The following is a 912746-nucleotide window of genomic DNA, read 5'->3' as shown; positions in this document are numbered from 1 at the left end:
TCTTTAAGAGACTTAATAATGTACTTCAACACCTATATCAACTATACCTATTGATATAAATACTAGTAAGCAATTAAACATCCCTTTTGAGACTCTTCCCTTTTCTTCTGGGATCACAAAAAATTCTTTGTTAAAAATAATCTCAGCAGGTGAAAAAAAATTAGCAGACAAAGGCCCTACCAAGCAACAGCAGATACATGAAAAATTCTTGCTTTCTTTGCAAGCTATTTATGAAGAGTGTATTAATTTCTACTGCTGTATAATAAATTATCACAAACTTAGTGGCTTAAAGCAATGCAATTTATTATCTTATGGTTTCTATAGGTCAGAAGTCTGAGCACGGTATAGATGGGTTGTCTTCTCAAAGTTTTATAGGGTTGCAATCAAGGATAAAAATAGGTCTCAGTCGTACTTATTCTCATCTAAGGCTCAGTGCTCTCTTCTAAGTTCATAAAGTTGTTGGGAGAATCTGTTCCCTGTAGTCATAGGTGTGTCCCCAATTTCTTAAAACTGTTGACCAAGGAAGACTCCTGGAGACTACCTTCAGTTCCTTACTAGTGTCTGCTTTTTTTTTCCAAGCCAGCGGGAACATTGTCTCTGACTTTGAATCTCTGACTGCTAGACTCAGATCTAAAGGCACATCTGATTAGGTCAGGTCCACCCAATACTTTCTCTACCTTAAAGTCAATTGATTGGGGATTATCATTTGATGGACAAAATCCCGTCCTGGTAGCACCTACAGTTGAACAAGTGGGAGAACTATGGGGACACCAGGGAGCTTCCCGTGCAGGAAGGCTGAGCTGACAATGCAGATGTTTCACCTCACAACAGAAGAGCAAGCTATTGTTGGCTCAGCTCTAGAGTAGTGAAAGGTAAATACCTCCAAAGGGTCCCCCTCCTTTCTATCTGTACGCATATCACTTCATTTTCTCCCCGACAAAAAAAAAGTTACAAAGAATTACCTCCCTAGGCTGGAAAATTAGGATAAAAAAGAGGAAGATAATGAAGAAATAATGACTATGTGTTGAAAGTGAGGAAGAATGCAATTGAGGAGATACAAGAAGAAATGAAAGCAAGCAAGCATCCGTGAGGGAGAGTTGGTGTCAGGGTTTATGGGTTTGAAATAAAGGTAGAAGGAGAGAAGGCATTGTAGGAAAAAGAGGGGTTGGAAAAAGCCAGGTGGGGACAGCAGCTTTGAAAGTAACAATAATGATGGCATTTGTGGCCATAGATTGGCTTTGAACAAGGCACTCTGCTTCTTTTTAGTAAATAATTTCCTGTGGTGAAGGAAGGCTGATGGCAGCACATATTTGTGTATATATCTTGATCTTGTTGACAGTGTTTCTCAGCACTCACTTTGTTATGGTCTGGCTGCTGCTTCGAAGAGCCAGGCAAAGCTGATAATATTACACTTAATAAAAACGTACAAAGGCCAAAAACATAGCTACAAACAAAAGAAATTAAAAATAGCCCAAGGTAGTCTTATAACCTCCTTGCATCAAACCATTTGGACAAGAAAGCGAGAATGTATATAGCTCCGTGTGGTTTTTATTCCCCCTTTTCGCTTTTAATATACTAACAAAGATGAATATAATTTAAAGCAACTTCACAAATCCATTTCCCCCAGAGCACCAGTGGATAAAGAAAGATTGCATCTCGGTACCACGTGGTTCTTAGTTACTAAATCAGAAATGATCAAATAAAGTTAATGACAGGGCTTGGCTAAGCTGAGACTTTCAGTAGCATGTGTGTGTGTGTGTGTGTGTGTGTGTGTGTGCAAAATCAAGTGCAGATGTATTCCAAATAGCTGTCTTTCAAGCAGGCCATATGTATCTTTTAAATAATGTATCTTTAAAAATAAATCACGAAGGACTGCAGAAGTATTTTCTTTTAAAAATAAGGAATATATAATATCGCAAATACAGAAGATATCATTTTGGCTTCTGATTTTTTGATGTTCCTGAGCTTTTAGGTTCTTAGATCTATAAAAGAAGGGTGTAGGCCTTAGTTGTGCATTCCTGTGACACCATCTGTTAGTAGCAAACAAGATGAGCACATATGCTGGCTGCTTCTAATGTTCCTTATAAAGATTCACTTTTCTCTTTGAAGAGACACTGTTGACCATGAGGTTATGCAGTTGACTCATTTTCATTTTCCTGTGGGAATTTGTGAGGGTGCTGCAAAGAAAGGAGGGGAATTGAAAAGACACCCCCCCCCCGCCAAAAAACTTTAGGGCATAGCAGAGAGGTGATTCAGAATCCAACATTCTAGCAAAACTGGTGCCCATTCTGATTAGGTGACTACTTATTTGGACTTTTGTAAGACATCTCCTGTAAGAATGAAAAGGAGTTTTTCTGAGAATAGAGGCAGAGATTTGCAGGAGTCTTGATAATGGCTGCCAAAGCCAGCAATGGCCCCAAGATTACTAGTCTAAAATAAAAGGCATAATTCATGATAATATTTTATTAATTGACTAATTAGCTAAGTCACCTACTTGACCTCCTCGGGTGTGTGCACCTACTTTTTCCCTCTGGCTTCTAGATCTGACTCCTTACATAGGAGTCAGATTATCAGGCATCATTTCCATCACCGGGTCTTCAAATTAAAAAAAAAAATGCTTGTGCTCCAATCCCCATGTCTTTCAATATGAGTGTTTACTAAGCTATCAGAAAGCAGTGACGCTTGTGGGGTAGGCACGGCTTTTCAAAATACAGTTTAGGAAAGCCCCTGGTTTCTGAAGGAGGTAGTGCTATTTTTCATCACAGGACACTCACTCAGTACTCCTAGATTCTTTGGTTCAGGAAAATATGCTGCATCATTTTGTAAGTTATGGCGGCAAAACACTACAAGCAATCTTGTGAAGCTGATGTGTTCCTTCTGTTGTTTGATCTTCATTTTGGTTAGATATAAACCCTAATAGAGATTGGCATGGAGGATTCTGGTCTGAAAAGGTTACAGCTGGGGCACCTAGGTGGCGCAGTTGGTTAAGCATCAGACCCTAGGTGTGGGCTCAGGTCCTTATCTCAGGGTCCTGATCTCAGGGTCCTGAGATGGAGTGCCAGGTCGGACCCCATGCTCAGCTCAGAGTCTGCTTGAGATTCTCTCTCCCTCTCTCTCTGCCTCTCCCACTTGTGCTCTCTCTCTCTCTCTAAAATAAATAAATAAATCTCTTTAAAAAAGATTACAGTTAAACCAAAGTCTATATACATATTTTTATCTTATTATGTCTCTACCACACTGCTGTCATTGAGTTTTCCTGGGAGAAGGTACCAGGAGGACCAAGATCAATGTACCAATTTATTGACATTTATTTATTATAATTATAAACATATATAACTTTTGAGGAAAATAAAGTAATTTAATGCATAATAGTATTCACAAATGCATACATAGGATAAAAATTAGCTATTTCAAAATTATTAAGAAATCAGAGCTTCACTTCAGAGCAATAATTAGTTTATTTTTTAATTTTTTTAAAGGTTTTATTTATTTATTCATAAGAGACACAGAGAGAGAGAGAGGCAGAGACATAGGCAGAAGGAGAAGCAGGGTCCATGCAGGGAGCCTGATGTGGGACTCGATCCCAGGACTCCGGGATCATGCCCTGAACTGAAGGCATATGCTCAACCACTGAGCCACCCAGGTACCCCCAGAGCAATAATTACTTTAAATATAAAATTATAGGGATGCCTGGGTGACTCAGTGGTTGAGCGTCTGCCTGGGATCGAGTCCCACATGAGGTTCCCCACAGGGAGCCTGCTTCTCCCTCTGCCTATGTCTCTGCCTCTCTTTCTGTGTCTCTCATGAATAAATAAATAAATAAATAAATAAATAAATAAATAAATAAATAAAACCTTTAAACATAAAAAATATAAAATTATAATAATGCAATTTTATTCGAAATTTTGTAAATGTGAATGACTTGACCATGTTTCCCGTGAAAATTCTCATGAGTGGCATTTGTGTTTGTTCTGTACCTTCATTTGACAAAAATGCTGCTAAGTCCACATTTATGGGTTAACCTGAGTTTTTTCATTCCATCTGGAATGCAAGAGCAAATGAAGAATTCCTTAATTAATCAGATTAGTTTATTCAAATGCTTCTAGGGTGATTATTATGGTACCTCAGTAATCAGACTCAATCTAAATAAATTAATTCAATAAAATATTAGCCTGATTTGTTCTTTAATGGAATCATTTCATTAATACTGTCAGGAGTGAGCAGAAAAGTTTCCAGACATCTTTAAGAACACCAGCAGGGGAAATGTGATCAACAGATTATGACTGCCAGTGGAATTTACCAAGTTAAGGAAACTGTGTTACTGGGATGGTATAAAGGGGAAGTGATACTACTCCCTAATTTACTGAGAAATTAGAGGGTCCCCACATGCAAATACTCATCTTCCACCTTTTTCCATTTCTAAACTCACTCCTAGCTTCTCCCTCTCTTTTCCATTTTCCTGTCTCTGAGAAAGAAATAATCTTTTTAAATTGAGCCTTGTCCTACTTAATGTTCAAATTCCTCTCATTCTTCCATCTCCTCTAGGGCTTTGATTTATCAAATATGTCCTTTACAATTCTCTATCAATAGATCAATCGATTGATCTGTGGAAGAAGAAATACTATATGCATCAGGTTTTTTTTCTAGATTCATTTGATGGGGATATGAAGAACCCATGATTTTTTTCAAACATAGTTAAAAAGGAAAGTGAATTTATCTACAAGTGATTTAGATCTAGGCATTAAGGGTCTGTAGCTGCTAATGTTACAGAAGGGAAGATGACTAGGTTTTAATTGCCCCATAATGGAACATACGACTATGAAGTAACTTTGTCAAAAAAAGTAATGAAAATAAAAGAAAAACTTGATTTTGAGGAAAACTTTAGTTCAAAGTGCTAATTTAATGGAAACTCAAGATGACTGGTGAGCATGTCAAGTGACACTTCAGGAATACAGTCAGCATCTAGGTTCTTTTTTCCCAATGTTTACATTGCAAATTAGAAAAACAAAATTGAGATGGGGCCTTATATATTAAAAAAGATTTAAACAATGTCTCAGCTAATTGCAATGTGTAGCCCTAATTCCGTTCCTTATTTAAGCAAGCATTAAGAAAACTCACATATAGGGGGCACTTGGAAATTTGAACAGTAAGTAGATATTCAAAGATGTTAAGGAGCTAATGTAAGCTTTTAAGTGATAGCTGGTATTGAGGTTCTGCTTTCATTTCTTTAAAGAGACACGGTGTAGAAATACATACTAATAAATGTATTGATGATGGACTGGTTACCTAGGAAGTTTTGTCCTATTCTATTTTCCATGTTTGAATGCCCCTGATAAACTGCCTCGTGCAATTAATATAAGATTAAAAGAAAGACAGTGGCCCCCTGGATAAGCAATGAAGACTGGCTACCCTTTTAGCTGACTCCCTCTATACTCAATATTTGATACTCAGTTGTCCTGAATCGGTTTAGTTCTACATCAGGACTGCAGTGATGAGGCCTCAGAGTTTAATCATAAGCACCAAAATCACAAAGTGCCTAATCAATGGATTAGAAATAATATCATATTATTATGTGAAAATGGGTTTATTTTTTTAAATAAATTTATTTTTTATTGGTGTTCAATTTACCAACTTACAGAATAACACCCAGTGCTCATCCCGTCAAGTGCCCCCCTCAGTGTCCGTGAAAATGGGTTTAATACAGCCAAGAGATCTAGGATAGACCTAGATCTATTTTTTTTAGATGTGTTTTGTCAATGTATCTTATTCCTACATAAAATAGTAAAATAATTATCAGAGAGTTGTTTTGTTATGTTTTTATCCACTGCATCATACTGCCGATCATTTGCTACAGAAGACATATTTAAGAAAGGAAGAGTTAGATTTGCCAAAGATGGAGTTCAGTTTTCCAAATGCCTGGGAAAGAAAAAAAAGGCAGAGGAAGTTTCCTGTGACCCTTTTCTTCAGCATGTCCTTTCTTTCTTTATTTTTTTTTTAATTTTATTTATTCATGAGAGACACAAAAAGAGAGACAGAGACAAAAGCAGAGGAAGAAGCAGGCTCCATGCAGGGAGCCCGACATGGGACTCAATCCTGGGTCCCCAGGATCACTGCCCTGGGCCGAAGGCAGGCACTAAGCCATTGAGCCACCCAGGGATCACCCAGTGTGTCCTTTTTAACACAAATTATCTCTTTCACTAATGGGCAAACTGAGGAATAGAGTTTATTCAGCCAGTCAAAAAGCAAATAAAAATTGAAAAATGTTTAATAAGCATGGAGTCAAAATAAAGATGATTTTATGGAATGATCTTACCCAGATTGATAACATGCCAACCTTTACCATAGGGATAAGCCTGCTAAGCAGAGCAGAGGACCTGTAAGAGCAGCCCAAAAGCCCATCCCTCTAATAAGGCCAGAATTATACTGAACTACTTTTGTTGCTTGTCTTGTGTTTCAGACCCAAGCAGAACATTTTTGTTATGATATCGTCATGTGTTTGGATGCACAGCGCATAGCTTACTTATCATTGCATCAATGCATCAGCACAATTTTCTAACATATAATAAGCATTTAGTAAATATTGGTTGAATAAATGAATAGATAAATAAATTCATGTGGATTTTACTGTATATTATAATCATTACATTTTAAATGAGCATCTTTCTGCAGGAGGACATGGGGTTGTAAATAGGGAGCCATTAAATACAATAGTTTGTTTCATCATTTTTATATTAGTGACCATTAGCTTCAGTGTCAAGGGGTGTATTTGCTGATATGATCTCCACACTCTGAGGCTGTGGTTTGAAAGGAGCATATAGCATCACGTAGCATCCAGTAAAGAGTGTGGATTTAACCCTCAGTTTAAGATAATCCTCACCACACTGACCATTAGCTCTTCCCCAAGAGTGACAGCTTTCTTTGTCTCCCATGTCTTTGCCCATGTTATTCTTTCTGCTATGAAAGCTCTTTGCCTTATTTGTTTGGCAAGTCCTTACTTCTCCTTGACGACTCAGCTCAGACCATGCTTCTTCCAGGAAGCCTTCTCTAAGCATCCCTGGCCTGGGTGAGATGATGCTCTTCTTTATACTAAGAGACACTCCAGGGGCCCCTCCATAAAGCTTATAATACTGCAACATAATGGTCTATTTCTTTGTCTTTCCCTAAGCCCTGGTTGCTACTCCTACTGCATTTCATCCCACACACAAGCACTGAATAATAAAATATCTAAGAGTAAGAACTATGCCTACATTCTTGATATCTTCAGTGCCTAGAATAATGGGTGGTATACAGCCAATGCTCAATAAATCTTCACAGTTGTTGACAAGGCTTAAAATTAAATAATTGTATAAAGTTGTCATGAAACTTTCATTTCCTATTTCTTTGTCATGAGATAAAACAAACATATACTTCAAAATGATATGACTCCTACTGGTAATGAAAGGAGAGTCACCTTCACGACCAGTTTGACATCACAATTACCTGGGATGATTTAGGGAGCATCAAAAGGACCTAGCCTCCCTACCTGGAAATAACATTCTGGCTGTGACACAATGCCTGAAATCACCATAATTATTAACTACTATGGTTTAGGTAATAAATGCTGCCACTATAGTAAAAAGTTAACTTATAGAGGAAACCTGTTTGATAGTTTGCCAGGAAGCGTGGCATTTAAGTTATGAACATAGGTCAGAGAAGTTTGAGAGAGGAACTGAATTTGAAATACATAAAGAATGGTTCCTTGTTAACCCAACAGCATCACAAGGACACAACTCTAATAAGGAATTCCTAGAATGGGGAAGGTTCTGAAAATAAACTCACCAGTCTCCCCCAGTACCAGTTCTGATTAGAACCTATTTCAATGACAGTGACTAGAGATGCGCCGTCGGTCACTGCAGAATTTCCCGATGTTTAGTTACTCGCACTCCACTTTCCTCATTTTACCACATTTGAGTAGCATCTGTACCATTATTTAATATTTATATTTCAGTTAGATCACTTAAAAATTATATGCCTGGCATAGTCTCAGTCTCAAAATCGTATCTGTGAAACCATGAGTTAAATGTGCTACTTGTCTCTAATACACATTCAGATAATAACAGAGCTACTGAAATAATTGAATTCATCTGGGCATCTTAAGTTGAGAAACACTCAGATCGATCAGAGTTCAATTAGATTGATCAGGGTTCAACTACTGCATCTAAAATTAGCTTGTAATATCTTTAGACAATTTACTTAAACTATCTCGACTTCAATTTATTTATCAGTAAAACAGGATCAATAATAGTGCCTATGTTTTAGAGTTCTGAGGATTAAATACAAGGATGTCTGTAAAGAATTTAGCACGTGTATCTTAAAAATACAGCAGATACTCAGTAAAGGTTAATACTTATTTATAATTTAATTATCGGTAATCGTGTCTCAAATTTTACAACAGCCTTATTCTAAAATAACTCCAGATACATTACTTTCATTGGTATTGCCTAATTTACGCTTGAAACCTTGAAGCAATAGATAATGTTATCTCCATTTTGTTGACTCACATTCTACTGAAATAGAAATGAGCTAACCTAGGATTCCCAATATCGCATGATTAGAATGCTTCTTTGTTAGGTTATTTACATAATTTAAGTTGATTTGAATCATTGTATACCCAAAGATTTAAGGAATTTTTAATTATAAATGGGTTAAATAAACTATCCAAAGTAACAGAATAAATCATTAGAAAGATTTATATTTAGAAAAATTGCAGAATTAAACAAAACTTGACTTTCATAAGAAGCTACTAAACAGGTAGATACATAAAAAGATACATGCATTTATACATATAAATATGGGATTTGGGGATTCCTGGGTGGCTCAGCGGTTAAGTGCCTGCCTTCAGCCCAGGGCATGATCCTGGAGACCCAGGATCAAATCCCACGTCAGGCTCACTGCATGGAGCCTGCTTCTCCCTCTGCCTGTGTCTCTGCCCCCCCCCCCTCCTAAATAAATAAATAAAATCTTTTTTTAAAATATGGGATTTGAAAGAGAAAAAGGTGGAGAAGAAGAAATAGAATTCTCTTTCTGTGTAGGGTCCTACAAGCACAGAGGGAGATAACCATTAGTTAAGCAATATGGATGCTTTTTTTAGCACCAAAGTGCAGGGTAAATTCAGGGAATCTTGAGTGGAGGAGGGAAATGAACCAATATACTCTAGCTATTGAAAAAAGGTGGTTTTCTAAGTTTTAATCATCAGTTTTCGTATTTGTATCAGTTTGTGTCTGGTATCATCTCCATAACCCCCCCCCAAAAAAAGGAAAAAAAAATCAAGAGCATGATCTCAAGTTAAAGTAGGACAAATAAGAACTACTACAAATAAGAACTACTTTAAACTTTATAAAGTTTAAAGTCCACTTAAATCATAATATTTTAATAATATCAATGCTCCCAAATTTAAAATTTCCATGGTTTGTTGAGTCTGGCCTTTGGAGCCCAGTCTCAACAAATGGCATCTGAACATCTGTGACCCTGTTACTCACACGTCACAACTTCATTTGGTATTTCGGTTTTGCAACATGTGGTTCTTGCTTCTTTTCACCTCTGTATCAAATGGCTTGACTGTCATTTTAACTGTTGATCTCTCAGGGTACTTTTGTCACTCAGTAAATACTATTGAAGATGAGAATGATGGTTTTCAAACACCTCTTTGTAGACTATAACATACATTGTTTATTTGGATAAATGTGAAAGCTAATTTTTTTAATGTTCTTTTTGAATTTCTCTTAAAGTGAAAGGAACGTTGAGTTCAGCCATTCTCCATCTTCAACTCTTGTTCTTCTCAGCCTTCCATGCTGCTTGTAATAACCTTTCCTGCTTTGGCTTGGATTTTTCTTTCTTTGTGCCTCACCTTGTACTTTTCTGGATGTCCTCTGTTTGCATATTTTCCAGATGGAATATTTTTCTACTGCAGAGAGTAAATCCCTTTTAAATTGCCAGAGCTTTGCAAGAAATTTTTTTTTACAATTTTTCCATGTAAACATCATCATATTTGTGGGAAAGTTTTAATATAGAAAACTGAGTGGAGCAAATCTGCTGAAAAAGAACTAATAAAACATTAGATTTCTTCAGTTTAGAACATATAGTTTAAACAATGACCTATATTCATTTGATAAGCATTGATTGAGTGTCTCTTGTATTCCTGATCCTGGACAGGATTTTGATACTTACAAGTGAACAAAAGAAAAACCATCCCTGGCCTTATGGAGTTTGCACTCGCGAAAAATTATAGTACTATTTCTGGTCACAGTCCGGTATAAAGGCTTGAAGTGTACGTAATTGGGGACAGAAGTACTTGAGGAAAAAAGAAAACAAAATTAGAAATGCAAAGTTGGATGTATAAATTAAGACTTATTTTGAACTAGAAAAAATTCAAAAAATTTAAAGCTGATACATAGCACAAGCATTATAAAATTCATGAAAATAACATGATACTTTTATTTAAAAACTACCCGACACATTTCCATAAATACATTAGTCCCTAAAACTTTAGCTATACATTTTCTTTTTTTTCTTTTAAAGATTTTATTTATTCATTCATGAGAGACACAGAGAGAGAGAGAGAGAGAGAGGCAGAGACACAGGCAGAGGGAGAAGCAGGCTCCATGCAGGGAGCCCCATGTGGGACTCGATCCTGGGTCTCCAGACTCAGGCCCTGGGCTGAAGGCAGGTGCTAAACCGCTGAGCCACCCGGGGATCTCCGCTATATGTTTTCTTATACCCTCTTCATACATTAATGATTTTATATCATTTTCTGTAGAGGGCATAGAAAAAAATCTCAGTTTTTTTTCTAGAATGATTAAAATAAATGTGTTTTAATTATTGATAGTTTAGAAGTTTCTTTCATTTTCACAAGTCATTGACAAATGTAATGCTATATAAAACAATTTATTATAAAAGAATGCAGTCATAATCTGTGGTACACCTACAGGTTTTTGCCCTGAAGATTGAAGGATTCTGATCATTTGCATTTCATGCAAATTGCAAAAGAAAAATGCTATTTAGTGTGCATTTATAGTAATAGATACTATATTATTGCATGGATGCCCAATAATAAAAAAGAGAACTTTTTCACTGAATAAGTATCGGGGAGGACTCAGTCTTCTAGCGAAATGTTTACATGTCTGATGATTGAGACATGTTTCCACAGATTGTATTCCCAACTTGTTTCTCCTCCATAGCCCACATATTTCCAGTGTTGGATACTTTAGGACTCCTCCGTCTCACAATATGGTTCCTAACCAAGCACAGTCTATGAACACGTGTGCTTTGGCATCATGAGAAGCTAGTGCTAACTTAACTCTTCATGGAAGGAGATGTGGACTACATATCCATATCTCATTAAGCCCAAACAAAATGTATCTTCAGTGCAATTTCCACTGAGCTGTATTTCTCTGTAGTTGTTCAAAGGAAAGTCCAAGTGGAAAAAGGCAGATGTCTTATGCAATTATGGTTAAAATCTTATTTTGCCAATTTTCCTAAAACATATGAGCATTGCTAGAGCTCTTCATGGAGCCTGGGAAGAGGTTTGAGCAAGTAAGAGGCCCTGGGGTTACAGCTATGAGATTTACCATAATCTGTCTCTGTAGTCACAAATGAATTGAACGAAGCTGTTTTATTTCTCTAGAGCTGATATTTCCAGAGATACAGCATTAGTCTTATATATTCAGGGTAAACTCAGTCATATCAGACTTAACATTTAGTATCATTGGGCATTTAGTATCATTCAGTTAACCTAGCATTTTCCTAGGTCAAGCTCTCTAGAAGTGATTATATATGGCTCTGGCATTAGTGGAATGTGGATCCAGAATTATTCTCTGTTCACACTAGCTTATACTGAGGATAAGACCCTTGGTTCTCACTGTTACACGTTTTGCACTACATCCATTATTGGAATACTGAACTTGGTGGCTCACTTTCAGTCATTTGCGAGGCTCTTTCAAATGTTACAGAAACAGTTTAGGTGTTTCCCTTGACCACAGTCGGGTGGTACTGATAATACCATGCTGCCTGTAAGCCCACCCACCACCCTATCTCTCAGCACTTGCAATTCTACTATGTAATCATCTTAATGGAAGAGGAATATGCCTAAGAAGCTCGTAGTCTTTCTAGCTTTGCTCTGAGGCGTTTTCTATGTTCTCAGGTTCCCCTTAACCAATTAAAGTTTTTAATACCTTTGCTCCTTTGGGTCTTAGCTTGGAATTTGGGCACTGGGGCCTTGTCTCAGCTTAGTCTTGCTATTCAGATCAATCTTCTTTCATAGGCAAATCAAACTTATCTTCTTCTATGATAGATCAAAGTCTTAGGAAGCATTCCATATTCTTTTGACTTCTATAATAGCCAAGATTTAAGAAACTAAAAATCAACTTAATGTGGAGCACCTACTTTTGCAATTGAAACTCCTGCTTTTAAGACATATTTCTCTGAGGCTAATTTAAAAAATATCTGTGGGGCAATTTGATGGATTTTTTTTTCCTGGGCATTAACTATTTTCCCTATCAGGCAATGGATAGCACTGGAGCAATTAGTGGGGTGTCTTGGGACCATAAAACAATGTGTCAATAAAAACATATCTATTTAACATTTCTAAGTCTTATTCTGCTGCTGTGCCTAAAGTGATGAAAATGAGCAACGTTACCAATTACTAATATATTGACTATTGTATAAGAAGATATCTTTACAATGTTGAAACAAGGGAAAACCACTGAGATACATTAAAATGCATAAGATAAAATACTACCTCAACTAAATAACATTGGAAAGACTTGTCTTTATCAAATTTAAATAGTTTTGTTCTGATTATAAAATCACTTCATTTTTATTTTTTAAAATATCATACATTATAAAATTACTCATAATCCCATTACCCAAAAATAATGCTAATATTTCATGCTTTTATTCAAAACTTGAAGAATTTATTATTCCACAAACTAATATAGACAAAACATGAAAATAAATTTGAAAGTTCTTACAACAATTTACAGGTGAAAATAATGAATCCATAAATGGAAAATGGAATATATTTCATCATAAATAATAAGTACCGTGACTTCCTATTACACATTCTTTCAATTCCTATTGACAATGTAGTCCTGGGGTGATCCATGATCAATGTAAAATAGTTAATAAACCTCTGAGGTATATGGTGAAATAGATTATTTAAAGGCATCAGAGAGATGACTTTTTCACAGAAAGGGGGGCATTCATTTTATAACTTGAGCTGGAAGTTACCCCAAACTCTATAGTAGTCTATATAACTCTTCTACTATCTCAGGCAAACATAAATGAAGAGAGAAAAAAACATGGGTGCAGTGAATGAGAGAAGAAAGAAAAAATCTTGAGAAATCTGGTAACCATTTTGGGCACATTGGAAAATACATTTTGGAGGACAAACATTTTCATGATTCAGCATTACACAAATCTCTAGAGAAGTAGTAAATTAGGAAAGGCAGTAAGTTGAGCTCTAGCAAAACTAAAAGTCTGACTTTTGAATAGTTAAAAAAAGCTATAATTTTTAAAAAATCTCTCACAGATTCACATAAAAGCCCAGAAACTCAAATGTGCCTACTCCAAAACAGTCTGGAATGACATGTGGAAAAACAAACCAAGTCTTGCTAGGATGATAGTGAGAAGGTCTCAGTCACACAGGAGAGCAGTAATCCTTTTAGTTTCAGCCAGTTTTGAGTGTTATCAGTTCCTTATGTAAGATTAAAATTTGTGTCATGCACTATGAAACATTTATAGATACACAGTGTACAGGGTAATAATGTGATAAATGCATAATGTAGAAAGTAAACCTGAGAGAAAGTTGGGTATGACCTGAAGATTTCGTGGTAAATATCTTGAAGCAAGTATTATTTGAACAGGACCTGAAAGTTGAACAGAACTGATAACTAAAAAAATGCTTCAGCAGGCTCTCAAAACAGAAACAATAAAAATTAAATGAGCATATCATGGTGTGAAATAAGAGATACATGATGACAGATAGTGGGAAAGAAAGGAGGTAGGTAGGATGAGCCAAGTAATTTCTGTATAGGAAAGAAGTAGTATTAGTATTGCATTTAATAGGTCAGAATTTTCCTCTGAGACCTAATTCTAATTCCCTGGTTAATTTTCAGCAAATTTCTTATCTGAATCTCATTTTCTTTCTCCATAAATTATGTTAGATGTGGCCATTCTAGTTCTAAAATATGATGTAAATGATAAAGAACTAAAATGTATAAGCACTTAGTGAGCAGAGCCATGCTTTTAAGTATCCATTTCATACTTGCAATTTTGTCAGATAAATTGTGCTATTATTTCCATTTTAGAGATGGCAAAATTGACTACTGAAAAAATTAGTCAAGCATATTTTGTACTAGTTGACTAGGCAAAAAAATATGATGAAAGCAGAAAATTTTAAGAAAAATGAATCCGGCTACAGTGTATAGGAAACAATATATAGTGTTAGAAATTCTGTAGGGAAGCACACTGGCTAAGAGCATATTTTAGAAATCAACATATGGAATGATGAAAGTATAGACTTAAAAAGAAGTGGTGGTGGGAACACAGAAGAAAGAATTAGCCTAAGAGACATTTCAAGGAGTCTTACTGAAAAATGGTTATGGATATAAAAATGAAGACTAGCAGAATGCAACTCTGGAGTAAGGCATGCCTGAATTTTATAGACAGCTCTGACACTTTCTGTCTGGGTTTTGGACATGTACTTAACTTTCCTGAACCTTAGTTACGTCACCTGTAAAATAAGAGTCAGAATACTTACCACATCTGGTTGCTTGAAGGATGAAATTAAGATACTATGCAAGGTACCAATGCTGTCATTGGAATTTCTTAATCACTAGCTATTACCATCATGCTGATGGTAAGTTTGGCATTTTCCTCATGGAATATTATAAGCTAAGATATTAATGATACCATTTATTGTGTATAATACTAACAAGAAGTATTTATTGAACATCCATTATAAGGAGTTCAGTGTTAGCTACAGGGAAAATACAAAGAAATGTGTGATACCCACAGCTAACATCATACTTAGTTAAGATCAGGAAGAAGATATGGATGGATGCCCACTCTTGCCGCTTTTATGCAGTATTGTATTGGAAGTCCTAATCACAGCAATTAGGCAAGAAAAAGAAATAAATGGCATCCCAATTAGAGAAGAAGAAATAAAACTATCACTATTAGCAGATGACATGGTACTATATATAGAAAATCTTAAAGACTTCACCAAAAAACTATTAGAACTAATATATGAATTCAGTAAAATTGCAGGATACTAAATTAACATATCAAAATCAATTGTGTTTCTATACCCTAGTAACAAAATAAATAAGTCAAAAAATAATAATAAAATAAAATAAATAAGTTATGGGAATGTAATATACACCATAGAGAATATAGTCAATCATATAATAATAACTTTGTGATGGATGGTAACTAGATATCATGGGAATTATTTTATAATGCATACAAATATGGAATAACTATGATACATATCTGAAGCCAATAGGATATTGTATGACAAGTACAGTGAGAATTGAAAAACAAAAAGCTAATTTCTAGCTAACCCCCAGCTGTGGGATGAGGAAAATAAAAACCTTGATCTGGCTCTTAGAAATGAGGAGAATTTCAATATACAGAGTTGGGATCATCTCAGTCATTGAGACTAGATTGAACAAAGACACAGTAGTAGGTCAATATTCTGGTAAAGGATATTCTGGTAAAGATGGTGAGTGTGTACTGAGTTTATATATAGTTTGCAGATGGTTTTGAATGACAAGTCAGTATTGAATTTTATCCTCTAAAAAGGAGAAAGGGAGGTGACTTTTTTTTAAAACAGAATAACATAATGAAATTGAAGATGTAAGATTATCAGAGTAAAAAAAATTGAAATTATAGTAGTGGAGCAGGGCAATACAATAACTGGTGAAGATTAAAAAATAACATTTTTGGAGGGTCTCCTGGGTGACTCAGTTGGTTAAGTGTCCAATTCGACTTCGGCTCAGGTCATGATCTCAGGGTTGTGAGATCCAGCCCCGCCTATGCAGGGGCTCCATGCTGGGTGTGGAGCCTGCTTAAGATTCTCTCTCTCCCTCTCACTCCGTTCCTCTTTCCCCTCCCCCACTGTCTCTTTTTCTCTCTCTCTTTCAAAAAAAAAAAAAAGCCACAAATTTTTTTAACCTATATGTTTTCAAATAAAGATCCTTTGTTGGGGGAAAAATTTACCCCATACACTATATTTTCTCTAACGGTTGATCTATTTTCTCCTTTATGACCAGTTATTTCTAAGGGTAGGCCTAGAGACCCAGAGATATAACTGATACAAAAATTCCCATGAAGTGTTGAGAGGACTACAAAGAAAACTAGTAATCAGTGAAATAGGTACATTTGAATTTGTATGAATAGCATTTTGTTAAGTTAGCATTCTTTTTTTTTTTTTTTTGAAGCTCTTAGGCCTGGATGTCCCCTATTTTTCTAAAAACACATTATTCTGATGCGAAGAGACAAAGAAGGAAGGTCAAGGCATTATAGTATAGTTGTTCCTTTTTAGAAATCCTGGGTTCAAATCCCATCTTGCATTAGTTTTATAATACTAGGCAAGCTGCATGATTCTCTATATTTCAACGTTATCACCTAGAAAATGGGAATACTGATACTTCATGAGGATATTGTGAAGATTGAATGACAGCCTGGATTGAATCAATTTGAAGAATATCTACCACATAGTAAATATTACGTGATGTATATAGCCTCTATCATCTTTAGCACCAATTATTTTTAGGTGGAATCTATTGCAATAATTCAAGCATTGGTCAATGAAAATTCAGATGAGAATATTTTGCAGTACAATTGAAAAAGTTAAGAATATTTTGATAAATAAAAAGTGTAGGGTTAGCAAAAAAATATTGAACAAATGAAAAAGAATAATAACCATAGAGCTCATAGAACTGAGAAAACAATGGGCTGGTCCTAAACATCTATCAGTCTTAAACTCAGCTAAAATAAAAACTTGTCCTTAGGATAAGCATTTGGAGCTTGAGCTACAGACAGGAAGTCATCACCAAAAAAGTTACTATGGGATGCAGCATAGTCAGTTTGCTGTGGATGATGAAATAGAAATAACCTTTGAGGTGGAAGAAAGCCTTGACTAACACCCAAATGTAAATAAAACATTAAGAAAAAGCAGAAAAGATGAGACCAGAAGATTAAATGGAAAACAAAAACATGCTATTTCAAAAGCCCAAGCAAAGAAATAAAATCTCCATGGTGATTTACATTGACTTAGTATTCATTGCTTCAAGTTCAGGGAAATGGGAATTGAAGGAGAAAAAAAAATAACTGAGATTGGAAATTGGTGAGGCTAATAATGTTCTTTAAATACAAAATATCATTAGAGTCATGAGGCATGGAGTCAGATATGGAGGACTATGTGGCCAATGGATAACAAGGAAAAGAGGCCCGGTCATCTTTACCAAAGTGAAATAGGCAGGATGTAATGGTAGTGTTTAAAAGTGTTCCTGTGGAATATTCTGGAAGAAATAAAGGAAACAAAACCAAACTAAAACCTAGGACAGAGCTTACTTGACACTGGATATTGTGAATCTGTGACAGGCAAGATCCCCCATGATTTTCTGTTTTGCAGCCCTGGCCAATAAAAGAGAAAGTTGGGGCAGCCCGGGTGGCTCAGTGGTTTAGCACCGCCTTCGGCCCAGGGCTTGATCCTGGAGACCTGGGATCGAGTCCGTGTTGGGCTCCCTGCATGGAGCCTATTTCTCCCTCTGCCTGTGTCTCAGCCGTTCTCTCTCTCTCTCTCTCACTCTGTGTGTGTCTCTCATGAATAAATAAATAAAATCTTAAAAAAAAAAAAAAAGAAAGTTGATCAAGAGGTAATCCAAAGTTCAGAATAGGTGCCTTCTGAGTTCAGAACAGTGAGGCAGCCTTCGGGAATAGTGAATATGGCATGGCAACTGCTGATCACATGGGCAACTTAACATGCAAATAACATCTAGAACTGGTCTTAGTTCTTTCAAGACAGAACCAAGAAAGATCTCGGCAGCATACATTGCAGTGGTGGAGGCCTGATGTTCAATGAGCATCTTATTTCTTAAAGTTGGCTTTAAACCTGGAAAGAATATGCATTTGGAGTCTAAGGGAGAACCAATAATAGAAGAACGATAGCAATTAAATCCAGGTTCAGCCCTCTGCTAGCCCTCTTAGCTGTGTCAGCCTGACAGTCAGAATTTGGCAAGGTAACTGCTCAGTCTGCTCCACCCTCCTGGCAAAGCAGCCATCTGGCCAGTTGCACCTGTTTGCAACAGCCCTACTTACTCCCTTGGGCCCAATGTTGGTTTAAATGAAGTGGGAGCTAATGGGACATGAATTACATGTGGAATGGGATGGAAATGTGTGAAAAGGGGGGCTAAGCCAAGCCAATTAGCTAACCTGGAATGGATAAGCTAAACTGAGTAATTGGAAAGAATGGCAGAGCAAGGTTAAACAAAATAGCAACCAAGATGATGAATGTACTTTGAAAAAAAGAGGCAGACAAGTTCATGGTCTGAGGGGAAGAAACCAAAACTCCATCTGCCTATTTGAGTGGCTCCAGCTTCTCATTCATATTAAAGATAATTCTGAACTATGCTCTAGCAGCATTGCTGAAACAAATTGCTTCAGGGAACAGGCTCCCTCTCCTAACCCCTGCCTGATGACTTGTGGTATATAATGAGCCCTGTGCTGCTGTCAGAGGAGCAGAGTCTATGCCTAGAAGAAATTAACTCGAAAGAAGGGGAAACCCTCCAAAATAGCCTATCTTTCTTCCCTGCCTAAACAAGGATGATGTTTTATATTTTATTTTTTTAAGATTTTATGTATTGGGAGACACAGAGACAGAGAGGCAGAGACACAGGCAGAGGGAGAGGCAGGCTCCCTGCAGGGAGTCCAATGTGGGACTTGATCCTGGATCTCCAGGATCACACCCTGGGCCGAAGGCAGACGCTCAACCCCTGAGCCAGGTGTCCCAAGGATGATGTTTTGAAGTAAAAATTGCTGAGATGGTCTAGATGTGAATTTATCTTCATTTTAGGTATCATTTTGGATTTTCTCAATCTCATAGCATTGCTTACTGTTTTGGCCGTATTTACCCCCCTACTCCCCTTTATTTGCACAAGTTCATGCTTGCAAAATATGTATCACGGGACTAAAATTTCTTTTTGTTTCTATACTCCTCAGTATACATACAATACTGAGGAATGTATGATGTGGTTGTGCCATATCCATGATAGATACATTACTATGACAGTTTGTGAGATTTCACAAACTTATAATCGCTCCTGCTGTGAAATAATTAACCTGAGATGCCCAGAATATTAAGACAAAAACATTTTGGAATCACTTGCCCCAGAAGCTAATAAATAAACAAATAGTATATTGAAATTCTCTGCATGTGTGCACACGTATCCATATTCAGTTATCTAATCCATTGCCATTTTTTCCTCAGGATTAACAAGTCCCCCCAAAAACCCTACATCTTAAATTTAGATTATTTTTGTTATTAGCATGTGCATGAGCTAAAAATTTCAGGAAAAAAAAAGTGGGAAATAACTCTTTACTATGATTCCAAAGTTATATAACAAATCTACATGTGCCCCTACACTTACTAAGTTTTGCTTCTTCATGCAAGGCCAGAAAGAGTGAATAGATTTCTTTCAGAAGAGCTCAGGTGTGACATTTTCCATTTTCCATATTTTCAAGGAAATTTTCCATTTCCACATGTTTATAACTTATGCAAACATATGGGCACTTATCAAAATCATTTTGGCACAAGGGACAAGTTTTAAAATTTGAAAAGGACAGTGTCAGTGGATGTATGTGTGTGGATGTGAATGTAATGCTGGATATTGTACATAGTGGCTTATGAAGTCGGTGATTTAAGTCAATTTTCACATTCTATTTCTGTACTTCAAGTCTTCAACTCTAAAGGGTTTTTTTTTTTTTTTAGATATCACAGCAACATATGATAAAACTCAAGGAGATTAATAAAAAGACTACATGGTGGTTTTCTCGGGGATAGTTTGAAATATACAGGCTTCATTCTTTTCTTGTCCTTCATATGGACTCCTGGGAAACATTTAATCCATCAGGAAGAAAAAGAGAACAATTAAAGTTTATGAAAACCATTATAATAAAGATAAATGACTTCTTTTGACTTCAAGAATCCTCTATCCAGAGATTATCTTCCCTTTATCTTATCTAGCCTCTCCCTCCCCCCCTCTCTCTCTCACACACACACACAAACACAATTTCTATACTGACATTACTTCTTTCAAATTGGTCTAATGTGTTTCTTTTATCAATGGCTTATAAAAAGAAGGCTTTGATTTAGAAATGATCACAGTCACTTAAGAAAAAATTCATTTATTCATTGTAAATTTCTCAAAATAACTTTCTTCTATCTGAGATGCTCTGTAGAAGTCAATAAGATGAGACTAGCTGGGCTTAATGCCAAGAGAAAGCAATAACGAGACAAGCCCATAAGGGATGCCAAAACTTCTATACTATCAGACAAAAAGTGAAGAGAGAAGCTCAAATGACAACGTGAACACTGAATTCTAATTTTACACTTTTTTTCAAGATTCAAAGATTTCATTTTCGTTAAGGACAATTTAGAGTAACCTACATAATAAAATACTTGTTTAGAAGTCAAGAGGCTTAAATTCGTTACTGAATGAATTTAATGTGGATTTGTAGATTTATCAGGATACTTAAACTTAGAACGGTATGAATTATTTTTTTGTAAATTCATGCTTATTTTCTACCACTTACCTCTTCTCTGTATATTTGAAGCTCTCTCCCTCTCTTTAGCAATTATGAGATGAATTTCATGAGGTTAATGGAAGAATTTATAGAAATGAATTTTTAAAGGATATTATGATTATGATCATCTTTATATTTTAAAAACTGTCTTTAGATACAAATAGGGCCCCAAAATATAAGGAAAATGGAACTGCAAAATGGAAACAAAGCCTTAATTGATTTTCGAATGAATTAGGGAATTGTTTTAGAGAAACAGCTGTGTATCCGTCATCAGATCATGTTATTCCAAACATAGGGTGGACTTTAAGTTAGTATAATGAATTTAAAAATTCAGTAGTGCCAATTCTTTCCTGTGAGAAAGGAGGACAAGGTGGATAAAAAAAAGTCATAATACATGAAATATATATAATAGAGTATATTAAGATATATTTGATAGTTGCATGGAAAACTTTATGGCTTCCATGTCTCCTGATAATTGTGCATCTCTTCTCATTTTTCCAAGCCAATAGAGACTTTACAGACATCTCTTCTATAATTGCAAAAATAATGATGATGATGATGTTGATGCTGTGGAGAGAATAAAGCCACCAGCAGACATAGATGGAGCACAGAGGTTAATAGAGAGCTGTGATATCATGGAACCAAGGCCAGTATTTCGCAAAACATAACTGAAGGTAACAAAACCTATGGTTTGAAAAACTGCAGTCATATAAAAAGCTTAATAACAAGGGTCTAGAAGTATAAGAAGCTGACATCCCAATATAAATGATATAGAACAAGGCAATGTCCTGACAAGAACTATTCCATTATGTACACTAAGGCTTGTTGCCAGTTGTTTGTAACAGAGGAACACAAGACTGAAATCCAAATCCTCTATACAAACTCTTCACTCGTTCTGTATAAGCATTTCTTAATCTCTCTCAACAAAATCTTGTCATCTCCACAGGTCATAATTTAAAGGCCTCTGCTTTCTGTTACCAAACACATACCCGATCTACGAAAACCAATGTTAACTATTATAGTCAAGGTTTTAGTTTCCAGTGTAGGAGACAACAAATGAAGAGTATTCTTTTAAAATTGTCTTTCTAAGCTTATATTCATTAGATAGAAAGCATCACAAAACAACCAGAAGACTTCTAAATGGAAGATTCCAAATACCACAGTCAAGATTGTGATACGGGAGCATATTTTAGAAGCCAATACTGTCAGTTCCCACCTTTGGTCTATCTGGCAACCATGGAGATGTCAAGTCCAGAGGTACCATTTTTTTCATCCCAATTTGCCATTCGGCAATTCTTTAGTAATGCTCTCTAACCATTTCTTTGATGCCACAGGATGAAAAGTATGAATACCAATATTAGATAATACCATCAACTCATACTGCTTCTAACCACTGGGGACAATTTCTTCATTAAATCCCAATCCACCTTTTGGACTAGTTCTTTTTCATAACCAATAAACTGATAAATGAAGCCTCACATTGTTTAGAAAACTATGCTTGTCATGGAGCGTGCATTTGTCAGGCCATCCCCCCGGAGAGTCCCATTCATCAGGCTTTGTCAGGTTGCATTACTCAGCCTCATTAATGCCCCCTCACAGGCTGTAGCACTACATCCCGCCCGCAGCTGCCTGATAGACTGTTTCTCCCTGCACAGACTCCTCAGGGGCTCTTGAGAAATGCTTTATTGAGGACTCTGGTGAAGGAAACCGCACCTTAATGAAAGACATGCGCCGGAGCATAATTAACTACTACCACAGCCCATTGCTGTTGCCATCAGTAATTTCATCGATTTGTCACCTATGAGGATGATGACTAACCTTTTTTTAGCTGAAAATGCAGGTGATAGGAGAAATGCTTCAAGCAAAATTAGAGCTGTTTTAATAGAAAGTGTTTCCTCTTGGCCTAACCAGGACCACCCAGTCTTCATCTCTCTGCCTGTGGGGTTAGATTCAGGGAAACAGCCACAGGAGAACAGAAAACAGAACAAAGGCCAGATATTGTCAAGAAACCCATTTAGCACAAAGAGGTAAATGTTTATTTGAATTGTGACAAATGTTGTTAGTAGAAGATCAAGATGTGTGGTAGCTTTAAGCTCTTTGTCATTGCAAATACTCTAAACACAGAGCTTGAGTGGAGGATCACTTAAGTCATGACAATGCGTCCTGGAATTAAAGGTGACAGGAATGAAAAGCAGAGATTGATGACAAGTGTGTTCTTTTACAAAGCTCTCTCCTATTCTGATTTTCCTAATGTCAGCTTCTTTGAAAGAATTAAAATAAATGAAAAGATTACTTATTTACACCTGCTTTAAAATGCTACACATACGCACACACACACTCCCTATTCAGCCTTATTCCAGAATTATATGCAGCTGCTGCTCTAGTCTAATTGCCTTTGCAGAGCAACAAAAGAACTAAATGACTTTTACTTAAGCTGCAAATCAGATTCCCCTCAGCTATGGTGGCATCTGTGGGCATAGGGCTCCCTTTAGAATGACCGTGTCCAATTACTAACAAACATTGCTGTCCTCCCCAAGGAAAACAGAATTCAGAGGATCTGTGATAGCACATGGCCAAATAATCTGACGGTTTGATTACCTTTTGACATTGCAATGTTTATTTAGTGTTAATAGTGAAAGAATATATTCTTGCCCAGGTGGAATTCACCATTTAAAAGGGCAGGTTTAAAAACCAAGTGCTACATTTGAAGAAAAGCAGTGTCTCTAGTCAAGGTCTCCAAATAAATCTGTAATTACCTGGAAAGCTCTGTTGTCAAGCTTTGCTTTCTTATTTACAGGAGAATATTACTTTCTCTTTTTTTTTAAGATTTTATTTATTTATTCATGAGAGACACAGAAAGAGAAGCAGAGACACAGAAGGAGAAGTAGGCTCCATGCAGGGAGCCCGATGCGGGACTCGATCCCAGGTCTCCAGGATCACACCCCAGGCTGAAGGCAGGTGCTAAACTGCTGAGCCACCCCGGCTGCCTGAATATTATTTTCTATCACTGTTTTCAAGATCTCATATATTTTCCCTGAAAATATATTCCATGGAACATTTATACCTGACCACTGCCCCTTAATCAAAATTTTAAAATCCAAGACCTTAGAATCTTGAAATTTATTTTAATGTAATTGGTGGTAAACTCTGACCTATTTTGACTTTATTTAGCAATGAAACTTCACCCGGAGTTATATAAAGCTTTTCATATTCTTTATCCACTTAGTATGAATATTGATACACTGCATCCCAGTGGGATGATGTACAGAACATGCCCAGTGTTATTCTTGTCAAATTGGAAAAGTGCTAAATTCTGAAATATTTGTCCCCAAGGAATACAGTTAAGTGATTGTGAAACTGTGTTCTATTCTCATTCTACCACCCGACCCCGATTTTTCTTATAATTATAATAAAATTGTTTAGATTGGAAGTTTGAGATAGACATTTATTTATTTATTATTTTGGCTATAAGAAAGATCACTTTCTATTCTTTCGAGATCCAGCCCCTACTAAAGAAGCATCAAACTAACCCTTAGAAGCATTGTATGAGGAGATTTCTAAAAAATTAATTGTAAAAATGTTTAAAGAAGTAGGTTACAATAAATTTAATTTTGTTTAAAATACACATTCATAGACATTTCTATAAAAATGTCTTAGATTGAGTGATCTGATTCACATAATAATATTAATAAGAAAATTTAACATTTGAATTGTCATTAAAATAACAAGTGGTGAATCACACTATGTTTAAATCTATTCCATATGTGCCAACACGTTCTATTAGCATTGGACATACAGGGAGCAGCTTGGAAGATATGCTATTTACTTTATAATAAGAGAAGGAACTAATTGAGAATAAATAACGATTAAGAAAATTCTATTTTTAGACACTTATAAAGTTATAAGGAATATATTCTTATATTAAGGTTTCCATTATGTTTTCCCAGGAGTATTGGATCATAGATTCCTGGAGTGGGTAGAGCCTCTTAAGATCCACTTTTTGCGGGATTCCTGGGTGGCTCAGCAGTAGAGCATCTGCCTTCGGCCCAGGGTGTGATCCTGGAGTCTTGGGATGGAGTCCTGCATCAGGCTCCCTGTGTGGAGCCTGCTTCTCCCTCTGCCTGTGTCTCTGCCTCTCTCTGTGTCTCTCATGAATAAATAAATAAAGTCTTAAAGAAAAATCCACTTTCTGTGACAAGAAGTCTCTGGACATTATCCTACAAGTGATCACCCAATGTTTCTGATATGGACTGAATTGTGTGTCCCAAAATTCACATATTGAAATCCTAAGCCCAATACTTCAGAGTGTGACAGGATATGAAGATAGGGTATTTAAAGAGGCAATTAAGTTAAAATGAGGTCATTAGGGTGGTTCCTAAGTCAATATGAGTAGGGACCTTATAAGAAGAGGAAATTTGAACACAGACATGTACAGGAAGACCATATGGAGACATAGGGAAAAGACTGCCATCTACAAGCCAAGGACCAAGGCCTCAAAAGAATCCAACCCTACTGACACTTGATAGCAGACTTCTAACCTTTAGAATTATAAGAAAATAAAATTCTGTGGTACTTTGTTATGGCAGCACTAGCAAACTAAAACAGTCTCTGCACATTTCTTCCTAAATATGTAGCATTAAAATACATGTGCATATGCACACCACACACACACACACACACACACACACACACATTTATGACCAGATCAGTTTCATTAAGGAAATTGTCATTTAGCTAACATTTTTTTGAATACATCTCATGTGCCAGGAGCTATAAAGGTGAATGACACATGGATTTTGCTATTGAAATGGCCCTAAGTTTGTTTGGGGTTCACAGGAGGAGGGTAGAAATTAAACACAAACATATAAACAGGTCCATATAATGTTGTTTTGGGATATATCCAAAGTTCTGTAGGAACAGCGGTAAGAAAACAATTATTTCTGTTGATTATTTTGAGGAAATATTATTTTTAAAAAGATATTTGAATTTAGTCTTGAAGGATGAAAATGAGTTCTGTAAGCAAATAGTGAGACAGTCCAGAGAGAGTAAACCCAGTCATAAATCATGGTCTGTTCAGGGAACAAGACATAAGGAAGTTTACAAAGAGACACTGCAGACATAATCAATGAAACCAGAGTGGGTGGGGCCTTGAATACTGTGCTTAAAAAGTCCATGATCGAATTTTCTTTAAACATTCATTCAGGAATTCTGATATGGAATTACGGGGAATGAGTCAATGCTAAAAGACCCCTTTTCTACAATTCCCCAATTCCAGGTACAAACTTACATAGATATAGCTTAAGAAATTATCAAAATATTTCCAAGCTCAAAAGATTGATGAAATAACCAGATGCCAGAAACTACAAAAGAATTTATATCTTGTTGTTAGTTTGAGTTGATACTATTGTAATCTGTGAGGGTATTGAATCGGGTAATGATCATAGGGCTTTAATATTTAAACAGCAATAGGAAATATGGTGTTGTACCTGCATGAAATATGGACCTGTATCTGAGATCCTGCATAGAGCCAAGAGCTGCCTGTTTTATAAAAACAGGATTAGTCACATTTCATCTACCAGGTTAAGCAACTACATATAAACATGCTTCCTGCCAGAGGTCAATGGGGGGGAAACAGTCACAGACCAGAAATTTAAACCCAAGCCTGGTCCATTCATAAACAGGTGAAGTTCACATACTATCCATGGTTATTGAATGCCAACCTAAGAAATCAGTATGAATACTGGTCCAAACCACTTACATTGTTTTGTTTTGTTTTTTTTTTATTAATATGTAAAAAGCTACCACAAACTTAGTATCTTAAAACAATACCCATTTATTAACTCCAAGGTCAAAAGACCTAGGAGATCCACCTGGGTTCTCTGCTTAGGGTCATTTGCAAATCAAAGTATCAGCTAGGCTGGGCTGTTATCTGAGGGTTCTGGGGAAGAATCTGCTTCGGGGCTCATTCAGATTGTTGGCAGAACTGAGTTTCTCGTAGCTGTAGGGCTGAGTAATTTATTCCTTTTCCAACTTTAATTACATCTGAAAAATTCCTTTTGCCAATGTGTTAGTGTTCAACCACAGAAACAGAGGAAGAGATGTATATTAAAGGATTTACCACAAGAAGTTGGCTTATGTGAGTACGTGTGGATTGGCTAGGAAAGTCCAAGATTTGTAGGGCAGTCAGCAGTAAGGTTGGCTGGAACTCTAACCTACAGACAGAATTTCTTCTTTTGAGAAGTCTCAGTTCTGTTCCTAAGGCAACTAGTTATATCAAGCCTACTCAGATTATCTAGGATAATCGCCCTTAAATCAGCTAATTAGGGACTCTAATCACATCTATAAGTACCTTCAGGGTAACTCCTAGAATACCCTTTGATTAAATAGCTGGGGACTATAGCCTAGCCAAATTGGCATACACAATTGACCATCACAGCCATATAATATATAACATAATGAAAGGGTAACACCAGGAAACAAAGGTCATGGTGCCATCTAAAATTCTGCCTACCACAGCATTGAAACTCCTGGAGCCACAAAACAAACAAACTACTCTATAGAGATCTTCCATTAAGTCGGAGCACTTCAGATTTCTCAGAATCCAAAGATTCCTACTAAAAATGAATTCAGAGTTAAAAAATTGCATAATAGATAAGGAAATTATCCACAAACGGAGAGCTGGCAGGTACAGCAAAGAGAGGAACTAATACCAAAAACTGGAAATAATATAATATTTTATTATGAAATATGGAAAGGAAATATGAATACCTAACTGGTAAATGATTCAGAGGAAGCTCCCCTCCCCCAAGAAGAGTAGAAATCACAATGAAAATACAAAACTGTGTAAAAAGAGAGTAGGCAAGAGTAAGGTAGGAACAAATTCAACATTAAGAAATAAAATATATAGCCCCTGAAGTTATAAGCAACAACAAAGTAAATACATACATTTTACAGAATGCTAAATGGTAGACTTCATTGAGAAAATAAACCAGGAGAAAGTGAACTTGAACAAATTATATAAAATGTAACTCATAGAGATACAATTATGAGGGACGTAAAAGGAAGTGTTGAGTCATAAAGGTCAGACTTAGTATGTCTAACATGCCTAATACAATTCCATGATAGAGAACAAAAGAGAAAGGAATATTGAACACCATGAAGGGTCAGATTTTCTTGAATTTAAGAAATATAAAACATCAATGTCATAGAAATCTTAAAAATAACTCAGAAACAATTATAAGATACCTACAAAAGTAATACGTTTAAAATAAAAAATGTTTCCAGAGAATGATGAAATAATATCTTGTGCTGGATAAAATGATTGTCACTTTAGAAGTCCACACAGTGCATGGACTAAAGAGAGAAGTTGAATGTTACTTTCAATAAAAGACTGAAAGTTTACTAGTTTCAAAATATACTTTATGAATAAGGAAACATACCAAAACACAAAGGGTCTGTAAGGAACGATGAGCCAAGAAATTGATGAAGATGTATAATCATTGACTAGTACTACTACCAGTATTATTACTATTACTACTACTACTACAACTACTACTACTAGCCAGTTGGGAAGAGGCAATGATTAATAACAAGCTAAAAGTAAAATATTGAAGATAAAAAATAGGGGACATGGGAATGTAAAATACTACACAGCATTTCAAATGAATTTTTTCAACAGGGATACATCTGATAATGTTGAATGAAAAAAAATGTTGAAGTGTTGTGAAGTAACATTAAGTGAAGAAAGCAAGATGCAAAGAATATGTGTGGTATTATACCATGTATTTTACTTAAAAAATAACAACACTATACAAAGTATGCTTTGGATATATACATACATGATATAGTATTTTTTTTTAAGATGAATGGGATGGATACAGAACAATTCAGGGAACTGCATTTATTTGGGAAGGATAGGAAGGAAAGGGAAACAGGGAGAGGTACAAAGGAGTCTTCAGCTGTATCAGTAGTATTTTATTTCTTAAAAAGCAAAAATTCCTAAAGCTAATACAGTAAAATACTAACAATTTTTAAATATGATTCTGTTACATTATACTCTGTGATATCCTTGTGTATTTAGAAGATTTATTTCTTAAAAAGAGAAAAATATATTGAATATCAATAAGTAAGATGAATTGGAAGAACTCTGTAAAGTAAAATCAGAAAACTGTTAAAATTCTACCATAGTAATCCACGCAAGAGATGATCAATGAGAGTGTCTCCAAAAAGGGAAAACAAATGAGACCTTTCAAATGTAAAATCAATTGACTTGATGATCAATTTTGTATGAGTGGCAAAGGAGAATGTCAAATCAAGAATGACTCTGAGTTGGTTGTCTTGGGAAATTAAATAGAAGTTGGTGTTTCCCATTTACTAGGAGACAGAAAGTTGCAAGATCTTGATTGAGTTGTCCAAAGGATTTCTAGAAATACAAATCAGAAATAGACAGTTTGGAATCAAATGAATGGATGAATGGATGGATGGATGGATAGATGGATGGGTAAATCCCTCTATATCTACTTATCCATTCTTCCCTTATTCCTTGAAGCTTTCTGTCTTTACTTTCTAATGACTCAAATTGCCCATCCCATTACCTTCTAAATCATATTTCTTTTTTATATATAACTTTAAATTAAACAGCTCTATTTTTCCTTTGAATTTATTTCTTTCTGCTCCTACAATCTGTTTGCATTTTTCCTGAAGCTTTTAAAAGTTAAAGAAGGAGCTATGAAAGGAGCTATAGATAATTATAAACAGCAAACACAGATTGTATAATATAATCATAAAAGAAACCTCATAACCACAAATAACTAAATATTTCACAATTTGACTCAATCAAGCTTCCTTAAAGCTAGAATTTCAACTTGAAGTTATTATTTTTCCCTTTCTACTGTCTTTAATTGTAGAAAACTTCCACCAGCTTATAATTTAGAGAAATTCGCCCTATCAAGGAAAGTTTATTTACCATATGGTTATTCTACAGATTATAGTTTTTCAATAAGAATTGATATAAATGTTTAAAGAGTAGAGTCCTTGAAAATGGTTGATGTTGAAATTCATTACAAACATTTGAAATGCTCACATTCTCTAAAGTTGTAGGGATCTTGACAAATCAGGCTTTACTTTCCTCTGCAAGTAATTTTATTAACTTCCCTTCCTTTCTTTAGATTGACATTTCCCATATCTTTACCTATTTGACATCTTTGGATCATTCAAATCCTTGTGAGTACATAAACTCATCTGTGATACCTTTCCCAAATTCCCAGGCAAGATTCTACCAAAATCTCCCACAATGCTGAATAGTGAACAGCAAATACCCACACACTTTGAAAAGTGAACTTGATATTTGTCACCATTGACTCTATTAGTTCTTTGAGTAGAAATTGGGGAAATTGGGGAAATGAAATCTCTCTATAGCAATGATGAGATTCTTGTTTTTTTTTTTTTTAAGATTTTGTTAATTTATTCATGAGAGACAAGGGGAAAGAGGCAGAGACACAGGCAGAGGGGGTAGAAGCAGGCCCCATGCAGTAGCCCGAAGTGGGACTCAATCCCAGAACTCTGGGACCATGTCCTGAGCCAAAGGCAGGTGCTCAACCACTGAGTCACCCAAGCATCCCGCAATGGTGAGATTCTTAAAGATGCTGATAACCCAACAATTAAATTTCAAAAGTAACTAGAAATATAATTAAGACATTTGTTTTATGTTAATACAATCTTTTTATAAGTAAAAAAAATAAGTCAAGAGAATCAAATATTTTTCTGGTAGGGATTGCTGAAAGTACTGTAAGAGAGAAAGGAAGAAGAAATTCGTTCTACTGAAAATCTTAGACAATGCTGCTACCTATAAACCTGAGTATTGTTTCTCATTGTAATCTTTCAACCATTCAACACATTGATGGAGCACTTGTTATAGTTAGAACCTATGTCAGACCCAACAGTTTGATGGCAGAAAACTCAGACCCGCGATAATGCAATAGTTGATGGAATGTGTTGAGCGAACTCGTCTTCTCTGTTTCCTCAAATGTTTTTCCAGTATTTTGCAAGGTTATAATCTAGGCACTATATACTTCAAGAAAAAATGTAGTCCTCCTTGCATTCTTTTTGAGATGGTGCAAGCTTCATATGTTGATTGTCTATGTCAGGCATTCCATTTTTAATTACATTTGTGAAAAGTAGCCTCATTTTTCTCCGTTGAATATTTTAATATTATTAGAAACTTCTTACCAGTAGCTAGACTGAAGCAAATGTCCCAGATATGACTTAACTAGCTATCCCTCACAACCTCCGTCTCAGGGATATAGAGACCACTGCTGTTTCGGTCCTCATTCCATTGACTTCCCAGGTATGTCCCAGTAGCAGCTCTGCATCAACCTCTTTTGCTCCTTTTCTTTGGGCTACTAGGGAGTATCAGGGTGAAGGATAGAGAATGGTAGTGGACACCTTAAGCATTTTAGTCAATGGCAGCATTAAGGTTTACGCATTGTCTGCTTCCAATTTTAGCCTTCAAGTCTCACTAAATTACCAGCACCACTGTACACTGTCACCAGAACTCAAATAGGTTTCTCTTCTATGTAACTATCCAAATATGTTGGGTTTGTCTTAGGATATCAATCACCGTTTATAACTGAATATTTCTGTGGCTCTTTGATTAACTCTTTTCATTTCATAAACTATAAGCTCCTTGGGTCCAGGAAATATATCTGTTTGATCACCACTGTATCACCAGAGCTCTTCAAATAGCTGCAAGAAAATATGTTCTCATTTAGGATCTGCTAAATAAGCCCTGATGACTGAATTATCACAGACTATTAATTATTTTGAAAATTTAACAAAGAGGTAACATCACATTTATTTTTCAGTCTCTTACTGTCTCTTATGCAAGTATATTACATAAAATAGGCACTCAATATATTCAAAATTGAAACAAAGGAGAGGTAGCCATGATTAAGTTACCTGCTTGAGAATTTTTTCAGGGTCTCCTCTATAAGATAGAGTCCCAGCCACCAGCAGCTCTGTGATCACATGTTTTATCGCTAATGGTTTAAGGGAAAGAGAGTTTTTCCTATAGTATCCATATAAAGTACCAGAAAAAGACTTTTACCACTTATGTTATAGGATTTTTCCTGAGCCAATTTCTGGGGTCAAGAGGAGGAAGTATTGTGATTGGTGGTTAAATGTACACCCAATAGCAAATGGCAGAACAATTTCATATGATTCCCAATGAAAAAGAGTTGCTATTTGCCAAAGTATATGGAAAGAGGTGCCTAACATCTATCACAGACACCGTAATCGTAACTATCATCATCATCAACAGCAACCAACATTTACTTCAGGGTGTATGGATATACAGTGAAAGGAGAAGTGGAGAGTGTGGTAGAGAGGAGAAGAAATAGGTCCATGAATTATTTATAATCTAAAAGGCCACACTTTATTAGTAAATGAGCTAATGTTCTTAATTTACAAGGGAGAAATTCTTTAAGCAAAATCAGGTTCATAGTTAATGTACAAAGAAAAGACAGAAAATGAGGTTGAGGTTGTCAGGGCCTGAGGTTGGAAATCTAATATGGAAGGTGAAAAGAAACTTGTTTCTGCTTTGGTTTCAAAACATCATTTCACTTTGAAGTCTCAAGAAATATTGAGTTTCCTTCAAAACATCTCCCTCGAATTAAATGATTGTGGGTTTTTTCGAAGGCACTCAAATAAAAGTAGTTTTTTTTTTCTCTTTGCTAAATGGCATCATGAATACATTATGCATGATAATGAATCAGGTTTAGTGATTCTTTTTGGTAGGACTACTCAGGGAATCAGATAAAATAAAAACTGGAAGGTTAGTGTTCTGCAAAATCTAGATGGAAGACCAAGCATCGAAGTTTGGAATTATGCTTGAAATGAATTTCAAATGGATTCAATATTTGCTTAATTGAGGTTCTCCCTCAGTGAACATGAAGCTCCTCGTCTTTCCCCTATTTGCTTCTCCTCTGCTTTAAAAGACAATTTAGTTTTCTTTAATCCTCAAAAATCAAGATTTGCTAATCCTTCCAACTACTGTTCCATTCCCCAATGCACATGAAAGCTTTTGCTGAAAACTGAAACACACTCTGGTCTCCTATTTAATGCATTCAACTTCCTTCTCAAATCCTTGGGGTATTGTTCTTATTTTGCTTTTGTATTTTTTTTATTTAATCTATCAATAGCTCCTTTGGATGGCTGTTATATCTTTCTAACTTTTCAATGATTTGTTTTGAACTGCTATACATATTTATCCTCAGGTTACCCATAATTAGTCTCTCTGGGCGTTACATTATGCAATTATGCCTCAGTTTCCAAAGGGATGCATCCTCAGGTGGCCGGAATTTATTCCTTTTCTTGTCTGCTGCTTGTTGACAACCTCCTTCTGAGAAAATTCAGTGCCCATCTCCTTACTTTCATTTCCTTTCAGATTCTACCTGACGTCTTATTCACGTCTAATTACATCCAGTTCAACGTTTGCATTGCTACAGACCAATTAATTCTTTACTTGCCCCAGAATTAGCACTGTTCAAGGATATCATCATGTGGTTGCTATAGGGTCAAATTCCGAAATAAAATGAAAAGTGTAGAAAAGTCTTTGCTATTTCCATTGGCTTAGTCAAGCAGAGGACTATAGAGTGAGTCTTGGACTACAGCCTCAGTTATGCTAATTAACTATTAATTAGCTGTGTGATGTGCAGCAAGTTCTCTCTCTGTTTTGCATTATAACATGAGGGTGCAGGTAACTGAAGTAATCTATAAATTCTCTTTAAGCCCCAAAAGTCAGGGTATTTAGTCAAGACAATTGACACTAAGTGTCAAATAACAACCCCTTGATTTTAATAGCTTAACCCAAAAGAATTTATTTCTTACTCACATTATAATTCAGTGCAAATTGGGTAACTCTCCTAGATGGGCCTATTTCAAGCAATAACTCAAAGATCCAGGGCCTCCTATCTCATGTCTTTGCCATCCTCTAGGTTTACCCTGGAGGTCTCAGCTGTGTTTTTCACATTTAGTCAGCCAATGAGCAAAGAGATTGTGAGAAGTCTTATAGGATATTTTACAGGCAGATCCCAAAAAGCATAGCTTAATTTGGCCATATTCCACATTCCATTGGTCAGAACTCAGTTTTATAGACTTAAACATATTTTAGGCAGGGTTAGGAGAAGTAGTCTTTCTGTATGCTCAAGAAGGATGAACAAGCTTGGTGAAATTTTAGCCCATCTCCACCACAGACTATTAATTTCCTTCTATATCTCTATCACCCGATTTCCCATTCATTCTGTCTCTGTTACTTTCTTTCCTCAGCATTCCATCCTACCTCCTACTGGAGCCTCATCATTTCCCTTGGCTAAGTTTCTTTTTCACTTAACACCCTGATCCTGGGTCTTGGCATCATTGCCAAGACTTGTAAGAAACGTCATTTTATCCTTTTTATCCATAGAAAAACCTTCAAATTAGAGTGTCAGATCACAGTTTTCCATTTGCTAGTAAATTGCATGACTCCTCTGACCCTCAGTTTCTTCATCTATAATGGCTTATCTGAGAAAAACTATGTAAATTGTCAGAGAGGTAGTAGGTACTCAAAATATTTTTATTTATTTTTTTGTTCTGTTTCCATTGTCCCTGTATATTAGAAAAATTATCCCAACCATTAAACCTCTGCATGCTCTATTGTCTCTCTAAAAATATTAAAAGTATTATCTTAAGTTCCAAAGTCTACCCTGCACACAAATCAATTTTCTCTTTCTTTCTCACTTTCTATTAAATGAAAGCCTTCCTACTATATGATCTTTATATCTGCAATAGTCTACCTTCTCTAATCAGCTAACCATTTTTCAAAAACATTTTAATATGAGCTTTCTAGATATAAACAGGGCTGTTTATCCAATTTGTTGGTGAAGTTAGTTAACATTCTTTCTGTGCAAATGTTTAATATTTCACAGCCCATTACCATCCCTACCAGACAGTGAGAGGAGATTTTCTGAATGGCTTAGACTAACCCATTATTTGAATAACAGCAACTATTGGCTGAAGTGAAATTTGGGGATTGTGTGTGAACAGATGAAAATTTCCAGACATAACCATTAAGCATTATAAAAAGCATCTAAGAGTGAGCCATTGCAAGTTCATATTTCCAAAAAGGTAATTATATCTAAAAGTCAGAACTTTTTATATTGAATGTATGAGATGGGACAAATAATCTCACTGTGTTTAGTTTCAACTATCAAATATTCAGGTTATTTTCTGGGTTTATTCATTACCAAAAAATGGTGCTTTATATTATTTGTGAGATGTTCCTCATATTTTGTAAATATCTCTCTAGTTGTAGCAATATATTTTTTCTTCCTACAAATCATATATACACCTGTAGTGGGCTGAATAATGTCCTCCCAAAACTTATGCCCACCCAGAAACTCAGAATGTGACCTTCTTTGGAAATACGGTCTTTGCAAGTGTAATCAAATTACTCTCATTACATACTGAAACAGACTGGGCCTTAAATCCAATGAATGGTGTCCGTATAAAAAGAGTAGAGGATACACAGAAAAAAAAGTTATGTGAAAACAAATGCAGAGATTGCATGATGCAGCTATAAGCCAAGAAACTTCCAGAATTGTTGAGAGTTACCAAAAGCTAAGGAGAGGCAGAAAAGGATTTTTCTCTGGAAACTTCAGAGAGAGAATGGCTCTGCTGACACCTTGATTTCAAACATCTAGCCTCTAAAACTGAGCAATTTAACTTCTGTTGTGTTAAGCTTTCCAGGCAGTCCTGGAAAATTAATACAATCCTTAAATCACTTTAAACTGTTATAGTTACTCATTTAACTTTTCATCTTCACCATAACTGTAAATTCTCTAAGTGATGCCTTATTTAGTAATATGTGTCCTGTATAACTCAGAGCCTGTTAAACAGAAGTCCATTAATAGTTATTGAAATGAATGAATGAATGACTCAATTCATGCTATCTTGGTACCATTATGTTAAAGATAATTAAAGCTTCCTAATAAAATAAGAAAAAGCCTATTACTTGCTTCTCCCCCTGCCTATGTCTCTACTTCTCTCTCTGTGTCTCTCATGAATAAATAAAATCTTTAATTAAAAAAAGCTTATTATTATTTCCAAACAACACTTCACAAGTTTCATCTTTATAAATCATTTTCCAAAGTCTTATTCATGTGTTAAGACAAGAATGAGAGCTTGTTAAGCATCACATTTTCTTGAATATGGATGCTTGAATTGCTCTTTTGATATCTCCTTCTCTTGCTTTGTCTTCACTGGGCTGAATGCATAAGAGATGCATCTGAAAAAGGCACCTTGGAAGTGAAATTTTATGAACAACATGGACACTGGCACAATGGCTCACATTGGTTCTGCTTCTTAAGTTCTTGCTTTATGTCTGGTGACAAAGCTTATCCAATCACAATGGTTGTTGCATCTCAATGCAAATTCTCACCTATCATTAAAGAGGAAACTATCCAATATGAAGGTTCCATAGTGCATCGTTACTATGGCAGTTATGGAAAACATTCTGAAATAAATTCTCGATATTATATTGTAGGAGGCTGGGAAAGAGTAATAGCTATCGTATTTCCAATAGCTCTTTTGATAAAAATCAAAGTCCTTTGTGGGCTGGGATTTCGGTCAGTTTTGTTCACTGCTGTATCCCCAGAACCATGGGGAAGAGTGCATGGAATGTTTTATATAACCAACAGATATTGTGAACAAAATGTCCCTTCCTTTAATCCACCTTGCTGCTGATAGCTCAGTAACCAGATGCTGCTGCTTTATGTGCATTCTATTTTATAACTAGAGTCAGAACTTGCAACATTTGTAAAAACCACACCAGAGAGTTTTATTGCCAGAGAAGAGTGTGGTTTTATTAGTACCCTCTGTATGCACTCCTCTACCAAATGGCAATTAACACTCCAGGTAGAGGGCATTTCTTTCTCATTATTTCAGTGTTTACCTAATCGGTACCTCTTCATGCTCAGAGTATGCACTATAATAGATTTGGCCATTGCCTTATTTTTCAAGAATAGCTGATTCAGGGAGTAGAGTCATCTGTTAAACGTATCATAATTACAAGAGCTAATTAGGTTAGGTAAGAACAATTTTAAAAAGGTGTGCTTATTCAAGTCTTATTGTAAAGAAAGAAAAAAAAAAAACCAAAGGAATAAAATCGCTTAAAAGTAATCTCAAGCTCTCCTTTCTCCTTTTCTTTCTCTCTGTTGCTTTTAGAACTATTATCTATGACCCACAAATTTCAAGATTTAACACAAAACTATTGCCTGAGCGCTAGATAAAATAAAACCCTTCTTTCCTCAAGTGAAGATGGAAAGGTAAATACAAATAGTTGGAAGGGTTAATACTTGTGATTTAGTTTCAAATCAAAGTCCAAATGTTGACTTCAGCTCTTTTCCTGTTTGGTCTTCATTTATCTCTATCTGGGCTGAGATATAAAGAGGAGTTTCCACTGCCACCCTATATGTCAGAATAACTGCACATCTAGACACTAGAAAGGAAACCCTGGTTGGGCATTCTTCCAGACTTGAGGAGTTGATTAAGGAAGGAGCAGAGGAGCAGGAAAATTCTACACCAAGAGTCAATAGGCTCGGGAAAACTATTCCTCTGTCAGGCTTACGCTGGGGAACTGCATTCCTAGCACAGGTGCTAAAGGAGCAGGCTCTGAACTCTATCCTTTTGTCCCTACTCACGCCTGCCACTTGTTTGTTATGTGAGTTTGAGCAAGTTTCATAGAGTCTGTGTGCTTCAGTTTCCTCCTGTATGAGATGGAGGAAATAGTTGTACTTCCCTCATAAGACTGTTGAAAAGAGTAAATGAGTGAGTATATGTGAAGTGTCTGTACAGTGCCTGACAGTAAACACTAAGTGGTACCTATTATTGCAGAGATGGATGCATTAGGTGATCTTAGCCTGAACCATTAAACATTTATAACATATAAATATCTCTCCTCTCTGAATCAGTATTCACCAAGCCACCTTATAATAACCTGGTTTTCCTAGAGGATATAGCAACCGTAGAAATAGAAAATGTTTTAGTTGGCCATAAACATTCACTCCTCTTGAAGAGTTTTTATTTATCTCTTTAAAAACTATGTACCAGGCACTCACCTGATTTTATGTATAATAGAATCTGATGAATTAAGCTCCATTTTTAATGGATTAGAAAACTGAGGATAACATGGGTAATATAATTTGCTCAAGGCCATTTAACTGTAAATGGAAGACACTGTTCAAACCCAGAATTCTTTTTTTCCCTGTACATCAGGAGGCCCTTCCTAAGCTGCAGCAAAAGGATGTCTTGAGTGGTGGTAGCCAAATGAGGCAACTTCTCTTTTACCATCCATTGGGTTTCAAGTCTAGTTGAAGGTGAGAATCTAGTTAAATTAATCTGTCGTATTTTGGTTAAGATAAAGACTCCTCAGCAAAAGTGGATCAAGGTTGCATCCTCCTGGAGAAGTGGAAAATTAATTCATATATAAAAATATTCACCTTGAGTAGTCCCTACAAGGTGACTTCTCTGTATTTTGTTTTGCTTGTTTTTCAACAAGTGGCTCACAAACTTCAGTCTGCTTCAGTCACCCAGAGAACTTTGGCAAAATACTCATGGTTGAGCCCATCCACTAAGTTCCCAATTCAGGAAACCTAATGTTTCTAACAGGTTTCTGGTGATGATGATGTTGCTGGTACTGGCACCACACTTGGTCTTCATATCAATGGAGTCAATACTCTTAATTTGCTCATGTGCAAACTTTGTAAAGCCTCGCTGATCTGATAAAAATCTTTAACTAAAATCCCTTTTTCTCTTTGTTAAGTACTTCAGGTTTTATTCATTAACCAAAAAGCCCTGGTATGAACCAATTAGACCTTGAGTTACCCAAGGCAGAATTAAAGTTATCTGTATAGCAGCTCACCAGTCTCAGGAGTATAACATATATGACATTTATCTCCTTTTGTGTTTCAGATTAAGTAATTATTAATTTACTAAGTATGTAAATGTTTTTCCTTTTATTGTCTTTAAAAGAGCATTTTATATAAGATACCATATTATAGCATGTCTGATCAAATTTAAAGAACTCAGGACAGAAACTTCATATAGGAATTATTGGGTTTGATTTGTGTTAGTATTTAATGGAATTCACTTTAAGGGCTCATAATTGCAAATTCTGGGGAGAGTACTAAGGGCAGGAAAAACAGTCACAGAAAAGAGTGTTTGGGTTTAAATGGTTGGAGATACTATAAAACACTTATCAGCAAACTGTCCTCAATATGCCGCTATTCCTGTAGTGTTCTATTACATGCAGAATTTAGCGATTACCATATTGTACTTTACTCCACTTCATCCCTCCCCACAGGCACCCACAAAGTATTTCCAGGAAATGTTGAGTGGAAGGGAAAAAAATGCCAGTTCAAATAATTAATAAGAATAATCATGACAGCAGCAACCATGTACATCCTTACAGGCCAGACACCTGTTCAACGTACCCCACAAGCAGTATCCCACTTAATCTTCCCAAAATTTCTACAAAGCAGAGTTTCTCAACGTCAGAACTATTGAGATTTTAGGCTGGATAACTCTGTTGTGAGGACCATCCTACGCATTGTATGAGGTTTCACAGGATCCCTGGTATCTACCCACTAAATGGCAGTGCATCTCCCCCCCAGTTACAACCACCAAAATTGGCCCCAGTTAAGAACCACTGATATAAAGCACATAGTATTATAATCTCTTTTTCTTAGATGTAGTGTTGGAAATTTAATTTCTCCATCTTTTTACAGCTTATTATTAACAGAACAGGAATTGAATTCCAGACCCTCATATTTATCCCTTCTGGATTAGTTGATGAGCAGTGGGAGCCATAAACTTCTGTAGCCCAGGAGAGGGCACAGCATCTGTGATTGAATCCTCATAAATCCACTTTCTTTAAGTGAATTTTGCCATATTAGGCTTAAATTGGAGAGTCTATGTTTTGCCTCAATTTTTATTAGACAAATAAAACTTTGAGTGCAACCCAACATTCATTCCACTGTTCTGGAAGCTTTGGGCCTCTGACTCAAAAGAGCTACTACAAAGCAGAGTTCTAACTGGCATGGCTGTGTGGGTCCTCAGTCTTTGGTCACCAACTGGTTGGGGTGAGATTTATGTTTACACATGCATTTGCTTTGTTGTATATTTCCTCAGTTGGATCTTAGAATATCGTTCATAGCCTTCTCCCCTCCCCCCACATTTTTATAGCAAAGTCCAAATCTGCATTTTCTTCAATGATTTGTCCAAATAAAAATACATAAATGGCAATTGAAATTAAGATATATTGTATTTTATATCTAGATAGATGGATAGGTAGATAGGCAGGCTGATAGAAGTCTACTGGTAAAACATGGGATTTACTTCACTGATAAGAGTCAGTCAGAAGCTCATGATCTGGTCCAAAATGAAAAAAAAAAAAAAACTGGTGATTTTCTAACTCCTTTAGGAAAGAGGACTATTTACCAATAAGGCAATCAAGAGTAGGCAGAAATGGATAATATAGGGACATTTACTCCATAATAGAAGATATTGAAGAGATATAGGATTATAAACTGTCTAAATCAAAGTAATTATAGGTAGGAGAGGTAATGAGCCCATTATTTATATTTAGGCTATGATGTAAAGGAAATGGATATATCTTCTCAGCACAATATGTGCACAATACATGCACACACAAAATCACATATTTGACTTATGCAATAGATTCCATAAAATTTGTTGGGATTGAACAATTGTCATAACATTTACCTATATGCTTCAAATATACTTAGGCAAATATTTTCAAAGGTTTAGGACCTATATAAAGAAACATATAAGATCTCATTAAAGGATTTAAAACAAATTTCTCAGCAAATGGAATGACAAAACAGTTTCTTAGCTAAGAAACAATATAATAAAAATTATTTATGCTTCTAAAACTAACAAGTGGACTTAATTCTATTGCAATCATAATTCTAATAGGGAATTTTTGAGATTGTAGAAAAATATTATCTTAATATATATATGCCAGAATAGATTTTATAGGTCTCATTGCTCTCTCTTCTCTTCGCTTTTTCTCTCTCACACACAAGAATACTGAGATAACATAACCATAGAAAGTTCTATGAAACATGGATACTCAATTATTCTTTTATCAGCATGACATAGGTAAATAAATCCATAGAAGGAAAAGGAAATCTAGCAATTGATTGCAGTATATAATAGAAGATTTTTATATTTGACAAAGGTTGTATTTCATTCCACAGGAAAAAGATGGATCATTAATAATTAGCCCTGGCATGATCAGCTATCCCATTTGCTTCTTATACCAAATTTCAGATGGATTGAAGTCTTATTTGTAAAATGTAAAATAGTAACAGTTTTGTTAAAATCTGGGAGACGACATGTACAATAGTTAGCAGAAGTGTGACCTTCTTAACTAAGGCTGAAAACCCAGAAGCTATGAGAGATAAGGCATATAAATTTGTAGCAAAAGATAACAGAATCCAAAACGTGTAATAGGTTCTGAAAAAAATATGTGCACTGGAGAATACAGACGGGGTTGTTTCTATAATGCACAAAGGACACTGAAAATTTGTCAAGATGAGAATAGAAGCTCAACAGAAAAGAAAAGGATAAAGAATCAATTCACAGAGATCATCTTCAAATGACCAAGTATATGAAAATGGTGTTCAAATGGACTGTTATTCAGATGAATGTAAAATAAAGTAACAAAGAGATATCATATTACCCCCGTGAGGCTGACAATAATCTGAAAGGGTGATAACTTGATGTGCAAGTGTAAAATCTAAAGTACTAATGACATTTTGGAATGCAATGTCTATTAAAATTAAAAATGCATTTACCCCCTGTCATAGAAACAGCTCGTTAGTCCAACCATAAAACAAATCATCAATAGGAAGGATATTTATTGCAGTGCGTTCTTAGTAGTCAAATAGCAAATATGAAGCAATGGCTCTTCAATAAGGAAATGATTGGAAATATGGTAAATTCGTATCACAGACCATTTTGTAACCATTAAAAAAGAATGAATTAAAGCTATGCCAGAGGACAATTGATGTAGAGCTATTTCAGTGATTTGCTGTTTAGCGAAAATAGAAAAATACAGAAAAGTGGAACCTGAAATAATATTTTTGAGTAAAATAAACAATGAAACAGTAACTACGTTTCTGCATTAGTATATGTGTGTGAGTCTGCATGGGTGCATATGTATACATGCTTGGCTATTATCATACGAATATGGAAAAAGCAAAGGGGAGGGTGAGTGAAAATTTGGTTCAATGAGGTAGGAAAGTGGAAGTGAGGAGGGCTGAGAGCGAAAATAAAAGAAAAATTTAAAAATATAATAAAAATGCATGTTTGGTTACTACTGATCAATTTATACAATATTTTAATTGTGAATTAGAATTAAGGTACATTGAAATTATGTGGGATTAGTCTAACTTGAGGCTTTTTTTCCAGACTTTAACAGAGATTGTTCCTTAAGATTTTGAAAATACATATGTAATATGCATTTCCCATAGAAAACAATTAAAAATTGCAGGCAAGCAAAAACAAAAACAAAAGCATCCTAGTCCTTCTAGTTGAGAGGCTCTGTCAATTAGCTACTTTCCCATCCCTTCCCCAGAGTCCTGTTTACTGGCATCTGCCTCCTGTACAGTCTAGCCGAGGCACCACCTCCGAGGAACTACATCCTGCCCTGGCATGCCCTTGGTGACTTGCACATCCTGTCCCCTTGGATGGGGTACGTATCCAGCCTCACAGAGACATTCTCAGCTTCAAGCTAGAACATGTCACAGAAACAGCCTCTGATCCTAGAGAATTGCACAAATTCAAAAACCTAGACTTTAACAGCATGCCCTCGAGAGTTCTACTAGACCTTGTGACAGATATGACAGCATAAGAAGCATAGATCCTTCCCAAAGAAGCTTAAAAACTGGTGGATGATGTGTTTCAGCCCTTGATCCTAGGATTGCCTAGATTAATTGTAGGTTAGAGAATTAAGGAGAAAGATTATTCAGAAGAGCCCATTACACCAAGTAGAGGGGAAGACTGAAAGCCCTTAAGTAATGCACAACCAAGGCTTCTGGCTAGACACATCCTTTCCCCTCAGGTAATTAAAAGGAGGCTCCCACCTCCTTTTAGTAGAAGAAGCCAATGTACAGTCTTCAAAAAGCCAATTCTTGATCTAGACATGTTTCTAAAATAAACCACACGTTCAGGTCTTTTTCACAAAGTACTATTTTCCCTACTTTGGCTAGGGTCCAGATGGAGGTATTAAGTAGACGGAGTTCCTTGCAGATGCCCAGGGCAATTCATGGTTGCTGGAGAAGCCTGATGAAGGGTAGGTGTTGGAGACCCAACTTGAAAGTGAGGGCCACACTCAAAAAGAAGATACACTGGATGCTTAGCTAACAGTAAAACTGCTTTTAAAAAAAAAAAAGACTCTATGAGCATGTGAGAATTATCAAGAAAACCTGGAGAACTCTGGGCTTCTGCTGTGGCAGAAGTAGCCCTAGTCAGCTATCAGCCCGTGTCTCCATGGTAGCTGCTGGGTGGAGAGGATTGCTTCTAAAAGCATGCTTGACTGCTTAAAGTTGTAAGTCAGAAAGATGGAGATAATCCTTGTGTCCTTGGCAGTCACCTGAAACTCCTTTTTTTAAATCTTTCTATATTTTCACCTGTCTTTTATCCAAGGTTGCCCTATAGAATGGGCCACAAGGTTGCCTCTGGATAATCACTGTGATATTTAGCTTCAAGAATTTTACAGTAGGGGTGCCTGGCTGGCTCAGCTGGAAGAGCATGCAACTCCTGATCTCAAGGTTGTGAGTTTGAGTCTCACATTAGGTGTGGAGATTAAATTTAAAAAGCGCATAAAGAAAAAAAAAAAGAATTATACTATAAATCAGAGCAGAAAAATAAAGAATAAAAATACCTAGCAGACAAACACTGCAAAAAATCCCAAAATCTTGCTATGTCCTTAGAGTCATCCTCTTTGTTTTATAGTTCCTAACTTCCTTATAGGATAATAACTGAAAATCCTGGGATTTGGAATCTTCCATTTTATTTCTGAATCCAAATCAGAACAGACCTCTTTACATTATCCTAACCCCTATCTCACCCTAATCACTAGGCTAGATGGTTGTGTGCTTCCGTCTTCAGGGAGTCCCCTCTTCCTAGCAAGTAGGTTCAAGCCCAGTCTCAACAGAATGGAGATAGAAACTATACTTTTCCATCTAGTTTATTCTACCCCCCTGATTCAAAGTCAATTTGCTATAAATGAGATATCTGCATTTCTATGGATTTCCAGTCAGCCTATCACCTCCCACCACACTTCCAACCAAACTTCTGTGTTTGCAGTTGATAGTAAATATTTCTATTTCAATCATTTAAGAAAGGCTAGGTACTAGATTGTGTGCTTAAGAAAAAGTGCTACACTCTTTATCATTGTAGAATATAAAACCTTGAGAGATCAGGATAATGGGTGTGAAATCATTAAAACACGAAACTCATTCATTCCTTCACTCGCATTCATCTTCTTTGAGACTATCAAGTATATAGGCTATAATTAAGGCTTGGAAATACTTAAGACTAAGTTGTGGTGTTTTTTTTTTTTTTTTTTTTTTTTTTAGATTTTATTTATTTATTTGAGAGAGACAGAGAAAAAAAAAACGAGCAGCAGGGGCAGGGGCAGGGGCAGAGAAAGCTGGAGAAGCAGACTCCTTGCTGAGCAGGAAGCCCCACATGGGGCTCCATCATAGGACCCTGGGATTCGGGCCTGAGCTGAAGGCAGCCGCTTAAGTGACTGAGCCACCCAGGTCCCTCTATGACTAAGTATTATAGGTAGTGACAGATAGAAGTCTTCTCAGAGAAGTTGACATGTCAGTATTAAACCAGGAACCATTTTGTCAATTATGTATACTGAGTAGTGTTCAACTGAAATGTGGAAGGCTCACAGATGAACTAATTCTGAGGAATCTTTTTTTTTTTAAAGATGTATTTATTTATTCATGAGAAACACACACACACACAAAGAGAGAGAGAGAGAGAGAGAGGCAGAGACATAGGCAGAGGGAGAAGCAGGCTCCTCACAGGGAGCCTGATGCAGGACTCGATCCCAAGATCACGACCTGAGCCAAAGGCAGACACTCAACCGCTGAGCCACCCAGGAACCCCAATTCTGAGGAATATTGAGGGTGACATTTAAGGTTTCTGCTTGAAGTAAGCCCATTATAATTCACCAACATGCCCCGTCAAGCCTGTAGCTTTAGCCTTGTATTCGTACTTACATTAAATAATATAAGTAATGTAATCACAGACATGATGATATTTAAGACTTTTAAAACTATTATGTTGAGCACACTGGACTTTTCTATAGCATGAAACAACAAGGGCCTTGATCAAACGGGCATTTGCTCAGTAATAGCCCTCATGTTCAGAACTAAGCTATCCAGGTTCCTTAATTTGGAGGTACTTTGATGAGTATTTTTATTCTACATAGGAGAGGTGACATATCATATAGTGATGACAGGGTGGGAGGTAGAAAACAATCATTGGAGCCCAGTGATTTCAAGAACATTCAGTTGAGATAGAATGTAATAGGTTAAAGGATTAGCCGAAACCTGTGGTGGTTTAAAACACCTCCACAAATTTTTTTGACCCTCTTCCCATTGAGAGATGACCTACATCACCTTCCCTTCAATCTGACAGGGTACGTCTCTGTTTAGACAAACTGATAATGGCAGAATTAATGATATGTGGCTCCCACGGATAGGTAAGAAAAAGCCATACAACTTCCATCTGGTTTTCTTGAAATACTCCACGTCAGGAGTCTGAGCTACCATGTAAGACGTCCTGCTACCCTGAGTCTGTCCTGAGAAAAGGGAAGTCATGCTCTGAAGAAAGGGAACTCAGGCCACATGAGGATGTCATGGGTAGATCCATCAGTCATCAGCCTGATAGCTGACATCAACCAGTAGGAAATCTCCTCCAATGATTCCAGACCCCACCAGCCATGTCATTCCATGGAGCCCTAGAGTCCTCCCAGCCTAGATCCCAGACCACATAGATCATAGACATGTCAAATTCCTGACCCACAGATGCTGTTAACAGAATAAAGTGGCTATTTGGAACCCTCAAGTTTGGGATAGTTTGTTATGTAGCAGCAGTAATTGGAGATATCCCCAAGAGCCCTTTCTTTCTAGAAATTTCTTCCAGTGATGGCTAGTAAAAATAAAGATTTGGAAACATGACCCCTGGAAAAATGTTTTGAGTATAGGCAAGTAAAAGGAATGATTCTTCAGATGAAAATGAAGTGGAAGATGGAAACCCAGGCTCATTCTCCATCAATGCTATCCACTCCCTTGTACTGTGCCTCTCATTGCTAACAGTTTGTTTCTCTGTTCTTTCTTTCTTTCTTTCTTTCTTTCTTTCTTTCTTTCTTTCTTTCTTTCTTTCTTCCTGCTTCCTGTCCAACTCTCTACTTGTCATTTTTTCTATCTCTATTGCTTCTGTCTTCTGTATGTTTCAGTCACTCTGTGCCTCTTGTCACACCATTGCTATGTTTCGCTTTACTTTTTTATTGTGTTAATATTATCTCAATAGAGTCTTTCTTATAAAGTAACTTAAGATAACAAAGATTTGCTCTAGACGCTGAAGATCAAAAACAAAGGCAATGCATTCACTCAACAACCTGGAGCTGTTAGCATGAACTTTGAAGGCTTCCAACAGTACAGGTGGAGGTAAAGAAGTTTCCTCGTGCTTTCGGTCTGTCTGACTGGGACAGCCAAACTGAATGAGGAAAAATAGGGATCACTAAAAACATGGGACTGGAGAAGGGTGATTTTTGCAACTCAAAAATAACCTCGTAAACAGAAAAGAGTCTGATTTACTCCAAAATAGAAACTTAAAGTTTGAGTTTATATTTTAAAAAAAGCAAGGGAGATTGTAGCACACTAAGTTAAGGCCAGTGGAATGAGGTGGTGTGGACCCAGAGACAGGGACAGAAACATCACATCTATTAGGTAGACAGATTGCCTAGCATTCACATTTTAGGAGCCCAGAAGATGGTCTAATTTTCTTTAAAATCAGAAGAAAAAGAAGTGGGATATTAGATGGAAGAAAATATTGCAATATATTGATTTCTTTGTGTTTCTATCAGCTCCATAAAAAATATAACCTTGAACTTTTTGATGGTATAGAGTTTCCTGGTACCTGGAACCTATAAATGCCATAATGCAACCCTGCTGAGGGAACTCTGTGGGAGGACTTGGGGGAAATGGGACTGCCCCCGGTGCTGCCATTATATGGGTAGCTTCTGTGCTTGCCAGAAGCAGGTTTTGTTTGTCTCCACCTTAAGCTCTGCCTTTGGAGTTCAGCACAGCACTAATGACACTTTATACAGCCAATTAGTGCAATTCCATACTACGTAGGCTTTATTGTCATATTCCTTCAGACAAATTATCTAAGTTACAACAAGGTCAGGAGTTTGGAAGGAGGAAAGATACAAAAACACAACCTTTCCTGAGTTGCTGCTATCCTCTGGCACCAGTGGATACCTGAGCCGTCACTGGACTCACAAGGGAATGGGAAGCTCCCATTGCCTGGGGAGAAAATACCTTTGGGTAATCCTTATCCAAGACCATCCCTCTTTGCTCACTGTTTCCACATACGATCAAAGTAATGGATTCATTTGGTCAGGTTTGTTTTGTTTTGTTTTGATAAGGTATTTAAGGAATTGTTTTAGGATTTTAAAATCATATTTTATTTCAGAGAGAGAGAGAGAGAGAGAAAGAAAGAGCATAAGCATGAGAAGGGGGAGGGACACAGGAGAAGAAAGCTCCCTGCTAAGTAGGGAGCCCATCACAGGGCATGATCTCAGGATTCCTGAGCTGAAGGCAGACACTTAACTGACTAAGCTACCCAGGGGCTTCACAATCTAGGCTTTTCATCAGTCATGTTTAGTCTATTACAAGAGAGAAACCAATGGAAACTATAAAATTCAAAAAAAAAAACTTTTAAAATCAATATAATTTGAAAGTGTCAAATGTTAATATTGGACATACCTGTGCATAAACCTTAGCAGAACAAACATAAAAGGTCACATATTAAGCATTGTTACTCATATATATATATCATATATGTTTTTTTTCCAAAATCCCCCTAAGGGACCTGACCTCCCCCAAACTACCAGAAGGGGCAGTGTTGCTGCAGCCTCCTTGGAGGTATCTTCCATCTGTAGTTCTCTATGACAGTACATAGCAGGCAGTAGAGGAGAAAAGCTGTTTGGAAGGTCCATTTGATTCACCTACACTTTCCCAGGATCCAACATATGCCTGGCATGTATTAGGCATGCAAAACATATCTGTTGAAACAAGAATAAAAGAATGGATAAATATAGGGTTTCGTTCACTGTCCAGTTCTGCTTCTTGGCTGGTTCTTCTTGGCTGGCTAGAGACGAGCATCTTGGAAGAGCCCTGGATCCTTTTACTTATACATGTGTCCTTCCCATAACTTCACTTTCTTGTTACTGACCCTCTTTTTTCTCTTCCTTCCGACCATCATCCATCTTCTGCTCCAATGCCCCCAACTTCTCATTCCGATTGCTCAGTTCCCTGATTTCAATTCTGCCGTCCTGACTTGATGCACTCATAGATCCACCTGTAATGAATTCTTTTAGTGATGGATGATTCCTGGTCCTTCCTCTCCTGCTGTCCTGCCTCTTAGGTAACCTTCAGTCCATGGGACAATGGAACCCAGGCAGCTAGCTCTTCATACTGAACTCAGGGCTTAAAAAGGCTATTTCTCCCATGTTTCTTCCCTTTCTCAATGTGCTACCTAAAGAAGCTTCCTCCAGAAAGTTATAATTGGCTTGACGCCCAGTTACTGACCCTTCATCTAAAATTGCAGTTCTTATCCAATCAAAGTTTTGATATTTTATATTAACTCTCTGTGATCTTACAGTTTTATATTAAGGAAATAATTCCAGTTACCTCTCAAACCTGAAAGACCTTGGAAAGTTACCTACGGTGATAATACATAATCTAAAACTTGAGAGAGAGAGAGTTCTTTCACTTTCTGCAATGACCTTTGGATATCTTCTCATAGTGATAAAAGGGAAAAATTAGAATCAAGAAGGTTTTTATAAATTAATTCCTTACAAAGGAACATTACACAACCATGTGAACAACATCATAGGGTAAATAGTGCTAAATAAAGCAAATAAATGTGCTGTTTGCACATTTCTGGTTTGAATCTTAGCAAATTTTTAAGTGTTTCACTGATATATTGCTAACCTTCCACATGTACACACACACACACACAAAAACAAATAATCAAGTAAATAAATCTGGGGAGTAGTAGATTTAATGAAATCCTGGTTGTTTTTACTTCCCTGTACACTTTCGGGTTGCATTTATTTGTTACTCTGGGAAACTGAACTGTCAAAGTAAAGCAGATAGGCTTGATTCTTGGAAGGATCTGGGAGGATTCTGATCTCTTTCTGCTAATCACAAAGAGAAAGAAGCAGACTTTCTGCAGGGTATTGAGAACACCGCTTCAGTCTCCTCGCTTCACAACTGAAAACCTGAATGAGTCAAAGAAACAATACCGATGCCCAACTCTACCCTGGCCCAATTAAAACCAAACTTTTGAAGGGGGTGGGGAGGACAGGGGCAAGCAATGTATTTGTCAACACCTCCACGGTGATTCCAATGGGCAGCAACACGTAAGAACTACTGATTCAGAAGATACAACTGTTCTGTTATTTTCTCCTCCTTATGTAGATAATAGCCATTTAGATTATTTTTAGTGATCTTGGAAGAATGAAACAAGTATGCAAAGCAAGTTAGACTTCAGTAGGACCAAGTGAGGCAAGGGATTTCTGTTTTATAACTTGACAGGCTATTGTCAAAATACAAACAGGCTGAGGTTAGGACCCACTTTGAGATCCAAAGAATCTGCAACAAGCTCCCACAGCTGGAAAATAAACACATAGGGTTTCTCCTGGCAACACACTTTTCCTCAACTCCCAAGGACATTGTGCACGTGCTGCTTCCTGAAGATAATGCTGTTTTTCTTATTTGCTGTTTAATGTTAATTACTTTTGTTCTTCAGAATTGCCCACAATACATTTTTGGAATCCAGTGAATACATTAGTCTCTTAGAGTATCCACTTCTTCCAACTTGTCCTTCAATATTACAAAGCTGAAAGCAGCTATAAAACAAATGCTGCTAAATGATTTATTTCTCATCCGCTGAAATATACCTTTTTAACAAACAGGAGGAAATTATTCAAAGAATTTAATGCAGTCAAGCAGAGGATTCTAAATCTATACATAGAATTTCAAGTCCTTGTAAATAGGTCAATGACATTGGCTGAGTACGCAGAGATGCTTAGTACTATAATAGGAACCTAAAGTATATAGTTGAGATTAGACCTGACTTATGCCCTGAGAATTTTATAATCTTTCAAAAGAGATGAGAAAGGTTGGCATTCAATGAATATGAATGCATACAAAGAAATATTCTGACAGAAACTGATAAGGAAGGGATTGTGCAGATCAAAGAATGAGCCGTAGTTAATTGAGGGAAATTTCCCTTGAGACGCTTTCCTGAAATGGGCTCTGAACTTCAATTTAAAGTGAGGGATATGGTTTAGGAGGACAGGAATGTTGAGACTGTTCCTCGTATATGTGATAAATTAAATGAAAGCTCTAAGAACTGGATAGAATGGAATGCAATGGCTGGAAAAAGAAAAAAAAAAAAAAGAAAGAAAGCTCCTAGATGTCTCTAATAGCTGTGAAAAGGGACAGATTACATCTTGTTCGGCATTTTTTTCTTTCAAATTAGCAATTTACTGACAGTTTTCTGAATTAAATGCTTTATGTGAATATTGATCGATGGAAAAACATGTTTCTCTGATGATAAAAATGCTTTTCTCCTATTTTAAAAGTTAAGTAGCCCTTAGGTATGAAATATTCTTATTACACCCCTCTTGTTATACATATTGTTACTCCTTATTGGATTGTTCTAAAATTGGCCCCCTGTAGCAGACGTGTTTGCTTACCCTCATCAAGTAAGTACCCATGTGCTTTTCCATATTTATCAGCCCCCTTGCAGGTAAATGGGGACCATTTGAAGGTTCTAGATGAGTCAGCTGTGTACAGCACTTTCCTGCCGAGGTATGTAAGAGTCAGTGTGTTCCCTGAAGTTCTCTCTCCACCAACTCATCATCTGGGAAGCTGATGACACCAAAGTGGAATGAATCTCTGGGTCACTACTGGGTAAGAGCTGCCTGGAAGTGTCATCACACAGTAGTAAACTTGATTTGGTTCTGCTAACCAAGATTTGGGTTCCTTACCCTGGTGTATCCTAAGCTAATCTCACTAATGTACCCTCCCAGCTTTTTGTCTGAGTAATTTTTTTTTTTTTTTTAAAGAGGGGATGAATTTCAGGAAAGTGGTGGCAACAGGGGAAGAGGGAATAGCAATGTATAATTACAACTGAAGACTCATGTTCCAGCTACACAAGTGCCTGCTTTTTTTAAATACAGCTTAGCTAGAATAAGGCAAGACCTCGCTTTTGGGTCTCTAAAGAAGGTTTTATTCATTCATAATACTGTACTTTGGCAACAGAGTCAACTTACCTCTTTTGCACATTAGCCAAATTGCTCTCAATTCTTCTATTTATTTGTATTAGTCTTCTAATAAATGAAGACTAAGGCCCTTGCCTGTTTGTTGAAATTCAGCTAAGAGTTATCTTTAGCCCAATAACTCAAATATGTTTGGAGACTTGTCCAACTTGTCCTTACTGTTGTTAGAACATTTGTGAGGAAATTGAGTTTCACTAAGAATGAGAGGATATACTTTTACAGGGGCTAATCAGAGTCTAATGTAATTGAAACAAATAAATTAACTTTTAAGTGAAATCAATTTCATTAAGCTACTGCCATTGCGGTCCTTCACCTTGTATGTCTATCCCTGGCCCACATTTGAAAAGCAAAACTGGTGTTGTCATTGTGACTTGGCTCAGTTCCAGGTTCTAAGAGCTTCTTGTTCAGGAGGTAGCAGCCAACAGTCTTCTTTGCATTAATGGCATTTTGTTTTTTAATTTGGGAGAAAGCAAGGCCTTTCTTAACTTTCATTCCATTCTTTCATGATAATAATGGTAGATGCAAAATAGAGTCAGACAAAATTTCACAGTGATCATCCTTATTAAAAAAAAAAATTAAAAAATTAAAAAAACAACCAAATTTCATTAAAAGAGCCTTTGCCTTTTAAAAAAATGTAGCCCATCTGACTCTCACTTTCCCATTTTTGTAATAGATTGACTTTATCATCAAAGATGTTTTAGAAATAAAAATATAATATTTGTATTTTTATAATAAGGGACATTATTTTTAAAGACCATTCCTTTCTTTTTTTTTTTTTTTAAGACCATTCCTAATGAGCGACATGTTGATACTTTGTGTGGGCAGAAACATGTATCTGAAAATATTAATTACAAATCAAAATTTACAAACCAAAGCAAATATACAAGAAAATGGTGAACTATAATCAAATAATCAAAATATTTTCAGTTGAACAGAAGTTTTGATTTTCCCTAAGGTAGAAGTATTTATACTTCTGCATAATCTTCAAAATATGTGTGCTAGACACATAATGAATTTTAGCAATGTATTTTATGGTTTGGCCATACCTGAAGGGTGGTGAATGTATATTTATAAATTCCTACTGCCTGGAATGTAGCTGAGAACTAGGAAATAAGCAAAGTATAAAATAATTTACTCATATTTCCACAGGTTGTCTGGTTTCTCAGACAGCAGATGAAGTGAATTCAAATGGATGGGAGGACACATTTGTAAGGCTTGCAGAACCAGCAAACACATGGCAGTGACTTTGGATCTAGAAAAACCCAAGTTACCCCTTACCAGCTGGGTAAATGTAGTGAAGTCATGTAATCTCTATGATATTCAATTTCTTACTCTGTACAGTGAAAATAATCACATTTAACTTACAGGATATTGTGGAAATTAGATTTAATAATATCCACACTATGTGATATAGAACATCAGACTCATACTGTCTCTAAAAATGGTAGGGTCACCTCATATATTTATTCTCCAGATTTAAATAGAACCAACTCTATGCCAAAAACATGCTCATTCACAGACGGATGAGAGTCTAGGAGCGGATCACTGTGGGACACGTAACTGCTCACTGACACGCAGTCCTCTTTACTTGCATCACTGGGAAAAGTGCTGCCTGAACCCCCTGAAGATCACCTAGCCAATTCTGACTTCTATAGGCATTTCCTTTCATAACAACAAGAAGGGGCAGTAGAGAGAGAGGGGGAAAAAGGAGGGGGGATTCAAAAATTCAAAAACAAAGAAAACCAAGCAATATATTATTCAGTGAAGGGAAAAATATCCTAATGTTTCCCAGCCTCCATGAGACTCTGGCTATATTTGGGGACCAACATAATAATCTTGAATCATCAAAGTGATTAAGAAATAACACAGAGATATTAATAAACTATTACATCATTTAAAAAAAACACATCCTAAAATTTTAGAATATAAAATGTCTAGTAAAGAGTTAAGTTTCAGTTATGCATAATATCATCTTATGTGGAATGACCCCATTTCCCCTTGGTAACAAAGCACATACTTTTATATTTAGCAACATTAGGGACGACTCTATGATAAGGTACTGGGCTAAGTCCTAGAGGAGAGAGAGGTAATGGAGACATTATTGTGTTCTCAAGTCCTTTTAACAAGTTTTCTCTGAAAATGTCATGTATCACCTTAGGAGTCTTTGCATCTTCTTACAATACACCCAACCCCAACCACTTGCTATCTGGCAAGTTAACAAAATGTCCTGATAAGGAAAGGCTACCACTTTCCTTATCAGTACTTTGGGTTCCTTTTAGTAAATAAGGATAAACAGTACTGAGTCTTAAAAAGGTGTAAATTCAGACTCGTCTATCACAGAAGTGACACAGCACAACCTTCTGAGGCAGTTCCAAACACAGCATTGTTCTTTTATTTTGGGGAAAATGCATCAGGTCTCAGTTTATATCATCATTTTTCCATTAGAAGCTAATGAAATCTGGAATTAGAACATCACCAGAGGAGCCTATTATCAACAAAAATAGAAATTATTTTCAATTGGCTGCTACTGGTGTGTTGAGTCTTGCTGTACCTGAAGGGTGAAGCACAAGCTGAGTGTGCTTTTAAAACTTTCTGTAATTTCAAGTAGTGCTATGTTCCTGTTGAAGTTCGCCACACACTGATAGGAAAAAACAATAGATGGAGAATTAAGAGAAAATGTGTAGCTCTAATTTATTATGTTATCTCAGTAATTCCAGGTTGTAGGGCAGACGGACTAATGATTTTCCTCTTTTGAAGGACAGAGATTTCTTTCAAGTCTCTTTCACTTTGTAATGCTGGGCTGAGACAAGTGCAGAAGCTTGAAGGAGGGTTTTTTTTTTTTAATTCACTGAGGAAAAAAGCTGTGTCAGATTCCCTTCCTATCACCCAGTTCCCTCAGGGGCTTCGTATATGGCAAGTTTTCTACAGAATTTCATCCCACCGTTTGCTTTTGTAGACACAGACACTTCATGGAAATTTCTGAATGAGAAAAAACATTGCAGCACAGCAAGATTGGTTAGCCATAAAGGTAAGTCCTTAATTTAATATGCCAACATGGTTAAAGCGGAGGTGTCTCCCATTGAGAAGTGACTGTGCTCATTTCAAAATAAATCTTAAAAAGTGGTAGGTAGTCTAGATCACATGTAGAGAAAATCTTCTGATTTTTAATGAAAGTTCTTTGATATTAATACCAAAGCTTGACAAAAAGATAAAAAAAAAGAATAAAAGAAAAAGCAAGTAAAAAAAATTCCAACTGAAAATCAGCAAACAGAATATAAAAGCAGAGTGAAGAATAATAGACTATTGGCCAAGTATATGTGGAGTGGTTCAATATTAAAACCTCTTGATTTAATTTAAAATATTAATAGAATAAGGAAAACTGATCCTCTACAGATGATGAAAAGTTATTTGATGAAATATGACATCCCTTCTTTATTTAAACTATTAGAAACCTTTCGATTGTGCTAGGTAACAAAATGGCATGGATTTTACCACTCATCCTATTTCACTTGGTTTCCTAATTACTAGGAGCTAAAATTAAGCAAAAGGGGGAAAAGGTGTGAAAATAGGAAAAGTGGATGGGGTCCTGGTTGGCTCAGTTGTGAAGTGTCTGCCTCCCACTCAGGTCATGATCCTGGGGTCCTGGGATCGAGTCCTATGCTGGGCTCCCTGCTCAGTGGGGAGTCTGCTTCTCCTTCTCCCTCTGCCTCTCCCCCTACTTGTGTTCTCTCTCTCTCTCAAGTAAATAAAAACTTTTTAAAAAGTGGAGATAAAATTACTTAGATAAAATTACTTATTTTAGATAATTGTTTACTTAGAAGAAAAAATAATCAATTGTTATTAGTGGTAAAAGAATTAAGTGGTTGGGGAAAAATTAATGTACACGATCAAATAGTTGTAAATACTGAGAAAACCTCTTAAATTATATGTTAAAAGAAAAGATTCATATATAATAACAATAAGAAAGGTGAAATATCTATGACTAAACTTAGAAATGCATGGGATCTATGAAGACAATATTAAGATACAAGTGAAGGACATATGCTATTTTAACACATAGAAATTCATACCATGTTCTAGGATTGGAAACTTAAACAGTATTAAAATGTTAATAACTCCTGAAATAATTTATATATGTCAAGCCAGCCCTCTTCCAGTCAAGGCCTTCTATTTTAAGATAGAAGTGGAAGGCCCCACTTCCTCCAATAAAAATTTAAAAATATGTTTTTTAAGTTACACATACTTTATACTTTACTGAATATAAAAGCAATTATGAAAAAAACTAGATCACACTATAAAGCAGTTAAAATGAAAGCAGAGCAGTACTTGGGTGGAAATAAACAGATCAGTGGAATAAAATAGAAAATACAAAAATAGATTAAATATAGGGGACTACTAGATACCAATCTAGAAAAAAATACATAAAATAAATTCCAGATATATCAGAAATTTAAACATCCAAAAAATGAAACATAACATAAGAGTAATAGAATAAATATTGGAAGGTTTTAGTTTTTTTTATCTGTTTTTAAGATTTTGTTTATTTATTCATGAGAGACACACAGAGAGAGGCAGAGACTTAAGCAGAGGGACAAGCAGTCTCCCTGCAAGGAGCCCCAATGTGGGACTCAATCCCAGGATGCCAGGATCACGCCCTGAGCTCAAGGCAGACGCTCAACCCCTGAGCCACCCAGGTGTCCCAATGTGTAGATATTTTTTAAAAAGCCAAATTCGAGACAAGGCACTGTGTGTGTATATATATTTATTTATTTGCCTACACACACATGCATATATGTCTATATGTATGTATAAATATCCATAAACTATCCTCTGAAATTTAGGGGAACCGGATGGCTGAGGGATCTGGGTGGGAAGAATAGTTGTTTTCCTTGTGCATTCCTTTGCACGTTTTGAATTTTTACCAGATGCATATATTACTTATTCCAAAAAATAGAGGAAAACAAATATGTTATGGTGAAAAGCCATCCTATGACAATTAACAAAGGAATCAAGGAAAATTTTAGTCTTGTTAACTAGCTTTCAGCAGGGACAACAGCTTTTCAACTGCTTTTCTGATTAAAGGTTAAGTTTCTTGAAAAGTAGAACCACGTTACCCACTTTTTCTCTTCTTACCATGGCAGGACCCCAGGTCAGACCCTGCTTCTCCCTCTGCCTGTGTCTCTGCCTCTCTCTCTGTGTGTCTCTCATGAATAAATTTTAAAAATCTTTAAAAAAAAGAGAGAGAGGAGGAATACAAATTTTACTATGCTGTTGAGTATTATTGTTGTTATTATTACTTGGTCCACCTGAGGAAGAAACTCAGCTCTTTTCTTGATTTACAAATAAAGTGAATTCGGAATCAATCTGGTGACAGATAGAAGAAGGTGTTATCTCAAAGGAAAGTGAATGAGTGAAAGTAGTACCTGCTGTCAATTTTTTTTTTTTTTTGTACCTGCTGTTTAGAAGGAAGTAGTATTTATCCCTCTCTGTTCGTCTGACACAAATACTAGTCACTTTTGGCTACCGTCCCCGGGGGGAATGGGGCTTCCTACTTAAATGGCTTGTGAGTTTTCTCAAAGTCAAAACACATGTTTCCCTTTTTTTTTTTTTTTTTTTTTTTAACTTTAATGCCTGGTCCTTGAGTCCTTATGCTGAGCTTTCACTCCCACAGCCACGTTGGAGATGCTCTGGACAGGTGGCTGGCTCTTCCAGACCTTTGGAATAGAAGGGCTTGACTGGAGGAAGACTGGCAGCGGTTCGGCTTTACCACCCTTTGCTTCCTGAGGCTGGGCAGATAAGGAGCTATCAGCGTGGGCACGGGGCTGCAGCAGCAGATCCGATGGAAGCAGAGATTGCAGTAAATTAAGAATTTGTTATCACTTACAGCAGGCTGTCCTCTTTGCAGGGCTTCTGGGCAAAGTCACAAGCTGATTGAGGGCATTTCTTGTTCCAATAATACTGAATATTTATATTTCTGAGGCTAAAAGGACAACTGAAAGATAAGGCATGCGTTGTTTTGCAAAGTTTCCTGGGTGAAATGTGAAACTGGGCCCCCCGCACATGGAGGGCAAGGACATATGGAAGAAGGAGGCGGCCTCTCCAGGTAGCCAGGTGGCAGGTTTAATAAACAAGGGAACTTACCTATGAGGCCTGTCTTGGGCGGTCGAAAAATGAGTGGGCCTCTGCACCCACCTGCCAGAAACTGAAAGTTTATATAGAGAGGCCCTACCTGGGTGAAGTCACATTATAGTCCAGATGATCACAGCCACATATTTGTCTGTCACAGCCATACCCTTGAAAATGGCTCTGGGGGTCCCATCAGTATGTAGAAGGTACATTCCAAGGACGCAGAGGAGGCCAGGAGCCCAGCTTATGGGTAACCTCCAATCCTGTCCTCAATGACCTCCTCCATTTGGAGTAGGTCACCCTCCATGAGAGGGTGACATTTCACCCTCACTTCACCCCTCATGAGACTGGCTCCCATAATCATACAGGCCCCAGGTTTCCTGCAATGTGCCCTGAGCAGCCAGGAAGGGGTTTCATTAGCATGGAGGTGGCTCCTTTGGCAGTATTCTGGTTGTAATGGAAGATACCACAGCAACAGTATGGGCGCCTGCAAGAGAAACAACAGGTAAGGTGATGATTCCCAAAACAAGTAGCAAGTCTTTCAGCCAAGAGCCCCATGATCCAAACCACAGATTTGCATCCCCTCAGGGGAAATGTTTCCTTGTGTCCTCGTGTAGCTTACTAAAGATGATACATTATCTGACTCCAAGTATGAACACATGGCCTTCTGTTTGGATAATAGCAAAGGTGCCCCCTCGTGAGGCAGTCATAATGTCCAAGGCCATTATGTTTCAGAGAACAGTTTTTCTCATTAGAGACATTTCAGTCTTCAGTAAAGACAAGTTTTGCTGGCTATCATTTAATGCTTTGGGGGTGAATTTAGTAAGGGTTTCTTTGTGTGCTAAAAAGTCCTCTGCCAATGGAGGGGACAAAGACAGTGAATGACCAAATGATCCTGCCAGTGGAAAACAGAATGTGCCCATTTGGCTTCAAGGAGAGAGAGGTTGGCAATTTTTTGTTACCATGGGGCACTTCTGGAAGGCAGAGTATGTGGTAATGTTGCTCATTTTCTCTGCCTCCTGCCTGGTAGAGAAATGCCATTTCCTTCCATAACCCATACCCACACTAACCATGCCTGAATGCCTTTTTGCTGGAACTTGGCAGCTATATCAATAATGTCAGTGGAAGCATATGCTCTCACCATGAGCATTTCTACTCCAAATTGGTGGATGGCCGTTTTAATAAGGGAATTTACTTAGAAGGTTTGTCTTGAGCAGCCACAGGATGAATAGATCTCCGCACCGTGGAGAGGGTTGATAGATCCAGCTACATGCCAAGTAGGCAGAGTAAGTGACCATCAAGAGCTGTTCTGATCCACTCATAGGCTAGCCAATGACTCACATTGCCCATTTGGGGGATTTAGTAGATTAAAGCTTTAACCTGTAAAGTATAGATTCTTTTCCCCTATCGGGACAATCCTTAAATTATTCACAGACATTTCCTTATTAGAGTGAGTGTGTTTCAGATTTTTCCTGAGAACCAGTTTTTAAAACTTTAGGGCTCTTAAATATTTTAATATTGTCCTTGCCTCTATCATTCTTCATTGTAAGGTATGTGTTTAATTATTTGTTTTTCCTATTAGACTAAAGCTCCATGAAGGCAGGGACTTTGTTTATCTTCAATAGGACTTTATTCTAGTGCCTAATACAATGTCTGGCACATAATAAAAATCTCAGTATTTGTTATATTGAACTGAATTTCGTTAGATAGAATTGCATAAGAGGTTATTCCTTGTTGAGAATAAATTCCTTTCTTCTTTTAAGGAAGGAAAAAGGCAGAATTGAGAGCTAACCTTATTAAAGACAGGCTTCACTTACTGGAAATCATGAAAAGCTTGACTCACCTTGAACGTTATTTAATGATCCTTCTATTTTTACAGGTAAGCTAACATTCAGGGATTTGACCAAATGTCCACAAATACTAATTGGCAAAACTGGAACAAGGGCCCAGGTCTCCAGCCCAACAGTCAGGCATTTGTTCCACCACAATTTGTCTTTCTTTTGTTTCAAGATGTTGGAAGGGAATATGGAAGCACTAGCAGCATGGCCATGGAGGGGATTCAGCAGGCTTTGGCAGGCACACCTAATCTGGTAAACATTGGCTTATTAGTGACAGGCTTTTATGAACATCTTACCAACAAATGGCCTCTAAACTGCAGCTGTCCTCTATTTACTGGGAAAATTGGTTCCAATGGCTAGACAGAAGGGTGCTGTACTCTTCTATCTATAGAACTGGTGTCAACAAGAAAACTTTTGGGGGATCTCCTTGAAGAATTATGGCATCTCTGACACCTTTTAGGTGGTAGGGTTCTTATTTTCCAACTTTCTTTTCCACCTTTTTGCTTCCTGTTGTTGTTGACATTTCACTGAAACCTGCTGATGATCCCATCAACATGGTAAATTTGCTTAATTTGCTAATTTGAAGTTGGTTGAAATGTATTTATTAATGCCATGCCCTCTTCGCTTTAAAGAGTAGCATGCAGTTCATAGATAAATTGGCAGGAGAGCTTCTTCAAAAATTTTTTTTAATTTTTATTTATTTATGATAGTCACACAGAGAGAGAGAGAGAGGCAGAGACACAGGCAGAGGGAGAAGTAGGCTCCATGCACCGGGAGCCCGACGTGGGATTCGATCCCCGGTCTCCAGGATCGCTGCCCTGGGCCAAAGGCAGGCGCTAAACCGCTGCGCCACCCAGGGATCCCAGCTTCTTCAAAATTTAAATTATCAAGCTGGCAATGTACCACCAACCATGGCAGGGGCACCTGAATGGCTCAGTTATATGTCTGGTTTGGCTCAGGTCATGATACCAGGGCCCAGAGATGGAACACACATCAGGCTCCTTGCTCAGTGGAGAGCCTGTTTCTTCCTCTCCCTTTGCCTGCTGCTCCCCCTGATTGTTCTTTTTTTCTTTTTCTTTTTCTTTTCTTTTTTTTTTAGATTTTATTTATTTATTCATGAGAGACACAGAGAGTGGCAGAGACATAGGCAGAGGGAGAAGCAGGCCCCATCCAGGGAGCCCGATGCAGGACTCGATCCCAGAACTCCAGGATCACGCTCTGAGCTGAAGGCAGACGCTCAACCACTGAGCCACCCAGGTGTCCCTCCCCCTGCTTGTTCTCTCTGTCAAATAAATAAATAAAATCTTAAAAAATAAAAACCGTGGCAATCTGTTACTGCTGAATGTAAGATAAGAGCCATTGGAAAATATGAACTATGTTTTAGTAACCTTGCTTGTTTAAAACAATCCTGCCTGCAAATCTAAAGATAAACTGCACATAAGCACTATATTCTGGTTGATAAAGTTGTTTTCCATAAGGGTAAAAGTAAACAGTTCTAATACTGCTATGCTTGCATACTAGAACTGATCATTTAAGTAAGTGGATACAGATGATAGGAGCCACGTTTGTCATTGCTGAAGTGGCAGTTTACAGAAGGGCAGGGACAGGAGGGTAAAATGATCCATGTGGCAGTGGTTTAGAATTGGAGGTATCAGTGTGGACTTTTGTTTAGTTTAAGGCAGACACATGTATTTACATCTAGGAATGTATATAAATATGCATATATACATGGGATTTTATGCACACATATATCCCTTTGCTCTGTCAGCAGAAAGGGCCTAAAATAAACAACATCCTAGTAGAAATAAGCAGACCCAGCGCCCAGAACCTGACTTCTAATATTATTTTTCGATGAAAAAAAAAATCAAACCCCAAGAAAACAAAAAAACTAGACTCTTTGGGGAAATGTCTGAAATGTCTGATTTTAAGACTAGAGGATTAAATATACAAAATAATCCTGGAGCATTCTATAGTCCAAAAAAGTAAGAAGGTGCTCAAAAACAAACAATAACAATAACTGATGAGCCAACAACATTGATGAAGATACATAGAAGGAACATGAGAGGAAACTGAAAGTGTTTACAATGGTCAAAACTAGAACAATTTGAGCCACAAAATTAATAAAATAGTGTTGAACCGTAACGAAATATAAAATAAGTATTCGTGATCCATACTGATAGAAATATATGGTTGAATAAACGAATACATGGTGGAGAAGGGATGAATTTCTCATTCAGAAGAATCCCAGATATGTTACATAGATAGTCCACTCTAAAGAAGAGAAATTGTAGCTCCCCACTCCTCAAGTAAGGAATGCAGTTAGTGACCTTCTTTCAAAGAAGCAGCATGGAAAGGGAGAAAAATGAGTGACTTCACAGTGGAGAAACTTGACAGATAGTACCTAAGCCAGATGACCAAGGGCAAAATCAATGATGACTTATGTTGATAGTATGTACCTTGGAGTGATGTGATGAAAACAGTACTTTAGTTCTGTGACCTTTCTCCCCAAAACCCATAATACCAGTCTGAACTTGAGAAAAGTATCAGACAAATCCCAGTAGAGGAACATTGTGCAAAATATCCGACAGATACTCCTCCAAACTGTCAAGGACATCAAAATCAAGAAAATTCAACAACTCTCCAGCCAAGAGAAGCCTAAGGGAACATGGCAATTAAATGTAATGTGATATCCTGGATGGGATCCTGGAAAAGCAAAAAAAAATTAGGTAAAAACTAAGGAAATCTAAATAACATATGGATGTTAGTTAATAATAATGTAATAGTATTGGTATGTTAATTGTAATAAATGTATTATACTAATGTAAGTTGTTAATGGTAAGGAAATTGGGTGTGTAATATATCAGGGTATGTAGGGATATTTTGTACTATCTTCTTAGTCACTCTGTAAATCTAAAAATGTTCTAAAAAATCGTTTTTCTAAAAAGCAGATAGTCTTTTTTTACACTTAATGTAAACATGTTTCTGCCAGCATGTGCTGTTTCTCAAGACTTCTCATTTCTGCTATTTATTAAGATTTAACCATGCTATAGCTGCCTTCAAGTATTTGAAAGCCTATCATGTGAAAGAGAAAATAAACATTTTCTGCTTTAGATGGCAGTAGTAAGACCATGTAAAAATCAATAGCAAGGCCATACCAGCTCCCTAATATGGAATATTTTTGCAGTTCCAACAATGGAAAATGCTGACTCATGGAGTAGTAAACTTTCTTTCCGTTCAGGCAGAGACTGTCTGATACCATCCATCAAGTATTCTTTGGTGGAAATCTATTCACTGGGTAGTTAGATTATAAAACCTCAAGGATTCTTCTAGCTCTTTTCTAAATGTCTGAGGACGGTTGCCCAATTCTCCATGGAGTCAAAGCGTAGACAATATACCAATGTGAATCTGGACTCACAGCCAAGAGGTTAAGGCTTTTCTGTCTATTGACCACAATTCTAAGTTTAGCTGATTGCTCAAAACCTACCAGCTGCACTAGTCATCCAATAAAAGGAAAGTAAATTAGCCTCGTAAGCTATGCTCTTTTTGAGCTGTGCCATTTGGTATGTTCCCTCCTTGAAGTCTTAAAGAGTCATATGATCCAACTCAGTGCTTTAGCAGTGTTATGATTACCCTATGACACCAATTCTAGCCTTGCAAATCTAAATGCCACAATCCCACAGTTTGGCTCAAACACTCTGTAGTTAGGATTCCAATGATTGCTAGTGAAGTGAGAGACTTTGCAAATGGGAGTGTGGTGAGATGGGGGTGGATGGGTGTGCAGAACGAGAGTTTTGTATTTCAATCTCATTTTGTGAGGCCAGCTCTCCCTTTTAATGATAGGAGCAGGAAAATTCTTTTGAGGGCAGAGTAAACCAATCCTTTTTTGGTGTCACAGATTCTTTGGGGGAAAAGGGGGAATTCCTATTGAGACAGTTTCCAGAGACAATACTAAAAATCTCTTATTTTCCCCATCCCATCCAAAAACAAAAAAGAAAAAAAAAATCTCTCCTTGATCTAACCAGTGTTTATCAAACTTGTTTAGTTTACAGCATACTTAAAAAATGATTTTTTTTTTTTTGTATCCACACTATAGTAAACATAGAAGGTGCTGGAAAACAAAGGCACAGGCCTGGTTTCTAGTTATTGTATTTAACACAAGTGCTAGGAGATCAATATCTCAGCCTATGTGTTGGGAAGATAATTTCTTTCTTCTTTCTTTCTTTCTTTCTTTCTTTCTTTCTTTCTTTCTTTCTTTCTTCTTTCTTTCTTTTTCTTTCTTTCTTTCTTTCTTTCTTTCTTTCTTTCTTTCTTTCTTTCTTTCTTTCTTTCTTTTTTAAAGATTTTATTTACTTATTCATGAGAGAAAAAATAGGCAGAGACATAGGTAGAGGGAGAAGCCGGCTCCATGCAGAAAGCCCAATGCGGGGCTCAATCGCAGGACCCGGGATCACACCCTGGGCCGAAGACAGATGCTCAACCACTGAGCCACCCAGGTGTCCCAGGAAGATAATTTCTTAAACAAACAACCCAATACTAACTTTTTATTACACAAATAACTCATGCTAATTACAGAAGCTCAATATTGTGAAATGGACATTTGCAGATCACACACGGTTAAATAAAAGAAACTTCTTACGGCCCATCCTCATATAAAGTATGAAATCTCCAGAAATGCACAGAGAAGAAAGTAAAATAAATGTAGTCGAATCCTTGTTACTGAGGAGTCCGATATAGCGTATTGATGCATTACATACACATGCTGAGTTTTTTTCCATTTGCATGTATATAATACTTTACATAATTTAAATCACATCACAGTACATAATTTTTATAATCTGCTATATTTCCTTATTATTTAATGAATATTTCCCCAAATCATTAAGTATTCTACAGCATGATTTGCAATGACTCCTGGTATTTCCTCACACGAATAAACAAATTAATTTAATTTAAGCAATCTTCTGTGGTCAAGTATTTAATTGCCCCAATATTTTGCTATTAAAACTTATGCTTCCACATAAATGTTTATAAGGGGGATTTTTGCACATAGCCCTGATCACGCTCCAAATGTTGCTGAGTCAAAGCACACGCACATTTTCAGACATTAGATACTTTGCCAAATCACCTCCCCGAAGGCTGTATCCACCAGGAGCAGGTAAACGTACATCCTCTCATTAACATTCCACATTATTGTTTTAAATATCACCTAGTCATATATGTCTTATCTGGATTTCTCAGGAGAATTTCAGGGTCCTTGAAGTCCTGTTACGCTTGACATTTCTGGTGAACTTTCCACTAGAATTTTAGGGATAAAATAACTCAGCAGCCTGCTTGGTGTTTCCCCTTCCTTTTTCAAAGATCCCAGCCCACCCCAGAGATAGATTGCTGTGGGCTACAAATGTCACAGAGGACAGCCAAGGAGCTTTGTGCTTGAAATTTCACATCTTGTGTTCAATAATGAAGTGGAGCAGAGGTCCTACCAAGTGAATGATGGTCCCTTCATTATTAGAAAAAAATTCATTGCCTCTTCCCAGCTGCTGCCTCATTCTATCCTTGGTAAGTTAGAACAGATGCCGGGTGGTCCCTGGCTTCAGGTGGGAAGGGGCAGTAGTTAAAAATAGACAAAGGAAAGACTGTTGAAATGTTGAGGAAATAGGTAATCCTTCAAAACAAAACAAAACAAAACAAAACAAACCAAAACAAACCAAAACCAAAACCTACTCAGCTAAAGCATCTGAAGAACCGTGAGTTTTTTCTACTCCAGGGGCCAGTACTTGGCTGATGTGTAAAACACATGGAAGCAGTCTTCAGCTCAACAAGAGGATAAACCTTTTCTTAATTATTAAAGCTATCTAGCAATGAAAAAGGCTGATTCATGAAATAATGATCTTTTTTTTCAAAATGCCTTGGCAAAACTGATCACCCTCTAAACAGTCACATTGCACATACGTTATTAGTACTAATTATAGAAATGTATAATTTGATTTACACGATTCCTTCTATGACTAGACTATGATCTCTTTCTTGCTTATATTTGTTAATATTATAGGGAATGAATAATAGGATTTCAGAGTTCTGAGTTGGTCTCTTATCTGTTAGATATTCTTACCCAATTAGAAGTAGATTCTTTTGATTTAAGATTATAATAGCTCTGGATAATAATAAAGATTCATTTATAATTCACAGTGAATGAGTCCTGAAATCCTTTCTTGAGGGAAGGGGGTAAAATGAAATTGGTGCCTCTGGGCAAGAAACACAGGGAAGGATATAAAAGAAAAAATTGAGTCAGAGTGCTAAAGACAAAATCTGCTGACTATATAAGCTTTTGCTCTTGTTTTTGTTATTGTTGTTGGCTTTTTTTTAAGGGCCCTTTGGGAAGCAACTGACTTGCATGATTTAAAGCTGCTTTTTATTTTTAAAAATCTTGCCTCAGGGCAGTGATATTTTGGGGAAAAGCACCTTTTCTTGCCCTAGAGTCAACATGGTATGAAAGGTCATTCATTGAATCTGCCAAAGTTTCCTGCTTTTAAAAAGTTCAAATGAAACCATTTCAATAAAATAGTGGAAGTGAGAGTGCGGAGGAGGAAGGGATGGAGCGCAGGGTGTGGTTGAGATCCAAATGTTCCTGGCACTGGTAGAGTGAGCTTCTTTGAAATCAAGTATTCAGGCTTGCCAGCTGATCTCAATGCAGTGGCATCCTCTCTTCACTTGCAACTAAGCCTCATCCAATCATTTCACGGAATAAAGATCCAGTGAGTGACCCGTGGTGTGCACACACCCTGCAGGGGGCTCTGGGGATCCAGCAGTGAACCAAAGAGACAAACTTCCTGACTTCAAGAAGTTCACATTAGGCTGCGATCTCCCCTGGTAAAACAATATTCAGCCTCCCAAATGAGTACAATTGTAACAACAAAAAGCAGAGGTTTGTAGTTAAATCCCAAAGCAATTCAAATTTCAGAAATCTCATAACATCTTGTTAGCAATGCAAGTATCCATTTGCTCCAGAATTATTCTTCAGTTTGGAGACCTGTGAGAGAAAGACACTCCCACTAAAGCTTCCCTCCCCTGCAAAAGTGGGTTTCCAGCCTGTAGAGTGGAAAAACGTGCGCTGTCGCTAAATTTAGCCAAAATTAGCATCTTGTAGTCTGAGAGATTTTTCAGCCAAGCAAATTGCATAATCTAAATGCAACCGCTTTTTCTTGCACCCTTTCCTGAGAGCCTTTCCGACATTCACGTTGCCAGTACTTACGCAGCCAACATTGTCAATGCACTTTGCTGTAAGAGATTAAGGGTTGGCTACAAATAATTTCCAATGAATAACTCTAATTAGCCGCTAAAGTTGGCATATTTCCTGCTATCTGAAATTAGATCACAGAGTTGGGTTGAGATGAAAAAAGCCCTATTAACTCTCTAGACTTCCAATTCCTATTTGCTGAGGGAAATTACTGTTTTGAACTTTATCTGCTACCATCTGAAGCAGTCCGGAGTCAGCGGTAATAAAAAGATATGTGGAGTCTGGACTTTCAGTTTGCTTCTGCTCACTACTGGGACTCTCTGAAATAGACTCAGAAGAGCAGGAGTCCTGGGAGATGTTTCAGTGGATTTGTAAGCATAAAAGAAGGAAACCACTTTTTAAAAAGGTTAAAGCACAATACTCTGAAGTTGTCCATGTACACACGACCCTAACAGAGAAATGTAATTTTAATTTAATGCTGTTAATCAACAGATGTATGGATTTTTCTTGAGCCCAGTATGAATCCTTTCCATTAGAGGTTTATCTCAGCGTCTCTACCTTTAAGGGAGGCAAAGAGTCCATGGGCTGCTGGTAGGAGTTTGGGGAGAGCTGCTTAACAATAGGTAGTACCATTCCCCAGCAGCCCAAAGCCCAGCTTTTTCAAGTCAGCATGTGTAGTCTTGAGTCTTGCATCATAAATAAACATCTGAAGTGGGTGCTCCAGTTGTGAGGTCCTATCTGCTGTCATCAGCTGCTGTGTGGCTGGTCTGCTGATAGTTAACATACCACATGTTTGGTGTAGCCACATATACCCCTTGAGCTTCTTCGGGGTACAATTAATCATTCAGCTCCACTGATTCCAATGGAACAATCAGGAAGATACAACAAAGGGAATGGAGCATGGAAACATCAGTGCAAGAGTTTTGAAATACAGAATATATATTGCATTGGAGTAATAAAGTGGTTTCTTTTCAACTGTTAGAATTAATCTGTATTTTACTAAAAGTAATATTCCCTTAATATTGAAAGCACTTTCAATAATCCATGAATAGCTTTTCATCTCTTCCCTGGAAAGTGACTCATAATAAATCTTTCCAGAAGGAACACAATAACTTCAAAAGGATACAGTCCAAGACTGGTATCTGGCCACCAGTGGCTGGCTTTTTAAATTAGATAAAGAAACTATATAGAAATACAGTTTCCACAATGAATTCTCTATGAAATCTTTAAAATATGAAGCCTAAAGAATAATAAAAATTTACCTTATAAATAATGGAATATTTTAGTTTTAGATAGTTAACAAGTTATTAATTAATGATAAAATAATTGACTATTTTTGCTTTCACATTTTTTATGCTTACGACTTTTAAAAAGGATCAGTAGGTATTTGAACCAAAACAAGACTGTTTTCTATGCATCGTTTTACTCGAAATACTTTAGATATTTTAAAATATAAATTCATCTGATGCATAAATTTGACATATTTTATTCCTATTGCACAGAGGATAAAATTGAGGTACCAAATTAAGAGAGGGTAATTCTACTTTAAAACTTAATAATTTCAGACATATTTGTCCTATTTATTTTCTAAATGAAAATATTAATGAAGAAGTTGAATATTTCAAAACTGCCGGCACAGCCTACAATGCAGAAGTGAGCGTCAAGGCTGTGATAGATTCTATATTTTGTTCGGGAGTTTGCAAGAGGATTTCATCACTGAAAACAAAAAGTAAAAAAGTAAATAAATTTAAAAATGAAAAAACTACATATATATATATAATAGCACAGGAAGTTTCAAGTCGAATTTTCTAACAAATATACATGGAAGACTTCCTCATGGATACCATTAAGAGTGTTTAAGGAAAATTAGATTATTTTGATTACAACCAGGTGGAAGGATGTATCAGTCAGGGTTTTCCAGAAAAACAGAATCACATATCACCATACACACGTATAAATAAATACATAAATATATGCAAATAAAAAGATTTCTTTTGAGGAGTTGGCTTATGCAATGGTGAGGGCTGGCAAGTTCAAATCTGTAGCACAGGCTGGAAACTTTCACACAGGAGCTGATGTCCCAGGCTTGAGGAAGAATTTCTTTTTCTTCAAGGAAACTTGTTTTGCTATTAAGATCTCCCAACTAATTAGCTGAGTCACACCCACGTTAGTGAGATTAATCTCCTTTACCTAAGGTCAATTGGTCGTAGATGTTAGCCACAACTACAAAATACCTCGGCGTGTGACAACACCCCGTTAGAGTTTGTTTAAGTAACTAGCTGTGATAGCCTGGCCAAATTGACACATGAAACTGTCACAGAGGCCAAGAAACTTGCCTCTTCTCAGGTGTCCAGATGGGTACTCCCATAGCACAGGGGCCTACAGAGGGAAGGAAACCTCATCTAGTTTTAATGGCCTTAGTGTGACAAGACTTAAAAATAAATATTCTTTTAAAAAGAGTAAATCTTGCATTTTAGAAAACTATTCACTATTGTCATGTCACTCCTTTCAGGTAACAAGCACACTACTCGCATTTTCATGGGAAATTTTTCTGTGGAAATGAGGCAGGGATTATTAGGTTTCTCTGCTGAAGAAAAGCAATCTGCCTCAAAATGATGAGGGCCATGCTCTCACCCAGTGGCACAGCTTAATGGTCAGAACTGGACTTTCTGAATTTGTATGTCACTTTGGACACTTCCTAACTGTGTGATCTCAGTCTGGGAAATGGGGACAGAAGTAATCCTACTGCAGAACTTGTTGTGTAGCATGCCTGTTTCACAGCAAGACCTATGGAGCTGTTAGATAATATTATTTCCAGGGGTGCTGGGAATAGCCCTAGAAATTCTTCAGTTTGTCATCTGAGTGCCACTGAAATAAGGTCAAGTATTGCAATTTACATTCCTGAGCCTGGTAAGCTAAGTCAGTGATACTCAAATTTGGATCTGTGAGCTAATGCTGGTCAGAAAACTGTTGGCAACAGATCACGATGAGATAAATATATAAACTGTTATAGCAATTTGATATTTCTGTGATATTTTTATTATGGCAGTCTATAATTGGATCAGATAAACAAAACAAACAAGTAAACAGATCAGTCCTTGCCACACTAGATATGATTTGGGAAGAGGTAGTCTTAGAAACTCCAACGTATAGGCATTTGCAACTAGATAAAAATTTAAACGCTAATTTCAACAAAATGCAATATGCTACCTCCTCTGAAAAAAATGATAGTTGTGATGCCAATTACTGGTCTTTTGTGTGCTTCCCCATTGTTTTGTCCTTGTTCGGATATATGTCTCCCTAACTGGAGTTTGAGTCTTGGGCATGCTGGGCTCCATTTTGTTTGGGCTCCCAAGAACTAAAACAATGATTGGCACATATCTGGTGCTTATATCTATGTTTTTTTTTTTAAGATTTTATTTATTGATTCATGAGAGAGACACAGAAACAGAGGCAGAAACATAGGCGGAGGGAGCCAGGAGCCTGATGCAGGACTCGATCTCAGGACCACCAGGATCACAACCTGAGCTGAAGACAGATGCTCAACCACTCGGCCATCCAGGTGCCCCAATATCCAGGTTTTAGGTGAATAAAAGCATGAGTAAGTGACACACATAAAACTAGTCAAGGATGGAAAACGATGGGGAACCCTGGGTGGCGCAGTGGTTTGGCACCTGCCTTTGGCCGGGGGCGCGATCCTGGAGACCCGGGATCGAATCCCACATCGGGCTCCCGGTGCATGGAGCCTGCTTCTCCCTCTGCCTGTGTCTCTGCCTCTCTGTCTCTCTCTGTGTGACTATCATGAATAAATAAATAAAATCTTAAAAAAAAATTTAAAAAAAGGATGGAAAACGAAATGAACTTGTTATTTTCTGTTTCATAATAGGTTGAATGAGAAAAGTGTTAGAAATATTAATAGATCTTAAGAGATTGTATTAATAGATCATGAACAAATTTGATTCTTTGAAATGTTATGTATACTGTAACAAGCATACTGCTTTTGAATGTGAGTATGTGTTTATGGGCAGTTTTAAATGAGTGAACTGTGATATAGGTGTAGCCTTGAAAAAGAGAAGGAAAGAACAGGAAATTTGCTTCATACCCCTTGCAAACTAAGTGATCAGAAAGGTGCTCTTTGTCTATAAAGTAGTTTCTTCCAGAACACACCAGGAGTCACAGTTGTTGACATTGTCATTAAAACTTTAGAACAGGAAAACAAACAAAACAAAACAAAATGAACCTTTAGAAAGGAGAGTTTATGTGAATACCTGATTGTATCAGTACTGTAATTCTGGGGGTTTATTTAAGTCCTTCCCCCCAAAACTAAAAAGACAAGGAACACTATATTAGATGTATGTATAAGACTTTGAGCTGACATCTATGGCTCAGTAATGCTTTGCTAGGGTGACATCTTCTCAAATAAGTATGATATTTTCTTCTGGCATGTAAGGTGACACCTGTTTTCCTGAAACTTAAAAAAAAAAAAAAATCTTTCCATGATTGGATAGTTACCTAGCCATCACTCATGAGTCCCCGATGCCATTTCACATCATTTTCATTGTGCTGCACTAACACCTCAGATCGGCTCATCATAGAACACAGACCTGGGGAATGCAAAGAAAGCCAATAACTATTGATCTTTCAGGATGAGTAATTTGTATTAATCCTGGAAAGATCAAAAGAAGTATGTTCAACTAAAACTTACACTCCAAGGAACAGACAAGAATTCTTTGAGGTTTCTGGAGTAGAAAGAATATTATTTCCAGGAGACACAGGAAATCTTAAATCAAAAAATCCCTACTGGTTATGTTACTAAAATGACAGTATACTGTATATGATTCTGTAGCATTTAAGGAACTCATATATATTTATTGGGATCTACTTGTGTGTTCTTTTATCATAATGTCATGATACACTAAAAGGCCATCCGCTTTGTAGTCATGCAGATGTGGATTTTAATTCTAACTCCACAGTTGACTAGCTATGTGACCTGGGTTAATCATTTATATGCTCCAAGCCTCTGTTACTTCATCTCAAATAGAAATTATAATACATACCTTGTAGAATTATTGTAACTATTAAATGTTATTTGAATATAAAGTGACTAGCACTGATACTAACATATGATAGGTCCTCAACAAATGTGGACTCCCTTCTTTGTGCTCTCCTGGTTCCTCCTTTGATGTTACCTCAGTTTGCTTTCAGATTGCTGGCTCTTTAGTCCATTTGTTTGCTACTCAATTGTTGAGTGAAATAGATGAAATACAATGGTGGAATGTATTTTAAATTTGATAGTCTTTTTCCTCCTCAAAAGAAACTATTGAAACATGATTCTTGCCACTCCTTAAATTTGCAGCTCAAGATAGTGTTCCAGGCCAATATTTCACTTTCCATCCAATGCAGGCTGGCTACCCAAATTTAATTTCACTTAAAAAATAATCAGAAACTTTCTGTTTGTTGTGCTCTCTAACTATATTCTTAAAAATAGTAGTGTAAAAGTTGTTCTTTCAATTTTGCTGAATTTCCCTTAACCCATACACAAAAAAGAAAAGGGGAAGTCTACTTGAAATCTTATATCTAATAAGGATGTCTTAGGAAATGGCCTTCTAGATCCCCCCCACTAAATGTCAGTTTCTGGCCTACTTTCCTTGTCTTGTTCTTTTATCTCCTAAAGGACTTTTATTTCCTCAAAGGATGTGTGCTCATTTGGTCAGTCTCCTATGGGAATAGAGAGTTGAGAAACATGTCTTAAATTCATATAGATTATTTTCATTATTATTTCCATTCTAAATGAACAGGAACACTCCAGAGTTTCTTTTACGTAAAATGGGACAAACTTTTCGTAATGGATAGAACTAGAGTTGGGCTGTAAGTCTAAGTCCTTTGTACAAGAAGATGCCATCAGTGGTGAGAAGCTACTGAACCATCCCATTTCTTACTTTACAAATACTAAAGTCTAATTTTGGGGGGTGAGCGGGGTGGGGACATGGAGTTCTTAACCATGTAAAGCTATCTTTCATTTAGATACACAGACAACACTGGTTCAACTTCCCTGGCGTCATGCTCCAAACAGTTAAGCAAACTCTTCTGAAAATCTTAAAATTGTGTATTAACAGTAATAATTTAGACAGTAAGAATGATCCCACTAAGCTACGGGATGTAGCTGAATATTCATAGTTAATATTTGCTTCAGAATGTGCCTTTTCACATGACCATACATACCTCCCGGGAGCTCCTCCCGATAGATATTTAGGAGACAACAAGCAATAGATATTCTGGAACACATCTGACAGAGAAGTTTAATTTCAAAAGTTCATCTTATGTAATACTCAAGGATATGCCACTTTCCAGGCTTATTCGTTCAAACATACCTTTCATCTGAGGCTTTTTCTCATCCAGTTCCAAAATTCTCAAACAAGTATGTTCCAATAATAAATAGAATTTACCCTGAGCATATGGCCTTATAGCTTATAAATACAGGATGACTAGATTAGTAGAATTCAGACTATAGCATGAGTCATTTGTTTAAAATAAAGCTGGGGGCCTGCTTATTGACCAGAAGAATCTCTAAAACATGAGCCCTGTCTGATAAAATCCTTAGCTCACTTTATAAATATCAATAAGAAAATATGTTTGTAGTGTCACTGTCTCAGGACTACACCCAATATGTGACACACCTGAGTCATAGGCTAGATATGTGGAAGTCAAACAGAAGATGAGGAAGCAAGAGCTCAATGTCCAACTTACTGAGATAGATACCTTGAAACTCTGGAAAAGATATTATTTCTTTTCAAAACTCATGAAATATTTAACATTCTATAATTAAATAAGACCTATTTTTAAATCCATTTTCTTTAAAAAAATTTCTTTGTGACCTAGGGCCTGTCCTGTATCTTTCTTTTAGTCATTGCTGTCAAATAGATATGTTATTTTTTTTTTAAATTTAAAGTCTCAAAACTCTCTTTAAACATCTCACATGAATAACAACACTTAATGGTTATCTCTTATTTTGAAGCATAAGCAGTCTTTAAAGTTATAAACCTATAGAGGTTAAATGGAGATAAATGGAAGACTTTGATTCTAAAGAGTATAGCAAACAGCTAATCACCTAATAATTATTGAACATGACGGACTGTTGTGCTTTTTTGCTGCCCTAAGGAGTTTATAATCCTTCAGGGAAGACAAGTCATACATTGAAATTTAGCAATCTATAGCAAGGATCAACAAACTTTTTCTGTAAAAGCTCAGATAATAAGTATGTAGACTTCATAGGCCTAGATGAAAAGCAAAAGATACTATGTAACCAGTTATTTAAGAAGAGGGACTACTCTTGCCCTACGCAGCCATATTGCATTTACTTAGGGTAGACCATTCATGGTTGTGGGCCATTTTGGGGTCAGCTGCAGTCACCAGTATGTATTCTCCAGACCAAGAAAACCAGCCTGAGGTGGAGGGGCCTATGTGGGAGTGTAAGAGGCAGCTGAGGTAGTCAAAGTCACCCTCTGCTCCAGTGACACTCAGACCTCACTCCATTCTTCTCTCTTCTCAGAGACTTATCCCTCTCAAATAAGATGTGACCAGAAGCAAGGAGGCCCATTGAATTGCCAGTTCCCAAGCTGGAATGCTACCAATGGGTAGATTCCACCCCAGGCAGTCGCCCACACCTGAGGTCCCAAAAGGCAGGTAACCCTGACAACAGTGAGGCCCTAGCCAGGTGCTAGTGAGATAAGCATGGGAAGCAGAGAGAGAGGAGGGCAGAGGCAGATTCCCAGGCTTGTTCTCCACTGGCTCATAGCAATGCTTTGCTAAGTCATAGTGTCTGTAGGACCCTGCCAGGTCAGGAAAAATTTCACTAAGAGGATGACCACCGAGCCTAGTGCTAAAGCTTATATAGAAATTGAAGAAAGGGATCCCTGGGTGGCGCAGCGGTTTGGCGCCTGCCTTTGGCCTAGGGCGCAATCCTGGAGACCCGGGATCGAATCCCACATCGGGCTCCCAGTGCATGGAGCCTGCTTCTCCCTCTGCCTGTGTCTCTGCCTCTCTCTCTCTCTCTCTCACTGCGTGCCTATCATAAATAAATTAAAAAAAAAAAGAAATTGAAGAAAGAAAGAGGAGAGAAGAGACCATTCCAGATGAATGAAATGAAATTATAGAAGGAAAATTCTTCAAAAGCTCAAATCATGACTCATAAAATATAAAATAAACATAAAACATGTCAAGGATTTTATTTAGCTAATTTTTGTTCTATTCATTATTTATGAAATCCATAAGATCTTAAAAAACATTTCAAAAGAGAATCAAAGATTAGATAGATATATATAGACTCGAGGAATGTTGAGGTAAATTTGCTAATGGATACTAAACTGGTGCCTTTAACAAGCTAGAAATCAATTTTATCTCTATCATCCAAAATTTATTTGCACTTCTATGAACAGAAAACATTTGCATCACCATCATCTCTTTACAAATTATCTCCAGAGCGTTACAAAATAGTCAAAGAAAATGAAGGGCACATATTCTTATAGACTCAGAAAACTCAATAAGGGTCTCTTACATAATGCTTAATGTTCCATTATAACAGTACCCAGTAATCATTTTTTTCATTTCAAATTCTTTTACCTGACAACATGAACAAAACAACAATGTAGTATGTTGGTTCAGAGATACTTATCTGAGGTGTTCAGTTCATCATTTGAATTTTTTAGAATTGTTCTGTATGTTATACTGTTTTTGCCACGTTGAACCTAAAAGTGTTAAAACTATATTTTAATGCTAACAGTTTTTAGCCCCTTCATAGATGTGTGAGGAAACTTAAGGAATACGATATTGGTGAAGAACAGGAAGCTTTTCTATTCTTTTTTTTTTTTTTTAAGATTTTATTTATCTATTCATGAGAGAGAGGGAGAGAGAGAGAGAGAGAAGCAGAGACACAGGCAGAGGGAGAAGAGCAGGCTCCATGCAGGGAGCCCGAAGTGGGACTCGATCCTGGGTCTCCAGGATCAGGCCCTGGGCTGAGCCACCCGGGCTGCCCAACAGGAGGCTTTTCTATGTTCTTCAAATTACATAAGGCACTCAATTCTATGCATAAGGACAGTCATAAAGAAGTAAGTACAGAAAAGGAAAAAACAAGATAAAGCAAAGCAAGCAAAACATAAAAATCCCAGCAACACCTGGATAACTAAGAAAAAGTCAATTACAAAGCCCAGAAATTTCACTTCGAAGAGAAGAATAGGATCTAACATGTACGGAATTAAAAATCAGAATCCACTGACAAATATGAGATCTTCCCTATGTGAACATGGACATAAGACTAAAAACAGAAAATACACAAACAGCGTGAGAGCAAAGAAGCAGATACAAAAAAATAGCAATTTGAACTTTAAAAATATCCTAACTGCAGTGCTATTAGGGCTCTTGAATAATAAAGTAGCAGTTTGGTAAAATATAGCACAATAAGTGAGGCTCATAGCAATGACTTAGTGTCATGGATAAAAGTGCAAACCATGTTCAGAACACTTTCATTATGAAGACAATTAAATACAGAACATAATTTTTGGAAGACTTCTGCCAAAATTTAGTTGTTACGATTTTGAAATGTGAGTGCTGAGACGGCATATCAGAGTCTTTTCGGGGGGCGGAATGAGGGGAATATCAGACTCTAAGAGAAAAGAAGTTGAGATATTTGTTAGAATTAGGAGGAAGGAGGGAATAGGCAGGGACAATGATCACAGGGTAGGATGGAATGAGTGTAATCAGTCAAATGCTAGTCAACCAAGAAAACCTTTGCAAGTTGTAAATATTTCCCTGAGATGTAAGATCAACAAGGAGTTCCTACTGGTCAAATGGTTCAGAACAGTTTCAAGGAGGAGAGAGCTAACTGACCCGGCTGCCTCGTTCGTGATGCTTCACATGAGCTAAAAGTACCAGCTACCACTTACCGCTTCAACACATCTAAGTCATTAGGGTCAAGGACACTGTTTATATATGTATATATGGTTACCTTGTCTAATTCTCAAAATAAGTATATGAGGAAGATATTATCTCTATTTGACCAAAGAGGAAAAAAGAAGCTAGAGAGGTTAAATTAAGATCATGAAACTATGTGGCAAATTACTACATTCAAGGACCACTTTGAACCCAGATTGTGAGAGTCTATAACTTGGTCTCTTAAGCATTCTGCTCTTTGTTTAATTCCCCAAATATCTACTTGGGGTACTATCCCCAAGTATTATTCCCATTTTGTATATAAGGAAATAGAGGCACAAAGCAGCTAACACAAGTGTATCAGGGAGCGTCCAGTAATTGCTCTTTGCACTGCGACAGGGTGCAGCAGACCGTCTGTCCTGTTCTGCTCAACCCTCCCCCTCAAAGGAGACATCCCACCCCTCAGCCAAAGGGGCAGCTGTGGACAGCTTGTGGCAAACTGGAAAATGCAAATACTGCCTTGAAGACATTCAAATTCAGTTAAAAAAAAAAAAAAGAAAAGAAAAAGAAACAAAAATCCAACATGTGCTGTGTCTGAACAGAAAATTGTCTCCTGGGTTTATTCTGCTCTAGTCTGCCAATTTGTGACCCTGGGAGTGGAGGGTAAGAGGCCAGTTGGGAGAGAATTTAAGAAACAGACAGAAGCTGACTCACAGAGCATAGCTGGGTTGCTCTAATGGCAGGCAATTAGAATAAATATCCATTAATTCCTGTGGCTCTGGTCCCTGGAGCTGTCTTGCATTCTAAAGAACCTTCTGGTTCCAATCTCCATTAAAAAGGTATGGCCTAGTTGTTCAGTTTTTCCAGGACTGCATATGTTACATATATTCAGGATTATGGGAGATATCTATATATAAATATATATAAACTAAACTTTCATTTCATGAGGGGTGCAGTCCCATTCCCTGCAACCCAACGAGCCTAACAAAACCTATCACACTACCATTTGCCTTGAATTTTCCTCATTTATTTTTTCCAACTTTCCGTTCCAAATTGTACGTTGGCTATACTATGCAATGCTCGGGTGATGAATGAAACATGAAAGCTTGTAATGAATAAGTAAATAAATAAACAAATAAACAACAAATAGAAATAAAGTAATGGTTGCTCTTTCTGTTAACAAATATGAGTAAGGTATTCTGTATGGAAATAAATTTTAAAGTACTAAATTGATTCAATTGACTAAAGTACTGTTTAAGAGACCTAAAAGACCAATATTTCAGAAAGCTATATATCTATCCTCTGAACATTGGTAATGACGATGGTATAAACTAATGATACTGATTTTTTAAAAGGTAAAAATCCATGGGATGACCCTTTTAGAGATATTCTTATCAATAAGATGTTGGTGTCACTCTAGGAGTAAAGATAGTCGCCCTTAGAATACTGGACCTGAGAGTGGGCATAAGGAAGAGGGTCATTATTTATTTGTTTAACCTGGATCTGATCAAGAGATTAAAAGACTACAGCAATGAATCTGCTTTTAAAAGAATGAGTAATAAGTCTGGAACCCTGGGAAGCCAGAGCAGGCTCTGAGAGGGCCCAACACCAAGGCAGATGCTCAGTGTCTTGAATAAATTATGGAAGATATCTAAGATCTGTGGTATAACTATAGGGTGGAGGGATTGGGGGGGGGAATATGTCTTTTTAATTTTTCAGATTAATCTCTCTAGTTCCCATCTTGGGTAGGAGTATCTTCTTCTGAAGCTTCTTGTCATTGCCATCACCACCGCTACCAAACTTCCCAAAGACGTTAAGAACAGGGATGGTCCAAATGTCAAGTCTTTTTCCAATTCTCTGTAATATTGGAGATGGCTAATGAAAGTGGGTTTCACGGGATCCCTGGGTGGCGCAGCGGTTTGGCGCCTGCCTTTGGCCCAGGGCGCGATCCTGGAGACTCGGGATCGAATCCCACGTCGGGCTCCCGGTGCATGGAGCCTGCTTCTCCCTCTGCCTGTGTCTCTGCCTCTCTCTCTCTCTCTGTGACTATCATGAATAAATAAATAAAATCTTTAAAAAAAAAAAAAAAAGAAAGTGGGTTTCACGGTGGGGCCAGATTAGGGTGAAACAAGTGAAGTGCCTAGGAAGCACTGCTCCCAGCTTGCTGAAAGTATGGGCTGAGAACTTAACACAAAACTGAGTGTGAGTTTCTCTTAAATTTTATGACCTAAATGCTTCACTCTTATAGATTTCACTCTCAGGTAAGACCTGCTACACAATTTGTAGGGCCCAGGACAAAATGAAAATATAAGCACTTGTTAAAAAATTGTTTAAAATTCCAAGGCAGTGAGAGAGGAACACTGAACCATGTGTGGGGGGTCACTATGAAGGTTGTACATGGCCTCCAAACCCTGCAGGTGCAAGATCAGCTCTTGAACTAACTGCAGAGTGAGCACATCTGAAACTTTGTGCCAGTGAAAGCCTTGCTTCACCCTAAACCCAGCCCTGCTCCATAATTTCATTTATTCATTTTGATGGTTAATTTTATGTGTCAACTTGACTGGGCTAAGAGGTGTCTAGGTAGTTTGTAAAGCATTATTTTTAGGTGTATTTATAACATTGTTGACTCTTTTATTAACTTTTTATAATGTTTAAAAAAATTATTGCTGCTGTTTAAAAAGATTGACTTCATTTTGTTTGTTTTTTTTTGTTTTTTTTGTTTTTTTTTAATTTTTTTTTTTAAATTTTTATTTTTATTTATGATAGTCACACAGAGAGAGAGAGAGAAGCAGAGACATAGGCAGAGGGAGAAGCAGGCTCCATGCACCGGGAGCCCGACGTGGGATTCGATCCCGGGTCTCCAGGATCACGCCCCGGGCCAAAGGCAGGCGCTAAACCGCTGCGCCACCCAGGGATCCCGATTGACTTCATTTTGAAGAGCAGTTTTACATTCACAGCAAAATTGAGTGGAAAGTACAGAGTTCCCAAATACCCTTCACCCCACACATGCCCAGTCTCCTCCACTGTCACTTCACCAGAGGAACTTTTGTTATAATCAGTAAAACTACACTGACACATCATCATCACTCGAAGTCCATAATTTACATCAGGGCTCACTCTTGGTGTTGTAGATTCTATGGATTTTGGTATAATGACATGTATCCATGGTTAGAATAACGTACAGAAGAGTCTCACTGCCACAAAAGTCCTCTGTGCTCTCCCAATTCATTCTTCCTTCCCCTCTGAATCCTGACAACCACCGATCCTTTACTATCTCCATTGTTTGCTTTTTTTGAATGTCATATAGTTAGAATCATATAGTATGTTGCCTTTTCAGGTTGCCTACTTTCACTTATTAACATGCATTTCTTTCATGTCTTTCTATGTTGTAATAACTCATTTCTTTTTAGCCATAAACAATATTCCGTCATCTGGATTTACCGTAGTTTATCCATTCACCTATTGAAGGGCAGTTGCTTCCAAGTTTGGGAATTATGAATAAAGCTGCTATCAATACGTGTGTGCAGGCTTTTGTGTGGACGTAGGTTTTCAGTTAATTTGGGTAAATACCAAGGAGAGTAATTGCTGTATTGTAAGAATTTTCTTCAGTTTTGTAAAAAATCATCAAACTTACAAGGTTTCTGTGCTACTTTGCATTCCCACCAGCAACAAATGAGAGTTTCCGTTGTTCCACATACTCACCAGCAATTGGTGTTGCCAGTGTTTTGGAACTTGGCCATTCAAATAGGTGCATGGCAGTATCTTGATTTTTGTTTGTTTATTTTTTAAGATTTTATTTATTCATTCATAAATAAATATGTCATAGAGAGAGACAGAGACATAGGCAGAGGGAGAAAAAGGCTTCCCCTGGGGAGCCTGATGTGGGACTCATCCCAGGACTATCCCAGGACCACAGGATCATGACCTGAGCCAAAGGCAGCCTCTCAAACACTGAGCCATCCAGGTGCCCCTCTCATTGCTGTTTTAATTTGCAATTCTCTTCTGAGATATATTTAACATCTCTTCATATGCTTATTTACCATTCATCTCTCTTCTTTGGTGAGGTGTCTGTTCAGATTTTAGCTCATTTTTAAATCAGGTTTTTCATTTTATTGTTAAATCTTAAGAGTTCTGTGTGTATTTTCAATAACAGCCCTTACCAAATATGTCTTTTGCAAATGGTCCCCCCCCCCCCAGTTTATGTCTTATCTTCTCATTCTCTTTTGACAGTTCCTTTGGCAGAGAAATTTTTCATTTTCATGATATCCAGCTTATTGGTGATTTTTTTTCCCCTGTGTCATGTCTTCAGTGTTGTGTGAAAAAAGTCATCTCCATACCCAAGGTCATGTAGATTTTCTCCTATATTGTTTTCTGGGAGTTTTATATTTTTGGTTCAATTTGCTCTTTTAAAAGCTCAATCTGAGTTCTATGTAAAGAATTCTAAAAGCAAAAAGGGAGAGGAAGTTACCAGTAAGAGGTTATTGTAATAATACACACCAGGAATAATGATGATTTCACAAGGAAAGTGAGAGTAGAAATGGAGAGAAGTAGATGGACTCAGATTTTCAATATGATTTAGAAATAGAATATTGATAACTTGTAGGAGGTAGGGGGAAAAGTAAAATCAAGAATAACTCCTGGCTGGTTCCCTTCCAGTCTTTAAGGCAGGTTGCTTCATAGGCAGTGGCAACCCAGCTCCTGGGGTTCCTTGATTTGTGTCAGTCACCAGGTTATTTCATGGGATGGACATGGATGTTGCCCGTGGGAGTGAAGAAAAGCTTAAATAGTGAGCCAATTTATCTATAAAACTCCAAAAAATAAATTCCATAAAAGGCCAATTAATTGTTCCCACTTCACAGATCATATTTCCAGCATCCCATATAACTCATGAGTCCCAGTAGTAATGAAATGAATTTTACAGTGGTCTCAAGCCCATACATTGCCAAATGTAAATGTTTATTCATAAAGTAGGGTGGTTGCACTCTCTTTTTGAATGTATGGGAACAGATCTATTTTTTCTTGACTACTTTGCTTTGGATTTGTTAAAGTTTTTCCCTGTAGAGTTTTGTGGAATTAGGAGTCTAACTTTATTTTTTTTTTCAATGCAAATCATTCTATCCTCACATAGTAGTTACATTGTAGATTATTACAGAAAAACATTTGTAGAACTGAATATTACAAATAAAACATCTAGTGAAAACTGATATATCCATTAATATTAAAAACAAACATTTTTGAGTCTCTCTGATTTACCTGAGTGTGAATTTTCTGTTTTTTTTTTTCAGATACTAAAATGTGGTGGTTTGGGGGGGTTGTTTTGTTTTGTCAGTGGGGGGAGTGGAAGGGGCTTGGTGTAATTTTGGTTAAAGTATGTAAGGTAGATGGAATAAAGGTTTTCCAAAGACATTCATGTTCTTACCGCCAGAGCTTGTGAATATGTTACCTTACATGACAGAAGAGACTTTGCAGATGTGATTAGGTATCTTGAGATGGGAAGATAATACTGGATTATCTGGGTGGGCCCAATGTATCGAGTCTTTATAATAGGGAGACAAGAGGATCAGGGAGGGAGTTGATGTGATAGCCAAAATACAGTCAGAGAGAGAATTTAAAGATGTTACACTGGTGGCTTTGAGGATGGAAAAAAAGGACATAAGCCAAGGAATGCAAGTAGCCTCACGAAGTTGGAATACACAAAGAAGCTGATTCTCCCCTAGGGCCTCCAGAAAGAATACAGCCCTGTTAATTCCTTGATTTTAGACCAGTAAGACCCATTTTTAACTTTTGACCTCAGAAATCTAAGATACTGAATTTGAGTTAAGATACTAAGTTTGTGGTACTTTATTACACCACCAACCAAAAAACAAGTACAATGTATTATTCTGAAAATAAGTCTTTTCCTGAGAACTATATAATAAAAGAATATTGCTGTAGATACTTTCATGTGATAGATGGCTGAACAATCCTCTATTCTTTTATATATCTTCCAAAGGCAAGCTATTTCTTATAATTTTTGCTTTAAAAGAAGAAAAAAGAATAATGCCTATAATTTTGGTGTTAATTTTCAACTGGGTGGATGATGATACTACTTAATGAACAAGGAAGATGGGATAAGAGCTGTTGTGGTTTGGTAATTAATTAGCTCCTTTTTGGCTGTATTAACTTTGAGATGTATATTAGATCAAAGCTGCTCCATGAATCATTTATTGATCAGTGACAAGGTAAGCACAGAAATTATGAGTAAGAATTTATAATATTTATATCAACTTGAGAGATCTTATATCCCATGTGGTGAGTAAATTTGTCACATTTAACTGTGTGTTGACCAGTTTTTCTGCTGTCAAATTCATATGATGAGTTGCATGGGGTATCAGCTACATACTGGTTATACACTGTAAGAACACATTACAACATGTGATAATTTAACTTGATAATTGTAACCCAGATATGTGTAAATTTGTTGGTCTTTTTTTTTTTTTTTTGGAAATGTGTAAATTTGAAACCCATTTTTTGTGCCAAAAGAATTTAAATGCTGTTATAACTGCATAGGATGAATTATTGGAATTGCTACTGATGAAAGACTAGAGATGAATTTTCAAGATGGAAAATTTCCCATTTCCATCAGCCTACATTTGTGAGACTGGTTTCTCTATTAGATGTTATTGAGGCAAACAATAGAAACACTTTATGTATATATACATCATCCCCTGAAATAGAATTATAATTGATCCAACATAGACTAAAGAAGAAGCTAACTTAATCATTATGTTAAAAACTTTAAATGTTGGTATACTTGTTTATTCAAAGTCTAGCAGTAGAAAATGTAACATGGGGGATTGCTATTTAACTTTTAATTTTTGTTTAGTGATGATTTAGAATTTAAAAAAATTATTCAAGTTTTGAAGCAACTATTAATCACCTATATGCACACAAAATAAGTCAAAGAAAGACAAATACCATATGAATTCACTCATATGTGGAATTTAAGAAACAAAACAGATGAACAGGGATCCCTGGGTGGCGCAGTGGTTTGGCGCCTGCCTTTGGCCCAGGGCGCGATCCTGGAGACCCGGGATCGAATCCCACGTCGGGCTCCCGGTGCATGGAGCCTGCTTCTCCCTCTGCCTGTGTCTCTGCCTCATTCTCTCTCTCTCTCTGTGACTATCACAAATAAATAAAAATTAAAAAAAAAAAAAAACAGATGAACATATGGGAGGGCGGGAAAAGAGAGAGAGAGAGAGAGAGGGAAACGAGCCATAAGAATACCATAAGAGACTGTTAAAGGCAGAGAACAAACTCAGGGTTGATGGAGGCGTGGGGAGAGATGGAGGATGGACTAGATGGGTCATGTGCATTAAGGAGGGTACTTGTTATGATGAGCTCTGGGTGTTGAATGTAAATGATGAATCCCTTAATTCTTCTCCTGAAACCAACATTTCACTGTATGTTAACTCACTAGAATTTAAATAAGAATTTGTAAAAAAAAAATATATATATATATTGGCATGATCAAGAATTAAATTGTGTATAGGGTCTTAGGACTTGTTAAGATCATCTAGAAATAGATGTGGGTTAAGTGGAAAAGGGAATTCATCATAGACCCTCAGCCAAACCACAAGTAGAAGTCAAATAGAGGAGATGGAAACTCCAGTAAATGAGCATGGAAAGAAGTGATTAGGGATATCTGATGGAAAAGCAGGAATAGGATGTCACTGAAACCAAATACTGAAAGATTCCAAAGTAGAAGGAATAAGGTCAACTCCATATTTTTTTTAAAGAATTCTTTATTATTTTGAGAAAGAGAAAGTGGGAGAGCTGAGGGAGAGAAAGAATCTCAAGCAGACTCTCCACTGAGCTCAGAGCCAGAAGTGGGGCTCAATCTCCCAACCCTGAGATCATGACCTGTACTGAAAACAAGAGTTGGATACTTAACCAACTAAGCCACCCAGGTGCCCTTCAACCCTATAAAATTTGAACATAAGATTAAGATGCAGACAAAAATATGACCATTGGATTTGGTAACATTAAAGTCCTTGGAGATTTTCTCAGATGGTAAAAGTAGAGGCTTTAATGTAGTGATTTGGAGAAAGATATAAAATTAGGAGATGAAATAAGTTTTGTTGTAACAACATATAGAAAAATGGAACCATAATTGGATGGAGACACGGAACCAAGGGTGCGTATGTGTGTGTTGATAGAATATTAATCAAGATATGTGTGTACCCTCATGGAATAATTCTCGTAGTGAGAGATAAATTGATAAGAAAAGAGGTAGTTATAGAAAAAGGAAAAAGGGAATGGAAGTTAGCATACAACTGGTTGTCTTGCCCTTTGATACAAGATGTGATACTGTAATTATAGCGAAAAAAAAAAAAGAAGGTAGAGCGTATGGAATAGGTACTAATAACCAACAATTACAGATAAACATAATAAACAGTGTGACAAGAAATTTATTCAGGCAAAAAAAATAAGAAAGCAAAATAGTTCAAGTATTATTAATAGATAATTCAACTGGGAACAAAAAAAAATACTTTCCATTTCCCTGATTATTAAGCAAGATAATATCCTGCTTCTATCATGCATTTCCAATATAATATCAACAAAAGCATTTCCCATAAATAAATTTCTTTCTATTTCCATAGTTAATATATGGAAAAAAGTCAATGTTCAAATAAAAATCAAATAGTTCCACTACTATCATGTTTTCCCTGAATCATTGCATATGAGTATTTCTACCATGTTGTATTGCCAAAAAAACTAAACCCAAATAGGAAAAGACTCTTTTCATGTTACTGTTTATGGGGTAACTGCTCTACTGTTTGCTTTGACTCATTTTCCACTTCCAAAAATATCAGATAATGTGCCTTTGCCTCTACCTATTGCTTCCAGTGAGAGGTTTTCTGCTCCCTGAGCACCTGTGGACAGGACGCAATTTCATAAGCATATTCCTGACTTTTCTGTCACTGATGAAAAGAGAACACACTCAAAAAGAAAGCGAGAGAGAGAGAATACTTTTTAGAGGTTTTCTTAGCTTGATGTTTTCTTTTATTTATTTTATTGCTAGGGAGGGAAATGCAAAACACGCAGACAGTAAAAAGGCCTCCTGTGTGACTCTTAACTCCTCTATATTTTTCACTTAGGTCTTATACCTACAGTACACAGAGAACCAGACTGAAATCCCTCTACTCAGAGAAAAACCTTATTTAGATCCGTGGGGCATTTTTTTTAAGAAAAGCATTTCAGAGGGAAGGCGGGGAGGAAATGGATGACTTTCAGATGCTGCCTCGGAGTCCTGCATCTGTGGAGCAAGTGGTGGCGAGGTGGAGGGTGGATACTGAGATGCTGACCTCTCCTCTCTCCTCCTTTCCCTCCTGCTGCCAGACCTCACTGCGGATGTCACCTAGAGTGATAATAAGGTATAGGGTTCAGGTTGGAGATGCAAACTGCAACCAGTGGTGGAGGAAGGTGGGAGGAGGCCTTAGCCAGGGTTTGGGCTGTGGCTACACTCAAGAAATGTCTTTAGCCAGAAAGCAGTTGCACCATCCTCTAAAGTATGTCACACTTAGGATACAAGGAGAGCATAATAAAAAATGGTATATTTTTGAACACCGATTTTTATGATCTCTTCAAAAATAGGTATATTGATTCTGTTGTTGTTGTTGTTAATAATATATTTGGATTGAGCACAAGTTTTTTAAAAAATATTTTGTTTAAATTCAATTTGCCGCGACACCTGGGTCGCTTAGCAGTTGAATGTCTGCCTTTGGCTCGAGGTATGATCCTGGGGTCCTGGAATCAAGTCCTGCATTGGGCTTCCCGTGGGGATCCTGCTTCTCCCCCTGCCTGTGTCTCTGCCTCTCTCTGTGTGTCTCTCATGAATAAATAAGTTTTTAAAAATCTTTAATTTCAGTTTGCCAACATGTAGTATCACACCCAGTGCTCATCCCATCAAGTGTCCCCCTTAATGCCCATCACTCAGCTGAGTACTTTTTAAGTACATTTCTCATAGCCCCAGAACACCCCCAGGTTATAAGCAGATCCAGACAAGTAGAGGGACAGGCCCAAACCAAGAATGTAAAAACCAATGATATGTCTGTTCCATAGTTGAGGCATCTGGAATGAAATAAAATACACTTTGGTTATATTGTGTAATAAAAGGGGGTATGCAGAGATCTGTCCCCCTCTCCTTTTCATGTGTCAATCATTCTAAAACTCCACCATGGGAAAATAAATAATTATGTTAATATGTTTTCTTTCACAAAAATGAAACGAAATTATTACTTTGGTATATTCCTTTAGCTTAGTAATATTTTTTGAGGGGCACCTGGGTGGCTCAGTGGTTGAGCATCTGCCTTTGGCTCAGGTCATGATCCTGAAGTCACGGGATCGAGTCCCACATCAGGCTCCCTGCAGGGAGCCTGCTTCTCCTTCTGCCTATGTCTCTGCTTCTCTCTACATATCTCTCATGAATAAAGAAATAAAATCTTTAAAAATAACAATAATAATATTTTTGAAATTTGATAGGGTAAGCTCTCCTTGCATTTTTTAGAATTATATTAGCAATTTTTGGACTATTCTTTAGTATGAATTGCAACAGAGTTTGTCATAATCCATGAAAAATCTAGTTGCCATATTGCTTGTAAGCATATTGAGATTGTAAATTAAGTTTGAGAGAATTGCATTTGTCCCCTCATTGGTCTTTCCATTCACTTGCTCCACTTTTAAGGTCTTTTTTAATATCTTTATTTGAACTTTGGTAATTTTCTTCCTTTTTAGTAAATGAGTGTTTTGTGTTTATATCACTAAAAAAAAAAAAATACTCCGTTAAAACCATGGGGATCCCTGGGTGGTGCAGCGGTTTGGCGCCTGCCTTTGGCCCAGGGCGCGATCCTGGAGACCCGGGATCGAATCCCACGTCGGGCTCCCGGTGCATGGAGCCTGCTTCTCCCTCTGCCTGTGTCTCTGCCTCCCTCTCTCTCTCTCTCTCTGTGACTATCATAAAAAAAAAAACAAAAAAAACAAAAAAAAAAACAGATTTTTGGGATGCCTGGGTGGCTCAGCGGTTGAGCATCTGCCTTTGGCTCAGGGTGTGATCTGGGGTTCCGGGATCGAGTCCCACATCAGGCTCCCTGCGAGGAGCCTGCTTCTCCCTCTGCCTGTGTCTCTGCCTCTCTCTGTGTGTCTCTCATGAATGAATAAATAAAATCTTTAAAAGAAAAAAAATGTGTTTGACTAATACAAGCTACTGATAGGTATTTAATCATTCTTCAATTGATCCTCATGATATTTATATATTTTTTAAAGTATTCCTGTAACATATTTATGTTTCTTTTTGAGCTAGAATGTCTTTGTTCAGTTGAGTCCTCTGTAATTAAAATTACTTTAAGGATGGAAATATTATCTGAGCTAGTCAATTCCTAGGTATTTTAAGTAAACATTTATACATAAATATATTTAAAGCAAAAGTGGAAGCAATCCTACTATATATATTCTTTTGAAACTCATTTTTTCCCTTAGCAGTATACTATGGGCTTTTTTCATTATCTGCACACATTCTATAACATCATTTTAAAGGTTGCATGATATTCCATTGAGTCTTTTGATACTTGGAACATTTTTACTCTTCAAATGTCCTACATTCAAATACAAACACAGGCAGAGAAACATCTTAGATCATTATCAATACACATCTTATATGGAATTAAGTTTTCAGACTCTTTCTGATAATCACAGCAGGCTGAGAGTAATTCCTAGGGAGTGCTACTTAAGGTAGGTGTTTGGACAAAGGCGGGATTTGGGCAGTGGCTACCTCACAGGAATAGAGAGCACAGGCAGAGAAGGTGAAGAGAGGGTGCCAAACAACAGAAGAACCCACTTGATGATTTGAACAAGGACCCACTTTGGAGGGAGAGATCCTAGGTAGAGTGTAGAGCTTAACCTAGAAGCTAAGCAACAGAGCTGAGTGATATTTAGGGCAAAGAGAACACGCTCACTTCTCTTCCTAGGCTTTGTGAAAACTTAATGCTGTTGAATGTCTAAAGTGTTCTGAAACTCTTCTCTGGTCTCTCAGTTGGACAATACGGCTTGACTTCCAGGGTGAGACACATTCTTCCGATTCGCTGCCCTCCTCCTTACACTTTTGTCTGGGAGGAGGATGTGAAGAGACTCAGAGAAGGCATTGCAAACATTGTGATTGTTGACTTCTTAATGGACTTGGTGACTGGTTGATCCAAGTGATAAAGCAAAGAGGAACCAAGAAAATCTTCCAGCTCCTTGCCCATTTTGGTCTGTTCAACCTCACTTTCTGTTAATTCTAATCCCAATCTTATAAACCAACTATACCAGACCACCAGATACACACATCAAAGTGTTTGTCAACCACATTCCCTTCATTTGTTCTGTTCTACCCATCAACTGGGCCCGCTTCCTGCCCCCACGCCATTAACACCCATGGCTTACTCATTCTTCAAGGCCCAGATTAAGCTCTTGCTTCATTAGAAAACTTTCCTGACAACACCTACTTACAAAAAAATCTTCTAAGTTCAAAATTCCATTTTACCTACTAACTGTGTGTTGCCGAATAATAATTATAACAATGTGTAATTCAATATTAACTTCATCTCTAGTGGTTTGTACTACACAACCTGACATTTAATCTGTCACCTAATTATAAATTCTTTTGTTGAATGATACAAAAGAAACAAACTTTCTTGCATTTCCACATGGCCTAGGATGGGTATATATATATATATATCAAGCAGTTACTGCACTGCTACTCTGTTGAGTGTCCAGGCTGAAATTTCAGATTATTCATCAATATCTATTTTTTTTAATTTCCTCTACTTTTTAGGGTCTGGGCACAGAGCTACACTCCATTTCCAAGCTTCTTGCATTTGGGTGGGGCTCTGTGACTAAGTTGTGGCCATGAAAATGATATATGCCATTTCCAGATATGGTTCATAAAAACTTCCCATGCACTCACACACAATCCCTCATTCTCTCCTCTTATTGTAACCAGCTTGGAGGTCACTCATAGGTGATGACATTGAGAACTGGATCCCTAAGTCACCACTTAAAGGAGGCCCACCCTGAAATATTACCCAAGCATCTGCCAACTTAACATCTGTACTGGATTTTTTGTGGGTAAGAAACAAACTAATTTTGCTAAGCTCCTGAGATTTTTGTGTTGTTTGATACAGCTGTTAGCATCTGTTATTTTACTCAGAGATGCTACACAAAAATTATATAAGGTTCTACACTTGAACAGCCCAAAGTCTAAGTATACAGTTGGTTTTTTAAAAGAGAAAACATGTATTTTAAGGTTTCGTGTTACTAAATTCTAATTTGTCATTCTAGTAACCTGAGTAATTCTCAAAAGTAAAAATGGCACAAATCAATAACCTCTTTATATTTGTTGGCAAGAACGCTGTATGGCAATAACTTTGTTTTTGTTTTCTACATGTCAGTCAGAACTATATAATACAGGTAGTGATCAAGGCTTATTAAAATTTCTCAATGGAAATGCTTGCTTTTATTTGGTAAATATGATTCAATTTTGCCTTAAGAAAACCGAGTAATCTTTCCATTGCTAGTCACGTTTGTATAACTCTGTGTGCATAGATAGCATGTTATAAAAATAAATTAGATGATACAGCAGAGCACACATCTTAATGATGTGTTCCTCTTCTGTTAACTGTCTATTTATATTAAGTGGGAAGCAGAGAATGATTTAACATTTAAAAATATTAAATGTTGTTAGTATGAAGCAATGTTCTGAAGTCAAAATTTTTTAGAATATCCTAGGTGCTTTCATCTTTTGAAGGCTTAAAATCCACTTGAAAATGGCTCTTTTATTTCTGTCACCTTAGTGGTAAAGAGGGCAGGGTCCACAAATTAAATTTGTCCTTGAAAATTGGTAAGAAAGTGAAGCAGAGGTGTTTGAGATGCAGCACATACCTGCTATGCGCTAGCACACAGCTGTCGTGGGTCTTTCTCTGGGAAAAAAAGAAAGACCAAGATTATGATCATAACCTTGAATTATCATCACCTGTGGTATTGGTGGCTTATCTACCTGTAAGAACACTTATGAGTTTTAGGTATAAATAATTCTTACATTTATCAAGAATCAGGAAAGCATAATTTTACTTCCTTCTATCAAAGAAGGCTAACATATTCTTTTTTATGTGCTCTTCAAGCATGCAGTGCATTAAGTCTTCATATCATGATAATATTTCCATTTCATAGGTTTAGCTATAGCAGTATAGCTTAATCATTTGTGAGTTTATCATTTTATTTTGTGTCAATTGTCAGCCACATGAATATAAAGTATCTTTTATAATAATTCTGGTTTTAATTGCTGGGGTTTTTTTTATTCATATTTCCTTCCTTGTTTTTTTTCACCTGTCCTTTACTAACCTTGATAGTTTTGTACCTCATTTTCATGTTCTAATATCCTTCAATGTGTTCCACAAGTTCTACAGTTGTAAAACTACTATATGGGTGAATGTGTGCATGTGTATAGATGTATGTATGAATACACACACAGATGTTTGTAAATATAGCACTTTTCATTGCTATGATTTTATTTATCCTACATACCCTTTCATTTCATGAATACTTAATGGATGTCTTCTATTTACCTATTAATATGCCTACTAATCCCCATTAATAATATCCCTTTAATATTGGTTATCCAAAGATGAGCCTTGATTTCATAGGACTTACTGTCCAAAGAGGGAGACAATCATTAAAAAAATAATTGTGCAAATAAATGTAAATGGATTATTTGATGCTCTAGCTGTATCTCAAGGAAGCATTTGATTTGATCTAACCAGAGAGATCAGAGAACAGCTTCCCTGAGGACAAGTGTGAGCTAAGATATTGGAAGAAAGAATCAGAAAGTTGGAAAAAAAAGTGCAAAGGTCCTGTGACCCACAAGATACACTGGAATTGCTGAAAGGAGCCCACTCTGACTGGAGTATAGAGATCAGAAAAGGGAATTGTAATGTGAGTTGATACTGGAAAAATCAGCTGAAACCAGACCAGGTAGGAGACTATAGACTGACTGCATTAGGAAACTTTATCTTAAAAGCACTAGTAAGCCATCCAGTAGTTTTAAGAGAGAAGTGGTATGATCAAGGTTTCATTAGAAATTATCTCTGAGGAGGCTGAAAGGAGAGAGTAGGTATCACCTCCCCTCCATATCACTAGCTCATCTCCTGAAGCGTCAGGCTGTAATCACCTCACAGATACAAATAAAAATCTTTTACTTGGCTCTGGCCTCTCATATCCTCCAGGCATCTCATAAATGAAAACTTAACTGATAATCAGGCCCCAGCTGGTATCTGAGTAATAGGGAGCCATCGCAAGTCTGTAGGGAGCGGCACATCCCATGAACTGAACAATGGCCAGTTTCCCCACAAGAGCTGTGGATCATTGATTGAAAGTTAATGCTGCTAAGCTGCCCTCATGCTTGGGAGCAGCTGCATTAGCAGGACCTCTTTCCTGAGCTTTCTTTGGATGTTTCAGACTCTGCTGAGCTGATGGAAATGAAGTCCATAACTTCAGCTATGGTCATTAACCTCCTGCTTTGAGTTTTTGCTAATCATTAACATGTCATTTGTGTTTCACTTTAAAGATAGGCTTTGAGCCTGGGGAGCCAGGACTTCAGTGCAGTGGGGACCAAGTATGGAAAGGGGAAAAATGAATGGCAATGGCAATGACAAAACTGTCCTGGTCGTCTGAGAGGAAACAAAACATAATCTCCTTCTAAACAATACAGGTGGTACTAGGATTTGTATTATGGAAATGTGAGGACAGGTGCTGTTTCCCAGGAGGAAAAGTGGTTACGATAGCTGAGAACTGTCACCATGTCCCATAGCTATTGAATAATTTAGCCCAAGGAAGAAAAACATGAAAATGTTTAGGAGATCTCTAGCTTCACCTCCCACTTGAGTACAAAATGTGGATTTAGCATGAAATTGTTGACATCAGTTGAGTGCATCAAGCATTTTTAATCAAGCTCTGTATTAATCAATCTCATTCCTCCCAAATGATCTAAGAACCATACCTCTCTCATTGTTTTCTAGTTACTGTCATCAAATCGTCATAATCAGTGCAACCTCATAGTCTACGGTTTGCAGAATTTGTTCCCTATGTGCTCTCCAAAGCTTTCTTCCTATTCTAGACTTTCCATCCTTCCAGCCCCTGGCTAAGTCCACCATCTCCACAAAGACTCCCCTGATGGTAGCTGCCCAAAAAGCATAGCCTCCACTATGAACTCAGTAACCTGTATTCAGTATTTGTGTACTTGTTACAATGCTTTTATTTTTTTTAATGCTTTTATTATTATTTAAGTCCTGTATATTATTTGGTAGCAAATCTCAACCTCCCCAAGTCAATGTAATCTCTTTGGTGTTGCACCCCCTAAGTGGAATCATATATTCACTGTTGTTCAATGAACAAAGTTTAAGCTCTCTGGATCTGAGAGGGATCAGAACAGTCCCTTTGCTCTCATTGGTTTCAAGAGTGGGAATTTCATATCAAATTTCATAATAGGTCTTTGTTAATTTTTACCTTCTTTTTCTTAAGCTGTGTATTTGGGCACTAAATTTAATTTTCTCAAATAAGTGTTGCTAGAAGCTTAGATCTGCTTTGCCCATATTCTTTCATTTGCACAATTTAAGTATGCTCTTCATTATATATGCCTTCATGTATTTTTAAAATTTTATATTTATTTCATTTTTTTAGTAATTATATGGGAAGAATGTGGAATTCTTTATTAAATTTATCTTTGGTTGATAAAGAATCCCACACATTTATCTTGTTAATTAGGCTTTACTGGTGTAAAATAATATGACTTGAAAATAATATGGATTTATCATATAGACTATCTAAAATGAATAGTCATTAATGTCATCCATAAAAGGATGAGGAATGAACAAAAAGAATTAAAAAAGACAAATGTAGCATGATACCTTAATAGTTATAAATACTGAGAACTATTTTTATCTTGATTATGTATGTCATTTTTCAAATAACAAAAGCTCTACTATCTCAGAGTCTTTCATATGAGGCATATATTATTATAAATATTATTTAACTTCACTTAAAAAATTAACAATACAACAAATCAAGCCTCATTTACTCTTAACTTAGCAAAATGAGTTTTCCTTAGGTATAATGTAAAATCCAGACCGTAATAATTTTCCTCCACTACAAAAATAAAAAAAGCTCTTGTGTATACTTTTATATCAGAAAATATATTTGATGGATGATCAACCTCATTTTTAAAATATATTTATTTTTCTACAATGTGCTAAAAATAGTTTCAAAGCTAAAAAGCATGACAAATCACATTTATTTCTTATTTGGAAAAAGGCTCTTGCATTATTGCATTTTTACACAATTGTCATCAGTCAAAACTACTTTTTCTTCTAGCGAACAACACTTGTCTTTATCCATGTGTCGGCTGCTGGCAGAGCTGACATTTTATTTGTTGGCTGATTTCCCATATGCATTACCTTTGTGCACTGTTCCTTCTTTGACTGCTTAATAATCCACTGTATATTTTATTTGTAACCTGACTAAGAGCAGGTATTTATAGCATTGTTATGATACAGAAAATTCCACTGAAAATACCATAAAATGATGCCCTGGAAAACCTATTTTTATCCATGGAACTTAAATCACTTGATATAATAATCTTGTTTTTTCTAAAATAGAGAAGATGATAAAATCTGAACTTTTTTTAATATTAAAAATGTATCATAATAAAAAAAATAGACACCTAAGTTAGCATACTTCTGAGGATAGAGATTTAAAATTAATTCGACTAGTTTTCTGAGAAATGGGATTAAGGTTGGGGGATAATTGTAATTAAAATGGAAGACTCTGCCTCTGAATGCTTACACATAAGATTGTACTCAGCACCTTCAGATGTTTTCTCCTTCTGCTAATGCACATCAGAGGAGGGGATACCTAGCAGCCAGTTAACTACTCTGTCTGAAAGCTGACATTGGATATGGGGTGTACTTGGCAGGGAAGGCTTGCTGTTTCTAAAATTAGCTGTCTGTGAAGTAAAAACTGAACTGTGTTATGTGATAGTAGACTAGGGTGGCATTCTACAGTAATCTCGAATTTCTTTGGGACAAAATAGTATTTCTTGGCCTTGTTCTGTGTTTCTACAGAATGAAAGATTCAGTTTATATTATTCTAAGATCTTCTTAGATATTAAGCCTCTCTTTTGATTCTGTGTTAATTATATTTAGATACAGTAATATATACCATCTATGATTACAGATTATCAACCAAAATTTTCTAGTAGTGTTGAGCAGATTTCTTGACTTTTCTTTGGCTATTTTTGTTGAAGCCCAGGATATTTGCAGAAAGTACAAGGGATCAAGGATATCTCAGATGGATGTAAGCTATCAGGGGCTTGGAGATTAAGCTTTGAAAAATGTACCCGATAGCTGGCTACTGGAGTAGTCATACCCATCTGAAACTTTGACTCAGGCCTTCTATTATCCCTTCTATTCACAGGTGGGAAAGAAAGAGCAAACTAGAGCAACATACTTGTGAATCGTATCTAATAGGTGATAAACTTTAAAAAAAAATCAAAACTATCATCCTTGGTATTCTAACATGAAGAGTTCTTGACAAAGTAACTTCAAATCTCTAGGCCTCAGTCTTGTCTTGTCTTTTCTTTTCTTTTCTTTTCTTTTCTCTTCTTTTTTTTCTTTTCTTTTCTTTTCTTTTCTTTCTTTTCTTTTCTTTTTTTTCTTTTCTTTTCTTTTCTTTTTCTTTTCTTTTCTTTTCTTTTCTTTTCTCTTTTCTTTTCTTTTCTTTTCTTTTCTTTTCTTTTCTTAAGATTTTATTTGTTTATTCATGAGAATACACAGAGAGGAGAGAGAGAGAGGCAGAGACACAGGCAGAGAGAGAAGCAGGCTCCATGCAGGGAGCCTGATGTGGGACTCAATCCCGGGTCTCCAGGATCAGGCCCTGGGCTGAAGACAGCACTAAACCGCTGAGCCACCCGGGCTGCCCTAGGCCTCAGTAGTTTCATGTGTAAAACACTGAATGATACATGTTGAAAAGACACACTAAAATCCCTTCTAACGTTAATACCTTCATTGGCTGGAACACCGACTCTTCTAAGTCTTATAAAGATTAATGACCCTTAGACCTAGGTTTCCACGGGGTATGCATCGCACAGAAAAGAAAGAGGAACATACAGTCCAAGGAGGGAGTCAAAGTATGGGGATTATTACGATTACAATAATATCTACAGCTACATGTATTGGTCTGGTATGTCTGAGTTTTAGTGTTTACATGTATCAGCACATTTGGTCATCCTCTAAACTCTTTAACATAATTACTACAAGTAATACTTCCCTTTTTGCAGAAAAGGAGAGTGAAATTCAGGAAAGCTATTTACTTAGAAAATAATGGCATATTAGAATCAATACACACTTGATTTCTACACAGATCTCACATTTAACATTTATGGAAAATATCTGAATAGCATGCCAAGTTTGCAGATTTCTGGTCTCCACCTCTCGTTTAATAGGTTTACGTGAGGCCCAATATTCTCCACCATTACCTAACTTCTTATGTGATTTTGATGCATACTGTGAAGAATATTGCCCTATACCTTTCATGTGGGCCAAATATCATTTTCTTTTTCTTCTCTTTCAGCCTTAAAAATAGGCTACATTTCATGTGCTGACACCTCATATATATATATGTAGGTAATATACATATATATATATATGTAGTATTTCTGAAAGGCAGTTTATCAGAGGTATGGTATTACTTCCTCTTATTATAATTCTTTTTTAGTTTTTGTGTTATAATACCAAACAAATCATGCTTTACTTGGTTGATAATCTCATAAAAATATATTACATCTCACTGCATAGCAAAAAAGGAAAGAAAGAAAAAAAGAAAGAAAGCTTAGCATCCAAGGCAATCATCAATGCTTTTTCTGACTCTGTTTCTATAATAGCTCCCTCAGATATGGTCATGTGTATTTCAGTGCCCCTCCATTTCATGCTAGTGATGGCATGATGTCACACTGCTTATATTGAGATTATGCACAATAGGACTTTGTTTAATACAGAGTTAACCAAGTGGATCACAGAATAAGGTATAGGCCTCATTGGGTTGTCCAAAACCATTTAACTCCTCTGAACTGAATCAGAAGACAATCCATTTTACCTTAACTGTAAGTCTTGATCTTTTATGGGGAAGGAGTTGGACATTGTTAATAAGCAGATTGTTCTGTTATTCATCAGTATCAAAAGGGCTGGTTATAATTCTGAAAAGATTAGAATCCCCAAAGAATAAATTGGCCTTCCTTCTGAGCATAGTTTGTCAGGTGAATAATACATTGACCTCACACAAATTGAATTCTTCGGGAAGTAGATGGTAAGTGAAAGATAGAATAACTAAAAAAAAAATTTAAAGGCATATCATACACACATGTATAATAACAAAATTCTCTGCACAAATATGCTTATTTTTACATTACTAATGTTTGCATCATGTACACATAAACATTTTAGTACAGGATTAAATATGCTTACTGAACTTACAAAATAATGCCTACTGAACTTTATTGGAAATTAAATGCATTTTCAAGGATAATTTTAACCCTATTTGATTTCTAGTGTTTGCAGTGTCAGAAATTAACCCAAGCTAAAACATGAAATGCCATTGTATGCTGAGTCTTGCTGCTTTGCACTCTTCTCCCCTTCAGTTTGTAATACTTGTGTTCATTGGAAATCCAAGAAATGGAGTTATCCTTCCTGAAAAGAATGCGCCTTGCTATCACCTCAAAAAAAGGTAAAGGAAGGCCAAAAACATTTAAAGGCAACACGTTTCATGTGTTTCTTCGTAACCCTAACATCCTGAGGAAGTCAAGACATGAGAGGGAGACCAAAACCACACACCCCACAGCATGGCAGTTTTCAAGGAATGTTTCAAGATGCCAGGGGGAGGTGAGGGCTGTCTTCATTGTGCATGCATGGAGTCTAGAGTCCAGCCCTAGCATCTTGAAACCCTGCAGAGTATCTGTACCCCCAACAAGCAACAGAAGCAAAGCTAGCAGACATTAAGGGACTAATTACAAGGCTCAGAACAGAAGCTACTCAGAACCAGGGAGAAGAGAAGACTAGAGAGGGCTCCCCAACTGTGCTTTGTGTAAAACTTGGAACCAGAGCCTGAAAATGGTAGAGATGAACAGAAAAGCCTAGTCATGACTAAGGTTGAATTTCCCACCAACCCAGTAGAATTGAGTCATGGAATCCATTTAAATTAACTACATAAAAAAAATAATAATAAAATAAAATAAAAATAAAAAAATAAAAAAAAATAAATTAACTACATAAATAAAAATGGAGAATGTGTTGTTTCTTGCATCTCAGAGTTCACCGATTAAGATTTACTTGTTTTTCCACACAGTGTTCCTTATGCACACTCTTTAATTCGTGATCCATTATAAATTTATATGATGCATTTATAACCAAGAATAAAAACAACTTTAGGCTTTGCAGCAATCAAAATCATCAGAGTGGCCAGTGTTCAGCTGAAGGATAAACCACTGAATGAATTAGTTGTAGTCATGTTATCTGATCTTTAATGACCATTGCACATGCTCATTCATAGTGAAGTAGAATTTTTGCAGGTGGATTCATTTTCAAATGAAAACTATTTTAATAGTTATTTATTTTTAGTAGAAGACATTAAAATTGCAACCATTTTTGAGAACTCCTAAATTTATCATCTATGCTGAATTCTTAATTTTAGAATCCATAGAATTTAAGGTGATATTAGACCTTTAGTTATTTGTTTACACTCTTCCTGTATAGGTATTTCTTTTCTCCGCAATAAGTGCGTTAGTGCCTTAAGGGCATATATAATATCTTCAACTACTGAATCCTTCATAACACCCTTCCAGTAACATTTATTAAATATTTTATAGCGATCTTTGGACTATACTTATGTTTAAAATTAAAACTTCTAAACCTTAATTGAGAGAGATAATTGACTTGTCGCTTTATCTTCTTGGAAAGGCCATTTCAGCTCAGCAGAATGATTTTTAAAATGAAGATAACATTAGGGAGAATTTGCTTCTCTGAAATTAAATGTCTTAGTTATATATGCCCCATCTTTCTCAAATATAAGCAGCGTGAGGTTCCAAGCTACTAAATATTTGCTGTATTTGTTCATCTATTTAGTCATTTTCTGAAAAGTTACCATCCGTTAAAGAAAAAGTGACTCTCATCTTTAAAAACTATGTTGTGTCAATGTCCTAACAATTACACGGTCTCCTTCCACACCCACACCCACCCCCCGTACACTCATCTAAATGTCCATTCTCTTTCTGTCTTTTCTAACTCTCTAGGAACTCCATCTCCAAATGATAACTCACAGAATAAAAAGTGCACCTTCCCCAATGTTAAGTGGTAAAAATAGCCTTTGGTGTAGAGGGTTAGCTGGATCCTTTTGATGTTTTGACTTCCTTGTGAGGCTATACACACTGATACAACTTTAAGTGGTAGCAAGTTTTATTCTGTGTTCCTTTCTTATTGCCACTAATGGACACCTTGGATGTTTGACCTGACTTAGATACTTACAGAGAGCCCTGATGGAAAGCTTATTATATGGTGCTACTCTCTTGGCTTTGATGTTCTGTAAACCATGTGTCCGATTGCTTTTAGGGGAAAAGTTCAAACTCTCTGCACTTTAGACATAAGTGAATTCTCTCTGAGATTCAGATTTTAGTCCTGAATCACAAAGTGTATAAGGGGTATATAGCAACTAAAGATTATTTCTAAATCCTGAAAATGTAGGTTATGTTTATACCTCATATTTAACAGTACATTTTGAGAATTGATGCTCTTAGGATTTCATTGAGAATGTGTCATCCCTCTACCACAGGGTTTTTGTTTGTTTGTTTGTTTTGTTTTGTTTTTCTGTTTCTTTGAGTCCCTTTCAATATAGGGAGAGAATAGGTTTTATTGGTAAATAAACCCATGATAATGTCATCTATTTCACTATCTGTTAACCTCAGATTATGACAGAATTTCTGTTCGGTCACTGAAAGTGCAAGTTAACTCTCTTGAAAAGGAATTTTAAACAATAAGATTATCTCCTTAATAATGTATTTTTAATTCAGTAGTTTAGAGTGAAGGATGCTTTTCTTCTATAGAAACAATGTTGTATATGGTAGTGAGATTTCTAGCCTATCTACAAAAGTTGGCTCAATCATTCATAGTATATCAAAAAGAAGCTTATAAAATGCATTTATCATAATGGATCCTCCTTCCTAGGGATAGTGAAGAAGAGAAATAATAGAGTATGTACCTTTTTACTGGATACCAGGCCAACTTTAGAACACAATTTTTAAAGAGGCAAAGATTAATTTTCCTACAACCATCTCTCTCCTGAATGGCAGATACCTTGTACCCATGTTACTACACCCTAGCTTGTACAAGTGGCAGACACTATTAATAAATCCCCAACTTTTTTTCATGATGAACTCATATTGGTCTTCAGAATCCTCAATATAGTGACCCAAGCTTTGACAATGCATTCATTTGTCGGATTATTAAACAGGATCTCAAAAAAAGATACTCTGGCCTAACAGTAATAATGTTTGAGTTGACAATACATTACAAGAAGTAAGAAGGTACGAACCTAGTGATGGATCACTGAAAATCAATGATAGGAATGGATAAACAGCTTCTAGTATGTTAACCTTTTGGGGATGGATCAATTGTCTCATAATTATATATAATGGATGACACTATACAATTTATTAGTTCTTCTCTTTAAGACAAAGTTAAATCCATCAGTAACACCTAGTTATTTTTAAGTACTAATTAATATGACTAAAAGTGTCATGGAACAATAGAATGTCATCGATTAAATTGTAGGATTTAAAATATAAATAAATAAATAAAAATTGTAGGATTTTTCTTGCTACAGAGCTTGTAAGATGCCTAGCATGGTGCCCGACACAGACTAAGTATTCAATATTTTTCTTCCTTTTTTAACTTGCCTTTTATTCAAATAATCCAATTCAAGTTCACTCTGCGTTTTTTCTTAAAAGATTGATTAAGGATATTACATAGGATGTTTCTGTTAATATAAAAAAATGGATGGCAGAAAAGTAATAGTAAGATATATGTGTGTTTATTAAGTATCCACTTAGAGAGGAGTTGGGCTTCCTGCCCATCTGGCATCCAGAGCAACAGCCAAACCAATACTGTTGTTACTTGAGAGGGTCACAGAGAGTTCAGGTATACAGAGAGCCCATGTCCAAGCCATATGCACAGGGTGGGTTATTCTCAGCATAGCCTTTCATAGAAGATCTTAGTTTATAGCCACTGATAAGAAGGAACTTTATTTTAAGAGGATTAAGGCTAGAATTATTTGTTCATGATGATTGCCAGGATAGCAAAAATTTTCTCCCAGATCCTGATAGATGAATCTGGAAACTCAAATCAAAAGAGCTGACTGCCAGGTTAGTGACCTCAGGGAGATGCTATCACAGACTCAATGCCTGTTGGAAAAACTAGTTCAAAAGATTGGGAGGAGTCATTTGAGAAGGTGGTTGGTGTTGCACTCATTACTGATAAGCAACTATTAATACATGGTTCTATTCTGTGAGTAGTTGCTCATTTCATTATTGTGCTGTGATGGGCCCACAATCATTTGGCTATCCTCTGGGGATCCTTTTAGGAGCCAGAAATGAACCCTGGATCAAGGAAACCAAGGCTTTGTAGGCCTACGTGTACCCCAAGAATAGGGGCAGTTGAGATATTTGTGACCCAGGAAACCTCTTTTAAGTCCAGAGGTCTCTCTACAAGGAGAAGGAGATCTGTTTCATTCATTTCTTGGTTCATTCATTTTATATATTCTTTCAGGGAACCAACTATGTGCTAGGCACAGAGCAATGTGCTATAAATGAATAATAAACATGATCACACATTCTCTGCCCTTATGACTTACAAAGCAGTGGAACAGAAAGACATTAATTGAGTAATCACAAAATATATAATTGCTAACTGTGGTAACTGATGTGAAGGGAAAGCACAATGAACTCTGGTTTCATCACTGTTGGAATCAAGTTTTCAGATGAAAGAAACATAGGGTTGTTTACCATGAAACAAAATATAGAATGCTAGAGCTGAAGGAAGTCTTGGAGTTCATTTAGGCTTTAAAGTTTGTTATTTTGTCAATCTTAAGTCTTGGGCTAAAAAAAGTAAAATGAATGGTCGGGGCTTCATTTTTAATTTTGGTTGGAACTTTCATTTTCAATGATGGAACAGGTTTGGCAATTATACATAGCTCTATGAAGCAAAAATTCCAAATGTTGGTGATCAGCTCCTACACACTTTTTAAACCACATGCCATAGATTATACTATAAAAGTATACTAATAGTTTCTATGCAATACACAAGTATTTGCTTATCGAGAAAATTTTATCTCTGAATATCTATAATGTATTAAATATATGAATTGAAACGGAACCAACAAAATTGTATGGTTATGTATGATTTCTTTGTATTTATGGAAACATTTGAAAACTATTAAATTCCACTTATATTGCTCTAATATTATAAATACCCGGTTGTGCTCATTTGAAATGTCCTACTGGAATAACTCCTAAATAGAAATATCTTAAATAACTTTGCTAATTTACAGTGGAAAAAAAAAAAGAGAGAGAGAGAGAGAGAGAAAGAGGTCAAAGTAGGAGAACACTCTGAAAACATGTTGTCATACTGTTTATAAATGCACCATTAGCATTAAGCTATTGTTAGCAAATATTATCTTCAAATTAAATGAAACTGGTAACTGTGATTAGAAATTTTTTTTTTTTAGTTAATTACACTGGAATTAAAAGAAAAGAAAAGTTGAGGTGCCTGGGTGGCTCAGTCGACTAAGCATCCAACTCTTGATTTGATTTCTGCTCACTGAGGTCATGATCTTGGATGATTCTTTCCTTCTCTCTCCCTTTCCCCCCACCTCGTTCATGGGCTCTATCTCTAAATAAAAAAGAAAAGTTAATTGTTTTTGGATAGTATACTTTATCCTATGATAATGATAATCTTTTCTTAAGTGATCCAGGTTTAAATCTTTAAGTTTAAATCTTTAGCTTTACAGATTTAAATTTGAAGAAGATTGACTTGGTCCTAATAGTCACAATTTGTTTGTCTAAATGAGGTGATATGTATATATGCAAATGTCCCCAGAACTGCATGTTGATTGGTGAAAGAAACAACCTAGGGAGCCCGGGGTCAGAGACAGTTTGCTTCCTGCCCTACTGTTGCTTAAGGTCCATCTATTTACTTTCCAAGCAGGGGACACTTTGTAAAACTACTAGATGCTTAAAAACAAAACAAAAACTCCAGAGAAAGACCCTAAGGAAGAAAACAAAACAAAAAGGCTTTTTTCTTAAGGCTTTAGTAACCTTAGGTTCTGTGATATTTTTGTTTACTTGTTTGTTTTTGGAAGTCATTAGACAGTAGAGAGGAATTTGAGTTGAGAAACCTGAAGAATGCAAATTCAAGTTAAGGTAAGTGCATTTACTTATTACAAGAATTGGGATCCCTGGGTGGCGCAGCGGTTTGGCTCCTGCCTTTGGCCCAGGGCGCGATCCTGGAGACCCGGGATCGAATCCCATATCGGGCTCCCAGTGCATGGAGCCTGCTTCTCCCTCTGCCTGTGTCTCTCTGCCTCTCTCTCTCTCTGTGACTATCATAAATAAAAATTTTAAAAAATTAAAAAAAAACAAGAATAATGTGCACACACTTGCAAACACACTAGAAATATTAAAATATTAATATTTAATATTAAAATATTAAAAATAGCCTTATCTGTGCTCTAAACTATTATACAGACTTCTTGGAAAACCTGTAAAGTTATGTGACGGGTGATCCCTATGAAATGATTACCCTCGTCTATCCCTCTCCCCTCCTCAGAGAACATAAACAGGCAAGCTGGACATGTTCCTTCCCAGTTAGGATGAATAGCCGGGTGAAAGGCATTGGCTTCCACACAGAGAGATCTCTTAACCAGTTAAGAATTCAACCTAATGGTGCCCCCAAATATTTGTGAACAAAGCTCTTCTTGATCTCCTGACCATCCAGTTTCCCTGGCATTTACTGTAAAGTCTCTTCAAACTCCACAGCATACATCAGGCTGTGACACACAGACTTTCATTTTCTGACTAGGTCCTGAACTTCTGGACCCTATGCAACTGCTCCAATTTCGCTTGAATTTACCAATCCTGCTTTTGGTGTTGTTTGTGTGACTGTGCTGGCTCTACCCCTCAGATCTACTTTTATTCTCTTTTCCTAATTTGGAAAACTTGGAAGGAATTAATTTGGTGAGTGTCTTGATTGAAGCCTGTACCTTTGTTTTGACAATGAGACCACAAATGGCCCTGAGTAGAGATAGGATGAGCTTCCCCTGTGCCCTGCCAGTGAGTTTCTGTGATGATGGTTCTATCCCGCCTCCATCCATTTCTACCCCTCTCTGCCCCCACCGCCCTCCCCCCCCCGCCCGGTGCCCTTAGCATTATCCTAGCTCTCTTGCCATCCAGATTCTGATCAGAGTTAGCTAATCAATAGAAAGTGCTGGTTAGTGATTTGAAGAGTTCAAAAAGTGAGAGGTTAAGGAATAGTCTTCCCTGATTGCTCTCCTATACTCTGTGGTTCTGGCAGGGGCTACATCTCTTTCACATGACACTTAGGATGTTATTTTCCCATAGCTCTGACTCCCACTAGGCCCTGGTAATTTCCTTTCCTGCCATTTCCTCTTCAGGTGATTATCATTTCCCTTTGTTTTCCTAGTTCCTAGGTACCTCCTATCACTTTCTGGTTACCCTAATGCTGCCCACACCTTCATTAAATTATCTTGTAGCGGACGTTCTCTTTCCTGCTGGCATCTGGCCTGAAATGACTCTCGAGAGCCCCCGTTGCCATGATCCTCTTTATTCTGGGAAAAGAAGGACCTTAGTTTATAGTAGTTAATATATAGATCAAATACTAAAGACCTGATATAACTTGCCTTTCAAAAATGAAAGACAGATCATCATTTATATTTTAGTGATGGGAAAACTCTTAGGGAATTTATATGAAAGTGGCTGTGAAAGCAAGCAGGTATCAGAAGGGAAGCATATGAAGGGAGTAAGCGAAGAACAATCCCTTTCCATTCTATGGGTCCCCAAAGGATATCATTCATTTTCCTTTCAGAGAGGTAGCAGATGTTGACATTTGCCAGCTCTAGCAGCCACCCCTACCATTAGATGTCTTATTCGTCATTTTATATTTGGGGTCTAGCACAGACCTCAGCACGTAATTGAACTCTTAAAAGTGTGTGTTGTATGAGTGAATAAGAAATGGTAATTAAATCTAAGAAATACTTGCACATGCATGTTCATAACACCATACTTCACAGTAGCCAGATGGTGAAAACTGCCCAAGTGTTTATTAACAAAAATATATAAACAAAGTTTGGAATAGACATTCAACAGAATAGTATTCGCCCACAGTAAGTAATGAAATATTGATACATGCTACAAAATGGATGGACCTTGAAAACATTACATTAAATGAAAAAAGACACAGAAGATCACATACTATATGATGCTATTTAGAGGAAACTTCCAGAATAGGAAAACTCTTAGCAATAAAGTACAAATTGGTGGATGCCAAGCATTGGGGGAAGGGAGGAATGGGCTAACTGCCTAATGGTATGGGATTTCCTTTAAGGATGATGAAAATGTTTTAGAACTAGATAAAGTTCTTGAAACATTGTGAATATACTGGATGCTACTGCACTGCTCACTTTAAAATGGTTAGTTTTATATTATGTGAATTTTATCTCAATTAAGAAAAAGAAAAGAACCTAAGGCAGACAGGATTCTCATTATGGGTAGAACCTGGAATCTCTTTCTGCCCGTGGGAGGGTGGGGGGAGTTAGAAGGGAATCCTAACTCTCTGAGCTTCAGTCCTAACTCTCTGAGCACCCATGCACCCCGTCTTCCTCACCCATGGATACAGAGGCCATACTCCTATGATCATTTCATGCTAACACCGCTATTATGTGTTTGTCTTCATCTTCCTGCATCTTATTTACTAAAGAGTTTTACTTTTGACTTGCACATTCTGAAACACCTCTACTTAAATTTCTTTTCCGATACATCTTAGTTCTAACTATTTGTATTCAATGAATATTCTGAGGAAAAATCAATGTGCTCATTTTTCCCTTTGAAAATCCATTGTAATCTAATCCTTCCTGGGTAGTTATTACTGGGTTGCTAAGAGTAAATCCACAACTACTTCTGGGAAATTTATTACACAAGTTTGCCTGCCAAAGCTAGACCTCTCAACAAAAGCATGTGAATGTGTTTAAAAACAAGCCACATCCTTTAGTTTTCTTATTATTTAAGAATAAGCAAGAATGCTTTGACATTATGAAAAATGAAGTTGAAAACATTATAGTCATTATTCCCCAGGGGCATTCTATAATTTGATCCAAACATCAGTAAAAAGTTAATGTCTATAATGTCTTTTTTTTTTCAGAACTATTTATTCTCTTTGTTAGTTTTTTTTTTTTCTTTTTAAAATTAAGACTCATCAGTAAGCATTGTGCTCTTTTTCTCATGTTGGGCACTCAGCTTTCTTAAATTAAAACCATTGTCCTCTTCGGCATAATCATACAAAGTAGGAATAGTTTATTCAACACCCCTTTTAAGCATCATCTAAGTATCAAAAACAGTCCTTGACATTTTTGGTACTAAAATGAATCTCTGGATCTGGCCTTCTAGGAACTTGTGGCCTAGTGAAAGAGCCAGATATGTAAAGAAATGTACATTATAAAAGGCTCTGTATAGAGGCTTTAATAGAGCAAGGAGAAGGTACAATAGAAATGCCTAACGATGAAGTGAGCAAAGAGGGTGGAAGGTGGTTATAAGGTTTATGAATAGATAAGAGGTTGAGTACAAAAACCGCTTCAAAAAGGTGATTACGTACAAAAAGGTGATTATGTTTAACTGAGGCTTGAATTCCAAATAGTTTACCAGGAAGATAAGAAGAAGAAAGGCATTCTAAATTTAAGGAACTTCATACATAAAGATGCAATGGCATGACAGCACGTCACGTTCCGGGGACTGCATATTGTTCAGTTAGACTAAAGCATAAAGTGTGTGGACTGGGGTTAGAAGCAGGAAAAATTCACAATAGTTTGCCATATGGAGCTTAGACACCATAACAAAGACTTTCGGCTGCATCGTTAGGTAAAGAAAGGCCATCAAAAGATTTTAAACCCAGGAGTCAACAGTTTGTATTTTTGAAAAAAAAAAAAATCAGTCTGCAGAAACGTGAAAAACAGATGGAGGGAAACAGAGATCTTTTGACAAATAAGGAGGCTCTTACAGTGGTGCAGGTTGAGTATGATGAAGGCTGGATGTGATACGCTAGTTGTAGGGATACAGAAGAGAAAACCAAATAATGAATGTAAAGGTAGCAATAGGAGTGGTGACTGATTGGAAAGAGAAACAAGCCTATAGCAGAAGTCATAGAAACTCCCAATTTTTTGACTTAGATAATGCCATCACTACCCTTGAGTTTGCTCCCAATAGTGCTTTTAGAGGTAAGGCATATTTGTATCAAAGACAATGATAAGTTCATTTTTAGAGCTGGAAAGTATGATCCAATGGAATATTTAGGTAGAACAATCTGGTAGGTTATTAGACATATGGGACTTTAGTTCAGGAATAGAGTTTAGAGTTTGTTTTTCCCTTCCCCTACACTCCTGCTCCAAACATGAGTACATCTGAGTCCTTCAGCTTCCCTGGGACCTTAGGGATTTAGAGTGTGTGTTAGGAAGGGGATAGTGTGTGAGAGAAACTCTAACTCTGGAGTATGGAGCTCAGGGTTAGCAAAGGGATTGTGCCTAGGAAGGAACAAATGAAATAAAAATATCAAATTCTAAGCATATAGTCCAACAAATCAAAAATGATCCAACAGATCTCTTAAGTCTGGTACAAACACACTGTGCCAAAGCAACAGGATCTAGAATGGAGATGCAAGTCAAAGAGCCTCTCTGAGCCACTGAAGTATTTGCCAATAGTTCTTTCTAAACATAGTTAACAAGTGGAAACAGAGACTGAGAGAATTAGCCCCTAAGGATCTTAAACAGTAGATATGGGATTTAATGGTATAAAATAATGGTAAAATGAAAGAATAGAGTGAGAGATGTAGTGAACCAATGACAAAATGCTAAAGAATATGAACACATAATTGATTGTATTATTTTGAAATCTCTGTAAAGCAGACACCATATGGGATTAGACATGCTAGAAATATATTGGGGAGGGATGCCTGGGTGCCTCGGCAGTTAAGTGTCTGCCTTCGGCTCAGGGTGTGATCCCGACGTCCAGGGATTGAGTCCCACATCGGGCTCCCTGTGAGGATCCTGCTTCTCCCTCTGCCTATGTCTCTGCCTCTCTCTGTGTGTGTCTCTCACGAATTAATAAATAAAATCAAAAGAAATATATAGGGGAAAATGCCCCTGTAGGATAAAGGTGGGAAGCAGGGTTGTCTAGGAATAGTTTCAGACTAGAGGCTAAGCTGATGGAGATCTCTGAGACAAAGCATAATGCTAGGAGAATAGGTCAAGTTTGGGAGCACAGAGAGGGTGCAAGGGAGTGTGGGCAGAGTGAAAGGGAGTGTGCAGAAGGACTCAGCTGGGGTTGTCAACCAATCATCCACCCCACAGCTGGGAGATATGAGCAGTACATTTTTTTGTGCCTGTGACAATGACAGACCAGAGAATCAAAGATTCTATGAAAGAGTCAGAGAGGGATGCGTGGGTGGCTCAGCACTTGAGCATCTGCCTTTGGCTCAGGGCGTGACCCCAGCATCCCGGGATCGAGTCCCACATCTGGCTCCCTGCATGGAGCCTGCTTCTCCCTCTGCCTATGTCTCTGCCTCTCTCTCTTTCATAAATAAATAAATAAATTCTTTAAAAATAAAAGAGAGAGAAAGAGAGGAAGGGGAGAATAAAGAGAAAGTAATGCACTTGAAAATGTGGGAAGAAGAATTTTAAGGAGAAAGATGTAATCATTTAATCAGGATTTGAAATTCTAGAATGTATTTGATATGTCTTTTTACCCTTTCACCACATATTATATCAGGCAGTATTTCTAATCCATAATGTAAATGTTTACGTTGGTGACATAATATGATTTTAATATAGTTTTGTTTTGCTGCCAATAAAAATCTAACTAGTAAATTTTTTAATATGTTGTTCTAAATAGAAATAACACAATTTTCTCTTCTCTACACCAGATGCCCAAGTCACAGAACACTGGTTTTATAAGGGTTATGTTGCCAAAAATTTTTTTAGGAAGACTTTTCTTTATCCTTCTCTTTTAAATTCATAACATATTAACATATTAGCATATATGGTGGTCATTGGAGTGTGGCCATTTAAATAATCCTTTCAGGAGAACCTGGTAGCAAAGACAATGGACTGAGAGTGTCCAGCTATTAAATCTTCAGATCCATACAGCATTCACACCAGAGGCATACTTCCCCCGGGTCTGTGCCCAGCCAACAGGTGAGCATGGCAAAAATATTAAAGCTGGGCCATTGAGATGCAATGTAAGACTCCTCTGATGGACAGTCTTTGCTCCAGGACTTTCCCCATCGTCTGATCGATTTCTCTGAACTATGCTGCAATCTGAAGCTCTTCCTACCCATCATCCTTCCTCTTTCTCTTTTCACAAGTGACAAACGTCTATTGTTATATGAAGGTTCTTCTCACTTTTATCCTGCTGCCTCCCCTTTTAGTCTGTATGGGGTTTTTTGGTCTTGTTTTGTTTTGTTTTGTACTGAAATTATCTCCTTTGTGCATTTAATCTCATCTTGGTGTCTGCTTCTCAAAAGCCTCAAACTAATACTGCACATTAAAATTTTTGAATCTGACAAGTATTTATAGTTAAGAAAATCACTTTAATTTTTTTTTTTAATCAGCAAAATTTAGATCTTCCTGGCCACCAAACTCTTTTCTCAAAGAATAGCAATTGTCCTATCGTGGAACTCATAGAAAGGTTAAGTTTACCATTCTAATTTACTTAACTCTGTCTTTGGGTTAATTTTATGGGCCCTAATCAACTTTCCTCTCTTAGCTTGTATCTTTATCTCTTGATAGAGCTTTGCAATTATATTATCAAGTCTCTACTCCACACCCTACTGTTTGTTGAACTTAGTGCTGGTAAAATTATTACATAGTTTCTAGGTATCATTAAAAACTCCAATTTAATTTTAGCTGATTTTGTTGTTGTTGTTGAAGAATATCACACCTTTTGATATAAAATAGATAGTAATTTTGCAGGTTAAATTTTAATTTGTGTGTAACCTGTCCCAAGTGTTGGAAATTTGCCTCAGATTTTGCTTTAGTCAAACTGAACACCAATCATGTTTTTATACTTAGATACTGTTCTCAAGCTATGCACTAGTTGCAAGTTATCATTTATATATATGATGGACTGATCTATCTGGGACCAGAATCCTGACTGGCATTAACCAAATAATAAATTCTGAAACATATATGTATATATACTTGAATATATATATTTTTTTCAACAACAAGTCACCAGACACACCACACAATATTATTTGGACAATTTCTATTAATCCTTATAGCAATGGAAATAAAAAATATTTCTGGTCAACACTGAGACGAACCACATAGATCCCTCCTTAAGACCAAAGGATCCATTCCTCCAGTTGCTCAGAGTGCAGTGAGCAAACAGCTCCCAGGCAGCAGTCCCCTCAAGTGCCTTGGCTAGAGTCACGGTCAAGGTGATGTTACCTTCCTAGGGCTGTCCACATCTAATGATTGGCTGACATAGAGGCATAATATCCTTGTCTCTTCATAACATCCTTGATACTCACAAATGCTATTTCAGATTTAAAAACCCATGTGGGGTTAACGAAGACCTTCTCTGAGACTGCATACAGCCTAACTTCTCCCTCAATCCAACCCTGCTGCTTCCCCTTCCCTTCTATAGATGATGAGTCCAAAAGCATACCTTTTTCCTACAGGCTCATTTTTATCTCAACTGACCTCCAAGGGACCCCTCTCAACTGTTACCCTATGACAATTGACATGGGAGATGATGGTGAGATTTTGGAGCTGAATCATCTACCAGCCGTCTGGCAATGAGGATGCTATCACTAATAGTGGGAAGAGCTCAGATAGTTCTTGGCATGGGTAGCCAAGTTAGTCATATGATTATTAAATTTTTTATTAGAGGTACACTGTGATGATAGACCAATGGACATAAATTCACTGGCTAGTGCAATAGTTCAGGTATTTGAAAATATGAAGAACATAGTAACTCTAAGGGCTGTTGCTAACCTCAGTTAACCTTTGGAAAAGGTAACAAAACCCTGAGAGTTTAAGTGTGAAAGTTGCAATGCCTCCTCTAAGGAGCTAAGCAGCTAAGGAGATTCACTTGCTATAACTGGTGGGGAGAGAAAGCTAGGATGAGACCAAGAACTTAAACATAAAAAATATCAGAACTCCAGGGCAAGTCAAATTTGTGACCTAGGCAGTTCTGCTACAATGGTTACAAAAGATGGGAATTTGACACCCGGGATGGATACATCTGGGTTGGTGCCCCAGAAACTTTGGAGACCCTAGATTTCCTCCCAAGAAATCAAACATCTCTTCTCCTTAGAATCTTCCCTCAAACCCCTTCCATTCAGGCCAGCATAACCTGACTGGAGAAGTTAATGGTCTATGTGATAGTTACTTTTATGTGTCAACTTCCTTGGATCACAGGGTCCCCGATATTTGGCTAAACATTATTTCTGGGTAGGTTTGTGAAGGTGTCTCTGGATGAGATTAGCATATAAATTAGTTGAGTGAGTATAAGCAGATTTCCCTTCTCAGTGTGTGTGTGGGCATTATCCATTCTGGTTAGGGCTTGAATAGAACAAAAAAAAGCAGAGGAAAGGAGAATTCTCTCTCTCTCTCTCTCTCTCTCTCTCTCTCTCTCTCTCTCCTTTATACGACACCACCACCACCCTCCATCCACCCTCAATTGATTGAGGTGGAGCATCAGTGTTCTACCCTCTGACCAGAAATTACACCATCAGTTCTCCAGGTTCTCAGCCCTTCTGACTTGGACTATAACTATCCTGACAGCTTTACTGGGTCTCCTGCATGCAGATGGCTGCTCATGGGCCTTTTCAGGCCCCACAACCAAGTGAGCCAATACCTTATAATAAATTTCATTTAAATGTAGACTTGGTTCTGTTTATCTGGAGAACCCTAACTAATGTAGCCTGCTAAGGGAGGAGAGGAACTATAACACTAAATGAGCGGTAGGAGCGAGCCTGCATGTACCAGCAGGAACCAGAAAAGTAAGTAAGGCACTGAATTTCTGCCTTTGTAGAACTTACGGTCTAGAGAAGGGAGGCAGATATCAGAAAGTAAATATAATAATTAGATAAATGATATAGTAAGTTAGATGATAACAACCATTATGGGACAGAAAATGATCAGGGTAAGTGGATGGAGAATGCAGCAGAAAAAATTCCAATTTTAAATAGGGTAGTCAGGAAAAAAAAATAGGGTGGTCAATTTAGGCTCTGTTGAGGTAAGATTTAGACTAAGAGTCCAAGGAGTTAAGGGTTTTAGTACTATGTGACTGTCTGGGTCAAGAACACTCTGATTAAGTGGAAAAGACACTGAAAACGTCCTAAGGTGAGAGAATGCCTGATATGTTAAAGAAAAGCCAACAGGACTGAGAAAGAAGAGCCAGTAAGATAAGAAGAGAGAGAAGATGCTGTTGTGAAGCCAAGAAAAAAAAAAAAAAAACATGTGAAAGAAGTAAGGAATGATCAGCTGTGTCAAATCCCACTGACTGGCCAAGTGAAATGAAGACCAAGAATCAATGCAGATTTAGCAATAATTAAGTTCTTGATGATCTTGCAAGAGCAGTCATGAAGGCAAAAATTTAACTGGAGTGTGTTTAACGAATGGGGAAAAGTATATTAAAACAGCAGAGACAACAAATTCAAAGAATTTTGCTGCAAATGGGAACTGAGAATTAATACAGTACTGGCGGTAGGGGGAGTAGACAAGAGAATTTTAAAATTTTGTTTGTTTAGGGTTTTTTTTTTTAAGATTTATTTATTTGAGAGAGAGTGTGTGTGCGCACACATGTGAGAGCATGGGGTGAGGGCAGAGGGGACAACCTCTCCCCTCAACACACACTGTCTGGATCTCATGACCCTGAGATTAGGACCTGAGCCCAAACCAAAAGTTGGATGCTTAACTGACTTTACCACCCACGCACCCAGGTTGGTTGGTTTGTTAAGATGAAAGAAACACCAGCCAGTTTCTTACCTCATGGAATAATACAATGAAGAAGGAAGAAAATTAGTGATGTAAGAAAGAAAAAGAGAATTGCTGGCACAATAGGTTTGAGTAGGTTATTGAGAGGCAATTAGGCCTAACCCCAAAATAAAGATACTGACTTTAGAAAAGAGCATGGAAAATATGGTAGCCAAATTGAAATAGCCTTGCTTATAACAGAATTTTGTAAAAATAGTTGTTTAATAGTAATGATAATAATTAGAACCATTAAATCCATACTGTAAGGTGGAAACTTAATCATATTTCTATTAATTTCTATATAGTAAAGTGTGAAATTTACTTCTGAGTTAACCTTATTAAGAAAACAATGAAGAATTATTTTAAAAGCCGTGGTAAGAGAACTTCTTTGCAACGTATGGTTTATTCTCCTAAGACTTTTATTCTTGAAATGTCAGGTTCAACTAATCTGTGAGTTTCATGTTATTATTAATTTCATAATTTTAATACAGTGATGGACATATTTTTCTGTGAGTCCTTATATGGTCACAGAAACTCCTCACTCTTTGCTTAACAGTCTTCAATGGATTAATAAACTTTAAGCACAGGATCTGTGCAAATGATATTATAAAAGTCCATTTTTTACTCAGTGGTTTCTAGAATCTCTCTTTTCATGCATGGCTGTTCTCTATCTCACTTTCTTCTGCAGTATGTAATCTACCCCCATTGTAGCTATTAGTTCAATAAATTAATACTAAAATTAATGTTGGTCTCAGTTCTTATACTCAGCCATGCAAGAAATGTAGAAAATATTACTTTCCTCATTTGCATTAAATCTACTTGAATTCAACTCTAAGCTTCCATTCTATTAAACTAGGAGGAGATTCCAATTTCAGTCCTACAAAGAATCTTTTCCTTCCCGGAGGCTTAAATGATATTCTTTCTTTCCTCCTACCCTATTTCTTCCCCTCAAAAAAAAAAAAAAAAAAAAAAAAAACCAAAACAGCCATAATATAGATTCCAATTGTCATCTAGTAATACCGACAGTATTAGGCTCCTCATCCAATTACACAGGGATTTCTTCCAGTAGGAACTTTGCGGATGTGGGAATCCCTGGTGCATAAAGCACACCTATGCATACCACACAACAGCTTTCCCTGAGATCTTGTTATTTCAGTGAGGCACTGCCACAAAGTCCCATCAACAAAAGATTAAGGAAATCAGCTGTTTCCATGTCCAGGAGTCTCCTGTCTTCCAGCACTGACTTCCCTAGGCCTCCAACTTATACTTCCTTCTTTCCTCCTCAGACATTTTTTCTTTTTTTACAAAATGTACAACAATCTTGGCCAATCTTGGTGTTTGTGTAATTTCTCCTTATGGGCTCTATACAATCTCAGAGTTAAGGAGAAAATGAGGTTCCAGTTAGCTTCTTCAAATGAGATATAGAAGAAAGATAAAGACAGAATGACATAAAATTGTATTTCAAAAAAGTATCTGCCACTAATTATGTTTTTCTCCGTGGAAAGATTAACTTTTATATTGAATTTGAACTGAAAATAAATTCATTCTTTTTTTTTTTTTTACATTTTTTAAATTTATTTCTGATAGTCACATAGAGAGAGAGAGAGAGGCAGAGACACTAGGCAGAGGGAGAAGCAGGCTCCATGCACCGGGAGCCCGACGTGGGATTCGATCCCGGGTCTCCAAGATCGCGCCCTGGGCCAAAGGCAGGCGCTAAACCGCTGCGCCACCCAGGGATCCCAAATTCATTCTTTTTAAACAAAAATAATGGACAATATTGTACTTTCAAACAAACATTATTGAATTTTTACTCTTCTTAGAGTATTAGTGAACTAGCATTTTCATATCTGCATCCTCTCTAGCTTATGCTAGAATTATCCTTTATTCAATCATTTCACTACTTAATTTTACTACTTATTTTTAATAGACCCCTACACTCTCCTTAAGAGTTTTTCTTAAACACACTTTTCCTAAATTAATAGACAATAGACACTATTAGCGATTTATTTATTTATATTTAGACCTACTTTATCTAATTAAAAAATAGTCTATGTCCATGAACCCACAGATCTATGCCCACTTTAAGGATCTAAATATTCTGCTCAACATGATCTTTTCATTGATTCAGTAAGACTATTCTTTTAATCCCTCATCCATGTTGACATTTCTGTTGCAAAAAAAATATTTTTATTGTAAAAAATATTATTTATGTTGAGCTGCTGATTATTATTTAAGCATCTTCCAACCAATAAAAAATTGATGAATTTAGCCTCAATCATATCTATATAGCAAAAATTTAAATGTATACACATGAAATCATACCTTTTGCTTCTTATTTTCCTAACTGGCTCTTAACTTCAGTCTGGCAAAGAAATATGTTTGACTAGGTAGATTTGGCTCAATAAAACTATGCTTATGTTCAGAATAATTTGGAATTTAAGGAATACAAATTTTACTTTAAAAAAAGAAATGCAAATTCCAAAATGTTGAGATTAAATAAACATTGAAATAAGTTACGTTACTGTTGGGAAATATTTTGGTATGTGGCAATTAGCCCTATTTACAAATTAAAGTAACCAACAATGTTATACCTAAAAATGCAGCATTCTAATTCAGTTCCCTCAGCTCAATAGAGTTTTGAATGTGCGTTATTTAGATAATTTAATAGCCTAAAATACACTTCCATTTTCTTTACAACTTAATTCTCATATAATGATCCTTTATAATTAAAAAAATAAATACTCAGATTCTATTATTGGTTTTCTATACTGAAAAAGTGAATGAACAAATAAAATTTGGATAATTAGAAAAATGTGCCTCAAATGTATTTTATTTAAGCATTTTAAATCAAGAAATTTAAAGTTTTTTTTAAGAAAAAGATCCCATGTAGAATATAAAGCAAAAAGAAAAAAAGAAGCATTAGGTTTTTGAGTCACTGTTATTTCATCAAGTATATTTTTTCATTATCACTCTTTTAAGTATGTCTTTACTTTTTAAAAATACTCTTCAGTGTGTAGACAAATGGTGAGTCATTGACATAATATTATCATGCTTTTATATGACCTCTATTTTCCAAGTTGCATCGTGGCTTTGGAGTTCTAACTGGAATTAAGCAAACTCTGATCAAAAGAATGGTGAAAAGTTTATTGTTTTAAAGCTCATTTGTTTTAACAAGAAGAAAAGACTCTGCACTTCTTAGAAGTCATTGTATTTTATCATGTTTGTATGCATTTAAGCTGATGTCTTTCAACTAAATTAGGAATATTGTCCTGCACATAAAACCCAATGCATTAAAACTTTCCACATGGCAGTCAGCCATTCCCTCACTTTATTTTTGATTTAGGTCACCCTGTATGATATGTCTTTCTTCTCTATCCCAGCAATTCCCTCGAGGCAGGGATAAGAAACTATGTTTCTTCATATTTTGCAAGCATCTGGCACAGCGACTTCTACATAGCAGGCCCTCAGTAAATATGTATTTAGTGAGTGAGTAAAGTAGCCTAAAGGTCAGAGTTGACTAAAGCTCAGTTTCTCCAGCTTAGCTCTAGTAGTAGTAGTAGTACTAGTAGGAATAGTTTTAGCAGCAGCAACAGCAGCAGTATATGTAAGCTCTTGCAAATTTGAGGGATTCCAAAGTCTACCAAGTCTAGCCTGATGATTATTACTAATAAATGATGTTGTGCAGTGAAATTGAAGTCTCATCTATACACATACATGGCTCTTGACTTAGTTTCTATTGTGCTTGTTTTGGTGCATGTTATAATAAAGACAGAAAAGAGTAAGTGGGAACATGGTGGGAAAAAAGAGAGTATGTGTGTATATAGATAAATTGATATAAGCAATAGGACAGCTTAGATCTAAGGAAATACTTTCCAAAGCAAAGGAGAAAAAAACCATGGTGGTTTTATAAGTGTGTAAACATATAGAAGTCAAATCTCATGCAAATATTTTAAAGTATATTGGATTGTTAATCATAGTATGGCAATAAAATATAGCACAACAGATGTGCTTCTGGCAGATGTTAAAAAAATCTGTTACTATGTAGAATCACATCCTCCCTAGTTATTGGTTAATTATATCTGTGCCTATTGATGGAAATCACAGACTCCAGCTTCCCCAGAGCTTCAATTATGGAGATTAGTTCAATCTATAGACAAGCTGAGCTCACTGCACGTGTGTGTACCCTCAGCACACACATGGGTATACACATGTCATTTTATAATTTGTTTTCATATATGTGTGGAATTACAAATTTATCAAATTTGTAGCAAATTATGAAAATATACAGTTTCCTTCTCATTAATTTAAAAAAATGTTTTCTTCTATTATTTGCCTTTCTTTTACTTTATGTCTTTCCAAATATACTTTTATATTACTCTATGTTATAAAGTTTAGGAAGGAGGATAAGAACAAGTCATAGAGGTCCGAATAACATTACCATTCAGATTTGTGAGGATACCCACCAAATTCTAATAAATATCCTTTTGTACAGATCCATGTATATTTTTAAAATCAAAAGAAACTATTGTCTTATCTTGATTCTTCCTTTTTTGATGTGCCAATACATGTACATACACTTTGAAAATTTTCCATATCATTTTATGCTTCATTTTTTACATCGTGTCTTTTTTAGGGGTGTGAAGTTTAAAATGACATTAGTACATTTTATAGCATGGGCACACAAAATCTCCTTGATCTAGAATTGAAATAAGTTGAGATGGAAATGATGGGACAGGCAGCTATATTTGGGGAACGTGCTTACTGCTTGAAGTGTTTCATAACTATCTCCAGCCTCTACACCAAAGACGATGCCATTTAAGATAGCTTTATGGAAATGCTACTTTCCTCCACAAACTTTTAGTGTTTTACTTCATGTCATCATATATTCATAACAGACTTGTTATTAAAAATAGTCTGGCTCCATATGAGTACCAATCATGGTTTGAATGTTTTACTAAGTCATTTCTTTTTTAATTCCAAGTTTAGCTAAAGTCTAGTTTTAAACTTAGGATGACAGTATCTCTATCTACAGTAGAAACATGTTTGCCCCCCATAAGAAGTAACTTTTATATTCATCACAACATTTGGTACCATTAAATTATGCCAAGTCTGTGCATGACTTTGTAGTCTCTCTGTCTATATATTATTTGTGCAGATACATGAGAAGGAGATGGGAAAATACCAGGTTAAAAGTGTTATGCCAGCATATTGATACCCTTTAGTCCCATACTCAGACTTTCCAATACAAAGAATTTCACAAAAAGATTAAATGTTCACCTAGATAGGTTAAGCATTCTACTCTTGGTTTTGGCTTCGGTCATGATCCCAGGGTTGTGAGATTGAGCCTCGCATGGGGTTCCATGCTCGGTGTGTAGTCTGCCTGAGATGCTCTTCCTCTCTGTCTGTCCCTTCCCCTCACAAGCACATGCTCTCTTTCTCTTTCATATAAAATAAATAAATAAGATCTTTAAAAAAATGAAATAAATGTGGGCCAAGAAGTATTTAAATACTAGAAGATTTCACAGAATATATAAAAATGAGAGACCTAGAAGATATATATATAACCAATGATTTAGAATAACTGTTTTAAGCACTGATGACTACAGAAAATGATTCTAATGGTGGGCAGAGCATTTGATATCCAAAGTATTTTGTTTTAGGGGACCTCCAGAAAAGCAGTTATCTAATCATGCTATTATTTTAAACTCCAAAATTCTATTTCTTTTGGTCATAGGGTAGTGATAAGGACATATATTCTAATATAGAAAACAATTCAAACTGAGAGGCCCATTACCTATTCTCTCTCACACTTATTTGCAGATGGTCACCCTAACTGCCTGATGGGCATCTCTGCTAAGCCAAAGGATCCTAAAGACTAGCATTAGGGCATTCTGTCCAAACCATTATATCTTTGTATTTGACGGAATAATGATCCAAATGAAACCCACCCTTTATTACATTGCTATGGGTATGATAGCTACACTGAGAGACCTCTTAGAAATGGAACATGAGAAAAAAGGAAACTTTAATGAATACTCCAAGAGATATGAAGAGTAAAAAAAAAAAAAAGTAGACAACTTGAAAATCTACAGACATGAGTACATCTGCCTTACCTGAGGCTTTGGCTGAAGATTGGAAGGTCTAAGGAGTAGCTTGCTGTAGATGTTTCCTGGGTGAGACACAAGTATCACCATTTTCCCTAGGGTCTGTTCTTTTATTTATAAAATCTTCATTAAGTTCTGCATTTTTGTAGGAAAAAAAAGATAAAAATTAACATTTACCAAGCACTTACTATATGCCTGAAATTTTACCAAGTGTTTACTTGAATTACCTCATTTAAAGTTTGTAACAATCTATTGTAGTAAGGGCATTGCTATTGTCTCCTCTTTGGAGAAGATAAAATTGAGAAACAATAATAAAGGATTCTATTTAGACTGTCTAAGAATTTTAGACCCATTCTTCATGACTTGGAGGTCCAAGGCAATTATTTTGCTTCTCATATTTCTTTTCCTATTAAATGCTTTCAACTAATAGAGGGACATCTTTGCTGATAAGTTTATGATTCATTTCCATTTAATCATTGAGAATCTTTTAAGTACTCATCAATTACACTTTCTTAGGAAATTAACTGTCAACCTCGTAATTTTAAGAAAGGAAATTTTCTTTATTTTTTTATTTTTGTTTCTCTTGTTCCTCACATCTTAAGAGAAAACTAGATTTAAACATCAATAGATTAGTTTTAGGTTTAAATCTGCTACCTACTCTGTGGATTTGAAGTATATTCAGTTAGCAAAATCTCTCATTTCTTCTTCCCAAGTTTTCTTCAAAACCTAAATTAAAGTATTAACAAAAGGTAGCTTAAAAGTTACCTAAATATAAGAATATATTTTTTACTTTGGTCAAAAGATACAAAGTGTTTTATATTGTTGTACATTTTGAAATAAAATACCTGAGAGTTCAGTCTCCACTTAATTACTTACTGGTAGATAATTTAATTTTTTGAGATTTGGTTTTTTAAATTTGGGCGATTGATGATAATAGTCCTTACTTTCCTTAACGGATGAGGCTTGGCTTAAAAATGTCTTAGACTTCCTTCCAGCATTAAGTCTATTATTCTATAATGTCATAGAGTCTATTTTTTAAAATGGACAAAAAGTAACCCAGTTCTATTGAAAGACAATCTGACTTTAAAACATTACTCCTACCTTATCCCACTCCCATTGTCTCTTGCATTACGCCTTTGGTACTTTTATCTGTGATATCCAGAAAAGAATAAGAAGATGGGAGTGCAAATTTGAGCTGTCATACTTGTTTAGAATGAAACGTGAAGTTATAACATCTATGAATACAGAGTTCTATAACTTTAACACATGAAAAATAGTACTTTCTCAGATGATCATGAAAATGAAGTCTGAGAAAAGGTAACTGCAATGTAAATATAAAGTATTAAGACCTCATTTGAAATGATAACTTGACCCGCCAAGTTACTGAAATTAAGTCCAAATTTAATCTCCACTTTCCTTAGTATGTTTAATATTAAGATGCAGATTCTTTCCAATCATCAGCAGCTTGGAGCAGGGGGCTATTTTGAGCTTAAGTCACTTGACTTGTAATTGTACAGGCACTGACTGTGCAATGGCCAGAGAAGACCACAAAAGCTATAGAGATATTATGTTGTTCATATTTCTTTAAAAGTAATGAAGTTTAAACGTGGGTGATGGAGAAACTGATGCTGTAAAGCCTATCTGCTCTTTGTATTGAATAAGGGCTTTGGAACAATCCAATGTATCAATGAATATTCTTCCTTAGGAGGGACTTATCTATATAAAGTCCTAAAATGTGATCATCCAGTATTTATCAAATGCTCTTTCAAACTATTTACCAGTAAAGATCCAGAATAAGCTGGCTCTAAAGAGAAAGTATCACAATTTTGCTGTAATTATGATCTTCATTCTTCACTCAATATCCTACAAAGAGGTGGTAGAGAAAAAACAAAATACTTCAATGATGAGTACTATATAAAGATTAAAAAAAAAGTCAACATGGAATCTAGACAAAAATAATGCAAGCAAATAAGAGAAAAGGGGGGTAGGGAAAGCCAAGCAAATATGAGAAATTCTTTGTTTGAGAGCAGAGGAAAATGATCAAATGGTTACCTATGAATTTTTAAAGCATTGTGGAACAATATCTTCCATAAAGCAAAAATAAAAATAGAAATGAGAAGTTATTCAACTTAGGATTCATGCTCTCTAACAGAACTTTGTGTACTATGCACTCTAGTTTCTGTAATATTTTTAATCTTTGCCCCAAGTAGGCAGAACTTGGACAAAGGAGGAAAAAAATTAAAATTCTCACTGAAATGAGGAAAATATGGCACAACAGAGAAAAAAACATTATAGAGAGAAAGAGGTAATATCAGAACTAGAGGGTAAAATTGAGAAGAGATAATATAAGAATTTTTAAAAGGCGTAAGGAAAATGAGTAAAATGGAAAGTAAGCTAAAAAGAGTCAATATATGAAAAATTTATATCCCTAAAGAAGTAAACAAAAGTAAGGAGACAGAGAAAAGCAGTAGAGGTATAAATCAAGGAAACTTTCTCAAAATAAAAGAAGAGTTAATCAAGGTATAGAAGGGTTGCACTACAGTCCTGAGAAAACTAACCAGAAATATCAACACAAAGACATATCGTAGGAAAATTACAATACTCAAAAGGCCAATGAAATATTTTGGGAGCAGCTACTATAAAACAAAAAAAAAGCTAGTCACTGGGGGAAAGAAATAGTCTTGGTTCTGATTTCTCCACAGATCCTTTCAATTTGTAGATGCAGTTGAATAAAACCGATAAAATTTTCAAAGAAAAAGGAAGGATTTTATATTCCACTCATCCATTGTTATATATACAGGCAGCAGATAAATAGTTTTGAATGTGCTGAGCTCAGAGTATATTTTTCCCATAAGTCCTCTTCAGTATTCCACCAGAAGACAAACTTCAGCCAACCAAGAGAAAAATTGAATAAACTATAATAAAATAACTGGTGCTGAACATTGACTATATTTATCTTGGGACTAAGATTACAAATAACACAGATATTAAAGTGCTCAACATTATTACAGAATAATAAATTCTCTGATGGTGTAACTAACACAACTTGGGAGAAAAGTTAGGGTGGGGAATGGAGGTAAATTAAATATGCTGATTTCCTTAATTTGAAGAGCTGAAGGAGTGATCAAACATATTATTTACAGACCAAAATAAATTGAGTTTTAAGCATATTTAAGTGTATAAAGGTAAACGAACATTAAGGAAAATAATTCACTAGCACCAAATGGTGGGAGAAAGAGTAGAAGAGAAGAAGAGGGCAGCCCAGGTGGCTCAATGGTTTAGCACCACTTCAGCCCAGGGCGTGATCCTGGAGACCCGGAATCGAGTCCCACGTCGGGCTCCCTGCATGGAGCCTTCTTCTCCCTCTGCCTGTGTCTCTGCCTCTCTCTCTCTCAGTGTCTCTCATGAATAAATAAATAAAATCTTTAAAAAAATTTTTTTAAGATCTTATTTATTAAAAAAAAGAAGAAGAAATATGATAATTTTGTTTGTGCTCATAAAAGGGAATTAATTGTTAATTCTCAAGAAAGAGGAGCTTAAAGATATTTTAAAGAAGATAACGACTGTAGCAAAAAATGCAAATCTTTTTTTTTTAAGATTTTATTTATTTATTTGAGAGAGAGATAGAGAGAGAGCATGAGCAGTGTGAAGGGGTAGAAGGAGAGGGAGAAGCAGACTCCCCCCTGAGCAGGGAGCCTGCATGGAGCTGCATGGGGTTCCCTGGCTCTATCTCGGGACCCCAGAACCATGACCTAAGCCAAAGACAGACCCTTCACTGAGCCACCCAGGAGCCAACAAATCTTCTTTATTAGAAATGCCCTTGAAAGTATGGCCTGCATGTGCTCATGTTCTTAAACATGCATGTGATAACAAAAGAAATAGACTACAGTGTAAAAGAGTTTTATGGACTTAAAAAAAGAAGGCACACACACACACACACATAAATAGAATGGACCTAAGATCAAACATCTCCACTCTATCAATAGCAGTAGATAAGCTAAACTGTTATATTAAAAAAATACTTCCATTTTTTATATCAAAGCAAAATTCAACACTATATATAATATAAGAGTTTCCTCCAAATCAACTGAATCACAGTGGCCAAAAATAAACATTATGATTTAATCAGACAAAAATGGAAGCAGAAGTTATTTAAATTCCTAACAAAGATAAAATAAGCAAAAAGCATTAAATTAAATATAAAATATTTTATATTATAAAAAATATATACATATGACTTTTTATATTATATATTTTTTATAATTTTTCTTATTAGGGTACTATATTATGCTAAAAGACACAATTCACACTAAGGTCATGCACCAAACAATATACAAAATACTCAGTCACACAAGTGAATGATCAAATGCTGAAAATGCCAGATGAAGTTTGAATAAAAATATCCAATATTGATGAGGTACAATTAAAGCAGCATAGTTTTCCATTCCTGGATAAATTAGGAGCTGCATATACTCTATTTGTCAATAGGTTTTTTGTTGCAAGTAACAGAAATTGTACTTAAACCGACAGGCTTACAGCAACATTTGTTAGAAGACAGGTGTAACTGTGGCTGGGCTGCAGTGAAGGTAGGGACGTAACAGATATGCTGCCAGCACTGGCTCCATGAGAGAACATTTGTCAGTGGCCCAGCTTTACCTAGGTGCCTATCTCTGGGCCCCTCTGCCATGACCCACCTTAGTACAGGCCTTAAATAATCACTATGAACAGAGACGTGAAGAGCACCATATTCAACATTGGCTATCTCCACTTGTCCATTTGAGTCTGGCTGTTAGAGCAGGAGGACAGATTCTTAAAAGAAGGTAAGCACTGTTCTGGGCAGACTAAAACACCAGTCTCACTGCAGATCGGTAATGTTTACTATGGCTAAAGATTGAAATAATCGAAAGGTTTAACCAAAAAAAAAAAAGCTTAAAAAATGAGTATATTCAATGTCAGTGACTCGAATAATGCTTATAGAGAGCTCATCATAATAGGAGGAAGTGTTAAGAATTAGTGAAAAAGTTGTCATTCTAACTTCTAAAATTACCAAATTTGTCATATAGGAAAAGAAAATGCATTAAAAATCAGTGGAATGCATTATGTGATTTTTTTTCTTTTTTTATGATTCAATATTTTCTTAACTAAATATGTGATGCTTTTCTTACTGGATAAATAATAAGTTTCTTTTATAGAAAAGGATATTTGCCTTTGCCGATTCTTCCTCTCCTCACATATTGGGGGGGGCGGGGTCCGTAGGCAAAAGTTTTTCACATAAGACTAATCTTAAGAGTCATGTTATCACAGCATATAGGATATATGGAGGTTGAGGGGAATCCTCTTTCCCAATTCATATTTTATGATGTTCTTTATGCAGGATCACAATTATATGTGATTGTGACTCATTATGACTGCAAACTACTTTGTTGAAGAATCCAAATAAGGTCAGAGGGGTGGGGAAGGGCACACAAACCCAGAAAGGTGTAGGATAGATAGAGATTCCTTAAATTCTAAAAAGAAAGTGTCCTAGATAATCTGAAAAGCTTGCATAAGGAGGGAAGAAATAGAAATCGTGATATGCTTGGAAAATGGAGATTTAAGTGCAGTATGAATAGTGTGCAAGTGCCGTGAATTTAAACACTTTTCCTAGTGTGAAATCTCCTTGTTAAGTGATTCCCTGCTGTGACTTGTTTCTTTTACCTTTCTTGTTGCTTATTTAATAAGATAGTCTTGGAAGAGTGCGTGATACCTTTGCAGAATGAATGGCTAAATACAAAAAGCATTTTGCCTGGGTATTTAGTGTGTTTATTGAAGAATTACTGCTAATTCTTGTAATTTTTGTCATCCTCTGGTATAAAACTGTGCAGCTGGCAATTTGCAGCTTACTTTTAATATGTTGCCTCCCCCCCCCCCCCCCCCCCCGTCCTCCTCCTCCTATTCTTCTTCCTCCTTCTCTCCCCTCCTCCTTCTAACTTTCTGAAGCAGCCTTAGCCTGGCACCAGCCCAGGAAGCAGGGAGGTACACAAGAGATCTCAGCACCCAGGACGATGATAATTTGGAGGAAACTCATTGGGTTGCTGCCTTTTTGGGTAATGATGTGAAGCAAGAATTTATCCTAAATTATTCTAGCTAGAACTCCAGCAATGTAAGTCAAATTGTTAAAAGGGGGGAGAAAACAAGCACTAATAAAGAAGAGAATCATAGAACAATGTCTGACCCAGAGAGATAGCTAAAAAATATTCCAGTCATCCTTTTCTGTGTTTTACTCTTGGTAAAATACATAATAATAACAACATAATAAACACAGAGTCTATTCATATACCCACATATTTGCCCATCATCTTGCCATACATGTATTTGTGAGTATGTGTGTGTTATGTGTGTATGTATAAAAGTCCTTCACAGTGAAAAAAAATGGCTAAGTACAAGAATATGTTATTTTATATGCAAAGAAAAATGGGGATAAGTTTCTATTTTCTTAATCCCAAATACATGAGGAAACACTAACAACAAGGAAATAAGCCTTCCCACTCTTAATTCTCTGTTTATATAACAGTAAAAATTAGTCTTCTATCTGCCTCTTTGATAAATGTCTCTGGCCCTGTCCAGTAAGCAAGAATCAATACTCGCTTCCAGAGGTATTTATTTAAAGATTTGAGTAAAAGGAATTGAAAAAGGAATAGAAGGCACCTTTTCATCCACTACCCACATCCTTACTGCAAAAATTTGTCTTCATATTTCTTAAAAAATAACATGCATATTAACTCTTGTGTGAATTCAAGCCCTTACATTTCCACTTACTTCATTTCACTAAGATTTATGCAACCACTATCCTTAAACTAAATGTTTTGCAGGCTTATGAACTACTGATACACTCAATTATAGAATGGAGAAACTTATAATCCAAAGAGTTATAACTTAGCCTCAAGGTCATCTAAATTCCTTTTGGTATTTTATTTTGTGGTCCTTGATATTATGTGGGTCACACAGACACACACATATAAGCCACTTAATTATTTAAAAAAGAAAATACATTTGTTTTACTTTCACAACAATCTGACAAAGGAGAAACCATTCTCCTCTGAGATTTCTACCATTATAAAATGCATGAAACTTATAGAAAAGTTTTAAAAATATATATAGACAACTGTGGCTCTACTGGCCTAAGTCAAATATTCTGAAAGGCCTTGGCAACTGAATTTTACTCTGAAGCCAAAGAGGAAACCTTGAGAAGAAAAATGAAATGGTTAGATTTGCTTTTTTTTTTATTTTAAAAATGTATTTATTCATGAGAGACAGAGAGAGAGAAAGAGAGGCAGAGACAGAGACATAGGCAGAGGGAGAAGCAGGCTCCCTACAGGGAGGAGCCTGATGTGGGACTCAATCCCAGGACCCTGGGATTAAAACCTGAGCCAAAGGTAGCCACTCAACTGCTGAGCCACCAGGTGCCCCCCATCTTTTGTTAAGAGAGGGGCATGGGAGGGGCAGAAAGAGAGGGAGAAAGAGAATCTTAAGCAAGCCACACACCCAGTGCAGAGCCCAATGCAGGGCTTGGTCTCAGAACCCTGAGATTATGACCTGAGCCAAAACCAAGAGTCAGATGCTTAACCAACTGAGCCACCCAGGCACCCCTATTAGATTTGCTTTTAAATATTTGGTCTTCAGTTGAAAAGAATGTTAAAACCACACTGGTTGTAGATTGAAAGAGTAAATACCATTGATGGAGAAAGAAACAAGATGGCCAGGAGGGACATGCAGATGTTTTATCCATTCTTTCTTTCCTTAAGGATTTATTTTCATAAGACACTAGGATAATAGAAATAAATAACACATTACAAATTCAAGCTTACATCCCAGTGAATAGAGACCAAGAGCAAACAAAGAATTATAACCTATGGTAAACTAGATAGTGATAACTCTGTGGAATAAAATTAAGCAGGAGAGTGGTTGGTTTATAATTTGAAAACACATGTCAGGGCCAGCCTCACTGCTACATTGGCATCTGAATGAAGGCCTGAGGTCCTAGAACATGCTGAGTAGATGGTATTAGCATCTAAGGTTAAGAGGTCGGTTGCTAACACTGTAGATGAGGGAATCTGTGTCCTAAGGAGCAACAGAGAAGCTAGTGTCTATGGGGCAAGAGGATAAAGACAAAGAATACAGGATGAGGACAAACATGAAAAGTGAGAAAGAGGAAGTGAATTGAAATCATGATGATCTTAATGGAACATTCATAACTTGTTCGGCTTTTACTCTGAAAGAAAAGGAAAAATATTGGAATGCTTTGAGCAGGATCCATGTGATTTGGTTTACATTTTAAAAAGAGCACTGTTGTATGTAATTAAGAATAGACTATAGGGGTCAACAAGAGAATGAGGTTGCCCAGTTCAGTAGCTAGTACAAGTACCTAGATATGAGAAGATTATACTTGGACCTGAGATGACAACAGTTATGAGGTTCTGGGTATACTTATATTTTTTAAGTTTTTATTTTAATCACCCAGTGTTCAGCAAGATGTACTTCCTTAATCCCCATCACCTATTTCACTGATCCCCCCACCCATTTCCCCTCTAGTAACCATCAGTTTGTTCTCTAGAGTTAAGAGTCTGTTTCTTGGTTTGTCTCTCTTTCTTTTTTTACCTTTGCTTACTTTTTTTTTTTTAAATTAAATTCCATATATGAGTGAAATCAGATGGTATTTCTCTCTCTGACTTATTTTGCTCAGCATAAGAAATCTTGCCACTTGCAACAACTCTCTGGCTTCATCCATGTTGTTGCAAATGGCAAGATTTCCTTTTTTATGGCTGAATGATATTCCCATTTTATATATATTTCATATTATATATATTCCATTTTATATATATATGCAATTATTTCAAAATAAAAAATATATATACCACCTCTACTTTATCCATTCATAGACATTTGGGCTGCTTCCTTATCTTGGCTATTGTAAATAATACTGCCATATACATAGGGGTGTTTGTGTCCCTTTGAATTAGTGATTTTGTATTCTTTGGGTAAACACCAGTAGTGCAATTGCTGGAGTGTAGGATAGTTCTATTTCTAACTTTTGAGGAAGCTTCATACTGTTTTCCAGAGTGACTACAGCAGTTTGTATTCCCACCAACAGTGCAAGAAGGTTCATTTTTCTCTACAACCTTGCCAACACCTGTTGTTTCTGGTACTGATTTTAGTCATTCTTTTTGTTGTCTGATTACTGTGACTAGGACTCCCAGTACTATGCTAAATAAAAGTGGTAAGAATGAACATTCTTATCTTGTTCCCAACTTTAGGGAAAAGGCTCTTGGTTTTCCTTATTTAGGATGGTGTTAGCTGTGGGTTTTTCATACATGGTCTTTATTATGTTGAGATATGTTAGATTCTGGGTGTATTTTGATGATCAGGTAAATAAGATTTTTGACAGTTTTTATGTGGAGTGTGAAAGAAAGAGAATTCAATTATAGCTCAAGTTTTTTGTTTGATTAATTGAAAAAAATGACTCAGGTTTTTAGTCTATTTATTGGAGAAATTAGGTGCTATTACTGAGATTGGGAAAACTGAAGATAGCAATTTTAGGAGTGAGGATGGGGAACATCACAAATTTGGTTTTAAACATGTTAGATCTGAAACATCAGATGGACAGCAAATGGAGACACAGTTTTGGGATTCAGATAAAAGATCTAAGTTGAAGACAGAAATGTTGTTGTGAAGTGTAGATTAAGCAAAAGGAATAGATATAGATAAAGAAAAGAAGAAGTCAGAGGCTTGAAAGCATTAACATCCAAGGTTAAGAACTCAGTGCCACAAGGGATCCAGGGAAGGAGGCTGAGAAGGAATGGCCAGTGAAGGAGAAGTGAATCTAGGAGAATGTGGTGTCACAGAAGCCCAGAGAGGAAAGTTTTGTGGAGAGTGAATGAGTGATCTCCCATGTCCAATGTTGTCGTTAGGTCACACGAGGTAAGAACATAGAACAGACCATGGGATACAGCCACATGCAGATCATCAGTGAGTTTAAGGACTGCAAGTTAGGTGCAGCAATGGAGGCCAATGCTATTAGGATATGTTTAAGAGGGAATGGGACATTCTACAAAATAACTGGCCTACACTCTACAAAAATGGCAAGATCATGAAAGACTAGGATTAATGTAAATTAAAGGAATATGATAAGTATATGCAAAAGGTAATGTTGGACAAGAGTTTTTTTTATTTTCTTTTGCTAAAAGGACAATTGGTGAAATTTGAATAAAGTCCCTAGATTAGGTCATAGTAATTATATCATTGTCATCTTCATGATTTTAATAATTGTAGGGTGGTATGTAAAAGAAGATCATCATTTGTTAGAATTACATGTTGAAGTATTTATGATTAAAAAGGCATCATATCAGCAACTTACTCTTAAGTGGTTCATAGAGAGGGAGAATAAAAGTTAATGTGGTATGTATGAGTAATGAGCATGAGATACCATTTGTCTTCTTTTTAAAACTTATCTGTAGTCCTGCAATTATTTCAAAATAAAAATAAACAGTTAAAATGTTAATAAATAAAAAAGAAAGTGAGAGGAAGAGGATGAGACAGAGGAAACCAGTAGGCTGACATGGGTTTTTTTCATTTTCATAACTTTCTAACAAAACTATTGTCCAATATGTTAAGCATTTCTTACAGCGTTCTAAAAGAAAGTTGAGAAGAGAACACAGGAGAAAATCATCACAGGCAGAAATCAAGAAAATTTCCTAGAACGAATGACATGTGTTCTGCTTAACTACACAGTAAGTTCCAACACAATGAAAGTATTTGTCATTTAAAAACTTCAGAACACTGGTGACAGGAAGAAAATTAAATGGCTTTTTCTAGTGGGGTCAAAAATAGAATTTGTATAAAATTTTCAATAATTTGAACAGAGTTAACTTTGTAACAGTAATGCTAGAAGCAAGGACACATTGCTATTATTCCTTCAAAATTTTGATAGGATCGGGCCCTGAGGGAGACACTTGATGGGATGAGCACTGGGTGACATGCTGTATGTCGGCAAATTGAACTCCAATAAAGAAATAAATTAAAAACGTTTTTGAGAGGAAAATTACTTCAACTTAGAATTCTAATCCCAAATAAATCATCAATTAAGTATGAAGATAAAATATTTTCAGATATATACGCTTGTTTTAAAAAGTACTTTCCATTTGTTTCTCAGGAAGTTACTGGAAGATGTGCTATATCACAACTAAGACAGAGACCAAATAAGGAAGACATCCAGTTCAAGAAATGAGGTCAACAGATTCACAGAAGATAGCTCCCAGCAAAGGTCACACAATCTAAATTGAAACAAGTCAGAGGGATCCTGCAGATGTTTTTTCAAGTGGTGAAAATTGATGTAGTATCTGCTGTATGTGACTATTTTGAGAGAAGATTTAACAACTTGGGGCAAGTGTGAAGCTAAGTTAGTGACTATTACATTAAAACCTAAGAAGAAAAAACATGACAATCTTTAAAAGAAACATAATGTTTCATGGCTTAATTACAGATAGTATTTTATAAACACTAAATACTGACCTAATCCCAAATTATCACGCAACTATATTAGGAGGATTAAAGGTGTATTTCTGTTGTTATGAATGAAATTACACAAACTATCACTTCTGCAGAACTTACCCAATTTCTGCATAAAATATTATCACAACTCTCATTTATCACACAGTTTCTGTGGGTCAGAAGTCCGGGTACAAATGAGCTGGGCCCTTCTGCATGTTACATTCTGATCTGGAGGCTTGGTTGTGGAAGGATCCACATCTAAACTCCTGCAAATTGTTGCTAGAATTCATTTTCCTACATTTGCAGAATTCATGGCAGCTTAGTTCTTCAAATTTAACAACGTGCATAACAGAGACAGAAAGAGAGAGAAATTGAGAGAAAGATGCTTCCAATCATATACCTCTACACCTTCTTTGAAGATTTTCTGATTAGGTAAGACCCACACAGGATAAATTTCCCTTTCAAATAACTTAAAGCCAACTGAATAGGAGGCTTAATTACAAAAACAAAACAAAACAAAAAACCCCTGCACTTTTGCCACATAATGTAACCTAATCACAGGAGTCATGTTCTATAAACTGTGCTATATTCTATTAATTAGAAGTAAATTGTACATCCCATCTAAACACAAGCTCAAAAGAAAGGGAGTCACACAAAAATGTGGACACTAGGAAACAAGAATCATGGATGCCACATTAGAATTTCTCTTTCACAGTAGCAATCCCTAAAATTAAAAAAATCAAGAAATAGTAATGTGTGTTTGTGTGTTTCAATACGGAGGCAAAATCTAAAGAATCGGCTAAAATATATGAAAGAGGTTGCTACTATAGGGGAGTACATGGGACAGGGACAGGTTTTTTTTTTTTAATTATTTAGCTCTTTAAACTATGCATATGTTATTGTATTTTAATTGGATTTTATTTTTATCAAATAATGGTAATATGGCTCTTGTTGTATAGAAGATGCTTAAAGTTTTTCTCAAATAATAAAAGGGAATGGAAGCAGAAAATTTGTGCTAGAAAGCAATTCCTGAGAAAAGATCTGGGAGTTTTTGTTGACTGTAAACTAAAATTAAGTCAATAATGAGGTACTGTTGCTATAAAAAAATCAAAAGCAATTTCAGGCTTCCATTTGTAGAAATATGATGAATAAACAGGAAAAATAATTGCACTACATTATGCTGCATCGAAAGTTCCATATTTGAAGTTGTGTTCATTTCTGGGTTCTTAATTTAATTCTATTTTTCTACTATTACAACATCAATGGTTTATTTTTATTGTAGAATCAATATATGGTCTCTATGGAAAGCTTTAGAAAATAGAAAAAAAGGGGAAAATCTGTAATATCAATACTTGAAAATATATATCATAAACATTTTGGTGCTGACTTTTTTAGCTTTCTTCTCTACTTGTATACATATTAAGTCATGCTGTGTATGCATTTTGGATACTGCTGTTTAACTTAGTAGTATATTGTAGAACACTTTTGTTTTTGGCCAAAGACACAAGGATTAAATAAACCTTTGTTTCTAAAATACCTAAAACCCAGACAATATACATGAGACAACAGTTTTCATGATATTGACATCAGGCAAGAAGGGACAGTGACCCATGAGAGAACGAAAACAAACCATGCAAGCCCTCTAATTGCCTACCTTACTGGCTGGAGAAAGTTCAAACCACAGGGCATGAAAGAGGAACCAAGGCAGAACCTGGCAGCTGTCTGCGTTGAAGTGGTGGTGCTGGGTAGCCAGTGTGACTAGAGTTTTCAGGGCAGCATTCCAGAGAAGCATTGTAAAAAAAAAAAGAGAGAGAGAGAGAGTTGCACAGAAAGAGAACTCCAGTGATTTTCGGAGGGGCTCCCTTTAGAATATTCAGCTGACTACTGACCAGTGCTCGTGTCTCAGAAGGCTATCTGAGGCCAGGGGGGGGGGAAAGGTCTGCAAATAAGTTCTATCTATACGTTAAATGAAATGGACAAATTCCTTGAAAGATAGCAACAATCAAAGCTCATTATATAAGGAATGGATGTCTTAGTAGATAGCTCCTAGATGCATTAAATTTTTGGTTAAAAACCCTGTGGGCCACATTAAGCTCTAGGCCCAGATGGCTTTGTTCATGAATGTTGCCAAGCATTTGAGGAAGTAATAATACGGTCTACAATAATACTTTTTTACACACATCAAAAAAAAAAATCAAGAAAAATTAATATATCCCAACTTATTTTATAAACCAGCATTACCCTAATAAGAAATGAAAACCATAGACAAATATCTCCCATGAACACAGATGCAAAAATATCTTGCAAACTTTCAGTAAATCATGTCCAAAAAATATTAAAAAGGGTAATGCATATTGATCAGAGGAATTAACTCAGAAAAGTGCAGTTTAGCTTTCAAAATAAATCAATGTGACTTACCCTACTAACAAACTTTTGAAAAGAAAGAAGAAAATCCATATATACATTTTAAAAGATTGGGAAAAAAATCTCTTGGCCCTATCCAACATCCATTCCTGATAAAAGTCCCCACCAAACTAGAACTAGAAGGGAGTTCCTCAACCTAATAAAATATATCTATAAAAAATTGACAGCTAAGATCATAATTAATGGTGAAAGATTAAATATCTCCTGAAGGTAAGGAAAAAAACAATTTATGCTTTACCATTTCTATTCAACAGGGTACTAGTGGTTCTAACAATACAATAAGGAAGAAAAAGGAGGAGGATTAAAAGGCATCCAGATTGAAAGGGAAGCAAAACTGTTTTTGTTTTCTGACAATATGATTGTCAATGTATAAAGTCCTATTGAATTTACAATTTTTTTTAAAACCTACTAGAGGGCAGCCCGGGTGGCTCAGCGGTTTAGCACTGCCTTCAGCCCAGGGACTGATCCTGGAGACCCAGGATCGAGTCCCACATCGGGCTCCCGGCCTGGAGCCTGCTTCTCCCTCTGCCTGTGTCTCTGCCTCTCTTTCTCTCTGTGTGTCTCTCATGAATAAATAAATAAAATCTTTAAAAAAAATAAAATAAAAATTAAAACCTACTAGAGAAAATAAGTGAATTCATCTAAGTTGTAGAACACAGGATCAATATGTCAAAACAGCTGCATTTCTATGTATTAACAACAAATATTAAGAAATTAAAATTTGAAAAAGAAAAATATATAAGACCTCCTCATTAAGACAAATTCATGCTTTTGATAACTGAATGTTGTTGATGTCAATTTTTCCCCAATTACTAGAGTCAATGCAATAATGCAATCCCAATCAAAATCCCAACATGTACCTTTTTATTTTTTTGTAGAAATCAATGAGCTGATTTTCAAATTTATATGGAAATTCAAAAGACCTAGAACAGCCAAAGTAACTTTGAAAAAGGACAAATTTTGAGGACTAAACAGTACGTCACTTCTCAGCCTCACACAAGTTCAGGGCTGACATTTACACAGACCTTGAGAGTACTGCTTCCTTCAATTTTGTGTCTTAAATTTAGATGCATTACTTGCTTTTCATAGGCATGGCCCTGATCAAGACAGTGTGGTATTGACATCAACATCAATAAAGAGATAAAGGCAATATAATCATTCATTGAAATCCACAAATATATTAAGAGAACGGAAGCCAGAGTCCGGAAATAACCCCACACATATATGGTCAATTGATTTTCAACAGATGAAGAGACAATTTAAGGTACAATAGTCACTTCTTCAAAGACAAATAACAGCCAAAAAGTGCATGATGAGATAGTCAACATTGTTATCTATCATGGAAGTCAAATCACAATGACAGTATTACTTTACGTCCACTAGGGTAATTATAATCAAAGAAACAAGTTGGTAAAGATACAGAGAATTGGAACCCTCATATACTAATGGTAGAAATGTAACAAAGGCAGCCAGTGTATAAGACAGGCAGTTCCTCAAAAAATTAAATATAGAAATATTCAGATTGGACAAATCCGTAGAGTCAAAAAGTAGAAAGCATTTGCCTATGTCTGGAGCTAAGGGGATTTTGTGGGAAATCTGGAGTGACTCAAAGGGGTATATGGTCTTTTTGGGAGGTGATAAAATTGATTGTATCTATGTTAGTTTGCTAGAGTTGCTATAATAAATTACCATATAGTTGGTGGTGAAAACAAAATTTCTTGTCTCACAGGTCTGGAGACTAAAATCAAGGTGATAGCAGATTCGGTTCCTTCTGTGGGGATGATCTGTTCCAGGTCCCTGTCCTTGTTTGTAGATGGCCATGTTCTCCTTTGAGCTCTTCACATCACCTTCTCCTTATGCATCTCTTTGTGTCCAAAATTCCCCTTCTTATAAGGACATATGTCATATTGGATTAACCACCCCCATTACTTCACTTTAGACCTTATTTCCAAAAAGGTCACATTCTGAGATACTGAGGGTTATGACTTAGACATATGAATTGGGGGTGGGTGAAGCTCAATTCGACCTATCACTGTAGTGATGGTTGTATAACCTTTAATATTTTAAAAACCACCGCCCAATCTTATACTTCAAATGGGTGAATTGTATGGTATGTGAATTATATCTCAATAAATGTTATAGAACAGAAAAAGAAAAAATGTAAAACAAACCTTAAAAAAAAATACAACCAATTTTTTTTTAAAGCCAAAATTTTAACAGGTATCTCACCAAAGACCTAATAATTACACATAAACATGTGAAAAGTTCTCAACATCATTAATCCTTAGGGAAACTCAAATCCATTATGTGATACCACTGTATGTCAAGTAAAACTACTAAATTTAAAAACTGACTGTACCAAGTAATAGCAAAGATAAAGAGCAACTAGAAATCTTATGGACTACTTATCAGAGGTCAAAATTTTTCAGCCACTTTGGAAAAAAGTTTGTCAGTTTCCTATGAAGTGGAACATATAATTTCGTTCCTAGATACTATCCAAAGTTGTGTAATAGAGAATTTGGCTGGAGGCTTCTGGAAAAGAACCTCTACATCCTCAGAATTCCCTGGTAATAGCAGTGCCTGTGTTATTCATGATGGGCTTCTGGGACCACACCCTTTGAGATTATGTTAATGAGCTGAGTCATTCTGGATCCCTAGATGATTTCAGGATGGAGGCTAACCATGCCAGAAAGATTGACTAAGAGATTAGAGTGTTAGAGTTTTAGGTCCATATGATATCAGTCCAAACTGGCAATCTTCAGGGAGTGGAGGGAGGCATAGAATTGATTCCTGTAGCCAATGATTCAACCAGTCATGCCTAAGTAATGAACCTCCACTAAAACCTTTGGACACTTGAAGCTCAGATGAATTTTCCAGATTAGTGAAACACATAGATGTACTGGACTGGTGATGCATCCTGAGGACATGGAAGCTTCACATTTGGGACCCTTCCATACCTGACCTTGTGTGTCTCTTCTTTTGGTTGGTTTTTATTTGCATCCTTTTTCAATAATAGTTATAAGTACAGGAATTTCCCAAGTTCTGTGAGTCATTCTAAAGAATTACCGTGAGAGGTTAGTGGGAACCCTGAATTTGTAGTCAGTTAGTTAAAAGCGTGGGTGGCCTGGAAACCCGGGAACCTGTGAAGTTTGATCTGAGTCTAGGCAGCATCAAAATTGCATTGTATCCAAGAAAATTGAAAACATATCCATGTAACACTGTATGAATGTTCATAGGAGGTATATATAAAATGGCCCCAAATCTAAAATGGCCCCAAATCTAACTTCAATAAAAAATAAATATATTTTTTTAAAAATGGCCCCAAACTGGAAACAAATATCAAACAATGAAAACATATGCAAGTATATAAGTAGTGGTATATCTATTCAATGCAATATTACCAAAAGGCAGAAAGACATAAATTATTGATACATGAAACAAATTAACAAATTTCAAAAGCATTATATTAAATAAAATAAGCCAGATGCATGTAAAAGATTAATATTGTATGACTCCATTCATGTGAATTCTATTGACAGAAAGTAGATCATTAGTAGCCAGGAGCTAAGAATGGAAGAAAGGCATTTGTCTGTAAAGTGGATTGAAGGAAATTTTGGGAGTGATGGAAATGTTTTATATCATGATGGTAGTGGAAGTTACATGATTTTACACAGTATCTTAGCCCCAATGTCACATAAATATGTAATAATCACCTCTAGTAAGATTGTAAATACAAATCTGCCTCAACTTACAATGGGGTCATTCAATATAATTAACTTTCTAAACATCATAGCTTAGCCTAGCCCACCTTAAATATTCCCAGAACAATTACATTAGCCTACAATTTGGCAAAATTATCTAACACAAAGTCTATTTTATAATAAACTGTTGAATATCTCATGTGACTTACTGAATACTGTACTGAAAGTGAAAAGCAGAATGGTTGTATAAATAGAGAATGGTTGTGTTTATCCTTGTGATGGTGGGGCTGATGAGGTTGTAGCTCCCTGTTGCTGCCAATCATCACAAGAGAGCAAAATACCACATATCACTAGCCCAGGAAAAATCAAAATTAAAAATTTGAAGTATAGTTTCTATTGAATGTGTAATCACATTCACACCATTGTAAAATCAAAAAGTGTGAAGTGGAGACTTTCTGTATAACTCTAAATGGTAATATTCAATTCACTGTGTCTTTGGAGGTTATGTGGATGTGTTCAATGTGTGAAAATTGATCAAACTCTACCCTTATAATTTGTCTAATTTGTGGTATATGTATTTTTTATCAGTATTTTGTGTTTTAAAATATTGTTTGCAACTCAATAAGGTTTTAAACTTTACTTTGTATAGTTCTTATACATTTCTTCTTAAGTTTATTTCTAATCATTTATTTTATGGCTTTTACAAATATAGTAATAGAATGTTCTCTCTTTTTAAAAAAAATATTTATTTATTTGAGAGAGAGAAAGTGTGAGCGAGGGGAAAGGCAGAGGAAGAGGGAAAGAATCTCAAGCAGACTCCCCACTCTGTGTGGAGCTTAAAGTGGAGCTCCATCTCAGAACCCTGAGATCATGACCTGAGCCAAAATCAAGAGTTGGACGCTTAACTGACTGAGCCGCCAGGTGTCCTACAAGGTTCTTCATTATATTTTCTAATTTATATTTAGCATTTATGAAAAAACACTGGATTTAAATAAAATAATTTTGTAACCTATTTTCCTGAATTGTTTAACTATTGCTAATCTTATCTACTAGCTTTTTTTCAGTGTTGTCACCCAGACTATTAAACTGATGGTAAATAATAATTTTGTTGGATTTTCCCTAATGTTTGTGATTCTCACCTTTCTTTTTTTGTCAATTGCTACTACCTCAAAGTTGTAGGAATATGATAAATGATAATGGTGATTTCATACATTTTACTCCTTATTTGAATGATAATTTTTTTTCAATATTTAACTCTGAAATATGATGCTGGCTAGTTTAGCATGTATATTTTCAGGTAAAGAATGCTCTTTCCCCCCTATATTACTAAGATTATAAAATCAGAAATGCATAGTGAAATTTTATCCAATGCTTTACGTCATTTATTGTAAAATCTTTTGATTTTCATCTTTCGGTCAAGTATTTGTTCTATTACTTTAATTGATTTCTTATTTATCTTTCTCTACAGTGCTGAATAAATCTCATTTTCTATTATTCTTTCAATTTTCTATAAGATTAAATTTGGCAATTTATTGTTTAGTATTTAAGCATCTTTATTTTGTGGTCTGCTTTTCTGTGAGTTCTTAATCAGGTTCAGGATATAAGACAATTCCTTAGCCATAAAAAGATGTAAGGCTTTTATTTATTCTCAGTGTTCTAGTAACAGACAATATTTGGTCTTTAAGGATTTGAAAGCTTTTCCATGAAAGCTCTAGGACTCAAACTCAATTGATAAGATGAGAGGTTTAGAAATTATGTTTCCTTGGGGAACCATAGAAATTATTTTGCTGGTTCTGGACGACTAGAACCCAGTGGATTAAAATAACCAAGTGTTCCCCTTCACTGGATAAGTTAAGGGAGGTTGAATGATAGAATTATTAATCTTCTTTTTCCTTTATCTCATTCAAATATCTTCCTCAATAACAACTTTACTAGTCATAGGGTTGCAAAGAGCCCCTCTTTCTCAAGGGCTTCATCCACCAGGGCCACAGCAGGACCTGGGTCATTGTCACCACAAGGGTGGTTCACAGACATGGTCCCTAAAGAGAAACCAAAATGCTCAGGGTAGCAAATGTTCCCTTGGCAAGGAGGATACAACCTTGAACCATAGGTCAGTGGAGCCAGATAAAGAACTTATCTGGGTGCCAGGGTTGAAGATATACTACAGCAGATGGGAGATGATAGAAACTGAACAGAGCTTCAATATAGATTCAAAAGGGAAAATATAAAATGCAGAGAGATCAACAAAGTCCCATTCAGATCATATCTTACCAGTATAAAGTGCCTTAAATCGAACTTATTGTACATTTGATTTCCAATAGATCACATTTTGGCCAATAGGCTACGTGCTTGTAAGATAGTAGTTACACCATGTAAGTCCTGAAAAGTATTCAGGAACAATGATAGTAGACCAAAACCACACTAAGAATCTAGAGACTGATAGGACATGCTTCTTTATTTTCTTTTTGCTTTGACAAAAGTCCATTCAACATTGTGTTGGTGGAAAACTGGGAAGTTCTTTCTTACCTCTTCTCCCTCTCACCTTCCTTTTCTCCCTACTTTGCTTGCAGCTTCCAGGCTTCATCCTGTTTCAGCCCCTAATATCCCACATTGTAGAATCTCCTAAAGCCTCTTTGCTTGAGCCCTACAATGATGTGCTCTTCACTCTCTTCCAGGAGGGCTCCATCTTTCAGTGTTGAGAGCATATACAATAAATCTTTATTTTTCTAAATCTAACTGCCTCTCATGGCATAACTGTGTTGTGTTATTATGCAAAAGGATCTTCTCTTCAACAGGGATAAGGATGGACAAACGGAAAGACCGCCTCTTGCTGCAATGATAACATTATAATTCCTTGCTCTACTTTAAACTCTTTGAACTTCCTTTTCTGAAGGCTTGTTACTTTGAATTCTTTTGCATGCAGTGCCTATGAGGCAAATACATTAAATAGAATGACAAAGACAGATAAAAAGAAAAAGAAGACATCGGTACTCACATATCTAGTCAGAGCACACCTTAGAGTAACTTGCCATCCACAACTTCAATAGCACTGAGAATAGGACTATCACCATTTTTACCCACCCCCATGACTGTTGTTAAATAGAGGCCTAAAATGAGAGAGAATATAAGCCATAGCGGTAACATATTTTCTTGGTTAGGCATGAAAAAAATCAGAAACTAAATATTTCGTACATAGAAATAGTTTGAGAGTAATGCCACATACTACTAAGAAACACTTTATTGGGATCATTACTTTGGATTACTTTGGTAGTGGAAGAAACATCAAAACATTCTATTGCTGTAATTTGTCTTTGAGTCTCCAGCATTACATGCTCCTTATGCAGGGACATTTCCTAATCTATCCAATGCTTGCAATCATTGATAAGAAGATAAAAACCACCAAAAACAAGTAAATTTCATGTTAAAAACAGGTCCAGAGTTTGATGGCCTTTCACTTTGTAAATTCTTTTTTCTCAGGCTTACTACTATGTATTAACATGAAGGTAGAAGAGAATCAAATCCGAGTCCATTTCATGGCCAGACTACCAGTACAATATAATTTAATGGCTATTTTTAAAGGTTTGGTAGGAGTCATTTTTAAAAAATATATTTCAATTTATTTTTCAAGCTTATTTCTAAAAGACAGAGAAAAACCCACTCTGTCTCAAAAATCAAAGAAGGTAGTTTAATAGGCAGAGTACTTGTCATTTGACAAAAAAGAAATAATAATAATAAAAAAACTTCAGATTTCTACCAGAGTCAAGATAAAAAAGATCAATTCAGCCTTTTAAAGAAGCAATGATTCAGAAAACCAATCACATCAGGACAGGGCCTGCTGTTTAAACTGCTTAGATTTTACAAGGTGCTATTAGGTATACTTAAAGTTGATTGGCCTATAAATTGGAAAAAAAAATCCTTTTGGTATCTCAACAAAAGGAGAGATTTCTGTGAGTTCTAGAAGGCTCTCCAGGACAAGATAATGAGGAAATTGTACTTCACTTCTATTTCTTCATCTCCTTTTCTACCCCAGGTTTAGTTCTTCTTCATCTCAAGAAAGATAATTAGATTTATCATCACTAATTCTACTTTTTAAGAGACTTATAAAGCAATAATAAGCAGTTTTATTTTGCTGAAGAACATATATGTTTCTTTCACTCAGTGAAATGTTCTCCTTTCCAGATTACATGTGAGAATATAAGACTGAAATCAGGCATTAACTCAGACCATTTGAAGTATGAATATAGTGAAAATGTATATGTACCCCAAGCAAGGGCTCAAAGCAAAGGGAATTTGAATTAAAGAAACAGTATAATGTGTGTTGGGGGCGGGGGGGGGGGGGGCTGGGGAGCAGCCGGAGTTCAAACTTTGAAATCAGAAAGGCTTAGGTTTAGATTTTCATTCTACTATTAGTAGCCTGTTTCTTCATCTGAGAAATACAGATAATAATAAATCAAGCATTATAGGATTGTTGAGAAAAATTGATGAACTAACAAATGTGAAATGCATGGCATACTGCTTGGCACACAGGAGTTTCAGTAAATGTTATTATGGTCCAAGCAAGCTGCTGAGACTAGCATTTCTCTCACACAGATGGGGGCAGATGTCGACTGCTGATGTTTGTCGGGTTCTTTCAAGGCCCATCCCACATCATTTTCAGCATTGAGCAATCCGAGTCTCGCACTCCCTTTTTCACTGGACCTCAGATGTCACCCAGATCTCAACCTGCACAGACCCCATCCCCACAGTGATAGAGGCTGTTTCCACCAGCCTCAGCAGCCATGTGCCAGACCCCAGTCTCTACTGTCCTCAAGCCTTGAACAATGCTCTGCACACCTGCAGCAACAGCGCTTTTCAGCAGTCTTACTGGAAAACCAGCCTCATGTTTCCATAATGTCAGGTCATCACCCAGATGAGTTTTTGTCTGATTAAGATCTCAGTGCCCGAACGAGCTCTTCCATCACAGTGTTCTCACACACAGCTGGCTCTTCATGCCTTTCGCTCTAGTACTCCTTTCCCAGTACTTCCATTGCACAGGCTGAAGACACTTGTATTCCTATTTCCCTTTTCACTACCATTTATAGATTCCTGAACTCTCTTCCATAGTCACTGAAAAATCTTGGCTCATGATCTCTTCCGTATGGTATCATGAGACATGAGTGAAAAGAAAAGAAAAACAAGTAAGCCAGTTCCACCATCCTAAGTACTTTCAATTTCCATGTCAATGACCAATTCGATGAACAACATTTACTACTTCTTGAACTCTTCCACTCCATTCAACCTTACCCATGCCTGCTCACTAACTGGAATCTAAATATTCTCATTACCTTTTCCTATCACTCTTTTTATTATGCAGTGTTGCCTGTCTCCAAAAGTATGATTGATTAACTAAATGAGATCATGCATGCTAAGTAGCTAGTTCTGTGTTTGGTATGTGGGACAGCACCTAATAAAAGGCAGCCACCTGTCCTTCAGTCTCAATGTTAATGGGCAAAGTTATGCAATATTGTTCTTTTTCATTCTCCACACCGCTTTAAAATATATGTTGAAACGACACCACTCAGAGTGTCATAAAACATATAGGAAATTGTAAATTTGCCATTATAAATAGCACACTATACACATAGCAAAACAATTGTTAACTATTTACATGTATAAAGCATATGTCTATGTTGCTTTTTCTTTGTGAAAGAAGCATCCTTATTTTTCAAAATATCTGATTATGCAAAAGTTTCAATAAAAACATTTATAATTCCTTTCAACAATTAGATGTTTATAACAAGAGTCATTCACAGAAAATGGATAAGGTATTTGGATTGTAATTTGTAATTTGTTTGTAAAGAAAACCTTATTTATAGCCTTTATTTCCAGAATCAAAGCTAGAAATATCCTTATAGGTCCTCTAGAACAGCTCTGTGCTCCAAAATGATGACAAGATGGTCTTCAAAACCAAAGGTCTATACCAATAGCAGGAACCTATCTTCCCCAAAAATGTTTTGGCAAAAGACTACAAAAGAAATATAGAGTAGAAACGAAAATACCTAATTTCTATTCTCTGATTTAATATAAAGAGCACAAAGATGACTCTTAATATCACGACAGGAGAGTTCCCATTATGTGTCTCCTGGGAAGATGAATGTCATTTCTACTCACCCCTGAATTATATTATTTTTGACTCCCTTCATTAATCAACACTGAAATACTTATTGATGTGGTGTTATAAAAGAAAACTGGTTAAACTAGGGAAAATATTAGCAAAGTGGAAATTCCTAACACATTACAATATGTTTAAATGCCTCACTAGAGGCTTATCTGAAGTTCGTGTTATTATGATTTGCTTTTATGTGCTTGTTTTCCCTTCATCCCCTATAGACCAATTGACATTTTTCAGTCATTGAAAGGCCTTGCTCCTGCTCATGCTTAAAGCATTAGAAGAAAACAAAAAGCAATTCACCACTCTTCTTGTCTTTCCACCTAATAGAGGTACTTGTTTATTTTTTCCAGAGAACTGGTTTCCACTTGCTAACTTTTTACCTAAATGGCATGTTGTCTTTGATCTCTGCATAGCAAGCTTTATGTTCAGTACGATGAAGAACTGAATGCTCGCAACTGATTTCTAAGGACGTGAAATCAGGAATATTATTATTATTATTATTTAAAGATTTTATTTATTTATTCATGAGAGAGAGAGAGGCAGAGAGAGAAGCAGGCTCCATGCAGGGAGCCTGACGTGGGACTCGATTCCAGGACTCCAGGATCACGCCCTGCCCCAAAGGCCGGCGCTAAACCGCTGAGCCACCCAGGGTCCCCTACTCAGGAATATTATTGATGTTGTCAGATATGCCATACTCCCAATTTCTTTATACTTAGTACAAGTCTTTGACTACCTTCAGTGACCTCCAAAACCTGTTCAAGGGACACCTGAGTGGCTCAGTTGGTTAAGCATCTGCCTTCAGCTCAGGTCATGATCCCAGGGTCCTGGGATTGAGTACTATACCAGGCTCACTCTACTGCTTCCCCTGCTTTTGCCCTCTCTCTGTGTGTCACATGAATAAATAAAAATCTTTTAAAATAAATAAATAATAAATAAATAAATAAATAAATAAATAAATAAATAAATAAAATTCTGTTCTAATGTAGCACATACATGATATCTATATTCTAATACATTTGGTTTGCTTTATGGTTATTGAAATAGTGCATGTTGATAAATCCAACAAAAAATCAAATGGGTGATATTTCTTACCATTTAACAATAATGAAACAAGTAATGACCATTAAAACTTTAATTATGTTACAAACAGTAAGTTATTTTTCTACATTCTACCTAGGCAGTTAACAGCTTGTCAGAAAATATTGAAGTTTCTATCATAATAATTCTTAACTTTTCATATGTATGAATAGTTAAAATATTCAGCAGACACACATACAAACAGAGATCTTGGCTTCTTTTTGCGTTGTTCAACGTCTTCCTGTAGCACTTAAGAAAGTAAGTTAACCTATCTGAATTTAGTTTCTCACAGGTAATGCATGAAGAAAAATTCTACGTCCATTTCAAAAGGATGAAACCAAGATTGGGAAAATATATATAAAGGTTTCTACAATACCTAGAAGTCACTGAGCAAAATTTTCTTATATTTCTTTTCCTTAGCTCAGATTTATCGAAAGAGAACGAGTTGATCAAACCAGGAATTATATAGGAACTACAATAAATATGTAGTGAAAAATAATTATGTAAAAGATATTCTTTTTTATGATGTTAGCTACTATTTAGTCACCATACCTCTGGTATGTATGTATAATCTTTTCACTGACACTCCCACCAGATGGCAATGTTAAGACTTATGTTGCTATTTGATTGATTATAGATAAGCATATATTTTGAGACATGATTGCTGAACCGACTGAAGTATTTGTTAATACGTTTATTTTGGTCTCCCTTTTTCTTTGTTGAATTCACACACCTTTATGTCATCTTTTAAATTGAGTTTGGCATTAACTTCAAAGAACCTGATGGTTGTCATACTATGAAAATCACTATTGTTACTGGTAGTTAGGAAAGCTTCTTTTGAACTAATTCTTAAAGGTATTATGAAGTCCTTTCCATAAAATAAGATTTACTTATTGTCTCATAACAATTAATAAAATCAAAACACAGAAGCTAATTAGACATTGCTCATTAAGAATACTTGAAGCAGGGAAAATATGAAAAGATTATGAGCTTTATATTCTAAGGCTCGAATATTATTGGGAAAGTGGAATAAAAGGGAAAAAGAGAATTATTTATATTACACAAAACAAAAGCCAAGAAAATTTCTCTAAAAAGAAAAGCAGAGAGAATTAGATGTTCAAGTCTTTGCAGTGGCATGCTACCCAAAGTCTATTTCTCTGGTCAAAAGTATCACCCAAATGAAAATAATGTAGTTTTTGTTTCTTTGTTTGTTGTTTTGGGATTTTTGTTGTTGTTACTGCTTGTATTTAGTAAACAACTGTTATCTAGATAGGATTAAGATTTATACCACTCCTTCTCCAAGTGTGGGTCTGCAGACTAAGGTTGCTGTACAAACTATGTTATTAGTGACAAGGCCAGTTAGAAATTTAGAGTAAGCATTCATGGCAATTTGGCAAGGTAATTGTGTTTATTGAATCTGACGGTGAAAAAAACAGGATTTGTGTTTTGTTTTCTCTTTTTTTATTTCATTTTTCTAGTAATTCATTTTTAATGTATTTTATTTAAAAATATGACTCCAAAATGAACTGGAAGGCGGATGTGGGAGGAACTGGCCTTTCTATACAGGAGCTTTATATCTTCCATAGGTATCTTTAAAATGATTCCAGATCTTTACACAGTTATATCTATGAAGCATAAGTTCTTTCTCTTAGATTCCATAACCTTTTTTTTTCCACCCCAATTACAATAACATTGGACAGGAAAGCAGTGGGATTCTATTTTATACTGATGTCAGCTGACAATGAGGCTTTATGTTAGCCTATGCCTTTTTCATTTCCTAGTCACTGAAAATCAAGCTTCCTTGATCTTAAAAGAAAACTAAAGTCACATTGAATTATGATGTGATAAACCTGAGATGTAATCATCTAGTAGGCTTTATTGAGGCTCTACTCAATATTCCACAATGCTCAGTCTTCAAAAGACTTGAAAAGTCTGTTTGGAACAAAGATAAGTCCCCTGGAAACAATTATTAAACAATACAGTTGTCACAGTTAAGTGCTAACTTTTAGGCTGCTGATTCTAAGTGGTGGAGGAATTCAGAAAAGGAAATCAGTTTTCTCACCTGTGTAACCAGGTGATAACCCCTACTACACATGAGCATGAGTTAACGTATATGCCATCCAGCCCAATGGCTACCTCTTAGGTTTCTTTGTTTTATTTTGTTTTTAAAAAGGCACTTTTTGAAAGGATGAAAGGATGAAGGTTTTGAAAAAGGCACTTTTTGAAAGAATTCACATAGAAAAGAAAGGATAATTTTGTATAAGAGCTTTTGCATTGGTAAAATGCAAAATACTTCCTATTGATACTGTGAGAATTCCTGCAGGAAAAACGGAGGAACAAAACCAGCTTTGGAGAGAGCTCCAGAGATGGCATTTTGTTTACTGTGATCCGTAAGCTCTGGTCTCACTACTAAACTCACATCCACCTCCATGATCAAACTCCCAGTAGACACCAGTGCAGGTTTCAATACGCCCCTACATTTGTAACAAAAGGATTTAGCTTGTGACATAGAATAAGATCAAGCAATGATTTTCATCCTCGCTCTCCTTGAATGAGAAAGACTAATGATGTTTTTTTCAAAAATAAGACTACTGATGTAAGTGATGACACAAGTAACCTAATCGCTTGTTTCCTTCCAGTTAGTTTAACCAAAGTGGAAACTATGAAATAGGGCACAAATAGCAATCATTATTTCCTGTCTTTCAGCCTTCCCCCAGCCTTCTGCCTGTAAGTCAGCAAAGTTCTAAGGCTTTCTAAACTTTCATCTTTTTCCTCACTTTGTAACTTGAGCTTGATTGTTCCCTCTCTGCTGTGGGAGAAAACCATATTCTGTAATCTTTAAAAACAGAAGTTCTAAAAGTTCCATTTTATTTTAAAATGATTTGAATAATGAAAAGGTCTAATTTATTTCCATTTCTCCTTCCTTCTCATGTTTTCTCTGTCACAGAGCTCATCTTTGTACCTGAGCTTATTCCCCACAGGTAAGTCAGTCAGGCCTTGGCTCCACGGAAGAGCATTTCCTTTAGAAGCTGTCAGGAGTTGCCCCTACAGAAAGATGTTTATAATTGGATCTCTCTACTTTAGCAATAGTGATTCCAAATGGCTGCTCCTAGAGGAAGATAAAATTTCCAGCTCCAAAATGGTGGGGTAACAGAGCCCTCCCCTCAACTGCTCTTAAGTGAAAGGACTATATGCTTTGAACTTCCTGACTGGTTAGGTATTACGAGAAGACTTCTGGGGTTAGGCAGTTTCCTTTGTGGGACAATTGCACAGTAGCCTCCCCTTATCTGCCGGGGATACATTTTAAGAGTCCCCAGTGGATGCCTGAAACTGTCCATAGTACCATGTCCTATGCTTACTGTTTTTCCTATAGGTACATTCCTATGATAAAGCTTAATTTATAAATTAGGAACTGTAAGAGACTGACAACAATAATAATGACATAGAACAATAATAACAGTATACTGTAATAGAAGTTATGTGATGTGGTCTCTCTCTCTCTCTCTCTCTCTCTCTCTCTCAAAATATCCAATTGTACTCCTTCTTCTTTTTCCTTGTGATGAAGTTGAGATGATAAAATGCCTACATGATGAGATGAAGTGAGGTGGATGGAATAGTCACTGCGACCTAGCATTAGATTATAATTGACTTTCTGACCCTATGATGGAAGGAGGTTTCTGACCCTATGACGGAAGGAGGATCATCTGCTTCCAGACTGGGGTGGACCGCGATTAACTGAAACCATAGAAAGCAAAACCATGGATAAGGGGAGACTCCTGTAGCTGCTGCTCTTGCTCTGTAGAGACCTGCATGAGTGAAATACTGACTGTGCTTTTCTCTCAGCACTATGATGACTGTTAACTATCAGTTTTGTGCATCCATAGCTGACTAAATCAATTCATAAAGTTTGAATCTTAAAGCTTAGCACATGGAACACTGGAGAACATTAGGTGAAGTTATCAAATACACAAACCCATTAAAGCAAAGGCAATATGAAGAGGAGAGCAGAGCTCTGACGTAAACTTGATAACAGTTCTCATTATCACCTAAGCAATTGCATAGAAGATCCTCTTTCCAAAAGAATCTCATTTAAGGTTTGCAAGAAGCCTGTGAAGTTGGAAAAGCCAGTATTGTACCCTTGTTTTATAGCTGAAGAAACTGAGGCTCTAAGAGGTTGGGTGACTGACAAGTGATGGAGCCAGGACATGATGAACATCTATAAATGTCTATTCTGAGCCTCTTTCCTGGACTCAGGCTACCTCACCACATCAGAACCACCACAGGAGGAGCGAGCAGTGATAAAAGGCCTGGTGAGAACAGTGGTGACAAAACAACAATAGTAAAGCCACATTGTTTTCTTTTTGCATTAAATTTGGTGGTCTGAAACTTAGATTCTCTTTGAAAAGACTTATTCCCAAAACCCACCACCTTTATTGTTTATGACCATACTAATTGGTTCTTACAAAACCAAACTCCAAGACAAGGTTTTGTGTGCAAGTGTTTATTTGAGAGGGAAGTCAAGTGAGAGAGCACAGAAATGAGACAGAGAAGGGAAGAGGACCAATAAAGAGCACACTCATGAATGGGGTTATCCACTGTCCATAGGGGGATCCTATGGGGGAGCCCTTGGAAAAAGTATGAAGAACAAAACACAATTGTCTCATGAAGGAAAAGGAAGCTGGGCTATTACACATCGAATATTGTGTCAACTGAGGATTTCTCATTGATGCCCTGGCATTGCTGGGTCTACTCCACTTTGTATGGACCAGGCAGGCTCAGGGCAGAGAGAAAACCTTCATACAGAGAGAGACATAGAAAGCCATAGTGGCTAGGGAGGAAACAGAGAGATGAGTGACTATCAGACGGGATACTAACAGCATCTGCTAGAATGACCTGGAAAGAAGTTGAGATTACAGGGTGTTTTGATGATTGCGCACAGAATAGACTGAGTAGAACAGCGAGGCAGAGAAGGTGAGTTTTTTCCCTTTCGTAAATATCTGTCACTGGAATACACATTTACTCTGTGTGTGTGTGTGTGTGTGTGTGTGTGTGTGTTTGAATATATGAATGTGTGTGGGTCTCTCTGTCTGGGTATGTGTATCACTCCTTCAGTCAGACTTCAACCTACCACATTGATTCAGTGCAGAATTTCTTCATTTATGGGCCAAAATTTAGGTCATGAGAGGTCAAATTTTATTCTATGATCTCAAACTAAAAAACTCAAACGAATTATTGATAACTCCATTAAAAAAATGGACTAATTGCATGAACAGTTCTCACAAAAAGAAATATAAATGGCTAACACATGAAAAAAGATCAATTTAAAAAAAAAAAGAAAAAAAAAAGAAAAAGATCAATTTTATCAATAATCAAAAACATAAAATTAAAAATGGAAACTTATTGAAATATGAAGTGCTTAAAAATATGTTCTCTAAGCTTTTTTTATGTCATAGAGAATTTCTTATGTTCTAATGTTGAATTTTTAAACAGCTTCAAAATTGTAGCAATGTCATATATATATATATACCTGGGCTTGGAAGTGGTTACACTTGAGAGTATTGTTTTTAATTTTCCTTTCTTCTCCGTTCATTTACCACACTTCCATCTTTCTTACAATGATGATATATTCTTTTTACACTTAGAAACAATTTATTAAAAATTAATAATACATTATATATCTCAAACTTTTTACTTTTCAAGAAATTACAAAACTGTCCTTACACTTACATGTATTCCCATCCTGTATCTCCTATTTGAGTAACATCATGCTACTCAAGCTCTATCGCTGAGATTCGGCAAACAATTCCGTATTCATTATGCTTGCCCTGCCCCATTCTTATAAACTTAACCTTTATTTTTTCCAGGAAAAACAAAACCAAACAAAACAAAACATGTGTATGGGTCAGTATTTCTCCTGAAGAAGCTTGTTTTCTTTGTCAGACTTTTTCTAAAGCTATTAGATTGTTTCACAGATTCGTAATCACAGGTAAATATAGAATTACAAGTGTGAGCTCATTAAAGCTTTATAAAATAATTGTTTTGTTTTTGTGTTCATTTGTTGACTTTTTTCCCTTCAATGTAAGAATGAGCTAACCACAATGTAATTTAGTATTATCTTTTCCACAAACCACAAAACATCTTGATTTATTAATTCAATACTTAAAGAAAATCATCCAAAGCAATGGACTAGGATGTTAAGTGTAATGAGCTTAACATTCAGGAACTCAGCTTCCAGTGAAAGCTGCATTAACTCAGGAGAATGGGATCAGTAGATATCTAATAGCTCACCTCTTACCGTAATGCTATACAATGCACTCGACACAAGTGTTTTCCTAAGTGCTTCTAACTTCAAGGGCATCTAAGAGACAAAGTAGAATTTTCCATAAATGATGTAGGTTACAAAGCATGGTAATAACAACCTGCAAAATGCTTAGAACTCATGAAATGCATAAATGCTACTATAATAGACAGGCCGTGACCATGAGAACTCACCATAACCTCAGATTCACTTCTGATAAAAACATCCGTGGACCATTCTTCTACACATAGCTCTCCAAGTTTAATAGCATGTGACACGATCACCAGGGTCTCAACTAAACGGAGTTGAGACCAGTATCTGAGCTCCAGGCAGGCAATTTTAGGTGCTGATGCAAGTCCTACTAAGGTGATGATTAATTAATCAAGACATTACTTCTTTCACAGTTTTTGAATTAGACACACACGAGCACAGCTGGAGGCCTGTGGAAAGCAAAGAAACTGAAAAACACACAAGAGAAAGAGAATATGCAGATGCTCCGAGGCAGTGAAAGCCATGATCAAACAGAAGCTGCGAGACTGAAGGGACAGACACACAAGCAGAGAGAAGCAGAGACAGAGAAAAGCTAAGTGTTCCGAATGCCAGAGCTCTGCAAAGGCTGTCAGGCCTCTAAGGCTGCTGTCATGGCCAGATTCAGATCCAGCCTTTCTCTGAGACCCAAGGACTTAGATGCTGAGATAAGAAATGCTTCTGAGTAATTGATAAACCAAGTCATATCTGAGCAGGTAAACTGAAAGAGCAGCTGTTCCTTGCAATGAAGCTGCTAATCTCACCATAGAGCTGCAGAACTCTTAGAGATGATAAAGGGACAAGACCTAAGCCACAGTAGTTTCATATCATGTGTGAAGAGACACACAAATATATCTCATTTTATTTTTCTAACACAAATACATCCAAGCATGCTAACATTCAAGAAAAGTCCATTTTAATACTGTTTAAACGTAAGAGTGCACTTATTTATAGACCTGAAGCTGGAAATTTGGAGATTTAAGGGGGTGAGGGGCTGACCTCTGATTAAATTCTATTTGGCCATCAGAACAAATAAGTACAAAAGAAGATATGCCTCTGTTTATAGAACGACAACTTAAAAATATGAATTGTATTTTAAAAATTTATAAGACCAAATGGTCTCTAGTTAGTCTGTTTGTAAATTTTTGTTTTGTTTTGTTCTCAATATATGTTCTTTTTCTCAGCATATAGGTGCAGTTTCTGTGCTGTTTTTGGTGTGTGTATTCTGGTTTCCATAGGCACATCTCTTGAGTTTCATTTCTCTCTATACCTACAATTCTTTCATTCTCATTATAGCCTAATCAAATGCTATGTATCTCAATCTCTAGTTTAACTTCTTTCTTTTAGTTTTTTCCTTTTCTTTACATCTCTTAAATTCCTTTATTGTTTTTTGTTTTTGTTTTTACAAATAAAACACTAGGAATCAGAGAGAGAGATTAAACAGAGAGTTATGTTTCGTTCTTAACTTCAACATCAACAAAAAGTCATAGTATTGCTATTGACATATATTTTTTTAAGATTTCATTTATTTATGCATGAGAAGACACAGAGAGAGAGGCAAAGACATAGGCAGAGGGAGAAGCAGGATCCCTGAAGGGAGCCCGATGTGGGACTGGATCCCAGGACCTCAGGATCACACCCTGAGCCTAAAGCAGATGCTCAACCACTGAGCCACTCAGGTGTCCCTGCTACTGACATATTAAGGAGAAATTTAAAGCTTACTTTTGCGTATGTTGAATGGCATGCATATAAAGTCAACTTGAGGTCCTAAACCAAACAGTAACAGAAAATGTCATCTTACTAATGATTGCTTTGCTTTTGAAAGATGGTAAGTACCAAAGAGGAGGTAATGATGGTCTTTTTAAACTTTAGGACACATGTAATACTGTAGAAAGATTTTTATTTTTTTTCCTTTTTCTCCTCACAAATGCTAGGAAATACAGGATATCACTGGCTTAAAATTAGGAAATGAGTTCTGTGAGGTCACTGAGAAAACCAACGGGATGAGCTAGGAATAAAATCACCCAACACCTCACATCTCCTTCCTTCCTCTCCTCCTTCCTTCCTTTATGACTACTAATAGAATATTTTTCTCAATCTCTAAGAGAACCACTGTTTTTGCTATTAAAAAATGAATGCTGACTGAGAGAAGATTGCTCTAACTGTAGCTCTTTATTGTGATGTAAGAAAAAATAGCAGTCTTCTTTGTGTGACAGGAATTAGTTGATCACAGTAGTAACAATACTTTATGATATGAATTTGGAAAATGTCTTTTGGTTGACCTCTATGGAGTGTTGCTTTTAACTTTGATTCATGATCATGGATGAAAGAACCTGTGATCTAACCTATATTCTAATATAGTCATTTTTTTCCCTAATTGTAGGAAAAAAAAAGTATTTTTTTAATTCCTAACACACACCTAACATTTCCTCAAATTATTTCTTATTTAACATCTTACTCATGCTATGATAAATTCATTCTTTTTTCTAATTCTCCAAAAGAACACGTTAGAAAAAATTAAGTTCTCTCACCAGCTTGTGAGATCTCAGGACCTCTCTTCACAGGAGTTTCTACTAGAATATGATACCTTCCTACAAAACTCAGAACACGGAGTCTGTGAATGAACTTTAATTGATAAGTGTTCCAGGCCTACTCTGGCAACTTGGAATCATATACAGACAGCTTAGAACTAAGGCTTCAACAATTGCATTGTTTGGAACATTCAAGAGACATGATTTGAAATGTTTATCATGTTTGTCAAAACTATCTGAAGAACATTTAAAAGTCATCTCTAAAAAAGGGAAAAGGTTTTGCTTATTTTTTTGTGTTTTTTTTGTAAATTAAAGCAATCTATAAAATCTTTATTCTTTTTTTTCCACTTTGACTACAATCTATAAAGTGTTTTAAATATTTAAAACACTGGCTAGATAGTCTGAACATATGAACATCTTCGCATAAGATTATTACACTTATGTCAATCCACTTGACATGGCCTCCCTTATCATTCACTCAAGTCAGAGCCCATGAATTGATAATACTTAAAGCATTTGATAGCAAGTGTAAGAAAAAATGGACTGAGTCAAAACTTTATTTAAAAATAGTTACTTTTATTTATATCCTCAAATCAAAATAAGTCTCATGTGTTTTTACAAGACCTTTGTAAATTTGAGTTGAAGTTTCGCACATTTTTTTCTTTAACCATGTTAGCTTGCATAACCAAGTGCTATTCTTCCAAAGATTTATTTTTTATTATTATGTTTTGTTTGCTTATTGTTTTACACAACTGTTTACAGAACAATAAGGAATAATCAAATCAAAGCCAGAGATGAAGCTTCAGATGCCTTTAATTCTCCTCTTCTTCCCAACTGAAACATGATGTTTTAAGGAAGCAGCCCAGAAACACACAGGTTTTTGAGTAGTTGACTTAGAAACTGATCTTAAGAACAGACGGAGAATTTATACAAGAGTGAAAAAGGAAGGACATGTACCATCACAGGAGATGAGACTCTCATTTTCCTATCTTCTCTAGGCTGCTGTTTGTTTTTGAGTATCTTTTTGAGGTGGACAATCCTCATAATAATTCATCAATATTACCTGAAGTGAGGAATGCACACTCATTAAATCTGTCATCTTGAAAAGTATTTAAAATAAGCAGTGTAAGATTGCTAAAGGTTGATTCTTTCAACAAGATTCAAATCATAATGGATACCTTCTATATGCTAAGTATCATCAAAAAGACACTGGGGATACAATGATGTCTTAGTCTGTTCACGCTGCTATAAGAAAATGCCACAGACTAGTTGGCTTATAAGCAACAGAATTTATTCCTTGCAGTTCTAGACGCCGAAAAGTCCACAATTGTGCTGGCAGATTTGGTGTCTGGTGAAGGCCTTCTTCTGGGTTGCCAATTGCCAACCTCTCCCTGCACCTTCTCTGTGGAAGAGGTGAGTAAGCTCTCTAGATCCTTTTTTATTAGGGCTCCATCCTTATGACCTAATCACGTCCCAAAGATTCACCTCCTAATGCTATCACACTGGGCATCAGGATCTCAACATATAAAATTTGGGGTGACACAAACATTCAGACCATAGCAAATGGTGAGTAAAAACAGAGAATGTCTTTCTTTCACAGACTTTACAACCTAAAAGGATGGGCAAATAACAATACAAATAAATGTAAACATTCAAATGGAGCTAGTGAAACAAAGTAAGGGTATGTGGTATTATGAATTTCTATAAGAAGGAAATTGGCTTATTTAGGAAGATCAAAGAAGGCTTCCATGAATAAAACGGTGTTACACTGAAATTGAAGAAGAGTTAAATAGATAGAAAGAAAGAAAGAAAGAAAAAAGAAAGAAAGAAAGAAAGAAAGAAGAAAGAAAGAAAGAAAGAAAGAAAGAAAGAAAGAAAGAAAGAAAGAAAGAAAGAAAGAAAGAAAGAAGAAAGGAAGAAAGAAAGAAAGAAAGAAAGAAAGAAAGAAAGAAAGAAAGAAAGAAAGAAAGATTCTTGCCACATTGAAGAAAAAAAAATAACCCATGGTGAGAGAGAGCAAAATAAACAAATGGTACAAAAAGAAGTACTGCATGCCTGGAGAACAAAACAAAGGAAGAGTGTGGTGTGAGGTAAGACTAGAAGAGTAGACAGGGCCACCACCATGCAGGACCTTGCAAGCTGTAGGGACAAGTTTTATCTTTATCCTAAAAGCAATGGAAAGCTTTATTTATGTGATGTGATTAAATATACTTTTTTAAAAAGAGATCATTTGGTAAAATCTCAAAACTAAATTAAAGAAGACCTAGGGCAGTAAAAGTCATGCTAGGTGAAAGGTGATGGTAATTGAAGAAGGAGTTCATTACGGTAGCTTTAACTGTAGGAGCTGATGATAGAGATGGAGAGAATATATCAAGAAGGTAATATCTGATGTGACTTGGTGGTAGTTGGATAAGAAATGTGAGGAGAGGGACCTGTTAGGACTGTCAGAATGACTCCTAGTGTCCTGGGTTGTGTAATAGGATGTGTGGTGAAGCCTGTCACTGAGGTAAGGGTCCCTGGAAGAGGAACCAGGGAAATAGAAGATAAGATCAGTGTGAGGTGACTTACAGAAACATTTCAGAGGTTTTAATAGGTGTTAGCTTGGGGCACCTAGGTGGTGCAGTTGGTTGAGTGAAAACAAGAGTTTCAGCTCAGGTCCTGATCTCAAGGTGGTGAGATCAAGCCCCAAGTCAGCCTCCATGCTCAGTGTGAAGTCTGCTTGACATTCTCTCTCTTTTTCCTTCTGCCCCTCATGTTGTGTTCTCACTCTCTCACAAATAAATAAATAAATCTCTAAAAAATACAGACTTTAGCTTTATGAATCTAGAGTTCAGAAGAGGAGTCTTTGATAGAAATATAAAAGTGTAAGTTATCTGAATAGAGATGCTTATTAAGTGTATAGGTGAGAGAGAAACTGTCCAGGGAGCAGAGAGAAGAGGAGCAAATATAATCTTAAAAGGTAACATACATTCAAAAGAATCTGAGTGTGAGAACTGCAGCAACTCACTTCATTCTTTCTTTCCCTTTTAGTTCTATCCTGTTTTGAGCTTTATTTTCCTGATCTGAAAATGAGTATCATAATATCTTCCTAGGGTGGTTGTCAGATTAAGTTAACATGTTAAAGTAGCTTCCACTGTGCCTTGCAAGTAAATAAATTAAAACGGTAAAGTTTAGTAAATAGAATAGAAACGTTGAAGCAGATGATAATGATTGAGGATGGTAATAGTGATTTTATTTCCACTGATCAGATCCAGTAAAGCAACAAGACCTTGCCTAAAATGTAAGTCCTTTGAATTAAAATCTTTCTGATATATTTATAGACATTTCATCATTTTTTTTCTTTGACAATGGAAACTGAAAATAATGTAACCTTTTATTGGTGACTCAGGATCATAATTTGAACATCGGTTATTTTTAATGTGCTCTCATATTTTCAAAGGTCACTTAGGAGTATAAACCTTAACAGTAATTAGGGCCAAATTCCTACACTGATTGACATGTTGTATCTGCTGATTAGCGTGTTCTGACATGATCACCCCTAAGATTTTGCTTTTAGTCTGCTTGAAATCAGATAACCAAGTTTATTAGAATTATGACTAAAATAAATTTAGATAAAGTGCAACCTAATGGATTATGAATAAAGGGTACAGATATTATGACATTTATTGGAATGGATGGGGAATCATAATTGCTTCCCTTCTGATTGCTATCTTTCAAATGGTTGAGATTGCCAGATGGTGTATTTGTTGTAGGCTTGTGTATTAACCAAATTCTCTTTACATGGAATTACATAGGGATACATATTCATATATAGTTATATATTTATTTGATTTACCTCTTTAGTTAATTTTTCATATCCTAGGAGAAATTCAAATCAATTAATTGCACATATTATCTCAGTTCCAAAATCAAGAAGACATGAAGCATTTAATAGAGAAACACAATTATGTCCTTGCATACTTTTCTCAATGAAGTAAATTAAAAATATAGGCAGAGATTGAAAATATAGAATGTGGAGCAGTAGCCATTTCAATATTAAGAACAATTAACTGCTATAATACTGTTTAGAAATATTAAGATTATATGAGAGAAGAGAATGGATATGTGTGTTTTAAGTGGGCAGAAAAAGAAGCCAAAAAATATATATTCATCAAATTGACAATGGTAGCTATCCCAGGGTGATAGAATTTCAGGTACTCTATTAATGTACAATATTTTTATATTTATTCATATTACTTGAGATGGACATATACTGTTTATATCCTCAGAAAAATTGAATTATTAAGCAAAACAAAATTTTAGAAGGTGAAAAATCCTCTAGTCCTTAGTGAGCCAGAGTTGATAGTTTGAAATTAATAATAAAATGCTCATTATTTCTAGTTTATTAAATAAAGTCATTCTTATTCTATGGATTTATTTTTTATTATATAATATTTTTCAGAGTAAAACATACACAAAGTTTTGAATTAAATAGTTTGGAAAAAATGAAAGACAATGTTCCATTGCTTCACTCATAGTAAGAGGCAACTACTTTCAACTCTTTTTATTGTTTATACTGTTAGTTACCTCTAGATCTCTAAATAATATGTTTCTACTATATTGCTATATTGCTTTATTTACCATATAGAGTTCTTTTCAAGATAGATGAGAATTTAATTCATTCAAAGTATTCCACCTTTTTTCTTTCATTTAATCAATACAGTTATTACAATAGCTTTATTTCCCCTGTTTGTTCCTTTTATGAATTTAAGTAATATATTTACATCTTTATTCCTTGCTGTATAAACCTGACTCTTCACATAATTAGTTGCAGTGATGAACACTCTTACTAGCCTTTCTTCTCTCTGTCTCTGTCCTACATCTATCCTATGTCCTCATTTCTTACTTTTACAATGTCACATTTGAAAAGATTTAAATACTGTTGCATGTCCACATTCATTCTTTCTTAAGCTTTTTCTGTAGGCTGACTCTTGAAGACGGAAATTCATGAAAAATGTTTAAGTTATTATGCCATGTATCAGTTACTTTGCTTTATAGCAAATTAGCACAAACTTTGTGGCTTAAAATAATACGCATCTTTTTCTCAGTTTCTGTGCATCAAAAGTGTGGGCCCAGATTAGCTGGATTCTCTGCTTGAGAGTCTTTCAAAATGGCTGGAACCAAAGTATTGGCCAGGGCTATAGTCTTCTATCAAACCTCAGAGAAGAATGAGCTCATATGGTTGTTGGTAGAATTGAATACCTTGCAGGTTGTAAGATGGATCGTCTCAGTTTCTTGCAAGAGTTGCCCAAAGATTGCCCTTAGTTCATCACCATATGGGTCTCTGTGTAGAGCAGCTCGTATCATGGCAGCTTACTTTATCAACACTGAAGAAGGAAGAGAGTTAGCTAACAAGACAAACACTACAATTTCATGCAATGTAATCATGGAAATGGCATCTCATTACTTTTATCATCTTTTATTAGTTAGAAGCAAGTTAGAGTCTTTGCTTTACGGGGATTGGGATTACCCAACATCATTAGTAGCAGGAGGCAAGGAAAATTGAGGGCCTCCTCACAGTCTCTCCATCTCAAGTTATATAATCATTGTTCTTTGCAGAGCCACTAATGAACTCAGTTATGTCCCCCTCCTTTTATAATTTTTCCCAAAGTTTATCATTTTTTTCCTTTTTTTTGTACTATCTTTATCATAGACTCATTCTTCTCCCCAAAATTGGATATCCAATTAGATATACTGAGTTTTGTTTTCACAGATCATCTTCCTGAAGACCACTACCTCCTGTTCCCATTTAGATTACTAAAATCTAATCTCTGAGTTTGCTACAACATACAAAATAAAGAAGTCAAATAGGCTATTCTGCTTATTCTTCAACTTTGCATCATTCTACTGCATTGGCTTTTGCTTGATCAGTAGTGCTGTTGCCTCACGGCTTCTGTTGGGTCCCTCTTAGCTCTCCTACTGTCTTTGATCTTTGTGTGTGCCACAGTCAGACTTCAGATCTAAGAAAAAATAAACCACAAAGGGTAGGTTTGGAATATGGACATTTTCAGCAGTGTCTGAAGTCAGCCTATCCCATAACTGTCCACTTTCTTTCTTCATATTGGGGATATCTGGGGTTATTGGGGATATCTATTATCTTGTCCCCAAGCCCCACCAAAGGGCTTCTGGAGGCCCTATGTCAAAGTGAATTTTCGTGTTTTTTCAGACTGATTTCTTAGATTCTTGCCTGCTCCTGGGCCTGCACTTGTGATGAAGGTTGTAGATGTATGGTGTCTGTATGTTTCTACTAGCAGGTTTCCCACCCTCTTTACATAATCACTACCTTGAATCTCAATCCATTAGAGCAACTGTGGGGTAACTGCCCTGTCACCTTGGGCTATTGTCAGTTTAACCTTTTTCTCTCTCCATTAGCACCTCAAAAAATAGGGAGAGTGAATTTTCCTCTCTAGGAGACTAATGTATTTATAATATCTTGCAATACAAATTGGCCCAGTGAGTGCATGACTGCTGCACTTTAAATAGTTCGTTATTTAAAGGACAAGGAACAATTACCAATAGCTGGCTCCGAAGCAAAGCTTTACATTTGTACATTTAAATTGCTCTCTGTTCCAGCGGGATAAGTAAAATAAAACATCATTTCTTTTCCTGTTTTCTTTCTGGTAAATTTTTACCTTTCATGTTACAATAGTTGGGGAATAAGTGCCCCTAATAAAATGTGCGTAAGTGTGGTAATTCAGCGGAAGCATGCACATTAGTCACTGGAGTCGACTTTTAGTAGTCCCCATTTTTCCTCATGAAAAGAACTGAGTAAAATTATGATAACAGAATGTAACTCATACCACAATCATTTTGCTAAGCTCAGCCTCTGTAGCACAAAAAAAAAAAAAAAAAAAAAAAAAAAGTCTGTGGAATTTTTAAAATCATGCCTAAGCAATGCTGTGTTTATTTTGGGGGTATCTCACCCATGGTTTCTTTTTTTAAAATCTGGGTGATTATAAAGCATTTTTTGCACTCATAAATTCCTCCATCTGTTAGTATTGTATCGTTAAACTTTCACGGCTGCTACTTTAGTCTAAAATAGCACAAGGTGGAAAAAAATGCAACGAATTTTTGTTGATGATAAAATGGCTTTACTAGTTATTAATCCAGCCTTTTGAATTCTCCAGAGCATTGTCTTAAATCAGCATTTCCAAATTCATAGAATTTCAATCATTTTAGACAACATCCTTGACATCATATCAACTCACTAAGAGAACATTACTGCTTGACAGGGGAGAAATTCCGTCACGAGCAAAGCTAAGATCCCAAGGATATAAACCATATTTTCATGTAAATAATTTGATGAGGATAATAGGCAGAATAAAATGGAAGATAGATCCATCTAAATGAAACTGAGGGTTTTGGATTGCTAGATTAATACATGAAAATATCTGTGCTAGTTGAATCCATTGATTAACTCCCCGTGGTAATGCATCAGAAGTTGCTGGTTTAATATTCACATGGGTCACTTAACATTTTGCACAATAGTGAAAAACCGTGTCATGGACACTTCTCTGACTTCAACAAACCATCATATAAGCATGAAAGCATGAGGTGATCGGGCAAAAAAAGTTTGATGCCCCCACACAATTATTTAATTCCAACTATTGGATGACAACTCCGAGTAGTGGTCCCATTCAGAGAGGACAGTAGCCTTTTGTTCCTCTGGAAACATACAGTTAATATTGTTAGAATATCCAAGTTCTGCTGACTACTTACACATAGAAAGCACTTAACTGTCTGTTAAGGAAAGAAATGTCTGATTCTGTGGGCCCACATGAAACAATTATTATACTATTACACAGATACCTGCAGAAATTAAGATAGGCACGAAGGACAGAAACAAAGACAAGGGTCGGGGATGGAAGGAGAAGCCAGAGAAAGCTTTCCAGAATTTCACCTGATTAGTCTTGCACTTGCTCTATTCAAGCAATGTTAAGAAGTCAGATGAAGCCTTCTGGGTAGTGCGGCCAATGTGAGCACAAGCACAGAGCAGTGAGTGCTCTAATATTTTAGAACTGCAGAGTCTTGTTACTAAGAAGGATGAAAACTTTCCTCTCTATTTTACCTCCCATAGTATCCTAAGTACTTCAAATTATTTTCAGGGAAACATGCAGAAAAATAAATATATTTGAAGCTAAAATTACAAATAGTTCTGCCTTTAAAAATCCTTTGGTGTATATCTGTATAGAGATCTATAGTCTGAAAAACGTTTAGTTCTTGATCACTACCCAGGGCTCACCACAACTTCAAATGCATATTTCACAGGATCTTGTGTACCTACGTTTGTCATAACAGAATAAACTTCCTTCTAAAGTTCACCAACCCTTGCTCACACTGCTAGCTAGTTAGGGCAAGGATCGCTTTCTTTTAGATTTAATGGAGCTCATAAAATATCACTCCACCTAAGTGAATTCAACAATTTACCGAGAAAACGTGAGTAACTGGGAAATATTTTAACAGTGCTTAGAGGAAATAGAACTTTGTTCAATTGCATTATTGAAATAAGAACAACAAAGAAAAAAAAAGAACAACAAAGAAATAATAAGTAATGAGAACTGGTAAATGAATTGGAAAAAGCTTGGTGATTAGCAAGGCAAAGATTTTTTTTTTTTTCTAAGTGCAGAAAATGGCTGGTTGAAAGGAAGAAAACAAAGTCCTATCTTTTGGAATGTAATCCTCAGGATGTATATATTTCTGACTTGCAACGCCATCACAAAACTTCGGGAAATATTAGGAAGTGGTCGGTATTATTTTAAGTGTATGAAGTAACCATCTAGCAACACAAATCATGCATGGTCAATCCCGGCTGTGAGATGAAAATGGAAACCAGAATTACATACTCAAATTCACTCTGGAATTTCTTATACTTATTTTTTTCTTACTTCCCCCTCACCTTTTATTTATTTTTAAAAAATTTTCCCCCCTCACCTTTTAAACCAGCACTCACATAACAAGTAAGAAGGGTAGTTTGTTACGAAAGAGCACGTGAATAATTGTGCTTCCTTCTTCACTAATTGTATCTTTTTCTAGTTATATAATTAACATATAATATAGTGTTAGTTAACAATGCGTAGTGTAATGATTTGATATATGTATATAATAGGAAATGATTACCACAAGTTTAGACCATTATCTATTGGACATAGTTATAATTTTTTGTGCATTATGAGAATTTCAAAGGTCTACTCTCTTACCAACTTTCAAGTATACAATACTATAGTCAACTATGCTGTATACTACATCCCCAGAACTTACTTATCTTATAAATGTACCTTATAACTTGTACCTTTTGACTGTTTACAATCATTTCCCCCATATCCTATCCCCTGCCTCTGGCAACCACCAATCTGTTCTGTTTCTGAGTTTCTTTGTTTTAGATTCCACTATAGTTAAGATGAAATGTCTGATTTATTGCACTTAACATGACGTCCTCAAGGTCTATCCACACTGTTGCAAATAATAGGATTTCCTTCTTTTTTATGGCGAAATAGCATTCCATTGTATGTAAATACCATATTTTCTTTATCCATTCATCCATCCATGGACTCTTAAGTTATTTCCATGTCTTGGAAAATAATGCTGCAATGAACAAGGGAGTGCAGATATGTGATGGAGATAGTGATTTTGTTTCCTTCAGGTATTTATCCAGAAGCGGAATTGCTGGATCATCTGGTAGTTCTATTTTCAATTTTTTAAGGATCCACCATATACTGTTTTCCAAGTGGCCGCACCAATATACTGCCACACACAGCGCATAAGGATTCTCTCTTCACCACAATCTTGTCATCACTTATTATCTTTTGTCTTTTCGAAGACAACCATTCTTACAGATGTGAGACAATATCTCATGGTGGTTTTGATTTGCATTTCCTTGATGGTTAGTGATGTTGAACATCTTTTCATGTGTCTGTTGGTCTTTTTTGTATATAGTATAAGATTAGGGTCCCATTTCATTCTTCTGCTTGTGGCTGTGCAGTTCTTCCAACACTATTTACTGAAGAGAGTGTCCTTTCCTGATTGCATGTTCTTTGCTCCTTTGTCATAATTAGTTGGCCATATGCAGGTTTGATTTTTAAGCTCTCTATCCTATTCTATTGATTTACATGTCTTTTTATCCCAAATACATACTGTTTTGATTACTATCACTTTGTAAAATAGTTTAAAATGGGGAAGTGTGATGGCTACAGTTTTATTCTTCTTATAGCTGTATTGCTATCTTGTGTAATTATATAGGAGAATTAGTGAGAATAAATTTGAATTTATGGCTTTTGCTTTTAATACAAGACTTAACACATGCCATCTGAGATTTTTAATTTTCCCTTCAGGAAGGAATAGCCCAATTGAAACAGAGGCTCTTGGATTTGTCAGCATTTTCTATATAGCAGATTTGCTGGAAAATTAAATTAATAATTAGGATATTCTTAGGCAAATGACTGCTGTGGTCCTCTATCATGAGTCTAATTTTTAATATTTGATTTTTTAATATGCCTATTTAAAAATATTATAATTTATATAAAACCATAGTACATTTTAGAAGATGAAAGTTTATGTTTTTCTCATCTTTGAAATTGCCTGATATCTTCTATCATTTATCATATATTACACACATTATCTTATTTGGTTACAATAAGCCTAGAAGTAGGGATGTCTGGGTTGCTCAGTGGTTGAACATCTGCCTTTGGTTCAGCAAGTGATCCTGGGATGCTGAGATCCAGTCCCACGTTGGGCTCCCCACAGGGAGCCTGCTTCTCCCTCTGCCTGTGTCTATGCCTCTCTCTGTGTGTCTCTCATGAATAAATAAAATATTCTTTTTAAATCCTAAAAATATAATCTTACGAGTTAAAACCTTACATTAGATTTTTTTTTAAGTCAATAGAGATTGAGAAACTTGTTAAAAGACACTCAACAGGCTAGTGATTCAAAAACCAGCTATACTTGGAAAAAGATCCCAGTCTTACCCACTACATCACAATACATTTTTAAAAGCCAAAAGCATGATGTGTATATGTTTGGGAATCACACTGTCTTAATGAGAATTTAGTTGGAAAAAATTTACTTAAAATTTTAGTCTGGGGAGTCACAAGAATTTTAAGTCATTCAAATCAATAAATATCAGAAAATAACTCTAGGAAAGGAGAGTGCAGACAACCAAGAGACTGGAAGTTTTAATATTTGACAAAATGGAGGTGTTCCGTGGTCATCTCTTAAAGACTTGGCCTGCGTTTTGTCCCAGTGGTTTCTTTTCTTGCCCAAGCCCTCACATTCCAAAAGTGAAAGTGGTTTTTCCTAGGCATTATCTTTGATTCTGCTATATTTTCTGTATTACTGAGAAGCACATGTAGGGGTGGAAAAACTCTTAGTTTCTGTAATTGAAGATTGCAAATTATGAAAGACCTATAACCAGGAGAAAAGAAATACACTATTTAATTGCACGAGCACAATGAAGGGCTCCACAGAAAACAAATGAAAGCCCACGGAAGGTCAGATTCAAGGGTTTTAGAACATTTTAACAAAGGAAAACAGATTGTGGCAAAGTGACAGGACAAAGGAAAACATTTACTCCTCCCCTAGGGCTTTTGGGGGGAGTAAATTGTGAGGAGGTAAATATAGGGGTAGATAAGAGTTATTCAGTGCAGTCTGTTTATGCAGATGCCTCTTGATACCTTCATTTGTGGTGACAAGGATTGTTCTCTTTGTCATACAGTTGGTAATGAGGGCGAAGACATCTTTACAAGGGAAATTTATGCCCTGATTTTAGGCAGATGGGAGAGGAGAGGGAGCTGCTCCTGTGTCTGTTTTTTCTCAGTTGCCTTCAACTCAGAATAAACCTTATGATAAAGTTGCATGTTAGGCTGGCATATTTTGATCCCTTTTATGCGCAAGTTTCCACGTGAAGTTCAGAAATAGTAATATTTTCTGATAAACTACTTGTCCCATAATATTAAACTTAGACAACATGCTTTATCCAGCTTGACTCTGAAACAATCACTTCCAGGAGCTTTACTGTGTTATTTGGTTTGGGGGTCTTTTAAATCCTGAATTGAAGAGAAGATTTAGATGTGATAATGAATATATAGTCTAAAAGCATTATAATAGAAAGCAAGATTCAGAAAATGTGTTTTAATCTGAGACCTAGTGCAATTTAGTTCTTGAATTTCCTACATGAAATCATTTCTTGGAGCTATAGCATTACATGTTCTTTCTGTGTCCTTTTTGATCCCTACTCTTTTTTTCATTTTCTGTTTTGTTTCCCACCTCCCCATCCTTATGGTCAATTATCGATCCTCTCTAAAACATTCATTTCCGTTAGTGGACTAACTTTGTTTTACTGCTTTATTCTTCTTCTCTAGGGTGTTTTTGTAGGGCCTGTAAGATGAAAATGGTTGTTAAAGACGAGTATTTGCAATCAGTTTGGTGATAAGCCACAATAATTTGAACCTCAATTACACAAAATGTTATCCCCTCATAAAAGAATTCAATTTTCTCAGTAATGGACCCGTATTCCAGAAAGATCATTCCCTTATTATTATTACTATATTTGAATTTTGCCAATAAAATTGTGAAAATTAGTTTTCTTTCTTGTATAAAGTACTTACACAATATCCTTGAAATAGTCTTTTGGACTGGAAAGCCTACAATACTCATATCTGTTCCTTCATAAAACAAAACAAAACAAAACAAAAACAAACAAAAACATTTGCCAACGCCATTTCTAAAAGTTGGATTCACTCAAGAGATGTCTTTTGTTTGGGCTTTGCAATTCAGAATGTTTAAAAACAACAGTAAGGACAAAAACATATATTCATCTCTTTCCTGAACTTCAGCAAAAACTATAATTTGACATGTGTTTTAGCATTAAGATATCTGCGTGCTATATCACATGTGTATGTGAGTGTGTGTGTGTGTGTGTGTGTGTGTGTGTGTCTATTGAACTGGATCTCATTTTAGCTCTTAAACAGATTTCAGACTTAGAAAAGGCAGGTAATTATTCATAAACTTATTCACCAAGAAGGATAACATTTTGCTGTTAATGAAAATGTTGATCCATGAACACTACATAAATAAATGATTACATGAAATGGAGAATTTGAGAGTTAACATTATATCACATGCAAAATACACATATTTAATGATCACGCATACTCTGCTTCAGAATGAAAGTTCTCATTGTTGGTCCCCTAGAGACTCAGGAATTCTCAGTGAAATGCAAGTGAGAACTGCCGAAAAAAGCCCCTGGTGAGGCCTGCCTCAGTCTCTTACCTATTCTATGACCAAAGCAAACTGATTCATCCTGCTGAGTCTCCTTTCCCATGTGGCTTAAAGTGGATGATCTCTGAGGTTTCATCAACTTCTGATAATCTGCAACTAGTACGGTGAGCTCTCCGACCAGCAAGTTGTGTTTCTGGTCATAGATGTTACTATTTAAAGGAATACAAGTCAGATATCCCTTCTGCAAAATACCCGTCTTTCTGACTATTCTTTTTATGAGCTAGACCATATGTTCAGTGCTTTCCAGTATTCTCACTTAATCCACACCATGAAGTGGCTACGGTTGCTCTTTTTTTAGATGAGAAACTGGGCACTGAAGAAGTTAAAAGTGATTCGCCCATAGGCTGAAAACTTGGAGGTGTCAAAGCTGGATTTATTTATTTATTTATTTATTTATTTATTTATTTATTTATTTATTTTCAAAGCTGGAATTTAAATATTACTTTTTTCAAAACCTAAATTACTGACAACTGGACCACATAGTCTCATGTTTTACTGACTGCACCCCTCCCCTCTGAAAATCCTCTTATTTTCTAAATTTGAAGAAATCGTTGAACAGCAAAGCCCTCCAGTTTGTCCTCCCTAACCTTTCAACACTCAGCTAACCCTTTGACGTGAATTAAGAAAGGTAGACAAGCAGGAGGAGTATCAGAAGGGAAAAGCTGTCCTGACAGAGGTAGATGAACACCCAGCAAGGTGAACTTTAGCTGGGTTACTATGTTGCCTGAAATAGACCTAACTTCCTGCTTAAGCTGCAAAATACTATAGACCAGGGGACTTAAACAACAGACATTTATTTGTCACAGTTTTGGAGGCTGGAAGGTCTAAGATCAAGCTGCTGGCAGATTGGATGTCTGGTGATACTCTCAGTTTGCAGATGGGCATCCCATCCTCTCATTATGTTCTCATGTGTACTTGGAGAGACACAGAGAGAGCGCTTTCCTGTCTCTTACTCTTTTTTAAATGTCACTAATCCCATAATGAGGACCCCAGCTACATGACTTAATCATATCCTAATTATCTCCCAAAGGCCCCATCTTCAAATAATGTCATTTTGGGGATTAATGGGGTTTCAATATACAAATTTTGAAGGGACACAAACATTCAGTCCCAAGCACTCTGATTTATAATTTTACTGGAACATCTTTACTAAAAATTCACTTATCCCATGCCCTTTGGAAAGAGCACTCTACCTTGAAAGATCAAAGAGGCACGGAGTTGAACTAGAAAATGTGATTTGGAATCCCATCCAAACATGCAGCAACTGTGTATCCCCAGGTCCTATCCTCAGTGAATTCCATGATTAGTGCAAATGGCTTTTAGTCTTTTTTTTTTTTCCTTTTTAGGTGAAATAAAACCATCAAGTTTATATATTTGATGGCCTCCTACTTTTTAGCTTTCTCCAGAACAAATCAAAGACTATTTATGTGGGTGTGTATATACTTTTGAATTACATTTAAAAAATTTTTCCCACTTTACCTATCTCAGTTAACTCATGAAACTGAAATTGTTCTCTTTTTAGTTCCCAATGAAGTTATGAAGTTTAATGTGCGTAGTGGGGAAGGTGGTAATGAGGGGGGCGGGAAGGAGCCCAGATCCAATGTGATGATACTTATAGTAACCAAATAAAACATATTACAATGAGGGCTCTGTGCCAAAAACACATATATGGATTTATTTTTATATAAATGTAGCTGTCAGTTTACATGAACTTGGTTAAAAAAAAAAAAGTCAGTAAACCATACAATACCCTCTTCTAAAATTTATTTGTTACATCGTCACACAAATCATGAAAATCCTTTTTTTTTTTTCTTAGAGCCTTTGGGTTAATGAAACCCAGCCAGTTACAGCAATCTTACTGTTTTTGTCCTCTCCACTGAGCACAGTTTATTTGAGGCCTTGTTTGAGGCAGAGTTTGCCAACACAACTGAGCAAGTCTAGTGTAAAGAACTTTAATGTGGTTGGACAATATCCAACACCAAACGAGAATCTGTGTCAGGCTCAAAAACTGGTCATATTTTCTTCCTCATAACCTTTTCTTTCTTCTTGGAGTCATTGAGTCTTTGCTTCCTTGAGTTCTTAAGTTGTTAAGGATTTCCAGAAAAGATAAGTGGTTCCTCTGGTTAGGTAACATGCCTGGTGCTAATCCTCAGCCTTTCTTGAATTCAAGTATGTCCTAAGGCAAGACTTTTCACTTGCCTGCCTGTTACCTCATGTGAAACTTGTGGGTTTTCTAACTCTGTGCCAGTTCAATAGCAGGCTGATGATCTGTGTGAGATCAATTATCTTTGTGGGAAGGGAGCTCTACAAATGCCAAGTTGTAATAAATTGGTGAATAACATCAAGCTGCTAGGTCAGGAGTTAAAGAACCCAGTCAAACCTGCCTAATGCATTTGTTGTATATTTTCAGAGCTTGAATCACTCAGGGAAAAAGAAGTCAGATAAATTTAGAAATAATAATAATAATAAACAACTAGGTACTTAACTATTTTCCAGTAACTATGCTAAAGTGCTTTTTATAAATTAGTTTCTTAAATGTCACACTAACATATGAGCATGAGGGAGGTATTGCTGCTATCTTCAGTTAACCCATGAGGTCATTAACAGGCTTAAGAACATCGATGGATAAATGGTTGCATGAAAAGTAGAACCTGGGACTTTCTGGTTCTAGAAAAACTAACTTATATAGTTTAAATTGAGTATGATGTAGTCATTTGACTTCCAATAATAACTTCCTGCTAAGAGCATTTAGAGGTTCAGAGTAAGCTCTGAAGAAAGCCCGCATGGCTCTGCCACTTGCAAGTTGTGCACTGTCGGGCAAGTTACATCACCTCATCTGTGAAATGGGCTCAGTACATGTCCCTTCCATAGGGTTGCTATGAGATTATCCATGTGGAGCATGTAAACTGGAGCTCAGTACTTAGTGAGCATTCAAAATGTTTAGGTACTATTATCACTTACTTAATGACAGTATCTTTTCTAATAATCACAAGGTTACTACCGTCAGCCAGAAAGCATGTGTACAAGTAAACGCTAATTCACACGTCTTCTTTGACCTATTGATTCCCACTTGCTGATACAATCAAAATAAGACAGACAATAAGACCGTATAGCCTCTTACACAGATCTGGCTTGGTTGTAAGATTTAAACATCAGTTCCTACTTCTATCGCAAGTCATTTTGAATGAACTAATCGTTTATTTGTGAGCATTTTAGGAGAAATTATAAAGTAGAATGAAGTGTGGCTCTATGATGCATGTTAAGGATTTGGATTCTGCATGGTCAGTGGGTAGGAAAAACCTGGAATTATTTCAAACCACTCTTGTGTTACATAATTGTGTATCTCTTCCTTCTGTATAAGCAGATAACAACTACCAAAATCTCTAATTAACCAAAGAATAGACATAAGAAAACACGTGTATTCACATTTATTTCCAAATAGTCCATAGAAGCCACAGGCTGTTACATAACCTTGAAGAGAGAATATTGGAAATGTCCTGGGCTGATGTATTTAAAACTAACTCCCCTAAACTCAGGCCCCCTGAGACCACAGGTTCAAATAAGCCCTGAGTTTAGATTCCAGCCCTGCCATCTAACTAAAAGGATAACCCTAGATATGTCCCTCAAGCTTCTATTTCTTTGCTGGAAATGTGTAAGTGATAGTAGTACCTTCCTCGTGAGTAGTTGTGGCCTTTAAGAGAATCCATGTAATTAGATAGATTACATATTATGGCATACTGTGTCCTCAATAAGTTTTAGCAAATGCAGTTTTATGAGTATTCTTATTGCTTCATTCTACTCAGAATATAATAATATTACTGTAATTTTAGCCTATCTTTAGATTCTACATGGTTTTAAAAAGGTTAAAAAGGAAAGTAAACCATGCTCTATGAAAGTTAAACTACTCAAGGAGAGTAAGATCTGTCTGTTATTTGCAAAACTCTTATATTCCCCTAAATTCCAGGTAATAAAGGCTACTTTTTTGTGCTATGTTTTTCAACCATACAAAATCATCAGACCCTCAAGTAATATTTATGAATATTATTAATATTATTAATATTTATATTTATGTCTGCATGGGCAGGGCATCATGCTGGGTGCTTTAGTACAACAATTAATGTTGGTGTAACATATAAGCAGCAATTTTGAAAGTTTAGATGTGGTATAAACTAATTAGTCTCAATCTTTGACTCTTTATTTTTTTTTTTAAATCTTTGACTCTTTTTATAAGAATAAGGGTCTTGAGGTCTAGTTTCAACAGACAGGATTTAAATTACAAGCTAGAAGGCAACTGAATGTTTCAGATAGCCAAGTCCAAGTCCAGATTTTAGTTCATAGTCAGGAATATCAGATATTTTATGTGCCTCTTATCTTAGTTGATGGGTTTAGATGTTGAATGAGAGAATCCACACGGGAAAGGCATTCAAATCCACCTCTTCTTGAAGTTCCTCATGATCATGCCTTTCTTCTTTGAAGACTATCCCTTAACTTATAGAAGCAAATTGCATTTGTCCTCTCTCCCTTGACAATTACAAAGAAACATGGCTCTGAAATGCAAAACACTATACAAATATATTAGAATCCACAATCCTTCCAATTTTCATTTTTCTCTTGCAGGCAGCACAACTTTACAGGAAAGCCTACAAGCCTATCCATCAGCATCGGAGAGATAGATGGGGCTTGAATCCCAAACCCAATGCCTTCAATGGATGTATGGTGTATGCTTCTGGAAACTAGATATGTTTTTTTTTTTTTTTCTTTATCTCTATCCTCTATACTTTGCCTGTTTTCTCTAAAATACAGATAACACTAATGCCAAAGTCATAGGTTTCTTTTTAAGGTTATTATAATAACAGAAATTAAAAACAAAAACTTTTTTGTCAAATGCATTTTCAAACCTACTAGCCATTTTCATTAGAATAAAGAATCTGTATAACCCCACTACATCCAGGAAGCTTTACCAATAGACTGATAGGTATATAGGGCATGTTTCATTCATTGTACACATTGTTTATATTTAGAGTAACTATTTCTGGGATAAGTGATTCTCAAGCTAGACTACATGTCAGAATCACTAGGGAACTTTAAATATACTGGTTTCTGGCCCCATCCCTAAATAATCAAACCGTGATCTCTGGAAATGGGACCCTTGGCAGCCACCAACATTTTCTTACAAGCAAAACAAATCTCTCTTCCATGTTACTCTCTGAATCCTATTTTCTTCTCTTATCTCACTGATCATACCATTCTGAGGTGGAAGGTGTGCTTTTCTTTATTGAATTATTTATAATCACTTAGAAGCTGGATACATTTGGATATGTTACAAAGAAATATAGATGTGATTACATTTGCAAATTTCAACATTTCAAACATGACTTCTAACAGGAAACCTTTACAGAAACCCAAATTTTGTCTCTACCACCTGTCAGTTGTTTTTTTTCTTCTCATCTTTTGGAAAAGTATTGATTTTATCTTATCCTTCTGCTTGTGACCTAAATACCCACCATTCTTAAACCTCTGTTTTCCTTCTGGAAAGCAGAATAACTTAAAATATCTACAGCATTGCCTAACTACAGTTAGATATTCCTGAATTAGCCTAAACAAATATATATTAATGTTATTTTGTACTGTGTCTTATGACTATTTGAGAGTTCCCACTAGTGTTTCTCTAGCTAAAGTATTATTAATTCTTATTTCTGGATTTATCTACTAGTATCTACTACTACTACTATTTTATTTATCTACTATTAATACTTATTTCTGGATTTATTTACCTATCTAGTTCATAGGTAGGAGGGTCAGGATAATTCAGGGAGACACATCCAGACATGGGATGAAACACCATCCAGGAGTCTTAAACTCAGTGGAAGCATCTGTGTTCATGAATGAGATGGCCACTAATAATTTTCTTTCCTGACATTATCTTTAGGGGTTTAGATCATGTTAAGCTAGGTTTGGAATAAATTACCTGTGCTCTCTTAACTATTCTCTAAAAATCTTATGTAAAAATATATTTCTTCACTAAATGAATTTCCCAATGAAAAAAAAGTGCTAAAACATGGAAACTATGAACTTTCTTTTAACTATTCAGGATAAAAGAAGGAAAGACCTTAAGTTCCTCTGCCCCCACCACACCTAGGTGGTGACTGCTCATATAATAGGGTTCTCAATGACACGATTTATTCTGCTTTGAATAGGTGTCTTTACTAATGAAAAGGAATAAAAGCCTATAGGAGTAAAAATGCTAGAGAATAGTATTGTGATTTTGTTGTTTTTATGCAAAAAATCCAGAGAGGAGAAACATATAGGGAAACAGTTAATGTGGAGCTGAGGACACTTCCCCTCATAACAATTCAGACAACCTAGTGTAAGGAATTTGTAGTTTGCTTCCTAAGATGCCAAAATTGCATAGTTTTGAGAGCTCTGAACAGGTTCCATTATATCTGTCATCTACAATCTTTATTTTTTTAATAATGCAATTTACTCATTTTCTTAGGTTAAGCTGTTTTTTCTGGAAGCATTTAAGAAGCAGTGCCTTCATCTGAGAAGAATAAATAAGCTTTATAATGTGAGAAGCCTGAGTCACCCTAAGCAAGTCCTCTTCTTTGTCTCCTATCCCTCTATCTAACTCATCACCAATGTCTGTTTCTAGACAATATAGACACCTCCCATATCTGGTCTATCTACACTTCCATCCACACTACCATCCTGGTCAGGCTATGAATGCTCCTAGACTTGACTGCTGCAAACACTTCTTGAGTGGGCTACTGACATCCATCCTTATCCCGTCTCGTGGATTTTCCTACTACATCTAGAGAGATACATATGCAATCATTTTCAACACAAAACCGATTTTGTCACTCCTTCTTGAATCCCCTTCCATTTCAGCCTTGAAATCCTTTCATCTCCCACCCCGTCTTTCACAATTGTCCTGACCTGTCTCATCTTGCTTACTGATCTCCAGTCCACTCTGCTCCTTGGCTTACTCCCACACCACCATCACTATCCCCAACTGGGATTCAAAGAATAAAACCCTCGTATCTCCTTCCACTCTTAATTTACCCCTATTCATCCTTCGGATTTCAGATTAATCATTACTCCTCTAGGGATGTCTATCCCAACCTCCATAGGTTAATTTCCCTACCACTCTGTCTCAGAGCACTGTATATCTTAGTACTTATCACAATTGGAATTTTACAATGACTGCTAATTATTTGATTAGTATCTCCCCCATTAGACTGTGCTTATTCACTTGTATCTACTTGTATCTTTAGTGCCTTGTGCAAGTTTAGCTCTCAATAAAGCACCCAGTAAAGTAAATATTAATTGAATGAATTAATGAATCAATTGGCTCTATTCCCTTACATATGAAACATTAAAAAGAAATCCCACAATTAGAGTATACTTAAGCCTTATGTATTGCAGTAAATGTTAATGAAAAAATGTCCTACTGACAAGCAACCACTACATGGATTACAGTAATCTATCACTTCCTGTCTAATAGGAAACTGTGGTTCTTATGAAGAAAGCAAACACAATTATGAAGCATGGCATAATGCCAAATAGGTTATAATCCAAAAAGCTCTTAAAGTAATAGAATTCCTAAGTTTCAGGGTCAGCCAAACTAATTTTCAAGCATATATCTTATATTTGAAACAAAATATTTAACACTTGACCCTAAATATGTGTGAAATAATTCAGGAGTCTCATGTATCTAAAGTTAATGATGTACTTTCCCAATTAGGTATCTTTTATGGAAGCCAAACCACTATTAGAACATTAACTTTGAAAATATTTTAAGAAATTAAGATTTTTTAATTTTAATTTTCTAGAGGCTTAGAGGGGTCTCCATACCATTAGCTACTTTCAGAGTGTTTAGCCCTAAACATTATGCCTAAATTCCTAAGAGAGGTATAATTGAAATATCACAGATTCCAAGTTTTTATTTTAACTTAGAATCCTGGTACCTATATTTATATCACAATCATAATTTAGAAAAAGTTATTTTCATATATCCACTCTTCAGGTGCCTCATCAATAAAATGATGTAGGACTAAATTTAATACTGTGCACAAAAGACCTATTATGGTGTGAGGAGTACACTGGGTGCTCAAATAATGCTATTTCTTGTCCTCTTATTTTTCTTCCTTGTTTGTATTGTCTTTTGTATTATTCAAAGCATTTGAAAAGTGTAGAAATCTGTGTGCCAATTTGTATATGCTTAGTTTCTTTTTTTTTTTTTTTTTTTTATGCTTAGTTTCGAATCGTATCACATTTCATCTGTCCAGGACATGGATATAAAAGATCTTGCAACTAAAGATTGGAATGACTTTTTTATTCTGATATGTACATTTAGTTATAGAAATACAGCAATCAAGAGCACACATGAAAACTGACAGACCTTTTGAAAAGGAAGAGGAAGAAGTACATGTAACCTGTATCATTTTCAGATTGAGGTTCTCTGACATGTGGTTTACCTGAAGGAAATAATAAGTGATACCAAAGAATTTAACATAACCTCTTCTATATCTAAGTCTTCTCTCAAGGACCACCTTGGTGTGGAAATCTGAGTCACACACCCAACTTCTCTGGAAAGAGTGATTTTGAAACCAACAGCTAATTTCCTCCAGTCAAGCTAGGGAAGGTTCCCCCTTGGCCGTATAATGTACATTAGAAAGAGCAATTGTTTTCACGCTCTCTCTCTCTCTTTTTATTTTTTTTCTTTCTTCTTCTTTTTTTAGTATCACAGTATTTTTTAAAAAAACATTGTTAAAAATCATTTAAATCTTCTTGCTCAATACTTTTTTTTTTTTTTTTTTGCAAATTGAAGTGAAAATCTGAGGGTTTAAATCTATAAAGAAGGCTTTTCTTGGATGTTTTATCTCAGCCTTCAAACCAAGTTTCTATATTTAGACTTAAATACAATTTTAACATTGAAGTATCCATTATGTTGGTCCCTTTGTAAAACAAAACAAAATAAACAGAAACTTAGATAGCTTGCAAGTAGAAGTACAGCTTTGAAAACAAATCCAAAATAATGACTGAATAAAACCTCTGTTGGAATATAAATTGAATCACTGACATTTGGCAGAGGCATCAGCTAACTCTTAGCCTGAGGTGATGAATAGTGCCTCTCAAAATGAAATACGCTGGCTTAGATCCCATTACAAATAAAAATACAACTCTCTGTAAATAATGACTTTATTCCATAGAAGTGATACTTGCACAAGGAAATAGTTTCATTATTACCATATATTACTCCAATAGTACCCAGTAATATTGCTTAGGAGTAAAGAATATGTACTCTAACTTCTATTTGCCTGAGTTGAAATGCTGGCTCCATCAATTGCAATCCTGTACAAGTTATATGACCTATCTCTGCTTTAGGTTTCTCATCTGCAAGATGGAGACAATAATATCTTTTAGAATGGTTAAAAGTTTAAACAATAAAACATATATATGTAATTTACTAAGAAACGTCAGCTAGAATTTGGTCATGAAGTCTGGAAACATAAATATTTACTATACAAAACCACCATATTAAGTGATAAATTAAATTAACACCTGTGCTCCACAAGCTAAAAGATCACTTAGAGGAGTTGCCATAGGATGGTGTACCACCCTATTATGCTAGAGTGGTGAAGGACTAATTGGATGATAATTTCCAAATCTGCATCTGCTACCATGGTCATGTGAAATGGGTTACACACTCACGAGATTCGAACTCCCTCGATTACTTTTTCTGGGACATGAAAAAAGGCACAGTTTTGTTCAGAATAAATCTAAGAAACAAATCATTATGACAGTTCATCATCATCTGCATAGTGGAGACACTATGGAAAAACACTGTCACTGTTGCAATTCCATGCCCATACCCTTAGGAAAAGGCAGATATTGTGAAGAGGAGCCTTCCCCCAGATGTCTTCTTCTAGGGCAACAGATGGAGTCAATAATAAGCTCCTCCAAAGGTGAGGATACAAAGTTCTTCCTAAGAGTTTAGGTAGAGAGAGATCTTAGAGTCTTCTGTTATAATGTAAATTTATTTCCAAAGTAGGAACCAGTTGAGAGCAGTGTAATACTGATGGTGAAGAAAAGCAGAGATTCAGTGCCCATGATACTGCCTTGGAAAAGTCAGACTGAGATCTTATGAACAAAATTCTGATAGAAGCAGAATTTGAATCCAGATTTATCTACAAAAGTCTTTCCTCTTTCTGCTTCTGGATATATTTTACAGTTCCTGTTATGCCAGAGATCATGCCAGATTTAGCAAATAAAAATACAAGATACCCAGTTAAATCTGAATTTCAGATAAATGATGAATAATTGCTTGATGTAATTATATACCACGCAATATTGGGGACGTATTTATATAAAATAAATTATTTATTGTTTTTCATCATTAATCTGAAATTCAAATTGATTTATCAGATTAAATTTAGTGCATTCAGTTAAATTCAAATTTCAAATGATAAATAATTGTTTAGGGTAGGTATGTCTCATGCAATGGTTGGGACATTTTTATATGAAATAAATTATTCTTTTTCATCATTAACTTGAAATTAAAATTTAATTAGGTGCACTGTATTTCTTCTGGCAACTTTATGTTGCCTTTGTACATTCTCCTTTAATCCAAATTTAAGAAACTTAGAAGAATTTGTCATTCTTTCTAGTTCAAGTAGATAATAAACGATCAACTTTGAATTTAAACAATGGTTTATTTTACTTCAGAGTTTGTGCTGGTGGGGATGGTGGGTTTGGACTGCTGCAGGAGGTGGACTAGGGATACAGAAAGGGAAGGAAGTGACTGCCAGGACAATATCCACCTACTTCACCATTTTGAAACGGACTCTGATCCTGCACTCCAAGTTGTCTCCTTTCTTAAATTCAACATCTCTTTTTGCTCTATCTACTCTACAAGTTTGGTTAAATAGAAGAGAATGGGCAAATATTTCCACTCTTATAAACCCATAAAAAGCATACCAATTTTCTTGAATCAAAATTCAGGCTGTAGACTCTGAAAATCATCTGATACATGAAACGTTGAAAAATAATGATAGTCAGAAAAATCTGACCTGAAGAGTCACTCAACTCAATTCCAATTCCTTTATGAGCACACAAGAAAGTACATTCCTTCATTTGGTGGTACAACTCTATTTTCCTTATATGAATACAACTCACTGGCATTTAATGTAATTTCTTAAATGTTTTTCATGGTTTGCATTTTCTACCTATCAGTATCAGAATCCCTGAACTAGATTAAAAGATTCTCTAAGGAGAGATTTATAAAACATTTAAGAATTATTGATAATAATAAAACACCCCCTACTTTAATTCATTTAAAATATATTTCTATCATTTACCACAAACTAATTCAAATAATTAGCCTAGAGCACTGGAGTTACAGAGAAATCTAAATTGGAGCCTCATGTGATAGTCTTTCTTTTTGCATAATAAACCCTAAGCACCTAGGTTTTTTGTTTTTGTTTTTTTCCTCAGTGGACATGATCTTTTGCACACACCTATCACTCTGTCACCTGACACCTTTCATAACAAATGACCTACCTTGGTTGGATGTTGAATATGGATTGGATGTGGGTTGGATTGTTGGTTGTTGAATATGTGTTACTACAGGAAATGCTATCCATTAATTAATGCAACTCAGCCTAGAATGAGATTTATATATAATAGTATAACTTGAATAGAATAGATACCAAAGTACTACCCAAAATAGACCCCAGTTAATAAATATCTATTTACTAATAAAATTTTTTAAAACTAATGTTCATTTCTGATACCATTGTACTTAGTATTGATACATTTAAAAAAAAAAACCTGCTTAAAAATCAGTGGTTTTGGGGACACTTGGATGGCTCAGCAGTTAAGCATCTGCCTTCAACTCAGGGAGTGATCCTGGAGTCCCAGGATTGAGTCCCACATCCGCTCCTTGCATGGAGCCTGCTTCTCCCTCTGCCTGTTTCTGCCTTTCTCTTTCTCTGTGTCTCTCATGAATAAATAAATAAAATCTTAAAAAAAAAATCTGTGGTTTGGTTTGGTTTGGAAAGTACAGATCGTGACTCATTAGCAAGTAGAGAGAGCCCTTTGGAATAGTAAAGATGAGCATGCCTTGTACAAAAAGTGTCTAAATATCATCTTATACTCTTTAAGTACATGAATCAGAGTCAAAAATATTTAAAATCCACTGTAATTTTTTTTTGCTTGGAAAAAAAAAGTGCTCTTTTGTATAAGTGTCCCCTTAGAATCTTATCTAGAGGGAAACATAAGCCTTACTTATTAGAAAATCTTAGTTATTGATATCTTTAATAATTATTTTTTTAATATTTTATTTATTTATTCATGAGTCACAGAGAAAGAGAGGCAGAGACACAGGCAGAGGGAGAAGCAGGCTCTATGCAGGGAGCCTGACGTGGGACTCGATCCCGGGTCTCCAGGTTCACGCTCTGGGCTGAAGGCGGCACTAAACCGCTGAGCCACCGGGCTGCCCATCTTTAATAATTAAATATCACTTTTATTACCCTTTTATCACTTTCACAGAAGACGAATTTAGACAAGCTATTTATATCCCAACTATGGCTGCCTCAATCTCAAAGATTTTGAGACCCTTTAAAACATGAAATTTGTCCCCCCCCCCAATGCTAATATCTTATCCATTTCTGGAGCTGCAGAATGGCCATATTTTGTCTCTCTTCAGTATCTGCCACGAAGCTCTATTCCAGCATAGGCCTTTACTCTGTAGTCTTTCAATATCACCTCCTAATAAGAGACATCTTCTTTCAGCCTCTTTTAATCTCTCTCTCTCTTTTTCTCCCCCTTCCCCAACTGTCTTTATCATCTGTGAATGCCTAAAGTACTACATAGTGGCTTTTGTCATTTGATTGTTCCAAAGATCTCTAAGGTGGAAGGGGATGATGGAAAGAACTTTGAGTCCATGCCTGCGGTATGCTAAGCACTTGTTGAGATGTTATCGAGCATAATCCTCACAATATGTTTACAAAGAAAGATACAGTTGCTTGCCCATCATAAATGATCACACTGAGGCCCAGAGCAGTCAACGGGGTAGGGGATTGGTAGACCAACTGAGATGCATAGAAGTAAGATCATTTGTACAAGTCATGAGAGAAAAGCAATGGAAACAAGACCTGACTTCCAGTTTGGTGCTTGCTCTCTCCCCCTAAACACTTTCATACTTTTGTTGCTTTTGGAGAAATGATATGAGAGTTAGGTAAAATGGCTATATTATGAGCATTTCCTTCCAGTAGTGCTTTTAACAGCTGCTTTAGCAGCTTAGAAAAGTGAGAGTGATATGTGCTATTTTCCTAATCTAAAAACAGCGATGATAATAATAGGATATCTGGCTTGTTTGTTTCTCATCTTTTTGTGTATTGTTTGTTTTTATTTTAATGAGTGCAGGAGACTGGATAATAGAGCTCTTGGTATTTGAGCCATTTCTGTAGCAACAACAAAAACTGATTTGTCCCATCATTATCCCGAAAGTGCCAAATTTTGAGGTTATAAATTATCCTAATCTCGACAGTATTCAACTTCTAATCGGGTCTGAACTGGAAAAGATTGTCAGATTCTAGGATTTGAGTCACACGCTGCTGTGATAGAGTAAAAAGCATGTAAAATAAGTGATCTGCCCAAAGGATTCACATTTATGATTGACTTATGATTGATTATTGATCTCTTGAAGGGCTTTCTACAAGTAGAGAAGTTTCTTCATGAAACTTTATTCTAGAACATGATCTAAACATCTGCACATACAACTTTAACATGGTAACATAACCTATTTTATTTTATCTTAAAATTTTTTGTTTATTTATTTATTTGAGAGAGGGAGAGTGAGTGAGAGACAGCACAAGCAGGAGGAGCAGCAGAAGGAGGGGGGAGAAGCAGACTCCCCACTGAGCAGAGAGCACAAAGCTGGGCTGGATCCCAAGACCCCAGGATCATGGCCTGAGCCGAAGGCACACCCTTAACCAACTGAGCCACCCAAGTGTCCCAACATTACCTATTTTAAAGACTTGTTTAGGAAGAGGACTCTAGTGTACATTGGCCCTCATTTTGTGTGACTTCCCTGCTGCCTTTGACATTGTTGACAATCTATTCTTCAAATTCTCTTTTGTCCAGGTTTCTGACACTTTATTTTTCTGATACATCTTCTTGCCTTTTTGACAAGTTCTCCCTAATTGGATTTTCTTCCTTCTACCTTTCAACTCTGGGGTAGACCCTGCTCCTCTGTTCATTTTACTTTATTTTCACACTCTGAGAAAATTAACCTCTCTCTATGGCAGTCTTCTCACATTTTTTTTTTCTCTGAATTCCTACTGGCAGCAGCAGTAATTAATGCAGATTCATTCCATCCTGTGTCTTACCTTAAAACTGGTTTTTTTTCTATTTCATAACACTTCACTGCAAATGCACATAACAGGGTTTTTTTTTTTTTTGGAATTGCAAAAGTTTTAAACATTTTCTCCATATTTTGAAATATATTACCAAGGGCTATCTCATTATATCCATGGCTTTATGCAGCCCCTGTCTGTAGCCACGTGCCCTCAGAGCAGAAATACCATCGGAGAGGTTCAGCCTTAAATTATCTCTGTCTCCCTCTCTGACCTGCATCCCAAATCCAGGCAAACTTCCCTCTGGTCAGGATTTTACTTGACAATTCTGGCAAATATCTGACATATAACCTGCTTAAAGCCAAATATATAACTTTCCCTTCCAAACTGAATCTCCTTTCTCTGGAAATGGTATTATGACGCTCTTGGTAACACAAGATTAAGATTTCAGTGTTATTTTCAATTCCTCCTTTAAGTTCCATATACAATAACTACATTGTATTATTATATTCTACTTCTTACTCCTTCATAGTCTAGCATCTTCCATAGTACATGAAACAGCTTTAATCTTCTGGGAGTCATGAACTGCTTTGGTCATCAGAAGCCCATGTATCCCTCCCCAGAGGATCTATATTGTAGTACATCTGTAAAGGGGTTCAAATTCCCCAGCCCAATAAAATGGCTTTACCAGCCACTTTCTTTTTTCTTCAAGACTTCCAAATTGCTGTCAGATTTATCTTCCTTAAATACAGTCTTTATCAAGCTATTAGCCATCTCAACAATTTTGTACCATATAGTGCATAAACCACTTACAGCATAAAATAGAAGAGTTGGTTGAGGTTTTAACATGTAATAAGGGTTTATATGACTCAACAACTTAATACATATTATTATAGTTAAGATTCACAATAAAATTACATGATAAGATCATCTTCTTTTATAAGGAGGAAAAAGTCACATATATGTGTAGGAGAGCTGGACTTAAAAATCCAAGTCTCTCTTACCTCAAACCTTATGATTTTTCTGTTAATTCAAGTTGCCTTCATTTGCCATCTTCTCTAAAACCCAAAAACCTTACTCTGCCTTGAATAAATGTCTTTTCCCCAAAACTTTTTCCAGCTTTGTATTTCATGTCTCTGCTCCAGGCAGAGTTCCCTCATCCTCCCCAAACTTGACATATGCCCATGAGTTTTCATACATTGCCTCCTCACCTAAGAAAAGGAAAAAACAATCAATGGCCCTTGCCCTTCCTATCCAACTCTTTACCCTCTTTCAAGGCCCACTTTAATTTGTGATTTCCTTTTCCATAGCTCCCCCTGTGAATATCCAATCAGTACTTTTAAACATACATACACTTCATTGTCATTTCCTTTAATATTTTTCTCTGCAATCATTTTGTACTATTATTAGCTTAGCACTGTGTGTAACCTCCCAACCCATTAAACTATAGGCAGTTGAGGGAGCCATATAATTTAATTTACAAACAGCGGGGGCTCCCTATATCTGTTGAATGATTACATATGTATGCATAAATGACTCATTTTCCTAGTATACAACCCCGCCACAATTGTCTAATCTTTATTTTTCTCTGAGCTGATTTCTTTGTGATTTCTTTTTGAAGTGCAGTAACAAAGAGTGTTGATTTTTTTCTTTAAAATGTTAGTCAAGTATTCACTTTAACCACACTGGAAACATATATCGATCCCTGAAGGGAGTCCTTCATGTAAAATGGTGAAAAGGGAAATTTCACTCAACTCCGTGGTTCTCAAATAGGCCATTAGGCTTTCCTTCTGTCAATACTTACATCCCTCAATCAGAATAAGAGGTTGTTCCAGCTTGCTTTAAAAAAACAGAGAAATAGAACCTGTTCATTGTTGGAAATCTGTTAAATCACATGTTTAGTGTTAACTGGCTTGGGCATTGATGTAGAATGTTGAGAACTCTGCCCAGCATGCCCATAAATAAATCATCTGCATGATCCTAACTAGAATATTCCTATTAGCTGATCTCTGTGTAGCCAGGGAGTATGTCTAGTGCATTTTGATGGAAGCAAGAAAAATATAAAAATTCTCAGGTAATACATAGTAAATCAAAGACAGGGCCTAATACGGAAAGATTACTTCTTTGCTCCCAATTTAGATACTATAGAATTTGTTCTGACCCTGTGTGTAAAAGAACTGGATACTGGTCAGCCCGGGTGGCTCAGCGGTTTAGCACCACCTTCTGTCCAGGGCCTGATCCTGGAGACCCGGGATCGAGTCCCAGGTCAGGTTCCCTACACGGAACCTGCTTCTCCCTCTGCCTGTGTCTCTGCCTCTGTGTGTGTGTGTGTGTGTGTGTGTGTGTGTGTCTCATGAATAAATAAATAAAAATCTTAAAAATAAATTAAAAAAAAAGAACTGGATACCGAAAAGAGATCTAAAACATGACCATTAATGTTTACTTATTCAGTAGAGTATTTGAACCACATTTTTCAGCAGAAGGAATACATAGGCAATTCACTAATTCTTTCAATAAACAAATACTGACTTACAATACTAGGCTATAATCTCTGCCTTTTCCACCTATTCAGAATTTATCTTTCAGTAAGACATTGGACCTTCCTTTCCAAATTGCATTCACATCTAGAAATCACAGGCAGCTATAGGCTCACCTTTCAGTCAACACTAGAATATGTATTTATTTCAGAAACCCACCAGTATGGTGCATTTTTTTTTAAATTCTATTTGAAGTATAACATATATACAGAAAATGTACCATTCTATTAATTTTCAGGAAGGAAACACATCCATGAAATCATCAAGCAGTTCAGGAAATCAAACAATACCAATACTTTTAATACACTTCTTGCAGCATCACCTAGACTCCACTCTCTTTCTGCAAAGGTATAATTACTATCTTGATTTGTCTGTTTTTTAATTTCACCAAGTTCAGCTCTTGTGCTTACCTGAAACTCACCATCTTCTCATTTGCATCTTCAAACTTATTAATCACATTTCTTTTAGGATCTCTGATTGATAACTGCAATACTAGTTCTCCAATGGGTCTCTCTATTATTTGCTCATTTTATTTTGATCATTTGATTCCAAGTCCTGGTATACCTGATAATTTTTGTTTTGAGTGTCAAATATTAAGTATGAGAAATTAAAGTGGTGTTTTGAAGCTTTGGAAGATGTTACTTTCCTCCAGATTCAATTTCTCTTGCTTCTAGAATTTAATTAGAGACTGAATTTTGATTTTCCTGAGGGCTAGTTTAATTCTGATTTACTGAAATACACATTTCTTCTTATGGCTAGGAATAAAGGTCATTTCTTTCTAAACAGTCAGGTATGCTTTTTTCATTGGATAATAAAAGTTGCATGGACTCAAATTCCATTTGACAAATACCAGGAAACATAGCTTTAAGTGCTCTGTTCTACTGAAATCATTCTACCTCTTTTACCTTCCATTATTACTTGACTTTGCTTTTCTTTATACATTTGTGATTTCATTATGTTGTTACTTCTTATGTAAATTTTTTTATGGAAGGAGATGGGGTAAAAATATCAAATTAATAAACATAGCTATATGGGGTTTGAAAAATGTTTTGCATATATCTCAAGGGTGTACCAACAGATCATTTTAATTTTGTTTTTGTTGGTGGTGTTCATCTGTTTGCTTTGCTTTGCTTAATATTTCTTCTTAGGAATTTTGTAATAGTATCTGCATTATTTGGAAAACTGTCCCTCTCCCATTTCCACAGTTTTGGTGGGTATGTTAGTTTCCAAGGATTGCCATAACAAAGTACCACAGACTGGGTAGCTTAAGACAAGAGAGGTGTTTTTTTTGTTTGTTTTGTGTGTGTGTCATAGTTTAGGAAGACAGAAGTCCAAAATTAATTAATGTCTCAGTATTCGGTCTTTCTTGGGGTCTCACATCAAGAATCTACTCCATGCCTTTCTCCTAGTATCTCATGTTTGTTGGCAAATAGTGGTCTGTAGATGCATCACTCTAATGTCTGCCTCCATTGGCATATGGTGACCTCCTCGTGTTTTCACATGGTTTTCTCTTTGTGTATGTCTGTCTCAGTATCTCTCCTTCTCTTCTCAGGGCACCAGGCATATTGGATTAAGGGTCCACCCTATTCTGATACGATCACATCTTAACTCATTATGTCCATGATGACCCTATTTCCAAAAAAAGCCACATTCTGAATTTCCAGAAAGATATGAATTCTTGGAAGACAATATTCAATCCATTACAGTGGAATGACCAAGGATAGTATTCATCCTTTTGATTACAGCATTAGTCAATCAGATTCCTCCCAGATTTTACATATGAAAACTAGTAAGAGAGGATTTCTCTTTCTTTGTGGATCACCACAGGGAGACAACGTAAGCCTGAAAAACCTTTCTCATCAATGTTTTTTAGAGAATGAGGCTAATATAAAGAGAAAAAACAGAACTGAATGATGGGAGGAAGATGGGGGAGGGATGGGAAAGAGAAGGATCTGGAATTCCTGAAACTCAGAGCAGAAACAAATAAATCCCTTTATTTGTTTATCTATGAGATTGTTTGCTGCAACTGGAAATTATTGTTTGTTTGTTTTAATAGAAAGGATTTTCAATAAAACCAAACACAGGGCGATTTTGCATTCTAGTGAGAGGGCAAGTGAGAGAGAGGGAAATTTGTGTAAATTAAAAAATATATGTGTCAATATACCTATTGACACAATTTTAATCATTGGATCTGTTTCCAGTGTTTTATTCTTCAGTCTAAATATGTACCAATGATGGAATGGTTAAATAAATTAACGTAATTTGCATTTTAAATATTGTGCTGGTATCAAAATTGTGGGGCAGTTATGTGTACTCATATGGAAAAGGCTCCAATATTATGTCAAAAAATAAATCATGGAACAAGGTGTATGTTTTGATACCATTTATGAAAACCATGCTTGGGTGCATATGCACCTATATATACACCACACACTTAGAAATATATACTGGAAGGGTATATACAAACCTACTAATAATAGTTATTGTTAGAAAATGTGGGGATGGAGAATTTGGGGCAAAGAGAAAAGGTTTCTATTTTTATCCTTCATAGATTTATCCTTTCTGCGTATTTCCCCATATATTCCTTTACTACTTGCTTCATTAAAATCAAACAAGTCAACAACACAAAAGGAAATAACTGTGGCAGAGTTATTTGCCTCCTCTGATAGGCTGTATTTTCCTTCATCTCCATGTGTTCCCATAGTTGTCGAGATGGTTGCCCTTTGAAAAAGCATATATGTGTGTCACACACATAAGTACCCGTAGGGAGTAAGTTATCAGCAGTGAATAAAGAATGCTGCTGAGCTGAGACTGAGTGGACAGAACTGTTCCTTAGCCTCGGGCTATTGCTACCATGGGGCCATTATGACCCAGTCTTGTGATCTTTATATATATTTCTGGATGCACATTTTTCCACCTGTCTGGAGGATAAATTCATAGAAGCTGTCCTACTGAATCAAAATAAATGTACATTTTACATTCTGATTGATTGATACAACTAAACAAAAGAAGTCAGCCACTCTTACTGGTTTAGCTTTATTAAATGCCTTCCTCTGATATTTATGTGAAGTACAGAACTATTTAGATCTTGGTGAGCACTCCCTAAATATAATGTGGACTTTTTTAATAGGAAAATAATTTTTAATAAGAAAATTTGCTTTGCTTGTGTTCTCCCAGAGTGCAAATTTGAAATGTTCAGTGTCAAAAAATAAAGAAAAATGGCATTCACTACTCCCTTCTCGTCCCCACCCACATCAAAGCTGGTATAGCTGTCTCTGAAAAGTAGACATCTTTCACTTACAATGAAGCCAACAATAGAGACAGAACCCATCCTCATAGCAACAAATCCGATGCCTCGAGAAGAGCCAAGTGGAACAGCACAAGGCCCTGTGCCAAAAATCTGAAGATGCAGGAAGTGCCTTGGGATGGGCTCCAGCTGCAGCGGAAATGTGAGAAGCCTCAAATGGTTAAAAGGAAATAGTCTGCCAGAGGAGGGACTTGTGTGTCGCAGGATGTGTTGCTACAAAGAATTTCTCTGGCTCTTTGTTGTTAAGTTATCTGATACTGTGCATATCAATATTCTTTTTTACTGAATTTTACTGCATGAAATAGGAAAGGGGCATGGAAGACACATATTGATTTCACCCCTTCTGCTGATGCTGCACCGTCTCGTCTTGCCTGTAACATCCCCATGAAAACACCATTGAAGGGTCAATGAGCTGTAAAATGGTTACTTTTATCCTCCAAAATAATATTTCACTAATATCTATGCTTGGAGATTCATACACTATTTCAAGGACATAGATTTATTATGAAATGTAATCTTTGCTCTTAGGGAAAGCATATACTTTTGTTAAAGAAGAATTTCATCCAAATGGCAAATATAAACAGAGATGAATGGATTCATCAGTTTAAGATCTCTATAATGAGGGAAGGGGCAAATAACATTATTCCTGTTAAAGATTCTGTTTGATAAAATGAGCCCCCGTATGATGTGATCTTCACCAAATATACTCTGTGATGGAATCTGGAATATTCATAACAGAGCTTTTATTTGTGAAGTTTCCTTTTTGTATCAAAACACTTTCACATACTCTAACTTGCAATTTATGCCAATTAGCAATCTTGTGAGTTTTGCAAATAGGTGTTAAATTTGATTCACCCATGTTACCTCAAGTGTCTTTGTAAAACAGGTCATGGTATAAAATTCAATAAGCAATTTCAAGATTAGAAAACTGAGAGGTTAAGTATATTACCCAAGGTCATCCTAGTTAGTAACAGAGTAAGGCCTGCACTTCTGCAGAGCTCAAAGGTACAACCACTGAAGTCCTACTTGCTTTCATCTTCTCTCTTCAGAGAGAACGTGTGCTCTTTCCTGCAAGCTCTTCTCCTGCTCACTCTCTCAATAATGGGCATTATGATCTCAGAGCCATTCTCCACAACAAGAAACTTTTCCTCACACTGCACTACTTACTATACTTATTATCGTGTGGCATTAGTTGTGCAGTTTGGGCTCCATTGAAGGAATATTATTTTCAAATTGAAAAGGATAAAATGCACGTGAAAAGATGCAATCAAGTCCAAATGCAGGTAAAGAGAGAGAATAAAAGAATAGCTATAAGCTTTTAATAAGCTCACATCACTAAGGCCTAGAAACTTTGGCGTGATGGAAAGAGCACACAGGTTGTCTTACACAAGTTGGATTTGAATTTTGGCCCTTACATTTTTTGCTGTATGAAATATAATCAAGAGTCTTTAGCTACTTTGAGCCTTGGATTCTTCAATGATAAAGTAGGCATGGTAATAGCTATGTCATAGGGTATTTCTAAAGTGCTAAAATAATGATTGTACTTCATCGGTACTTAATAAATTGTAGCTATAATTAATGAGGTATGAAATCAACTGACTGAATTGACTCAGAGTGCACGTGATTTCAAGAATATATTCTAATTAATAAATGATTTATCAGAACTTTGGGAGAGATAACTAAGTATGAAGACTTAGCAAGTATTCACTGATACCAAATCATGATCCTTCCAAAGAATGGTGCTTTGGGGTCTACATAGTGGTCACATCTGGCCTGCAGTCTATTGTTTGGCCTGAGACCCAAGAAGGTGTTTATATTTTTAAATGGTCAGGGGGGGATCCCTGGGTGGCTCAGTGGTTTAGCGCCTGCCTTTGGTCCAGGGTGTGATCCTGGAGTCCTGGGATTGAGTCCCACATTGGGCTCCCTGCATGGAGCCTGTTTCTCCCTCTGCCTGTGTCTCTGCCTCTCTCTCTGTCTCTGTCTCTCTCTGTCTATCTGTCTTTCGTGAATAAATGAATAAAATCTCAAAAAAATTTTTTTAAATGGTCAGAAAAAAGAATTTTTAAAGATATTCCATAACCTGTGGAAATGAAATGAAATCTAAATTGCAGTGTGCATAAAGTTTATTGGAACAACAGCTGCATTTGCTGTTCATAATTCATTTGCATTAGGTCTAAGGTAGCTTTCCCTATAGAATGACAGAGCTGATTAGCTGCAGCAGAGATCATGTGACCAAAAAGCTTAAAATATTCACTACCAAACTTTTTACAGGAAAAGTTTACAGGACCCAGAGTAGAACATTAGGTCAGAGAAACACCCCAGACACATTGTATCTGTATTTCACAAAGTGTTTACATCAGCCACCTGTGACAGAGGCAGCTACTGGGGAGCAAACACAAGTGCGTGCTGTCCTTCTATAGTCTTCCTGGGAGGTGCCTGCCCTCTATGATTATATATCCAAAGTGTGGCCACGTGAAAAGCTTAGCCAATGAAATGTGAGCAAAAAGAGTATGTATCATTTCCAGGAGAGATTTTTCAAGAAGCAGGCTCTAGTGGATGACAGAGCCACAAAACCTAAGAGCTATGGCCTGTATTGCATGTCAGTGGTAGCAACTTGCCCACCAGAAACACCTGTTCTTGGACTTTGATTTGAATAAGAAATAAAATATTACTATCTCTCTAACTAATTCACTCTTAAAATGTCCTGAAAAAGATAAGGCAACGTGTCTGAATGAAAATACTTAAATGCATTTATTGATGAACATCGGCACTCAACCTGGGTCACTTAATCAATTGATGCCAACATGGATGGAAGAGGTGTAACACCAGAATTCTTCATCCTTGCTCCCACGTTAATAACCAGTTCTATGAGACCCAACTAGTAATTTTTAATGTGTTAAGCCTGCCTCTAGAAGAGTTCCTTTGGATCTACTTTTTTCTGAAAAGCCCAAGTGAAGAGAGTCACTAGGACAATCATTAGTGAGGCACATTTCAGTTTAACATAAAGACTAATTAAAAATAAAATAGAGAACTGCCCAAACACAGTTACCTTGCAATGTACTGTGCTCTCTATGAAGTGGTGAAGCAACAGATAAAAAAACCATCATTAAGTCTAAAAAAGAATTCTATAATTATACAGGAGGTTGGATTAATAATTCCTCTAATTCCTTCTAACTTGTAGTTCTTTAATTTCATCATTAAATGTTTTCTTGTTTTAATCATGCACTTATTATTTTGTCTCAAGAAATTTAAAGATCAATAAGTTGGAAGGCAATTTTGTCACTTTGGTTATCTATAAACTGATGATATGCCCAGGTCCTAACTATACAATTCAGGGACTTTGGATTAACTTATTCATTTTGCCATACAGTAATAAGGTATCCTGGGGAATAGAAAGATATGAAGGAGGAGGACTGGTGTATTCGTTAGGATATGTCCATCTGCAAGCAAGAAAATACCAATTAACAGTGGCTTAAATAATAGAAATAAAGAGATTTAATAATTTCACATCAAAGAAGTTTGTACTTGGCTGAGCCTGCATCAACTAAGAGATCAAAGTTGCTGTCATATACAGTAAGATCAATTAGTAATTAGGTAGTAAGTCATATTGACATATATCTGATTAGACATACTGAGAAGGGGTTATTGGGGTGCATGCTAGTGGGGGGGGGTAAGGAAGAAGGAAGAAGAGAGAGAGAGAGAGAGAGAGAGAGTCTTAAGCAGGCTCCACCTCCAGTGCAGAGCCCTCTGTGGGGCTCAATCTCACAACTCTGAAATCATGACCTGAGCCAAAATCAAGAGTCAGACACTTAACCAACTGAGCCACCCAGGCATCCTTAAATATTTTTAAAATAATGAACGTATGAATATCAATTTAATGTAAGTCTGGACAAATGCTCTTTAATGGTTATTTTCCCCCTGGGATTTGGGGAGATCTCTTCACATGAAGGAAGCAAGAGAGAATTTGAACAAACTTACTTCATTGCCCGCTGAAGAAGCTGCTCAGAAAAGAGAAAGTCACTGCTTATCAAGAATTCCTTCGATTCTTCTCAGAGTCAACCTGAATGAAGAGTTCCTTAGGCAGCTAGAGACAAGTTTTATGGATACAGTAAATAAATTTTTATTGCTAAGTAAGCCAAAATGTAAGCAGGAATGCTTAATGATACTCTAGATACCCCGGGAGTGAACTTTCGCCATCCTTCATACATTGCTGACATGTCAACTACAGCACTTCACACTTGACTGAGAAGCTATTAAAACAATTACCAGGTCATTAACAAGGGCTTTTAAGACCAGTTTTGAAACCATACTAGTGAGAAAATTTGCTTTGATAGGCATATTAGCCCAGAGGGTGGCCTGGACTTGGACAATTTTCAACTTCAAGGCCCTGTCCTCTGGCCTCTCTTCTCTTTATTCTTCTGATTTCTGGGACACTCCCAAAAGCTTGTAAATTATTATTTTAAATTTCATTAAAACCCCAACCATTTATGCCAGAACAATTGGAAGACTCTTGCTTGAATGCCTGTGGTTCTAAGTATCCAGATTCAGAGCAAGTTTTCTGTAACCAACCTTGTCCTGCTTGCTCCTCTCACAGCTTGAGGCCTTCTCTTACCTCCAACACCCAAGTGCACTGTCTTCATCAGGCCCATAGCTGTCCTAAAACTTCCACAGCAACAGCTCACCCTCCCTGCTCTTCCGGATGCCACCCAGTGCTTCCAAATTCCCCTCTCTCCCCTAGAGTCAACATTTCTACCCCTTCTCTCCTAACTAGGTACAGAGAGGAGCATGTACTCATCCTGGTCATAGTAATTGACAGAGATGATAAGTTTCTGACATGTCTCATGAAATATATGTTTGTATTTCAAAGAGAAGCCTATTGCAAATGGATTAAATGCTGTTTAACGTGTTAGCTCTGAGGAAAATAGTACTGTTTTGTTTTACTGAGGAGAAATTAAAGAACACAATGATAGTCCAGTTAGGAAGGTCTTAATTGTCTCTTAATTCATGATTAAATGAAAAGCTAAGCAATAGCCATTATTACCAGATGTCCTTTTATCTACCTCCCCTCTCCCCCTAAGGTGGGATTCTTTATAAATAGGCCTGACATAGAGATAGAGAGATGAATATGCATGCCAAAGAGATGAGCTCTAATGTAGCTGAAATCTGACAGCTAAACCAGGTGGCCATTCTAAGTGGGTATTCTGACCCTTTCATACTTTCCACAGGACATTCTGTGACAGCTTTATTGTTCATTGGGACACTGAGGAGTAGTGCCTTCTTACTCATTTATGGAAATATTAAATACTCGGCCAATGTGATTTCTAAATAAAGAAATGTTTGCAGCAGAGAATATACAGATATTACATTCTCTCTTATGGCAGATAGCTAGCCTATCTCAGAAAGAAGACAGAAATTTTGGAGAGAATTTCACCTAATACGCAATAGTCAAAATCTGTTACTAACATGGAGACTCAGGCTTCTTTGGGAGCTTCTACATAGACTCTTGCAGAACAGATAACAAGTATACTTTTGATTAGGAATGTCTCCCTCTTTTTTTATATCAATTTTACTGCCAGCACATCTCCTCCCACAGAAAATAAGTGAGTAGAAATCAGATCTTGATATTCTACTCGTAGAATCTGGCTGCAATCAACTGCAACTTTTATGGGAAGTAATGCTGCTGTTGGTTTTGTTTCTTTCATTTCTCAGACTACCGAAGAGACCTATTTCAAAATAGGTCTAAAAAATACAGATTGTTTAAGGTCTTAATACTGTTCAAAGCAAATTACTAATAATAGTAAAATAATGGCTGAACTTTTAATTTCAGCAATTTTTTGCAATAATTAAACAATGAAAAATCTATCATTTTCAGATGCAAGTGTTGCAGTTTGAGAATCCAATATTCTTTTTTTAAACATTTACATAGTTGACGTTGTAAAGCCCTTCTAGTACATATGCTTCTTTGTCATCTTTCAAATTGCATAATTACTTACCACATTTTTTTTTCTCATGTGACAGAAGAGACTGTATTAACTATCTGTTGCTATGAAAAAAAACTACCTCATGATTTAATGCATTAAAACAAGAATAAACAGGGATGCCTGAGTGGTTCAGTGGTTGAGCATCTGCCTTTGGCCCAAGGTGTGATCCTGGAGTCTTGGGATAGAGTCCCACATCATTCTCCCCATAGGGAGCCTGCTTCTTCCTCTGCCTATGTCTCTGCCTCTCTGTGTCTCTCATGAATAAGTAAATAAAATCTTAAAAAGTTTTAAAAAAACAAGAATAAATACTTCTCTCATAGTTTCTCTGGGTTGGGAATCTGAGAGCCACTTAGGTGAGTGATTCTGTCTTAGGGGTCTCTCTTGCAGGGCTGCAATCAGGGTGTTGTGTGGGACTACAGTTATCTGAAGGCTTACTAGACAAGGAAGATATCCCAGGTGTCTGACTCACATAGCTGGCAAGTTGGTGCTGGCTGCAGGAAGACTTAGTTCTTCACCATGTGGATCTTTCCATTGGACACCTTGAGAGTCATATAGCTGTTGCATTTACCCAGAACAAATGGCCCAAAACAGAGTAAGGCAGAAATGACAGTGTGCTTGATCATGTAAGCTTGGAAATCACACACTTTTGCTCTGCTGGATTCTACTGGTCATATAGATAAACTGACACAAGTGGGAAAGACTACACTAGGGCATGAATAGAAGGGAGGCAAAAATCATTGGAATCATCCTGGAGACAGGCTGCCAGATAGCCACAAACTGGAACAATAACTAACACAGAGCAGAAACCCAATAAATTATATATTAGTTGAATGATTTTTCTTTTTAATAAAGCAGAAGAATGAGAAGCAGAAAGTAGAATGCCAAAAGGACTGGCAATGCTTGAATTAAGTGTCATGTGCCCTATTGTCTACCATGTTTTGTCAACAAACAAGAAAGCTTTCCTCTAAGTTATTCATATAGGACATTATTTTTATTTTTGCTTTGTAATAAATATTTTAAAAGTGAACAGTTGGAGAAAAAGCAGTAATTATAAAAAGTCCCTTAAGATATTCAAATATTGGGACACCTGGGTGGCTCAGCAGTTGAGCGTCTGCCTTTAGCTCAGGGCACGATCCCACGGTCCTGGGATTGAGTCCCACCCTGGGCTCCCTGCATGGAGCCTGCTTCTCCCTCTGTCTATGTCTCTGCCTCTCTCCCTCTGTGTCTCATAAATAAATAAATAAATAAAATCTTGGAAAAAAAGATATTCAAATTATAACTTTATAGTTTCCTCATCTGAAAGTGTTTGACCAAATTAAAGCAGGGGACAGCTGAAATTAAACTAGTTTTTAAATGGCTATCATAATTCTTTTTAAAAATTATCTACAAATCAGGTTCTACATTGTTTTAGGACATTTCCATAAGGAGTTCTGTGAAAATAATGTGCATAAAATTAATAATCTTGATTATCCCATGTAGCATTTATAAAGTATCTAATTTCATCTTTTAAAAATAAATAATAAAATGAATAATATTTTTAAAAATCTTAAATGTGACTAAATCCTTTAAATATTTCCCTTCACTTAACCACTCCTTTCCCAAAAGATCAATGGGTTTCCCCACTGGAAGAGGGAAAATGATTTTTGGAACCAACTCTCTGCTTCATCATTTCCTCTTCAAGTCCATTTGTCCTCAGAATTCGTAAAAAAAGTGAAGATCCCCTTAGAAGTCACTGGTGCAAATTAGACTTTGGCTTGAAATTTTTGAAAATTTTCTGAGCAGTAAAAAGTTCTCAAGACACTAAGAACCAACTTTGTTCCTTTGAAAATTAAACATAATTACTTCACTTGGAAGATTATTTCACAATTCAGTGGATTCACTTCCAGGAAAATTGTCTTGGTGTCAAACCTAGTTTAGTTTTTTTTCTTCTTTGTACCAGACTTACAGTAGCTCTCCTTTATTTCATGAGGCACCCTGCAGGGAATAGGAATGCTTTGCAAATTAAACACTATTTGAATAAATTCAACATGGAAATGAAGGCCTTTATTATATTTAGCCTTTGTTATTATATATAATTTTATATAATTATAATTAATTATAAAATAATTGATTTTATAATGTAAAAAGATTAATAATATAATTTTATTATTAATTATAAAATAATTATAATTTATATAATGTAAATTATACTTAGCCTTTGTTATTCTCCTTTGTGTCAATGATGATGGTCAATTTCATCATGGATATTCATATTACTATAAATGTGATGCTAAGAAATCTCTAATATTGCCAGTGTTGGGTGAGAATATTGATGTATATGGATTAGTAGCTAATAGTGTGCTACTATTCTCTTTCATGTTACATTTTTCCTTGTCCTTCTCTTTGTTTCATCAACTTTCTGCAGCAGTCATTTAGTAACTAGACTCTACTCTGCTTTTTTGGGTTCTTTTGTTCTCTCCTAGTAAATCATTCTCCCAAGCCTCTAAAAGACTCTTGTTTTTCATCTGAACTCATTCCAGATTTGTTTATTTCTTTAACATTTATTTTGTTTTGCTTTAAATAATGAGGTGAGCAGCCTTGATTACAGAGCTTCATTGAAAGGGAAACGTATAGTTTTGGCTGCTTGACTGATGGATATAGATACAAATGTAGAGATAGAGAGATAGAGAGATAGATAGATGATAGATAGATAGATAGATAGATAGATAGATAGATAGATATCCAGAGAAGAAGTATTATATAATATAGTAGAAGGAGCAGAGGATTATGAAATAGGAACCCTGGTTCTAGGCCTTGCTATTATACCTGCCTGGCATGATTATTTGAGGAAATCACCTAATCTCTCTTGTCTGCCCTATCTTCATTTACTCATTCATTCCAAAAACACATATTGTGTGCTTAGGGATACAGTCATGTATAAGACAGGCTAGGTTTCCCCTTTTTTGGAACCAAATTGTTGTAAGAATTGACAAATTATAAACAAGTAAGCAGAGAATTTACAATCTTTAGATTTGATGATTGCTTTTAATAAATAAACATGGGAATATGTTAGAAAATGACAAAGGGTAAGGAGGGGGACTGTATTTAGATAGACAGGAAAGCCCTCTCTAAGAAGGCATTATTTGGATAAAAAGGACTCAGATATGGGACGAATCAGGGGACAAGCAAAAAGGGCAAACAAAAACCTGTAATTTTTGGTGTTTTTGTTATTTCAGGTCATAATGTTATTTATATAACTACCTTTCTGTCAAGACCACAGTTTAAAAAAGTTTTGTAGGCAAATCTCATCATCCCACCCCTCCATCTCTGTGGTAAGGGCATAGATAGTATCCACATCTTTAGACGTAAAAAGTTAACTCTGAAATTATTAGAATTTATGTTCCTCTGAAGTGAACTGCTTCACTATCACTGACTAAGAAATACTAGATTCTCCAAAGCGATCATGTAGATTTCTTTGGCATTGCCATGTGGTTTCACTTTTCAACTTCCTGGTGTTGAGGCCATTCCCCCTCCCCCCCCGCCCGCTACATACCATTTCACACTTTTCCAAGTTAAGAGAAGAATACTTCATTACTTCATTAATTTTGACTTGTTGAGGGGAAAGTATATGTTTAAGCTTGAGAAAGAGTTATTAGAAAGTTCAAGATTTGGTTCTGACACCACCGGTAAATAGAACATGGTAAGAACCTGGGTGAGAATTTGGACAAGTTATTTTAATCATTTGGGCCTCAGTTTCTTTCTTTATAGAATGTAAACAATGAACTAGATCAGCCTGTTTGTGAGAAGATTTTAATTCCATTGTCCAAGGAAATCTCTCATGGAATCCCAATGCTTCCATCAGTTATCATTTATTTTGTAAATGACAGAAACTAATCTAAGAAAAAAGCATTTATTATAAGAATATCAGGTGGTGACCTGACTGTGAGAATCATGGCTCATTCTAATAGGGACTAGACATAGATAACAAGTACTATTCCCTCGGTAAATCTGCAACAGAATAATGTTTATACGTTATCACTTGAGAAAGACTTTCATAACACATTACCTGAGAAAATAACATAATATTATTTTCTTCCTTCCCTTTTCCTTTTCTGAGCAAAGACAAGGTAATTCTATTATTGACCAAAGAGCAATGCTCCCTTGTTCTAAACCATGCCCTAACCAAACTTACCAAATGCCTCTGTTCCCCCTACTACCTTGCCACGATTAATTTAATATTATATGTCAAAATTCCAATGAGTTAGCATCGAGTGAAAATCTAATTGCTTGGCGTGGTACATGTGCAAAAAGAATCTGCGGGTGGAAGATGACTAAGTCCCTATTCCTGAAGAGACCTCACGAATACATTAGCACAGTAGGCCAAAAAAAAAAAAAAAAGGACACCACAAAGCGATACCAGCATGTCACTGTTCTGACTAGGAAATTTCCTAAAACACTCCTAGACATGTAATAAATGTATCCTTCTTGAGGATTAAATATTTTTTCAAGCAACCTCTAAGTTTTTAGTCACTCTCCACTGAAATAATATTTGCTTATCATTAGGGAGTCCAGAAGGAGCTGTTCAAAATGCAATTTTCTCCCCGGGGCCATTCTGTTCCATGTTTATTGTTACATCTTATCATGTCCTCCAAAAAATAAAAATAGAAACTGCTTACTGGCAGTCATAACAGATGAATTCACCCTTCCTTGCCAGTAATCATGAAATTCTTTGCACATGGGATTTCTTCAAAGTAGTATCTTTTCTGACTGGGGGATCAAATCTTTAAAGAAAAAAATTTTTTTTTTCTTTTTTTTAAGTCTCACAGAATTACTTTAAGGCCAACCAGTAGCAAATTTTAGCATATTGATTTTTTTTGTATAAATAAGCTGACAGAGGTTAATTGATTTGCCCAGGGCCATACAGTATGCCTGGGACTGAGTTTAGAAACCTAGATTTTTAGCTTCCTGGTGTAAAGCTTTGTATTCAAGAATGAAGATCTTGCACACACATAGTTTAAAAGCAGTACGTAGGTTGCAGAACTATTTCTGACATCTGGCAAGTGTCTAGGAAGTCTCACCAATGTAACTGCTTTTTGGTTTTTGCCTGAGATCCTCAGAGTAGAAATTCTCATAAGTACTGCCCTATCTGTAAAGTCTCAGACTTTGTTCTTCTCAAGAGAGTAGTGTCATGCTGAGGAAATCTAAAAGGGAAGCATATACTTCTTATACGCAGAGAATACTCAGAAATAAAAAAAAAAAATTGCTGCCATTAACTCACAATGATTTCAATAATGACCTTTGTTCCAGAGGATCCAAATGCATATAGAGTGTGATTAGGATAATCAAGCCTTGAGATTATTCTGGGCCCAGGTTCAGTCTGGATGCCTAACACTTTACCTCAAAACAGACCCAAAACCTCAGAGAGGCCACAGGCTAAATCGACTTTCTTCAAGTCTTTCAGGTGAGGGGTAACCTGCTGGCCTTATCCGATTACTCAGATTTACCCTCTGTGTTCAGGCCCTTAGCCCGAAACCAGAAGCCTAGGTATCAAACAAAGTTGGACAGTTTCTGCAGGTAAGGGGTGCGGGTTGCATCTATCCTTTCTTCCTTTCACCCCACAGTCCAGATGTTTTAGGAACTGGTTCTGGTTAATTTGATCACAGTATGTTTTGAAAACGATGCCCTGTTTAGCAATACAGCTGGGGAACTGGTAAATCTGGCTTAGTTTTAATATCTTCAAAATGAACTAATTGCACTAAAGCAATTCTAAAACCCGTATGAGCTCTAAATTCTAAATACTTCAATCCCTCTAGAAGAGCATCTATAATGACAGAAGATGAGGGGTAGAAAAAGCCTTGGAGATTAACCAGCCCAGAAGTTTTTAAACTGTGATCCAAAGAAATCCCTCCAGGGGTCAAGGAAGTGTGGGGAGAATGAAAGATTTAGTGACTTGCATCCCACATGTCCTGACCCATGGAATCCTCCCAGATAAAACTCCTGATTTTATCAGTTGTAGATACTGTGCTTCCTTGCCTTAGAATACAAAGGCTTTAAACAAGTTATCTAATCCAACACCCTACTTACAGATGAGAAAGTAAATAGATCCTAGAAAATCTTAGTAGCTTGCCCAAAATGACATAGAAATGGCATTGGGCCATAGATGGCAGACTCCGGACTTAGATCAAAACTGACAACTCTGTTTTCCTTAGAATTGTGTTAAAAGTGATTTTTAACCTCACTGGGTCAGCTCGCTAAACTCACAAGCTACTGTTCCTTTCCAGGGTGTCCTTGTCTGGTGCTGGATAATCTTAAGAAAAGGATGGGAAAGAGATCTGTACCTCTAAGAGCGTGTACTAGCTTTTCAGAGAGACGAAGTGAAAAATTCATTATTCCAAATTCTAGGGATTAATTTCAAAAAGGTTTTTCAACTGTTCCTTTTAAATCATAGTGTAATTAACAGGTTGTTAGTATTTACTACCGGAGTGGTTCAGAGTTCCTTTATTTCCTACTGCAAATGTGTACTCTTCAGGAAAAATCAGGAAAACTAAGTAAAATGTCACAAACAAGGAAGAAAAACTATACTAAATCCCTATAATATACACTAAATTGGTATTCCTTTCCTTCCTAGTTTAGGAGACTTTGTGAAGACTGTACCTGACTTTGAAAATGACAAATACTGTGCCCAAAACGTTTTATCACTTTATATAGAAGGTCAAGAGAGAAAGCAAAACTCAAGGTTGGTATTTTGTTTGCAAGTGGAAAAAACATAACTGGTTTTCCTGACAGAAACTGTAATTTAACTTTTTAAGAGACTGAACCATTATTTCTACTGAATTCAGGAATATTCTTAAATTTTGTTTTAAAATGTTCACAAACGTGCACACAAAACAGGCTTTGAAATTGTTTGATGCCTCCGACAGATGAAACTAATATTTTATACAAATACCAATGGCCTTCATTGTTCTTTTCTTCTTTATAATCTTTTTGTCCCCCAATTTAAAAATTTTAAGCAAGTAGTAGGACCATCTGGAGCCCTTGTGTTTTTATTAGTGTTCTGACAGTACATCAGAAAAAGTCTGAAAACTCATAAAATGTCTCTAGAAAATATATAAAGTATGTCAGTATCTTAAAGGCAGATTTTTTGCCATGCTAAAAACTTATTTTCTGTATGTTGAAGTAATCATAAAATCAGTTGAATTTAGAAATTTTCTCACAGAAAAATTTTTTAACCTTTTTTTTTAAAAAATGAATTTATGCTCATGATACCCAGTGCTGCCAAACAACCTTTTGTTCTTGGGTTTAGCTTTGGCAAATTCTCTTGGTAGTGCTCTCGTTCCCTAGACAACTAGCTAATGAAAATATATAGATTGAGGTTCATGTGACACAAAAGAGGCGAGCCTAGAAAATGAACTTCCCTTTCTCATTTGTTCAGCTGATATTCCTCTGGGATGGAAGCATCTGGCCCAACTGATTAAAGCTGCTTCTACCTGCCCAGAGGCAGTTTATAATCCAATTTCTAATCTAAATCCAGGAATTTCACTGCTGTGGATAATCATAGACTATCTCGGTGTGAAGAATCAGCTTGTCTCTGCTTGAAAAAAGTTTGCTCTGAGTCTTATAAAATCTTCCTGTTGCCTAAGGAGTCTCAATCGGGGCCCTCTATGCTCTGGGGACTGTGACCTAGTATGGAAGTGGCTTTATGCATTGCAGGCTGGGTACTCTTCTTGAGTTCGCTGAACCAGCAGTTTAAGAAAAATATATTGCTATAAATCCAAATGGATATATTCCTTAGAAGTCTCACTCATACTGGGCAGCCGCTCCTCTTAAACTACACTACATATGTAAAATGTTATACTCCTTGGCCTGGTATTGGGTGCTGGGCTGAAAGTGGATAAACTTGCCTTAAACAAACTATGGGGAATGTCTTTACAAGACTGGATGCTCACCCAGGAGAAAATGGGCCTCAATTAGGGTCAATCTGGCTGCAGCAGGCACTTCCAAAGAAATCTTGGCTGTATCAGATGAGAACGAAGGGGAGGGAAAAAAGAAAAGAAAAGAAAAAAAAAAAAATTTTCCAAGAAGCTATGAGTAATTTTCTTAACATTTTAAGCCAATGAGTATTTTAAAAAGAAAAAGTCTACCCTGGGGCAGACTGAAAAATGAGAAGGACAAAGGTTTGACATTTCCTGGAAATCTTGTCAATTAAGAAAGAAAGAAAAAAAAAAAACCTAAAAAACAGAACTAAAATAGTTATCAATCTCTCACCTACATGAAAATTGCCATCATAATGTAAAAGAAAATTTTAAGAAAAAGTTTTGGTTCAAAATTTGTTAAAAAGTATCCTTAAGGAGGGGAATTGCCCTATTATATCTGAATGTTAAACATGACCTTTAAATTTTTTTTCAGGTAAAATTCTGTCTGAGTCATCAAAGTACAGGAGGCCAATGATATACATTCCTCTTCCCCGCATTTCTTCTGGTTCTTCTGTAACTATTAATGTTTGAATTAAAATCTCAGAAATGGCTTCAATCCTCTGTTAAAAGAGAGCACGAGTCTCTCTGATTTTAGAAGAAAAAAATTACCAAATTAAAGTAAAACAAAAAAATTCTGGGCAATTCTACCCCACATTCTCTTACTACATCAGCCTTAATCCATCTCATTGTATGGATTCATTAAATTTTCAACATTTTGAGAAAATATACTGAAAACTGCTGACATTAAGAAAAAAAGAAAACATGAAATGAAGATTCTTTAGGAATCTTCCTAAAATTCCTTAGGAAATCTTGTACCATCTTAGTAAAGATTCTTACTCCTTCTAAAAAACAGTTTCCTGTCCAACTTCGGTATTTATTGTTCTCATTATTCAAGGGGCAGACACATTGTTTTCTGGGCTTTCTCTACATGCTCCCATTACAACACTTATTAGAATCTAGCACGACGCACTCGGTGAAATCACTGAATTGCAGTAGATGATGCTTGTTAGAATAGACACAGATTAATATAATTTTCTTTTCTGCCACATGACTTATGAAGTTGGAAGAAATGAAAGCTGAGACGGATATAGTGAACTACTGGGTTAAAAAGTAAACAGATTATAAAAGAAACCCTGTCAGAGAAATAAAATATTATCAGAGTTTGGCAAATAGAATGAAATAATATCCTATAACTTCTTCACCATTTTAATCAATCAACCATAATCCTTTGTGTGAATATCTTTGCCATTTCTTCACTTGCATATTTTCAAAATCTGTAATCATAGTACTTGGGTGTATATACGTGTAAGTATGTATTTTAAGTATTCACTTTTCACTTTATGCCATTGAATGAATATGTCACAGTCTATTTAACAAGTTTCCTATTTTTGGACATTCGAGTTGTTTCCACATGCTAATTTTATGAAATAAAATTCTGTAAATTTCATTATCATAAGGTTGCTTAATAAGTAGGATTACTGAGTCAGTGAGTGTGATTACATATATATTTCTTAATACTTGTTTGCCAAACTGCTTTCCAAAGATTGTACTGGTTTTGATACTCAAAATCTTTCTTTTTTCTACCTTACATGTAATCAAACAAATAATATGATGAATATGATTCTATCGCATTCTTTTTCACATTCATGAGTAAGAATTTGTGCTTTGTAACTCCCAGACTATCATTTTTCAGTCACTGTGAGGATAATTTTACTCATTAATGCATTCTTTTATACCTGTATTTATTAATTCAAAAGCCATCTATTGAGACCTTCTGCAGAAAGCCACAATACAGTAGATATAGTAGTATCTATATAATAGAGAAAATATAGTAGATATAGTAGAGAAAGTATAATATAGTAGAGAAATATAGTAGAGATATAGTATAGTAGAGATATAGTAGAGAAAATATAATAGAGAAATATATAGTAGAGAAAATATAATATTGACTATATAGTAGAGATATAGAAAGATATAGAACTGGGGGTATAGTGGTGAATAAAAAAGACCCAGATCAAATTATTAGTGCAAATTCCAGGAAGGGACACAGAAATTAAACAAATTATTACACAATTATTTCAATATAATAGTTTTACAGCAATGAAGCACGCTACTTAGATATGCTGAAAAAATAAAACAAATTAGCCTGAAACTGGTGTGAGTAGACAGTGCAGTTTCTCTGAGAATATGTTATATTTAAAACTTAACTCTAAACAAACTGAGGATTGCTGGAGGGGTGGGAGATGGAGGGATGGGGTAATAGGCTGATGGGCTTTAAAGAGGGCACGTGATGTAATGAGCACTGGATGTTATACGCAACTGATGATTTATTGAACTCTACATCTGAAACTAATGGTGTAATATATGTTGGCTAATTGAATTTTAAATTAAAAAAATTAACCCTAAGGAGTGAGGAGGAATTCATCATGTCATAGGAAAATGGATGGAAGTGAGAGGGTTAAATGTGAGTTTCTGTCCTCATGCAAGAACTTGGAGAGTCAAGCAACAAAAAATTGGTCCCCAAGGGTGAAGCACTAGTGAGAAAGTCAGATATTTTCAGGATATGAGGCCTTCAAGGTCACTAAGAAGAGATCATGCCGGGCTTTAGGACCATAATAAGGATTGTTAGTTTTATACTGAGTCCAATAGAACTGTAATCTAAGGGCCAGAGGGAGCTAAAGAAGAGTTTTAAGAGGCAGAGTGATAAGATTAGTCTTTTTTAAAAAGTTCTTAAATAACTGTAGAATAGATTAATTCTACAGGGAGAAGGAAAGAGAGAGTCTTAAGCAGGCTCCATCTCAGGACCCTGAGATCAATGGCCTGAGCTGAAATCAAGAGTTGGATGCTTAACCGAGTGAGCCACCCAGGTATCCTTAAATATGTAGGTTTAAAAGGAAGATTCCTTCCACAAAAAATATTGAGGAAAAAGGGACCAAAGAGGTAGAAGAAAATCGTGGAGAGTGATTTTCGGAATCAAAGAAATTTTTTTTTAACTGTCAAAATTGTGGCAAATGTTGGTAAGTTGACAAGTGAGACAAAGAATGAGAATTGAAAGACCAGGTGACTTCCAAAGGGCCATTCTGATGGAGTGGGCTAGCTGATTTGACAAGGATAGAGTACATAAAAGAGCAGAGACAACAGAGATTGGTAAATATGGATAGTTCTTTGAGTGATTATTTGAACTGATATTTTTGATGTCCAAATCATCATTATCAAAAACAAAAAAACAAAACAAAACAAAACAAAAAACAGAAGATGTATTTCTAGAGAATTTTCATATTTCCAAAGGACTTTATTAAAATATACACGTTCATCCATGGCCTTCAGAACACTAACCCACTACAAATAGTATTTTTAAATATCTTGTTTCTCCCATTGCAAGCTCAAAGAAATGTTACACCAGTTGAGTTTTTACTGGGGGTGAAGGTAGAAAGCTTGGGATATCCGGCAATGCCAAGAGCTATTTATAAGATTTCTTCAGGGACAGCCTAATGTACCCTGATACAAAATAAGGCTTTGTATTCTCAGCCACTTAAGCATATTTATACATGCAATATATATTATATGTAAGGCATTTACCCATATCTAGATAGGTAAAACGAAACTGTGAAGTCTAACATACCCTGGTCCCCTACTCAAGGGCTCAGTATTCATAATTGTCTTCCTGGCATTTCCTGGCATTTCAGGCTACACATTACTTTCCTAAAAACACCATTCACAGGGTGAATACCATTCACTGAACTGAGGATATGAAAATCTCAGGTTCAGGCTGCATTCAGGTGTTCAATTGTTTGACCTATTAATCAGTTACTTAACTTTAATTCCAATTTAACATTGAAGATACATCTTTGATCCAAATAGAATGGTCTATTTTACTTCCTGGGCTCAGCAGACACTCAGCTATTTTTCCTGTGAGTGTCTTTTTTTTTTTTTTTTTTTTTTTTCTTTTTTTGTGGAGGGATTGTAACTAGCAAGCCTGAGCTCTCATCTACAGAAATCCTTCTTAACCCAGCTCTCTCTTTCCTGGGCTCCTTCTCTTTGCCTGAACAAATTCCTGTCAGTAACTCATTTTCAAGCATTTTCTGGCTCAACTGCTTCTGAGCAACCAATGTTTGTCTTTCAAGATACCCCAGCAGCCCTTCCATATTTATCTACTCCATCTGTTTTCTATTTCAGTTCCTCTAAGCTCCCTTTTACTTGTCAACCCTAATCACTCCCCTGCCACTGTCCCTCCCTAATCTTAGTTTATCTGGGCTTCCCAAGAGACAACTGCCATGTAAGTCATTTGGCAGGATTGTTCCCTTCTCTGAGAAATGGTCACAGCGGTATTTCTGAGCCTATTTTACAATGGATGATTTTTATTTTTTATGTGAAGTGAAAAAAAAAGGTGAAGACACCATCCAAAATATGTATCAAAATAAAGCTTGTTTTCACCACAGCTGGCAACTGGATTTCCTAAGATCGTAGCCAGCACAAACTGCAGATATCTTACCTGTATTTTGGGTTTTTAGCTTTTTAATTTCAGATTATGAGAGTAAGGAAATAATTTTCAATCTCTTCTTAAGGCAAATGACAGATGCCGGGTATTTTCAGAATTGAAATATAAATGTTAAGACATTATGTCACGGTTCAAACTATTTACCAGATGAGTAAAAATAACACATTCTTATGTGGTAAACCACTTAGCTAGAACTGTATAATTCTACATTATTTGCTCGTTTCTTCTTTTTTAAAAGAAAGCCAAACAGCTCTAGAACAAACATTTCCCTGTGTCGATTGGATTTAGAGTGCCAACAAAGTTTTGTTTCTTTTTGTTAAAGCATATTTATTTTTAGACCTTTCAATCCACTATTGCAAACAGATGTGCTCTTTTTTTTTTTCCCCCTCCCATGGAAGAAAATAAATAACCAAGGCTGGAATTCCCTTTAAGTACTTTTTAAAAAAGAAAAGAAAAGAAAGGAAGAGGGAAAAACAATAGGAGTTTTATTTCAAAATTGTGCTCTAATGCCAAGCATCCAATCTGTAAAACATTTTACCCTGTTGGTTTAGGGATGGGGAAAGACATCTGTGTGTGAGGCATCAATCTGTTCTTTTGAAACACAATTCCAGTTCACAGAGCTGTGATCTGTTTAGTGATAAACACAATTTTCTGAAGCTGCTTTTCAAAAGGCAGAAATATTGACAGTGTAAATCCTAACACTTAAAAAACTTTTATCTAAACAAAAACAATACTAATAGCTAATATTTGTGCGGCCTCACACGTGCCAGACTGTGAGCACACTGCTTCATGTACATTATCTCAGTGAATATTTACTTTTGGAGATTGATGCCAATATTAGCTGCAAATTATAGATGAGAAAGTAGGGAAGCAAATGGTACCACAGTTTGTACAAATTACTTGGCTAGTTAGGGTTACAATCATGTACAGGATCCAGTTTTGCCTCTTAGTCCGGCATCTTCTAAAATGAGCTACCTCTTTCGACTAAAGTCAACATTGGAAATAAAAGGATGAATCTAGCTGGGAGTCAGATTAGATTGCAGCAATAAACTTTCTTTTAGGGTCCACTGGGGAATCAAAGAGAGGAAGGGAAAGACTGGAATCCATCTACTGCATCTGTAGGGGTCCGGGCATTACCTTATGTACTTACCTAGAAAAGCTTTTTTATTGAGCAGAAACAATGGTAGAACAGACCTCCTTGGCATCCATTCAATACTCATTGATTATATATAAAGAGAGGTCTTCTTATCTTCCTAGTCCACTGGCATAAAATGCTCTGCAGCCCAACAATTCCTTTCTTCAGGCCTGACTTAAGGCTATGAAAGGTTGTCTTTAATATTCAGGTAATAAGTACTGTCTCACATTTAAATCAAGCTTCTGTGTCTAAGAGCTCTGAGCACTTTATAGGCATTATATCATTTTTCTTCTCAACAACTTCATGCAACGAGGAAATGAACTTCACCCTTCCAGGCCTCACTCAATGCCAGTCAGGAGGTTTGCATTTCACATTCCTATTTCATTTTCCCTGCAGCTTCCTAGAAACTAAAACAAGAATTCCATGATTCTTGGCAACTAAGCTTGGTCGCCTGGGGTTGTCCCTGTCTCTGGCTGGAGTTCCAGCCGGTATGCAATGAGGGTACCAGGCGAGGTAAGCTCCGAGCTGATGGAATATTTGGGGTATTTAGTGAAAGAATTATCATCACATCTCTGAAGAACTAGGGAGTTCTATTTGCCTCTCCCAGTTATTACCGCTGTCATTTGCGTTTTTCTAGTAGCCAGACTGTCACACAGCAAGGTCCTCTGAGGGCATTGGTGGGACTGATGCTTGGGTAGTAAAAACTAGAAAAGAGGAAAAGAAAAATGGGAGGGGTTAAGAAAAGAAGAGTTGCTAGGGAGAGAAGAAGGGCAAAGGAGAGTAAGAAAGAGCAGATAGTAGGGAGGAAGGGAGAGGGAGACAAACAAGAAAATGGCAGGAGGGAAAGAGGAAGAGAAAGGGAGAGATGGAGGAAGGCAGGAAGTAGGAGGATAATCAGAACAATGCCCAATGCTATTTGTATTGTTCCTCTACCATTAGCATTATAATAACATCACTGTTACTAGCAGAGGAGGTTGCACCTAAATAGAAAGAGCATAGGTTTTGCGGTTAGAGTAGGCTTGGATTCCAGTTCTGACTCTTCCCCTGCTGAGCATTACTATGTCTCTAGGAAAGCTACTTAATCTCTCAAAACTTAGTTGATTTTTAATTATAAAACAAGAATAACATCTCCCCTCCAAAATGTCCCTAATTCACAATATAGATCTCCTAGTGCAGAATGAACACATGATATTATTATTTACAAGTGATATGTGGCAATCACCCTCCATTTGGCAGCATCAGGATTCCTTGCACCTAATAAGAAACCCACAAAATACACTATTTATGATTTATGTCTTAGCATGCCACTGGTCCCTTTGTCTTGGTCTGTCTTTCATATGCCAGCCATTAGCTTCTGCTGCAACATGTGTAAGTGCTAGTGGCCATGGACCTTACGTTTTGGGGCCATTGCTCCGGTTTCACTGGTATCACTCCCTACCAGCAGATGAAGTAATATATGCAGACAGCCAAGGATGTCATAGGGATTCTTCTGGCTTTGTCCTCTCTGTTCGGACTTACTATGTCTGTCTCTTCACATACACGAACTATTGAATGCCACAATCTTAAGATAATTTGAAAATTCTATGGCTTATGTATCTACTAACTTCCTCATCTGTGCACGAGTGATTCCCACTTTAATTAACCCCCATGACTGCTCTATATGTTCTGAAAGAAGAAGATATGAATAAGAAAAACAAGCATTTCCCGCCTAGATCTCTAGAGAGGCGGTGAGACTTATTGGAAGATAAATTGTACAGTACAGCTGGCTTCCTAAATGAAGAGTATAAATGATTGCTAAGAGAAGTGATAGACGGGCATCCTGTTCAGAACTAATATGCACAATTTCTTCACATACTGAACCTCTACACTTGCAGGTTTTCTTTTTCCTGGACTTCCTTATTACTCATTCAACTGGCAAAAATTATTGAGCTAAGTGAGAGACTCATCATGTCAGTGGGGAAAAGTAAAGGTTATGGCAACACATGACCTTTGTCCTCAAGAAACTTGTGGTCTGTTTAAAAGCCTTCAAGTGATTTAATTCTTTCATCTATTGTATAACAGTTGACACCACTTAGTTTATAACTATTGGGTCAGTCCTAAGATTCCTTACAAGCCACTTAGTTCATATTACTAAGGTAGATGACAAGGAATAGTCTGGAATAGCACTGCCCAATAGCAATAGAATAGAATAGAAAAGAAAAAAAATTACATATGGAATTTTAAAATTTTCCATAAAAGGTTGAAAAATATAGCCATAAAAAGGTTGAAAAATATAATTAAACAGTTTTATTTATTTAACCCAACATATCTAAAATATTATCTCAACAATGTAATTAAATATAAGATGAACCGAAGAATATTTCCAGTGTGTGTATTTTATACTTAACAGCATATCACATATTGGAGTGGCCACATTTCAAGTACTCAGTAGTCATATGTGAAGAGTGGCTAGTGTATTGACAGCACAGGTCAAACCCTTCCTCCGAGTTGCCAGATAGTTTATTCATTTCATTTATGTATCTATACTCAACCGTTCTCCTTCTGCACTTACCCTAGCCTCACATCTCCATTATTTTATAAGACAGAGAAATATGTATCCGAATGTCCCAATGCCAGAGACAACAATGTAGGACTCAGTTTTCTAGAATTCAGATTCAGTGTTTTAACTTGTAAACCACCATGCTTTGCTATGTCTTACTAACTGTATTCAGAAAAGCTTAACAATCAGGGCCATAATGGCAATATAAAATTATAGTCCCAAACAGGAAATGTCAATGGGTGCTGTAAGCCACTGAAAGAACACCCAGAATTTAGCAAAGCAGAGGATATAATTGTCATGCCCATGGCAGCATTTAGCTGGGTAATGCCCCTCTCATTACCTTGCAGGACCACCAACTGTGGCACTCTCACATTTATATACTGCTTTGATGAGAAGGCGGAACGTGAAACAGTGTCTTCAGTTAAAATATATTACCATAAATGATGAGGAAGCTAGCCACCCATACAATTTTTAATCCTATTTCTTTGGCTAGTCATGGTCTTCCTTAGGTTTCCTTATTAGGCCCACTCCATTTCAATTACTAAGGTGGATGTCCTAGCTAAGAATGGTAGAAATGTAGCATTTGAACACTGATAATGTTACATCTTGTCAAGAACTATGAAAGGTCTGAAATTTTCATCTTTCAAGCTGTTAAGTTAGCTTACCATAGTTTCATAGATACTATCACACAACATGGGACCCCTGGGTCAGGGACAAGGAGACTTACTGTATTTATTACATGTTCTCAACAGTTGCCCTCAGCCCCCACGTTCCATGGAGTGATGCCCAAGTGGATGCTGTGCACACTGTGACTGCACATCTGAGGAATCTCAAGTTAAGGAAATCCCAGTTTTTCAAAACATCTGTTAGTAAACCTGCCCAATCTTTATCCTGGAGGGAGATGTTATCTTTATTATCCTGAACAGCAAACACATTTCTCCTCTGCCCTGGAGGAAGAAGGTACTTGCTCTATCTTCCAAGGCTGTTGCCATACAAACACCCTTAAAAAATAGGAACGAAAGATCTGAATGTCTTTGCTCAGAAAATGTGCAGAAGCAAGAGACTCGTGGAGAAAGTCTTGCCGCACTCTTATGTTAAAACCCCTCACTGGCTCTTTATTATTTACTAGATGATTTCCTCTTTTTCTTATTATTAATTAATATTTATTTATTGCTTTTTATGTGCTAGTAGATTTGAATGATTCTCAGATATTTGCAAAAACTAAGATCTAATAGAAATAAAAGATTCAAAAAGTAGTCTAAGTAAAAATTAAAGAGATGAGTTCCAGTCATTCCCATCATTAAGAACTTTAAGAGAATAATGGGTTTTGTTATGAGATCTTGGTCATGATTATCTCTCAAAATCATAATATCTGGATCTTTCGAGGGCTCAAGCTTTATTATTATTATATTTCCTTACTATGTGCCTTGCTGTGAGGTTTCAAAAAATACGGTTATTAGAAAAATATCTAATCTCTCACTTTCATATTTGTCTCTCTTTCCTTTCTCACAGTGAATGATAAACAGCAACATTAATCTAAAGTGGCTTTTGCTACCAAATATATTTCATCAAACATATCTAGGTTGTATAAACTCACGCTGAAACCTTCATATGTATGGAGGTTATATTTAAACATATAAGCAGCTATTTTATAAACTAGTAGGACTCTTAGAACTCTGTATAGAATCTACAACTTTTGAAACAGCTGCGCAGAACTGTGTAATTTAGGATAGCGGAGGAAGTTGGAAACCACATCCAATTTAAGCTTTTAGGAGAGTCTAGGTCATTAGGAGGTCATTCTCCAAAATGGAAAGGAGTCCTGGAACTCTTGCCCAACCAAGACTGACACTGGAAGACAAGTAAACTTGTGCTACACTCTGTGATTTGTAGAGACCTCAGAGGGGCCCAGGTTTGGCTCACTTTTCAGCTGACCATAAAGAAGACTTGGGAGTAAATGGTCACAGGGAAGAGTCTACCCACTGGATGAATCACGGACCATTTTCTGCAGCCTCTTGATGTTTTTAATGACTTAGTCATCAAAATCCTGACTCTTATGGGAATCTGTTCCCAAAATTCACATAGATGGCACATCAGTGGTATATGGACAATTTCTTGATCTAATCCAGAATAATTAACCAGCATTTTAAAAGTCATTGTTAGAGACCACATGGTATGTATAAAAGAATATTGGATGAAAATCAGTTGGATAGGTTCAAGTCTGTTTTTCCACTGGTTAGGCCGGGCAAGTCACTGAAGTTATCTGATTTCCTCACCTATAGTATGGCCGGAGAGGGAAGGGGGGTTGATGATTCAGTGACCCCCTGACATCCTTTCTCGTCTTGCTTTGTGTATTCTAATTTAAGATCTGGCCTTCTAAATTGGGTACTGGGAAAGAATATATACTGAGATGCCTTTCGGCTTCTGTTGCTGTTGCTACTTTACAAAATAAGTTGTCCTATTCAGAAAGCATCGGGTGCAGAACTAAAAAAAACATATGTGACCATTTGTCAGCACAGTACCTCCTTAGTGACACTTGGCTCACACATCTAGTTTGTCTTTTTTGGGGGTGACTCAAACTCTTAGGGTCATCATCCTGGGTGACAAGTCATGTGGTAATGTAAAGCATGAGGCAGATATTGTCAGTTTAACCAGAAGGTAAAGGAAAAATACAATCATCTTCCAGTCTACTCATTTTGAATCTTCTCACAGCATCAAAGAGAAGCTCAGAGATAGATTTCTTGCAGTCTCCCCCCTGACAGTGTGGGATACCTCAGTCAGATGAATAATACATACACTGGCAAGCAATGCAATTTGAAAAGAATCTGGCATTTACAAAGCAGCTTTACTAGGGGAAAGAGTAAAGGCTTTGAATATTCTGTCGGTTTGAGAAGAGGTTCTGTGTCACCCTATCAGGTCACACAAACATCTGATCAACTGCCACTTGATGAAAGCATTTATTAAAGTCAGAATAGGGAAATATCAGCTTGAGGAATGGAAAAGGCTACAGGATTTATTTTTAAACCTCTGGAAATAGGAAGGAGTGAGAAAATTTCTGTTTCTAGAAGGAAATACAATATGAAATTTGGTTTTGATTGAATGGGGGAAACATAAATCCTAAAACAGTGAAGATTTATTTTTTAAAGTCTTAGGATTTCTGCTTCCAAGAAAATGGAGTGTAGGCACCTTTTCCTATTCCTCCAACTAAGTACAACTAAAAACTCTGGGCATTATATATAAAACAAATATAAGAGATTCTGAAAACTAGAGAAAAGAAAGCTGACCAGCTGACTTCAGGATCCAAAGAACATAGAAGTGAGCTCCTCGGGTTGTCTTTCTTTCTTTCTTTCTTTCTTTCTTTCTTTCTTTCTTTCTTTCTTTCTTAATTCTTTCTTTTTAAGATTTTACTTATTTATTCTAGAGAGAGAGATTGAGAGAGAGAGAGAGGCAGAGACACAGGCAGAGGGAGAAGCAGGCTCCACGCAGGGAGCCCGATGTGGGACTGGATCCCGGGTCTCCAGGATCACACCCTGGGCTGAAGGCAGTGTTAAACCATTGAGCCACCCAGGCTGCCCCTCAGGTTTTCTTTTTTGTCCATATCTTCCAGACCTGAAACTGAAGAAGCTGGCAACCCGGACCACCAATGGATGCAAACAAACAAACAAATAAAAAAGCCCAACAAAAGCCTTTCTGTCTAGCCAAAGGACCAGGAACAGGGCAGACTAACAAAACAGAAAATTCTTTGACAATAACTGCTCTACTCTAGCTAAACAACACAGAAAAAACTGTGGCACTATCCCTAAATATACCAACAATGGTTGACTGGGGAAACCAGACTCCATTCTCCTAGCTGTAGTAAGGTTTCCCCAAAATCCCCAAGAGGGTCATGTCAGAACAGGTCAAGTAGGGACATGGGACTTTCATGACCTTCATCAGTGACAGTGAGGCTAGCCCTTCTCTCAGTGTCAGTGGACACCATACCACCATCCCCTTAGCCAAAAGTAATGAGATATTCCTCCTATTTTTTTAGGGGGTGGACTCCAAGGAAACCTAGTGGAGAGTCAAGACTTTAACTATAAACCATCAGTAATGAGGCCATTCACACTGTGGTATTAGAAAAAAGTACATGGAGAGCTGGAACTGTCATACCATCAAACACTACCTGAGGTTCCCTGCTATCTTTGGTAGAAGCATAGATTGAGTAGAGAACCTGGGCTTTTACTTCTACCTGGCTGTAAAAAGGCAGACAGTGGATCAATGTCAGAGAAATCCACTGAAATAGGTTAAAATAAGATCTAGAGTCATCACATAAAATTAATAAGATCCATTGTATTATAAATTATAATACTGGAGTCTTCTCATTTAACAATTTCAAAAAATTTCCACATTTCAATAAAAAATACCTCATATGAAGAGACAGAAAGTTCTCAGACTGAATGAAAGAAGATAATCAGTACATGCCAGGACTAGGATAACAGAGATGTTAGAATTAAGTAACAAATATTTCATATCAGCCACAATAAAAATGCTTTAACAGAGAATTATGAACATGCTTGAGACAAAAAATAGAGTACAGCAGAGAAGAAATAGAAAATCTCAATAAAGACATAGATGAAATGAAGAACAAAGTGAAAATTTAGAACTGAAAAAGATAACCAAGAAAATACTCAGTTGAAGGGCTCAATATCAGGATGAAGGGGCAGAGGAAAGAATCAGTGAACCAAAATATAGAAGAGTATAAAGTACTCAACCTGAACAAGAAGAAAACAGACTGGGGAAGAAACAAACAAACAGCCTGAGCCTCAGTGATCTATGGAACCATAATAAATGATCTAACATTTGTGTTTTTAGAGTCTTGAAGAGAGAAGAGAAAAATAAAGTGGGCACAAAAAAGTGCTCAGAGAAATAATGGCTGTAACATCAAATTTGATAAGAGATATAAAGCTACATATTTAAAAGCTGAGCAATCAAATAGAATAATTTCAAAAGGATCCACACCAAGATGTATTTATATTAACCTTCCCAAAACTAAAGGTAAAGTGAGAATTGTGAAAGCAGCCAGAGAGAAACACCACCATATTTAAAAGGAAAAACCAATTCCACTGACATCAGATTTGTCATCAAAAACCATGGAGGCCAGAAGGAAGTGTCACAAGAAATATAATCCTGTAATCCTATATCAAGTGAAAATGTCCATCTGGAATAAAGCAGTAATCTCTTACATAAAGGAAAACTGAGGGAATTTGTCACTAACACACCTACACTTTAAAAAAATGACTAAAGGAAATTTTCTTTCTTTTTTTTTTAAGATTTAATTTATTTATTCATGACAGACACAGAAAGAGAGGGAGAGACATAGGCAGAGGGACAAGTAGGCTCCTTACAGGGAGCCCGATGCAGGACTTGATCCCAGACCCAGGATCAAGCCTGTGCCCAAGGCAGACACTCAACTGCTGTGCCACCCAGCTGTCCCTAAAGGAAATTTTCTAAACAAGTTGGAAACAATAGAAGAATGAACTTTCAAGTATTAGGAAAAAAGAACACAATAAGCAAAATATTAGATACAATAGGCCGTCCTTCTGCTCTTGTTTTCTAAATTATAGTTGATGATTGAAGCAAAAATTATAAAACTGTCTAATGTGGTTCTAAATGAATATAGAAGAAATATTTAACAAGTGAAAGAGAGTAAAAGTACATAATGGTAGATAAACTTCCTATACTTCACTAGAATTGGCGAAAGAGACACCAGTAAACTGGAAGTTATGTATATAAATCCTAAAACCAAAGCAAGCATTAGAGAAACCTACACAAAGAGTTACTCTGAAAAGGTATTATTGACAAATCAAAATTGAATTTTAAAATATGTTTTCTGAACTCACAGGAAGATAGTAAAAAGGAAACAGAACAACAACAACAACAAAAAAAACACAGAAAATAAACAGAAAACATGTATAGTAGTGAATTTAAGTAGTAAACTTATATAAACTTAGTCCTATATTTAATGTATCAAATGTAAAGGGTCTAAAATACCAATTAAAAGGCATAGATTGGCACAGTAGATTTCAAAACATGACCCAACTATATGTTTTCCATAAAAAACTCTATTCAAGAAAGCTTGGGTGGCTCAGTTTGTTAAGCATCTGCCTTGGCTCAGGTCATGATCTCAGAGTACTGGATGGAGCCCCGCCTCTGCCTCAGGCTCCCTGCTTAATGGGGAGTCTTCTCCCTCTCCCTCAGCCCCTCTCCCCCCTCATGCTCTCTCATGTGCTTTCTCTCTCTCAAATAAATAAATTACATCTAAAAAAAATCTGTATTCAAATATAACAATATAGGTGAGTTGAAAGAAAAGAAATGGAAAACCAATCAAAAAAGGAAGCAACAAAAAAAAAGGAAGCTACATTATTATCAAATAAAGTAGACTTCAGATCAAAGAAAAATATGACCAACAGAGTAGGATACTATATAATGATTAAAAGATACATTCTGATCCTAAATATGTCTGCACTAAATGAAAGAGCTAAAAAAACATGTGAAGCAAAACTGATAGAACTAAAAGGAGAAAAAAAAAATCCACAACTAGAGTTGGAGACTTAACACTCCTCCCTCAACAACTGATGAAACAACTAAAAAAATAAGCAAAGGTATAGAACTCAACAATAGCATCTATCAATAGGATCTAACTGACATTTATAGAACACTCCATCTAATATCATCACAATGTATATTATTTTCAAATATTCCTGGATCATATACAAAGATAGACCTTATCCTGGCCCATAAATGAAATTTTGAATAATGTAAAAAAACTGAAATCATGCAGATGTGTTAGAACCACAATGGAACCAAGGTAGCAATCAATAATAGAAAGATAACAGGAAAATTTCCAAACACCTGGCAACTAAATAATACACTTTTAAATAATCTATGGGTCAAAGAAGAAATCTTGAGAAAAATCAAAATAGTACATTGAAGTAAATAAAAATGAAAATACAACATCCAAAGTTTTAGGATGCAACTAAAACAATGCTGAGAAAGAAATTTATAGCACATGCAATACATGTATTAGCAAGAGGAAAGATTTTGAATCAATAATCTAAGCTCCATCTGAAGGTCCTAGAGAAGAAAGGCAAAGTAAACCCAGAACAAGCAATGAAAAGAAAATAATAAAAATAAGAGCAAAAATAAACAAAATTGAAAACAGAAAGTAGCATAGAAAAATCAATAAGCAAAGATCTGGTTCTTCAAAAAGATCAAAAAAGAAAATAACAAGCCTCTAGGAAGACTGATAAAGGAAAGAAAGAGAAGACAGAAATCACCAATCAGGAATGAAATAGATTATATGATTATAAGCCCTACAGACATCAAAGAGAAATAAAGGAATACTACAAAAAACTCTACATACACAAGTTTGACAACTTGGATGAAATAAATCATTTCTTCAAAAAAAGATAAACAACAACAAAAAAAAGAAACTCTACTACTACTACAAACTTTATGACTCTACTAAAAAGACAAGCTAAGACTACGTATAAAGCAGTAAACTTAAGTAGTAAACCTAAGTAAACTTAGTCCTACATTGAATGTATCGAATGTAAAGGATCTAAATATACCAATTAAAAGGCAAAGATTGGCTCAGTGGATTTCAAAACATGACCCAAATATATGCTTTCTATAAAAAAACCTTTTCAAGGAGAGCCTGGGTGGCTCAGTTTGTTAAGCATCTGCCTTGGCTCAGGTCATGTTTATGAAAAGACTGGGAGACTTACTACTAAATATTTGTTCTATAATGTTGTAAGGCCCTTTCTCATGGGAAACTGGTTCTTTTTTCAATTAATGGACTTTGAGTGTAGGCTCTGAATGAGATCTGGAAAATGAGTAAGGGATTATGACTGCTCATCCGGTCTTAATGTCTTTTGATGATATATTAAACAATACCCTGCTGGCTGTGCATCTGCCTTTCTCCTATAATGTATGTTATATTGGTCGTTTTTTAATAGATCTTTGTAAGGCAGGTCCCCCTGGCTGCTGTGATGATCCGGTTGCCCATTACGTTAATGATGCTTCCTTGACTTTTGATAGTTAAATGCTGGTCACCTGGTCTCTGCTATTCCAGGATTCTAGCATTCTCATTACTGCCTAGGAAACTTAGATCTGTAATGGCATGCTGTCCTGTAACATCCGACCTACAAAAGACAGCCGTCACTGACCTTCTCAATGATGCCGATTCCCCTCTGCACAGGCACATTCACACACACATTCACCTACACACACAAAATGTATGTCTTATTATGTTTTTAAATAGTATCCTATGGACCCTCCCAACAAAAGTTATCAGAAGAAACTAGTAAGGAAGTAAAGAAATCAGGATAGGGTAGGGGAAGAAGCTAAATCAATATGTGATCCTAGCTCCTGATTCCATGGGGGAGCTCTGGACCATGTTTAGCAACACAAAGTTGTTTCAGATTGATCCATGAAAGCTGAGCTGAGTGGTGTTTGTTGTTTGTTTGTTTTATTCTTGTATCAATCAGCTCTGGCTGTAAAACTCCTCTGGGAAGAGTGCCATAACCTCCTATGTATCTTGGGGTAAGATGGCTCCTATTGGCCAAAGACAATTTTCCAGAGAAGGGTAAAGATGCAAGTCATTACCAGCCAACACTCCCGTAGCTTCAAAATGGGCGCATCAGTTCAGTAGTTCTAGGCAGGGCACTGTCTTTACTACAATTTAGAGAAGGGAAAAAAAAAATCTAAGAGGGCCACATTGGTAAGATAAAACTGCATAATGTCATGGAATTGTCCTTGGATATGAAAAATGGCTAGAGTTAGGTAGTAGCTGGAAATGAAAGTTAATACGTTAAACAAAGGGAGGGCTGATGATGGTCTAGAATAACTGGGAAGATCAGAACTCCAAAATCCAGATATGGCTCATTCAAATAATGTGTCTTCTTTTGTTATCTGCAATTTTAGTTTTCCTTTGAGTATGTCATATACATTCACAAACATTCAAAATTAAAAGTGTACAATGGGGTACGCAATAAAAACAATCACCTTCTCAAACTTATTCATCTGCCATCCAGTTTTTCTAAACAGAGTCAAGCTTATACCGCCTTTCAGAGGTAGTCTGCATGAACACATAACTATTTTATGTCTCTTCATTTCCATAAGCATAAATATATGTGTGAGATTAGTTCATGTTAATACATAAAAGCTTCCTCATTTTTTTTCCTGCAGTTTCGTAGGATTTTTATATGATTGCATCATACTTGACTTAGCCAGTTCGCTACTGATGAACATTTAGGTTGTTTCCAGTCTTTCGTTCTTACACATAATAACAGTAACTGATTATCTATCTATATATCTATTTTATGTATTCATGAATATAAGTAAAGGATGAATTCCAAGAGTTCAAGCCACTGAGTAAAATGCTGTATCCAGCAGCTTAGGTTGAATTACATCATAATAACACATTGATGTCACATTCACAGTAGCTTATAACAATAAAAGTTTCTCTCTCACTCGTGTTACATCTTCACTGCAGGATGCTTTGGCTCTTTTGTACATTATCCTCATTTTCGGACCTAGGCTGAAAAAACAACCTCTTTCCAAAATACTTTATGTTTTTGGTAGAAGGGGAAAAGGACATGGTTAACCATATGGTGACTCTTAAAGCTGCTTAAAAATAATGCATGCCACTTCTACTTAGAGTCCACTGTGAAAGTCATGTGTCCAGGATGTCGAAGGATGTGGATGTATAATTCTCTCCATAGGGGGAGGAAGCAAATATTTAGAATACCAGCGTAGTTCACCAAAATGAGTAAGTATATTTATAAATTTGGTAGATGCCAAACTGTTCTAAAAGTATTACAAATTTAAACTCATAAAAAATATATGAGTGTTTTCCCTATTCTCTCACCAATACATTACTATACCAGATTCTTTGATCTTAGTAATCTGAAAGGTAAAATATATTTTGATGACCTTAATCTGAATTTCTCTTCTCATGAATAAAGTTTAGACTATATTCACATTCACTTCCATATTCATATTCAAATATGTCTTAGCGTAAAAATATCTGGGTGTCTTCTTTTATTAACAGTTGTTTCTTTTATTGGCACACTATGATCAGGTTATGATCATTAATTTTCTGTTATCAAGTCAGCTTGTGTGCCTATAAGGTATCAATTTGTCCTCACTTACTGATAGCTGACAGGATATGTTTCCGTTATTTTGTTTTTTTATAACAGGTTTGTTATATTTTTTTAAAATAAAATACAAATGCAGTATTTTTACATCTTTCTTTTGGATATCATAAGCCCAATATTCAAATCTATTTTGATACTTTTAAAATCTTTTAAAATCTTTTTTTCTTGAGGAACTGAAAAAGGAAGTTGTTTATTGAGGGGAAGAGGATGCAAGCAACATAAAAATCAAAAGCTTATCTGGCTTTCACTGACTTTTCTTTCTCTGCTTCTCAAATGGGGGCTGGATTTTATTTGTACATTTTCTGAAGGTCCCAATCTGCTTATGGAATACTTTATACAGGGGAAAGCTGTGGGACAGATTCCTTAAAAGACCCTTCTGGAAAACTCTCATTAGGCAGGGAGTGTTGCTCAATGTTGCCTACTTCCTTCCCTTCTGTTTCATCTGTATTACAAAATAGTCATTGCATGCGATGGTGAGCCTAGGAATTAGTGAAAAGAAGCTCTGGAAGTCCACTTTGCCATCTTGGCACTGGCCTAGGTCCTTCATTATTTTGTCCATGGCCAGAGGGTCTTTTTGATTTTCTAAAAACCCAGGAAACTCCTTTTCTATGAGTATTCTCAGGTCCTCCTTTGTTAAATAGCCTCTAACCCCAGCAAATTTGTGAAATGTGAACATCATGGTTTCCATGACATGCTCCATTTGAGAGGGCATTTTGGTGAGGTCTGTTGAAACCTTTGTCAGAGGTGAGGTGGGGATGCTTGGCTGACTAGGATGCATAGCCAGTCTAAAATATTTTTTCTTATTAAAAAATGATACATCTAAAATGTATTCAGGCAAGGAAATAAAAATAGCTACCATGGGTGTCATTATTTATTTTGAATATTAATTCTGTCACCTTTCATGTTAGATCACCTGGAAATTCGATAAATAAGCTTTCTACAACTTTATTCATACCATCAAAAAAATTAATAGTGTCAGGCTGGTTTCCAGCTTCTCCTCCTGGCATCTCACTTGGTAATTATCAAGAAAATGGTTAGTGATTAAAATCCAACACACAGGGATCCCTGGGTGACGCAGCGGTTTAGCGCCTGCCTCTGGCCCAGGGCGCGATCCTGGAAACCCGGGATTGAATCCCACGTCAGGCTCCCGGTGCATGGAGCCTGCTTCTCCCTCTGCCTATGTCTCTGCCTCTCTCTCTCTCTCTGTGACTATCATGAATAATAAAAATTAAAAAAAAAAATCCAACACACAGTTTCTACAAACTTTTAATTCTATGGTGGGGTGTCTTTTTCTTTGGAGTTGTGGGAAGTGGCTAAGAACTGCTGTCTGGGCTTGAAGTGGCCCTGAGGAGGTGGAGAAGATTTCATTATTTGGGCAGGCTCTAGGGCAGATTTTTCTCCAGAGACAAAAGAGTAAACCAAACAAAAACCCACTGTATAAAGTCAAGGTCCTCAGACAGAAAAGATCATCTGTGAATCCAAAGTCTAGAACATTAAAGATGAGAATTAAGACTGAATGCAGAGAATTCTTGAGTTTAGAGCTCTGTCAAGAAAAGATTAAGCCAACTATTGTTGAGGGCAAGAAAATTTCAAATTGTGATCAGCTGCCTTAAATATTTAACTTTGACCTGGGAGGATGTGTCTGAGGCACAGAGGATGTCTGGACTGTTCTAAAAGTTCCATGTGTCAGAGTCATCTGACAGCCACCTGTGTCTTCTAGTCCTTAGTGCGATTTTCTGGAATGAGACATGAAAAAACTGCAAGTTTCTTGTTAATTCATGTCTAATAATACTCACTATTTTTTGTGAAGTTCAAGAAATCTCGGTAGCAGAAACTCCAAAAGTGATGTCCTGATGCCTGAATGTTAATGTCTGATATTTGAGTCTGAATAGAAGACTTTTATATATGGGAACCCGTGGAGTTAAGTCTAGAAACAGAGAGATGATTGAAGGACTCCTTCTGATCCCTGAAGCTAGTCATTTTTTGCCTGCCATCTTGATCTTTTTTCTTTTTCAATTGCTCAGTTGCAAATTCTGTGAATAAGTGGTTTGGGTTAAATGCAACCTAGCCATCCAATTTGTTTTCTGTCATGACCCATGACATTGAAAACTATTTTCTTTGTATTTATTTCTAAGCTACTTGTCTTGTAATTTTGACAAATGCCCTATGCCTGTCCTTGTAAGGAAAGAAGACCATGTGGCAGTTTTTCTAATGAGAGTCCCTATTTGTATCATCTTCACAGTTCAGAGGATTATGGCGACAGGTGATTGACAGAAGAGAAATAGAGTATATAAAATGTTTATTTCACAAAATATAACTGTTGATGAGGTCCTGAACTAGGCAATGAATAGGGATAGAAAAGAAAACATTTAGGACTTGAAGAAAAGAAAACCTGACAAGATTTGGGGATTGATTGGCTTTGAAGGATGGGGGAAAGATGCAGGGGAAGGGAGGAGTCAAACATGATTAAAGTATTGAGAAAGGTGAAAAAATGGAAATAATTGCTTATTTGTTTACTGAAACCAGTGAGAGTTTTGAAAGAGGGGCAAAATGTTTTGGTAAACATCCTGTCATAACATGGAAATCACGATACCTGAGCAAACTGGATTCTAAGTTTGCCATGCCAGTCTTATTGAAAATAGTGTGAGAAGAAATCCTACAGTAATTTCTAATAAAAATATTTATATTTGCTGTATGACTAAGCTGACAAGTAGAGGAAGTTGTTCACCAAATTTTCTCCATATGCTTTTAAACAAAGAACCACACCTTAACAGAGGGGTAGCAAAATATCGTCTGTTTACCAAACCTGGTCCACTTCCTGCTTTTGAACAGTTTGTAAGCTAAAACTGATATTTGAATTTTTAAATGATTGAAAAAATTAAAAAGAAGAAAAATGTTTTGTGATGTAAAAATTATAGAAATCTTACATTTTAGTGTTTATAATTAAAGTTTTATTGAAACAGCCATGTGCATTTGTTTATGTCCTTTCCATACCTGCTTTTGTTTATAATGACAGAGTTTAGTATCTTTCACAGAGACCATATGGCCCACAAAGTCTAAAATATTTATTATCTAACTGTTTAAGAAATATTTGCCTACCTCTGCCTTAATATGAACTATATATCTAAAGATACGTTTGGAAAGAATGATAATGTAAATTGAAAGCGTAACTAGAAAAAAACAGGAGTTCAATTTTAGCAGTATTTTTGCTTCATCCATTTACTCAGTAAATATTTGTGGAAAGCCTACTGTCTGTCAGTCACTATCCAAGATGTTACAGACACAGAAATTTGTTAAAACAAACTTAAACATTAGTCCACTTCTTATAGTGAAGTACTCTGAAAATTAGTCCTCCTTTGTTTATTCCTGGCAAGAAAATGGACTGAGTTAGAGAAGAGGCTTTTTTCTAAGACTCACTAATTTTTGCCAGTACTGGGGCACCTGCGTGGCTCAGTGGTTGAGCATCTGCTTTTGGCTCAGGTTGTGATCCCAGGGTCCCAGGACCTAGTCCTGCAGCAAGTTTTCCACAGGGAGCCTGCTCCTCCCTCTGCCTGTGTCTCTGTCTTTCTCTGTGTGTCTCTTATGAATTTAAAAGAAAAAAAAAAGATCTTGTCTTTGTTAGAGTCTTGGAAAACAAGAGGGAGGATATGTAGTGAATCTAACCTCTCCCAAATGTATATATGGTTTTGAATTTATATTCACTAACAACAGGTAGAAGTTTTAAAGAACCTATTGTGTTCCTAGTACTTTTCTAGTATTTATTTCGTTTTTATGTCTAATTCTTTAAATAATTCATGGAATAGGTATTATCTTCATTTTATATATGCGAAAACTGAGATTGGGAGTAAATCAACACATTCAAAAGTATGCACTGTGAATATAATTGACATGTTCTAATACTGAATATCATCTCTTGCATTCTTTTATTAAAAGTATTCAATCCGGGATCCCTGGGTGGCGCAGCGGTTTGGCGCCTGCCTTTGGCCCAGGGCGCGATCCTGGAGACCCGGGATCGAATCCCACATCAGGCTCCGGGTGCAGGGAGCCTGCTTCTCCCTCTGCCTATGTCTCTGCCTCTCTCTCTCTTTCTCTCTCTCTCTGTGACTATCATAAATAAATAAAAATTTAAAAAAAAGATTTAAAAATATTCAATCCAACTTGTACCTATAGATACTGTAGATTTTGTTGGAAATAAGGAAGCATATTACATCACACAAACTTCTTTTAAGTTTTTATTTAAATCCAATTAGCATACAGTGTAATATTAGTTTCAATATTACAATAGATGTGCAATATAGTGATTCAACAATTTGGTACATCCCATCCTCATCACAGGTACAATCCTTAATCCCCATCACCTATTTAACCCATTACCCCACCCACCTCCCCTCTGGTAACCAACAGCTTGTTCTCTATAGTTAAGAATTTATTTCTTCATTTGTCTCTATCTCGCTCTCTCTTTTCCCTTTGCTTGTTTGTTTCTTAAATTCCACATCTGAATGTAATCATATGGCATTTTTCTTTCCCTGACTGACTTATTTAGCTAATCATTAAACTCTCTAGCTCTATCCATGTCATTGCAAATGACAAGATTTCATTCTTTTTTAGGGCTGAGCAATATTCTTTTGTATATATATATATACCACCTCTTCTTTATCCATTCATCAATCACTGGATACTTGGGCTATTTCCATAATTTGGCTATTATAGATAATGCTGCTGTGAACATTGGGGTGCATATATCCCTTTGAATTAATATTCTTGTATTCTTTGGGTAAATAGCTCATAGTATAATTGCTGGATCATAGGGGAGTTCTATTTTTAACTCCTTGAGGAACCTCCATATTGTTTTCCAGAGTGACTACACCAGTTTTCATTCCTACCAGCAGTGCAAGAAGGTTCCCCTTTTCCACATTCTCACCAACACTTGTTTCTTGTATTGTTGATTCTAGCCATTGTGACAGGTGTGAGAACATCACACAAACTTCTTAAAAATTTCTTTTAATTATTTCTCTCTTCCTGAAAGATGCTCACAAGTTTTCACTTAAAACATTTTTTTTGCCAATGTATAGAAAGCCACTGATGGGTGTGTTTATTAATTTTTATTATAGAATATCTTCTATATCAATTATAGAACATCTTATATACAACATAGATACAACATAGATACAACATCTTATATAAAACATAGATATGTTTTATATCAATTATAGATCTTATATATTAACTATAGATACAGAAATATTACAATGGACTAGTTATATTCTCTTTCATTGTTTTATTGAAAATATTAAATCCAACCTATATCTAGAGATACTGTAGATTTCAGATAATATTGTTTTGAAAACCCTGGGAAAATTATTTCTGAGACCCAATTTCCTCATTTGTAAAATGGAGGTGATAGCTATGCTTCTGAATAGCTGTAAAAATTAGAAATAAGTAAACACTGTTTTAAAAAAAAATTTAAAAGATTCGTTAAAGATTTTTTTAATTATTGGAGAGAGCAAGAGAGAGAGAGAGAGAGGATGAGCTGGGTGAGGAACAGAAGAAGAAGCAGACTCCCCACTGAGCAGGGACTCTACTGTGGGGCTTGATCTCAGAACTCTGATATCGTGAGCTGAGCTGAAGGCAAACAACTGACTGAGCCACCCAGGCACCCTATAAATATCATTCTTAATTAATTATGTTAATTAATTTTATACTCTGTTCTATGGAAACTGAGGGTTCAGCAGTGGTAATTTTAAAAGTTTCACAAATATTATAGATATAAAATCATATAGTTCTATAGTCCTATTGAAATAAAAATGTAATGCTCAAACTTCCAGTTAAATAGGACACTTTCTTTGTCCATATATATTTACTTCTGTTACTTTCTAAAGTAGAAAATAACAGTAAAGAGATTTTAAAACATAAACTCAAAAATATGAAAAGTATAAAACAAAAAAGATTAGGAATACTTTTGGGAATACAGAATATACAAGAATAAGTAGTCATTGACTTAAGTCCCACATATGCAAATCCTAATGAAGCAGTAGGGAAAGCCAAGGAACAATCTAATTGTACATCAGTATCCCTAAATCCCCAAGAAATAACAACAGCAAAAATATCTGAAAGTGAGGGTAAAGTTGGGGCTAAAACCTCAGCAGAAGACTAGAGGCTTATCCTCTGGTGAGAGTAAAATGGAAAGCCCCTGATGTTTGAGTAAGCAGAGTAGTAGGAAGAGTACTAAACCCCAAACAGAGGCAATTTAGGCATTCTATCTATTTATATGGATATAAATACAACATTGAAACTGACTGTGTATCTTTTCCCATTCAGTTTCCAGAAGGCTGTGGCCAGACTTGTAACCTGTAACTTTAGGCAAACCTATTCTTCAGATGATCTGACTAGAACTGAAGAAAAGATACCATCATTGGGCAATTCCCATCAAAAGTTTCCAACCAAATCACCACAGTGAAGCCTAAATTCAACACACTTGTAGCTTTTAAGTAACTTTTCATATTTCTTCTAATACATGAATAGACAACAGAGAATCAGTAGACACCACATTCATGCCCAAACATGAACGATAAGACCCAAACATATGAATATACAAACAAGAGGAAAGCACAAAGAGGAAATAGATTATGTAAGGAGAGGAAAAATGCAAATATACACATACTAATAATCCCAGAAAAGTAAAAAGAGATGTTGCATTCGTGAAGCAAGAATAGAAGAAAATTACTTTAAAAAATACTTTAAAAAAAGAGCAAAAAAGAAAATCTCAGTGTAATAGTTGGAAGATAAAGAAATCTCCCAGAAAGTAGAATAAAGTGGCAAAAGATTAATTTAATGGGAAAAAAGTTAGAAAATTAAGGAACTAGCCAGATAAAACTCCCCAAAAACCAAAAAACATTTGAATGATGAGTTCAATGAAGAAAGAACAGTCCAGGAAATCATGAAATAAACAATGAAGAAGATTTCTCTGAGCTAATATTCATGAATTCCAAGTTTGGAAGTGTCAAGTGCCTTGAGTGGATATAAAGAACCTATTCCAGAGCACTTCAGAGTAAAAATTCAAAACTACAGGTTAAAAAAAAAATTCTAAAGCTTCCAGAAAGATAAAACAGGCTATATACAGAGGATCAAAAAACAGGATGGGTTTTGACTACTCAAGAGCACTGCTGGAAGCTGAAAGATGATGAAGACATAACTAGAGCTCTGAAGTAAAAAGAGTTTGACTCTATATTTTATACCTAGACAAATTGACAAATCAAGGGTAATGATAGATATTTTGAACATTCAAGAGCTTCAAATATCCCTCCCCCCTGCATTCTTTTTCGGAAGCTTCTAAAGAAATGCCATACTAAAATGAGGGATTAACCAAGAAAAAGGAAGACATGGGATCCAGAAACTGGAATTTTCTTTCCTTTAAGAAAAAGGCAAAAAATAACTCCAGAAAGAGAATGATGGAATATATCAAGAATGTACCAAGCCACTGGACAGCAAGAGTGAGAATGGAACAGCTTAGAAAGTTCCCAGCAAGATTATCTCTAAGAAAATTAAAATGATACAATCCCTGATGTAACTGGGAGAGTTTGGGCATTTTTCAAGGATTATTACACAGAACATAAAGCCAGCAACAAAGCATTAGCTACAGACAAAACAAAAAGTTGCTTAATGAAGGAAAAGTCATCATTTATATGTAGCTTTTCTGTGAATAGTGCTTGCATAGCCATAATAATGTATCCTGAATCATTTTAATCAAAATTATGACATAATTTTATACAGAAGATAGAAGAGCTGATAAGTATGTATGTTTATTTTGGGGGCCTAGTGAGTGAAAGATAGCTAAGTGCTCATCGTCCACTGTAAGGAGTCAGTAGATACTACCCATCTAAAATGGAAAGAGCAAGAAATAGCAATATTGTTATTTTACTAATACCAGTGGAAGAGAACTATCAAAAGTGACAGCTAAAAAGCTAAAGGAGTTGGAGAATTTTGCCCCTAAGAAAATAGATATGGGAGGAAGGGTTGAGGCATTGCTGGTTTCCTTAAGAATTGTATAGCCCCTTGACTTTTTCACATGGGTGCAAAAATAACTTTGGCAATCAAAAATCAAATAAAAGGAAATGTTTACACTGAAATCTATTCATTTTTAACAATTAGGAACAGAGTCATTGATTTAGGCAGCCAAGGTAATTTATTTTTATAGAAATCCCATAATGCAGCCTCTCTTAACATCTGTCCTTATTATAGAACTTGTTATAGCTTATATAATTAAAAGATTATAGCTTTTATAATACATAAATAAAACTATTATAATATTTTACAATCTTGCACAATACAAAAATATTACACTGTTATAGAAAACACTTATTATCATATTATTAGATTATTATTTTAAATTCAGAACTGCAAATGTCCATTTGCTTAAAATTGTATGAGCACCACCCAGGCATAAATGAGTTTTTCTCCTTAAGTGACAAAAATTAAGCTAATATAAAATTAAGGAAAATTCTGAATGTAGAGAGTAACAAAGGTATGTCACTGTCATTCGCATCTGCAATTATAGGTGTTTATATTATTGAAATAATCTTATAGAACTACAAAAAGCTGGAACTCATTTGGAAATGTGGACATTGAGGCCCCAAAGGAAAAATGGTCTGCCCATAACCTCACAGCTCGGGAAAATACAGGAAAGAGAGACCTGCTGATTCCCTCTCAGCGGTGCTAATATATAATGATTGAACTACACGGGACCAGAAATCACAAGAACCCCCCTGATAGCTCATTTCTAAGACTAGTGCAATTTGAATGGAAGTACAAAAGCTTGTTTTCTGTCATCCTGAGTCGGACACAATGAGCCACAAATGAAGATCTGAGAAATGAATTTGGGAGAGGGCATCATAAACAAGATAAAGTAAAATCAGGCCCAGACTGAGAAAAAAGTGACTTACTACTTCCAGTCTGATTCTTTCTGCCCATCAGAAGGATTTCAGTGCTAACTTCTCCTTCTGAAGATTAAAATCAGCAATAAGAGAACTATTTTTGTTTTGTTTTGAGGGTTGTGTTTGCTTTGTTTTCTTTTTTTTTTTCTTTTTTCTTTTTCCAGGGCACATGTGATAACATAGGATACTTTGTACAATAAGAAATAGTACATGGTAACTGCATCTGTTAGTCATGCTTCTAGCAAAATATCCTTGGTATCACTGAGGTGTTTTTGACTGTAAACAGTATAAACTGATGTTAGCTAATCTAAGCAAAAGAGAGTTTCCTGGAAAGATACCAAGGATGGATACATAGTGGAGGTGGGGAGGCTATAGAATTAGACTTTGGTCTAGTTCTTGGTGAGTGGAAGAGCCAAGAAAGCTTCAGATGACTCTGGAACCAACCATCAGCCGCAGGTGGTCATGGGAATAGGCTGGAACCCACTCTCTCTTTGCATCACTTGCTGAAGATTCAGACTTGATCTCAATTCAGTTCAATTGGTTGAGCTACCGTCGCTTGCTGTCCTCTTGCCTGCCTGAGGTGGCGACTGGAAGGGACGAGCACGTTCAGCTTCTTTGGTAGAGGACCAGCAGGCTGACTTCTCTGCCACTAGACTACACACTGGGGAAAAAGCCAGCAGGAAATGAGGGCACTGTTAGAAATGCCAAAAAGTAGCAACACCTATTATATCCTTCTTGTTAAACATGCCAGAACCATCGAATTTACTCAATGGATACCAAGAGGATTCATACTTGCTAAAAGGCAACTTGTTCAGAGTTGTCTTTTTGGCAAACTGATAGTGAAAATTTATTTTCAAGGTAACATAGGTTTTGACAAGACCTAGTTGCTCTCTTTTCATATGTTGGATTTCATTTATAACAGAGGTAAAACTTCTGGCTTGGATCAAGTGTAGTGTTTCTATGTAGAACACCCAAAAGGAAAATAGGGCATTTACCCAGTGGCCCACGTGGTGACACTGAAGTGTATGGCTCTATGTATATGTGTGTTGGAGGGATAGATGGGACCAGCATGGCTTGGAAATTCTTTATGTATATTGACATCAAAGTAATACACTTGACCTCTATTAAAAGGCTGTCATTTTTTGTTGGTCTCTTAAATTCATTCATCTTTTATTTCATTATTTTTAAAAATTCACTGATCTTTTATAGTGTTTGCTTTATTGTTTCTCATTTCATGATAAAATAACTGGAGTAAGCCATCTCCTTAATCAGAAAACAAAAATGATGATTAGTAGAATTTAATGAGTTGCAATTTTTAGGGAACACCAGGAAGTATATACTAGAGAAGGTAAAGGAAGGGGAAGCATTGGGGAAAACAGGCAAGGCTTTTGCTTCAACTTTTCTACACCAATAACTTGTACAACATTATCTTTTAATAGTTCTGTAATGTTTTCCTGTACTTTAAATTCCAGCAACTTACTGAAACAACAAATCATCTCTCCTACAAACTACGTGTCAGAAAGCTCAGTGAAGTGTTTAGCGATAATAAAGCAAGTAAGGAAAAAAAGAAACCGATAATGAGGTGAGAAGAAAAAATTTTCAAATGAGATTTAAAATCAAGAGAGGAAAATGTGAACTAGATCTTCAAATAAACAAGGAGCAATGGAAGTCATTTCAGGAAACTTGCAGATAAAGGTTTTATATATTTTATAGAAGTGAGTAAAGTGCCAGCGAGTCTCAAGTTTGGTAAACATTGTTTGAAGTCAAATTTTATAGTGGGATGAGAAAATATAATCCCGTAGTCACTTATCGCTCATTTCTCAGTACTGCAAATGAAGGTGGCTGACTTCCTCTCCGTTGCATGCAACATCAGCACATCCTGAGGTCTCTTGCAAAGCTGCAGATGCCTCAGATTGATTTTAACTGGCCTTTGGTATGATGAGAGTTTGGTGAAGCAAAGGGCTTTTTTAAAATGCAAAGCAGTGCAATCCTATGCTAGCTAGACCATAAATAACTTTAGAACATATATTTAATAAAGAAGAAAGCATCTAATTATAAGTAAAACAAGACATTCCCCAAATGTATGTGACAAATTCTGAGATTAATTGACTTTTAGTGTTCGCGGTAATAGGACAGAATGTAACTCAGGTGAACTCAAGTGAAAAGACTATAATAAAACATAACTACCATTAGCTGTTCCTAAGTTTGTAATCTAGTGTTTATGTTCAACCAAAATATATATTCACATGATTTAATGAGTCAAACATTTCCATAAGAATGATGAAATAGGAGTCAGTCACCTGCCCTCCCTGATTCCTGCATTTCCTAGGCTCCAGAGGTCACTTGTTTATGTTTATTTACTTCCAGATTCTCAACATTGTTATACTAGTGTTTTAAAAAAATTTTTTTTGAACATCAATTTATTTATATTCCATTATGGGAAATGTGGACTTAGCGTGTTTTTTTTTTTTTTTTTTTTTTTTTACTCTCTAACCTTTCCTAATGCACAAATTTCTGCATACTTGACAGTTATACCATTACTTTAGTTAAATAGATATTCAGGATTCACATTATTATATTTTTGTAAAGATTAACTGGGCTGTATTTTACATTAGGATTCTTTTTCCTTTCGTGAACAACTTTCTGTGTAGCTTGTTGCTATTAAGGGTACTGGTTTTGCATTGACTTGTTTTCTCTCCCTGAATTATTGCAAAGTTATTAGAATTGTATCAAGTTCTTCTTGGACAAAAGCCTTCAGAGGCTTCTGATCTGCTCCAACTAGATTGGTTGTGCTCTATACTTTGGAAATGTCATGATTTAACTTCAAGTTCAATCTGGGGCGGGGAGGGAAGGATTCCAGTCCATAATAGTTGGGGAGAGGCAACTGTTCAGCTGTATTAGGTGGGAATACGTGGGTCTCACTATTTCTTAAGCTTGTTCTACAAATCTTCTATGTTTTAATTCCATGTTCACCATGACCTTCAGAGTCAGCAAGTGATATCAGTTCCTGAATCTATTAGAGGTTTCATGTAAATCATGTTGCATATTTTTATTCCTCACTGTCAACTTAGAATTAGGCCCTTTCAGAGATACTCAATTAGAACTTTTCTTTCATCTTTCTCAGTCCCCAAATTTTGTTGCTACCACTGGAATGATATAAAAATATTTAATAATTGCTGTGTTATGGGGGCCGATGAATCAAAAGGAATGCCTGACTGATCAGAATGGATTCCAGCCACATGCCATGTAGGTCCTCAGCAACTGAACGCTAGTGCTCTGCTTTCCCCTTTTGGTTTTACTCTTTATGGATATACGCCAATTAAAATAAAATTCTCTTACCTGTCATTTTATTATGGTTTCTAGAGGAAGGACAATTTATATATATATATATATATATATATATATTTTTTTTTTTTTTTTTGAAAAACAGAAGCAGCTTTTACTATAGTTACATCCAACAAAACTTCACAAGGAACAATCCTTACTGCACAGTCAGAGCCCTGGGCAGAGTGGAGGTAACAATGAGGACTGGATGGGGCTCCCTCAGCTCCCTCCTGACTTTCCAGGAGCTACAAACCGCTGAACCACGGTGCCCTATTTCCCTTCTCTCTCATCATCCCCAGGAACCTCATCAGCAAGGGGGCTGTGGCTCCAAAATAAATAACTTTAAATACAAACACTAAGGTAGACAGTGGGGAGCTTCAGGCTACTTCAGCAGTTCCAGGAAAGGAGACCTGTCACCTGGCCTGGCAGGGAATGACATCCCTCCCTCCTACTCAGGGCAAAGGCTCAGCAGCTCTGTCGCTTTCCAGTTGTTTTTTAAAACAAAAACTTAGAAAATGCCCAGGACAGTGCAGATCTGTGGGTGCCCTGGAGGAGAGTCACCGGTGTAATCTGGGGAGGAACAGAGCTGTGCCAACTCCTGCCAGATATCATACTACATCAGTGTAAGCGTACTGGGTAGGCTGGAGATAGGCTTTAAAATATAAAGCCTATATTATAAAAGCCTATAAAGATACACTTTATATATATATATATATATATATATATATACACACACACACACACACACATATATTGTATATATACATATATATGTTGTATATATACACATATAAATTGTGTATACAATTTATACAAAATTAAATTGTGTATACAATTGCGTATATACAATATACATATTGTATATATGTGTATATATACATATAAAAATTGTATATATATATGCTTAATCTCTTATTTTTTGCCAAATTTCTAAATTAAATATGACAGATTACTTTAATTCTGCTTATTCCTGACTAAACATGACTCTTGAGATGTTTAAACACTGTCAGTAGACCAACCTAATTGGATAGGTTTCAGGAAAGAGTTTTAGAAAGGATAAATTAAACATAAGCTCCAGGTGTTACAGTCATTTTGGCTAATCCTCTATGAAATATAAGATTTCTAGATATCTTTTACTGACATATTTTCAATATCCTATCAATGCATGAATTACTTTTGAAAATAATTTCTACCTTCTCTGGTGATCTTGCCTGAGATCCAATATAATACTGATTATTTTCTCACTGATTTCATATATATTTCTATTACTTAATTACTTTTCAATGTGGCACATATTGTTACTTTCCTACCCAGTATTATTCCTAATTCTTTCTTGCTAAGATAATTTGGATTTGGTATGTGAAATATTTGCTTTATAAGGGTCACTTGTAGCTAGATATGGCCGTGTGGTACAGTTGTAGCCAATGAGATATAACTAGCAGTCTGCTGGAATTTCTGTAGATATTCAATGCCTTGGGAATAGATGGGTGAATGAATAAATAAGCATCTCCAACAAATGGTCAGATTCTGCTGAAAAATCCTAAGTTAGAGGCTTACACTTTTAACTCTTGTTAAATGGCTTGTTATTTCTTTAGAATTGAAGGTTCTGAATTTTATAGCTCTACCTCCACCATTTTATATATTTGTGATTAAATCCCTAAGTCAGGGGTTCACAAACCACACTCAGGGCTTATTTTTATAAGTAAAATTTATTGGAACATAGCCACACCTAGTTATTTATGTCTACTGTTGCTTTCACACAATGACAGTTAAATATTGTAATTGAGACCACATGGTTCAAAAAAAAATCTAAAATACTTCTATCTGATCCTTAACAGAGTCTGTAGACTTCTGTTTCTAAATCACCCAGCCCCTCTGAGATTCCTTTTCTTTGCCTTTAAACATTGTAATTTCTGAGCATTTTAACTGGAAGCTATTAAAAAAGTGTTGGGTAACATTACCAGCACTTTTGTCTATTCACATTATAGCCATTCAAATATTTGAAGACCACAAAGCACAATTTCCCTGAGTTATCTCTTCTTTAGGCTAAATCATAGCTGTTCATCTGGTTGTTTCTTATATGACAAAGTGTACTCTATTTTGTAAAGTATTTTATTTCATTTTTCCATGTAACCTCTAAATCATAGAATCCAGAAAAGAATACAATCCACAGTATGATGTGACAGGCACAGAGAACAAATTCTGAAATGGTTAACTTTCTTGTAAAATGAATTCTGATGAGCTTATTTGAAGGTTATGTTTATTGCCTAACTACTATACCTCAATATTCACTTTGCAGGAAGTAAAACTCTTAGAACTTTTTGACTGCCCTATTCATCATTTAAATTGACTTATAGCCCTATTTATTTCTGCCAAAACACAGCTCACTGATTTTAACCTATGTTTTAAATCTAGTGAACTAATTTTAAATATTGACTTTGCCATTCACTGTTGTAGCTATTCCTCTAAACACTGAAGCTTAAAAAAATTAATACAAATGAGTGATAACCTATTGAAAAAGATCTTGCCATAGGGCATAGTTTTGTCATGACTATAACTAGATTAATTTAAGTGTATGTAACAATGCTATATAGTTAACGTATGTTAAGCACATGTAAGTCATGGAAGTTTGTGAGTGTGTATATATGTCAGATTTGCTGATTTTTTTTACTATGTATCAGTTCCACATTAAATCTTTTTATGCATTACCATCTTATATCTTCATGAAAATGAGGATACTCTTAATATCTCAGTTTACACATGAAGAATCTAAGACCCAAAAAAACTAAAATTCAGTCTTACTCTGTAATTGGAACTCTTCCACCAAGATGAATTGCTTCTTCCTAAAGAAATGTTAAAAAAATATTATTTTCAAAGGAAAATCTTTTATAATTTCAAGAGAAAGAGTTAAGGACACAAAGAGGTACAGTCATAAATTGTGGGTATTTGACTTGACTTCAGCTTTTAAAGCATTTCTTCACATATGTTGGGACTCAGTGAAGTCTTGGATACTTGGGAGCAGCACCATACTTGAATAGTGAAGGTTTAGCACAAACTACATAATTCTCTGGGAATTCTCATGGGTTAGCTGTAAGTATTGATCATCTCCTGTATTATTTGTATTGTTTTAAGGCCCTTTTTTCCCCCTACAGTTTTTGCTCTCGTAGTTGTGCTGACAACAATGACTGCATCTTTGGCCTGGCATCTTGTCCTTGCCCACACTGTAACCTCCCTCTGGGATATGTGTTCCAGGCCCCCTGAACATTAATATAGGCTGACTAGAATGTAGGAAGTCTTGCTCTGATCCTCCCTAAAGTGGTGCACAGAAAGCTCCACTTTAGGTAACTAGTACCCATGACTGGGACACAGGTGGTGCCATTTTAGGTAACTAGTAGAAATGACTACACCGGTGGCATCACCTAGATAACTACCCTGTGACCTCACTCCCCCCTGCCCTTCATTTATAAAAGCTATGGCTTGAGGACTGGATGGGGAAAATAGGTGAGTAGTGTCTGGATTGCTTCTCTGTCTAATTCCCCCCTTTGGTAAGTTACCTTGATCAGACTGTGTGAACTGTCTGGAGTGGCTTGCATTTTTTGGTCTTAAAGTGACTTCTCAGTCTGAAAGACACATTTCTGACTCTCCTCCATCTTCTAACAACTCTTCTTGTTTTGTATCTTGAAAGTCCAATTTCATAAACTTTGAGAATTATATCTAAGCATATAATTAGTTAGTGAGCATGATGTTAAGTGTAAGGTATTTGTACTCCAAAAAAGCTAAAGAAACACAGGAGACAGCTACAGATTAAAGTAAATGAGGGAGGAAAACTGCTTAACCACTCCAGTCATTTTATGCAATTTACTGGCATTTAGTGTTTTAGTATAGTAGGAAAGAAAAAGTATTTTCTCTCTGCCTATCTTAGGTTTATTGGCTGGGGCTCTGTAAATTAGATTAACAAATGAAAAACAAGTTGATTAACATGTGCATTGCTCATACACACGGGAACACTCAAAGATGAGTAACTCAAGTGGTGGTTAGAATGGGTTCATGAAGTATCTTCACAAAAGAACAACACATTTTTGAGAAGTGATAGGACAAGGGAAAAGTTTGAGCTCCTAGTGACAGACAAATTGAAGGAAGGCAAACATGTAGGAATGTAATTGCAGATTAGGGCTAGTTTTAATAAGGTTTGTTGTAGGTATTTCTCTGGTGCTCTCTCTGAGCTGATAAGGGTCCAGGGTTGGATCCCTCTATTAACATCTATTTTTCCTGTAAGAGAGGGCATAGAGGACATCTATGTCCTGTTTTTAAACAACTAGGGGAAGGGCAGAGAACTTCTTGTCTTCTGTTCAGAGTAATTCTTATGTCAAAAAGACATGTTTTGGGCTTGTATATTCTGTTACCTTTCATTATACATGGATGTGAGGTCCAGGTCTTAGGAAAGCATAACAACATTTTCTTCTGACTTTAATATTATTTTCTTTATAAACTTCTAAAATGTTGTGTGTAAAGGGGCTGGTCACATAAAATACTCAGAATATACAGAAACTAGTAGAGAAGGGTAGCTTGATTTTAAGAGCTTTTAGAGAAGAATGCCTACCAGAAATAAGTGACTTTGGGTTCTTTTACTTGCTTCCAGGGTATTTAAGTTAGTGGTTCTCACAAAGGCCTCTAGAGAAAAAGAGGAGGTATGATGGTGTCACTGGAGAGACCTCTTTCTTGACTGTCACAGTGTTTGGGGAAAGAGACTGGCAGCTAATATGGAGTCAAATGTTAGGCCAATGAATAAGAACAGTCCTGTCTACAACTGTCTGCAACTCTTCCATCTAACTTTATTTCCTTTAGCCTAATGCCTTTGGGAAACCATATCTTAAGCAGCAGATTTAGCTTTAAAGCTATAATCCTACACTTTGTGAAAGTAAAAAAGCCAATAATAATTTGTTTTCATGAGATTCATTTCCTTTTCTATCATCATGATTGAAGCAGTGGGGGAAATTGCCTGAACTCTAAAATGAGAGCTAAGAACTCTAGCTCTTACTCTTAATTATCCAGTAATATACGGTATGAACTTGAGCTAGTTACTTTGTGTGTAAAAATGAGGATGATGCTAATGTCACTAGAAAAACAACTGAATTCATTAACAATGAGGACCTATATTTGAAAATGTACTGTCATGTTTCACCAGATAAATTTCTATTTAAATAATTTATGTACTACCCAGTAGTACCAATGCTCAACAACCACTAAGATTGCATAACAATGAATAAGCCCAGTTATGTATCAAACATCATGGACTCTTCCACCTTGTAAGAATTTTTCTGACTTAGAAGTATGGAAGTTATGCTTATCGAGCAAGACCATAAATTAAGAATAAATGATGTAATTGTCTGATATGTGTCCTCATTTTTAGCCTGAAGGAGGAATAAGCTTTTAAGCTTTTCTATAACAATGATATTTTTCATTGGGTTAATGATCTACAGACATGTTTGGCAATAAAAACAAAACCAATTGATTTCAAAACAACTCCAGCTTCAATTAACAGGATACTGGCTCCCCTGAGGCTTTGTCAAGGTCTCCATTTTATTAAAGCATTCCAGGACTATCAAAATTCAGGGAGCAAATGGTCAACTTGAGATAAATGTGTATATTTGATAGCAATCGATTGTGACTCAGATGCCCACCATCCTATAAGTCAGGGTCTTGGGTTCTTGTTCCAAATTTATCTCTACTTAGTTTTGTGAATTGGAGCAAGTATTTTAACTTTATTGGGTCTCAGTTTCCACAAATGTATAATTAAAAGTCAAAAGTCAAAAAAGCATTGAATGAGTAATATAATAATAAATATATTGATAACATATATCAAGCTCTAAGTATCTGTAGGCACTAGGCTAAGTGGTCTTGTTGCATTATCTCATTTAATTCTCTCAACTGTATGAGATGGGAAGTAGTATTCTGACGTTTTACTGCAGTAAATGGCAGAGCAATCTCAGCCAGTGTCCTTAGTCACTACTCTAATCACTTCAGAATGTAACTACTAGCCCTGTACTGTATAAATTTAGTCAAATATATGCTCATGCTTTAAGAGTAAAAAGATTTCTACAAACGCAAGTTATTATTTAAGGCACAAAGGCAGTAGTCTGTGAAATGGAGACTGCTAGTTCAAAAAGATTAATGCATTTGATGTAACCAAGTAAGTTGCTAGGTAAAGTTCATGAATTGTTAGTTATTCAATGGTAGAGATATGAGGTAGGAAGAAATGAATAGGACAACTAGAGAAATGCCATTAAGTGAACAGAATGGTCTTTCCTTCAGCTTGAGAAGCAACAGGGCTTTCTGAGAATTAGAGTGCAACGTGACTTGCATTTTCTTTGGGTACCTACAAGTATTTCATCCTATGTGTGATCAAAATTTCTATTAGCATTCTCACCACATCTGTAAATATAGCCCTGCTGGTATTCCACACTCCTACAGATATCATGAAGAGCACTCCAGACCAGAAGGCCAAGAATGAAAGAAGGTAGACCTAAGGTCCAGAAGGTTGTCATAGTACAACTAGTCATCGTCCGCAAAACATTCCCATAGGGTACCAATTCCTAAACCCAAGGTATCTTTCTTTGAAGTCCAATTTAACTATAAAGTACACAAATTTCTAACTAGTAACTAAAAACTTGGTATATGATATTTCTTATGTCAACTCTCTGGCCCTCCAATTTTTGTGAACTGAAAATATACCTGAAGGATCAAATTCCCCAAGTTCATTATAGGATTGTATAGGATTGTCTTTCATGGCTGAGCAGTCTGTATGTGCCATCAGATGTGGAAAGTTTCATGATCTTCTTTGTTTGAGAACTCCATGGACCATTTAAGCTCCATCTCCTACCATACTCAGAGCCATACGCTTGCGAGGCAGTGTCAAACAAAATCCCAGCTCCCATTTATCTGAAGCTCTGTATATAGCACCACCGCCTTAGACCTCAGGCTCAAACCACAGAACAGTAATTCTTTATCTTTCTAAAGTCATAGATACTTTTTAAAACCTATTTGGAAATCCTGAACCATACCCCCTCTCCCAAAATGCACACAAATGTATATACACACGATATGTATATAGTGTGTGTATACACTTTCATTTCATGCTGTGTGGGGACTCACTGAAGCTAATCCAAAGACCTAAATCAAGAAAAACGTGTCTTAGAAGCTCTTAGGTCTTCCCATTCCTAATGTTCTGCTGAGAACCTAGAGACATTATGGACATAAATAATATTCCCTGGAAAATAGAAATAAAATGTTTCTAATATTTTCCACTCTTCAGATATAATCGATTCTCATTATTCATAGTTTTTATGTTGTATAAAGTCACCTTGAACACTGAATAAGCAAATATTGAAAGAAACACAGGATTAGGTTCCTGTGAGCCTCTGGTCACAGTATTTTCACCAACCAGTCATTACATAACCTTGTTTCATGTCTATTTCTGTTTAAAGATAACTTATTTAAGATATATTGTTTATTCATTAACATTAAGATTGAATTCAGTCAACAGTACTCTAACTCCTGCCTGAACAAAGCCTATATATCTATCACTGTTTTATCTATAAGGTACATCTCAGCTTTCTTATACTGAAGAATATACTGAAGAATACTACATAGAACCTCTGCACCACAAAACATGGCCATTTTCAGCAGTGAAATGACTAACAAAAATGAGGGAAATGAGAAAAGTGGGTACCAAATAGGTCATGAAGAGGACACTTTAGAGTATGAGAGTTGAAATCAGAAGGCAGACCATTGCCATATCACCTCAGCTGGGAACCTAAGCGGCAGGCTACTTAAATTTTTCACAGCTCTACACCTGAATGCAAAGGACTGTGACAGTGCCATGAATATATATTCTGAGGTTACAAACAAGTTGTAGCAAACTACAGGAATTCACAAATACAGAATCCACAGTTAATGAGGATTGACTGTACATTCTCCCCACCAGCTTCTTACTATTCTTTTCCTATGGGCCTCTAAACATCCTACCTCCTAATGTTAACATCCGTAATTTCCAACTTTTGAACCTTCCAGTGCACTCTTTTCACACATTCTGAGCTAGTATTTTACCAATAGTCATGCAATAGGCCCCCAAATTTGGCCCAATTGACCCCTATGTCAATGAACCCCGTAACCTAGAGAATGCCAGTCCTGTTCCCTTCAATTGCTTATACTTGGCACCACCAAGCATGATAGTGTATAAATGAGACTGAATTTTTCCAGGACTAAAGCCCATACTTTTATATTTTTACAGAAAAGTTTAAATATCACCTATATAGAAATATTTTAAAGGACTGTGAAAAACTATGAAAGTCAAACTAAGTGGAAAGCTAGTATATAAGACAGAGGCAGACTACATTGTTCAGTTTTACGTGTGTCCCCTCCTTTATTGATAGTGCATTTTTCTACTTAATACTGTTAACAGTATCATGATTGCATGTAAAGAATCTGGGTTTTTCAAAAGAGAAGTAAAATGTATTTTCTTACAGTTTCTATAGTGATATGATTGTGACAATCATAGTCCCCAGTGCGTAAATCTCAGTAAGTAGAAGGAAGCTTTAAAATATAGTTACATTTGCTTGTTTTCCTTTTTCAAAGTAACATCTTATTCTTCCATTCAAATATAGGAAAATCTATGGTCCTAAAAGAAGCCAGTGTTCCTTTGTTTCTTTTGAGCTGCCGGAAAAATTTTGTAATAGGCCCTTGTAGTAGAATAGACTCTTGCAGTAGATCTTTATACTAAAATATCATAGATCACAAAGGATTTGAGCCTTAGCAGAGATGAAAACTCACCATTGTGGCATGTATAGTGACAGTGTGGCAAGATACAACTCAGAATTCCAGGCCACACATTAACAGACAACCTATAGATGCTGATGCTGGCTCTGCTTTTGGCTTCATACCCTGCAAAGTAGAAGGGTAAACCAGAACCTATAGTTATCAAGGAGAAAACCTCATGGCCTTCTTGATGAGCTTTGCAGTAAGATAAAATACTTAGTGCTATGCCAATGAATATAATGATTAGAATATATTCTAGTTTTCTAAGCAATCAAGGTAAGAAACATTTAAATTTATACTGATTTTTTTTTTTTTCTTGGTGGCTACATGCTTGGTTTTGATTTCATGATCACTGATTCTTTTCAGGGTCAATTAACAAGTTTTGAGTAATATGAGCTCCACCTGGGGACTCCTGGGTGGCTCCAGGAGTTCCAGGATGGATTCCATGTGAGGCCTGGAGCCTGCTCCTCCCTCTGCCTGTGTCTCTGCCTCTCTCTGTGTGTCTCTCATGAATAAATAAATACAATCTTTTTTAAAAATACGTAAAAATATGAGCTCTACCTTGTGCAAGAGTTAGTGAGAGATGAAGTCATTTACAAAGACTTCAAAGTATTTGCAGTGTAGAGCTGTGATGTCCAATACAGTACCCTGTACCCATAGATGACTATTTAAGTTTAAATCTAATGAGATTAAAAATTCACCTCCTCTGTTGAACTAATTGCATGTCAGGTGCTCATTAAGCAAATGTCACTAGTTGCTACCATATTGGACTGTGCAGATTTCCAGCATCATAGATATTTCTCATGGACTGTGCTGATCTAGGGTAATGCTCATTCACAACAACTTAAAAGGAAATGATAAATTTAGAATTTGGTTAGGACATAGTAAATAATCCCTAAAATCAACAATATTGCTCTCAGTTAGTGGAATGTGTGGAAAAAAAGGACATGACTTTAAGTCAAACTAGACCTTCCATCTTCCCTTTCTCCCTTCCTTCCTTATGCTCCAAAGAGTTCTCTGGATCCTTTACATGGATGTGTGGGGAAGAGAGAGGGGAGTTTGGAGTCTCTCTATTAGGACAGAATAAAGCTCAATGGGAACTGATTCTAAACACTTTGTTACTCCTAAGAGGTGTTTGGATTCACCTACCTGCACAGACTCTCTGACTGATCCCTCTCTGTTTACCTGACCTAGTGAAATTGGCCTTTTTGATTTTTGAAATGATTTTACACAAAGAGATCCTATCCTTTTCAATTGCTAATTATTCTCTTTCTTGGTTTACAACTTATTTTCTCATACCAGCCTTCAATTTGTATCTGTGCCACACTTCAGGCCTCCCCAGGTATATTAAGCTATTAATTATGCACATAATTAATGTTCAGAAAAATATTTTACCATAGCACCAAGCAGAGTACTCAACACATGGTAGTTCAAAAAGTACTAAATACTCTTACAAAGTGGAATGATAACTGACCGGCCTCAAAGTGTGATTAAAACATCCAACATTACAGGTCTGTTGAAAATACAAAGTGCAATCCAATTTCTTACTATTAAAAGGTAATGGTCTCTCCAGATCAATTTTAAATTATCATGGTGAATTTTGTGCTATAATTTCTGACCGTACAAAACTATCTTTAAAAAAAATGGCATGTAAGAAATATTCATTTTCTGCTTGATAATTATCCTGTCTTTCTTCACAACTACTTTCTTCAGACTCCTCCCCAATTTGTATCATTGACAGGCATTAAGTCTCCTTGTGTGTATGGTAATTGCTCAACTCTGTGGCTTAACAAAAGCTTCAAAGTTATGCCAAATTATATGTATTTTAAATTAAATGCTTGTATTTGTTACTGTTTTGTCTTAATATCTGGGAACTTTTATCATCGTTAAATTTGCCTTGAGTATCTTTAATAATATTAATCTCAGTAACAATTCTTTTATATTTTTTTCCACAAGTCAGACAATAGTATTCATTCACTAAGTATAACTGCCCATTCATTTGGTACAGACATCCTCCAGATTCAGGGATTCAGTTATTCACAGTTCCAGACATTTGCTGTGCCAAGAACTGTCAAATACACAACTTTGTTTTACTGCTTGCTCCTGCTCTGGCAGCTACTACCATCTGTAGTTTATTTTGCCTTCCTGTTAAAAGTAAATGTATAAAGCATTTAAAGGTATTAAAGACAGATAAGCATCCAAAGGAGTCTTTCAGGAAATAAGAGAAAAATTTCAAAATAGATGTACTTTCATACAATGTTGGTGGGAATGGAACTTGCTTTTTTTCCAAGAGCGTTTTTCTCCAAGTGCACTGAAAAACCCATTTTAAAAAGTGTTTGGGATTTTGTTTTTATTTGTTTCATAACAAAAAGGATAGTCATTGAGGAAATACTGCTTTGAATGACTAAATCAAGGACTTCCCCCACTTCATGGGATTTATATCCACTAATTCCAGGTTTAAGAAGCAATACCTATTGATTGGATCATTGTCATACTTTTCTTATGTTCCTAAGATGGTTCACTCTCCTACAATAGAGGATTTGTTTATTCTTAATATCCATCCCCAAGAAATGTATCCTTAAACACTTTACACTATTTGAAAACTGGGAAATAAGGTGGAACACTTGAGTTTCTTTGGCAAAGTCTGCACAAATATCTGCTGAGCATAATGTAATTAGCAATTTCTTTGCATAAACTGGATCCATTGTCTACAATTTGAACCTAGCAGCTGAAGTTGTGGCAATTTAGATCTACTATACCTGAGAAGTTTACCAGCATTATAAATCAAGGATAACCACCTAGTTTTATAGATCCTGGCTGTTCGTATTAGATTCTGTAAGCAGTCCTTCCTAATAACCAAAGCTTGAATAAACCATTCAGGAAGATACCCTACTCATTGATCTGTTCAAAGAGCACTATGATGATGCGCTTTGATGATAGCTCAGATGTTTACCTTTATCATTCCTAGAAAGATAGTCCTTTGTAATTAGTATCATAGTTTCAGATATGACTTTGTTTTTTAAAGCACTCCTCCCCTTTTTAATCTCCCAAATGCTAACAGATTCTTATAAAACATCTGCCCAATAACTGTTTCTTGTTTCATTACATGCTTTAAAAGATTTATCAGATGAGTCTTTTATGTGTAAATTAAGTTGGTTTTGGGCATAGCTATTCCATCATTTAGCCCAAACTTGCAGCAAAATCTGGCTATAATGAAATGATTGTTTAAAAGTTATATTGACCTTCCCTCAGTCTTGGATGTTAACCAACATTGATTAGCAAACAAAACTATACGAACTCAACATAGGCCACTAATCATTACTGCTACTCAAGAACCCTCACTTTTCAGTAGCATCCTACTAATCAGTTGCTGATTTCCAGTAGCGCTGGTTCTGGACCAGCTCCTCTTTACTCACCTTTTAATATTTTACCTTAATTGCTTGATACACACACACACATACGCACCTATATCTTTAAAATGAGAGGAATGAACATCTTCAAGTCCTAACATTTATTTTTTTACCTAGAGGTTTTATTTTCATCGTTCAACTTACTATGAATATTACTTTGGTTGCTCAAAAAGAGAAGAGCAGCTTGGTCATGACACTTAATGGGCTGTGTTCCTAATTATGGTTTCAAATTAATGATACGAAGTTATATTTATTGCTTTGATAAATTGCCCTCAAATATGTTTAATAAACTGTTAAAACTGTTTTATAAACAATAACCCCCTCCTGTTTTCTTAAGAAACAATGAGGGTATTTTTGTCTTATGTTGACTTAATGTAGTTACCTTTTTGTTTGTTTATTGGCCACTGGAAATTTCTACCTAACTTAAAAAAATTATTGCATCTTGTATATTTTAAGACTCAATGTAAGCTGCTTTAAATTATTTAAACAAAGCAAAATATCAAGGAAAACCTAATTTCTTAATTTTTATTTTCATATGCCTATAAGTTATCTTCTCTCTGGCAAGGGTAGAGGGCATGGATAATAACAAAACTCTTGATTATAAGATTATGAACATTAATATTGTACTAAAGTATTTATATTAAAATTATTTTTAACTGCAATGTTCCGGTATAATAGCACGAGCAATCATTTATACATCAATGGAGTGTAAAAAAAAAAAAAAAAAGATAAAATTATAATCCAAGAATGCCACAAAGGCTAGTAGCCCCAAGTTATATAGCAAATTGTAAATAGAAAAATCTTAGAGACAATTACGACATTTTTCATTTTAAATTTATTTCCATGTGCTAATATGTGAAAAAGTATTTCTCCCATATATATAACGATGGAATACAGTCAACTTTGGGTTCATCTTACTGCTGCAGTTGAAGTTACCTGTTGAGAATATAGGAAGTCTAGAGAAGGGAAGATACCCTGCATTAGACACGTAATAGTTCTTCACATAATTACCCTGATGTGTGAAAGTTTGGACTACACATTGGCATAAAACCAATAATTGATATACTCTCAACTCTTTGCAAAGTAAATAGTAATTGGCCCAGACAACTGTGTGCTTACAGATGTCAATATCAATACAACCTCACTGTGCATATAAAGAAAGAAAGGGAATTTGTGTGTATGTATGTTTGTATGAGCTTGTATGTGTGTGCAGTGACTTTTTGAGAAGCAGACAGCTAACATAGGAAAAGCACTGGACAAGGAGTTTGTGTTTTCACGTTTTCTATTTTGAGTTTCATTGACTAGATTTTGTGACCTTGGGTAAATAATTCAATAACCCTGTTTCAGCCCTAATTTTCTTCTCTATCAAGCTTTGTCCATTTCAAGTGGTATTTTGTGAATATAAAATAATGTGTTGAAAAATTTATACAGAGGGGAATTTTTAAATCATTTATCTTCCTTTCAGTATTAAAAATGGAATGTTAGAGATAAACAAAACTTAGGGAAGTACTTATACCATGTGAGCTTATAGAGAGACCCAGAAGTTAAATGACTTGACCAAGGTAAAAATACTCAGTTAAGGAACTCATGGTTTTCAGATCTAGAGCTGTTTTATTTTATTTTATTTTATTTTATTTTATTTTATTTTATTTTATTTTATTTTATTTTATTTTATTTTATTTATTTTATTTTTATTTATGATAGTCACACAGAGAGAGAGGCAGGGACACAGGCAGAGGGAGAAGCAGGCTCCATGCACTGGGAGCCCGACGTGGGATTCAATTCCAGGTCTCCAGGATCGCGCCCTGGGCCAAAGGCAGGCACTAAACCACTGCGCCACCCAGGGATCCTAGAGCTGTTTTAGTATTACAATTCTTACTTTTTTTTTTTTTTTTTTTTTTTTCCCAGTTGAGTGGATCTTTTGCTCAGACCAGAGGAAAAAAAATCCAAAAAAAAAAAAAAAAAAAAAAACCAACAACCAAACAAACAAAACCCAACTAATTACTTCCTCCTATGATTCATAGATCTGTACTAGAAGGAATAGAAATAAATTTCTGCTCATTATGTTATTTGATGCTTTCATCTTTTATTAAGTATCTCATGAAAGCTTATGACAAGAAAAAGAAATATCTGCCTTGTTTCAGCTAATAATTAAGTGATAAAAATGTACCTAGAAGAAGTAAAAAAGGAAAGAAACTCAGATAAACTATAGATTAAACAATGAAATCTCAATCAAGACTTAATTTGTCATGCTCTCTCTTCAAATACCTTAGGAGATAGAGGGTGATTCATAAAATTGGAAGTTGTTCTGTTTTTGAAAATTATTTTTAGGATCTACATCAATCTCAGTAATGACTAAGTAACTCTTATTTTTAAGACTTAATGGCATTTTAAAAATAATTATCTGATTAAAATGATAATATAATCCTTGTAAAATAAATCAGAAGAATCTAAACTGCATCGATTTTCATTAATCTAGCCAAACTCTCTTTAGCACCTGCCGTGTTACATACTGTTATATATTTGGCTACACTTTTTTATGGCTGCAAAGGCAAACCAGAGAGATATCCTATACCCTGGGAACTCATACCTTATTGTGAGAGGGGGGAAAAAGAATATAAGGAGTGACTATCATAAATAAATAAATAAATAAAAAATTAAAAAAAAAAAAGAATATAAGGAGACACACCACAATGTAAAAAGTATTAAATACTTAAGAAACCATCAAACTAGTTTGAAGCCTAGATAGGAGGATCATGCCTGTAGTTGGTACCATAACAAAGGTGCAGTGGCAGGAAAGTCCATATGATGGGATGGAAAACAGAGTATATAAAAAAACAACCTGGAGGAAATAACTATTTTCCAATTTCTTCTGTGGACCTGACCCCCCACATTTACCTTGTTTTTTTTTTTTTAATTTATTTTTTATTGGTGTTCAATTTACTAACATACAGAATAACCCCCAGTGCCCTTCAGCCATTCACTCCACCCCCCGCCCTCCTCCCCTTCTACCACCCCTAGTTCGTTTCCCAGAGTTAGCAGTCTTTACGTTCTGTCTCCCTTTCTGATATTTCCCACACATTTCTTCTCCCTTCCCTTATATTCCCTTTCACTATTATTTATATTCCCCACATGAATGAGAACATATAATGTTTGTCCTTCTCCGACTGACTTATTTCACTCAGCATAATACCCTCCAGTTCCATCCATGTTGAAGCAAATGGTGGGTATTTGTCATTTCTAATAGCTGAGTAATATTCCATTGTATACATAGACCACATCTTCTTTATCCATTCATCTTTCGTTGGACACCGAGGCTCCTTCCACAGTTTGGCTATCGTGGCCATTGCTGCTAGAAACATCGGGGTGCAGGTGTCCCGGCGTTTCATTGCATTTGTATCTTTGGGGTAAATCCCCAACAGTGCAATTGCTGGGTCGTAGGGCAGGTCTATTTTTAACTGTTTGAGGAACCTCCGCACAGTTTTCCAGAGTGGCTGCACCAGTTCACATTCCCACCAACAGTGTAAGAGGGTTCCCTTTTCTCCGCATCCTCTCCAACATTTGTTGTTTCCTGCCTTGTTAATTTGCCCCATTCTCACTGGTGAGAGGTGGTATCTCATTGTGGTTTTGATTTGTATTTCCCTGATGGCAAGTGATGCAGAGCATTTTCTCATATGCATGTTGGCCATGTCTATGTCTTCCTCTGTGAGATTTCTCTTCATGTCTCTTGCCCATTTCATGATTGGATTGTTTGTTTCTTTGGTGTTGAGTTTAAGAAGTTCTTTACAGATCTTGGAAACTAGCCCTTTATCTGATACGTCATTTGCAAATATCTTCTCCCATTCTATAGGTTGTCTTTTAGCTTTGTTGACTGTATCCTTTGCTGTGCAAAAGCTTCTTATTGATGAAGTCCCAATAGTTCATTTTTGCTTTTGTTTCTTTTGCCTTCATGGATGTATCTTGCAAGAAGTTACTATGGCCGAGTTCAAAAAGGGTGTTGCCTGTGTTCTTCTCTAGGATTTTGATGGAATCTTGTCTCACATTTAGATCTTTCATACATTTTGAGTTTATCTTTGTGTATGGTGAAAGAGAGTGGTCTAGTTTCATTCTTCTGCATGTGGATGTCCAATTTTCCCAGCACCATTTATTGAAGAGACTGTCTTTCTTCCAATGGATAGTATTTCCTCCTTTATCGAATATTAGTTGACCATAAAGTTCAGGGTCCACTTCTGGATTCTCTATTCTGTTCCACTGATCTGTGTGTCTGTTTTTGTGCCAGTACCACACTGTCTTGATGACCACAGCTTTGTAGTACAACCTGAAATCTGGCATTGTGATGCCCCCAGATACGGTTTTCTTTTTTAAAATTCCCCTGGCTATTCGGGGTCTTTTCTGATTCCACACAAATCTTAAAATAATTTGTTCTAACTCTCTGAAGAAAATCCATGGTATTTTGATAGGGATTGCATTAAATGTGTATATTGCCCTGGGTAACATTGACATTTTCACAATATTAATTCTGCCAATCCATGAGCATGGAAGATTTTTCCATCTCTTTGTGTCTTCCTCAATTTCTTTCAGAAGTGTTCTATAGTTTTGAAGGTATAGATCCTTTACATCTTTGGTTAGGTTTATTCCTAGGTATCTTATGCTTTTGGGTGCAATTGTAAATGGGATTGACTCCTTAATTTTTCTTTCTTCAGTCTCATTGTTAGTGTATAGAAATGCCACTGATTTCTGGGCATTGATTTTGTATCCTGCCACGCTACCGAATTGCTGTATGAGTTCTAGCAATCTTGGGGTGGAGACTTTTGGGTTTTCTATGTAGAGTATCATGTCATCGGCGAAGAGGGAGAGTTTGACTTCTTCTTTGCCAATTTGAATGCCTTTAATGTCTTTTTGTTGATATTGGCCAATAGGATCCGACAGTACATTAAGAAAATTATTCACCATGACCAAGTAGGATTTATCCCTGGGACACAAGGCTGGTTCCACACCCGTAAAACAATCAATGTGATTCATCATATCAGCAAGAGAAAAACCAAGAACCATATGATCCTCTCATTAGATGCAGAGAAAGCATTTGACAAAATACAGCATCCATTTCTGATCAAAACTCTTCAGAGTGTAGGGATAGAGGGAACATTCCTCAACATCTTAAAAGCCATCTATGAAAAGCCCACAGCAAATATCATTCTCAATGGGGAAGCACTGGGAGCCTTTCCCCTAAGATCAGGAACAAGACAGGGATGTCCACTCTCACCACTGCTATGCAACATAGTACTGGAAGTCCTAGCCTCAGCAATCAGACAACAAAAAGACATTAAAGGCATTCAAATTGGCAGAGAAGAAGTCAAACTCTACCTTGTTTGAATGTTGTTACCTAGTCTCATTCCTTACCATGAGAGCAGCATGAATTGGTTAAATTGGCAAGTAAGAAATTCAATTATCATTTGATTATGTACCAAAAAAAGTATAGAAAATCCTTTTAAACTTTATTAGAATATGTACTTTAGAAACACAGCAACCAAAATTTGTAGAGTTTGATTGCTTAAAGAAGAAGAAGAAGGAAAAAAATGGCAATTTGACCATGGCCAAAACAGGAAAGCAAAGGATAAAGTATGCTTTCTGCACCAATATGCAGTTTTAGCCTTACTTCTCTAACAGTAACTTGTATCTCACAGTAGAGATTAAATAGGTATGGAAAAGAAGACTTAAAAAGTGGCTGTACAAATTGCTAGAATTGAAAAAAACAACATCAGAAATGTTGCAACCCCAGAATGATTTTGTACCTATTTCCTACTTTTGTTATCACTTAATTATTGGCTGAAATAGGTAGGAAATATACCTATTTCTTACATTTGAATCTAGCTAGGATCCAAACCCAGCTATAGTGTAGACTTCTTTCTGAAAAATAAGGCACTTCTGCAGGATAACCAGTGCTGATGCTGCTCTGAGACACATGAAGAAAAGAGATATGAACATATCATTACAGCTCAAACTATTTCACATTTTTCACCTGTGTTTATGCTGGGAAACTTGGGAGACTAGGTTTATTTCCAGTTTCATTTGCCTTTTGTAACAGAACAACATGTTTTTCTGTATTTTAAGTAATAAAAAAATAACGGTAGGGGTGCCTGGGCAGTGCAGTTGGTTAAGGGGCTGACTCTTTGTTTTAGCTCAGGTCATGTCCTCAGGGTCATGGGCTCTGTGCTGAGTCTGCTTAAGACTCTCTCTCTCTCTCTCTCTCTCTCTCTCTCCCCCCCCCTCCCCCCACTATGTGCTCCCTCACATGCTTGATCTCTCTCAAATACATAAACATATCTTAAAAATATAACTATAGCAGTTTTTCACTTAAGTAAGATGTCCCACCTGCCTAGATTGAAACACTGAAAACAAAGTGTGAGCACAAAAGTGTGTAACTCCAAACATCCCCAAAGATTGACTGAGAATGATCTTTAACAAACTAGAAGGGGGTATACTAGGTCCTGATTTCAGTCAGTGGTTCGTTTTTACAAAGTCCTTTGAGGGCAACTGTACCTTGTTTACAGTTACACTCCTTAAGCCCATTATTGTACCTGGAACCCCATCAAACACTTAAATATTTATTGAATGAATGTATGATTAAATGAACAAATAAATGAAATTTAAAATGTGTAATAATTGGTAAACAATGAAGCCATGGAATACTTCTCTCCACTGTCCAGTTCTCCTTCATGTGTCCCATGTTTGGGGGTCTGTATTGACATGTCCATTCCTCCTTTGTGGTTTTATTACCAATCAGAGCATATTATTACCTACCTTCCAAACCTGAGAATGACAATGTAACAATGCAGCTCTGTCTCTCATTCCTATTCCTAAAGCTCTGACTAAGAAATTTCTAAGACAGACGCTAATTTAACCTCCTATATACTTTGGTTTGTAGGAAGGGATTAGCATTCTTTAGCCCTAGCAGGTGCAGTTTCCCCTGCAGTCCAAGGCAATTGAAGATAGGGGTGCTAAAGAGAGATGTGGAAGACAGGGTGATTTTTAGCAGGAAGAGTCTGTTTGACTCCACTTGAATACTTGATAAGAGGTTAGTAAAGGGCGATTGGCAAAAGGAGGATTTAAGGAAACCAACACGGTATGGAGCAGTACTCAGGGGTGAGTAACAGTACAGAGTTGTTACCACCTAGGACTGAAGGAGCATCCTGTGAGGGTAGCTGTAACCGTATATAGCCTGACAGGATCTTGGGGCCTGTGGTAGAGGGACATAGACAACACCCAGTAACCTGAAAAGGAAGGACCTTTTAAAATAAATAACTTCTCTTCCCACCCTCTGATCTTCCATCAATATTGACAAGAAGTCAGAGGGTGAGGAAGCCCTTAATAAGTCCATGGGGTCAGGCTCCCTCTGCAGACTAGGGTGTGGAATTATAGATGATTGATTGATCCAGAAGGGCAAAAGTTGTCTCATTAAATAGTGCTTTCCAAAATCTACCTCTACTCCCAAACTAGAGCCCCAGTAGTAATAAGAGAGAGATTCAGAGAAATATCACTTTTATGATGTGGATAATTCCATGATTTAAGAAAATATGACGTGCCAAATTTTGACTTCCATACGGATCTACTCACACTGTAAGAGAATTCGCATAAAACTCCCTTACAAAGTGGTCCCCTTCATCATTTATAATGAACTTATAAAATGATATAAATGTTTTGGGGGTACATATAAAGTACTGCTCATGCAATTAACAGTCTCATGTGTATCAAAATATCTCCTAGGTTATGACTGTATCACTATCACCTATGTTAGATGCCTTACTCCCAAAATAGTATAGTCTTCCTGCTGTTTTAGCTAAGTGCTTTGTTTATGGAAGTAAGTGTTCAAGCATTTATCCTTTTGTGTGTTGAGTCATATTGAGATGGAAAAGGGGAAATAAGAGAGGTGAATACTTGTCTCCTTGATATTGAGTTGTAGGCTAACTTTCCTACAATGCTAAAAACAAAATGGAAAATGCAGGGCATATGACTGATGTAAACCATCTCTAGGGGTTCAGTGACCTTCCTTCACTGAGAAAAGAGAAATGGAATAAAGGCCCAGGATGAGAGAGAACACTACTCCTTAAAACTTGCACTGCTAAAGGTTAGAGATTCTCAATGGTAAAAATGTTTTCCCTGCCCCTTTGTCATGCCTCCCCTTACAGTAATCCCATTTTGTTTTGAATGGTGCACATCTTTTTCAATTCCTCTTTTGTTTACTTCAAAAAACAGGATATTTCTTCTGAAAAGACAAGTAGACAGAAAGATGCTAAAAATGAGGATGGAGAACAGATGCCAAAACTGGAATTAGTACTCAGAAATTCCTAATGATGCTGTAATTCCCAGAGGGAAATATTTATTTATGTAAGGACATTCAGTTAATTATTTATAGAAGTAAAACTCGGGAAAATTCCACTCTCACTGTTTTGATCTACATACACTGTCCCTAGAGGCCTTGTCCTCTGCCATATGGGTTTCCATTCTCAGAATCCAAAAATCCCTGTTTGCTTCTGAACTTGATATTGCCTTTTTTAAAAATAAAATTTCTAATAATCATAACACTGATTTTTTTTGTGTTTATAATTTTAAAGCCCGCTAATTTAAAGTTGATTATACTTTCTTTTAAAAAATAACTTTTTTCATGAATACAGGAAAGGCGTAAATTTGAAATGTCTTCATAGAATTCAAAAGCCAGGATCAAGCATATGTACTTGCCTGATCAACATCACCAGCTGAGGTGATACCATTCAGTTATCTGTGACTTAATGGCTCTCTTCTTTGGGCAGGCACACGCCCTGCTCCAAAAGAGGCCAAAGAAAGAGCCAGATAACCTCAAGCTTGGCAAATGGGAGTCAGGAGAAGAGGAAGGTTGAAGGCAATCATTTATTTAAAACACAGGAAACTTGGAATTTTCTTCTTGCAATTAAAGAAGAGAGAGGAAGTGTTAAAATGTAGCAGATTTTTGATGGTAAAAGTATTCTAAAAATATCAAGTGTTTTATGGCAATATTTCCCAGAAAATTGCAGAGCTCCCAAGGCAGGAAAAGCACTGCCTGCATGACTAGTTTCCACCTCTGTACACCTCATTTCTTTTTTTCTATGATTCTTTAAATCTCCATTTGAAAAATTATAATTTTATAATAGCCACTCAAGTAAAAAAGTATTAAGAGGAATCATTTAACGCTAATGACAATAATAGTTAAAGGTACAGATCACTCCCACTCATTCTCACATTTTAATTCAAGTGCTTTTATGGATCATACTGAAAATTCTTCATAAAAGAGTATGATTGGTAGTCATTACCTATTCAAGCAAATGTGAAAACATAATGGTCCAAACACTTTATTAAAAGAGATTTAGGCTTGTAACAGAGACAAAACTTTACTGTGCCCTTCATATAACCAATAATCCCTAGTTCAATTTGCTGAAATAATATTTTATTAAAAAGATTTAGGCTTGTATGGAAGATATACACTTTATAGTATCCCTCATAACACCAATAATCCCTAGTTCAATCAACTTCAAGAATTTTCACTTTGAGGAAAATAGCAACAGTTTTTCTTTCTGATGTAGGATAAGAAGCCCATTGCCATCCTTCTATATCTCTATTTTTCTAGTCTGGTGAAGGTTGCATGCAAAATTCGAATAAGAGCTGTATTGTGATTCAAAATCTTGAAGCATCTTGGACAGGGTCCTATACTGACAATGGTCATTTTTATATTTTCTGGAACAATCCAAAGATTGCTCAATTCTGAGGAAAAAATGATAGGCAAAGCAAGCCAAAATTATGGGCTGAATATGGATTATTATCCTTCAGAGCTTGGCCTTTTGTGTGTTACAATTGAATGCCTTGAGGTGTCAAAAGGGAAGAGAAAGATGATTGGCAAATTTGTGGAACTGGCAGCTTGGGAGAAGATAATATGAGAATAATAATAGATGACATTCTTGGAAGAATTGCTTACAGCTATATCGTTCAAAGCTTCACCAATCTTAATATCAGCTATACTTCCTTCTTTTGAAACTCTACTAAGGCATATACAAAACTCTCAAATGGTGGCCAGTTAAATGGATTTGTAACTAAACTCTAAAATCTTATGTTGAAGGACTGATTTCCTCTCTCCCAGTAGAAAAGACTATGTGAATATCAGAAAGATGGTGGCAATTGCCATTGAAAGAGTTCTGAGGATTTAGAAAGAACTTTTGCAGGCAAAATTATTGCAGTTTTGGAATTGGTATAGATCGTCCACAGTAGTGGATGACCTTTGGCAAGAAAAGGGATGATAATTGAAAGAAACAATGATCTGGGGCCAGTGCCAAAAGAGGAAAGAACTGGAGTCCACTGAAGTGAATTCAAAATAAAATTCCTGGGGTTAATATGAGCATGAAAATTCTAGGGAGTGCTGAGAGACTAAGAAGTAAAAGTATAATTAAGCCTCACAAAAACTGCGTGAGAAAAAGTATAAACCACTGGTTCCAGTGATGTTTATTGACTTGAAGGTTGAATTTTTTCAGGAATTTTGAGTCTATGTGAGAATGGTGCAGTTAATTTTTTATAATTTAAATAATATTTTCCTTTAATTAAACAGTTGTGTGGCTAATAATAGATATTCCCAAGAGTACAAGGAATGGGGGATAAAGGAAACATGCTAACCAGCAATATTCATAAAATTATGGGAATTTAAGAAAAACTATGAATATGAGTATTATATATCATTAACAGGAGTTTCAATCCAAGATCGATGGCTTTTGCTACCAGTGTTTTCATATTCATCATCCTCACAAAACAAAGCCCCAAGAATATATATCATTTAACTAAGGTCACACACATTCCGAATGACCCCAGTCAAATTTAAACTTTTGTAATAAGATTCGGGGTCTGGAAGCCTTATGCAATTTACACTGAATTATATTCTAAGATATGGAAAGGGATTTGGATTACCCTGGAAAAGCCATTTACTATAGTATGATGTAGGTTATTTTTTTTTTAATTTATTTTGTTGGTCTCAAAACAATAAATATTCTCCTAATGATAAATTTGATTCTAAATAAAGATTCCAAAAATCTGACATATGTACCTGGAAATATTTAGGTAGAATTTTAAGTACAGGACATATTAATATTTAACAGAAAATGCTGGTGCTTACGAGGAAGCCAAATGGATTCGTTAAAGACCTAATAGTCCTTTCAACAGGTATTTGGAGGTTTCTCCCCTGAAGATAAGCTCGAAGGACATAATCTTTACAAAAATGGTTAACAATAACCCATAGGCCATGTTCTAAAGGGACAGCAAAAGACAGTACTTCACCCTGTTTTATTCCCATAGAAATACATCGATCATAAAGAATCAGAATAATCCTAAGAATCAAGATTCAGGTCAAAACTATCAAGGTAAAATTTGGCCAGGATGGAAACCAAAAATCTGCATGATACTTTAGTAAGTCAATTAAACAGTTCATTTGGAAAAAGTAATCACTTTAGTTAACTAAAGCTCCATATAAGCCAACATATATAATGAGTTGCCGAAAACACTCATAAAATCTTTATACTGAGAAAAGATAAAAGACCATACTTAGATACTGTACTATCTTGGTCAGATCATATGCAGTGTATTATATTTATATATGGCCATTATGTTTTAAAATTTGATAATACTGGGGTGCCTGGGTGGCTTGGTCCATTAAACATCCAACTCAATTTTAGCTCAGGCCTTGATCCCAGGGTCAAGTTCAAGCCCTGTGTTGGGTTTCATGCTGGGTATGGATTTTACAATAAAATAAAACTGTAGAAAATTTCAAGAGTGGTATGTAGACTATAAAAGGGACCTAGCTATACTCTGTAAGAAAAGTTCTGAAGAATCAAGAATGTTAATTCTGGAATTGAAAAATACTTAGTGGAGATGTGAAAGCTGCTCTAAAATATTAGAAGAAAACTCTTACAAAAGCAATAATTGGTAATTGGTAACATTAGAGCATAACTTAATGTATGGAAGTTTAGAAAGAAACCTCATTTCAATTTCAGGGAGCATAGTCTTATATTTAGTAATTATTCAAAATTGAACTTTGTTTCAAGTCCATGAGCTCCCCATCACTGGACGATCGAGTGGAATTAGCAGAAAACGACATGTTGATTATATTAAAAACTACTGCTTTATGGGACGCCTGGGTGGCTCAGTTGGTTAGGCATCCGGCTCTTGATTTTTGACTCAGGTTATGACCTCAGAGTTTTGAGATCTGAGCCTGCCTTGGACTCTGTACTCAGAAGGGCATCTGCTTGAGCGTCTCTCCCTCTGCCCCTCCTCTGCTCACATGCATACCTTCTCGCTCTCTTAAAATTAAATAAATAAAATTAGAGGCTCCTGGGTGGTATAGTCAGATAAGCATCCCACTCTTGGTTTGGGCTCAGGTTGTGATCTCAGGAACATAGAATCTGAGCCCCATATGGGGCTCTGTGCTCAGTGTGGAATTGGCTTCAGACTCTCTCTCCCTCCCCTTCCCTTCCCTCTTTCTAAAATAAATAAATAAAACCTTTTAAAAAATACTGTTTAATATATCTGAAAGCTAAGGAGAGTAAATCTTAAACGTTTTCACCACAAAAAAAGAAATGGTAATTGTGAGACAAGGTGGAGGTGTGAGCTAAACCTTTGGTGGTCATCATTTTACAATATGTGGGTATGAAATCAACACATGGTGCACCTTAAACTTATATGGTTTTATATGTCAATTATATCTCAGTAGAGCTGGGGGAGGAGTTAAAGGCATTTTTATGTGCATTTTGATTCTGCTGTTTTGAATGAGGAGGTGGTTCTTCTAGAGATCTACTTTTCTATTGTTTCTGTACCACTGCAGGGCTGTGTATGGCACCCAGCAGGAGCAGAGGGTACTAATATCGATGCTAGGGAAGTTGCTCAGGGAGCAAATGATCTGAAGAGTCCCAAAGGTTTGAAGGCAAGTCTTTGAAGAGTCCCTCCATAGGGCAAGTCTCAGATCTGATTTGACTGCAACCCTGATTAAGAGGACATTCCTTGAAGTAGGAGGTCTGTAACTTAACTCTTCCTGGGGACTTTTCCCTCTCTCATGGCCTCTTTAATCTCTTTGTGACAATAAAGATAAAACCCAGCTCTGTTTGTTTTAAAGAGAATCACGCTACAACCCTCCCCACATCACCTCCTCATGCACGTAAGTCTATACAATCTATCTGAATGATGCACACTTGAGCAACTTGCAATAAAACTTTCCTCTTTCCATCTGATTCTTCATTCTTGTGTAATCATTAAATATTGTAGGAAAAAAAAAAACCTGAAAACTTCAAATGTTGATGAACCAGTGATATCCCTTTTTAGGACTTCTTTGAGTTTCAATGGTCTGGTGGACCACCTTTGATAGCAACACTTTGTATTACCATGTATAGAGAGCATCATAATGGAAACTGATTTATTAAAACTATCCCAAGCATATTTACCAAAAAAAAAGCTTAATTTTGTAAGAAATGGAGGATATTAGTAGGAATGGTAGGGGTTTCATCTGCCAACAGACCTCGGGGAAAATTTTGCTAAAATTTCAGGGGGGATATCTAAAATATCAAAGCCAAATTCCTCTGCATGTTAGCAAGAAATTATCCTAAGAATAATATTCAAATATATGTCTCTTTTTAAAGAACTGTGCAAAAATGAGGTCTGGAAAATGATTGTAGCATGGTGCCTTTGGGTTATTATCATGCAGAAAATACATTGCTGGTTTAACGATGTCACAATGGCTTCTCCAAAACAAGGAAAACTACTCTCTACACCCTCAGCCTCTTCATCTTTCAGGTATAAGTTTGAGGGTCTTTATTTGTATGATGCATAGAATGGAGAGCTCTCTTCTCTGATCCTATGGGATTGTAAACTGGGTTCTTCTGAGATGGTTTGGGACAATATCAACTGGGGGGTGGGGTAGGGGAGCGATAGGGGCCAGCCAGGTGAGACTCTGTTAATCATGCACAAGCTTTAGGCCTGTTGACATATTAAATATCCCAATTCTAAAGGTAAAGGATAAGTCAAGGCAGTGTGTAACAATAGATTTTTAAATATGCCTAATTAAAAAACCAATTCTAACCTTCATGGTGATCATTTTAACTGCTTATTTTGATTCAATTCAACAAGCATTTGTTAACTTTCCAGTACATATTTTGTTTGTTGCTTAGGGCTGTGCCATTGCTTATGAACCTCCCTCCCCCTCCAGGGCCTCTGAACCCTCTAGCTCTTCATTTCTCAGGCTCACTATCCAAGGAAACTGTGGTAGCATTCTCGTCCTGCTCTTGTGAAAATTCATAAAGAGAAACTTCACTAAAATGGAGTCAGGATGTTGGGCAGGGAGTGCTCAGGCCCTACCCCTCATCATCAGTTACAAATCCAACAGGGAGAGACCAGCCTTGCAGGTGGATACTAGTTTCCTATTCTGGAAAGAGGAAGAAAGGCTTACCTCCTTCCCCAGCAATAGCCAATAAGGGACTCACGACTCCGCAAATGCGAAGCCACTATACTTCCAACTCTGTTTACTCCATTGGACTTTTGGTTTGTAACAGCCTCCACACCTTACCCCATTCCTCTATAAATCAGCATCCCTCCCCTTTAGTCTCTGGGGTGGTCTATGGTTTTTCCACAGGTTGCTTGTCCTGGTTGGAATTATCTGTTCTTCCTGAATAAACCCATTTTCTCAGCAAAATTGTAACCGAGTTCAACCTCGTTCTGCTCATTAAGGCCATTAAGCTGAGAGGCAAGGTGTTGGGGTAAGAAAAGGGACTTTATTTAGAAAGCCAGCAAACCGAGGAGATGGCAGATGGTTGTTCCAAAAAACCATCTCTCCTCAGCATGAAATTTGAGCTTTTTTATGTTAGCAAAAGGGGCAAGTTGAAGGCGGACATCCTCCCTGAGAGGCCATGTAACTTCTTTGTCCTTGGTCAGTTGATCTTTGTGTTACAGAAATCTGGTCATGGCAATCCTGTGAATCTTGAACATAGCCTAGTCATTTGTATAGAATTTCCTTATCTCCCTGGGCGAGGTAGGCTTTGGAAAGAAGCAGTTTTGCCCAATCTTAGCAATAACAGGCCTACCTGCAGGGCTAAGCAGAAGTGTCTAAACTGTATGTCACAGCAGCAAGGGAAATAGGAGCAATATGGAGTCGGACATGTGAAGTTTCTCCCTATTATGAAATAACTGGCAGTTTTAGTTTTTTAAGGTTAACATTTTGAATGCACAGACAGACCACCTCATTACCTGAGCTCACTCTTCTCATTCCTTGGGCTAGAGCTACTGCCCCCAAATGGGGAGATACTTGTTTTTCTTTTCAACCCTTCAGCTCTTTAGGTTTCTAGACTGCTGCCTGAAGTTTTAGTTTTATCATCTTTCTTATCAGGTAATCAAAGGAGTTCTCTAGAAATAAGGTCAAAGAGAATGAAAGGCTACAGCCCAATGTTGCATGTTTTTCTTATAGATCACAAGGCTAGTGTCTCAGGTCAAAAACAGGCTGAAAAATCCCCACACCACTGCAACCTCAGGACGTGCTTTTATGTAATCTTATCACAGTCATTTCTTCTCTCTTGAGTCTTGAAGTGCCTGATTATTTGGGACCAACCCTTTCCCCATGTTCCCAAGAAACCAATGAGGTACTCATGAAAACAGGGCTCCAGAAAACCTGTTATCATCTCTGAATTCCTAAGTGGATGTATCCTACAGCCCTACAACACAATTACAGCCTTCATTTCAGTCCCCTGAACTCTTTGCTGGTTGTATATTTGATCACCCATAAAGATTCAACTGATTCTTCTGATTCCCTCTACACTGCCTTTCGTTTGAACAATAATCCTAATATTACATATCCTTCGAACCAAATTGACAATCACTTTTTATTCATATATTTTCTCAAACACAATTCCATATTTCTGATTCTTTTCATCTTTTCACGCATCTTTCTTATCCCCGATTATGTGAAAACAACATAAGGATTCTGTTAAACTCTGAAATTATCTTTTAATTCCTCAGACTTAAAACCTAAATTTGAAAATAACCAAGAGTCCAACATGACTTTGATAAATGTGGCATTCAATTAAACAAGGCCATTAGAGGGAGGTGACTACATAAGCTGTGGAGGCCTACATAAGCAAACCAAAATCTAAGCCTGTAAATGCCTCAAGGTTATGACACTGAAACCTAAAGACAACCAATCACAGAGTCAATTTGGCTTTAAGTTTCAGCCAAGATACAATTTCTTTGCTTTCTTTCCACCTTTTCTCTATCAAAGTGTCTCTCCAGCTCCAGTCACTCCTGGCTTAGTGCTGCCCAGTTCAGATAGATTTTTGCTCTAGAAAACTCTTAATATTTTTAATGCAGCTCATTTTATCTTTGAACAGTGAAAACTCAGTTATTATTGTTTGCCAGAGTAAAAACCAAGTTAAATCACTTTTATTCCATTAAAGTAGTATAGTCAGCCATTAAGTAATTAGCATCCAAACTTCCCATCCCGCACTCATCTCGAGCTCCTAGAAATACCTTGTTTGGCCATCTGTCTGAGTCAATTTATTTTAATTAAAATAAGCAGTTATTCCAGACAGTAAAATAGAAACACAAACTTTCTGTGGAAAGACATGTAGATACAATGTTGTTTCTGTACAATGTTTGATGATCATAAACCATATTCCAAATGATTATTCGTAATCACTAATTCTCAAGATGAAAATCATTTCATATAATAAAGTTGAACAATTAAAAATGAAAAAAAAAAAGATCTAGTAGAAGCCTTCACTGAAAAAGGATTATTTGTATTTGACATAGTCTTACAGTAGATAGACTATATATGTATTTTAGGTTAGAAACTAGTCACATTTCACATTTCAACTAGAGGAGAAAGTCTGGAAGTAATTAGAAGAGACACCTGCCTTAAACACAAAGGCTACAACCCTGTAGCTCTCTAAAATGCTCCTGATTCCTGGTTCTTCTGAAGATATTCCGAATCCATAAAGAAAAACTTGGGGTGTCAGAGTTTCAGAAACTATTGCCCAAGGGTGGCCAAAAACACAACTTAAAGATCAGTGAGCTGTTTTTTACTGACATCTTTTTCTAATAATCCTTTTTTTTCTAAATCAGAAGCATCAATTTTCCAAAACTCAGAAATAGTTCATAAAAATTCCAGTTGTTTTTATCCAGAACAACTGTATAACTATCCTCAGCAAATGATCATCTCATGTTTTAACTGATTTTAAGTGAAATCCAGTTGCATTAACATTTTCTTCATGAAATTTTTTTCTACATTACTCAAGTGTTTACTAATTTGTCAAATATTGTGATTACTTTGAATATATAGCAACAAATCATATATATATATATATATATATATATATATATATATATATATATATATCACATTTTCTAATGCTCATAGTCACCTGTACAGGCAAGCAAGCATTACTACTCCTATTTTTTATAATTAATAAACTTCATTTCTTAGAGAAGTTTCAGCTTCACAAGCAAAACTGAGCAGAAAGTTGCCATATAACCTGACGCTCACACGATCACAGCCTCCCACTTTGTCAACATCCTTCCCCAGAGTAGTACATTTATTACAATCTATGAACCTATATTGACAAATCATTATCACCCAGTGTCCAAGGTTTTCATTAGGGCTCACTCTGTGTGAGATGTATCCACCATTACAGTATCAAACAGTATTTTTCACTGCTCTAAGGATCTTCTAAACATGTTTTTAGAATTTTAGAACAGTCAAACCCAGCAGATTAGACTCCAATAAAATAATTTCTCCTGGAAGTGCCCGGGTGACTTGGTAAGTTGAATGCCCGACTCTTGAGTTCAGCTCAGGTCGTGATCTCGGTGTCAGGGTGGGGCCCTATGTCAGTCTCCATGCTCAGAGGAGACTCTGTTTGAGATTCTCTCCCTTTCCCTCTGCCTGCCCCCTCTAAAATAAATAAATAAATCTTTATGTGTGTGTGTGTGTATAACTTCTCCTGAAGGCAGTCCTTGTTAAGAACAGAATGCTCTGGTGCATTTCAGAATGGTTCCATTTCCCTTCCTTGTGCCAAAGATGGAGGGGATTTTTCTCACATTTTCCTCATATAGATTTGGTTGAGCTCCTGAAGGTAAAACTCACAAAATTGTGCTCCTCTCCAAAGTGATCGGGTCTCACAGGAGTTTTTAACTCTCAGAGTTGTGCACACTGATCTTCCAGCAATTCATCACTTACAGTGCAGATTTTCCCACCCCAGCAGTGATTCCTATGGTGCATATGGGTTTTTGCTCTAGTAGGTTGTGATTCTTAACAGTTGCCTTGTGCCATCACTTTTCTGACAAATCTAAGAAGAGTTGATTTCTCAGTTTCTTCAGCTTTTTCAAATGCTAGGATGGAGTAGCACCTTCTAAGCTCTTTACATGCTGGAACAGAAATAAGTCACTGTTCCCATTTTAGGATGAGAGAACTAAGAACTGTAGGAGGTAAGTCTTTTCCCCAAGATCACATAAGTATTAGATATAGAGTTGAGACCTGGGCCTACTGACCCCAAGTCTGAATTATTAGCTTGTTTTATAATTGTATAAAAGAAGCCTTAGATTCTTATTTATCCATTCTGGAAAGGAAGTGATTAAATTTGGGATACTGATTCAATTTCTTACATTCAGGAAAGAAGGTCATTAAAAGAGCATTCTATTCCTAAGAATTTATCTTACTTAAAATATGAAAACTTACATATACAAATAGGTTTATTACAGTGTGATTTATAACCGAAAAAAAATTTAAATAGCTGGAATGATTATGATAATTATGCACATCCTTGCAATGCGATATTAAGAAAAGCATGTAATAGTAGAGTTAAATGTTTATGATACTGTATTAAGTGAAGATGACAGACTGTAAAACTGTCTCCATTTAAAATGGACAATAAGGGAAATTTTTTTTTTAAGTAGTAGTTGGGAATATTGAGCTTTAAAAAAATTGAATTATATTGTGATATATGTGTACCAAAAGTAACTTTTTTTTAGAAAAATGCATTAATGGTTTTATATGCAAGTTGGAGACACTGTATTAGTCTTTGGAAAGAAAGGACAGCTTATTTCTTACAAGTTTAGTTTAAAATTTAGAATTGTAAGTATCAGCTTTTGACAGGAATATGTCATTGTTTACATGGAGAACTATGCTAGCATAATGGGTACCAGCCTGTTCCCCTTGCTATATCATGTGCTTAAATGAATGGCTTTTCAGAGGCTTACTAAAATGGCATTGCATGTTAGTTTAAACTAAGTATTTACGGTACAACAATGCAGGGAATAAAAGGAAAGGAACACTGAGCAATTTCTATAGAAAACGGATTTTAGTAATGTGGTTCAGTGCAAGGCACCATCAACAGGCTTGTATTCATCCTCACTCATTCTGCACACAGTAAAAGATGCAAGCACCTAAATCCATGAGAATAGATAAGCCTGACTTGAAATGTGTTTCTCTCTTTGGTAGGATGGTATAATGCTTTTTTTTTTTTTTTCTTTTTCTTTTTCAATAATTCCTTGCGGCTCCAGCTCACACACAATGAATTTCTGGCTTCTTTATTGAAGGGGGGAGGGGAACAAGGGGGGAATACCACTTTTTAAAGCCAATACCACAGAAAATAACTCCTTTTGTGTAGAGAAGGATCGATAGTGGTCTCTGTGTTCTTTCTCTTTCTTGTTTGTATTTTCTATTGATGTGCACAAAAGCTAGTCATTTGGCTCTAAGAGTTGTTTAAAAATTTTTTAACAGAAGGAATAGAGAAGTAAACAGTAATTTTAACCATCATTGACCTACTTTTTTAAAAATTCCATTCTGTTCTTAATACACATACCCCAACAAAAGAAACAATCTTGATGTATACCTATGTGCCAAAACATTTCCTAACTTAAGTTTATTATTTTCTCTATTGTAATGAATGCAATTATAAAAGAGCTCTAATTGGAATTTTAATTTCAGGAATTTTCAATCTTGATAATTATTTGCCTGCAGCCTCCTCTGCCTTTATTATGGGAAGATGATTGTCTCACTTTGAACAAGTGGCTTAGTGATTGGAAAAAGGAATATGGTTCTTTTCCATTACTTGGGCCCTGGTTGGTTTTACACCAAATTAGGAATGGAAACAAGGAAATCCATTAGACTGTCTAGTTTTTTTTTTTTTTTAAAGAGTAATGTGTATCAAAAAGCCATTTTCCTTTGGACATTATAAGCTGAATAGGCATACAAAACAAGAAATTGCTATATACATAGACCAAAGGGTTTGATGAGCTAAGAATCACATTGAGTAATGTCTACCAGAGTATAATTACCTACGGGCCAATTATAGCTACAGTACATAAAGAAATGGCTTACATGATGAAAGCAATCTAGATATTTATCTGATTGGAAACCTGACCTATTTATCATTTGTTCAACAAATATTATTCATTGTACACTGTCAGGCACCATACTAAGGACTATGGATTAAAAAGTATGGAAGAAACTTAATCATTCCTTTCTCAAAACTGAGAGACAATTATAATATAAAGTGATATGCTCAATAGAGAGTTGGAGAGGGAGCTACTGGCATAAATTCATGGATGAAGCTACCTTAGAAATAAAAGTGTATTAGAGTTCTCTATAGAAACGGAACCAATAGGAGATGCTAGATAAAGATGTAGATAAGTAGATACAGATATATGTATAGAGATACAAAAAGAGAGGGAGAGAAAGAGAAATAGGTTTATTATAAGGAATTAGCCCACATGGTTATGGGACTGAGAAGTCCTAAGATCTGCAGTTGGCAAGCTGGAACCCAGGAGAGCCAATAGGGTAGCTCCAGTCTGAGAGCAGAAGACCATTATTTGAGCTCAATGAGTCAGGCCAAAGAATTTCCCCTTTGCCCAGTCTTTTTGTTCTATTCGGGTCTTCAGTTGATTGGGCGATTGGGTGAAGTTCACCCACATTCTGGATGGCAATCTGCTTTACTCTGCTCTACCCATTCAAACGTTAACCTCATCCAGAACATCCACGAGGACACACCCAGGAAAATGTTTAACAAAATCTCTGGGCACCATATGGCCCAGTCAAATTGACACTTAAGATTAACTATAATGGTGACTTAGGTCAAGAAGGATTTTTAGAGGAAGACATAGCTAGCCTGAACACTGAAGGACCCACAGAGGGAGAGGAATTGTGTCCTAAAGTGGATTTTACCCAGAAGTCCACTCATATGTAGTTTAGATGATTCAGATAATAAGATTGGGGTTTTTTAAGATGATGACATTTAGATCAGAATTTAGACTTTGAGTTGATGCTGTAATAGTTTCAGATTTTGGGAGATCTTGGGATGAGGTGAATATATTTTGCCCATCAGGTGGAAATTCAGGCATTTATCCAGATAGCATCTCCAATATTCTTCATTCTTTTCCAAAGTTCCATGTTTTCCACTCTCAATCTTTGTACTTTATCTTGAAGAACTTGCTCTTCCTTTACTATTCCTTGTGGTACAGGTCCACTGCTTCTAGTTTAGTTTTATCTAAAAATGTTTTTATTTCATTTTCATTTTTGAGTGATATAGGATTCTGCATTGACTGTTTTCCTTCTTTCAGCATTTTAAAGATGTTGTTCTGCTTTATTCTGGTCTCCATGGTTCAATGAAAAATTTAACATTTGTTGCCTCTTACGGAATAGTCATTTTTCTCTCACTACTTGTACTTGCTCTTTCTTTCCTTTTTTTCCTTTTTTTTTTTTTTTTTTTGGCTTTTTTTTTTTTAACAGTTTCACTAAGATGTGCCTTAGCTGGGCTTCTTTGTGTTTATCCTGCTCGGTTTTCCTCTAGCATCTTGTAGCTTCAATTTCTGATTCCTTATTTAATTTGGGAAATTTTTACCACATTATTTCTTCCAATATTTTTCCCTTCATTTCCTCTCTTTTGGGAATCAATATATATTTGACCATGAAAGGTCAGTGAACTCTGTAAAGAGCCAGATAATAAATAATGTAGAATTTGCAGGTCACATATCTGTTACATATTTTTCTTTTATAATTTTTTTAAGCAATCTCTACACCCAACATGGGACTGGAACTCACAACCTTGAGATCAAGAGTTGTGAGCTCCTCCAACTGAGCCAGTTGGGTGCCCCCCTTTTGAAATTTTTAATTGTGGTAAAATAAAAATAAAATTTACCACCTGAATCATTTTTTAGTGTCCCGTTCAGTGGTATTAAGTACATCGTTGTACAACCATCACCACCATCCATCTCCAGAACACTTTTGATGTCCTTAAATTTCATCCATGTTGTGACACATATCAGAATCTCCTTTCTCTTTAAGGCTGAATGATATTTTGTTATATGCATATGTCACATTTTTTAAAATCCATTCATCCATTGATGAACACCTGGATTACTTCCACCTATGGCTATTGTGAATAATGCTGCTATCGCATGAATGTTTTGCCTTCTCTTTCAAAAAGATAATACTTTAAAAATGTAACTAACAACCATTCTTAGCTTGCAGGCTGATTTGGCCCATGGGCCATAGTTTGAGAATTTCTGAAATAGGTCTTTGAGACTCTTTTACCTTTTTTTTTTTTAATTTTTTATTTATTTATGATAGTCACAGAGAGCGAGAGAGAGGCAGAGACACAGGCAGAGGGAGAAGCAGGCTCTATGCACCGGGAGCCCGACGTGGGATTCGATCCCAGGTCTCCAGGATCGCGCCCTGGGCCAAAGGCAGGCGCCAAACCGCTGCGCCACCCAGGGATCCCTCTTTTACCTTTTTAAAGGCTTTTTTCTCTTTGTGTTGTTGGTATGTTTTTTTTTTTTTTATAATCTTGAGTGAATGTCTGTTATTCTTTTTTTATTTTTAAAGATTTTTTATTTATTTATTCATGACAGACACATAGAGAGGCAGAGACACAGGCAGAGGGAGAAGCAGGCTCCACGCAGGGAGCCCAAGGTGGGACTCGATCCTGGGACTCCAGGATCATGCCCTGGGCCAAAGGCAGGCGCTAAGCCACTGAGCCACTGGGGCTGCCCCTGTTATTATTTTTTCAAATTCATTTACTCTCTCATCCAATATGTACATTTGGCTGTTAAATTCATTCAGGGATTTTTTTTTTTTTTTTTTTTTTTAGCTTCAGAAAATTCATTCCTTAGTTCTAAAATTTCCATTTCAGGCATTTTCATTCATCGTAAACATGTCTAATTTTTACTTTACTGATGATAATAATAGCCATTTTGAAAACCTTGTCTGTTAGTTCCAACATCTGTTTCATTTTGAGGTTTGGCTTGATCCATTTCTTCTTGAGACTGAATATTCTGGTTTTGCTTAGTTTGGATAATTTTGCATTGTATCCTGGATATTGTCAATGTTATATTTTAGAGATTCTGAATTCTGTTATTTTTTATTGACATGTTGTTTCCTTTGAGTAGTAAATATTCTTGACTTAGCTTGAACTGCCAACTCTATTTCTTGGGCAGAAATTCCCATCTGTTTGGGTATTTTTTACTCAGTGCAAATGCTTACTTCTGTCCCAAACATACGTGCTTCAAGAGTCAAAGAAATGGGTTAAGCAGAACTTGGGAATTCACCATTTGACTCATTCACTTCTGGGATTCCCCTACTCTCTTCAACATGTACAACTTTCAAGCTTCAGAGTTCTGATTCCCCGACCAGAAAGACTTGGTTTCTTCCTTGTGTGCCCAACCCCAGTTCTACTCACCATATATGCACTGAACACCAGACTTAAAGTGAAAGCCATGGAGAGGAATTTACTTTAGATCTCCCTCTTGCCTATGAGCTTGCACTTCCAAGGAGTATTTTTACTTCTTTTCACTCTCTTTCGGATATTGTACCTCAGAGTGTTGCTTTCTGTATTGTCTCGTTCCATGGTTATTTTCTATAGGAATGGCATCAGGTCGAGTCTTGGTCTGTGCCTATTTGTACAGATTTAATCAAAGATTAACAAATATCAGTCATTATAACAGCTGAGAAGCAACTTTTTCTACATTTGGAACTAACCATCCACTCCACCCTACTACATGTATTATTGAAAAATGTATTTTGGTTTTGGTTCCTTGATGCTCAGTAAGAGTTCTTGTGAACTAGAGAGGTAAAAGCATTAATAACAATGCAGTCCTATAAAGAAAAATCCCACAAATAGGAACATTGTTATATTATGATTCATAAGAACATTTTGGTTTTCATCCTTTCTGAAGAGTTTCTACTTAACCTAGATAGTACTAAATTAACGCAAAATGTGAAAAATACCAAATTCACACAAGAAATATAACAATGTTGTATTTCTACACATACTTGGCTAAGAAAATAGTATGGCCCTATGATAAAAGAGAATTTACATTTACATTATTCCACCTCTCTCACTTTTTTTAACATAAAGAAGTGATAATGTTTGAGTGAAAAAATAATCCACTGCTACATTGGAACAGCCATTATAATATTCAATACCTTTATGTTGGCTTTTTTCATGTTGAGAAAGAAATAAAACAGTACTATATTATTCAATAATGTAGCACTCTTGAGTCTAGCAAATCTAAGGAGAAGAGAAAATAATATATCTAAAAATCCAAAGAACTGAAATTATTTGTTCCCATATTAATTCTCAAATTGTTTATGTCTTAGTTGCATTTTACTTTTGTCTCCAAATCAATTCCACCATGGGGAAATATCCAATTCAGCTACCTCAAATAAAGCAGAATTAGTTTTTCTTTTATGAAAAAAAGACAAATGAGAAGCTCAAAGAATTTTCACAATGTGAGCATACCTGTTTAACCAACTACAAACAAAAAATAAAATATTACTAGAGCCCCAGATGACCCTCTGTTTGTCCCCTCACAGTCACCATCTTGTCTCAGAGGTAAGCACTATTTTGATTTCTAACAGCATAAATCTGTTTACTCTGCTTTTGAAATTTGTATAAATGGAATCATTTCAGACTTCTTGCCTTGACATTATGTTTGTAAATATTATATGTATTGTATGTAGCAATAATATATTCATTTTCATCAATGTATTTTGTTATATTAATTGGTACTGTTTTTAAACCTCTTCCACTTGGGACACCTGGGTGGCTCAGCAGTTGAGCGTCTGCCTTAGGCTCAGGGCGTGATCCTGGAGTCCCGGGATCCAGTCCCACATTGGGCTCCCTGCATGGAGCCTGCTTCTCTCTGCCTGTGTCTCTACCTCTCTCTGTGTGTCTCTCTGAATAAATAAATAATCTTAAAAAAAATAATAAAGTTCTTCCACTGAAATGTCTAATTTGTTTCTACTTTGGGGAACTTCAAAAACTATTGTGAAAATTCTTGTATATATCTTTTGGTGCACATTTGTATATATTTTTAGTTGGATATATACCTATTCCTGGGGTTGCTGGATCATGGGAAAAGCATATGTTTAACTATAGATAACTACCATTTTCTAAATAAATCTATCAATTTACACTTTCAGCAGTGTTTCAGAGATCCCATTGCTCCAGATCCATATCAACAATCAGTATTATCTTTTTTTTTATTATTTAGTTTTTCTATTTGGTGTATAACAACAAATTGGGATTTCAGTTTTAATTTCTCTGACAAGTAATGAGGTTGAGTATATCTGTATAGGTTTATTAGACATTTTGGGGAAGTGCCTGCTTATATCTTTTACCCTTTTTTTAAAATATCTTTTACCTTTATTGAATCTTCTTCCTCTTTATTATCTGTAGAAGTTATTTATATATTTTGGTTATAAGTTCTTTGTGGACTATGTATATTTTACATTGTAAATATCTCTTCCCATTCATAGCTTGCCTTTTTACTCTTTTGATGAATATAATAAGTTCTCAGTTTTAATGTAACCCAATATATCTGTTTTTATCTTGAGTTAATGCTTTGTACTCTTTTTAAGAAGTCTTTAAGTTTACGAAGATACATTCCTATTTATCTTCCAGAAGATTTTATTATTATTATTATTTTACCCTTCATACATCTTATTTGTTTTGATAATGTAATAATGTGTTTGGGTCAATTTTTGTAATGTCTAACCTGTTTTATCCGTATTCTGGTTTATTTGTCCTCTTTTGTGCCAATAGCATAATGCATTAATTATTATTGCTTTATAATATATCTTGCTATCTGATAATATAAATCTTTATTAAAAATTATATTAGATAATTTTAGAATCAACTTATCAGTTTCTAAAAAGGCATTGAGATTTTTATTGCAATTGTATTGAATCCATAAATCAACCCAGGGAAAATTGACATCTTTGCAATAGCTTTTCAAACTATGAATATGGTATACCCCTTCATTTATTTTCTGTTGTAAGTTATTTTTCTCTCCTTTTTTTTTTTTTTAAGATTTTATTTACTTATTCATGAGAAGCTCAGAGAGAGAGTGGCAGAGACACAGGCAGGGAGAGAAGCAGGCTTCATGCAGGGATCCCAACATGGGACTCAATCCCAGGACTCCAGGATCACTCACTGGGCTAAACCGCTGAGCCACCCAGGGATCCCTTAAGTTATTTTTCATGTAAAAGTCTTAAACATATTTTTTTCTGGAGATTTTATGTTACTTTTGTCTTTTTACATTTTACATTTTTATTTTCCAATTGCTTATTGATGTTTTATAGAAATAAAATGGAAGAATATTGAAATCGATTGCTCCATTTCTGACATTTGATAACATCTAAAGTAAGTGATTTATTGATTTAAATAATCCTTTCAACCTCACTTTGCATTGCCATAGATAATTTATTAATTCAGATAGCATAATCTCTTCTAGTATATTGCCCTAGTATTTTACCTTAACTAGTCATCAAGGTATTATTCTAGTTTCTGGCTTAATATACCTCTAATCCAACATTATAAAATCCCAAATTAACCATGTCACTCTTGTGATTTAAAAATTTTTCATAACCTAGAGATAAATTTCTTTAATATGTAAGATCATTGATTGACTTAAGTTACCTATGTAAACGGGTTATTCAGCCAAGCATTACTTATAGTTATTTAAATGATCCATACTTTTTAAATCTATGTATTTTACACTGTGCTCTTTCCTCTATTTGTAATGCCCTTTCTTCTCTTCTCTACCTGGTAAAAGCCTCCTCAACCTTCAACACCTAGTTCAGGGGCATCCCTGGTGGCCCAGTGGTTTGGCGCCGCCTTCAGCCCAGGGCGTGACCCTGGAGATCCGGGATCAAGTCCCACATCGGGCTCCCTGAATGGAGCCTGCTTCTCCCTCTGCCTGTGTCTCTGCCTCTCTCTCTGTGCCTCTCATGAATAAATAAGTAAAATCTTTAAAAAAAAAAAAAAAAAGATCTCTTAAAAAAAAAAAAAAAAGACTTAGTTCAAATGGTTATGTTTGAATACCCTTAAAGTCACGAAGCAGATATAATCATTCTCTTCCCACATTTTCTTTATACAATTATAAATGTCTATATCTACAATTTTCTAACATACACCACTTAATATTATCAAATTTACATATAAAGGACAACTTTAAAACATGGAATTGAACAAAAACATGTTTCTTAGGATAAATACTTGAGGCTACGGTGGCTTCAAGGGTCTACAGTATATCAGTAAGTCTTTCAACTTTTTTATTCTGACGTCTTCAGTGTGACTTTCACTGTCAATTTCACCTGTTGGTACAAGAAGGTAGCTGGAGACCTACTTATTATGTCTGTTTTTTTGGTTGCAGAAGAGGTAATGATTGAGAGGTAAAGATGATGATAATTGACATATCTCCCAGCCTTCTATGCAGAGCATCTCAGGTGGTCTTACAAGATATTTTTGCATGCATGTCATTGGCTGAAAAATAATCACATGGCCATGCTTAGCTATAAGTAAGGCCAAAGAGTATAGTCTTTTTTCTCAGTAATTTATTACCCAAATGATTGCTCAATTACTATCAAATAAAGACAAAATGAATACTGGGTTGGCCCCTGGCAGTCTATGCCATTATCCTTTACTATAAGCTTATGGATTGTCTTCCTATTTATCTCTTTGTTTCATGTGGACAACACAGAGCCTGGCACAGTAGGCAATCATTAAAATTTTAATGGAGAATACATTTGATACTGTAAGAGATATGTGAATATATATTGCAGCAATCCCTATTTCAAGAGATTTCTAGCAACCAGCACTTGAAAAGAAAATAGATCTCAACCTCAGTAGTCTAGTTTGTCCTCATTTTTGAAGATTAGTAAAAATTACATCCCTGAAATGTTGAGTATTCTTAGCTAATATTGATTTTATTGATTTGATGTATATTTAAGCATATTTAGTTTCTCAGAGAATTAAAAAAAATACCACGCAGAAGGAAAAAAAAATGAGGAACTTTGGCTATGAACGTATATATAGTCAGTAACTCACTCCAACAGAATTTAGAAACTTTCCCATTTGGGAAGAAGTTGTAGTCACACTTTGAAATATTTCAATTATAAAATACTGTATAATTATGATAAAGCAAGGAGGTATAAATGGACAAAGGGAAAGTTCACAAAATATTAATCTAGCTTGTGGTCCTTTTCCAGCATGAGTGGGTAGATTAAGGGACAAAGGGAAAGTTCACAGAATATTAATCTAGCCTGCAGTCACTTTCTAGCATGTGTGGGTAGATTAACATCACAAGAATTATAATACCAAGAAACTGTTATGGAATGTCAAAATGCTAAAGTTAATTAGTGACCCATTTTTTAAAACTAGTGCTTCATTATCATTCATATTTCTAAACAGAGCTACCTTAAACTTTTTAATGAATCTATATTATATTCTTAAGTTTCCCATTAATTATCAGTAGATTTGAAGAAGGTTTGTTTACCTGTCACATAAGGTAAGAGAGAAAGGAGGTACAAATGCAAATGTAGCTAACTGGCAATGAATATTATTGAAAAGGGAAGTTAAACTGATTTTTTTTTTCCTCACAAAGAATTAATAAGCTTTGATCACACATTCAATACTTTATTGATCACGTATTACACATCAGACCCTGTGCCAGGTAAGTAAAAGAGCCATGCTCCTACTTATACAGAGTTGAGAATCAGGTAGAAGAGACAGAGTTTAATAAAATAATTACAGTTGTGAATGTGTAATTATGAAAATTCATTCAAGTGAATTGAATGAAATGGACATGATGCTATGATAGCATGTTAAAAAAAAAAAAAAAAAGGCTCCGGGCTCAAAAAGAAGAGGGAGGAGGCTTTACATAAGAACTTGACTTTGACACTATTGTTGAGAAACACAAAAATTAACTGTTGTTTAGAAGGTTTTGATTAGTCAGTTGTATTATTTTAATTTGTATAGTAGAAAGTTTAATAAGCAGGATACCTTACAAAGTGTATTACTGAAGCACATTAAATAATTGCAAATACTTAGCACAATATTTCTGCAACAATTTTTGATAGAGAAAATGTCAACAATATAGCTTTATTTTTCATGAGTTAGGTTTATTTTATTTTATTTTTAAGATTTCTGTTTATTCATGAGAGACTGAGAGAGAGAGCAGAGACATAGGCAGGGTCCCCAGGGATCATGCCCTCAGCTGAAGGCAGATGCCTAAACACTGAGCCACCCAAGTACCCCGAGGGTCAGGTTTATAAAGTTTTATCACAATCAGGTTTTCCCACCGATATTAGAGATTTCTCTCATCAACCAGTTGTTGTTTGGCGCATACTGTATGCCGGTAAGAGCAGGAATCAGGCTTTCATCAAAACTGGTCTTGGAATAGGTGACTTTGGGCTATGTTTCTTAGGTTACAAAAGCATCACTTCTGGCAGTTTAGAACTGTTGGTTCCATATGATAGCTACTAGCCAATGATGGCTATTTGCACTTGAATTAGATTTTCACAAAAGTTAAAATTTTCATTCTTCAGACTCACTAACCACATTTCAAGTGTTCAATAGCCACCTGTGGCCAGTGGCTTCTGTATTGAACAGAATATATCCATCATCCACAAAATTTCTATTGGGCATCACTGGTCTAAAGTACCTAAAGTAGAGTGGCTTCTGTGACTTGGAGAAAATGAAACCTTCAATCATTAAATGGTTCTATTGAAATCGATGCTTGTTTGGCAATAGGAAGCAAAAGGACCCCAGTGAACAGCCTTACACTGATCCATTTCATGTGAGACTGTTACTCCATTTTTTATTAAGAAAAACAACAAATAATAAAATGTAATCCCAAGTGAAAAATAAAAGAACGTCCACTAGTAAAAGAAGCAGAGAAAAGATGTTGGCTTGTGGTTCATTAGGCATTGACTGAGCATCATTTTTCTTAAACTGATGACCAAGAATGAAAGGCCCACTGATATATCTTCTTTCACCTTGGAAGTTTCTTATTGGTTTCCTTCTGGTCTCCACAGAATATATTCACAGATATTAATTATTTATCTTCACTCCAGGCTTCCAGAAAATAGAACATGAGACAAAGATTAAGGCACCTATACTTTATTAGTGGGTAAAAGTCTAGCACAAAGTGAAGAAATTAAGAGAGATGAGGCAAGGAAAAATACAAACGATATAATGAGAAGCAGTGCTAAGAAGTGTACCTTATAAGGAGACAATGTAGGACATTCAGCAAGTATTTCACTCAATATGTGGGGCTTTTCTGAAACATTTGAAAGGAGAAAACATAAATTGAAGCAATCCATGAAAGGGAGAGATAAAAGCATATTAATGTGCCTTGTTCTCTTTCATCTCCTTTATCCCACTGGTCAGGTTCATATCATAGGGAGCTGACCCCACAGTTCCAATATGTATTATTAAACAGAGCAGCAATCCCGGAAGGGGAAGCAGTAGGGTACAGATAGGTCATAGTGTATACAGGTGGTGGAGTATGCAGGCCCTGATTTCAGCTTGGACTCCAACCAGATTGGGAGGTTGGCAAGAGCACCAGCAAAGGAGGCAGAGAAGTGTGGCCCGAGAGTAAAGTTGACTTGAATGTGATTAAAATTGCAACATAGATAGTTAAATCTTTAAAGATTGAGGATGACTATAGTAGGAGGAATGGCATCATTTGAGACCATGACCTCTAAAGATGCTGGGAATTTTTAGAAGAATGAAGGTCATGAAGGTCTGGAAAGGTCATGAAGAAGGTGAAAAAAAAATAGAGCAAACAATCGTTACTTGAAAGAGTTGCAGGGAAAGCAGTGGCCTCAAGGGTGAGGCATTTTTGTGTCAAGATAAATAAAGGAAAGAAGAATTTACAAAAGGTTGAACATAAAGGGTAAATTCATGATTACTGACTCAAGTTTCAGGGAACAGAGTAGAAGGGTTGGGCAATTGGGAGAAGTATAACATTGGGTTACAGTAAAGGATATATAGAACTTCATGGGAATGAAGATTCCGACTCCGCTTAGGGAGGATTTGAGAGTCAGGCAAAGGATTCTGGTAGTTTATCTAATCACGTCTTCATGAATAAGAGTATGAAAGCTATAGGCTTAGTCTTTGATAATGGGCGGGGTGTGGGGGGGAGAAACTAATATGGAAATCCCCAAATGATATTATCCTGGGAGTAGAATTTTTAAATAGAAAGATATCTTTAATTTTCTGGAATGAATTCTGTTTTTAAAACAATTCCATTGCTATAGTCACTTCTTACATTACCATAAACAGACAAAAAATGACAAAAATCTTGTGCATTCATTAGAACATCTCTAAATATCATATCAAAATCTGGCATTTCAAAATATTTAGATCAAATCTAGTTGCTAGAAAATGTTCTTTCCCATATTTGCCACTTTTTGACTTTCTAAAAGAATGCTACAAAATAAAGTGTCTTTTTTTTTTTTTTTTCAGAGAGAGAAAGTCATTCCATAGTGCATAGGCTGTTATCTTTACATAAATCTTGACTATTTCCGTTTGTGCTAATCAAAATGCATAGAAACATGAGTAACTATGATCTTAAAAAAAACTGCTAAAGACTGCAACATGAATAGCTATTCTTCATAGATCAGGAAAATACATATATATTTTTTAAGTCTAGGTGACCTTTTTATCCCTTTCGGGTTGCATTAAGACTCTTTTTAGAACTGAATACAAACTCTGTGTACCATAAGTATCCTTACCCACCTTCCTGATTGTGTGGCTATTTTCTTCATTTTATGTGCAACACTTGGGTTCTGTTCAGGCTGACAAAACACCTATTGTCTGAGAGTTAAAGAAAACATGAAATCAATTAGCCATTGTCCTACCATTCCCCCTTGTTAATATAAAATTTCTGATAATAGGCCTGAAAGGAAATATTCTTATGTAGGATAAAAACTTAAAGGCACCTTTAACAATCACAAAAGCAGAGAATAAATGTAGGGAGAGCATATAATGCTCTTCCAAGGCAAGCCACTGGCTCCAAAGAAAGAAAAGCTGAATTATAATCAAGTGAAAAGTAGTAAAGTTTGAGACAAAACAGAAAAAAAAAAAAAAAGAATGTTTAGGGAAAATTCCTCTTTTTCAAAACCAAAGAATCAAAAAAATTTATTTTCCTCTAATAAATAAAATTATTACTCAAGGAAAGCATGAGATCCACCTGAAGAGTCCTCTGGCTGACTACAAAGAGACCATCTTGCAAATACACTGGTAGCTTTGGTTGTTTATTTCATCTTTTGAAAAAAAATTTAGAAGTCAGAAAAGTTAAGAAAACAATACACACATATCCATTACCCAAGGTGACAAATACTTACTCTTTGTCATTTAGCTTCGGGTATGTTTTCATAAAATAAATGCAATCATTATGAATAAAGTTGGCCTCCTTTACTCCTCCATCACTCTACTCTCCTGTTAACTCTCCAGAGGCCACCGCCATCACAGCCTTGTGACTCAGGCACTTGGTGCTTTTCCACTTTGGTCCCAGAAATAGTAGATGCCCTTGTCCGTGGTTTTACTTTCTGTGTTTCAGTTACCCCTGGTCAACCACAGTCCTAACGCAAACGATCCTCATTCTGACACATGGTCAGAAGATCCACAGTAACCTGACACCACATCACAACGCCCACATCATTCATCTCACTTCATCTCATCACAAAGACATTTTGTAATCTCCTATCATCACGAGATGGAGGCTGAGTACAGTACAATAAGTTTTGAGAGACCACGTTCACATAAATTTTATTACAATGTTATAATTGTTCTATTTTATCGTTGTAGTTAATCTCTTACTGTGCCTAATTTATAAATTAAACTTTACCGTAGGTATATAGGGGAAAGCAAAAAAAAAAAAAAAAAAAAAATAGTATACACAGGGCTCAATGCACCCAAGGTTTCACACATCCACTGGGGTTATTATATTTCCCCCATGGATTAGGGAGGACTATTGTATATACTGCCACTATCAAAACATTGTATATTTTAAATTCCCATAAATGTTATCATGGGAGCCTAACATTTGCAACTTGTTTTTCTTTTTAATTCAATATTATTTTTCTGAGGTCTATTCATGTTGGCACATCACTTATAAAAACACTACCACATTTCATTTACTCATTCCCCTTTTGATATTGATTTTTTAGTTTCTGATATTTCACTATCACAAATTACTTCATAGTAAACATCCTTTTTTATATCCTCATGTTGTGCTTGAAATTGTTGGTATGTTCACGTCCGAGGAAAATGGCTAAGGCACAGGTAGGAGCATCTTCAACTTTATGACACACATTGCCAATCTGCAAATCATTCCAGAGACTACATAGTTTCCCCAATATATAAGAGTTTTGATTTACTCACATTCTAAATTATACTTAGAAGGGCCAAGTTTTAAAATCTTTCCATTCTTGTTGGTATAAAGAGCACCCTTTTTTAATCTAAATTATATTTTCTTGATGAGTTATGAAATTGAGCATATCATTAAAATTTTTTTTAAACATTCACATTTGCTCTTCCCCAAATTGCTTCTCATGTATATTGTCTGCTAATTTACTAGACTGGTTATTCTTTTTTCCTATTCACTTTTATGATTTCTTTTTAACATTCCAGTTATCTAATCTTAGTTATATAAGTAAAAGAATTCTCATATCTTTTTGTGTTGAATTTATCTATACTTCCCTCGTGATTTTTTATCTTAAGGAGTTCTTCCCTTCCACATTATAAGAAAAATAATCGCATGCATATTCTAAAAGCTTTCAACTTTTGCTTTTAATCTTTAGATCTTGGATCCAACAGGATTATTTTAGTGGGTAGAGTTTGTGATAGGGACTCTTCTCTTATCTTCTTATCATATGCAAAGCCAGTTGACCTAGCACCAACTACTGCAGAGCTCATCCTTTGATGACCTTTTGTCTTATCTCTGTCACACACTGTGTTCCCATGTGGGTTTGAGTCTCTTCTTTCTAGGCTCTTTTTGCTGACTCTTGTCCAATTAAATATTTAATATTATGCCTTTAAAATATGATAGGGGATAGGGCTCCTGGGTGGCTCAGTCAGTTAAGCATCTGCCTTCAACTCAGGGTCTTGGAATGAAACCCTGCTGGTGCTCTCTCTCTCTCACTCTCTCTCTCAAATAAATAAATAACACCTATAAAAAGATATAACAGGGGATGAATCAAGTTCTTTCTTGTTTTTCCTTCTAAAACATTGACTTAAAATAATTTTTGTCAGAATCTAAGACTTTACCAATTAAAATAACTGTACAGATTAATTAGTTGAATTAAGATATTTTCATATTCATTAACATGGTATACATTCTCCTTTATTCCTTTTTATATTTTATTTTTAATTTTCTAATAAAATAAAATATTGCATATTAGCTTTATTCCAATCATATATTTTATTATTAGTGGGATATTTCATTATATTTTCTACTGGGTATGGCTGATATGTAGAAATACTATTGATTTTAATATCAAGATTCCAATTCACTTAATAAAATATCTTACTTCATTTTAAGAGTTTTTCTGTGAATTTGCTTGAATTTTCTATCAACCCATATTGTGTGCAATTCTAAAATCCAAAATCGACATTAGAAAAATAAATTTCTAAATATTTAAAAGTAAGTATAATGTTTGCAATGGTTTATTTGTCATTATCTGCCATGAAATAAGAATCTACACAAATCTGTTAAGATTTTACAATTTTGAGCATGTGGTAGATTTTATCCACTTTTTTTTTTAATTCTTTAATGGATTATATTGACACGTTGCCCTGAAATGATCCTAATTTATCAGGACAGATCAATATTTATTTAATGCATAGCTCAAGTTTATTTGTTGGTCTTATCCATGTTCATCCATAAGATTGGTAAGTTTTTCTTTTACTTTCATGTCTGATTTTTGTTAGGATTATATTGATCTAAAATGATTTAAGTAGTTTTCAGGGTTTTTTTTTAAATTTTTAAGACAGTTTTCATTAGGTAAAGATTATCTGACAGACTCAACTATTTAATCTTCTGGGCTTGGCATCTTTTGCTTTCCTGTGAGTGAGAAGGGAAAAAAAGAGGGGACGAATCAAATTTTTAATGATATTATTGTCTGCCCATTTTCTGTTTTTTCTTGATTCGTGTTTGTGATATAAATATTTTCAAAACATTCTCCCCTTGGCATTAAGTTGTCTAGTTTTCACTTGTGATTCTTAAATCATCACTATAACTCTAAAAGTAGTCCCTTTTTTCATTTTTTAATTTGACTATTTGGTCCTCTCTGTCTTCTCTTAGATAACGTTGATTGAAAATTTTTTATTTATTTTTCTTTTCAAAGAGCCAGTTTCTGGTTTTCAGGCCTTTTTTATTTCCTTGTTTGCTATCTTATTTTTGTTGTTGTTGTTCTTAGCTTTCCAACTTCTTTCCTTCTATTTATTAAGTATATTTCCTTTATGTTTTACTTTCACCCAACCTTCTGATGAACATAGTTCCTACATTTTAAATTTTCTTCTTTTCTAATGTATGAATGTATGCCAAAAAATGTCCTGCTAATTACTACTCTAACCATATTCCACACATTTTGATAAGCAATTTTTTTGCTTCTATTTACTTATTTATTTAGCTTCTATTCATTTTTAAATACTTTGGACTTTTCATTGTGTTTTCTTTAACCTAAGAGTGATTTATAGCATGTATGTATGTGTTTATTTCCACATTTATGATTGTGTTTGTTTACCATCTCCTTGTCGCTATTCTCTTTGTATTTCTTTGTGGTCAGATAATACAAACTGATTTTTTTTTTTTCATTGAGATTTCCCCTATGGCTTATGCTGATCAATTTTTTTATTGGTTTTATGTGTACTAGAAAGAATGAAACATATATTCCTTAAATGTAGAGTTTGGTAGATAGGTAAGTACATGGAGATGGACAGAAAAACAGGTAGTAATGCTGTTGACTGCATTGCTTATATTTTATAAAGCCTTGATAATATAATATTTTTAACACTTTTTTTAAAATTCAGTATAGTTAACATACAGTACTATATTAGTTTCAGATATACAGTACAATGATCCAACACTTCCATACATTACCTGGGCTCATCACAAATGCACTCCTTAATCCTATCAACTATCTCACCCATCCCCTCACCCATCTCCCCTCTGGTAACCATCAGTTTGTTCTCTGTAGTTAAAAATCTGTTTTTTGCTTTGTCTCTGAGGCTTGATGATATCCTTTTGCTCAATAAGCCTCTTGGAGAATATTTTAAAGCTTCGCATTATGATTGTGGATTTGTTACTTTCTTCTTACAATCCTATCAATTATAACTTTACGTACTTTAATTGCATGTTGTGAGAATATCACAATTTATAATATTTATATGCACTGGTGAATACTATTATGGAGAGTCTCATTCTTGCTAAGGCTTTTGCTTTAACTTCTAGTTAATAATTCCATTATTTAATAATAGTATATCAGCTTTCTTTTGATTAGCATAATACATAAGCATATCATTTTTATTAATATTTCATTTTATGTCCTTTTATTCCAAAGTTCCTGTATTATCTGGCTTTATTTGTGTCTCTTTAAAACAGCATTTTTTTTTTTTTAAGACTTTACTTATTTTCATGAGAGACAGAGAGAGAGAGAGGCAGAGACACAACCAGATAAAGAAGCAGGCTCCATGCAGGGAGTCTGATGTGGGACTCGATCCCAGACCCTGGGATCATGCCCTGAGTCAAAGGCAGACGCTCAACCACTGACCCACCCAGGTGTACCTAAAAAGCATTTCCTACGAATATTTTAAAATACATTTTTCTAGATTCTGTATTTCAAAAATGAATGGGGGACACCTGGGTGGCTCAGTCGATTAAGTGTCTGCTTTTGGGTCAGGACATGATCCCACAGTCCTGGAATCATGGCCTGTGGGGCTATCTGGTAGGCAGGGAACCTACTTCCCCTCTCCTCTGCCTGCCTCTCTGCCTACTTGTGCTCTGTCAAATAAATAGATAAAATCTTAATAAATAAAAGATGAATGGATTACTGATTTCGATCCATATCTGGCATCCTTTTCTCTTTGATTTTCCTAGGTTCTTTTCCTGCTTTTCTTACTTTTCTGTTGGAATGATAAAGTCTTTAAAATTCTTTCTGTATGTTTTATTTGTGTGGATTTAATTGCATTTCCATTATTTTAGTGGTTACATGTTAATTACCATCTAACGATTTTTTAAAAAATTTTTCTAAGCTTACTTTCTTCTTTACTATTAACACCTATTTTTTATTATTTAGTTTGGATAGAGAACAGGGGAAATCAGAGAACTTGAATTGGCCTGTGTCACTAAGCAGCAAGTCAAGCCCATTTCCATCAAATGAACTTCTTGAAATGAAGATAAGCCTATATATTCTAAACTTTAAATTTTTCCAACAAGTTTAAAGCAAGCTTCATACCTCTTTTCCTCCTCTCAACTAAGACCTTATTTATATTACTTCTATCTGGAATGTTAGTTTCACCTTTTTAGAAAAGAATAATAAAAAATTCCACAAAATTACTTACTTTTAATCAAATGTACACACAGTTATAATCTTTCTTCCCCTCACATGGCTTCTGCATCCTATGCCTTCTAACCATGTATGTACACTTTTCTTTTTGTTAAAGTAAATACTTCAGAATTTCTTCAGCCAAGGTCTATGGGTAAAAAATCCCATTACTCTTTTTTTGTGTATTAAAAATGTCTTCCTGGCATTCTTACTCTTGAATGACAATTGAGGGATGTACATAATTATGGTTTAGTGTGTTTTTCTGCAGCACTTTGAAGCTATTACTCTATTGTCTTCCAGCCTCTACTACTTCTCAAGAAATTGCTGCTCTCATTCAAATTATCAGTCTGCTTTTCTCCCAGGGAAGTTTTAAGATTTTCTTTTTAACTATGACAATTTATGGTTTTGTTATGTTTGTCAAGGTAGAGAATTGTTTACTTTTATCTTGCTTATCTGTATTTTCTAAATGAAGATTTGGTCCTTCAGTCTGGCAATTTCAAAATCATTATCTCTTTAAATAGTGACATATCCCTTCTTATGAAAATTTTATGGGGAAATGTAATTTAAATCAGACCATTCTCCAAATCTCTTACAATTTTGATATCACAATTTCCATTTCTTTCTCTCTTACCTGTTCTAGGTCGCCTCCTCAGTACTCTTTCCAATTCATTAATCTCTCCAGTTATTCCAACCTGATGGTCACCCAGTTTATTCAGGGTTTGGGGTTATTGTTGTTTCATTTCAAGGACTACATTTTTCCTTTCTAAGATTTCTCTTCAGTACTTTTCATAGCCACAGGTTTTTTATTCTTGACCCTCTTTTTCGGTACTGAAACCATTTGGTCTTTCCTTCATCAGTGCATTTTAAGATCTTAATGTACAAATGTCTTGTTCAAGTTACTGAAACATAATTACGTGATCAGATCAATATCTGTTTGATGACTACCTTTTATGATTGATTTTTCTCTCCTGTGTGCTTTGAAATGTTAGTGTGTTTTCGCCAATGTACCTTTCCTGTTGTTGCTGTTCAACCCCTCTTCCCTCACCTCTTCACCTTTGACAGTGTTACAGTTGTCTCTACCTGTCTCACTCCTCTATTAGCAGCCAGAGTGTTATAATGCAAGGATATTGCGCAGGCATTTAGGTGAGGTGTAGCCTAGTGGTCCCCCCACCCCCACCCTGCCGAGGTCTACTTGAGCTAGCTCCAGCCCTCAAGGCAATCAGTGAGTCTTCCCCTCTTGCCATGGGTGCCTGAGCCTAGGGTGCTGTCTCACACACTGAATGTGGCTCTATTCTCCCACCCATTTTGATCCTCAGGACCTGAACACCTGGCAGCTTCTGCTTATCTCTTGTCCAAGAATTCAGGAGGGCTGTGAACCAAACCACTATTACTGGGACATGTTTGTATTCTGTTTCTGGCCTTCAGATGTGTTTATGTTGCTTTTGTCTTCACCCATGTTTTGTTTTTGTTTTGTTTTTTTAAAGCATAGAGATACATCATTTATCTTTGTTGTGACTCTTGGAGAAGGAGCATGAGAAATAGTCCAGGTAAATTGCCAGTGCTGCCATAGCTGACTCTTCTGATGAGCGGAGGCCATCAGAAGCGGTTTCAAACCTAAATACAAGCTTCAAATGAAAGAATAACGCATCAGTCCTCTGTCACCATTCCAGTTCTGGATGCCACTTACTATATTGGGAAGGATCACTTAGGTGACACGATTTCAGAGTTCGGATTAGTTCCTCTAACCTACCCGCACCCTGATGGCTGAAATTTCAGGAAGAGTTTCAAGCATTTGACAGAAGATCACAAATAGTTCTTCCCCTGGTGAAATACACATCTCCTTGGGTTGGATACGAATTTAAGCCTTATGAATCATTTATGTACTACCGCCTCATTGCGAATGCATTTGTCAGATTCTTTCCTGAGATGAAGTTTTGATTAGAAGGACAGAGAGAACCGGAGAACATCCGCTGCCTCTTGTGTAGATTTGGATGATAAATTGTGTTGTTTCTGAAAGAATTGCTGGTCTTGGACTTAGTAAGTAGGAGGTGCTGTCACTTAACAGCTGTGTCATCTTGGACAGATTTTTCAGATTTTGGGTTTCCTTAGTTTTTAAAATGGAATTTCTATGAAGATTACATGAAATGATCAATGTAGTAGCACTGTATAAAGAGTAGATGATAAATGTTAGTTGAAAGGTAGAAAATAAAAACTAGACAGGTGAACGTTGGAGCTACGAAGGAGCTTCCAAAGCCATCTGCTTAGTTTTGCCCTTGTCATCTACAGATTTCATGAAGCTAATAATCTAGGTCCTATGACTGCGAAATTAGCCATCTAGTTATTGATTTTAGGGATGTATTTTAGGTGTGAAGATCCTGCAGTCATGGCTTCAAAGGAATGCATTCAAAGTGAATAGGGACAGATTTGCTACTGATTTGTGACAGAAGTCCAAGTTCCTGAATAAATTTGTCGTCATTGCACATTCGTTATTTCTATCACCATTTTTCAGTGGAGACTCTGCGAACTAACACATCTGCAAAGAACAAAACAAATCACTTTGCAGAATGGCTAAGTAGGCAACAAAGAGTAACTGAGTTTGTTGCTCATTAAGGGTGTTTGCTTTTGTTAGGTCTTAGGAGAAATACCGCAGCTCAGGACCTTGCCATTGAACTAAATCTTAAATTACACACACATATATTTTTAAACCCATAAATCCACCATAAATCCCATACTACTCTTATAAAATAATCATAATTGCCACGGTGTCAACACTGAGCCCAAAGGACAGTAGTAACCATATCTTTATATTTTCATTGTTCTGTGCAGTTTCCAAGCCACTTTTATAGGTATTGTCTGACTTGAGCCTCACAATACATTTATAAAGCAGGAACTACTACTGCTAGTACACAGAGGAGGACACTGAGGTTAAGAGAAGTGAAATTATTTCCTCAAGTAATTTGGTACTCTTGCAGCTGGACTGTCATTGGCAGGGCTGATCACGATTTCCAGGGCCCAACACAGTGTCACCTACCCCAGGGGTCTTTAATTTTTTATTACAGGCTCTGAGTAAGATTCTCTAAACCATGTCTAATGGAACATATTCAAAGCAGTATTCTCAAGATTGCTTAAAAGTGTCCTGTGATAGACGACAATCAACATGTGTGCTTTGCAGACAGTAGATTCCACTGATTTTTAAAACTCTGTCTCTTGGGAAATTATTATGTTTTACCCTTTGGATTTCAGAGATCTCCAGCACCTCACAGCTTGTAAATAACTCCCAACTAGTATTGAAAACAATTCGTAAATAGAATTTTGTTTCATACCACAAAAGCAAGCAATGAGAAAGGAAAGCCTCCTCCTGTTAGTTAAATATAACATGTCCTGATATGTCCAAAATTATCTTACGAGACATCAGATACTGAACTCAAATAACTACCCAAAGGATTAAGTTCAGGGCTTGCCTTAACAACAAGTTCAGATTCTTTTTGCTCACACATTGTACTTGCCTGTCAGCATATTTTAAATATAACTTAGTTCCTCTTGAGCACGGGGACTATTGTAATATTTGTAGCAGCACATATTTCTATGACTTTCTATTTCAGCTCTCCAGTGGGTTTTAAAGATTATTTGTATGGTTTTAAATGAGGTGCTGTTCCTCATATCTGAAGAACAGTAAAAATCACTTCTGTCTCTATTACTCTTTCCCTATTTCCTGAATTACTTACCCTGGCCTCATTCACCTGCATTTCTTTCTACTCTCTCCTTTCATATGCCAACATTACAGTGATGATACGTGTCGGCTTCAGCCTGAGAAAAACGTGCCTGGTACACTCTAGCAAGAGCAGTCCACCGCTCCACCTAGCCACCACCGCACCCCACATCTCCCCACCAATTATCAGTCAGAAATGCAACAAAGGAAACCCCTGTTCCCTTTTTCAGCTGACTCATTACATCACCGAGGGAAAATTCTGTTACCTGCAGTCGGGTGTCACATCTTAAGTCAGCTCTGTTATGATTTTCATGGGCCTTCAGTAGTTTTGCCTTCTAGGGCCATGTCACCCATTAAAAAAATATATTGTAAATGCTACTTTATGACTGCATCGGTATAACGATGAATATATTGATATTATATATCTGAAACATGTTTTACCTAAAGATTTATATACTTCTTACAATTTTAAAAGACTGAAACGTTTTTGTGGTCCTTTAAAGGTACTATGGGCCCCAGGCACTGGGCCTGCTCTACTTAATGGGTAAATCAGCCCCTGTTCTTAGGCCAGGTAATTCTCAGGAAATCCTCAGATTAAAAAAAAAAAAGAAGAAGACTTTAAGAAAGATTTCCTAGAAAACTCTTGATATTGATGCCCTTCCTGAAACTCAAGTATCTGAAAAGTATTCGGTTCTCTTTAGTAGGAAGTAGGGATCTCATGCAAGTGAAATGAAAACCAAAGATAATTAATTTGCCTGATCTAACACACACAAAATTAGTCTAACATTAATTGAGAACTTACAATGTGCCGGGGTTATGCTACATGCTATGTATGAATCATCACATTTAATCTCATTACTACCCCAGGAAATAGATATTATTACTTCGTTATACAAATACAGAAATCAAGAGTCAAAAGAAAAAAGTGATTGGTCTAGTGTCCCACAGAATGTAATGGTAGAGGCAGGATCTAAACTGATAGTTGAACCTTAACCACAATGTGTGTCCCAGTTGGTGCTGAATATATCCTTTTTGTGATTATAATGTATCAGCATTTCTTTTACAAGGTAACGTACAAGCTCCTCTCTTAATATTCATTGCTAAAATGGGAATAGGAAAGATAATCTTCTCTCACTGATTTATATCATAAGGAGGAACAAAGAGCTCTAATTATAGCCTGTTTTTAATCCACTCCCCTTCCCACATATACCTTTGTGTTTGTACCTTGCACACCCACACATATCTATGCACACATAATCTTGCCTCTCCTCCCCTGACTTGTCCTGTGTCAGATTCTTCACGAACGTTTAGCCTCTCTTCCTTTTACTTTTAGTTCACCAAATATCTTTAGCTCAATTGTAGACTCTATAGTAGACACAAATAATGTAAATATGAGAAAGACTTCTTGGGGGGAAAAAAAGAATGTTTTTAATGAAAAAGAAATATTTTCTTTCTAATGAAAGAATAAACTTTTTATTATTTTGACTAAGGGGTCATATCAGGTCCCAATTCTGCTGATAGCCACATCCTATTAGCTCCAGGCAACCTTTAGTAGCTAAAAATAATGTGTATAAAAAGGATTGCATATTACTTGCCAAATGAAAAGAGAGGATAACGCAAGTGAGCTGATTAGTAAGCCGGTTGGCTGAAGAGGTGTCACCAACTAATGGCCTGAATTTGCACTATTTTGGACTGGATGGTGCAAACATCCTACCCAGCAGCATCAAAAAGAAGCATGATGGATAGCTTGATACCTAGTGCCCAGGCAACTGTGCCTACATTTCTGTTCTTATCCACAGTCCTTTTGTTGCTTTAATTCTTTGTGCATTGTTTTATTTAGTGGATGTTAACATGTGTAAAGGGTTCTTTGTAATATCATTTAGCTTTGAGAGGGGGAAAAATTATTAGGCTGACCACTTGTCATTTTGCGAAGGTTCACCATATAAATATTTAGCCATTTTTAAGCAGAACAGTGGTAAATTCTGTTTATATATGGTAGGTTACCCAATACAGTTTTAAATACCTGAATATGTACTAAGGGGAGGGTGATGCATTAAAACATTTGAATTGATTTGGGAAGCTATGCTTTACCTCAAGGAAGTCGTCCCAACCAAACATTGCTAGTCGATGGATGTTATTTTCATAGGGTGTGTTAAGGTGACCAAAAAGCAGCACAATGCCAATTGTACTCATTTCCTTTTTCTATTCATGCCCATGCAGGCAGGGGCATCCTGCTTCTGGAGTGAAAGGCAATTCTGGAACAAAAACTCTTCTCATCTAGGAAAGGGAAGTCCTAGGTTTAAATACACACACACACACACACACACACACACAAACTGTATAAAGGCAATTGTAGTATTCTATATAAGAAATAACTAAACATTGTCTAGGTCCTAAAGAATTATTTTCTGTCTGAGCCATGCGCAAAATTTCTTCCCAGATCAGATTTATTTTAAGACTTTAGACATTCCAACTGGACATTGGGGTAAAACTCACATAGGGAATGAACTGGGAAATTAGAGCATGAGACTGCAGTGGTTTTCTACACTGGAAACCCCTGTGTGTTGAGTGTTTGATTGCAGTTCGAGGCCTGGGTTAGAAGAATCTGTGGTTTGCATTTTAAAACAGTCTCATCCAAATCCTGGGACTGCTGACAACTTCCTATAGAAAACGAGGGAGCCAGAAGAGCCACTTTCGAAAGTAGCCTCAGCGCCAGATATACTCTTCAACCGGTCTACCATTCTCTTTAACACTTAATTATTTGGATTCAATCATCTTCATCATTTTTCTGGTTTCTTCTCCTACCTGGCTGGCTACAAAAGCTTATATTTTATAAAACAAAGTATATCAAAATCAGTTGGAACGGAGACGAAACCACAATGTAAGTGAAATATTATTAGATCTGTAGGTGTTTACAAAGGGAAATCAGACATTTAAATGTGGAGGTGTGAGTGGCAGTGAATTTTTAGCTTTTGTGTATTCAATGTGGGAGGCACTATGCCATTAATCCACAATTTTGAGAGAATTGCTTTAAGTTCATATAGCAAGAAAGTGACAGAGCCAGGTCCATTGTTACTACAGAAAAAAGGGGATTGAGGAGAAAACTGGATTTGATGATGTGAATTATAAATGAGGATAAAACAACAAAAACAACAATAACAAATGGGTAAAACCAAAGGGACTGAGTAAAAATAATTATGTAAATTAGTATGGAGAGATAGTACACTTTAAAAGAATTCTAAATCCAAGGAAGCCACCAGACTCCCTTCCCTCTTATTCTTCCTTTTGACTCACGTCCTCAAGTTCCCCTATTTTACCCAATATTTTAGAGGATGATCAGAAATCTCATGACTCTCACAAGGTATTCCAAAAGTCTTTCAGTCATCTTTCTCTCCTCTGTCCTCATACTGTACTTTCTTGTGAAAGCTTTCTTGTGACACAGTGGTTTATATATGTTTCTCCACCACTAGACTGAAGCAGAGGGGCCCAGAATACACCACCAGGGCATGAAACTTATTTTGAGAAGACACTTGAGTTTCTAAAATCTATCCACCTAAAATAAAAGTAGGGCCTCTCCAAAGAACTCAGTTGGCTTAAATCCTCCACCCCCAGGAGCAACCAGGAATGCTTGGTTCTTAGTACCAGAAAGAGAAGTCCTCAGGCCACACCTAAACAAACATTGTCACAAAACTGTCTTCCATCTATTATCCTCCTAAGAGCCCATTTATCTTTCCTAAAAGTCACTTATTTTTCCATAAGTGCCCTTTCCCTCCTCCCCACCCTTCCCCTATTAAGAAGTCATTCATTTTCCCAGAAGAGACTTTCTCCCCTGCCTTTCTGCTATTAAGATGGTATGTAAGCCCTAAATTCTAAACACCTCTTTGAATCACATTTTTCTGTGAACTCTCTTGTGTACTTAGATGAATATAAATCTGTCTTTTCTCTTGTGAATCTATCTTTTGTCAGTTTAATTTGCAGGTACCCAAGACACAAACATAAGAGGGTAAAGGAAAAGATTTTCCTACTCTATAGAGGGCAAAGAGAATCGGTGATCTTGTGGTCCTCAAGTGCCAAGGTCATGGTAGGTATCCAACACAGTTTTGCGGAGTTGAAATCAAATTAAGTGAACCAGGGCAGCCCGGGTGGCTCAGTGGCTTAGCACCTGCCTTCAGCCCAGGGTGTGATCCTGGAGACCTGGGGTCGAGTCCCACATTAGGCTTCCTGCATGGAGCCTGCTTCTCCCTCTGCCTGTGTCTCTGCCACTCTTTCTCTCTGTGTCTCTTATGAATAAATAAATAAAATCTTTGAAAAAAAATTAAGTGAACCAAATTGGTGACCAAGTATTTAGAAACCTGTGAGAATTAAAAAACACAACCTGCAATTAAGAATGAATTAAAGCTGGGTGCCTGAGCAGCTCAGTAGGTAAAGCACCAGTCTCCTGATTTTGGCTCAGTTTGTGATCCCGTTGGGTTGTGAGATCGAGCTCTGTGTCAGGCTCCACACTCAATGTGGAGTCTGCTTATGATTCTCTTTCTCCTTCTCCCTCTGCCCCTTTCCACTTTCATGTGCGCGTGCTCTCTCTCTCTCTCTCTCTCAAAGAAACAAATCTTTAAAATAAAATAAAACAGGAATTGAAGCCAATGACTTTTAGTAAAAGATTTTATACCAGACCTTTAAGAGCTTCATAAGAGCTGAGGTTGAAATAACCATGAATTAAAAAGGGTTGTAAGATAACAAGAGTCTAATTTACAGGTTAACATTTGCCAAACCAGACTAAATTTAGACTGGTCTCGTAACTATGCATTTATATATCCTTTGTATTTTTAATGCTCACACAGTGTGGTAGCTCTGCATGGTGACCAGCTAGGTAAGGCTACTTTACTGAGAGAATGATATGACTAGGATCCAGAGTCATAGTCGTTTGAGAAGAAATCCTTAAAGTACTAGGAAAAATCAGAAACTTATTGTTGAGTGAACTCATCAGGGAAGCACTGAGTCAGACAGCTGGGTTTTTTTTCTCATTATTGGTGCTTTGAGTTCTGTTGTTGATTTTGTGAACTCTTTAAAAATGATTTCTGACCTTGACCACAAATGCTAGATTGACTGAAGTGTGAGCTTTACCCTTCCCTGCACTTCCTGGGTCTCATGCCTAGAGTAAAAGTTCTAAAGACCATCAATACTGAGCTCAGCTCAGAGGTGGAACCATCCCCAAGACTCAGGTACGATTCCTGGAGAGGCTTCCAATCTTCTGCAGAATCAGAAAGAAGTACTGGATAGCCCAGGACAGAACGCGTCTCAGATATGTTCCTTCACAGGAGGTCTGAGCAGAGAGGGGTTACAAGCGCAAACATGCTAATGTACCTTTTAATCCTACAGATGTTAATCTTGCAAATTTTTTTTTAATCTTGCAAATGTTATTACAGCATCTAGCACTGGTGAGATGATAAGAGCACACATAATGGAGAATAACACTTTTTTCCCCAGTGGAACAAAAGCTAAAATGACAAGAAGCAGCATATTGACTCTAATGGGAATGGAGCATGGCATTTGGGAAAAAACCACTTTGAAATAGCAGACAAGTAATTTATCTTAATGATGTCAACAAATATGTTCTTGCTTTTCCTACAAATTTCTCTTCCTTGCATCTCCGGGGTTGCCCCTGGAGAACCCTGAGACTAGAAAGGCTTGCATGCTACACACCTAGCCAGGTAGATACAAGTCTCTATGCCACAGAGCTGTCCTTGGCCCTTCTCATCTAGTTAGCGCTTTCCTATTTATCAATTGTTTTAGGGGGTGAATAATTCTGCTTTATTCCCTCTTCTAATTTATTCCTTTGTGTGCTTCTCTGTTTCCCAGTAAATTCATGCCTTAATAGCAGGAAGTGTCTATACAAAACCTGCAAGTTGTCAATGTGTAATAACACGATTTGAGTAAAAAGAAAAAATTGTCAGTACAAAATCCGATCCATGTACTCAAACTTTTTGTAATTTTTAAAGATTTACATGTTAATTTTTATACAATATGCCCCCAGTGGTTTTTAAAATTATTACAAGGCTATTTACCTTAAGACACCCCCACTTAATACTTGGTAACTGAATGCTGACCTACATAGCGCTACCATTGCTATCATACCTCTCCTGGCTCTACTACTGCTGCCATCCCTCTTAGTACCATCAACGCCACCAAGACCACCACTGGCATTATTGCTAAGACTTGTCCTTCGGGTATCAGCCTTACCTGATGTCCTTGACAGGGTGAGTTCTTAACACCAGAGCTTTCCTACCAGTTGCTACAGCCTAACAGGAGTCGCTGATAAACTCCAGTATTAACCTCCTCCATCCTCCATTAATCTCAGCTGCTAATCATATACCATCATATGCTATCTCACCAAATACTGTGCCTCGACGGAAAAAATGGTGTGAACTCTGCTGTAGCCACTTGCATTGCTTGGTCTGCCTCACAATTATCTCTATGATTCTCTGATGCTAGGCAGGGGGCAGCCCGAAGGCAGTGCCTGACCCCCTTTCACAATAAGGATCACCTGTGCTTAGCAGAGTCTGGCATCTGGTTGTGTCATCAAGACATATTTGTCGACTAAATAGATTGGCCATGTCTACATTTCAGGGCTGCTGTAAGGCCAAAGATGATTATTTGGGGTCCCATCCACCTTTTCTGGAGCCCTTAAATGACAGAACCAAAAAAAAAAAAAAAAAAGTGAGTCCTTGGCTGACTCTCAGAGGGTGGGGAATTTCAGGGAAAGCAGGGTTGCTGAAGAAAGAAAACGAAGTAATACGAGATTAAGCAGAGACTTAAAAACGTCAGGAAGCATGAAATTAAGCACTGGTCACTCACAATTAATGGTCTGCTCAGCCCGTCAGTCATAACAGGTTGGGGAGTGGGATTCTTGTTTGAGTGGGGAGGGAGGAAGGAGGGAGATTTTAAACAAAGGAAAGCAGAAGAGACCAGGAAATGTATAGTAAGTTTCTCAGTACCGCAGTGGAGCTCTAACTTTTTTGTCATGTTTGTTGGATATAATTTACATACTGAAAGAATTCGTCCTCTATAGCGTCCAGTGCTAGGACTTTTGATGAGCGCAAAGAGGTGTAACCACCACAGTCATGATAGAAAACATTTCCATCACCACTGAAACTTCCCTCATTGCCCTGTCCAGTCTCCTCCCTCCATCCTCACTGATCTGCTTGCTGCCACTGCTGTTTTGACTTTTCTAGAATGTCATATGAATGAAATCAAACAGTACATAGACTTTTGAGCCTACTTTACCCAACCTGGCATAATACATTTGAGATTTACCTCTGTTGCTGCATGTATCTCTACTTATGTCTCATCTTATTCTATATTTTATTTTATTTTGCTGAGCACTATGTTATTGTCTGGAAATATGACAGTTTATCTGTTCATCAAATGATGGGCACTTGATTACTTTCAGCTCTTGACTATTATGGTTAAAGCTACTATAAACATCTGTGCCCAGGATTTTTAGTGGACACATGCTTTCATTTGTCTTGAGTAAACACCTAGGAAAGGGATTACTGGGTCATAGGGTGAGTGTATGTTTGTCTTTATAAGAAACTGCCATTCTATTTTCTGAAATTCTGCCTAAATTTTCCTAAATCGCTAGCATCCTACCGTCATGGATAACCTTTGACAAGGCAAAGGTCCTGCAGATGGTGTACAGCAGTTTAAGGAGAAAAGAGGATGTGCAGATTTGATGGGAAGGAAAACCACAGATCACATGTGGAAGTGTACATACCCAGTATTTTCTGATCTGGCCTTACGTTATGTACTTTGAAAACATAGGATGAAATCAAGTGGGACAAGGCCTGCCAGCTACCATTTACACACACCCATCCCCCTACTCAGGACTCTAAGGCTCAGCACTTCTACGCTATACACACATCCTGCTACTCTGCAGCATCCTGACATCCTGACTCTGGATTCTATCAAAGGCACTGAGAGTGTAATTCTAAAAATGTAATGCGTGCCAAGAAAAAATAATCTTGCCTCCCTGTTTGACAGTATTGATAGTGTCCTGGAGGTTCTTTAAGAGATAAGAAAAAGCAAAGAAAGAAAATCTTGCTCATAATACATTATTATTTTTTTTTCTTCTGGCACATTTCCTGAATCCAGCTGGAACTGGAAAAACATGTGCCAAAACGCAATTTGGAAAAGTGTTCATGTTTGTGGGTGTTTCAGCCCTGACTGGAACCAGGAAGTAGCAGGAGTCTTAAATGTGAATGAGTTCCCCCTTGAGCCTTCCAAACCAGTTTTACAGTATTATTTTGCCAAGCATCATTGCCATCGAAAGCTCTAACTCCAAGTCTCCTGAGATATGGTTTCAGGCAGGATGGATCTACTTACATTAAATCAAAGATTAATGAAGATTGGGGTGGAGAATGGCAAATGCTCCTCTGCTTCTGGTTGCTGACACTCTCAGAACTTTGGATGAAATGTATAAGGAAATGCCTTTAGAAGAGGGGGATCGGGTTTAAGGGACAGATGAATCCTGCCCCTGGGGATCCTGGAGCCCTGGATGGGGTCTACCGATCTTCCTGTGACTTGAAGGAGTCAATGAGCTCCTGTCCATGTGTCACTTTAGAATTGGCGGGGGCTACTCAGGGTTCAGATAACTCAGCCATGATGGAGTCCTTTAAAATAACTTTTCACATACTGAAAATATCACTCCTGACGAGTAACTCTTCACAAATACTGAGTGAGAGTCATACTGTAGTCACCGCACATGACCTCCCATTTCTGACTAGAGAGCACAGCTGTTGGTGAGTGATCTCTGATGAGTTGTCTTAGGAGGAGAAGTTGAGCAAGTAAGTTACAGGCTTGTTGCTCATTAATTCCTTTTTCAAACTACGTGAGGGATACAAGAAGCTGCCCCAGAATTTAATAATCATAGAATAGTAGTCCTAGATCTTATGAGAAAAGGATAAGTACAGAGAAATGAAGCCATTTAGAGTCTGTGGAAGAACAGTGAATCTCAAAAACAACTCTCTGTTTCATTAAAAATTTATTTATTCAAGTTTAATGTACTTCGAAATGAATTTGCATTTTATAAAGAACAGAATACATTTTCATAATACTTTATCAAGGAAATACCACCCTGGAAAGGTTACTTATACGTTGTGACAATGTCAAGTGGGTTATGCCCTAAATTTGACATGCTTGAGTATTAAATTCTTGTTTCACAAATTGCTCGTGATAGCATCTTACCTTTATAATATAACGTAGCTCTTGATCAAAGCCACTTTAAAATACACCTTGCACTTCAAGTTCATTTGATCTGAATATACCCATTCTTAATTCCTCTCAAAGAAACAGGTTTATTTTTTTTTAAGATTTTATTTATTTATTAGAGAGAGAGAGAGAGAGACAGAGAGAGAGAGAGGCAGAGACACAGGCAGAGGGAGAAGCAGGCTCCATGCAGGGAGCCCAATGTGGGACTCCATCCTGGGTCTCCAGGATCAGACCCTGGGCCGAAGGCAGGCCTAAACCACTGAACAACCAGGGCTGCCCAAGAAACATGTTTAATACATCTCCTAAAAGTGCATGTAGTTAGAGAGATAAGAGATTGAAATTTTTATATCTAAAACAATCTTAAATGATAAATGATCTGTCATGCAAAATCTTAACTTACAGATTTGTAGTTCTAGCTTTCTGATAAGGAACTTTTGTTATCAAACCAGATGGAAATTTTCTACAATTTTCTAGAATTTTTACTATTTCATCAAAGTGGATTCAATATGTTAGACTATTAGGGGAATTTACATATTATTTAATCCATTGGTCTGCAGACCCATGGGTCAGCCACTTGTTTTTGTAAATAAAATTTTATTAGAACCTAAACACTTCCACTTCTTTAAACAGTGTTTATGGTTGCTTTCCAGTGTTGGTGACAGAATTGATTAGTTGCAATGGAGATCATATGACCCACCAGCTTAAAACGCTATTTAGCCCTTTAAGAAGAGGTTTGCTAAGCTGTGACGTACTATTTATAAAAAAATGAAATGCAGAATGTGTAACATTTTCCATTACCATTTGAGACAGCACCAGGGAAATTGATTATCATATGAAATCTTGAAATTCCAAAAATGTGTTTTGGTTTGCTTTACATTAATACATATGTGGGAAAATTGCCTTTGTCCCTTTGTACTAGAATGAGATTTAATTAGAATGTCTGATGGAAAAAGAACAGTGGCCCTATGGTCTCCCTCAGAAGACCCAGACATAAAAGTCTCAGAGAATCTGTAGCTATTTAGTATCTAATGAATTTAAACATTATATGCGGAATGGAGTTATTGGTCATAGAGGAGTGAAGGACTTTAAACAAGTCAATGCAATGAAGAAACATCTCTCCTTCTGTACTATAAAAATTGCAGGAGAAGATATGAAATAAATCAGCTGCAGAGCTCTTCTTGTAATGCCTCTACATTTTTTCAGTTAAGTAATGACGAAAAAAAGAAACACCAGATATGACAAGAGCAGGTGGAGTGGCCCTCAAGTAACAAGCTGAGAGCTTTCTTGCAAAAGGTCTAGGGCCCGACTTTAAGAAAACCTATACAAGATGGGATGAGCACTGGGTGTTATACTATATGTTAGCAGGTTGAATTTAAATTTTTTAAAAATGTTAAAAAAAAAAAAAGAAAAGAAAACCTATAAAAGCATTTGACTCCAAGTGTGCCCTAAGTTAGGAAATAACAGGAACAATCTTTATCTTAAGGATACTTAGGATTTTTATGACTAAGTAAAATGTGACAAAATTACATTGTAGGGTTTATGAGTGGCACTGCCTGGAGTCGGGCAGTGCACAACCTGTGCAAACATAAGTGACAGTACTGTTTCCAAAGTACTGGCACTAACACTTTTAATGTAGAAGCAAAAAACTTAGTAGGAAAAATGTAAATTTACAAAGTAGAAGTAATTACATATATATAAGAGCTGTTTACTTCACTAAATATTCTGAGTCCTTAAGCATGTGTCTCAACTCATTGAATTTCAGTTGCTGTAGACCTACCTCCTTATTTTCACCAGTTACCACAGTTCTGTCCAGCATTGTGAAAGATTCTATCTAGAATCTTTTCTTGCATACTACAAAATATATTTCTAATTCCAAGTATATAGCATGTTGAATAAACTCAGTTCCCATCCTTACCTTTCTTCATAATCCTAGCGCTTTTCTTCTGCAAGAGTTTTATTGAGGTATAATTTACACATAATGAAACGTATCCGTTTTAAGTAAATAGCTCGATGATCTGACGAGCACATATAAACTTGTGACAACTGTCACAATCAAGCTATAGAACATTCGCATCATTTCAGAAAGGCTACTCTTGTCCCTTTGCAATTACCACTCCAAATCTGTAATTAGTGGTTTGTCTTCAGTTATCACAGATTAGTTCTGACTGTTCTAGAAGTTCACATGAATGAAATAATACTGCACATAATTTTTAACTGCCTTCATTCATTCAGTGTAATATTTTTGAGATTTTTTTTCCATGGTGTTGTCTGTATCTGTATGTTATTTTGTTTTGTTGCTGGTGCTAGTCCATTGTATGGACATACGACAATTTGTTTATCCATTCACCTATATTGAAAGATATTTGATTGTTTCTTGTGGGGCTATTACAAATAATGCAGCTACAAACATTCAGATAAAGTCTTTTTGAGACCATATATTTCATTTCTCTTTCAGAAATAACAAAGAAATTTTAGTTTTAAGTGTTCCTCTGGGGGTTTTAGTGCTTATTCTACTTTTTTCTGCCAGAGAACTCTGTTCTTTATTCTCACTGTTCCTTTATATCTATGTTTCAATTTGCATCAATACTTATTAAGATAAAATAGAATTAAGTATAATGCATATGCCAGTATATGATTAAATTCATGAAATGTGAGATAGTATTTTCAGATTATCTGGTCTTTTCCAGTAAATGTTCACCAAAATAGCTTTGCTAAAGTCCTCAACAAAATTCAAACCTAATAGACACTGATTACATTAATTCATCTTTTTCATGAATTCTTCTTTATTTGGCAGGAATCATGGAACAAAAATGAAACTCAGGGTTATGCAAGCCCTGAACAGAAAAGGTCTGTCCTAGAATGAGAGAAATAAAACACTCCCAGCTTTCTAGAGTCTTGGTGACACATTTTCATGACCTATGTGGTGTGAAACCTTACTTGTTACAGTTCTGGGCAGGGAGAGGAGTGAATGGAACCAAGAGATGTGTGAAAAGATAACATAAAAATCTCTACTATCAAAATGACATGAGCTTAAAGGTCTCATGCCCTAAAAGATGGCCTAATTAATCATGAGTGGTTCATAAAAACCACAGAGATCCTTAAAACTTGAAGCATACATTATGAGTCAATATTAAATAATATACTCAAGAATAAACAACAAATGAGTACTTAGATGTCAAGGCTGAAAAAACTGGGGAGAAAATGAGATTTTACTCTATTTTACTCTATATGTTTACTAACAAATTTTCCTGCCACAGCCTCACGGGTTCTAGCAGAAAACATGAGATTCCTGGGTAAGAGGAAACGACATTGTCACTCACTACAATATTAGTAGCTGGAGTAACAACATTTGTGCTGGCTTCCTGAACCCCAGTTTTCACAGGGAAATGTGAAGAAGGCCAGGTCACACCAGCATATGGCAGTGGATTGCATTCCCAGAGAGAGATTCTGAGCTTAAGCCATCTCAAATTTTTGTAATGCGTAGTCATTCTGCCTTACATTTGCCTTCAAAGGAAATATTATCTTAATTATACTAGACAATAAACAAATCTGTATTTCGTATGAGAGAGAGCGCGCTCTATTTTCCAATGTTCTTTGCCATACAAACAGCCTTGAAAAGATAGTCCAGAACAAAGATACTTGGTGCCTCTGCTTTCAATATGCAGGAATGTGAGAGACTCATGGAGACTTGTCTTTTAACACTTTTAATGTAGAAGCAAAAAATTTAGTAGGAAAAATGTAAATTTACAAAGTAGAAGTAATTACATATATATAAGAGCTGTTTACTTCACTAAATATTCTGAGTCCTTAAGCATGTGTCTCAACTCATTGAATTTCAGTTGCTGTAGACCTACCTCCTTATTTTCACCAGTTACCACAGTTCTGTCCAGCATTGTGAAAGAAAAATACTTTTAACAGTATTTCATTTGATTTTCCCTAGTCAAACATCTGTCTCTAGTAGGTCTCCTATAAAGGTGAACACTGTGGATAGCTCCAGGATTCTAGAGGCCAGCCTTGTGCCCCTTCTGCTAGAGTTTGCCATAATTTCTATGCTGCATCTCATCTTACCATTGACACTTCCAACAGTGTAAGGTCTGTAGGTTGTATAGCCCAAGCTATAGGGTGATTGCATGGCAGCCTGGATCTACTTGTGGCCCCCACAAAGCTAACAGCTGCCGATGCCACCTGGTTTATGGGTTGGATTAATATTCCTAGGTATGGAATATGTTGCTTCCAGAACTCAAAGAAGCCTACCAAGCTATTTTGTAGTAGGGGATACAACATGCAAAAATTTGTCTTTTATTTTAGAAGAGATATCCTAGCATAGCCCTTAAAACTTTCATTGAAGAGGCTGTTCCCTGAATCTATGTAAGATGTATCTCCCATACTCTAGAATGTCTTACCAAGGCCACCAGCATGCTAACCACCTCTTAGTTTACCTGTCCAGTCAGTATGATGTCAATGTAATGTCGTCCTCAAAAACAACATTGTATCCCAAGGTGAGTTTGGGGTTGTGGCAGAGATTGGTATTGCCATTAAAAATGAAAGAAAGCAGGACTGGTGGCCTCAATCATATCTCTATTTAATTTGCTAGTCTGGCCACTGCAGAAAATAGATAGATCCTGGGAGTGACTGAAGACTATCTCTTACTTGAAAATGAAGTAGCCATGACCACAGCTATGTCTTCCACACTATGATAGAATTTATTCCAGAGACCAGGGACTTAATATACTCAGGAACTAGGGAAAGAATTGCAGTAGGCCCACTGTGAGCTGGACTTGAGTCATGATTCTATCACCTGGCTCCCATAGCCTCCCAATCTGAAGGGATACCATGATGATGATTTTAATCCCTGGGTGTCAAAGTCAATTCAGAGTGGTGCCCAATAATCCTCCCCAAAGTAGACAAGCACCCAAGTAAATGGTCACAGGACCCTTTGGGGAGGGATTGGTATACATTTACCATGGTCTTTCAGGATCCTTACCCCCAGAGCCCCAGACATTCCTCAGTCAGTGGGTTCCTGATCTGAAAACTGGCTCAGGTATGGGAACAATGTGAAGAGTCATGACTATTTATTGAGGAGACAATGCTCAGACTCATGCTCCACTGCTGTCAATTTTGATTTATTTGGTTTTGTGTTGATTTTATTTATTTATTTTTTTACTTTTTAAAAAAAGGTTTTATTTATTTATTCATGAGAGAGAGAGGCAGAGACATAGGCAGAGAGAGAAGCAGGCTCCAGGCAGGGAGCCCGATGTGGGACTCAATCCCAGAACTGGATCCTGGGACTCCAGAATCACGCCCTGGGCTGAAGGCAGGCGCTAAGCCATCGAGCCACCCAGGGATCCCCATGTTGATTTTAGCTAATAGATGTTAAGCAACATCCTACCCACACTCTGAATTTGGGCAAAAATTCAAAATGATTCTTTCTCTGCCTAGCTCCCACCTGTCTTGTAATTTGTCCTGCAACTTCAAGACATCTCTGTCTCTAATCTCTGTCTCTACAATTCCACCGGGACACTGTGCTTGGCTTGAGATCGAGACAGAGCCTTCAGACAGAAAGTTTAACTCACATATGTTCCCCTTCTTACAGTGACCAGAGATCTGTTGTCCAATGTCTGAAAACAGATGTTTCATATATTTGGTCATTTTCTAGCTGTTTATGGTGAAAGGTTAAGTCCAAGCCCAACCATTCTATGACAGGAAGAGAAAAGTTCCGCATTTAAACATTGACATTTATTTTTAGCATAATAATAAGTTGATTTCATAATTTAAATGATCGATTTAAAAATTTAACATTTATCCAGTGGATTTATGAAAAGAACATTATGTGTATTTTTCAAATTATTTATAGTACACATTTGCCTTAACTCACTTCTTCTACTTTTCTTAGCTCCTCAGCCAATTCACAGGTCTACAAAGAGCCTACATTCACAAATTTCATGGGTCTTCAAAATACCTGGAATACACTGTAGTCTCTCTCCCCATCTTTTTCTTTCAACAATGTGTATTCAATAACGTTTTATTGAGTCAACCCTTTTCCAGGCACAGTCCTTGGTGCTCTTCAATACAGAAGTGTTGATCTTCCAAATGGACTCTGCTACTGGCACTCTTCTCTAGCCCTCTCACTCCTAGCCTGCTGCCAATTTCCCACATCTTGGTAACAGTCTACAGTTCTTTTCCTTAGTTTTAATTGGTTCATCTGGAACACAATACAAATTCTTCACCAACCTCACCAAAGAGTTAACCTCCACCTTAAATAGCAATGTATTTTGCCAAAATTCTGATATTCCAAAATTCTCACTCTTGTTCTTTCTTTGGACCTCTCTTTTCTGGATCTGAGGCCAGCTTCCCACCTTCTCTGTCCTTAGGACGGACAGCAGAAACAGGTTGCATTTGATTCCTGGCTCTGTCACTTTCTCTTTGCATAAACTTGAGTAGTATATGTGACATGTCTGGGTCTCTGTCCTCTAAAAATTATCTTATTGATACGTACCTCAAAAGACTGTTAGGAGAATTGAGTTTATATATGTATAGCATTTAGAACAGTGTCTAGCATATAGTAAACACGTGATAGATATCAATCTCTATTATTTCTCAGAATCATCAATACTTACCTTCCAATGATCTGATCACATTATTAATTCTAAGCTGTTACATATGCTGTGCTTTAGTCACAAGTTAAGATACCCTCAGTTCTAAGAATTTTGGAAAGAAAATTCAGACTTGAGTCCTTTTAAATTCTTGACCCAGGCTCCTACTGCTCTCTCTTCAGGGTGAATGGCTGCAGCCAGGTCCCTTTACTTTGTCCCTGACACATCCATTTCCAGCTTGCTCTGTACTGGAACTGCTTCTTTCAAGGGACAACCCAATGTGTAGCAATAACACGAGGTCACCATAAGCCAGCCTCTGACTCCTGAAGTGGCTTCTATGGCCCCAAAGTGCCAGCTGTGATTGTATATGTTAGAAAAAGAAAAATGATGAGAACACAGAATGAGTTCAATACACAGACAAAGGCATGTGTATTGGGCCCTAAAAAGAAAAACAAATAAGCAAAAACTTCATCTTGGTCAGAGCTGGTTTTGAGAGAATGTAGTGCAGCAGGCAATGGAGGTTTCCATAAACTAAACTGTAATTACACAATCTGTACCTTAGAGAAGAGACTTGTTGGAGAATCAAAGGGATTTAAAACATGGCTAGAGCTAGAATTTAAAGTCTGTGTACACAAATAAGTAAAATAAATCAGTCTTGTTTTATTTAAAAAACAGATATTTATATCCCAAGTCTAAGGCACTGACTTCTGCCTCAGCCAGAGGAATTATAAGTCAATAATGCATCTTATAAATCAAGTGCATGAACCATTCACCATTTCCTGGGATTATAAATCAGTCATGTTCTCAAAGCAGTTGCATGACTTGGAAACAACTCCTTGGATGAATAAATCAGTCACTTCCAGATATATGAATAAGTGACATGACCCATAAATTGCATGACTACAAACTCGTGCTTCATCAATCAGAAACTTTTATTTATAATTGAAAATTTAAAAACACTTATTGGGAACAATTTACTAAATGCCAGTCCAAATTCCCACAGTATTGTAAGATGATAGGTATAAGAAATGCAAAAGTTTACCTGTACCAAGCTGTGTTTTTCACCAATCAGCAAATTGATATGCTTGCTAGGACTTGTGCTAGTAGTAACACTTCATTGTTCCATTTGGACTATGTGAGCGGGTACAACTAACTCATCTAACAGTCATTCCTTTCAAACGGTGTATTTGAGATAAATCTCTATAAATGTATCAACTGGTAGAAAACAATGTGTTTCTTTTTGGAGAATATTCTTGAAAATAGATAAAACAATTATAATTCAAAGAAAAATAGGAATAAACATCAATTTAGGTAATTAAAATAAAACTACACGTGCTAATGAGACATTAAATTTTCCTGACATAATCATGTTTTAAGTTTGCATAGCATTTTATACATTTATTATTTTCACTTACAATTGTAATACTTATCAACATTTTATGCAGGGAGCAGGTCACATGTCCAGCCAAGTAGAATTCCAATTTCCTATCTTTTGTTCCTATATTCTTTCCGTTTCACCATGTCACCTTCCATACATTTTGCTGCCATTAAAAGTGCATGGATAATTTTTAAACTTTCTATGAATATACAAAATTACTAATTTTGGCTCAAAGTTAATTAATTTCAGTTTAAGGTTTACTAATTTCAGTTTACCTTTACAGGCTTAGAGATGTCACCCACGTTCCAAAGCACTTATTAACTGTTTTTAGTGATGTAATAATCATAAGATATTTATTTGTACATCATAATACATCTGAAATTAGCTGAAGCTTGGATTTTACATTTGTGATAACAAATGCCTCTTTTCTGTGTAGCTTCCTTACAAACCATTCCAGGTTTAATGACTGTTGTCATACAGCTGAGATCACCAGTGAACGGTGAAATTCCGTGTCTTCTAACTATAATTTATCCTATTGCATAATCACAAACTCCTGATAATTTAAAATCTATCCAATTGTGTCCAAACATACTGTCTGACAATCAAACACTCTCCAAGAACTGTCAGGCCATTCACTAAATTTATTTCTATGACTTAATGTGGATAAAGTTTCAAATACTTCTATTTCTCACTGTCATACAGTTACTTTGTGTAGAAATAACTCGGAGTCTAGCATGAGAAACCAAGTTTCTACCTTCGGTCCAACTCCTGGTTTCAATTCAGGTCTTGATCTCAGGGTTGTGAAATCAAGTCCCACATCAGGCTCCCTGCTCAGTAAGGAGTCTGATTGAGGATTCTCTCTCTCCCCCTATCCTTTTTATGTGCAAGCTCACTCTCTCTGTCTCCCTCTCTGAAAACCAAAAATGTACAATATTCAGTGTATACCACTAAAGGCACTAATTGCAAGTTGTTTTTACTTCTTGATTTCAGCATTAGTTTGACTTTAACTTTAGAAGTCAGTTTTATTTTCAGACTTTTTTCATTAGAACTGTTGTTTTAATCAGTTTGCAGACTGTTTTGGCAACTCTTTCCCTTCTCATGTCAGTTATCTTTTGGGAAGCAGAAAGTGAAAATTGTACTACACAATTCACAGTATCAACTCCAAAGTACAGCATTTCAAGTTACACTCTTTTTGAATTGCTGCTTAGTAATTTGCTAAAGAAAGTTAATGACATGTCTGTCACATCTCTGGAGGGACAGATATCACATAGTCATTAAATCTTGCTTGGTTAGCATAATTATATGGAATTCAGCATTATTTCAGTTTATCAACAGAGTGAGTCACTTGAGAACTGTACTGACAATGTGATCTAAGGGAAGATTGCTAGTAGGGAAGACAGACATTGATTCTATTTCACGTTCAAGTGGTGTTCTCATGATCTTGGGCCTGTCATAGTTCTCATGTTGTTTCAGTTTCTCTGTCTTTGATTTGAAGATCAGATGTCCCCCTTCGTGGTTCCTGAGAAAATTGTGAATTAGCATTAATAAAAAGGAAGGATGTGCTTGAGTTCAGTAGATGAGAGATGCTATGTAAGCCTAGAAGTGTGTGATGGAGTCATGACAGGGCTCAGGGCTTCAAGATTCCATCTGGTATACATACTCAGGGAAAAATAACCCGTTTTAACAGTTTGAAATTCATTGCTTTTAAGGTCTCTTGGAAAAATCATGTCATTTGCTTCAAGCCTACCTCATGTTTAGCTTTGCATTCTTCTTTTAATTCCCATTGTTCATTTCTTAATAGTGAAAACATATCTACGCTTTTTCTCTGTTACGCTAACTCAGTAAACATAATTCCTCAATATGTGATCATCTTTGCAGCACTTCTGTGAAATTATTAGATTTGGTGAAGTTTGTGGAGAATTTCTACCTCAAGCTGAAACGTTTGACCATCATGGTGTGCCATATGTGTAACAAACAATAAATACCAGTTAAGCCATCAGTTAGATATAATGTTAAGTTGAAGTCCTTTAAAACAATAATATTTATAGGAAGGTTAATATAAATGAAGTTATATGTAGGTAAAATGTCCTTAATCTATCTTGTACTGTGGTAATCAGGCATTTTGGCATCTATGGCAGGATTGTATTCCTTAGGACTCTGTCCCACCCTCACCCCCAAGAAACAGACTATAAAATAATCCTCATTTACCACCCCATCTGCACAGACCTTCCTGTCCATCTGGATGTCAGATGCAAGCAAAGAGATCCATGGCACTTTGAAATAACTGAGGTGGCCTGGCTAGCATTTTGTAATGCAATATACAAAACCAGGTTCTAATATCCACATCTCCGTTTGAACTATTGCTAAGTGGATAATGGAGGCCACATTTTCCTCCACAGTCACTCTATTACCACATCTTCTAATTCATTATTCTTGAAGTACTTGGAGAGAGCTGAAACAGAATTAAATTTTAAGCAATGCTCTTCATTCTCCAATAAAGAACATTGAAGAAGCCTCTTCTTTAAGCCCTTGACCTTTCCCAACAGAAACATTCCCTTGCCTATTGTGAGTCAGACTGTGCTTTTGCATTGAATTTGTTAGTCTTGGAAATGCCGGACCAAGGCAAAGGGGAAAGGAAAACAGAGAAAAAAAAAGAAAGAAAGAAAGAAAAGAAAATCAAGTAAGGCAGTAAATTCCTAGAAAAGCCTAGTATATAGAAGAAATGAATGTATCAGTCCTCAAAATTTGAAAGCTATCTAATAGATATCTTCCCAGAATAACAATAATGTCTTGATAAAAGTTTGACAGAATTTCTGAATAGATACTTTGGTAGTCAGCAGCACTGTTCTGGTCCTCCTGGCCCCAGATTCATTATACTACTTCCTGTTTATGATTGTCTGGGGCCATGTAACTAGTCTGGCAAATAATGTGTGAGCAAAACTGAAGTATGTCACTTCTGGAGTGCAGTGAAACTCTCCACAGTAGTCTTTTCCCTCTGGCACAATAGGCAATATTCAAAATGTAGACAGTTCAATTTAGCCTGTGTACCTATGTACCTGTGATGAGTACCTGGCAATGTGCAATTGTCAAGTAGCACGAGCAAGAAATAAACCTTGATTATTGCAAGGCATTGAGATATGGGGTTGCACTTTATAGTAGCATAACCCACACTATTCTGACTGTTACAGATCCCAAACTACATTACAAAGAATTACAGGATAGTCCTCAGCAAGCACATTCCCATCCTTCAAGCAATGTTCAACCTCTATTCACTCTAGTTCTTAGACTTTCATTTAATGTTAAATAAAGTGATAACTTACACCCATATAATAATGCTCATTAGATTTTTGAGGAGAATATAAATTATTCTCCTATAGTAATTTATTGAATGTTTTATGGTATTTGATATATGTGTTCAGTATTTCTACCCATTTGTAGAATATGAGTCAATTCTAGGATGAAAAATGTCTGCCACTTATATATAATGAGAAATGTTCACCTGCCCCAGGTGGCTGGTTAATCCCCCTAAAACAGGCTGCTATACTAGGGGCTCATCATTGTTCTCTATTAATGCCATATTTGGCACACTGCAGTGTAAGCACTCAGATAAAACATCTATAAGAGGAAATGTTGAGTCCCTGCCATTATGCTCACTTTGTTCATGAGCCCAATGGGCATGAACTGGAATGGTTGAAGAAAGGCAGTGGAATCCAGAGTGTGAATCGTGGTTTACTTGAATGAAAATAATCAGAATAGGGATTCATTGATGGTGATTTACATGGAAAACAAATGGTCTTCCATCTGGTCCCATTTCAAGTTCTATCCACAATCTCCTCCCTGAAGCTTCTTGCCACCAATATTAAAACCTTCTCTCCAAATCCCTGTCAATCTGGCCCAAGAAATTCTTCCCTGTTCATAAATCACCATAAACCTCTATTTCTGACAATCTATCCAGTTGCAAAGCCTTCCACTTTGACCTTCCTAACATAGATAAATTTTGCTCTTCTCTGGTAATGTAGATCAAGTAAGGAATTAATGGACTGCTCATCTATTTCAGTTCTAGAAATGCCATGTTCAATTAGTTACCACCAAAAATAACCGAAGATCAAAGCACTTTTATTATCACCTTGGCTCTGCTGCCTATTAAAACAACTATTACAATCTTGTCCCTTTTTATTAAGTGCTGCTACTTTGCCTCTGTCACCCAGGAATTCTGTAAACCCACTGAAATCAGAGTCTATTTCAATGTCACCAGTACCTTGTGTGTCCCACAGAGAACAAACACTACAGGGTTTGGGCTAAGGTATTTATCTACACTGATATATTTCTCAATTCTGTGGTGAGGGGAGTATAAACTAGGCTCTCTCCAAAGACATTATTAAAAGATTACTGAGCAGGTTGCCTATAAAAATAATCCATTTCAGCAGTCCTATTTCCCTAGGACTTTGGATTTTTTTTTCTGTTATACTAAGGAATTCTGACATCCCAATTTATTTCATCATAGGCCAATATTGAGTACAGGTTTTAATTAATTCAGTGAGAAAATATTTAGAAGCACTCCCAGCTGCTCAAACTAGAATTCTAAATAAAGTAAATTCTAGTTATATAAACCCATATTAACAATACTAAATCTATCAAAAAAATGACATCCTTCCTATTCTTATCTAGAACCTCAGAGTCCATTTCCATAAATATCCCATTTTTGCTTTATACATTAAAAATATCTTGCAATTATTTTGATGTGGAAGCCTTATTTCTCCTGGCTTCCTTTGTTTTTTGGTTTTGTTTTGTTTTGTTTTCTCTTCTCCTGGTTTACTTAGTAATTGGCTCCCTGGAGCATATTGAAACCCAACTCTGCTTATTGGCCATGAGCAGAGTAGAAGTAGATATATTGAAACGAGAAGAATTGGCATCTCCTTGTAAGATTACTATTTCATGTGAGGTATTTACAGGATTATCATGGAAGAAAGAACTAGACATATGAGCTAGAAAAGGAAAAGTTGCTTCTGCTGGCTTAGGAAGCAGATTAGAATTAAGAGATTCAAGGAATTCCTAGTTATTCAGGTCACCAAATGTTACTGACCAACAATTCAAGTTTGTCTCATTTCCAAGCTACCTTAATTTTTACTGAAGAGATATGGTATGGCTATGAATTCTATCTACAGTGCAGCTCAGCTATCCTGGTATAATGAGCATGAGGGATTTGGGAGCTGATGAAAAGAAACGATAATAAGGTAATAGTAACACACAATGAGCTTTATCAGGATAACACTTTGGCAGATTTGCATGTGGGAGAAGTTCCCCACAGCATGAAACTGTCCAAAGGCTATTGTGTGGGAACCACTATTCAGAAAGATAGGAGGGTAAGAAAATTTCCAAGGGAGAGAGAGATCAGAGGAAGAGGCTTGTGTGTTTAGATAATGTCATTCAACAGTCAAACTGGGAGTCTGGGTCAGAGAGCTTTGAAGGGCAGCAGTAACGTGGCATCATTTACACCTAGAAAACTTATGTATGTCTAGCAGATGTTGGGTGTAGTTTCATGAGGTATGGAAAGCAGACAGGCTTTGTATAGCCAAAAACATATTCACTTGGGCTCTGAATAAAACAGTTAGATGTGTAATAATTTGATATTAGTGATGACAGGCTTTTGAGATAACAGGAATCATTCTCTTGCTAACAAACAAGTAAATAACATAAGGCCAATATACCAAGGCCATCTTTGGCTCATTTTTTGTAACACTGGGAAACCAGGAAGCTTCTGATGTTTTACTACTTCAACTCTGCTGATAAAAAAGATATCATACTATCTTAAAACAGCCATAGAAATTATTTGGTTTCTTGGTGATATTTTAAGGCATTCGAAGCTCTACATTGCAGATAGAGTTAGCCATTCCACTCACACAGTCCTTTTATGCTTGAACCAGCATTAATGGACTATCCAAACAGTCACTCAATCTGAATAACTTTGTCTTCAATAGGACTTCAGGATAGGATCAATATGTGAAATAATTTAAACAGCTGTTTTACCACTGGTTATGGGAATATATCATTAGTCATGGGAATATATCCCATCTTCTAATGATAAACTGGATCCCATAGCCAAGCAGAGTTTTGCATTTTTTGAATATTGATTACCTGCAACCACTTTATGAAGCAATTATTATATCATTTAAATTTCACTAGCAGACAGACAACAGAATTCATTCTAGTCAGTCCAAGCAGGAGGAGTTTAGAATAGGAGATTAGGTTAACACAAAATTGTAAGAAACAGACTTTAGACTAAGTTTTGAAGAATACCTCTCATGTTGTGGAACCCTCTATCACAAGGATACCACTGAAAGAATGTTGAATACTCTCAATTCTGTTGTTGCTACTAAGTATAAAACCATATCACTTCCACCATGATGCAAGTCAGAAAAAAAAGGATGCTCCATCTTCTTCCTCTCTTAACATGACACAGTTCCTAATTAAATTTTTTTGGAGATTGCATCTCATTTATTCATTCATTTATTCTTAAATCATATTAATCATATTCTTAAATCATTCTTAAATCTATATATTTGGTACTCAGGGTGCTGAGGACAGAGCAGTGAACAATATAAGCAAATCTTTTTTATAGCAGCAGGAAATTAGCAAGGAGAAATTTATTTATATACTATGTCATATAGTAATATACCATTTTGAAAAAAAGTAAAGTAGTGTAAAAGAGAAAGGATGGGGAAACCTGGGTGGCTCAGTGGTTGAGCATCTGCCTTTGGCTCAGGGTGTGACCCGGGGGTCTTGGGATCCAGTTCTGCAACAGGCTCCCTGCAGGGAGCCTGCTTTTCCCTCTGCCTATGTTTCTGCCTCTCTCTATCTGACTCTTGTGAATAAATACATAATTTTTTTTAATCTTAAAAAAGTAAAAAGGGAAAGGATAGTATTTAAAAAGGAGAGATTACTATTCTATGTGCCTCTATGAAGGAAAGCTTCAATGATCTACGGTAATTGTGGTAACACTTGAGCAGAGAGACTGAAACAAGGAAGGGGAATAAGCCATAAAGATATCCAGGAGAAGAGAATTCTAGGAAGAGAGAGGAACATGTTCAAAGGTTCTGAGACAGGATCCTGGTATGTTCAAGAACTAGTAACGAAGTCTAGTTGATGACAGTTGGAATGAGCAAGATTGAGTGGAAGAGAATGAGGTTTGAGTGATATGGGTGGTCTGGATTAGTAGTGCATTTTAAACCATTCTAAGAACTTAGGCTGTTTTCCTACATGAACTAGAAAGACATTGGGAGGCTCTAAGTAAAGGAGTGATGTGATATGACAGAGTTTTGACTAATCATTCTGTCTGTTTTATGGATAATATAGTAGTAGGGTCAGCAGAGGGATAGAACAAGTGGATTTTATGTCTCAGCCATATAACATTCTTGCAATTGGAAGAATGGAAGCAGTAAGCTACAAATATAGGAAATAGAGGACAGATAAGGTGTTTGAAATTAAGAACATAGAGTTAGTACTTTTTTGCTGGTGAAACAATCTGGGATATGACCTTAATCATAAGGATGGACTGAGGCAAGGCCAAGGAGAAGATGGTTGGAGAACAGAAGGCCAAGTAATAGAGAAACCAAACATCTGAAAGAAGTATTTATAAGGATATTAAAATCACTATGAGTTGTAAAATGTGTTGTGTTAGAAGGAATGGCAAGATATTCAGAAGCTAAAATCTTGAAGCAATGCCAGTATCATCCTGAGGATGGCTACAAGAAGGAGGGATAGTAGGCAGTATATTTTGGAAAATGGAATTCTAAAACCAGAGATGAAAAGCTTCAAAGGAACCTTCAGAAAATAATTTTAAGTTTTCTAGCCTCTGTACACTGGGCCAGATTTGGAGTAAATGTTGAGTATGCTAATCCAAATATTCACAACAAATCTCATTAAATTCTACGCAAAATTCTTTATACATGTCTACACATTTTTTTAAGAATCCAGGTTTATAGCTTTTTTTTTATAATCTCATTGGGCCCACAATCCAGGAAAGTCTAACCAACATTGATAAATGTTAAACTTAATTAAATATTTATAGGGCCATCTACTTGCCAAGTACTGTTCTTGGAATTGGAACCTAAAAATGTGTAAAATATCATATAATCCAGTTCTTGTGAGGCTAGGGTGAGGGTATATATGGAGAAGAGGAGCCATATTACAAGGCTAACTTGAGTAAGTGCAAAGGGGAGAAGAAGGGATGTGCCATAGGATTGTAAGTGAAAAAGTTATTCTTTGTGACTGGATGGTTTGGAGAAGCCATAAAAGGAACAGTAAACTTGGTTTGGACCTTAAAGAGTAAGGGAGTTTCTATAAATAAAGGAAAGAACAGTAATCCAGGCCTAAGAAATAGCATTCAAAAAGTCATTCCTAGACTTTCATTACCTCTTCCAGGATGACAATAAACTTAATATGATTGAATTCTACAGTTCATGAAAACATGCAGTAGAAGATGAGTTTCCTTTGGGGGCATTTCAGGAAATGTTTGGAATACTGCATGAGAGTGCACAGACTTCTGTAGACAGCAGGAAACCAGTGAATATACTTAAAACCACAAGTGACATATGACATGATCCAATCTGTGATTTAGGGGAAAAAAAAATCCCAAAAGCAATGCAAAGGGTGAATTAGAAAGGTTAAGGATTAGGAACAGGGAGAGACTGTTAGACAACTAATGGAGTAATCTAGACCAAAAAAAAAAAAATGTGAGGTTTAAATTAGTATAATGGTTGTGAGGAGTAGACAACAGGACAGTCTCATAAAGAAATAGAATACAGTAGAATCTTTGGTGCGAGGCTACAGATCCATTTGCTCAGGTGAGAGGAGGTATAGAAGGTTGAAGATGATGGAAGAATGAACCTAATCATTATTACTATGTACAACTGTTGAAACTGGATCCTTGGTAATGCCATTGCCAGAAGAGAGACTCAGCATAGGAGAGATTTCCAGGGGATGCCAAGAGTTAAAGTATTCCACCTATGTGCTAGCAGGAAATTCAGGTTTAGAGCACAAAAAAGAGTCAAATACAGATTTGGAAGTCCTTATCTTTGAAGTGATGTTGAAGTCATTTATCTCATTGGATAATTTAGTTGAGGAAGAAAATGTGAATCACAGAGGGCTAACAGAGTGACCTGGAAATTAATGGTACTAGTAATAATAAAAATAACTCCCTGTCAATCTGATATCCAGCCAACATCACTCAGTAAGTCCATTCCGGTTGTTCACAGGCCAGTGGCTGTTCTCACTGATTGGTGCATCTGCTCTGATTCACCGGGACACATCGTCAGTTGGATATTTATCTTTAGCTACCACAGACTAAAAATATTCTATTTTAGAAGGATCCATTGATGAAGTCTTAGGAAGAACAATCAGCAAAAAGGTAATAGCCAGAGAAGAGCATTTTAAGAAGGTGTCAAACATTAAGTGCAAACATTAGGGGATTCGTGGTAACAGTAAAAGCAGTTTCACTAGAGGCCAGAGGATCAGTATCAGAGGGCATGGTGGTGGGCAAGAGTATGTTTGTGGTAAAATGGTAGCAGAAATGTACATTCATTTTTTCACAAGTTGCCTAGGGGTGGCAAAAGAATAAGATGATATATTGGTCAGGATTTTCTTGGTTACAAGTGAAAAAACTATGATTCAAATTATTTTAAATGGTGACCAGAAAAATTGAGAATGGGGGTGAGGTTTGGTAACTGAACATACCTGGCTTGTAAACACATTTCAGGCAAGGCTAGATCCCGGGTCTTTTAGAGATGTGATCATGTTCCAGTTCTTTTTCTTTCCACATGGTGCGTGGGGATATATCCTTCCTGGTTCCCATGCAGAAGGAGAATCGTTTTCTCAGAATTCTCAGTAAAAAAAAAAAAAATTTTAAATTGGGGACTAGGGTTGAGTCTCATTTCTGTGACTCATGACTTCAGTTCATGGCACATCAACATTGGCCCTTGAAAGGCACCTCGCTTTAAGCATATATTTATCAATGTATTTGTACCAGTGTGTGCCAGTCCCATTCTATTATCCCATGGAAAGCAGCTTTTAAATTTGTTTAATCTATACATTTTTATTTTACTGTGTTTTTGCAAAATGTGTACTATTTTGTGCAATTGTTTTACCTGGATTAAATGGATGTTATATATCCTACTTTTTACTAACCACTATGTTTTTAAGTTCCCATTATGTTACTATCGTGCATGTGCCTGTTTAGTCCATCTGCTATATAATACCCCACATGCACCTCTACCATATTTTCCCTATATTTCTCAGTGACAGACATTCAGGCTACCTTTAAATGACTCTTGCCACAAATAACTTTATTCACAAATATTATGGGCCCTTACAATGCACCAGTTGTTGTTTTAGGCATATGAGACACTCAGTGAATAAAACAGACATTGCTGCAATAAACATCCCTGTAAATGGCCTCTTATAAATATGTAAGAAAAGTTTCCTAGCACCTATAGTTAGGAGTACAATCCAGCAAAATTCCTTATGCATTGGATTTTATTTGGCCATATGCCCCAGGCCTGTACTAATCACTGTGTTGAGGGAATATAATGGATTGATTAACTCAGGTTAGATAATGCTTACCCCTAAACCAGTGGGGAGGGATGGGACGTTATGGAATGTAGCCCAGTCAAAGCAAATGTGGATAGGGGTATCTCACAGAAGGAAATTGGGGAAAGTAGATGGTAAAGGAATGCTGAGTAGCAAATATAATAAATGTCCTCTATATATGGGAAGACAACTTGATGGCGAACTTCCCATCCATGTGCCTCAAAGATTTAAATACATCATGGTGAGGAAAAACATTTTGATATCAAAACAGACCAAAATAGAGTTTCTGATTCACCATACCTGGGTAGCACCAAAGCTTTGCTTTTGTACCAAGCTCTCAAGTGATATTGATGCTGCTGGTATGACCACCACATTCCAAGAACCACTACTCTAATTTAAAAGTAAAATTCACAAAAAAAAAAAAAAAAAAAGGAAAATTCACTAAATGTCATCATCTGCTAGTGCTGGGGTGATCAAGGGAAATAATGCGTGTTACAGCATTTGATAATCATGCCACTTTTAAAATGTTGATTTTACTATTTCATTTGTTATGTGAATATCAAGATAAATACGTTAATTTTTGATGGAATTTCAAGAAAAAATATAAAGAAAGAATGAGAATAATAAGTCTGATTTGTCTAAACGTAAACTTCATTGATTTCAGAAATTTTTCAATGATCACCTAGGTTTTTTGTTTTGTTTTGTTTTGTTTTATCACCTAGGTTTTTTGACAATTATTGAGTCTTACTAGAATTTCCAGAGAGACTGAGCAATCATATATTTAATTTAGTGACAAGGTCAGGTCAGAAAGCTCACTCTTTGAAATATAACCTAATAAAATCAATATAAAATGAATAGGCTCAGCCATCTATAAGATGATATTTGAAAGGGATATTAATGAGACTCAGCAAGCCTTTTGTAAAACCAGCAAGTCATCTCTTGTGTCTAATAAAAACCCAAAGTGCCTCAATCTAATTAAAGTGACCAGAATATATTCTCAAGGCTACAATTTAACCATGAGGGGAGGAGGCTGTGTTGTTACCTGCTTAATATGATGATGAGTTAAAGTAGGGAGGCAGTTCTCATGAAAAAACACAAAAATAAATAATGTATTGATGTATAATCCAACACTGTCCAGAGAGAGGGGTTAATGTATCTGGTAGACATAAAACACTAGAGAGGAATAATTTAATAAATAGCAAAGAGAATCCATGACTGTTTACCTTAGTTTTCAGCAAGTAGCCTGTAGAATCATGAATAAATGGTTTTCTTGAATTAAGCTGTATTCTTGTTCTTTTTTGGCCTCCTCGGTGCTGTCAGAGAGAGAAAAGACAGTACCCTAGACTCTAGGCATTGAGATTCTCTAATATTGCAAATACCTAATTTCTCTCTTTTCTTTTTTGCCATTTAAAAGCTGGATTTCTATTACATTGATTCTGAAGAAGTATGTCAATCATGCAGGCCCTTAAAAATACATTTTAAAGATTCTGGAGGAAGTAAAGAAGATAAAGGGGGTTCTTGGGTTAGAAAATGTATCTTGGAGTAGCAAGGCGTTCAGGAGGGTCTAACCAATCCCGTTATTTTTAGAAACAAATTTTCCTCGACTATAGTCTCTGAACCATACATATATCATTGCACATATTGAGAGTTTGGTTAATGAAAGTACATTTCCAGGTGCTATTCAAATGTATGTTTCTAGTACAGCAAAATTTAGGGCCACTCCCTGTGTCCTGTGCCCTGATGATTATATGAGGTTTATCACCTCCTTAAGAGTCCCCGACTTAGCAGTTCAGTTGACTTCTTTCTTTAACATTTTTTAAAGATGAAGTCATTTAGTGAATTTTCTCTTAAAATTTTTTTAAAAATATATTAGAGTCTTTATACTTCCTAATGTGGTAAACAAAATGTACTTGGATTTTGAAAAGAATAAAAATTACAAAATGAAAGTGAATCTCTGGCTGCAAATAAAGCTGCTCTTTCACATGTAAATATGTTAATGATATTAATTCAGAGCATTATTCAAAATGCATTTTATATTGATGTAGTAATATGCAAAAAAGAAGAATAAATTATATCAAATTTCTTAAACATTAATTATGAGGAATTACTAGGCAAATCATCATGACAAATTTCTGCATTTGGGGGCCATATAGCTGAGCACCCAATTCTTGAGAAATATGTTAGTGTCAAACATAGCTCCATAATTAATTATAAGACTTTTACAGTGTCAGAGTGATTAAACTTATTTTGTTTGGTTCCAGAGGCCAGAGTAAGGGCCACTGAGTAGAATTATAAGCACAATTTTTATTTTATTAGTAAGACATTTCTAAGGAATAGAACCTGTTAAAAATTGAATGGACCTACCCAAAACTAAATATCTTCAAGCAATGATTATATGATCACTGATGGGTGATATTGAGGGCATTTGTAAATTACAGAAGGAATAAACCAAGTGACCTCTGAGATCCAATTACATTTGGCATTTATGATTATGTGAAATTAAGGTCTGAGAGGTTTCTATTTGTTTGATTCTATTTAGTCCTAAAATTCAGAAATCTAAATGAGACTACAAAAAAATATACTCTGAATATAAATTCAGTCCCTGTAATGGTCCCTTTTTCTTCTTTATATTCCCTCATAAGACCATGAGAAACTCCAAGTCACAGCAAATGCCTTGCTTATCTCTGAATTCACAGCACAGTGCCTTATACATTGTTAACACTAAATCACTGCTGTTAAAGGAGTACTGGACAATATTAGAGATATTGACATATAATTTTTTTTCCTAATATGTTTATCTCCTTCCCTTCCTGCCATCATATTGACTCTGAGAAGGTATATGGTACATCTAAACTCTTGGAAAAACATTTTAATGATTATGAAAATAAAAAATAGAGAAAAAATGGGAGATTCTTAAAAATAGAAAATGTGTCTTAGAGAAGCAAGGGGTGGATGGAAGCTTAACCTCTCCCACCGTTCCTAGAAACAAATTCTTTTGGGCGATAGTTCTCTGAAACTCAGGATTTAGTTCAGTGTCCTCACTGTATAATTAGCAGGCAGAATCAACAAGATGGGTAAGCAGATGGGCCCAGTGGCAGCTCTGTCTATGATTCTGTCCTTTTCCCCCCTTACTCTCTGTGTTCCAGACATCTGTTCTCAGCAGGGCTGTAATCCTCCTCTCTCAAGTATTTCAAGAAGGCCATTCACTTAGACTGGATTCTTCGGTCTCTCTCCTTACTTCCTCTCTCCTCTGTGAGTGGAAGTAGCCAAGAATCTCATGCTGTCAGGCAAACAGGAACAGCAACACATGCAGACCAGAAGAATGGACATTGAGTAACCCCCAGTGTGATCTGATGACCTAGAACTGGAGGCAAAGCTTATGGCTTCAAAAACTGGGTTGTGGCCCAACCATGGGGAAGAGCAAGAGCCCCAAGAGGAAATGAGGTTAACATTTCCCAATGGTCCATTGAAATTCAAAGTCAGAAATTAAGTGGCTATAGAAAATAAAGGAATATGTCTTCTGTACCCGAGTTACATACTGAGATTCAATCCAACCACTAGTGAATGAAAAGAACCTATCAAATTAGATCGGCAGTTATTGAAAATTATAAGGCTTATATTCATTCAGTGTTTAACGTTTTCACTGGGCATTTGTGTTATTTCTTTTGTTCTTGCTGACTGAAGCTCCACGGTGTCACACTCTCTGATTCTGGATTCTGTTTTAATTAGTGATGACACAATCTAAATCATATTGTGAAAAAGCTCATAAGACTGTGTTCTATATAGTATGTGTCTTTCCTTAACCATCCTACTGATAATAAAATATAGTCAAAGAATTGTTTTTTTCCCCTTTAAAGACACTCAGAGTCAGTTCAGCATGTAGTGCATTATTATTTAATCTTTCTTAAGGAAAAAATGCCAAGTTTCTGTCTTGAAAATGTAGTAGAACGATGGCTTCTCAATCCTCCAGTGAATACTTGTTTAAATGCTCTTTAAGTTGAAATTTTCTCTGTGCTTGACCTAAATATTCCCTAATGTACCACATGACCATTATATCCTATTCCTTGCCCCTTGTCTGGAAGAAATAATGTCTCCCTGGCCTCTATTTAATATCCCTTTAAGTCATTATATACTGTGTTTTATCTTGCCTCTCTAGGTTGACAGTACTCACATCCCTTAACCTTGACTCCTGCTCTCACTTCCCCACCTTTTCTGCTGTGTAACATGTGAACTCTTCTCCCTGTCATTCATTTTCACCTCGAGTATACATCTATTTCAAGAAGCAGAGGCTGCTGGGATCTTACTAGAGATTAAAACTGAAGGAGAGCTATTAATCCCAGGGTGCACTTCTGAATTTTGAAATCAGTTTGAAATGATCAGCCTTATCAAGTGCTTCATGAGATTTCCAGAGCCGTTTGAATTAAAAGCAACTTGCTTCACAGAAGTCACTGTTGAACTTGAAGATTGCTGAGGGCTATAGAATGACTTGACTTTGATCATGTTACCCCCTTGCCCAAAGTTCTCTTGCTTGCCTAAGAAATAAAGGTGAAAGGTCATACTCTATACTGATGCCTTTGGTTTCAGTATGGCTCTTTAGTTGTATTGTGTAGTACTTCCAGTATGGAAACTTCCACTTTGATCTTTTTGGGCAACTCAGTGTACACTCATTCCAAGTTATATTTGTACATTCATATTTAGTATATAACTTACTCAATATATTGGTTTCATCTTATTTAGTCATATAATTTAGTCATATACTTCTATGTGCTAAATTGGTATATTTGTTACCCTCTCAGTGCTTGAGAATAAAAGGTATCTCACTTGTTGAACTCATTAAAATTGATCATTCTGAAGATATTTTAGGTGATTTTTAAATTGGTACCAAGAAAGGATAAACCAGCTAATGCTGATAGGCATGTTTTCAGCCCAAGTGAATAGCTCTTTTGTACATAAAAATATCTCTTCTTGTTCTGATTAAAACCATTATAGTCAGTATATTGCAAGTGGATTTCTGTAGGGTAATCTGTCTCTGGGCCTACTGGGTAAGAAAAACAAAAGATGTGAGGTCCACTAATAGGAAAAAAGAATGGAGCATGCTCCTACCAATCAATTTACATTTCTGGTCCTGTGAGGACCTTTGTGAAGGATCACCTGACACCCAGCAGGGACATTAACTCTACATTAAATGTCATGCTAATATCAAATAGGTAGACCCTCTGAATATTAGTTCCCGTAGCAAAGAATGTATTTCAATAAACTAATATATTTCATACAAAATCAAGCCAATTATGTTCATTCAGGAGCTATTCCAAACCTGCAGGGCTAGCCTTATGTGAAATATTAGCATGGACCATCTGGGACAAGCATTCCATTTGGATTTTTGTATGAAGTAGGAAACAAGACAGGAGAAACCTCTGCAGTTGGGGAATAATGTTTTTCAGTTGGATAAAGATCAGGGGACTCAGTGGAAAATCTCTAATAATGCACAGAAACATTCCAACCAATTTATAATGGCACCAAATGGGATCATATTTTTTGTTAGTTTTGGAAAGAGTTGATGTAGAGTTGTTTTTAATGTTTAGTGATTTTATGTTTTAGTTTTTAATGTTGAAATTATTATTTTAAACTACTTTTATATACAAACTATCTCTATAGATTTAAAAGATGTTACTTTAAAGACAAAAAAGTCTATATTTTACATTTTAAATAGTCTTTCTTTAAAGATTACTAAGATATCAATATTTATAGTGATCATAGCTGCATGAATAATGATCAGATTATCATACAAGTGATGAGTGAACATCCTCAACTTGATCTTAGAGGAAAAGCTATCAGTTTGATTCTATAATTTCAAAAGTAATTAATTTTCAATATAATTACATGTCTGATCAAATACCTAAGGACTTAAAATTATATTATCAACATCTTTTCTCTTCTTTTTTTTTAAGATTTTATTTATTTATTTATTTATTTATTTATTTGGCAGAGAGAAAGAGAGCACAAGCAGGTGGAGTGGCAGGCAGAGAGGGAGAAAGAGAAGCAGAGGCTCCTTATCAAGCAGAGAGCCCCTTGTGGGGCTTAATCCCAGGACCCCACGATCATGACCCAAGCTGAAGGCAGATGCCCAACTGAGTGAGCTACCTAAGTACCCCTCAACAACTTTTATTTTCAAGCAGTGAATACTAGATCTCCTTAATCATCATAAACGGTACTAAAGTTACAGAAATTATGAGAGGCAAGAACATAAGCTAGTTTTCGGCCACCTTTCAGAAGTTTTTTGGAACTTTTTAAGACTCTTAATAATAATAAGGAAGATAAAATATATCTGAGAATATTTTCAAAAACCAATCTAAACTATGTGTATTAGTGATACACCATAAAAGAAGAAACACTGGTTTATAAATATGTGTTTTCTCATGATCTGTTTTCTATTGATTTCAAGTATTTCTGCAAAAAGGTCTATAATACATAATGCCTGGAGTTTCAAACGACTTCTAAAGTATTATAAATGTATATAATTCACATGTATATCATTGCTATATGCAAGCAGTAAATTTATAGCTAAAACTTCGTAACTCAGGTGTATTGCTGTTTGGTTTTGGTTTGGGTTTTTCAAATGGAAAGGGAGATAAAATGGAGACTAATTGAGGGAACTAAGATTTTCTATGAAAAGATATGTAGACATGAAAAAAATAGACATTTCTAGTGTTTGTATTTAAATTACTGAGTTTATTAGATAAAGGTTTTTTCAGATAAAATGAGATGTACAAGTATATCTCAAATGTCTGCCTAGCTTTGAAATTTCACTTAGTTGTTTTAATAGAGAAATTGTTAAGGACATAAGTCTGTATATTTCTAGTGGCTCCATTTTTTATTTTTGTTGCTTCTTTTCCTACAAAACATTTTCATTATTTAAAGAGCTTTACAATATAGGGGGGCAACACAAAAGAGAAAGGTGCAGAGAGTAAGGAATAGAATGAGAAACTGTCACAGGTATTAAATGAAATCATGGATAATTTGCTATTTAATATTAACGGACATCACTTATTTAAATTGCACAAAACCCAGTGGTAGATGTTAAAGATGTCAAACACAATGTCCCAGTTGTCAAAGAGTTATTCAAGAAGTATCATTATCATTGTGGGTTGGTCATTGTCTAAATGCAAGGCACAACATTAGACTTTGAAGATCTAGGTCTAAAAGGCACTAGACCACTCCCTAGAAGCTTAAAGCTGAAGAGGAAAACAAAACAAAACAAAACAAAACACAGGTAAATAAGTATAAAACAATGAAAGTGACAGGGGCAGAAGTTAGCAGTGTGATATTCTGGTGGCAGAGTCACATCAGAATGTGGGTGCTGTGGCGTGAAGGGAGTACAAGGTCCAGTGAATGCCTCCTCACAGATTGACAGTTGGGCTGAATGTTGAAAGATGGAGTCAATCAGCCAATAATGGTCACAGGAGCATCCAAGCACAGAGAATAGTTGGTGCAAAGGTACCAAGCTTAGAGGAAGCGTGATTTAGTTCAGAACCAGCAAATTTATACATGTGGCTGAGCTTGAATGAGAGGCAGAAACAGCAGCAGATGAGATCTACACATCCATGTATTTATTCATTCATTTAAGAAATGTATATTGAGAAGTGACTGTAGACCAATACTCTTGCTAATGCTGAGGATATTGTGGTGAACCATAGAATCCCTGACTTTATGAAATTTAAAACACATCGCGTCAAATAAAATTTAGATAAATGATTATAGAAATCAATAATTGTTTAGAATTATGATAAATGCAACAAAGGAAAAGCACAAAGTATTTTAAAGGCATCTAATTAAGAGAGGTGGCTCAAGTGGTATGGAACTATTGAAAGAAGTAATTGATTTAGAAAGAGCAGGAGTTAGCTAAGAGAAGAGGAAATAAGTGAGGAAGGATTGAGCATCCCATGCAATCTTATAAATTATATTAAGCTTTGCCATAATTCTAAGAGCACATTGGAAGTCACAGAGGATTTTTAACTAGAGACATGACATGATATAATTTGTAACGTCAGAAAGATCTCTTGGTCACAGTGTGGTGAATAGATTGTAGTTGAGCCAAAGTAGATTGGGCAATATTTAGAAGGCTATGTCACTAAGTAAAATCTTATGCTAGGGAAGTGGCCATAGAATTGGAAATAAGTAAGAGATTTTTAAAAATATTTTGGAAGTTGTATCAGCAATTCTCAATGGTCAATTGAAACTGAATAGTGAGAGAGAAAGAGAGAAGTTTTTAGTGTTAATTTCCAGGTTTGACTCCAGTGAACAAGTCATTCATCCTTTGCTGAAATGTGGAATACTAGAAATAGAGAGGACTTGGAGGAAAAGCAGTGATTTTATGTTGGATGTATTAAGTTGAATTGTGTTTAAGATATTCAGGTAGGAATGTTGAGTAGGCTGCTTGGATAGGTGAGTAGGGAACTCAAAGAAGATTGGATCCTGAAGATTGAGAGTCATTAAAGGATAAATGACAGTAAGGTTATAAAAAGGAATGGATTAGGAGTGCCTGGGTGGCTCAGTTGGTTAAGTGTCTGCCTTTAGCTCTGGTCATACATCATCTCAGGGTCCTGGAATCCAGCCCCACATCAGGCTTACTGCTCACCAAGGAGTCTGCTTCTCCCTCTCCCTCTGCCCCACCTACCACCACTACCCCACCTTTTCTTTCTCTCTCTCTCTCAAATAAATAAATAATTTTTTTAAAAGGAGGGGGAAGGGCTGAATCACCTGGGGGGGAAATATTGGATGAAAAGAGAAGAGGGCCTTGCAAAGAATCTTGAGCATCTTCCAGTCCTCAAGTAAGAAAAGATGAGTTGGGAGATGAAATAGACAAGGAACAACTAGTGAGGTATAGGGAAATTCACGGTAAAGTGTTGTCACGGAGGTGAGAGTCAGATAATATTTCAGAAAGGGTGCAGTGATCCAATGAATCTGATGAGAATGGAAATAAAATCAGAACTGAAAAGCATCTGCTAGATTTGGTAACATGGCAATTATATCTTGTCAAGGGCTGTTTCAGTTGTATCTTAGATATGGAAATCGATTTGGAACAAAGATGTATGAGTGAGAGATGAGAAAGTAAAGACGAAGCAAAAGGAAAATATTTTGAGAAGTTTGATCTGCAAAAGAAGAACAGTGGTACAGCAGTAAGTAGAGGGAATATGGAGTCAAGAAAGATTTGTGGAGAGAAGCAGAGTTCAGGTCATAATGCACTTTGCATGACATGCTAAAAATCATCAACTTTTTAAAAAATATTTTATTTATTTATTCATAGACACAGAGAGAGAGAGGCAGAGACACAGGCAGAGGGAGAAGCAGGCTCCACACAGGGAGCCCAACGTAGGACTCGATCCCAGGTCTCCAGGATCACACACACCCCAGGCTACAGGCGGCACCAAACCGCTGCACTACCAGGGCTGCCCCAAATCATCAACTTTTATCTTGAAATAGAGAGGTAAAAGTGATGGAGACATCAAGCATGTCTCTAAGGTTTCTTGGCTTGCAAAACTAGCTGGACATGTGTACTATTCACTGAAAAAGGGAATAAAGAAGAAAAATAGATTTGGAAAGTATGTGCTCTCACTGAGTTTAAAGTGTCTATGGGACTTCTGAGTGGTGTTGTCCAGTAGCTGATATATTTATATGCTTCCCAAGAGAATTGTCTGGGTGATGTAGTTGGAGAGAGAAAAAAAAAGGCAAATAAATACTGTGTGCAACACTGAGTTGCACGGAGGCTAAGCCTGTAAGGGATTCAAAGGAAAAACCTGTCATTAACCAGAAATGTAAAGCCACTTTCACTAAAGAAGTGGGATTTCAGTCAGTTTTGTAGGGTTGGTAAAATCCGTATGAAGGGAGCTAAAAAAGTGAGAAGAGTTGAGACTATTACAAAAAGTCATAACGACAAGCATAAAGGCATGGAGGAAGAAGTATGCATGGCCGATAAGAAAGAAAGGTCAGGTCAAAATGATTTTTTCCTGAGTCAATTTGAGTTGAAGTCTACTATCAATTTATCAATAAAAACATATAAAGACAGACACACATACACACTAAATTAGGGTTAAAGAATGAAAAATTTATAGGGAGGGGGATGAATGAGACATCTGGGTAGTGTCACATTTTTACCCTGTAATTGCTATAAATGAAGTGAGAAAAAGTGATTTCTGATGAAATTCCTTTCTCTTCTGTCATGATTAACAGCTTTGAAAATGCCTTCATATCTGTTACTTCATTTTGTCCTCTTGTCAACATAGATGTTTAAAGATGCTTAGTGATTGCCTAAGGCTATGAGCTAGTGACTGACCAACTGCTAAGCTCTTCTTTCATCACAAAACCTGTTCACCATATAACTGTGTTGTGGCCTTGTAGGTCTTCCAAATAGTGTAAACATGGAGTTTGTCTAATGACCATTTGCTCATTTAGTTGGGATTTTTTCCTTTATTTTTCTAAAACTAAATGTTTCAATATTAATGGAGATAAAGGTACATGTTTTTCAAAGATAAGTCCTTAGAAACTTGTGTGAAGGAATCCGTGATGATTGTAATATCAAGTAATCTCATTATTGTCTTAAATAAGAGTCATCTCCTTGAAGAGGTAAAGCTATTTTTAAATGTTTCCCAGCACTATGGAGATGTAAAAATCTAAGTGACTACAGATGATAGCCTGTGCTGAGATATACCTGTTGGTAGATTTCTATGGAAATAGAGCAACTTAGCATTTTTTTAAAAATGGACTTATAGAGATATGTGGAAATAATAAAATGATGAGAGGATTCTTAATATAGGTGTGTTTTTCCCCTTGGAAAAAGAGAAGCTCTCTTAACTCTTCAATGAAGAGTAATAATGGCAATGACCCTTTAAAAATAAATCCTCCAATCTGTCAGATAAAAATTATATCTCAGCTTAAGAATTATTCCAAATGTTTACATCATAAATGCTAATTCATTACAGATATTTTTGCAGTCAGAATGTGTTTGATGACTCATAACTTTTAATCAATTTTCATATAGCATTCTTTAGGAATTTTTTTGGATGATTTGTTAACTCCAATTAATAAGAACTTTTATTCTTATGTTCTTTGCATTAATAGGACCCTTAAGAGAGTCATAAAATGGCATGAATTCCTAACAAACACCTGTCAAAAGTTCAGAAATCACAGAATTAAAGCTAGTGACTCACCAAAGTAGTAATTAGTAAATGTTTATTGTGCACACACCAAAAAGACAGTTTGCAAATTGGGAGCACTCAAATCAAAACACGGAATGAGGCTCAGAGATATATTTTATAAAGTGGCTTATATACTGAGAACAAAGTAACTGGTTATAAAATTAGAATTTTCTTAACTGGTAGGGAATTGGTCAATGGTTATCTCTGATCAACCTTGGGAAACAGTTTAAGTTTTGCTTATGATTTTCAGAGGCATAAACAAAAAGTGACCCAGGTCAAATTAGTCTTGCAAAATAAGCTAAATTAATCTTTGTTTGAATGACTAAACTGATTTTGTCTGCTCAGGGGATTTTGAAGGCTGGTCCCTGTTTGTTTTTCATTTTAATATATATATCACTTATTTATTAATCACATTCAACATTTAACCAGGGCTGTTCTTACAGAAGATAGGGCAAAAAAATGCTGTATGTAAATATATATTCATAGAGGACAGTAATAAACTCCAAGAGCCAATTTTTAGGGAATAAAAACTACAGAAAGGTGACCTGAGAGACACTGGAGTGGAACTCTGGGTTCCTTAGCTGATTGTCCGTATAATGTAATGGATAAGAGAGACAGCTTCCAGTTCTAAGATGCTGCTTAAAACCTATATAGTGTATAGACATGAGAATCTTCCAGCCAAGAGAGAATAACAGGGTCTAGGTTTCCTGTCCTACCTGAAACAACCATTAAAACCAAACAAAGTATATGGAAAAAAAATAGTTTTTATGACACAGGGCATCAGGCAAAACAAGGTACATGGGGAACAAATGAGCTTTACTACTGCCCTGTATAGGTAATAAGATGACAAAGGAGATAAAATTAAATCATAAAGAATATTCAATCATGCCAAAAAGAGAAAAAGAAGGAAAAGGAACAAAGTTCAGATGAGACAAATAGGAAAAAAAAAAAAAAAAACCAAGGTCATAGACTTAAACCTAACCATATTAATAATTACATTAAGTATAAATGGTCTAAACACTCCAAGTAACCACAGACATTGTCAGATCAGTCAAAAAAAGGCAAGACTCAATTATATAACACCTACCACATGATCTAGCCATTCCACTTCTAGGTATTTTCCAAAGGAAGTAAAACCATATGTCTACACAAAGACTTGTATAAAAAAATGTTTATACCAGCTTTATTTGTAACAACCCCAAGCTAGAAACAACACAAATGTCCAATAACAGATGAGTGGATACACAAATTATGGTGTATCTCTACAATGGAATGCTACACTGCAATAAAAAAATAAACTATTGATATATAGAATAACAGGAATTAATTTCAAAATATCTTTAGTGATATCTTGAGTGAAAGAAGCCAAACAATATAAAAAAAATAATACATACTATATGATTCCATTTGAAAGAAATTCTAGGAAATGCATACTAATATAGTGACGGAACACAGATTAGTGGTTGCCTGGGGATATGTCAAGGATTGGTGGTCGCAGGGGAATGAAGGAGGGAGGGATTACAAAGGAGCATTAAGGGGATTCTTGGGGTGATATGTTCAGTACATTGATTACACAAGTAGTTTCAGAGACATATATACATTTCAAAACATATTAGATCATATACTTTGGATACATACAGTTTATGTATGTCATTTTACCTTAATGAAGCTGTTTTAAAAATCTATATGACCTTGGACAAGTTGCTAAAACTGGACTTAACTATAAAGAGTCAACTTTATAAGGTTACTGCATGGATTAAATGGGATACTTGTGCGTCAGAAGTTTTACACATTACCTGGCACATGAGAAAACCTCAGTGAGAGTCTCCAGGGTCCTTTGCAGAGTACCAGATGGTTTACATTCTATTTCCTCTACCCCCCATTGACAGTGAATAGCACAAATGTACATGACCATGAACTTTTATCATGCCCCATAAGACAAGTCATCATGATAGCACTTTTGTGAGTTTGTTGGCAAGAAATTAATCTTCTAGCATTGCTGGGCTGTCTAATGCTTGATTGCAGTAAATGAACTCTTGTATGCTATCTCTGCCCTGAAATCTGTCTGTGGGCACCAAACTGCTATTATGCCAAGATTTCTGTTGGACAAAGTGACAGAAGCAGAATGGGGTGGGTGATAGCCAAAACTGGAGTAATTCTGATAGCTATTTGATCCTCCAAAACTGAAGTGTCAAAATTAATCTAAGACCCCAAGTTCATAGCTATTTTTACATAGGTGGAGCAGATTTTGATGATATAAAAAGATGTGGCATTGAAACAGACTATTGTGGGCCGAATTATCCTCCTCCCCCGCACCCCCCGCAAATTCATATGTTGACATTCCAACCCCAATACCTCAGAAGCAACCATGTTTGAATATAGGGTCTTTAAAGAGATAATTTTCTTAAAATGAGATCACTAAAGTGAGCCCTAATCCAGTATGACTGGTGTCCTTTTAAGAGGAGATTAGGACATAGACACACACAGAGGGAAGATGAAGTGAAGGCACAGGAGAAGATGGTCATCTGTAAACCGAGGAGAGAGGACTGAGACAAAATTAACCCTCCAACACCTTAATCATGGACTTCTAGCCTCCTGGACTGGAGAAAATACATATCTGTAGTTTAAACCATCCAATCTGTGATTACAACAGTCCCAGCAAACTAATACACAGGCCATTTTTATTGCTCTTAAAAATCCAACATTTTCTTCTTTCTATTAGTACCCACCATCTTCCCTCAAGCCTAGTGAATTATTTTGCTTGAGAATACTCACTGCATCTCTGTTTTTATGTAGGTATACAAACTGCCCTGAAAATTCCTCCATCTACTGTATATATCTCTGTATTTGTGATTTTTCCTTTGTTAATGCCTTTCTGATTTTGCCTGCTGCTAATTGTTTTTCTTGGAAGTGTCATTTCTTCTTTGGCTTCGTACCACACTCCTATTACAAGCACAGAGTTTTCAGGAATCTCCCTCCTCTTTTCCAACAAGTGATCATTCTGGCTTACAAACGGAAATATTTTCCTCTGACTCATTCAACCTAAGGATGTTAAATTTGTGCAGTAGTTATTTACAAGTCATCCTTGCAAAGCATCAAGCAAATTGAAAGATGACATATATGAGATGCCATTTTTTTTTTGAAAACTGGGAATTTTACCTTTCCCTTAAGTAAACTAAATAATTCAAAGCTATACTTTGGTATCACCTTTGGTTAAATATGTATTGGCACCAAAACTAAATATTTGAAGTGACAATTGAGAATAGTTGAAGTGGTGGCATCTTCTTTGACTACCTCCTAAAGCCTTCTCATATAGTGATAACTTTGAGGAGGCTCTGAAAGAAGAAAGGAAAGAGAAGTGAAGGTTTTAGAGGAGAAGGAAAGAAGCAAGGGACTGAACTTAGTAGTAAAAATTGTTTTCCCCAAAGCTTTTACACTTTTGTTTACACCAAAGTTTTTAATGTTTTTGTCAGCTGCACCTTATTAGTATATGAGGAGCTGGGGCTATTGTTTATGTTCATAATTGTCACCATCCTTTGACATTACAATTACTTTGAGTGACTAGCGCAATGCAAAAATGCAAATTCTTAGGCCCATTTCAGACCCATTGAATCAGAATCTTCAAGAGGATGTGGCTCAAGACTGTGTTTTCACCATCCATAGCATTTTTGGGTCTGGAAACCACTCTTCAGTTCTGTGATGGCAGGGAAGAGGGGATGATGCTAGCACTCCCTAACTATTTAAAGAAAAAGGCAGAAAAGTAGGTAGGGCCCAGGAAAAGTGGCAGCAAATAAAATGGGTAAGTCCCCCGGTGTTCTGTTGATACTATTCTGAACACAGAAAGCCTTGTGAGGTTGGAAACAATTTCTTGTTACAAATAAGAACACTATTTCAGAACATATTGTTAATAGTTCAAAGTTCTCAAAAGATCAATATCTTTATGAACTGAGTTCAATATGTCTACTTATAATTGAGCTTTATGAGATTTATAATGATCCCTGAAAATATATTAGGCTACCATATGGGAGCTGATCTCTTTCTTTTAAATCAAGAATTAAAACACATTAATTGCATAAAGTACTTTAAACAAATAAAAGTGCCAGTTTTCTGGTGTTTTTCCCTCCAAAAAGAGACCTTTTCAGTGTGGACTTTAGAAGCTGCAAAGATATTTTCAGTAAAGAGCACAGGTAGTTAGCCACTAATAATTGCCTCCTCTAAGAATGAGTATCATGTACTAGGCAAGTCATTCAACTTCTGTGATTCTCTGACTCCTGTGTCCACTCTGTAAAAATAAAAAATAAAAAAACCTATTAGGTTTATTGCTTAGTGATTCTTATAATGATTATGATATACCCAGTATCATACAATTTAAGAAGTTTCTTTAAACCATTACCTACCTTGCTCTTCAGGATCCAAGCCTTAATCTCATGTGTTTCCTGATCCAAATTACTGCCCTGACAAATCTTTAGGACCATACCTTATTTGCCAATTTCTTTACCCACAAAAGAGGGGTGTTGGGTATCATACATACTGAAAGACTACACCAACGTTAATTAACTGCCTGGGTTTCTAAAAGCCTCCTGTTTTTGAAATCCCTATGACTGTATCCCAACAGCCTCTCCATAGAACCTTGTCCATCAATCAATAGTTGACCCATGGTCTGCCAGCTTCATTTACCAATTTTTCTTGGATGCCTGTATTAATCTGGGTTTTTCAGAGAAATAGATCCAATATGATAGGATAGATAGATTTCATTAGATGTATTATAAGGAATTGGCTCACATGATTAGGAAGGTTAGTGAGGCCAAACTCTGCAATGTGGGCCAGCAGGCTGGAGACCTAGGAGAGTAGATGATGTAGTTTCCCTCTGAACGCAGTCTGCTGGAAAATTCACTTTTATTCAGGAAGGCCAGTCTTTTTGTTCTCTTTACACCTTCAAGTTTTATGAAGGGCCATCTGCTTACTCACAGCTCACCAATTTAAATGTTAATCCCCTCCAAAAACATCCTTCAAGCTAATATATAAAATTAACTATCACAATGCCCCATGCCCCCTGTCACTATTGTCTGGTCACTTGACTGAATTTCATCCTCCAAACATACACTGAGTTTATTCTCACTCCCAGTATCTGTCTTTTACTAAAAAAAGGTTAGTAACAGCTCCTAACTACACCTGGTCTATCCATTTAGCTCCCGGGAACCTAATTAAGCCAAACTATGTAGCAACTGAAATGTGGTAAAGTGATCAGTTTCTTTTTAATGAATGAATGGCATAAAGAAGTATCACAAAAGATGAAGTCCATGTCTCACATATTCATATCATTTTACAGTTTTTTGAAAACTTTTAACTATATAAGTCAAGAAGACTTATATACCCCCATATAAAAACTCATTTTTTATTCTTAAAAAAAACAGTATGACTTTCCAATTCTGATTTAGCAAAATAATAAGAGCCCAATCTCTCCAGAAACACAGAAAATGAAGAAATGGAGTCTGGCCTTGCGATATGAAATAAAAGAATGACAGGGTGTACCCCTGATTCTCAACCAGGAGATATTTTTTTCCCCTGTTCACAATTGGACAATGTCTGGAAACATTCTTGGTTGTCAAAACTGGGGTTAGCACTGGCATCTGGTGGGTTCAGGCTAGGGGTGCTGTGAAACTTTCTAGAATACACAGGGTAGCCCCCCACAGCAGTGAATTACCTCCAGCCCCAAATGTAAATAGTGCATTGGGGAAAGACTGTCATTTGAGTTGGACCTTAAACAATCGGTAGGATCCAAGTGGCATAGATGGAAAAACTTTATTCCAATCTAAGGATATTCCATAAACAAATAGGGAATAACAAATATGGAGGTCATTTAGAGAACCATAGTCAAATTTGTAAGTGGAGAGGAAATGGAAGATAGTAAATTCAGAAAGGTGGGTTATTAGGGTTTAGAGCAGGGCTTCTGAAATTTTAGCGCATTACAATTACCTGGAACTTTACCAAATCACTGGATCCCATTTTCCAGAAATTCTGATTTTGTACAATTAAAATGAGGCCTGAGAATTTGCATTTCCAGAAAATACCCAAGTGATGCTGATGCTACAGATCTGTGAACCAGATTTTTAAGACTCAGTTTTTAGATAGTCAAATATACCTAAAAAAATATTGGGAATTCAATTTCTAGGCAAGAAGAAGGTTATTAATCAAACAATTATTTAGGAAGATAACTCAAATAACAACATAAGATACTTAGAATTAGGGAGAAAAATCAGTCCAGAGAAATAAACCAATTGAAGGTCATGCCAAGAGTCACTGACCCACTTGAATCCCCTGCATCAGTGACGTGTGAAGCTGGAAGACCTGGGGCAATGTGCCTCTCTATGTAATTCTCTCTTGACCTCAGCTGTGTAATTATGGTTTGCCTGGAGTTTAGTCTTAGCCAGTTATGGTTCTTTGTAATGAATCTCCTGGGACAAACCATAAGTTGAGAGTGTTCAGACAAGGTCTCTGCGCTGCACTTAATAAGTGGGATTGAGGTCACAAAGCTAGGTGACAGGGCAAGGAGAGTATCCCTTAGATAACCAAATCACTTAAAAGTGTGTTTCTTTTCAGGTAAAAAAAGAAAGGGGGCGGGGAGTGCAGAGAATATCGCCTCTGATACCATCTCATCCCATTTTCCAAATTTTGCTTACAGGGTTGGGATAAAATCCATGCATCAGAGAGTCTTTGTGTAATAATGCAAAATTTGAAGAGCCTGTCAAACAATCTGTTCTGGAATCACACATGATACCTGTAGCAATCAGAGGGGCTCAGTTTGAACTGATTAGAATGCTTTCTAAACCCAGTTTTCTCTTTCTGGCTGGAAAGTACTACTCGCTTTATCTAAGGTGGTTGGTACCACTAGCCCTAGAAGAAAGAGAGAAAAAAAGTGTTCCTTTTAAGCAATTGATCAGATCTTCTTGAGGCTTAGGAGCTCTTATCAACAGTCTCTGCATACAAGCCAGCTGGAGGCTCTTGCCTCTACTGAAGGTCCCTCCTGCTTAATAGCTTCTAAACACAAGAACAAAACAAAACAAAACAATCAGATAAATGGAACATATATCAAACATATCTGCTCTATCTTCCCCTTCCAAGCTTTTCACCCTCTTTCCAATAAAGGAACTGCCTGCCTCTTAATTAATGTTGAGACTAGCATCTTCTGAGCAGAAATCCTGCCTGTCTTGATCACATCTTTCTTCCCTCGAGAGATCTTATGATCTGTAACCCCTATTTTATGTGTTTTTCCTTCCTTAGCTGGCTGCTTAGCATTTCTCCACATTCCTGCAATATTCACTTTCTTATGCTGCCCAATTTTGTGAATATGTTAACATACGTATTTTCCTAGTAAAATACATATATAATTTAAAGTCCTGGCTTAGGACTTCAAGCAGGGGAAAAATGGAGGAATAAAGGAAGTAATGAGGAAAGAAAGGGAGGGATGGTGGGAGAAAGACAATTAAAATTGTGATATAGCGAAACACCAATGTGTCCAAAAGTCTTCAGTGGCTCTTGAACTTTGGTGTACATAAATGATGCTAGGGCTAATTGTTATGGCTACTAATTGTAGGGCCCCAGCCCTAGAAATTCTGAGATAGTAGGCCTGAACTAGGTGTCTAGGGACTACATTTCTAATATTCTCTCCAGGTGTTTTTGGTGTTGGTAACCTGGAATAACTAGAAAAAATTTTCAAGCTTAGATTGTCCCTAAAAAACACTGTCAGGGTAAACAGCCTGTCTCCTCAAGGACAGCTGAGAGGAGGGAGGGATGATAAACAGCAGCTGCTTAGATTTGAAATGTCTAGGGAATTAAGCACAGGTGGTAGGAGATTTACCAAACTTCTCTTAAGGCTCCATGCACCAAGATGGCCATCTGCTGTAGGTATCCAGGTATCCCTCACCCAGGCAGGCCACTCCCCTGTGTTCAGCTGTTAGACTACTTTCTCAGACCACTCCCCCACTTTCGTGTGCAAAAGCTTTTTGTTATAGATGGAATTTTGTCCCCTCCCCAAATTCATAGATTGAAACCCTAAGCCCTAATGTGCTATATAGGGCCTATAAAGAAATAATAAAGGTTAAGTGAGGTCATAAGAGTGGTTCTTCGTTATGATAGGATTGGTGTCTTTATAAGAAAAGGAAGAGACATCAGAGATCTTTCTCTTTGTGCAGGAGCACAAAGGAAAGGCTGCATGAGGACACAGTGACAAAGCGGTAATCTGCAACCCAAGGAGAAGGGCATCCCCAGACACCAACCCTGCTGCCACCTTCATCTTGGACTTCTCGCTCCCGAACCTAGTCCATGGTATTTGGTAGGCAGCCCAAGCAGGCTAGTATACCTTTCCTCAAAATTCATTTAGGTATTCTTCAGGCAAAGAGACCCTGCTTCCAGCCCCTAAAACCTTAATAATATTTCACTAGTCAGTAAGTGAACTCAGGTCCCAGAAAAGCTGTGAGATATGACTCAAGAATGCTATGAAAATTGGGGCTGGGGATAGGAGGGTACTTGGAGCTACCACAGTCTTTCAGCTATTACATGGGTTGTAACATGAATTTGGTATCCTGGCTTCAAATCTCATTGCCTTTATTGCATTGTTTCTGTAAGAAAATGCATTCCAAAATCCAGATAACTGAATTTCAGCTAACTTTTCTAAGTCTTGGATTGGTTATTTTTCCTGTAGTTCCCAGGAAAGCTCCCAGGAATACCTGGGAGCTCTGGAATAGTTCTGATGAGAACAATCCATTGCTTTTTTCTTCTATATATCTTTATATTTACCCAAACCAGAACTTAGAGTTGTTTTATCTATAACTATTCGATTTTCTCAACAAATAATCCCTGGGTGCCCATGATGTGATATGTGATGTTCCAGATACAGAACAGCAAAAGTGAGCAAGATAAAGTGAAAAGACAAACAGAAACAAGGAGGTATATATCAATCAGGAGTGATAAATGCTACAAAGAGAAAGCAGCGGAAGGAGGATAGGGAAAGGGTCTTAATTTATAGGGGGTGGCCTGAGAAAGCCTCTCCGATAAAAAATACGAAACACTGAAGCAGAGACACAAAGGAAGTGAGATATTCAGCCACATGTGCCTCCGAGCAAAGATCACTTCACACAAAAGGAACAGCCCAGAAAAAAATTTTTAAAAAGCTTATTTAGCAGGACCATGCATGATATTTTTTCATAACAAGGAAGCCTGTGAAGCTGGAGGGGAGTAAGGAAGAGTTGGATAGATCTGAAGTCATGGAAATGGTAAACAGTTCATCATACAAGCTCTTCCAGGCCATTGTAATGTTGTCTTTACTCTGAGTCAAATGAAAAGCCATCGGAGGGAAGAAAGTAACAGAGCCGTGTGACTTGATTTATGTTTTTAAGTGATCAATTTCTTGTCATGAGGAGGAGTCTGCAAGGGTCAAGAAAGGAAGAGTAAACCAGCTAGAAGGCTACTGTGTTATTGGTAGACGACAGTGATTTAGAACAGGATGTGGGGCAGTATAGGGAATTAGTCTGGTACTAGATATATTCAAAATGTAGAAGCAACAATCTTTGCTAATGACTGGATATATTATGTCAGGGAGAGAGGAGGAAAAATATATTGGAAATTTGGTGAATTTGGTAGAATTAGCTACTTAAATAAATTGACGCATTTATCTGTTATCTGTAATGGTTTACAAATCGAAACATTGACAGTCATCATCTCTAATGATATAATTATAGAAAATATTTGTTGTTATTTCTAACAAAAATATATCACTTGTGTAATTTTTAATAGTTGCAGATACCTGAAAAAATATTCCCTGGTCCTTTGAATTTTATGGGATTCAAGACATGATTTCTATTGCATTTCTGATTTGCAGGATTAAATAGAGCAACCTAAAGTAATTGATTCTATCCCTCTATTTCTCTAATTTGAGATAAAAGACACTAAAACAGTACTATATGTTCAAATGTTTTAGTGATCTTAGTTTTCAAGTGCCATAGAAAGTTTGGGCTGGGGAATGAAATAAAACCATGAGAAAAGAAAAAATAGGAATAGAGTCTGGGAAGCTTTTTGAAGATGCGTTTCTTCTTTTCTTAAATAGCATTGCCTCTGGCAATTCTCTGGATCCTAGAGATAAAATCAAAAGCATGACTCACCCTCACATTCAAAAGTGAATGCAGCACCCTTTAAACTTTGTATTTTGTCTTTGTGTTTTTAAAGGTAATACATATTCACACACATCTATAGTATTTGTATTCATACACACCTGGTTTGTGGTGGTTTTACTAGCATTGATGTAGAAGAAGAAAAGACCAGAATATCAGATATCAAAGATTTGGGACTCTTAATAGACAATGAAAAATACTAATAGACTTGTCTTAGATTCAAATAAAAGCTTTAGTTTGAATACCATGCAATATTTGCAGACATTGCAAATCTTTATGTGTATAATTTCACCAGCAAAAAAAATTCTCTTGAACTGCAGGGCCTTTCTTGTTTTAAGAACTTCCTAGTAAGTTATGTTACTAGTATTAAACAATAATTCAGGTCAAAAAATAGTTACCTACAAAAACATATTCCTTAAAATAGTCCTAACATCTAAAAGTCCATTTTAAATTTATTTTTCCTGCAAAAATAAAGTTATATTAATCCTAGGGAGGTTATATATCAGTGAAGTGATGAATACATAAAGGAAAAATTAAAAAATAATGGTAGGAAAATAACATCAGATGAAAACTTCCAAGTAAAAATGTTTGCTATAGAGCTAAAGGGATTATTAACTAACCCAGTGCCATACCTGAATTATACCTCTAAAAACATTATGTAGTGCTAGGGGCACATCATAAAATGGTTTAAAAATAGGTGTGGCATCAAGCTTCAAAAGGAAAGCATGTAGACAAATTTTAAGAGAGATAAGATATGTTAACTAAAAAATATCAGTAGGTATCATGAGGATAGTATAATCCAAAATAAGCTTTTAGAAAGAAAAAAATATCATATCACAACAAAGTGATTTTTTTTAGAATGCAAAATAAACAAATGAAAAAAGAAATCTAAATCTAAAAGAAATCTAAATATTTCCTCATCTTTTGGGGGCAGAGCAGAAAAGAAAGCAGAGATAAAACACTGATTGTAGTTATTCACAATATCTCTTTACAAAATTAATTTAGCAAGATGACCATATGTTGGCCATAACACAAATTTCAATAAATTTAAAAGGACTCAAGATGTATAAACCATGTTCACTAATCACAATTGAATTAATTTAGAAACTGACAACAGGAAAATATCTGGAAAATCCCCAAATATTTGAAAATGAAGTAACACGCTTCTAAATAAACAAAGTGTCTAAGTGTCTATAAATGAAAAGGGAAATTAGAGCATATTTTTTTAAATTTATTTTTTATTGGTGTTCAATTTGCCAACATATAGAATAACACCCAGTGCTCATCCCATCAAGTGCCCCCCTCAGTGCCCATCACCCAGTCACCCCCAACCCCCGCCCACCTCCCTTTCTACCACCCCTTGTTCGTTTCCCAGAGTTGGAAGTCTCTCATGTAGAACATATTTTTAACTAAATAATGAAAACATGACAAAAATTTGTAGGATGCAGTTGAAAGAGTTATTAAAGAGAAATATATATCAAATTCTCCATATTAGAAAAGAGAAAGTTCACATCAAAATGGACTTAACTTTTACCTTAAGAAACTAGAAAAAGCACACAATGAGATGAGCACTGGGTATTATACTTTATGTTGGCAAATTGAATTTAAATAAATTTTTTTAAAAAATAAACTAGAAAAAGAACAGTCCAAAGAAAGCAGAAAAAAGAAAATAATCAAGATGAAAATGGAAATCAATAAAATAGCAGAAACACAATAAAGAAAATGAGATCAATAAAATAAGTAAATCTCTAGCCAGACCTATACAGAAAGAAAAGGAAGATATATATATATATATATATATATATATATATATATATATATATATTACCATTATCAGGAATCAGAGATGTGACATCACAATAGATTCTACAGATATTATTATTATTTTTTAAAGATTTTATTTATTTATTTGTGAGAGAGGCAGAGACATAGAGGGAGAAGCAGGCACCCTGCAAGGAGCCCAATGTGGGACTCTATCCCAAATCCTGGGATCATGCCCTGAGCTGAAAGCAGACACTCAACTGCTGAGCCACCCAGGCATCCCAATTCTACAGATATAAAAGAGAGTTTTAAAATATCACAAATTAGACCAATAAATTTAAAAATTTATATTAAATGGACAAATGCTTTGAAAGATACAAATTACCAAATTCATCAAGAAAAAAGAAACAAAAAGTAAATAGCCTTATATTTATTGAAGAAATTTAATTTGTAGCTCAAAACATTCCCTATTAAGAAAAGTCCTGTATTGTTTCACAGAGAAATTCCACCCATTATTTAAGGAAGAAATAATAGCAATTCTACATAAATGTCTTCAGATCCTTAAAAAGGAGAGCATATTTACCAAATTATGCATTGAGGTCAGTATTTCTATAACAGCAAACTTAGATAAAGACATTAACAGGAAAGAAAACTGCAAACTAGTATCACCAATGCACATCGATTTAAAAATTAACAAATTTTAATTAATCGAATTAAACGGTATATAAAAATGATAATAGATCATGACTGAGCAAGGTTGGTTTAACAGTTAAAAATCAATCAACAAAATAAATTAATTAATTAATTCATTAATAAAAATCAATCAACATTGTCCATACATCGTTCTTCCCAACTTAACCTAAGGATTCAATGAAATCCCAATAAAAATTCCAGCAAGTTATTTTCTGCATATGAACAAACGGAGTCTAAAGTTTATATAAAGAGGAAAAAGACCCAGAATAGCCAACACAATTCTGAAAGAGAACAAAGTTGGGCATACTGAGACTACCTACTTCAAGACTTACTGTAAGGTAACAGAATAGAATCTAGAAATAGATTCACATCAATATAGTCAACTGGTTGGGACACCTGGGTGGCTCAGCAGTTTGGTGCCTTCCTTCGGCCCAGGGCATGATCCTAGAGATCCAGGATCTAGTCCCACATCAGACTCCCTGCATGGAGCCTGCTTCTCTCTCTCTGCCTCTCTCTCTGCTTGTGCCTCTGCCTCTGTCTCTGTATCTCTCAAGATACATAAATATAAATAAATATATAAAAATATATATATATATATATATATTCAACTGGTTTTTGACAAAATTGCACAAGTAGTACAAAGGAGCAAAAATAGTCATTTCAACAAATGGTGGTGCTGGAACAATTGGATACTCATATGCAAAAAAACAAAAAAATCTAGGTACAGACCTTAAACCCTTCACAAAAATTACCTCAAAATGGATCATAGACCCAAATGTAAAACATAAAAAATGTTTTTTCCTAAAAGAAAACATAGGCGAAAACCTAGATGATCTTGGGTATGGCAATGACTTTTTATTTTTTAAAAAAACTGTTTTAAAGATTTATCTATTTATCTTAGAAAGAGAGTGGACAGGGAAGGGCAGAGGGAGGGGGAAAGAAAGAATCTCCATCAGCCGCTCTGCTGATTGAGGAGCCTGACATGGGGCTCCCCATTCCATGAACCTGAGATCATGATCTGAGCTAAAATCAAGAGTCAGATGTTTAACCAACTGAGCCACCCAGGTGCCTCAGCAATGACTTTTTAGATACGACATGAAAGGCAAGTTCCAGGAAGGGAATAATTGACATCAAAAAGGTCACTGGTTTCCAAGGGTTGGGGAGAGGGAGGGATGAATAGGTTGGACGCAGAGGATACTTAGGGCATAGAAGCTATTCTGTATGATAGTACACTGCTGAATACATGTCATGATGCATTTGTCCAAACCCATGGATTATACAAAGAGGTTACTTGCTTACCTTCATAAAGCTGCTAAAACCATTAACAGGAACAGATAAGGTACCATTCTGAGGACTTGCTGGAGGCTAAGTGTGATGGAGACGAGTCTGAAGGTGAGGTAAGTGTAGAGGCCTCAGTCCTAAGAGGGGACTCAGCACTTCCATGGTCTTTTCCTCCAGAATCCTACCAGGTTCTCATGGTCCAGCTATAAGAACAATCCCTCTTGGCACTAGTCAGGGGAAGGAAAGAGTAACCACTGTGGAACATAGCTAGAGCCTTCTTCATCCTAAAGGCCTATTGGTCAGGGGAAATCATGCTGGAACAGCAGAGCACAATTCTGAAAATGTATCTAGTTGGGGGAAGGGAATTCCTCTATACTCCAGCCTCTCCTACGGCAGAAAAGATCAGTCTTATCATCTCAGGAGAAAAAAAGTCAACAGGAGACATGGCTTCAAAGAAATATATTAGGAATAGAAATTGATATATCAAAAGAAGCATCTATCTTTTTAAAAAATATTAACTGGGGATCCCCGGGTGGCGCAGCGGTTTGGCGCCTGCCTTTGGCCCAGGGCGCGATCCTGGAGACCCGGGATCGAATCCCATGTCGAGCTCCCGGTGCATGGAGCCTGCTTCTCCCTCTGCCTGTGTCTCTGCCTCTCTCTCTGTGACTATCATAAATAAATAAATTTAAAAAAAAATAAAAATAAAAATATTAACTGAAATGGAAGTTCTGATGCAATTATATTTTCATGCAGCTGGTCAAGATTTAGCACCAAGCCTTCATACAAAATCAGGAAGAGAACTGAGAACTCTCAGTTAAATAGAAATGCAGAATATTAAGACTATTTTACTTTTTTCCCTTCATTAGTTCAAAGTAGCCCTGGTACAACCCCAGAGAGAGAATGGAGACAATATATTAAAGAGAAATAGACAACTTTTTATGACACAAAAGATAAAACGAAGACTCGCTTGATAGGAGAAAACAGAAAGACAAAAAGGTAATTACAATCAGATAGTAGGGTCCCACACAACTGAATAATGGAGCAAAAAAGGGAATAATAAATGAAAAAAAGTCCAGCTTCGAATTCTATGACAGGAAGTATCCAAACACTGCATCTCTCTAGAATTCAAAGAGGTGATACTCGTGGCAAGAACACAGCAATGTAAGAATTTTCTTTGCTCAACAGGAAGAGAGCTACTGTAGATAGAAGTAAAGGACTTGATCTTCTGGAAAAATACAGTTTTAATTTGGCTAAAGTTCACATGTGATAAATTCCTAAAGTGTCTTGTAGGCAATTTTGCTTTCCACAAGATGGATGTTTTGAGTTACAAAAGGCACTCCAGACTTAATTCAGATCAACCATGAGAAATCGTTTCATATCCTGGAAGAGATAGAAACCTGGAACAAATAAGATGTTAACTTAGAAGTGGGGGTGGGGGGCACTGAGCATGTAGTAAGTCCTAATTTAGGAAAGCACATTTCACAAAGTTAGAGGCAGATATCATGATCTGATTCAAGAAGAAAAAGTTTTTGCTAACAAATAAAACTATGACTATTAGCTGCAAATGCCCTTTGTGAGAAAAAAAAAAAGAGAGAGATTTAAAGAGGACAGCAAAATAAACTGTAGTGTCTGTAAAGCTATGCAAAGATAGAGGAATTCACCTCAATAAGACCCCTGAGAACAATGTAAGAAAGCTAGCACCAATAATAAGCTACAACTTGTGAAAGATATTTGCTTGGTACGAGAAGAATAAGAAACCACAGATCTATTACTTAAAAGCAGTGATATTAGTTATTACAACTAGAATATAATAGCTCATATATCTTCTGTATCTTCTCTGCATAAACCACACTGCTGAGTTGCCATCCGTGGGCTAGGCATCAGACCAGGTACTTTTAGCAGATTATCTCATTTAAATCTAAACCCAACACCATTATGGGTATGTATTATCATCCCCTTTCTCACAAACGGGGAAATTGAAATTTAAAGAGGTTATGTAACTTGTGTCTAAACACGTAGTTAGTAATTGGCAGAGCCAGGATTTGAACTCAAGTAGCTTAACTCCAGAACTCGTGCTTTTAATCACTGTACTCAATTATCTGTTGCATCAAAAAAGATTATTCTTCGGAATGGAAATGACAGAACAAGCATGAGTATGAAAGTATTAAAGTCCATGAATACCTGAGAGGCATCTAGACACTCTAAATTGAGGTTTAGCCTTCTAGCCAAGATTAATTACCCTTCGGGGAACTGAGATTGCATTTCAATGAGCTCGCTATAGTTCTTGCAATAAGCTATGAAGAATAGTGAAACAGATACCTGGTATCTAAAGATTGGGGTCAGATAAATGATCTTACAAGTTTCCAGAATAATGGGAAATTTGATGTTGCTGTTTATGTTATGACCACCCTAGAAAAAATTGTAGATGGTCTATCGAAAGAGGTTAAGAAAATAATTAGTTGGTTAGTAAAGATTAGCCTGTACTCATTAAGAATGAATCATGACTGATGAAAATGTTTGTATTTTAAAATTTAAAATATATTTTAAAACCAAATACTAGACTAAAATACTAGTGCTTAAAAAAATCCTTTTTGATCAGAGGAAAGCGATAGATAGCATTTATGGAATACAGGAAAGATAAATGAACTAAATCATATACTGCATCAGATTTTTAAGTGGTTGTGAAAGTTTATGAAAAAAGCTTACTAGTAGCACTGTGTCAATTAGAAGAAAAATTTTAAAATAATTCAATGCAGAGATTTCTTCTCAAGCTTTTTTGAATCAATGTTTTTGTCAACAAAAACAAAGACAAAAGTTATTTAACATATCTAGGAATGGTCTGAAGGGGGAAGAGACAGCAAGTGCATAGACCTCCAGGAAGTATTTCCATAGTATCTCAACAGAATAATATGATAGACTGAATGCAACCAGATATAATTTAATCAAGATAACTTCTTAAATTATGCACATTATTAATCAAAGACTTGCCCTGTTGCAGGGTAAAGGAGACATGATATCCCAAAAGCAAGTGCAAAAACATCTTGGGACTTTGAATTGACATGTCAACATGAGTCAGCAGTCTGAACTGGGCATTGCACAAGGAGTAATTGCATTCACTCTCAGGCTCCCACAGGTTAAAAGTGTCCAGAAGAAAGAAATCTGGACAATCTGGGCTTAGGAAAAAGCATGTGGATAAACTATTAAGAGAAAAAAACACTGAGTTTGCGTCACCTGCAAAGTATGTACTCATCAGTTACAATGCCCTTGGGTGTAAGCCATAGCAACTCCAACTGAGATTGACGTAAAAAATAAGAAATTGCATTTCTCACATAACAAGAAGTCTAGAATTAAAACAGCTGTCACATGGTAATGCCAGATCAAGGCATCAAACTCAGAGAATATCTCTTCCTATGGCTCACAACTGAGAAAAAGAGAGAATGAAAGCTTTTCCCAGAGGATTCCGTTTGTGACTGCATTGGTCAGAATTGTGTCTCATGACCATTCGTTGACACATCATTTGCAAAGGGGTAGGCCTATCTAATGGCCTACTCTATCCAGGACACCCCAGAACTAAGAGAGGTTACGTTCCTCTAAGACATAATGACAGATGAGGGAAGGAGTAGATACTCAAGCAAAATCAAGAGTCCTAGTAGAAATAAAGAGGACATCAACCACCAATTAGGTCCACTACACAATGTCCTAGGGAAAACTCGATGGTAGTTTCCAGTTATTTAGGAGTTTCCATATGGAAATATATCCTATGGATTGAAAGAAAGGCATCTGGATTAATATTTGGGAGTTAAAGGTAGAGATACAGCAAGCCAGAAACGAAATGAATGAGTTCCACACTCTACACGGGTCCTCTAGAGAAAATGAACTAGACTAGATTACTTCCATAAAGTCCTTGATCCAAACCCCAGCCCACAATCCTGCAGGTTTTGTCCTGCACAAAAGCACAGGCCAAGTGTGTAAGAACTGAAGTCTGGACCATCTCAATCTGCAAAATAATGCGGAGTTATCTGAATGAGGCACTTAGATCAGACAAAGATGCCATATCTGCCAAGCTATTCCTCCACGATGCTAACATCTACTGGGAGGAGCACCTTTCTAGAATCTGCACAAAGATGCCATGTGTACTAGTTAACATGACAGTGATTCCAAAGCCAGGTTTCTCTGATTGAACTTATTAACTTACTAAAAGAAGTAGGAAAGAATAGAATTGCAGCTTCAAACTAAGAACAACTATTTTGACACTTTACAGTTTGCAAAGCACTTTTCCATCTTTAAAACAGGTATTATAGGGGCACCTGGGTGGCTCAGTTGAGGAAGGGCCGACTCCTGATTTGGGCACAGGTCATGATCAGAGTCCTGGGATTGAGCCCTGTGTGGGGCTCTATGCTCAGCAGGGAGTCTGCTTCAAGATTCTCTCTCTCCCTCTGCCCCACCCAAAATTAATAAATAAATCTTTTCAAAAATTGGTACTATAATTATTCTTATTTTATAGATGAGAATGCTGAGGAACAAGTTAAAATTTCACCAATTAGTAAATAGTGGATTGGGGTCTTCCAAAGCACGTCTTCCTGATTCCAAATAATTGCTATAAAAATAGAAATGCATCTTCTCCCTCCTTCCTCCTTTTCTTTCACTTCCTTTTTCTTCTTCTGCTGGGTTTGCAAGTCTTTCTCCAGGAGAGATAATAAAATGTTTTTATAATAATAAAACATTTCTTAAATTCAAAAAGCTCTTTAAGAACAAAATTCTGCCCTTCTATATTATATTGCTCACTGAGGATTTTTTTTATGATAATGTCAAGTTTAATCTGCCAAATATACAAGCTGGACTTGTGGAGTATATTTTCCCTGGGTGCTGCACAGTAAACAGAGGTTTCTTGAAATGATCAATGGGTAGGGTTAAGAATGGGCCCAAGCTCTGGCCAGAAGGGTGGGGATGGTGTAGGGAAGAGCAGAAGAAATTGGCTGGAGACAAGCCATGACCCTCAGGGACCCAGGAAGGTATTCAAATATCACAATAATGGTCTTTCCCATCATTTAATTTGCATCTGTGTTCCAGTTATGGCTCTGCTTCAAGGAAAATAATAGATTAGATATCAACTCTAGTTTGATATGGATTGAATGGATTTGATATCAGCTCCATTTTTACTCTTAGACAGTCACTTCCATGATAACCCAATATTGAAATAAATTGTATAAAGAATAAGTTTTTATATTAAATTAAAATTTTTGTCAAAGATTCAGTATATCTTACATTTATTACTAATGTATCTGCTGTCACAGAAATAAATCTCTTCAATTTCCTTTTCTTTATGAAAATATTACAATATATCCAAGTAAATCTCACTGCCACTTTACTAAGAATAAAGTTTGAAGGGCAGAGAAATAGTCTTTTTATATGTCAAAGTCCATAGGTCAGGTTTATATTAATAAAGGAAAGGGAAAATAATGAAAAGTGCAGAATGGCAGTAAAAGCTGGGAACTACTGGATATACCTCCAGAGGGAACAGGAGTGTAATGGAGACTTTTCACTGCATTGCTTTTTCTCTTTAAAAATTTATCTAAATCATGAGATGTGGTGAGCAATGGGTATTACTGTTGAATTATTGAACACTATACCTGAAACTAATGATGTACTGTATGTTGGCTAATTGAATTTAAAATAAAAAACTTTTTAAGTAAAAAATAAAACTAATCTAAATCATTAAAAAATGCATTTTCTTGAAGATAAATAAATGAACAAATACATTTTGTTAAAATTTAAACCAAATAATAGTAAGCTGAATAAAAAGTAAGAAAAAAAGAGGAGGGAGGAAGGGGAAGAGGAAAGAAAAATTGTGTTGATATACATTTTGCTTAAGTATTGAGTGATCTTCACAAAGTTACCTAGGAACATTGAAAAGCTATCATGAGTTTCTTGAGAATTCTTAGAACATATTTACAGATGAACCAAGCTTTTATGGATTTAAGACAAAAGCAGAGACAGAAAGTCAAATTTGGAGAAAAGAAGAGAAATAAAGTCGGGATTTGTAAGGATTAGTACCTTAGGCAGAAGACTCCACATTTTTTGTACTTTTGAGAGATGAGAAAAGAAAATGAAAGAATCATTGGCTGAATGTAAACCGACTGATATACTTTAAAGAGGGTAAAACCCTCACTCTGCAAATTCAAAGATGTATAATTGACTCACTGGGACTAGTGGAAAGTTCCCTAGACCAAAATGAAACATGACTCTAGACTGAGTGTAGATTGTATCGCCACAGAGTGACTCCATCTAAAAATGGGACACAGATTCATAGCTTATGTGATTGTTATGAGAATATACTCTGAAGTGCTGTATCAACATCCGTCGTCTGCTCCCCTACAAAATCAAGACACCTCAACAGGAATTCATAGAAGATTATCAGTCATTTGCGGTCGAGCAGTTACAGTAAAAGTGGTTTCAAAGGGAATTTCTGTAAAATCTCTTCTATATAAAATTAGACCTGAGCTTCAAGTAAGAATTCAACATTATAATATTTTAGTACAAAAGCTATTCAGATGGTTAATCCAAGTATGCCTCTTTGTCACTTTCAATGTTTTACATTTTTTTCACCGTAATTTGAGATTCTGAGATATCCTCTTTATTATTATTTTTCCATCTGGAAATTCTATTTTCTTCCCTTTCCCTATTTCTTGGATTCATTTGTATATTACATTTAACATATATGAGATACTTAATGGAGCAGAATAGTAATTTCATTTTCCATCTTAGATGTGGTAACATATTATCATATAATTGGAATCAGCTTTAATATTGAGGATCCCAATTCTGTAAACAACTCTGCTAATAATTCTGCAAGCTAAAAAGTATGTAATATTTTATTAAAAATGAGGAAATCCTATGAACAATAACCTATTTCATGCCCGTTGGAGGCCACATGACATGTATAAGATATACCTCCAGAAGCAGTTCCATTTCATTTATAAAGACCTACAAAGATTAGTTTTATTTCTTGAGATGTAAGGTCCCAAAAATACAGAGGTTAGTAAGATACACTCCTGTCTTTTGTGGAATTTTCAGTCCAGTGGAGGAGACAGATCTGTCATATCTAAGGTCAATACAGAGAGCATTAGCAGTCTCTGTACACATACTTGGTCAGATAAAACGAGTCAAGGCAAGAAGGGATCCCAATTCAATGGGCCTTCCTCAGTGGCTATTCCAGACTCCTTAGACACCTCTGTTCCCAAGGCCCTTGCATTACACTTGGGCCCCCAAATGAGACATACCTTAGCAGATCACAAGCATTTTATCATATGGATCCTGAAACCATGCTCTTGACCTCCCCCTGCAGACTACTGTCCGTTGTTCCTTATTTTTGTCTTCTGTTGGCCCTTCTCTCTAGTTTGATGTATTGATTTATCACTACCTGTTTCCAAACCATCTCTGGTTGCTGATATTTTCTCTCTACCTCAGACTGAGGATTCTCCAGGTTTTGGAGGAGCATACCAATGCCACCCAGGACCAAGTCTAACCTTCTCCTTTCTGTACTATACATGCATCTAAACTATTTTTGCAGCTGTGTGTGGTCAACTCTTTGAGTTCTAGTCAATGGAACATGAATGGGAATCATGTGCCCCAGGTTCAGACATGATCTGTTAAAAACATCTCCTGCACAATCCTCCCTGCTCTTTCATCTTCTGTGGATTGGTGCCAAATAAAAAGGGGGAAATGGTAGGCAAACTGGGAAGATGTAGAATGAATTGGTTTTGAATCTAATAAACTTCTCCTTATCAGACAAAAGAACAATTTATTATTTACATTATGGCAACAAATGTCAACAGGTAGAGGAAATGTTTGCTGCAAGGAGTAGGCAAAATTTGCACTTATATCATGCACTCGCCTTCAGGGTAAAGCCAAATTTTGCACCCTTATTTAAAATTGTTACTGAATAGTCAGAATAATTAAGGGATTTAAATGCCGTTTTTCTCATTTCCTTTCTTGGTTCTATGAGGAATGGAAAAATACAAAATACAAATTTAACTGCCTTTAGAATTTTCATCACCTTGTAATTTAGTTTAACTTTTTTGTGGCCACAAGGCAGTCTTTGTAATAAAACTAAAATGATATGAAGGGGAGCAGTTTCTGGTAATTGATAATTTTTGTCAGGAATGTTTAGGTTGTATTTCTAATTCTACTGCGGTCTAATTACATTACATTATGTTTGGCAAGTTATGGTTTCTTTGTCAGGCAGTTCTGTGGGTGACGTATTAATATTCTTCTAAAATACTTTTTTTTACTATGACAGGGGAACTTCTCTGGTCACTTACAAGATCCCAAATACAAGATTCATGTACCCTTTTCTTTGATATTTGTAGCTGCTGTCTTTCACTCCTTCTGATTCTTCCAGCAACTCTTTGTCCCAGATTTTTTTCCTCCTATGAATGAGTGATAATACTACCCATCTGGCAGTCATTTGCAGTGGATTGAAGAAGTTTGGGAAAATTCTCTGGCAGAGTGACACTTACATTTGTGTCATCTATGACAGAAATGTAATTACTATGTTAACATAAATATATCCCTTCTGAAATGTCAAAATGTTTTCAGGCTTCACCAGTTATTTTAGATATTAGAAATGATAGTGGCTCTTTTCTCACTTGATGTTAGCCAAAAGGCCGAGAAAGCAATTGTGGTATTTCCTCTCTCAAGGGACCTATTATTTTCCAGCTTTCATAAGAGATAGAAAGGGTCCATATTAGCATTTAAATATTTCAAATAATACATGTAGAGGAAAGCACTTCATAAGTTTTTAGCATAATTCTAAAGTAATTAACAAAAAATAAACTCACAACAGAACAGTAGCAGACCCTGCCTTTGTCAAGAGTGATGCCCAGCTTCCTTTTCTTAACTATTAATTAGGCTGCCAAGACCACAACTTCTACTGACTTGTTAATTAGTTGAAGGTTAAATATTTAATTTTAATGATTTACTGGGGGTTTTTTTGCAATTACATTTTACTTTATCATTACATAATACTGCACAATTTCCTTTGAAAAGATCTATAAAAGTAATTAAAGACAAAATACTCAGAGTACATGTTTTTCATAACTGGACTAAGTGATGGGCAAGATCATAAGTAGAGGAAATTGATGAATTGAAGAAGCGAAACAGATGGTAGAGCTGTATACACATGCCAACACACTCTAGCCTGCAGTCTGTTCCAGATTCTGCTAAAGCCAAAAACATAGTGAAAGTGATACCAGGAGCTTAATCCAACAGAAAAGGCCCATAGTCCCCTTGGGTCCTTAAAAGCAAGCTTCCTGGCTCCAAAACAAGTAGCCCTGTGCAAAGCAGTTTTCCACAGAAATGCTATGTTTTCTGACCTTCTGGAAGTTTGTATGTTAAACCATATGGTCTTTTTCAAGGGGAGAGGAGTCCTTTCTAAATAACTGTCAAGGCAATACATGATGCAGATGAATGGATATGCAGAGACAAAATGTTTCTCTCTTTTCTTATACGTGGCTATCATTTTTTGTTTTTATTAATTTTCCTTTTTATTAATATTTCCTATGTTTTTTACTAATGTGGTGGACACCCTACTGATCTCTCACAGCTACATAGATGATTGAAATGATAGTTCTGCTCAGAGATTTATCAGTACTTCAATTTGCTAAGAAAAACTTTGAAAGAACATAAGAGGACATTAAGAACACTGGTAAAATGAATTGAAATAATTAAGTAAATCAAGGTAATTTTCTCTTGGCTTCAAAGTATCTTTTCAGTTGCCGAGTTGGTGGCAAATTCATAATTGGATAAGGGTATCCTCAGCTTTTAACCAAGGTCATTTTCAATTACTGTTTCAATTAGTGCCTTGTGAGTAAACATCACTTAAGCCATCAACAAAATATGGAACAAAAGTCAAATCATAGTGCATTTTAAGTATTTAAATTTTTACTGAACATTAAGAGTGAACTGCTGGATATTCAATTTCTTTCTAAAGATTGGGATTGGTAAAATAAGTCATACTATTTCATTCTATGGAATATTAGGCAGCTAAGGGAGTCATTTTATAGGAATATTAAATAAGATAGGAAAACGTGTATGACATAATATTAAGTGGAAGGAACCCAAATCAATTCACTATAAACTGTTTTGATATTTGCCTATCTTCCTGAATTAAGAACAATAGTAGATTCTGATAATGATTTTGGGTAACTATCATCTCTTAAAATGGATCTTAGGAGGGCAAGGAGCAACAAAATGTGGGCAATGGATTAAGGGGGGAAACAATCTCCTTTTTACGGACAAGTTTTTGAGGGTAGCTAAAGCACAAGTTACATATAAAAGCCCTCACTGAAGAGGAGGGTTACTATTGTAGGGCTATGAGCCATAACTAGTTTGATTAAACAGTACTATAGTCAACTAAGACTTCATGATTTCATGGAACAAGTAATCAATAATTTGGGGATCCAGCAGCAGAAATTATGACAATCCCACAAGGATAATTGATCCAATGCCTGTCACTGACCTTTGCAGTGTGGAGGATAACCAGTTCCTGAAGATACATCCCTACATTGGAACCTCACCCTAACTTCAAGTATGGATGATAAATGGGTTTTCTATCTTTTTACCTGTCTTTTTATAACACCTAAATAAATCATTCTTTTTTTTCTTTGCTGCCTTCCTGGTAGAAAGTATAATTCATGAATTGGCCAAAATAAACAAGTAGTATTGGGAGGTAAATTAGTCCTTAAAATTCTCAGTATAATACAGAAGATTCTTTGCAACCCATACAAACTACTCTAATAAAACTTATAAATTATATATTAAATATGCTTGTTCAAAAATAAATAGGGGTCATTAAGATATATATATATATAAGAAAGAACGTAGACATTAGTGCCAAATAAGGACAACACTAAGCTTTAAATTAGTCATCTCTGGTTACCTTGTCTAGCCAAATCCCAGATAGTATTTTCTTACCCTTCAAAAAATTGGATGTAACAGGGATGAGAATCTCATCTAAGGGATTCATTACCCTATCATGGAGCCATAATAAGGAGAGTTACATGGATAGGTTTTTGTTTGGTAGTGTAGGATCCAAGGGAACAATAATATCTCCCATAAGTCCACTCATCTTTTGATTAGAATATCTTCTTACTGATACACCAAAAGTCATCCATAATTTATACCTCACTGGTAATATCTATACTTTGTTCAGATATTCAGAATAATACCCAGCATAAACATTTGCAAAATGGGGTCTTTACTGGGGAGAGATTGAAGTGAGAAGAAAATGAGAAAGAAGATGGAGGGACATGAGACTTTTCTGAGAAGGGCAAATAGAGTGTAGATACCTCCTCCAAGGATCTTGAATCCCTGAAGGCAACGTGAAGACTGAGAATCAGAGGAGTAGAAGAAAAGTATAGAATGAGAAGCAGAAAGGAAACAAAACCCATTTTACTTTTTAATTTTTTCCCAGAGCCCAAGGCCAGTTTCCACTGAAAATAAATTTTAATCTTTGGAAACCTATTAATACCAGGTGTCAAGTAACCACATTTATTAGAGGTCTGATCACCCTAAGCACTCCGAACAAGCAGGCCTATGCTTTATTCATCTTCTTTAGCCCTAGCATGCAGTAGTAAGATAAGTCAAAGGTAAACACAATTGAATAAGATGCTAGCTTCTTTCATGAAACTTAATGCCAAAAAAAGAATCAATGAAACAAAGCAGCTAAAATGTACAACAGACATATGTTCTGGGTGCAGAGGAAATAGAAAAAGGAGTAGTGAAAGTAGTCAGTGTGCTTGGGGGAAGTAAAATCAAGAGAGGCTTTACAGAGCAGGTGATGTTCGTGTTGATGTTTGATATTCATATGAGGAAGAGAAAGAGCAAAGGGTATTCCAGACAAAAGGAGAAGCAGTAAGCTAAGGTCATGAATCTTACTGAAGTCCAATTGTACCTCCGGCGCTATTTTATTAAAATTCAACTCGTAACTAACATAGTAGTTTGTGAAATTTGTGAAACTATCTCACTCCACATATAATTATTAGACATCTAAAAAAATTATTAGACATCTATTAGCATATCCATAGTGCTTTTTCAGCTCTATATTTGTAAAGTATTTATCTACCAAAATAGGGCTTTCCTCAACAATTCACAAATACAATGAATATTTCTGAGCGCAAGACATGCTGTTTTTTTTTTTTTTTTAAGAGAGGAAAAACTAGAAACAAAATTCCCTTCTCCCAGACTAGAAAATAAGTCTGTGACATCTTGTGGTTCTCAGTGCAAGTCATGTTCCAACTTAGAAAGTTTCTTTACTTTAAATTATAGGTGAGCTCAGTAATAGGTTTACTTTCAGATTCACATTTGTGAACCTTAGTTGAAGGCTGTTATTTCCTGGCTATGAATTGAACTTTATCAACAGTAGTTGTATAACCATGCCAAACAATTTGGCAGGTACTCTACAACACTGATACTTCGAGAAATAGGAGAGCCGTCCTTTTAGCAGAATGAGTCAAATGACTTAACACTAACAGTAACAAACACATTTGGAAAGTATGGAAGCATATATTTGGGATTTTATTCACCTATAGTATGTGAGTACAGACCAAAAAAAGAAAAAAGTCCAGAACAGTCAGTAAAATGACTTCCTTCAAGGAGTGACATATGAAGATAGAGCAGCTGTATGTTGGACTTTCTGAAATAGCTTCTTGTAAAGCAGAAATCTCTTATTCAGTATGCACATATGATAGTGAAGGCAGCTGTTGTGTTGAGTTCTGTGATTCCGTGCCAAACCTAGATGTTGGAGTGATAAGGGTGCTTAGAAAGTTAAATGCTTGCTTTTTTTGAGTACTTGCCCACACATGTTTCTAGTCTCTGCTTTGGGAAATCAGATATGCACTTTTGGTGAAAGGAATGGGTGAAAAGTGAGTAAATGAACCTGGGTCTTTAACTTTCAGACTCATGCCAGCAACTTGATACAGCTAGAGACTGCTAAGTACTGAAATCTTAATTATTTTCTGCAATTCCTACATGAAGATATGATTTTCTTTAATTTTTAATACAGAAATCACCAAAGCCACCCAGTTCAACCACTCATTTAACACCTTGGGAAACTGAAGCCCAAAGACGTAAGGGACAGGTTCACACAGCCAGGACCAGACACAGTTTTCCTGGACTCCTAGGATGCCAAATGTGCCCAGGACAACTGGAGGTCATCTAGCTCAGGTGTTTACCACCAATGGTATTTCTCCATTGAGACCCACCAATGGTATTTCTCCCTTGAGACCCTATGTTTAAAATCACACCTTGACTCCAAAATCTTGCATGTATTATATAATAATTAATAATTCATTGTCCTTTATTCACTCTTTTAACAAATATTTGTCGGGTACTTCTTGTAAGTCATGAGTCTAATTGTAAATGAAAACAATGCGATCCCTGTCTTCATGGAGCTTAAAACACTCTAAAAATTATGTAATGTAATTTCAATATATATTACCATACAATTTCAACTTATCGTAAGTGCAATGATGAAATAGAACAGTGTTCAGTGAAAAGAAATAGTGAGGAACTAATTAGTAATTTATTGTAGACTTGATGGTCAGAAGAGGAGGCTTCCTCGAGAAAGGAACATTTGAACTCAAATTGCAAAGATGAATAGATGTTGGTCACATGGAGATGGATTTGGCATGGGAGTAGGAATTCCTGGTAGAGGAAACCGCAGAGAAGTCTGGACATGTTGGACACATTAAAGGGGGCCTGATGCCCATGGAGAAGGAAAGTCAGGGGTGAACGATAGGAATGAACTTGGAAAAGCAGTCAGGGACCGGATCACATAAGGCCTAAAAGGTTATGCTAAAGAGTTTGAATTTTATTCCAAGGAAAATGGGAAGCTTTTGAAGCCTTTGCCAGGAGGGATGTGAATATGAACCAATTTGCATTGTTAAAATGATTGGCATTTCTGATCAGCATTTGATAATTCTAGAGTTAACATACAGAATAGATATGTGGTGGCTAAAATCACAGAAACTTTAATTTATACTGGCGTGCTACAGGATATTGTACAACTTCTACAAATATGGAAGCCCAGTAACCACAGCAAGCACAACGTCAAAAGTGCAGCCAGACAGATGCTGTGTTTTCACAGAGGAAGCTCCAAAACCCACCATTCCGCCTGTTTGTTCTTTAGGATTCACCCTTACATGCCTGACACTCGGTTACTTCTCTCCTCTTGATCTCTGCATTGTGTCCTGCTCAAGGGACTAAACTTTCCATTTCTTGTCTGACTTTCAATCTCATCTCTCTCATCTTCTGATATTTTTATTACCCTTGTGACTTTGACAGTCCTTAGTTTATACTAGAGCTAATTTTTTTTTTATGTTTGTTGAGGGAACAAATGAATGGATATTATAAATAGCAGCTTGGATTTACTATCAGCAGAGAATACTAATCATTGTACTTATTACTAGTGATGAACCAATAAAAATAAGAACTATATTATTTTTGTTTTGCTGTCTCTGACTAACTAGATGCTTTGAGCAGTGTTTTGAGTTTTGTCTTTCTTTTTACCCAATCGTCTCCTCATTCAATTGAAATTACTGATACTCAATAGCTGGTTGCATAAAACTTAAAAATCAAACAAGAGACACTGTAATATGTCTATATATTGGATATCTTTTTAAAGGGTGCTTTTAGGGTTTGATTTTCTCCTTTGAGACTTTGATTTGACTTATGACCTCCCTGACTCTTTGTCCAACTTTTTTTTTTTCCTGGAATGAAAGAGCTGTCAAGTAGTCATGCCATTAGAAGTGTCATGCAATCTAGCCAAAATAGTCTCCTGCTGTCTCAGAGTGCTTAAAATTGATTAATATTCTCTTTTCTGTTCTCCTGAGGTCATTTATAATGTTATGTATTTGTCATCTCTCTGCTGGGGTTCATTTGACCTTGAGATAACATACATTACTGGAAGAGAACACAACTGACACATCTAAAGCAGGTATGCTTTATTTAAAACAATTTGTTTAAAGCAAGACATTGTAGGGTCCTGTATTTATTTTCTTAAATGATGTCTACGGCAAATTGACAATATCAAATTAAAACCTAGTATTTTCCTAAAGAACTGATGTCTGTCTATGCTCTGAGCAGATAAAACTTGAGAAAACTGTGAATAAGTACAATTTATTATTTGTCGCATTTCTGTGGCTCTCTCAGCATTACCTATTGCTTGCCTTCCCATAGGAAAACCTATAGGGCATCCTTTGTCTTGATCCTTAGGGACTGTACTTTCTGGTATCTGTCACCCCTAGAAATGGTTTGGATCAACAAATTCTCTAAGGTTTTATTGATAATTGACTCAAAGCATAATAGTCTAGGAATATTGATGTTACAAAGGTACTTGAAAGACTTCTAAGTCCTCAAGAAAGACCTGAAGGAATATCTCTTAAATTGTTGGACTGGAGCTTCTCTGGGTCTGAGTAAGCTTTCTTCCTCGTGCCTCTCAAATCTAATCAGCCAAGGCTACCCTGCCGTGTCAGGCCTGGGGAAAAGAATCAAAGCAGATTGTCTCTTTCTTGTAACACTATCATTATTAATGTGGGGAAAGTATGAGATCTGGAATTAGATTCATTGCCAAGTTCTGAACAGTTGGCTTCATCTTCAAAGGGAGTGTCTATGTTGGGGGGTGGGCTTTATTTAATATCATTATTTAATTATAGTTGTGCCATGTATGGTCTACATAATCTCTTTCAGGTTATTGTTTCTTTGTGAGATTTATTTTTCTCATATCTAAAATAGGAATAATAATCTCATCTTCAACTTAACTTGAGTTAATTTAAATAAATATGTACAGCAACTTGTATAGTGCCTGACAATAGAAGGTAGTCAATAAATATTTGATGTCTGCTGAGCAAAAGGTGACTTCATTTATGTACCCTGTCTCTTTGAAGCTAGCATGAACAAAACTTTATTTTTATAAATAAAATAAATAAGTTTATAATTTAATTACAGACTGAGAACAAACACATTTGGTAGACATGTGTGGCATTGTGAATTGATTTCTTATTTTCTTGCTTTAGACAATGCTCACAATATAAAGAAAGAAATTAGCTTCAAAATATTAGAAATATATTACATGTACAAAATATGCCAATTAAAGCTGTAACAGTAACAAATAAATCATCAAGATCCAACCTAATATGGGTATATAAAAATTTTCCATAGGTATACAACATTTTTCTATAGGGATATACACATTCCTACCTTGAAAGTTGCCTTGGACTTTTACAAACCAGATATGGAGTCAGATAAAGAGAAGAGATTATTTTGTGACTAAAGGCTTTAAAGGGAAACACTCTGCTTCCAATCATCCATGACCAAGGCCAGAGATTGCCACATGCATAAAGCAACTGGTCAGATAACCTTCTTGTATGTGTTCTTTTTAATCCACTTCAGGAAAGAGCCATACTATTTCATGCACTCTTTTACAACCTCCTTATCAGTAACCTTCTCTTTTTAGTTCAAACACTTCCAAGTCAAATTTCCTGTCACCTAGAGAAAATGGAAGGTTCTGATGATGAGAAATATCTTGTTTACTGTGTTCAGCATGGCTAGATCTGCTGTGAGTCTAGCAACACATTGGAAACAGAACAGAAAGGTAGAAAGCTGGGGCACAAAAAGGAACCTTGTCTCCCAGCCTGTTGTTTTAAAATATGGCAGAACCAACTCCTTGGGTCCTCTAACCTGGTGGATTTCTCAAACCATATTAGCTACAATGGCCAGCAGACTTCGGGCTTTGCCCCATGAAGAAATAGGAGACATTAGAAGTTTTCACATTTGTCCTTAGTCTGAGTTTGTTATTTTCCCTGTTTTTTGCTGGGTTAGTGGTAAACTGGAGTGAAATAACCTGAAACCTAGTCTAAACCAGCCATTCTCCAAGCTAATTAAGGATTCTAACAAATGTTAAGATGTAAGTGGGCTTTTCAACCTATCTTTTTTTTTATTGAAGTATAATTGACATATAATATCCTATTAGTTTCAAGTGTACATCATATTGATTCAATATGTTTATACATTATGAAATGGTCCCCACAATAAGTCTGGTTACCATCTGTCACTATACGTAGTTATTACAATATTATTGACCCTATTTCCTATGTTGTACATTACATCCCCATGACTTATTTATTTTAGACCTGGAAGTTTGTACTTCTTAATATTCTTTACTATTTAGCCTACCCCCTTAACTAATTCCCCCTTGGTAACCAACAGCATGTTTCCTATATCTAAGAGTCTGTTTCTGTTTTTGTATTGTTTGTTCGCTTGTTTCATTTTTTAGATTCCACATTTAAGTGAAATCATACAGTATTTGTCTTTCTCTGCCTGACTTATTTCACTTAGCATAATACCCTATAGGTCCATCCATGTTGTTGCAAATGTCAAGATTTCATTCTGTTTTATGGCACAATAATATTTCATTGTGTATATATGTGCTACCTCGTCTTTATCTGTTTATCTATTGATGGACACTTTGGTCGCTTCTATATCTTGGTTATTGTAAATAATGTTGCAATAAACATAAGGATGTATATATCTTTTCAAATTGGTATTTGTATTTTCTTCAGATAAATACCTACACATGGAATTACTGGATAGCATGGTAGTTCAATTTTTAATGTTTTGAGGAACGTCTATGCTATATTCCATAATGCCTGCACCAATTTACATCTCTACCAGTAGTGTACAAGAGTTCTTTTTTCTCCACATCCTTGCTATACTTATTTTTTTGTCTTTTTAATAATAGACAATCTGACACGTATGTGGTGATATCTTATTGTGGTTTTTATTTACATTTCTCGTATGGTTAGTGATATTGAGTATCTTCTTGTGCCTGTTGGCCATCTATATATCTTCTTTGGAAAAATGTCTATTCAAGTTCTCTACCCATTTTTAAGCAGTAGATGAAAATTACAAAAGTCAAAAAATGCATTCAAACATTTTTGAACCAGTTGTTATTATCTTTTAAGAGTGTGGGAGAGTGATGGTATTTGGGCCAATATTTATTTCCAACTCTGAATCATGAGGATGGAAATAGACATTTTTGTTTGGGGGTTCATTTCTGTATTCCCAGAAACTGGAGCAATGTTTCTAGCACTTAGTCATTCAATAAGCATTTGTTGGATAACTGACTGTGGAATGAATGAAGAGAAAAGGTAGAGTACATCAGAGAGGAGATACGTGTGAGGGTGTAGAGGATTCTGGTTTTAGAAGCAGTGATAAAACAGGGAGGCCGATGCAAATGATACCTACAGAGTCACATCTCATAAATAAGGACAAAGTATACACATTAGAGTTAAAATAAAGGTGAAGAAACATGTGTTCACATAGAACATAGTAGAAGAGGGGCACCTGGGTGGCACAGTCAGTTAAGCATCCAACTCTTGGTTGTGGCTCAGGTCATGATCTCAGGGTCATGAGGTTGAGCCCCTCAAATCTGCTTGAGATTCTCTCTCCCTCTCCCTCTCATGTCCTCTCTCTCCACTCTAAAATAATTAAATAAATATTTTTAAAAATGTTTTTAAAGAACATAGTAGAAGAGACTCATGGAAAAAAAGGACTGAATTATACACGAATGTGAAAATAGAGAGAAATCATTGAAACACTCCTTGCTTTGCAGAAAAAAGTTGTTATAACTGAGAAGATATACTGGTAGTTAGATGTTAAACTGGAGACTTATGATAGGCACAAGAGAGGAGAGAAGGGAAGGAAAGTATAAGAGCTTAATAGGTCACAATATCCCACGAGTCATGCTCAAGTTTCATCGTTTCTAGGGACTGCAAATTGAAATGCTTACAGGAGACAGGTACTGAGTGATGGGGGCCCAGTTGAAAAATAGAAAGCATGTGTTCCTAAAAGCTGCAGTCATTATAGCTCCTTTGTTTGCCATTCAGAAATAGAGACTCAAACAGAAGCCAATAGTCTGCACTTGTATATAAAGTCTTCTAATTTGTAAATGTTAGGAACAGAGTCAATATTTATAAAAAAATAGTTTAGGCACATAGCAACACAGATTTATAAAATATAAGATTGAGGAAAAAAAGAAAAGGAATGAGATTTATGGCATAGAATCATTGATACAAATTAGAAACACATTTGCATAGAAAAACACAAAATTTTCTAAAAGATTCCATGTCTATTAAATGACATAAACACATTAGAGTCTTGCCTTGGGTATGGGAGACAGAGCTGACTATAAGAAATGAGAGGGAAAGTGAATTAATAAAAATCAAGAGGAGTCCTACATGGACATATGATAATAATACTATAGACTAGGAATATTATCATCCAACTTTCTGTATATAAGATCTAAAAGTAAATGAATACATATAATTAAAGTAAAACACATGGTAAAGACCCCAACAACAAACACATCAAAACTTGTTAGTATTTGAATTTCATTATTGAGCCGTTGGTTTTAAAGTCCTTATTTACATATTGTCCCCCAAGAGCTATTCCTGAGTGTGGCCAGAGAATTGGAGAATTTTGAAGAAAACTGACTAGTGGAAGAGTTTAGAGGCGATGACTTCTAAGCACTTAGTTGCCATTGCTGCTGCTGCTATGTCATCTGCTGCTGCTTCTCTACCGGGTTTTGTGCAGTGGATAAATAAGAGATGAGGTACAAAAGACAAAGAAAATATATGAGACATGGCGCCCAACTATACCCCTGTTGACTCTCATGAAGTAAAAAGACTTCACAATACCCTAGGGACTAAAGATTAAGATAAGCATGCTTCTGTGTGTATTTGTGAAAATAATATTGAAGATAAGTACATGCAGATCCTGCTTCATATGAAAGAGTTTGTGTATGTAGTATAATCTTCCAAGCCCTGCTTTCTAAATTCAACACATGCTACTCATCAGGGTTCCTCTGTAAATTTGAGTCCTCTAAAAGATTGTGGTTTAGGAAAAACAGAAAACTATACATATGTTTTTGTTTTTTATATAATAATGGAGCCAATATATTTCTATAAATTAATTTGTTGTCTGGCTCATGATGAAACCAATTTTTCAAAAGTTTTAATCAGATTAATAATCATGAACAATAGTCACTTTATTTTTTCCTTTAAAGCCTAAATTAACATTTTAAGTTAAGAATTGTGATTATTGCCCAAGGCTTATACTGTTTAAACCAGTAAATGTCCATGAATTATATTTTGCTTTTTAAAAATAAATAAATAAATGAAAACATTTTTTTAAAGTTAGATTTCTAAATGGCCATTCTCTCTGGAGGTGCTTCTGAAAATTAACTTCTATTAAATGGTGAATGGAAAAGATGAAATCCTGGATTGCAAATATAATTACATTAAGTATATAGGAAAACTAACTATAAAATTTTAAGGTTTGAGTTGAACTGTTAAAAGTTTATTCTAGTCCTTCTAGTATAATAAGTCTACTTATTATTCTAGTAAGATTTAATTCATATGTTATTAAAAGATCTAGATAGGGGCATCTGTGTGGCTCAGTGGTTGAGCATCTACCTTTGGCTCAGGGTGTGATCCAAGGTCCTGGAAGTGAGTCCCACATTGGACTCCCCTCAGGGAACATGCTTTTCCCTCTGCTTATGTCTCTGCCTCTCTCTGTCTAGTGAATAAATATTTTTTTTAATCTTTAAAAAAATAAAATAAAAATAAAAGATCTAGATGATAGACTGTATTTAGTACTTTTAGGAGGCGATGTAGAGTAAAGATGTAATAAATATCTTTGGAATACTTGTCAGAAGTGTGCTGTATCCTTTCAAATGAGCATTAGATTTTTAGATGTCACTAATAACAGTAGCTGACATTTATTTTATGGGAGTGTTCTAAGTAGTAATTAATTTCACACAACAACCAGAGAGGTAGGCCCTGTATTTCTCAAAATTTTATGGATGAAGAAACTAAGGCAGGGTTGAGTCACATGTATAGGAATTAGTGTAAGGAAACCCAACCAACTCTACGTTGTCTCTCATTAAAAGTGCAGATTGCTTTGGGTAGTATAGACATTTTAACAATATTTGTTCTTCCAATCCATGAGCATTGACTCTTTCCACTTCTTTCTGTCTTCTTCAATTTTTTATCAGCATTTTATACTTTTTATAATAAAAGACTCACTTCTCTGGTTAGGATTATTCCTAGGTATCTTATTATCCTTGGTGCAATTATAAATGGGATGTTCTCTTAATTTCTCTTTCTGCTGCTTCATTATTTGCTGTATAGAAATGCCATAGATTTCTGCATCTTGATTTTGTATCCTGCAACTTCATTGAATTCATTTACGAGTACAGGCAGTGTTTTGGTGGAGTCTTTTGGGTTTTCTGTATATGTTATCTTGTCATCTGAAAATAGTGAAAGTTTTTTCTTCATTCTTACCATTTTGGATGCCGTTTAATTATTTTTGTTGTCTGTTTTCTGTGGCTAGGACTCCCAGTACTATTTTGAATAAAATTGGTGACAGTGGACACTTTCATCTTTTTCATGACCTTAGTAGAAAAGATCTCAGGTTTTCATCATTTTATAATTTATTTGAAAGAGAGCATGAGAGAGTGAGAGAGAGAGAGAACACTAGCAGAGAGGAAGGGTAGATGGAGAAGCAGATTCCCTGCTGAGCAGGGAGTGAATGTGGGACTCAAATCCAGAACCTAGGGATCATGACTTGAGCTGAAGGCAGATGTGTAACCAACTAAGCTACCCAGGAACCCATCAATTTTTCCCCATTAAGAATGATGTTAGCTGTGAATTTTTCATATATGGGCTACATTATGTTGAGGTTTGTTGCCTAATATGTGATCTATTCTGGAGAATGTTCCATGTGCACTTGAAAATAATGTATACTCTGTTGTTTTAGGATGGAATGTTCTGAATATATCTGTTAAGTCCATCTGTTCCAGTGTGCCATTCAAAGTCATTGTTGATTTTCTGTTTAGATTATCTACACATTGATGTAAGTGAGATGTTAAAGTTGCCTACTCTTATATTATTATAAATTAGTTCCTTTATGTTTATTATTAACTATTTTATGTTTCTGGGTGCTCCTATGTTGGATGCAGAAATATTTATAATTATTATATCTTCTTGTTGGATTGTCCCCTTTATTATTTTATAGAGTCCTTGTCTCGTTGCATTCTTGTTTTAAAGTAAATATTTAATAAATATTGCTACTCTGGCTTTCTTTTCACCTCCATTTGCATAATAGATATTTCTCTATCCTCTCACTTTCAATCTGCAGGTGTTTTCAGGTCTAAAATAAGTCTCTCATAGGCAGCATATAAATTGTTCTTGTTTTTTTGTTGTTGTTGTTGTTCTTGTTTTTTTATCCAATCTGTCACCATATGTGTTTTGATTGGAGGGTTTAGTCCATTTACATTCAAAGTAATTATTGACAGATGTATGTTTATTGGCATTTTATTATTTGTCTTGTGGTTGTTTCTGAAGATTTTCTCTGATTCTATCTTGTCTTTTTCTCTTTCATGGTTTGCTGATTTTCTTTAGTCATATATCTGGATTTTTTTGTTTTTATTCTTTGCATACTTATGAGTGGTTTTTGATATATGGTCACTATTAAGTTTATATGTAACCTCATCTGCATATAGCAGTGTATATTAAGTTGATGGTCATTTAAGTGTGAACCCATTCTTTATTCCTCTCCTCCCTCTATTTTAGGTATATGTTGCTATAGTTCATATCCTATGATTTTGTGAGTTCCTTGACTGATGACTGATTTTCTTACAGAAATATTCATTTTTACTCCTTTTGTGTATCCTACCTTTATATTGTCACTTCTGGTATTTCTTTCCCACACATAGAGTCCCCTTTAATATTTCCTGCAGGGTTGGTTTATTGGTCATGAACTCCTTTAGTTTTTGTTTGTCTGGGAAACTCTTTACCTCTGCTTCTATTCTCAATGGTAGCCTTTCTGGATAGAGTATTCTTGGCTGCAGATTTTTCATATTCAGCACTTTGGATATATCATGCTCTCTTCTGGCTTGGAAAGTTTTTGCTGAAAAAATCCCCTGCTAGCCTTGTAAGTTTCCCCTTCTGTTACTGTCTTCTTTAGTTCTGTTGCTTTAAAATTTTTTTCATAACCATATTTTGCCAATTTAATTACAGTATGTCTTGGTGTGGATCTACTTTTGTTGATTTTGATGGAGTTCTCTGTACCTTCTGGATCTGGATGTTGGTTTCCTTCCCCAGAGAGAGTAGGGACGTTTTCAGCTATTATTTCTTCAAATAAATTTTCTGCCCCCCTTTCTCTCTCTTCTTCTTCTGGGACTCCTTATAATACTAATGCTCTTACATTTGATGGAGTCACTGAGTCCCCATTATTGTTTCACATAATTCTTTTTTCTCTCCTCTACTCAACTTGACTACTTTCTATTACTCTGTCTTCCAGGTCACTAATTTATTTTCTGCTTCTTCCAGCTTACTGTTCCTTCCATCAAGTGTGTTTCTCATATTGTTCATTGAGCCCTTTATCACTGCTATGTTATTCCTTATTTCTGTACTAAGGGTCTCACTCATGTCTTCAACTCTTCTAAGTCCAGTGAGTCTCTTTATGATAATTACTTTAAATTCTCTATCAGGCATGTTACTTAAAACTGTTTCACTTAGATCTCTGTTCATGACCTTGTCCTGTTTTCTTTTGGGGGGGGGGTTAAATTTTCTCTGTCTTCTCATTTCTGTAAGCCTCTATACCTGTTTCTATGTATTAGGTAAGTCTGTGGCATATCTCTTGTTCTTGATGGTAACAAGTTTATGAAGAAGAGGTCCTACAGAGCCCTACTGTGTAGTGTCTTCTGTTCCCCAGGGCACTTCTGGGAGTGTCTCCAATGTGTGCTGTTTGTGCTCTGCTGTTTTATTCTGATCACTTTATCCTTCAGGTCAGTCATCTGCAGAGCCTCCTTTTGCCTGCTGTGGGCGGTGTTTGGTCCCTGGCCTGAATGTGGTGAATTTTAACTAGGTGTGCTCTGGCCTCTTTGTGAAATGAGACCTGTCACCACTACTGATGGAACGGAGGTTCTGTAAAATTCCCAGGTCAGGAGACATGGTGTGGGCAGGAGATTGGGCTGTTCTAAAGGAGGGGGTCCACTGCCCTGGGATTAAGTCAAACAGGACTAGGAATAGCAGCTCCACCAGAACACAGGGGGCAAGGGTTTGTGTAAGCAAGTTAGGTAGCAAATGTCCAAGCTGTGCTGGTTCCAGCAGGTGTTCCTGTGCTTAAGGTAAATGGTGCCTGCCAGTTCCTCTGTTCCCAGAGGGAACTCTCTGTGAATGATGCCTCTCTAGGATATATTCCAAGACAAGCAAATAACCTCCTCACTGTGTGTTACAGGTGCTCTTCAGATTGCTGTTTCCACTCTGTATATCTGTGGGTTGTTTGCCTACCTCCTCTCTGAGAATAGTGCAATATCCTCTGGGCTCTATGGCAGCCAAGCCAGCTGACCTCTGAAACTCTAGGCTTTGAGCCCCACTGGTTGCCAGAAGTCACAAAATCTGGCCCCTCTCACTTCCTAAGCCAGTTGCTATAGGGATTTGTTTTCTGAGTATGTTCCTCTGTGTGCTCGTCTGTCTCTTGCCCTTCTCCAAGACCATGGTTCCCTCCCCACCATAGTGGCCATGATCCATTTCTCTCCCAAATCACATTTCCACACTTTCTACATTCTTTGACATGGCCTCTTCTCTACCTTTAGTTGTGAAGTTCATTCTTCTAGTTCTCAGGTCAATTTCTAGGGGATTTAGAATGACTTGATAGTTATCCAGTTGTATTTATGGTACGAGGTAAGACTAGGGTCCTCTTACTCTGCTGCCAACTTCCAACCTCGAGGGTTGTGTTGTTTTGTTTTGGTTTGGTTTACTAATTAGCCATCTTAATGGCTGGGAGTGGGGAGTGATCATCATATATATGCACAATGACTTTTTAATACACACTACTCTTTATAAAACCAAACAAACTAGAAACTACTTAAATGTCCAGTAAGTTTAAATCCAATTTAAAAATCTTAAAAGAAAACTTAGGAGATTCTATTCATAACTTCAAGACTGAAAAGATCTTCCCAAACCAAGAAAATATTTTTCTGCAAAAATACATTAATATTGGATGATAGACAAACACCACTTTAGAAAAAACTGCAATGTAGATGACATATAAAAGACTAAATAGCTATAATACGTAAAGACAATTCACAGAAGAGCAAATCCAAGTGGCTGATAAACATATGAAACATGCTCCTCTTCACAGGTGTCAAGAAAATATGAATTATGTTAAAAAAAAAAAAAAAAAAGACCAGGATGCCTGGGTGGCTCAGTGGTTAAGTGTCTGCCTTTGGCTCAGGGTATTAAATCTGGGGTCTTGGGATCCAGTCCCTCATCAGTCTCCTCAGGGAGACTGCTTCTCTCTCTGCCTGTGTCTCTGCCTCTGTGTGTGTGTGTGTGTGTGTGTATCTCTCATGAATAAATAAATAAAATCTTTTTTTTTTTTAAGACAAGACCTATATGTCCTTCAAAGGGATATGTTGTCTCCAATACCAACCATACATCCTTCCAAAGTTCAAACAGCAGAACTAGCAGATCCTGGAGGGCCTAGAACTCTGTGACATTCTGTTTAACAAAAACAAAACAAAATAAAACCTTCCTTCCATTCCTTCTGGAAACCAAAATCCAAAGCAACCTCCACTCAATGAACAGACCCAAAAAGAGAAAATGCACAGGTTTTCTCTTGTGCAAGTACCTGCAGTGCCTGGTTCAACCAAAGGGGCTTAATCTCTGGAGTCCCGTCTCTGGATTTTTCCCTCTCCTTTTCTAGTATGTGTTAACCTAGTGGCCAGGAACAATTACTGAACAATTGAGTCACATTCTTGGTGAGATGTCTCTGAAATGGGAGAGAACATGAAAATGAAGGCTGGAAACCTGAAAGACCAATTGCATCCACTTGATGATTTTGCCCAAGGCTATTCCATTTATATTATGGCCTTTCAATAGTTCTTTATTCCTACATCCCTCATATATTTATTTTTTGTATGCACTATGCCAGGCCTAAATGGTGAGCCCATGGAGATGAAGTCCCAACCATCAGAGAGTATATAAGCGAACAAATAAAACTTGTAGGTAAAAGTTTTTGTTTGTTTTCTTTATGATTCAAACCTGCCTGAGGCATAAGGTAGCATGTGAGGTCACACCAACAGGCCAAATAATACTGCTTTCAAGAGACTTATGCATCAGTTGAGGAGTCAAGTAATAAGCCAAAGAAGATTAATTAATAGTACAAGACAATATATGGTAAGTAATAAATGGCCTGGAGTATCAGTAGATTCAGAGAAGTAGAGATTCTTGTTTGTTACTTGTTTTAGAGCTGTAAGAAGATTTGGACATATAAATCGAAATTAATGGTGTTTATAGCTTTAGGTCAGAGATTCAAATTTTAAGAATTTTGTGTAGTACTTAAAAATATAAAATAGCTATAGCAGTAAGAATACCTACTCTGAAATATAAAGCATGGGCTAGACCTGACCTGTACTATATGACTGTACATTTTCTACTGCCTTTTTTTTAATAGAAATTCTATCAAATCAAATATGTCACATTCACTGAATCAAACAATCTCTATAAAACAAGATTTATAATATAACAGATGGTTAAAGTTCCTGTTAGTATCTTTCTCAATAATCTTTTTATATTTTCATATGAGTGTCGAACTTTCGTATCATATGCAACTATTAAGAGCCATCTACTAATTGAAATCACCTTTAAAATTCACTTCATCCTGAATTCAATTGTGTAATTAAATCTTACCTGAGACTGCCAACAACCATCATATTTCCAGAGAAGTTGTCATCACAAATGTTTGAAGGCTTGCTGATCTCCTAGCTTTGAGTGCTTCAATGTAGGGGAAAATTCTAATAGCTTTCTATGTCACAGACTATTTCTAAAGTTAACTGGCACACATTTAAATTCTCCTCTGACTTCCTTTTTCTTCCTCTCAATCTATTAGTAGTCAAAACAAATGAGGACTCACCGTATATTAGCAACATTATCTCCTAAACAACAAATGTTGGAGAGGATGTGGAGAAAGGGGAACCCTCTTGCACTGTTGGTGGGAATGTGAACTGGTGCAGCCACTCTGGAAAACTCTGTGGAGGTTCCTCAAAGAGTTTAAAATAGACCTGCCCTATGACCCAGCAATTGCACTGTTGGGGATTTACCCCAAAGATTCAGATGCAGTGAAACGCTGGGACACCTACACCCCAATGTTTATAGCAGGAATGTCCACAATAGCCAAACTGTGGAAGGAGTCTCGGTGTCCATCGAAAGATGATGGATAAAGAAACTGTGGTCTATGTATACAATGGAATATTCCTCAGCCATTAGAAATGACAAATACCCACCATTTGCTTCAACGTGGATGGAACTGGAGGGTATTATGCTGAGTGAAGTAAGTCAATCGGAGAAGGACAATCATTATATGGTTTCATTCATTCGAGGAATATAAAAATTAGTGAAAGGGATTATAGGGGAAAGGAGAGAAAATGAGTGAGAAATATCAGAGAGGGGGACAAAACATGAGAGACTCCTAAGTCTAGGAAACGAACAAGGGGTAGTGGAAGGGGAGTGGGTGGGGGGTTGGGGTGACTGGGTGACGGGCACTGAAGGGGGCACTTGACAGGATGAGCCCTGGGTGTTATGAGGGTTTTCCTCATAAGGGGAAGAGCTAGGTTTTAAACCCAAGAAGCCTGACCCCAGAGCCTAAGCTTTCACTATTATAAAATACCACAGACATAAAAGCAAAAGACAGACAGCTTGACAGACTCTTTAATAAGATTTCTCTTCATTTGCTACTTTTTTCCCTAGATAAATCTGCAGACATAGAATAACATTTGGCTATCACAGTGCTGTTCCCAGTAATATCTTGGCAACAGTTTAGCTTACAGGAAAAGTACATGTTAATTTATTAGTACATTTTTCAGCTCTCCTACTTTCCCCCTCACTTCTCTGCAATCCAGTAAAGTGAAATTTAATGACAGGGATGCCAGAGAGGTGTGTGTAGAGAAGAGAATGCCCAAGAAGAAAGAGGAAGGTATTAGTAAGTGTAGTGTGAGTTTTGGGGAAAGATGTTTTTGAGTTTGGAGACAGAGAGAGAAGAAAGGTAGTGGAGGATTTTTAAGATATTATGATAGAAGCAGAGGATTCTAGGGTGTTTCAGTCTGGGATATAAAAGAAACCTTCCGGTGTACCTCAACTGTTTTGTTATATTTTGATAGATGTCATGTAAATCACCTTTCTTCCTTCTGTTTTGTTCTTTCTTTCTTTCCCTTTCTCTCTCTCTCTCTCTCTGTCTCTCCCCTCCTTCCTACAAGGACTATTGCTGGGATTTCTTCTGAATATCTCACCAGGTGGAACATGGACATGTTTTATCTGTGCTACTCTTTCAAATCTTCTTTGTTAAGTATGAAGTTCTACCACAATGTTATGTGAAAAAAAACCTGTTTCTCTTGAAGAAAAAATTGTTAAGACTTTATCCAAGTGTTTGAGTAACGCTTTTAACCTAATTTCCCAACAAACATGCTGATATATTTTCCCTTCATCACTAACTCCCCATTATCTTTGGTAAGCCTCTTAACAGCACACACTACCTCAGTCTTCTTAGTTTTAAGATAATTCCTCCTCCTCCTCCTTCTCTTCCTCCTCTTCCTTCTTCTCCTCTTCTCGCTTTAGTAGAACAGAAATTAAGTGAGAAGTAACTAATGTGAACAAAACATCCTAGAGACATGAAGATCATCACCAGTGCTAGATTATAATACAGTCTTGACCAAATTACACCTTAGTCATAGTCTGTTCAATAATTTTCCTTTAGATCTAATCCCTGACCACAACCTCCTATCTTCCTAGGCCATTGCTTCTCTCTTTCCATCTATCCTTATCAATTTTGGTTCTCCTGCTTTATTATTTCCCTCTGTTTTCTTTCAAGATATTAGGCCTCTCCTAAAATTTCTGATTTCTTTACTTGTATCCAACTCTATATCTGATTATCTAAGTGACTCTCAGATCACCCTTAATTTCTTTACATTCTTCTTGCTCTGCCACCTTGGCTCAAAAACAAAAACTTACATTAATGCTAAGTTGTACTTTGTGCTTCTGTACCCTAGGCACAGAGCACCTGTGCAGAAAATGACCAAGCCAAACTGTGATCATCTCTAGCACACGAGTTCTAAATCTCAGCTGCTCCTCTGCACCAGTAGTTCATGTGCGTATTTCTCCTTGGTCAATTCCTTCTTCCATTTCCATCAATGTTTATTCCAGATCCCAATCTCTCTTCCTAAAGCCCTTGATCAACTCCTACCACTTTCTCAGCAGAAAGCCTCGTCTCCAGTTCCACTAATACCACTGAAGCCTTCTGATACGATCTGTCTCTATTTCCAGGCTCCAAATCTACAAATCTGTCCATATACAAATTCAAGCTCATTTCCTTTCCTCAATACCCAAGAATTCAATGGCTTCCCACCTATTTTATTTTTATTTTTTTAATAAATTTATTTTTTATTGGTGTTCAATTTACCAACATACAGAATAACACCCAGTGCTCATCCTGTCAAGTGCCCCCCTCAGTGCCCGTCACCCATTCACCCCCACCCCCCGCCCTCCTCCCCTTCCACCACCCCTAGTTCGTTTCCCAGAGTTAGGAGTCTTTATGTTATGTCTCCCTTTCTGATATTTCCCACACATTATTTTAAACCAAAAAGCCTGTGCCTACTTATTTCTCTGAAAACTTGCTCTGTTAGTCAAGGATTATCTAACCTCTTAACTCTGTACTTTCAACCTCCCTTTCTCAACTTGCTCTTATCTCTGAGCCTCTAAATATGCTCAAGTCTTCCCCACTATAAGCAAACATACTTTTCATTAGTGCAATATTTCTGCCTAAGAACCATTTAATCTTTCTAAGTCTTTTCTTGTCCAAGCCTTGTAGAAGATTAATTTATATTTGTCTCCATTTTGTCATCTGTGCAATCATTCCTAATTCATAGTGATAAGGATTCTTTCCCATCATAACCCTGGACAAGATCATACTAACATACTAGTGACTTCTTTATCACTGTATCGATAGGTAAGTATTATTTCTACTGGTCTGGATTTTACTATTACAAACAAAATTGATAATTGTTCTATATATCTTTCTAGAAACAGATAAAAACACATGAACTTTCTATCTAGTAGACTTTATTGGCACTTTGTTCTCCAATTTAAACTTTCTAATATCTTTGGTCAGTTCTACTCTGTTTCCTTATTGGACATTTCCTTCTCTGACTGCTTAAAACTTTGCAAAAACTGTGTTTTTTGGGTCACTAGTCTTATTTCATACTCTTTCACAGGGAGAGCTCAGCCCACACTTACTATTTTAACCACCAGCTATATGAAAATTATTTCTGAATTGATATTTCTGGTTAAATAATTCCTTGAGCATTGACTGTGTATACACCAATGTTTGCTACCATTTGAATGCACAAATGCCCTCTCTAAAATTTCAGTGTCTCAACATCAGTTCATCCTTTTTCTCTCTCGAATTTTTTAAAAGATTTCATGTATTTATTTATTTTAGGTAGAAAGAGTGAGGGGGTGGGGAAAAACGAGAGGGGAGGGATGAGAATCTGAGCATCTAAAGCAGACTTCTCGCTTGGGCATGGAGTTGGACAAGGGACTCATCCCATGACTGAGAGACCATAACTCAAGAGGAAAACAGGAGTCAGCTACCCAACTGATTGAGCCACTCAAGTGCCCCTAGGATTTTTTAATACAGGTGACAGGCTTCACCATCTATTTAATCACCCACACCATAAATATTTATTCTTAACGATTCCTTTACTGTTATCTTTTCACATTCAATCACTATCCCACTGATATTACCAAAGTATTGCTCAAATATATCTAGTTCTTTTCTTTCCTACTACTACTGCATTATCTTGAAAATAGATTTCCTTAGCAGCCTCCCAGTCAGTTCCAAACTAACCCCCTCAAATTCATTCTCTATATATCTACACCTGCCTATAACCCTTCTCCATGTCTCCATTGCTTGTAAGAAAAAGGACCAAGATTTCAAACATGACATAGAAAGTCTTTCATAATCTGGCTTCTATCCATGCCTCTAGTCATCCATCGCCACTTTTGATCTCCTATTTTATGCTTTAGCAACATCAGTAGAATACTCTAGATACCATCTGTTTTAAGCCTCTCTGACCATGGTTATCTGTGCTGACTCTATTTCTTGCCTCAAAAGCCTACCACTTTCATCCAATAATTCCTGCTCATGAATTAAACCCTGTGTAGGAAGATTCCCCTCCTCTATTCTCCATCACTCTCAATTCAGGTTGGAGTCTCCTCACAAGTACTCAATCACTGTATTCATTGGACCATGTCCTATTTGAGAGTAAGGATCATAGTTTTCTATTACCTAGCGTGATGCAAAATAGACCCTTAAAAATATTTTTAAATGCTTGATAAATATATTCTGCCAAGAACAGTATTGATATACCAAATTTAACCTAAAAACTCCTCCATGAATATCTTACTCTAAATCCAGCTATCACTATGTATTTTTGAGAGAGCTGTCATTATTTCACTTTCTCCTACTAATGATCATAAAGGCTAATTTTAATAAATTAATGTTGAGCCTTTATGCCTTTCTTTCAGGAAAGCACCTGTCACAACATTTGGAAATACAAAATGATGTAATAAAATTTTAAAAATTACAAAAATTTTTATGATGGAAAAATTACAATCGTGACAAAATTTTTTACATGAAATAATCCATATAAAAATCCACAGATAATCTAAGTTTATTAGCCTATTATGGATTCTTTCTGCACCCAACTTCTTATCCAAGAAAAAAGATACGATTTTTATTTTTTTTTAAGATTTTATTTATTTATTCATGAGGGACACAGAGAGAGAGAGGCAGAGACACAGGCAGGGGGAGAAGCAGGCTCCATGCAGGGAGCCCGACGTGGGACTTAATCCCGGGTCTCCAGGATCAGGCCCTAGGCTGAAGGTGGCGTTAAACCGCTGAGCCACCCAGGCTGCCCATGATTTTTATTTTTAATTTCCTTAAGTTTCTCTGCCCTATGGTTTGATAGCATATGAACTATTACAGAGAGAATAAGGAGAAGCAAAGAATCAGAAACACTAAAAGCAATTTCTAAATAATCACTCCAAGATTATATATATTAGATGTGCAAAAAATAAAAATAAAAAAAGATGTACAGTAGGGGAATACCATACTACTAAGATAATAGGTAGAAACTGGAGTTCATTTCGATGACAAAATGTATCTCTTATCCTATAAGTCAAAGGCCTCATTAGCCAAGAAAGGCTCTTTATGAAGCAAATAATGGTTGGTAGGGAATGACCTGAATTTAAAGACAAATGATATGTTTTGATTGATGCTAAGTTAAGAGATGCCAAATCAACAAAACTCCATTACTAAAATTCAGCAGCTGAAATAAGGTCATCCAAACTTTCAATTCCCGTTCCACATGTTGTAAGACTATCTCTAGAAGCACCAGCAAAACAGCACCATTCAATAACAACAGATCCATGTTATTTTAATCTATTAAAATAATGTTTTGTTGAAAGAAATAAAAATTATCTCTTGCAAAAACTGAGATTCCTGTTTAATTTCTGCTTTAAAATGTAAAAACACCCATAAACTCAGTAATGTATGTCAAATATATGAAAATAACAAAAGAAAAGGTAATGAGAGTGAATTAAATGTTATCAAAGCTTCCATCATTAAGCTAACCTGTCACCTATTTGTCAAGACCCAATCAGTTTCTATGCAGTTTTATAATAACACTTTCTGTAACTTGACAGAGTTCAAGGAATAAGTCTAAGATCAAGAGCATTCTAAGATTTAAAGATTATCTTCATCAACTAACCAGGTAACATTTAAAACATCCTGGATCCTTATTCCAGGAGTAGAGATCTTTAAGAGATCGGGGCATTTTAGTACCTTGAACTTTCAGTGGCATTTAGAATCTCTCAGAAGGAAGTGGGGTGGTGACTTTTATGTTTTAATGTTTCCAAAGGCTTTCGTGACATCATATCTTAAGAGCTCAACAAATCTTTCCAGCAATTGGCTTCCTGGCAGTTTGCCTCTGTTTTATAACATTTAAGTACATGAGACTTCAGTCATTAAAGACCCCTCAATATTTATCAACCACTAATTTGCTTTCTATATTTGTCTTTCTGAGTAAATTCCAATATCGCTGAGATGCATATTTCCCTTTTCTGCTCCACAGTGGTGTTCTTCTATCAAGAGTTATTAGTGAGGATTTGGTTTTCATGATGAAAAAAGAACAAGGCAGGCACTATTACTAGGAGGGATCCTAATGATACCATCAAGTCAGATTAATGAACAGAGAGCTTCCTGGTAGATTTCTAAAAGAATCTAAGTAAATAACCATTTACCTAGAAGATGAATTGAACATTTTACTTTATAAATTTACTCTGAATATTGATTGTTTTAAAAATTGTACTTTTCTTCTCCATTTTTGCTAGTTAAGCTAAAAAATAACCATGCCTTTGATTAATCTTAATATAATTAAGATAAAACAATATTAAAAGGATTTAAAAGATGATGAGTTTAAAAAAACACAAATCCAAGAGCTGTATTCTCATAATAGATATTTTAGATTAGAGCCATTTCCAATAACTTGATTTTAGTAGTTTTAATATGACAAATTTACATCCAAAGTTTCCTCACTGAATGATTTCTCAGAGTTTAACCTTCTCTGAAAAAAATCGTGAGGCCTTTAAACTGGGCAGAGGAAAATAAATGTTTTCAGCAAACACTCCTGACCTTATAAGGCTTTGGGAAGTGTGTGGAGGTAAGCTCTTTCCTGAAGTGTCATCGTCTCTAAGGATAGAAAAGGGATCTGGTTGCCAAGTGACGTTCTAATTCTCATGGTTGAGTCTGTTTTCTGGAAAAAAAAGTCATGCTCCATTTAGTAATTCCAATGTTTCTTCCTCTTCCTGTAAATGAAGGGTGCGGGAGTGGGGAACACATTCATTCACAAAAAAGGAATAGAAATATGTATCCCGTGGGAAGGAGCCATTTATAGAGCTGTCTAAAAATATGTATTTGGGCAGGTCAGATGGTATTTTGCAATATTATTGCAATGACTATTGGATTTGTATACTGACTGTAGACATGTGTTCATTTCTGAAGCAAGAGTCATCTTGAAGAACTAAGAAAATGGGTTTGCCAAAGAGATAAATTGTTGTATGGCTAATGTCTTTGTATCCAGTCCAAACCAGCTCCCCCAGGCAGAACTTATAGATATCTGTGAAATTAAAAAAGTAATAGTCTACTTAAGATTTCTTACTGATGGCATTATCTTCATAATATAGTCTTACAAGTTATAGTCTTTTTTAATTTGGTATATAATTTTATGACTTATTAAATAGGTCATAAAAATAACTGGGCAAGGAAAAATTGAGACATTGAAGGAAAAATCCAGGTCATACAGCTCATTGGGCACAGTTGACTAGAAAACTGATCCTTCTTTGACTCTGCTGATTTGAGGCATGGACTGGTTTCCACCACAGCTCATCGAGACCATTTGAGAATAGGCACAGGGTCGTGTGTTAAGGGACACAGATTATAGACAGGAGTCCTGGTTTCTAGGCTTCTCCACAGCCTTCCTCCCCGTCACACACTGGGTGATCTTGGGACAAGATCTTAACTTCTTTAAACCTCAGGTTCAAAACCAGGAATGAGGACGAATAATTCCTAAGCTTTTTCTGTCTCTAAATTCCATGATTGTGTATGTTGTGTTATCATTTGCTTTCTCTCAATTGTGGAGGAAGACCCTGTTGTTGTTGTTGTTGTTTTAATGTTCATTCAAGTCAATATTTCCCCTAGAAATTAACCACAGTTTTATTTTCTAAAATTCATTATTAGCCTTTCTGACTTGCATTGTCTTTTTATCTATGAGACAAACAGGATGCATCATGCCCTGTTTTTCAGAAAAAAAGCTGCATCTAGCTTAAGGATCTAAATGGAAAGGACAGAGGTCACAGTCTTCCTGTGATGACGGCCGCCGTCTGCATGGGAGCCTGCTTTTTTTTTTTTTTAAGATTTTATTTATTTATTCATGAGAAACAGAGAGAAAGAGAGGCAGAGACATAGGCAGAAGGAGAAGCAGGCTCCATGCAAAGAACCTGATGTGGGACTCGATCCTGAGACACCAGGACCATGCCCTAAGCTCAAAGCAGGTGCTCAACTGTTGAGCCACCCTGGCGTCCCAGGGGCCTGCTTCCTATCAGGAGGATTAATCGGGTCATTTTACCTTTCTACAACCTCATCCCTTTACCTCCCCAAGACCATCATGCTACATATGCAACTACAAATGGTTTTCTTTACTGTAGTGTTGCTACAATTTAAGATGATAACTAAACAAAAGAAGAAAAACTAAAGCTTTATGGTAAATAGTATTTTTTCAGTTTCCAAAGTGAAAACACACAGAGTTGAGTTTTTCACAAGGGAGTCTACGCATAGGTACCTTCCCCATACTTTCTAACTTACCTCTCCCTCCTCCCTCCAAACCTGAAAATAACATTAACAGCAATCTCTTCTAGTGTTTCCAAAACTTCTCTTGACTAATCCTCACCAATTTTTTTTTTTTGGGGGGGGGGGGTGCGCCAGGAAACTTTAGCACTTATTACCTGAATATTTTCTTCCACAGTGCATTTTCCCATATCTGAGTTATACCATCTGAGTCCTTGACAGAGAAGGATTTTGATCATGCAATGAAGAGACAGGGACCAACTAACTGCCCATGACCCTTCCTCAGCATGGAGAAAACAAATACCCCTTCTCCAAGTCTTATCTTTGTCCTAAATCAGAAAAGTGAAGTAAACATCATGTTTAGATCAAGAGAGATTATCTTGCCTTTTTCTACTATCCTGATCATTTGGAGGTATCTGGCCTACATAAAGGAAAGAGAGCCTACATGAATGTAGGTCAGGGAAAGAATTGCTCAGTAAAATTCAGCGTTAGCAGTAAAATGAAGGAGCCAGCTGAATGATTATATAAGCAAAAGCCAAGTCCTAATTGCAGTGTCAACCACAGAAAGTAACTTTGCTGGAATGTCTGAGGGGTTTCCAGTGGTCTGGTGGTGAGAGAGAGGAGCTGTGCCTAAATTTCATCAGCTCTGATTTCTGTTTGTTGTTATTTGTTTGTTTGTTTTTAAATAGGTTTCTTCGAACTAGGTGTGGTGGAAGGGGAGGAGGGCGGGGGGTGGGAGTGAATGGGTGACGGGCACTGGGGGTTATTCTGTATGTTGGTAAATTGAACACCAATAAAAAATAAATTTAAAAAAAATAAAAATAAATAAATAAATAGGTTTCTTGAAAGTAGAATCTAATTTTCCTGTCTCCATGGAATATCTCCCACAAGTTTATCAAAGTTTATCAGAGTAACCCCTAGTTGCACTCTGGTTCCAACATTTAGTAGCTCTGCTATCTGGGGAGCCAAAAGATTGCTTTATCACATCTAAATACATGCATTATGAGGTGTTGTTTAGTTTTATGAGTGGTATTCTCACCCCACACAGACAAATTCTATGCCATTTGAAAAATAATCAGTAGGGCCAGATATACATGAAATGTATTGCTAACTTATATCTGATAAAGCTGGATTAGAAAACCTCTTCTCTGCTTGAAACTAAAATGCATTTCTTCACATGTCTAGGCATTAGGACTCATCATTGGAATGAGCAGGAAAGTAGCACACACTCTATTAGCTGCCTCACGTTGAGCTTCAGAGAGATCTCAAGAGGAAAGGTCACACACGTTAGCAACCTTGAGTGTATTGACATTGAACATTAGAAAAAAGAAATGTAAAAAAAAAAAAAAAAAAAAAGGAATGTAGATCAATGTAAGTCATACTCCTACCATCACACTTGTCATATAATTCACTCCTCCTTCCAAGAAAAGGAACAAGTGAGAGGTCAGAGAAAGGTGAATGGTTAAGTTGCAATATTTTTGAGAGAGCGAAAGTTCCTTATTCATGAACAAAGTGGAACATGGGAAGAGAGAATGGATGGTTTCCCTTGCAATGGTAACGAGACTGAAAACTTTTACCAGATTAACTGGAATTTATATTATAAAATGAATTTTTTTTCAAATTAGTGGCTATAAACCCTGAACCCTATCTGATAATGACTAGTGCTGCTTTTTTTTTTTTTTTCTTCAGAGCTTCTGGTAGATTCATTCCTTTATGTACCCAGCAAATAGAGTTCTTGCTTTATGGTAGATACTAAGGATATAGAAGTACCCTTGAAGAAAGCATACGTACCTGATGAGATAAGTGAGTAAGCAGCTTTAACATATGGTGAAAAGTATACAGCAGAAGAGGGATGGGGAAAGCTTCACAGAAACCTGAACGACAAACAGGGGTGAAACTAGCAGGAAGAGAGGGGAAGCATTGTAGGCAGAGAGAGAGTGGCATGCTCAAAAGGAAAGCTCTGCTACCTCCAGGAGCTCCAGGCAATGAGTGTGATTTGCCTGGAACTTAAGGGACATTTGGAAAGGTGGATTTCCTCATCTGCCTCAATTACCTTGGTATCACTTCCTTCCAAAGGACAGCACTTCACACTTTTATGCAAATTACTTATTGGACCCTCTTTCCTCTTCAAGGTCAGGACAATAACAAAAATAGAGCCATATTATTCTTTAATATCTTCTCCCTACTTTCACAAAAAGAAAAGTACATTCTAGCAAGGCCAAGGTTTATTTCTTGGTAATCTTTTCTTTAATATCCATCTTTGAAGGAAAAAAGGTTTTTTTTAAGATTTTATTTATTTATTAATGAGAGACACACACAGAGAGAGAGAGAGAGAGAGAGAGAGAGAGAGAGGCAGAGACACGGGCAGAGGGAGAAGCAGGCTCCCTGCTGGGAGCCCCATGCAAGACTTGATCCTGGGACTCCAGGATCACACCCTGGGCCAATGGCAGATGCTAAACACCGAGCCACCCACAGATCCCAGAAAAAAATTTTTCTTATATTTATACTTTGTTTTCTTTAGAGGGTAAGCCTAGTTTTTCCCACAAGTATTTTTTTTTTATTAATTATTTATTGTTGTGTCTTTTCCCGGGGATATTTGCAGAAATTCTTTCCTAGGACTCTTACTTGCTCAACTGTACTTCCAACTCCATGAAATCATAAGAGAAAATGGTTCGTTCAGGAAAGCAATGGTCATCCGTGTATTGTGCCTGAGAATTCAGAATACATATGGAAAACAGGATAAAATTTGATCATGGAAATTTGGGCATATGTTAGCTGGTGAAGAGTCTTGAACCTTTCACAAAGAAGTTATTTGAAGGAAGCAACACGGTCATATCTGTGTCTTAAGAGAATTTGTGGGAATGGACTTTAACTGAAAAAAAAACTGAAGACAAAGAGATTAATTATTAACCTGCTGCAGTGTTCAGGCAATATTATTGGAACTTTAACTAGGTTGACGTTAACAGGAGACAAGAAAGGAGTGGCTCTCAGAGATGTTGAGGTCAGTTTGACAGGATGAGGTGGAGGAGACAGAGTAAGTGAGAGTAGAGCCCTTTGCTGAGATTAGAAACACAGCAGGAAAGGGAGCTATGGGACAGTTAGTGGAGGAAAATACTGAATTTAATTTTGGACACTGCGAGTTTGAGGCCTCTAGGAGCCAGTCAGATCACAATTCTTTTGGAATATTTTTAAAACTAGCAAAAGGTTCTAAGGTGTGGGTCAGATTTTCTAAAAATGACCTCAGAGGTAGAAATGCTATGTAAAGTGTATTTGGTCTGCAGGATTACAAATTGGTTATATATATGGTTTTCTATAGTCTTACCATAATGTGATTTACTTTTTAGACCAAGCTGAGGCAGCCTGGCAAAGACTAAAGATTCACTAAAGATGGGTATGCTTAGGCAATCAAAAATAATATTTAAAAAAAAATCTAGAGTCAGAAAACTAAGGAAAAAAATTCTTAGTGGAAAGATAGATGATTTCAGTCAAATTCCCTCCCCATCCCACTCATCTGCTTCCTCAGTGCCAGGACATATTTTTGTTCTATCAAAGCTCAGGTAATGTTTCCAATGAAATATCATTTCTTGGCACTTCAGCATATTTTCCACAATGAGACAAAATTTCCTTAGTTAAGATCCATCTCCTATTTGTAGCCTTTAAAATAAGAGACTTAAAAAAAATAAAAAAATAAAATAAAATAAGAGACTTTAAATAATAGAAGAGAAATATATTCTTAAATATATAAGTCCAGAAAAGGGCCAATCTCTTAAGATTTAATGGATAGGCTACTTTCATGGGCTATCACCAAGAATTATCTGAGAATTAGTCAGAATATTAAATTACAATTATCTTTACAATGAATGATAAGGTCTTGAAATGCTATATTTTTCTTCAGAGAACTAAAAACAAGCAAATGAATGTACCCTTTATCTCTCTTGATTCACAAAGCCAATGTCATCAATTGTTTTAAGGAAGCAGCAATTCACATCCAGTACATACTGTACTTCCAAAAGGGATAAAATTGTATCTTACAGTTTTTTGTTTTTTTTTTCAGGTTGCACAATGATGGTATTCCGAGGAGGCCTCTGTTTGGCAACACAGGTGAGAGATGACGTGAAGTTTATCTAAATGCCCAATAGTACAAGAAATGGAAAATAAACAGAGGATGGCTATACCCTAGAGATTTCCTAACAAGGTTTTGAACTCCTAAATGATAATTTCTAAGATCACAGAAACTTTTGTCCTGAAAGGATAGAATTTACTATATTATCCCCTAAAATTGCATTGTAATCTCCCATAGATGCATTTTCTTTAAGTATTGAGTATATTAGAAATGGGAAAACAATAGTCTTAATTTACATGTTCAATGCTAAGTAATTATTTGGATACCTCATAATAAACATATGCTAAAGAAGTAGTTTTAGATTAAAATCTATGCCCTTCCATAAGGTTCATGGACTAATATTTTTAAACTATTTTTAATAAAAATTACACATTTATATACTAAAAATATCCAACAAAGGAAAGGCAATTAAATAAGAATTAAGTCTTCCTCCCCCGCCAGCAACCCAACACCCACATTCTGCATCCTCCCCAACCTTCTCCTCTCCCAACCTACCCACAAGGAGCTACTATTATCAGTTATCAGTTTTTTGTATATTCTGCTGAAAAACCCTCTAGATATACAAGTATATACATTATCCATCTATAGATTTGCCTATCTCCTTTTGAACACAAATATGAGCACATAATAACCTATTATACCACTTAATTTTGTTTTCAATTGATGTATACTGAATATTGTTTCATGTTAATGAATAAAGACCCTTTTTTTGACTTTTTCATACTGCAAGCGTGGTATTCCATTGTATGAATGAACCATGATTTTGGAAATAGCCTTTTCCCAAACATTACATAGGTTTTGGTAGAAACTATGCTGGCACTTGAAAGATCAAGAGCAGATAATTCAGTTTCTCTTCAGATCAGTCTCAATTTCATTTCACTTCTCTGAATAATTGTATAGGTAAATGAAAAGTCCTCACACACACACACAAACACACACACACAGGGTCTCAGATTTTCTACACTGCCTCAGAGAGTTTTACTTTTAAGAATACAGACTCAAAACCCTTAGATCCTTCACACATTAAATTGTAGTCAGTATAATTACAGGGAGATATTTCCTCGCTCTCTACATTTATTCTGAGCCTTCACAATGTTTTATATTAAATATATATTAATGAGACTATTTGTTTTTAGAAACTTAATAATAAAGAACTCTAAGAGGATTGCAAGGTCAGGGAAAATTCGTGGTCAGGGGAAGTCCGTGCATGTGACTGCTCACGAGAATCATAGATACCATGCCTGAGCTTCTGCTGGTTGCTTAATAGACTGGGATTGTTGAGTCAGGAAGTGAATTCCTGAGATAAATAGTCTGTGGGAATTTCTTATGTCCTTCTCAGATTCTTTTTTGAAGCCCTTCAGCAGAAATTATTTACTATAATGGAAGTTAGGGAGAGAATTAATCTCAAAATCTACTCAGTTCCTAAGCTTGTCATGCATTCACAAAGTCAACACCCACTGTCAGAGCTCACCAAGTGTGACTAGCAGCATGTAGAGTCCTGTTCTTCCCCTGTTCCTTCCCAGAGACACCTACCCCATCCCACCCCACCCCTGCTCTTCCAAAGATCCTGGCTTCTACCAGACAACTTGGAATACACCCAGCCCACTCCTCTAATTCAAGAAAACTAGGAGACTCTGTGAAACTGTGTCTCTGATAAGGCTTTCCTAGTTGTTTCCCCTCTTTGCTCTTAAACAGTATATCATTTAACAGCATTTTCCTGAAAATATTACTAAATTTGACAGTTTTCTGTTTTGAAGGATTACAGACAGAGGAAAAACAGCTTGGAGTGTCTGCAAGCATACTCGATTTGGGGAGGAAAGACTATCACTAACCAAGTCCTAGATTCGGTGTAGCTGGTGCTTAAAATGTGTCCCCTTCCCAATCATAGAGCCTTCTGAGCACTGCATGTTGATCCAGGCTATTTGACAAGATTCAGCTTTGGATTCCTCCCCTCAGATTCTATTGTGTGTTAATTTTTCTAGACTCCAGTGCTCTTGTCTTTGGCAGTGAAGCCTATTGAATTCAAAGCCTTTCCCAAGCCTGAATCCTGTCTCCATACTTCCTGTCCTATTCTCCCAGGGATAGAAAGTTCCTAACATCCAGTACCTCATCACAAATACCCCACCCATTAGGCTAAAGCAACTGATATCAAAGAATACATGTTTGTGAGAGCTTCCTATGCTCACTAGGCACGATGCCTTGGGTGGCCTATGCAGGTTCAGAGACGGTCTCTGTAGCTAAATGAATTTGCCAGCTTCTTCCTTAATCTTTGAATGAGCTCGGTTACTCCTTCCTCAACACCTTGCATCATCCCAGTTGTAGAATATATCATTCCTGAATCTACCTGAGTTACTAAATTTATATCTGAGGAAATTCTTCATAACAACTAAATCTTCCTTTTCTGGCCATCAGCCATATCCTGGGCCGGCAGTATTCCGTTGATAAAGCCATGTTCTCAAGAAAGCAATTCTTGATCACCTGAGACCAGGCTGACAGCTTGTACTCTTTCTGCCATAATATCTTCTATTTGTGCCAATTGACACCTATCACATTATATTGTAATTTAGTGTCAAAAATTGTGTCCTATTCATCATAGCCCAGTGTCTAGCACATTGCCTGGCATGTGGAAGGACTCCATAAATATTCTCCAAATGAGTAAATGAATGAAAATTGAAGCCAAAGAAGAAAGAACAAGCATAGGGAAGGCTATGTGAACAATCAGGAATAGAAATGTGGCATAACCACCACAGATAATTTATTTAAAAGTATGTTTGCATTAGAAGTTAGTCTGACACATAACCATGAGTAAACCTTGTGTAAACCTGCCCATATATGGCAAGATAAGTGGTGATGGAGTGACATGGATTCTGAACCAGAGAATCGGGTAATTTTTGAGAGAAAATGTGTTATAAAGAACAGTTGGAGAAATATAAATGCACTTCATCACAGATTGCTTTAAGGCATTAACATGCAAGATGGCAAAATGGTATTTAGAGAGTATATACTCCTATGTGCCTTGTGTGTGTGTTTCTTTTTGAAGTGTAATTTTAATGAAGCAAGTCTGATATAATGTTATCTGGAAAACAATGATGCAAAAATGTGTAAATGATTCAAATACCATTAGCAAGGCAAAAAAATGTGTGTGGTGAAGTAGAGAGGAAACATCTCAAAATATTAGCAAAGTGTGTTTGGTGATAGAATTATGACCAACATCTTTAACACTATTTAGTATTTTCCTAAAATACTATTTGATAAGTATACATTGTCTTAGTCATTTTTAAAGTTTCTTTTTCTTACATAGATTAATTCAGTGAAGCAAAAAAACAAAACAAAACAAAAAAATGTAGTTCCCGCAGCAAGTGAACAGGTTACATATCTCTTTCCCAGACTAACATAATTTAACCATTGACTCTTTTCAACATAACAGGACAGTGAAACTATATTAAAAGAATTATTAATGCCAAAACCAAGCGTATTATTATGCCCTTAAGATGAGCACTAATTATTATTACCAAAAAAAGAAAATAATAATGTTTTAAGATACTTCAAGCAGAGACCTGTAATTCTTCACTTCTCTATAAATAAGTATCTCCAAGAAGATGGGGCACCCAAACATGTTGAGTAAGAGTTCTCATCTATCCTTTTCCACATACAAATGCAAAATCATAATCATGCATATATAGACATAAATGCATAACACAGACCTACTGCCAATGTCATACACACCTGGAGCTCATTTTGAAAAATAAAAAATATATAAAAGGATGTTTAGTTGAGCAAATAAACTATAGAAGCTCCACTCATACTCTGAGTAGTGGTCAGTTGGAAAACTAAATACTGTACCTGTGTGCATATTGATATGGATAGAATGATAGATGGACAGAATAAGATAAATAGATTCCTGTCTTCTAGGATCTAAGTAATATATGATAAAATAAGTCAGAATAAATATTTTTCTACTCTTATTTTAAAAAGTAAGGTCACTGAGATTTTTGGTATTAACAACTTTTTTATACTGTCATCATTTTACTTTTAAGAATTGAGTTATAGAAGCTTTGAAATAAAATTCTAATTATTTATATAAAAGAAATAGCTATTGGCTCTGGTCATAACATCATAATTAAAATCACAGATAGTATCATTTCAGGCAAATGTCAACTGAAAGATGGTCCGACTTATATTAACAGATTTTTGCTCACCAGCAAAATTACTAGAACATCAATTATTAGAACATCCTTCCTTTTAATTGGTTTTTAAATTGTAAATTTCCATTATGACCATTCACTTGCAAAAAAAAAAAAAAAAAAAAAAGGAAAAGAAAAAATCTTGAATTATAATAGCTTCTGTAATGCATTCTCCATCTTCAATAATTAAATTTCAAACCCACAAAAATTAATTGGGTTTTCTAAGGGAACATCATAGAAGTTAATGTTTTTAAAACATATAGAAGAAATAATGTAATGATGTTAAAATTTGTCTTTGAGATTTAATTAGAAAATACATGACTGTCAGGCTATTATAACTAATCCATAGGAAAAAAGTCAGAATTTTACCTTTAGCTTATGTGGTAAATATGAATTTTATTAAATCACTTTCCTAAAACTTTGGACAACTGACTAACAAATATCAACTTAGCTCCCAAATTTTAGTCTCAACACCATAGAAATTTGTTTCTTACTCAAGGAACAGACTCAGTCTAGAGTTCATTGTTTCCACATGCTTGCTTTGTGCCAGACATGTTTGATGTGCTTAAACATATGCCATTTAACAACCCTATGGGGTAGAAATAATCTCCTATCTGTCTTACACATAAGGAAATATGTACAGAGGATGTTCCAGAGTGTTTTTTTCAAGAGATTTTCTTATGATAGAAATTAAATCTTACTTTTATTTTTCATAAGAAATGGGAGACTTCATTTACACACAATATCATCATTAAATGTATATATAAATACAGATTAGAGAATAAAGATTTTATTTAAAAAAGAAATACAGGATGTGTCATGAAGCAACCCCTCCTGCTCTTTTTACAACCAATCTCATTGTTTTAATTTTCATATGTGAAATTATTTGTCGATTAGTAAATGTTCTCAAATGCTGCTTTTAACTAACAGAAATTCTATCACTATGTCATGTTTCTATTGCATAAAGAGATAATTACAAAGAGGGCAGAAAGTCAATTTTCTCTATAGTCCAGTACTTCTGATTTGATCTCTTTAACCTAAGGACTTTGATAATTTTTACCACTCTGCTTTAGATTTGAGCAAACTAGGAAAGAGTTTACCATCTACTTGATGATCGAGTAGCCTGCTTTAACCCATTAAAAAAAAACAAACATTTTTTTGTAATGACTGAAAGTTTGCAAAAATGATGAAATATTTTGTAATAGACTAATTAGAGAATATATAAGAGAACATGCACATATTAAAAGTATGAAATCATGATTTCTCTTTTCCATTTCTGCACATTGTCATTTTTCATTTTGTAATTGATCTGACCCAAATAATTAAACATCACCTCTTATAATGTTTGTGATTCCATAGTGTATGGATCTGTTAGGTTTGCATTTGGCTGCATTCTACAAAGAACACAACTGATAGGGGCTTAATCAGGTTGTTTATTTTTCTCACGCAACAAGGTGTCTGAGGGTAGCAGCCTTGACAATTGAAACAGCTTCACGATGTTGTCAATTCTTCAGGCTCCTACTTTCCTGCTCTTACCATTTTAGACGTATAGTCTTTTATCCTCATGATTACAAGATTGACCTTACCCCTCTAGCCATCGTATCTGTGTTCCAGGCCGTGGAACGTGCAAATGGCAAAAGTGCTGTATCTTACCAAGATTCCGCCTTTTTGTTTGTAAAGGAGTATCTTTCACAGGGTCTTCTCATACATTTTATGGTCTAGTCATGTAGCCACTTCTAGCCTCAAGGAGTCTGTTTTTAGCTGGACATACTATTAACTTAAACAAAAATTTGAGTTTTCTAAGAAAAATGGTTCAACAGGTAGTGGTATATTGTGTTTGTTAAGAACCACAGTTAGCATTTTGATAATTTATTACATTTTACTTTGAAAGTTAAGACAAAAGCATGCAACCAAATCTTCCCTACTGAGAATAACTTATTCTTTTGACATCTTTCAGATATTTACAACTGTAAAGTTGTCCTTTAATTTATTATATGGTTTTCAGAAATAATTGCATTGCCATCTTTTAAACTTTTCTGAAAAAGTCAATTTAACTCAGATAGCACTTGGATTCCATGAACACTTTATCTTGATTTCTGGATATGTTTTTATGTCAGTTTTTTAAAACAAATATATTATTTATTTATTCATGAGAGACACTCAGAGACAGAGAGATAGAGAGGCAGAGACACAGGCAGAGGGAGAAGCAGGCCCACACAGGGAGCACAACATGGGACTTGATCCCGGGTCTCCAGGATCACGCCCTTGGCTGAAGGCAGCGCTAAACCACTGAGCCACCCGGGCTGTCCTTTATGTCAGTTTTGAAGTGGATTTTATTGATTAAATAGTATTTTCAATTTTTAATCAAAACAGGTAGGATATCATAAAAAAAAAAACAGGTAGGATGTTATGTATCTTAAGCTATATGGTTTGAGGAACCTGTAATGTTACGATTGCTGACATTCAGTGTGTACCCAAATGTTTACAGTGTAGTACACTAGTATGCAAAGAGAAAGGATATACATTATTATAATTCCATGTTCCTTGCTTTTCTAAACCCTCTTTCCTGCTTTATTCTAGAAAATAAGAATGAGTTAATCTAACATTTCATGGAAACATCATGGCTAAATTTTCACAAAGATAAAAGTGCACATTTTCCTGTAAAAATGTAGGAAAACAATCCTGATTGAAGGTGTTGCAGAACTATATGTTGAACTTTATAAAGATGCAGTTCTGAGATGATCTCTGAGTTTGGAGTGTATGTCAAGATAGGCTTTGTCATCAGGGTTGATTGAGAACTAACTACACATACAAGCCTGGTCTAATTACTACTTACATGTGGTGGAGAGGTTGGGGTTTCACTTCATGCCCACAATGAACACTTGTTTGGACTTTAGGAAGACTGCCTTGAGCAAATACAAAAAAATAAAAAATAAAGAAAACTAGGAAGAAGAATTGATTTGATCAATAAGAAGTGGTACTTCGTTCTCAATACTTCATACACTGAGAATTCTTTCTTTCTTGAAAATATACAAATTGACATTAACTAGCTCCAGGTAAAGCCTCAGGAAAAAACATTGCCAATTACTTCTGATTCATTTTTGTTTCAAAATCAAATAGTAGGAAAAATATTTTTATTTATTTCTCGAATAGTAGGAAAAATGTGTTTTCAGTGATTAGCAGCCTATCTTCAGTTTTAATTCTTTATAGATACTCTAAAAGATTTTTCCTTGGTTTTGGCTGAATGTTCAATACTGTACATTTTAATAGACTAAAGCGTGTACTTATTAGTTGTGATTAGTTTCCCTACATCTATTTACACGGACACAATAGAAGGAACTGATGCTATCTATTAAGTGTTTTAATCTGTCAAATTATATTTTAAGTAATTCACACAAATTATCTCATGTAATTCTTAAAGCAACTCCATGTAGTATCATTATCACACTCATTCTCCAGATAAAGAAGCCAAGACTAAGAGAATTAAAACAACTTGACCAAAGCCTTGGCTTGCAAGAATCAGAGTCAGGATTTGAACACAAACAGAACACCAGTGAGTTTCCATTTAATCAATCTAATTTATGAATAACATTCACATCAGGTATGGAGAGGTAAATGACAAGAAATACAGCTAATGATTTTGAAATCTTCTCCGTCCTGCTGACATACCAGTTACATTATGAGTTTTTGGCTTAATGTTAAACTGGAATCAGCTCTAAAAAAAAAAGAAAGAAAGACCTAAAGGGAATGATTATGATGAGGAGAATGGTGCTTGGTTTTTAAATCACAAAGACAAGGGAGATGCCATTTTCTTCTTCTTCTTTTTTTATAAATGCAAAGTTATGTTTCATTTTGCTATTCTTTATATTTATTGGGGTGCCTGGGTAGCTTCATTGGTTAAGTGTCTGTTTCTTGGTTTCACCTGGTGTCATTATCTCTCAGTGGAGATACTGAGCCCCAGGTCCTGGAGCTCAAGTGGAAGTCAGCTTGGGATGTTCTGCCTCTCTGTCTCTCCTTCATCCATTCTCTTTCTCTCAAATAAATAAATAAATAAATAAATAAATAAATAAATAAAATTCTTTTTTAAAATTTTATTTATTTACTTAAGTAGTCTTTACATAAATGTGGGGCTCAAACTTAAGACCTAGAGATCAAGAGTCACATGCTGTTAGGACTGAGCCAGCCAGGCACTCAAGAGATGCAAAGTTACCTGGATTCTAAGAAAAATCAGGGAAATGTACATGATAGAAACTGTTCAGTTAGTATGAATGTGTATTAGTGTAGATCTATACCTCTTCCTAATCAGGTGACTTTGGGAATACCCTCTGGATTCTGGAGGACAAGATTCTGGAGGGTCTACAGCAATTTGACAAGCTAAAGGATAGTTGTGTTATTTGCTGTTTCTCAGAAGCCCAGATTGATATCCTACCAAATTCTAAGATGAATTCTAAGAAATAAATCACATCTTGATATAACTTCCAGTCCTACAGTATTACTGAGGTTCGTAAGGGGACAAGGATCTTACCACCAGGTAGGCAGCTTAGACTGGTACCGAGGTATCTCATTTGCCAATAACTTTTGTCACAGACCTTAGCCTGGGGAAATATTTAATTTTGTAAGCCTTTCAATTGTTTTCTCATGTTACTAGAAGAGTGAAAAACCAAAAGCTTCGTGCCTTGGGTTATTTGCCCAGACTAGGAACTGTGACATTAAATTCAATCCCCTTTGACTTAACTGCCTCATCTTTGACCCTTAGTCCTCCCAGTTGGGATTTACTGATCTGTGAATGTCACAACATGACCGGTAAAATACAAAATAGATTTACTGCAGAAAGGTTGGAGATGGAGCTCACGTTTTCTAGATGTTAGAAAAATAAAGGGATAGATTGTCAAGGATGCACAGCAAAATATTTTTCCAACATGATGTAATGTGTATTGTTTTATTTTTAAGCAATTTGAAAAAAAGTTAAATAGAAATAAGGCAACTAGAGAAAAAAACTTAGAGGAAACACTGAGAAGGAAAAGTTTTTGAGTTCTATGTTGGATATGGCTGGGTTACTTTACTTGGAAATTCCAGTTTATATTGAGTAAAAGGATTAACTAATGAGGAATAATTGAATTTATTTGAAATTAAGTTTACTTAGTAATTAAGTTCATCAATTTTTTTTTCATAAAGTTTTCTTAAATACTGCATAGGAGGTCAGGATAATAGAGTTCAATCCTGGTCATGCTGTGTGGTATCAGCCATTAACCACATGTAGCATTTAAATTAGAATTTTCATTAATTAAAATTGAGTAAAATTTAAGACATATTTTCTCAGTAGCATCAGCCACCTTTCAAGTGTTCCAACAGCCACATGTGGCTACATTATTAGAGAGCCAAGAGAGATCATTTCCATTTCCATCCTTGTTGAAAGTCTATTTGGACTGCCATAGTGAAGACAGCATGGGCTCTAAATTTAGACAAATCATGGTTTTTATCTTCAGGTATAACTTGTAAGTACAAGCTAATTGATTTATCTGAGCCACGATTTTAATTTTTAGTGTAGAGATAACATTTTATAGTTCATGTCTTTGTTAGAATTAAACATTGTAACAGTCTTAGATCAGGAAATCTTGTTTAGGGAGTCAATAATGTTGTGAGAGGGTTGGAAGCATGGGTTCTGGAATCAGAATGGTCTAGAGACTGGACCAAGTTATACTAATTGCTAGCTATATGATATGAATAAGTTATTTACTTTTATAAATCTTGGTTTCTTTAAATCAGAATATTAGCACCTACTTCATAAGGCTACTGTAAGAATTAAATAATTCTCTCAAAAAAATACAAGTACAATGCTTTGCATAGTGCATGGTACCCATTCAATATTCAACAAATGTAAGCTAATAAGTGTTCAAAATGATAGTTACCTGTCAAACCCAAGGCAAGTTGTATGCTGCAAAGTAAGTTCCATAAACTGGATAAATCAAAATAAAAAAACTGTAAGATACTGCCAAATATATAACACTAATAATTGTCACTGCTGTTATTAAGGAGTAGGATGTTCCATTAATTCAATTCAGTTGTTACTAAAATATAGTTTTTTTCTCAATGTTTTAATTATGTCCATGTTTTAAATAACACGTTTTATCTCATAAATTTTTTTACCTAAGAATTAATGAATAGATGTTAAATTAATGTTAAAAGAAACTCAATAGAGTAGGGTTTCTTTATTATAATTTTGCTTTTAAGTAAATAAACTTCCTTCTTGCCATATACTAAGGCATCTTAATAGATAATAATCTATTTCCACATTGTATCTCAATTTTGAAACATAACACTCTCAATTTCATAATCACAAGAGTTCAGTTTTAAAGTGGTGCAAAAATTCACTGTTTTATTTTTAGGTGCTTCCACGCATGCACATTCAGTTTACTCCAAAGAAAAGCCTTCAGTGGCTTTAAATTCTTTCTGGAAAAGCTTTGAAACTTAAAAAGAAAGATTTCCATGCATTGGTTGGTTTGTGGTTTTACCACCATGATTTTCATGTGGGAAGGCTCTTTAAAGATTGTATTTAAACTTTATACCATATATTTTCATATTCTCATTTTAATCTATAAATTTTTTATAATATGTATGCACTTTAACTCTACTTAAGGGTGTGTGTTTGTGTGTGTGTGCATATGGCTTAGAGCAATGAATTATATAAAAGACATTTAAGATAAAAAAAATAGGTGAATAACTACTTAATAAAAGAATCTCAGTACTAACATGGTTTATGTCTAAAGACTATTTAAAATGGAAAATAAAATCTGCTTTAAAATATAGTAGAGTCTTACTGGAAAATATGTACAAAGCACTTGGTAGAGTTGTTAAAAAATACATTTTTTTTTTACTTTAGTGTCTCTTCAGAAAAGAAAAAAAAATCTGTGGTGTTAGCAATTCAAAATTACAGTTTCTAGGTTGACTAGCATGGAAATAAATACAATCAATCTATAAGTTTACCTAGCCTAAAGTGTTAAAAACACAGTGGTTAATATCCTCAAGAAACAGTTGAGATATTTCTTGAGATAAAAGGTAACCATTGCAGTGAAAGCCAACTTAAACTTTCCCAGGGCTACTATTTTAGTATTTATAGCGTGTATTATTATTTTAGATAAACCTCATCTTTCTCCAGTCTTTGATCGGTATATGAATTGCATGTCATCCTCGAGTTCAGAAAAGCACAGATTTTTAGCAAGTGTTTGTGCTTGTTGTTTCTAAGCCATAATTTTAAAATCCTGCTCTTATCACTTTGTCAGTTTTGAAAAAAAAAATGAAGCACCCTTAAAAGACAAAGGAGGCAGACTTCATATAATCTTTTGGGGGCTGTCTTCTCAAAAAATGTGGAAAAACTCTGAAAGAAAGATAAAATACATGAGAAAATATTTACCCTTCATAAGCTAATGCTACATAGGAAAAAGAGAAAGGAATGAAGCAATTCATTAAATCTAATAAGCATCATTTGTATCCAAAGCCCCAATGTTAATCACTATAGTGCCTACAAGGCTAAATAAGAAAGAATCCTTGAATATAAGAAAGTAGTCTAGAAAAGGAAAGTTGAATGTGTGCTTGAGGGATAGAAAGTGAAATGGGAAAGGTATTACAGTAAAGTTCTGGAAGTGCTAAAAACAAAGCATGTACAGGGAATATGAGATATTCAGTTTGGTTGGAATATGAGATGTGAAAATAAAAAATGTTTAGATATAATTAAGAAAATGTTCATTAAGTCAAGATTATAGAGAATCTGCCTGCTGGATGCTGTATTGAATAGAAGTCAGGAATCCTAAAATCATTTTGATCATAGAAGCATCATGAGCAATGTTGTTTGAAGACCAAAGGAAGATGGGGACAAGAAAAGATTAGATGCAGAACCCAACTAGATGATTTTGCAATAGCCTAGAGACAGGATGGGACAACTTACCAGGAGAGAGCAATAATGGCAACAAGAGGGTTTTGGGAAATGTGCTCTGGGGGTAGAATCAATGATATTAGCAAACAATTAGGCTTAGGTGGAGAGAGAGAGAGAGAAAAAGAGAGAGAGAGAGAGAGAGAGAAGCTAAGGAGTCTGAAAATTTGGGCCTGGGATCTAGTAGATGATGCAACCATGATAGAATAAGAGAACTCAGAAATAATATGCATTTGGGGATGAACTGATGGGTTGACGTGAGTTTAATTTTTGTGCATACTTCTAGCAAATATTTATTGATATCATATCATATCATTGTTTTTGTTCCAGATATCCTATCATGTTCCAGAAAACAAGCAAAGTGCTAGAGATAAAATGCCGAGCACAAACAGACAGATTATAGTCTATTAAGGAAGACAGCTGGGCTGTTTGATAATACAAACAAATATAAACAGCATAACAGTGTAACAAATGTGACAAGCACCATAAAGGGGAGATGTCTAATTACACTTGAGGCTACAATAAAAAAGTCTTTCCAGTGTTTCTGGAGGGAGGTGCTTCTCCCAATAAAATGACTCTTAATCTGAAATCTGAAGAGTTAGTAGTGAGAGCCAGTAGAAGAAGAGGCCAGCAAAGGTCTTCTAAAACAGAGTCTGAGTGTGTGTGTGTGTGTGAGAGAGAGAGAGAGAGACAGAGAGACAGAGAGAGAGGGAGAAGGAGAGTGAGAGGGAAAGAGAGAGATGTAAAAACAAGCACCATTACTGCTATAGCACCTTGTGGAGAGAAAGGATGATGTGTGTGAGAAACAGAAAGATGGCCATGTCACTGAAGCAGAGTCAAAGAAAGGAAAGCATGATCCTAGGTGAAGGGGGCAAGAAAGAGCTAAACCGCACAGATCCTTGTAGTCCACGTTAAAGGGTCTGTCACCCTAAGAGCAATAGGATGACATCAAAAATGTTTAAACATGAAAGTATCATAATCAGAGGCTGAGGTGGTAACATAGACTAACATGGTGGTAGGAGACAGGAGAGGAGTAAACACATTTAAGAAATATTTCGGAAAAAAAAGAAATATTTTGGAAGGAAAGAGTAGAATTTTATGACGGATTGGAAATTGTACCTTAAGGAGAAAGAAGGATTAGGGTGACTTCCGTATTTTTGCATCACCCAATGAGATGGATGAGATGGGAGTCAGTGCAAAAAAATCCATAATGGGCAGCCCGGGTGGCTCAGCGGTTTAGCACTGCCTTTGGCCCAGGCTGTGATCCTGGAGTCCCAGGATCGAGTCCCACGTCGGGCTCCCAGCATGGAGCCTGCTTCTCCCTCTGCCTGTGTCTCTGCCTCTCTTCTCTCTCTCTCTCTCTCTCTGGGTGTCTCTCATGAATAAAGAAATAAAATCTTTTTTTAAAAAGTCCATATCAAAGGAAGAAACTATGAGCTGAGTTTTGGACTTACGCAATTTAAGGCAACCAACAGGATTTCCAGACAGATGCATCCCTAGCTATTAAAATCAAAGAACAGATATTCCTGAAGTAGGTGAGAAATGGAGAGAAATGGTAAAGGCTTGAAAGTCACTGGCAGGAAAGCAATAGTTGAAGCCGTTAGAGTAGATAAAATCCTAAAATAAATACAGAATTAGAAGAGGGAACCAAAGGCAGAACTTTAAAAAATATTCACATGAGAAAACAAAAGGAAGAGCTCCCTGGGAAGGTGGCAGGGAAGGAATAATCATAGAGATAGGAGTAGAATTTGAATAATGAAACATTGTGGAGGTTCACGAAGACGTAATTATACATTGTTCGTGTATAATCCCTGTTATTTATTTAATGATATGAACAGCATCAACATGTGCGGAACATTGCCTTTGTTTGTCTTCTAGATACACTTTCCCCACCACTCGACACACACACACACACACTCACTCACCTGCTCCCCTGCTGGGTGAGGTAAGTATGAGTAAATGGCTGTGGAAGTTTCTCTTTGTATTCCTAAATAATGGGTCTTTATTTATACCAACAGATTCTTGCTACATTCTATTGAGATCTAAAAAAATCTAAGCAAGTATAATATTATTTCTAGCATCACCTATCAAGAAATTATAGCTATTGTTTGAGCTTAACTTGTTGAAATAATGTGGCATGGGGCCAGTTTAACTCAACAATGGACGGTATCAGCCTGCAACAACAAAGTCCTAGGCTTACATGAAAACTATAAAAGGATACTTGCTGTATTGTTCTTGCCCTTGGAATGCTCCTTCCTTCCTTTCCTGTTTTGTTGCTGCCATAGGATGTCAGCTCAAATTTACTGTCATTGTTGTCATTTGGCCAATGAATATCATGAAATGCAGTAGGCACTTAACCTTGTATGAACAGGCAGGCTGAAGTCTGACTCCTCTAAGGAGGTTATCAGATTGGCTGGATGTTTCTGGCATGCAAATGTGACAGTGAGCTTTGTCTTCTTTTTCCCCAACTGATATGTACCTTTCAGAATTGCTTTGTATCTCATGCAAAACGTACAGATTTTAAGAGATAAAACCGGATTTCTTGCAAATTTTCAAAAGTAGTCTACAGAATCCGAAAGTCCATAAAAACAAAGACCTATTTTCATGGAAAATAAGCATGAGGCGAGATTTCTTGCCCTCAGCACCACTGCACTCTGAGCTAGCTCATTCTTTGTTGTGGGGGTTTGTCCTGTGCATTGTAGGATGTTTAGTGGCATCCCTGGCCTCTGTCCTCTAGATGCCAGTGGTACCCCCTCCTCCCAAGTTGTAAAATCAAATATTTCTCCAAACAATTACAAATGTCCCCGGGGCGGCAAAATCACCCAGGTAGAGAATGACTGGCTTAAGTGAAGGGCCTTAATGTAAAGTAAAAATGAGTAGATTTTGTAAAAGATCAACTGCAGAAGCATAATTTAAATTTTCCTTTGTCTTTCATGATGTGGTATAATTGTATTTAAGGAAGAAATAGAGACATTTAAATAGTAAAATCACCTATTTATACTAATAATTTCCTAATCTTTCTTGTCCTAATGAAAAATCAGGTAAACACTCTGAGATGTTTAGTTTTTCTAGTGTTTTGAATTTTATATACCAGTTTCATCCATCCATCCCTCCAACCGTTTACCAAGCTCCATTTATACTCCAATCGCTAGGTGTTAGGGAAAGCAAGCAATAAAAAGTTGAGGGAGATAATCAAACTTGCTGCTGCTTTCACAGAGTTTATTTTTACTTTTTTATGGTGAAAAATTTATATTTAGATTTAACGAGCTAGACTCAGCTTAGATGATCCCAAGTTTGTTGGCAACATTCAAGCATCATAGTCGAGAACCAGTTTAACATTTACCTTCTTCTCTCCATCGGGCCTGATCAGGGTGTTGACCTTGGCCATATCAATATCATAAAACTTCATCATAGTCTGTTTGATCTGGTGCTTGTTGGCCTTGACACCACAATGAACACAAGTGTGTTTTGTCTTCTTCTTCTTTTTTTTTTTTTCTGTGGCTGACTCGGTGGTGAGGGGGAACTTGATGATAGCATAGTGGTCCAGCTTATTTCTCCTGGGGCGCTCTTTCAAGGATATTTGGGCAGAGTTTACATTTGAATGTGTGAAAACACAGTGCACAAATAAGATGCTGTTAAACAGAGAATTAAGACAGCTTGATGTAATTGAGCAGGCATTGGCAAAATGTTTTTGCAAATAAAGTTTTATTTCTTTACATATCGTCTAGGACTGTTTTCCTGCTGCAACACCAGTCAATTAGTTGTAACATATGGGAGCAAAACCCAAACTATTTGCTATCTGGTCCTTTACAGAAAAAAATAATTTGCAGACTCTTATAAAAGAGTGAGAGTGGTTGGCCATTTTTGAATGAATCATTGGAGAACAATTGTGATGCTGAGATTTATAACAAATATATATTTGGTCTCCACCCTGTCCTTGCACACAGCTCTTAAAAACTCCTGTAATTTCCTAAATGATAAGAGCAAAAGAGGTGTCTTTTGTTATTCATGACACATCCCTTTCAACCACGCAGTATTTATGTTAATAAGGAGAATTTTGGAAAGCTACTGAGTAAGGGGACTGATGGCCAGGGGAATCAACCAAATGATGATTGGAACTTTCAGCCACACCCTTTGGCCCACCCCTTCTTACCTCCAAGACAAGGAGGAGGGCTAGAGATGGACCTGATCACTAATAGCTGATGATTGAATCAATCATACTCATATAATCAAGCTTCCATTAAAAACCCAGAAAGGATGGAGTTTGAAGAGCTTCCAATTTAGAGAACAAGTTTGACATCTCCCCAACTCCACAGGGGCAGAAGCTCCTGTGCTTAGGACATTTCCAGACATGGCCCTATGTTTTCTTCATTAGACTGTTCATTTGTAGCCTTTAAAATCCTTTGTAGTAATAAATAGGTAATCTAGTAAGTGAACTGTTTTTCTGAGTTCTGTGAACTGCTCTAGCAAGTTAATCAAACCCAGAGAGGTGGCTGTGTATCGATGCAAAATGAAGAAACCTTTTAGAATCTCTAAAAAAAAAAAGAAAGTTTTATTGGAGCTCAAGTCTGGACGATTGCCCAGGAAGCATGCTCTTTGCAGGGAAGAAACTGGAAAATGAACAGTTTTTACAGGTTAAATATTTTTTTACATCTTGTAAAAGCTCAGAAGATTATAGATTAACATATAGGCAGGAATCATGAGTTTTAACATCAAGGAATGCAGGGAGTAGTAGGAGCATTGATGGCTATCTTTTCCTCTAGGCTACTCAGTTACAAGGCAGATACACAATGTATGCTTGGTGGGCCATAGATTAGCCCTTTGGTTTAAACAACGTTTACATAAAATCATGCTGACTTAGAAAGAAATCCAAATGGCTTCCCTATGTATCAGGCCTTTAGAGAGTTTTTCTCTCATCACGTGGGAGCCTTTGATTTCTAAGCACTCATTCAGAAGCACAGGTAACCACTTAGACTTTTGACTGGCATCTGAAGTCTGGGTTGGGGTCACCTTATGGGACTGAGCCCCTAATTTGTGTGATCTCATGCTAACTCTGGTGGACAGTGTCAGAACTGAATGAATTTAGAGCACCCACTGGTGTTGGTCAGAATCGGAGAATTGCTTCATGTGGGAAAAACCCATACTCGTTTGGAGTTCAGATGTATTGAGTGAATAGTAGAGAAATAAAAGGAGAGTTTTTCCTGGATGACAACATTCTGCACAGGTGATATTTAGAGCGATAGGTGATTAGAAGGTATCCGTCTTGATAAGAGGAAGACGTAGAGTAGGCAAAAGGAGTGGCTGGTAAGAATGAGCCAATGTGGGTGGGGGACAGGAATGGTCAGATCTAAAAGACATTGGGGGCCAGAGCAAGTACGGCTTAGTAGGTAATATTAGAGATGAAGGTTTTTACTCCAAGTGTGTTGGGAAGGAGAGTGAGATGTGAGAGTTTTGAGTGATATGAGCTAAGGTATATTTTAACAAGAATAGCTGTTTTGCAGAGCATAGGATATAGGAAGGCAAGGTAGATCAATTAGGAGGCTCATAGTCAAGCCAAAGAGGCAAGGGTTTCTAGAGCTGAGATGTTAACAAGTAGAGATAGAAAGAGGATGAATTTGAGTTAAGTTTTGAAAGTCAGAATTTATGTGACTTGCCAATAACATGGATTTGAAGGATGAAGAAACAGCGGCGAGAATAATTCCTAGATTTTTGTCTTCAGTATTTGCATGAATTGCAATGCAATTTATGAACGTGGGGAGCACACAGGAGGGAGGAGGTGGGATTGAGAGCCTGTGATATCAGAAGTCCTCCTTGGGGCTATTAAATGTGCCTGTGGAAATATCAAGTAGATATTTGGGTCTATGAGTCTGGAATCATTGGGAAAGGTCAGAATTAGAGATAGGTATGTAGGATGGACGTAGAAATCTACAGTCATGAGGGAGGATGAGGTCATTTAAAGAGATGTTGCAGCTGGAGAAGGACAAGAGATGGGTATGGGGTAGAGCATTGATCTTTCTCATTCAGAGATCAACTATGGGGGAGAATGCAGCAGAAGACCAGAGGAGGTAGCCGGTGGGGTAGAAGTAGAACTAGGAAACTTGATGTCTTGGCATTGTCATTCCATGAACAGAATCCTCTGTCATCTGGTGAGAACAGCTGTCTATGTTTGTAGCTCCGAGGTAACTGAAGTTAACGTGACTGGGTAACTAGCTACGAGGCAGTAATTAGTAGAGTGAGGACTAAACTCAGAGCTTCTTATTCAGTTTACATATAGAGCTCTCGTAACCATGAGATATGTTAGAGGCCACTTGGTTTTTTTCCAGTGAGCACCAAGACCTCCCCATTCCATTCTCACTCCCACATGGCTGCAGGCAGCCCCCCGAATCAGCATTTCAATCTCCTGGCTCCAGGACCTGGGGGAAGGACTGAGGACACCAACCAAGCTCATCAGAGCCTTCCCTGTTCATTTCCTCAAACTATGGAAAGGAGAGATTCCTTACAGGGGTAATAAGCTGGGTGGATGAGTAAAGATTAAAACTGCCAGTGACTGACTTGCTGCGAAGTAGAACCCATGCAGGGGTGACACAGTGTTTGAACCCCTGGAAACCAGGTTGGGCCTGAGCCAAAAGCACTGTTCCCTACACCCCCTCCCCTCATTGTTCTACTTATACTGGTTTGAGACGGTTTTCACCACTTAGAACTAAAAATTTTCTAGTGCAATGCTTTCTCTTGTTTGGTGTGTGTCCTGGCACACTCCATTCATACATTAAGTAAAATTGAAATGCCAGAGATTGAAGATAAAATATCTTGATTTAAAATTGAGCACCTCGGGGATCCCTGGGTGGCTCAGCGGTTTAGTGCCTGCCTTTGGCCCAGGGTGTGATCCTGGAGTCCCGGGATCGAGTCCCACGTCAGGCCCCCGGCATGGAGCCTGCTTCTCCCTCGCCTGTGTCTCTGCCTCTCTCTCTCTCTCTACTCTATCATGAATAAATGAATATAATCTTTAAAAAAAAGTTAAAAAATTAAAAAAATAAAATTAAGCAGCTCAGCTATTTAACACAGACAAATTGAAGGATTTTTAAAGCTTTTCCTCCCCTTGCTACGCAAACACATTTAGTTTCATGAGAAAAATAGTTTCCACCAAATTGTTGGTCTATGAAAAGCGTCAACACTTTGAGAAAGGAATAACTTAGATGTTTTTGTTCTGTGGTAGTTTTTGTTGTTTTTTAAACTTAAGACCACTCTCTTTTTTCTCCTCCCCTTTATTTTCATAGTTTGATGGGTGGAGAATAAATGTTTCAGGGCAATGTTCTCCTGATGTTTTTATTTGCCTTTTTGTCTGGTCTTTAAAGTGTACACACCACATTTACCTTCTTGCTGCCCCTTGAGGTCTAACTCAATAAATCGATCCTCACCGTGTATTTAATATAATGCCTTTTGTATCCCTAAAGTGCAAATAAACTTTTCAGCTTTTGAAATAAATAATAAACTAAATTTATTATGACTATTGATATATTCAATATAACCATTATTATTAGACCTAGTCGTTCTCCTGAAACTGCTGCTTCTGTAAGCCTGTATTGATTTATTTTGAGTGAAGACATTTAGAAGTACTTGTCTTGCCATTGTGTGAGGAATAGAGTAGGATTTTCTACTATTCCGCATTTCATTGGGATCAGAATAGAAAAATCTGACTTCTTATCCAACTGTGAACATAGCTGCTGTCATTTTGGTGCCATCTTTTTCCCTTGTGAAATTACAGACACTGTTTCTATTTTTATTATCAGATGGAAAGTAATCCACTATTTTCTGGGACTATCTTAAGGATAGAGGTAGTGAAATTATAGCATCCTCTGGCTCTGTATTTGCAAGTCCCCATCTCCAGGGCCTATTAATATTTGGATTTTACCTATGGCAGTCACTATACTTCTGATATCTTGACATTACAAACTATATATAAATCTAGTTTCTGGCCATAAACAGGGTGGATCCTGCTGATGTTCAAGGACCATCAATTTCTACAGTTAATTTTAGCTCATAGCTCATTCCCTTCTCTGCCATATCTTTTTTGTTTCATCAAAAGTTCTTCATTCAAGTTCTATTTGCCCTTTTTCCAGCATAATCTGATCCAGGCTTGTTTTTTTACATGTCAGGTGAGTAATTGAATTTACACTGATATAAAGCAATTTCCTTCGCTCTCAGCACCCCTCCCCAATTGTTTTACTATTTGGACAAGCTAGCATATATTAAATACTTTCACATATTGTGCTTACCTCCTTTTCTATTTTTAATGTGGATTTTTACAATACATGCATCATTAAGACCTCTTTGGAATGAATCCTACCTATTCCATTTCAGACTTCAAGTAAACATTCTTTGTTTCTAGAGTGATAAGCTTCCTTAACTGGTTAAGTATTACTTATTAGTATTAGACTTATTGAGAGTCTCCTCAAATCCTGATTCAGCCCAGCTCTTTAACTATGGATTATATATGAAGTTATTGTAAAGTTTTGTCTTCTCTTAAATTTTGATTTCTTAACGTTTGGGGTGCCTGGGTGGCTCAGACAGTTAAGTGTCTACCTTCAGCTCAGGTCATGATCCTGGGGTCCTGGAATGGATCCCCATGTTGGGCTCCCTGCTCAGCAGGAGCCTGCTACTCCCTTTCCTGCTCTCCTTGCTTGTGCTTTCTCTCTCATTCTGTCAAATAAATAAATAAAATCTTAAAAAAAAAAAAAGCTTAGCCTTTGATGATACCTCAAGAGAAGTGTTGTGGCATTCCTAATAAAAAGGCTTACCCATTTCAGGCAGTAGCTAAATGTCATTTGATGTCTTCTCTCACATAAATGTTGAATTTAGTCCATAAGAGAAATTGCCTAAAGTGGATTTGAAGACTCTTCCTTTGATTCTAGTGTGGAAGTTGTTTAAGGTAAACTTGAAAAACTTTCTTGGATTTGGGCCTGCTGTGTGGTAAATTGTGCTATCCATCCATAGAGTTTGGGTGTGTGTATACATGTGTATACATGTTTTAACTGATGAATAGTGAAAAAGTTTATTTATTCAATTAACAAGATAGGTAAAAAAAAATAGCTGAGTAACATTTTGGATGAAATATACTTGAGCTTGAGCTTAAACTAACAAATGAGCCCATAGACCACAACTAATCATATAGAAGACTGCCTTAATAAGCTTACAGTCTGAGTAATGACTAAGTCCAAATATATTCTATAAGTCCACATATAGCAGTATTCATATTTGAGCATCATACTTTTTAAAGACTTTATTTTCTTAGGACAGTTTTAGGTTCACAACAAAATTGAGAAGGTACAGAGATTTCCTTTTTTGTTTGTTTGTTTGTTTTTAGATTTCCTATGTACCCTCTGCCCCTACACAGGCATAGCCTCTTTCATTATCGATATTGCCCAGCAGAGTGGTACTTTTGATACAACTGATGAACCTGCATTGATGACTCATAATTACCCCAAATTCCATAGTTTACCTTAGGTGAGGATCATAGTCTAAGAGAGAAAAATAAATTGGAGTATGACCCTTTAGGGTTAGAAACCAATGAACTTGATGACTAGTTTAAGAAACTAATTTATCCTAAACAATAGAAGGTTCAGCCCTTGTGCACTGTTGCTGGGAATGTAAATTGGTAGAACCACTATGGAAAATGGTATAGAGGTTCTTCAAAAAACTAAATATAGAAATATTGTTTGATCCAGTAATTCTACTACTGGGAATTTACCCAAAGAAAGTGAAAATACTAATTCAAAAAACTATATGCACCCCTATGTTTATTGCTGCATTTTTAAAAATAGCCAAGTTATGGAATCAACCTAAGTGTCTATTGATAGATGAATGGATAAAAAGATGTAGCATATATTTTAAAATGGAATAGTACTCAACCATTAAAAAGAATGAGATCTTGCCATTTACAAAAACATGGATGGACCTAGAGGATGTTATGCTGAGTGGAATAAGTCAGACAAAGAAAGAGAAATGCTATATGATTTCATTTCTGTGTGGAATCTAAAAGACAAAACAAATGAATAAATAGACAAACAAAAAGCAGAACAGACCCATAAATATAGAGAACAAACTGATGGGTGATTGCCAGAGGGGAGGGAGATGGAGGATGAGCAAAATGGATGAAAGGGAGTGGGAGATACAGGCTTTCAGTGATGGAATGAGTAACTCATGAGAATAAAAGGTACAGAGTAGGGGATATAGCCAACGGTATTGTAATGGCATTGCATGGTGACAGATGGTAGCTACACTAGTTGTGAGCATAGCATTACATATAAACTTTAGAATCATCATGTTTTTACACTTGAAACTAATGTAACATTGTGTGTCAATTATATTTCAGTAAAAAATTAATAAAATTAAAAAAATATGTACTTAAAAAAAAGAATAGAAGGTTCAGGGGGATATATTTTGTCATACTGATATATTGTGAAGAGCTTTCAACCAAAAAGAAGATTGTGCTTTTCTCTATGGTTTCAAGTGGCAAAAATTAGGTCCCTGAAACATCTCTGAGTACATAGATTTGGACTGTCTGTAAGGAAGGGCTGTCTTCTTACAATCGGAATTAGCTAGATGGGAATGGAATCCCATTCTTAACTTTTCTATTTTTATCAAATACATATATGTTCAAGTATGTTATCTTTTTACTTCATTTAATTTTTTAAAAAAGATTTTATTTATTTACCGAAGAGAGATAATGAGAGAGAGAGAGAGAGAGAGAGAGAGAGAGAGAGCCACACACAAATAGAGGCAGTGGCAGAGAGAGAGGGAGAAGCAGGCTCCCCCTGAGCAGGGAGCCCCACGTGGGGCTCCATCCCAAGACCCTGGGGTTATGACCTGAGCCGAATGCAGATGCTTAACCAACTGAACCACCCAGGCGCCCTGTTATTTTTTACTTCATTTAAATTCATATTCAATGAGTGTCAAAGTCATGATCTTTCTTCTACTTTAAAGTGAGTCTAACATTTATCCATCTAATTTCTCCCTACAACCCATGATTCCAGATCCCAAACTGCTGAAACCCTGTGTCAACAGTTTCCTAGCAAGAGCCCTCATTCCTCTTTTCTTTATTTCCATATTTTCTTAGACAGCCTACCATACTAATAACAATGTCCCTCAAATACTGATTTTATTTTCCCCTTACCCTCTTTGGTAACCCCAAAGCTCCCTTTAGACTTACCAGATCAGTACAAACTCTCAATGACATTAGACTCTGAAAAAACACATCCCCATCAATGTCCACAGGTAAGAGGAAATGCTTCCATCAGGTGCATTGTGGCTAAGAGGCAGAGGATAAGCCATCTACACCAGAATTTGGAAAATATTCTTGCTTGAAACCTGGATGAGCCATGGTAGCACCTCAGTTTATTTTTAGTTCTGCCAAGAAATAGCTAATTTCATACAAGAATTACCTTGACCCTGGCCCAGAGTTAAGACTCTCTGGCTATTCTTTATATACATTAATGCAATAGTAGCATTGTTTAATGCTTTAAAAAAAAAAACAAGTAAGGACAAATATGAGAAAAAGGAGAGAGAGACTTTTAGGGTATGAATTAACTTCCTTCCTTCCATCCTTTCGTCCTTCCTTCATCTCTCTCTCCCTCCCTCCCTCCCTCCCTCCTTCTTTCGTTCCTTCCTTCCTTCCTTCCTTCCTTCCTTCGGCAGACTTACTGTAATTGGGGAAAAAATTGTTAAGAGATTTAGCAACTGGGAAGAATCAAGGTGGTTATTTACTCCAAGAATTTTTATAAATATTTTTTTCTAGTGCTTCTTTGGGAAATTGACCAACTTTAGTAGGTGGTAGTTAGGTGTCTTTCTCTCTGCTGTTGATATGAAACTCCTACAATCCCCTCGTTTATTTTTCTATGTACATTAAAAAAAAATCAATGCTCACAATTTTGATTGCTTTCTCAGCAATCTTTTGTGACCTGTGGGAGTAAAATGGAAAACTGAGAGGAGGTCATTTAAAGAGCAGGCATAGGAGAAGAAGAGTAGGAAATTAATTGTATTCATCACCTCAGTCCCTTCCCAGAGGATGCCTTCCAAAATGCCATCTTTTATTTTCAAACCCATTTTTCTTCATATTTAGATGCAACTTTAGCTGGTAAGCAAGCTTTTGATCTATATTTCATAGGTCAGTATTATTTATGTGAATATTCCTTTTCATTACTGTAGAAAATATAAGCTGCTCGTATCCCCTGACTGAGCCTCTCATCCTGGCTTGCTGGTCATAAAATTATATTTTAAAAGTACATCTGTTTTCTCATTAATACCAAAGATTAAATAGCAACATGAAGCCTTCTTGATCTTTCCTTCTAATATTGGAAATAGACACTTTCTTCTGGTTAGCAGGCAAAATGAAAACAAGATGTGACAGAGAAAAAAAATGCATATAAATGGACCAAGTGACTTCCTGCTGGGGAGGTGTTTAATGTGGCGATGGGGTGTTGGGGTGCACAGAACCAAAATCATCAGCCCTACCCAAGCCTGACATTTCATAAAATGCTACTTGATGAAGACATCCTACTATCCTGGGATGACATGTAACTATTTGGAAAATGATAACACATTGAGCTCATGTACCAATCCTGTGAGAATATTTGTCATCATTTTCTAACCAAGCAAGTGGGGGATGGGGACATGGAGAAAGAGCAGGAGGAGAGAGAGAAAACAGGAGCTGCCCTGGAAAAATTGAATACAACCTGAATACCAAGTATACAACGTGGGTACCCTGTGCCATTAAAGAACAGGGACAGATGGGTCCTAGAAATTGGAGATTGGTTAAGTAAAGCAGGTTTAGTTGGATGGGTCACATAAAGGTGTGAGAATGTGTGTGCATGCACACGACGTGTGGAAGGCAATGCCATGAAGTGAGACAGGAACATGTACATCCTTTACTCAGATCAAGAAATTAATATGACATGTAGTAAGGCATGTGGTAGTCCTGAAAGTTGGCTGTGGTGTGTCCCATGTTTCTGTAGGTCACCTTAGAAGGCTCCTTTGTGGGGCACCTGGGTGGCTCAGTGGTTGAGCATCTGCCTTCGGCTCAGGTAATGATCTCAGGGTTCTGGGATCGAGTCCCGCATCGGGCTCCCGGCATGGAGCCTGCTTCTCCCTCTGCCGAAGACTCTGCCTCTCTCTCTCTCTCTATGTCTCGCATGAATAAATAAATAAAATCTTCAAAAAAAAAAATCTGTCCTACTAAAAAAAAAAACAAGGCTACTTTACTTCTCGACAATTACTGTGTCACTCAGTGTGAAAAGGCACAAAGTTAGTGGTTAAAATATGCAAATGGATAAAAAGCCAATAACCCTCTTGATTTTTAAAAATTTCCTTTGTAGTCTGGGGCAACTATTTAAAAATGGTAAAATGAATTTAATATAGTTTTGTTATTAAATGTTTTATTATTTTGTGAAAAATATATTACCATGAACATTTTAATTGATTGATTTTTAAAGATTTATTTTAGAGAAAGAGTGAGAGAGAGAGAGAGCACACACACATACATGCTCACCCGTGTGACTAGAGAGAGGGGCCGCAGGAGAGCAAGAGAGAGAGAATCTCAAGCAGACTGTACATGAAAGTATATCTAATGATATAAAAGGCTACGAAACTGTAAAATTTTATACAAGCACAGGCACGCAGGTTGAGCAAGTAGAATGATTTCTTTTGAGGCTGGATCATTATAACATGGCTTTGATGATGCTGTGATGTGTTAAGACTCTATGTGAAAAAGATAAGCATCTTCTCTTTTCTCTTCCTTCCTGACCCATCTTGAACCTTAGAGCTGATCATCTCAACTATACTATCTCAACAAAAGATTTGATTTTTTTTTTGATTTGTTGATTTCTTTCATTTTTGTATTTCTGCAACAACTGTTCAATCAAAACACAAACCTGTTTTGGGGCTATGATCTTACTTTCCCAGCACTCTGCTGGAGAAATTGAAAAATCCTCCCCCGTTGGTATCACTATCTAATCCACGGTCTCCAAACTCCCCTGCATTCTTAGGGTAGATTCTGTGTCTTTCTCTTGTCCTTTTTCTTTTCTTCAACTCAAAACCTTCACCCTCTTAAATCCTCTTCAATTTGAGAAGTCTAGTTTGTTTATCACTTTATCTAGTAGAGTTAGAAGCCAACAAACATGGCCATCCTCAACCTCTTACCACCTCTAGAAATATATTTATAATAAAAGTATGCAAACTTTTATGGAGATTATTATTTAAATATTTTTCTCTTTCTCCCTTTTCATTCTCAGAGGGTCTCCTAGTCTTCCTTTCTTGTAGGATAACACGCCCTTTAATCTCTTTCTTTCTAATTTATTTCTTGACATGTACACTCATGCTTAAATTTTTTTCATTCCAAAACTTTGCCCTCCCTAACTCCACCCAATTCTGTGTTTATCCATAGATAACATCTAAGTTCTCTTCTCCATCCTTACACAGATTCCTTAAAAGACTAATCTCTACTTTTCTGTTCCTCGTATCCCATTCTTTTCTTTTCTTCTTTTAAGATTTTGTCTATTTATTCATGAGACGCACAGAGAGAGGCAGAGACATAGGCAGAGGGAGAAGCAGGCTCCCTGTGGGGAGCGTGATGCGTGACTCGATCCCAGGACCCCGGGATCACAACTTGAGTCAAAGGCAGATGCTCAACCACTGAGTCACCCAGGTGCCCCTCATTATTTTATTTTTTTAAAGATTTAATTTATTCACTTGAGAGAGAGAGAGAGTATATGAGTAGGGGGAGGAGCAAAGGGACAATCAAACTCCCCACTGAGTGTGGATCCTGAAGCTGGCCCCTGAGATCACGACCCAAACTGAAGTCAGATGCTTAACTGACTGAGCCACACAGGCACCCTCATATCACATTGCTTTCAACTCATTCTTCAATTGACATTGTTCTCATTAAGGTCACAAATGGTCTTTCAATTATTAACTCCAATGGACGTTTTGCATTTTTAATTGTACCCCTCTCCTACGATTGAAATTGTTTTTTGTGGAAACACTAGACTCCCCTGGTTTTCAGGATACCACACCCAACTGGTTTGTGATCCTCCAGCTTTTTGTGATTTCTTCTTTTCTCTGAATTTTTTCTCAATGTTGATCTTTAACGTTCATCTCTCAACTCAATGTTCGACTTATCCCAGATAATCTCCCTTTAGGCAATCACAGCTCTCAGGTATTACTCATTTGTTAATGTTGCCAAATCTATGCTCATGTATTTCTAATCATCTCACTAAAATATCCTTCTGCTTACTTGATAGTTGCCTTAAATTGTTTATTTTTAAAAACCAAATTAATTTTCCTTTCCCCCAAAATAGACTATCCTTTGATATTCTCTGTGATAATTGTTGAGGTTCTCTTTTGCCAAGTCATTAAAATTGGAATATTGATCATCATTCTTGACTCCTCCATTTTATGCACTTTCCATACTCATGTATTTATCAGTGACTACTACAATAATTAAGCAGATTCTCATCCTCAGTTGCTAATTAGGGTCCCCTAGTGAACTTTAAAACCATCCTAGATCAATGAAAGCAGAATGTCTGGGAGGAAGGCTCAGAAATTTGTTATTCTAATAGGCAGAGAAGATTGGAAATCATTTTTTTTTTCAGTATTTCTCAAATATCTCACTTGATTTTGTTTTTGTTTGTTTTTTTACCTCCAGTACCACTGTTTCATTTTAGGTCATCTTCATCACTTATTGCATATGCTCTCCCTGGCCACTCTGGCTTCAATTTTATCCCCCTATTGTCAATCTGACCATTAGGATGAACACTCTGGAATATGAATGTTACAAACTCATATACCTCATTCTTCTAATCCTGTATACTCTCCCCTGGCTTAAAACCCTTCATTGGTTCCCCATCAAAAAAAGATAAAATCCAAGTCATTAATTGGGTACCTGAGGCCTTATTTTAATTTACTTTTCATTTGCCACTTTTTTCCTTTGATTTACCTTTCTCTGCTTCCCACAAAACAGACCCACTTATTCCCCGTGGATACAAAGTTTTTTTCTTTCTTTTATGTCCTTATATGAGGCCTCCTCTGTCTAGTAATGACCTTTTGTGATTAACTGCTAATCCTGTTTATGTTTCAGCTTTGTAACTACTTTTTCCAAGCTGGGCTAGGTGCCTTTCCTCAATTTCTCATAATGATCTCTGCCTTCAGAAATTACTGCTTTTACCACTCGAGTTTATAATGATCTCTGAATATGCCTGCTTTCTCTTTGAGAACAATGACTAGTGCTTAATCATCTTTGTATTCCCTGGTGTCTAGCATAATGCTTGGCATATATTAGATGCTCAAAAAGGTTTGTTGAATAAATGAGTAAATGAACAGTTAGATGTCATAGCTGATAAAATAAAGTTGGATGCCTAAGAGATGCTTTGTCTGAAAACAATCAAGAGATTTAAAATAGAAAAGGATAACTTTTGTCTGTTGATAATTGGGAACTTGGGAACCAGTAGGGAGACATTCTGTAGATTTAGAATATATTAGATCTCTGCTGACATTATTAGAGCTACTCCTGGAGGTAATGTGCTTCTGATTTATACATTCTAGAGCTTTCTGGTTATAATCAGGCTTCATGAGTAGAGAAAGGAATATAGAGCTGGTCTATATTAATACTGGTCCGATTAGCAATTATATTTCTCGCACGACGACGTAGTTTGTATATTACATGTTAATCTCCTGAATTTGAGTGTATTATCTATATTTTTTAGGGTTCAATCACCATGGACAAATTTTCCACTTTCCAGATCTGCCAAACTGAGTGATGTGATCAGCACCCAAATCCCCTTCAGCTTTGAAATTTTGAATTTATATTTTGTTTAATTGAAAAATTAAAATAAAAATTCAATTTTGTATTAATGTGGTATAAATCAAAATGCACAGGGACTGGATAGAAATTATTGTGACACATTCTATCAAATTTTACATTCCTTACGCATACTCTTGAGGGGAAAGAAAATGATCCACATTTTTCTGAATCAAGGCATGGTAGGGGAACATGGAAAATGTACTGTGAAATATGAAGAATGCAATGGACGTATGAAAGAATACAGAGCTGAGGCAAAGCAGTAGGTTTGTTCCAAATTGTGAAGTAGCTATATTTAACACATTAGTATAAGTCCTTTTTATTACAAATAACAACTGTCAAACCATTTTCTGGAAGATAATTGAGATGATTGGCCTGGGAATCAAATGTTCAGGAAAGAGGATCACAAAGAAGTGATTTTTAAGGTGTTTTTTTTTTTTCTCACATAAGTAACTGTCTAATCTGATAAATGCTTTTACAGTAGAAATGTATTAAGGTGGTTGCTTACTTGGTTTTGCCCATTCTACCTCCTGTGATATTGAAATGTTCAGGATCACTGAGCCCTAGTGCTGTAATGAGGATTACATATAATTTATTATGTGTACTTTCATATAATAAACTTTAAGCATATATCTATGTAGTAATAACAGACACTACTTTTTGCTAAGGAACTGATAACTTATTATAATATATATATTTATATATATGTCATATATTATGTATATATTATTATACACATATATGTATATGTTTTGGATTTCAACTGAGTATCTTACATTTTCATTATTCCATACCCCCAGCATTGGAAACTCTAGTTTTTGCTTAGACTGATTTATTAATCATAAGTTTATGATTAAAACTATAGTTTTAATCATAAGTTTAATTCTTAAAATCTTTGTGGTAGGATTTGCCAGTTTCCTCCCAAACACCTATTAACCCCTTTCTCTTTAGAATCCAAACTCTAATTTTAAGTTGGTTATATTGCTTCCTTTTTTTTTTTTTTAAGATTTTATTTATTTATTCATGAGAGACACACAGAGAGAGAGAGAGAGAGAGAGAGAGGCAGAGACACAGGCAGAGGGAGAAGCAGGCTCCATGCAGGGAGCCCGATGTGGGACTCGATCCTCGGTCTCCAGGATCACACCCTGGGCTGAAGGCAGTGCTAAACTGCTGAGCTACCGGGGCTGCCCTATTACTTCCTATTATAAAAAGCACATTGTCTTCCAGACATTTTTGCAGTTAAGTATGGCCATGGGACTGAGTTCTGGTCTTTAAAGAAATATTTGCGGGAGTTCTCTGAAAATTGCTTAAAGGGGATTGACTGAGCTAGAAGTTCAATATAGTCTTTCCTTTTCTTCTTAGCTTGTAGTCTGAAAATCAGTGGGAAGAGCTGGAGCACCCACAGCCACCTTGGGTCCTGGGTGATACAGAAGAAAGATAGGAACCATTCCTATCTGTAATTCCTACTTCCAGACTTCTGTGTGTGAGAGAAAGAAGGTTCTATCTTGTTTGTTATTCTTATTTTTTTGTTGCTGTCACTGTTAAGGAAGAATTCCAGCTGAGCTCAAGCTTGTGCTCAAGAGTCGGGTCTGGTTATGTCTGATGAAACCGTATTTCCACCAACCCTTATTGCCAACTTTTATTATGTGTTGTTAAAAGACAAATGGAAATCTATTCCTCTTAACAAGGAATGACCTGTTAAACCCACATATGACGAGGTAGTAATGTTCTTATTTCTCTCTAGCCTGTGAATTTGTGTCCACTCCAAACAAATCTCTGGAAGACTTAGGTTTTTTTTTTTTGCGTGTGTCTGTGTGTTGTGTCATTTTCTATTTTTGTGTTAGGAGAGGCATTGGAAATCTGCCTTGTAGGAAATGTAACATCTTGCTTAGAATTGTGAATACAGTGGATTCTCCATTGCACAAAAACAGGAGCGGCCTTATATTTCCTACGTGATACCCTTAAACAGTCTATTCATTCATGCAACAAGTATTTTGTTTTTGAGTAGCTATTATGGGTGGAGTAAATTATGGGAAGGCTTTGTTACTAAATAACATGTCTATATCAGCTCATGTCTATTATCACATGAGACACCTGTGAATTTGGAGAAGTTTGGAAAAAAGAAAAAAAAATTGAATTGAATGAAAAAAAGTCTAAAACTTTGTCCCTAAAAGTTGTCTTCCTTTTAAAAGTTTTTCCCTGTGTTCAAAGATAGGACTATAATCTACATTCCCCAGATGGCACCAGCCTGTAATGTTAAATATGAATGCTCAAATTACAAGGGTTCACCAGTTGCCATTACAAAATTTCTCAGTAATCCTGCCACAAAGTCTTCCAGTCTCTTCTGGGAGTCCTAGGGGAAGGGTCTCCCATGTGCTGATGATCAGCCCCTTCATATTTTTCACTTACTGGCTGCTATGCTGCTTGCAAGACTCTTAGGTGGGAGTCTCTTACCATTCTGGCTCAGTTCAGGATCTTCTAGGAGAGCACTCCTCTCCTGGAGAGATGCCATATTCAAGTTCTCTGTAGGTTACAAATCACCACACTGGCAAAGGATGCTGCTTTCATGTTAAACTGCACTGTGTTAGAAATGGATTTGTTCTATGTAGATATGAGAAAAGTATTTCTCCAGTCAGCTCTGCCACCTTGAAGCACCATCGTGTATGCTCCTAAGTCTCCTATGAATGCTTCTCCCCCTCCCCACCCTACACTCCCCTCCCTCCGCTCCTATGTATGTTCCTTCAGTATGCAGCCCTTTCTTATACCCTATCATTTGTGTTTCCATTGGAGGCTCCTGGGATATGAAGCTTTATCCCAATAGGTCCTTATTTTCCCATGTACATCAACTCATGCTAACAGCTTGCAGGAAGGGCTACTGCCCCCACCAATTAATCAGACATAGCACATCATCAGACCCTGAATACCAGTTTGGGCTCAAATGGGAACTCTGCTATGTCAGAACTTGACTTAGACTCTAGATGATTTTGACAAAGTTGAAAATGAAGCGGTAATTTTTTATGTTGTGTTTGTGTATATTATATAGGTGTGTGTATATATATATATATGCATATATGCATTACCATAGCCCATAAAGCTTATAATTTGTATCAATATGATATGCTTGAAACACAGGCAATGCGTTTTCTCATTAAGTCATCTCTTTCAATTACAAAACTAATGGAAGAGGAATGCCACATGCTGTAACATGTATTTTACTTACTCTACACTTATCCAGATGTGAACATGAGTAATGCACTTAGTTATAGTGTTCCCTTAAGCCACTGTTTTCCTACGTGCTGAAAAACCTATACACAGTTTATACACTTTTGAATTTATTTAAGAAGGGGACCTAATAAATGTTTCCCTTTTGCAGCGTTAGCAAATGTAGCTCCTGTTACCACGAGTAGAGGAGATATGGAGAGGTCAGCACTATTGTAGATAAACACAATGTAAAGACAAGGAACTACTCTTTAATTATTGGCATAGAAATATTGGCAAGAAACAAAATTACTTCCTGAACGACGTTCCATCACCTGACTAGTAGCAAAGAGCTCATTTTGCCCGTTTTCGCCAAATGAAAATCCTAACCAACTGAATTTAGGGCTGTAGAGTAAATGGTAACAACTCAGGATCCCTGACAGCGGTCATCACAGCACTGAAATGTTTCTTTAGCTAGAAAGTGGTTAGAACCATTGCGAAATATTTTATCAGGTTAACAGCTTAGGGGAAAAAAAATAGAAATACCTTTTTTTTTTTTTTTTTTTTTTTTTAAAGACACAACATATCACAACATCTGAGAAGCCTAAGGTGTAAAGCGCATCCAGCACTACCAACCACAGTGGAAAGAAAATTCCAAAGCAGGACAACCCAGAGCAATTGTTGGTAGCACCTGTGGTAGGAGAGTGAAGCTAAACAGAAAGAAACAGGGGGCATTTGTTTAATGTATGATCTTGTTGAAAGAAGGGCCCTGGCACAGATTTTTTTTTTTTTTTTCCCCTTTTAAGACTAGCCAGATGTGGTGCTCTCAAAGGGCATAGTGAGGGGACCACAGAGGAGAGCTCACACATGCTGGGTGAGAGTGGCAGATGCAGTAAGGTGGTTCTTCAGGCGGAGTCGGTACAAAGCTGCCTCCAACACAATACAACAGAAAGCGGTTTCCCCTTCAGTCATTTTTGCAGAAACTTGTACTAGATTAAAAGGCGTGATGCACGTGCTGGCGATCGCTGCGGCGCCCGGGCCTGATTAGTGGAGACTCTTTGGTCGGCGCCGTCACCTGTACGGGTTTCATCGGCCTGGTTGGAGCGGACCCTCCCCGGGGCTCACAGTAAGAGGGATTCGCTCAGGAGCTCCGGGATTCCGGCCGGCGATCAGGGTCGAGCCCCGCTTGCTCGGCGCGGGGTGCGCGTCCCGTCCCGGGGGCGCCTGGGGGGCAGCGCGCCGGCCCGCAGCGGCGCCCGAGCCCGGGGGGCGGCCGGGATCCCGCGGCCCCGCCCCCGCCCCCGCCCCCGCCCGGGACGCCCTCGCGGCCACTACTCCGTTGCTATGAAACAAAAGACGGGGAAGGTGCGCGGAGCAGGAAGTCCCGCCCTCCGGCCCCCGGCGGCCCGGCTCGGGTTCCCAAGGCTCACGCCCACCCGCCCACTCCTCATTGGCCAGTTCCCCGGCGCCTGGCATCCTTTCTCCCATTTCCTTGCCCTTCTCCACTTTCGGCCTCGGGTGAGCCCAGGGCGCCCAGGTCGCCCCCCGCCCCCGCGTCCCACCCCCCGAGGCCCTGTCCGTGGGGGACGTGCCGCGAGCCGGCCTCGCTCGGGGGCCATTGTGTACCGTGGGAGACGTGGACCGGGAGCCGGGGCGAGGGGCACGGCCGCCTCCCGCTCATTGGCGCCGCCCGCCGTCGCGCAGTGCGGCGGCGCCCGGGATTGGCCCAGCCGCGCGCGGCCCCGCCCCCGGCCCCGCCCCCGGCCCGCCCCGGCCCCCGTGTGGGAGTGCGCGCGCGCGCGTGTCCCCGCCAGGGGTGGGGTGTCCCGCCAGCGGTCTCCGCCTCCTGGAGCGGCGCTGCGGCGGCCCGCGGCCTCGCCGGGAGTCGGCCGGGCGGGGAGAGCGGCCGTGGATCGCGCTCGACGGTAATGGCAGCGTCTCCCCGGTCCCGGCGGCCTGCGCTCCGGGCTCGGCTCCCTCCTCGGGGACGTGCGCGCTGCGGCGCCGCGGGCTGGCGCGTGGAAAGCAGGGCCCGCGCACACGCGTGTCTGCGGACGGCGGGGCCGGCGGGCGGCCCGGGAGCCTCGGGACCCCGCCCGCCGGGAGCGCAGACCCGGCCGGGGCGGGAGGAGGGGCGGCGGCGGCGGCGGCGGCCGGGCTGCGTCCGCGTGTGCGCGCCTCGCCCCGCGCTGGGCCCGGGCGGGGCGCGGAGGGGCCGACCCCGCTCCCGACCCCGCTCCGGACCCCGCTCCCCCGGGGGGGCCCACGGAGCGGCCAGGCCACGGGACTCTCCTCCTCCCTGCGCCCGCGCTTGTCAGTTTCTCTCCCCTCCTCTTCTTCTTCTTCTTCTTTTTCTTTTTTTTTTTAATGGGTTATTTGTTGGTTTACTCGGCTCCTAACTTGGAGCCAACTCCTGCCCGCGTTGCTTTAGAGAACTGCGTGTGCGTGTGTCCGAGTCCGTGCGTCCCTACTTGTTGGTTCCAGCGGGGACAGTCCAGGTCCTGAGGCTTTGTGGGCAGCACGCCTGCCCCTTGGGCTCCTGCAGAACCATCTTTACGTTTGTAGAACTCGGCGGGTCCGATCGTGCAAGTGAGGCTCCCTGGGAGCTCGGGGTCCAGGGTGCGCTGCGTTGAGATGAAGGCAGGGATGAGGAGGACAGTGTGTCCTTATCTAGTTGGAGGATATCTAGTTGGAAACCTGTGCAAGTTGTGTTTTTTTTTTTTTCTTTTTTTTGTGGTGTGTATGTGTGTGTCTGAGGAGTTGGGTGCTAGTGGAGGCTTTGCTACGTGAAATGTGAGAAGGGTGCATCTGTAACTCTTAGTGCCCCCAAAGCAAGTCTGAGGCTACTTACTGTTTGTCGTGTGTACAGAGGGAGGGTGCAGACTCAGAGGCTCTTGAAAAGTTGAACCTGGGACCCTGGATTTTGTTCTCACGGATGGAGGAGGATGGAGTTGGGTACAAATTAACCTGTTCAGTTTTCTGCTCGGGGAACATTTTCATGACCAACTAACTTTTTTCTTTTTTCTTTTTTTTTTTAAACTGCCTTTCAAAGAACTAAGGTTCCAGATGGCAAATTCTATGAATGGCAGAAACCCTGGTGGTCGAGGAGGAAACCCCCGAAAAGGACGGATTTTGGGTATCATTGATGCTATTCAAGATGCAGTTGGACCTCCGAAGCAAGCAGCAGCAGATCGCAGGACGGTGGAGAAAACTTGGAAACTCATGGACAAAGTGGTAAGTTCCGTACGACTGCGCCTGTGCATTGCCTTATTTGTCCTGGGTATGGTTTCTTCTCCTCTGGTTGTACTTACACCACTCATTAATGTTATTGTTACCGTTAATTCATAATTATTGTTTTGGCAACAGCCTTTTGATTTGGAGTGGCCATTTTTCTTACATCCACTCTGTGTGTTTTAAAAAGTTGGATTCAGAGCAAAGACTTGTTGTTTTACCTTTTGTCCTACTCTTCAAGGTTCAGAGTTCCTCTATATGACTCAGATATGCAAAGTTTTTACTGTTGGCTGCTCTTTGTTGGTACATGGCCGTAGAATACTTTGGAAGTGTTTGCTCTGTCTTTATGAGGTTGTGTTGCTGTTGAATAACAGAAGAGTGCAAACAAGTATTTTTAAGAAAACCCTCTGAGGGACCACTCTTGACAACCACAGTGGGTGACGCTGAAGACAATTACTTAGAGGAAGAACCAGATTAGACCTTAAGTGAGGAAGCAGTATCTGAGAGAGAGTTTCCATTTTCATCTGTGACAATTCATTTTCATTAAGAAACTTTTTGTTTTTGTTAATGGTAGAGTTACAGTTTCTTTCATCTATTCCATTTTGAAACAGGAAACCTTTTCGATTGCACATTGTTTATTGTGAAAGGAAAATTTATGATGGAGGTGGTGGGGCTGAGAGTATCAGAAACCTCTGTGGTTTCTGCATGTTGCTTTCAGATGAATTATAATTTTACAAGAAGAAATCAAGCTGGATGTCAGTACCCTGAGAAGTCTAGGCAAGCTGGATATTCTACAGGAGTCTCCTGAGAAACTAGCTGTCAGTGTCCTATCTTACTAAGGAGGATTATGAAATAAATATGATTTAAGGTGTAGCTTGCTGCTGTGCAGAATTAATAGTTCTTGTTTTTGAAGCAATAGTACTGTCCCCTGTATGTCAGTAAATGTTTGTAGCACCATCTGGTTTCATTTCATAGATATTTGGGGCTAATTATGAATGTAGTTGATGCAAGGCTCCTGATATTTTTGTGACTGCAGAAATAGAGGTTTTTTAAAAAAAAGAAAATCCTTTGTAGGGATGTGCTGAAGCCTCCTTGAAATCATATGGTAGCAGTCGCTTTTACTTTGGCTTGTAACTGTGTACTGATATTTGTCACAAAAAAGCCACTGTCAGCGTGTAATTATCAGCGATACAGGAAGGTAATAAGATTTGCTTTATTTTCATTTATGCTTATGGAAAGTACAGATGGATACATGACTGATAGGCCTGCCATTCTAGAGCCGATGGTGGTATATGCAGAGCCAGAAATCTTTGCCAGATAAATATCCGTAGTTTTGGGCTTCAGTGTGACCTATTTAAGCTTCTGCCAATTTATTCAAATTGTGATTTTAAAATGCTCCAGACAGAGTGATGTCATAGTGTCAGAACATTACAACTTGCTACTTGAGGTCAGGCTTGGATTTTAGCATTGGATACTTAAGAATGAAGAGTATGCAGTGGGAAGAACTGCGTATATTTGGCAGGCACAAGACTAGCTGTCTTTGCTTTTCTAAAGAGGATGCAATTTAAGGTCACTCTCATTGCCTCAATCATTGGTTGGGCATAAGAGAAGGCATTCAAGGTTTTCCCCTAATTCACCAGTTATATGAGTGGCAATACATGGGTCAGATTCTATCAAGGAGCTGCACCTCCCACCTTTCTGTGAGTGGTCAGAATTTGTACATTTGTGAGTGAACATTAGCACGTCAAATAAAAAAAAGTGGTATTAGGAAGTGGTGAGCTATAGTTAACATAAAGCCATTATTATTTCAAACATTAAGAAATGTATTCATAATTTTGGTTTGTAACTGATGGTTAACATAAGTTTTATCCACTTTTAATGATTTCACCATGGGTTAGGGTTAAATAGATGGTTTTTGGGTAGTTAAGCTTCTGCCATTGTTTGTTTTATTAACCCTTTTGTGGGTTTGGGTTTGGTCTTTCCAATTGAGAAAGTTGACTCATAAGGAAAACTGTTATTGAAAGTCTCTACTTAGTGGAATGTGGGTAAGGGTGTTGGCAAAGGTGCACTGGTATGGCCTTCCCTACTTGTCTTCATTATTTGTCAGGAAGGGCAATTATTGTGTTCATTTATGAATGCATCTATGGGCTTTGTGGGGAGGAATCACATAAATAGCTAAAAAAGAGTAGATATCACTATCACACAGTGATAAAAAGGCACTGATAATTCCTAACTGAAAATATATTTTATTTAATTGTGTAATGCAGAAGCATCCCTCACATGTGTTTACCTTTTTTTCCTTGTCAGTGATGAAGGAAGTGGTTCATAATCTCAACATTGTCCTGGTAATCACATCAGGATGCTTATTATTAGTCCAAAAGTTAATCCCTCGACATGTTATCTAACTGTTTTATAAAATAACCGCAATAATCTGAGTTTAGCTTGTGAATAAGAGAAAACAGTAACTTTCAGGTCTAACTGGTAGTTATGTGAAAGGCAGGGTTAGGTGTTTAGTTAGCATTTTTTTTTTTTTTTTTCTTTAGGAAGCTCCTTCCCACAAGGGCAGATCTTAGAAGTATAAATATAAAACGAACTTTAAGTTGGGTACATTTCAGCTACCTACAAAATAAAATAACTTCTTTTACAGGGGATAGGAAGCAGTCTCAGACTGTAGGAGGAATGCCCAGTAAGTGTGTCGTTTTACTGTTCCCTGACCCCTAGAATTTAAAACAGTCAGCTGAGATTCCAGTTCCAATGAATTGTTCTGTTGGCAGAGGACAGACTTTCTATACAAGGTCACTGAGAGTAGGAGGGAGTCATCGCTCAGTTTTGTGTGTGTGTGTGTGTGTGTGTGTGTGTTTTGTTTTGTTTTTGAGAGATGTTAAGTGTTTTGTGACCAAATATCAGTGTACTGAGAAAAAGAATGGTGGCATATCCCAAAGCATCTCCTTTGGACATATTTTCTGGCCTTTGCTCTGCGTCAGTTTAAGTCAATAGCTCACCCCGAACTCTTCCAATCTTTGGATGCCTGGTTGATACAGTGATAGAGCTGTTACTCATGACTACGCATCCAGGTTCAGATATACCTGAAATATGGAATCTGCTCCAAAGCTATTACAGAGATGGGTCTCTTAAACCCTTAAACATTTATTGAGGGCCTACTGTGTTCCTACTAAGTGTTGTCACGAGGGACACAAAGCTAGATACGATGTAGAACTCTGCCTCTGACCTGTGAGGGAACACGCACACCACCAGCAGAGCCAGGCATGTAAATGGTAATGTATTACTTATATTATATTTATCAGGTAATTGCCATGTAGTATGGACGAGGCTGTGATACAGACCTTTGGGAAGTACAGTGGGGGCAAAGTGAAGAAGGACTTCCTTGTTTTTTGGCCACTGTTCAGACAGTTGTCTGTCTGGATTCTGCTGGGCACTAGGACCAAATGCATTATTGTACTCTTGTTGGAAATGCTGAGGTGAGGGTAAGGAAATGATGGCTAATCAGTATGGGAGGAATGATAATTTATTAATGTGAGGTTCCTGAGTATGGTTTTCACAAGCGTCTTAGCCAGGTGACGGAAAATGGAAGAAACAGTTCTCCATCTAATAGATACTAAATGTACTGAGCTTACATGAATGTTCAGGAAATTAGAAAAGAATTAATTGATGCCAAAGAGCAAAGCCAGTTGAGTACCTGCCTACGTTTTGTCTTGCTGTCCTTGTCATTTATTTGAAATTACGTTATTGAAAGAGTTTTAAAAGCATTTAAAAAGTGATGATGCCAAATAGCCTTTTCCTGCCTTTTACCCTCAGTACATTCAGTGCATTTGTCAAGCTTGGAACGTAATTCATTCTCGATCTTTATAATTTTACTGCGACTATATTTTAAAGGTTGTCAATCAAAGGTACTTGGAATACATGCAGCTATTTTGACAAATAATAATAGGTATTCTTTTCTAAGATGAACTCCTCAATCTTCTGAAAAATACTATATGTCAGATAAAACTTAGATTTTGGATGCCTGTTGTTTGTGTTTGTTGGGTTTGAGAGTCCACTGTCATTGGGCCCTTGGAATAGGGAATATCGTTTACTTGAATTATTCTTCATGTACTTCCTTGTTCTCAGCGAGTTTTTCCATGTTAGCAGAATCATGGGCACCACGAGACTTGGGTAGATGATAACATAGTAGGCGTCTGACCAGCGTTTAATACTGAGATTTTGAACTTGTGCTTGGCTAAGTGAAGTGATCCCAGAGTTTGCTCCTTTCTACTTTTAGGGAAAACTTTCGATAAAGTAAAAGGTTTGAAGGAATCCTGTCATGTTACTTTGGTTTATCCTTGTGACATAGGACATTCATTTCACAGAAGCCTTACTCAGTTAGTCGTCTTTTCAGCCCTTACAACAATTCTTCCTTTCTTCAAAGTTGCTTTGTGTGCTATCTGTCGATTTCATCATTCGTTTATCAAATTCCATCTACGGAAAGATCGAGATTTGTAAATACCCATTCCATTCCATTCCATTCCATCCCATCCCATCCCATCCCATCCCATCCCATCCCATCCCATCCCATCCCATTCCATTCCATGTAGTGTGTTCTACATACTGCAGAATGTAGTAAGCGCTGTAATGGGGTATAAATAAAGTGCCGTGCCATAGGGTATGATGGGAGAGAACGTGCTTGCTGGGGGTGAAGAGTCGGTACAGAATGCAGCATGGTAGAAATGTTATCCAGCTACTCTCTCCAGGATGTTTTGGATTGCAGTGAGGTGCAGGACACATCAGGCTGAAGGAATGTGGGTAAAGGGAGATTATTGAGAAGGTAAGTTAGAGAAAGATGGAGAGGCTTGCACTCTTTCAAGGAGTTTGGACTTTATTAGGTAGAAGAGAAGTGTTAAAATCTTTGAGCAGGGTGTGAAAACCAGTCAAGGCTATTCTGTGGTAGATGACTCCCTTGACTCTACAAAGGATGGATGGAGAGAAAAGAAGCTTAAAAGTAGGAATAATGATCAAGAGGAATTAAAAAGATTGGGCAAGAAATAATGAAGGGCTGAGCCAGAGAATTCAAAGTCAATGGAGCAAGTGTAGGTTCAAACGTGGGAGGTATCTTGAAGGTAAAATTTACAGGTCCCTATGACCCTTTAAAGATAGAGGATGAAAGAGAAGGTGAAGTGAAAGTGACTCGAGGTTTTTAGCCTGAAGGCAGCAATGCTCTTAATGAGACAAGGAGCATAGTAAAAAAAAGAGGAAGCTTGGGAACTGGTGCATACGTTTGTTTTTGGCCATGATGAGTTTGACTGCCAGAGTGAAATCCATTTTGAAGTCAGAAAGTTGAATGTGCAGTTAAACAGAGAAATTGAAACTGGAGACATATGTTTGGTAGATATGCCCACAGAAGTAGCATTTTAAGCTGTAGACCAGCAAGAGGTATGCAATGTAGAACAGAAGATGAGAGTCAGAGAAAAAGTCAGAGATTGGCATTTTGGCTCTGTATGGGGTTGTACTTATAATTGGATGGCAGTGAAGGAGAAGAGAAACCTGTGAAAAACAATGATGAGAGAGGTAGGACAAGAATTAGGGCCGACTGATTTCTTGGGTAGAGACAGCTTCAATTAAGGAGATAGTTTCCAATTCTGAGAAAACCAGATTCAAGTCCAAGTGGAGAAAACCAATCAGGATGAAAATTTAAGAAGTCGCTGAATATCATGAGTAGAGATCATTGTTAACCTTTCAGAGTAGTTTCATTTACGCGATGGGGCTAGATTAAAACGAGTGTGTGGATTACTGAACAGTTGTTCTACAAGTATGCCAGCTGGTGAAAAGGAAGAAAGTTCCGATAGACAGCTTGAGAGTTTGAGCCGAGTTTAACTTTGTGTGTGTGCCTGGCACCATGGGAGAGGCTCACAGATTGAGGGGGAGGGATGTCAATAGGAAGCTCTCTAAAATATAAAGGATGAAGAAATCATGAAGTGACCTCTGAGATTACAGTGTGGGAGGGAAAGTCTAAGGACAAGTAGAAGAGTAAACCTTGGTAGGTAACGAACTTCTACTTAGATAAGAGGGAAGAAAGGAAATATACAGAGTTTTGAGAGAACTTGTAAATTTAATGCTGGGTTGTCAGAAAGTGATATAAGGCATAACATTTGTAATGTTTAAACCACGTTTCAAAATTGTGTATTATTGAATAAACAATATATATTTTGACCCGTCTCCTAGCAATTAAGTGGGTAAATAAGTAAAGCATTGAGATAGAAATGAGTTCTTATCCTGTATATTAAGATCATTTTGGAAACATGCTGTGACTTAAGTGATGCCACAACACTACTTTTGTCTCCTCTGCTTGGGCATATGGGTTAGTTTTTGTTGTTTGTTTGTTTGTTTAGTATTTGTAAGCTGCTGCTATTTTCCTAGTAATGAAAGAAACATTTCAAAAATGACCAAATTTTTAGCTCTTTAACATATTAGTGTTTAAATAATTGTTAAGCTCACTCATGCTGTCTTCCAATAGCAATAACAAAAGTAGTTGTGAAAGATTCCTCATCAGCTGAGTACTACCGATGTATTAATTCCATGTCAGGAGTACCGACCCGGGCGTATTACTGTTTGCTGCTTTGCTGCACAAAACGCTGCAGACTTTCACAGGGTTTCAGGTAGTGTAAAGAACTTCAGGAACTTAAAGAACTCCTGATAATCCTCAACAGGGCAGTCAGTGCCCTTGGTATAATTATCATATGTAGGCAAAATCTGCCGAGTTTACCGTGTTGTGGTATAATATAAAATTTGGAAGAAGAGGAAGTACTGAGAAGTACCAAGTGCCAACTATGTGCTAGGTGCTGTGCAGAGTACTTTACATTTCCTCCTCTCAGAATCATAATCCTAAGAGTTTTCTAGAAGAAACCGGCCCAGAGTTGTAAAGCTAATTAATAAATGTTAGCACCAGATCCTACGTGATTGATTTTGGCATCTGTGTTCATGGTATGAAGATTCATGCACACCGTTCCATGGAATAATACAATTCTTCCTTTTCCTGTGAGAAGTGGATCAAAAGGCTCTTTACCCCCTAATATTTGATATGATCCCATTCTTCTCAAAACGTTGTACCCATTTAGACAGGTTTACTCACTATGGTTGTCCTATTTGTTATATTACCTTCTTCTGAGTTCTTTCTTCGTTCCTCTCCTACACCTTCTTTTCCTCCAACAAATATTTATTGTGCGTCTACTATATGCAAGATTCGACATTAGGTGACGGAGACAGACCAGTGAGAGATATGGTCTTCCACCCTTAGGGAAGATCAGTTGTCATTTGGAAGGAAGATAGTGAACAAATGAATGCACGGTTGATATTTTAATTACAGCTAGTCAGTTATTTAATGATGCTTATATTTAAAGAAAGTTTTTAAAGAAAGCTTCATTGAAATGATTTGTCGTTGCCCCCAAGTCCTACTATAATTAAAGTGGGAAGAACTCGAAGAACTCATGGATGCTTTGTATCATAATAATATACTTTTGTGTAATTGCAGTGAGGAACCTCTTAAAACATTTATGTGAGGAGCACAGACTAAGGATTCTTTCAGGGTTTCCATACTGTTGTTAAAAATGGAGTTATTTCCCTTCGTGGGTACATTACTTGATTTAATATAACTGAATCCTCCATGAAGTGAAGTGTGCTTTATAATGAAAGTCTGTTGCAGTAGAGGCACAATTCCTTACTGTGGAAGTTTCCATTTGCTTCAGTAGAATTTCTTTCATACATTTCAGGGACTGGGGTGAACCTGAGAAATATGCTAGCTGACCTAATGCCTCTTTGTTAACTTTTGATTCCAAGTTTTAATTAAGGCACAGTGGGGAAACTCTTTAAATACAGGGGTGCTCCAAGAATAATTAATGGCTTTACAATTCTTGTAGCACTAGCAAATCCTGTGTTTATATTTGTACCTTTGCTTTGATATGGTCAAATATATATTTAATGTATGTGAATACATATTCATACATAACAGTATATATATAGATTAGACATATTTTTATGTATGTGAAACGGTGCAGACATATATAGAGAGGCCCTCGTAAAAATCTCTAAATACATTCAAATAAATACAACAGGCAGTTGCATAGTGTTATAGAGAAAGAGCCTGACTTTCAAGTCTAGACATTAGGGTTTGAGTTATTATTTTTATTTTATTTATTTATTTGACACAGGGAGGGAGGCAGGGTGGGGGGACAGAGAGAGAGAGAGAGAGAGAGAGAAAGCATAAGCAGGGGGAGCAGCAGGCAGAGGGAGAAGCAGTCTCCCCGACCCATGCAGGGCTGACCCATGCAGGGCTGATGCAGAGTGGGGCTGATGGGATGCAGGGTTTCATCCCAGGACCCTGGGATCATGACCTGAGCCGAAGGGAGACGCTTAACTGACTGAGCCACCCAGGTGCCCCTAGACATTAGGGTTTTTAAACTCAGATATGTTCCATTTTTTTGTTTTTTGTATTGTTCCATCAAAAGGAGAGAATTGGTCATTGTGATTTCCAAGGTCCTCTTTAGCTCTAACATCCTCTGACTTGATGACTGTAATGGAATTTGTAGCCTAATTCAATACTAAGTGTTTTGCCTTTTAGTTCAAAAGCAAAGAGTAACATTGCTAATGAACCAATCCTTTTATGCACTACTTGGTGTCCTACAAAGTTGGTCATTGTATAATGCGACTGTAGATTTATTCTTTTTAAAGCTTTTCTGTGTTGGGAACCACTTTCATTCTAGGGAGCAACTTAGATATTTCTAGAAGACATCTAAGTCATTTGAATCTGAACTTGAACTTTGTGGGGAGCTTGATTTTTCTCCTTAACATACTGTTTTTAGAAAAGCAATTTTTCTTTCTCTGACTTTCGCAGTTCCTTGCACATAGCAGGAACTCAATAAATATTTATTGGATTGAATTTGACCTGCTTAGAAGTCATAGTCCTAGCGTAGGGTTATTCATTTTTGGCAGAAGCTGTCATAAATCACAGAGTTTAATACTAATCCAACTGATGAACTGTACATTCAGCAGCATATCATAGGTCAGCATGGTATGTTACACTTTCCCAAATGCAAATTTAGAAAACTGTGTGGCCCACAGGGGCCTTGATGAACAGAATCTATCCTATTTTGAATCTACTTGTGCCACTTACCCTCAGGCTCCCTGTGCCCTCACCTCTTAGAGTGATTGCATGGACTCCTGGCTTTCTGCTCTTCTCTCTGGGTATGCCTCTCAAGCCTTTGCATACCCTTTTGCCTGGAATATTCCTTTTGCAAATCTAGGTATGCCTTTCTTGATACTCTCAGGACAAGATATGAGTGAGCTGCTGCTTTATCCTCCTCCAGCACTTTGTACTTCCCTCCGTTGCAGCACTTAAAGTCTCCTATAATTCTTTTTTAAGCCATCCGTCTTTTCCACTGGAAAACTCCTTGAGGACAGGTCTGTGATTTATTTCATTCTGCCTTCCCCAGGGTCTGAAACAATGCCTGACACGTCGACGTTTGTAGAATTAACAAATGGGCTCCAATGTTCACGGAAATTTGCAAATGGGGTCAAAATAAAAATGTAAATGAGGCTAGCCAGGGATCATTAATTATATGCCTAATTCTAATTAAATTGTGATAAAGTTAGAAAGAAGATCAGCTTGAGATTCAGAAGATGCAGGCTCTTGTGTTGGATTAATGATTTTTTAATAGCCCCTTAATCTTTGTAGTTCTTAGTTTCTTTATCTGAAAATGAATGGATTGGACAGGATCTTTCCAAAGATTCCTTAGAGCAAGAATTACATTGCTCCTAAGTTAATTATAGAGAACTAGGTCTCTTCTGCAAGACTCCTTGAGGCAGGAAGTATGTTCTAGTCGTCTATAATTTCCTGGCAGTAAGCTCAGTACCTGGTATATAGCAGTTATGCAAACAATTGTACTGCATAAAGCAATACATTTCCAGATAGAATTACAATTGAAATAGAGCAAATGAGAAAAAGGTCAGGTAGAGAATAGTAAATTAAAAATCCGTAGCACTTAAAATAATCTGTTAAAGAACATTTACTTGAAACGTCTGAAGAAAATACCTGAGAGAAAATTTTTATCAGTTAAGTGTTCACCAGTAGACAAAATTAATATGAAACTGCCTATTCTCTTAGCTACAGGATAATAATTTATCAATCTGTGACAGGCTGTACCAAGTTCTGGGTTGCTGAGATTAGACTGCGCCTGCTGTAGCATGTGGCTGGCAGTATTTTTGAAATTTGTGGTACTGTCTTGTAGTTTTAAGAATTGAAAAACTATATACTATATATCTTGTTTCAACCAAGATTTGTTAAATCATTGACGTACTTGGGACTTCATCAGTCTTTACGGCACAATGAGCTTGTCTGGTTGTATCAAAGTCACACAAATAAAAAGAGGGTAAAAAGCTTTGTTAACCCCTTTAACTATACTTTTCTCATGATTTGACATTATTTCCTAAATTATATGCATTCTACCTAAGAGATTTTGAGGATCGAAATAATATTCTTATATTTAATCTTTGCTTGTGCCTTTGGGTTATTGATTTGAATACTAGTATATTAAATCATGAAAATAAGGAAGTAATATAATCATACTATTTATGTGTGTGTGTGTGTGTATATATATATATATGTATAATATGTACATACATGAAGTATTTTAGAGACTCAATCAGCCCAGCCATCTATACATCCATTTATTACACCAGTACTATATGCTAGGTACTCTGTTTTAGGTATTGTATAAAACAACAAGGAGGAAGAGTTAAAGTGAGAAGTGGTTGTCTTAAATTAAGGGCTGATGCTTGATAGTTTGAGCCAGATTTTTCTCCCTACCAAAAAAAAAAAAAAAAAAAAAGGTTATTTCTTAAAGCAAGTGTGATAATAAGTGTGAATACTTTTTTTTCATTTGTTTCCTGGATTTATTGTGTTTGTGGTTCTTGAAATTATTACTGTTCAACTTTTTTCTGTTTGACTCAAGCACTTCTGTGAGTACCAGGAGTGAATCCATGTTTTGTAGAACCTGAATTTGGAGGGGTCCTTTTAAAGAAAAATAATACAAAATTGGGTATGAAATTGAGTATGAAAGTGAATTTTTTCTATTGACAAAAGAGACCAAGTTGTAAAATTTTAAAACATTGATAAACCCACAAACATCAGAGAAGTAATCTTGACTCTATACACTTTATACTTCGATTCTCTTCCATTGCCCAAGTATATTTCCAGTCCTGGGTGCCATTGGAGACAGTTAAATGACCGTATCTGAATTGGGTATTCCTCTCCATGCTGTGTGCTGTCCATAGGTGCTTGGAGTATGTCTGAATCCATTGTGGTATTGCTTTGGCTGACAACAGTTGTAACTAGTTCCAGAACTGACTGGGCATCTCACATACCTCCTACAAAGCCACACTAAGTGGATTTCCAACTCAAATCCCCATCACCCCAACTCAAAAAATGTGCCACCTAGCAGGAGGTTAAGTCATACAAGAAAAAGACACCTCAACCAATTGTGTTTAAAGTATCTTGCTCTTAGAAGTGTTACAAAGAATGTGTGATGAAGGCTTTGGAAGAGGGCTAGCTATTGGAGGGACCCTCACGCTTATGGTTCACTGGCTTCTCAGTGAAGCTGCCTCTATGTGTGAGAGTGTACTCCTTTACACTGTGTATGCCCTTGTGCAATAGCCAATGATTTCATTTAAAAATTGTTTCATTGGTGGTTCCTTACACCCTGGTTTGAGGGGTAGGAATAAGATGGGTTAACTTACTTTTAAGTTATTTTCAGTTCTGCAGGCAGCCCTGAATGCCCCAGTGGTTGGGTGGCACCTGATGGAGTGACTGAACCATTATGTAACACATGTTTAGAGGCATGGGATATAATATGGGGAGGTGGAAAAGACTCGTTCTGACCTGACACTCATTTACTACTTAATAACTCAGTTAGTAAAATTGTACCTCTTTGTTTTATTCTTCTCAGGGTTTCAGGAACAATATACCAAAACATTAATTTAGATCTATGAAAGAGCTTTAGTGTGGGGAGTTCGGTGTACTAAAATAATATCTAAATGTGAGACATTAGTTGCCAGCAGAAGGGGCCCATTTCCTAATTTTTATTTTAAAAAAAGAGATTATTGGTGGTGTACAATGATTAGCACACTGGAGTTCTATGAAGCCACGAACAATGGGATATTGTAGAAGAGAGAATGAAAACTTTAGAGGTGGAAAGTAAAGATGTGACTTAGAAAAAAATGAATGGAAGGAGAAAATTGGATTTAATTGTATCAAGAAGGATCCAGATATTCACCAGTTCTTTGTAGATTGGAGATAATAGTTTTAAGATCAAAATGTATATTATGGAAAATGAAGAACCAGTACAGTTTGGTAAATTTCTTAACTTTTCTATGAAAGATATTATTGTGGTTCATATGAAAATATTTTGTTTCTCTTTTTTTAGGTCAGACTGTGTCAAAATCCCAAGCTTCAGTTGAAAAATAGCCCACCATATATACTTGATATCTTACCTGATACATATCAGCATTTACGACTTATACTGAGTAAATATGATGACAACCAGAAACTTGCCCAACTCAGTGAGAATGAGTATTTTAAAATCTACATCGATAGTCTAATGAAAAAGTCAAAGCGGGCAATAAGACTCTTTAAAGAAGGCAAGGAGAGGATGTATGAAGAGCAGTCACAGGACAGGTAAGAGTGTTTCAGCTTTTATTGTTTTTAATGGTAAGGTTATATTTATGTGGCTTTTTGTTCACAGCATAAATATCCCCAAGTATTTGTTTCAGAAGAAATATTGCATTTCTATATTTACTTTTCACATTATTCAAGCCTTGTAGTTTTATTTAAATTTCTTTGTGATAAGAGCTACTTCATGACGCACTGTTGTTGTTTTTTTTTTTTTTAAGACTTTAGTTCTTAGAGCAGTTCTGGGTTTATAGAGAAATTACTCCAAAGTACAGAGTTCCCATTCCACGCCCCCACGCCCCCACCCCCCCACCAACATGCATTTCTTCTGTTATTAATATCTTGCCTAGTGTGGTACATTGATAAACCAATATTGATATAGTATTATGAACTGAAGCTTAAAGTTTATATTAGGATTCACTCTTTGTGTTGCACAGCTCTGTGGTTTTTAACAAATATATAATGTTGGGTATTTACCATTACAGCATCATATAGAATAATTTCACTGCCCCAAAAATGCCCTGTGCGCTGCTTATTCATTGCCTCTCTACTTCCCCACCGCCTCCCCTGCCCCACACTTTCTGAATCCCTGACAACCCCTGGTCTTTTTACTCTCTTTATATTTTTGTCTTTTTTAGAGTGTCATACAGTTGAAATCAAATAATATGTAACTTTTTCAGACTGGCTTCTATCACTTAACTATGTGTTTAAAGTTCCCCCTTGTCTTTTTGTAGCTTGATAGTTCATTCTTTTTTTTATCACTGAATAATACTCCATTGCATTGATGTACCACCATTTGTTTATCTGTTCATCTGTTGAAGGATATCTTGGTTGCTTCTGATTTTTGGCAGTTATGTATAAAGCTGCTATAAATATTTGTACACAGGTTTCTATGTGCACATAAGCTTTCAGTTCATTTGAATAAGTACCTAGGAGCAGGATTTCTGAGTCTAATGGTAATAAGCCTATATTAGCTTTGTAAGAAACTCCCATACTCTCTTCCAAAGTGGCTGTATCGTTTCTGCATTCCTACCAGCAACAAATGAGAATTCCTGTTCCTTCCCATCCACCAGTATTTGATATTGGAGGGAGTGTCTTTAAGACACAGTCTTGATTGGATATGTGCATATGATGGATGTGGGTGGGAGATGACTCTTGATTCTCAGGGTTTGACTGCTGAGTGAGAAACTGAACAGGAGTGGCAAAGACATCAACTGAATCCTCACTTTACAGCCAGGATTCCAGATTTAGAGACTCCCCTTTAAAGTTTGTTGTTTGGCTATTTCAATGTTACATTTCATGATCTATCTTAAATTAAGATATTAAATTAAGTGAAAGAAATTAGTTTTCCATTTCTTGGATATTTTAAATATATCTAGAATATTGACAGATGTCAACAGTATATTTACATTCCCAAATTTGAAAACAAATATTAGTTAAAATATATGATATTTTAATATAGGTAACCTGAATTTTAGTTTAAGACCCTTAATCTCTCTGGATTTTAGTTTCCTGACGTATAAGGAAAACCTCCAAGGAACCTCTAATGTTTCTTTCGGGTCAAAAAAACTAGCCTCATGTAGTCTGATAAAGCATAGGGTTGTATAATAGCAAAGTCACTTATCTAAGTGTGTAGACTCAAAACTTGTCTGTAAATAATGGCCACAAAATACCCAGAATGAATAAAGCCATCAAAATCAGAGAAAAACTCTCTGCCAAAATGTAAAATGGCATAAATGTTTACTTATTTATAATTTTTTCTCTAAATTAGTGATGAACTCTAATGTAATCATGAATGTCTACCCAATTATAACTGTGGGCTCATCGCTTAATATACTTGGATCACAGTGTACACATCTTGAGGGTGGTGAAATCTTGCAGTTGCCTTTTAGTTTTAACCCACTAAGAGTCTCTTCAGGACTGCTAAGAAGAATGTGAATCACCACACAGTATCAGAGTAGAGAAATATGATATTGTTTCAAGAATGTTATCAGAAGTAAAGTAGAGAAATATTATATTCTTTCAGAAATGACCAAGGTTATGGGGAAGCCAGCTGTTTATGTTTAAAACTATGTTTTTACTTTGTAGGTCTACCAGTGATCTAGTAAAATAAAGTTATTTTATAACTGTATTTATACTTCCTGCTCGAATTTAGTAGCCCTGAAATTCTTCATGAATCAGCAAAGGAATCCATTTAATTTCACTTATTAAGATATCAGGTCAATGAGAAGGCTTATAGTTTCTCAGTCTAGGAATTTGCATTGGATGTAGTCATATATGAGGTGGTAAACCTGTACCCCACTTTTATGACTTCTTTGGAAACTGAAACATTTTCTAACCCAGTAGATGTCTTGTAATTACCATTCCATTTATAAATTTTGATATTTCTGGCTTTTTTGGGGGGAGTATCATGGGGAAATCTCTATAAATAATGGTTGCTTGTGGTAGATTTCCACAGATGATGATAGGTTGCATAATGCTGATGGATCATGTTGAGGTGACTGTAAATTCTGTGTATTAAGTGTCTAAGTAAATTTTGTCACTCTCCTAAATTCAACCCTAAGGCAAAGCGTATTAGTTTCTATGCTGGTATAGCATATTCCTAAATGAGTTTTATTCTCATCCCTGTTCCATTTTCTGATAGTGTTCTGTGACCAGCTCTTTTTATGCAGAACTTATATTTGATACATGTTTAATCAAAATTCGTAATAATGGACCATTCTTGGTACACCATACCAAGGACATAGATTTTGATTTATGTTTCTTTTGGTGGTAATCTATTTTTACACATCCACTTCTGGGTTTCCTTGGGGTTTTAAATGCAAACTGGGGCTAAAGTCTGCCATTGTACATGGAACTCTGGGACATTTTGCTCTATAGAAAATAAAAGAATCTTCTTAGAATGTTCTTATGGTTCTTAGGCAACAAGGTATTCTATTTGGTAGAATAGGTGACACCCTGATTACTGGGAATATTCTAAATTCTCTGAAAAATCTTTACTTCTGCAAATAACGTCAGCAGGGACATTGGCATTATTAAGCTAAAAACTGAAGGGGGCAGATATAGGAGAAGTAGTGATTTGGAGCTCACTGACTATACCAGTATTGCCCCAAGTAATTACTCTATTGAAGCAAACTCTGTACGTTGCTGGGTGAGTTCATGAATTAAAAAAGTTTAATGTTCCTGCTATGTCAGAAATAAGGTTCTTTGTGGATTTGTTCTAAACATAAGTGCAAGTGGGAAAATTTCAGATATCAGCTTTGATAAGCTCAGTTTTAATTGATTGCTGAAATGTGAGTAGCCTGATTCTTTTTTTTTTTTACAGCAATTTCACATGATTGTGACAAACACCATAAATAATAAATGAAGCAACATAGCAAACGGCATGCAGTGTATTTTTTGTATAGGTGAGGGGTAGAAATATAAACATTTATTTGCTAGCAAAATAGATATTATGGCTTTTCACTATGTGAAAGCCTCTTTGGGAATGGATGGAATGGTGATTTCTGGGGAGAGGCATGCTACATGCTTTGCTTGACTTTTACAGTAAACCTCTTCTCTAGTATCGCTTCTCCTAAGTTTTTTTTTTTTTCTCTTCTCCTTCCTACAAACAGTTGAACCTCATACCAAGTTAGTGCATCTCCAGCTGAATGTCTAAACCATTCTGAATTAGTGTTATGGGGAAGAGTAGTTCATTGATTTCTGGCACACATAAAGTTTTCGTGTGTATGTGAGGGGTGGAAGTTGGGGATCATGGAGAGAAGGGACAATTTGTAGTTTCAAGCATAGAGGAGAGGTGAAACTTTTATCATCTGGCTTAAATTTTTAATGGCAAAATCAAAAATGAGTATGAAGGTAGTTATAATTAAATGTAGAATTGACAGGAGGGGCCCTTCTTCAGAATGTGGATGCATAGTTTTATCAGTTGGCTGTGTCAGTAGTAAAATTTACTCTTTCATATGAAACATGTGCTGTTCACCTGCTCAGCAAGGCCTGGTTTGGGACTCTGTTTTAGAACACCCAGAGGGGATGGCCTAAGGATTCTCAGATTTTCCATATTTCAGAGCTGCTTCAGTGAGCCAGAGTGCAACAACCAGTTTTCCCCTCCCACACACTGGTTTATAACCACTGAAACAAAACCAAAAGTTAACTGAGGTGGAAAAATAGCTCTGCATTTGATGACCTCTCAGTGAAGAAAAGAAAGGCTTTTAAAAAATTCATGCCAGAGAGTAATACATAGATGTTGTCTTCTTCTTAATGTCATTTCAAAGCCCCTGCACCATTCCTTATGCACATGAATTGTAGAAAATCATAGTGTGCAATAGCTTCTATAAAATAGGCTTTCCAAGAAGATTTTTTTTTTTTTTAAAGTATTTCAACATAGAAAAACTAGTCCTGGAAGATGCTAGCCTTTGTTTAAAATCCTTCAGAAGTATCAGGCAAAACTCTTTTTCTCCACTGACCATTTTAACAAAGAAAAATGTATTAGCTGCTACATTAATAAAGTGCTTTTCCTTATACAGGACTATAAATCACTATGCTCCCTGTTTATACCTGTGCTGTAATTTATGAGATAGTGTATCAAGGACAGTCTGGGACTGATATTTTAAAGATACATGGTTAAGTTAAAAGTTGATTAAAAAAATATCAGCAACAACAATAACAGGAACAATAAAACACAAAGCGGCAAACAAACCTACTTGACTTTCTTCAGACCACTGTATGCTGACATTGCTTTGGCCAAATCATAATGTATCAATTTAAATGTTTAAATTTGTATAAATGCAATTGATTGCGTCCATCATGGAAGTAGTCATGAAATTCCTCCTGGATTTTCAGTTTAACCATATAAAGAGATCTACCTGTATGCATAATTTGGGCTTTATGGAATAGTTTCATGATGATTACTAGAATTTATAGGTTAATGGCCTCGTTTAAAATGCCACATTAAATTCAGCATTTTCTCCCAGGCAGCTCTGTATGTTGCAAGAAAATGAGGAAAGAGTGCTATTGAACAGTCTGATGCCATCTCTTCTCCAAGTGTTCTTTGTAGCCTTGGTTGGTTTCCTGACTCCAATCTTTGTCTTTTCAGTCTTTACATTATTTTCTGGATGGCCACCATATTTTTTGGCTCAATCATATCAACATCATAAAACAAAGATGTAGTTTGTTTCAAACCAAAGGCTACTGTTGCTGTGTCAGTCTACTAAGTAATCTTTCAAATCCAGTAGTAGTTTCTAGTAAAAACACTGTTTTTGTTATTACAGCAATCATTTTCAGGAGAATTAGTCGTAGGGAAGTTATGTCTTTCTTGTATAAATAATTTGTACAGTATTGAATGTATTTCATATGTTTTATGAAATATCTGTTTAATGATAGATGAGAGAGAATGATTTATTCTCTTTTAAAAAAATAATCTAACATTAAAAAAATTAGCCTAGTTTTTCTATTTCTCTCTCTCACTTTTTTTGTTGTTGTTTATTAATGTTGCAAATTGTAGTGCTTTTGCATTTCATGAGGACAATGGGCAAGCTGCAAGTAGAAAAATATGATTTCTAAATCAAAATAGGTTACTAATCTTTTTTGAACGCAAGTGCTTTATAAACATTCAGTTGCTATTTAACTTTTCAACTTTTGCTTTCTGAGCATGTTTTTCTTATCCATGGAGAATAGAGGAACTAAAGGATTAGTTTTTGATATTTTAAAATATGTAACTTGGATTGACAGGACAAATAGTAGTCAACCCTTTTGAATAGCAGTGTCTGCCAGGTAGGAAATGGAATTTTCTTTAGAAAGCTTGGACATCTTCCTTTGATTGAGTTATCATAAACGAATAGAAAGTTTAGTCTTGATAAGAGAATGCTTCCATTCATATTTTTTAAGCGTCTGAGAGATGTGAGTATACTTTTCTAAAGTTTGGAAATGAAGGGGTTATTTCTTAACACACTGTGAAAGGAGAGACCACAAGAAAGTTATTTAGACAAATGTTTTCAAAGTTAAACAAAGGGAGTCTGTTAGAGTGGGCAGGTGAGAGCTTGAAGAATCTTTGACTGTTAAGAACTTTATGACCAACTACATCTAATCTGCTTTTGCTAAGTAGATACAAAGTAATTTTCTTATTGATTTTCATGTAAGTGAAAAGTGAAAGGGGTTTTGCCAACAATTTCTCCTTTGGAGTACATTTTTAAAATCCAAAGAAGTTACTAAGATATAATTTAAAGTTAAACCTGCTGTTTTTTAAAAATTTTAAATGAAATGTTTACATTTAATTCATTTTATTTATTTTATTTACTTTTTTCCTCCCCAGCCCTGTTAATATCAAGCAGCCTCTAACTTCTGATTTATTAGCTTTTAAAAGCTTTATTGCAATTTATTTAAATTCCTTTCAAGTCAAATTATATATTATACACATATGATATTTTGATTTTAAAATTGGAGAATTTTTTTCTCCCCCTAGTTTAGAGCTTATTAAATGTTTACAAATTCCTGAGAACAATAAGCATCATATTCTAAGACAGTAAGCTAGCTCACAAGACTCAAGTGAACTTAGCTTTATGGTTGAATACCTTTTATGTTTTTCAGTCTTAAGGCAGCTTATTAAAATTGATGATTTCCTTTCAGTAAATATCTGGTGACATTCAAATTTGATAATTAAAATCCAAAAGCACTCAAGAAAGAATGCCTGTTTTTAGTTTCATAATAACCATACTCTCAACAAAGAAGGTTGATGAATGATGTCTTTGAAGGAGCAGATTTGTTATTTAGTTAAAGACAGCTCCTTTGGCAGTTTCTTAAAAAACTAAATTGAAGTCTGTTTATAAAACAGACAAGCTGCAGTAATAATCGTATATCCTAAGGAATGCTTGGAAATTTAGCTCAAGAAGCACCTTTTTCTCCCCCCAGTGATTTAACAAAGTGGAGTTTCCCGGAATCCAAACAGATTATCATCCAGCACTAATTGGTTAGGTCATAAAATAGTACTCATGTCTGACTGTTTTTGAAATAAAGGGCTTCAGAAATATTCAGTTTTCTAAATCCATTTTTAATATTAATCTTTAGTCTCTTTAAGTGCACTGTTAGAACATTGAGTTCTTGTTTGAGTTTGCATTTATATATCAATTGTTTACAGATGCGCAGGATACACATATGTGAGGGTATTACAGAAAGTACTCATTTATAGATTCAGGTGATAGAGATTGAGGCTGCTCGGTTTGGTAGGACCATAGAAGAAAAGATAATTTAGGTTTATTATTGAACTGTATTACTTTGAACATCTGATCATATGATTATGTAATTGTATGTAATCAAACATGTGCGTGTATTGGTTTCCTAGGATTGCCCTAAGAAAATGTTATGAGCTGAGTGGCTATAACAACAGTTTATGTTGTTTAAGTTGATTCTCTCACACTAATGGAGCCTGCAGTCTGAAATCAAGGTGTCAGCAAGGCTGTGTTCCTTCCGACTCTAGGGCAGGTGCTTCCAGGACCCTTTCAGTTTCAGTAACTCCAAGCTTTCCTTGGCTTCTAGCAGCATAACTTTAATCTCTGCCTCTGTCATCACAGGGTGTTCTTGTCCCTCTGCATGTATCCCCATTTCCCCCTTTTTACAAGAAAGAATACCAGTCACATTGGATCCGGGCCTTGCCTAATGACCCTATCTTAACTTTATTACATCTACAAATATCCTGTTTCCAAATATGGTCACATTTAAGGTAGGGTTGAGGTTAAGATTTCAATGGTCTTTTTTGTTTGTTTGTTTTAGAGAAAGAGAGAGAGCGAGTTCAGGGGGTGCAAGTGTGGAGAAGGGAGAGAGAGAATCTGAAGTAGACTCTACACCGAGATCAAACTCATTAATTTCTTGGTTAATTTTATGCTTATATTAAAAACATGGTATGATCTACACTTTCATCAATATATATATATCAACATAAATGAATTTATAAGTACCTTGTTACAACAAATGTTCTTACTGATTTCAATGTTATGTCTCTTTAGAAATTATTAATACTATAGATTTGTATGATTAAAGGTTATAATGTTAATAGCCCTGATTATCACTTGATTGAGATACCCTGTTTTACTCTTTTATTTTGTGATAAAAACTCTGAAGGATTAATTAAAATAGTTGATTATGACTTACATCATTATTGTTAAATCTGTTCAGAAAGTTTTCTGTATTGTAAAAAAAAAAAAAAAAAGTGCGAGGTGGGCTCCACATTGGTGGCACATAGAAGGCTATATCTTACATCCACTTGTTCCTTTAATATTAAGATGTAAAGTATTGTAAGTATGGATTTCAAATTAAAATTTTAGGGACTCAATTCAAAGATCTTTGAACAAGAGTAAATAATTGTTTCTAAAGTGGCATGTTGAATAGCTTAAACCAGGGGGTGGCAAACTATATAGAGTTAGATAGTAAATATTTTAGATTTTGCCACATGGTCTCTGGCAACTACTCAGTTGTGCCTTTATAGTAGGAAGGCAGACATAGACCATATGTAAATGAATTGACATGCTGTGTTCTAATAAAACTTTATTTACAAAAGCATGTGGTAGACTAAATTGGCTGTGGGCTGTAGTTTGCCAACTCTTGGCTTAAAGTACTTATCTCATTTTTGGACGCTAAAATTTTGAAAATGTTTCATCAGTACGACCAAGTGTATAAGCTGCATGCATTAAAAATGTGTTTGGCTAAAAGTAGCAGTACCTGACCAACAATAGTTTACGAGTACAGGGATATATAAATTTCTCAATGATGCTGTCAGAGACTCAAGTTCTTTCTGGCTTTGTAGTCCCCTTCCTTGGTTGGGTTTGTCCTCATTCTAGTCACCTTGTGGTTGTAAAGTTTCTGCTGTGGTTTCATCTTTGTTAAGGCTACTAGACAGGAAAGAAGGGCAGGCCGGCACCACATATGTCCGTCCTCTTTTTATCATAGATCAAAAAGCTGCCTGGGAGCTTTCTACCTGACTTGCTCCTTTCAGCAGATTTCTCTGAGGCCTTTTTAGGATGCTGAGTCTCCCCTTGCTGCAAAGGTGGCTGGTCTATTGATAATTTTAAATTTCAGTGTCCCTATTAGTTGAAAGGCAAGGGAAAAGGGAATTGGGAATGGGTATTCAGTCTACAGTGCCTGCCCAAATAGATAACCCAATATGCAGAGACGCAATGAATTTAGAAGTACTTTAGAGTGTAATTTGGCTTTAGGGCTTAGTTTTTTAAAAGTATGTTGTCAAAAAAAAAAAAAAGTGTATTGTCAAGAACTAATTTCAAAGGTATGTTGTCAAAAAAAATATATATAGTCAAGAACTAATTTCAAAGGTAATCAGCCAAACTTCGTAAATACTGACAGAAGACATAAGAATGGTTGGAGAAAGGGGGATCCCTGGGGGGCTCAGCGGTTTGACACCTGCCTTCGGCCCAGCGCATGATCCTGGAGTCCCAGGATCAGGGGACTCTTGTCTATCCAGTGGGTTGCACCAGAGAAGAACCCCGAGCTTAAGGAACCTGCATCTTTTCTAATGGGAGGTAAACTGGCCTGACCTTTGCACTGGAAGGAGACACTGGAGAGTAAATCTTGTTTTTGTTCCAGAAGGAGACACTGTTGCTGTCCTCCAAGGCCGTTTGCTATAGAATGTTTCTGAAAGGACAGTCCCAAACAAAGGGTGTCAGTGTCTGTGTTCATAATGCACGCAGACATGTGATAGACCCATGGAGAATTTTCTCCCGAAAAGTGTATGTTCATTTCTTTCCTAGAAACCAGAATTGTGTCTTACGAAATTTGAATATCACCAAAGAATAAGATATTATGGTAATATTTCATGTTGTTAGTTGGACCAAAATCTTGGGTTCTGCTATATGTAATAAGTTGTGTATTATTAAATATCGAATATATATTTTAAGAATCTCATATGTATGAAATAATTGTGACATCCAGGACAAAGTGAAAACTTTTTTAAGACTTTTCTATTCTTATCGGCTTTATAGGAAAAGTGGTATTTAAAAATAAAACAAGGGGGGCACCTGGGTGGCTCAGTGGTTGAGTATCTTCCTTCGGCTTGGATTGTGATCCTGGGGTCCTGGGATCTAGTCCCGCATCGGACTTCCCGTGGGGATCCTGCTTCTCCCTCTGCCTATGTCTTTGCCTCTCTCTCTGTGTCTCTCATGAATACATAAATAAAATCTTTAGAAAAAATAAAAATAAAAAAATAAAAAAAGGAAATTTACCAAGACAGTTTCATCTCAAACTCATTATCCTATAAAAGAGAAAACATTTTTTTTTCTTTTTTCATTGAGTAATACCTCTTTTAAACCTTGACTACTGTAAACTTAGGTTTAGACACAAATAATTAAAAGCAAATACTTTGTTTCAATGGTAAGGAAGATTGAAATTGTTTTATAAGAAATATGTTTTTTATCTTTGTCATCAATGACTACACCTCATGAATAGTTAGTATTCTAATTCCCTTTTCTATTTGGAGAAGCCAACTTGATTGGAAGTTACATGACTTGACAAGAATTGTATATATTTACATGTGATGTATTTCTCCTCTCTTTTTCTTTCTTTCTTTTTTTTTTTTTTTACATGTGATGTATTTCTAAATGACTCGTTACCAAGTTGGCATGTGTGAGCCTGCAACCATTGGCATCTGAAGGGTATCAGCATTGCAAACCTTTTCACCTTTATTTCAGGAGGACTCCTTTGAACAATTAGCACATTTTACACTTGTGAAAATAAGGTGTTTTCTTATCTTCATTAAATTAGTATTCTGTATGTCAAATGGTCAGTGAATGCAACTTTTGTTTTAATAAGACAGCTTATATTTGTTAGTTAAATTCAGGACTGTTTATTGAAAGCTTCATTTCATATGCCTTTGTGTGTGTGTGTGTGTGTGTGTGTGTGTGAGAGAGAGAGAGAGAGAGGGAGAGGGAGGTGTGAGGGAGGGAGAGAAATGTTGCCTGAGAGAAAGAAAAATACTGCCTGGGACATTTTATGCCTTTAATTTTCTAGATGAGCAGAGTATTTTTTTTTTTTTTTCCTTTAAGGAAGTTGGAAAGTTTAACTGAATTTTTTTTTTCTGAACTTTTTTTTCTTAAAGTAAATTGTTAGCTTATTTTACAGATGCTGCAAACATGTCAGTGATGGTTTTGTAAAGCAGCTGAAGTTTGGAGTTGGCAATTCATCACAGTACTTTTTTAGTACTGATAAAGTACCCACTTTATCAGTATTTGGTAAACTGCAGCCTGTGGGCCAAACCTAGTCTGCTTTTCTTTCTGTAAATAAGATTTCAGGGGCACGTGGACATGCCCATTGTCTGGCTACAGTGGCTGAAGTGGGTAGCTGCCACAGATTATATGGCCCACAAAGCTGAAAAAAATTTGCTATCTGGGCCTGTAGTGACCAAGTTTACCAACCCCTGCACGACTGATCCAATCGCCTCTGGCAGTCTGAGAAACTTGGCATTTTTAAAAGGAAACATTTTCCTCACTTTTCTTTTTTCCCCTGTTTCTGCCCATAATGCTTTATGAATTGTTGGCCATTGTAATCCTTTAGGGGCAATAAACTATTAATGACGGGGGCTGTCCATGACCTAGGGCTGACGTTCTTAGAGACCTCCATTTCCAATCTTGTGGCAGTATTCTGGTGTATATAATTTTAAAGCGCATAACATTTAAACCTTTCTTAATCAGAAAAAAAAAATAAATAAAAACAAACCTTTCTTAGGTTCCTTTTTTTTGTTTTTGTTTTTTTTTTTTTTTTGCACAAGATATGTTACTAGTGTGTTTGGTAGTCATCTATCTGGTGGCTTCACTACAAAGTCCATAGACCAAGGACCAGGTGCTCATTCTCATCTTTTAGAATGTTAGATTGCAGTCCTTGACTTCGTACTGTACCTCTGTCCTTACCAGCTGGCCTCTGAGTTTCCATATTTTTAAAAGTGCCCTGGCTATGTTTGATGTCGTGCTTGTTCTCAGGGCCTCCCTGAGTGAGAGCACCTCACCTTCGGTGTGCGGTTCCCAGGGACTACTGAGAGGGCGGAGGTGGACGAGGATCCTGGGTCTGACTCCTTTTATTACCACTGCAGGGCCCCACTCTCCATTGTGTGACCTCCAATCCAGTTAGCTTCTCTACTCCCAGGTGTACCTCATTTTATTTTATTTTTTTAAAGATTTTATTTATCCATTCATAGAGACACACAGAGAGAGGCAGAGACACAGGCAGAGGGAGAAGCAGGCTCCATGCAGGGAGCCTGACGTGGGACTCGATCCCGGATCTCCAGGGTCATGCCCTGGGCTGCGGGGGGTGCTAAACCGCTGCGTCACCAGAGCTGCCCTTTTCTTTCTTTCTTTTTCTTCTTCTTCTTCTTTTTTTTTTTTTTTAAAGATTGGTGTACCTCATTTTAAAGGATCCCCAGGAAAGATAAGTTTGGTGAGGTCTTTGAAGGAATTTTGCTGGAAAAGAGGGATTGAAATGACCTTTCAAAATTCTTTTGAGAATTTACCTTGGTGTAGCCTTGTATCCTACCATTTTCCCCTCACATCTCCCATTTGTGTGGATCCTTTCTAATTATTAATATAGCTAAAGCCCCCGCTTGGTCCCCACTCTCATCCGCTTCTTCTCATCACTCTTGCCAAAATGCCTCTTCCCCCATTTATCAAGGCCTTTCAGGTAGTGCTTAAATATGCATTGTCAAATAGTCAAATATTGCTGTCTTTTGTTAAAAGGATCATTTTAAATATTTCATTACCTAATCTTGAAAAAGTAAAGTTCTTCTCCTGTGTAATCTTTCACAGTATCGAGGATCGCTTCGTTGGCACTCATAACTCTGTCATTATTTTGGTAGATTTTTTTTTTAAGATTTATTTACTTATTTGAGAGAGTACTTCAGTGATGATAAAGGCCTGAGATCCTAGAAACAGGAGACATTGAAAACATTACCCTGGAAAGTGTCCGGAGGCGTGACTTTTAGAATTTGTAAATGAGCTCTGAATATCAACTTCAGATTTAGCAATGAGTGCTGTTGATTTTAGAGGGAAACAGTGTCAGTAAGCATAGTAGTCACACCATTATTATTTATTGTAGATTACTTCTATTTTAAAACAGTTTTTGAAGTCTATGCGTACATAAAATATCTTTAATGCAGCACATTTTTGGGTAAAGTTAGTGAAATTACTAAGGTTGGGGAGCATTTCTTTAATGGAGTGACCTTGTAGCTACTCCTAGCACCCATACGATAAAGCCCTTAAAACCCACAGCTTTACCATTCAGCCTGTTCCCACAAACTGCACATGGCAACAAGCCATGGCTCTCCTATTGACTTATTAGTTCTCCATCTGAGCTCTTATGAGTGTTTTCACTTCCTCTTATTCTGATTTCAACATTTCTTCAAAGACTGTTTTTGTTTCTGTGCTATATTGTATATATGACTCTGAATACACAAGCCTTTTCAGCAACTGGGGAATCCTCCAAAAATCTATGCTTTCGACATGAATAGTCCAGTTTCGTTTGTTATGTATTTTGCCAAAAGTACTTCATCCTCTTTATAGCTTGCTGTGCGGCAGACGGTAGTTACATCATTTCATGACTCTTCCGAGAGTGCCTAAGTACGTGTGCACCAATTTAAGAAGTCTTATTGTAGGAATCATCTTGAGTTCTTATGGATCGGATTCTCTGATACGAATAAGGATTTTCAAACTTGAAAATCAGTTTTCAGATTTTAGGTAAAATTCTTCTGTATTTATGTAAGGGCCATCTCTTTTGCTTCCCTTTGTTTTACTCTTTTAAAAAAGATTTCTTTGTTATTTTGAGAGCGACTGAGAACATGCAGTGGGGAAGGGTGGAGGGAGAGGGAGAATCTTAAGCAGGCTCTGTGCTGAGTGTAGAGCCTGATTGGGGGTGGGGAGTCAGTCTCCCGACCCATGAGATCATGACCTGCGCCAAAACCAAGGGTCAGATGCTCAACTGACTGAGCCAAAAAGGCAAGTTTGGATGGTTGAATCTGGTATTTCTGCCATATATACTGTCTGGGTTTTTTTGTTTGTTTTTGTTTTTTGCATGAGGGTACTAGCTCTGAGGGACATCTGAGACATTTTGAATTTGTAGACAGGGCTTTTAAAGAAAGGAATTGCTGTTCTCTTACATCAACCATGCAGACTTAGAAGCAGACTTTAAAGGAAAACAGAGGCATGTGTGTTCTCACTGTGTATTATTGTTGCGCCCCCTCACATAGCTGTTAGGATTTGTCAGCAGTTTGTTTTGACTCACTATACCAAGGTGGGGGTGGTTTTGTGTGTTTTTGTAAGTTATCTAGTGTGGGATGTCAGTAATCTCAACTTTACCATTTTGATTGGCTGTGATCCATCCACTTCTTAGCCCATATTTTAGTCCTGAAACTTGCCCTAAAAATATTTGCCAAATAGTTTTTCTCTTCCTATAACAAAACTTGATTCTTAAGATATATGCCCTTTTTTTGTTTCACATTGCCTTTGTGATATATTCATGGTATTTTCCTACACTAATTTGGGAACCTCCTTGAGTTACCCTTTTCAGTTTCTCTTGATAGTTTTTCTTCCATAATAAAATTTAATTTTATTTATTATGTTGAGACTGGGAACACTCCTAAATCCACATCTCATTTCCTGGGAGTTGGTTTTAGACACATATAACCACAATAGATTGTTTTGATCAGGGATGAGGAAGTCTCTGTCTGAAGGAGAAGATAGGGCTCCTGAAATTGATTTAAATGGGTCTTCTGATATCAGGAACCATTTATAAAGAGAAGGTGATCTAGGCAGACATGTCTTGACCCTTTCACTGTGTTCTAAGAGAAATGGCACTCCAGGGAGTAATGACACATGATGGTCCTGGCACATCGTTTACATGACTTTAAGGTTGGGGAGTAAAGCCTTAGATGAGACACAGAAGGCAAAGTGTTTTCCTTTAATCACCCAAAGTAACCATTACATTTAAAGGATAGTGTAAATGTCTTCTTGGGCCCCTGATAACTTTCCATTATGTAACTTTTTATTTTCCTCACTATGTATGTGGCATTATTCCATCAGCAAGTTAAGTTTTTCATTGTATGCATTTACCATAAATTGTCATTTATGTGGGATTAAAATAACTAGAATACTTTTAGCATTTTCAGTACTTGACATTTAGGAGAGAGACAGATGGCAAGTAAAGGTGAGGGCAGGACTTTATTTGCTGTATTGCAATCTCAAACTACTGTAAATAATTTTAATTAGATGTTATTTTAGGAAGTTTCCAATTCACTGCAGGTCACTGAAGCTTGGACTGAAGCAGAATGCACACTGAGTGTTTTAGTAGATCAACACAATCTACTGCATGTGGCTGAAAGTTCGTCTGGATCTAGTAGGTTACATTTTTAAGAGTGTAAAAATTTTACTAGATGGATCCTGGTGTGCCTTAGAGCAAAACTATTTTTCTTCTTAATTTTTAATATTATTTTAAACTTCTAGTTGAAATTCAGAATCAAGTATGTTTGGTTTAAAGATTGAAAAGTTTCTTCTGATATTTTTCCTTTTTAGTAAGCTCATTTTTGTTTTTCTTCATGGTGATTATTTTTAATTTCCCACAGGTCTACCGAGGTTTTCTCACTGCGAGGTAGTAGTTGTTACACGTACTTCAAAATTCAGTTCTTCAGTTTTCAAAAAGAATTTCTGTGAAATAGGACTTCAAAGTTGTTGTTGTTGTGGTGGTGGTTGTTTTCAGATAGAAGCTAGTTTTAGAACTATTCATGGTACAGGAAAATAAATTCACGTGTGAAGCCTTCACCAGTTATTCTTTGTGTATTTCTTTTCATCTATACAAATAATATGAAGATCTTGAAAAAAAAAAAAACAATTGCTTCTCACCATTAAAATAAAAATAAAGAGCCTAGAAATATGACTGGTACCATAGTTCATGGAGGTCAGTAAGTGATATATGCAAAAGGCAGTCTGTTCTTGAATTACAAAATATTGCATAGTCTGTACAGCTTACCAGCTCTGGTAATAGCATGTATTCGTAGTTGAATTAGTGGACAAGAAAACTTCAAATGAAAAGTTCTATAGATGATTCTTTTCTCTCAAGATTACAGTATTTCTGAAGAATAGTCTCTCCTGATACGGCAGTAGTGAAGTTAAAATTGAAAAGCCACTTTCTTTAAATGTTATAAACTTAGAGAAGATAACATTAGAATTTTGAGAAAGACCTGTAGACACTGTGTGTTTTGTTTTGTTTTAACATGAGTCCTTTTTGTTTCTTTTTTCATTTTGGGTTTGTAATCAATTTACATAGTGAATTTTGTGCTAAAATTTGTTATAAATACAGTATGATATCGATATTATGTAGTCCTCTCCCTCCTTAATTTTATTAATCTTCTGGATTGTCTTCAATTGCTAGAAATATATTTGTGTTTCCTTCAGCTCATTTGTTTGTTTAAGTAGCACTTAGCATTGTTTTATAGGAACAATACCACCTGCTGTGTACAAATGTATAAGTAATTTCTTAGATTCTGAGTGAAAGTCCTAGAAATTTACCATCAGGAAGTCTATTATACTATTGTATGTTATAGAATTTTAAGAACTATTCCTCCAGATGATGTCAATAGGGTAAAAGGAGTGCAGAGTCATGACATTCTTATTTGGGCTAGATCTTCCCCATGTAATCTGTCCTCTTATTATCAGAGTTATATCAGTCCCTAACAATTTATTTTTGAATTACTTGGCTCATTTGAATATGCAACTGGGAAATCTTGCTTGATACAGTTCTTAAGGAGGTAGAGTTAATTACGGTTTGCAGTGAAAACCAAACAAAAAAACCAAAACATCAGTAGTAAAACAGAGAGGGGCTATTTAGTGGATGATTTGAGAGGGTCTGTTTATTCTGGACCTGAAAATCTTAAGATGTGGAAAAAGAATAACTTTTAGGTTTTTTTTTTTTTAATTAAAAGTTTTACATAATTATCAAGTTCTAATTCCTTTGGAATACTGGCGTTTAGTAACTGTTCAGCTGTCTTAGAGGAAACTGTTATAGAAAGCTCAGAATTTTCATTTTAAAAATTTTGCTGTTCCAGGATTAAAAATAAAAAAGCTGTGTCTCGAAATTATTCATTATTGTTGTCACTAGATTTAAGAGAGAAGCATATTTGATTTTTGAAATTTCTATGAATAATGAAATTTTTGAATTTTTAAGGAAAATGCCTAAGAATGTGGGCCTTCCTTTTTTTTCACATCAGGATTAAAATTGGACATTTATGAATGCAACACCTCTGGATACCGAAAACAAATCTTAACAGCGTTTCTTATTCAGAAAACGAAAGTGATCATAAGCAGAACGAAAATGTCCTACTGATTGCTTGAAAACCACGAGTTGCAAAAAACGTAAAAGTCAGTGACTTTAGTCTTACATTCAGGTTTAAAAATTTGTCTTTAGTTTAAACTGGTCATGGAAATTAATCAGCCCGTTTGACCCAGAGCAAGGTATTTAGTCTACCTTCATTCTTCTCCTGGAAGGAAGACTCTAGAATGCTGTCCTGCACGGTCATGCCAAATGAGTCATTTTTCTTTGCTAGCCTCAAAAATCGGTTCTCCTCGTCCAGGGCCGATGGTTGAGATGAGGAGACTGCGATGGCTAGAACCCAGTGTCAGAAGGCAACAAACACCACTGTTTATGCACATGAGTGCTTTATCATTCCTGGATCTCCGTTCCCTTTCTTTCCAGCTTCATCTCAAGACAAGCTCCCTCAGATTTTTGCTTCGGCCCCTGTCTTTCAGTTTTTCAGGCTTTTGGGACCTCCACCTCTGCAGCTTCATCTGCCCAGAGGCTTTCGGAGCTATTTCATGCTGATTCCTCCTTCAGGTCATAGCTTCAGTGTCAGACCCTCGGAGGCGCTTTCCTTGACCCATCACCCTAAGCTCTTCTGCGCTTTAGTTTCCCTACAATGCTCTGTTCTCTCCTCTCCAGATCCTGTTGTAGCTTATATAATCTTGCTTTGGCTTACCACTGCCCTCCTGGGGCCTGCTCCAAACCCTACACACAGTAGGTACGCAGTAAACACATCTGCCAGGCACAAGGGATGTCCTCAAATGCCAAGCTGTGTGCTATTTAAGGAGTCTCTCGAAACTTCTAGGCGTTCTTGAACCTATATATAGACAGAAGCTGTTGTTGGTTTGTTTTTGTTTTGTTCATTTTTCTTTATGGGGATGGAAGGAGAAATTTAATAGTTACTAAGCCAGAGAAATCTAATTAAATTGGGTTTACTAATCTTCTATGGTCCAGAGATACTTCTTTTAATCATCTGGGGATTTTATTTTCATGTGACATTGTAGAAAGGATGAAAAGGACCTTGAAGCTGCATGCACGTTTCTTCCTGTTGACCCATAATTAGAACCAGTGTCTAGAATCTGTTTTAGTATAGAACTAAAGAGCACAGAAACATCAGCATTACAAGTGAAAGCGCTTGTCACATATTTGTTGTCTGTCCTTTACTGCTTCAAATGAGCATATTTAAAAGTTTTACTGAGAAATATGAAATTGGAATCCGATGTGTCCATGTCATGTTTTTCTTCATGGAAAGTAAAGTAAAATTTCAAAATCCCTATAGCAAAGCTCATTGGTTAGTTTTAGTTGTAAGTTAATGAACATAATATTATGAATATATTAAATACGGGAGTCCTTTGATACATGGCTCTCATCATGAAGCAGGTGAATAATACTCAGGCATTACTGCCTTCCTAAATGAATTACCATCCTCTGTTTTAATCATTATATCATGCATGATTATTTTTATGACAATTTTTCCAGTTGTATCAGCCTGAACTACTTGAACTAGCTTTTGGCTCTACCCTGCTTTTCTGAACTGTATTCTCTAGCTTCATCTATTACTCAGTATCCCATACTACAGTATGCTCTCCATATAGTTTCATTTATTTAGTTCCCTTAATTTGAAATAATTTTTAAAATTACCATGTTACTCTCTGGCTTTCTCTTGAATAATTAAACTTTGCTTTACTTGTCTAATTCCTGGATTGTGCCAACATCTTTTCCACTTTGTTGCCTTTTCAAATACCTTTCCCTTCCTAAAAAGCTCTTCCCTTCACTTTTCATATTTTTAGAGGTTGAGGCAAAGATCTAAAGTGCACATGTCACCTCCTTTGATGGGTCTTCTTTGACTACCCTGAGATAGGTTGTCCCAATTAGTATTTTGAATGTTTGCTGATGTTTTCTTCTTTTCCCCAATTATGTCACTTTTCTTTCAATATATAATTGAAGTTCTAATTCTTGATACATTTTTCTCAGTTAATTAAATGCTAGAAATTGAGTTTTCTGAGCTTTTGTATTTGTCAAAACACTGTCATTGGTTGTGTGGAAACAGAGTTCAGTCTTGGTTCTTTGGATGTCTGATACCCAGTTGATGAAACTCAGGGTCCTCAGGACTCACAGAGGAGGATACCTGAATCTACCTGGGGGTCAGGGAAGATGTCTGGTGGGGAATTACATATGAGCTGATGCTTGAGGGTTGAATAGCAGGGCAAAGTTATCATGGAAGATCTTTTAAAGAAATGGAGTATACCCGTCTAGCTCAGGAGTATGTGAAAGCATATTGTGTTGGGGTTATGTGGTTTTGGGTACCAGAAGGGTGGGAGTTTGGGGATTAGGGTTTCCTTTTTTAGACTTCTCCTCTTTTGCTCTTCTGACTTTTCCACTATGCATATGATTATGTTTCTGATGTGGGGAGGGAGGTGTGTATTGGGAATAAAAAGAAAGGAGGACACCTTGATAGTATACCATACAATTTCATATTTAAATGACAGTTTTGCATTTTGGATATTTCATGTGTGTGTTATTTTAAAGTTTGGTACTACTGATTTGTAGTTTTGGTGTTTCATTTGTTTTAAATGCTTTGTCCTAGACCATGTGCCATATGCACAATGGGCACTCAGTTAACACCTGAAGGAATTGATCAGTTTTTGAGAAAAGAGTTTGATCTTTAATTTTGGTGACTTTTTTTCGTTGTGCCCGATTGAAGTTGCAGTAGACATTGCACTTCCCACTAGGCTCAGGAGATAAGAGGATGTGTGTTATTTCTATACCCTACAATGGTTTTGTCTTTGAAATTATATAATCAGATATTTTCCTATCATATAATTTCAACTCTAAAATTTAATCTTAAAACTGCAGGTTGTTGTTGTTGTTTTTAACAAACTATTAGTGACAGAGGTGGTTTTTTAAAAGAAAAAAAACATGTAGTTCTCATCTGTCTCCTGTCCCTCACAACAAAATCTGATCTTTCATATCATTATATGATGCTTCACAAAATTGATCCTGAATCAAAGTTACCAACACTTTCCCTAACAGAAGAAAGATATTTAGATTCTTGTATTACTGACTCAGGGGAAAGTATTACACAGAGGAAAAGCCTTTGATAGACAGTGTTGCTTCCTCTAGGAAATGAAGTACAAGGATCTAAATAACTGTCATACAAACAAGGGACAACCTTATTAGGCAATTTTGGACACCTATTGAGGCTTTATTACAAGACTTTTCCCACCATGGTTCTCCAGGATTTATCAAGTGGTTATGACACAGTCTCATAAGTTGTTTTGATGTTGATAGCAATGCATTATGGGGGAGGGATAGGAAGCACAGATTATAACTGTACATTATTGCTTGCTTGCTTGCTTGCTTTCTCTCAAGAGGGAGAGAGAATCTGAAGCAGGCTCCACTCCCAGTGTGGAGCCCCTCTCGGGGCTTGATCTCACAACCCTGAGATCATGGCCTGAGTGGAAATCAAGAGGACATTTACCTGACTGAGCCACCCAGGCACTCCAGCTCTTAATTCTTTATTAACATCTAAAGCGGTAGAATTCCCAAGTAAGTGTTCAGGTGAAAATTGAGTCACATCAAATATGATTGTTGGGGTTCTTGGGTTTACATTTGTGCTAATTACATAGAACATGAGATAATTCTTTAAATTAATACAGTCAGTATTTGAAAACAGCACTTCAAATATTGTTATCAGGACTGTACTGTATTGAGTTCAGTTTTCAGTAGTAATAAATTAATTGCACTTCTCATAATGACTTTCAGTAGCAGGAATTTATCTTGCAGAGAAATTTGTTAGCAATATGAAGAGATGTTTCCAAAATGATAATAATGTATCTTTAAAAAATTGTTTATGATATGCTAGGTGAAGTGATAGGGAATTTTATTTTTTATATTTTTAAAGAATTTTATTTATTTATTTGAAAGAGCATGAGTGAGTGGAGAGGGGCAGAGGGAGAGAATGAGAAGCAGACTCCCCACTGAGCAGGGAGCTCAATGTGGGTATCCATCTGAGGACCCTGACATGTTGACTGGGTGGGAGTCAGGCTCCAGCTGAGCCAGCCAGGCATCCCGTGCATAGGGAATTTTAGATTAAAGGAAATGCTAATTAGCTTTCAAAGGATTTTCTTTTTAGAGTCTTGGTTCATCCTAAAGAGAACTGGGGGAATTGTGGAGTGACTCAGGGCTAGGGATTACTGGAATCAGGTCTCATTCCAACAGAAGTAGAGGAGGACATAGAAACATTTGAATTTAGAAGGAAATCTTCCATCTCATAAAGACTAGGACAGTTTTGTGTATAGGAGTTGATCTTCTGTCTTCACTGGGGGAAAACTATAAACAGTATTCATTACGTTTATTTCACATGTGTGTTTAACACTAGAGTGTTTATTTAGCCATAAACTACAAAACCAGATTGGAACAGTAATCTGTATTTCCTGATGTATACATACTTCATGAGCTTTATAAAAATGATATATTTTTTTAAAAGATTTTTTGTATTTGTTCATGAGACACAGGCAGAGGCAGAAGCAGGCCTCCTGCATCCGGGACCCGGTATCACGCCCTGAGCCAAAGGCAAATGCTCAACCGCTGAGCCACCCAGGCGTCCCTATAAAAATGGTATTTTAAGATATTATTTTATCATTACATTACCGGACATTACAGTGTCTCTTTAGCGGTTATGACATGAGGGGGATAGAAGGTTAAAAAAAAATTGTTATTTAAATTGTTTTTTACTTTCAGAAAGGACTTGTAACTTAAAAATAATTGCAGCAGGTTGGACATGTTAAATGTTCTGGTCTAGAAATGTGGCATAGAATTTCCCTAGAAGCTTCTGTTCCATTGTGGTTGAAATGTTTTCTCACCTTTTTAGACTACTTCATTACTGCTGAGGTAGGTGATACTTTGAGATGTGCCAAGAGAAAGTTGTGTAAAACTTCCTTTGACCTTTTCTATGCTAAAGGCTAAGCGAGATGCCTTAGACCTGCTGATTACTTTAAAAATCAAGTAGATTGTGTTCAGATAAGTAAGTTTACTTATTAAAATACTTCCGAAAATATTTCATATATAATCTTCTCTCTCTTGTAAATTTAAAAAATGGTAGTATTTTGCCCCAAGGTTAGGAGCATTATCATGGAACATTTTGGTGCATATGTATTTGTTTATTATTTATACTCTGTGCTAAAAATATTTGAGACTAAAATGCAAAAATGATTCATTTTAGTGTTTTAAAAAATATTCAGGGTTCCAGAAAATCCTATCTTTAATGTGTCTTAACTTGTATCCTCATATTTTCTCCTTTAAGGAAAGATGATCTGACTTGGCTTAATCCACTCCATGAAACTGCATTTATATCGGGTGGAAGTCATTTTGTAGTCTCCATTGTCATCCGTATTGAAGATTAGTAATTGGCCCCAGATTCCTTTGGCTCCTTTCTGATCATACTATGTTCCTCCAGTGGGATCGGCTCATAGCAAAGAGTGTTTCGGGGGCCCTGGTGGAGCTGATGTAGTCTTGTGAGTAAGTTCTGACTAATGGGATATGAGTAGAAGTGAGGTGCGCAGCTCCTAGATCAGGCCTCTGGAGGGAGGCCACACACCCTCCTACCTCTTTTCCTGCTCCCTTCCTGTTGGCTAGAACGTGAAGATGCTTATGAGTCATGTTGCACCACGTAGAGGGGAGCGGTGACATGGAAGTGGCGCAAGTGCAAGGCAGGAGGAGCCTTGGTCATTGACCATTTTGTAGAGTAAAACTGCTGTACGTGTAGGTGAGAGGGACATCAGCATGCACCACTATTATTCTGTGTCTCTGTCACATATGGGCCAAAACTGTGTGCTAGAACCCATCACTGTGCTGAAAGCACTAACCATTTCTGCTACCATTTTTTTGAGATTTAAGTTTCAAATTGTCTGATAGTCATAAGTGAAGGCATGGTCATAGGAAATAAAACTTTATTAACTATGCCTTTTTTAGCCAAAAGTAAGCACTGAATCCATGCCAATGAAACTCTTTAACATTACATTGTTGTGAATTATATATTACACTTATTCTGTTATTCTATTTTGTGACTATCCCTGTCAGATTTCATGACCCATTGAGAATTTAAGCAGATATTATCTGTTGATGGCCCAGATTTCCTTTATTTGTAGTTTTTGTGTCTGCTCTCCAGTATCTCCCTTAATCTGCATCCCCCACATCTTTCTCCTCCCCTTCTACCTTTGGCCAGGGTCCGAGGTGCTCTGGCACAGCTTTGGCGGGCCAGCTCTCCAGAGCCTTAGGACCTTAATACAGACCAGGTGCCTGGCCTTATTCCTGAATACGCACACTGGTGAAATTCAGTTACTTGCTTAGGGAGATTGTGGGCTTACATTATAATGGATGGAAAAATGTTCTGTGCTTTGCAACCTTTTAGACTTAAGTAATAACACTTACAAGAAATTATGAATGTTAAAGGAACCAAGTTCTGTGTGGGAGAAGAGTACTAGGAAAAAAAAGTTTCATAATGAGTGAGAAATTTTCAGAAAGCATTGTTTAGTTTTCAGTCCAAAAGGCAACTTACATCATCACACTGGGGATGGGATAGAGCTTCACTGAATGATGTGGTTTGCTCCCAAAGTTGTTCAGTTATGTTTCATTATATTGAAATCATCAGCTCCTGCAAAATCATTGTAAATTATGTGTGAAGCTCTAAGTGGGGAAGTTGAAAGAAGGGCAGTGTTAAATTACAAGAACAATGCACATGCTGCTCTTGGTGTCCTTTCTACGTTCTCTATTTGTGGCTGTGCCAAATTCCATCACATTCTGTATGCACAGTATAATTGCGTGCGGACACCAGGCATCTTGCATTTTAAAGAAAGCTAGGGAATGGCCAAGAACTTCCTTGCCTGTGGTTCACCCTCACCTTAAGTTTCATTTGATATGTGCATGGAAAAGGAGAAGGAACATACACCTTCCTTATCAATGTAGAAAACCTTCTAGCAGCAGAGTCTATATTCTGATCCTTGGAGCGATGTTGCAAGTCTCCTGTTTCACTGGAGCCACCTGTGTATCATTACTCTTCTGTTTACTTTCGAAAAATTTTCCTGTCAATACTTCCCCAATCTTCTGACTCCTGTAGCAGGCACAGCCTTACAGATGTCGATATTAGTCTTCATAGTGTTCACCAGCATTTGAAGGGAACTTTTCTGTAGTCTTTTCGCACTCCAGATGTTCTCTTCATTCTAGGCAGCTGTAATTCTTACCTTACTGACTTCATTGTCAGGGACTCTTACCTTTATTCCACTCAGCCCTGTGTTATCCCTGGCCACGTCATGCTACCCTTTGGAATCCTTAATTCCAAAATGTTCTGCAAATGCAGCCTCATTCCTTCTACCCCTCATATTTCCTTATACTCATGAAATCCACTCTTAAATGTCATGGGTATTCCCTGTTATACCCACTCCATTCTTCTGGTCCCTTGATTTTCTTTAGGCTTCACTGATTTCTATACCCAGCTTGGATCCCATTAATCATTTATCAGACAGTTAAGAGTTCAAATTGTAGCTCTCCTAGTTACTACTGTAATTTAAGTAATTTACCTGACTTCTCCACCTCTCAGTGTCTTTACTCTTAAGCAAGCTATTATAATATCCACCTAGTGGCAAGGTTGAGAGTATATAGGAAAACATTGGTTAACCGCCTAATATAGTTCAAGACAATTAGTGGTTATTAAATTACTGTGAACTGTTTTTACCTTTAATATGATTTGAGAGAATGATAAAAGATGATGAAAAGGTGAATCAAGTCGGCGACAAAGTAAGGGAGGGTTAAGGAATGTAGATTTGATTTTATAGAAGCTGAGGAGAGGCATTGTGGGTTCCTCAGAGAAGTGGCACTGTTTAAATAATGCACGTGAAAGGTGATTCAGTTACGCAGTTTATTGATGGTGGTAAATGCTAGAGAACAGAGTAGGAAATTTGTTGGATTATATACTGAAGCTATCGTGTTCCCAGGTTAGCACGTCTCGTTGCTTATTTTATCTCTTTTTAATGTAGATCATGTTTTATATTGTTACATTTCGTACCACATGGTTTTATTACTTCTTTATGAATGACTTAATAGAGAAAATTTTATGTATATAGTAAATGTGAGTTCATTTCTTTGGTCAAGGAGATAATGGATTTCTTTTGAAGTATCTACTATGTTGTTGCCTATTAGAGTCGTGCAGTGAACTTGAATCTGCATAAACAAAATAGGAGACGTGTCATATTGGAACCATTTAGGAATCCAAGATGCTTGGCTTTAAATTTCAAGAGCATTTGGATTTGTTGTTTCGGCACTTAATTAGAACAATATTCTCAAGATTTTAAACCTTATTAAATCGATTTTGCATAATATCTGTGAATTTATATGCTATCACAATACTCTCAAATAGGCCATTCAGATTTCAAATGAAATATGAGTGAAAAAGATTGGGGTTCACTTGATGATATAGTGCATTGTTTACTATACTAGAAAGTGGATGCTTAACATCAGCCTAGGATGTTGCTAGGCTTTTTAAAATGACTGCCTTCATACTTTTGCATCAGGGACAGTCAGTCAGAAGCAGGTAAGAATTTCAACTACTGGTAAACTGCTTTGTACCTTTAAAACAATTTAATGAGGTTAATGTTTTTAACCTGAAAACTGAGGCCTGAAAACTGAGGCAAGAGACACATGGCAGTAAAGTCCGCTATTGTTAGTTTACGTTAGTCTCCAATTTTTATTAATTCATGTATTTATTCACTGGTTCCTTCAATGTGATTTGTTGAGCACTGGCTCTGTCCAGGCCCCGTTTTAGCCACGCAGGGTAATTATCAGTTATTGAACTTGAACCCTCTTTCATGTGTATTAGAGCATGGACAGAAAATATCGGGAAAACTAAACACTGTGTACATTTTACTTTGAATGCTTTTTTTCCTTCTCCTCTTTGTTGTCTTCCTCCCCTTCCCCTTTCTATCCTTGTTACTCCCCCCAGCCCCAGCTCAGCATTCCGGGAGATGAGGAGGTGGGAATTTGGAGTGGAAGATTGGTTAAAGGGAATGGTTTTCCCACCATGGGTTTAAATCATGGCACAGTGTCTCATAGGACATTAGCTGCAAATCCGTGAAAGGGGAGATGGCTGTGACCAGATTGATGCCTTCATGCCATCTATCGGGGGCCCTTGGTGTGCCGGCTGTACTCCAGGCACAGGGGAGCCGGTGGTGAACAAACCAGTTGTAGCTCCAGTCCTTGTGCAGTGTACATTCTAGTGGGGGAGGCAGACCCTGAAAATACCACATACAGAATGCTGTAGTTTCAGTTAGTGTTAAGCTCTCTGAGGGAGAGTGATTCAGGGTAAGAGGATAAAAGAAGAGTGCTTGCTTCTATGGTAATGCCCCAGCCCCCCCCCCCCGTTAGATCTAGTATGGTCTGCCTGGCTCTGTCGTGGTCAAGCCTTTCTCAAGAAGTAGGGGTCGTTCTTTCTGTAGCTGTTCGTCTGAAAGGGAGAAAGTGGAAGAGTGACCTCTCCTTTTCAGCTTATGTGGAGTGGAGTGACTCCTGTGTCAGCTTCCTTCTCCACTTGCACCTCTGGTCTCCCACAGTCCCTGTGCAAATCCTCTCTCAGTTGTTCCAGCCCTAAGCCTGTTGGGAGTAGGAATGGGTTAGGTGATAGGTGACAGGCACCAGGGAGTGGTACGGAGGAGAGAGGGGCCCCAGAGGGGAGGGCGGAATTCACTGAGCACAGCCTGAGTCTGCCTCACAGCCTCCCTGAACCGAGGCCAGGTGTGCGGGCCTCAGCCCCCTCCAGGTGACAGGAGGGCCAAGGCCTTTGGTTTAGGTTCTAGGTACACGTTTGTTAACGAAAGCAGCCTTGCTTGGACAGCATGAAACCGGCCTGTAGTCCCATTTCCCATGTGGGGGTGGGGGGGGGAGTATTTGATTTGAAATGGAGGCTGTGGTAACAGTTTCCATAAATAGTGCCCTCAAGGAGGCCCCTTACGCATCAGGTGCCCTTTAAAGAAAGAAGACTGCAGCTACCTCACATTTCTCCCTGCAGGGAGGTGAGCAGGGCTGCAGGGGACTTTGGATGCCTTTGACGACTAACAACCTGGACTGTGGCGAATTGTGATTGCCTAGGAAGAAAACCCCAGTCGGCCTGTGTCGAAGCTCCTGGTTAACTGTTCACTGCCTGCTCCTAGGAGGGCTGATGGGAGAAGACTTACCAGGAGGGTGGGTCGAGAACCTCTGGGTTCAAAAGGTGACGTAGGACGGGGTGGCCACGTGGGGAGAAATGGGAAGTAGGCGATTTAGAACTAGTAGTAGGGCCGGGGTTTGGTAGAGGTGTTGGGGAAGGAGAGTAACGGAGGGATTATAAGGATGGAAGCTCCAAGGAGCTTGTCACCCTCGGCAGGGAGAATTTCTGAGGGCAGACCTTATGGGGACCTTGGCAAGTTGGAGCTCAGAACAAGAGAGGATAATTTGCAACTTGAAACAAAGGGTAATTGTGAACAAGACAGAAAAGCACCCTCCTTGCCAAAGGTCCAGATTGCTGAGGTGCAGGGCTCAGCCCCTGTTCTGTGGTAGGAAGAGTAACCCAGGAGCCTGGGCATCAGAGGGTGAAGGTGACTGAATCAGGGGTACTTGGGACTGATTGATTGATTTGGAAGTAGGATATAAGCGAATCAAGAAACATCAAATGTCCTATGTGTTTCTTAAACCGATGACTTAGAACTCAAGGTTTTCTTGTAACGCTCAGTGGTTTGTGGATCTGAACAAGTCTGAGTCACTGCTGTGGCCCTGAAGGCCTCTGGTGTAGACCCTTGTGGTTCAGTGTGCAGGGGGAGTTGTTCTCGCCCTTTCTTCTTAGGCGTGGGGATGGAAGGTCTCCAAGAGAAGCAGGGATGAGATCAGGCCAGGGAGTCTTCTGTTCTGTGTGGTTTTGTCTGTCAGTGACTCTGCTCAGAGCCAGAAACAGCTGTTTCAGGGAGGCTCAACCTTGCCATCTATTTTCGGTAGAAGCAGGAAGAATGGCAGAGGTGATGTTTGAATTTTAGGACCTTTTATGAGGGCCTCAGCTCACTCTGTTTAGACCTTCTGTCCTCTGTCATTTCACTTATCAAATTCAAGCACAGTCTTTTAATTTCAACACACTTAACTTCTGGGGATGAATAGGGCATTGAACGGGTTCTATAAACAAGTACTTCTCTGAGCCGTAAACAGGAACACAGCCTCACAATGATACCATGTCAACAAGGCAGGGGACGTGATGAGGGGGGGCGAGGTTGGAGAGCTTTCTCTGCCCCAATCTGGGGAAGCAACTCTGTTATCTTTGAGTTAAGGAACACGGAAGTTATAACTCAAAATGCTCATGTACCTCACTGCCATTATTCAGTTCCCTGGATGGTGCTCCTGGCTGATATGTGAGTAATACTATATGTTGATAAGGTACATGTTGCTTTTTAAAGAAACCATAAGATGAAAGGCAAAACAAAATGGGGTAGAGTCGTTGGGGTCCTAAGGATAGTGGAGGAGACTTTGAAGAAACTTTTCAACCCTCTCACAGAGGCGATTTATTTCCCTGTCCATGTCTGAAGGGGTCCTACTATTATCCTTTCCCCTATTTTAGATTTAATTTATTTGTTTACTTTGGCTCTGAGTGTGCCTGAAGAGATACTAACCCTGCAGCAACTGTAACTGAGTGAGAACATTATTTTAGTTCACTTTCAAAGGGAGGAGATCCCATTCACAGCACTCAAAATAGAGAGTACCAGTTCATTCCAGAATTGACCAGCCATGGAAAAACTTAGAATCTTTGTTAGCATGCTCATCCTAAGAAGAGGATCTGAGCCATTGGGGTTGTTAAAGAATTGACAAGCCTGAGAACTGCTAAAGCTCTTTCTTTCTTTCTTTCTTTCTTTCTTTCTTTCTTTCTTTCTTTCTTTTCTTTCTTTTCTTTCTTTTCTTTCTTTTCTTTCTTTTCTTTCTTTTCTTTCTTTTCTTTCTTTTCTTTCTTTCATATATGCCAGCTTTTCTTGAACAGCTTTCCCATGCCTCTTGTGTTGAGAGGCATTTAACATGATATATACCCCATTCAGAAGTTTGATTTGTTGCTAAATGGGTTAAAGGTTGTCACCGTATGTGTGCATATACCATTGCATTTATATTTATATATTTTATATAAATGTGTAGGGATAAAAATAATTATAAATAGAAATTGTAATTTTCTAAGTGCATAGGAATAAACATAATTATAAATGAAAATCACCATCATAATTTATAGTAGCAAATGACAGAGAAGCAGTTAAGGGAATTCAACATTCATCCAGTGAAATATTTCCATTTATAAAAGTAATGAGTTATATTGATATGTGCTGGTATGGGACCGTTTTCAAGGTTTTACACACACACACACACACACACACACACACAAAAACAAGATGCAGACACGTGTGTTGAGTACAGTCGCACAATGTGAACAGGAATATATGAAGCCACACATATTCACATCTATACTTGCTTATGTTTGCACCATGAGAAAAAATGACAAGGGCTGGTGCCATGACCTTGGAAATGAGCCTCTCTGTTTCTTCCTGAGATAGGAGGAAGAAGAAGTTGGATAAAGATACCGAGAAATACTCAAATGACAAAACGTTAGTTGAGGAAGAAAGGAAGGGAAGTCAGCACAAATCCTGTTTTTTTAAATGCACATGTCAGTACCTGGGAATCTTGAGAAAGTAGCCTCATTAGTTGGGTGATTGTACCATTTCATGTGTTCAGGGAAGAGGTTGCAAATGCACACTTGGCATATAGCACTAGCATGCTAAGGTGCTACTGAAATTTCTAATCGGGTTCTCTTTCTACTTGCCTCCAGAAGTTTTCTTTCTTATGTCTTTCTCCTCCCACTCTTTTTTCTTTCTTTCTTTCTTTCTTTCTTTCTTTCTTTCTTTCTTTCTTTCTTTCTTTCTTTCTTTCTTTCTTTCTTTCTTCTTCTTTCTTTCTTTCTTTTCTTTCTTTCTTTCTTTCTTTCTTTCTTTTGCAGCATTTTATATGAATCTGTACCCTTTTAACATTTTGTGTACATATTGGTTTTTGTGATAGGATGGTGCTACCTATTGGTAGAATTAGAAAGGACTTACTATTTAGATCATGTGCTCTGGCACTTGACTTTCAGGAGGTGAGTATACACCTTTTAACTGTTTGGCATTGAAATATTGATGGGTCTCTTAGACAGATGTTCACCATTTTAATAGTAGGTTGTGCATCTCTGATCTGTAAGGGACAAGGATTGCTGAATAATGTTAGGCACCTAAATTAATTTATGTTTGGATGTAGGGGACAGAATTAGTACCTGGTTCAATTTTCTGAATCCTATAAAAACAAGAAAAATAGAAACAATGGAATATTTGGTTTACTTGGCATTTGCATACAATTTTAAGTGTTGGAGATCATGGAGTGTTATGGCCCCTCACAGCCATCATTTCCTGGCCTACCTTTCAGGAAGTAGGGCACATAATTTCTTTAAACCAGATCTTATGAGTCTCCATTGAAATTGTTGAATTACTGGTTTTTCTAAAATTAGAATTTCACTTTTCCTGGTAAAGAGCAAAATTGAGTGAGGAGTAGCAAAAATGGAAAAAGAAAATTTTGTAGGACTTTTTAAGCTGAATGAATTTTCAGGTTATCGGCTCTGTTGATTTCCTTATATTGAGGCAAGGTCTAGTTTTTTTTGTATTTATTTTCTTGATTTCGTGGTATAAAATTCTTAAAACTTAAAGAATCTCTGTCCTCTTTGAGGTTTCATAGTCTTAATCGTGTGTGCATGTGAAATTCACACAACTTAATTATGGCGACAGGTTTAAAGCAAATGAGTTGATGCCCTCTCTCTAAGCTAAAACAGGTTATTTTCCTTAGTCGCTATAAAAAAAGACAAAGGGATGGGGACATAGAACTGCTAATTGATGAGCATGGACTATGATATCTTGGCCTTGATTCCTAGAATCAAATTAAACGTACCCCTCTCCTCGAATCTTGCTTCTACTACTTTAAACTCTTTCTTCTAGCTTCTTCTTCCTAAATCCTAGTATAGTTAGGATAAGTGGATTTCTTTGTGAAGATAACATTTTCATTTTAGGATTTTTTTCTTCTGTGTAACAATTGGAAAGTAGTGTATCTGTGGAATTTTGGAACTGTTTGATATTCTGCATGTAGAGTGAGTAAAACTGAAAGGAAATCTGGAGTCCATTTAAAGAATTTCACTGTATTATTTATAGTATCCAAGATACAGATTTTTTTTTCAGAGATTTTATTTATTTATTCATGAGAGACACACAGAGAGAGGCAGAGATATAGGCAGAGGGAGAAGCAGGCTCCATGTAGGAAGCCCGATGTGGGACTTGATCCCAGGACTTCAGGATCATGGGCTCCAGTTCTGAGCCAAAGGCAGATGCTCAACCGCTGAGCCACCCAGGCCATCCCCAAGGTAGAGAATTAACCTGAGTGTCCTTTGATAGACAAATAGACACACACACACACACACACACACACACACACACACACACACAGGAATATTATACAGCCATAAAAAGGGATGAGATCATGTCATTTTCAACAACATGGATGGACCTGGAAGCTATTATGCTAAGTGAAATAAGTCAGACTGAGAAGAAGGACAAATACTATATGAATTCACTAATATGTGGAATCTAAAAAGCAATGAAATAAAGAATTTTACTATAATTGCAATTAGTGCACAATTCTGGTGGTACTATGTTTCTAGAAATATGAGTGAGACTTTTCAGGAGCAAGGAAACAAAAACATGAGAATACGACAACATTGCTTGATTACTATTGATTACTCTTGACCAGAAGTTGAATTGTAGAGCCACTCAGTTTCTACACTAAGTTGTTATTACCTACTTTTACCTCATTATATATTTTCATGAATCTATTGATTTGACTTTAAGAGAAACCTAATGCTCCAACTTAAATATTTATAATTATTCCTTTCAAGTACTTTAAACAATGGTTGGGTATATTTGGCTGATATATGAGTCTAGACTTAGTCAAGTTATATCATTTTGCCAACTATGTTTGAAGCATAATGGGGTTATTGTCTACGTATCAGTAGAAGTGGATTTCTGTTTTGCGGATTGACAGGTGCAGTTGTAAAGTTAGGTCAGAGAAGGCTGAGTTGAAACAGACTTTCTTCGCTTTCCTTTTGCTCAGTGACGTAGCAAGTTTTTCTGAAGATTATTTTTCCAAGTCAGTAGCACAGGGCAGATCTGCGTTTTCCTCAATCTAAATCTTTAGGCTTTCATTTTTATTCACTATTCTTAATAAGCTACTAATGCTGATAGAGTAGCTTAAAATGGCTGTGTACTGTATGGTATATATATATATATTTAAGATTTATTTATTTATTCATTCAGAGAGAGCGAAGAGAGAGGCAGAGACAAGGCAGAGGGAGAAGCAGGCTCCATGCAGGAAGCCCGATGTGGGACTCGATCCTGGGTCTCCAGGATCACGGCTGCAGGCAGCACTAAACCGCTGCGCCACCAGGGCTGCCTTGTTTATAATTTTTAAATGAAACTGACCTTCCCAATTATACATTTTTCTAAACTCCTGTGGGCTTTTTATAATGTAATTTATTGGTTAAAGGATTCTTACAATTTTTGTTGTTATTTGGAATTATTTAAACATTTTGCATTAAATTCACTGCTAATATACAGTTGTTTATGGCATGTTTATTATCTAAAGTAATCAAAATCATGCATGAATTTTTGTGCTTATAATTTAATTTTTAGTTTTAATTTGTTGCATTAACTTCAAAAATGTCATTACTGTTTCTCAGCATTGTTAATTGAAGTGAAAACACTCTGTAGTCATTGTGATTTATTTTTAAATTGCTCTTATACTTTCAGTAGGGAATACTAGTAACATGAAGGCATTTCATTACCTTTTTGATGTGTCTCCAGTTTTCCTAGCTACATTGTAAATATCTGGAGATTTTCTTTCTCAGGCCTTCCTTTTTTTTTTTAAAGATTTTATTTATTTATTCATGAGAGACACGGAGAGAGAGAGAGAGGCAGAGACACAGGCAGAGGGAGAAGCAGGCTCCATGCAGGGAGCCCGATGTGGGACTTGATCCCGGGTCTCCAGGATCACACTCTGGGCTGAAGGCGGCGCTAAACCGCTGAGCCACCCGGGCTGCCCTCAGGCCTTCCTTTTATCGGTACAGTAGTATCATCTCAGTACATGTTGATCGTTGATGATGAACTGTTAAAATTAATGGCTTATTTGTTAAGTTGAATTATGAAACGGAGGGTTTTAGTACTAAAGTCTAGAATTTGATTTTATAAGATTATGCCCATAAATATACATTATTATTACCAATTTTATTAATTTCCATTCGTTGGAATAATTACTGTCTAAAGTTTTTTCAGGACAAGCTTTCACTAATTCTGACCAAGTTTGTAGTATTTTTTTTAAGCCACTTTAATAGCATTGTGATATATTTAAATGGAATCACAAGGATTTCTGGAAGCCAGAATATTTAAACAAGAGATAATATAATTAAACCTTTGAAATAGTGATTATTTTTACAAGGCATTTTCATTCCTGGAAACACGTTTCAGCATAATGATTTAAAGTGATAAATTAATAAGACATAAAACTTAATGCAATTTAGATTTTATTGGCTCTGACAGTGTTCATTGCTTTGTGTATAAGTGTATAAGTGTATAAGTGTATAAGTACCTCAGACTCACAATATGCTTATTAAATACCAACTTCTTTCTCACATCAACCTGAAACCTTCATGAGTCACTTTTCTGTCTGTCTTTATTGCCAAACTAGTGGTGTATGCAACTCTCTTATGTCTTGGACTTGGGCATTGGTATATTCCAGTTTTCAGAAATTGCTCTAAGATTTCCCTTGACCTTATTGTTTAACTCTGTGGTTTGGCCTCTGTTGCACTGGCCTCTCCTCCCACTGGTTTTTGAAATATTCGCTTCTCTGGTTTTTAGTAACATCATCTGCCTCAGCTCCTTTCTTACCTCTAAACCATTCCCATATGCATTCGTCTTGTTGGATTCTCTCCCTCCTAATGCCAGTGTTCCCCAAGGCTCAGTCTTTGACCCAAGTCGACAATCTCCTTGGTGATTTTACTTAACTCTCAATTATCATGGTCATGCTTCTGGTTCTCTTGTTTGTAATTCTTTCTGTTCAACTAAGCTCTGGTTCCACGTTGCCTATGAACACATATGCTTGGAACTCATAGCATCATCTCAAAATAATGAACTTGAACTCCACCTCTTTATTCCTTCTGTTAGTGCCATCAAGCTTTATTTAAGTCATCTATGACTACTCATCCTTTTCATCTGTTTCCCCTCTTCATTTAGTCCTGAGTTCTAATAAATCTCCTCTCTCCCAAAAATAAACTTTTCTGCTTCTCCCTGTTCCCTATTTTCTTGCAACTGTGTTGTATTTCAGTCCCCCCCCACTCATGGCTAGATTATAGTTACTGGCTGGCCTTTTAGTATCTTGTTCCTCTGTTGTGCTAAAGCTAGGAAAGTCTTCTTTAACACTTTAATCCCCAGTTAGGGGCATTTGCCTTTCTTGCAAAAGATTGAATGTCTTTTTGTCATCTGGTTTTCTTTACATATTCCATCTCATTTCTTACTGCTCCAGTCTCATCCATTGTTTTTTCATTCCTCAATCCTAGCAACATGTCCTGGTAATTCTTGTCTCTGTGCCTTTGGTCATTATTTGCTCTCCCATCCCTCTGGAAACTTTCCATTCTATCCACCCAGTTCCTTTCCCAGTTCTAATATGAGTCGATAGGGCTTGCTGGTCTGTCCTTTTCCTGAACCTGTTTTTAGCTTTAAAGAGCTGGATGCTCATGTATTCCAAAATATACTTTGTTTTACATTGGTTGCAATTGTGGGAGATTTGCCACTTCAATCGAAATTTAGATTCCTTTGTCAGAATCCTTTATTTTTAGGTGTCCTTTGCAGTAGCCCGGGGCCCATATTTGGTGCTCAGTAAACTTGATAGTTGATGGAGTCGGTCAAAGAGGGGATAATGCATCCCCCGAATAGAGGCAGTGTTTCTTGAAAGCATTTAGCTTGAGGTTAGGTGAACAGCCTATGTACACAAACACGTAGAATAGAGTCTAGGGTATGTATAACTTCTGTCATTATTTCTAAAAAGTACTTTTTGCTTCTTCTTTTGTAGACTACTTTCTGGAATGCTTTTATTTTTTAATTTTTAAAAATGTACTTTTAAGTATAGGGAATAATGATTAGTATTTATTTGTTAGAGTTCCATTAATAAGGAATCTTTAGGTGTACACAAGAGTTTAACATAACAAAATTAAGCTTTTGTGGAAAGAAAAGCTTAAATGCTAAATATGAAAGTCGAGCAAATCTGCTTAGTGTTTAGTTGTCTTAAATGGTTTCGGTGAAATTACTTGACAGGTTGGCTTCAAGTGGCTTTGTGGCCCTCAGCTTGCTCCTATTAATTTTATAGGTTAGCAAAGTAGAAAGCAAGATTAAATCAGATGACATTATGCAATTTATGTATGTTTCAGTGGAACTAATAAAAGTTGTCATTGATATTTCATAGTAATATAAATCCATTAACAGCCTTTCTTACTGTGGTTTTGTTTATCCTCCTTTGAATGGGATGGATTCTTTTATTTGTCTATCCTTCACAATTGCACTCAAAGGGAACAAAGATGTTTTTTATTATTTATTCAATAAAGACATAGGTACCTAGAGGTGTATAAGGCACTCAGATTTAAAGCTTACTTGGCCCTGAAGGAGTTACCAAAGTAGGGAAATAATACAGAAGTCATTATTATTTTGCATAGAAGGCTGATGGAAAATGCTTTGAAAGAAGTGTAAAGAAAGAACTCTGGAAGAGGGAGAGATTTCTCATGCCAGGCTTGCCTGATCATGGAGACTTCTGTGGAGAGCATTTGATTCCAGCTTAAGAAACACATGGGATATGACTGGGGACTTGGTGGGAGATAGAGGCACTGTACTGTGCAAGGCATAGGGGCGGCAGATGCAAGGTGTATGGTGGTGATGGGAGGGGAGGGGTAAAATTGTCAGGCTCTGGAGGTCGGTAATACCAGCTTTTGGATGTACCTGACTCTTAGACTGAGGAATATGTCTCGTATTCAGTAGGCCATGAGGAATAATTGAAGAGCAGTGACACTACCAGAGGTTTGTTTATGAAGATTTGACACCACTTGTGTGGAAAGATAGGATTTTGATGAAGTTGGTGATTGGGATACTTTTATAGAGACTGTTGGTTGGGGCTTTTTTTTTTTTTTTTTTTTTTTTTGAGAAGTAGAGCAAGAGAGGTGGGGGTGGGGGATAGGGGCAGGGCAGAGGGAGAAGGAGAGAGAGAATCAAGAATCTTAAGCAGACTCTACACCCAGAGCAGAGCCTGACTCAGGGCTTGAGCTCACATCCCTGAGATCATGACCTGAGCTGAAATCAAGAGTTGGACACTTCACTGACTAAGCCACCCAGGTCTCCTGAAGCCTAAATTTATGATAGTCACAGTGAGAATGGGAACTAAGGAATGGGCATAAGAGTGATTTCAGAAGAGTCAGTGAAACTTTGTATCACATCCCTTTATGCCTCTATGAATCTATTAAGTGACTTGTTCAGGATATATTATACATTTATACTTTCATCCTCAAATATGGTCAATGATGAAAGATTGAAAAGATTAAAAGATTTTACTTGTAGCAGCAAAGTCTGTTTATTCCTATGACAAATAACCTAGATTTGTTATAAAATTTAATTAAAGTTAAATATACTACTTTGCATAAATGAAAACAACAGGTTTACTTAGCCTCATTAGTTAATTTAGGTATATTGACAGATTCTTATATCTGTATTGTCTCTTGTAAGCTTTATTTTTCATCAAATTATGTTTATCTTATTATCTTTGATGAACATATAGAGTACATAAAAGCTTTGGTTGGGGGAGTTTAATCCTGTCCGAATTCCTATTCAGATTTTGAGTCCTACTCCTTGTTTTCCCCAGTTCCCAGGTATGAATGTTTGAGCATAAAAGCCGGATGACCTTTCTTTTCACTTTCATTAGTGAGAATTTTTTTTTTTTAATCAAAATTACTTAATTGAACTGCATTTCAGGTCAGCTGCATTTGAGTTTCAATGTCATCAATCAATTTTTTCTGCCCCAGGATCTTTCTTCATGGGAGAATCTAACAGGCTTTACAGGCAGCACATAAGACAGATTTTCTTTACTGAATTGCTGCCATTGGTGAGGAGGAGGAGAAAAGCCGATTTCCCAGGAGTGGGGAAGCCAAACAAATAGTCACAGTTTTCTAAGAGTAGATGAGTAATACCCAGCTTGGAGTTCTCACTATTGAATTTTTTTGGTATAGGCTTACCAGTTATCTGCAAATATTGGTTCTGTATGTCTGGTTGCTTTCTTGTGCCTCCGATGTGAGTCTTCCTTCACAGAAATATGTTCTCAAATATTTCTGTGATAAATTATAAGTGCAATATTATTTTTGGCTCTTGGGGACATGATCTTAAAGACCTTGAAAAATGGATTTGTATTTACAATTTGGACTAATATTTTCATGGTAAAAAAATGCCAATCCTTAGAAGAAGGACAGATGATGGATTTTGTAACTTTACTCAGAAAACCTCTAGATAAAGATTATGTTGTAAATACAAAATAGTTAAGGAATACCCATTTTATATTTAGAAGAAATTTAGAATAGCCAGTAGCTACTATCTATAAAGTGGGTTTTATTTTATTCCCATATCTGTCATTGCCAATCTTTTAAAATATTTTCCTCTATGTAACAGGCCAACAGTGATAAACTCCAAGATACCCGTATTGAAGATTTGTTTTGATCTAGTTAATTTGACTTCTTCCTGTTTTATTTTTTACCTGTCATTTAGAAAGAATGTGTTATGATATAGTGAAATATTCTCTAAAGTTTTTTTCTTTTTTTATTTAAAGCATTTATTTATTTATTTATTTATTTATTTATTTATTTATTTATGAGAGAGAGAGAGAGAGAGAGAGAGAAAGAGCATGATCAGGCGGGGAGGGGCGAGACAGAGGAGAAGCAGGCTCCCTGATAGGCAGGGAGCCAGGTGCTGAGCTGGATCTAGGACCTTGGGATTATGACCTGCACTGAAGGCAGCCACTTAACCAACTGAGATACCCAGGGTCACTTGCATTTGCATGATAGTTTGATTCTTGCCTTTCTCACACTGACCTGTAAATTCTGTGATCCACCCTGCCATGCCTAGGTCTGTTCTTATTCACTGTTGGACCTCACAGCGACTGGCGGAGATACATAGGGGTTTGCAGTAAATGTTTGTTGGATGACTGGATGGCTTTGTGAAACCATGTTGACTGAAGTTTCCAGCATAGTCTCTTAACACGTGCAGTCAGCCAGTCATCTTTGTCAGTTTCTGCACCATCCTCTCTTACTCTGTGTGCCACTAATGGCCAAGCAGTGATGTGAATATAACTGGTAGGCTCCAGTTATTGGAGGGTCAGTTAAAACAACAAACAAACGGGCAGCCCGGGTGGCTCAGCGGTTTACCGTTGCCTTCAGCCTGGGGTGGGTCCTGGGGTCCCGGGATCGAGTCCCACGTCGGGCTCCCTGCATGGAGCCTGCTTCTCCCTCTGCCTGTGTCTCTACCTCTCTCTCTCTGTCTCTCATGAATAAATAAATAAAAATGAAAATTAAAAAAGAGACAACAAACAAACAAGTATAGAAAGGGGAAAGAAAAGAAAGGCAAACCAAGTAGAAAAAAAGAGGTGAATTTTCAGTTACAGAGTTTCAGAGCTGAATGCAAGATTGGAATTTATCTAGGCAAGTCTTTTTTTTTTTTTTTCCCAACTTTATATTGGACTTTCACCCAGTCTCCCCTAATATTTGCACCTTTATAATTGAAATGCAATATCAATAGCTAGAAATTGACATTGGCATCATCCACAGAGCTCATTCAGGTTTCTCCAGTTATACGTGCTTTCACTGGAAAAAGAGAGAGAGAGAGTCTGTGTGTGTGTAATCACTTACGATGAGAAAATAGAAGTTTATAGGCTTACTTCAATGACTTGCTTAAGGTCACTAAGCCACTAAATAATTGATTCTTAAATTCCATGTTGCTGTGGAGTTCTGTCATAGAGTTCTAGCAGTCTTGGGATTGTTCATTAACATTAGTGTCAGAATTTGGCTAATCTTCCTGTCTTGAAAGATATTAACTCTGCCTCTTAGCCAACTATGTTCATGCAGATTACAAAAATTTAATTTTATCAACTTGGATCTATGTCAGAAATTGGAATTAAAGCCTAACTGTCGTTTTTGCCCAGCAGGAATCCCCTAATATTCAGGGAAAGGCCTAATTAAGGTTTCCTGAAACTACTCTTTAATCACTTGGATTAGAATAAAAAAGAAATATTTTTAATCACATACGTATCTGCTAATGCTTTTCTTCTGGTTACTAATTGCTTTGATAATAAAAAGTGGTAATAAAAGTAGAGACTTACTGGCTTCTTAAACATGATTTCTGAACTATATATGTTATAGAATATGTATACTTAATGCATGACGCAATATTTTAAACTTATATCTGTGAAGTACTTAAGGTTTATAATTGATCCCTGGGCAACCTGAGTGCTTTCTGGAAATAGCAGGCCTTTATGCCTAACAAAAAGTATGACAAAATTAACATAAGAGTTTGATTTGGCCTTAGAATGTGATCATCAAATTTCTTCTGTGTTGCAAGTCATTCTGTTTAATCTTGTCTATATTTTATGATTGTAGAAAAATGGTTCATAATTATGGAGTATTTTCTCAAACTGTGGAATGTTTTCGATCGGTGTCATTAATAATGTTTTCTAGATTTGACATGACCAGCCCAGTGTTTACCTTTCTTCTGATTTTTAATTTTGAGATTTAGAAATATAATGTTACCAGGATTGGCTATTTCTATCCTAAGTTCAAGTTATACCTAGTTTGTTTTTGTAATTCATTAGGATAGGCTATCTATGGAATATAATTTGTCTTTTTGATGTGATTTTCATGAATTTAGAATAAAATATTAAACTGCTTCAAATAAATCTAATTCACAAAAAGTAATTCTGGGTATCTTAATTGAGTATTTTAATTTTTTACAAGAATTTTTAGAAAGATTTTTGAGCCAAGAAATTTTTATTTTACTAATAAAATAGAGAATCCTGTGCTGAATATACTTAAAATTGTACACCATATCATTAATTTCATTTAGTAAAAATTAGGAAGAAAACATTTCCCAGTAGGAAATATCTTTGAATTGGCACCATTTCCAGGCAGTCATTGATTTTAAATGGGCATAAATCCATAACAAAACCAGTTTCACTTAATTTGTAGAGCTCCTAGCCAGGCTGAAAACGTATTCCTGGGTCTATGCTTTGTGTATTTGGTGGATCATTAGTTTATATATTCTTCTTCTTGAAGTCAATGGAGAGTTTCAAAGTTTCTTTTTTCTTTTTTTTTTCTTTTAATATCTACATACATGTTTCTTTAGGAATTTTAGACTTGTTATTTTTGCTGTACTAGCTGTATTTAGTTATTAGAGTGCTGACTCTGTAAATGTTCCATCTTCATTTTTTATTAAATTTCTTCGTTTCAGAAGATGATAATGAGACATTAAAACCACTGTGTAGTTTACCACTGCTTTATTGTTTTGCTACATACCATTAAACAGTGTCTGTGACCTTTGCCCCATCTGAGCTCTCATCTGTTTGAGAAGGCTGTTAACCAACCAGGATTTGCAAAAGAAAACAATAAGAACAGTGTTTGGCAGTTTGCTTGGTCTGCCTGGGATTTGTACACATTCCTGTCTCCCAGTCCTTGATTTTATGACACTAATAACCGTAAACAAGAGTGAGCATAAAGCAGACTTTTTATTAGATATGTTGGGATTAAAAAAATACAAGACAATGACAAGGTTATTTTATTTTCAATTGTACGTCTTTAGAATTTTAGGTTCACAGCAAAAATGAGAGTAAGGTACAGAGATTTCCCATATACCACTTGCCCTCACTAATAAATAGTTTCTGCCATCACCACTCCCCCCCCCCCCCCCCCCAATCAGAGTGGCACATTTGTTATAGTTGATGAACCTACATTGACACATTCTTTCACCCAAATTCCATAGTTGACATTACGGTTCACTCTTGGTGTTGTACACTTTGTGGATTTGGACAAATGCATGACATATTTTATCATTCTGGTATCATGCAGAGTATTTTACTGCCCTAAAACCTTCTGTTCTCTGTCCATTTTCCCCTCACCCAGCACTCTAGCAAGCACTGATTTTTTTTTAGTGCCCGCATAGTTTTGCCTTAGGTTATTCTTTTGCGTAATGTTAATCTTTACAGACAATGTGTATGCCTAAAAATTAAGTCTGAAGGCGCTGCTTATAGGCTGACCAGTGGTTATATGACAGATCCGTCACAGTGAGTTGGTTGTACCGTGTCCTGTTAATCCCACATCAACTTTTAGAACTTTACATAGCAGTCAGATGATCGATACAGTTTTCTTTTTTTTTTAATATAGCATTAGTGTCTTTTTTAAATTTTTTTTTTTAAATTTATTTGTGATAGTCATACAGAGAAAGAGAGAGAGGCAGAGACATAGGCAGAGGGAGAAGCAGGCTCCATGCACCGGGAGCCCGACGTGGGATTCGATCCCGGGTCTCCAGGATCGCGCCCTGGGCCAAAGGCAGGCGCCAAACCGCTGCACCACCCAGGGATCCCGATCGATACAATTTTCAAGTAATGATCATCCATTTTTATCATTCAGTTAGACTATTTTAATAATCACTTATGATTAAGCTCATGGTGAGTATATTTTTTTCCTGAGCTTTTCTTAGATGCAGTGTGCTGTTTATATACTTTTTCTTTTAACTACTTCTGATTTTGAAAGGGTAGCCCGGGTGGCTCAACAGTTTAGCACTGCCTTTAGCCCAGGGCCTGATCCTGGAGACCTGGGATTGAGTCCCACATCAGGCTCCCTGGTGGGGCCTGCTTCTCCCTTTGCCTTGTGTCTCTGCCTCTCTCTCTCTCTCTTTGTCTCTCATGAATAAATAAATAAAAAGTCTTTAAAAAATATATCTAACTACTTCTGATTTTATTATAACAAAGTAGACTTCAGTGAAACCAAAGTTATTTTTTCAAAATTTGTTTCATTCATACATTTGTCTGTTTTCATCTGACTCTCCATTTGTATATCCAAGAATTTTTTTATACATTCACTACTATATTACTGTTGCCCAGAATTGTGCTTGTTAGATAATTGGGCTCAATATTTGGTGAATAACAGAAGGAACGAATGAATTTGTGTAGATGTTGGGTTACTTTGTGTTTTTTTTTTTTTAATTTATTTTTTTATTCATGAGAGAGAGAGAGAGGCAGAGACACAGGCAGAGAGAGAAGCAGGCTCCATGCAGGGAGCCTGAGTGGGGGGGGACCACTCGATCCCAGGTCTCCAGGATCACGCCCTGGGCTGAAGGCAGTGCTAAACCGCTGAGCCACCCAGGCTGCCCTATTTTGTGTTTTTATTTAAGCAGTTGGCAGAGCACTGATTCTGATTTTAGAATCTAAAAGCCACAACTTATTGTAGCTAAACTATTGCTTAGTTTTCAGGAATTTTTCTTAACTTTCAGTACTCCTCATTTTTTAATATAATTTAGTCTTGAATAACTAAAATGATTTTTTAAATTGTCGTGTGAAAGTGTTCACATGACTAGATGCTAGTTTCTCTAAACAGAGTAAAACAAGCCAAATAAACAAGTAACTTAATTTTTTGAAATATTGGTAATGAGTAATGTCTACTAATGCTATCTTCATGTTTAAAGTACTTTATTTACCGAGGATCCCTGGGTGGCTCAGCGGTTTAGCGCCTGCCTTTGGCCCAGGGCGTGATACTGGAGTCCCGGGTTCGGGTCCTGCATTGGGCTCCCGGCATGGAGCCTGCTTCTCCCTCCTCCTGTGTCTCTGCCTCTCTCTCTCTCTCGCTATGTCTATCATAAATAAATAAATCTTTTTAAAAAATAAAATAAAGTACTTTATTTACCTTGAATGATTGTTATTCTGATGTTGCCAAGAGTGAGATATAAGTCCTATATTCTGTTATTTTGAGCTATGTTATTACATATTTGCTATGTAGAAAGCATGTGGAGCAAAACAAAAGAAATAGAAATTATGGCTCCTGCCTTCCATTACCATAAGAGTATATAGTTGGGTAAATATAGTAGAACAATGTAAGAAAGTCTGTGATATAGCATGAAGCTGAAATGAAGTTTATATTGTGAAAACACAGAGTTAGCCTTAATAGGATCTCTGGTGAATGAATAATTGCTTGAACAGCTTTCCGCTAAAATAGATTGTAAAACAAATCCACATACAGATCCTTAGATAAACAAATATTCCTATAGAATATGGGTCATGGATTGAACTTCATGGCTTGGACTTGATCTAAGGTTGAGGTGGAGAGAATAAAATTAGTAATTTAGTCTTATAGTTTTAATGTTATTCTAAGGGTGTTTAGAATAAATTTTATACAATTCTTAAGTATTTTAAAAAACATCATTTTAGATGAAAAACAATATTTTATAGAAAGATGAAAAATTATTTTTTTCTCTTTAAACTTACATGCAAAATCCTTTTCTTATGGTTTTAGAAGGCTCAGTAGAAGACAAATACTGGCACTAAAACCTAAATAGCCAAGCCAGCCAAACAGACCAAGGATCAGCAATATCTTTTGGGAAAAGTTTTGTAATCACTGATTAACAGAAATCACAGGTTTTCTGATTTTGCTACATAAAGCAAATATGTATTTAATACACACACACAATGATAGTATAATGAATAAGTAGTGAATGAAGTATCTTGAGATTCTGATTCCAGAGATGCCTGAGTGGCTCAGCAGTTGAGTGCCTGCCTTCAGCTCAGGGCGTGATCCTGGAGATCGGGATGGAGTCCCACATCAAGCTCCCTGCATGGGGCCTTCTTCTCCCTCTGCCTGTGTCTCCGCCTCTCTTTCTGTGTCTCTCATGAATAAATAAATAAAATCTTAAAAAAAAAAATTCTGATTCCAGTCCTGGTTCTGCTTCCAGATGTTGTATGATGTGAGGCAAGTTTTTTGGGCTTTTTACCTTATCTCTAAATTCATGGAGTTGTACCTCATAATCTCTAAAGTTCTTTACAACTCTTCAAAAACAGTAATTCTGAATAATCTTTGCACTAACAGCATGATCTTGAGAAGGATCAGTTTCTTGGTTTGTTTTTTGGTTTATAATTTTCTTTTTTCTTTTTTGTTTTTTGGTTTATAATTTTCTTTTTTTATAATTTAGTTATAAATTCTTCTTTGGTATATATGTATTTATAGTATATATTACATTATATAGCTATGTATTTGTTATATATATGTTTTCTCTTAATTGTATGTGTTTCTCTGAATATTGTGGTTATTACTTCACAAGTAAAATTACTATATATTGAACCATTAAAAATGCTTACTGGACACAGCCAGTTCTCAGGATTCTTTACAAAATTACACTGCTGGTGAGTACACTAATTAAATGCTGATAATGACACACATCTTTCTCGTGACTTTTTTGGTGAAAAATAGACTCTTTAGGAAAGTAGGTGATTAATCTTTCTGTAAAATTCTATCTGGTAAAATTCATTTCAGTGAAATTTGGATGTATTAGGAGAAATTTGCTTAGAAAAGTTAGTTTCCCTCTGTATAATGGTATTCTACTAGGTATATGTATTGTCTACTATTCTAATTGACTTAATATTAATTGACTTAATATTTAATATGGTACTTGTTTTAATCAAAACTATCTCATTGCCAGAGTTAGACAGTGAATAAGACTAAGAAAATCTTGATTTGTGTCTTTGAATAGCTCAGCAATGGTAGCTTAGTAATTTCTTTTAAATTTTTTTTTCAATTTTTATTTATTTATGATAGTCACAGAGAGAGAGAGAGAGAGAGAGAGGCAGAGACATAGGCAGAGGGAGAAGCAGGCTCCATGCACCGGGAGCCCGATGTGGGATTCGATCCCGGGTTTCCAGGATCGTGCCCTGGGCCAAAGGCAGGCGCCAAACCGCTGCTCCACCCAGGGATCCCGAGCTTAGTAATTTCTATGGTTCCATTTTTAGCTTTGTAATGAAAATGAATTGCTTTAATTTTTTAAAAAAATTTTGGAAGCAACAATGAATGTTTTATACAAATCTATAGCTAGAATTAGTCCTACTTAAGTTTCTTTGCTTTGGGTAAATTAAAATTTAGTTTCTAAACATTTCTATATTATTGATCTACATTTTAACAGTTTTCCATGTTCTTTTTTTCTATATCTCCTTTTTAGAAATTTCTACTCATTAGTTTTTAACTTAAAAATAAAAATAATGTGGTATAACATGCTGTTTCCTGTGGTATATCTGTTTTCTTTGAGCTGCTTTTCAGCCTTGTATTTGGCAAAGCTTAGCGAGGGGTTAAGGCTCACCATATCTTTGTGACCTTTAAAAAGACTATCCACTTGCTGATAACAGATAGGGATCTCCTACTTACTATCTCTGTTGTTTTTGAGAGGTTTTAAGAGTCAGTTCATTAGACCATATGAACAAATAGTTCTACTTTTGCTTTGAAGTGGAGTTTAGTGAATATTCGAGAATATAGGCAGCTTGGAGGACTGAGTGCTATTGCCCTGAAATTTTGTGTGGTAAATATGGTTTTGTTTGTTGAGACTTTTCCAGGCACAAGGTATCTGAGTGTAAGAAGCTAATTCATTTTTTCATTAACTCAGTACATGTAACATGCAATGCCACATGAAAGTGACAATTAAAAATCTCTTTGAATTTCTGACTTTTTAAAACCAGGACAAATTTCATTCATACTATTCTATATTTAGCAGACATTTTTCCTATGGAGTCCCTGCTATGTGCCGATCCTGAGAATAGTACTGTGGGGACATAGTGCTTAACATGACTTGCTTCCTATCCTTAAGAATCTTTTTTCTGCTCTCCCCCCGCCCTTTTCCCTCTTCCTATCCCTCCCTTTTATTCTTTTTTTTTTTTTTTTTTTAAGAATCGTAGCAGAGGAGACAAATGTGAATATAACTCAAGCGAAGAAAAATATAAATGCTGCACTGTTGATTTGGGCAAAGTGGTATGGGGGCTTCAGAGAGCAGAGTAGTTATTTGCAGCTCAGGGGCTGGTAGGATAGCTTCACTACTTGGAGGAGTGGTATTTGGATAGCAGCCATTTGAAGGAAGGGTCTTACATTCTGAAGCATTATGTAAAAAGATTATGTAAGCAGTATGTAAAAGAGTGTTCTAAATGCACTTGGCATGCCAGGGAATTCCAAGTCATAGTATAAGAAGTTAAGTCAGATGTTCTAAGAAGAGGTCTACTGAAAAAATGTGGTTGGGGATTGTCAGTTCAGGCTAGAGAGCATGAATAGGGTGCTCAGAAATGGAACTTTATTAAAATCAGGATACCATTGACATTTAGTTCAGGAAGTGAATGAAGTCATATAACTTGTGCTTTAGAAAGAGGATGAGTCTGAAAGGGGGTGTCTGAAGTGTATCAGAGGAAATAGATTGGAGGCACGTGAACTGATAGGTGTCCACCACTATTGTTTGGATGAGAGATACTGAGGGTCTGACCTCGGAAAAACAACTATTCTGGTGTTAGATGTGGAAGTTACTGTGCCATGAGGAAAAGAAACTGATGATTATAGTGTTGCTTATTTTCTGAGATAGCTGGTAGTGAAAGGTATGAGATGGAAGTTCTCTCACTTGTGGAGTAAGGATAGAGGAACAGCTACTCTACTATAATGGAATATGTAAGTGGATTCAAGGATCCTTAAGGAGGAGACAAAAGCTAAAGAAAAACAGAAAGAAAGCTATAGATGTAATAATGGGAGCAGATGACCTCTAAAGGCATAAAATTTTAAATTACCTAATGGATATGTAAAAAAATAAAAAGTCGTAAGTGAAGTTAATTTTAATAATATTTTGTTTAGCCTAAAATATCATTTCAACATGTAATCAATATTACAAATTCTTAACATTTTACATTCTTTTTTTTCATGCTTAGTATTTGAAATCCAGTATGTATTTGTACTTACAGCAGATCTTAGTTTAGACTAACTACATTTGAAGTGCTGAACAGCATGCATGCCTAATGACTACTTGTATAGGGCAGTGCGGGCTTGGGAAGTCCTTTTTTTTTTTTTTTTTTTTTACGTTGTCTCTATACATATTAGAAATGTTGGAGTTATGGAGTTTATGCAGAGAGCTAAGTGAAAAATGTTGATTTCTTGAAATAAAGTAGCTTAAGAAAAAAAAAAAAAAACCAAAATGCAGTTTCTTGGCCGAATGGAAGAAACTTCTTTCAGCATTAACCTAAAAAGCACTCCTGTAATTGAATGTCTTGCTAGTTCCAGTAACTGTTGCTAGTTTCCAAGATTTTAAGCCAGCGGTACAGTTTTGAGGGGAAAATGTAACTTAACAAGAACGAGCATAATGAAAAAATAAGCAGCCACCTCAAGGGGTATAACAATAAATTCAAGTTTATTCCATTGTCTTAAATAATATATATACAGCTTGATTAACTCTCATATTGATCAATTTCCAGATGATTTTCTAGGAATGAACTGCTCCCTCACTTCCCTCCAGTAGAATAATAGAACAAATAATTAATTACAACTAGCACCTGAAAGAATTCTGGGACACAGCCGAGAGGGGCAGATGAGCTACACCTCCACTCTGTCCCACCCCAACTTTCAGTTCAAGGAAGATGGAAGGTGGGCACAGAATGCTTTGAGGTGGGCTCCTTTTTACTGAGCTTTGAGAATCGTGAGGAGGTGGCTCACTCAACAAAAAAGTACCCTGAATGTTTTTAATGGTACCCTTGACGCTTTGAAAGGAGATGTATTTAATAATGAGTAGCAGTTACAGTGGGGAATCAGAGACATAGAAACTGCCACACAAAGGTATCTCAGTAGGGGCTCGAGAAATTAACCTCAGACCTCATAAATTCAGGCTCTCTCCTCAAATACTGAGCCTAAAGAAATAAACAGAGGTTCCATAATTATTCCACAAATTGTGTATTCTAAACCTCTTGGGTAATTATCGCAACTAAAAATTACACATTACAATAATCACAACTAGCAAATTACCTGGAATTGCTTGCTCAGTGAATATCTTTCCATAACCAAAATTTGTACATAACATGACTATGCATGAGAGCTATTTATAATGGAGTGTTTGTTAGCATTGGCTGGTGTGAAGACTTCACTGATTTCTCTAATTTTCATCAACGCTACAGGTTTAAATGTTGGCTGCCTCAGTATCTATGTCAAAGAGTTGTCCTATTCTTAGAATAAAGCAGTTAAACTGGTGAAATCAGATAACTATTGCAATATATATAAATATATTTATAAATTCCAAGAAAATACTAACCTCTTCATTTATGTGTTAATTCTCTTGTTAATGTCATAAAAATTTTTCCCCATTATTGAATTCGTGTCTTCTCAAACAAATATAAATATATAATAAATACCAAATTTCAATGTCTTTCAAATGTTTTAGGGGACAGTTAACTTAATAATAGAATCCACTGATAATACTATTAAATATCTGAGCTGCTTCAACTAAGCTATATATCCTGAAATACAGATTGAAGATGTGTCTAGAGGGGGTCAGCTAAACATCTTCCTCTTTTCTGACTTTCTGACTTATTTTTCTTAAAAAATAAGATGCTAGCATTTGTAAGGTAATCATATGGGCAAGCGAATTATTTTTGGGGATAGACTCTCATGGGATTTGAATATTTTTTTCATCTCTCAGTCCTGCCTGTGAGTTTTTTGGAAACTGTGTGACCTGCACTGGTAGTGGCTGTTAGCATCTGAGACTCTAATTTGGTGTTTGGCACACATGCAGTATAGAACTTCCACTTCAGTTTTTAGTTGGCAGCTCTGGAGGGCACTGGTTCCTAACCTCTTGGTTCACAGAGGTGGATTCTTTTTCCCATAAAGATGCACGTAAGCACATGAATACTTTTGCATTAGACTAGGGAGGAATGAATGAGGCTAAGAAGCAAAGTGGGAACTGTTCCAGCTGAGGAGGACTGGATGTGAGAAGGGACACTGATGCCCCAAACAGAAGGACCTGTTTAGATCTACTGCCACTTGCGTGTGTGAAGGTTGCAGTAAGGAATGAAGCTGGAGGCAGGGAGCAAGTCATGAAGGAGGGGAGTCTGACATCCAGAACAATGTGAGTGTGTGTGGGTGTGTGAATGTCTCCTTGAGGGCTTTTCTATTTATGTCCCATTAGTGGCTTGCTTACAGGATTATCCTGAAAATTGTGATTATGATTGAGCTAATTATTTTTTGGCAAATTGATACCCCTTATCACGTCTGATTTAATTATGTATATTTTCCTTTATGTGTTTGAAGAAAGCTGTTTCAACTCCCTTTTACAATCCAGGCAGCTTCCTCATCTTTCCCCAGACATCCCTGGACTCTTTCAGGATTCTGTGCTAGGCTACAGCTCAAAGTGACCCCCTGACAGAGGTGAACCCCTGAGCTGGTCCCCGTTTCTGAAGCATGTTTTTGAGGAAATCCTATTATTCTTAATTTTTACTCCTAAGAATTTTAACAGACTTTTTGTTGACGTTGTTAGTTTAGAGGATCTTGCCCATGCCCAGTACCGACAAAGACAACAAATTGCAGGGGGGGCACCTTCAAGATGGCAGTAGGCCCAGGCCCAGCCTGTTGTAGGAAGTCCCCTCACTTTTCATGGTACCACACTGAGTGAAGGAAGAAGACCATTTCATGTAAATGAATTCAGTGATGTGGTTAAGCACAACAAAGTTCTTTACAAAATGAAAATTAAAATTGTTCAGACCTGTCTTAATGCTTAATAGTTACTTAAAAGGCTAAATGACTAATTGGACTAGCCATTTGTTAGATTACTCATTTTAACCTTTGAGTTCATTATCCTTTAAGTAGCAAAACATATTTTAAATAGTCTATAATAAATTGAAATATTAAAAATATGATATGCTTGCTCATTAAAAATACTATCTTTTTCCACTTTCATAAGTACGGTATTTAACACAGTAATTAAGTATCATTTGAGTTTCCTGTACCTGGGTTTGCAAGCTATTAAAGTTATAGAACATTTATGTGTTAATAATGGCTGCTGGTACTTTTTATGTTATTTTCCTGGGTGCTTTAAAGATTATTTTTATTTCTAAGCCAATATTTCAGTGACAGGGAGAGGGTAAATCCTTTCTAAAATTTGGCTTTCAACCTGCTCTCAAGTCATGAATGATTAAAAAAGTTTTTCTTGAAAACTTATTAGTCGAACATTCAAAAAGAATAAGTGTTTTAAATCCTTTTGCAGGATTTTTTTTTAATATGCTGAAGTAGCATATTCACGTGATTGAATAAGTCAAATGGGTCAACATTCCTTTTTTTTTTTTTAAGATTTTATTTGTTTGACAGAGAGAGCACACAAGCAGTGATGAGAGGGGCAGAGGAAGAGGGAGAAGCAGGCTCCTCACAGAGCAGAGAATCCTACGTGGGGTTGGATCCCAAGACCCTGGGATCATGACCTGAGCCAAAGGCAGATGCTTAACTGAGCCACCGAAGTGCCCCTCAACATTCTTTTTAGTGAAGTATGCATTTGATAATCTTTCAAAATTTGTTTTTATTTTTTTAAAGGATTTTATTTATTCATTCATGAGAGAGACAGAGAGAGGTAGAGACATAGGCAGAGGGAGAAGCAGGTGCCTCACAGGGAGCCTGATGCAGGACTTGATCCTAGGACCCCGGGATCACGCCCTGAGCCGAAGGGAGTCACTCAACCACTGAGCCACCCAGGAACCCCTCACAATTTGTTTTTATGTTTATTTACTAAATTTGATTTATGTCATTTTTTAGTAAAACCCAAATTATGTCTTTATATGTCTTGTTCTTTTTTTTCCTATGTCAATTCTGTACATATAATTTCCCAGTAAATCGGAACATATTAGGGATTTATAGAAAAATTATCAGTAGATGTCCCTGGGATGTTACTTGGCTCACAGTTTTGGATTGAGGTTAATGGTTTTATATAGATTTTGTTTCTCAGAAATTTGTAATTCTGGGTTTTTGTGAACAAACCCATTGTAACTAGTTAAGTGCTTGCCATTTAAAGAATTCTAAAGTTAATTTTTCTGTAAATTAAATGTGAATCCCAATCATGGCGCTGTATCAGAATCACCTGGAGAGTGTTAAAAGTAACACCAGGACCTTGATACTCTGAGGCTCTGATTGACTTTGGCTGGAGTGGGCCATGGCATTGATGGGCTGTGCATGCTCCTCAGGTGATTCTGATGTGCATGCAACCCACCGGTGGAACGGATGAGTGTTGGAAGGTTCCTGGGCACCTCCTTACTCAGTGGTTTTTAACCTTGGCTGCACATTGGAATCACCTGAGGAGCTTAAGCTTCTCTGGTACTGGGTCCCATGCCCCCAGAAGTTTTAATTGTTCTAGGATGTTGCTTGGGCATGGGGATTTTATAGAACAGCCAGGTGATTGTAACACAAAGGCAAAATTGAGAACCACTGCTCACTTTTTTTCAGATGAGGAATTTGAGATGCAGACCAAAGAGATTAAGAGACTTGTCCAAGATCCATAAAGGAGAACTTAGAATTCTAATTTTTGGACTTGTAGTCCAGTGTTTTTTCCCAGGACATCATGTATTTCTTGAAAGTGGAGGTTTGGGCTTGTCATAAGTACCCCCAAAATCATGTTTCTTGGCTGCTTATCCAGAAGATGACAAATGTTTTCTGTTTTAATACTAAAAATGTGAAAGTTCATTGCCAAGATTGAATCATTACCTCTGTTATGACATAAGAGAAGTCATAAGAGCTTTGAAGTGTTCTAGAACTTGTGCACATTATCTGGAAGACAATTAGATAATCAAAGTGAAATGTGTTAGGCTGGGTTAGCTTCATGCCATAACTTCTACAGCAGGAATTATAATGCTTGTGTTTATATTTGGGTCACTCTCTAGGAGAAGGTTGCATAGGCCTATATGGTTGGAGTTAGCAACTATAATGTATAATACAAAGTGTACTTTATCAATGACATTAATAGCAAAGGAAGAAATTAGAGCAGTGGTTTAGAAATATAATGTTCAGAATGTCAGAAAAGGGGAAGTGTTAGAAAATGTTATAGGCTCGCTATATAGTCTCATATATTTGGAAATCAAATGTGTGTTTGGTACTCTTAGGGCAGAAGGAAGGTATAAGGCAGTTTTTACACTTCATCCCACATCTAATTAATTCCCCAAACAAGGTTTTCTCTAGGCCTCCCTCTAGCCTCTGTAACACCTCTATCTTACTTTACTTATTATGCTTGTCTTTCTGTTGTCTTTAGCCGAACATCTTCATGAACATAAGGGTGTGTTGAACGAAGCAGACTGTAAACTTAGGGCAGGGTTTTGCAAAATATGATCTGCAGACCAGCAGAATCAGCAGCGACACCACCTTTGGGAAACTTGTTGGAAAGGCAAATTCTCGGTCTATCCCAGAATTACTGAATTAGTCATAAGATAAAGATTACCATACCTTTTGTATTCAGTGAAGGACCTAAAATAAAAAATAAGATGCTAGCATTTGTAAGGTAATCATAGATGCCAGGTAGTATAGGGCTTTACAGATATTATTACAGTATTTGGCACTTAACATGTTTATCAGTTTGCTTTTGCTGCGTAGTGAACCTAGTGGCTTAAAAGAACAATTATTTGTTATTTCTCTTGATTCTTTGCATTGGCTGGGTGGTTCCTCTGGAGCCAATAGCTTAGCTATTGCTGGACAGCCTAGGATGGCGTCCCTTTGTGTGTCTGCGGCCTCACCTGGGTGGCTGGAGCTTCTCTCCATGTGTTTCATCCTTAGGGAGGATAGCCAGGGCATGTTCACAAGATTGCATAACAGTTCTCAGCTGCAGGAGAAGGGACCAACCATACACAAGGGCTATATAAGCCTCTGCTTCTGTTGCATTTAAGAATGGCTCATTGACGAAATTAAGTCACATGACCAAGCCTTGCTTAAAGCAGTAGAGCGTGAGTTTCCACCTTGATATGGGGGGGGGGGGGGGCAGTCACATTGCAAAGGAATGTGGATCCAGGTATGGAAGAATTTATTGCTGCTATGTAATTTATTCAGTAAGTATTTGTTGTTGAATAGCAACTTGTTTATTCTTCATAGAATATTAATGGCCTAAAGGTGCAAGATAGATATCTTTTGAAAACAAAAGGGACACTTCAAAAAAATTTCCTTTGTGATGATTTGGTCACATCTTACTCTTTTTATAATGGGGAATTGTTTTATTCCTGCTTCTGCAGAAAAAAAAAGGGTCTTTGAGGACCTTATTTGTTACAGAGAAATTGTGGATCTGTAACAGAAATGGATACAATAGATGACAGGTTCAATTTTGAGGTATTTCAGTACAGCATTCTTACTGTTTTTAAAATATGATTAAATGGATGTTTGTTTTGGAGACTTGTGGAGGTCTTCCTGGAAGTAGGTTTATCAGTTGTAAAATAGCCTGGGGACGCCTAGCTGGCTCAGTCCCTACAGTGTGGGACTCTTGATCTCAGGTTCCTGAGTTCAAGCCCCATGTTGGGTATAGAGCCTACTTAAAAAAAAAAAAAAAAAAAAAAGCAATATATGTATCTGATTCTAAGTTGGGTGTTCGTGTATCTGTATAGGAGAGAGGGAATTGGTGTAGACACGTACATAAGGTACATGGTAAACTCCCAATTGCTAGAGAACATTCTTTCATGCTGTTCACCTCATACCTTAAAACTGAATGTTTAAAAGTCTGTTTTATTCTTGTCTGGATTGTAGTGTGAATAAATAGTCATAGAAAATTTGGAAATAATAGAAGTATAAACAAATACCAAAATAACAATCACGTGTGTATAATCTTACCACCCAGAGATGACATAGCCCAAATGTTATTTCTGAATCAAATGCTGAAATGCTTTTTTTCTTTGCTTCTTATGCAAATATTTTAATTATAGATGAGACTAGTCTGTATATATGAGGTACTAAAGCTTTGGGATGCAACTACTGCCTTATCTATTTAACAAATATGTACTAATTATGCCTATTATATGTAGTTAATAAAAATGTAAAGACTGTTAAAAGGTAGCTTTTCCATGCTTGCCTATTTTTTTTATAACTTCTACATTAAGATTCCTGATTGTTTTCCTCTGTTCTCTTTTTCGTTTGTTAATTTGTTTTGTTAATTCTCTCTTTGTGTTTTTCCTTTGTTTTTTTCAATTGCAGCAACTTTTTTCTTCCTTTGCTTTTTCCCATATTTGTCACATGCTCTTTCTTCCACTGCTATTCTTTCCTGCATTTCCATCTTTGTCACTCTGGTCATTTTTATATATTTTATTTTTCAACCTAGGTATGGTATTAGATTCTGAGAGATTAACAACAAATTACCACCCTGGTGATCTCTTTGTATTTTTCACTATTTCTTCTTTTTAGAAGTATTGATGTTTCTTTTAAAGGAATCGGGTCCTTCCTTGCTGCTTAGCCCCACCAGGTACTGTTCTGAGGAGTCCAACTTCATCAGCTTTTTGCTTTCCCTGTCCCTTCCATCCTCAAACAAAACTGAACCATAAGTGTCTCCCTTAATTCCTGACATCCTCACATTCATTCACTAACAGGACATTTTGGCATCTAGGCTGCAACTTTTCATTTGAAACCTTGTGCATTTGCTTAAATTCATGCCACTCAAAATAAGCAGCAAGGGGGAAAAAAGGGTAGTTCTTGGGTTTTAAAAGAGGAAGTTTTCTTACCCACCCTTAATCTCTATCTCTAACATCTGGTTCTGACTACAGATGGGGGAAAAAAACAGACTTAAACCCCCATTCAGCCTGCTTTTTACCCCCAAACAGCTTGATTTCAGATAGCATTTCTATTTTTATTGTGGTCTGTAGGGTCAGATGTTTTGGTTAATGACTTGTAACAGGAGCTCTAAAGGTGGTGCCCGGTGCCTTGTATTTTTCTGAGTTGTCGTAATGCCAAATGCCAGCATTTCAGATTTCTGGATAGGGTTAAATTTAATCATCCTTTAATGAAACTCTGAAAGAAATTATTGTTGAGCCCATGTGTTTCTGTCTTGTTTTAGAAGCAATAAAAAACAGACATATTTAATTCATCTATACACTTAAAACATCTACTTGTTTTAGAAACAAGAAACACGTTTGGTTCATCTACTGTAAAAATAATTCATTTTTATATTTTAACTTTTGGGTAGGTAATGAATTCACATGGGGAGAATTCAAATGGTGCTATTGGATATCTGTGTATTTTTAAAACTACACATTTAAAAAAAATTTAGGGCTTTACATCTCTTTGTTGAACCAACAAGTTTAATGTAGCATTTTGTTTAAAGATTTTATTTATTCATGAGAGACCCAGAGAGAGGCAGAGACCAGGCAGAAGGACAAGCAGGCTCCCAGTGGGGAGCCTGATGCAAGACTTGATCCCTGGACCTTAGGATCATGCCCTGAGCTGAAGGCTCAACCACTGAGCCACCCAGGTGTCCCTTAATGTAGCATTTTTAAAAAAGAAATGTGTCATGATTTCTCAAGATTATTCTGTATGTTACCTTTTCTCTTACAAAATCTGTGGCTTTTTTAAAAAAAATGATTTTATTTTATTTTACTTTTTATTTTATTTTATTTTATTTTATTTTATTTTTTATTTTATTTTATTTATTTTTTTAGAGAGGGAGGGAGAGCAGGTGTGAAAGCAGGGTTTCTGAAGAAGGGTCTAGAGAGGGAAAGGGACAAACCGACTCCTCGCTGAGTGTGGAGCCCGAGGTGGGGCTCGATTCCATGATCCTGAGATCGTGGGCTGAGCTAAAAACAAGAGTCAGACACTTAACTGACTAAGCCACCCAGGTAGGTACCCCACAACATCTGTGTTTTTGATAATGGGTGTCTCCTTAAAATTTGGAATGACCAAAACGAGCTGGTCTGGATCTGCTTTTCACCTGGCACTTGATGTCTGCTCAGTAAGTAGCACTTGCCTCACTTTGTTGTAGTGGATATATCCAGGGAAGACTGCCTTGCTCAAGCTTGAATAGGTTAATGAAAAGGATAGAGCTGCTGCTGCTCAAATTATTCTTTCTGCTTTAGTGTGCAGAATTAGAGGAGATGTCTGAGAGGGAAGGATAATACCCAAGAAAATCAAGCTGTCCTAATGTCTGAATTTATAAATTACAGACTTAAATTGGGCCTAATTTTACTTACATTGTTTTGCATGTTTGTATCAGAAATTCAGGAGTATTTTTTTTTGAAAACTATATTTTTATTGAAATTTGGAGTTTATTATAGGAAGTTAGTTGTTGGATTTTTCAAAGGAAGGAAGATGGATTTAAAAAAAAAAAGCATGATATCCATAATGGCAGGTTGAAAAAATGATGAGACTGCTTTCTTTCTGATATTAGCCTCACTTTGGCAGTTTCACATTTAGCTTTAAGGGTGTTAAAAGATAACCTGAGGTATATCAAAAATTTTAAGAGTTTATTTGAACAAAAATCAATTCAAATCTGAGAGCATCCAATCTAGCGGAAAGAAAGGAACTCTAAGGAGCTTTAGAAAAGGAAAGATTTTTTATAGGCTGAAGGGAGTGGGAATAAGGAAGTTATAATAGGACAGAAAGCAAATTGGTTACTTTAGGGGCTGGCAAGGGTTCCTCAGAACTATCTAACTAGTGCCAGTCAGGTGATTCCTGATTGACTGACTTAAGATTCTATTTCTGGGAGAGCCAAAACATTTGGTGACTTGGTTTGATGACATGGGACTTAGCACAAGTGACTCCATTTGGAGCTTATTGTCTTGTTTTAACAAGGGGTGCAATTGAACTGGAAACTAGCCCATGGGGAGGTCAGTCTCTTGAGGTCATAAGCTTGTATTTCAAGAAGTGAATGTAAGCGGAAGTCTTTTCCTCCTCCTTTACCCAGAGAATGGGGGGAAATGTGTGTGTTGTGTGTGTATAAAATGTACATATTGGAATGTATATCTATCTACATATTCTTGGGTATCTATATCAATAGGTAATATATCCATATATAATTTAAATATTACTAGAGAACTGAAGTGGTATACATTTTTTAAAGATTTATTTATTTAGAGAGAGAGCAAGCATGGGGGAGAGGGGCAGATAGAGAGGGAGAGAGAAAATCTCAAGCAAACGCCCCACTGAGTGTGGAGCTGGACACGAGGCTCGATCTCACAACCCTGAGATCCTGACCTGAGCCAAAATCAAGAGTCAGATGCCTAACTGAGCCACATAAGTGCCAGACGCTAACTGAGCCACATAGGTGCCCCATATGGTATACATTTTTGAGTCTCTTTTACTCAACCTTATGATTGAGAGAATCGTCTTATTGTTGCATGTTATTCTAGTTTGTTAATTTTCATTACTGTTTGGTATTCTATTTTGTGAACATTCATTGTCCATTCTGCAATTGATGGACATTTGAGTAGTTTTGGTTTGAATAATATTGCTGTGAAGGTTCTAGAACATGTTTTTGGTGCACATACGCATGCATTTCTGATATTCTGAAATATGTATATGATTGCTGGGTCATAGGGTATGCATGTATTCCCATTTAGCAGAATATATGTATACATTTGTGACATTTTCATACGTTTATATGCTATCTATTGCTAACTTTCTTGATTATTTAAAAGTGAGTTATAGCTTGATTAATTAGCTAGCACACAAGAAAGTATTGACTATTTATATTAGGGGCTAAATGTATGTGTGGTTTCAGTATAACTAGGAGTTCAAAGACTCAGTTCCGGCCCCTAATTGGTGTGTTATATTGGGCCTGTCTTAGCCCTTTTGAGTTTGCGGTTCCACTTTTATAAATGAAAAGATAGAAATAATTCTATGATTTATAATTATGGTGATTTCATGTCTACAGTTCTGAAATTATTTTGAAATGTCCTAAAAATGTGATCTGAGTTTGCTTTTGTGGTATCTGCTAACTTGAGGAGCAAAACTACCTAGTAAAGTTATGATTTCTGATCATATCCTTTTCACAGTAATTAACTGGTGTTGGAAATGCAGGCATCTACTCGGGCTTTTCAATAAGCAGGCATGATTTTTAATAATAGGCTAATTTGTGTAGGATCCATGTTAAAGTGTTTTTTTTTCCTTTATATGGTAACAGTTTTCAGGAAGTTTAACAGAATATTTGAAATTACAGTACTAAATTTTACTATCTAAATAATTTGATAACCTAGAATTTCATGTTCAAAGAATTCTTTGAATTCTGTGGTAAACTTTAAGTTGAGCTAAATGAATCAAACGGGAACCATTGTGTTGGGTCTTATTTTTAGTGTCTGCTGCGTTTATTTTAATAATCCATTCTTCTTTCCCATGGCATTTTCCCATGTATAATTTGTATTTGCAAGTCAGTTTCAGAGTTGGAGAAAAATGAGCTAATATTTAATAGATGAATAATAATTACTTATTAGCAGGCTGTATTTAGTTCGAAGAAGGTAAGAACCTTCTTTGTCACTTTTTGTTTCATTTCTTTTCAAAGCCTGTAGTGTGTCTCTAGCTCCGTTCTTCACCGTGATTAGGGGCGTGTGGAGGAGCTGCAGGGTGCATCTCCAAGACTCTGCAGGAGTCCTGGACTCTTCCTCATAGACCTGTCCCTGGCCTGGAACTGGAAGTCATGGCAGGCATTTCAGTGAATCTTTCCTGGAGTTCAATTTATTCCACTTAGAAGAATTACATTTTTTTTTTCTTTCTGAAATTCTATCCCTCTTTTTTTTTTTTTTTTTTTGTGGTGTGGAAAATATTATTTAATATCAAATAGATGATGGGTTTCGTGTTAGTGCCCTTTTGGTGAAATAAGTTGGAATCCTTTGTTACTTTCCCCTATTTTTGTTGTGAAACATTTCAAGGTCCTTTAAATAAAAACATCTGGAAGCCAGTGGTTCTTAGAACATCTTCCTCCATCAGCCCTTTATATTGAAAAGGTTAGCTTCTCTGCATCACAGTTTTTTTCAGTGTACCTTAGTTAATTTTACCCCTGATTTATTACTCCAAGCTGGCCTCTCAAAAAGCCACTCTGGGCACACTATATATTCAGTGCCAAGAGAGTCTTTCTCTGCCTTTCACTTTCCTTCTTTCAGGTGCCAGAATGGAGCAGCATCACCCTTAGGATAACGCAGCTGCTCCTTTCAAACCTGGATGCTCCCTGGCCTTGTTCCAGCCTGTGGTGTTGTGTGCATCACTCCCCCACAGGCAGTGCCAAGATCTTTTTCTCTTTGATTAGAGGTTCTCATGATAAAATTAGTTAGCTGGGCTTGATTGACATCTTCTAAGGATATTTATGCTGGTGGATAGGCAGGGAGGCCCTGATTGTGCTTTAATTATTAAGTTACAAGGAGATACATAGCAGTGGGAAAAATCAGTTCTAGGTGGAGAAAGCACCTTAGTGGCATTTGGAGAAGATCTTTTTAATTTTTCAGCTGGCAGAGAAGTTTCTCTAGGCTCCCCACCCCACTCACACCCTTTGTTGTTCCTAAGGATAGAACCAAACATTTTGGTTTCAAATGGTAGTACACCAGGGGCTGAGAGTCTGCCGAACATAGCAGACAGATGGCTGCTTGCCTTTAGGAATCTAAAGGTTAATGGCGACGGAGAAAGGTTATTGAAGGGAGAGCTCATTTGCTCCTTTTTGAAATGAGGCATAGGTGAGCTCCATGTACGCTGAACTAGTGATGTGTGTGGTTGTCTTCTATTTCCTGTGGTGGGAGGAAGCAAGCCTTCTCTCTGACCTCTGGCAATATGTTAACCACTCAGAAGAATTTAGTCCTCTTAGGATAGAGTTGTGGGGGTGAAGTGGGGTGTGGCAGTGAGGTTATTATCAGCCAGATGTTGATATTTATGAGTGTGAAAAGTACAGACTGTCCCAGGACTGGGCCATCCAGGACTCAGGGTGAGCTCTTCAGGGTTATTGAGCAAGAGTGATGACAAATGAAAGCCCATCAGTAGTTGCCCTTGAGTCTGTGCTGAAAGAGCAGCTCAGTCCTTCCAAAACAATGACTTTCCAGCCCTGTGATGACATTAGCTGACTCCCAGCACGTTGGCTGTGTCATGAGAGGGACCAATAGTTACGTGATTTGGAAAACAGAGTGGAATCTTTCACAAATCTTTAATTAGGTACTTATATCTTCAGGCTGATTTAGATGCAGGTTTACTTAGAGGCAGAACACTGAAAACTAAAAGATCTTTTGAGATTCCTGCTAAATAGTACTTTACAGATGTTAAACATGCGCTGGAATCACCTGGGGGTCTTATTAAAGTGCAGATTCTCAATCAGCTGGTTCTGGGCTGGGGTCTGAAATTTCGCATTTTTAATAAACTAAGGTGACGTTTCTGCTGCTCGTCCAAGGACTGAAGTTTGAGTATAATTATTAGACATCTATTTTTGCTCTTGCCCTAGATCTTGAATGCTGAACCAAAATCTAAGGCCCACTAAGTAACTATTATCACCTATCCTTCTTCATGTTTAGTCTTTCTTTATTATTTCTTAACACTTGACTATGAAAATGCTACTCATAATGAAGAAGATATATTTTGTCTTTCCCTGGGGTGTATATATTATAGGTGTATTATGGGAAGAACAGTGACCAATAATAGTAATAGGATCCAAATTAAATCCACCAACCAAAATACTAGAAATTCTTTCTGATTGGAAACCAAATGCTAGGCTACACATTGCTATTTGCAGACATCTCCATGTGGTACCATATTCACATGTGTGTTATACCTAACAGATGTCTGCAAAACAGATTTTTGTGACAGATTTTGACACCGGAAATACATCAGGCTCCATAAAACTTAATGGGAAAATGTATTGCTTAACTGCAGTCCATTTTTAAAGAGCAGATTGCAGTGCATTCAGTGGAATCATTTGGGCCTTATTCTTGAGGGTTTTGGCAGAGGCTCCCTCTGCCAAAAGGGAATCCAGAGAATTCTCTATGAGAATGTCACCTGGTGGCGCGGCACTTGATTGGTTATTGATAATGTTGTGTTTGGGGTTGGCCATATTCCGCTCAGGATTCTATTTTAAATCATGGAAAGAGGACGTATTTCTTCACTAAATTTTTATCTGATGAATCATTTCTGGAAGTAGGGGAATTACTGTGGTATTTTGAAATAGAAACACATCTTTTCAGATGTGCATCAGCAATGTGATCTCTGAGTCTGTTTCAAATGGTAATACACTAGAGGCTGAGAGTCTGCCAAAGTGGAACATCTGCTTCTAAGACATGGGCTTCTGCTGCATTCCTCTCTGTGCACTATTGTTTTCTTTTGTTTCTTTTGTCAATTTGTTAAATCTAGATTATATTCCATCAAGGACACCAGGAAGAAACCCTCAAAATTCAAATCACCATCGAGAAATCTTCAACAAAAGCTTTTAAATTGGGGTAGAGATCTAAGAATTCCTACTTATTAAATTACACCTTGTACTATATTTTATTAAAAGTGGCTTTGCATTTTGTGGGCTTTTTTGGTGTTTTCTTGTTTTGTTTTGTTTTTCAATCCCTCTTTAGATGCTGGTAGAGTCATGGTCGGATATGTAGACCTCTGCATCCTTGAGCAGCCTTTGCTGCTGGTGGGCCTGTGCTAGTACAGTGGGCAGGCCCGGATAGGAAGGCAGTTCCGTAGCTGTAGCAAGGCCTCAGTACCAAGTCAGCCTCTTCCCTGATGACAGATTACTTCTGACTCTGCAGGCTGGCACATTGCCAGGCTCCTCTCCACACACAGGCTGGTCTTACCAAGCTTGGTGCTTTCATCTGGCATGTCCTTCTCCCTTTCCCCTGCCTCTCTTGCTAAGAGGTCCACAGTTGAGTACTTTCTCCCTTTAGCTTCTCTGTTCCTGAAGCATACTGAATGCACCTCAGTTACACAATTATACTGTATTGTAATTGTGTGTTTTTTTTTAATTGTGTGTTTTGATACAGAATTACTCACTTAAATCATAAACTCCCTGAGGGCAGGAGTGTAACTGGTTTTCATCTTATCCCCACTGCCTAGTACTAGTGGCAGATCAGTGTAGAGCCTCAAAAGATATTTCCTGAGTGAATAGCTTTGTTTAAAGTCACTGGAATTCCATATATATATATATATATATATATATATATATCTCCATATATCTGTTATCTCTAGATCCTGATTTCTATGCATATAAAATTATTCTAAAAAACAAGGAGAACTTACATTTGTGCAAACAAGTTAGACTTTTCAAAGAAGCGGGGAGCTGCATCCTGAGTAAGATGTACCAGCAAATGAAAAGATTAACTTGTGCTGCTGTTATAGGCTCATCTTTTTGGATTATTTGTAACTTTTCTTTCTCTCCTAATATTTGATTCCTTAAAAAATACTTGATTTCAAATATTTATGAAATAAGATTTTCATAAGTTAAATCAGTCTCCCATCATTCTGATTTTTAACTGTAATATTAAAAATGGTTTCTCCTTTTTAAATATTTGGATTTTCTTATTTCTATTAAGTTTTTAAATGGTAGGAATCTCCAGGAGAGGAATAATGATTGATTCTCATGCTTAGTATATTAATTAAATTTTGCAAGTTTTGGGTATAGCAGTACATCAGTACCATTTCACTAAAAGCCTTTACATGGTAGACAGGTACAGGAATCTGTTCAGCAGGATTTTTAAATGTCTTCTCAAGTGACATTACAGTGATGGTATGGGTACAGCTGAAAGCCAAAAGAATTATGCTTAAAAAAATCAGTGTATATACTTCAGTGTTGTTAAGTAAGGGATAATTAATAGTGCTTGACTTTCAAGCAGAGACTCCAGTGAATAGAACTAGGTAAGTCAAAATCAGGATGAGTTCTGTAAAGTCATCTTCAGAAAACAAGGAATTTAAATGGCAACTCAATTTAAAAGACCTTCCTAAGCAGTGTATAAACATTTCAGGTCTTTGCTTATATTTTACATACATATAATACTAAGGTGATTTTCTACTTTGAGCATTTAAGACTTGTAGAAGTTAAGTTGTCAGTATAAATCAGTGGATTAGCCTAATGGTATTTTCACAGTTCAGTTCATTGTGGGGTTATGTAGATAAATATGTTTTGTAAATTAACTGTGGTAAGTTTCTTCTGATCCAAATCTGAGTAGGCTGCTTTCCAATTAGTGTAGTCTAGATTTTGTCTTAAAAAAATCTCTCTTGGTTGGTTTGTTTTAGTATCAGAAAATATAGAGGTTGTAAACTTTATAATTTCTAGTATGTCAAAATATTTTTGTTGGGTAGGAATACAACTCTTACATGATGTGATTTTTTTTTTTTTAAATCCATGTTACTTAATCATATTGACAGAGGAGGGTCCAATCCTTTCAACTGCTACTATTGCTAATGATAACAATTATAATAAGTTAGTAACACTTAATAGTACTAGTAATAATGATTAACATTTATCAAATGTTTGCTTTGTCTCAGTTTCCCAAGCCAGTAATTTACCTCCGTGTATCAAACCACTACAAAACTTAGTGGTTTAATATAGCAACAATTGTTCTTTGTTGTGATTTTGTAGGTTGATTTCATATGGTGTTTGCTCAGGTATTGTTGATTCAACTGGAAGGTCCAGTGGCCTCTCTCACATACCTAGCAGGTGTTGTTGCCTCACAGCTGGAGACCTATTTGGCTTTTCTGTGTGACTGCTTGGGCTTCCTCACAGCATGGCAGCTAAATTCCAAGAACATTTTCCAATATGCAAAGGAAAAAACTGCAGGTCCCTTAGGGCCTAACTTCAAAATTTACACAGCATCATTTCTACCACATTCTATTGATCAAGGCCAGGCATAGCCTAACCTAGGTACAAAGGGAGGGGAAGTAGACACTACTAATAGGAGGAGTGGCAAAGAATTTTTGACCATCTGTAATTCTCCACTAATCTATGAGATTAGTACTCTCATAATTTATATTTTAGAGGTGAGGAAACTAAAGCTTAGAGGGCATAGGTTAGTACCTGAGGTCATTCAGCTACTAAATGATTTAAGCTCAAATTGAGGTTAATTTGACTCTGGAGCTGGTGCTTTTAACTAATGTTATATACTGCCCTAATGTCATATTAGTTCCTCAGAATGTAGGTAAGTTAAATCTATTTGTCTTTCTACTCCAAAACCAATATCTGAGGGAGTTTTATTGATGTGGGGGTTATTCCATTTGCAATCAGACTGAAATAGAGGGATTTGATTCATATTACTGATCAGCCATCATGTGGTAAACATGGTTGTCTCCCTAAATGTGGACATTTCTAAACGCTTGGTTGAGATGAAAGTTAAAGTTCTTAGACCCACCATTATCCATTGCTTACTACACATATTAGCACATTTCCTTACCAAGAACAAATAAATAAAATTAAAATTTTAAACTGTAAGTTTCACAGTGGGTGTACTCTATTTTAGCAGTCTACATTTTTCATATGGTTTCAATATCTTAGAGTTTACTATTCATTAACATGAAACACACAGTTTTAAAATTGCCTTTTTTGTTGTTATTTCTGCTGCTTTGTGGTTTTCTTTCCTTTGAAAGCCAATGTTTTTCAAGGATTTTCCTTGTTGAAAAAAGATAAATGTCAGAGATGCCTATTACGGTAAAAAACAGAATAAAAATTAAGGCTTCCAAATAAACTAATGATTTTTTAATGTTTATTATAAGTTCACTTTTCTGTGTTAGAGTTTTCAAATCCTAATTTAAGGATTTCTGCAATCTCCGACTAAAGCATATTAAGGAAAGTCTGTAACTTAAAGAGGTTATATAGCATCTCCTACTTTGTATAACTGCAGGTTATGAAATTGATTCACCATTTTTGTTTAAAACATATGGGCTTTGTAGTACCAGGGCTTTCTAGTCACTTCCTACTGGTTGGAATAAAAGTGATGATAGACTCATAGAATATTGTGAGGTTCCACAATCACCTCATTTTATAGAGGAAAACCTTTTGAATAAGAAGTTTTCAGACCTTTTTCATATCATGGAGCAATGACACCGGTAGAGCTGTGTCTAGAACCCTACACTACCAGTGCCATGCTTTCTTCCACTATATTAGACTATGTCCTTAATGAGGCTTGTTACTGGAAATGTAGAAACCACTTGTCTGAGAAGGTCCCATCACCACCACTCAGCTGCAGGATAAGTTGAATCCAGTTTAACTTTCATCAGTTTAAGAAAATCTTAGACCTAAAAAAACTTTTGTTTTAATGTATCTGTTTTTGCTACGTTCAGAAAGTTTAAGAGGTTTATGGTGGTCCAGAGAGGTCATACTGCTAACAACTATGATTTCCTATGTTTTCCTATGATTGCTGTACCTTTTTGTTTTTCATTTGGAAAGGAAAAAATGTCTCCCTGAACCCCAGTATTTCTCTGAGAGGCTGTAGACCTCTAAACTGGCTTCTTTCTCTTAAATCATTAGCATATGTACATATCATATCATATATTTGGTAAACTGAAGAAAAAAATGTGGATAATTGAATCACTTGGTAATATGTAACTAGAAATTACTTTCCTGCTGTTTGATGACAAAGAGTATATGTGATGTACTCATTCGCCTGTATAGCTATCGAACTATGTTCCTAAAAGTAGCTCAACTTGAATTACGTTTTCTTTTTTTTTTAAAGAGACTATTATAAAGGTAGGAGATAAAATCACCAACGAGATTTAAGGATAATGAGACCTAACAGATTGAGATGACTCCTTATTCTGCTTAGCTGTTATTCAATTGTTGACCTTTGTATTCCCTGCTTAATGTTCTAAAACTGTGAAATTGTAATTGAGGCCTTCTTTTAGAGCGGGATTTTGAAAAATACTGGTGTGCCATTGGCACACCAGTCCTGTGGCCAAAAGGCTAATCCATTTTAGAAAATTGAGAATTAGTGGTCAAGTAGAAGGTGTGGGGGGACTGCACTGTAGAGAGCCAGAGTGGCCTGGATATCAGTGGGGCCTGCCCCAAGATGGGGACATTGCAGTAGGTGTGGAAGTCTGTACATTTTTCTGCATGTATGTTGCACATTTGCCTGAGAACATCAGTAGAAAAGCTCTTCGGTGACATTTTTGTTTCTTGTTGAAAATTGGAAAATTCAAAGAAAAAAATGTCGAGAATACCAGAGATTACTCCAATTTTATCTTTGTGTGTAAATCCTATAATTTTTTCTATTTATCTGTAATGTGGTAGTCAGCTTTTTAATAGAACTAAAGCTGTACTGGGACTACTATTTATTTTCCTTTTTATTTTTCACTTCATTTACTCTATGGTAAACTCATGTACATACACATACAGAGTGTTAGATTGTGGTATCCACATCTGATTATACCAAAAATAAATGAGAGTTGCTTGGAAAAATGGTGTTCATATTTCCCCCAATCATTTGAATGAGGATAATATTAATGACCCGAGGGGAAGAGATAGGGGGGAAAAATCTTGTGATTTTTGCTTTCTTTTGCTGGTAACACACAATATGAGTACCAGAGAGATGAGCTTTATTCTCTTTTTTTCACTTGCTCAGGAGAGCAGGGTTGAAATGGGACAAGGTTATCAATAAGGGAAATTTCCAGAGCTAAAAGAAAGAAGTAACAGTTGTCAGGAGCAGGTAATGTGATGAGAAACTATGTAACGCTTCCTCAGAAAATACTACAAATGTGCTTATTTTACTTGAGGTTCTGGAAACTACCATGGGGGATATAGCACTAATTTCCTTTAGCTTGCTGGTATTATATTTCCATTCATGAGGAAATTAGAGAAAAGGGGAAGAAAGGAATCTTAAAACTCATAGAACAAACATTTTTCTCTAATTTTATAGTCAAGCCCCAGATTTTTAATTCTTAATGCAGTTTTTGGTAAACTTTCTTTTCATCAACATTTGGAGAGTTGATGCTTTACTAAGTGGCATTTCTATTAACTGTTTTTATATACTGCTCCTACCAGCTGTTCATTAGCACTGTTTGGGGTTCAGGAAAAACGTTCTCATTTATAGTTCTCTAAATATTTCCATGATACTTGAGATGAACATTTATTGAATGTCTGTTATGCATAAGAAGCTTTTAAAAGTATAAGACTTTCTGTTATCTAAAAAGGGAGTTTTGGTATGATGGAAGTGAAATGCAGTGTGTATATAAAATAACCACGCCGCTCTTCAGAGAAACCCTTGGCAGGTAATACGAAGTGGTGGAGGTGGTGTCTGATAGATCACATCGAGAAAGTACGAGAAAGGTACCCTGGGAGTACTTTTACAGGAAATTGATGCACGTGAAGGTTCAACAGGCTGTGGCACAGGAGCTTTGTGTCAGAGATGAGGAACAGATGGATCAACCCAAGGTGTGGAGCAGGAAGAGGAGACTGATTAGCTGGAGGAGAGCAAAGAGCAGTGGTGTAAGAAATGGCAGAAAAATAGTTCTGTCCTATGGACAGTAGAAATCCTTGAAGGAAATACCATTTTAGGACAATTTTAAACCTTATTTTATTGAGTAAAAACAAAACAAAAGCCATCCTTGAAGTGTCAAAGGTAATGAAATATAAAAATGGGGAATAGGGAGTGTAACAAGTGAAAGATAATTCAGAAGTTTCCATTAGAAGCAATAAATACCAACATAATTCAGATTACTACTTCAGTATAATTTTTTTTCTTACAGTGGCTTATGGGGAATTGCAAAGAACTAAAAATCCACATTAAGAAAAAGAAAAAGCATTCCTTCAGGGTCAGCTTTGGTTTTGCTTGTTGATGAGACTTATCTTTTATCACATTACCCCAGGTCAGAAGTATAGTTTGAACTTCTAATGTTTCTTTTTCTTTTGGGGTTGGGGGGACCTAACAAAGAAAACAAAGTTCTATGTTCTGATTACTTCTATATGAATCTCATATAGATGACTCATAATGATGACTTTCCACTTAGTTCTTAGAACTTTCATTGTATTTTATCTTAAAAAGAATGTAGGAATGGATTTTTTCTTTTCTCTCTCAAGTAATAGACTGGTCTACATTTTTAAGATTTATTTTACAAAAGGATACTTGTTACAGATTAGGTTTAGTCAAAAGACATCCCATACTAAAGACAAAAGAGTTTTCTTTATTGAAGTGAATATTGTTAAGCTTTTAAACCAACTGAAAGTACTAATAATCATATCATCCTGTAGTAGGTTCTCATAGATTTTCCCTATAAAACTGTTGGAATCACCAAAGAGATGTTGTTAATCCCACTTGGGCATTGCCACAAAGTTAAAATAACTGACATTAAACAAGTTATTTGGGGGGCTTTCTTGAATATATTGAGATAAGGTTGATTGTCCTTTTCTTCATGCAAACTGTCATAGTCATAGGAAATTTCAAGATGCACACAAATGACCCTGTTCAACCTTGGAGTAACTGAATTCCTAGCTTAAGTAGCACTCACCCTACTGTACCTGCCTGTTGCAGGGCCACATTCTGGTCAGTTCTGCATCACCCCAGAAATTGTCAGCTCCTCTACCTCTCTCACTGATTACCACCTTTGTTCTGGTTCTTTCAGAGTTATTCCCACTGCATTGTCCTGTGCCTTTGGAGATGTCTGAGTCCCCTAAATTCATTAAGAGTAGGATTGTGCCATCATCTTTGCATTATCTGTGCCTAAACCAAACTTAGTATCTATAGATACCCAAGATTTGTGGAATAAGTGACTGAATGGATGAATCGAATACTTGTCTATTGTATACTGTGAGACTCTAAAGGGCTACCTTTGACAATTGGTGATCTTAATAAAGTGTGAGAATGATGATTTTCGCCTTAAGATGGCCATCAGCTTAATGGACAATAATGATATGGGAAAAAGATCAATGATAAATACTTATACTTTTAAACAGAGGTGGTAGGTAGAATTAATAACTTTATTAATTGTTTTTAAGAGTTGATGTGGTGGGCTCTTATGGACATGCCTTATTTACGTGTGACAACGCCATAAGAGGCGTTCTTATTTAAAATTTCAGAGGTAAAAAAAAATATATATATATATATATATATATAAAATTTCAGAGGTAAGGAAACTGGTGCAGACAGACTGGTTAAGTAACTTGTTCAAGAGTAGGGATATGAACCTAGTACTATCAAACTTCAGGATAGGATAGTTGACAAATTAAGCAGAATACATGCACAGACACACACACACACATTTATTTATTTATTTATTTTAAATATTTTATTTATTTATTCATGAGAGACACACAGAGAAAGGCAGAGGGATAGACAGAGAGAGAAGCAGGCTTCTTGCAGGAAGCCTGATGTGAGACTCGATCCCTGAACCAGGATCACGCCCTGACCCGAAGGCAGACACTCAACTGCTGAGCCACCCAGGCGGCCCAGCAGAATGTATTTTGAATGTTACCTGGGAACAAAGGATATTCTATTTGAACATAATAGACATAGTTCGTGCTTGAGTTAAGTTTAAGTAAGGCATTTATAAATTGTCCATTTAAAACTGTTTTAGAGAAGAAATACATTTACTAGGGGAGCAGCATCCTTATTTTGAGCAAGCTAGTGTCTTGCTCTTCTTAGTAGACCTTTGCAGGCAACATATTCAAGAGTTTACCACAGAGAGATCAAAGGAAGTCCGGGGTTCATCCTTCCCTGCCACAGTTTTGAGCTTGCCCTTCCCAGCCATGTTAGTGGTAAATGATGTGTCCTTTAACAAAGGAAAAACACCTTCCTTAGTTACCCAATTTAGTGCATTTTTTGGACTGACATAGTTTGCTAACTTCCTTTTTAAGTGAGCAGTTCAGTTCCTAAAAAGTAACACAGAACAACTTGAAAAATCCTTTCCCTTGCTCAGATTACTTTTGGCTCACACTCTTTACTTTTCTTATGACTTGGGGTAGACTCTGAGTTTTTGTTGGTAACTGCCTCTGGCTCCCCTTAGCAATATTGGAAACCTGAAAGCAGTTGGGCAGGGAATGGGTAGGATCTTGTTTTATTTGAGGCTCTTAGGACTCATCTTAATAATAGTCTTTATTCCCATGAGGGAGAAATGAAAGGCAAGGCTTACATCAGCTTAGTCTCCTCACTTTCTTAGGACTCGAAATGTTCCCAAGGTCAAAAACAGTGTGAAGTAACTCTCTAAACCTATCTTGGAGGGCACTACATCAGAAATACAGTGAATGGAAATTGCTCTTTAACTGGACGTGAGTCTCATTTTAAGTGCCACTGTTTATATTCTTTATGTCCTGCCTTTCTTTTTATGTTGAATTTGTTTCACCTTGTAAAGATTAAGAAGAGCATGTTCTACCTTTTAAATGTGAGAATTGAATTATTAATAGTTTTTGAATAAAAAATGGTCTCCTGTTTCTTCTACCAAAGGTAGTACATTCTCACAAACTTTGGACCTTACTGATATAGAGTGTCATTTGAAGTTTTCCACTAATTCAGCATTTAAAACTTTTTATTTCTTCCTTGATTTATGACACAGCTGTTTCTTGAATGGAGAAAATGCAAGGACTACATGCAATCATGATTAGATTACATTCTTTATATGTCTCCCACATTTCGTGGTGGCTACTAATCAAATCCTAATATATTTTTTATTCATTTTTCAAGTTTAATTCATCATCCCATGATGGCTATAATTGGTGTGTTGCCCCCTATAATCTATTCATGTCTTTTTCTCCCATGCGATGTGCTAGTTTATTAAGGGTAGGATTGTGTCATCCCCAGCAGTGTGCACCCCCAGTCTCTGATGATTTTGGCTGTAGCCACCTTAAGCTGCTGAAACTTATCATAAGGAGTGAAACTCCATCATTTCTGGAAGTCATGCTCATTCACTCTGGTTCATCAACCTCACATTCTGTGCAGTAATGTAACTTGACTTTTGGATAAATTGATTCATACCATTTTAAAGAAATACAATAATAGATAGCTGAATCCAGGGTAAAAAGAGGTACCTTGCTTCCTTGCTTTGTAGGCAATATACTTTTCTTTTTTCTTTTCTTTTCTTTTCTTTTCTTTTCTTTTCTTTTCTTTTCTTTTCTTTTTTTTTTTTTTTTTAAGACCATGAAAGTGAGGCAGGGGTGGGGAGGGGCAGAGAGAGAATCTTAAGCAGGCTCCACGCCCAGCACAGAGCCCAACACGGGGCTCAATCTCTTGCCCCTGAGATTATGAAGTGAGCCAAAATCAAGAGTCATATGCTTGACCAACTGAGCCACCTAGGTGCCTCATCATAGGCAATATTCTTGATACAGCTGATGCATTTTATGGTTTTTTAAATAATGTAGCTAGCTTTCCTCCTCCCCCTCTCTCCCTTCCTCTTCTTCAAGTTTCCTGTACTATTTATTTCTTTAATGGTTTACCCAATATTGCCATCTGGAAGCTACTTTTTGATTACCTGATACTTCAAGATACTTCTATTCTGAGGATTATTTCTTAAATAACAAAATTTTATACAAAACTTCACAAAATATTTTTAAAAGATTTTATTTATTCATAAGAGACACAGAGAGAAAAGAGGCAGAGACACAGGCAGAGGGAGAAGCAGGCCCCATGCAGGGAGCCCGATGTGGGACTCGATCCTGGGTCTCCAGGATCATGCCCTGGACTGAAGGCACATGCTAAACTGCTGAGCCATCCCTGGATCCTTTTTTTTTTTTTTTTTTTTTTTAAGATTTTATTTATTTATTCATGAGAGACATAGAAAGAGGGAGAGACAAAACTTCACAAAATTTTAAAAAATAGCTTAGTTTTTTGGGGGGGAATAGACATATGGTAGCAATTAGTAAAATAAAGTATGTCTTATATGTGAAAGTGTTGCAAATTCTTTGTAAAATTAATAAAAGTTATGTGTACAAGATTGTTGAGTGTGGACAAAGTTTTTTACTTCAGTTTGGAGTAGGAGAATTTTAATGATAGAAATGTATTCTTAATTAGTAATTATCAAATCCTTTATTTTGTAGTCATCTTTTTGGTGTTATGGTGAGCAGCAGTGGGCTTAGGGAAAAATTGGCCAAGTATGGAAAATTTCATAATAGGATAAAACATTTCATCCAAAAAGATGTATAGTTGCCTTTCTTCTGTGTCGAGTTGATTAGAGGTGACTATATTCTTGGATTTTGTTTTCAAAATTGGAAGTTATTTTAGAAAGAAGAAGTGAAAAGGGGGATTAAAGCACAATAATATATGGCAAAATAATGGCAAACAAAACCAAACCCCACAACTATATAAAAGACAAACACCATATACTGTGACAATAATTTAAATGACATTGGATAGTACGATTAGGTGTCTTGTCTTTTCATATCTTGTGGATTTCAAGCTTTAAAAACATCGGCCTTTTAAATAGTGAATTTCCAAGGTGATCGTTTGCATGTGTATGGTATTTATATGTGTTTACAAATTAGACATAAAATAAATCTATATTCTGGTCTATTTGAAAATTAAGGTAAACAAAACTGTTGCATTCACATATTTTTAACAACTTAAATTTGAGTTTCTTTAAAGATTAAAGAAACTTTAGTCTTTTATAAAGTGTAAAAGTAAGAAATGTGGTGATCTATTTGGGCAGGGAACCTGATGCCAAGCTTGACCTGAAGACCTAGGGATCATGACCTGAGCCGAAGTCAGGCACCTCTCACACAATTTATAACTAAAAAGAAATTAAATAGGTAGTAGTGATTACTAGAGCTTCTAGACTACAAATTATAAAGATAAAATGTTACTATTTCTGCTTTGAGGTATAGTGTCTTGTAGCCAGTGGATCCTGTAGCTGAGATGGGTAATCACTGGCACTGTTCTCCAGACTTTAGATCTAACAGATAAAAATGAAAAACATTTGGATATGATTATGATTAAAGAACAAAGACATAAGAGGATGGAGAGCAACCATCTCAGACATAAGAAACAGTTGGTTTACTCTAATTATAGCCATCTTGATTTTTCTTTTTTCTCCTGTGTGTATCAATTGGAAGTTTGATGGACAGTTAACCCTTTTGCCTAATTATATAAATAAATTTGTTGCAGATTTTCTAAAAGGACTTTCTGCCCTTCCTTAAACTCAGATTTCAGAAGTCAGTTGCAGTTTATACTGGCCACAGTTCTTCCCTTTGATGTAGTTCAGTAGTTCAGTTTTCATTTCCTACAACTGAATTTCTTGTATCTACCATCCTCGAAATGAGGATGTGCTGACATAAGTGAGAAGATCAAAGATTCAACTAAAGAATTTTCACATTTGGATTAGGCTGAATTGTATGGAAGTGTGGCTGGATCTTAGAAAATAATGGCACATTATGTGTAACCAGAATGATTTTGCAGATTGTTTATTGTTGCCAGTCAAGCATTAAAATATGGCCTAAAATCCTGACTCTTCTTTCTCATAAATCTTCTCGTAGGTTATAATCATTATGGAAATTGGGACATTTTTTGTTTTCCAATACAGATGAATTCATTGAGGTGTAGATTATACTCTTACTTTCCTTTCGTTCCTACTTTTCCCACTTTTTTTCTTGAGTACCCTCATTTATCCTGTATTCACCTTACAATGAGAAGGTATTGGCTTCTTTTCTAAATGTTTTACAAAGAGTGCTACTCATTGACTTTATTGACAGGTGCATATTATATGATCTCCTAGGTACCTAACATGTTTCTGCTTATTATCTGAGGGTCTTTTAACACAGATATGTGAATGAAGAATAGGAGGCAGAGAACCACATCTCTCAGTGTCTAGGCCTATTGAAACACTATGAGGTTTGAAATGCATTGCAGATTTGATGGCTTTCTCTACTAATCATCCCCTGTATTTACTCTAGTCCAAAAGCAATTGCTTCCTCCTCCCATCCTCACATCCTGACCCCTCAACACACCCACAAAAGCAGCTGACACTTCAAAATAGAATGATATTCTATATGTCCCTATTGAGTTCTGGTGATTCTGAGTAAACAGGAATGTAAAGAAGGAAGGTCAGTTCAAAACTGAAAAGTTCTTCAGTGTTTTGTGTTTCAGTTGCTTCTTTGCTGTTTAGCACTAGCAGTTTTGGACTCATTAACATAATGTTGTAAACTTCTTAGGAAATGGCAGGAGGAGAGTGCCAGTGGTAGTAGTGTTTTGAAGTACGAGTCATGTTTTGAATCACGTTTCAAACCCTGTCAGAATTTCTGGAACTTAACCATGGTAATTAGAATGGAGACGACACCTGGCTTTCCCTCCATTCCAAACCATTTGTTTCTTGCCACCGTAAATCTTTCTTTCTAAAACAGATTCAATCATGTGCTCCATTTTGTAAATCCATTTGGGCTCCCCGTTCCTTCTAGCAGTAGCTCTTGACAAGGGGAGTGCATTAGAATTGCTCAAGGAGCTTCTGAATTATGCACATATCTGTAACTCATCACCAGAAACTCTCATTTCTTAATGGGAGTAGAAAGCTTATTTGATGAAGTTTGTTCATTGTTGCAGGGGCCTCTTTATATCCTGTCCCCACCAAAGTTTCTCATCTCGTGTCATGCTGTTTCCTTCGATCACCTTCTGCTCTTCTCCAGCTGTGCTAAACCTGGATATGACACAAATTGTTCTCTTCCGTTCCTCTGTGCTTTTGTATAGAAGCTGTTTTCCGCTCGTCCCCTCTTCCTCCAAGTCTTTCATCTGTCAAACTACTTAAACTTCCGCCATTTTCCTCTAATGACAAGTCTTTCCTTATGCGTCCCCATGTAGAAGTACTCTGCCTTTTGTGTTTAGTGTTTATATTTGATTATGATTTTTTCAGGAGTGCATCTTCCCATTAAACTGTGAGCTCATTGAAATCATGTACTTTATCTTGTTCATGTTTATGTTAAATGAACACATGGGTGAATAATAAAGTTGAAAGCCTCTTAGGAATTTACATGTATAGTTGGTGTGAACATTGTTTTTAGATGCATTATTAAGTTGAGGTTCATGATCAGCCACCAAGACCTATGTTAATACTGTACATAATTTTATTTTTCATAGTATATATTCCCATTAAAAATTGCACATATATTTATTTATTTTTCATCCCCCCCCCCTTGTGTCTACAGACGAAATCTCACAAAACTGTCCCTTATCTTCAGTCACATGCTGGCAGAAATTAAAGCAATCTTTCCCAATGGGCAGTTCCAGGGAGATAACTTTCGTATCACGAAAGCAGATGCTGCTGAATTCTGGAGAAAGTTTTTTGGAGACAAGTAAGTACAGATCATTATAGTCTGCATCCATTTTTGAAGAATGACCTAGTCCTGCCTCCAGTTCTATATGGTATAGATTTTACTCAAATACTTGGAGACTCTACTTGTGGGTTTTTGATGAGTGTTTTGATTGCTAATTTTTCTGTTCAGCCACCAAAAGTATGCTTTAATAACGGAACAGTTTTATGTTATTGCAAAGCAAATATCAGTTATACTATATTTACTTGATAAGCATTCATTGAGTTGTATAGTTTGCTCTAAGAAGCAAAGATACATAAGATGCTGGTAACTCTTTATGACTTACTACACACTTAAGACACATGCACAGTAGAAATCAGAAAGGGATAGGTATTATAAAAATGGCATGAATAAATTGTTCTGACAACTCAGAGAGGGCAGCAGTTGTTTCATGATTGAATGAATCAGGGACAGCTTCTCAGAGGAGGTGATGTGTCAGGTTGATTGAGACCTGAAATAGAAATGAGGATCATGTTATCACAAAATAGCAGATAAAGATGATTTCCTTTAGGTACTGCCTCCCCAGACAGAAACTTTGGTGAGCACCCTCACAATGTCCTTGAACGTAGGCAGAGCCCTGTCTGATGGTTAAGGAGGAACAGTGATTGCTTATACACTGATTACTGTTTTCATCCCCTAGTTAAAAGTCTATATTTATACATTAACTAGTGAAATGAGACCTCTAAAATGTTGGTACACACTTTGATGGTCTTAGTCCTTGACATCAGTGAATTAGCTAGAACAGTGGGTTTCTTTTTTTTTTTTTTTTCTTTATGAAATACTAAGCTTCTCTAAGAGAGTGCTAAGTGCTTAGCTTTATAACTTTTGGTTTTGGGATTATTAAAGCCCTTTCTGTGTTTCTTAAATAAAATGTATTCTGAACGATTGTTTGGCACTAAGGGGAGAAATACTTTGTGTTCCAGAAATCTTGCTATTTATAATGCTCCTGTATCCATTCACAAATGCGAAATTACAAGGAAAGGTTCATCCTCATCTAAATTAGAATAACAGCCAAAAGTACACTAATTAAATATTTGTGGAACATTGAAAGCAGAAAGGCATTGCCCAATTCTGGGAGTCTGAACTGAGAGGGTTTCTTTTTCCCTTTTTTTTTTTTTTTTTCTGAGGGTTTCTTAAAGTCACAGCTCATATATTAACACTTTGAGCCTAATGCAAACAGTGGGTAGCCTTCAAAATCTACTTTAGCTTAAAATTTTAAGAAAACTTATAGGACAAAATGTGGTATTTCTTTTTGAAAACCAAAAAATTCTGGTGAGTTATGAAATTCTTCAGTTGTCAAAAGGTCAGTAAAAAAAATGGAAAGATTGCTCACACACATTTTTTTTTTTTTAAGAGAGGATTTTGTTTTGCTGGCACCTCAAGCCACAAAGAATTATGCATTTGAGACCTCTTTATTTCCCTTTATTTATAGCAATAGACTTTAAGAGACTGATATTTCTGTCGTATGGCAGTCCAACTGCTATATGAGTGAAATCACTATTAAATCAAATGGGATAATTTTGAAATACAGATGAAATACTCTCTTACCTCCCAAACCTTTAAACCTTCCCCCCTGTCTTCACTTACTTGAGAAAGCGGTTTCATTTTTCTTTAACATTTTACTTTTGGGATGAGAGCCAAATTTAAAGCTCCTTCTGGAACTTAGACATATTTCCATAGTCATCAAAATTAATGATTCTTTTATTAGATCATTGGAGAAACCATCTTTATATTCTCTGTGGGTTTTTGCCTTATTTCACAATATTTTATTGAATGAACAAGCAAATGCATGAATGATGAAGCCTTTCAAAAGGTTGAATTCTTTTATCTTCCTTATGCTCTAATACTAGTTTATATTTTTGCATAACTTAGATCTCATAAGGAGGCATTTCTGTCATTTATCTTGCTACACATTGAAGCCACGTGAAAATGCGTTCATTTGATCTAACAGTGCCTGAAACTTGAGAGCAGAATTGTTTCCAAAAACAGAATCATTGAGGAGTTAGTTCCAAAAACAGCCAAACAGGTTATGATTTTTATAAAGCAATTTTTAAACCTAGGGAGTATTGTAATTTTTTTTCAAAGTAACTGTCAGAGCAAGATGTTAAGATTGAATTAAAATTGGGGAAAAAACTAATTTTCAAAAGATTTTGTTAAACTCCTAAAAGCAATTTTGGTACTTAGACCTCATAAAAACAGAAAGAAGGCAAAAATTATTTTATTTTTATTTTTTGAAATAATAATTCCAGTATAATTAATGTAGAATGTTCTATTAGTTTCAGGTTTATAATATACTGATTGCACAATTCTATACATTGCACAATGCTCATTAAGATAAGTGTTCTCTTAATCCCCATCACCTGTCTCACTTAATCTCCCCACTCACATCTTTGATAACCACCAGTTCTCTATGTTAAGAGGTTTTTGTTCCCTTTTCCTTTGTTCATTTGTTTTGTTTCTTAAATTCCACATATGATTAAAATCATATGGTGTTGTCTTTATCTGACTGACTTATGTTTAGCATTAAACCTCTAGATCTATCTATGTTGTTGCAAATGGCAAGGTTTTATTCTTTTTATAGCTAAGTAATATTCCAGTGTATGTACATACCACATCTTCTTTATCCCTTCATCTACTGATGGACCCTTGGGCTGCTTCCATATTTTGGCTCTTATAAATAATGCTGCAATTACATAGGCATGCATATATCTTTTCAAATTAGTGTTTTTGTATTCTTTGGGTAAATACCCAGTAAGGGAATTTCTGAATCATATGGTAATTCTAATTTTAATTTTTTGAGGAACTTCCATACTGTATTCCATAGTGGCTGCACCAGTTTGCATTCCCACCAGTAGGGCAAGAGGACTTCTTTTTCTCCACATCCTCACCAATACTTGTTTCTTGTGTTTTTAATTTTAGCCTTTCTGACAGGTGTGAGGTGATACCTCATTGTGGTTTTGATTTGCATTTCCCTGATGATTAGTGATGTTGAGCATCTCTTTATGTGTCTGTTGGCCATCTGCATGTCTTTGGTGAACTGTCTGTTCATGTCTTCTGGATTTTTAAAGTTGGATTGTTTGGGGGATTTTTGGTGTTATTTACGTTTTTTTAATACATTTTAGATACCCCTATCTTTCTTTTTGGATACTAATCCCTTATCGGATATGTCATTTGCAAATATCTTCTCCCCCTACATAGGTTGTCTTTTTGTTTCCTCTGCAGAAGGTTTTTTGTTTGTTTGTTTGTTTTTGTAAGCTCTGTGCCCAACATGGGGCTTGAGCCCCTGAGATCAGGAGTCTCATGTGGTACTGGCTGAGCCAGTCAGGCTCCCCCAAATCTTTTAATTTACTTTTACTGTAAACCCAATAATTTATTTTTGCTATTGTTCCCCTTACCTCAAGAGACCTATCTAGAAAAAAGGTTGCTATAGTCAATGTCAGAGAAATTACTGCCTGTTTTCTCTTCTAGGATTTTTATGGTTTCAGGTTTCACATTTAGGCCTTTTATCCATTTTGAGTTTATTTTTGTTTATGGTGTAAGCTAGTGGTCCAGTTTCATTCTTCTGCATGTGACTGTCTAGTCTTCCCAGATTTTATTTATTTATTTATTTATTTATTTATTTATTTATTTATTTATTTATTTATTAGACACAGAAAGAGGTAGAGACCTAGGCAGAGGGAGAAGCAGGCTCCATGCAAGAAGCCTGATGTGAGATTCCATCCCAGATCCTGGGATCACGCCCCGAGCCGAAGGCAGACGCCCAACTGCTGAGCCACCCAGGCGTCCCTGTGTGTCTTATTTTTGTAACAATACCATACTATTTTGATTACTTCAGTTTGTAGTCTATCTTGAAATCCAGGATTCTGATACCTCCAGTTTTCTTCTTCTTTTTCAAGATTACTTTGCTATTTCAGGGTCTTTTGTGGTTCCATACGAATTCCAGGATTATTTGTTCTAGTTCTGTGAAAAATGTTGTTGGTATTTTGATACAGATTACATTAAATCTGTAGATTGCTTTGGATAGTATTGACTTTTTAACAACATTTTTTCTCCCAATCCGTGAGCATGGGATGTCTTCCCATTCTTTTGTGTCATCTTCAGTTTCTTTCATCAGCATTTTATAGTTTTCCGAGTCCAGGTCTTTCACTTCCTTGGTTAAGTGTATACTTAGGTGTTTTATTCATTTTAGTGCAGTTATAATTGGGATTGTTTTCTTGATTTCTCTTTCTGCTACGTCATTATCTGTGTATAGAAATGTGACAGATTTCTAAGTATTGATTTCATATCCCAGCAGACAAAAAAATCTTTAGGTGTCATATGCCTAATACTTCATTTCTGTGCTTCTCAACCTTTTCAAAGTCATGGAAGAGTCCACTTCTCTGCTCAGGACTCAAGCCCAGCTGCCAAGAGCTTGTGCCTGACTGGAGTCCCAAGGAGATCAATAACAGTTAGGTGTCCTGGTTAACTGGTTGGGAAAGTCTGCATTTGTTAGGTTTTTATGCAGAGTCATTGAATGTTTCAGTGGTTGAATCCTGATTTTGCTTTCTTAGTCTGTTGACCAGGAGATAGTAGAAATACGTAGAAAAAGAGAAGTGACATTACTGAATAAACGTGTCTAAGTAAATTCTGCAAAATAAGGTCAATACCAAACTGAATCTTTGCACTCTGCAATAGTAGTTTAGAATCCACAAACTTTAAGCATGAGCCTCAAAAAATGGATTACTAACTGTTTAAAACAACAAAAATCCATGGATATGGTTAGACTGTGGGTGACAGTCATTTTTCTAAGCAATTCGGGTAGTAGTTTTTGGGCTACTGGTGCTAAGGACTTCTTACATAGAGAAGGTTTAGACCTATATTTCCAACCAAATTATAATTCAGCAAGAACCAGGAGTTCTTTTTATGAACCTGCATCTTTTTATGTGTCCTCTTCTGTCCATCCTTACTTCAAGTTCTGTTCTTCATGTTCAAGTTCAAGTCCTTCCTTGGACTATAGCAACCGCCTCTAACTGGTCTTTGTATCTTCAGTAACAACCTCTCTTGTTTTTCTTAGACTAGAGATCTCAGTAAAACACAGAGCTAATCATTCTGGTGTTTTATTTTGTTTTGTTTTTGTCTGAAATGCTCCTGTGAATTATTGATTCTAGGTTAAAATGTAAAATCCCATTAATAAGACAAACTTTAGGAACTGTTTTTTTTTTTTTTTTCTGACCTCACCTCTTTGTAGTCTTCTCATCCGCAAAGAAAGAATGTAACTACAAAACAAATAACACGTTATATGTATTTCCCAATGTGCTTTTTTTTTTAATTTATTTTTTATTGGTGTTCAATTTACTAACATACAGAATAACCCCCAGTGCCCGTCACCCATTCACTCCCACCCCCCGCCCTCCTCCCCTTCCACCACCCCTAGTTCGTTTCCCAGAGTTAGCAGTCTTTACGTTCTGTCTCCCTTTCTGATATTTCCCACACATTTCTTCTCCCTTCCCTTATATTCCCTTTCACTATTATTTATATTCCCCAAATGAATGAGAACATATAATGTTTGTCCTTCTCCGACTGACTTACTTCACTCAGCATAATACCCTCCAGTTCCATCCACGTTGAAGCAAATGGTGGGTATTTGTCATTTCTAATAGCTGAGTAATATTCCATTGTATACATAGACCACATCTTCTTTATCCATTCATCTTTCGTTGGACACCGAGGCTCCTTCCACAGTTTGGCTATCGTGGCCATTGCTGCTATAAACATCGGGGTGCAGGTGTCCCGGCATCTGTATCTTTGGGGTAAATCCCCAACAGTACAATTGCTGGGTGGTAGGGCAGGTCTATTTTTAACTGTTTGAGGAACCTCCACACAGTTTTCCAGAGTGGCTGCACCAGTTCACATTCCCACCAACAGTATAAGAGGGTTCCCTTTTCTCCGCATCCTCTCCAACATTTGTTGTTTCCTGCCTTGTTAATTTTCCCCATTCTCACTGGTGTGAGGTGGCATCTCATTGTGGTTTTGATTTGTATTTCCCTGATGGCCAGTGATGCGGAGCATTTTCTCATGTGCATGTTGGCCATGTCTATGTCTTCCTCTGTGAGATTTCTGTTCATGTCTTTTGCCCATTTCATGATTGGATTGTTTGTTTCTTTGGTGTTGAGTTTAAGAAGTTCTTTATAGATCTTGGAAACTAGCCCTTTATCTGATATGTCATTTGCAAATATCTTCTCCCATTCTGTAGGTTGTCTTTGAGTTTTGTTGACTGCTTTTGCACAGCAAAGGACACAGTCAACAAATCCCAATGTGCTTTTTTCCCCTCTCCTCATTCTTCGTGTTTTTGTTTCCCTAGATGGCATCCACTGCTTAGAAAGCCAGTCACCCATGCCACTTTGGAAGCTACTCTAGTCTGAGGTGGATATTTATACTCTTTGCTTCCGAGTGCCTTTGCTCATATATGTCCTATTAGACTGCATTGAACTGCTGACATGATCACATTTCCTAATAGACTAGAGAGGTTTCTTGAAAGCAAGGACCTGCTTTCCTGATTTTTGTTTCTCAGAACCTGGCACATTTCCTGGAATGTGTACACACTAATGTTAACAGACTGTATGAATAATTGGATGGATAGGTGGATGGACAGATGATATTTATTCTCTGCTCAAAATTGTCAAGGACTTTATTATTTACAAATTGATTAAAAAAAAAAAATTCTCAGTTCCTACAGTTCAACTCCCTGGAAGCCTCCCTAGCCTCTTCTTCCGTTTGTTACCATCCCAGGATTCTTCACGTCTGGTTCAGAAGTCCCCTTGTCTGGAGTATTCTAATATACCCCTTCCATATGTTCAACTTTAATTGTTCTATGCATCCTGTCCCTGTTGTGTTTTAGACATGTTTGTGTTTTTGAATGTATGTTTACTTTGTGGGTCTTTCCTGCTTGACTGTGAAGCACCTTGTTGACTTCTTATCTAAAAATTTTCATTCAGGTACATTAGTTATTACATGTCAAACTCTGTGTCCAATGCTTTCGTGTATGCTAACTTCATTTTTAATATAATCTTTAAGCGTATTGAATGAATCCTTTATGTACTGTATGCATAACAGACAGTAATTGTTGGATGAATTCATGCATTTTTCTAGCATTTGCTTCTTTTACTAATGTCCTGGTCTTTAGTCAATTTGGATTATTTGGCTCTTTCCTTTTTTTTTTTTTTTTTTTTTTAATTTTTACTTATTTATGATAGTCACACAGAGAGAGAGAGAGAGAGGCAGAGACACAGGCAGAGGGAGAAGCGGGCTCCATGCACCGGGAGCCCGGCGTGGGACTCGATCCCGGGTCTCCAGGATCGCGCCCTGGGCCAAAGGCAGGTGCTAAACCGCTGCGCCACCCAGGGATCCCTATTTGGCTCTTTCCTGACATATCAGCAATTACAAGTTTCTAGGTCTGTGCTCATATCACTCCTCCCAGTTGAAGGCTTTTATATTCTCTAGCATATATGTTCTTAGCAATCCCTCAAAGTGAATCTTGCTCTTGATTCTGTCCCTATTGTTATTATTAGATCTCTTCTTAAACCCTTCTGAGCTCTTGCTTATCCTTGTCTTAATTATTTTTATTGTTCTCAAATTATTTTTGAGTTATTTTACTTCCCATTAGACTAGAAGCTCCAAGAACTGACATTTATTTCATTCAAATGAGTTGAAGAGTAAATGTGTGTGAATGTGTGCATATGTGAGATATAGACAGGGACACAGTTTGCTTGTTTGATTGATTGGGAGGCAACAGGCTTATAGGCAGGTATGTAAGTAGGCTGTCTACATTCAGGTCTGACTGTAACATTTCCTAGGTTTGTGACTTTGGGCAAGCTACTTGGTTTCTTCATGCATCAGTTTCATTTTCTATAAAATGTTGATAAGAACAACAATATCTCCTATCCAGGGTTGTCATGAAGGCTAAAAGAGCTAAACTCTACTGATAAGGCACATAGAACAGTTTCTGGCACATAATAAGCACTCTATGTTGTGGAATAACAAACCAATTTAAACCTTTTGCCTTGTTCAAAACACCTTTATATTTATTATTAATTCTGCAAATAATACAGTTATTCAACTTTGTATGACAGATATTCCGTAGACCCTAGAAATCTGAAAGCAGAAGCCAAAAATAAATAATAAATTTTCTAAAATTGGGTATAGGACAGAACATAAGAAACTGTCCTGCTTACCATGGAAAAAAATGATCTATTTAAAGCTCAGTTCACTGTCTCTACATTTGATTTCCTGGGGAAGTGGTATGGACCTTCTTTGGTTTCCTGTATTTTCTTTTCACTTTTAATAAGAAACAAAGGACAATAGTTTCTTTACCTTCTCAGTGAGTGAGATATGTGTTTTTCTATCACATTAACTAGATCAGTGTTTCCTCTAGTCAAAGGAAAGGCAACTTAGTCATATTTAATTAAAGAAGGTTGTACACAACAGAAATTAAGGACTTGTACAAGATAACTGGACAGCAGCAGCTCGGAGAGAAAGGACAAAACTGACCTAGAACTCAAGTACTGCTATTTAATATTTCCCTTACTTAGTCAACTTCTATTATTGCCTATTAAAAAAAAATCTAAGGATCTTTATATTAATAAGGAAAACAAACTTACAGGCCTATTTTGTTTAACTCCTTATAACAAGATCTCAGATACAAAAAGCAAATAAGACTCAAATGATAATTTTCTCTCTTTAAGCAGAATGTATTCAATTTGAGGAAGATAGTATATACAGACTTGATAAATATTTAAAACTAGTTATGTGCCATTCGAAAGGTGCCTAAGGAATGTCACAAATACTAAATTATGTATTTGCTGGAGCGGTTGGAGGATCACTCTGGCTCATGGAGGAGCTGGTATTTGGTATGGGTTGCACATATGTTAATTAGGAGTCTAGTAGCCTGTCCAGTGGAAAATGTTGTGTTTGGGACTGAATTGTTACAGTGTCTACTGGAGTTCAAAAGAAAGATACAGCCGACTTCAAGGTTACATAAATGCCTTCATTTTTTTTCCTCTGTTATTTTCATCTTTCTCCTTCTCTCCACTCTGAATCCTTCAGTAAGTGACCTTTACCTAGTGAAATCACCATGATTTAGGTTCTGGTCTCATCCTTGAAACCTGATTTCACAGAACCAAGAGTATGTTTATATAATGGACAGAATTTAACTGAGCTCATAAACTGATCTATAACTCAGAATTTTTTTTTAATTTACAATGATTAATGCCACTGTCAGGCAGATGAGGATATATGTGTCATGGTAGATAAACTATATGTGGAGCCATATCAGAATTCCTTGGCGAACATGGAATCCAAATAAGGGGTAGGTGTGTGATACACTCTAGGTGTTACTCTGCTTCAAGGACCTAAGTGCTCCAATTGTTACTCTCTTTCTCTAGAACTGTGCTTTGAAAGCTCTGTCCTTTTCTGCCCCTTTGTACTTTCTTTTTCTGTATACAAAGTTACATTTTTAAAACTCTGTTCTTTTGGACCCTGAGAACAATGAAACCCATTGATGGGTTTTAGGTAGGGAAATGGTCATACTTGCTTGTTAAAAAGGTGGGTGATTCTTGCTGAAGTATGAAAATGAATTTGAGCAGTTGGCTTCCAAACCCATTTGATTGTATTTATTACTCGCTTATTATTAAATACTTTTTGAGCATATCGTTATTTATCATCTGCATACATACATATATTTTTGTACAAATTATGTGTATTCTCATATATAATACAAATAAAGTACATATAATACAAACTTTAAAAACTACATAAAGGGGATGCCTGAGTGGCCCAGCGGTTGAGTTTCTGCCTTTGGTTCAGGGCGTGATCCTGTAGTCCTGGGATTGAGTCCCATATCAGGCTCCCTGCGAGGAGCCCGCTTCTCCCTCTGCCTGCATCTCTGCCTCTCTCTGTGTGTCCCTCATGAATAAATAAATAAAATCTTTAAAATAAATAAATAATACTACATAAAGTGGACTGGGTGGCTCAGTCATTTCAGTGCCTGACTCTTGGTTTCAGCTCAGGTCAGAAGCTCACTGTCTTGTGATTGAGCCCTGCATCAGGCTCCACACTCAGCTCAGAGTCTGCTTCAGATTATCTCTCCCTAACCCTCTGCTTCTGCCCCGACTCACTCTGTCTCTCTCTCACTAAAATAAAATCTTCAAAAAGAAAAACAAAAACCCTACATAAAAATGCAAGTAAAATTTCAATGTTTTCTTCCCATCTTGAAAAGAATCATCTTGTGTACTCCATGGGGTCTGACTAGCCCCCCTATCCCCACACACTTTAGAAGCTAAAAAAATTAGAAATAGGAGACTAATAGGTAGGAGGCTATTATAGAAAACCAGGTAGCAATTATAATAATATACATAAAATAATATATTGGAATGTAATCAGTACACAAACTAAATTTTACATATATATACATAAAAGCAGTACATGGATTTGAGAATGACATAAAGATAAAAATAACCATACTTGGGACACCTGGGTGGCTCAGTGGTTGAACGTCTGCCTTCGGCTCAGGGCATGACCATGGAGACCCGGGATAGAGTCCCACATTGGGCTCCTGCGAGGAACCTGCTTCTCCCTCTGCCTGTGTCTCTGGTTCTCTCTCTCTCTGTGTCTCTTATGAATGAATAAATAAATAAATCTTTAAAAAATTAACTTACTTGATTATTAAGATATATGAGTTAAAGGAGTCAAAGGTGATGTCTCAATTTCTTATTCAAACACCTGGGTACACTTCATTGAGAAAGAAAAAATAGGAAGAAGAGGGGATTTGGCAACCAGATAAGTTCAGTTGGGTATATGTTTGGTTTTGTGGACCTACATAAATCCATGTGGTGACATACATTAGTAAGTTGAATATACAACCTTGAGGCTACAGAAAGAATATAGAATAAGGAATAGAGATTTTAGAATTGATAGTGTGTTGATGAAAGTTTGAAGATTGAGAGCCTATGGAATATTTTCTTGGCCATATGACATATTTAACTAAAAAATTAATGGTAACTTTTAGAAATGTATTTTCCATAAAATATTGCATTGAATTTCATTGACAAATTGGGAGTGATGGCGCCACTGGATCTGAGTTCTGACATGGCAGCATCAGGCTAGACGTGCGTGCCAGCTGCCCAGTTGACATGTACTCTCCTTTCATTCATTGCAATCCTTACCTGCATCTTTTTACTCATTTCTGTTAACTGCCTGGTTCCCAGATATTTGAATTTATAATCTCTGAAAGCTATGTGAAGCCATTGGACTAACTGATGTAGACCATGGAGAATGAAGAGGATGGGTCCTTAAAGAATTCTGGTAACTGGGGGTGCCTGACTGGTGTGGTCAGTTAAGAGTTAGATTCTTTGTTTTGGCTCAGGTCATATTCTCAGGGTCCTGAGATCAAGCCACGAGTCTGGCTTCACGCTGGGCATGGAGTCGGCTTCAGATTCTCCCTCTGCCCCTCCCACTTGTGTTCGCTCACTCTCTAAAATATTCTGTATGTTGGCAAATTGAACACCAATAAAAAATAAATTTATTATTAAAAAATTATTTAAATAAAAAAATCTTAAAAAAAAAAGGAATTCTGATAAATGAAGAATGCATAGAAGAAATTTGAGGATATTGCCACAAAAGTAGGGGTAGGTGGTATTACAGATATTGAAGGAAGACAGAATTTCAAGAAAAAGGGAGATGAACCAGATAATAGTATTGAAGGATCAAACTAGATACTTAAAAGCTTCCATTATATGTAATAACAGCAAGACAACTTATAACCTGATTTATTTTCTCTTTTAATAACTTCTGTAAGTGTCCTTTATAACCAAAGCTTTAATAGGCTCCATGTGGTTATGCAGTTTCTTGCATGAGTGTTGTAGAAGAGTTGTTAGAAGTTGTATATTTCTTTTGCCTCAGTTTAACTTCGGCAAGAAAACCGAAGTATCTACCAGACTTAGCCTATTGCTTATTAACTTACTTGACCTTTGTAGAGAGATTTATGAGGAATTTTGTTTTATTATTGACTTTGTTGTTTGTAAGACTGGCTGGGCTCTTAATGCTAAAGTGAAGATCATTTTAAAGCCTTACTTAAGGCCCTTTGTTGCAGGACCTTCTAATTTTAGGATCTAAAACTTCCTGATTCTTTTCAATCTGACCTCAGCAGATCAAAGGTATCTTGCTGTGATCATGTATCTTATGTGTCTTACAAACCTAGCAAGTATCACTAACTTTTCAAAGAAAATACACTGAAGAAACTTGAGGAAAGTTGTCCATCAGAAAGAAAAGAATACTCACTGTTTTAAAACCAACATCTTTGTTTTTCTATGGGTAATGGCTACTAAGTGGAAAAATTAAACATGGAACTTTGACATATTTTTATGGATTATATTTACGGTTCCTCTTCCCATCCATTTTTACCAGTAAACTTTATTTCAAAGCCATAAAATGAATGGAATTATGTCCATTTCATGGCTATAGTAAATTTATCATGTTCAAAAGTCTGGTTGTGAGACCAGAAGTTAGAAAGCATCAAATCTATCATATGAATGAGATTACTGAGAAAATCAGGAATAATGTTGAAGCAGCTATTTTTCTTGTTTCTTCAATCTTATAAAAGTGTTTGATTCTAAATTTAACTTTCAGAATATGAAAATGAGAATGATACTTGTCCATTTCACAGAGAAGTAATGCTTGTCTACACTACAAACGTTATGAAAGTTTTTGACGAAATATAATGACAAATACCCAGCATCTGTGTCTTTCTGTATGAGAGTCAAGAATTTTCACAGGAATGGCTAGATCTAATTATGAATATCCTTGATAACCATGGTTACCATCCTGTCCATGATGAGTTGTAAGGTAACTGTCTGACCGGAGTTTTGATCTGTTCTTTGTGTGGGTTGCTGGAAAACATTTGCCTTTCAAAATCAAGCAAAAACATTTGTATTTAGAAACATTTGTGATGGAAAAATAAGAACAGTATAGCCTGATAGCAATCTATTTTCATATCCTTTAACAAATTATGGAAGTAATTACAGAAAAAAGATTAGATTTAGCGAAACTCTGTATATAAAATATCAACAAACTTAGGAGTCACGATACTAATATTTGCATCCACAATAAAAATCAAAACATACTAAATATGTAATGAATGTTTCATTATCTTCTAAACAAAGCTAGCCCTCAATTTAAAGTTATTGATACTAAATATATCTTTGTTGGTCAAAGTGAATCTTTTGACCAAATTCAGATGAAATTAAAAGTAGGAATGGGTTACTATAGATAGAACAGATTTTCATTTAGTTTAAAATCAAAGTGACTGGGACAGCCCGGGTGGCTCAGTGGTTTAGCGCCGCCTTCAGCCCAGGGCGTGATCCTGGAGACCTGGGGTCAAGTCCCACGTCGGGCTCCCTTCATGAAGCCTGCTTCTCCCTCTTCCTGTGTCTCTGCCTCTCTCTGTGTGTGTCTCTCATGAATAAATAAAATCTTTAAAAATAAAATAAAAGTGACATTTTATCTCTTTGAGCTAGAATGAATTTTAAACTACTATCATCACCACCCCTACCACCACAGCAACAAAACCAACAACTAACAAATAAACATTGACTTCCTTGTTTATATTATGGCAGATACTACATCTGTTCCCACATTTTCTTCTCTTCTTCATCGTAGAGGTTTTTTTTTTTTCTTTTTTCTTTTTTTTTTGGTTTTATTTATTTATTCATGAGAGACACAGCGTCTGCCTTCAGCCCAGGGTGTGATCCTTTATCGTAGAGTTTTTATGTAAAAAAACTGAGCCACCCAGGTGTCCCTTCATCGTAGAGTTTTTATGTAAAAAATGTTAAAGTTTTATATATTCAGTTTAATATTCATACAGAAATGTATACAAATCATAACTGTGAGGTGAATTTTCATGAAGTGAACACACCAATGTAAATACCACCCAAATATATAGCCTATTCCTGTAATAAGGAGAACACTGTTTCCCTCCAACCGCTCAGGAAGTTCCATACAGCTACTTGGTATCCTGACTTCCAGTATCATGGAATCATATACAGTTGAAATCATGCAATTAGTTCTTTAAAAAAAAAAACAAAAAACTGGCTCCTTTCATTCTTTATGAAATTCACCCATGTTCTTGAATGTGACAGACTGTTCATTCTTCTTGTTCCAAGGTGCAGCTGTACCTGTTAGTTCTATTGATGAGGCTCATTGGGTTCTTTCTTCTTTGGATTATTATCAGTAGTGCTATTATGAACTTTTCCTTTTATACTTTTAAAAACCTATTTGTGCATTTCGGTTGGATGTAGATCTAGGAATGGGATTGCTGGCTTTCAGTTTCTGCATAATTTTAGCTTTAATAGCTTTTAGTTTTCTAAAGTGGCTTACCAACTGAATTACCTATGAAAAGTGTCTAAAGGTTCCTGTTGTTCCATGTCTTTCCCAGCCCTTTGATATCCTTTGTCTTTTCTTTTTTTTTTTTTATTCATAAGCCATACTAGTCAGGTCAAGTGGAATGTCACTGTGTTTTTAATGTACATTTTTTAATGTACATTTCTCTGATGACCAATGAAGCTGAATATATCTTTGTTTACTGAACATTTTGATTTATTTGTGTATGTGAAAATCATTTGCCCAATTTTGAGTAGTTATTATTAATATTTAGATATGAATCTTTTGTTGATTATATGTTTCTCCCAATGCGTGCTTTCTTTTTCATTTTTCATTTTTCTTTTCATGAACACAGGTTTTAATTTATCTTCCTTTATCCTTTGAACATTTGGGTCCTATTTCAATTTTTTGCCTGCTCCAAAGTAATGAAGATATTATCTACTTTCTTCTTAAAAAAACCTTTAATCTTAGACCTAAATATGAAAGATAAAATGATAATCTAAAATGAATTTTTATATAATATTAGGTAGGGGTCAAGATTCAGTTTCTTCCATATGTATATCCATTTGACCCAGCAGCACAGCATTTATTGAAAACCTCATTCATTCCCCACTGCTGCTAACTGATATTGCATACCCAGCCATGTCTGAGGCAAATAGTGTTATAATTTTTGTTTTTAATTGATTCTTTCTATGATTACATAATATATATTAGTAAATTATATATTAGTATACTAATAAATCTTAGTATATTTATTTCTAATATACTCTAATGGCTTATACAGAAAAAGAAAATAATCACTTAAACTCCCATCATGATTTAGTTCTTATCAGTTAAACTATGTATTGATCTCTTCAGACAGTCTAGATAGTTATTAGCATTCATTCATAGAGATTATATAATTTCAAAAATGGTATTCCCATTTAAGTGTGTCATGGACACTTTTCTATGACAATATTCTTTTGTACTACTGTTAATTGCTGTTAAAATATTATAGTCTTTGAATGTAGTATGTCCTATTATTACCACTGAACATATTTGTTTGCAATTTTTTACTATTATGAACAACACTATATTGAAGAGACTTATGGGTGGATATTCGTTCATTCATTCATTCATTCATTCATTCATTTATTTTTAACGTAACTTTGTTAGGTGAAATCCCTAGAAGTAGGCTTTTGAAGCTTGATGCCAAATTGCCTTCTAGAAGTGCTATATAAATGCTCATTCACACCTGAAGTGTATGACTTTTCAAATGCCCTAACCTTTGTTGAGATTAACACCTTTGTTATGTGGATTTTTTTTCATAGGAGTTAAAAATAAAACTTGTGTCCTTTTATGAACTTGTGGTATCATGAAAATGTTTTGCCTTTCTTTTTTTGGTGACAATCTCCTAACATTTTTTGTCTTCCATTCCTTTTATTGTTTTTTTTTTTTTTAATGCAAGGTATTCAAGTTAGAATATGCAATATACTCTTCCACTTTTACAGAGGAAGAGAAAAGCCTGGAGGATTGGAGTGACTTGTCAGTTGCTGACCTACTGACACCTTTTCAGTTTTGTTTCCCTGTATCTGTTTTTATCTGAAAGTACACTTAGTCTGTTTTCAAGACTTAAAATAAAAAAAAAAGACTTAAAATATAGTTACACTTGGTTTCTTGATAAACATACCATGACTTATCATCTGATAATAAAATAATGTAGCCTTATATTAAGTTCTTATCTCTTCTGACTTTATATGAACAGACTATTACCCTTTCCATCCTCAAAAGATTCTGTAGGGAGAAAACGAGTGGAGCATAAATTTCTAGGCTCCTTCTCCATGTAACACTTCTTGCTTTCCCTAAACACAGTTTAATTTCTGTGTTTACACAGATTTTAGTTGTGCACCTTGTTTGTCTTCAGCAAAGAAGAATAAGATACAATTTCTGTTTTCAAGGAGCTTCATCTCATGGGGTTTCCAAGACACAACCATTTTTTTCTATAATAATTTTTGCACATGGCACAATTTATTTACAAGTCTTTCCACTTAATTTGATTGTGACTTGATTTATATTTCTATTCTGAACCTACCACAATGGCTGGAATATACAAAGTCTTTCCTAGGCAAATTACTTAACCTCTTTTTAAGCCTCAGTTTTCCCATCTGTATCATGAGGATAAATATATTATCTGCCTCATAGTGTTATTGTGATAGACTCCAGTAAGAGATATAAAATACGTGGTGATTGACAGAGAGGGTAGACTGTCAATCAGTCAGTCAGTAAAGCATACATCAATAAATGGCAGCTTGTACCCCTATTGGAAGTCTGTGTCTGGCTAACCATTGGCCTTGTATTCCATTCTTTGTGGATTAACAGCTACTTGTACTTTTTAGTTGATTTTAAATTAACTCAACTTGTAATTAAAGTGACATAATTGTAAGTGGCAAAAAGGACAAATTAAAGTATTTCTGGTTGGTGAGAGCTTGAAGCTTTTATATTCTTTTCCTTCTCTTTTTCTTCCTCTTTTCTATTCCCAGATCTCTGCCAGCACCATGAAGTTTACAAGTGTTTGTAAAGCAATTTGTCATTAATATTTTCTCTGACTCGCTTCATCTCTAGGGAAAGACAGTAGAAACCACACTGCTCTGTGCTGTGGCTACAGTTTAATTAAAGGTGTGAAAAGCCATCCTCTCCGTTTCCCCCTCCCCCCATACACATTAGGAAAGAAGGTGGTGGCAACTTGAAGTCCTCTTTGGAAAGGTTAGATCCTTAGTGCAACAGTCTTAGAACAGTTGTTTTTTGAAGACATCATTGCATGCTATTTCTGTTCCTCACTCATGAAATTCTCCTCCTCCCCACCATTCTCTATGGTGGATGTTTGGCTCAGGTGATCAAAGCAGAGGTACCTGTTGTACAAATCTTGTATATAGTTAGTTTACCAAATAATGCTCTTTCTTCTTAATCCCCGTTACTACCCTTAATCAAGCTTGTTTGGACCTTAGGTTTATCACAAGTGAACTGTGAGCAAGTGTCATTTATACAAGTACTGTGGAAATGTAGCTGCTCCCAAAGTGGTATGTTAGACTACAATTTTAGAAGTTTGCACATTTTTAAATAATTTGCTCTGGGAAGTCATTGGGTATTGAAAGGAGTTATGATCTGCAAGCGCCTTAAATTTTGGAATGAAGATCATTTTTTTTTTTTATATAGTAACAGATACCAAACGTGTCTGGTCAATTGATTTACTTGTATACTTCATACACAAGTTTCTCTTAATACTTCCATGCAAAAGTAAAACACACACTATTCTTAAATCAGTAGTTCCTTGTGTAATTTTTAAAAATTTGAATACTATGGTTCACGTCCCTTTTATGTGTTGAATATTTGAACCTTAATTAGGAAAAAAAGTGTGCTTCTTAAGCACTACTTTCACTGTAACTAATGAAACTGGACACAAGTGCATATTTACACTTTGCCATAAATCAATAGCCTTCTAACATTATCAGAAGTTTTCCTTGTTTTCTTAAAACAGCAGCATTTTGTTAACCTTAATCAGAGCCTGACGTGTGTTTCTTCTAAACGGCGTCTGATGTGGTGGCTCTCTTCGGTTCTCTGCGGTTTCCTGTTTTTTTCATACATAGAGAAAAGCCTTTTGATGTATTCAGTCTCATATTTTTCTTTCTTTTAGTGGTATATCAAACCTAAACTTTTTTTTTTTTTATAAGTACAGCATAGTATCGTAAGCCTGTCCCACCATTCATTTATTCATCTTGCTGCAGACCACTCCTTCTCTGGAATTCCTCCAGGACGTCCTTATATATCCACTCCCACCCCACCCCCAATTTTTTTTTTTTTTTTTTAGCATTACACGTCTTATTTGTACCCTATATGTATGTTCTTCAAGGACAGATAGTATCTCGTATTTTCATGATTGTATTTATCCACAGTGCTGTGCCTTAGCAATTAAGAGATCAGTGACTCTCCAAGTGTTGTCCCCAGACCAGCAGCATCAGCATCACTTGGGAACTTGTTAGAATTCTAAGGTCTTTAGCCCCACCTCAGTCTTAATGAATTAGAATATCATGGGTTGTGGATCAGCAATTTCTGTCTTCATGAGCCCTTCAGCCATCCTGATGAATGCTCAAGTTTGACAACCACTGCAACAGATAATTATTGAATGAATATATAATTGTACATTTATGATAATCCTTCACTGGGGGAATTGGACAGGATAGGGCCAATGTAGGCCTTTCTGCCTGAGTCTTTTATTTCTTAAAAGGTGCTAGTAAAGAAAACTGTAAGAGTTAAATATTTATCATCTTATAAGAGGGTATATATAGCTCTTATGATGCCCTATTATGAAAACTGCAGCTTAATATTTTAAAAACATGAATGATTTCTTCCACCTCTTCAGGAGCAGGCATCTAACATCCCAAAAGGAGGAAAATTAACTAAAGGATGAATAATGAGTGTTACTTATTTTCATGGTGGGGAGGAGGTGGCGAATGTCAGAAACTGGTCAGGTGGGGGACAGACTGGGAGATCTCCCAGGATACCATTTTTTACCCTTCTAAACTTTTAAACAATGTAAATGCTTTTACTTAATTAAAATTTTGATGCATGATGATATTTAAGAAAAATAAGTTTTTAATAAGTAAGTTTCTATATGCTAACTAGTGTGGTTGATTAAAAAATTTTAAGTTTCCTTTTGTATTCATATGAAAGGTTAGATACTGTCCTTTTTTTTATCTGCAGAACACAAGGGAGTAAGAGTTAAATGCCTTCATGACTTTTCACCTGAGCTTTCGCAAAATGGTGGATTTAATTACTCTTTTGGACCTTAAATAAAGAATTCCTACTCTTATATGAGCCCATAGTTTATAGTTGTTTTAAGGAAATAAAGAGAGGGGAAATTTAACTTGATTCAAAGTCTTGTGTATGCAAGAGGTCAGACACACAGGACTTTGACTTACTCCTTTCTTTTGAATGTATTTTTAGAAATATCTTTATAGCCAGGGATTGTTTGAGAGAGAAATTGATTTAGATTTCTGTCACATTCTTATCAAATGGGAAATAATCCATTTAGCAAAACCCATTACAGGGGTTCTAAATTATGAACACCTATTTGTCTTATTTTTTTGGTCAACTCTATCATTTTGGACAAATGCAATTAATTAATGTTATGATTGAACTGTGCTGTTTTGGTGGAAGATAGTCTTAAATGACATTTGATTCAATTACTCCTTTTTTTTTTTTCCCCCTTGCACAGAACTATTGTACCATGGAAAGTATTCAGACAGTGCCTTCATGAGGTTCATCAAATTAGCTCTGGCCTGGAAGCAATGGCTCTGAAATCAACAATTGATTTAACTTGTAATGATTACATTTCAGTTTTTGAATTTGATATTTTTACCAGGCTCTTTCAGGTAAGCTTTTTATTTGGGCTTAATCCTCTCCATTTTTCTAATCTTCCCTGTGTGTGCAGGTGATGTGCATATGTTCATTTGTGTGCACATGTATGTGTACATCTCTCTCTTTCACACACAAGCATGAGAAATAGTCTCATTTTTGGTAGTCTATAATTTCGAAGTTGGTGGTGTTTTTGGTCATTGCTATAAGTTTAGGGCTTAAGTTTGGAGTATCTGGTGCTATGAGGCTGGTGATTGCTTGTTAGCTTTGAAAACAGTCATGCAAAGGAATTTTTAGAATTTCCTATTTAGTTTCTCACTTTACTTTGTCTTTGTAGCCCAGTAACTGACAATTCAAATTTTATGGGTGGGCGTTTGCTGAGGTTGTATCCCAGCTTCTCCCCTCTACCTCCGGCATTCATTTGGTGAGAAAGGAAATAGTAAACTTGGCAATAAATAGTAACTTTATCAGGTTCTGCATAGGAGATTCCAGTGGTTTGCACTGTTTTACTTAGACTTACATTGCTCATTCAACCGTTTGTTACAAATATTTTTTCATGTCAATAAATCTTTTTCATTAATATAATTATTGATTTTCATTTGCTACATAATATTCCATCAAAATAGTATGTCATTAATTTAACCAATTCCTCATTTGGAAAATTTGGGGGTGTTTTTCCCCATTTTCTCACTAATATGTATGACTGTGATATTATCCTTCTTGTCCTATTTATTGTTTTAATTTTTTAATCTGTCCTTTAAAATTATCTTCGCATAGCTTTTCAGAAGCAAGTGTCATTCAGTGATAAAAGCTAGATGCTATCATTTTATTCTTTTGTATATCTTCATGGAATGACCTAAACATGAAAACTTAAAATTTGTGTTTTGAATTTGTCTCCACCACTAAATTGTGTATCATCTATTGCATTCAATTCAAGTAGTCACAAAAATGAAAAAAAAATCCCACTTAAAATCTTTATGATTGTAGTAATTCTATAGTAAGTGAAATAAAATTGATCAGAACACAAGCTTGCTTATGTTCTGATGCAATTTTATATTATTTTAGTCTACAGTAAGATTTACTTTCTTTGAAACATGCTTTCAACAAATGTTGGTATAATATTGGTTTTCATGTTTCCCATGTTATAAGAATTTCCCTTTTCTGATTTACGATTCTGTTTGGCACTAGTTTGCAAGGATCTGGTGACTGATTTATGTAAGAAACTAAAATTGTGTGGGATTAACTTTTAAATTATGAAAGGACCTGTTAATAGGAGGCAAATTAACTCTTGTCAACAATACTTATGGAATACATTTTATTTCATTACAACTTTGAATTTATAATTCTACTTAGATGTATAGGATAAGAAATTAGATAAATGATTACAGAAATTGTGCTTTTGCAAATATTCAGTTTATACTAGTTTCATGATGCAGGTTCAGTTCTAGACCCATACAATAAAGTGAATATCACAAAATAAAGCAAGTCAAAAATTTTTTTTGTTTTCCTAGTGCACATAAAAGTTATATTTACACTATACCATAGAATATTACACGTGTAATAACATCATATCTTTAAAAAGCAATGTATTTACCTTAATTAAAAACTACTTAATTTCTATAAAATGCTAACCATCATCTGAGCTTTTAGTGAGTCATAATCTTTTTGCTGGTGGAAGGTTTTTGCCTCAATGTTGATGACTACTGACCAGGGTGATGAAAGCTGGGGTGGCTGTGGCAGTTTCTTAAAATAAGACAACAATGAAGTTCGCTGCATTGGTTGATTCTTCTTTCACAATTTCTCTGTAGCACACAGTAGGGTTTGAAAGCATTTTACTTGCAGTAGATCTTCTTTCAAAAACTAGAATCCGTCCTCTCAAGCTTTGCCGCTGCTTTATCAACTGATATTTTAAATCTATTGTTGTTTCAACAATTTTCACAGCATCTTTATCAGGAGTAAATTCTATGTCCAGAAACCATGTTCTTCACTCATTCCTAAAGAGCAGTTCCTCATCCATTAAAGTTGTATCATGAGATTGTGGTCATTCAGTCCCATCTTCAGGCTCCACTTCTAATTCTAGTTCTCTTGCTATTTCCACATCTGCAATTACTTCCTCCACAGAAATCTTGAACCCCTCAAAGACATCCACGAGGGTTGGAATCGACCTCTTTCAAACTCCTGTGACTGTTGATATTTTGGCCTCTTCCGATGAATCACAGATATCCTTAATGGAATCTAGAATAGTGAATCCTTTCCAGAAGGTTTTCAATCAACTTTGCCCAGATCCTTCAGAGGACTCACTATCTAGAGCAGCTATAGCCTTACAAAATATCTTTTAAATAAGACTTGAGGGCTCCTGAGTGGCTCAGTTAGTTGAGCATCCTGCTCCTGGTTTTGGCACAGGTCACGATCTCATGGGTTGTGAGATTGAGCCCCACATTGAGCTCCACACTCAGTGGGGAGTCTGCTTGAGGATCTCTCCCTCTACCCATCTAGGGCTCTCTCTCTTTCTATCTCATAAATAAAATCTTTAAAAAAAATTATAGGACTTGAAAGTTGAAATTACTCCCTGACCCGTAGACTGTTGTGTTGGCAAGAATGAAAACAACATTAATCTCATTGTACACCTCCATCAGAGCCCTTGGATGACCAGATGTATCAACAGTCAGCAGTAATATTTTGAAAGGGAACTTTCTGCCTGGAGAATTATGTTTGAAAGGGGGGCTGAAAATGTTCACTACACCATGTTGTAAACAGGTGTGTTTTCATCCACACATCCATTTCTAGAGCACCAGCAGAGTAGATTTAGTATAGTTCTTAAGAGCTGTAGATTTTCAGAACAGTAAATGAGCATGGACTTCATCTTAAGTCACGAGTTGCATTAGCCCCTATCAAGAGTCAGCCTGTCCTTTGAAGCTTTGAAGCCAGGCACTGGCTTTCCCCAACCCCCCCAGCTAAGGAAGTCCTACATGGCATCTTCTTCCACTAGAAGGTCATTTTATCGCCATTGAAATTCTCTTGTTTAGTGTAGCCACCTTCATTAATTGCCTTAGCCAGATCTTCTGGAGAACTTGCTGCAGCTTCTACATCGATCAGCATTTGCTGCTTCACCTGGCAGTTTTATGTTACACAGATGGCTTCTTTCCTTAAACCTCATGAACCAACCTCTGCTGGCTTCATACTTTTCTTCTGTAGCTTCTTCATCTCTCAGCCTTCCTAAGATCGAAGAGTTAGGGTCTTGCTTTGGACTAGGCTTTGCTTAAGGGGGAAGGTTGTGGCTAGCTTGAGTCTGCTCTGCAGACCACTAAAACTTTCTCCATATCAACAATAAGGCTGTTTTACTTTCTTATCAGTCCTGTGTTCACTAGCGTAGCACTTCTCATTTCCTTCAAGAACTTCTCCTTTGCTTTCACAACTTGGCCAGCTGTTTGGTGCAGGAGGCCTAGCTTTCAGCCTGTGCTGTCTTTCAACATACCTTCCTCATTCAGCTTAATAATCTCTAGTTTTTTATTTTAGGGGGAGATAAGTGTGATGTCTTTCTTTCATTTGAACACTTACGGGCCATCATAGTGTTATTAACTGTCCTAATTTCAATATTGTTGTCTCAGGGAATAGGGAGCCTGAGGAGAGGAAGGGAGATGGCAGAACACCTGGTCAATGAAGTAGTCAGAACACACATTTATGGGTTACATTTGACATCTTATATGAGTATGGTTTGTGGTGCCCCTCAAAATGATAGCAGTGGCATCAAAGACCACAGATCACCATAAGAAATATGATGATTTAAATATCTGAAATATTTTAAGAATTACCAGAATACAGGCCATCTTTTTGGCTCAGGTGATGATCTCAGGGTTGCAAAATTGAGCCCCTTTCTCCCCCACATTGAGCTTTGTGCTCCACGGGGTATCTGCTTGCGCTTCTCTCCCCCTCCCCCTCCTTGCTTTCTCTTTCTGAAATAAATCTTTAAAAAAATTACCAAATAATGACAGACTTGAAGTGAAAAAATGCTGTTGGAAAAATGGTGCCATGGTAAAATTGCTCAATATAGGGTTGCCACAAACCTTCAATTCGAAAAACAAAACAAAACAAACAAAACCCCACCAAAACCAACAAAGTGCAGTAAAGCAAAGCACAATAAAATGAGGTATGCCTGTGTAGGCCATTAGCTTATTTTTTTCAATCATTTTTAAATACATTTTGTAAAAAGACTGTGTTACCTAATACTATTTTATGATAGAACCTCTCCTTTCTTTAAAGGTTTCTGATAATTTTACAAATAATTTGTTTCACATAATACAAGGACATTTGAAGTAGTAGAAACCTTGTTTCTTCCCCTTATGAAGGAAGAGAGAAAAACTATTTTCCTACTTTAAACCTAACTGTTCATTCTGGAAAAAGTGTTTTTTGTGGGGAGCCTGAATGACTTCTTAGTGTGGATGTTAAATGCTAGAGTGCCTCAGTTATTTATGAAAGGTATGAGGGTACCTTAATGTTGGTTAAACACTTACCTAAGCTATATTTAATGTGTGCACGTATTTTCTTATAAGCTGTTTCACTTTAAAACAGCATAGGTAATCTTAATTTTTTTATGTCTTATTTATGCTTGCTGGGATGGGAAAGGAAAAGAATCTTTTTAAGTAGACGTACCATGAAAAGTTTTAGGTAAAAAAAAAAACAAAATACACCTGTGGACCCAAAATGCCCAGTCCCTTTTTTTTTAAAAAATTTTATTTATTTATTCATGAGAGACACAGAGAGAGAGGCAGAGACCCAGGCAGAGGGAGAAGCAGGCTCCATGCAAGGGAGACCAACGCGGGACTCGATTGTGGGACTCCGAGATCATGCCCTCGGCCAAAGGTGGACACTCAAACGCTGAGCCACCCGGGCATCCCTGCCTAGTCCCTTTTAAAACACATAATTACAGAAGTAGCTAAAGAACTCTCATTAGCTCCTATATGCTTCTGTGATTCTTCACTTCTTTTGGTTTCATTATTCAGATGCTTTAACTAATACACATGTGCCTTAAAATTAGGGCTATGCATAGAAAAGTAGATTTGTTAGCTTCCACTGATCTTTTGTTTTTATACAGCTTTAAAATTGAGGAATAGGTTTTTTGTAAGTTATAATTATGCATTCTGTATGGAAAATGTATTTTGGGATGCCTGGGTGGCTCGGTGGTTGAGCACCTGCCTTTGGCTCAGAGCATGATCCTGGAGACCTGGGATTGAGTCCCACGCTGGGCTCCCTGCATGGAGCCTGCTTCTCCCTCTGCCTGTGTCTCAGCCTCTCTCTCTCTCTCTCTCTCTCTCTCTCTCTCTCTGTGTGTGTGTCTCATGAATAAAAAAATAAAATCTTAAAAAACATAATAGAAGAGGCTACTTAAAAATATATATATGTTTTGTTCATGGAAGTAACCACATGAACGTATATTCTTCTGTAGTCACAATGGTGGTGATGATTTGGCAGTGAATTCTGATATCTCTAAATTGTTGAGAGTGTGAGGTATTTAGCAGGATGAGATCTGAAAGGAGCTAAGGTAAGTGTTCAAGATTGGGACCAGACACAGAGATCTAGGATAAAAGATTTCAAGAAGTTGTCAATGGAGACGAGGAGATGAGGTTGAGAATTGTCTAGGAAATGTAAGAAGGGAAGAATGTAAAGCTGGCTTCCTAGTTACGTTCTTTTCCTCTCTTCCCTTATCCTCAAATTCTTCCACAACTGGAACAATGCCAGGAAGTCATTGGAACAATCTTGTGGAGCTACCTTCCTCATTTCTTCTTTCTTCTGCCTTTAATTTTGTCTTTCTCCTCTCTGAGTATTTCAGAGATGCTGGGATTGGCAGGTGCAAACGTCCTGGAATGGAAATAGGGATTTTGCTTCCCTCTTCCGTCTCCCTGGGGCTACTGCTCCCCTTCTCCTTCCATTTCCCCACTACTAGAGAAGATAGGGTTGCCGAGAAATGGGGCAATAAACTTGAGGGGTGGCATGATAAGGAATGGGTGAGTTGGGGGAATATATTCATGACTATGGAATATATAGCATCAATGGAATAGGGAACAAAAGAAGAGGAAAGTCATCTGTCATAGCAGGGGATAAGAGTGAATCTGGACAGACCAGTCCCCATCCAGGCTCCTCTTCTAACAGAAGTTAGAAGACAGGGGCAGCCCTGGTGGCTCAGCAGTCTAGCGCCGCCTTCAGCTCAGGGTGTGATCCTAGAGACCTGGGATCGAGTCCCACGTCGGGCTCCTTGCATGGAGCCTGCTTCTCCCTCTACCTGTGTCCGTCTCTCTGTCTCTCTGTCTCTCATGAATAAATAAATAAAATCTTAAAAAAAAAAAAAAAAGAAGTTAGAAGTCAGGAAAAGGCTATTCTTGAAAATAGTAGTATTTTGGAAGAATGGAGGGAATAGCTTCCTTAATTCATTCAATTAGTTTCTGTAGTCATTTAAGAATCTCTAAGTAATTTTGTGTTGGTGAGTATGAAAACATTTCTTTTAACCTAAACAAATTGCAAAAATAATTCTTATTCTCCAAAGCATTTTATGTTGCCTTCTTTAGGCCACTGGTTAGCAAAATACTTAAAACAAACAAACAAACAAAAAAAACGGAACTACCATGTGTTTCTGACTGTGGGTTGCTTTCACAAGGAAAACAGTACACAGACTCTTTCTATTACAAAAATATTTTTGTAGTTAGAAGCTGGCCCTCTGGATTATGTACTAAGAAATGGTTGCTTAATACTGTAGCAGTTGGCTCAAAATTCCAATTTCATTTTTTTTTCACTTGTATTCTGATCTTCATATTGGCTGTCCGTAAAGTTCAGCATCTTTTTTTAACAACTCTTCCATTAATTTTTGTAGACTTTAATGGAAGTGACCCAAATATTTTATATTCTTTCCATCCTTGTCCTTTGCAGATGGGGAAGTAGAACAAAACAAAACCCAGTGCCTAGACTAGCTGTTATTTCTCAGTTTTTTTTGAAAAACATGTGCTGATATTCTTCCAAGTATTGTTTGTGTAATTTTTAGTCATGATTTTAGAAGAAAATTAGAAACATGTTCCCCCCCCCCCAACTGCATAGATAGAACCTCTCCTAATAGTATTCTCCAGGGCTCCTTTTTGCCCAATTAGATATTTTAGTGTGATGGGGGGAATGCCCCAAAGATTTTTCTTGTTATGTCAGAAAAGGTTAAAGAACTCTTCATTTCTAAATCATTCTTTCCCTTGTTATCCTCATCTCAAGAGATACCATCCACCCTGTAAATCTGAAACTTTCTTAACAATAATGAGGAACAAGTCTCAAAACAAAAGCAGGAGCCCCTCTACCAATGAGCATGTCTAGGATGCCCATCTCAACAACTTTCACTTGGAAACATAAAATACCTTTCTCTCCTTTCTGTAGAAGATATGAGTTAATAATCTGGCACATCAGATAGAGTATGATGCCAAGTTCGTGGAATAAATGGAGCTTCAGCCTTAAAAATATGGCAGAGATGATTCATTCACACCCTCAAGCAAAATTGTCTATCACTGTCTTTTTTTCTCTTAGCCATGGTAACTTGAGGGCTAACTAATCACATGAAAGAATGGTACAAACTCTTGTGTGTTCATTTATGTATTTTCATGAAAGATTTTTAATTTACTACTACATCATAAATCCTCTGTAATTGTACAACAATTATGTCACCATGGAAAGAATGGTAGGTTGGGAGTCAAGACTTATCAGACAAGTCATTGTTAGAGGAGCTTCACGACAGTTATGCCTTCCTGATCACTGTGTTCTGATACCACATGATGCTGGTATCCCTTTAGTGAGCAAGACAGGCATGTTCCTTAATCTCATGTAGCTTTTGGTTAATATATCACCTTTGCCAGATCACTTATATTCTATGGTATGGCTTCTTATTCTAGAAAATTAGATACCTTAAAGGTATAGCTTTGAACAAAAACAGACCAAGGGAGATAAGGAATGTGATGAGAACTAATAGTATTAAATAGAGTGGTCCAAGAAGGCTTCATTGAGGAAGTGACATTGGAGAGGAATTGCCTAGATATTTGGAGAACAAATTCTGGTAGAGGAATCCGCAAATATAAAACTTCAGGGGGGAGAGTACCTTTGTTTCAAGCCAACTACAGAGAAGAAGCCAGGGTGCCTGGAGAGGAGGCTGGAAGTGCAAAAGCCACAGCAGATGGAGAGGAAAGGGAACTAGACATCAACCCTAAAGTCCTAGACCTTTTATAAGGACTTTGGCTTTTACTCAAAGTTAGAGAGTTTTGAACAAAAAAGTGATGTATGTATCAAAATGATCACAAATGCCATACTGGGAATAGAATTTGTGAAGAAAGTATGTAGTTTTTCTTTTTTTTTCTTTGTATTCTATCCTGTTTTCTGCCTAAAATTTCTCAAAAAGAGAATAAGGTATGGCATGTTTGCTGTTAGGTGATAAAAGTTGACCCAAGCCACATAAGCTCATATTCACTTAAAAAACATCCGAGAGTTTCAGTAACTATATATTAAATGATGGGTTGGTATATAATTGGTAGTTGATATTACCTAGATAACACCTTTTCATTTATTCATATTTTTAGCCTTGGGGCTCTATTTTACGGAATTGGAATTTCTTAGCTGTAACACATCCAGGTTACATGGCATTTCTCACATACGATGAAGTTAAAGCACGACTGCAGAAATACAGCACCAAACCTGGAAGGTAAGCCTTTTCAGCAGTAATATTATGTGGCATATCTAATGATGAAAAGTCCTCTCTTGTCCTTTTAAGTAAATTGGTAACACCCGTGGCTGGAGGAGGCGGGGTTGTTGGGGAGGAAATGCTAATAGACCACAATGGTACTTATTAATTGAATCCTTTATATTGATTCATTGTACTTATACTGTGTTCATAAAGTGAAAGAGTATATGGTACCATGTAATTTGATAAACTTAGAAATGTATTAAGTCTCAGAGCTCTGATTTTCAAATTGGAGTATTAGCATTGTCTGTTTTCATGACACCTGGGTTTGTGTATAAAATTGTAAGTGTATATTGAATACTTGAATATTATGCTAAAGACAAAATAAATCCATTTCATGTTCATTATTTTAGGGTATTTTTCAAGATATTCAATTTGGTTCTATGCTAAACATAATTACATATAATACATAAAAACAAATATAAGTACATAAAAGCATATGTATATGTACATGATAAACACGCATAAGTATCTAAACATATATAAACCCATTCCAACCAATTTCGTGTTCTTAAAAATTCCTTTCATACTATCTTATTCTTTGTAGTTTCAGAATTCACGTTTTGTTTTTCCAGATGATGAAACTAGGTGAAACTCACAGAAGTTGGCTGTTTGGTCAGCCCCTGTGGCTTTGAAATTGTACCTTATTACAAATCTGGGATCAGAAAATCTCTTTCCTGGTTCATGCATTTACCCCATGTGCCATTAAAAATGCATTAGTTACATGGTAGGTGTTTGTGCTTTGTCAAGCAGTGTGCTGAGTATGGCAGCAATGACAGTGGAGACCTGTCCTCACACACTGACATTTTAGTAGGAGATAACAATCCAACATCCATGAGAACACTGGATGAATGTAGGAATGAGTTTGGCTGTTTTTTTTTAATGGTTACACTTTTCTTTTAATGCCATTTTTTAAATCTGATTTGTAGTGCAAATGGTGTTTGTCCTTTAACAAAGTAGTTTCTAGTACAAGCTAATACTGTCGATTCCTTTTCCTCTGCCATAATTAAAATTCCCATCTTTTTTGTTTCTAAGATTTTATGTGGTATATAAAAAGAAGGTAGTGGGTACAGAGAACAGTTTGGCTCCTATTGAATGAAGTCCTCCGTTTAGATTAGGGAGACTTGGTTCTCATTGAGATGCTGACAGTGGCTTAGATGAGTCATTCTCTTTTGGTCAAGGATCCCTCCTAAACAGATTTTTCCATAACGTCTACTCTATAGATTGGTATCAAAGTATCTTCTTGTTCTTGGCGTATTATTTGAAAGATGTGCTATGTTTGAGATTACACAATCATACAAATTTAACACAGAATTTATTTGGGAAATTAAGAAACCCAAGTCCCTTTTGTATTCTTTTATTCAAGATCATGGAGATAAATAATGTTGGGAGAGAACACTGTTGGGAGCAAAAGCCAGGCCTCATCACTATTGGACTAGTTCTCTTAAGAAAAAGCCAGTGTCCTCCAAAAGGACGTCTTGCTTTTCTTCCTAACTTGCCGTGTAATGGTTTATTCTACTAAGTTTTAGGCAATGATGAAGTGGTCAGTCTGTGGTATAGTTATGTGTAAAGTGTGATGTGGTATTTGAAATGTAAACCTAAGAAAAACTCGGCGAACAGATCAAACAATTTTGATTAATACTTGTTTTACAAAATACCTGTTTGTTCTCTTTGGAAAGTCTTTCTTTTCTTTAGCTTCATGGTACAGAAAATAGTAGGACATTCAAAGGACATTGGAGTCTCTTAGGTTTTGCTTTTTGGGGGGATCCAACTGACAGCCAGAAGTCTGTGTGGAACGGTTTTGCCTGTGATTGTGATTTAAGGGTTCCATTAATTGGCAGGTCGGTATTCTGTTTCCAGGCTCTCTAGGAGAATACGCTTTTGGGCTTTCTTGAAAAGTCCTTTCCAAAGATTCCAAACAAGTGTGAAGTTCTCAGTATTTAAAAGTCACAACTTCTTCCTTTCTTTAAGAACCCAATTTTTGGAGCACTTGGGTGGCCCAGTGGTTGAGCGTCTGCCTTCAGCTCACGTCATGACCCCGGGGTCCCGGGATCAAGTCCTGCATCAGGCTTCCTGCATGGAGCCTGCTTCTCCCTGTGCCTGTGTCTCTGCCTCTCTCTCTGTGTATCTCTCATGAATAAATAAACTCTTTAAAAAAAACCCACAAAACCAATTTTCTTGGTGAAAGAAAGATGAAATCACCTTGCAGTATTAAATATACAATTAAATTGAATGACCATATAACCATTATATATGTTAATTTATCCTGTAAAGTTATTTTTATAGTACTTGGTTCATCAGTAACTAATGTACATTAAGAAATATGAATTTCTGTCACGTATGTATAGCAATCAGGGTACTCAAATACAGCCAACAGATTGTTGACCTACTTTTGAGCTGCTTAAGGGGTTCTAAAATCCAGATCTGGTTGTCATGATGGCAAGACTGAGTGCAGTACACTTAAATAAAGATAAATGATCTAAAATGAAATAAGCAGACAGCTGTATTAATAAATAAATAACAATGAATTTAAGATCGAGTCAGCGTCTCCTTGTCAGTGTCATTAATTTGATTTATATTTTTGAACTATTTTAACTTCCTACTGCAGGACATTGAACTGGACAGGGTTGGGTGGCAGCCATGAGCTTAATCTAGTTTGCCTTCTCATTAGTATAGTTCAGCCCTTTTGATCTTTCATTTAAAGATGAATGGCTGGAACACTTAAAAGAATATTATTTTTAAACAAGTCATTCACTAAAAATGCACAATTTTAAAATGACAAAGTAACATTGAATTCCATGGTAGAAACGGACTCAGTTTCTGTCTGAGGTGAACAAATTAAATTTTTACTTTACTTCCTAAGAATGATTTCTGTCCTGGCTGTTTCATACCATCACACTTTCATACAGAGCACCTGCTGATGGGGATGGCAGTGGATTTTTTGATTTTGAAGTGCATCAACTTCAATTCTTTAGTCCTATAGCCCTGGAAGTATTTAAATGGAATTATTGTCAGTGCTGCTTTTACAGATCAATGAACGGAGAAGGACAACGGTGTAAAAATAAGATAGAGCCTTAGATTCCGTTTATTTCTTGACTTTAAAACAGTCTAACAGATGGTTTAGTAGTTAACATATACTTCGAATGTGACTAAACATAATTTTCTCATGCTTTACAGCTACATTTTCCGGTTAAGCTGCACCAGATTGGGACAGTGGGCCATTGGCTATGTGACAGGGGATGGCAATATCTTACAGACCATACCACATAACAAGCCCTTGTTTCAAGCCCTGATTGATGGCAGCAGGGAAGGATTGTGAGTATGAGAAATGGGAGTGAGGGTGCTTATTATTCACCAATTTGAAAGATAGACACTGCTTTGCGATGGAGAGAAAAGATAGTAAGGCTGATGATCTGGCTGTTTTGGGTTTTTTTCTTATTTCAAGACTCAGAAATGGAGTGCTCCTTAGTTTTTATCGTTCATCTCTTAAAATAGTGATTTTAAGGTAACTGATTTGAATTAAATTGTATATGACAGCCAGTCAATTCCAGCATCAGATTAGAACACGAGTTTGTATCTTTTATGGGAGGAAAAAAAAAAGGTACTTAAAAGTAGTTTCAAATAGATGAAAAAGCTTATTAAGAAGATAATTCTTTAAAATCACAGACTTCTGTTGCTTCATGTAACCCTCCTTTTTATTTGACTAGATTTTCCTTTTTTTTCTTACCCTTTTCTTACCCCTTTCCTTCCTTTTCTCTTTGTATCTTTCTTCTTTTGATCACACTGATATCCAATCCCTATTCCAGAATTATCTGTTATTAGCTGTATTCAGTTTAACTTAAGCTATGCATTTTTAAAATTTTAAAAATAGGTAAGTTCTCCTTTGTCTTTCAGAGTAAGAATGACTTTTTTTCTTCCACACAGTTTAAATAATCTGATAGGTGCCTTCCTGGTAAATATCTCTCATTTGTTTTAGTCATGTGCCATTCCCTTCATCTTTTTGTTCTGTTTCCTGTTCTATTCTATTGTCATATCATCAAGCTTACTTTTCTTGCCCTTTGCCCTTACTGAGTGACTTAGAGACAGACGGCTGTTCCCTTATTTGCTGTGGCACAGATGGTGATAGAAACCTAGCAGGAGAAAGTCCACAAGAGTTAGCAAAGAGAAGAAAAATTACACCTTTTCTAAAATAATTGCAAGAAATAAAATAAAAATGATAGGATATATGTGAAGAAAAATGCATTTCTTATAAGTTGGGAGCTTTCAAGAAATAGTTACGTAAAAATTGTGCGGCAAACTGGTAACAAGTATGTATATCTGTTTCTTTAACTTATCATAAATTTGGTCTCCTCAGTTATTTATACCTTACTTGTAACGCATCTAAAGATTCATCTATGTAGCTTTTGATTCACTGTGATTACAGGATTTTGTTTTTAATCGAATGTGCTGTAAGGTTTTACTTTATAAATCGAGGTTACAAATGTAAATGGGGTAATCGAGGGTACAAATGTAAATTTGTACATGTGGTCATTTTGATACAGTTTATTTATATGTTTATAATGCCTTCCATCTATTCTTGAAAAGCTAATAAAATATTATTGTAATCATTAGTTTGGCCTCTGAACTCCTATGCAAATCAGATGTTAATATTTACATACACACACCCCTTCAGAGGCAATTAATTAGTTGAACTTGAACTTCAGTGATAGATTACATTAAAATAGGTCAGATTAACATTTTAATCTTATTTAAATCTAGGTCATATTTTTAGATTATATTAAAATAGATATTATTACTGTAGACAGGGTTTTTTCCCCCCGCTAAGATCAGTAAAATGCAGGATATTATCGGGCCCGTCTATCATCAGAGTCAGCTGTCTTTTCCTTATAGTTAATGCAATATATTATGACATAGGTAATAAAGAAGTTTACTTCCATAATCAGCTGAGATTCTTTATTCCTTCCCTGCTTTAGAGAGGGACTTCTCAGTAGCATCCTGGTTCACTGAGGAGGACAGTAATCACTGAATTTCCCCTTGCACATTAGATAGACCCTTTTAACCTTTCCTCTACCAACCTTATTATCGTTTTTATAATATTTCAGTTTTGAATTCTTCATAGAATTTCTCTATGTTAAGCATGTGGTGAACAAAAATGTTATATAATAACTTAAAAACTGGCCCTTATTTAGGATATAAAACGAAAGTTACTTATCAACTCTCACTTATCACTCTTCATTTAATATTTGTAGAACTTTACCCCTGTGGAAACACTCTAAATTTGTCATTTCAGATGTGGTCAACCCTTTCCTAAATTGTAAACAACAAAAACAAACAAATAGAAATCTCACTGATTTGTTCCTTACCCCATGAGAATTGTCTGTCCTCTAGGTTCATTTTTATTCTGTATTACTAGGAAAATTTGAACATTCATGAAAATATTTATAGACTATGTAAGGATAAATATTTTTTGTTACTTCACAGAACAGTTTTAGTATAGTTTTGCCCCTTAAAATAATGATCACAGTAGTATTCTATTCTGAATTTTTCATTCAAACTATCTAGAACAGAGAGCTACCAAACAAAACTAACTGTATAACTTAATCGGTCAACATAATCTAGTAGTAATATTATCATTTTTTCAAAATCTAAAGCAGGTATTTACCAACAGAATAAACTTCATTTTTAAATGAATGTCTGAATGAATAAAAGCTTTTAACAAGATGGTCTCCTTACTGTAACTTTGAGTTCTTATTTTAATTCTAACAGTGGAACCTCAGATTTATAAATGATTTTGTGTGTGTAGCTTGATTTGAAGTAAATGAAACATATAATTGTAGCATTTTCTGATTTCTTTAAACGTGTGTGCACATGTCTGTGTATGTGTTGACGTGTGTGTGTGTGTGTGTGTGTGGGTGAATGGAAGGTGAGATGAGAAGACACGATGGGAAGCTGGAAAACAGGAACACTGTGGAGGTGTCTACATAACTTTTGTAGGAAATTTGTGGGCTTTCATTTCGTTTTTCTCTTGTGTTATTAAGCATGGTGGAAAATAATGCACCTAACAGTAACTGTGCTTCACATGAAAGACACAACCATTGCAAGTAGGTGTACATTCAAAGTATTTTGGAATAGAGCATAAATGACAAGAAAAATAAATTTTTAACTTACCTAAAGGACATACAGATAAAGGTATTTAACTAGACATAGTTGCTTAGTGGCCAAGTCCATATTCATTATGTATTTCTCATATGAAAATGATTTCTAAATTTTTAAATGTCTTGAAAGTGACTTATAATATTATGGAAACAGTGGCCACACAGGTTCTTGATATAAGTTACATTAAAAGGAAACTTCAGCATGTGGGTTTGAATATAGAAAAATCTGATTAATGTGAAATGCACTTAAAAATTGTTTTTATGGTAATAAAGTTTCTGTTTATAATCCAGCTATCTTTATCCTGATGGGAGGAGTTATAATCCTGATTTAACTGGATTATGTGAACCCACACCACATGACCATATAAAAGTTACGCAGGTAAGGACAATTTCTGGTAACATATTTATAATTGTTAAGTATCTAATGCTTTTGAAATAAAAAACTTCCTCTTATAGTGTAGCTAAAATTATTAGTACAGATATTTTTTGCAAAAGATACTTTGAGGAATTCTAAAAGTGTTTGAGAAAAATACATTACTTTCTCCATTTTTTTGGATAAAAATTTCTGTTGTTAACATTCTTGCTTCCAATATAATATTGGCACTTATGCAGATATATAGATAAATCCATAGGTAAGTATATAGATATGAAGAGAGAGCCATAGGTTTAGAAAATTCCAAAGAAGATTAGAATAATGATATGCATTAGCTTTTAGAGTCAAATGAGTACTTGAAGCTTATTGAAGATAATAAATATATTCTTATAAATCCATTGTTGGCAGCCTCATAGATTGAATGGGAGTGTAAATTGATAAGCCTTTCTTGAGGGTGATATTCAGTAATTATCCAAATCCAAATAAAAACATTTTTGACTCTGGTTTCTGTATATACCCCTCACATAGATGCAGAAAGATCTGTACATTGGGGTATTCACTTTAGAATTTTTTCTAACATGAAAAGTTAGAAACTATTTAATCATAGGTTAAATAGTGTATTCATATTGCATTATATCGTAGAATCATTAAGAGGAGAAAGGTAGCTCCACATACTCCTACGGGAACTTCGGCATCTTTATTATATAGAAAAGTTCCATTACTGAAAGCTCAATTATGTAACATTTCATTTTGTAAAGTTATATTACATAAGTTCAATTTCTGGAAAGAAAGAAAGGAAGAAAGAAATTACCATATATGAACATATGAATATACTTTTTAAAAATAAAAACTAAGAAATACCAAACTGGTAATAGCACTTAATTAAGGAGGTAGGAGGGTTTGGGGAGTTAGGAAGAAGATGAAAGGGAGAACCTGACTATTTTATTTTACATAGAGTCTAGTTTTAAAGTATTTTATAATTTATATATTTTTGTGCTTTGTATCACAAATAAAAATCTAATAAAAAACAGAAATTATAGATTTTGGGGAAGACAAGAGGTAATTTTAAATTTTATTTTGAATTCTCCAGATTTAGTGGTCTTGGTATTATTGTGTGAAGCATATTTTTTGACATATGTACAGTTGATGGACAGTTTTTAAAGTATACCATATAATTGACATTGTTTTACTCGTGTAGTAATTATGTTCTAATACATGTAAAAGGACACTCACAAAAGACGGTTCCTCTTCATAGAGTCATGGTATAAATATACATATTCTGGAGTAATACTCAATTAAATTTTATAAATATTTGATTAACTTACCACTTAGGTTCCATTGAATTCTGCAGTTGTAATCTTAGCTTACTGTAATTTTTTAATAATTGCAAACCAGTCTTTTGGATGTCATAACAATATAAATCCTTAGCTATTATTTTATTTTAGGGACTTCAATGACTTACAATTTATTTTTAATTGCTTTAGATTTATTTTTCATCTTGATCCATTCTCATCCTTTTTCTTAATTTCTTTAAAAATTATACAGTCATACATACATACTTCATGGCAGACGCAGCTTACATAGAATGCGTATATGTGCAAGTGTATCCTTGTATATATGTACTTTTTTCTTCTCATCAAGATTGTAAGATCTTTTGGTAGACTAGGAGTTAAATATTGTCACTTATTTATCCTGCCCAGCGCCAGGTACGTAATAGGCATTTACTGACTGAAACATTGTCTCCTTTAAATGAATTTTTATTTCCATAATTCCCTTTCTTTGTATCCCTATTAATTTTTCATAATTTCTTTACATGCACTGATGTATTTGTGTCTTCTTTATGACATAGATCTTTCCAGTATTTGGACACCAAGATTTTTACTATGCCAAAATGTTCAAAACTAGTATATCAAGAGAATAGATGTTTAATAAAGCATTTTTGGTTGCTGAAGTGATTCATTTTCCTGACAGTGCTGTATTGGGAAAAGAATATGCAATTTAGAGATTTAATATAGAATTTGAGGAAAACAATCTAAACTTACTGAGCCTCAGGTATTTTTTTAATTCAATATATCTTATTATGCTTTGGAGACTATATGATAAATGTGGAACACAGCCCCTAGCATGCAGGAAGGTCTTGGCAAATGCTGCTTTTCTTCTGTTCTGGAATTTCTAACGGTAGTTAAGAAATAAAATTTAATGTTCAGTCAGTATCGTATATAAATATATACAATAACAGGTATGTATGTATGTATATTTGCAATTTTACAGTAAAATTAGATGAGTACTTACAAAGAAACTAAGGTTATTTACATTTTCTTTCAAAACTGTAAGTTTTGCCTTTTGAGTCAACATTGAAGCAAGTGCCTTCCCAAAAGAACAGTCCAAAACATTAAATAATCTAAAGTATTAAAAAAGATTATGCAATTGCTGATAAAATCTCACATCGTTTAAAAAATGACTTTGTAGACCAAATTGTGATTACCAATTTAAAACATGTCTTCAACGGTAACATTCTCAACAGGATCGAGTGTAAGGAATTTACTGTAAGTCGTTGTATTTGAGATAATTCAGTTTTAAGAGTTCATGTTAGAAATACATTAACACTGCCTTTTTTCTCCCAAATTGCAGGAACAATATGAATTATATTGTGAAATGGGCTCCACTTTTCAGCTCTGTAAAATTTGTGCTGAGAACGACAAAGATGTCAAGATTGAGCCCTGTGGGCATTTGATGTGCACCTCTTGCCTTACAGCGTGGCAGGTATGATCCAGGCTTAATGGGCAACACTGATGCCTTCCTTGTATCCCCTCTTACTATTTCTCTTTTCCATTTTCTTCATCTTAATGATTCAGGAAATGATCTGTTGAATGCTGTTTTTGAGTAGTTGTTTACAAAAATCTCGTGTTTGATTTTCTGCTTTATATAATTTCATTTTTCTTGCTGTGTTTTATGTTGTTTCTTTGGCATGTGTAATTTGATTTTAGGATTTAGTCATAAACAGTACCTCCATAACACCACTGATCTCAGAATGTCACTTATCAATATTTCCAACTCTTCATATTTATGTGCTTTATTGCAGGTCAGATTCTATTTATAGTAGGTCACATTCCGAAGCGAAATAAATGCTAGTGTATAAATCTTGTGTTGATGTTTCAACGAGCCCTGTTCTCCTGAGGAAGTGTGGTTCCTGTCTCACATATGCGTGCAGTTGCCTCCTAAGGCTAATAAAATAGGACAATCAGACGGGGAGAGTCTCCTAGATACTTAGAGATCTCACAGAAACAGGCTAAAATTTCCAATTTGCAGAAGCAAAATCTAAGACAAACTGCCTTCCCCTCTGAATGCAGGTATTCAATAAATATAAATTGATTTGGTGTTTTAGACTAAGACCTGGAGAACAACTGGTTTCCCCAAGGGCTTTCTTATATTTCTTTGTCTGTAATAGAGGTTGGGGTTTAAAAATGGATCTTCAGATAGATTTCCAGTTTTGAGTATTTGAAGGATTTACAGAATATTTTGATCAAGTCATTTTTAACTGTTTAACACAGTATTGAAGTCAATATTATTGATGGGGTTTGGAAAGCAAGTAATTACATTTTTCAAATCTTTTTAAAAAAATTTGCTATGTAGGGCTGCGTGGGTGGCTCAGCAACTGAGCATCTGCCTTTGACTTAGGGCCTGATCCCAGGGTCGAGGATTGAGTCCCACATCAGGCTCCTGCGTGGAGCCTGCTTCTAAACTCTGCCTATGTCTCTGCCCCTTTCTCTCTCTGTCTCTCATGAATAAATAAATAAAACCTTTAAAAAATAGTTTGCTGTTGAGTATATAATTGACATCCTTACCCTGTTCCTGAGCCCTCTCAGTCCTTGATCTTCTCTTCAACCCAGAGCCTCTGCTTTGCCTGTAGAAGGAAAGCCTCAGAGGATCAGGCAGGGAGAATGCAGACTCAGGGCCACTGGTACTGTTGAGCTCATTACTTCCTAATAAAATATAATGATTTTCACATTTCCACAATCTTACAAAAAGGACCTCCTTCTTCCTTTGGGGAGATTTGAGAAATTGATGAAGAAAAAGAGAAAGGACAAAGAAATGAATTAGAATTGATTTATGTTCTCTTTACTTTCTTTAAAAAAAAAAGATTTATTATTAGAGCGAGCAAGCACATGAACAGGGGGGAGGGCCAGAGGGCGGAGGAGAGAGACTCTCTAGCAGAGTCTGACTTGGGGCTTGATCCCAAGACCCCAAGATCATGACTTGAACCAAAATCAAGAGTTGGACACTCCACCTGTTGAGCCACCAAGGCACCCCCTATTTATGTTTTCAGTGTCATTTCTGAGCTCCAAGATATCTTTCCTATCTCAGTAAAAATTGCTCAATATCCCTATACTTCTCCTTTTCAGTATGCACTTGGTTTATATTTTACTTTAGCTTTTCCTTAATATAAATGCCCTAATTTCCCTTTATCCCTTCACATGGGGAATTTTGTAGAGTATAGGGAGAAGTTGGAAGAAGAGTGGTGCTCAGTGTGACATCACGCTGATTCTTAACGTCTAGGCACTTGATTGCTACATAAGTTATATTAATTGTTCTGCAGACTAAACAAGGTCTTTTTATAAATGACTTTAAGTAAGTTACTCTGGTAGAGAGAGAACTGTTTGCAAGTGGATTTCACATCAGTAGAAAGTATTACAGAGATACTCAGTGCCCGACTGACAGATTGGACTGTTAGGATGATTTGCTTTGCCTGAGACCCATTCAGTATCTTAGGAGAAATAGACACCAATTGTGTTTGTCACCCCTTTGGATTGACTTATGACTTCGGGGTGGTGTTACGGTCCTGATGGTACAGAGAAGCTAAAAACTTTGTATTTCTCCCAGAGAAAACCAGAGTTTAGGCTAGTACAAACTCCTAGTATTCTCTGGCCCCACGCGTGGCCTGTGTCTTTGGCCTCTCCTCCCGGGGCCTCAGTCTGGGAGCATGCGCATACGTACATGTGGCAGGATTTGCCATCTTCAACTCAAAACGAACCCTCGCGTTTGGAAGTGAAGCTGGTTAAAAGTCAGAAGCCCCCATTAGGTTGGCAAACCCTTTTACTACCAAAGATTATTGTTTAAAGCATCATACAGAATAGCTGTTTGCCTTGTAGCCCAGTGTAAGTAAAAGAGTGTGACTGAATATAAAACAAACAGATTTTATCTATTTTACTTTTTGTAGACTTCTCAAAAGGAATTTACGCTTTAAAATTTCAGGGACAGTACAGTACAGTGTCTTTAGTAAGTTTGTGAACTATTTGCAATAAATAGGTGTGTTATGTACAAAAGACACAGGAGCATTTCCCTGTTGCCAGAGCTGTATTATTAATCCTTTGTCCCTTACATCACCACAACTTTTCTTTATATTACTGTGCATTCTCCAAATGGTACAGTTCCTCTTGCTAGTGGCTAATTAGTTCCTTGATTCACTTCACAATTTTTCTTATTGGTCTAATGGTCTTATGTAAAGATGTGCCCAATCATATTTGTAAATTGTTAACATTTGCATTTTTTTCTTTATTACTCTGAAATACTTCTCAGTTTTACTTTTAGAAATTGAGGAAGTGCCTAAATTGCCAAGCACTGAAAACTTAGTCTTTGAGTAAAATTTCAGGAGAAGGTCATTATAAAGTAGTGGTTTACTAAGTGAAGTAGTAACTAAAAGGTGACAAATGCAAAAATACTCAGAAAGTTGAAATTGTACTCAACTCACACTCATGTTACTAGCAAATAATGTTATTATTTTCATCTGATCATAGGAATTTGTGAATAGGTTAATGAAAAATGTTCAAAAGCATTATTTTTAGCATTATTTTTTAACTCCTCCCGCACAAGAGGCTTTGCAAATAAATATTCTTCTGATACATTTTGTGTATGTCTCCTGTAAACTCTTACCTCGTTGTATTTGTATTGTAAACATTACATATTTACCTGTTTCTCTTGGAGAACCTAGTTTAGAATCCCTCTCTCCTAGCATGCTAGCTGCCTCCACAGTGGCAGGTATTCAGTAAATATTTATGGACTGTATGCTAGGTAGTGTAAAGAGAAGATGACTCATTACATGAAAAAGATGTTAAATAGATAAATTGTTGATATTGTAGATCAAATGTCTAGTTCTGATCTTTTTTTTTTGAAAAGCATCCATGATTTTTTTCAAAGATTTTTTATTATGCTCAAGACCTGAGAATAAATTCTAAGTGTTTTAAACCTAAGATCCATTTGTTCCATTCAGTAGCTGCTGGATGATTCCCTTCAACTTTTCACATTTTGATTTTGTCCACTTATTTTTGAGCCACATTATTTTACTTTTATTGCTTCCAATAATACTGGCACTAGGCTAGAGGCAGTAAAACTGAATTTCTCTTTATTACTTTTTTACACCAAGAAACGTGCGTGGTGATCCCTGGTTCAAGTTTTCTCTACCCTGAAAAAAATTGTTCTTAGGCCAAGGTTTCAGAATTCCAAAGGGATATTCCATAGTCTTTATATCTCAGTGGGATCTTAGTGGTTTAAGGAAGAGTCAACTTTTGAACATTTCCACTGTGGGATAACTTAAATATTTCTACCCTACATGTAGATGTCATGAAGTGGTGCTTCCTGCCAAACAACAGATCTCTTTGGGCTGTTTTCATATAATATGAAGAGCAGTGTTTGACAATCATTTAAACATGTTATTGCAAAATGCCCTCATTACTTAAAAAAAAAAAAAAGAATCCATATAAAGTTAATCCACTTTTTTTTTTTTTTTTAAGTTAATCCACTTAAAATGCATTTGACAAACCATTGGGATGCTAAAAACCTTATATGGTGGCCTCCATGAGCTGCTCACAGGACTTAAGCTGATTGATGGTGAATATGAGAAGTAAAAGAACAATTATTGAACACTTCCATAGTTCTGCGGTATATGGCCAAAGGTTGTATCTACCCTTGTAGATGCAGTGTGGGAAATATTGTATGACTGTGAAGTCTGGGTATGAGTACACACAGCAGTGTCTCTCTTTCTCAGTGTTCTCCTTATGCAAATGGGTACAGTGCTAGAGTTCATATTTTCTTACTTTAAAGCCATTGTTTTTGTCTGATAGGCTGGTTTATTTTTTCTGTAGAGAAATGATGGTTTTCAAACTTAATTATACATAGGGATGGATCACCATGGTAGAAGGCTACATGCATTGTCTTTTAAAGACTTTATTTACTTGAAAGAGAGAATGAGCACAAGCTGGAGCAGGGGCAGGGGTACAGAGGGCAGAGAGAGAACACGCTCCCCGCGGAGCAGGGAGCCCAACACTGGGCTTGATCCCAAGACCCTGAGATCATGACCTGAGCTGAAGGTAGACGCTTAACAGGTGAGCCACCCAGGCGCTCTGACATGGATTGTTTTATCCATCATTCGCCAGTGTCTCAAACCCATTTACTTATCCATTTATTTAGGAAACATTCCTGGGCAGCTGCTATGTCCCAGGTTCTGTACTAATCTCTGAGCTAGGAAGAATGCTAAGACCCAGGCCTGACCCTCAAGAAGTTAAAATTAAATCTGAAAGTTTTATAAAGGAGCATAGGATTAATAATAATTACTTGAAATGAACGTCCTGTTATCCTTCAAATTTAATTATGGATTCGAGACATCTTTTGTTACTTTCAACTACTTTGGTTGGGCATGCTGATTGGAAAAGGATTTTAAAGGTTGCATGTCTGCCAAGAAGCTCTGATAAATCACTCAGAGTCCAATCGGAAAGAAATATTAAACCCTGACCATAAAACATAATGTGTTCAGCCAGTGTGCATTTTTAGCGAGTCATTCTTCACCAACTTTTCTTCCATTTGATGCCCTACTTTGGTTTAATTGAATTCATTGGAAACTAAAATTTTATGTAATTAACGGAAATCCTAAGAAATGCATGGTAGTGGTGTCAGTTAGTTGTTACAGGCGGCAAGTGGTTACCCTTTCATTTCTATCATAATGGCCCATTAGTCATGCCTCTGAAGAGGTGTCAGATACTTTTTTCTCCTTCTGAAACATCTGTGTTATTTAATAAATTGAATAAGCAAGCCAGAGTTTGCACAGAATACTAAATAAGTTGAATAATCACCTCTCTGGAGACATTCTTTGAAGCAGGATCACTCTGGGTGCGGCATTTCTGTTCTGTCTTTGCCAATAAAATTTGCAGTTTTCTTCCACTTCCTTGCTATTCCAGAAAACATTTTTCTTAACAAAACATTTGTCGTCTTTATCCAGAGCTGCTCCACACCTTTTTTTTATAGTTACATATTGCATAGCAGTGATGGTGCAGACTTACCACATTAGGTATAAAGGGAGGAGGGTCTGTTTTCATACTGTTTTCTTTTTATTTTTCCCCAGGAATCTAGAATGTGGCTTCTGAGCTTATGGACGGCATAGATTCTAAACTGTGTTCTCCACATCTTCTTTTCAAAATAAAAATGAATATATATATATAAATAAATATTTGTATATATATATATATATCAATTGGATGTGCAGCCTGGTTTTGAATTACTTCCAAGGACTTTAATTCAATTAAAAGTAAAATTAATTTATTCCTGTGATTATTTCTTCTGCGTCTTTTTCCAAATAGTTTAAAAGAAATCTGGAATATTCAAAATGATATTTCACAAAGTCATTAGATAAAAATCAGTAAGCCCTGTTTTTAATATGGAGCATGATTAAAGAGATTTATGGATGTCCTATATTTAGAGAGAGTAGTTGGGGAAAAAATATGTAGTTATCTGAGAGGTGAGAAGCCAGCTCACGTGCTCACATTTAAGGCACAAAGAAATAATCTTTTACTGCATCTTCCTCAAAAGCAACCAACCTTCACATTTCTAGCCTCAGTAAAACTTTTTAATCTTAGTACTACAAATAAGAAAATTCTGTTTGCCTTTAAGATGATTATAAAGTATTTCTGCCCTTGATTACATGTTGTGGTTTTTGGGTTTTTTTGTGTGTGGGTTTTTGTTTTTTTTTTTTTTTTTTATAAATGTGATAAAATGTTGGAGCTCCTGTTTCGCTTTGGGAGTAATGTAAGGGCTACCTGAGTCATCCAGAAATGTTACAATCATTTTGTGAATGACAGTGATGCCAGTATGAATGAAAAAGAGAAGAACATAAAATCTGGTAGAGCAAATACTTGACTCTGAGTCCAGTGACTATATAAAATGCGGGCTGACCTTATCGTAAGGTGCCTGCACAGTAGCGGGTATTGGCACTTGGGAAAAGTTTCTGGTTGACTATAACAAAGGCCTTCCATAGATATTTTAAAAGTTGATTCCATTAAATGAATCATCTTTAGAATGGAAACGCATAAGCTTCATGCATTAACATTTTAAGTTGGACTCTAGCAACAAATATATTAAAAGCTCTTACTATGTAAAAAAACGTATCCCAAGGAATACTCTAATTACTAGGACAAGTTTTTCATCTTCCTATTAAAAGCTGAAACTTTTCACTTAGAGCAAACGATATTTATTGATTACAGTAGTTTATTTAATTTTAAAATTTGCAATTTGAACCAAATAGTTACTTTTTTTCATTTTTGAATGATCAAGAGTGGGTAGCTATTTTAAACTTTATTTTTATTTTTTTTAATAAATTGATTTTTTATTGGTGTTCAATTTACCAACATACAGAATAACACCCAGTGCTCATCCTGTCAAGTGCCCCCCCCCCAGTGCCCGTCACCCATTTACCCCCACCCTCCGCCCTCCTCCCCTTCCACCACCCCTAGTTCGTTTCCCAGAGTTAGGAGTCTTTACGTTCTGTCTCCCTTTCTGATATTTCCCACACATTTCTTCTCCCTTCCCTTATATTCCCTTTCACTATTATTTATATTCCCCAAATGAATGAGAACATATAATGTTTGTCCTTCTCCGATTGACTTACTTCACTCAGCATAATAGCCTTCAGTTCTATCCACGTTGAAGCAAATGGTGGGTATTTGTCGTTTCTAATGGCTGAGGAATATTCCACTGTATACATAGACCACATCTTCTTTATCCATTCATCTTTCCATGGACACCGAGGCTCCTTCCACAGTTTGGCTATTGTGGACATTGCTGCTAGAAACATCGGTGTTCAGGTGTCCCTGCGTTTCATTGCATCTGTATCTTTGGGGTAAATCCCCAACAGTACAATTGCTGGGTCGTAGGGCAGGTCTATTTTTAACTCTTTGAGGAACCTCCACACAGTTTTCCAGAGTGGCTGCACCAGTTCACATTCCCACCAACAGTGTAAGAGGGTTCCCTTTTCTCCGCATCCTCTCCAACATTTGTGGTTTCCTGCCTTGTTAATTTTCCCCATTCTCACTGGTGTGAGGTGGTATCTCATTGTGGTTTTGATTTGTATTTCCCTGATGGCAAGTGATGCAGAGCATTTTCTCATGTGCATGTTGGCCATGTCTAAGTCTTCCTCTGTGAGATTTCTGTTCACGCCTTTTGCCCATTTCATGATTGGATTGTTTCTTTGGTGTTGAGTTTAATAAGTTCTTTATAGATCTTGGAAACTAGTCCTTTATCTGATACCATTACCAAGTAGGATTTATCCCCGGGACACAAGGCTGGTTCAACACTCGTAAAACAATCAATGTGATTCATCATATCAGCAAGAGAAAAACCAAGAACCATATGATCCTCTCATTAGATGCAGAGAAAGCATTTGACAAAATACAGCATCCATTCCTGATCAAAACTCTTCAGAGTGCAGGGACAGAGGGAACATTCCTCAACATCTTAAAAGCCATCTACGAAAAGCCCACAGCAAATATCATTCTCAATGGGGAAGCACTGGGAGCCTTTCCCCTAAGATCAGGAACAAGACAGGGATGTCCACTCTCACCACTGCTATGCAACATAGTACTGGAAGTCCTAGCCTCAGCAATCAGACAACAAAAAGACATTAAAGGCATTCAAATTGGCAAAGAAGAAGTCAAACTCTCCCTCTTCGCCGATGACATGATACTCTACATAGAAAACCCCAAAGCCTCCACCCCAAGATTGCTAGAACTCATAAACTTTATTTTAACCTCTGTTATGAATCCAGTATTGAGGAACTCATACCCTACAAATAAGATGAAATGGCTTACCCAGTGTCACGCAGCTATAATTAGTGGATGTAGGATTCTAATTCACATGTCCTGATTCAGAACATCTGTGCTCTTTTTCTGATTTGCTGTTTTCATGGGTCTTACAAATTAAAACAGGAAGAGTCTAGATTAACCAACATCTTCTTTTCTTCTCATAAAAGAGCACCAAAGCCAACCATCCCTTTCACTCTGGATTCTTTATTCTAAGATTACTATTAACTATCCTTATTCTTTTTTTAACAAGAAGTTATTGAATTTCTGTGGGAAATATTGTGCTCTGAAATGCTTAGTATGGACACAATTTATTCTCAGTATATGTATGTATTTTTCCAGTTACTTATTTATAATTTTTCCAAGCATTACAAAAATGATTTATGGTAACTTCAAATCTATGTGAAATATAGCAAAATAACGTAAATTAGAAGTTACTGATACAGAAAGCACTCATGCACACACACAGTAAAAAATATAAAATGCATTCCAAAATGAGACTCAAGAAGTTGTACTTCTAATTCCAGGTCCTCTAGTATATTGAGCATGTAGGAAGCCATGAAGTGATTAACCTTAAAGCATGACCTCTAATAATTAATCATCCTGAGAGCAAATAAACTGTGCTGTATATAATGTGTATCTTAAAAAAATCAAAAAAGGTATTTAAGAGGTAATACCCATCTAAATAATATTTAATCAGAAAGAACATAGAAGCTGACCAGTACTTAGAATGAATGATGATGATGGTGATATGATACTGATATTTATTTGGATTTTTACATAGGGTGTGAGTGGGGAATGGGTAATTTTGGAGGTGAAAGAATATTTTTTCTGTTTTTCTGTCAAGTGTTAATTTGTTCTCAGGTTCTATTCATACTTGATATCATTAACTGAGTATCAATGGTTGGCATAGGAGTCTGAATTATTTTGTCATGAGCATATTACATAGTTAAGTTTCAGATGAGTGTAGTACACTCATGGATAACTTCTGTATCTTTGGTTTGGAAGTAATTCTTTTTTAAGGAAGTAGAATCTACTGAGTTGTTAGAATGAATGGAATCCCAAGTACTTCCTGTTCACATTCTCAGAATATGAATACGTCAAGGACTAGAAAAGGAATTATTTATTGGTCTTTCTTCTTCATTGACATGTGTTCCTTGATCTTTCATTAACCATATGTTGACGGAAACATTATTTTAATTATTGAGGTACAATCCCAATGAGTCATATGCTATTGAAAACGTTCTTCGTGTGTATTGTCAGTCATCTGACAGAAACTAGGGCAGAATAATACCAAAGTGGCTCTATGGTGGGACTTAATTTGCATATGGCAGTAGTCCGTTTACAGAGAAAGAGTGATGGGTGAGGTCATATTTGTGTAAATACCATTAAGGAGACAGATTCAGCGTGATCTATGTCTGGATGTACATTTCAGCTGGGGTTTTGGGGGGGAGTCTTTGTTGTTTTTAATTGAGTCACGTTGAACTCTCAACAGAGGTAAAGCTAAACAGAGACTATGCTTTCTCATATATATTCGTAAAACAGCTACTTGAAAATACATGAGTGATTTGTACAGTATTAAACTTCCAGATAGCGGAGATGGAGAAAACCTAATTTCAGTAATAGATGAACTTTTCCTAGTCTTTTCCTAGGTGCCACGAAGATGCTATCATTGCCCTTCAACTCTTCTCTTTTCCAAACTCGTCTTTTCAGTTACCCTCTCTCAGGAAATGGATCATATAATCCAGAAGTCATCCTTAACCAAAACAGCATGCACATGGGCCTTGAAGGTGCTAAGAGAAGCTTTTATAGCTGAATACTGTGGCATACACATTCCAGACACTATACTAAAAAAATAATGACTAATGGGTTAGATTGAGTGGACTAATTTTTGCTTACGGTAATTATGCTTTAGTTAGGTCTTAAAAGATTTTCTATTTTTAGATATGCCTACTAAAACATTTATATATGAATTTATGTAATGTGTAGCGTGTGCTTCAGAATAATCCAAGGGTGGAAGGAGTAAGTGAAGGTATAGATTAAACAAGATTGAACATGAATTGATAATTGTTAGAGTTGGGTGGTAAATGCATTCAGATTCATTACACTTTTCTCTGCTCCTGTGTATGTTTGAAATTTTCTATAATTTTTTTAAATGTGCTAGTGAATGATGTGTCTACTTAGGGCCCAAAGTATTACTTTTCCATCCTTCGTGCATTAAAGATACAGAGGAAACATTAGCTCTTTCCCATCTTGCTCTTATATATTAGAACTATCTTACTGAAATAATTTTATGTAGATCTATAAGAAAATTCCATCACAGGCACAGAATATGGATCCCTTTTGACTTTAATGATAAGGGGATTTTATCTAGATGATATAACATATATCATCTGTGCACTTGGCATTTAATGTTGTCGTTATCAAAAGACAGGAGAAAAGTTTAACTTTCCTGAAATATTTACTCCCATGTTAGGAAATGTTAATGTCCTATAAAAGTATTAAGTCTTAGTTTTAGCATCTGTTAAAATGATGGAGCAAAATATTTAAGTTGCCTTGAAGTCCACCAATTTAAGCATATATAGCAGTAAACATTAAAGGATTTTGTGTTAGCCTGCCTGTATTTCTCCACACCACCTTAGTTCAACTACTTAACCATCCCAAGTTTCTTTCCCAAATTATCCAACAGTAGAGGAATAAGGGAATGTTGTGTTTTCATTAACCGGTGCAAAGAGCATTTGTTTTTCTTCTATGACAATGTATGTGGCAAAGGGAGATGTTCACTTGTTAATCTGGGTGACGTTTGGAAAAGAATAACTCACCTAACCACAGGACCTGAAGAGTGGATGCCCAGCAATTGTCAATGAGAAGGGAGCAAAAGTATTACTTCACTGCTGATCAGAATGTCCATGTAGGGCATGTAACCAGTTTCCCATCATACCAAGTGGGTGGGACAGTCCTGAGTTAAGTACTGAATGGTTTCTTTGAAGATGTTAGCTCTCTTTGCATCCCTTGTTTCATCTCTAAAATGGTGCTAATTCATCCCATTTCTGCCTTAAAATGATTGTATGATTTTTACTATTTTTTAAATAACACTACTAAAATCAGGGTAAGATGCAGAAACAAAAACATGGCAGCGAGCACCATACACCATCTATCTCTGGGAGGCAGCACTGTGTGCAGGGTGAGGAAACGGTCTTGTTCTATTTCCTTGCCAATTGTGAATTCTTAATTCAGTTAGTTTTGAGAAATGGACTTGGGAGACTTTGAATAAAACCTTCAGTAATTACCAATAAATGAGTTTCCGGTCCAAAAGTATTAGTACAGATCTTTTTGCAGTATCTAGTTTGAAAGCAAGATGAGGGGTGAAATTTAATATTTCACATGGTTTTATATGCCAAATGAGCTGTGTCAGAATGACAGGCTCTCTGGACAGTTGATGGTTCCTAGATGTTAATTTGCTTTATTTTTTCCCCACCAATTACAAATCAAGATTTTTTGAAACCTAGGCAATTGATGGAAATATTAAGCCATAGTTACATGCACAGGAACTTTTCCAGAAATGCTTGTTCTAATTGGTACTACTACTTTATTTATAATGAATTTTTATCAAAATATCCTTTTATAGAATGTTTAATTAGCACTGGAGCCTTTTGGGGAAAAGGGAAATGATTTGATTATCACTTTTCTGTAGGACTCTCAAATTTTGATACATTACAATTGTAAGTGAACATTCAGGAAAATGAAGTTAGAGTCCTTTTCTTTGGCAAATCAAACTTTTTTAAGAGAAGTTTTTCTTTGAATATTTGTGATACTGAACATTTAACATCTATTATGTTGGATCTCTGTTCTACTCTGTTATTTCTTCAAGACAAATCTTCCTTCACTCTCACTGCCTACTCTAAAACCTCGTTTGCAACTTCTTTTTATAGTGGGGAACATTGGCCCTTATCAGCACTGTTTTATTTGAACAAAGACCAATCATATTTTTTTGTTTGTTCAGGAGTCGGACGGCCAAGGCTGCCCCTTTTGCCGCTGTGAAATAAAAGGAACAGAGCCCATAATCGTGGACCCCTTTGATCCAAGAGATGAAGGTTCCAGGTGCTGTAGCATCATTGACCCCTTTGGAATGCCAATGCTGGACCTGGATGATGACGATGACCGAGAAGAGTCCTTGATGATGAATCGGTTGGCAAATGTTCGAAAGGTAAAATGATAGAGCACAGTTTTAATCAGGGTGGTGTGTGGGCATGAAAAAGCAATGATGCTGTCACAAAAGGGCTTTGAATGAGTTGGTTTGGGCTTGGGAAAGAAAGATGGAAGAATCAAAAGGAAGGCAAAGACCTAAGTCATGTTGATAGGCTAATGAAGTCATAGATTGAGAAAGAACTAGTGTCTACTCGAAGTACTCTTGCTGGTTTTAAACTTCAAAATGAGAGATGGTGAGAGCTTTCATATAGAAGTAAACATTGTCTAAGACTGGCAAGAAAGATCTGTGAAGAAAAAATAAAGAAAAATTAAGAAAGAAAAAAGAAAATATAAAAATTGGAAATGAGGAAACTGAATAAAAACAGACTTTGTTGAAGTCTAAAGGAAGTATCTATTAGAGTTATTTTCTTACCAGGAAAGCCAGCCTTCCTTTCGGCTACTGAGAAGTCAGATAAGATTTACCTTTGTGAATTTACCATAGTGTGTGCTCTGCTTATCAAAATTGCTGACTCAGAAAATTGACTTTGTCAATTTACTGAGAACAGATGCTGCTGCCCAGTGGAGTAGCTGAGCTCACAAAAGACTAGTCAATGAACTAGAATGCCAACTGAATAAGTTACAAGCCAGAAATATCATGGTTAAGATTACTGGACTGTTAGATATCAGGTTATTCTGTGTACAGAAAGATCTAGGAGATTTGGATTACACTCAGGATTTCTGTGTTCTCAAAATCAGAAAAATGGCAATGAGTGGTATGAAAGGATCTGCAAATGGAGTGTGAAGGTGCCCCCTCCCAGCCCTCCTCCTGACTCCAGGCAGACAGGGCTAATCAGTCATGGCACTCATCCCTGCTGAGGTCACAGCCTTAAAGAACCTCCACTGCAATTCATTAGGACTTGGCAGGTAAAGTGAAACCTATCTGCCATCTAGGTGGAGTGATAACAACACATAATGGCATCAGATACTTTGCATCTGTCCCTGTGGTAGGGAAACCCTTGGTGCAGGGAACAGACGAAGCCTTTGTTTGCATTACTCCTTCTTTAGGATATCCAAATTGAGTTCCTATACTTTCTATATTTCAGTGTTGCACACTCAACAAAGATGTATACCCTGGGTATTTTTTACGTGTACAGATACATCACCATCACCAACATGGCTACTCTGACATTTTCGGTCTGAGATTATTTCTTTTCTTCATCTCATTAATTTTTCATAAATATCATAATTTAACTCCCAGAGAAACTACTCTTGATTCTACCCTTTAATCCTGAGAATTTAGTTTTGAAGCACATAATTCCTTTGACCCAATAGATGGAAGAAAGGAAATAGTTGTTACTCAGTATCCTTTATATGAGCAAAGCATGTTTATATATTTTACTCTCTGAACAACTTGGAGAGGTAAATTTTCTTCTCATTTTTCAGATAAGGAGTGAGGTACAGATTACAACATGTCACCTGGCTGCATTAGTAAGTTGTGGAGACTAGATTCTAACTGATGTTTTCTGGGTAACAGTACAGCGATGTATCCCAAATCACACGTGTAGCTCTCTCCCATACTGAGTCATGAAATGGTTTCTACTAAGTCAGATTATTGAGTGTATGCTAGAACATTCCTCATACGAGATTATTAATTTTAATTAATAGGGGTAATAAAATGGTACATTGATGATAAAATAGTAATATAATAACAGGGCACTGTTCTGGGTTCTTAAGTCCTCGATATCATTTGGTTATCTCACCACCCAGTGAAGAAGCTACTGTTACTGTCCTGTTCTACAAAGGATAAATAAAACTGAGGAAGAAAGAAGTGAAATAGCTTGCCTAAGATCCCAGTGCTACTCTATAGCAGAACCAGTACTTTATTCCAGATCTTCCTAACTTCAAAACTCCAGTTGTGAACCATCACCCAGTATGCCTCTTTTGCCCTCCTTGCAACATGCCACACACATTGTCCTTGATAGAGTGTAACTACTTGTCTTCTGAAGGTCTTTCCAGTTCTGTAATATAATGTATGTTATGAATAATTACTGACCCCCAATACAGTCTTAACCAGAAGTTAAAAGTAATTTGAATTTGATCTGTTGATAAAAACATAAAATTATAAAAATATTCATGCCCTATAAAAATATTTATACTCACACGTACCTAATGGGTCACCAAAAATCAAGCAAATTCAGTTAAGACCTGCTAATTAACACATAATGACTACTAAATCTGTTTTCCAGTATACTAGCCATATGTGGCTAATTTAAATGTAACTTCAAAATAATAAAAGTCTAATAAAGTGTTCCTCAGTCACATCGAACATATTTTAAATGCTCAGTAACCACTTGTGTTTAGTGGGTACCATATTGAACTATACAAATATAGAATATTTTCTATGGGTATTGAGATATCTTTTATTGATATAATAGAAATAGCTATTCTCCAGTAGATAATTCTATTGGACGGAGCTTTCTTAGATCATCCCTGTAGGCTCTTAATGGAAGAAGCTAGGTCTTGATGCAAAATACCTTTCCATTTAATTTAATAACCTAATGGTCTTAGCTTGGCCTGGATATTTGACAGATATCTAGCCCTGGAATCAGCAAGCTATGGCCTGCTTTTCTTGGTTTGTTTTTCTGTGAGCGAATGATTTTACATTTTATATGAGTATATATATTTAAATGAGTTTATAAGTACCTACCTAATTTCTTTTTTCTTTTTTTTTTTTTTTTCTTCTTGGCTTGGCTTGCAAAGCCTAAAATATTTCCTGCCTAGCCCTTTAAGAAAAAGATTTCATCCCCTGGGTCTAGGACACAGGAAGCATATAAAGAATGTTTATTGAATGCGTGGATAATAGGGAATGACAGAAAAGTATTTGAGAAACATACAGCAGCTCAAGTAGTTCACATGACCTAGGAGGTAATGTTTCCTAGCTAGGGAAAAGGCATTTCACTTTTCTTCACTAAATGGATTTTCTTCTTTCAGTGATTGATGTCAGGGGAGGAGAGTGGGGACTTAAGAGTAATTCTTTCAAGAACTTTGTATACTCTAACTGCGTGGGGCGGGGCGGGGGGGAACAGGCGCTGCCTCTGTGAGGTTAGGGAACTTTGCGTCTTGGTCTGTTTCCCATTGAATGAAGTGGAAGCTTGAGCCCTGCTTAGTAGTGGCACTGACAAGCGCAAGGAGTCTTGGTGACATAGAATGAGCCCCAGAATGTTCAGGGGGACTCTCGTGGTTCCCCCAGCTCTTCTCGCCCACTCTCACCACGCATGTTTTGTTCTCCCGGGCACACTGGTGAGCTTTCTGTCAAGGGAGTTGAGAGGTTTTTACACTGATCTTCTTTTTAGTTTACCAAGAAAAGGATGGTGGTCTCAGGCATGTGTCGTTCCGAAGTCCCACTTCAGTGGCTTATTTGGCCGTCACCAGTGTCATTTCATAAAGCTGCCCTACACTCGGTGTTACTTCTCTACTTTCCTTTGGCAGTTGTTAGATATTGGAGAAATTTAAACAACTCGTAATTATTTTTTTTAAGTTGAGTCATATTTCAATTAAATGTCTTTATGTGCACTGATCTGCTTCTAGTCAATTAAACAGATTGTAAATTTTACAATATTTCATAAATCCCTGCCACTTCACTTTCCATAAAACCTAAATTTTAGTGTAGATACAAGCATCAGTCTTTCTGACTAATTGGGAAAAATGTTGCTATGACATTATGTTCTCATGGCTCTTTATATGTGCTTGTGTTTCAGGAGTTACACTAAATTGTTTTGTTAGATTTAGAGGACTGCCTTCTCCATTAGACGATTAATTCTTAAGGCCAATGTCTTCTTTCTTTTTGTGTTATCCTGGTACGTAAACACAGGCAGTAAATATTTATTAAATGAAATAATAATATGTACATGCATGCTCTCACATGTTCTTTGAAATCAGTGCCCTGATCCGATACATCTGTCTTTATTCCAAACTGAAGATTGAATATAAATATACAAAATACCAGATTATAGGTTCTATTGAGTTCTGTCTTCCAGCTGAGATTATAAACAAATATCACACTATCATTTTGATGCAATAGCTCTTCTATCTGAGTTTTCTTCCTCTCTGGTTTTTCAGTCTGTTGCATCATTCATTCATTCACCCACCCACTCGCTCATTTATTCATTCATTTTTAAAACACTTCATTTTCTCCTCTCTCAGAATGACTGTAAGTCATTGTCCAGTGGAATGGTTCCATTTTCTTCCATCTGCTGTTTCAAATACTCATCTTCCTCCTGTTTCTGAGCAGGTTGATGACTGTGTTGTGAGATAATTCCTGCCTGTCTTAAGCATATTGCATTCTTTAAATTAGTAATGCTTCTATCATAGCATGGAGGACTGTGCTGTTTGTATATTCCTGTTACCATGGTGATATCCTGTAGCTGGAGTTTATAAATAGTTGCATATTGAACATATAGAATATCTTTTCATTGTTTCTTTTATAAATATACTAATCTTCCAGAAGCAAACAGAATGTATAAAGCTACAATACAGCATATGGGTTACCATCCTAGAAAGTAGTCTATTTTATGATTTTAACTAGGAGATGTTTTAGATTTAGCCTGAAATTGTACCACAGCCTGAGTCTTCAAGCTGTCAGAATTTCTAGGATAATTGGATCTGAGTAAGTCTGCAGAGGAAGTCTAGGGTGTGATTTTAAGATCATGGCCTTCTTTTCTGACTTCAGTCAGATCAGAGCTAAGAAAAGGTGTCTATTGCCAGTCAGAGTTTTGTTTCATTTTGTCAAAGGTGTAAGGAGTCTTAACCGTTCCTCAGCAGTTATGTTGATAGAACATGTTTTTCACCAAATACATAAAATTACAAACAAAATAAAGATTTGCATTCAAAATGAAAATGTTGACAGTCTGACCTCATATATGCACTGAATTCCATAGTTCTTAACTGTTATATTTTCTTAAAAGTGTATTTAAAACTTAATGCATGGCCATGTAAAATGAAATACAGGTGTGACCAGAGATCAACGGAATTATTCTTTTATCCTTCTTTATACATTCTCCTAATGTTGCTATCACTAGTTAAAATACATATTACTAATTTAAAAACATATATTACCTATTTCTTTTCCCAATAATAATGTGTAAGGAAAGGACCCTTGATACTCTTGATCCTGAGGAAAAGAGTTCATGTGCACAGATCAATGTTTTTAGGAAAATGTTTCTTTTTTTTAATGTGACTTAGGGTCTGACCACAGGGCTCAGGTCCATGTTGGAGGAGTAAAGACAAAACTTACCACAACAGTGAAATACAAAAATAATAGACGTTCAAGATATAGGGCATGGTTCTCAACTACAGGCAGATGTACCTCCTGAAGGTATTCAGAAATATGTGAGGACATTTTGATTTTCACAATGACTGAGGGGGTGGAAGAAAGCTGTGGGATCTAGAGGCCAGAGGTAGAGAGATCCTGCAACCCATGGAACAGTCCCACCCAAGAAGAATTATTGTGATCACACGCCAGCAGTCCTCACCTCTCCCCTGGGCAGTGCAAGTAGTCATGGGTGACAGTAGGCCATGCGAAGTCAACAGGTTCATTTGCCATTTAATTGCATTCTGTCTACTGATTTTTCTTAAACTCACCATGCAAAAGAGTAGTGCTTTTTATTAGTATGGGATTCACAAAGGGAAACGCTGCCTTGTCCAAGTGCTATGTGATGGTATAGGCGACTGCAAAGACGTTGTTACAGATTCCTTTAAAATGGCTTGAATAATTAGTTTAGGAGGAGCAAGCCCTTGAGCTCTTGTACTTTGTGTGAGTCTGCCTCCTGTGGTAGACTGGAGACTTAGGCTGCGTGCCTTCTCTGCTAGCCTTGGCCCTTTTTTTCCTTCCCAGACGCTTGCATAGTGCCTGGCACGCAGTGTGCCACTGAGAAAAGTGTTTGTTTTTGTTTTTAACTGAACGATTAGTAGTGACACTGAAGAACAGTGCTATTAAAATTCCTGGAGTCCAGCAACCTGGGTTTTTGTTCTACTTAATATCTATGTCCTTGCAATTGGTTAGTTAACCCCTGTGCCTCAGTAGCCTTATCTGTGAAACCCTGCCTTTTAGGGTTGAGAGTAAATGAGCTAACACATACAAAGCCACTGGAACATTGCTGGTGCATTCTAAGTGTTAAGTATTAGTTGTCATTAACATTATTTTTGTATACTGTTTTTTATTTTTTGATTTTTTTTAAAAGATTTTATTTATGTATTCATGAGAGAGACAGAGAGAGAGGCAGAGACACAGAGAAGCTGGCTCCCCGATCCCAGGATCCCCGGATCATGACCTGAGCCGGAGCCAGATGCTCAGCCACTGAGCCACCCAGGTGCCCCTGTATACTGATTAAGACTCCTGCAATATTGCTGTGCATCTAGAAATTAAATACCAATATTTTTGAGATGTCTGTGGAAGTTTTTTTTTCTTTAAGATACTATTAGCTACCATTACTTAGAAAGAACTAGACACTACCACTGTGTTGGTTTGGCAAGCAGTTGGTTGTATTTCTTTACTCTATTAATAGCTACGGAGTTCTGATTTCGTTGCATGGCTACATTAAAATAATTTATTATAACATCATCCTTTAGGTTTAAAACTCCAAGAAAATGCAAAGTTGCCAGCATGTCAGCTGAAATCCTATTTTAAACACTAAATAGAGAAGCTTACAGTAGTCTTCTTTTCCACCTAACTAAATTGAAATAATTAAGTAGTCACTAAAGCACAGCGAAGAGCCACAGTAACTAAATAATAATTGTTTGTTGTCCAAGCGGGCTGTACCTGGTATTTTGCAAGGCAGCATGAGTTTCACATGAGGGCATTTTTCAGTGACTTAAGTTTATTCCTTTAATCCCCAGAATGTTCTTGTTTCTCAGCCATTTTTATGGAAATACTGCTGAATTATGTGTCACCCTTCCCTGACTTTTCAAAATTGGTTATGCAGCTGAGTGAATCAAAGGGCATAAGAAGCCACCACAATCGGCATGACAGACTTCTTGAAGCTTACTTTCGCTATGAGATTTCTGGGGAGGTTGCACAAAGACAGGGGAGCCATCAATTTAAATTAAAATCACATAGAATATTTGGATCAGGATGCAAAATTTATATAAATGTTTAAAGTAAAATATAAACTTCAAAGAAATGTCAGGGTTATGGAGGCTGGTCACAAGCCAGGGGATTATGTCCTCATAACAGGTACTTCAGTGGGAAGCAGCAGAGCTCAGCGTCCTTACCAGGAGGCCGTTTAACATTTTAATGGGGCTGTGTCTCTGGGATTATCCACTTGTGAGGCCCTTTGCACTTCCTGACAGTGCAATTTTATCAACCACCTCCCTGTCAAACCTTAGGGAAGGCAACTCTTTGTTCTCTTAGTAGTTCTCCCAGGATAAGTTTCTACCCATTTTCCTCTTCTTCACTGCGTCTAATTTGTAGTATCTAAAAAAATTCTGGAAGTTATTAGTAGAAGTGTAAACAATAATGATAATTTATAATAGTCTCATTTTATACACAAATCAAATATCCATATACTTAGTGCGGTTAACAGGGTGTCTCCGTTGTGCTCTTGAAGAAATTATCCCCCTCTTTAGAGGACTTGGTGGGGGGCGGTGCTGGTTGGTTGTTTTGTTTCACTTTTGTATTTTAAGACTTTCAGAGTGGTTTTAGATTTACAGCAAAAGCAGGGGAATATACAGAGATTTCTCCTATACCCCCTGTCCCCATACACATGTAGCTTCCCCCATTATCAACATCCTCCATCAGAGGAACAGATTTGTTACAATTGATAAACCTGCATTGATACATCATTATCACCCAGAGTCCATGGTTTCCATTAGGGGTCACTTTTGGTGTTGTGCATGCTATGGGTTTGGACAAATGTATAATGACACGTATCCACTATAATAGTGTCATGCAGAGTATTTTCACTGCCTTAAAAATCATCTGGAATCTGTCTTTTCTAGAATGTCATATGGTTGGAATCATACACTATGTACCTTCTCAGATTGGTTTCTTTCACTTAGTAGTAATATTTAGAGTAGACCACCAAACTGTCTTCCAAAGTGACTGTAGCATTTTATATTCACACCAGTAATGAATAAGAGTTCTTGTTGTTCCACATCCTCTCCTGCATTTAGTGTTGTCAGTGTTCTTCATTTGGGCCATCAAAGAAGTATATAGCAATATCTCATTGTTTCAATTTACATTTCCCTGATGACATATGATGTGGAGCATCCTTTCATATATGCTTATTTGGCATCAGTATATCTTTGGTGAAGTATCTGTGAAGGTATTTGGCCGATTTTTTTATTTAGTTGTTTTCGTACTATTAGATTTTAAGCTTTTTGTATATTTTTGGATAACAGTCCTTTACAGATGTCTTTTCTAAATATTGTCTCTGGTTTGTAGCTCGTCTTTTTATTCTCTTGATGGTTTCTTTTACAGAGCAGAAAATTTTAATTTTAGTGATGTCGAACTTGCCAGTTATTTCTCCATGGTTCATGCCTTTGGTGTTATATCTAGAAAGTGATCAGCAAACCCAAGGTCATCTATGTTTCTCCTATTTATCTTCTAGGAGTTTTATTAAGTATTGTGAAGGTACAAAGTATGTGTCCAATTTTTTTTTTTTTTTTGCATGTGGATGTCCATTTGATTCAGCACCATTTGTTGAAAAGACTATGTGACAAAAGAGCCACAGATTAGTTCAGTGTTTTTATATGGGTCTATTTCTAGGCTCCAGGCTCTTTATTGAAGTATTTGGCTTTCTTTTGACAATTCCAGAGCCTTGATTATTGTAGCTTCGTTTTAGGTGTTAAAGTCAGGTAGTGTCAAGTCCTCTAACTTTGTTCTTCAGTATCATGTTGATTTATTTGTGGTCTTTTGTCTCAGTATAAACTTTAAAAGTTTGATAATACAAACAAATAACTTGCCAGGATTTTTATTGGAATTGCATTGAATCTGTAGATCAAATTGGGAGGACTTTTCTCTTTTACTCTCAGTTTCTTCCCAAATTCCTACAGATAAAGCTTCTGGAAGTGTGACTGTGGATAAGCAGGGTATGATTATATTGCTCTAACATCACATTCCTCATGTAAGTTTTGTTTATTATCTAAAAGGAAACAATGGTACAGGATTCCAAAACAGACAAGTCATAAATACATATGGATGTGTGCATGTGTGTGTGATAAATGTTTTTGTAATGGACACTTTCGGAATAATAGTCTGTATAGGCTGTTCTTTAAAAGACCTTAGGTTTTATGTTCACTAATTAACATGAAAAAAGAACCAAGAGGATAGTTAGCAGCAAGGAAACTATACTTAAAATATTACATTTTAATGATAAAAGTTTCTCAGTATCCTTCATTAATTTTCTTGCATTTAGAGAAAAATGTTGACCTTCCAAGAGTCCTTCTCATCATCTTTATAATATGTGGATTTACCTTGTTCAGAAATGAAAATTCATTAAGTAAAAACCTTGTTAGAAATATTACAAAATTGACTTTGATTATCTCTGGGATTGTCAGTACTCTCATCTTATTAGTAATTGGAGAGGTTTTCTCTTGTCCTGTTTTTAATAATAGCCTGGCTGGGTTTGAAGTTTCTTACCAAATGTTTTGCCATTTCCATAATAATGGATCGTATTAAAGGTTTTATAAAATCACTCTTTAAAAGGTGTGGATGAAATGAAGAATGACTAAAATAGAATGAATCCCTGATTATTATTGGTAATTGCTGAGCGTGCTGAGATGAGCTTTTGACTACTTTACTTCTTGGGCCTTTTCTCTCAGGATTTTCTGTTAAAATTGCAAATTCGGATTTCCCTATTCATTATGGTGGTCATTAGCATCCTATTCTAAGTGCTGAAGAATTCTGTAAGATTTGTCAGAGAAATAAAGAATAGCATTTATTCATTTCAGGAAGCAAAGGGCTAGGAAAAATTGGTAAGTATGTAGACATAAAAGAATCAGATGAGGTTTTTAAATTTCTAGAGCGCCAGGATTCCAATTTGTTAAAGATGTACTCATCACTACCAGTATTAAAGAATTTGGGAGAAATTGTTAGACGAATATACTGGTATGATGGTAATACAGGCAGGAGTTAAGGTACTCGGCTTCTGTATTTTGAAAGGAGCTGAAATGAAAAAAGATAATTTATTTTAAAGTTCTGAAAGCAAGTGTAATAGTAGAAAAAGTGAAAATTACCCAAAATCAAGATAAAGCAATGAAATTATAAAAATCAACCATTCTGTATTGTGAAAGGATGGTTCCATCTTCCCAAATCTCGTAGTTGCATTTATGTAAATGATTGTTTCATATGGCGCAGTAAATTCTGCACAATTAATTCCATCTCCATATCCTGCTCCCTATACTTGTTAATTTTTTCATAGCTTTCCATTTCTTTATTCTAACTTAATAGAGTAGACAGTTAAAGATGGAGTGACCAAGAAAGGGGACCCCATTTAATGTCCTTTGAATGGCAGAAAGGACATGATCTTTTAAAGAATCCCTTGATTAGTATGGCTTCTTATTCTGCTAATTAGATTTTATTTATTCTTTAGGAGATTAAAACCAGAAGAACAGAGGTAAAGGCTCTACCATAAAATAATGAAGAAAATAAACTAGGAAAAGAATATTCACAACAACTGTAATGTAATAGAGGTTCACTAATAAATAAAGAGCTCATTCCAATCAATAAGGGGTACATTAAATAATATAATAGATAATGAGACAACATACAAAGTCAGTAAGCCAAAGAAGAAATACACTTGGCAAAAAAATACTGCTTTTTTTTTCCTAATTATTAAAGCAGTTCAAATTTAAACATTAACATGTGCCACTGAAATGCCAGTCAACTATTGAAGTAAACAAAAAATTCAAAACTATAAATACTTTATGCTTTTGAAATTTGTGCAGTGGTACCACTACACATAAGTAATAGGAGAATAAATTCATTTTACCATCTGGACAGCAAAAGGTCTTATGACCTCCTACTGATTCTCATAAATTTTTACCTACCTTAGTTATGAGCCTATTATCTTTATACTCAAAACATTCTGTGAGTCTACCCTTAAAAATTAAAATGCACGTGAATTATAGTCAAATAAAAAAGGCTTTTTTAATTAAATAAAGTAAAAGTCAAAATGTGTATTACCAAAGACATTTTTTAATGTTATTACTTTATAATAGAAACATTTCAGAATAGCCCAAGTGTTCATGGCAGGAAATGTTATGTAAATGTTGGTATATACATGTGATTCAGCCTTTAAAATTATATTCATGAAGAATGTTTAATGGCAGCTAGAATTCTTTTGCTATAATGTTAGCCAATCTAGAGTAGATTAAAAATTGTATATGTGATTAGGAAACATCACCAGTGACTATGTTCGTGTCCTCAAAGCCTTTTTTGTATTTTCCTGTAATTCCAAATTTTAAGCACTGAAATTATGCCCTTTAAAATGAGGGGGGGAGGTGGAATGATGAAAGTGCAGTTGTGAAAACACAAGGAGATGAGCACCAAAATCAGTACAATTTATTTATCATGGTGAACAGTTGATACAATATGCATACCCCTAAACCTTTTAACCTCCTCTTTACTACTTTTGCTCTTATTTCTATATGTAAGATGCTTTCCAGATCAAGATGAAAAAATAAAAATTTCTGTTAAATTCTAGAATTTTGTGTTAATGGTAAGAATTAATAGCAAATAATCCAAATGACATGTTTGATTTTTGAATGCATTGTAAGACTTTAGTCTAATTATTTGTTTCATATTTGATTTTGTTTAGGCCTAACAGTGAGAGGAATTTTCTAGGACAAAATAAGAAGGGTAGGAACTTTTTGTTTAAGGATATCTCTAATAGAATTATTGTTTGATAGTGAAGATGAGCAAACTCTGACTGGAATTTTGGAAATGTAATGGAATAGATTGTATTGTATCACTTCTATGTCAAAAGAGTCGATATTTCTAACTATATCATCCAAATGAATGTTTTATAACCACTTTTATTTCATATTTCATTTAATTTATTATTCCATAAAGTCTCCATGAAATAGATTAACCTTTTTTTTAATCTACAGGTAATTTGTGTAAGACTGCATGGCATTTTAAAGTTCTAGCTGAAACTCAAATATTACATATAGGAAATATATGTGTATGAAGTCAGATTATAGGTTTGATTATATGATTTTTTTAAATTATATGATTTTTTTTTATAATCAGTTGGCTTTAGGACTTCAGTTTGACAGTCACATTTCACATTAACATATTCCAATCAAGTGTATCCCTATCAATAATATATTTAATAATCTTGCCTGTTATTATTCAGGATTTAAATAAATGTTTTCCTACCCTTCTACTCAAGAAGTTTTATGTACATGTATTAAATCTGCATTTCTATACAAAATGGAGATGGTAGTGATTATAAAGGAATATTGGACAAATCAGTAGGAGGTGATTAAGTTAGCATAGTTCAGTTTTAGAATTTAAACTCGAGTCAGAGAGTAAGTTCCAGGTTTTTTGTTTGTTGTTGCTGTTTTCCCCAATAACTCCCGCTATCACATATCAGAAGTAGAGAACAGTAAATGGCCTGAGTGATCTTGGGTTGGGGATTAGACCTGTAGAAGAAGACACAGGAGGAAGAGCTGAGAGAAATGGCTGATTATAGCATCTGTTTGGAAAATACTATAAATCGTTAGACTAAAGATGACCAGCCACATTTCCTTTGCACAGCTCAGCTTTAGAGCATTTGTTGTTTCTATGTAACAGGAAATTCTGATGCTATAGAATCAAAATCCTTTGAAAGACCATTAAATATCCAAATATTATATAGAGATAGAGGTACAGTTTAAAAGAGGAATAATTTTAGACCTACATTAAATCAGTCTATTTGCTTCTCTTTATTTTCAGAAGGAAAAAAAGGGCCAACTTTCTGTTCTTCTCATTGAGTTGATAAATTTTTATGTCATGAATTTTTTATTTCTCATCTAAGAATTTAATTATGAGAAGGGGTGTGAAGCATTGTGTTAAGTATCTTTTCTCCTTAGACTATCAGATAGGAAGGAAAAAATTGTGATTTTTTTCAAATAAATTAAAAGTGGCCGTTTATGGAACCATCTACTAAAACTGCCTACTAAAAATGTTTACAAATGCTCATAGTTAACATTGAATTTTGCCAGCAATAATAGTTAATGCAAAGTTTCAGTACTCTTGATTACAGAATTATTCATAGAGCAGAAAGTTCAGCAAAGAATAATATGTTAGTATCTAAAGGGCATTGTTAAATTATCTACTCTTACATGGGGATTTTAATATGATTCAGGGTAACTCAGGAAAATAAATAAAATATGGTAAATTGAGTCTACATAATCAGTAAAGATGAAACATCTTTTGTTTCTTCACATTACAAATATATTCTCCATAAAATCCTTCTAACTAAGTCAACTTACAGATACTATAATGCTTCAAAATGAATTAGTTTTTCAGGAGGATGGTATATAATTGCCTTGAGAATACAATATGAATTATGCTTAAGCAAGATCTGCTTCCAGTTACATTCACAAAGCTGTTGAGAATATGCTTCTCTAGAAGTATCTAGAAGTTCAAGGTTATTGCTGCACCCCACATACTGGTTTGGATGTCCATCCTGAGAATTTTCAGTATATCCTTTCAAATCTAACAGTTCACTCAATTCACCTCAGATCCATCCCTTTATTTAAACATATTAGGAACTTGGGAACTGTTTAAATATTAGTAATTAAAGCAGAAGTTAAGGTGTGAGGTGGTCTGTTGGCTGTGTCAGAATTCTCTTTTTCAGGTAATGAAGGAAGCAGGAAGATAGCTGTGGAAGGAAAGTGCTCAGATGAGCAGAGGTTTTATTCAGCAGTGTCCATTTTGTGCACCTAGCGCTGAAAACTTTCTCTGCAAACAACTAAATGGATAAAGTGCTATGTAATTCTCTCTCTCTGTGTGTGTGTGTGTGTGTGTGTGTGTGTGTGTGTGTGTGGCAGGGAGGGGGGATGGAATAGGAACTGTAGATAGTTTTGCTTCTTCAGTCTTTTTTGTAAAGGATAATTACCAGGTGACCAAAGCATTTTTGTCAGGTGGTGGTTTTGCAAATTGTCCTAATGGGATGTGTGGAGAATTGGAGGTCCTGTGACGTCTCCTGATCTAAGATACTGTGATACTGTGATGCACATTGTTTATATCAGGAATTCTTTCTATTATGTGTATGATCATTTTGGGGTGGTTTTTATTCCAGAAGGTTCAAATTCCTGACCATGTGAGGACTCCATGGATTTTTAAGTAGAATTGTTTTTTTTTGTTTTTGTTTCTTAAAATTTTATTTATTTATTCATGAGACACACACACACACAGAGGCTGAGACACAGGCAGAGGGAGAAGCAGGCTCCCTGGGGAGCCCGATTGCAGCACTCGATCCCAGAACTCCAGGATCACGCCCTGGGCTGAAGTCAGATGCCCAAACACTGAGCCACCCAGGCATCCCAGTAGAATTATTTTATTAAGAATAGCGGCTACATTAAAATCAGTTTATTATGACTACAGAGTTTCTACTTTTTCTCTTCTAATTTAGTAACAATTGAGATTTTTTTTGTCTTATCACAGGGTAAGAGATATAAAAAAGAATCATGGAATTATTAAAAAGAAGAAAAGTTTCTTAATATGTCATGTAAAATTATGGGTAAATTTGTTGACCTATTTTAGTTATTTGGCACCCTAAAGAGAAGCAAAGAATTGGAAGTTCAGCAGTGTCATGACAATATTCAGGCATATCTGAGAGATGGACTAGATGATTTTGTTGAGCCACTCAAATTTACTTTTAAGAATATCTCAGGGTGCCTCAGTGGCTCAGTCAGTGAAGCATGTGACTCTTGGTTTCAGCTCAGGTTGTGATCTCTATGGGTTTGAGATCAAGCCCTGTGTTGGCCTCCCCACTCAGCAGGGAGTTGGTTTGAAGATACTCTCCTTTGCTTCACGCCTCCCCCCCCCATTCTCTTTGTCTCTGTCTCTAATACATAAATTAATTTTTTTAAAAAGCAGCCTTTACAGTGGGGACTGTAGCTCCCCACTCTTTAAGTGTGGTCTGTGCATAGTGACTGCCCTGCAGGAAGTACAGAATGGACAGGGAGAGTAAAAGAGAGTAACTTGACCTTGAAGAAGCCTTGACAGATAGCCCTTAGCTATATAATCAAAGGCCAGCATCAACAGTGAGGAATCGTTGATAGTGTGGGCCCTTGATACCATGTGGTTAAAATATTACTTGACTTTTGTCTTCCTTCCAAAACCCCATAACCCTAGTCTAATCATGAGGAAAAAACACCAAACAAACCCAATTTTACTAAAGCCTTATACAGTGTAACTAAGTGTGGATATGAACACAAATCTATCATTCCCCCTCAGATAAAGACAGAATGGCTAAATCTTTCTCACTGTTGCTACAGTTCAAATTAAATTGTCAATTGTTGGGATCCCTGGGTGGCGCAGCGGTTTGGCGCCTGCCTTTGGCCCAGGGCGCGGTCCTGGAGACCCGGGATCGAATCCCACATCGGGCTCCCGGTGCATGGAGCCTGCTTCTCCCTCTGCCTGTGTCTCTGCCTCTCTCTCTCTCTCTATCATGAATAAATAAACAAAAAAAATAAATAAATAAATAAATAAATAAATAGTCAATTGTTGACATTGACTGCTCTTATAAAGATGAGTAATGTTAGGGGGAAAATGGGTTGATAACCAGCTTAACACTGAAAATACTAGCATTAGGAAACAGATGACTATCAAAGCATCGGTAGGTATAAAAATCAAGCCTAGATCTCCACAGAGCTAGTAACTTAGCCTTGAAAAGGGGCTGCCTACTATTTCATAACAATATTGTTTACGTTGGTGAGGCCATTTTATTAATTAGTATGATTATTATTAGTATAATTAGTATGAAATCACCAGCAGATTATGTCACATTAAAAGAAAAATCCTAAAATAAAAAAGGGTTACATACGTACAAATCAGAGTACTTGTTGCTGGCTTTTCATTGCCATTTTATCTACAAGACAATGTAGAAAATTGCAGTAGAAATACAAAACAATGTAGAAAACCTGCAGTAGCAAAGAAAAACATTTAACTTGATATCTTTTCCATATGAACGCCTGAGGAAAATACAATTGGGCTATTTTTATTTTAAATACACATTTTTATTTTTTAAACCCTGCTTGATTTAATTAGGATGTACGAAAGTAGGGCTATGCACTGGATGCATATTTTATATGGAACAAAATGACTTCTGAGTTCTAGAATACACTATAAATCAAAGATTTAAGAAAATTTCATAATATAGAAACCAAGAGCAGTGTGCATTACTGCATTGTATGTTTCTGGTTTCCTCATAAAATGTGGACGGGGTTCTGAGGGAAATGTTTGCCTTTGATTGTTTTTACACTATGTTTCTGCTCTTCTTTTTTTCCTAGGCCTTGTCTGCAATATGTAAGAGAAACTTACCCATTTATTTTTTCCCATAATACTGCCCTTGAAGGGGCCATGTGAGTGCTTCCCATCTATTAATCAGAGTAAACTGAGTTTAACAGATGTTCAATGGCAGACACCTTCTCAAACCAAATGTCTTCCTTAAGAACTGAAAAGCCTGCACTTTGCACATCAAATCAACATCCTCTTTCTCTTCTCTGTTCTAGTGCACTGATAGGCAAAATTCACCAGTCACATCACCAGGATCCTCTCCCCTTGCACAGAGAAGAAAGCCACATCCAGATCCTCTCCAGATCCCACATCTGAGCCTGCCACCAGTACCTCCTCGCCTGGATCTAATTCAGAAAGGCATAGTTCGGTCTCCCTGTGGCAGTCCCACTGGTTCACCAAAGGTAAACCGATTTTACTAGAAACACAGATCAGTAAAGTGACAATTACGGATTGCTCAGATTCCTTTGAATTCCATCACTTGTATTTCTTGTGCTCTTAATTGTTTATGAAGAACTTTGATGTGTTTCTCATTTTGTTTATGCTGAGCCCACTATCCTATTTTTGCTTTATTACTGTAAAAGTTACATAATTATTCAGAGAGCGTAGGACTGTAGTGTCTCCCTGATTTGCAAAAATGCATAGAAGAGTAAATATAGTTATTCTGTAAGATAGATTTTAAAAGTCATTATATGTATTAAAATAAATTGCATGCCCTTCTCGAATGATATTTTACACTCATTTTCATAGTGTCATGACAAGAAAAATGTGATGGAAATATATTTGCATAAGGGCTTATGATGTGATAAATTATCACCCAGGTTTCAAGGTGACTCAGAAGAGGCAATTATTTGTATAGTACTTTTTATACCTGAAGGAATTAATTACAAAGAATTACAATATTTGCAGAGTAATTACATTACTCTTTAATATTAAAGACGTAATCCTAACTGTGTAAATCTAATAAGCCTACAGTTTGTTTAGTTTTGTGAGGACTTTTGTTTCCAAACTTGATAAGGGTGTATTTTGCTATATTAAATATAAGACTTAAAAAGTTAATTCCATTTGGGTACTATACTTTAGAGAGTCTAAGATGAGTCAGAAGCACAATATTTTAGTATTTGATTGTTCTCAATTACAGGTAACTTGATTTTAAGATCAGATTAAGACTTTTTAGGATGGCATTTAGTTAGAATTATGTAAACATTCAGCACATTCCTTTTTTCTGTAATATTTTCTAACGATAAAAGCACAAAATCATCAGATGAACCATGTAAATAAAAATAAAACCATAAAAGTCATATAAATTGAATTCAGGTGCATGTACCTTTATATTTCCATATGGGAATTAGATTCTTTTTTATATTAAGGATCCATAAGAATTCAGATAAGTTGTATAAGTAATTCTCTATTATTTGTGATTTTCCACTATTCTAGTAATAACTGGTAAAAGACAGGATCAGAGCAAATTTGCCCCTTAGTAGTAGCTTTATGTTGCAGCAGCAAATAAGAAAATGGCTTTTATTCTTTCAGAGATGTTACAAATCAAGTTGCTCTTTCAAAAAGTAAAACAACAATAACTTTGCTAGTTTCTTTTCTCTCTCCTAACTTGTAAAAGAGTGCAAATAAATTAAGAACTGCATATTATTTTCAACGAGTCAAAATCATTGTATAATTTTGATATTCTGCTACCTTTTCCTGTGTAGTCTTTATAGTCCATAACATTCAAGTTTATGTATTCATTTTCTACATAAGCTTCTCATTAATTTTTTTAACGTCATTAACTGATGATAAAAAGAAACATTAAAAGATGGCACAGGGATCTAATAAAATTCCATTATGGCTTAGAAAACAAAAGTGATAATAGACTAACTAGCCAAGAAATCATTTTTCAGTTCATGGTGCAACTTCTAATTCATTTATTTTTCCATTGTATATCGTCAGTCTTCTCCTTGCATGGTGAGAAAACAAGATAAACCACTCCCAGCACCGCCTCCTCCCTTAAGAGATCCTCCTCCACCTCCCCCTGAGAGACCTCCCCCGATCCCACCTGACAACAGACTGAGTCGTCACTTCCATCACGTGGAAAGTGTGCCTTCTAGAGACCAGCCAATGCCTCTTGAAGCCTGGTGCCCTCGGGATGTGTTTGGAACTAATCAGTCAGTGGGTTGTCGACAATTAGGGGATGGCTCTCCAAAGCCTGGAATCACAGCAAGTTCAAATGTAAATGGAAGGCACAGTAGAATGGGCTCTGACCCTGTGCTTCTGCGAAAACACAGACGCCACGATTTGCCTTTAGAAGGAGCCAAGGTAAGGAATAAGCAAAGCAGAAGCTAAACAGTCTGCTCGAACTCTTCTGACAGGAGGTAGTATAAAAGGTTGGGCAGTGTTTTTTTGTTTTTTGTTTTGTTTTTTTGCCTGGTGTGGGCACTTCCCTGAAGGTCTTTAATTTTCTCCAAGTTATAAATAATCAGAAGCTCATTAAAACTTAAAAGAAGTCAGGAAGAAGGTTCTAAGTGATGATTTAATTTTAATGTGAAGACACCAGACAATTTGCAGGAGATTTATTTTACCTTCCCTTGTTTCATCTGCCAAAACTTTTTCCTATTAATAACTTGTAGGTGGGAGAATCAGTACTGTTGTGTTTTTTTTTTTTTTTTAACTCCTCTGGTTCTGTCTAATCTGAAAAAAAGTTGACTGTAGCATATCATAAATCGATCATTGGAATTTTTGCCAACGATAGTCACCTTGCGTGTCCAGGTAAAATGAACTTTTCCCATATATAAAGGCACCACTTGCAGTTCACTCTTACAGAGTAAGCTCTTCATCCATAAAACTGAACGAGACCGTCACACGCACATGCATATACATGTGTGCGTGCTCACACATGCTCATTTGCCAAGGTTAAGTGGTAAAGAGAACTTTGTGTATTTAACTTCAGTGATTCTAGGGTAGCCAGGATATGAAGAGTCAAAATGTCTAGTTTGGCATTCACAGCAAGGGGAGGAATGGTGGGAGTTTGCCCTGACTCTGCCAGTAACTCACCTTGGTACCTTCGGTATTTTAAATATATCATCTGTTTTAAATATGAAGAACTCTAAAGGTTTCCCCCAAGGTCGTCTAGAAGGTAAGTGAAAGAAAAAGTACTAATAAAACCACTTTTATAGTGTTTTCTGAAAATGGAGTGCTTACCATCCTCAAATGTACATTACCACAACCTGAAATCTGGATTGGAGGGATCTGCTGGGTTTTTTTTTCTTTTTTCTTTTTTTCCTTTAGTTTCTATTCCGTTTCATTCATATATGGTCCTACTTGTCTTGAGAAGAGGATTGGAACAGCCTCTGATGTGAATTGACAGGTTATATCTCAGCAACATATTACAATTTATTTCTTGAATGGACTTTGGAAATACTTACAATAATTATCTTAGCCAGTTCATTGAAGACCTTTTATTTCATGGTTCTTTTACATAATATGTTGTATAGTGTAAGCACTAATACAACCTGCCCTTCTAAGCCCTAGAACACTACACTGGCTGTTAATTTTTGTATGGAAGGTTACCATTTTTTAAATTGAAGTTACTATTTCATAACTTATAGGTATGAAATTTTATTTTGTTAATTATAGGTATGAAATATTAATAGTGACTTCAGTTGTGAAGATTCCTTCAAATGTTTTGTATGTGAACTTCTGTGTCTTGATCATTGATACATATTAATATGCCAGAGAACATTGAGGAAATTGCACAGTATCTCACTGAAAGGTGGATTTTAATCTTATTTAGTTTTGGCTAAATAAGCTTCATTAAGATTCTTTAAGGCCTAATCTCATATATTGTGTGTATTAATAATGCAGTGTTTATATTCTCAAAGTTAATTTCACATTACAACCAGATACAAAGTTTTAACCAAAATTAGACTTCTAAGATTTATGATTTCAGTCTATTTCTTCAACTTCTGTGGTGGATGATAAAAGAAGGATTTATATATAGTGAATGTAATAAATGCTGTAAGACAAACATCTCTTTTTCTCTCTCATGATCTTTATGAAGGACCTTCAATAGGCTACAAGGTACGTCATAACTTACATACAGTAGAAAAAGCCTAACTCTTCTTACTCATTTCACTGTGGGGAAACGTAAGAGGCTGGCTTCCGCTAACATCTAACAGAGGACTGGGTCCAGCTGGGATCTTGTGGCCCTCAGTTTCTGGGCTCCTGCCTTGGAGTTTTGTTTCTTACATCTTTATGGTGCTTACATCCAAACCGATTAAATTTCACATTTGTAAGTGCTTTCTATATGCAAGACCCTCGTGGTGTTCAGGATAACCGGCATCGCAATGCTCTCTCCCCTTTCAAATTTAACCAAATGTTTTAATAGCAGAGAAACCATTCAGCTCCTTCAGGCAGAAGGAAAAATGACAAGGATAAGGCAAAGCTGATAGCTGCATTTTAACCTGACTAAAAATCTTACCAGCACAGATCAACCAGGCTCTGGACTCAGAACAGAGTTTTATTTCCTGCTCTAGAATTTACTGGCTTTATGAATGTAAGCAACTTATTACGTCTTTGCCCCAACTCCACTTATTTTTACCTTTTTTTTTTTTTTTTTTTACAAAGAGAAAGATTTACTTATAACATAAAAAATATCTTATTTTTTTTTAATTTAAATTCCAGCACAGTTAACATACAGCGTTCTATTTATTTCAGGTGGTCAGTGTAGTGATTCCACGCTTCTGTGCATCACCTGGTGCTCATCAGCACAAGTGCACGACTTAGTCCCTGTCACCTATTTTGTCCAGAGGGTGAGCAAAATACCTCCCCTCTGATTACCATCAGTTCTCTAGAATTAGTGTTTCTTGGTTTGTCTCTCTTATTTTCCTTACTTTATAAAATGGAAGAATAATAGTACCTTATCTAGGAGAATAGTTAACCTCCAAATAAATCCTCATGCTCCTCAGGCCTGGAATCAGAAGTAATAGCTAGATGTGAAGTAGCAGTGTATGTTGTAACAGCTGACATTTTCATTCAAAATCATCATCTCTTTCTCCTTGCTCTCTATTTAGCATAATTCCTAATGAGTATGTCGCAAGCACTTGGTTGGTGAGTTAGTCCAGTATTTAAGCTGATGGTAGAAGCAAGAGAGTGTGGGTGCGCTGGGGTGGGGTTGGGCACGGGCAGGGAAAGGGCTTGGAAGAAGAAGACATCCACCGTATATACAAGGAGGAAAACCCATTTTTTAATATATTTTTTCAGCACTGGCCTCCAGCAAAAGGTAGAATGTCATTTTCTTGTTTGAAATAGGAATTTTTTTCCTCCTATTTTAATGAGAATGATAAGTGTTAGGGTGTATCCTCACTCTCCGTACTGTGAGGTGTGCAGTTTTTAAAACATTTCATCCTGGGAATAAAGGGGGGTGGGGCTCTAGAATGGAAGCTGATGTATCTCCCTGTAACCCTCCAGTCTCGCCAGTTGTAAGCCAATACATTCTTGTGTGAAGTAGGGACAGCACTCATTTAGACTTGTTTTCATTAGAGGTTATACTTCAAATGAACGCTTCTCTTCCCATTTTAAAGATAAGAAAACTGGAGTAAGCATGAAATGCTTAAATGAGAACTAAATGTACCTGAAGAGAAGTTCATGTAAATGAGAGACAACCCGCTTCCCTTCATCATGTGTAGTCCTCTCTCAGTTTGCCACTGCCCACCATCCCCTGGAGACATTTGCCCTTTGTATTTGCATCTTCTCTAGATAAATGGTGGTGGGGGGGAACAAGAATAAATTAAATGCTAATCACACCTTCTGCTACCTGTAGGGAGCTGTGAGGGAAAGAGCCATTGAGTTCATTGTTGAAATGAAGTGTAAGAATTCTCTGTGACTTTCTTTGACTTCCTTTCTCTCCTCCCTCCCACCTGGCACAATCAAATTAGCTAAGGTAATACTTGACTTTTAATGGGAATCTGTAAGGTAAGCATTATTAGGCTTATTTATCATCTTTTATTGGTAAGAAATTTCTTTCCTGTACTACTATTTCCTTTGTCTGAAATTCTCGGATTCTAGCCACAGTTAGAAACCTACTCTTTCATAAATGTTTTGTTGGCTAGATGTTTATTGTTGGTGGTGGTTTATTTTAATTAGTTGAGGTGAAAAGATTTGCATTAAAATGTTTTAAAGTATCTGGATACTTGAAATTTATCTACTTATATCCAGATACTAACATTGCATTGAACTGTCTCTATTCAATATTTTGGGGGTAGTGTTTGTGTGGGTTCACATATGTGGGACGGGGAAAATGGGTTGCATTTGGGATTTTGTATAAATAAGTTCTGTCTTAATTGTACTAAGATTATCACAAAAGTATGTGTTTTCCCTGTATATCAAGGGTCCCAAATACTTAAAGTATTTAATTGTAGCTTAAATTTTAGCTAATACCTGAATCATAAGAAGACATTTCAAACTTCAAGATTAGCACTAAATGCTATCTTGAGGCATGTAGAAACATATTAATCTGGGATAACCTAGAATTTATAATAAGTTACATGATAACTCAGATTAAACTTCTTCCATAAGTCTAAACTTCCCCTAATATATTCACATTTCTTCAGCCTGTTTTAGCTTTATGAGTACTTAGGATATTCAAGACACCAGGGGAAATACAAAATGAACAAAGCAAAGTCTAGTGGGAATGAAACAGGTATATGATTAGTTAACTAAGAGAATAGACATAGGAAAATCATTCAGAAAACACAATACGGGGTCCTCAAGAGGAAAAAAGAAATCTAATTGAGCTGCATTGTAAAAGAAGGAACAAAGAAAGCTATGCGTAAGAAGGTCACTGGCTACAGACACGAAAAGATTAGTAGGTGTTTCTGTAGACCTGACAGGAAGGAATAGCATGAAGGTGGGGAAAGTAGGCATAGTGAAGAAGTCAATTTTGGATGGACGGAATATGGAGAGAGAACACGTAGTGTAGATTGAAACCAATAATAGGGATCCCTGGGTGGCGCAGCGGTTTAGCGCCTGCCTTTGGCCCAGGGCACGATCCTGGAGATCCGGGATTGAATCCCACGTCGGGCTCCCAGTGCATGGAGCCTGCTTCTCCCTCTGCCTGTGTCTCTGCCTCTCTCTCTCACTGTGTGCCTATCATAAATAAATAAAATAAAATAAAAATGAAACCAATAATAGAATTGTCCTGAATTCTACACTGTTATCTTTAGTTTGCGAGACAGGAAAAGGTTTTAAAGTTTGTTGTTGTTTGTTGGCAGAAGAGTAATAGGATCAGAATATTTCAGTTGGTACCATTTTCAATGCAATTGTGGCTGATTTGGGACAGTCAGCTGGGAAAGCAGAAAAAAAAGATGTCTCCGTTGAATTAAAGAAGACCTGAATCTGGGGTCCCTGGGTGCCTCAGTTGATTTAAGTAACTGACTCTTGATTTTGGCTCAGGTCGTGATCTTAGCACAGGGAGCGTGGAGCCTGCTTAAGATTCTGCCTCTCTCTCTGCGCCCCCTTCCGCCTGCCTTGCCGCTCTTAAGAAGAAGAAGAAAGCCTGAGTGCATGGGGTTGCACAGTAAACTGCTTCAGTTGGTGCTATCAATCTACACATTTGAGAAACTATTTTTCTCTCCTATTTATAAACAGGCTTTTCAGATTTCCAAAGAATATAAAATATTTATTTTTAGCTCAACTTGTAACTTACTGCACTCACGCAGGTAGTGGCAGCTAAAATGATTCTAAGTCTATTGGAATGGGTGCAGGTGGGAACGTGGAATTTCGAGTGAAACGGTGTTTGCGATCTGTTTTATCATAATGTGTAATTATCATATGGCATCTAACGAGGGAGACGTGCAAAAGAGAAATTGGAATTCTAGCACAGGTCCTAGTTTTTAGATGAAACTTCAGTGCTCTAAGATCTAGATTGTGTAGCTCTGAAATGCAATCATTGATATATTTCAAATGTGTTCTTTAAACCATGTTTCTTATTTTAAGTTGATAGAGAAGGATGTGGACTTTTATTTTAAACATTCTAAAGGCTTCAGTACCATTTCAGAAATATGAGGGGAGGAAAAGAAATTGGTAGGTCATAGATGGTGCTGTAGAGCTATTCAGGTTATATTATAGCTTTTTGCCCCCACATCAGCCTACCTTTTAAATATGAATTAATAAGAGTTTAGGTAAGAGCCACACTATAAAACTCTAATGATTACTTAAAGATTTTAAAATACGCCTAATTTTTTTTGTACGTGCGTGAATATACAAAGTTATTCTCTCTCTCTCTCTTTAAATGGCTTTAATTTCAAGTTGTTGGATTAGTAACAAGCAATTGTTTAGTCCCTGTAGTGTAAAACTGAGAAACTGGAAATCGGAAATTCTTATTCTGAGTAATTAAACACTGGTTCTCTACGGTACCTTATGAGCAAGGTAATAGTTTTAGTTTGTGTTTTTCACACTGAAAATTTCATTTAAAATTGCCTGCACTTTGAAAGCCAGAACGGGTCTCTAGTTGCCAATAGTGTTGAAGCTCCAAGCCTTGAAAGATGAAAGGCCTTTCTGATTGTACTCATGTACTATTTTATCAAGAAGTTTAAAAATATTCTGTTAACTCCAGAGAGAGATGATTTAGAACACTTTTATTTGGGAGAATTGAAATAAGAATTGCACCAGTACTGCTTTCTTTTTTCTAGAGAGAATGGTAACTTCTCAATAAAAATTTATTGGTATTTGGGGAAACTTTACTATCTTTGTATCTAGCCAATATCTGATTTATAGAAATTAAAGTACATATTCCTTCTCAATATGTATAAGAATCATGTCGTATTATATGTTTTACCTATAACTCGGTACTCCTTTGGGTGGTAGTGAATAATCACTATGGTGCTACTGACTCCCTAAGTAAATTATATGATATTTTACTTGTCTAAATAAACTGAAATTACATATTCTTTTCAAAATTATAGTTCTTCTAAGAGCTGCTGCTGTTTTAAGGTCCTCCACAAGTTAAATTCTAAACCGACCCTTTGATGTCCTTTCAGGTCTTTTCCAATGGTCACCTGGGAAGCGAAGAGTACGATGTTCCTCCCCGGCTTTCACCTCCTCCTCCAGCTGCCACCCTTGTCCCTAGCATCAAGTGAGTTACTTGGAGATCATTTGTCCGTGCATAAAGATACGATAATAGTGGATGTGAAGTACACAATACAGAAAGTACAAAGTGAATAGAAACTTGAATAGAAAGTCAACAAAAATGATCCAGCCAGGTTTAGAAACTAAGGTACCAGAAATCAAGATCCTTCCTCTTCTTGGCTGGTAACCACAGCATCTATGATACTTATCTAACTCTGGGATTACATGTGGGATTACACATGGAAGAACAGGGAGAGAAAATTTACGTCATCTTTGTACCCGAGAAGAGGAAAGGAGCTTTTCCCTCCAATTTACCTCTCTCCCTGAGTGGTGTCACATTTATCCCAACTATCCAGTGTGGTATCAGAAAATAACCTTTGATTCTTTCAATTTTCTCGATTCCTAAACTTATTCAGCCACTAAATCCTATTGATTGTTCTTTTGAAGTTTTTTATAATCAGCTAAATCTGCCCCATTGCCTCAGAGTTGGACAACTGAAAGAAGCTTACCCATGATATGTTATGATCTTAGAATTAGTATAAATGGATTTTAAAATGAGTTAACTGAAAAATAAGTTAACCTGGGTTGTCTCATTTGAAACACGAGGACACAAGAGACACATTGGACAGTCAGTTAAATGATATATGTACCCACGTCAAACCAGGATAAAACCAGGTCTCCTGATTCCCATTTTCCTATTCTTTATGTATTTTTTAAAGATAGATTTATTTATTTGTTTGTTTGTTTGTTTGTTTGTTTATTTATTTATTTATGATAGAGAGAGAGAGAGGCAGAGACACACAGGCAGAGGGAGAAGCAGGCTCCATGCAGGGAGCCCGATGTGGGACTCGATCCAAGGACTCCAGGATCACGCCCTGGGCTGAAGGCAGGCGCTAAACCGCTGAGCCACCCAGGCCTCCCAGTAGTCTTATTTAATATAAAGAGTAGGAGGGGATCCCTGGGTGGCTCAGCGGTTTAGCGCCTGCCTTCAGCCCAGGGCGTGATCCTGGAGTCCTTGGATCGAGTCCCACATCGGGCTCCCTGCATGGAGCCTGCTTCTCCCTCTGCCTGTGTGTCTCTGCCTCTCTCTCTCTCTCTCCCTCTCTCTCTCTGTGTCCCTCATGAATAAATAAACTCTTTATAAATCAATCAACCAATCAGACTACCTGCCTTTTCTCCAATAGATTTTGTTTACACAGCTGAAATAATTTAAATTCTACTTTCCCCAAACCACTTTCCTACTTAAAACCTAGCATTGTTTTCTTTCTTTTTATATGCTCTCTGCTAGCAGTAAGATCCACAGGATTTTACCCAACTAAAATATTGTTCAGTAATTCCTAATGCTTGCCCTCCAGTCTTGTCTTGATTTTTTTTTCTGTTTTATTTTTTTGAGTTTTTCAAGTTCTTCTCTCCTGTGCACCACCCTTTCAGAATCTTTATTCTAAAGGTCCATGTCTCAGGCTCTATTTCTTTATGAAAACTTCTGTGACCCTTCATTCATAATGATAGTAAGTGGTAAAACTAATTCTCATTTTTCCTACAGTTAACTTTCTACACATTTAACTATGTAGTCTGCTCCATGGTTTTCTATTTTAAAGTGCTTCTCCACATTGAAAATATTAGGGTTTGAGAACAAAACCTTTTTTATTTTCTGATTCTTCCATAACACCTTATTGTTTTGAGATGTAGTGAATATATTGAGAATACCTGGTTGCTTGGTTGATTATTGGGTAAGATCTCACCTCTAATTGAAAGTCTTAAAGCATCTTCACTTCTTCCTCTGCTGGTCCCCTAGAGACCTCTATACATATAAATACAAAAGAAGGATAAGCTAAATCCCAGCCCCCAAGAAATTTACACTCTATTTTAGAAAATTAAATTAAATTACATGGAATCACTAGAGAACATTATGCACTAAACTGTACAATTCTTACTTGTTAGTTTTACTTAGGCTTGGAGGAAAGACTGTTACAGGCTTTGTAAGTCCAAAGATGTTTATTTGAGAGGATGGAAATTCCCTAACAGAGAATAGACACAGTTCAAAAAGGGAGTGGACGAGAAAAAGCAAGAGTGTGAAATGTGACATCACTCAGGGGACAGTGGGAAACTAAGGTAATTGGAGCATTCTCCAATGGTAATTCCTGGGAACTGCCAGATAACGTAGCTGACATAAAAGTTGGAGTCAAATACACATATTCTGTATAGGAAGCTCTAAATCAGTAAGAACTATATGATATTCTAGCCTCAAATGAACTCTGGATATATGAATATGTAGTAAAACATCTAAGTTCAATTAACTCTGATAATTCAGAGAATATCAGAAAATGAAGTAAATAAAATCTTGCCAATTGGAGATTAAATTTGAGTATCGTTTATTAAATTTATATTGGCAAGTGGGATAAAAAGCAGAGGTTACAGTTTGCTTCCTATATATTTAACATTAGATACCTGTTTCTCCTACAAATTAAGAATAAATTCATAGGATAATGTATTTTATTGATATTTATCTACTACTTCAGTTTGTAAGTGCATGTGAATATATATTGTCCCCATTTACTCTTGATTTTTCCCTCAGAAACAGTGCAGTTGCTTTATTTAAACAGAGAAATACTTTAACAACATATGTTTAACAGCAAATTAGTTTTCAGTTTTACATGCTGCAAATTAACCATAATTAACAATACAAGTGTTGACTTTTAATGGCACATTTATCTCTTCAGTTTTTTATTCTGACAATATAGGTAGCAGTTGTTTGTTCTATAAAATATGGAAACTGTAGGAAAGAATTAATGAATATATAAATACAAGTGTATACATGCTCCAAATATTAATGTCTAGAGTTTTAACGTTTTGACATTTTTCAGACTTTTACTTTGTAGTGCGAATTTTTACTAAATTATATTTGTCTTGAAATAAGTTGACCAAAGCTGAGTAAGTTATTCCTTGGCTAAATAGCATACATACCGCCTTTAAAGCCAAGATAAGAATTTTGGTTTGGTTAGTTTCAGAAGGTTTCCATCAGCACTCTGACGTGACCCTGGTTTGCATTTTTAAAGAATTTCCCCGGCTGTTATGTGGAAAATTGTCTTTGGACAGCAGAAGTGAAAGCAAGACCAGCAGAGAGTATAGTCATCTGCTGTGGTAGACCAGTCAGAGATCGTCAGGGCTTTGCCTGGAGTAACAGTGATGGAGCTCCTGGATCAGCTTTGGGCATATTTTGATGCAGTTGTACCCATTAATAAATTGGATATCTGTGAGGTATGAGAGTCACTGACGACCCCTACATGCATTTTTGGCTAAAGAAACTGAATTGTTGGTGCCATTTCCCAAAGTGAGGGAGACTGGAGAAGGAACAGATGTGGGAACAGGACAGAGTGATAAAATTGAGACTTAGGGATCTGCTGAATTTGGGATGCTTATTACACACACACACACACACACACACACACACACACACCCCTAAATAGAAGTGTTGAGGGAACAGGTGGACATACCATCTAAGCTTTAAACTTTATATTATATTCAGGTTACTATTTCAGTAGGTACCATCTAAAGCTAATAAATTTATTTCTACATGCCCAGTGCTCAAATTTAGTAGATGGGTTACACTCTTAGACACATGAGTAGAACTCTGAAATTTTTAACAATATGGAACTTATATATTAAAGCATTACCTTGCAGTAGACTATACCATTTCCCCCTGAAATGTTAATTATAGAAAATATAGTTAGAACACTTCTATAGAGTAAAATTTTAGTAGACATTATTGGTTATTATCAAAATATCCCCATTTATATACTAAATTGCTAGGGAAAATAAACTAGAAATGTCACTTTGTGAATGTAGCATCAGCACCTGCCACCGCTCACTGAGAGTCACCAAAGAGGTCCACACTTCTAACCATCAGCATCTGTGCGTGTGAACGTGCACGTGATTGTGGTCTTTAAACAGTTGCCAGAAAGGTCTCTATATAAATCTAAGTGTGATACGATAAAAGCTAGATCAACGTGAGCGAAATGATTTGGCAAATTCATGGTAAGGGGGAAACTTTGTTTTGTTTTGCATCTAACTAGAAAGTGGATGACAGAGAAAGAAGAGGAAAAAATACTAAGCCACGAGTGATATTAATACAAATACCACACTGTAATTTAAAAAAAAATTTAAAGGAATGGAAATTTTTAACGGAAATTAATGGAAATTTTTCATTTTCTATGTGGCGCATACCGGGCTTCATTGCTTGTACTTAGTGTCAAAAGAGCCCGAAAACATGTTCCATTATCGTTCACCTGAGGATCAGTGTTGACAATATGTACTTTGATTTTACATGAATCCTCTCTATGCTCAGTGATAAGAAATTAGTATTATCTATTTAAATATAAGAAAATATGGTAGAAAACTTTTTAATGGAAGACAAAGCTGTAATTAAGGGCTACTCTATTTTCTTAATCCTAGCAAATGAATATGTTTGCTCTTTTATTAGTTTCAGAACCAGTTTTCCTCTGGTACCGTAAAATCTTTTTAAGACTTGCCAAGACATTGCACAATTTTTGTTTGTTTTACCTTGGGTCAATGAAAAGGTGCTCTATTACCCAAGATGGCAGTCTCCTATAAATAACATAAATTTAATAACATAAATTGTTATTTATAGGACATGACATGATATATAGGGGATGGTAGAGAGTAGGTCCTTCTTTTCAGTTTGTTCACTCTGATCGCTGTGGCATTCTTCTTTTGTTGTATCATGTAGAATGTTTGTGAATTTGATTTTGACCTACTGATGTGACTTAATATTTGAAACTCCAATTTAACTTATGAATTGGTGAGATTATGCAGGAAAATACAGTTTTGTTCAAATCTCCTGCAAAGCAGTTTGCCCATCCTAAAATAGGTTCTCTGGTGTTCTGTGGAGAAGCCCTAGAACCTACATGATACATTGATGAAAACAGTTGAGGGTTGCAAGTCTATAGTTTTAAACCAGACTCAACAGAAAAAGCAATTATGTGTAGAAAATGTACAAGATAAATATGAATATTATTTTTCTTTTTATTATACTATTATAATTTCTAAATTCACGTAGAATTGCAATTCCTTCTCCTCTTCTGTGGGAAAACATTCGGTAGATGGCTATAATCTGGATAGGAGGGAATGCCACTAATTCCAATAATGTTTAGTTTTCTCTGACTAAAAGCTATGATGGGAATGGTTACAACATTAATCCTAGTAGTCTGACAAACCTATTACTTATAATTTACAAAAAAAAAAAAAAAAACATTTATGATCACAAAAAATTAGGTAGCCTTAGAAATGTGAGCCATTTGGGTGCCTGGGTGACTGAGCTGGTTAAGTGTCTGATTTGATCTCAGCTCAGGTCATGATCTTGGCTTCCTTAGATGTGAGCCCATATCAGGCTCTGCACTGAGCATGGAGGCTGCTTGAGACTCTCTCTCTCTCTCCTTCTCTCTCTGCCCCTCCCCTTGCTTATACTCTCTCTCTCACTCTCTCAAAGAAAAAAAAACAAAAAACAAAAAGTGAGCCATTGGATTCTATTTAAATATACAGTATAAAATGTATTCCTTATACGGTCTCTTTTTTGTCCCACAGAGGCATAATCTATCATATATTCTCCATTTCTCCATAAACCTACTGATCTATTGATAGAAAACGTGTAGGGTTAGAATGAGATTCTGTTTTCATTTTAAGTGAAGGCATCTTTCTACAAGATTCTACAAGATTCAAGCATCTCTTAGTTCCTGTTAATAAGTCTAAATTCACGTAGTAAGTTAGTTATGTCATCTTAAGTTATTTGAAAAACACTAAGAATATTCAGCGTATTTGTGAAGGATGCTTATCTACAATATCTGAAATGAGTTAAAATGAATTTTTAATCTTAAAATGAAATTTTTGCAGTGGTTAAAGCATAATTTATGCACAGTAAAATTCAGCTTTGTGAGTTCTAATGCATAGCTTTGTAATCACCACCACAATCAAGTTATAGAACAGTTCCTTCACTGCAAAAAACGCCCCCGTGCCTTATGTCAGTTTCTCCCCTCACCCCAAACCCCTGGACATTACCAATCTGAATTATGTCCATGTAGTTTTGTCTTTTCCATAAGGTCATATAAATAGAAACATGCGGTGCATAGCCCGTTGAGTCTGGCTTCTTTCTACTTAGTATAATGCCTTTGAGATTCATCTGTGTTGTCAAGTGTATCAATAATTTGTTCCTTTTTATTGCTCCAGAGTAAGCATTCCAATTTAAAACAACCTATAGGGGCAGCCTCGATGGCACAGCGGTTTAGCGCCGCCTGCAGCCTGGGATGTGATCCTGGAGACCCGGGATTGAGTCCCACATCAATGGGACTTCCTGTATGGAGCCTGCTTCTCCCTCTGCCTGTGTCTCTGCATCTCTCTCTCTCTCTCTCTCTCTCTCAGTCTCTATGAATAAATAAACAAAAATCTAAAAAAAAAAAATGTTAAAAAAAAAATCAAATAAAACATACTACGGCTTGGTTATCCATCCCTCCACTAGGGACACTTGTGTTTCCAGTTTTTGGCAATTACAAATAATGCCACTTTAAATATCATCGTAGGGGATCCCTGGGTGGCGCAGCGGTTTGGCGCCTGCCTTTGGCCCAGGGCGCGATCCTGGAGACCCGGGATCGAATCCCACATCAGGCTCCCAGTGCATGGAGCCTGCTTCTCCCTCTGCCTATGTCTCTGCCTCTCTCTCTCTCTCACTGTGTGCTTATCATAAATGAATAAAATAAAAAAAATATATATCATCGTAAAGTCTTTAACATCCAACATATATTGGAAAGATAGATTCTCAATAAAGGTATGTGTTTCCTCGGTATCTACTTGATTTCTAAAGCAGAACCCTTAAAAATTTTAGAGATCTATATTGGTTCTGAATAAGTTCCTTTAAAAAAGTCACTTAAATTTGTTTCTCCAATTTATATACAAGTCTGTGAATGCTATAATTAAATCTTATAGGAAGGCTTAATGTTAAACTTAATAATAGACCACACCAACTTTTCTTGATGTCATGAAAGAACCTTCAAAATCACTCTGATGTACTGAGGAAGTTATTTGTGGCATATATGCAATCACTTCAAATACAGCTTTACTTTATGTTACCACTTCTCAGGGCAAGGACTTCCCTGAGTTAACTATTTTCCCTGTTAGTATTGTGACAGTAATACAAGAGATATGGACTAATACATACAACAGGTTCTGAAGATCTGGTTTTAAGAAAATACATTTTTTAAAACCTTGCCTGCAGATATGATTAAACAAACATTTTTACATGTAGAAAACGAGCAAAATAATATATTTAAGATGCTTTTCTAGATTATGAAAGAATCCTAAAAAAAACATTGTTCTTTTTCCCTTAGCAGCTTGGTCACCTATTTCTCTGATAACCACTCATTTTTGTCTAAAAGCTGTGAGTGCTCCCCTGGACACACATCTGCCAGGCCTTTGTTGACTCAGGGTCTAGCTGGAAGCATTTTGCAATTCAGGACAGAAATAGATGACAGACATAGATGAGTACATAGAAAACACAATGTCCGTGAAGGAACATATACCAAATACACATAATTGAACAAATTAAAGTTGAAAGAAACCGGTTTTGTCAGGCAATGTCACAGGAGGTTCGTCTATAGACAATAAAAATGGATATTTCAACTTTGCCTTTCTTCTGGAAAAGTTGATGGACTAAAAGTGCGTTACCAGGAACTCGCTCAGTTGAAGGAAAGAAAAGCACATGGCAAGGGTGGTGTTGGAGTTATAGGTTACCTAAATAAAGCCAGTGGGATATGCAGGTCACCCCCCTCACTCCAAGGATGTATAATGCTCTAGAGGGGTGTATCTGTGAGTTTGTTATGAAATGTAAAAATCACTAAGAGCAGCATTAGAAAATATATTCTCGGTTTCTTTCAAGTGTGCACTTGCAGAAAATGGATGTATTTCTCACAAAGGCTCCAATAACTAACACACAGTGAATTTAACAAGAGGTGCAGGTGGGGGAGAAAATGACTGTGCGCCTTTGAGGGAATGTGTCCTTGTGCATTACCAGCGGATTAACTCCAGAATGACAGCCACCATGCAGAATGCTGGGCCAACGTATGAGGCTAATGTAAAGGGGATGAAGTAATGGGTGTAAGTGGTAAGACGGTTTACTTGGCAGCTTTACCTTGGAAGCAGCCAAATGCAATCTGCTCTATTTTGTTCCTCTGATATCCTAAACATTTCTCAGAAGCCAAATCAAGGACCAAAAATTTTCTAGTGTCCATAGGTTAGGTATTTTCTCCACTGCCAAAGGTAATCATACATGATAGCTACCGAAAATTGTTAAACTTGTTATTTTACCACTTAGTTGCAAGTAAAATCGAACCTCCTTTTTGAATTAGTTTGTGAAGGGGAAGAAAATCCCACATACAATTACAAATCGCGTAATTATTTATGTGCACTGAGATGTCTCTTATATTAATTGTATACTTTCTATACAACTTCTTTATCTTCTGTGTACCTTGTCTTTTTATTAAAACTATTTTTTAGAGAAGTGTAGAGTGATGAGAGGCTTTATGTTTTTTTAGATTCACAGCACAATTGAGAAGGTACAGTGGTTTCCCACATACTTCCCGCCCCCATACATGCCTTGCCTTTTCCAATACCGGCATCTTCTACCTTCATGGTACATTTGTTAAAACAGCTGAACCTGTATTGACACATAATCACCCCAAGTCCATACTGTACATTCCCATTTTTTATGATAGAAACTGCTTTTATTTTTCCCCTTCAGAACTGGACAAGATTAATTTGATATAAAAAGTTATATAATGCTGAATAAAATGCACTGGAGTGAGGGGCACCGGGGTGACGCAGTCAGTTAAACGCCCGGTTGAGCATCCAGCTCTTGGTTTTGGCTCAGGTCATGATCTCAGTCAGGATTGTGAGATTGAGCCCAGCATTATACTCCGTGCTGAGCATAGTGTCTGCTAAAGTTTCTCTCTTCCTCTCCCTCTACCCCTCCCTCTCTCCATGCATTCTCTCTCTAAAATAAATCTTAAAAAAAAAGTTTTTTAATGCACTGGAATATTATAAACTGGCTTATCTAAGTAGAATATTATATTGATAGAAGAAGTTTGCATTAAAAATACAAAGAAAAATCTGACTCTTTAGAACTTATTAAAACGCTGATAAATGGGATATCTAAGCACTTTTTTGGATTTAGATACAAATGCCACTTGAAGACATTTTTCACTTCTAGATATAATCCACTAAAATCCATTTAAGCTAATAATCTATGATTAGTAAATTTTAGCTTTAAGCCCTTATTATTCCATAAAATCTTAGATGGGCTTTACTTCTCATTTTCTTCAGAAATACCCCATCTGTTGATTTGCAGGAAGGCACAGGGGGGGAGGGGTGTGTGAATTACCCCGATGAAATTCTTTATCGTTGAAGAGAAAATATAGAATCAGCCATAACGGTTGTGGTTTCAAAGACTGCCCATTCTTGTCTCAATATGCAGTCCTTCTTTGGAAACTCTTAAATCTTTGGAAGTAATCCACAACAGGCAGATAGGTGGATGTTGTTGAACAATTGGTCAGTAAGTCTTTTCCTTTTTCTTTTATACAAGAGATATGCTTGAATTGCATAGGAAAACAGGATTCATTATGAATGAAGGTATATTAGGGCATAGAAAGGATGTATATTGTTTCATTTGCTAATAGAACCCATTCTGGTCCTTGACTTAGGTAAATAGATGTCTGTGTTTATAAGGCTTAGAAAGGTCATGTTTGAAGTCCCTACTCTAATACCCATCAATCGGATCACCATTTTGCAATTCATGTTCTCACCAGCTCTTCTACTTCTTCTAAGGTTACACCACAGGAGGTGTCCCCCTTAGGTTATTAATAAGGTTATGAGCTTGGGCTCTGGGCATGACAGTGGACTTTCTGTCACTGTGCTTTCATCTCACTCTAAACTGTCATCTGAATTCAGAGATAGCTCAAACAAACAAGGATTCAAAAATCCGCATTGAAAAAAGTCTTCAAAGACAGGTAAAAAAATATGCTTTTGAAAAGTCTTAAGAGAGACATTTCTTTAGTCTTTGAACTTTCTAAGGATTCAGATACATAGTTGAAACTTGAAAACTTGAACGTTTTTCACAATGTCTTCTTGTTATGGGCGCAGAGAAAAGCCCTTAAAATTTTTCTCATTCTAGCTAGTGAGAAGAAATCTAGATGAAGTTATTTCAGGCTTTATGGCACATATACCAAAGGACTCTTGCTCCCTCTACAGAAGGTGCTTCAATATTGCAGTCACAAAGATTTTTTTTTTTTAATATTTTTAATGAAACAGAGGTTCACAATGATGAACAAAAGCTTCCGATTTATATATTAGCAACAATGTCTTGCAAACTGGTTGGATCTCCTAAAGTTAGGGTAGGTTTGTGTGTTTCTTGCATAAGCAAGGGTCGGATTTAACTCCATTAGCAACAACTGTGGAAAAACAGTAGGTTTTGTTTCCTTGTTTGGCTTTGTTTTGTTTATTTATTCTCATAGATGGGTAAAATGCCTGAAAATTTCTTTTGATATTAGGTAATTGTTGTACTCATTTTTGTTCTTTTTTATTTAGCCAGGGAATTGAAGCCATAAAAATAATGTACTGTACCTCAAAGACTTAATAAGTTCTCTTATTATCTACTTCTAATTGTTCCAGTCATTTTTAGTTCTTAGTAGTAGTTGGGGCAAAAAATTAACAATTTGAATTGTACTTGAACTTCACAGGAGAAAGAATTCATTTAATTGAATTTTTTTTCAGCTATAGGTAATATTCACAAGAGACAGAAAGTTTGACCTTTCTATAAAGACTTCACTAATACATAAAACTACAATGCGTATATATTTATTATCTTAATTTACCCACTTAAGTTAAATTGGAACAAAATGGTAATATTTTAATGACTTTGGTTTGGATAATTTTATACATCTTTTTAAACTTTAAGACCTTTTTAATCTGACAGGATACTAGTTTTTCATACTGTGCCATTTAAAGTTATAAGTATGAAAATTCTTTTATTTCATCACTAGAGTCTTAACAAAAGATTGAAAATCCTTTTCATTTGTATTTAGTATAAGAATAGCCCTTCTGATGTTACCCTGTAATGGAAAAATGAACACAAGTGACAAAGTAGTTCCTTTGATTTAAGTCTATCACACCCGACTCCATGTTCTGAATTGTTATGCTTAAACTAGACTGGATTTTCTTCCCTCTCTGGTAGGTGTACTGGCCCGTTAGCAAATCCCCTTTCAGAGAAAACCAGAGACCCAGTCGAGGAAGATGATGATGAATACAAGATTCCTTCATCCCATCCTGTTTCCCTGAATTCACAACCATCTCATTGCCATAACGTAAAACCTCCTCTTAGGTAAGCATACGGGCAGCATTTATCACCTCACATCTCACAGCATAAACATTATCATGTGTGGTTTTTGTTTTTAAGCATCTGAATCACATGTATTTAATTAAAAATCCTTCCTGTTCAAAGCCTTCTCTTCCTATATACCATTTTCTGCATTATTTTCAGGGAAAACTAAAAGATGCAGATTTCTCATTAATCAGGAAGTCATTTAATTAAATAAATTGACGAGTAAATCTAATGGACCATTTTGTTGGCCCTTTCCCCACTTAGAACAAATTATAGTCTGATAAAACTTTGCTGTACATTATGTATTGCGGTGATTCATGAATTTTCAGTACACTAGTTTCAATGCATTTTATCAGTTCTAAGCACCTATCTCAGAAGAAAAATCAGTGCTCAGAAACAAAGTATTATCCGACCTTCCGTGGAATTTTTTTTTCATGATATAAAGACTAGTATATATTCATTTCCCTTCTTGATATGCTACCTACTTCTATTCATCATATCCTGAAGAAGTCAACAAACAAAAACACAACAACAAAAAAAACAAAGTATTTCCCTTAACTATCTTTTTTTTTTTAAATCAGGAACTATTTTACCTTTCCTTAGATCAAATAAGAATGTGAGGAACAGTGTTTTTCTTTTTTTCTTCTTGTCAGTCATTCTTATAATAAAGACATTCTTGGTCTTCGAAATGGCACTCTACTGAGGTATATAAGAGTTATTAAAAATGAGTAGTGTGGGGCAGCCCGGGTGGCTCAGCGGTTTAGCGCCACCTTCGGCCCAGGTCCTGGAGACCCAGGATCGAGCCCCTTGTCGGGCTCCCTGGATGGAGCCTGCTTCTCCCTCTGCCTGTGTGTGTCTCGTGAATAAATAAAATCTTAAAAAAAATAAATAAAAATAAAAAATAAACATGAGTAGTGTGTATTGAAATATTGATGTTTTTAAATTAGAAGGATGATTCTACACTTAAATAATTGAGTTAATAATCTGTGGTCTCAAATATTTTTCTTTTTTCTCATCTGACTTACATGAGGTACTCAATAAGTCAAATCTCAGTTTTAAACCTTACTTTGTGAACTCATTTCCTTAATGTGACGGAATCCCTGGAGCTCTGCTGGGCATACTGAGGGCTCGGGCCCAGCCTTCCTGCCTCCCAGCATCTCTCGATTGAGGATAGAACTGCCGAACACCTCAGCCATCTATGTCATCTTTACTTCATGGGCCATTTCGTTTTCAAGGTCAAGTCCATCAGTGGAAAGCATTTTATGAGTGGAGTGTTTCTTTCTTTCCAGATGAAAAATCTAAAAAATGTTTTAGTGCCTTTCTTTGAGTATCACACTGAGGTGAAATCCAATGCTTGGAAAAGAGGAGCAAATCTTCATTTTAGCCAGAGAGGTATCTACAAGAGTGACCCTCGTTCGAATTATCAACACTCTGCAGAGTTCTTATCCAGGATTACTAACATTCTGCAGTCTAGGGTTCCATATTTCAAAACAAAAACCAAAGTATTTCTTGCTAATCACTGGTGTTTAAGACATTTATTGATAAAATGGTGTCACTGAGAAGATAAATAACTGAGAGGCAATTTGTTATATCAGAAGAACCAAATGTCTACTACTTTTATTAGAGGGAAGTTATTCCTTCACATCAAACACAAATTGTCACAATTCTTAGGTCTTTTGGCTCTTACAAATGTATAGTAATTTTTAAAGACTGAAGTAAGATGAGCTTTTTTGGTTTCCTTGGGATTTCATTTTTTTTCGAGAAGCTGAAGAAGTGAGAGGTATAATTTCAATGCTTTAAATTTTAATTGTCAGATCATATTGGATGAGATTTTTGGTGGCAGGCCTCCCAAATCCTGAAAATAAATTTGAATTATGACCACCATTACCATCTTTCTATTGTTATAGAGAAGTAATAAATGTTGATAATCCCTAAACTTAATTGGAGAGAATTTTTTATCTAATTTGTTCTTGAAAGCCGATGGATCAAGTACCTTCTTATGTCCTCCAGAGAGCACTCTTTAAGCTTAAACACTTCTTTCCCAATGCATTTTCCCACTTTGGAATATCAGAAGAAATAAATTGTCAATATGTGGAAAAAGTTAAACAGTAGATGAATAATTCAATTCAGTTTCAGTAAAAATCCATCATTATTATGAAAATTCAATACATGATAACTATTTTCAAATGAACCATCTCTGGCCCCTGAAATAGATGTGGCCACCAGAGAGAATGGAAATGAATTTCAGATGAAGCCACTCTTGCAGTAACTATTTAAATATCCACTATCTCCTCCGTTATGTATGTACTTTTACTTTGCCCCAAGAATTCAGAGTAAATCAGAAAAAGGAAAATATAAACTCTGCTTTCTATAGTTTTTTGTGAACAGAATAACTTGGTGAGCAGAGTTCGTTGTTACACAGCTATATTCTAAAGACAAAATATGGGACGCCTGGGTGGCTCAGCAGTTAAGTGCCTGCCTTCAGCCCAGGGCGTGATCCAGGAGTTCCAGGATCGAGTCCCACATCAGGCTCCCTGCATGGAGCCTGCTTCTCCCTCTGCCTGTGTCTCTGCCTCTCTCTCTGTTTCTCATGAATAAATTAAAACTTAAAAAAATACAAAATATGCCCTGTACTTTGTCTTCCCACTATCTTCCCATGCCCCAATTTTGTCCATTATGTTCAGAGTATGATTCCAATGTCCAATACAAATAACAAAAATACTTTTTTAGTAAGTATTATCTTTCACAGACCCCCAGATTCAAATATATGTTGTGTACCCAAGGCCTTTGCCAAAGCCATTTTTCTACAGTTGTCGGAAGTGCGAGAGTTTTCATCCTAACAGTAGTGAAATCCTAAAACAGACCTCAGGTCTTTGAATATGTCTATCAGAATTTTAATGAAACTACAGAACATTTAATAATTCTTCTTTGATGGGTTCAGTTTATTATAAGGAAAGCTTAAAGTATAGAAATAAAAACATGTTAAATACTATCAACAAATAATAAAGCTGTTGGGACTATTACATATTTGTTTTTGCCTTACTGCATGTTTTTCTTCAAAACTTGACAAGGTACTATTGAACTTGTCCAAATATATGTTAATTTTCACAGTTGTGTTTAGCTTATCAGCAATTTTTGTGGCCCTTGTAATTGTTGATTTCACTTTAAGAAAAGATTGTCTTTCATGAGCTATTTACTTCTTCTTTGTAAAAATAGTTCTGAGTAAGAATGTCTAGGAAATATTTCTTATACTTTTTCCAGAAAAGGAAATTACATTTACTTTCAAGCTTTAGCATATGATCAGGATTGCTAGTTCCTATCACCCCTCCAAATTACTTTTAAATGGAAAGTAATTTCTCTTATGATTTTTGTCCTGTGATCTCTGCTTTAGGTCTTGTGATAATGGTCATTGTGTATTGAATGGAACACATGGTACATCTTCAGAGGTGAAGAAATCAAACATCCCTGAATTAGGCATTTATTTAAAGGGTATGTATAAAACATATTCTCTTTGTGTTCTACATCTTAATGGTCAGAATTTAAAGGCAAAATTCCATGCCATTGTTATACTGAAAATACATTAAGATTTTGTGTTATCCTCTAGGAGATGTTTTTGATTCAGCCTCTGATCCAGTGCCATTACCACCTGCCAGGCCTCCAACTCGGGACAATCCAAAGCATGGTTCTTCACTCAACAGGACGCCCTCTGATTATGATCTTCTCATCCCTCCATTAGGTTGAAACCTTTAAAAAAAATTTTCAAACAAGCCACCCTGCCTGTTCTTTCAGTTAATATCTGAATGATCAGATTTCAGAGTTCAATGTAACACAGATTACAAGATTACGAATCTGTCTGAATTAGAATGGATTCTCTAGGTAGCGGTGGCTCTCAAGTTCCTGTAAACACTATTCCGTTTATATGATTGAAGCAATGGGTACAGGGCTGGCCATCAATCTGCATTGTAAGCTGTCTCTTCATGTACTGAATGCAGTCCAAAAAAACCTGTGGGAGCATCCTTCCTTCCCCTGAGCCCTTGTGTTCTAGTAGATTTGAAGTGTTCATCTGAGATTTTCTTTAAGTACAATTCTTAATGAATGTGTACTTACTTTTTCTTTCAGCATAACATGACCCAGTTCCACTTACTTAGCTAATTACATTATGGAAAATTACATATCTTATTGTAGAGAGCCGAGAAATAGACTCTGTCTTATAATCATTGCAATTGCATATCCAAAGAATCTCTGTCTCTTTGGTTCAAATTTTAATATAAAATACACTAGTATGTATGTGTGCAAAAAGGTACACGTGTGTATGTATATTAAAGCTGGTTGCTGCTGGTACCTGTGTTAATTAATTCTAGGAAGCTTCTCACCCTATTTTTAGAGGAAGACAATTGGAATCTCCACACGTCTTCAGGCTTCACGATAACAAGTCACCATAACATAAAATCATGTATGATCAAGGTCTATCTATAAACTTCCCTGAATTAATTGTTAGGCATCCAGAAATATGAAATGACCCTTTTGATTCTTTCCCAGACACCGTCAACCAATGATGTTTCTAGTTATAGAATTGCTTCTGCTCTTCCTGTAGTTCACTGCTTCATTCTCACCAACATCAATTACAAGCCTCTGCCAACACTTTTACTTAGTTTTTTTTCTCCCTCCCATTTCTTCCTGTGTGCTGGTTTTTGACCTGTTACCCCATCTTCATGACCTAGATCACCACTGTCCAGTAGAACTTTTATGTGGTGATATAACGAATCTGTATATTCACCTGTGCAACTGTGGGTGGAACTGAATTTCAGTTTTTAAGTAAACAGCTATCTATGGCTGGTGCCGGCCGTGTGAGACGACGCAGGTCAGTGTTGCAGCCTGTGTCTGTAACTCAATCTTCCTCTCGCTCTTCATGCACATCTATGCTTGATTTATACTGTTTATTTTATACCATTCCCTCTGTCGAGAAGACACCATCCTTGCACTTAATAAATAAATGTATATCCCAGGCCTACCTTGCTGAATATCGCTTTCTGCGTTGCCCGTCCCTCTTACAATGCGGAGCTCTCTCCGTGAGACCAGGGGCACTTTCACCTGTGAATCATACCTCTTTGTGAGTTTCCCTTAGATTTTCTGGTGGAATCTAAGCTCCTTGCGTTAGGACCTTGTGATTTTGATCTTCACATTACCTGTGTGCCTAGCATGGTATACCTGACATTTAGGGGCTGAAAAAAGGACTTGGATGAGTAAGATCATGAAAGTAGCAGATAGCTGAAGGTTGGAATAATAGCAAAGCTCTTTCTCCTCCCCTGACCCCTGTTGCCCACACCTTCAAATATTTTAAGTTAGAAAAAGACTTCGATCATTAGAGAAAATACTTTGAATATGTTTCATAAGGCAAGTTGGGTTAATGGTAAAGCCATTTTTCCTTAAAATATACCTTTGGCTTAAGTCAATAAATTTAAATACATGAATTTTTATTACTGGAATCTGTAGGTGTTTGCTTATATCCTGTTTCATTCACTAGGTATTTGAGATTACTTACCAAAATACATATATTGCAATATTGTAATTTTATTGTTTTAAAGAATTGAAGTATGGGAAAATATGAGTAGAATAGTAAGATGTGGCAAGGGAAAAATAAGTAGACATAAAAGCATGCTGCAATATTCTGTAGTTACTAAAGCTGGGAAATATGCAAATATAAGTAGTTTGGGGACCAGAGAAGATCGTTCTATATTTAACTGTTCCTCTTTAGAGATATCTGATAAGTAGAAAAATATATTTCTCTTCTAGAGGTACGTTTTATGTATTTTGACAATGAAATATATGCAACATTAGTTTTAAGTGAATTAAAATCCAGAAGAATAAACTTTAAAAGATAATCTATTCTGTGACATTAAATTTTTTGTACATAGTGTGATTTTCTAATAAGAGGCTGTGAACTCTTATTGTTACATTAAAAAAATTCTGTTTTGATGGTATGAGTTAGAATAATTTTTAGTTCAAACATCATGTCCTTAATATTACAAAGGTTACAAGTAGATAATAAGCTCTTTCATAACCTGCAGAGCTGCCTTTTACCAGAAAGGCCTGGAAGATAGAAAAACATTGCACGTGAACATGTATGTTTGTGTGCCTGTGTTTCTCTTCCGACACTCCCCCAAGATAAGTAGCTTTCATTCTCAAAGTTGGTAAATTGTGAGATAAACCCTGCAGGTGAAGTTCTTTATGAGCAGCAAGAGAAAATCAATCATTACTTTGGCCTGATGCTGTGTTTTCATTAATGAAGTTCTGCTGTTGACACTGACCTTTCTTTAAATGCAGGTGAAGATGCTTTTGATGCCCTCCCCCCATCCCTCCCGCCTCCCCCACCTCCCGCAAGGCACAGCCTCATCGAACACTCTAAACCTCCCGGCTCCAATAGCCGACCATCCTCAGGACAGGACCTTTTCCTTCTTCCTTCAGGTAAGAGGGAAAAGCCAAAAGAAACTTTTCACTTAAAACAAAAAACATTTTCTAAGATTGTACTGTCAAATAAGCATTAGTAGTGTATGGTTCCTAGCTCCTTAGCAGAAAAATCAGGGTAGAGGAAACCAGCAGTTGGGCAGGTTTGCTTGTCAATTGGTTAATTTAATGCAAAGGATTATAAAAATGTCAGAAGCAACAGGAATCATAGGTGCTGCCGAGCTCGTCCAATCCAGGTAACATCCGTTATGCCACAGAAGGCATCCCTGAGAACCAAAAGGGCTCCACGATGGGGCACTAGTGATGAGGACAGAATTGAGACTCTCCAGATTCTGAGCTCAATATTTCTTCCTAGTAAGTTTTAATTTTACTAGCTATGGCTGAGGGTCATAATTGCATTCAAAAGACAATGTTTTGGTAAATTGCATCATTACAACATTAATAGATTTTTCTGAAATATCTGATTTTATTGTTACCATTGTTAATTTTTAATATCAGTGTATCAAACTATTGTTTTTCAAGGAAAAATCAACACATAGCTTTTTTTTTTTTAACCTTTCGAGTGAGGAATAGAAATAAAAATAAAGAGACTTATAACAAACCATCCACTCCATTAGCACTCTCAGGAAGAAATAATCAGTTACATTAAATCTGCTGATATCATCCAGTATGTCATGTTGATGAGACTATGATCCATATTCAAATTTTTGTCTCAATTTCGTTTGGATAAACATAGAAATTTTTTTTAACAATTCCATTTTATATTAGATAAATCTAGAAGTTTTTAATGAGGGCTCAATTTTATTTGGGGCCGACTCTAGCTCAGTGAAAACTTGGGAATCTTAGTCATTACCATTCACCTTTACTAATTTTCCTAGATTTTTCTTTTCCACTCATTTTGGTAACTAGAAAGTTTGAGGCGATTCATGGATGAGACACACAAATTATACTCCTGTAACTTGAAGTAGGTAGCTTTGGCTTCTAAAAGAGGCTCATTTTTAAAAAAATAATTTTGAGTTAGTTTTTCATCAGTAAGTATTGCTTGAATTGTCCTTTGTGTCACCTGCTCTGTGAGATGCCCCCTCCCCTCCTGGAGTCCATGAATTCACTGGAAACTATGAATCAAAAAGCAAGGGTCGTACCCCTTCTAATCCAGGCAGAAAGCATGGATAGCTATTAGGCTCCTATTAATTCCTATATCATAAATACTGATAACATTTGCTATCTTTTTCACTTATTCAAATCTTTGTTTTATACATGAACTTTAACATACAAGAGTCACTCTAAAACACAGCTAACCTTTCCCAAGGCTAACTTCTGGATAATCTCTGGTCAGATTCCTACAAGGTACCTATCACTGTTTGTATATGTGGTTTAAGCCCCATGAAATAAAAGTCACTGTAGTGCCTTTTAAAATTAAGTCAAGCTTTTCAGGAGTTGGAAGAGAACATTTTTACACAAATACACACTTTCACTTGTTTTTAATCAAAAGAGCTAATTATAAAATGTTTTAGTTACCATAATTTTATTTTTCATTGTGCTTTATGTAAAAAAAAAACTTCATAAAAATGCTGTGGATATTACTAAAAAAAATTACAAAATGAAAATGCCCCTTTTATTAGGTAAAACAAAAGTCATATAAACTGTTTTTATTTCATATATAGGTCTACTTGTTTTCATTTTGCTTGACTGCCAGGCAGCTCAGCAACGACCATCCGTAACCTACTGTGAGGCTAGCATGGGGCCAGGGCAGTGTCATTTGGACCTGTTGACTGTCTCTGGACTTCCCTTGTACATGGAGGTATTCTGATTCTACTCCCAATAATGTTGATGTCACTTGATAATAAATACTCCTGAGGAAAAAAATGATAACTTATTTTCTTTCCTCTTCCAGCCTTTCATATCATTAACATGACAGGATTCTAGTCTGTTGCTAGATCCTTTATGGGATCCATTGAGATAGCAATTTTTAATCAACTCTATATATTTTTATTAAAGCATAATTAACATACAATGTTATATTAGTTTCATGTGTAGAACATATTAATTCAGTAATTCTATGCACTACTTAGTGTTCTCACAGTAAGTGTAGTTATTTCTGTCATCATAGAGTGTTCTTATGCTATTATTGACTATTCCCTATGCTGTACATTTTTTTTTTTTTTAGATTTTATTTATCTATTTGACAGAGCACAAGCAGGGGGAACAGCAGGGAGAGGGAGAAGCAGGTTTCCCACTGAGCAAGGAGCCTGATGCAGGGCTTGATCCTAGGACCCCAAGATCATCACCCAAGCTTAAAGCAGATGCTTAACCCACTGAGCCACAGGTGCCCCACCCATGGTGTACTTTTAATCTCCAGGATTTATTTTATACCTGGAAGTTTGTATCCTCTTGATTTCCTGAGACCACATATATCAGCTTGCCTCCTTTTCAAAAGAAATATTTTTTTTAATTTTTTTTAATTTTTTTTTTTATTTATGATAGTCATACAGAGAGAGAGGCAGAGACACAGGCAGGCTCCATGCACCGAGAGCCCAACGTGGGATTCCATCCCAGGTCTCTAGGATCGCGCCCTGGGCCAAAGGCAGGCGCCAAACCGCTGCGCCACCCAGGGATCCCCCAAAAGAAATATTTTAATTTTTCTTACATAATAATAAATAGAGCATGGTTTCTTTCGACTCATAAACAAGCATTTGAGTATCATTTTGCAAATTAATACATTATATATCTAAAATAAAAGATTTGTGACCTTTCTTCACTCTTATGTCCATAAACTTCATTAAAGAATACCCTTTAAATGATAAATGAAAGTTTGACTCCTAGTTATAGAATCATAAAAGGGAAATAGAGGTGATTGCTGTATTAAAGCAGAGTGTATGAATGTTGTACTGCTGTTGCTTTCACTGTTGTTCATGCTGTAAAATTTTAATCTAGTAAAATGATAAATCTTTGCTGGGCATGATTGAGATTTGGTTTCCTTAATGAAATCATTATCCCTAATTAAAGACAAAGGATAGATGTCTTAAAAAAAAAAAAAAAAAGTTGGATTTCTTTCTGGTGTTGTGCTAAATACCTGATCAAATGTCAAACGCCCCTCTTTATTCCCAGCATTCAGTGCCCTGCATACTTGAGTCAAGTTCACCTTTGCAGCCTTATAAGCCCACTGACTTCTGTGTAGCAACAATTTTCAAACTGTAAGGTCCTGTGCTTCTGCAAAGGAACCTTAGGACTCCTGCAGAATGTGGGGAGAGGCAAAGCAGGGGCACGGCTCTGATGCTTCTTTTATCTGTTTTTGGTGTTCAGCCTTCATGCAAGATTTCTTTTGGCAAATAGTAATGCCCACTGCTGTGCATGAGCATCTATTCTGGATGGGCTAGTCCTCTCTTAACAAAACCTGAAGAATCTTCAAAAAAAGCTTTCTACTTTGCTAGCAGATATGTGCTTTTGTTCAGATTACAAAAAGGCACTTCTTTTGTGCTGGTGGGTTGAAAGAGGCAGCCCCTCCTTCTACCTTGTGCCAGGGCCAGTGCTCCAGGAACAAAGCCAAGGCTGCATTTCAGTCTGCTCATTCCCATAACTACATGTCTTTGTGCAGTGCACAAAATACACAACATGCCTGGCAGCCCTTGGTGAACCTTTCTTTCACTGTTTTTCTAACCTGGAATCTCTTTTGAAGTCCTTATCCAATCCTAAAGTCACCATTCAACTCTAAAAGCCAAATAATTTGACTTGATTACAGTTAAATGAAAGTTTTCCAGTTGGATCCAGAAATGCAATTTCATAAGTAAAATAGAATACTTGGGTCATTTAGCAAGAGTTATGGAAGAGGATTTAGGCAGTTCCGTTAACTCTGACCTTTATGAAACACAGTCATGATGTGACTACCAAGGGAGCTCCTGCCATCTGAGGGTGGCACTCCCAGAGTTCAGACCAGAGAAGGAGTGAGGTGAGGTCCAGTGCTCAGCTGGCCCGGAGACCACTGGGGGGAGATGTTGAAGAAGAGGGGCTAGAGCTGGAGCAGTGGTTGGTTCTCAAACCGTAGTCCTCCAGCCAGCACCATCAGTGTCACCCGGGGGTCCTACTTAAAATTAAAATTCATAGGCTCCAGGAGGACTTACCAAATCAGAAATTCTGGGAGTAGGGCCCAGCAGTCTGTTTCTACCGGCCTTCTGGGGGATTGTGAGGCATACTCAAGGGTTAGAAATACTGAGCTGGGGTAGTCCTGGCGAAAGGCAGCCAGGGCGGTAAAGGGAGTTTACACCTGACCGCAGAAACCACAGCGCATGACAGGAACTGCAATGTTTAACAAGAGAGACGACTTTGAATACACATATTAGAGTTGTCTCTAGTTACAGTATTTGTGAAAGAAGGACTAGATTTCCTCCACGTTTCCTCAGAAGAACAGACCAGTGAATATGATTAAGATTGAAAATTTCATCACAATTTTCTAAAGTAAGAATTCTTAAGCATTTTATAAAAGAATTATTTTTTCAGGGGGGTGGTGAGTTCTCTAGCACTGAAGGCTTTAAGTAGTGGCCAGATCACTACCTAGTTAGGGAGTTTATGAATGTGAGTTAAAGAGTGAGGGCTGCGGAGAGGGAGGAATTTCATTTCACCTAAATAGCTCTTCAGACCTTTCTAACAATGAGATCCTGCATTGATACTCTTTTAAAATTTGGAGGATAACTGATAAAGCAACCAGATGGTTTTTGGACAGCCCCACAGGAAAATACACCACTATTTTAACTGTCCAATTTTATTTGCCTTTTTTTCTACACTTGAGTAAATATTTGGGAAGTGTTTCAGATAATGAAAAAAAAGGAATTAAAAACATTCCCCAGTGCCACCCCCTAGAGATAACCATTTAATAGGTTTCCTTCTTACGCAGCATAATTTCAATCAATGCATATTTCCTCATTTCTTTTATAGTGAGCAAACTTTTCCTCCCAGTCTTCCCTTAGATTTCTATAATCTCTGAACTAAGTATTAAAATTTTAATTTAGCATTACCATACTGTAAATCACAGACAATAGTACTTTGCTTTTTAGAATAGATTAATGCCATCGTGTTTATTCACTCATTTCTCAAACATTTATTACTAGATAAATGGTACATTGGCTATTGTATTTTCAGTTTGTATGTTTTAATTCTAACTGTGGATATAAAATTTTACTTTAATTAGTTTTTGAAGAATTTATTTCTAAAAACTCGATTGCTTTTCAAAATTATCGGGAGACAGTTGATTATTGTGCTGTCTGTAGTAACTGGGTTGATCTTTTCCTATTGAAACCTGAATACTTTCAACCTTGCTATAGAAGCCCAGTGTACCCTATCACTGGACTAGTAGCAAATTTAGCATAAAGAAAGACATGGGGCAGCCCAGGTGGCTCAGCGGTTTAGCGCCGCCTTCAGCCCAGGGCGTGATCCTGGGGACCTGGGATCAAGTCCCACGTCGGGCTCCCTGCATGGAGCCTGCTTCTCCCTTTGCCTGTGTCTCTGCCTCTCTCTCTCTCTTATTAATAAATAAATAAAATCTTAAAAAAAAAAAAGGAAGAAACGGATGGTAGTGATTTATAACTGACCTAAGTATTTTTTGCTATTTATGGTAATATTTTTAGTATACCTAGTGACTTTTTAAGTGAAATAGTTTAAAGGAACAATACCCTACACAACTATATATTTTGTAGTCTCTTTATGACCCTATAGTATATCCAGAAGCTAATGTTTAGTCTAAAGTGCACAGTTAGTAAGGACATAAGTATGTTTGACAAACCTTTAAATTACCCCTAAAGAGATTTTTTAATAAGTGTATGTATTGTAAAAGGCATGCCTTCCTCTGATCTAATGTTATATCAGCAATGTTTAAAATGCACAATAATGGAAAGTAAATTTTATTGAATATTTAAACCTAAATCTTCAGGAAATTTCTAAACTGATGCAGAAATCAGCATACCTAGTTCCAAATACTTACTCTTCCAAATCAAAGGATAAACATTTGTTGCATGAATTTATCTTCTCAATGCTTCCTAAAATGTTTCAGCAAAATTAATGAGGCTGAACCATTGACTTTTTAAATATCAAAAGTGCAAAATCTAACATTAGTTTTAATCTTGAATTTTATAGAAAGCAAGTTAAATAGCCTTACTTAGGTCAAAAGAGTCTCCAGCAAAGCTCGGAATAATCATTATACTCAAAAAGGGGAAAATAACAATCAAGATTTCAACTCTTGCCTTACATTACCTAGTTAAAAATCAGTGTAAATACATGCTAATTTTCTTCGTAATCAGATTCTTACATATTCTTCATGACAAATTTAAAGGGACATTAAAACAATAAAATATAAATTGGACCCTTAATAGTTATGATTTTAATCTTATGTTAGTAATTCAGATTTCACTAATTTTGAATTTATGAAAAATATGAATCAATCTGGATTTATTTTTGGTAGTTAAAAGCACAGATTTATGACGTTCAGGCCATTTGCCTAGCAGTGTGCTTGGTACTGTGTGGTAGGTGATATAATTTAAACACAATGAGAACACAAGACCCCTTCCCTTGAAAGAACTTACACTACCTCTGGAGATAAGTGGCAGACATAACAGAAGGTAATAGGAGAGAAGAAAACAGAGGAGCTAGAGATAGAAGTGGTGGCTAAGTAAATTATCAGTGAACCAGACATTGCAGAGATAGTGTTTATCTACTCAGAAATGAAACCAGTTCTATGGATTTAAACCTATATGCTACTAATTTTAAACCAGTTATATTTTTGGTCCTAACAATTTAATATAGTACACTGACAACATTTATTTTTCTGCCTTCAGTTCCAATTAATAAACATCATTAGAAGTAGCAAAAGTAAATTTAATTTGTGTATAATTCATAATTTGTACTATTTCAGATGCCACTGCTCTGACTGCGAAGGTGGTTAAAAATACCACTTTTTACTGTACATAAAAAGCTTAAAGGTACTAATACCACAATTTTTAACAATTGAATCTACTGTTCAGTGACCCAGTTAAAAATGACTTTTAGCTTAGGATGCCCAATGTAGTAATTTAAGGAGCACTTTATATATACAGGAGATTTCACACACATGAATTTATTTAATCTTCACAAATCCCAAATGTCAGGTACATTTTATAGGTTATGCCTAATGCTTAGAGATTAACAAACTTGATAATGGCGCTTATAGGCAAAATTCAAACCCTCTTTTTTTTTCTTTCACTTTGCAACAGTTTCTTTTTTTTTAATTTTTAAAAATATTTATGAGAGAGAGCACGCATAAGCAGGGGGAAGGGCAGAGGGAGAAGGAGACCTCCCACTGAGCAGGGAGCCTGACACGGGGCTCAATCCCAGGACCCTGGGATCATGACCTGAGCTGAAGGCAGATGCTTAACCAACTGAGTCACCCAGGTGCTCCTACTTTGCAACAGTTTCTATTCATTACACCGGACAGAATGGGGCAGAAAATAAAAATTTGCAGCAGCTTTTATCACCAAGAATTTTATAATTATGATCTGGAAAATATATAATTAGTATTTTGTATTGTCTAGGAATAAATGGGAAGAGCATATTTGAGCAAGTAATGAATAAATTAGAAAATAGGATTAAAAGAAGGTTAATATCAGTCATGAAATTATTGTTCTAATTTTCAAAACCTTTGATCTTTATAGAGCACTTCTAGAATGTTTTTCTTCAGCAATTTGGTAGAGATCATATTAATTTGAAAATTATCTTTACTTTTAAGACCCCTTCTTTGATCCAGTAAGTGGTCAAGTCCCTCTGCCTCCTGCTAGGAGATTACCAGGGGAAAATGTCAAATCCAACAGAACATCACAGGACTATGATCAGCTTCCTTCAGCTTCAGGTGAGTTGGCCAATAATAGTTATAATGCCTTCCTAACGTTCATATCATGCTTTTTGCTTTTCAGAGCATCTTTTTATTCATTATATAATTTAATGAGCAACTGCCAGCCTAAAAAGTATTTTTATCGCTTTAAAATTTGCTTATAAAGCTTGTATTATGAAAGGAATGCCTACAAAACTGCCTCATTAAAAAGAAAAAAAAATGATACCTTCATATTATCTTTTGTTCACTTAGTAAAGCACATAGTCTGACTCAGAACCTATTCATTCTCTAACTTTTGTTTTGCCCTACCAGATAGGAGCAATGGGAAAAATCTCTTTGTACATCAAAATGCTGCATTCTCTTATTTTTCAACTAAAGGAAAAAATCTCTTTAGAATTAATATTGGCACCAAACTATTAATTTTCAAAGGGATGTGCTGCAGTGCTCCACTGGCAGCTATTAAGCAGAATGGGAGAAGGATGTGCCATTTTAGTAAATACCAGTCATACTCCTAGCCGTTAATAATGAAATGCTGATGAAATTGCTTCTTCAGGAGGCCTTCCTCTACCACTATATCTAAAATAGTCCCATATACCTTATGTAGTCATTTTCTATACCCTCCTTGTGCTTTATTTTTCTTCAAAAAATGTCTCTATCTGAAATGCCATTCATTTGTTTGCTTGGTTTGTTATTTGTCTGTCTTTGCTAGAATATTAATGCTTTGAAGATAAGGGTCTTGTTTGCTCCACTGCTATGTCCCCATACACTCACAAGAGGGCCTAGCACACGATTCTTGGATAAATGGTTGGCTGAATAGGGGAGTAGGTGGGTAAAAGGAAGAGTAGCCGATGTATATGCTGTGCTGAACACACATTTTTCTTTGTTGAAGTGCAGTTGACCCAATGTTACGTTAGTTTCAGGGGTACAATGTAGGGACTTGATAAATCCATACTTTATGGTCTGTTCACTGCAAGTGAACCTACCCTCTGTCACCATTCAGTGCCATTACAATACCACTGACTATATTCCCTGTGCTGTACCTATTATCCTTGTGACTTACTCATTCCATAACTGGAAGCCTGTATCTCCCACTCACCTCTACCGATTTTGCCCATCCCCCACACTCTACCCCTCTTGTAACCATTGGTTTGTTCTCTGTGGGTCTGTTTCTGCTTTTAGTTTATTTGTTTTGTTTTTTAGATTCCTCATATAACTGATGTCAGATGTATTTGTCTTTTTCTGACTTACTTCACTTAGCATAATACTGTTTAGGTCCATCCATGTTATCACAAATGGCAAGATCTCTTTGTTTTTTTATGGCTGAGAAATATTCTGTGTGTATATACACACAGACATACAAACATATACATACACACACATCAGCTATCAGTGGACACTTGGGTTACTTCCATATCTGAACTATTATAAATAATGTTGCTGCAGAAAACGTGCATATGTCTTTTCAAATTAATGATTTTAACTTCTTTGGGTAAATATCAGTATGGTATTTCTGGATCATATGGTATTTCTATTTTTAATTTTTTGAGGAACCTCCAGACTGTTTTCCCCAGGGGCTGTACCTATTTACAATCCCGGCAGTGCTTGAGTGTTCCTTTTTGCACATCTTCTTCGCCAACACTTTTTTCTTCTCTCTTTGATTCCAGCCAATCTGACTGGTGTGAGATGATCTCATTGTGGTTTTAATTGGCATTTCCCTTGATAGTTAGTGATGTTGAGCATTTTTTCATGTGTCTCTTGGCCACCTGTATGTCTTTGAAAAAATGCATTCAGATCCTCTGCCCATTTTTTGGTTATTTGCAGGGAGGGGTGTTGAGTTGTAGAAGTTCTTTATATATTTGGAATATTAACCTCTAATCAAATATATCATTTGCACATAGCCTCTCCCATTCAGTATGTTACCTTCTGGGTTTTTTTTTTTTTTTATGGTTTCCTTCACTGTGAAAAAGTGTTTTGTGTGTAGTCCCAATCACTTACTTGAGGAGACCCATGTAGAAAAATGTTGCTAAGGCTGATGTCAGAGAAATTACTGCCTGTGTTTTCTTCTAGGAATTTTATGGTTTCAGGTCTCACATTTAGATGTTTAATCCATTTTGAGTTTCTTTTTGTGTATAGTGTAAGATAATGGTCTAGTTTCATTCTTTTGCATGAAGCTGTCCAGTTTTCCCAATACCATTTGTTAAAGAGACTGGTTTTTTCACATTGTATATGCTTGCCTTTGTTGTAGATTAGTTGACCGTATAATCATGGGTTTATTTCTGGGCTCTCAATTCTGTTCCATTGCCCTATGTGTCTATTTTTGTGCCAAGTACTGTAGTGTTTTGATTACTATAACTTAGTAAAGATAAACTATTAACCTGGGATTGTGATACCTCCAGTTCTGTTTTTCTTTTTCATGATTGCCTTGGCAATTGTGGTCTTTTGTAGTTCTATACACATTTTAGTACTGTTTGTTCTAGTTCTGTGGAGAAATGCTTTGTGTATTTTGATAGAGATTGCATTGAATCTGTGGATTGCTTTTGGTAGTATGACATTTTAATTCTACCAATCCATGCGCATGAAATTACTTTTCCATTTGCTTGTGTCATCTTCAGTTTCTTTTGCCAATGTCTTATAGTTTTCAAAGTACAGGTCTTTCACCTCGTTGGTTAAATTTATTCCTAGATATTTTGTTCTTTTTGGTGCAGTTGTATAAGATTTTCTTAATTTCTCTCTCTGCTACTTCATTATTAGTGTATAGAAATGCAACCAATTTTTATGTACTAATTTTATATTCTGCAGTTTTACTGAATTCATTTATTCTGGCAGTTTTTTGGTAGAATCTTCAGGGTTTTCTACATATGGTATCATGTCATCTGCAAACCGTGACAGTTTTACTACTTTACCAATTTGGACTTTTTTTCTCTCTGATTGCTGTGGCTAAGACTTCCTGTCTTGTATCCAATAAAAGTGGCAAGAACGGACATCCTTGTCTTCCTCTGGATCTTAGGGAAAATGCTCAGTATTTCACCATTATGTATGATGTTAGCTGTGTATTTTTCATATATGCCCTTTATTATGTTGAGATAATGTTCCCTCTAACCCCATTTTGTCGAGAGTTTTTCTCTTGAGCAGATGTTGAATCTTGTTCAATGCTTTCTCTGTATCTATTAAGATTTTTATCCTGTTCTGTTGATGTATATTATGTTGATTGATTTGCAAATATTGAAGCATCCCTGCTTCTCTAGGATAATATGTGATCAAGGATACTGACCAGTAATTTTCTTGTGGTGGCTTTGTCTTGATGGTTTTACCCTAAGGGTAAATGCTAGTCTTGCAGAATGTATTTGGAAGCTTCTGGAGTTTTTTGGAATAGTTAGAGGAGAATACTTATGAACTCTTCTTTAAATATTTGGTAGAATTCATCTGTGAATTCATCTGGTCTTGGACTTTTGTTGGGAGGTTCTTGATTCTCAGTTCAATATCATTACTATTAATTATCTGTTCAGATTTTCTGTTTCATCCTGATTTAGTTTCAGAAGATCTAGGAATTTCAGAAGTTTCTAGGAATTTAACCATTCCTTCTAGTCTGTCCACTTTGTCAGCATATAATATTTTTGTAGTAGTTTCTTATAATCCTTTGTATTCTGTGATTTCAATTGCTATTTTGTTTCTGATTTTGTGTTTTTATTCCTTGATAATAAAGGTTTATCAATTTTGTCTGTTTTGTTTTTGTTTTTTTCCAAAGAACCAGCTTTTGGTTTCATTGATCTTTTACAATGTGTTTTTGGTCTCTATTTTGTTTATTTCTGCTCTGGTCCTTATTATTTTCTACTTTAACTTGAGTTCTCTTTGTTCTTCTTTTTCTAGTTCTTTTAGGTATAAGTGTAGATTGTTTGAGATTTCTGTTGTCTTGAGGTAGGTCTGTATCACTATAAATTTCCCTTTAATGCTTTCTCTATAGCCCAAATATTTTAGGCCTTTGTTTTCATTTTCATGTTTCCATGTGTTGTTTCCTCTTTGATTTGTTGGCTGATTGGTTGTTAGTAGCATGTTGTTTAGCCTCCATGCGTTTGTCCTTTTTCCAGTTTTTCCTGTTTTTCCTGTGATTGATTTCTAATTTCATAACGTGTAGTTGGAGAAGATGTAGGATATTTCATTCTTATTAAATTTGAGATTTGTTTTGTGGCCTAACGTGATCTATTCTGGAGAATGTTCCATGTGTATTTGAAAAGATGTATATTTTTTTGCATGAAATATTCTGTATATATCTGAAGTTCATCTGGTCTGAAGTGTTGCTCAAAGACGACATTTCCTAATTGATTTTTCTGCTTGCATAATCCATTGATTTAAGTGGAGTGTCAGTATCCCCTACTATTACTATAGTATCCTCAGTAGTGCTCCCTTTATGTCTGCTACTTATATGCTTTATGTATTTAGGTGCTTTGGTATTGCTAGCATAGATACTTAAAACCCATTAAACCTCTTGTTGAACTGATCCCTTTATCATTGTGTAATGTCCTTCTTTGTCTCATATGACAGATGTTGTTTTAAAGTCTATTTTGTCTAATAAAATTTCTACCCTAGCTTTTTTTTTTTTTTTTCCCATCTCCATTCCATGGAATTTTTTTTTTCCCCATCCTTTCACTTTCAGGCTATATATGTCTTTAGATCTGAAGCAAGTCTCATGTAGATACCATGCAGATGGATCTTGTTTTTTATCCATTTGGCTGCCCTCTGTCTTTTGATTAGAATATTTAGACCATTGTTTTTTGGTTGTTTTATAGTTTTTATGCTCTTCTTTCCTTGCTCTCTTTACTTGTGATTGATGACTTTCTGTAGTATTATGCTTAGCTTTCTATTTTTTTTGTATCTGTTATAGGTTTTGAGTTTATAGTTACCATGAGGTTCATATATAACATCCTAACTATATAGCAGTCTATAATAGTAATGATGATCACTTAAGTTTGAACCTATGCTAAAAGAGCTTTCTTACTCCCCCCTCCACATTTTATGTATGTTTTCATATTTTACTTCTTTTTATTCACAATTTAACTATAAGCTTTTCTCTTAAAGGAGTTCCTTTGAGATTTCTTGTAACATTGGTTTAGTGCTGATGAACAACTCTTTTTTTGTCTGGGAAACTCTATCCTTTAATTTTTAATGACAGTCTTTTGGAGTAGAGTATTCTTGGTTGTAAGGTTTTTCCTTTCAGTTCTTTGGCTATATCATGTCACTCCCACTGGCCTGCACAATTTCTGCTGAGAGATCAACCTGTGGGGTTTCCCTGGTATATAACTTTTTGCTTCTCTTTTGCTGCTTTTAAATTCTCTTTATCTTTAACCTTTGACATTTTAATTATTGTGTCATAGTGTAGATTTCCATGGATTCAACTTGTTCAGACTTCTCTGTGCTTCCTGAATCTAGAGGTCTGTTTCCTTCCCCAGGTTAGGGATGTTTTCACCTATTTCCTAAAATACATTTTTCTGTCTCTCTTCTCCTTGTGGAACCCCTATAATGCAAATGTTTGCTTGATGTTGTCCAAGAGATCCTTTGACCTGTCCTTATTTTTTAAATTATTTTTTCTTTTTGCTGTTTATCTTGGATGCTTTCCATTATCCTGTCTTCCAGATCTATATCTTTGCATATGCTAAACTACTGTGAATCTCCTCTACTGTATTTTTCATTTCAATAATACAATGTTATTGTATTATTCAGCTGAGGTTGGTTCTTTTTATATTTATCTCTTCATTGAAGTACTGAGTTCTTCCATTCTTCTCTGCAGCCCAGTGGTCATTTTTATGATCATTACTTTAAACTCTTAAGCAGTATGCCTGATAATCTACATTTCATTTAGTTCTTTTTCTGAGGTTTTGTCTCGTTCTGTCATTTGGAGCATGTTCCTCTGTCTTGTCATTTTGATTTTTATGTCTTTGAATTAGGTAGAACAGCAACTTTAATCTTGAAGGAACAGTCTTGTATATGGTCCTCCCTTGTATAGACTCTGTACTTGTAAGATTGGCTGGCTGGTCCTCCCTTGTATAGACTCTGTACTTGTAAGATTGGCTGGCTGGAGGTCCCTAAGTTGAAATATTCATGGGCTGGAGTGGTCGCAGGGCTCTCCAAGCAGAGCCTGCCCTGGCAGGACAGCTGAGGCTGAAGTGACGGCAATCCAGGGTGTCACGGGGTGCTCAATGCAGAGGTACCCTGGAGGGGTGACCAGAGCTGAGGCTAACACAGGCTTTGGGGGCATGGGACACTCCATGCAGCAGGTGCCCTGGCAGGGCAGGTGGAACCTAGATGGGCATGGGCTAGGGATTCCTACCATGCTCCATACTGGGGAGGGGGGAAGGGTGTCCCAGCAAAGCAGTTGGAGCCAATGCAGGCATGAGCCAGGAGATCCCAGAGCACTCTGCATCCCAGGGCACCCTAGCAAACCATGTGAAGCTGAGGTGGTATGGGAAGTTTTCTAGGGTTCTCTGTATCTGCCACCTCAGCGTTAACACCTGGAGCTGCAGCAAGTGCTGACCAGGGTGCACACTCTGGGGATGCCTAGGTGGGACAGCTAGAGCTGGTGTGGACTAGGGGCCCAGGGCTCAGTGGGGTGGTCATCCACTTAAGGTGCTGGACCCTGCTCCCATCCATTCTATCAAGGTGGAGGGGGAATGGAAATTGTGTATTCACCAGCCTCTCCAACCTGGAGAGAGTTTTAGTAGTGTCCCCATTGTGTGGCAGGGTTCTAGGGCTAGTCCTTTTATAGTTAGTTGCTCTTTTAAACCCCAGCTTTGTTTCCATGCCCTAGTGCAGACAAATTTGCTCCTGGTCCCCCAGAGCCATCCCTCTACACTGCAGTTGGCGACATCGGGTGGGAGTTCCCTTCATTCCATCTCTCCTGCTGTTCTGTCTGTGGTCTATCTTTTGTTGTACAGAAGCTGGTCAGTCAGCCCTCAGTTCTGCAGGAGGAATTGCTTTGTAAATAGGTGCAGAGTTGGCGTGTCCATGGCGGAGGTGAGTTTAGGGTCTTCCTACAGTGCCATTTTAGACCAGAATTAACAATATTTTTGCCTCATAATTGTAAACATCAGAAGTTTTTCCTTTGTAGATTCTTATCTCCTTTCAAGAAGATTTGTTGATAGTGACAGCCATATATTCTGTAACCTCTGAATCAAGATAATTAATGAGTTGCTTTGAGAATTATCAACATAGTAGTTCTTATGTACTTGATGACACGAGTGGGAGAAGTAGAAGTCCCTCTATGATTTTACGTGTTCTAATGTTTGAAGATATCTCAGAAAAGTATAGAAAATTTTATTAACCTGTTCAAATTTTGGTCCATGCTGTCTTCGTATTTACTTGTAATCCTTCCAAGATTTCAGATATATCCCTAGGTAGCCCTTGAAACATAGTTTTGATTTCCAGATATGAAAAAAATGTGAAACTCAGGAAGAAGTGACATTATCTGGCAGCTTCTATATAAGAGAAGGAAGCAGATCCCTTAAGGAAATAACCTTAAACTATAACTTCAAGAAAAGTACCATGACTGATTTAAAATAATATATTCACTGCCACCAATTCTGGATTAAAAGAAACATGTATTCAAGTCTTTTGAAGAGTTGTGGCCAAAAGGCTGTATTTACACAGCTGCTTTACAGTTTTGCTCCATAATATGTGGGTGTTGTAGAGCCTAAAGGAGCATCATTCACATAATGATTTCAAATGTTAGGAATTCTGATTAGCATTACATTAGAAATTTCAAGGAAGAACTTTTGAGTCACAACCCTTGGTGAAATATCCCCAAATAAGCATTTACCAAGGAGCATGAACTAGCTTTTACCTGAGTGATAAAATCATCTTGATTATTACTCTGAGGGCCTCAGCTAGCTGTAACATCAAATATTTCAACCTACTCCCTGAACTCTCTTTACAAACACAGTCAACCACAGAAAATAAGATACTTTTTTTCCATCAAGATTATTTGCTGACATGCAGCTCACAGGCTGTTCACTGGTTTATTTCACACCAGCAGAGGGACTGGGCTTGTCCTTTGGATTAGGTTTGTCCATTAAAAACTGGAGACTGGGTGCCATGTGCCTTTGGGATTCTAAAATCCCTTATTTTGTAGTGATGGGTTTTTATTAATGTCTTATAAAGATGACCTTTAAGGATTCTAGTATAATTGCTGTATCTTACAAATTCAGTTTCTCTTATCTTTATGATGTTCTAAATAAATGATAGTGCTTTATATATGTTTTCTGTGAAAAAGGATTTTTTTTTAATTTAAAAGTATTTTTTTCATTGATTTAAAAATGTTTCCTGTCTAAAAAGAATGCATGCATGTATGTCTACATGGACCAACAGTGGTTCCAAATATTTTATTCCTCCCCTCCAAAATATAATATTCTTAGATGTGACAATTGATATTTAATGATATGAATGTTAATAATAAGTGGATTTTTTTAAATGGATTTTACCAGACTTGTTAAATTCACATATACTTGTATGTGAGGCAGATAATTTTTTTTGCTAAATTTCTTTACATGCGAATCTTAGTTATATGGGGCTCATGTCTATACTATCTATGTGTGAGCTTTTATAGATTTTCCAGTTTGCTTTTCTCTTGTTTTAGGTTATAATGTGCTACATTTTGAGTACCATTCTTTAAAAGTCTAGGGAATCCAATTTATAGAATAAAATTTATTAGAATAAAAAAGTCATAATGATGTGCTTGTGCTCATTTGGATGAAGTGCAGCATTAGCTCTTGGGAAACCTTTTCCTATTCTTGGTATTTAGAAGACAGTTCAAGGTAACACTAAAAGAACTAGAATATCAGCACATGACTTATGTTAAATGTGTTTGTAACTGGTAAAACATTTTAAAGGAGGTCTCATCATAAAAGGAATTCCAATACTACTTTTATTTTTACTAGCTTAAAGGAAAAGTAATGGAATATTGAATGAATTTTATATTAAGACCAAATATTCTAAAGTTCTCTCCCTTAAGATCTCAGTTGAAAATCATGGCTTCACTTCACTCAAGGGTTGGAATTGTGTATTGTCATCACTGATAAGATGTTTGAAGATAAATTATGTTTGTGTGTTTCAACAAAGGAAAATGCAGTGTTAAAAAGTTTTACTACAATATAACTACCTGAAATATCTTCCCTTACATACAGCTCTAGTTTTCAAACCACAGTATCTGGAATCTTTTTTCTTACAAATTTAATAGTAATATAGTTTTCCTATAACCATTTTCTGGATATATTACAAAACTGTATAACTTTAGCCTTAATTATCATATTATCTATCACTGTGTATCTGAAATTTTTTTATTTGTAATTTAGTGAAAACTATATTAATACATGTCCTTATAAAATTATTGTATCTATACTGATAGCAATTGAAGTTTGTGGTATATTGATCCAACTTCCAGTGGGATAACAGAGTCATAATTACGTATTTAAAATTTATTTTAATGCCTTGATCAGTTAAATTTATATTTTTAATTCTCAGATATTGTTATAGTTGAGAAAATCAGTCTGAGTCTTGATGTCTATCTCAAATATTACCCATGAATTAGAAGTAACTTATATGTCTATCTTAAATATCATCCATGGAATAAATTATCCATGAAGTAAGCAGTAAGTAGTTCTACTTACTCAGTAGTCAGTACTTCATGGATACCATGAAGTAGTAAGCTACTCTAATTTAGAGATGATGTCTCAGATTGTACATAATAATCATTTCTAAATTTGTTAGGCAGTTACTGTGAGCCAAATGTTAAAGCTAGTATTTTAAATATAGACATATAGGTATATGTGTAACTATATAATTATATATAAATGTACATTTATATGGAGAGAGTTTAATATACATATCATTTATTGGATATATTGAAGAGTTTATATAAATAGACATAATTGTATTCCTCACAACCAATCTGAAATAGTATTAATGTCAATTTATAGAAGAAAATAAATTACCCAGGGTTTCACAACTAGTAAGTACCTGTGTAATAGGATGTGAATTCTGTGTATTATCAGTAAGCTATTTGTGTATATTTGTTATCCTGCCTGCAGCTAAGCCAAATTAAGTTTTAAAAAATCACACATGTATATAACAGTGATTGCTAAACTGAGTTTGGAGATGCCCAGTGATAAAATCTGATAGTAGCAAAGGAATAGTAATGACGACAGAGGGATGGAACAGAGTATTAGGAATTATACTAGAGATTTTGAAACCTGAATCCTGGTCCTTTTTCACATGATCTTAGGAAGCCACCCACCATATGCTTTCTATACTTTATATATCAGGTTATTTCTCCATGTTGGATCTTTGAGCAGTTAGACCTGTAAAGCTAACAGAGGGGATCTGAAGCTATTTGGTTTTTTTTCTAATGAAAGTAATATATGGACGTTGGAGAACAAAATACAAAAACAAGAAAAAGAAGCCACTTCTAACCCATCATCAATCAGGAACATTATTGCCATTTGGAGTACTTCCTTCTAATGTTTATCTGTGTGCATGTTCACAAAGTCAAGATCACACTCAGTATGTCAATTCCCTCTCAATTCCATTTAACAGTTTCATAAGTATCTTACCACATCATTAAATTTTTTTATAAAGTGGCATTTTAAATTATTGTATGATAGTCCATCATTTATATGTGCTGTCAAAGACTAACATTTTAGAAGTCTAACAGAAATCCCAACTTTATTTGCAAGAAAAATGAGTTAAATGCCTTTGCTTTTGTCTAGAAATATAGAAACTTGGTGTTTGTTTTATTAAATAAGATTAATATAACAAATAGTGTATTCATCGATGTGATGACATTTACTTATTAGGCAAATCTTTCAAAATTTAGACAGTGAAGGAAGTAATAAGGATCTCTTGTGGTGAGATAGCTGTTAGCCCCTGAAGTGGAGGTGCCATCAACCCTGAGAAATGTGAACTACAGCAACGTAGCTTGCCTTTTTAAATCATAATCTGCCCAAGGACTCTTTTAGACCTTTCTTTTTTCCTAATCACTCCTGCAACAATGACAGTTTAATACCACAGATATACTTTATATTTCTGTGTACCCTTTTAGCATCTAAGATCTTTTCTTGTCCCTTAAGGACCAATTTTCACCCTCCTGGGGATACTGCCCTCATTTAGAATGCATGACCTGGAGTAATCATTTAAGGTATTCTAACCATGTATTCAGGATAATTCCCATGCCATCCAGGATTTTTCTTGATGCCGCTTTGCTCATTTATATGCTCAGAAAATGAAAATTGAATCAAGATTTAACCCTAAACCAGTACTTCTCAAATCTTTTAGCCCACCAAGGGGTTAACTCTGAATCAATTTCCCGATTGTCCATTTCTGGTTAAAGCCTCAGTGTTGTTCAAAGTCTGTTTTATCTTAAAAATTCATACAAATTTTACATTTTCCTCCTTGATAAATATGTATTCATTTCAAAATCTTAAAAAAAAATGGGGCAGCCCAGGTGGCTCAGTGGTTTAACACCACCTTCAGCCCAGAGCCTGATCCTGGAGACCCGGGATCGAGTCTCACATCAGGCTCCCTGGATGGAGCCTGCTTCTTCCTCTGCCTGTGTCTCTATGTCTCTCATAAGCAAATAAATAAAATTCTTTAAAAATAACTTTCTCACATCCTTAAGTAAAATTGGTGCTCCAGAAAGATGTACTGTTTATATCCTAAGACTCCATATATTCTTGCACTTACTTTGATATGGTTGCCATTTCTCATAGTTAGAAAATACGATGAGCATGGGCAGCAGCACTAGAATAAACACATGTCATCCTTAAGAAGATATCGAAAGGACATTTATTCTGGTACAGAAATTCCCATTGAGTTGATAAGATTCATAGTTATTACAATGTATACCCCCAAATTATAACAACTTTTGGAAAACTATAAGATAATTTCATCTTCTGTCTCATTGTTCCTTTCTATTACCTATCCATTATAAAGGCAATAAGGACCTGATATCTCTTTTAGACATTGTGAAAAAAGAACAAGTGGGAAAGTGAAGGCTGTCTGTAAACTTTGGGGAAGGATATATAGAAAGAGGGATTGCTTTTAAGCAGTTTGCTCTAATGATGAGCATGAAAATGGTCTGTTCTCCCCCCCCCCCCCCTTTTTTTTTTCTTAAGAGAATCTCAGGCAAGCTCCATGCCCAGCATACAGTCCAAAACAGGGCGCAATCTCACAACCCTGACATGACCTGAGCTGAAATCAAGAGTTGGCTGCTTAACCAACTGAGCCACCCAGGAGCCCCTCCCTGCCCCTCCCCACCGCTTCCTTTTTAATAGTTTCCACTCTTAGTTCAGGTTGTAACAGATCTTCCTTACTAGGATGTTGCTTAAGCTTTCTATGGAATTAAGCACTCACAACAAGTTTTCATGTTTTGTTCCTCTTCCACACTTCTCTGACATTACTATTAATTTATAGTAATTACTGTCACAGTATTTAAATATAGCAGTTATCATAGATGTGAATTCATTGTCCTTTCCTTTTAATGTTCAGTATATGTGCTGAAAAGACCATTACATTAATTAATTTGCATTCTGCCTCACCAAGAAGGTATAAATAATACCTCTAAAAATGAAATAGGAAAATAGATTTAGAGAGTGAAAATTGTACAAATGGCTTAGCTTAAGGTCCAAATCTTAGTTGCCAAAGTGAAATGCACCTGACCAATCCCATCTCCATGTGATGTTCCTCATCTGTATCTAGAAAAGTCTCTTGTAGCTGTAAGTTACCTAGTGCAGAGCTACTCTATCCAGTTAAATCAACTGAACAAAAAATTAAGATATGCCGGACTAAAAAAAAAATTCACCAATAGAAATTTATAACAGGTGGCCAGAGTTGCAACAGATTCCATTTTACTTCTCTTTGTAGGCTCAGATACATTGATAGTGTTCAAATGCCAAACATCTGGAGGAGGCAGGGCAAGATGGCAGAAGAGTAGGGTTCCCAAGTCACCTGTCCTCACAAATTCCAAACATCTGTAAGATTCTGAAGAGATATCAGCACTCTTGAGGAAATAAACTTTGAGTTAGAGCAGTGAGGACTAGGATTAAATGTGCTGGGATATGTGACTTTGGAATTCAAGAGAAAATACCTATTAGGAAAGTAAATCTTTACTTAAGTCCCCCCCCCCTTTTTTTTTAATGAAAAGTCTTTAAAATCGATCGTGATTCCGTCCAGAGATTGTTTGAATCACTTTCCATAGTTGATATTTGAAATATATTTTGTGTGCAAATATACCAGTTCCAGGATCAGAGATATCTTCACTTCTCTAGAGTTGATTTAATCATCATGTCTGTGTATGTGTTTTTCGTTGCTAACTTAGGTTTCCTAAATTATGTTTACTACTTATTTTTTCAAGTATAGTCATCTGCAAATTCCATTGCCAGTATTTATTAGAGCCACCTTACATAACAGATAAGTTCCTTGGGTTGTTCCTGGTGAAATGGGTCATTTTTGTGTGTGTCCTTTACCAGGATCAAAAATCCGTATGTTTAGAGTAAGGACAAGATGGTAGAATAGGTAGCCCTGAGGTCACCTCCTCCCACAGACACATTAAGCCTATAACTACAGATAGAGCAACTCTTTCTGAGAATGACCTGAAGATTAGCAAAACCGTTCTTCCACATCAAGAAGGGTAGAAGGAGCAGAGATGAGATGTGGCTGGGAACCAAGGCCCCGGCACAGCAACCCAGAAGCAGGAGGGATATCACAGGTTACAGAGGTCCTCCCTGAGGAGTTAGCAGTTTAACACTGGGCACCCTTCACCCTAGGGATGTGCATCAGGAATATGAAACCCAATGATGTTTTTGAAAATCAGTGGGGCTTCACTTCAGAAGAGCCTGAGGACCATAGAAAAATCAAGATTCCACTCTACTCTTAAAGGGCCTGTACATAAACTTACTCCAAGACCCAGTACTGAGGCAGCAGTTTGAAAAGCACCAGGGCCATTAGTGAAGATTCAGTAATTATTTTAGGGTATATGCAGGTTGGGGCAGAGATCTGCGGAAACTTTTTCCAGGAATGGAAGTGTTGGCAGACACCATTTTTCTTGCCTTCCTTCAGCCTCGTTCATCCAATGCTGGTGGTCTCCGGTTTGGATGCTCTCCATCTACTTTCCTAGCACTGCTCTCCCCACTCTGCCCTTTCCTATATAGATCTCCCCCTAAAATGTTTCTACCATGCCACACATAGAAGGCAGCTTTGGTCAGGACGAGGGTAGAGGCCAATCCCACCCACACACAGCTCACACATGCAATACCGCTGAAGCACCTGCTTCTGATGACCAGGGGATGATTGTATAGGACACCATCTATCTAAGGCCACTATCTTCAAGACCAGGAGACATAGCTGACTTACCTAACACATAGAAGCAAACACAGAGTCAGGCAAAATAAGGAGACACGAAGAATTTCCAAATGAAAGAACAAGGCAAAACCTCAGGAGGGTGGGGAAGAGAAGCTAAATGAAACAGATATGCAATCCATCTGATAAGGAGTTCAAATAAATTGGTCTTAAAGACACTCTGAGAATTTCAACAAAGAAAACATAAAAAAAGAACCAACCAGAGCTGAACAATACAGTAACTGAGTTGAAAAATACACTAGAGGAAATCAGTAGTAGCTTAGAGGAAGCAGAAGAATGGGTCAGCAATCTCAAAGGCCAAGGAGTGGAAATCATCCAAGCTGAACAGCAAAAAGGAAAAATAATCTGAAAAAAATGAGGATAGGTTAAGGGACCTCTTGGACAACATCAAGCATTCTGACATTTATAATATAAGGGTGTCAGAAGGAGAAGAGAAAGGAACAGAAAACATACTTGAAGAAATAATAGCTGCAAACTTCTCTAACTTGGAAAGAAAATACATTCAGGACCAGAAAGCACAGAGAGCCCCAAACAAGATGAACCTAAAGACATTCACACAAGCACATAATAATTAAAATGCCAAAAAATAAGATGAGAGAATCTTAAAAGCAACAAAAAGGAAAGCAACTAGCTATGTACAGGGAGCACCTGTAAGACTTTCAGCAGATTTTTCAGCAGAAACTTTGCAGGCCAGAAGGGAGTGCATGATATATTCAAAGTACTAAAGGGGGCAGAGGGGGGAACCCACTACCAAGAATACTGTATTTGGCAAGATTAGCATTCAGAATTGAAGGAGAGATAGTGTTTCCCAAACGAAAGAGTTCATCACTAAACCAGCCTTACAGGAAATATTAAAAGGACTTCTTAAATGGAAGGGGGAAAAAAAGGCTCTATATAGTAAAACTAATAGATCGATTACTTACAAAACTACCCCAAAGGTTAGAAGACAAACGTGGTAAACAACTGTACCTACAGTAATTACTTGAGGGGTGCACATATTACACAATGCAATGGAGTAGAGGGTAGAAACATAGTGCTTTCAAAAGGAGTTCAAACAAGTGACAATCAAAATAAACTGCTATATAAATAGGGAGTTATATATGAAAACTCTTAGTAACAAACTAATAAAAACCTGTCATACACAAAAAAGTAGAAGGAAATCCAAGCATAACACTAAAAAATGTCATCAAATCAAAAAGGGAGAGCTAAAGAGAACAGAGAATTGTGAAAACATCCAAAAAACAATTAACAAAATAGCAATAACTACATTTTTATCATTTCTTTAAATATAAATGAACTAAATGCTCCAACCAAAAGACACAGGGTGAATGAATGGATAAACAGGATCCATCCCTGTGCTGACTACAAGAGAGTTCACACCTTAAAGATACCTACAAAGAAAAGGCATGGAAAAAGGTATTCCATGAAAATGAGAAAACAAAAGGTGGACATCAGACAAAACAGACCTAAAAAGGGGGCATTACATAAGGATAAAGAGCAATCTAATGAGGATATAACAATGCTAAATACCTAAGTACCTAACATACTAACATTTAAATACATAAATAGTAACAGAATTAAAGGGAGAAACTGACACTAATGAAATCATAGCAGGAAACTTTAATACCTCACTTAAATCAATGGATAGATTATTCAGACAGAAAATCAATAAGGAAACAGTATCTTTGAATAACACATTACACTGAATGGACTAAGATTTATATGGAACTTCTATGGAACGTTCCATCCCCAAGCAGCAAGATACACCTTTTTAAGTGCACATGAAACCTTCCCCAGGATATGTCACATGTTTGGCAATAAAACAATTCTTAATAAATTTAAGAAGATGGAAATTATATCAAGCATTTTTTTTATCACAATAGTATGAATTTAGGAAGCAGTTATAGCAACTGGAAGAAACACAAATACATGGAGACTAAACAACATTGCTAAACAATCTGGGTCAGTGAAGAAATCAAAGAAAAAATTTTAAAAAAGATACCCTGAGACAAATGAAAATGGAAACACAAACTTCCAAAATCTTTGGAATGCAGTGAAAACAGGGAAGATTATAGTCCTACAGGCCTACCCCAAGAAACAACAGAAATCTCAAACTATTTAACCTTACCACCTAAGAACTGGAAAGAAGAACAAAGCCCAAAGTTAGAAGGAGAGGAAAGAAATAACAAAGATCAGAGTGGAAATAAATGAAAAGACTAAAGCGGGGGGGGGGGGGGGTTAAAAATCAACAAAACTAAGAGCAGGCTCTTAGAGAAAAAAGGATAAACCTCTAGCCAGACTAATCAAGCGAAAGAGGATTCAAATGAAATCAGAAATGAATGAGGAGGGACACCAGGGTGACTCAGTGGTTGAGTGTCTGCCTTTTGGCTCATGGCCTGATCCTGGATTCCCAGGGTCAAGTACCACATTGGGCTCCTTGCATGGCGCCTGCTTCTCCTCCCTCTGCTTGTGTCTCTGCCTCTCTTTCCATGTCTTTCCTGAATAAATAAATAAAATCTTTGTTAAAAAAAAAAAAAAAAGGAATGAGGAAAAGTTACAACTGACAAATACAAAGGATTATAAAAGGCTACTACAAAAAATTATTTGCCAGTAATTTGGACAGCCTAGAAGAAATAATAGCTAACTCCCTAGAAACACAATCTTCCAAGACTGACTCAGAAAGAAAGAAATAATATGAACAGACCAATTACTAGTAATGAAGTTGAACCAGTGATTTAAAAATTCCCAGGAAACACAAGTTCAGGACCAGATGGATTCACAAGTGAACTCTACCAAACATTTAAAGAAAAGTTAATATATATCCTTCTCAAAATATTCCCAAAAACTGAAAAGGAAGGAACATTTCCAAATTCAATCTACGATAGCAGAATTACCCTCATAGCAAAATCAGACAAAAGATATTATTTTAAAAAATTACAGGCTGATATCCTGAGAGAACGTAGATACAAAAATCCTCAACGAAACATTAGCAGACAACATTCAAAAACACATTAAAAGCATCATTCACCCCAATCAAGTGGGATTTACTCCAGGGATACAAGGATGATTTAGTATCAGCAGATCAGTGTGATGCACATTAACAAAATGAAGGATAAAATATGATCATCTCAATAGATGTAGAAAAAGTTTTTGACAAAATTCAACATCTATTCATGATAAAGACTCTCAACAAAGTGGTTAGATGGGGAATATACCTCAACATAGTAAAGCTGTATATGACAGGCTCACAGTTAACATCACACTCAACAGTGAAAAGCTATAAGCTTTCCCTCTGGGATTAGAACAAGACAAGGATACTCTCATAACTGATTCAACGTAGTACTAAAAGTCCTAGTAACAGCAATCAAACAAATGCATCTAAGTTCATAAGAAGTACCACCGTCACTATTTGCAGATGACATGATACCATATATAGAAAACTCTACCAAAAAACTATTAGGATAAATAAATTCAGTAAAATTGCAAGATATAGAATTAACATATAAAAATTGTTATTTCTATATACTAATAATGGACCATCAGAGAAATTAAGAAAATAATCTCATTTGCAATTGTATCAAAAAGAATAAAATGCCCCAAAAAAGCCCCCAAAAACAAAGCAAAAAGAATAAAATGCCTATGAATAAACTTAGCCAAGGAAGTAAAAAAAACCTGTACTTTGAAAACTATAAGATACTGGTAAAAGAAGCTGAAGATGGCACAACTAAATGGAAAGATGTGTTCATGGATTGGAAGTATTTATGTTGCTAAAATACCATACTACCCAAAGTAGTCTACAGATTGTATGCAATCGCTATCAAAATACCAATAGCATTTTCACAGACCTAGAACAAATAGTACTAATATTTGTATGAAACCACAAAGAATTTAAGCTTTGTTCCTATCTCAAGAATGCTTTAGCTATTTGAAGTATCACAGTGCCATATTAAAACTATACTACAAACTGTAGCAAAACGGCATATTACTGGCACAAAAACAGACACCTACATCACTGGAACAGAATAGACAGCCTGGAAATAAACCCACATGTCTAAGGTCAATCTGTGATAAAGATGACCAGAATATAAAATGGGGAAAAGACCGTCTTTTCAATAAATGGTATTGAGAAAACTGGGCCACTTCACACTATATGTGAAAAGAAACTCAAAGTAGGATTAAAGACCTAAATGTAAGACTTGAAACCTTAAAAGTCCAAAGAGAAAAACGTATGTAGTAAATTAGACCTCAATCTTAATTTTTTTTGCATCTCTCTCTCCAGGGCAGGGTGACAAAAGCAAAAATTAACAATTGCTACTACACCAAACTCAAAAACTTTTGCACAGCAAAGGAAACTATCAATAAAGTGAAAAGGCAACCCACTGAATGAGAAGAAATCTGCAAATTATATACCCAATAAAGGGTTAATACTCAAAATATATAAAGAACTCCTATAATCCAACACACACACACAAAAATCCAATAAAAAAAACTGGCAGAGGACCTGAATAGACATTTTTCAAAAAACAACAACAACAAAAAAAACACAAATGGCCACCAGACACGTGAAAAGATGCTCAACATCACTAATCATCAGGGAAATGCAACTCAAAATCACAATGGGAGTATCATTTCACACCTGTCAGAATGGCTATCATCAAGAAGCAAGCATTGGAAGGATGTGGGGAAAAGGGAACTCCTGTACTGTTGGTGGGAATGTAAACTGGTGTAGCTACTACAGAAAATATATGGAGATTCCTTTAAAAAATAAAACTACCATATGATCCAGCAATTCTACTTCTCAGTATTTACCCAAAGAAAACAAAAATAGCAATTTGAAAATATATATGCAATTTTGTATCATTTACAGTAGCCAAGACATGGAAGCAATATAAGTGTCCATCAACAGATGGATAAAGATATATATACACACCCAGAGACACACACTGGGGAATATTAGCCACAAATAGTGACATCCTGCCATTTGTGACAATGTAGATGGACCTAGAGGGTACCATGCGAAGTAAAATAAGTCAAATACCATAAAATTTCACTTGTATGTGCAATCTAAAAAAAAAAAATGAAAAAAAAACACATAAATACAGAGAACTGGTGGTTATGTGGAATTTGGGGAATGGGCAAAATAGCTGAAGGAGATTAAGAGGTACAGACAGGCTTCCAGTGAGAACACAGGCACAGCATAGGGAATATAGTCAGTGACATCATGATAACTTTGTAGGGTGACAGACGGTAACTACACTCACTGGTATCTTGTAATGTTTATAAATGTCAAATAACTGTTTACACCTGAAACTAATATAATACTGTATGTCCACTCTACTTCAATTAAAAATACACATGGTTATTAAATTTTAAAGTTGTAAATCTTAAAACTTCATTGTCAATACTGGTAGGTGTGTCTCCGGCTGCCATCGTATCCTTCCCACTTTAGGAGCATATTTAGCTATTCTTTTCAAAGATGCTTTACATTCATATGTCCTTCTCAGTATTTTGGACAAAAGCAAAATAACAGTATTAGAAAAACTCTTAGAGAGTTACCTGTAGAAAATGAGGAATTTAGACTTGCATTTAAGTGTAGGTATTTTTTCTCACCCCAAAGTAAATCAGAACAGACAAGATTTCAATGTATGAATTCTGTGGTGATTGATTAAAGGGTAAGCCTGCTAGAATTTCTAACGGTTTTTCTGGAAATCATTAGAAGCAAAGTAAAATTTATTGTCCATCGCTGCATGACATAATGGAAATACTTAATAGAAAATAAATGGAACCTAAAAACCTAGTAAGAAATGCAATTTAGCAGACCAGAATAACTTGAGATGTTTAGTCATAAATGCAGGAAACAGTACTTAAGTATGCCCTTAGATTTATCATTTGGCATTTGTCAGTGGCCTGAGAAAGGATATTAAAGAAGTGTCAGTGTCTAAAAAGTCTTAAATCCATCAATGTGTTTCACGGCATAAATTTGATAATTCCTAATCATCTTTTTAAAATCTAAGCTTTTGAAATACAGCACCAAATATGGGTATCATGGACATCCATGATACAGAGCCTTCTCGGTGCCAGCCCACGCCCCGTGACCTGCGAGGGCCGGGCGCTCGAAGTCTCTGCCTGAGTCAGGTTACGGTCTCCCCGTGGGCACCAGTGTCCTTTCATTGAACTCTGAGAAACTCCTCAGGGGACGGACTCAGAGCCCGGATCGCCCCGCCGGCTTTGCTGTTTCTCCAGCAAAACTTCGTGCGCTGGAATCGGGGTAAAGTAGGTGAGCAAAGCCGAGCGTCTGCCTCTCGGTTCAGCCTCTTTAACCACCAGTAGCTCGAAGCGTCGAGGTCATTATTAACCTGAATCCGACTGGCAGGGGCGCCGGGCCCGAGGAGGGGCCGCCGGAGGCTCCTGGCCTTTGCCGCCGTCTTCCCTCCTCCGCTGTCATCTCACGGGGCTCCAAGGATCACTGCGGAATCGGGAATAAATTCGTACTGATTCCTCAAACTTGCAACACTTGCGGACCCAGTTCTTTTTTTTATTATTATCAACGTTCAGCATGGGGACGAGACAGCCTTCCCCGCGACCGCATATAAAACACGGGGATAACGAAAAAACAATAGGGTGTTCACATACCAGAAGGTCAAAGTGACGCGGGATCTCCTTTTTCATCCCATTATTGACAGGACACCTCTTTTTTTTTCTTTCTTTCTGATCTTCACAGATGGTTCGCAGGCACCAGCCCGGCCTCCCAAGCCGCGCCCGCGCAGGACCGCCCCCGAGGTCCAGCACCGGAAGCCCCACGGGCCCGAGGCAGCGTCGGAAAACGTGGACGCGAAGATCGCCAAACTCATGGGGGAGGGCTACGCCTTCGAGGAAGTGAAGAGGGCGCTGGAGATCGCCCAGAACAACGTCGAGGTGGCCCGGAGCATCCTGCGCGAGTTCGCCTACCCGCCGCCCGTCTCCCCGCGGCTGCACCTCTAGCGGCCGGGCCCGGGCCCGGGGCCTCGCCCTGCCAGCCATACTTTTCGAATCAGGGTTGAACTGACAGAAATAATTTAAAGACGTTTACTTCCCTTGAACTTCGAGATCTGTGAACCGCTTCTCCTTGTTTACACGTCGGCCGACTCGCGGCCCGCTGCGCGCCTCCGGGTTCGCTGCCACGGCCCCCGCGAGGCCGCCGTCGGGGCTGCGGCGACGTCACGGCGGCGGCGACGTCACGCGGTCACGCGCCCGCCCCGCCCCGCCCCACGCGCCGCCGGGTCCAACGCCATTTCGCCCAGTTACAGGATGCTTCAGAGGTTCTGATCTTCAGCGTATCGAACTAATGCAAAAAAAGAAAAAAAAAAAAAAGAAAAAAGGAAAGAAAAAGGAAAAAAAAAAGTGTGTGGCCTTCACTACTGAGTCTTTCTTTTGGAAACCTTTGCTGTTGTGAGACGGGAAAATTATGAATGTATAAAGCGTTTTCTTCGTCGGTGAACTCGCTGCCTTTCTGATAAGGGGTTTTCATACGATAGAGAGGAACGTCCCTTTTTAGCGAAAGTGTCGTGATCCCTTAACCTCCCGTGTCTCCTCTGTCATCCCTCGGGTGTCCCTACTCTGCAAACACAGGAGCTAGTAGGTGGGAAGCAGCTGCGGAGGCGGGAGACGCGCACTTGCGTGGGACGCCGCCGTGCTGACGTCCTAGAACGCCGTGCTGACGTCCTAGAGTGCGGCTCCCTGACCCTCAGGCCTGCGTTACCGTGAGGCGGGCCGAGTCCGAGGGCCACTCCCTGAAATATATGAATAGTTTTCAGATAAAACTATGCTCCTACCTTTCCCAAAGTGGAAGAGAGCTCATTTCCTATTTGAGGGTCGACTACCCTCTGGGACCTAACAGGTGTAGGAACCAGTCCATATTGCAGTGGAAAGAGTGAAATCCCTGATGCACTGTTAAGTGCCAATGCTACTGTGGCAATGTTCTGTTCTTTTTCTTTTTTTTTTTTTTTTTTCTTTTTGGCCAAAAAAAAAAAAAAAAAATCTCTGCAATCAAATCAGAATCATATTTAATTTGTAGATTCTCGTTGCTGCCTCCGGTCAGGGGAAGGAAATTTATATAGTTTTGCTTTTTTTTTTTTTTTTTTTCCTCCCCAAACAGAAACCATGTTATTAGTCTTAATCTGCAAATATTTATTGAGCATCTATGATGTGCTTGACGCTGTTAGGCACTGTGTTTTTAAAGCACAAACTGTCACAAGCTGATTCTGATCTGATGTTTTGTTATTCTTTATCTGTGCTTTTGATGGCAAAAGTCTCTCTCTGGTGGACAAAGCCTAATGAGAAGTTAGTGGAGAAATGGGACCAGATCTGTGTAAAGTGCTTGAGCCCACAGAAGGTTTTCTAAATATGTACTCATTGCAGGCTTGTGCACCTTGTTACCACTCGTCTTTCAACTTCACACCTTGTGTGATGTAAAAGGATGCATCTGATAGTGAGCCTCTCTTCAGGATTTGAAAGGACAGGACCAAACATCTAGCAGGACCCCATGGAAACTGAGGTTCAAGCCTGGAGCAGTCAGCAAGTTGACCTGGGGAGGGGAACTAATGCGTTGTTTTGCAAAGTGACATGTGACACGTGCCCTTAAAGGTTTGGCTATCATGATAGGAGGTACTTGAGTCACAGGCAGGGGTGTTTTGATTTCTTCAAGTAGAGTCTGCACTGCTCAGTGTCCCCGGAGAGGAATTTTTACTCTTCCTTAGATGTTCCACCTGTGGGCAGGTATATGAGTGCAGGTTTTACAGTTTTAAAAATGGCATCAGCTAATCCTCCATCGATTTAGGAACTCCATGTACATCATCATGATTATTTACCTTTTTTTTTTTTTTTAATCGGTCTCTGATGTCATGTTGGAGTAGCACTGTATGTTTTGCTTTTAAGACTTGCTGATCCTAGGGACAACTAAAAGCCAAAAGTTGCCACTTCATTGTGATAACATTGTTCTAACTTTAGTAGAGAATGATGTAAAATACAAATGTTAGAAAACCACAGCACATCATTCAAACAGCTTTCAAATAATGTGTGAAAACCTCCAGTGAGAATTAGACGTGACAATATAGTAAATTTAGACCTACATTTTTTTTAGATCTATTTTTGCAAAGATGACTTCCCAGCCTCCACTAAGATCTCTACATCTGATACTCGATAGCAACCATTAGTCTTATCATTAAAAAGAATGAATCAGAAGCTAGTATGGAATGTAGTAGAAAGAGGGAAACTTTCTATCAAATGCAGTCATGAAAAACCCATTGCTACCTATTACCAATGACTACCAAATGCAAAAAAATATATATTTTTTGTGGAAATAATTAAACCAGAATAATTATAAAAATGATTACTTCCCTATTAATGATTGGAAATGATTGACACTCGGTTTCACTGTGATCCAGAAAGTTAGACGTTCTTCCTGTTTCTCAAGACTAGGTAATATAATTATTTTTTAAGCCAGTACACCCTAGAATCCATATAATTATATCATGGCCAACATTGACCTGCTCTCCCTCATCTCCCAACATATTCTGGGGATAGAAGTACTTATCCTCAACGATAGTCAAGTAAATTAGTTCCATAATTTCTTTATTTCCCCTTGATGTCTGCAATATCCTGGCCAAATTTTCTAGAATTGAATCCAAGCAGTGCTTATGGTTAACTTGAGCTTCGTTCCACAAAATGACCTTTAGCTCTTCCCTGTCCATTTCTCCTTGCCCACATTGCAAATCGTCTTACTAAAGCCCTAATTGCAACTTCAGAGGGCCCATTTGTTGTTAACTCAATATCTCACACACAAGAACACTTGCAAAGATTTCTTCATAATGTGAATTTTTTTTCGTTTTCAGTTCCAGAAGCATTTCCTACAGTTTGGACATTATTTTTCCTCTTGAATTTTCGACTTGAAGCTTTAATTTGCACTGAATTATCGAACCTGGTTAAAATTTTAATTTTTTCTCTTAAGCTGACAGATTTGGAAGCAAATTACAGTGTGTTTTCAACAATACAGGTACTGCCTGTTGACCTGGAATTTTAGTGCTTCTAGAAAAAGTTTCCAAAAAAAGACAGCAATAGAGTGAAGGGTTTTCTTCCCGATTACTATTTTTTTTAATGCCTTTTTTAAACTTGTCTAATGTGGCAAAATAGTTATGTGTTCAATTAATTTATATTCATCTTTTTTCAATTCTGGTTATTATGTAAACTCAAGTACTTTATCTGTTCTTTTAAGGTATTTTATAAAATGAATCTTAACAAAATGCGGAGTTGGTATTTTATTTTTCAAACGAACACAAACATTTCTTTCACGGCATTTCTGTTTTCTTTGTGTTAAGCAAAAGACATTAGATTTAGGAGCTAAGTGAACAAAGTAGTACAAAATGCCCATCCCAGATAGTTTAAATACCCAAACCATATCATTTTAAGATATTTACATGAATTAGCTCTTTCTGTGTCCTAGAACTCAAAGTCAGTTCTATTAAGGTTCTGAACCATATCTGAGAAAGGCTGAAGATCTTCAGATGACAATTGAGAATTCCTAATCGACTCTAACATCTGCTCTCTAAATTTTTGGATTTTCTAATAATTTGTTACATAAGGGAGAATACATAAAATGGCTCAGTATATAATGGAGAGGGAACAATGGAGAATTAAAAGAATGTTAGTAACTACTTTTAAATCAAGAGCCATAAAGTGTTGTGAAAGTAATCAGTATGTGCAACATCCCACATGTAGTCGTAATAGTTAGACCCTCAAAGCACATACAGTTAAATGGGGGGATATACATAAGCAAATAATATACATAAGCAAATAATTTCAATACAATAAATGTGATATAAATTATCACATTGTGCTGGAATTATGTACTTAAAGTGGGTGCTTTAGAACTTTTATTGGGCCCTTACTTTATGCAAGGAAATTAGTAGTAAAACATTTAACCCTTTCAATAACCATCAGGCCTCCTCTAGACATGGAAGGGAAGGAGGGTGTGATACATTCCTTCTGGAAATTTCGACCAGTGATAAGACTGAAGAACATTTGACAGCCTAAACGAGACACAAGGTTTTTCATGTTAACTCCAGAGGTAAAACATTTCAACTCAGGGCACCACACATCATAAAACAGTTACTTAGGCAAAGGTGAGAAGTAGTAGGGCCGAGGAACTTGGAAAAGGCTAGGGAGGGGGATGTTGTGTCTGTTGGTAAAGGACCATGTGAGACATCTAAGACTAGGAGCCATCAGATTAGTAGTCAGTTGCTGGAGGTCAGACTTGACGGTAACCATAAAAATATCCAAACATGGGCAGCCTGGGTGGCGCAGCGGTTTAGCGCCTGCCTTTGGTCCAGGGAGTGATCCTGAAGACCAGGATCGAGTCCCACGTCAGGCTCCCTGCAGGGAGTCTGCTTCTCCCTCTGCCTGTGTCTCTGCCTCTCTCTCTGTGTGTGTCTCTCATGAATAAATAAATAAAATCTTAAAAAAAAAAAATCCAAACATGAGGGTTTGCCTAACAGGAATTGCCACATCAAATGACAAGCAATAGGCTAAGGGAGATGTAATTTCCATGCCTTTTCCACATGTCCCTCTTTTGATTTTTCAGATGAAACCTGAACAGTATTCTTAACTACCTGTTTTTGCTGCTTTTTCATCCCTCCTGCCACTACCCTCTTTTAGGTCTGAATTACAACTCCCTTAGAATTTGATTTCCTGGCTCCAGTGCAAGACAGAATGAAGGTTCTGAACTTCAAATCCAATATTATTCCTCAGTGTGAAACCATTTATGGCTTTCCATGGTGGGGATTTCCTGTCTACACTCTATCCTCACCTCCCACCCCAGGCCTTCTTCACTTCTGCTGAGCTTGCAGTTGTTCAAATGTTCTTCATGTCTTTGTACGTGCCAGTTCTGAATATTCCTTTCCCTTTTCTCAGTCTGTCAAGTCTTAAATTTTCAGAGTCCAGCTCAAGCATTGTCTCTGTGAAGTCCCTCCTATCTTATACCACAGGTTGAGTTAAGCCACGTCATCTTTTTACGTCATACAGGATGATATCATCATACCTAAGTGGTTCTGCAATGACTTCATTCCATAGATGGCCCAACCTAGACTAACTTCTTTAGTAAAGGGAGCATATCTAGTATCTGTATCTCAAGCTCCTCATTCAGAACCCAGTCCGTAGTGCACCATAAAACATTTCAAATAAATAAGAAATGCACTCTTAAATAGCCAATACTAGAACCAGTCCTGAGTTCTGGTTTCACCTCCGCCACTATCTATGTGGATTCTTTTGATCCTGCTTTCTTCACCCATGGACCAGAAGCTATGTAAGCCTACTCACTAGGGTAGATACTTTAGTTTTTGTTCACTGTTGGGATAGGGAGCAAAAATTAATAAGCAAAAAAAAAAAAATCAGATTGACCAAGTAAAGGCTGGAAGATTATAAAATTTATTTTGGTATTTTGGTAAAGCTCAAAGCTTTTAGGAACTTGAGAGGCTAAGAGAATACTCAATTTTCGTCATCAAGAGATTCTGACGTGTCTAAGAGATTACTGCTCACAAATTCCTATGGCAACATAACAGTGGTTAAGAGCCCAGGCTGTGGAGCCGGGTTGCCTAGGATCAATCTCTGCCTCTCTCACTTCCAAGTTATGTCCTCTTCAGCAAGTGTGCTAACCTCTGTGTCCTTTAGTTGCCTCATAGGTAAAAGGACAATGTACCACACCTACAGTAAAGGATTGATGGGGGGGGGGGGGAACTCAGCGAGTGACTCCAGATAAAGAACTCAGAATATGCCTGCTACCCCTGAATCCTCGATCAACAGCAGCTCTCACTACCATATTGAACTTAAGCCACAGTTCACCTCCTAGAATCCCCAGAGCAGACCTCAAAGAGAAGCACGTCTGATTTGTTCTATCCCTTCACAAAGCAAAGGGCAGACGACAGTGGGACAAGACCGGTGTGGCTAAAATGAGGAAATTTGAAATCTTATGGGTAATAATCTATCCACTCTGCTGGAAAAGTGTGGAGTTGGGTTTCTAACATAAAACCTTTACTACCGTCATGCATTCCTCCTGAACTTGGTACTCAAAGCCCAGTACAGTGAGGGGAGAGCTTAGAGATGGTGAGCTGGCTGGACCACCAAGGCCAGTCTGGGTTCCCCGAGAGCTGCTTGCTTCCCTGCTGACCACCTAAACGGAAAACTCAGAAGCTCCATATTTACAGAAAAAAGGCTTTCTTGCTTGTTGTTCTTGTTGTGCTTTGGGTTTTATGATTTTTGTTTTTTGTTTAAAATCTAGTTCAGGCACCAAAAAAGTGTTTTGTCTTTAGGGTATAGAGAAAAGTGGCGAAACGAGTGGGTTTTTTTAGTTCCTTCATACCAAATGCAGCCAGATGTTGAAAAGGACTTTTCCTTTTCTCCTAGAATGAGGCTAAAGCTCCAACGCTGAAAACAACAGACGAAATGCATCCATATTCTAAAAACCCACCTAGCAAACCTCTGCAGGACCCATTAAGAGGCTGGTGGCAGATTTTTTTCTATAGCCTCCAAAGTCTATAAACAGAAGGTGATGGATTCCAGGGTTGGCCTTGGATTCCAGGGTTGGCCTTGGAGAAGTGAGTGGTGGATAAGAATGTTAAGGATTGAATCCACTTCTCCCAATCCAAGTGATTATATCTCTAGAGAGCCAACTGCAGACACTGAAAAGCTGTCATTTCTTCCTACTGGATGTCTGTGCAGTGGACTTACCCATCTGCCACGTGTGAGAATTTGAGCAAAAACAAAATGGTCTACAGTGAATCACTGATCAGCTGCCCCACTACTGAGAGGGCAAGGATGCATCTCCTTCCCTTGGGGCAAGCAGACCCCTGTCAAGGCAGCTGAGCTTGAGCCGTCTTGACAGGACCCAAGAGAGCTACCTACCAGGCACAATAACCCAAGCAGCAAAAGATTTGGGGTGTATGCCACCAAACTGGGTACAATGGAATTCAGCCAATGGGTATGAGTCAAAGAATAACCTAGTGAGTGACCTCCTAAAGAACTCACATATGAACACAATGAGTGTCTACACTGAGGACTTACCGCACATGCATGCACACACGAAAGAGAAAAAAATCAAGGACACACTACAATCGCACTTGTGAAGAAAAATAATGCGCTCCCATTAACTCTCCCTCCCCTGTCCCAACCCTGAGGCAGCAGAAGTCTAGAGGAACAGTAGAAAAGAGTAGGTCTTGCTCATTCTCTTCTTTGAAGCCTGAGGCTGATGCCTGGCCAGGGCTGAGAGACACGGGACAGGTTAGACTGGATTAGAGTATTCATGACCAAACAAGAAAAGCGAGAACTGATAAACATTGTGATATCAGAGGAGGAAAAATGATAACCATGTTGGCAACCTATCAGGTTCAAAGTGTTCAGTAAATTGGTTACTAAAATTAAAACAAACATAATTTCATTTAAAATGGACTTTGGTGGTTTCCTTAGCTTAAAAAAAAAAAAAAAAAGTATTCAAAATCATAGTAGGCCCCAGCACAGAGTCCTTCTCTAGGAAGATGCTGTGGGTTTGGCAGATCTATTTGTTTCTCTGGAGAAACCTCCTGCTTGGTAAGCTCAGTTCTAGCCAGCCCTCAGGTTGCAAACCCGGGTTATCCGCCCCACAGTGGAGGTTCTCTTCTGTCACCCAACCGGGCAGGTTCCAGCCTCGGCCCCACTCTCCCTTCACTGCAGACACTCCTTTTGCCCCTGTAGACTATTCAAACCACATTTGTTGGCTGGTTTATGGAGTAAATATGTGGGGCATGAAATAAAACATCTGGCATCAACTTACCTAGAATATCACTGACTACACTGAGATTACTCTCAAAAGGAACTCTACATTTCCCTGAAGAAATGTGCCCGTGTAAGACGCAAAATACCTCTGCAGAAAATTAAACTTAATCACAAGTACCTAGGCCCTAGGCTTTTCAGACATGAATCAAAAACAGCAGTACCAAGATAGCTATTTGTATAAATATTTAATCAAGAGCGACGTGCAATGTTATTTATCTGGAATTTCTTGCAAAATAAAGTGGAATAGATTGTTGAAAGCACGACCAATGTATCTCTCTTGGGCTTTGTAATCAGTGCTAATACAATTAAACTTTTATCTAGCACTTTGGATTTGGGTCAGTTTTCTATTTCACTTTCAAAGTTCTAATTCTCAGAACTCTTTTGAAATAGGTGCCTTACACTTCGCATCTTCTCTTTGCGCTTTAGGAGAATTTATAAGCCAGAGTCAAAAGTAACTTTCCCAGGCTCACTCAACAATTCACAAGAAGAGCTGGAATTATAAACCATCAATTAGTCCTACTCCACACATTAGATATTAAAAATAGACCTCAAAGGGATCCCTGGGTGGCTCAGCAGTTTAGTGCCTGCCTTCGGCCCAGGGTGTGACCCTGAAGTCCTGGGATCAAGTCCCACATGGGGCTTCCCGCATGGAGCCGGCTTCTCCCTCTGCCTGGGTCTCTGCCTCTCTCTCTCTCTATCTTCCATGAATAAATAAATATAATATTTTAAAAAAAATAGACCTCAAAACAACCAGGCAAGGTCTAAGCAATTCCTTTTGTGGGCCAGAAAGGGAACTGACAACGAGCAAGTGTGACTTTCACCCGCTGCCATCATTGCATATGGCAGCAGTGTGGGCCAGAAAAATACATGTGTTTATCGACCAGTTGTCTTGTATTAAGAATGGTTTGGCCACTGGTCGACACTATCTTGCACAGTGAACAGCCAAGTAGCTGAAGCTAAACTCTACGCTGCAAATTCTGCAAAGCAGTAGCAACTTGAAAACGCGCAGTAGTTAACCAATCTGCATTCCAAGATGGCTTAGCTCGGTATGATGGGTCGTTTGAACTAGTCATTTTCAAAGTGTGTAAACACCTATTTTGTTTTTAATTGGCTGTGTACGTTAAAAAGAGGAAAAGAAAAAATTACAGCATACCATCTCTCAGCAAAAGTAAAGCAGATAATTGATCGCTTCAGTGAAAAGCCAATAAGCAGGGAAGGGGAAACAAATAAATAACCTCCCAGGTTAAATCAAAAACATCTGTTTCATTGTGAAGCTCCAACGTGTAACACAGAAGCACTTTTGGTCACCAGGCTATTAATCTCCGAGAGGCTATAAACTTGTCATGTTAAGAACACTGCAAATTCAGCTTGAATATACTTCGCTTTTCACAGTAATGGCATGTAAGGGCGCTTATGCCTCTCATCATCTCTTCAGTGCCTTGATAAGACCAATGTTCTTGTTCTCTTCTCAGAGGACCACTACCACTTCAGTGCGTGACTTGTCAATCCTTTGTGGTATTAACCCCTTAAATTAGATTCACTTGGAATTGAAGATTGGAACGAGAGCACTCGCTTCCCTTTAGAGATCACACACTATCATTCCACCTGGAAATTTCAAAAGTATGCAAAAGTATTCAAAACCTCCACTGTTGATTAAGATCTGTTCTTAAATGGATAAGGAGATTCAAGCTGCACTTTCCTCAGGAGAATGGTCAAGGGCTTGATAAAACATTACCGATAAAATGCTAAATTGCAGCATAGGATTTAGCAGTACTCAGACTCTATTTTGTGTGCCTTAGCTAAGTTAAACTCTACCATCCTCAGATCGTACTTCATGCCTACATTTCTTCTAGAAAGAAGAACATAAGCCACAAGATATTGTGAAAACCCACAGGTGAGTCTAAAAGACTTTGAATGGCTTCAGTGATACTCTCTACATTTCTTTTAAAAAGATATTAAATTCTTTATATTTTTTACAAAGATCAGGAACCCGAACTCTTTTGTTGATTGTTTACAGGCTCATTTCCCCCCAACTTCCCTAATGCATGGCTTCCATATATAGTTTCAGCTCATTCAAGTTCTTAGCAGTTCTAAAATCTTGTTCATCTCTGTGAGAAAAGGCCTCAGAAAGAGTTCTGGCTTCTAACATTGTTCACCCATAACTTCAGAAGTCATTGGTCCATGATATCATTCTACTATTAACTTTTTGTCATATAAAGACCCAAAAGAACTGTCAACCAAATCGGTGACTGCCATTTTGGCTTTTGAACCATATAAACAAGTTATGTCAACTCTCTAGGCCCATTTCTGCATCTATAACATCTCAAGCTTAGACTGATGTTTTTCTATAGATTCTTTCAACCTAAATCTATATAGGAGGAGAACACCAAGATGGCAACGTAAGTTGCTTCTGAGTTTCCCTACTCCCATTGATGCCTTAAATATACAGCTACACATGGATCATTTTTCTGAGAATCCTAAAAACTAAATAAGTGATTCCTATATAGCAGACAACTGAGAAAACACCTAAATACCTTCATCTAAACAGGCAGGATAAGCTAATTTGCATTCTTGCCATAAGCTCCACATCAGTCACAGCACCACACAATCCAGAGTGATCCCCTAACCTATAGATTTTCCCTAAAGAGCAAAGGGGTTGGTAAAAGGGTACAAACTTTTAGTTACGAGTAAGGCCTAAGGATCTAATATTAACTATTAGATCCTTATTACATTAGACTGTAGTCTAATGTGACTACAGTTGGTAATAATGAATTGCATAATTAAAATTTGCTAGAACTTGTGTTCTTACCCCCAAAAAAGGAAAGTATGTGAGGTATGGCTGTGTTGATTACAGGAATCCTTTCATAATGTCTATATCAAGTTATCACATTGTACACTTCAAATGTACCATTCTGCTTGTCAATTATACCGCAAAGCTGACAAAGATAGAGATATGAAAATATAAATCTAAATAGGGAAGTATATTCTATATAAACCACTTCAACTCTTGATCAGAACTGTGCAGGCAATCAACCTTATATTTCTTTGAGGTTAAAAACTTGCATTTCCTTGTCATTAGATGACTGGTGGGGCTATCTTAATGACACATGAGTCAGACACATCTAAATCTGATTGTTGGCACCCCATGAATGATAATTCAGAAGCAATATGTGTGAAGCTTCTTTAGATGAGGGTGTACTTTCAGCAGAGCTCCGGTAATGCAGGAATTTGAAAGCCAACACGATTTAAGGCAGAATTTCTGGGAGACCTCTGCACCAGCTTTCAGCTCACTGTGCTGCTGTCTTTGGTATGTTATTAGGAAGATTAACTTTAAGCACTCACCGGTTTAGTTCTGAGCAAGATGACTGACCTTTGTTTCCATCAGGGCAGTGGGTTTGCTATAAATCCCCAAGTCTTAAATTCTGGAAGCCTAGAGATAAGCAGCTGCTGAGGGCTTTGCAGTCACTCCTGCTATCTGACGACACCCACAGCACACGCTACAAAACCTAGCCACGTGAAGAAATCTTTAAAGCCCACGTGCTAAATGTGAACTTATTTGAGGCATTACTGATGAGCTATTTTCATAGATGGATAGACCTGGAAGGGCCCTCAAGAGCTCACCGTGTTCATCTTCCTGACCTCGTTGCTCTGTCCTTGTCATTTTAAGAGATATGCACACCACGTGAAATCCCGACCCGGGCTGGCCTGGATTTCTATTGCTATTCTTGGTCATTTCGTAATATTCCTTCCAACTTAAAGGGGAGTTCAAAGCCCTCAACATTTTTCGGTTATGTAAATTGAAAGCAGAGAAACATTGACATATTGCGAGACTATCCAGCAGTGAGGTCATGTGCAAACTTTTCATGCATATTTAGACGCAGTTAAGTTTCCCTTAGGTTAGAATAGATATCCCGGCTACCTGTGATTCAAATATTGTCAGTGTTGTTCAAACTTCTGACAAGCAACTCTGTTGCTCAAACTAAGAATACGATGTGGTGCCAGTTACAATTCCGTGCTTCATTCTTGCAAATGTGACTTCTGCTGTTGAGGGCCCCAAAGAACTGCTTCACTCAAAAACACCTACCGCAGGGACTCACTAGCCAATGGGATGGAATGTATTAGCCTAACAAAATTCCACACTAAAGATCTTTGCTGAAAAACCTTAATTGTTAGAGACTAATTATTATAAATTATCTCTATTAATTTGTACATTAATTAACTGTGTGCGCATGTATGTGTGTTGGGGGTCGGGATGTACAGTCTGCAACTGGTTTAATGGAAGAAATCCCTGCAATTCAATAAAGGGGAAAGGAGAAAAAAAGAGTGGGAAATATCAGGGAGGGAGACAGAACACGAGAGACTCCTAACTCTGAGAAACGAACTAGGGGTGGTGGAAGGGGAGGTGGGCAGGGGGTGGGGGTGACTGGGTGATGGGCACTGAGGGGGGCACTTGATGGGATGAGCACTGGGTGTCATTCTATATGTTGGCAAATTGAACACCAATAAAAAATAAATTTATATATATAAAAAAAAGAAATCTCTGCAATTCTAGCTGTGTCATCATTGATGATTCTTCACATGACAGAAAGATAATGACACTATTTGCGACCTAGTCTCCTTATCTACAAAGAAGAATGGTAGTACCGTCTCCCATTTATTTAAAAGAACTAAGAAAAAAATTAAATAAGCACTATCTTTTAAAAGTTCTGAAAAGATGACTCAAAACCAATTAATAATAACATATTGAAAGATACATTACTTTGACCACTGTGAATGAGTGCGCTAGTGCACAGTGATTCTGCCTTTAAAGTGAAGAAAGGAGGCATTTTTTTTTCTTTTTTTGAGAGCCACATCCTCATCTGAGGCATCCTCCCTCCCCTGAAATTAATCAGCACGCAGCAAATCTGCTCTTTAGTCAGTGTTAAAATTGTGGCAGCCTGCTGCGCCTGCCGTCTTGACACAGCAATTACAGTGCAAGAACAAGACATTATTATCAATCTCTAGATGCTGAGACAGTGACATCCACCAAAAAAGGGAGTAAATCAGAGGGAATGGAAGAAAAAGACAGAGAGACAACTGCAGAGAGGTGCAGGGAGCTGGGGGATGCGAGAAACAGAGATAAAACCAAGCTCTAGAGGAAAATAAAGATATTAAAAGAACAGAAAATATGGCACCAAAATCCACTGCTGGATCACATTTTACGTTCAACAGGGACATCTGTCAGATTTGGCATAATTGATTAGCACTAACAAATACAAGTTAACAGAACTTATCAAGTAGGATGTGACCCTGCAATTTATTGTGCACCATTAGAGATCTGAGATGAGAATAGGACAGTTTCAAGGGAAAAATATAGAGTAGGGCAGGGTCATCTAGGGACATGTTAGTCCTTTCCATTTAAGTCATCACTCATTGAATGTTTACTTGGTGTCCCATATTATATAAAATAATGGAAACGAGACACAGTCCTTACCTCAAGAGTTCATGGTGTAGGACTAAGGTGGGAAACATTCATAACTAGTTAGAATGGAACAATCAAGGATCTACTTTCAAGTGTGAACAGCCTCTTCACTGCTGCTGATGGGTGTGCAGAGGATGGAGGCTCTCAGGGTACCTACCCTCACCCACACTCTCAAAGCTAGAGGTCGCTTTAACACTACTCTTTTTGACAATCCCCCATGCTCTGGGATTTTCTCTGTCACTGCTCATGTCCAAGAACATTGATGGAAATTTCTGCGCAACACTGCTCTCCAATAGGCAATGACATAAAAGAAACTACTGAATATAGTCTAGACATTAAACACAGGGACTTTGGAGTCAGGCAACATGTAATTAAATCACTGGACTGCATCTTACTACTTTCATCATCTTTGACAAGTTACTTATCCTAAGTATTATCATCTGTAACATAAGGATAATTGGATATACTTCGCAGCATCGTTGAAAGGATTAAATGATCATATAGTAAACACTTAAAATGTTAAATTTGTTAAATGTTAAATTTTCTAATTTGGGGTTGTATTAGTTTTTCAGGGCATCCATTCCAAAATTCCACAGATTAAGTGGCTTAAACAACTCAAATGTATTTTCACACATTTCCGGAGGCTGATGGTCCAAGATTGAGGCGCCATCAGGCTTGGTTTCTTCTAGGGCTTAGACTGTTGATTTGCCAATGGCCATCCTCTTGCTGCCTCTTCACAGTGTCTTCTCTCTGTGTACACATGACCCTGGGGTCTCTGTGTGTCCGGATTTCCTCTCTGGCCCACCAACATGACCTCATTTCTTTCTTTCTTTCTTTCTTTCTTTCTTTCTTTCTTTCTTTCTTTCTTTCTTTCTTTCTTTCTTTCTTCTTTCTAAGATTTTATTTATTCATGAGAAACACAGAGAGAGGCAGAGACACAGGCGGGGAACCCCATGTGGGATTCGATCCAGGGACTCCAGGATCATGCACTGAGGTGAAGACAGATGCTTAACTGCTGAGCCACCCAGGCATCCCAACCTCATTTCATCTTATCCCCTCTTTAAGGCCCTGTCTTCAAATACAATCAGATTCTGAGGTCCTGGGAGTTACACCTCAACATATGAATTTTGCGGAGGGACACAATTCAGTCCATAACAGGGAGACTATCATGCTTACCGTGCAGTAAATTGATACACATGCAAACACAGTCACACCTATGTGACTTCCTCCTAGAAAATATAGAATTTTTTACCCCAAATGCTCCATCAATGTGCCATCCCAATCAATACCATCTCTTCTTCCAGAAGTAACCACTATTTTGACTGCTTTTAGGATAAATTCGGCCTATCTTTGGGCTTCACGTAAGTGAAGTCACACAGTGTGTGTTCTACTGTGTTTGGCTCCTTTGATCTAACCCTATATCTATTAAAAGCATCCAAATAGTTCCCCATAACAGTAGTTTCTTTTTTTTAAAATTGATATGCGTGAATATAATTTGTTCATTCATCCCACTTGTATTATTTTCTGTTTGGGAGTATTATGAATAAAGCTGTTACAAACACTCATATGTCTCTTAGTGAACATGTGCATTCATTTCTCTTGACTGAATTTGGTTATTTAGAGGTATATTGCTTAATTTACAAACAAATGCAATTTTTGAGGTAGTTTTTTTCTTTTTCTTTTTAAATTTTTATTTATTTATGATAGTCAGAGAGAGAGAGAGAGAGAGAGAGGCAGAGACATAGGCAGAGGGAGAAGCAGGCTCCATGCACTGGGAGCCCGACATGGGATTCGATCCCGGGTCTCCAGGATCATGCCCTGGGCCAAAGGCAGGCGCCAAACCGCTGCGCCACCCAGGGATCCCTGAGGTAGTTTTTTTCTTATTTTAATTTCAGTGTAAGTAGAGAACATACTCTGAATAATTTTAATCCTATGAAATTTGGCAATATTTGCTTTGAGGCCAGTACACACACTATTTTTTTGAATATTCCATGTGTCCTTGAGAAGAATATTCCACAATTACATCGAGCAATGTTCTTTAACTGTAACTGATGTCAATGAAGTTGTTTAGTCATGTGTTTTTATATCTTACACATATTTACTCGTTTTTTGATCACTAAAATCTTTAGCTAATTATGTTCTTTTTTCCTATTCCTCTTTTTGTTTTATTAACCTTATATAGTTTGAAGCTATGGTATTTGATGCATATAAATTTGGGCTGTTATAGATTCCTACTGAATTGACTTTTACCTTTATAAAATGTCCCTATCTCTGGTAATATTTTTCCTTAAAAAGTGTTTTACTTATGTTAATAAAGCCACACACACTGTCTTTTGGTTAATGTGTTCATGGTACATTTTAAAAACACTTTACCCTTGGGGGCGCCTAGGTGGTTCAGTCAGTTAAGTGTCCAATTCTTGATTTCAGCTCAGGTCATGATCTCAGGGTTGTGAGATCCACACTGGGTGTGGAGCCTGCTGAATAGTCTCTCTCTCTCTGTCCCTCTCCCTACCCCTTCCCGCTGCCTGTGTTGTATACTCTCTCTAAAATTAAAAAAAAAAAATCGTTTTTAAAAAATGCTGTATCTTCAACCATTCTTTCTCCACATATTTTAAGAGTAGTTCATCTAAATATATGTATAGGTATATTATTAGCCAGTATGACCATCTTGGTCTTTAATAGAGAATTTAGTCCAGACGAATTTCAATTACTCATATACTTAAATTTAAGTCTATGGTCTCGCTATTTGTTTCTGAATGTTTTTGGTTGTGTGTTTTCTTGCCTTCTTTTGCATAAATAAAACTTTTCAAAATTATTCTACTTTTTCTCCCATCCTCAGCTTTTAATACAAACTTTCACTATTTTCTTGGTAGTTAAAAATAATTTAAAGATTACAATACACACCCTTTACAACTATTGAATACTTAAGACTATGTTTATCTGCTTTAAAACGGAACTTTTTGACTTGCTTTTAGAAGTTCCAGGTATCTTCGATTTTCTTGAACATATTGATTGCATTCACTTTAAAATTCTTTCCTGAAAATATAAATATCTGTAACATTTATTTGTCTCTTCCTATTTCCTGTTGTTTCTTTTTGGTATCCAGCCAATTAGTCTTTTTGTTTGTTTGTTGTTAGCTTCCTTTATATTCTGATTGGAAGCAAGACATCACGGGCGAGGAACTGTAAAGGCTCTTGATGGCATTTTCCCCAAAAAGCATTAAAATGTTTTTGAAAGTATTTAGAGTTCGGGTGGATCACTTATTTTTTGAATATCAGCGTTAGTCTTTGATAGGTCTGGCCTATTTGGATTTTGCTCTTAATCCTAGGATAGGATCTTTCAGGGTGGGCCTCAGGGAATGCCTAAGTGTTTACCAGGCCCCTCTATTTGGATAGAATTTGAACGAACATCTGTATATCCCCATGTAGCCCTGAAATCTCTATTCAGCTCTTCAACTTCTGGCTGCTGCTACCTATCTTCTAGGTTTTATAAAAACCTTTCTGTATGTTTGTGCAGTATAGGAGTCAATAACTTAAAAGGGAAATTATACATGGATTTTTTTTATCCTCCCCTCTTTATGGCTCTATTCTCTCTGGGATTTTACCCCTCTGGAAGCCTTTGTGTTTTTTTTTTGTTTTGTTTTGTTTTTTAACCAGGTTAAATCATTGCTTTATGTTTGTGCTCTATTCCCATGCTTAGTTTCTCTCCAATGTTGTCACCATCATCATTGTCATCAATATCATCACACACACACACACACACACACACACACACACACACTCCCATTTCTTTTTATTGGCTACTAGACTGATTTAATATCACCTAATCTGTAATGAACAGAACAGGTACTTACTGTTGAGCTATTATCTTTAATACACAAGTGTGATTCTCTCTAGATTAGATTTGAAGTTTAATAGTCATAGACTTTATTGCCTTGGTAAAATAGTGCTAATGAGTGCAAATTTCTGATACTATGACAACTCTCAGGGAAATTCTTGGTGCTTCTAGGAATATTATAGATATGACTACGGGGATAGTGTTCAGGTGAAACACGAAATAGCCTCTCAATAATTATGTATCTAGGGTTTTAAGAATGTGTATAACTAAGAGAAAAAAATGAGTAAGTGAACTGGAAAGAATAGGGTGTTGGTAATTAGGTGGAAAATGCATGTCAAATAAAGACCATGAAATAAATTAAACATTCATGGCATACCCATGTGTTAAGTGCTATACTAAACACAGTAGAACTGAAGGCTATTTATTTTGGGGTATTTGGCCCCAAGAAGTTAACTATAGTCTTGAGAAAAAAGATTAAATGGAAAATTATACAAATTGAAGCGCTATATAGCTGTTTAAATAGCAGTAAGACTTCTGGAAAATGTACAAAGTAGAATGTATACATTGAACATAAAATCATCTCCATATAAAATAAGAAAAAGAATAAAACAAGCAGGATATTAGTTCCAGTTATCAGCAGGATAAAAATCTTAAATCTTTGCACCTTACAAAAACTAAATGTTGCCAAATTGTACTTTACCACATAGGGCGACAGGACAGAAACACTAGGTTTTGTGCCCTAAATAAAAAGATTATAGTTCTAATGGGAGCTTTCAGTTTTTCTTTTTTTGCCCTATTATCAAATTATAGGACTAGTTGGATGCTGGTTAGCAACATTTTAGACTTGGTGAGGCCCAAGAGGGTTTCAGAACATGTCATCGAAGTAGGATTAAGACTTAATTCCATTTATACATGGCTGCACTGCAGCTTTACCAAATCATAATCTCAAATTATTTTCACCAAGCTCAAAAAAGTGTTTCTGACAGAGCCAGTTTACAAGTCAGTGTTTTAAACCACCAATTGCATTTTGTTACTTTTTAATTTGTGCAGTGCATTCAAAAACTAAATACAAAGGATGGCTGGGTGGCTCAGTAGTTGAGCATCTGCCTTCTGCTCAGGACGTGATCCCAGGGTCCTGGAATCAAGTCCAGCATCAGACTCCCTGCAGGGAGCCTGCTTCTCCCTCTGCCTATGTCTCTGCCTCTCTGTGTCTCTCATGAACAGATAAGTAAAATATTAAAAAAAAAAAAACTAAATACAAAATGTCCCTGCATGTTCAACTTCAGTAAGATATTTTACTAATACAAAAAAAAAGTCCCAAATGAAATGAAATAGATAGTTTCAAAGATTAAAGAAAAGTTAGGAAATCTTTCTTGACCATTATGACTCACTTTTGTGTGAGAGTCACATGAGAAGAATTTTCACTTATGATGCTTTAGAAAATAATGTAGAATTTCTGGTCAGGCGATATGACTGCCTAAGGAACTGAAACATTTCTTCCTAAAAATAAGTGGAGATGCTGAACACACACACACACACACACACACACACACAAAATTGGAATTCATAACAGAGCTTGCAAGAAAGAAAAGAAAATCTCAAGGTGCGAGAAACAAGTAGTGAACTGTAAACTAAGGTAATAAACATGTGAACTTATGTTGTCACTGCCCAAGGGGCTGTTATTATTCAGAATCTTGGAGGGGAGTCTTTCATTAAGCTCATGCAAAGAGAGTCGACAGGGCCATGGGCCCTTAAAAGGTAGGAGCTAGAACTCCTGCATAAAACTCCAATCTCAAAGGGCCAAAAACTCAGCAGAAGGCAAATTATGAAAGTCTGCACATAGCACAAGGAATTGAAAAGAAAACTTACATGTCTTAACCAAGACTCTAGATAGAAAACAAGAATCCTTTGAAAATTTGAAGAGCTAAGTTTTACAAATCCTGCATATTTAGATCTTGAAATAACAGTACCTTTGAAATGCTAAAAGTATAATTTAAAAAAAACCAGCAAAAATTTAAGTATTTGTTGAGGTAAAGAAAAAATAAAAACCATAAAGGTAAAACAAGAACAATAAAAAGTTTAGTAGGGACTAATTAGAACATCTAGAAACATATTGAATAACTGAAGGATGGATCTGATACATTAGAGTGAGATTCTTAAAGGCTGTGGAAGAAAGTTTAAAAGCAAGTACAGTAGAAACACAGATCCCATACAAATAGGTAGGTAGACTGGGAGAAAATTATGGCTTCTACTTCCAGCAATGAAGACAAGAACATGACGTTACCTCCTAACATACAATAACCAGAAAACTAAGACTGTTTGAAAAAAAAAAAAACTTTTTAAACATTGGGCAACAGGCAGTTTTCACACTATGGACAAGTACACAGAGACGCTAAACAGTCTGTGGCATTTTATGGAGCTCTGAAGTTGGAGCTCAATGTTCAGGGAGTTCAATGCAGATGAAATTGGTGGGCGGAGTTCCAGAAATGGAGAGAGTGTCAGCAGAAAAATACCCCAGATGTCTGCACTGGCTTCTCTGTGAGTCTTTACCAAGGCCTATGCCACACACACACACACACACACACACACACACAGTAAAACTCTGCAAACAGGAGTAAAGAATAACCAGGGAGCTGTGAGGAGAGCAACTGCCAGAACTCACAGTGGATAAGGCGTAATTTGAGTGAAAATAGCCAGACTGGAAAGTCCTCCGTGATCATTAAAAGTAAAAGAAAGCCCAGCGGTCTTCCCAGTTATACAACAAAATCCAGACCTTCAACAAAGTAATCAGCAAAATGTCCAGCCTCCTGTCGAAATTACTAGATACGTCAGGAAACAAGAAAATGAAACTAACATCCAGAAGGAAATGAGCTCAGTGGAATCAGATTCAGAAATGTCAGGGATGATAGAACAAGTATAAAAGTGGATTACAATAGCTATAACTTTACTTACGTTATTTTTTATTTAAAGGGAAATATGGATAAAATTAGAGAAATGTGAGACATGATCAGTTTGGGGGAAGACCTTTTGAAATAGGACATTAAAACCAGAAAACATAAGGTACAAAGTATGCGTATATTTATGTGGACGGACAAATACATAACTGCCCTGTTTTCCCTTCACACTTTCAGAATTATTTGCAGAATAAAGTTTATGAGATGAAGATCAAAAGATCAGTTTTATTATTGTATAGTTGGCTAGAGAATATGACTTTATTCCTCAGCCATTTTGCTCTCCATCATCTGAGCTACTAGCTCGGATAGCCTGTGCCCCTGCAAGGGAACTCAGGACAAGGGGAATGAAAGTTCTCAACAGAAATTCATAAATCTGATTACATAGAATAATATAAAAATCACAGACAATAAAATATATCTTCAATATACATAACTAGGGACATTATTCCCAAATTGCCACAACATATGTTCTCTACTTGGTTTCAGATTATTACTCTTGTGTCTGGGGCAAGAAGATAACTAAACTTTTCTGGAGGTGCTAATCTTGACTCCTTGAGGGGTAGAAGAGCCTACATTTTTCTTCCCAGTTCTTCCCATCTCATTACTTCAAGACTGTTTTCCTGAGATCAACCAGGAGGTGCCTTAATTTCTATAATGAGGTAAAGAGAACAGCAGACATAGATCTTCCTCTTCATCATCATCATCTTTTTTTTTTTTTTTGGTTACAGACTCTACCACTCTTTCCAACCAGTATGAATATCTTTAAAAATCTCCAAAAACACATCATAAAATACAATCATCTCCGAGTGGTAAGGTAATGTTTTATTCTTAATTTCTCCCAAGGTTTCTTTATTTCCATCAACAGAGACCAAAAGGACCCTCTGTTCCCACCAGCTCTGGTTCTCATGGGATTATATCTAATCAATGACTTCTCTCTATTTTTACATTCCCTTACCTACTCGTTGGTCATCCCTCTTCCCTTCTTAGTATGTGAAGTCCAAGATGAATAAAATTCCGTCATGCTATCACTGATGTAAATTTTAGTGACTTTAATGTTTAAGTTGATGATTCTTCCAACACTCTGACCTTCTTTGGGTCAATTATCTTGTGTTCTATTCTTTCTCAAGTAGGCCACATCCTAAGTTTTGTCTTTGCCTACAAATAAAACCCTCCATAATCTCAACTTCATGCAGCAAATTCTCTGACCATAGTCTCCCTTGAGTAACCTAACTCCTGATCCCTCAGCCCTACGAGTATCTCTAATCTACTGATCCCACCACCTCGCCATTCTCTTTCATCCCCTTGATGGCCTTTCTCCTTTCATAACATAAATGCTAGGCCACCCATTATAACCCCTTCATTGCACTCATTGTCCATTCTCTTACCCTCTCTTATCATATTTCCTTGGCTTTGTCAAGCCTTGATTAGATTTAAGCCTTGGTTAAATCAAATTCTTTGTCTACTCCATGCTTACAGCATGCAGCTAAACACAGCAAGAGAAAATCACTCTCAAATCATGACCACAAACCTCAAGAGGGCCTCTAATGCCAGCCAGAAAACCTACCACATCTACCCTGGCCATTTATTCTCACCATTGTCTAGATGATTACGTACTTCTCTTTCTCCTCAAAGATCCCAAAACTCCTGTCTGACCTTTACTCTCAGTTGATAGTTTTTATTTTTTTTTTAAGATTTTATTTATTTATTCATGAGAGACACTGAAAGTAGAGAGAGAGACACACACACAGGCAGAGGGAGAAGCAGGCACCATGCAGGGAACCCAACGTGGGACTCAGTCCCGGGTCTCCAGGATCACACCCTGGGCTGAAGGCTGCACTAAACTGCTGAGCCATCCGGGCTGCCCTCAGTCGATAGTTTTTCTTCCACTTCAGTGAAAAAAATGAGAAATGTGAACCCATTAGTAAAAACTCCCTCCGACTTCCAATACCACATCTACCCACCTATGAGCATCTGCACTCTTAGACTCAGCCTCCCCACCTGACAACATAAGAGAGCTCTATTGGCTCCTATGTGAAGTCCACCCCTCTTGAAAATGGTCAAGTGTGGGGCAAGAGTTCAAAGGAAAGCCCACTCTGTGTATATAGATATATGCACATCATAAAAAATATATTATATATATTATATTGATACACATATACATTATATAGTGTGCATGTGTATCTAAATCAGTGGTGAGGAAGACACCAATATAAATAAGAAAGGAAGTTTAGGTATAAAAGGAAGAGATACTTTTAGTAAGAAAAATAAGTGACTGTAGACTTAGTAAACACATGCTATGTCCCAAGCACTGGGCTAAGGTCTCTCATCATCCCATTTATTACAAAAAGTACTGTATATAAGGAAACTGAGACTCTGAGCAGTTGGATAACTTGCCCAAACCATAAAGCTAGTAAGTGGTCAAACTGGGTTTTCCCCAGTGATAGCCTGCCCCCAAAGCCCATGCTCTAGTCAATGTGCTGTAAGAGAAAAACACCATAATTTCCTGGGTGGCTGGTCCTAATGAATTTTCTAGACATTCTCATTTCCAGACAGTGCTTTGTAATATATAGCTCCATGACATTGAATCAGGAGCTGATGCTTGGCTTAGCCTCCTTGGGTCTGAGTGTGACAGAGCTGTCTTTTGCTAAAGCCCCGTCAGGATGGGCCCCTCAGGCAGCAGTATTTCAATGACAGGTGTGCTGATTCTTAGATATGGTTTTCTAATCAAGTTATAAAGTGCTCTGGGACTCCTCCGGATGAACTGTAGCCTATAAATGTAATCTGCAGTTTCATTTGCCCTACGGTCAAGGGATTGGATCAAACGCCTTGAATCAAACACCACTGCCTTGACCTCTGACTCTCTCGCCTTACCAAACAGGAGTAGAGACAGCTTCAACTACAGACAGCAGGAATCCTAAAACACTTCAGCCAGCCACCAGGGTAGCAAAAATGCATCTAAGTGATACTTATTCCCCTCTGCTAGAAATCCAGAGGTCCCGTGAGGTGCTGGAGCCCCATCCTGAAGGTTCTCAAGGGCTGATTATGCACATCTCTTCCCATGTGCAATGGCATCACGTCAGAAGACTTTACACTCTGAAAACAAACCCTACAAGTCAGGCATTCCCCTGTCTCTAGAGCTATTTTTACTATCCCACCACTGTAGAAGTCCCCAAAATTTTGTAAGTGTCTCAGATCCTGCCAGAAGGAATGTCATATATGAAGTGTCAGATGATTAATTGGTCTACAGTCAATGTTCCTACTTATGAAATAGGGAATCCTGCCAAGGCTCGTTATTCTTGGTGATGCACCAAAACAGGTGTTAGAGATGAACTCAACGCGCTTCAGAGCAATCCTTTCGCCAGTAGACTGGCCTTGAACAGATAAGAGTTGGGATCACTATCAGAATGAGGCCAGACATCTTATAATCTGTAACAGAAATTGTAGGATTTTAAAAACAAAAGACTCGACATATGATGATTCAAGGCTGCAGGACAGGTTCTTAGCAAAACAACTTCACAAGGTGGTCTCTACTCCACAAACTTGTTAATTTTGTTTCTCATGAGAACACTAAAGTTCTACTGACTCTCAACAAATATCAGTTTGCAATACAATCCTATCAACTATAGTCATCGTGTCATACATTAGATACTCAGATGGAATTTATAACTGGAAGTTTGCACCCCTTTACCCACATCTCCCTACTTCTCCTACTCTATTCCCACCTTCAAGCCCTGAAAACCACCATTCTACTTACTCCCTTTTTCTATAAGTGTGAGGTTTTTTAGTTTTGTTTGATTCTGTATACAAGTGGCATGGTTCAGTACTTGTCTTTCTCTCTCTGGCTTATTTCACTTGGCATAATGTTCACCAAATTCATCCCTAACATCACAAATAGGACATTCTTGTTTTTCAAGGCTGAATAATCCTCCATTTGTGTATGTGTGTGTGCGTGTGTGTGTGTGTGTGTGTGTGTAACATCTTTACCCAATCAATCACTGATGGACACTTTGGTTGTTTGCATATCTTGGATATTGTTGATATTGTTGCAGTGAACATAGTTCTTTTAGTAATTTCATTTCCTTGGAATATATATACCGAGAAGCATATATGGTGGTTCTACTTTTAATTATTCAAAGAAACTATATATTGTTTTTCATATTGGCTGTACTATTTTACGTTCCTACCAACAGTGTGTAAATGTTCCCTTTTATCCACATCCTTGTTGACATTTGTTCTCTCATCATTATTATAGCCATCCTAAAATATGTAAGATAATACCTCCTTGTGGTTTTGACTTGTATTTCCCTAATGATTAGTGACACTGAACCTCTTTTCTTGGGCTTGCTGGCCATTTGTATGTCTTCTTCAGAAAAATGTTTATTCAGGCCTTTGGCCAATTTTTTAAATTAAATAGCTTTCTTGCTATTGAATCAGAAACGTTCCTTGTTTATTTTGGATATTAACCCCTTTTTAGATAATGAGGTTTGCAAATATTTTTTCCCATGTGGTAAGCTGTCTTTTCATTTTATTGATAGTTTCCTTTGCTGTGCAAAAACTTTTTTTAAAATTTTTTTTCAGAAACTTTTTAATGTTGATTTTTGCTTTAGTTACCTTTGCTTTTGGCATCAAATACAAAAATTCATTGTCAAGACCAAAGACAAAGGGACGCTTGGGGGGCTCAGCTGTTGAGCATCTGCCTTTGACTCAGGGCATAATCCCAAAGTCCTGGGCTCCCACATCAGGCTCCCTGCATGGAGCCTGCTTCTCTCTCTCTGCCTATGTCTCTGCCTCTCTCTATGTCTCTCATGGATAAATAAATAAAATCTTAAAAAAAAGACCAATGACTAGGATCCTAACCTCTTTTTTTCTTTCAGGACTTTTAATAGTTTCAGGTCTTATGTTCAAGTCTTTAATCCATTTTGAGTTTATTGAGATAGGGATGGAGGTTCATTCTTTTGCATGTGGATATTCAGTTTTTCTAACACCATTTATTGAAGGACTACCTTTCCCCAATGTAAATTCTTGGGGTCCCTGTCAATAATTAATTGACTATATATGCATGGATTTGCTTCTGGGATTTCTGTTCTGTTACAAATATTTTTTTTCATGCCTATACTGTTTATTACTATAGTTTTATAATGTAGTTTGAAATCAGGACATGAGATGTCTCCAAGCTTTGTTCTTTCTCAAGGTGGCTTTGGCTAGTTGAGGTCTCTTGTGATTCCATTAAAATTTTAGGATTTTTTTTCTTCTGTGAAAAATGTCATTGAAATTTTGATGGGTATTACATTGAATCTGTAGATTGCTTGGCTAGCATGAACATTCTTAATATAAATTCTTCCAATCCATGAACACAAAATGTCTCATTTATTTGTGTCTTCATCTTACTTTCATCAATATTTTTAGTTTTATGTGCATAGATCTTTTATCTCATTGGTTAAATTTGTTCTTATTCTTTTTGATGCTACTGTAAATAGTTTCTTAATTTCTTTTTGATAATTCCAGTTGGTATTAGAAATAACAAATTTTTATATATTGATTTTGTATTCTGCAAGTATGCTGCATTTATCAATTAGTTCTAGCAGACTTTGGGTGGAATCTTTAGGGTTTTTATGTATATCATGTCATCTGCAAACAGACAAGTTTACTTCTTCCTTTCCAATTTGGATGCTTTTTATTTTTTTTTTCTCATCTGATTACTGTCGCTAGGACTTCTAGCACTATGTTGAATAGAAGTCGTGAGAGTGTGCATCCTTGTCTTATTACTGATATTAGAGCAAAAGCTTTCAGCCTTTCACCTTTGAGTATGATGTTAGTTGTGAGATTGTTGTATATGGCTTTTTATTATGTTGAGGTACATCCCTCTGTATCTAATTTGTTGAGTTCTTATCATGAAAAGGTGTTGAATTTTGTCAAATGCTTTTTCTCTTTCTATTGGGATCATCATGTAATTTTTATCCTTCATTTTGTTGATGTGGTATATCAGATTTATTCATTTGTATGTGTTGAAACATCCTTGCATCCCAGGAATAAATCTCATTTGAGCATGGAATATAATCCTTTTAATGTACTGCTGAATTTTGTTTGCTAATATTTTGTTGAGAAATCTTTCATCTATGTTCATCAGGGATATTGGCCTGTAATTCTCCTGTAGTGCCTTCAACTGGCTTTGGTATCATGGTAATTCTGGCCGCATAAAATGGGTTAGGAAGTGTTTTTTGTTTTTTGTTTTTTTTTTGTTTTGTTTTGTTTTTTTTTGTGGGGAGAGTTTAAGAAGGGTGGTATTAATTTTTCTTGAAATATGTAGTAGAATCCATCAGTAAAGCCATCTGGTCCTGAACTTCCATTTAGAGGTTTCTGATTACTGATTCAATCTCCTTGCTATTAATTGATCTGCTTAGATTTTCTATTTTTCATGATTTAGACTCAGTAATTTGTATGTTTCTATGAGTTTATCTCTTTCTTCTAGGTCATCTAATTTGTTGACATAAAATTATTCCTAATAGTTTCTTATGATCCTTAGTATTTCTTGTTACCAGTTGTAATGTTTCCTTCCTTTCTGATTTTAGCCCCCCGCCCCCACTTAGTTTGTCTAAACATTTGTCAATTGGTTTACCTTCTCAAGAAAAAAAAAAGCTTAATTTAATTGATCTTCTTTAGATCTTTCTAGTCTCTATTTCATTTATTTCCACTCTGATCTGTGTTATTTTCTTCCCTCTACTAACTTTGGGCTTATTTTGTTCTTTTCTAATTCCTTGATGTTTAAAGTTAGGTTGTTTGGAATCTTCCCTTTTTCTTAAGATAAGCATTTATTATTATAAACGTTCCTCTTAGAACTCCTTTGCTGCATTCCTTAAGCTTGATATGTTGTGTTTCCATTTCATTTATCTCAAGATACTTAATTTTGCTGTTGATTTCCTCTTTGGCCAACTGGTTGTTCAAGAGTAGGCTGTTTAATCTCCACAGATTTGTGAATTTTCCAGTTTTCTTCCTAAAATTGATTTCTAGTTTCATACTATTGTGGTAAGGGGAGATGCTTGATAGGATTTCAATCTTCTTAAATTTGTTAAGACTTGTTTTGTGGCCTAACATATGATTCCAAGTTCTCTGTTTCTTTTGCTTAATCTAGTCTGTTATTGAACCCCTCTATTGAATTTTTCAGTTCAATTATTGTTTTCTTCCGTTATATAATTTTTTTGGTATTTTTAAATATTTTTCCATGTTGAAATTATCACTTTGCTCCTGCTTTTAGTCTCCTTACCCCAATAATCATCTCTATGACCATTGTTTTGAATTCTTTATTAAGTAAATCGCTTATCTTACTTTTATTAAGGCTGGTTCCTAGAGATCTATCTTGTTTGGAAATATTTTAATTTTTTAGTTTTTATTAATACTATATGTAGGCTTTTGCACATTAAACAGGCACTTCTATCATGACAGACTGGCCCTTGTAGACAAACCTCATCAGTCAGCCCAGACTCAGCTCCTCAACTCTTTAAGATTGAAGCAGCTGCCATCTTTGCTATTAGTGGCTTTCCAGAAGCTGAGGACATGCCAAGACCTGTCAGTTTCCCAAAGGTGTGGGGAATGCCCATATGCCTATTCAGGTTCCAGGATGACTACTAATTGCCTGACCCTTCAGCTTTCTAATGTGGACTAATTAGAAGCTCAACTTCCAGGCAGCAGCTGGGAGTCAGGAGATTAGATGTGTGGTCTAACCTCCATCAGGGAGAAATTGGGAGCTGGGTGATAGATTTGCCTACTCACTCCATGTTGAGCCAGAGAACAATCTCTGAATTTGCTTATGTCCTCAAATAAAACTACTTTGTTTTGTGTCATCACTGGGGACTCATGAATGCCAATACAGTCAGATCCTAGCACTAGGTGAGTTGTGAGCCAGTAACAGTTGGGTGACAGCCATAAGACTTGGGGTGTAAGACACACAGGCAAGCCACTTCCAGGGAGAAACTGGACACTTGGTTTTATTTTTAGAGCAAACTGGGGGAAAACAGCAAAGAATATGCCCAGCAGCTCTAACTTACTCCTGGGAGGATCCCAGTCATCACATGTAAGGATGAGAAGCCAGAACCTTCGGCAGCATCTGGATAAGCATACCGTCATATCGCTTCCAGGGAGAAACTGAAGGTAGAAATTTTTGCCTACTCCGTCTGTGCTTAGTTCAGGGAAGATAGCTACAAGAAGTGTTTTTATTCGCCCATTTGAAAACTGTTTTTTTTCTATTATGGTCCTGTAGGGCTTGTGAAAGCTGAGCCCTGCTGTATATTAGTGCTAGAAGATTTGAAAGGTCTATTCCACAGGTGGCTCCCTCAAAAGTTGGAACACAAGATGTGTAGACAAGCTCTTGTCTAGGGAGAAAGTAGAATCTTGGTTTTATTGTTGGACCAAGCTAGAAGGAAGAAACAGGAGAAATGCACACTGGCTTTTGGGCCCCTGACAGGATCATAGTCATCGCCTACATGTAGCCTGATTAGAAGACAGATCTTCAGGTAGCAGCTTGTAAAGTATGCAGTCAAAAACTTTCCAGACTCGGAAATGGGTGTTTTTGACTGCAGCTTCTGCACTGAGTCCTGGAGGGAATAGCCTCAGCCCCTTCTTATGTGCCTATTAACAATTGCTTCTTAGTTTGCTATTATAGTCCTGTGGTACTCATGAATGCAAGCTGCACTGGCCTTCAGAGCTAGGTGATTTGCGAGCCCATTTCTCAGGTGTTAGCCTTAAAGATTGAGAATCTACCTTGAAATAATATATAGAATTGGCAAATCACTATGTTGTATACCTGAAACCATTGATGTATGTCAACTACATTTCAATAAAATAAATAGTTTAAAAAACTGGGGACTCTAGATGTATGGACCAACCCTTTGCTCCTCAAGGAGAATCTCATAGCTGAGATTTACCTCTCAATTTTATTGGCACTCTAGCAGAGGTGGAGTTTTTGGTGAGAGTGTATCTTAGCCTTTTCTTCCTATTCTGATGCAAGTTTTTTCTCAGTTCCTTAATGTATAGAAATCACTCATCTAGTTTCTGGATATCTCACAGAGGGAACTTGATAAAGATGAGGGCATTGTGGATAGCTGCTTATTTGGTGTGTCCAGGGAAGGGAGGAAATTTAGGATCTTCCTATGTTGTCATCTTTTCCACTTTTGATAAAAATTGAGCAAGGGATCACTCAACCTCCAATCCACCATTCTATTAGTGAGATGGGGAGGGGGAAAACTACTTTCCAGAGTCCCTTGCAACTTAGATTCTTTACCTGAATAAAATTCTACCTGTTGGAGAGACAGGTTTAAGATTTAGAAGACTTAATAGAGAGTTTTAAGAAGCAATATTTAAATGTCTATTCGCTTTTTTCCTCTGTAATGAGACAGTTTCCACGACAGCTTATTTCCAAAGCTGATTCAGAGCTCCAGAGTATTCTTGTATTTATTGCACTAGAATTAGTGCATCTGATGGACATCTGAGATTGTCTTGCCTCATTTGGGTTAAAGGCAATAATGGTGTAAGACTATTGGAAAATGGGACACACAAAACAGATTGTATGAAATGACCAAAAAAAGTTTAAATTATCCAACATCAACAGGAATAAAGGTTAGGCTTTGTTAGAACAGTAAGTTTCTAAAATAGGTCTTGATAAAGATGAGTACAGTGACCGTAAATTAGACTGGCAGCTTATAATTACTCTAGATGTAGATGAAGAATGAGGAAGGGAGGAGGAGAAAGAAGAAAGTAGGAAGGGAAAAAGGAAGGAGAGAAAGGCAGAGAGAGAGAGAGACAGAACAAAGGGTAAAGGAGAGAAGGAGCGTCAAAGAAAATGAAATCAAGGCTTAAATTATTAAAGTATTATCAAGGACCTGGAGCCTGCCCTAAAATGATATCTTATCAGGATAATAAAGCTAAAAATCAAATGTACAGTCTGATCATGTAGGCTGAATTAAATAGAGATGGAGGTAGAGTGTCATCAGCCTCTTATGTAATTTAGTACAATTTTTCATAAAAAAAATAAATTGGATTCTCACTCTTGGAATGAATATACTTAAGTAGATTCAAAGGAATCTGAGTTCTCATGCCCTCCAAGCCTACTACTCCTGCCATCTTGGCAGAAGCAGCCTTTTATCCCTGTCTTAGGTAAGGCTGATTTTACTTTGTTTAGAGATCTTGTGAGTCCTCTAGTCACCTTGCAAGCAAAAACCAACTCTCCTCATGACAATTCACCAGACTTATCGCTTCTCAGAGTAGAGTCAGATCCCACATGCCCAGGGGCTAAAAGCAAATTCCAACATGTAAAGTGATACTTTTATAGCAAAATTTTTTCAGATTTTCCTAATTTAGTATATTAGTATATTAGTATATTTAACATCTAAAAAATACGTGTGACAATGGATTTCTAAGGCCCTATGTGGAAAAAAAGGAGCACATTTTTATATCAGGTCAAATTTATCACTGTGTGTACATTTACCAGAGATACTTGATTCATTGTGTTAGCTCAAGTATCTAGGAGTGCTCTGACCCAAGACTGGCTTGCTTATATGGAATGACATGAACATTCCATAGCATTCTGAGTATATTACAGAAAGAGGAGTATAAAGGCTCAGGAACAGAGTAATGAAAGAGTAGATTTATTATGTATATCTTACTCACCCAAACTGTAATTATGTCTGTAGGAGGACCCAGAAAACATATTGCTCACCAAAGCACAAAAAAATGCAGAAGTTATCAGATTATAATAAAGTGGTATATAAGTTATCCCTTGTGGATTAACAATGAGGTGAGAAATGCTGCCATATAATGGCCCAACTTACTTCACTGATGGATCAAAGAATTGTGTTGGTTAATTTTATGTGTGAGGTTTCCCAATTCAAACATAAAGATATACACAGATTGAAAGTGAAGGGATGGATAAGGATATACCATGCAAATAGCTAAATTGAGATAACAATACTTAAAGTAAACAAAGACTTTAAAACAAAGACTAACAAGAGACAAGGAAGGGCATTACATAATGATCAAGGGGTCACTTCAATAAGAGGATATAACAGTTTTAAATATCCATGTTAGCAACATTGGGGCACCTAAATACACAAAGATTAATAGACATAAAGGCAAAAATTGACAGTACTACAATAATAGGAAACTGTAACAACCCATTTACAACAATGGATAGATCATCCAGGTAGGTATCAATAAGGAAACAGTGTCTTTGAATGACACATTTACCAGATGGACTTCACAGATATATACAGAATATTCCATCCAAAACGAAACAAAATACAATTCTTTTCAAGTGCACATCTAATAATCTCCAGGATAGATCTCCTGTTAGGCCACAAAACAAGTTTCAATAAATTAAATAAAATTGAAATCATATCATGTGTCTTTTCTGACCACTATGGTATGAAACTAGAAATTCATCACAAAACAAAAACTGAGAAAAATATAAACATGTGGAGGCTAAACGATACGTTACTAAACAGCTGACGAATGAAGAAAAATGAGAGGAAATAAAAAATTATATGGAGGTGGATGAAAATGAAAAAAAAAGTAGTAGTAGTCCAAAATCTTCATGATGCAGCAAAAATAGTTCTAAGAGGGAAAATTATAATTAGAACAAAATCAGAAAAAGCTCAAATAAGTAATCTAACCTTATACCTAATGTAGCTAGAAAACGAATTACAACCAAAATCCAAGATTCACAGAAGGAAGGAAATAAAGGCCAGAGCAGAAATAAATGAGAGACTAAATAATAAAAAAGACTAATGAAAAAAAAAAAAGGCTAGTTCTTTGAAAAGACAAAATAGATAAGCCCTTAGCCATACTAATCATGAAAAAAAAAAAGGAGAACATAAATAAATAAAATGAAATGAGAATGTGGAGAAGTAACACCACCATAGAAATACAAAAGATTATAAGAGAATGCTACAAAAAAATCCTGCCACCAATTTGGACAACCTAGAATAAATGGATAAAATCCTAGAAGTTGTCTCCAGAAACTGATTCAGGAATAAACACCAAATCTGAAAGACCAGTTACCAGTAACAGAACTGAATTGGTAACCAAAAACTCCCAATCAAAAGTCCAGGACCAGATGGCTTCAGAGGTGAATTCTATCAAGCATTTAAAGAAGAGTTAATTCCTATTCTCCTCAAACTATTTAAAAAAATGGAAGAGATGGGGATCGCTGGGTGGCTCAGTGGTTTAGTGCCTGCCTTTGGCCCAGGGAGTGGTCCTGGAGTCCAAGGATGGAGTCTTACATGGGGATCCCTGCATGGAGCCTGCTTCTCCCTCTGCCTGTGTCTCTGCCTCTCTCTCTCTCTCTCTCTCTCTGTCTCTGTCTCTCATGAATAAATAAATAAAATCTTAAAAAAAATTTTAAATTAAAAAATAGAAGAAAAAGGCAAGCATCCAAATATATTCCACACTGCCAGCATACCCTGATGGAAAAACTGGACAAACACACACATACACACAGACAACCACCTACATGCCAATATCCACAGTGAAGAGAGATCTAAAACTCCTCAGGAAATTATTAGTAAATAACTTCATCAATACATTTAAAAGGCTATTCACAATCCAGTGGGATTTATTCTGGGATGCAAGAATGGTTCAATATTTGCTAATCTTTCATGATACACCACATCGACAAAACAAAGGATAAAAATCTTACAATCATCTCAGTAGATGCAGAAAAAGCATTTGACAAAACTCAAAAGTTGCTCATGACAAAAACTCTCAATAAAACAGATTTAGAGGGAATGTACCTCAACATAATAAAGGCCATATATGACAGACCCATTGCTATCAATGTACTCAGTGGTGAAAAACTGAGAACTTTTCCCCTAAGATCAAGAACAAGACAAGAATGTCTGCTGTCACCACTTTTATTCAATGTAATACTGGAAGTGCCAGTGACAGCAATCAAACAAGAAACAAAAGGCGTCCAAATAGGCAAAGAAGAAGTAAAATGGTCACAATTTGCAGATACCATGGCCAACAGACACTTGAAAAAATGCCAGCATCACTAATCATTAGGGAAATGCAAATAAGAACCACAATGAGATATCACCTCAGGCCTGTTGGAATGGCCATCAAAAAGACAAGGATAACAAATGCTGGTGTGGACGTGGAGAAAAGGAAATCCCTATGCAGTGTTGGTGGGAAAGTAAATTGGTGCAGCCACTATGGAAAACAGAATGGAGGATCCTCAAAAAATTTTAAAAAGAGCTACAATATGATCCAGTACTTCCACTTCTGGGGATATATAAAAGGAAATAAAAACACTAACTTGAAAATATATTTGCACCCACATCTTCATAACAGCAGCATTATTACAATAGCCAACCATGGAAGCAATCTAAACGTCCATCAATGGATGAATGGATACAGAAATTGTGGTATATATGCACAATGGAATATTGTATAGCCATAAAAAAATGAGAAATTCCTATCATCCATGGCAATATGGATGGACCTTGAGGGCTTATCTTAGATGAATATGACAGAAAGCCAAATACTGTATATTGACTTAAATGTGGAATCTAAAACAAATGAACAAACAAACAACACCAATAAACAGACTCGTAGGTCAGACTTGTGGTCAGCAGAGGCAGAGGGTAAGATTGAAGGAAGGTGGTCAAAAGGTGCGAACTTCTAGTTGTAAGAGAAATAAGTACTTGGGATATAACGTACAACACGATGACAATGTGCAGCAACTACTGTAGCTGACACGACAGTATGATATGTAGGAAACTTGTTAAGAGTTAATCTTAAGAATTCTCATCATAAGAATTGTTTTTTCTTGGGGCACCTGGGTGGCTCAGTTGGTTAAGCCTCTGACCCTTGGTTTCAGCTCAGTTCATGACCTTTGAAATCATGAGATAGAGCCCTGCATCAGGGTCCCTGCTCAGCAGGGCATCTGCTTGGGATTCATTTTCTCCTCCCTCTCTGCATCCCCCTAAAATAAATAAATACATTTTTTAAAAGAATTTTTTTTCTTTTCATTATAAGATGATGAATGTTAGCTGAATCAACTGTGGTAATCATCTCACAATATATGGAAGTCAAACCATTATGTTGTAGACTTTGAACTTACACAGTGATGTATGTCAATTTTTTCTCAATAAGACTTGGGGGGAAAAGAGCCAAACTGAGATGTCCTGAGTTAGAAGAAATTCCACCTATGGACTACATTTAGCTCCTGCTTGAGAGTCGCCAGCCTACTGGTCTGCCTTACATATTTCAGACCTTCCAGCCCCTACAATCAGGGAACCCAATTCCTTGAAATCTCTCACTTTCTCCCTGACTGATTTAATAGAGGACCAATGACAAGACAGGAATCAATGAGCATGAATGCTATAATAGCAGTCAAGTCCAGATTGTTAATCAAAATGCTTTAATAATTGGGAATCATCGGCAGCAGCCTAAAATATTTGGGTAAAAGATTGCTGTTATATAGATTTTTGTAAAGCAAAACAATGACAAAAAAGCAAATAAAACTATCAAACCACAGATCTGGCCAGTGTACACATAACTTGAATTGTTATCACTGTAATGAAGTGTCATTGCCTTTCACCTACTTCCCAGACCTGTTTTATTTAGAGATCTTTGAATCAAGAGATAACGTGTTCCTTTGACATTGTCACAAGTATATAATATGGAGTTTCTTTACAGCCTTCCACCAAAAGATTCTGCTTCTCATTGCTAGAATTACCATCAACTAGGAAAGGGCAATGTTCAGGCACTGGCTCTGCGGGTCAGAATTCCATCATGAGAAAAGTCCGACCAAGGGCTTAGGACATGAGGTCAGGAAATAAATGGAATTTCAGCCTGAGTCCACATCAGATAGGCCCAGTGAATTTGCAAATAAACTCTGAAGTTATTTTCTTTGTTTCTGAATGCGTAGTTGGTAAATACACAAACTATAACTAGCAGAATCCCAATATTGGCTCCCTGACCAATGGACCCAAGGGTATTAAAATAGGGGCATATTCGAAGCCCCTGAAATAATCCTTATCCACTAAACAAAACACTGAACCTTTGGGGAAATTTCAGAAATGAGTACCAACATCAAAGTCTTGATAAAATATAGGGGTGATATGATGGGTTAAATTATATTCCCCCAAAAGATACATTGCTGTCCTAACTAAGCTCTGGATCCTCAGAATGTGACCTTTTTTGGAAATAGGGTTGTTGTGGATGTAATTAATTAAATTAAGATGACATCCTAACTAGCGTAGGGTGGGTCCTTAATCCAATATGACTGGTGTCCCTTTAAGGAGAGGAGAGAGACACAGAAAAGGGAAGGCCGTGTTACAATGTAGGCAGAGACTGGAGTGAAGCGTCTGCAAGCTAAAGAATGTTAAGGATCAATGGCCACCAGAGGCCATGAAGAAGCGAAGAAGATTCTGCTCTCCAGATTTCAGAGTAAGTATGGCCCTACCAACCTTGATTTCAGACTCTTGGCCCCCAAGACTGTGAGACGATACATTTCTGTTGTTTTTTGCCACCCAGTTTACCATACTTTATCACAGCAGCCCTAGGAAAGGGATGCAGGTGGTGCCCCTTTCACATCTTTGTTTAACTTCCTTGTTTCATCATTGAAAAATTTAGGTCTTCAAGAATGACATAGGAATATCTTAACAGGCCAAGTGGAAACTTTAGTTGGAGCTGACTTACCAGATATGGACACTGGACTGGAGCAAATCAACAGAGCCTCTAGTGACCGGTATGAAATAATTAAGATGGCAAATGATTTTTTTTTAATAATAAACCAAGACTATTAGAATCAATTTGTTTTCATCTGACAGAGCCAACAGTATTTTTCACAATGTTAATTCATCTGTTAATTTTCTGGTTCTCTATTAGAAGCCTGCCCATAGGGATTTTGATCACGTCACAGTCCCCAGAATATCACACTGTCCACTACATTAAAAGCATCACGCATATTGGACCAGGTGAGAATAATACACATATCTCGGGAAGAAACATGCACACAAGATGCTGGGAGGTAGACCCCAATGAAACACAAGGACATGCCAGTTCAGTGAAATATCTGGATGTCCCGTTTTCAAGCATATTGTAGCCTTCCAAGGAATGACAATTGCTGCACTGTGTCCTACCAAGCACAGAGAAAAAGTTAAACAGCTAGTGGGCCTCAGACTGTGGATGCAACAGATATATCTGGGTCTGTTGCTCTGACCATTCCTCAATTACCTCGTACAACTTTCGATACGGCCTAATGAAGGCTCCCCAGCTGTCCCGGGTTGCATTACAAGCACTCTGTCACTTGAGCCTTAACACCCAGCTGACCTAATGGTGCCTACATTTCCTGTAGGCTGTTATAAAGCTAAATGGAGCCTGCCACAAACCTCCATTTGGACATTTCAGAGTTTTGAGCAATAAAACACTCTGCTCAGCAACTATGGGAGCATCATTTGAGATTTAGCTATGGATTTGAGATATAGCTCTGGATTGTTGCTGTCCTGGTAGACAGTGAAGAAGTCCGTCACCACAAGACAAGTGACCAGGAACTTGGACTACCCATCTTATATGCAATGTCGTCTATCCCACTAAGCCATATCTGAGCATGGGTGGCAGCCGCCCATTGTCCAATGGAAGTGGTACGTAGGAGATCTAGCTCGAGTAGTTCCTAACAGCTCAAGAAATTTGCACAAACAGGTGACTGATCCTCATAATGCACTTAAACCTGATGCACTGATTTCCTCTCTCTCAACCAACATCTTTGGTTCCATAAGAAATTTCCCAATGACAGGTTGAGAATAAAAATTGGCAGCCTGCTTTACTGATGCCTCTTAAAAGATTCGGAAGCTTTGTCCCTTTATTGCTATTTCTCTTGGCAGAGTTGTCTTGGAATGGGAATTGTTTATATTTTTAAATATAGCAGAATCTCTTCTCAGAGCTGTAATTTGAGCCATAAAATACACATATAAACTGGTCATTAATTTCTGCTTTAAAGATAATATTTTGATTTTGTTTCTATAATTGAAGATGGGTTAGCTAAAGTCGTGGTACCTGACTTTGACAAATTCACAGACCACTCACAATACTTAAGGAGTCAGAGAGATGTGGGACAACACCAAGCTTGGAATAAAATTCTAAAATCAAAGATGTGAAATGAAAATCATTAGTAGAAAATAAGAAAATAAGAGGGATGCAGAGTTCAAGCCAAATGCCACAAGATGTTCGAAGTATATAAGGTCAGTTTGGCAGATTCACAGCTGTCTTGAGGGTACAATAAAGGGAGCAGCATTGACAAAGTAGAGCTGACTGGGGATTTAAAAGCAAAACAAAACTAAAACAAATGAGAAGAACTTACTAGAGATACTTTTCAGAAGAGACCAGGCAGGAAAGTATTTGAAATCTGGGGTTAGGTTGGATAGGCCTATGTTTACTAATAAAGAGAATACACACAGAAACATTCAAACCTTCTCAAAAGAACTATATATCAGCAGATCCAGCCATATCTGTTGCATTCAAAATGCACTTTCTTTCCTCACCCACCTTCCCATACCTCAAACTTTTAACATTTGCATTAAAAAAACAAAAACCTATGAACTCTTTATGGGATTCTAATATTTAAATATATAAAGGAAAGACACTCTGATTGAATGCGAGAAATGGTAGAAAGCTAATAACTCCCCTGTCTTGGTCTTCTCCCCACCCTTAGCTGCCACTGGTTTGAAAATCATCAGTATTCAAGTTTCTGTTGAGAGCAAGATCACAGCTCCATTTTAAAATAATAATACTAAAAAAAATAAAAATAAAAAAATAATACTATTGACTTAAAATGGAAAACAATCTAATTTTTCCCAAAAAAATGTATTTGAAAACTATAAAAATGGTGGTTTTAAATTTGTCTCCTATAGCTTTGACATCCTTTAAGGTTATAAAACTGTCTCGACTTATTTTTTGCAGCCTCAAAAAAATCTTCATGTGATTCTAGAAGCACAGAGTAATATGAATGCTTGAAAAAAAGGGATAAAATAGTTTATCAATTATAGCTGGGCCCCATGGGGACTTAATAATCTTATCCTACCCCTACCTTGAAGCAGGAATCAACACTTCAGTAAAACCTGTGGCAGTTTCTAAGCTTTTGTGAAATTAAATTTGCTTTGGGAGATTCCGTAAAGATTTTGTGGGAAGTTGGAGAGAGGGTTGCATTTGCATGCCACACAAAAATACTTAATATAATTCCCTATTAGACACCTCAGTTCTACCTTGAGAGTTCTAATTCATCTGTAATCATATCAGTTCCCTCCCACCCTTCCAGACTCCAACTTTTCCAGATCTCTCAGCTTCAATTCACTCCCCACAACCTCCCCTCCCCTCAGGTCTTGCTGGAATTTGACCTTCTCTTTTTCCCCTTGCCACAGAGCAATGGGACAGTCATTCCCAGCCTAACCATTTGCTCAGCAAAGCATCCAAACTTCCTATGCTCCATTCCTCTGAGAAGTCTGTAAACAGCCGAGTTTTCCATCCCAATTTTTCTATCATATTTTTAACTTAGCTTTGCATGACTAATGTAGCAAATTTCCACTGACAACATGTTTTTTTTCCCCCATCTGCATTATTTTATAGCCTTACCTCTACCCACGGCCTCTCCATGGCATATTATGGCAAACTTTCTAATATTGTATAGATTAGTCGAGAAAGGCTAGATTATGTTGCAGCAACAAAGAAATCCAAAATCTCAGGGACAGAAAAAAAAATCTAAATCTATATCTCACTCATTCTACATATCTGGGCGGGCGGAGGGGGGGTGGTCAGCTGGGGTTTTGTGCCTTTTTACCACACTCAAGAACCCAATCTATCTCAAACAGTGGGGGCCACGCTGGCAAAGGGAAAGAAAGCTCTGGGGGGTTCCGGCAGCAACGATTGAATGCTTGGGCTCAGAAATGACAGGTATCTTCTTCCCATACCTCATCACCTGTCCACAAAGGGGCCACAAAGCACCTGATTCTATGTGCCCAGAAGGTGGGAAGCCAAAAATGCCTGTAAACATCATAATGATACCACATTGCAGTAGTAATTTCTCAACCCATCCCTTATTTCCTCCTGCACAAAATGCACACGTGTAGTCCTCAGGTTTTGGCACCATCTGTCCCTCGTCCACTTTATTTCTTGCCAGGATGCGTTGCAAAAAAACAGCTCTTTCTACTCCGCCATTCCTTTTTCTCTCCTCAGTCTCCAGTTTCCTTTCTCTAAGTATTATCAACAAAGTATTTTAAGCCTGAGGTTGAAATACAGAATTTTGCCAAATTCACCCTAATACGGGGTTTGAAGGCTTTCCTGCATTGTGAACTGTCAGAAAATAATCAGCAAGATTCTCAGCCTCTTCTAGTCAACTATTCCAAGGAATAAGGCTAAGCCAGATATAGATTTGTGGATAGAAACCAAAATTAATTTTTGTCACTTGCATCTGTTAGTCTATTTGGAAAGGGAACAGTGGTAATTCATGAGTAGGTGAAAGTTGATTTTTGTCAAAAAAATTTCTCCTATTTAGAATAGAGGTGGCTGGTAGCACAATTTATTTCCTTTTGTCTGAGCATCTAATCCTCATTTGTACACAGTAGGTGGTTCTAATTTCAGTTCTTCTATGTGATGAGACACTGATCAGTTGATTCTTAGAAATGTGTAAACAGGCCAGAAGAAACAAGGATTTCTTTTTTTTTGCAATGACCTCTTACTTACAATTCCTGTTAATACTCTATATAGAGGGCTTTACATTTAACTGTCACAACTTTACAAGTATGTAGTATTTCCTCACATTTTAAGTTACAGAAACATTCTCCGACAGATTTAATTACTTCCCCAGTTGTAAGTGACAAGAGTTGTCAGGTATCCCTTCAACAGGAACTGTTTTCTCGATATAAACCCAGTTTTTTTTTCCATTCATCTATTTGTGAGGATTCTTGAAGCCAGACATGTTAGTTAGGATCCGATTCAGCTGCATAGACCAACAAAAGCAGTAGCAGCACCAGAAGTGCTTTTTTAACTTATGCCTCTGTCTGGAGATGGGACGTCCTGAGCTGCTATGGTAACTCTAGGGAATCATTAGGGGCCGGGATCCTAACTTTCTTTCCTTCATCCTTTCCTCGCACATGGCCACAATCCATTCTCAGTAGCAGTTTAAGTTCCAAGAGGAGTGCTGGATTTCCAGGGTTTCCAACCATCAACGCCTTGTTGAGGGGTAGCATGGAGAATGCAGACTCCTGCTAAAAATGAGTGCTTCTCATCCCAGATCTTTTTAAGCAACATTCTCTGAAGTCTCCAACACGTCCACATACATTTCACCAATCAGAACTCAGCATGTGACCCCATCTCATTATGAGGGCTGTTAGGAAATCTGGCGAATAAGGTCTTTCATTCTGAGAGTCAATGAACCCAAGGGAGCTCTAAGGGATTTGTCACTAAGGAGAACGGGAAGAAGGGGTGTTTCACAGGCGATGGCAGTCTCGGCTACAGTTGGAGAGTGGATTTCAGTTGAATTTTCTAACCATCTTCAACTTCTGGTGAACGATAACTAAGAGTTATCATGAAATTGGTAGTATGGCATTTTATCACTTCGGGGATCACACACCCATTCCACATGTGTCTTATTATCAACAGAATAACATTGGAGAGTAGATTGATTATCTTTACTTGTCAACAGTCATAACAGCCCCCGATTCTGCTTGCCTGGGTTTGTCATAGGTGATCTATGACAAGAGGCTACACATAGGCTTGCAAGAACCCCAGGACCTGAACCACTCCTAAGGCAGGACAGAGCTCCATACCCTGCCATGATTGGACACGATGGCTTATTTTCTTTGCTCAGTAATTCAGAAAGATTTCTTGAATGTCCGAGGCCAACTACCGTACTGGGCCCTGAGAATACACTAGAGAATTATGCTCTTGCTTTCACGAATTTTGTATTTTTATGGGACAATGTGACAGAGGAAAATATATAAAATACCAGAGTGGTAATTGTGAAGGAAAATAGAGCAGGGGGTGGGATAAGGGGTGTGTCTGTGGGAAGTAGGGAACATTTTAGAATCTAAAGTTAAAAGTCTCTGGGATTGGGGGTATTTGAGTGACTACTTAACCAAAACACAGTGCCCATGTGCATACCTGAAGGAAGGACATTCCAGGTAGTAGGAGATTCAGGGTTAAGGTATTCTCAGACTCAATATCTGATCCAGTGACCCAGTGTCTGGAGTTTTGTTAGCTAGATTACCGTATCACTGACACAATTCTATTTATCTGCCTGTTAAATGTCTACAAAGTTCTCTGTGATCAGGCTCAATCTACTAGCCAGGACATCATATTTGTCCTTGCTGGACTTTCTGGGCATTTCAAAAGCTACCTTTTTCAAACCCAGTAGTCAATTGGCACCTTTCTCTATGCTCTTAGGCTACCATGCTCCACCTGCCTCATTAGTCCCCCTCATCCTGTGGCTGAGTCTGCCTTCATAAATCTGTTCAAAGTATCTGTTAATTTTCTAATTATAAACCTCTCTACACTAAGTTACGGATCTTCTGATTTTGTCCTAAAGTTTACGCCTGGGAGAAAACATAGGCATTTCAAGCTTTCTTGTGTCTGTACTTTTAGATAAAAACTTGCACTTGCCTTGAAATGTTTGTCTCCAGACAGGCAGAGATCCTCTAATACAAGCAGCTATGTGTACACACACACAAAATGATCAGTATTATTTAAAAAGTTCCATGGAAATGTTCTTATAGTTCTAGGTTTCTTCTGGAATAAAATGAAACTGATATTTATGTAGTACATTGGTGTTTACAGATTTTTGTATTTATGAATTATTTTAAATTCCATGAAGAAATGGATAAATGTCCTTTTCCATGATCTTCTCTGCTCCAACCTCCTTAACACCATTTTTTTTTTCTGATGATCATCCAAAATTTTGATCCTCAGAATCTCTCCTATAGACTGAAAGCAATAGGTTTCTAAATAATCTCATTGTTAGACTCTAACCTCTCACTTATACAACAGACTAGTTCGTAGTTAGGATGTCACTGGTATGTTAGTGTTCACTAGATAACAGACCACCTCAAATCCTGGTGATTTGAAATAAACCATTTATTTAGTTGAAAGATTGAGTCAGCGGAGCGGCTTCTCTGGTCTGATCTCTCATATATTTAATGTTGGATGGCAAATAAGTTTGTGGCTGAATAGCTTAGAAGGATGGCCTCACTGGCTGTCAGTCAGGACAGCAGAGAGAATTGACCTTCATGTCTCATCTTATAGATTAGTCCAGGCTTCCTCACATGGCTATTGCAAGGTTTTGAGATCAGCAATAGAGAAGTCCCAATGTGTGTTTGTCATGCTTCCTAATGGTCATAATCCAAAACCACTCAATGATCAAAGCCTGGCTTCCAGGAGTAGAGAAATAGACAATGTCTTGCTGGGAGGAGGTGCAAAGTCGCACTAAAAAGGGATGTGCATGAGTACCCATAGTAGTTTTATGATTATAAAAAAAAAATTGGAAGCAACTTGGGTGTCCTTTAATAGGTAGATACACGAAATGTGGTATATCCATAGAATGGAGTGTTCTTCAGTGACTAAAAAGAAATGAACTATTAAACCATGAAAATACATGGAGGAGACGTAAATGCATATTACTAAGTGAAAGAAGCCAATCTGGAAAGGCTATATACTGTGTGGTTTTAATATAGGATATTCTTGACAAGGTAAAACTAGAGGGGATCCCTGCATGGCTCAGCGGTTTTGCGTCTGCCTTTGGCTCAGGGCGCGATCCTGAAGTCCCGGGATCGAGTCCCGAGTAGGGCTCCCTGCATGGAGCCTGCTTCTCCCTCTGCCTGTGTCTCTGCCTCTCTCTCTCTATGTCTATCATAAATAAATAAAAATAAATCTTTAAAAAGAAAAGGTAAAACTAGAGACAGTAAAAGATCAATAAATACCATAAGTTTGCAAGAAAGAGGGAAGAATGAGTGGAACACAAGGCTTTTAGGGCTGTGAAACCGTTCTGTAGAATACGAATGGTGGACACATGACAATGCGTTTATTAAAATTCATACAATAAACAATAGAGTGAACTCTGATTTGAACTATGGACTTCAGGTAATAATGATTGTCAATATTGGCCCTGTCAAAACACACATACCACACTAATGATGATGTTAATAGGAAAAACCATGTGTGTGAGAGTGGAAGGAGGGAGGGGAAAAGGAGTGTGTGGGAATCTATTCCTTCCCCACAACTTTTTTTGTAAATCTAAATGCTTCAAAAAATAGTTTTTTTTTTTCCTTTTGGAAAGAGTGGTACACATAAAGGGATGAGAACATATGACTGCTTTTACCATCTACCACAGTGTCTAAGACCATTCAAAATCTGCCAAACTTTACTCTCTGGATTCATCTCATTTCCCCAGGCCACCTGGTCCAACAACCTAGAAATCCCCAACAGTTTCCCCAAATACGACTGCATTTCTAAACCCAGGTGCCTATTCTGATGTTCCTCCCTTAGCTTGGGGCTCCGACCTCCCTTTTTCTCTGAAGTTCTTTTTATTTCCTGGCCAGACTATTACTTTCTCCACAATTCCTGTCCCTATCTTTTAGTCAAAAAGAATCCCTTCTTCTGCATTCCAACAACACCCTGCAAGTGGATTATCGATCCGTTGGCCTTTTACTTTGCTCAGTTTTCACATCTGTTTCTACATGTTGGCCAGTTCTTTGTCTTAATTTTCTCTGATTTAACTATAATGCCAAGTACAGTGCAAAGCACATAAGTGGAACCGAGTGAATGTCGATTGGAAATAGTAATTAAATACAGAAGAGAGATGATAATTTAATCATGAAAGTTGTTTTCTTGCTTTGTTTTCCCTAAGTAGTTTGGATTTCCTGGTTGTCTTTCACTGCTAATGACCCAAGTGCCATTTCACTTGTAAAATATGAAGAATGGTATGGGAAGAAAGTTATTCAATTACACAAATAATAATAGCAAGTGATTTCATGTAAAGTATGTGGTAGAAAAGGGAATCAGATCTATGGCATATAAAGAATGGCACATTTAACTTATGGACTGTGAAGGAAAATAGATATAAATTATTAGCTTTTAGAGCCAGATTTCTACTATAATCGACAGCACTAACATTACAAATATTTCGATATCGTTTCATACGAATTTGGTCGTCAGGACTGTAGCATTTAGGGGTACCTTTTTTTCTTTAGTACTATGACAAGTGGAAACAGTAGGGATTTGAGTTTCTGATTTTAATTGATAAGCAGATTGCTTTTTGCCAAATATCGAGCTCTAATGGTCTAAGGTCTGCTCACTTCTCAACACCATTTCTGTGCAATTGAAATAAAATGATCAATTAGTCTTTTAAGCACAACATCTGTGTTTCGAGGGCAAGTTGAGAACGGAAGTAAAAATCGATTTTGTGGATGGGTCTCAGAGGAGTTCTGGCTCTTTCCCTTCTGGAAAGTTCCCATCTCGGAGCTGAAGACAGCTGCTAGAATTAGGACAGAAGTGAAAGATAAGTGTATGTTTAGTACATGACCTACGGTGAAGTTTGACACAACTGAAGGTGACAGTTGACACAACTGAAGGTGAATCTAATGCTATATTAGCTGAAAAAAGCACGAGTGACCTAAGGAGAAATGGCCACCAGGTGTTACACACCTGGAAGGGAGAGAGAGCCAGGACCGGGACTGCATGAAGGCTCTGCTACCAGGACGGGTGAGCTGGCCTGGGATGGGAACGGAGGGGGCGGAAGGTCCACCGGGGAGCATCCATCTGCTGCAAAACTAGGTAACAGCTTCCCACGACTCCCAGTTTGGGAATCTGTCCCGGTCAACACAAGTGCTTATAGGAACGTGCGTAGGGGCACCTACTTGAAAACAGCTCCCAGAAACGCGTGTCTGCGAAAGCATGTTCACGGGACTCAGAGCAAGAAATAACCTGTACTTTTAAGAATCTCGGGTTAATGCTCGCATCCCAGGATACAGGAACACAGAAGACCACGGAATGTGCAGACCCGACCACCAGGGTCTCGTGTAACCCAAGGCACGTCCGGAAGGAAAAGCTCCTTGGATTCACTGATCCCCCCACCTTCTGCCTGAAAAGATTCTCCCCTGCTTAGTGCTCAAGGAAGGAGCCTGGGGCCCAGCAGGTGCCTTGCATCGCTGCCACCTGCAGCCCAAGCAGGTGGGGGAGCGCACCCCAGGCCGAGGGCAGGAAAGGCGAGCGCCTGCACGGTGGCATCACAGAGGCCTGCACCCCATTTGGTGGCTCCGACGGTTTGGGGCGCCCACACCGATGAAATGCACACGGGAATCTCCTACAAATTGCTGCGGCCCTTCCTCCGCCTCTCGGCTCCAGGGCACCCCCCACCCCCACCCCCCGGGATTACAGGGGCGAAGGGCCGAAGCGGGAACCCACCCACCCGGTCAGCCTGGGTTGAAGCCACTGGCTGACACCCCAGGGAGCTCGGCCCCCCGCCTCAGCCTTCCCGAACCCCTCGGGTCTCCCTTGCTGACCTCAGGATCCGCACAGGGGATCAAGGTAACGGATGGAGACAGGGGGGCAGGGCGCTCCCCCCTCCTGTGCCCCGCCTTTGCTTTCCCGGGGCTTTGATGTAAACTCCACTTACCCGGACGCCCCGGAGCCCCCGCGGCCCGGCAGGTGCAGCGCCCGCCTTCGGCCCAGGGCCTGACCCCGGGGTCCCGGGATCGAGTCCCGCAGCGGGCTCCTCGCGGGGAGCCTGCTTCTCCCTCTGCCTGTGTCTGTGTGTCTCATGCATGCATGAATGAATGAATGAATAAATACCTTCAGAAAAATAAAGACTAAACTAAAATAAAAAATAAATCCCACTTCCCAAACTGGAACGCCCCGCGTTCTGCGTTGATCTCTGAAGCCAGTTATGTCCCTGAATTTGCTTTGCAAGCTTTCTTCCAGCTTCTTTGCAGCCACTCTCTAGGGTTAAGCGGTTGTGTAGCTTTTTATCTTCTTCCACAAACCCCCCTGCCCCCCCCCCCCAGATGCTGGCTGCGGATCTGCAGGGGACCCTCTCGGAGGCGGGGGCTCTTGAGGTCGCGACAGCCTCCCCCCCCGCCCCCCCCCACCCCCCCGCCAGCCTGTGCGCGGCTGCAGGCGGGGCTCAGCCTCCTCATCAGCTGGGCCAGGGGACAGCGAACCCCGGAGCCCGGAGCCCCGGCGCTTCGCTCCCAGACCCAGGGCAGCGCGTGCGCCCCCCTGATGCGCCCTGCGGGAAGCTCCCACCCCGCACCCTTCAAAGCAGCAGCGGGCAGGCGGCCGCGGGCCTGTCCCGGGCTGGGGGCCGGAGGGCAGAGCCACACCCTGCCCCACCCCCGGGACCCCAGGCCGCCCGCCCGCCCACAAGAACCCCCGCTGGCGCCCCGCAGGGCTCCAAGCACCTGCTTCGGCTTGGAGGAGGACGAGGGGAGGGGGCCTCCCGCAGCCCCGGAGGAGCGGGCCGAGGCTGGCGGCAAGGGGGGGACACCAGAGCCTTCTGCGGGCCACGGCACAAGGGAGCGGGGCCCAGGAGAGCCCAGGCTCTGACCGCCTAGAAACCCCACAGGGCACGGGGTGTGTGGGGTCCCCGACAGGCCGCCGAGCAGGTCCCCGAGCAGGTGTCCCCGAGCAGGTCCCCGAGCTGCTCTCCGAGCTGGTCCCCCGAACAGGTCCCTGACAGGCTACCAAGCAGGTCCCCCCGAGTAGGCAGCCCCAAGCAGGTGCCCCCGAGCAGGTCCCCTGAGCTGGTCCCCAACAGGCCGCCGAGCAAGTCCCGGAGCAGGCCCCCGAGCAGGTCCCTGACAGGCCACCGAGCAGGTCCCCGAGCAGGTGCCCCCGAGCAGGTGCCCCCGAGCAGGTCCCCGAGCTGGTCCCCTGAGCTGGTCCCCCGAACAGGTCCCTGACAGGCTACCAAGCAGGTCCCCCCGAGTAGGCAGCCCCAAGCAGGTGCCCACGAGCAGGTGCCCCCGAGCAGGTCCCCGAGCTGGTCCCCCGAGCTGGTCCCTGACAGGCTACCAAGCAGGTCCCCCCGTATAGGCATCCCCAAGCTGGTGCCCCCGAGCAGGTCCCCGGAGCTGGTCCCCAACAGGCCGCAGAGCAAGTCCCGGAGCAGGCCCCCGAGCAGGTCCCTGACAGGCCACCGAGCAGGTCCCCCCGAGCAGGTCCCCGAGCAGGCCCCAAAGCAGGTCCCTCGAGCAGGTCCCTGACAGGCCACCAAGCAGGTCCCCCGAGCAAGTCCCCGAGCAGGTCCCCCAACAGGTCCCCGAGCTGGTCCCCGAGCAGGAACCCCCGAGCAGGGCCCCCGAGCAGGTCCCCCAAGCAAGCCCCCGCCCCCCCGAGCCGGGCCCCCTAGCAGGGCCCGGGGCAGCCCCCGAAGCAGCCCGTAAGCCTCCTGGGAGCCAGCGACTCGGCCCTTTTCAAATAAATGCTCTGAGCTGTCCTTTGTGGACCTGGCCTGCTCGGAGGGAAGGACCCCCTGTTGTCCTGGGGGGCCGGGCGGGGGGGCGCCAGGGAAGGGGCCTGCGCGCTCAGCAGCAGGGGGTCCCCGGGACAAGGTGCAGCGGGGCCTCCCCTGCGGTCTCATTATTCCCGAAATGCGAACTGCGAGGGCTGCTTCAGGCGCTTGTCCTCAGTGGCAAACCCCCAAGCCCGGGCTTCTGTGGGCCCCGCTGGCGGGCTGCACACCGAGGTTCTTGTAGGCTCGAGATCAAAGTGGGAAGATTAATCTAGGTGGGTCACTGGTCAGTAATTTTGTGCCAGCTTTTGAAGGTGGATGTGGGACAGACACTTCTAATTATTTATGACACTTTTATTACTACAGCTCTTTCCTCCGAAGGAATTTTCTGAATTCAGTGTGCTTTAGAATTCTATTGCTAGTCATCACAGCTTGTTGAAACATGGGGTGATATGCAAGTAAGCAATTTAAAATGTTCTCCTTTAAAAAAAAAGATTTTATTTGAGAGAGAGAGTGAGAGCACACAAGCAGGGGGAGGAGCGAAGGGAGAGGGAGAAGCAGGCTCCCCACTGAGCAGAGAGCCCCATGTGGGGCTCCATCCCAGGACCCTGGGATCATGACCTGAGGTGAAGGCAGATACTTAACGGACTGAGCCACCCAGACACCCCTAAAACTTTCTTTTCTAAGTACATTTTATACGTATTCCCATCATCTTATTTTTCTGTTGGCAAGAGCGCACACTTTGTTTCAATTAAATCACATATTTAAAGGCAAATTTCAAAGCTGTAACTTAAAATACTTAATAACAACCAGTAGTCGATACCGCTGAGAAGCAATTTTAGTATGGGAGAAAGAACTCCAGGATTGAGACTCAAATACTAGGTTTAGTTTAGCCCTACTGCTTTAGAAAATACCATTTAACCTTGCCAGCCTCCGTGTCTTTAGACAGAAAACAAGGATGAAGAGGTCTCCTTGGATGAATTGTGGTGGGAAGAGCTGGATGTGATCAAGTCCATGAAAGGCACCAGGGAAAGAGTTTGATCGTTAGTGTTTTCCTGGATAAATCGCGTAGACAGACTAGCATTGGCAGGATTGAAGGGTAGCCTTGAGGAGAGGTTCATATTCGGGGACTAGGGTCCACAGATGGCCTTCCTTAGGAAGCCCATGAATCCCCTAAAATGATGTGCAAAACTTCTGAGCACCTGTGTATGTTAGGGTTTTCTGGGTTGCAGGTGACAGAAACCAAACCCCTACTAGCTTATCCAAAGGGGAGCTTGACTCAAGTACAGGTGGAACCAGGGCTTGGAATAAAGCTGAAATTCTCCCGCCACCCAGCAGATCCGATTCTTCCTTTATGGTCATTCACTTCTACACGGTTGACCGACTTCTTCAAAAAACGTTGGAAGGTGTGGCTTCGGATTACGTCACCTGTAGTAGAGGGGGACTGACCTGGCTCTCCCTCCCCGCAAGATGAGAAGTCCCAGGAAAGGACCCAGATCATTCTGTCTTGATCAGAACCAATCACTGAGACCAAGAGGCAGGGGGTTTAAGATGCTGCTGGGGACTACTTGTATGTCAATCTAGGGGAAAAAAAAATTTCCCCAGGGGAAGAAAGGGCTTGGCGTGTTTCTAGGAAATAAAATTCACGTGTATGGAATATTTGGTGGAAATTTTTGGGGGGGGGGCGTTCTTTCTCAGATTTTCAAATGTTTTCATTCACTATAGAAGAACCACAGAAGTATAGATTTAAGAATTAAAAGATTCCCTCTTGTGGAGATTATCTGGTGACCTGTTTTCTTAAGCCCAATGTTTCTATGAGTATATACAAGTTTTCATTTAACTTCAGTCATGATTAAAAAATGAATGCAAAGTATTAGTAATCTTCACATAAATTAATATTCTAATAGGAGTGCAAAGACTTTAAAATGTAGTAATTCTCGTCAATTTAGACTCAAAATGGCCAACACCTGTAAATAGATGTCAATTTAACTCGATGAATATTTCAATACTATGTATCAGATTTGGCCTAGACCATGTCAAAATATAGTTGACAATTTGGGGAAAACATCCTTAGTATTTGTGGTGTCAATTTGGCTAGGATATGGTGTCTAGATGTTCGTCAAACACCCCTCTGGAGGTTGCTGTGAAGATATTTTTTAGGTGTGATTAACATTTAAATCAGTAGACTGAATAAAGCAATTAATCTCTACCGCGGGGGGCGTCATACAATCAGCTGAAGGCCTAAAAGCAAAGACGGGGTTCTTAAAGAAGCAATTCTGTCTCAAGACTGCAGCGTGGGGAACCTTACCTGTTTCCAGCCTATAAATTGTGGCCTGACGACTGAAACATCAACTCTTCCGTGAATCTCCAACCTGTTCTATAGATTTCAGACTTGCAAACCCTCACAATCACATGAACCAACTTCTTAAAATAAGTCTTTCTCTCTATATGTATCTATATCCAACTGCTTTTGTTTCTCTAGAGAATCTTGGCTGATATAATATCCCTAAACTACAAAAGAGTACCTAGAATTAAGAAGAACCAACAACCCAATAATAAAATGAGCCAAAGTACAGCAGAAGAAACAGACCACCCACCTACCTTGACATGGACCTTGACCAGCTGCTGGAGATGTCCCTTGGGGAAATTAACTGATAGGACTGTACAGGCCAGGGGCGGGCACCTGCTATTCCTGGGCTGGCGCGGGGAGTCAGCACATCATGCCGATGCGCCTGCTCGGGACTAAGTAGGAGGTGTGGCCCATGGAGAAGACTGAGGTGGTGAAGAGGCACCTGCCTGTTATCATCATCCTGCTGGAGTTGGTGAGCAAATAGTGGGCATCTGCAAGAGCAAGAGCCTCAATCAGGTGAAAATCATGCCAGAGATGATTGGTCACCACTTGGGCAAGTTCTCTCTCACCTGCAAGCCCATGAGGCTTGGTCTACCTGCATTGAGGCCACCCACTTGCTTCTCCCCTCTCGAGTAGCCTCCTGGGCCAAGAAAAGCACAGACTCCCTGCACCCACCTGTCCACACTGCCCCCCCCGCCCCCGCAAAGTGACTGTTCTGCACCTGTTCATGGAAAAAAGGATATTTAATGTTTCTTGAAATAAGAGATGTTGCATTAAAACTAAATTAAGAAATATTCCTTGCATATCACACCCATTGGTTGTGGGAAAACGCTACTCAAGCATTGCTGGGGAAATAAAAAAATACTACGCTGTAGACAGTTACCTTTGACCCAGCAATCCCACTTCTAGAAATATATCCTAAATATACACTGGTAAAGATTATGAATTAGAGTGTTCCAAGACTATTCATTGGAGGTTTATTAGTGATATCCAAAAAAAAAAAAAAAATGCAACTATGGAAGCATTCACCACAAGGGGATTGATTGAGTCATGGTGCGATCACCGCATGGAGTACAGTGTAGCTGTAAAAAGGGAGGAGGCTGATGTCTACATACTTACATGGGGTGATTGCCAGGGCACACTGTCAGGTGAAAAAATGCAAGGAGCACGATACTATTTATCATATGCTGTGTTTTGGATAAGTGTAGGAAATACGGAGATATGAACTTATTATACACGTGTGTTCATATGTATGTATCTGGGATAGACATTATTATGTATATTTATTTATATTTTCAGAAAGAAACAAGGGAAGGATAACTTTAAAAATTTGCTAATAATTACTACCTATCAGGAAGGAAGCATATAGGATAGAGAAGGAGATAGGATTAACGTATGAACTTGTGTTCTAATTTTGACATTGGTACCATATAAATGTTTTATAGAATTGAGAAAAAATATATTAAATAGGAAGAAAAAATTGAAATTGAAGATGAACCGAAACCAGTGATCTCAACTGTTGATTATATAGCAACACAGAGACAAAATTACTTTAGGTTAAAAAAAGCTCCAAGTGACTACTTTTAGTAGTAGATACATTGTTATTTTAAAGCTACGATGGTTATATATTTAAGATTAAAATAGGTAATTACAATAATGTACTTAAAGAAGTTTTTTAGCATAAAAAAAAAAAAAAAACAGAGAAAAGAGTGCCTGGCTGGTTTAGTCTGTAGAGCATGTGACTCTTGATCTTAGGGTTGTGAATTCAAGCCCTACATTGGGCATAGAACTTACTTTAAAAAAAAAAAAAAAAAAAAAGGAAAACAGAGAAAAGAGATACCTATATAAAATATACAAGAAAAACAAAAACCTTCACTCTTAAATTTGAATTAGAAACTCATTTTTTTTCTCTTAAAAAACCACATTTATTTTCTGACTGTCCACAAAAAAGGCCTAGTAGTGATGTGAACTCATGGGGTCTGTAAGTATGATTTTCCACTGAAACATTCTAAGTTTCTTGGTGAAATAGCAGACTCCAGCCAGACCTGGGGCAGAAATGAAGAAGATGAAATTGGGACAGCTTATTGTAATAGGAAATAAGCAATTTATCCAGACCAATGGCTCTATATCAAAAGGAAACAGAAACCAATTGGAAATGGCTCCCTCTCCCTGGCCTAAAATAGGATCATGTATCAAAAAGAATAATGACTACCATGAATTGGAACACACAAAATATATAAGAATCTATTGGTTTATTAAAATTTTTAAGAATACTCCTTGGTCTCCATTTCAATCTCACTAGACCCAGTTTCTTTAAAAACTGATGGAGGAAGAACTAGACATCTGTTCTTCCTTTCCTGTACAAGCCTTATTTTAGAATAACCAAGTAATTAATGTGTGAACATTCTCCTTTATAGAAGAATCTCCTCTAAAAAGAATCTCTTCTATGCAGAATGATAGAATTAGAAAATTGTCATTTTACAACCACTAAATTATCAGTGGAACTGAGAAAAGATCAGCAACGGACGTTCACCCGTTTCTTAAATGTCAGTAGGAAATTTCATGATCAGTACCTTGAACCCAACCCTAATCATCACTGAAAGGAGGACTACCACTTAACAAGTGTTGGTGAGGATGTAGAAAAATTGCTACCCTTGTGCATTGTGGGTGGGGTGTAAACTGGCACAGTCACTGTGGAAAACAGGGTGATTCCTCAAAAAGCTAAAGATAGAATTGCTATATGACCCAGCAGTTCCACTTCTGGGTATATACCCAAAAGAATGGAAATCAGGGACTTGAAGAGACATTTGGACACCCACGTTTATAGCAACATTGTTGACAACAGCTAAAATGTGGAAGCAACCCCGGTGGTCATCGGAGGATGGATAGATAAATAAAATGTGGTATGTACATGTAGTGGAATATTACTGAGTCACAAAGAAGGAAGTTCTGACATATGCCACCATATGGATGAAACTTGAGGACTTTACGGAAAGTGAACTAAGCCCGTCGCAAAAAAAGACAAATAGTGTATTATTCTAGTACACATAGTATACGAAGCACTTAGTAGTCAAAATCATAAAGACAGAAAATGTAACAGTGGTTGGCAGAGGTTGGGGGTGGGGGGTAAGGGGAGATGTGGTTCAACAGGTATGAAGTTTCAGTTTTAGGAGATGGACAGAGCTGAGGGAACGGAACGGATAGCGATGACGACCGCATAATATTGACCACCACCGCCCTGTACACTTGAAAATGGGTAAGATGGTAAATTTTATGTTATGTATATTTACCACAAAGTGTTAAGAGGTGAGACTACCAGACATGTGCCTCGGTACAAAAGGAACTGCGTATCACAACCTATTAAGAGATATTTGCCTCAATGATTGCCCCTAAGTCTACTCAAGCATCCCAATTTAACTACCAATTTACAGGGAGTACAGGGCAACGAATGAGTTGAATTTGGAAGGATAAGCAGGATTTTATAGTTCGACAGGAGGTGGGAGGGATGGGAGGCACACAATAGATGCAGGTACTAAACTGCAGGAGTAAAGGAGGAGCCAGTGGTTCCCGTGGGAAATAATGAGGCCTGAGCCGTGTTCTGGAAGACCTTGAATGTCCGGCTGAGAGGTATACAGACGCGAGCAAATAAAAATAATGGCATTCGCTTGTGAATGCTTTCTAGGGACCAGGCACCGGGTTTCTTGTACTCATTTACTTCCCATAACAATCTTTTGTGGGAGGCATTATTTTTATTGTTTCACAGATGAAGAACCGGAGGCTTCAGAAAAAGGTTAAGTAACTTCCCCCAAGGACACCCAACATTACAAATGGGGAAGTTTCCAAAGGTTCAATGTCATTGCCGTGGAATAGCAAATTCATTGATGAGTATTGCTTATGCCGCCCCAGCTCATGCAAATCACCCTTTGCGATTTGTCCTTGGCTTCTACATGTATCATAAACTGTATTTCATTGATTCAAACGTCATCAGTTTTAAGACTTACGCTTCTTTTATGTACCAGGGAAGAACAACGCTGTCAATGCAACTGCAGCACAACGCTTTATCATTTAGAAGGTGTATTTGCTACCTTCCGAAGGAATTCCTAGCGTATTATTTGGGCGTTCATTTTGAATTATATCTCACTCTACATAAAATCAATAATATTAGCACACTGTGTTGGCTAAGAAGTCCTGAAATTTCTCACCAGAGTTAAGAAGTGATTGTCCACATTGCTCTTCAATTCAGTCGTCGGGGTTTGTGCTTTTTTTCCACACACGTCTCCTTGTGCCATCAAGAACCAAAATATAATTAAAGTCCCCTGGTGCTGGACTTTTAAGTCAGTTTGGCAGTGATACAGAGGGAGCCAACCTTTGAGTTCCAGTTAGAACTTAGTCAACCCATTTGGTCCAGGACTTTCCTACCTCCTCCTGCAATTATTTATATCCTGCAGGTTAAAAGAATGTTTCTGATTTTCCTCCAATGTACTGAAATTCAATTCTGTAAAGTTGCGATGCTGAAGCCTTCCGCATTTTTGTACAAAATGACAACAGTGTCATGATTGCTGCCAGGCAAAGGAAGGCATCATTGGGCATAAGGTGTATCTTGATTACAGAGATGTTAAAATGTGAGAAAGCGAAATGCAGGCCTTGGGATTGTCAAATGTGGTTCTTAGGAAAAAAAAAAAAAAGATTCATTGAACATCATGAGCATGTGGAGCCGGAGTCTAATGAGACTAGTAGTTGATTGCCTGGGTTTCAATCCTCTCTTTAATTAAATACCTGTTGTGTGTCCAGCGGCCATCTGTTTCCCTCCATCCCCATCTCGATGCTCCCACCCTTACTCTGCATGTTTATGGGGTGTCGATCACAAGCTGGACACGAGTATGGGTGCTCGGAAGTCATTAGAAACTGGAAATAAGGATCACGACCTTATGTGGTTTGATCTTCTAAAGAAAAGGGAAGATATTTTAGATGAGTGGACTATCGCACATAAGCCAACCAGGTTGAAATAAATTTTTTTTTCATCACTGCTAATGTAGGCTCTTTAAAAATGACTTTTCTGACCTTCAAATTCCTTGTTACATAAATTGTGTGTGTGTGTGTGCATGTTTGTACGAGTGGATGACACTTTAAAATCACAATACAGACAGAGTCGTTCTCCAAGAATATCAGGTATTTTTCAAGGTGAAGACGAAAAACTTCTACCTAAAATGGTGAGCAGTGAAATGCAAAAAGGGCAACAGCATGGAAAATGAAACATAAATGACGTTTATAAAATGATCTTGGTTCTATTTCTCTAAGGTGTTGTTTGCAGCCCAGATGACCCTCTTATTTAGCACCTGAGTTCTTGGTTAACTAAGTTGCCTTTGGAGTTCCTTTGCTATCATTCATGTGTATTACAGATTTTATTTTTCCTCCCTTAAATCCATCAGAATATATACCATTCCCAGGTGCACAGACTCATTTTGAATTTGAAATATTTCCCTGGATTCTTCATATATGAACAAATCTATTATTTTGTACAGAGAATAGTTTTTTTTTTCCTTTGCTTGATATCACAGGCTAAAGAGCATACCGTTTTCAGCAATTTAAATTTAAATGAATCAATGTGCTCAATTTGATTTGCGTCTGCTCCTTCACAGCCACATAACAGTAGTTTGCATTAATCAAATTAATAGTAAAGGGGTTAAAATTGCTAGTTTCTAAGGGAGCGACATGTCAGTGGTATTGAATGGTGAATTTGGAATGCTCGTCCTTGCATGTTAATTATCAGCCGCCCGAGATGCAGAGGAAACTCAAGGAAATGACACTCTACCCATGTGTTATTTTAATTCTGGGAAAGATCCTTTAAAGGATGAATTACATTGCAGTGTGCTTTCTAATCAGACCATGCATTAATTTAGATCAATGACCCCAAATCCTTTAAATCTACCATCACTGGTGGTAATTGCAAGGATTCTATGAGGCTGTTTAAAAAGTTTCCTATCAGGACAAACAGAAGGTGGATTCGTTTACGAAATCGGATTTGTAATTGTGTCCAATAGAAAGCTCATCTCATTAGTTGTAATGGTGATCAGATAATTTGTGTCATCCTGTATTTGGTGGTGTGTGTCAGATTTGCAAAAGAGAAGAAGAGTGGAAGGAACAATAGGAAAGAGATTACCCCCGATATAGGTCTTGTCTACAAGCACCTGATTGCTTCCAGGGGCCTAAGTGATGCCAATTATGGACTCTGCAGGGCAAATGACCATTTTTCCTTGTTAGGCCGAGGTACACAAGAAATAAACGAGGCAAAATTAGCCATTGTCCTCATCACTGTGTTGTCCGCTCAATGACTTCCAGTCCAAAGAACCAGACACTCAAACAGAAAAGAGCCTTAGTTTTAGTTCCCTATTCCCAGATGGAAACTGGAGCAAGATTCACAAATGTTTGTTTCCCTGAGAGATGATTGTCCGATTTCTGTCACTTGAAATCGGAACACATGGTCTCAAATTAGTAAGAGTGTCCAGTTTAAGATATAAACCATTTAATCTCCAGTGAGATATAAAACTTTTCTTTTCTTCCATTTGGTTCTAACTAGGACTTGGGCACAGAATTGAGGTGTGCCTGCCCTTTCCTCTACCCCTACCAGGTCCTTGTTTTGTTTCTCAAGCTTCAGGGGCTTGGGACTTGGAGCACCGGGAAGGAGGAGGGAAAAGCCTAATGAGGTAGGAAGTTTCTTATCCACTGATGGCTTTAAGGTCTCCGGCCTTGGAGGATATTTAAAGCTGTTTATTTAAAAGATTTTATTATGATGATTTTTCTCCAGCATACCGTAGTGGGCCACAGAGTTGCAATAGACTAAGAAATTAAGGAAGCAAGTCACTAAGCTGATTGAATTGGAAAGGGGTGATGTGACCCCAACATCATCCCATGAGTCTTACCTGCCCTGGGCCGTGGATGTCCACAGAACTGCTAACTGCAGTAGAAATGGACACAATAAGATGAACGCCAGACGTGGAGTGGCCACTCTACAGCAGGTGCTGAGATCCTGTTGCCTTTGACACACCTTGACGTTGCCGCCTACTGAGCTGGGAGCAACACAGACCTGACTTCAACTAATAGGGACACTGTTTCCTGGATGTAGAGAAGGCCATTTCCAGGAATACCCATGAAAAGCTAGGCCTGTGGTGGCCCAAGGACTCATGTATCAGACAAGACACCAAAAGCAAGTGTGGTGCTGTGACCCCAGGGCAGCTCTCTGACCCCTTTGCTTTCCCAGCGTGAGAAAAGATACTGTTTTTAGTTTGCATATTTAAATGACACTTGTCCCTTGGCTTACTGCCGCCCTCTGTGTAACCCACACTCTCTTGAACTGGGGTTTCCTGCCCTGTGCTAATCTCTCAGCCGTACTCAATAGTGGGACAGTGTCATTGTCTCCTGAACATGTGCATCTTACTCTTTAAAGGACAACAAGCTCTGAAGTCCTTAGTGTTGCTGCCACTTTACAGATGAAGTAACTGGGCCTCAAGGGTTTTGGTGTCACGTTCAAGGCCTCATGGCTAATAAACTGCAGATCCCCGTTCATGTGGAAGTCCATTTCAAGTCTACTCATTTCTAAAGACTAATGTTTCCATTACACCAACAAGTACACCCGTCCCTCAAAAATGTCTGTGCCATTTGGAGACACACACAAAAAACCCAAAGTACTCATCTGCCTTCATGCCATTGCCCCATTACATGTCCTAGAATGCAGGGGAGATCCAGAATCTGCAGGGCTTGCAGGAAAAATTGGTGTGGGTGCGTGTATGGCTATGTGTAACAACTCCTTCCTGATTGTTTCTTAGTTAAATAGTCCTGTCCATATTTCCTCCTCCTTACACTGAGACTTCCTACTGAGCGATGTGCAGGTCTAAAGGATCTATGCCTAAAATGTGAAAGCATAAGAAAAAGGTTAATGAAAGCAGTGAGCAAACTTTTGATTTCTTTTAGGATGTTGCCCGTGATCTTTTAGACTCAACTTTCCGATTTAGTGCCTCAGCACCCGAGAGCCTGCTGATTTGTATGACTGTCCTAATGACCAATGACATGAATTACTGAAAACCTAATTAGGCCTTTTGAGCTGAAAATATTTTTTAAAGAGACTCTGACATTTGGTGAGGAATGTGGTGTCAGCAGAATATCTAGCCTGAGTATAATTCCTAATTTGGTGAAAGGTATTGGCATGTAATTATGTGGGCATACAGAAAGAGCAATTATAAGAACCTGTCTTGAATGCTGAACTTCCAGAACAATGAAAAAGGACAAATGCAGATCAGAGCCAGACTGAACACATAATGTGCCCTATCTGCCAAGAGACTGGTAAATGATTTATATAGTTAAGAAAGATCTCCAAATAGCTACCTGGCATTGCTACAAATAATTCTTATACGCTGATGCCGAAGTACATTTAATAGCACATGGAGGGTCTGGGGGCCCCGGGTAGTGAATGCTGCTCCCAGGAAGCTCAGGAGAGAGGGACACATTTCTAAAGCACAGAAGTCCAATCGTCATGGCTCTAATAAAATATTTCTGATTTCTTGTGGGAGGACTGTTCTTGATACTATCCTGACCTAGTCAACCAACCAGGAAACTCCGCTGTCCCCGAAGAGGTGCACCAGTTAGCTGTAGTTGGATAAAAATAGTATCAAAACTCAGTGGATAAAACGATCGTCATTTATTATTGTGGCCTTTGTACCTGCAGATCATCGGACTGACAGCTGACAGAGACTGGACTCGATTGATGCCCACCGTGGGCAGAAGGCTGTGGATTTGATCTTGTTTCGGTTTGCTGTTGTGGCCACCGGTTGGCTAGGAGCCCCGCTCTCGCCTGGGGTGGTCTGAAGCACCTTACTTGGTGCAGATCAGCTCTGTGCGTCCTCCCCCTCCTCCTGGCATTAACGGGTTTGTTTGCCTTAGCCTGTCCTTCTTACAACAATGACAGTAGAAGAGGCCAAGAAGAAACACGGTAGGCCCCTGGAGGCTTAGACTCCGAACTACAAAACTGTCACTTCCCCATGATTTAATTGGCTCCAGCAATCATGTGGCTGAACCTAATGTCAAGGGGAGGAAAAAATATGGTCTGACATTTTGTGGGGAAAACTGCAAAGACACATGCCAAGTGTAAGGAGACAGGTAAGGGTAGGGAGTTAGGACATCTGATGCAACACATAGACCACAAGAGATACAGGAACGGGCTGGTTTTTGCAAAACCATTTACCTTTAGGGAGCAGCTTCTGAAATATATGGAGTGAGATGGAGGGAAAGGGCCCAACTGTGGTATGGCTAGAGTAGCTTCTTCTAAGAAGAACATAGAAGCCAATGACCAAAGCAGACTGTAAGGACTGTTACCGACACGCTGCATCACACAAAGTCATCTTTTAGCAAAAGCTCAATTCACTGCAATGACAGATCCAGGGGCTTTGAATATGGAAACTTAAGCTCACTTGGGGAAGCAAATCATCAGTCAACAGCTCCCTGGGCTCATCCAACTTTCCAGCCTTCTGCTCCTCCATTCTGGTCTTTCATTTCTAAATTGGGATGTAACCTATTTTGGTGAAGCCCGTTGGACTTTGCTCCCAACCACTGGGATCAAATGCTTGGAAAAGTCATTCTGAAGGAGAAGCTGAGAAGCACCATCCCCCCACCTCAGCCTGTACCCACATACATACCCTTCTTCCAACAGTAAGAAGGGGGCATAACGGAGGTGAGTCAACGCAAACCGCCTCACTGCCAGTTTCTCTTCACCGCAATGCTGAGTCACCGGGCAAGGGTACTGAAGGGATTAATGTAAACTTCACTCCATCTATTTTGCAGAAATCCCACAAAAATAATAGCATTAATGCGGACAAATCTGCACAGCCCTCCAAATTGAACACTGATTCCATACGTTGCATGATCATCAGGACAACAAAAAAAGATCATGAATCCTGTGGTTATAACAGGGAAGGATGTATTTGATATTTGGGTGACTTTATTACATTCAAGAAAAATTAGGCACAAAGGAATCAGAGTGGGGCACCTGGGTGGTTCAGTCGGTTAAGCATCCTACTCTTAGCTGCGGCTCAGGTCATGATCCCAGGGTTATGAGATAGAGCAAACCCTGCGTCATGTCAGGCTCTGTGCTCAGTAGGGGGTCTGCTCGAGATTCTCTCTCTCTTTCCTTCTCCCTCTGCCCCTCCCCCACCCTAAAAAAATGGAAGAGTAACAATGACACTACAGGCAACTATTGAATTCTATTTCTCCGAAAACAGATTATTAGTTAGGAACATGGGGGAAGGTCTGTCTGTTGTTTTGCGGTGTTGCCAATGCGACCAAAACCCCATTATCTTTTAAACAGCTTATATACAGCTATTATATACGAAAAACAAAGCTCTCTAAGTTAAGAAGAGTCACAGAAGATTACCTCTGCAAATGAACCTGCAAATGTTTTTTAAAAATAATCTTCCCTCTTGGAATCTGATTCTACAATAGGTAACATCTAGTTGCCTCTCAATACGAAGGCTACTTAAAGCTTTTGGTGGACGATGCTAATCAATCTAAGAACACGGAGCCTCGTGTTACTGCCAACAACGTAGAAGCCCGAATTTTCCAGGTAGATTGAGTGGTTAGTGACAGTTCAGCATCCAAGGAATGACTCTTACGCTTAGACATAAACCTTTTCCTAACAGAAATATTCCATTTCCTTAATGAGCCATTCCAGGGAGAGTGCTGTGAATCAATTTCCAAGCAGTAACTACATCTTATTTTGCTAATAATGTGTTTTTCTTACTGATGAGAATTCAAAGAAATGTATAGGGCTACCCAAATTTTAACCTTTTTTTTTTTCCCCCTGTGGAAATGGACATCTCGGATGTATATGAATCAAGCCATCAATTTAACCTGCTAATTGAAGCTCAATTTATCCTGACTCACCTGGGAGAAAATGATCAGAGAAAATTTATAGGAAAAGTTGAGATTTCATTTTGATTATCTCACAAGTAGTCCAAATTGACTTGCTGCCAACTTCTAATGGCACATTTTATCAAATGCTCTGGAGAACACAGCCTCTGCTCTCTGATGATGCAAGTTTTCTCAAAGAATCTAATAATTTATCTTGAGCCTCTATGATGCTGAGACGCTCATTTATTTCTTTGTAGCATAGAGTTTATACAATAAGGTTCACTCACAAATTTCCTTGCACCCCAGAGTCCCATATGTGTTGTGGTACCTGTTTGTTACACTTATGAATCACCTGGTCATCAAATATCATGAATATTTTAACCACATAGTTGCTTCCTGTATAAAAAACGTTTTGTAGTCCTTCAAAAAATCCCTTTTCTGATAAGCAAATTCTATGTCCTCCTTTCCAGGAAAATAAGATAAAATAGCCCACAATGCACACACACCCACACCCACATACGTCTTTTATGTAACAAAGCATCTTTTCTCTCATTCAGTGGCTTGGCCCTCACAAGGTGAAACCCTTCCCAGAACTAGCTAATAAAAGGGGCAAGATAGATAACTTGAGAATGGAATCTGCTTTTGGAGCTGCATGCCTGTGTGTTCATTCTCCAATGACTATTTGTGTATTTTAGGAGCATTTATAAGGAAACAATGAGGGAAGACCAGATTTAGGGAGGAAACATAAATTGGATTATAAGGATGATGAACAGGTGAAGAGCCAGCATGCTGGGGGAAAAGAGCTTCTTTTCTGACTTTACATTTCCCACATACAGTGTGTTTTAGAAATCTTTTTTATGAGGGGCGGCCAGATGACTCAGTCAGTTAAGCATCTGCCTTTGGCTCAGGTCATGATCTCAGGGTCCTGGGATCCAGCCCTGGGTCAGCTTCCCTGCTCAGCCGGTTGGTTGCCTGCTTCTCCTTCTTTCTCCCTCTGTCCCTCTCCCCCACTGGTGCACACACACTCTCTCTCTCTCAAATAAAGAAATAAAATCTTAAAAACATAATTTTTATGAAGAAGCTAAGGGGAGAAATGTGCTTTCTATATTTGATTTAAGTACTTTTTATTGTTAAAGTACTATATTTATAAAGCCAAATCTAGAGCATTGATTGTTTTAATAGTAGAATTAGTTGCATTTGATTCCTTAGGCGTACAATTAAAAAGATTATGTAGCAATTTATCATTTTTAAAGCAGTTTCCACATATTTCTCATCCTATTACTTTAAATATGAATGACATTAGTTAATTAAGGGGATCAAGTAGGTTATTTATTATAAATTTATCTTTTTGGTAGCCTCGAGGACAGATAGATGTTCATTCTTCTAATAGAGATAATAAATAATATAGTGAATACAATTTGGACTTGAGCACAGAGGTCCTGGTTCAGGCACCTGCTGTGCCTGTGACTGTAAAGTTATGGACACTGTCTTCATCTGTATAATAGAAACAGTGCTTCCTGTGACAGGATGTTGAGGGGACTGAAGTGAAACCATGTAAAGAAGACATCAAAAGAGCACTGACTTAGGTATTTAGTGTATGACAAGAATATATGTGTGCTTCACACTGTAGTGGGACATGTATATATATCACATGGTCTATGTGCAGTTTATGTCATCACTTTTAAATACATATGCTTTAAACATATACGTGTCTAATAAAATTTCCAATCACCCAAATACAATTGAAAAATTCTATAATACTGGCCTGTTGCATGATTTGAATATCTCAGGATAATTCTTCAATGATGATATAACCCTTTCATGTGTCAACTAATATTTCCCGCTCTTACATATGATGCAAAGAAGGATTTATCACAGAAATTTGGAGACTACAGTAGACTAGGACAAGCATGGCCTTCAGAATCAGGTCAGGCCTAATAGCCAACTTATCTACTTGGAAGCTAACTGCATTTGGGACTTATGGATAGTTTTAGCAGATAGTCTTCAGCTATTAAATGGGGGGCATTTAATACTACTTACAACTATTACGGATTAAATAAGATCATGTATGGGTCCTAGCACATAGGATTGGCTCAATAAACAGCAATCTGTTTCTCTGATGTACGCATAGCTGGCTTTATCTTCTTTTGAAGAGGAAGCATTTCTATGAAAGTTCATGCTTACGTAATTCCAAATGGCAAGTTGGGTGGTGTGCTAATGGTAGAAGAGAAGAAGCAGGAGAGCGCCCTCTTAATTAAGTTTCTAGGACAGCCACAGGGGACACCCAAATAAGTACCATGTTATCACTGAAGACGGAGACACACGCATTAAGGAACCAATCACCGTCGAAGTCCAGGACTACATGTAGTGGCCTGGCCTGCCATCGTGGGAAGGCATAGACAATTTTATTTTGCCGCATTCACTGCTCAGGGCTACGGGGAATCACAGTCAGTTTTGTCCCCTCTCTAATAAAGACAGTGACTTTCTACACATGAACAGCCTACTTTAGACAAGAAGACAGCTGTGAGAGGCATGTGAAGACATATTTCATTTTTATTATCTTTTAGGCATAGACGGGTATGTTAATCCATTTCCACGTACAATTCTGGTAACACAGACAGGAAGTGAGACTTGAACTGGCAAGACCTGTCTCCTATTGCCAAAGCGTTACATTGGAGAGATGCAAGCTCCGAAGTTAAGGATGGTGCAGTATCTTCCTTCCCAGCCTCGCTGTGCATGTGGCTCCCGTTACACAAATAAACTCCGCTTTTTTTCTCCAGGCATTGATTCAATAGTAATAGTGCTGTCCCCTTTGTCCCCGGCAAACTTCCTGCTTTCCATCCAGAGCTCTGAGTTTCAAATGTTCTGCTCTTTAGGTTCTGACAGCTGTTTTTGGACTTAGTTAACTACAGCAAGTGGAAGCCAAGAAATAATTGTAGTATTACCCTCTCTATTGTGACAGCGCTTCTTTCTGTAAATATATCTTAGGAGTTAGACTTTGAATCTTTGATCTCCCACACCAAAAGAAAAAAAAGAAAAAAAAGATATTTATAGGGAAGTAATTTCATTTTAGTGTTCATGGTGTATTGTGGAAAGCAGATGTTTAAAAATTTTAGAATTTCTTTAACAAAATTCTAAAGAGAAAAGGAAAAAAAAAAAGAAATCACAGTATTTACAGAGATAACAGAATGGCTTAGCCATGCAAAACAAATAACTTTGGTTTTTTTCCCCTTTCACTTTGGTTTAAATATTGACCAAGATTCAATTTTTTTTTCCTGCCAAATAAAACTTCAATAAATCAAAGTTTAGAGGCAAAATAACATATTTTCTTTTTCCCCATAATATTTTATACAGCATTGAGTCTAGTAGGATATTTTATGTATTGAGTCCATACCAATGCACTACAGGAAGCTTTTATTAAACTGAGTCACTACTGCTCAGAACAATCAACAGTTTACTAAATGTACAATAACATGTGTTTCTAAATAATGCAGAAGTGGCGAAATATTATTCCCAATCTCCTTCTGACTTTATCTTCTATTTCGTTTTCATCGCCTTCAGAATTGTTTATCTCATCAGTCTAAAAAACAAACATCAGTTTTCCTTTTCCTCCCAAAGAATACAGTTCTTTACCTGGAAATCTGATGTTCATTTTTTTTTCTTTTAATTTTTTTCCTGTAAAGTTACGTAAATCCTGGGACAAAAAATGGCTGTGCAGGGTTCTCCCAGAAACCAGGCTTCTGCTTGAAAGAGCAAAGTTTAAAAGTCTAGTCACAAGTAGCTATGGGCCTTTATCCAGTCTACTTCAAAAAGTTTCCAATTTATACTACCACCCTAAAAAGTTCCTCAAGCATAAAACATGTTTATAAAGTTACAAATTTGAATGTAACTAAAGATACATAGACATTTTATTATTACACTTTCATGTACTGCTTGATAAATTATGTACCAGTTAAAAACACTAAATTATCTCAAGGTGCATTCAATATCTGTAGCGTAGTTAACAAAAACACACACGAAAAAAATATATATTCTATATTCTGTGGAAAATAACACAGCTTTGATAATGACCACTGTTAAAAATCTCCAATTCTGACTGATATCTATTTTTTTTTAAAGGAAATAGGTATAATTTTAAGGCAGTGGATAACCCAAAGGATTTAACACCAATTTTTAATTACAGTGATTTACATTGCGAGCTGTGAAAATGGGAATGTTATCCATGATTTTTCCAAACTGTCTCTCACACGTTGGGTTTTTTTTCTTTTGACAGAAAATAATTTATTAGCAGGTGTCTCTAGAGGTAAGTGCTACCCAAATTCTGTGTTACGTCTTGTTTAGAATAGGCAAAATTGTCAGTTTGGGAGTACCATTATCATGTATGTGTGTCCATGTGCATGTGTGACTTACTTCTGAGAGTCAGCTGGTCGTGCATGCACAGAATCAATTCGTCTGCTGCTTATCAATCTGACTCTCTGCTTCCCCTTCCCTTGTGATTAAAAAAAAGAAAAAAAAATCACAGTTTTTGAATAGAGCAATGTGTGCGTTCCCCAGGCTTCACAAGCTGCCACCTTTGGGATTTAGGTGCTTGTGAGAAAATTTGGGGGCATTACTGATAGCAATCAGAATCAGAAATGTACCTGTTCAGATTATCCATATAAACGATTGAAATAAAAACATTACATTATACATCAGATTAACAGCAACTCCCAGAACAAAGCTTACAGTGTATAAAAATAGCTACGTAAAAAATTTACATAAAAGGCAAACCAAAAAGAAATCCTCAGTGCAGACATTTACAGAAAAAAAAAAAAAAAAATCAAACCAAACACAATACATGACCTATTATCATGGCTGCCAAAACTTGTTTTTGTTTGTAATTTCATTTAATTGTTTTAACTTGAGATAATTCTCTAAAATCCTGTGACAGCTTGGTAGAATGAACTGCTTAATACTTGAACCATGAATTGCTGTCAATGTCTTTGTATATGTATTAAATACAATCCACGTTCATGCTTCAATTGGTCTATATAGTTTTTTTTTCTCTGAAATGATGAAAAAAAAACACAATTTAGTAGGTTACCATAGCAATCATTTTTCACCATCAACAGATGCCTTGTACTAAAAGTGATAGGAATTACTTTATAGGATCCTTTCATAAAACTCCATTGTCCCTGAGCCCATCTGTAATCCCAGGCATTGTTGCAGTCCTTCTACGGGTAATTTTTTGGAATTGTTGAGAGTCTTTATTTTTATGAAAATTGCTTAATTCATATGAAGATTAGAGGGCTTTTTGGGAAAATATTTCATTCTTTAAGTTTTGTCTTTAAGCTTACTTTTTCTTTGAGAATTCACTCTATCTAATTTTGAAGAAAACAGAAGGCAAAATCTGTTTATAAAGGACTGAGGAATGAGCCCTGCAGAGGAAGAATAAAAAAAAATCAGGTGGGGATGTTGCTTATTTGGTCTCCAAGGGACAGCGGGATGGGGGAAAGGAACTGAGTTTTTTACTTCTTTCACCCGATCCGTTTGAGATCCCGGTGTTCAGATTTTAAAAATGTTTTATTTCAATTATTCTACTTTTCTTTCCCGTGTGCATCCTTTCAGTTATAATTCTTTCCCATGCCTCCTGCCTTGGGTGACACACTCAGATTGTGACTTCTGCTTATACAAATAAACCAATAATGAACCAAAGTTTTACTGTGGTTGTTGGGGATTTTTACATCCGATGAGCAAGCTACAGCAACAGCTACTCTCAAGGACACACAAAATAAGTTGTCCAAATGGCTTCTCTTTTTGGCTGGCTCAGGAGAACATAAATCAACAAGAAAAGCTCAAATTCTAAGTGGCAATACCGTGAAAGACTTCTTTTTGGAGACTGTCTTTAAAAATCACACTCCTATAGCTATTATATAGAAATATATGCAATATATGTAACATTGGAATATACACGCATACGTATATGTGCACGTGTAGATACACATATATACACGCACACACATATATATCGTACACATGCTAACTGCAAAAGTGTTTGTGTGTCTACAAAATTTGTCGGGCTTTCCATGAAAATAGTTTGGGAGATGGCTGCATATATACATGGACTCTTGTAAGTATTAAATCCTTAGATCAAAATTTTTATATTTAAAAGTTATTCTCATAATTGCTTTTTAAAATAAATCTGAAGCATAGAACCAGCTCTCTTCCAACCATAATACCAATTTATAAAATTAAGCTTTGCACTCAGCAAAATTTTTGGCATTAGAATACAAAATGCTAATTGAACGTTAAAATCTCAAAATTGATTTTAATTATTCAGAGGATAGTGGCTATTTTTTAGAGGATGGGGAGACCACTGAGATTCCATTCTTCTGAGAACACCTTTCTGAGTTGCCAAAGTGTCCTCTGGAGGAACTCTCCTGTTTTGCAAGCTGCAATTCTGAAGCGTCTCAATGTCAACGCTTTCCCTCCCTCTCTGGAGGTGGGGGGTGGGGGGGTGTCACACTTGCTTGGGACTTATTTCTAGAAACCTCACACAGCCTACCCACCTGGACAACAATTAGAACAGTTTCTCTCTTAGGCTTCTGTTTTGTGATTGTTTTCTTCTAACTTTTTGTTTTCCTCCAGATTACCAAGGTCCTTGTTTACGTGTTTTGATGCAGTCCTGTAAGAAAATTAAATAAATACCATCACGTTTAACATGTGCGCATTTAACTCTTTTTTCTTTGTAATTTTATAAAGGGGTGACATTAATGTGTCTTGAAAAGCATATGTTTTACATCTAATCCAGGCACCAGACTGCAGCAAACCATTCTGCAGTGGTGAGCCTTGACTGGTAACAGAACACACTCGGGTGCAATTACCTTGGTAGTGGAGTTGCATTAAACACATGGTAGGAGAAAAAGCAAGAGAGAGAGTATTTTGAACACAGACTATGCACACTTAGTTGCATCATCGTTTTGGCTGGGATATTTTTCTCTTCACTTTATAGGAAGTAATTATCATTTAATAATAAAAACTTCCCTTTTGGGTAAATACTTGCTGCAAAATGTTTCCAAGGGAGTTTTATTAGGGCGTTTCCCTTTCAACATCCCCTATTATGCATCCAGATTGAGTTAATGGCCTGTATCTTTATCAACTGTTTAATCAAATAAATCAAAGCAAGATTCAACAGGGACCCAAGCTTATGACAGAACACTGACAGCAGAGGCTAAAGCAGCTCTGGTGGTGGTTCTCAAATTGTGGTCCTAGACCAACATCTCAGCAACCTCTGGGAACCTGATAGAAGTGCAAATTCTGAGGCCCCACAATGAACAATGGAAACAAAAGCTCTGGGGAGAGGGCCAGCAATCTCTGGTAAACAAGACCTCCTGGTGGCTCCTCCGCATGCGGAAGTTTGAGAACCAGCGCCCAAGTAGCTGCCATGGTTACACATGACTCTTCTATCTTTTAAGAGCTGAAATCAGGTTTTCTTAAGCACCAGCTAAATTCCTTGGTTTGGGGATGACTCAGGAGAAACCACAACTGTATTTTTTTTTTAAAATATTTTATTTATTCATTCATGAGAGACACACAGAGAGAGGCAGAGACACAGGCAGAGGGAGAAGCAGGCTCCATGCAGGGAGCCTGATGTGGGACTCGATCCTGGGTCTCCAGGATCATAGCCCAGATTGAAGGCGGTGCTAAACCCGCTGAGCCCCCCGGGATGCCCCACAACTGTATTTCAAAAAGTATTGGGCTGCTTGGGTTGCACACTTAGCTAAGGGTCTGCGTTTTGGTTTTGGCTCAGGTCAGGATCTCACAGGTCATGAAATCTGGCCCCAGTGTCGGGCTCCACGTTGCTGGCACAGTAGACTTCAGATTTTCTCCCCTTCTCTCTCTGCCCCTCCTGCTTATGCTCTCCCTCTGACTCTAAAATACATACATAAATCTAAACAAAACAAAACAAAAAAGTGTATATTTCCTTCCTTCTCTTTCCTGTATGTAAGGAAACTAGGGAGAAAGCTCTATTTTTCCCCTAAAAATAATTTCCCCCTAAATGTATTTCTATTATTGAAATAGAATTCCTGGGACACCTGGGTGGCTCAGTGGTTGAGCATCTGCTTTTGGCTTAGGGCATGATCCTGGGGTCCTGGGATTGAGGATCGAGCCCTGCATCAGGGCTCCCTGCAGGGAACCTGCTTCTCCCTCTGCTATGTCTCTGCCTCTCTCTCTCTGTGTCTCTAATAAGTAAATAAATAAATTCTTTAAAAAAAATAGAATTCCTTTGCTCATTTGCTAAGAATCACAACTTTACTAGAAAGAGATATGTAATGGTATACGATACATGTACAAGTGAGATAAAGACATATGGCTCATTTAAGCTGGGATACTCATTATATTTAGCACAAGTTTAATTTAATTTGTGATTTAAAAATTCTTAGTTTAGCTTAAACTACAGCCTTCTAAGTCCATTCATAAGGCAGGAGAGCAAGCTCATACTCTGCCAACATGACTAAGTGCTAAAATATGTAATTCAATTTTGCATCAGACATTTAAAAATGTAAATAAGACATGTTGTAAGTTTGAGTCTATGTCTTGACTTATATTATCACAAAAATATTTTCCATCTTCCAGTAAAATGGTACATAATAGTGAATGACAACTTTCTTATCTTATGTATTTTCCAGGCAAATGGAAGAATGATGTAGATGGATATCCTCATTCTCTCTCTCATATATTTTATGTAATAAAATATATATAAAATAATTTAATATATAAAGTATAAGATACATAAGCTGTCTATATATATCACATTATGTATATCACAGATAATTTGAGGTTTAATCTTTTTGGTTAACAAATTACTTAACAGATAACAAAGTTTTAGTAAACTCAACAGTAAAATAGAGGAATGGTGATTTTTTGATAGAACTTGAATTTTCTATGAATCTCTGAATCATTTTCTTTTTAAAATAAATCTATGAATTCTTTTAAAAATGGTTTCACTGGGGGGCTTGGGTGGCACAGTCTGTTAAGTGTCCCACTCTTAGTTTCAGCTCAGGTCATGATCTTGGGGTTGTGAGATCGAGCACTGCGTTGGGCTCTATGCTCAGCATGGAATCTGCTTAAGATTCTCTCTCTCCCCCTCCCCAACATGCTAGCAAGCATTCTCTCTCTCTCTTTCTCAAATAAATAAATCTTTAAACACAATAAAATAAAACGTTTCAGTTGAAGACTAATATCCATACAGGGTAATGTGTCTATCACTAGCATACAATTCAATGAATTTTCAAAAACTGGATGCTTGAATGTAACCAGCGCCGAGCTCAAGAAACAGAAGAACTGCAGACCCAGAAGTACCACCGTTATGCTCCCTTCCAGTCTCTACCACCTCTCCATCAGTTACTATAATCCTAAGTTCTCACAGAAAGCTCTACCTGTCCCTGTCATTTGTACATAAATGGAATCATACTACATGAATTCTTGTCGGCTTTTTACTTAAACTAATGTTTGTGACATTCATATATAATGTTGATTGTCATTATAGGTTGTTGATTCTCATTGCTACAGAGCCTGTCATTGGGGGAATACATCATGATTTATTTATTTATTTTATTGGTGATGGGCATTTTTGCTCTTTGTAGTATTTTACTTATATATAAGTTGGATCTTTTGTAGGTGCCCCACATTTTTCTTATGTTCTTATGTTCCTTATCTATTCTTTTCCATACTGCCCCTTCAATCTAGGTGTTTTCTATTGATCTGTATTCCGGTTTGCTTTTTATGTGCCCTGCTGTAAACAATCGGCTTTTATTTATTTATTTTTTTAATATTTGTTTGAGAGAGAGCATGTGCATCAGCAGCAGCGGAGGGGAACAGGGAGAGGGAGGAGTAGGCTCCCCACCTGAACATGGAACCTGAGGCATAAGCCTGAGATCTGACTTGAGCCAAAATCAAGAGTTGGCCACTTGACTGACTGAGCCACCCAGGCACCCCACCAATCCACTTTTAAATTCACCCATCAAAGGCTTATTTTCTAATACTATATTTTTCTGGTTTAAAATGTCGATTTGATTTTAAAATATTTAAGAACACATTTCAATTCATCTCCTTTGACCATCTTTTCTTCTATGTTCAACATATTATCTATAATCATTTTAATGTCTTTGTCTATTTATTAATTACAATGTCCAAATCATGCACATCTGTCTGCTTTTCTATTTTCTTGATAATTGATTGTATTTTCTTGACTTTTTACACAGCTAGTCCTTTTCATTTTCCATGACACCATGTGTATAGATGAACTGTAGCAACTCTATACAATGTTATTTTCCATTAGGTAAGGTTTCTCTTTTCCTTTGTTAAGGAGATAGGGTGAGGAGCTGATGATTCCAGTTCAGTCTAGACTTGAGCTAGGTTAAGGCTCAGTTGCAGTTTTACTAAAAGTCTACCTTTGGTTTATCCCTATTCCCATGGCAATGGCCTTCTTTAGCTTCTGATTAAGGTACTGGCATGTCTCCCTTTCTTCAGCCCTTAAAAACAGAAAGAACTACCTCTTTCCTTTGGAGAGTCTCCACCCAGATCTCTAGCCATCTGTCCCATGACACTTTAAGATGTAGCCAATCTTTTTAGTCTCCTTGATCACTAACTCCTTGAGAATAACTACTATGCTGTATTTCTATTTTAACCACAGCACTTAATATATTGACTGAATACAGTAGGCATCCAAAGGACATTTCTTTTACTGAATTGAATTAACTGACCTCATTACAGTTAATATGTATTTCCTTCCACTGTTCCTTATGATATTAGTGTTTACCAATATAAAGTCCATACAGTACCATGACAGTACCTGAGTGATTCCTTATTCCAGTCTTTTCAAATAAAACTGAACAAAATTATACATATAAACACATACCTTGATTATTCTAATAGCTTCTAATGATATAGTCTAATAAATACTAATAACCATAATTTCTATAAGTCAGTAAGCTATTGTAGTAATCATGGAAAGCCACGTGTGTCTCAAAGCCTCTTCTCTCCCTTCCTTTTATTCTCCTTGCCTTCTCTTGCTTCTCTGATTTTTCCTCCATTCCTTTTCTCTAGACTTCTCCTTTCACTATCTCTCTCTCGTTCTTTTTTTCTTTCAAACTCATTTCATTAACCACTATGCCTTGCCTTTAAAGTGAAAACTCCAACATGTTTGGAGCCACTAGAGAGAGTAACACTTAAAAGAGTCAATGTTCTATAGGCATCTTCTAAAAAAGAAAATTTTTTAAATTTAAAAATTTAGCAATGTAATAAATCAGTTTTGCAATTCTGATTTTTTCAACTTTCTTTGACCCATATTGGAAGAAAGAAGTTATGTTAAGGTTCATGACATAACGATTTCACAACATTGAAATAACATATGGACTATGAGAAACTCTGGTACCAATAATGATTTTTTAAAACTCCAAAACCCATGTGTTTTGTTAATCCTTACATTTATAACAATTATAAACTCTCAGAAAAATAAACTATTTGCCTGTACTAGAGGGGGACAAAAAGAAAGTAGAAACTGAAGAAAATTTGACCCTTATGCTGGGTGAGTTCTATTGTTATACAACTTTTCTTCTTAAGTCACTCTCCAGCTGGAGACACAAAGACTAACTAGAACACTGTAAATAAAAGGAAAAAAAAATCTCAGAAAGAAGAGAGCAATAGAGTGGAGAGAACCCCAAACATGTGTGTAAATCATAATAAACCCCTTGGATGATTCCTACACTGTGTGTGTGGAGACAGAAATTTCACTTAGCCAGACAGAAAGCAACAGGTGGAAAGTTTAAAAATGTGACAAAGATTTTAGCTACTGTCTACACAGGGAAATATAGTTTGGAGCTGAATCTCACCAAGCCAAAAGCCCTTGGCAAACATATCAATCTTTCCCAGAAGAGCCAAGTAAAGACTATGTGTTGAGTGTCAGTATTCAACTTAAGATAGATATGCCATATAAAATGTAAATGTAACCTTCACAAAATCAAGGAAATCAGCTAGAGTTTAATTGTCTGCTGGGGAAAACAATCCATATTTTTTAGAAGAATATAATGGAACATAGAATCTCTGTATCACCCCAAAAAGACTAATCTACAATTTTTAAAAAGTTACCATACATATGAAGAATAGAACAATTTAACACAAAGTCTAGAGAGTGTCCTTGGATGACACAGACTTTGGAGATAGCAGGGAAGAATTTAAAATCAGTTATTGCATTACATATTCTATGATATAAAGACAAACGTGGTGACAAGGAGAGGACAGAAATCTCAGTGCAAAAAAATGTAAACAAAAATAATTCTACCGTTTAAAACTACAATATTGCAAATGAACAATTCATGGAATTGTCTTATCATCAGACTGGAGGTACAGAAGAAAGCCTCAATGAACTTAAAGACAAAACAACATAAATTATACAGTTTGAAAAATAGAAAGATGATAGGGAAAAAAAGATCCTGAGTGACCTATGGGACAATACTGAACAGTCTCATGTATGTGCAACTAGAGTTCCAGTAGAAGAAGTAAAAGACAATGGGGCAGAAAATATATTTGAAGAAACAATGAAAAAATATTCCCAGATTTGTTGATGCCCATTAACTTGGAGATCCAAAGTGCTCAGCAATCCCCAAAGAGGAATGACGCAAAGGAAAACACACCTAAGTGCTTCATAATCAAACTAACAGAAAGCAAACATAAAGAAAAGGGCTTGAAATAGCCACAGAAAATTTGTGCAGGGGAACAATGACACAAATTACTGCTGAGTGTCTCATCAGGAAAAAAAAAATCTCATAACAGAGATAACCAAACATCTTTAAAATGCTGAAAACAAAATCTCAACCCAGAATTTTATATTCAATAAAAAGACTTTTGAATAAGGGCAATAAAGACATATTAAATTGGCTGAAAGAAAACAAGGAGAAATCCTCGCTAGCAGACCTGTGCTCAAAGACGTATTAAAGGAAGTTCTTTGGTTGAAGGGAAATGACACTACATGGAAACCCACATGTACAAGAATGAATGTAGATTATATATATATGGTAAAATATAAATACTATTTAAAACAATTTCTTATAAAGACAACCAATCATTTAATGCAATATATACAGCATTGTAAGAGACCCTTGAAACATTACAATCTCATTGAACCTCCTCCATCCATTTTCCTATTGCTGTCATATTCATTACAACTGCATATATTACAAACCTCACACTATAATTATGTGAAGGAGGTTAAATACATTTATAATGTTTCAAGGGTTTTACATTATTACATGAGTAGATTGTTGTAAATTAAGAGCTCTTATTGTAATCCCTACAGCAACTGCAATAAAAGAATACAAAGAGGTATAGTTAAAAGGCCATTAGAGAAATTAAAATATAATAGTAAAACTTATTTGAATAACTCAAAAGAAAGTAGGAAAAGAGGAAGAGAGAACAACTAGAAAACAAATAGTGAAATGGTGGTTTTATATGTAATTGTATCAATACTTAAGTTGAGCATAGCTTGGCTAAATCCTCCAACCAAAGGGAGATTGTCAGACTGTACTAAGCAAGCAGAACAACTAAATGCTACATTTCAAGGGTTAACATTTTTTCTAGAGGGTTCAGATAGCAACTATTTCAGGCTTGTAGGCCATATGGTTTGTGTTCCAACTCTTCAACACTGGTATCATAAAGCAACACAAATAGCATGTGAAGAAATGGGCATGGCTGTGCCACCATAAAACTTTATTTACAAAATCAGGCAACAGCCTGAGAATCATAGTTTGATCAAGCTTACTGCATATGAGATGTACTTTAAGTATACAGAGATAGAAAATTGAAAATAAAAGGATGGAAAAAGATATACATGTAAATAGTAAGCATATGAAAGTAATATAGCTATATTAATATCAGGCAATGTAAATTCAACATGAGGGATATTACAGCAATAACGAAAGACATTTCATAGTATAACAGATTCAATACATAAGGAAGTCCTAACATTTAAAGTGTATGTCATTAGAGAAAACATAAGGCAAAAACTGATAGAATTAAAGGGAGAAATAAACAGACAAATACAATCTTATTTAGAGAATGTAATACTCCTGTCCCAGAAGCTGATAGAATTAATGGACCAAAATCCCAAATTGACAATCATGATGAAATAACTAGTACTGAGCTAGCTCTAGTACTAGAAGTGTATGCTTATAGCCCTCTTACATGTGAAGTGACTTCATATATACTGAAAAAAGAAAAAAAAAACAAAAAACCTTGTAAGAATAAGAAGATGTAAACAAATTATTATCTACCTTAATCTGACATACAGCTATGGAATACTGTACCAATCAACTATAAAATATTTTTTTTCAAGTGCCCATATAGCATCCAGCAGGTAATATTGTATGACTGCATGATAGGCCAAAAGAACAGATCTCAGTGCATTTCAAAAGACTAAAAGCTTGCACAAGCTTAACAAAACAGAAGTCAAGGAGAAATGTTTGGAATTTAACAATGTTTGGAGTTACATGGCTCCAAAGAAACCACAAAGGAAATCCAAAAACATTTAAACTGAATGAATATGAAAATACAACATACTGAAATTTGTGGAATGCAACTAACATAATGCTGAGGATGAAATTCATAGTTTAAATGCTTGTGTTATGAAAGAAGAAAGGATAATATCAGTTATCTAATTTTTTTTTAAAGATTTTATTTATTTATTCATGAGAGGCACAGAGAGAGAGGCAGAGACACAGGCAGAGGGAGAAGCAGGCTCCATGCAAGGAGCCTGATGTGGGACTCGATCTCAGAACTCCAGGATCAAGCCCTGAGCTGAAGGCAGATGCTCAACCGCTTAGCTACCCAGGCGTCCCAAGCATAAGAATAAATTTTATAAGACACGTCATTGTCCACAATAAAAGTCATAAAATATTGCTAAGAAAAACTGGAGTGTAAATAAAGAGATATGTGCTGTTCATAAATTGGAAGGCTAAATAAGAAGTCAAATTTAAAATTCAAATCTTGGTGACTGAGTGGAGCCCAGTGACAGGATGGCTGGGCACAGATTGGTGTTGGTATTAGGAGATCTGCACATCCCATACCAGTGCAACAGTTTGCCAGCTAAATTAAAAAAACTGCTGGTGCCAGGAAAGATTGAGCACATTCTCTGTACTGGAAACCTTTGCATGACTACCTCATGACTCTGGCTGGTGATGTTCATATTGTGAAAGGAGACTTCGATGAGAATCTGAATTATCCAGAACAGAAAGTTGTTAACTGTTGGGCAGTTCAAAATTGGTTTGATCCATGGGCATCAAGTTATTCCATGGGGAGACATGGCCAGCTTAGCCCTGTTGCAGAGGCAGTTCGATGTGGACATTCTTATCTCGGGACACACACACAAATTTGAAGCATTTGAGCATGAAAATAAATTCTACATTAACCCAAGTTCTGCCACTGGCGCATATATAATGCCTTGGAAGCAAACATTATTCCTTCATTTGTGCTGATGGACATCCAGGCTTCTACAGTTGTCACTTATGTGTATCAACTAATTGGAGATGATGTGAAAGTAGAACAATTGAATACAAAAAGTCTTAAAAGCCAGGCCTATCTTGCTGGTTTTTTTTTCATTCCCATGTTCGAATCAAGTAATTAAACATTTATGTACCACAAAAAAAAAAAAAAAAAAAAAAATTCAAATCTCAATTTTGTCTATAAATTCAAAGAAACCATAATCCCAAAAAGCTCTTAATTGTTTTGGTAAAAGACAAATTGCTAAAATTTATATGAAAATGTAAAGAAGTAAGATTTCTAACACAGCAGAACATCAAAGTTGAAGGACTTACATTATTATTGTTATTACTATTACTATTACCATTATTATTATTACCACCACCACCAGTACTACTATAAATGTTCCAAAGCCAAAAGAAAGTCTTTTTTAGCATACAGTGCTGGAATGAGTTGACAAATATATGTATAGCAAAAGCAAAAACCAACCATCCAAACAAACCACCTTTATCTTGATGTATCATATCCTTAAATGTATAAAGTTTCTAGAAAAAGACAGAAAAATATCTTCACCATTTAGTGATAAGCAAAGATTTTGAAAAGTGGGCACAGAAAGTACTAAACATAATAGGAAAAAGTTCCTAAATTGTTCTTCATTAAAATTAAAAACTTGTGCTCATTGAAAGACAGTGTTAAAAAAAAAAAGAAGCCAAGTTACAGACTAGGACAAAATAGTCACGATATCGCTATAACAAAGGATTTTTACACAGAATATGTAAATAATTCTTACAGATCATTCACAAACAGATACACACACAAAACACAAATACGAGTAAAATCATAAGTAAAAGACCTGAATAGTCACTGCATAAAAATAATGACCAATAAGTACATGGAGCTTAAAATCCTTAGGCCTCAGAGTAATACAAGTTAAAACCAAAATCAGGTATCATTTCACACCTCCTGGAATGGCTAGATTAAACAGAACTACAACACCAAATTTAGGCAAGGATATGCAAGAACTGAAACTCTCAAGCACGGCTGGTAGGAGTTGGGATTTGGACAACTACCTTAGAAGGCTATCTGGTGGTTTCTTATGAAAAATATCTACCCTATGACCTGCAATTCCATTTCTAGGTACTAACCCAAGAGAATGAAAACATATGCCCACAAAAATGCTTGTATAAGGATGTTTTTAGCCATATTACTCATAATAGCCCAAACTGGAAACTATCCAAACGTCCATGGACAGGAGAATGGATTAAAATAATGTGACATATTCTAACAGTGGAACATTACTCGGTAATTTCAAAAAATGAAATCATTAATACATGTTCCTCAGGAACATGATGTTAAATGAAAGAAGCGAGGCACAAAAGAGTACGTTCTGTATAATTCCATTTATATGAGGTTCAGGATTAGGCAAACGTTATCTCTGGTGTTAATAATCAGCACAGTGGTTGCCTAAGGGAATGTGGATGGTGGGGCTGAACAGAAAGAGAGTCCAAGGGAACATTCTGGGGTGATGGGATGTTCTATTTGATAACTGGAGTAATGATCACAAAGCTGTATTACATATATCAAAACAGATGTAATTGCACATGAATTGTAAGCATTCTTTACCTTAATATAAAACATTATACTGAGAAAAGCTAAAGCATAGATGACTTGCAGCAGGGACAAAAGAACCAGGTAAAACGTGCTGGGAAAAACTGCATACCTTTTTCATTTCCCTTTCTATTTACTTTCGGGTGGATTTATTGTTTTAGGGACAGAGAGTAGCTTCTATGGTTTCATCAAGTCATATTAAATAGAAGGAGGTACCAAGGGGAAGGGAGTGACTAGAATTATCTCTGGGGAAGCTGTATTCAGGGTAAATCACAGAATCTTTCAACATATTTGTCCAGGTAAATCAGGCTAAAGATCACTGCTCACAGTTTGGAATTTAAAAAAAAAAGGGGGGGGGGGGCGTGTTTAGAGATAATATGACATATTTGTAGAACATGTTTGTAGAGTGAGAGTCTAGTAACTTCTAATGAATTGCTTTTCTTATTTTAAAGTTTATAAAAGAAAAAAACAGTAAGAAATGGTAAATGAAGAGCAATATCTCCCTTCTTTTCTTAATTTCACTCTCCAAAATAATAGCTGCTAGCAGTCTTATAATGCCTTAGTGTGCCAGGCAGTGTTCTAAGTGTGGCATAGATATTAAATTATTTCAGCCTTAGGATATCTCCATATTAGATTGAGACTAATAAAATTGCTTATGATCACACAGCTAGTAAGTAGCAAAGCCAGGATTCAAACTCCAGGAGTCTTGCTCTAGAATCCATGAACCACATTACAGGGTTACACAAATATGCTAAGGGTTAACCATTGTCAAATGTGCTAAGTAGAAATAAAAATTGTGTGGCTAGTGGGGGAGGGGGTATTCATTGACTATTCGTATATAAAATTTACATGCATTTTATTATTAATTTTCCCATTTTTATTACTGAGACTCCACTCTCCCTAGCAGGGAAAAGCCTTTAAAAATTATGCTGATTAGTTTGGCTTGGTTTTGAAATTGATATGGTAACAATAAACTTAAGTTTATGCATGTAGGGACGCCTGGGTGGCTCAGCAGTTTAGCGCCTGCCTTTGACCCAGGGCGTGATCCTGGAGACCCGGAATCGAATCCCTCTGCCTATGTCTCTGCCTCTTTCTCTCTCTCTCTCTGTGTCTCTCATAATGAATAAATAAAATCTTTAAAAAAAAACCCTAAAACTTTATGAATGTATCTTTTTTAACGTTGGAAAATTTCAGAGATTTGAAAGAATCACAGAGGTTAGAAATGCATGTATGCCTGGAAGGAGAGACAAATGTATTTAAGTCATTCTCTTCAGCCAAATATTTTTTGGTCAATTGATTGGAAGGACAAGTTTAAGAATTTATAAAGAATGAGTGCTTGGGTCAAAATTTTTATGGTTCTCCTAAACTTTCTTCATTGTTTGGCTTCGTAACTTTAAATATGAGAGGCAATTTAAATCATAGAATAGCAAAAATGTTGGAAGAAGCCCTAGAGGTGAATGACTCCTCTAATCTGTGAAGCATGAAGAAAAGTCTTGGCCTTAGGGGTCAGTGGGCCTGAATTCTCATCTTCATGTGTCAAGTCTGGGCTGCAAGTCCTTGGTTAAATACCTTCTCGGAAGCATGCTTGCTCACCTATAAATCCGGAGTAATAGGATCTGATAAGTAGGGCTGCTAAGAGGGCACATGTGATAGTGTATAGGCAAGGAAAGCGCCCTGCAGGTAGCACAGGCTGACCAAACTGATGAGAGTCATGTAGCTAATGCTCACAATCATATAGCTGCTAAGTAGCAGAAGGGAGTTCAAACTTAGGTCTTAACTCTTCATACTATGTTATTTCCATAAGTGCAGTGCCTATTAAGGGTTCAAGTTGCTTTTAAATAACTTTGTAGAAGATTCTCCACCTCGTTTGTGGTATTTTGCTCAATATTATAGACTTGTTTCGAGATCTCCTTCAAAAGAAGTAGAGGACTAAAAATGGCGGTGCCAGCAAAGTTGCCTTGATTTAAATACCTCAAAGTTGCTAAGACACCAGATCTTAAATGTTCTCACCACAAAATGAGGTGGTAATTATGTGACATGATGAAGGCGGTAGCTAATGCTCTAACATACTGTATCACGATATATAAGTGTATCAGATCAACATGTTGTTCACCTTAACCAGTGTTGGGTGTTAACTACCTCCCAATTAAAAAATCATTTAGTAGGGGATGAAGGAGGTTAGCAAAGTGAAGGAGGGTGAAAGTGGCAGGCATAGCCAATACATCACAATCTTGGGAGGTGGGATCATTTGAAAAGACAGAATGCCATAATGGAATTGAACGGTTGAAAAACAAAAACAATACCCACTTAAAATAATTCCCACATGAAAGAGTTCATAAAATTTTAGGTGTTTCAAAAGCAGGTTTATGTAGAACAAATTTGAAAACTCTTCTAGAGGGAGCATGAGTAATCATGAACACTTCCTAGGTAGAGGAAGCCTGATGTAGCCACTTATTCAGACATTTGTTAAAACCATAATCTCCAGGTTGGTTTCATCTAAGAGACCCTTGACCACCATATTTCCTACCACTAAATTGGAAGTAAGCGCTAAACAGACATTTGTCATCTCAAAATACACATTGTGTGAATCTGCCTGGTAGACACTGCAGAAGGGCACCGAGGCTACCAGTATCTAAGACTGGGACCCTGACAGTGTGGAATCATCACTTTTGGCAAACGGGCCATTGATACCTGTGCAGGTAATTAAGGTCATCTCCAAAAGAATAGTTATTTTTCTTTCTTCCCTGGTCACATAGCTCTCAGCAGAGTGAGTTTCCTCCTGAGCCAAGCTTACTAAAGAGTCAGAGGAGAGGAGGGCTCTAGTTCCTGCATCTCAGAAGAAAAGTTGTCAGCATTTTCTAGTTTTGAAGAAGGAAAAGAAGAAGAATAAAGAGTTTGTCTTGTTAATACTACTTTCAATTTTATATCCCTAGAATTTTAAGACTCTTCAAAGAAACTCTCCACTAAAATAGGGAATCCTTAAGTCCTCAGTAAAAATTTTAAAAATGGTCTCTCATTTAGGCCAATAGTGAATATGGGGACCATCCGTTACATAAACAATTGGGGGATTGAAATAAACATAAGAATTCTGAATATGCAGAACAGGATGCTGCCTGCATGCATTCAGCCTTCAGAGTTCAAAGTGCTTCCTTAACGTGGGTAATGCTGGTATAGCACATAGCCTGGCTCAGGGACCAGGGCTTCCCTACACCTTTGAAAAGAGAACACACTTGAAATTTAAGAAAAGCATGTATATAGACACCTAGAAAATATTTAAAAAATGGAAAACATTATCTTTTGAAGCAAGCCCTTTCCTCTGGAAACATTTCAGGGAATATCTAGAAGGAGAGGGGAGGGTTATGGATGGATGGTTCTGACCTTTGAGTGGCCAGTGACCTTGTAGTTGATTGACTATATGGAGACTCTAGCATTTCTACATTATCTTATTTTCCTATAGTCCTCTCTGTTATTTATAGTTTGATAGGATAATGGGGCATTTTCTTCCCTTCATTCTGGCTGCCTGCTAGGCTATGGTTAGGGAAAGAGAAAGAAACCAAAATTTGGGTTTGCCAGATTTCTAATACAAGGGGAGAGGCCATGTCAGGCCTGTACTTTAGAGCACACCCTTCCATCCCTTGCACTATATTAAATGCCGGCAGGCACTCAAAGCCAGAGATGAAATTTTAATTCCAAAGAAGTCTTGAGGCAGCAAATTATATTTGAAATTATATGGGATATGGAATAATATACCACATGTATTATCTTGAGCAGGTTAATTTCACAGAGACTTGGACACTGTGAAATAGGGTTAATTGCATTTAACTCATTAAATTGTTGAGGATTTCAGTTAAAAAAAATAAAAAGAAGACTAGTAGGTGCTTATGTAGTGATGAAGAAAGTGATTAAAAATGTGCTATATTGGTCCTCAAGCACTATCTTCTCAAATTATTCAGTAGAGAGTCAATTTTCCCTTGGGGGAACATACATTTGATTTTAAAGTAAGTATTGATTGGAAATAGAATTCAGTTAAAATCAACTTTCTTGCGAGATCTTCTATATATGAAGAGATACTAATGAGAAAAATTTTAGAAAGGCTTAGTAGCATTGTTAAGAAACAAATAACAATGTTTCTTGAAATTTCAGGGTTTTGGGCAAGTCCTCATTAATCTTTTTGCCAGTTTAGGACCATCTCTGTTTTTTTTTTTTTTTTTTTTTTTTTTTTTTCTTCCTGAGACAGTAGTGGAATACTATAGCGTTCTACAAGGTAAAACTGACAAGGTGAGTTTTAGACTTCTAGTTTGTCCATATATTACATAAAAACTTTATGAAAATAGTCATGGATTCCACAGTTGCAAAAGATAAATCTCTTGGTAAGTGTCCAAGATTCACACAATGTGTATTTTGAGATGACAAATGTCTGGTTAGAGCTTACTTCCAGTTTAGTGGTAAGAAGTAGGGTGGTCAAGGGTCTCTTAGATGCAACCAACCTGGAAATTATGGTTTTAACAAATGTCTGAATAAGTTAGTGGCTACATCATGTTGCCTTTATATTTTTCCTTTATCTTTGGTTCTCTTAATTTTTCATTAGTTATTGCACTACAAGGTATATGAGAGGATTTGGAACTCAAATAGTAGCCGGTAACTTCCTGCATAGCTAAAAACAATGTTCAGGGGACAGGATAGAGAGAAATCGAGAACATAATAAAAAATAGTAATTGAATCAGTCCTCATTCTTTAATGTTCTCCTATCTATTTATTTTTTATTTTTTATTTTTATTTTTTTTTCTCCTATCTATTAAATAACTAGACATGAAGTAGGCTTAGTCAATTAATGCTTTTTGCCTAGAACTGTGAGTAAATACCCTACATACACAGGAAATGATCAGTCATTCATTTTCATTAACAAAAAACAGCCGATTTAGAGAAACAGCTTCCAGTGAGAATTTATATGATTCAAAGCAGCAGAGGAATCCTGAGTCCTAACTCTCCAATGAATATACCAGAACACAATGCCAAGTACAACTACTAAGCATTTCTTGCTGTAGCTCTCCACATTTGAAATAGATATAAAAATATGTAGCTCACACTAATGGAATGGGTTATGAATATTTGCTAAGTATCACTAGGACTGTTACAAATGTACTCTTTAAGTTCTCCTTGGGCATAAAAGATTATTTCTCTCCTCTCTCTCCACTGACTTTTTAAAATGCCAATGCAGAGAACTTCCCCTGAATGTTGTTTAAAACTCCCCTGCTCTGTGAGTTGTATCACTGAGGTTTTTAGATAAAATATTTAGCTCATACCTTTTGTTCAAAGTGTTTGTCATAATGGTGACTCACGAGATCGTTAATGGTATTATTTTTCAAGATGGTAAACAAAGGCGTATATATCTAGGGAAAAGCTCTATATCTTTATTTATTTATTTATTTATTTATTTATTTATTTTATTTATTTATTTTTTTTTGCTCTATATCTTTATTAAAAAATGTCTTCTACTCATGTAAAATGGTGATGAAAGAGCTAAAGATAGTAATGAAATCCTCGTATTGATTCATAAAGGTGAAGTTATTATATAGAAAAGAAGAAAAAGAACATACTAGACCGCAAAATGGCCTTAGCAATTCTTAACTTGAAAGCTCTTACTACAAAAGTGCACTTACTCTGGACACAGGGATTAACAACAACTCATATTGCAAAAATGCTGGCTTATCTCAGAGGGCACTAGCAAGGAGTGACCTATCAGGAAGGCAGAAAACATGGCAAATCTTAAGAGTTTCACAAATTTTTCATAAAAGCACTTTGATGCTTAGGATGAGAATTCTAATTTATTACCTTGATATTATAAATAATATTAACTCTGGCAAAATTGATATGCTTTTCAATTAAATAACAATTATTTCGACAAATGGTCAAGGCAGATGGTAAAATCCGTGCTTAATTTAATGAGGTACTTTAATGGAAATCCATGAAGTCTTAACCCTTAACCTAAAGACACCATGAAGCCAAGTGTCCAGCATTTATTTATCCATGATTTTAATTTTGGGTCATCATGTGATAATAACCAATGAAGAAACAACAAAATCCCACACACATAATTTCCTTTTTTATACAGAGAAGGATAAATGGGGTCTAATGTGATCTTGGCCATTAGAATAGGATGATTAAGAATGTTGAGGATGTTCCAAAAATTTAATGCTTATTTGGCCATAATGTAGAGAACTGCTGTTTATTTTTCCGCTCAATTCCAGGATACAGAGAAATTTCATTTTTTTATTCTTTTAAGAAATAAAACTATATTGGAATGCATCAGAAATCCTAAGTAAATAAGATGGAAATACCCCAGAGCCCAAGATGTTAATTTGTGAGTACTGTAGAGCAGATTATAAGGAGAGAATAAGATTTTGACCAGCAAGAAACTTATACACATAGAAGGAGAATTTTAATAAGATACTGCCTCTGGGCAACTGTTTGCATTTCCTTTCATGCACATGGTACAGGCAATCTTCTAAAGTTTCCACAGAAACCATGGACACAAACCCACATGAAGTGTTGGTAGGTAAAAAGGTCACTGCAAAAAGGAACACATTTGTCACCAAGTGACGGTGGGGGCCGCTCAAGATTGAGTAGTGAGGTGTCAAGATCAGAAGTGACTGTGCCCCGATGTGAGAGTGGACAAATTCATCAACTACAACACATATTAGGAAGACGTTTCTGCCTTGCATGACCGAAAAACAGAGAAAAAGGAAGGCATGGTGAGAGAAAATAAGAACTAGTGATTAAGCACAAAGATGCTGAAATAGCACTGCCTGAAATCAAATACAACTTTGGCCCCTATGAACTGTGTAACCTCAAGCAAGTCATTTAACCATCCTCTGCCTTAATTCTTTCAAATGTAGAATATGAGTAATAACGGTATCTACTTCAGAGATGATGGCAGGATCAAAACAGAACTCAATGCAAGCTCATACTATGTGACCTTAAAAATTTCTGAGCTATTGCCTCCCTTTGATGGCAGCTCCTTTTGAATATTACTTTCTTCACTAAAACGGCTTTCTTTACAAGGTAGGATCATGGGTCTTATTCAGGCTGCTTTTCCTTTTGATTTTCTTTTAAGTTAACCTACCTGAGTTGCTGAAAGGGGGTGATACCGGACATCAAGAAAATATAAAATTAAGCCCAGAGTTGCCACTAGCTATATCCATCCCCTTGCAAAAATCAATTTCCTCATGTTTGAAACCAATGGTATACCACAGAATCACTAACAAAACTTTAAAAATGCAAATGCTAGGTGCCCACTCAAATCTGCAGTCAAGGCTGGGGTGATGAGGAATATTAAAAATGTGTGTATGTTAAGAATCTCCTTTGGTTAATTAGATTTTCATTATAAACCACTATTAGATATTATAAAGTTGGATCTATCTGTATTATTTATGACTAATAATTTTTAATCTAAACACCATCTAAATAATTTTTAAAGCAGTCTTCGTACTTTGTCTAATTATTTCCTTTTTGAATTGCAGAAAAAAGAACGAGGGTTATTTTCCCCTCTGAATAAAATCCTTTTATGGACTAAAGTGACTTAACGAGAACAGAGAAGTGACAAGATAATACCACCTCGCCAACTGTTTCACTGCTGGCCAGACCTGTTACTGCAGGCACCCGGCCACTCCCACAGGATTTACTAACCACTTTTAATTAATGTCCACCAACCTTAGTCACATGGCTTAGAATGGTTGACCTTTTGGAAGTATAAGCTTTTTAAAATGTCCCCCTAGGCACCGAAAAAAAAAAAAAAAGAAATCAAATAATTGAATTTAGACTACTGACTGAGAAAAATAAGGGGACACATGTGAAATCACACCCCAAGGCAATTCTCCAATGCTGTCAAGGCAGTCACTGTGAGCTGCAAGCAGAACATGATGATCACCCTGATTTGAGGGCCACGCCTTTCCTCTTACAGAACAGTGACAAACTGTTTTAATAATTCTCCCAGGGGAAGTCAGTGAACAAATGAGGTCTTCTTTCCATAACTTACTTTGATTTCTTCATGTACAGCCAGTAGACAACACCAGCAACTAGGGCAGCCAGGAGGAGACCAACGACGATCCCCACGATCAGTTTTGCCTGGTCATTCACCTTTTCTCTGTTTTCATCTACAACAGAGAAGAGAAGTCCGGGCAATTACAGACACTGTCAAGGATTTCTGAAAAGAAAGTCAATCTGGTTATTTTTTCTTATTAAAAATAATTAAGGCTTACGACTACTATAAGTAACATGCAAACTTGTGCTTTGAAAAGATAAAATTTTTAGCATTTTTACTATCTTGTCTCATTTGCTCTTTTAATTCAAGTCAAAATTGTGACAGCTAAGACGTTACTTATACAATGACACTTCATAAATCTTGAGCTGATAGTCAAGGAAGAAGAGTCGGCAGCGTAGTACCTACCACTTATCTCGTCTGCCTCATCGTGCTCTGGAATACTTACTGAAATGAAAAATGTTAATATGAAATTAAAAACAAAATTTGTTGATATATGAAAGTCACCTTTACCATTATAGTATGATGTAATAAGACTCAAAGATGAAATATCTATTCTTTAGCTAAGGGTAGGAAAAAAATTTACATTTAATAGAGCGTGAGCTTCCCTACAAAGAAATTAATCTTGTTTTAAGGAGAGTCGTTAAAACTGCAAAGGTATTAATCTACCATAGAAAATTTCACAACTGACAAGCTTTAGTGTTAATCTGAAATCCATATTAATTTCTCCACTATTTACCACCTTTTAATAGGACTTTTTTTCCTTAAGAGAAACAAGTTGCCATATATCAAACCTACAATGTAGCATTTCTCAATTTTTCCTACCTCGGTGGAGAATTCTTTTTTATCCTCTAGTATAAGGGCCTCGTCATTAGAGAAGTTCTCACAGTGGTGGGGGTGGAGATTAAAACTGGGGAGGTCCAGAGGCAAAGAGGCATCAGGTGTGATGTTTGCAGAGGCCCTACAATGACTCTGACAGCACCGTGCGCCAGGCCCATTTTAAGAATTGCCAATATCCTGGATTATCATCTGATATCAAATTACATAAATATTCTCCTATGGAGCTGCATCAGAACTTCCAGTGACGTTTGTTAAAATGCAGATTCCAAGACCTTTTCTTATACATACTATATTGGAGTTTCACGAGGTGCTCACTGAATTTGAACACAACTGTACTGAATGTTCAGCAAGCCTCAGCAAGGTCTAGAAACTACTGTTCAATGGGTTAGAATAAAAGAGAAACTTGTGTTCAGGAAGAAAGGGTAAGTTCTCTTTCTAGGTAGGACAAATCAATACTGGCTAAATTGAATTTTGAGAAGTCAATGCACCTATTTTAGAGTTAAATTTGGTTGGTTCTTTTTTCCTGTCAATCCATCAGGCTTTTATATTCCAGTCATATTCTGTTAAGGACCATTATCTTTACACAATTATTTTTTCCCAGCCCCAGCTAATTCCTGGCCAGTATATCTCTATCCAGCTATATACAGGAATCCAACTGACTGAAAAAAATAAAAGTTTGGAAGGTCAGCTAGTATCCTGTCCAGAACCAAGCCTCACTCCAGGGCCTGTCCTGATTTAAGGTTGACAAAGCAATAGGAACAATGATAGAATTGAAGATGATGGATAATTTCAAATTAAATGACAATTGTTTCAGAAATGGCTACTCGGCATGTCAGATTTTTTTTCACTTGTTCTAAGATAACTTCATTTATCTATTTTTTAGCTATGGCTCCAGTATGATATTCAAAAGCATCAACTTTTGAAATTAGACTTCATGAATTCTAACATCAGCTTTACTTCCAATTTGCTAAATGACTATGTATGTGGCATTCCTATTCAAAATAAAAGGAGGATAAATACCACAAAGAATCGGAATGCAAAAGAACAGAGTAAAGGGAATTAAAATTTTACCAAAATTAAAACTGTAGCAACAATGCTGCCATGTAATCTTTGAGTTATCTCTATTCTGAACACAATACATGGATTAAATAAAACCTCAGTTCTTATCCTCTGTTGCTCTTGTGAACTATTCCTGGACCAGATAAGGTCTCTGACCCATAAAATATGAAATGATTTAACTGTCAAGACAAGAATAGTACAAGAATGGACACCAAGACAAAAAAAAAAAAAAAAAAAAAAAGAGCCTATGATGATGATACCAGATGTAAAATAAATACATAAAACTTACCATAATGCAGTACAGGAAGATGGAATTGAAGATTTTAAACTAATGAAGAATAACTTCAAATTTTCTTACTTTTTTTAATGCCAGAAATGAAATACTCACTAGCAGAGACATTCAAGGAGTTTACTGTTCTCTCCAGCTGGTTTTCTGCTGTGCAAGTTAATGTAACATTCTCTTCAGGGGAAATGATAATTTTACTATAATACCTGCCATTTATATAAGGAGATTCCTCTGTCTGGAAGAGAAGAGGGAAGATGGATTTAGAAATGGAAATGGATTAAAAACTCGGAAAAGAGTAGTACTGAGTGAAACAGGGGAGGTGCTTTGTAGTGCTTTCTGGTGTTCAAGGACATATGTAAGGTCATCGATAAGACCAATTCAGGCTTAGATCAACAGCAGAGAGGAAGAAGATTAGTGAATCCATAACTGAATTTCTGTTTATGCTTCTATTGTAAATTCTAATAATTTAATTAAACTCTTGATAGGTTCTCACATTAATCATTTGGCATGAGAATACTTGCCTTCAAATTATTAGTGATTAATCTCCAGTTTTCTCTTTATAAACTTCAGAATTTAATTCTTATTTGTAAATTATGTCATTGTCCTTCACTTCTGGGGTTAATTCCTTCATCTTACACCATTATATCTAAGTACTTATGTATGTATGATTTGTGCATTGGAAGAATTCCATTTTTTTTCTCTTTTTCTGAGCTAAATACAGAGAATGGGTTATTTTTCAGTGACTGGTAAGTTCATTTGGTTTTTGTGAGGTCTTAATGAGGATAATCACCTCATTTAACTTCTCCAAAAAAAGAGAGAGTCACTTTATTTTCTTTTTCCTTTTTTTTTTTTTTTTTTTAAATAATCTCTACATCCAACATAGGGCTTGCACATAGGAACCCTGAGATCAAGAGTCCCGTGCTCTACCGACTAAGCCAGTCAGGTGCCCTCAGACAATTCACTTCAATATCTTCCTCAGGACTTGACTGCTAAATCCAACTGGAATAATTGTCAACGAGTTGACAAATATACTGGAGCTCTTGTCTGAGTCGCATTATGCACACCATGTCCTACCTTGTTCTTTATTTGCTTTCTCCTCAACTATACGATAAGGGCCTTGAGGATTGAGGACAAGAGATAGTCCGCTGCTTAGGGATATTGTCTAGTCCCTGGGGCAAGAGTACTTAGAGGCATCAGTAGTTAGAAAACAACAGATTCACCATGTGATTGAGGAGGGAACAAATAAAAGATTATGGATGGATCAGCACAAACCTAGAACAAGAAAAATAACAGATCACCTCATGGGCCAAAATCAATCCTTCTCCTTGACAGTGAAGAATAGCATTGTTATTTTTATCCTTATAGTAAGTTCAGATGCTATTTTTCCACTTCCCACTAGTATTTTTCTCATGACTTTCTCACTAAGTCTCTGTTGTTTTATCTCTATAAAATATATTTGTTCATTTCAAGGGTAGCCTTTTAAGTCTTTGTATCTGTTCATTCATCAAATACTTATTGTGTGCCTATATTTCTAATTTCTATGCTTGTATTACCCCTACCTAAAGGTTCTTTTTTGCTATAATTATTATTTAATTAAACTAGAAAGCAAGAAGGCTAGAATAGAAACAACCATTTTTGAAGACTAATTTATTTCTTTCAGAGGGAGACAGGAAGAGAGAAAGCACTTGTGCTCAAGGGCAGGGGGAGGGGCAGTGGGAGAAAATCTCAAGTAGACTCCCTGCTGAGCGTAGAGGCTGATATCACAGATGGCTCAATCTCAAGACCCTGAGATCATGACCTGAGCTGAAACCAAGAGGCAGATGCTCCACCAACTGATGCTTTCATGTATGCTGCCCCTCTGTTCCCATCACACCTAATCAAATCAGGAGTCATTTGCTTCAAATGTGTCCACTCTTTTGGGGAGCTTCCATATTTGGAGTTATGCAAATATATATGCATCACCTACAGGTGAAAGAGCGAAAAATCCACCTTGGCCTATAAAACTAGATTGTATAAGCTGGACCAGCAGCCCAACTTCCCTGGCAGAGAAAGAAATTTTAAATTAAAACTGAATGCAACTCTGCTTTAAGGAATGCTTTCTTGGATTTCAAATGGGTCCAAAGCTGGGAAGAAGGCAGCACAGAAGATTCAGATAATCAAATGGCATCTCTGGGTGTTCCTGAAGAATCTTTAACTGGCTCCACTGAGAAGAGGGACATGAAGATTATTGTGGAGAAAATGGAATTAACAAATATGTCAGTAACCCAAACAGACCAGCTAATTTAATGGGATGACAGTTCTGAACCCCTTGTGATGGACCAGATTTTCTCTCTCTCTTTCCCTTCCCTTTTTTTTTTTTTTTTGGTCAAAGATAAAAGTATTGGTAGTGTCCATAAGTTCTTAATCCTTTACTATTACTAGAATGTCCTGACAATGGTACTAATATTAAAGTTTGGTTGATGTCTACTTTTGTTCAGAAGGAAACATCGTAAACACTATAGATTTAGCTAGCCTTATTCTGGCCCTAGCCCTGCCAGACACAAATCAGACCATATGTTCACAAACGGTGACGGTGTTCCTCACCACTCTCCAGGGTCCGGTTTTAAGAAGAAATATCCCTTAACGGGCATAAGTAAGCAGAGTAATACAGGCCACTTATACTCAGATGTGTAAGTTTATGATGCAGAAAAGTGTATACCTTAATGTTTTAATCACCCAAGTTTCAGAATTTAATGACCATAGAACAACACTCAATTTACATTGTTTTAAAAACATACTGACCAAACATAATGATTCTTCCATTCTCCATGGCCCTGGGATTTAAAATTTCTCTTTGAGCCATTTCTTTCCTTTGGAAAAATTAAGAAGTTAGCAAAAGCTCCCTTTGAGAATATACTGCAAATTTCCTGTTGCTAACAAGCTAGCCTACAGCTTAGGCACTTCAACAAAACCCCACATTGGACCAAGCACAACATACAACAAGAGGACAAATACTTGCTTGGTTTATGACGCTTCCACTGCCGGTAATTGTCCACTGTATAGCCGGCTTCGGAAAACCTTCCACATGGCAGATTATTGTTTTAGACAGTCCACTGGGATCAGTTTTCTTTGTCATTTTGATTTGAGGTTTTCCTAAAATATCATTACAATTAAAATAAGTTGTTATGCTAAAATCAGAAAAGAAACCCAGATATCAAATTCTCAAAGAAAAGTTTGCATTGGTGCTCAAGTATTTATTACCTTCTACTATGAGTGTCAATGACTCTCTTTTCTTTAGGCCTTCGACCTCTTGCAGAGCAGTTTCACAGACATAGTTTCCAGCATCCTGATACTGGAGACTGGAAAATGATGGGCTAGATCGAAGCCTGATGTTGTCCTGATTAAACAAAAAGATAATTACTTCCTATGGCTTAAATACAACTCTCCGAGTATTTATTAGGTAATCACGGAGCCTAATATTATTTTTCTGGATCTAGGGAAAATGCAAGTTCCTTTTTTTTTTTAACTTCAGATGCTTTCAAAAATAGATTTCCCTCGTCCTTTTCCTTTCTTGTTTTACACATTCAGAGTTTTATTTCAGACTCCTTCATTTATGGAATTTTACAATCTGGAACACATTCATAAACTTCTGAGACTCAGTTTCCTTATTTTTGAAATGGAATAATAATTTAACCATATGGAATTGTTGGAAGACTTAATTATGTAAGTAATATAATGTGTTTACATTAAGGAAAGTTCTCAATTGGTAACAGCTACTCCTTGTAGTAAATGTAGATGAACTAGTATTGAAGGACACTGGGGACCTGTGTTATGTTATCAGTGACAGGCATAAATGCCAGAAAGTCATTTGATGAGATGCATTTATCAAGACAGGGGATCCATTACAGAGTCATGGCACTATGACCAAACGTTTTTAAGGAAATCATTACTAACAGCTTACTATCTTAATTTCTATAAACAAAAGAAATGCAGCATTTAATTTTTAAAAATCACTTGGTATACAGAAAATAGCACTATTTTACCAGTAATGGAAATTCTTCTCAGTAGACAACTAAACACAATCCTAACATCATGTAGTCTTTCCCCACTGTGAATTTTTCTACACTCCTCACCAACTAACTAACGGCCAGGCAATCTTGATCAGCACTACTGACATTAGGCATTTAATTAACAACAGTGACTGCAGTTGATGTAGAAACTGATTTAGCTAAGTAAACTTAGTTTTCCTAGTCCTGTAGTGAAACGAGTGCTCATATGTTTACTGAGTAGTCTAGTTGCCTAGAACTTGTCTAGCCCTTTGACCATTGCCTACTATAAATACATCATCTTAAATATACAGTCTACAGAGTGACATTTTTATTATGAGTGAACAAAAAGGATGATGGGGCTACACGTAAAAGAATAAAATAAGAAACTGAACTTTAAAAGAAAGCAAGTCACAGATGGTCTAGCGTTAAAAGGGTTCAAAAAGCAGTACAAAATAACGTATATTTTCAGCAAGAAAAAATCTAACAATACATTTCCCCACAATTTTTTAAAAAGATAATTCTTATCAACTTCTATGTGAAGTGGTTTGTATGTGTTTTGTCAACATGTGCACTGGATGTTTAGATATACTAACCAAGGACTTGAGTGGTGGGATGACAGTTACAATCTTTCTCTTTGGTGACAACCTTGCCTCAAATAACCAATTACCCATCTTACTATCTCACTCCAAATAGGTAACAATGATTGGGTTCCCAGTAATGGCTGACATTTCGGACAATTACAAGAATGTAGGTACTCACTCAGGAAATACTGACCAAGCTTCACTGTGTTCCAGGTTTTCTACTACGGCTCAGGGGTGAAAAGGGGTCTATACCTTCAAGGAGCCACTAATTCAATGAACTCACAATCAGACATTTAAGGTCAGTTTCAGCCGGGAGGCTGAAATCATGTGATCAGAGCACAGTGTTTATTAAAGCCGTAAGGTCTGAGTTTTAGTCTAACTCTGTCACTTACGAGCTTTCTGATTTCTCTCATCAACTTCTTTCCAAGTAACAGGGGGAAAAAATAAGTGTCCCAAATATTTCACAGGGTTCTTGTAAGTGTTCTGTGAGAATAATATGGGTTAAAACACATTGAAAACTGTTAAGCTCTCGAACATGTAACCATACACATGTGTGTGTCTGGGAGCATGTGTGTATGTGTAGAATTATTTAGTACGTACACATAAATCAGTGCCCCGAAGTAAATCTCAGACAATCTATTATGGATGCCATACTGTTGTTGAGTACCTCTAATCATTTTATTGTGACATCATTTACATTAGTATGATAGGGAGAAAGAGAGCAGAGGTGTGGGTGTACAAACATATTACCCATGAGTATACGTATTTAGACGTCATATAAAATGCAAAAGAAGCCAAAAAGGAGTCAGTCCAAACCGTGTAGTATTACCAAGAAATATGACTTACTTTCATCCATACCACAGTTGCGTTCCTGCTAGCAGATATTGTGCATGACACAGGCAAGGCATCGCCAATCTGCTTGGTCACTTCTCCACTTGGGTTTAAGGACAAATCCAAATCTGTGAAGCAGAAAATCTGCTTGAAATGCAAACTCCAGGAAAGGAAGACAGTCAAAATATTTTGGAGGAGAAAAGATGAAAGAAAAAAAATCCTTCTAATTGTATTCAAAATTCAGAACTGATTTATCCAGAACTGATTTATGTGACCAACATAACTGAATTGTAGTGAAATCAGTCTAGCTTTTCAAGCCAGGTTTGAGACCAGTTTGGACAAGGAAATGGTCAATCTAACTGATTATGCATTTATTTGCAGTTAACATGACTGATGTTTGACTGCACAGAAGTATTCCCCTGGGGTCTATTACCTTAAGAAAAACAATTCTTAAATCACTTCTGGAAGAAAAGAAAGATGATGACTAGGTAAATATGATAAGAGTTGGTAAGGCGTGCCAGGAGAAAAATCAAGCATATTTAGACAGCAGGCGATAATCTGAGAAGGTAGTCTATCTATTTCTTCAGAGAGGATTGAGTATAGTAGTTAGATTTTTTTTTTTAATGCTATTCCATTTCTCATACAGTTGAAATTTTAAATAAGATCTATTGTTAGGTACACTGTCAGCAGGCATCATTTTTTAAAAACATAGGATAAACACATCTAAGGAGGTATAATCTTTCAGATGGAAAGTAATTTCTACAAAAATCTTACTATCACAGTATGATCGGTAAGAGGAAAATCTATTTCAATAGACCAAACATTTATTGTGCAGCTACTGAGTTTCAAGAACCGACGGAAGATACAGAGATGCACATAAGTTTATAGTTTACAATTTTTGAGGTAAAGGTAATATGCTCTCAGCTACGTGACTCATACAGAGCAGCATACAAAACACCTGGTGTCATACATGCTATAGATTAAAAGCTCAATGAATATTTGTTAAAAAAAAAAAGAAAAAAAAAAAAAAACTAAAGGAAGGGGCTATAAACAGAGGTACAAGTAAAGACATGGGAGTGTAGAGAACAGAGCCAAAAGGGGTTTCAAAGCAGTAATAAAGGCTGGGTATATGAGGCAGTATCTGCTTGTGGCCCCTGACAGTTGAGAAGGGTTTTGATAATAGAGATACAGGGAAAATTTCTGCCACATAAATAAAGGCAAATTGCTGACAGAGTGTGCCTGACTTCCTAGTACTGAGTAATCTGCTATGAATGGTCATAACACATGAATGATAAACCTATATAATTATTGGAGGCCAGACTTTGTAAAGGGATCTGCTTGCCATGCTAAGAAGTGAGACTTTGTTCTACAGCAGTGGGGACTTCCTCTTGCACCCCACGCTCTTGCACGTGGTTGATAGTTTGCCACCATCTTTTTTTTTTTTTTTTTTTTTTTTTTTTTGCTACCATCATTTTTAACACTCGTTTTTCCTGTTGGATTGTAAGAACCTTGAAGGTAGGACCCGGCCCTTGAGTTGTCACTGTTCACTCACAGTGTCTGCCACGTGGCAGGTTCTGGAAAACAATTGTTGAAAGAAGGAAAGAGTTTCTCTTTTAGAGTTTCTCATTAATGCTAAAATATGCATTGTCCCAGAGAAAGAAAAATGGAGTTTCTTCAGAAAATGTGGATTCATTACATTTGGATGAAAATTCTACTTGGGGAGAGTTAGAAAGTTTTGCTAGTTGGACAGTGAAGTTGCCAGTGAGAAGATAAAAGAAGTGATTTTAAAGGCTGATGATGGACTTTGGAAGTTCTGATGAAGAATCTATCCGTGCATGAATCGCCAGAGGAGTAGCAGACGCTTCATCAGCAACTATGGATCGGTGGGCGGAGAGCCCTGATGAGGGGGTCTGTTCTGTAAACAGGAGTGAGTGTGGCTTGCTGCTTCTCTATCCCCACTCCCTTTAGTCATCTATGGAAAGGAGACAAATCTTGTTTTCAGACAACAAACAAGCAATCAAGGATAAATGGGCAAAAAATAGGATTTTTATGTTTCCATTTCATGTAATTCAGAGTAGAATCTTCATTTATTTGTAATCTTTATTTCAGCTTTTAAAGAGAAATATAGGCCTTAAAGCCCGATGTTATAGTCTACCTTTCAAAACCAGAAAGCATTTAAATCCAATTAAGTGCACTGAAATCCAATTAAATTGTTAACATACTTTTGTTTAATTTTGTTTCTCTTGATCACAGCTGATCATTGAGGGACAATGTGGCTGCACCCAAGTCTTTTGCCTTGTCACTCTGTCAACTCTCCCTCCCTGCTGAAACTGTAAGTGATACAAATAAGGGCCCTTTCCTTTAGGGTCCTAAGTAGTTGGCATCTCTCAAACACAGGCTTACTGTACCATCTTCAAACACTGGATTATTGGTTATTGGCCCACAAATCTCATGGACAATGATATCAGAGAGTTCCTTCCCAGGAAATTCTATCTGCTGGTTATATTCTCTCACATCCCTTTTTTCTTTTCTTTCTTTTCTTTCTTTTCTTTTCTTTTCTTTTCTTTTCTTTTCTTTTCTTTTCTTTTCTTTTTTTTTTTAAGTCATAGAACAGGCTGGTTAAATGGTCCCAGGGCTGACTGGTCCTCAGATAAAAAGCAGCATTGTTTTTATCCTGAGAGATCACTGTTTTCTCTCTAGCCAGCTCCTGATGGCAGACACATTCAGATCTATACAACATGAATATGGCGCAAAGAGAGAAATGGCCTGGCTGTGAACACTTCTTAACAGTCTGCTATTTTTACAAGGCTCCCCAGGGTGTGCTCCCAACATCAGACACTCAAAAGCAACCTTCTGATTACTCTATTCCCCAATGTATCTCCTTGTATCTCCCTCAAAGTTTTAACTCCTCTCCTATATGTTTTCCAAGCATTATAGGTCAGATGAGAGATTCAGAACCATTTCCTCAAAACAATTTCTAGTCTCTTTCAATTTTGAAACAAAGAAACCCTTCATACTCAATGGGATTAGAGCAGATCATGATCTAGAGAAACTTTATTGCAATGGAGCATGTCTAGAGGTACTACTGGGTACAAAGGAATTCCTAGGACATTTGGCCTATACCTGTAAGCAAGGCTGACATTTGCCTAAACACTCTGTAAATTCTAGTGTCACTGGGGAACAGTCCAAATTAGTTCCCCATTTCCATAATGCATCAGGTTCATCACGAACATAGATTGTCAGAAATTACAAAATAAAGGACTTAAACTATAAAAAAGATGTATCTCTCTTCCTATCACACTAGACTAAATATAACTTTTAGAGTATCTGGAGATCAAAAGCAGGTTAAAAGTTAATAAATAGGTATGGGTAGGGTGATTTTGAAGAGGTCTATTTCCAGAAATTTTCTATACTATTCTTCTATAAAGAGGCCAATAAATGGCTTTTATTGGTCTCTACCTCTGCTGCTTCCAAAAGTTGAGTCTACATAATTTTGTGTGCTAATGTTATTCTGTAATAATAATAACTTTTTTTAAAAAAGGTACTTAATCTATACTTCTTTCTGGGGCAAATGCAAACCTTGTGAACTTCAAGATATCTAAATATTTCCTTAAAAAATAAAATGAGTAATTTCTTTAAGATCTATGTGAATATTTTGTTGATACCACAAATTGAAGACATTTAGAAAGAAGAAGGAAGTTTACCAACTGCCAAAAGTTGCACTTATTAGATCCACTCAAGATTTCAATGTTGCAGCGTAAATCTGAACCAAAGCTGAGTTTGCTCTGATGCACTTCAGTAAGTCTATTGAAACCACAGTATTTAAGAAAAATATAGTTGCAATTTATTTGAAAAGACAGCCAAGTTAGACTATTAGAGGCCTTTCAAGTGAAGTTGGTAATGCAGAATAAGGTGACTTACAGTGAACTGTGATAGCTGTTGAAGCAATCATGCTTTTTTTGTCTATCAGGGAGCACTTGTAGTCTCCTGTTGCATTTCGCCTCACATCTGTCAACGTGTAAGTATTTGAGCTTCTTATTCCTTCAGGCTGTCCCTTTTGATAGAGGTAAAATGTCAGATGATTACACTAGGTAGCTACAATGAGATGAGTTATATTTCTTGATGAAAATAGCATTTTCTTATGTCAGAAAAAAAGGAATCTGTTTCTATGGTTGGACAAATGAGAGTAGAGTTTGTGTTGTCTGATTTCTGGAAAAATAATTGCAATTTTGGTTCTAAGAAATTTGAGGAGCTAATAAACATGGTACTGATGGCATCTATTCTATTGACAGCATGGCTCAAACTTGAGAGTTAAAGCAGATTTAAAAAAAATTCTAATATCTCATTTTATATTCATGTCTTGCCTAATTCAACAAAAAGATCTGAGGCAGCATAAAACAAAACATGCCACAAATCCAAATAAAAAGGAGAGGGAAAAAAAGAAAGGAAGGGTGGGAGGAAGGGAGGGCGGGAGGGAGGGAAAAAGGGCCAGGGGAAGAAGGAAGAAAGAAATTGGGGGGAATTAAAAAAAAAAAAAAGAATGAAGATAAAGAAAAACTAAGAATAGAAAGAATATAGATGAACTAGGAACATATAGTAACAACAACAAAAAAATAATCATCAGATATTGTTGTTAAAGCTAAGACACAAATTTGACTGTCATCCCTGATAGCCAAAGTAGAAACATAATTAGTTTCAGAAGTTCATTTGCATATGGAACAAAAACAGTATGTTTTTGAACGTACTGTTCAAAGAACATACTATTGGGGATCCCTGGGTGGCTCAGCAGTTTAGTGCCTGCCTTTGGCTCAGGGCGTGATCCTGGAGTTCTGGGATCGAGTCCCACATCAGGCTCCCTGCATGGAGCCTGTTTCTTCCTCTGCCTGTGTCTCTGCCTCTCTCTCTGTGTCTCTCATGAATAAATAAATAAAATCTTAAAAAAAAAAAGGACATACTATTATTTATTGGGAGGAACAACATTTCCTACCGACATTTAAGTCTAAAAGAATCAGCTATATTAGTCTTCTAAGTAAAGCAGTAGATGATATTCTTAAATGTTGCTGAGAAAGGTAGTGGGGCACATTTGTAAACATATCCCTTAGGTAAATGCAATATATAGTAGATGGTTTCTCTCAGTGGAAGGTTATGTCATACACAAACCTGGGAAGAGCTCCGGGAGAGTAAACAAGTGTCCTTAACAGCTCTCTCCTAGTCTGACTCCATACTACCATGATATCTAGAACACATCCGAGAGGAATGTTCCAAATTATCTTCTCTATGTATCACTCCCTTCAGCTATCACACTGATAAAAGTTGAGGATCGGGCCCTTCAAGACCATATACCATAGCAAGATCTAGCCCCTAGCTTTATTCTATCAAGCTAAATGTAATGAGCAACAGAATGGTCCTACTTCGGAGGTTCAGAGATGTGTTCAGGAAGGCACTGTGGGTAGATTTGGAATCATCATTCTTCATTTTAGAGTTATCTGTTTTTGAAGGAACATATTCTTATAGCTTATCTGGATAATGAAAACTTGAGTTTTTGTAATTATGGTTTCCTAGGATCAGCTTTTTACTTCTTTTTTCCCTGAAATCTCTTGACACTGAGAAAAAAGGCAAGCTCACTGTTAGATGCAAAAACAAAACAAAACAAAACAAAATGAGAAAGCCCAACCTATCAAAAGACATTCTACAGGTATCCCTTGTCCCCAAGGATGACACCTTTCTCTCTTAAGCTTCCCAAGTACATACAATTCTTAATGGCAGCCAGCTGCTACACAATAGGACAAAATGATAGTAGTCTAGTTCAAGTAATAACCCTTAAGCACTTACTGGTAGGTAAAACAAAAATTCCTCAGGAGGAGGGTTACCATTTCCCAAGCACTTAAGAGTGATATTATCTCCTTCTTTGATGGCAGTTTTTGATGGCAGCACTTGTATTGTCACTTGCTCAGTAGGATCTGCAAGAGTCACAGACACAAGTTAACCATTTTCATCAAGTACAAATTACTCTGTACATACAATATAAATGACTAAATTATACACAATTTTCTCAAGAAGCTAGTAATGGTAATTACTTAAATGTATCCTTTTATAGAAGGATTGAAGTTAATAGCTACTTGCTATACCAAGTACTAATCTTGGTTAGAGAAAACTACAAAGAGACCCTGTTACATAAAAACCAATTTCTTCTTAGCAAAATGTCTTTAACTGAGGTAGGAATGACCATAATTATTTTATGTGTAAAAGACCAGTAGGAACAATCCCATTGCATGATTTCATTATAAGGACATTTAACTATATTACAAGAAGCTCACAGTTTGGAAAGCCTGGCTCAGCCAGCACAGTAGCTAAAACTATTAGGCACCCCTACACTCATCTTACATAATAATACCTTATATTAAATAAAAAGAGACATGAGCTAAGCAATGCCAGCCAGTTTTTTGGCATATAGGAGAATAGTTCAGTTTTCAAAAAGATGAACCCCATGACCTGAATGAGATCCTTATAAACAATCAACAGACTGTAAATGTATTGTAATTCTGTTCTATTCATTGGAGCCAAGCTACAACCTTCATTCCATTTTGGTCACTTTTCTGGAGAAAATAGAGCTAAAGGGTATTCTTTAGTAGAGGCTACTGCTAACGGTAGAACACTAAAGAAATTAAAGGCTGGATACAATATCTAGCAAACAGAAAATAAGAGGAGAGGGTATTGGCAACTCTAAATGACCCATTTTCTCATATATATACTTGTTATATAGCTGGATAATAAGAAAAAGAAAATAAGAATGAGAGTAGAATAATAATCTATGAAGATCTCCTTTTTAATTAGCTAATAAAACAAATAAGTGGCAGATTCAGAGTTTTTTTCCTATCTCCTGCTATCATTTATTTATCTTTTTAGGATCAAAATGCAGAAAAAATTTGAGTGGTTGGTAAAGATTGCTTGGTTGCCTTTTCTTCATGCTTGGGCCTCTCTGACAATTTGCCCAGAATGTTCTGAAGCTAAACAGTGATTGGTTTAATATACTTTTTGTTAGTTTTTCTGAATTTCCCTGAGGTAGTTCCCTGACTACCAGCTCCCAGTAAAGCTGGAAGGTAAATAAAGTCTGGCTTTTATCCCCCACTGGCCTTCCAATTCTACTCCTTCTTCACTCTTTTATGTAGTCCTTCACTGACTGTTTTTGGCCTGTTGCATGTCACTGCAAGACTACTCAATCAAAGCTGACACCAGAACAGCTAGGATCACAATCTGTCTGACTTCCTGCTTTATTTCAAAACTTCCCTTCTCTGTGTCTCCTTTCAATAGGCTCTGCTCTGTATTAGAGAATTGAAGAACTACACTGAGATCAGAGAGATTTGAGTTTTAACAGTAACTTTCTAGCTGTCCAACTACCATGCCTCGAACAAAACTAACCATTTCTTGCTCTCCTGTTGCCCTGACTTTTTCGCAGAATTCTATTCTGTTCATTAGTAAATCATTCTTCCAGGTATTATTCTGGTTTTCTCTTACCCACTCTGTCACCAAGTCTTAATGGTTAATGTTATGTTTTGTGTCTGATTCTCCCCTTTTATTCCCACTAAAACTTCCATAGTCCAGGCTACACCTGAAACATTGCCATCAAACTTAGTCTCTCATTCTACTCTTTCATATATATATATGAAATATATATATGAACATATATATGAACATACACACACACACACACACACACATATTTCCTCTAAATCAGTATTCTGAAGTAATGTTTTGAAGATTACAATGTGAAGATTGAAATAAAAATTTCTTAATCTGATATCCATGATTGCCTTGAACTCTTCAGGTGAGAATTATACCTCACTACTCCATTTATACCACTACATAATAAGCAAGAGTCTACTCAAATTTTCTTTGTCCCATCTCCATTTATCCACTGTCCAATCATATATTCATTTGTTCAGTTTATCTACTGTCCAATCATATATTCATTTGTTTAGTTAATATATATTTTGTGCTGGCACTAAGTGCTGAAGTTACACAGTTGAAAACAGCATAGCTTTCAATATATTTATAATGACATCAAGCAATTAAGACTATAACAACATACAAATTGCATATGATGTGATCGCTGGTAGCTTATAGTTGCATGAGACTGCGAAGTGTCTGGTAGGAATTGATGCTACAGCTGGGTTTTAAAGAATAAGTAAATGTTTGCTAGAAAACAAACGTAAGGTAGTGATAGCAAATGGATAGGCATATAAGTAGAATTCTACTGGAGGAATCTGGAAAACAGAACAGAACTGTAAAAGACAGAGTGAAATGATGAAGATTGAGACATAGTGCAGGACCATGGCTGCAAGGGATTTGAGGTGTATTGAAATTGGGAATGAAAAGGCAAAAGAGGCAGCCTGGGTGGCTCAGCGGTTTAGCACCACCTTCAGCCCAGGGCGTGATCCTGGAGACCCGGGATCCAGTCCCACGTCAGGTTCCCTGCTTGGAGCCTGCTTCTCCCTCTGCCTGTGTCTCTGCTTCTCTCTCTCTCTCTCTGTCTCTCATGAATAAATAAATAAGATATATTTTTTAAAAAGACAAAAGAGGGAAAGAAAAAATCTTGGATCACGAAAGTAGACTTAGGGAATGCAGGGACTCTATCAAACATAACATTTGTATCATAGGAGTCCCAGCAGAATAAGAGAGAGAAAAGGGGGCAGAAGGTTTATTTGAGGAAATTACACTGAAAACTTCCCTAATCTGGGGAAGAAAAGATATCCAAGTCCAGGAAGCACAGAGAACTCTCATCAAAATCAACTTTGAGAGGGAAAGAAAGACCAAAAGTGACAAATACTAGGAAGAGATGGAGAAAATCTCCAGAAACAACAAAACAAGTAATAAAATGGCACTAAATTCATATCTGTCAATCATTAATCTGAATGTAAATAGACTAAATGCACCAATCAATAGACATAGGGTGTCAGATCAGATAAAAAAAACAAGACCCATCTATATGCTGCCTACAAGAGACTCATTTTAGACCTAAAGACACCTACAAATGAGAGTGAGGGTATAGAGAGATACCTACTATGCAAACGGGATGTTAAAAGAAAGCTGGAATAGCAATTCTTATATCAGACAAACTAGGTTTTAAACCAAGGTCTGTAACAAGGGATGAAGAAGGGTACTATATCATAATAAAGGGGTCTAACCAACAAGAAGATCTAATGATTGTGAGAACCACCAAATATAGTAAACAATAACAAGCATAAAGGAACTCATTGGTAATAGTACATTAATAGTAGAGGACTTTAAAAGTCCACTTCCACCAATGGACAGATCATCTAAGCAGATAATCAACAAGGAAACAATGACTGTGAATGACATACTGGACCAGACAAACTTAAAAGATACAGTCAGAACATTTCATACTAAAGCAGCAAAATATACATTCTTTTCAAGTACACATGGGACATTCTCTAGAATAGATCACGTACTAGATCACAAATCAGGACTCAACAGGTACAAAAAGACTGAGATCACACCATGCATATTTTCTGACCACAAGGCTATGAAGTTTGAAGCCAACCACAAGGAAAAAATTGGAAGGACACCCTATAAAAGAATGAATGGGCCAACCAGGACATTAAAGAAGAAATAAAGAAATATAAGGAAAAAAATGAAAATGAAAATATGATGGTCTGAAACCTCCGGGATGCAGCAAAAATAGTCATAAGGGGAAAGTCCATAGCAATACAGGCCTACCTCAAGAAGCAAGAAAAATCTCAAATAACCTTACACTTAAGGGAGCTAGAAAAAGAACAACAAATGAAACCTAAAGCCAGCAGAAGGGAAGTAGTAAAGATTAGAACAGAAATCATTGATACAGAAACAAAAAAAATTATAGTAGAACAGATCAATGAAACCAGGAGCTAGTTCTTTGAAAAAATTAATAAAACTGATAAACCACTAACCAGATTTATCAAAAAAAAAAAAAAAAAGAAAAAAGAAAAAGAAAAAGGACTCAAGTAAATAAAATTACAAATGAAAGAAGAGAGATCACAACAAACACCACAGAAATACAATTATAAAAGAATATTATGAAAAATTATATGCCACCAAACTGAGCAATCTGGAAGAAATGGATAAGTTCCAAGAAACATATAGCTACCAAAACTGAAACAGGAAGAAATAGAAAACTTGAACAGACCAATAACCAGCAAAATAATTGAATCAGTAATCAAAAATTTTCTAACAGACAAAAATTTAGAGTCAGATGGTTTCCCAGGGGAATTCTACAAAACAGTTAAAGAAGAGTTAATACCTATTCTTCTCAAATTACTCCAAAAAATAGGAAAGGAAGGAAAACTTCCAAATTCATTCTGTGAGACCAGCATTACCCCAGATCCAAAACCAAACAGAGATCACAAAAAAAGAGAACTGCAGGACAATATCTCTGATGAATATGGACATAAAAATTCTCAACAAAATACTAGAAATCAAATCCAACAGTACATTAAAAGAATAATTCACTGGGATCAAGTGGGGTTTATTCCTGGGTGGCCAGAGTTCAATATTTGCAAATCAATCAACATGATACACCACATTAATAAAAGAAAGGATAAGAACCATATGATCCTTTCAATAGATGCAGAAAAAGCATTTGACAAACTACAACATCCATTCTTCATAAAAACCCTCAACAAAGTGGGGATAGTAGGAACATATCTCATCATAATAAAAGACATATATGAAAAACTCACAGGTAATATCATCCTCAATGGGGAAAAACTGATACCTTTTCCTCTATGATCAGAAGCAAGAGAAACATCCACTCGCAAACATCACTGTTATTTTACATAATACTGGAAGTTCTAGCCTCAGCAATCAGACAACAAAAAGAAACAAAAGGCATCTTATTGGCAAGGAAGAAGTCAAATTTTCACTATTTGCAGATGACAAGGTAATCTATGTAGAAAACCTGAAAGACTTCACAAAAAATTGCTAGAACTGATACATGAATTCAGCAGTTGCAAGATACAAAATCAATGTACAGAATTCAGTTGCATTTTGATACACTAATAATGAAGCAATAGAAAGAGAGATTTAAAAATCGATCCTATTTATAAACATACCCAAAACCATAAGATACCTAGGAATAAACCTAACCAAAGAGGTAAGAGATCTGTACCCTAAAAACTATACAACACTCATGAAAGAAATTAAAAATGACACAAGAAACAGAAAATATTCCATGCTCATGGAAGGAAAGAACAAATATTTGTTAAAAAGTCTATACTACCGAAAGCCATCTACACATTTAATGCAATCTCTGTTAAAATAACACCAGCATTTTTACAGCTAGAACAAACAATCCCAAAATTTGTATGGAACCACAAAAGACTTGAATAGCCAAAGCAATCTTAAAAAAGCAAAGCAAAGCTGGAGTCATCACCATTCTGGATTTCAAGCTGTATTAAAGCTGTAGTGATCAAAACAATATGGTCCTGGCACAGAAAAAGACACATAGATCAATGGGACAGAATAGAAAACTCAGAAATGGACCCACAACTATATGGTCAACTAATCTTCGACAAATTCTCTTCAAGAAATGGTGTTGGGAAAATGGGACAGCAACATGTAGAAGAATAAAACTGGACCACTTTCTTACACTGTACACAAAAACAAATTCAAAATGGATAAAAGACCTAAATGTGAAACAGGAAACCATCAAAATCCTAGAGAACACAGGCAGCAACCTCTTTGACATTGGCTATAACTGCTTCTTAATGGACATGTCTCTGGAGGAAAGGGAAACAAAAGCAAAAATGAACCATCGGGACTTCATCAAGATAAAAAGCTTCTGCACAGCACAAGAAACAATCAACAAAACTAAAAAGCAACCTACAGAATGGGAGAAGATATACAGAAATGACATATCTGATAAAGAGTTAGTATCTAAAATCTATACAGAACTTATAAAATTTAGTACCCCCCCAAACCCAAATAATCCAGTTTAAAAATGGGCAGAAGACATAAATAGACATTTTTCCAAAGAAGACATCCAGATGGCTAAGGCACATGGGAAGATATTCAACATCACTCATCATCAGGAAAATACAAATCAAATCTCCAATGAGATACCACCTTACATTTGTCAGAATGGCTAATTGTAACGACACAGGAAAGTAGAAATGTTGGCCAGGATGCAGAGAGGGGAACCCTCTTACCTGCTGGTGGGAATGCAAACTGGTACATCTACTTTGGAAAACAGTATGGAAGGTCTTCAAAAAATTAAAAATAGAATTATCTGATAACCCAGGAACTGCACTAGTAGGTATTTACCCAAAAGAGGCAAAAATACTGATTTGAAGGGATGCACCATAATGTTTCTAGCAGTACTATCAACAATAGCCAAATTATGGTAAGAGGCCAAATGTCCGCTAAGTGATGAATGGATAAAGTAGTTGTGGCATATATATATATGGTATATATATGCCATATATATATATATACATAGTATATATTCCATTATATATGGAATATATGGCTCAGTAGTATATATTCCTTTATATATAATTCCATTATATAATATATAATAGTGATAATATATAATGTTATTTATATATATATAATGGAATATTACTATATGTGTGTGTGTATAATGGAATATTACTGAGCCATAAAAAAGAATGAAATTTTGCCACTTGCCATGACATGGACGGAGGTAGAGAGTAATAAGCTAAGTGAAACAAGTCAGTGAGAGAAAGACAAATACCATACAATTTTCCTCATATGTGGAATTTCTGAAATATGATAGATGAACATAGGGGGAAAGAAGAGATATAGGTAAACCATAGAACAGACATCTAACTATAGAGAACAAACTGAGGGTCGCTGGAGAGGAGGTGGGGAGGGGGATGGACTAAATGTGTGATGGGGATTAAGGAGGGCAGTTGTGATGAGCAAATGGTGTTGTGATGAATCACTAAATCCTACATCTGAAACTAATATTATACTGTATGTTAACCAACTGGAATTTAAATAAAAACTGGGAAGAGAAAAAAAACAACAGGGGGAGTGTGAAAATTAATCTGAGAGATCTGGGGAGTTATTAAAGAATTCTCATCATAGCACTAACCTAACGTGGTCACATTTGTTTTTAGAAAGATATTTCTGGCAGCAACTTGGAGGGCAGTTTGGAGTGAACAGAAAGGAATATTATTTTGGAAATCACGGAAATACTGGCAATGAAGAATGGTGGCATATTCTTAGGCAGTGTCAGAGGCAGAATCAGATAAGCATAAAAATTAAAGAGCCAGATTCTATACCGCTTCGTTACGGACTGGATAGGGTAAGGAAGGACTAGTGCATCTTCCGCAAGATGAATTGACCAAATGTCCTCCTTCTGAATGTACCCTCTGCCCTTTCTGTTTAGCTCCCTCCTTCTCCACCCTGGAGTCACCCAGAGCAGTGCTTCTCCAGGTGTGGTCCTCAGATGAGCAGCATTAGTATCACCAGGGAATTTGTTATAAATACCTCTTCCGCCAACTACTGGATGAGAAACTTAGAGCAGGGTCCAGCGATCTGTGTTCTAAGTCCTTCTGGCAATTCTGATGCACACAAAAGAGTTTGACAATCACTGCCCCCGGGCATCTGAGCTTTCAAGGCTGTTCACTGCGTTCTGAGTGTCACTTACCACCTGCAACCTTGCACTGACCACTTCCTCCTGGTGTAGGTATCTTATTTCTCTACTGGAGTACTAAACTCTGAATGTCAGAACTCTTGTCTTCAGCACTTTTTTATCTTTACCATGAAGCCCAGCACTGCATACATTGTGCCTTCTCAAAAGCTGTGCCAAACGCACTCCACAGCCAGCCAAAATAAAATCATTTCCTTCCTATTCATTCGAGGACTTTTCTGCTTACCCAACCCGTTGTGTCTGATAACATACATTCCTTCTTTTTCTTAAGCCAGTTTCCCAGTCCTCATTGTTCATCTTGATACTCTTTCCTATCTTTACTCTTGCACTTACACCAAGATAGTGTATTTCCAGTGGAACATTTCTGGACAGAATTGTGCCTTTACGTACAGAAATAATAATTTGATTTTTAGTAAGGTGTATGGAATGAAATACTTTAAATCCTCACTTTTAAGTCAGTATATAAGTTGGAACTTATATACAAAGTTGAAGGCACAACAATCCCTTATTGTTAGGGAAAGTGGAATTTCAGGTTGTTCTTATATAAGGTTCTGCACTATATGGAACCAAAATAGCAATGTAGAGGAGATAAACCCTACAAAGGTTCAACTGGCATTTTTGTTCTTTCTCCAGAACACATGTAGAAGTACTCGCTTATTTTACTACGTAAGGCAGTATTGTAAGAAGTTTTGATTCATTTTTTTAAAATAAAGAAATTCTTTCTTGCATTTCTCCAAAAACAATATCTCTAGTTCTATGCTTATGTAATAATAATGATCATATAATAATAAATAATAAAAATAGTACCTAATAACAAGAATTTAATGAACAATATAGGATGTTATTTTAGATTTGTGATTTCACTTAATCTCCATAACAACACTGAGCTATTTTTTCATTTCAAGATAAGAAAACTGAGAGTTAAAGTAGTTAACTACTCTTCTAGAAAGACACAGAAATTGATTGTGCTGTGCCTGGACTGTCAGCCTGTTTGCTCTGAATCTTGGCACCTGTCTTATAGGAAAGAGAATGGCATTGCAGAAAAGGATTCCAACTAATTTACGGCACGTCTCTGGTTCTCCCTTTACTGCTAAGTAAAATAATGGAGTTAGGTCAGATGATCAAGAAGGTTCCTTTTTAGTCTGATATTCTATGTTTCAAATCTATGAAATAAAGTCAACCAAAATGTCTCAGAATACAGCATCCTATTTAAACTTATGCAATTGATCTTATTATTAAAATAAATTTTTCCATTAAAATGGAAGTCCCCTATCTAGAAGACCAATCAGTCAGAAGCCTCGATTCATCTGTCCTTATTCAGAAAGTAATCAGATGGCATTTTGAACTCCTACAAAATTCATAGCTTATGTGCAGAAGAGATGTGCAGAAATGACAAAGTGGAAAGTAAAAGGTATCCTAAGATAGGGTAAGCATTTATTCTATAGGTCTTCCAAAGGAGAAACAGATTATTTGAGTAACTGCAGAAGAAAAAAGGGAGGTTGAAAGTAAAGCCCAAAGAGCATGTGGATTCGGACTTGAAAGGTTAAAGCATTCGAATACTCTTAAGACATTAAAATTGCATAATTACATATTGGGTTACTCACAGTAAATATCAAAGATTGCTTGTTCAGACTGAACTGTTTTCTGGCCAGATGGTCCATAATACGTCACAGAGCAGGTAAATGGCATTTGTATGTCAGCCTTGGTTGCCTTGTACTCCAGGGATGAAGTCATGGTATACAGCTGAGTTACCGGGTCCATTTGCTTTTTAAAAATTAAGACTACCACTGAAGAAAATAAGAATACTAATGATAGCATTTTTCATTGGAAAATCACAATCCTTAGTTAAATGTCACAACACCTTGAGAAGTGGTTTTGTCCTTCTTACTGTATTTAACAGGAGGGAAAATTGACATGTACCGAGGTAGAATGTCTTTCCTAAACCATGAAATCAGAGACATAGACAGAAATAGAATCCTGGAATCCTATCTCCCACTCACTTTAATTAACTTCTAGAATATGCCATATACAGAAATAATTTTTCTCTGCTCTTGATTCCTCTGCACAAGGACTAAAATGATGTTTTTAAAAAAATCACTTAATGACTTAATGGTTACTTAAAGGAACAAAGCATAGAGCCATAGATCAAAGAGGGCATCGCATTTAGATGCAGGACAGTCTAAGGAATGCCAGGACAAGAGAAAGTCAGAATAGGTCATCTGAATTTACTGCCCACTTCATACCCACCTCCTTCAAGGGGTTGCAGCACTTTTCCATTCCTGTACCATGTGATGTTGCCGTCTGGATAACTGTCTTTTGAAATGCAGTCTCCCAACTGCAAAATGAAGAGAAAATGTGGACACCTTGGTTCCGTCAGTGGTTGTCAATTTGAAAGATTTGGACTCCTCAGGGGGTGCAGTTGCTCCAAAGGTTTCCTGGCCCTTTCATTACCCAAGCATTGACTGTGGACTGAATACGTGGTCTCTTGCATTAAAAACAATGTCTTGTACTTAAAATTATGGTCTTGCTCACTTAAAAATATGCAAGAGATGCTGCCACTATTAATAAAATCACATTTGTTTAAAAGCATTACCAAATTCTTTTTGACATTATTCATTTTTAACATTAACTAAATAACATAACTACATTACGCTGGCGATTGCCATGGTTCACAGATCTCAGCATGCAAGAATCATAATGGTGGTAAGGCTGCCTCTCCGGTTTCATAACATACACATTTTAGATACATATACCTACCAAATCTACAATTCCCACCGCTTTTCTTCAAATGTGTTATAACTTCAATATTGGCATGTTCAAATAATATTACGCAGTAAAATTTAATCTGATTCAAAAAACTTTTAACTTGTTTGCATTCTTTTTTATCCACAAAGGAAAATTAAGTTATTTTACTTGGTGAAAATAAGATTATTAGACAATTGATGTACCCAAATATAAACTCCAGCTTTGTTCCCTCTTGATGCAGCCTTTCTTCACACCTCTTAATGTGATTGTTCAAATTTGACCTTCTCACATCTTTATTTCAACTTTTCAATAGTTTAATCTGCCAAGAGGATAAAGTCGAAACTCCCTCCGTGACATAAGGCTTGTCATAATCCAGCTTCTCTATTTACTTCTCCAAATTTATCTTTTACTGCAGTCTCTTGCCTCCCGTCTTACCACACAAAGTTCCAGCAACGCAAATAATGTGATGTTTCTTAAAAATGCCATTCTCCTTCACATCATATTATTTCATGCTGTCGGAAAGTCTTTCTATCCTTGGTTCAGAGAAAACTTACTCATCTTTCATGACTCCATTTAACATTCAGTTCATTCAAACAGGGAAGACTTATGCTTTTCTCCTTCCTCTCCTCTCTTCTCCCTTCAGAAATGACTAAATCTTCCTCTGTGTTCCCACTCTAACTTGGGCAGACTTTCCGATTGGCATCTGCAACACTGTCAGCTCTACAAGAGCAAAGTCTATCTTATTTGTCCTGGCATCTGAGGCTAAGAGAAGACATTTAACATTAAGCCAAGTGAAGGCAATAAATCAAAAACAAAAAAAAAAAAAAGTTCTCACCTTTTTTAGCTGCTCTGTTTCGAGAAAAGGTGCTTTGCTTACAATTTCAGGTTTGGATGGTTGCTCTAAAGTTAAGCAGAGAAAAGTTTTAAGTACACATGAAGGAACAAAAGGACATTTGTCATTTGGATTATAGAAAAATAATTCATTTATTCAAAGCAGTAAAATAAAGAACACATTCCCATATAATCTGTGATTAAGAAATCTGGTTAGCCCTCTCCCTCCAAATATTTGCTTTATTATATTAAATGCTATTTTAAATGCTTATTACTCCTTTGTAGAAAATATTGGTAATGTGTCCTGAAAGCTTTCTAAGCAGTGAATATGGATTTGATAGTGAAACAGAGGTTAATATGCTAAATATAAATATTATTTTCAATTGGTTATCATGTGTACTTTCTACCTACATACAACTTCAGCTACTTAAATGAAGAAATGAATCCACAAGGGGTACTTATTAAAAGCATAAATTTCTGAGCCTCCTCTGGCCAGAGGCAAAATCTCCAGGGTAAGTCCTATAAATCTACTTTTTAAAACAAATTCCCTACAAGATTTTCAGGCACACTGAAATGTAAGAATCACAGCTCTGAAATCGTGGTGACTAAAAGGAGTTAAGGGAAATAGAAGCTCAATTTTTCTGTGTATCACAAACCTTATTGTTTAAGGTGAAGTCATATTATGAAACTATAAATGTAGGGAAAACCTTCAAATTTGGGACTGAGATAATGGGCAGAAGCATTTCAAATATAGGAAGTTCTGTAAGCATCCATTTTAAGAGAGTCTTCAGGGAGAACTGGTTAAAAATCTCAGCAACAAGGTATTATTCAAACTTATTTTAAGTTATTTATTCTTCACTGTTAGTTATCTATCACTGACGGATTTTTTACTTTTTAATTAGTTCTAACAATTGGTCCCCAGAAAATGGATATTGCCTCTTGGTCATTGATTTTTGTGGATCTCATGGAGCAAAACTATTCTATTCTCATATAAACAAATAAAGACAATCAGTTATTCTTTCATTCATAGTCTCATTGTTTACGAGCTCCAATACCGTTAATTTTTATTACCAAACTAGACTAAATTGGCTTTTATATAATTATTACTCAATTTGGAATTCCATTATCAGATGCATTGCCTACCCAGACCATTATAGAAAGTAAGGATGAAGACAGAAAGGTTTTGGAATAACGAAATGGCTATCACCAAGACTGTAAGCAAAAAATATGTAAACTTCTTCATGTTACTACTGAGAGTCAGTCTCCCTTTTGCAATTGTTTTATATGAGAAATTGGAACAATGAATAATAATAGTAAAGCCTCCTATGTGTTCAACATATACCCTTTAATCATAGGAGAGCCTACTTACTATTAATTCTAGAAACATAATTCTAATTCAATTTTCACAAGATGGATTATTAGAAAATAATTATATATATATATTTAGAAAAATATACAGATTGGAAACAAAACACAAGAAAGATAGAAAAATGAAATATAGAAGAATAGAAAAGTATAATAGAGACAATTACATTAACACAAACAAGAAGTGACACCTGATTGACTGTTAGATGTGACCAAAAAATTATTAAAAACTGACCCAAAAAATCAAAATAAACAGCAATTTCTGGGAAACATATGGTGGGGGACTAAAGCCTTCACGTATCAGTAAGCACTAGTGTTATCATAAATTTAATGTAATGCCATTAATGTTCACAATTACAACTCTGAATTATTGATGAAACATTAAATTCTGTTCTGAATTTATGTTTTAAGACCAATATCTAAAACATTTGAGAGATGTATCCAAAATATTTAAACAAAATGAAAATCCTTGGTGCTTAAGTAAGTGAGCCAAAGTTCTCTGGGAACTAAAATCAAGTATTTTGTGATACCTTTCTGAGAGCATCAGACAGGTAAGGTATTAAATTAACTTATGTGGTCAATCAAGAGTCAAAATTAACAAGAGAAAAAGAACAAATGGGTTTGTGTTTCCCCTTCAGTAGCATCTATGCCTAGAATATAAAAAGAGATTTAAAGAGTCATCTGAAAAAATTGAGGCTCTTTTTTTTTTTTTTTAAATAATTGAAGCTTTTAATACAAAATGTAGGTGGGCAGTGTTGCTAAGTTGCATTAGTTTCTAGTTCACCATAACCATATACCAAAATAGTTGGGCACATACTTCCTCTTCTGTAGAATATATATATTCCTCTGCTTTGTAAACCTTATGATGTATCATCAGTGAATATAAGATCATAAATGCTCAGTGTGTAACAAATGTTGGTCCTTTACACATGGCTATATATATGTTTCTTCCATAAATACTTTCCAAAATTTATACTTCTTTCAATAAAAATGAAACTGTGGAAAACCCAGAAACCTGCTGAAAGAATGCTTAAAGTTTAGGCCTCTTTACACTGTAACTCATCTTTTTATTAGAAGAGAATCACAGTGGCTATTGTGGAAGTAATGGTAATACCTATTGCAATTCTTTGAGTTCTTTTCCCCCAAACTTTTGTTTCAATCCACAAGATATTTGTATGTAATTTTCTCTCATATTAGTTTGCAACAATCAATGGGTATTAGTTGGAGGACCATAAAAGAGGACACGTACTATTTTAGCAAAATTGCATATCGATTCTAAAGTGCTTAAAAAAAACTTTACATGAATTATGCCTTAATATAATTCAGGGATTCATAACCAAGCATAGAATTGAAAGGAAAAGTCATACCATTTATTTGCATTATGAAAATAATTTTGTCAAGCCAGCTGAGGATGAAGAGATGAGGGCAAAATTGCTCTTTATCACCCACAATGTACAGTGTATTACCAAAACCACGCACAGGATAGTTCAATTTGATATGAGAGGAAGGCAAGAAAAGGGACTGGTTACACTGATTCATGAATGCTCCTCCCAGTATTTTGTCAGTCATTACCTTGTATAAATTCTGATGTATTTTAAGTAAACAACGGTTGACATGGAATCATAGTTTATTTTCCTCATAAGAAAGGTATTTTTTTATATCAAAAGAATAAAAAGAAAATCTATTATGTAGGTCTCATTTGTTAAATAGGTCATTTTCTGCTTCCTTGATTAAAAAAAAAAAAAATCCTTCCAGGTTGATTAACTTTCATTGGGAAGGTGAGCGGAAGGATGCTCAGTTCTTACAAAACATTGAGAACAAATGGAAGCTCTAACATAAGGGTGTGAAGTCAACCAGCATTGCCCATCACTCAGGGAAGAACTGGTCCAAACGTACACTGACTCTGTGTCACAGGAACAGACTTCCTTTTAACGTCACAGACACTAGAACACAAGAGGATTTACAGATTAGCTCTAGACTGTGGTTTTCAAACGCTTTTTAAGAGCTGGGGCCGTTCTCCCCTTTTGTCTCCCCCTGAATGAATTATTGTGAAAAAACTTCAAAATATATCAGGTGAGTGGAATGCTAGCTAACAGAAGCAGTGCCCCTCTTCAGTAGCTCCTCCAGAGGATCCTAGGAACATGGTAGGAAAACCACTCTCCAATTTGAAGCACTTATTTTACTGTTGAGAGAAGAAGCTCCAGACTAGTAAACTTCCCCAAGGTCAGAAATTAGCACCAGGGATAACAGAGCCAGGTCTTCTGATGACCAGTGAGTGGTTTTTCTGTTACAGCACTGACAGCCAGCTGGCAATCTGGGAACCCATTTGAGCTCTGAAACCTTTGCACAATGACTGGAATAAATCTTAGGGAACTTTAAAGGCTTTACTGTTGCTTCTGAATATTTTTATTAACTTCCAATGTACACTAAATGCAAACACAGTTTAATTCTGATGTCATTCAATGACTTTTTTTTTTTTAAGCTGTACTTGTGGCAATAAAGAATGTGACTTATTTGAATCTGGGTGGCTTTGTGGGCATGACTATCGTATCTGAGGTATAGTTTAAAGCTAAACAAACCTACACCAGAGGTAACAGAGTCATCAGTCATGGCCTCCAGTTTGAATAAAAACAGTATGAGTTTGCCCATGAGGATGGCACTCTGCAGCAAGCTGATCTGGGATTAGCTCACGTCAACCATACTCGATTCTGTAGTACACAGTGCGTGTTGCTAGGTGATTCGACAGAAGGAAACAGAGGACTGATTGATGAGCCTAGTAACTCTTAAGTGACTGCAATATACACATGCACAGAATAAAAGTCTCCCTGTCACAGCTGCTGTTTGCTTCACAAAATGTGGCCCAGAGTAAATTCATTATTATTTTTTTTTAAAGTAAAGCCCCTATATGCTCTTGCAAACACTTTCCTTATCATGAGCTGTGCTGTTCATTTAATTGGACTTGGAGGGTCCCACGGTTTCTAGTATAAAATGCTTTTCGAGAGTGTGTAACTTGTCTATTTGAATTCTCCCTGGCCCGGAGCCTGGAATGCAAATTCTGTTTCTGAGAATCACTTTGTTTTCAACAATATTCAAAAGAGAAGGGGGTCGGGGGTGCTGCCAGTATGTGGGGTGTGAGTTTGTTTTCAAAATCATAGAAATCCCCTGTATTCCAAAATAGCTTACAAATTTTTATCAAAGTAGACCAACTGTATTTTTGGTTTTTTTTTTTTTTTTTTTGCTTTTTTTCAGATTGCTGTATGGTGTTTTCTTGAAGTGTATCCTGAAAATTGTCACAAATGACTCTTCTGAAGGAAACAACCTGGATTTTCTAAACTTTATGGGAGACTAGCATGATATTTGATAATTTTAACACAGTGAAAAAGAAACCTGACAATGACAAATCAATACAACCTTTGGGGTGCTATGACTTAATCTCTACCTACTGTCTTACATTCTTGTTGCATACTTAAATTTATGACATCATGGCCTAATTTAAAAAATTGTTTTGGTTGTTCTCTTTACAAAAAGTGTCCCTAAGAGTGCACTATCCATCTTCCCAATAACATCAAAGCGAAATGAAAGAAAGAAAGAAAAAAAAATGGTGCATTGGTAAATAAAGGATACAGATTATTTGGAGTATTTAATGGAAGGCATGACTGGCAAACACTTGGAATTTGGTGTGATTCATAAAATGATTGAGAAGGGTGGATAGTTTCTGGAAAGTGCCTTCTAAGCTGAAAGGTAATCAGCTGAAACATGTAATATGCTTTTACAAGGTTCTTCTGGAGAACAAAGGTTTCCTTTGACAGCACAAGCATTCTTTGAATCCATGTCATGAGCCCATAGGAGCTTTGAAATCTATATAAATACTTAAGGGAAAGTTCCACTTAGTTGCATAGGCTATTACAAGAGAAATGGGGAAAATCCATGGTTGTTTGCTATAGTAGCCCTCTGGGCTTCTTTCTTCCCTATTTATTTTAATAATTTCTAGGTGCTACCAAGTTATCAGAAAGCAGAGGGAAAAAATTGAAAAGTGAGACCTTCTTCCCTAGTTAAAAAAGACTAGCATTCTGAAACTGTTGAGACCTATTTTTTTCTCCCTATAATTTCTAATATATTATGATGTAACATGAGGTGGGGATTTTTTTATTTGAATATTAAAAGATAAAATGTATTAATTAGAACTTCTCAAGTCATTCATTAGCATAGCTCTTTGCACAGTAACATTAACTATATGTTATCATTGGCAAAGTAACTTTGCCATAATGACTACAGTAATTACTCCTAGCTTCTGCTACTGACTTCTCTTCTTCTAACCCTACTCTACTTTTTCCCCTTGATGTATTTCACACACACATTCAGGGTATGGTGATTTTTTTTAATTGGGGGCAATTTCCTAAACCAACTGAACACTTTGAAGAAGGCCGGGATATAAATGTGTGTGCATGTGTGCACGTGTGTGTGTATATGTACACATGCACACACACACACATAAAAAGCTTAGATTTCTCTGTCATAAGATGGTTTGGATTTGCCTGTATTTTATTGTTGTTATACATCAAACTATTAATTTTATATGGTTCAGCCTAATACATCTGTATGCACGACATGCCTGACTACATGTATGTATCACCTAGCTATGTGTATATCACAGAATATTTATTTGCACATGCCAGTGAAAGTGAAAGAACACCTGCCAGGTTTCACTTAGACATACTTCTTATCACAGGACATTTTACCCAACAAAACAACAGAGAATATTCTTTTAGTTCCTTGCTGCAAAACTCCTATTTGAATTGCGGGGGTTTGTTTTCCTCACTGACAGCATGCATGAGCGGAGTGAAGATGGTTAGAAGTCCTCTTATAGGAACGCCTGCTGTGGAGACACTCCAGAGCGTTCACTCTTCTTTCTACAGAACATTTTCTAGTACCAGCCATCAATCCCACTTAGCAGTTAGACTGCAGACTACTTACTGAACACCTTGACTATTGTAGGTGCCTCAAACACGTTGTCCTCGGTTACTAGCATGCACACAAATCTCTTTTCATCACTGATCCTTGCATTACTGATAGACAAAGTGTAGTTTTCTGAGAGGCTCAATCTGTCTTTGTATTCTGGTACATCGTCGTACTGCACACTTTTCTTTGTAGAGGACCTGAAGGCAATAAATACTGGGGAGCCATCGGGCTTTTCCTAAAAATTAAAATAACAATACATTTTAAAAACAAGCATATTCAGATGTTTCAGGATCACATCCAGAATAAATAAATAAAATTTCTTGGCCATATTCTTCCACCAATATTTATAGTTCTGTCCAAAAAGAATTAATTTTGGATATGAGCCCCATATAAATCTTTGGTTACAGAAAATTACTCTTCATAAGAGGAGAGGCTGTAAGTTCTTTTACAGGTATCAGGTCAAATATGTGAAAATGGAAAGACAGTAGCTTTGGAATCTGAACTTTTCTTGCATCCCAAGGGAAGAATCAGTGACTGTTCTGAAACCAACAAGGGCTGGCATTGTAGCTAATTTAAAAGAAAAAAAAATAGATGAAAACGCACACCGAGATGCACAAAGTGATATTCAGCTAACCATCACAGCAAGCATATGCGTGGGCTGCAAATTCTCATTTGGAAATCCTGGGCAGTTATCTTTTGCATATTCATTACTTTAATTCACATACTTTAAATGTCCACACCTTTCAGTTTCAGCCAAAACTGACATAGCTGACCTTTACTCGTAACATAATTTAATGCGTCTTCGTGGAGGAACAGTATTTGCCCTTGTGAAACAATCATGTCCATTAAGCAACAGAATCAGATTAATCACTAAAATCCATAGTTTTGCTATCTGAGTCATAAAACATAGCTCAAAGAGCTTTCATATAAAAACTTATTATCAAAATAAAATATAATCTGGTATGAACAATTTTGCCAAGAGCCTGAGACATATAATTCATCTCTTCCTTTGCTCCCACAAAAATTCTCTTAGCTAATAAGCAATTTAATCTAAAATAAGAGCCAGTCCCTCTTCTACTTACCTCACAAGGCCTTTGAGAAAATAAAATATGATAAAACATTTTAAAATGTGTGGCAAGTTTCAAGGGGCCATGGGGAGTTATATTTCAAAAATTATTAAGGTTTATTACTGTTCATGTCACCACCAAATTCATATGTCAAAGCCCTAACCCTCAGTGTGGTGATATTTGGAGGCGGTGCCTCTGAGAGGTAATTAGGTTTAGATGAGGTACTGGGATGATGCCCTTATGATGGGTTTAGAACCTTTATAGGAAGAGGGAGAGAGGTCTCTCTTTCTCTCCATGAAAACACAGGTCATGTGAGCACATAGCAAAATGGCAGCTGTCTAAAAATCAGGAGAAGGATGCTCACAAAGAGCCAAACCTGTCACCACTTTGATCTTGGCCTTCCCAGCCTCCAGAACTCTTGAGAACTGAAGAGATGTTTTTGGAGCCTCCTAGTCTATGGTATTTTGTCATAGAACCACAAGTCAAGACGATTACTGAGCTAATTTTAGGGTCCAAAAGTTTTAGTTGGTTGAGTATCTGAATACATCAATAGGATTCTTCTTAATTTTCTAAATTTTTTCACAGGTTTACAATGCAAATCCTTGCTCTCAATCATCCTTTCACTGTGAGAAGTATGTTAAACGAGTCCCTTAGATTTCTGTTTTCAGACCCTTAAACAATAAATAACAGTTATTAAATTTTGAGCACGTAACCATATGCCAGGTACTTTCGTTGGGTTTTCCTTATAGTAACTGATTTAACACTCCTAATGAGCCCCTAAGTTAGAGTTGTAATATGAGATCCTTTTACATATCAGGCTGTAGGGACAGAATTGATTAAATAAATTGTCCAAGGTCCAGCTAGTGTATCTTGGCAGGGCAAATGTTGAAGCTCTGCAGTCTGGCTCCATTATGGCTTCACTCTACCACTCTTGGTAGCTGTTAGTTGCCCCATCCTTGCTCTGTATTTACCCCCTTTCAATCTTTCCAAACTTACCATTTGCCTTTCAGCTTTCATTAAATTCGAGCTTCTATACTATGTCTGCAAATTGACATAGAGCACATGGTACTTCAAATGTATCTCATCAGTTTATCGCTGAAGCTTTTTGCTTAATTAAGAATTTGAAAATTGCCGTTATTGTTTCCACTACTACCGTATCAATTCAGTTTAGGTGAAAATTATTCCCTGGATTATCATCAGGAATGTCTATGATCACAAGGTTTTCACCATCTGTGTTCCATTCATTTTGGCAGTAAGTTCGACTCAACAGGTGAAGCAGGTGGTGGTCTCACTTGGAGTTTTAGGGGTGTGATTAGCTTTTGTCCTCAGAGGCCTTAACTTCCACTTTTATAGTAAATCAGAAATAGTTCAAAATTCCCAAAGTGCACTAGATATCAGGAAGAGAGTGCAGGCGACTGCTGCGCCACCTCACCTGCTTCCTCTATCTACCTTCACATGACCTTCGCACAAGCAGGAGTATTTAGGGCCCCAGAGCTGTAACAAGGGCCATGTGCTAAGCACTAGGTCAATATTCCGCTATCAACTACTTCATGTAACCCTCACAATACTGAAGGAAGATTCTTTTTATCACTTCCTTTTATAGATGAGAAAATGGAGATTCCTTCACTTGTCCAGCATCCCATAGCAAGTATAGAGTAGAACATGTTGATCTGACTTAAAAACCCATATTTTGTTTTTTGGTGGTTTTTTTCTTTTTCCCATTTCATTTTATCTATTTATTTTTTTTTATTGAAGTTCGATTTGCCAACATATAGTGTAACACCCAGTGCTCATTCCATCAATATTTTGAAGGATTGCATTCTACGCTCTCCTCAGATGAAACCTTACACACATTTCCTGAAGTGTGTTTTCCATTTTGTCCTTGCAGATATTTGAGAGAAAAAGTTGGGTGATTAAAAAAACAAAACAAAACTATGAAATGAATCAAGCATAGAGAATTCACAATACATCTTAGTGTACGAAAGGCTCTGAGAAGTGCTGTGCTAATGAAAGTTTTCAAAAAGTATCTATCAGATTTTTTTTTCCTATTCAAAACCCTTTTTTTTAAAATTTTCCTTTTCAAAGACCTTTTAATAATTTCAAGGAACTTGGGAAAAACTGCCATTGGATTCAAGGAAGCCTATGTCTACTTTAAGCTTGCAAACTCCCATGAGTCTCATGCAATTGAGCATTGGGAAACCATGCCACACAGACAACTTTTGTTAGTTTCTGTAATTAAATTGAAACATTTTCTTGGTCAATGTTACCTATCCAACCCATATCCATCTACTTGGGTATCTACCCTCCATTTCCAGACCCATCTGTGTCTCAATACCTGAGAAAGTATGATTTGCTCTCTGCAAGAAATGAGTAAAATGAAGAATGTTAAATGTAAAAAGGATCTGAGACATCAATACAGTTCTAAGACAACACTAGAAACAAGCTTCTAATGCTAAAGACAAATTACCAATGAATATCTATCTGGGGGTGTATTTTGCCTCTGAAACAGCCACACCAAACAGAACATGAGTATGTGGAGAAAGGCTGCCATTGTCCACTCAGCTCTGTTCTACACACCCCTGATTTTTCTCTGGAACTTTGCCTTTTCCTCTGCCTCTAACATTGAAGGTTAAATCTTTCAGAATAATGTGATCTAAGAATTACATGTTTATTGGCTTTATTTTAAAAGAGTACTTCGCATATAAGACTTAGGAATTACTCTTTTGAGATATTCAACACATAATTCTACCTTCCTACATGTGTACCCATAGTTGAATATTGGCATTATGTTGATTTGAAATTTACATTTACTCACAGAAGAAATATTATCTAAAAATTTTTAAATAAATAAATAAATAAATAAACTACAGGTAATCAGCCAAGTCAAAGTAGGTCACACTTACATATTTCCATTTGCCGAACATGAGATTCTGAGGTACATCGAGTCGGCAAGGCATGATAATGGTATCTCCATACGCTGAGTTTACAGTATACCATCCAAGGCCTTTAGGGAAAAAAGAGAGAGAGAGAGAGAGAGAGAGAGAGATGTTAAGTGTTTTCTTAAAATAACTAAGCAAATAACTTCAGTTCAGGATGTGTGCCTTTTGTTTTTTAATTTTATTTATTTATTAATGAGAGACACACAGAGAAGGAGGCAGAGACACAGGGACAGGGAGAAGCAGGTTCCATGCAGGGAGCCCGATGTGGGACTTGAACCTGGGACCCAGGGATCATGCTCTGAGCCGAACGCAGACGCCCAACCACTGAGCCACCCAGGCGCCTCAGGATGTGTGCCTTAATGAATATTATCTATTATAATTTCATTTTAAATGGCTACAAAAAGTATGAACCTAGAACATGTTTCCTATTTAAATATCAACAACTCTTCTTTAGCTACCAAGCCTTTGAATGCCACACACTTCAAATTTATAGACCCTCAGGTTTACCAGGGAAGAGACAAGTGTGTGTTGCAAAGGAATAGAGTGGAATCTGAAAGTGTATTTTCTTCCTAACCACATATGACATAGAAAAAAATATATACTACATGTCATAGACATATGGGACCACACGAAGATTAACATACTTAAGTTTCTCAAAACTAGCTTTAAATATATGTGTTTTTCATTCTGGAAAAATGTTTTAAAACTACTAAAAAATAAGCTAATACACATAAGACCACAACTAAATTTTAATTATAAGTAGGAACATGGCTTATTTTATAGTAGCAATGCTTAATATATTAGTGTTCATTTTAATTAGGCATAAAACATTAACAAGATGGGAATCTGTAGTATACATATGCAACATACTAATAAAATCTGAATATATTGATGACATTTAAAAAATTCAGGTGTTTAATCTGACAATAGTACTTAGGAAACGTCTCAGATATTTTAGGATATGTCATTATTGGGTACAGAATATGATCATGCCGGCTAATTGTATTTGAAACTGTAGAGGGGGAAAACAAGATATTTTGTCCAGCAGGTGGTGCTGAAGTGCAAAGCTAAGGCCATTTACACATAAATACCATTTTATGACTTTCTGAGGAAACAAGACAGTGGACACCAGCTTTCACTGTTACCCATCAATCACAATGCGGAGGAAAACTTGATACAGGGATAAAAATCATTAACCTTGGTAAAGGACAAAAAGGTAATAAAATTCCTATTTTAAAATTCTGTCAACTGAGGAAGGTCCTTCCCTTTAAAAGCAATTTTTGCCCCAGTGAACGAAATCATTACAAGAAACACAACCTTCATGTAAATATGCCACAGAACAACTAATTTCCAGCACTTTTTAACATTGTTAAAATAAGAAATGCAAAGTATAAGTCATGATAATGTGATTTTCACTTGCTATTGGAGACAAGTGGCTTACCAAAACTGTTTATTGTATGTTCATTGTTATAATAAAAAATTACCTCCATAATTTTTAAAATGTTTAGTGTTTCCATTAACTGTAACTTTAATTCCTTTTAACTTCAAACCATTGCAGGGGAAAAGAGTGTAAATGAAGGCACGGACTCCTTAGCCTTGTTAAAATACAAACTGTGACAGCTTAGATATGTGGTTGCAGATATGCAAATTAATGATAATTAAGAAATCACATTGTTTCTCAACACAGTATTTGTTCTTTTCACAATACTTTGTATCCTAAATGTGGAACTTTTATTGTGTACTTTAAGCTCTGTTCATGCACTATACCCATGCAGGTATGCCAAACCAAGAAAACAATTTTCTGATTTAATGTTTTGTTTTTTCACCAGTATGTAACAAGTCACTTGAATATGTAATGCCTCTAAGATGATATGGGTCTATACTTGAATTATGGCAGGACATGCCCCTCTAATTACCTGCTGTCACTTGCAAAAGCACACCTTCTCTAGACAATCGGCGGTGCTCCCATGGTTGGTCAGGGAGTGAAAACAGTTTACAGACCTTAGGTACCAAGGAGGGGAAGCCCTTGCCAGATGTAGAGGGAAAACAAGAAAATTCTTTTTGCAAAAAATGTAATTATTTGCTATTTCTTACAGGCCATTTTTCTTTTCTCTTCCCTATAGAACTTTAATGTGCTATATAGATACCAAATTTTGTAATAGATTTTAAAGCTACAGGAATTTCAAATACATCATATGCTATTAGCATAATGGAAGTGCAACTACAAGAGGGAAGGGACCATATATTATCTTTGTATTCCCAGGGGCAATGTCTGGCATCAAACAGGAATCGTATTGGATTTCTCACTTGAATGTTCTGAAGTCCTTTCCATTTTGGTTATTAAATTAACATCTTTGAAAAATCAGAGAGGAGTTGGTAACATTGGGAAACTTTGGGAATTCTTATTCCTACCACATACTCTAATAAGGCTGTCCTACATTGTCTTTGATATGCAGAGAACGTGGACTTGTGCTGGCAGGGCAGTTGTTTTTGAAGAGAAACACAAAACAAACATTTTTATAAGAGTTCATGGATGAAACTACAGATGAGAATATTCCTTTATTATTAATTTCAGGCGAAATTAAGGATTATTTTTGCTCTGTGGTTTGCAAATGATAATGTGAAATGCCTTTTTTCCTTACTATGATGACTACAAAGCAAAGGGTTGTTTTGAAAAGTATTTGAGAATTCGTGAGGTAGGTCTTTTAATGACAGCTTGATATCCCAAATTAGCCAGGACAGGACTCTTTAGAGCATAAGAAACCTAAGGGAAATAAGACACGTGACAAGCATGAAGGTAGTAGGTAAAAGGCCACCAATTATGGACAGAAGCTCTGTTAGGACACAAGATGATTCTCAGTTGGATTGCATTAGGGGCACAGCTATGATGATTTTAGAAATAATTTTCAAGTTTGCTCTAGTCATCAACTTTCTCCTTCTCTAAGAGTACACCAACTCCCAGGTTCATCTGATAGAAAGACTAAAGGCTTGAATCCGTGGGAGAGGTAATATACCTAACCCTGAAGAGATAAAGTGGCTACAAAAACCACTGTGATTTGGTGATGAATTAGCATCCCGATTTCTACAAATGTCTCAGTCTTTGAGATGAAGTGCCAATGAGTCCCAAAGTACCTGTCAACACAAATGGTTCTGTTTATACTTTCCATAGAAGCAAAAGATTCTATCTTTGATTTGCCAAGTCTGAATTGAATTTAGCTCCCTAAAAAATTCCCCTGCCATTTTCTCTCTGCAATATTAGTTGGTTACATTATTCATGGTTTTGTAGCCCAGAGATTATTGGACACTATTGCAAATATAGAACGCCGATGATGTCCTTCCTCAAAGAAGCAGCTAAATATAAAATATAGAAGGAATGAGTGTGTGCAAAAGGGTGTGCATTCCTGTGTGTTAGGTGTTATAGCCATGTGTATGTATATATCATAAGATACTTTGGACTGGGCTATAAACCTTCTGTATTATTATGTTCTATAAATGTAAGGTATTATCATGAATTTTTAATATTAGTGTTGATATCAAAATGTCCTGACACAAAATAAAATGCAAAAACATGTTACACTTGAGAAGCAGTGTATAATTAAGAATTTTTTAAATGAAGAGTTATTAACTAAAGATAAAGAACAGTAGAACTAAAAAGGTTGCACAGGAGAATTCAATAAAAAACACAATGGGGAAAGCATAGCATAAGAAAAATTTCTTAGCTCGACAATTCTGACATATAGAATCTCAGACAAGTGATCATAAATACAATATAGTTATGGTTATGCATTTTGTACAGCAAATAATGTAAGGAGGCCCTGAAATAGACTCTAGTATAATTTCGAAATTAGGTGAACATAGTTTATTTCTAACTGAACTAATAAAAATGTAATAATTGTGCCCATATTAGTGAGATAAACTTTTTCCATACAAACTAATCCTTAAAGACTATCAAAGTTCAGAGTAATGGTTCTCTCTTCATCGCTGATATATAGACATCTGAGTGGAGGCATCTTAAAATTCAGAACCTGCCACTATGTTTCATGCAGAGCAGTAAGTAATATAGAAAATAGGGTGAGAATTAAAGAGACTATTTTTACATGCTGTATTTTAGCGTGGTTAATTATTTTTTATTGCACTGATACTTCAATAGCATCATCACCCTTAAAAGCATTGTTTTGAGCTCTGTAGCTCTGTTAGGTGCCATAGAAGGGTTATTCACAATCACAACAGCCACAGAACTTATGAAATAAGAACTAAATTACAGTTCTACAGAAATTCTAGAGAAATTTATTTGTGCAGATGAAACGTTGGGGAGGAAGCAAGTAGAAATGAGAAAGCTAACCATAGAAATTACTTTCATGCTTATTTGACTAATTTTGACAGTAACCATGCTGGTGTCCCTACATGCTCTATTAATGAATTAAGATATATACAACTCTAATTAAGCACATAAATATTTTGTAATATCAGTTCATAGCAGTGTTTCTCAACCTCATCACTATTGACATTTTGGCTGAATAAATCTTTATCGTGGGGGGCTGTCCTGTGCGTTGTAAGATGTTTAACAGCATCCTCACCTCTGCCCACTGGTTTTTCTATCTACTAGCACTCTCCACCCCGGTTATGGCAATAAGAAATCTCTAAACAGGACAAATGTTCCCTGGAAGGGAAAATTGCCTACCGAACTCCCATCTAGTTGAAAACCACTAGTTTAGATCTTCAACTATTGGTTCTTTGTTCAATAAAACTGGTTAGCTTTAAAGAGATCATTGTTGTAAAGTAGAATCTTAGTATAGGAGCAAATACTCAGTATGAGTAGAGGGATGGAGGCAGAAGTAGCACATAATAGCACTTAGCTAGTATCCACTTTGTTTTCCTCACAGAAACATCTTATATGACATTAAACTTCGATAGGGAGATTGATTCTTGACCCTGGGGATTTAAGATCCAATCTCTTCACAGAGGTTACAAAAAATATATTCTGTGTTAGCAAATCTTTTGTGTGTGTGTGTGTGTTAGCAAATCTACTTCATGTACCATCAAGCACAAATCATACATACTGTAAATGTTATCTAAGCTATACATAGCATGTGTATTTTATTTAATTCGATAAAATATCTATTGATAGAGGGTGAAATACTTTTATTTTATTTTTAAAATAATATTTTATGATATATTTTAAAATATAATATTTTATAAATAGTTTATTTATTCACAGAGAGAGAATGAGTGAGGGGAAAGGGCAGAAGGAGATTGGAGAATCAGACTCCCCACTGAGCAGGGAGCCAGACGTGGGGCTCGATCCCAGGACCCCAGAATCATGACCTGAGCCAAAGGCAGATGCTTAACAGCCTGAGCCACCAGGTACCCCTTACATAACTTTAAAGTATCTTTCAAACCTATGATTTTATGACTCAATGAGGCAAATTTACTTCGTAATTCCTCCTATTTTTTTATTGGATTAAATAAGATTTTAAGATTTTTTTTCCCAAGTCATGTGATACATAACAAGTAAGAAGTGAGAGAGAAGGAGGTTGAGAGAGAGAGAGAGAGATACAGGGCTTCTAATTCCCATGTAATTTAGACTGGATAGGAGACAGGGGAAGACATCTGATGGAATGTGTTATTTTGAGAACTAGAGAAAAGGGTTTTCCTACTCTCTTTTTCAATTTCCCTTCATCAAATGGATATTTGGGGAGCAAGCTGAGTTTCTGCTGCTGAATCTGCAATAAGATGTTCACTCAAAATCTGCTTTCTGCATGGTCTTTCACCAGTGGACATGCTATAATGTAGGTCTATGTAATATCTACAAATAAGAAAAAAAGTGATTTTTTCTCTTTCTTCTAGGATTTCCTACAATTCTTTTTCTTTAAGATTTTATTTATTTATTCATGAGAGACACAGAGAGAGATGCAGAGAGATAAGTAGGCTTCATGCAGGAAGCCCAATGTGGGACTCGATCCTGGGACTGCAGGATCACTGCCTGGGCCTAAGGCAGAGCTTAACTGCTGGGCCACCTAGGTGTCCTGGATTTCCTACAATTCTATACATGGATTATAGTGTATCTTTTAGATAAATGGTTAGGTCACTGTGGAATAACATTTAGAAGGGAGGGGCACCCGGGTGGCTCAATTGGTTCAGCATCTGCCTTCGACTCAGGTCATGATCTCAGGGTCCTGGGATCAAGCCCCGCATCAGGCTCTTTGTTCAGCAGGGAGTCCGCATCTCTCTCTCCCTCTGTGTTCTCTCTCTCCCAAATAAGTAAATAAAATCTTAAAAAAAAAAATTCAGAGGGAAAGGGCAATCTTACTAAATTATAAAATACTGCTGGTACCCAGGAATATATTTTAACATATGTGATCTTTACTTCCAAGTTTGGTATATTATAATGCTTGAAGTATTTATCTTTTTAGTAAACTATGGGTCCATATAACAATCTATGTTATATCATAGAAGATCTACAAAAACAGTAATTTAAAAAATATATTATCAGTACTTGCATTATTGTACTGAAAACTATCTTTTCAATTTACCACTGCCTATAGTTCATCATACTAGAAACATGGAATGATCATGAGGCTGGATAAGTCACAGTCCTTCCCAATTAGCTTAGACTTTGCCCCATCTCTGCTTCATTTGTATCACTGTTCCATGGGCCTTGGTTGAATCCATACATATCCTTCAAAGTCTATCTCAAAGATCATCTATGTATACATGTGAGCAATGCATTGAAAGTATTTATTGAACACCTACTGGAGGCAAAGTGTTAGATGTTCTTTGTGGGGGGAAAATATGTGTGTGTGTATATATATATATATATAATGCCATGGTCTATTTCTTCAGGCACTGCCATAACTAAGTGTTGTGGGAATGCAGAGAAAGGAATCCCTACAACAAACTCAAGGATATCGATAAAGGCTTCTCGTAGGTAATTTCATTTGATCTGAACACTGAATAAGGGTCTCTATGAATAGGAAGATAAGAACTACTTCACCAGCATGTCATACCCAGGGACCACTGCAGAGGCATTGAGTGGCACTTGGTTTTCTCTCATATAGCAAACTTCCTTTTTCATTACAGTAATTTCTACATAGTAGATCTTTGATCTTCATAAGGAACATGCCCTGACTGGCAGTTTTCTCAAATTCATAAATGCACATAAAATTTCCCTAATAGAATGTAAGAAACTGTTAGATCTCTCTACTTTCTCTTTACTTTCATCACCACCAGCAGCATATGGATTCCTTTTGGGGCTACTTTTAAATTATAAGCAAAAAGTTCATTTAAAAATTATTTAAAAGCAATAGAATTGATTTAAGTTGTGAACCTTTATTTTTGTTTGCTGAGAGATAACCCCATGAATTTTAAATCAGCAAATGTAAAGATTCTACTGTGCTTGTTAGAATTTAACTTGGGCTCCACAAACAAACTTTAGGGCATGTATGACAACTCTAAAGTTACTTTAAAACCCCCCACACAGGGGTATATTAAAACATTTGTTTTTACAGAAAGAGAATTTAAAGCTTTCATCAGATGGTCAAAAGTAACCTTAAATAAAAAATAAAATATTTAAGGTTCTTTCTTAAAAAAATTGCTAAAGATTTGATTTATTCATGAGAGACACAGAGAGAGAGGCACAGACATAGGCAGAGGCAGAAGCAGGCTCCCTGTGAGGAGCCACCCAGGTGCCTGGTTCATTCTAAATTGTCTAGAACTTGTAGAAGCACAATTTGATGGTATCTGTCAAATTAAAAATGCTAAAATCCTTTGATCCAGTAATTCTACTACTGGGAACCTATTCTACAGAAGTTTATGTACAAATGCACGATTGTATACAAATACAATACAGCATTATTTTGAAATATTAAAAGAACTGGAGGGACTTAAATGTTCATTAATACAGGTACAATAAAGTGTATATCCACACACTGCTCTACTTAACCCATTGAAAAGAAATGAGGTCTAGATACACTATTTTTCTGTCTATATATTTCAGTATTTATAATGTGTATCATTCATTCATTCACTATTGAGTACCTTCTCTGTGCCAAGCACTGTTCTAGGATGGGTGACCAGTAATGAGCAAAAACAGAACAAAATAAAAAAAACTGTTCTCATAGTTTAAGTTCTAAACATATACATATTTATGTATGCATTTAAAGCTTAATTTCTTTTTGAAAAAAAAAAAAAAGGAAATTACCAGTTTAATTCCTGCACTATGCTGGAACCTATTTGAAGGAAAAGCCTACATTTTTCTCATTTTGATATCTGTTGCAACATCATGAAGGCTCTAGGAGTTCAGTAATCATGGGTAAAATAAAGCTCCATTGCACTACATCGAAAGGAACTCGGTAAGGTCATACTCTTAGAGCCCATATTCTTTTCTCTGCATTTAACATTCCAGAAAACCATATACTATCCTTTGAAATCCCACTGAGGTGGGGATGAGTGCTACTATAGTGTTTTGAAATTGGTATCTTAAAATTGCCCTCCTTCAAAAAAAAAACTGCTATTTTTACTTTAAAAACTTTTTAATGGGGACACTTGGGTGACTCAGCTGGTTAAGCGTCTGCCTCTGGCTTAGGTCATAATCCTGGGGTCCTGGGATTGAGCACCCTCCAAGCCCCAATATCAGGCAGGGAATCTGCTTCTCCTTTTCCGTTTCTGCCGCTTATGCTCTCTCTCTTGCTCACTCTACTCTCTCTCTCTCTCTCTCAAATAAATAAAAATAACAACTTTTTAATGAAATATAACATACATGCAAACTAGTGTACAGATCTAGATTGACATTTGAAATGTCACTAAAATCTCCAGGATTTGGGGTTTCTTTGGCAACTTTTCTCATGTCCTTTCTCTGAGGTTAAGACTGGGATTTCCACACATCTGTCCCACAGAGGACTCTCTTGTTTTACCAAGTCATCATTCTCCAGTGATGAGTTTTTGATGAGCCTATGGGGTCTATGCCAAAATGCCAAAACACTAGTCCCTTCATGGGGACAAATGAAATAAAAACATTTAAGAAAACTTCATGCTCTGTATGTGTGGGAGGGGGAGTGGGGGCAGAGAGATGACATGGAACCTGAAATTTTTACTTTTATATATGAAAAGAACAATATCCTATATTTTATTTTAAAATAGACATTCATAGTGATAGACTAAACAGGAGAATGTTTAAACATATTTTTATAATATATAACTTGCTCAATGTAAAAATTAAAAACATTTGTGTAATGAATAATTTGTTAGTTGAAGTTCATGAAGTTGACTCTTCTTTAGTCTCATATTTCTAAACACCTAGGACTTGAGGCTGTGTCTTTAAGATGCTTATGTAAAGAGAGTCCTCCACTCATGTAATTAGTCAATACAATGAAAAAAATTGGTAACGTATTATTTTCCTCCTGCTCCCCTCTCTCAGTTCAATTTCCCCTTTTACCTGCATTGTCTGTGTCCAGATTCTGAGGACTTCATTTGGGAACTAGCTTAACTAAAGAGGCAGATGGAAGAAATCAATATCTGAATACTCCTCCAGGTTAAAATAATGCAAAAGAGAGACGAGTATATTTATGCTCCATTGCTCTGAACATTTCCTCAGCATGAAAGTCCAGGTTTAACTAATTCAGACTATCAGTTCTATTTGCATGGTGAAAAGTTACATTTTTCTGTGCATTTTGTCTTATAAGTTGTATTGAAATTGTGAATACAATTCCATTATTTTAACAAGAACAATAACTGTACTGTATTCATGAAAACACTATCTGTAGAAAAACACTATCAACAGGAAAACAGGCACGACGTTTCACAAAAGACCTTAATTGCATCATCTGAAGTAATGGAAACTTTTGGAATTGAGACTAGAGTCTGTCTTCAGAGAGGGTTCAGAATTATTGTGACATAATAAATTTGTCTTCTGCAAGTAATTTAATGCCATGACAACAAAAAGACCTCTTGATTTGAGAAAATCAAAGCTGTCCTTGATAACACTTCCAAACCCCCAAACAAATTCCTAATAGCTTTAATATTCTTCAAATGCCTTAGGAAAAATATATCAGAAAGACTTTTCGTCAGTAAGATCATCATTGTTTTCACAGAGAGCTTCTGTTAATAACAGCTGTGCTAATTATATTTCGCTAGCATTTCAATTAATATTCAATGGTGTTGGAGAATTTCATTTTATAATCGAGGTAGTGAATTAACCAGGGGTAGCAAATAAATTATGAAGGCTACTGAATGAGCACAGTAGTTGACTTTTGCTTCTTGATTGGTTGAGTGATCTTGTCCAGTATGCTTGCTACTGGTGTATTCTATATCAAGTGTCCAATTTGGTACCAAAAAATGTTTACATAGGTTGAAATAGGTTTTTGCTCTTTTCCTCACACGAATTCCAATTAGCATTGCCTAGGTCTCCTGAGGAAATAGATTTGTACAATCAAACGTGTCAAGTAATAAGGTTAAAAAGCTATTTAACAGGTTTTCCCACAGATTCGGTGCAGATTGCTGGCTGATTTCTGAGGTTTAAATTTGTGTGAATTTCATGCTTTTAATTGATGTCTTCCCAGAGGGGCTGTAATATAAGGTAAGGTCATAGGAAATAAATGATGGCTTTCTATGGCATGTTTCCCTTTCTTTAAGAATTAAACTCAGATTACTGTAAGATCTCGTCTTCTAGTTTTGAGGAGGAAGGAGAAATAGAGACTTTTGTCCAAGGTAATTTTTTAAGAGATTAAAGCCATAAGAAAGATAAAATTGTAAAATTAAACAAATAGTTGTGCACGCTTAGAAAAACAACATAATATGTTATGTGAAATGGAAATCATCTCCAGCTTTGATAGATCTTGTGTCACTTCAAGGACCAAGTAAGCATGCAAAACAATACCCATTATGGCTTGCCCACGGTGGGAGCTCAACGGAATAACTCAGGAATGCATAAACTTAGAGAGACAATGCTGTCTTCTATTAATATTAACAATAACTTTTCATATATTCCATTTTCCCTGACAGTCATTATTCTTAATTGATGAGTGGGAGGAAAAGTGGGAAAGAGAACAAGATAATTTAGGAAGGCAATGAGTAGAGATGAAAAATATAGGAAGCTGTATTGAAAGGTAGTTTTATCATTTCTAAGGGTGTCAGGTGGAGGAATGCTTTAAATATCTTGTAAAATCTGGACCTGAAGTTGCCTCCAGCTTTGAAACTTTCCCTTACCCCCAAAGATTTGAACTCACTGAATGCTTCGCCTTAGAGTACCAGAGGCCAGTTGTGACTTAAAAATAAGCCATACTTATGCTGTAATTTAGGAAATGGTTAAATGACCCCAGGAGAATTTCTGGAAGACTAACTATCATGGACAAGGCAATCCCCCCAAAACAAAACAAAACCTAGATCATGAAAAGTTCTTACAGCAGAAAAATGGCTCTTCTATAGACTGAGACAGTGCCTGCCTGCATTGTTGGTTTTCCACGGTTGTTAAAGTTTGCATCATATCTCACCTACTTCTGTTTCACAGCTTCACATTCTTTTTTTTATTTTTTATTTTTAAAGATTATTTATTTATTCATGAGACAGAGAGAGAAAGAGAGAGGCAGAGACACGGGCAGAGGGAGAAGCAGGATCCATATAAGGATCCTGATGTGGGACTCGATCCCGGGACTCCAGAATCACGCCCTGAGCCAAAGGCAGATGCTCAACCACTAACCCACTCAGGCATCCCACTTCACATTCTTAGTTAATCATCAACTGAGTAAGTGCTTCTCTTTATCATTCAAGGGAAAACTGAACAGTGATGGACACGAAAACATACCTCGCAGACCCTCCAGCCACAGTAAATGTAAATTACCAAGAACCCCAGCTGCTGGGCTCTAAGATCCATCAGGTTGTGGTGAGGCCCTACTTTCTCTGTGCTGCTGCCAGCTCAAGATTGGCCAGAGTAGGGCTACGAAGGCAGATAAGGTTCTTGGAGACAAGGGACTCCTCTGAGGACTGACTATGGCTCAAGGAATCCATTTCCCTGGAAGCCTAGGTGGCTCAGCGGTTAAGCATCTGCCTTCGGCCTGGGGTGTGATCCTGGAGTTCCAGGATTGAGTCCCACATCGGGCTCCATAGGGCCTGCTTCTCCCTCTGCCTGTGTCTCTGCCTCTCTCTCTCTCTCTCTCTCTCTCTGTGTGTCTCTCATGAATTAAAAAAAAAAAAAAAAGGAATCCATTTCCCTGATGAAACTTCCTTAGACTATACAACAGTGTTTAATGTGTCCACCCAATCTTCTTTCTCTCGTTCCCCTGGAGACAGATTCACATTGCACTCTGATGACTGTGCCCGACCACCAGCCCCTTCTTCATTTTTTTCTCACCTAGGTGTTTCCCCTAGTACATTCCTTACAAATACAGCCCATTTTTACATCTGCTTCTCAAAGGATCCTGGGTAACACATGGGAGAAATTAGCCAGAACACAACTATATTGACCCTCTAACATTAGTAGACTGTTGGATTCAAGAAAATTGGGATTTCAGAGGGATCCCTGGGTGGCTCAGCAGTTTAGCGCCTGCCTTCAGCCCAGGGCATGGTCCTGGAGTTCCAAGATCGAGTCCTGCGTGGGGTTCCCTGCATGGAGCCTGCTTCTCCCTCTGCCTGTGTCTCTGCCTCTCTCTTTCTGTGTGTCTCTCATGAATGAATGAATGAATGAATGAATGAATAAAATCTTTAAAAAAAAGAAAATTGGGATTTCAGTACAGATGCAGTGAATAAAAAAGTATACTTGATTTAGTAGGCAGTTAGCTAAATTAAAAATAAAGATTCTTTAGAGCAATAATAGAAATAATGGACATTTTAATTTTTTAAAAAAAATCTACTAATTTATTTTAAAGGGGGAGAGAGAGAGAGAGAGAGAGAGCGAACTCATACTAGTGGGGAGAGGGGCAAAAGGAGATAAACAGCAGATTCCTGCTGAACAGGGAGCCCAGCCACAGAGCTCAATCCCATGACCCATGAGATCATGACCGGAGCTGAAACCAAGAATCAGATGCTTAACTGACTGAGCCACTCAGGTGCCCCAATAATGGACATTTTAACAGGGCTTTGTAGTTTGCAATCTTCTTTTATACATGTTGTGCATTTTGCATTGGCGTCTCACAAAAGTTCTGTATGATAAGCAAATAAGCCTCTATTGTGAACAAATATTATGATGCCTCATTTTGCTGATAAGATATTGTTCACCCTGCAAAGCCAAGACACTAACTGTACATGACCAAGCCAGTATGTAGTGGAGCTGGAGTTCAAATTAATTCTCAACTCATGTTCAGTTCTCATCACCATAGATACGCAGAAAATGATTACATGTTTTTATTTCATTTTATACTGTGGCCAATTTGGGAATATTATTTGAAAAGTATTAAGATGTTTACCATATTTAGACTTAAAATATTTAAAAAATCTATAGATTGGAGGGACCAGAAAGAAAACAAATGAATATATTTGATCATCTCTCTCTCAACGTGATGTTGCGTAGCAGTTGACCATTTATTGCCAGGAATAAACTGAATCCTATTCATGATAGCTCACCCAATTCTCAAAATAACATAGAAAACGGCAAATAACTGAAGTAGACATCTTCCAGCTAAGGAACCAGAAGTATGATAAGGTTCTTTAATGTAGACGGGGCACTCAGTCGACAGGCACAATAGCACTTTATTTACGTACCTGGCACAGTAGAAATAATAGACCACCACGAAACATTTATTGGATGGACAAAATGAAAAGTTTGGGGTTCATATCAAGTCTTTCCAACTTAAGTCTCTTCGATAAGAGACTTTTCAGAATTACAACTTTAAGGTGAGTTGAAAACTTAAATTCACACACACAAAAAAACTGCACATAAATGTTTACAGCAGCTTTGTGCATACTTACTCAATTTTGGAAATAACCAAGAATGACCTTTTGTAGGTGAGTGGATAAATCAACTATGGTGACAGCCATACAAAATGGACTATTATTCAGCAATGAAAGAAGAAATGAAGAAATGAATTATCAAGCCATGAGAACACATGAAAAAATCTTAAATTCATACAGCTAAGTGAAAGAAGCCAAACTGAGAAGGCTACCTGCTGCACGATTCCAACTATATGACATGATAGAAAAGACAAAACTGTGAAGATAATAAAAAGATCAGTAGTTGCCAGGGGTTTGAAGGGAGGAAGGGAGGGAGAGGCAGGTGGAGTACAGATGGAGCACAATTTCCTAGGCAGTAAAATTATTCTGATAATGTGAATGCAAGCTATTACACATTTGTCAAAACCCATAAAATATACAGGAAAAAAAAAGGGAATCCTAATGTGAATTATACTGTAGTTAATAATTACAATGCATCAGTATTGACTCATCAATTGTAACAATGTACCACACTAATGCAAGATGTTAATAAGGGGAAACTGAGGGCTGTAAAGTGTTGAAGGAGTAGGTGAGAACTTGACTTTCCTATAAACCTAAAACAGAGAAAATGTACTCTATTAAAAAATTTGATGCACATAGTTTCTTCAGCCTATGGAATGCATTCTATATTTAGGCAATCTTACCTAACTTCCCTTGCTTATGGTAGAAGGAAGGAAAAAAAAAATCAAGGGCAAAGCTTTGCAGCCACCAGCAAAGGTGATCTCAGTCTAGGCAGCTGAATTCCCAGGCAGATATCAGCAGGTGCCGACAACACCAAGACCTCTGCTGAACAGAGTGTCCTGGTTGGCCGTGCTGCAGCCCAGCAATTGTTGTTTTATGATTATGTTTCCCACACATTCCCAATCCCACTGAGGTGCTAATACATTCAGTTCCTCTTTCCATTTAAAAGAGACAATGTCTTTGATCATTTGTTCATGGTTACTGCTCAGGGAGATAATGACACTCAAAATTCCCCTAAACTGAATATTTTATTATCTCTTTGGCTCTGCTATTTTCAACAGCTTTGAAAGACCATAATGTCATTAAGGTTAAAAAAGGTTCATTATTTCTATACATTAAAAGATTGCCGGGTTACAAAAATGAGCTGTAAGAGTCTTAGCAAGGCTTTAAATTGTGTCTTTTGTTTATGAATCTCATTTGAGGTTTTTTTTTAAGATATTATTTATTTATTCATGAGAGACACAAAGAGAGAGGCAGACACATAGGCAGAGGGAGAAGCAGACTGCCTGCAGAGAGCCTGTTGCAGGACTTGATCCCAGGACCCTGGAATCACGCCCTGAGCCAAAGGCAGACGCTGAACCACTGAGCCACCCAGATGCCCCATGAATTTCACTTGAGTTCTATAACTGAAAGAACTCCTAAAGCTTTCCCTTTCATAAATAATTAATTAGAAAACAAACAAAGCAAATAAAAAAGACTGAGATGTTTAGGCTGTGTCATTGTTTGAAAATCCAATGGGGGATCCCTGGGTGGCACAGCGGTTCGGCGCCTGCCTTTGGCCTAGGGCATGATCCTGGAGACCCAGGATCGATTCCCACGTCGGGCTCCTGGTGCATGGAGCCTGCTTCTCTCTCTGCCTGTGTCTCTGCCTCTCTTTCTCTCTCTGTGACTATCATAAATAAATAAAAATTTAAAAATATATATTTAAAAAAAAAAAAGAAAATCCAATGGTAATTTTTAAGTTAGTTCCCCCTGAAGAACCCTATAAGAATATGCTCTAAGTGCGTGTTCTTTAGCCACAATTCTGTCTCTCTGTGTATATAGAACAGATGATAAAGAACATCTCTGGTATCAACTTCAAAATTTTTCCTTTTTATCATTTCTGAATTGTCAGCAGCCTCAATATACAAATACAATCAATGGTACATGTTCAATCAGCAAGTGTGTATTAAATACTTTCTAGGTAGAATCAGTATGGCTTTACAGTTTGTTATTCAGAAGTCCACTGATTCTGGGGAGCCTGCATGTGCAGTCGGTTAAGCATCCGACTTGATTTCAGCTCAGGTCATGATCTTAGGGTCTGAAGATCAAGCCCCACGTCAGGCTCCACAATGAACATGGAGTCTGCTTAAGATTCTCTCTTCCCCTCTCTTTGCCCCTAACTCTGTGCATGCACACTCTCCCTCTAAAATAAATAAATAAATTCTTTTTTTTTTAAACCCACTGATTCTTCTAATGCAAAAAACCAAAAGCTATTCTACAAAGAAAATTTCCAATACAACATCTTACCCAACAGTCACCCAAGGCAAACACATACGGTTCATGAAAATAACTGATAAACATGTATCAGAAAGTGATCATTATGGAAGTGTGCTATTCATTTTAAAGCTTCTGTAACTATAAGACAATTTATGATGACATATATGGGAAAGCCAGTGCAATCTATTGACAATGGAAAACTTCTATGCCTGAAGAACAGACTATAGTAAATATGGGCTAAACATTTATTCAACACTGTTGATATAAATGAGAAACTATAAGAAAGTATATGCTAAATATTAAAAGCCATAGGGTACACCTCATTAATATCAGACAAGTATTTAACTATTGACCTTTGTAAAACATTCCTGAATTTTTTCTTTAATTGTTCCTTACATAATTCCTTAGTTATTTCTATAAGCTTTTGAAAATAAAATTTTTCTTAATTCAAAAGATTCCATTTCATATTAATTCAAATACATTGGACATAAAACTATTGATTAACTATAATATGTCAAATATTATATTCCTACTATGCATACAAACATAAATAAGTTATCTATTCCAAAAAGATTAAAATCTAGAAGAGGCATATGAAATGAAACAAGTTGCACAACACAGCACTCATGGCATGGTCCCTAGACTCAAGATGCATGGGTATTATTCAAACCATATTACTAGGAAGGTAGGTGACTTCCAGAGTTACTTAACCTATACATGCTCACGTTTCCCAACTATAAGATGGAAGGCAATAATAGTATCAAACTCGTACAGTTAATGTGAATATTAAATAAATCAATAATATGTAACTGCTTAAAATAGTGTTTTTTCATAAAGTAAGTGCTCAATATATATTAGCTATTATGAAAAGATGCTCAACATCATTACTCATTAGGGAAATACAAATCAAAACCTTGAGATATCACCTCACACTTGTTAGGAAGACTATTACTAAAAAAGTCCAATATAAGGGTTGGTGAGGATGTGAAGAAAATGAAATCCTCATACACTGTTGGTGGGAATGTAAATTGGTACAGCCATCATGGAAAACAATATGTGTGTATATACTTAAAAAAATATATATATATACACACACACGATAAAATGTGATTGAGCCTTTAAAAGGAAGGAAATCCTGCCATTTGTGACAACATGGATGCATCTAAACATTATGCTAAGTGAAATAAGACAGCACAGATCACATGATGTCATTTAGATTTGGAATCTAAAAGAAAAAAACAAACACAAAAAAAGTGGAACTTACAGAAACAGAATAGAATGGAGTTTCCTAGAGCTTGGGCTGGGGGTGTGGAGATATATTGGTCAAAGGGTATGAACTTCCAGTTATAAAATGAGTAACTTTTGGAAACTTAATGTATACTATGGTAACTATAATTAATACATATATGTTGCATACTTGAAATTTGCCAAGGGGCCAAGAGAATAGATCTCAAGTTTCTCATGCTACACACACACACACACACACACAAAGAGTAACTATGTGAGGTGATGGATGTTAATTAGCTTGAATGTAATGTCATGTGTATGTGTGTATATATATAATCACAATGTATATACAGATATCAAAACATCACATTGTGCATCTTATATGTATACAATTTTTATTGTCAATCATACCCCAATAAAACTTAAAAAATGATAGCTATTATATTTCTTTGGCTTTTATTTGGTGGAATAAAATACATTGTGCATTAAATGTAATACTCTGGTTTCTCTTCAGATCGTATAAATCTTTCGCCCTTATTAAATGTAGAAGCTGAGGAGAGACAGCTGAATGGACTGGAGAAAGCTTTCCCAGAAGGGACATTCATATTGCTCTTTGCAGAGAAGGATTTCTTCAGGTGAAACAGCAAATGAAGGCTTCATACTCGTCTTGGCCAGTGTGGCTGAGGTTTAGGACACATGAGAGACAGTAAAGGAAATCCAGCTGGGAAGGGAGCTGTGCAGATAAGAACTTTAAAAGTCCTTAAATAGTAGCTTAAAGACTTTGGACTGTATCCTGTAAGGAATACAGAGGCAATAAATGGGTTTTGGTTGTTGCTTTCATTTAAAGATGGCAGTGAAGTGGTCAGATCTTTGCTGTTGGAAAGTTTTAGCAGTGGTGTGGAGGATAACCAGCCAGCAAAGGGACGAGAGAAAGAGAACCCTTTTAGAAAGTTTAAATGTTTAGGTTTTATATATGAAGAAGCAGCACCGCGAAGAGGAGACATTTCCAAAGTGGAAACAACATGGGCTTCAGTTAGTTTGCTGCACTGTGCAACTACAAAGTTCACATTTCCCAACATAGCTAAGAACAGCTGGCTAATACTTGGTCTCTGCAGAAGCACATCACACAGTATGTGTGAAAGCACCCGCTCACCAGGCAGATAGGAAAGCTGCCTTTTTGTGTTAGTTCTTTGGAAAACCTTGAGACCAAATTAGAACAGTCCAAAGCAAATATTAGCTGGTGGCATGAGGTGCCTGGATTTCTAAACACAAATTATTAATGTAACATGCATTTGGGGTTTAACATAGCAAGCCCTTCTCAGTAAACCCTACAGAACTACAGAAAGAGAAAAGCCAAAAGCTAGAACTTAAATTCAAGAAATACTGCTGTTTGGGGACGCCTGGGTGGCTCATTGGCTGAGCATCTGCCTTCAGCTCAGGGTGTGATCCTGGAATCCTGGGATCAAGTCCCACATCAGGCTCCCTGCGAGAAGCCTGCTTCTCCCTCTGCCTGTGTCTCAGTCTCTGTCTCTGTGTCTCTTGTGAATAAGTAATATCTAAAACAAACAAACAAACAAAAACCATTGTTTTTAACTTTTTTAGGCTTTGCTACCGATTTGAAAGAAAGCACAAGATGAAATGTAAAAGAAAAATACCTACAATATTGTGCTTTTCAGGAAACGCTAATTTTTTGAAGAGCAGTTTGTGAATTTATTAGGGACTCCAGATGTGTTTCCAAAACTCTGATATAAAGTGTAAATAAAGCTGCAGTGCTATTATTGTTTAAACACTCCAATTCAAGTGAGGTGTGACCAAAGATGGTTGCCAAGGACTTTTGCCATTACCTTTGGTTACTGGTGAATGTCTTTGACTTGATGCACAATGCCTCTCCTCTACAGGGCGAGAGTGGAATATATTACTTATATGCCTTACCAACATCTCTTTCGAAAGATGCTAGTAGCCAGAAGTCAGCTGCTTCTGGCATAATGGACTTACCCTGCAGTACAAAGGGTAATTGAGCAATCTGTGTTCTGGTCTGCCTAGAAGTCAATCCATCCCACTAACCCACATCTTCCCAGCTTATGGCCTTTCTCCTATTCACCATTCTATTGCTTTTGTGTGTTCTCCTTACATGCCCCAACCAGAAACCGATTTTCAAAATTATAGCTTCAAGCCTCCAGAATCATGGACTGTCATGTCCACCAAGCTCTTAACTCTTAAAATGTCTGCCACTGATATTACGTAACAGATAATAAGATATCTTTATTAAAATCTCAGTATCAAATATCAGTTTCATGACTCCTAGTTAAAAGAATATTGGAGTTCTTTTTTCATCTTTAAATCATTGTGACCTTGCTTTCCTGGGCCTTAGTTAATTCATGTATAATATGATAGAGAACAAGGCTTAAATATTCTAAGATTCACATTTCTAAATATGAGAAAAACATATAGTAAAATTTCAGTACTATAGATTGGAAGCCATAGTACTTTTTTTTTTTTTTCCTTTTTTTTTAAAGCAGGTTTCATGTCCAGCATGGAGGAGCCCCAACGTGGGGCTGAAACTCATGACACAGAGATTGGAATCTGAGCGGAAATCAAGAGTCACTTAACCGACTGAGCCACCCAGGGACCCTGAAGCCATATTACTTTTGAGTCTGGACTGGTAAAAGCTTAAAAAGTATATCAGATTTTTAATTTTCATTTTATAGCTTAAATTGCTGTTGGAGTTTCCAATGAATATTTAGTAACATGACAATGAGCAAACTTTGGTTTTGGTTTCTATCTCTGTATCCACTGGTAAGTATTTTTAGCTGGAACTCAAGTTTGCTTTCCATTGGTTAATCACTATCATTTAAGAATTATTAAAAATTTTTATTTCATTGCTTCAGTGTGTAATATGTTTTGAATATTAGCATATACCATGCTTTATCATACTATCATATGAGCTCCAATAATACTATCATAATGAGCTCATGAGTTTAAAAACATGTCACAGACAATTCTGAGCCAAGCATAGAATCATTCTGTTTCAATATGGAACAAAATGAATTATTATTGCTTTATCTTAATTACTTCCATTATGGTTAATAAAAAATTAAGTACATTTAAAAATTAGAGTAATATTCCATGTATTCAAGATTATTTAGATGTAGTTTTCTAAGTAATTGAAAAGAATGGTACCCCTTCTGCACCATATAGATTTTTAATTCTTTTAGATGGAAAACATCTGTACCGCATCGCCTAGTCTCCTGACTTCAAATCAAATTATAATATAAGTAACATTTATTCAGTGCTTTAAACATGTGTTTTCCAAGTTCGTCATATCTCAAACCAAATATTATTCAGAATATAAATGAACTTCTCTGTGATAACTCAGTTATTCTTATAAGCTTATTCTATGCTGTAACTGAGGGAGGATTTTGGGAACTACCGAGTGACTAGACCGATTTGCCAGTGTACTAAAGGGCCCCGCCCCAACAGGATTTTGCAATTGCTGTGTTTTGTTTGAAATGATTGATCTTCTCTCTTAGAGTTCCTGTCAGCTGTCACTCTTGTTATTGGGAACAGCTCACACGTGCAGGGGACTTCAGAGCCTGCAAAGCATTTTCACAGACGTTGTTCCATTTTGTGCCTGCCTTATAGTCCTTTTCCAATTTGCCACTAAAGTGCCAGGCCTTTGAAAACAAGATGATCAAACTTAAAAAAAAAAAAAAGATTCTATTTAAAGAGTAAACAGTCTTGGAATGAGGACTCCAAGGAGTTTCCTTAAGAAGAAGGTTTAGTTCATGGACATCAGCATTTATTTGGGCTGCTCAGAACCTCTGTTTCCCACGGGTTCTTGACTGGGCTCTGAAAGGTTGATGCTGATAGATAAGAAGACTCTGGCTCAATGAAATATGCCTGTTATTATGCTTTTATAAGAAAATGTCTAGTGATTTAGAGACTTTGTACATTAGAATGCAAAATAACCCTTTAAAAAAAATAACCTTAAAGATTATTCACTGCAGGTAACTTGTGATACAACCAAAGGGGCTAAGGACTGGATAATTTTTAGTGTTAATGGCAGAACTGAGTTAAGGAAACAATTCTTCTGATTCTAAATCCAATATTCTCTTTATTAACACCACACCATGCATTTGCTCTATATCACCTTGGTATTTTTAAGATACTGAGTTTAAAAAAAAAAGATACTAAGTTTTTTGAAATTGGGCACAAATAATATGATGAAGATAATATATTTTCAAATGTGTGTACTGTGACATGACATAAAGAAGTATGAAATAGAATGATTGCTTTTCCCACTATTAAACTGTAAATACTGTATCAGTATTTTCCCCATAGTTTCTAAAGTTGGAGAAGAAACATTTTAAGAGACATTGATTTTTTTAAATGTCATCTAGACCACCCAACCATACACTAAACGTGTATCTTGCAAATACAGAATCCTAAAATAGAAAGAAAAGAAAAAAGAAAGGAGGGAGGGAAGGAGGAAGTAAGCAAAAGGAAAGGAGGAAGGAAGAAAGGAAGAAAGGAAGGAGGAAGGAGGGAAAACTAGAAGAAAAGTTAGTTGTTCTTTGCAATATTAGTATTAAGGAAACATGGCAACTTTTTGTATAGCTTTCTCCCATCTAATATAAACTGTAATTAGTTTATGGTTCAGTCAACATAGACATTTCAATTCTAGCTTTCCAGCAGCAGGGCAAGGGTAAATTGGTCACTTCTATTCTAAGTGATGGTGTGAGTCAAAAACTTATTACTATTTCCCCTAAATACTTCACTGTCAACCAACCAACACAATTAAAATAAAATATTTTGGTGTCCAAGAGAATGAATGCTTCGACTTGTTATTCTTCATAGGGGTTGAGAATAGGAAAAAAATAGTTGCCTATTACAGTCTTTAGTTCATTCTCTTGTTTGTCAAAGGATCACACTGGAATACAAAGAAAATAGAGCAATGACTTAGAGATTAAAATAATCCATTTGAATAATATTATGAAATAATAGTTGTCTATTTCACTTTAGAAAACCTAATTTAGCTCTTTATTACCTAACCACTTTGCAACATGTTTATACGTGACAACAACAAAAAAGTAAAGTATACCTTTCCTTTGGTTTGGAGAAATTGACTCAAATATTTGCAGATTTATTCTCATGACATATATTCATGATGGTTCACATATCTAGCCTGAGAAGTAGAATTCTGGAGAACAGTTTCTACTGTCAATTAATCTGAAAACTGTGCTGGTAAATTGCGTGTAACATCTAAGAAATAAATTGAGAGATTTTAAATGGTACGAGTCCTAAATAAAACCTGTAATGAGGACCCTGAGTAGTCTAGGAGTGAAGCCAATCAACAACACACAATGGATTCTGAAAACAGAGCAATTGTTAGGTAAAGTAATTGGAAATGAGAAGACAGGAGATATTATATTAATTTAAAGACCAGTATTCATTAGTACAGTAGCTCCAAAAGTCCATTTTAAAAAGCAATTATCCCCGGGGAATTGCTAGAGTTAAGTGAGGCTGGAGTGGTGAAGAATGTAGAAGAGAGGAGTAGCCATATTTGAACTTGTCGTTCTCTAGAAATCACATCAGGTTTCTGCCAGGGGATCACAGGGCAGTGTGTTTGGTTCTGCTTGCCATCCCTGCTAATGTTTACCCTACTTAATCAACTGCATTTACACTGATAGGTCAATTACATCAACCAACCACCTCTCCGCCCCCAGAAGATTTCAATCAATGAACAGAAATTAATTGGCATATAGAAGGATAGAAATAAACAAATTTATAGAACACATTTTAAAGGCAAAAAGCATTTTTTTCAGCAAGATGGGATTAAAAGACTTTTCTATGCATGATTGGAAATCAAAGTTATGTTAAAGTTATGTGAGATTTTTGGCTGGGAATTTAGAAAGAATTAATAAAACATGCCTTCTCACTGGGCTAATTTACTGAACCGACAATATTATAGTATGAAGAAAAATCTGCATCATTTCTACATTCTTTCTTATCTAAAATTTAACATCCTAGTCTGATCTTTTGTCTAACTGGTAATTCACTTATCAATCTTTAGTCTCCTCTTACCTAATGTCATTTACTCTTAGAGGGTATGAAGAATATGCACATTTTAAATAGTTTTCTAACTCTTCGACATCGAAGATATGGAATCTCCATTCTACATGGCTTTGAAAATCCTACTTTGCTTGGATTTATGCAGTGATTTCAACACTTCAATTCAGCTGGTACATTTTAGCTACTCTTAGGAACTCAGAAGTAATTTTGTGACATTATACTATCATAATTTATTGTCATTCATTTGCCTAAAGAAAGGGGAAATACGTTGTGCCTTCTTGTTACTGAACAAACACATCATCTTGAATATACATCCATACAATTCAAACCCTGAAAGATGTTAATATTTATATAATATATTGGAGAAACTGTTTCATTCTATTTTAGAGCAGTTTGTGATGGAACTAAATCTATGGGAAAAATTCTAAGAGCACTGTATCGCATCCCATATGGTATTCTTGTTTTCAAGAATAATACAACAGGGAAGGATTTAGCAAGGGGTCATTTTACTGGTTAAATTAATGTTTCTATGTGAACTTTGGAACTTTTGTTTTGTTATTAGATCATTCTGTGCCTCTGGGGGTCTTACAGTTAGGAGATTTGAAGATTCCTTCAAAACCAATTGCCGCCAGGTTCAGGCACAAAAGTCCTAGAATCTTTACTGATAGAACAAAACTAATATCATACGGATCCAAGACAAATAAACATATATTATACTAGTGAACAGAGAGATAATTAGAACACACACTCACACACCACACCCAAACATACTCACACAAAACAGGTTGATAAACATAGCATGCCGGAAACAAGTTTATTCAAACTTAAGACAAATCGGATCGTGCTTCTGCTTCTTTTAGTATTCAGAACCTAAGTCCTGAGTTCCTTAGCACAGTATTCACACATTTAATTTTTACAAAACTTCTCAGTTAATGTTGATGTTGTACATTTTAGTTTGTCTCACCAGAAAGTAGTGAATAGTGAGGCAAAATATAATAGAGAGTAGCGGTGAAACCCAGAGGTTTGGTACACAAATGTTCGAGTTTGAACTCTAGCACCATGACTTCCTAGCTGTATGATCTTATATATACTTTTTAACCTCTAGGACTCTCCACAATCTGTAAAATGCAAATAATTGTACCTTTCAACATGAAGCAAATAATGAATGTTGGACATCGAACACTCTGGCACATGGTAGGTATTCACGAAGGTTCAATCATCCCTTTCAAATGGTAAGAACCAAGAAAATTCTGTTTGGCAACATACGAGGTCAATGATCATATCTTCTAAACAAAAAATTGGGACATGGTCTTATCAAGTATGTATGCATTTATGGTGACAGCAGAACAGAATTTTTGAAACTGGAAATGTCACTAAAACTTTGATGGGTGTTTATCATGCTGTGAGAAATGTAGACATCAGGAGATCATCTGAGCACATTTATTTTTAAAGAAATTTTATTTAACAAAGTTCGGTGTCTTCACTTAAAAGGTATGGGAGGGGATAGCTAAAGCACAAGACATATCTAGACAGTAATTTTCTCTAAAAAATGAAACCTGCATTATACTCTTCATGTTAATGTAAACTGTAGTGGTGATCAATTCTGACATATCCAGATTCAACTGTAAGGACAGAGAGCTTAAATAAAGTTACTTATTATCTAGAATGGCTGGAGAATGCTTTTCCTCCTTCTCTACCTCCTTTTCTCTTTAGTGTCTAGAGAGAAATTATTTTTTTTTAAAGATTTTATTTATTTATTCATGAGAGACAAAGAGAGAGGCAGAGACACAGGCAGAGGGAGAAACAGGCTCCATGCAGGGAGCCCGATGCGGGACTCGATCCCAGGACTCTGGGATCACAACCTGAACCAAAGGCAGATGCTCAACCACTGAGCCACCCAGTTACCCCAAGAGAAATCATTTCTTATCTTGAATATATACTGTGACCTTTTAAAAGTCCCCTTTTCCTAATGAGAATGATTCATTGTTGTTTAAAGAAAATAAAAACAAAAACACCCTCATGGTTCTCTGGGTAGATGGAAAGTACACTTTATTTGAATTCTTTCCCTTAGCAGATACTATAAAACTTTCTTTTTATCCTTGATTCAATTCAAAAATTGGGTAGAGACCTTTTCCTTTCAAGACTAGAAATAGTTAGAAAGCCATCACAGAGTAAAAGAGGGGATGGAAAAAACTTATTCAGGGCATTCATGTTTGAGGGCTAATCTTTACCACATTTCTTCACTGCTCTTTCTGGTCTCTTCCTTATACTTTTGGCATAAGCACACACACACACACACACACACAGAGCCACACACAGATTTTTGTTAATTGGAAACTAGAATATCTAACCTCACTGAGTAGGGTAAGAAGTACTCTCTTGGAAAGGACCCCTTCTATTAATAATAAATTCCTTCACAACTTGACTTAAAGACAGCCTTATCTATCTCAGTCACTGCTCTGTTAATGTGGTTAAAAATCAAAGACCCTATAGCGAATGCTGAACGAGAGCGGGGGTGCAGAGTGATGTCGGTGGTAACTAGTATACCATATCTAACAAAACTGAAGACAATGGAAGATATAAAATATATATTTCTTCTGTAGTGACTCAAGAGAACAGAAAGCTTTTTTAAAAGCCCGTTTGGGTAATAATGTTTAAAGTATTCACTTCCTCTCCTTTCCCTTTATCCTTATCGATCTTTCTCCTTTTTTTTTTTTTTTTTTTTTTTTTTTGTACATACAAAATAAGAAGCAAAACTCCTTGTAAATTCTTGGAACAAAAATAACTTTTTAAAAAATTTTTATTGTTTTGAAAACTATTAATCCATTTCAGTGGCATTAAGACAAAATAGAAAACACAGTAATATAAAATATTGTTTTGTAATGAAAATATACCAGCAGTGTCGTACTTCTATATAAATTAAAATCATTGAAAATGAAATCATTCACTTGATTTGCAAAATTTAAATATATTTCTCAATGTGACAAGTATTATTCAATGTTGAGAAATTGCAATGCATTGTTGGACTTTGTTGTTATGCTATGCAATGCTTTCACATGTAGAAGAAAATATATCTTATTTATTTTTTCATAGCTCCCTTAAGTTTTTCTAATTAAAAAAAAAGACTGGGTATCTTCAAAATCCTCATATTTCAAAAAGGAGTTAGAAGAAAGCTATCAGCATTTCTGCTAAAAATTTTAAGCTGATAACAAAGGGAGGTATTTAGGTTTTAAGAACAACCAGTTGTCTGAGGCTAAGAACAAGGGAGAGAGAGAGAGAGAGAGAGCAGAAACAGTTTAGTTTTCCTTTGTAACAAATTTGTAGGCATTGTTTGACTTAAAACATGTTCTGTAATTCTGTGATTTTCAATGCCTTTAACTTTTCCTGTACCTTTAGGTAGAACCACCAACCCCATTCTCAGTTAATCATTTATTTGCAGCCAAAGGGAGTCATGGCACTTTGATCTTGTTTGCTAATGTTAGACTTAAACTGGTTCTGCATGCTTGCTGTGTAAAATGTATTCCACTCTGCTTGCATACTTTGAGTACAAGCTTAGGTTATTCACACAAAAATAAACTCTTTTTCATGTTGTGTGTTTTGCTTTTTGGTTTTATTTTTTTTTTAAGTTTGGTGTCTTCAATAAAAGAAAAATAAAAGAAGATAAAAACAGAGAGGGAGACAAACCATAAGAGACTCTTAACTACAGGAAATGAACTGAGAGTTCCTGGAGGGGAGGTTGGTGGGGGGATGGAGTCACTAGGTGGTGGGCATTAAGGAGGGCATGGGATGTAATGAGCACTGGGTGCTATATGCAACTGATAAATCTCTAAATTCTACCCCTGAAACTAATAACACACTGTATGCTAACTATATTGAGTTTAAATTAAAAATTTAAAAAAAAAAAAGTTTGGGGTTTTCACTCTTTTATTGTCTTAGTTTGAGTCTGTCTTTTTTTTTTTTTTTTTTTTTTGAATCAGGGCTCTTTCTCCCACAGATTCATCTTCTGTCTATACCCACCTTCAAGGTTTTTTTTTCTTCCTTTACAGAACAAAACAAGTTTCACCATGTTCATTATCCTGCTCTCCACACCAAATGTCTTTTTTGACTGTAGATCATTTCTGGACTATGTTAACCAGACACTGGGTTACCGCCAGCCCCTAAGTGGCTTCAAGAGCTTGAAGCTTCAAAGAAACCAAAGGACTAACTTACTTTCTGGTTGTTTGAGTTTTTTGACAATGGAATGTACTGTCAGGTGCAGTGGTAAAGAGATCCCATCTTGAGCTCATCACCTTAGGTACCATCTAAGGAAGAAGTGGTGTTATTTTGATGAAGAGGATGTAGAGGATGTAAAATGTTCAAGGCTCTCAGGCAAAAAACAAAACAAACAAAACAAAACAAAACCTCTCCTAACCTGAATAAGTAAAGAGAGGAAGGAAAGAGTTTGAAAGAAGGAGAAAAGGTTTAAAGCACAAAAAAGAAGAGAAGCATCTGGGAATAGCAATAAGAAAAAGAGAAGATAAATATATAGGGGGAATCATAAGCATAAAAAGAAAGCATTGTGGTTGGCAAACTGGCATTAAACATACCTTTTTAAAGAGGGATCAAATATTTTTCTCTTCTTCTTAAGTAAATGAGTTATTTAGGGAAGAAAGGAGGGAAGAAAGGAGAAAAGAGGAGAGGAGAGGAAAGGAAAAAAGAAGGAAGGAAGGAAGGAAGGAAGGAAGGAAGGAAGGAAGGAAGGAAGGAAGGAAGGAAGGAAATTTCATCATCAAACAAAAGATCCTTTGCTACATTCTAGAATATATCAGATTAGTGATGTCATGCTTTATTCTTCTCATAAAATACTAGTAAATCATTCTGATTACAAGAAAAATAAAGTTGATGACTTTAGAAAGAGACATAAAACTAATTTTACATAAAGTATGCAATAATCTTTTTCTAAAAAAACCTCAAATCCTCACAGAGATACCTTCACTGGCCCTTCTTTCCAGCATGCAATTCGTTAAAAAAGAAGAAGAAGAAGAAGAAGAAGAAGAAGAAGAAGAAGAAGAAGAAGAAGAAAAGAAAAGAAAGGAAAAAAAGAAAAAGAAAATGGTTTCATTCCACAGTAAGGGAAATGAACAGGAAACTCTTAAATGATTTTGATACATAGGAGGATTTAAAACACATCATCTTTAGTAAGACAAAATAGTCCTGGGATCAAATGTTGGCTTTATCATTTACAAGCTGTGAGCTTGAGAAATTACTCACACACCCTAAACCTCAATTTCCTCATGTGTAAACTGGGGATAATAATGGTCTTATTTCCTAGGGTCGTTGTGAGGCCAGAATGGGTTCATTTAAATTACCATAGAGGAGAGCCTGATACAGGAGGATTTTTATTGTTGCTGTAACAGATTACCACACAGTGGCTCCAAAATAAGAATTTATTATCTCACAGTTCCTGGAGGTAAAAAGTCTGACATGGGTCTGGTTGGGCTGAAATCAAAGGTCTCATCAGGGTTATGTTCCTTTCTGAAGGCTCTGTGGGAGAAACCATTTCCTTGTTTCCACTGCCTTCTAGAAGCTGTGAAGCACATTCCTCATCTTGTGCATCTCCATTTTCAAAGCCAATAATACTATACCTTTTCCTTATGGCAGCACAGAAGCTTTTCTGCTTTTATTTAGGGGCTCACAAAATTAGGTTGGACTCACCTAGAAATCTAGGATAATCTCTCCATCTGCATGATCATATCTTTATTCACATCCCCAAAGTCCCTTTTGACATGTAAAGCAACATACTCTTGGATTCTGGTTCTGGGGAGTAGAATGTTGATTTTTTTTTTTTTTAAGATTTCATTTATTTATTTGAGAGGGAGAGAGATAGAGAGTTTGAGTGGAGAGAGAGATAAAGGCAGAGGGAAAAGTAGACACAGCTGAGCAAGGAGCCCAATGAGAGCCTTGATCCTAGAACCCCAGGACTGTGACATGAGCTGAAGGCAGACACTTAGCTGACTGAGCCACCTGGGTGCCCTGAATGTTGACATCTTTGAGTGGGGTCAGTATTCTGCTTATCCGAGCCTGGCACCACAGAATAATGCTCCATAAATGTTATTAATTTCTTATTACTATCATTATTATTACTATTTTGTTGACATTAGTGTGGTCCTACACTTAATAGATTCTTACAACGTTGGTATTATTTCATGACCCTGACCTCCAGTACATATCCACACTGCTCATTTGTCAGATGAGGAATCAGAGAATAAGAGATGGGAAATGACTGATTTGCACAAGGCCATCCCAGCCAGTTGACGTTAATTTTCTACAATTTATAGTTCCTCACCACAGTGCTTCCTCCATATTACAGTGCTGAGAACAGTAATCTGAAGCGTACACCTAATATTTACAGTTAATTTGAAATTTATGTTGTATAGAACCTCAAAAATTTTAAACTAATTAGTTAATTTGCAAAACCAAGAACACCACAAAAATAAAACAATGATTCTGTTTTATTTAGAAATGTTCTTAAAATGTATCAAGGAGAATACTTATAATTGCTAAGCTTCGGGCAGCCCTGGGGGCTCAGCGGTTTAGCGCCGTCTTGAGCCCAGGGCCTGATCCTGGAGACCCGGGATCGAGTCCCATGTCAGGCTCCCTGAATAGAGCTGCTTCTCCCTCTGCCTGTGTCTCTGTCTCTGTCTCTCTCTCTCATGAATAAATAAATAAAATCTTTAAAAAAAATTGCTAAGCTTCACTGAAGTCAAGTTAGAATTCAAATTTGCAAAAAGGGAGTTTTTACAGTACAATTACTATATCTCTATGCTTCAATTTTTCCTTGCTTTTTTTTTTCATTTTTCTTTCCTTTCCTTTTTTTGTTCCCCTAGTTCCGAATATATTGTTCAGCAGGAAAATCTAACACCTTACGAAGAAAACAATCTATTTCACTTCTAATTTATGATAGCATTGTATCACTAACTTATTATTTAATTTTTCTTCTAAGAGTTTCCATGTTGATTCAAATAGGCTACCTACCAAAATTGTTTGAAATATTCTGGGTTACAGTTTGAAAATATTTATACATATACTCTGTACATATACACTGTACATATACTCTGCTAAAGGGAAACAAACAGAGACTAATGACACTTTACAAATCAAACGTAAATTCACAGTTCTATTTTGGTTATAAAAATACTTTCTGGGATCCCTGGGTGGCTCAGCAGTTTAGCCCCTGCCTTCGGCCCAGGGCGGGATCCTGGAGTCCCCGGATCGAGTCCCGCATGGGGCTTCCTGCATGGAGCCTGCTTTTCCCTCTGCCTGTGTCTTTGCCCCCCCCCCCGCCCCATGTCTCTCATGAATAAATAAAATCTTAAAAAAAAAAAAAACTTTCTATAGACAAATCTAGGCAAAAAACACGTTTCTGTTATTTAACACAACAAATCAAAGTATGATAAGGTATTTGGGGGTTATTATCTCATCCCTCCAACAACTTTATGTACATCACTTTTTAGTTTTTCCTCCCAGGCAAACTTTTTCAAATGTTATACATCTGATGCGTAGCTGTATAAACTTACTTGAATAATGAGAAACATCGATAGAAAAGGTCTACCAAAATAATCATTTGCGATCATGACTCCTTTTTGTAAATTCTGTATTTTTTTTTTCTTTAGGATGCCATGGGAAGAGGTTACTTCATCAATAGATTGAATAGTATTATCTGACCAAAAGCCTATTCAGCAATAATTTTAACTATTTAAAATATGCACAGGTGATGGAATTTCTGGTTTACATGAGATTGATAAATGGCAAGGTAGATTTCCCATAATATCTCAGCTATGTTCAGTATATCTTCTCAGTATAAGGCATTGTTATATCCCTTAATAGACTAGTGTCCTGAGTGTAAATACAAGCATACATGATGCTTGAAAGTGTGTATTATTCGGATACAAACTGGCTTTTCCTTGGAGATTTATTCTCTATTGATTTGTATTCAAATTACAGATTAATATTAGGTAGAAACTGCAGATATTGGAAATTCACTTTTCATTTATGGGAGCCCATGCAGGGTCAAAGATAATAGTATTCAAAAAAGTGCCAAGAACATCCAAGATTTATTGAGTTCAACTCAGTAAATGATGAAAAAGGAAGCAGTCCAATAGAAGTATATTTTTAATTTAATTGCACATGGAGAGAACATTTAGAAACCAAATCCTAAATCCCAATCTATACACTTTCTTCTCAACCATTCCTCTCAACCACTGCCCCCCACCCCCACCATACATAGAGTTACATCTCAAATAACAGAAAATACACAGGAAATAAAGATCCACAGGATACAAGTGTACTTAAGAAAGAACAGTACCTTTACTCCCGTTTTCAAAAGTACTATAGGCTAAGAGGATTTGGTATCACAAAGTAAACCTGAACAGGTATCTTTATTTCCCGGATTTCTTTTGTTAAGTGTTAAAATAATTTTATCCAAATTGGTCACCTGGCATCACTCTTCTAGCTCTAAGGCATCAACTGAATGTTTGTGAAAGGCTAGGGACAGAAGAAGCTCAAACATTTGGTATTTAAGAAATGTGAGATAATAAAAACTTGACTCCAATGTCTAAATAAGGAAGACACTTGTGACCTAGAAAGTCTCAGTAAAGAAAACTTTTGAGAGGAGAGGCCACTTGCAGCCTGAGATATATTTTTGAGCCTCACTTCTCCGAATTCCTTCGTTACTTGACTAGGGAAACAAAACATCTTAAAATGTACATTGTAATCAGATCTGAGTGGTCGAAAATGATAGCAGCAGCACTAATTCTACTTCTAAAGTGCTATTGGCGCAACGACTGGAATGTGAAAAATAACACAGGTGAAAATCATTTGGTGGTGACCCAGCTGAGTGAGTTCAAGTGATGTATGGGAAAAAATACCCAGACAAAATTTTTTTTTACAGTAATAAGTCTTTATACTATGCCAACACAGTCTTCAGAGAATGTAGTTTATATTCAGTCCAATAAAATGGATTGAATTATGCCTGAAGGCAGCATATAAATGTATATATTTACACTGACACTTGTTTTATTTATTTTTCCCTGGGGAATGAAATGTTCTGGATGAGAAAATTTTCAAGTTAACTAAAATATAGCCATTTAATTATAAAGTGATATTAACAAAGCAGGCTTTGACATTTTGGGTGGCAATTTTTCCAAAATGCTTTGAACACTCCACTGATTTATCCATCCAACTTGGTAATATGTTGCACATAATCCATCCTATTTTTGATGATATGAGGGTCATAACTATCGTCCTTTATTTAAGAGAATAAATCCCTGGGTGATACTATGTTGTTTGAATGTGCAGGACCACCCACTAAGTGCCTTCTAGATTGCTGTGTTTTTGTAAATTCTGATTCTTTAATCTCCTTCATCACCGTCAACCATCATTTCTTTAGCATGTCTGGTTTAATGATTACCCTTAATGCCCTTGCCATATCTAAACTGTCTTCCACTAAAATGAACTAAATCCTAAGAGAGAATCAGACAACTGAGATGTAAGATCCATCAGTTTTAATTTTTCACATAAAAACCTAAATCAGTAGACTCTTGATTTTTTTTTCATTCTCGAAGTCCTGGCAGCACTTTCTCCTCTTTGCTTAAGGGATAAATACAGAGCTAGTCCTGATGAGTATCACTGTAAAAACCTGGCTTAGTAAATATGGTACACATGGATTTACTTTTTTTTTACCTTAAACCATCAGAATATAATATGTACTTGGATATGAAAAAAAAAGGTACTTATTGACATTACACGGGAGCTGGTTAAAAATAAAAAGTTCAATACCACCCTCATCCCCAAGACCTACTGAATCAAAATTTTGACAATATCTCCATTTTATCTTTCTGCGACATTAAGTTCTTCTAAGATGTATTTATTCGAAAGAGAGAGAGATAGCACAGAGGAGGGAGAGATGGAAAGAAAGAGAGAGAGTCTTAAATGGACTCTGCACTGAGCATGGAGCCTGATGTAGGGCTCAATCCTGTGACCCTGAGATCACAACCTGAGCTGAAATCCAGAATAAGACACTTAACCAACTGCACCACTCAGGTGCCCATATGCACATTAAGTTGGAGAAGCACCAATTTAAAACATAATACTCTCCAATCAAAGGCTCTCCAATGATGACTTTCATTATTGAGAAGTCAGGATTTTTGTTCTTGAATCTAAATTTTTCCCCTTAATACTGCTCAGTTTACCTTCATGGAATATCCTCATTACAGGACATACTTTTAGCAAAAACGTTATCTTTGTGAAAAAAATCTCTGAGATAAAATAAATTCGTTGTGGATAAATAGATAATAAATAGATTCAACTCCATTTAGAACCATGAATCATGGCTTTTTTAAACCCTTAGGGAATGCTATAAATCATCCAGTTCAACCTGCTTCCCTCCTTTTGCAGAAGAGAAAACTGCAGCCCACAGAGGTGAGGTGATTTGGTTTACCACAATAATCAAGCATTAAAATGATTTATTCTCTCTTAATCACATATCCAGGTTCAGTGATGGTACCTCAGTTCTTTTTTTCTTTTTCTTTTCTGCTTTATTTTTTGTTGAAATGCATACAGTCAGGCTCAGTCTAGGAACTCTTCTTAAACCAGCAACTTAATCTTTCCCTATTCTATTACTAGCTCTCCTGAGCTGCTCTTGCTCTCTACTCTGTACATCTTTAGTCTCCCCTCTGGGGTTAGCATAAAACCCTCAGCTCCACCTCCTTCTCTGAACCCATGCTTAAATCTTAAGAATAGGGCAGCCCAGATGCCTCAGCGGTTTAGCACTGTCTTCAGCCCAGGGCGTGATCCTGGAGACCTGGGATCGAGTCCCACGTCGGGCTCCCTGCATGGAGCCTGCTTCTCCCTCTGCCTGTGTCTCTGCCTCTCTCCCTCTGTGTCTCTCATGAATAAACAAAATCTTAAAAAAACAAAACAAAAAAAAAAAAAAACTTAAGACTAAGCATTAATGTCAGTACTTATGGCAAAGGCAAGATCATGTAAGGGATCATGCTTTCTAGTAAAAGAAACAAAAAATTAAGAGTTCTTCTGCTTCCAGGGTCCCTTTCTTGGGACCTGCTACAGCTCTTAAGATTATTTGTCCTCTTTGCATGGTTTTTCTCTTACTCGCTCCATGTTGCTAATAGGGGAACATATTCATTTCCTTCTCACAAGCCTACGACATAAACCAGGAAAAGGGGAACAGGAATTGACCCCACAAATTAGATTTTAGTCTGGGCCTTATGTTAGATGTACACTCCATTAGGCGGAAGTCCAGCTCAGCTAGCCAAGAGCTGAGATTGCATAGGGATTTAGTTTAAACCCTAATTAGTAATAAAGAGTATTAATTTACCTGGATCCTCCCTCGGGCATACCTCTCTATGAGCAACTGGGAGATGAATATAACTGGAAAAGTAAATTGGGAGGTGGCCCTCTTTCAATGGGCCCTCACAATTTTGTATGGTTCAATTTTTTTTTTCAGTAGTTATTCCATGTCCAAAATGTATGACTCTTGAATCTTAGCTGGTTTCCCTAAATGAAAGCTTTCCTTTTTTATTCGCTTTATAGATACAACTCTTACATAACTAGGCAAAAATCTTCTTCCTCACTAGCAACCTATTTTGAATCTTAGCCTAGCATAGCAACTAAATAAATAAATATGTCTTATACACTGCTCAGAGAGATAGCACAAAAATAATTCACTGGTAAAAATAACCTAATTTTTAATACAAGTGTTTATTTTCAAAATATAATCCATCCATTTTAAAGTTAGACCTTATGCTAACCAATTTGAAAATTAATGTTGAAAGATAAATGGAAGTTATTACCTGAAGGAAGTTTTCCATCTGTATTTTTAGGAATACCTTTGGCTTGGTTAATTGTCAGAAGCTGATCTTCTTAGATGCCCCATAACTAGTGAATTAATTTAACTATATATGCACCCTGCCCTGTGGTAAAGTATATAGTAAACAACCAGTGCAATTATAACAGAGGCATGTTTGTTAAGATGCATAAAATGAGAATCCAAAATGATGTAGAATGCATTCTCCTCTTATTAAAAACAAATGCTAATTCTCCCTAAAATGGACTTTGTCATACTATTTGCTCTCTCTACTCCTCTCCTGTTTAAAGAATTACTGAGTTATAGCTAAGTATAATATAAAGACACAATTGAAGTTTGTTGAATGCCCACTTGGAAGGTAGAAAACACATCAAGGTTTAAAAGCTGGCATAATAGTTTTACTTAGAGAAAAGCAACTCATGTGAAAATTCAGTATGTGCCACAACATCTCAAATAGCTGAGTATAGTAAGCGACTATGCATGAAACATTTTTTAAAAATCAAGCTGAGCTTTAGAAGTATCTATCACAATATTAAGATCTTCATTCTATAAACTGGACTGGTGTCTCTCCCAGTAGGACTATCACTATAATGACACTGCCCCGCAGGATGCTGTCTTATGAAGCATAGGAGGATCAGTGGTTTCATCTGAAAACATTAAATTTAGAAAAGTTCGAAGTTGCTACAAATAGATGAACTCTTAGTGTTTTAGTTAAAAGCTACTGAAATAACTGGTTAATCGAAAAAGTTTTATAAGCAATAACTTTCTAATAAGAAATCTGATCTTGTTACTTTGGCAGCTGCCATCAAGAGAAGTTAGTCCTTGCTTCACTCAGGTTTTAAGAAATAGTCTTTCTGGTAAATTGATGGAATTTGAGCTAATCTGTATAGCAGAGTCAAAGCTTAAATCCACATGCCATTATTTTGATTCATATAAATTTGTGCTTTTCTTAAAATGCCTATACAAGCTGTCAATTAACATTTATCGTTAGTCAATGATAAATACTAAGTTCAAAAATATGAAATAGCCTTTTTTGAGGTAAGAAAAAATAAGCATATATTGGTAATTTCATAATTTTTAACCTAAAACCAAGATTAGTAGATATATCATTTTGTAAGCATCATGATTATGCTTACAAACCAGATAGTTGGTTTGTAACTACTAGGGCTCCTTTCAGGACTGTAATCACAAGATTTCCTTCAAACTTATATCAATAGAATCCTCAAGGCAAAACATAGGACATTTTTTGACCAGGAGCAGTCTGTGTATGAGAATTGATGCCAGCAATTTGGACACACCATCTATATAGGTTTCTTTTTATGCCACATTAAAGACGCAAGATTGAATTTTGCCGGAATGTCTACTTTTATTTTTATCTCTATATGTAAACAAAGTTTATTTTCATAACTCAAGATTCAACTGTGGTAAACTGAATAATGAATAAGAAGTTACATTTTAATTTTTGAGCAAATATTTATGGAACACTCAGTAATACTGAGTATGTTTTCAAGATTTCTACCATTTTCCAAAGAACTCCTGCCTGGTTTTAATTTTGCTTATGGTTCCAGTGAAAAGTATTTGCTTTCCTAAGGTATAAGCATATACTGGTTCACTAGCCTCCCATTTGTTTCTCTGGCTGAACAAAGCTTTCATTTTTTGTGGCACATATCTATGACAGCTGTTTATTCCACATGTTTCCATTGAAAGCATATTAACCTGAGCACCTGGGGATAATCATCATCATATATAAAATGCCTTTTGATGTTAATGATTCATCTTCCTTCCTCTCCCTTGATTGACTTGACCTTTATATTACTATGTACCAAACTCTGTGGGTCGTCATGGTCCTGATAATACAAAGTCATCCACATTGACTTTGGTTAAGAAAGCTTGAGTTTGGGTTGATAGTTCTCAGTTAACTGTAAACTTCAATAAATAGACCTTTAAAAAATTTCCCATGAAGGTATATATTAATATTAACTAGTAATAATAATGTGATTCAATGGTCTATGTTCATCTGGAATCATTCATATTCAATACTTTTTCCCTTTGGTTAGGGGTGTGTCAATTACATGAGATGCATTTTGGGAAAACATCACCAAAACTCTAATTATAGATATTCTTGATTTGGTTTCTCAATTGCCTTATAATGAAAATAATTCATCCAGTAGAACAAAAAAAAAAAAAAAAGGGCAATAGTTGCTCTGTAACTTTCCTATTTGTATGACTTCAAGATTTTCTTACACAGTTGATTTTTCTGATATATAATATGAAGTTGACATATGATGGCTGTATTTGTCTCCTTTTATTCCCTCAGAAATTGCTTTCAACTAAGAATGTTTTGCCGCTTATTTCCAATGCTGTAGGTACAATATTAGAGCTGAGAGAGAGCTTTCACATCATTTTATTGAATTTCTAAATTTTTCAAATAAAAAAAGATAAAAAGACATTAAGACTTCTTTAAGAACACGCGGCTTGTTAAAAAGGTACTTGTAACTTAATTGGGTTTTGTAAAACCACAGACATGCTAAGCTCTGGCATCCAGTATATACACCAAACTATAACTCTAATAAAAATTGCTCATTATTGTACTGTGTAGTTCATTTCACCCCTTTCACCACAATGTAACCTGTGGTCACATGGATTCTATCATATACATTTCTCGTTTGACCTCCATGGTATCTTGCTTTCCTGCTACCCTCTACCCCTCTCTAAGTGATTCTTCTTTATCCTTCTCTGCTTGGCTGTCTAGGTTATATGAACTGCATCCAGTTGTGGGGATCTCTCCATCTGTATATCAGACCCTGACCATATTCCTAGGATCCAGACCTATCTTTGCAAATGCTCACAAGTCCTCTTTACCTGAATGTTTCACAGACACCTTAAATTTAATATGGCCCAACAGGAACTAATGGTTTTCTTCTTTTCCTTACTCTATGATCCATAGGCTTCTTCTCTTTTATTTTTTTACTTGATTACTAATTCAACAATCTATATAGGCAATCAAATTGAGCACTTGGGTGTCACTCTAGATTTCTCTACCACCCTGAGTTCTCCATGTCTAATCACTCACAAAGACACCCTAACATCTTACATGGATAATATCTGCCACCTGTCCCCTCCTCACCTTCCCTATCCTATCATGGCTTATTGTAATGCCTAACACATAGTAAGTGCTCTATAAATATTTAATGATGAATGGATAGAACAAGAATGAACACATGAATGATTAGTAAAACATAGCTGCTACCCTCATTTAGCTCATTGTCTAGAAAATAGAGACAAAGGGATACTTATATGACACATGTTATGTTCCAGGAAATGCTATAAATAAGAGGAACTTTACCAAAGCTGGGCTCAAGAAAGTCTATCTACAGTTGAATACCTAGGTAATGAATAAATTTACTTATTCATCTACATTCTACTTAGTTTTCTGTTCATTTCTTTAGATTGAGTGGCAGGAGAAAACTGGATGATGACAAGGGAAATTCTGTGATTTCCACATAGACCAATTTAGTTTTTCTACTCCCCAGGTAGCCATGACTGCTTAGATGATCTTGAGTACAATTTTTCCTAAAGGACCTCAGATCTCTGTTTTACAAATTAATGACTCACAAAGAAAGACTTGGCTCCAAATTTTAGTCACAAATCATGAAACATGAGGCTTCAATCGAATAACAGATTACATTGTTCTATAAGCTTTTATATGAATTCAAATGAATCCTATCTTTTAATATAAAGTATAGGCTGCACAAACATACTGATAGCTATACTAGGATCATATTCAGTCTCAGCCTCTTGGTGAACTATGCTCCAGTTCTGGGCTAGTCTGAGCTATATCGTGACACTAACAAAATGAACACGGTTTTCCAGTGGTCTTTCTAGATTTATTTGTTCTGATATGCACAAAGTACGGACTGATAAGAATAGTAATGATAATAACAATAATAATTCAACTTTAATGCATTCTCTGTAAAATAAATTCCCCTTGAGAATTTAGAAACTTTCTTTATGATATAAACTAATATTAGTAAAAATGATCAAATTTCAGGCAGTATTTCTTGGCTTTTGTTTAAAATTTGTTTTCTATCAAATTTCCTTTTCACGGTTAATTAGTCTACGGTTTTAAAACCTATCAAATAATAACTCTGTATATTCTTTAATTACTAGATATGATTCAGTAAATAGTGAGGAAGCCAATAGATTTAATTCTCATTTTGAAGTTAAACATGCAATCTGTCTTGAATGAATTGATCAAATAACACCTTTATGAATTACAAAAACTAAGAAATACCTAAACACTAGATAGGGAAAACATAGTTTTGTTTTATTTTTTTTCTCCATCAAGGAAAACTTTCATCCCTAAATTTGTGCCACTCTATGTCTTAATTCACTTTATGAAATACATGGGGAAATTCAATAAACAAAAAGTCTCTTCTATTGGTCCCCTCTGGTAAAAGCATCATTTAAAGTCTGTATTTAGTCCAGATCATTTATAGAAATACCTTTCTGAAAAAAAGAAAAACCTACTAATTCAGAATTACACACCACTTTTATCATTATCTCACATATTTTTAAGATCTCTTAATGCCTAACATTACACTTTTCATTGGTGACCTATAACTTTGCTATGAATGCTCTGTCCTTCAGAAAGGAAAGGAAAGCCATCACTTCTACAAGTGAAAAATAATCTTCCAGTTTTTTTCCAGTATGGGTAATTGGACATCTTTAAGCTTGCACAAGCTAAGTCTGCCCTGGTTCCCCTTATAATCAGTGAGTAATGCTGAAAAGGTGATTATGGGCTATAGTTATGGGCTCAGTTTTTGGTCTGGGGAAACAGAATATTTTTATATGTCTTATATAACTGCCAAGTCTAATGGCATTTGATTTATTAGCCCAATTAAGCAACCTAAACTCACCAATTTTCTCTTCACTTTCTGGCTTAAAAATACATTCTATGTTCCACTATCATGGCTGCTGATGGTTCTTACTGTTGTAAACAGTGATAGAAAAAAAAATTCAAAACTTTTTATGTCCCAAGGTTGTGCTATTCTCAGCCTCTCTGGGGGTCAACAAATAGGGCAATGAGAGGAGTTATGCACTGTCACAGCCTGAACAAAATCTCATCAATCAGACAACAGGATTTTACTCTCTGGTGCCTTCCTCCACCAGAGTGGAAACAAAGGAAAGAATCCCCCAAAAAGCAATTCTGTTGAATTACTGTGTAAGACCAGGGAACAAATGACAGCACTTGTATCTCTAGTAAGCATTTTCCAACATAAATAAATAGTTTCGGGAAATACATTTTATGTGAAATTTTATTTTATAAACACAAGAGATTCAAAGTAACAGCACACAAAAGTTTAAAAAGCTAAAGTCAAGTTTTATTCTATATATGGAGAAGAGAAAAGTCCTCACCCTGACCAGATCTTTTTTTGCTTCATGTTAGCCTAGTATGCTGCTTCAACAATCCCAGATGACTGCCATGTTGAAGTCACGCTTTGGAGGGATTTGGATCTGAGCTCTGTGATTTTCTGTTAAGTCAATGGCTCAGAATTCTGCTCCCTTCTCAAACCACTTCTTAGGAAGTATTTCAAAGATTCACAGTACACACACACACACACACACACACATTCCCTCTCTCTTATCTCTCTCTCCAGCAACAAGAACTTTAAAAAATACTAACTAGACCAGAAATTTGAGGTCAATGAATGAATAAACATTCAAAATATTGTTACTTCTACTGTTTTTTCTTCTAGATGTCTTTGTTTGTTAACAGATTACGGCAAAATGCATACATTCATATTGTTAGGATGAGTGGTTAGGGATATAAAGATACAATGAGTAAAAGCTGACCTTCTATTTCAGGTTGTGCCTGGTATGGAGTAGGAATAGACTAGCCACCGTTTAGTAGAATATTCATACTCTACAATCTGGTTCAAAGCTTTGCAGATATAGACCTTCAATGCGATTGGATTTTAGAGAATCAATACACATCATCTAATTCCATAAGAAATGGCTACTTAATCCAAATATAAAGAGATAGATCGGGGATCCCTGGGTGGCTCAGCGGTTTGGCGCCTGCCTTTGGCCCAGGACGCGATCCTGGAGTCCTGGATGGAGTCCCGCGTCAGGCTCCCAGCATGGAGCCTGCTTCTCCTTCTGCCTGTGTCTCTGTCTCTCTCTCTCTCTCTATGTCTATCATGAATAAATAAAAAAATAAAATAAAAAAAATAAAAAATAAAGAGATAGATCATTTCAAAATAGGTAAATGGAAAAAATACTCACGTTAATAGTAAACATAAAAAACTATACAATGGCTATTTTAATATCAGATAAAATAAATCCAAACACATACTAGACATAAAGGAAGTATTTCATAATGATAAAAGAATTAATGAGGCATAGCAAACCTAAATGCATAAGCTCCTTAAAAACAGATTTTAGAAGTACATGGAGCAAAAATTGATATAATTAAAGGGCACAATAAGGAATTCTATAATCATAGTTGAAGATTTTTAATATCCTGTCAGCAAATGATGGAATAACTACATACACAGACAAAGTAAAAATGTAGATAATCTAAACAATACTATCAACTACCTTGATCTAATTGATATTTATATAATACTACACCTAGCAAACGCAAGATGTACAATCTTCAAGTACACATATTACTAACGCTAAGATAGATATATGTTGTACCATAAAATAAATCTCAAATGTAAAAGTATTAAAATAATAAAACTTGTTCTCTGACCACTATGGAATAAAATTAGAATCAATAAACAATAAAATATGTAGAAAAAAATATATGTTGCTTAAAGCACTAAGCTTTAGTTATCTATGAGATGGATTTATGAAGAAAGTAACCTTTCCAAACAATACACATGACATATTACTCTGGTGTACTCAAGTACTCATAGAACTCCAAGTATCTTTAGAATATTGGGATATGTGGGGTAAATGAACTAGTTAGGAAATTTTCTTTCAAAATTTGTGTTTTTGTTTTAAGACCTTAAAAGAAAGGGATATAAATTTAAAAAAAAATGGTGAAATGGGTTACCTATTTTTCACTATACTTTCAAAAAGACTAATTTTGCAAAATTTATTAGTCTTTAGTATTCAGTATTTTTCATTGATTGTACCTATTTGTAAATCTATTTGTTGACATCCAGTCAATCTTAAAAAGAAACCTCTGTTGGGCAGCCTGGGTGGGTCAGCAGTTTAGCACTGCCTTCAGCCCAGGGCGTGATCCTGGAGACCCAGGATCAAGTCCCACATTGGGCTCCCTGCATGGAGCCTGCTTCTCCCTCTGCCTGTTTCTCTCTCTCTCTCTCTCTCTAAAAAAAAAAAAATAAAAAAAAAATAATAATAATCTTAAAAAGAAACCTCTGTTAAATATATAGAATATGTTGTACAATAAAAGGAAGTTTTTATAAATTATTAATTCCACAATTTAAAATTAGTAACTGAACAATTTGCAACCTGATCAACAAAAAAAGTTTTAATTCAAGTCTTTAAGTGTGAATAACCGAAAGCTTAAAAAAAAATGTGATATTTAAAGTTCTAAACATTTATTTTTATTAGTCATATAATCAAATGTTATATTTGTTTTGTTTAAATTTTTGAAACATTTATCTTTATAGTATCTAAACAGAGAAGCATAATTTCATTTATTGGGTATTTATTAATTTGATGGTTATTTTTAAAATAACCTCTATATCCATGAGGCATTATGTCATGAGTTAGGGATATAATCATACTCCCTACACTAGTAAAGTTTATATTCTTTTTTTTTTTAAGATTTTATTTATTTATTCATAGAGACACAGAGAGAGAGGCAGAGACATAGGCAGAGGGAGAAGCAGGCTCCATGCAGGAAGCCCGACGTGGGACTTGATCCCGGGTATCCAGGATCAGGCCTTGGGCTGAAGGCAGCGCTAAACCGCTGACCCACCCAGGCTGCCCTAAAGTTTATATTCTAGGGGAGAAGTAAGACAGTAAATACAAATAGAAAAATAGCTAACTATTTAATCACAACAGTGCTATGAACGTATAGTAAATGGTGATATCAAGACATGTAATAGATATACTCCAGTGACAGAAAATGGAACTGAACTTTGAAGAATGAATAAAAATTAATTATCAATGGAGGGAGTCTTGATTAGAGAAAAGAATACATAAGGCTGTGAATCAGAAAGGGAGAAATGCGTTTGAAAGATCCAAGAAAAAGCCTGTCAGTGGAGCACAAGAGAAAAGGAAGATAGCCGCAAGTACCACAGGCAAGGTTAGCTGAGCCCGGTAGACCAAATAAGGCCCCCCTCCCCCCAGCCCAGGTAGAATGGATAGCCTTGAGGATTTAAAATGAAAGGAATAGTAGATATTCTGGATTTGGAGAATGAAAGAGGACAGAATAAAGAACAGCTCCCAGCTTTCTAGCTTAAGCAACTAAATGTATGGTGATGCCACTTGCTAAGGAAAAAATAAAAAAGCTAGAAATTTGTGGAAGAATTTATGGAGTACATACTGAGACAAAGTGAATTTTAGTGGGGCGCTATGAGACATTCAGAGAAAGATTTTTAGGTATACAGCTCAATACAGAAGTGGACGCCAGAGAAATGCTTTGGTTGAGAGGTATAAATTTGAGGATGATTAGCACACAGATGACAATGGGGTCATGGCTGCAAATGAGGAAATGAGAGAAACAAAAGAACTGGTACATAAATATACCACATGAGGCTCAAGGAACTCCAGCATTTGAAGGTTAGATGAGAGTGGACCAGCAAAGGAAATCCAGGTGTATGTAGGAAAGGAGCGAGTGTTGCACCCTGTGATGGAGGGCAAGAAAACAGCATTTGGAGCAAAGAATTGTCAATAGTTTGTAATGCACCAGGGAAGCCATGCAAAATGAAAACTCCAAAGGCCCACTGCATTGGGAATATAGGACTCTGTTGATCTCAGGAGAAATTTCTTTGTTGTTGTTGTGGTTGGGGTGCGGGTGCTAAAGGACAGCTGAAGTTTGAAGAAAAACTAGACCCTAAAGAGAAAGGCATGATTAGGAAATGAAGAAATGGAAACTGATTATAGATAACTATTTTCAAGATGTTTGGCAATAAAAAAAAGAGGAGAAAGGAAGTGGCAGGTAAGAGAATGGAGGAGGGCAGAGTTATGAAAATACGTTTTCTAAGATGGAGAATTCTGAGCAAGTGATGATGGCAAAGCTGCAGTTCAAGGGAAGACAATATAGACACCAAAGAATCTAAAGTTTCTGAGAAATTGGGGGAAGCTACAACATATAAAGGTAATTAACCTCTATCTGTAATTAAAGTTTTTAAAGTTAGTCTAATAATCAGAGACAACATTTCAGAAGAGCTTTCTCTTAGACTTACTCAAATAATCTGAAATTTTGCTGAGCATGAAATTTATAAAGTACTTATATTTGATGCTGAAAAACTTTACTACCAAATCGTGTACGTGTAGTTAAGTCTCCTGTATTTAAAACTTATGCCCCAGTTAATGGAAAGTTATAGATATGTTTTATCTACTCAGATAAAAAAAGGCCATTTTAAAGGGAAATGCTAACTTAACCAGCAAATTAGTTTCAAGCAAATACACAACTGAAAGAGATGAACAGAACACATACTGCAATTTAGTGTCTTATTTCTGTAGATTTACCTGAGTGATTTCTCTGAGAGCAACCAGAGTGGTTTTTTTTTTTAATTCATTTTAAATTTTGATGGCATACAAGCTAACCTCACATGAAAGATATTATATAGGGTTATCTGTGCCATTTTAAAATGTATTCATTGAGGAAACTATAAATTTTAAAACTTCTGCATTAACAGACTTTGCTTGGTGATTTAAATTCAAAATCCAGGCTTCAAAATATACCCTTTGCTTACTGACAATGTAATCAAACACTCTCAAGGGCAAAGTAGGTTAGAAAATGCCTTGCAGGGTTTTTAGCCACAGAAGGGAGGTAGGTAAGTGACTCTAGCTATAACCACAAGAACATGGCACAACTATTCTAGCTGTATGATTAGATGACTCCACCAGCCACAGTTCCTCAGAATAGTTGCTAGATAATCAGACATTATTGGCTCTAATTGAGCTGCTATGGGGATGATCTTCATTCAACTGGACTGGTCGGAACCTGTAAAGCATTTTATATGTGACACAAATAGAAAGAAGTGGGTAGCCAAAGGAGTCTTAAAAACAATAATTCTTATAAATACCTTATAATAATAAGTGAAATATTATAATTTAGAATTATAGCTTGTCTACTATCAATTATCTCAATGTTCTTCATTATCAAGGTAGCAGAGAGATTATCACTACTCCCAAATATGAAAAGAGAAAATGACCTTTATTTTTTTAAAAGATTTATTTATTTATTTTAGAGAGAAAGAGACCATGAGCAGGGGAGGGACAGAGAGATGGGGAGACAAACAGACTCCCTGCTGAGCAGGGAGCCAAGACTCAGGGCTAGATCCCAGTATCCTGAGATCATGACCTGAGCTGAAACCAAAAGTCAGACACTTAACCTACTGAGCCACTCAGGTGCCCCAAAATGAATTTTAAATATAAAATGGTAATAAAACTTTTCTTATTTAAAAAAAAAAAGGAAAATGAGAAGTCATAAATCTGAATGTTTTCATTTGTCATTGAAAGCAGAGCTACTTAGCCAATGAGACCAATTATGAATGAAGTTACTTACATATGGTTACTGTAGATCTCTTAGGTATTAACCTCATGTTCTGGGGAAATTTTAATAGACTGACCACTCTCTCAGAACAAGAGAAAATACATTTTCATAAAATTCTCCATATAATACCTCAATCTAGGCTAAGGCAGCATGGAACAAACTGGAGCACATACATAAACATATGAAGCTGTATCATGAACCTCGCAGAGAGGAGTTGACATGCAGAGTACATACTAACAATTCAGTGTCTAATTACATCTTTAATTCAAGATTATGAGAGGGCAAGTAACAGAACAGCATCAAAATTCTTGTAACAAAGTCTATATAATGTATTTGATGTTGTTGGGAAAACAGCATATGTTCAGGGTAATTGCTAAAACCTCAAAGGATGCCTTCCAAATTACTGAGAGTGAAACCAAATGCTACAAAACCTAACCATTACCTATGGTACCGACAGAACCACAGGTACATATCCACAGTGATGGAGTTGGTAATTAAGTAGTCAATGACACTTAAAACCATGGCTTCAACCTTGAGTGCAACCTTTTAAATAATTGGGGATGACAGACATTTGAAGACAGCCGCCTTAAATTTTAAAGAAACTGTCTTGTTCCCATTATCATCAGCAGCCCACACAGGCTAGTGGCTTAAATGACCTAAATACCATTCCAAGACTTCAGTAGGAGAGGATGGTGTAGGAGTTGAAATGTGCCATGGAAGTCTGTGGATGGGAGTCTTATATACACATTTTTTGGTCCCAATTTGCTTCATAAGAAAATGTAAGCATATGAGAAAAGGACATATTAGGTCTATATTATAGGATTCCTATAATCCTGAACAGTGGTGAATGTTCTTCTGAGATTGGTGGTCATGCACTCTATATGATACTGATCATAACAGTTGTATAATTTTTCTCCAGCTATGCTCAGCTTGTATGTAAGATCAGAGTAGGTCGATAGCTGAATTTATAGAAATTGGAGGTGTGCTAGGTAAGAAAAATGAAAGATAAAAGAGACAAGTAAGTTATAGTTTCTAAGGATCTAATTACAATTAAAGACCATGGGATCTAGGCTGGGAAAGGAGGGATCAGAACAAGATAGGAGAAGGCTAATAGATCTTGAAAATATTGTATTGTTATGTCAAGACTTTTTTGGGTAAGGTAGAGAAATTCAGTTAGAAGGATATGTCACTGTGGTTTGAAAATGGGATTTCTGAACCCAAGACTTTGAATATGCAGCAATTGATAATGACACAGTACAAGGGTCTACCTCATGTACAGGGATCAAAGTCAATTAGTAGAGATACAAGGATAAACCAAATCTGCTACTTGTCCAACTCAATTTTACATTCTTTGTTTAGTCTACATGAAACTCAGTTTCAGACATATATAAATGTATATTGTTACATATACAATATAACAGTGAGTTGCTCATTTTAAAAATGTAGATGAATATTAATGTTTCAATTTCCAGAAAACCCAGTTTTAAGTATAAAAGTGCCAAGATTGGGGCACCTGGGTGGCTCAGTCAGTTAAGCATCAGACTCTATTTCAGCTCAGGTCATGATCTCAGTTTCCTTGTCCCTCTTCCTCCTCCCATCTGTGCCCTCAATGTCATAAATAAATAAATAAATAAATAAATAAATAAATAAATAGAAATTTTTTTGGAACGAAATGCCAAAATAAAATTTTACAAAATGTGAGGATGTATCACTTTTCTCCCTTGCTTAAAGAAGAAAATAGATAAGCAATCTATCACTCTAATGGTATTTTTGTAGTGTTTTCTGACATTCCTAAGTATTCATCAAAACTATTAAAACAAAACTTCATTATGGATGTTTTCATAACAAACTGAAAATAACCTTTCATACACAGACCGTAGACCCAAGAATTTTAGAGAATACTAAGCAGGATAAATGCCAAAATTCGAAAGCCTGGTATATTCAAACTTCAGAAAATCAATTTTTAAAAAATCTTGAAAGAAGCCAGAGGGAAAAACACATTACCCATATAGCAGAAGAGATAAGATATTTGGCTTCAAAGAAGTCTTATTACTATTTTCATTATTATTATTGAAATATGGTATTTTTAATTTCAGCTGACCAATTCCAGTGCCAATTTTGTAAGCTGCTTTACCATAACAGCCTTTTCCCCAGAAGCTAACTAGTCTAACATTACATAGCATTCATGTAGAAGTTCTCTACACCACAAAATTTGTCTTGCTGAAGTTGTCTCCTTTTATTTATACCCATTTTCCATTTGCTGACCTTTTTATAGGCTAATAATCAGGCTTTTTACAACCAAGATGTTCTTAGAAAAATGACATTTTCCTTTCCCATAAATTTCTTTTCATATGATTTTTTTCTTTTCTAAAGAGTTTGGCCAGATGAAATTTAAACAACGGCTTCCAAAAGAGAATCATTTAATTGTTGAACAATAAAGAATCTTATTCCCCATTCTATCAAATTTGATCTGTTCTATGCTAACAAACTCATCCAAGCAATATTGAAATTAAACAAAGATAAACCAGTATATTGACTCAAATATATAAAAATAAATGGCTTTCTTATTTTCCTTCTTCTCCTTTCCCCAGTCGCATTCTTTTGAGAGAACAGTAAATTGGCATCAAAGTAAATATAATGAATACTAGTGAAGGGAAATGGTGGAGTAGAAGGATCCTGAGCTCATCTAGTTCCATGGACATACCATGTATGGCAATTAACTCTGAAAACAACCTAAAGACTTGCAAAACATATAACATATCTGCCATAGCTTGTTGTAGAGAGAAGGTCACATCAAAAAGGGTGGGAGGAATGGAGACACACTCAGGTACCACACTCCCAGGGCAACTAACCACAAATGGGAGACATCACAAGCACAGGCGAGTGAGGGTATTAGACCACTTACCAGCACACCCAGCCCTGGGACCCAGAGTGAGGAGATGGTCCCTTAACATCTGGCTTTGAAAACCTGGGGGTGGAGGTGAAGGCCTAAACTCCAGGGGCTTAAAAATGAGTGGGGCTTAACACCAGGAACTTTAAAAACCAGTAAGAATTAACTCCAGGAGAACTGGAGGGCAATAGGAACTGAGTCCAGACCCTGGAAGAACCAGCACGTCAAATAACTCAGCTCAAGACATAGCACAAAAGCAGCAGTCTGAAAAGTCTGAAGGAAATTTATTGACTAATTTTAGGATGTGTGCCAGAGAGGCAAAAGTCTGAAGAAGCTTTCTAAGGGAGCAAAGGAGTTGTTAGGCACCATTTTTTCTTGTCCTCACCTAGCCTAGATAGCCTGACACAGTGGGGGCCAGTGCTGACACTCTCTATCTACCTTCCTAGTATCCAGTGCCCTGCCTCAGCATTCCAAAAGCAGGTCCTACCCCATCACACCCAAAGGCAGCTCTGGCTGAAACTGAAGCCCCTGGAAAGTGACTCCTGTCCATTGGACTGGGAAGCTAACCTTACACACCAGTGTATCCACAGCTCCCACAGCTGAGCCTTTCAGCTGCACAAGGAGCAAACCCTGCCCGTCAGTACTCTACAGCTGTCCCAACAGCTAAGTGCAGAGACAGGTTAAGTGCTAGGCCTGCTCACCAGTAAGACTGTGTCCATTACAGCCTACTCTCTGTCGGCCATGCAGGGAATGAGACCTGTACACCAGTGAGCCACAGCAGGCAAAGCAGGTCTTTGCAGTCAGATGAGAGGAGGTCCGGCCCTGCCCATCAGAGTACCCACGGCAATCATGGTTCAGCCACAATAGGAGGGTGCACAGAGTCCACAAGGGGACACTCTTGGAGCACCTTGTTCTGGTGACCAAGGGGAATTACTCTATAGGGGGATCATAGGACTCCTCTACACAAGACTACTATTTTTAAGACCAAGAGATGTAGCTGACATACCTAATACATAGAAATAAATAGAGAGTTACACAAAATGAGGAGATAGGGGTCTATGTTCTAAATTAAAGAACAAGGCAAAAACCACAGAAAAAGAGCTAAATGAAACAGAGGTAAGCAATATGCCAGATAAAGAGTTTGAAATAATAGTCATAAAGATTCTCACAGAACTTGAGAGAAGAGTGGATGAACTCAGAACCTCAACAAAGAGATACAGAATAGAAAAAAGAACCAGGAAGAGCTGAAGAATACAATAACTGAAATGAAAAAGATACTAGAGGGGGGCAGCCTGGGTGGCTCAGCGGTTTAGCGCCGCCTTTGGCACAGGGAGTGATCCTGAAGACCTGGGATCGAGTCCCACATCGGGCTCCCTGTGTGGGGCCTGCTTCTCCCTCTGCTGGTGTCTCTACCTCTGTCTCTCTCTGTATCTCTCATGAGTAAATAAATAAAATCTTAAAAAAAAAAAGAAAGAAAGAAAAAGATACTAGAGGGAATCAATAGCAGATTAGAGAGTGCAGAAAAATGAATCGGTGCTCTGGAAGACAGGGTAATGGAAAGAAACCAAGGTGCTGAGGGACATCCACATTATCAGCATCAAGCATAACAACATTCATATTATAAGGGTCCCAGAAGTTGAAGAGAGAGACAAGTGGGCAGAAAACCTATTTGAAAACATAATAGCTGAAAACTTCTCTAATCTGAGGGAGAAGTAAACATGCCTGTTCAGGAATCAAAGAGAACCTCAAACAGCATGAATACAAGGAGGTCCACACCAAGACACATAATAACTAAAATGGCAAAGACTAAAGATAAAAAGAGAATCTTAAAAAAAAAAAAAGATTTATTTATTCATGAGAGACATATACACACACACAGAGAGAGAGAGAGAGAGGCAGAGACACAGGCGGAGGGAGAAGCAGGCTCCATGCAGGGAGCCTGATGTGAGACTCGATCCCAGGACTCCAGGACCTCGCCCGGGGCCGAAGGCAGGCGCTAAACCGCTGAGCCACCCAGGCATCCCTGATAAAGAGAGAATCTTAAAAGCAGCAGTAGAGAAACAAATTGTTACATGCAACAGAAATACCATAAGACCATCAGTTTATTTTTTCAGCAGAAATTTTGCAAGGACTGAAGATAGTGGTAAAGAGCTGAGAAGAAAAAGACCTACAACCAAGAACATTTTATCTGGTGTGGCTACCATTCAGAATTGAAGCAGAGATGAAGAACTTCCCAAACAAACAAAAGTTAAAGGAGTTCATTACCACTAAACCCTCCTTGCAAGAAATGTGAATGAGACTTCTTTAAGTGGAAAGAAAAGGCAACAGCTAGAAGTAAGAAAATCATGAAGGGAAAACATTTCATTGGTAAAAGCAAACACACAGTAAAGGCAGTAGATTAATCAATTATAAGGCCAGTTAAAAAGGTTTAATAGGAAAATCAATTATACCAAAAATATTTGTTAAGGGCTATTCAAATTTAAAATATAACATCATTTACATAAAACATGGAGTACATAAAAATTTAGTGCTTTTATAATCTGTTAAAGCTTAAATTACCCTCACCTTACTACAGACTGCCATGTACAGTTGTATAAGATCCCCATGGTAACTACAAACCAAAAACCTATTAATAGAAACACAAGAATGAAGAGAAAGGCATCCAAGCATAACACTAAAGAAAGCCATTAAACCACAACAGAAGAGAGGAAGAAAAGAAGAAAGGGGCAGAGAAAAACTACAAAAACAAGCAGAAAACAACTAACAAAGTAGCAAGAAGTACATACCTATCAATACTTTAAATGTAAATGGACTAAATGCTCCAGTCAAAAGACACTGAGTGACTAAGTGGATAAAAGGCAAGGTCTATCTGTAATAGTTCCTACAGGATCCTCACTACAGACCTAAAGACACATAGACTAAACGTGAATGGGTAGAAATAAATACTCACGCAAATAGAAGTGAAAAAAAAAAAAAAAAAACAAGGGTAGCATTACTTACATTACACAAAATAGACTTTAAAACAAGGACTATAACAAGAGATAAAAAAAGGTCATTACATAAAATAGTCAATAGAACAAGAGGATATAGCATTTGTAAATATTTAGCACCTAAACAGGAGTACCTAACTGTATAAAACAAAGATTAACAGATATGAAGAGAGAAATTGACAGTAATACAATAATAGTAGGAGACCTTAACACCTCACTTACATAAATAGATAGATCATTGAGACAGAAGATCAATAAGGAAACAGTGGCTTTGAATGACACTTTGATTGATGGACTTCATGGATATATACAGAACATTCTACCCCAAAACAAGAGAATACACACTTTTCAAGTGCACATGGAACATTCTCCAGGATGGATCACATGTTAGACCACAAAACAAATCTCAATAAATTTAAGAAGCATGTTTTCTGACTACAACAGAATGAAACTAGAAATCAATTACAAGAAATAAACTGGATGAAACAGAAACACAAGGAGGTTAAATAACATGTTAGTAAACAACCAATGGATTAACAAAGAACACAAAGACAAAAATCACGAAATACCTGGAGACAAGTTAAAATGAAAATACCATAGTCTAAAATATTTGGGATATAGTAAAAGCAGTTCTAGGGGGAAAAGTTTATAGTGATAACAGACCTATCTCAAGAACCAAGAACAATCCATAATAAACAGTCTACCCTTACACCTAAAGGAGAAAGAAAAAGAAGAACAAGACTCAAAGTTAATAGAAGGAAAGAAATAATGAAAATCAGAGCAGAAATAAATGACATAGAGATGAAAAAATAGAAAAGATCACTGAAACTAAGAGCTGGTTCTTTGAAAAGATAAACAAAATTGATGAACCTTAAGCTCAACTAATCAAGGAAAAAATGACTGAGGACTGAAATAAGTAAAACCAAAAATGAAAGAAAAGTTACAACTGACACCACAGAAATATGAAGGATTTTATAAAAGATTGTTATAAAAAACTATATGCCCATAAACTAGACAATCTTCCAGGACTGAATCAGGAAGAAATAGGAAAATTGGAACACATCAATCACTAGTAAAATAAATAAATAATAATAATAATAATGATACTAATAAATCAGTACTCAAAAACCTCTCAACAAAGAAAAGTCCAGGACCAGGTGGCTCCAGAGGGATATTCTACTCCCTCTATTTAAAATATGTAAAGATGGGGATCCCTGGGTGGCGCAGCGGTTTAGCGCCTGCCTTTGGCCCAGGGCGCGATCCTGGAGACCCGGTATCAAATCCCACGTCAGGCTCCCGGTGCATGGAGTCTGCTTCTCCCTCTGCCTGTGTCTCTGCCTCTCTCTCTCTCTCTCTGTGTGTGTGACTATCGTAGATTAAAAAAAAAAAAAAATTAAGAAAAATAAATTAAAAAAATAAAAAAGAATATGTAAAGAATTTATTTTTAAAATATTTAAAGAGTTAATATCTGTCATTCTCAAAATACTCCATATTCAAACTATAAAAAAATAGGAAGGAAAGCTTTCAAACACATTCTATGAGGCCAGCATTACCTTAATGGCAAAACCAGACAAAGACACTGGGAAAAAAAAAAAAAAGAAAAAGAAAAAGAAAAAGAAAATTATAGTCCAATATCTCTGTTAAATACATATGCAAAACTCCTCAACAAAATATTAGCAAACTACATACCAAAACACATTAAAAAGACCATTCACCACTATTTAGTGGGGTTTATTCCAAGGTTACAGGGATGGTTCAATATTCGCAAATCAATTAACATCATATACCACATAAACAAAACAAAAGATATAAGTCATGCAATCATCTCAACAGATGTAGGAAAGGCATTTGACAAAATTCAACATCCATTCATTATAAAAACCCTATACACTATAAACAGCATACTGACAGTTGTGCTGTCATCTGGGCTTCGTTGTTCCATTTCCAGAGCACAGGCAAAGTAGATTTAGCGTAATTCTTAAAGGCCCTGGGATTTCCAGAATGGGCATTGGCTTCAATTTCAAGGGAGTCTCTACAAGAGAATTAGTTGTCCTTGGAAGCTTTGAAGCCAGGCACTGACTTCTCACTAGCTATGGAAGTCCTAGATGACATCTTCTTCCATTAGAAGGCCATTTTGTTCTACATTAAAAATCTATTGTTTGGGCACCTGAGTGGCTCAGTGGTTAAGCATCTGCCGTTAGCTCAGATCGTGATCCTGGAGACCCAGGATCAAGTCCCACATCGAGCTTCCTGCATGGAGCCTGCTTCTAACCTCTGCCTATTGTCTCTGCCTCTCTCTCTCTGTGTCTCTCATGAATAAATAAATAAAATCTTAAAGAAAAAAGAAAAGAAAATCTATTGTTTATTGTAGTTGCCTGCCTTCATTAATGACTGTAACTAGATCTTCTGGATAACCTGCTGCAGCTTCTAAATCAGCACTTGCTGCTTTACGTTGCACTTTTATATTAAAAAGTCACCTTCTTCCCTTAAACTTCATGAACCAACCTCTGCTAGCTTCCAATTTTTCTGCTGTAGCTTCTTCCCCTCTCTCAGCCTTCCTACAATTGAAGAAAGTTAGGGCCTTGTTCTAGATTAGGCTTTGGCTCAGGAGAATGTTGTACTTGGTTTGATCTTCTCTCCAGACCACTTAAACTTTCTCCGTATCGGCAATAAGGCTGTTTTGCTTTCTTATCATTCACATGCTCACTGGAGTAGCCACTTTTCGTTTCCATCAATAACTTTTCCTTTGCTTTCACAATTTTGCTGTTTGGAGCAAGAGGCCTAGCTTTTGGCCTTTCTCTCAGCTTTCACCTTCTTCCCTAAGCTGAATCATTTTTAGCTTTTGACTTAAAATAAGAGATGGGCAACTCTTCCTTCCCACTTGCACAATTAAAGATCAATACAGGGTTATGAACTGATCTAATTTTTATATTGTGTCTCAGGAAATAAATAAGAAGCCTGAGAGGAGAGATGGTGGACCAGCCAGTTAGTGGAACAATCAGAATACACACAATAGTTATTGATTTAGTTTGCCATCTTATATGGGCATGGTTCATGGTGACCCAAAACAATTAGAACAGTATCCTCAAAGATCATGGCTCACCATAATGAAAAAGTTTGAAAAACTGAGAAAATTATCAAAATGTGACACAAACATCCAAAGTGAGCAATGCTACTGGAAAAATGGTGATGATAAATTTGCTAGAGGTACGGTCGCCACAAACCTTCAATTTGTTTTAAAAAAAAAAGGAGTATCTACGAAGAACAATAAAACAAGACATGACTGTACATTCACCATTTATGGCATGGAATAACCTGGAATAAGGGCTCTTTTGAGTTATAAATTAATTAAGATTTTTCATACTGGTGAAAATATAAAGAACCGGTAGGATGAGAATGGTTACATACCTTCTTAATCTGAAGTGGACAGAAGGTGGAATGCTTATTCAAAGGTAAAGACAGGAAAGCTACATAGTAATCTAGTTTTTCATAGAATGATTTTCAATTTACCTATTTATTAAATGATATTATTAACCTAGCATGTACAAAGCACTATTGAACTTTGGTATCTGGTTTCCGCTTTCCAAGACTTTAGAGAGCAATTAAAAAATGCATCACTTTCAATTTAGATAAAAATTACAAGCATAAATTAAACTTCATTTTTTTGAGTACTTACCAATTGTGCACCATATTCAAATACTATATGCACAGCATAACACAAAAACACACATGCACACACATATATCACATTATTAATAGTGTTCATCAGAACAATAATGATTCCTGTACTATAGATATGAAAACCAAAGCTCAGTGAGGTTCAATAAGCCAGGGAGTTTTTAAGTTTATGTTCCAATAGGAGATGGAAAACATACTGTCAGCTGAAACAGTAAGAAAATAATTTCTAGGCAGCCTGGGTGGCTCAGCGGTTTAGCGCCACCTTCAGCCCAGGGCCTGATCCTGGAGACCGGGGATGGAGTCCCAGGTCAGGCTCCCTGCATGGAGCCTGCTTCTCCCTCTGCCTGTGTCTCTGCCTCTCTTTCTGTATCTCTCATGAATAAATAAAATCTTAAAAAAAAGAAAGAAAGAAAATAATTTCTTCAGGATTAGAATTGGGTCCTAAAAGGCTGCTAAACTAGGAGAATAGGAAATAAATTTGAAAAATACTACAAGGTGGCATTCTAGAAGATGTAGTATCAGTTTAAAACCTGGAGTTCTAATTCTAGAATTCCAAACAGACCAACTCTCCTGAATGTAAAAATTATAATTGACAAACTGTGAAATGAAATACATATGTATGTGTATATATGTATATGTGTATATATGTACATATATGTTATATGTATATATAGTGCACATACCATATTTGTTCATGTGGCCTTAAGGCCAAGGGGCCTGTAGAAACAGGAAACTTGCCTGAATCCACCTCGTGCCATTCTCTAGTTCTTAGTTCAAATGCCAACTCCTTTCTACTTTCTGCTTACTTTTAGTCTCAGACTCTCCATTGCCTTCAAATTATAAATAACAGTAAGAACCAGTTTCTTCTGGCTTACTGAATTGAGTCTGGGGATACAACAGCATCCGGGAACTGAGAAGTAAAGTCTTGGTAAAGAAGAGCTGGAGGAAGGAGGGAGACAAATACTGTATATAACCTCTATATCCAGCAGAAACCTGACCTATACACATAAGCTTTGGAGACTAAAAAAAAGCCCAAGTAAGGCTAAAACATCTGAACAGAAACTTTAGTGACTGCCCACAGCAACGGATATAAAGTTTGGAATTAACTGCCTCATAAAACAAGCAAACAAACAAATCATTCTTCGGGAGAATATAACAGGACACAGAGTCTCTACAATGTAATAGTCACATATCCAGTATACAATTCAGAATTACCACATATATAAAGAAACAGGATAATGTGATTCACATGAAATGAAAAGACAATCAAAAGAAACTGGCCCTTGTGAGACTCAGACTCTACAATTAGCAGGCAAGGATTTTATTTATTTATTTATTTTTTCAGGCAAGGATTTTAAAGTGGTTATTGTAACGATGCTCAAGACATAAACACCCTAAAAATCAATAAACAAATAGGAAAGGATACCAAGAAATAAGAAAGAACCAAATAAAATTCTGGTATTGAAAAATATAATAACTAAGAATCTGGAGTGAACATATAGCATTTGCTTAGATAAAAATCATTGTTTCCAGACATACCAGATTCACATTTTAAGTACAAACACACTACAAAACTGAACTAAGTATTATTTTCATGTGCTCTTGGTCATTGTTTATGGTCTTGTACAGAACTGTTAGTGAGGAATTATTTTTCAGAAAGGGATAGCGATGCCAAAGTAAATTATATCCGTAATCTTTCACATGTACTACGCATCATAAGTATGGAACCACAGCCTTCTCTCAATGGGCATGCCTATTTGTGGGTTGATTTTCCTGCAATGCCGACAGGATGTGAAAATCACTCAGTTTCTATTCCTTTATGAAAAATTAATATGAAGGAATGGATGCTGGTCAAATTTATAGATATACTCTAACCATTAAAAAGAGTTCACTATATGATATTCCCTGAGAAGGGTATGGAGTAGTCAGAGCTATGCTATTAGATCTCATAGCATTACTATCCAACCAACCGCAGTTGAGCAACCAAACCTCTTACTAATTCGTCTTTACTAACTGACAATTAAAGCTGTTTTATTACACGTTTTATAGGTATCTGATCCTGTAGCAATGGCAGAAAAGAAGGGTAGTAAAGTGAGAACTTTGGTAAAACATGTCTCATTTCTTGGCTAAACTTCAGGTACATGTTCAGTCAGAATTAGACACTCTCCCTCTCCTAAACCTCAAGTTGTTATCCTCCTACACCAGGTACATTGCTCAATGATGAAATTAGCATATTTTATTGTAATTGTCATTTTATCGCCTACATCCCACACCATACTCAAACTTCTTGGGAGTGGGTACAAATTACTACTACTTTTCCATGGGGCAATAGGCAAAAATTCTCAAAACGATTCTTACTTCCAGACCTCAACAAAGCTGAAAGGGAAAGTGAGAGATGAAAAATGAGGAAAGAAGTTTTACAAGATGTTTGAGGCCATGGTAAACACAAGTAAGATTTTAAAAGCCACAGCGTTGTTTTGAAAAATGAGATTGCTCATTTGGATTTTTCATAAACAAAATTGTTACTGGGTACTGCAGGCACCAAATAAGGTTTCTCATTTTCAGAATGAGGGTTTGAAAATCACCTGAAATTGAAGTTAATAAGAACCAATATAAATTTGTAGAAACCACGCCTTACTCAATCCTGACAAATTTAAGGTATCTTTAAAACCTCACTGAATACCCTAAAATATTTTCCTAATCAAAAATGTGTCACAAAATATTAGGAGCCCAATTAGCTAAGAATGTCATCTTCTAGAAAAGATTATAATGAGAAGTATGCATTAATAAGGAATATTGAAAAAGGAGAACCGTATAGTAAAAGTTTTCCATGTGTGTTTCTCACAATCTGCACAGATGAGGCCCCCCCAGCTTTTTTTTAAGGATTTATTTATTTATTTTAGAAAACAGAAAGCACAGAAACAAGCGTGGGAGGAGAAGGGTAGAGGGATTGCCAAGCAGACTCCCCACTAAGCATGGAGCCTGACATGGGGCTCGATCTCATCACTCTGAGATCATGACCTGAGATGAAACCCAGAGTCAGACGCTTAACCAACTGAGCCACCCAGGTACTCCACACAGATGAGGCTTTTTAAGATTAATGTCTAACATTAGTTATCTATCTACAATATTCCTAGATTGAAGAAGATCAATTCATTAAGCTACCTTTTGTGTAATTCTATGTTCATAACATAATTACTCAATTTGTAGACTGGCTTTCTGAAGGAATCTACCCACAAGTGCAAACTTTTACTAGATAAACATTTCTGTTCTCAACAGCAGTGAAGAAAAAAACAATATATATATATTTACTTGGCATGTGATATATTCCAGGGAGGTTCCTATGCACTTTTCATATATAGCCTATGTAATTCTCAGAAGAGGCCTAAATAAGTATCATATTCATTTTACAAATAGAAAAATTAAATTCAAAGGAATTAAATTATATCTCCAAAGTTACACAGATGTTAAACGGTGAGGTTGAAAATTAAACCTCATTTGATGTGAATCCAAAAGTCCATGCTCTTTCTACTTCACTGCAAATTGATAAAATGCCATTTTGCTCTATAAATCAGTTTCTGATGAGCTTGCTTAGTGTAAATCACTTCTGCAGAACCTACTCTACTAATTCACCCTCTGTGGGACTGATAAAAATCAAAAGCCTCGCTCATTCATGCTGTTGATTCTAGACCTTGGATCTACTGTTGGAAAAATCCAACAACCAGGCTTCTAGCATCTAAGGCTAGAAGTCAAATATCTGCTTGCTCACTTGACCTAGATCTAGACAGAATCAATTCAGGCTATTTGTCACTAATTAATATGTGCTGAAACAATGTTCTAAACATTCAGGGTTTATAACCTTTTCATTCTGCATGTCCCAGGGATAGCAGAGTACAATCACCTCTTGATTAAGCTGGATGGACAAGTTAACCTTTGAGCTGCATCCTGGCACATGAAAAAGAATGGTTTTGATAACTAATGGAGCTGGGAAGAGACAGAATTTTTTTAATAAAAAAAGAACAAATGGATATAAGAAAGGCACTTAAATGCTTCTTAAGCAAGGAACAGAATATTTAGAACATATCCAATCTTAATAAATGAGTAACCATTAAATAAAAATGTGAAGATGGCACAATCTTAAAGAATGCCTTTGCCTGATCTCTGGCACCTGATTCATGAAATGGCTGTGATTTGCACTTAAGAGCCATAGTCACCCTGGCCTTTTCATCCCCGCTTTTTGGAGAATATTCAAGATGACCAGAAAGGCACTTTTTAGAGGTTGAAAGCCCTGAAAATTAGGGAAATCTGGGTCTACAAGGGCAGAAGCTCTCCTAACATGAAGAGTTAAGAAAGGATAATCATAAAGCAGGAATATAAGGCAGCTATTATCACATTGTTTGACTTAGAAATTAAGGACCAAAAAATAAATGGTGGAAGAAAATTTTTTAAATTAGATATTGGGGACAGTGCATAAAGACTGCTTTCAATAAAACATGAATGCGAAATTAATGGCTATGGAATAGATAGCAATTTAGAAGTTGGCATCACTTTGTCAGTGAAACCATTGTAGGGCTGGGTTTTGAAGGACAAGTGCCTTCTTCCTATATTCTTCCTGGTGTTTGAAGTCAGAATCTATTTACCTCTTTGGTAGTAAACAGTGGTCTAGATCTCTAATCAGGTTAATCTGGAATTCAGATATTTTTTTATGAAGGATTGAAAACTACCAAATCTTCATATTTTTTGGAAGGATTTCATTAACAAATGCATTTTTATGCTTCTCTACAACAACAGTGGGACTAGAAACCAAAATAAAAAGTTTCCTAAACATACTGGAGGATTATTAACCATAATGTGTTCAAATAAACACGTTGTCTCTTTTAAGCTAGAATAAGAAATTCGGTGTTGACTGTATATAGCTACTCTCAGACATTATGCTAAAAGTGGTCATAAGTTCCAAACCACAAATAACCAGTGGATGTAAATATCTTACTCATAGTAACTACAATTCTCTTGATCCTTACCAATTCTTGATAGATAAATACATAGATATATAGTCACACACACACACACAAACACACTATGCTCTAATTATCATTACATTTTTTATTATCTGTTGAACCTGTCTTGCCCATAACCAATCCTGGCTAAATCATGTCTTCCAATTCCCTGGAGATGTTCCTTAGCAGCTAGGAATTTACTGGAAAACGTAATGAAACAGTGTTGACTGGCACCATTATTAGTTTAGGTTTACATATTTTCTTGCTATCCCAAGCTCAGGAAAGATATGTTTTTATTCTTTAAAAATCACATTTTATGCCCTCTCTCTAGAATCTTCCAGCTCTTTCTCTACATAGGTTCTTTCCTTTGAGCCCATGAACAATATAAACAAGTCTCCTCTATCTTGACAAAACTTTTCTTGCTTCTTCTAATGACTGTTAATATTTTTTTCTCGGTTATTTCATCATTAAAATTTCTAAGTATATACCATATTATTTTATATATAAGAAACTCAAGAATAGACAAAACTAATCTGTGATGGTAGAAACTATAATGCTGTCCCTAGGCAGGGGGGAGGAGAGATTGACTGGAAAGGGACATCAGGGAATTGGCTCGGGTGATGGAGATGTTCTATATATTGATTAGGTTGTTGGTTGCACTGCTGAATGCCTCATCAAAATGCATCAAACTGTATAATTAAGATCCAAATGTAAATTATATCTAAAAAAATAATTCAGAAAGTGTAGCATGTATTTTCTGATATTTCCTCCCCCAAATTATTTTCTTATACTTTCTTATTAACTATTTCCACCATAATATTATTTCGTAGGTACTTTTCCAAAGATAGCCAGAGTTCTTATATTAAAACCCTATTAGTTAGCAAATGTAGTCACCTCTTCTGGGAAGGATTATTCCTAGGTCTGACCTTTTTTTCTTGTGATGATAAAATACAGTTTCCTATAAAGTAGATCAATGTACTCTATTAATCCAAAGGCATCAAAAGCAATAAAATTTATTATTTGTCCTAGAGTTCCTACAGTTAGGAAAATATAAAGAAAAGCTAAGCCCCTGACTCAAAGACAGTTGTAATCTTTGTGGATTGAGATTTGCCTACCGTGGGTAACCAAAAGTCCCCTATACATATTGGCTAAACAGAAAATGCTTCCCTACTAAAATGCTCACTATTTTTTTTTTTCACTAACTAAAAGACCTATACACAGAAATTTCATGTTTGGGAACCAGGACTATGCACAATATGAACAACTACTGAATTACTAAATGTTTCCAATCACTGCATCATTACATTGAATTTCATAGAGTCAAATATTCCTCTAAGTAGAAGCTTACAGTGAAAATTTTGGTTCAAAAGATTTGAATTTGCTGAAACTTTGTAATATTATACTTAGGCAAGAAAAACATGTATTTAATTGTTTTAGACTTGATTGTTTCTATTTCATGCATCTCCTTGCACTGATTATGAACATTAACAGATTGACTCTTGAGAGCAATAGATATTCTTCTATAGGCACTAAATATGACAAAACAAACTGCACATTTTGTTAGCTTATTTTAATCTTGCTTGCAGTGAAAAAAACTATCTGTGCATATAAAAACCTTCCTCAGGAAGGATGCCAATTTTATAAATTGCCAATCATCCAGATAAAGTAATTTACGGTCCCTGGGAAATTGCTCTTCCTTCTATTGACTAGGTGACTTCAGGGAAAATACTTCAGTAACAAACAAAATCCCCCAAATTTCTAATAACTTTTTACATCTCTGAATCCATGGCCTTAATATTCCACAGTTACATGTTATAGTACATTCACCATAAAACATATAATAGATCTGTGTTATCTTTAAAAGTCAACAAAGGATTTTTTTTTTTTAAGAGTAATTGCAAATTTTAAACTTTTGAGAATTAGGCTAGGCTTGGGATGCAGGTGGTATCCACTGAATAATCCTGTTTTTCTCAAAACCCTCCAAACCCTCAATTCTTGTAAATTACAAATCAAAAACCTTAACAAGGAAGTTTCATGTTTTATCTAAATGCTTCAAGAAAGTGGATGGAGTTGTTCACTGTTGGAAAATTCTGTTTTTAAAGTTAAATAACTTAAAGGTTTCTGCACCTTTATCTTCTTAGCATATAGACTTACTGGACACAGAAATAGACAAACAAGGAAATATTTTGTGAAGATAAAAATTCCACCAGAGCAAGCAGTAAAATGTACATAAGAGAGCTAACATTAGAGAAACAACCACTCTAATGGCTGCTGCCCGAGATAATGTTGTGCTGACACAGCAGAAATCAGACGGAAGGAGGTGAAATATTACTGAAATTCAAATACCGGGATGTTCCTTTTGGGTATATAGTTTTTAATCAAAATTATTAAGTGATATTGATTTGTATCCCTTTTCATGATTGAAATATAGTTTTGCAAAAGATATGCAACAAATTAAGGTTCAATTGCATTATATTTGTTGTGTAGTATATCAGCTATGAAGGAGTAGCTTTTAAAAACAATATCCAAGACACAGATTTAAGATGGTCATGCTGACACTTTATTTTTCTTGTACATATGGATCTGATCTCTCTCAATTCTCAAGTTAAATTTAGAGAGTGCACAGCTAATATTCTGTGTGTCTTGGAAAAGTGCCTGGATAAGAAGACTATGAAAAACAGATAGAAAGGTTAGGCCAGCAGTATAACATTTTTGAACTAAATGTCACTATGTAATACAAGCTTTGTAAGTACATATCTTATATTAAACTACCTAGACTTTAACTAATGTTTTTAGAATGGTTTGCAACTGTTGGATCAGGTTCTAAGAGTGATACTGAGTTTGAAATATCAACATAGCCTTTTGTTAGCTTTATGTTCTACAATTTACTTTGATATGGACAATGAACACAAAATTTTCCCCCAGTACTTTACTCATATTCATTGATTAACAATGTAATTATTTTTAAAATATATTTTATGCTGTTAAATATGGGACCTTTGATATGTAATATACTTCAGTGAAAATAGATTATCATATTTTGTCTCCATATTTTTAATTAAATTCTAGTTAGTTTACATACAGTATAATATTAGTTTGAGGTATACAATTTAGTGATTCATCACTTACATATTTTAGAGAGTATAAAGGCATTTGCTGAAGCTAGAATGTTAAGTAACTTTTATACTTATACATGCATAGTATTTTTTCATAAAACGAAATGTTATATATAATGAAAGCTCTTTGAGGGACATACCAGTATTACCCTATCCAAAACAGTTGTTCTTTCTCTCTCTTTTTTATTCTCTCTACCTATCTCTCTGAAAATCTATGTATCATTTTCTTAAAGGGCATGATTGGCAAGAAAGCAAAATATAAAAATATTTTATACTGATTTTAATATTTGTCCTAATGGTAAGAATCCATGTGATGGCTGTTGAATGGGGATGTATTCATTAACCAGCCAAACTGTTATTTTGGTTTGGATATTCACTACTAATTTCTTATAAACTGTTGATGAATATGAAATTATTTTATACTCATTTGTATCTAGAAATATTTACACGACTATTTGACAACATAGAATCGCATGTTCAAAATATTATTTTTTGGTTATACATTCCTAGGATTATGAAAATTCTCAAGTAATTCCACTTCCTTCTAGAATAATTAAAATGTACCTAATATGACTCTTCATGTAATCAATTTGTAATTAAGCTAGATTTGATCTGTGTCCATTTGCATGGGAGAGCATGTATGTAGCAATGCGGTCCAGATACTGGAGTAGTGTTTGGCATATAATTGATATTCAGTAAACATTTACCTAATTTATAAAATCTATTTTTTATCGTAGGTCAGGATAAGAGGTGGTAAAGTGTTGTAGAGAAAACAACAGACTAGGAGTTAGAAAAATAGTTCTAGTCCTTTCTTTGTTCCCACTTAGTTTAAGCTAGTCACTGTTCCCAAATTATCATCTTAGGCTCCATATTACCCTCCTTACTTCAAATGCTCTCTCCCCGCCCCCCCTTTTTTTAAGATTTTATTTATTTATTCATGAGAGACACAGAGAGAGGCAGAGACACAGGCGGAGGGAGAACCAAGATCTCTGCGGGGAGCCCAATGCGGGACTCGATCCCAGAACCCCGGGATCACACCCTGAACCAAAGGCAGACACTCAACCGCTCAACCACTGAGTGCCCCGCTTTCTCTCTCTTTTAATGCCTATCAGTGGCAATAAAAGAGGGAGATTGCCACTGATAGTCATTGACTCTTCAAGGTTCAGATGACATCCCACAACTACTCATGATTCGGTTTTAACTACAGCCAACACCGACCTCTCCCCTTCTACACTTACAAGTTTGTTAACTGACACCTCATTCTATTTAACATCTAATTATGTAATGGCTTAGACCACTCTTGAATTGCTTAACCTGTTATAAGTCTTGATTCCCCCAATAAAAGTGCAATCCACAGGTCTCAAATTTGTAGCTGAATTTGTCTCTGTGTTTTATTTGACCATCACAAAATGTCAATGTTTGACTAATTACAGATATTTATGTGAGACTGTATGACCAAAACAAAGTAGTTTTCTAACTTCTCTTCAGAAAAAATAAGAGCTGGTCACACCAGGCCCATATTCTCTTTTGGCAGTCATCAACCAGAGCTGAATGCCTACTGCTCCTTTAGTCCAGGCACACATTTTTGTCAATCCCCATCTCGCTTGCTTTACTTATGTTCTCTGTTTGGAATCTGTGAGATATGTGAGATTTTAACCCCTGCATGATAGTCCATGCTAATATACCCAACCCAACACACACACACACACACACACACACACACACACTCCAAACTTACTTGAAGTCCTGAAAAGACCTGAGGTCTCCTTCTATATATCTCTCTTAGGCATTTCATATTCAAGAGGTTTAAATTTTTAAAAATTATCTAAATTGTCAAATTGTCTTGTTTTTTTTCTGTATCTATTAAAGTGAGATTCAATGAAAAGTGATGTTAACCTACTCCTTCTTTAATTATATCTTCACTAATGGCAAGTTGGCCAATTAGAAACTGGAAAGCCTTTTTCACTTCTCCTCCATCTCTGTATGCATTAGTTCCCCAAGTTCCGTGAAATTTACTGACAGAACAGTTAGGATGGTGGAGCGGAATTAATTTCCTTCTTGCTATTTTTATTACATCTGCCCTCGGAGTCTGCATTTGGCGAGATCGTGCCCCTCTCTGTGTGAGGGTGCCTGTCCTTAAAATTAACAGAGCCCCACTAGAAGACTCCATTTAGCTTTGACTTAAGGTTCTAGAAACCAGAGTCAATTTATAGTCAACAGTAAACGAGTTGTTTTAGGGCCCAAATTCACTTTCATGGAGCTTGCAAAATGGTACTTGGAAACATTTACAATGATCTAAGAGACGATTGGTGAAATGTTTTGGCACCAGCAAGTCTGGCGTGCAGCCCTCAAGACAAGCAGCATTTCAACTTATATCCTACTTGACTTTCTCTATTAGAAGCACTGTATGTGAGAGAAACAGGAAATTTGCACAGCACTTTTAAAGCAATGTGGTGAATTATAAATTAATGAGGCTTCGGTATGGGAAGGGAGTAACATCTGCAGAAGAGCGGATTTCATAAAGACAAAAGGGAAAAAGGTTTCCCTTAATAAAACATAACCTTTCTGCATGCACAATCAATTCTCAATTAGTCATACCAGAGAGAGTATCTACCACAGACTGTCAAAACTGCCTCACTTTGAGTCCTTCCTTCCCCACCCCGACACTCTGTTTCTGTCTCCTCTCACCCTAGATGCTCCTTGAATTAATATTTCCAACAATTTTCTGCCATCAAAAAATCCAATTGACTTTTTATTTCTGTGGAGCCTCTATTGCATGGTATAGCTTTTCCTCCCTCAGTTTTGTGCTCCTTCTCTGCTCAAGCCTAATGCTTGGTCAATCAGAATGGGTGAGAAACCAGAGGAGAACAGGAAGTAATAGGAGAAATGATTCCCCTAGGATGTCTGTAATCCCTTCTTTGTTCCTCTTTAATGAGCATACAGCAATGAAGTCATCATTTTGGAAGTTCAAACAGACTGCAGAGAAATTTACTGGAGTGATTTTAAAATTCACTTCAATAGTTATGGACTGTGTTTACACTTAGTGTGCAAAGTCTCTTACTAGGTACCATAGAGAAGAGAACTCCGGGCCTTAGAGGGGCTTATGGTCTAACTGGAAGAGAAAGAAGACAATTTTATAAGTAACAGTGACATACAATAGGGCTTGGATCATGGGAGTACCATCAATTTATTGCCCATCTAAAGCAGGCAGGTGGTCATTCTGCAGTTTATTCAGAAGACGTTAACTGAACATTCACTATTTGTCAGATGCTGTGTAAACCTCAGGATACCAAGATGAAAAGATAATACTCCTGATCTTCCCAACCTAGTAGGAAAGTAATGCAAGGAAATAGTTACGATTATGATTAAAATATGAGCATTTAAGTAGAAAGCATGGCTAATTGGGCACCAAAGAGAAAGTTTCTATCTTGCCCAGATATGGCAGCAGTGTGAGAAAGTCCTGACAGAGTAGGAGATATATCTTGAAGGGCAAGGAAAGAAGGCCATTTTACACCAAAGTACCAGGACACGCAGAGGCTTGGAAATATGAAAGAACATTCTGCATTTAAGAAGAATTTGTAGTTCTGAATGATGAGTGTACTCTCAGGATCAGACTAGGGAGATGCTAGAAGATGATTCAGGAAAGAAATATGATCCTAGAAAGCTTTTGTATGTGTTTAAGTACCCACAACAGTGCCTGGTACATAACAGGTGTTAAATTTTTCTGCAAACCAATAAGTAAATAAGGAATTTGACTTTTATCCTAAAGGTGTTAGATATTTATAGAAGGATGTGCACTTGGGAAAGGTCTCCAAGAGGTGAATGTGATGGTTGGATTTGAGGCATTGAAATTAATGGTAGAAAGACCAGACAGGAAATTAAGACATGAACCTCAAATAAAGGACATTTGAAAAACTGGAGCAGAGTTATTTCAGAAATGAAATGGCACTGCTTGTTGAATCACTGGATATGAAGAAGAGAAAGCTGAAAGATAAATATTTCAGTTTTGTAATTTGGATAATGGAGTAGCTGGTGGTGTGCTTCATCTAGATAGGAAATCCAGGAGGAAAAGCAGGTTTAATATCCACCTTAGCTAACACATGCTTAGTACAAAACGTTCTCAGGTATCTGTCTGAGGTAACTTATTTTCATTTAGATAATTTAAAAATCAGCTTAAATATCTAGTTTACCAATCCAACTTAAACTAGAAACTGAAATGTTTTGGTGGGTAGGTGTTCACAGAACAGTAAAAAGTGATAGCCAATAGCTTAATCAAAGATAGAGACAATTAAAAATTTAAAAAACGACTAGGACACTTTTTCTAGCATGCTTAAGGACATTTAACATTTCTCCACATGCTGGAGTAGAATCCTGGGTTGGCCCACATATGTGTGACTTTCTTACAAAAGTCAGTGGAGCACTCAGTTTCACAAATGGGTAAAGCATATGGCTCCTCACTTAAAGGAACAGCAAAACGCTACTGCACTCAAGGACATTTCCAGAGAAAAAAACCCTGAACTTGTTACTGCTTAAGATATATCAAACATTTGGTGGAAATAACTTCAGATTATATGACTTACAATCAAACCATTCCTCCACAACTTATCTCTGAGTTAAGTGAGTCCCCCTAATTGCAGACGTTGGGCTGCAATGTGCTGATTCGACTATAAAGTTATGTTGTTGTTTTTAGTTTTTTTTTCTGAACAGCATGTAGAGTCAGAAAGGCTATAAGAAATAGCTCTCAGAAACTAGTATTTTATCTTTATAACTAGTATGTCTTTTAGAAGGGTTTTTTTTTTTCAAGCACAATATCTTCAACATTTATTGATTTATAATTTTCCAGACACTGCTAGGTTTTGGTAGGTTAAAAGATGCATAATACATAGACATTGCCATTAAGGAGCTTTTAAAACCATGGTGGAGAAAGATGATTAAACAAATAATTATACATGTTGTAAGCGCAATGATAGCAATATGTCTCAAATGATAGTATTACAGAGGAGAGGCACCTAACGATGCCATTCCAGGAATGGATAAGGAATTTGTGAAGTATTTCAAGTTAGCCAAGTAAAGAGTGGCAGGACATTCCAAGCAGAAAGAGAGAACATATAGGAAGACATGGAAACTTTAAAGGTTTATCTTAATACCTCATTCTGATTCTTCAATACATGTAAACCAGGACTTTTGGAGCACGTGTGACATCTCCCTGTTTTTGTGGGCTGCTAGTCACTGGTGCCTTCCTCTAGCAAATGGATAGCACCTCATAGCACACATTTAGTACTAATATCATCCTCAGCTTCATCATTTTAGTTAACTCATCTGTGTTCTGATTTGCCCACTTTCTTAATATTATTTTTAAAGTCTTTTAAAATACATAAAGAGCAGTAAGTCCTTCCCTTGCATAGGCAGGAAACAGATTATATCTCTGTATCTATCTATCTATCTATCTATCTATCTATCTATCTATCTATCGAGAAAGGAAAGGGGGGGGCATCACAGTAGTAGTGACATTTAGAACAAAGCCAAATAATCTCAAATCGAACCCTACTGTATTCACAGTAAGAAGAAACACATCACTTTTCTGTACTTGAATGAGTTTGGGTTGACTATATATCTACATATAAAATACAAATGGGAGTCCAGGGAAACCCCACATAGTTGCTGAACAAGTCTTATACAAGCTTGAATAAACAATTACTACAAAACCTGAATATGCTTTTGCTGAAAATACACAGAAAAATAGCAGGAAGGGGTTCTTTATTCCCAATATTACACTGAAATTGTTTAAAGGGTATAAATTAGTGAATAACTGACCAGTACCTATTTGTATTTTTGTCATTGGCAATTTGTAACTTTTTAAATCATTTTATTTATACTTGAATGTTTGCTATTCATATGTGCCATTTCTACATTGCCTCTTCTATATTTTGAACTTAACATCTCTAACGATTTTTTTTAATAAATATCAGACTTCAGGTAAAATACCACTGTCCATATAACGAAGCTTATGAATAGCATTTTAATTTCATTATCTTAAAACATACAGGTTTGCCCTAATCTCTTTTAGTAACTGAACAACCATTTGTTATTAGGTGATATCACTCATTCCACAAATTTTAAAAAGCATCTACTATATGCCAACATCATTTTTGGTGCAATGTGGCAGTAAATAATGAGGAAGAGCTTATTCAGACTTTCTCTCGCTAATGGCTTACCACTGGGAGTAATCAATTGAGAAATGAAGGAGCCAGGACTAGAATGCTGACTGACTTGGAGTCCACTTTCTAAACTTTGATATATTTAGATACTCATGTTGAAAATGAAGTTATTATTATAAAGAAGAGCATGTTGAGGGATAGGGAGAAATGATACCCTGATGGCATATTTCAGGACCTAGATCCAGGCATGCCTAGGACTTGTACTTCTTAATACTCCAAACCATTAATTCTCTCTGTCTCGCTCTCTCTCTCTCTCTCTCTTTTTTTTTTTTTTTTGCTAAAAATAATTTGTTTACTGTTAGTTTCCACTGAATTAGACCTATATAATAGGTAATATTTTGGAAATTCTTTGCAATTAGTCTCAATGGGTATGAATAAATTAAGAAGAGTATTATTTGTTAATAGTATTAGATGATGACAAAAGCAAAGCACTTCTCATAAACCTGCTAGAATTTTCAGAATTACATTTTTTAAATTATAAATTTAATGTTATCTCCCTTTTAATATGGTGGGTACGTGCTCTTGAGCAAGTTATTTAATCTACCAGTGCCTCAGTTTTATCATGTGTATAATGAGTAAAATAATAGCACATTGGGATGATTTAAGATTAAACAAAATAATACATATTTTATATAAAAATTAAAATGTACCTAACAAATTAAAAGAACTCAAGTATAATACAAATATTATTATCACAGTTCTCTGAAAAGGGCTAATGGCACCCATATAATTAAAGATACATTACCTAATGCTTTCACGAGTATTTTATTTTAGAAGTTATAGGAGATAACAAATGATTGACTCAAAGTATTTCTTTTTAGATTTTATTTATTTATTTGAGAGAAAGAGTATGAGCACAAGTGGGGAAGGGAGGTGTGGTGGAGGGACAGAGAGAGAAGCAGACTTCCTGAGGATTGGGGAGCCTGGCCCAGGGCTCAATTCCAGGATCCTGAGATCATAACCTGAGCCATAGGCAGACATTTAACCGACTGAGCCACCCATGCAACCAGATTCAAAATATTTTAAATCCTTTTCGGAAAGCTAAATGGGTCTACATGAGATGGTGTTGGGAGATGAAAGTGAGCCTAGGACAATGAGAAGACAAAGAAGATGGTATAAGATCTGCTAACCAATTTTGTTTTTTGTGTGTGTGTTTTGTTTTGTTTTGCTTTTATTTATTTATTCATGAGAGACACACACACACACAGAGAGGCAGGCTCCGTGCACGGAGCCGGACGCAGGACTCGATCCCGAATCCTGGGATCACTCCCTGAGCCAAAGGCAGGCGCCCAACCGCTGAGCCACCCAGGCGTCCTGGTAACCAATTTTGGTCCAACTTCAACCAAAATGCTTCTGCAGAACAAAAGGGAGTGACAGTGAAGATTAATATGGAGCCTCAGTCAGTAACAGGAGAAAAGAAAGGAAAGAGAAGGAGATTCCAAGAGTGGGGTGCAGATAAGAAAAAAAAACCTGTGAAACTGATTTAATTGGTGGGTTATCTCAACAATTACTTGGGAATGGCTACTCTATGTTGTGAACAGAGTACCTTCAAACTGATTATTATCTGATAAATATTCATAGAACTATTATTGGGATGATTATTGATAGCATTTGGGAAACAATGAATGGTGCCTAGGAGGCAGTAAACATGTAAACACTAATTTGGGTTCAATTAACACTATTTTTTAAATTTAACATTAGGAAAAGACAAGAAAATTCATTTGATGAAAGGAAAATACTAACCCTCGAGACATACAAACAATGCCACCATTCTCTTGGTGATTTTCTTCCTCTATTTCTCATTAGTTTCAATGTATTAAGAATTTTTGACAAATGTAAATCCTATGAGGCTGATTGGTTTGACTAACCTAATAAAGAAAAAAAAGTCAGCCACTTATCAACCTTTACCTGACGTTGGCATAAATTCTTTACGTGGCACAGTTCCTGGGTTTCGTCGTTTGAAATGGGGCAAGGAATTGCTAGTAGAATGAATAGGGTTGTGCAACAGATTAATTAAGCAGCTCTCAGGAATGATATTGAAAGGTAACTGATTAATTGAACATTGAAGCTATCTAATCAAATAGAAGACACAATAAATATGTTTCTTCCGAGATAAATTATGCCGATTAGCATATTCATTTGTACAGTTGAATTAACTCTTTATGCGCTTGTTAAGCTTTGCATAGCTAGAAATAGCCACCTGCTACAGATTCTCCTTAGTGTCATTCTAAAAATGCCTGCTAAACATGCTTGCATTTCTTCAAGATTTGAGCAGCTTATTCATTAAATATGTAAATTTCTGTTTGCAAAAAAGGTAAAAAATCCACTGAATATTATTCCACACAACCTGCAGCCTGGCAAACCATGCAAGAGTACTGAAGATGAATCAACAAGAATTAATTTCATTCTGAACCCAGGGGTTAACAGGAAAGAGAGAATACACAGTCGTGAAAATATCAATGCCAAAGATTCACCAACACATTCATATATGAAAATATGTCTTTTTCGGTGTGAAAACATGATGGTGGTGTTTTGTTTTGTTTTGTATTTTGTATGAGTTTATAGAAAAGATGGTCAACTCTGACATTTCAGTAAAATAAAGGATGGATCTTAAATCAGGGCAACTGGAGACAATAAATTCAGAGAGCCTAAAGTAGTTCATTTGTACTTAAACGGTCTTCTCTTTTGCTTAAACTGAAGCCCTGCCCCCAATTTTTGACACTCGGGCAGGATCCAGTTGCCACAGCTGTGCAGCTCAATGAATAGCAAGAGTCTACTCCCTGTGCCTGTGGATGCTCATCATCAAAGGGAGTCTGTCACCCTCTAGTCCACAGGCAAGCTCTCTGCCAGCCTAGAGGAACAGCTTCATGGGGGAAGGGCAGGAAATCTCAGAGATAAGAAACATGGCCTTGTCAGCATCTGAACCTAGGAAGCTTCTAGTCCTTAATGCAGAGTCCTAACTGATTCCCCTGTCAATGACTTTCTTACAGAAATTCAAACTCCACCTAAGGGAGAGCTCTCCAGGAGAGAGGTCCTGTGAATGCCTCTGCTGCCACAGATGTCATGTGGAAAATTGGATGGAGCCATGGTTACTCATCTCTCTAAGTTGGAATTAGCTAAAAAGGCAGTATCACGTGTCAAGGCAAGATGTTACAGAGCTGTTGGCTGAAAAGGGATTCAGAAGATTACTGAACTTGTTTCTTTAACAGAGACTAAAAAACTGCAAGTGACATTTTTCTTTTAGCTTAAAGGAATTTAATCAGGTCAGCTATTTACCAATAATCTTATACTATATAAGATTTTACATATTATTTATTTCTGCTTGTAAAACTTTAACTTCGGAATTTAATAAATGGTAGATATGTAAGTATATATAACATATACATTTCTATATATTTATAAATTTATCAAAAAATAATAATAATAATAAATTTATCACCATATATGTTAAGGAAATATATATGTATATGTGTGTGTGTGCGCATGTGTGTGTGTGTTTGTGTATGGATGAATGGAAAATACTTTAAATTGATCACAAGAGGCAGATCTCTGAATTAGAAGCAAAATGTTTCAGGACTCACTAAAACACTAACAGTTCAGCTTTAGATGATCTTTTTAAAATAATTTTATTTAGATTTAATTAATTATCATATACTATATTATTGGTTTCAGAGGTAGAGGTTAGTGATTCATCAGTCTTATATAATTCCCAGTGCTCATCACATCACATGCCTTCCTGAATATTCATCACCCAGTTACCTGGACCCCCCACCTCCCTCTCCTCCAGAGGCCCTCAGTTTGTTTCCCATAACTCCCCTTCCGATAGGAGTCTCTTACCGTTTGTCACCTCCCTCTGATTTCCATCTTTAGTAGCTAACTTCTCCCCTCCCCCTGCCCCCCAAAAAAGAGCACCTCTTGCACTATTAGAACTTCGCAATGCCAACTGCTTTTTGTGGGTGGTGGTGATGGCTATGTATCAGGGGGTTGATGTTAAACACCTCCAATTGCAGAAATCTAGATCTCTATCTGAAAAAAATATAATCAGAATTATCAAACAACTTCTTGCTCATATTTTTGTCTACTCCTAGAACATTAATTAAATATATCCTTTCATTATACTCATGTGCTTATTGGTAACAATGTTATAAAGAAAAATGAATTCCATTCTACTGCCAAATACCAGGATTACTTGATAACAAAAGCAAAACACTTATGAAAAACATGCTAGAGTTTTCAGAATTATATTTTTTAAATTATAAATTTGTCTCCCATTTAATGGACAGGTGGCAATTTGCCTTTGGCAATATACCCAATCTCTTTAAAATTCTGAAATCTACTCCTTCACTGATATTAAAACCCTTCACATTCTTCCCTCTTGACTAATCCTTCCAAATTTTAAAGATAAAAATTACCTGTTCATGTATTACCTAACCAGTATTTACTGTATTTGAATATATAGAAATTGCGTGGTAGACTGCCTTTAATATTTTATAACTTCAATGTTAATTTCTCCCCTTTTTAATGTTCTTTGAGCTCATTATAAATACTATTATTGCCTTTTAGGCTAAGATAAATGACAGTCATTTAAATAATTTGTTTAATATACTGTATGTCAAACAGTTGGTTGTCTCCTGGATATAAGCCATTTAAAAATATATATTTGTATATGTATATATTATTTATTTATTTACTTAGCCACGTGTGTGTGTGTGTGTGTGTATAACATTTCTTTCCAGGAATGCTTTAAATTCTCAAAGAAAAGGTCATTGTTCATATTTACTAAGAAAAAACAGTAAAATAGACTGGTGTCATAATTTATTATAATATAAAACTACAACAGTGATTGCTTACCTAACTGCTTATCTTTTTTTTTTCAAAAAAAAGAACAGTAAGATAAAAGATAAAAGATAAAAAGATAAAAGAAGATAAAAGAACAGTAAGATAAAGAGCATAAATACATTCTAAAGGTATATATAAAGTAAACTAATATTATTAAGCCTATTAAGTCTAATCATGAAGATAAACATGTTCTACAAAGGGAGGGTCCTGATTTAGATAGTACAGCATTTTTAGTTTGTTTGTTTTTTTTTTCCATCTTCAGAACAGGTTTTGAAAAGTATTTTGGGGCTTTTTTGAACTGATTTTACATTGTGTGTGGTCAATATTTTTGTTTATTTATAAAAAATCACAAACCATCTTAAAAATAAACATGACCACCTCTATTCTGAATGTACTATGAAAAATGGCCTATCTTGCTCTTTGATGAGTAAATCATGCTGTTCTTACACTCAGTTTTTTTCAAGACCCTTTAAGAAACTAGTGTTAGTTTAGTTTTATTTGGAAGGTATAAAAGGGGTTTAGCAGTTAGACTATGGTTTACAATTACCCCAGATGCTCTTTATCATATCAGGAATGTTATTAAACATCCAGCACATGTTTTTGGCATTGTTGACAGCAGTCCCTCAAAATTCAGTATGGACTGAATGAAAGCAGGCATTAGAGAAACATTTTATTTTTCTCTAGAATATTGTGAAAGGTAATAGAATTTTGAATTTAGCTCCAAGAATGAAAGCTGTAACTGGCCTGATTTGAAATTATGCATATCAGCAAGTTTATATGCAGAACCATTTGAAACTTGTCTATACCTATTTTAAATAGCAAAGACATTTTATTTTACTTTTGTCCAGTGTTTAAGATCCAAGCATACATATAGATGTTTTATTATAATCTCAAGAGAAGTCGTTTTAAAATAGATCTTTTACATATATTTCCTAGTTTTAATTGTTTATTATTTCAGGAGGGAAAACCCAGCTATAGTTTTAATTAATGAATATTACAGCCTATTGTATACCTCTTAGTATTATTCAATGCATTTTAGATAGGCATGGTTTAATTCATTGGTTCTCAGTATTTTTTCAGCTTTCAGAAAGCTCATTTGTAGAATATACTCCACTCAGAAACACTGCATGTGCACAGTATGATTTTCAATACAGAAGTGAAGGGAAAAAGCATATGAGATCTGGAGAAAGCTAGGGAGGTAAGAAAGCATTTTGGAAAAAAATATCTCTAAGGATCAGGATTTAACCCCTACCAGGGAGTTGTTTTCATGGTATGCTTGTCTTCATGTGAAAATCAGTGATTAAATGGATAATATTTCAATTTTGTTTTCCAAATAATACATATAACATTTTAATAGTATACTTTATAGCTTAGAGTATATTGAATACAGGAATGAAAAAAAAACTTGAAAGAATTGTTTTTATTAGTGTAATTTCTACCTCTTTTAATAAGTTTTCATATATTAAATGCCTCTTCCAACTTGAGTAATTGGAGTTTACTTATTTCAAAATGAGTTCTCTTTTAAAAAAAAAAAAAATCTTTGTGATGACTGGATAGCTTGGTCAGTTAAGCATCTACTTTCAGCTCCGGTCATGATCCCAGGGTCCTGGGATTGAACCCTTCTCAGTGGGGAGTATACTTCTTCCTCTCACTCTCCCGTCCTCACTGCTTATGCTCAATCTCTATCTCTCTCTCTAATAAATAAATAAATAAACAAAATCTTCTTAAAAAGTCAAAAATTTTAAAAATCTTTTCTCCCTCAAATATTAGATATTTTTCTCCCTTATTCTAAGGAACAAAGTAAAAAGGTATTTTCATTACTCCCTTAGGGTGAAAGAAGCTTTACAAGTTACTTAGCCAAAATTCCTGCAATGTTTTAACATACTTCTGAAAATTAATAAAGTTCATTCTACTTAAGCCCATCGTGTCTCTAATAGTTAGGATGACCCTAAGTGTGCCCTGATACATCACACCCAAGAGACAAAAAAGGAGTATAAAGACCCAAGATAGATTAGTTCTAGTCGTATTCTAATTCCACTTAATAATATAATAATCTTATCCTATCTCAAATCCTACATCAACCCATCTTTACTCATTTACTCTTTCCAATACATTCACAAATACATACAGGGAGAAAGAAATATGCTGGTGTGTGTTCAATACTCTTGATTATTTTTTAAAAGCTGATAAAGATCAAGATACAAAGTTTTTGCACAGCAAAGGAAACAGTCAACAAAACTAAAAGGCAACCTACAGAATGAGAGAAGATATTTGCAATGACATATCAGATAAAGGGTTAGTATCCAAGATCTACGAAGAACTTATCAAACTCAACACCCAAAAAACAAACAATCCAGTCAAGAAATGGGTGGAAGACATGAACAGACAATTCTCCAAAGAAGACCTACACATGGCCAATAGGCAAAAAAGCTCCACATCACTTGCCATCAGGGAAACACAAATCAAAACCACAATGAGATATCATTTTACATCAGTGAAAATGGCTAAAATTAACAGGACCAGAAACAACAAATGTTGGCAAGGATGTGGATAAAGGGGAAGCTTCTTGCACTGTTGAGGGAATGTAAGCTGGTGCAGCCACTCTGGAAAACAGTGTGGCTTAAGAAGTTAAAAATAGAACTACCCTATGATGCAGCAATTGCACTACTGGGGATTTACTCCAAAGATACAGATGTAGAGAAGCAACAGGACACCTGCACTCCAATGTTCACAGGAGCTATGTCCACAATAGCCAAACTGTGGAAGGAGCCACGATGTCCTTCGATAAATGAATGGATAAAGCAGATGTGGTATATATATACAATGGAGTATTACTCAGCCATTAGACAAGATGAATATCTACCGTTTACATTGAGATGGATGGAACTGGAGGGTATTACACTGAGTGAAATAAATCAATCAGAGAAAGACAATTATCATATGGTTTCATTCATATGTGGAATATAAGAAATAATGAAAGGGACCATAAGGGAAAGGAGGGAAACTGAGCGGGGAAAAATTAGAGAGGAAGAGAAACCATGAGAGACTCTTAACTCTGAGAAATGAACAAAGGGCTGTGGAAGGGGGGCGGGGTAGGAGGATGGGGTGACTGGGTGATGGGCATTAAGGAGGGCACATGATGAGATAAGCACTGGGTGTTATACTATATGTTGGCAAATTGAATTTAAATTAAAAAAATATTTTTAAAGCTGGTGAAGAGAAATCTTCACTTGAGTAAATAATGAAAATTAGGGCTTAAGTATAAATTACTGAAACTTGAAAATAGCTTCTAAATGCCATTCTAAAGGAACATCAATAACCTACATGCAATGGCAACATCTTTAGAAAATGCCACTCAGAATGACTACTTAAAAGGATGCAGCATTTACTTAGATATTTAAGTAGAATTGGATTCCTTAAAATATACCAATCTTGTTACCTTATTATTTTAGTCATAATATTGAGGAGAAGTGCTAAATTCTTCTTTTATTAAACTTGTAAAGAGATTTGGTGCCTGTTACGGGGGGAAAAAAGATTTATAGAAACTTAGATGATGTGGGAAAAACAGACATTTGAAGGTGAGTTGTGAAGGCACTGAAATACTATTTCATTTATTGATCACAGGATTTATAAGAGGCAACTTGGGAAGGATGCATGGTCAAGGTCAGCTGCACCTTTAAATGTAAGTTCACACATTACTGATGAGCTACAGCTCCATATGTTCCCTACTGAAAATCTGTGAAGCCTTTTTCCTTCAATTGATTAAAAGCAAAGAAAAGTTGACAAGGAAACTAATGAGCTATACATAATGAAAAAGGTGACAATGTTCTCTTCTAGTCTATCTTCCTTTCTATAAAAAATGGGAGCAGAAATCTTATTCAATGCATTGTCACAGATGCTGCCCCATGAACTATGGCCATTGTAGTGCAGGGGCCAAGGGTAGGCCCCTACAATATGGGCCACCCCAATATGGGCCGCTTAGGCATGTAGATTATGCCAAGCTGAAAACAATCAAGGCTTAAAAGACTGAAGAAAAAACTCTGACCTCTCCCTCCCAAATCCTCATGATTGCTTAAAAGAATTTAGATAAAGGAGCTACTCTAGGAAGAGAACTATCACTGTAGGTAACTACGGTATGGCATAGTTGTGGTAGACAGGAAGGAACCTAGCAAAGCCTCCTTGTTCAAAGTCCTCACTATGTTCCATTGTTTCTAAGAGGCCCACAAACATTTACGAAACATTTACTTATTTTTATCTTCCTGTGAATTCATTCCTTCCATTTAAAGTCCCAGACATTTACCCCCTTCTCTTTAGTCCAGGATGACATAGATACTTCATTTTGCCAGTCTTTGGAAACTCAAAACTATGTGAGTTCCCTGTATGTATGAAATTAAACTTGATTTTCTTCCGTTAATCTATTTCATGTCAATTTAATTATTGGTCCAACTAGAAGAACCTTGAAGAGAAGATAATGTTTTTTTTTCCCTCTGCAACAGTAGCAGCTACATCACTGAGACTAATAAAGAATAGTTGGAAGAAAGACAGGCAGAGACAAGGGGCATCTCTGCCCTAAGAGGAAACCATCCTTAAAAGGATTTTACATCACCGTGGAAGGAGCCCTCCATCCTTTCCCACATGATAGGTAGATGTCAAAAATCTGATTGGGTGACAGGCACGTGGAAGGTTAATTAGATTAAAAGAGCCTCCCAACAAGCCCATAAAAACCCCTAGACTTAGAAACGCTGGTGGCAACCCTCTCAGGTCCCCTTTCTCTTCAGGAGCCTTGTACTGTCGTCACTCAATAAAATTTGCTATCACAATAAGCTTTGCTCTGATGCCTACCACTCTTTGGTCTACCTCTTCATTCTTCAAAGCTGTGTGACCAAGAACTGTGGGCACTAAAGGAAATCTTGCAACAAGACCATTTGGTTACCATAATTAAATAATATGTGCAAACATGAAACCATGTTTGAACCAATGCCAGTTCTTGACTGAAAAAAGCTCGCTCACAAAAAAAAGTCAAATATTTAAAACTTATATATCTCCTTTTATTCTTATTTGGTCACAAAGTGCCATGGGCCTTTGACAAATGTTCAAATGTTATTTGGAATTCTGTTTTATCATCCAGTGATTATGGTTGCTATATACAGAACCAAGTCACAAATCGAGATCTTATAATTTTACATTAGCTCTGGCATCAGGATCTTACAACAAATGTTCTTCAAAGAATTTTCTAATTTACACATCAATGCTCAATGAAAATAAAATAGGGAAAGTTTCTTCTCAGTGCTTTTTCTGTTTTACCATCACCTTTCTCTGTGTTTCAATGCCCTTATTCTGTTCCCCACACCAATACACTAAGACCCAAATGGCCAGGATTCCCAAAGAAATTCACACTTCTCCTCTACTGCTTGAAAAAAAATATCCTGGGGCAGGAGATAGGAGACAGCATAAAAAGAAAAGCAATTTGTTTGGTTATCTGATGGAGGTAATTTATGTAGAAGTGTGAATCAACTTAAATTTCCTGTCTGACTTGCTTTTTTAAAAAAAGGGATTATTAACATAAATGGATCTTTATTAGTGACAGGAGGTGGTAGGTCTAGTGCTCTTTGCTAACTTCTTCCCCAGGGCATGTTGGAGATAAGAGGTCAGTAACTTGGCAACTCTTCAAAGACTGTGCCAACTTTTTTTTTTTTTTTTCTTTTTAATTCAAAGTTGCTTATTTGCTGGCTGGAGTTTAGTATTGAAAGCAGGGACATAAAGGAGACACTCTCCACCCTCTGACCTTGAGAAGTTATAACATGAAGATATGTTCTCCCAACCCATACCCCTCTATCGATGAGAACCATAAAAAGTTAAGTAAAATAAAAAAAAAAAGTAGATCTGAAAATGCTCTGTGCTACTCTAGAATGTACAGTAGATAATCAACTATTTTCCTTTTTAGTTTCAGAATTGTTCCATAAATAGTTTATTTATTTTTCCTATCACAAGTGCTACCTTCAAGATAGAGCTTTCCTTTCCTGTTTTCCGTTCTCTTGATTTTCCTGCCCTGAGACTGACTTAGGAGTTGACTTAGGTGCTATTCCTTATAAATCCACAGCTAAACAACTCTTACATGTATTCTCTCCTTATCTGCTCAAGGGTTTTACCCTGATCACTTTAACCATCATTGATTAGAGCTACCTGCAAATACTAAGTGGCCTTTACATACTTTGTCAATGAATGATGTATAACTGATATTTTCCCTATAAGAATAAAATACTGTATATCTAAATAATCTTTACAAAGAAAAAGTTTACCCAATGTGTGACAATAACATATGCTTTTTTGGTAAGATTTATTTACTTATTTTAGAGAGAAGGAACACGAGTGAAAAGGACAGAGGGAGAGGGAGAGAGATCCTCAAGCAGACTCTGCACTGAACATGGAACCCCATGTGGAGCAGAGCTTGATCTCAAAACCCTGAGATCAGGACCTGAGCCAAAACCAAGAGTTGGACACTTAACCAACTACACCACCAGGTGCCCCAATAACATATTCTTTTGAATGAAAGGTAAGTCAAAGACTGCAATCTACAACAACAACAAAATATATGTCCTAATTTGTATTAAAATGGAAATGAGGCAAAAAAGACAATCATTAGTGAAAGAAAATTGTTCAAGTTTTACTAAAATTGCAACTCAAGTTGATGAAGGTTGGTTCTAAGGCATTGTTTATCTTTACAAAGGCACCAATGGAAAAGTACATCTTCTAAATGTTGTCATGTTTATGTTTTTTATTTAAAAAAAAAAAAGATTTACAGTGCACATGAGTGTCTTGGTTAAACATCTGCCTTCCATTCAGGTCATGATACCAGGGTCCTGAGATGGAGCCCCAGGTGGCATCAGGCTCCTTGCTTAGTAGGGAGTGTGCTTCTCCCTCTCCCTCTGCCACTCTCCCAGCTAGTGCTCTCTCTCTCTCTCTCAAATAAATAAATAAAATCTTTTAAAAAATAAAAATACAAAAATAAAAAGATTTACAAATGAGACTAAAGACTAAAGGATAGCACTTCAATCAACCACAACAGGGCTTTCTGACAAAATTCATTTAAAAAATTTTTCCTATTAAAACATTGCAATAATAGTTTCTTAAATTACTTACAGGCCTAATGATCAATTATTAAGAAATTATTTCTAAATATTTTATTTTATAATCATAAATCAAGGAGAAAGACCATGGTAGTTTATTTCACTTGGTATTTTGAACTTCTAAAGCTAAATAGGAAGTAACTACTATCTTTATGATGATCCATGCTAGAGGCTGAGGGTTTTTAATTCAACATATTGATTTATGCCTTGAACTAAATAAGTAATGAAGGGAGAGAACAGAAATAGCCTGCAAACTCTGAAATTACTGGATATAATGTAAGGAATTGAAAACAAAACTGCAAAGATGCTGAAATAAAATAATTTTCTTTTTAAGAATAAATAGTGTGACATAAAAACTCATTCTTAGAAATTTTCAAAAGATACTTGAATATTACATTTTTATAGTAAAAAGTAAAGTGTACTTTATTTTTATTCATTTCTTTTGATCTTTGTTTTAAAAAAAATTAAGAGGTGATGCTATCAATGTAACTTAATCTAGTTTTTTCCTTTTATTTACATTACTTTCATTAGCATATAAACATGGAAACCTTCACTTACATTTCCTGCTTTACTTTTTATACAGTAATACATTTTCTTCTTATGAGGATGTAGTAGAGTAAAGAAGAAAACTAACAAAAAGAGAGTGGTTAATGTTCTACAAATTCTGCTAGGAACTTTTACATAACTAACTTATATAAAAACAAACTCAAAAACAAGAAGGAGAATTACTGTTATACATAAAGATAGTACATATGATTTCAGACAAAATTACTAAGTTGTAATATTAGAATAATAATATAGTAATAACTTTTTAATGATATTTACAGACTAGAACTATAAAAACATTTCTATAACCACACTTTTCCATGTTATAGCCAAATATTAGCAATAAGAGCAACAATAAGCAATAAGAACAACAACAAAAAGAGAAAGTTCCAGGGCCACAGGGCTCTGCTCTCTATGAGGCAACTGTACTTTTTGCCCTGACCTTCATCCTGGAAGACTCCTTCAGGAAATACAAAATAAATCACAGAAGTTACTCACTCTGCCTTGGGATTGGATTCACTCTGTGCTCTGAATACTTGTTTCCAGATTGTAGTGCACCTGGCCTTTGAGATTCTAGATCAACACTTGCTCCAACTTTCCACTTTAGAATACAAGAAGCTCAAAATTCTTCAGAGCCTCAATTCATCACAACCTCAATTCCCATTCATTTGTATTACTTGTATTATGGCTTCTCAACAGAATCATAAATTCATTTTAGAAAGAGACCATTTCTTTATCCAAATCATAATAAATATAATGTACTATGTGCTTACTATGTAGGTGAATTCCATATGATTTTTTAATATGTTCCCAAAAAACAAGCAAATAAAGTGTTTTTGTTTTGCTTTTCCATTTTTTACCGATAATGAAACTGAGGCATATATCAACTGCACAAGCCTCTTGAATGATCTATGTGATCCAGGGTTACACACGTTTATAATAATTAATAAATAATTAAATAAAACCTCTGATATCTATGCACACTGAGTTAAGGATTCTAAAATTCTTTTGTTTCTGACTACTGAGAAGCACAAATATGTCATTCATCCTAATTTCTTTATTCATTATCCTAGGTACTGGAAAGCACGGAGCCAAAGTCTCTGCTTTCAACATCTGGCTGCTCACCATCCATATCTCACACTGCATGAAGGGCAAACACTTTTCACCTGTTTTGCAACTGCCATATAACATCCCGATTCCATATGCTTCAGTTGGTAATACAACATTATTTGTACATGTTTTAACATAGTATCTTTAGTATGTGAACTGTTCATCATAGGGACAGGAGTTTGATATTTCTCTCATTAATCTACACTTGCCAGATAATTAAGGACTGATGTAATATCCAAGTACTGAGAATCTCGAGAAAATAATAAAGCCTATTATATTTAATAAAATGTATGACATAGTGTAGGATTAAAAATTCCATTAAGTTATCAGAGTTTTGTAACTATTATAGATAACAATCAATTGTTAGGAAAATAAAATAGATTCCTTAGCATTTGTTCTCAAAATTGTACTGGATAAAGGTGAGAAAGGAATTAAGTAGGCAAATCCAGTCTTGAATCAAACCTGAATCCAAATAGTTCCCATATCATGAAATACATTACACTAATTATTATAGACTGAATGTTTGTGTCTCCCCCAAAATTCATATGTTCAAATTCTAACCCCCAATATGATGGTATTAGGAAGTGGTGCCTTTAGGAGGTGATTAGGTCATGAGGGCAGAGTTCTCATGAATGAAATTAGTGTCCTTATAGACTGACTATAGAACTAAAAAGATCACAGAGCACTCCTGTATCCATTCTGCCCTGTGAGAACACAGAAAGTAGATCCTCACCAGACACCAAATCCACTGAAGTCTTGATCTTGGATTTCCAGAACTATGAGTAATAAATTTCTGTTGTTTATAAGCCACTTTGTCTATAGCATTGTTATCGCAGCCTGAACAGACCAAGACACCAATATTTCACCTGAAATCAACATACAACACTGCATCTCCTACCAGAATAAGCAACACAAGACAAAGATTTTTGTTTTTTTCACTTCTGCGTCCTCAGTGTATAGGACACATAGTAAACACCCAAAATATAGCTTTTGAAAAATGATTCTTTTCTAACTTCTTTTCATACTCTATGAACCCTTACTGAAATGGGTCTCTATTTCTTGAACCAGGCCAGCAGTCCTTCACTCTTCTGGGAACAGTATCTTCATTGTCACTATATCATCACTCCTTCCCAGTCCCCAAGCCTATGTAATTCGAGCAGATTAACATTGTTTCCACTCTCAACCTCAACAGACCTCAGAGATAGGCACATATATAATTTGGCCAATAGTTAAGAATCTTCCAGTTAAGCCATATGAATAGTGATCAGACAAGGAAACTCAGTTGAAGAAATCTTTTTGAAACTATTAAGAAAGAGCTTTTTACACTAAAGTTGCTGAGTGGATAGACTTTCATTCTGGCCATCCTAACATACCATGGCAAGAAATTGTCCAAATGAAGTCAAAATAAAAGATCAAGCCAAGGGATGACTAGACGTATATTTTAGCATCATTTAAGCTCTGGATTCCCTGAAGCCAATTCTAATTCATTATTTTAAACTTCTGTGATTTAATAAATTTCATTTTTATAAATCTCATTTGAGATTTCTTTGAAAGAATTACAACAAATGACAACTGAAAGAATTGAGATGTTTTCTGAAAAATCATAACAAAAGATAACTGAAAGAATCATAAAAATATATCCTCCAATACCATTGCATTGATTACTTGTTTACTTATTCTCCCTATATACAGAAGAAATGAATAGTACGATACTATGGTAAGTCATATAATAACCATGGGAGCAAAATAGTAATAGTCATAGTGTACTCTTAGAAATTTCCAGCAGTACAAAAATCTACAGAACTCTGTTGCATTTCTATACAACAATAATGAAGCAGGAGAAAGAGAAATCAAGGAATCAATCCCATTTACAACTGCACCCAAAACCATAAGTACCTAGGAATAAACCTAACCAAAGAAGTAAAAGATCTGTATTCTGAAAACTATAGAACACTTATGAAAGAAATTGAAGACGACACAAGAAATGAAAAAACAGTCTATGCTCATGGACTGAAAGAAAAAACAGTGTTAAAATATCTACACTACCCAAAGCAATCTACACATTTAATGCAATCCCCATCAAAATATCACTGGCATTTTTCACAGAGTTAGAAAAAAACATCCTAAAATTTGTAGGAATCCACAAAAGACCTCAAATATCCAAAGCAATCTTGAAAAGGAAAAGCAAAGCTGGAGGCGTCACAATTCCAGACTTCAAGTTATATTACAAACCTGTAGTCGTCAAGACAGTATGGTACTGGCACAAAAACTGACACATAGATCAACAGAACAGAATAGAAAACTCAGAAATGGACCCACAACTATATGATCAACTGATTTTTGACAAAGTAGGAAAGAATATCCAATGGAAAAAAAGCCTCTTCAGCAAATGATGTTGGGAAAATGGGACAGTAACACGCAGAAGAATGAAACTGGACCACTTTTTTACACCATACACAAAAACAAATTCAAAATGATAAAAGACCTAAATGTGACACAGGAAACCATTAAATCGTAGAAAACACAGATAGCAACCTCTTTGAAACTGGTCATAGTAACTTCTTACTAGACACATCTCTGGAGGCAAGGGAAAAACAAAAATGAACTATTGGATTAGTCCCAAAATGGGTTAGTTCCAAATGTGTTAGTTCCATAAATGGATAGTTCCAAATGTATAAAGAATTTATAAAACTCAACACCCTCAAAAAACAAGTAAGTTAAGAAATGGCCATAAGACATAAACAGACATTTTTCCAAAGAAGACAACCAAATGGCTAACAGACACATAAAAAGACGTTCAACATCACTCATCATCAAGGAACAAATCAAAAAAACTACAATGAGAGATTTCTTCACACCTGCCAGAATGGCTAAATGTAACTATACAGTTAACATATGTTGGCAAGGATGCAGAGAGCGGGAAATCCTTTTAAACTGTTGGTAGAATGCAAACTGATGCAGCCACTCTGGAAAACAGTATGGAGGTTCCTCAAAAAGTTAAAAATAGAACTACTCTATGACCCAGCAATTACACTACTAGGTATTTACCCAAAAGATACAAAAATGTTGATTCAAAGGGGCACAGGCACTCCAATATTTATAGAAGCATTATCAACAATAGCCAAATTATGAAAAGAGGCCAAATGTCCACGAACTGATGATGAATGGACAAAGTAGTTGTGGTATATGTATATAATGGAATACTATCAGCCATAAAAAAGAATGAAATTTTGCCATTTGCAATGACGTGAATGGAGCTAGAGTGTACTATCTATCCTAAGCATAATAAGTCAGTGAGAGAAAGACAAATACCATACAATTTCACTCATATGTGGAATTTAAGAAACCAAATAGATGAACAGAAGTAAAAAAGAGAGAGGCATACCACAAAATAAACTTTTAACTATAGAGAACAAACTGAGGGTTGCTGGGGGGGAGGTGGGCTAAATGGGTGATGGGTATTAAGGAGGGCAATTGTGATGAGCACTGGGTGTTACATGTTAAGTGATGAACCACTAAATATTAACTAATTCAAATTTAAATTTTAAAAATGTCCATCCTTTTAATTTACTCAGATAAAATTTCAGAAGGAAAAAGAATAGCATTTATTTTTGTACCAACAGCTCTAGATGGTGTATTTTTCCTTGTGTGACCTTCTATTGGTTTCAGCATTGCTGACTATAAAACTGAAGTTAAAAAAAATTTTTTTAATATTTTATGTATTTGACACATAGAGCATAAGCAGGGGGAGCTGCAGAGGGAGAGGAAGAAGAGATTCCCTACTGAGCAGGGAGTTCCATGCGAGGCTGGATCCCAGGACCCTAGAATCATGACCTGAGCTGAAAACAGATGCTTAACCCACTGAAGTAAGTTATAATTAAATCATTCATTTAATTAATTAATTTGTTTGTTTGTTTATTTATTTATTGGGTCAATAGCAGATACTATATCCATAGTTTAAAAACAGAGAAATAATACTCCATATTTTAGGAAGAGTTACAATTTATCATATAGAAGCCTAAAATGGCTTCAGAAATCAACATATATGCTTTCATTTTACAGTTGAAGTTAAGGGACTTGCCTAAAATCGTATCACTGACTAGCAGTAGGGGCAAGAACTATAATATAGCAAACGATACTATGATTTTACTTATTCGTATACTGTAATTTATTTCCAGAAACTTGCTTTTAAATCACATACAGAAAAATTTAAAGTATTTATTTAAGCTTAGAATTCCATCCACATGCAGAAAACCGGTTCACAATTTCTGCATACATGTGTTATCACTTGGATGAATGACAAGGATTTTCATACTGTGCTCTATGAACTGAGAGCTCTTAAACAATGATTTCATTAGCACCCTCAAAATTCCAACATAAACTTACACAAGAGTTAGGAAATAAACTGCTTCATTTCTAGAGGATTAGCTATCTTTTAGGTCAATTTAATTTATCTAATACTACTTAAGTGTCCTAACGAATTTAATCTATCCCTACTTACCAGGAAGAACAGGTCTATGAATTACTTTAGTAATTGCCCAAGAGGATAAAAAGACTGATGTAGAATACATTTACATATATTAAGATATGAAATTTTTAGTGAGGGAATCTCAAAATCTGAGACAAAATATTCTCTGTATTATATTTTTTGAAATAAAGACAAACCATTTTATATTAAAATCTAATTTTAAAGAAATGGGTCTTAGCAAAGCTAACTTTTAAATGGAAGAATATTTCAGTCTACCATGCACTATAAAAAATAATATAATTAAGATGAGATCTGATATATATGAAAGTTTTCTCAAAATTACACTTTGTGTTTCTTAATATTCTCTCACTTCAATATCAATCATAAAAAAGTATTTATAGTCGTATGAAATATCCATAGTATGTGACAAATAAAAGGTGCTTTGAAGTTTCTGGATGAAAGGCTTTGTGTTAATGCAACACAGTATTAATTCCATAAATACCAAAGAATTTAGAAAGGAAAAGTCATTTCATGGGGAGAATAGATTTTAAAGTTGATATGAATCATAAGGAATTCTTAATACCAAGAGCACCTCAGTCATATTTTAGGACCACTCCATCTGATAATCGAGACCCTTCCATAAATCCCCACTCGCAGGACAATGAAATTAATGATGTTGAGGGACAGAAATGAGAGCATGAAGAAACATCTCCATTGTCCTCAATTAATCACTCAGTCTTCTTCCTGGGGAGAGACTCAGAGCACTTTTTCACTGTGAGATTATTAAAACTAACTGGTAGATGTGCAGATCATATGCCCATCGCAAAATTTAAATACACTGTCTATAGTCCAGTTTGTAGTGTGTCCACTTGTCTGGAGTGTGTGTATATTTCTTACCATGATGGAGATAATGCCAAGCTCTGTTGGAGACCTAAGGCTTCTCAGCACTATCTCAACAGGTAACAGAGGAATGTGGTGGCTTAGATAGAACTCTTGTTCACACATTCTATGCGATATGATATTCAGGCTCTTGTAGTGAAAAACCCTGGCTGGGATACAAAAATGTTTCATTGAACCAAGGGGAAACTCTGATTTGAAAACTACACATCGAACACGTATTCTATCAACTGAGCCTTTTTGTCCGTTACTGACTTTGCTGCTGAAGACCTGGCATCATCTAGGACACCCTGTGACAAGCACAGGGCCATAGTAAAAAAATTAAACTAGAATCGTTCTTAGAAATGTATTTCACAGGATTGCCTGATGATTATAGCCATCAGTGAGAGTTTTCATTGCCTCTGGAAAGAGGAAAAAGTGATATTTCAGCTGAAGTTGAATATTTGCAATCCTGTTTTCTTTCCTATGTATAGATTTCTCAAAGCTCAAAGTGTTCTGAACAAAGTTCTCCATCTTCATTTGTGTGTGTTTACACACATGTATATGAAAATCTTTCTCATGCTGATACTAGTGGGGTAGCTTGATTATTAAACCATTGTTACTGTAAGCTCCTACTAAGTTTCAGAGAATGAGATGAGAACAAAACACATATAAATCCTTGCAATAACATAACTTGTTTGTACTAGTCATTGGTTTTGCTCAGACTCAAAGAATAATTTTCTTTCTAGGGTACATTTTCCCATGCCTACATTTGCCTACAAAGTGCTGGTATATAGTAGGTAACCTAAAAGTGAAGATAGCATCCCAGCAAATAACAAAGAACTTTTTTAAAGGTGTGTTGGGATGTTAGGTAATAAGCAAATATAAAAGTGCATTATCTTGGAAGCCAGCGATATCAGAATATTAGAAAGGGCCTTGTTATTTGTGAAGCACTGTGCTAAGTTTGAAATTTTATATACCAACAAATTCTCATTAAAAATCATGAGATAGACACTATACTTCCTTTTTACAAATAAGGAAACTGAGGCTCACAGATGTTAAAAACCCTGCTAAACTAAAAGAGAGAATCAGGATTTCAACCCAGATATCCCTGGATCTGAAGCTCTTTTATCTTCTTTCTTTTCTACAAAGTGCTGCCTCAAATATAAGCAGCTTTCTAAGGGAAGTGTAATAGAAACTGCTTCTTTCAGGACTGTATTTAGCATATATATAAACAGAGAAGTTTGTTTAATTACAGCTCATACATTATTTTCAAATGTTTTGAGAAAAGAGATTTATTTCATTTGTTTTACTTCAATTTTTCTACAGAAAAAAATAGGATTTGATATGCATGAATTCTTAAAGGCTTATTTTATTTTAAACAAACACTAAAACAACAAATTTCAAGTTGTGTATTCTGTGATTGTCAATAACTATTTGAAAGAGTATTTCCATGGAGACCTCTTTTTAAGTAAGAGTTTATCTTTTCCTAAATATTCCCTAAGAATAGACTATTCATATGTCTAATTCTGGCATAAATATATATGAAAGAGATTTATCGGCTTAGCCAATTCTTTCATTTTATAGACTTGTTCACTATTCTACTTCAAGTTTTGCTGCATGAAGTTCTCATTCATATTGGAAATAGACCCCATTAAAAAGCATTTGTTCAATAAGATTTCATTATAATCTGAGATGTGTTCAGAATTGAAAAGTAAATTACCATCTTATACTTTTAAATGATTTGGTCGTCAGTATGGAAAGAACAGCTCTTGAAATATGACAGTTAATGATAATGCTGCACTTCTACTTACTGTCATAATTCATAACAAAAACAGGGTGGAAACTTATTTCAAAAACAATAAACACACACCCAAGAGAGCTTAGACATTTTCCTTTGCATTGTTATGCATGGTAGATCGATTGTTTTAATGGCCCTATTCGTTATCCTTTCCTTTATACACATATACTATGTGACTTTGTAGTTCTTTTTACTAAGGAGGCACAATCTCTTTCCTCGCTTCTTAAATTTGGGCACACCTGGTGCCTTGCATTGGCCACTGGAATGACAGTAAACAAGATGCAAACAAGCTGGAGAAAAATATATATTTCTGCTCACTCCTATCCTTATTTGTCACCTTAAGAACACACCCAGGCTACTTCCTTCATGATGAGAGGCAAAAGGACCACATGAGGCATCACTAGGGCCAGCTGATCCCCCCAGCCACTCTCCCATCTCTCCCACACCGGCCACATAAACATAGTGAACCAGGCAAAATCAGCCAAACTCATCCCAGATCAGCTGAATCTCACAGATTCATGAACTAAATAAATGTTTATCGTTTGTTGCTAAGTTTTGGTGGTTATTTATAACGTGCCATTACACGGTATTATCCAAGTTATATGCTATGTCTCCTTTCATTTTCTTTTTCTTTCCAGGGGCATAAGTAGAGATCTGTAATTAAGGATTAAGTTCATCTCAATAAAATACATTTCTATTTCTTAATTAGGAAATAGCCCTTGAGCATATTTCTACATTTAGTTCACATTAAATTACCATTTACTGAGCAGTTACTACATTTCTGGCACTGAGCTAGAAACTTTCAAATATAAATAAATACTTCAAAAGATACTGTCTGAAACTGTTTGAGCAACTAAATAAAATAGTAATGCACAATAATCCAAAGCATAAAATAAATATCCATGAGTCCATAATTAAACAAACAAAAAAAGAACAGATAAATTTCCCATGCAGAATAATTCCAAATGATTTAAATAGATATTCTTCCCTCAAGGAAGTGGAGCATAAATACCCACTTCTAAGTGTGGTCTGCACATCGTGCCTTCCTTCCAAAAACTACACTATAGAAAGAGGAGGAAAAGGGTAACTATAGTGGAGATATCTGACAAATGCCTAATTCAACCAGCTGATCAAGGTTAACATCAGCAGTAATCAATCATGTTGATAATATTTACCTTTGATATAATAAGAATTGCATTTTGCCTGTATAATTTTTCTCCTCAAAACCTTAAACTCCAATCCCAATATTTCTTAAGAAAAATATCAGACCAATCTCAATAAAGGAATATTCTGTTAAATATTGACCAGTACTCCTCAAAACTGCCAACATCATTAAAAAAAGAGGGGGGAGGGAGCCTGGACAACTGTCACAGCCAAGAAGAGCTTGAAGAGACATGATGACTGGATGTAATATGGTATCCTGATGTTCCAGAAAATGGGTAAAAATTAAGACAGTTGGAATAAAGTATGAACTTCAATTAATAATTATATCACTATTATCAGCTCATTAATTCTGGCACATATGTCATACTAACATAAGATGTTAATAATAGAGGAAACTGAGAATGAAGTATATGGGAACTCTGTTTTCACAATTTTTCTACAAACCCAAAAATATTCTAAAATTAAGCTTTCATTTAAAAATATAGTGCTCATTAAAATATATATCAATAAAGTATGTATTTTTTGTAAATTATCATTCACTACTGTATTGCACAAAGCAAAGGTTTTGGTTGGTCTTACACAACATTTTTGTTTATATATTGATTTGCTTATTTGATCTTTCATTGTCTAGTGAGGTTCTATCAGACTTTCAGACATGGTTTTCTACAAAATCTGAAAATTTGTAGTTTCACAAACAGCATTATAGAGAAATTTTAACAGGTTGCTAATTTAATTTGGATCATTAATAAATATATAGTATCTCATTCTGAAAAATAAAATAAATTTTGTAGGTTAGAATAATATTAATTCTAAAATGAACTTAAATGAGTAGATTGCATACTATTTTAATGTAATTCTGAAAATAAAATGCAAATTGCATCATCAATTGATTTTTCACTGCCTTTTCTAAAACTATGGTCAATTATCACTTCTTGTCACACTGTTTCTGGAAAAGATTAATGGTAGGATCACAGAGATACCAGCTGTTTAAATACTCTTTTCATTTACAATGTGAGCTTAATAAGTAACCAGTCTGCCTAGCAACTATAACCTTTTTCAGCTAAAAAGCTTTCAGAGTTCACCTACATATAGAACATTATTATATTTTTAATACTAGGCCATTATCCTTAATAATTTAATATTATAAGACAAGTGTTTAGTGCAGTGACAAAAATAACCACTAGCTCATATGCCTGTTGCTTTAAAAAAATTAAGGATATCCAATGGGCTTTGGTAAACAGGTCTAAAAGATGAAGGAAGCAGGTGTAGAAGACATCTAATAAAACATGCCTCTCATTTTTATCCCTTTTCTGTTTGGTTTCTTGGGAATCTCTGTTTGGCGTGAGCTGTAGTGTATTTGCTTCAGGCAGATGCTTTTATTCTCATCTGCTGATGTGGCAACCAAATGAAGGGTGGTAGAAAGTATGCTTAAAACCTAATATTAAGTTTTAAAAAGCAAATTAGACTTTTTGCAGGTAGAGTTATAGTGCTGAACTATTTAAAATGTTGGTTCAATGTTTATTGTCTGACATTGGGCATGATATAGAAGTAAAGATTACAGATTCCAATGGGAGGTTAATGTGGAATCATATCACATTTGATTTTTTTTTCTGTAAATAAGAATATCAACATAAATTCATTGAGAGCTTTTGTGTCCAGTGTGAAGGTTATACTGAAGATAGAGAAATATAAGTTACTAAGTCATGAAGATTAAAGAAAGATCCCTTCCTTCCTTTCTTCGGGGGATCATGCCAGTTCCAATCTGTAGACCAACTTCAGTGCACTGCAGCGCTACTTTGTTTTCTTGCATGCCTTTATGCCCACATTTTCCAATTTTAATAGAACTTCTTGGTTAACTATTTCAGCTACTAGTCATATTACTTAACCTTTCCTTTGTGCAATGGTCTAGAGACCAACCAGCAGCGTTTCATTAATTAACTTTCAAAATACTTATTTAAAATACTTATTAGAAATTAGGACTATAATGTCTAGTCCTCACACTTTGCCTAATGTCAAATTCTCTCATTAACAAGATTAGCAGAAAATTAAATAATAATGTCTCTATTTACATTCCTAGCATTATTCATCTATAACATATACATTATATGCAGTACTTTAAAAATATGTTTATAGTACTCACTCCTCCAGTGTCAGAAAACATGAAAATCACAATATTTTGGAAATAAGAACTTTTGGAAAACTGGTTTCTTTTTGGATAAAAAAAAAAAGAGTGATTAATGGATATAAAGGTGAGAATTTAAGTTAAGAAATAGAAAACTCTTGGTGTGCATGGTTTTCTTTTTAGAGTTTATTGTTTCCAGTTTCTTAAATGCTAAGAGGAACATTCTGTCAAAAGGACCTTTTAACCCTGGAAAATCTCTTGGTCAAAAACCTAAGCTTCTAATTCGAGGTTTGTCTGATAATATTTATTCAGTCATGAGGCGTTTACAGAGGATATGACTAGTGTGATCCCAAAAGCACATAGCAACTCCAGGTCTTTCTAGGCATTCAAATATTTAGTTCAGATGCTTCAAGATTACAAATATCTTTCTTTTTTAAAATTCTTGTGTCAGGGGCAGTGGGGAGGGAGGATGAAAAACATTATTTCAACCCAGCATTTGGTTTCCCTACTATTTTTTTAAATGAATATTATAGGTCATCTCTAATCTTAAAATGCATTGTCTGGAAATTTCTTTTGTCTATTGTTTGCAGGCATTTTCCAATGGAAACAACTTAGTGCACATGTGGGTTAGGTTTTAAGAAGAGCCCACAGAAGCAAGGTAAGGGCTGCTGAAGAGTTGGTAAAGAGAAGTCAAAGAAGAATTAACAGTCACTGGTGGTTTGGGTCATACTGAGCCAAAAAAAAGTTCAAAGCGCATCTAAGAATCTGGTAAACTCTAGAGATGCCCACCCCTCCAAACTCTCAGACACTCCAAACTTTGCCTACATTTCTGTGGAGTAAAAAACACTGTGAAGCACAATTAAGGATGAGGAATCTGAGAGAATCACTGGTTCTAGGTAAGGCATCGGACAAGGCAGGGGAAACAGATATGGAATGGTGGATCCTGAAGGCAACTAGAGTTTTTGGGTCTCCAGGTTCCCCTTTCTTTCCTTCACCACTTAAAGGTATCCTCAGCCTAAGATGTTAAAGCCGCCGAGACAAAGGGCAAGAAAGTGGCAGCAATGGAAGTTTTAAGGTGATCTAAATTCGTGTGCCTTTCTCTGCTCACCTTGTTTTTTTCTTTTTCTCTCTGCCCTCCCACCCCCACCCCAGCTCTTCCTCCTTCCTTCTCCTCTACCTTTTTACTACAAATGAAATTAAGTTACAAAAGGGCAGCTGCAGTTTGTCAGCAAAAGGAGAGCAGCCAATTGGGAGTCCTCTGGAAAAAGAGAGAGATTACCTTTGCCACCTCTCTATCTCCACTTATTCTATCCCTCTTGTGTTCTCTTTCCCTCCATTTCCCCAGTGTGCAAGGAATTACTAAGAACTAGAGAAGGTCCTTTGGAAAGTATGGATAATGGTGACAAAACGATTTGCTTCCACACACACACACCTTTCTTCTGTACTCCTTAAGGATCCCTTGACAGGACAATCCCACCTGGCATGGAGGAGGTAACCGAACCTCTGTATCTCTCCAGAAGACATGATTGGTCAAATGTTAGAGGAATATCTCAATTGTTGTATATAAAGTGCAAAATGACCTATATCCTGTTATATTGTACTTTTATTTAATAAATAATAAAAACATTAAAAATAAGTTTTAAAAAGTCTAATGATTCTTTTTTTTTGTTGCTAATCCTGGCTATATTTATAATGTCGGGGTGGGGGGAGACATTCATATGCTAATTTACATTTCGTATTGGAAGTAAGTAATAAGTTTATATTGGCCAGACCTCCTTTACCATATCCAAAGTGAATTATGACCCTAAGGAAAGTCCTTTTCAAAAACAAGAAAATGACATACACTCTTGAATCTTGTTTGCCAGCTGTTATAGTCTTTCCTCCATTTCCTGTTAATCCTAAAAGTAACCAAAAAGACATAAATGACCATTATTGTCCCAGTACATGTCCAGGGATTGGATGTAACTCTTGGGCAGGCTAATGAAATTTATGGTATTCCGCCCAATGAGATCCAAAGTGAAATTCAAAAGAATCTTAGCTGCTTAAGCAGGTAACAATCCAATCTGAATAGCTGGAAAGCAATTGAATGTTTTTCTTTGTGTCAAAATATTGAGGGGTTTCTTTTTTAAAAACATGTCTAAATATTTTTATTTCAAAGATAATATTGAAAAGAACTTAGGTGCCAAGAACCTTCAAAAGTAGAATAGGGATACAAATATGATTCCTTTGATTTAACTCTAACTATAAAGATCATTGAATTTAATCTTCTAATTTTGCCAATTAGAAAACTAAAGCACAGAGAGCTTAAATGCCTTGCACAAGGTCGCTCAGCAAGTTAAAAGTCACTAAATATAGATTAAAAAAATACCCCGACTTTCATTCAAATTAAGTTTCCAGTTTCTAACCCTAAGATGAGGAACATAGAACAGCTCCCAGAAAATAGCAAAATAGAGCTTAGTTTTGCTATGATCCTAAGGCTAGTGTTCCCTTCAACTGGAGGAACAGATCTCCTATAAAAAGAATGAAGTCTTCCAAGGATCTTACTTTTGAAAGAGAGACTCATCATTTTCTGAGAGGAACGAATCACCAACTGTACAGAAACTAGGTAAGACTATTGCCCATGTTCTGAAAGAATGTTTTGCCACTCCAATTATCATGTGTTGGAAACTCCAACTCTACAGAATCTATCCTCATTTACAGCAAAAGTATCAAAATTATGCTAGCAAAAAGGCCTAGTAGCTGTAGTATTAATCTTTTTATCATGTACATATTAGTGGCTATTTAATTTATGCATACTTATTATAAGGTACTGCATGGTACATTTAAAACATAAGCTTACAGCTAATCAGAAGCTAATTAAAAACTTTACACTATAATTTTCTGTGCTTGCTTTCATCTGTAGTTTTACAGGAGTAATTATATGATTTTTACAGTGTAATCTATTTAATTTTTATGATAAATTATTCTTGAAATCATTGCTAGAGAACAAAAATCAGTTCTCCTGAATCAAAAGTATTTAGCAGAAGCACTAAAAGTGCAAGATTCCTCGAATGGGTGCTCCTCCTCTGACAGGCGGAAGGGGCCCACTCTGGAAGAGGAGGGTACACTGGCTTCCTCCCCATCCTGCTCAAACCCAGCTAGATGCTACACACACACACACACACACACGATCAATGTGTCACCAATATGTCACCAAACATAAGCATAAGACAGACTGAACTCGAGTAAGAACTTAATTTTTTCAGACATGATCACTTATGCTAGAAGAATTACAGATTTTAACAATCATGAAGAGAAGATGATGCAGATTCTGAATTTTAGCACTGATCCTTTTATTTTATTTTATTTTTTAAATATTTTTTATTTATTTATTCATACAGAGAGAGAGAGACAGAGAGAGAGGCAGAGACACAGGCAGAGGGAGAAGCAGGCGCCATGCAGAGAGCCTGAGGTGGACTTGATCCAGGGTCTCCAGGATCACGCCCTGGGCTGCAGGCGGCGCTAAACCCCTGCGCCACCAGGGCTGCCCTGATCCTTTCATTTTTATTTTATTATTAAGATAACTTGAGTCATCTTTGAGCCTCATTCTTCCTACCTCCAGCATGAGACTCAAAATAACTGAACATGCTGCCACCCATAGGTTGGAGGCAGTACAGTGAAATTGAGAGTAGAGACCATGTAAAACACCCCCAGGGTGCAAGTTCCAGTTCTACCACTTATTTCACTATAATGAACACAATGGTAGATGCCTAGCAGGTGGTCAGTTTTGATTTGTTCGTTCTAAGGGAATGAAGCCAGTCTTCCAGGTTAGAAAGTAAATTACGCTTTCTTCTTCAACAATCACAGCCAGTCCACCAACAAAGCATCTGTGTCTTTGAAATGTCTGTGGTATTCTGAACATGGTTTCATTGTCTGATGCCATTTTAGTCTGGCTGTCATTTCACATCAAAATTACTGTAAAGTCATCCTCACTTCTTTGCTACCTGGTCTTTTTCAAAATAAAATTGCCTTTTTCTGTCACCTTTAGACATACCCATGTTATAAATACCTGCAAATACCTTCCTTAACAAATCCAAAATTATAATGCCTGTTTTTTAAGATATTTTCTAGCCTGGCCTTACAACTATTCAATATTCTTTATCCACAACTCTAAAATGAGGCAGCTAATTCTTCAGTATAGTACTGAAGAAATAGAGTAAAAGTTTTTATTCCTGTATCAGAATGCTTTCGCCCTGAAATGCCTTCTCATGTTCAGTATAATATAAAGAATATGATTTTGGATTTAAGAGATTCTCAATGTTAATCTGAATTTAACAGTTAACTAGATGTATAAGTTAGGATAGCTTGGCTCCTTGTAAAATGAGAATAACTACCCAACAGGCATTTTGTGAGGATTAAATGACATAATAATAGCTAAAAATATATACATGTAATTTAGTGAGAGCATACTGTGGCTCAAGCCCCATTTTATACATTGATACGAGAACCATATGATGAAAAGCCCACAGCAAATATCATTCTCAATGGGGAAATACTGAGAGCCTTTCGCCTAAGATCAGGAACATGACAGGGATGTCCACTCTCACCACTGCTATTCAACATAGTACTGGAAGTCCTAGCCTCAGCAATCAGGCAACAAAAAAGAAAAGTCATTCAAATTGGCAAAGAAGTCAAACTCTCCCTCTTTGCAGATGACATGATACTATACATAGAAAACCCAAGACTCCACCCCAAGATTGCTAGAACTCATACAGCAATTCAGCAGTGTGGCAGGTTCAAAAATCAATGCCCAGAAATCAGTGGCATTTCTATACACTAACAATGAGACTGAAGAAAGATAAATTAAGGAGTCAATCCCATTTATAATTGCACCCAAAAGCATAAGATAACTAGGAATAAACCTAACCAAAGAGGTAAAGAATCTATACCCTAAAAACTACAGAACTTCTGAAATAAATTGAGGAAGACACAAAGATATGGAAAAATATTCCATGCTCATGGATTGGAAGAATTAATATTGTGAAAATGTCTATGCTACTCAGGGCAACTTACACATTTAATGCAATCCCTATCAAACCATGTAATTTCTTCAGAGATGGAACAAATAATCTTAAGATTTGTGTGGAATCAGAAAAGACCCGGAATAGCCAGGGGAATATTGAAAAAGAAAACCAGAGCGGGGGACATCACAATGCCAGATTTCAAGCTGTACTACAAAGCTGTGATCATCGGGCAGCCCCAGTGGCGCAGTGGTTTGGCGCCGCCTGCAGCCTGGGGCATGATCCTGGAGACCCTGGATCGAGTCCCACGTCGGGCTCCCTGCATGGAGCCTGCTTCTCCCTCTGCCTGTGTCTCTGCCTCTCATTCTCTCTCTGTGTCTCTATAAATAAATAAACAAAATCTTTAGAAAAAAAAAAAAGCTGTGATCATCATGACAGTGTGGTACTGGCACACAAAAAAACACATAGATCAATGGAACAGAACAGAGAATCCAGAAATGGGCCCTCAACTCTATGGTCAACTAATATTCGACAAAGCAGGAAAGACTATCCACTGGAAAAAAGACAGTCTCTTCAATAAATGGTGCTGGGAAAATTGGACATCCACATGCAGAAGAATGAAACTAGACCACTCTCTTACACCATACACAAAGATAAACTCAAAATGGATGAAAGATCTAAATGTGAGACAAGATTCCATCAAAATCCTAGAGGAGAACACAGGCAACATCCTTTTTGAACTTGGCCACAGCAACTTCTTTCAAGATACAGCTATGAAGGCAAGGGAGACAAAAGCAAAAATGAACTATTAGGACTTCATCAAGATAAAAAGCTAATGCACAGCAAAAGAAACAGTCAACAAAACTCAAAGACAACCTACAGAATGGGAGAAGATATTTGCAAATGACCTATCAGATAAAGGGCTAGTATCCAAGATCTATAAAGAACTTATTAAACTCAACAGCAAAAAAACAAACAATCCAATCATGAAGTGGGCAAAAGACATGAACAGAAATTTCACCAAAGAAGACAAAGACATGGCCAACACGCACATGAGAAAATGCTCCGCATCACTTGCCATCAGGGAAATACAAATCAAAACCACAATGAGATACCACCTCACACCGGTGAGAATGGGGAAAATTAACAAGGCAGGAAACCACAAATGTTGGAGAGGATGCGGAGAAAGGGGAACCCTCCTGCACTGTTGGTGGGAATGTGAACTGGTGCAGCCACTCTGGAAAACTGTGTGGAGGTTCCTCAAAGAGTTAAAAATAGAGCTGCCCTATGACCCAGCAATTGCACTGCTGGGGATTGACCCCAAAGATACAGATGCAGTGAAACGCTGGGACACCTGAACCCCGATGTTTATAGCAGCAATGGCCACAATAGCCAAACTGTGGAAGGAGCCTCAGTGTCCATTGAACGTGAATGGATAAAGAAGCTGTGGTCTATGTATACAATGGAATATTCCTCACCCATTAGAAAGGACGAATACCCACCATTTGCTTCAACGTGGATGGAACTGGAGGGTATTATGCTGAGTGAAGTAAGTCAATCGGAGAAGGACAAATATTATATGGTTTCATTCATTCGAGGAATATAAAAAATAGTGAAAGGGAATAAAGGTGAAAGGAGAGAATATGAGTGGGAAATATCAGTGAGGGTGACAGACCACAAGAGACACCTAACTCTCGGAAACAAACAAGGGGTAGTGGAAGGGGAGGTGGGCGGGGGGATGGGGGACTGAGTGACGGGGACTAAGGAGGGCACTTGATGGGATGAGATTAGATGTTATACTAACTATATGGGGAAAATTAACTCCAATTTAAAAATATACAAAAAAAGAACCGCATAAAGTATGTAAGATACTATTTCTCATGCATGGGGGAACTGTGGCATGGAAAGCTAGAGCAGTTTCCTAGTAAATAGTATGTGGCTTCTGAGCAGACAGTCTTAACTACTAAAAAAAATATGTATATAGAATAGTGTACCTGGTAACCAAAAATGTCAGTGACTGAATAATCTGAAATTTTAATAAAAATGCATTTCTTAAAAAAAAAAAGAAGTTATATTTTCCCCATACTAGATAAATAAGGGTAGCTTATTTGAGTCAATTTAAAATAGTCACCATGAATCAGTTACTGAGTATATAATTAGGCCATTACAGGCTCTACATTCCCTCTGTGAAAAGTGCATGAACTCTTCACTACAGGCTCAAGGTTTGCTAAAGTGGTGATTGCTTTGGACTTCAAAGAGTAAAGATTTTTTTTTCCCCTTTATGTCACAGAATTAGAGCAGCATCAATTTATAGAATCAAATGGCATGTTCATATACAATTTTCTACTTAAATGTGTGACAATACTGTGTTACCAAGTAAAGTAATTTGATTAATGCTGAACTAATACAAATCTTAGTAATTAGAGAAATAAACATAGTACTGGTAGAGAATTAGATAGAAGCACAATGTACAGAATATAAAAATACCTGATTATATGTTATTGGGTTTTTTTTAAGGACAGATTTTTTTTTAAAAAATGCCCAGCAAGATGTGATTAAATACTTCCTGCAATTAAAAAAAAAATTATTCAGTACTGAAATCCTAGGATACCTGATTAAGCCTAATGTCTCTATCAAATCTTTGTCCCTGTTTGTACTGCACTGAAGGAATCTGTACACAAATAAGGCTCCACAGACAATGCCAACATCACTTGTCACAATATTTATTTTTCCTATAGGCCGTGAAAAAAGTGCATCACATATTTTTATTCAATATTGGGCATCTGTATAATATATCCAAGTCCAGAACTAAAGATACTATAATATAATGTTTGTCATAAATTATTATGATAGTTATTCAAAAGACTTCCTTGATTCACCATCTATAAAATAGAAATAAAGATCTTGTACAGCATTTGTTTCATCCACCATTTTCAAAAATGCACTAGTTGCCAGTTGTTGCTTTCTGTTACTAACAGTAGAGACTTACTTTGGAAGATTATAATAAAACTATACGACCTACCTATATATTGTATTGCAAAGTGGGATGGCTACTGTATTTCCAAATAGAACTAGTACAATTGTCAGTTATGAGTCTAATAATTCCTGGAAAGTATGTTCAATTGTTGAACTATGCATTCCCTAGAGTAATGACTACACTTGCTCTTTCTGGCCATTAGGGCTTTCCCCAACTCAAGCACTCTGTATCCTACTGACTCTTTAGGAAGTGACTAGAGAAAACACAAGATTGTTTGGCATAATTTCATAATTCTCAGTGACTAGAACACCAGTTGTTTGAAAAGCTGTTCTACCTTATTATTGTTCAATATTCTTCTCCATAATATAGCAAAAAAATCCAATACTTTACCATAATGATAACATCCAGCATTTTGCACACATTAAGTGATTGCTACAGCCTCGGTAAAGAGAAAAAAGGCACTACTTTTTCCATTTATCATTTGTGGTTTCAAAGAGTGCATATTTTGCCCAAGGCTATAAAATACCTCAAAGGAAAAGCAAAAATTGAGAAGCATTAATTCATTAATCAGCCTCCATAAAGTACATTGATTCAAGTAAAAAGAGGAAAGTCAACACATTCTGTCTCAACTGGAACACCAGTACCACTAAAACTGATGTTGAAATTACTAGTTGTTTTAAAGTATTGACCCTCTGGAGAAGCCAAAATTACCTCCAACTAAGGTTCTCCAAGGGGAATAAAATATTTTAACCTCATCAAGTTTTTGATTTAAAAATGAAGAAAAATTTCCTGAGAATTTTTTCAACTACAGCATTGGGTAAGGTCGTGAAACCCAGGATTTCTTTTTTTTCTTTTAAAGATGTTATTATTTATTAGAGAGAGAGAGAGCACAAGTGAGGTGAGAGGCAGAGGGAGAAGCAGACTCCCCGCTGAGGAGGGAGTCTGACATGAGGCTCAATCCCAGGACTCTGGGATCTTGATCTGAGCTGAAGGCAGTCACTACACCAACTGAGCCACCCAGGAGCCCCCAAAACAAGGATTTCTATGGGTGACAAGTCTTAATCCAGTTTTCAGAGTGGTACTTTTCTATCAGACACCATTTCCTTTTTGATCCTTCATTAGGCTAGAGGAGGCTGAGAAAAAGAATAGACACTATTAAAAGTGATCTGTTTGTTTTCTATTTCAAAAATAGTGAGAAAAAATAATTCTTCAAGTTAGCAATTGTACTGGCATTTCATGATAAAAATTTATGATAAATAGATTATGTGGTCATTAATATCTGGTACTTTCAATGTTGTGCTCAACACAAAGACTAAATTTATTTTTAAGGACCTCAAAAGAAACAGCAAAGATAACTATTTTTTTCTATCAATTCTATAATTTGTCTCCTCATTTTTATAGGTTTCTCTCTTACATTTAATTCAATCAGCTAGAATGTTGGTGGTGATTATTAACTGCATGACCAGAACCATTTTGCTTATTCTCTCCAAAGCTATTTCTCTCTCTAAAGTAAAACTAACAACTATTGCCTCAGAGGGCTATTGCTATTATTAAGGGAGATAACATAAGTAAAACACCTAACATCAAAAAATATGTGTTCAGCAGAGTCTGAGGAATATAAACAAATGTTACTATATCATTTGCTCACAGGTTGCCAATCCTGAAAAAAAATAAATACTCCAGATTAAAAAGTTACTACTAATCCATCACTGATTTCCTTGCCTAAAATACAGCCACATTGTGTCTAAAACCCCTGAATCTCTTACTTCACACTCCCACAAGGATGATAAATCTCCCCCCCTTTTACCTTCCTCTCTCCAGCACAGACACCTTCCACACCTCCACCAAAATATATTGTTCCCTCATCTATGTTCCCATAGCAATATCTCCATTATAACCCTCATTCCCAATGCATTATAGTTAGCTGTGAATATGTGTCATTTCAGCTGCACTGTGAGTGCATCCACGGAAAAAACCTGGTACCTGCTGGAACATGCCAGGCTCTCTCTAAATGACTGCCAAACTCAATGCCCCTGGAGTGGCATTAAGGAATAGGTTCTCTGTGTACTAAGGGAGATGGGAGATTGTTACAACAAAAATTATTATTTAATGAGACACATAATTTCCAAACTTCAAGCATATAATTCCAAATATTCTCATTGAGCAAATCAAATCATTCAGCTCCCTGGAGTTCAGTTTGTAGCTAATTCATTTTGACCGATGTTTAGACACAATATTTCTTTAAGGCAAACATTCTTAGAGCCAAATTTGGGTACTTTCATAAGGGGATATCAGCATGTAGAATTTGTCCTTGAATTTCTCTATGTTAAAATGGTCTTCTCAATAATTTGCAATTAGAACTCTGAGAATATAATAAATGACATTACAGATCTAGGGACTGTAGACACTTTTGGAGCACCTTTTTTTTTTTTTTTTTTTTTTTTTTTTTTTTTTTTTTTTTTTTTTTTAAAGAGCAGCATCAGTGTTGCCTCTGATGCTGCAAGTGTTCTACATACTACAAGTTGAAAAAGAAAAATCTGCCCCTACTGGAGCAAAAGAGAAAGCCACCTTCTTATTTTCCACATTTGGGTCCTGAAGTATCTGCATTCCTGGTGACTATTTCCTAGGTTGGGAGCTCTTTGTGGAACGAAGGGACCTCAGGGATCTCAGTGAGCACAGCCCTAATTCAGCTCTTAGCGAGTTCTTGTTCTCTCAAAGTACAATGTCTGGTGTTTGAGAGAAGAAGCCACAGAGATGTGTGAGCTGTCCCCTCCTCTAAGTGCTTTAAGGTCTGTCTCTCTATTATATTGGCTTTCCTCCTTTCACAGATAAAAGCCTTTTTGAGAAACTCAGAAAAGCAATAAAAAGTCTCCTCACAAAAATGTGAGTGATATCACAAATTTTTCAAAGAATTAACAGACACAGAAGCCCATGTATGGAATCAATACCAAGAACCCCTGTACATACACTATACTGGATTATCAGAAACACGTATGCATCATGCTTGTGTAGGTGTCCATAAGCACCTCAAACTCAAACTTAAACTTAACTTAAATTGAGTTACATATAGATGAATTGTCCTAAACTTTTATTGAGAACCAATATAAAACAATGTTCACTTGAAAACAAAAATGTTCACTTGAAAAACATATGTAGGGATGCCTGGGTGGCTCAGCGGTTGAGCATCTGCCTTCGGCCCCGGGCATGATCCTAGAGTCCCGGGATCAAGTCCTGCATCGGGCTCCCTGCCTGTGTCTCTTCCTCTCTCTCCATGTCTCTCATGAATAAATAAAATCTTTAAAATAAAACAAAAGAAAAAGAAAAACGTATTTATTACACACATGTATATAAATGTGTGCATATATATGTGTGTGTGTGTAGATACACACACACACACACACACACTGAACGCTTAACTGTGGCTAAAATCATGCGTTCATTATGTTCCTCAAAGTCTTCTAAATAAAAGAGGAACTAGTTTTTGCTTTTTCCTTAAAATTGGAACTAAATATGCTCTTTACATGGATCTTTCTTTTCCGTTTATTTTAAAAAATGGAATCTACATAATCATTTTCTTTCTTTCAACTAGATTCAAAAAATTAGAAGAGAAAGTAGCATGAAGTTCACAGGTGTCTTCTACATGTTGGGCACTGCGTGAAGTACAACACATATCTAATTTTATTTGATTACTACAATAACACACAAAAAAGTAGATTTCTGTCAACCCTGCTTTTGCAATGAGAAAACTGAGATTCAGAGAGGTTAAGCAGTTTCCCCCAAGTTACTTAATTGGCATATGGCAGAGCATTTCAATGTCCTCCATGATGCTAAATGAAGGCTTTTTCAAGTACAACATGTTTCCTAATGACACACTTGGTGAACCAAGACAATTACTACCTCCTGTGTGACCCTGACACTATGGACTGAATTCTGTTCCCCCAAATCCATATGTCGATGCCCTAACTCCTAGTGTCACCACATTTGGAGATAGGACTGATTATGCAGTAATTACTTAACTAGTTAAATAATTAAGTTAGGTTAATTCATAAAATTGAGGCCCTGATCCCACAGGATTAGTGTCCTTATAGGAAAGGATATCATAGCCATAGCTATCTCTCCCTCCCTCTCTCTCTCTCTCTTTCTGTCCCTGAATTAGAGGACACAGCAAGAAAGCAACCCTCTGCAAGCCAGGAAGAGATCTCTCGCTATGAATCAAACCAGCTGTCACCTCGATCATGAACTTCCTAGCTTCTAAAGCTGTGAGAAAATAAATTTCTGTTGCTTATGCCACCAGTCTATGGGATTTTATTATGGCAGACCAAATAGACATATTTGGTATAATAATAATATCTACTGGTATAATAATATCTACTTTCCTTTCAAATCATTTCTGATCTTTTACCTTATAGTTAAAATGTAAGTTACCTTCTAGTTAAAATGTTTGTGTATGCAAACGACTTAAAGTCATCCTTACAAGAGTTGAAAAAAATGATAAGAAGAAAGAAATGAAGGGAAGAAAGAAGAGAAAAAGGGAAGACAAGAAAAGGAAGAGAATCCAACAGTGGCTCTTTCCAAGATGCTAGATAAATCAACTGTCTATGATAAAATTGGAGCACTTACTTTTTAGAGAATTATAAAAGGTATTTATTTAATATTTGCTAATCTTTCTGACTTTAAAATATGAAGTGATATTTGTGATTTTTAAAAAAATTCCCAAAAAACACTTTTGTATTATGCATATACATATGAAACGGCTGGTTCTCTTTCTCTGCCCTTCCCATTTCCCACATACATATCCAGATGGTTAGAACAGTGCCAAGAGCCATTGCAGGCACACAGTAGGCACACAACAAGCTTTCATCTGGGGGGGGGGGGGATGAAATTAAATTTATCTTCACTATGTGACCTTCTTCACAATGTGAATATGTGGTACTAAACTTATTTGCATGTCATTATTATTTACTCATTTCTCTAGGGAAATTTAATTTTTCAGAACCACCTGTTTATTTTGACTACAACATACTGTTAAGTCTCAGATTGGTAGCAACTACTTCAACTGGAAAAATAAGACTCTTTTGGGACCACTTGTAATTTCTAGTATGCTTCATTAAAAAAATCATTATAGGAAATTTTATTATCATCAACTTTAAGGCCTAACAAAATTTAGCACTTTATATTCATTTTCCTTCTTACCTCTGGACTCTCCCTATCAAAATGACCCTTGAAACATCACAGAGTTATTGGGTTCCTTGTAATGTGATTTGGTGCATCACTTTCACCAATTCTCAAGGCAAATGTAATGCAGCTCTCTTTTGACTTATTACCTCATTTTCCCATTAGTGCTCTAGAAACCTTAGTGTTTCCCTGACCTCTGTTTTTTGTTTTGTTTTGTTTTCATTTTTATTAGTTATGCCTTATATAGTCCAAATTTAACTACTTGTCACAATTTTCTGAAATAAGGATTAAAAAGAAGTGGCGCCAATCTGAATTTAACTCAGATATCAAATTCCCTGTTGAATTTAAACACTTAGCAAAATTATTGCCTAAATTCAGTTTCTTTGGCCTCACTGTAACCTTTAAGGAAGTAAGTAATAATTCAAGTGTTAACACCATGTTTTATTTTACATTTTTGAGAGACATGATGGGAAGTTTACTATTTTGTATATATAGGTATTATATGGTAATTTTTCATCTTATAGCACTCTCTTTTAGGGGATTCTAAAATTCTGAGGTCCTGTAGATGTGCTGGAATTTGGGGGAAAAGAGAAATGATCTCAAAAGAAAGAATGTCAACTGTTCAAAGAAACACAGAAGTAGAAATTGATAACAAAAGTTTATTTGTAAGAAAGCAAGAAAATGGTTGAAATCAAAGAGTAGGTGGATGGCAGCACATAAGAAATGTAAGGAAATGTTCTAGGGTTTGATATAAAAAAATATAGAACGTGGGAAAAACTCCATTTCTGACAAGTAGCATATTTTTGGTAGAATGAATACTTGGGAAACTCAAGAAACTATAGATACAATTGAATACATAAAATATCCATCACTAGCTTTTGTCCTAAATATGTTTTTTGTAACACTGCACCCCTCATTTGTATTTTGGTCATAGCTTTCTAGTGCTAAAACTCTCCAAATTCTGAGGTAGATGAGCCTTAACACATCAAATTAACTTAGTAGAAAAACCAAGCCAAACTAACCAAATGAAGGAAAAAAGAAAAAAAAAACACCCACATCAGAAGGAAAAAAATCCAATTCCTCAACCATTACAACCCATGCTTTTAGAAAAGTTTGCTTTATGAAGTGAACTTGAACTGTCATTATTTTTTTTTAATATCATGGTAGTGCAGACTGATTGGAAGAAGCACATCTGCTTGACTGCAGATTGAAGAAATGGTATCATACTCAACCTCTCAGCTGTTTCTTAATGGAGAATTAACTTCAAAGCTTTTTGAACATTTAATTCTCACCCTAAAGCTAGTCAATGTACACAGTACCCCAATGTGAGAAACAAAACTTTATTTTAAAATGGACAGCTGATAAAGATTGTATTTTAATATTCTTAAAATCAAGAGTTACCTCTTCAACCCCTTTATTCTGTTTAACCTTTAAAAAATCAAGTAAGAGATATTCTCAGAACACACCTTTGATTTGCATTAAAGCTCATACTCAATGAATGTAAAGATTTCTGTGAGAAAGAATGATCATAGCCATACATCAACAAAGGAAATGAGAATGAAACATATCTCTTCACTCAGGATGAGTCAGCACCAAAGCAGAATATAATCAGGCCTCTCAAATTAATCAGGAAAATAACATTTTTTCCTGGTATTTTTAACCACTAGAGCACCCCTTCTCCTGAAGTTATAGCAAAAAAAATAATACTCATTCCCACAAAATAAAAGGTGGAATAATAATTCCTTCATTCCCAGAGACACTAAAATGGCTCATCATCAAACATTCAAAGAATATTGACAAAAAGAGGGAGCAAACTGTGTTCTTTATATCCTAAGAGAATATACAATAGCAGGGCCTGAATGCTTCACACTTCAAAATCAACTGCCACTGTTTCAGAAGAACAACTCTAAATAGAAATGAGAAAAAGAAGAAGTAGCATTTATAGAAAATACACTATGTTAAATGCTTTACATATGTTACCTTATTTAACTTTCATAACCATCATGAGGAGAGTATAATTATCTCACAACTTCCTGATTTAAAAACAAAACAAAACAAAAAAACCCTGAGGCTAAACAACTCATTCGAGATATCAGTCACCAAGTCATCAAGTGGGATTTGAGCTCAGGTCTGTATGGTTAAATCTATTATCTTCTCACTATACTTCATTAATTTCATCCTTTTTTTAAAAAACTAAATATCTATTACTCATCTATGCTTTGTATTTGGGCAAAGTGGTGAAAAATATCGAACTGTCACTGTCCTCAAGGAACTTCAGAATCAATTGGAGAAAGCTAGACCTGCAGTATGTAAATATGACACAGTGAAGGTAGTGTAAAAATGCTAGAGTTAATAATAGGTTGATGGGGGTAGAGTGGAGAAGGAAGAAGATATCAGAACTTCTGGGTAAAGTCTCAAGACCTGAAGAGTAAAACTTAGCCAGGTGAAACAGGAGCTTGAGAAGCAGAGGAACTAGTGTGTGTCAAGGTCTTGGATGGGAGAGGGATAGGCAGACTTGGGGAAATAAAGCGAGTTCAGTAAAGCTGAAGCTTGGGTACAGAGGAGACAAATGACACTAGGGAATCAGGGAAAGAACACATGGTGCTGGGATTTTCTTATCACTCATACCAAGGATGTGTGATATTCTTTAAGAGGTTCTGAGATGTGATTGAAATGTTTTAGGCAAAGTTAATATGATTAGATTTGAATTTTCTAAAGATCTATCCAACTATAATATAATAAATTGTAGGTCTACAAGAAAAATGTAGGCAATGAGTTAGGAATCTATTTGCAGTAGCTGAAGGAAGAAATAATAGTGGCTTAAATTAAAGAGTATGGATACGTATACAAATGGAGAAAATACGTTGAGATGCAACAGATATCTAGGAAGTAGAATCACAGAATTTGTTGTTTGATTGTAGGATATGGCATATAGAGATGTGTCAAGGATAATTCCAGATACTGGTTTAAAAATTGGTTGGAGGGGATCCCTGGGGTGGCTCAGTGGTTTCGCGCCTGCCTTTGGCCCAGGGCGCGATACTGGAGTCCCGGGGTCGAGTCCCGCGTCGGGCTCCCGGCATGGAGCCTGCTTCTCCCTCTGCCTGTGTCTCTGCCTCTCTCTCTCTCTCTCTATGTCTATCATAAATAAATAAAAATAAATCTTTAAAAAAAATTGGTTGGATATGGTGCCACTTATCAAGATTGGGAACACAGGAGGAGGAGCAATATGGGGCAATTTCAGAATAATAACATTGTTACTGTTATTAATAATGATGATGATAACAAATTGTTGAATCCTTTGTGGCAGAAACTGGGCTAAGTGCTTTATATGTATCATTTAATTTTCTTACAACCCCGCTTTCTGAAGTACAACCCCCCTTTCTGAAGTAGTTATTCTTAGTACCTCAATTTTTTAAGTGGAAAAATTAAGCACTGAAAAGTTTAGTAACTTACACAGCTGGTATATTCCAATGCCAACTGGATAGGATGTAAGAGAGGTATCAAAGAAAGATTAAATGCTGTATTTGGAAAAAAGTCAGTTCAAGGTATTGTCGACGTCTCCCCTTAATGGTCTAAGGTCCTACAGGGACATCCTAATGAATGTATTCTCCAATGGAAATCACGAGTAAGGAGAGTCCACATTACATCTTGAAAAAGAGAGAGCAAGGTCAAGTTGAAGATGACAGATGAAGCAGAGAATCAGGAGCCAGGTAGAAGCTAATGGAAATGGGCCAAATTTGGAAACAAGCAGGAGAATTGGAAGACTACCCCAAAGAGCATTACCTAGTACATCTGCCTCATCTGTTGGCAGGTAGAGAGTGCATGAGAGTGGGTGGTTGTCTTATAGAGATGCATTTAAGAATATCAATAGAAAAATAGTAAGATAAAATAAAGCAAAACAAAACATAAGCTGACTTTAGGTCCAAAAATATCTTAGTTATTGACTATATTTTAACTATACAACCTATAGAATGACAGTAAAACCTACAGGATGAATGTTCTCTGTAAAGTCTGCTGGTGTTGTATCAAAGAAAAGCCACTGATAAAAATATAACGAAGACATATCTTTGGACATGTATTTGTACAGATGATTTATAAAGAAAGAGCAGGGTGATGCCTGGGTGGCTCAGCGGTTGAGCATCTGCCTTTGGCTCATGGAGTGATCCTGGGATTCTGGGATTGAATCCCACATCGGGCTCCCTGCATGGAGCCTGCTTCTCCTTCTGTCTGTCTCTGTCTTTCTCATGAATAAATATATAAAATCCTAGAAAGAGAAAGAAAGAAAAAAGAAAGAGAAAGAAAGAAAGAAAGAAAGAAAGAAAGAAAGAAAGAAAGAAGAAAGAAAGAAAGAAAAAAGAAAAATAAAGAAGAAAGAAGGAAAGAAAGAAAGAAAGAAAGAAAAGAAAAGAAAGAAAGAAAGAAAGAAAGAAAGAAAGAAAGAAAGAAAGAAAGAAGAAAGGAAAGAAAGAAGAAAGGAAAGAAAAGGAAAAGGAAAAGGAAAGAAAGGAAGGAAGAAAGAGAGGGAAGGGAGTGCAGGGTCTAAGACAAATACGGTAGGAAAAACACAACACATAATTCTATCAATAATAACTAAAAGAATATACATTCAAATAAAACTAATTTATAGAGGGTCACTTTGATTCAATATACTCATTCACATGGCTTCCCTAAGAGAACCAATAAATGTTTCCATGGCTGGCATTAATGTGACTCTGAGGCTAATCATCAGGTTGTTTTCTTAGGGGTATATCTGCAAACTGTTGTCAGTGGACATAAATTTTCATTTCCTATGCAAAGCTGGTCCTGGGGGGCTTATTATTTAGTGATCTCTGCTTATCTTACACTTGACACAATCTCTGCCTTTTCAAAATTTAATTCCAAAGCACAGACCTAGAGACATCTATAAGATTTATTTGTTTCAGGACAACCATATGTTCTGTAGTTCTTCTTTCCAAAGAACTTTATCTCAACTAATTAATCCTTAAAATCTCTCGGAGACCAAGTGATGAAGGCAAGTAATTCATGTTTACTGAGAAAGAACAAATTTAGGCACCTTGCCCAGAGACTCTCAGTAAATAAGTATGGAAAAATGGACATCCATCAACTATTCCAACATGTTTTTTAAAAAGAATATTGCAACATTTTCAACTAGCCTGACAGTTGATGCAAAATAGAACTTTACAGAGAAGCCAAAACTATCAGAGCTGACATGGATCTTGTTGGTGCTCTACTCATACTGCTCAAGATCAGATCAAGTTTGCCTCTTGCTCTTACCTTTACCATAGCTTCCTGAATGTTCTCCCTCCTTTCACTCTCTCTTCTCTGAAAATATATCATAAATACAGGCATCGGACTCGCCTTTCTCAAACACAAGTTGGCTTTTTCATTTCCCCAGTCAAAAAAGCCTTTGATGTGTTCACAAAATATGCTCCACAATACTCAGCCTAGAATTCAAATCCTTGTTCAATGTAATTACAACTTAAGTTTTGAACTTTGTCTCCTATTACACTCTGACTTAGTCCATTCCTTACAAATAAACACAAATACACACAGGCACACACACACACTCACACACACAGCCTTGATTCCAGTTCCATTAATATACTCTGAGTTTTCTCAAATTTGAGTTTTTGTTCAAGTTGTTTTCTAGAGTGCCCTCAAACTGTACAACAGCCTTCCCGTCCTTCACAGGTCAGCTATATAAGAAGGCTACCCAATTCATTCCAGTTAGAACAAGTCTTTATTTCTCCAAGCTCATAGCTCTTGGAATCTGCATCTCCTCAAACACTTTAACTGCTTATATTACTTTGCTTTTTGTCCATCAATGGATTTTGAGTCACTAAATAGCAGAACTATATCCAATTTACATTTATCCTCCTCATCAACATTGGACATGATGTTTTGCATACAGTAGGGATTACATTTGCTAAATTGCACTGAAAAAATGTTTGATAAATAACATCACAACACATGTCCACTTTAGGCCTAAGGAAATTTAATTACTATATAGCATTTTCCTCCACTTAATGAGTATAAAATTTCACCCAAATACATTATACATTCTATTTTCTAATTATATTTCTTTTGTGTTTCTTCAATAAAAGAGATTGTAATTAAAAGGAAGCCTGCAACGATCAAACACATGTTGCAGTAAGGAGGAGCTACGGACACATACTATTCAGTATTAAGCTCTATGTTAACATTGGAGATGCTTGACATTGTCATATCTATAATTTCAAACAATATATCAGTCAAATGTCAATTCTCTCATTTTACAAATGACAATTGAAGGTCAGCGATGGGATAGGAAACTTCTCCTGTGCCCAGATATTAAGTGTCAGAGCAGCAACTAAAAGTCAGGTATGTTTGACTATGGAGTCTAGACATGTTTTAAGTTACAACACAAATCCCCAGTTCTGCAAGATTGTAATGATGTGAAAATGTATACAAAGGAGATGAAGAAACTATTTTGTATCCTGATTTATACAGCAAATTTATACATAAATTAACACTAGAATTACTATACAAATAGGCCATTTCTATAACTGTTTAACCTATAATACTTAATCTAAAATATATAGTGTTATTATCAGATATATTTTAAATTATATAATTATAAAGTATAATCTTCACTGACATATTAGACATTAGTCACTGTGCCAAGCATTTCATTCACTAATTAATTTAAGTCTCATAAAAATACTGAGGTAAATGCTATCATTATGTACATTTTACAGATGAAATAATGGAAACTCAAAGTTGTTATTAAACTATCCCAGGTTGTATTGCTAGCTAGTAGCAGAACACTGATTTAGGACTCGACTTACTGGAATGGCAAGATATATTTCCTAACTATATGCACATATTCATACAATCCAGGCAAATCTTAAGCATCTGAAAATGTTAAATTTAGATAAACCTTTTATTATTGCTTTTCATATAATGAGTATATATGCATGAGATTTATGATTATTTATTTTAAAATGTTTCTTAGGAGGAATTCTAATTAATACACTCATTAACACACCCATCAGCTCTTAGTGAGTATCCAATAAAAAATATTAAACATACTGGATAAACATTATTAAGTATTTCATATTCCTATCCACATTTATCTCCTAGCATTTTCCACGATTAGAGGGCTAGGGAAAATTTTTCTTAATCTAAACAAAATCATCATTTGTTTTCTGCTCATGTTGACTTCTGGTAACTATATCTAAGTCATTTTTCTTTGGAAGAACATAGCACTTAAGGTTGTAAATCATCTCATGTGTAAAGGAAACAATATGGCACTTTAAAAAAATACAATTTTGAATTAAAGTTCAGTATTTCCCAAACATAAAACTGTAAGATTAATAGCTTGCATGAAAACAGGTACTTATGCATCACTAATTTTACTGGTTTTAAGTACAAAATCACTCTACTTTGTTTTACCTCTAATAGTGTTACAGAGAAAAAGATATATTTGTTTAAACTTTGAGGACATTTCATATTAATTACAATGATACAATTCAACATTATCTCCCATGAGTTCACAATGTGAGTAAAGCACAATTGCCTCTAACGCATCAGGACCTTCATATTATTTTCTTTTGCCAGTCTTCAAGGTCTTTAAGGTAGAATGCTGAAGGTAACTGATGTTCTAATTATTTGGACACGTGGTTCTCTTTCTTCCATTATGAGTACTATTCTGAGAGATTAAAAATTTACGAATCACTTTATAAAATCATAGGTCTGAAAGGACTCTAGAGGTTCATCCCTTCTTTCTCCAGGTTTTACTCATATCATCCTATACTGATGCCATTAGTCCTGATATTAAATGTCTCCAGGGGAAAAGATTCCATTTCTTCTTCCAGCAACGTTTCAGTTTATGAAACGCCCTTACCACTATGAAAATTTTCCCTTTGTTCTTGTTTACAATATAAATTCTCATGTGTGATTAAGTCATTTCTTATACTTTTGATCTTCAGGGTAAATATGTTTTACTCCTACATTTTAGGTTATATTTCTCTCCTAGGTGATAAGAACCCAAACACAGAGGACTAAGAGCTTTCTACAATGTTCTGCTCCTCAGCATCAGTTGCTGTCTATGCCACGTACTCCAAGAGCCATTTGAGGACTTTTACTGCCTGCAAGGCAACATCGCTAAGAAGTCCTTGTTCAGGTCTCTTCAGATGACCATCCGAGCATCTCTAAACTTTGAACGTTGCATACCAATTTCCCCTTTAGCCCTTTGCTGTGTTTGATGAATAATATTCTCATGCATAATATCCCATAAAATGGGAACAGCCCATGTTATAAGGACTATCGTGAGAATTAAATTCGTTAGAACATGTACAGAGCTTAGAACTGTGCCTGGCACATGATAGTCAATAAATGTTAGCTATTCCTCCTGGTGCCACTGATATCAGTCTTACTACTCCTACTACTGTTGCTGCTGCACGACTACTACTTCTATTGTTACGATTAGTACTACTGCTCTTCTACTACTACTATTACTTCTTTGATTCCTCTCCTGCTGACACCCTGATAGATGAGCTTTATTCTACCAAGTGGAGCATCCAGAGTGAACTGGAATGCCTTGGAGGGTTGGGGATCACCTCTTCCCAATTCCCAGCTCCTCTCAACTGCACAGTTGAACTGTGTTCTCCTGGATCCCATGACCTCTAACACAATTATCATCCACCAATTGACAAAGACAGTGCAACAAATTTATACAAATGAGGGTCTCCAGGTTTTCTGGCCCTTCATCCTTCCTGGGATCTTTGTGACAATCTGTCATTTTGTAAAAGCTGCATTAACGTCCTTCCATTAACATGAATAATTGAAAGTTTGCCTAATAGAAATATCCTTCAATATTATATGATGTTTACCAACTCCATTAATGGTTTAGGAGAAGTATTGCACGCAAGTATGAAGAAAATTATAAAGAGAAACCAAATATTAAATTTCTCTAAAAGGCTTATAATGGGAAATATTACACTTTTTCTCTGTTAAGTTGATGTCAAAGAAAATTTTCAAAATACTTTTTCATGACAATTCGTATTTTCAAAGTGCCCCACAATCACTTTAATATTTATTCCTCAAACAAACTCCATGGGGAATATGGCATCATCAAATATTGCTTCACAGATGAAAAGTCTAAAGTGTGGATATGAAGCAATTTAAGGATGGGTCAAAATGTGATTAGATTTCACAGTCTCTGAGTCACTAGCATGCTGTTAAGTGAATTGAAGCCTGCCTACCTCAGGAAGGTAAACAGAATAAATGAGTTAGCATTCAAATTTACAAATAAGCCAAGAGTGGACCATAAACCAAATTAGTAAGGCCTATTTCCATGGAAGCAAAAACAATATTGGGGTACACATGCACATAAACACCATACAAACACACACACATACATACACAAAGAAGTGAACGCTAACTCTTCTGCCATGATTGGCTTTGAAGTGAGTCTCTCTGATGGATTTTATGGTGTTCATCACAGCAGACACTACCTCCTTTCCTCCAGCTTAAGACAACTTGCCTTTGTAATTTCTAACGCGGCCTGTTCAGCCTGCTGTTCCCATTGTGCTAATTCTGGGTGACCCAGATTGGCGACCTTGGAGACTGAAATTGCAAATGGTACTGCTGTTTAGAAGGCCCTGTTACAACATCAAAGGCGACTGTCAGGATCAAATAAAGCCAGTAGTTTAAAGTCACAGGTGCTAAATTCAAATTCATGTAGGTATCATTGTCTTAAGTATAGAGATCATTCTGGCCTAATTCATTGTAATCATATAACTTCTGTTGGCTGGGTATGGCATGGTCATCCATTTATTGTACAGGGAGGTAATACCTAACAATATGACAAAGCATCTAAAACTGACATATTTCTTGACAGAAATTCCTACTGAGTATAAATGAAATCACTAGATTACCTAAGAATAAGTTATTTTACTTGCTTTCTGTATAAGCCATCTACTTGCAACACATGAGAGGGATGTTTGGCAAAGTATTATTTTTATCACCTTAGTGTTTGTCATTATCCCATTATCCCAGAATTATATAGTTGTTGTTCCTCTTTTCTGTTTTTCCCTTAAAAAGTGGTTCTCATTCATGGCTACACATTAGAATCAACTTCAAACTTTAAAAAAAACAAAAAAAAAAACAAAAAAACCTGATACCTTGGCCCCTGGCTTCTTATTTAATTGCCTATGTTGAAACTCAGATATCAGTATTTTTTAAAACTTTCAAAGTGCAGAGTTGAAAACCACTGCTCTAGGGGCCTCTACTTTGCTTCAGAGCATCTAAGTCATCTGGTCATATCTAAAAATGAGAAAGGCAGTGGTCATTAAAAGGAGGGCCATAGGAAGAAAGTGGTAACTTTACATAATTTCCTCTACCTAGTGTGAATAATACTCTCTCAAAGAGTTGGAATAATTTAAGTTTTTTAGACACACTATAAGTTTATTGAAAGCAGGGCCTACAGCTGTCTTGGTTATTACTGTATTTCCAGGTATAGCTCCTTATTAATAACATAATAAACCCTTGATAAAAATGAATGAACAAACAACATGGATAACCACCATGATTGTATTGGGAAGCAAAACATATTTCTTCTGACAAAAGTATTTGAATATTATCTTCTCCTGAAAATTCTGTCCCACTCCTCTGCTCTGCTGCTCCTCAGTCAACTCTGAAGGAGCTTCCCAGGTACTTGTATGCATAAATCAGCAAGTCATAAGTCTCAGTGGTGCTTCATCAAATATAAGATATAAATTCCAGAAAGATAACTCATATCTCAATTTATCATTTAATGTCCAGCTCCAGTTATCTCTCTTCAACACAAAAGGGAACCACCACTGACCAGGATGTGGATCTTCCTTGAGAAGTCAGTTGTCAATTTCTAAGAAAACATCAATGCTTGCAGCAATTCTTCATCATAGTCTGATTAAGGTTCCACTCCTATGGGAAACATCTCACACGTGCTATATAATTCTGAGCTGAACAAACTGTTCAGAGATTGTTCCTTTTTCCTTCATGGTAGTTTGCTCTCTTTTCTTTAATAATAAGAGTCTTTAATAACAGCTCTCATTAATGAGTGCCTAATGCATGTATAAAATGCTTTAACACACATTTAAAAAATTTAATGATCCAAATAACATCATAAAAAGGTATTACCTTCCTCATTTTAAAGATGGGAATAAAAAGATCAAAAGGTTGAAGTACTTTCTCAAAAGCACATGGCTAGCTGATGACTAGGCAGGGATTTAATCCTTGATCTGAGTCCAGTCTCTGAGCAAGCTTCTGTTCTCTTCTTGCTCACCCAACAAATCCCACCATCACCTCCACTACCTACCACCCTCCTGTCTTCAGAATATCTTCCATTTGAATATTTCCTTAATTCTGTCTGAGAAGAGTTCTTCCTCTGTATCAAACTACTGAGGGCCTTTTACTATTTACTCATCTCTGAAGCTGTGACTGAAAAATGTTAAATATTCTTATTATCATTGTATTACTTTTCTGAATCTATCAAATTACAGAAGAGCAGTAACAAAAAAAATATATATATATGCAAGGGATACCCTATGCTGGGTATAGCTACTATGAAAAATAGTACAGAGATTCCTCAAAAAATTAAAAATAGAACTACCATATGATCCAGCAATCTCACTTCTGAGTATATATCCAAGAAAATGAAAAAAAAATATTGGCACTCATCTCTTTATTGTAGCACTATTCACAAAATAGCCAAGATATGGAAAGTAGGCAAAACAACTTACTGTTAGATTAATCTAGTGACTTCATTTATACTCATTGGAAATTTCTGTAAAAAAATATGCCAATTCAAAAAAAAAATGCCAATTCAAATAGACATTTTGTCATATAAGTGTCTGTCAATAGATGAGTAGATAAGGAATATATGGTATATATAATATAGAGATAGTGCATATATATGTATATACATGTACAGTGCATTGCGTGCGTGTGTGTGTGTATATATATATATATATATATATATATATATATATATATATAATGGAATATTACCTGATCATGAGAAAGAAGGAAATCCTGCCACGTGTGAAAAATGAATGGGCTGGAGGGTGTTATGTACTCAAATAAGTTAGATTGAGAAAGACAAATACTGAATATCACTTTTATGTAGAATCTAAAAAAGACAAACTCAGAGAGATAAGGAGTAGAGTGGTGGTTGCCAAAAGTTGGGGGTGAAAGAAAAGGGGAATAAATAATAGTGAAAGGGAATATAAGGGAAGGGAGAAGAAATGTGTGGGAAATATCAGAAAGGGAGACAGAACGTAAAGACTGCTAACTCTGGGAAACGAACTAGGGGTGGTAGAAGGGGAGGAGGGCGGGGGGTGGGTGTGAATGGGTGACGGGCACTGGGGGTTATTCTGTATGTTAGTAAATTGAACACCAATAAAAAATAAATTAAATAAATAAATAAATAAATAATAAATAAATAAATAAAAAGAAAAGGGGAGATGTTGTTCAAAGGGTATAAACTTCTAGTTTTAAAATGTACAAGTTCAGGGATCTAATGTACAGCATGGTGATTATGGTGAATAATACTGTATTATATATATATTGCCAAGAGTAGATTTCAAATATTCTCATAATAAAAAAGAAATGGTAACTATGTGACAGAGTAGAGAGGGTAGCTAATGCTACGGTGGTAATCATCTTGCAATTTATGAGGTTACATGTCAATTATATCTAAATCCAGCTTAGGGAAAAAAATGATACACTGTGCTTGATCAGTCAATTACCAAAATGTTCTCCTTCAACACTATTTAATGAACAACACTAAAAATTTTTATTTTAAATTTTAAAAACTGTAGTGCACATAGATGCGTTGTTTCTGTACGTTATTTACAAATTAAATGACATTTAGAGCAGATGTCAAAAAATAATTTTCCAAAACCTAATAATAAACTTCCATTTACCAGTGGCAAATCAGAAGTTTTCTGGTATCTGTAGATATTCTGGAAAATACTTCACCTTCTCATTGATGGTCCAAAAGAGAATTTACTTTTTTCATTCTTCCTTTATACTGTTAAACGCACTTACGTTAACTTTATCAGCCTTCACAAAAAATGCAGTTATCTTTTTAACTATTACGCTTTTAACTTCAATTATTTGAAAACGGGAGTAATGGCAACATAACAAATTTGATATAAGAATAAAGATATTGACAAGTCAGTAAGAGAAAGTAGGTGAAGGTAGTAGGAGATAGGCTAGGGGGATTTAGGACAATGTTTGCTACTTTTAAAAATCAGTGTTTATATAAAGGGATACAGCCTGTCTGCTAAACAAGTTAATTTTAACCAGTGAGTAAGAATACTCTGTATTCTTAGGCCAATGGCGACTCTGCTGAAAGAAAGCCAAAGTTTTCCAAACAGAGTGACCCTTGTTGTCTTTGTGTGAACTGACCGGCTCTTTCAGATTTTCCAAGGAAGGCAAATTTTCATGGTTTGGGTGGTCTAAAAGTCTAACCTGCGAGACTGGACCAGAAGCACAAAACTATCATAATATAGAGATAGTTATAAGATAGAGAAATTTATATTAATGACAATAACCAAGTATAGTCTTTTGCTTATTTCATTCATTTTCTTTATGCTGAAATCTAATAAGGACAAAAGATTTTCAGACGGTAAATATACTTAGGTCTAATATGTGTATATACACACAATAATATATACTTACTGTAACTAAATATTTCTTGTTAGCTACTCTAAATTGTTTTAACCAGTTATTTGGCATATAGATAATAACTAAATTAATATTCAGGCATAGTGTTATACTTTTATTTATCTTTTCAGATTTATAGTTTAAAAGGGAAGATAAGTATTGTAAATATAGCAACAATGACTATACTAAGCCTCAAAATGATAACAGACATGCAATCTCCTCTGAAGCTAAAATGTTTAGAACAAAAATAGTAAGGTCAGCAGATACATACTGAAATGTATTAGGTACCATGACAGACACAAAAATAAGGTGACCATTGTCCAAACATTATCTGAATAATTTCTGTTGAATCTAAGATGCATTTATTTTTGCAATGGAAAAGACCATCAAACTCAAGTAGCATTTATTAAATGTTAAAGTCTATTGCTATCTGTGTTTAAGGGAATTTCAATATGCCTTGTAAGAAATTCACATTGGAAGCTGTGTTTCTATGTACTTTGGGTGAACTGCCCAAAGTCACTTAAAATTCACAAGGGAAAGGATTGAGAAGCAGGACAAAATAAAGGGAGTGTAAAGGTAGTAAAAAAAAAAAAAGGGGGGGGGGTGTTTATGAAGGCTAGAAGGCCTTTCTGCTGCTCTTGGCAGAAGAAACAAAGTGAAAGGCAATCTCCAATACTAAGAAAAATGTACACATGAATTAATGGTGATTAAAAATTGGTAAATATTACCAGCTTCTTTATAAATATCTTTCCTAAACATGCTATGTTTAATGGTTTAGGGTACAAAAGATATGACCAAATAAAGAACCATGAAAGAGGCTTTCATACTAGGAAAATAATTTATACAACAAACACAAGTGTAGTCATTCCAGCTGGCATGCTGCTATCCATCTTAATTATTGCAATAAATGAACCGCTGGCCATCACTTTTAAAAGACTATGGAAAACTGGAGGTTTACCAAAAGATCAAAAAGAAAAGCTTTATGTTGAAATAAAGTGATGATTAAGTTAGAAATCAGGCCATAATGCTGATTATACATTTTTATACATTGGGATAAACAAGGTAGCTTTATCTTTGAAAATTACATCTATGTGACTTTATAAATCTCTTGCTCATTTGATAAGCAACCACGTAATTTGTGCATTATACACACATCAAATAGCATTTACAGAAAACATTTTTACTACTGGAAATAAGTATTAAAAGGGTCCTGCAGTGGACATGGGTGGGCAGAGAGTAGGCTGGTAGACAGACAGCATTGCCTTCCTCTAGCACAGCTGTTCACAAGGTGGGGTCCCAGGAGCAGCAGCATCAGAAACATATGGAAACTTGCTAGACATGCAAATTCTGGAGCCCACATCAAAAGTATTGAATTAAAAACTCTCAGGGTTGAGCCCAACAATCTATGGTTTAGCAAGCTCTCTAGGTGATTCTAATGTGTGTCAAGTTTGAGAATCACTGCTCCACTGAAATAAGTTTCTTAGGACCATATCGTGTTCCCCGCTGTATACCCAGCATCCAGCCTAGCACAACAGCTAAGTCAAAATAATAGATATTTGTTTAATGAATTAATTAAAAAGAAAAACTTTTCCTAAAAAAATTTAGGTATTTTTAGTGTTGGCAAATAATTTTATTCATAGAACAGAAGTTAAACTTTAAAAAAAAAAAAAAAAAAAGAACAGAAGTTAAACTTTTTTAAAGCCTTCATTAAAATGGGTGAATTCTTAACTTAAATTTAGAGTCAGCTGGATTTGAAAAAACCAAAATGTTCTTTTAAAAGGTATAGTGAAATCATTATGTAGTTTTAAATTTGTGTATGGGTAAATTCATATATATATGTGCACAACCTGCAAAATATATGCTTTTTTTTTCAAAATCATTGTTTATAGAAAATGAAAATAAAACTTGAAAAAATAATAGTATTTGCATCTGTAAACTATACACTTACATTGCCAGTTAAATAGGGGAACAAATGCCAAGAAGAAAATTTATGAACCTCAAGGAGAGAGTAATGGCCATCATCATTCCTCAAAGTACAATTTTCAGAGACATGCTTTTATTGTACATTTTGTTTGAATTATAAACGTTAGTAGAAAAATGAGAAATTGGGAAAGTAATACATTTAAACTCTAACATACCATTTGATATAGCTTCACCAGAAAATGTTACTTTAAAAAATTAATTCATTTGCAATAGGAAACCTGTCACCATGAGTTGAAAATTGTCTGAAACCCAAACAAACACTTTAATCCCACCCAATGATATGCATAATCTTTTTATAAATATTATTTCACATGCTAACATGTAACAAAAGAATTGTTAAGAAATTAATCCAGAAGGCATGATCTTTGGAAAGAGATGGCAGCCCATAGGGAGACAATCTATTTTCCTGGATGCCTTCTCTAGGGCTAACAAGGCCAACAATTGCCAACACCATGAGCATCAGGGATAGGGGGAAAGAATCAAAGAAACAGAGGACCAGGCAGTGGAGAAGATACGGTTCCATGATATTTTAACTCCTAAACAGTAGATATTGCTGAAGAATGCTCAAAATTTAAGTCCACTGCAACTCCACTTAATGACTCAACTGTTACTGATGCCTTTCTCCATCGCTTGGTTTCATTTTTAAAGAAGCCCAACAAATCCCTAAGCACTCTTTCTCCATTTCTTGGCTCCTCCCCTTCCTCCAATTTTAACACTTTGCTCAATCAATCCCCATTTGCTTCCTAGTTTAGTTCTGCCCCTTTGGCTTGCTCCTTTTTTTTTTTCTGTTCGGCTGCATACATATGTAGATCTCTTCTATTCTAAAAATACTCAAGAGGATCAAACCTCTTATCTTCTTAACCTCCTATTTCTCTCCCTATGATCATCACTAAACTTCATTCTCTGTCTGCATTGTATGTCAATGACTGTGCAGCGGCTGTGTCTTCTTACACTTTCTGAATACAGATAAGATACCTTACTCATCTTTATTCAGCATAATAGTTACAGGCAATGACTTGCTTAGAGTGGATGTCCAATAAATACAAGTTAATTAAGTTAAATGAAAAAGTGCTATAGTAAGTATTACCTTGCCTGCCTAGTCCTTTCTGTTACCACATCCTCAGTTTTCCTGAAAGTGCAGAAAAATCTGCCAACTTCCCCTTCTACAATTATAGTTGATTGGTCCCACGTCCAATCAACTGACCCAAATGGAACCAATCAGATTTTTTTTCTGTGCAAATTTGGAATCAAACTAGGCAAACCATGACAGTTACTCTGTTAGTGGAAGAAAACTAAATCCAGGAGCTATAGACATTATAATAAAAATCTGGTAGTCTACACAGAGAGTGAAGAAGGCATATAAAAAGAAAGAACTGAGAAACAGAGACAGAACTGGCAGCGTTCACGCCTTTGATTCTAATTAGCTCCCAAGTCCAAAGTTCTAGCTATATTATCTTGCAAAGTTAGAGAGAGATTACATAATTGTTATATAAGATATATTACTATATAAAATATATTAGTAAATAAAATACATTATAAAAAACATATTATTATTATTATATAGTCTTCATTTTTCTAAGGCTAGATCCTGTAGACTAGATCCTATAGGTCACTGCAGTAAAATATCCTAAATAATACAGGTACCAGAATCATGGGTGTATCTAGTTATTTGCTTGTAACTTAATAAAATAAAAGCATATATCCATAGAAAATAATCTAAATAGAAAGCTAATGTGGGAAAGTCACTTGAAATCATATAGAAAAAAATGTATCACATCAGTATACAGAGAACAATTTAGTAAGAAGGCATGTGTACATGTGAGAAATGGAAGCCTAACTGTTGCTTTGGATTTCTACATTTCTGTATATTCTCCAAGGACAGAAGTTTCTAAATATTTATTATATTATACAGGATTAGGATAATGTATAGAACATCATCCTAAAAAAGTTCCTTTGAATACTGTTCAACCTTAAATGTAAAATCATACTTCCTTGTGATCACTAACCTTATTTTTTAAAGCAAAGATATAAAGAGGCCAAACCAACCATTAAAAAATTTTAATAGCACAAGTCCTTTGTCAATAAGTTGGCAGGAAGGTCATTGGATAAAGATACAAGCTTTGGGTTTAGTATTTGTGGCATGTGATACATACTGTATTTACTCTGCTTCCAATTATAATATTATGAAAAACTCTACACAAACCATGGTCATTATTACCTACCCTGCATTTGTTTCACCAATTATAAAATGTATTTTCCACGTTAACGGAAAGGATAACTACATAGAGCAAAACCTTACCAGTCTACTACGAAGAATTCAGAAAAAGCAAAGGCAATCTCTGTAAGCTACTGAATTATTATATTATTTTCCAAAATGTAGTCATTGGCTTGCCACACTTTCTGTAAGGCTGCAGTTAATCTTAAAATGAAAAAAAAAAAATCACTTCCCAGACTAAATAAATGCATGAGTTCTGGGAGGCCATAGAGTTGCCTAGTTTTAAGTATACTTAATGTAACTCTGAAATAAGAAAAATAATCTTCAGGAACTCCTGGGTGGCTCAGGAGTTGAGCATCTGCCTTTGGCCCAGGGCGTGATCCTGGAGACCCAGGATGGAGTCCCACATGGGGATCCCTGCATGGAGCCTGCTTCTCCCTCCGCCTGTATCTCTGCCTGCCTCTCACTGTGTCTCTCATGAATAAATAAATAAAACCTTTAAAAAAAGGAAAAAAGAAAAAGAATTTTCAGGAGTACTTTGTGGACTATGTTTTATATCTTGCATTTTCTTATAAATAGTGATAAATTTCTTTTTAAAAAGTTTTTATTTAAATTCCAGTTACACAGTGTAATATTAGTGTCAGGTGTACAATACAGTGATTCAACACTTTCATACATCACTTGGTACTCCTCAGCATAAGTGCCCTCCTTAATCCCCATCACTTACTTAACTCATACCCCCAACCACCTCCCTTCTGGTAACCATCAGTTTGTTCTCTATAGTTAAGAAGAAAGGGGGAAAAAGTGATAATTTTCTTTAAAAAAAAAATCCTCTGGGACAAAGATCAGTTTTCCAAAGTTTGCCTAAGTTGAAGGAGTCAAAGAAAATCTCTGAGGCTTTAGTCAATGTAAATGGCAGCAAAGCAGCAGAAAATGTTCTATGGGCTTCTTGAAGATGGAATCAAGGATTCAGAAAAGCCTAGGCATCTGTGAGAACAGTGGCTTCCTGACCATGACTGTGTATGTCTGCAACATAAAACTAGAAATGTCTCAAGATGTCTGTGCTTCCCCTTCCTTGCAGACCCAGTTAGGTACTGACATCTCAGACACAGACAAGCATAGGTGGTGAGTCTAGGGTGATGGGCACACAGGGAGCAAAGGAAAACTATACACAACCTATTGTCCCAAACTATTCTCTACTTTCTTAGTGGGTTCAATTATCTAAGGATTACCTTTAATTCTTTTCAGTTTAACTGTTTTACATGCTGTTACCACACTTGCACACTTGGTCAAAGTGTCATGGTGCCCTGGCTACTGATAGGGCATTCATGAGGAAATGGATTAGAACTATACTGTGAAAACACACACCTTTTTGTTTGCTCCTATAGCTTCTGGATTACTATTGCAGTTTGAGGGGATTCATAGTGCCCTTCATTAACTATTCAACCCAGTTCATAAATTTAAACCACTTCTACTTAAATAGGTCTGGCTTCCATGCTTGACAGTAAGGTCAGTTTAAATATTCTGGAATATACACGTTTAATGCAATCCCTATCAAAATACCATGGACTTTCTTCAGAGAGTTAGAACAAATTATTTTAAGATTTGTGTGGAATCAGAAAAGACCCCGAATAGCCAGGGGAATTTTAAAAAAGAAAACCATAGCTGGGGGCATCACAATGCCAGATTTCAGGTTGTACTACAAAGCTGTGGTCATCAAGACAGTGTGGTACTGAGACAAAAACAGACACATAGATCAATGGAACAGAATAGAGAACCCAGAAGTGGACCCTGAACTTTATGGTCAACTAATATTCGATAAAGGAGGAAAGACTATCCATTGGAAGAAAGACAGTCTCTTCAATAAATGGTGCTGGGAAAATTGGACATCCACATGCAGAAGAATGAAACTAGACCACTCTCTTTCACCAGACACAAAGATAAACTCAAAATGGATGAAAGATCTAAATGTGAGACAAGAGTCCATCAAAATCCTAGAGAAGAACACAGGCAACACCCTTTTTGAACTCGGCCATAGTAACTTCTTGCAAGATACATCCACGAAGGCAAAAGAAACAAAAGCAAAAATGAACTATTGGGACTTCATCAAGATAAGAAGCTTTTGCACAGCAAAGGATACAGTCAACAAAACTAAAAGACAACCTACAGAATGGGAGAAGATATTTGCAAATGACATATCAGATAAAGGGCTAGTTTCCAAGATCTATAAAGAACTTCTTAAACTCAACACCAAAGAAACAAACAATCCAATCATGAAATGGGCAAAAGACATGAACAGAAATCTCACAGAGGAAGACATAGTGATGGCCAACATGCATATGAGAAAATGCTCCGCATCACTTGCCATCAGGGAAATACAAATCAAAACCACAATGAGATCCCACCTCACACCAGCGAGAATGGGGCAAATTAACAAGGCAGGAAACCACAAATGTTGGAGAGGATGCGGAGAAAAGGGAACCCTCTTACACTGTTGGTGGGAATGTGAACTGGTACAGCCACTCTGGAAAACTGTGTGGAGGTTCCTCAAACAGTTAAAAATAGACCTGCCCTACGACTCAGCAATTGCACTGCTGGGGATTTACCCCAAAGATACAAATGCAATGAAACGCCGGGACACCTGCACCCTGATGTTTATAGCAGCAATGGCCACGATAGCCAAACTGTGGAAAGAGCCTCGGTGTCCAACGAAAGATGAATGGATAAAGAAGATGTGGTTTATGTATACAATGGAATATTACTCAGCTATTAGAAATGACAAATACCCACCATTTGCTTCAACGTGGATGGGACTGGAGGGTATTATGCTGAGTGAAGTAAGTCAGTCGGAGAAGGACAAACATTATATGTTCTCATTCATTTGGGGAATATAAATAATAGTGAAAGGGAATATAAGGGAAGGGAGAAGAAATGTGTGGGAAATATCAGAAAAGGAGACAGAACATAAAGACTGCTAACTCTGGGAAACGAACTAGGGGTGGTAGAAGGGGAGAAGGGCGGGGGGTGGGAGTGAATGGGTGACGGGCTGGGGGGTTATTCTGTATGTTAGTAAATTGAACACCAATAAAAAATAAATTAAAAAAATTAAAAAAAAAATAAATATTCTGGAATTGTTGATTATTTACAGGCAGGTGTTCATTATATTTCTAAATTTAAAACAAACAGCAAAAAAACATTCACTCCCTGTCTTTAGTATCTTTCTTTCGTTTTTATTTTTTTTTAGTATCTTTATTTTAAAACATGTTTACATATGTTTCAAAGTCTAATCTCTTATAAATTAGCTCTTAACTAGCTGTAAATTAAATCTCAGATATAAAGGAGGACCTAGAAATCAGAACAATTTGGATTTCTAATGCCAAAATACAATCTAAAAGTAAGATACCATCACTTGGATGGCCAGAATCTAAAAGAATCATTTTATGAGTGACCAGAAAAATGCCAGAGGCAAGAGCTACAGGGAGATTGTGGCCAAGTAGAGTCTTCTTAAATCAAAGGAGCTATAAACATGTTTTTTATGAATCTATACTCAAAAGAATCAACCCTGATGTTGCAACGATTTCTAGGGTTAAGTCTGTCTCACAGAATTTAGCCCAGCTAACTTCCTCCACTGAACCTCTAACAAAAAGATCTAATATTCTTCTACTTCTCTAAGCAATCCTTAAATTAGAATCACAAAAATGTTTTACTTATAGATATCTATGTTTTAGGATTGAGAAAAATAATTTACCAACCTAATTTTTCTATATTCTGTGTAGTAACACTATATCCTTGAAATTATGAGGTGCGAAGTATTCAATACACCAGGCAAAAAATAATAATGCAATTATTATTTTTTAATAATACAATTATTGTTGGCTACTTCCTCAAAATTACCTATATCTAGGTTAAGCTTAAAATTAAAATTTGGATGAATAAATTCCAAATCATGCAGAAATCTTAGGTGCACTTTCATAGAAATGAACAGGAGGTTTCTTTTTTATCCTGTTCTTCTATACTGTATTTTTATTTAAAACGCAGAAATATAGTTCTAGAAGATACCAGAAATTAAATAATCCTAAATCCTGATAATATGTTTATTTATGTAATACATTTATATAATGTATTTTATTTGTAGACATGACTGCAGTAAAGTTTCCTACACACTGGTTCCCCAAGTGTCTCCAATTAGACATCAGATTAAACAATGCTAAACAAATTTCTCTTCGTCAGGAATTAGCAAAGCCTACTTGTACTGTGAATTCCAAAAGTAAGTAAAAGTATACACCATTTCACAAATGAATTTGATCATGGCCTTATTATTGGGATCACAAGAATTTGGGAAACATTTCTCTGGGACTACTATGCCACCAGCTGCTAAAATAATCCATTCCAAAACATGATTCAAAAACCTTTGGTGTTAAAATATCATTACTGATACAAAATTTAAATTCCTTTCATTGTGTGTTTTCTTCTCATACTCATTTGTTTGTCATCACAGGTGTAAATCTGTTAACTACATGTTTGAGCAATCTTTCACAAGTCATCAAATAGGCTCACAATTTTACATTTGTAAATCATTTCAAAACACCAATCAGCTAGCAAACTCTGCAATCTCATCTTAAATGAGATTTAAATTTAAATGTGGACTGATATTTCATTAAATGCTAATAAACATGAAGGATCATTTTAATTCCAATATGTTTGTAGGTTTACTATAATAAATCAGAAAACTTTTATGTGCCAAAGGAAGGGAAACAGAAGGAAGGAACATATAAAAATGAGTATAATCGGCATTCAAAAATTTCATAATCATGGACAGGACGATATATAATTAAATGTCCCAATTTTTTTAAAAACATTTATTTTTTTTTTATTCATGAGAGACACAGAGAAAGAGAGAGAGAGAAGCTGAGACACAGGCAGAGGGAGAAGCAGGCTCCTCACAGGGAGCCCAATGTGGGACTCGATCCTGGATCCCAGGATCATGACCTTTATTTAGCGGGAATGGAAACAGGCATTCAGATCCAGGAAATAGAGAGATCCCCCCCTAAAAACCAGGATCACGACCTGAGCCAAAGGCAGGTGCCCAACCGCTGACCCACCCAGGCATCCCTAAATGTCCCAATTTCTTAATTCAAAATAAGTAAATTACTACTTGGGAAGTGTATCTCTTCTACAGTTTTGGTAATAGCATCATTGTTACAATTATCTTCCCACTAGTAGTTTATTTAAAAATAATCTGCACGCTATAAATAGTCACATCACAGGATGAATGATACAGTCAAAAGAGTATGTGGTTTTTTATAATGGCTTCCCAGCTATGTCCTATCCCTGTTTCCTCCTTTCACAGCCATATTACAGGTTCTTGTATATTTTTCAGAAGAAACTATCAACTTATATAAAAACATATTAAATGACAATATCTGTTTAAATATATTTTCATGCAAATGAGCACACAATACAACAGACTGAGCCACCCAGGCACTCCATCACCTTATATTTTTAATAAATAATAGAGAAAATTGTAGTGGGATAATTTTCTACTTTACATGGTATTTGTTTTCCTCTTTTCTATTACATTTGAATATGTGTCATATTAGAAATTTTCTTTGGGAAGGTACAGTTTATTAAAATATTCAGTTTAGGGGCCCCTGGGGGGCTCAGTCAGTTAAGCATCTGCCTTCTGCTCAGGTCATGATTCCATGACGCTGGGATCGAGCCCCATGTTGGACTCCCTGATGGAGAGGGGGGTCTACTTCTCCCTCTGCCTCTGCATCTCCCCTCTATTTGTGTTCTTTCCTTCTAATAAATAAATAAATAAATAAATAAATAAATAAAACCTTTAAAAATATATTTAGTTTAAGATGTTGACAGTAATGGCAATATTAATAACATTTCCAAGGCCTATACTACTTCCATTTATTTTGCTAATCACTTTACCAAGATTATCTCATTTAGTTCTTTCAACAAATCTCCGATGTAATTACTATTATTCCTTTACTATTATTTACAGATAAGGAAATTGACAAAGAGGTATCACATAACTTGCACATTTAAGTAATTTATTTGTTATTCATTCTTCCTCTTTCCTTTCACAAAATCCTTAATATAACCATTTAGTTTATACTATCTAAATCTTACCTGTAAAATCTCAGGGCTTTGAGCCCTCAAGAACAAAAGACCCAAGAGGGTGTGGTTAGAACCATTTTGGAATCCAATTACTAAGTTCGAAATATACCCATTTTATATTTTAAAAGAAAAAGAAAGAAAAGCTCAATTTCATAAACTAAAATAGGTTTTCCCAGAAGAATATTTCTTCCATCCAATATTAAACTAAGGTTTAGATTCAACATCCCAACACTCAAAGATCATAGACCATTTGAACCAAATAAGTTAGTTTCTTCCTATCACTTTACAGATAAGAAAAAGCATTTATCAATATTTATTATCCTTTCATACTCAACTCTAAGTTGAAAGAGACATCAGAAAATCTCTGACTAGAATATGGAATACATATAAAATACACCAGACTGATGAGTGGCTATAACATCTTGTAACTCTATCAGAGAGAGCAGTTTCTGACTCTTGTCCAAAGGGAGCATATTCAAAGTCAAGAAACCAGCTTTTTCCTTCAGCAGTTGAATCCTGTTTTGTTATTATTGTGGAACAGCTGTCTATGGAGACAGGAACTCAAAGATCAGTATCCTCATCACAACTATTAATTTCTCTCTCCCCTTCTTCACAGCACCTGTATTCTATAAGGTTTAATCAATTTTATTGTTTTTCTCCTGAACCGAATTCAACTTCTCGGTATCTTTATTTAAAATAGGGAAACTGAAATGAAATATAATACTGTGCTCTTAGAAAGTTTGTTCAGTGTTGAGTAAAGTACAAGTTGTATCCCTCTTTGTCTATCATAATTTCACACTCTGTTAACACTTGCCTATGTTGTTATTTTTTATTTCTATGGCTCAATTATTTTATTTATGGTCCACTGTGACTGGGAATCTCAATCTGGAAAATATTACATGGCTAGCTCTTAATTGAGCATACTAAAAAGAATAAAAGAAGTATAAATCACACAAAAAGAGACAATGCAATGATCACTTTTATTTGGCAGTAGAATAAAATCACACAATACTCATAATCACATGGAGGGACGCCCACTCAGTTCTAGCCTAATATCGTCATTGAATAAGCAAAGAAACAGAAATAGAAAGTGACTAACCACCAAAGTCTTAGGGCTGCTGACAAAGGCAGAATTGAAACCTGAGGCTATTCCCTCTCTGATCATGTGCCTCATTTGCCAATGCTCACTGGAAGTCACACCTCACTGAGAAGGAAAGTTCCTGATCCTGGTTATTGCTATTGATTCAACAATGATAAACCAAGACTTTCTACTAAATGTTTTCCTAGTTTAATCACAAAATAATAAGTTAGTAGAGTGTATGGAGTGTTTGAATGAGGCCTGTTTTCCTTAACTTTTTTTTTTTTTCATTTTATTTATGGAAGAACTATATTGAACAATGCCATTAGGTGGTTACAAAGTCCTCGCTGGATGGGTGCCTAGGTGGTTCAGTCAGTGTCTGTCTTGGGTTCAGGTCATGAATCTGGGGCCCTGGGATGGAGCCCCACATTGGGCTCCCTGCTCAGTGGGGAACCTGCTTCTCCTCTGCCTCTACCTCCTACCCCTTACCCTCTATCTCCTACTCGCTCTCTCTCTCTCTCTCCAATAAATAAATAAAACCTTCAAAAAAAATCCTCATTGGTTCTGTGAGAATCGATGTTTATTCTTTAAAAGTTGGTAGTACATTTTGTATCCTGCAACATCCAAAGAAAAAAAGCTAAGAGATTGTGCAATATTTCCAGAAGGCAAAGTAAATAACCAACAAAAAAGTAAAGTAAAAGATGATCTTATGCTTGAAGTGTTTCTGGGTTTTGTTTGATGGTTTCTTGTTTTTTTTTTTTTTTTTCTTTCTTTCTGTGGGTGGAGAAGCCTATTTTATTTTTATTTCCGCCTGCCGTTCCTATAGCAAACTCATTTGGAAGCTCAGCCTGTTTGACTACTAAATACTGCTGTGGAAAATGTAATTACTCCTCTGGTATTCTTTTTCTCATATGGAGAAATCTATAAATTTCTATTTTAAAAATGAAAAGAGTCAAAACTCAAAATTAGTCAGTTTGAAATATCATTAACACTTAATATGATCTTAACCAAAGTGAGACTGAAACTATTGGGAAAATCCATGTTTATTGGGTGACTTGCTCACGGTACCTTTGATGTTTGTTTTCACATTAAAGGATTAAGTTCAGAAGGACAGCATTCTAAACATTGGAGACTGTACTTGAAGAAGGAATAAAATGATACTAATCATTTAGTAGTTCCTGAATTAGAGCTTTGTGGGAAGCAATTATGCTTCTCATAAATGTGCCTAACTCGACAGGAAAAAATACAACATACCTTTCCACCTGAATTTAATTTTTTAAAGAAGAAAACCCACAACTCACTGAGGAAACAAGTAAATATAAATATATTTAATTTAATGTGATGACAGGTGAAGTCTAGGTTTGTCAGGACACAGATTCAATATCTAGGGGTAGAGAGTATGGGAAAGGGGTAGGAAGGTAGGCTGTGAGGGAAATTCTTACAAAATCTAAGCATGGGGAGTAATGTCCCTAGCTAATGAAAATGGATTTCATTGAGCTTTGTTTGTGAATAAACCTAGAAAAAGACCCTGTAACTAGGACCAAATCTCTAGTTTATGCTGGCCTTGAATATTTCTATTCAGTTGGCCCATGCATGAACCATTGTGCAGTTGATTCCAAACAGATGTACAGGCACCTGTTCTAACCAGACATTTCACTGGTTCATTTTTGTCTTCCTAACTACGCTTTCCAATATCCATTTCTTGTTCCTTCAAATTTGTTCAGTCATCAGACTTCCCTTCCTAGAATTTGAGTAATCACCCACTTATCTCTTTCTTGCACTCATTTCTCTAATTTTAACTTCCTCTATAAACTTGGGAAGTAAATTTATTCTGGCTCTAGCCCATTCTTTGGGTAAAGGAAAGGAGAAACTCAATGCTCAAGTTCACCTCAGGCACACTGATCCCTGGGTTTAGAGCAGATCATTCAAGAGTATATTAATTATACTCTATCCATCTGTGGGGGGCGATTTCAAAAACACTGTCTTACTACATTCTCATCGGCTCAGGCATGAACCCATGAAGACACGCCTTCTGCACTTCCCACAGATCTGAGTGTACACACATATACTCAGTTGGAAACTGCTACATGGTATATTAACTTAATTTTATCATTAAATGATATTCCCTACCATTACTTAATTCAAATTCAGTTTATCTCTAGAATTTAGCAAACTAATGCCATTCAGATTCCTAAACGATGATAAAGAACCATGAATTCACATTGTAGACTTTGACAAGCACTGCTAAATTTGGTCAATAACTCTCAGGATTTCAAGAGAGCTTTGCATCAAAATTTGTCCACAAGAAGTTTCTAGACAGTCATTGCTCTTCCCCCTTCAAGATAAGAAATTCAGCGACTATTTCTAGCAGGAGAGATCCAAATTTGGAATTACTAGATTGTATTATCAACTAGGGGTCTTGGCAACGCAGAAAAAGAAAAAATGTTTTATAGTACAATGCTACTGGTCCACATAAATAATCTGTGACAGTTTATCTTTTTATTTTTTAATAGCAATTTCCCTTTCATGCTACTTTCCAGGTCTTGTCTTTCTCTTCTTTCTGTAGAGAAGTCCACTCATTTCCTCCTACACCTCCCTCAGCAGAACAATCTATCCTCTTATTTTTTTTTCTAAAGATTTTATTTATTTATTCATGATAGTCACAGAGAGAGAGAGAGAGAGAGAGAGAGAGAGAGGCAGAGACACAGGCAGAGGGAGAAGCAGACTCCATGCAGGGAGCCCGACGTGGGATTCGATCCCGGGTCTCCAGGATCGCGCCCTGGGCCAAAGGCAGGTGCCAAACCGCTGTGCCACCCAGGGATCCCCAATCTATCCTCTTAAACATCACTTGTCCTCTCCAGTTACAGAATATTCATTTTTCCTGTAATCACATCCTTTATCATAAAACCTAACTTTTTAATCCTATAAACACAGAATAAAATAAGACTTGTTGATGATGAAAATTATTTCACCACATTTCACCGTGGACTCTGTTTCCATAGAAAATCGACAGCTCAATTATTTATATATTGTCTTACATGTTTGTGGGACGATTATTTTGTAGGGTCACAACACTGTTAATGTGAAACCTGTATTAGGTGCTAAGAATCCCAGAATCCAGGCAATATTTGTCATATGAATGGACAACACTTTTTCTAGTGGTAAAAGAAGTCTAAAAAAATTGTCATGTAGCCTATTTGATTAAGCCAGACTCTTGACAGGTTGTTGGTATGGCCCAACCAGTTTTACATATTTGAAGAAAGCGAAAGTCCCATCTACTTGGCTTTTATTTGATAATATCTTTACTCTCCCTATTTTTTATGCATATGCCATACTGCATTCAAAGTCCTCTAATGAAAAGGCTAAAAGTGAAATTTGATTTTGTAACTCAATAAATTAAAAAAATGTACAGCTGTTAAATTTAAAATTGGCTATACAAATATGTTGGCAATTTTTTTGTGAAGTACTATTATACATGTAGTACAGGTTTTCAATAAATGGGATCTACCAGTGACAACGTGCTGGATTTATATGGGTTTATCTGGATAAATACCCTTATATTAGAAAAATATTTATATTTCTGGGTGGGAATTCAGGAGACTACTTGACGATAGGACTTAAGTAAAAAATTCCTAAAAGGTTTTTTTTTTTTTTTTACAGTGAACAAGAGAATAAAAAAAACAGAATACAGATGTTAAAATTCAGAGTAACTGAGGATACAAAGTAAAGTAAAGAAATAAATCAAGACCTTTGAAAAAACACTTTATATAAAAAGATTATGGAAATTAAGGTTATTTTGCCCAGGGAAGAGGCATCAGACTTAAAAATAATATGTTTTCAACTATCAAATACCATCAAAAATGAGATACAGTGATGACTCCAATTCTGAACTTTTTTTTTAAAATTAGTAATGGCCTATTTCCTAAAATTATGTTAGTTGCAAGCACATGAGTTTTGTTTTGCAGTAAAATATATGTGCATATTTCCATCTTTTCATTAATTTTTCTTAGGTTTGTGTCTGAATTTAAACTTCATTAGAAAATGATTTTGCAAAATACCAGACTTTCTCCAAATAATCTCTAATATTTTACTGTTATCAGCATTCAGAGATGACTCACAATACACGTGTATTTTCTGTAGTACAGATATATTAAATATTGCCTGCATGACTGATTAACTTTCTCATGAAATCTTTTCTATACTCTTTTTGCCATATTCTGGAAAATGTCCTGATCCACAGGTTTAATCTAAGAATTAAAAATAAGAAAAATATACCTCTTACATACTGCCTACTGAGAAGGTATCCCTACAGTCATCCTAGAAAAACCTAGTTTTAAAGATAAATCAGTTTAAATTAATTTATATATTTCTCTAGATGATCTTTAGTGTTCAATGTTTATGAAAGCTCTAGAACAATACAGTTATCAAATTTTTATTTTATGTTAACCTGGATTGGCACCTGAAAGAAAAACTAGGCTAACTCAATTCCATTTTTCCATTTCTCTCTTTCTTTCCTTTCCTTCTTCCCACCCTCTCTTCTTCCCTCCCTCCCTCTTCTCCTCCTCCTTTTATTTTATACATTACTCAGCGCTCATCGCTGTCAGTGTTTTTTTTTTTTTTTTTTTTTTTTGAGAAAGAGAAAGAGAGCACAAGTGGGGGTGCGGGGAAGGACATAGTGAGAGGAAGAGAGAGAATCTTAAACAGGCTCCACACCCAGCACAGAGCCCATCAGGAGGCTCAATCTCAAAACCCTGAGATCATGATCTGAGTTGAAATCAAGAGTTGGGCACTTAACTAAGCCACCCGGGCCTCCCCTTTAAGTGTATTCTTAAACCCCTTTATCTATTTTACCCATCTCTTCCCCCTACATCCCCTCTGGCAACCACCAGTTTGTTCTCTGTATTTTAAGAGTCTGATTTTTGTTTTCTTTTTTCCTTTGTTCATGTATTACTTAAATTCCACATATGACTTGAAATCACATGCTGTTGTCTTCTTCTAACTTATTTTACCTAGCATTATACCCTCTAGATTCATGTTGCTGCAAATAGCAAGATCTCATTCTTTATACATCTGAGTAATATTTATATTTTATCCATTTATCTGTGGATGGACATTTTGGTTGCCTCCATATTTTCACTGTCATAAATAATGCTGCAATAGACATAAGGGTGCATATATCTTTTTCAGTTAGTGTTTTTGCTTTCTCTGGGTAAATATCCAGTAGTGGAATTACTGAATCATATGGTAATACTATTTTTAATTTTTTGAGGAACCTCCACACTATTTTCCACAGTGGCTGCACCAATTTACATTCCTACCAACAGTGGGTGGTTTCCTTTTCTCCACATCTTTGCCAACACTTACTTCTTGTCTTTTTTATTCTAGCCATCTGACTAGTGTGAGATGATATCTCATTGTGGTTTTTAATTTGCGTCTCCCTGAATAGTGATGTTGAAGGTCTTTACATGTGTCTGTTAGCCATTTGTATGTCTTGGGAAAATGTCTATTCAGGTCTCCTGCCTAATTTTTTAATTGGATTATTTGTTTTGGATTTTTTTGTTTTTGTTTTTGTTTGGTGTTCAGTTTATAAGTTCTTTATATGTTTTGGATATTAACTCTTTATGAGATATATCATTTGCAAATATCTTCTCTCATTTAGTAGACTGCCTTGTCATTTTGTTAATGATTTCCATTGCGGTGCTTTTTATAATAAAAAGCCTTTTATTTTCTTTACATAGATTAACTTTGTTTTTGTTTTCCTTGCCTGAGGTGACATTATCTAGAAAAATGTTCTATGGCTGATATCAAAGAAATCCTGTTTTCTTCTAGAAAGCCTATGTTTTCTTCTAGAAATTTTATGTTTTATGTTTATGTCTATGTCTCATTTAGGTCTAACCAATTTTGAGTTTATTTTGGGGCATAGTGTAGGAAAATGGTCCAGTTCCATTCTTTTGCATACACCTGCTCAGGTTCCCAGCACCATTTGTGGTGAGAATATATTTTAACCACTGTATATTCTTACCCCCTTTGTTGTAGATTAATTGACTAAATACACATGGGTTTATTTCTGGGCTCTGTACTCTGTTGCATTGATCTGTACATCTACTTTTGGTGTCAATATCATAATGCTTTGATTATTAGAGCTCTGTAGTGATCTTGAAATCTGGGATTATGATACCTCAAGGTTTGCTCTTCTTTTTCAAGACTGTTTGGCTATTCAGGATCTTTTTTGGTTACACATAAACTTTAATGTTATTCGTACTAGTTCTGTGAAAAATATTGTTGGTATTTTGATAGAAATTGCATTGCATCTATAGATTGCTTTGGGTGGTATGCAGATTTTAACAATATTGGTTCTTCCAATCCAAGCGCATGGAACATCTTTGGGTAGATACTAACTCAGTTCTGTTTCTTTTTATACTTTGTTTAGCTTGTGTAGAATATGGCAAATATTGTTTTTGTGGGTTTTGTTAAAAGCCATAATTCAGGAGACTTATCATTCTCTAAGTTTCTAAAGGCAATTGAAAATTTATCTCAATATAAATATTTCTTATTCAAATGTATTTTGCAATTTTAAGTAAATTTCATTAATCATCAAGATTTCTAATTTTTATTAATCCATTTATTCAATCACTATATCTGTGCTGCTGGAGATATGTTATATATCAGTAGACACAGAGTTGAAAAAAGATTAAAAAGACAGAGCCTTTGCCTGCAGGAACTCAAAATCCTCTAAGGGAAGAATGGCAAGAATAACAAGGCAATAAGTGAAGTGAGCTCTGAAATTACAGACAATGGACACTTTACGGAGATCAGGGGAGAAATTTTGGAGGAAATGGAATCTATACTCTGTTCCAAAGGATGGGGATACTAGTTACCCAGGCAAAAAAAGCTATTGGTGAGGGCATGACAGTGTGTTCTAGAATAAAAAAGTGACAGGGAACAAGAAGGCTATGGTACATCTAGAAGTATGGCTGGGACATGGAATTCCAAGAAAGATTGTGGTGAAAATGTTAAGTCGAACCTTTAATGCTATACTAAGAAGTTTGTATTTGATCCCCATTCTAATGGGGAACCACAGATTTATCTTAAGCAGAGCAGGAATCTATTCATCTTGTGCCATTTTGGAGACAGAGGGGAGAAGAGACTGGAAAAGGGCTAGACTGAAGTTTGAGAAAACCATTAGACCATACTACAGGTATTTCACTTCCTTAAAATATTACATCACCATGCTCTATTTCACTCTGAATCCACAGTCTACATATACAGTCTTTTCAACACACATTCTTTCATTCTTCTAAGTTACTTCTCACCTACTTATACTAATGAGCTAAAACAATATGTTATCAGACGCTGTGAACAACAGCCTGAAGGGTGTCTCGTTTTCACCTTTAAATTGGCCTTTAAGTTTCAACCATGGAAGTGCAATGCAATGATGTTTCATTATCAGATGAGAATTATGTCATAATGAATATACTTCTAATTAGTAGACAAAGTTTGGGAGTTTGTGGATGACTTATTTGTTTTATAAAATGAGTAGATTCAAGGTTATACCTAATAAATAATATGATGTCAGTGTCATTCGATACACCATTTCTTCAATGGGGAAAAAAAAGCTGTAGTGAAGAGGAGCTATAGCTGGCAATTTTACAGTTTTGAACAACCTGAAGCCTCTCTTTTTTATGTACTCATAGGAGAGTAAATTGGGTTTATAATCATATTTTGGGGAAGGTGGAAAGATCAACTGAGATTAAATAGTTGAATAATACTAACAATTTATAGAGAGCTCGTTATTTGACAATCACACTGTTGAATGAGTTTATCCCTACTGCACAGGTTGGGATAGGAGAAGGGTTATGCCATTTGCCCAGTGTCACCTGATTCTTTGGTAGAAAATAGAGACATAGGTTTCATAACCACACAATTTGGCTCCATAGCCACAGTCTCAAACTCTAATCTATAATGGAGAGTAAACACAATAAAACAATTACTTACTTTAAAGAATGCTTAAAACTGTAATGAGTAAGCTGCAGGCCTCAATCCCCAGGCTGTTCTCTTAACAGCACATTTTATTTTAATATGAAATGTTTAAAAGCTGTCTCTGTGTTGGTGATTCTTAAATATGCCAGGGAACTGGGCCATTTCTTTAACTGAGAGCATTTTAGTAATAGATTAGGAGGTCTAATGTGTGGGATTATACACTTTTCTTCAAGATTCAACAAAATAATTTCCATTTTGAGTAAAAAATAAATGAGGATCATATTTAAAATGTTTTTTTTTCTTAATTGGATGTCCAATAACTTATAGCTTACCATCAATTCAAACCTATGTAAATTTCTCTAAATCAATGTATAATTTTGAACGTTAGAATTTTTAAGCTGCAAAGATTTTAGACATTACATTATACAACACTTCCATGGCAAAAATGGATCTCATAAAAGGTAAGTGAATTATCAGGGTCATACACAGGTGACAACTTAGATGACTGCAACTATATTTTCAATCTAAGTCAAGGGGATATTTGGGTAAATAAAAAAGAAAGAGATGGGAGTGTAGACTGGTTCCATGTAGAAATCTATAATCATTTGGTTAAAAATGTAGGTAGAGTTATTGAGAAAAATACCAGCTATTTCTTCTCCTCTATACAAATGTATAGCTGTTTCCATTTAATAGAAACCACAAACGTAGTATTCAAAAATTCAACATTTTATCATTGGACATACACTTTGTTCTCCTTTGATGCCTTGCTATATTAGAGTGAAGTATGCTTTACAGGAGTATAACTACTGTTATACTTCTAGCGATTTGTTATCCAAAGGATGCAGAGAACCAGAAACTAGGATTTTAAAGCATATATTATTTGTAGAAGCATTTCTGAATCCCATTAATAAGAGGATACTACTCAATTTCTAAAATATCATTAACATTCAAATTATAGATTCTTAGTAATTTCACTATTAAATTAGTAACCACCAGAAAATTATGATAAATAGAAGCACCCTATCGTGTTCATAAAAGGAAAGTAGTGGAGCTCCCTCTATTGAATTATAGTTGAGAAAATATGCCTTGTATTTAAAAATCATAATTTTAAGATCAAAATTATAATAGTAAAATTTTTCTCTTTCTAAAGTCTAATATATTTCAAATTATAGAAACACACATACCTATCAATTTCTAAGGATAATTTTGTAAATTACAGATGTCCTTATAATTCTAGAGCATGTGTTTCTTCTTAATAGTTTTGGCTTGTAGGAAATCACATTTAAGACTGTAATTTTCAGTTTGTGTTTTTCTTTTGTTTTCTTTGAATCAATAAAACTGAAATTGCCTGACAGATACTGAGACTATAAAATATTCTAATAAGAATATGAAGTCCAACTTTTTTATGGAAATCCCCCAAAATGTACTTAGATGGAACTGAAATATATCTTCAAACCAGTAAGATGAGGCTATTTTCACATATTTGTCTGATATGAATAAACTGACATTATTATATGATTACTAAAAAATGTGATTCATAACAATTATTATTGAGAGTCCACTATGTATCAGGTACTGAGAAATGCTGTACACTCATTACCTTATTGGAACATCCATATCAAATGAACTTGGTAATATTAAGTTATCCTCATATTACAAATCAGAAAACAGAGAGCTAGAAAATCAATCTAATGTTCAGATCCAACACCCAAGCCCTTGGACTCTGGTGCAATAGGACCTAGGCTATGTATTGATAGTTTGTTTAATCTGTGAGCACTAACATTCCCTAAGTAGATAGGCAGAGAATTATTTTTTTAAATATCATGGAGGTATAACCATATTATCTACAATAAAATCACTATTCAGGCAGTTCCTTTCTAACCAAACATTTTGGATCAATTCTAAAAAATGATAACCTTGGGACGCCTGGGTAGCTCAGTGGTTGGGCACCTGCCTTCAGCCCAGGGCGTGACCTTGGAGTCTCAGGATCAAGTCCCACATCGGGCTCCCTACATGGAGCCTGCTTCTCCCTCTGCCTTTGTCTCTGTCTTCTCTCTGTGTCTCTCATGAATAAATAAAGAAAATCTCTAAAATAAATAAATAAATAAATAAAAAATTAAAAAACGATAACCTCTAAACCATACCCTGAAATTTTTTTTTTTTTTTACTGTTTTGTCATTTATTTAGAAAGGAAACGTGTTTCTTATCAGCAAAGAGAAAAACAGCTGAGCAGATACAGGTATTGTTTTAATAAACAGATACTTATTTGTCATTCTATTATGATAAGAAAAGCCATTTTATCTCATACTAAACAGTCATTTCCAAAAGAAAATTTCTATTTGAGAACTATATTACCATCCATTGGGGTTGGGTTGAGTCAAGGATTAATCTAACAGGGTAAATTTAAATATGTATCACATTCTACTCTTAGATCTCATAGCAAAATCATTATTCATATTTAGAGCCATGCCCATCTCTGCAAAGATGTAAAACCCATGTCTTATAACCAGCATAAACTTTTTTCTTGGAAAGTGTCATACCCATCAGCAAGTAGTGAAAATGTCTGCAAAATAAAGTATAAATGCCACAAGTTGAAATATTAAAAACTAAATGCTAATAAATAAATAAATACTAAATGCTATACAGAAACTGCTTCATTTATGAAATTATAGTTTGTGCTCACTAATATTAATTCCATTATGAATATTTGTTGCCTTCTTTAAAAAATATATTCTCAGCACATGCTTGTTGAAAACTCTTCATAGACATATTGTTATGTTTTTCTATAAAGAAATTGCAATAAAAATATGTTTTACTCCTTTCTGTAATAGATCTAAAAATTACAGGGTAAAACATACTTAATGTCACTAAATATACAGAAGATGATACTTTTTATCCACTAGTAAGCAATTTTGATGAGCCTGTTTAAACAAATTTGTTGGAAGAATTGTTCAGAATATGACTTACTTAAAAATAACTGAAATCTGTTTAGTAAGACCTATTATACAGGGTTGACAAAATGGCATTAGTTAATCCACCTACACAATGTATATTATACCTACAATAACTAACACAAATATTTGGAAACCATTTATGTAACATAAAACAGTATCAACTATTTCTTAAGGCTCACATGTTGTTGTCTCTTAATCCACTGCTTTAGTCAATCTGCTCCCATAGAGTATGAATCTTCCAAAATAAAAGGAAATATGACTTACATTTACATAGTTTATGTTCTGAAAGTTAGCCATCTTATGGGGAAAGAGCTATGATAATAATTCATAATAAATGAACTTCTTTCACCCATTTTCAATCCCTACACATGTCATAAAAGTTAAGAACCAATCTATCAATAGCTTTTGCCTTACATGTGAGTGTACTCCTATAATTCCATTTTCTCCTATAAATCCAAAATAAGTCCTATAATTCTCATTTTTCCCATAGTTTTAAATAAATAAGAATCAACCTATTATCCTGGTTTTTTTAAAGGAAGTTATATTTTCTCCATAACTCTGTACTATTAATATGAGGAAGGGGCATCCCCATATGCTGTTTTTGGGATTTTAAAGATATGCACTCTTTTTTAATTGAGATATAATTGACATAAAGCATTGCATTAGTTTTAGGTGTAGAACAGAGTGATATATGTACATATCACAAGTTTAGTCAACACCTCATCACCACACATAGTTACAATTTTTTTTCTTGTGACGAGAACTTCCTAAATGAAAAATGCACATACTCTTTTGACTCATCAATTTCACATTCAGGACATTTTCTATTAACATAATGGCACATATGAACAAGAACATGTATCAGAATTTCCACTACAATCATGTTTGTAACAAAAAAGACTGGAAACAGTCTACATTTCCAAGAACTGGGGAAATGGTTAAATTAATTATGGTGTGTACGATAAAAACCAATACACCTTCAAAAATGAGGTAGAGCCATATGTCCTGATATGGCATAATCTCTTATTTTCCAAAATGTGCTGTAGAGTTAAAAAGGAAAGGCACAAAATGGTATGTATAGTATGTTCCCACCTGGTTTTTTAAAGGGGGAAGTATATATGCAAATATTTACTTGTATATGAGTACCTGAATAAGATCAAACAGATAGATCCTCTCTGAACCCCTTAACTGCTGAGTAAATTAGGGAAATTACAGGAAAGTATTTGAAGGACTTCAAAGAATTCCTGGTGACCTCCAGAAGCTAGAAGTCATGTTCCTTCCCCTGTTAGCATCTTAACTCATGCCATTCTCTCAGCCTGTATCTTTTGCTTGATTATTCCTGAGCACCCACCTCAGATATCACTGAAAGAAACTTTCTGATTTTTTCCTAAAGTCCAAACCAAATCTGCCACTCTGATGTAAAATGCTCTTTATTTGCCCTTGTAGTACCTAGCAAAACTTCTACAAACTATGTAATTAGTTGATTGATTCGATTTCCCAGAGAGAACAGAACTCCTTGGCCTGACAAGACCTTGACTGTCTAGTAACTAGTTTATTGCAGTATACTCAGCACCAAGCACAATGCTTTGCACATACTGAGAACGCAATAAACATTTATTGAATGCTGTTACATATGCTGAATGGTTAATTTCCATTGGGTTTTTTTTTTAAGTTTTTATTTTAATTCCATTTAGCTAAAATACAGTGATATATTAGTTTCAGGTTAATTTACATGAGGTTTAATCTTGGACTGGCCAACAATGTAATACTTAGGCAAGTACCTAAGTAATTTCAAGGTCCTTTATAGCTCTAAACCTTGACTGTATGAGTTTAGGCATAAATGAAACCAAGAACATTATTTTCTGAAAAAACTGGCTAATTATTAGCTATCGAATTTTAGGTACTCTTTTAACCTTTAGCTTCATCTATCTCAGCTATCAAATAAGAGAACTGAACCAGATGAATGTCTAAGGCAATTTCTCATTTTTTCCAACAATCCCTCTTCTATCACATTTTAGTTCTGACCATGATTTGCATGCCTTTAACTCTTCAAATTGTGTGTGCTCTCTCACTATCGCTCCCTTCTTCTCTTTCTCCTCTTTCTCTTCTCTCTCACACACATACTTAGCTTTCCATAATTCTAATCCAGGAGAAGATAAGGGATCAGCCATAGGATAGTGGCTTTATTAACACTGCTTGAGCCTCTCTATAATCTCTCACATTTCTTGCCAAAGGACCTAGAAGAGGAAGGTGTAAACTATGAATATGGGGCTAAGTAAGGATATTTGCTGCTATCACATTCCCCACTGGTTGACTAATTGCAAAAATGATACTAATTCTCTCTCCTGGTCTTTATCCACACTATTTGTCAAGTGTTTTTTGTTTTTTTTGTTTGTTTGTTTTGTTTTTTGTTTGTTTTTAAGCTCTTTCTATTTGATAGGAGATGACTTCTCCACCCTTGAATTTGGGCTTGGGGCTTGTCTTCATCAACTGACTGTGGCAGAAGTGATGGGTTGGCAGAAGAAGTCTTCCACACGTTTGCTTTCTCTTAAAACCCTGCTTCCACCAAGAGAACAAGCCTAGGGAAGTCTATTAGAGAATGAAAGACCATGGAGAAGAATCAATTTTCCCTGAACAACCATCAGCCAACACCCAGAAGCAAAGCTGCCTAGCTTGACACACAATAAAATATAGTAAAATGAAGATATCTAACTAAAATCAGAAAAACACCCAACTATCCAGACTAAATTGCCAGAATGCAAAATAATGAACTGCATAAAATGGCTGCTGTTTAAACCACTATGTTCTGGAGTGCTCTTTGCTCACATTGCAAAGTTAATTGATATACTTAATTGATAAGCTATGGTTCAAAAATTCAATTAGAGTAGCTACACGTGTTTTTATGTTTTCTTCTTTACTTGGAACTCCCAACCATTAGGGAAGGTGCTGACAAGAGTTTTAGCCACAGTGACCAATGCCCTCTCCCTTCATTCTGCCTTATTAATGGGGACAAAACTATGGCATCCATTACTTTGTGTGCTTAGATAATATTTTCTCAACCTTTCCTACCTCCTTGCCCTTCTGGGGCACCTGAGGCACTAATATAGATGAACCAAATAACACATATGTGCCTAACTAGGAATAATCAGTCTTGGCACCAATTGCTCTAGCCATATTGTTGGCCGCCCAAGTCAGGTCACCAGTTGTAACTGATACAACTGTGATTTATATGTACAAAAAGACTTAAGAGCTTCCTTCAATTGTATAGACATCCCTGATTAATATTTTTAAATCCAAATTAATAGTGGAGCTACTGAGAAACCTCATAGAAGAACAGCATGGGAATTGTGCAAATGGCTGAGAAAGGATTTCAGGATCAGACTGAAATCAGCCTTCCCTGGATAAGTATAACTCCCAGGTGAATTTCAAACACCATTATTTTCTTGGTATCTTAGGTCAATTTGGTTTCCATTCCAAACCATAGAATCCATAATGTTTTACACCCACTACAATATTCTGAGGTTTCAGGCTATAACCTCACATCTTTCCTACACTTGACATTAAAGGGCATGTGGCCTTATTGATATTCCACTGTAGCTTATAAATAAAAAAAGATTAGAAATATGTACTTTGTCAGGAGAGTACTTATAGTTAAGTAATCAAGACAGACATATCAATAGACAAGTCATTAATAATCAGGGTAGCTATATAATTTGTCATCCAAACTGCACTTTTGAGGGTGAAATAAGGTACCATTAATGATTGAATCAGGACATCAGGATAAACCAAGAGTATTATGGATATACTGGGATGTATGGCTCGTGGAGTAACAGAGGAGGCAGTTTTAGGGAAAAAAGGGCGGGGCGGCGGGGGAAGGTAGTTGGCTAGCAAGCCAGAGAAGCTGGACAGGGCTCTAATTTCTGATTAATCTATTCTCCCACAGTTTAGTTTTATTATGTTGCAATACTAAGAATTCTTAGATGATCAGACATAGGCATGTTCACTGAAATACTTCAACTCAAAGTCGAATTAAGTAATCAATCCTTTGATTAAAACTGTTTTGGGTTGGACTGATTTCCCTGTGAATGGAATGGATAATTGAGAACTGACTGGATAAATAAAAGAGTAAGCACTGAAGCTAATTTCATTCTTGGAACATACACTACAATAATGGACTATGATAATAGGTTACCATAAAACAATTACTGAATACCACAGCACATTTGGAAGTAGTCCTAGCTGAAATATATATGATACTACATCTAGTAATAAGGTAGGGAGGGAACCATATAAAATCCATTATTCAAACAGAGAAATCAACTGGATGAGAATATCAGTAATCAAATATATAATAATACTCCGTATACTATAAGGATAGTTGTAATAACTATAGGATTTAGTCTTATCAAATATGGTCTATAATATCCTCTTCTTAAATATAAAAGATATATTTTAGTCTTGACTTTGTTCTCTATAAGGAAGATTCTGCCCCGATTAAAAAAGAAATGAGAAATATAAATGAACATTTTTCCAGTCCTTTACCACTTCTTATTGAAAATAAAAAGTAGCGAATATCCAAGAGTAAGCAAATAAATAAACATTAAGTCATCACCCACCACTCTTAAGGAAACTTTAATATTCCAATGAGTTAGCTCATTTCTTAACATGCCACATACATTCATGTATAAGAAATGAAATGGGCCTTTGTGAACCATAACAAATGAAGAATAAAACTGACTGAGAAAAGTTAAATTCAAGTTTGTAGGTATACATGCTATTTTATTAAAGCTGCACCTGTGTTGCTTTCCTCCATATTTGGGATATATGTGCATGTGTCTGCTTGAGTTTACAGCTTCAGAGAGCTAGAACTCTTTGGTGATGTTTTATGCTAAATAAATGGCCAGCACAGAAAGAAATGTGTTTAAGACTATAAGACAAGGTGATTGTGAAGTACTTAAGATATTATATGACAAAATACTGCCATCTAACACCAAGTAATGCTGACAACTTAGTGCTCAATTTTATAAAGGCCTCTGTTTAATGACATAAAAACTTGAGTGAGAAAAAAAGGAAAAAGAAAAAAAGAAAAGACATTTTTGCCTGATTTTTTAAAAAAATGGTCAAAGTGATGAATGTAATAGTGTTTTTCTATTAATAATATAATAAAAGTCTTAATATAGCATGTTATAGTTGAAAAATTCAAAGTGCTGAGCAAGGGAATATTAATTTCACCAAAACCAGAACTATGCATTACAAAGGGAGAAAATTTTGCAAATGTGAAATAAGATGGAGCAGAAAAACAGCTTTCCCAAAGTCAGAACATTCTTATGGCATAACTAAAAACTGAACACACAAATACTAACTCTTGTAAAAAAAAAAAAAAAAAAAAAAAATTCTGGTAACACTTAGGACTAGTAGGTTTTTATTGATTTTCCTCTTTTTAATAAGTTACCAGCAAACAAGCATTCTCTTCCGAAATTCTATTTAAAAAGATGTTAGATTGAATTTCCTAAAAAGTCAAAAAAGGTTTGGAATTGTGTTATGAAAATATTTTGGATTTGTATAGATTTTTAAAGCACAGGAAAGCATTCCTATTTTCTACTTCCTTCTATATTGGACTTAAAAACCACCTCGCAAGTCAACTATTTTGTTGAGGGGTATCCTTAGGCTTTGCCTTGTGAACATATCAGCATCAACCATCACTTATATTTCATGCTAGGAACCACATATGCAGTTTAAATAGAGGCAGTCTTCCAGGATGGGTTACACTAATTGGGTTTTTTGAGACCTAAAAACCTTTCCCACTGTTGGGGTCTCTTTTCCCAAGACAATGAGAGACTAATTCCTCTCTGTCACACACTCTTTTTTTTTTTTTTTTTTAATAGCCTTGTTCAAGCCTGAAGGATTAAGCAGTAGGTATTATAATGGATTTGTACAGGTAGGAAAAAAGATGGAAAATTCACAATTGGATTCCACTGACATTTTCTCGCAACACAATTTATATGAACTGTATCCATTCAGTCTGTCTGACAGCATTAGAGAAATACAATTGGATAATGACTCTCTGCCTTGCCCAAATCAGCTTTTAGGACCTGAGGTCATTAGAAACAGTTTTGAGCTAAAGAGATCTCAGAGAGTAGATCCTTAGCCCACAGTTCTACCTACACATGAGAGAGCCAAAGCCGGAATATATGAAATAACTTGCTCAAGTGCCCAAAGGTGAATGATGCTGAGCCAAGCCTAGAAAAGCAGTTTACTGAAAATAGTACCCCATTAAATTGTAAATTGCTATTGGATTAAATAAATCATCAAGGAGAAAAGCAATATTTACTGGCTACTAAGCAGTGTGTAGTTTTTAAATTAAAAAATGTTAGTAGTCAGTCCCACATCAGACTGTCTGCAAGGACATCATTTGAGTTGATGCTTTCCCCAAGGCCTATTGAGATAAAACTGAATGTGTTGAGAACACGCTATCCTTCCGGGGGAGGGGGGGGGGGCACTTTAAGTGTACTTATGTCTTGGAACTAACCTTATGTCAGAAATTAAGAAAAATTCCTGAGGGGGTGCACACAAATGACCCACGAGAAGAAACAGTTAACCACAAGGGTCCCACCTCCTTCTCATAAATAATCAAGGGAAGCATTTTTTTTAAAGCAATACAGAATGTCACCACAGGCTGACGCTCTTTCTACAAGGATAATGAGATTCTTGCTTCCTGGGATGCTGAGCATTTCCTTCATGGCCTTAATCTCTGAATTCAGTTTCTGTGGTCTAATTCATATCCCCCCCCCAAAAAAAAAAACAGGTAACACATCATGCCTGAAACATACCAAGGACTATGCAGCGACTACAAACCAAAAGATCTGCAGGGGCAGTTTCACAAACTGCAATTCCTGTTCCCCGGGTCTCGACAGCCTACAAGAGCTCGGGAAACCAAGGACTGCAGGCGGGTACGTCGGTCGGTCGGTCTGCGGGACGAGGCCAGCCGTCGGCACCGCAGCCCCCGGCTCAGCTGCGCAGCGGGCTCCCAAGGAGGCGCACTTGCCTTGCAGGACTCGCGTCCTGGGTCTGGACAAGGCGCCGTGGGTGCCAACAAACCTTGCTTTCAAAACACAGTGGCACGGCCCCGAGACTTCTGCACATATGCCAGCCGGGTAAATTCAAGGAAACCACTCATCGGAGGCTCTGGGGTTTCCGACCCTCAGGTCGGCCGAGGTCGAGGACAGCCCCAGCTCCCCCCAGAGGCGCGCAGCTGGGCACTGGCTTGGGGACCCGAGCTTGCGGCTCCAAAAAGAATCACCCAGAAGGAAGTCTGAAAGCGGAACCTTTCCCCGTTTGGCAGTTAAATGAATGTGAGGAAAAACCTGCCCCCCACCCCCACCCCACCCCGAGGTGGCTCAACGGAAAATAAATCCCAGAGCGACCGCCCGCAAGAGGGAAGTGGGGTGCGCTTCGAGGACACTGCACTCCGGGCGGCGACAGGGTCGAACTGAAAACCCGAGGGCGGAGGGGGTGCGTGGGGGGGGGGGGGGCTTGCATTTCACCGACCACCTCACCCCGTCCAGCTTCCCCTCCGCGCGGCCCCAGACTGGGTTCCCGTCCCTCCCGCCGCGGACCAGGGGCTTCTTGCAAAGGGAGCTGGCCGATGTGCCGAAGTCGAGGGGGGTCCCCCCTTCCCCCCGCGCGGGGCCCCGTACCCCCACCCCACCTGCTGCGAATCCGGTTCGACTCGCGTTTCCCGGGCCCCGCCCCAGGGCCAGACCTGTGTCACAGATGCCTCCTTCTCCAGCCTCAGAACTGCAGGTGAGCTCATCAGCTCACCCAGAAAGGTAACTTTATCATAAAGGGATGGGGCGAGGGCACCCCCAGCATCCCCCCCCGCCCCGGCCCACGCGGGGGCTGCAGTTCGCAGCCACCTGCCGACCTCATCTCCCCCTCTAGCCCCCAGCCGCCCTTGCCCTCTCCTCCTGGGGGACGCCCTGAGCCCCTCAAACCTCTGTTCGGCCTCAGTGTGCCAACCACCGAAGGGATGTGCCGAAATCAAAGACGCGAAAGGGAAGGGAGTCTTTCTTTAATAAAAACTACAGAAAAGGGCACGAGAACCAACAGAAGCCGGGGGGTGGGGGTGGGGGGGTAGGGAGAAAAAAGAAAAACCCAAACAAACCAGGAAGTACGAGTTTGACTTGCAAATGCTTATCTATGTAGGGCTAGAGATAAAACTTCAAAGGGAGAAAAAAAAAAAAATTCCAAAAAATCCTCAAGTCCAGCGATGAAAGGAGCCTGATGGTCTCAGCAACTGACGGCGAGCCGACCGGATGCCCCGTTAGGAGCCGCTCGCGTCAGCCGACCCGTGGGTCCCAGGATGACAGCCCCAGGGGCCGTCCCCGGGGTCGGAAAGGGATTCCCGGCTACAGATTTTAATTCTTGGGGATTTTGCCCTTTTTATTTTTTTGAGGTTCAGTACATAACTGAAAACTGAAGACTGAATCCCAGGTCCTAAAAAATGCACAAACGGCTCACTAAGGTCTCACAACCCCGGCTGCTGCTGATCGCACCCACCACCCCGACCCCCACCCACCACCCACCCAGACAGTGGGGGAGGGGGCGTCCAAGCCAAGAGTGCAGCCGCAGGGGCTTTTTAAGGGAGCGATCAAAGTCCTCCCTTTCTCCTCTACCCCTCCCTCCTTCACCTCCCTCCGGGGCGGGGGAGGGGGTGACCCGGGGGCTTGGTACCAAAAAGTGCAGGCGGCTATCCTCGGAGCTAAGCGAAAGGGAAACTGCCCCGAGCGCAGTGACGTGTACTTGGAAATCGGGAGCCTGGAGGAATGGTCAGAGGGCAGGGGCTGGCCGCCGGGGCGGGAGCCGGGGGGGGGGGGGGGACCCGCCGGGGCCCGCCCGAGGCCCCCCGGGACCGCAGCCCCCGCAGCGCCCGAAGTTCCCGGAGACGTCGGCACGGCCCCCAGTCCCCGCCCAAACTCGAGCCGACCCGCCGGGCCCCGGTGAGCGGCGCAGGTGACGGGACCGGCGCGGGGGGCCAGCCCTGCGCGCGCCCCGCCGTCCCCCCTCCCCGGCCGCGCCGCCCCGGACGAGCGGGAGCCCGGCAGGGACCCCCGGCCCACGTCCGCTGGGGCTGCTCGGAGGCCGCTGCTCACCTGGCCGGAGGACGGCGGCGGAGATCAAGAGGCAGAAGACTAGACGGCAGGAGGGGCCCGCCTGCGAGGCCATATTCCCGCGCCTCCCCGGGGGCCACCGACGGAGTCCGCGCCGCAGGAGGGGGCGTCGTCCCCGGCCCCTGGCTGCCCGCGGGCTCGCAGGTCCGGACGCAGGGGCAGCGGCTCCTCCCAGGCACGCCGCCCCCGGGCTGGGGCCGCAGGACCTCGGGGCTCCGCCGCAGGCAACTTCGCACCACGCAGCGCCCCAACTCTTGCTCCCTCCCCTGCGGCACCTGCCCGGGGCCCCGGGCTGCTCCTGCCGGCGCCGAGCGCCCGCTCTTCCCCGGAGACACCGGAGTATTTTCGGAAAGGTGGACGTGGCTCTTTTAGGCTGGTCGGTTATTCTCCTTCTCTTGGAATAATACTAGTAGCAACAGTGCTGGTCGCGGCGGCGTGTCCAGGCAGCCCGGCGCCGGGCGCAGTGGCCGGGGTGGCAGCCGCGCGGCGGGTCCAGGCGGTCTCCTCAGGTGGCAGAGCCGTGGCGGCGGCGGCGGCGGCGGCGGCGGCGGTCCTCGGGCTGCTCTGAGTGGAGGACTGGAAGGCGTGTGTAAGCCGCCTTTCTCCTCCCCCGGCCCCCTCCCTCCTCGCTCCTCTCTCCTCCCCGCTTCCCAGGACGCAGCGCCGAGCAGGTGGTTGGAGCGCCGACCCGCAGCCTAGAGGCGCTGCAGGACCGAGTCGCACACGGGGTCCCGCGCTGCAAGTCCGCGGGGGAGGCGCCCGCCGGCTCCCGGGTCCCGAAGTAGGAGGGGCTCCCCGCAGGCCCCGCCCCCGGGACCGCGCTGGCCAATAGGGGGCGGAGGCCGGAGCCGCGCGCGCCGGGGGGGCGGGGAGGGCCGCGGGGACCGCCTGCCCCCGGGACGGCGCTGGCCAATAGGGAGCGGAGGTTGGAGCCGCGCGCGCCGGGGGGGCGGGGAGGTCCCTCAGTAGGCGGGGCTTTCCGCCGGCCCCGCCCCCGGGACCGCGCTGGCCAATAGGGAGCAGAGGCTGGAGCCGCGGGGACCGCCCCTTTCCAGCGGCTTTACCTAGGTCCTCCCGAGCGGACCCGCATTCCTTGGAGCGCGCCCAGCCTCGCCCGGCCTCCAAACACGCCTGCCCCAGACGCCTATTCCGGTGGCTCGCTCAGCGGGGATTTTTCGGCGGTGATGTTGCAGACTCGACCTTCAATGAAGAGTAGTGGGGCAGAGACGGTGGGGGGCGCGGGTGGGGGGGGGCGCGCCTTGGAGCGGAGGGGGGAGGCGGAGGAGGAGGCGAGGGGGAGGCGAGGGGTGGCCACTGGCCTCCTGCGAGGTCTCTGGAACGGGGCAGTCCAGATGCCGAGCTGATCCCCCCGCCCCTCCAACACCCCTTCTCTTGGAGGCAGGTGCCCTGAGTCGACTGCCCAGTACCAAACAGAAAATACGTACTCTTTCCCAGGGGAAATTACATGAGGAATCTCTAGACCGTACTTCGTCACCCGGATTTTCCCAGCGTCTACTTGCCAGAGCGTGTGTCTTGTATTTTGAATCAAGCGGCGATTTTAAGTTGCAAACAGAAAACCCTCTCAAGTTACTCTAAGGTTAAAAGCCAAGCTCCTCCTGGCTCGGTCTTTCCAGAAAGCCAGGCATCCCAGCAGGTGGACGGGCTTGTCTGGCAATTTCTAAAGATTGGACCATCTCCCGGGGCGGGGGGTGTGGGGTGGGGGGGAGCATCGGGAGGCTGGGTCTTCTCCAGAGCGGAGCCCACGGAGGAGTGCTGTCCTCCAGCACCCCAGGGCCGAGCTGTCGGAGCCCTTACGTGGCTCCCAACCAGGGATGCGGGATCACGGCTCTCATCCCCGAAGCAGAACAAAATCGTGGCCCCTGAACCACTTCGCCAGGGCAGTAAACAGCCCTCCGAGCGTCACGGGCTCAGCTCCGTGTGAGGCTAGTCTGCAGCCGAGAGTGTCAGCTAGTAATCGTCACACACCGCGCTTTCATCAGAAGGCTTCGGGTCACCAGCTAGAGGGGGGCGAGGGGGGCTGCAGGCAGGGGAAGCTCATTAAAACAAGCATACACGTGCACGCGCGCGCGCACACTCAGTGCTCTCTGGATTCTTTTATCTTTTTATGCTGGGAACTACTAAGCTCCATCTTCAGTTGTGATTTTTGTCAAAAGCTTGCCTGTCTTGTCTCCCCCCCCCCCCCATCTCTCCCCCACCCCCCCGCCGGTTCTCTTTATGGTAACTGGTTCTAGAGGAGAGCTCTTACAGATCTTTCCTTTCCAAATAAGTAGTTTTCCCTGCTTGGATTTAACATTAACATTTTATTTGCATCTTGTGAACCAACAGGAAGGCTAATGCTAGGAGACAGATGCCTTTTAATTCAGTGTTTCATAAGCTGGGTTTGAATTGCTAACATTCCGAAGGGATCTCCTAGAATTCCTTTGGGAAATTGTTCTTCTTTAAACAGCAACTTTAAGTAGCTTCTACTACAACAAATCATCCTGACTGTGGATTCAACCTGGATCCCCTCCTGTGTCTATCTGGCCCCTTTTGTTTTGAGATGGGAGTTGAAAAGTAAATCTGCAAAAGACAGAGGGACTTAGGCTCTGACATTTACTAGCTACGTGGTCTTGGTCAACTCACTTAACCTCTTAAAGCCTTAGTGTCTTTACTTATAAAAAGTGGTAACAGTAGTGCCACCCTCTTGAGACTGGTGAGGATTAAGTGAGATCACACAAATAACCGGTAGGTATAATAGAAAGAGGTCTGGCTTTGGAGAGTAGTCAGAGTCTAGTTAAAAATCTCCTGCTCTGCCCTTACTCAGCGACTGACCTTGAGCAAAAGTCAGTCTCATAATTAAAGTTTGATGACATAGTAAAGTACCACCTTCAAAGGTTACGGCTAGATTGGATCAAAATATATTCTATAAATTAAGGATATTTTGCACACATACACATGTGTGGAATTCTGAAACCAATGTATATATACACACACGTGTGTATGTATAATACATATTTGTAGAGTCTCATAGAAGAATATGTCATAGTTTAGGAAAATGCCTTGATAAGCCACTTGCAACAGTAACTCCAAAGGCTATTAGCTATATTTAGCTAAGGCCAAGAAAGTGATGGTCATACTACTCTATATTAAACAACATAATAAAAATTAAGGTAGGAATTATAAAGTAATAAAAAATAAACATAGGAGTTTAACAGGGGAGTGACGGGAAGATGCTGAGAGAGAGGAAGGGACAAGGACCAAGTCATTTGGGTTTGGAAATGGTTGAAAACCTTTAAATATACTTTAATTAAATAGTAACTGCTACTGACCACTTACTGTATGTGAGGTTATTCTAAGCAACTTACACAAACTAATGAAATAATTCTCCCCTCAAAAAAATCCAATGAGGTAGGTGCCGTCAGTGTCTTCATCTTATTCATGAAGCCTGAAGCCCAGAAATAAGAAGGTCACGTAATGATTCAGAATAATGGTAAAGCCTCTTTTCTACCCCAGGTACTTTGATTCTAGATGATTCCAATGGTATTTACCAGCCAGTTTAGTCATGCATCAGAGCATCATAATGGCTACTTCTTACTACAAGAGGTCAGATGAATAATGTTCAGCCAGAGAAAACATATTTGATTTTAGAGCTTCATCCCTATCCAGTTTGCTCATCATTATCCACTTTGCTTATCAGAGATGTCTAACAATAAATTTATGACTTTTTGTTTGGAAGGCTTGAATTAGATATAAATTTGTTCATCATCTGAAAACTTTAATAAAGTCTCCTACCCTCAAACACATTTTCCTTGGGGAAATTAACTAATCAAGCAGTGCATCCTATCTGTATGAGCCAGCACAGTGCATATGAGATGTCAAGGCCATTTTTAGACTGACGTAATTTACTGTAAGCAAAAACTCAGAGTTAAGAAATTTGAGAATATAAGCCCCACAAAATAATGTAGTGAAGAGAATGTTTGTCCTTTGAAATCTAGGGAATAGGGGATTTTATCTACCTTATCTTGTTCTTTAGAGGAAGAACTTTTCTAGCTGCATCTGGATCACAACTGCTTTTGTTAAACTAAGAATACATAGTATTCCAATAATATTTACCAGTTATCCATGCATCAGAGCATCATACTGGGTACTTCTTACTGGAAGAGATAAAATGAACAATGTTCAGCCAGAGAAAATATATTTCATGCTACCAAGAACATGAAAAGAGTTTTGCATTTTCAATAAAAAAGAAATCATCTATCAGGACAGTATGTTCAAAGCACAGTAGGCTAATTTCCTACTTAGAATCTATTAAGATGAGAACTGAAGACCTCTAAAGCTCAGACTAGGACCTTTTGCCCTGTTTTAAAACATTAAACAACAGAATGTGACAACATAGTCAGGTCAGGCGGGTGAACATTTGAAAAGTTGAGATGATTTGTGTTGTTGTTCTAATGTAAACAATTTCCCACTGGAAATGAAATATCACCAAGATGGCTTTGGAGACTGGTGACATTTTTCCCTACCACCTTATATCACAGTGCTCCCTGTGCCATCCTAGTTTTTGAACAAAATTTGTATGCAGTTCAAGGGCATGCAATAAATCTAATTCACTTTCTTCCCCCTACCTCCCCAGTGGGATTTACACATTTCTAGCTAATACTTTGCAAATACATTGAGCACTCTAAAAATATTTGTTTGAATGGTAAGTGATGATAAAGAGTTGTTTTTTCTATAGAACATAAACCTTGAAACAAATTTATAAAAGATAATGATATAAGGAGATGAAAGGGGTTTCAAGACTAGTATGATTCTGGTATCAATTCCAATGTGTTGTCTTTTCCCCACACCACCAATCAATTCTCAGACACTAGCTGATTGTCCTACAATTCAGCTCAATTCTGACATTATCTACCTGGAGATAGCATCAGACAGATGGGAGAGATTGATGAGGCTAGGTGTGTGAGGAGAGCAGAGCTTTCATGCTCTCTGAGCACACAACTCTCCCCACATCTCCACATATTCAACGACCTGGAAGCTCTCTGAACCTGGTTCTTCCGGATTTTGTAAAGGCTTCTCTACATAGGCACGACTGATTAAATCATTGGCCGCTGGTGATTTAACTCAGTCTCTGCACCCTTACCCCTCCCAGGAGGGATGGGACTGAAAGTTCCAACCCTCTAATCACACAGTTGATTCTCCTAGCAACCAACCTCTATCTTTAGATTGCCCCAGGGCTTTCCCAAAGTAACTCATTAACATAACAAAAGACACCTTGTTCTTATCACTTAAAAAATTCCAAGAGTTTTATGAGCTTTGTACCTGGAATGGGTCCAAGACCAAATACATATTTCTTATTATAAATCATAATATCACAACTAGGCAGACTAAAGTTTAGGAAAGGCAAGGGGAAATGAGTCAAGTCTTAGTCACCATAGTGAAAACTTTGAAATATAAAGTGAAGAAACTTAATCTACCGGAGGAAGAGAGTGATAAAAACTATTTGACATTAATGAGAATAAAACAAGAAGGGCCATGCCTTTTTGTTTAAAAAGAAGGCTGAAATGGGGAGGAGGGAAGGCATGCTGAGAATAGAAGCCTGACTAGTAAAATTTCTAAGTGACCAGGCAGGAGATGGGCAAGGATCTGGGTTAATGCACTGATGTCAAAGATTGAAACAGAGGACTAAATTGGATTTATATTAAGTCTAGGAAAATACGAATATTTTAAAGAGTCATAGAGATTATGTAGATATAAGATAAAACTCTGGAAAAAAAAAAGATAAAACTCTGATATATTTCTGGACCCTAAGATTTTTTAACGTCAGTAATTCCTAGAATCACTCTAGATATGGATTGGAGGGCAGATGGGTATCTGTCCTACTAAGAAGTGTTCTCTTGAATTGTATTGTTTAATTTCAATTGTTAAACAGTATTATCAGTCATCGTGTTAATAAAATTTTGCAACTCGTGTCCTCAATAACGTTAGCTAATAAAGATTTATCCCTGGAGCTCAGGAAGGCAAAAAGTTCCAAAGCCTATGCTAAACACTATGTTCTTACTTCAAACTGTAGATTGCTTAGTGTGTGGGTACAAAAAGAAATGCACAGCTATTTCAACATAGAAATCCACTTAGTCATTTTCCTTCCTGTCTTAGGCATGAGGAATGGGCAAAAGAGTCTAGCTAAACTATTTAGCCATGGAACTTAACAATAACTAAAATGAATGTCAAAAACTCTGAGTGTATCAAACTCTCATAATTCATTAGTGATTTCAGTAGGTGCAAACAGTTTACTCAAAAAGTGTACTGGTTTATTTTCACCTTCTCTTCAGAGTTCTCTGCATATTGTCAACTTTCAACTGACATAAACAGCTCTTTAAGTTTTCAGTAAGTAAAATGAGTCTCAGTGTGTGGTTATTCAGATACTTGATACCTTAAAGGAAAAAAAATTAACTTGATTAATTCTCATGAAGTTATCTAGTTATCTCTACTTGCTTTGCCATATACCTACTAGCCATTGCAATCTATGAAAAGCTCATTCAGGAATTTGATGTGGAAATATAATGACTATAGAAATAAGAAAACAATGAACATTTGATTTTTTAAAGCAAACAAATCACCATGGATTTAATGGGCTTTCAGAAAGCCAAATTAATTAAATACAACTTTCAGTTTATCCATACCATTTCCCCTTAAAATAAGTAAGACGGTTGACTTTACAGGAAAGTATGAAGAAGAAATGCTTAGATAAACATATAATCCCGAAGGAGTGATAATAATTAGGGGGGGAAAGGCTTAATAACACTGAATAAAGGCTCATTGATTATGCAATATAAGAAAGAGCCTTAAAATTTTAATGCTTTTCAGAGCCTCACAGGTAATTTAGATGAATCTTTATTTAAATACAAACCTTTTTCTTCTAATGTAGGCTTATTCTGAAGTCCAAATTCCTACTTCTCCCCTGCTGAATCATTCAAACCATGGTGGTCTCCTCACAACTCCTAAATATACCTACAATATTCCCACGTCGGAGACTTTGCATTTGCTATTTCTAATCCTTGGAACTTTTTTTCCACAGTTATTAGTGGGGCTTACTCCATCACCTCTTTCAGGGTATATCCTCAAATGTTACCTTCTATTGACCCTTTTAATGATTAACTATTTAAAATTTCAACTCCCAGGGAAACCGAAGTGGCTCAGTCAGTTAAGCGTCTGACTCTTAATTTGGGCTCAGGTCATGATCTCAAGGTTGTGATATCAAGTCCCACGTGGGGCTCCATGCCCAGCATGGAGATTCTTAAGATTCTCCCTCTCTCCTTCTATCCTCCTCCACTCCCTCTCTTAAGAAAAATAAAGAAGTAAAAATAAATAAATAAATAAAATAAAATTTCAACCCCTAGCCTCAATACTTTATCTCCCTTTCTGCTTCATTTTTTCTGCATAGACTCTATCACCATACAACATAATATATATTTAACTTATATATCTTAAACACTGAATATTGAATATCTGCCTCTCTTTGCTTGACTGAAAGCTCAACAAGAATAGAAATTATGTCTTTTATTTTCTGTTATATGCGTAGAATAGACAGACGCATAGTAGGCCCGCAATACTATTTGATTAATGACTTAATGAATTCCTGAATACATGGATGAACAATAAATGATTGTGCAAGGTAGTAACAATCAAAGTAACAGTAAACTGATACAGGTGGGGCTTCTTTAGCTAAAGTTTGATAAGCAGCCTGATGTTTTACTGCCTCCTTAAATTTTATGGCTTTTCACAAGTTAGAAAACCCAAACAAAAAAGCACCCAGTTGAAAGGGAGAAGATAAGGGGTTAATATACAAAACATATAAAGAACTTATGCAACTCAACACCAAAAAGCTGATTAAAAAAATAGGCAGAAGATCCAAATAGACATTTTTTCAAATGTTTATTCAGATGACCAACATGCACAGGAAAAAAAAATGTTCAACATCACTAAAATGCAAATTAAAATAACAATGAGATATCACCTCACAGCTATCAGAATGGCTAGAATCAAAAACACAAGAGGGGTGCCTGGGTGGTTCATTTGATTGGGCATCTGACTCTTGGTTTCAGGTCAGATCATGATCTCAGGGTCATGAGATCGAGGACTGTGTCAGTCTCCACATTCAGTGTGAAGTCTGCTTGAGAGCCTTTCTCTCTTCTTCTGCCCCTCCCCCCACTCACGCTCTCTTTCTCTCTCTCTAAAATAAAAATAAGTAAATGAAATCTTTTTAAAATAAGACAAGAAATAATAAGTGTTGGCAAGGGTGTGGAGAAAAAGGAACACTTGCTCACTGTTGGTGGAAAGATAAATTGGTAATTGGTGCGGTCACTATGGAAAATGGTATGGAGGTTTCTCATAAAATTAAAAATAGAAATACCATATGATCCAGTAATTTCACTTCTAGATATTTACCCAAAGAAAACAAAAACCTTAATTTGAAAAGATATATGTACCCTTATGTTTATTGCAGCATTATTTATAATAGTAAAGATATGGAAGCAATCCAATGTTCATCCATAGATGAATGGAGAAGAAGATGGGGTATATACACAATGGGATATTAGTCATAGAAAGAAATGAAATCTTTCAATTTGTGACAATGAAGATGGATTTTTTTTTCTTTTTTGATATTTTGTTTATTTATTCATGAGAGACACAGAGAGGGAGAGAGGCAGAGACACAGGCAGAGGGAGAAGAAGGCCCCATGCAGGGAGCCCGACGCAGGACTCAATCCCAGGTCTCCAGGATCACACCCTGGGCCAAAGGTGGCACTAAACCACTGAGCCACCTGGGCTACCCAATGAAGATGGATCTTCAGGATATTAGGCTTAGTGAAATAAGACAGAGAAAGACAAATACTGTATGATCTCATTTATATATGGAATTAAAAAAATGAACAAACAAGCAAATAGAAATAGGCTTATATATACAAAGAATAAACTAGTGGTTGCCAGAGGGGCAGGGAATGGGAGGATGGACAAAATAGGTAAAGAGGATTAAGGAGTACAAACTTCCTGTTAAAAAATAAGTAAGTCATGGAGATTAAAAGTACAACATAGGTATATAGTCAATAATATTGTAACTACATTATATGATGACAGGTGGTGACTATACTGGTGGTGAGCATCGAGTAATACATGGCATTGTCAAATCACCAACTTGTTTACCTAAAACTAATATAACATTGTATGTTAACTATATTCCAATAATAAATATATTTTAGAAAGAAAAAATTTTTTTAAAAAAACCACTGAGCCAATCCAACTACATCATCTGACAGACAAGGTAACACAGTCCCAGAAGTCACAAGACTTCACGAAAATTAACACAGCTTTGGCTACCACTTTTGCTCAAATGCAAATAGACCACTTTCAGTTACAGTAAATATACAAGACACCCTATAACTTTTAAGTCAAATTCTCAGGGTAATAGAAAAATTTGGATGCATATCAGATAACATTAATCAATTTCAAATATAGTGCATTTACCCAAACTCTTTTCAGAACAAACATTCTGAATAATGTTCTGTATAACATTTCACTAAGGCATGATTAGGGATGCAGTACCAATATTGAAAAGTCTACAGAGGCGGTTCAGTGTTCAAGATTTTAAGCCTCAATGTTCTTTATACTTTGTTCTTTACAGGGTGGATTTGGCAAAATTATAATATAAAGCAATGTATTCCACAAACACAGATGATTCATAACCTATGAGGTTAGCAGTGCTATAGGACAAATAGTTAATTTAGTGTCTAGCATTTTAACTTTGCATGGAGGTGTTTAATATGTTTACTTTTCTTTGTAAGGGCAAGAAATTCACTTAATAATGGTACCTCAAGGTGAAATCCCTGTGAGAAAATGCAATGCATATTGTAAAAGCTATATAAGACAACGCATGAAAAGATTTGTAACATGTACATGCTTTCATTGAAATTACCAGTATCTGTGATGTATTCTAACTGGTAAATTAAATAATTTTAGGCTATTGCTTCCAGTTTTGTAATTCTGTTAAAACTGGTTAATTGATACATCTCTTAAGGAAAGTGATTTGCCTTTTTATAGAGAATGACATCCAGGTTATAGAGTGAAGTATTTTGTCCAGAGGTGGTTAACATATCAAGTTATAAGAAAATTCCCAAAGAATATAACTCTCAATTATTTTTCCTAGACTCAAGGACATTTCAAAAGATGGCAAGGTCCAGAGTTATTCCTTAGATTTTTTTCGGGGCTTAGACAAATTTTGACTTCAGGACTCAATAGGCACTACATTCAACCTTTAAAGGCAAAGCCCCGTCAACGGGGACTTGAGAAGCTTAAGTAGATGGGGTCTTGCACCACTGGGCCTGAGACCCTTAGTTACTCAGGTCTTTTCCCCAGGCCAGCAACTGAATCATCTTCTATTCCCACTTTGTCCCTCCTACAGTCTTCAACTTCTGGGATCTTCTCAGAAAAACTAAGAAAAATTCCAGATGACTCTATCTTGAGGTGATTCTTCACCATCTGCTTAAATATCTGCCATGAAAGTTAAAAAGAAAAGACTTGATGCCGAGTTGTTCTTCCAGTTCTAAGACGATCAGCAGCATCTCTCTCTCCTCTTTTCCATCCCAACTTAATACCTTGTCTTTTGCCTGTTCTGTGGAGCCTCAGCATCTTGAGGCAGATAATAAAGCCATGATAATTTATGAATAAAGAAATGACTGTATTGTGGTCTATATGCCAATAAAAGAAAGAGATGCCCAAAGAGAGATGAGTCACAGATGAGAGAAACCAAATAAAATAAATTAACATATCTTAGAATACAGGCCAAAAAAGAAATTTAGCTCTTGATATTTCCCATCCTCGCTCCTCTGCCTCCAAATTTTTTTTTTTTTTTTTTTTTTTTTTTGTTAAGGAGACATTATTTTCATAATCTCAGTCAGCCAGCAAGAGTTTGTCATAATGTTAGGGAATTCTTTTTACTAAGGTTTTTGTAATAGGTTAGTTTCAACTAAAAGTGACAAAAACTTTAGTTCAAGGAGTTTAACAAGAAAGAAAGAAAGAAAGAAAGAAAGAAAGAAAGAAAGAAAGAAAGAAAGAAAGAAAGAAAGAAAGAAAAAGAAAAGCAACCAGAAGGTATTCTATGGGTTTAAATGACTGGGAATTCCAAATGTAGATGTTTAGGCATAGCAGGATCAAGGCCTTTGAACAAGATTGTCAAGGCTCTTTGTCCTTTTTCCATACCTTAGCTTCACATGCCTTTGCTTGTCTTTGACTATTTTCTCAATTTCCTCTTTTGCAGTCTACATACTAAGAAGATGATTATTTTCAGGCCTTAGCCTATATGCACAGAGACTGAAATCCTAAAGGGAGAGGTATCTGCCCACTTATGAAAAAAAGTTTGATTGGCTTTACTAATCTCTTGAGTAATTTACTGTGAATTAAAAGATCCAGGACCATGACTGCTCAGACCTGAGGCAAATGTCCACGCCTGCAGCCAGGGCAGGTGGGTATCATGAGTGACAGTACTCAGAATCACAGGAGTGGGGGGCCATTCTCCAAACAGCAAACAAAACAGTAGACCTCCATTTCATTTCCTTTATATTCTTTTTTTTTTTTTAGACTTTATTTATTTATTCACGAGAGGCACAGAGAAAGAGACAGAGAGACAGAGACATAGGCAGAGGGAGAAGCAGGCTCCCTGTGGGGAGCCTCATGTGGGTATCGATTCCAGGACCTCCGGGATCATGACCTGAGCCAAAGGCAGACGCTCAACCACTGAGCCACCCAGGTGCCCTCTTTATATTCTTTTTTATCGGTTCTTAGGATGACTATGTTTTCTGCTGAGATTATGTATAACAAGGGTTTTTGGTCATTGGGGGATGGGGAGGGGATAGAAATATCATCATCATCAGGAAACTAATTTTGTTTTCATCCTTTCTCCTTGTAAAGGGCTAGCTTGTTGCCACGGAAGGAAAACAGGTGTCATTTGCAGATACTTGTTAATGTTTTTTCTCCTTACTATCCTGTGCACTGATTATGTGGGAATAAGAGAAGCATTGATATTGCTTTATGCTCAGAGTGACAAGACAAATATTCTGAAGTACTTGTAAATATATTGATTTCTCCTGGATACAGGGTTATTAAAAGGTACATTCAGACTGTCTGTCTCACAGAACAAATGGGTATTTCTTCAGGACCTCTTTTGTCTTCTTTCTCTCTTTCTTCCTTTTTTTCAATTTTTTTTTAAGATTTTATTTATTTATTCATGAGAGACAGAGAGAGAAAGAGGCAGAGACACAGACAGAGGGAGAAACAGGCTCCATGCAGGAAGCCTGACATGGGACTCAAACCCGGACCCCGGGATCACTCCCTGAGCCAAAGGCAGAGGAGGCTCAACCACTGAGCCACGCAGGCATCCCTCAAGATTTTTTTTTTTTTTTTAATTTTTAAGTAATCTCTACACCCAGTATGGGTCTGGAACTCACAACCTCAAGATCAAGAGTCACGAAATCCACTGACTGAGCCCGTCAGGAGCCCCTCAGGACCTCTTTTGAAAGTGAGCACTTAGTAAGTTTATTCACCTTTATAGTGTGTATATTCACTAAAGCTCATTTTCCATCAATTTATCTTGCCATAAAGAAAGAGAAATAGAGATAACTAGCCAAAAATCCACATTGGCCAATCTTTTTGATTCATGTAACCCTGATTTCCAGTCTTTTGAATCTGTTTTTGGTTGTATCAGCCTTTTAGACAAATGTCTTCTGAAAATTTAAGAAAAGTCCAGGGAGCTTGGATCTCTCTTTACTAGCAAATTTCCACCCCTCAGGGATAGTAAACTTTAAGCCAGAGCTGCCCCCGGCCAATTCTAAATCACACTTTCAAGTTGATCTAACTACAAATGAGCTCAGTCTGTCTACTTTCTTTGAATATAACTAACCTAATCCTCATCCCAGCCTTCACTACCCCTTCTTTCTCCAAGGATTACCCCAGATCTCTTCTACTTCTTTCTCACACACAGCCCACGTCTGCTGCACTCCAAGGTGCAGTTGTATGCTGGAGGCTCTCCAGAGCCATTGTGTGCATGACTGACTTCCCAATGATGACTTCAGTGATGTCACAATGGCAGCTTGAAATCTACTATTGTAGAGGACTTGTACCCCCTGGAAACTGGAATTGGCCACACTACGAATCAGAGCTGTTTTTTTGTTTTGGTTTTTTTTGAGCTGTTTGGTTTTTGTGTTTGAGAGCTGGCTGTTAAATCATTGCCCTTGATGTACCATTCAAAACGTTGATCAGGAATGATTCTGGTTGCATGTTGACATCACTCGGATTTGCCCTTTCTTTCACTGTAATAGCCACAATGTTAAAAAAAGGATCATCGTAGTATCTTGCTTAGTGTATGTGATAGGGAATCCCCAGTAAATGCTACTTTAGAGCATATTGACAGCATCGGCATTTGGATATGCGGAATGTGTGCCCCGGTATTTCTTTGCACATTGCAGCAGAGAAAGGCAGGAACACCTAGCGAAGAGAGCACTAGTTTAGGAGTAAGGATGTCTCCATTTCAATCTTAGTACACAACATATAAAAACTGTGGGAACTCTGGGATCAGATGACGCTAGTTTTGAATCCCCCTTGTCTCTAATTATCTGTGCAGCCTTTACCAGGTTACTGACCTCAGCTTCCTCATCTGTTAAATGGACTTAGGAGTTGCTTTGTACTTATTTTCAAAAATTAGGAGGGTCAAATGTTTTAAGAGATGCTAAGTATGTGGACCATAGTCTCTAAATAAAAGGCAGCTATGATCATTCTTCCACTAGTCGATTGTGTGGTTTAATCTTCCTAAGTTTCACAGACTTTAACTATGCCTGTAAAAGCAAAAGGACTGGTTTGGGGCTCTTTTAAGAGGTCTTTTTATTTTGAACAAAATTATTTGTGCCTGAAGTCCCTTGTTCTAAGAAACAGGTAGCACACTAACGCCAATCTTCTTCGGTGAACAAAATCCCTCCTTTCCAGTCTCACAGCTCCTAGCTCAGGCCCCCATCATCTGTACAGCAAGTTCCCAACCGGTATCCCTGGCATCTGGCTCTACTTTCCTCTTCCCAGACTTCCCCTGGCCATCCTAAGACAAACAGTCCAATAGAAAGACAAATTTGATTATGTCACTCCCTTTCTTTAAAATCTCCGCTGGAGTCATTTTACCTACAAGATGAAAGCCAAACTTCCCAGCAAAATCTCTAGTCCTTGACATTCTTGCCCCTAGTTTCCTATTGGACGATCTTAGTTTCATATCACAACACTATCTCAGGAACCCTTCATGTAATCAGATTGAACTGTTTCCTAAACATAACCGTGGCAGCCTTTCTCAACTTGAGACATTGCTGGTATAGTTTCTTCAGCCCAAAGTGCACCAACCATCCCGTCCCTTTGTTTTCCTGGGATACTCCTACTCCTGTTTCAAGACCCACCTCACAAGTCAAGTTGGCTTTTAAGCCTTCCCGGAGCCACCTGGGCGGTGTTAGTCATGCTGCTTCTGTATTCCTACAATGCTAGCACTCACCTCTTTGAATTATATTTATCTGTTTGTAAGTCTGGCTCCTCCACTGAAACAGTGACTCCTTAGAAGTGATGTACCACAAGTCTGGAGTCAGACTGTCTGGTTTACAAACCCCTGCACCAGCACACACTATATATATGAGCTTGAGGAAGCCACTCAGCTTCTTTAATCTCAAGTTTTCTCACCTATAAAATGAAATGCTCCATCATAAAAGTCCTCATAATAATTAAAAGAGAAAATGCATGTAAGGCTCCTACCCGTG

At 36.6% G+C, this 912746-nt stretch overlaps 3 protein-coding genes, 7 long non-coding RNA genes and 1 pseudogene across 32 annotated transcripts; 5 read left to right on the top strand and 6 right to left on the bottom strand.

Moving 5' to 3' along the window:
- Nucleotides 1-53896: 53896 nt before the first annotated feature.
- On the top strand, nt 53897-60848 carry LOC112679004 (uncharacterized). Its single transcript, XR_004811651.2, has 5 exons — nt 53897-53979; nt 54522-54593; nt 57237-57422; nt 59455-59570; nt 60629-60848. It is a non-coding gene; the product is annotated as an uncharacterized LOC112679004 (long non-coding RNA).
- A 24875-nt stretch (nt 60849-85723) lies between these two features.
- Nucleotides 85724-135653, bottom strand: LOC112641270 (uncharacterized). Of its 2 annotated transcripts, XR_007408038.1 has the most exons (6): nt 134860-135653; nt 132401-132504; nt 130867-131071; nt 119230-119355; nt 90644-90681; nt 85724-86087 (listed from the first exon to the last, which is right to left on the bottom strand). It is a non-coding gene; the product is annotated as an uncharacterized LOC112641270 (long non-coding RNA). The 2 variants fall into 2 exon arrangements; XR_007408039.1 differs by lacking the exons at nt 85724-86087; nt 90644-90681; nt 130867-131071 and adding an exon at nt 102479-102741.
- An 86-nt stretch (nt 135654-135739) lies between these two features.
- Nucleotides 135740-211109, top strand: LOC112679072 (uncharacterized). 5 transcript variants are annotated; one of them, XR_004811609.2, is made up of 7 exons: nt 135740-136135; nt 150802-151140; nt 154259-154368; nt 156204-156235; nt 199064-199166; nt 209328-209535; nt 210088-211109. It is a non-coding gene; the product is annotated as an uncharacterized LOC112679072 (long non-coding RNA). The 5 variants fall into 5 exon arrangements; XR_003148096.3 differs by having other exon boundaries at nt 199059-199166; XR_003148100.3 differs by lacking the exon at nt 156204-156235.
- A 6956-nt stretch (nt 211110-218065) lies between these two features.
- On the top strand, nt 218066-627703 carry CBLB (Cbl proto-oncogene B). 15 transcript variants are annotated; one of them, XR_007407886.1, is made up of 22 exons: nt 218067-218383; nt 352668-352771; nt 377411-377457; nt 412687-412868; nt 425333-425583; nt 501102-501248; nt 520927-521083; nt 529658-529779; nt 532996-533133; nt 536265-536352; nt 538978-539109; nt 551470-551673; nt 568380-568565; nt 570106-570471; nt 577191-577285; nt 588569-588715; nt 592107-592204; nt 592320-592451; nt 595040-595180; nt 596845-596981; nt 602928-603047; nt 624148-624284. XR_007407886.1 is itself a non-coding variant. In XM_049105232.1 (22 exons), the coding sequence occupies exons 5-22, from the start codon at nt 412701-412703 to the stop codon at nt 624405-624407; spliced, it is 2952 nt and encodes a 983-aa protein (XP_048961189.1). In that variant the 5' UTR covers nt 218067-218383; nt 332068-332207; nt 352668-352771; nt 377411-377457; nt 412687-412700; the 3' UTR covers nt 624408-627703. The 15 variants fall into 15 exon arrangements, 14 of the variants coding, with proteins under 14 accessions (XP_048961192.1, XP_048961193.1, XP_048961189.1 ...); XM_049105232.1 differs by lacking the exon at nt 596845-596981 and adding an exon at nt 332068-332207 and having other exon boundaries at nt 624148-627703; XM_035710006.2 differs by lacking the exon at nt 596845-596981 and adding an exon at nt 269903-269963 and having other exon boundaries at nt 624148-627703.
- LOC118353184 (protein S100-A10-like) lies at nt 219190-219483 on the bottom strand. The gene has a single exon (XM_035710009.2). The coding sequence runs from the start codon at nt 219481-219483 to the stop codon at nt 219190-219192; it is 294 nt and encodes a 97-aa protein (XP_035565902.1).
- On the bottom strand, nt 272698-276279 carry LOC112679087 (uncharacterized). The gene is made up of 4 exons (XR_003148104.3): nt 275954-276279; nt 275346-275423; nt 273824-273882; nt 272698-273677 (listed from the first exon to the last, which is right to left on the bottom strand). It is a non-coding gene; the product is annotated as an uncharacterized LOC112679087 (long non-coding RNA).
- On the top strand, nt 603062-614670 carry LOC125754224 (uncharacterized). Its single transcript, XR_007407889.1, has 2 exons — nt 603062-610034; nt 613337-614670. It is a non-coding gene; the product is annotated as an uncharacterized LOC125754224 (long non-coding RNA).
- Nucleotides 604955-624196, bottom strand: LOC125754223 (uncharacterized). Its single transcript, XR_007407888.1, has 2 exons — nt 624060-624196; nt 604955-623892 (listed from the first exon to the last, which is right to left on the bottom strand). It is a non-coding gene; the product is annotated as an uncharacterized LOC125754223 (long non-coding RNA).
- Nucleotides 627704-687781: 60078 nt separating the features above from the next.
- Nucleotides 687782-898528, bottom strand: ALCAM (activated leukocyte cell adhesion molecule). Of its 3 annotated transcripts, none has more exons than XM_049105324.1 (16): nt 897899-898526; nt 745576-745676; nt 741621-741840; nt 735286-735350; nt 733953-734040; nt 733310-733492; nt 723863-723990; nt 721952-722084; nt 718046-718158; nt 715831-715966; nt 715585-715722; nt 712693-712821; nt 710814-710852; nt 710403-710520; nt 691795-691910; nt 687782-690291 (listed from the first exon to the last, which is right to left on the bottom strand). In XM_049105324.1, exons 1-15 carry the CDS (start codon nt 897969-897971, stop codon nt 691823-691825), a joined length of 1752 nt encoding a protein of 583 aa, XP_048961281.1. In that variant the 5' UTR covers nt 897972-898526; the 3' UTR covers nt 687782-690291; nt 691795-691822. The 3 variants fall into 3 exon arrangements, with proteins under 3 accessions (XP_048961281.1, XP_048961283.1, XP_048961282.1); XM_049105326.1 differs by lacking the exon at nt 897899-898526 and adding an exon at nt 896741-896786; XM_049105325.1 differs by lacking the exon at nt 710814-710852 and having other exon boundaries at nt 897899-898528.
- Nucleotides 700250-700922, top strand: LOC112679124 (vacuolar protein sorting-associated protein 29-like; annotated as a pseudogene).
- Nucleotides 898529-900249: 1721 nt separating the features above from the next.
- On the bottom strand, nt 900250-911022 carry LOC112679148 (uncharacterized). Of its 2 annotated transcripts, none has more exons than XR_004811736.2 (6): nt 910913-911022; nt 904824-904924; nt 904235-904346; nt 902030-902070; nt 901282-901361; nt 900250-900496 (listed from the first exon to the last, which is right to left on the bottom strand). It is a non-coding gene; the product is annotated as an uncharacterized LOC112679148 (long non-coding RNA). The 2 variants fall into 2 exon arrangements; XR_003148149.3 differs by having other exon boundaries at nt 904824-904874; nt 910913-911017.
- Nucleotides 911023-912746: the final 1724 nt, after the last annotated feature.

Source organism: Canis lupus, chromosome 33, assembly GCF_003254725.2.
Source record: "Canis lupus dingo isolate Sandy chromosome 33, ASM325472v2, whole genome shotgun sequence".
NCBI classification, from domain to species: Eukaryota; Metazoa; Chordata; class Mammalia; order Carnivora; family Canidae; genus Canis; species Canis lupus.
Note: the sequence above shows the minus strand (reverse complement) of the source record. Positions and strands in the feature narration are given on the sequence as shown.

Bases quoted from the DNA above. Each gene is read 5' to 3' on its own strand.
- ALCAM (XM_049105324.1), bottom strand. From the start codon at position 897,971: ATGGCCTCGCAGGCGGGCCCCTCCTGCCGTCTAGTCTTCTGCCTCTTG. The intron at 733,493-733,952 runs GTGGGTATGAAG...TATTTTCTTCAG, and splicing joins GCTGCAACCCCTTGAAGGAG to TGGTAGTCTTAATTTTTAAA. The intron at 715,967-718,045 runs GTAAGTCATATT...TTGTTTAATCAG, and splicing joins CAACTGTGGTATGGATGAAA to GACAACATCAGGCTTCGATC.
- LOC118353184 (XM_035710009.2), bottom strand. From the start codon at position 219,483: ATGCCCTCTCAAATGGAGCATGTCATGGAAACCATGATGTTCACATTT.
- CBLB (XM_049105233.1), top strand. From the start codon at position 412,701: ATGGCAAATTCTATGAATGGCAGAAACCCTGGTGGTCGAGGAGGAAAC. The intron at 501,249-520,926 runs GTAAGTACAGAT...CCCCTTGCACAG, and splicing joins AGAAAGTTTTTTGGAGACAA to AACTATTGTACCATGGAAAG. The intron at 533,134-536,264 runs GTGAGTATGAGA...TTTATAATCCAG, and splicing joins GATGGCAGCAGGGAAGGATT to CTATCTTTATCCTGATGGGA.